We start from the raw sequence: 1,153,433 nt of genomic DNA, 5'->3' as shown, positions 1-1,153,433 counted from the left end.
CCACCACCCAAATCTGGATAAGTAAAGGGACTCTGAGTCTTAAAAAGTCCTTTTACCAACTAAAATAAAAACAAGAACCCCAAGACTGTCCTACCTTAGACGTCTTCTCTACTCCAGGCAAGTCTGGTAAGGCTGAAAGAGAGCAACAGCAGCTGAGGCCGAGGGCCGGCACAGCACAATCTCTCTCACACACCAACACAGCAGCAATGGAGGAGTCCAGCCAGGCAGACTCCTTAAAAAGGTTCTCTGGCCCTACAGAGAGCAGTTTCAAAAAATAGCACTGCTCTGTGATTGGCCAGTCAACAGTGCTTACTTTGATACCCAAGTAAGCAAAAGATCAAAAGAACAACAATGTTGCTGATGGCTGGGGGATCAGCTACACAACAGCCCTGCAAAGCATGCATTTGCAATGCATTTTGCAAATGCATGCTATGGATTGGCTGCTGGGGCTCCTCTTCCCCCTCTCTCCCTCCCTGATCCCAGGGAGGCTATGGGAGAGGCGGGAAAAGGCTACCAATGGCGGGAAAGGAGGCAAGCAGCTCCCCTGAGGCTGCAGAAGCCCCTTTCCCGCCTTTTGCATTGAATTCCGTATACTTCCAAATATGTATACTGAAGTATATGGGGAGCCATGCTCGGCTCCCACATAATGGGCCCTAATGGGATTCGGCTGTATGCGACTCCGTATACAGCCGAATCAGGGGTGATTCGGTGGTTGATTCAGTTCGGCCGAACTGAATACACACCCCTAGTTCCCACCTCTGTGGTTGCTCAGGCATTAAGAAAGAAGGGGGTGGGTGCAGCCAGAACTTCTGCCACAACCAAGTTTAAATAAGCTTGGTATGTGCCATCCCTGCATTTGCGGCTGGTACACACCCTGTTGTGGGTCGGGGCACTTGCCCTTTCCTCTGTACATATCCCAATATGGTGGTATCTTCCCTTCTCTTCCTGGGATTTTGTGCAGGCTTCTCCATACCATTTATGGGCCCAAGCATTGCAACATACTGCGTCAACCTTAAGTCTGCCCAGGAGCTCCTGGATGCAGTTGCCAACAAAATAGCCAGGGAATGTAAGGCAGGCAGAACAGTGGGTTTGTTTACAGACTCACTGCTTCATAATCTATGGGTGTCGCTGCTGGGCATGGTTCCCAAGAAGGCCCCAGGGGAATTTTGGCTAATTCACCATCTATCTTAACTGAAAGGGGCTTCAATAAATGATGTCATTGCTCCTGAACTCTGATCTGTGCAGTATGCCTCATTGGACCATGTCGTTAGCATTATCTGGCTCTGTGGCCCAGGCACTTCGTTAGCAAAGTGTGAAATTCAATCTGCTTTTTGCTTGCTGTCCAGCCACCCCAGGGGATTTCTGCCTGTTGGGCTTCAAATCTGGCAATAATTGGTATGTAGATAAGGCCATACCTATGTAGCATTCAAAACATTCCACATATTAATGGAGCTGGTGATGAACATTATCTGAATGATTTTATTTTTGAAAACAATTTTTATTATTCTACAATATATTGTAATAATACTTATCTATTATTAAAAACTTAGTACCAATACATTACATTTTTCTCCTCCCTTCCCTCCTTTTCGTGACCTCCGATGGTGCATTTTAGTTAAAATACTAATAAATAAATAAATGGTAATTTTATCAAATTAAGAATCTTCATAAAAAGTCTTATATCCAAAATATAATAAAAATAAGGGAAAAAACCATATACTATAATTATAATCCATCTTAATTATGATCTTTTAGTCCTTAACAATAAAATTGAAGCAATAATATATTCCCATAGTCTCATTTTTTAACTATAATCCTTATCAAAATAAATTGAAAAAGATATATTCACATAGTCTCATTTTTAACTGTAGTCCATTTGTTATTCCCCTGACGTTCAACTGTTGTCAAAAATCACCAAATGTCCTTTAACCTTCCATTGTTTTTCAACATATTTTTGAAATTTTCCCCACTCATTCTTTTAGATCATATTCTTTTAAGATTCTTGTAAGCTTGTCCATTTCACTCCAATGCATAACTTTTACAGTCCAGTCCCACTTTTCTGGTATTTTGTCTTGCTTCCACATCTGCGCATATAATGTCCGTGCAGCTGAAAGCATGTACCAAATTATCGTTCTATCTTGTTTCGGAAATTTTTCCATTTATAGTCCCAACAAAAAGATGTCTGGTGCCTTCTTGATGTTGTAACCCAAAATTTTTGAAATCTCTTGCTGAATCATTTGCCAAAACTGCTTTGCCTTTTCACAGGTCCACCACATATCATAGAAAGATCTTTCATGTTTTTTACATTTCCAGCATCTATCAGACACCTGATTGTTCATTTTTGATAGTTTCTTAAGTATCATATACCACCTATATAGCTTTTAAAACAATTTTCTTTAATATTATTACATGTTGATATTTTCATAGAGTTCTTCCATATTTATTTATTTATTTATGATTTATATCCCGAACTTCCCACCAAGGTGGCCATAGATACTCCCATTGTTCCATCTGTATTTCTTTATTTATATTTATTGACCATTTTATCATTTGAGATTTAACTACTTCATCTTCTGTAGACCATTTCAATAATAATTTATAAATTCTTGAGATCAATTTTTTGTTATTGCCAAACAGCATTCTCTCCAGGTCTTTGTTCTTGTCTTACGCCATCATTTTTAATATCCTGTTCAAGCAAACTCTTAATTTGTTGCAATTGAAACCAATTATACTTATATTCTAATTCTTCCGCTGATTTTAATTCCGTGTTACCGCCATGTATTTTCAACAATTGTGTGTATGATAACCATTTCTCTTCATTAATATCTGAATATAACTTTATTACTTCTGTTGGCACAATCCAAAGCGGTTTCCTCTCATCCCCATATATTTTATATTTCAACCAGGTGTTTGTAAGAAAAAGCCGTCCATCTTACTTTTCCCATAACACAGATAAGCATGCCAACCAAAAATGTTTCCAAGACCTTCTAATGCTAATAATTTTCTATTTAGTAATATCATCCATTCCTTGATCCACACCAAACAAACTGCATCATGGTATAGCTTTAAATCCGGCAATTGGAAGCCTCCCCTTTCTTTTGCATCGGTCATTATTTTCATTTTAATTCTTGGTTTATTTTCAGCCCATACAAATTCTGAAAGTTTCCTTTGCCATTTATTAAATTGTTTGAAACAAGAACATAATTAGGGTTTGTAAAGTCTTTCGGGATCAAGTGCCGTGTTCTACTGGAGAAAGTTTTCCTTCCAGACGTTTCTTTCTCAGCTGCGGAGAACATCCTCAGTGGCATTGCAGCTGGAGCAGGCGCTCAGACCTTCTTGGCTGCTGTGCATTGAGTGGGGCCAGGGCTGCTGGAGAGCTGCTATTTCTAGGCTGGAGGGGGTGTGATGAAAGGGCAATTGGTTTGTGGATGTGCCAATTGTTTGGTGGGGCTTCCTGGAAGGGTAGTGATAAGGAAACTGGCTGTTAATGTGACCATTGTTCTGTGTTAATTGCTGGGAGGGTTGGAAGGGGTTTGAAGATAAGGAAGCTGGTTGTTGACTGTGCTGATTGTTCTGTGGAATTTGCTGGTTGTTCTGAGACTTTCTGCAATTTATAGTCTGTAGGGTGTTTTACAGAGCTGGGTACCAAGATTGGTGGATGAAAATGCCTTCTTCCTTTCTGTTAAAATTGTGCTGGTGTTTGTAAATCTCAATAGCTTCTCTGTTCAGGCGGGTATGATAATGTGAGACTGTAGAAAGGACTTCAGTTCTTTCAAAGTGGATGACGTGGTCTCCTTCTTGAAGTGCATGTTCAGCTACAGCTGATTTTTCTGGCTGAAACAAGCGACAGTGTCTCTTGTGTTCGGTGAGACGGGTGTTGATACTGCGTTGGTAGTGCCAATGTAGACTGCACCACAGGAGCAGGGTATTTTGTAGACTCCAGGGGTTGAAAGTGGATCTTTCATATCTTTGGCCGAGCGCAGCATGTGGCGGATCTGTTGTGTGGGCTTGAAGACTGTGTCAACATTATGGCGTTTGAGAATTTTGCCAATGCGGTTGGTGACAGATTTTATGTAGGGCAGGAAGGCTGTACCCACATTTGTGTGTGGCTCAGGATTTGGTGTGGATGGTCTCCTGGGATGGAGGGCTCTTCTAATTTCTTGTTGGGAGTATACATTGGCCTGCAGTGACTGTTTGAGGTGGTGTAGTTCCTGTTGGACTATAAACAGAAATTGCAGAAAGTCTCAGAACAACCAGCAAATTCCACAGAACAATCAGCACAGTCAACAACCATCTTCCTTATCTTCAAACCCCTTCCAACCCTCCCAGCAATTAACACAGAACAATGGTCACATTCAACAGCCAGTTTCTTTATCACTACCATTCCAGGAAGCCCCACCAAACAATGGGCACATCCACAAACCAATTGCCCTTTCATCACACCCCCTCCAGCCTAGAAATAGCAGCTCTCCAGCAGCCCTGGCCCCACTCAATGCACAGCAGCCAAGAAGGTCTGAGCGCCTGCTCCGGCTGCAACGCCACTGAGGATGTTCTCCGCAGCTGAGAACGAAACGTCTGGAAGGAAAACTTTCTCCAGTAAAACACGGCACTTGATCCCGAAAGACTCTACAAACCCTAATGATGTTACCAGCCGTGAAAACCTGAAATCTTTGATAAGAACATAATTCTTGGTAAAACATTCATTTTAATTGCAGAAATCCTTCCCAGCATAGACAGGTTCAGCTTATTCCATTTTAATAAGTCTCCATCAATTTTTTTGCCAGTTTCTCATAATTGTTTTTGTACAAGTCAATGTTTTTATTGTAATTTCTACCCCTAGATATTTTACTTTGTAAGTCACTTCACACTCTGTTAAACTTTGTAGTTCTTTCTGTTTATTCTTTGACATATTTTTGCACAAAATTTTTGATTTCTCTTTATTTATATAAAAGCCTGCCAATTCTCCATATTCTTGTATCTTGCGTAGCAACAATGGTGTCTCATGAGTGGGATTTTCATTTATAAACATTACATCATCTGCAAATGCTCTGTATTTATGAGAAAAAAACTTTCAATTTCAGTCCCTCTATCTCTTTATCTTCTTGGATTTGCATAAGCAATACCTCTAAAGTCATTATAAATATCAATGGAGATAGAGGGCAACCTTGTCTTGCTCCTTTACTAATTATCATTTTTTCTGTCACATCTGCATTTATACAGAGTCTTGCTTGTTGTTCAGTATATATCACCTTCACCATTCTTACAAAATCTTCTCCCAATCTCAATTTCTCTATCACTGCAAACATAAAATCCCAATGCACATTATCAAATGCTTTCTCTGCATCAGCAAAAAATAATGCTACCTCTTTTTCAGGATGTTTTTCATAATATTCAATAATGTCTATAACCGTTCTGATATTATCTCTAATTTGCCTCCTGGGAAGAAATCCTGCTTGCTCTTTTTTAATAAAGTTATTCAAATGCTGTTTCTGCTAATATTCTATTATATATTTTGTAGTCATTATTAAGTAATGAAATTGGTCTGTAATTTTTTACTTTCGTGGTGTCTCTATCTTCTTTCGGTATCAACAAAATTACTGCTTCTTTCCAAGTATTGGGTATTTTCCCTTCTGTTCTTATAGTATTCATCAACTTCTAAAGTTTTGGTAGTAGGGCCTCCATGAGGACTTCATAAAATTTTGCTGTAAAACCATCTGGACTGGGTGCCTTCCCTAATTTCATTGAATTAATTGCTCCTCTATTTCTTCTTTTCCAATTGGTTCATTTAATACCTTCTCCATATCTTCAGTTAAGGGATTTACCTTAATTTTCAATAAGTATGCGTCAATCTTTTCCTTATCCACCTCTTGACGTTTAAACAACTTAGCATAGTATTTATAAAATTCTATTTTGATTCCTTCCTGGTCGACAATTTCCTTACCTCCCAATATAATTTTATTAATAACTTTGTTCTCCCTTTTTTTTTTTTTCATTTGCCAGGGCAAATATTTTCCAGGCTTATTTGCTCCTTCAAAAGATTTCTGTTGAAGTCTTTTTAAATTCCATTCCACTTCTTTGTTTAACATATGTCTCATTTGACTTTGTAATATTGTAATCTCCCTTATAATTTTCTTTTTCCAAGGCCTCTTTTTAAGCTCCTTCTCCTTCTTTCCAATCTCTTTTTGTATGTCCATTATTTGTTTTTCTTTAGCTCTTTTATCTTTATTATTCAATGTAATTAGGATGCCCCTCATTACCGCTTTATATGCATCCCACATTGTTTGAAATTTAATGTCCTCATTTTAATTTATTTGAAAGAAAGATTTGGTCTCCTTTTCCAGAGACTCTACTACTTCCTTTTTCTGCAGCAAATCTTCATTTATCTGCCATCTTAAAATCTTTTTCATTGGTTTTGCTGACCACATTAATGGATTATGGTCTGCCCCTATTTTAGGAAGATTCTCTATTTTTTTTGTTATAAATCCCAATTTTTTTGTAATTCATAACATATCAATTCTTGAGAAAGAATTATGTCTTGCTGAGAAAAAAAGTGTAGTCACATTCTTTGGGGTTAAATTCCCTCCATATATCTTCCAGACTTTCTTGTTTCACTAGTTCAAAAATGACTTTGGTAGTTTTCCTTCATTTTTTTTTATCAGATCTATCCAAAATATTTTTAACCATTCCATTAAAATCCCCCATTACCATAATTTGCTCATATGTCACTTGATCTAATTGTTGCATAATATCTTTAAAGAAAGAGTCTTTTGCTCCATTTGGGGCATACAGTCCCAATAATAAGTTCTTTTATAATTCAACATCACTTCAACATCAACATCCACCACAATAAATCTACCATCATCATCCTTAAAAATCATTTTTGGGTCTAATTCTTGTTTCACATAAAAAACCACGCCCCTTTTTTTCTCCTTAGCCGATGAACAAAATTCCACATAAAGTTGTTTATTCCATAAAAAATTGTAATCCATTTGTTTGATGTGTACTTCTTGTAGGCAAATTATATTACATTTTTGTTTCCCAATCCAATGAAAAGTTGCCCTTCTTTTTTGTGGCTAATTTAGTCCATTTACATTGCAAGATATTAATTTGTAATCCATCATGGTTTTTTATTTTTAATCTGTACTCCCAAATTCCTTATGTTCCTCCAAAAACTTCGACATTTCTTGAGTGCTTGTAATTGTAAATCTCTTTCCTCTGTATTCAAAACTTAGACCCTCTGCAAGTATCCATCTGTATCTCATTTCATTTTTTCTCAGCTTGTCAGTCAGTTTTTTATACAATCTTCTGTCATTTATAACTTTTCTTGGCAATTCTTTCATGATTCTTACACTACTGCCATCCACCTCCAATATATTTTCAAATGGTTTACTTAGAATCCTTCTCACCATATCTCTTGCCACCAATCTCACTACCACACCCCTTGGTAGTTTATTTTTCCTGGCATAGTCTGAGTTAACCTTGTAGATATAATCATAAAAATAACTAGTTGCATCAGGGTCATCTCCCAAAAATTCAGCAATGGTTTTTATTATATATGTCCTTAAATCAGTCTCAGCAGATTCAGGCATCCCTCTCAAGCGTATCTGATTTTCCATTAGTTTACAGTTTTGTAGTACTGCTTTCTCCTGTATTTTTTAATAGTGGAATCCACTGTTTCCATTCTTGCATCATGGTCTTTCACCTTTTCTTCTGCCTCCTGCACTTTCTTTAACACTGCTTGGGAGTCTTTTCTGAGATCTTCAATGTCTTTTTAAAATTCTTTCTTACACTCTGTTACTGAATCTTTTATCACTTTAGCCAATCTTGCCTCCATGGCTTCTATTTGTTCCTGCAATTTAGACATTTTTACTTCCTCAAGTGACCTAGCCCTCATATGAATCTGCTTTGCTCCTGATTTATGGATAGACATCACTGCCTACCCATTATAAAAACAGACTTCAAAGTTGACCTCACCAAATCAATTTTTAAATGTACAGTCTTAAAGATTGAAGCATGCCCTTTCAGATGAGCCCAAAATTGCCGTTCCCAGAAGCTCTTAGGCTGAGATATTAATTTTTTTTAAGTTTGATTTTCTTCAAAATGGTGTCTGCGGCTTTTCTGCCCCCTTTAAAAAAAATTCCCTTTTTCTTCTAGAATGCTCCAAAATTGATTCAAAGTATATAGTCCAATAAACCTTGCCTTCTAATGATGATATTTGCTGGCTCTGCTAATTTTTAAAGTCCCGTTTTCTTTAAAAATTTTTTTAAAACTTTTGACCTTCTTTCAATGGCCACGGTGTTACTCTATGATTATAATTCTAGAGAAGACTAGGAGGTTAGCAGTTTTCCCTTCCCTTGATAGCCACTGCCTTCCTTTCTTGCCACGAAGTCTTGTTTTCTAAGGTTGAGAAGTCTCACGTTATTTCTATGATGCCACTTCCTATGACGTTCTTCTGATCAGCAGTTCTGTTTCGGAGGGCGGTGTCTAGCCCGACCACAGGTATGCATAGCAATAGTTGTTTTTCCTCTTTTAACCTTGTTTTTCTGATTTCATTAGTCCCAAATTTACCCCCTCCTTTATCTTCTTTACTTTAAACTAATATAGATGAATCTAGACCTTTATTTTTACTTCAAATAAGTCTTGTTTTAGTCCCGGAGTGATAGATAGAGATCTTTACCTTTAAAATCACGATCCTTTCAAGCACCATTCTCTTCAAGGGTAGATGTTAAATAGTTCCAAATAAGCTTTGAATCATGATGAATTTAAGTTGATTTAACAACCCCAGAAGTCCTTTGTAGACGTTGGAATGCAATCCTTCTCCAGGGACTCTTCAAAGCCTAAAAGGAACCCCACTTGGATCTCTTGTCAGCCAAAGTAAATCCCCTCAGAATTTAATAAGTATGTCTTGGCCTTCTCCTTGTCTAGGAGAAGCAGGCAGCAGGTGTTAGGGTCACCTTCTCTGCCCAGAACAGAGGCTCTGGTCTGCTCCTCTTGTGAGAAGCAGTTCAATCCTCCATGACTCAACCCCGGAAGTTTTATCTGGATGATTTTCTATACATGGGCCCTATAGGCACATTGGTCTGCAACAGTAATTTTGCTGCATTTCAGACCCTCATAGCTGAATTGGGATTCCCTTTAGCTTGGGGGGGGGGGGGGGGATGAAGATCCAGCTACTTGTCTAATATATCTAGGAATTTCCTTAGATTCAATACAAAGCACTTCTAGCTGCCCCATGAAAAAACTGGTGGCCCCAAAAGACCTTCTCTCCGGTGTCATTAGTAAGAAAAAGTGCACATTGAAGAAAATCCAATTGGTGATGGGTCACCTAAATTTTGTCTACAAGGTTGTCTCCCTAGGACAGACTTTTTTACACTACATTGGCCTTGGTCCATGGTGGGGGGTGGGTGGATGTGTCCCATCTTTACATCAGAATCATGTGGAGAATATGTGAGGATGTATTGGTCTGCCTGGAATTCTTGAATCACTCAATGACAGACATCTCTGGCCACGGAGAATTCCTTGAAAGTACAGTCAGATGTTTCCAGCAGTTTGGGTTTGGGCTTAATAACTGGTGCTTTGCTCAGTGGTGGCCTGCACAGTGGGTAAATTCTGAGATCTTCTGGGATCTCACCTTTTGAAATTATTTCCAATTGTGGCTGCCATCTGTGTGTGGTAGGAGGTGTTCAGGGATAGGTGGGTTCTGTACTGGTGTGACAACCAGGCTGTAGTTAGGGTCATTAAATGACAAAGATCACACTCTGATTGGGTCATGCATCTGATATGCAAGTTTGTGGTTACTTGCCTGGTTGCTAACATATCTTTCTTAGCCCAATGCATCGCAGGCACCAGAAACAGTATTGCAGTTACCTTGTCTTGCTTCCAGGAGGGAAGGTTCCATGTTCTGACTCACAGCAGAAATCAACATCCGGATGTCTTCCAGGTGGACCTGTGGAGTCTTAGCAGTGATTAATTTTTCAGGGAGTTGTCAGATCCTTGCCCCTTCTACCTGGCAGGCCTAAGAGGGCACAGTCTCTGCTTTCTTGTCTTTTGTGGTGTCTTTTGGTTTCTCTGGCTCTTTACCAGTTCCCAAGGTGGTGATCCTGAAATACCTGGCAAACACAAAGGAATGCAGGCTGGCCCCTAAGACCATAAATAGTCATTTGACAGCCATATTATTCTACAGCAAGGTTTTAGCAACCCAGATAGTTATTCCTTGTCTAGCAGGCTTTCAGGTTGGAGGAGGCTGACTATGCCAGTGCTCCAGGGATTCATACAGCAGCTACCCCAGATATGTTTTTGAATCTTTGAAGCTCTTTAGGGCAACCTTTTCCTTACCATTTTTTTTTTTTTTTTTTGCAGCAGAGAGCTGTTGGCTGCATCTTGCAGTGATACTAGTGGGTTGGTCCTTGCCCTCTGGGATATCTCACTGGATGGGTCAAAGTTATGAATCCATCTGCATAAGTCTATCATGGACCAGCATTCCCATGGGGTGCATATTTTACTTCACTCTGCTCCTAGAGATCAGCTCTATCCAATGTGATACACTTCAGAATACCTTTCTATATGGCCTAATGTTTCTGGCACCTGTCGCATCAACCATCACCAGTGGTCTGACCTAGCCTCAGATCGCAAAGCATGGAGGCACACCATCCACCAGGCAGTCTCTTCCTTTGAGAACGCACGCATAGCTGGTCTTGAGGACAAAAGGAGATTGAGGAAGAATCTCACTGCTACAGCACCAACCCCAAATCAGACTTTTCCCTGTAGCCACTGTGGCCAGATCTGCCTGTCCCGCATTGGTCTTGTCAGCCACCAGCGAGCCTGCAGCAGACGTGGACTACTGCACCCTTCTTAAATCTTCGTTCGCGAAGTCAAGCCGAGATAATGTTTCTGGGACTTTCCTAGTTCATGCCAACAGCTCATGCCTGTCCTGTTATCAGTTTCTTACTGTTTTTCATGCATGCATTGCAAAACAAGGCTGTCCCCTGGAAGACTTTGGATTGCATTCCTTCTGGATTGGGATGGCCACCCTGGCATCCAAGTGCTATTTCAGATTGTTAGCCAAATTGCCTTTTTGTGTAAATTTGGGGGGTTTTAGTTAGGTGGGCAAGATGGCAAAAATAGCACAGGATTCAGCAGCAAAGATGGGGAAAGGGGAAGTGTGAGACAACCAGCGTCATCCAAAAAAAAAATGGGACCCAAACTGATCAGGAATGGGGATGGCTCTTCCAGCAAGGTAGGGGTCTGGAAAGAGTCACACCTGAATGGCAGAAGAGTCTGCCTTAAATATTCAGATTCATAACCTGAGGTAGGAGTCTGCAATGGGCTTCCTGCTGAGTGGATCATATGCTAAAACAATGTTGGGCAATTTAGAGTCTAATGATTGCTATTGTGACATCTCTTGGGGAAACAGGGAAAACAAAGGAATTGGGAAGACAGGAGATGGATGACAGGATCTGGCTGATGGTGAAAAGATCGGTCCAACAATGATCAATTGACAAAAGTGATTTCCTGAAGAGGTGGCAGGAAGAGTCTTTTGTTCATCTACAAATGCTCTTTTGTTTCAGGCTTGGTAGCTTGCCTTTACATAACTAAAGCTTATTAAAAGGCACTGAAATGTGGAACGTGGTGTAGCAGCAGCCTCTTCATAGCTGCCACAAGAAAAATATGTTGTCCTTTTTGAAAACCTCCAGGAGCATGGCTCCCCCTTAGTCTGCTGCTGGTCTTGATTCCAAGACAGGGCTGCAGTTATCTGTCTGCTGTAGTAGCTCACAACTTTAATGCCATGCAGTTGGAAGCATAGCATAGTATGAAGTCTGTGGCTTTGTGGGTGGGAACAACCAGCTGTGCAATAATCCAGGCTGGGGTGTTCAGAGATTGGTTTGGCCCAGCATTGTAACAGTTCATAGGGGCCAATTGCCCAAAGCTGGCATGGCATGAGTGCCGATCTGTACACAGTTTATTAGAGTCCATTGTGAACATAGGGGTTTATTGAAAATCATAGTCCTTGGGGCAACAACATCAGATCCGATAATGGCCATAGGCCACTGGTGCTCATCTGCATACAAGTTATATATGCACACTTTTATTATACTGACTGGTTTGTTTTTCTAGACTCTCTGGACTCAAAGAAGAAAGCTCTGAACATTGGCCACAACATTGTGTTTTGGCAAGCAAATATGCAACATTGTCTAAACGGAATTCCAACTGGGTCTCAGTGGACATTTTCACATCAAGTAGTCAGAACATAGAGGAATTAAGTGGCATGCTCTCCTTTCCACCATGAAAAATCAGACTCATGGCTACAAATTACTGGCAATATTTAAAGTGATTATCATTGGAGACAAGGCTATGTCCCAAACTTCTGATCTGATTATGGGGCCATTTCATGGCTGAAACTGGCCATTTCACACATAGCTTTGTCAGATTTCAAATTGAGGTTCTGTATGCTTTGATATATTTACACTCCATTCTCAAGCATGATGAGTCAAAGGATGCTGGCTCCTCCCAGGATGTCCGTAGAGGAATGAAGTGACACGCTTTCTTTTCTACCACAGCAGCTGAGGTTCTCTACCATGCCTTACCTCATGCTGTCATCAATTAGGTGGGGGCAGTGTTCCCTCTAAGCTGAGTTAACGTGAGGTAGCTCACAGTTTTTTAGCCTCTGGCTCATATATTTTTGTCTTAGCTCAGTCTGCTCAGGAAGGATGGCCCTTGAATACACTAATTTATGCAGTAGCTCACAACTATAATGCCAGTAGAATTTTTACTCACAGGACTCCACAGGTTAGAGAGAGCATTGGGGAGAAATGATCTTCTGTTGCAGAAGGGTGTCGTATTATCTAGAACCATCATTGCCAACCTCTGGACTCTGCATAGGTAATTTACTTGAAGCAACATTGATTTGCTTGGGTTTGCTTGAATGTTGATACTGGAGAGGGCACTGGTGCCAGATAAGGTGAACTTGGCCAGAAGGAAAGTTTGCAAAGCTGTATCAAAACTGGTTAGGACTTTTGGTGGGATGGTTGACGTACACCCTGACATTTCATTTCAGCAGCCCGTATTATTTCAAGGTGATGGCATGCGCCTTTTGGATGGAGCATGGATATTTGGTTGCATGAGATCCAGGATGTTTTGCTGGGTTGGATACAGTCTTAGGAGCTTTGGTAGGAGCAGGAGCTTGGAGGTTTTCTATTTGGTGGTTTGGGCATCAGGGCGGGTCCTTGAGGGAGGCCATGCCTGTGTGCATACCTCCACCATTTTGAGGGGCTTCTGGGGTGTGGAGCTACTCTGCTGCAGGCACAGGCAGGGGGCTGCTGGCTGGCTTCCAAACCTGAGGGCAGGAGGAACATGTAGAGACTGGCTACCACATGTGTCCTAGTATCTAGCAGTTGAGCTGGAGGAGGTGTTCATAGGGGAGCAGGTGAGTTGCCAGATACTAGGGCTCATCCCATTCTAAGCCATTGTTCCTTTGTCTGCAGTAATAAATAAATAAGCTGTGGCCATGTGTTTTTTTTTCGAAAAAAAAAAGGTTTCTGTGTTCACTTCTTCTAGCACCTTGTTCTCGACCCTCCTTGAATTCTGCAAACATGATTGGTCTGGGATATGATGCTTGATTGTGACTGGGCAGTTTGAAGCAGGGAGGAAGATCAATAGGAAAATATTTGAAATTCCAAGGTGGAGTGATTATTGGACAGTTTTAGCTTGCTGACAAAGGACCAAGAGTGAATGATGGGTTTAAGTGTCTTCCTGATGACCCATCCTGGGCGAGTCAGATATTAGGCTACCCTTATAAATGGCTGGATTGGATTAGCAATAATTAAAGGTTGCCCAACTGTCCATAGTTGGAAATGGCTCACATGATCTTAAAGAAGTATCCCTTGGACTAAGGGATATGAATGTATTAGGCAAACATTGGGTAAGCACTGAAGGATGTTGTTGTAGTTGCTGTTCTTGAGAACAAATATGCCACTTGAGCTAGGGGAGATTGCACAATTCCAGTACACCCTTCCTCTTTCCTGGGATTTTCCAATGTCATGGCTGTTCCCAGGTGCCTTTATGAGACTTTTCAAGTTTCAGATCTCCTGGCACTTAGGATTTAAAAGGGGTGCCTATTAAAACAGCTAAATCCAAAATAACAAAGGTAGTCTCAGCTGGAGAATATGTGTGTGTGTATGGGGGGGGGGGGTTTCTTACATTAGTCTCCTCTTACTCTAACCATATAGAAATACTTCTGTGTATCCAAATGTGCAGTACTTTTAATTATGTTCTTCAAGTGACTTAGAAAATGTGACTCTACTATAAATATTGTTGATATTCAAATAACAATAACAATCATAATATAACCTCAAATAAACTGTTCTATTTGCAGAAGCATACCTAGATTTTCCTCCTAGGAATGATAAGTTTGCTACTGCCTCAGTGAAATGCATTCTTTCTAATCAGTCATTCTGGAAACATGCAGTAATGCACAAAGGCCTCAGCGCTTACACAAAGACTAATTTCGCACTAGAGCTTTAATCCTGGTTTAACTCTGTCCCCAAACTGACTTTCTACACTAAAACTATAGAATCATAGAGTCATAAAGTTGGTTTCTCTGATTCTCTGATTCTAGTGTAGAAAGTCAGTTTGGGGATAGAGTTAAACCAGGATTAAAGCTCTAGTGCGAAATTGGTCAAAGATTTCTTTTTGCCATTGAGTCTACATCATATATCACATCAAGAAATACAAATTGACTGTGGCAAACATAAAAACCTATATAAACTGTAACTGTCCTAGCTCTCATTTTACTGGCAGAAACAGGCTTTGCATGATGGATAGCATGAGTTCCTCTTATTTTCTCTCCATAGTACTTAAAGTAACACATGACATAGGCACTTCACATTTAGCCTACAACTATGTGTACTTGATTAATAATGCAGCAGTTGAAAATGAACTTCATTATGAAGCAGCCACTGTATGGAGGGGATGTTCCCACAGTGTTGGTCCTTTAGCTCATGAAGCTAATTGGCCCTCTGCAAACATCTGAAACAATACAACAGAGGTGGCCAATATGAAAAAGTGTAGTGAGTCTCAATCAATGTTCCAGAATATTCTTGGGATGGAACCGGAATTCGAATTTGGAAGAGACAAATTATACTGCTTACTTTGTTGTTTTATGTTTTAGGGAAAAAATGAGACAGTTCAACCTCTTATAGTTTCACTAAGGTTTATGTAAAGGAAAAGTATTTCTATGCGGGGCGGGATCCTTTTAAACATTGTAACAAATACAATGTGTTCTAGTCACCCAAGAAGCAAGTAAACAAAGAATTTATTTTAATCAATTTGCATAGAACTAATGAACAGAAAGTTAAATCCCTAAGAAACAAATTTGGCAAAGAATTTAAGCTTGTTATTATAGCTCTGGCTGTTAGGAAAATAATTACCCTTTAATCTAAGGATGCAACAAGCATAGTTTCTCATACCTTGCAGGTAGGTAGTTTAAAGCTTTTAAAAAGTGTTTCCACACTAGAAATTATAGAGTTTTGCTATTATCCAGCCAAATGCCTTTTTAACTTGAGCTAGTACAACCTCTGTGATATGGAAATATAACTAGATTGTGTGAAGTTACACAAATGTAAAGATTATCATGGCACAATTTGCAGGCAGAACTAATTAATTTGTGTAGTTATGTGATTAGGTTTTAGGAATTGTTTTTTTAACAAAATATAGTCACTGAAGCTGCAATCTGAATAGGCACACTGCATGGAGGAAAGAGGTGTGGGATAGAAAATCAGCCTCTTTCCACCCCAAACTCCCTCCCAACCTCAAACATTTTGCCCTCCCCCCTGATGGAAGGAAGAGATGGACACAAGGGTTTGGGTAACTAAAGGGCCACTTTCTTTATTTATTACATTAACACAAGGACTATAACATAACAGGCAGCATGGCAGGGCCAGGGGACGAAATACCCCTCCCCTGGCACATGACGGGCGAGCCACCCTGCCCCTAGGTATCGCCAAAATACATGACTCGTACCTGGGTGGCCTAGCAAAAGTTATGCCCTAGAGTTCCAACCCCCAGCCACACAGCTAACGGGCAAATCAATCCATGCAAACCCAAGGCAGTCCGCTTCATCACTCAACCATCCCGCATGGTCCAGGAATGATTTAGCGAGACCACATGCCCCAAAACTGAGGTGCTACAGGTGCTCACCGAGTTGCATAATAAAAGTTTAGGCCAAAACCCAGCCACCGCGAGTCCAAGCCTCTGCTTAGGTAGCTGCGCCCACTAAACGCCCAACACTTCCTTAAGCCCAAGTTTTAAGTCCTCTAAAAAGGCATCATTACCCTTGTCTGAAAGATGTACGCCATCGCTCCTGTATAAATCCGCACAATCAGCCCGGATCCCAGGGTGAGGGAAAAAGTGGCCCAAACCCCCCTCGAGGGCTCTTTTAAGTTCTAAATTGGCTTTGCAGCATGCTTTCTCAATTGCCCATGGGTCCCAAGCCACACGCCATACCCGGTGTGGGATCATGGCCGACCACACAATCAAAGCTTGCTCCAACGCCTCTTGATGACTCTAAAGTCATCTTTGGCCCACAACACAAGGGCTTTTCCCTTGAGCAGGCCTAAATCATTACCACCCTGATGTATCACCACAACATGTGGCGGCAACATGTGCACATTTTCGAACAAGAGGGGCAACAGACCTGACCAATGGAGACCCCGCTGTCCACGCCATTCAATGGTGGCCCACTTGCTGAGCCCCATTGTGACCCGGCCAAAGTCCTCCTGGCCCGATGGGCAGCCCAAAACACAAAGCTGTGTCCGCATATGAGGTTGCGTCATCTCTCTCCACGGACCACAGCACCTGAGAAAAGAAGAAACAATTAAGAACATAGCCCCCTAATAACGTAATGCCAATTAGTGCAGTGAAAGAGGGCGAACATAGCCCTTATAGGCCAAGGAACGCCACCTAGCAAACTTCTGAATGGAAGACGGGGAGTACCCCAGGGCAGCAGCCATAGATGCTGCTCCAATACGGAAGGAATGGGTGCCGAGCTTAACTCCCGAAAGGCCCAGCATAGCAAGGGCCTTGCACGTCACTGTCCAAAACTGATGCTTCATCAGGGGACTGCAGTCCCTGTGATGGAACAACAGGCCGGCACCCAAACCACGAGCAACCATGTATCGCGTTAAAGCTGCTACGGGACAAATCTCGACATCAGAACAGGAACCCAAACTAATAGTATCCCCTCGTTGCAGTTGATCGGTCTTGGAACGACAAACTGTAACATATACAGATCCACCAGCCAGACGAATGTCTTGGGCCATCAAGGCCCTTCCTGAAACGTCTCGTTTGGACTGAGCCACCAGCTCACTCACCTGGAGAGCCCCGAAGAATGCAATGACAGAGGCGGTGTGAAAGAGCAGCGTTTTGTACTCTGACACGCACACCTGGCCCCAGACCAATCGTAAACCCCTAAGAACTGCAGGGAAAATCAGTTGCCTAGAATCCCGCCTGGGCCCAACTTCTCTAGACCAATCTTCCAACATTTTCTTAATGCGTCACCAGTATTCTCATGGAAATCCAAAAACTTACTAGCGAAGGCCAACGCAGACAGCCGGCCCCGAATAGATCGAACTGCTAATCCCCTGCGCCTTAAAGATGTACTATAGTGGAGTTATTGCTCCACCGGAAGGGGCCATTCCCTTTGGTAACCAACTTTGCTCCTAAAACTTTCAAACTGGCATACTCCCCTGTTGTACAATCTTCTGGTACTAGGAGCAATGGCAAGACTTATTGCTCTGCCGGCCTCGACCCGCCAATCATCCATATCCCAGGGGGCATCATTGTCGGAAGAAGATCTGCGTCTGTGGCCAGCTGGCAAAACCTCTGCAACTATTTGTGGGAGAGAGCGTCAACCATCCCATTAGCCACCCCAGGCACATGCCTGGCGAAAAATAAAATATTAAGCCTCAGGCAATGGAGAGTGAAGGCCCACACGAGCCTCATCACCCTGGGTGATTTGGAAGTGAGGGAATTGATAATACGCACCACGGCTAAGTTGTCACACCAAAAGTGGACTGTGTGGTCTGCCAACTCATTCCCTCACAACCAAACAGCTACCAAGATCAGGAAGAACTCCAAGAAAGTCAAATCTCTGTTCCACCCCACATCTACCCATTCCTGGGGCCATTCCTCTGCATACCAGTGTCCACGAAAGTAGACGCCAAACCCAAGGGACCCCACTGCATCTGATGTAATTTGCAGCTCAGCTTCCAGCTGTAACTCAGCCCTCCAAAAGAAGACACCATTAGAGGAGGTTAAAAACTCCTTCCATAGTAAAAGGTCCTCCTGCATGTTGCGTGAAATCCTGATTTGGTGATGCGGCTGGGGTAATCCAGCCATTGCATCACACAACCTCCTCAAAAAGGGGCGACCAGGAGCTACCACCTTACATGCAAAATTTAAGCGACCCACCAACTGCTGCAGCTCCCTCAAGGTCGCCTTTCGCCGCAGCAAAAACTGAGCAACCATTTCCTGCAGACGTAGAATTTTGCCCCTTGGGAGGTGTGAAGTTTGTTGGAATGAATCAAGTTCAACCCCCAGGAACATCAATCGCTGGGTAGGGCCCTCTGTCTTCTCATGGGCTAAAGGATCGCCCAGCTCCGCCGACTGCGCTGCAAAGGCTGCCATCAAATGGGCGCACTGCCCTGAGCCAAAAGGGCCAGCAACAAAAAGTCATCCAGATAATGCACCGCATTGTTCAAATGAGCCTGGCAGCGCACTGCCCATTCTAAAAGGAGCTAAAGCGCTCGAAGGCCGCACAAAAAACAGAGCACCCCATGGGCAGGGCCCTGTCCATATAAAACCGCCCTTCAAAATGAAAACCCAGCAATTCAAAATCCAAAGAGTGAACCGGTAGGAGGCCAAAGGTGGACTTTATGTAGCACTTTGCCAACTCAGCCCCTACCCCACAATGCCTTACCATCTGCACTGCTTGGTCAAAAGATGTGTACCGCACAGTACACAAATTTTCTGGTATGGCATCGTTCACCGATTTCCCATGGGGGTAAGATAAATGATGAATCAATCTGAACTCACCTGGGGCCTTTTTAGGCACCAGGCCCAATGGAGAGACCCTCAAGGTACTCACAGGGGGTGTGGGAAATGGGCCAATCACCCTACCCTCGACTAATTCCTTCCCAATCTTCTGATGAACTATGTGCTCCATCCCTACAGCCAACTTCAGATTATTGGCCATAAATGGCTTTCTGGGGCCCTGAAAAGGAATTCTAAACCCAAACTTAAAACCTTTTAACAAATAAAGCTGATCTTCATCTCTTGGATAATCACGGAGCCATGCATGAAGCACTGTTGGCCTTATTTGGCTGGGACCCTTTACCAAATATCTTATCTGCGCCGCCCGGGCCCTGCTTGCGCTGTCCCTGCCTGAATCTACCCCTGGAACAATTTGTGAAGGAATGAGACCCCCTGCAAAGAGGGCACTCATGTTTGTATGGGCAGTTCTTTTTACCACACACCCCCTGGGGCCCAAACTCCCAACAAAGCAGGCGGGGTTGAAACACCTGACCCGCACTGCTGCGGGCACCAGAAGCAGTGGCTGTGTGCTGAACAACATGTCCACTGTCTGACCTATCACCCAAGTTAGGTAATGCTGGAGACATAACCTGCAGCCACAGCTGTGGCTGAATCTGAAGGGCCGGGTTCAAAGCCACTCTCATTCTGAACTCATCATATTGAAGCCAGGCCGAGTCGGTAAAGCTAGTATAGCTTTTGTAAATGATGTCGAAATACTGAAAAAGGGACGTGGCCCTCCATGGCTGTGAGCTGGCAATAATTTCGGCATAAATAATGAACCCGGGCACCCAGTTCACCAATGTCCTGTCAACTTTCCACTTCTTGATTTTCTCCTTTTCCCTATCATCCAAATCCTCTTTATCCTTTTTCTCCAGCTCCCTATATAGCAGAGAGAATAGGTCCATGAATTCCCCTTTCAGTATCTTATGTTTGGTGGCCGGCAACAAGTGATCCCTAAGAGGTAAGGCCAGATCACCAAAAGGTAAAGCCTTAGCTGGCACAGCAGAGTATGATGGATCCCAAGGTTAAAAAACACCCCAGCCACCATAGGGTGCCACAGACGTTCCCGGGAACTGTCTGGGCAGGCCTCTCCAAGGACCCCAATACGCCCAATACAATCGGCTGCCTACTACTCGACCCTTCCAAAGTGGCTATTCTGGCTAACAAAGACTGCTCGAAAGTGCCATCCTCCTCACCAGATGATGAAGACAAAGGTGCTGACCACTTAGGAACAGGCCGCTGTGGTCTCAATGCAGGGCACTTGCCCTTGGATTTGCCCTGTCCCTTAGGCATGATAATGTGTCCAATAACAATGATCAGCCCATCTACTGCCCTCACTGATGTGGCCCCACCCTACCAGAGGCAGGTGATGAACGATAAAGCTATCCTCGAAATGGCCGCCTATCCACAAAATGGCTGCTCTTCTCCCCGGCAACAGGGAGGAAGAATCAAACAGCTGCAATAAAATGGTTACCCAGTTAAACCCACGATTAGCTAAGGCCTCCTTCAAACTGCACTGTCTGGAAGAACAGCCCCACAAACTGTGAAGTAACCATGCACTCCCCCAGAAGATTATATAAACAGAAGGAATGGGGGGGGGGGAGAGTTGGTTCCTCAGCCGGCTTAACAGAGGGAAAAAGGGGGGGGGACCGAACAGCACCCTCAAAAGGGGAGAGGCACCGCAAGATACCCTAACACAAAAATGCCAGCCGCATGAAAACGCTGCGGCCAGCGACAAACTGCCACGTCAAAGATGCCCCCAAAGATGCTCCTGACGTGATGAGGCTCCTCCTGAAGACCACCGCGGCTCGCTACAAGCAGCCGTGGCAAAGTCCGATGTGCCAACCACTGCAGCCCGAAAAGTCATGGTGACTGGCAACAGTTTCTGTGATTAAGAAGTTTGCCATAAAAATCTGTATTCTGAACAAAACTATAAATATTACTGAGATATCATCTCTGCTTGTTAAATGCAGGCCATCTTATGTTCTCATTTCTACCTCAACCCCAAAATAGGTATTGCACAGAATGAATCAACAAGACTTTGTAATTTTGTTGATTTTATAATAGTTTGCAAGATATAATTTACACTGGTTTTGAACCTGGTATTTTGCGCATTTTGTCAAACAAGGATAAGTATAATGTATGAAATACCTCTAATCATTTAGTTCCCAAGATATTTCTTGCTAGAGTTGCTAAAGCTCTTATTGATGTAAGCCAATTTACCATCACAGTTGTTATCAAGCATTTCTCAATTTCATCTTTCTTTTAAGCCTTTTTGGGGATATTAATGAAAGCTTTGAGAAAACAATTTTCTTTCCTATTTTTCTGGTTGCTTTATAATCAATCACTTATATGGTATAGATTTATAGCAGTAGCCCATAATTTGTTCCCAGAATAATTTGTCTGCTTCACATTTGCAAAATCTCCCTGTATCATACTGTGCCTAGTCAAGCTTGACTCTTCAGCCCCTATTAAATGCAATAGAACATTTAGCTGTTGTCCAATGTACATGAAATATTCAGGAGAATGATAGTTATTGCTGTGTGTTCATTGTAGTCCTTTTGAAGACTGCGTTTGAATAAGTTGGAGGCTAATGAGCAATCACAGGGTGGGCTGGGATAAATAATTGGGATATTCTGTCCATGCAGCAATAGCTTGAGACTGCTAAACTTTGGGGGGTCGATGAGTAACTTCTTGATCACTTAGTCCTTAATTTTAGCAGTCTCGTTTTGAAATACAATTGCCCTAGTGATGACTGCAAGGCTCATGAGTGAGGATGCAGAAATCTATCATCCTATAAAAGATAAGTTCTAAAGTGGGTACAGCAATGAAAATCTTGCAGAGTGAAAAGGGAGGGTTGTCCCATTACTAATCTTGGTACATTTATTACACATTTGGTGCATTCCCTATCACATGTCTAATCAGAATTGTGGCTTAGGATTCATATTTATTTTATTTTATTTTATTTTATTCTATTTTTAGCTTGCCCTTCCCATAGAAAAGGGACAGGTTATATCATAAAAGACAATAAAAAACCAATTAAAATATATATCTAAAATTACAGAGTAACAGTAGAGACTAAAATGGCAAATTCTGCCTCACAAACGTGGCCTATTGTTCAGGTCCAGCAGGTCCTACAGTACTGGGATTGAACAAAAGGAGGGAGGCTGATAACAAGTGATGTCCACTGCCTCAGCTGAAAGCCTGGTGAAAGAGCTCTGTTTTACAGGTGCTGCAGAATTGAAGTAGATCCTGCAGGGCCCAGATCTCCAGGGGGAGCTCATTCCATCAGGCAATGGTCAGGGCCAAAAAGGCCCTGGCCCTTGTTGACGCCAGACAGACATCTCTGGGGCAGGTATCACCAAAAGATGTTGAGTTGCTGATCATAAAGACCTATGGGGCTCATACAGGGAGAGGCAGTCCCAAAGGTATGCTGCCCTCTGGCTGTGTAGGGCTTTAAAGGTAAGTACTAGCAGCTTGAACCAGATCCATTATTCAATAGGTAGCCAGTGCAGTTCATGCAGCACAGGCTAGATCCGTGCCCTCATAGGCAATGACATCAACATCCATGCAACAACATTCTGAACCAGCAGGAGTTGCCAGAGTAGGGTCAAAGGGCAGCCCCACGTAGAGTGTTTTATAATAATCTAGTCTGGACGTGACCATTGCATGGGACAGTGTAGCCAGGTCATGGGGGGCCACCTCAGATGTTTGACCCACCTCAGATGGAAAAAGGCCAATCTGGCAGTGGCGGTAATGTTACTGGAAATGCTTGAGTCTCCTCTTTTAGATGGAGAAATTAGTGAGAGGGAGACTTAGGTAAAGCAAATTAGGAGCTAAGATCTTTTCCACCGATAATACAAAGGTCCTGTTTCAGGAAAAAAGACTCCAGATCAAATATGTTTTTATAATGTTTTTTAGAAAATTATGTTAAAAAGTACAATCAAACACACAAACAAAATACATACAAGCAAGGACTAAGAAAGATAGAAGTGACCGTTATGGATTTGTAGGGATTGCTGAAGCAGGTAATATTACCTGTCCTGTAGTGCAGACATCCATGCAGCAAGGAAAAAATGGAGAAGAGAGCATGCATGACCAGCATGACATGGCCAAAGACCCCATTACAGAGGGCTATGGGGGGTACAAACTGTATCTGGCATCTTACAGAATTAACGTGATTTGAATCCAGTTTATATAGGGTTTTAAGGGGAGCAGAGCCTCCTGTAACTATGGAGACCTTATTGGTTGTTGATGGGTTTATCCTGAACATATGAATGAAACTCCAGGTGGAGTAATAAGTGTCAGACTGGGTTGAGATGGTTTAGGATGATTGTTAATGGTTAAATCAATTTATCTGAGATACGTGGAAGAAGAGTAAGCAAAGGAAACAAGGGATTTGTCCAGGTGGCAGACCTTACTATAAAGATAAACAAAAGATAGGTAGAGTTGCAGTAAGGAAACAGGGAGATGGTCACTTAACCAGTTGACTGAGGATTACAGCAGGAATAATGCTTACCTGTTGAACCCATAATCTCATCATTCAGATGGTCGAGGGAGAGAGAAATGCCTATGTTGTAATCAGAGCCAGGCCCAAGCATGTTTCTCTGATATTTCAGAGAGAGAGGTGTTCTTCCTTGGCCTATTTTCTGACAAGAATCCATTTTGTTTCCAGAGCTGGGAACCCGATTATTCAGGTGGGGTACCCCTATGGAGGCAGGCAGCATTTCCTGACCACAGTAACCTGGGCCTCTATAGTCAGAGAGGCGTCAAGAAGTACCCTCAAGGTCTTCACCCCTGATGTGGGCATCAATGGAGCCCCATCAAAGAATGGGAGCCTGATCTCTAATCTCAGCCCCCTGTAATTTAAGCACAGGACCTCCGTCTTCGATAGATTCAATTTCAGCTCTATTGCAACCAACCAACCACAGCTTGCAATGCCCTACCCAGTTTCTCCAGGACCGAATCTGGGTGTCCATCCATCAGCAGATAGAACTGGGTGTCATCTGCATATTGATGATACCCCAGCCCATATCTCCAGATAATCTGGGCAAGTAGGGTGCATGTAATCTGGGTGCATGTAGATGTTAAATAACATTGGGAAAAGAATTGCTCCCTGAGGCACACCAGATTGTAATGAGTACCACTGGGGTAGTTCGCCCCCAAGTGCCACCCTTTGTCCCTGACCATGGAGAAAGGATACCAGCCACTGTAAGGCCAGCCCCCATATCCCTTTGTCAGCAAGGCGGTAGACCAACACATCATGGTCGACTGTATCGAACTCTGCTGACAGATCTTCACCCCCTATGATAATGCCAAGTTAATGTGATTGCACTAAATCTAGATTTTATGTGTGTGCATGCAATTGAATTACTTGCTTCTAGGGTATTAATTAGGGGTGTTTTAAACCCACCAGTTCACATCCTGTTTACCAGTCATGATCAAGGAGCTTTCAATGATTTTTGACTATTTATTGACCAGCTTGGCTGTATCAACCTGCTTCATTGTAATTCTTCCTAACTCTACAGTACAGCAAAACTGTTTTTCCTGTTGGGAGTGGCTGCCGTTTTCCCCAACCATGCCTACAAAAAGATTCTGGAGGTTTTACCAGATCAGAAACCACTGTTACATTATTGTGACTTAACATTCAAACTCTGTATTGCCATTATTAATGACATCCCAACTTTCATTTAAAACAAAAATTCCCTTCTGTTGTGGAATTATTAAGGGAAAGACATAGGTAGCACAAAGGTAGCACATTTCCTCTTATAGCTCTGCAAGAAAAGGAAAGATAGCCTTTCTAAAGCCAGGACTTCAGTGACCATAGCAATACATTAGATCACAATAATGCACGTCAAATGAAAAATGCATGGAAAGTAATGACTCACTGTGTGGATTTAACCATAGGCAGGTAAATCAATTATAAACAAATGATTTTTTTAAAAATGACTGTCCTTGGGTGCTTGTCTAAGTAGTCTTTAGTTAATGTCCACCAATCTGCTTGGAACAAAAGCACTCTCTTTGCACACATGCACTTTTGAAAAAAAAATAAAGTTCAGTCTGACTTAGGTATTCTGGTATTCATTTCAAATTCATGCAGTGGCAGGTAATCTAAGCCAACCACATGTAAATTGGCAAACTGGTCAGAAGAGAAAAATGTCTGATCTTTTCTGCAGTTTTAACATCAGTTTGCTATGAAGAAACTGACAAGTGAAACTTCTCATGGCATAAGGGCATGCAAAATTCATTAGGCTGTTTTTAATCATTTATTAAGGTAGGTGAGATAGAGTCATGGCCAGATCTTTTAAAAGGAATTTTGCAGGTGGGAAAGTCAGCAAGGTGTCTGAGCAGGTGCACAAATACATTTGTAACACATTTTCAGGTCTGTTAAAAGAAAAAGTTGGAGAAAAAATCATGGTACAGTTCAAATTTAGTGGTAAGATACGTGCTGTTCATTCAGAATATTGCAGGTTCCATCCCTGTCATCTCCATGTAGAGGATAACAGGAGGGGCACTTGGACAGCAGATGAACCAATTGCCTGGTTGTTGTTAGGAGCTTAGGTGTAGTTGAGGTACCTGCATGCTATATAGTAAGAAAGAGGTACTTGTTCCTGAACTGTGGCTGTGAAGAATAGAAAATCTATTGAAATAAGTGACCTATAACTTTATCAAAAGTGAACATTCATAAGATATATAGTTCATCTATTGCTTGCTTTGTAACTGTTGCATGTAGAGAAATGGCCTCTGTTATCTTTACAAGCTGTTTTTTTTTAAAAAAAACTGATTTGTTTGTTTTGTCAGTTAATCTTTTTTTACTTTGCTCAATAACATGTTTGTCCTGTAAATGAAGCAAGGAGAGGTATTTATTTAAATGCTATTGATCCTCTCAACCATAACTCTAAAAGTATATCTCAGCAACATAGATCTATGGGAATAGTATCTGTAAATGATGGTTAGTTTAATCTTAATTAAGTCAGGCAGTTCAGGTGTTTATAGTTGAAGTGCAAACAAGGTAAAAATTAATTTGCAAACTTGAAATACCAGAAATCATTTTTTTAAAAAACCCACAAATAGCTATTGTACATTCTTCCCAGGAATTACACTGTAATAATCTTGAACTTTATCCAGAAGGTGATTGTCTGCAATCTTTTATCAGCATTCAAGCCCCAAACTGGAAACAATGAATTAGATGCATTAGTTACAATCCTTGCTCAAGGGTACTCCAACTAATTCACTATACTCACAGCATGCTCCTATAATATAATAATAATAACTTTATATTTCTATCCCGCCCTCCCCGCCAAGGCAGGCTCAGGGCGGCTCACAGCATAAAAATACATTATACATCGAGTTATACTTATAAAATCATGGTTAAAACAAATTACAGATTATATTAAAATTAACATTAACAATATGGTGCTATAAACATTAGATCTTCAATAGAATTCAGTAACTAAAAGCATTTTCAACGGCACTTCCTAGCTTGTCGTTAGTTGAAGGCTATTTTGAAGAGGTGGGTCTTACAGGCCCTACGGAATTGATCTAAGCATCGTAGGGCCCGTACCTCCTCTGGGAGTTGATTCCACAGCAGTGGAGCTGCAATAGAGAAGGCCCGATCCCGGGTGGCCTTCAATCTGGCCTTCCTTGGCCCAGGGATATTCAGCTGGTTTTTTCCAGTTGACCTCAGCGCTCTCAGGGGCTCATATGGGGAGAGACGGTCCCTCAGGTAGGCAGGTCCTCGACCATATAGGGCTTTAAAGGTGATAACCAGCACTTTGTAACGAACTCGGTATACCACTGGCAGCCAGTGCAATCCGCGTAGCCCCGGCTGTATGCGCTCCCACCTTGGGAGTCCCAACAACAGCCTAGCCGCCGCGTTCTGCACCAGCTGCAGCCGCCGAGTTCGGCACAAGGGCAGCCCCATGTAGAGGGCGTTGCAGTAATCCAGTCTCGAGGTGACCGTAGCATGGATCACCATTGCTAGGTCACGGCGCTCCAGGAAGGGGGCCATTGCTAGGTCCCCTATAAGACTTCCTATACTGGTCTGTAAGGACCCACCTGTTGTGTGCCAATCAAAATAGGACAGAAGCAATGATACCTTATGTAAGCAGAATTCCACTTGTGATTTTCTGGTTGTAAACCCTTTTATTTGTTTATCTCTACGTGGTCCACTTTTCTCTCCAATGGGGACCCAAAGTAGCTTGCAACATTCTCCCCTTCTCTTATCCTCACAATAGGAGAAAGGCTAGCATTGAGTCTCTGTGAGGTCCCCCATGTCTCCTGTGCATGAGCCTGCCTTCTGGCATCTTCCTGCCAACGCCCCTGCTGCCCCTGTGGCCTCAGATGTGGGAAGGGAAGGGGGTTAAACCAGGGATGTTGAACTTATTTGTTATGGGGGCTGGATCTGACATAAATGAGACCTTGTTGGGCTGGGCTAGGTCAAGCCGGGCCATGTGTGTACTATTTAAAATTAGGTAGCAGAGATATAAACTTGATAAAGGACACAGAAAATACAAAGATTTTTTTTAAAAAAACAACAACTTAAAACATGCTTAAAACATTAGCACTCATTTGTCTTAAAGGTCTTTATATTTCTTCCATGGGATCCAGGGAACTGGGTAAAGGAAGCTCTGGCTCTTTCCCTCCCTCACCAGGGGACCAGGAGGGGGAGGAAGAGAGGCTTGTCTCAGTAGCTCTGCTGTGTGATTGAGAGAGCCTGGTAAAACAACCTCTGCCTCCCCCCCCTTCCTCCCCAAGGGAGGAGCCTCAGCCAAAAGAGAAAATAGAGGTTTTGCTCTGTAGCTCTGTGTGATTGAACAAGTCTGGCAAAGCAAGCTGTTATACAGAAGGAAGCAAGAGAGAGAGAGAGAAGGAAGCAGATGACATCCTGTTCCTTGGCAGCCTGATTGGAGCCCACTGGGAGCCTGTTTTGGCCCCCAGGCACCCTTGGGTTAAACCATCCTTTCTCCCTTTTCATCTCTCAGGCCAGCTCTTCCATGTTCTCTCTTTATGGGCTTCTCCTTGAATTAAGTCTATGTATCCTCCCTGTCCACCCACAAGAGGGTCCTTTTTATAGGGTGCCACCATTTGCCCCATCCTTCTCAAAGGCATAAAGTTCAGAGCCTGCTCAGCACTCCCACTTCCACTCAGCTGATCTCCTTCCCCTCTCTGCTTATCCCTTCCCCTATTCACCCCATTCCTTACCCAAACCTCCTCCTACATACTCCTCGCTCTCCCCATCTGTCTCCCCTGCCCCACACCCTTGGATACCCAGCTGTGGCTCTTCAGCCCCTCCTGCCATATCCCTCTGGTCACCAGCAGCACTCCTGGTTCAGGCAGAGGCACAGGTGTCAGGTACAAGACTTCCTTGGCTCCATGTCACTAATTGCTCTTTGATGACATTAGCAGCATAGACACTGGTGGCATCCAACAAGGTCTTACTGCTGTCACTCCGGGTTGTCTCCCCTTGCCAGCATTCAGGCCCTCTTCTTCATATGCCAAATGAGTGGGGAGCCTGATTGGTGCACTTCAGCTGGGGTGGGTCAGGCTGAGTTGGTGTAAGGTTTTGCCCAGAATCTATCACAAGACTTCTTGAGTAAATGCAAAAAGAAGTTTTTAATGAAGCATCAGGTAGCAAACACTTATAGCATATGCACACAAGACTACTTGTCTTGCCAGACTGACCTAAAATGAAAGTCACAGTTCAAATATAGGTTAATGGCCCATCATTTCTTCCACCTAAACATCTCCCACTCAAAAGTCTTTGAATTAATTCCCATACCCTGGTGTTACTCTTCTCCAAGGTTGCATTCCAAATTACAGACATCTTCTGTTGGTACCTATCTTCCATTACCAGAGAGACGAGATTAGGCCCTTGCTTCCCACAGTGGCCTATCCTCTACTGTGGCCTCCTTTGTTACTAATACCATTCTACACAAACCTTAATAGAATACAATGAATATATATATGAAGGTTAGTGAATATTGGTATCATAATACATAGGTTAGCACAGATGTGAATATATGTGCATGGATACATGTATGAATGCATAAAACAATATAGTTATTGATATAGGAATATACTTTGAATAATCGACTCTTCACCAGCTATGACAATACTATTGGGAAAATCTGAACCACAAGTTTGAGCCAAATATTTGTCATGGACTTGTATTTGACAGTTGGGGGAGGTGCCTTCCCCTGACAGTCAGTCTACAAACTTCATAGAAGAACAGGGATTCTAATCTGGTGAATATGCCTGTTAACTGTTACCTCCTGTTAACTGTTGCCTCCTCCTAAATTTTCATTCCGTCTTGGATGAACAACTAAAACTGAGGTAGAGGAAGAATATATTTATCTGTGGCTCTCATTCAATATAATGGCTTGATTTCCTTTAGACAGGGGTGTGCGGGTGTGTGTAAAAAATGCCAGTAAGTCACAGCCAATTTATGGTAGCCCCAGCAAGGGGCTTTCAAGGCAAGTGAGAAGCAGAGTGGTTTGCCATTGCCTTCTTCTGCAGAGTACTTCAGATAGTTCATCAGACCTTACTATCTAGGTGCTTAAGTTATGTTGGATACTATTTTGCTAATTCTATGATTCTATAATTTTACAGATTTTGTAATTATGATATTGTCTAGTCTGGATGTGATTTGTTTAATGTTTCTGTACAGTTTTGAATGTTGTAAGCCACCCAGAGCCCACATGCGGGATAGGGCAGGGTATAAATCGAAAAATTAAATTAAATTAAATTTAATTTAATTTAATTTAATTTAATGAGAAGTTATTATTAGGACATGGAACCTAAAAAGATAAAAGAGAGGGGAATGCAGAAACATAGTAGATGAAAGGTTTTTTTTTTTTTAAAAAAAAACTCCTTTATACCAAATAATGCATACTATCATTTGTGACCATCAACACTTGTGACAAACCCCCCCCCCAAAAAAAAATCACATCACTAGCCAGGAACATGATAAACTGTACTGTATAGCCTAGACCAGTAAGTGAGTTAAGAACTCAAGACAAGACATATTTCTTTTTTAAAAGGCTCTGGTTTGCAGGAAAATCAAATAACAATAAAAACAACAGGTTTTAAACTTCACAAAATGGTAGAAGCAGTGTGTTTAGCTTTAAGAAACTAAATATTTCTGAGTGGCCATTATGGGGGTTGCTAAGCAATCAGAACAATACTGCCGGTCTTCAAACCTTCATTTCTGTCAGTGAAAGAGTCAGAGAGGGGCAGAGCTTTTTCCAGGGCTGTTTCAGTCTTTAAGTGCCAAACCCAGCAGCAACCACCAGACAACTTGCTACCAAGTGACTTGCATGACTCACCCAAGCTTGGCTGCTTGCTACTGTTCAACAGCAGCCACTACAAGAAAGCTAGTTTTGTACTAGGATAGGGAAACCCTTTTGTTGACATGTGCATTTTCTATGTACAGGGAATTCTTTTGTGTGGAAGAGCATTCAGTTAGGTGAACTCCCACTTGCAGTCTGAAGTTGTACAGCATAGGCATCACTATTATAACTTCTATGAAAACTGGATCTCAGTCTTATCACAGACCTGAAGATTAACTGGCAAGGCTTTGAAGACTTAGTCATCTGTAGGAACATATAGTGAGTTTCTTTTCATAGTTAGCCACATATCTTAGAACTCCAAGACAGGTTTGAAGCCTGATAAATAGTATCTGACAACTTTTTAAAGTTGGCTTTTATATATAAGGTTTATTTGCAAACAAAATGTATTCATTTTAAATGCTAGCATGCTGTTTTTCTGACATAAATTCCATATACATAGATAATAACCAGAAGCGTGACACAGAGGTACATGAGCACCATCGTTTGCTGATCAGGGGAAGAGTGAGGTGAAAAGAAGGGTGTTTGGCAGTGTGGCACTGCCTACAGGACCAAGGGAAGTCAGGATCAGCTGTATGCTAGGATGGCTGGCCTTCATCAGCAGGTGCTGCCCCAAGGAGTGGGGTAACAGGACTCACCACGGCTATTTAAACACAAGCCACCACCATCTTGCTCCTTTATTTTTGCAGCAGTTTTTTGTGAACTCACAATTGGTGAAGCCAATAGAAATTAAGCAGGTGGCTTTGGGTCTTTGCCTTGCAGCAGTAGAGCAAACTCCAAGGGCTGCTTGAGCTGTTTGGTGCCACATTCTGTTGGCCTCAACTGACAGGCTGGTTGTTGTTGTTGTTTAAACCTGGGGTCAGTCTTACTTGCAGCTGTGCAGAGCTGAGGCAAAAGGGGGCTGCTTCAGCTGATCAGCTGCCACATGATCTGAGCTGGAGTTGGACAGCAGTATCACAGCTTGGGAAATAGATCTGGCAGTATCCCAGCAGTGACCTGCATCTTAAACCTATTTTTTTCTTCTTATTTTAAGGTTTATGGCTGTCTCCACCTTGTCACGTTATTATATATTGATGCTGGCTCATCCCAAGCACTTGAGGGAAGAGACAAGATGACCTTCTAAACTTACATTTCTGAAGGCACATGAGAGGCTTTCCCAAGTTCTAAAATAAAAGATTTTATTCAACATACAGGGGAAAAGGACAAGTGGAATCAGGGGTAAAATGTCTGAGGTGAATAAATCATAAACCTGAGGTAACTTAGTAATTTCACAAACTCCAATTAATATATTTCCAACAAGTAAGAGTTTTAAGCTTTTCATAAATTGAACAGTTTATTGAATTCAAAGTTGTTACAAAATAGAAATATTAGAATAACAGATAACAATTAATATATATTCACAAAATAGGGATATCACCAAAGAGATGTAACTTATATTTACAAACGATCATATACAACCTTTAACAAGACATCATTATACAAATTAATTGAAGAAATTTAAAGTTAAAGTTAATAATGTAGGGATTCAAATTGTTCAAGTTTTTCTATTCTTGGTTCCATCGTCAACCAAAAAAGAAATTAAATCCAAGAAATCAGAAGGATAGTGAGACAGGCAGCCATGAAGGAGCTAGAAGAAATATTTAATGTAAGGATCTGTCAGTAGCAACCAATATCAAGGTAATTCATGCCATAGTATTCCACATTACTGAGCTGGAGTTGGACAGCGGTATCACAGCTTGGGAAATAGATCTGGCAGTATCCCAGCAGTGACCTGCATCTTAAACCTATGTTTTTCTTCTTATTTTAAGGTTTATGGCTGTCTCCACCTTGTCATGTTATTATATATTGATATTATATATTATATATTCTCATGGGAGAATGGAAAGGATTTCCAGTTCAATGGAGTTTTAAATAGGCTGGTTAAGATATTACCCTTCTGGATAGTGAACTGCTCTTTGGATGGACAGTTTCTGATTTCTTTTTCTGGCTTTCCTTGCCAATGATAAGGATTAGGTTTGGAGAAGAAGCTAGATGTGGGTATTCACACCACTGACACAATAGACACCGTTAGGTAATGGCTTGGTTCAGAAAGGAAGGGAACTAACATAATGACCTAAGACTCTCTGGAGAACTTACCCCCACAAGGAGAAATCACATTACTCAGGGAAAATATACAAACAGTAGGAAAATTGACTGGGAACATAATGCCTATCATCCTAAAATGAATGTCGACTGTGCCAAAGGTCTGGACTGCCATGTAGTAATTGCTTCTGACTGAATAAATACACTCATTCCAGTGTGAGTGTGCATGCTTGGCGAATGTTCATCCATCACTGAAATGTCTCATTGTCACTTTATGTTGCTATTGTTGGGAACAGGGCACAAAAACACTACAAAAAGAATTTGGGATGTTACCCTCTGAAATGCAGATTTATAAGAATAGGTTGGATTTAATTATCAAATGAGCTGAATTTGGCAAGAGTGGGTAACCTATTAATCCTGTGTCCATGAATAGTGCTCTGGGATTGTTAATGACCCAAAGTAATTGGAGTTGTCTATATTTCCAAATTACTTTGAAATTTGTTTGTTAGGAAGACAAATGCAGTAATTTTATGCCATTGACTGATACGCCTTTCCCAAAACTTGAAAAAATGGTCACTATACTTAATTGCTCTGGGTCTCTTGACCATAAATTGTATTTCACATTGAATGAGGATTGTTTATAGAATTTTTAAAGTTACAGAGTAGCACTAATCCTGTATCCCAGCAAGGAATTTTATTCAGTTTCCTACTTCATTAATGAATCAGATAATCAGAGTTGAAAGGGACCTCCAGGGTCATCTAGTCCAACCACCTGCACAATGCAGGGATTTCATAAACACCTTCCCCACACACATATATTCCCAGTGACACCTGCTCCATGCCTAGAAGATGGCAAAAACCTTCAGGATCCCTTGCCAAACTGGCCTGGAGAAAAATTGCTGACTGACCCCAAAGTGGCAAGCAGCATTTCCCTGGGTGTGTAAGAAAGGGCCACAAGAACTAAGCATTGATTCACCCCTTCCTGCCCTCTTTCTCATGATCTGCCTAATTCACAGAATCAGCATTGCTGTCAGATGCCTATCTAACCTCTGTTTAAAAACCTCTAAGGAAGGAGCGCCCACCACCTCCCGAGGAAGCCTGTTCTACTGAGGAACTGCTTTATCTGTTAGGAAGTTCTTTCTAATGTTTAGCTGGAAACTCTTTTGATTTAATTTCAACCCATTGGTTCTGGTCTGACCTTCTGACCTCCAAGGAAGGAGACTCCATCACCTCCTGAGGAAGCCTGTTCCACTGAGGAACCACTTTAACTGCCAGGAAGTTCTTCCTAATGTTTAGCTGGAAACTCTTTTGATTTAATTTCATTCCTTTGGTTCTGGTCTGACCTTCTGGGGCAACAGAAAGCAATTCCAAACCTTTCTTTATATGACAGCCCTTTAAGTTATTGAAGATGGTGATCATATCACTTCTCAGGTGTCTCCTCTTCATGTTAAACATATCTAGCTCTTTCAAGCTTTCCTTGTAAGAAATGGTTCTGTTTATCTATTGTCCAAATCAGTGGCCATTCAAGATGCCTATGTTGCTGGATATACTGCGTGCTGAATATACTGCTAGCTAATAAATCCAGGTGGGCTGAAGCAGTAGAACAGATTTTTAGTTCAGTGGCATGTTTAAGACCAACAAAAAATTATTCAGGCTGTGAGCTTTCATGTAAACCAGTAGCAAACAATAGACTCAAGGGCTGAAATGAAAGGAACTTAATGGTTTCTTGGAACATAATAGAGATACTATAAGGCAGGGGTGTCAAATATGTGGCCCATGGGCTGAATCAGGCCTCTGGAGGGCTCCTATCAGGCCCCGAGCAACTGACTCTTGTCTGCTTCCTTCTCCCTCTCTTGCTTCCTTCTGCATCACAGCTTGCTTTGCCAGACTTGCTCAGTCACACAGGATTTTCTCCATTGGTTCAAGCTCCTCCTCTTCCTGGTCCCCTGGGAAGGGAGGGAAAAAGCCAGAGCTTCCTTTGCCCAGCTCCCTAGATACCATAGGAGAAATACAAAGAAAGCAACTTTAAGACCTAAAAGTGCTAATGTTTTAAGTTTATATATATATAGTCACATTTGTGTCCTTTAAAAAGTTTATATCTCTGCTACCTAATCTTAAATAGGTACACACACGGCCCAGCCTGACACAGTCTCATTTATGTCAGATCTGGCCTTCATAACAAATAAGTTCAACACCCCTGCTAAGGTAAGGAACAACAACAACAACAAAAAGAGAAAGATAAAATAAGGAACTTCTGTTTGAAAGGATGAACTTATGTCCAGTCAAGTTGCAGACTGGAAGCTCTAACCATCATTCAGTAGAAGAAATAGAATATTGAGAAAACAAATAAATTCATTTCATAGAATGTAACTGTGATGGTATGCTGAAAATATGGTGTCTCTATCTCAAAAAGCAGACCCCCCCCAGAGCCCCAGATACAGACCAATTATACCCTATGGGAACTTATCAATTATACCCTATGGGAACTGATCTCCATAGGGTATAATGGAGTGTCCGACAGACATTTTCCTCCACCCCTGCTTTCTGATGACACTGAAGCGGGGGGAGGGCCTCCAAATTACGGGATCCCCTGCCTCCAACTGGGGATTTGGCAAGACAAAATAAACACCTTGTACCAAATGTTGCAATACAAGTGCACATGCACTCTTTTACTCAAATACTTTAACAAAGTAATTATTAAATGTCCTTTAAAGCAAAAGAACAGTCTTTAGTGGAAACTCAAATTTTAAAGATAGCCAAAATTTGTGAAGAACAAACACTATTTACTGGGAAGAACATATAGAATCAAGGGAATCAGTGGCTCAGAATTTGAGGTATACTTGGCAGAATTCCACATTAGAACAAAGGATTTCAGGGCAATTGGATAATAGAAGTGTTGGGAGAACTGGAAGTTTGTATAATGACCTGGCCTCACAAGCTACATTGATGAATGCAGTGACCAAGAGTACACCTCAGATCCAGGCTTCAGAGCTTTATACTAGGTCTGAAGGTCAAGTGGTGTTGTAAGCTTCTGGAAATGTATTATCCAAAAGGTGTCAGAAATTACGGGTGTTCTCATTCCATATACTCCAGATTTCATACTACTGTATAACTGGTTAGATTCGAAAATTCCATCTAGGCATCGCTCATTGTTGGTAACTCTGCTGACAGCAGCGAAATCTGTCATAGCTACCACATGGAAAAGCCTTAATTATTTAAGTGTTGATCAATGGTTTTCCAAAATTTGGGACCATATGGCCATGGAAAAAATAGCATCAGGTCTTAATTCTATAGATCCCTACATGGCCCATGAAAAGTTTATTGCAAAATGGTTTCCGATAATTGAAAAGTTAGACAACGATCCTTGCTATGTAAATTTGTTCTTGAAGTGTGAGAGTTATAAATTTCTGTTACCATTGTATATATGGTTAGTTTTGGGCAATAAAAATCTTTTTTAAAAAAAGTGGTGCCATTTGCAGAACAATCCCAAACTGAGCTCTGAGTGAAATAATCAGAAAGTTTGTTGCAACATATTTCTGCTGCACAATTTCTCACTGAACAAAGACAAGATGAATCTTTACAAGAATTGTGGCAAAAAGTAGATTCATCCTCAAAATAAGTGACAATAGAACATTCTTGTTTGTTTAAAATCCTACACTGGAGACTGCATAGAGCACTTATGAGGCATAAATGTTTTGTTATCTGTAAAAACAGTAGGTAATTCCAAGAAAATATAGATTGCAACTTTTACAACTAGTCCATGAAACACTTAAGTCTGGACATTTAGAAATCAACAAAACTTGAGATCAGTTGCAAGCAAGATTTTATTGGCCCAATACAGGGAAAGATATCAGAGCATTTTGCAAGTCTTGTCAAGCATGTCAGCTAGTGGGCAAGGCACAAGACAAAACAAAAGGACTCTTACAACCTATTTCACTCATGTCAGAAGTATTCTCAAAGATCAGCATGGATACTGTAGGACCAGTTGTCAGTGGAGTCAGCACAGGAATAAATACATGTTGACAATTGTAGACTATGCAACAAAATTCCCAGAAGCCATATCTTTCAGGAAGATTGAAATGAAAACTGTAATAGAAGCATTATTGACTGTGTTCACCAGGCTAGGTTTTCCACAAGAAATGGTCACAGATTTGGGAACCATATTCATGTCCCAGATGATGAAAGAATTATTGCAAGCTTGTGGAATTAAACATCTCACTATCACAGCAGATCACCCACAAGAAAATGGACTTAATGAAAGATTCAAAGGCGAAGCATCCTAATGACTGGGATCAAAGACTTCAACATCTCTTATTCAAATATTGTGAAGTGCCACAAGAAACTTCCGATTTTAATCCTCATGTTGAAACCTTGGAGAAACCACAACTTGGAAGTACATAAGAACATAAGAGAAGCTATGTTGGACCAGCCCATCCAGTCCAACACTCTGTGTCACACAGTGGCCAAAAAACCCACATGCCATCAAGAGGTCCACCAATGGGGCTAGAAGCCCTTCCACTGTGCCCCCCCTCCAAGCACAAGAATACAGAGCATCACTGCCCCAGAAAGAGAGTTCCAACTATAAGCTGTGGCTATTAGCCACTGATGGACCTCTGCTCCATTTGCTTATCCATTAGGTTGGGAAGGACTTTTTAAGATTGTAAATCAGGTTTCTAATGTGAACTATTTGGTAAATGTAAATCCTGAAAGGGAGGAGCAATGTAAATTGTTTCATGTAAACATGCTAAAACCTTACCATGACTGAGGTAGTCTGGTTGTTATGGCAAGCAAAGGAAAATAAGAGAGAATTCAATTTATCAATTGGGGGAAGATTGGGGGAAGGGTAGGACAGTAGTTAACCTAGTGCCAAATTCCAATCCCAATTAAAGACCAACAATTATACATTAAAACTGTCTTAACAGAAGTCCATCTTTTTGAACTTTCCAGAGAACTAAGTTAGCTCAGTATAAAATCAATACCAGAGATACCATCTTACAAAATAACTGGCACAAATGGTGCCAGTATTAAAAAGGAGGTTAAAGAAATGTTGAACCTTGGACTAATTGTACCTTCAGCAGGGTTTTTTTTCAAGCAGGAATGTACAGGAACGCAGTTTCGGCTGGCTTGGCATCAGGGGATGTAGCCTAATATGCAAATGCATTCTCGCTGGGCTTTTTTTTCAAAGAAACCCTGTATGAAACAATGGTGATATCAGGGGTGTGTCCTAATATGCAAATGAGTTCCTGCTGGGCTTTTTCTACAAAAAAAGCCCTGACCTTCAGAAAGTCTTCTTCAGGGGGAAAAAACTGAGGCAAAATAGGTATTAAACCTCTCTGCTTTCTCTCTGTCTTCTGTCAGAGTTTCTGCATTTTCACCCAACAGTGATGCCATTGCCTCTTTTATCTTGTATCTGTTCTTCCCATATCTGAAGATTTTCTTGTTGTAGCAAGCCTCCCTGGCCAGTTTTATCTCACTGTGATCTTTGGCCTCTCTGATGGCTGATCTACAGTGCCTAGCAACCTGAAGATACTCTTCTTTAAAGGTATGTCCTTGCCTCCATTTCTTGAACATTTCCTCTTTCTCCCTTAGCGCATCACAGAGTTCTCTGTTTGTTCACATTAGCTTTCTGAATTCCCTACCATGTTTCCTTCTTGTTGGAATAGCAATGGCATGAGCCTGAAAGACCTCTTGTTTTAGGAGAGTCCACCCTTCACTTACTTCTTTCCCTTTCAGCAATCTTGCCCATCATGCCTCTGATTTTATTAAAGTCTGACCTAATGAAATCTAACATACATGTTTGGCTACAAACTTCCTTGGTCCCCCATAGCAAAAAGAATTCTAGCACGGCATGATCACTTCCCTCCTAAGGTCCCCACCTTCTCCCCATTAACCTTCTCTTGCCTGTAGGTCAATATTAAGTCAAGTTTGGCTGATATCTCATAGCTGCCTCCACCATTTGATGATGGCAGTTGTTGGCCAGACAGGTCAGGAATGTTCATGACAGTGGACGTGTTGCAGAGTTTGTCTCCCAGCACACATCAGTGAAGTTAAAGCTACCAGGACATGTTGTTAGGATACCCTGTCATGCTGTTCAAAGAGGAAAACATCCACTTCCTCCAGTCACAATACTGTTTGTCCTTTCTCCCCTTATCCTCACCCAGATACTTTTCACTGGGCTGTCACCCTCCTCCAGTATTTCCTGAGAAACAAAGTCTCCTCACAAACAGCACCATTCCACCTCTTCTTTGATTCTTTCAGTTTACAGATTCTTGGGAATCATCCCACCAAGTCTCTGTAATGCCTACTAAATCATATCCCAAGAAGCTCAAGCCAGTTTGGTGTAGTGGTTAAGTGTGCGGACTCTTATCTGGGAGAACCGGGTTTGATTCCCCACTCCTCCACTTGCACCTGCTGGAATGGCCTTGGGTCAGCCATAGCTCTGGCAGAGGTTGTCCTTGAAAGGGCAGCTGCTGTGAGAGCCCTCTCCAGCCCCACCCACCTCACAGGGTGTCTGTTGTGGGGGAGGAAGGTAAAGGAGATTGTGAGCCGCTCTGAGACTCTTCGGAGTGGAGGGCGGGATATAAGTCCAATATCTTCTTCTTCATCTTCAAGCTCTTCCTTCTTTTTACCCAAGCTTTGGGCATTGGTACATAGACACCTAAAGCCCAACACTTTTGGCTCCATTAGACCTGGCCCTCCTAGGTGAGCGTCTGTCAAATATTTAAGACGCTTGTCTCTTCGCTCCTACTAACGCTAAGTTGTTTTAATCTTTTAACTTTTATCTTGCCTTGATAGAAGGAATTGTTTTAAAATAATCTTATCCTATCACCTCACTTTTAATATTTGGGGCCTCTGTTTTGTCTTTCCCAAGCTCTGGCTGTTTAACCACTCCAAATCATCGCAGGGCATTTATGTTGGCTATACTAAATGCGTTTCCCTCCAAAGTTTTACAAGGGAGATATCACCGAGTCCCTTTAGCCGACAGACTTTGCTCCTGTGGAGCGAATACTCCTGTCTCAATCCAGCATATATTGTTTGGTTGTTCTTTTTACCATAACCTCCATAAAGATTTATTTGGCAAGCTTTCTTTTTCCCCAGATTTGTCTATTCTGCCACCCTGTTATTATTTATTGAGTGATACTGAGGGGGTGGTTAGTGAGGCTGTGGCAAAATTTCTGGCTGACATCCTTAAATTTAATTTTGACCATGTTTGAATGCATCTGTGAGCTCGGTTTTATTTTGATTTTATCTCCAATGTTTAAATTTTTATATTCTGTGTATTTTTATCTGAATCTATTACCCCATTAAAGGTTTGGTATGGTATGGTATAACTATTAAATATTTGATTTCTCTCTGCACCATTTTATTTTATCTTCTTCATTTTGCCTTTTTTTGTTCATAGAGACTACTCTCCAAAGCACCCTTCTTCCTCAGGGGAACGTATCTCTGTCATCAGATCAATTGTAATTCTCTGGCCCCCAACTGGAAGTTGGCAACCCTAGTTCCCCTGGAGGAAATGGCTGCTTTGTAGGGTGGATATGGCATTATATCACTGAGTTCCTTTCCGTCCTCAAACCCCACCATCCCCAGGCTCCATTTCCCAAACCTCTTGGCAACCCTATCTCCTTCCCACCAAACAGACATCCAAACTTTACCTAACCCAGCATCATAAGGTTTCCACCCACCAGCGGCCTCTACATAAGAACACTGTGCTCTAGTTATGTGGTACCAGCCACTGTATCATGCCCACTTTCATTGTAGGAAACCCTCAAGGATTTTGGGAGGGGTATACTTTTCCCTGTATACCCCTACTTCACACTATTTTCTTTTCCCCTCCTCCTAGCAACCCCCTTTTCTGCCTCATTCTCTCCTTCTTAGCCATTCATGAACTTAACTTTTATCTGCCTCCCATCTTCAGCAATATTTATTATTTATTTACTTAATTTATACCCAGTATTAGCACTGGGGAGCTGGCACAAGGCCGGTGTCCCAGGCCAGGTGCACCCACTGCCTCTCGCCTCCTCAGCGAGAGTGAGCTCAGTGTTGGTCACCATGGGGCTTCCAGATTTGGCATGTGCACACATGTGCATGCCATAACTCAATCCCTTGCATCTGTGCTTGGAAGCAGAGCAACAGTGGGCAGAGCAACAGTGAGTGAGTGGTGTGCATGCGCGTCAAGTCCAGAAGCCCCATGGTGACTGGCACCAAGCTTGCTATTTCCCTTGCCTCAGAGGCAAGGGTGGGAGGGAGGGTAGTTGCCTCATGCTGCCTAATGGATGTGCTGGCCATATTTATGCCCCACCTTTCTCCACAGTGGGCACCAAAGCAGTTTACATTATTCTCCCCTCCTCTTTTTTGTTCCTTATAACAACTCTGTGAGGTAGGTGAGGCTGAAAGTATGTGACTGGTCCAAATCATCCAGTGATCTTCCACAGCAAGATGGGTTCTCCCAGTTCCTACTCTGAAGCTCTAACTGCTACATCACACCAGCTTTCATAGGGTGGTGGTTGTTGAACAGTAGCGAGCAGCCAAGTCTATTTGAATCATGTAAGCTGGGTAATATCAAATCACTCAGAGGTGGCTTCTAGGCCTTGGATCTACCAGGATTACAACTGAATTGCAGAAGCCAAAGACCTGTCCCCCAGGAGAAAATGACTGCTTTGGAGGGTGGGCTCTGTGACATTATATTCAGCTGAGTCTTGCATGTTCACATCTCCATTCATTGGATTTAAGTATCCTCAGATTTGACCGACTTCTCTATTAGCATATAGAAGGTTCTGGGGTTACTCTTCCTAAGACATTCTTGCACCCTGGTTTACAGCTAAGTTTTTTGATTTCATTCAGATTTCATAGTTACCTTTCCATCTTAAAGTACTTTTCGGAATGTGCAAGAACCTTCTATTCTTCTGTTTCACTATGAACAACAACAAAAAAATCAGATAATTCATCCTTCTGACTAAAAAGGCATACTCTATCTTAGACCTCCCCCACCCTTTCCTTAATTAGGGGTGGCATCAGAATGGTATGCTACTCTTCACAGTATGGTGATAGATACAGAAATAATTTAAATTAATACAGCAATCCTCAGCTGGTGGCTTTTGGAAAACCATTTTCACAAGTAATGACCTGCATATAAGGGTGGCCTAACACAACCAAACATACAGACACCCCATTTCTGAACTACCCGGGGTTCCCCAAGGCATTGTTCCAAGTATGTTCACAGTCCCAAGAAAGGACATAAAAGGATCAAGAGAACTGGCCTCAGCATGGACCCTGGAAGCCTGGTAGAAAGCAAAACATTTGTCTCCTCTAAGCATACCCTCCCCCCCACACACCCCAATAAGTTACATGCATTCCTGCATGTCCTAGTATGTAGATCTGTTTTCTGGAAACTTCCTTTGTCTTCTAAATGTATCAATCTCACCTCTCTGTAAAAACACTATGGTTTCCTCCTTGGCTAAATCTCTTTAAATGTACAAAGATTTCTCTCTGAAAAGTGGATATGTCTGTCACTTATAGTCATCTTTCTGAACAATTGTCCTGGTTACCAAGAAAACATTATCTTTATCAGCCATCAACCTAGCAGAAACATCCAGAATACCTCATCAGGGTGTCATCACACTTTTTGTTTGTGTTTTACCAATTTATTAATAACACATGGTTACAATATTTAATTATCTTATTCTTACACTAAACCATATGATATTTCACCCCCCGTCCCTCCAATCTTGACTTCCCCAAAGTTACAAATTTGAATTCAATTCTAAAGGTACCACTAATCTATCAAAATATAATACTTTCAATTAATACTAAAAAATTGTCCAATGTCTTTTTATGTTCCACTCTTTCTCCATATATCCTTTGAATTTCTTCCACTCCTTTTTAAACAAGTCTAAGTCATAGTCTTTTAAAGTTTTAGTTAATTTGTCCATAAGAACATAAGAGAAGTCATGTTGGATCAGGCCAACGGCCCATCAAGTCCAACACTCTGTGTCACACAGTGGCAAAAAATGTTATATACACACATACACTGTGGCTAATAGCCACTGATGGACCTGTGCTCCATACACTGTGGCTAATAGCCACTGATGGACCTGTGCTCCATATTTTTATCTAAACCCCTCTTGAAGGTGGCTATACTTGTGGCCGCCACCACCTCCTGTGGCAGTGAATTCCACATGTTAATCACCCTTTGGGTGAAGAAGTACTTCCTTTTATCCGTCTTAACCTGTCTGCTCAGCAATTTCATCGAATGCCCACGAGTTCTTGTATTGTGAGAAAGGGAGAAAAGTACTTCTTTCTCTACTTTCTCCATTCCATGCATTATCTTGTAAACCTCTATCATGTCACCCCGCAGTCGACGTTTCTCCAAGCTAAAGAGTCCCAAGCGTTTCAACCTTTCTTCATAGGGAAAGTGCTCCAGCCCTTTAATCATTCTAGTTGCCCTTCTCTGCACCTTCTCTAAAGCTATAATATCCTTTTTGAGGTGCGGCGACCAGAACTGCACACAGTACTCCAAATGAGACCGCACCATCGATTTATACAGGGGCATTATGATACTGGCTGATTTGTTTTCAATTCCCTTCCTAATAATTCCCAGCATGGCGTTGGCCCTTTTTATTGCAAACGCACACTGTCTTGACACTTTCAGTGAGTTATCTATCATGACCCCAAGATCTCTCTCTTGATCAGTCTCTGCCAGTTCACACCCCATCAACTTGTATTTGTAGCTGGGATTCTTAGCCCCAATGTGCATTACTTTGCACTTGGCCACATTGAACCGCATCTGCCACGTTGACGCCCACTCACCCAGCCTCAACAGATCCCTTTGGAGTTCCTCACAATCCTCTCTGGTTCTCACCACCCTGAACAATTTAGTGTCATCCGCAAACTTGGCCACTTCACTGCTCACTCCGAACTCTAAATCATTTATGAACAAGTTAAAAAGCATGGGACCCAGTACCGAGCCCTGCGGCACCCCACTGCTTACCGTCCTCCACTGCGAAGACTGCCCATTTATACTCACTCTCTGCTTCCTATTACTCAGCCAGTTTTTGATCCACAAGAGGACCTGTCCTTTTACTCCATGATTCTCAAGCTTTCTAAGGAGCCTTTGATGAGGAACTTTATCAAAAGCTTTCTGGAAGTCAAGGTAAACAACATCTATCGGGTCTCCTTTGTCCACATGTTTGTTCACCCCCTCAAAGAAATGCAACAGGTTAGTGAGGCAAGATCTTCCCTTGCAGAACCCATGCTGAGTCTTCCTCAATAACCCGTGTTCATCAATGTGCCTACTCATTCTGTCCTTGATAATGGTTTCTACCAACTTTCCCGGTATTGAAGTCAGACTGACTGGCCTGTAGTTTCCCGGATCTCCTCTGGAACCTTTTTTAAAGATGGGGGTGACATTTGCTACCTTCCAGTCCTCAGGAATGGAGGCAGATTTCAATGAAAGATTACAGATTTTTGTTAGAAGATCCACAAGTTCAACTTTGAGTTCCTTCAGAACTCTCGGATGTATGCCATCCGGACCCGGTGACTTATTAGTTTTTAATTTGTCTATCAGTTGTAGGACCTCCTCATTTGTCACCTCAATCTGACTCAGGTCTTTCAACACCCCTTCCAAAATTAGTGGTTCTGGGGCGGGCAAAAAGTTCTCGTCTTCTACAGTGAAGACGGAGGCAAAAAATTCATTTAGCTTTTCAGCCATTTCCCTATCCTCCTTCAGTAATCCTTTTACCCCATGGTCATCCAAGGGCCCCACTGCCTCCCTGGCTGGTTTCCTACTTCTAATATATTTGAAGAAAGTTTTATTGTTGGTCTTTATGTTTTTTGCAATATGCTCCTCATAGTCCCTTTTTGCCTGCCTGATCACAGTCTTGCATTTGATTTGCCACAGCCTGTGTTCCCTTTTACTAATCTCACTTGGACTGGTTTTCCACCGCTTAAAGGAGTCCTTCTTACCTTTTACAGCTTCCATTACTTTGTTTGTTAACCACGCAGGCCTTTTCTTATGCCTGTTTGTGCCTTTCCTAACTTGTGGTATGTATTTTATCTGAGCTTCTAGGATTATAGTTTTAAATAGCGTCCAAGCTTTCTCAAGGGTTTTGACCGTATGTACCTTTCCTTTCAGTTTCTTCCTCACATGCCTCCTCATCTCAGTGTATTTACCCCTTTTAAAGTTAAACGTGGTTGTGGTGGTCTTTTTGGACAACTCCCTATTTATACAAACGGTGAAATCAATAACATTATGGTCACTGCTCCCAAGCGGCGCAATCACTTTTACATCTCTCACCAAGTCTTGGGCATTACTTAGGACCAAATCCAGGATCGCCCCACCCCTGGTAGGTTCTGAGACCATCTGCTCCATAGCACAGTCATTGAGAGCATCAAGAAACTCAATCTCTTTCTCTCGACCAGAACACATATTGCCCCAATCAATCTGCGGGTAGTTAAAATCACCTATTACAACACAGTTTTTACGTTTAGCCGCTATCTTTAAGCCTTCCATCATATTATAATCGTCCTCTCTCTTTTGATTTGGTGGGCGATAACAAACTCCCATAGTTAAATTTCCTTTTGGGCCCTCTATTTCAACCCAAAGCATTTCTAAAAGTGAATCTAATTCTCTGATCTCAGCCTTACTGGACCGTATATCCTCTCTGACATACAGAGCCACCCCACCTCCAACCCTTCCCTCCCTATCCTTCCGATATAGCTTATATCCAGGAATCACCGTGTCCCACTGATTCTCCTCATTCCACCAAGTTTCTGAAATTCCCACAATGTCTATGTTTTCTCCCATTTCACTCCACGATAAAACTTTCACAATCCAATCCCATTTCTCTGGTATTTTTCCTTGTTTCCAAAGCTGCACATACAATGTCCTAGCAGCTGAGAGCAAGTACCAAATTAAAGTCCTGTCTTCCTTTGGAAATTTTCCTAATTGTAATCCAAGCAAAAAAGTCTCTGCAATTTTCTTGAAGTCATAACCCAAAATTTTGGAGATTTCTTGTTGTATCATGTTCCAATACTCCTTCGCTTTTTCACAGGTCCACCACATATGAAAGAAAGAACCTTCATGTTTTTTACATTTCCAACATCTATCCGACATCTTTTTGCTCATCCTAGCCAGCTTTTTCGGAGTCATGTACCACCTATATATCATCTTAAAACAATTCTCCTTAATACTCTGACAAGTTGAGATCTTCATCGAGTTCTTCCAAAGGTGCTCCCATGTATCCATTTGTATTTCTCTATTCACATTAATTGCCGATTTTACCATTTGAGATTTTACTACTTTTTCTTCTGTAAACCATTTCAATAGTAATTTATATACTTTCGATATTAATTTTTCATTATCTCCAAGCAGGACCCTTTCCAGTTCTGTTTGCTCGCGTCTAATTCCATCCATTTTAATATCATTTTCCATCAAGCTTTTAATTTGTTGCATCTGAAACCAATCATATTTATTATTTAACTCTTCCGCAGATTTTAATTCAATTTTGTCTCCTTGGATCTTAAGCAGTTGATTGTATGACATCGCTCTTTCTTCATCAGATTCAGCTGTTATTTTTATTACTTCCGCTGGCACTATCCAAAGCGGCTTTCTCTCGTCACCATATTTCTTATATTTTATCCAAGTGTTTAACAAACTATTTCTGATATAATCGTGAGAGAAAAAGCCGTCCATCTTATTCTTCCCATAACACAGATATGCGTGCCAGCCGAATTTATTTCCATGAGCTTCTAACCATAAAGGTTTTTTTATCTAACAGCATTATCCAATCTTTAATCCATGTCAAACAGACTGCATCATGATACAATCTTAAGTCCGGGAGCTGAAAACCACCTCTCTCTTTGGCATCTATTAAAATCTTCATCTTAATCCTTGGTTTCTTTCCAGCCCATACAAAATCAGAAATTTTCCTTTGCCATTTGTTAAATTGTTTGGTATCCTTCACAATCGGGATAGTTTGGAACAAGTACATTATTCTTGGCAAAATGTTCATCTTTATTGCAGCTATCCTGCCCAATAAGGACAAGTTAAGTCTATTCCATTTCATCAAATCTTTGTCCATCTTACACCATAATTTTTCATAATTATTTTTAAACAAATCAATATTCTTCATAGTTATTTCCACTCCAAGATACTTAACTTTAGTTGCGACTTCACAACCCGTCACCGTTTGCAATTCTTTAAGTCTATTTGGTTGCATATTTTTACATAAAAATTTCGATTTCTCTTTATTTATGTTTAGTCCTGCTAACTCTCCATATTCTTTTCTTAGCTAACAGCAACGGTGACACTTGAATCGGATTCTCTATTATGAACACAATATCATCTGCAAAAGCTTTATATTTATAAGAGAATCCTCTAATTTTTAATCCTTCTATTTCATTGTCATTTTGTATTTGTTGTAATAGAATTTCAAGAGTCATTATAAACAACAATGGTGATAACGGACATCCTTGTCTTGTACCTTTGTTTACCTTCAACTCTTTTGTAAGATCTGCATTTATACACAATTTTGCATATTGTTCTGTGTATATTGCTTTTGTCATCTTTATAAAAGGTTCCCCTAAATTTATTTTTTCCATTAGTACAAACATAAAGTCCCAGTTTAAATTATCAAAGGCTTTTTCTGCAGCCACAAAAAATAAAGCCGCTTCCTTTTCTGGATGTTTCTCATAATATTCCACAACATTGATAACAGCTCTTACATTGTCTCTTATCTGTCTTTTAGGAAGAAATCCGGCTTGGTCTTTGCCCCCCAAGGTCGGAATAAAGAGTCAGACACAATGCATTGGAATAAAATTGGGGCACTTTATTAACTAACAGCATAAACAGCAAGGGTACCCCACCAGCAGCCTGGTCAGGGCTAGGGGTCACCGCGACCGCTCCCCTGCCATTAACGGGCAAGAGACCCAGCCCCCCAGCCAGAGCTGAGCAACTCAGCTCCCTCCAGGCAGGCCTAGCAGGGAGGCACGCACCAGAGGACCCCAAACCCAGACACATGTCTCGCCAGAAAGGCACCCTCTAGCCGAGCCTCCTGGACAGTCTGCAATCTCCAAACCCGAGTCTCCAAACCCCAGGTTGTTCATGCCAGACCCCAAATTCCCCAAAAGGGGGATGCTTCGCAGTCCTCCCCTAGCCGCATAGTGTCCTAAACCCCCAAAACCTGCCACTACTAAGGCCAAGTCTCTACTTAGGGCTTAGCGCCCACCGGGAGGCCCAAAGCCACCCGCAACCCTTGCTGCAAATCTCTCAGGAAAAGCATATTACCCTTTTCCGAGAGATGGACCCCATCCCCTCTGTAGAGGCCAGGACATTTACCAAAATATCCGGATGGGGCAAATAGTGGCCCAACGCCCTTTCTAGCAGTTTTTTAAGTTCCTTGTTGGCCTTGTATCTAGCCCTTTCTATAACTGCGGGGTCCAAAGCACAATGCCATACCAAGCAGGGCAGCATGGCTGACCACACTATGATGGTCCCTGGCCATCGCTCCCAATGTGCTGGAAATAATCACGGGCTTGCCATACCAAGGCCTTGCCCTTCAACAACCCCAGATCATTACCTCCCAGGTGAACAATTAAGATCTGAGGAGGGGGACCCGCTCTATGATTGAACCAAAATGGTAGCAAGCCCGGCCACTGAAGGCCCCGGCGCCCCTGCCATTTGATAATGGCATGCTGGCTGAGTCCCAGCTGAGAGCCGACCACAGTTCTCTGTCCCTGAAGAGCGGCCCAAAACACGTGGCTATGGCCGCAGTTGAGAACTCGGCTCCGGCTCCTCTGGCCAGGAACAGCAGCATCTAAAGAGAAAAAACAGTTAACACAAACAGAACCAATAGCATTCCAACAACCAAAGTTACTCACGGCCCGAGAAAAGGTCGTACATAGCCTTATAGGCCGATGAATGCCACCAACCCAGCCTCTGAATTGTCCACTGCTGTAGAGGCCGCCCCAGTCCAAAGGAGTGGGTCCCAAAACTGCACCCCTGACAACCCCAGCTCACAACAAGCCCGGGCCATCACCACCCAAGACTGGTGTCTCGTCAACAGCTCGCTCACCCTAAGAGCCCCCCCAAAAGGCTAACAAGGACGCAGCATGGAACAAACATGCTTCAAAGGCGAAGCACACACGTCCAAGAACCTCATCAAACCACGTAGAATCGAAGGAGACATGGGACTCCACGTATCAACCCTGGGACTGGCCTTTCTAGACCACCCCTCCCACATCTTTCGCAGACAAAAGTCCGCCGTGTCTTCCCTATAACTCTCGTGCCTAGCTGGCAAAAGCCAACGCAGACAGGCGCCCCCTAATGGATCGCACAGCCTCCACCGGAAGGGGCCACACCCTGCGGTACCCTACCTCAGCCCTAAAGTCTTCAAACTGCCGCACAGCCCGTTCGAAAGACTTTCGTGTGCTAGGCATAATGGCTAGACCTATCGCTCTGCAGGCCTCGGCTCTCTAATCAGCCATAGCTCCTGGGGCATTGACACCTGCCTGCCTCTGGGGCCAGCTGATGAAATCTCTCCATCTGTTGCCACCCCATTACTTACCCCAGGAACATGCTTGGCTAAAAACAGAATATTAAGCCGCAAGCAACTCAGAGTGAAGGCCCTCACCAATCTCATAACCTACCCTGATTTGGATGAGAGGGAATTAATGACGTGGACCACTGCCATATTATCACACCAAAATGAACGATGTGATTGGCCATATCCTTCCCCCACAGCCAAACTGCAACTAAGATGGGAAAGAAACGTGAGATCCCGGTTCACCCCTACCCTTGCCCACAAATCAAGCCAGCTAGCCGCGCACCAATGTCCACGGAGCTCAGCCCCAATTCCTCCCCCCAAAAGGAGACTCCATTAAAAGACTCCAAAAATTCCTGCCAAACCCTCGAATCATCCCTCATGCTGCAAGTAACCCTAGCCCTATGCTGAGGCAAGCTTAATCCCGCCAAAGCATCACCAAGCCTCCTAAGAAAAGCCCTTCAGGGAACAACCACTTTAATCCTTCCCTCAGCCAGCCCCTTGGCCATCCTATCCCTCACAACCTATTCCAAACCCCAAACAAACTTAAAGGTTACCTGACGTAAACGGAACTCGAGGACCCAGGAAGGGATCTGAAACCAACTTTAAAACCCTCTAACAAATACCAACTATCAACCCTTCGAGGGTACCTCGCCAGCCGCTGCTCAAGAGGTCCCACCCATATCGGGCTGGGTCCCTTTCTTAGCCGGAAAGGCTTCCCCACCTCCTCCAGGCTACTTGCACTCCTATGCCCCTGAGCTTTAGGACAGTCATCAAAAGAGTGGGATCCCCTACACATGGGCATTCGTGCTTAAGCTGGCATGCTTTCCTATTACATACCCCAGGGGCTCCTAATTCCCAACAGAGCAAGCGGGGACATCACCTGCAGCCAAAGCTGCTGATGGATCCGATCCCATTGAAGAGACGGATACAGCCCACCTATTCCCCCTTTAAAGTTTCTCCCTGGTGGCAGGGAGCAGATGATCCTCAAGCGGTGAAGCAACCTCCCCAAAGAGCAAGGCTGCAAAAGGCACCATCCCATAAGGATAAGGAGCCCCCTAACTGGTCCCGCCAAGTTCATCTGCCCTCCGCCTGATCCCTGACAAGGTATGCATACCTGTCCATGCCCAATTTTGCGGTACTCACGCCCCGAAAGAAGCAGGCACCACAGTATTCACTCCTGAAGTACCCTGCCCAGCCACCAAAGCAGGCCCCCATAGCCACCAAAGCAGGCCCCCATACACCTCATGGCCAAACCTGCCCTGGCCCCACCTGTAAGTTATCACAATGCCTACCTCCAAGGCCAGCAAGAACCACTGGCAACCAACACCGGATGCCCCAGCTGCATCCACCGCACCTGCATCAGGACCACTGAAAGCGGCATCCCTGCCAGGCACGACTCTACTATACCTGCCCGCAAGAATAGACAGCCTGGTGAGAATGTTAACTTGCCTTGCTTCCTGGATTGCCTCATCCCTCCCCCCCCCCACTTGGAGAAGGGACACCTGACACCTGCTCCAGCGCCCTCAGCCTGTGCAGTATACTAGAGTCTACTGCTGCTCCATCATCATCCTCCGAAGATGACGGGGATGGTGGCCTCCTAGCAGGCACTCTAGACAGTATGGGTGCAAGCTTCTGCCATTAGGCTTGCCTGCGCCCATACCCTCAGCCATATTGCCACAGAATTGTCTGAGCAAACAATCACCTCCGAAATAAAACATATGAACATATGACGCTGCCTTATACTGAATCAGACGCTCGGTACGCCAAAGACAGCATTATCTCCTCTGACTGGCAGTGACTCTCCAGGGTCTCAAGCTAAGGTTTTCACACCTATTTGCCTGGACCCTTTAAGTAGGTGATGCCGGAGATTGAACCTGGGACCTTCTGCTTACGAAGCAGATGCTCTACCACTGAGCAACCCTCCCTCCCCAAGATGGAGAGCTGAGTCAGCCTGGAGCCGGCTACCTAAACCCAGCTTCCGCCGGGATCGAACTCAGGTCATTCACAGAGGGCTCCGACTGAAGTACTACAGCTTTACCACTCTGCGCCATGGGGCTCTAATCCAGTCCTAAAATGGCTGCCTCACCCTACAAGAAAGGAGACTTAAGATGGTCGCTCCACTCTCTCACCAAGTAAGCAAAATGGCTGCATTCCCTTTCCCCAGGGAAGACACATAAAATGGCTGCCACTAGCCTCTTAAATGCCCTATCTCACTCCAAGAAAGGGCATAAAATGGCCGCCTAATCTTCACCCTAGCAACAGTAATAAAATGGCCACCAAAGGTCCCCTCCAATCCACCAAGGCAAACTACTCCCTTAAAAAAAAAACTGGGGGGGGGGGGAGGCGGACCATAGCCTCAAAATGAAAACTTCAGGATTGCAGGCTAAGGTCTTTCACCTTATAAACCCTGATTTTGTTTCCTAATATTTCACTCTCCTTGCCCCTTGTCACATCCCTGAGTGAAGTAATAATGTCATTTTTCCAACAGATGGTGATGTTTATTTTAGTGTTAGTGACAGACATTTTGCTAGGCTTTTGCAAGGGAAGCGGGTGAGATTGAAATATTGAGTTACAGCAGGCTGGGCTCCCTAAGCTTTTAGCAGTATAAGAGTTCAGAGCATTTCTTTCCTTTAACTTCCCCCATCACTGGACCTCCTTGGCTGTACAGTAGTTGGTGGTGAGGATGGCATCAGCTGTCACCCACACTCCCAAGACAGTAGGAAGGTACAAACAGCCAAGTAAAAATATTCAGTGTCAAAAGCTGCCTGCTTCTTAATGCTGAGGGTAATATGACCTTATATGAAGAAATTGTCAACTTGTATATTCAAACTTTTGGGTGACCTCATTATCCTATGCAAGAAAAGGGAAGAACTCTAAAACCATTCCCCAATTACCACAGGACAAAGCTATGTTTCCCAAGGCACCTAACCAATAAAAAGGGGGGGGGGAGGCAGACCACCCCACCTCTCAAGAAAACCCCCCCTGTCAGAGACCCCTGTAGCCAGACAGCTCAAACACCAATGACCCCCTCACAGAAAGGCTGACCACCCCCAGTCCAACGCAGCTCAAACTCCTGGAGACTCAGCCAGCTGCCGCTGTCGCCGCCACCAAAACACCGCCGAAGACGATCCTCAGCCGAAGGAACCACCCGCCGACGCAGCGACAGGCTCCCGACCGTCCGATCAGAAAAGCCTACAACGAAGCCCCAATGAAGCCTCCCGATCAACGGATCCTAGGCACTTTCTTGTTTGTTCGTGTTCCTATACGATCAACGCTGATCAACGACGGAGAGAACTGAGGGGAATGTGGAGCTAGTCGTTAAAGCGGCTAGCCCCGCCCCTCACATTGCGCACCCAAACGGGCGACTTCTGACTCTTCCCTCCCAGGGAGGCAAACAGCGCAGAAGCAGCCTAGCAGCTATTCTGCAGGCTGCAAGCTTCCGATTTTTTATAAAATTAATCAAATATCGCTTCAGTCGTTCTGCCAAAATTCTTGTATAGATCTTATAGTCATTATTTAGCAATGAAATTGGTCTGTAGTTCTTTACATTTGTGACATCTTTATCTTCTTTGGGAATCAAAGAAATTACAGCTTCTCTCCAAGTATTTGGAATTTTTCCATTTTCTCTTATCGTGTTTAACAATTTCATCAGTTTGGGTGTTATCTTGTCTTTGAGGATTTTATAAAATTTAGATGTGAATCTATCTGGCCCAGGGGCCTTACCTTCTTTCATTGCTTTTATTGCTGCTTCGATTTCAATTTTCTCTATTGGGTCATTTAAAGTCTTTTTTCATGTACTCAGTTAAAGGTGCTACTTGAAAATTCCGTAAATATTCTTCCATTTTTCCTTTCTTTATTTTCACACCCTTAAATAAATTTGCATAATATTTAAAAAAATTCTTTTTAAATTCCATCTTGATCCACTATTGTTTTTCCATCAGTCATAATTTTATTAATAGTTTTCTTTTCTTTCTTTTTCTTCAGTTGCCAAGCCAAATACTTTCCAGGTTTATTTGCACTTTCAAAAGATTTCTGTTTCAGACTTTTTAAGTTCCATTCTAGTTCTTTATTCAGCAAATGTCTTACTTGTGATTGTAATATTGTAATTTCTTTTATTAATTTCTTTTTCCCAGGCCTTTTTTTCAATTCCCTTTCTTTTTTACTTATTTCATTTTGTAATGCTGACAGACCTTCTTTAGCCCTCTTATCTTTATTGTTCAATGTAATTAATATTCCTCTCATTACTGCTTTATAAGTGTCCCATACTGTTTGAAATTCCATGTCATCAGTTTCATTTATTTGGAAGAAAGCCGCAGTTTCCTTTTCCAAAAATGTCTCAATATCTTTATCTTGTACCAAGTCCTCATTAATTCTCCATCTTCTTGTTTTCGTTTGCAATTTTGTAATCCAACATATTGGGTTGTGGTCTGCACAAACCTTTGGTAGAATCTCTACTTTTTTAGTTATAAGGCCCAAAGTCTTGGAACCCCATAACATATCTATTCTAGAAAAAGAATTATGTCTAGCTGAAAAGAAAGTATAGTCTCTTACTTCAGGATTGAATTTTCTCCATATATCTTCCAAATTTTCTTGTTTAACCAACTCAAAAAAAAGAGTTTGGTAGTTTCCCCTCTTTATCATTCTTCTTTTGACTTGATCTATCAATATTATTTTGTATTGTCCCATTGAAGTCGCCCATCATCAAAATTTGGTCATATGTCTTTTCATCTAATTGTCGATTAATTTCTTTAAAAAACTTATCTTTCGCTCCATTGGGCGCATATAATCCTAATAATAATGGTTTTTTCGCCTCAATTATCACTTCTACAGCAATATATCTTCCTTCCTTGTCTTTAAATATTACTTTTAGTTGTAATTGTTCTTTAATATAGAAGACTACCCCTCTTTTCTTTTGTTCCGCCAATGAAAAAAATTCCAGTCCCAAATTTTTATTCCACAAAAATTTACGGTCTTTTTGTTGTATATGAACTTCCTGTAAACATATTATGTTACATTTTTGCTTTTTAATCCAATGAAATGTTGTTCTTCTTTTTTGTGGTGAATTTAGTCCATTTATGTTCCAAGATAGTAACTTATACTCCATTATGATGTAGACTTTTTATTCTCTTCAAAAAAGCTATGCATCTCTTGTTCGCTCTTTATTATAATCCTTGTTCCATGTTGTTCAAAGCCAAGACCCTCAGGTAACATCCATCTGAATCTTGTGCCCTCTGTGCGTCGTCTGTCTGTTAACTTCTTGTATTTCTTCCTGTTATTAATCACTTGTTTTGGTAGCTCTTTCATTATTTTGACTTTACTCCCTTCTATGATCCAATCTTTTTGAAAACCTTTGTTTAAGATTTTTCCTGCTATATCTTTAGATCTTAGTCTTATAACAATATCTCTTGGTAGGCCTTTATTCTTTGCATATGCTGAGTTAACTCTGTAAGCTGCATCCAACATACTTCTCAATTTTTCAGGATCTTCTTCTAAGTATTCAGTAACAATATTCACCATGTGATCCATTAAATCTGCCTCCTCCCCTTCAGGTATTCCTCTCAAGCGAACTTGTGTTTCCATCAACTTGCAATCATGTATAGTAACCTTCTCTTGGAGTTTTAACAAGGTAGAAGCATGTATATCCACTTTTCCTCTACCTCCTTAACTCTATCCTTAATCTCATCCTTAAAGCCCTCAATATCTTTCCTGAGATCTCCAACTTCTTTTTTTAAATCTTTTCTCATTGCCAATTTCATCTTATCCATTGCCTTTAACATTTTCGCTTCAAGGGCATCAAATTGAAATTGTATTTTGTCAAATGAGTGGGCCCTTGCACGAGTTACCCTTCCTTCTGACATAAAAAAACCCACCTAAACTTAAAAGTTTTTCCAATCAAAGTTCAACACAAAATCCAGTAGCTTAGGGCCTGCTGTATCAAACAAAACTAGTCCTGTTTTTCTCTCAGCTTCCTAAGCTGAGATATTGATTTTTAGCCAATTTGGCAGTTTTATTTCCCTTTAAAATGGCACTCGTTCTTTCTCTATGGTTAGAGGGGTCCTTCTTGATCTTTGCTTTAATTCCTTCCTGGTTCAAATGTCACAGCTTTTATAATCCTTCCAGACTTTATTTAATTGGTCAAAACCTTTAACTTCCTGGGTCAAATTGCTCTGTTCACGTGTCAAGTATCGCAGTCTTTGGAATTTGTAGGGATGTAAAATTCGCCTGCATCACAATCCCAGCTGCAAAAGAGAAAATCTTTCTCTTTTTTCTCCTAGCTCTTTCAAAGTTGTTAAACTCAGTTCTGGCAGGCTGCCATCTTCATTAATTTAGTTGTATTTCAACTCAGTTCATTTATAAGTTCCAACAATGTTTAAAGCCTGTAGAAGTGTATAATATCCACAGAAGAAAAACACCTGCGTCGTCCACCGCAACCCTTCAAAACATCCTTCTCTTTTCCCGAGCCTTGCCAAAGCCCCCAAATATACAAAGTTCTAAAAGTTCAAAATTGGCAGGCAACTATCCTCCCACAGTCACTCCTCGATTCCTTCTGTTTATAAACTCCCACAACTTTTAGATAAGCTTAGAAAATCTCCAGAGTAGAAATGTAAACCAAAAGCACCTTAAATAGATATTCTCGGCACTTCAGCTTTTCATCATCTTGCAATTATAAGTCCTTTTCTTAAGTGTCTGGATTCCGGCAGGCTTAAGTCAAATTAATGACTTTTTAATCCTCTGCAGATGTTGTTTTGACGTCACTCCGATACCGCCGGACATCAAGATTTAAAAGAGGTGGCTCCCCACCTTTTCCAAATCGACATCAACAGCTCAAGGGTTGTGTCGTCATCTTGGATTAATTTTTAACTAAAATTAATAGGCATAGACCCCCCCGAAGAGGTCTTTTATACCCTGAACAGAGAAATAAAAATCCCCCTTGATAGGGAGCTTCAGTCTGTCTTCCAAGCCAAACAGGAAGTCACACTTTTTGTTTAAGGTCTGGAAAACATCACACTTCTTTGTTTTAGGCTCACAGACCACTCCTACATTCCTCCTCCTTTAAGGTATAAAATGGGCTGTCTTGCTTCAGACCAGAGTGAATATCCAAGGCATCTACAGAGTTCAACCCCAAATGTCCCACTTGAGCCCCATCCCAGTCCCCATTCTCATAGTACACTTCATGGCTCCCTGCATGTCTGATGGTAAATATTATCCAAATATTCTCCCCTATGTGTGTCTAAAGTGCCTCTGTTTATAGTCTTGCTTGTATGTATTATTTTGTCTGAGTGTACGCTTTACATTTAAGAACATAAGGGAAGTCATGTTGGATCAAGCCAATGGCCCATCCAGTCCAACACTCTGTATCACACAGTGGCCAAAAAATGGCCTTTTTAACAATGGGGGTGACATTTGCTACCTTCCAGTCCTCAGGAACGGAGGCAGATTTCAATGAAAGATTACAGATTTTTGTCAAGAGAGTCACAAGTTCAACTTTGAGTTCTTTCAGAACTCTTGGATGTATGCCATCCGGACCTGGTGACTTATTCACTTTTAATTCGTCAATCAGTTGTAGGACCTCGTTTCTTGTCACCCCAATTTGACTCAGGTCTTTCAACACCCCTTCCAAAATTAGCGGTTCTGGAGCGGGCAAACATTTCTCGTCTTCCACAGTAAAGACGGAGGCAAAAAATGCATCCAGCTTCTCAGCCATTTCCTTATCCTCCTTCAGTAATCCTTTGACCCCTATATCATCCAAGGGCCCCACTGCCTCCCTGGCTGGTTTCCTGCTTCTAATATATTTGAAGAAATTTTTATTGTTGGTCTTTATGTTTTTTGCAATATGCTCCTCATAGTCCCTTTTTGCCTGCCTGATCACAGTCTTGCATTTGATTTTCCACAGCCTGTGTTTCCTTTTATTAATCTCACTTGGACTAGCTTTCCACCGCTTAAAGGAGTCCTTCTTACCTTTTACAGCTTCCATTACTTTGTTTGTTAACCATGCAGGCCTTCTCTTATACCTGTTTGTGCCTTTCCTAACTTGTGGTATATATTTTATCTGAACTTCTAGGATTGTAGTTTTAAATAGCTTCCAAGCTTCCCCAAGGGTTTTGACTGTATTTACCTTTCTTTTCAATTTCTTCTTCACATGCCTCCTCATCTCAGAGAATTTACCCCTTTTAAAGTTATACGTGGTTGTGCTGGTCTTTTGGGCCAATTCCCTATTTATACAAATGGTGAAATCAATAATGTTATGGTCACTGCTCACAAGAGGCGTGATCACTTTTACATCTCTCATCAAGTCTTGGGCATTACTTAGGATGAAATCCAGGATCGCACCACCCTTGGTAGGTTTTGTGACCATCTGCTCCATAGCACAGTCATTGAGAGCATCTAGAAATTCAATCTCTTTCTCTCGACCTGAACACATATTGTCCCAATTAATCTGCGGGTAATTAAAATCACCTATTATGACACAGTTTTTACGTTTAGCCGCTATCTTTAATCCTTCCATCATATTATAATCGTCCTCTATCTTTTGATTTGGTGGGCGATAAACTCCCATAGTTAAATTTCCTTTTGGGCCCTCTATTTCAACCCAAAGCATTTCTAGAAGGGAATCTAATTCTTTGACCTCAGTCTTACTGGACTGTATACCATCTCTGACATACAGAGCTACCCCACCTCCAACCCTTCCCTCCCTATCCTTCTGATATAACTTATATCCAGGAATCACCGTGTCCCACTGATTCTCCTCATTCCACCAAGTTTCTGAAATTCTCACAATGTCTATGTTTTCCCCCAATACTAAACATTCCAACTCCCCAATTTTACTTCGAACACTTCTAGCATTTGTATACAAACATCTATAAGTTCCCAGGTATGTTAGGCCCGCAACCGTCCTCCTGCTAACTATAAGTCTCACTGGGCAAGAATTTTGTTCACTTTCCTGAAACATAGGGCAGATTCATTCATTCATTTCATTCATATTTTATTTATATCCTGCCCTCCTCGCTGGAGCAGGCTCAGGGTGGCTAACAACAAAATTCAATACATACATTGAGTTATAACTAAACAATATAAACCAACAGATAATTAAAAACTATTAAAATTCTAAAAACAATAAGTTAATATTAATATGTTAGTGCTATTCAGATGGTGAATTTACTTAGCAGTTTACTCAGTGAAAGCCATTCGAAAGAGAATGGTCTTGCAGGCCCTGCGGAACTGTTCAAAGTCCCGCAGGGCCCGCATTTCTTCTGGAGGCTGATGCCACAGCTGTGGAGCCATAACGGAGAAAGCTCGAGTACGGGTACTCTGGAGTTTTACGTCTTTTGGCCTGGGAATAGTCAGCAGGTTTTTCCCTGCTGACCTCAGTGCTCTCTGGGGTTCGTACGGGGAGAGACGGTCCCTAAGGTAGGCAGGTCCTTGGCCATATAGGGCTTTAAAGGTAATGAACAGCACTTTGTAATGAATCCAGTATATAACTGGCAGCCAGTGCAGTTCACGCAGCCCCGGCTGTATGTGCTCCCACTTTGGGAGCCCCAACAGCAGTCTGGTAGCCGCGTTCTGCACTAGCTGCAGCTTCTGGGTTCGGCACAGAGGCAGCCCCATGTAGAGGGCATTGAAGTAATCTAGTCTCGAGGTGATCATTGCATGGATCACTGTTGCCAGGTCCTGATGCTCTAGGAAGGGAGCCAACTTCCTTGCCCACCTCAGATGAAAAAAGGTAGACTTGGCAGTGGCTGCTATCTGGGCCTCCATTGATAATGAAGGCTCCAGTAGGACTCCGAGGCTTCTGACTCGGTGCACCGCTTTCAATGGCACCCCGTCAAAGACCGGGAGAGGTAGTTCCACCCCCCCCCAGAGCGCCCTGACCCAAGCAAAGGACCTCTATCTTTGCTGGATTTAGTTTCAACCCACTCAGCCTTAACCAAGTTGCCACAGCCTGCAGTGCCAGGTCCAGATTCTCTGGGACGCAGCCAGGCCGGCTGTCCATTAGCAGATAGAGCTGGGTGTCATCTGCATACTGGTGACACCCAAGCCCATATCTCCTGGCAATCTGAGCAAGGGGGCGCATATAGATGTTAAATAGCATCGGCGAGAGGACTGCTCCCTGAGGCACCCCACAATGTAGTGTGCATCTCTGGGAGAGTTCACCCCCAATTGCCACCCTTTGTCTTCGATCCTCGAGGAAGGAGGAAAGCCATTGAAGGGCCGACCCCCTAACCCCAACATCGGTGAGGCAGCGGGTCAGCAGCCGATGGGTGACCGTGTCGAACGTGGCTGACAGGTCTAACAACATCAGCACCGCCACACCACCTCGATCCAGATGCCGTTGGAGCTCATCTGCCAAGGCGACCAGGACTGTCTCCGTCCCATGGCCCGGGTGAAAGCCGGACTGGCAAGGGTCTAGGACAGAAGCGTCATCCAGAAAGCCCTGCAACTGCAACGCCACTGCCCTCTCTATAATTTTACCTAAAAACGGTAAATTCAAGACCGGTCAGTAGTTTGCCAATTCGGCCGGATCTGCTGTACTTTTTTCAGGAGGGGATGGACCAGAGCCTCTTTTAAGGACGTTGGAAAGCGCCCCTCCAAGAGGGATCTATTTATGATGTCCCGTAAAGGACATCTGAGCTCCCTCAGGCATGGTTTAATTAGCCAAGAGGGGCACGGGTCCAAATCACAAGTTGTTGGGCGTGCAGAGGAGAGAATTCCGTCAACTTCCTCCAGGCTGAGTGGGTCGAAGTGATCCAGAACTAAACCAGAAGACAGGCACGGAGCCTCCAGTTCATGTACTGTATCTAATGTAATGGGCAGGTCCTGGCGGAGCGACGTGATTTTGTCTGCAAAAAAATTTCACAAAAGCCTCACAGCCTATTTCCAATTCTCTAACATTTGGCCTGCCCTGGGGCAGTGTGATTAAACATCCAATTATTTTAAACAATTGTGCCGGGTGCAAATTTGCAGACGCAATCTTGGCTGCAAAGTAATTTTTCTTCGCAGCCTTGACTGCCATCTCATAAGATCTCATAAACGCTCTATAAGATGTTCTCGCCGCTTCGTCACGAGTGCGCCACAGATGCCACATTGGGAAACAATGCTCAGAAGTGCCACAGATGGCATGTCAACAAGGTACATGTGGCTCCCAAACCATTATTACTGTCTTAATAGTTAATTTATTTTCAACTTGGGAGGAGGTCTTGTTCTTATAACGGTTTCCATAATGCACCAAGCAAATGCCCATTGTCCCTACTTGTATCACTTGGCTTGGTTTCTGTGGCTCATTATCCCTATGCCATATCTGATTTTCTTGCTTCTCAAAGTTGCTTGTGTCAGCATGTTATTCTGTTTTCGCAAGCTTGTTACACTTAACCAGCTGATCAGCCTATAGTTGTTTGGATCTTCTTTGTTACCTTTTTAATATATGGTGATGATTCCCCAGTCCTTGGGAATTTTCCCTGATTGATCAATTTGTGAAAAAAAAGCTGCCAAAACTGGGGCCCACAATTCTGCATTCATTTTAAATAGCTCTGGTGGGATTAGGTCAATGCCTGGGGCTTTCCCTGGCTTCAAAGTATCAATGAGCTGCTTTACTTCTGTACACTCCACTGGGGGCCAAGTTGGTAAGTTATGGATGATTTCAAAATTGAGTGGGCGTGTAACTGTTTCCCCATATACCATCTTATAATGGTGTAACCAAGCATCTGGCAAAATAAGGTTATTAAATATATTTGGTGACCTATGTGATGGATCAGAGACCAGTATCCAGAATAATGTTGAGGTTTTTTCTCTTACTGCCTTCCAAATTTCCTCCCAAGAAGCCATAATGTTTTCCTGTTTCTTCTAATGAGAGCCTTATATTGGGCTTTTTGGTGTTTTAAAGCTATTATGGATGTTGCTTCAGGGTTAATTCTATATTTTGCATAGTTAACATTAAGGGTGTACTTTGCCCTTTCTGCATCAAACCATGGCTTGTGTGAACCAGTGCTATGGTTTAAAGGCCCCAACATAGCTCTTTTCAATTGCTTCTGTATCTCCCCTGAAATTAGATTATATTCCTCTAGGCAGGTATCAATATTGACTGCATTCACCAATCGGTGAAAGATGTTGTTAGCAGACTCAGAGGACAAAAAAAGACCCATCCCCCTTTCCAATGAGGCTGTCCATCTAGGGTGATTATAGCTAGGGCCATCTGTTGGATTTAGCCTAGTGTTATGGGATTTACCGTATTTACAGTTTTAATTTTGTATGATTTTAAAGTTTTAAATGCTGGTTTAAGCTGTGAATAAACTTATTATTATTATTCTGTTTTTGCAAGCACTGGTATGGTGTAGTGGTTAAGAACAACAGACTCTGATCTGGAGAAATGGGTTTGATTTCACATTTCTCCACATGAAGTCAGCTAAGTGACCTTGAGTCAGTCACAGCTCTTTGGAGTTCTCTCAGCCCAAAAAAATAAGTCTAGTTTGCCACCTAGTGGTGCATAATGCTTAAGAACTTCAGGCTGCTAGATCTCTTGGCTACACTATACACAGTGCCATATGATAATTATAATTATAGTTCTGTTCTTGCCCCCATCAGCATACAGCAGTGGTTTCTGAAATCTTCAGGAATTCTGCCACTATACTGACCCCAAGCCATATAGGTCTGTTAGTGGTCAATACCAGCACCTTCAGTTGATCCCAGAAGAAAGTTGGGAGCCAATGTAGATGGAATTAAACTGGAGTGGTACAGTTCCTACAACCCTCACCAGTCGACATTATGGTCACAACAACCTGTACCAACTCTAGCTTCTGGATGGTCTTCGGGATAGTGCTATGTATAGTACATAGTAGTAATCTAATCTAGATGTTACCAGGGCATGCTCCACAGTAGCAGGTTGCATTTTTTAAAAGTAACTTCCAGGTCAAAGAAAATGAAGAAGCTGTTTATGTTGCTAGCATTTTCATTAATTGATTATTTTGGTTGTTTTTATGATGTTTTATTTTTGATCTGAAATAGTGTCTAAATTTCTGTTGTAAGCTGCCCTGAGCCCACTTACGGAAAAGGGTGGGATATAAATCTAAAAATTACATTAAATTAAACTGTGGCTAGCCAGTCTTCAAAGGAATGACTTGTTTTTCCAGTGTTTAATTAGCACAGTTCATTCCTTCTAAAAGAAAAAGCTAGAGTGGTGGTCTGAAATCAATACTGTTCAAGATGACTGACACCAAACCGGACCAAATTTAAGTAGCAATCTTAAGCAGGTCCATTCAGAAGTAAGTCCTATTTTATTCAATAGGATTTGCACCCCAGAAAAATATTCTTAGTACTGTAGACTTAGCTTACTTTAGGCTGTATGTGCAGAATTTATCAGAAGATATCTGGCAAAATGAACATTTAAGCGCTTGATTTTAAAAATATATTCAGCATCCCAGCATTTTAAAAAATGTATTCAGCATTCTGAAATTTGATTAGTAGCATGTACACCACCATTCTCTCTGGTACACCAACAGTACCAAACAACAACAAACACTACTTTCCTGGAATTAAACCCATTGAATAGAGCCTATTGAGGACTTTGAGTAGAGCTGCTTAGGATGGTACTGTAACAATTACAGGAGAGTTATAGCCTTCTAAGTCCAGAGGTTTGAAAGGTATCTCTGTTTAGGATTGCACTACTAGTCTCTTACGTAGGAACCTGTAATTCCTCCAATCTATTATTTCAAAAAAGACAGGTCCTAGGTTATGTGTACTATTCAGTAATTTAGTAAGTAAATGACTTGAGGATGAAGTTTATTTGTGAGATGCAGTGAAATATGAACATACTCTAAATGGCAATCATGCTAATGCTGCTGCTGGATAATATAAAGCAAGAAAAAGGAGAGAAAATTGACAATATCTGAATTTGAAAGTTTCCTCTGCCCACATATTCTCTTAGCTTATTGCCCCCCCAGGCGGAATAACGAGACAAACACAGGATTGGATTGAAGGGCCACTTTATTAAACTTCAACGGCAAGGGCAAACATGGGGAACAGGTCAAGCCAGGGGTCAACGCGACCACCTCCTTGACCTGAAACTGGGCGAGCCCCCTGAGCCCCGGGTATGAGCCAACCAAACGGCTCAGACCCGGCCGGCCCGGCAACATGATCACCGCACCTGAGCTCCGCCATCCCCACAGCCTTGCAGCCTGGGATGTGAACACTCTCAGCATGCCTGGATCCAAAGACTCCCTGGAGCAACCTTGGGCCGTACAGCTTGCAGTTCCCCAGGGAAGCCATGCACCAAAATGGCGCGATGCAATGGGAGCTCACCAATCCCCAAAACATAATCCCCAACAAACTGCCAGTGACCAACCTATGACGGCACCGCCATTCAAATTGCCAGCACCAAACATCAGCAGTGCAAGGTAGGCAAAAACACCCCCAGACAAGGCCAATCCGTCTGAGGGCGAAAAATTCCTACCCGGCCCCCTAAAACGGGCGACCAGCCTTTGCCTGAACTGCTTGACGGGCGGGCGGGCCGATAACTCACAACAACTGCGTATTAGGGGGCGGGAGCAGCCTTATAAGGCCGCTCCTCGCCCCCTCCCTTTGGGAAAAACCCATTGCCTCTCATCCGCACGGGGAGGCAATGGGCAGCCCCCAGCCTCAGCGGTCGATGGACCGCCCGGCTGGGAAAGGGCTGAATTGCCCCCCCAGGCGGAATAACGAGACAAACACAGGATTGGATTGAAGGGCCACTTTATTAAACTTCAACGGCAAGGGCAAACATGGGGAACAGGTCAAGCCAGGGGTCAACGCGACAACCTCCTTGACCTGAAACTGGGCGAGCCCCCTGAGCCCCGGGTATGAGCCAACCAAATGGCTCAGACCCGGCCGGCCCGGCAACATGATCACCGCACCTGAGCTCCGCCATCCCCACAGCCTTGCAGCCTGGGATGCGAACACTCTCCGCGTGCCGGGATCCAAAGACTCCCTGGAGCAACCTTGGGCCGTACAGCTTGCAGTTCCCCAGGGAAGCCATGCACCAAAATGGCGCGATGCAACGGGAGCTCACCAATCCCCAACAAACTGCCATGGACAGCGCCAAGCCTCTGCTTAGGCCGCTGTACCCCAAACTACAAAACACGAAGAAGCCCTTGCTGTAAGTCAGCTAAAAATAGCTCGTTGCCCTTCGAAGACAGATGGACTCCATCATCCCGATATAATTCCGGGATGTCGGATAAAATCAGAGGATGGGGCACATAACCCCCAAGACCCGCACTAAGGGCCTTGTGCAAGGCCCTGTTGGCCTTGATCCGGGCGCGCTCCAATCCAGTAGGGTCCCACACGGTCCGCCAAACGCGGCGCGGCAGCATGGCCGACCACAAGATAAGGACGCCCGGCCACCTCTTGCCTATTAAGGCTAAATCCGACTGGGCCTGAATCGAAAGGGCCTTCCCTTTAATCAGACCCAAATCGTTCTCCCCCAAATGAACTACCAAAATCTGCGGGGGGGGGGCCACTTAGGTCCCTAAACAAAAGGGGGAGGAGACCGGGCCATCTCATACCACGACGGCCCTGCCAAGTGATGACAGCTCTGTCGCTCAGGCCCAGCTGCGAACCGATCGGAGTCCTTCGGGCCTGATGCGCCGCCTAAAAAACAATGCTGTGGCCGCATATAAGGATCCGCTTCCTCTGATCACCAGCCACAGCGCCTAGAAGAAAAAACTATTAGACTGCAGAAAGGGTGAAACATACCCAAATTGAAACATGTCACATGGAACAATGAGCAACAACCATCCTAAGACCGCAAAGGCCGGATATATGAACGATATGCCCCTGACTTCCAACGCCCCACTCGCTGAATGTCCTCACCCCCATAGCCTAAAGCTGCGGCAGTAGAGGCTGCCCCAATTCTAAATGAATGGGTCCCAAATTTGCGCCCACCAAGGCCCAAATGTTGCAGGGCTCTACTTGTGATGGCCCAAAACTGGTACTTTGTCAAAGGGGCCTCATTGGCGTGGCGGAAGAGGGGGCCGTCCGATGATCCCCGCAATTCAATGTAATGCCTGATAGCGGCCACAGGGCATAACTCGCGCTCCGCGCACGTACCAACCGTAACAGTGCAGCCGCGCTGCTTCTGATCTGTCTTCGAACGGCGGACCCGGAACAACACGCGGTCACTAAATAAACAAACGTCCCTAAACTGGAGGGCCCTGGCAGAAGCATCGCTGCGGAAGAGTGCTACAAGCTCCGATACTCTAAAAGCCCCAAAAAAGGCCGTCAATGCGGCACTGTGAAAGAGAGCCTCCTCATAAGGGGAACCACAAACCAGGGCGCAAGAGGCATGAAGCCCCTTGAGGATGGAAGGCGAAATAGGCTGCCGGCAATCAGCACGGGGTCCGGACTCGCGGGACCAACCCTCCAACATTTTCTGTATGCGGAAATCCTTGGTAACATCACGATGCCCCTTGGCTTTAGACATGAAAGCCAGTCCCGCGAGCTGGCCCCGAATAGATTTCACCGATAGGCCCCTAAGCTTCTGATGCACGCAGAACTGTAAAAACTGCTCAACAGGAATGGGCCAAACCTCTGGTAAACCTGCCCCTTCTCTGAAAACAGCAAATTGGCTAGCCGCCCGGTCATACGACCTTTGAGTGCTGGGCGCAATCGCAAGATGGATTGCCCGGCTCACTTCTTCTTTCCAATCAGCCAAAGTTCCGCCGGGATGCACTCTGGCAACAGGTCGGCCTCCGGGGCTAATTGACGGAAACGGTCCATCTGTTGGCGAGACAGAGCGTCCGCCACCCCGATACAGATGCCGGGAACATGCTTAGCCAAAAACAGGATATTCAATTGTAAACAACGTAACGTGAACGCCCTGACGAGCCGCATAACAGCAGGGGATTTAGATGTCAAATTATTAACAACATGAACAACCGCCATGTTGTCGCACCAGAAGTGCACTGAACAATTGGCCAAAGCATCCCCCCACAGAAAAACGGCAACAACTATCGGGAAGAATTCGAGGAAAGTCAAATTCCAGCACAACTCGGAACCTAACCAATCCTGTGGCCATTGCTCGGCACACCAGTGCCCGCGGAAATAGACCCCAAAACCGATGGAACCAGCGGCGTCAGAGACTATCTGTAACTCAGCCTCGAGCTGCATATCAACCCGCCAGAACAAAATGCCGTTAAAGTCCCTTAAAAATGTTTCCCAAACAGCAAGGTCCTCTTGCATTTCCCTTGTAACTCGGGTAAAATGATGCAGAGAGCGCAAGTTAGCCATCCCGTCGCAGAATTGCCTCAAAAAGGCTCTGCCAGGGGCCACCACCTTACAGGCGAAATTCAAATGACCCACCAACTGTTGTAACTCAAGCAAGGTGACCTTACGCCTACCCAACATCGCTCGCACCCGAGCTAGTAGACTAACTCGCTTGTCTTCGGGCAGTCTAGAAAACTGGCGCACCGTGTCCAACTCGATGCCCAAAAAGGTGAGAACCGTAGTTGGGCCCTCAGTTTTTTCCGCAGCCAACGGAACTCCCAGCTCTTCGGCTAAATCTACGAAGGCAGTTAACAACGAAAGGCACTGCCCAGAACCAGCGGGGCCCACGAAAAGAAAATCATCTAAATAATGAGCCGTGTCGCGTAAACCCATTCTAAAATGCAAGGCCCATTCTAAAAAGGTACTAAAGCGCTCAAACGCGGCGCAGGAAACTGAACAACCCATGGGCAGTGCCCTATCAACATAATAACTTCCTTCGAAAGCAAAACCTAACAGATCAAAATCCCTGGAGTGAACCGGGAGAAGGCGGAAAGCTGATTTTATATCGCACTTCGCCAACTCCGCGCCCCTGCCGCACCGCCGGACTATCTGCACTGCACGGTCGAAAGAAGTATACTTCACCGAACAAAGCTCCGGAGGAATTGCATCGTTTACCGAACTACCCCTGGGGTAAGAAAGGTGGTGAATTAATCTAAATTCACCCGCCGCCTTCTTAGGTACAACCCCAAAGAGGGATACCCTCAGGTTCGGCAGGGGGGGGACTTGAACGGGCCTAACACCCAACCCTCGGCACACTCTTTCCTGATCTTTTCCCTCACAATACGCTCGAAACCCTTAACCGAACGCAAATTAGCTGCAAGAAACGGGGTCCGGGGGCCTTGATATGGGATTCTAAAACCGAAGGAGAATCCATCAAACAGGTAATGCGCGTCATCGGAAATGGGGTACAAATTCAACAGCTGCCTAAGGACCGTCAGCCGAATGGGGCTGGGACCCTTTTCCAGGGGGCTGCCCGTGCCCACCACCCGTTCGCTTTCCGGGCCACCGCTGCTTGGACCTGGTACAGGCGGTGAAAGCGTGGGGGCCTCTGCAGATCGGGAACTCATGTTTATACTTACAACCCTTCCTGGCGCAGGAGCCTTGGGAGGTGAACTCCCAGCAAAGCAGCCGTGGCTGAACCGACTGCTCCGCGGCTGCGCGGGCACCAGTAAAGGATGTAGCCGATGTCTTCTGGACCAAATGGCCGCTATCAGATCGCTCCCCTGCGTTAGGTTTTGCGGGGGCCATGAGCTGCAGCCAAAGCTGCTGGTTAATCTGATTCCACTGAAGACAAGGATTAACCGCTGCCCGCATACGGAACTGTTCGTCGTACTGGAGCCAAGCGCCCCCAGCGAAATCATTATATGCCCGGTATATAATGTCGCAGTACTGGAACAGTGGTGCGGCTCTCCATGGTTGGGCCCTAGCAATAACGCCCGCATAAATGAGGAAACCGGGAAGCCAGTTCGCCCAAGTCCTATCTACTTTACGGCGCTTGAGCTTCTCTTTGTCTTTTTCGTCAAGCTCCTCCTTAGGTTTCTTCTCTAATTCCCTATACAGTAGGCTAAATACATCAACGTATTCGCCTTTAAGGATTTTCTCCCTGGTTGTGGCAGTAAGGTGATCGCCCAAGGGCATGGCAGGGTCCCCAAATGGCAAAGCGTGAAACTCCAATGCGCTGTACGGAACAGGTGGATGGGGTGGAAACCCCCAGAAACCAGCCTGCTGCCCGGCCCACGACAATGGCGTGGAAGGGGACTGCTGCCATCCCCAGGGTAAAACACTGACGGCTGGCCCCTGGCCAACGCCCCCAAAGCCGGCTGCAAAACCGCTGGTCCCGGGGGCAATGCCCCAAGGGGCCCAAGAACCCCCAGAAACCGAAGTTGACAAGGAAGAACCAGCCGGGGCAAGGGAACTGGGTGCTGCCTGCTGCCCCATAAGGGGCGACGGACCCGAATAATGAGCCCCCAACACCTGAAGGCCCCCCCTGGCTTGGAGCCAGATACTAAACCAGGCCCTGAAGGGCCCCATGGCCAAGCCACTCCTTGCTGTGTAACAGGCAACTTACCCTCACTCACCGGCGGCACCACCACGACAGCCTCAGGATCCTCACTGGGCTCGTCCTCAGGGGGCACTCCTGGGTTCACCGCGCCACTGCTTCCTTCCGCACCCTGCAACACAGAAAACCGGGCCAGCACCTCCTTCTGGAAGGAAATGGTAGCAGCCCTGCCTGACCCGAGAAGACCGGTAACCCTCCTTGAAGAACCAGCCACACCCATGGCTTCTTCTAAGGCAGCCAATTGATCAATGATGGCTTGCCTGGTCTGAGCTTCATCAGCCTCCTCAGGCGGAGGCGGTTCTGGGTGGGAACGTTTAGTAGGGCGCTTAGCGGGCTGCTTGCCCTTTTTGTTCCCTTGGCCCTTCTTAGGCCCCATTGTTCACTTCTCTCTTTTTTTTTTTAAACAAGCCTCTCGAGGCCCCCCTCAGTAATGTGAGCAACTGAGTATTGTTGTTCTTTTTTTTTTTGAAAAAAGGGGGGGTGTAAAAACACCCTTCACCCCAACCAATCACACAATAAAAAAGGGGGGGGACCAGCCTCCACCAGGTCCGGCCCCACCACAACACTCCTCACAGCCACGCCCTGTGCAAAACCCGCCGGCTTGCCCCGTTCAGCTGCCCAGCCGAGCAAAGAAGATCCTGCTGCAGGAGGAGTGGGGTGGAGAAAATCCACCAGGCCACTCAGGGCCCACTGCGGCCTACCCCGACCTCCTGGGGAGCCTCCCGCCAGCCACACGCACACAAACACGGCCCGCTGGCACGCCCGTGGGGGATGCAGCCAAACAAGGAAGGGGGGGGCCGTAAAGCCTCACGGCCTCCTGACTCACTGAAGGCCCGCCGCGCAGACGCCCGGCTGATGGCCCGCTGCTCCTCGCCCGACACGCCGCCGACGCCTCTGACAAGGCGTTAAAAGTAGCCGCGAGCGCTCACGCGGCTTCCAGAACAGCGCGGCAGCCACCCCGACGCCTCAGGAGCCTCCCGGGATCCCCGCGGCAACACGGCCTCGCTCGCTTCGGCCCACGGCGTGACGGTAAGTGCGCCTGGCCGATAACTCACAACAACTGCGTATTAGGGGGCGGGAGCAGCCTTATAAGGCCGCTCCTCGCCCCCTCCCTTTTGGAAAAACCCATTGCCTCTCATCCGCACGGGGAGGCAATGGGCGGCCCCCAGCCTCAGCGGTCGATGGACCGCCCGGCTGGGAAAGGGCCGAATAATCATCAAATGCACATATACTCAGAAACAATGTTCTTTACATCAGATGAAATTCCCCAGGAAATATCATCAGGGTTAGAATTTTACTCTTATTCATCTTTTTGTGGGAAATATTAGGTCCAAATTAACCAGGTCCATACATACTTCTCTTACTGTTTCCCAAAATGCTATTCATCCTTTCCCCAACCATCCTTAGCAATGATTGTGCACACAACTTTTTATTTTCACACATAAATACATTGCCAGAAGTGGGGGTTATTTCCTCTTTTATTCTGATCTTCTGGCTAAGCTGTTGTATATGTGCTTAGAAATGCATCTGTGATATGGAGTTCTTGCCTGGCTCATTGGAGCCTGAAAGACTGAGCTTGGGGACTCAGGAACAATAGGGAGTAGGATCCAAATTCCTGCCACCCTACTCCAATCACGAGTCCCCCATCTGGTTTGAATGGTCCAATTACATGCTAGCGCGGAAACTTTGGGTGTGTATATAGTTGGACCTGTGGCCCCAGTCTTCAGTATTATGCGGAGCTCTATACTATGCTGTATTCAATAAAGGAGCTATGTTCACTACCACCTTGCCTCATCATTGCATAGAAACCACTATATTATAGTGGCGAAGAGGATGGGATTCTGGTAACTGAGGCCAGGCACCTCGCCTCATCATTGCATAGATCCAACTATATTATACAAACCAATTTTTTTGCCCCTTCATTTTTCACTTAAAATCGGCTTGATTATTGACTTTCCACATGCTGCTAATCTGGGATCCTAGGGTTTTTCTCAAGCAGCTCATCTTTGCAATCTTCTCTCAAATCTTCTTGATACATTTTATACTTGTATAAAAATATTAGGCATCACTATTTAATTCACCTTTCATTATTAAGAACTTGTTCATATTTCCATGTGAAGCCCGATAAACACTATTACTATAAACAGTATTCCTGCTGAAATTCTCTGGCCTTGCCTCTTTTCCATGATACTATGCCCTCCAGATGTAGAATCTCATCTACTTGTTCATTTCAATCTTTTCCTCTTTATCCCAAACCATTGTATTATTTTATTGAAGTCTTAGGTCATTTCTCGTGTTCTGGCAATCTAGTCTGTCAGGCAGCATCTGCAAATCCTCTTAATCCTGGGCTATCAGGCATAAACTGCCTGCAATTGATGCAAAAAAGAGAGAGGTTTTCTATTGATTTGCTGCATAGTTTTATTTCTCCTTCTTCCTCATAAAAGGGTAGCATTATGGCTCCCCTCTACATAGAAACTGAACAGTAGTGGATTTACTTCCATGTAATGTGATTAGAATAAGATGCAAGTCCCCTCCCCTCTAAGTGTTTGCTGGAAACCTATATTCGCCTAGGCTGCTAAAATTTCCTTGAAATCTATTACATTTAAACATCCAGTATAGAAACATGATTGCAGCATATTGCTTCCTGGTTTAATTGGTTAACAATCAACCAGTCTAATTGTTATTTAGAAACATTAGTAGGGTCAAATAGCATCATTATTATCAATATGTTCAATCATTAATCTAAGATGGAAAATTTGAGTTAAAGATGTACCTTACATAGCGAGGGTTTGTACAAATCTAATGAAGTAACCAGCAACAATTCCTGTAGTACAAAAATGCTAGAGATTATGAGGTTGCCGCTCAAACCCATATATAAGGTGTGGCACATCCTACACTAAAACATTCCCCTAAATATCATTATTTTCCTTCATCTGCACCTGCTGGATGGTCCAAGAAAAATGTCATTACCTTGGGGAGCAATGCTGAAATTTTGCTACTCATCTGCCTATAATGAGAGAGGGGGGGGGGGTAGTAATTAACACCCCGTGACAGGGTTAGGCTTACATGCATTCATGTGTAGTATGTTTCACATTCAAGGTTGCAAGTAGAAGGCTGTTGACATTTCCCCTCAAAAAGGGATATTTAAATTAAGCATCAGCCCTAGATTTTAGCCAGAAGGTATCTTTACACTTTCTTTTTTTTATTTTAAACACTTTCAGAAGGGGTCACATTGCAATTTCTAAGGAACTGCTGGAAAAGTTATACCTTACTTCAAGTGTATGGGAATATAGTCTGAATTTTAAAAAGGAGAAGCATTTGAATGTTCTGCATTAGTGAATGGTTGGCACCTGCATGTACTTCATTCAGTTTCTCCACAGTTAATAAGTGACACTGGAATGTGTGAACAATCCCTCTTAGTTGATTTGAACTAATGTGGAAACTCTGCCTAGAATGTTAAATCTGTTATTAATTACTCATTCACAAAGGTCATCATGATATTTCAGTCATCGAATGAGAAACATGCATGGGTTGAACTACCCTTGTAATTCATTGTTTAAGGTAGCTACAGAACTTAGTGTTGAGTAAATAAGTGCTTGTAAAGAAAGGTTAAGGCATGTCACTTGATAGTTTTACCTGTAAAATGAAATAGGTATAGCACGACCTTCCCATTTCTCTCCCAATCTAATTAGACTCTGGGTGCACCATAGCACAAAGAGGAATGGACAGCAGAACCAGGTAGGAAATGAACAAGAGATATCACAATTTCCCATATAAAAATCTGCAGGGATATAAAAAAAAAATAGAGAAGGCTTCTAGGCATCAGTCTAGTAAACATCAACTAGGTCTGATGAATTCTTCATCTTGTTGGACTGTTTTCCTGTCTCTCCCCCCACCCCTCCTTTTACTACAGAGCTCTTTTCATTATTGGAAAGAAAGGAGTTACACTTCTGCATCTATGTACATATCTGTCATAACAGACTAACATATTGAGAAATGGTAACTGTGTTATATGTTCCTGGATATTTCAATTAGCTGTTATCACTGGATAGCATAGATTACCAGAGGATGGATGGCTCTTTGCTTTTCTTCTCGCCTTTTCTCTTTAGGACATCATAGAGAGACTCAGCTTGCCATGTGAAATGGTGTGAAACTGTTGGATCAATGGCAATGATGCAGCCCAGAGAAAACAGCTGCTTCCCTTCCACCCTGGTGAATTTTGTTCCATGTGGTGAGGTTTAATGAAAGAATATTCTGTTATAAAAGTGAGAGGGAGAGGGAGACAGAGGAACATGGTGACAATTTTATTACTATCCCAAGACAGGTCTACACATACATGTATGCATGTGTTGTTGTAGTATGTGCTTCATCCATCTACCCATATTTGCAGTATCTTGAAAAAATGCTTACTAAATTAGTCAATGAAAACAAGGGCAGAGTATCAGTAAAATATGAGGCAAGTTATCAAGCAGAAAAAGGACCCCTTGTGTAAAAGAACACCAGACACCAGCTCAAAATCAATATTTGGTGATATTCTAAACATTAAGAACATTGCATATTGACACATTGAAATGCCAGCACATAAGTATTCTTTTTCTCTAATCAGACTATTTTTGGAGATGAGAGTAGCTTGCTACTTATATACAGTGGGATTTGTTTCAATGTATTCATACTCAATTTCTCCAGTTGTCATATAGCTTTCTAGCTATCTAGTGGGTTTTTTAAAAAACTCCTGACCTACCTTTAAGGAGTTCAGGGCTCTAACATAGGCTTCCCAATCCTCAAGTTCCCCCCTGGTTTTACAGGCTTCCCCCCACTCCCAGCCAGCTGGCCAGTGGGGGGAAGCCCCACCCCCACAGCCACCAGTACCTAGAATCATAGAATCATAGACTCATAGAGTTGGAAGGGATCTCTAGGGTCATCTAGTCCAACCCCCTGCACATTGCATGAAACCAACAAATCTCTCTCTCTCTCGGCTTGGCTTCGCGAACGAAGATTTAAGAAGGGTGCAATAGTCCACGTTTGCTGCAGGCTCGCTGGTGGCTGACAAGACCAATGTGGGACAGGCAGGTCCGGCCACAGCGGCTGCAGGGAAAAGTCTGATTTAGGGTTGGTCCTGTAGCAGTGCGATTCTTCCTCAATCTCCTTTTGTCCTCAAGACCAGCTATGCGTGTGTTCTCAAAGGAAGAGACAGCCTGGTGGATGGTGTGCCTCCATGCTTTGCGATCTGAGGCTAGGTCAGACCACTGGTGATGGTTGATGTGACAGGTGCTAAGGGATTTCTTCAAGGAGTCCTTGTACCTCTTCTTTGGTGCCCCTCTATTTCGATGGCCGGTGGAGAGTTCGCCATACAGGGCAATCTTGGGAAGGCGGTGGTTTTCCATCCTAGAAATATGCTCTGCCCAGCGCAGCTGCGTCTTCAACAGCAGTGCCTCGATGCTGGTAACCTCTGCCCGCTTGAGGACTTCAGTGTTGGTCACAAAGTCACTCCAGTGGATGTTGAGGATGGTGCGAAGGCAGCGCTGATGAAAGCGCTCAAGGAGTCGCAGGTGATGACGGTATAAAACCCACGATTCGGAGCCATAGATGAGGGTTGTCATCACAACCGCTTTGTAAACATTGATCTTTGTGCCTTTTTTCAGATGCTTGTTGCTCCACACTCTTTTGTGCAGTCGGCCAAATGCACGGTTTGCCTTTGCCAGCCTGTTGTCAATCTCCTTGTCGATCTTGGCATCTGAGGAGATGATGCACCCCAGGTAGCTGAACTGCTGGACTGTCTTCAGAACTGATTCACCCACAGTGATGCAGGGAGGGTGATAATCTTCCTGGGGTGCAGGCTGGTGGAGAACTTCTGTCTTCTTCAGACTAACTTCTAGGCCGAATAGCTTGGCAGCCTCTGCAAAGCAGGACGTCATATGCTGCAGAGCTGATACCGAGTGGGAGACGAGTGCAGCATCATCAGCAAACAGTAGCTCTCGGATGAGTTTTTCCATTGTCTTGGAGTGTGCCTTTAGTCGCCTCAGGTTGAACAGGCTGCCATCGGTGCGATAGCGGATGTAGACACCATCGTCCTCATCTAGATCTACTGCGGCTCTTTGAAGCATCATGCTAAAGAAGATCGTAAAGAGAGTTGGCGCGAGAACGCAGCCTTGCTTTACACCTGTGCCTATTGGGAAGGGCTCCGAGAGGTCGTTGCAGTGTCTGACTTGGCCTCGCTGGTCTTCGTGTAGCTGGATGATCATGCTGAGGAACCTTGGGGGACATCCTAAACGTTCCAAGATTTGCCACAGGCCTTTCCTGCTAATGGTATCGAAAGCTTTGGTAAGGTCGACAAAAGTCACATACAGACCCTTGTTCTGTTCCCTGCATTTCTCTTGGAGCTGCCTGAGAACAAATACCATGTCGGTGGTGCTCCTGTTAGCTCTGAAGCCTCACTGGCTCTCTGGGAGGAGTTCTTCTGCAATGGTGGGCACCAGTCTGTTCAGGAGTATTCTGGCAAGGATTTTGCCTGCGATGGAGAGCAGGGTTATCCCCCGGTAGTTGGAGCAGTCTGACTTTTCCCCTTTGTTCTTGTATAGGGTGATGATGATTGCATCGCGAAAGTCCTGTGGTAATTTGCCTTGTTCCCAGCAGGTGACAAGTACTTTGTGAAGTGAGCTATGTAGTACTGTGCCCCCATGCTTCCAGATCTCTGGTGGAATTCCATCAACTCCTGCTGCCTTGCCACTTTTCAGTTGCTTGATGGCTTTAACAGTCTCTTCTAGGGTGGGGATCTCATCCAACTCTGTTTTCACCGGTTGAAGTGGGGTGAGGTGGATTGCTGAATCTTGAACTACGCGGTTGGCACTGAAGAGAACCTGAAAATACTCCGACCACCGGTTCAGTATGGATGCCTTGTCTGTGAGGAGCACTTGGCCGTCTGCACTATGCAAGGGACTCTGAGCCTGATATGATGGACCATATACTGCCTTCAGGGCTTCGTAGAACCCTCTTAAATCACCAGTGTCTGCACACAGCTGGGTTCTCTCTGCAAGCTTGGTCCACCACTCGTTCTGAATGTCTCGAAGCTTGCGCTGGAGGTTGCTACATGCAGCGCGAAAGGTTGCTTTTTTCCCAGGACAGGAGGGCTGAGCAAGATGTGCTTGGTAGGCAGATCTCTTTTTTGCCAGTAATTCTTGGATCTCTTGATTGTTCTCATCAAACCAGTCCTTGTTCTTCCTTGTGGAGAACCCGAGGACTTCTTCAGAGATCTGCAGGACGGTAGTTTTTAGGTGTTCCCAGAGTGCTTCTGGAGAAGGGTCTGTGGGGCAACTGAGGTCCTCAATTCTTGACTGGAGTTTTGCCTGGAAGGCAGCTTTGACTTCGGCTGACTGGAGGCTGCCAACCTGAAACTTCCTCCGAGGGATACCTCCTCTCCTAGGTGTGGGTTTAAAGTGAAGACGGAGATTGCAGCGTACAAGACGATGATCCGTATGACATTCTGCGCTGGGCATTACTCGGGTGTGTAAGACATCGCGAAGGTCTCTCTGGCGCACCAGAATGTAGTCGATAAGGTGCCAATGCTTGGACCGTGGGTGCATCCAGGTTGTCTTCAAACTGTTCTTCTGCTGGAAGATAGTGTTGGTGATGGTGAGCTGGTGCTCCATGCAGCATTCTAGCAGGAGGCGCCCGTTGTCATTGCAGTTGCCAATGCCGTGTTTGCCAAGTACTCCTTTCCAGGCTTCCGAGTCTTTACCTACTCTGGCATTGAAGTCGCCAAGGATGATCACCTTGTCCTCTGTAGGGGTCTTCCGTACGAGGTTGCGTAGATCAGCATAGAACTTGTTCTTTTCTGCAGGATCTGCTTGAAGGGTTGGGGCATACACACTGAAGAGTGTTGCATGCTGCTTGTTTTGAAGTGGGAGGCGCATGGACATGATGCGATCTGAGTGACCTGTTGGAAGGTTTTCGAGTTTGGAGGCAATGGAGTTCCTGACCATGAAGCCAACGCCAGAAAGGCGGCTCTCAGCCTTTGACTTACCCGACCAGTAGAGGGTATAGCCAGCACCGTGTTCTTGAAGACTACCTTCCTCAGGGAAACGGACCTCACTGAGAGCTGCTATGTCGATATTCAACCTGAGAAGTTCGTGGGCAACTAGAGCAGAGCGTCGTTCAGGGCGACCACTGCCTACTGTGTCAAGCATGCTTCTGATGTTCCAACACGCAAGCTTTAGTCTTTGCACACTTTGTGAGGCAGGTACATGCCTTTTCTTTGTTGTTATTTTTCGACCGCAAGTAAGGATGCCCGTTGACCGCGGCTAGCCAACTGGGGTGGGGGAGACGAGCTTTGTTTAGGCCACCTTTTCTAGGCCCCTCTCCGTGTGGAGCAAGCAGTGCTGTCCCTAGATAAGGCTGCTTGGTCGTTCAGGGTGCTGCCGAAAGATGCTTTCGTCTCCGGGTTAGCATCAGGCAACCAATATCCTGAACCGCCTACATGCAGGATCGGGACTGCGGCTTCCAGTGGCACCTTCCACCTGCCGTTTCGCCCCTTGCCTATCGCTGCAGGACTTGATGCGTTGTGGGTTGTGTGTGTGGATATGCCCTTCAGGCCTGCACAGAGGAATTTTTTAGGTGAAGCGCAGTGTGCGCGGTACTGGCTCCACCCTTTCACCTGGGGGTCATCTGCCATGGCCCAGTAAGCCGGGACGCCGGCAGTGAGTCCTCCAGGTGGTAGGTGTTACATTAACGAGCTCTATCTGCCCGGGTTTGATGTTAGAGTTTTCCTTCTCGTAGGCTGGCGAGGTTGGTGGGCCCAGCCTGCCCATCCGGTTATACCGCCGGACAATTCGGTCGCACCATGACGTAGCAAACTCTGTGAAAACGGGGGGGACCAGCGAGAAGGTGTTGCTACGGATGCAGTAATGCAGGAGAGGCCATTGCAGTGACCATCTGCCAGGCATAGCCAGACAGTGACCACGCGGCGTTCACTACACCGGGAGAGGAGAGGCTATGTATTGCGCATGCACTTTCCCTGGGGGGGTAGGATTCCCAGAGGGAGCCCACCCCCCACCACCCCCCCAAATACCAACAAATACCTACCTCAAATTCACAGAATCTTCATCGCTGTCAGATGGCCATCTAGACTTTGTTTAAAAACCTCCAAGGAAGGAAAATCCACCTTTAGATCTCCTGCAAGTTTGGAAACAAGCTTGGTTTTAAAATATGTGTGTGTGTGCGCCTTTAAAGTTAAGCAGGAAGCAGGAAATACTTCATGGGGAAGGGTCAGCAGCAGCCTTTGGGAACACAGTCACTCCGTTTGTTTTGCTTTCATTTCAGAGCAAGCAAGTGTGTGTGTGAGAGAGAGCATGAGAGCGAGAGAGCAGCATAGCCTCTGTAATTTTCAGATGTCGTTGTGGAGGAACCAGACCCAGTGAGTGAGTGAGAGAGAGACAGACACACACACACACACACAGAGAGAGAGAGAGAGAGAGAGAGAGAGAGAGTACTTTTCAGACGTCTTTGTAGGGGAGGCAGTAATATTGTGTGTCTGTCTCTGTGCTTGTTTTGCATTGTTTTCAGAGTCTTTGTATAGGAGCCTGTTTATGGGATGGAGGAAAACTCCACCTCTCTCTCTTTATTTGCCTGTGTTTGCCTGAAGAACAGCAGTTCCTGTGAGTAAAGCCCCAGGGAGATCACAAAAATGTGAGCTTGCAAACTCTGCATTTTGGCTGCTTTTTGTGTGTTTACATTTTCATTTACTAGAATTGCAGATAAGGAAAGATGACTATTCAGATGAACTGTACGACTGTATTTTTATGTATTTATTTTGGAAATGGGAAGTCTGGCTCTGCCCCAAAGTTTCCTGGCTACACCCCCAAAGTCCCCAGATATTTTCTGAATTAGACTCGGCAACCCTACTCTAACTCCATTATTTTACTCTTGTGAAGTAGGCTGGGCAGATGTTACCCAAATTGGGGTGCGTGTGTGTCTCCAAATTTACTGGAGGTAATTAGCGTAATTGGAGACAAAGCTTGTGAGAGGGGGCAACAAACAAGATCTCCATCAACATTTATGAGAATTTTTCCCTTGAGAACTCTCAAAATAAACCAATCCAAATTAAATACAAAGGATTTTATAGTCAAGGAATAAAAGAGCAAGACACATGGGGAAATATACAAGAACAAGAACTCATGGGGAAATATACACACAACGCTAACAAAAAAGAGAGTAGAGAGGATCCAGATCAAAGACGGTTGATATTTACCTGTCTAGAAGATGAAGTCTGAAAAAGAGCAGGGATGAAATGAACTGTATTTGGGGCGTGAGGTCTGGATCCAGGAGAACATACAGACAGCAATGGAGAGAGTGCATCCAGTTATAGCAGCATTTCACCCTGAGGTGGTCTGATGTGTGTGCCCCTAAAATAATACCATAATTGGGTATTTTAGGGGTAAAACAATGTGATGGGAGAGGCTTAATGGCTTTCCCATGGATGGACAAAGATTGAGGGAAACTCATGACAACTTGCATGAGTGTGCTAATGGTACTTAATGAGATTGTTGGATGTAGACTGAAAGTGTTAATGTTTTCTGATAAAATTGCTCAATCTAAACCAAAGGTTATACTGTTTTTCTGATGACCCTTCAAGTACAGAATGGGAGAGGCTGTCAGAGTATATGAATAGCCTATTGATTAGGATAAATAGACAGGAGAAATGTGACCAGGTGCAATGAGATCATGCCAGGGAAGGGATTTTTCTTGAGAAGTCCATTGAAGAGATTAAGCATCTCTGTTGAGGGTGGTGGAATCTTTTGGCAAGTCAATACCCTGAGTCACCTTCCCCAAATAGTTTTCCCAGGCTAATCTCTGGCCAGCAACCATTTTGTTTGTCCCAATTCCATTTTATTTTCAGACTCTAAAGTAAACAAGTGATTTTGTGGGTGATAATAAAGAGGGGTGTCTTGTGCAAACTGCCCCTTTCACAGGAGGGGCTTAGTTGCTTACACAGGGAGGGAGTAACTGGCCCTAAATCACTCACTGAGATTCATGTTGTAGTGGTAATTTGAACCCAGGTCTCCCGGATCCCTGTTCAATACCATAAGCTAGTATAGTACATTGTTTCCCTTTCTAATTGTTTCTATTATGTACATGCTTTTAAAAGGATTGTGTGTTGGATGGTTATTTTATATTTTAGTCTATAGCACTATTGTTAGTTACAATAACTTGGGTAAAGGATCTATCCTCCCCTATTTAAGCCAAAAATGAATATGGCTAGTACATGAGCAGTGTTCTTTAAGCTTTTATAATAGTTGCTGTCCAGTGCTGCTGAGACTGTGAGAAACTTTTGGATATTCAAACTGTGAGAAATTCATTAAACTGAAGTTAATAGTCTATTTTAAGTATAACCAATGCTACAATTTGATTCCCAGTCAAGTTAAAGTGCAAGTAATAAATGGAGGCAGATGATGCTTCTCTGTGACAAATCAGAAGTAATAATATTTTCAGGATCTTATTCAGATCTCCTGCCAGTTGAGAGTAATTTGTCTATGGTAAATGGGCCCATTTTTGAGTTCCAGCCTACTTCAACTTTGGTAGAAAAGCCAAGCAATGAACCATAATGATGGTTGAACTAGTGAAGAGGAGAAAGTGGCGTAGTTCTGTGACCAGAATGTGTATTCTGCAGGATGATCACTAGGCAGAGACCCATTTAAGACTTTGGGATTTAAACTAATTAGTAATGGGCTAAGAAGGTGACCTGCATAATTAACTTTTTTGTCTTTTGATGTCCTAGCTAGGGACCATACATTACTTGTAGCCTCTGTCAAACATTTTCTGATCTTTGCATGCGCACAAAGGTTAACAGAGCCAATGTGAGCATTAAAATTGCCACCAATGATAATGTGAGCAGCAGGGTGGACTGCGATCAGATAGCCCAGATACAATTCTAGTCCCAAAAATCTTGCATAAATCTGGTCATCTGTTCCATCAGATAGTAAATACGCATTTACTATTATACAGTATGAATTGTTACTCTCAAACAAAAGGGCTAAAAGGGAGAGTCAGTTTGGTATAGTGGTTAAGTATGTGGACTCTTATCTGGAAGAACCGGGTTTGATCCCCCACTCCTCCACTTGCACCTGCTAGCATGGCCTTGGGTCAGACATAGCTCTGGCAGAGGTTGTCCTTGAAAGGGCAGCTGATGTGAGAGCCCTCTCCAGCCCCACCCACCTCACAGGGTGTCTGTTGCGGGGGAGGAAGGTAAAGGAGATTGTGAGCCACTCTGAGACTCTTCGGAGTGGAGGGCGGGATATAAATCCAATATCTTCTTCTTCTTCTAATGCAAACTGGTCATAATTAGGAAGTGATATGACAGTTGATTAGAGGAAATTAAGATACAGAGACCACCCCTAGCTCTACCATGTTCTGATGCCTCTGCAGAAAGGGGAAATATTGTATAAACATTAAAAAAAGGGCTCCTCCAGGCACCAGATTTCCTGACAAAGCACTATATCAAAGTTGCAAATAAAATTCATTGCATCGCTCACTCTGCAATACCAACCTCTTAAATTCCAGGATATCAGGGACAGAACCTGACTATTGGGGGTCTTTTTAAGAATCTTACAATCAGGGAATTTATCTAGTCAAGGCAGAGGGGAAATGCGGTCCAATTCGCCCTCAGCATCTAAAAAAATACAACCATTGTTCCTCTCCTTCTCCAGGACAGAGGGAACCAGAGTGCTCTCAATATTTGTAGACTCTGAAGAGGAGCCAGTCTCTACGATGTTAGGTTGCTGTGGGACACTTGAAGAATCTTCCTTCTGTACTTTAATCCAATTTTCTCATGTATAGAGTTTTGAGGACTGTGAGAATCATGAAGGAGCTGCCAAGGCAAGTGATAAGTGATAGAAGAACATATAAAAAGTTGACAGAAAATTGAGAGACAATGGAATGAGGTTGAGATGGATAAGTACTTTGTTGACATGAAATTATTTCCAAATATACTTGAGTGAATTTGACAGGTTCTTAGTAGTGATTCTTAAATAGAAACATCAACAATAGAAATATTTGGAAAATTACAACTCAGAAATAAGTAATTGTCAGAATGTATCTTTACAATGCCATAGAAAGCACAGTCACAGTTATAAGTCAGTTGAAGCTTAGAAGGGACCAGTTACGGTTGATAATTTGAAAACTCTGCTATAATGTTTGAACTATGATGACTATTTCACAATTGCAAGTTCATAGAACAGCCCATAATCTTCTTTCTATCTATCTATCTATCTATCTATCTATCTATCTATCTATCTATCTATCTATCTATCTATCTATCTATCTATCTATCTATCTATCTATCTATCATCTGTGTTATAGTGTTATGTAATAAACAACTGAAGCTTAATGTATGTGTTTTCTGTTTTAAAATTTAAAAAAATTCTGTTTTAAAATTCTGTTTCATTCTACTGAAGAACCTAAACAATAAAACATAAATAGCAGCTGTTCCAAGTATGAGCCAGGCTGCCACCTGAAGTGCTGTGGAAGTAAATTATTTCTAAACCCATGGTGAAATATATTATTAATTGAAATGCTGATAAATCAGATTTGTATGTTTTTAAAGATGCTTAAATTATTAATTTATCAAGCATACACAAACTGTAGACTGGAGTCTTGAAAGTATCAAAACAATGGGAAGTCAAAGCAATAAAGAAGAGTAACTTTTTTCCACACCTCATTTAACAGCTTTCCCTTTCTATCCGTTTCAGTATGAGATATCACTGCTCTAAGCTAGCTAGGGTTGTGTGTGTACCAAGTCCTATAGCTTCCTGTGTCATGCAGTAAGTCCAAGAGATAAAATTTGAGAATTCATTCATTAAGCTCTTTCCTTCGAGGGATATAAGCAATTTTTATAATCTCCCAGGGGAGTTCAGTGATGATATTTTGTCAAACTGTGATAAGGAAGGGTAAAACTGCTTTCCTCTTCAGAGTGCATTTATAGCACATAGCAATAGCTAAAGGGTTATTACTCAGGTTTGGAAGCAATAAGGCCAAGGAGATATCCATCATTCCAAGATCCAGGGGTGGAAATGTATAGGAAAACTAATTTTATACATTTTGAAATATTTGCAAGGAGAACACCAAAACAATTCAGCTAAATACTTTTAATGCTATTAATTGCAAGGAGAATATAAATAATATGTCAAGCATATTATAGTTTTGAAAAAAGATGAAAGCTGGATTTTTGATTTTTGCTAAAGGGGAAAGTAATGGTAATCCAAATGTATGCATGTATGTATGTATGTATGTATGTATGTATGTATGTATGTATTTATTTTTTACTTTAAATTTCTATCCCACCCTCTCCGCAAGCGGATTCAGGGTGGCTAACAACATTCATATTTACAAGTTAAAACTAATAAAACATAGTTACAATTTAAAACCATTTCGTTGTGGTGTACCACTACAATATAAGTGCGTTCTTTTTTTCTGATGGTGATTACATAATAACTCTATAACGATGTGGGGTGGCAGTTCTCTCCCGGTTAGCTATCAAAGGCCTGTTGGAACAGTTTGTTCTTACAGGCCCTGTGGAAAGTAGAAAGATCCTGCAGGGCCCTTATGGCCTCTGGGAGAGCATTCCACATTTCTGGTGCTGCCAACGAGACGACCCTAGCTTGCGTCAAATGCAACCTGGCCTATTTGATCCAGGGATAGACAGTAGATTTTTTGTCCCTGAACTCAGTGCTCTCTGGGGAACATGTGGAGAAAGGCAATCTCGCAGATAGACAGGCGCCTGACCATAGAGGGCTTTAAAGGTCAATACCAACACCTTGAAAAAGACTTGGAACACAATTGGTAGCCAGCGCAGCTCTTTCAGCACTGGCCGAATGTGCTCCCATCGAGAGAGCCCCATTAACAGCCGTGCCGCAGCGTTCTGCACAAGCTGTAGTTTCCAAGTCAGCGTCAAGTGTAGCCCCATGTAGAGAGCATTACAGTGATCTATTCTTGAGGTGACCGTAGCATGGATCACCATCGCTAAGTCGTCATGCTCCAGGAAAGGGGCCAACTGCTGCACCCGCCGGTGATGAAAAAAGGCGGATCTAGTAGTGGCTGCTACCTGGGCCTCTATTGTAAGAGAGGGCTCCAGGAGCACACCCAAGCTCTTGACCTTAGGGACTGGTATTAGTAACACTCTGTCAAGAGCCGACAGAGGGATTTCCCCCCTTGGACCACCCTGGCTCAGGTAGAGAACCTCAGTCTTCATCGGATTCAGCTTCAACCGACTCAGCCTGAGCCAAGATGCTATGGCTTGAAGAGCCAGGTCTAGATTTTCTGGGGTACAGTCGGATTGGCCACCCATCAATAGATAGAGCTGGGTGTAGTCTGCATATTGGTGACATCCCAGCCCATACCTCCGGACAATCTGGGCAAGGGGGCGCATATAGATGTTAAATAACATAGGGGACAGAACCGCACCCTGTGGCACACCACATACAAGGTAAGGCCGGATCTGCAGATTTTTTTTCAAGAGGGGACAGACCACAGCCTCTTTAGGAGGTGTGGGAAAGATCCCTTCTACCAGGGATCTGTTGACAATACCCTGTAGTGGCTCAAGTAGCAATGCCTGGCTAGCTTTTATAAGCCAGGATGGGCATGGGCCCAACCCACAGGTCGTGGGGCGTACAGCAAAAAGGATCCTGTCGACCTCGTCCAGGCTGAGTGGATTGAAGGAATCTAGAAATGGATTAGAAGATGTGCTCGGTGCCCCAAGTTCTTTCACTGTATCAATTATGGCGGGAAGGTCGCGTCAGAGAGACGAGACCGTATCTGCGAAAAAACTCGCAAAAGCCTCACAGCCTATTTCCAATTCTCTAACATTTGGTTTACCTTGTGGTAAAGTTGTTAATGACTGAATTATGCTAAACAATTGTGCTGGGCGCGAAGTCGCAGACACAATCCGGGATGCAAAGTAAGTCTTCTTTGTGGCCTGGACTGCCATCTCATAGGTCTGCATAAATGATCTATAAGATGTTCTTCATCACAAGTGTGTCGTCATTGTCTCTCTAGTCATCTCAATCGCCGTTTCATCGATCGTAGCTCCGGGGTATACCACGAAGCGGATCATGAATGAGGATGAAGAGGATGTCAAGGAGCAATCTCATCGATGGCTGTAGAGATCTGGCTGTTCCAGATCTCCACCAGCTCATCTAACGAGTCACCAGAGAGCCAGGGATCCTGTAAAGCCATTTGAAGCCGCAGAGGGTCCATCCAGCTTTGCAGGTGAGCCAAAACTTGCTCACCGCCTAACTGGGGTAGGGGTGGAATATCCACACAGGCCCTCAGGGCATAGTGGTCAGACCATGGCACTGCCTCAGCAGAAATCTGACCCACTACGACTCCTGCTGCAAAGATCAGGTCCAACGTGTGTCCTGTCCAATGCGTGGGCGCTGTTATATATTGGGAGAGTCCCAGTGCTGCCATGGAAGACACTAGGTCCGTCGCCCGAGTGGAAGCTGCATCCTCAACATGGACATTGAAGTCACCCAGGACTATAAGCTGAGGATGCTCTAATGCCCAGCCTGCTACAGCCTCCATCAGGGATGGTAAGGCACTGGCTGGTGCATTAGGCGGATGGTACACCAGCCAGATTGTCAAACTCTTCCCAACATCCCACATCAGGCCAGCACATTCTATGCCCATGATCTTTGGCAGTGGAAGCACCCTGAAGGAGCAATCCTCCCGTATGAAAATGGCCACCCCTCCCCCCTGCCTGCTAGTCCGAGCCTGGTGAAGAACGGAGAACCCAGGTGGGGCTACTTGGGAGAGAGCAACCATCTCCCCATCCCGCACCCAGGTCTCTGACATGCAAGCCAGGTCCATGTCCTGATTAGAAAATCCTGCAGGACTGAGGTTTTATTATTTACGGACCTGGCATTGCACAATACGAGGGACGGAGGTGAGTGTTTCCACTTGGCGCCCATACCCGCTATCCTTAGGATGGGACACAGGCTGGAAGGGGAGCAAGCCCTCTTGTGTCTCAGTCTCCTTCCATTCCAACTTTGCCTGCTCCCACTGCTATACTTTCCCTTCCCCAGGAGCACTGGAATCCCCTGACCAGACATCTCTTACTGATGGTCTTCACAGAGTCTCAGATCACCAGCAGTGTGCACATCAACGTATCCTGCTCCTCCCATCCACTCACTTAACCTAGCACTCTATCCACTAATATTTCCTATGACCTAAATAAAATTTATTTCTACCACTAATAATTTTATCCTAGCCAATTAATTTAAAAAACCCTCTCCCCCCCCCCCACAATCTATCTCGTTAATTGGAAAAAATTGTTAATTCAGTTTAGCAGATAAAATATTCAATTAGGTCCTGATACAATCAATTTTTTAAAACCTCAGGATGAGCAATAATATATGGGTAGGGTCATCAATTTGAAGACACTGCAGTATACCACAGCAGATAATTCACTAACTGGAGGACAAGTTTTAAAGTGCTAGTGTTCTTAAAATACTGGTAGGTCTTGAAAGTTAGAGCATCTTGAAGTGTCTTTAAATTGCTGGTGCAAAGTGCAAAGGAAGCAGAGTGCAAGGGTAGCAGCTCTATCAAAGTGCTGGTGTGCAGTGCAAAAGCAGTGGTTCTTTTAAAGTGCTGGTACAAGATACAATGGTGGTAGTCCCTTTGTAAAGTGCTAGTGCAAGATGCCAGGGTAGCAGTTCTCAAAAGCCAGTAGCTTTCACAAGCCAGCGGGTTTCCTTTTTCTCCTCTGGGCGGCAATGCACGTCGGATGTTGTAGTGACCAGAGGGGTAGAGACTCCCTCTTGGGCTCCTGGACGTTCTGATGATGCGTCTCCATCTGCGTGACAATAGCCGCCAGGTCAGGCCAACCCCTGTCCCCCACCGGGGGCTGGGACGCCCCACCCCCATGGCTCTCATCATGCACCATCTCAAACTTTTTGCCCAAAGTCCTCACTTCTCTGCACCACCACACCTCGTCGTTGCACTCTGCTGACTCTCCATCGACCTTGCCAGCTTGCCGCTCCTGCCGCCCAAATGATTCTGAACTCCGGCCACGTCGGCAGCTCCCCGCCGTGGGCCCAGGCCAGAAGCACACCAACAAACGCTCCACCGCCATGCACCGCCAGCTCTTTGCCAACTTCACTGACTCTCTGCCCCCATCGCCCAGTCAATTTCTCACTCTGGGCCATGGCGGCAGCAGCTTCCCGCCCTAAGCGCAGACCAGCATCGCCCCGCCAAGCGGTCCATTCAGCCGGTCTCACTACCACTCTCTGGGGTTCCCTCTCCAAGTACGCAACACACAGCCATTAATGTCTAAACTGCTGGCAACAAAAGTGAGTACACCCCTAAGTGATAATGTCCAAATGGGGCCCAAAGTGTCAATATTTTGTGTGGCCACCATTATTTTTTCAGCACTGTCTTAACCCTCTTAGGCATAGAGTTCACCAGAGCTTCACAGGTTGCCACTGGAGTCCTCTTCCACTCCTCCATGACAACATCACATAGATGATGGATGTTAGAGACCTTGCACACCTCCACCTTCCGTTTCAGGATGCCCCACAGATGCTCAATAGGGTTTAGGTCTGAAGACATGCTTGGCCAGTCCATCACCTTTACCCTCAGCTTCTTTAGCAAGGCAGTGGTTGTTTTGGAGGTGTGTTTTGGGTCGTTATGTTGGAATACTGCCCTGTGGCCCGGTCTCCGAAGGGAGGGGATCATTCTCTGCTTCAGTATGTCACAGTACATGTTGGCATTCATGGTTCCCTCAATGAACTGTAGCTTTCCAGTGCCGGCAGCACTCATGTAGCCCCAGACCATGACATTCCCACCACCATGCTTGACTGTAGGCAAGACACACTTGTCTTTGTATTCCTCACCTGATTGCCACCACACACGCTTGACACCATCTGAACCAAGTAAGTTTATCTTGGTCTCATCAGACCACAGGACATGGTTCCAGAAATCCATGCTTGTCTGCAGCAAACCATTTGTGGGCGTTCTTGTGCATCATCTTTAGAAGAGGTTTCCTTCTGGACTTCCGGTTCATGGCGTAGTGAAGCAGAGCATTCTCACTGAGCTCCGGTGGGTGCTCTGATTATCTAGCTCTTGGGGGGGTTCTCTTTGCGAGGATACCCCCACGGAAGTGTCAGGGGACACTTCATAGACTGGGGAGCCGGTCTGGGAGACTTTAGGGGAGGCGGAGGCTTTCCCTGCAGATCCCTCACCTTTCTCCTGTCCGGAGCTAGCTAACGCTTCGGCGTCTTACTAGGCCACCGGAGACGAGCTGCAGAGGGGGAAACTAACCCTCATTTCTGGAACTTTTGCAAACTTCCCAACTTCATAGATACATTAAACGGCGAGTAAGGGGCAAGTAAACGGCAGCCTACCTTGCCCGACGAACGTGCCTTGGTTGAGAGAAGAGACGATAGAGGGGGACCACAGGACATGGTTCCAGAAATCCATGCTTGTCTGCAGCAAACCATTTGCGGGCGTTCTTGTGCATCATCTGGACTTCCGGTTCATGGCGTAGTGAAGCAGAGTGTTCTCACTGAGCTCCGGTGGGTGCTCTGATTATCTAGCTCTTGGGGGGGGGGGTTTCTCTTTGCGAGGATACCCCCACGGAAGTGTCAGGGGACACTTCATAGACTGGGGAGCCGGTCTGGGAGACTTTAGGGGAGGCGGAGGCTTTCCCTGCAGATTCCTCACCTGTCTGGAGCTAGCTAACGCTTCGGCTTCTTACTAGGCCACAGGAGACGAGCTGCAGAGGGGGAAACTAACCCTCATTTCTGGAACTTTTACAAACTTCCCAACTTCATAGATACATTAAACGGCGAGTAAGGGGCAAGTAAACGGCAGCCTACCTTGCCCGACGAACGTGCCTTGGTTGAGAGAAGAGACGATAGAGGGGGACCACAGGACATGGTTCCAGAAATCCATGCTTGTCTGCAGCAAACCATTTGCGGGCGTTCTTGTGCATCATCTTTAGAAGAGGTTTCCTTCTGGACTTCCGGTTCATGGCGTAGTGAAGCAGAGCATTCTCACTGAGCTCCGGTGGGTGCTCTGATTATCTAGCTCTTGGGGGGGTTCTCTTTGCGAGGATACCCCCACGGAAGTGTCAGGGGACACTTCATAGACTGGGGAGCCGGTCTGGGAGACTTTAGGGGAGGCGGAGGCTTTCCCTGCAGATCCCTCACCTTTCTCCTGTCCGGAGCTAGCTAACACTTCGGCGTCTTACTAGGCCACCGGAGACGAGCTGCAGAGGGGGAAACTAACCCTCATTTCTGGAACTTTTGCAAACTTCCCAACTTCATAGATACATTAAACAAACGGCGAGTAAGGGGCAAGTAAACGGCAGCCTACCTTGCTCGACGAACGTGCCTTGGTTGAGAGAAGAGACGATAGAGGGGGACCACAGGACATGGTTGCAAAAATCCATGCTTGTCTGCAGCAAACCATTTGCGGGCGTTCTTGTGCATCATCTTTAGAAGAGGTTTCCTTCTGGACTTCCGGTTCATGGCGTAGTGAAGCAGAGTGTTCTCACTGAGCTCCGGTGGGTGCTCTGATTATCTAGCTCTTGGGGGGGGGGGGTTCTCTTTGTGAGGATACCCCCACGGAAGTGTCAGGGGACACTTCATAGACTGGGGAGCCGGTCTGGGAGACTTTAGGGAAGACGGAGGCTTTCCCTGCAGATTCCTCACCTGTCTGGAGCTAGCTAACACTTCGGCTTCTTACTAGGCCACCGGAGACGAGCTGCAGAGGGGGAAACTAACCCTCATTTCTGGAACTTTTACAAACTTCCCAACTTCATAGATACATTAAACGGCGAGTAAGGGGCAAGTAAACGGCAGCCTACCTTGCCTGACGAACGTGCCTTGGTTGAGAGAAGAGACGATAGAGGGGGACCACAGGACATGGTTCCAGAAATCCATGCTTGTCTGCAGCAAACCATTTGCGGGTGTTCTTGTGCATCATCTTTAGAAGAGGTTTCCTTCTGGACTTCCGGTTCATGGCGTAGTGAAGCAGAGTGTTCTCACTGAGCTCCGGTGGGTGCTCTGATTATCTAGCTCTTGGGGGGGGGGTTCTCTTTGCGAGGATACCCCCACGGAAGTGTCAGGGGACACTTCATAGACTGGGGAGCCGGTCTGGGAGACTTTAGGGGAGGCGGAGGCTTTCCCTGCAGATTCCTCACCTGTCTGGAGCTAGCTAATGCTTCGGCTTCTTACTAGGCCACCGGAGACGAGCTGCAGAGGGGGAAACTAACCCTCATTTCTGGAACTTTTACAAACTTCCCAACTTCATAGATACATTAAACGGCGAGTAAGGGGCAAGTAAACGGCAGCCTACCTTGCCCGACGAACGTGCCTTTGTTGAGAGAAGAGACGATAGAGGGGGACCACAGGACATGGTTCCAGAAATCCATGCTTGTCTGCAGCAAACCATTTGTGGGCATTCTTGTGCATCATCTTTAGAAGAGGTTTCCTTCTGGACTTCCGGTTCATGGCATAGTGAAGCAGAGCGTTCTCACTGAGCTCCGGTGGGTGCTCTGATTATCTAGCTCTTGGGGGGGGGGGTTCTCTTTCCGAGGATACCCCCACGGAAGTGTCAGGGGACACTTCATAGACTGGGGAGCCGGTCTGGGAGACTTTAGGGGAGGCGGAGGCTTTCCCTGCAGATCCCTCACCTTTTTCCTGTCCGGAGCTAGCTAACGCTTCGGCATCTTACTAGGCCACTGGAGACGAGCTGCAGAGGGGGAAACTAACCCTCATTTCTGGAACTTTTGCAAACTTCCCAACTTCATAGATACATTAAACAAACGGCGAGTAAGGGGCAAGTAAACGGCAGCCTACCTTGCTCGACGAACGTGCCTTGGTTGAGAGAAGAGACGATAGAGGGGGAAAATGGTGACAGCGACGGCATAACATTAATGGCGCTCGTTTACCGGAGTTGAGACAAGCGGAGCGGAGTAAGGCGGAGACCAGAGCCTGGCTTTTTGGCGCCTGAGAACACCCCGAAGTCGCGACTGGTGGAAGACGGACCCCCCTCCCTTTCTCAAAAGTGGTGCGTGTCGAGCAGTGGATGACGCGGAGAGCTGAACGGGGAAAGACGGAAGACAGAAGAGGTGCCGAGACACCTCCATTAAAGGACATAGACTGTAAGTAAGTGACTGAAGGGTAGTGGCAAGTTGATTAAGTTGGTAGCTTTAAACGGCCGAAGGTTGGAGAAGAGTACTGAGAGATAGAGCTGAGTGACACAACTGATAAGAAGGCTAAAAGAAGGTGGCGAGAAAGTTGTAGGAAGGACACAGATTCTATAAAGAAGGTGAAGGAAAAACCGAGGGCTTAGCTAAGAGGAGAAGGTTAGTTGTTGGCTATTTATTGATGTGCGACGCCCTCTACTGTGCAGAGACGTGTCGGGTCAGCTGCTCCACACTAAGGGAGAGAGAGGAACTGCTGAGCGAGTGATAAGAGGCACGGAGATCCCTAAAGAAGAAAGGGGTGGGTTCTTAGCAACTTTTTTGCGGCCCTCCCTCCCTTGAAGAGTGGCTTTTATTCTCACTTGGATGTATAATTACTATAATTAAGAACAGAAGAACAGAAGAATAGAACAGAAGAACAGAAGAAAGAAGATAGAAGACAGAAGCAAGCAAACGAGAGGACTAGAAGATAGAAAGAGGGCTATAGGTTACAATGCTATATAATGTAATATAGTTGAAGCAATTAACTAATTGATTTAATTAACTGACGAATTCACACCTAGTTATTTGAAAGAAGAAGGCTGCTGAGACTGCTGAGACTGCTGATGAATTGAGGTTTAATTGCAATTAATTAACTGATTATTTGAGATTTATAAGTGATAATTTGTAATGAAATAACTGATCTAATTGATGAAATAATTGAAATAATTGATTGATGAATTGATGATTGATGATTAACAGTATAACTGACTAATTAATCAAGCAATATAAGTTATAATTAGTGTTGGGATTTGGGTTAGTGAATTGATAGTTGATTGATTACTGATAATAGATTGTCCAACGTGATTGATTGACCGATTGATGATAATAGTGATATTACACCAATTAACCTAGAGCACAGCAACAAGTTAACTCCTAGGTAATACTTAAACGAAAGTGGTTAATACTTTTGCTTGGTAGGTTTAATTTAACTTCTTGTGCTCTTAGTAATGGATACTAAAATTAAGAAAGGTGTCCAATTTACCCCGCCAGGGGGGAACAAGCCAAACCCCCCAGCTATTACCCAAGAGGCTTTAGACAAACTACAAACTTTAATGACAGCAGGCTTTCAACAAAATCAAGCTGCATTACAAGAGGTGAAGACTGACCTAATGAGTGAGGTTAGGAAAACCAATCAACAACTGGGTGAATTTCAGAGGCAACTTTTGGTTAATACACAGCAGATGCACGAGCTCTCTGCAAAGTTTGACAAACTTGAGGAACGAGAGGCGGCTACATCCGCTAATACAAGAGAAAATCAGGCCAGTTTGGCTAGGCTTGAAGATCGCCTAGCGAGGCTAGAGATGGACAAAGCAGCTTATTTCCTAAGATTCCAAGACATTCCAGAGGAGAGAGGAGAAGATCTAGAGAGCAAGATTCTTAAACTGTTAACAATTGATGGAGATAATGTTCTAAGTAATGGCAAAGCAGATATTGAATGGGTCAGAAGGGTGGCCTCTCCTTATACTAAGAAATTTAACCTCCCAGGTGAAATCCAGGTTAGATTTACACAAATTGTAATCTGCGAAAAAATATTAAAACTGGCGAGAACCAATGGCCTGAAATGGGACGATAAGAATATTAAAGTCCTCAAAGATATACCTTGGTCAATACGACAGAGGCGTCTTGGTTATAAGAAGATGACTACCTGGCTAACACAACAGAATATACAATATAGATGGCTGATTCCGGAGAGAGTCTTCTTCTCATACCAATCAAGAAGATACAATCTAACTTCCCTTGACAAGATGGAAGAATTCTGGGCTAAATTCGTGGAATCGGATAGCCAAGACTCTGGATCTGGAGAAGACCAGGCAGAGGGGTTGGATCATCCCCCCAAAAAAACCAATGGAAGAGTTAAGATGAGGGCACAAACACAAAAAGAGAAACGAAAAATACCCGATAGTAAACCCCCCCCCCCCAGAATGATGGCTAGAAGGGACATGCAGATCTTATCGATTAACATTAATGGTCTAAATGAACCTAAGAAAAGGAAGAAGCTCTTTTTCCAAATACAGAAGACAAGATCCCAAATCGTATGTCTACAGGAAACACACATTAAGAAAGACGACAAAAAATATTTACAAAACAAAAAATTAGGCCAACTCTATTGCTCCTGCGATTCGAAGAAGAAACGAGGGGTAGCGATCTATGTGCAAGAAAATATTGCTTCTAAACTACTATATAGTGACGAGACAGGTAGAATTCTCTTAATTGAAACAGAAATTAATGGCAGCAGAATAATTTTGGGATACATCTATGCCCCTAGCGATGGCCAAGAGAGATTTTACACCCTACTTCATCAGAAACTGCTCGAATACAATGCCGATAATTACTGCATCATAGGAGATTATAACGCAATCTTTGACCCCAGTATAGATAAGAAGCACGACCGCAGCAAATCGAACAAATGTCGGAATGTGCTACCAAAATCCTTTAACCAAATAGTGGAAGAACTCAATCTGATTGACGCATGGAGAACCAAAAATCCTCAAACTAAAGACTATACTTTTTTTCCCCATGCCCACAAGGCATGGTCACGAATCGACATGTACTGGCTATCAGTGGCCTTAGCTTTATCGATCTCACAAGCACATATATTGCCAAAAACTTACGCAGATCACAACCCCATACAAATCAACCTACAAGACTTTCATCCTAAAACACGCTGGACCCTTAATCTACAAATTTTTACAGGAAAAGGCCTTTATTGAAAAAGCCAAAAAAGAAATTCAAATGTTCTTCAAACATAACCTGAAGAAAGATACATCGATGTTAGTCATATGGGACTCTTTCAAAGCTTCTTTTAGAGGGATAGCCATCTGTTATTTAGCTAAGAGAAAGAAGAAGAAGATGAAAACTTATCAGGACCTACGGGCACAATTGAAAGACCAGGAAATGCAACAAAAGGTTAGGAATACTAAAGAAATAAAATTAAAAATTCAAACTATACAACACAAAATAAACTTGATTCTTACAGAAGAAATGGAGAAAAACTTGAAATGGGCGAAACAACAGTACTTCGAATATGCCAACAAAACCAGTAGATGGCTCGCTTATAAGCTAAGGAAGGAGAGGGTGAAAAATTCTATCTCTTCTCTTAAGAATAGCTGTAATGAAGAGGTCTCCCAAATTACTCAAATAAAAGAAATAATACACAATTATTATCAAGACCTATACGCCAAACAAGACATCCCGGAACAATCCCAGGAAGAATACTTGGAGCAGGCTCGAATTCGGCGTTTAACACAAGCACAAAAAGATAGATTGGAGGAACCTATCTCAATGTTTGAAATTAGTGAAGCCCTTAAAAAACAGAAAATTAACAAATCCCCGGGCCCAGATGGCCTGCCTATCGAATTTTTCTGAGCCTTTGAAGAAGTTTTGTTAGCTCCCTATAAGGAAGTGATAGAAGATATTCAAGCAACTGCCAAAATTCCAACATCATGGAGTGAAGCAATAATCTCTCTAATTCATAAAAAAAGGTACAGACCCTCAAGAGGTTAAAAACTATCGATCTATATCAGTATTAAATGCAGATTATAAAATATACGCTACGATTCTATCCAACAGATTTAAAAGCGTGATTTCGTCAGTAATCCACGCCAATCAAACAGGATTTATCCCTGGCAGGAAGATGGGCCAGAACATAAGATATTTACTTAACGTATTGGAATACTATCGCCAGCATCCAGATAAACAGTTTGCAGGCATCATGTTAGATGCTGAAAAAGCTTTCGATAAAGTTAATTGGTCTTTTATATTTAAATCATTAAAGGCAATTGGATGTGGCGAGAAGTTCATCCAACTCGTGCAAGCTATCTATCTTAAACAAAAGGCTAGCATAAAAATCAATGGACATCTTACAGAAGCGATTGAAATCCAACAAGGAACGAGACAGGGGTGTCCATTATCACCGCTTCTCTTTATCTTGACTTTGGAACCCCTGATTAATAGCATCTGAAATGACGAGGAAACTAAAAGTATAAAATGCTCTCAGCCTGGGAAAACATGAAATGGAAAGGCAATGCAAGCTTCTCTCCCCCCCTCCCCTCCCCTCCCCAGGTCTACTCAGATTAGCAATGGCTCTCCAGTGTAATATCCCCCTTTGGGTGTGGGTTCCCAAGTCAGAGTATTCACTAGGTTGTAGTCCTCATGTCCATTAAGAGACAAAGATGATTCAGAGCATCAACATTTGATTTGCAAGGACATAGCTCCAGGAAGCTTCAGCTGGCCATAGGAAAGCTGGGAAGTTAAACCTCTCTATTGAAACAAAGTTGCAAGAAAAACATGGATTGGATTTCCCATTCTGGTCTTCTCTGCCCATAGGCCTGAGTGGAAAATTCCTTTCGCATTTTCTCTGCAGCTTTGCTTCTGCTTTAGCCTCTGCAAAGAGAAGGCAGAAGGAGCTGTGAATGTTGGCAGCCTTGAAACTTTGCAGAACAGGATGGGAGAGAAGGGAGCCCCTCGGGCCTGATTGAAGCCCTCCAGGGGCTGCTTTGGCCTGTGGTGCAGATTTGGGACCCCTGCTTTAGACCATGTTATTCTGGATGAAGTCTGATTCAGATGAGAAGACTTGCAACATGGAACTCACACCACAGTGGTGAACCACACATACTTGGGCAACAGGTGCACTAAGTGGGAGTGTGATTCACTGCCAGAGGAGATGGTGAGAGCAACTGGAAAGGGCTAGCACAGGGGTGGTCAACGTTAGCTCTCCAGATGTTTTTTGCCTACAACTCCCATCAGCCCCAGCCAGCATGGCCAATGGCTGGGGCTGATGGGAGTTGTAGGCAAAAACATCTGGAGAGCTACCATTGGCCACCCCTGCGCTAGCAGATCCCTTAAGAGATGTACTCCCATGGAGGTAGGGGGGGTGTTCCTTTGCTACCAAGAGGCTACACTCTGGCTCTCTCCCACAGACATCCTGATATAAAGCATGCATGGCAGCAGCATATAGCCTGACAGCAGTACCTCAGCTCCATAGTCACAGAATGGATGTATCAGTATAGAACAGGGATGGCCAACGGTAGCTCTCCAGATGTTTTTTGCCTACAACTCCCATCAGCCCCAGCCATTGGCCATGCTGGCTGGGGCTGATGGGAGTAGTAGGCAAAAACATCTGGAGAGCTACCGTTGGCCACCCCTGGTATAGAGCAAGGTAAGTTCACCAACCCACATCCCCCTTTGGCAGGTCCCCCTAACACACCCTGGGTTCCCCTCCCAGACAGCAGCCAGGGTTGCATTAGGGGTACATGTATCCCAGACAACAGACATACAGAATATCAATGACAGTGGCTGGACTGGCAAAGTCTCCTTCCCCAATGGCCTTGCTATGTTTCCCTCTCCCTGGAGTTTCAAGCTTCAGAGGCAGATAAAGCTTAGGACTGAAGCGGATATGGGCCACACTGTCACAGAGTTGAAGCAGTACACAAACATGTAGCACCAATAAACTTTAAAAAGGATTGCATCAAAACTGGCAACAATGAACACCCAACAGTCACACCATACAAGGAGGGATGGAGCCCTGAGGGGAATCAACCAGGTAGCCTGATGACCCTAAAAGAACTTGCAGATGTAATTTCAAAACTTCTGGCCATTATTTTTGAGAAAAGGTGAAGTGATAGAAGATTGGAGGTGGGCAAATGTTCCCCCCATCTTCAAGAAGGGGAAAAAGGAGGATCCGAGTAACTACTGACCTGTCAGTTTGACATCTATATACCTGGGGAAGTTTTAGAAGAAATCGTCAGTGAGTCCTTGAGCATTTAGAAAGGATGGCTGTGATTACTAAGCCAACATGGATTTCTCAAGAACAAGTCATGTCAAACTAATCTTTTCTCTTTTTTACTGAATCAGGGGAATGTGTAGATAGTTTATCTTGATTTTAGTAAAGTGTTTGATAAGGTTCCACATAATATTCTTGTTGATAAGTCAGTAAGATGTGGTTAGATTGTATTACTGTTAGCTGGATCTATAACTGGTTGACAGTTCACACCCAAAGAGTGTTCATTAATGGTTGCTCATCCTCTTGCACAGGAGTGACAAGTGAAGTGCCTCAATGATCTGTTCTGGGACCTGTTTTGTTCAACATCTTTATAAATGATTTGGATGAAGGAATAGAAGGAACACTTATTAAATTAAATTTAATTAAATTTAATGTTCAGATTTATATCCCACCCTTTCTCACAAGCAGGCTCAGGGCAACTTACAACAAATTTTTAACAAAACTACAGATTAAAATATAAAAACATTATAAAAGCATACAATACAAAAGTCTGAGGGCAGTACAACATATAAACAAACAGGTAGAGATTTATTTCTCAACAGTCACAAAATAAAATTAAATCTAAATTTGAATTCAAATGGGTCACAAAATTATGGAGACTTAGGACTTTTTATCCCCCTCAATCTTAAAGAAATGTCACAATTAAATTTCAATCTTATCCAATCAAATGTTGCTACAAAGTTAAAGAAATAGAAAAAACTAAACTGGTCATGGCAAGAGAGATTAGATTTGATCTGAGCATTTATATTACCATTGTACATTTTTTTTATTTCGTACCTTACCAACAGAAATTCCCAAAACTTGGCTAAAAAAAAGTCAATTCACTTTAGCAAAATTTCTTTGGAATGATAAACAGCATAGAATACAATTTAAAACGTTATGTAAACCATTAAAAAAAGGAGGTTTGGGTTATCCAAACCTTTTTTGTTATTATGAGGCAGCACATTTAACTAACTTAGTTAGAATGATCCAATCAGAGCACATACCCAACTGGGCAATAATTGAACAAACCGATGCAAATGGAAGATCTCTTTATGAAGTCATCTGGAATCGACTTTCAAAAAGGCCAGTTCTAATCTCAGAAAAACCTTTTTTAATAAATATTTTAAAGACATGGAATCGTAATGGTAGATATTTGGCTCCAGCTATTTCTCCTGTAGCTACTTTTTAAAGTCAGGATTGGTTTCCTCCAACTCTTTCAAAAGATGATTATAAGCTATGGAGACAGAAGAAATTATATAGAATTATAGATATAACTAAAAATAAAGAAATAGATTGCAAAGCAAATCTTGAAGAGAAAGGAAACCTTAAGATACCCTGGTATCAATATTTTCAGCTAAGACATTTAACTTTATCATCAGACACTAAGAAGGGATTAAATAGAGACCTAACACCTTTTGAGTTACTACTCAAGAAACCACTCCATACTCACAAGAAACTTATTTCTATCATTTACAAAATATTATTATTTATAATCTTCCCAGATCCACCAGGTTATATAAAGAAATGGCATAAAGTACTACAATGTGAATTACCAATAGAAAATTGGAGGAAAGCCTGGAACTCTGATGCATATACAGCTCCGAATATTAATATCAGAACGCAATTATTTAAAACCATTACACGCTGGTATTACACACCAAACAGAATTCACCATTTTCAATCAAATTCTACTAATCTATGTTGGAAAAGGTGCATGGCAGAAGGCACCACAACTCACTGTTGGTGGCAATGTACACATATTCACCAATTTTGGAGATCAATACACGATAATATATGTGCAATTTTTAAACATCCAATCCCTTTTAAACTAGAATACTATATTCTTAACATGTGGACATGGAAACAGGATTCAATAATTATGAATTATTAGAAAAACTCAGTGCAGCAGCCAGATTTGTGATTGCAGCAAACTGGAAGACTTTAACATCCTGTCAATCTCAAACTAGAATAAAGTTTGTGAAGTATGTCTTTTAGACAAAATTACAGACTCTTTGACACAGAATGATTCAGAAGATTATGAAACTAGATTTGTAACGGTATGGTTTCCTTTTCTTGAGTTTTTGGCAACACAAGACCAATATACTTCATTTTTAGATGCAATTAATGCAGTTTATTAGTATTGGTATTATAATAATCATCCTTTAGGAGCATAATAAGATAATTATTGTAAGTTAATGCATATTTTATGTTTTATTTTTTCTCTGTTTATATCTTTTATTTTTGAATATGTAATAGTATGTGCACACAAACGAAAGACATAAAATTATATAGTTGTATATTTAACTTTTATTCAATTCCTGTATTTCAAGATTTTTCAATGAAGTATTTTTTTCTCTGAAAAAAAAAAAACAGGCAGAGAAAGGCATGGCCACACAGCAATATATAGGCCAATATCTGGCAGCATAGCACAATCACAGTAATGGTAGAAATATCAGAGAAACGAGCTAGTAACAAGAGGATGTCTGCCAGATCACTTAAAAGCCTGGCAGAAGGGCTTTATCTTGCATGCCCTGTGAAATTTCAATAACAGTGCAATCCTAAGAGCACTTTCCTGGGAGTAAGCCCCAATGAATAGACCTTAGTAAAATTCAGAGTAGACCTGCTTAGGATTGCTCTCTAAGTCTTGCAAAGCTTGGATTTCTAGTGGGAGCTCATTCTACCAGGTAGGGGCCCGGACCAAAAAGTCCCTACCCCTCATTGAAGCCAATTTGCAGATGATACTAAATTGTGAGGGGTAGCAAATACTGTAGAAGACAGAGTCCGGACACAGGATGATCTTGACAAACTGCAAAACTGGGCTAAAACAAATTATATTAATTTTAACAGAAATAAATGTAAAGTTCTGCATTTAGGTAGGAAAAATCCAATGCAGAATCAGGGCTTTTTTTTGTAGCAGGAACTCTTTTGCATAATAGCCCCCCCCCCCCGATGTAGCCAATCTTCCTGGAGTTTATAGTAGGTCCTGTACTAAGAGTCCTGTAAACTTTTGGAGGATTGGCTACATCGGGGTATGTGGTCTAATATGCAAAGGAGTTCCTGCTACAAAAAAACCCTGTGCATAATTATAGGATGGAGGAAACTTATATTATTATTGTTGTTATTGGTATTGTTATTACACCGGGCTCTGGGCAGTTTATAGCAGTAAGATAATAAATACATAAATTTAAAAACCAATAAAACAGTATAAACTCAAAAACCTTATACAATCCTGATGGTGCCTTTCTGATTTCCTTCTATTCCAGGCCGCCAGGGAGGAGCTCAGAGGGTTGGGGGAATAGGTGCTAGCCCAGCAACTGTTGCTGTCCTAAATTGCAAGCAGTAGTTTGTGTGAAAAGGATCTGGTGGTCTTAGTGGACCATACACAGAATATGAATCAGTAGTGTGATGTGGTAGCTAAAATGGCCAATGCGATTTTGGGCTGTATCAACAGAAGTATAGTGTCCAGATCACACTAAGTGATAGTGTCATTTTACTCTGTGGGCACCACATTTTAATAAGGATATAGACAAACTGAAATGTGCCCAGAGGAGGGCAAAGAAGATTGTGAGGGGTCTGGAGACCAAGTCCTACCAGGAAAGGTTGAAGGAACTTGGTATGTTTCACCTGAAGAGATGACTGAGAGGTGTTATGATTACCATCTTCAAGTAGCTGAAGGGCTGTCATATAGAGAATAGTGCAGAGTTGTTTTCTGTTGCCCCAGAAGGTTAGACCAGATCCCACAGATTGAAATTAAATAAAAGGCATTTCTGGCTAAATGTTGGAAGAACTTCCTGATAGTTAGAATGATTCCTCAGTGGAACAGGCTTCTTGGGGTATGGTGGGCTTCTTTGGTGGTTTTTAAACAGAGACTAGATGGCCAAATCACAGCAATGCTGATTCTGTGAATTTACGTAGATCATGGGATATTTGTGAATTTCCTGCATTGTGCAGGGAGTTGGACTAGATGATCCTGCAGGTCCTTTTCAACTCTTGGATTCTATGACCTTTCAGTGACTGCCAAGCACCCGTGGATGGCTACTTGTTCATTTTGCTCTCCCAGTGTCACTTTCCTGAAGATTGCTTCACATGCAGTTTACTACTGGGTGGACTTGATTGGGATTAGATGTGCAAGATGATAGAACTGCCTCCTGGTGTCCAAGGTGGTGGAACTCCTTTCTGCTCTTTTTTGTTCTTCTGGCTCTGGTCTGTTTGGCAGGGGCTTGTGCCTTTATGGGGTGGTGTGTGTGTCATGGGCAGTCAGAGTCTACATGTATGCCATAGTGTATGAAAGAACTTTTGTTGTTCTAGTGATCAGAATCAATCATGTGCCACGACACCCAGCTGTACAATTACATGCAACTATGATTTACATAAAGAATGTGCATAGACAATGCTGTTTGAATCCACGTAATATGTTCAGAGCAGGATCCCTTGCTTAGTCTCTCTCCATGCTCATATAAACACATGCACTTTTCAAGCTGTAGTTAGTTGTTCAAATGAACTAGGACCCAAGACAAGGTGACCTAAGAGTTGTTATTTTGTATAACACCAGTCTAGGATTTTGCCTCAGATTTTCCTTTTGTCAGGCACACTTCAGTCGTCCCAGAGCCTTCTCCCTAGATGGCCACAATTCCTCAGGGTAGGTGAAGTGGAAAACGAAACAAAACTCCTCAGCACTCTGCTAGGTAGCAAAGCATCCTGATTGACCAGTAGTAGGTTAAAACTGAAGACCCTTCTGTCAGCCTTAAGAACTCACAGGGAGACTATGCTGATATAGTACTGGGCATGAGTGATGTGAAAGTGTTTGCAGAAAGTGAAGGAAGTAGGATTGTCACATTTACCATGATTATTCATCTTCAGTAAATTATTACTATTATTGTCCCACCCACCCTCCAAAGAACTCAGGACAGCATACATAGAGTTAGTTCAATTTTTTCCCTCTTCATAACAAGGATATGGATAGAACAAAACTGACTGGCTCATAGTAACACTGTAGACTGAGTGAGGATTCAAACCTAGGTCTTTCCCCATGCAATTCCAATGTTATATTTATTACATCTACTAAATCTCTACATGTGATCTCTTTTGTTAAAGTTGAACCCATAGCTAAAACTTCCTCCTGAGAACTGAAACTGTAAATAAACATTAAAACACATGAGTATGTTTTCAAAACCAGGGCTGCTTGCAAAAGTTGTACTATGAGTACTATGAGTATATATTAGCTAAGCCAAGAGTTTAAACCCCAGCTGAAGACCAAATTGTATAGTTTATTAATTATGCACAGTGTATACATGTGGTAATACAACCTGAAAGTTCTCCAGGGTAGTATTTCCCATGCTGGTTAATAACAAAATGGAGCATGTGAAAATGCTTGCCTGTTTTGTCTGTTTTTATTGTCTCTTTAATTCTGCTATTCACAAATGCTGAGATAAATGGATTTATTTACAATTTAAGAGAAAAACACTGCTGCAAATAAATGTAGAAAAGCTGAATGAAAGGCTGTCCACAAGATTCAATTCAGTTTTGTTTATCACAGGCAAACGGCAGGCTTCCTTTTTCTGTTTGGAAATTATTAACATTTGTTCGCTTAATCACAAAACAGAAAGGTGACAATATGGCTTTTTATGAGGCAGATACAATTACTACTCTATGCTCAGTTCACCCCAAAAAATTGTTCAGATTATATGCATATGCAATTGAAAAAAAGTCAACAGCAAACAGATGTGCAAATGCCAGTAAGCTTTTTTTGTGCTGATAATTTGAAAACAGATAATTTGATTGAATAGTTTACTCCCAACAACTACAACAACAAAAAGCTAGGTCGGCTTCTAACATGAATAAGTGTACCATCACAGGCTCCATGGGGAGAACTGTTGATGAATATTTGTCATACATGCAACTCAGACTCCAGGGTCTGGGCTAACCCTTCATACTTTCTCCAGCTTAGCTCATGCAAGTTCACAAGCAAAGGCTGATGGTAATACATCTCCCCTACATATTGTTCTTCCTTGTCATTTTATAATCAGACTATTCTGCCTTAATATCACTTATTTGTAGCAAATGTAGCTAATACCCTTTAATAGATCTATCATCAATGAATCAGTCTGTTCCTTGTAAACCATTCAACAAATTAATTCATCTTTATTAAATGAACTCCTATGCTACCTAAATAAACTTGTTTGCTTGAAATAGTGGCTGACTTCAGAAAAAAAAATCTGTGATTTATATTATTTATTTATTTATTTATTTATTTATTTATTTCATTTATATCCCGCCCTCCCCCACCTTGGCAGGCTCAGGGCGGCTAACAGCAATCCATAAAAACACACCATAATAAATAAAACATTAGAATTACATTATAGAACAATAAAACATTAAAACATTAAATTAAAAACCAGTCTAGTAGATACAATTATACTGCGGTATAGATCTTTGGACCGCATTGGCGGATCTTTAATTACCATTTTTCTTAGCAGTCCGAATATGCTGATTTAAAAAGGATGGTCTTGCAGGCCCTGCGGAACTGTTCAAGGCTCCGCAGGGCCCGCACCTCCTCGGGGAGTCGGTTCCATAGGGTAGGGGCCGCGATCGAAAAGGCCCGTATTCTGGTATTAAATATGGTTACTTGGTGAAGCCAGGATTTGGCTCACAGACATTACTCAGATCCTAGTATGCCTCAGCACATGTTGATTACCTTTGCTTTGGTCAGGCATTTTTGTAGTTGCAAAGTACATGAGGTCATTTCTATAAAACAAGACAGAATTACGCCAGACTTTCCAGTAGTGATCAAGCAGCCAATTTTTTAATGATTGGTTTTATTATGAACAACCGACTTACAGTTGAGAAAGCTGATTTTCTTCTAAAATTCTCTTTTGTTCTCCAGTAACAGATGTTAATTTGCATGTGATCTCTAGTGCCCCTTCCTTTTCTGAATCCAGCTTGAACATCTGGAACTTCTCATTCTGTATATGGTAATATACCATATCATTCTGTATATGGTAATAATCTAGGAATAAGATCCATTGTGGGAATAAATACAACAGGCTCAAGAAAGAGGCTCTGGGTGAATGCCCCTTTCTAGCTATCAGCATCAATTTGCTTGGCATCATAGCATGACAACGATCATGCAGATGCTGAAGCTCAGCATTCCTTTCTTCTACAGTGTGTTGTTGCACCTTTTCCTATTGTGGCGTTTCCCAAAAGCAGGGTCGTGACCTGGCACCGGGCCACAAAGGCCTCAATGCCGGGCCACGGGACCTCCTATCCCTTGGTCTCCCCCCGCATCATGCCTCCCCCTTGTGCAGCATCGTGCCCCTCCACGCCTCCTTCTCCCTCCCTTCCCCACCTCAGGCAGGTCAGTTTCATGCTGCATAAAGCCCTCCCCGCAACCGATTGCTGAGAAATTGGGGCTGAGCTCACTCCGCACTGGGCCAAGCTGGCAGCTTGAACAGACTGCGACTGAAAAAGGCGCATGGCTCCTCCCTCACTGACACTTCCTTCCCATCCAATAAATGCCTGCGAAGGAGGAGCCATGCACCCTTTTCAGCCACAGTCTCTTCAAGCTGCCAGCTTGGCCCAGCGCAGAGTGAGCTCAGCGCCAATTTCCCGGCAATCGGGGAGGGGGGGTTACACAGCTTGAAACTGACATGCCTGAGGTGGGGAAGGGAGGGAGAAGGAGGCATGGAGGGGCATGATGCCATGCAGAGGGAGGCACGATGTGGGGGGAGGTGGGGGCAGCCAGAGGAGAGGTGGCCCTGTGGCCCGGCGTTGAGGTTTCCATTACCCGATTTCCCACCAATGGAGGGGAGCTTTACAGCTTGAAATTGACCTGCGGTGGGGAAGGGAGGGAGGCGGTTGCTGGAGAATCAGCTGCGCGGCAAGAGTGAGCAGTTTTAAAGGTGAGTTGCTCCCATCCCGTTTCCATTTTTTCCCCTTTTTCTCTTTCTTCCTTTTGTCCTTCCTTTCTTTCAGTCCTTCCCTTCCTATTTCCTTTCTCTTTCTTTCTTTCTTTCTTTCTTTCTTTCTTTCTTTCTTTCTTTCTTTCTTTCTTTCTTAATCTTTTCCCCTATCTTCTCTCTCCTTCCTTCCTTCCTTCCTTCCTTCCTTCCTTCCTTCCTTCCTTCCTTCCTTCCTTCCTTCCTTCCTTCCTTCCTTCCTTCCTTCCTTCCTTCCTTCTCTCTCTCTCTTTCTGTCAGTCTTTCCCCCCATCTCCCTCTTTCCTTCCCTCCTTCCTTACTTGCCATTGCTAATCTGAGTAGACGGGGGAGGGGAGAGAAGCTTGAAACACCCTGCCATTTCATGTTTTCCCAGGCTACCATTTCATGTTTTCCCAGGCTGAAAACATTTTGTATTTTTAGTTTCCTGCTGTGTGGTCCTTGTGCTTTTTCTTAATGTTTTGTTTTTAAAATTGCATTGCAAAATCCCACATTTCTTCTACCTTTCCTAAACACAATATTGCAAGAGTTTTAGGCCTGTTTGTACATCATTTCATGTCTCTCGGCTCCACCCAAAAAGTCTCCTGGCTCCACCCCCAAATTTTAGTGGGCCACGAAGGAGAAGTGTAAAAATAACCAGGTCATGGCGGGGCGGGGGGGGGGGAGAAGTTTGGGAAACCCTGTCCTATTGTATTCAGCTTTGCGGTGTTTAGCATTAGTGTGTGCTTGTGGTATGATCTGTATTTTTTGCCTGATCTGGTTGTGTTATGGTATACCATACAGTATGTGCCTCAAGGTGATCGTTTTTGGTAGGGAAAGTGATCAGACTTCAGCTTTCCATCTCCTTTCCCCTTCCTGCTGCCTCTACCTAGGAAAAGTACAGTCTTTCTCCACAAGGGGGACCAAAGCAGGAGGGAGGTTAACTCAGCAAGGTATAATGACACAGATTCCATCCTGCAAAACAGCCATTTTCTCCAGGGGAACTGATCTCTGTCATCTGGAGAGCAGTTGTAATTATGAGTGCTCTCGAGCCCTCACCTGGAGATTGGCAGCAATGGCTCCCCAAGAGGAAATGGCTGGTTTGGAGGATGGAGTCTGTGACATTATCCCTGTCTGCGGTTTCTCCCCTCATCAAGCCCCACCATCTCTAGCCTCCACCCTCAAATCTCCAGGAATTTCCCAGCCTGGAGTTGGCAACCCTCTCTTCTTCACAGTCAATGATCAATCTACTTTTATCTGCCCCTCTGGATTCAGCTTTCCATCTCCTCCCCTCTCCCTGCAGCCTCTCCCTAGGAAAATAACAGTCTGTCTCCACAGTGTGAACGAAAACAGTTTATATCAGTCTCCTCTTTCTTTTGATCTGCACAAAAACCCTGTGAGATAGGTTAAGCTGAAAGTCTGTGGCAGGTCCAAAATCATCCAGTCAGCTTCCACAGAAATAACCTGGGTCTGGCAAACCCTGCTCTGAAATGCTAACTCCTATGCCACACTGGTTGTAGCAAGCAGCCAAGTCTAGTTAAGTCATGCCAGTCAAGTGGCATCAAGTCACCTAGAGGGTGCTGCCAGGCCTAGGGTAGCTAACCTCCAGGTTGAAACTGGAGAACAAACACATAGTTCCGTGTATTACCAGCTTCAGTGTAAAGTAATATTTAAACAGATATTGTCCAATAAAGCCAAACTGATTATAAACTATCTCAATTTATTTCATTCAGTGTTGTATCTCAAAGTGTGGAAAAAATATCCATGTGCATTCAAAGCAGATTTTCACCATTGCTAATGAATATTAACTGCCTGTGGCAACTTTCTACATGGCAAAACCAGAACATATAAGAAGGGTATGAAGTTCCAACCTAGGATCAGCATAGGGGTAGTACATAAACACCTAGTTTCTTTAAATGAAACTAAGTCCTCAGGGCCAGATGAATTGCATCCAAGGGTTCTAAATGAGCTTGTGGATGTAATTTCTGAGCCTCTGGCTATTATTTTTGAAAATTCTTGGAGAACAGGAGAGGTGCTGGGAGATTGGAGGCAGGCGAATGTTGTCCCCATCTTCAAGAAGGGGAAAAAAGAGGATCCGGGTAACTTCTGACCTGTCAGCATGACGTCTATACCTTGACAAATTTTAGAACAAATCATCAAACAGTTGGTCCTGGAACATTTAGAAAGAATGGATGTGATTACTAAGAGCCAGCATGGTTTTCTCAAGAACAAGTCATGTCAGACTGACCTGATCTCTTTTTTTGAGAAAGTGACTACGTTGCTGGATCAGGGGAATGCTGAAGACATAGTTTATCTTGATTTCAGTAAGGCTTTTGATAAGGTTCCACATACTATCCCTGTTGACAAGTTGATAAAATGTGGTTTGCATCCTGTTGCCGTTAGGTGGATCTGTAACTGGTTGACAGATCGCACCCAAAGAGTGCTTGTGAATGGTTCTTCATCCTCTTGGAGAGGAGTGACAAGTGAAGTGCCTCAAGGATCTGTCCTGGGACCTGTTTTGTTCAACATCTTTATCAATGATTTGGATGAAGGAATAGAAGGAATGCTTATTAAATTTGCAGATGATACTAAATTGGGAGGGGTTGCAAACACAGAAGAAGACAGAAACAGGATACAGCATGACCTTGATAGTCTGGGAAACTGAGCTAAAACCGATAAAATGAATTTTAGCAGGGATAAATGTAAAGTTCTGCATTTAGGTAGGAAAAATCCAATGCATGGTTACAGGATGGGGGAGACTTGTCTTAGTAGTAGTGTGTGCGAAAAGGATCTAGGGGTCTTAGTGGATCATACGCTGAACATGAGTGAACAGTGTGATGCAGTGGCTAAAAAGGCAAATGCAATTTTGGGCTGTATCAACAGAAGTATAGTGTCCAGATCACGTGATGTGATGGTATCGCTTCACTCTGCTCTGGTAAGACCTCACCTGGAGTATTGTGTTCAGTTTTGGGCATATAGACAAGGATATAGACAAGCTGGAACAGGTCCAGAGGAGGGTGACAAAGATGGTGAGGGGTCTGGAGACCAAGTCCTATGAGGAAAAGTTGAAGGAGCTGGGGATGTTTAGCCTGAAGAGGAGGTGGCTGAGAGGCAATATGATCACCATCTTCAAGTACTTGAAGGGTTATCATATAGAGTGGAATTGTTTTCTGTGGCCCCAGAAGGTAGGACCAGAACCAATGGGTTAAATTAAATCAAAAGAGTTTCCGGTTCAACATTAGGAAGAACTTCCTGACCGTTAGAACGATTCCTCAGTGGAACAGGCTTCTCGTGAAGTGGTGGGTTCTCCTTTTTTGGAGGTTTTTAAACAGAAGCTAGATGGCCATCTGACAGCAATGAAGATCCTATGAACTTAGGGGGAAGTGTTTGTGAGTTTCCTGCATTGTGCAGGGGGTTGGACTAGATGACCCTAGAGATCCCTTCTAACTCTATGATTCTATGATTCTATTTTTGGCAGCAAAAATAAATAGCGCGACAGGATTAACCAGGTTAACTTCCTGTTTCGCTCTAATGCTTTATCCAAGAACCAGCTTGCCCAATCAAAAAACAACTTGTCAATTTTACACCACTTTACTCTTACATTGAAAACAAATAGCTACAAGTAGATTTTCTGTGTTGTGGCTCCTACTTAGTGGAATGGTCTATTGTGTTCATTGAAATTTTGATTTTAATCTTGAAATATTCCTTGAGACTCAATGAGAATGATGGACCAAAAATCAAGAATGTAAATATATAAAATTATGCCAGTTAAATTTTCTGAGTGATTCCATGTATTAGTACCAAGACAGGTACTAATTTTAGCTGTCCTACTCTGTACCTTTCCAAGATTGATAATGTCCTCCTTTGGTTGGTAAGACAAAAATAGTATAAAATGGCTCACAAACTAAAGTTTGTAATGAATTTTCATGGTTTACAAACTGAAGGTCATAGCAGGTCAACCAACACAAATCTTCCACAAACTTGCATGCAGTTTGTGGAGGTTTGTGCTGGTTGATGAACAGATACATTTCCATACAAACTATCTCTGCTCAAACAAATTTACCAAACTTCAAAGCAATGGGAGGTGGGAATTCTTCAGCACTGGAAACACTTTTCAGTTTCTAACTAGTCATGTCAGTTTCAAAAAGCTCCCCCTCCTTTGCCAGTGTTCCTTTGTGTTTACTTCCCATTTTCTTACACACTGCTTTCAAAATCCCCCTTCCCCTTACTTGGAGTTGTGACTCTGTGCTTTGAGATCAGTCCTTTTAAGCTTGCAATGCCAGTGACACTGGGTTCTGCTGAGAACTCTTCACATTTTACTGGTTCTGCTGGGCTTATAAAAATGCCCCCTACTTGTATTGTAATGGAGCTGGCATTGCCACATTGGCTCTAGATTCTGTTGGGCACTAGTACATTAAACTGGTTTTGCTGGGCTTGGAAAAATGCCCCCCACCTTCAGTTTCTACTGCAGATAGTCTCTGTTTTGACCTTAGTTCTGTTGCATTTGCACTGCAACAGTGGAACTGGCTCTGCTGGGCACATTACCCTGGTTCTGCTAGGCTTGCAAAAGTCCACCCTTCAGAATCTACTGCATAGGTTCTCTGGGACTTTGATTCTGTTCTACTGGGCTTCTATTGCCCTTGCTTTTTTTTTTTTGCTTGTTTTCTCCCTCCATTAGAAACAATGGAAGATGGGCACCTTCTTTTGGGGGGGTGTAACTCAGACCCCATAAATCCAATTCTCACCAAACGTAAAGAGTTGGCCAGAGATTCACTGTGAATTTGGTGTCTCTAGTACATGGGGGAGATTCTATTGCATCACAAACCTCGTGAACTGAACCTGTTCATTTAGTTCTTAAAAGTTTGTGATGGTTTGTGGCTTGCAAACTGGGTACTCCATGAAACACAAACCAAAACAAACTGCATTTTTCCAGTTTGTACCCATCTCTAGACAAGAACTGCACACAGTATTGTAGATGAGGATGTAAGTTCACATATTGACATTAAATATTGCCTTTTTTCAGTAATGCCCCTAATAATTACTAACACTGTGTTTGCCTTAGTTCCTGCTGCAATATGACATGACATTTTAATGAGCTTCCAACTAAGATTCCACAATCTCTCTGTTATGAAGTTTTAGCCCATTTACATTCTGTAAGTGCATATGACAACTTGGGAAGATTGCAGTGCAATCTTTTGCTGTTATTCCAGTCTGTTTTGTAGATAGATAAATTGAATCTCATCTACCATTCTACTTTCTTTTAGTTTCTAAATGGAAAGTTCAAGTGACTTTCCAGCTTTGAAGTTACCCACAAAATACTGGTAGTACTGAGAAAATCAGAATTCTGTGTGCAAAATATATTGTACAGATTTAAAAGAAATATTCCTGTTTTGCATGTTTATTCAATTTGCATGCCTTTTTGGGATTTAATTTAATGCTTAATTTTATATTTTATGTTAGTTTTACATGTAAGCCGCCCTGAGCCACCTAGTGGGAAGGGCGGGATATAAATCTCAGATAAATAAATAAATAAAATAAATTTTAAAAGCAATGATGAGCCTCTCCCATGAAAAAAAGAGCTCAGATTCCCAAAATCCAAAGTGAACATATAGGTGAACAAAGCAGAGTCAAGTAGAACCTTTAAGATCAACAAAGTTTTATTCAGAATGTAAGCTTTCATGTGCTCTAAGCACACTTCATCAGACAGTAGGATGGAATGGCAAGCCGTCCTAAATATAGAGAAAGTGGGTAGTGAATCAGCATGCAAAATCATGGATCTATCTATATAGGTGAACAAGTTTATGTATAGCAAATTCCACCGTCACAATTGTTCACATACAATTTTTTAGTCTAATCTACAATGTCTCTTTAAGGCGTGTTAATATCTGTAACGTACTCAGTCTGGAGACGCGAGTAGGGCAACATCCTTTATTTGGAGCACGTTGCAAGAGAGAGAACATGCGGGGCGGGCCCCGCTTATGTACAGTTCCCGGTACAGCCTACTGGACAGGTCAAGCCAATCCTGACCTGTCAAACTTCCCGCCCCAGCTGGTGATTGGCGGGGAACTCCGCGCCCAGCGTAGGAGGCGCCTGGGACCGCCCAGTCGCCTCTACGCGTGGACGCATATGGCTGCTGATACACTACACCCCGGTGGAGGCAGCGCGGCTTCCGCTGTGGTTGGTGCATCGGTGGACCGAGGCGCGGCCGGTAGCTGTGGGTCTGGGTCCACGGGCCTTTCAGGCTCTGTTGGCCCCGGCGCTTCGTGCATCGGGGTTGCTGGTGTTGGGGTCGCTTCCTCGGATCGGTCCCTGGTTGGCTCCCCCCTGGAACAAGCCTCTTCTATATCCACCGGTTCCTCCGGCAGAGTGCGGCGGCGCAACTGGTCGATGTGCCGCCTTAATACCTGGCCCCCCTCGGTTGATATATCGTAGTGGCGGGACCCCGTTACTCGTAGCACACGGCCCACCACCCAGTCTGGCCCCCTGGCATAGTTCCGGGCGTATACCGGGTCGCCCGCGAAGAAACCCCTGGACTTCGAGGCTGCTGCGGGGGTCTGGCGCCCGGTCGGGGTGTAGCCGGTCCAGTCGGGTTATGAGCTTGCGCCCCATGAGGAGCTCTGCCGGACTGACCCCCGTGACCGGGTTGGGTGTGATCCTATTGTCGAAAAGGAACGCGGCCAACCGGTGGTCCCAGTCGCCCTCCACGATCCGGCTCAGGGCCTCTTTGGTTGTGCGGACCATCCGCTCGGCCTGGCCGTTGGTGGCCGGATGGAAGGGGGCGGACCTTATGTGCCTAATCAGATATCTCTGGAGGAACACCTGGAAGTCCGCCGATGTGAATGCGGTCCCGTTATCCGAGACTATGGTGTCCGGGATCCCGTGTGTGCATAAGACCCAGCGCAGTGCTCGGATTGCGGCGGCGGATGAGGTGGACCCCACAGGAATGACCTCCAGCCATTTGGTGTAGGCGTCCACGATTATCATGAAGATCTGCCCCTGAAATGGCCCCGCGAAGTCGAGGTGGAGCCTCGACCATGGCTTCCTGGGGGATTCCCATCGTGTGGCGGGGGCGCTAGGCGGCTCGGGGCGTGTTGCTTGGCATGTCTGGCACCTACGGACCCAGCTCTCAATCTCCCCGTCCATCCCCGGCCACCAGACGTAGCTCCTGGCTAACGCCTTCATTCGGACTATGCCGGGATGGGTCTCATGTAGGGACTCGAGCACCCGCTTTTGCAACTGGGGCGGAACCACCACCCTACTCCCCCATAGTAGCACTCTTTGTGGGCTGCTAGTTCCTCCCTCCTAGACTTATACGGCTTGAATTCCTCTCCCATGTTCCCTTCTGGCCACCCCCTCACCACCCAGTCGAGTACCCATGCCAGTGTCTTGTGTTTCTGGGTGGCCTTGGCAACCTCCGCTGCGTGGAGGGGCTGCTCCGGGAGGCTCTCCACTAGCATGACCTGGTGTGCGGGGGCGGGGCCTGTTTCCGGTAGCGGCAAGCGGCTGAGCACGTCCGCGTGGCCCATGGCCTTGCCTACCCGGTGGACCAGTGTGTACGTGTAGGAGTTGAGGAATTGGTTCCACCTCAACACGCGCTGTGAAAGAATTTGGGGGGTTTGACAGTCGGGGGCCAGCAGACCTAAGAGCGGCTTGTGGTCCGTGGCAATAGTGAACCTCCGCCCGGACCCCCGCCACGATTGCCAGAGCCTCCTTGTCTATCTGCGCATAGTTTCACTCGGCTGGTGTGAGTGTGCGGGAGTAGTACGCTACCGGTACCTCCCTCCCGTCCAGGAGCTGGTGCCCCAGGACCGCTCCCACCCCATACGGCGACGCATCGCAAGCCAAGATGACGGGGAGGCCCTCGTCAAAATGGTGGAGCACCGCATTAGACACCAGGACGTCCTTGACCGCCTGAAACGCGGCGGCTTGTCGTTTGCCCCAAACCCACGGGACTTTTTTGTCCAGCAGCCGGTGAAGGGGCTCTGCTAGGGCTGCTTTGTGGGGGAGGAATGAATGCTAAAAGTTCAGCACCCCCAAGAAGCTTTGTAGCTCTGCCTTGCAGGTGGGGGTCGGGGCTTGCACGATGGCCCGTGTCTTTTCGTCCGTGGGGTGAATTCCCGCTGCATCTACGGCAAACCCCAGGAACTCCACCCGTGGGACCCCCAGCACGCATTTCTCCCTCTTGACTTTGAGCCCCGCTGCCTGGAATCGGCGGAGCACCTCTCAAAGGCGGTTGCCGAATTCTTCGGGGTCCGGGGTGGCGACTAAAACGTCATCGAAGAATGGCTGGACTCCGGGGATCCCTTTAAGGAGAGCGTCCATTATACTCTGGAAGATCCCCGGAGCGACGCTTACCCCGAACTGTAGCCTCCTCACCCGGAAGGCCCCCCTGTGTGTTACAATCGTTTGTGCCTCGGCCGTCTTGCTGTCTACCGGGAGCTGTTGGTAGGCCTGTGCCAGATCCAGCTTCCCGAAGATTTTAGACCCCGCGAGGGCAGCCAAGACATGGCTCACCACCGGCACTGGGTAGGGGTTATCCTGCAGTGCCTTGTTTATCCTGCATTTATAGTCTGCACAGATCCGCACCTCCCCGTTTGGCTTGATAGGGGTTACGATGGGGGTCTCCCAGGAGGCGTAGTCCACTGGCTCCAGGACTCCCTGGGCCGTGAGGCGGTCTAGTTCGGCCTCTATTTTTGGCTTCAAGGCGAACGGGACCCTCCTCGCCTTGAGCCGAATCGGCCGGACTGTGGGGTCTAGTGGTAGGGAGATGGCCGGCCCCTTGTAGGTCCCTAGGGAACCATCGAATACGTCAGGGAACTCCTGGCATATCTCCCCGAACCCTCTGGGCGTTAGGGTCTGCCCCACCCCCTCCACGCGGATCCCCAAGGGTTTGAACCACGCCAGTCCTAGCAGGGTGTGGAGCTGGCGCTTTACCACCAGGATGTCCAGGATGTCGGACCCCCACGACCGGAGAGACGCGAGTAGGGCAACATCCTTTATTTGGAGCACGTTGCAAGAGAGAGAACACGCAGGCCGGGCCCCGCTTATGTACAGTTCCCGGTACAGCCTACTGGACAGGTCAAGCCAATCCTGACCTGTCAAACTTCCCGCCCCAGCTGGTGATTGGCGGGGAACTCTGCGCCCAGCATAGGAGGCGCCTGGGACCGCCCAGTCGCCTCTACGCGTGGATGCGTATGGCTGCTGATACACTACAATATCCATATTTCAGATATGTTGGAAATATGTGTATCTGTAAGTCCTTTGCAATGTTCTAAAGTTCCAGTCATTAAGGGTTAACACTGTGCCTGATTCCCTATTGTCTGCATGACCTGGGAAGAAGATACTGACTGCTGTCAATCAAGGTCTAGAAGCGGGAAAACCTGTTTTGTCTGTTTGGTCAATTAGTCAGGTGACTTCCTTTGTTTAGGAAGAGAGGTCAAGAAGAAGGAGGAAGTAGTCTCCATTAAGCACATGGTCTTCTAGTGTAAGCATGCAGTTCTATAGTGTTTTGCTATTTTCACCTCCCAGTAACCTTTCCCTGTAGTAATAAATATGGTTTTGCTTTCATATTAAATGCCTCTCAATGATTATTTGATCCAGCGATCCATCACACTGTTTGAGATAAAGAAATAGAATTTCAAACAGAATTCCCTAACAAGATGGAGAAGCCGGGAAAGGATAGCTTGTATAAGTGACCTGCAGTATAATCCTAAACTTTGTGCCAACGAAACAAGAAATGTTCATTGAAAAGCTTTACTTTACCTTAATTCAGAATGAGGGGTTTATTCTTGCCATCCATAGCAAGAATGATTACTTTCTGCTTTTAGTTTCTCTGCTATAGGTACTTAACAGGATACCACACATAGAGATGCTAGCCTCCAGGTAGGATCTGACAATTTCCTGGAATTATAGCTCATCTCCAAATTACAGAGATAAATTGCTCTGGAGAAAATGTGTGCCTTGGAGGTTGGACTCTGTTACTTTGTAACCTACTGAGGTCCCTGTCCTCCCCAGGCCTCATGCCCAAATCTCTAGACTTAATTTCCAAATTCCCCAGGCTTCGTCACCAAATTTCCCAACCTGATCTGGCAACTCTACCTCTTCATTTCCCACCAGTGGCCAGGGGGACCTGGCATTCCTACAGAATGTTGTTTTTTCCCCATGTCAGACTTGAGTTTCAGCCTCATTTGATATCACTCCTACAGAGTACAATCATACTCAGGTCTCTGTATTCAGCTTGCTATTGTTTTAGAACACAGCGAGGGAGAGGTAATTAAGAACTGCATATGTGATTATATCAGAACTGATCAACCTACTGATATGACCTTATTTAATTATACAGAGCTTAATGCTGATCCAGAGAGATAACTGGATTTGTATAATAATAGAGATTTCACCAAAGCTGAGATTCACTGGCCTCTTTTTCCTAAAGCCTGACTAAGGTCTGCTTTATGGATTTCCTTCTCATAACCTGTCTCTCACCCATTGCTTTCCTCTCAAATTTGAAAGTCAAATAATGAAAAGCCTCCCATGTTAAATGCCATTTCAGCAGGAAAATCGCTCTCTGTGGAAGGTATCACTGAGAAAGCAGCCTACTGGCGCCCTCTATTGCCTTCTTTAAAACTTGTACATCTTTCAGGGAAAAGAATATTGTAAATGTTGTATTTTAAATTGTGCTGGAAAATTGGACATATTTATGGCAACAGGTTTTTTTTTAATGATATGTTTATTTATTTTTCCCTTCTAGCAATTTCTCTTCCACCCATTCAACATCAAGCATATAGGGCTGAGAAGATACACTGCTACTAATGAGTTGAGCTTCTCAGGACAACAAATCACTTGAACTAAAAGGCAATACATTTCTTCTTCATAATCTTATGGTTTTCTTAGGCAATAACTGCCTTATAATAGGCAGATGTAAATAACTGATGTAAATATTTTATTGGATATTTAAAGAAAAGAAAAGGACATAAACAAGTATCATTCCTTTAAAATCCCATTGCTTTCGAAAAGTGAATTTTGAGCTTATTTACAGACATGACAGTTATACCGTATAAATAACTTTTGCTTCAAATAGATGTATTGTTCATGTAAAGACTTCCTGGATAAATTTATTTTCAGCTCAAAACAACATAACATTGATCCAGTTTTCAGGCAAACTCAGCATTTATAACACACACAGCTGGCAAGAATACAAAGATTTCTAATAGTGTTGAGAAAGCATGACTTGCTTTCTTGAAAGTGATAAAATCAAGCTTTAATAAATGTATGTTCTCTGTATATATGTAAGTATTCATACAATCAGATTAACTCTTCTAAATGTATACAGCAATAAACATTGCTATGTTGTAAGTGTGGTAGCAAGTATTGTCTGCACTGAATGACACTGCTTATTTTAATGCTTTTTAAATCTTCAGTCTACTCTTTTTTTAACTTCACTACTCTCTTTTTGCTGATAGACAATTTACCTGTTAGGTTCCCTGTTGTGTGGCTGATTCTGGGCTGCTGCTACTTCTGACTGTGATGTGCTTGACAGATTTAAAGCTACTTTTGTTCTTGTCATCTTTGAAAGACAAGAGGGAAGTAACCATTTTTGATAGACAATTTCCTTTGTTGGTGCTTAAAGTGGCAGGGGTTCCTGGCATATGGACTTCCATTTTCATCATGGGTGCTTTTCTTGTCTCTTTTTTTCTGTATAGTGAAGTTTTATTTCCATTTATTTTTAACTAGCCATAGCGTTGTTTCACAACTCTAGGTTTGGATGTTCCTTTCCTTAGCTGCTGTTGGGATATAATTACAGGTCAGCAGAAAGAGGCACAAAGTTAGTTGAAAAATAATGAACCATGTGAAATCCAGTAAACAATAAAATTGTTTGCCTCTTAGCTCAGTAACCATAAGGGAAAGGAGGAAGTATGAAAGCACTTTGAGCAATATAAGCAAACCACTGTAAAGTTTTATCAGTAGGCAAGCATACTGTAAATGGTTTGCAAAGTATTTATGTTTCAGTTTAGCTGTGTGGGTTTTCATGGTCTTCACCAAAGTAAACTCTTGAGTGTTCACATTTAATAAACACACTTGGGTGTTGTTGTTATTGTTGTTTTAACTTCTTAGTGACCCCGCTTGGTCCTTTCATGTTAGCAAATATTTCTCAGAATTTCCATTACTTACAAAATCCCGAGTCTTGCTTTCATGGACTGCATCTGACCAAATGGTCCAAATGGTCCAAACCGTGAGAAACACATAAGGTCCAAATCATGAGAAAAAACTAGAATAGTGTACATTCTAGCAGGAGCTCCTTTGTATATTAGGCCATACACTCTTGATGTAGCCAATCCTCCAAGAGCTTACAAAAAAGAGCCTTGTAAGCTCTTAGAGGATTGGCTACATCATGGGTGTGTGGCCTAATATGCAAAGGAACTCCTGCTAGATATCCACCCCTGATGTACATACATATGATGATGCCTACCCTTAATTCATAGGAGCCTCATGGCGCAGAGTATTAAGATGCAGTACTGAAGTCCAAGCTCTGCTCATGACCTGAGTTTGATCCTGGTAGAATCTGGGTTGAGGCAGCCAGCTCATGGTTGACTCAGCCTTCCATCCTTCTGACATCAGTAAAATGAGTACCCAGCTTGCTGAGAATAAAGTGTAAATGGCTGGAAAAGGCAATGGCAAACCACCCTGTAAAAAGTCTGCCATGAAATGCCATGTTATATATGAGAGTTAATAAGGAATAAAAACATAAGAGAAGACATGTTGTATCAGGCCAATGGCCCATCCAGTCCAACACTCTGTGTCACACAGTGGCCAAAAACAAAACAAAACAAAAGCCAAGTGCCATCAGGAGGTTCACAAGTGGGGCTAGAAGCCCTTCCACTTTGCCCCCACAAGCACCAAGAATACAGAGCATCACTGCCCCAGACAGAAAGTTCCAGCAATACACTGTGGCTAATAGCCACTGATGGACTTCTGTTCCATATGTTCCAGTGGGTCCTGTTCTTCAGTCTTGTTAGTGCAGCCACCTGCCACGCTGTACTCAATAAAGAGCTTGTTATCACTACCACCTCACTTTTTTAATGCCTAAGAACCCACTATATTATAGTGGTGACGCGGATGAGATCCTGGTAGGCACCGCCCCGTGCCCTGCAGTAGCTGCAGTAGTTTTCCACCATTGACTTTCTGGGTTGCACAGTGGATGCAAGTGGGATCCACCCGGCAAAGAACAAAATTAGGGCTATCTGTGATGCTCCAGCCCCCACCAACAAGGCGGAGTTACAGGCGTTCCTCGACCTCCTAAATTTCTACCATCCCTTCCTTCCCCACAAGGCAGTGGTAGCAGAACCCATACATAGACTCTTTTTGGGGTCGCTGGCAAGCTGCTGACTTTCAGGCAGTAAAGGACATTCTGACTTCTAACAGCTTGCTGGTGCACTTTGATGAGCAGCTGCCAGTCATTTTGTCCTGTGACGCTTCCCCCTATTTTATTTATTCTATTTATATCCCACCCTCCCCACCAAGGCGGGCTCAGGGCGGGTGGGTGTCATCTTGGCCCATGCACTACCAGACGGCCACGAGTTTCTGGTAGCCTACTATTCCAGGACACTGCAAAAGCCGGAGTGCAATTATGTGCAAATTGACAAGGAGGACTTGGCTATTGTGGCAGGGGTAAAAAAAATCATGACTTTCTGTATGGCCAGCCCTTCACCATGTTGCCGGACCACAAGCCCCTCCTGGGTCTGTTTGCCTCAGACTGCCAAACTCTGCAAGTGTTCTCTCTGCGGGTCTTGCAGTGATCCATTTTCCTCGTGGGGTACAAATACTATCTTGGGTACTGCCTGGGAAAGGCCATGGGTCACGCCGACGCCCTGAGTCGCCGGCTGCTGCCCTCAATTGATCCTGATCCAGCTCCTGCATACCAGATCATGTCACTGGAGGACCTCCCTGACTGCCTGGCACATGCCAAGGACATTGCCCGCTGTTCCGCTAAGGACAAAATCCTCTCCCAGGTCTTGGACTGGGTGTGCAGGAGATGGCCGTTGGGCCAGGTGGGGTTGGAATTCTCGGCTTTTGCTCCCACCAGGACAAACTGTCTGTGTATAAAGGGTGTCTGTTGTGGGGGAACACGGTGGTGGTGCCCCTGGTGCTGTGGCACCGAGTCCACACAGTGCTGCATGAAATCCATCCGGGGATTGTGCGCATGAAGGTGCTGGCTGTAGCATGTATGGTGGCCGGGAATTGATGATGCTATTGAGTCCTGGGTTGCCCATTGCCAACCCTGCCAGGAGACCCATCCAGCTCCGTCCCAAGCCCCAGCCCAACCCTGGGAGTCCACATGCAACCCCTGGTTCCGAGTGTACCTCAACTTCGTGGGGCCCTTCCAGGGGCAAAAATTTTTCCTCATTCTGGACTCCTACTTGAAGTGGCTCTAGGTAATACTTGTAGCCTCCACATCCACTAGGGCTGCGCTAGGGGGCCTCCGCAGGGTTTTTACCACACACGGCCTACCCGACACACTAATATCAGTTAATGGAATGGCCTCCACCTCAGCTGAGTTGTGGCTGCAACTTAATCAAACACATAAGGTTGGCCCCCTTCCACCCAGTCACCAATGGCCAAGCAGAATGGATGGTGCGAGCAACTAAGAAAACGCTCCGCCGCATCATACATGAGGACTGGGAAGCCTGCCTTGTGGAGTGCCTACTGGTGCAACATTCTATTCCCAGTACAGTCACTGGCTGCAGCCCGGCTGAGCTCCTCATGGGCTGGCATCTGACAACCTGGTTAGACTGCATGCACCTGGACCGCGCCCCAGATCTACAAGAAGTTCCGGAGGTAGTCCAAGTTCCCCAAGGGTTCAACACAGGGGACTTGGTGTTTGAGAAGAACTTTGGGGGGGGGGGCAGCCTGGATATCGGCCCTGGTTTCCAGGGTGCTTGGGGCTGTCATGTATGAGGTCATCTCTGAGGATGGTTTTACATGGTGGTGGCACAAAGACCAATTGTGGTCACATGAGGGGCCGGGGGGGGGGAGCGGTCTACCAACCCTGCCAGCCCTGAGCAGCCAGGAGCCACACGAAGCCGAGGCCCTGGTTCCCCATCAGCATCTGATGCCTCTGAAAAACCAGAGCTGCCATACATGGCCGAGACCTCCAAGGTCCCGAAAATGCCAGCCAAAGTTCCTGCATCACCGAATCTGCAGCCAGCCGCAACAGAAGCTGTGACAGACCCACTGCCCATTCCAGTGCTCTGGAGGTCAACCTGAAAGCACTGCAAGCCTGCCTACCTACAGGACTATGATTGCTAAGGCTTGCAAACTGGGCAGGGAGGGATGTTATGTATGAGAGTAAATGCTGTTATCAATGGTTTCCTGCCTGGCTCATTGGAGCCTGAAGGACTGAGCTTGGGGACTTAGGAACAATGGGAAGTAGGATCCAAATCCAAACTACCCTGCTCCAATCACAGGCCCCCTGCTGGTTTGAATGACCCAATAACATGCTAGTGCGGGAACCCAGTGTTGTATATAGTGGGCCCAGTGGGCCCCGTTCTTCAGTCTTGTTAGTGCAGCCACCTAACATGCTGTACTCAATAAAGAGCTTGTTATCACTACCACCTCACCTCTTCAATACCTAAGAACCCATTTCCTCCTCCCTCCTTCGCGCCCCCATGCAGTCTCACCGCCTCCTCCCATTTTCCTCCCATTTCCTTCTCCCTCCTTCACCGTGAGGCTGCACAGGGGGGTGGTGAGGCTGCACGGGGGCAAAGGAGGGAGGAGGAAATGCCACGAGGGAGGCTGAATTGGGTGCCCCCACCCTGCCGGCCCCGGGGGTCTCGGTCTGCAGGCTGGCCCTGGGGCTGGTCCCCAGGGTCAAAAAGGTTGGGGACCACTGCTTTAGCCATATAATTACCCCAGATCTTCTTTGCTTGTTGATTGAATATTGAAATAAAGCAAATGCAATTATTAGCTGTCACTAAACTGAGCATGAACAGACAGTTACACATATTACTTGTATATTGATTGTGATCCATTTTAAGAATTCATGAAATAAGTGCTGAACAAAGAGAATTTGTCCTGACACCTAGGTTTTTAAGTGCAAGGAGCTTTTGTATGGATGAGCAACAGGAGTGTGCTTCTGTAATTTTTATATATATATATTGGTATATGCTTTTTTTGTGTGTGTATATATATATATATATATATATATACACAAAAGCATATACAAAAAAAAGCATATACCAAATATATATATATATATATATATATATATATATATATATATATATATATATATATATATATATATATAAAATTACAGAAGCACACTATATATATAGGAGTGCTTTTGTATATTTCCATTCCAAAAATACTTCAGGAATTAGAAATACTCAGAACAAAATACCTGCTCACAAATACCTGAAACAAAACCAAGACAATCCCAAAATTTTAGAATTTCCAAATTCATCTGTCTGAAAATATTGCCTTATTTTGGAAATATCTCTTATCCACCCTTTTATTTCTTAAGGGGAAATAAACATATTTCTGCATTAGCTATTTTTTAACCTAAGGCACCAACATTTCTGAGCAACTAATATCAACTAAGGATTTGTGATGGTGCTTTCCTTAGCCTACCTTGTGTCTGTTGTTTCCTATGGGGTGGAATACCATGTTTTCTCTAAATCACCACAACTGAACCCTTTCCACCATTGCTCTCAACACTGGAAGAACTCTAGTCCTCCCTCGCTACTAAAGACAGCCCATTTTTTAAAAAAATCCATTGACAAAACTACAGCCAGCTCACAGCTGCTGATAAGAGAATGGAGAGCCATAAATATTAACCCTTAAGTTCCAGAAGTTGTAAATAGCCATATTGGTCCCAAACAAAATCAACAAACAGAATTACACAAAATAGTGCAAACTTTCAGGTTCTCCAGAACTCTCGATGAGACTGGTTGTTTTGTTATTAAACCCCTCCTCCAAAAGAAGAAAGGGGAAATTATAAGACTGCCAACCTTCAGGTGGGCCTGAAGATCTTCTAGAATTAAAACTAATTATGAGACTACAGAGATCAGTTTAATCATCAGATTACAGAGATTCCACTGGAGAAAATGGCTGCTTTGCAGAGAGGATTCTATTGCATCATACCTCGCTGATGTCCTTCCCTTCTCCAAACCACACCCTCTACCCCCAAATCTCCAGGGATTTCCAAAGTATATTGTAAAGACACAATATGCCATTTACATATTCAGTTCTCCACATGTTGTAGGTACTCAAATAATTACATCTTACAATAGAGACATTCCATGTAAATACTTGAGCAAGTTCCAGAAATATCATTTTTTCAAGCTATTGTAAATTGTTTTTCTTTGAAGAAGTTAACTTCTGTGGATGGTCCCTCAGATCATGTCCTCTTTTATCTGTACCAATCATTTTGAACGTAAATATCATATTTTGACAAACTGTGAAACATCATTTGACTATTACAAATAAATATTTTGGTTGAAAGAAGTTCACTATGGAGATATGCCTTCTTTACTGGACATTTCTGCTAATTTCTGATGAAATTGATTGTGCCAATAAATCACTTTTGCTATTCTATTTAGGGATCCCTGATTGGCTGGAATTATTCTTTAACCCAGAAGGAGAAATAGGCAGTAAAATTGGATCAGGAGAATGGTTTGAAGCAGCACCAAGAGGAAACAATAGCACTGAGTTCAAAAAGATTGTCACAATAAAAAGTGTTTTTCAGGAAATATTTTCCCTTCCTCCAGATTAGTTCCAGTTCAAAAACAAAAATTGAAAGATATATGAGGCAGATTCATTACTAAAGTGTGTCACTAATTTTAATGGTATTTAGACACAACTACAGACAAGTGAATGTTCCTTGGTTCCATTTGGAAAAACAATCTTGGATTAGGGGCATCAGTGGGAAAAGTCTTAGTTTCCCCTCCTCCAACAGTTCTACACTGAGTCATATTGTAAAAGAACATCTACTGATGCACTGAATGTATGCTCCATTTTGTGCTATTTTCACCCAAGTTCCCCAAAACAAAAACTCTGAAAGAGCAAAGCAAAACTCATGAATGGGTTAAATTTGTAATGTTCCATGGAATGGTGGCAAACCTAGGGATGTTCCTTAGAAATGCAGCTGTGCAATCCAAGAGCGATTTTTTAAATTTGTCATGCCTACAAGGCCCGACCCCTTCCCAGCCAAGCCGGCATCGCCGGCGTTTAGGCTGAGGGCCGTCTTTGCCTCCGCAGAAGGAGGGAGTGGCAGAGTGTTTAGCCCCGGCGCATCCGGGTGCTTTCTCTGGGTGCGGCGTCGAGGCTATATAAACCCCGGCCCCGCCCAGAGCAACACAGTTGTTTTTGGGCTCTCTGCTCACCCACCCTCCCCTTTGGCAGTACAGGTTTTAACCAGTCGTCTTATTAGGGGCCAGGTAGGAATTTTTTCACCTTCACAGAATTGGCCCATGTGGAGTTGTTTTTTGCCTACCTTGTACTGCCTTGTAGTGTTAGGTTTTATTGGTAGGAGTTTTGGTTCAGTCGCAGGCTGGAGGATGTATTGGCCACAGTGTTTTCAGGGGAGCACCTATGGCCTAGCACCAGTGGTGCGGGTGGTCTGTATGAACCGCAGATGGGCTGCACGGCTCAGTGTGGGGAATGCAGATCATGGAAAAGCCTCACCTGAGTGGATCTTTCCATGGGGGATTGATGCTAGCCCAGGTGGAGAATGGCTGGGGGCCTGGCCGCTCAGCTACAACCCGAATACGGCGGGCTTGTGCTGGGGGCAGGGTGGCTCGCCCTCTAGGACAAGGCGGGGTCAGGGGGTGACCCCAGGGCTTGTCCTTTTAGGCCCCATCCCTGCTAGTTATAGGTTTGATAAGTTCTTTCAATAAAGCGGCCCGGTTTTTATACCCAACACACTGTGTCTGCCTCTTCATTCCGACTGGGGGGCCAATATCTGTGGCCATTATGAAACATGCAAATTTGTATTCCAAACCACGTTATTATGAGTTCTGCATGATTTCAACTAGCTTTTTCTTGGTTGATATCTCTGTCTGCTATAGACACCGATAAAATAACAACATGCCGACAGTTTGTTTGGGGGGGGGGAAAGGACAGCAAACGCCTCTTCTAACACTTGCACCACTCCAGAAGGCAGATAGAAAAATTCTATCACTGAACATTTTTCTGCCTCAAAAAAAAAAAAAAATCCTTTGAAATGACCTTCTGTGTACATATAAAAAATGCCCTGATGTCATTTGTGTTCAGTATAATATGAGTTTACTAAGTCCGGTAATGAATATTTTTTTCTGACATCAGCTTTTACATAAGGGTTCCAGTTTGGTCAGTCCTAGCATTAAGTGCTTTTTCTGATAAGCTCAGGGACAGAAGCTGGCATTGGATGCTAAGTCTAGCTCACATTTGCCCATCTTGTCACTAGTTCAGAGAAGAATTCAAACTGGACATTGTAACTGTCAACTTTAAAACAATCCTTAATTATTGGGTCTGATATGACCAAATGTCAACATTTTATGTGCCATTGATTTTAGTAAATTAGATAAATACCCTCTCTCCACATTAGCAACAAGACTTCAAAGAGTAAAACCATAGCTGAATCATGTCAGCAGCCTTTCAACATTAAATAATTTGTCTTTTCAAAAATAAGTATTTAAATTGTCTTTACATGCCAAATGTTGTGTCAGCAAAGAGGTTTAGCTCTTTAAAAAAATGTGAATCTTGATGAAGAATAAAAAGATTTTCCCCCAGTACAATTTTGTGCCCTATGTTTGTTTCTTTCAGTGGCTTGTATTTGTTTTATCTTTGTTCGACAGCTGCTATTAATTTTTTTTCACTGTCTTGGAAGAAAGGCAAACAGCTGTCTTTGCAATTGCTGTTTCCTGGTAGGCCATCTGTAACATCTTCTAATGGATACATTTAGAACTATGAAAGACCTGAAGTGGAAGCCTGGAGAACATACTCTGCTTTATTAAATGAACTTCTAATGTGTCTGGTAAAAGGGGTGAATTCACAGGGAGATCCATATGAAAATAAAATAAAACAGCCTGAACTCTTTATTTTGATACTGCAGTATCTGGATAATTTAAAATCCCTATGTCATACTGAGCAAGAATAACAATGCTTTGAGATGATTTGCCTTTGAAGTTTCTGTTGGTAGTAAAAAACTAACCAGATAGTTGCTTTTCTGAATCCTGCAATTCTATTCATTTTAAAGCCAAGACCATCATCATATGTTACTACTAGATTCTTATAGTTCTGTACATTGGTGTGCATAGATACATACAATTGCTTTGATGCTAACTGAGGCATGATTGTAGTTAGTGGATCCATACAAGACCCATTCAATCTGTCATGGTGAAATTATAGTGCAGCAAGTCATAGTCCACATCTTATAGAGATAACATTCAACACTGCCTGAACAAAGGACACAGATTTTTTCAAAATTGAGAACATGGCACTTTCAGTTGTCTTAGACCAGTGGTAGCCAAACTGTGGCTCAGAAGCCACATGTGGCTCTTTCACACAAATCATGTGGCTCTAGAAGCTCAGCTAGCTTGGAGAAGGCATTTGTATCTTTGAATCATTTCTCCAAGCCAAGCCAAGCCAGCTGGCAGCTTGGAGAATGCATTTAAGTTAATGTTGCTTTCTTTCCACCTCTCCCTCCTTCCCCATCTATTTGTCTTCCTTCCTTCTCTCAAACATATGATGTTCATGTCTTGCAACTCTCAAACATTGATATTTATTCTATGTGGCTCTTATGTTAAGCAGGTTTGGCCACCCCTGTCTTAGACTGTCTCTGATATCAGCTGCATCTCAAATAGGATGTCAGTTTGGAGCCTGAGCCTGAACTCTAACCGTCAGAATTCTGCAACCATGAGAAATTGAAACACACATTTGAAGAGAAGCCTGTATTTTTATTTTGTGTCTTCTCTGCATATATAGAGAAAACCTTAATTCTACATAATGATATTTTGCAAATCCAAGGACTTTAAACAAGCATCAGTGCACACATATTGCATTTCTCATAGGATTGTATCTGTTTTCATATTGAATAAATATCTGCTAACCACAGATCCACGTTCCCTACTTCTTTTCTCACAATAGTACAATGGTACAATTCACAGTGTTGTTGTACTACCACTGAAAATAGGAAGGAGTGATTGTTTGCGAAAGGGTAAGTGTTTCCTTCCGTGACTGTACTCAAGTGAATACTCAACAAAACTGACCAGGCTGAAGCTATGTGACTTCCTGAACTATGGGAAACTTTATTTCCAGATTATTTGACCTAGTAACACCAAACAGAAGCTGAACTTTTGCATATCACAACAAAACCACTGTAAACAAAATGATGCAGCATTTCTTTGTGGTAAATAGGTTAAACTGGTTATTTTCCCCATAACTGCTAACTCTTTATTTATAGGGTATCACCTGGATCCACGCTAGCATTACTGTGGGACAACCTACTGCCCCAGGAAATCTTATTCTCAAGAATAGGATTTGTGTGTGTGGGGGGGGGGGTGGTATTTTGGGCTGCAATAGGAAAGGTGTTGTGGGAAAATCTCTTCCCATCAGTGCCTGCAGAAAAGGTAGCATGTATCCAAGTCTATATTCTGTAAGAAAAAGCTCCCTACTTTTCATACACATGGGCATCGTGATCACCAGTATGGTTGCCAGAGTGCCTGGAGTTTTCACTTACACACATCTGCTCTAAGAAGTGGTCTTTGCCCATGGTTTCTAAGACTCATATGGATACTATAAGCCTCAGCTTTGCAGCAGCATTTTACATCTCTGGATGGGTGTTAGCCAGAACTACAGATGAGCTTCCAGCATGGACAATCTCGGCTGTTGCAGTGGAAGAAGCCACGCCGCCATGAACTGTACAGGCAAACAGTTTCCAGCCTGCTTCCATGAACCAAAGGCTAACACCACCAGAATCCATCTTGTTTTCCTGTCTCCATTACAGCAAAGCAAGAGACTCACGTATCCAACAGCTGCTTCAACTTCTGCATAAGGCAATCAAGCTTAGCTTAGGCGTGGATCCTGCCAGACTGTCTAAGCTTTTTTCAAAAGAAACCCAAGACAAAGGATGGTGCCAGCAGAGGAGTAATGAAGAGGAAGAACAGCTTCACTCAGAGCCATAGTCATTGTATAGATCGGATGTAACCTTAGTTATCAATTCGGCTACCTATTGTCACTTTTATATAAATTTGTATAGCTTGTTTTAATCCCTTCAACTGTCACATTGGAGCCTCCCCCTTTTTGCCCATTGTTACCTGGAAGCCCAATCAGGTAACTAGGGTAAGGTCCACTCATTGGCCAGGTATGGGTATCCAATCAGGTGTTCCTAATAAACTGGCCATTGGCCACAACATAAGTCCAGCCCTTATGGTCATTGCGGAGCCTCCCCTTCTTCTGAGGTCACGTACCAGCTGACCACCTGTCATCCGCCCCTGCACCTCCTACCCCCTAAGGACTCAAGATAGTCCTTATAACCTCTGACCCAACTCCCCACAGGTGTGCATCTTATAGTACCCCAATCCTGCTGTTTAGATACGCCCCCAATACCTGATCAGTTGACGGTCCCTTCTCCCATCTCCCTCATTTGTTGCCATTGGAGTCTTCCTTAAAGACTACGATCGGTAATTATCACCCTGTTCGTTCATCCTTGTGTTACTTCTGTATATCTCTCTCTATTTTTATTAGGTCTGTATGTATGTTATATGTATCCATTACCTTGTATGTGTGTGTTCTATAGTTTTCTGTAATAAAAGCATAATTGTTTTACTTAATTAGTGTCCTCTGTAAATTTAGCAAAAATTTCTGTAAGTCGAATCCTGTATACATAGATTCTAGATCCTTTTGAGCCAAAGTTGCCCACCTGTCAATTCCCCAACCTCTTTGGAGGGCATTTTTGCTTACAATACATAGACCAGTTTTCCCCCCAGAAACTCTCCTAAAACTGGTTTTAGTTTTTGTTTGTACACAAACTGGACCTTTCCCATAGAATCACAGAGTTGGAAGTCCAACGCCCTGCTCAATGTAGGATCAGACTATAACATCCCTAACAAGGTTTGTCCAGCCTATGTTTAAAGACTGCCAAGTGAGAGGGAGCTCAGCACCTCCCTAGGTAGCTGATTCCACCATTGAACAGCTCTTAATGTAAAAAAGTGTTTGCCCCCCAAGGTCGGAATAAAGAGTCAGACACAATGCATTGGAATAAAATTGGGCCACTTTATTAACTAACAGCTTAAACAGCAAGGATACCCCACCAGCGGCCTGGTCAGGGCTAGGGGTCACCGTGACTGCTCCCCTGCCATTAACGGACGAGAGACCCAGTCCCCCAGCCAGAGCTGAGCAACTCAGCTCCCTCCAGGCAGGCCCAGCAGGGAGGCACACACCAGAGGGCCCCAAACCCAGACGCACGTCTCGCCAGAAAGGCACCCTCTAGCCGAGCCTCCTGGACAGTCTGCAATCTCCAAACCCGGGTCTCCAAACCCCAGGTTGTTCATGCCAGACCCCAAATTCCCCAAAAGGGGGATGCTTCGCAGTCCTCCCCTAGCCACATAGTGTCCTAAACCCCAAAAACCTGCCAACTAAAGTGACCAACTATTTAAAGGCACCTTCCTTGATCCAATTCCACAATCCACTGCACTGCTATGCAGGGTAGGCGAAAAACACACCCCAGCAACAGCCAATCAGCTGGGTGTAAAAAATTCCTACCCGGCTCCTCAAATGAGGCAACCAGCCAAGCCTACATAACAGACAGGGCGGGAGGGAGGGCTGATCAACGCCCCTCACATTGCGCGCCCAAATGGGCAACTTCTGACTCCTCCCTCCCAGGGAGGCAAACAGCGCAGAAGCAGCCTAGCAGCTACGCTGCAGGCTGCAAGCTTCCGATTCCTAATATCTAGCCAGTACCTTCCCACCCTTAATTTAAACCCATTATTGTGAGTCTTATCCTCTTCTGGCAACAGGAACAGCTCCCTGGCCTCCTCCTTTCTGCTACTATAATTGCACCTCACATGTTAACACCAGTCCTACACAGTACTGAAAGTGCATCCCTTGATACAAGATGGAATAGAAATGGTACTGAAAGTGCAGAAATTAAAACTCAATCTACAGAGTGAATGATGAGAATTTAGTGCCAACTCAACTGACCCTACCTTTTGAACATATTTCAGTTGGGTTAATACATACGCATAGGCCTTTAGGCAATTAGCATTAATGCAAAATAAGGAGCAAAGGAATAACATGGTATAATGAAGTGATCAGGGAGCATCTAGGTATCCTTTGGCACAGGCTATCTTTCAGTTTAAATTAACATAAAAACCTAGACAATCTGTATAGTATAATGTGACTATTGATTTTTGGCTGCAAAAGGTAGGAATATATTTCACAAAAACAGTTTCCATCTCCAATTATTTCTTCAAGAATATGTTCTATGGTCTGTCTCTAAAACTCAATAGTATGTTCTTAGGGTCTTGCCTTGTAACATTAGAAAATGTAAATTAGTTTTGCTAATGGGCAAGGCTGTTATTTAGAATGCTTCCATTACACATTGCATCCATGCTGAATTCCATTCTTCTTTATGTGGAAACAATGCAATGTTACACCTTTGTCTAAAAGTTATTTTGCTTCTAAAAGTGATTTTGTTTTGAAATGATTCTAAGGATAACAAGCACAATGCATTGCAATATACTTTATATTATGAACAAAGAAAACCAAGTGACTTTGAGATAGTTGTATAAACACAAAAAATGGCATTGACCTTCTTTCAGGTAGAACGTCTGAGGGAATTCGATATCTGAATGATGAAAACAAATAGTGCATTAACAAATGCTATGGCTTGTAAATGAAAAGTCAGGTTAATAAGGTCTGAGAGAATCAATAGCAAAAGATAACTTTTTTTCATTATTGGTTTTATTTGCCTCACTCAGTAATGTAACATATTAAGAGGTATGGTATATACCTTTTGTTTGACATATTGTGACAATATGGTTCAATAGCAGGAAAACTGCACACAGTCATTTATCTTTGCTTTGTCTTTCAAGCATAAAAGAAAATTTACAATATACCATTATCATTTTCCCTCTGAAAAGTCCCATATTCCTATAACTGTATTTTGTAATGTGAAAAATATTAGTCGTGCATGGGAGTTTGTTTCATTTCTTCATTTTTTTTATTGTTTCCAAAAGGGGCTTTTTCATTGTTTCATATAGTTTAGTTTTATTATTTTTTCGTTCATATTGTTTTTGTTTTTACTATTATTTCTCATTGGTTTCAAGGAAAGAGCCTCCCCTCTCTTGAGTCTGTAATTTCATGGTTTTCTGTTCAAATTGGACAAACCTAATAAGGATTGTAGTACACCCCAAGGATATACCCATTCCCAAATTTCATACATATTTATTTATTTATTTTATTGGATTTATATCCCGCCCTCCCCGCCGAAGCAGGCTCAGGGTGGCTTACCTCAATAAAAACATTTACAATACTGAACATTAACCATTAAGACGCTGAACAATATATATAAAAAAACATATTAAAACAGTTTGGTGCTAATGTTAATTCCAATATCTTCAGCCTTCTTGAGTATCCTCATATATTACTATCAATTACAGGCGAGTTGAAACAAAGTTGTCTTACAAACCTTGCAGAACTGAACAAGGTCTCGCAAGGCTCTTACTTCTTCTAAAAGTTGGTTCCACCAATAGGGGGCTGCTATAGAGAAGGAATCAAACCCGGTTCTATAGAGAAGGAATCAAACCCGGTTCTCTTTGCACACTTAACCACTACACCAAACCGGCTCTCCTTACATCAAACTGGCTCTTTGAATGAAGGGGCTCCCCTTTCTGAAGCAATGAAAAGCACCCATGTTTAAAATTCATTGGGGAGATTATAGGAAAGATTCCAAACACATAATAACTCAAAACAGGGGTCATTTTGTAGAAAAAGAGGTGCTGGAGCTCATAACCACAACTCATTTGCATATGCCAAACACCCCTGACATCACCAGAAGGTGTACTAAATTATATCAGCTCAGCATCTCCCTTAAAATGCTTCTTGAATTATAATTGTCATAATAAAACCTTACCCCCATCATGCTTTTAAAATTACTTTCCCTATGTGGCCACAGTGGCAGGATGAGGAATTCCATCTGTCTGCTTTATATGTTTTGGTTATTTTCCCATTTTTTGTTAGGGAAAATATTACAAAGTTTGTCAAATCTTAGTTCAGCAAAATTCTCACAGGAGTTTTGAACAATGGGGCCCAGAAGTAATTTTGGGAGGGGGGTATGAAAGAAAGAGCACAATAAAATGTAGAGGTTCTGGAGCTCCACATCTGTGAGCTCCTGCCCAAAATGAGGCCTGACACTAATAGTACAGTGAGGAAATCTGATATAGCAGCCACTTAGTTTGAAGGAAAGTAGCCCAAGAAAAAGGCAGATTGGCAAGATGAGGACATTTGGTGGAACCAGGAGGGTAAGGCATCTGGGTGGACAGACCGGTGACATCTGGACAGGCAGGCAGAAGTAGGCAAATCTTGAGATAGTTTTGGTTGGTTGGAGGAGAATGTTTGGAGAACAGCAGGCAAGCAAGGGCATGCAAAATGCAAGGAGAAATATGACAGAACAGGCAGAGAGGAGAGAGGAAAGTAAAGTCTTATCCTATATTTTGCAGAATTGGAATACTTCACACATTAATACCGCTCCCCATATCCACTAGGTGTCCACAGATTGGAAATGGGAGGAAACTGCAAAATCCCCCTCTTGATCTTTTAAATTAATGTATTAATGTGGCGTATTGATTTTATGGTTTTAATATTTTATAATGTTGTACATTGCCTAGAGCCCTGCAAATGTATAGATTAAATAAATATAATGTAATAAAATAAATCCATAAATATAATGTAATAAAATAAATACATTAATACATAAATATGTAATTTTAGGGGCTAAAACTTGTATTCCATCAAGAAAGTCCTTCCTTGTTCTTATTACCCTGAAGAGTTTAGTGCCACCTGCAAACTTAGCCACGTCACTGTTTACTTCCAATTCCAAATCATTAATGAACAAGTTTAAAAGCACTGGACCTAGTACTAAGCTCTGCGGTACCTCATTGCTTACCATCTTCCACTGCAAAAAGTGCCCTTTTATAGTCATTCTCTGTTTCTTATTACTATACCAGTTTTTAAGGTTCCAGAGGAGATCCAGGAAACTGGTGGAATCCATTATTAAAGACATCGAACTCCAAGAGAGCTTCTGGCCTCTAAATCTGCATAGTAGGCACATGGATGAACAAAAGCTATTAGGGATTAGGCAATCCATAAATATAATGTAATAAAATAAATACATTGATACATAAATATGTAATTTTAGGGGCTAAAACTTGCTTGTCCTCTTATCCGATGTCTGCTGAGTTTACTTAGAAGCCTTTGATGAGGAATTTTATCAAAAGCTTTCTGGAAGACTAGGTAAACAACATCTATTGGGTCCCCTTTGTCCACGTTTGTTCACCACCTTGATGAACAGGTTAGTGAGACATTATCTTCCCTTAAAGAACCCATGCTGTGTCTTCCTCAATAGCTTTTGTTCATCAATGTGCCTACTATGCAGATTTAGAGGCCAGATGCTCTCTTGGAGTTCAATGTGCCTACTAATTCTGTCTTTAATAATGAATTCCACCAAACTACCTGATATCCATTTTAGATTGACTGGCCTGTAATTTCCTGGATCTCCTCTGGAACCTTTTTTGAAGATAGGTATTACATAGGCTACCTCCCAGTGATAGATTACACATTTTTGTTAGGAGAGCTACAAGCTCACTTTAGAGGGTTTTCCCCCCAGAATGATTAGATGTATGCCCTCTGGGCCTTGTGATTTGTCAGTTTTTAATTTGTCCATCAGTTGCAGGACCTTATCTCTCTTTACCTCAATTTGATGAAGGTCTTTTGACATCTCTCCTAAAATCAGTGGTTCTGAAGCAGGAAAGCACCTTCCATTTTTCACAGTGAAGACATATGCAAAAAATGCATTCTGCTTCTCTGCCATTTCCCTGTCATCCTTTAGTAATCCTTTTAATCCCTTGGCCATGTAATGGCCTTACTGCCTTCTTGGTTGGTTTTCTGCTACTAATGCATTTGAAGAAATGTTTGCTGTTGGTCTTTGTGTTTTTTTGCAATATGTTCATCATAGTCCCTTTTTGCCTGTCTGATCACCAGCTTGCATTTTATTTGTCAAACCCTGTGCTCCCTTTTATTTACCTCATTTAGACAAGCCTTCTACTGCTTAAAGGAATCCTTCTTCAATTTCACTGCTTCCATTACTTCGTTTGTTAACCATGCAGGCCTTTTAATACCTATTTGTAGCTTTCCTAACCTGCACTATACACTTTATCTGAGCTTCCAGGATTGTAGTTTTAAGTAGTCTCTGAGCTTCCTAAGGAGATATGACCCTCCTCACCTTTCTTTTCAGTTTTTTCTTCACAATCCCTCTCATTTGAGAAGTTACCCCTTTGTCTTTTGGAGCAACTCCCTATTTACATGGGGAGCAAATCTATTTCGCTTACATCCTCAGTTTTACTGGACTGTATATCCTCTCTGACTTACAGACCCACTCTGCATCCAATATAATTTATATCCAGGAATCACTGTAACGTACTGATGATCTTTATCCCACCAAGTTTCTGAAATTTTTACAGTGCCTGTTCTCCTTTGAAACTAAGCATTCCATCTCCCCCAATCTATTCCAGACACTTCTAGCATTTGTATATATACATCTATAATTTCCCAGACATGTTAGTCCTGAGAGCAGCAAGACAGGAAGGAAGGAAGGAAGGAAGGAAGGAAGGAAGGAAGGAAGGAAGGAAGGAAGGAAGGAAGGAAGGAAGGAAGGAAGGAAGGAAGGAAGGAAGGAAAATATGGTAGATGGGGAAGGAGGAAGAGGTAGAAAGAAAGCAACTTTATCTTTAAATGCATTCTCTAAACTGCCAGCTGACTTGGAGAAGAGATTTAAAGAGACAAATGCCTTCTCCAAGCCAGCCAGGGCAGTGGGGGCATTGAGAGCCACACAATGTGTGTGAAAGAGCCACATCTACCATATTTTCCTTCCTTCCTGCTGGCAGTTTAGAGAATGCATTAAAATACAAAGTTGCTTTCTTTCTACCTCTTCCTCCTTCCCCAGCTACGGTATTTTCCTTCCTTCCTGTCTTGCTGCTCTCAGACATCATATGTTAATATCTTGCAGCTCTCAGACATCTGACGTTCATGTCTTGCGGCTCTCAGACATGAGCCTTCAAAGGCAAATGCCTGACGGGGGGTGGGTGGAGGGGAGTTGGGAGGTGTAGGAGAGAAAGCAAAAGTTGAACATCTCGCCAGTGCCCCGTGAATGGATCGAGCAGTAGTGAAGCCAGTGGCATGTGGCCTTTCTCCCTGTCTGACACCACACCCCTGAGGGATTGGGACTTTTTACGCCCAGTGCCCGGAGTGGCTTTGGGGATACAGAGAGCTTTAAGCAGGAGGAAAGGGTTTCGCTGCTTGGTCGGGCAGAGGGGGAGAGGGACTGGCCCCACCCCCGCCAGAAAATATCCTGTGTGTGGGGGATTGTTTGGGGCGGCTGGAACCATTTTCTTGTGGGACGGCGGTGGCGGGGGGAGGTGGCGGCGGCTTCTGGGCCGGGGTGGGACGTTGGCGGCAGCTGCTCTTTCACACACATTCATTGTGTGGCTCTCAATGCCATTGTGTGGCTGGCAGAGCAGGCAGGAAAAGCAGAGCAAGGAGGTGGAGACCGCGGGAGGAGGCGGGGTGGCAACAAACAAATGTGAGAAAGAGCTGGGAAATACAACCTGGGGAAGCCATAGAGCAGGGATGGCCAAACTTGCTTAACATAAGAGCCACATTTGATGTCTGAGAGCTGCAAGACATGAACGTCAGATGTCTGAGAGCTGCAAGATGTTTGAGAGCCACAAGACAGGAAGGAAAGAGGGAAAATACCGTAGATGGGGAAGGAGGAAGAGGTAGAAAGAAAGCAACTTTATCTGTAAATGCATTCTCTAAACTGCCAGCTGACTTGGAGAAGAGATTTAAAGAGACAAATGCCTTCTCCAAGCCAGCCAGGGCAGTGGGGGCCTTGAGAGCCACACAATGTGTGTGAAAGAGCCATATGTGGCTCCCAAGCCACAGTTTGGCCACCCCTGCCATAGAGGTTTCTATATTTCAGCTGTATAAAATAACAAATGGGTTTATTGGGTAATGGATGGGCGGTGCCTGTGTTTTGAGTTAGGGCAGGAAGTGGTGTGTCGTTTCTTCGCAAGTATGGTATATCCCTTTTACATTTACGGTATTTTTATTTCATTACCCCTTTTACACTGCTGCAAAGAGCGTGAGACTAGCTGCACCAAAGAGCTGTCACAAATTCTTCCACTATCTTTCCTTCTCTCCCTGGCCCTCCTGTTTGCACAGATCAGCAGCTTTGAAAAAGGAAAGGGGTTGATAAAGGTTTTGATAAAGGAAAGCGCAAACAAGCCCAGGCAGGGGCAGGGGTGGGGGGGAGCCGCTCCAGGAGCCATGTGAGTCGCTGTGGCCTCGTCGCTGGGCCTAGGCCTCTGGGTGGGTGGGACGTTGCTAAGCATCATTAGACTCGAAAGGAGTTCTGGCCAACACACTGAAAGGGACCACACAACTTTTAAATGCTTTCCCATCCATTGGAAATAATGAATGATAGGGGCTGGCTCATCCTCATCAATGCAAATAAGGCAACTCCTTACAATCAAAGCCCTGGTGCCCACCAGCCGGCAGGCTCACTGCATGCAAGTGAGTACTCCCCCCCCCCCCTGTTTTCCTCCTCTAAAAACTAGGTGCGCCTTATGGTCAGGTGCGTCTTATGGAGCGAAAAATATGGTAACTGCTTGTTTTCTTGTATGGGAAAAAACCCTTTAATGTGAGAATTAACTTAAAATTTTAATTTAGTTTGTTTATTTATTAGATTTTTAGTTGCCACTGACTCAAAAGGTCACACGACAATTTACAACATTAAACCCAATAAGGTAAAATAAACAAATAACAAATATAAAATATTAAAATTAAAACATGTGGCTATCACCATACCACTGTTTTAACAACCCAAACACAAGGTTACCATCCAAAGGCCAACCTAAATAATTCATCTTTGAATGCCCTGCAGAAACTGAACAATTCAAGCAGGGCACTGGTGTCATCTGAGAGTACATTCCACAGGGGAGGGACCACAAGTTTAAAATTGGACCCCCTGTTTTTTAAAGCCCTAGTGTATTTTTTTTTAAAGTTTGTTTTGTTATTCATTTCCTTTTTTCTATTTTTTAAAACCTGTCTAAGGTTTAGCCTTATCTGTGAACTCACAATCCCCAGTCTCTGGTATTAATTAAATCTAGAGGTATAATAAAGTTTCAAAGTGATATTAGAGCTTAAGCTAGCCCTGTGCCCTCAGTTTTAATCATTGTCCTTTTTTAGACCTTCTGTTTAAACCTTCACATACTGCAGTAAAACTAATGTAGCTGAGAACCTTTGAACTTGTTTAGAACTAACATTAGCTATACCTGAGTAGCCTGAGCATCTACAACACTGAGAAATTACAAAACATTGGTACTTAAAGGTATTTTAAACTATTTGTCCTTTAACCTCTTTCACTTAGCCCTGATATAATTTTATATTAAAACTTTATCTATCTATCTATCTATCTATCTATCTATCTATCTATCTATCTATCTATCTATCTATCTATCTATCTATCTATCTATCTATCTATCTATCTATCTATCTATCTATCTATCATCTGTCTGATTCCAGGGGTTTCATAAGGGCCTAACAGGGGTAGGCCAGGCATATACAGTTTAGGTGCTTGTTATTAAATTAGATTGGCAAGCACCCTGATGTAACCAAGGCTGGAAGGAGGTACCCATGCCAGCCACACGTGGCTGAATGATGTGAGGAAGTTGGGGAAATTTTATGTCCTGAGGCCCCAGCCTACCTGTTAATAAAGCTTTATTTGATCCATGATCCTTTTGTTTGCAGTGCATTGTTGCCACATTTTCCTGTCATATTCAGCCTTTATTTGATCCATGTAGTCTTCCTGTAAATGAGGGTTTAAAAATCCACATAGAGGTTCTTCCTTTGGATATTATCTACAGTGTCTGGAAGATGCTACCTTGGTTGAGCCATATTACTCCTGGTTGGCAGATACTTGTTTTAGTTTGGTTGTTGATGGAATCTTGGGTGGTCAATCTTAAACTACACTCCATTACCCCCTTGGGGAGAGTGGTTGCCTTGGGTTGTAGGCTTTAGTTTTCCATATGGCTGGTGTGTATTTGGGAAGTTTTTAGATTTGGTTTAGCACAAGTAGGCAGATGAATATTTTTGTTTTATTGGCATCTGTTTATATATATTTTCCTGAACCAGGTTCAGCTGTTCTTTGGTTTGGCTGTATATGACTTAAAACTTGTTGGAATCTTGCACGTGTAATCATAGCAAAATTTAAGACTTTAAGATAATATCTATAGGCATTTCCCAGGTTCATTTGTGTCTATTATGTACACACTAGTAATAAGGCCTGTTGTGAAGAAAAATATAATGGGCTCTAGAAAGAGGCTCTGGGTGAGTGCCCCCACCCTTGCTGTCTTCCACCCACCCAAGTGAAGGCATGCACTTCTCCCTTATACCTAAAGGGGAGCTGATGTCTGTCATCTGGAGAGCAGTTGTAATTCAGAATGATCTCCAGCCCTCACATGAAGATCAGCAACAGTGGTTCCCTAGGAGGAAATGACATTGTATCTGTATGAGGTCTCAAACTCCACACCTTTCAGCTTTCCATTGCCTTTTCCATCCCTACAGCTTCTACAAACTTTCTTCATACTGGTGGTGGTGGTGGGGGGGGAGACCAAAACAGCTTACACCCAGGCCTGGTGCTAGGGTTTCTGGTGACCCATGCCACACCCTGCACTGATGCCCCCATGACCCTGGAGGCTGCCTCCCCCCAAGAGTGGCCAAAAGTCGCCCCTGCCCAGCAAGGGACGGCTGAGCCAGGTGCAGGTCAGAGTGAGTGGTGCCCCAGGCAGCCTCCTACATCCAGGCATTATATACTAACATCCCACACTCAGAAATTAGGGAAGTAACCTCTTTTATATTGGAATGTCAGGAGGAACTTTTTTCCATCTACAAGATTTTTGACTGAATTACTAGATCTAATCCTTGAATAGAGCTATTTCAAGTTTGATCAGAATTTTTACCACCAGAAATGTGGTATAACTATGGGCTGTTCGGCGGCCCCGAGTTTAGCCAATCTCTTATGGTATTTTTTTTTTTTAAATAAATATATTCTTTCTGATCATAACCCATTTCATTCCAACATGAAACTTTTGGGATGATATCTTTCTAATTTATGAGGGACAGAATATAAAATATTTTTTCACATGGATTAACCATCTCCATGATACCCTCACGTTTGAAATCAATTTTGATAATAAACAGAGTTGTTTTTAGACACTATGACTTTTGTTAATTCTAACCATTTTTTAGCTGTCAAATCATATCATAAAACTCTTTTTTGGCTTTTTCTTCCTTTCATTCCTACCATCTCAGATACAATCTTCCCTTTGAACAATTCCTTAGGTTGAAGCAGAACTCTACTAATATTTATGATTACAAAAAAGAAGCAGATATAATAAGTAGGCAATTTGTGGATTGTGGTCATCCAAAACAGGTTTTTAATAAGGCTAGAAAGTGGGCTGATTTGTGTAATAGGAAAACTCTATTGGAATACAAAATAGGAAAGAACAGAGGAAGATCACTTGTGCATTTCAGTACTCTACCTTGTCAAAAGGAATACAACAAAGTATTAACAGAAATCGGCATGTGGTAGAGCATCTTCCAGGATGTAATACCCCACCAAATATTGGCTGGAGACGGGGGAAAAAAAACATCAGAAATTGCATTGTGAGAGCTGATGTACTTGCTAAAGTACCAGAAACTAATAATATGCCTATAGGGTTGCATCAATGTAAAAGATGCCAGGCATGAAAGCATATGATTGAGGGCAAAGCATATTTCGAATTAATGAGCTCTTTAGGAACACAGGCCATTTTTTTTTGCAAGTTGTAAAACTTCCAATGTAATTTATTTAGCAATTTGTGTTTGCCAGAAAAAATATGTGGGATCTACTACAAGACCAATTAAGTCCCAGATACTAGAGCATAAATCTAGACTTTAGACTGGTGGAGAATGTCCCTATGGGAGAACCCTTCAGATCTACAGGACATAGTATAGAGAATTTAAAATCTGTGTGATTTTTCTACAAAGAAATAAACTATTTCAGAGACTGGATATACAGAGATGTCTTTTACAGAGAGAATCAAGGCGCATTTATGATTTAAAAACATTTGAACCTATGGGATTGAACAGGGCAATTGATTGCACTGTATTTTTATAAATTGTTTGGTGTTTTTTGTATGTATAGTTAGCTTAAACATGTATAGTTAGGGGCCCCTTAACTATGCTTCTGTTGGCTTAATTAAGCTCACCTGTTGGTTTTTTAAAAAGTTGTAATGAGTTTTGAGAACCTGGAAATCTAACAGACATGTTCTGAACCTTGTTGGCCTCCTGTGAATGTATTGTAAAGATTGGGGTGAGTGTTCTGTTTATGATGTTTTGACAATTGTCTATTTTTTTTACTATTGTATAACAATTTAATATGACATGTATGTATATTTTTAGTTCCAGTGAACTACGGCTTCGAATCGTGGGTTTTATACCGTCATCACCTGCGACTCCTTGAGCGCTTTCATCAGCGCTGCCTTTGCACCATCCTCAACATCCACTGGAGTGACTTTGTGACCAACACTGAAGTCCTCAAGAGGGCAGAGGTTACAAGCATCGAAGCACTGCTGTTGAAGACGCAGCTGCGCTGGGCAGGGCATATTTCTAGGATGGAAAACCACCGCCTTCCCAAGATTGCTCTGTATGGCGAACTTTCCACCGGTCATCGAAATAGAGGGGCACCAAAGAAGAGGTACAAGGACTCCTTGAAGAAATCCCTTGGCACCTGTCGCATCAACCATCACCAGTGGTCTGACCTAGCCTCAGATCGCAAAGCATGGAGGCACACCATCCACCAGGCTGTCTCTTCCTTTGAGAACGCACGCATAGCTGGTCTTGAGGACAAAAGGAGATTGAGGAAGAATCGCACTGCTACAGCACCAACCCCAAATCAGACTTTTCCCTGCAGCCACTGTGGCCGAATCTGCCTGTCCCGCATTGGTCTTGTCAGCCACCAGCGAACCTGCAGCAGACGTGGACTACTGCACCCTTCTCAAATCTTCGTTCGCGAAGTCAAGCCGAGAGAGAGAGAGATAAATAAGCCTCCAAACTGAAGAAAGACGGGTGAAACGTCTTGATATCTAGAACAGACATCTTTGGAAGGGCTTCTTTTAGTTCCACAAACTAAATACTGGAATATTGTTACTCCTTGGAAAGACTGTTTTTGAACTGTCTTCTGTGAATGTCTTTTTGCTACATGCTCTTGTCTATTTGAAGTTCTATGTGCAAGCTTTGTCAGAACACCACTGACCTCTACATTACACTGTTTTGTTGTTTAAAATTTATGGTGTCTCTTAGCAGTTTTTTATTTACATAACCACCTGGAGATTGGCAACAGTGATTCCCTAGGTGAAAATGGTATTGTACCTGTCTGAGGTCCCACCCTTCCTCAAACCCCACTCTCTCCAGGCCCCACCCTTTAAATCTACAGGAATTTCCTAACTGGGAGTTGGAAATCCTATCTCCTTCCCTTTATCTGCCCCTCTGACTTCAGGTTTCTATCACCTCCCCATTCCTGGCGGCCTCTATATAGGCAAATAACAGGTTTTCTTCACAGTGGGGTGGACCTGCTGGGCTTGCAATCCTCCCCCTTTCGCCGCTTGGACTGTGATTCTGTGCTTCACATCAGTCCTGTTATGCTGGCATTGCCAAATGGCACTGAGTTCTGCTGAGGGCATAAACTAAAAGAAATGACAGGATTGCCTGTTGGAAACAATGGAGAGGCCTGAAAGCCCATTGGAGATAATGGGAGTTGAGAGTGCCATCTGACTTGCATGGGCTCAATTTAAATACATCACAGCACAAAATAGTTGCAATGAAAATACAAAGTCAACTATAAATTAATGTTTCTGGGTCCAGACAAACTGATCTGGGGCTGGAATAACAGGTCACAGAGTGGAAAGATGACCCCAGAAATAGAAGTAGTGCTCTGAGCCTGGAATGACAGCCCTCCCAAGTGGAACAACAGCCCATTGGAGTAGCAGAAGTGTTCTGGGAGTGAAATGATAGCTTCTAGGAGTAGCAGAAGTGCTGGGTTTGCACTGCCAGAGTGGCCCTGGATCTACTTGGCAAATTTCACTGGTTCTGCTGGGTTTGTAAAAATGGTCCCCTCTAGAAAGAGGCTCTGGAAGAGTGCCAGCCATTGCCTCCCCAGTCATAATAATGAGACAGACAAAGATATGGTATTAAAGGGCCACTTTATTAACTTAACTTAATGGCAAGGGCCAAACGATGGGGACAGGAAAAGCCAGGGGTCAATACCAGACCACCTCCTTAACCTGAAAACAGGGCGAGCCCCTAAGCCCCGGGTGTGAGCCAACCGAACGGCTCAGATCCAGGTGGCCAGGCCACGAGATCCCATTCACCTGAGCTCCACCCTCCCCCAAGCTGTATAGCCTGGGATGCAGACAACTCACCAAATGACGGGATCCCCAAGCTCCCTAGAGCCAACCTTGGGCCGTACAGCTTTGCAGTCACCCCAGGGAGCCACTCAGCACAATGGTGCAGTGCCACAGGAGCTCACCAATCCCCCACAAAACATGTTCCAACAGAAAACGGCCAGTGACAAACCTATTTAAGGCACCGCCCAAACCAATTGCCAGCACCCATCTACAACAATACATGGTAAGCAAAAAGACTCCCAAACAGGCCAGTATGTTTGGAGGTGAAAAATTCCTACCTGGCCCCTCTCAAACAGGCGACCAGCCTTTGCCTGCACTGCACGACGGGCGGGCGGGCCAAATGCGGCTTCAAAACTGCGCCACTGGGAGTGGGTCCAGCCTAGGGTGACCATAATGTCTGAAGGCCAGCCAGGGACAACGGGGGAGGGAGGCAGGGGTGTGCGCGCGCAGAGCGCGTGCGCGCCGCCGGAAACAGGAAGTGACGTCACTTCCGGTGACGTCATGCCACCACCGGAAACAGGAAGTGGCATCACTTCCTGTGACATCATTTTCCCCGCGTCACCTGCCGGAAACGGGAAGTGACATCACTTCCTGTGACATCATTTCCCCCAAATGACATCATTTTCCCCAAATGCCACTGCCGGAAACAGGAAGTGACTTCACAGCACTTCCTGTGACGTCCCCAAAAATCCCCCAAATATCACCGCCGGAAACAATTTTGTTCTCAAATCCTGTATATACTTCATCAGTATATGGGATAAGGCACTTTCTCAACTGTGCTGCATAATGCAGCCTATTTATTTTGTCCTGTTGGCTCTGTTGGCTCTATCTGCGCCACCTTCATCACTTTCGGGGTGTGGATCCCCCAGTGGGGTGGTCTCCCGACTCCCTCCGCTGACTGTTTCTGATAGCCCTGCGCCCCCTCTTTCATTTGATATGTGTCCCGTGCGGGTGCCACCCTCCCACCGGGAGATGCCGCAAAATGAGCCCCCTTGAGGCTTATGGCGGCAGGGCTCGGGGGAAGCGAGCTAGACTGCTGTTCTTTTGAGGGGTTATAGAGTGTTTCGAGCCCGTCCCTGTGGCATCGGTCCCATCGTTGTGGGACCCAGGGGGCCGGCGCAGCGGCACGCCGAAGCAGCCTGTCATTAATAACACAGGTCGAGATGCAGGACAGGAACCTGGAAGTGACCGACAGGCTGCTTCAGCGTGCCGCTGCGCCAGCCCCCTGGGCCCCACAATGATGGGACCGATGCCACAGGGACGGGCTCGAAACACTCTATAACCCCTCAAAAGAACAGCAGTCTAGCTCGCTTCCCCCGAGCCCTGCCGCCATAAGCCTCAAGGGGGCTCATTTTGCGGCATCTCCCGGCGGGAGGGTGGCACCCGCACGGGACACATATCAAATGAAAGAGGGGGCGCAGGGCTATCAGAAACAGCCGGCGGAGGGAGTCGGGAGACCACTCCACTGGGGGATCCACACCCCGAAAGTGATGAAGGTGGCGCAGATAGAGCCAACAGGACAAAATAAATAGGCTGATTTATGCAGCACAGTTGAGAAAGTGCCTTATCCCATATACTGATGAAGTAAATACAGGATCTGAGAACAAAATTGCACTAGAAGACACAAACACAAAGCTCCCTTACACTGAATCAGTGCTTGGGTCCACCAAAGTCAGTATTGTCACATAAGAGAAGCCCTGTTGGATCAGGCCAGTGGCCCATCCAGTCCAACACTCTGCGTCACATAAGAACATAAGAGAAGCCCTGTTGGATCAGGCCAGTGGCCCATCCAGTCCAACACTCTATGTCACATAAGAACATAAGAGAAGCCCTGTTGGATCAGGCCAGTGGCCCATCCAGTCCAACACTCTGCGTCACATAAGAACATAAGAGAAGCCCTGTTGGATCAGGCCAGTGGCCCATCCAGTCCAACACTCTGTGTCACACTTAAGAACATAAGAGAAGCCCTGTTGGATCAGGCCAGTGGCCCATCCAGTCCAACACTCTGCGTCACACTTAAGAACATAAGAGAAGCCCTGTTGGATCAGGCCAGTGGCCCATCCAGTCCAACACTCTGCGTCACATAAGAACATAAGAGAAGCCCTGTTGGATCAGGCCAGTGGCCCATCCAGTCCAACTCTCTGCGTCACATAAGAACATAACAGAAGCCCTGTTGGATCAGGCCAGTGGCCCATCCAGTCCAACACTCTGCGTCACATAAGAACATAGGAGAAGCCCTGTTGGATCAGGCCAGTGGCCCATCCAGTCCAACACTCTGTGTCACACTTAAGAACATAAGAGAAGCCCTGTTGGATCAGGCCAGTGGCCCATCCAGTCCAACACTCTGCGTCACATAAGAACATAAGAGAAGCCCTGTTGGATCAGGCCAGTGGCCCATCCAGTCCAACACTCTGTGTCACATAAGAACATAAGGAAGGAAGGAAGGAAGGAAGGAAGGAAGGAAGGAAGGAAGGAAGGAAGGAAGGAAGGAAGGAAGGAAGGAAGGAAGGAAGGAAGGAAGGAAGGAAGGAAGGAAGGAAGGGAGGGAGGGAGAAAGGGAGGGAGAAAGGGAGGGAGAAAGGGAGGGAGGGAAGAAGGGAAGAAAGAAAGGAAGGAGGGAAGGAAGGAAGGAAGGAAGGAAGGAAGGAAGGAAGGAAGGAAGGAAGGAAGGAGGAAGGAAGGAAGGAAGGAGGGAAGGAAGGAAGGAAGAAAGGAAGGAAGGAAGGAAGGAGGGAGGGAAGAAAGGAAGGCCACCCCCAACCGCCAGCCCCCCCCGCTTTCGGCCCCCTTACCTACGGCGGCGGCGAGTCCAGCGGCGGCGGCAGCGGTGGCGAGTCCGGCGGCGGCGGCGGAGAGGCCTTTCCGATGCCCTCCCGGGCCTCCGCCAGCACGGGGGGGGGGGGTGGTAGAGGCCGGGGAAGCGTCGGAAAGGCCCGCGGTGGTCGCTGGAGGGCCTCCAGCGACCCCCGCGGGGCTTTCCGACGCCCTCCCGGGCGAAGGAGGACGGGGGGTGGGGGTTTCGAGCCCCGGGAAGTGTCGGAAAGGCCCGCGGGGGTCGCTGGAGGCCCTCCAGCGACCCCCGCGGGCCTTTCCGACGCCCTCCCGGGCGGAGGAGGACGGGGGTGGGGGTTTCGAGCCCCGGGAAGCGTCGGAAAGGCCCGCGGGGGTCGCTGGAGGCCTTCCAGCGACCCCCGCGGGCCTTTCCGACGCCCTCCCGGGCGGAGGAGGACGGGGGGTGGGGGTTTCGAGCCCCGGGAAGCGTCGCAAAGGCCCGCGGGGGTCGCTGGAGGCCCTCCAGCGACCCCCGCGGGCCTTTCCGACGCCCTCCCGGGCGGAGGAGGACGGGGGGTGGGGGTTTCGAGCCCCGGGAAGCGTCGCAAAGGCCCGCGGGGGTCGCTGGAGGCCCTCCAGCGACCCCCGCGGGCCTTTCCGACGCCCTCCCGGGCGGAGGAGGATGGGGGGTGGGGGTTTCGAGCCCCGGGAAGCGTCGGAAAGGCCCGCGGGGGTCGCTGGAGGCCCTCCAGCGCCCCCCGCGGGCCTTTCCGACGCCCTCCCGGGCGGAGGAGGACGGGGGGGTGGGGGTTTCGAGCCCCGGGAAGCGTCGGAAAGGCCCGCGGGGGTCGCTGGAGGCCCTCCAGCGACCCCCGCGGGCCTTTCCGACGCCCTCCCGGGCGGAGGAGGACGGGGGGTGGGGGTTTCGAGCCCCGGGAAGCGTCGGAAAGGCCCGCGGGGGTCGCTGGAGGCCCTCCAGCGACCCCCGCGGGCTTTTCCGACGCCCTCCCGGGCGGAGGAGGACGGGGGGTGGGGGTTTCGAGCCCCGGGAAGCGTCGGAAAGGCACGCGGGGGTCGCTGGAGGTCCTCCAGCGACCACCGCGGGCCTTTCCGACGCCCTCCCGGGCGGAGGAGGACGGGGGGTGGGGGTTGCGAGCCCCGGGAAGCGTCGGAAAGGCCCGCGGGGGTCGCTGGAGGGCCTCCAGCGACCACCGCGGGCCTTTCCGACGCCCTCCCGGGCGGAGGAGGACGGGGGGTGGGGGTTGCGAGCCCCGGGAAGCGTCGGAAAGGCCCGCGGGGGTCGCTGGAGGCCCTCCAGCGACCCCCGCGGGCCTTTCCGACGCCCTCCCGGGCGGAGGAGGACGGGGGGTGGGGGTTTTGAGCCCCGGGAAGCGTCGGAAAGGACCGCGGGGGTCGCTGGAGGGCCTTCAGCGACCACCGCGGGCCTTTCCGACGCCCTCCCGGGCGGAGGAGAACGGGGGGTGGGGGTTGCGAGCCCTGGGAAGCATCGGAAAGGCCCGCGGGGGTCGCTGGAGGCCCACCAGCGACCCCCGCGGGCCTTTCCGACGCCCTCCCGGGCGGAGGAGGACGGGGGGTGGGGGTTGCGAGCCCCGGGAAGCGTCGGAAAGGCCCGCGAGGGTCGCTGGAGGCCCTCCAGCGCCCCCCGCGGGCCTTTCCGACGCCCTCCCGGGCGGAGGAGGACGGGGGGGTGGGGGTTGCGAGCCCCGGGAAGCGTCGGAAAGGCCCGCGGGGGTCGCTGGAGGGCCTCCAGCGACCACCGCGGGCCGTTCCGACGCCCTCCCGGGCGGAGGAGGACGGGGGGTGGGGGTTGCGAGCCCCGGGAAGCGTCGGAAAGGCCCGCGGGGTCGCTGGAGGCCTTCCAGCGACCCCCGCGGGCCTTTCCGACGCCCTCCCGGGCGGAGGAGGACGGGGGTGGGGGTTTCGAGCCCCGGGAAGCGTCGGAAAGGCCCGCGGGGGTCGCTGGAGGGCCTTCAGCGACCCCCGCGGGCCTTTCCGACGCCCTCCCGGGCCTCCGCCGCCACCGCCGGGCCCCGTGCGCGGGCGGGGAAGGCGGCGAGGGAGGGAGGGAGCGTCCCTGCGCGTGCGCAGGGCGATCTGCGCACGCGCAGGGTCGCTCCCTCCCTCACTCGCCGCCTTCCCCGCCCGGGCGCACGGCCCCCGGCTCTCTGGCTAGCTAAACCGGGACCTCAAAATGGTCCCGGTATACCCAGCCCGGGAGCCGGGAATTGGGGGCCAGATCCGGGAAAGTCCCGGGAGACCGGGACGGTCTGGCCACCCTAGTCCAGCCTTATAATGCCGACCTCACCCCCGCCCATCCAGGAAGAGTCCACTGCCTCCCATCCTTTCGGGGAGGCAATAGATGGCCCCCAGCCTTAGCGGCCAATTGGCTGGGTGGCCGTACAGCTTAACAGTCACCCCAGGGAGCCACTCAGCACAATGGTGCAGTGCCACGGGAGCTCACCAATCCCCCACAAAACATGTTCCGACAGAAAACGGCCACAAACAGAGCCAAGCCTCAGCTTAGGCAACTGTTCCCCCACCAACACCTAGAACATGTTATAGCCCTTGCTGTATATCGGCCAAAAAGGCCTCATTGCCTTTTAATGAAAGATGGACCCCATCCGCCCTGTACAAGTCCTGAAAACTGGCCTTAATGGATGGATGTGGCACATAGACTCCCAGCCCCCCCTCAAGGGCGAGTCGCAAGGCCCTATTGGCCTTCCTTTGGGCTCTCTCCAAACCTGCTGGATCCCACACAGCCCGCCACTCCCAGCAGAGTAGCATGGCCGACCACAGGATGAGGACACCTGGCCACCTTCTCTTAATCAAAGTGATGTCATCCTGGGCCTGAAGTGAAAGAGCCTTACCCTTTACAGGGCCCAAATCATTCTCCCCCAGGTGGATCACCAACATATGCAGTGGTGGGCCCCTCCTTTCCTTGAAGAGAAGCGAAAGGAGACCCGACCACCTCATGCCTCGGCAGCCATGCCACTCAATAACAGCCCGCTCGCTGCGAGCCTACTGAAGTCCATCAAGCCTGATGTGCCGCCCAGAAAATGATACTGTGGCCACATATGAGGATCCGCCTCCTTTCCACACCAGCCACAGCACCTAAAACAGAAAAACCATTAGAATTCTCTCCTTTTTTTTAACAAATCAAAACACTGAACATCGCCAAGGGCAAGAATGCCACAGAAAGACTACCTTATGGTACCAAAGGCCGAATGTAGGTCCGATAAGCCCCAGATCTCCATCGTCACACACGACGAATAGCCTCGCCCCGAAACCCAAAGCTGCAGCTGTGGACGCGGCTCTGATCCTAAAAGAATGGGTGCCAAATTTGACACCCTGAAGACCTAACTTAGCCAAAGCATGGCTAGTAACCATCCAAAATTGATATTTGGTCAAAGGAGTACTATCATGATGGCAAAATAAAGGGCCATCCGCTGACCCTCGCAATTCCACATAATGTGCAAGGGCAGCAACTGGACAAAGATCCCTCTCCGAGCAAGATCCAAAAGTGACCGTGCAACCCCGCTGCATCTGATCCGTCTTAGACCGTCGTACACATAGCACCACCTGACCATCAACAAATTTAACATCCCTGACCTGGAGGGCCCTAACAGTAGTATCCTTGTGGGAAAGTACCACCAACTCAGACACCCGCAAGGCCCCCAAAAAAGCTGTCAAGGAGGCTGCATGAAAGAGCGCCTCCTCAAAGGCTGAGGCACAAATCAACACCCAAGTGGCGTACAAACCTTGAAGGATTGCTGGGAAAATAGGCTGCCTATGATCAACCCGAAGCCCCGCTTCTCGTGACCATCCCTCTAACATCTTTGGAATACAAAAATCCTAAATCATCTCCAGGTACCTCTGGGCTTTGCTGTGGAAGGACAAGGCAGCCAGCTGACCCTTGAAGGATTTCACCGAGAGACCTCTCTCTTTCTGCCAGACACAAAACTGTAGCAGATGCTCAACTGGTGCCGGCCATATCACAGGTAACCCCACTCCTTCCCGCAAAGCAGTAAACTGACTAGCCGCCCGGTCATACAACCTGTTTGTTCTAGGTGCTATGGTGAGGTGGATTGCCCGGCTAACTTCATCCTTCCAATCAGCCACAATTCTGCGGGGATACGAGTGGGAAATGGGTCAGCCGCTGGAGCAAGTAGGCAAAATTGCACCATCTGTTGGCAAGACAGGGCGTCCGCCCCACCTTTACAAATGCCTGGAACATGCTTCACCAAAAACAGAACATTTAACTTAAGGCAACGCAAAGTAAATGCCCGAACTAGCCTCATAACTGGCTTGGACCTGGGGGTAAGGTTGTTGACAACATGGACAACCACCATGTTGTCACACCAGAAGTGAACCGTGTGGTTGGCAAGAGAATGTCCCCATAGAAAAATAGCGACCAGAATGGGAAAAAATTCCAAAAAAGTCAAGTTACGACATAACTCGGAGCCCAACCACTCACTCGGCCACTGCTCGCCGCACCAATGCCCCCAAAAGTACACTCCAAAGCCAATAGAACTGGCAGCATCCGAGACAATCTGAAGGTCCGAATTCAACTGCATAACCTCCTGCCAGAAAGAGATGCCATTGAAATCCCTCAAAAATGCCTCCCAGACCTCCAAGTCACCGCGCATCCCCTCTGTGACACGGGTATAATGATGCGGTGCCCGCAAGGCAACCATACCATCGTGAAATTGCCTAAGAACACACAACCGGGGGCCACCACCTTGCAAATTTCAGGTGGCCCACCAGTTGCTGCAACTCTAAAAGGGTGACCTTACATTTAACCAGCACAGCTCGCACTCTAGCCAACAGGTTACTCAACTTGTCATGTGGCAGTCTTGATAACTGACAGACAGTATCCAGCTCGATACCCAAAAAGGCCAGAACTGTAACTGGGCCTTGGGTCTTTTCCCTAGCTAAGGGAACACCTAGCTCCTCAGTCAAGTGCTCGAATGCCGCTAACAAAGGAGAACATTACCCAGAGCCCGCGGGGCCCACAAAAAGAAAGTCATCAAGGTAATGCGCCGTATCGCGCACCCCTGTTTTAAACCGTAACGCCCACTCCAAAAAAGTACTAAAACGCTCAAACGCAGTGCAAGATACCGAATACCCCATTGGCAGCGCCTTATCTAAATAAAAACTACCTTCATAAGAAAAGCCTAACAACTCAAAATTGTCTGGGTGCACAGGGAGGAGGCGAAAGGCACATTTCGCCAGCTCAGCACCGACCCCGCAACAACGCACAATCTGCACTGCACGGTCAAAAGACGTGTATTTGACCGAACATAATTCCAAGGGAATAGCATTGTTCATGGACCACCCCTTCGGGTAGGACAAATGGTGAATTAAATGAAACTCACCTACAGCTTTCTTAGGTACCACACCCAAGGGGGAAACCCACAGATTGGGTACCGGAGGTGCCGCAAAAGGGCCCAACACTCGCCCCTCAGCGCACTTTTTCCTAATTTTTGCCCTAACAACATGCTCTAAACCACGAACTGAACATAAATTAGAACAAGAAAATGGGGTCTGGGTACCCTGATAAGGAATTCTGAACCCCAGGGAAAACCCTTCCCACAGATAACTTCTCTCTTCAGCACAAGGATAGTCTTTCAGTAACTCCTTAAGAACCCTCAGCTGTATGGGACTGGGCCCCTTTTCCAGGAAGGTGACTTGCCCCTCCCCGGCCACTTGTTGGCCCCTTTTGGCTTGGACCTATTGCAGGCCATGAAGGCATGTGCCCCTCCACACAATGGACACTCATGTTTATACCTGCAAGCCTTTCTGGCACAAGCACCTTTGGAGGTGAACTCCCAGCAAAGCAGCCGTGGCTGAACCGACTGCCCCGCAACCGTACGGGTGCCAGCAGAATGAGATGTCTTCTGTACAAGATGACCACTGTCGGATCTATCCCCAGCATTTGGATTCGTGGGTGCCATAAGCTGCAACCAGAGCTGCTGATTGATCTGGTCTCATGGGAGACCGGGATTAACCGTCGCTCGCATACGAAATTCTTCATTGTACTGCAGCCACGCTCCCCCCCAAATTGTTATACGCGCGATAAATTATATCGCAATACTGGAATAGCGGGGCAGCCCTACAAGGCTGCGCCCTGGCAATGACACCCACATATATGAGAAATCCCGGCAGCCAATTCGACCAGGACCTGTCTACCTTCCACCGCTTCAACTTCTCCTTATCCTTCTCGTCTAGCTCATCCTTGGATTTCTTTCCTAACTCTCTATATAACAGGTTGAACACATTCACATATTCACCTTTTAATATCTTCTCCCTGGTAGCCACCATAAGGTGATTGCCTAACGGCATGGCTGGATCGCCAAATGGTAGAGCATGAAATGCCACTGTACTATAAGGAACTGGGGGATGGGATGGAAAACACCAGCTGCCCAACTGCTGCGAAGACCAGGCAGGATGCAGGGAAGCCGCTTGCTGCCAACTCCAGGCAACACACCTCCTGCCGCTGAAAACCCCGCTGTCCTGTGCTACCAACCTGACCCCCCAATGCTGTAGCCGCACTCCAAGGCGGCCAGACCTGAAAAGGAAGTGAACTGCCCGACTGAAGAGGCAATGCACCCGACGCCCCTTGTTGACTCATGAGTGGACCCCTGCCGCCATAGGGGGACCCTAAAGCGGGGGACATGACTGCTGGCCCCGAACCTGAGGTGATGCTTGGGCACCAGGGACCCCATGGCCACACCACCCCTTGCAGCCGAGCCAGTGTCTTACCTTCCACATTGGCAGGTACCACCGCAACTGCTTCTGGTTTCTCACGCTGTTCCTCCTCCATCGGCACTACTTCACCCAGGCTATTCCTGCCTTCCTCAGCACCCTGTAAGACAGAAAGCCGTGAGAGCACCTCTTTTTGAAAGGAAATGGTGGCAGCCCTTCCAGAATCCTTAAGCCCAGCAAGCATTCGTGATGGGCCTGCCAACCCTCTAGCCTCCTCCAAAATGGCCAGGCGATCCTGTATGGCCTGCCACGTCACCACCTTGTCCCCCTCATCAACCAGGGGCTGTGCAAGAGCCGGCCTCTTAAGAGGCCTTTGGGCCGGCTGCTTCCCCTTGGATGGGCCTTGCCCTTTTTTAGGCCCCATGCTCTTTAAAGACGTCCTCTGGAGGACTCCAAATGCCCGCTCAGCTAAGGACTCCCCAAGGCTTGGCTACAAATAGTGAAGCTGGCCCAGCTCCCTAGCTGAATTTGACTCCGAAAGCCTCCAGCTACCCTTAAGGGCCTTACCACCGACAACCAACAGCCACCCTCCTGCCAGCCGGCTACTACACGCAGGCCGGCCCCTTCAAACAAAAAAGTGGGGGGGGGATCCTCCGGAGACCCTTATTAGCTGTGTTCCTCCTGGCAAGCTGCCTTCCTCCCACCGCAAGCCACTGCCGGCTCCGTGGCGCAAAGCGACCTTCACTTGACGACGCCCTCTTCCCCAGCGCCGAGGCTCCCAGCCGCTGCCAGCTGCGTGCTCCGTGCTGCCGAAGACATCACCCGACCCGGGGCTGAAGAGAACTCTTTTCCGCCACCAACAGCCCCCATGCCATGCAAAAAGCCGCCAGAGCGATCAGCCGCCGTGTGCGGCGTTCTCCCCAAATGCTGCTTCAAAGCTGCACCACCAGGGGCGGGTCCGGCCTTATAAGGCTGACCTCGCCCCCTCCCATCCAGGAAGAGTCCACTGCCTCCCATCCTTCCGGTGAGGCAATGGACGGCCCCCAGCCTTAGTGGCCAATCGGCGCTCGGCTGGGTGGGGGCTGAATTGTTGCTGTCTTCCCATCTACCCACCCAAGTAAAGGCATTCACTCCCCCCACACACACACCCTTGGTGTCTTCCCACCCCCTCCCATCCTAATACCACCCATCCAAACCACTTCTTCCTCTTAACTACCCTGCACCCTTAGCCACTACCCCCCCACCCATGACATTCACTCACTCACACCCTTGCTGTCTCCCCCCCAACTCTTGGGGCGTTTTCGCACTGACCTTCTAGTGGTGCGACCACCCTCTTCACACCGGAGGATCTGCCTGGATTTCACACAAGAAGCGCCGGCGCACCCAAAAGAGCCGGCGACTTCCGTCGTGAAACCCGCTCAAACGTTTTCCTGCTTCTTGGCGGTTTCCGTTTGAGCGGGTTTCGCGACGGAAGTCGCCGGCTCTTTTGGGTGCGCCGGCGCTTCTTGTGCGAAATCCGGGCAGATCCTCCGGTGTGAAGAGGGTGGTCGCACCACTAGAAGGTCAGTGCGAAAACGCCCTTGGTATTCACTCACCGCCTACTCTTGCCATCTTCCCACCCACCCGATTGAAGGCATTCACTTCCCCCCACCTCGAGGGGTGCTGATCTCTGCCTACTGGAGAGCTGTTGTAATTTTGAGTGATCTCCAGCCATCACCTGGAGATTGGCAACAGTGATTCCCCAGGGGGAAATGACATTGCACCTGTCTGAAATCCCACCCTTTCTCAAACCCCATGCTCTCCAGGACCCACCCCTTAAATATTCAGGAATTTCTTAAGGAGTTGGCAACTCTTCCTCCTTCCCTTTATCTGATGCTCAGATTTCAGCTTTTCACCGCCTTCCCCCTCTCTGCAGCCTCTACATAAGCTGTCTTTCTTCACAGTGGGGGAGGGGGACCAAGGCAGCTTACATAATTCTTTTCTCACAACCCCATGAGGCAGGTTAGGCTAGAAGTCTGTGACTGGTTCAAAATCACCCAGTCAGCTCCCACAGCAAGAACCTAGGTCTGGCAGGCCCCACTCTGAAGGCAGAACTCCTCTGGCCTCCTCAGACTCCACCACAGAACTTGGAACTGGCACCCAGGACTGGCCCCAATGAATTCTGCCTCAGAGGCCTGTAGTGAGACCTTTCAGACCAACAATCTCTCTCTAACAATATAGGAGTCAATTGCACCTTTAAGACCAACTTAGTTTTATTCAGAACGTAAGCTTTCATGTGCTCTAAGCACACTTCATCAGATGAGGAATCCAGCACAGTGAGCAAAGCCACACATAGCTGGTAGGTAGTGACTCAGAATGCAAAATGGTATAGATTTAAGATCCAATGACAGAATAGTAAAATTATCTGGTAGGCAGGGGTTTAGATTGTAAAATGGTACAAATATAAGTACCAATGACAAAATAATAAAATTAACAAATTGAGCAAACCTTTGATCTGAGTAGAATGAGCATGCGAAAGCAACAAAACAGTAGTATGTCAAAATGTGAAAGTGTCTGTTAATGACTCTCTTGTTATAAACCTGGGCCAAAAGGAAGGAGTTTCTATCTCAGAAGTTTTCCCAACCAACTAATTTACCTTTTAAAGTGCAACATACATATAGTTTGTCATTAGGAGAAAAATACATTAAAATATAGTGGGATATAGGTTCGATATATGTAATGGGATAAACAACCAATATCCCTGTTTGAGTGTTTGTTCCAAGTTTCATAATAATTTGTAATTCAGCAGTTTCTCTTTCCATTCTGTTCTTGAAGTTCCTTTGCAGTAAAACATCTACTTTGAGGTCACCCATTGAATACTTTGGAAGGTTAAAGTGTTCCCCCACAGGTTTCTCAGTTCTGCAATTCCTGATGTCAGATTTGTGTCCACTTATCCTTTGGTGGAGGGTTTGTTCTATTTGCCCTATGTAGAGAACTGAAGGGCATTGTTGGCATTTAATGGCATATATAATGCTGGAAGATGAACAAGTAAATGAGCTTGAGACGGTGTAGTTAATGCTGTTAGATCCAGTGATTGTGTTGTCTGGGTTTATGTGGCAGCAAAATTGGCACTTGGGTTTATTGCAAGCTCTGGTACCAATGTCCATGCTCAGATGAGATGTTGTACTGTTGTGGGTGAGGAGTTGTTTGAGATCAGGGGGCTGTCTGTGTGCAAGAAAAGGTTTACCCCCCAGTACTTTTGAAAGAGAGCTGTCACTATCAAATAGAGGTTGTAAGTTGTTGATGATACGTTGAACTGTTTTCAGTGGAGAGTTGTGTGTGACCACTAGTGATGTTCTGTTATTGTCTTTTTTGGGTCTGTCTTGTAACAGGTTTTCTCTGGGTATCATTCTGGCTTTATTAATCTGTTGCCTGACTTCATCAGGTGGGCACTTTAGTCCCAAAAATGTTTGTTGTAGATCCCTCGGGTGAGAATCTCTGTCAGCAAGATTGGAGCAAATGCAGCTGTAGCGTAGAGCCTGGCTGTATACAATGGATCGTTTGATATGTTTGGGATGGTAGCTGAAGGCATGCAGGTATGTTTGTTGGTCAGTAGGTTTCTGGTATAAGTTAGTGTCTATGCAGCCATTGTGTATTTTAACAGTGGTATCCAGAAAATGTATTTCTTGCGTAGACTGGTTCATTGTCAGGTTGATTGTGGGGTGAAAGTCATTGAATGCCTGGTGGAATGTATCCAGAGCTTCTTTACCATGTGTCCAGACCATAAAGCTGCCATCAATGTAACGCAAGTATAAGGTAGGTATGAGTGGGTGGGAGTCTAGGAAGAGTTGCTCCAAGTCAGCCATGAAGATGTTAGCATATTGTGGGGCCATATGGGTGCCCATGGCTGTACCATTGATCTGTAGGAAAAGTTCATTGTCAAATCTGAAGTAGTTATGGATGAGAACAAAATGGCATAGTTTGGTGGCAAAGTCAGCTGTGTTTTTATAAGAGATTATATTACCTAAAGTTTGTAATCCATCTTGGTGTGGGATGCTAGTATATAAAGATTCCACATCCATGGTGGTTAAGATAGTGGCTTCCAGAGAACACTATGGCACAGGACACCATTTTTCCCATTTCCAAAGGAGTTCTCAGCCAATTAAAGGAAGCCTTTCTCTGGCTTGTGTCCTGCCTTCTCCTTCCCTCAGTCATTCTAGGTTAGGGTTTCTTTCTGTGAATCAGTGTGACAGGCAGCTCAGCCAATGGGAGAGCAGGGAGAGCCAATAACTGCAAGAACTAAGGTTGGTTGCATTTCACTTAGAGAATCAGCTTTGCTGGCTAGCAATAGCCACTTGGGTGGGAGAGAGGAGCAGGCTGAACTATTGGTATGCAAGTACTCTTGATTGATAGTTTGACGGGCCAAAGATTGATGCAGTGCAGTCCCACCCAGTCCCAACCAATGAGGGAACTGGGATTTCCCAACATGAAACCGGTTTTATGTCTATAGATGACGGTATTCTTATGTAGGCTAACTACAGTCCAAGATGATTATCATAGCATAAAGTTCCAATCATTTAAAAAGGAGGAGAGGAATCTAATATAGAAAATGTGCCCGCTCATCTGCTACCAGTTTAGGAGGGGAATAAAGCATACATTATGTCACAGAAGTGAATACACCCCCTCACATTTTGTAAATATTTAAGTATATCTTTTCATGTGACAACACTGAAGAAATGACACTTGGCTACAATGTAAAGTAATGAGTTTACAGCTTGTAAATGTGCTGTTCCCTCAGAATTACGCAACACACAGCCATTAATGTCTAAACTGCTGGCAACAAAAGTGAGTATACCCCTAAGTGATAATGTCCAAAAGGGGCCCAAAGTGTCAATATTTTGTGTGGCCACCATTATTTTCCAGCACTGCCTTAACCCTTTTGGGCATAGAGTTCACCAGAGCTTCACAGGTTGCCACTGGAGTCCTCTTCCACTCCTCCATGATGACATCACATAGCTGGTGGATGTTAGAGACCTTGCGCACCTCCACCTTCCGTTTCAGGATCCCCCACAGATGCTCAATAGGGTTTAGGTCTGAAGACATGCTTGGCCAGTCCATCACCTTTATTCTCAGCTTCTTTAGCAAGGCAGTGGTCATTTTGGAGGTGTGTTTGGGGTCATTATCATGTTGGAATACTGCCCTTTGGCCCGGTCTCCAAAGGGAGGGGATCATTCTCTGCTTCAATATGTCACAGTACATGTTGGCATTCAAGGTTCCGTCAATGAACTGTAGCTCCCCAGTGCCAGCAGCACTCATACAGCCGCAGACCATGACATTCTCACCACCATGCTTGACTGCAGGCAAGACACACTTGTCTTTGTACTTCTCACCTGATTGCCACAAACTCTGATGTGCACATGATGAGATACATTCTGGTTTATCCTTGGATTCATACAACCTATGTCTTCTGCCTTCTGAGATAGGAGCTAAAACTGGAGCAGCAGAAGGAACAAGGCACTTCAAAGGGTAGGCAGTAGTAGTAGTTGTTTATTACAGTTTTTAGACCAGCATACAGTTTAATCTGGCATAAAATGCAATAGTAAAAAATTGAATTTAAGAACTTTTAAGGTACAGTTCCCATAATTTGAGAATTAATACACAAAATTTGGTAACTGGCCATGTGATCTTAGAATTGTTATCTGATAAAAACCAGTGAAACCTTGCTTATGTAGCCAGGAATCATATCAAGTAACTCGGTGATAATTCCATGATGAACCACCCTGTAGAGTGGAAGCTAACAAACATGTGCTCTATAGACTCAACCTCCCCTAAAAGACAACAGCATAACATTTCTGGGCGGGAGATTTTATTTTATCTACCCTCAATAACCACAGAAAGGGGTTAGGCAAATTTTAAATTTCAAAGAGAAATAGAGCCAAGATTGAAGCCTTCTTGGTTTAATAGAAATCATAGGTTGTGATGTCAACATTGGGGTACAGTTGGTTTTGTGCTTGTGTTTGCCTACCAACCAGACAAGAAATGAAGCATGATAGCAAGGAATCAATGGCAGTATTCAGCACTGATATCTTCAAATATGCTTGTATGCATAAGAAACTATTTATATATTTGTCTGATAAATATTCTTAATATATTAAAAATAATCACAGACAAGAAGATCCAACCTTTTGAATGCACCCACTTATGTCCAAGTTGTTATCTATCATACCTTGCTAAATTTCCAAACAAGATTTGAACTAGGATAAGCAGTAATGAAGCAGTCAAATGTGTATAGCATGAAAAATTTACCTGGCTAATGTAACATGCCAAAATACAAGAAAAAAAGTGAATTTCATGTTGTGTTAACTTTCTACATTTAAAAAGAACATTGTGAATAGCCCCTTAATATACATGCACACTTAGAATAGGAATAGACATAAATAGACAATGAAGGAATATCTACATTTTCCGGCTCTAAATTATTTCACATTTTAAGATGTAACAAAAACTGGGGACTACCACTACCTTTAGAAAAGAAAAAAATAGAAATGAATGAAAATTTGCAATCAGACAGTAGAGGGCACCCATAACCTGCAGAAAATCAAACAGTTTATATAGGGAGCATAAATCTTTGTTTCATCCTCCTGAATTAAGGCAAAGGAAGCTTAAATAATGTATCTTTTAAAATAAAAATTTGAATCTGAATATTCTGGATGTAGCTCCTGTAAATCTTCCCTGAAATATACCTACACTCATTTATTATGCACATGTGGTTTGTCGCATGCTATGAATAACCTCAACATATATATTTTCTAAAGGGCAATCATAAGGGTTTAAAGCTATTTCAAAAATGTAATTACTGTGCTGTCAAATTATGTTTATCTTTTATACTACAGTCATGTTTGTGAGTCATAGATCTGAAGCCAAAAAAGTCTATTGTTCATAATGGATTTGGTTGTAAAAAGTCAAACATAGTTATAGAGAAGAAATGTTAACTGAAGTATTGTCTGAAAACATGAGTTCTCTCTCTCTCAAATAAATAAAAATATGGGTAGTTCAGTTGCTAGCATAATTTAATGTATGTTCTGCTACCTTGCTTGCATATAGCATATACATCATGGCCACTATCCAATAAGACTCTATATAAGATCATGTAAGGGCTTACAGGAATAGTGGAACTTCCTTCTGCTTTGTTATACATGCCCCCTGAACAATTCTGAACCTTTCATCTGTCTCAATGCAAGCAGATGGAATTAAATAAAAATGTGCAAGCTCACACCTGCATGAAATTATGTTGACCTTAACATGATATGCCTACCAATATTTTGAGAGATTTCCTTGTTTAGATTAAAATCCAAAATTCAGCCCAGTCCAATGTTCCGTTTCCAGTAATGGAAAGGAAGATGTTACCTGGAAATTTACAAGCTGTGCATGAGGGCAATGGTTTCTTTTCTTGCTTTTCTTTTCTTCTGGCAGTCACAAGTATGCTGGTTCTATGATCTATTGCCCTGGAATTTTAAACCCACCTAGCCTTTGAAGGGTGCAGTGTATTACACTGCTGTATCACCCTTCCTTCCTCCAGTATGCTGATGACACCCAGCTTTATCTATTGATGGGCGGCCGAATTGCCGACATCCCTGTAAACTTGGACCAGGCGTTGCAAGCCGTGGCAGATTGGATTAAGCTGAGCGGGCTGAAACTGAACCCAGCGAAGACAGAGGTCCTTTGTCTAGGCCGTGGCGGTCCAGAAGGAGGGATCTCCCTTCCAGCTTTTGACAGGGCGCCATTGGTACCAATGCACGAGGTCAGGAGCTTGGGAGTGCTACTGGAGTCTTCCTTGACAATGGAAGCCCAGATAGCAGCCACTGCCAAATCCGCCTTTTTCCACCTTAGGCGGGTGAGGCAGCTGGCCCCCTTCCTAGAGCGCGGCGACCTGGCAACAGTGATCCATGCGACAGTCACCTTGAGGTTAGACTACTGTAATGCTTTCTACATGGGGCTGCCCCTATACCGAAATTGGAAATTGCAGCTAGTGCAGAATGCAGCAGCCGGACTGCTAGTGGGACTACCTCAGTGGGAACATGTGCGGCCTAGGCTGCAGGAACTGCACTGGCTGCCAATTGTATACCAAGTTCGTTACAAGGTGCTTGTTATCACCTTTAAAGCCCTATATGGCCAAGGACCTGCCTACCTTAGGGACCGCCTCTCTCCATATGTTCCCCAGAGAGCACTGCGATCTAGTTCACAAAATCTTCTGGAAATCCCTGAGCCTAAGGAGGCCAAACTTAAAACAACTAGGGAGCAGGCCTTCTCTATAAAGGCACCCCAATGGTGGAGTCAGTTACCGGAGGAGGTGCGGGCCCTACGGGGTCTTAATCAGTTCTGTAGGGCTTGCAAAACTGCCCTCTTCCAACTAGCCTTTTAAGATGAAACCTAGAAACAATATCAAGCCATTTTGTACAAACTGAGACTGTAGCACCATTAAGCTATACTGTTTTTAGATTAACTATTTTAATGTTTAATTTATATATTGTATTTAATTGTATTATCCTGTTATTTATTATATTATCTTGTTTTATTGTCATAACATGATATTTTATATCATGCTTTTGTAAGCCGCCCTGAGCCTGCCTTGGCGGGGAGGGCGGGGTATAAATAAATTTTATTATTATTATTATTATTATTATTATTATTATTATTATTATTATTATTATTATTATTATTATTATTATTATTATTATTATTATTATTTACTTTTCATGGAGCACTGGCTACATACTTGTACCTGGGGACATTTTTACTTCTTAGAAATCTTGTACAATATCACTACTCTCCACTAGGGTTCGGCCAAACCAAAGAAACCACCGAATCACCCCTGATTTGGAAGTATATGGGGCTGTATACGGCTCCCCATATACTTCTGAATCGATATTCAGAAGTATACGGAACTCCATGGAAAAGGCGGGAAAGGAGCTTCTGCAGCCTCAGGGGAGCTGCTTGACTCCTTTCCCGCCTTTGGAAGCCTTTTCCCACCTCTCCCATAGCCTCTTTGGGATCAGGGAGGAAGGGGGAGGGGAAGAGGAGCCCCAGCAGCCAATCCAAAGCATGCATTTGCAAAATACATTGCAAATGCATGCTTTGCAGGGCTGTTGTGTAACTGATGGCTGGACCATACACATCTGGGCCATTTGCTTTTTGAGATCTTACCGTCAGGTAGACGATATAGAGTGTTGAAGGCTAGGACAAACAGATTTAAGGACAGTTTCTATCCAAGTGCTGTGGTTAGGTTAAATGCAGGGTTATGAAGGATTATCTGTTTTAGATGTATTTAATGGTTTAAATGGTTTTAATGGTTTTATGAATGTTTAATGGTTTTATGAATGTTTATTTAATGGTTTAAATGGTTTTAATGGTTTTATGAATGTTTATCCATTTTAGATGTATTTAAATGGTTTTAATGGTTTAAATGGTTTAATGGTTTCAGATGTATTTAAATGGTTTATGAATATGTGTGTTTGATGTGTTGGTATGTTTGTGGAAGAGCACCTCATTTCGTTGCTCTCTTTTTGTTGAGAACAATGACAATAAATTCATCTATCTATCTATCTAATCCCCCAGCCAACAGCAACATTGTTGTTCTTTTGGGTATCCAAGTAAACAGTGTTCTCTGGCCAATCACAGAGCAGTGATATTTTTTGAAACTGCTCTGTGTAGGGCCAGAGAACCTTTTTAAGGAGTCTGCCTGGCTGGACTCCATTCCATTGCTTCTGTGTTGGTGTTGGTGTGTGAGAGAGATTGTGCTGCGCTGGCCCTTGGCCTCAGCTACTGCTGCTCTCTCTCAGCCTTGCCTGATCTGCCTGGAGAAAAGAAGACATTTAAGGTAAGACAGTCTTGGGGTTCTTGTTTTTATTTTAGTTAGTAAAAGGACTTTTTAAGACTCAGAGTCCCTTTACTTATCCAGATTTGGGTGGTGAGTACTTGGTAGCTTATTTGGAGTTAGGGTTAGGGGGTTCTGCTGGGGGTGGGGGCCTGGGGTGGGGGTTTTACCAATTGGCCCATATCTTACTTTAGTGAGAGGACTTTTAAAAGTGCAGTGTCCTTCTACTTTTCCTGATTTGAGTGGCTTGGATTTCTTGGGGTTAGGGTGAAGGTTTTTTGGGGGGGGAGGGGTTGGTAAAGTTCCTGTATTATTAAAAGTCATTTTTTTTACTGTTTTAAAAGGATTCTGTGTTTGATTTGTTGCTGCTGTGTTGTGCTGCTGTTGTTCCTTTTCTCTTCTGGTTCTGGATCTTTTTTGGGGGGGGGGTTGTTTGGCCTAATTTTCATTGTTAAAAAGGTCACTTTTTTGAGTTTGTTGGCCTTTTCTCAGTGATCTGTTTGGATCTATTCTCTGTGGTTGCTGGTTTTGCATCCTTTTCTGTTGTCCCTTTTCCTGGTTCTGGTTTTGGCGGGGGGGGGGGGATGTTGTTTGATTTGGCCTGAGGTTTTTTATTGTTGAAAAGGTCAGCTTTTTAACAGTTGAGTTTGTTGGTCTTTTCTCAGTGATCTGTCTGGATCTATTCTCTGTTGTTGCTAGTTTTGTATCCTGTCCTGTTGTCCCTTTTCCTAGTTCTGTTTGGGGGGGGGGGTGTTGTTGACTGATTTAGCCTGCCCTGTTGTCCCTTTTCCTGGTTCTGGTTTTGAGGGGGGGGGTGTTGTTCACTGATTTGGCCTAAGGTTTTTTATTGTTGAAAAGGTCACTTTTTTAACAGTTGAATTTGTTGGCCTTTTCTCAATGATCTGTCTGGATCTATTCTCTGTTGTTGCTGGTTTTGCATCCTGTCCTGTTGTCCCTTTTCCTATTTCTGGTTTTGTGTGTGTGTGTGCATGTGTTAAAAGTTATGTTTCTTTCTGTCACGTTTTTTTTTAAATTACCTCTGGTTGGTGTGGGGGTTGGTGTGTGGGCTGTGTGAGATGGGTCACTTTCATGTTTTTATAGAGTTATTTTTGGAGTCTGAGGGTGCTTTCGGTTTGGCTAGGGCCACTAAATAGGCTGTGCCACTAATAAGGGTGTTTTTAGGGATTGTGTTTTTTGAAATTTTTAAAAAAAATCCAGTTTAGGGCTTTATCTTCTTTCAAAATTCAACTAGGCCAGATAGGGGTGATTTAAAATGATTTTAGGTTCTCATAAAAGGCAGTGTGACTACTAGGCCACATCAGGCTCCCTTTTAAAGAGACTAGGGTTGCAGTGCATCTTGCTTTCAGCCACTGAAAGCTGGTGCATCCTTAGATTTCCATAGGGTAAACCACAGCTTTATAGGGGACACCTGATTTTTAGTTTGCAAGGAAATCCAGTTTGTCCCAGGATCTAGTTAGGAGAAGTTTAACTAGGAGGATATAACAAGGATTGCCTTCATCTCAAGGTAGCCTTTTAAAAACTGTAGCCAGGTAGAGGCAAGATCACCTAGTCTCCTAAACTTTACCAGACTACTACTACCCCAACCCAAAGAAGGACAGGTTAGGGACCAAAAAAATGAACAAACAAGTTTTGGTGGGAGGGTTTTTAAAAAGAAGTCAGGGCACCTGTTGGTTCAGGGTACAGTGCAGTGAGTTAGGTTTCTAAAAAAAACCACTCTCCGTTGAGGTTGTATGAGACTGGCCACGGGTGACATGAGTGACAGGCAGCAGAAGAGGGGCCCTGGGGGCAAGGCCAAGGAGAAGACTAGAGGGGTGGAAGGGAGGGGGAGAGGGAGGACCAAGTTCCCCCCCACCTGTGCATAGGGCCACTCCACAGCTGCCTTCCAGCATTTCGACCTCCGGCCAGAGTGTGATGAAGAAGAAGGCCCGCCTTGGGCCCTTCATCGAGGCTGCTGCTGGGCTGCCCCCAGCAGAGGTGCCATTAGGTGCTGGCACTGAGCAGGGGTCTGCTGCTTGGGCAGTCTCTCCTCTAGCTGATGTCACTCGGCCTCAGCAGCTGGAGGAGGGGCAGCAAGAGCAGCCCTTCTTGGAGATGAGCTTTGGGGACAGTTTTCTGTCCAAAACGATCACCCCAAGGAGGGTGCAGAGTGTCGTGCAGGAGCTGGAGGAGAAGCTGGTTGAGGAAGACCAGCCCCCTTCTTCGGTTCCTTCAGGCACAAACAGTCTTTTAGGGGATGGCCAGGAGGGGAGGCCACATGGCGTGGAGGGGAAAGAAATGGAGACACATGAGGTGCTTCCACCTCCGCCCACTTCCCCCCGGCTGCCAGCCCCTCCTACCACCCTGAGACACGATGTGTCTGCCCCGAGCACCTCACAGGAAGTGGCTCCAGACACCCAAGCTGCCGGTTAGCTTAGGCATCCATACACCTCCGAAGTCCAGAAGCATTTCCAACTTATGGAGGATCCACGCTAGGCGCAGTGCCAGCTGTGCAGGGCCCAGATCAGTCGTGGGCAGGACCCTGCCCACCTGACTCTGGGGGGGATGCAGAACCACCCGCGGAAGCACCACCAGGTGGTGCTTCTTAAGGTGAAAAACAGGCTGGTGCTGGGGTGTCCAAGCGGCCAACACCACCCAGCCAGGAGGTCCGTCCCATCGTGTCTACCTCCAGTGCTCTCCAGGAGAGTTCCGTGGCAGTGCAGGGATGCCAGCCATCTCTGCCTGAGGTGTTTGTTGGGGGTGGCACCTGTGTGCCAAGAGGGGGAATCAGGTACGGCAGGAGGGTGATCGTCTGAAACCTTGCCAAGTCGGTCGCCCATGGGCTTCCATTTTCAGTGGTTGAGAATCCTGGAATGCTAAGGTTGCTCGAGTACCTGGTGCCCTGGTACAAAGTTCCTAGAACCATCATTAGCAGGACCATTATGCCATCTGTTTTGAGGGCGACCAGATCTGTGGTGAAGGTGCATTTGTCCCGTGCTGCCGGAGGGACTGTTCATTTCACCTCAGATATCTGGAGCTCCCAATATGTGTTCGAGGGGTATCTCTCCCTGACTGCGCATTGGTGGCAACCCAGTGAGCTGCAGGGTGGGAGTGGCAGTAGTGGCAGGCAGGGTCAGGGCCACCAGGCCAGCTATCACTGGGTCTTACTGCATGCCGAAGCAGTCGAAGTGCCGCACATGGCGGACACTCTCAGAGCCATCCTCTCACGGCAGTTAGAGGGCTAGGTAGGCAGCAGGGACGTCACCACGGGCTTCATGGTGACTGACGATGGCGCCAACATCAAGGAGGCTGTCCAGTGTCAGGGCCTACAATGCCTTCTTTCCATGGCCAACCTTCTCCACCTCGTAGTTAAGGATGCATTGGGCCAGACGAAAAGGCAGAATCATCGGTATCTAGCTGCGACCCATGAGTACCGACTTCTGCTCCAGAAGTGTTGGCACATCATGGGTCACTTCTCACGCAGCAATACGGACTCATATCTGCTGCATGAGAAACAGACACTGACAGGTGTGTCAGGGCACTGCCTGATCGGTGACATCAGCAACCTCAAGAACTCCACCTATGCCATGCTGGAGCGCATGGTGGAGCAGAGAGCAGCCCTAGATGCCTTTGTCTCTGAGATGAGGGTCTTTTGGAATGAGAACCATCTCATCCAAGAGGATTGGGTGGTCCTTTCTCAGACTGTGGAGGTTCTTAGGCTCTTCAAGGCCCACACAGAAATGCTCTCATCTAACATGGCGAGCATCACACTGGTTGTCCCCATGGTCCACATGGCCCATGAGGACCTGGCCTCATTTCTAGTGCCTGCTCAAGGCCATGCAGACGTTCTTCCAGCAGTGCGTGCCCTGGTTGTTAGGCTGCAGGAAGGGCTTGAGGCCCGCTTTCAGACTTTCTCCCAGGATAAGGTCTACATGATGGTGACCATGTTAGACCCGCGCCTTAAGGGCACAATTGCCAAGTGGGCCAATGAGCTCGATCGCTGGTGAGATGACCTCTCCCGGAAGGTCGAGAGCTGCAGAGTCAGGGCGGGCCCAGTGCTGGTAGCTGAGGAGAAGGGGGGTGGAAGCAGCTCATCTGCCACTTCCACTGCTGTTCATCCACAACCTCCCCGGCTAGGCAGTGTTTCCCACCAGACTCACGCCACGAAAAGTCCCGAGATGACACTCATCGGGCGGCTCGTTGGCCCCTCTGGGAGTGGTAGGCCCCTAAGAGCGGAGACAGGTGCTGCAATGGTGAGGGACTATCTTTCAGAGCCCAACAAGTTGCAGGAAATGTCTCCTTTGGACTACTGGGTCGTAAAGCAGGGGGTCTGGCCGACCATCTCCTCCGTGGCCAAGGCGTTCCTCTCATGCCCACCGACGAGAGTGCAGAGCGAGCGTGTCTTTTCGCATATGGGTGACATTGTCTGCCCACATCGCAATCACCTGCAACCCTGGACAGTTGAGAAGTTGGTCTTCCTGAAGGTCAACTTGCCTCTGTTCGGCTCCCCGAACATAGACTTTGAGAGTGAATGAAGTGAGCACCTACTTGTGCCTGCATCCCCTCTTGGCCCGTGCTTGGAAGGTGGTTGTAAAACGCTCTTCCAGTAAACATAGACTAGAGGCCAAAGGCAGCCCAAAAACTCACTCACAAATTGATTGGCAGTGCACACCCCCCCCCCACTCCTCATCCATCCACAAACCAAAAGTGAATGCTGGTTTAAAATCTGCAAAGCAATCCAAATTTCCCCAGTTCCCATCCACACATGCCTAATAATACTGAAAGGGCCATTGCAGCCCCCAACTGTAACTGACAGTAACCAAAGGCCCAGCTGGGATAACCCAGGTTTTTTTTTTTCAGGGGCAGGAGGAAGAAAGAGGGAGGTACCAGTGATGATGACAGGCAGCCAGCAGCCATACCAATGCTGAGGTCCCTCTAATGGGACAGTGATAGCTGGTGTGTTGCTGCTGAGCTGAGAGAGAAGGAATGGTTCCCTTCCTCTCACACAATCTGAGGCCCTCCCAGTGATCTTCCTCATTTGGGGTGTAACTCTGGCTCGCCTCCTCATGGTGCACCCTGAGTAATGCAAAAGAGCCTGGACCAGCCAACCATCCATCCCTCAAGGCAAGTCTAAATGCTTCTTGCTTTGTGTCAGATACAGAATGATGTGGAGCTAGGTGTGGCCCACCGCTTCTCTTGTTTGAGAGTTGTGTTGTTTGGGGCAGGTCTGGAGAGCTGGCATCTGTAGACTATGTGTTCTGTGGCAGGGAAGCTGGTACCTGGATGAGAGACCCAGAACCAGCATGCTTGTTGTGCTTGGCCAGCTCTCCCTGCATTGTTTGGGGCTGGGCTGGAGAGCTGGCATCTGTAGACTGTGTGTTCTGTGGCAGGGAAGCTGGCACCTGGGTGAGAGACCCAGAACCAGCATGCTTGTTGTGCTTGGCCAGCTCTCCCAGCGTTGTTTGGGGCAGGGCTGGAGAGCTGGCATCTGGGTTTGCTGCAGCCAGGTCTGCAGAGCAGACCTTGAGCAGATTGTGTTTTGTGTGGCAGTGACTTTGGCAACTGGGTTTATATTTGTTCCAGGTCAGCAGGGTTCATAGAGTAGATAGATGGATGTAGTGCATTTGGGAACGCCATTGGGAACAGTGTTCCTTTAGGGGTGCCCACAGATGGGTGCAGTCTTTTTGGGCCAGGGAGGTTGCATGCGGGGGAGTCCCCTGAAGCTGCCCTGCAGTTTGAGGGCCTCTCCCTCAACCCCCCCTCTGGCCAGAGCTACTTTCCCCATGGCAGTTATAATGGAGGAAGTGGCTAATTGGGCTTTCCCCAGCATTGGTGGCAATGGGCCTTTTTGGGAGCCCAAAGACAGAGACCCCCTGGCCAATCTATTTGAGACTTGGGGGTTTTGTAGGGAAGAGTCCCCTTCAGGTTCCCTGCAGTTTTGGGGGCTCTCCCTCAAGCCCCCCGCCCCCCAGTAGCCTCTAATTATGCCCTATGTTGCCTATTATGCCCTATGTTGCCCTATGTTGCCACTGGTGGGATAGGGGCACCCTCTTTGGGTGCCCCTAGAATGGGACCCCCTGGCCCAATCTTTTTGGCATTTGGGGGGTTTGTAGGGGAGAGTCCCCTGCAAGTTCCCTGCAAATTTGGGGGCTCTCCCTCAAACCTCCTCCCCTCCAAGCGGCTTCCAATATACCATATTTTGCCATTGATTTCTATAGCCATAGGGTATAATGGGGCCGTATATTCGGAAATAACCACACATCTACCATATATGCAGCTATTCCAAGTACCGCTATTTGGAAATATACGGTATTATGAATTTTTTGGCCCCGTATATTTCCAAATCCGTTTTTTTTTCCGATTTTTTTTTTTGCACACCCCTACTCTCCACCTCCCCAGGTTGTGCCTTGTGGAAGTAGTGGCTGTAGGATGGTGGCTCAGTGGTAGAGCATCTGCTTGGGAAGCAGAAGGTTCCAGGTTCAATCCCTGGCATCTCCAACTAAAAAGGGTCCAGGCAAATAGGTGTGAAAAACCTCAGCTTGAGACCCTGGAGAGCCGCTGCCAGTCTGAGAAGACAATACTGACTTTGATGTACCAAGGGTCTGATTCAGTATAAGGCAGCGTCATATGTTCATATGTTCATATGTAGTATCTGCCAATGATGTTCAGCATAACATATAGGAATGAGTACAGACATGGTGCTTGTAGTTTTTTGGAGGGAGGTTCAGTTTGGAAACCTGTTACTGCCATTTTGGAAATTTGTTTCATTTCATATCATTGGCAATGGTAAAATAAATCCTCCTTCAAAGTACACACCTACCCACTCATCAGAAGCTATTGCCAATATTACCCAGACCTTTTCCTTGTCTGGTGTGAGTGCAATCAGCAGCTGACCAATTCTCTGGCTCACTTTCTGTATGGGATCCTCAGAACCTAAGCAGAGCTGCTTTATACTAAGGCAAGCATAACCAGGACACTGGGTGAAAATTAAAAAGGGACATGTACTAAAGGAAGCCAAGGTGGCTTTGGTGCATTTGTGCTACCCCACTTGCTTTCTTGGAGTCTTTTAGCTAAGGGGAAATGTAGCTGCTCATTTCTAGAGGCTTGGAAATGATCTTAGCATCAGTCATTATTTCTTATTTTTCAGAAACTGTCTCCTATACCCAGGGGTGAAAGTAACACATTGTTGTGACTGGTAAGACTCCTGCAGCAGTGGCACTCACTTTTGAAATGCCATCACCTTTAGTAAACTACACCTCACTCATCCCCATCTATTGACTGTTCAATTTATGGGGTTATGTGGAGGCATTGGTGTGGGCTAGGATTTGGCTACTTCCTTACAATCTCATAATCCAGTGGCAATGAGGAAACAGTAAAAAGGAAGAGTAGTCATAATTGTAACAGTTAGAACTGTACCAATCAATCAATGCATGTAATACTCAATGGCTACTATCAGCAGATACTTATTTACCTGTTTTATTTGTGGTCTCTGTTTCTTACAGGGACTCAAGGCAAATTTTACAGATCAACAAAATGGGACATTCAATAAACAATGCAATAAGATTAGGATTGTAGGGGTCTGGAATACAAATAGGTGGAAAAGGTTAGGAGACATCACCCCACTGTCTTCTCTGCTTCCTGCAAAAAAGTGGGGAGGAAACTAGACATTGGCTGGTAAAGCAATGGACAGGCAGGCAAAGTTTGTCAGGGGATAGATGAGCAAGATTCCCTCCCTCACTTGAATTTTCCTGTGGGGTCAACCACTGCCCCCCCCCACTCACTCCTCTGCAGCTGAGGCAGTAGTACAACAGGCTGGCAGGCAAAAAGGAGGATGAAGGGGAGGAATGAAATCTTCTGCCTAACATTATGGCTTCCTTGGTAGTTTCAGTAATAGAAAAAAGAACCTGACACTAGGCAATGCAAATAAATCAAGTTCCATGCAGTTTGCTGTCACAGCCCAATCGGTCCACCAAATGAAGATCCCAGGTTTTTAATAACTTCATTTCAACAATTCTTTCACAGTGGTGTGGGCTATAATAGATGCATAATATACACATTAATATAACATATAAACAATATTAATAATTTCCATTTTTTTCCAATTTTTACAACTTTGCAATTTTTCAACACACTGACCTTCAAACAACTCAATCCGGACATCTAATTGTTTTTCATTCAACAAAGAATATACCTTCTGTAATGTGAAATGAAAAAATAATTTTACAATAGAAATTAATTACAATTTATATAATTTATGTTATATGAAATTACTGGATTCCTGATTTAAACATATGAAGCTGCCTTATACTAAATCAGACCCTTGGTCCATCAAAGTCAGTACTGTCTACTCAGACTGGCAACGGCTCTCCAGGGTCTCAAGCTGAGATTTTTCATGCCTATTTGCCTGGACCCTTTTTAGTTGAAGATGCCAGGGATTGAACCTGGGACCTTCTGCTTACCAAGCAGATGCTCTACCACTGAGCCACCGTCCCTTCCTTTTCCAAGACTTATGTTTCTGTATCCACTTATGTAATAACTTCTAATAAAATTAAATGTTTTTATATGCATATTATTCACAATGATTTTGTTTTTCATATATTATTATTTCATTATCCAAGAGTCTGCATATGAGCTATACTCATCCAATTAAATCAATTATTCTTATTGGAATCAAGCCAACAGTTGTTATATTAATGTATATATTATGCATCTATTATAGCCCACACCACTGTGGAAGAATTGTTGAAATGAAGTTATTAAAAACCTGGGGTCTTCATATGGTGGACCACTTGGGCTGAGACAAAAAACTGCATGGGACTTGATTTATTTACATTGCCTAGGGTCGGGTTCTTTTTCTATTACTGTAATTAACCATCACTCCATTTTTCTATATTGTGTATAATTCTTTGGTAGTTGTACAGGAGGTGAGCAGAGAAGGAGGAGCAGACAGAGGAAGAACAGATGCCTCCCACACTGCCCAGCAAATAGAAGCAAGATGCCCAGTCTCCCCTTGGTCTCTGAGGCAATGGTGCAGCAGGCTAGCAAGAATGTGTCCCTGCTGTGTGTGCCATGCATGCTGCTGCTTGGTCAGTAAGTGAGTAGAGCCCTGTGGCACAGAATGGTAAACCGCAGTACTGCAGTCCAAGCCCTCTGCTCATGAACTGAGTTCAATCCCGATGAAAGCTGGGTTCAGGTAGCCGGCTCAAGGTTGACAGCCTTCCATCCTTCTGAGGTCAGTAAAATGAGTACCCAGTTTGCTGGGGGGAAAGTGTAGATGACTGGGGAAGGCAATAGCAAACCACCCAATAAAAAGTCTGCTGTGAAAAGGTCATGATGCGACGTCACCCCAGAGCAGGAAATGATTGGTGCTTGCACAGGGGACTACCTTTTACCTTTTTACAGTAAGTGAGTAGGCAAAGGGCAGAGGAAGGATACAATTTGCTCCCCATGAGTGTTGTGCATCCCAGCTTGTCTATATGTTTAATTCGTAATATGGCCAAATCTATGAGTACTTAAATCTGGAGATTGGAGCCATGAACAGACAAGACAGCTCTTTCTATAAAACCTGAGAAAGGCTCCAGTTTTGCAGAAAAATCTGAAATCTAAAAACATTGGGTGGTTAACCCCTCCAAATAATAGAACCAATGCCTTTATCTTTATGAAAGGAGATTCTGGTGATCATTGTGGAAATTGATGTGCAACCACAGAAGTATTGCCAATTTTCAATGATTTTTTTTTTCTGTTGGTAAAAGCCAGGGGGTGGGGGTTTTTCAGGGATGCTTTGGCCATTGAGGGAGGACTCATTGGGACAAGGCTCAGCAACAACCATCAGGTGAAGCTCTGCCATGGAAGCTCACTTGGTGACCTTTGTCCAGTAACATTCTCAACATAACAAGGGCTGTTGTGATGAAACAATGTAGAAGAGAAGAATGATATAAACTGCCTTGGGTTCCCATTACAGAAAAAAGTGGGTGTATAAACGAAATAAATAAATAATAAAGATAGCTGAAGATGTGGGGCAGATAAAAGGTGGGTAGGTGAGAAAGAGAGAGGAAGCTGGAAAGGATGAGGATATGGGGCTGCCAAGAGGATGGAATGAGGAAATGGCGGAGAGGAGATAGAAGGGAAAGTCAAGTCCCTCTTGTGGGTTCCCTAGTGGGGGCCTGGCATAAAGAGACCAACTGGAGCTAGCACCATGTCTGGCACCACACAACTTTGCCAGACTTTTCCTAGGGAAAGGTTGCCATGGAGAAGGAAGGAGAGAAAGCTGAAGAAATAGATTGATAAAGATAGTTTGGCTGGTGGATGTTATTTTTTATGTATTTTATTTGTGGGATTTTTATCTCATCCATCCTGCCAAGACAGACTCAGGGAAGGACAGCAGGAAACAGAAAAAACTATGGGGCTTTCAGAGAAGGGTAAGGGAATAGTGGGGCAAGTGGAAAAGTAAGATGCTACCCTGAAAGCCTTTGCGGGTCCCCCACTTCTAATATTCAGAACTGCAAATGCTCAAAATATAAACAAATTTTGAATATTATTGAAGTATTGAAAATCTCTGAACCAGATAGTTATTCTGAACCAAAGACATTCTCCAAGCAGAACAGCTTGGTGATGTTTCTATAAAGCATGGTCACCTTGATTTAAAATTCTCTGCACAGTGTTTCCATTGTTGCCAACCACTGCATAATCTCATTGACTTCAGAAGAAGGGTGTTCTGATATAAGCAAATGAGCCAATTGCCTAACTTCTGGAACAGCACTTACCAGCTAGGCAGCCAGGAAGGGTGCTTTGTATGTACCTGCTGCTTTGGGGTGGAATAAATCAGAGGTTTAGATTTCTTCTTTTAAATAAACTGAGACTAGCAACATTACATCTTCTCTATAATAAGGCATAGCAACATGCCTATAGGAAAGAGGGTTAAGATGTTCCTTTGTCTCTTGCTGTCTCTCTCACACACACACTGGCAGGCAGGCAGGCAGTCAAGGCACATTGTAGGCAATAGAAGTGAGGTAGGACTTTGGGATGTGCTTTCAGATATTTTTGGACATATTTTGGCCTCTAGATGGTATCCAGGATTTTCCAAAATACTGATAAATGGTTTTTCAAAAAAAAAATCCTGGAAATATTCAGGATTAACTGGGAATATTGGAAGCCAGTGTTTGAAGGCATCCAGGATATTTTCCCTCCCCTCCCCGCCACAGAAAGTCTGTGTTTTCCTGAACTTGGTATCAGTGTGCCAGTTGATTTCTCTAATACTATACAATTTTAAATTGTTTGGTTGACTTTCAAAAGTTGTGTTCTTTATTTGTGTCAGGTTTGCTTTTTGCAGTGGATTCATAGGTTTGACATTGCTGTAGATTCTCAGGTTGAACATTGGCTCAATTCTCTGGTTTTACATTTGCTAGCTTGTAACAATATTTCTATTTGATTTGGCTGAGGTGACTCTTGGGATGCATTCTCAGATTTGATGTTGCTGTAGATTTTTGAGTTCTACATTCTCTGCTTTTTACATTTGCTAGGCTTGCAACAGTGTCCTATTCAGTCTGGGTTGGGAGATCCTTGGGTTGTACTTTGGTATGGTTTCTTGGATTTTACTTAAAACATTTTCATAGAATCATAAAGTTGGAAGGGACCTCCAGGGTCATCTAGTCCAACCCCTGAATAATGCAGGAAATTCACAAACACCTCTCCCTCCCACACCCCAGTGACCTCTGCTCCATGCCCAGAAGATAGCAAAAACCTCCAGGATCCCTGGCAAAACTGGCCTGGAAAAAGATTGCTGTCTGACCCCAAAGTGGTGAACAGCATTTCTCTGGGCATGTAAAGAAAGGGTCACAAGAACAAAGTGCTGGTGCAAACCTTCCTGCCCTTTTTCTCATGATCTGCCTAAGTCACAGAATCAGCATTGCTGTCAAAGAGCCATCTAGCATCTGTTTAATAACCTTCAAAGATGGAGGGCCTACCACCTCCAGAGAAAGCCTGTTCCATTGAGGAACACTCTAACTGCCAGGAAGTTCTTTTTATTTTTTTCCTAATGTTCTTATTAAACTTTTGATTTATTTACAACTCACTGATTCAAGTCGGACCTTCCGGGGCAACAAAAAACAATTCTGCACCATCCTCCATATCAAGGGTCCCCAACCCCTGGGCTGGGAACCGATACTGGGCCGAATCCAGTTTGAAACAGGCCACGCAGCCCCCTCCCCATGGTGCCTCCTCTTCCCCCCGTTTTCACCTTTTTAAGGCCGGAAAGGGAAGAAGGCAAGGGCAGCATTGCTTGCTGCTGCTGTGGTGGTTTTGCCACCCATCAGCTGATTTGCAGGGGGGTTGACCTGGGAGGCATTTCACAGCTCCTTCCCCAGCCTTAAAATGGTGAAAATGAGGGGAGGAGGAGGTGGTGAGGCTGTGCAGGGGGCAGCAAAGGAGGGAGGAGGAAATGGCGAGGATGAAAATGAGAAAGGAGGCTGCAGCAAGACTGCACAGGGGGGCAAAAGAGGGAGGAGGAAACAGGGGAGAAAAATAGAGGGAGGAGGTGGTGGCGAGGCTGTGTGGGGGGGCAGCGAAAGACAGAGGAGGAAATGGGAGGAAAATGGGAGGAGGTGGTGAGGCTGCACAGGGGGGCGGTGAGGCTGCCTGGGGGGTGAAGGAGGGAAAAGAAAATGCCACGGAGGGAGGCCGAATTGGGTGCCTTCACCCTGCCAGCCCTGGGGCTGTGGTCAGCAGGCCGGCCCTGAGGCCGGTCCCCGGAACCAAAAAGGTTGGGGACCACTGCTCTATATGACAGACCTTCAGGTCCTTATAGACATTAATCATATCACATCTCAGTTGTCTTCTCTTCAGGTGAAACATATTTTCTTCATATGACTTGGTCTCCAGACCCCTCAACATCTTCGTTGCCCTCCTCTGGACACATTCCAGCTTGTCTATATCCTTCTTATACTGTGGTCCCCAAAACTGAACACAATACTCTACACTTTCCCCTGATAAGAACCAAGGAAGGATGGCTGAGGCACTGGGGACTATTTAAAGGACAGTCACCAGCAGCTCTACTGAAATTTTGGTGACAGTTGTTTTAAAAATAGCCCCTCTAGCCCCCTGAAAAAATTTCTCAAATACAATGATGAAGCTGAAAAATATCATAATCCCCCCCACCCCGAAAACTCCCCGGATTTGAATACCAAACTAGTATTTGGAACTCAGGAAACCAGGAATACTGATATTTTCTAGCATCCTGATACTCACAGTTGAAAAAAAGATGGGGTGGGGTGGGGAGAGTTGCACTTTCCTAGTAAGATTACAACATGGTTTTGAATTCCAGTTACTGGGAAAGAAACAAATTGTTCAGACACTTGTGTTCTGGTGCCAAAACAAGTTACAGATGAATTAAGGACTCCCTAAAGCAGAAGCCTTCAATTGCAGTCCTGATCTCTGAACAGACCTTAAATCATTCCTGTTATGCTACTGCAAACAAGTATTGTTAATTTACAGAATATAGTCATTACATTGTTAATTCTCCAGATGATAAATACATGCACTTGCTTGTTGTATGCCAATATCATACAAGAATAAACATGTGCTCTATGAAACTATTTGTGCAGAATTATTTTTAAAACCATTGTGATGCATGAAAACAGTCGTGACTGATGTTAATTAATGCTATGAAATACCAAAATATAGACAATTTCATTTTAAAAATAAACTTATCAAGATCTGGGTTATGTGGTGAGAATCATATTGAACTTTTTTTAAAAAAAAATCTCAAATGGGATATGTGTTTGAATGCTCAGATGGATTAAACTGAAGTAAATGCAAAACATGTTTATAGGATGATGAACTTAGCTCCTTTGAGGCTTTGAGGGATCTCCAAAGAGAAGTTGCATATTCATCATCTACAGAAGTTTCCAGAGTCATTTATTTGACTTAAGCTCAACAGGATCCGAGTCTTCTTTTACAACATTAAACATCTAATCTACAAAAGACTGGTGTCTATTCGGATAAACTACAAAAAAAAGGTATTGATTGCTATCTTTTCACTCTGGGACTAATTCAAGCTAAATAAAACAAAATTAAAAGGTGGGAGTTGGATATAATGGAAGCCTGAAAGGAGAAGAAGAAAAGGGGCTAAATTTGAACTTTGTAAATTTAAAAGACAGTGCTAAAAGGAGAAAGTAATTTATTGTTTTGTCTATCTGTGGTTGAAGAAGTAGCCTCATCGTCATAGATCTGCAGCATTCACAGTCAACACAGAAAGTACGTCAGACATCATGAGATTTCTCTACCAGCAAAACGAGACTTGGTGGCAGGAAAAGCAAGAAGTACCAGAGGAAGAAGAAGGAAGGAAGAGAAGTAAACAGCCTACTCTAGGATTTTAATATCAGAGAGAAACATCGGTGGCCATTGTTGGGAGGACAGTTTTAACAACATTTTAAAAGTGACTGGGACATTAAAAATTGGTGGAGTTAATTGAGTTGGTAATTTTAAAATAAAGACTATTGGACAGTGGTAAAGAACATCTGAATTGGACTAAGGGAAAAGAAGGAAAATTTTTAAAGTGAAGCAAAAGTCACGTCCACCATTTTGGGAAAAATAAAAACTTTAAACATTAATATCTGAGCCTGGGGGGCTCAGAGGATGGTGAAATTGGGTTCATTGGAAAGGGCAACCTTCACTCTCTAATAAACCTGATGGTCCAAATTTAATTTGGTGAGATAAAATTTTTTGATCTTTTTTACATGTCAGATCCGAAGCAAATTTGTACTAGGTCTGCTTCAATGGAGAAAATGCAAGCCCAATTAGATGCAATGGAAGCCAGGATAATGAAAGGGGTGAAAGAAATGATAACTGCCTCTAAAAAAAAATAAGAAAAGATATTGAGGACTCAAAAAAAGAATTAAAAAAAGAGATAGAGAATCTCAGAAATGAGACTGTAGTAATAACAAAAAAAGTACAGGAGGTGGAAGAGAGTGAAAACACATGATTCCACCTTATTAAAATTACAAGAAAAGGTGATAATACATGACTGCAAGCTGATGGAGACACAGATTTGTCTGAGAGGTGTACCAGAAGATGAAGAATCAGACTTGAAAGAATATATAATAAAATAATTGCAGCATTTTTGGAGGAAGAGCCTGAAGGGAATAGAAATATGTATGATTATATGTATAGAGTGAATTCACTCTATGCAAAAAAGAACAATCTGCCAAGAGATGTGGTCATAAGATTTATGACAAAAGAAATGGTGGGAAAAATCATGAACAAAAAATTTGAAACAATATTGATAATGGGAGGTAGTAGGATAATAATTATGAAAGAGTTGCCAAGACAAGTGTTAAATGACAGGAATGCATATAAAAAACTGACAGAAAAATTACGTGACAATGGAATGAGATACAGATGGATAATACCAGAAGGTTTGAGCTTTGAACTTCAAGGGAAAAGGATTACAATTACAAACACACAGGAACTGTGTAGATTTTATGGAGAAAATAAGGAATTTGCTCCATGATGGATTACAAATTAATATCTTGGAATGTAAATGGACTAAACTCACCACAAAAAAGGGCAACATTTCATGGGATAAAAAAACAAAATTGTAATATAGTTTGTTTACAAGAAGTGCATATTAGACAAAAGTATTATAAATTTTTATGGAATAAGCAATTGGGACTAGAATTTTATACATTGGCTGAACAGAAGAAGAGAGGAGTAATTTTTTTATATTAAAAAAGAATTAGATCTGAAATTGGTTTTTAAAGATAAAGATGGAAGGTACATCGCAGTGGAAATTTTATTGATTGCTAAAAAAAACTTTGTTGGTGGGACTTTATGCTCCAAATGGTGCAAAGGACATTTTTTTAAAAAAAAAATATTACGCAACATCTTGAAGAAGTGTCTTATGAGCAGTTTTGTTGATGGGGGACTTTAATGGAACAATCCAGAACACAATTGATAGATCTTGGAAGAAAAAAATTGATAAAGAAGGGAAATTGCCAAAATCTTTTTTTTTTAACTGGTTAAACAAGAGAGTTTGGAGGATATATGGAGGAAGTTCAATCCTGAAGTACGGGACTACACCTTTTTTTCAGCCAGACATAATTCTTTTTCTAGAATTGACATGTTGTGGGGTACCAAGGATTTGATACTCATAACAAAGAAGATAGAGATCTTACCCAAAATAGGAGCTGATCATAACCCAATAATGTGGATTACAAAATTGTCTAAAAAGTCAAGAAGATGGAGAATAAATGAAGATTTACTACAAAATAAAGAAATAGTGACATCTTTAGAAAATGAAACTAAAGCTTATTTCCAAGTTAATGATAGAGAAGATATAGAATTTCAGTATGCGATGCCTATAAGGCAGTAATGAGAGGAATATTAATAACTTTGAATAATAAAGATAAGAGAGCAAAGGATAAACAAATCTTGGACATTCAAAATGAAATTAAGAAGAAAGAAGGTAAATTAAGAAAAAGGCCAGGGAAAAAGAAAATTATAAGGGAGATTACAATATTGCAAACACAAATGAGACATTTGTTAAATAAGGAAATGGAATGGAATTTGAAAAAATTACAACAGAAATCTTTTGAGGGAGCAAACAAGCCTGGGAAGTACTTGGCTTGGTAACTGAAGAAAAAGAGAGAAAGTAAAATTATTAACAAAATTGTGGCTGATGGAAAAGAGATGGTGGACCAAGAAGGAATAAAGAGAGAATTTTTTAAGTATTATGCTAATTTATTTAAGGGTGTTAAAGTAAAGAAAGAAAGGATTGAAACGTATTTGCAAAAAATTAAAATAGCACCCTTAACTGAATATATGGAAAAAATTTTGAATGATCCAATTGAAAAAATAGAAATTGAAGCAGCGATTAATGTAATGAAATCTGGAAAGGCACCCGGACCAGATGGTCATATGGCAAAAAATTTTAAAATGCTGAAAGACGAACTAGTACCAAAACTTCAAAAATGGATGAATGCGATTAGATTAAATGGGAAAATGCCTAATACATGGAAAGAAGCTGTAATTTTGTTGATTCCAAAGATAGAGATGTCACGAATGTAAAGAATTATAGACCAATTTAATTGTTAAATAATGACTATAAGATATATACAAGAATCCTGGCAGAATGGCTTAAACAATATTTAATAAATTTTATAAAGGAAGATCAGGAGGGTTTTCTTCCTAAAAGGCAAATAAGAGACAATATTAGAACTGTTGTAAATATTGTAGATTATGAAAGACATCCAGAGAAAGAAGTTGCATTATTTTTGTGGATGCAGAGAAAGCTTTTGATAATCTGAACTGGGACTTTATGTTTGCAGTAATGGAGAAAATAAAGTTCGGGGAAAACTTTATAAGAATGATAAAGGCAATTTATACTGAACTACGTGCAAGGTTATGTATAAATGCAGATTTCACAGATGAAATGAAAATTAGCAAAGGCACAAGACAAGGTTGTCCGCTTTCGCCATTGTTGTTTATAATGACTCTTGAAATTTTATTGATGCAAATACAAGATGATGAAGAAATAGAAGGAATGAGAATTAAAGGTTTTACCTATAAATATAGAGCATTTGCAGATGATATAATGTTTATAAATGAAAATCCTACACAAGTAACACCTTTGTTGTTAGCTAAAATACAAAATTTTGGAGAATTGGCGGGACTCTATGTTAATAAGGAAAAAGCAAAACTTTTATGTAAAATATGCAAGTAAATAAACAAAAGGAATCGCAGAGGTTAACGGGATGTGAGGTTACCTCTAAAGTAAAATATCTGAGTGCGGAAATAACAATGAAGAACATTGATTTGTTTAAAAATAATTATGAAAAACTATGGCGTAAAATGGATGAAGATATGATAAAATGGAACAAACTTAATTTGTCATTGCTTGGGAGAATAGCTGCAATTAAGATGAACATTTTGCCGAGAATACTGTATTTATTCCAAACTATCCCAATTGTGAAAGACAGCAAACAATTTAATAAATGGCAAAGACAGATATCAGAATTTGTATGGGCTGGAAAGAAACCAAAGGATTAAAATGAAAGTTTTAACAGACGCTAAAGAAAGAGGAGGATTTCAATTACCAGATTTAAGACTATATCATGAAGCAGTTTGTTTGGTATGGATAAAAGATTGGGTGATGTTATTGAATAAAAAATTTTTAACGCTAGAAGATCATGGAAATAAATTTGGCTGGCATGCTTATATGTACTATAGGAAGAAAAAGTTGGATGGTTTTTTCTCTCACCATTACATAAGAAGTAATTTGCTAAATATCTGGATGAAGTATAAGAAATATGGCGATGAGAGAAAACCACTATGGATAGTGCCTGCAGAAGTAATTAAAATGACAGCTGAGCTAGGTAAAGAAAAATGGATGTCATACAATCAATTATTAAAAATACAAAGCGGTAAAATAGAGTTGAAAATTGCTGAGGAGCTGAATTATAAGTATGATTGGTTTAAAATGCAACAAATAAAGAGTTTGGTGGAAAGTGATATTAAAACTGAAGGAATAAGACGAGAACAAATGGAAATGGAAAAAGTTCTGCTTGGAGATAATGAAAAACTAATTTCGAAAATTTGTAAGTTACTCTTAAAATGGTCTATGGAAGATGAAGTAGTGAAATCTCAAATGATTAAGTGGGCAATCAATGTAAATAAAGAAATACAGATGGATACATGGGAATATTTGTGGAAGAACTCTATGAAACTCTCAACATGTCAAAGTATTAAAGAAAACTGTTTTAAGATGATGTCTAAATGGTATATGATGCCTAAAAAGTTGGCAAAGATGAATAACAAGATGCCAGATAGGTGTTGGAAATGTAGAAAACATGAAGGTTCTTTCTACCATATGTGGTGGACTTGTGAAAGAGCGAAAATGTATTGGCAGATGATTCAACAAGAGATTTCTAAGATCTTGGGTTATGAATTTAACAAAGTTGCAGAGACTTTTCTGTTGGGATTACAAATGGAAAAATTTCCAAAGGAAGACAGGACTTTAATCTGGTACTTGCTCTCAGCTGCTAGGACATTCTATGCGCAGTTGTGGAAGCAAGAAAAAATACCAGAGAAATGGGATTGGATTGTAAAAGTTATAACATGAAGTGAAATGGACAAGTTAACAAGAACCTTAAGAGACTATGATTTAGAAGTATTTAAGATGGAGTGGAAAAAGTTCAGAAGATACACAGAAAAAGAGTGGAAAATAAAAGGACATTGGACAATTTTTGATAACGACTAAGTATAAGAGGGAGGAGGATATGGATTTTGATTCTTATTAATTAAGGGTACCTTTAATAATAATGTTTTAAGTATAGTACACTGGCAGGGGTCAAGTAACGGGGGGAGGGATAGGTAGAAAGTAATATATGGGATAGAGGAAAAAGTAGTTATTAATGATGTAAGAAATTGAATATATTACCACATGTTACTAATAAAAATTGTTTGAAACCAATGAACTTAGCGTTTTGAATGCTGATGTCGTCTTTAAAAGGCATTGAAGTGATGCTAAATATTTCTGCCAGTTAAAAGCCAATTCATTTCAAAAGGATCATGTATCATGAGAACTTCCAAGCTATTACATTATTAAAATATGTTGGAAGGCATTTGCTTCATTCTGCAATATATGTAGTTCAAAACACATTCATTCTCTTGAGCACAACAAAACTCTGACAGAACAGTTTCATTTGATAAATGGTCTATTATATTTGCATATGTTGTGACAGATTCCAGCCCTAATTACCCTTCGTATATATATTTTACCTGTCTTTGTACTCCATGACTCTCAAGGCTCCTTAGAAAGCTTGAGAGTCATGGAGTAAAAGGACAGGTCCTCTTGTGGATCAAAAACTGGCTGAGTAATAGGAAGCAGAGAGTGAGTATAAATGGGCAGTCTTCGCAGTGGAGGACGGTAAGCAGTGGGGTGCTGCAGGGCTCGGTACTGGGTCCCATGCTCTTTAACTTGTTCATAAATGATTTAAAGTTGGGAGTGAGCAGTGAAGTGGCCAAGTTTGCGGATGACACTAAATTGTTCAGGGTAGTGAGAACCAGAGAGGATTGTGAGGAACCCCAAAGGGATCTGTTGAGGCTGGGTAAGTGGGTGTCAACGTGGCAGATGCAGTTCAGTGTGGCCCAGTGCAAAGTAATGCACATTGGGGCCAAGAATCCCAGCTACAAATACAAGTTGATGGGGTGTGAACTGGCAGAGACTGACCAAGAGAAAGATCTTGGGGTCGTGGTAGATAACTCACTGAAAATGTCAAGACAGTGTGCATTTGCAATAAAAAAGGCCAACGCCATGCTGGGAATTATTAGGAAGGGAATTGAAAACAAATCAGCCAGTATCATAATGCCCCTGTATAAATCGATGGTGCGGTCTCATTTGGAGTACTGTGTGCAGTTCTGGTCGCCGCACCTCAAAAAGGATATTATAGCATTGGAGAAAGTCCAGAAAAGGGCAACTAGAATGATTAAAGGGCTGGAACACTTTCCCTATGAAGAAAGGTTGAAACGCTTGGGACTCTTCAGCATGGAGAAACGTTGACTGCGGGGTGACATGATAGAGGTTTACAAGATAATGTATGGTATGGAGAAAGTAGAGAAAGAGGTACTTTTCTCCCTTTTTCACAATACAAGAACTCGTGGGCATTCGATGAAATTGCTGAGCAGACAGGTTAAAACGGATAAAAGGAAGTACTTCTTCACCCAAAGGGTGATTAACGTGTGGAATTCACTGCCACAGGAGGTGGTGGCAGCCACAAGCATGGCCACCTTCAAGAGGGGTTTAGATAAAAATATGGAGCAGAGGTCCATCAGTGGCTATTAGCCACAGTGTGTGTGTGTGTGTGTGTGTGTATAAATATTTTGGCCATTGTGTGACACAGAGTGTTGGACTGGATGGGCCATTGGCCTGATCCAACATGGCTTCTCTTATGTTCTTATGTTCTTATATTTTAAAAGTATTAAATATCAGTAAATTACTTGATCTCAGTAATATACAACATTGTAGCAATCTTCTACTAAGTGTGCATGCATGTCAGTTAAGAACTACGTAACAGGTAATACTTGTATCTCTGTATGAAAATTGCAGTATCTTTAAATAGTCATGCTTTCATACTTTTGGACAACAAAAGTGTTATTATTGGTGCAGATTACAAACATATGATTTGAACATACACTTCAGATGAAAGATTTTGAAATAAAGTGGCATTAGAAATTAGGATAATAAATTTCCTGCCTAATAATAATAATAATAATAATAAATTTATTTTTGTATCCCGCTCTCCCCTGCCAAAGGCAGGCTCAGGGCGGCTCACAGGACATGGTATAACCATGATTTCAATAAAACACGATCAGTACAATAAAACAGATTAAAATACAGTTGAATTACATTTATAAATTAAGTTATTAATGAGTTATTATGAGTTATTAAAAATTAGATAAACAGTTAGCCATTATGAGTTATTAATTAAGGTGCTACAATTCACAAACATGTATTGGATGGCTAAAAGTCAATTTAGTCGGGTTCCATCTTAAAAGTGAGCTGAAAGAGGGTGTTTTTGCAAGCCCTGCGAAACTGATTCAGGTCCCGCAGGGCTCGCACCGCCTCTGGGAGTTGATTCCACCATCGGGGGGGCATAGTTGAGAAGGCTTGCTCCATCGTTGTTTTCAATCTAGCCTCTCTTGGTCCAGGGATTTTTAAAAGATTTTGGGAACTGGATCTCAGTGCTCTCTGGGGAACATATGGAGAGAGGCGGTCCCTAAGGTAGGCAGGTCCTCGACCATATAGGGCTTTAAAGGTAATAACCTTTAAAGGAATCCAAAACTGTTTCTTCTAGAAGTTATTGATACTCAAGTTCCATCAATGTATAGTTCTAGCTTGTCTAACTGCAATTGCAATACCAACAACGACAAAAACATTTGTGGAAATTACTTTTGATAGCACCAGTAGTTTGAGAAATGGGGTAGACACTAGGGATGGGCATGAACTGGCTCACAAACTAAAGTTTGTGATTAATTTTGGTCATTTTGTGGTTTGCAAAATTCAGTTTATGTGCTTTGTGGCAGGTCAACTGGCAGGAACTTTCCATGAACTTTCAAGCTGTTCATGGAAGTGCACTCTAGTTTGTGAATGGATACATTTCTAGACAGACTGTATCCACTCAGTCTAAATGTTTACCAAACTTCAAAGCAAAGAGGAGGGCATGCAGAGGAGCATCCAAGAGAGGTTCCCTGCATCTTTGATGTATCTAGCTTACACAAGACCATTGTATACATTCCTGAACCTCCTGAACTTGGGCCTGTCATTTTGACAGGTGAAGTTTCAGGAGGTACAGGAGTGTCTGAGTTACCCAAAGAAGGTGCTCCAGGAAAGTGCTTTCTGAGGAAATGATTGCCTGTCATTTCCTCAAAAAGCACTTTCCTTGGGGGCACCTTATCATGGGGTCCATAACTTTTAGTCCACAACCTGGACCCTGTAAATCACCAAACTTGGAGGGCAGGTAGAGGAGAGTCAGCCAGAGATCCCCTAGCTTGCTGGGTAGCAATTCGATCAAGTTATGAAAGCCAAAGATCCCCTAGCACCCACTTGGTGGAACTCTCTGCCTGAGAACATCCAGGCCCTGTGGGATCCGCTTCCTTTCCATAGGGCTTGCAAGGCACAGATGTTCCACCAGGCATGCATGAACTCTCATATCCCTCACCTCCCTTCTCATTTCTTTATATACCGTCTAACCAGGAGGCTGGTGAATGCAACCTTTTTCTGTCATATGGATATCATATTGAGCTGCTGCTGCTTTTAGTGCTTTAATGTTGTCTTAATTTTATCATTCACTGTATATGACCCTGATGTAAGCCACAATTAGGGAACAATGCTCAATGAATAAAATGTAATACATAAGTGAACAATGAACTGAACCAATTTGTTCAGCCCTTAAAAGTTCATGATGGTTCTTGGTTTGTGAACTGGGAATATCATGAACCATAAACAAAACCACATTTTCTTGGTTTGTGCCCATCCATAGCAAGCAGAGAAAGTAAGGCAATTGGCATGGTATGGAGTGTGCAGATATGTGCATAAAGCCTGTGATGAACACAGAGATGTTTGGAATGAGTACATTTCTAAAAACATGTTAAGTGACTATACAACATGCGTAAACTAATTGATTTTAATTAATAGATTTGCATTTGTATCTCTCTCTCTCTCTTTTGACTGATCTGAAAAGGAAAAATAGATGGTAATACTCCTTTTTCACATTCAAAGTTGTATGTCAGACAAAATCTATACTTACATTGTAAAGCATTCTGGTAACAGTGTATTAAAGCAACCTGAAGGAAGACTCTACGCTGAAATAGTTTCAAAGTGAATTTAAGGATCTAAGCCAAGTGTCTTTCAAAGAAACTGTATCATTCTCTAAATTGATTTCTTTAGGGACAGCTTGCCAGACAGTACTTACCTGGTTGGGGATTTAACAGTGCCAGAGATTGGTAGAAAAAAAAACCCTTGTATTTTGCCATCACTGGCAGGTGTTGTCCTTATAATTTGTACCAGTGGGTTTTAAAATATTCATGGTTTCAGTGTTAGTATATATCTGCATGATTCTGCAACCATGTTTATTCATAGATTTGTAACTTGCCAATGAAAAGTGAAATAACAAACACTGCTTTCATTTGTACTGGTTCCAGAACACTGCAATCTAATTTACTGAATGTTGTAGCTTTCCAAATATGCTTATAAATGCACTCCACTTATCAGAAACTATATATAACATTTCATCTTGGAAAACTGGCCTATAAAAAGTGTGTGTGTCTGAGTGTGCTAACGTATAAAGTGCCATCAAGTTGCAGGGCTTAGTGGCAGTGGCAGTGCAGTACACAGGATCTCGGTTCAAATTAGAGAATCTATCTCACAGATTGGGGTAAAGGCTTTCTGCAAGGATGGCAGCACAGAACCAGTGCATTCAATGCACTAGTACCAAGCAGCAGAGATGGGGCATGGACTTTCTGCATGCAAAGCAGTTGCATAGCCCTACAGAACAAAAAACTGTGGGGAATCCTTTAACACTGACCTTGTTCTTCTGGGCACATAGAATCATAGACTTGGAAGGGACCTCTAGGGTCATCTAGTCCAACCTCCTGTGCAATGCAAGAAACTCACAAACACCTCCTAAATTCACAGGATCTTTGTTGCTGTCAGATGGCCATCTAGCCTCTGTTTAAAAACCTCCAAGGAAGGAGAGCCCACCACCTCCCGAGGAAGCCTGTTCCACTGAGGAATCGTTCTAACGGTCAGGAAGTTCTTCCTAATTTTGAGCCGGAAACTCTTTTGATTTAATTTCAACCCATTGGTTCTGGTCTTACTTTCCAGGGCCACAGAAAACAATTCCACACCATCCTCTATATGACAGCCCTTCAAGTACTTGAAGATGGTGATCATATCACCTCTCAGCCGCCTCTTCTCCAGGCTAAACATCCCCAGCTCCTTCAACCTTTCCTCACAGGACTTGGTCTCCAGACCCCTCACCATCTTCATCACCCTTCTCTGGACCCATTCCAGCTTGTCTATATCCTTCTTAAAATGTGGTGCTCAAAACTGAACACAATACTCCAGGTGAGGTCTTACCAGAGCAGAGTAAAGCGATACCATCACATCACGTGATCTGGACACTATACTTCTGTTGATGCAGCCCAAAATTGCATTTACCTTTTTAGCCACCACATCACACTGTTGACTCATGTTCAGCATATGATCCACTAAGACCCCTAGATCCTTTGCTAAGACAAGTCTCTCCCATCCAATAACCATGCATTGGATTTTTCCTACTTATCCCTGTTAATGATTTTAATGATTTTAGCCCAGTTTTCCAGCCTGTCAAGGTCATCCTGTATCCTGTTTCTGTATTCTTCTGTGTTTGCAACCCCTCCCAATTTAGTATCATCTGCAAATTTAATAAGCATTCCCTCTATTCCTTTATCCAAATCATTTATAAAGCTGTTAAACAAAACAGGTCCCAGGACAGATCCTTGAGGCACTCCACTTGTCACTCCTCTCCAAGAGGACGAGGAACCATTCACAAGCACTCTTTGGATGTGATCTGTCAACCAGTTACAGATCCACCTAACAATAACAGGATCCAAATCACATTTTAACAACTTTTCAACAAGGATAGTATGTGGAACTTTATCAAAAGCCTTACTGAAATCCAGATAAACGATCTCTAGAGCATTCACCTGATCCAGCAAGGTAGTCACTTTCTTGAAAAAAGAGATCAGGTTAGTCTGACATGACTTCTTCTTGAGAAACCCATGCTGGCTCTTAGTAATCACATCCATTCTTTCTAAATGTTCCAGGACTGACCGTTTGATGACTTGTTCTAAAACTTTTCCAGGTATAGACGTCAAGCTGACAGGTCGGTAGTTTCCCAGATCGTCTTTTTCTCTCTTCTTGGAGATGGGGACAGCATTCGCCCACCTTCAATTTTCTGGCACCTCTCCTGTTCTCCAAGAATTCTCAAAAATAATAGCCAGAGGCTCAGAAATTACATCCGCAAGCTCTTTTAGAACCCTTGGATGCAATTCATCTGGCCCTGAGGACTTAGTTTCATTTAAAGAAACTAGGTGTTTATGTACTACCCCTATGTTGATGCTAGGTTGGAACTTCATACCCTCCTTATATGCTCTGTTTTTGCCATGTTGAGCACCATTTCCCTCAGAATAGAAGATTAAGGAAAAGTAGGGATTGAGCAGTTCTGCCCTCTCTTCATTACCAGTTACATTTCACTTTCTTGCCCTCACAATGGGCCTACCATGTTCTTGCTCTTTTTCTTACTCTGAACATAAGAAAAGAACCCTTTTTTGTTGTTTTTAGCATCTTTGGCCAGCCTAAACTCATACTGAGCTTTAGCTTTCCTAACTTTTTCTCTACAAGCACTGGTGATTTGTTTATATTAATCCTTGATTATAAGGCCCTCCTTCCAATTCCTAAAGGCGTCTTTTTTATTTCTCAAGTCTTTAGAGAGCTGTTTATGGAGCGTCTTCAGCGTCTTTAGGCTTCTTCCATTTTTTTCTTTTCATAGGAATCGTCTGTGATTGTGCTTTCAGTATTTCGCTTTTAAGAAACTCCCACCTCTCCTGAACCCCCTTCCTCCTAAGTATTTCTGACCATGGTATTTTACCCAGCATAGTTCTAAGTTTATCAAAGTTTGCTTTTCTGAAGTCCAGCCTATACGTCTGCCTGTGTATAGCTTTCCCCTTCCCTAAGACTGCCCAGGGTGCCTGCTATCTCCATTTCTTCAACCAATTCTTCCTTGTTGGTGAGAATCAAATCCAAGATAGCAGATCCCCTTGTTTCCTTCTTCATTTTCTCGAAAGGAAGTTGTCAGCAAGACAAGTCAGGAATCTGTTTGACTTTTCATTTTTAGCAGAGTTGGACTTCCAACAGATGGGATGGATGGTGGCTCAGTGGTAGAGCATCTGCTTGGTAAGCAGAAGGTCCCAGGTTCAATCCCTGGCATCTCCAACTAAAAAGGGTCCAGGCAAGTAGGTGTGAAAAACCTCAGCTTGAAACTCTGGAGAGCTGCTGCGAGTCTGAGTAGACAATACTGACTTTGATGGACAGAAGGTCTGATTCAGTAGAAGGCAGCTTCATATTTTCATATGTTCATGTCCGGGTAATTGAAATCTCCCATGATCACTGTATCTCTTCTCTTGGAGAACTTTGCAGTCTGCTGTAGAAGTATCTCATCCAAGTCCTCTGCCTGACTTGGTGGTCTATAGCAGACCCCCACAATAATATCACTGTTATTTCTTACTCCTTTTATTTTTACCCAGAGACTCTCAACTGAGCTGCCATGCTCAGATTCACATATTTCCTCACAAGTATATACTTCCTTCACATATACTGCTACGGCTCCACCCTTTCTCATTTGCCTGTTTCTTTTAAATAAGTTGTACCGCTGAATCCTAATATTCCAGTTGTGAGTGTCATCCCACCAAGTTTCAGTAAGGCCTATTATGTCATAGTCTCCTTCCTTTATTAGGACTTCCAGTTCCTTCTGTTTGTTTCCCATACTCTGTGCATTAGTGTAGAAACATTGAATCCACCTTTTATGCATCCCGAGGGTTTAGTTTCCATACAAGCCTGCAAGTTAACATTACCTAGCGTATGCGCCACTCCTTGCAAATATTTAATGTTCTTATTCAAAGTTTCTGGCATCATACGAGGCTTTGGATTATTGTCTCGCTCCCCCATACAATTTAGTTTAAAGTCTTCCTTATTAGGTTAGCAAGGCTGTTACCAAACACCCTTTTTCCTACTGCCATCTCTCAAGAGAAGACCACCATCTCGAAAGCGTAAGCCATGGTCCAGAAATCCGAATCTTTCCTGATGACACCATTGATGTAGCCAGTCGTTTATTTGAAGTATTCTTCTTTCTCATCCTAAGCCACAGCCTTCAACAGGAAGCACTGACGAGAACACAACCTGTGCCCCCAGCTCCTTCACTTTCTGACCCAGAGCCACATAGTCTTTTCTAATACGTTCAGGGCTATGACGGGCAGTATCATTCATTCCCACATGGATCAGCAAGAAAGGATAGTAATCCATGGGCTTGATAAGGCTTCCAATCCTTTCTGTCACGTGCTGGATGCGTGCACCTGGCAGATAGCAGACCTCTCAGGATGACAAGTCCAGTCAGCACACTTTGGGCTCCACTCCTCTGAGCAAGAAGTCTCCAATCACCACCACCTTCCTCTTCTTATTTTGGGGTCAGAAATATTTAGGAAGAAGGGGGTTCAGGAGGGGTGGGAGTTTCTTAAAAGCGAAATACTGAAAGCGCAATCACAGATGATTCCTATGAAAAGAAAAAATGGAAGAAGCCTAAAGACGCTGAGGTGGCTCCATAAACAGCTCTCTAAAGAGTTGGGAAATAAAGAAGACTCCTTTAGGAATTGGAAGGAGGGCTTTTTTTGAGAAAGTGACTACCTTGCTGGATCAGGGGAATGATGTAGACATTGTTTATCTTGATTTCAGTAAGATTTTTGATAAAGTTCCACATACTATCCTTGTTGACAAGTTGGTAAAATGTGGTTTGGATCCTGTTACCATTTTGTGGATCTGTAACTGGTTGACAGATCGCACCCAAAGAGTACTTGTGAATGGTACCTCATCCTCTTGAAGAGGAGTGACAAGTGGAGTGCCTCAAGGATCTGTCCAGGGGCCTGTTTTGTTCAACATCTTTATAAATGATTTGGATAAAGGAATAGATTAAATTTGCTGATTAAATTTGCCAATTAAATTAATGCTGATTAAATTTGCCGATGATACTAAATTGGGAGGAGTTGCAAATACAGTAGAAGACAGAAACAGGATACAGGATGACCTTGATAGGCTGTAAAACCGGGCTAAAACCAATAAAATGAATTTTAACAGGGATAAATGCAAAGCTCTGCATTTAGGTAGGAAAAATCCAATGCATGGTTATAGGATGGGGAGACTTGTCTTAGCAGTAGTATGTGCGAAAAGGATCTAGGGGTGTTAGCAGATCATACGCTGAATGTGAGTCAACAGTGTGATGTGGTGCCTAAAAAGGCAAATGCAGTTTTGGGCTTTATCAACAGAAGTATAGTGTCCAGATCACATGAAGTGATGGTATCACTTTACTCTGCTCTGGTAAGACCTCACCTAGAGTGTTGTGTTCAGTTTTGGGCACCACATTTTAAGAAGGATATAGACAAGCTGGAACAGATCCAGAAAAGGGCAATGAAGATGGTGAGGGGTCTGGAAACCAAGTCCTGTGAAGAATGGTTGAAGGAGCTGGGGATGTTTAGCCTGGGGAGGAGGCGACTGAGAGGTGATATGATCACCATCTTCAAGTACTTGAAGGGCTGTCATATAAAGGATGGTGTGGAATTTCATTCTGTGGTCCCAGAAGGTAGGACCAGAACCAGTGGGTTGAAATTAGGGATGGGCACAGACCAGAAAATGCTGGTTCAGTTCACGAACAGAACTGGACCAGTTTGCAAACCGAACCACAGCCTGGTTCGCGAACCAGTTTTTTAAAAGCCCCCCACAGGGCTTCGAAGCTTCAAAATGGCTTGTTGTCTCCAGATCACTCTCCTCAATATAATAATAATAATATAATAATAAGTTTTTATTTATATCCCGCCCTCCCAGCCGAGGCAGGCTCAGGGCGGCTTACAAAACACGATATGATATCATGATATAACAATACAGGTAAAATCAATTCACAATATAAATACAAATATAAGTTAATGTTAAAAAGCTAAAAAACAATACGGTGGTGCTACAGTCTCTATTTATCCAGGCAGCGTAATATTCAGTCTGGTTACGCCTTGAAGGCTTCTTGGAAGAGGGCAGTTTTGCAGGCCCTGCGGAACTGGTTGAGGTCCCGCAGTTCCCGCACCCACCAAGTTTGTCCCACATTGGACTTCGGGGAGGCTGAGTTACAGACCCATAAAAAAGATCATTCACTGCAATGCTTCTCAATGGGATGTCACCTCTGATGGTTCAGAAGTGACAAAAACTGACCTGGGTGAGATAGGGGCCGTCAATGCGCACAATTTCTCCCTGCGGTGACCCTCCACATGACCCATGTTACATGCATGTCAGATTTGGGGGGATCCAAGTAGCAGACCACGAAGCAAAGTGCCTCCAGGAAACTGTTTTGGCGGGAGTTCTCCAGCGTCAGTTTGAGACACTACAGTGTGGACCTGATTAAGCTACAGGCATCAGAGTCCCAGAGCACTTCTCCAGGGATCACCCTCATGGCTGCAGGTGGCTGTTTCTTCCTGGGACTAGCCACCCAGCCCTGGTGACATGATAACTGATTGGGGCCAAGCCTTCCATCCTACCTGGGAAGGTGACAGGCATAACCAAGCCTGGCAACTGGGACTCACTGCACAGCTATGGGTGGGGGCATTGGTGGACAAGCTAAGGGAATGTGTGGGAATATGTGGCAGAGGAGAAAGGATGCTTTTTTGGAGGAGCAGCAACTGCAGCTGCTCCCAGCAGTCCTTTATAGGCACCCACATACACCAGTAATAGTCAGAGAGAGAGAGAGAGAGATTAAATGGAGGGAAGAACGGGAAACAAAGAAATGGGGGGAATAAAGGGAGAAAATGGGAGAAAAATGGAAAGGAAGGGAAATAAAGTGGAGAAGAAAGGGAAAGGAAGGGAAATAGAAGGAAGAAAGGGAAAGAAAGAAATGTGGGAAAAAATGGAAAGAAAGGGAAATAAAGAAATGGGGGAATATAGGGAAATAAATAAATGTGGGGAAGAACTGGAAAGAAAGGGAGATAAAGAAATGGGGAGAAAAGGTAATAAAAGGAAATAAAGAAAGGGGAAAGAAAGGGGAATTAAGGGAAACAAAGAACTGGGGGAGAAAATAGAAAGAAAGTGAAATAAAGAAATGAGGGGTAAACTTGCCTGAACTGTGACAGTGACTTTTCCAGGCCCCACAGTGATCCTGGCTGGCCAGCCAGGCCCCAGGGAGGCCACCATACAGTATGGCTGGGCCCTGGGATCCCTGCCAGCCGGCTGGGCCTTGGGGAAGCTGCTGAACAGCGTGGCTGGGCCCCATGATCCCTGCTGGCCAGCTAGGCCCTGGGGAGGTTGTTGCACAGCATGGCTGGGCCCCATAATCCTCACTTGTCAACCGGGCCCCAGGGAGGCTGCCACGTAGCTCGACTCAGCCCAGCAATCCCCAAAGGCCTGACCAAGTGATCTTGAAAGCTGTAAATGGTCCTCTGGCTGGACATTCCCCACCCCTGCTCTAGAGACCTCTGGTTCTCCCCTCCCCTATCACACGGACTACAGCTTCTCATGAGAAGCTAACTACTGAGATGATAAGAGCTATGTGGGACCAATTAGTAATACCTGCAAAATAGACCAGTCCCATTATTATTTACATTAACCCTTGAAAAGAAACCACAGATGCTTTGCTTCACAGACACTGACTTAGGCAATGTTTGCTGGCCTTAGGATGTCAATGCATTATATATTTTTCTCATGTGCTTTGCAATCATGGTCTTTAAAAATAATAATAATTGTGTGCTTTAATGATACATGTGTTTATTGTTTTTAGACTTCTCTATTTCTCCACATCCTCCTAACAAAACATAACTAAAATGTTTAAGGATTGTCAAATTTAATAAATGCTTATTTCTCACTGCACCAGTCTTACTTTGCCTATTCTTAGTCTAACTAGGAAGGTCAGGTCTCATACTCTGTGGAGAGACCTTCCATCCCCTGCCTTCTTTCCCATAGCTACTTAGCTGGGTGATGTGAGAAAAATTCTGGAAGCATTGCTATGACATCACTTTTGGTGATATCCTTAAAAATGATATTATGTCCCTGAAGAGGATCCCTACTTCTAGTTAAGTCTTCTGCCATTTGCCAGCCTCTGGTTGGCAACTGTATGCTAAAGCATGGCCCCATAAGCTTCTGTGCACTAGAGTCCACTTTGTCAATTCCAGAGGACTCTAGTCCATGACTCTTGTGTATGGCCACTAAATTTAGTATAACTTATTTGGCTAAAAAGTATGCTTTGGATGCCAGTTTAAATTTCTGCCAGCAGCTGCATTTGAACAGGAACATTATTGAAAGCAAATTCTTTGCGTATGTGTGTATGTATATGTATGAGGGGAAAGTTCTATAGTTGCCTCATGCATACATATTATTGCTCTACCAATCAGCTGTTTATTGCTCTGTGTCTGCTACTCCCCAGTGCTTTATTTTTGCCTTGTTCCTATTCAAAAGGTCAAAAGCCTGTTTCTTTCTACAAGATTATTTCACAGTCTTAAAGTTAAATAATAATTATATTTTTATTTAATATAACATGAACAGCACTCATGCATCCACAGTATTCCTTTATGCATTTTTTGACTGTTAGCTGTCTAAATTTTTAAGGCAATCATTACTCATTAATCCTTGACAATAAGATCAACAGCATCTCTAATGCTTTTTGGCTTTAGGGAAATCATTTTTTCCCTTTGATTTTTTTTTCTATTGAAGAGGAAACTTGACCTCTCTATTATGTATCAATAATCATCAATATTTAATTTAACTTTTGAAACTTCAACATACTACTAGTTTTGTAGGAAATCACTGCAGTTGTTTGGAGGATAAAATGGGTAAAAAGCAACCAATGTAGGACAAGAACAGCATAAACATGTACTGAATAAACAAACCTGCAAATATAATTAGGAAGAGAGTAGATGTGATACTTCTGAAGATTGCTTGGTTACAAATGAGATAAATAAAGCAATGTGTTAAAAAAAATAAGCTTAAACTATTAGCCAAATACCTGCCCAGCAACAAAACTGACTTGTAGATAATTACTGTAAATTGTTGGTGGTCTGTCTTATGACATCAAGAGCTCAGTAGCTGACTTTGAAATGTAAATAAAGCAACAGGTTGGTCCCTAAATAATTCATTACACCATCTATTTCTATCATGCTTTGTAAACAGACAGTAAGGATTAAAAATCTTAGCAGATTTTGATGTTGCTACATCAGACCTAGTTCTGAATCCCTACTTCCAGGAAAATGACAAATGACAAGATATTATCTGTCTGCTGTTGTTGTTCAGTTGCACAGTTGAGTCTGACTCTTTGCGATCCCATGAACAAAGTCACACCAGGCTCTCCTGTCTTCCACCATCCTCCAAAGTCTGCTTAAATTCGTGTTTGTTATATCAGTAACACGGTCCAGCCATCTCATCTTTTGTCGTCCTCTTCTTCTTTTGCCTTCTGTCTTTTCCAGCATCAGGATCTTCTCCAGGGAGTGCTCCCTGCTCATTTGGTGACCAAAGTATTTGAGCTTCAGCTTCAGCATCTGACTTTCCAGGGAACCTTACTCCACCGTATCACTCTCCCTATACTTTTTCCTCTTTTTCTCCATATTCTCACCATCCCTAGTTTCTTTCTCTCCTTTCCGCCCACTAAATGTTCAGACTATTATCTGCCCCCTAACTTCAGCATTTTTATACCCTGCCTTGCTCCTCAATTGGACCCAAAGTTATTTCTCTCTCCTCCATTTTATCCTTATTACAACCCTGTGAGTTAAGTTACCCAGATCACAGACTGAAAGTTTATCTACTACACCAGACTGGCTTTTGCGGGTGATTGCTGTTGAATAGTATATTTAAAATAAGTATATGTTCCAGCTAAAGGTAAATGAGCCTTTAGCAAAGGACCTTAAGCTAACTATGAAGAAATGTTGTTTTGCTTTTTTCAAACTATTTTGATTAATGGTTATTTTTCCTTTCCAAACATGCAAGTAAAAGAGAGTTCACTCCAAGAACAGAAGAGCTGAATGTACTTAAATTTGTCCCATTAGTATTTCTTCGATATAAATAACCAATTTGGTATTGCAAAGATTAAATATGCATACTAATTACAATTTGCTGCCTCATATTGTGTGGGCAATGTGATACAATTAATTCACAGCTGAGGAAAAAGGACAATTTATTGATAAAAAGTAATTTTTCTCTACTCTAGAGAGATGGCTGAGCTCAATTTTATCAGTTACTAATTAATCTAGAATTACTTTTGAGATAAGCTTTGAGCAAGAGCATTTCTTAACATAATAATTATGTATTTGTTTCCATGGACAACAAATTAAATGGTAATTTTGCCCTAGCTAGAAGTTGGCAGGGCCTTGCAATAATTTGTTGTGGTTCATTTAATATATCTTTTATAAATGCATGGTACCCACAATTATTTATTTATCATGGAATGAATAAATATTTAAATCTCCTTTGCATTGTTATGGATCACTGGTGCAGGATTCATCAACTAATTTTGCATAGTAATACATTTTATAATTATGATAAGAGGCAAAGTCTCATTTAAAAAAAAAATCTATAGATTGAACAGGCAGGGTTTCTGAAGTTTTGTTGTTGTTGTTATTTATGCCCTCTATTTGGAAACATGATATGATATACGACCTTACTGTTGTAGTGTGAGTATTTTCTCTTATTCTTTCTGTTAATATTTATTGGCTGCTCAGGTCCAGCAATTTCTTATATGTGCATGAAACCCAGTTTCTCACTGTCCTTATTTTCAGGAAATATTTCTGGTTTTCTGGTAGCTGTTCTCTCTTTTTGTTTTATACATTGCTAAAATTCTGTTTGCAGCCTCAGTGCCAATCTGAGGGGAGTGAGACAGGCATCCAAGAAAAAGAGATCCTCCATATCTCAACTAACTTCCAATCCTGTCACATAATTTCAGTTGAAATAACACACATGCACACAGTTTTCAGAAAAGTGGGAAAAAATGAGCACAGCTTTATTGATTACAGCATGTAGTATGATTTAGCACAGCATGGGCACCAGATCCTAACCATTGACTGACCCGCTTGCCAGTTGAGGATCTGCTGGACACTTTGGGATGACAAATTTATGAATCCTACAAAGGCAGACCCCCCAAGATGGTCTGCTCTGCCACCTGAGAGTAGCAGTTATCCCTGGTCATGACCCCAGGGTGGGTGTACCACTTGACCCTCATGCCAAAATCCCTTAAGACGATCCCCGGTCTCAGGAAAATGGGCACACAGGCCAACTTTCCTGATAGTGGATTTGGCCCCATGCTGATAAGACCAAGTCGTGAAGTGGATTTCCATCCCCTCCTGACCCTTTGCATGCTCTCTGGTCTCAGAGCGAGGGCAAGGTTAGAGGACAAGATAGACTGGCCTTTGTTCCAAGCCACTGCAATGGGAGCCCACTCAAAAGAGTAAGATGAAAAAGTGGGGGTTAAGAAGTTTCCTTGTTGCCTCACCCTCAACTCAGATCATCATGCATGCACTACTTTCTGCTATGACAAAGGCTCTAGGCTGCACTGGCTTGGCTTCCAAAGGCCATGTGGTACATGTGAGCAGCAAGGAAGCGATCCAAGTTGTCCAGTGCCAAAGATGGAGAACAGGAGTGACACGGCACTCTACATAGGAGCCAGGGCATTAGGGGAGGGACAGTGGCTCAGTGGTAGAGCATCTCCAACTAAAAAGGGTCCATGCAACTAGGCATGAAAAACCTCAGCTTGATACCCCAGAGAGCCACTGCCAGTCTGAGTAGACAATACTGACTTTGATGGACCGAGGGTCTGATTCAGTATAAGGCAGCTTCTTATGTTCACCCAGCCCCCACCCCGACATGCAAGTCCCATTGGTAGGGCCAACATCGGGTTAGATGAGACCTGGCTTCCTGTGCTTGCCACAAGCCTGCCCCCTCTGGATGGCCAGCTCAACACGTATCAGGTTGAGTCTGCCATGATTTCTTTCTTCTGGAATATGTTGTTTCATTTCTCTAGTGCTTGCATGTAACCATACATTGTTAAGTGGGTGCAGGAGAGGGATGGAAGACAGAAACCTTGTTATACATATAACATTGTTATAATGAGCTTGCTTATCTAGTTGTTATAGTGAGAGGCCCAGTGGTCCTGAGAATGCAATTGTGACCTCTAAGGTAGGAAGCCTTGGAAGATGCCTCATGCCTTGAAATATGAGCCTTGGTAGGAACCAGTGCACCCAGGGTTTGGGGAAATGTGAGCCTGTGCTTTTTGCTGTGTATAATTGTAACCCCTTTGCCTATTAAGTCATTCCTGGCAATGACTTTCTAGTATGTTATCTCTTCTATCTGACTTTAATAAATCCTAACCATATTCACATGAACATAAGAACATAAGAGAAGCTGTGTTAGATCAGGCCAATGCCCCATCCAGTCCAACACTCTGTGTCACACAGTGGCCAAAAAAAACAAAAACACAAGTGCCATCAGGAGGTCCACCTGTGGGGCTAGAAGCCCTCCCACTGTGCCCCCCGAGCACCAAAAATACAGAGCATCACTGCCCCAGACAGAGAGCTGCAACAATACGCTGTGACTAGTAGCCACTGATGGACCTCTGCTCCATATGCTTATCCAATCTCCTCTTGAAGCTGTCTATGCTTGAGCACAGATTTGTGGCGTCGATAACTGACAGAACCTTACAGAACTCTCCTCCCTCCCCACAATGCTGCAAACAGGACCTGGGTGAGTCTGGGCATCAGTTTCAGTAAGTTTGTTGTTCCACATTGTCTCCAAGATCCATGTCTTTACCTCAGGATGCTCTGGCCTCTTTAAAGCAATGAATCAATCTATTTTTGATATGAAGACAATGCCTCTCAATTAAGGCATATATTTCTCCATTTGTTTTAACTAGATTGGCTGCCTGATCATTCCAGAAGCACATTAATTGAGGAATTTTTTTTGTATGGCCCTCCAAAACTCCTAAAACACATGGCTATGAGTAGTGACCCAAGTTTACAGAATAAAGGCCCTCTGAATCTCCCCTAAATTGTAAACATCTCTAATACCTCATTCAAGAATCCAGGAATGGTTATCACTCAGACCACCTCTTGGTAATTATTAACATGTTTGAATCATTCTTGCCACCCAAGTCAATTTAGTAATCTGTAACTAGCCTCATTTCCCTTCAGTATGTGGATGCCATTCCCTGATACAATTTTTTGAAAGGAACTTGATCAATCTGACTTTAATAAATCCTAACCATATTCACATGAACATAAGAACATAAGAGAAGCTGTGTTAGATCAGGCCAATGCCCCATCCAATCAAACATAACCAAGATTTACCAATAAGGTTCCAACCTTCTGGCCCAATAGCATAATTGTTCTGCACCAAATTTTGCCAATAGCACTGCTTCCCTTATCTACTCCTGCATAAATTCAAGCGTATAAGAAGGGAATGCCAAGCCCTTTGTAGGTGGCTCTGCTCCCATGCCTTCTGCTGCTGCTGAAATAATAGAATTCCCCTTTCTTATCTAGCACCCCTTTTGGTTCTTTTCTGGGCAATCCCTCACATTTTTTTTCTTTCCTTCCAGGTTCGTTTCTATGGTTTAGCTATGTGGGATGAATTTAATTTGGGTTAAATGTAAATTTAATTAGATATTACATTAAAGTAATATAATTAAATACTAGGATTGTGTAAATGGGAATGATTGTATTGGATTGTCACAAGTAAATTGCTTTATATTGCTGCCATTTGAATAGCTGTCCTTACCAATGTTTTGCTTACCTTTATTTCTATTCTGTATCCTTGATAGTGTAATGAAGTTACTTGCTGATTAAGCATCTGTCTCCCTTCCATTCTTTCCTTTTCTCTTGGAGAATTATTGTTGCAAACTGAGAACTGTGAATGAAACCCTCAGTTGATTCATTTTACCCTGTTAGTTATTATTATTATCTCCCACATGTAAGGGGTGCTCTTGATGTGCCAACCCTGATACAAGAACTAGTTTAGTTGTCAAAGTGACTATGGGGACAGAGTTGACATTTTGGTTTATTTAGGCCTGGTCCCCAGAGTCCATGTCCATGTTAGGAAGTTCATTATTGTAGTGAGAATTTAAGATTAGGAGGCTGTCTGTTGGCAAGAAAAGAGTTGCCTCCCAATATCTGTGAGCAAAGAATATCATTGTCCACCATAGGTTGCAGGTCAATGATGATGTGTTGAACTGGTTGTAGCTGAGAGCTGTATGTGGCCTCCAGTGCTGTTCTATTGTTGTTGTTGTGTGTATGTGAGTGGTGTTTTTTTTTCGGGGGGGGGGGCTATCTTCAAGCAGATTCATCCTTGGTATCATTCTGACTTTGTAGGTTTGTTTCCTTACTACATCAGATGGGTGTTATAATTCCAGAAATATCTATTGTAGATCCCACATGTGAGAATTTCTTTGGGGATTGTATGAATGGGTATCTTCAGACCAGTTATTGGTATTGCAAGAATATGTTCACTCTGGAAACACATTATCCACTTCCCTTGATTACACATGCAACAGCTGCTAAAGTATATATTGAAGTATTAACCTATTTCAGGGGAGGATTCCACAGTTATTTAAGCCTAAAGAATATACGTCAGAATATACGTTTAAATGTACAAAAATGTACAAGTAAAAGGGTCATGCAACATCACAGAGCAATTAACTTCACTGAGGTTGAAGAATATGAGGAGTATGAAGGTAAAGAATGTCAAAAGCAGCATTTTATCATCCCCCCCCCTTCTCTCTAGGTCAATTTGAACCAGTTTTAGGGTTAAAAATAGGGATGTTGCAAGCATATCTTTATATTCATCTGTGAAACTTTGGAGAGCATGTTGTCTTTTCACTGAATCTTTACTCAATAAAAAAGAATGCTCTAAACTAATATGATTCTCTTGTTCTTATATTTGTGATTGTTCAGACACCTGTAGAATAATCTCAGAAATAGACAGGTCTTATTTGCATTGGAACAACTTATTTAACATTTCTGCATCATTTTCTGTTCAGTAATTTATTGCCATAACGTTCCAACATCTATTTAGAAAGCTGAAACAATTCCACATAGCTCAGATGTGCAGTTACAGAAAATGAGAAGCAAGTAATTCATGTGAAATCTTATAGTATTAAAAAAACCTTTATGTTAATATTTTTAATTTCTTTTAAAATGACATTAAGAACAGGAAATATGGATTTATTTTCAAATTGTATCCACACCAAAATTTTTAAAAAAGATTTGTCTCTTTGAGTATAAGACTGTTTGTTTCTCACAAGCATATATAGCATTTCAGTTTTCCAATTTATATATATATATATATATATTGGTAAGGTGCACCTTGTTGATGACTGGAATATGTCATGACAATAGTCCCTTCAAAGCAAATATGGTTAGAAAATAATAATGCAAAACAAATCATAATCATAATCTGCTTCTGAATTAGATCAACGGATTACTTGCTCATATAAATGAGAATGTTTCAATCCCATTCTGGATGCTGTACATCAGGGAATTATCACCAGCTCAGCATTTCTACAGTTGAGAGAAATAGTGTCCTTCAAGTTTTAATGGGAAATCTATGACATTTGAACTGTGTTTCTGTTGTGACCTAAAAGATAATTGAAAAATATGGTGCTCTTGGGGGGAAATGAAGGAAAATGCAAAGTTAACTCTCCTGAGTTGTGAACAGGTGGTAAAATTGGTCTTAATCCTGTCTTTGGAAACTACAGTCAATCATTAGTAGTTTTGTTTACATAAGCAACTTAGTATATGTTTTCTGGTTATTTGAATTTAACATTTAAATTTCATGCCTCTCAAATTTATGAATTGCCCATAGATTTAGTTTAAATGCCACACCTTTAATTCCACAAATTGTTGTCAAGATGCTTCTCTTTTGTGCATGTTAACCCTTATAGTGTTTGAAGTTAGGGCTAGCTTTTATGCCCTCTGTTTTTGTACCAAGACACTGAACAAAATTCTGGCTATCACAGAAACGAAAGGCACAGTGGATGAAGCAGGACCCTGTTTAATCCCATCGCACTAACTAATTTAGAATAGCAATCCCAGGGAGGTTTTGCCTTTCCCAGTCTTTGGCAATCAGATCATTCATCAAAGATTTCCAGTGATTCATCAGCATGCTATTAGCCACAAGCAGAACCTATTAGATTACCATTCCCCAAAGAAAGGTTTTCCTACCTTGGATTTACTGTCACCATGATCCAGTTCATCTGAATTGCCTACCAAAATCCAAATACTGATCAGGCCAGTACTGCTTCCAAAGCCTCTCCAGTATTACTATTTGGAATTCTCCCCAGGACACTGAACAACCTCCATCATCTCCTTGTCCAGTATGTTTCAGATAGTAGCCATGCTGGTCTGCAGTAGAACAGCTAAAGTTGAGTCCAGTAACACCTTAAAGATCAATAAGATTTTGGGAAGTATAAGATCTGAGAGTCAATGTTCCTTTGCCATATACTTTCTCAGGTGTCCGATAAATGGAGCATTGACTCTAGAAACCCCCCAAAATTGAAAACTCGACCATGTCTTTCATTGGAGGCATCCACATGTGAAAAAAAATGTAATGACATATTTGAATATGCCATTACAGGAGGCCATAGTAAATGGTAAAATAGCTCATTTAATATGCTCTGGTGTTCCTTATTCCAAGTTATTGGTTGTACAGAAGTCCCTGTTTGTCCAGCCATTTGTTTCCTTATCTGGGTTGATCTGTAAGACACAGTTGTGATAGATCCTAGGGAAAAGTTCAGCAGGTCATGAAAGAATAGTCTGGGGTATCCAAAATTCCAAATTTCCCTAATAGTCTTCTGCCAGACCCAGAACTGCCAAAATGTCATCTGGATCCATTTTGTAAACCTCAGCAGACAACACCATTTCTAAATAGCATACTTTTCTTTTAAAGAAATTATACTTGGAAGCTTTTAGTTTGATGCCATACTTATATGTTATAATATATCCCTCACTTTCTCCGCACATTCTTCAAAGATGCCACTGTAAACTAGATCATTCAAGGAGGAAATGCAAATTTCATCTCTAAGATCTTCAAGGCATTCTGCCATATATCTCTGGAAAGCTGAAGTTGCATTAATCAGTCCAAATGGAACCCAGACCCATTTATATAGACCCCAAGGTATAATAAATGCAGTTATCTGACAACTTTGTTCAGTGATATACCCTTGATCTAAGACAGAAAACCTGCCCTTGAAAGTCACAAACCTAGCTGAACTATTCCTCTTGAAGGTTATACAGAAGTCCTTCCACCTCCATCACAAACTCATTGTGAGCCATGCTGTTTCTGATCACTTCACTTCCTCAGGTGTTTCTTCTGTTTTCTTTTGCAGCTGAGAGGGTTCATCTCTTGGTAGGTAACAGGGCCATAGCCAGGATTTCCAATGTTGGGGGGCATGAACAATAGTTGGGGGCACTTAGCAGCCCCCTCCCCCCACAAGAGGCTGGTGGCTGCTCATGCTCCCCCCCATGTGTTTTAAACAGCCCTCCCTCCTCCTGCTACCTCTGCCACATCCTTCTCCTCCTATGAGAAACAATTAGCACAGACAGCTAGGATGACCAGATGGAAGAGTAAACAGAACTCCTTATGGGTCTCAGGGCAAGAGCACACAGATCTTCATTCTCCCTTGACTCACACACATGTACACACAGAGATATGACTGGGTCTTCCCGAGCTCTTCTACACAGCTTCATTACCTGCCCTTTCCCCCACTGGCTTCTGCCTGTTCCCTGCGCCTTCAAACAGCTCAGGGGAGAGAGAGGGTGGAGGACAAAAAGAGGAACAAGTCCCAGCTGACTGGCAACCACCACCACCAATAGCCAAAGCCCGTCAAACAACCAAGTTGCAATAGGGCAATCAGATCTCTTTGAGTTTGTCTTCTGGCTTGTTATCCCTGGTGCTTGGTCTCTCTCTCTCTCTCTCTCTCTCACTCTCACACACACACACACACACACACACACACACACTTTCAACTGCTGGGTTAGACTTGATCTCCAAGTTTTAAAAAGAGAAAGAAAGCCTCTACTGTTAAGACAACTCCATTTTAACACCCCTCTTATTTCGTGGTTTGGGCTTTTTGCTTTTTTACTTTATACATGGCTGGATTTTGTGGATCTGGAAACAACCCTTTGGCTGTGCCAAACTCCCTCTCCCTCCTCCCCCCCCCACCAGAAAGGAGATCACTCTGTGGCTGATTTCGGGACATGCACCTTTGGTGCTAGGATCGCCCTGAGCCACTTGTGGGAAGGGCGGGATATAAATTCTAAATAAATAAATAAATAAATAAATAAATCTTCTTAGAGAAACAGCCTTTCTGCACTATTTAAACTGCCCAGGAGAAGACTGCAGATTTATACCCCATCCTTCTCTCTGAATCAGAGACTCAGCGGCTTACAATCTCCTATATCTTCTCCCCCCACAACAGACACCCTGTGAAGTGTGAGAGGGCTCTCACAGCAGCTGTCCTTTCAAGGACAACCTCTGCCAGAGCTATGGCTGACCCAAGGCCATTCCAGCAGCTGTAAGTGGAGGAGAGGGGAATCAAACCCAGTTCTCCCAGATGAGAGTCGGCACACTTAACCACTACACCAAACTGAGGGAGGCATGAACAATAGTCAGAGGGGGGAGGTGGTGAGGGAGGGAGAGCTGTTTAAATCATGCAGGGACGGGAGGCAGGAGCAGCTGCCATGATTTAAAGGGCGCATCAATGAGCTGATTGGTGGGCCCTTTTAAAGGTGCAGAAGGGGAAGCAACTGCTCCTGGATGCTTCTCGCACCCACTTTTTTACTCCCATGGCCTCTCAAGCAGTGGCAGGGGTTGTGGGGGGAAGGAGGGAAGGTTGGGGGCCCTGAGTAGGGGCACCCTGACAGGAAGTTGGAGGCAGCCCCTCCCCCCCCATGGCTATGAGCCTGGCAGGTAAAAGCCTTGCACTTTAAACCCTCTTGGGCTGGCTCACAAAAAAGTTACACTGTCATCAGGGAAAAGGTAGAATGTGTAGAAAATTTTAATTTTTATTTCTTAAGAACACACAAAATATGAACTAAAATAATTTCAAAACCCAAATCAGTTCAGCACTGAAGTTTAATAACTGCCATCTCTAACATACATGTCCATTACACAGAATGCCACATGGTTCAGTCTTAAAGGAGCAGTAGCATATGAACAATAAAATGTAACATTTGTATCAGCTATTACATTTGCAGACATCATAGTACTCTGCATACTAACTACTGGAATTATCAAATAACCTACCTGAAATATGTACATGACATGCCTATCTCAGAAAGCGTTCTCTACCAGAAGATTATTGTTTCATCACAGTGATGGTTGAAAAGCACCTTAAATCAAGAGTATGAACTTGAAAGGGAAAGGACATAATAAGATGCTAAGCAATGATACCAGAGGGTGTCTATGATAATCTTTAATTAAAGTCACTTCTATGAAAGAAATGAGATACTGTGAAGGTTAACATTTTATTTGTTCAGCATTCAATTGATAACGTAAAGTATTAGAAAGCAAAAAATTACAATTGGTGAATTTTATATTACACTAGTTAAGCTTTATTAGTGGTATTTTTGTGGATTCTCTTTTCTTTTTGCTATTTACCTACCTTAGTTCTGTCACTTAACTTGAATAATACCTCAAATGCTAAAGAATCATACAAATGAAATATATATATATTTGCTAAAAAGGCCTACTCTGCTACAGAAATTACTTGAAATTTTGTACATATTTTATGACTAAAACCCAAAATAATATAACAAAAGTCCCATAGCATATAGCACATGAGTTTGATAATTTTATAGTTACATAGAGTTTTTTTTTAACATGCTCCATGTACATAAGGTTGGATACAATGACACTTTTTCACTAAAGTAGTCCCCAGCAATAAAGCCTTCATCTAACAGAGCAAGAGCTTCCTTATACATGCTAACTCATATTCTACATATTCAAAATTCTTCAGTAGGGGAAAGCCAGTGCTCAAATGGTAGAACTTCTGTTTGCCTTGGTAAAGATCCCAGTTTCAATCCCTGGCATCTCTAATTAAAAGGATCAGGTAGAAGATGACATGAAAGGCCTCTCTTTAAGACCCTGAGTAGACCTTGATAGACCAATGGTATAATTCAGTATAAGGCAGCTTCATGTGTTCCAGTATTTGTGATCTGGTATTCAGGGCACATTCAATCTGCTTTTGAAACCATCAATACACATGAATAGAGTTGTAGATAAAATGCTGATCTCCATTCTGTCCCTGACACTTCAAATCAGAATGCCAGCTATGTTTGCTGACCATGCAGCATTCTTAATTTGCTTTCCAAGTTCAAAGTGGGAGGGGGAGAGTGTCTATTCACTTATGGATGTTTTCTGCATACTTTCTGTGTTGCTAAGTTAGTACTGCAGTATTAAAAGGGAACTTACCTGTAGTAAAAATGGGAAGCTTGGCTATTAAAATGGACCAATGAAATCAAGCCACTACCTTTCTTCTGACCTCTAGACATAGTATTCTTGTGTTGTGACTCCACTGTTTTATTATCCTGAATGATTCCTTGATAGATTTTAGAGTCAATAGAAAACTTACACTATAAAAGGAAACCAAACCATAAATACAGCGGTCTCTTACCTTAGCTCAATTACAAGAGTAGCAAGGGGTCAACAGCTCAAATAGATGAAAAGAGAGTTCTGGAATACATAAGAAAGTGGAAGACTCAATGACAAGTTTCCATCTTAACAAAAATACTTAGTTGAATTAGGACCAAAAGAAATGTATTTCAGGCATTTCATGAAACGTGGTAGAAGTAGTTCCTTGTCAGATTTAGCTAGGTGTCAGCTTCAATAAACTTCTCAGATGCATTCATTGATAAAGACTATTAAAACTGAAGATCAAAGCTTATGCATGGGCAACAGTTGTCAGGACAAAGGAGAACAATCATGTCTCTACTTTTATATGCATGCAATTAATGGTTAATGGTGAATGCCAAACTACACCACCAGAATATCTCAGCTCAAAAGGCTGTTCAAACCTTTCCCCATCTAGGTGTCTCCCAGCAAACTATTTTCAGTACCTTCAAGGCCAGCTGGCCTGGAGGAGAAATCCTGGTGGAGAATGCAGTTCCTATATCAACCTGATAACTGTCCTGACTGCAAAAGCAACATTTGTGTGCAAAGCTGTTACTCCCCGCCTCCATTCAAAGTAAGTGGGCACAGAAAGAAAGTGAGACAATGTTGGAACAATCACATACAGTCAAAACCAAGCATTCACACAACCCTGGAACCAGAAAATTATGGCAAGAATACTTTCCTGATACTCCTCCTCCACTCATTTGTGCCCCCCAGCCCCCCCAGATCAGACAGTAGGCAGCAGCTACTACCCACTCTAAAGTGGTTACAGGTTTTATTTTTGCCAAGTCTTATATTTTCTTTTTTCACTATTTATTTATTTAAGATGATTTATATTCTGTCATTTCCCAGATGGGCTCAGGGTGGATAACAACATTTTAAAATAGTAAAACAGCAATTAAAACCAATATAAGTAAACAATACTATTTGGCGGCTCAGTTGGGCACATCATAATATACTGAACATCAGATAGTATAAAATCGGTATTTCGGCAGATGTGGTATCGCAACATAGGGTCAGCCGATGGGATAGGAGACCTTGGGGATCCTTCAGATCTGTACAAAATACACCTAATCTGTATTTGGTTCCATTCTCTGGTTTACTTGATTGATGTGGTAGACAGATTTAGAATTAGATATATATTATATTCTTGCTTCATTCCCCGCCCCCCACCACCACTTCACACAACAAACTAATGTTTGCTTAATGTGGGTTTAGTCTACTATATCCGGCCATCATAAACTACTGAAGAGAACATCTAGAATATAGCACTGTAAATGCTAGTTTTAATTGTAATTTTGATGGTTTTAATTATAACGGTTTTAATTAGCAAGTTATATATATCGTACTGAGATAATGTTTTTATATTGTAATTTGTAATTCTTATATGTTGTGAGCCGCCCTGAGCCTGCTTCGGTGGGGAGGGCAGAATATAAATAAAATATATTATTATTATTATTATTATTATTATTATTATTATTATTATTATTATTACTTCCTCCTAGCCTTTCCTCATGAGGAATATACCCCAATTCGTTAATCTTGTTCTGCTTTCTTTTTTAAATGTGGTGACCAGAACTACACATATATGCCAGGGCCATCTCCTAAGTAATAATCCCTGGTATGATATTTGTCTATTGCACACAGTTGCTGTCATAAAAACATAAGAGAAGCCATGTTGGATCAGACCAACGGCCCATCAAGTCCAACACTCTGTGTCACACAGTGGCAAAAATTTTTATATACACACATACACTGTGGCTAATAGCCACTGATGGACCTGTGCTCCATATTTTTATCTAAACCCCTCTTGAAGGTGGCTATACTTGTGGCCGCCACCACCTCCTGTGGCAGTGAATTCCACATGTTAATCACCCTTTGGGTGAAGAAGTACTTCCTTTTATCCGTTTTAACCTTTCTGCTCAGCAATTTCATCGAATGCCCACGAGTTCTTGTATTGTGAGAAAGGGAGAAAAGTACTTCTTTCTCTCCTTTCTCCATCCCATGCATTATCTTGTAAACCTCTATCATGTCACCCCGCAGTCGACGTTTCTCCAAGCTAAACAGTCCCAAGCGTTTCAACCTTTCTTCATAGGGAAAGTGCTCCAGCCCTTTAATCATTCTAGTTGCCCTTCTCTGGACTTTCTCCAATGCTATAATATCCTTTTTAAGGTGCGGCGACCAGAACTGCACACAGTACTCCAAATGAGACCGCACCATCGATTTATACAGGGGCATTATGATACTGGCTGATTTGTTTTCAATTCCCTTCCTAATAATTCCCAGCATGGCGTTGGCCTTTTTTATTGCAGATGCACACTGTCTTGACATTTTCAGTGAGTTATCTACCACGACCCCAAGATCTCTCTCTTGGTCAGTCTCTGCCAGTTCACACCCCATCAACTTGTATTTGTAGCTGGGATTCTTGGCCCCAATGTGCATTACTTTGCACTTGGCCACATTGAACCGCATCTGCCACGTTGACGCCCACTCACCCAGCCTCAACAGATCCCTTTGGAGTTCCTCAAAATCCTCTCTGGTTCTCACCACCCTGAACAATTTAGTGTCATCCGCAAACTTGGCCACTTCACTGCTCACTCCCAACTCTAAATCATTTATGAACAAGTTAAAGAGCATGGGACCCAGTACCGAGCCCTGCGGCACCCCACTGCTTACCGTCCTCCACTGCGAAGACTGTCCATTTATACTGACTCTCTGCTTCCTATTACTAAGCCAGTTTTTGATCCACAAGAGGACCTGTCCTTTTACTCCATGACTCTCAAGTTTTCTAAGGAGCCTTTGATGAGGAACTTTATCAAAAGCTTTCTGGAAGTCAAGGTAAACAACATCTATCGGGTCTCCTTTTTCCACATGTTTGTTCACCCCCTCAAAGAAATGTAACAGGTTAGTGAGGCAAGATCTTCCCTTGCAGAACCCATGCTGATTCTTCCTCAATAACCCGTGTTCGTCAATGTGCCTACTCATTCTGTCCTTGATAATGGTTTCTACCAACTTTCCCGGTATTGAAGTCAGACTGACTGGCCTGTAATTTCCCGGATGTCCCCCACCAACTGTGCCTGAACTGCTGAAACCTCCAACTGAAAAAGTGCATTGTTAAAGGAGTAAACTAATATTTAAAAAAAAGATTTGTGTTTACCTTTGTTGTTTCTGTTGCCACCATTATGGCTGTGTAACTTGCTGTCTATTGATGACTGCAAAGTCATCCAGATATTACTGCACAGCGTTATGATAGAGTATAAGTTTATTTTCTTCTCCCTACATAACAATTTTAAAAACCCTTTAAACTACTACAGAGAATGTGCTTCAGGGCTTCTTGCAATGCACATTCCTTGCACATTGTGACCACACAGAAAGCTAGAAGGAAAGGAAGCTGAGTTGTGATTACTGTTTTAAACAATTTTATTGATAACATATGGTAACAATTTCCGTTAATAACTTCTTTTCATCTATCCCATATGCTTCTTTCTAATCCCCCCTCCCCCCATTATTTGACCCCCGCCAGTGTTATTTACTTAAAATACTAACATTAAAAGGTACCGTTAATTACTAAGAACTAAAATTAATATTCTTCTTTCTTCTAAAGTTTAATAATCAAAAATTGTCCAAAGTCCTTTTACTTTCCACTCGTCTTCTACATAACTTCTACATTTTTTCCACTCCCTTTTAAAATCTTCTAAATCATAGTCTCTTAAAGTTCTTGTTAATTTGTCCATCTCACTCCATGTCATAACTTTTACAATCCAATCCCATTTTTCTGGTATTTTTTCTTGCTTCCATAACTGCGCATATAGTGTCCTAGTAGCTGAAACCAAGTACCAAATTATAGTTCTTTTGGAAATTTTTCCATTTGTAATTCCAACAGAAAAGTCTCTGCAGCTTTCTTGAATTCATATCCCAAGATCCTAGAAATTTCTTGTTGGATCATCTGCCAATACCTTTTCGCTCTTTCACAATTCCACCACATATGGTAGAAAGAACCTTCATATTTTTTGCATTTCCATCATCTGTCTGGCATCTTGTTATTCATCTTTGCCAATTTTTTAGGAGTCATATACCATCTATACATCATTTTAAAACAGTTCTCTTTAATACTTTGACATGAAAGTTTAATAGAGTTCTTCCATAAATATTCCCATGTATCCATCTGTACTTTATTTACATTTATTGCCCATTTAATCATTTGAGATTTCACTACTTCATCTTCTGTAGACCATTTTAAAAGTAACTTATAAGTTTTTGAAATTAATTTTTCATTATATCCAAGCAGAACTTTTTCCATTTCTGTTTGCTCTTGTCTTATTCCTTCAGTTTTAATATCATTTTCCACCAAACTTTATTTGTTGCATTTGAAACCAATCGTATTTGTTATTCAACTCCACAGCAGTTTTCAATTCTATTTTGCCACTTTGTATTTTTAATAGTTGATTAGATGACAGCCATTTTTCCTACCTGTCTCAGCTGTTATTTTTATCACTTCTGCTGGCACTATCTATAATGGTTTTCTTTCATCACCATAGTTCTTATATTTCATCCAAGTATTCAACAAATTATTTCTTATATAATGGTGAGAGAAAAAACTATCCATCCTTTTCTTCCCATAATACATATAAGCATGCCAGCTGAATTTATTTCCATGACCTTCCAACACTAAAAGTTTTTTATTCAACAGCATCACCCAATCTTTTATCCACACTAAACAAACTGCTTCATGATATAATCTTAAATCTGGTAATTGGAATCCTCATCTTTCTTTAGCATCTATTAAAACTTTCATTTTAATCCTTGGTTTCTTCCCAGCCCATACAAATTCCGAAACCTTCCTTTGCCATTTGTTAAATTGTTTACTGTCATATTCATCAATTTTTGAAGTTTTGGTACTAATTCTTTTTTAAAAAAAATTTAATTTTTTTTGCTGTATATCCATCTGGCCCAGGTGCTTTTCCAATTCTCATTGCATTAATCGCTGCTTCAATTTCTATTTTTTTTTTCAATTGGATCATTCAAAAAAAATTTTTATATATTCAGTTAAGGGTGCTATTTTAATCTTTTGCAAATACACTTCCATCCTTTCCTTCTTTACTTTAACACCTTTAAACAATTTAGCATAGTGCTTGAAAAATTCTCTTTTTATTCCTTCTTGATCTACCATCTCTCTTCCATCAACCACAATTTTATTAATAATTTTACTTCCTCTCTTTTTCTTCAGTTGCCAGGCCAAATACTTTCCAGGTTTATTCGCTCCCTCAAAGGACTTCTGTTGTAATTTTTTCAAATTCCATTCCAATTCCTTATTTAACAAATGTCTCATGTGTGCTTGTAGTATTGTAATCTCCCTGGCCTTTTCCTCCGTTCTCCTTCTTTTTTCTTTATTTCATTTTGAATGTCCAACATCTGTTTTTCTTTTGCCCTTTTGTCCTTATTGTTTAACGTAATCAATATTCCTCTCATTATGGCTTTAAAAGCATCCCACACCATCTGAAATTCTATATCATCTTTATCATTTATTTGGAAGAAAGCTTTAGTTTCATTTTCTAGAGATGTCACTAATTCTTTATTTTGTAGTAAATCTTCATTTAATCTCCATCTTCTCACTTTTTTAGACAATTTTGTAATCCATAATATTGGGTTATGATCTGCACCTATCTTTGGTAAGATCTCTATTTTCTAAGTTATATTCTATATTATTTTCTAAGTTATAACTATTTTCTAAGTTATAAGGCCTTAGTTATAAGGCCTTTGTTATAAGGCCAGTTTGGTGTAGTGGTGAAGTGTGCAGACTCTTATCTGGGAGAACCGGGTTTGATTCCCCACTCCTCCACTTGCACCTGCTGGAATGGCCTTGGGTCAGCCATAGCTCTGGCAGAGGTTGTCCTTGAAAGGGCAGCTGCTGGGAGAGCCCTCTCCAGCCCCACCCACCTCACAGGGTGTCTGTTGTGGGGGAGGAAGGTAAAGGAGATTGTGAGCCGCTCTGAGACTCTTCGGAGTGGAGGGTGGGATATAAATCCAATATCTTCTTCTTCTTCTTCTTTTAAGTCCTTTGTAGCCCATAACATGTCAATTCTGGGGGAAGTATTATGTCTTGCTGAAAAAAATGTATAATCTCGTACTTCAGGATTAAATTTTCTCCATATGTCTTCCAAGTTTTCTTGTTTAACCAGTTCAGAGAAGGATTTTGGCAATTTTCCTTCTTTATTGTTATTTTTTCCCCCAGATCTGTCCAGTGTATTCTGAATTGTTCCATTAAAGTCTCCCATAATCATGACCTGATCATGTCACTTCATCAAGTTGTTTTATAATGTCTTTAAAAAAATATCTTTTGCACCATTTGGTGCATACAGTCCCAATAATAAGGTTTTTTCACATTTTTTATTACTTCCACTGCCACAAATTTTCCATCTTTATCTTTAAATATTATTTTGGGTCCAATTCTTGTTTAATATAAAAAATCACACCTTTTCTTCTGTTCAGCCAATGAAAAAAATTCCAGTCCCAATTGTTTATTCCATAAAAATTTATAATCCTTTTGTTTAATATGAACTTCTTGTAAGCAAATTATATTACAGTTTTGTTTTTTAATCCAATGAAATATTGCCTTTCTTTTTTGTGGTGAATTTAGTCTATTTACATTCCAAGATAATAATTTATAATCCATCATGGTGCAAATTCTTTATTCATAAAATTTACGCAGCTCCTGTGTATTTGTAATTGTAATCCTTCTTCCTTGTAGCTCAAAGCTCAAACCTTCAGATATTATCCATCTATACCTCATTCCATTGTCATGTAGTTTTTCTGTTAATTTCTTATATGTTCTCCTGTCATTTATCACCTGTCCTGGCAATTCTTTCATTATTCTTACTCTGCTTCCTCCCACTATCAATGTCTTTTCAAAATTTTTATTCAAGATTTTCCCCACCATTCCTTTTGTCATATATCTTATAACCACATCTCTTGGTAAGTTATTTTTCTTGGCATATGATGAATTCACTCTATACATATAATCATACATATTTCTAGTCCCTTCAGGATCTTCCTCCAAGAAATTAGCAATTATTTTTATTACATGTTCTTTTAAGTCCGTCTTCTTCAGGTACTCCTCTCAGACATATTTGTGTCTCCATAAATTTACAGTCATGGATTGTTATTTTTTCTTGCATTTTTAATAAGGTAGAATCCTGGAGTTTAACTTTCCCTCCTACCTCCTGCACATTTTTTGACACCACCACTGTTTCCTTTCTAAGCTTTTCCATTTCTTTTTTAAAGTCCTCAATATCTTTTTTAAGTTCTTTTTTGCAAGCATTTATTATCTTTTCCACCCCTTTCATCATCCTAGCTTCCATTGCTTCCAACTGATCTTGCATCTTCTCCAATGAGGCAGTACGTTAAGTTAATGGCAAGGTGGTATTATACCCCTCTTCGCTTTGCACATATTAATAATCAGTTTCCCCCACTCTGCTGCAGAGGTTGTGGACAAGTCGCTTCATACCTGCACTGTTGGTGGGAATGCCATTTTGTTATTTCCTTTTGGGGCGGTATTACGCACTTTATTAATAATATTATCCAAATGTCTATTCCTTTAAATCCCGATGTTATTTTACTTAATAATTGGTCCAACATAAAGCTGTCTCAAGCTGAAATATCTCTAGTAACTGTGCTCTTAAACTGCTGCAAAGTCAGTATTAGCTCATTCATGGAAAGATACCAAAGCTTTGACAATTGAATTTTGGCTCTCCAAGGTTTGGAACCATATAATTATGAACAAAATTTCAGCAGGTTTAAATTGAGACGATCCGATCAAGCTCAACTACAGTTTATAGCTAAGTGGTCCCCTATTCTTAAGAAAATAGACAATGACCCCTTCTACATGGATTTGCTTGCAAAACGCTCCATATATTATTATTATATATATTGCAAAATCTTATTATATTAATCAGTACCCTTCTTGTCCATAAATGGGTAACTGTTTTTGTCTTCATGTGTTTTATCATTGCCTACATTGTATACTTGCTTTTTTGTTTGTTAATGATGAAAGGAAATATTGCCATGTCTCTGCCCATTCACCTAGCTTGGAGAGATCTTTTTGGAGTTCTTTTCTGTTGCTGTGGTCCTTACCAGCCTGAATTATTTGTATTGTGTCCAAGTTGAGCTAGTTAGTTAATAATGACCTTTACTCCATTATTTATTTCCAAATAATGTAAGTATCACTGGTTCCAGTGCTGACACTTATGGAATATCACTGCTTTCTCTTCTCCTTATAGAACTGTTCATTAACTTCTGCCCTGCATGTCTTACTTTTAAACTGCTTACTAATCCAGAACATGATCTATTCCTGTATCTAAGTTTATGCAGGAGCCTTTGGTTAGGAGCTTTGTCAAAGGCATTTTCTAAGTAGCTGTGCCAAGGAGGAAGCCAAGTATTTTCCCTTTCTAGGTTTCAGTGGCATACCTAGTCATAATACTTTTTGTATAGGACTGACTATATGTACCATGAAACAAATCAAACTGTTTTATCAGGTTCCCACTAAGTATTTATTGATCACTCAGCAACTTACATTTAGACTTGAGCTGCAAACTTGTGTGGGTCTATATGTGATTAAAGTTATTTGCTACAATATTCATTAGAAACACAGATTAATTGCAACTTTGATTCAGTGCACAATGGTTAAAATCCAGACAAAGAGCCACATGGGTTTAATGCTTTGTGATAGCTTCATTGATTGTTTTTTTGAGCCAGGGAAACCTGGATTTAAAGCCTGATTCTTTCTTTTCTTTATCTCAAATAGCTGTTTATAATTCCTATACTTAAATCAATCTACTTTAGTTGGTTTGCTGAACTAATGAATGATCAATAGCTAATAAGGCTGAGACTGTTGCTGGAAAGATCTGCTCTATTTCAAAATATCAACTGAAGTTGTAGCCCTGACCTGGATAGCCCAGGTTAACTCAATCTTGTCATATCTCAGAAGCTAAGTAGGGTCAACCTTTACTAGTATTTGACAGGGTGACCTCCAAGGAATTCCAGGGCTGTAATGCAGAGACAGAAAATGGCAAACCACCTCTGAAATATCTCTTGCCTTAAAAATTTGCTTACCACCTAGTGGCGCATAATGCTAAGAGAGATAGAACTTGTGCAGACAATCTTAGGATCTCCTGGCAAGTCTACATGTAATACATATGATAATTAATTAATTATTATTATCTGAAGTTGTGCTTTCTTACACAGAAAAATATAGCAGAGTATTAGTGAGCAATGAAACATAAAGGTTAAGAAAATTCATTGTCTTGAGATCCTGCATTTAAAATTCATTAATTTCCTGATTCACTGTATTGTACTACTGTGTAGAAAGCCCTTTTCTTCAATATGTGTGATGAAAATAAAAGCTTTTTCAAAAATGTTATACTGGATGCCCATCCTTTTTTTTCTCCAGTCACTGTTATTTCTTACAATGCTTCATCTTACACTAATTGTTTGTTGATGCATGCAGCTGTGCAAGTAGCCATTGCTCTTTCACTCAGAGCCATATGGAGATTGTAGCACTGAGCTTTTGTTGTAATCCCATTGGTAGTTCTGAAGGGAAGCTAATATAGAAGTGAGTTTATAACTATTTTATACAAAATCAGTGAAAATAAACAAGCTATTAATTTTCACAACATTTATGTCTTTTCAAGCCTGGGTACTCATATGGATGCTTCCCCCCCACCCCCACCCCCATTGAACCATTGAATCATTATAGAATTGAACCAGGATAAAGATTATGCTCTTGGAACAAAGATAGAAATATAAATAAGTCAGTTGGATAGAGACTCGACTATCATAAAAGCTCAGGGAGGATTCCTGTTTTAATGATTCTCTGTCGATACAGCTGTTTTTCTATGGTGATTCCATTAGAAAGATAACAATTTCATATGTTAGCTTCTCTTGGTATTAAAGAGTAGGAAAAGAATAACACCCATTTTCAGATTATGTTTAATTCAAGAAATGATTTATCTATAGTACATAGTATGCGCTACAAAACTCACTAGAACTATCATTTCAGAATGTAAATGGGTTTAATAGTAGGAGGAGCATGTTCTTTTACAGAAATGAAAAAACCCTATATGCTAAATGTATTAAAATGGCAAGAAATATATTTCACTTTTTGATTACCAATGAGTGCTATTTGGAGTTGAAATTTTTTTTAGTTCTCAATAATATGATTTGAAACTTGAAAAAATCCTATAGAGTTATTCCTTAAACCTCTTTCTCTCTTGGTCCACTCTCATTTTTCCATTGCATCAATAGTGTGTAAACAAACATTTCTAACAAAAGGAATAATAATAATAAAAGGAATAATTAACATTCTATATTAATTCTAAGTGAGTCCACAAAATTTTAAGAAATAGTTGAATGGTTGAATTGCTTTGTATCCTTTGTAGAAGTCAATGCAGCTACTTATTTATTTATTCATTCATTTATTTAGAATATTTCTGTGTAGCCACTTTGTAGCCCTGCTCAAGGCATATCACAATTTTTAAACAGCAGTATAAAACACAAGCCATTAAAACATAAGCAGCGCAAAAAACTATTCATAAATGAGACCAGTCTATGAAGAAGCTGGTAAGATAAACCACAATTTAAAAGCACGTTTTAAAAGTTATGTTTTAGCCTGGCAGCTAAAAGTAAAGCAGATGCCAGGTGAAACTCAAGAAGAAAAGTATTCCAAAGGCAAGTGCCACCACAGAAGATGTCCTGTCTCGGTTGCCATCTGCCTCAATCTCAGGGCTTGGGAGGCAGTCCTAAACTGGTGGGCTAGGCAATAGTGGAGGATATAGTCTTTCAAGTACTTGCAGTTTAGGGCCTTAAGCAGTTTAGGGCCTTAAAGATAAGAACCAGCACTTTGAATTGTGCTGAGAAGCAGGAATCTGGACTTAATCCTGGTCCCATTTGTGGAACCGCAGGGAGGGGTAAGAGGAAAGGCAGCCTTTTGCTGAGTGGGGGGTGGGGGTGGGGCCAGGCCAAGCATGGGAAGTAGGGGCCTGCCCCAACCTGATGCTGGCCCTATGGGCTGTCTCTTGGGTAGGTCAGAGGGCAGGGGTTACCAGCAACTACTTAGGCGCAGCGCCGCCTCCTCCTGCCCTCTTTGGCCATCAGATTGCTTGGTTGGAGACCCCATGCCTCAATGCTCCACTTTGCACCATGTGCTTGAGGAAGGGTCACTTGCTGGAGAAGCAAGAAAGCCGGGCTGTCCCAAGACCAACCAGAGCCAAGACTCGACACGAGCAGGGTGGAAAAGCAGTGGATCATAGCAGGATGAATCCTATCGAGGCTTTGTGTGCTCATGGTTAGCCCAGGAAATTCCCCCCTCCTTTCCTCCTTTTCCTTCCTTCTAGCCTTGGCTGGTATAATGTACTCCGTGGCCCGTGGCCCATGGCCCGAGTTACTAGACTTGTAGAAGGCAACATGCTTTATTAGCGAGTACATCACAAAGAGAACATGGTGGGGCCAGGTCCCCGATTATATACATCTCCCAGAACAACCCTCTTACCTGGCCAGGTTCAATCCTGGCCAGTTAAACTTCCTGCCACAGATCTTCATAGGTGAAGCGTATTTACGTCCTTACATCCAATGACCTGCAGTCTCCCACTGGTCACCTCTGCACACCCGCACACGCGCTGTGTTGTGAATTCAGGGACCAAATCGCAAGAACACTCCTCCCCCCCTAGTTCAAGAAGCATAGTCTTTCAAATAAGCTGGTGCCCTTCATTCCCTACTCAACCTCCTAGGTTTTATCTGGAGAACTGGAGCAGCTGCTGTGGCTGCGGAGGCCGCTGGTTCCTCGTTGTGGGGTGAAGCTAGAAGAGTGCTGTCTGGTGCCTGCAGCTGCTCCGGGGCCTCTCCTTGCACCTCCATGGGAGAGGAGTTGTTCCAGCTGCTGCTGGGCTCCTCTGCCTGCAGAGCCGGCATGGCTGGCACTGGCTGGGTGGCTTCCGGTGGTGTTACCGCTATTACCCTGCTCCCCCGGTCTCTGCCTGTTCTTCCAGCAAGCTGCGGCAGTGCAGCTGATCAATGTGCCTCCTAAGGATCTGCCCCCCCCCCCCTGACGAGACCTCGTAAGAGCAGGACCTGGTGACCCGCAGCACTCGGGTTGGTAACCACTTCTGCCCGCTTGCAAAGTTCTTCGCGTAGACCAGATGCCCTGGAAAGAACCCCCTAGTGGCTTCTCTTGTCTTGGGGGAGCTGCGGAGGTCCGGGGCCTGGTCTGGATGCAACCTATCTAACCTAATGGTCAACTTCCTTCCCATGAGCAGCTCTGCCAGGCTTAAACTGATGACTGGGTTGGGGGTGATTTGGTTCCCAAATAGGAAGGCTGCCAGGCAGTGGTCCCAATCCCCCTGTACTATGTGACCCAGGGCCTCCTTGGTGGTGCGCACCATGTGCTCTGCTTGGCCATTGGTGGCTGGATGGAAGGGAGCGGACCATATGTGCTGGATGAGGTACCTATTCAGGAACTCCTGGAAGTCCCAGGAGGTAAAAGCAGTCCCGTTGTCTGTGACTAAGGTTTCGAGGATCCCATGGGTGCAAAAGACTATCTGTAGGACTCTGACCACAGCCGCGGTGGAGGTTGAAGCTATGGGAATCATCTTCAACCACTTCATGTAGGCGTCCACCAAGATAAAAAAATATTTGGCCCTGGTATGGCCCTGTGAAGTCTAGTGTATCTGGGACCACGGCACATGATTGGACTCCCGGCGGTGGATGGTGGCACTGGGTGGATCTGGCCAGGACTCTTGGCAGGATAGTCACCTTCTAATCCTCCCCTCTATCTCTTCATCCATCCCCAGCCACCATACATAACTACGTGCCAGGGCCTTCATACGCACTATCCCCAGGTGCATCTCGTGCAAGGCTTCGAGCACTTGCTTCTGAAGTGGGAGGGGGGGAACCACCACCCTGCTACCCCAGAGAATGCACCCCTTGTGTATGGACAGTTCTTCCCGGCGGGATGCAAATGCCCTGAAATCAGCATCCAGTTTGCCCGTGGGCCACCCCCTTCCCACCCATTCGAAAACGCGTGCGAGGATGAGGTCTCTGCCCGTGGCCTGAGCTACCTCAGCGGCATGGAGAGTCCTCTTGGGTAGAGAGTCTCCAGTAGCATCACATGGTGGGCAGGGGCTGGGTTGGGGTCCATCGAGGGCAGCGGAAGGCGGCTGAGGGTGGCTGCATGTCCCATTGCTTTACCAGGGTGGTGGACTAGCTTATATGAGTACTATTTGAGGAACTGGTTCCACCTCAGGATGCGCTGTGATAGGATTTGCCGTGTCTGGCGGTCCGAGGCGAGGAGGCCCAGCAGTGGCTTGCGGTCTGTGGCAATCATGAAACGCCTGCCATAGAGGTAGTCATTAAATTTGTACACGCCCACCATGATTACCAATGCCTCTTTGTCTATTTGGGCATAGTTTTGCTCCACAGGTCCAAGAGTAATAGGCCATAGGGACTTCCCTCCCATCTGGAAGTTGGTGCCCCAGGACAGTGCCCACCTCGTATGGGGAAGCGTCACAGGCTAGAATCACTGGAAGGGACTCATCAAAATGGTGGAGCACCGCATTGGAAACCAGGATGTCCTTGACCGCCTGAAAAGCGGCAGCATGCTTTTTTCCTCAGACCCACAGTGTGTGTTTATCAAGGAGCCTATGTAGGGGTTCTGCAAGGGCAGCTTTGTGGGGCAAGAAGGAATGATAAAAGTTCAAGATTCCCCCAAAACTTTGCAGCTCTACCTTGCACGTGGGGGCCGGGGCGTGGACTATTGCCCTGGTCTTGTTGGCCATCGGGTGTATTCCCGCAGCATCCACTGCGAACCCCAAGAACTCCACCCTCAGCACCCTGAAAGAGCACTTCTCCTGCTTGACCTTAAGTCCCGTTGTCTGAAAGCGACGGAGTACCTCTCGCATATGGCAGCTGAACTCAGCATCTGGGGCGGCGATCAAAACGTCATCAAAAAAGGGTTGTACTCTGGGAATCCTTTTAAGGAGAGAGTCCATTATGCTCTGAAAGATTCCCAGAGCCACACTAACCCCAAATTGCAATTGACGCACCCTGAAAGCTCCCCTGTGTGTCACTATTGTTTGAGCCTCAGTTGTCTCGGCATCCACTGGGAGCTGCTGGTATGCTTGGGCCAGGTCCAGCTTCCCAAAAACCTTAGAGCCAACTAAGAATGTGAGGACATGACTGACCACTGGGACGGGGTATGGGTTGTCCTGGAGCACTTTATTTACTGTGCATTTATCGTCTTTGCATATGTGAACATCCTCATTTGGCTTCACTGGATTGACTATGGGGGTCTCCCATGCCGCATAGGATACCGGCTCTAGCACTCCCTGGGCCATGAGGCGGTCCAGCTCTGCTTCTATTTTTGGTTTTAGAGTGAACAGAACTCACCTGGCCTTCAGCCTTATTGGTCTCACATGGGGGTCGAGCTGTAAGGTGATGGGAGGCCCCTTGTAGCACCCCAGGGACCCATCAAATACCTCTGGGAATTCCCGGCACACGTTTTCAAAATTGTGCATTTGTATCTGCTGCACCCCGACTATTTGTATGCCCAGAGGTCTAAACCAGGCCAGCCCCAGTAATGTGGTGAGCTGGCGCTTGACCACTAGTATGTCCAGTGCACCCTTAAAGTTCTTGAACTCTACCCTCACAGTGGCCCATCCCAAAATCCATACGGGGTTTTTCTGGAAGTCTCGCAGTATGAAATCAGCAGGCTGCAACCAGGGTGGGTCGAGGGGGCAGAGTTTTCTTAGGGACTCCTCCGAGATTATGGAGATGGAGGATCCCGAGTCCAGCTCCATTAGGCAGGGAACACCCTCAATTTGGACCGACACCTTGACCTTATCCGGGGTGGCTAGGGACAAATTCATTAGCTGGATGCTGGTCGATGTGGTCATGTAAGCATCGATCGAGTCATGGTGAGTGGACTGGCACCTGCGGTTGGTCTTGGCCCTGCAAGCACGCGCGATGTGGCCCACTTTTTTGCTGTTCCTACAGTCAACACTGTGAAAGGAGCAGTCCTGTCGCTCGTGTGGGTCTCCACAGCTGTTGCACTTTGTGCTGGTGGGCCTCTCTGTAGCTTGCGGCCTGATGAAAGTTTTTGGCCCGTTTCCTGGTTGGCGGCAGAGCTGGTGTGCCTCTTCCTTTTCAGGGTCACCCGACGCCGTCTCCTCCTGGCGGATGACTTCTGCTCGAGGGCTGGAGTGAGCCTTGGCAGCTCTCTCGAACGTGGTGGCTTCATTGAAGGCGAGTTGGAGGGTCAGCTCATCCTTTGCAAAAAGCTTTTGCTGTAGCCTTTTGTCCCGGAGGCCCTAGACAAATCGATCCTTCAGGGCTTCCTCCAGCTTGTCAAAGCTGCAGTTTCCAGCGATTTGGCGGAGAGCGGCCAGGTAGACGGCTGCCGTCGTTCCCACCCCTTAACCTCTCTTGTGGAACAGGAATCAGCGGGTGATGATGGATGGCTGGAGCGAGAACTGCCCGGTCAGGAGTTTGACTACCTCCTCGTATGTTTTTGCGGTGACCTTTGCGGAGGCCGAGAGACCTTTGGCAATCTCAAATGTTGCATCCCCACAGACACTCAGGAGCACGTCTCACTTCCAGCTGTCTTCCGTAATCACGTTCGCCCGTAGGTAGCAGTTGACACGGTCTGCATAGGTCTCCCACCTTTCGGGTTTGGCGGGGTTGAACTCTGCAATGTGGCCCATCATTCCACTTGGGGTTGCCATGGTGGCGGCAGGCACTTCTGCCTCTCTGGGCTGCATGCCTTCTTTGTCTCCAGCCAGGTTGGTGATTTCAGGATGGGGGAACTACCTGGCTAGCATCCCATCCTCGTTGCCAGTGTAATGTACTGAGTTACTAGACTTGTAGAAGGCAACATGCTTTATTAACGAGTACATCACAAAGAGAACATGGTGGGTCCGGGTCCCCGATTATATACATCTCCCAGAACAAACCTCTTACCTGGCCAGGTCCAGTCCTGGCCAGTTAAACTTCCCGCCACAGATCTTCATAGGTGGGGTGTATTTACGTCTTTACATCCGGTGACCTGCAGTCTCCCACTGGTCACCTCTGTGCGCAGGCACATGTGCTGTGTTGTGAATTCAGGGACCAAATTGCAAGGCACAACAGCTGGCATGCTCCATAAGCAGAGTGAGATCCTGGCATGATTCCCCCCCCCCCCGTTTTTCTTCCCAAGCAATTGCTGGAAACCCCCCCCCCTTTTCTTCCCCTTGGCAGTCACCAGAACGTAGGGGCAGGAGAGAACTGGTTGCCTCTCTTGTGTGTGCACGTGGGGGAATGTCCAAGTGGCATCCCTTTCTCCAACAGCATTGGTGCTTTCTGTATCCAGCACCAGAGAGAGCTGGCCGTGCTTCTCTATAAGTGCTGGCCATGGGGGCGGGGATTTTACTTTGAGGCTTGCTGCTGCTCTTGCCTCCTGGCCATCTTCATACCCAGGGCAATAGCCTGGAATCAGCCTGCCTTGGGGGTTGGAGGTGCCTTGATATCTCTGCATGCCAGGGATTTTTAAATGTCTGGAGAAATATAACTGGAATGAGCTTCATTAAGAGCAGGCACAGGAGTTGGGGCAGTGATAACAGGGAACTGATGCTGGTGGAAACTGCCCTCCCCACTTTTATCAGCACCATTCCTCTCCCCTTCTCCCTGGGCTTTCATCCCAGCCATCTGGCAACCAACAGCATGAACTGGATTTGGAGGAGCAGGCTGGGGAGCGGACAGGATGCTGGAAAACAATTGATTTTTCTGGGTCACTACCACATGAACTGGCATCTCTCTCCCCCCTCCCCCCCATATTATATCACTTTGTTCCTCCATAGAACTTGCCTACAGGGGATGGGAAACAGGAACGATGGAATCTTGAACAAGAGTAATACAATCTTAGAAATTCCCTTGAAACCAGTACAAAGCAGTGTTCCACAGTTGCACAGAAATAGGATGGCAGTCTCCTGAAGTGCAGTAGATCTCCATGTTTCCAACTACTAGGTGCTGGCTGGGGACCTCCTGGAATTAGACTAAGCAGGTTCAAGTGCTGCCAACCCCCAGGTGGCACTTGCTGCCACTCTATATGTGGGAGCTGGATATCTCCCAGGATTGGTTTAGAACAGAACAGACTCACATGTCAGCACTCTGCAGCAGGCTTAAGGAGGATTCACATGTTGCCACTGTTAAGGATTGCCAGTATCCAGGCAGAGCCTGGAGATCTCCCACTATTACAACTGATCTCCAGGTGACAGAAATCAGTTCCCTTGGGGTGGGGTGGAAATGGCTGTTTTGGAAGATGGACTGTATGGCATTATGCCCCTGAAATTCTGCCCTTCTGAGGCTCCACCTCCCCATATCTCCAGGTATTTCGCAACCCAGAACTGGCACACCTATATCCATGATCCAGGCAGTGGCTGGGGGTGTGTCTGTCACTCACTACCACTAAAAGCAGATTCAGGTGCTGGCTATCTCCAGGGGGGGTGACTGAATCCCCCCCAAAAATAATCAGCATGAGGCAGGTTCACAAGTTGGCATCCTTGTTGCCAACCTCCAGAGCTGTACTCTGTCACCCCTGGTAGGGTGACAGGGGCTTGGATGGGCAGCATGAGATTTCTCAGAATCACTAGGTTGCCAACCACCAGATGGTAGCTAAAGCTCCCCCAGCATTACAACTAACCAGATTCAAGTGTTGCCAACCTTTGCGTGGCTGTGTTTCTTCCAGAACTGGTAGGAAGCAGATTCAAATGCTTCCAGTCTTCAGGTGGTGGCTGGTGATCGCCCAACCATAGTATAAAATAGAAACAGAGGTGTTAGTCTCCAGGGGCCGCCTTGATATTTTCTAGGATTAGTGCTATGCAGAATTATAGTTTGTCAATGTCTAGGTGGTGGGCAATACTCCCTCTAAGCTATGGAGTCTTGTGAGCAAAATTCTAATTTGTGAGCTACTGGCATTAAAGTTGTGAGCTACTGCATAATTGAGTTGCTCTGGGGCCATTTTTCCTGAACGAAGACAAAAATGTGTGAGCCTGAGGCTAAAATAAACAAACAACAAACAAACCGTGAGCTAGCTCACAGTAGCTCAGCTTAGAGGGAACACCGGTGGTGGACTCTCTCTCTCACCACTCTTAGAGATAGATAGATAGATAGATAGATAGATAGATAGATAGATAGATAGATAGATAGATAGATAGATAGATAGATAGATAGATAGATAGATAGATAGATAGATAGTGAAGACAGTAGTTAGATGCTCTTGTTAGGGGTAAGTAGATAGGAATGGCAATAGTTAGATGGATAGAAGACAGGGGTAGGCAGATGTAGTTAGATTAGGTAGATAGCTAGAACATAGATAATTAACTGGCCAGCTCAGGCAAGGACAAACTTATTAGATGTTGCAGGCTGAGCACAGCTAGCCTGGGGTAGGACATTGAAGGAAAATCCAAAGGTGCTAGGGCTACACATAGGCAGGTGATGGCAAGCTGCCTTCAGTCACCTCCTTTACCTTCAAGTTGCACTGATGTTTGGCATTTCCCATCCAGACTATACAATTCAGGATGAAGGTAGTCCCTGTTTAGATGTCTTGTACCTCTACCTGTGGTTGAATGATGGAACCATTATTGCGCACCTTCACTTAAGAGTCAGTCTAGGCAATCCAAATAATTTAAAATGAAATAACAACAACAATGGTAATTATAATAATATGCAGAGCAGGAGGGTTGATTAGGCACCAGAAGGTCCAGTTTCAGCACAAATCACTCCAGTGATGGAAAACGCCTCCCCTTGAAGAACAGTGGCTCAGTAGCAGATCACATTTTAGTCAGGAGGTGCATGTTTATGCACTGAGCATGCCAACATGTAGCAATAGATGGGGGAGGGGCTCGCGCTCACTAAATCATCTCTATTTGAATCCAGTGCAGCATGCTTCCAGGTAGGCTCATCTATCAGCCTAAGGTGCCCCCATCACCATTTGGCCAAGTTGACCTCCTCTGCACCTGGATGGCAGCAAGCAGCAGAGGCACAGCAACAGTACCGGTCCTCTTCATCAGATTCAGGGACCTCTAGTTCTGGAAGATCCATACTGGTTGACTGCTTGGTAGCAGGAGAGGAGCAAGAGGAGGGAGGCGGTATGCCACTTGTGGTTATTGCCTACCAGAAGGCATCTTTGCTCACCCTGGCAAATATACTTGGGGATTTCTGGATGTTGGGATATGATGTGGTTTTCCAAAAGTGCACCTCTGACAGGGCAGAGGATTTGCTGCATTATGAACAAATGGGTTGGCTCAGTCATTATGGGTTATTAAGTAGAAGCAGGGCCATAAGGTGGATTCAGTCACAATTACGGTCTCTGGTCCATAGAATACACTTCTTTCAAGCATGCCGTGGGATGGGCAGGGCCTGCAATTCGGGTACAAAGAAGGGCAGATGCAATTTACAATCAGCATGCATAGCTTTTGAGGCCTATATTATACATATCATGCACCACCTCAATTTTCTATCACTGATTCAGTGGGTAGCCTGCAGGGCATACCTTGCCATGCTGTGCCACTTTAATTGGGACATACCACTAGCACAGAATGTTGGAATGGGGTGACAGCATCCAGATACAGTTGGTTGTAATGGGAAATGTGTGTTGCCTGTGTGGTCAGCTCAGGCATTAAGGGTTATTAAGCGGGATTCCTTAGGATCAGGCCAGTGGCCCTATCACCACAAACAGCCTTACTGGTGTTGTGAGGAGCTCAGTCAGGGCCATTGGGGGATGCAGTCACAATTGAAGTCACTGATCCATAGAATATGCTTCTTTCAAGCATGCAGTGGGCTTAGGGCTTGCAATTCAGATGCACAGAAGGACATATGCAGTCTACAATCAGCTGGCATGCACAGGCTTTTGAGGCCGGTATCTGATTGCCAGAGCCTAGATTACACATAACCTGCACTATCTGTTTTTCCTTCATTGGCCCAGCTGATAGTTTGCAGGGTATGAGTCACTGTGCAGTGCCATGTTGATTGGGACACATCGCCAGCACAGAATACTGGAATGGGGTGACAGCTTCCAAATATAGTTTGATGTAATGGAAAGGATAGCAGCAGTTCCATAGGGAAGGTTGCCAGAACAAGATCTCTAGGTACCTGGCCTGACTATAAGTAGCCTCATCTGAATGTGGCAAGCACTGCAGCCAGCCTGCACTGGGCAGCTGCTTGTTAACAATGCCTGTGCAGTTCCAGGAAAGCTGTGCCATGAAGTATGGGGTTGCAGGCACAGCCATGTGCACCAGTGGCCATCTTTAAAACAGCCAGAGACTTGACCATACCTATTTAGTTCAGGGTGGTGACACACAGGGAGTGGCATGGTACATGGTTGGCTGAACCTGAGTGGCCTATGGATGCAGTGAGGCCTTCAGCCAGGTTGCACCAGATTGTTTACAATTATTCAGTTCCAGAGACCCAGTGTAAGGAGTGTGGAGTTGCGGGCACACTCTTGTGCACAGGTTGTTTACTATTTAGTCTATTTACAATATCTTTTCAGTTCCACAGACCCAATGTAAGCAGCGCGGAGTTGTGGGCACACTCTTGTGCACAAGCTGTTGACTATTTAGTCTATGTACAATGTCTATTCAGTTCCAGAGACCCAGCATAAGAAGTGTGGAGACCCAGCATAAGGAGTAAGGAGCGCGGAGTTGCGGGCACACTCTTGTGCACAGGCCGTTGACTATTTAGTTTATTTACAATGTCTATACAGTTCAAGAGACCCAGAGTAAGGAGTATGGAGTTGCATGTACACTCTTGTGCACAGACTGCTGACAATTTAGTCTATTTACAATGTCTTTTCAGTTCCAAAGACCCAGTGTGAGGAGTGCAGAGTTGTGGTCACCCTCTTGTGCAGAGACTGCGGACAATTTAGTCTATTTACAATGCCTGTTCAGTTCCAGGGAGGCAGTGTAATAAGTTGTGGGCACACTACACAGGCTACTGACTATTAACTATGGCTTATTCAGTCCCAGGGAGACAACTGTCATGGGCAATGACACAAAGACATTTGGGGCACATGCACAGCATTGTGCATGGGACTAATCCATGCTACCTTGTACAAGTAGGCTGTGTGACCTCAGACAGGTAGTGCCAGGCAAAATCCAGCATGATGGAGGATGGCTTGCAGCCTTCAAATGTAGGGGCCATGGAGATGGTACTGAGGTGACCAGATGTACATTAATCTACAACTGGCTTTAGATGCATAACAGTGATTTATTCCATTTCAGGGGAACAGCTGAGGCCTAACATCAATTCATTCATTTCCAAGGGGCTGGCAGGAGTCCATTTGAATCTGTGGGCACAACATTGCAAATCTATGGGGCATGGCGTTGTGCATTGGTCAAGCATCTATGTGGACTAAGGTGGAAGTCAATTGATATAGGAAGGTATGAAATGGAATGCCCCTGGTTTTGCCAATTTATCATTGACTCAGAGGCTTACAAGACTTATTTTAGGCCGCATTGGGTTCCTGCCATGTATTGTTGCTCTTTACAGTTGGCTCCTTCAGTTTCAGTGAGTCATTGCCAGTCGGCCTGGATTGGCAGACTCAGCATCCCTGCGGATAAGGTGGAATTGGCAAAGCAAAAACCAACTATAAGGTTGCAGAGGATCATGGGTGCTATGGAGGGTTGCTGGGTTTAGCACCCGATACTTCAACATGGCTGGAAGTCCTGCTTTGTCCTGAGGAGGTTCATTTGTTGCATGGATATCTGGCTACACAGAATTGGATATTCTTTATACCCTTGGCTACAGCTGTAGGAGCTTTGGTGGGAGCTGGCTGAGGCTTGGCTCTTGTGGCAGTATCAGCATGGGGCTGGATCCATTCTCTGGAAAATTGGCCTGCATGCCAACTTCCAGAGTGTGGGGATCCTCTTAAGGGATCTTGGCGTGAGGGGTGACTGAGGTGCCAAGTTCAGGGGCATGTAAACTGGGGGATTACCCTCACGCTCAAGTGGCAGGGCTTCCGCCCTAGTGGAATCCCTAACCTGCCATCCCAAGGTGACCAGCAGAGCATTGACTGGCAGGTGGGTCAGTTGATGAGTGGGATCCTTACCCTATGCTGTGCCAAGGCTTACTACGGCTGTAACCAATAAAGTTGTGGCCAATTTTATTCCACTTTTTTCTGAAAATAGAGTTCCGATTTTTTATGCCCTCCCAAAGGTGCATAAGGAGGGTAGCCCTCCTCCTGGTCATCCTATAGTATCGGGGAATGGGTCATTACTTGAACCCCTATCTAAATTTGTTGATTATTATTTGAAGCCCTTTGTGGGTAAGATTCCAAGTTATGTTAAAGATACCACAGATTTTGTTTCAAAAATTGAGGATCAACCTATTCCACCTGATGCCATATTGGTTACTATGGATGTATAGTCATTGTATAGTAATATTCCTTTTGAAGACTTGAGAAGAACGGCACAATTTTATTTAGATCAAAGGGAAGATCTAGATCCTCCTACATCTTTTCTGCTTGAGTTGGTAGACCTAATAATAGAAAAAAACTATTTTCGATTTGGTGAAGAATTTTTCCTGCAACGCAAGGGTGTAGCGATGGGTAGCGCTCTGGCGCCATCTATTGCCTGTTTATTTATGGCCATGTTGGAGTCTGAACACTATTGCAACGCTATTAGGAACCCTTTCTTTGAAAATATAATATTTTATGTTCGATTTGTGGACGACATATTTTTGATTTTGAAACATGGGGTGAGAGTAGAAGCATTAGTGGAATGGATGAATACATGCCATTTTAGTATTAAGTTTTCTTTTAAAGAAGATCATGATATGATTGTATTTTTAGGTACTTTTGTATTTCGTATCACCCACAATACGTTGGCAATTAAGAACCATAAGAAACCGGTTGCCAAGAATGGTTATCTTCACTATACCTCCTTTCACCCTCCATATTTACGTAATAATATGCCCTATGGCCAATTTTTGCGTATGAAATGGAATAGTACATTGAGATCTGATTATATGCAAGCAAGTAACCAATTAACAGCTCAGCTTGTAGAATGTGGATATCCTGAAGCAAGAACTAGGGCAATGAGACAGAACCATGCTGAGATGATACAAGGATGGAATGGGTGGGAGGAGAGAGGGAGAACTAAAGAAACACAAAATATTTTTTGGTCTTTGCAGTATACCCCTAAGGCATTAGCCATAAAAAAAATTATCTATCATCATTGGGGTATTGTTTCTAGTATTATGGGATGTGCGTCCCCACCCACAGTGGGCTTTCGACGCTCATGGAATCTATGGGACTTTTTGGTTCATACTGACTTGCAGAAATTGTCAAGACCATCACATCTTCCTATTGGGCATTACTGTTGCAAAGGCTGCAAAGCTTGTAAATATTCTTTGCAGGTAAAAGAATATGTGGATGTAAGGACTGGAATTACCATTAAGCTAACTGGTTTTACGAACTGTGACTCTAAGGGAGTTATTTATGCCTTAATTTGTGGAGTTTGTTCAAAAATCTACATAGGGTGCTCCTGGAGAGTGGTTAAGACTCGTGTCTTAGAGCACATCTCTAGGGTTCGCACCAAATTCCTGGAGTTCCTCTTTCCCAACACTATAAGGAAAATTTTGCTACAGAAAGAGGCGAGGTGGATACATTGCCTAAATACGATCAAACCCTTTGGCCTTAATCTATACAATGATCTCTCTTGTTTTGTGTAGTTCTGGGGTATGTGCTTTTAGAAATTTGTTGATATCCCCTTGAGTTCTTGATTGATGCCAGCTGTGACTTGTCTTTTTAGGACGGAGAGTTCTGGTCAGTGTTATGTCATTAATTTGATATCCTGAATGCGCTGTGAGAGATATTGGTCTGAGGACCTTTTCAGGTTGTATGTTTTGAGCAGTTTCTATATTATCTAATTGTATATGTTATGTATTTTGGTATTATGGTTGTTGTCACATTTGGTTTTTAGAGTTGGCTTATGAAGAAGCTGTAAAAGCAGCGGATCACAATTCAAACCGGTGGTTGCGTGAAGGAAAGAATTTCTCCTTTGAAGCCGACGCTATGGAAAGACTCCATTAGAAACTTTACACTTGAGTCATAGCACTCCTTATAGACTTTATGAAGACTGTTTTTCCTTTGATATTATTTATATGGGATATTGTTCTTTGTTCTTTAATGTCTGAATGTTGGTATTAAGCCTGGATGTTTTTCATAATATAATGCATTCATTTTTTTAAGTTGTCAATTTGTTTTTTGACACAATAGGTTTGTTTGTTGGATTTTTGCTTATATTGTGTTGCCATTATTCAATTATCCCAAGGTAACCAGCAGAGCATCGACTGGCAGGTGAGTCAGTCGATGAGTGGGATCCTTACCCCATGCTGTGCCAAGGCTTACTACAGCTATAACCAATAAAGTTGTGGCCAATTTTATTTCACTTTTTTCTGAAAATGGTGTGCTTGTGTGTTGTTTCTGTTGAAACTGTAAATTAAACTAGAATGTGTTAGTATGGAGGAATTTTGCCTGAGGTGCCTGCCTTGGCCCCTCCCCTTGACGCTGGAGCCACAGATGGGTAGCCAGTGCAGATCTTTTAGCACAGGGTATAAACCCTGAACCAATTTCAGTGTCTGAACCATTTTCAAAGGCAGTTCCACACAGAATGCATTACAGAACTGTAATATGGATGTGATTAGAACATGGATCACTGTGGCCTGCCATGCTTTTTTTGAAGAATGGCCACAGCTAGCAAACCAGCTGGATATTATAAAAGGTGCTACATATTACAGAGAAGACCTCCTACCATAGGCCAGGATCTAGTAGCATCTCTAAGTTACAAACCTGCTCCTTCAAAGGTAATTCAACCCCCTCCAGGACAGGCTGGCTCTGCAGTCCCTAACAAATTTCCCTCAAAAGTTTGAAGTGTTGTGAGCCAAAATTTTCTATCGTGAGCCAAAAAATGGTGCTAGCTTTAAAACTGTGAGCAGGCCTACATTTTGTATATTTTATATTTTAATTTACAAACATAAAATATAAACTATTATCATTTGTATTACAAACTATATATTTATATAGAACGCATTACTTAATTCTTTTAAACTATATTTTGAGAATGATTTAAACATAACTGTAAACAGATTAAGATGGGCAGCTTAAGTCAGTTTGTAGCAGTAGAAAGGAGTAAAGTCCAGTAGCACTGTCAGCATTGATATGATTCTCATGTGACACATGCAGTTTAATTCTTATTACGTTCTCTAGGTGATCTGTATCTAGCTATTTCTAATCTTAGTTTGGATGGCATTCATCAAGCTAAATCCTCTCTGGCCATCAGTGCTTGAGACTTGAAAAGTTCCACAAACATCTAAAGATCTAGTTTAGTGAACTGTTATTGGGGTTTAAAAAAAAACTAATTTAACAACTGCTATGTTATCCTTGTAAAAATTCAATGTTTACTCACTGCTAAAATACAATAGCCTGCTCCCATTTAAAAGATAAAAAGGCCATTGAACCAAAACTCCTCCAGAATTAAGGAGGGAACTAGAGGCCTCCCTCCATAGCTAAGAGCAGCTGGTTCAGACACCTGATCTGAAGGAGGTAGAAACTGAATAAGTTAAAAGCTCTGATCCTATTTGCCCAACTACTAGACTCCTTAAGATAGCAAAAAAGAATATAATTTTAAAAATTAAACATTTAAACTCATTACATCAATTTTCAATGTTTTGTTTTATGTGAAACTTATTCTAATAATAGATTAAATGACTAATTAAAAGGTGTGTGTGTTGGGGGGGGGGGTAAAAAGTCCAGAACAGTCTAAATGAAAGCTTTGTATTTGACTGAGAAATGAGTTTTAAGCTACCATTTTAACTGAATGTACTTAATAAATTATTCAGTTCAAGATCAGCCTTTAAAGCCAGCTCTCAAATTCACTTTGTGTTCCCAAGTCAGATTTTACCAAAAAAGCCTAAAGCAGCACCAACACCAGATAGAGAGAAGCAGGCTTTGAATTCAGCAGGAGCTCACAGGAGTGCAACTCCTGAACCCTTCTGAGGGTTCCCCCTTTTCCTCTCCAGCTACCTTGTCCATTGAATGATAGGTGCAGCTGCATAACAATCCCTGGATTAGCAGAGTGGGCAGCCAGCTAGCCACCAAGAGCTTTGCCAAACCTCAAGCAGCCCTCATTAACCCCTGGAGAAGCTTGTGCCACCCTTTCTCCACTTCTTATCTGATTTGGGGGGTGGGTGGCTTGCTGGCCTTTTGACTGTGGGGAGGCAGCCAAGGAGAGCCCCAGGTGAGCAAGACCTGCTTGGGTTGGCTGAATCTCTAGCCCGTCCAAGGAGGGCTCACTTGCCTGGGGCTCTCCTTTCCTGCATTGGGTTGCTTTTGGCTGGTGGGGGGCAGAGTATGCTAATGAGCTCCACTACCTATTTTTCTACAAAACGACCCCTAAAGAGAAGACTGTAACAGCTGAGCAACAGGGAACTGCAATTGTTTAGTAATTGTGTTTCTATGGGTGTTTTCGCACTGACCTTAATCAGCAGCGACGCCCCTCTTCACCGCGCAGGATCGGCACGGATTTCGCACTAATTGCCGCGGAACACCCGGAAGAGCCGGAAAGTCCTGCGGCTTTTGCAGCGCAAATGGAAACTGGTTTTTGGCGGTTTCCGTTTGCGCCGCAAAAGCCGCGGGACTTTCCGGCACTTCTGGGTGCTCCGCAGCAATTAGTGCGAAATCCGCGCCGATCCTGCATGGTGAAGAGGGGCGTCGCTGCTGATTAAGGTCAGTGCGAAAATGCCCTATGTGTTCCTGCTCAAAAAAAGCCCTGGATTTAAGAAACATTAAAATATATAATTAAGTATAATAAAATCCTGTTAAGATGAAGGAAAAGACATCCCATGGTTGTTACATCATCAAATGGTATCCGATTCAAAGAACAAAAAGGGGGTGACTAAGAAAGAAAATGAACTTTGAACAATAAATCACCAGAGATTTAAGACGCCTATCAGGGAAAAAAATTACAAATGTTATTGCAATATGACACTGAAACAGACCAAATAAGAAAAAGTATGGTAAGATGGATATAAAACTTTGGAGAACACATACACATGAGTCAGTGTGAAAATATATGAACTAGTGAAATTAACAGCACAATCCAGAGGGGGGTGGGGCTGAAAGCACTGTGGAAGTGGACTTACCCAATGCCGGTGGTATGGAGACCTATGCCAACGGATCTTCCTCTGCGCCAGTGAAAATGGGGCATGCACCACTCTCTGGCCGCTGCGGCATGCCGCCGCTGTGGGCTGATGGTGGCGTGCCACCACGCTGCACTTGAGGTGCAGCAAAGGTGCAGGGCTGCACTTCGGCGTAGGAGGGGACCGACCCAGAGGCGTGGCTGCTGCTGGTCGACTTCCAGAGAGGTTTCAGTGCAAAAACGCCCCCCCCCCCCCCGCCAGGTGCAAACTTGTGCAATGCAAAATGCCAGTGTACCCCATAGGCACTAGTGGAATCAGAAAACACACGCCGGGAACACTGGCAGCACCAGTACAGCAGCGCACAAACCCATTTGGGAGCTGTGTTATTGCCCCACCAATCCCCTCCCACTCCAGGCTGGGCACCAGTCCCTGGTGGCTGGCAGAGGGGCTGCTCCTGCCACTCCTGAGGTGGGGCCCCCTGGCAAGGCAGGCAGGGAGACACTGTATGCGGGCGCCATTGGGGACGACGTCCAGGATGCCATGCTCGCACCTGACAGGGGACCAACTGCCCCTTGGACGGCCACCTCTGCCCACCGTGGCTCATGGCAGCTTCCTGCGAGGGGGCCGGGTGGCAGTCCCTCTGCAGCCTGCTGCTTTAATAAATCTTATCCCTGCACATTGCGTTGAGTCCTTGTTCAAGGTGGGTCTGGGGGTGGGGGGGGGAGGCAAGTCCTGCACACAGCCACTTCGAAACTGCCTCATGCCCCTCATGGGTGTCTGATTCTCTGCGGGCGGTTACGAGCGCAAGCCACCACGGCAACTGTCGCTGGCACCTTTGGTGCATGGGTGCCTGCAGGGCATGAACTACTGTGTTCTGGCAGGGGGACCCTGCGGCATCTGAGACACCATCCAGCCATGCAGCCCATGGGAGGGACACTGACAGGGGCTTGGCTTCGCCCCTTTGGCGGGTAGACTGCTCCATGGAGCTAGTGGTAAGTGCTGACCGGATGCTTGCCCAAGGATTACACAGCCAAACCATGGAGCTGGGTGTGTGCGTGAGGGGGGTGGGGCATGCGGGTAGCCTATCGCCTGGGAGTGCTCTCTCTGCTGCCGAGTGTCATGTGGGCCAGTTCCCTGGCTGCCGCCAGCCAATCCCTGGCATTCCTGTGGAAGCGCTCCCTCCTGTCCCCGCCCTCGTGCCGCTCTGGGAGATCATGCTCCAGTGTATTTTATACATCTACAGGCAGCAGCCTGTGCTTGGGTGTGCTGCACTCTGGCGTCCCAAACCCCTTTGGAAGCCAATGAGCAGCACCATAGATCCACCCATGCCTGAGTGTCCAGCTGCCACATATGTCTGGATTGGGCTGCCGGTTTACTGAATGTCAAATAATAAGGGAAAACTAGTACAAAATGTTCTTTAGGTGGTATAATACCCCTAAAGACATAGCAAAAACAAATAAAGACTATAATTAAATGTCAGAATACAGATGCAACATTTTATCACGTGGTGGAAATGCAAGAAATAAAATATTGACTAGAAATACAAGAAGAAAGGGAAAATATTAAAAGTTAAGTTTGTGATGGACCTGAAAAATATGTTGTTAATATTTTACCAAGCATTAATACAAAAATACACAATGAATTATTTGGTGACAGCAGCAAGAATAATATTTGCAGCAAAATGGAAGGCAGTTAACTGCTCAGACTTGATGGAATGGAACAATGAACTAAATGAATATGCAACAATGGCAAAATTAACAGACTTCAGAATTTCAAGAAAAATAGAATTTTTTCAACTATATATCTGAAAACCAAAAACAAAGTTAAATTAAAACAGGGAATGATATAAGGAAAGTGTTAGGCAATATATGGTTTATAATACAAATATTAGATATGAAAATAGATGGAAAAGTTATAATAAAGATATTTAGATATAAGTAAAATACCAAAAGTAAATATACTGTAAGTTCTACATAAATGTATAATTTTGAATATAAATGATTGCAGGGGTTTTTTTGTAAATTGAAGTAAAAACTTGTAAAATATAAGACTCCTTGGGATTTTTTTTTTTTAAATATTTGTCCTCTTTCTTCACATTTAGTTACACTATATACCCATTAAGAGCCAGAGTGCTGTAGTGGTTAAGGGTGGTGAACTCTAATTCAGAAAACATGGTTTGATTCCCCATTTCTCCATATGAAGCCTGTTGGGTGACCTTGAGCCAGTCAGTTCTCTCAGAACTCTCTCAGCCCCACCTTACTCACAAGGTTCCTGTTATCAGAGGAAGGGAAGGTGAGTGTAAGCTGCTTTGAGCTCCTTAGGGTAGAGAAAGGTGGGATATAAAACAACAATAATAAAGGAAGGTATATCCTTTTCATTAAAATATATTTTCATGCAGAAACTTTGGGCAAAACCTTTGTGTATTAAAGTTAATGCACTAAAGCCTAGAAATTTACTGATTTTAGTGAAGCCAAGATCCTACCCCTGAGCTGGAAGATTTATAGCACATTACAGCTTTTATATCTTGCAAGAGCAAATCCATTTTGTGATCACAGTTAATTACAGAAGCCTACAGAACACTGGCTATTGCTATATTTCCCCTTTGCTTTCTGACTTAAAAAAAATCCCCAATTCAACAAAAAATGATTTTGCCAATGAATTTAAGTGAACTATAGTACAGTCCTCCAGCCAGTTGGTTAATCAGAGAAAATGTTATTACTTTTTTCCCCAAGGAAGTCATTAATTTAAGCCTGGCAAGCTATCATTGGAGCAATGTGAAATAACTGACTTTCCCTTAGGAGGTGTTCTTAGACAAGGTGTGGACTTTTCCATTAACATATGTGAATTGTGTGTGACTTATAAATGTTATTAAGAGAGCCTTTATTAAAATATGAAGTTGGTGACCTTTCATTCTACATCAGAATTTTCTATATAGTGAAGAGAGAAAAATATATTCCTGACCCCCAAAATTAGTCAAGGAATACTCACATTCTTTGCTATTCCTACTGACATTCCTGTATGAAATATGTCATGATATCACATTGTGGCACACATGGATTTGTCACTATATGAATAATTCATGGCCTTAATACTGGGCAAGTAGACCAAGGTAATACTTTGGATTCAACTTAATATTTTAGGTAAAGTTCATTTTAAATTTAAAATGATTTGACCACTATTTAAGGCAAGTTTTCTTGCTGGAATGTTCCTTTCAAGTTCATATGAAAATACTTGGTGCAACTAGTTCAGTTTGTCCAATCTTCATTTTTCAGTTCCCCCCTCCCCACCATGGTCTAGATCATGGGTGGCCAACAGTAGCTCTCCAGATGTTTTTTTGCTACAACTCCCATCAGCCCCAGCCATTGGCCATGCTGACTGGGGCTGATGGGAGTTGTAGGCAAAAAACCTCTGGAGAGCTACCATTGGCCACCCTTGGTCTAGATGCCCTGCATTTTCTTGTCAAAGGCTTTTCAGGAAAACACTGTAGAATCAGACTGACAAATGAATGGTAATATTACAGTTCTACAGTTGAAACAGTTTTAACACCTTAGGGATAGGGGAGGAAAAGGCATTAATTACACAATATGCCTGACAAAAGTAGGGTCAAGGGTGTGTAAATCAGGGCAGCTCACCTTAAAAAAAAACTTGTTTGTTCAGTGCTGCAAGAGACTCTTGCAAGAGGGGAGAAGGAGCTTCCATTTTCACTCTTACTCTGCTTTTACCAGTAGAAGGGGAGGTTGGGAGCTTTCTGCCCTTCTTCTGTCTCCCCGTGTCCTTCCTAGGCACAGGCAGCCAGAAATGAGGCACATAAAGTCCCCCTGCTATCCTTTCCAGTGGTGAAAGCAGGGTGGAAAGGAAACTGGAAGCTCCTTCCGTCCACCCTTAGTGCTCCCTCACATCACGGGGAACACTTTTTAAAGATCAGTTCCCTCTGTCTATGTCTAACTGTGAGACTGGTAGCACACCCAGGACATGGTGAGCATATCATGTAGTTTGGCCTATAGTCAAGACACAATCTAGTGAAAGTTAAGAAAGTGACTAAAATCTATAGAATACTATGCTTTGACTACAACCTAAAGCAGAGTTATACAATGGACTTCAAGGTGTATACCGTAATTTTAGTATAGAGTTGCACTTTCTCTGGATTATTTCAATGCCAAATGCATTGAACGAATATAGGATACTGGCTCAGATCACTTTGTTTAGAGTGTCAGGTGAGTTTTTGTGATAGGTATTTCCAGAGCTGTCCTACCTTGAAGGGGTAGGCTGCAGTGATTAGTCCCACTAGATAACAATGCAACCCAAAGGGAATTGGCTTGCAGCAGCCTCTTTGGTGGTGAGGAGATGGCAGGCTCATGCACTATTAAATAGATTCCCACTGACACTTTCAGCCTAGTAAACACACATTTACAGTTAAAACAGTTTATTGAGCAACAGGATAGACAAAGCACTGTAGCAAACCTCCTGCCTCCCCAAGACAAAGGGAGCAGCTCCTTTCTCAAGGAATGCCACCCTCTACCCCACGCCCTGAGGTGAGAAAGCATATACAGAGAAAGCACATGCAGAAAGAGAAATAAGGTATATCTGTTCAATAGAGAGCTCCTTAGTGCCAGGGTTCTTTGAGGCTGGTAGTAGCTCCTCTTTGGGTCAGCACGACAACAACCCTGTGCTGTTCTAAGGATCTGTCTTTTATGAGGTGTCAAAACCAATCTCACCACACCTATATTATATCACCTGAGCATGCTGAATACAACTCTATGCTTGCTGCATGTTGAATCTGTATGCTTGCTGCATGTTTAATTCATGTTGTTGGCGGTTTTGGAGGATGGAACAGAACAGACCCTTCTGGGGTCTTATCTGGATTTTTTGGCAATGTGTACTCCTCCTGGGCAGGTTTCTGGAGGATCCTACTCTATTGTAATGAATGGATGACCCTTCAGACCCAATAAGTCAGTCTCCTAGCTATCTCTTGCTCAGTGTAATAGGCAGACCCCCCAGTGCCAGAACCCCCAGTGGAGGCAGAAGTCTCCTGCTGCCAGGTTCCACCTCCCCACTACCAATCAGCAGGTCAGCAGGGTGAACCTACCCCCTTTCCAAAAAAAGGAAGGAGATGCAGCAATGTGTCTACATTGCTGTCCATGAGACCTGGAAGTGACATAGTGTCCGGTCAACAGGCTAATGCTCTTGTATTTGGGCAAAAACTCTGTGGTAGAAGCCAAATTTACCATAGAGGTTTTGCCAAATACCAGAGCATTGCCCCAATGTTCAGGAAGTGATGAAATCAAGTGACATAGACATTTTGCTGCACATAATATGGGCCTCCCTGCTGCCCTCAGTAATTCCTTCCCCCGATCTCCTTTTGGTTGCCTGGAGGAACCTGGCAACACAATACAATAAGATACTCTTTTTTCCACAAGGTCATGCTGACTTTGTGCTTTATGCTCTTAGGAAAGCCAGGGACATCTGCAAATTTTTGATATGGTTGTGCTTTAGATAATAGACAGGCCCAGCTAAAGCCTAGAGAATGGCTCAGAAACAGCAGAGAAATCGGCCCCTTCCCAGCTGCACTGGCAATCGGTCAAAGTAGTTCTGGGTTGTGGTGTGTGGGCTGCAATAGCAGAATGTGACATTAAGTCAGTGTTTTGCCTTTTGCCCGTGCACCCAGAAGATTTCGTTCTTCCGGGTTTTGCCTTTGAAGGAAGTATTACATGAATAGGGCCCCATCCAGGGGATGCTCAGTGCCGCTTGTGAGAGGTTCGTTCCTTTATGGAGTGGGCTCTTCGGATCAAGTCTTGGTGGAGAGGTACTGTTCACTACCCGAATGCCTACCTTTCATTGGCCCTGCCGGTTCAGGGCAATGTGACAAGTTGTTGCGGTCATTTGAGGACCTGGCATGGGTGCTTGGGGTTCCATGGGCCCATGAAAAGACAGAGTGCATGCAAAGTTGTGTCTCCTGGGAGGGCCTTGCAATGCCTATGTGATGCCATGGGGCTCCTACGGTTCCCTCGCCTAGAGGACAAATAACCGCAGGCATGTGGATGGATCTGGATGTATGGGGGAATTTGTGGAATCCTTCAATGGAATCTCCTCTTGGAGGAATGACTTGAAGTTGGAAGCTGAGCTCCAGATATCTTCGGATGGAGCGGAGTATATTTTAGGGGACATTGTGTGCAGAGTGATTGCTCAGCGTGGTTTGACAGTGGGTTATGCCGTGATCTTACCTTTTTGAGTTTTTTCTTATTGTAGTAGCCATTTGGCTGTTGGGTTAGCCATCCATACAGTCCATTTCTGGTGTTATAACATGCCCGTGGTATATGTTATCAACTCTTTGTAATCCAGGTCACCAGTGGTGATGAGCAGTCATTTATTTTGTGATGCCTCTGTTTGTTTCTGGCAAGGCATGTTCCGGGGGTGAGCAATGGGGTGGCAGACACTCTATCTTGTTAGCAGATCAAGTGTTTTGGCCAGCTTGCTCTGGAAGCAGACCTGCAGCCAGCGCGAATGCCACCAGAACTTTCGCAGCTTGGAGGTGGTGGCCGGTATGGCAATCTGACTAGTATGTGCCCCAAGTAGCAGAAAGCATATTAAGGGGCGGAGTTGCAGTTCCGGGTTTTAGGAGGGCTGCAGGGTCATGAACACCTGGCCGGCCTCAGTGGTATACATTATCCAATTTTTCATCTATCAGAAGGACAGTGGGTTAGGTATTAGGTCAACTAAAGGCCAATCGGCCGCAATGGCTTTTATTAGTTAAGCGTAGGGCCTTTCAGAGGGCCCCGGTGATTTTATAGGTAGGAAGATGTTGGAGGGCTGGACAGGAGAGTGGGGCCAAGGGCGGTCGCCCATCAGCCAATACCCCCCCCCCCCTTAGTGCTTAAGGGCTCATAGGATCTGGCTGATGTATGCTCGTCTTCCTTTGTGGCCGCTCTTTTTCACACGACCTCTTTGGTTGCTTTTTGTTTCAGGTGCACTTTGGATCAGTGAGCAGGCGAAGATGGATAGTTCTGACCGGGCGTTGTATGCCAGGGAGGTTAAAATTGTAGGGGGACAGGTTAGGTGACTGCACAGAGGTCAGAATTGGATCAGCAGCAGAGGGGCTCTGCCATTATGACTGGTTTGTGTAGTGGTGGAGCTGTGCTCAGTTAAGGCTTTGGAGCAGTATTTACTGCTCAGGGGTGAGGGTGTTGGCCTGTTGTGTCATTACGGCAATGCCTCCCCCTTATGAAATATCAATTGTGGGCAGTGTCAGGTGGGGCACTAGCAGAGCGGGGATTGGGGGGGGGTGTAAAATCTGAAATACATTTGTTTTGAATTATAGCCGCATCTATGGCGGCATCAAGGGGTACACCCCCCCCACCATACATCGAATTAGTGGTGGCGGTCAGCAGCCATAGGTTATGTTTGTACGTTGGTCTTTCAGTGAGTTCATGGGGGCACGTGAGCAAGGGGTGGCCCACGGGCATGATATTCTGGTTTTGACTGTTTTTTTCTGTTTTTCAGGTGCTGGGGCTCATGGAGAGAGGTGGCAAATTCTCATCTGCAGGCACAGCATGGTTTTGGGTGGCCCACCGAGCCAGGAGATCGCCAATGGGCACCCAGCTGGGTCCCAGCGAGTGGGCGACGGTTGAGTGGCTGGGTCACTGTGGCCTATGCTGGCTGGGGATCATGCCTCTGTTGTTCCACAGGAGGAGTGTGCCTCCTCCGCACGTCCTGGACATCCATCTGGGGGGTAATAACCTGGGTTGTGTGAAGGGGATGGCCCCTCCCTTTTTTTTCTTTGCAGGCGCAGGAGGATCTGTGGGCCATTATGCAAAGATAGCCTGGAGTCATCTTAGTTTGGGTGGCATTTATGCCAATAGGATCTGGCGGTCTGCCCTGTATCCCAGGGGGATTGAATGTGCCAGACTTAAGGCCAACCGGGCCTTGCAAAAGCCATGGAAAGGGGGGGGGGGGTTGGACATATTTCTTCCCCACCCGGCCATATGGGTCGAGAATGCTGACCTGTATAGGTCAGATGGGTTTCAGTTATCTGAACTGGGTACCCGGGCCTTTTTTGAATGAGCTAAGGCAGGGGTTGCGGTCGGCTCTGGGCCGTCCGGTGGGCAATAATGCCTAAGCAGAGGCTTGGCATTGGCGGTGGCAGAATGAGGTATTCGCTACAGTCATTTCAGGGGAGCACCTATGGCTCTGCACCAGTGGGTGCAGGTGGTCTGTATGAATGGTAGATGGGCTTTATGGCTCAATGCTGGGAGTGCAGATCATGACAAAGCCTCACTGGGGCGGATCTTTCCTGAATGATTGATGCCAACAGAGGTGGAGGTGGAGTTTGGGCCTGGCCGCTCAGCACCAGTCAGATGATATTGGGCTTGTGCTGGGGGCAGGGTGGCTCGCCCTTCTAGGACAAGGCGGGGTGCTGTGTTTTGACCCCAGGGCTTGTTCTTGTAGACCTATACCTCTTGCCATCCTTATTCGTTCAAGTTATGTTTCAATAAAGCGGCCTGGGTTTTATCCAACACACTGTGTCAGCCTCTTCATTCCGACTGGGGGGGCAAATCGGCCCCTTCCCAGCCGCACTGGCAACGCCAGTTATAGGCTGGGAGCCACGCTTTGCTCCCCCGGAAGGAGGGAGGCTGACTCTGGCTTCCCGGCCATCTGGGAGTTAGAAGATGGGGCGTGGTGTCGGGGCTATAAAGCCCCAGCCCCTGCCCATGTGCAGCAGTTCTTTCGTGGCTCTCGGCCCACCCACCCGCCCTATGCAGTACAGGTTTTTACCGGTCGCCTTATTAGGGGCCAGGTAGGATTTTTTTTTTCATTTTCACAGAATTGGCCTGTGTGATTTTGTTTTTTGCCTACCTTGTACTGCTTGATAGTGTAGAGAGTTTGGGAAGAAGTTTGGTAGATTTGGTCGCTTGGCAGGATGAGGTATTGGCTACGGTCTTTTCAAGGGAGCACCTATGGCTCTGCACCAGTGGGTGCAGGTGGTCTGTATGAACGGTAGATGGGCTTTACAGCTCAATGCTGGGAGTGCAGATCATGACAAAGCCTCACCTGGGTGGATCTTTCCTGAGTGATTGATGCCGACAGAGGTGGAGGTGGAGTTTGGGCCTGGCCGCTCAGCACCAGTCAGATGATATTGGGCTCGTGCTGGGGGCCTGAGAAAGGTGTCCCTAAACTGCAGGGCTGGTTTTCCCATCTGTCAAGAGCATGCAGTTAGTTACAAAGCAAATATGAATTTTCTGTTTTCAAAAGTCCTTCAGTTATCAAAATAAAATCATGAGAAGCAAATGATTATAAAGTCAATGTAAAGGCAAACTGTATCCCCCATCCACTAAGTTTATGCAGTAATATAGTAACTTCCTACTGTTAGCTATAATTGGAAAGAAGACATCAGTGTATAAATAAAGGTGCATTTGAGCTCATGGCATGAATTTCATTTAGTCAAAGATACATACAGTGAAATGAGTAATTAGGTTTATTCTAATGATCCTTAACTCCTTGGGAGCAATCATCCAGGGTATAAAATATATGAAAGGGATTACACTTTTTAGGAATGGGAGCAAAGTGGCAGAACAAAACTCAACACAGAGAAAAAAAACCATACTTTTTATAATAAAAAATGTATACTAAATGTAGACACAAAGAGTGGAAATCAATTCTATGCTCTGTGGATAGTAGAAATAGTAGAAGTTATCACATCTGGCCTCAGGCTCCGGTATAAACTAATCCCTGACCACTGCTGGCACTACAAACGTTGCAGCTATAGTTTAGCTTCTTTATCACAAATTCAACTTTTATCCAATGAGGTTTAAAAGAAATGAGATTCTGGGCATTTTTAAAGGGATACAGAGCAGCAGTTGTTTGGCTTGATATTTCTTAGCTCCTGACTAGAATGCTGTATCTAGAACAGTTATACAACCAAACAACATATACTATGACAAAGATGCTACACTTTTCTATAATAAAGAACTGTTTCAATATATTATTATTTGATTTATTGGTGTGAATTCTTAATTGATATGCTAGAGAACAAAGAATTACAAATAAATGCTGGTATAAACCATTTGTACAACACAAGTTGGAAATGTAAGAAGAGACTACCCACAAAACATCTCAAAAACCTTCCACTGCTCATATATTAATATAGGGTCTCCTGATATGAAGTCCAATAGGAGACTCCTGACAGTCTAAAGAGCCTTCTGAAGATATATGATGTAAAATGTAATGTAATGTAAAATTTTATTTATATCCCGCCCTCCCCCGCCGAAGCAGGCTCAGGGCGGCTAACAGCATTTCAAGTAAACAATACAATAATAAAAACATTAAATTCACATTAAAATTCACATTAAAACCAGTCAATAGTCAATAATTAATTAAAACATTCCTAAATTAACACTGGCGGTAAACATTATTAATCTGGCGGTAAACATTAATTCAGTTATTGGTGAACGCCTGTTTGAAGAGGGCAGTCTTGCAGGCCCTGCGGAACTGGTCTAAGTTCCGCAGGGCCCGCACCTCCTCTGGGAGTTGGTTCCAGAGTTGTGGGGCCGCAACGGAAAAGGCCCGAGTGCGGGTGCTTTGAAGTTTAACTTCTTTTGGCCCAGGGATATTCAGTCTGCTTTTCCCCACTGACCTCAGTGCTCTCTGGGGCTCATATGGGGAGAGACGGTCCCTCAGGTAGGTCGGTCCTTGGCCATATAGGGCTTTAAAGGTTATGACCAGCACTTTGTACTGGATCCAGTATACAAATGGCAGCCAGTGCAGTCCGCGCAGCCCCGGCCGTATATGTTCCCGTCTTGGGAGACCAAGTAACAGCCTGGCCGCCGCGTTCTGCATTAAGGAGGTTGTACTATAAATCTCTTCAGGGGGTCTCTTCTTCACAAATGATGGGACAAAACCACAGTCATTTCAGTATCTTTTTCTAAAGCCATTGAATCAAATGACACTCTGTCTCAAATCTGACTCGCTGAGGAGTTTTGATACATTAACTAAGGCACCAATCACAAACAACAAACTGACATATTTTTCTCAAATGGTTAGTAAAGCCTGTTCTGAGAACGGTAGCATAAGACTGATTCATTTGGTCACGTTATGAGAAGATAAGACTGGAAAAGACTATGATGCTAGGAAAAGGCAGCAGGAGAAGAGGAAGACCCAACAGGAGATGGAATGACTCAGTCAAGGAAGCCAGAGTCTGCATTTGCAAGCCGTCACCAAGGCTGTTAACAATAAGGTGTTCTGTAAATCATTCATTCAGAGAGTTGCACTGAATTCACATAGACATTAATTATTTTCTCTTTTTGAAGCAAATATTGGATATTTATTATTGTTGTCACAAAATAACATCGGATTTCAAAGTTGTAGCACAACAATGAGGAGGAGGAATGGCTGGCATCACAAAATCTTGCATAATCAAGTCTGTTAAAAGTTTAGAGGAAACCTATTAAATGGGGATGTTACTGCCAGTTCTACAAGCTGATGAACAGAAATGTTTATGGAATGAGCTCACTAGACTATTAGATCACTAGATCCCATGATTTCACTGGTCTTCATCCTCAGAGGAGTCTTTTAAAAAAAGCAGGATATGTGTGCTAATGCACTGGCCCAAATCATATTTATTTACTTAATTTATACCTTGCCTTTCTGAGACTCAAGGTAGATTACATAATGTGTGTGCATGCACACATACACTCACAAAATTCAGATATCATAAGGTACCCAACATACAATGCAGTAGCACTTCGACTGGGAAAGCAATGCAAACAAATAACTATCTAGAGTATGACATAGCACGTTGCAAAAGGTAGAACTTTGTAGAAGGTGGCTTACAAAGGTATAATGCAATAAAAACAAGATGATACAGCGAATAAATATTGTAGTAAGATATAATCCTATTCTTTTATAAAACTGTCCTCCTGAGTTGTTTTATTATACTTCATATCTGGTCAGAGTGCTTTAATGGGTAGAATGTCGGACTACAATCTGGAAGAATCAGATTTGATTCCCACACTGTCATGGAAATTGATGGGTGACCTTAGAGAAGAGAACAATATTGTAAACTGCTTTTGTCCCCATTGGGAAAAAAGTTGGGTATAAATGAAGAAAAATATTAATTTAAAATAAATAATAAAACTGCCCTCCTAAACATTTCTGTTTTGAACTTGTCCTAGGCACCCATCCAAAGAAGACACAAGACAAAAGTTTGGATTTAACTAGTTTATTTACCTAATTCAATCTGTGCTATTTAAACATGCTATTTAAACATATTCAAATGTTCAATGACAGAGCACCACAAATACCTAAAGTAAACCAAAATAATTATACCTGTAATCAGGCCTCAGATTCAGTGGGAGCTCACAGGAGCACAGCTCCTGCACCTTTCTGAGAGTTCCACCTCCTCCTTCTGAGAGTTCCACCTCCTTGTCCATTGAATAGTATGTGCAGCTGCTTAACATTCCCTGGATGAGCTCCACCAACTATTTTTCTACAAAATGGCCACTGTCTGTAATATATACCAAGGATACAATTCTTTCGGTTTAACATGTTTAAATGGACATGCTGTGCTGACAACTTTCTTGTGGCTGCCTTTTCCAGCAGCCCCACCCTAACTCCAAACACAGTCAGCATCTTCTGCCTGCTTTATTTATCATTGCCAACACACAATGTGCCAAGAGATGCCCAGACCCATACTCTTCAATTGGATGCACCACACAGCCACTACCAGGTTCAGAAAGTTGCTGCTCAGCACCAAGTAGGGTTGCCAATCCCCAGGTGGGGGCAGGGGATCCCCTGGTTTGGAGGCCCTCCCCCCGCTTCAGGGTCATCAGAAAGCAGGGAGAGGGGAGGGAAATGTCTGCTGGGAACTCTGTTATATCTGGGGACTTTGGGGGCGGAGCCAGGAGACATTAGGGGTGGAGCCAGGAACAAGGTTGTGACAAGCATAATTGAACTCCAAAGAGAGTTCTGGCCATCACATTTAAAGGGACAGCACACCTTTTCAATGCCTTCCTTCCATAGGAAATAATGAAGGATAGGGGCACCTTTTGGGGGGCTCATAGAATTGGACCTCCTGGTCCAATCTTTTTGAAACTTGGGGGATATTTTGGGGAGAGGCACTAGATGCTATACTGAAAATTTGTGCCTCTACTCCAAAAAACAGCCCCCCCAGAGCCCCAGATACACACGGATCAATTCTCCATGATTTTCTATGGGAATAAATCTCCATAGGGAATAATAGAGTTCCCAGCAGACATTTCCCTCCCCTCCCTGCCACTTTCTGACGACCCTGAAGCGGGGGGAGGGTCTCCAAACCAGGGGATCCCCTGCCCCCACCTGGGGATTGGCAACCCTACTCTGAGCAGAGAACAGGCAGCAGGAGGAGAATCCAGTTCAAGTGCTTTCCAGACTTATCTCAGCCCACCTTCATGCAAATGCTAATAGGTCTAGACACTGGGATGGTCAAGCCTCACCTTTTTCAAGCAGGGAAGAGAGATTCAGAGGAATTAAATACTAGAGAGACTTCAGGAAGGAAAATTATACATACTAAAGGAAAAACTTCACTGACCCAAACTGATCTGGCCAGTGGGTGGGGAAAGGAGAAAGCTCTCTTTGGGTAGTGAATCCATCAGAGCAGACAGAACTCTTAACTGAAGTCTGGAGGAGGCAGCCATTTAACCATGTGGTACCCTGAGGAGACAGGAGGGCCTGGCATGACTTGGGCCATGGGGTCACAAAAAGTCAGACTCGACTGTGTGACTGAACAACAAGAGCCCTGAGGAACTGAAGGAAACTCTAAAGATCTATCATTTCCTAACCTTAAAGAGCCTGTCCTATATTTTTGTATCTGATAGGGCATGTATAGAGAGAGGGAATGCCAGGGGGAAGGCAGTCAGTGTGCAAGTGGCTATACCTCCATGGGCTCAAAAGGCAGTAAACATTTCCCATAGTGACTAGGTACTGAGCAGCAGGAAACACAAAGGCAAGGCCTCTGAACTTGAAAGTTGGGAGTCCTGACCCTTTCAGTGGGCAATTCCTGCAAAGGTTAGGTGGTAGTGGCAGGTTGCCTGAGAGAAGGAAAAGCCTCTTCAGGTGTTAAAAACCTTGGAGGGCAGGGTGGAACAGGGTCTACAGGTCAGAGCTTGCACATTCCACCACAATCCTCATGAGATTACAAAGTTGCCAATTGCCCCCTCTTTTTTTCTTTAGGCAGCAGTAGTGTGAGTCACCATTTTGTCTTGTGCTTTAGCATCATGAGGAACTAATTAAAAGTGAAAAGTACTGGGTTCAATGCTTTAGGACAGGAGTGGTCAACAGCTCTCCAGATGTTTTTTGCCTACAACTCCCATCAGCCCCAGCCACTGTGACTACACCATGCTGGGAAAGGGAAAGATCAGCAACAGCCCATACACTCGGACCGTGGTCACACTCACCATTAAATCCATCCCTAACCTGTTGCTATTACACCCCACAGCTTTTTTTACAACGAATTTCCTGATCAGACATCCCTCCATCCTTCAGTTCTAAGCAGCGCTGGTCCCGTCGCTGGTTGATCAGAGGTCTCAACCGGACCTCATTTTTTGAGATGGCATTCCACACTCGCACAAACGCAGTACGTGGGATATTGTGCTTGGCTTTAAAAAAAAAAAAAGGTGCCAGAAAAGGTGGGCGATCTGCACCCCCACCCCCATTTAAACACCCAGAAAGGAAGGGGAAGCCCAGCAGCTCTCTTTGCTGTCTCTCCGCCTGGCGGAGAGACAGCAAAGGTGGGTGATCTTCCTCCCCCCCATTTAAACACCCCACCGTGGTGTTTAAATGGGGGGGAGCACAGCAACTCTCTTTGCTGTCTCTCCACCTGGCGGGGAGACAGCAAAGGTGGGTGATCTTCCTCCCCCCTCCATTTAAACACCCCAACGTGGTGTTTAAATGGGGAGGGAGCACGGCAACTCTCTTTGCTGTCTCTCTGCCTGGCAGTGAGATGGCAAAGATGGGCCATCTTCCTCCTCTGGCAGGGAGACAGCAAAGGTGGGGGATCTTCCTCCCCCCTCCATTTAAGCACCCCAATGTGGTGTTTAAATGGGGGGGAGCACGGCAACTCTCTTTGCTGTCTCTCGGCCTGGCGGGGAGACAGCAAAGGTGGGTGATTTTCCTCCCCCCCATTTAAACACCCCGCCGTGGTGTTTAAATGGGGGGGGAGCATAGCTCCTGTATCCTTCTGCCCCCAAAACCCCCTCACCCGAGGCAGGGTCATCAGCCAAGAAGCCTCCCACCCATGCTTCAAAAAATTATTTCCTCATGATGCTAAACTGCCTCCACACTAGAAAACAGCACCTGCACTTTAAACCCGCCACGAAGCGCCGAAGACGCCTAAAACCTGGACATTCGTTTTTAAACTTTTACATCAACTAACAGCACTTTAAGAACTATACCCTACCTCAACTCCTTAATTTACCCATGCTGCTTAATTAACTATCGATCACCTATTAGAATTTTTAACAATGAATTAATTTAAATTGATTAGAAATTGGATTATTATTTTGTATTTTATGTATTTAAATGCATATAGGATTGATTAATCTAATTTAATTTAATTAATTGAACTGATTATTATTTTGTATCTTATGTATTTAAATGCATATAGGACTAAGTAATTTAACCGATTTTTTATTAACGTTAGCACTTTAAATTTTAGGAATTAGATTTTAGTATTGTGCTAAGTAGGACTTATTTATTTACTAATCAATTCGGAAAGATTTGGTGAACTGGATAATTGGGAACTGAGGACGGGAGTCGGCCGGGGGTCTGTGCTGTGTATTCAAGTTAGTCAGCTGAACTTTAATATAACCATCAAAGAATAGGCTTGGGATGTCTGGTCAGGGGATCCCAGTGCTCCTGGGGAGGGGAAGATATGATGGTGGGAATGGATAGAGATACGAGAGAAGGAGACAGAGACAAAACAGTGCTCGGCCCCCTTCTAGTCTACTTCCCATCCCAACGGTGACAAGTAGGGGGACCAAGAGAAATTGCCCGCGTCCGACACTGGTGTTATGCAACGCCAGGTCTATAAATAATACGATCGAGACCATCAGGGACTTCCTGCTGCGGCAGGATGCTGACCTGGCTTGCATGACCGAGACCTGGATTCAAGAGGGAGAGACGACGGCACTCTCCCAGATGACTCCCCCAGGTTACTCGGTCTTCCACCAGTCGCGGATTAGCGGGCGGGGGGGCGATATTCATACGGGAGGCTTACTCCTTCCGGGCCCTCCCGGCCCCAAAGATTGACGGTATTGAGTGTGTCGGCCTTGCGTGGGATGTCGGGGAGAGGTTGGCGATCTGGCTGGTGTACCATCCGCCTAACGCACCAGCCAGCGCCTTACCATCCCTGATGGAGGCGGTGTCCAGCTGGGCATTGGAGTACCCAGGGCTCTTGGTCCTGGATGACTTCAATGTCCATGCCGATGACGCGGCTTTCATTCAGGCGATGGACCTAGTGTCTTCCATGGCGACACTGGGACTCTCCCAATTTGTCACGACTCCCACGCACCAGGCTGGGCACACATTAGATCTGATCTTTGCGGCCGGGATTAAAGTGAATGAAATCGCAACAGAGGCGATGCCATGGTCGGATCACTTAGCCCTCAAGGCTCGTGTGGAGACGCTACCACAACCCTGTAAGGGCGGAGAGCCTATTTTGGCTCGCCCGCGGAGCCTGATGGACCCGGAATGGCTCTTCGGGATCCTTGGCCCCCTTGCGATTCCCTTGATGCCCTGGTTGATGCCTGGCAAGACCGGCTATCTGGGGCAATCAACGAGATCGCACCCCGACGTCCTCTGCGCCCTCATTCAAGGCTGGCTCCCTGGTATACCTCGGAGCTACACCGGTTGAAACAAGGACTCCGACGACTAGAGAGGCAGTGGCGGTGCACTCGTGGCGAAGCGGCGAGAACATCCTACAGAACGTTTATGAGGTCGTATGAGATGGCAGTCAAGGCCGCGAAGAAGAAGTACTTCGCGGCCAAGATTGCGTCTGCAAACTCGCGCCCGGCACAATTGTTTAAAATAATTGGACAATTAACTACACTGCCCCAGGGCAGACCAAACGCTAGAGAATTAGAAATAGGCTGTGAGGCTTTTGTGAGATTTTTTGCAGACAAAATCACGTCGCTTCGCCAGGACCTGCCCATCACCTTAGACACAGTACATGAGCCCGAGGCCCCACGCCTGTCTTCTGATTTAACTCTGGATCATTTCGACCCGCTCAGCCTGGAGGAAGTTGACGGAATCCTCTCCTCTGCGCGCCCTACAACTTGTGATTTGGACCCATGCCCCTCCTGGCTAATTAAATCCTGCCTGAGGGAGCTAGATTGTCCTTTACGGGACATCATAAATAGATCCCTCTCGGAGGGGCATTTTCCATCATCTCTGAAAGAGGCTTTGGTCCGACCCCTCTTGAAAAAATGTACAGCAGACCCAGCCGAATTGGCAAACTACCGACTGGTCTCCAATTTACCATTTTTAGGTAAAATAATAGAGAGGGCAGTGGCGTTGCAGTTGCAGAGCTTTCTGGATGACGCTTCCATCCTAGACCCTTGCCAGTCCGGCTTTCGCCCGGGCTATGGGACGGAGACAGTACTGGTCGCCCTGGTAGATGATCTCCAATGGCATCTGGATCGGGGCGGTGTGGCGGTGCTGATGCTGTTAGATCTGTCGGCCGCGTTCGACACGGTCGACCATCGGCTACTGACCTGCCGCCTCGCCGACATAGGGGTGAGGGGGTCTGCCTTACAGTGGCTCTCCTCCTTCCTCGAGGATCGGGGACAAAGGGTGGCTATTGGGGGCGAGCGGTCCTGGAGGCGCACACTGGACTGTGGAGTGCCCAAGGGGGCAGTTCTCTCACCAATGTTATTCAATATCTATATGCGCCCCCTTGCCCAGATTGCCAGGAGATACGGACTTGGGTGCCATCAATATGCAGATGACACCCAACTCTATCTGCTGATGGATGGCCGGCCTGACTGCGTCCCTGAGAATTTAGACCGGGCCTTGCAGGACATGGCAACTTGGTTGAGGGAGAGCAGGCTGAAATTGAATCCAGCGAAGACAGAAGTCCTTTGTCTGGGTCGGGGCGCTCGGGAAGGGGAAATACCTCTTCTGGTCTTCGACGGGGTGCCGCTGAAAGCGGCGCACCGGGTTAGGAGTCTGGGAGTTTTACTGGAGCCTTCATTATCAATGGAGGCCCAGATTGCAGCCACCGCCAAGTCAGCCTTTTTTCACCTAAGGCAGGCAAGGCAGTTGGCCCCCTTCCTAGAGCGCCAAGATCTGGCAACGGTACTTCACGCAATGGTCACCTCAAGACTGGATTACTGCAATGCCCTCTACATGGGGCTGCCTCTGTACCGAACCCGGAAGCTGCAGCTGGTGAAGAATGCAGCGGCTAGACTGCTGCTGGGGCTTCCTAAATGGGAGCACATACAGCCTGGACTGCACGAGCTGCACTGGCTGCCAGTTATATATCGGGTTCGTTACAAAGTGCTGGTCATTACCTTTAAAGCCCTATATGGTTGAGGACCTGTCTACCTTAGGGACCGTCTCTCCCCATATGAACCCCAGAGAGCACTGAGGTCAGCCGGAAAAAACTTGCTGACTACTCCCAGGCCGAGAGAGGTGAAGCTGCAATGTACCCGTAACCGGGCCTTCTCCTCTGTAGCCCCGAGCCTATGGAACCAACTTCCAGAGGAAATGCAGGCCCTGCGGGACCTTGAACAATTCCGCAGGGCCTGCAAGACCTTCCTCTTCCGACTGGCTTTCGCTGACGAAGAAAGAAATTGCTAATGATAACCGCCATCCTAAAAGAACAGTATTAGCACTTTTATTAACTTAATTAACTAATTTTTAAACTTAATCAGAATTTTAATGCTTAAATGTAATTTTGTGTTTTTTGCTTTCTTTGTATAATTGAAATTTGTATGATATTGTTAGCCGCCCTGAGCCTGCTTCGGCGGGGAGGGCGGGATACAAATAAAATTATCTAATCTAATCTAATAGCAACTCTCTTTGCTGTCTCTCTGCCTGACAGGGAGACGGCAAAGGTGAGTCATCTTCCTCCCCTGGCAGGGAGACAGCAAAGGTGGGCAATCTGCCTCCCCCCCCCCCCATTTAGGAAAGGTCCCCTGAGCAAGCACCAGTCGTTTTCGACTCTGAGGTGACGCTGCTTTCACAACGTTTTCATGGCAGACCTTTTACAGGGTGGTTTGCCATTGCCTTCCCCAGTCATCTATACTCCCCCCCCCCCCAGCAAGCTGGGTACATATTTTACCAACCTCGGAAGGTTGGAAGGCTGAGTCAACAATTGTTGGCGCAATGATATCATTTGGAGTGGGCTCTCACAGGAAAGCGGATGTGCGCTTGCGACGAGTCGGCTACAATGGAGCGTTCAAACATAGAAAGTACGTGTGGGAGTCGTCAGAAGCATTCTTATTCCAGATTTAATGTACTATCAAAAAAGTTCGCATCTCAGTCGTGGCAGTTCAGGACACAAACGAGCCAACGACCATTGCCAGAAGCTGATGTTTGGACAACTGCATAAAATCCGACATGCATCTGGCTTTCATCCATGCCATCTCATCAGTTTATGTGCATCTGACCTCGGCCTTGCTTTGCTTATCTGAGCACTTGCACTTTCTGTTGTAGCTCTTACCTTTTAGAGTGGGCCTCTTGATTTTACAGAATTCTGTAGAATTTCTGTCATGGCTTCCTGAGTGTAGGTTGCTCCAGCTAGGTCCATAGCCATGGTGGTACACAATAGGGGGAGCACCAACCATTTGTCATGCCTCCAAAATATGTCACAAGTCTTCTGCCAGTGAGAGAGGGCATCTCTTTCTCTCTTCCCTCTTCCTGATTCCCTCCCAGCCTTAACCAATGAATTACAGATTTTTCTTTCCTCCTCCAATCTCCCTCCCAGGCTTTCCCTTTGCACTTTGCTTACTGCACAAAGTAATTGCTCCTGCTATGTTCTGAAACATGAGATACGGTTCTTTTTGCAGCTTAACATGCTAACTCATGCCTTTAATGGATTCCCTGATTAGCAGGACTATAGCAAATAAGGTAACAGCTTTTTGGGAGGCTCTATGTTAGCCAGGGTGGGGAGTGTTCAAAGGTGATTGGAATCAGAAGGGGTGGGTGGCAGCTGCATCTGTATTTTGCTTTTCACAAGCTGACTACTGATCTTTTTACAATGTGTGTAGATGTTCATGCAGCTGTTTTGGCCCTTGGAAACATTTGGGGTGGGGCAGAAAGAGCCCTGCACCACAAGCCCACAGTTGATCAAGGACACTGTAGCATTTTTAAATAGTTGTAAAATGGAGGTAATGGATTGTGTCTGGTAACGATTTTGCCTTCTCTTTTAACTGGGCTCAGTGTGGGAGAGGGGACTCACTTTGAAAGCCAGTTTGGTATAATGTTTAAAAGCAGAAGACTCTAATCTGAACTACTGGGTTTTATTTCCCACTCTTCTACATGCAGTTTCTGGGTGACCTTGGGCCAGCCATAGTTGTCTCAGAGCTGTTCACTCAAGACCAGTTCTCTGAGAGCTCTCTAAGCTCCAACTACCTCATAGGGTTTCTGTTGTGGGGACAAGAAGGGAAGGAGAAGCTTCTCTGAGACTCTGTGTTAAATACTGGGTTTGATGCATAGATGTTAAAACAGGAACATGCTTTATGTACGTGCTCCCTCTCTTGCAACGTGCTCCTAATAAACCATGTTGCCCTACTCTCGTCTCCGCTTCGAGTACGTTACACTTTATTTATAATTCTGGAACAAGACAAGATGGCGGGGCCGCAACGCTGCTTATATGCATGTTATGCATTGGAACTGAAACATAGTTTCCTTAGTTGCCTTAAGGTCAACCAGTGACTTGAGGCTCCATGACAATAAGCACCTGGATTCTGGGTGGAGGCCAATCAAGGAACTTTAGGCCAGCCGTGCACCTATAGTTATGTGTGTTGGGTTTGGGGGTGGGGTCATTTGCAAGCTTATAAGCAGGGCCCTTGGCAGCTCAGTTTTTCTACCTTACTATGCTGAATCACTGAATAAAGAGCTGAATTCGCCATCTCCTGAGAGTCCTTATACTTCAAACCCAGTACATTAAATTGCATGTCCCAGAACCACCCCCACCCCACCCCCAATCCCCATACCAAATCACGGCAGTCAAGCTTCACACCAGAACTGCTCATTGGTTCCCTAATAGAGTCCAGATCTCTAAGTATATCCCAGAGTCTCTAGTTGCCCTGGGCGTGTGAAAGCTGTTCACCAAACATAAAGTCCAGTACATAACACTCTGACTGAGAGTGGGGTGAGATATAAATCCAAACTCCCTATCCTTTCTTTTCCCTCTCTGTATCTGTAGAGCAGAACCTCCCCAGCTTCCCTCTGGTCTGCATGAAACAAAAAAGCCACCGTTTCCCTACATCTGAGGCAGATTGTAGCTGCAAAGGAAGAGTGTGTGTGCACACATACTCCCTAGACTTGCCAACTCCATTGTAGGAAATTCCTGGAGATTTGGGGAATGGAGCCTGGGGAAGGTGGGGGAGAGACATTAATCAGGTATAATACAATGAAATTTGCAAAACGCAATAAAACATAAGCACATAAATCAAAATACATCAAATTAAAACTGCAACAGACATTCACCAGCTATTTCCACTAAAGGCATATTGAAATAATCTTGCTTATTGAAGTGAGAATAGCAGCTTTCTGAACCATATCTGATATAATTTATGAAGGACACCATGGACTTATTGATGTGATTCTTATACAATTTCAGCAACCAGGATGGACAAGGATGTACTCTTGATCCTTGTCCATCCTGGTTGCTGAAATTGTAGTGGTGGCCACAATCCTATTCACATCCGTCATGACAACTGGATGAAAATAATTTACAATAGAACAAAAAGTGGAGGTTCTTTAAGTGTATAAGGGAAAATGATGTAAATTAGCATGACAACCAGGGCCTTTGGGGGGCAAGTATGCACAGGAGTGGAGCCCCGCCTGGGCTGGCTTGGAGTCCAGCTGGCACACTGGGGAAGCTGTTGGGAGGCATCTTTAAATCTCTCCCCGATGGTATCTGCCTTCCCCAGTGTGTCTGCTGTGGCGGGCATGCTGGAGAAGGCATGGGGAAACTCCTGCTGGGCTTTTTCTACAAAAAAAAAAAAAAGTCCTGATGACAGCTATCAACTCAGAAAACACTGCTATTTCAAAAACTGCAGATTGATGTTTAAAAATAACTGCACAAAGGTATGATAATACTTTTTAAAGATGCAAAAATATCTGCAAAAATAAAAGATTATTTGTGCAGCCCTGGTGTTAGTAGTACCCATGTCTGGTTGTCTGAAAAACAATTATACCCCAAATTTTAGTCTTAGATGTGTCTAAGGAGCCTCAATCAATATTTGGAAATCCAATCATAAAATGAATAAAAAATAATAGACAACATTGTTCAATCCCCACATTCAGTCTAAGCTCAGCCTGAAATTTTGATTTGTATAAAAATCTCTTTACATTGTGTTAGGCTTATTTGTTGATAGACTGAGGAAAAATTCTGGATTTGTTTTCTTCTAATGACAATTTTATTAAGTATAGTAGTTAAGGTGTAACAAATAGGTTTGCTTAGAGAAACAAGCCATTGTTTGTTTGGTACTATTCTGTATATTATCATACTTGAAGGAAAAGAAAGATTATTTGCTATACTTCTGGTGGGTTTTTTTTTCTTTGAACACCCACAGCAAGAGAGAGGAAGAGGTTATACCAACATGTCAGTCTAAGCTACTTTTCTGCTTTTTTGCAGGGATGACTGTTATAACTGTGACAACCTATAAGAACAGCATGTAAAACCAAAATACATCATTTAAATTACAGGGGTTTCCCCCTCACTGAGAGTAGTATTAGTTTATGCTGCAGTAAGCAATCTAGCCCTACACCTTATCCAAGTCATATTTCAAGGATGAAACAGCTTGGCTATTGAGTCCACTTCACATTGCTAGAGTTCTTCCATCCCAGTCATCTGATAAATGTCACTGTAGCTTCCCTATTACTGAACACATGTGATGGAAGGACACAGTTGGCTTTGGAGGCAAACATTGCAGGCCACAATAATATTTTATCTTAATTTAAACTTTAATCCATTTAAATAGTATCTATGCTGTAATAGTAGTATTAAATCACAGAAATGGGAATAGTGTTAACAGCAGGACATTATCTTTTATTGAGGGCAAGCAGCAGGGTTGCTGTTAATGAGAACATCATCAATTTATCAGTTAAAGGTCAGCTGAAAAGAGGTCCTGCCCTTCCTACCTTTTTTTCTTTTACACCATACAATGGCTGTCTGCACCCAGAATCATTTTTATCAATCATCTGGTGCAGTGACAGGAAACATCTTAATGCAATGTCTGTATTAACATTTTCCAGATGTGCAATGTCTCAGGAACAGTTCAGAGGTGTTGAATGGAAAACATCCCTTTTCTTACACTATTATCACTCACAGAGTTCATAAATTATTACCGACCACTCCTTATTTTAAATATTACATTTCAATTTTTGGAACATTTTGCTTCCTTTGTATATTCTTAACAATTTTTAGATGTTATTATGAAAGGAAATAAGCCATTCTTCAGTAATAGGCTAGTCCAGAGGTGGCCAACGGTAGCTCTCCAGATTTTTTTGCCCATAACTCCCATCAGCCCCAGCCATTGGCCATGCTGGCTGCGGCTGATGGAAGTTGTAGGCAAAAAACAGCTACCGTTGGCCACCCCTGGGCAAGTCCATAAGTCATCTTTCATTGCAATGAAGAGGATCTTACAATTATACATGACTTTGTTTCAGTTCCCATGAAATATGGATGCTCTTAAAAAGTCTAACAGACTATTGGCTGTATAAATAGAATTTAAAACATAGCACCAGGGTTTTTTTTTAGCAGAAACGCATAGGAACGCAGTTTCGGCTGGCTTGGCATCAGGGGGTGTGGCCTAATATGTAAATGTATTCCTGCTGGGCTTTTTCTACAAAAAGCCTTGCATGAGACAATGGTGGTGTCAGGGGGTGTGGCCTAATATGCAAATAAGTTCCTGCTGGGATTTTTCTACCCAAAAAAGCCCTGCATAGTACGCTTTGTTTCTAAGTGATTAGCCTATGATTCAATATAGAATATCTTCTAGAACCAAAATTAAAAACCAATACAGTTAGAAGTAGTTATTTAACCAACTAAAGAAATATTCCAGTTTTATCAGTAACAATTTTATTCTTTTTCACTACAAAATTCATACTGTAGAATCTTTAATGCCTTACTAGTTATGGCTTTACATCTAACTAATAAAAGCCATTTTGGTGTAGTGGTTAAGTGTGCGGACTCTTATCTGGGAGAACCGGGTTTGATTCCCCACTCCTCCACTTGCACCTGCTAGCATGGCCTTGGGTCAGCCATAGCTCTGGCAGAGGTTGTCCTTGAAAGGGCAGCTGCTGTGAGAGCCCTCTCCAGCCCCACCCACCTCACAGGGTGTCTGTTGTGGGGGAGGAAGGTAAAGGAGATTGTGAGCCGCTCTGAGACTCTTCAAAGTGGAGGGTGGGATATAAATCCAATATCTTCCAATATCTTCTTCTAAATATTAAATAAACATGAACCTCTAGTGCAATGCCCTATAGCTGCAGCTGATCATCTCAGCTTCAAATCCTGAAAAGTGTTAAACACTAAAAAGAGCCAAGTGCTACTAACAGTCTCTAGACCCTATAAGAGCCCGTACAGTGTGGTGGTTAGAATGACATATCAGGATCTGGAAGACTCAGGGTGGTTTCACATGGGAGATTTGGCCGACCTAGCCCTGCCTCCCATTTGGATTAAAAGTGCACTATCACCCAAGCACATCTGCCTGCTGAGCTGCACCCATTCTCACCCCATCTCCAGACACCTCCTATCCACATTAAAAAGCTATCTGGATTTTCCTGGTAGCATCCCCCTGAGTCAGTTGTAGGTTGCATAATCGGCTGCTGTCTGAATGCCCCAGGGCGACTCATAAGCAGAAGAGCTGTGTGATCACTCCAAGCCATTTCCAGCAAGGTCGGGGTTTTCCCCCCAACCCCTCTCAGAGGAGCGCTTGTGGGGACTTAAAAATAACAAACCCCAGCCCTTTTCACAGTGGGTCCATGATTGAGCTGTGTTAGCAGTGTGAATGGGCAACCACTGACTGCTGCCGGGATCCTGTCCCTTCAGTGGCTGCTGTCTGATAGCCTGGAAACGGACCAAACTCAAGTGGGTTTTTTCCTTATGGGATAATATAGCATCAATTTTACAGTGTGAAACCGCCTCAGATTCAAATTGCTGCACTGACATGAAAGCTCACTGGATGACCTTGGGCCAATCACTTTCTATCAGTGTAACTTTCCTCATAGGATTTTTGTGAGGATAAATTGGAGGAGGGGAGAATGAAGACAGAAGCTGACTTTGGTCCCACTGGGAACATATGAACAACATATGACCATATGAAGTTGCCTTATACCGAATCAGACCATTGGTCCATCAAAGTCAGTATTGTCTACTCAGACTGGCAGCGGCTCTCCAGGGTCTCAAGCTGAGTTTTTTCATGCCTACTTGCCTGAACCCTTTTTAGTTGGAGATGCCAGAGATTGAACCTGGGACCTTCTGCTTACCAAGCAGATGCTCTACCACTGAGTCACCGTCCCTCCCCAAGAAAAGAAAAGGGAAGAAAAGGAGAGTATAAATAGTGAATTTTTTTTTAAAAAAAAAACCCTACCACTGCTAACTCTGACAGAGGAATCTATGTCAGTTGTTCAGTATCTCTCTTGCTCACTCTCAATATCTGTCTTTGCCCTAAAAAATTAAGTACTGGGGCTTTGAAAAAGTACTATAACTATTTGTATATTGTCTCTCAACCAGACAGTTTTCCAAACAATATGAAAAGTCATTCAGAAATATAAAATCATATCCAGAAAATGTCCCTAAAACACCAAAAAGTTACCTTACAGAAAGCATCCTGACACATTAAAATATCAGTGGGGGAGCAAGAGATTACAAAAGAAAAAAAAGATAGTGAGGAAATGAAAAGATAGTCAAGTCAAAGCCTGTGAGAACAGAAACATTTTAACCTAGCACTATTAAAACATACCCATTATAGTTTTCTATGAAGCTTAGCGTGATTGCAGTGAAACATTAACCCTAAGACAGCACTATTACAAATCAGAGGTACACATGCTTCCAATTTTTAAAAAATGGATGGAGAGTCACAATGTCATGCAACTTGTGACAGTTAATGACAGTATAACCAGAAAGCAACTGTGGAATAGATGCCACCTGTGAAGAAGGAAACATATGGAGAAACAAGGGCAATGCACTGATTACATGGTTCATGTGGAATTTCTGTTGTCAATGAGAATGAACATAAAGTCACACCAAGTACCAGATGGACATGGGAAATCCTTTTTGTGTAGAAGCACCTCAGGTTATAGCTAGTCTGGATGACCACATAGGAGAAGTCCTCATAAATGTAGCACCACACATTTGCAACAGGTAATATGCATGGAATGAGCTAGCATTTTTGTTTACTATTCTCCTAAACAGCACTGTAATTTTAAAATTTTCCCAAGTTTTGAAATCAATTTGTGATATGACAATTTATGAAGTCAAAAGTTCAAGTAAACACAAAGTCTTTTATTTCTGTAATGCACAATGCCTCCCTCCAATAATACAGTGGTTAATTAAGAATTACTCTTTAATGAAAATATGCTAAACAATAAAGACAAAATGCTGAAGGATTTACAAGAAGCATGGTTCCTCCTGTTTGAGATGTATCCAAATGTTGAACCATATGGGCAGAATATTCCTGTCAGAACTACACATGCTACTCCTGGAAAATTGATTAACGGTAAATGCATTGTAGGCCAAAATCCTTAATTGATGCTCTCTGGGCTTTTTTCCATGTTACAAAATATGCTTTGCATCGGGTCTATGTGCTTGCTACAGATGGCTGATCTTCAGCTGGAGACTAGGTTTGATTTAAAAGAAATATGAATATCACAACAAGTGTTGCACATTGTGTTGCTGGGAAATTGCTTAAATGAAATCCATTTCAAACATTATTATTTCTGACCAGAAATGAAAATATGTTGTGCATTCATTCTTGTGTTAGCTGAATGGCAACCCAGGTTTCTATAAATCCTTCACAAAAATATTTTGGTTACTGTTTCCTTTTTAAAACTAATTTTCTAGGGTAAAATAATAAATTTACATTATATTTCTACTAGTAAAATCAAACTGTAAATCAGCTCTAAATAAGGTATTAGAACATTGTGTGCAATACTTTATTGCAGTAATGTATGTCTCCTATGAGAAAGCACTATATATTTTTAAAAAACCATAAATGGCCAGTATAAAGTATAGCTCTCATGTTATTTATGGTATTTGAAGGAAAAATGAATGCTGTTTCATCTCAAAGAAACTTAGTACAGTGCCCTGCATATATATGTGTGTGTGTGTGTTGTGACCAGAGGGAGGTCCCTTAAGACAGGGGAAAGCTAAGTAAGGTGTTCTGAGAGCACTGATGGGGGAAGGTGTTTGGAGTCCCCTGGTGGAGCAATAAGGGAAGACAAGCAGGCAACAGATAAAAAGGAAGCTGTGGCAGGGAAAGATGGGTTGGGCAGGAGGTTGTTGTGGATCAAGTGAGTCTGCCACTAGGAAAGCCTACTGACTATGCCAGGATTCCCAAGACTAGATGGAGAATGAAGATGAAGGAAGTTGCACAGTGAGTGAAGGCTAGGGTTGCCAAGTCCATCGGAGCCTCCAGTGGGGGATTTACCTTGTGCGAGCTTTGCGCACACAGCACAATGACATCACCTGTGAGTGATGTCATCATGCCAGTGACGTTGTGTGCCGGGAAAACTTTATGGTTTTCCCAGACGCTCTAGCCATTTGGGAAGCGTAAACTCTATGGTAAACTAGAGAGTCCTGGGAAACCATAGAGTTTTCCCGGAAATGCCTAGAGTGACTGCTGCACGACATCACTGGCATGATGACGTCACTTCCAGGTGATGTCATCCTTCCGTCGACATCGGGGAAGGTTTCCCCTGCTGGCCCAATGTGGGCCGGTGGGTTGGGAACCTCCCGGACAGCCCTAGTGAAGGCACCAGTGGTTGGCTTAGGGAAGCTGGAGGAAAATAAAAGAACTGGACTTCAATGGGGTTTGTCTTTGCTTACTCATATAAACTACACTCCAATTGATGAGAAATAAAAGATTGCAAGCATATTAATTGGTGTTGGTGATAGAGAGGTGACTACATATATATTTCTAGGGCTACTTTTCAAAACATGTAAAGTTAATTCACATTCAAGAACTATAAATACATAGTTAGGTGCATATATGAATATTATTATTTGTATTTCAAAATTAATTACCAGCACATCAATTAAATACAAAGTACAGGAGAAATAGCCTTGGGGAAAAAATAGCTTAGTTCACAGGGGAAATGCTCAGTCAATGAACATTTGTCCTGAAATATTTCATCTAGAAAGAATTCAATAAAAATAGATGTAGGGTTTTTTTTCTGTGTCATAGGGTTGCAATGAAGGTTTGCACCTGACATCTATAGCCCACATTGAAAGTGTGAGTACTTCCAAAAAGCAGGCTGGATTTTACAGAGCTATGAACTCAGTGATACTTGCCACCCTACCTCATTACAGTGGTTGTACTTTCCAATATACTACACTAGAGGTCTGAGGGACTATAAATAATGGTGTGAAGTGCATTGCAGTGGGATGTTGACAGAATCCACATAAAGCTTGCTATCCCAATTGTCCCATCCTAGTCAAGGAAGAATTCTTAGCAAAGATTAGAGGATATTTTTCTCTGTTCATTCTCCTTTCTGACTGTAGTTGCTCATCTACAACCCATGCTGCTTTGACAGAAAGGTGAGGCAGTGAAAATACTTACCACCATGAACTTGCTTAGTTCTGTGTAGGATCATCCAGCTCACAATGCCTGAACCAAGAGGATCAGTTAGCAGTTTTGATTGGGCTGCTAGGGCTCATACCACAACAAGCACCCAGCTAACTCCCTTTGGGACTTAAACAACTGACACAGTGCAATTGCCCATCTCAAACTGCATCAGGCCTATAGCCATGGGAGAGGACCAACTCCTCTTGGACCTTTATGGTCTGTCCGTTCTCCAGCCCCCACTCTCTCCACGCCACATTGGCGACCTCCACTCCACGGGTGCCTCCCCCTTCCTCCCTCCCAACTCACCAACACGATGAAACAGGGAAGAGCGGGCTTAAGATGTCCCCCCCCCCAACGATCATGTGACCAGTGGGAAAAGCTGCTCCGAGGCCGGCAGTTCATATGCTGGCTTTCCAGTGTGCTCAAGAAGTTCAGCACTGGCTGCCCCAGCGCTAAACTTGCTGAGCACGCTGGAAAGTCAGTGTAGGAACCGCCTGCCTCAGAGCAGCTTTTACCACCAGTCATGTGACCGGCAGGGGTGGGGGGGGCTGTCTTGAAAGAGCCCTTGAAGCGCTCTCTTCCCTGTTTCACCACATTGGTGAGTTGGGAGGGAGGGAGGGGGAGATGCCCCTGGAGGAGGCAGGGCCACCAGAGCGGCATGGAGATTAGGGCCAGAGGGGGGGCCACCAGAGGGGGCCCTCCATCCAAAATCTTTCCTCTGCCCCCCCCCCCGGCATTTTCTGGCTACGGGCTTAAACTGTACACTCCAAGTGCTAAAACTTCTCATGCCGCACTTCATAGCTGACTTCACTTGTTAGCATCACATTGCAGAAACTTTACCTCCACTGAAGGATATTCAGCCTGCTATGTGTCTTGTGGGACAAGAAGATATCTTTATCCTTTTACCTAGGCATGGAGCCTTGCTCTTTTGGTAGGTCAGAAAAAACCAAGGATATAATGTAAGCATTTTATATAAGCCTTTACTTGCTTACTTCTCATGTTGTTTGCTTGGTACTGTGAAGTCCAGACTCTCTTATGCAAGCTGCCTGCAAACCCCACCACTACCAACACCTCAGTTGACAGGGATTGGAGCAGTGTTCTAGGAACTCTGATAAAAGATTATAACCTGAATATAGACTGTGGAGGGTGAGCCTGTTAAAGTGTTTCAACAACTTTTGATCATATCAATCTAAAGAATCATGGTTTTTGTTCTTATTTTTTTAGCCAAGCATAGTAACTGCAAATAACCCTTGCAGAATGTTGGTCTAGTGAGGCACCAACCATCTTTTCAACAAGGAGGAGGAGAGATCGTAGTTATACCTTGTCCTCTTGGAGTCTTAGAGCATCTTACAATGTTGCCAGAGCACCCACCCTCCAGCCTGGGGTGGTCTTTCCCCATGAGTAGAGACACCCTGATATCCAGAGAGACCCATAGTGTCTACAGCAATGCCCTCTGAAAAGCCATGCTTGGCATTAATGGTGGATCTGCCAGGAGCCATTACTGTACCTGATGATATTGTACCTAGTTCAGAGTGACAAGCTGGTTGCAACAATCCTTTGTACTCTTTCTCACCCCCCTCCATTCTTCTCTCTCCTCTGGGAAACAAAGGATTTTCCATAATCCAAAGGTCCCAGTTTCTAAGAGGCTACCTATTGCCCCCCCATTCGGAATAATGAGACATACAACCATGTTGGATGAAAAGGGCCACTTTATTGAACTTGCGGCAAGGGAAAAAACATTGGGGTCAGGTTGAGCCAGGGGTCATACCGCTGACCACCTCCTCACCTGAAAACTGGGCGAGCCCCAAGGCCCCGAGCCTGAGCCAACCACACGGCTCAGGCCCGGCCAGCCAGGCACGAGATCCCGTATCGCTGAGCTCCACCCCGTCCCAGCCGTGCAGCCTGGGATGTGGAGGTCTCCAAGCGGCGGGATCGCGAGGCTCCCTGAAGCCAACCTCGCGCCGTGCAGCCAAGGTCACCCCAGGGAGACCGTACACCCAAACGGTGTGTTGCCAAGGGAGCTCACCGAAACCCCGAAAGAACATGTTCCCACCATAACCAACCGCCATAGACAGAGCCAAGCCTCAGCTTAGGCCTCTGTCCCCCACTGAACAAGAACATGTTCCAATCCTTGCCGCAAGTCGGCAAAAAATGCCTCGTTGCCCTTAACTGAAAGGTGCACCCCATCCGGCCTGTACAGTTCCGCAGAACTAGCTTTGATGGCCGGATGAGGCACGTAGACTCCCAGACCAGCCTCTAAGGCTAAGCACAAAGCCCTGTTGGCTTTTCTCCTGGCCCGCTCCAAGCCCGACGGCTCCCAGGCCGCCCGCCAAACGCGGCGCGGCAACATGGCCGACCAGAGGACAAGGACGCCCGGCCATCTCCGTTTAATTTTGATGATATCATCCCGGGCCTGAATCGATAGGGCCTTCCCCTTCATAAGGCCCAAATCGTTCTCCCCCAGGTGAATCACCACAACGTCTGGCGCTGGGCCCCTCCGTTCCCTGAACAGTAAGGAAAGGAGCCCCGCCCACCGCATGCCCCGCCGTCCCTGCCACTCAATGATGGCCCGTTCACTAAGGCCCAACTGGGATCCGATTGGCGTCCGACGGGCATGGTGGGCGGCCCAAAAGATAATACTGTGGCCGCAAATGAGGATCCGCATCCTTCTCCGGCCAGCCACAGCACCTATGAAAGAAAACAAAGAACTTAGAACACATAAACTGGAAACGCAACAGGCGACAGTGGTCCATTACTCCACCAGGGGCCGAATATATGTCCGAAAAGCCCCGGACCTCCAACGACCAACCCGCCGAATGGCCTCACTCCCATACCCCATTGCCGCCGCAGTGGAAGCCGCACCTATGCGGAAAGAGTGGGTGCCAAACCTAGCACCACCCAAACCCAGTTTTTCCAAGGCCCTACAGGTGATGGCCCAAAACTGGTACTTGGTCAAAGAAGAAGAGTCCTCGTGGCAGAAAAAATGGCCCTGAGCTGAACCCCGGGCAGCAACGAATCGAGTGAGCGCCAGCACTGGGCAAAGTTCGGTTTCCGCACAGGGGCCCAAGGTTATGGAACACCCCCGCTGTCGTTGGTCTGTCTTTGACCGACGAACCTGAATAACTGCTTGACCCTCCACAAACTTAACATCACCAGCTTGGAGGGCCCGGCCAGAAACGTCGCCACGCGAGGTTGCCACTAACTCGGATACGCGAAGCGCTCCAAAAAACGCCGTTAGAGCGGCAGCATGAAACAACTTCTGTTCGTAGTCTGAGGCACAGACCGAGGACCAAGCAGCGTGGAGACCCCGGAGAATGACCGGGGAAATGGGACGCCTAGCGTCCGCCTGTTTACCCCCTTCCCGGGACCATCCCTCTAACACCTTAGCAATCCTAAAATCCTTCACACAATCATTAAACCCCCGGGCCTTACTGATGAATGCCAACCCTGCCAGCTGCCCTTTAATGGATTTAACAGAAAGGCCGCGCCTCCGCTGCCGCACACAGAATTGTAATAGGTGCTCCACCGGGAGGGGCCAGGACTCCTCCAACCCCGCACCAACTCGGAAGGCGGAGAACTGGCTGGCAGCCCGAAGATACGTCCGCCTTGTGCTGGGTGCGATTGCCAGCTGAATGGCCCGGCTTACTTCGCTCCTCCAACTCTCCAAAGCTCCTCCGGCATGCGCACTGGACAAGGGTCGGCTTCTGGTGCCAGCTGCCGAAAGCGCGCCATCTGTTGGCGAGACAAAGCGTCCGCCACTCCATTACTGACACCAGGAACATGCCGGGCCACAAACAAAACATTCAACTGCAGACAACGTAATGTGAACGCCCGAACCAGACGCATAACCGGGGGTGACTTGGACGTTAAACTGTTAACAACTTGGACCACCGCCAAGTTGTCACACCAGAACTGAACCGTGTGGTTTGAAAGGGCGTGCCCCCAGATAAAAACAGCAACTAAAATGGGGAAGAACTCTAAAAATGCCAAGTTGCGAATTAAGTCGGAGTTCCTCCACTCCGCAGGCCAGGTCTCAGCGCACCATTGGCCCCGGAAATACACCCCAAAACCAATGGCGCCGGAGGCGTCTGAAACGATCTGCAGCTCCGCCTCCAATAACATGACCTCCCGCCAAAAGGACGCGCCGTTGAAGCCATCCAAAAAGGCCTCCCAGACTCCCAGATCCTCGCGCATCCCTTTGGTGACACGAGTGAGATGATGAGGCAGGCGTAAGGCAGTCATGCCCTCGCAAAATTGCCTCAAAAAGGCCCTGCCCGGGGCCACCACCTTGCAAGCGAAGTTCAAGTGGCCGACTAACTGTTGCAGCTCGACGAGCGTGACCTTACGCTTGCACTTAACCTCGGCGATCCTCTGCCGTAAAACCTGCAACTTATCCACAGGCAGACGCGAAAGTTGCTGCACAGTGTCAAGCTCTATCCCTAAAAACGTCAAAACCGTAGAGGGGCCCTCAGTCTTTTCGGCAGCCAGCGGGACCCCCAATTCCTCAGCCAGGCTCTCAAAAGCCCTAAGCAGGTGGGCGCACTGCCCTGAGCCCGCCGGGCCCACGAAAAGGAAGTCATCAAGGTAGTGCGCCATGTCGCGCGTCCCCGTCCGACGCTGTAAGGCCCACTCTAAAAACGTACTAAAACGCTCAAACGCGGCGCAAGAAACAGAACATCCCATGGGGAGGGCCCGGTCCATGTAAAAAGCTCCCTCGAAGGAAAAACCCAATAATTCGAAGTCAGCAGGGTGCACTGGCAACAGCCGAAAAGCCGACTTGATGTCGGCCTTTGCCAGCTCAGCACCTGGACCGCAACTCCGCACGATACTCACGGCCTTATCAAAGGATGTGTATCTCACGGAGCACATCTCCACAGGGATGGCATCATTAACCGACTGTCCCCGAGGATATGACAGGTGATGTATTAAGCGGTACTCCCCTTCGGCCTTCTTGGGCACTACCCCCAAAGGCGAAACGCGTAAATTGGGAACCGGGGGTTCCAAAAAAGGGCCCAAAACTCGCCCCTCTGCACACTCTTTTTTAATCTTTTCCCTAACAATATGCTCCTTCCCTTTTACAGACTTCAAATTAGAACACAGGAACGGAGCCCGCGGACCCTGATAAGGGATCCTGAACCCAAACATAAACCCTTCTAACAAAAATTTTTGATCCTCAGAACGCGGATAGCCGTGCAGCAACCGCCTAAGAACCGTTACCCTGATGGGACTGGGGCCCTTTTCCAGACTGCTGACTGGGGCCTCCCGACCGCTTGAAGCCACTTTTTGGCTTGGACCGGTTGCATGCCGTAAAGGCGTGGGGGCCCCCACACAGCGGACATTCGTGCTTATAGCGACACGCCCTCCTAGCGCACGACCCTTGGGAGGTAAACTCCCAGCAAAGCAGCCGAGGTTGAACCGGCTGCCCCGCGGAGGCGCGGGCGGCAGGAGGGTGAGTAGATTTCTGAACAATGTGACTGCTGTCAGAACGGTCGCCTAGATTGGGCTTGGCCGGCGCCATGAGTTGCAGCCAGAGCTGTTGGTTAATTTGGTCCCAGGGGAGACCAGGTGTCACAGCGGCCCGCATCCTAAACGCTTCATCATACTGAAGCCAAGCACCGCCAACAAAATCACTATAAGCGCGATAAATTATATCGCAATATTGGAAAAGGTGGGCCGCCCGCCACGGTTGAGCTCGGGCGATTACACCCGCATAAATTAAAAAACCCGGTAACCAATTGGACCAGGACCTGTCAACTTTCCTCTTCCTTAGCTTTTCTTTGTCTTTTTCGTCCATTTCCTCTTTGGGTTTCTTTTCCAGCTCCCTAAACAATAGGCTGAATACGTCCACGTATTCGCCCTTCAGTATCTTTTCCTTCGTAGCTGAAGTAAGATGATCGCCCAGTGGCAAGGCCGAATCCCCAAAAGGAATGGCATGAAACGCCACCGAACTGTACGGGATACCCGGGGGGGCTGGGAACCCCCAGCCGCCCCACTGCTGCAGCGAACCTGATGGCTGCATGTGCCCTGATTGCATCCCCCAAGGTGAAACTCCGCTTGCAGGGTGATTGGATGCGCCACAACTGGACCCCGGCGAAGTTGCCCGGAACGGAGAAGCCTGCCAAGCTGAAGCCGATCCGGCCAGCCCCTGGGGAAAATGAGCTGGAAATGGCCACCCAAAAAACGGCTGCTGCCCTGGGGAAGGGAAGGGACCTGTTCCCTGTGGGCCGGCCAAATGGTGTTGCTCTGTCCCGCCCATGCCAGGGCCCACCACTGGACCCCAAGGGCCCCAAGGCCAACCAGACCCTTGAGCCTGGCCCGCCAACCTACCTTCCTGCACCGAAGGGACCACTAGCACATCGTCCGGCTGCTGCCCAGGCGCGTCCTGAGGGGCCTCCAGATCCGGCTCCTTACCATCTTCTCGGCCCTGCAAAGCAGAGAGACGTGCGAGTACCTCTTTCTGGAAGGCAATGGTAGCCGCCCTACCCGAGCCAATGAGCCCGGCGACTCTCCTGGAGGGACCCGCCACCCCCATTTCACCCTCCAAAGCCGTAAGCTGATCCAAGATGGCCTGACGAGTGACGGCATCATCAGCCTCATCAGCAGGTGGCTCAACCGGGGCGGGTCGCTTGGCCGGCTTCTTAGCGGGCTGCTTGCCCTTTGAAGGGCCCTGGCCCTTTTTAGGCCCCATGCCTAAGGAAGCAATACAAAACCTAATAGAGTGACTGTCGTCAATACCGAAGGCAGCAGCGCAGAAGCGAACCAGCAATCACTAGGTAGCAATATAATCACTCCTCAAAGAAAGCCCGATGAGGTGGTGAAGGGGGGGGGGTGAAGGGGAAAAGAAGCCCCAGTCAAAACCCAAAAGGCCCCCACTACAGCGCACCAAAACCTCAAAGGAAAAGAAGCGCCAGTCAAAACCAAAAGGCCCCCACTACAGCGCACCAACCCTCAAAGGCAAACCTGAAGCCACCACCCCACTGCTGGTATTCCAGGAGGTCTTCCCTCCAAGTACCGGAATTGCCCCTGCTTAGCTTCCAGGGGCTATGCAAGTCAGAGCCAGCCAGCGCTTAGCGCAGGTAGGGGCAATGGGAAGGGCGGGGAGGGCCCCAGGAAAATGACCGCCGCCGCGCCTGGAGGCTTGCCGCCGAGCGGCCTCAATAAAAGCCGCGCACGCTGCGCAAGGAAAAAACGCCCGCCTGATTGAGGACGCCCGCCGATCAGCTGTAGCCGGGCGAGGGGGGGGGGCGTATAGGGCCCCAGCGACGACAGCCGGTGAAGGGGGGGGGTGGGTGCTAACGCCCAACGTCCCCCCGAAGCAGCCGGTTCCTCCCAAACCGCCTCAAAGCCGCCCGCACAAACCCCGCCACCCGGGAAGAAGGCCAAAAGGCCACAAACAAACCGCCCCAGCGCCAAGAAACTGCGCTGAACGCGAGGCCACGCCGCTCCTCCTGGACACGACCCGATGTTAAAGCGTCCCACGCCGGTCGCTTCGACACCTCCTCGCGCGGCCCAGCCTGAGCCCGCACACGGCCGCGCACCGCTCCAGCCGACAAAACCCTGGAGCAACTGCGCCACAAGGGGCTGGGCCAGCCTTAAAAGGCGGCCCGCCCCCTGGCCGTTGCGGGCTGAACCATTGTCTCCCTCCTGCAGGGGAGGCAATGAACGGCCCCCAGCCTAGGGCGGGCTTTGCTCGCTCGGCTGGGAGGGGCCGAATTGTCAGAAAAGGTGCACAGACGAAAAGATCCTAGCCCAGTAACTAGAGTATCAGACTAAGATATGGCAGACCTAGGATCAAACACCTACTGTGCCATTGAAGCTTACTGGGTGATCTTGGGCCAGTCACACACTTTCAGCCTAACCTCACAGGATTATTGTGAGGATCTAATGGAGAAAAGAATGAAGTCTCTATTGCTTTCAGTCCCATTGGGAGAAAAGTGGGGTATAAATGAAATAAGTAAAATAACACTTCTACAATTACTACTATTACTACCACCACTACCACCAGAGGGTGGACCCCAAAATGGGAATGGGCCTTGTAAGTGAAGGGAAAATAAGTTTATAGTTCATAATTTAGTGCTCAAAATAATTATAGAGGCAAATCAGAATTCATAAAGAAGCTATCAGTTCTATTACATAATCACTCTTCCCAAAACTCTCTTCCATGGCACTAAAAACTATCTACAGAACCACTGCAATTTATACAAGCCCACAAAAGAACACTATACTCCACAGACAGAAGATAAGGAAAATTTCAGGCCACAAGGAGCTTGCAGCTTAATTTGTTATTCTCCTAAAGTTCAAATTGAGGTTGCTCTTTGGCAAAGCTTTTAGAAATGCTTTGGAAGTTAGTCAGATTGAGCTGCAGCCACATTATGCACGTATTAATTAAAGTTCAAATGCTTGCCTCTTTGTGCTCCAGGCTGAGAGTGGTAAGTCAATATTTTGCTATCACTGCAGTACAGTCTCAGCAGCAGTGAAGTTCTGATTTTAATATTGATTTTTCCATTGTAAGGGAATTAACATGTGTCTCACTTCCTGAATCACAGATCTAATACCCTGTGTATACCTCAAAGGAGAAATTTGGAACAACAATGAATAGTTCATCATTTTAACTGTTTGGAATAGGTGATGTAAACTCAGGAGAAGCAAAGGAGAACATTTATGGACACATTAGTTATATCATAAAGTAACAACATAAATTTAGCGGAGGGAGGAGAAATGTATGTTAGTGTTTACCTAGTACTTCAGAAAAATGAGCATACCAGACCAGCTAACATATTCTCCATACATTTTGCTTTTAAATACGCAATAGTATTAATAAGATCTGAATTGACTGTCCATTTGGTACAAGGCACAACTGAAGCTGTCAGCTTTTGCTTTAAAAACCCTAAACAGTGTGGGACTAGGATATTTGAATGATTGTGTCTTTCCACACTGTCCAGCCCACCAGTTAAGAACTTCTTCTCAAGTCCTGCTGTATGTGCTCCTACCTGCAGAAGTGAGTTGGTTAGAACCATACACAGGGCTTTGTCAATGTGTCTCCTCACCTTTGGAAGGCCCTTTTCCTTGAGACTTGGCCTGACAGCAGCTTTTGTGTCACTGAGGTGCCAGACAAAAACTTTTTAGATTTATCCCCACTTTAACCAAATGATTCAATTATTGTATGCTATTGTTTTTATTGCCAGCTTCTTAACTGAGGACTGTTTTATGACTATAAAGTTATGCTGCAGAATATTTGTATAGGTTTTTTATCTGTAGCCAGCTCTTTGTTTTATTGCTTTAACACTGGTAATATTTATTCTTGTAGTTGTTATTAATTCATTGTACAGTTTTTACCCTTAAACTGCCTCAAGCAGGTCTCTGGAGAGGTGGCATATGCATTGCATATAAACAAAAGATACTTAAAACTGAGTTTGTGTTTTTTTTTCTAGGGGAAATTTCTAGGATCTTGGGGTATGAATTCAAGAAAGTGCCAGAGATTTTTCTGTTGGGATTACAAATGGAAAGTTTCCAAAAGACGATAGAACTATAATATGGTATATGCTCTCAGCTGCTAGGACATTGTATGCGCAGTTGTGGAAGCAAGAAAAAATACCAGAAAAATGGGATTGGATAGCTAAAGTTATGACATGGAGTGAAATGGACAAATTAACAAGAACTTTAAGAGACTATGATTTGGAGGTTTTTAAGATGGAGTGGAAAAAATTTAGAAGATATGTAGAAAAAGAGTGGAAAGTAAAAGGACATTGGACAATTTTTGATAATGATTAAGTCTTAGAAGAAAGAAGAATATTAATTTTTGGTTTTAGTAGTTGTGTATCTTTAAATGTTAGTAGTTTTTGATAATGATTAAGATTAAGTTTTAGAAGAAGATAAAGTATAAATATTGGTTCTTGATTAGAATAAAGTACCTTTAAATATTATTATTTTGAATTATTATCATCAGTGGGAGCCAAGTAACGGGGGGAGGGTAATTAGAAAGTAATATAGGGGATGGTGGTGAAAAATGATTAAGGATGTAGAAATAGAAATTGTTACCTTATGTTACCAATGTTTATAATTAAGACTGGGGGGGAGGGGGGAGAGAAAAGGGTAATATATGGGGAAGGCATTAAGTGATTATTAATATTTTATTAGTATTAGATATAACTGCCATATGTTACCAATAAAAATTGTTTTAAACCTAAAAACTGAGTTTGTGGATGAGATATTAACTAGATCAATACTATAATCTACAGACTGTTTAAGACTGTGATCAAATATAGCAAACCAGTAAGCATGGATCAGGTTATGTCTGTGAATCTAGAGCACAAAAAGGCAACAAACCAAGTTTTTGCATTCATATGTGTTTGTCCAGGTTGTGCTCTGATTGTGCCAGACGTACAATCTTTTAATCTTTTAATCTCTTACAACACTTTCATAAACTTTGCATACAAATTAAATAAACAGGGTGACAATATACATCCTTGTCAAACTCCTTTTCCTATTCTAAACCAATCAGTTCTTCCATATCCCATTCTGACAGTTGCTTCTTGACCCTTATAAAGGTTTCTCAGGAGACATGTGAGGTGGTCTGGTACTCCCATCTCTTTAAGGACCTGCCACAGTTTATTGTGATCCTCACAATCAAAGGATTTAGTGTAGTCGATGAAGCAGAGATAGACATTTTTTTCTGGTATTCCTGTGCTTTCTCCATAATCTAGCAAATGTTGGCAATTTGATCTCTAGTTCCTCTACCTTTCCGAAACCCAGCTGGAATTTCTGGTAGTTCCCGATTGACATACTGCTGAAGCCTAGCTTGTAGGATCTTTAACATGATCTTGCTGGCATGTGAAATGAGTGCAATGGTGTGATACTTTGAACATTCCTTGGCATTACCCTTCTTTGGGACTGGAATATAAACTGACATTTTCCAATCCTGTGGCCACTGTTGCATTTTCCAAATGTGCTGACATAATGTGTGCATCACTTTAACAGCATCGTCTTTTAGGACTTTGAATAGCCCAACTGGGATATTATCATCTCCATATGCTTTGTTGTTAGTAATGCTTTCTAAGGCCCATTTGACTTCACACTCCAGGATGTCTGACTCAAGGTCAGCGATTTCACTGTCATAGTTGTCAAGGACATTGAGATCCTTCTTGTATAATTCTTCTGTGTAGTCTTGCCACCTCTTCCTAATCTCTTCTGCTTCTGTTAGGTCCCAACTGTTTTTGTCCTTTATCATGGCCATTTTTGTGTGAAACATTCCCTTAATTGCTCCAATTTTCTTGAATAGATCTCTTGTCCTTCCCATTCTATTATTTTCCTCTATTGTTTTGCATTGTTCCTGCAGGAAGGCCTCCTGATCTCTCCTTGCTGTTCTCTGGAAATCAGCATTCAGTTGGATGAATCTTTCCTTTTTACCTTCGCCTTTTGCTATCCGTCTTTCCTCAGCTATTTGTAAAGCCTCATCAGACAGTCACTTTGCTTTCCTGCATTTCTTTTTCTTTGGGATGGTGCTGATTGCTGCCTTCTGTACAATGTCACGAACCTCTGTCCATAGTTCTTCAGGCACTATAAATATGAAGGGGAACATGAAGCCAGGGAGAAAGCCTTTACAGGCACCGTAGTGTAATTGGTTGTCACACTTCATTTGATAGCTCAAAAACTTCAGCACAAAATTAGTAATCTCAGTGAGTTCAAAGTCAAACAGGAATTCTGAATCACAGTATCAACAACATTGATAAGACCCCTGTCTAGTGGAGCTAAACTTGTGGGAAAAGACAGGCTTTTGAAGGGACAGGCAGGCATAAATGAAGCAGACTTGTTGGGCTTTCCATTGCATTAGTTCAAGTCTGCAGTGTCTATAGGTGTGCTATACCTAAGACTGCCAGTCTTATAGTAAGTATATAAGAACATAAAAAGAGCGCTGCTGGATCAGATCAATAGTCCACCTACTCCAACATCCTGTCTCACACACTGGCCAACCAGTTCCATTGGATGGCCAACAACAGGGCATAGAGGCCAAGGTCTTCTCCTGATGTTGCCTCCTGGCTCTGAGATTCAGAGGATTAGTGCCCCTGAATGAAGAGATTCACCTCAGTCATCATGGCTAGTAACCATTGATAGACTTATCTGCCATGAATCTATCTAATCCCCTTTTAAAGATGTTTATTCTTGCCGTCATCACTACATCCTCTGGCAGCGAATTCTACATTTTAATCACTCTGTGTAAAGTGGTATTTCCTTTTGTCTATCCTGAACTTACTGTTCATCAGCTTCAGAGAGCCAGTTTGGTGTAGTGGTTAAGTGTATGGACTCTTATCTGGGAGAACCGGGTTTGATTCCCCACTCCTCCACTTGCACCTGCTGGAATGGCCTTGGGTCAGCCATAGTTCTCATAGGAGTTGTCCTTGAAAGGGCAGCTTCTGTGAGAGCTCTCTCAGCCCCATCTACCTCACAGGGTGTCTGTTGTGGGGGAGGAAGGTAAAGCAGATTGTGAGCCGCTCTGAGACTTTGATTCAGAATGGAGGGCAGAATATAAATCCAATGTTGTCGTCTTCTTCTTCTTCAGATGCCCTTGAGTTCTAGTATTTGGGAAGTGGAAGAAAAATTGCTCTTTGTCAATTCTCACCACCAATGCATAATTTTGTACACCTCTATCATACCCCCACTTAGTTGTCTCTTTTCTAAACCCAGACTCTTCAGCCTTTCCTCTTAGGTAAGGTGCTTTAGTCCCACCCCCATCTTGATGGCCTCCTTTTGTACTTTTTCCAGCTCTGCAATGTCCTTTTTGTGATGTGGTGAACACAGGTCACCACAAATCAGGTCACCCCATAAAGCTATAAAGAGGCATTACAATGTTGGCCATTTCGTTCTCATAATTCTAATAATCTCTAACATAGAGTTAGTCTTTTTCACTACTGCAACACACTGAGTTTACACTTTCGTTGAGTGATCCAATATGACAACATCTTTTTCTCTCTCAGTCTTAGCAAATTCAGATCCCATTAATGTATATTTGAAACTGGGGCTTTTTGTGCCAATGTGTATCACCTTACACTCACCAATATTGAACTTCATTTGCCACATCATCACTCACTCACTAGTTTGTGGAAGTCCTCTTCAAGTTCTTCAAAGTCAACCTTGGTTTTCACCATCCTGAAAATTTTTGTGTCATCTGCAAACCTGACTACTACACTACTCACCCCTAGTTTCAAATCATTGATGAATAAATTAAATAATACTGGCCCTAATACCTATACTTGTAGGACTGCACTGCTTACTTCCCTCCATTGTGAGAACTATAATTCCTACTCTTTGCTTCCTGTCAATTAACCAGAGAACCCATCCACTAATTTCACGGTTCCTAAGTTCACTCAGGAGTCTTTGGAAAGGTACCTTGTTGTGCTGTGGATCTCTTTTAGAACTCTCCCCAAATGTGGGATGAAGTTGCTCCTTCATAGAATATCACTAACTCCAAGCCAGGAGTTTTCTGCAATATACTGTGAGAGCTTGGCTATACCAGTACTGTTATTTCTTTTTCAGGATGCAGGATGTGCACCAAATAACCACTGCCTTATTAAAATAAACAATAAAAATTATGAAAAGAAACAAAAAAATTACAAATATCAGTAGATGTTCAAGTTTTCAAAGCAAACAGAAAACAAAAAAACTAAACAAAAAACTAAACTATACTTCTTCCTAATTACAGGAGGCGGCTTATCCTTATAAGCATTAAAAAAAAGTCTTATGAAAACAAGATTGAAAATACGTTCTTCTCCCATGCAATCAAAATTGATAAAGAACTGGGACAGAAGACCTACAAAGAAAGATGCCTTAGCAGAGTAATGTGCACAGTGACACCCTTCCTTCACATGTGTAACTTGGTCTTCTCAAACCAATTTTACAGTTATCTTGGGATAATAAGATAATGACAAACAACTTAATGACTTCATAATCTTCACCTAGCCACTCAACAAGATTCACAAAAGCCAAAAAGCTCCCCTCTGCAAAATGCTTTCCCACCTCCTCTCTTTCCACACACACAAGATCAAATTGCTCCAGATGACCATTAAGGATTTTCTCTTGACATGGAACACCTGGACAGCACATTTGTTCAATTAAATATTTTAAGAGTACTCAGTTGTTAACCCTTATGTTTCAAACTGGAACAGGCTGGGAAGTAAGTCAGGCCTAAGCATACTAGTTGTTAAAAGCCTTTTGAAAGTCCAGATATATAATGTCTACTGGGTCACGGTTATGTACATGCTTGTTCACTTTCTCAAAGAACTCCAAAACCTTGGTGAGGTAGGACTTCCCTTTGCAGAAGCCATGCTGATTTTCCCTCAGCAGGCTTTGTTCCTATATGTACCTAACAATTCTATCTTGGATTACAGTTTCTACTAATTTGCCTATGACAGACATTAGACTGACTGGCCTGTAATTTGGTTCTCCTCTAGATCCCTTTTAAAAAAATTGATGTCACATTTGCTACTCTCCAGTCTTCTGGTACAGTGGCTGAATTTAATGTTAATTATATGGATTAATAGATCAACTATCTCACAACTGAGTTCCTTAAGAACTCTCAGGTTATTCCATCAGGACCTGGAGGATTATCAGTTTTTCATTTCCCCAGTATGTTTAGAACTTCATATCTGGTCACCTCAATTCAGATCAGTTCTTCAGACTCCATTTCTGAAAATAGGAACTGTGGCATGGGAACATGCCCCACAGTTTCCACAGTGAACATAGAAGCAAAAAAAGTTATTGAGTTTTTCTGTCATCTCCTCATATTCTTTTAGCAAGCCCTCTACTCTTTTGTCACCCAAACTTTTTACTGCTTCATTTTCAACTGATCAGAGTCCACAAAATGATGATCATAAAAAGATTAAAGTAATTCAAAACATAGTTATAATCCTCTTATACTATAAAAGCAGAAATGTACTGGTCATGACTCCCTGCATCAGCTATTGGCCTGACAACTGCTACTCAAGTTTTGTTGCTTTCCTTTAGTTCAGTCTGCTCTTTTTTCTTGCCTGCTGCTGCCTATCCCACTCTCTATGGCATTTGGAACAGAAAGTAGGCAGTGGTGGCAGGGAGATGGTGAAGAGACAGGGAATGAAGGTGGTGGTGCAACTAGCCAGCATTTCCAGAAGCATTTCATCAGAGGCCATGGTGGCTGTCTCTTTCCTGTCACTTCCTCCCTCCCTCCTTTCCTCAGCCTCACTCAAGCTGAAGATTGGGCCACTGGGGAAGCTGCTAGGCAGTAGCTATTGCTAGGCAACCAAGCTTGGTGCTGTCAGTAAAGGGAGAGGCCTCGGATGAATAGAGTCTGCCTTCCAGAGCAGTTACTTTCTCCATGAGGACAGAGATCTGTTATCTGGAGTTCAATTATGATACCAAAAGATCTTCAGGATCGACCTGGAGGTTAGCTACACTAGGCCTGGCTGCTTGCTACTATTCAGCAGCAGTCCCCCTATGAAAGCCAGTGTGGCATAGGAATTAGCACTTCAAAGCAGGGTGTACCAGCACCCCCCAAATAAAATTATTCTTCCTTATCTCCACCTGGGCCTCTTTCAAAACTATAAGCCACCACAGGCCTTGGGACACACATGTGGGATGGAAGCCAGCATCTGTTTCAGCTGTGGGGAGGTAGAAAGACAGCAAGTGTGGGGTGAGTGAATGTCATAGGTGGGGGGAGAAGTGGAGTGCCAAGGGCATGGGGGTAATTGAGAGGATGAGGTGATTGGGGTGGATGGGGAGTGGGAAGTTGGGAGTGGGGAGACACCACAGTTGGGGGGAGTGAATACCTTCTCGTGGGTGGGTGGGAAGACAGTAAAGGCAGGGGCACTCATCTAGCCTCTTTCTAGAGCCTATTGTTTTTTCCCCTCACAACAGGCCTTATTCCTAGTTATAAAATATTTCAATTAAATATATAAACAATACTAAAAGGTGAGCCAGTAACCATTAATGACAGTAATGCCAGACAAAACAAAAAAAGTGATGAAAGACACCAATAGAGGGAGACAGATGAATCTCCCTGAGAAAGAAGTTCCAAAGTTTTGGTGCCATGACTGAGAAGACACTTTCTTAGGTCTAGCTTCAAATGGCAAGGGCAACTGAAACAGAGCCTCTGAAGATGACTGGAGTGTACAGGCATATTCATATAGGAAGAGGTGTTCTATAAGGTATGTTGGTCCCAGTCTGTACAGGGTTTTAAAAGTCTGAGGCCTGCCTTTCTCACTAAGACTCAAAGCAAATTACAAAATATTTGTTAAAAAAATTAGATCAGACATTTATTGTCTTCCAATAAACAATGCAGTAGCACTAGGATTAGAAATTCTCTATATTTTTCCTCACTTGGGTCTATGTATCAATAACCCAAATATTATTGTTGCAATTGCTGTAATTTGAAGTGTTTCTACCAATAAAAATGACAAATATTTTAAAAATGCACACACAGAGAGACACAAAACCATCCTAAGGCATGCCATACCAAAATGTAGCCAGTGGGTTACATAGGGAGAAGACAATGCAATGGAAGCATGGCAATGCTTACAATAAACATTGCAATAGACTACTATTCTGTTCACTTACAAAATCAACTTCCTCATCAGCTCCATTATATTGCAGTTCCAATCCCTTTATAAAAATGCATCCAGAACATTTTTAGTTTGCACATTCTGCAAAATGATTAAAGTGTAGGAACCTTTCTAACATCCTCAGGCAAGCTGTTCCACAAAGTTGGAACCAAAACAGAGAATGCGCATGAACAGGCAGTTTGCCATTTTCAAGATGACATGTTCCAAAGGCCTCATTCAAATAAGAGAAGCTGTTCTGGCAGAACATAGCAGGAGAGGTGGTCCTGAAGGTATTTGGTTTCAAAGCCATTAAGGCTATATAGGGGACAATCAGAATTTTGTATTGAATTCAGTAACTGATCAGTAATCAATAGAGTTACTACTGAATGGGTATAACATATATGCTCAGTCTAGATCCTGATAGCAACTGAGCTGTGGTGTTCTGTACCAGCTGGAGTTTTCAAGCTTACTTGAAGGGCAGACCTATATAGTAGTCTAGCTTCAAAGTAACCACAGAATGGAGCCATGTGACCAGATCAGCAGAAGCAAAGTAGGGGGCATTAAACTGCATATGTTGCCACACCCTTTCATCTGAACACCCTCACTTCCAGCCTGAATGTATTACATGTTAACACTGTAAGCAAGTTCCATGAACTTGGGGAGCCAGGCTGAAACCAGACGGCTGAAACCAGTAGCTTGCAGCTGCCCCAAAAAGAATCGTCCAGAAATAGAGTGCCCCAGAGCTTCTGGATGGCGCTTTGGGAAAGGGGCGGGCCGTAGGTGCATGGAGAGTGAGGTCACCCAGCTGGTGGAAGAGTGGAGAATGAAAACCAGTTCTCCCAGATCAGAGTCTACATAATTAACTATTATACTAAATTAGCTCAAAAACTTCCCTTCTTTTTCCCCTTTCCAAGTGCTATTTAGTCAGATCTATAGTTTTCACCTGATAAATTGCCCACTCTCAAGTATTAATTTAAAAGGATCCATTTTATGCTATGAACTAAAACAGTATAACTAGCCTGGCTTTAGAGCCAGTAATTGGAGTCTGATACTGGATGCCAACTGAATTGTAACAGAAACTCTCAACACACACTGGATTCATCCTTCTTCCATCTGATTTCTCTTTGCTCTCCCTCTTGATATATCTCCCCTCCTTATTTTCCAAACCACACTTGCACCACATGAAGAATTGGTACTGTGCTCCTTTCTCCTCTTTGGCCTTCACATCTGGAAGACTGGACATGTCTGTTTCGATTATTTTTACTCTCTCCTCCTCTCCATTTTCTCCCATATATGCCTTTAACTCAAAGAATAGTTCCACTGAATGGTTGGTTGTTGTTGCTATATTAATTAAGATAAAGGATGTGCTTGTGCTTTGATTTAGTACCTCTAGTATTTGCTCAGGGTTATTGTACTAAGTTCCTCAATATACTCTTTCATTTAAATCAGGTCCCTGTCATCCTTTTCCTACTGAAAACTTGCTACTCATAGCCACCTCTTTAGGTAAAAGATCCCAGTTTTCTGAGCCCTGCAGAAACATGCAAGCTAATTCCTCATTTTAAACTGTATGTATGTTCTTATTGATCCAGGTGGGCAGCTGTGTTGGTCTGAAGCAGTTGAACAAAGCAGGACTCAAGTGTACCTATAAGACCAACCAAGTTTTATTTAGAATGTAAGCTTTTGTGTGCTCTCTAAACACACTTCATCAGTCGAGGGAATTACCTAGATTGGCAGAAACACCATTTGGCAGGGAATTTTATTACCTTTTATGGCTATCCAGATCAAATGGCCAAGCAACACTGTTTTATGTGACCATGTGATCAGTTAGTTTGCCCTCTTAATCAACAAACTGCATATATTCCAGCCACAATACCTGATCCCCTCATCTGATGAAGTGTGAGTAGTAGATAGGGGTACCCTATAATCATCAAGCCACAAACCAAAGTGACAGCTGCCCTCCCACACACACACAGTCATCTAGTCAATAATCACCTTTGTGCAATTCTCACTTTTAATCTTAGCTTTTATTTCAGCTCTACAGTTTATGACAATTGTACCTTATAATAATGCTGAGAATCTGCTTGTTAAAATGTAAACTTTTTATATAATTCTCTCTCTATTCTCTGTTTTTCTTTCTGTATTCTTATTATTCTTTTTTTAAATACACATTATTGTCATTTTAAGCAAAATTTTGATATATAATGATACAGTTCAAAATTACACAAATTGCCTCGGGCGGGTGAAGAGTACATGTGTGTCTAGAAGAATACCCATTCTAGATATTAAATCAGACTGGTAGATATAAACTGAAGAGACTGTTGTTCAGCCCCGTGTTCCTTTTTTTGAAAGTCCCACTAATTTTGATATATGTCATTTAAATTTATTCTTTGTCCAAATGCTAGGAAATGGATTCCCCTACATGGAGAAGGGTGGGGAGGGGAAACCACTTTCTATTTGTTCCATGAACATCCGTGGTATGTTGTGACAGTAACTACTGTATGGTTAAGTTGTTATAATTTTCCTTAGATCTACATAGCCTGTAGACGCCATTGTCATCTCCCCCCTTATCTTGTGCTCTAGTTTAATAACTTGTAGCAGATAATGATTTCCCAATTAAAAGAGCAGACCGTGTTTCAAACAGACTGCATGCATAACAGGGCCTTCGCTCTTGCTTTCTGCACATCTAAAAAAAAATTCTATTTCTATTTTTATTACTTTTTTGAAGCAAACAAGTTAATATCAACATTGATGTGTGTATACAATGAATTAAACTTATGATAAGTTAAGAAACATGTGCCAACCCTTACATACATATCACAGAAATCATGCTATATAGTTGTGACCAGACACACTGATCATTTTTCATTTCAAGGGGAGAAGTCAACATTAATACAAAATTAAAAACTGAAGCAATAATATGCAGATAGGCACAATAATTTGCAATGTTATAGGCAAATATCACTAAGGTAATATTATGAATGTCTAACTGCTTAATATGGGCTATACATTGTGTGAAAATAAAATTTCTTTGTTGGGTGATTCGTATTGTGGCTGGCACCCATAGTTCTGTGCCAATCAGACCACTGCTATTAAATTTTTCTTTTGACAAATTATGCATCTAAAATCAGAGGCTTTGGAGCCCAAAGAACTAATTTTTTTTTAAATGTTCATTGAAATGTGAGGGAAACTAATTATTTAAAAAAGTAACAAACAAACACAGCTCTGCACAGCTTTTGCACATGCACAAATGCTGTGCATTAGGGATGCCAGCCTCCAGGTGGAAATCTCCTAGAATTACAACACATCTGGTTTTGAAAAACTCTCCCAAGTTCTTTCTGTTTATTTATCTTTGTCCGATCTTATCAGGTCTAAGCAGAGCATGTAATTTTAAAAGAATGTCCAGGAACTGTTAAGATTCATGTTGATGAGAGTCTAACACCGGGAGTGACCGGCAACATTTGAAATATATTGTGCAACAACATTTCTCTAGCTTTCTGGCGCCTGCATTTCCCACCCTGTAAACCATTGGCCTAGGGCCCCTGACCTTTTAGGACTGTTTGCGGGTCAAATGCTGTTTGTCTCACAAAGAGCAAAATATAAGACTGATCAAATTAGAAGGCAGTTATCAAAACATCATGAAACTGAAAAGGTCTACTTTGTTTGTTTGTTTGTTTTTAAAGCTGTGTTCCAAAGCCCCTTGGAAGAAATCACTTTCCCAGACATGGGTCTGTGAGAACTCTTTTTGCAAGGATGTGCTTTTTTGTTTTGGCAGCCAAAGTTAGATTCTCCAGTTTGGAGACTGGCAACCTCCCTGAGTGCTTGCACAGAATGATGCTATCTTCTTCATAATCGTCTGAGAACAGACCACTGAAGATGCTAGCAAAATAGGATATAATGTTGGAAAAGTGTGAATAAGAAACTATAGGTGTTTGCAATTAATAATTAATGGGGCAGTGCTATTAGAATGGACGGCAGAACTAGTCATGCTTGTCTTGCAACACTTTCCCCCCTTGTAAAACACACAGAGAGACACTGAAAAACCTTTAATACCCTCAACATAGTTTTCCCCCCAAAGCACAGCTTTTGCAGAGATGCCCAGCATTAGGGTTGCCAACTTCCAGGGGGTGGGGAGGATCTCCTAGAATTACAACACACCTGTTTATGAAAAGCTCACCCGTTGCAAACACAAATCAGTGCAAAATAACAACCATTTTACACACATAACAGCATCTTCTTAACAAATAACTGTGGGGGCTGGCAAACTAAGGATCTAGGATTCATGCAAAACTATAGCATTACTGAGTCCCCAGAGAGTTGTATCGACATGCAACCTGATGTTAAAGGGACATGTTACTGGTATAAGGTTAGCTGTGTTCAGTTTAAATCCATCATTTTATCCATTGGGTATGTCTCCTCTCCAAACTATGTCAGCTTAGAACAGTTGCTTCTCCACAATTCTCTAAATAACGTCTGTGTTGCAAAACATGCTTCCCCCAAACAATATGAAGCAGGCTACACCAAAAAGCATAGGCTGACCCCTTTTTTTCCCCATAGGAAACATCTGGCATTCATTGGATGGGTGGATCGGGGGGTGGGGGGAGATCACCAGCCTCCCGTCAGGGCCAGTTGCCTCAGTCCCCCATAGGAAACAGCCAGTATTCATTTTGTGTGTGTGTGGGAGGGCAGCTGTCACTTTGGTTTGCAGCTTGATGATTATAGGGTACCCCTATCTACTACTAGTGAGCTTAGAGAGCACACAAAAGCTTACGTTCTAAATAAAACTTGGTTGGTCTTAAAGGTGCAACTTGACTCCTGTATGTTCTTATGTTTCTGGGGAAGTGGTAACACTTATCCAGCAATAATACTGAATAACTCGTAGGCTCTCTATTGAGTTAGTAAGAATCAGCTGAACATTTTCCAAAGTGGAAAGCACAATATTCTTCAAGATCATACCCTTCTCAACCTCTATCTTGTCAGGATTCATTTTCTACTTGATCACTGTAAGCCATTACCACAGCAGTCAGGCATTGGTGCAGGATCTCTACAGTATCACTCTCTTTGTGTGTGAAATGTGGAATTGGGTCTTTCTTGGTATCATGCGTTTTATTGGGGGGGTTTTACTGTTTGCTTGATTTTTATTGTTTTAGTTGTGAGCTGCCTTGAACATGTCCAAAAGGGCAGCATATACATTTTCTAGTTTGGAATATGAAACAAATTCTTGTAAGCAACAAAACAGAAGATCTGGGTTGCAAGTTAGCAGACAAGTATACTTCTAATTCCTGATCTCCTGATGTAATGGAAAAGGAACCCTATAGGTTTGCTTGGGGTGAGTGGGGGTGGTATAAAGTGAACTCCTTGTGACATCTAGCATTTTGAAGCCTAGGACAGCTGCATACAACATTTATGAACACTGATCATGCTGTAAAGTGCTGTGTTAGGAAGTACAACAACCTTTAGAACAGCTGTTCTGAAGACACCTGATTATATTTTTGGAGATGTCATTAGCTGTGTTGCCAATGACAAAGAGTAGGTTTTTATACCCCACTTTTCTCTATCTTAAGGAGTCTTAAAGCAGCTTACAATCACATTGCCTTCCTCTCCCCACAACAGGCACCAAGTAAGGTAAGTGGGGCTGATACAGTTCTGAGAGAACTGTGACTAGCCCCAGGTAACCCAGCAGCAGGCTTCATTTGCAGAAGTATGGAATCAAACCTGGTTCTCCAAATTACAGTTCACCACTCTTAACCATTATACCATGCTGGTCCTTGAAGAGTTATAGTTGATGAGAGCAATTGTGCTGAGTCAATCCTGGGATTAGCTTGTTGATGTAGGAATCCGGCCCTTTCCTGCACCCGTCTCCTTTAGGAGGCTGGGGGCGGGGGCCGCGTTTTGCCTTCCCGGATGGAGCGAGGCAACGGCTCTCGCCCATCCGGGCAAGTTGGGGGGGGCGTGGTCTGGGGCTTTATAAGCCCAGCCACACCCGAGAGCACGCACTTCGCTGCGTTTGTTGGGACGAGCAAGTGCGTGCTCTCTCGGTCGGCCTCCAGCGAGGCCTGTAGCAGTGGAGTCGGGTGGCGCCTGGGCCGATCAGCTGGCCGGCGTGTGTGTTGGGCGTCCTGTCGGGTCTCCGTAGAAGTGCGGATCTTCGTAGCGGCGTTGAGGCTTTGCCCGAGGATCAGCTGGCCGGCGCTAGCAGGAGCAGCTGGGGCGGCGGCCCCCACCTTTCTCACCCAGCCTCTAGTGAGGCCCGAAGCACGTTCGGTGTCGAGGCTGCGGCCCCCACCTTTTTTCCCTCGGCCTCCTACGAGGCCCGGTGCAGGCTTCTGTTGCCGGCGCGCGAGGGAGCGTCGGGGCGGCGGCCCCGACCTTTTTTCCTCGGTCTCTTCCGAGGCTTGAGGCTTTTGCTGTCAGCGCTTGAGTGCGCTTCGGAACGGCGGCTCCCTTCCTTTTTAACAGGCTCCTTGTGGAATCAGTCGGCAGGCGCCGGTAGGAGCGTTGGGGCGGTGGCCTCCACCTTGGATCATCGCCCGGTATTAACGCGGTATCAGCGGTGTTGAGCTGTGTGTGGGGCCCACCCACCCCTTTTTTGGCAGGGGAGTCCGTTAGCCCCCCCCTTTTTGGGCCCCTTTGGGTTTAGTAGCTGCCTCTGGGGTTCAAGGGTGTGTTACTCCCTCTCCTTGTGTTCCCAGGGGGTTGGATAAGGGGTGCCTGCTTTAGTAGCAGTAGCCGGGAGTTGATCCTGTGCCCACGTTGTAGGCCTTTGGCCTTTCCAGGTGGTCGCATTTTTAAGGCCCCAGGCAGGCAGACCCGGGGTGCCTTTCGATTTTATTCGCTTTGGGGTTTGTTGTAATGGCTCCTAAGAAAGGGCAGGGGACCTCCAAAGGAAAGCAGCCTGCGAAGGCCCCTGGCAAGAGGCCTGCACCTAGCAGGCCTGGCGAAGATGAGGAGGCCCGCACTAGGCAGGCCATTATAGACCGTTTGGCTGCGTTGGAGAGCCAACATGGTTTGGATCCTGCAACAACTGGGTTGCCCCAGGGGCGGAAGGCTGCATGGGCGTCCACTAGGACTTTCGAACAGGAGGTCCTGGCCCGGCTTTCTTCGTTGCAGGACACAGCAGCCCGCCCTGGTCCGTCGGGCGAGCCGAGTCAGGCTCCGGTGGAGCCCACCTCAGACTCCGAAGATGATGTTCTTCCTTGGGAAGGCCCGGATCGTGTTGAGGATCGCAGTGGGTTGACGCCTGTGGTGGTAGCGGTTGGCGCGACTGGACAAGAAGGTAAGCTGGGAGGGCACGGGCCCGCTGGAGCTTGGCCTTGGGGTGTTTGGGGACCCCTTCATCAGCCTACGGCTGCTTCGCCATCACTGTCAGTTGGCCTGGGGGCGGCCTGTGTGTCCTTGCCCCCAATGGCAGCAACAGGTAGTTGGGGGCCTTGTGGGCAGGGCCAGATATTGCCGTGGGGTGCCGCACCCGCTCTTGTGACAGCGGCCACCCCGTCAACGTCTCAGAGTACTGTTGGTCAACCCCCTCTGGGCGGATCCTTGCCCTGGGGCCAGTTGTGGGGGGTCAATGGCCTCTGGGTTGGCCTAATAGCTTTGGTGGTGTGGGTACTTGGCCCTCGATCTCATTGGGGTCGGTCCCGTTCCAGTGCCGCCCGTTTGGGGACACTGCCATGCCGTTGGGCGACCACCTGACTGTCGCCACCCGTGAAAATATACTTAGGGGTGAGTATGTCGACGTCTTTGGCCTTCTTTACAGGGAACTGGAGAAGAAGGACAAAGATGAATTGGATGAAAGGGACAAGGAAAAAATTAAACGTAGGAAAGTTGAAAGAAACTGGGCCAATTGGCTTCCCGGATTTCTAATTTATGCTGGCGTCATAGCGCATGCACAGCCTTTACGGGCTGCACCGTTATTCCAGTATTGTGATATTGTGTACAAGGCATACACGGACTTCTCGGGTGCTGTGTGGCTGCAGTACGACGAGGAGTTCCGGATGAGGGCAGCCCTCAATCCGACCATGCCTTGGGACCAGATAAACCAGCAGCTCTGGCTGCAGCTTATGTCCCCTGCTAAGCCTAATGCGGGGGATAGGTCTGACAGCGGGCACCTCGTGAGTAAACAGGCAGGTATGTCGGGCCCCCGCACTGGTGCGGGGCAGCCGGTTCAACCCCGGCTTTTGTGCTGGGAGTATACGTCCCAGGGAGTCTGTAAACGTAAGACCTGCAAATATAAGCACGAGTGCCCATTGTGCGGGGGCTCGCATGCTTTGTCGGCATGTGCCAGATCCAAGCCCCGAGGGGGTCCCAAGAGGACGGGAGGCGGGGCCAGTGCCCATGGCACTGGTAAAGGGCCCCAGCCCCATCAAGGTGAGGGTTTCATTAAAATATTGGCTGATTACCCCAGGTTAAGAGACAGGGAGTACTTACGTGATGGTTTTTTATTGGGCTTTCGGATTCCATTTCAGGGTCCATGGGGACCCTGTATGGCTAAAAAATTATTGTCCATCAAAGGGATGGAGCAAGTGGTCAGGGAAAAGATTGGGAAAGAGTGTAGAGAGGGACAGGTTTTGGGCCCTTTTGATGCCCCTCCCATTCCCAACTTGCGGGTATCGCCTTTGGGAGTGGTCCCTAAAAAGGCACCAGGTGAATTTCGGTTAATTCATCATCTCTCGTATCCTAAAGGTGGCTCAGTGAACGATGCCATTCCGGATTTTTTATGCACGGTCCGATATACTTCCTTTGACCAGGCTGTCAAGGTCGTTCGGCATTGTGGGGTTGGTGCTGAGTTGGCGAAATGCGACATAAAGTCCGCATTCCGTCTGCTGCCGGTACACCCGGACGATTTTGAGCTCCTGGGCTTTAAGTTCGAGGGTAAGTTTTATATGGACCGTGCATTGCCCATGGGGTGTGCTATTTCGTGTTCAGCTTTTGAACGGTTTAGCACTTTTTTGGAATGGGCCCTTCGTGAGCGGGTCGGGTCCGCCGATACCGTTCACTACCTTGATGTTTTTTTGTTTGTAGGCCCTAAGGGCTCAGGACAGTGTGCCCAGCTCTTACATTCTTTTCTTAGGCTAGCCGACGATCTCGGTGTCCCACTCGCTCATGAGAAGACGGAGGGCCCCACTTGTGTCTTAACTTTTTTGGGCATCGAATTGGATACAGTTAGGCAGGCGTCCCGCCTGCCAGCTGAAAAAATCGATAGCCTTCGCCAGAAGCTGGTTGGGTTGAAGGGCAAGCGTAAGATATCGCTTCTGGAGCTTCAACAGATTGTGGGCCACCTTAACTTTGCCTGCAAAGTGGTGGCCCCGAGGAGAGCATTTTTGTGGCACCTATGCGATGCTATGGGTGCATTGCGTCTTCCTCATCACCACATCAGAGTTAGTCGGGGTATCCGGGAGGACTTTGAAGTATGGGAACAATTTCTTTCTGACTTCAACGGGGTTTCTTTCTGGCGCGAGGATTTGCAGATTGAGGCAGATCTGCAAATTATGTCCGATGCTGCTGGCGCCATTGGTTTCGGGGTCTATTTCCGCAGACGGTGGTGCGCGGAGACGTGGCCTCCTACGTGGTTGGACACGGATCTTTGCCGTAACTTGGCATTTTTGGAATTTTTCCCTATAGTTGTGGCGGTCGAGCTGTGGGGTGCAGAACTGGCTAACCATGTTGTGCACTTCTGGTGCGACAACATGGCCGTGGTTCAGGTGATTAATACTCTCACGTCCAAGTCTGCCCCGGTGATGTGCCTAGTTAGGTTTTTTACATTGTGTTGTTTACGGTTAAACATTTTGTTCCTTGCCAAGCACGTGCCCGGTGTGTGCAACGGGGTCGCAGACGCTCTGTCTCGTCGTCAGATGGAGCGGTTTCGACTTCTCGAACCAGGGGCCGACCTCCTGCCGGCTCGGATGCCCCCAGAGATGTGGCGGCTTGGAGAGTCGAAGCCGACCGGGCAATGATGCTGGCGCTAGCCCCCTCTACCCGGAAGGCCTATGATCGCTCCTTGGAGCAGTTTATGGCCTTCAGGGAGCAGGTAGGATTGGCTGATCTGTGGCCGATTCCAGCAGATCATCTTATGCAGTTCTGCGTTGAGTTAAAAGGTAAGGAGCTTGTTGTGAAAACCATTAGGGCAAAGCTGGCGGCCCTAGCTTTTACCAGTAAGGTAAGGGGCCTGGTGGATGCTTCCAATGATTTCAAACTTCTTAAAATGTTGGAAGGCTGGTCCCGGGAGCGCGGCCCGAGGCTGGACGCTCGTCACCCCTTTTCACCTAAGGTATTGAAAGGTTTTCGCAGGACTTGGCCCGCTGTTTGTTTTTCCAAGTTTGAGGCGGCATTGTTTCATGCAGCTGCCATGACCGCCTTTTTTGGCGCACTGAGGGTTAGTGAGCTGGTGGTTCACTCACGCAATGATTCTTCTGGTTGGGCTCTCCATGCTGGAGATGTAAAAATTGTTGGGGACTGCACATCCATCAGGGTGCGCAGGTCCAAGACTGATCAGAGCCATCAGGGTATTATGATCACATTGGGCACGTGCCATGACCGTGATATTTGTCCGGTGTTAGCACTGACAGATTACATTTCAGTTCGTGGGGATGATGCCGGCCCCTTTTTTTCGGCATGCGGATGGGTCCCCTTTGACCAAATTCCAGTTTTGGTCTGTAACCAGCCAAGCCTTTAACAGACTTGGGTTGTCTGGTTTTCGGTTTGGTACTCATTCGTTTCGAATTGGGGCGGCTTCGACCGCTGCGGCCATGGGGTACCCGGGGCCGGCCATTCAACAGGTGGGGCGATGGCGGTCTCCGGCATACAAGGGCTATGTCCGTTCTATGTTGCCTGGCAACTGTTAATTGGTGGTTCTAATGTTGTCACTTTGTTCTTCTATTTTAGGTGCTGTGGTGCGCGGCGTGAGGCAGAGGATACTGATCGCCGGCCACAGCATGTTTTTTTGGGCTGCCCATCAGGCCCGGCGTTCGAGTTTTGGATCGCAACTGGGGCTTAGTGAATGGGCAGCTGTTGAGTGGCAGGGCCGTTGAGGTCTTCGTTGGGACGGGCTCCTGCCACTTGTTTTTGGGGAGGAACGGTCCTCCGCCTAACATTTTGTTAATTCACCTGGGAGGCAATGATTTAGGCCTGATGCAGGGGAGGGCCCTGTCTCTTCAGGTTATCAAGGACCTCAAGGTGATCCGGAGCAGGTGGCTCGAGGTGCGGTTACTATGGTCTGCCATCCTTCCAAGGCGTGCGGCTTGGAACCCTGTGGGGTTGGAGCGAGCCAGGCGCAAGGCTAACAGAGCGATTAGGAATGCGCTTCGTGGTGGCCTTGGCCAGTTTGTGCCACACCCGGCCATTAGGTCGGATCGGGCGGACCTGTACCGGCAGGACGGCATCCACCTGTCCGTGCCGGCAACAGGGCTTTCCTGGGTGAGCTGCAGCTGGGGTTACGGCAGGCTTTAGGCCTGCCGGTGGGCCCAGATGCCTAAGCTGAGGCTTGGCATTGGGTTGGCGGGTGTTTAAGTTGGTTTCAGGTTCCGGTGAGCACCCACGGTTTTCCCTGATTTAGGGAAGTAGCGGGATGGGACAATAGTGGGGTTTTTACGGCCCTCTGCTGTCTTGCCCGCTATCGGGTCACCTCTTCGGGCGAGCCGTCCCTGGGTGGGCGGCCGTGCTGTTGGGTGTATACCTGGCCGGTGCCGGCCTGGCTGCAGCCGGCTCTAGCTGGCTTCGGCCGGGGGCAGGGATGCTCTCCCTCACGGACAGGGAAGGGTCCGGGGTGTTTCCCTTGGCCTGTCCGGTAACTGTTTAGTTTTGCCCCATGCTGTTCAGCTCAATAAAGTTGCCCTGTTTCCATCCAACTCATGGCGTTGTCTCGTTCTTCCGACTGGGGGGGCAAATGTCCTCCTGAACTCTTTCTTTCTCTCTCTCTCTCTCCCCCTCCCTCTCATGATATTTAGTTGATTTCTGGGCATAATAGATAGACCAGGATACCGGCAAATCAGATTTTTTCAGATCCAGGATAGAGAGTATGTGGACCAGAACCCTGGAACACTATGAGTACTGATCCGGAAGTGGGGGGAGAAGCACTAGAACGTGATATACTGGCATTTGTAAGTGACAGAGGATGAAAGTGATGGAGGGCAGTTAACCCAGAAGCTATTCCTAACCAGCAGCATGGGAAAAATACAACTCCCAAGATCCTTTGTGAAACTGCACAAGGCCAATCTTGTGTGCATGCATGCATACTGTTGTGCTAGAGATGCAGCTACCTGGAAAACTCCTACAAATAGCTTGTTGAACACTCAATCCAATCATTGATCAGTTGAAGGGAATTCATGACTAGTAGCTGTAACATGGCCAGATCCAGCAGGAATTTGGGCCTAGTTGTCATGTGCTCAGAAATGGCTAATGTTGGAGCATTGCTTTATTTAATACTATGTTTCTTTAATAAATATGTGGCATGTTTGTGCACATTTTAACATCTGAGATTGTTTCTATATCTTGTCAGCAGTGTTCCCTCTAAGCTTGGGGCTCTTTAGCTTGGAGAAACGTCGACTGCGGGGTGACATGATAGAGGTTTACAAGATAATGCATGGGATGGAGAAAGTAGAGAAAGAAGTACTTTTCTCCCTTTCTCACAATACAAGAACTCGTGGGCATTCGATGAAATTGCTGAGCAGACAGGTTAAAACGGATAAAAGGAAATACTTCTTCACCCAAAGGGTGATTAACATGTGGAATTCACTGCCACAGGAGGTGGTGGCAGCCACAAGTATAGCCACCTTCAAGAGGGGTTTAGATAAAAATATGGAGCACAGGTCCATCAGTGGCTATTAGCCACAGTGTGTGTGTATATATAAAAATTTTTGCCACTGTGTGACACAGAGTGTTGGACTGGATGGGCCGTTGGCCTGATCCAACATGGCTTCTCTTATGTTCCTATGTTCTTAAGCTGAGTTAGTGTGAGCTAGCTCACAGTTTTTTAGTCTCCAGTTCACACATTTTTGTCTTAGCTCACGAAAAATGGCCCCAGAGCAAACTAATTTATGCAGTAGCTCACAACTTTAATAGCAGTAGCTCACAAAATAGAATTTTTGCTCACAAGACTCCACAGCTTAGCTAGAGTATTGCTTGTCAGATCTTATTAAAATTTCTGAGGTTAAATGATGAAGAACTTTTAAATACTTCAGTGCTAATTCAAAGTAGTTTTTAGCCTGAAAACATTTGTTACCCAAACCTTTCAATTAAAAACTCTTAATTAAGGTCAAACCAATGCTTGCTTTAGGCTGCAAGTACTTTCTTAAGTTGAAACTCAAAAATGGGCACTTGATCAGAACTGCCTTTTAACTGGAGATAGATCAAGATGGGTAGCCCAGTTAGTCTGTCTTTAGCAGCAGAAAAGAGCAAGAGCCCAATTCTTCTGAAGTGAGCAGTGACTCACAAAAGCTCATACTCTGCCAAACATTTATTATTTTTAAGGCGCTACTGGGCTCTTGTCTTTTAACTGTGGATCAATTCCCATGTCTTAAAACATACAATGAAACACTTGTTTACAAAAATAAAATGTGGTAACAAGATACATATCAAAAGTGAATAAAGGATTCACAGTGATTCCACTCTCCAGCATGCTCGGATTCAATTATGTGGTACAGTTCCTCAGAATCAAAAGTGGCCTATGAAATAATCTTGAATTATTGCCAGTAGAATGTGAAAGATTGTTTCCACCCAAAAACTGATGAGAAACCTTTTGAAATCATCCTTGTAAAAACTTCAAGGATATTAGTAATAAAATAAAGATAATGCATCAATGGGAAAGTGGAAGGTTCACAGAAAGAAAATCCTGGTTCAATATTTGAAATTTAGCTGGGTATTTCTAAAGGACAGTTACATGTGCTATAAGACTATGTAAGATACTAAACAGTGTGAAGGGTTCAAGTAAACATTTCCAAGCATAATCCATGTTACTTTCCCTTTAAAATGTTATTTTATTCCATTTAAAAAGGTTCAGAAGATGGAGTAATGGCTCTTATCAATCTTTACCCAAGAACATGAACAGGTAATAAAGTTGCTCCTACATTATTAACTGCAAAGGTACACCCCTCAGTCAATCTAGCCAGCAGCTGGAGGGAGAAAGCCTGGAATTTATTTTGCAGGAACTCCTAATTTTTATCAGATATGTAGTGAGCCCTATAGAGAGAAAAATATAGAATTAGAACCCCCCCCCCGCCCGGGAACAATTCTAAAAGAAAAGGTTTCAAGATGTTGGTTGGTTGTCATGCAGTTAAAATTTTGCTTAAAGATAATAATTCTTCACCCCTCAGTCAGTACAGCCAGCAACGGAAGAGAGAAAGTATGGTGCTTGATTTGAAGAAACTGCTAATTCAGGGGTGTCAAACATGTGACCAAGGGGCTAAATCAGACCCCCGGAGGTCTCCTATTAAGCTTGTGAGCAAATGACTGTCCTTTGCTTCCTTCTCCCTATCTCTTGCTTCCTTCTGCATAACAGCTTGCTTTGCAAGGCTTGCTCAATCACACCAGGAGCTACAGTGCAAAACCTCTATTATTTTCTTTTGGCTGAGGCTCCTCCATTAGGGAGGAAGGGGGAAAGGCAGAACTTGCTTTTCCAGGGTCTCTCAATCCCACCAGCAATGTACTATTACATTGTAACTTGCACATGAAACGTTGAAAACAGTTTAATTACGTTTGAATAACTGTTTTGTACACGGAGAGTATTTTTGTTATCTCTCAATCACACAGCAGAGCTACTGAGCCAAGCCTCTTCCTTTTATTGGCTGAGGCTCCTCCCATTGTCCCCTGGGAAAGGAAAGAAAGAGCCACAGCTTTCTTTGCCCAGTTCCCTGGATTCCATTAAAGAAATACAAAGAAAGCACCTTTAAAACCAATGAGTGCTTAATGTTTTAAGTTTTTTAAAAATATATATTTGTGTTTGTCTGTGTCCTTTATAAAGTTTATATCTCCGCTACTTAATCTTAAATAGTACAAACATGGCATAGCCTGGCCCGACATGGCCTGGCCCAACCCGAAATGGCCCAGCCCAACAAGGTCATTTATGTCAGATCCGCCTATCATAACAAATGAGTTCAATACCCCCGATAATTTTGTTGCAGACCCAAACTAAAAAGGAAACAGTTAAGTGAATATTTTGAACTTCCTTTTCCTTGATTTACTGGGCAGTATTTGTTAGGATCTGCCTAGAGTACCCTTTCTGAAGAATGCAGAAGAGCCTTTATTTATATATGTTACTGTGTTCATAGCACTGGTGTTTCAATTATACATATGATTGTAAGCTCTTATATGTCAACATTATGATAAATTAGATTACTATGAAAACTGTACTAAAATTAGATTACCATGAAAACTGTACTATCGTGGATATTTTTGTTCCTAAAGCAATTTTATAATTGCCTGACAAGTCATCTTTTGTCACATGCTCACACTCAGTGGTAAATCCATTATGTATATATGAAAGTATTTGAAGGGCTGTCACTTAGAAGAGAGCAGGGAGCTGTTCCTGTTAGCAGCAGAGGAGAGGACTTGCAATAATTGGTTTTAATTAAGGGTGGGAAGGTACACTTTTCAAGGATGCTCTAGTTTGATCCTACATTAAGCAGGGGGTTGAATTAGATGGCCTGTATGGCTCCTTCCAACTCTGTGATTCTATGAATCTATGAAGTTGCTTTATATGGTCAGATTATGGTTTATCAGGCCCAATAATATTTCCTGTCACTGGTAGGAATGTCTCGTTAAAAAAAAAAGTCTCAAAAATTGCTTTTTCACTGGAGCTTGTGTATGCAATGTATATGATCTGCCACTGAACAATGAAATGCAAAAAATCCTTCACAGATACAGACTGACTATTTTCATATATATGTAAGGACTGCCTACTCCCACATGAACCTTCCTGACCACTCAGTCATCTTCAAAGACCCCAATTTGCCACACACACCCCGCCCCACACCATCTGTGGCAAGACAGGTGGCAATCCAAAAGAGGGCTATGATGACTTCACCCACTTCCCTTCCCCCGAGGTAAGATTTTCTGTCCATTTCCCTCTCCCTTTCTGACTGAGCAGCCATATTTATCTATTTTCTTATTTTGTGAAGAACAATGACTTTTTTACCCTATCACTGTATGATATTTTGCTGATGGCTCAGCCCAGGAACTTGAGGGAAGGGACAAGGCCCCCCTTTTAAACAACTGAAATGGCACTCAAGAGGCTTTTTAAAGTTTTAAAATAACAAAATATTCTATTCAATGTAGAGGGGAAATCATGGGTAAGAGGAGATTACAATCCAGATGCTTCAAGCAATTTAAGTTTCTTAAGCTTTTCACAGTGATTTATAATTTTTAAGATGAGAGGCTTTTGTTTTAGTGTTTCCTAAACACTCCAGTATACTTTCTTGCGCATATTTGTCTCTTTTGATTTCCAGAAGGCAAGGGTATTCAGTAGTCAAACTCCTTCATTAAACCTACCAGTACTCTTCTTAAGATTTTTATTGATTCTTCTGGATTTAAAAGGCAGTTTTTAAACACATTTTACTAGGGATCACTCCATTCTCCAGAGCTATCTTCCTGTTTTAACTGGCTAGGGAAATTCTTCTCTCACTAGAAGATCTATATCCTTTTCTGGTCTGAATGAAAGTTTTTACTTAACTACCCACTCTTCCTGCTAACCTTCCCAGAACTCCATCTGTGGTAAACTGCCCTCTGCTTTCAGTCAGGATTAACTAAACTAAACTAAACCTTGTCAGTGTTAAACTCTTCTCTGTCAGAGCTAGACTCAAACTCATCAGTACTATAATTTATTAGTCAGGGCTGAATTAGACAGGGCTGACTCTGTCAGCACTCAGCTATTCTCCATCAGAGCTAGACTCAGACTGAATTCTCCTTAGTATTGAGTTCTGAAGTCTCTCCCTGCTTAACTCATGTTAGCCAATAAAATTCCTTGGAGCAGCCTGTCATTTAAGGCTATCTGGTTCTGTGAGGAATTAGCCCTTCAATGCTTCATCAATGCCTTACAACCTCTACTGGACAATGACAGCTCTGTTTTACAAGTACTGGGGGGGGGGGGCAAACCTTTCTTGGAACACAGACAACCCCTCAATCTCAAACAACTCCTCACCCACAATAATATAACATCTAATTTGAACATGGGCACTGGTACCAGAACTTGCAATAAACCCAGATGACAACTTTGCTTCCACATACACCCAGACAACACAATCACTGGAGCTAACAACATCAACTACACAATCTCATGCTCGTTTACTTGCTCATCATCTAACATTATATACGCCATTAAATGCCAACAATGCCCTTCAGTTCTCTACATAGGACAAACTGGACAAACCCTTCACCAAAGGATAAATGGACATAAATTTTACATCAGGAATCACAAAACTGAGAAACCTGTAGAAGAGCACTCTAACCTCCCATGACATACAGTGGGTGACCTCAAAGTAGCTGTTTTACTGCAAAGGGACTTCAAGAACAGAATGGAAAGGGAAATGGCTGAATTACAAGTTATTGCAAAACTTGGAACAAACACCCATCCAGGACTTAACATGGATATTGGTTTCTTATCAAGTTACATATGCTGAACTCATTCTCATCAGGAAGGACTATACATCCTCTGTAAGAACATGCATCCTTTATACCCGCCCTCCTCATAATATAATGGAATACTGTTTGTAATATAATACAATATATAGGAATAGATTCTCTTTCAGACACAACACCTCTAACAATGACATATTGGTATGGTATTTAGAAAAACAAATAGGGATTGTTACCTTCACACTTGAGAGCAGGCAGATGGGCATTATAAAGTTAATTTTCCCACAATTAGAAAGGATTATTTTACATACTTACCTCCTATTTTGACATATTTATTGTGTTCAGGCCTCAGATTCAGTGGGAACTCACAGGAGCACAGCTCCTGAAGCTATCTGAGAGTTCCACCTCCTCCTTCTGAGAGTTCCACCTCCTTGTCCATTGAATAGTATTGCAGCTGCATAACAATCCCTGGATGAGCTCCACCACCTATCTTTCTACAAAATGACCGCTGATCGTGTCAAATGTTGTTTCCTCTTAATTGGATCCATACAGCTCTTGACCCTGTGCACTTGACTTGTTGTCCCTGCTTTGTCTCAAAATTTTTACATCATGTTATATGCTAATTCATTTTTTTTCAGTGCTGTCTATAAATTTGAATGCTTTTCTCTCATTTCATTGATCTGGCCTGCAGCTATGCTGTAAGGTTGGAGGGACACATTTGCTGCCCTTTTGTTGGAGGAGGGGAAGATTGACAGCCCGCTGGGCTCGGGCTGGGGGCGGAGCTGGCTGCGATAGCAGCATGCTCTCCCTGCCTGTCCCAGTTGCCATCGCAGGATCAGCCCTCCCTCCTACCCTGATTGGTATGTAGGCATTCGCTGGTCACCTCCTTGGTCGAGGGGCCAGGTAGGAATTTTTTGATTCCCAGCTTATTGACTGAGATATTGGGGTGTTTTTTCGCCTACCCTGCATAACAGGTCAGTGGATTGGGGATTTGGCTGTAGGGAGGCGCTGTTAATTATTATTATTATTATTATTATTATTACTTTGCATTTATATCCCGCCCTCTCCGCAAGCGGACTCAGGGCGGCTTACAGTATCATAAAAACAATCAATTCCATAACACATATAAAACCATAATACATTTATCAGTTTAAAACTATTACGCTATCTCAATTCAGTCTGGCGGTATTCGGTTCTGACTATGACCACCAGCTTCTGTAGGATGTCCGGTGGCAGCCCATTTTCAGTCAACCAGAAAAGCCTGTCTAAACAGTTCGGTCTTACAGGCCCTGCGGAACGCCGACAAATCCCGCAGGGCCCTTATAGCTTCTGGGAGGGTGTTCCAGAGTTCTGGTGCTGCCACCGAGAAGGCCCTAGATCTTGTTGCGCATAGCCTGGCTTCTTTTGGGCCAGGGGCAGACAGCAGATTTTTTGTCCCTGATCGCAGTGCTCTCTGGGGGATATATGGGGAAAGGCGGTCCCGTAGATAGGCAGGTCCCTGACCATAAAGGGCTTTAAAGGTTAATACCAACACCTTGAAGCGAACTCGGAACACAACAGGCAACCAGTGCAGCTCTCTCAGCACTGGCCGAATGTGCTCCCGTCGTGGTAGCCCCATTAACAGCCGTGCCGCAGCGTTCTGCACTAGTTGTAGTCTCCGGGTTAGCGTCAGGGGTAGCCCCATGTAGAGAGCATTACAGTGATCTATTCTTGAGGTAAATAGGTTGGTCACTTTGGTTCTGGCAGGTTTGGTGGTTAATGAGTTTATGCAACTAGGAGAGGGCCACAAAGCATTCCCCCTTTGTGGGGTCAGAGGTCTGTCAGGATCAACCTTTGGGTTTGCCGGACCGGGGTGGGAGAATGCAGACCATCCTTTGGAGCTTACCTGGAAGGGTCCTTTCATTGAGTTGCCCGGCTTGTGGGGGGGACTTTCCAGGTGTTGCCTGCTTGCTGAGCTGGCCTGGTTGGAGCTGTGATGTACAGCTCTGGCCAGGGGTTTGGGCACTCTCCCGTTAAATGGCAGGGGAGGTGTCTGTTGAGACCCCTGGCCCTGACCAGGCCACTTGTGCTGTTTAGCCCTTGCCGATTTTGAATAAAATTTAATAAAGTAATCCTTAGTTCATCCAATTTATTGTATCTGATTCTTCATTCCAACTTTGGGAGGCAAAAGCTTATACCTTAAATAAAACTTTATCTTAAAAGTGCTACTGGACACTTTATTCTGTTGCTTCAGACCAACAAGGCTACCCACTTGGATCTAGCCCATTACCTGTTTACACAGCACTCCTGAGCTTCTAAATATGTAGTCCATCACAAGCAGCTTCTTAGTTGCAACACAGAAATTCTGGAACTCCTCCTCAGAGAGTTCCTTCTGTCTTCTTCTAGTGTTGTTTTCCACTGACTGGTGAATATTTTTGTCCTGTTTGGTGTTCCTTCACTAACTCTCACTGGCCTTCCTACTCATTTGTGTGCCTATGTGTTTACATGTTTTAAATATTTTGGATAGTTATCTGTATTTTAAATGCTGTTTCCATGTTTTTATTGTTTGTTGCCTTGGGGAGCATAAGTTAGAAAGGCAACATACGAATGTTGTTAATAAATAACATGTTGATGGACCATTTTCCTTTAGTTGTCTCTAGTAGCCATGTGCATTTAAAAATTGTTATATTAAAATGTTGATGTACCCAATATTAAATTCTGCTAAGTCATTCACTTTTGTTCTTTTGATTAGTAATAGCTCAACAATATGTTATTTTACAAATTAGTATATATAGTTGCTTTAATTCTTGTTTCTATGTTGAGTTGAATTTCAGAGTAATCTGAGACAACAGACTTATTTCTCTGAATCTTAAATATAGACCTCCCTGCTAGCAAATTTTCCTCCTTAAGATCAAAGTTGAATGTTTGTGCAATAGTATAGTATATCTGTAATCTGTAATAGTATATCTGTAATCTGTGCAATCTGTAATCTTTCATTGAAATCTGCCTCCGTTCCTGAGGACTGGAAGGTAGCAAATGTCACCCCCATCTTTAAAAAGGGTTCCAGAGGAGATCTGGGAAATTACAGGCCAGTCAGTCTGACTTCAATACCGGGAAAGTTGGTAGAAACCATTATCAAGGACAGAATGAGTAGGCACATTGATGAACACGGGTTATTGAGAAAGACTCAGCATGGGTTCTGTAAGGGAAGATCTTGCCTCACTAACCTGTTACATTTCTTTGAGGGGGTGAACAACATGTGGACAAAGGAGACCCGATAGATGTTGTTTATCTTGACTTCCAGAAAGCTTTTGATAAAGTTCCTCATCAAAGGCTCCTTAGAAAGCTTGAGAGTCATGGAGTAAAAGGACAGGTCCTCTTGTGGATCAAAAACTGGCTGAGTAATAGGAATCAGAGAGTGAGTATAAATGGGCAGACAGTAAGCAGTGGGGTGCCGCAGGGCTCGGTACTGGGTCCCATGCTCTTTAACTTGTTCATAAATGATTTAGAGTTGGGAGTGAGCAGTGAAGTGGCCAAGTTTGCGGATGACACTAAATTGCTCAGGGTGGTGAGAACCAGAGAGGATTGTGAAAAACTCCAAGGGATCTGTTGAGGCTGGGTGAGTGGGCGTCAACGTGGCAGATGCGATTCAATGTGGCCAAGTGCAAAGTAATGCACATTAAGGCCAAGAATCCCAGCTACAAATACAAGTTGATGGGGTGTGAACTGGCAGAGACTGACCAAGAGAGAGATCTTGGGGTCGTGGTAGATAACTCACTGAAAATGTCAAGACAGTGTGCGTTTGCAATAAAAAAGGCCAACATCATGCTGGGAATTATTAGAAAGGGAATTAAAAACAAAACAGCCAGTATCATAATGCCCCTGTATAAATCGATGGTGCGGTCTCATTTGGAGTACTGTGTGCAGTTCTGGTCGCCGCACCTCATAAAGAATATTATAGCATTGGAGAAAGTCCAGAAAAGGGCAACTAGAATGATTAAAGGGCTGGAACACTTTCCCTATGAAGAAAGGTTGAAACGCTTGGGACTCTTTAGCTTGGAGAAACGTCGACTGCGGGGTGACATGATAGAGGTTTACAAGATAATGCATGGGATGGAGAAAGTAGAGAAAGAACTACTTTTCTCCCTTTCTCACAATACAAGAACTCATGGGCATTCAATGAAATTGCTGAGCAGACAGGTTAAAACGGATAAAAGGAAGTACTTCTTCACCCAAAGAGTGATTAACATGTGGAATTCACTGCCACAGGAGGTGGTGGCAGGCACAAGCATAGCCACCTTCAAGAGGGGTTTAGATAAAAATATGGAGCAGAGGTCCATCAGTGGCTATTAGCCACAGTGTGTGTGTGTGTGTATGTATATATGTGCCACTGTGTGACACAGAGTGTTGGACTGGATGGGCCATTGGCCTGATCTAACATGGCTTCTCTTATTTTCTTATAAACCAACAGTATAAACCGAGAAAGGCATAATTATCATGTAGTTAGAGGACGGCACACATGTCTTGGTTTTCAGTTAGAACGGAAGAACGGAAGAACGTGAAAACAATTACTTTGCAGAATTATGCAAGTTTTTTTCAAGCATTGTTATGGTGACCTTGCCCTCTTTATTGAAATTAAATTTTATTTAAAAAACAAATAACAGATATATACATAAATACAAAATTACATAAAATATATTGCCAATCTGTATCCTCTTACATTTTGCTTCCATGGGCAAAGAAATGTCAAGAACAAGTTCCTGACAGTCTTAATTGGTGGTTTTGCTGGTATTTGCTTCCTTGCTTATTAATGCTCCATCATTATCATGTTCTTACCTTTATATTACCTTTATATGATATACTCACTTCATGCTGTTATTATATCCAGGAAAACTAACCCCGTTCATTCTGTATCTAGTTAGTATTTTGTGTGTTGTGGGATGTCCCAGGATGGCAGGTGGAAGAGAAACAGGGGGAGACAAAATCAGTCTCTCTGAGCAATGCTGTTAGGAACCAATGGAAATCGAAATATGTGGAATGTAACCTTGGCTAGAAGTAACACTGAGACCTGGGAAATAACTGTATATTAATTCAAAGACCTTTGGTGGGCACGGGAAAAAGACAACCATTATGTTATTCACTATAAGTATTGAGGATTGACCAATCTAGTTCAGTCTGGCAAGACTTGATCTTGCAACACATATAATTAATGTTTACTTCAAAAGTCATCATTAAAAGCTTCTTTTGCACCAGCCTAAAGGTGATTGAACTTGGTCAAAACTTTACAAGAAAACCCTTCACCAGCAAGTGACAATTTTAGTACTATTTCCAGTTATACAATTGCCAGTTCCATTCTTTGTATAATTTTAGACCATAGAAGATCTACTCTATGTGTATCTCTAATTTTCTGATAGTATGTAGATCTCCTTATTTTCAACAACCAGTCTTGTAACTTATGGATATTGTTTTTGTTTCCATTGCATGGCACAAACCAGCCTGGTAGCAGTAATCATATGAAGGGCAACCATTTGCAGATCTCCAGGACAGTCAGCAACAGTGCCTCTAGTTTATAGGGGATTTGATTTTACAACCCAATTGATATAATTTTTACCACTTGTTTCCAATAACTGGAGACACATATGCATGTATACCATATATGAAAGAATTCTGCCTTTCTTCTTTAGAGAACCAACATATGCTGGTATCAGTCTTATAGATCTTTGTCAATCTTAAAGGAGTTTAATGCCACCTGCAAATCATTATCAACAAGGTTTCCCTAATGGAGAGGCAAACTGTAAAAATAATTGGTAAAGATAAATTTCCATTTTGAGTCATCTAAATTATTACTTAACTTTTCTCTTTGCCACCTAATGAGGAAGTTGCCCACCCACCCTTGAATGAAAACACAACACCAGTGTTGGATTGTTTGTTTATTATTATAGTGGTCAGACCAGTCATACAGAAGGAAAATACAGATAAATGAGTTTCCAAGATTTTAAAATACTTTAAAAAACATTTAAAATAGTTTGAAATTTTTCTAATATCTTACCATAACTGCCTACTAGGTAACTATCATGATGATTATGATAATGATTATAATATTGGATCTATACCCCACCCTTCACTCTGAATCTCAGAGTCTCATGCAATTTCTGTAACCTGAGCATCGGAATACAGAATCTGGCTACAAGTGTTCAGTTAAACTAAGACTTTATTTAAACCAGCTGAACTGAAACTTTATTAACATTTTAAACATGGGTCATTTCTGGCTTACAGCACAAGCCTCCTACCAGGACAATACCATCCTGGCTCTGATCCAGATCTAGATGTTATCTGGATTTATCTCTTCCTTGCCTGCACTTGTGTAAAAGGGAAAGGAAGGTGCACAGCCCAGACCCACAGCTGCCCAGCCTAGGGCCTGTTATGCATCCCTTAACTATCCCCCTAAGGGAGTGCTTGCTTGGACACCCAGACTGTAAAGCCAATAGATACCTAGCCTAAGCATCCTATTTAGAGATACAGGGGTGCTTGCCAATTGGAAACCCCTTGACCCATTTTTTTTCCTGTCACAAGGGGTTAGCCTTGGCTTAACTCCCCTCCCTCGCACTGCACACCAACAAGCTGTGCAGATCAGTTAAAAAGAAGTCAGGCCCTGTGTCTGACAATTGTACTCCATTAGGTCTAATCCGTCTCTAGCAGCCAGAAGAAACGCTGCTTGGCTGCAGGGACATCTTTGCCTCCCTGAAAGGGAAGGGAGGACTTTCGCAGCCCGTTTGGGTGCATTTTTGAGGGGGTGGGACTTGACGTTGTAATAGCAGCACCATCTGCCCCCTACTGCAGTCTCCGGCTTTAGATCGGTGAGGCAGGAGGGCTGCGTGCTGGCTCCTGCTTTGTCATGTCAATTACAGGGCCAGGGGCTGTTCCGATTGGCAGGAGTGCTTTTCTTTCGCTCTGGGGCCGATCTTGTTAGTTTCTGCTTCAGCAGGCCAGCAGGAGTGTTTTCTTTTGCTCCTGCTCGGACCTGATCAATTTTTCTTCCCGACAGCGATCGGGCTGCTGATAAGGCCTGGAAGGTTGGACTTGTCAGCGGCGGCATGGACAGCATGGGCCTGGAGATCGAGGCTTGCGTTGAGGCCCCAGCAATCATGATGTGATTTTGAAGGGGGGAGAGGAACTAGATTTTATGGCCTGTTTTGCCCTCCTCCTTTCACGTTCCACCCCTATCCCCCTCGCTTAGGATTAGAGTGCGTTCCTAGGGTGGTAGGTCTGCACACCCCTTTTATTTCAGTACTTGCCAAAGGGTGCAGAAATTTGTGCTTTGCAAATTCCTTTCCCTTCATTTTAGGGGGAATTTATCTAATTTTCGATTACCCAATTTGTGTTTTGTGGGCTGTCTTGGGCTGGGTCAGCCATATTCGCTTCCCCTTCTTCTCTAAGAAAGTGGCCATTTTAGGGGCTGTGGGGCAGGAGCCATTTTGTGGGTCTGATTCAGTATAAGGCAGCTTCACGTAGGCAGGCAATATCAGCTTACTGTGTCTGTTCTTTCTGAAGCTGTAGGTAGCCATTTTAAGTGGTGCCCAGCATCAGCCATTGTAGTGCAATTTTCAGTGGATTCATGGGTGGCCATTTTTAGGTCATTTGTGTGAGGCATTATTGTTAACTTGGCTTTGTAAAATGCTTGGGAAGAAAGGGTCAGCAGGTAAGGGTCCAAGGGTAAGCAGCCGGCACCCATGGCTCCTAAGGCACTGCCTAAAAGGCTAGCTCCTCCTTCATCTTCTTCTGATGAGGAGTGTGAGGAAGGGGTTAATACAGCTATTATGCAAAGGCTTTTGGCATTGGAACAAGTGTCGGGCATTCCTTCCTCACAGAGTTCAGGCTTAGGCTTGGGGAAAAATTCTAAAGTGGCATTTCAGGGTGATATACTAAGAATGTTGTCCATCTTTGAAAGCAGGTCTGCCGGGATCATCACTGGAGGAGTCAGAGGCTATGGCAGTGCAGATGGCGCAGGTCCAGTTTCAGTGGATGCCAGAGTGGGGTCCGCATTGGTGCCAATTGGGTCTGGGGATAAGGTTGGGGGCATGCCGCAGTCCTGCACTGGCACAGCTTGGCCATGGGGTCCTTGGGCCCCTGCTACTCAAATGGTGCCATCCACTGCCATTCGGGCTACAAGTACCTCTCCCACCATGGGCCTGGGTTCACAGCAAGCTTGGTCGTGGCCAGTGGGCCAGTTTGGCCCCTATGGACCTTGAGCTGCAGCCGGGCAACAAAGTATGGCATGCCCCTTTATGGGGGGATGAGGTTGTTCCCCTCAGTTAGGTGCTGCTTATGGATTGGTCCCATGTACTGCCTTGCCTTTCAGGGATGTAGGGTTACCCTTAGGCGATCATTTGTTGCCCACAACAAAGGATAAGATCCTAAAGGGTGAATATGTTGATATCTTCTCCCTTTTATTCTGTGAGTTGGAGAAGAAACATAAAGAGGATTTGGATGACAAAGAAAAACTGAAGAAGCGCAAAGTTGACCGGACTTGGCCCAACTGGCTGCCTGGGTTTTTCATATATGCTGGTGTGATTGCATGCGCCCAGTCTTGGAGGGCGGCTTCGCTTATCCAATATTTGCATATTATTTATAAGGGGTACACAATGTTTAGTGGGCCTGTCTGGATTCGATATGACAAAGAATTCAGGATGCAGGTTGCTTTGTACTCTTCCCTTCAGTGGGATCACATCCACCAGCAGCTGGGGCTCCAGGTCATGTCCCCTGGGTGACCAAATTTGGGTAACCGCTCTGATAGCGGTCATTTGGTTGCCAGGGCATCAGCTACTTTTTCAGCTTCATCCTCTTCCCGTAGTTCTGCGAGGCAGGTGGTTCAACCCCACTTGCTTTGCTGGGAGTTTGGCTCCCAAGGAGTGTGCAGTAGAAAAGCTTGCCAGTACAAGCATGAATGCCCCATGTGTAGTGGCTCTCACTCCTTTAGTAACTGCCCCAAAGCCCGGCCACGTAAGGGCCAAAAGAAACAAGGCGGGGGTGGAGGTAATTACCAAGCTGGAAAAGGGGCCCAGTCTGATAAAGGTGGGACCTCTTGAGCGGTAGTTGTATCTTCAAAGAGTTGATAGGGTTTACCTGTTAAATGGTTTCACTTTCGGTTTTAGGATTCCTTTTCAGGGTTCTTGGATCGCATTTTGGTCTGGGAACCTTAGTTCTGTTAAAAGTTTGGAGCATGTAGTTAGGGATAAGATTGCCAAGGAGTTGGTGGAAGGTAGGATTTTGGGCCCATTTTTTAATCCTCCTGTGCCTAACCTTAGGGTTTCACCCTTGGGAGTGGTGCCAAAGAAGGCACCTGGTGAATTTCATTTGATTCACCATCTCTCCTACCCCAGGGGTATTCCTGAGCATTTATACTCGGTTAGGTATAGCAGCTTTGATCAGGCCGTGGGCATTGTACGATGCTGTGGTAAGGGGGCAGAGATGGCTAAATGTGATATTAAGTCTGCATTTCACCTTCTACCTGTCCACCAGCTGATTTTGAGCTTTTAGGATTTTCATTTGAAGGGCAATTTTACATGGACAGAGCTTTGCCAATGGACTGCTCTGTCTCATGCACAGCTTTTGAGTGCTTCAGCACATTCCTAGAATGGGCTGTTCGCGAAAAAGTTGGTTTGCAGGATGTTGTTCATTATTTCAATGAATTCCTCTTTGTAGGTTCTGAAGGGACTGGGCATTGTGCAAAACTGTTGTCTGGCTTCCTTGAGCTGACTACAGAACTGGGGGTTCTGCTGGCACAGGAAAAAACAGAAGGTCCGGTCCAAAAACTTACCTTTTTGGGGATTGAACCGGATACCCTGGCTCAACTGTCCAGAATACCTATTGAAAAAGTGGCAGATTTGAGGAAAAGGATTAATTCCACCCTTCTTAAGCGGAAAGTTACTTTGCTCACGCTTCAACAGCTGGTTGGGTATCTCAACTTTGCTTGCAAAGTTGTTGCTTCTGGACTAGCTTTCCTGCGCAGGCTAGGTGATGCTATGGCAGGCCTACACCTGCCACAGCATAGAGCATGGGTTACCAGCAGCATGAGGGCAGATGTATTGGTATGGCAAGAGTTTTTGGAATCCTTTAATGGGATTTCATTTTGGAGAAAAGACATGAAGCTGGAGGCAGAGCTTCAGGTCATGTCTGATGCTGCTGGGTCTTTAGGTTTTGGGGTTTATTTCTGCAGACATTGGTATGCAGACACAAGCCCAGATTCATGGGTTCAGGCAGGTTTGAACAGAGATCTCATGTTTCTTGAGTTCTTTCCCATTCTTGTTGCAGCTTCGCTGTGGGGGAATTATATGGCCAATCGCACAATTCATTTTTTGGTGTGATAATATCTCATTAATTCCCTTTCATCCAATGGGTTATGAAATTGGTGAGGGCCTTCACTCTGCATTGTCTGTGGCTTAACATACTGTTTTTAGCCAAGCATGTTCCTGGGGTGAATAATGGGGTGGCATAAGAAAAGGCCTGCATGCTTAACAAACAAAGAAATGGAAGCTGTAAAAGGTAAGAAGGACTCCTTTAAGCGGTGGAAAACCAGTCCAAGTGAGATTAGTAAAAGGGATCACAGGCTGTGGCAAATCAAATGCAAGACTGTGATAAGGCAGGCAAAAAGGGACTATGAGGAGCATATTGCAAAAAACATAAAGACCAACAATAAAAATTTCTTCAAATATATTAGAAGTAGGAAACCAGCCAGGGAGGCAGTGGGGCCCTTGGATGACCATGGGGTAAAAGGATTACTGAAGGAGGATAGGGAAATGGCTGAGAAGCTAAATGAATTTTTTGCCTCCGTCTTCACTGTGGAAGATGAGAACTTTTTGCCCGCCCCAGAACCACTAATTTTGGAAGGGGTGTTGAAAGACCTGAGTCAGATTGAGGTGACAAAAGAGGAGGTCCTACAACTGATAGACAAATTAAAAACTAATAAGTCACCGGGTCCGGATGGCATACATCCGAGAGTTCTGAAAGAACTCAAAGTTGAACTTGTGGATCTTCTAACAAAAATCTGTAATCTTTCATTGAAATCTGCCTCTGTTCCTGAGGACTGGAAGGTAGCAAATGTCACCCCCATCTTTAAAAAGGGTTCCAGAGGAGATCCGGGAAATTACAGGCCAGTCAGTCTGACTTCAATACCGGGAAAGTTGGTAGAAACCATTATCAAGGACAGAATGAGTAGGCACATTGATGAACACGAGTTATTGAGAAAGACTCAGCATGGGTTCTGCAAGGGAAGATCTTGTCTCACTAACCTGCTACATTTCTTTGAGGGGGTGAACAAACATGTGGACAAAGGAGACCCGATAGATGTTGTTTACCTTGACTTCCAGAAAGCTTTTGATAAAGTTCCTCATCAAAGGCTCCTTAGAAAGCTTGAGAGTCATGGAGTAAAAGGACAGGTCCTCTTGTGGATCAAAAACTGGCTGAGTAATAGGAAGCAGAGAGTGAGTATAAATGGGCAATCTTTGCAGTGGAGGACGGTAAGCAGTGGGGTGCCGCAGGGCTCGGTACTGGGTCCCATGCTCTTTAACTTGTTCATAAATGATTTAGAGTTGGGAGTGAGCAGTGAAGTGGCCAAGTTTGCGGATGACACTAAATTGTTCAGGGTGGTGAGAACCAGAGAGGATTGTGAGGAACTCCAAAGGGATCTGTTGAGGCTGGGTGAGTGGGCGTCAACGTGGCAGATGCGGTTCAATGTGGCCAAGTGCAAAGTAATGCACATTAGGGCCAAGAATCCCAGCTACAAATACAAGTTGATGGGGTGTGAACTGGCAGAGACTGACCAAGAGAGAGATCTTGGGGTCGTGGTAGATAACTCACTGAAAATGTCAAGACAGTGTGCGTTTGCAATAAAAAAGGCCAACGCCATGCTGGGAATTATTAGGAAGGAAATTGAAAACAAATCAGCCAGTATCATAATGCCCCTGTATAAATCGATGGTGTGGTCTCATTTGGAGTACTGTGTGCAGTTCTGGTTGCCGCACCTCAAAAAGGATATTATAGCATTGGAGAAAGTCCAGAGAAGGGCAACTAGAATGATTAAAGGGCTGGAACACTTTCCCTATGAAGAAAGGTTGAAACGCTTGGGGCTCTTTAGCTTGGAGAAACGTCGACTGCGGGGTGACATGATAGAGGTTTACAAGATAATGCATGGGATGGAGAAAGTAGAGAAAGAAGTACTTTTCTCCCTTTCTCACAATACAAGAACTCATGGGCATTCGATGAAATTGCTGAGCAGACAGGTTAAAACGGATAAAAGGAAGTACTTCTTCACCCAAAGGGTGATTAACATGTGGAATTCACTGCCACAGGAGGTATAGCCACCTTCAAGAGGGGTTTAGATAAAAATATGGAGCACAGGTCCATCAGTGGCTATTAGCCACAGTGTATGTGTATATATAAAAAAATTTTGCCACTGTGTGACATAGGGTTGCCAAGTCCAATTCAAGAAATATCTGGGGACTTTGGGGGTGGAGCCAGGAGACTTTGAGGGTGGAGCCAGGAGACATTGGGGCGGAGCCAGGAACAAGAGTGTGACAAGCATAACTGAACTCCAAGAGAGTTCTAGCCATCACATTTAAAGGGACAGCACACCTTTTTAAATGTCTTCCTTGTCGGTGCGGGAGTTAGCAGAGTGAGCTTGGTGACCTGCCCAACACAGGGCTCCAGGAAAGAAATCAGCCAGACACCTGCAACTAGTGCCAAGATAGTGTATTTACAGATATATACAATAAGTGCTCACTAGTGCAGTCCAATATCTTACTCCAACAGACAAAATGCTCCGCCTACACACCAACTCTCAAAGAGAGACCTGTGTGGTCCACACACAGTCTTCTTATAGTCCTACTAGCCAATCCTGGCTGTGCACTGTCATGCTGACTCAGCAGGTTTCTTCTCTTGACTTCTGCCGGCTCAAACCTGGTCTGCTGATAAGGTCATTGTGACCTAGCATGCCTGCTAGATCACCAGCTGTCAAAACATAGCTGTCAGACTGGGTGCAGATAGATTCATTACACCAACATTCCTTCCATAGGAAATAATGAAGGATAAGGGCACCTTCTTTTGGGGCTCATAGAATTGGACCCCCTGGTCCAATCGTTTTGAAATTTGGGGGATACTTTGGGGAGAGGCACTAGATACTATATTGAAAATTTGGTGCCTCTACCTCAAAAAACAGCTCCCCCAGAGCCCCCGAAACCTCCAGATCAATTCCCCATTATACCCTATGAGAAGACGTTTCCCTCTCCACCCCCCCTCCACCCCGCCCCCCCCCCCCCCCCCCGTTTCTGGGAAATCTGATGCAGGGGACAGAACTCACTCACCTCCGGAGGTGCAAAGGCACATGGTCCTTTGGGGGCGTGGCTGGGCTCCCCTCCCTTCACCGGCCAGCTGACTGGGGGCGGGAAGCAGCCTGAGAAACCGGAAGAGCTCTGGCTGCTGCGATCGGGGCTGGGTGGGAAGGGCTGCCGTTCTCCCCCCTCCCCTCCCCCTGCTTTCCCTTTTATGGCCAGCGGGGGGAGGAGGCTCCAAATCGGGAGTCTCCAGGCCTAGCGGAGGATTTGGGAACCCTAGTGTGACACAGAGTGTTGGACTGGATGGGCCGCTGGCCTGATCCAACATGGCTTCTCTTATGTTCTTATGTTCTTATGCTCTCTCTCATAAACAGATGGAGAGGTTTCTTCAGCTGGCCCCAGAAGCCAATTGGGAGCCAGCGCAAATGTCCCAGGAGCTATGGCTGATTGGAGAGCTGAGGCCTGCAGAGCGATAGGCCTAGCCATTGCGCCCAGCACCAAGAAATCTTATGAACGTGCCATGCAGCAGTTTGAGCACTTTAGGTCAGAGGTATGGTATCACATTGTTTGACCCCTCCCAGTAGAGCAGTTGCTCCACTACTGTGTTTCTTTAAAAGGTAAGAGATTGGCCATGAAATCCATTAGGGGACCCCTGTCTGCTCTGGCTTTTGCTAGTAAAGCGTTGGGGTATAAGGAAGAAACTGCAGACTTTTGTCTGCGGAAGATGCTGGAGGGCTAGGCTAGAGAGGTTGGGCCTAATCCTGACAATAGGAAGCCTATTTCCCCTTTGATTCTTAGGGGCCTGAAGGGGGTTTGGGGCACAATGTGTCCATCCTATTTTGAATCCACACTGTTTCATGCCACTTCCTTGGTTGCCTTCTTTGGGGCCCTTACAGTTAGTGAGCTAGTGGCAGGCTGCAGAAATGATGTTCTGGTAATGCTTTGTTGCTACTGGACCTGAGGTTAGTGGAGAGTAAGGCGGTCATCACCATTTGACACTCTAAGACTGCTCAGCATTGCATGGAGACTGTTTTGGAGCTACTCTGAGCAGGAGTTGTGTCCTGTTTCCACTTTGGCTGCTTATTTGGCAGTACGGGGTCTCAAAGATGGATTTTTGTTTTGTCATCTTAATGGCTGCCCGCTGACAAAGCATCAGTTTTGGGCTGTGACTTCTCAGGTTTTAGCTAAGCTTGGGTTGTCTGGGTTGCGGTTTGGTACCAACTCCTTTAGAATTGGGGCAGCATCTACAGCCACTGCCCTGGGTTATCCTTCATCCACCATTCAGCTCCTGGGCCATTGGCTCTGATCGGCCTATAAATCCTATGTTCGCCCTCTGCTCAATCCCTAACTTTGTGTGTTGTAACTTAAATATTATGGTTCTTGTTTCTAGTTTGACTGTTTTTTCTTTTTAGAAACTGTTGTTCCTGGCCAGAGGAGCCGAGTTTTTATCTATGGACAAAGCTATGTGTTTTGGGCTGCACATCAGGCTCGGAGAACTTCAGTCAGCTCTCAGCTGGGACTCAGCCAATGGGTCACTATTGAGTGGTGTGGGTGTCGGGGTCTTCATTGGCCTGGCCTGATGCCATTGTTATTCCAGGAATATGCAGGCCCTCCTCCTCAGGTTTTAATTATTCACCTGGGAGCGAATTATCTCAGGCTAGTAAAAGGCAAGGCTTTAGTCTTGCAGGCCAGGGATGATTTTGGGGCCATTAAGGAGAGATGGCCTGGGACTACTATAATCTGGTCAGCCATGATCCCCCGCCTTGTTTGGTGTGGTACTTGGGATCCTGCTGGCCTGTTACAAGGCTGAGCAGAAAGGTTAAAACGGATATTGCTGAGCAGAAAGGTTAAAACGGATAAAAGGAAGTACTTCTTCACCCAAAGGGTGATTAACATGTGGAATTCACTGCCACAGGAGGTGGTGGTGGCCACAAGCATAGCCACCTTCAAGAGGAGGTTAGATAAAAAATATGGAGCAGAGGTCCATCAGTGGCTATTAGCCACAGTGTGTGTGTGTGTGTGTGTGTATGTTCTTGAGGCTAACAAGAAAATTAGGAAAGCCTTAGAAGGGGGGCTGGGCCACTATCAGCCCCACCCAGATATTTCTACAAAATCTCCTGACCTCTACAGAGGGGATGGGGTGCATCTCTTGAAAAAGGTAATATGCTTTTCTTGAGGGATCTCTGGCAAGGGTTGCGGGTGGTCTTGGGCCTCCCGGTGGGTGCTAAGGCCTAAGTAGAGACTTGGCCTTAGTGCTGGCAGGTTTCTTACTGTGCTTATGGTACTGTGCGGCTAGGGGAGGACAGAAAGCATCCCCTCTTAGGGAGTTAGGGTCAACTTTTGGGTTGGATGACCCAGGGTGGGAGAATGCAGACCGTCCTATGAGGCTCGACTGGAGGGTGTCTTCCATTGAGACGTGCGTCTGGTGGTTGGGCCCTCTGGGACTTGCCTTCCTGCTGAGCTGACCTGGTGGGAGCTGTGCCACACAGCTCCAGCTGGGGGCTGGGTCCCTCGTCCGTTGAATGGCAGGTGAGGGATCTCCTGAGCCCCCTGGCCTTGACCAGGCCGCAGTTCTGGTTTGCCCTTTTCATTTATTCTTATACTTAATAACGTGGCCCTTAGTTATACCAATACCTTGTGTCGGACTCTTTATTCCAGCTTGGGGGCCAAATAGGTGCAGCAACAAAAAAATTATTTCTGGGTGATAAATAGCTCTTCTACCACCCAAAACCACAGACCTGCCAACTCCTAGACCCCCACCAGTCCAGCTTCCACCTGGGCCATGGGACAGAGACAGTACTGGTCGCCCTGGTGGATGACCTCCAGTGACATCTGGACCGTGGTGGCTCAGCGGTACTGATGCTGTTAGACCTATCGGTTGCATTTCATACGGTCAACATTGGTTATTGACCTGCCACCTCGCTGATGCAGGGATTCAGGGGTTGGTCTTGCAATGGCTTTCCTCTTTCCTAGAAAGTTGGGGACAAAGGGTGGCAATTGGGGGCGAGTCATCCCGGAGACACGTGCTTAATTGTGGGGTGCCTCAGGGGGCAGTGCTCTCCCTGATGTTGTTCAACATATACATGAGCCCCCTTGCCCAGAGGTATGGGTTGGGCTGCCATCAGTACGCTGATGACACCCAGCTCTATCTGTTGATGGATGGCTGGCCTGGCTCTGTCCCAGAAAATCTGGACCAGGCGTTGCAAGCCATGGCAGGATGGCTTAGGCTCAGTTGGTTGAAGCTGAATCCAACAAAGACAGAGGTCCTTTGCCTGAGCTGTGGCGGTCTGGGCAGGAAAATCCCCTTACCGGCATTCGACGGTGCGCCACTGACAATGGCACACAAGGTCAAACTTGGGGGTGCTGCTGGAGCCTGCCTTGACAATGGAGGCCCAGATAGCAGCCACTGCTATATCCACATTTTTCCATCCTAGGCTGGTGAGGCAGCTGGTCCCCTTCCTTGAGCGTGTTGACCTGGCAATGGTGATCCATGCAATGGTCACCTCAAGATTGGACTACTGTAATGCCCTCTACTTAGGGCTGCCCCTGTCTCAAATCCGGAAACTATAGCTAGTGCAGAACGTGGTGGCCAGGCTGCTCTTGGGGCTACCCAGGTGGGAGCACATACAGCCAAGACTGCGGGAACTGCACTGGCTGCCAATAGTATACTAAATTTGTTACAAGGTGCTGGTTATCACCTTTAAAGCCCTATATGGCCTAGGACCTGCCTACCTTAGGGACTGTCTCTCCCCACACATTCTTCAGAGGGTACTTAGATCTGGATTTCAAAATCTATTAGCAATCCCTGGGGCAAGGGAGGCCAAACTAAAGACCACTAGAGAGAGAACCTTCTCGATAGCAGCCCCCTACTCATGGAACCAACTGCAGAGGAAGTGAGGGCCTTGTGGGACTTTGGCCAGTTCTACAGGACCTGCAAGGCCACTCTCTTCTGGTTGGCTTTTAATTGACGCTGAGCCTGTACTGTAGGGAAATTGAAGAAATACTGTTGCCATTGAAATTATACAACATCAAAGAGGCTAGCACCAAATCATTTTTGGCTGTTTTAATTATTAAATGTGAAATTTTATAATATAATACTGTATGGATTTTAATTGTTTGTTGTGGTTTTATGCTGTGAGCTTCCCTGAACCTGCCTCGGTGGGGAGGGCGGGATATAAATCAAATAAAGTATAAGTAGTATAAGTGCATTGCTCAAGCAATGCTGGACCTTGTCAATTTTTGCAGATAAGTGAACCCCCCTCCAAACTGTATGTGGCAACCAACTAGAGACCAAAGCAGTGTAACTCCAGGAACCTTGCATTTGATGATGCATAAATCCTGAATGATTTCAGAATGCAAGGATTATGTCAACCTATTGTCCAGGTGATTTTCACTGAAATGAATGCTCAAGACCTGGGAAGGCAGTCCCACCACCTTGCACTTGTATAGGATGGGCAGCAGCTGGCCCCAGTGCATACTGTTCTTCTGTAGATATTCCACAGAGGCAAGGCTTCCAAGGCCCAGCTGGGTACCAAAGTCAGAGCAGGCATTCCAATAAACTATTGAATGCCCACAAATCAGGATGTTGACTATAATAGATTTTGTTCCACACCCTGCAACAAAAATGAACAGATAACCATTAGCATGTAAAACTGTGAGTAAAACCTTAACATTTATGAATGTAAGAATGGTTGGCCTTGGACTTCCAAAACTGGACAAAACCCCAGGCCTGCTACTATAGAAGCGGCACTGATCTGGAATGAATGAGTGCTGTAATGTAATATGGATAAACCAACCTCTCTCAAAGCCGTCTGAATGTTAGTTCAAAACTGATAGTGGGTCAGTGGCAATCCACCGTCTTATTGGAAAAGGGGACCTGACCTAGTGACACTCACAGCACCCATTCCATAAAAGCCCACACAGGGGAAATCCTCCTGTCCTGGCAGCCATGAAGTTGAATGGACTGCCTGAAACCCCTCTGATGGGTCTTAGAAAATTTATCCTTCAAATGAAAATCACTTGAAGTTTTCAATTTGGATGATCGGTTAAGAAAATCTATTTAAGTAGTGAAAGATTATTCAAGATTTAGCTGGAACTCAGATACAGGTCTCAGACCCAGACTTGCCAGACCCCAGATCAAGGTGGAGGATTCCCCAATTTTGCAGTCTCCTCCCTGCCCATGACCAGCTGGCTGATGGGGGTGAAGCCCCACCCAAATAACCATGATGCACCCTTTAAATCTGGGAATGACATTTTAGGAGAAGTTTGTAAACTGCTTGTTTTTAATGTGCATGTTCCTTTAAATTTTCCAGGGAGTGCTCCCTTCTCATTTGGTGGCCAAAGTATTTGAGCTTCAGCTTCAGCATCTGACCTTCCAGGGAACAATCTGGGTTGATTTCCCTTAGGACTGACTGATTTGATCTTCTTGTAGTCCAAGGGACTCTCAAGAGTCTTCTCCAGCACCTCATCTCAAAAGCATCTATTCTTCTGTGCTCTGCCTTCCTTTTGGTCCAGCTCTCACAACCATACATTACTACTGGAAATACCATCGCTTTAACTATACAGACTTTTGTTGGCAGGGTGATGTCTCTACTTTTTATTATACTGCCCAGGTTCATCACAGCTGCCTTTTCAAGGAGCAAAAGTCTTTTAATTTCATGGCTACAGTCACCATTTGCAGTGACTTTGGATCCCAGAAATGTGAAGTCTGTAACTACTTCCATGTCTTCCCCTTCTATTTGCCAAGGTTTGATGGGGCCAGATGCCATGATCTTTGTTTTTTTGACGTTGAGTTTCAAGCCTACTTTTGTGCTCTCCTCTTTCACCCTCAACAAGAGGTTTTTTAGGTCCTCCTCATTTTTTGCCATTAGAGTAGTGTCATCTGCATATCTGAGGTTGTTGATGTTTTCCCCGGCAATCTTAATTCCAACTTGTGCTTCTTCCAGGCCAGCATTCTATTGAAATCTGCCTCCGTTCCTGAGGACTAGAAGGTAGCAAATGTCACCCCCATCCTTAAAAAGTGTTCCTGAGGAGATCCGGGAAATTACAGGCCAGTCAGTCTGACTTCAATACCGGGAAATCCTGATTCTAGGAAAGACAGAAGGCAAAAGAATTAGGGGATGGCAAAAGATGAGATGGCTGGACAGTGTTACTGATGTAACAAACATGAATTTGAGCAGACTTTGGAGGATGGTGGAAGACAGGAGGGCCTGGCGTGACTTTATCCATGGGGTCGCAAAGAGTCGAACTCAACTGTGCGACTGAACAACAAATTAGGCTTTAGTGAGATCTTATGAATCTGTGTATACAGAGGATTTCTCCCTGGGAAGTCACCCAATAACGAGGAGGTATTGTCTAATAATCAAGGGGTTTTTATTGTACAAGGGTATAAAATCATACAATAAACATCCAAGCCTAAGAAAATAGTGTTGAAATGGACAGGGGTAAACATGAGGTGGACAAACAGGATAATATTTACCTTTCATAGTCTTCGAGGAAGGCTCCAATGGCGACAAAAAGGAGATTGAGAAGGACCCTCAACTGATCAGGTATCGGGAGCATATCTAAACAGCAGGGTAGGGATACTGTCAGATGCACATATGTGGGGTGTTGAGGCAGAGGTTATATGGACTAGCTTGAGCCCCTAGGGGATAGGAGGTCCAGAGGCTTATGACCCAAGGTCAGATGGGACATGATGCTGTGTCACATGGTACATTACCTCAGAGAAGGCTCCAAAATGACAGTGTGGGTGGGACCTGGGTCAGGTATGGGTCAGGTCTGGGTGAAGGGGATTAACATGTATCTAGAATGACAATAGAGGGCCAAATTGATATCTAAGGTGACACCCAGTCTACACAATAGCTCTGGCCAGTCTTCCTTTTCTTCCTCCTCTGGCTGGTACCATTCTTTGTCTAGAGTTCCGTTTAACAAAGGCTTGGACAATCCACCCAAGTTAAGCTTAATTGCCTTATGCAGATGTTGAAGCAGCTGTTGTTGGATATGTGAGTCTCTTGTTTCTCCATCATGGAGTCTGGCTGGGCAGGAAGATGGTTGTGTAGTGTTGTCAACTTTGGGATGTAGCCTTCATGGAATGGGCTGGAAATGGCTTGACTGAACAGCTCATGGTGGCATGACTTCTTCCAGTGCAACGGCCGAGATTGTGCACGCAGAGTGGCTGGGAGCTTGCTGTCACTCCTGCTAAGCCCCCACTCAGAAGTAGAGGATGCTACTGTAAAGATGAGACCCCTGGTATCCACATAAATCTCTTGGAAAACAGTAGATAAAACCTATGACTTTGAGCAGATGTGCATGAGCTGAACCTCTAGGTACCCTGGCAACCAAACTAGTGATCACGATGTCCGTATATGAGTAGAAATAGGGGGCTCTGGCTCACAGGTAGGACCACCATAACAATATTTCAGGCACACTCCTCTTCACTAGAAGCTGTTTTCCTTGTTAACTGGGCAGGGATCACTTCTCTTTACTAGAAGCCATTTCTTGCTTTGGCTTGAATTATGATCCTTCTTGATTCATTCACTCTCTTAGCCTGCTTCCCAGGTGACAGTCAATGCTTAACTGTCTCTTTTTCAACTCTCAGTTCCCAACTGTCATTCCATAACTGACTCTCTCAGCAGAATTCCATTCAAACAGCCTGTCACTCAAAAATCTCAGACTCTGTTAAGCATTAACCATTGATAGTCTGTCACAATTTTATACAGTATTTCATTCTCACTATCACAAGTCCAGCCAGATTCTGCAGGAATCTTAGAAAGGAATATATTGTATAATATATACAAGATGCAAAAAAGGGTTAGTTACTTAACATTTTAGTAAAGATTAAGCCATATCAACCCCAGGATATGGTCAGATTCCGTGACTGAACTTTAAATCTGTTTTTCTTTTGTTCCTTTTTTGGGGGGTTTTTTGGGGGGGCAGACAAGTCACAGCAGACTTATGGAGACCCCATGGAATATTCAAGGGAAGAGATGGTCAGAGGTGTTTTGTCATTGTCTGTCTCTGTGTCACAGCCCTCAACTTCCTTTGTTGTTTCTCATTCAAATACTAAACAGGGCTGAGCCTCCTTAGCTTCCAAGATCTGGCTAGCCTGGGATATCCAGGTCCGAGCAAAAACATACTTTGCCCACAGCTAATTAAAATTTACCTGGAGTTTCTGGTTATTCATTGCTATTTTTTTCTTATTGTCTTTTAAAATAAAAAACTCTTCTCAAAAGGGAAACATGCAAGAGAATTCATGTTTTATGAAATTGTTTACGGGCTGGCCACATATCACTGATATTGTGCTGCCAAATCGACTGCGAATTTCAGTTTCTGCATCTGGGAGGAATGATTTATTGAACATAAACAAAGCTGGAGTCAACTTGCACCTTTAAGACCAACGAAGGTTTATTTAGAATGTAAGCTTTCGTGTGCTAAAAGCACACTTTTTCAGATGAGGGAATAAGGTATGGTGGGCTGAAATAAATGTAGTTGATGGATTAAGAGGGCAAACTGATACAAAGCTGTGATCACATGGTGGAATAGTGTGACAAATTAGGCCATTTGGTTTGGCTAGCCATAAAAGATAATAAAAGTTCCTTCTAATTGATGTTGCTGCTAGTCTAGGTAAATTACAAAAGGACATGCATTTCCTTGTTCTTGTCCACCAAATTTACTTCTCAACATCATTCTATACATTATAAACATCATTCTAGTTTGCCATTAGAAAAAAAAATGAATACATAAAATGAAAATGGGTTAAGTATATGCAAAGAGATAAACAGCCAATATCCCTTATTTGAGCATATCAATACAAAATATTATTCTGATACACTATTATAAAAGAGAAATACATTGGAATACTGTATAGCTGTACTCACTGAGAGTGGGTTTAGCATATGTAATGAGATAAAAAAAACCAATATCCCTGTTCAGTCCTGGGGATGTGTTTGTTCCAAGTTTCATAATAAGAGCAATTTGTTCCAAGTTTCATAATAAGGAGCAGTTTCTCTCTCCATTCTGTTCTTGAAGTTCCTTTGCAGTAAAACAGCTACTTTGAGGTCACTCATTGAACGCTCTGGAACAGGGGTGGCCAATGGTAGCTCTCCAAATGTTTTTTTGCCTACAACTCCCATCAGCCCCAGCCATTGGCCATGATGGCTGGGGCTGATGGGAATTGTAGGCAAAAAACATCTGGAGAGCTACCCTTGGCCACCCCTGCTCTGGAAGGTGAAAGTGTTCTCTCACAGATTTCTCAGTTCTGTCAGATTGGTGTCCATTTATCTTTTGGCATAGGGTTTGTCCTGTTTGCCCTATGTAGAGAACTGAAGGGCATTGATGGCATTTAATGGCATATATAATGTTGGAAGATTAACAAGTAAATGAGCCTGAGATGGTGTAGTTAATGCTGTTAGGCCCAGTGATTGTGTTGTCTTGGTGTAAGTGGCAGCAAAGTTGGCACTTGAGTTTATTGCAAGCTCTGGTACCGGTGTTCCTGCTCAGATTGTTGAGGGTGAAGAGTTTTTTGAGATTGGGGGGCTGTCTGTGTGCAAGAAAAGGTTTACCCCCCAGTACTTTTGAAAGAGAGCTGTCACTGCTCAATAGAAGTTGTAAGTTGTTGATGATATGTTGAACTGTTTTCAGTTGAGAGTTGTGTGTGACCACTAGTGGTGTTCTGTTATTGTCTCTTTTAAGTCTGTCTTGTAACAGGGTTTCTCAGGGTATCATTCTGGTTTTGTTAATCTGTGTTAAAATAAACAGTTTGGGGAAAGAAGTGAGGTTGCCAGAACTTTGCACAAAGAAAGAACCTCAGACTCTGCTATGTGAGGATAGTTTCAGAGGGTAGCCATGTTGATCTGTAGTAGACCACCTAGATTTGAGTCCAGTAGTACCTTAGAGATCCACAAGTTTTTTTTATGTATAAACTTTCAAGAAACACATCTCCTTTCCTCAGATATTGGTTTGAATTAAGATCTGATTACCATGTACCTCTGCATCCTGAGTTCCATTCCAGCTCATTTCAACTATACAGCACAATCTCTTCAGACATAAGAAGCAGCAACGTTTTATTCCCATCACATACCCAGCCCTGGATTCATAGATGCACATTAGTTTAATTATAGCCAGAGAACAAATTAGGAGAGAAGAGACACCATCAAGATTAAGACAAAAAAAATAATTATTTTGCAACATTTTCTTTTCATTGCTTAATTCAATAAGGTCGAATTCTGAAACCAAATCAAAAAGAACCTGTAGTACTGGAGAATATTTAAAAAAATCCAATAAACAGGTCTTCAATAAATAAATTGTATGGTAAGACCTTTATCCTTTTTAATTTATTAATCCAGAGACAGTAAGGAAATGTCTGCACATTTATCATTTGTGCAGAAACTTACTCAATGCAGATAAACACTCACATAAGATTTGCTGTGAGACTGACCTCTCCAGCTTCTGACACTGCTCATTTAATCAACAAAGATAAATGGAGGCACAGAAGTTGTAGCATGAGCCTTTCCATTTCATCATTGTCACTCTTAAATAAAACAATTCATTACAAACTGAGGTTGGAATGCCAGAACATAAATATCAATATTTGTACAAAGAGTCAGACACACTTGAATAACCTCCTTGCAAAATTTTCACTTTGAAAATCAATTGTGGATTTGTTTGTTTTATATCTCAATTCTATGCGAGTTTCAAAAGTATTGTGTAGTGGATTGTTACAACTGCATTGGCAAGGCCTGAATTAAAATGTCCTCTTAACCTCTGTGGCTTTGGGCTTGTTGCTGGCTGTTATCCCAACAATAGAATTTTAGTGAGCATAAAGTGGGAATATCTGCCCTGATATTATTAATGTTCTCATTCTTACAGAGGAAAATAACTAACATATTGGCTGTATGTTGGAAACAAGATCAAGTAACTACTATAAAAATAAACATCCAGGGAGAAATACAGATAAGGAAAACTGCAGATGCATCTCTATTGTGCACATAATGCTTCATGAAAGTTTTAGATGTACAGCTCCATCCACTCAACAGCTAGTTCACATCTTCAAAATGCAGGGTCCATGATTATGTGTACAGATCTGGGAACATATACTTGAATGTGTGTCTGTCCCAACCATCTACTGAATGCATGGAAGACAACAGTAGAGTCTACCTGCTGTCACAATACTGCTTCTTCATGCCACATGGTTTCAACCTTCACATATCATAACATCAGATCAATACAAATTACAACAACCCCAGATCAATACAAATTACAACAATCCCAAATCAAACAACCATTTTCATATCACCTGGCATCACAGTACCATTCAAGCCAGTGTCAATATCAGTGTCAACACTGGCTGAGGTGGAGCACATGATAAGGTCCACCCCAGCTGTGAAATAATTGTTTTTCTTAATACTAACATACTTCATGTCACAGTGAAGGGAAGAATGCCAACTTTATTACTTTATCATGATGGATTATTTGAGAAAGCAGGAATTTGCTAAGGTCTTGTCAAGGGACAATGTGCCTACTCTAATCACACACAGACATCAAGGCTATTTTTTTTTCTCCAGATTTATGTACACCACAGATACAAATGATCTTGCAAGCACTGTGTTGGATAGGAAGGCAGAAATATATGGATTGTTGGTATCTAATTCCTAAGGCCAGTGCTATGACACAGGTGCCAAGCCATTGTTGTAAAAAACAATCTACAGATGTTCTTTCTACCTTGCTTCCACCACAACTGGATTCTTGTGTTGGTGCATGTTGTAGACAGTTCTAGCTGGAAAAGGCCAGCTGCCAATTTTATTGACTAGCACTCAAATAAAGTAAGACATATTTTCTTTCTATTGGGTTTTATACAAACAACACAAGGTAACCAGAAAAGCAAAAGGCTGATATGATTTCTCTTTGTCAGAGTAAGAAAACTGAAATGGAAAACAGAGTGACTGAAAAAAAGATAGACCCAAAAGAGAGGGGAAAAATTGAAGGGCCGTAGCTACAAGAGAAAGGAACTGTACTAAAATATAACATTTTCTTTTTCATTTTCAAAAGTTTTTATTAGTTTCAGAAAAGTTTAGAAAATAGGGGTCAGGGAAAAGGGGGATAAAAACACAATACATTCTGGCCTTGTTTTATATATAAAATACTTTTTTTAAAAAAAAGGATAATTCTACAATATTTTCTTAGCATAAGTTGTTTCTTATTATTATCTAAACCATATCTAATCCATTTTAAAGTTTTATAATATAAATCTTTAGCTATTTTCTAGTAATTTACCAACTTCATTCAAAATAGATTTGAAAATTCCACTAAAGATAAATGTTATAATATAAACCCAGGAAAAAAGAGAAACAAAAATCAGATCACACCAGAGAATCTTAAGAGTCCTGCGTGTCCAACCAGGCATATAATTTGATCCAATTTTTCTTGCTTCTTCTTTAGATTTCCCAGCCATCAACTGGGATAGAAAGTCAAGCCCTGCTGTCTCCAAAATTTTTCCCATCAACTGCTTTTTCGTGGGAATTTCCTGAGATTTCCATCTCTGCATCAAAAGGATCCTAGCTGCAGTATTAAAATGTACCAACAAGTATCTCATCTCTTTAGAATAGTCCTCTGAAAATATGTTCAATAAAAAAAGTTCTGATTTGAAATGTATCTGAATCTTCATGATCTTCTGTAACATTTCATGTACAATTTTCCAATAGTCTTTCACCATCTCACACGTCCACCACATATGGTAAAAAGTACCAATTTGTTTGGTGCACTTCCAGCATTTATTAGACATGTTAGTGTAAATCTTAAGAACATAAGGGAAGCCATGTTGGATCAGGCCAATGGCCCATCCAGTCCAACACTCTGTATCACACAGTGGCCAAAAAATTATATATATATATATATATATATATATATATATATATATATATATATATATATATATATATATATATATATATATATATATATATATATATATATATATACACATACACACACTGTGGCTAATAGCCACTGATGGACCTCTGCTCCATATTTTTATCTAACACCCTCTTGAAGCTGGTTATGCTTGTAGCCACCACCACCTCCTGTGGCAGAGAATTCCACATGTTAATCACCCTTTGGGTGAAGAAGTACTTCCTTTTATCCGTTCTAACCCAACTGCTCAGCAATTTCATTGAATGCCCACGAGTTCTTGTATTGTGAGAAAGGGAGAAAAGTACTTCTTTCTCTACCTTCTCCATCCCATGCATAATCTTGTAAACCTCTATCATGTCACCCTGCAGTCGACGTTTCTCCAAGCTAAAGAGCCTCAAGCGTTTTAACCTTTCTTCATAGGGAAAGTGTTCCAAACCTTTAATCATTCTAGTTACCCTTTTCTGCACTTTTTCCAATGCTATAATTTCCTTTTTGAGGTGCGGTGACCAGAATTGCACACAGTATTCCAAATGAGCCCGCACCATCGATTTATACAGGGGCATTATGACACTGGCTGATTTGTTTTCAATTCCCTTCCTAATAATTCCCAGCATGGCGTTGGCCTTTTTTATTACAATCACACACTGTCTTGACATTTTCAGTGAGTTATCTACCTTGATCAGTCTCTGCCAGTTCACACCCCATCAACTTGTATTTGTAGCTGGGATTCATGGCCCCAATGTGCATTACTTGCACTTGGCCATATTGAACATCATCTGCCACGTTGACACCCACTCACCCAGCCTCAACAGATCCCTTTGGAGTTTCCCACAATCCTCTCTGGTTCTTACAACCCTAAACAATTTAGTGTCATCTGCAAACTTGGCCACTTCACTGCCTACTCTCAACTCCAAGTCATTTATGAACAAGTTAAAGAGCATGGGACCCAGTACTGAGCCCTGCAGCACTCCACTGCTTATCTGGGGCTTGCAGCCTGCAGTATAGCTGCTAGGCTGCTTCAGCCCGGTTTGCCTCCCTGGGAGGGAGGAGTCAGGGCTTGCCTGTTTGGGCGTGCAATATTGGGGGCGGGGTCTAGCCATTTTAATGGCCAGCTCCCCGCTCTGTCTGTGCAGTCCTTGAAAATCGGAACAGCGCGTGGTCGCATTGCTCCATTGAGGGCGGCGGCAGTTTTGTTGGGGATCGTATGAGTGTCGGGGGAGCCTGCTAGGCTGAGTTGGCCTGGGGGCTGGTGGTGTTGGGTCCTTGTGAGGAGGACTCGGGCTGTTCTAGGGTGCCTTGTGAGGGAGCCTGGGGTGGTCGGTTTAGGGAGGTTAAGTCCCTGGTTTGAGGTGGTGCTGGTGGCTGCCCTTGGGGTTTGCCGCAGTCGCCTGGAAGTTGCTTCTGAGGGGCCTTGCTTCAGGTGTCTGAGGTGGGGGCCTGGGCTATAGGATCTGGGCCTGTGCTCTCTTTGGGCGCCATTTTAGTGGAGGAGCCGGGGGTAGCCTTTTTCCCTTATTTTCCCTTATTTTATCTATTTTATCTATTTTAATTGTTTAATTGTTCTGTAGCAATATTGTATTTTATTGTAATCATGGTGTATACCGTGTTGTTAGCCGCCCTGAGCCTGCCTTTGGCAGGGGAGGGCGGGATATAAAAATAATTTTTTATTATTATTATTATTATTATTATTATTATTATTATTATTATTATTATTATTATTATTATTATTATTATTATTATTATTATTATTATTATTTTGGGGGAGGCTTGAGTCCCAGGTGCAAGGGATTGCCTGGTGACTGCCTGTTTAGGTGTGGAGGAGCTTCGAGCCTGCCTTGTTAAGTTCCCTGGCAGGGGGCTGCTTGTGTTTAGGTGGCTGCCTTAGCTGAGGGCATTGGTAGGGTGACCATTTTAAAGCTTTTCTTGGTGAAGGAGGGTATGTAAGAGCCCTTGGTGGCCATTTTAGGTTCTTTTCCCTGCTCTGGGGGTGGTGGCCATTTTAGGTAATTTTGAGGGGCCATTTTGGTAGTTTTATCCTTCTACTACAATGGCAGGGGGTACAGGGTCTGGCAAGTCTAAGGGTAAGAAGCCAGCACCTAGGGCACCTAGGGCGCCTGCTAAGAGGGCACCACCCCCATCATCCTCGTCTGATGAGGAGGGTGATTTAGCAGTAGACGCTAGTATTATTAGTAGGTTGAGGGCGTTGGAGCAGGTGTCCGGTATCCCTTCACCAGGTGGTATTGAAGGGGTTAGGTCCTCTAAGAAAGGTAGGCAAGCTAATATTCTTACAAGGCTGTCTATTCTTGAGGGCAGGTCCGGTGGAGTGCTGCCTGGCAGGGATCCTGGCTTTGGTGGTCCCGAGTTGGGTGCGGTGGTGACGACTGGAGGATCGGGATGTGGATTGCCACTGGTGCCTTCTGGATTTGGAGGTAGGTCTGGGGATAATTGGCCGGCTGGATCAGGGCAAGTTTGGCCATGGGGGCTTTGGGGAACAGCTGTAGGGGTCGGGCAGAGTACTTCTACTGCAGGTGTTGGGGTGCTGGCTTCTTTGGGAGCCGGTTCACTTCCCAACTGGGGCTGGCCTAATGGACAAGGTAATACGGGAGTTTATCATGGTTTAGGGCTTCCTGGTGTGGCAGGTTCTTTTATTGGTGGATCTTCCCCTTATGGGACAGTCCCTTTTACATCCTTGCCCTTTGGGGATGTTGCCTTGCTGCTGGGGGACCACTTGCTTCCCGCAACCAGAGAGAAAATCCTGAAAGGGGAGTATGTGGACATTTTTTCTCTGCTCTACTGGGAGTTGGAGAAAAAAGATAAGGAAGAGTTGGATGATAAGGAGAAAGAAAAATTGAAAAAACAGAAAGTTGACAGGACGTGGGTGAATTGGTTGCTGGGGTTTTGTATTTATGCTGGGTTTTTTCAATATTTAGACATAATCTATAAGGGATACATGGCATTTAGTGGCCCTGCCTGGTTGCAATATGACCAGGAATTTAGGATGAGGGCTGCCTTGTATCTGTCACTGCTGTGGGACCATATTCATCAGCAGCTGTGGCTGCAGGTTATGTCCCTGGCTAGGCCTAATTTGGGTGATCGCTCTGATAGGGTCACCTGGTGAGCAGGTCGGCAGCAGCATCTTGGGCTTCATCCAGCTCTTCCCGCAGTTCCGCGGGGCAGGCGGTTCAATCCCGCTTGCTCTGCTGGGAATACGGGTCTTTGGGAATGTGTAACAGGAAGGCTTGCCAGTTCAAGCACGAATGCCCCATGTGTGTGGGGTTACACTCCTTTGATAACTGTCCCAGAGCGAGGGGTAGGAAAAATGCAAAGAAGCCTTGTGGGGGCGGTGGATCCTATCCAGCTAAAAAAGGGGCCCAGCCTGATAAGGGTGGGGCCCCTTGAGCGTTGGCTATCGAGGTATCCTCAAAGGGCTGACAGTTTGTATTTATTAGAAGGTTTTAAAGTTGGTTTTAGGATTCCTTTTCAAGGGCCTCGAGTTCCTTTTATGGCTGGGAACCTTAAGTCAGTTCAGGGTTTGGAACACATAGTTAGGGATAAGATAGCCAAGGAGTTGTCGGAGGGTAGAATCTTGGGTCCTTTCTGTCATCCTCCGGTGGGTAATCTTAGGGTTTCGCCTTTGGGCGTGGTGCCAAAAAAAAGCGCCTGGTAAATTTCGTTTGATTCACCATCTTTCCTTTCCCAGGGGAAAGTCTGTGAATGATGGGATTCCTGAGCATTTATGCTCAGTCAGGTATACTAGTTTCGACCAGGCGGTGGCCATGGGTAGATGCTGCGGGGTGGGGGCAGAGCTGGCAAAATACGATATTAAATCTGCATTTCACCTCTTACCAGTTCATCCCGAGGATTTCAAGCTTTTGGGGTTTTCCTTTGACGGCCAGTTTTACATGGACAGAGCATTGCCAATGGACTGCTCTGTTTCATGTTCTGCTTTCGAGCACGTCAGCACATTTTTGGAATGGGCTGTGAAGGCAAAAGTAGGATTACAGGATGTTGTTCATTATTTGGATGACTACCTTTTTGTGGGTCCTGAGGGGATGGGGTGTTGTGACCAGCTCCTGTCAGGTTTTACTGAACTGGCGACTGAGCTTGGGGTCCCTTTGGCCCCTGAAAAAACGGAAGGTCCGGTCCAGAAACTGACCTTTTTAGGGATCGAGATGGATACTGTTGCACAGCAGTCTAGGGTACCTTTTCAGAAGATAGTTGTGTTGAGGGCTAGCATTTTTGCTTTTCTCCTCAAAAAGAAGGTTACCCTGCTGGAGTTACAGCAGCTGGTGGGGCACCTTAACTTTGTGTGCAAAGTGGTTGCTCCTGGGAGAGCCTTTCTTAGGCGGCTGTGTGATGCTATGGCAGGGTTACGCCTGCCCCAGCATAGAAATCGGGTTACCTGCAGCATGAGGAATGATTTGAGGGTTTGGCAGGAATTTTTGGAGTCTTTCAATGGAGTCTCCTTTTGGAGAGACGACATGAGGCTCGAAGCTGAGCTTCAGGTCATGTCTGATGCTGCTGGTTCCTTGGGTTTTGGAGTCTATTTCCGTGGACATTGGTGCACGGATAGTTGGCCTGACTCCTGGGTAAAGGTTGGTGTGAACTGGGATCTTACGTTTCTCGAGTTCTTTCCTATTTTAGTTGCAGTTTGGCTGTGGGGGAAGGATATGGCCAATCACACTGTCCATTTTTGGTGTGAAAATATGGTGGTAGTCCACATCATTAATTCCCTTTCATCCAAATTGCAATGGGTGATGAGGTTGGTGAGAGCCTTCACTCTGTGCTGTTTGCGGCTTAATATTTTGTTTTTAGCCAAGCATGTTCCTAGGGTAAGTAACGGGTGGCTGACACTCTCTCTCGTAAACAGACGGAGAGGTTTCATCAGCTGGCCCCGGTTGCCAACAGAGAGGTGGTGCCAATGCCCCAGGAGCTATGGCTGATTGGAGAGCCGAGGCCTGCAGAGCGATAGGCCTAGCCATTGCACCCAGCGCCAAGAAGTCTTATGAATGGGTTGTGCGGCAGTTTGAAGACCTTAGGGCTGAGGTATGGTATCGCATCGATTGGCCCCTCCCGGGGGAGCAGTTGCTCCACTACTGTGTTTCACTTCGAGGTAAGGGATTGGCCGTGCGATCCATCAGGGGGCACCTGTCAGTATTGACTTTTGCCAGTAAGGCACTGGGTTATAGGGAGGAGACAGGTGACTTTCGGTTGTGAAAGTTGCAGGAGGTGTGGGCCAGAGAGGCTGGACCCAGAGTTGACACGCGGGTTCCTATGTCTCCGTCGATTCTGCAAGGTTTGAGAGGGGTTGGGACGTGGTATGTGCTTCTTCTTTTGAAGCATGTTTGTTTCATGCTGCGTTCTTTTTGGGGCCTTGAGAGTTAGTGAACTGGTGGCACAGTCCAGAAACAATGTTTCTGGTAAGGCTCTATTATTGAGGGATCTATTACCGTCCGTTGCTCTAAGACAGATCAGTTACAGAAAGGTGTTGTACTTGAGTTGGGTAGTTGCTCAGAACTTGAGCTGTGTCCGGTTACTGCATTGGCTGCTTATTTGGCAGCCCGGGGGCCCGATGAGGGGTTTTTGTTTTGCCATCGCGATGGTAGCCCGTTAAGGAAACATCAGTTTTAGGCGGTGATGTCCCAGTCTTTAGGTAAACTGGGTTTGATGGGAGTGCGGTTTGGGACCCACTCCTTAAGGATTGGGGCAGCCTCAACAGCTGCCGCCATGGGGTATCCTTTCTCTTTGATTCAGCGCTTGGGCCGTTGGCGTTCGTCGGCTTACAAGTCTTATGTTCGACCGTTTCTTATGCCTTAGGTAGCTTGTTATTGGGTGCTACTGGTTATGCGCCTATTTAACTGTTCTTTCTCTTTAGATGCTGTTGTTCCTGGCCAGAGAAGCCGAGTTCTCATCTGTGGCAATAGCCACGTGTATTGGGCCGCTCACCAGGCGAGGAGAACTTTGGTCAGCTCTCAGCTGGGACTCAGCCAACATGTTGGTATTGAATCGCGGGGGCGCCGGGGCCTTCAGTGGCCGGGCCTGCTGCCTTTGTTATTTCAAGATAGTGCGGGTCCTCCTCCCCAGGTTTTAATTGTTTACCTTGGAGGCAATGATTCGGGGCTTTTAAAGGGCAAGGCCTTAGTTTGGCAGGCCCGTGACGACTTTCAGCACATTAGGGAGCGATGGCCTGGGACCATCATAGTGTGGTCAGCCATGCTGCCCCGCCTTGTTTGGCGTTGTGCTTGGGACCCTGCAGCTATTGAGAGGGCCCGGTATAAGGCTAATAAGGAGATTAAAAAGGTGTTAGAAGGGGGGTTGGGCCACTATTTGCGCCATCTGTACATTTCGACGAAATTTCCTGACCTCTACAGAGGGGATGGGGTGCATCTCTCGGAAAAGGGTAACATGCTTTTCCTGAGAGATTTGCGGCAAGGGTTGCAGGTGCCTTTGGGCCTCCCGGTGGGCACTAGGCCCTAAGTAGAGACTTGGCCTTAGTTGTGGCAGGTTTGTTTAGGGCACTATGAGGCTAGGGGAGGACTGTGAAGTATCCCCTTTTTGGGGAATTAGGGGTCTGGCATGATTAACCTTGGGGTTTGAAGACCTGGGTTTGGAGCATGCAGACCGTCCTGGAGGCACGGTTAGAGCACGCCTTTCCGTCGAGATGTGCATCCGGGTTTGGGCCCTCTGGTGCGTGCCTCCCTGCTGGGCCTGCCTGGAGGAAGCTGAGTCACTCAGCTCCGGCTGGGGGGCTGGGTCTCCTGCCCGCTAATGGCAGGGGAGCAGTCTCGGTGATCCCTAGCCCTGGCCAGGCTGCTGGTTGGGTTCCCTTGCCATGGTTCATGTTGTTTAATAAAGTGGCCCAATTTTATTCCAAGGCATTGCGTCCGACTCTTTATTCCGACCTTGGGGGGCAATCTGGGGTTTGCAGCCTGCAGCGTAGCTGCTAGGCTGCTTCAGCCTGGTTTGCCTCCCTGGGAGAGAGGAGTCAGGGCTTGCCCGTTTGGGCGCACAATGTTGGGGGCGGGGTCTAGCCATTTTAATGGCCAGCTCCCCGCTTCCTCTGTGCAGACCTTGAAGATTGGCCCTCCCGCTCGCCCTGTCTGTTATGTAGGCGTTTGCTGGTTGCCTCATTTGGGGAGACAGGTAGGAATTTTTTACGCCCCAGCAGATTGGCTGTTGCTGGAATGTGTTTTTTGCCTACTCTGCATAGCAGTGCAGTGGATTGTGGAATTGGCTATCGGGAGGTGCTGTTAAATAGGCGGTCACTTTACTTGGCAGGTTTTGGGGGTTTAGGGCACTATGTGGCTAGGGGAGGACTGTGAAGCATCCCCCTTTTGCGGAATTAGGGGTCTGGCATGATCAACCTTGGGGTTTGAAGACCCAGGTTTGGAGAATGCAGACCGTCCAGGAGGCATGGCTAGAGGGTGCCTTTCCGTCGAGACGTGCATCTGGGTTTGGGCCCTCTGGTGCGTGCCTCCCTGCTGGGCCTGCCTGGAGGGAGCTGAGTCACTCAGCTCTGGCTGGGGGGCTGGGTCTCTCGCCCGCTAATGGCAGGGGAGTGGTCACGCTGACCCCTAGCCCTGGCCAGGCCGCTGGTGGGGTTCCCTTGCCGTGGTTCATGTTGTTAAATAAAATGGCCCAATTTTATTCCAAGGCATTGTGTCTGACTCTTTATTCTGACCTTGGGTGGCAACCGTCCTCCACTGAGAAGACTGCCCATTTATACTAACTCTGTGCTTCCTATTAATTAGCCAGTTTTTGATCCACAAGAGGACCTGTCCTTTTACTCCATGACCCTTGAGCTTACTAAGGAGCCTTTGATGAGGAACTTTATCAAAAGCTTTCTGGAAGACAAGGTAAACAACATCTATTGGGTCTCCTTTGTCCACATGTTTGTTCACCCCCTAAAAGAAATGTAACAGGTTAGTGAGGCAAGATCTTCCCTTACAGAACCCATGCTGAGACTTCCTCAATAACTCATGTTCATCAATGTGCCTACTCATTCTGTCCTTGATAATGGTTTCTACCAACTTTCCCGGTATTGAAGTCAGACTGACTGGCCTGTAGTTACCTGGATCTCCTCTGGAACCCTTTTTAAAGATGGGGGTGACATTTGCTACCTTCCAGTCCCTAGGAACGGAGGCAGATTTCAATGAAACATTACATATTTTTGTCAGAAGAGCCACAAGTTTAACTTTGAGTTCTTTCAGAACTCTTGGATGTTTGCCATCTGGACCTGGGGACTTATTAGTTTTTAATTTGTTTATCAGTTGTAGGACCTCCTCTCTTGTCACCTCAATCTGACTCAGGTCTTTCAACACCTCTTCCAATATAAGTGGTTCTGGAGCAAGCAAAGACTTCTCATCTTCCACAGTGAAGATGGAGGCAAAAAATGCATTCAGCTTCTCAGTCATTTCACTATCCTCCTTCAGTAATCCTTTGACCCCTTGCTCATCCAAGGGCCCCACTGCCTCCCTTGCTGGTTTCCTGCTTCTAATATATTTGAAGAAATTTTTATTGTTGGTCTTTATGTTTTTTGCAATATGCTTCTCATAGTCCCTTTTTGCCTGCCTGATCACAGTCTTGTATTTGATTTGCCACAGCCTGTGTTCCCTTTTATTAATCTCACTTGGACTAGCTTTCCACCGCTTAAAGGAGTCCTTCTTACCTTTTACAGCTTCCATTACTTTGTTTGTTAACCATGCAGACCTTTTCTTATACCTGTTTGTGCGTTTCCTAACTTGTGGTATATATTTTATCTGAGCTTCTAGGATTGTAGTTTTTAATAGCCTCCAAGCTTCCCCAAGGGTTTTGACTGTATTTACCTTTCCTTTCAGTTTCCTCTTCACATGCCTCCTCATCTCAGAGAATTTACCCCTTTTAAAGTTAAATGTGGTTGTGCCGGTCTTTTGGGGCAACTCCCTATTTATACAAATGGTGAAATGAAAAAATAGGTTTACACTGTGGTGTGACAAATTGCAGGTTGCCCCAGCGCAAAATGGTGGTGTGAAGCAGCTGATGCGAAATCGCTAGCTTGCTCCAGAGAGAAACAGAAGCCTGGTGCAGAGCAAGGTTAGTGCAGAATCAGCCCCAGTATCAGTAACAGAGGTTACCTTCCAAATTGATCCATTGCATCATAACTCCACTTTTCTACAAGAATGCCCTTTTAACAGTTCTTTAACAGCTTTTTGTGAAACAACAGATGCATAGGTCATTCTAATAGATTCATGAAACCATTCCACAGTGTAGCCCTGGGCAGAGTTACGCCCTCTCAGTCCATCAAACTCAACAGGAAATTCAGTCTACAGTTCACACTACCATTGCAAATTTTTGTGTAACATAATACTGTCAATCCCAGCATTGGCAACTGTAGGGGAAGAGATGGGAAGTTGGTGAAGAATCAAGAAGAGAGTAAAAGGCACAGAAGAAATAGTTCAGAGTGCTTTTAAAGAACCAGTACAAAAATCACATAATAGCAACATAAATTTTATCATTATAAATTGCCCTTGTTCTCAGAATCGATCTTGTCTTTTCCTGTATTGGAAAGCATAGTTGCAGTTGCCAACCTTCTAACTGCTTGCTGTAGCCACTGTTTTGCTTAAAAATTAAAATTTTGTGCTGAAATGATGTGCTATTACATCACTGTTTATTTAGAAGATTCATGATCTGGCATCAATTTTATATTTATCACTGGGTGAATTTTTTGCAGTGTAGTCTTATCCAAAGTTATCACAATCTGAGACTGTTGATTTCAATTGGCTTGGATTAGAGTAACTGTATATCACTGCACTGTTTCCACATGATGCAATAGCACTAAACAGTTTAATCTATAAAACAAAATGTAGATACAAAATTGCGATCCTAGGAGCTCTTAGAATGGCTAACTACCATTCATATAGCTGTCTGAAACCTTGATACCAGTGTATAAGTAGAAACTGTTTTTATGTTTTATGTTTTTATTGTTGTTTTATTTTATTTGGTCACACAATGTAACTGTGTGACCTCAAATTTGTAAGCCACCCTGAGCCTGCATCAGCAGAGAGGGCAGGATATAAATAAATAAATATACTTCCACCAGTTTCAGTAACCAGAGAGGAAGGTGGATTCATGATACAAATGAAGAAGAGCCCTTGTCTGGATGGCAATCTGGCAATCAGGTGGTAAATTATTTTTAAAATGCAATATCCACTGAAGTGCAGAACTTCCACTTTGAATCTTCATGGGGCTAATATTGTAACAGCAAAAAAGAAAAATGCAGAAAATGGTCCCAGTGTGAGACCATTGTCCAATGCATACACTTTATACATATACAAATAAGCAAAAACTAAGGGAATGTTCATTCCAAAGAATCCCAAGACTCAACATCCAGACTCATCACCCACTAGCTTTGCTTCATATATAACTATATCACTGCAACTCTTATAATAGTGCCAATTAATATTGGTCATAATGAAAATATATCATCATTTTTCACATGTTAAGCAGTAAGTTTTCATTGCTTATGTAATGCATAATGTATTTAGCTGTCAAATTTTCAAAGAAAAAAAAGTGCAGAACTTTCAAGATCAGCGCATGTCACAGGTACAAATAAGCCCATGTTATGAACATCTCTTAACAGTTGCTGTTTGATACTTAGTTGCGTAAAGAAGGTGTGATTAGGTCAAATTTGATATAAAGCAGATTAAATGAGGGCAGGCAGATTTCAAAGATATCTGTCTTCTTTATGCATGCAAAACAGGATTAGATTAAATGAGGGCAGACAGATTTCAAAGATATCTGTCTTCTTTATGCATGCAAAATAGGATTAGATTGCCATCAAATTGCTGTTGCCCTGGGTATGATGACTAGCACCAACCCAAGGAGAATGATTTATGTGAGCAAAACAACTTTTAACAGAATAATAGTTTGGTAAAATGAAAGTATGAAAGTGTGTACACATTTTCCAAATACAAGCAGAGGTTAAATGAGCATACATCAGGTGGACTTTTAAATTGCTGTGGTGGTAACTGCTATACTCTATAAATTATAATTTAGTAGCAATGCCCAAATATAATGTCATTTCCATCATCAATCATAATCAAGCATATTCTGAAGGTTTTTCTAAGGTAAGCCACAAGACAAGGGACATAAAACAGATATTGCAAGTAAGTTATTATTTAGCATTTTTAAATCCTAGTCTTCCTTTAAGGAGATGATTTCCCAAAATTTTTTAGCTGTGTTCACAAGTTATAGTGAACATATGTACAATCTGTAGTCTTGCATTGAGTAATTCTCATATTTCATTCAATCTATGTGCAATTTAACCTGTAATCAAAACCCACATTTAACCAGGTACTGGTCCGTGTTTTGTTTTGTGAAGTGAACACACATTGGCTCTTTCCTATAAAAAGATACATGCATGGTATACATGTATAATATAGTGAGTTCTTAGGCACTGAAGAGGTGAGGTGGTGGTGAATAACAGCTCTTTATTTGGTACAGCATCGTAGATGGCTGCACAGTAAAGACTGAGAACTAGGCCAATGGGGCCAAATTTATATACAACTCCGGGTTCCCACACAAGCACTTTATTGGATCATTCAAACAGGTGGGACTTGTGATTGGTGTAGGGCAGCAGAGATTTGGATCCTGCTGCCCTTTGTTCCCAAGTCCCCAAGCTCAGTCCAAAGGGCTCCAATGAGCCAGGCAGGAACACCCATTAGTCTTCAGTTGAATACGTATACATAACAACATGTGAACACAGCATGTGAACACAGATTCTGTGAAGTGGGTTATGCTCAGAAAATGAGTGACACAAAAAAGCACAGGAAGTTGTGATTTAGACCTGGGGGTCACCAGCCCTAGGGATGTAATTTTAAGAAAGTGTTGTGTATGTGGACTCAAGTGAGAACTGAATTGGGTGTCCTGCCTGGCTCATTGGAGATATATGAACGGAACTTGGGGACCTGGGAAAAATGGGCAGCAGGATACAAATACCTGCTGTCCTGCACCAATCACAGACCCTCTGCTGGTTTGGATGATCCAATAACGTGCTTGTGTGGGAACCCTGAGTTGTATATAGTTGGCACCTTTGGCCCAGTTCTCCGGTCTTGGAGGGTAGACTACCTTATGTTGTACTTAATAAAAAGCTGATGATCGCTACCACCTCACCTCTTCCATGCATTGAGCCCACTATATTATAGTGGTGATGAGGATGGGATCCTGGTGAGTGGCCCAGCATTTGGCATTGTATCGCGCATTGCTGCCTCTGCATCCAGCACTGTGCCCTGCCGCCGCTGACAAGATGGCTGCTATGCCAGGAACTAGTCAAGCCTTTGATGTAGTTAGCCTGGAAACATGGGAGACCTGGTTGGAGCAGTTGGAGAACCACATCAAAAACAACAACATCATGGACCGCAAGAAGAAGCTGCTCCTACTCAGCTTCTGCGGAATGAACACCCTGGAGCTGGTGCAAGGCCTCATAGCGCCCGTGACCCTCAAGGCAGCCACCTATGATGACATTGTCATGGCCCTCATGGCTCATTTTGCACCATGACCACTGCTTTGAATTCTCCTAGCGCCGCCAGCAACCCAACAAGTCCATGGCCAATTTCATTGCCACCCTCCACAGGTTTTCGCTATGCTGTGATTTTCCGATTCTAGATGAAGCTCTGAGAGACTGATTCATCTTCAGCATGCAGGACAACAAGCTATGGTGGAAACTGCTCATATAAAAACATGAGGAAGGAGAGAGCCATGACCTCCGCACATCGAACTGCCGCCCCATTGTCCAAATCTGAGGACTCAGGGGAAGACGACGTGCTCAAGCTCCGGCATCCGGCTCAGAAGCATCTGCCAAGATGACCGACCGAGATTGCGCATGCCTGTGATTGTGCCAGCTGCGAGAAGCCCCATGAATGACACTCCTGCAGGTTCAGAGACACCATCTGCCACCAGTACAGAAAGACGGGACATCTGGCAAGGGTCTGCCACTCCAGAGCCAAGTGATCAACCCCGGGAAGCACCTCCTGGCATGAACAAGGCTGATGGCAAGAGGCCACCTTTGCAGAAGAGCTCCACTCCATCATGGCTGCGGGGAACAGGTATGCCAACTCCCCCTGCCCTCTCCTTGGAAACTGCAAATCACCATGCTAATTGTGGGCAAACCATGTAAAATGGAGGTGGACTCTGAGGCCGGACAGATTATAATCTCAGCCTGGACCCTCCAGCAGCTGGTTGTAGTAGAGGAGGACTTGTGCAGCTTGCTAGGCTGGGTGTGGTTTGGGCCCTGGGGATTCAGGTGACCGGGATACACCAGACCCCCACAAGACTGCGGGATTTCCAGAACATCTGTGGGGAGTTCCCAGCTGTGTTTGATGGCAATCTTGGAACATACACCAGTCCCCCCCCCCCCTGTGTCTTTGCAACTAAACCTGAATGTGCAGCCCATAAGGCTGAAGACCTGGTACATACCCTTCACCCTCAAACATAAGACTGAGGAGGAACTAGATCTCCTGGTGGCCCAGGGTATGTAAGGGCCAGTTACTAATGCCCACTGGAAAACACCCAGCATCATCCCGGTCAAGCCTGATGGCCACATCCGCCTCTGCATGGACTATAAGTGTACTATTAACAAGGCGCTGCAAGACCATGCATATCCGGTGCCCGTGGTAAGCCACATACTGGCATCCTTAGCGGGGGCAAAGGGTTTTGGGAAGTTGGACATAGCCCAGGCATATCAACAACTCCAGGTAGATGCTGTCACGACTGAGGCACAAATGATTGTCACACACAGGCGTGCTTTTAAGGTCAAGCGCCTCCAGTTTAGGGTCAGCATGGCTCTGGAGATTTTCCAGAACTTAATGGATTCTCTTTTGAAAGATATCCCTGGGGTCCAGCCATTTTTTGATGACGTGCTGATCACTGCAGCTACTGAGTAGGAGTTTGCCTCCCGCCTCCACACCATGCTCCAACGTTTTGACTCTGTGAGGCTGAAGGTGAAAAAGAAGAAATGCCTCCTGTGGGTCCCAAAGATAGACTTCCTGGGGTACTTGGTGGATGCAAATGGTATACATCCCTCAAGGGAAAAGATTGAGGTCATAGGTGATGCCCTGCCCTACACTAATAAGGCAGAGTTACAGGCTTTCTTGGGCCTCCTCAACTTCTACTGCACCTTCCTGCCCCACAAAGTAGCAGTAGCAGAGCCCCTCCACTGATTACTGGACAAGAGGGCCCTGTGGATTTGGGGCCACCAGCAGGCCACCACTTTCCAAGTGGTGAAGGACCTCCTCACATCCTACAGTTTGCTGGCACATTTTGACGAGCGGCTGGCCGTCATCTTAGCCTGATATGTGTCTCCTCATGGGGTGGGGGTGGTCCTAGCACACATGCTGCCAGATGGCCACAAGGTCCCGGTGGTCTACTATTCGAGGACTCTACAAAACCCAGAGTGCAACTATGCACAAATAGACAAGGAGGGCTTGGCCACTGTAGCGGGGGTGAAGACGCTTCACGATTACAGTTGGCCCTTCACTATACTAATAGACCACAAGTTTCTCTTAGGCCTATTCACCCCCCGACTGCCAAATGCCCCAGATGTTGTCGCCCCAGGGTTTAAGGTGGTCCATTTTCCAGTATGACCTCCAGTACTACCTGGGGAAAGCGATGGACCATGCGGACGCCTTGAGCCGGCTACTGCTGCCATCCAGGGACACGGATCTAGCCCTGCAAACCAGATTATGCTGCTAGAGTCCTTTCTGAACTGCCCAGTGCATGCCAAGGACATTGCTCTCTGTTCAGCCAGAGACAAAATCCTCTCCAGAGTTTTGAACTGGGTGTAGAGGGGATGGCCCATGGGCCAGGACAAATTGTCGGTGCATAAGGGCTGCTTGTTGTGGGGGAGTAGGGTGGTGGTGCCCCCGGCCCTGTGGCAGAGAGTCCTCACCACACTGCATGATACCCACCTGGAGATCATGTAGATGAAGGCCCTAGCCTGCAGCTATGTCTGGTGGCCCGGGATTGACAACACCATTGAGTCTTGGATGGTGAGGTGCCAACCATGCCAGGAGACCTGGTCAGCACCACCCCGAGCACTGGCACAGTAGTGGGAATCCACATGCAACCCGTGGTTCTGCCTTCACCTGGAATCCGCTGGGCCCTTCCAGGGACATTTTTCCTCATGGCAGTGGCTTGAGATAGTCCTGGTGGAATCCACCTCCTCTTGGACCACCATTGCTGCCCTCCGCAAAGTTTTTGCCACCCATGGGCTGCTGGACACCCTTGTCTCAGACAATGGGATGGCCTTCATGTCAGGGGAGTTCCAGGACTTTTGTGGCTGAAACTTCATCTGACACATCAAGTCAGCCCCCTTCCATCTGGCCACCAACGGCCAAGCAGAAAGGATGGTGCAGTCTACCAAGGAGTCACTCTGCTGAATCATCCAAGAGGACTGGGAAGCCTGCCTCACAAAGTACCTGCTGGCCCAGCATACTATATCCAGCATAGCCACTGGCCACAGTTCAGCCAAACTCTTCATGGGCTAGCGGCTGTTGATGTTCCTAAATTGCATGAACCCAGATAGAGCCCAAGACCTGCAAGAGGTGCCTGATGCAGTCCGAGCACCCAGGGGGTTTGATATGGGGAATTTGGTGTATGCAAAAACTTTCGGGTGGCCCAGCATGGATTCCAGCCTGGATTCCAGCCCAAGTCCCCAGGGTGTTGGGGTTGGTCATTTATGAGGTTACCACTGAGGGCAGGTTCACAATGTGGCAGCAGATTGACCAGTTGCGGTCATGTGAGGTGCTTGGGGATGAGATCAAGGGCGACGACAGCCCTCGGGACTTGCCTACCACCTCGGCTCCTACAGTCACCGAACCAGCAGAAGCAGAGAATCCTACCCTTGGCCTTCTGTCAGAACCAGAGGCCTCTGTGGACTCTGAATCGCTGGCCAAAATTCCCACATCTCCGGCCCCTCCACTCACTGCGCCCGAAGCTGAGGCCATGCTGCCACCCACTCTGGCACCCAGGCGGCCAATGTGAGAGCACCACAAGCTTGCTTACTTGAAGGACTATGTGTGTTAAGGCTTGCAAACTAGGGGGGGGAAGGGGGGAGGGATGCTGTGTACGTGGACTCAAGTGAGAACTGAATTGGGTGTTCCTGCCTGGCTCATTGGAGCCATACAAATGGAGCTTGGACCTGGGAACAGTGGGCAACAGGATACAAATACCTGCTGTCCTGCACCAATCACAGGCCCCCTTTTGGTTTGAATGATCCAATTACATGCTTGTGCGGGAAACCTGAGTTGTATATAGTTGGTCCCATTGGCCCAGTTCTCCAGTCTTGGAGGGTAGATTACCTTATGCTGTACTTAATAAAGAGCTGATGATCACTTCCACCTCACCTCTTCCATGCATTAAACCCACTATATTATAGAAAAAAATGCTACAAAGCACATTTCTACCCAAATAGTAGCAAGGTGCTTTTCTAATCCTACACAGAGAACTGGAGGCATTAGGCTTCAGGGAAAGGGAGGAAAAGAAATGTTGCCTCATGCAGTGCAACCAATGAGAACAGAAAGCTACTTAAAGCTGTTCCCTTTTTTTGCATGCTTTTTTGTTGCAAAATTTATTTTTATTTTTATTTATTTATCAGATTTATATCCCACCCTCCCCGACAGGCTCAGAGTCGCTAACAACAGTTTAAAAGCATTAGCAATTTACAAACATATTAAAATCACATATATAAAAAACATTTCCATACATATTAAAAATCCAAGATAGCACATTTCTGATTTCCATTATATTAGTTCAGTGAGATTGTTGGTGCTGAAGGTAATAGCAACTACCCCTAACCATTAAAGGTGAGTTTTAATAGTTCGGTCTTACAGGCCCTGTGGAACTGTGGCAGGTCCTGCAGGGCCCTGATGTTTTTGGGAAGGGCATTCCACAAAGTGGGGACTACTACCGAGAATGCTCTGGCTCTAGTGCTGGTCAATCGAGCTTCTTTTGGTCCAGGGATCTTAAGATTTTGAGTTCCTGAACGTAGTGCTCTCGGGGGTACGTATGGGGAAAGGTGATCCCGAAGGCAGACAGGTCCCAGGTCATATAGGGCTTCAAAGGTTATAATCAGCACCTTGGTGTGAATCTGGAATGCCACAGGCAACCAGTGTAATGCTTTCAGCACAGGTTGAATGTGCTCCCGTACAGGTAGCTCCATTAACAACCTGGATGCTGCGTTTTGCACCAGTTGTAGCCTCCAAAGTTGAGTCAAGGGCAGCCCCATGTAGAGGGCATTACAGTAGTCTATTCTTGAAGTAACCATTGCATGGATCACTGTTGCTAAGTCATCGTGCTCCAGTATGGAGCCAATAGCCTTATCCGCCTAAGACTGAAGAATGCGGATTTGGCAGTGGCTGTTACCTGGGCCTCCATTGTCAGTGAAGGCTCCAGGAGCACACCCCCCCCCCAAGCTCTTGACCCTTGGAAAGGAAAAGGAATGGTCCCCTGTGCAAGCACCGGTCATTTCCGACTCTGGGGTGACATTGCTTTCACAATGTTTTCATGGCAGACTTTTTACGGGGTGGTTTGCCACTGCCTTCCCCAGTCATCTACACTCCCCCCCCCCCCCCAGCAAGCTGGGTACTCATTTTACCGACCTCGGAGGGATGGAAAGCTGGCTACCTGAAAACCCAGCTTCCGCTGGGGATCGAACTCAAGTCGTGAGCAGAGCTTAGGACTCTGGTGCTAATAGCATCCCATCAAAGATCGGAAAGGGGATTTCCCTTCCCAGGTCACTGTGACTCAGGCACAGGAGCTCTGTCTTTGCTGGATTCAATTTCAATCAAGTCTGCCTGAGCCATTTCACTATGACTTGCAATGCCAGGTCCAGATCTTCCAGGGCGCAGCTGGACTGGCCTCCCAACAAAAGATAGAGCGGGGTGCCATCCTCATACTGGTGACAACCCAGCCCCTATTTCCGGACAATCTGGGCAAGGGGGCACATATAGATGTTAAACAACATTGGGGAGAGGACTGCCCCCTAAGGACCCCACATACAAGAGGATGCCTCTGGGACAACTGTTCCCCTAGGGCCACCCTTTGTCCCTGACCTTGGAGAAATGAGGTAAACCATTGAAGGGCAGACTCCTGAATCCCAACGTCAATGAGGCGGCAGGACAGAAGCTGGTGGTCAACTGTGTCAAACACAGCCGACAGATCTAACAACAACAGCACTGCCGAGCCGCCCTAATCCAGATGTCTCAAGAGATCATCCACGAGGGCGACCAGTACCGTCTCTGTCCCATAGTCTGGCTGGAAGCTGGGCTGAAATGGATCTAAGACAGAAGCGTCATCCTAGAATCCCTATAACTGTACTGCCACTGCCCTCTCAATGACTTTACCCAGAAAGGGCAAATTTGACACCAGTCAGTAGTTTGCCAATATGGCCAGGTCCAAAGATGGTTTTTTTGAGGAGAGGGCGTACCACCACCTCCTTTAGGGGTGTGGGAAAGGTTCCTTCAATCAGGGACCTGTTGATATCACCTGCAATGGGGCTGGCAATTCCGTCCAGCAAGCACGTATCAACCAGGATGGACATTGGTCCAGATCGCAGATAGTGGGACGTATAGTACAAAGGACTTTGTTGACTTCCTTCAAGCTGAGTGGAATGAAATGATCCAGGATCAAACCAGAAGACACATTTGGGGCCTCGAGTTCACTCACTGTGTCAAGGTTGGTGGGGAAATCATGGCAGAGCAGCAGGACTTTATCTGTGAAAAAAACTGCAGAAGCCTCACAACCAATTTCCAATTCCTTATCATTTGTTCTGCTCTGTGGCAAGTTTGTAAGCATACGAATTGTTCTAAATAATTGGGCCGGGTGAGAATTCGGAGATGCAATTTGGGTTGCAAAGTAAGCCCTCTTTGCAGCCTTAACTGCCATCTCATATGACTTCATAAACAGTCTATAAGATGTTCTTGTTGCTTTGTCATGGGCATGCTGCAATCGCCTCTCTAGCCATCTTAGTTGCCGTTTCATAAGTCGCAATTCCGGGGTATACCACAGTGAAAGCCATGAACGGCAGTGAAGAGGGTGCCAGGGAGTGATCTCGTCAATGGCTGTGGAGAGTTGTTGATTCTACATCTCTGCTAGTTAATCCAGCAAGTCACCAGGGGGCCAAGGATCCCACAGAGCCATTTGAAGCCGCATAAGGATATTCTGGCTTCACGGGAAGCCAAAATATGCTTACCACCTAAAGAAAGTTGTGGCGGAATAACCATATGGGCCTTCAGGGCATAGTGGCCCAACCACGGCACTACCTCGACAGTAATCCAGTCTGTTGGGTGGTAGTTGTTACATATTGGGAGAGTCCCAGTGTCACCATGGATTACACCAGGTCCATCACCTGTAAGGAGTCGCATCATCGGCAGGGACATTGACCAAGACTAAAAGCTGTGGGTACTCCAATGCCCAGTCTGCTACAGCCTCCATCAGGGAAGGCAAGGCACTGGCCAGTGCAGTAGGTGGATGGTACACTAGCCAGATACTCAACCTCTCCCTCACATCCCATACTAAGGTAAGGTAAGGTAAAATTTTATTTGTATCCTGCCCTCCCCGCCTAGGCAGGCTCAGGGCGGCTAACAACATATTAAATACAAAACTTTAAATTAACAGTAAAACTCAAATTAACATCATAAAAACCCATTAATACATTAAAATTCATAAATTAGTTTAATCTGGCAGCAATGATGGCTGCAATGATACTAGATCGGCACACTCTATGCTGGTAAGCATTGGGGATGGGAGCACCTGGAAGGAGTCAGCCTCCCTTATAAGTAGTGCCACCCCTTCTCCCTGTCCACTAGTCTGTGACTGGTGAAGGACTGAGAACCCAGGTGGAGCCATTTTAAAGAGAGCTACAGTCTCTCCATCTCACACCCAGATCTCGGTCAGACAGGCCAGGTCCATTGCCTGCTCCTGCAGGAAGCCTCGAAGGACTGCAGTCTTATTTTATTTATTTATTTTATTTATTTGATTTGATTTATATCCCACCCTCCCCGCCGAAGCAGGCTCAGGGCAGCTCACAATATAAAATCACAACAAACAATTAAAATCAATACATATTATAAAATTACACATTCAGTAGTTAAAAATAGACAAAATTAATTTGGTGCTAATCTCTTCAATATTATATGTTTTTCAGAGGAGACGGTATTTCATCAGATTTCCTACGATGTAGGCTCCGCATCAGTTGAACGCCAACCAGAAGAGAGTGGTCTTGCAGGCCTTGTGGAACTGGACAAGGTTCCGCAAGGCCCTCACTTCCTCTAGCAGTTGATTCCACCAGTAGGGAGCTGTGATTGAGAAGGCCCTTTCTCTAGTGATCTTTAATTTGGCGTCCTTCGGCCCAGGGATTACTAATAGATTTTGAGATCTAGATCAAAGTACCCTCTGGGGAACATGTGGGGAGAGACGGTCCCTAAGGTAGGCAGGTTCTAGGCCATATAAGGCTTAAAAGACAATAAACAACACTTTGTAACACATCTGGTATACTATTGGAAGCCAGTGCAGTTTCTGCAGTCCTGGCTGTATGTGCTCCCACCTGGGAAGCCCCAATAGCAGCCTGGCCACCGCGTTCTGCACAAGCTGTAGTTTCCGGGTTCAGCACAAGGGCAGCCACATGTAGAGAGCATTACAGTAGTCCAACCTCGAGATGACCATTGCATGGATCACTGCTGCCAGGTCGCCGCGCTCCAGGAAGGGAACCAACTGCCTTTCCCACCTAAGATGTCAAAAAGCGGATTTAGCATTGGCTGCTATCTGGGCCTCCATTGTCAAGGTAGGCTCCAGCAGCACCCCCAAACTTCTGACCTTGTGCGCATTGTCAGTGGTGCACCATCCAATGCTGGTAAGGGAATTTCCCTACCTAAACTGCCGCGATTCAGGCAAAGGACCTCTGTCTTCGATGGATTCAATTTAAGTCAACTCAGCCTAAGCCATCCTGCCACAGCTTGCAATGCCAGATCCAGATTTTCTGGGACACAGTCAGACCGTCCATCCATCAGTAGATAGAGCTGGGTGTCATTAGCATACTGGTGGCAGCCCAACCCATACCTCCGGGCAATCTGGGCAAGGGGGTGCATGTAGATGTTGAACAATGTTGGGGAGAGCACCGCCCCCAAGGCACCCCACAATTAAGTGTGTACCTCTGGGACGGGTCACCCCCAATCGCCACCCTTTGTCCCCCACTGTCAAGGAAAGAAGAAAGCCATTACAAGGCCAACCGCTGAATCCCTGCGTCGGCGAGGCAGCAGGTCAGTAACCGATGGTCGACTGTATTGAACGCCGCCAATAGTTCTAGCAGCATGAGTACCGCCGAGCCACCTCGATCTAGATGCCACTGAAGGTCATCCACCAGGGTGACCAGCACTGTCTCTGTCCCATGACCTGGGCGAAAGCCGGACTGCTGGGGATCTAGAACGGAAGAGTCATCCAGAAAACTCTGTAACTGTAGCGTTACTGCCCTCTCAATAATTTTACCCAAAAAGGTTAAATTTGAGACCGGCCAGTGATGTGCCAGTTCAGCCGGGTCTAATGTCAGTATTTTCAAGAGAGGACAGACCACAGCCTCTTTGAGAGGGAAAAAGCACTTTTGAGAGAGATCTGTTAATGATATCTGAGCTCCTTCTGGCAAGCTTTAAATAGCCAGGAGGGGCAAGGGTCCAAATAACAGGCTGTTGGGCGCACAGTGGAGAGGATTCTGTCAACTTCCTCCAGGCTAAGTGTATTGAAGCAATTCAGAACTGGTCCGGAAGACAGGCATGGGGCGTCGAGTTCACGTACTGTTTCCAAGGTGGTGGGAAGGTCGCGGCAGAGCGATGAGATCTTATCTGCAAAAAAGTTCACGAAAGCCTCGCAGTCAATATCCAATTCCCTATGATTTGGCCTGCCTTATGGCAATGCTATAAGGGTCCGAATTGTACTAAACAATTGTGCCGGGCACGAAGTTGCAGATGCAATCTTGGCCACAAAGTAAATTTTCTTTGTGGCTTTGACTGCCATCTCATAGGACCTCATAAACTCTCTATACGATGTTCTACTTGCTTCGTCTCCAGTACGCTGCCTTTACCACTCTAGCCGTCTGAGCCCTCGTTTCATCTGCCGCAATTCCAAGGTATACCACGGCGCTAGCTTAGAATGAGGGCACAGAGGAAACCGAGGTGCAATCTCATTGAGGACTCTGGAGAGCCAGCCATGCCAGGGCTCAACCAGGTCATCCAGAGAATCGCCAGGGAGCCAGGAATCCTATAAAGCCATTTGAAAATGCTCAGGGTCCATCTGGCTCCACAGGCGAGTCAAAATATGCTCACTGCCTAAACAGGCTTAGAGTGGGACATCACACGAGCCTTGAGGGCATAGTGGTTTTACCATGGCACTGCTTCGGCAGTAACCCCGTCCACTAAAACTCCCGCCGCAAAGATCAAATTTAGCATGTGCCCTGCCTGATGGGTGGGTGTTGTAACAAGTTGGGAGAGTCCCAGTGTTGCCATAGATGACACTAGGTCCATTGCCTGACTGGAGGTTGCGTCATCAGCATGGACATTGAAGTCACCCAGGATCAAGAGCCTTGGGTACTCCAATGCCCAACCTGTTATGACCTCCATCAGAGACAGTAAGGTGCTGGCTGTCATGGGTGCTGGGGGCCCTGCAGAAGAAGCCGACCCTGCAGAAGAAACTATGCCCCTGCCACCTGCACCAGTGCCCCTGCCTCCTGCTGGAGAAGATCCAAGCCCCCCTGCCTCGTCCTCTCGGGTGGCTCGTGTGCGTGACCGCCTTCGTCAGGACCTCAGGGATCGGAGGAGGGCGGCACGCTCACGAGCAAGACACTCCCTGAGCCCTGAGTTTTGAAAGGATTCTGGCCCTTCTAGGAGTGAGGGTGCTTGAGTCTCAGCAGGATCCTGGCTGCCCTCTGAGTCAGCAATTAGCCCAAATGGGCAACAGACAGCAGACGGCTATATAGCTGTGGGCTTTGAGAGAAGGCTTTGTGGAAGCAACTAGTCACTTACCTGACGTTCTAGCATCCACTTCGGCTTCTGACTTCGGCTTCTGGACCCCCTGACTCTGGCATTGACTTCTGGACCCCCTGACTTCGGCTTCTGAACCTCTGACCTACGATACCTGGACTGTGATTTGGTTTTGGCGCTTTGGACCCTCCTTGCTACCCAGCTACAGACCTTGGACTGCCCCTGGACTTTGCCTGGCCCCAGCCCGTGACACTGGCTGGTGTGTTAGGCAGACGGTACACCAGCCATATTGCCAACCCCTCCCCAACATCCCACGCCAGACCAGCACATTACTTGCCATTGATCTTTGGGGCCAGGAGAGCCCGGAAGGAGTAAGCCTCTAGTATGAATAGAGCCACTCCTCCCCCCTGCCCGCTAATCCGTGATTTGTGAAAGACTGAGTATCTTGGGGGAGCCGCTGTATCAAACGCTGCTTCCATGACGGCTTGGCAGTTCCCCGCTGTTTCCTCCAGCAGTCCGGCCGCCATTGGTGTCTCCCCTCCGCCTGCACCCAGCTCAACCAGCTTTTGCTCCTGCCTGAGCTCCATGTCCGACCCCGTTCTCCAGCATCTGACCACCACTGTCATCCTGGTGCTCTGCCCACAGCTTGGCTTGTCCCGCACTCCAGCCTGTGGTCATGCCAGCTCTCCATGTCGGTGCCCATCAGAATTGTAAGTGGCATTTTGTGTGTATTTTCAGAAGTCTAAAAGTCCACAAAGTTTTTAAAATTCGTTCCGTGCCTTCTCCCAACAGCATATTATCAAGTCCACCTTTAGATATTGTTATCGCAGGGCTGGGCTAGTCATAGGCCTTTCATTAATGGATCTGGCATTGCACAACACCAGGGACGGAGGTGGGTAATTTCTCTTGGCCCCACTACCTGCTACCATTGGGATGGAACATAGGCTTGAAGGAAAGTGAGCATTTCCATATCTCAGTCTCCTTCCCTTCAATTTTTGTCTACTCCCACTGTTAAACTTTCCTCACCCCAGGAGCACTGGGATCCCCTGACCAGACGTCAGCATTAGGTGGTCTTCGCTTCAGCCTCAGACCAATCACACTGTGATAATGTCCTCTTACACCTATCCTATGCTTCCTATTTAATATTTATGCCTTATGTCTACTCCTAACCTATCTAACCTAATTTAATAAAAACAACCTAATTTGGTCCCTACCACTAAATAATTAAACTAATCTCAATTTGGATAATCACAAACCCCCTAAATTATTCTACCTATCCAATTAATTACTTGTCAATTAGCAGCTATTACAAGGTACCAACTATACTTATAACAATTTAGACTTCTAACATTAAATCCAAATTCTCCTACTAAATCAACATGAACCTAACTAATAATTAGATAACAATCCAATTAATTAAAACAATTTCCAATAATTAATTTTGCAGAAGAATTAATAAAAACCTAGTTAGCAGCAATGAATTTAAAAGAGTAGAGAGAAGGAGCTGGGCAATGCAATGTTGAGAATACAGTGCAAAAATTGCAACAAGCAGCTGTTGATACAATGTAAAGTGCAAGATGTAAAGTGCAAGTATTCTGCATCCTTTCCTTCCTGTGACAACAGTGTGTGATTGGCTGATAACTTCAGAGCTGAGCAGGAATTTTTTTGTGTTCCTATATGATTGGCTGGAATAAGGGACATCTATGCTTCACAGTTTTTGTTGTTGTAGGCTAGTGTTGCATCAATTTGGCCTGGTCCTGAGGGATTGGTAAGAGGCTAGTATGATACAGGCTGGTTTATTGACTTGTGAAGTGGAAAACCCAAGTAAAATATTTGCTCATCCATGTACCATACTCAGCAAGCCACAGTCTATCAGGCAAGAGATGCTGCACCTTTATCATAAATAATTCTTTTGGGGCCCAATGCACACAGTTATTCTTCATATAAGTTACTGAACCATCTTTAGGGTTATAAAGCATTGTGTCAAAATATAATAGGTGTGTGCAATTTGGATTCAGAAAAATTTAGCAGTACCAAATAATGTGATATTTGGAATAGTGGTAAATTACATACTGTATGATTTCCAGATCAATTCCCTTGAAGAAAATAGCTGCTTTGGAGGGTGGACCCTACAGCAATATACCTTGCTGAGGTCGCTCCCCAGGCACCACCACCCAAATATCAGATATTTCCTATCCTTGAATTGGCAATCTAGTGGGTCCACATTAGGAGGGAAAGAGGGTATAAATGAAACAAACAAACATTTGGTTTGTGCATTATTCTATTTCTCCTTCATTTGTGTTAAGTAGGACAATTGTTAAAATTAATTCCAGAATTGAAATATGGAATTTGGTACTTCTTTGTGTTATGAATACACTGGCAAAACACTGTGAAACGTAACAACTAAATAAATGGAAATAATCTTGATACAATCCAATGTATGATTGTATGAAGATCCTTTCTGTGCAATATTTTACTGATGTACAAATCACAAAGGTGTGATCAGATGAGCAATTAAGTCTGCCACAGCCACCCTTTCCCTTCAGATTAAATGGATGTGATCACACACATGCATCTGGATCCAGTGGCCCACTTGTCCTTATCTCATGCTATGATGACTCCAGATGGATTAACTAGCCACAGTGAAAAATTGGGTGGCTTCTCAGGTAAGAGGTGCTGTGGAGAAACGCCATTTTAGTCAGTGGTGGTGCTTCATTTGGCAGGGGTCAGTAAATCCCTCAGCAGGCTTTGTAGCCTTCCCCTCACTCCCCCCCTCCCTTCCAGAGCCAAACCAACAACGCTAGGGGGAAAATCTCCTAGAGAGGCAGGAAGTGCTTTTGTTCTTGGCATGTGTGTTAGCAGGAAGAGAAGGGCAGTTGGAAGCCAGCGCTCGAGCGAGCATGTGGTGAGCAATGGAGGCTCCTGCCGGGGGGGCCCCAGGCAGGCAGACTAAGTAAGTAATTCACAAGACAGGGCAAGTTTAGATCAGGGCCAGCAGGACGCGTTTATAACACATTTTGTTTGTCAGGCTGTTTGCTGTGCGTGTGCTGTGCTAACTTTTTAAACGCAACTGTTTTTGTTTTGTTTTTCTTTCCCTATCTGTTTCTCTTTTAAATAAATGTTTTTTCTGTTTTAAATACTGGCAGTCAATCTCTGTACCACATAGATCCCCAAACCGCTTTAGACCACACTGGGTTGAAAAGGGGGCCCCGGGGAAGGGGGAAGGCATGCAGTTGGATAAGGTGCCAATCCTCCAGGGGTGCCCCAAAGAAGCGCTGAGGTCTCTGTGAAACCCAAGTGCAGGGTGGCAGAGGACCTTGAGGCCTGGCCTCACAGCTAAGGAGGGGGATTGGGAGTCCTGTTCCTCTCAATCTGAACCCCGGGACTGAGCAGGTGGTGGCAGCGAGCCCAAGGGGCAGGAGGAGAAATAGCTCCCTCCAGGAGTTGGCGACTCAATAGGGAGCTGACGGGACCGGGTCTGAAGGCAAAATCGGGCCGGTTCCGTCACACTTGGCGGCAGCGGTGGGATGAGAACAAACAGAGAACTTGATTGGCCAGGCATTTTTGGTTTTTGATGCGTGCAAGCACCCAGAGGAAGCAACAGAGGTTTTGTTTTATTTTCGGGTCAACTGGAGTAGGGAAAGTTTAGCTAGTTAGGATGGAGCGTGCTAAGATGCGGGAAATCCTGAAGATGACAAAGCCACAGCTCCAGGAAGAGTGTGCAAAGCACAAGCTGGAGTGTGACAACATGACTGTAGTAGATATGAAAGACCTCCTTTTGGAGTATCATCAGCATGCAGGGGCACTTGCAAAAGTGGCCCCCACCCAGTCAGAAGTAATCTTGCAGCTACAGTTGGAACTGGCAAGAATACGTACCGAGGCGTACCAAATCCGCAGACAGGAGGAAAGAGAGAAAGCTGAGATCCTCAGACAGGAGGAACGAGAGAGAGAGGAAAGACAAAGAGAGAGGGAGCTGAGACGAGCTGAGATCCACAGACAGGAGGAAAGAGAGAGAGCTGAGATCCGCAGACGGGAGCAGGAAGAGCAACGTCGCCATGAGCTTGAGGTGCTACGTCTGGAAGCTGAACTAAGCAAAGAGATCCAAGTCCCCCCCAAGGACTTTGCAGTGTACCAAGAGGGAGAAGACCCCTCCATATACCTCTCCAACTTTGAGAGGGCAGCCAAACAGTGGGGGATTGCAGAGGAGGACTATATGTCTTACCTCTGTAGCAACCTGACTGGAGAGCTTTCAGCCATCTATTATAGCATGCCTATGGAAGATGGGGGGATAACTTTTGCAGGCTATAAAGCCACTGTATTTAAAAGGTTTAAACTGGGGCCAGACCACTCCCAAAAGCAGTTCAGGGGTTTGGCTCCACAAGAAGGTAAATCCTATTCTGAATGTGGGGTAATGAAGGAACAAACAGTTCCAGTGTTATTGGGCCGGGATTTGTTGGTTGGCCAGTACTCTATCAATGCTGCAACCCGCAGCCAAACCCTCAGGGGGAAGTGGGAGGAGGAAGGCAATGTTAGGGAAGCCACCTCACCACCAACCAGGGAGGGGGAAATAGCCCAGGTTACTGAAGACGAAGAGAGGGCAGTCACCCAGGAGGGAGAGGACCAGCCTATCTCAAGCCCTGGAGTAGGGTGTTCCCAAGGGGAAGAGGGGTGTAGCTTTCCCCAAGTGCAGCAAGAGGCTGTCGATGTTCCTAGCAAGGAAAGGAACCTGTCTAGCATAAAGGATGTGCATGCTGAAGAGACCAAGGTGGAGAGTGGAGATTTCACAGGAGGTTCTGAGAGCAGCAAGGCTAATGTGGGCTCAGAGGAGCACATAGCTGAAGGCTTGGGGGGACGGGAGCGGTTCCAGAAGGGAGTCCGGAGCGGCCTTAGGTTGGAACCGGTTCACCAAGTAGCTGTGGATCAGGAAGTGGGATCGTCCGAGACGCTCTCAAAACAGGTCGTCTTGAAGCAGGGCAGACAGGAATCCTGGGAAGCTGTGGGACCTTCCAGGCAGGAAGGGGGTCAGCTGGGTAGTGCTGAAAAACCAACCGAGGGGACTGAGAACCCAAGCCAAACCCTCAGGGGAAGGTGGGGGGAGGAAGGCAACTTTAGGGAAGCCACCTCACCACCAACCAGGGAGGGGGAGGACCAGCCTGTCTCAAGCCCTGCAGGAGGATGTGCCCAATGGGAAGAGGGGTGCCAATTTCCGCAAGGGCAGCAGGATGCGGTGGAGCCTTCCAGGCAGGAAGGAGCTCAGTTGGCTGACACTGAAAAACCAACTGAGGGGGCGGAGAACCCAGATCAAACTTTGGCTGGGTGTTCTGGAAACAGTGGGACTAGGGGTGGCTTGAAGGAACAGATGATAGGAAGTCTGGGGGAGCCAGAAATGTTCCTGTCTGAGGTTCAAAGTGACCCTAGGCTGGATCCACTGTGTGAGGTGGCAAGGGACCAGAAAGTGGAGTTCTCAGAAGCTGAGACAGGGGATAGGGTGATGGTTTTCCTGCCCCTTCATACTGGTGAACGGAAAGTGGAATGGGAGGGACCCCATGTAATTGTGGGTGACCTAGACGAGGCTACTTATGTGGTGGCTATGGAGAAGACAGGAAAGGCAGTTAAAGTGGTGCAGGTGAATATACCACAGCCATTCTCTGCGAGGTCCATGGTGTTGCATATAGGTAGGAAGGAAGGAGACAAAAAGAAGCTGGGACAGCAATTGGTTGCAGCACCAGAGGTAGTTTTCTGGGAGGACAGAGTGGACAGAGGGAACATTCCACCAATGAGGGATAAAGAAGAGGCAACTGTGTGGGAACTGGGCAGTTTCCAACCTCATATGTGGGGCCAGGAATTTCCTCCTGTGATGGACCACTCACCCCAGCAACAGCAGCAATGAAGGGAGAGCACCAAACTCCAGAGGTGGTCCTGGGAGATGGAGGAGTACATCTTAAAGACTGGACATTCCTTCCGAATGCAGCAATGCGACTTGTCCAGAAAGGGCATGGACACCGAAGTTGTGAGACTTTGTGTATTATTGGAGAAATACCTGAATGTTTGTGTAATATTTTGGTTAACGGGTTTCTCCTTGTTTGTTTGGATTCTGCTACGGGGTCACCTCTGTAGGAGGCAACCCCTCCGGCTCAGAATTTAAGGAGGGGGAAGTGTGGAGAAATGCCATTTTAGTCAGTGGTGGTGCTTCATTTGGCAGGGGTCAGTAAATCCCTCAGCAGGCTTTGTAGCCTTCCCCTCACTTCCCCCCTCCCTTCCAGAGCCAAACCAACAACGCTAGGGGGAAAATCTCCTAGAGAGGCAGGAAGTGCTTTTGTTCTTGGCATGTGTGTTAGCAGGAAGAGAAGGGCAGTTGGAAGCCAGCGCTCGAGCGAGCATGTGGTGAGCAATGGAGGCTCCTGCCGGGGGGGGGGGGGCCAGGCAGGCAGACTAAGTAAGTAATTCACAAGACAGGGCAAGTTTAGATCAGGGCCAGCAGGACGCGTTTATAACACATTTTGTTTGTCAGGCTGTTTGCTGTGCGTGTGCTAACTTTTTAAACGCAACTGTTTTTGTTTTGTTTTTCTTTCTCTATCTGTTTCTCTTTTAAATAAATGTTTTTTCTGTTTTAAATACTGGCAGTCAATCTCTGTACCACATAGATCCCCAAACCGCTTTAGACCACGCTGGGTTGAGAAGGGGGCCCCGGGGAAGGGGGAAGGCATGCAGTTGGATAAGGTGCCAATCCTCCAGGGGTGCCCCAAAGAAGCGCTGAGGTCTCTGTGAAACCCAAGTGCAGGGTGGCAGAGGACCTTGAGGCCTGGCCTCACAGCTAAGGAGGGGGATTGGGAGTCCTGTTCCTCTCAATCTGAACCCCGGGACTGAGCAGGTGGTGGCAGCGAGCCCAAGGGGCAGGAGGAGAAATAGCTCCCTCCAGGAGTTGGCGACTCAATAGGGAGCTGACGGGACCGGGTCTGAAGGCAGAATCGGGCCGGTTCTGTCACAGGTGCCATGGTGGGTTTCCAGTTGTCTGATTGTCCCAGTGAAGCATGGAAATGCATGAGTGGTGTGATCACTGCACTCTGTTTCTAGAACGTCTTTTTTACTTCAACCCCACTCTGGAAGTGCTTGCGTGCTTGTCCACTTCTGCGCACACACAGCAGGGCTTTTAAAAAAACCCATTACACGTGACTGTGGCATGTTAGCAATGTGTTTGGCCAACCACTGGTCTGTGCTCTTTTGAAGCCAGCTTAGCAGCTACCATCTCATCAATGGGAGGCAGTGGAAAACTGAGCAGCTTTTCCAGACATGGGGTGCTGCTGTGACAACTTGCCAGTCCAATTTGCTCCCCAAGAGAATCTTGTTACAACCATACGTATGATCACATCAAAGTTTCTCCTTTTTTCAGTGTATTATGAATTCATACATGTACATTGGCAGTGCAGATGATGAAGGGGAATTGAATGGAAGGACTGCAAGCCACTCTATGCAAAAGTTGTCCAAAGTTCCCCTGCCCCCACTCTCAGGCTTCAAGAGATCTTGCTTGATCACAGAGATGCATTTGCATGACTGAGACCTGGGTGCGAGACGGGGAGACTGTAGCCCTCTCCCAAATGGTTCCCCCAGGATACTCAGTCTTTCACCAGTCACAGGCAAGTGTGGGGGGAGAGGTGGCTCTATTCATATGAGAGGCTTACTCCTTCTGGGCTCTCCCAGCTCCAGAGATCAACGGCATTGAATGTGCCAGTCTGGCATGGGATGTTGGGGAGGGTTTGGCGATATGGCTGGAGTACCATCTGCCTAGCGCACCAGCCAGCACCTTATTGTCCCTGATGGAGGCCATAACAGGCTGGGCATTGGAGTACCCAAGGCTTTTGATCCTGGGTGACTTCAATGTCCATGCTGATGATGCAACCTCCAGTCAGGCGACGGACCTAGTGTCATCCATGGTGACGCTGGGACTCTCCCAATTTGTTACAACGCCCTCTCACCAGGCAGGGCACATGCTAGATTTGATCTTTGCAATGGGAGTCTTAGTGGACTGGGTTACTGCCAAAGCAGTGCCATGGTCGGACCGCTATGCCCTCAAGGCTTGTGTGAATGACCCACCCCAAGCCTGTTTAGGCGGTGAGCATATTTTGGCTCGCCTGCAGAGCCTGATGGACCCTGAGTGGTTCCAAATGGCTCTATGGGATCCCTGGCCCCCTGGTGACTCTCCAGATGACCTGGTGGAGTCTTGGCATGGCTGGCTCTCCAGGGCCATCGAGGAGATTGCACTTCGGCATCCACTGCGCCCTCATTCTAAGCTAGTGCCATGGTATACCCTGGAACTACAGCAGATGAAAAGAGGGCTCAGACGGCTAGAGAGGCAGTGGCGGTGTACTCGAGACGAAACGCCTAGAACATTGTATAGAGAGTTTATGAGGTCCTATGGGATGGCAGTCAAAGCCACAAAGAAAACTTACTTTGTGGCCAAGATTGCATCTGCAACTTTATGCCCGGCACAATTGTTTAGTACAATTCGGACCCTTATAGCACTGCCGCAAGGCAGGCCAAATAATAGGGAATTGGATTTTGGCTGCAAGGCTTTCGCGAACTCTTTTGCAGATAAGATCTTGTCACTCTGGCATAACCTCCCCGTCACATTTGAAACAGTATGTGGCCCAATGCCTGTCTTCCAGACCAGCTTTGGATTGCTTTGAAACACTAAGCCTGTAGGAAATTGACAGAATCCTCTCCACTGTGCGCCAACAGCTACTGAGATGGCAGTAGTGCTACAGCTACAGAGTTTTCTGGAGGACGCTTCCGTCTTAGACCCCCACCAGTCTGGCTTCTGTCCAGGTCATGGGAATGAGACAGTACTGGTCGCCCTGGTGGATGACCTCCAACGGCATCTGGATCCAGACGGCTCGGCAGTACTGATGTTGTTAGACCTATTGGCTGCATTTGATACGGTCGACTATTGGTTGGTGACACACCACCTCACCGATGCAGGGATTCAAGGGTTGGACTTGCAATGGTTTTCCTCTTTCCAGATGGTTGAGGACAAAGGGTGGTGATTGGGGGAGAGTCATCACAAAGGCACACACTTAATTGTGGAGTGCCTCAGGGGGCAGTGCTCTCCCCAATGTTGTTCAACATCTACATGTGCCCCCTTACTCAGATTGCCCAGAGATATGGGCTGGGCTGCCGTCAGTACACTGATGTCATCCAGTGCTATCTGCTGATGGACGGCTGGCCTGGCTCTGGCCCATTAAATCTGGACCTGGTGCTGCAAGCCATGGCAGGATGGCTTAGGCTGAGTCGATTGAAGCCGACTCAATCCAATGAAGACAGAGGTCTTTTGACTGAGCTGCAGCGGTCTGGGCAGGGAAGTCACAGCATTTGACTGTGTGCCACTGACAATGGTGCACAAGGTCAAAAGCTTAGGTGTGCTGCTGGAGCCTTCCTTGACAATGGAAGCCCAGATAGCAATCATTGCTAAATCTGTATTTTTCCATCTTTGGCGGGTGAGGCAGTTGGTCCCCTTCCTTGAGCATGGCGACCTGGCAACTGTGATCCATGCAACGGTTGCAAGATTGGACTACTATAATGCCCTCTACTTGGGGCGGCCCCTGTCTCAAATCCAGAAACTGCTGCTAGTGCGGAACATGATGGCCTGGTTGCTACTGGGGCTTCCCAGGTGGGAGCACATACAGCCAGAACTGTGGGAACTGCACTGGCTGCCAATAGAATACTGGATTTGCTACAAGGTGCTGGTTATTACCTTTAAAACCCTATATGGTCTAGGATCTGCCTACCTTAGGGACTGTCTCTTCCCACACGTTTCCCAGAGGGTACTTAGATCTGGATTTCAAAACCTATTAGCAATCCCTTGGCTGAGGGAGGCCAAACTAAAGACCATCAGAGAGACAGCCTTCTTAATAGCAGCCCTGTACTGGTGAAACCAACTGCTGGAAGAACTGAGGGCCTTGTGGGACCAGTTCAACAAGGTCTGTAAGACCACTTTCTTCTGGTTGGCATTTAACTGACGCTGAGCCTTGTACTATAGGGAGAAATACTGTTGCCACTGAAATTATATAGCATCAAGAATGCTAGCACCACATTATTTTGATTGTTTTAATTATTGAATGTTAAATTTTATAACATTGTTGTGGATTTTAATTGTCTGTTGTGGTTTTTTGTTGTGAGCCTTCCTGAGCCTGCTTCGGCGGGGAGGGTGGGATATAAATCAAATAAAGTAAAGTAAGGTATTTGAACTACTCTTGGACTTTGTATCTGCAACAGTAGGACTCAATTTTATAAGTGATTAAGACAACAGAACATAGGATTTATTAGAAACATGAACTTTTGGCGGAGTGGAAATCCGCCTGTTCTCTCAGCCTCCCCATTCACTGCCTTCCTCCAATAGTTGCCTCACCTGCATCATTCCCCATCCCTCTCATTGTATTAACTTCCTTGGATGCCCAGCGCCAGCACTCCATTTAGATGTCTCAGAGTGTGATATGGTTGCTATAGCAATCTACAATGCCAGTCAAAAATTCCAGCTGGTTTTTGTGGCTGTCTTGGTTCTTTTTAGGGAGTAATCCTCTTTTAATTTTTTTCCTGTAAACCTGTGAGTTCCCTGGAGATTGCACATGCTTAAATAATAGCTGTGCTTGTCCGTGTTAGGTAGATTTTGATACCGTCTGTTCAATATAGAGATACTGAACAAAAAGAGCATGTTCTGTTGAATTTCAAGTAGGAATACCGTAACAGTTATTAGCTGAATTTCCTTCTGTTGTTTTATTTATTGCATCACAAAACATTCCTCTTTAGAACAACAATTGCCACTCTCTTCAAATAGCTCTGGCTTTTTAACTAATGGCCCAATAAATTAGAAATTGTTTTATGTATATGTGTTGAGCATCAGAACTCAAGGGAAACTGCCCAAGCTTTTATTGACTAGCCATATTTCCTTCTGGTTTGCCGTGTGTCTCTGTGGATCTGCAGCTGTACAGCATTTTAAAGATTAAATTAAAGTGCTGAAGATTTGTTTATTTCTGCCTTCAGGTTTTTTTAATTGAACAATATATCAGAAGACTATTTTAATATAGTTAATGCACTGATATAGTTAATATAGTTAATGCACTTGGTCTACCAAGTACTATGAATATGTATACAGAAAGACCTTCTTGTTTATATTTACTTATAGAGAAAGCTATATTATCTAAAGTAAATATATTGTTTCATTTTTAACCCTAGAAAAGAACAGAGAAGAACCAATTCTTCTAAATGATGAGGGCACATTTCAAGCCAATAACTTCATAAGAATAATTTCCAGTACCAATTTATTTCACCAGAAGATTATTATTTTAATTACCTATAAAGTTACTTCATTTGGACCATCTGAATTTCACTTAAATTGTCATACATTCAATCATTATGTGGAACTAAACATGGTTCTATAAATTAGATATTTCATGTTTCCAGAAGAAAGCCGTAATTTCTGTTGGAGATATAATGGAGCATAGGGTTTCCTCTTAACCAGAATAGAAGCCATGACTTTAACTGGGGCTTAACCAGATACATGTTAGATATAACAGCAGATTCTAATCTGGAGAACTGCTATTTAGCCTGGTTTCCAACTCTGGATACATTAAAATAAATGTTTATTGCTTGTCTTTATGCTTTTAGCAATGCACTCCTCAAAATCTCTTTTTGTGTGTCTAGTTATTGACTTAATTTTTTTTTTTGCCAGACCCTGTGATCCCTCCTGTTCAATTAATTGGGGCAAACCTTCAACTTTTAAAAAGAAGCCCCTTTACTATTTATAGATCCTTGACTTGTGTTGTTAACCTCACAGGATCTTCTTTAGACTTGGCAGTGCCTTTCCTAACTTGTGGAATGCATTCTATTTTGTGTAGCTTCCAAGCATCTTCTAGGGCAGGGGTGTCAAACATGCAGCTGGAGGGCTGAATCAGCCCCATGGAGGGCTCCTATCAGTCCCCCGAGCAACTGGCTCTTGTCTGCTTTCTTCTCCCTCACTCTTGCTTCCTTCTGCATCTCAGCTTGCTTTGCAAGGCTTGCTCAATTGCACAGAGCAAAACTTCTATTTTCTCCATTGATTGAGGCTCCTCTGCCTCCTGGTCCTTTGCCCTATTCTCTGGATCCCATGGTAGAAATACAAAGAAATCACATTTTAGACAAGTGCTAATGTTTTAAGCATATTTTATTTTAAGGGGTTTTCTTTAGTCTTTAATTGTGTTTATCTGTGTCCTTTAAAAAAATTATATCTCTGCTACCTAATCTTAAATAGGTACACACGTGGCCCGACCCAACATGGCCAGCCTGACAAGGTCTCATTTATGTCAGATCTGGCCCTCATAACAAATGAGTGACATCCCTGTTCTAGGGATTTGACCCTCTTTTGTTTTCCTTTTAGCTTCCTTTTTAACTATTCCCCTCATTTCTGTGAAACTCCCTCTTTTGAAATCAAATATTATGGTTTTGAACTTTAGGGGTAACTTTCCCTTGACCTGAATGCTGAACAATAGCAATTGTGGTCACTGTTGCCCAACTGATGTAAGGGTTAAATATCTCCTTCCATTTCCTTTATACCATAGTACCATGTTCAGCTGCTGTTTAAAGAAGGGGAGAAATAACCCACTGACATCTCAATTCACTAACTCCCAGCCTAATGTTTAGTTTGGTCCTTAATGCATTGCATTACCAACAACAGCATAATTAGGACAGCCACCAAAGATCAAATAAACCTGATACAGTGTATGGGTAAGCTTCCAATGAGCATGGCATTTTATCATGTTGAATGTAGGCTTTTAGACAGTTATCATTGCTGCTTCCTTGCAGAAGCAGGTGGTGAGATCAGAGACATCAAATTTGGCAAAGGGGGCTGCTGAGACCTCAGTGGTGTAACAAGCAGAAAGGTGGAGTAACTTGGCATGCTTTATACACACACACACATCTATCACACATCTATCTATCTATCTATCTATCTATCTATCTATCTATCTATCTATCTATCTATCTATCTATCTATCTATCTATCTATCTATCATCTATCTATCTATCATCTATCTATCTATCATCTATCTATCTATCTATCTATCATCTATCTATCTATCTATCTATCTATCTATCTATCTATCTATCTATCTATCTATCTATCTATCTATCTATCTATCTATCTATCTATCTATCTATCTATCTATCTATCATCTATCGTAAGGTAGTCCCCTGTGCAAGCACCAGTCATTTCTGACTCTGGGGTGACTTTTTACGGGGTGGTTTGCCATTGCCTACCCCAGTCTTTACCCCCAGAAAGCTGGGTACTCATTTTTCCGACCTCAGAAGGATGGAAGACTGAGTCAACCTTGAGTTGGCTACCTGAACCATCTTTCGCCGGGATTGAACTCAGGTCACAAGCAGAGAGCTCAGACTGCAGTACTGCAGCTTATGACTCTGTGCTATGGGGCTCTTGCTATCTGTCTGTCTGTCTTTGAAAAGGGAAGGTTATCTTCTACTTGGGTATACATATCTTCTGAGCTGAGGATGTGAGGGGTTGATGTGAGACAATTCTCCCTCTCTGCAAGAGCTTACTTAGGGAAGGTGTGAAGAGCGTGGGGCAGAGTGTGCAGGGTCATTCATCAGCAGAGAAGAATGGACATAAAACATTGCAATGCCTGGCAAAAGGCTATCTTTGGAGCTGCTTTGAGGTGCAAGATGAGAGATGAGGAATTGGGTGAATTCTCTGGCTGCTTTGAGACTGCAGTGCCTTTCCTAGTAAATGTTAAGAAGGAATAGTGGTCTTACCTCAGTGGTGCAGAGTGAATGTGACAACTCTACTGTCTGGTTTTCTGGCTCAGAATCACACACTTTTGCCTCTTCCATTATGTGATTCACTAAGGATTTGGTTTGTGTAGTGATTTTAGTCCACCTAAAATCACTACCGTAAGTTCTTGACCTGTGTGCCTAAATCCTGGTCAAGAGGCCTGTTATTTTAAGTTGTAAATTAGGCCTCTGGCCGGAAGACTGTCTGTGTTAGCAGAGACAAGGATTGGTATGTGGCCTCAGTAAAAGGGTTCAGCTGGGAGTTGGTAACATCTAGTGTTGCCCCTCCAATTAAAAGCATTCCATATTGCTGGAGGGGTGAGAATCACCCCAGCAATTAGCTCGGAGAGTGAACTCATCACTCTCAGTCCTGATTGGTTGCTATTGGCCCAGCAACTGATTGAGACTGAGCATAAAACTTTGGCTACCTGAAACCATCTTTGAGACTGATTCTACTGAGATTTCCACCTTGCTGAGTCTGAACTACTCAGGCTTCTGCTATATCTTCTGTTGTGATCCTGTTGTGCCTGGCTGAATGCTAAGAATCCATCCTGACTTCTGCTGGCTGTGTTTTGAGCAACTATGTCAACTGTATAGAGAGGCTGATCAAGCTTAGGTTTATTATTTTCTTCCTTCCAATAACCAATGTTTTATGCTTATTTGCACACAATAAAATTATTTCTTATATAGTTAAATATTGTACAGTCTTTTGCTATCAAGTCTCAAAGCCTAAATATAGTGTCTGGACCACTGGGCTACCTACTAACGTGATAACCTCTGTTTGTTCTGCAGGCCTACTTTGCAGGGTACTTGTTAGTCTCCCAGTAAGGGCTGGATAATTCCCCCAACCTCCTGCCTAGGGTGTGTACTTGGGGGGAAGTGGTAGTCTACTGACCCAGGCTGGACTCCTGTGGCTTGCAAGGGGCTTGGGAGCACGGAAGCCTAGCCTCAAAGGGACTCCCTGCTAGGCAGTAGCTGGAGCTGGCTGTTGCCTGGTGGTGTGGGGTTCCATGACAGTTTGGCTAGACTTTTTTTTGCAATTTAAAAATGGCAGTCTCTTTTCTTTTTCAGTCTAAAACAGCCAAAATTAGCACTGTAACTGTCCTAGCCTACTCTCATCAGAGTTTAGAAGCTAAGCAAGGTTGGTACTAGGATGGGAAACCACCAAGGAATACTGGGGCTGCTATGCAGAGAAAGGCAATGGCATACAACCTCTACTCATCTCATGCCTTGTAAACCCCATGAGATAGAACTTCAAAGGGTCATCATGAGTTGGTTGCTATTCAACATCACACTTTACCTCTGAATCTGTGAACAGCTACAACATCACACTTTACCTGTGAACAGTTATAAAGTGCAAAGAAAAGTCATTATTTTCTTGTTTTTATGTTTATTCTATATTGATTATGCTATGAGATTTTCCAGAGCCTTGGGACTGCGTATCATCAATATGCAGATGACTTCTGGCTCTATGTTTTATTATCTAAACCACCAGATGGTGAAGAACTGGTGCTTTGAAGCTTTGGTCAGGTAGCTAAGGGAGAACAAGCTGAATATGAATCCAGAAAGACAGAAGTAATGCTGGCTGGGAAGGCTGATATTGAATCCACTTGTTCTAGATGGAGTGACTTTGGGTTTTTCACAGCATGGGGTGCTCATGGATCCTGCCTTGCTATTTGGAAAACAGGTTGGTATGTTATCTAGGAGTACCCTCTATTGGCTATATCATTTGCTGACTCTGTTGTTACCTAGAATAAACTGAGCTGGCCACACTGTAGAATGTAGATTCAAATTTGCACTAGAACATGCACAGAGTGCCAGACAGTTTTGCACTTATTCTAGTCATGGTTTTAGCATTAAGCCTTTGAGAACAAAGAAAGGTAATTTCTTACTAAGCACACTGCATATCACAAAGTCTTCTTCTCTAGCAAGAATATGTTATCATCATGTTCTGTAGAAATTTTCTAAGAGAAAGGAAACATTCTCTGGAGACATATCACAAATGTAGAAGTTTTGCCTCTTACACATTTTCTGGAATTAGACCAAGTGCCCACACAAAGAAGACAAAGGACCTGAACAAACATCCCTTGACCATCTGCACATTCCCAGAAACCCACAAATGCAAGATACCAGGAAGTAAAGGATAGGGGGGGTGGTCCTGATTAAAGGACCCCATGAGGTATCACTTCATCTTTCATTTCTAAAATGGGAGACGGGATTCATTTGACCAATGAGATACCGCAAAGGTCAGAAGCAAGAACTTTGTAACCATTCAATTAGACCCACTTTGTTATCAGAAATATATAAATGTTATGGCTTTGTGAAAATGGCTCTGAGGAAAAATGGAGGATCGTGGTATAGAGAGAGAGTTTCCTCCTGTATACTGGTAAGTAATAAAAGGATCTCCGGATCAACTCACTTGGACCTCTGGCTGTTGAGTCTCTTAAATTGGGCTGGGGACTCAACTTGGCACTGATGATGTGATCCATATTTCTATAACTCTTAGTTGGATTACTGCAACACTAGTATGTACACTTGAGGAAGACCGTTGGAATTTGAGGAGTTACTGGTAAACCAGTTTCCTCACTGTACCTAATATGGCTTGTGAGCTAGACCTGAAGAGTTCACAGACACTGAAACACTGGAGATGTTCTCTCTTAAAAACATGCTTTTCTTCCTTAATGTTAATTTATCTGTTGTTATTATGCTTTGGTAGTGGTTTGTTTTTATGTTAGCTGATGCACCTGACATTGGAATCTAAGGAGCACCTGTACTGGAGAACTGCTGTCCCACACCACTTATCAGTTGCCCTTGGGATATATTACTCTCCTTCAAACTCAGTTATGGGGAAAATACTCAAACATACATGAAGGTGAAAATCCTGTATTCCCAAATAACACGTAAGTCCCTGGAAACAGCACTATTATTGAACCTCAGCTCAGGCTGGGCTACAGAGCAGCACTGTGCACATTGTCCAGTTGTAGGAATTTGCCTGCTGTTGTTCCTGGGGTTGTCGGTGCGGTAGTTAGCAGAGTGAGCTTCGTGACGTGCCCAACACTGAGCTCCAGGAAATAAATCAGCCAGACACCTGCAGCTAGTGCCAAAGTAGTGTATTTACAGAGTATGCAGTAAGTGCTCACTAGTGCAGTCCAATATATTATTCACACAGACAAAATGCTCCGCCAGACAGCTAACTCTCGAAGAGAGAGCCGTGTGTTGCACACACAGCTTACTTATAGTTCAGCCAGCCAATCCAGGCTGTGCAGTGTCATGCTGACTCAGCATGTTCCTTCACCTGTTCTCAGCCGGCTCAAACCAGCCTGCTGATAAGGTCACTGTGACCTAGCATGCCTGCTAGATCACCATCTGTCAAAGTATAGCTGTCATCCTGGGTTAAGATAGATTCATACCTCGACACACCTCCTAATCTATCGAACGCAGTGCACCCAACCATTGTAATTTCCGACATTGGATACAGCTTACATGTTCACATCTGGTAACTGTACATCATTCTCAATGTCCTGCATGGTTATACATACATGCTTTCACATTTGGTACACATAAGAACATAAGAACATAAGAGAAGCCATGTTGGATCAGGCCAACGGCCCATCAAGTCCAACACTCTGTGTCACACAGTGGCAAAAAATGTTATATACACACATACACTGTGGCTAATAGCCACTGATGGACCTGTGCTCCATACACTGTGGCTAATAGCCACTGATGGACCTGTGCTCCATATTTTTATCTAAACCCCTCTTGAAGGTGGCTATACTTGTGGCCGCCACCACCTCCTGTGGCAGTGAATTCCACATGTTAATCACCCTTTGGGTGAAGAAGTACTTCCTTTTATCCGTCTTAACCTGTCTGCTCAGCAATTTCATCGAATGCCCACGAGTTCTTGTATTGTGAGAAAGGGAGAAAAGTACTTCTTTCTCTACTTTCTCCATTCCATGCATTATCTTGTAAACCTCTATCATGTCACCCCGCAGTCGACGTTTCTCCAAGCTAAAGAGTCCCAAGCGTTTCAACCTTTCTTCATAGGGAAAGTGCTCCAGCCCTTTAATCATTCTAGTTGCCCTTCTCTGCACCTTCTCTAAAGCTATAATATCCTTTTTGAGGTGCGGCGACCAGAACTGCACACAGTACTCCAAATGAGACCGCACCATCGATTTATACAGGGGCATTATGATACTGGCTGATTTGTTTTCAATTCCCTTCCTAATAATTCCCAGCATGGCATTGGCCTTTTTTATTGCAAACGCACACTGTCTTGACACTTTCAGTGAGTTATCTATCATGACCCCAAGATCTCTCTCTTGATCAGTCTCTGCCAGTTCACACCCCATCAACTTGTATTTGTAGCTGGGATTCTTAGCCCCAATGTGCATTACTTTGCACTTGGCCACATTGAACCGCATCTGCCACGTTGACGCCCACTCACCCAGCCTCAACAGATCCCTTTGGAGTTCCTCACAATCCTCTCTGGTTCTCACCACCCTGAACAATTTAGTGTCATCCGCAAACTTGGCCACTTCACTGCTCACTCCGAACTCTAAATCATTTATGAACAAGTTAAAAAGCATGGGACCCAGTACCGAGCCCTGCGGCACCCCACTGCTTACCGTCCTCCACTGCGAAGACTGCCCATTTATACTCACTCTCTGCTTCCTATTACTCAGCCAGTTTTTGATCCACAAGAGGACCTGTCCTTTTACTCCATGATTCTCAAGCTTTCTAAGGAGCCTTTGATGAGGAACTTTATCAAAAGCTTTCTGGAAGTCAAGGTAAACAACATCTATCGGGTCTCCTTTGTCCACATGTTTGTTCACCCCCTCAAAGAAATGCAACAGGTTAGTGAGGCAAGATCTTCCCTTGCAGAACCCATGCTGAGTCTTCCTCAATAACCCGTGTTCATCAATGTGCCTACTCATTCTGTCCTTGATAATGGTTTCTACCAACTTTCCCGGTATTGAAGTCAGACTGACTGGCCTGTAGTTTCCCGGATCTCCTCTGGAACCTTTTTTAAAGATGGGGGTGACATTTGCTACCTTCCAGTCCTCAGGAACGGAGGCAGATTTCAATGAAAGATTACAGATTTTTGTTAGAAGATCCACAAGTTCAACTTTGAGTTCCTTCAGAACTCTCGGATGTATGCCATCCGGACCCGGTGACTTATTAGTTTTTAATTTGTCTATCAGTTGTAGGACCTCCTCATTTGTCACCTCAATCTGACTCAGGTCTTTCAACACCCCTTCCAAAATTAGTGGTTCTGGGGCGGGCAAAAAGTTCTCGTCTTCTACAGTGAAGACGGAGGCAAAAAATTCATTTAGCTTTTCAGCCATTTCCCTATCCTCCTTCAGTAATCCTTTTACCCCATGGTCATCCAAGGGCCCCACTGCCTCCCTGGCTGGTTTCCTACTTCTAATATATTTGAAGAAAGTTTTATTGTTGGTCTTTATGTTTTTTGCAATATGCTCCTCATAGTCCCTTTTTGCCTGCCTGATCACAGTCTTGCATTTGATTTGCCACAGCCTGTGTTCCCTTTTACTAATCTCACTTGGACTGGTTTTCCACCGCTTAAAGGAGTCCTTCTTACCTTTTACAGCTTCCATTACTTTGTTTGTTAACCACGCAGGCCTTTTCTTATGCCTGTTTGTGCCTTTCCTAACTTGTGGTATGTATTTTATCTGAGCTTCTAGGATTATAGTTTTAAATAGCGTCCAAGCTTTCTCAAGGGTTTTGACCGTATGTACCTTTCCTTTCAGTTTCTTCCTCACATGCCTCCTCATCTCAGTGTATTTACCCCTTTTAAAGTTAAACGTGGTTGTGGTGGTCTTTTTGGACAACTCCCTATTTATACAAACGGTGAAATCAATAACATTATGGTCACTGCTCCCAAGCGGCGCAATCACTTTTACATCTCTCACCAAGTCTTGGGCATTACTTAGGACCAAATCCAGGATCGCCCCACCCCTGGTAGGTTCTGAGACCATCTGCTCCATAGCACAGTCATTGAGAGCATCAAGAAACTCAATCTCTTTCTCTCGACCAGAACACATATTGACCCAATCAATCTGCGGGTAGTTAAAATCACCTATTACAACACAGTTTTTACGTTTAGCCGCTATCTTTAAGCCTTCCATCATATTATAATCGTCCTCTCTCTTTTGATTTGGTGGGCGATAACAAACTCCCATAGTTAAATTTCCTTTTGGGCCCTCTATTTCAACCCAAAGCATTTCTAAAAGTGAATCTAATTCTCTGATCTCAGCCTTACTGGACCGTATATCCTCTCTGACATACAGAGCCACCCCACCTCCAACCCTTCCTTCCCTATCCTTCCGATATAGCTTATATCCAGGAATCACCGTGTCCCACTGATTCTCCTCATTCCACCAAGTTTCTGAAATTCCCACAATGTCTATGTTTTCTCCCAGCACTAAACATTCCAATTCACCAATTTTACTTTGAACACTTCTAGCATTTGCATACAAACATCTATAATTTCCCAGGCGAGCTAGGCCCGCCACCTTCCTCCTGCCGCCTCGAGACACTGGCAGACAGTCCATATTGTTTGTCACCTTCACAGTGGACAACTCCGGTCCGTTACCCGGTAGAAAAATAGCAGCTAACCCTTCATCTCTTTGAGACGAGTCCTCCCGAACCAGAGACATTTCATCTCCTGTCGGCTTTCCCCCAAGATTTAGTTTAAAAACTGCTCTGCCACCTTTTTGATTTTAAGCGCCAGCAGCCTGGTTCCATCCGGGGACAAGTGGAGACCGTCTCTTTTGTACAGCTCCCGCTTGTTCCAGAAAGCATCCCAGTGCCTAACAAACTTAAACCCTTCCTCCTTACACCATCGTCTCATCCACACATTGAGACTTCTAATTTGTGCCTGTCTCTCCTGCCCTGCACGTGGAACAGGTAGCACTTCCGAGAAGGCTACCTTGGAGGTCCTGGCCTTAAGTCTCCCGCCTAGCAGCCTAAATTTTTCCTCCAGGACCTCACGACTGCATTTCCCCACATCGTTGGTGCCAACATGCACCACGACCACAGGCTCCTCCCCAGCACTGTCTATCAGTCTATCTACTACACGCGTAATGTCCGCTACCTTCGCACCAGGCAGGCAAGTCACCATACGGTCAGTACGCGGTTTCGCCACCCGGCTGTCTACTTGCCTAATGATCGAATCACCAACTACCAATACCCCCCCTCTCCCCCTGCTCAGGGATGGTTCCTTGGCGCGAAAGGATTCCCGCTCACCGACCGAAGAAGAGGTCCCTTCTGAGGGCGCATTCCCCTTATCCTCAGCATGGTGCCCTGTTCCCTCTCGACCCTCACGCTCTCTGGCAGCAACGGGGCTGCTACGTTCAGAGCGGGGCTCATCTAATATGCCCCCGAGAGTCTTCCCCAAGTGCCTAACTGACCGTCTCTGCTTCTCCAGGGCAGTCACCTCGGCCTCAAGGGTACGAACTCGTTCCCTGAGGACCAGGAGCTCCTTGCATCGAGCACACACCCAAGACTTCTGTCCTTTGGGCAGATAGTCATACATGTGACACTCAGTGCAAAACACTGGAAAGCCCCCAACCCCCTGCTGGCATTCTATCTTCATTGTATATATATATATATATTAAAATATACAGTCCTCTTTAAATGCTGTTTAAGTGGCTCCCCTTCTGGCGGGTCAACTTACCTAAACTTACCTTATTGGGAACTTACCTTATTTGGACAACAAGGAAGCCAGGGATCTGGGTTCCTGCTCCTTAGAGAGCCCCTAGGCGAAGAGCCACAGGCCAAGAGCCCTTTAGCTCTCGCCCTTCGGCTCGCGCCAAAGGCTCGCGCCTTTGGCAAGGCGCAGCTTAAAATGCAAAGAGGTGGAGCAGGGCACTCCTCAGCAATCACTCTCAATCAGCAGCAATCACTCTCAATCTCTTTCACCCTTAAGGCAGTCAACCAAACAAGGAGCAGTCAACCAAACAAAGAGCAGTTCCCCAGCTATCACACCTTAGAATTTTAGGCAGCCCCACAAACCTTAGAATGTAGTCCTTCAAAACTCAGAAATTCTCAGCAATTTCTCCAGCTGTCTCAGCTATCAGAGCTGCTCTGCTCTGCTCCTCCCAGACCTCTGTGAGATGTGCTCAGCCTTTGGCAAGGCGCAGCTTAAAATTACACAGACAGCAATGTTACATGCTTCTCATATATACATATTTACAGCTTCCAATCCAGGAACTCATCATCACTGTCCTGGTCAGCCAGTTCTTTCTGGCGTTTGGCTTCTGCCTCTTTATTCCGTGCCTCACACTCTGCTACCCAGACCTTCCACGCCTCAGCTTTTTTTCTGAGCGTTTCCTGGAACCCTGGTGGGTCGGGTTTAATTACCCATGTAACATAAGGCACCTTATACCTGGCAGGAGGGATGCCCTTTGTGGCTCTAGTGGATACTCTCGTACTTGGACCGGCCCCGTCTCCTTCAGGCTGGTCTGTTGCCACCTCCTGGCCTGCCACCTCCTGACTCTCAGGTTCTACTTCTTGACTTTCAGGTTCCACCTCCTGTTGATTTAGAGGTTGCACCTCCTGACTCTCAAGTTCTACCTCCTGACTCTGTATCTGAGGCTCTGTGCCAGCTTGGAGCTCACGTTTCTCTGCCCCTCGGCTTGCCAGCCCCCGGTCGGGAGATTGTTGTTCCTGCTTAATTACCCTTGGCAGGACTTCAGCATCATTATCAGTAATTGGCAGGAGTACAAGGTCTTTGTTATTAGAGTGTAACTGCGGCCAGCTGGACTGCTCGTCAAATTTGGCAGTCTTACTGAGCTTTATTTTCTTTCTCTTATCGCAGAAGCGATAACACCTAGCTTCTGGCTTGTAGCCCAGAAAAGTTAGGCTCTCCGCCCGGCCATCCCCCTCCCTCCTGTTCTCGGAGTGGATGCCAACCCAGGCTTGTGTCCCAAAGACTCTCAGATACTTCAGACTTGGGATCCTATTGAACAGCAATCTGTAAGGCAAATCATTTACAGCTCTGGCCCAAGTTCGATTATGCACAAAAACAGCACAGTACATAGCTTCGGCCCAATAAGATATTGGCAACCTTGCATCTTCTAGCATGCTGTACATTATAGTCTGTAGTACAGCCCCTGTGCGCTCTGCTAGCCCATTCTCTTGGGGCGTGGCTGGGTTCGTTAAATGGTGGGCAATGCCCTTGTTCTCCAGCCAACGTTTCAAATCGTTAGATAAGAATTCCCCCCCTCTGTCGCTCTGAATAGCCTGGAGGTTTACACCTAATTGCCTCTCAACTGCTTTGACCCATTTAATGAACACCTTGTACACTTCAGATTTATGCACCATGGCAAACACCCAAGAGTACCTTGTGTGGTCGTCGGTGGCCACTAAGCAGTATCTCCTCCCCGACAGACTTTTTGGCAATGGGCCTATAACGTCCAGATGGACGAGTTCCAGGGCACGCTTACTCTCCCTTGTGCTTTGCTTAGAAACAGCACAAGCCCTGCTCTTGGTCTTTTTGCAGACCTGACAATCTAGGTAACAGTTGCAGGGTTTTACCTTTAGACTTGGCACCAACTGCAGGGTCTTCATTAACGCTCTAAACTCACAGTGCCCGAGTCTCCTGTGGAGCAGATGTATACACTGATTGTGCACTGGCACGTTTGACACCTGTGCCACCTGGGCACAATGACTCTGGACCACATATATGTTACCTTCTCTCTTCCCAGTTGCAAGCAGCTTCCCCCCACCTCCTAGGATTTTACAACAGGTCTTTTCAAACTTTACCTGGTATCCCTGGTCAATTAACATGCTCACACTTAGCAGGTTCGACCTTAATGTGGGTACACACAAAACATACTGCAAATTGCAATCTAATACAGGAAATTCAACATTCCCTGAACAAGTAACAGCGGCGGAAGTCCCGTCAGCTAATCTGACATGCCTGTGCTCAGGAATGTCAATATTGTTCAACAGCTCTTTATCGCAGCAGAGATGGCTCGTAGCACCAGAGTCTAAAATCCAGGCAGACCCTGTGCTCTCTCCTGCAGACGTGACCAGCCGGGCTTCTTCCTCACACAGGCTGGTGGTCCTCTGCTCTCGCTGCCTCCGTCCAAGCCGCTTTCCCCTCTCTGGGCAAGCTCGAAGCAGGTGCCGGAATGATCCACAGCCATAGCAGCGTCGGACTGCCAGTGCAGTCGGCTCCTCTTTCTCAGCCTTTGGTCGTCTGCCAGCAGCAAGAGCTGGCTCACTCCTGGACGCCTTCCCGGACGAGCTGATAACCACACGCTCCTCAGCCGACAACCCCGGACAACTCACTGCTGTAATCCTCTCTTGGAAATCAAGCAGGTGGGCACAGACGTACTCCATCGTTAGAGTCGCCACATCAACTGTCTCCAGGGACGTTATCAAGGGAGTAAACTCAGGCGGCAAGGACGACAGTAAAATGTAAACTCTGTCATCGGGAGCTACAGTCTTGCCTCTGGCCTCAAGCTCAACGAAACAGTCCGTTAGCTTCTTGATGTGGTTTTTCACACACCCTCCAGCTGGCATTACAGTGCGAAACATTTTCCTAGTCAAGGCCATGAGGGAGCCAGCAGTGGTACTAACATGAACCCCACTGAGCGCGTCTCAGGCAGCCTTGGGAGTGTCCTTCCCACGCACATACACCAACTGATCATCTCCTACTGCTAGCACGATGTTTGCCAGTGCCTTATCGGCTAACACAGTCTCGGCAGGAGATAACGCTGCAGGGGGATTACTTACAAACAGCCATTGCCCTTCACGCTTAAGGTAGTGTTCCATTCTCAGGCTCCACACCGCGTAGTTGGCTGAGTTAAGCTTCTCAACGGCCACTGCAAGCTGCTGCTGAGCCATGATGCCAACTCCTCCACACAGCTGGCTGCCGTCGTCCCTCTGGCTCTCAAAACGAGATAGCTGGTGCTTCTTTGTCCTTCAACCGGCGTTCCTCGCCTCTGGCTCCTTCCGAACTCTCGGCAGCTCAACTCTCACGGTGCTCCTCCGCGCAGCGGAACCGCCCTTGGCCCATAACCCTGTCGGTGCGGTAGTTAGCAGAGTGAGCTTCGTGACCTGCCCAACACTGAGCTCCAGGAAATAAATCAGCCAGACACCTGCAGCTAGTGCCAAAGTAGTGTATTTACAGAGTATGCAGTAAGTGCCCACTAGTGCAGTCCAATATATTATTCACACAGACAAAATGCTCCGCCAGACAGCTAACTCTCGAAGAGAGAGCTGTGTGTTGCACACACAGCTTACTTATAGTTCAGCCAGCCAATCCAGGCTGTGCAGTGTCATGCTGACTCAGCATGTTCCTTCACCTGTTCTCAGCCGGCTCAAACCAGCCTGCTGATAAGGTCACTGTGACCTAGCATGCCTGCTAGATCACCATCTGTCAAAGTATAGCTGTCATCCTGGGTTAAGATAGATTCATACCTCGACAGGGGTTCCCAATTAGCAGAAGAGGTGTAAGAATGTATTCTCTGGTTTTAATTTTTTTTTTATGTTCATTTCCAAAGATATTTCCACAAAATTGTTTGTTTTCCTTTACCATTTGTGTGCTTATTGTTTCTGAATCCCAAAGTGGAAAACAACCTTTTGCCTGGTATCTAGAACTACAAGTGATCCAGAATATGGCAGCCCAACTATTGCCAGGGGCTATCCACTGGGAACATATGTTACCCATTTTGAAAGAACTACATTGGCTGCCAGTCTTGATTCTGAGTTCTTTTCAAGGTGCTGGTTATTTCCTTTAAAGCCCTTCATGACTTTGGACTCACATATTTGAAGGGCCATTTCCTTCCACATGACCTTGTGCCCCAACTACACTCAGCCATCTGTTAGCTAACCCACCACTTAGGGTGGCGTGTCTGACATCAACCAGAACCTAAGCCTTTTCCATCATGGCTGTTGCTATGTGGAATGGGCTGCCTGAAGAGGAGGGAAAGCCCTCCTTGCAAGACCTGCCTGTTTGCCCGAACTTTTGAGGGACTCTAAATTAACAGGCACCTTTTCAGGAGGGAGGGGAAGAGATTTGTAGTTTGTCAATTTATTGTTGCTTGAAACATGAATATATTGTCCATGTTATTGTAAACCACCTTGAATGAGGAAAGCTGGGATGTAAATGTTTTAATAAATAAATATTTAGTAGAAACATTGTTTTCTTTTAATGATTATTTAATAATTATTCTTGACTCATCTGCTCTACTAGCCTTCTTTGTCTTAAATTTCTTTGGGTTGATCAGGAGTATTAGAAAACTTAAATGACATGGGATAACACTAATAAAAAATGCATGGCCATCCACATTCCAAAGGTTGTATACAATGTAATGATCTCTGTCAAGCAGTCAAGCAGTTAAAACAGTGAAACTGCTAATATATATGTGTGTCTGAGAATACTGTTCATCTCTGCAAAATATAAATGCTTACTGTATTATAGTATTATGGAAGTGTATGTGCAGTCTAGATATCTGTATCCTTAAAAGCCATGACACAGAATATTCTTACCATACATTTCAAATGTTGGTTGTAAGTTGTAACTCTGTAATGTATATATATCCTTTGTCTTATATCTATAGCGTACTGATACTTGATTCAAGGTGATGAGGCCTTGAGATAACAATAACAGGATTATTTTGTAGAGTGGCAGTAAAGTAAATAAGATTATCTGTAATAAGCTTATCCACTGACGAGTTCATGCTGTGCTGACTGGGGGCGGGGAATCCTGCCATAAGATAACAACAGGAAAAAGTATACATATCAGGAACCAGAATCAACTGAGACAAGCACTCTCCATTCCAAAAGGTGGTATGCTGACTAGGTTGGTCACTGGATGATATATTTATATACCAAGACAGATCAATAGCTGATGGTTGAGTTGTTATATGTTATGAGGATCTTGCCCATCTTGAATTTTACTTGCTACATTATTGACTGCCAGAAGTTTGAGATACCACTGCTTGTTAAATCTCTTGCCTTCCCTCACTGAGTGATATACACAACATTGTGTATGGGTAAGTGTGGGCATTTGGAATAAAAACATCTTAACATGGTCTTTAGTTGTTACTGAAGTTGTATGCCTGATAGGATGACTGCATAAATAAAGCATTTTGATGTTACCATATTTCAGGTCTCAAAACTCTTTGCCAAAATTCCCTATGAAACACTTGGCCATCATTGTTTGTTACCCTTTCAAGCTATGTGCAAATCCTAAACCACCAAGTCCTTCCACAAGACCTTCCAGAAGAAGTTCTTGCCTGGCACCTTGAGCTTAAGCAGGTTACTGATACGCTCTGTCATGCCTGCATCGGATACGGCTGGATAAATCTCTCCAAGCTACAAATCACCTATAAAGATAAAACCTCCTTTGCTGAAGACCTGCCTTCAGGTTTCACATTTCTACAGTCAATTCACATTTCACCAGTTTCCGATCCTGCAAATTTCTCCCAGAAATGGAGACACCTGTTATCACTTTTTGAAGACAACAGAGTTGCTAGATAGCTACACTAGAGACCCATGGAACTTCCTCATTTAGTAATCTGTGTAACAATGCCTTTTAAGTACTTCCTAATTCTCTCCTGTACAGCTTAATACATATTGCCCATTGTCTATAACTTAAAATCTTGGTATGTTGGGGTTTGGGGGGAAGGAGGGGGGATTCCTCCTTCATTGCTTCTATTCTTTTTAGCAGTCTTCTGTCATTGGGTGTTTCCCATTAACCTTCAGTGAGCACAGCTTAACTGGAGTTAAGTGAGACTGCTTCCCTTTCACCAATAAAAGTTCTCTCATCACATTATACTGTATGTAACTTCTTCCCCCTGCATAGCACTTCACAAACACGCTCCTGGTTTTTATTCCCTTCAGTCTTCTTCTGAGTGAAGTCTATTGAATTAGACCTCTTTAGTTCATATTGACTTTATAAAGCTGCTGCTTCTTACATTCCACACTTTCAACTCCAACTCAGAATTACATTCACAGGGAAATCTTAAAGCTTCCTCTGACTCCACCTTATTCCTTCTTCACAATCTCTTGCCACTTTCTCTAATGCTTAGAAACTAGCCTTTTCATATTTGAAGCTAACTTCAATAGAAGAAACTTTGGCCTTATTATATTGCCATCTTAGTATAGTTCTATATAACTTCCAGTACTTACTTATTTGTCAACTTATAGTGCTTTACAGTTACTCTAGTAATAATTATATAATAGTAAAAGTAGTTAATTGATTAAAACATAGTTAAAACTATATAAAAATTGACCATTTTGGTAAGGATAAGGATAAGCTGGGAGGAAAGACTGCATGAGCAGCAGACCACTGCTCAGTGCCAGCACCTAAGGGCACCCCAGCAGCAGCTTCGATGAAGGGCCCAAGGCGGGCCTTCTTCATCACACTCTGGCCAGAGGTCGGAGTGCTGCAAGGTGGCTGTGGAGTGGCCCTACGCACAGGTGGGGTGGAAAACCAGATCCTCCCCCTCCCCTCTACCCCTCTAGACTTCTCCCTGGCCTTGCCCCCAGGACCCATCTTCTGCTGCCTGTCACTCATGTCACCCTTGGCCAGTCTCACACAACCTGAACTGAGAGTGGGTTTTTTAACAAGCCTAATTCACTACCTGAAACAACAGGTGCCCTGACTTCTTTTTAAAAACTCTCCCAACAAAACTTGTTTGTTTGTTTTTTTGCTCCCTAACCTGTCCTTCTTTGGGTTGGGCTAGGTGATTCTGCCTCTATGTGGCTACAGTTTTTAAAAAGGCTACTTTGAGATGAAGGCAATCCTTGTTATATCCTCCTAGTTAAACTTTTCCTAACTAGATCCTGGGACAAACCTGATTTCCTTGCAAACTAGAAATCAGGTGTCACCTATAACTAGAGAGAAGCTGTGGTTTTCCCTATAGAAATCTAAGGATGCACCAGCTTTCAGTGGCTGAAAGCAAAATGCACTGCAACCCTAGTCTCTTTAAAAGGGAGCCTGATATGGCCTAGTAGTCATGCTGCCTTTTATGAGAAACCTAAAATCTTTTTCAATTGCTCCTATCTGGCCTAGTTGAATTTTGAAAGTAGATAAAGCCCTAAACTGGATTAATTTTAAAAAAAAATTCAAATAACACAATCCATAAAAACACCATTATTGGTGGGGCAGCCTATTTAGTGACCCTAGCCAAACGGAAAGCACCCTCAGACTCCAAAAATAACTCTATAAAAACATGAAAGTGACCCACCCCACACAGCCCACACACCAATCCCCTCACACCAACCAGAGGTAATTTTAAAAAACCAAAATGTGACAGAAAGAAACTTAACTTTTAACCACCATCCCCCACCCCCAAAACCAGAACTAGGAACAGGGACAACAGGACAGGATGCAAAATCAGCAACAACAGAGAATAGATCCAAACCGATCACTGAGAAAAGGCCAACAAACTCAACTGTTAAAAAACTGACCTTTTTAACAATAAAAATTAGGCCAAACACCCCCCCCCCCCCAAGAACCAGAAGAGAAAGGAACAACAGCAGCACAAGACAGCAGCAACAAATCAAACACAGAATCCTTTTAAAACAGTAAAAAAAAAAACCTTGACTTTTAACAATACAGGAACTTTACCAACCCCTCCCTCCAAAAAAAACCTTCACTCTAACCCCAAGAAATCCAAGCCACCCAAATCAGGAAAAGTAAAAGGACACTGCACTTTTAAAAGTCCTCTCACTAAAGTAAGATATGGGCAAATTGGCAAAAAACCCACCCCAGGCCCCCACCCCCAGCAGAACCCCCTAACCCTAACTCCAAATAAGCTACCCAGTACTCACCCACCCAAATCTGGATAAGTAAAGGAACTCTGAGTCTTAAAAAGTCCTTTTACTAACTAAAATAAAAACAAGAACCCCAAGACTGTCTTACCTTAAATGTCTTCTCTTCTCCAGGCAGATCAGGCAAGGCTGAGAGAGAGCAGCAGCAGCTGTGGCCAAGGGCCAGTGCAGCACAATCTCTCTCTCATACCAACACAGAAGCAATGGAATGGAGTCCAGCCAGGCAGACTCCTTAAAAAGGTTCTCCGGCCCTACACAGAGCAGTTTCAATAAATACCACTGCTCTGTGATTGGCCAGAGAACACTGTTTACGTGGATACCCAAGTAAACAAAAGAGCAACAATGTTGTTGATGACTTGACTGGGGGATTAGTCCAGTCATTAGCTACACAACAGCCCTGCAAAGCATGCATTTGCAATGCATTTTGCAAATGCATGCTTTGGATTGGCTGCTAGGGCTCCTCTCCCCCTCCCCCTCCTTCCCTGATCCCAGGGAGGCTATGGGAGAGGCGGGGAAAAGCTTCCAAAGGTGGGAAAGGAGGCAAGCATCTCCTCTGAGGCTGCAGAAGCTCCTTTCCCACCTTTTCTATGGACTTCCGAATACTTCCGAATATTGAATAATGCCTGTAAATTGGATTCGGAAGTATACGATGCCGTATACTTCTGAATCAGGGGGTATTGGGAGATCTATTTGGTTCGGCCGAACTGAATGCACACCCCTAGTTGAGAGATGCTACTTTAGCAAATGAAATTGGCCATCTCATGAAACAGTGGTTGCCCTGTTGTTCTTGGGTTTCTTCTATCACAACAAAATGCCAGAAGCTCAGCCACGTGAAGTAGTGGTATACACTCTGCAGTTTGCAGAGAGCCACATTTGCAATTGCCTTCCACAGAAAGCATCACATTTACTTCCATTTCAGGCATAAAGTTTGCACTTTAAGAAGTCTTGCAGCTTACTTGTCCTTCTCATGATGGCTGTTTCAAGAGACAGTTTATAATTGCAACCTCAATGTAGACTCTAATATTCCACAAAGTTGTGCTCAGGCATAATTACACAGGTGGGGAAAAGTTACATTGTAATGCAGCAGCAGATAGTGCAATGCACTTCGCTACTTTAAGGAAAGAAAAATGTCATGCAGATTAGTAGTGTGTGCAGGTCAGAAGGATGAAATACTTCTTTCAGTGGGATTTGAAATTTACATTCAAAATGATGCAGCTGCCGAGAGGAAGCACAATAACAATGATACAACACAGTTACAGAGATCTAATAAATTAGATTTTCCTTAGCTCCTTTGTAAAAATATCCCACATTCAGCAGTTTCAACTATGGCAGGATCTTCTAATTAAATTAAGTGCCTTACTGCTTAAGCCAGCAACACTTTGGAAGGCTGATGCAGTGAAGGTTTAGAACACAGTTAATCTGGCTCACATCCCAAAGAGACCATAATACAGGATGTAAGAAATAATGGTAGACTTGTAATAAACCAAGAAGAGAAATGAGTCCAATGTGTATTATTCTGTATTACCCTTTACCTATTTGGTTGGGTGGGGGCAGGGTTATACACAGATTTCAGTGGAACCATTTGCAAACTAATACATACAGCCCAGTCTTATGCATGATAACTTAAAAGGTCTACCCTGTTCAGTGGCTCTTACTTGCGGCTTAATATAAAGATAAAGACCAGAATAGAAAACATGAGGCATTACTGCACTGCATTACTGTGTCAGTTCTGGTCCCAAACTGCTTGGGTTCATCCGATGGCTTTGACATATTCTCTTTCTGTTTTTACCTCACACTTTTCCTTTTTTTTCAGATTTTTAAAAAAAATATCTCGTGTTTATCCTAATCTTTTTGTAAAAATGAGCTGCTGTCATTCCTGTGTATAATGTTAGGGGTGTGCATTCGGTTCGGCCGAACCGAATCAACTGCCGAATCACCCCTGATTCAGAGGTATATGGAATCGCATATAGCCGATTCCAATTGGGGCCCATTATGTGGGAGCCGAGTATAGCTCCCTGTATACTTCTGTATAAATATTCGGAAGTATACAGAAGTCAATGCAAAAGGCGGGAAAGGGGCTTCTGCAGCCTCAGGGGAGCTGCTTGCCTCCTTTCCAGCCTTTGGTAGCCTTTTCCCGCCTCTCTCATAGCCTCCCTGGGATCAGGGAGGGGGGGAGGAGGAAGAGAAGCCCCAGCAGCCAATCCAAAGCATACATTTGCAAAATGCATTGCAAATGCATGCTTTGAAGGGCTTTTGTGTAACTCATCCTCCAGCTATCAGCAACAATGTTGTTCTTTTGTCTGTTTGTGAGCGAGATTGTGCTGTGCTGGCTCTCGGCCTCAGGCAGCTGCTGCTGCTCAGCCTTACCAGACTTGCTTGGAGTAAGATAAGTAAAAGTAAAAGGTAAGACAGTCTTGGGGTTCTTATTTTTATTTTAGTTGGTAAAAGGGCTTTTTAAGACTCAGAGTCCCTTTACTTGTCCAGATTTGGGTGGTGGGTACTAGCTTATTTGGGGTTAGGGGGTTCTGCTGGGGTGGGTTTTTTTTTTTTTTGCCAATTTGCCCATGTCTTACTTTAGTGAGAGGACTTTTAAAAGTACAGTGTCCTTTTACTTTTCCTGATTTAGGTGGCTTAGATTTCTTGGGGTTAGGGTGAAGGGGTTTTTTTGGAGGGAGGGGTTGGTAAAGCTCCTGTATTGTTAAAAGTTAAGTTTTTTACTGTTTTAAAGGGATTCTATGTTTGATTTGTTGCTGTTGTTTTGTGCTGCTGTTGTTCTTTTTCTCTTCTGGTTCTGGTTCTTGGGAAGGGTGCTGTTTGTCCTAATTTTCATTGTTTGCCCCCCCAGTCGGAAGAACGAGACAACACGGTAATTGGATGAAAACAGGGCAACTTTATTGAGCGAAAACAGCATGGGGCAAACTAAACTGTACCCGGACAGGCCAAGGGAAACACTCAGGACCCTACCCTGTCCGGATGGGCGAGCCACCCTGCCCCCGGCGGCAGCCAGCTAGCGCCGGCTGCTGCCAGGCCGGCAAAGGCCAGGTTTGCCCAACAGCACGGCCGCCCACCCAGGAACGGCCTGCCAGAAGAGGCAACCCGATAGCGGGCCGGACCGTAGAGGGCCGTTAAACCCAGCTACTGTCCCATTCCGCTACTTCCCTAAATCAGGGAAAACCGTGGGTGCTCACCGAAACCTATCACCTACTAATACACCCGCCAATAAAGTTACCAACAAAACCCAGCCTAACATGAGAATAGTACAAGGTAGGCGAAAAACATCCCAACAATAGCCAATCAGTTGGGATGAAAAAATTCCTACCTGGCCCCGCAAACCGGCGACCGGACAAACCTGTACTATTATAGGGAGGGAGAGAGGGCCAACGACGCTGCGAAGTGCGTGCTCAGAGACGCGGTCGGGCTTATAAAGCCCCGACCGCGCCCAGCCAAGTGCCCGGATGGGCAGGGACCGTTTGCCTTGCTCCATCTGGGGAGGCAAAACATGGCCCTCGCCCTAAGCCGACTAGCGACGGCGCGGGCGGGAAGGTGCCGGCTTAAAAGGCTACTTTTTAACAGTTGAGTTTCTTGGCCTTCTCCTGTTGTCCCTTTTCCTGGTTCTGTTTTTTTTTTTTGGGAGGGGGGGGAAGCTGGCACCTGGGTGAGAGACCCAGAACCAGCAGGCTTGTGGTGCTTGGCCAGCTCTCCCCATGTTGCATGGGGCAGGGCTGGAGAGCTGGCATCTGTAGATTGTGTTTTCTATGGCAGGGAAGCTGGCACCTGGGTGATAGACCCAGAACCAGCATGCTTGTTGTGCTTGGCCAACTCTCCCCATGTTGTTTGGGGCAGGGCTGGAGAGCTGGCATCTGGGTTTGCTGCAGCCACGTCTGCAGAGCAGACCTTGAGCAGATTGTGTTTTGTGTGGCAGTGATGTTGGCAACTGGGTTTATATTGGTTCCAGGCCTGCAGGGTTCATAGAGTAGATAGAGGGATGTAGTGCATTTGGGTCCTATAGAGATTATCTGGTGTGAAGTTAGGTTTGGCTTTGGGTGCCCCAGGCCTTGTGGGTTTTGTGTGGGGCAGTGCCCTGAAGTTGCACAGCAGTTTGGGGGGCTCTCCTCAAAACCTCCTGCTCCCCAGAGCCACTTTTCCCACAACAATTACAGTGAGGAAGTGGCTCTAATTGGTTTTTTTCTCACCATTGGAAGCAGTGTTCCTTTTGGGGTGCCCACAGATGGGTGCAGTCTTTTTGGGCTAGAGGGGTTTCATGCTGGGGAGTCCCCCGAAGCTGCCCTGCAGTTTTGGGGCCTCTCCCTCAAACTCCCCTCGGGCCAGAGCCACTTTCCCTACAGCAATTATTGTGGAGGAAGTGGCTAATTGGGCTTTCCCCATCGTTGTTGGCAATGGGCCTTTTGGGGAGACCAAAGACAGGGACCCTTTGGCCCAATCTTTTTGAGACTTGGGGGTTTTGTAGGGGAGAGTCCCCTGCAGGTTCCCTGCAGTTTTAGGTGCTCTCCCTCAAACCCCCAGCCCCCCAGTAGCCTCTAATTATGCCCTATGTTGCCATTGATTTCAATGGCCCATAGGGTATAATGGTGGAAAAGGGGCACCCTCTTTGGGTGCCCCTGTAATGGGACCCCCTGGCCCAATCTTTTTTGGAACTTGGGGGGTTTGTAGGGGAGAGTCCCCTGCAGGTCTCCTGCAAATTTGGGGGCTCTCTCTCAAACTCCTTCCCCTCCAGGTGGCTTCAAATATACCCTATTTGCCATTGATTTCAAATATACCCTATTTGCCATTGATTTCTCTTAATCACAGACATTCTTTCTAAATTTTTCAGGACCGACTGTTTGATGATTTGTTCTAAAACTTTTCCAGGTATAGACGTCAAGCTGACATGACGGTAGTTACCCAGATCCTCTTTTTTCCCATTCTTGAAGATGGGGAAAACATTCGCCCGCCTCCAATCTTCCGGCACCTCTCCTGTTCTCTAAGAATTCTCAAAAATAATAGCCAGAGGCTCAGAAATTACATCCGCAAGCTCTTTTAGAACCCTTGGTTGCAATTCATCAGGCCCTGAGGACTTAGTTTCATTTAAAGAAACTAGGTGTTTATGTACTACCCCTATGCTGATCCTAGGTTGGAACTTCATACCCTCCTTATATGTTCTATTTTTGCCATGTTGAGCACCGTTTCCCTCAGAAGTGAAGACTGAGGAAAAGCAGGGATTGAGCAGTTCCGCCTTCTCTTCATTACCTGTTACAATTTCACTTTCTTGCCGTCACAATAGACCTACCATGTCCTTGCTCTTTTTCTTACTCTGAACGGTGGCTCAGTGGTAGAGCATCTGCTTGGTAAGCAGAAGGTCCCAGGACCCTCCAAAAAAGGGTCCAGGCAAATAGGTGTGAAAAAAAACCTCAGCATGAGTAGACAATACTGACTTTGAAGGACCAAGGGTCCAATTCAGTATAAGGCAGCTTCATATGTCCAACATAAGAAAAGAACCCTTTTTTGTTGTTTTTAGCATCTTTGGCCAGCCTAAGCTCATACTGAGCTTTAGCTTTCCTAACTTCTTCTCTACAAGCACTGGTGATTTGTTTATATTCATCCTTGGTTATAAGGCCCTCCTTCCAATTCCTAAAGGCGTCTTTTTTATTTCTCAAGTCTTTAGAGAGCTGTTTATGGAGCCAACTCAGCTTCTTTAGGCTTTTTCCATTTTTTCTTCTCAGGAATCGTCTATGATTGTACTTTCAGTATTTTGCTTTTAAGAAACTCCCAGCCCTCTTGAATCCCCTTCTTCCTAAGTATTTCTGACCATGGGATTTTACCCAGCATAGTTCTAAGTTTATCAAAGTTTGCCTTTCTGAAATCCAACCTATAAGTCTGTCTATGTAAAGCTTTTCCCTTCCCTAAGACTGTAAATTCCAAAATCATATGATCACTACTGCCCAGGGTGCCCACTATTTCCACTTCTTCAATCAATTCTTCCTTGTTGGTGAGAATCAAATCCAAGATAGTAGATTCCCTAGTTTCCTTCTTCACTTCCTGGTAAAGGAAGTTGTCAGCAAGAGAAGTCAGAAATCTATTTGACTTTTCATTTTTAGCAGAGTTGGATTTCCAACAGATATCCGGGTAATTGAAATCTCCCATGATCACTGTATCCCTTCTCTTGGAGAACTTTGCAATCTGTTGTAGGAGTAGTCCACTTCCACTTTCTCACCTCAGGCAGCATGGGGGCTCTGTCAAGAGTAGTTTCTTGTCATACTTTTGCCATGTTATAATGTGTTTGCAGTCTGATGTGTTTTATAGTCTTATGGTTTTGATCATAGTCTGTTTGCAGGCTCACATCTTTTGGTAACATAATGTCTCTGCCTCAGCCAGCAGCACATATTCTTTCACTGGGGGTGAAGGTCTGGCTAGAAGTTGCTCACTTTTGCTTTTTAGGAAAACTGTCTGAACTGTAGGGAGAGTATCTGTCTTTGAATAATTGCCCACCAGAATTTGTGCTCCTAAATGTAACTAATGGTTGTCATGGGTACTGGGGACCCTGCAGAAGAAGCTGAGCCTACGGAAGAAACTGTGCCCCTGCCACCTGCACCAGTGCCCCTGCCTCCTGCTGGAGAAGATCCAAGCCCCCCTGCCTCGCCCTCTCGGGTGGCTCGTGTGCGTGACCACCTTTGTCAGGACCTCAGGGATTGGAGGAGGGTGGCACGCTCACGAGCAAGACGCTCCCTGAGCCCTGAGTTTTGAAAGGATTCTGGCCCTTCTAGGAGTGAGGATGCTTGAGTCTCAGCAGGATCCTGTCTGCCTCTCTGAGCCAGCAATTAGCCCAAATGGGCAACAGACAGCAGAGGGCTATATAGCTGGGGGCTTTGGGAGGAGGCTTTGTGTAAGCAACTAGTCACTTACCTGACGTTCTAGCATCCACTTTGGCTTCTGACTTCGGCTTCTGGACCCCCTGACTCTGGCATTGACTTCTGGACCCCCTGACTTGGGCTTCTGAACCTCTGACCTACGATACCTGGACTGTGATTTGGTTTTGGTGCCTTGGACCCTCTTTGCTCACCAGCTACAGACCTTGGACTGCCCCTGGACTTTGCCTGACCCGGCCCCAGCCCATGACAATGGTCATCATAAGGTATAAAAGCTCAGCCTGACTGGTGGAGCTCAGTTTTAGCGAGAACAGTCTCTGCTGTGAACATCCAAATCTATTTATATCAAAGAGGTGTGATTCATGACTGCTGAACAGTTTTGTTTAAAAGACTGGGGAAGGCAATGGCAAACCACCCCGTAAAAAGTTTGCCGTGAAAATGTTGTGAAATGACTGGTGCTTGCACAGGGGAGCTTTCCTTTTTCCTAAGTGCACAGACTCTAATCTGGAAGAACTGGGTTTGACTCACTTCTCACTTCTCAACATGCAGCTGCTGGTGTGACCTTGGGTCAGCCACAGTTCTCACAGAGCTCTTCTCTCAAGAAGCATTGTTTGAGAACTCTCTCAATCCCACCTACCTCACAGGATGTCTGTTGTGGGGAAAGGAAGGGAAGGAGATTGTAAGCCACTCTGAGTTCTTCTGCTTCTTCTTCTTCCATGCCCAAGGTCACCCAGAGAGTTTCCAGGGCTAAATGGCAATTCAAAGTCCTAGTCTGAAACTTTAACCACACTGACTTTTGTGAAATGGCTGTTGTTGAACATTAGTAAGTATCCAGACCTAGGTGAGTCATGCAAGTCATGTGGTATCAAGTTGCTCATTGGTTTCTGCCAGGCATAGCCCCAATAACTCTTCCCTCAAATACCAAACCAGTCTCAGAAAAGACTTTGTCCCCTCACCTTGCCTTTTACTGACAGAAACCATGTGGCTGCCTAGCAAAGGCCACTAACGATATCAGTTTCACGAAGCTACAGGTGCTCCTTTTAACATTTGGGGGGTTTTTTATACCCCACTCCCCAGTTTTATTTATTTTTAGGTTTCAGGTTTTTCTGCAAACCTGGGGGCATTTTTTTTTCAGTTTTGTAGAAAGATCTTTCTTCTCTGTTCAATGGTCCAGTGTCTGGATTCAAATATCCTCTGCTTTGGTCAACTTGGCTATTACAATATAGATTATTACTTAAACTATGCCCTGACCAGGATGGTCCAAGCTGGCCTCATCAAGTCAGATCTCAGAAGCTAAGCAGGGTCATCCCTAATTTGTACTTGGATAGGAAACTGCCAAAGAAGTCTAGGGTTGTTATGCAGAGGCAGGCAATGGGAAACTACTTCAGAATGTCTCTTGCCTTGAAAACCCTATAGGTCACCATAAGTTGGATGTGACTTGACAGCACTTTCCACCACCATTTAAAACTTTCACACAGTTCTGTAATATATAAAATACTCCATCCTGATTCACAGAGTAACGAGTCGGTTGCCCAGGAAGGTGATGCTATGGGACACAGAGATCAACCCACTGCTCTAATGTTGCCTCCTTGATGTGGAATTCTGAGGTGTTCTGAATGAACATATTGAGGTTCCTTTAAGTTACCATTTCTAGCAGCTGGACCTATCCTAACCTCAATTGTCCCAACCCACTGTACCATCTATCCATGATTTCAGCCCTCATTACAGTAAAAAGTACTTATTGTCTGTTCAGACACACAGTTTGATCAGTTGTCACTGCTGTTTTCTACTGGATTAAAAGTGGCTGATCAGACAGCAACGTCTGCCTCCTGGTAGTCAATTATTGTTGCCCCCCCCACATCCTTCTCCAAACTGGATTATTTTGTTACATAATTTGTGGTGTTTTTTTATTTGTCCGGTTTCACCTTGTAGATTTCTCCATCTGGGTAGTTCTGCTGTGATATTAACCAACTTTCAGATGTCTGAAGGCTGTCCCAGAGCAAAAGGAGCCTTGGACATCCAGTTTACAGTTGCCAATTTTTTTTTACTACTTAGTGATATGTACATAACCACATAATGTTTTCTGACCTATGCAGGGAAAACAAAAAAAAAAGAACTGCAAGGTGCCATCATGTGGACTGCAGAAGACGGTTTCACCACGGAGTGATTTGAATTGCAGTATGGCAGTCTGATAGATAATATCCGGAACAAAGATATTGGAACAGAACTGGGTCAGTTTAACACGGACTCAACACGCTATGTGAACAGGGCCATTATATGTCACTACATGCACAGTCTGGCTGCTAACAATTGCACTACTAGTATACAGGCAAAGGCTGAATTTTTTTTTATTTCTTGTGTTCTGCGTTTGCAGGCACAAATGAAAGGCAAAATGTTCCAGAGTTTTCATCTGTCACACAGTTTGCCAGTGCTAGAATCAGGAAGAGATTTATTGCTGTGCTGCATAATGTGTAAAAGTGTGTACAATGGGGACATGGAAAAGAAAAGAAAGGAAACTGAAGAGGACATTTGCCACCATGCTGAGATTATGAAGGAAGAAAGATGCCATCACACTGAGATGCTAAAGAAAGGCAGATGTCACAGATGGGTATTTCATGACACAATGCAAAGAAATATGAACATTATGTTGACAGCCACCAGTGCTCTGAAAACACTGGATAAATTTATTGGTGAGGCAGCAGCAAAAGAAAATGTAGAAGAAACACCCAGTGATATACCCACATCGTGATGAACAATAACACCCTGAAAGTCCTGATGGAGACCATGAATATATGCCCCAAACTGTTCCAAACTTGGAGATAAGCATTCCTCTGTGGGTTGTAAAAGGTGGCACTTTTTATCTCACCCTTCATTCAATAGTTTGTTTTATACTCATTTATCATCACTATGCAAACTATATTTCAGATAAAATTTCCATACTATCTGATCATAAATGATATGTGATAATAAGGGGAAATAAGAAGTTTATTGACACACATGTGTATGGTAACATACCAAAGCAAACGCAATCCCCTCCAACAAATACTTATGTGCATTCCCACGAATCTACACAAAACTTTTAAAATAAGTTTTCCCACACCCTACAAAGAATATTCAGATCCACCAGCAAAATACAACAGATGCTACAATCAGCGAAGGACAGAAGAGACCCCCTCACTTCTGCAGGAGTATACCACATACCCTGCAGTTGCGGACAGGTTTACATTGGGACCATACAACATAGCATCCATACAAGAATAAAAGAACATGAAAGACACTGCAGACTAGGCCAACCTGAAAAATTAGCAGTGGCTGAGCACAGCCTAACTCAAACAAGACACAGTATCTATAATGTACTATAATTACTATAATGCAATTCCAATACATAGCAGTATCTTATTCCAAAACACTGCAGTGCTGGACTACACATCCAATTAACATATTAGATTTCACAGGAAAGCCATTGAAATCCACAAACATAAACACAATTTCAACAGGAAAGAAGAGAGTTTGAAAATGAATAAGACATGGTTTTCAGTTCTGAAAAACACAAAATGCTCTACAGTTTACAACAGCACTACAGATAATAGTAGAATTCCAACAGCCATTCCATATGCAAAGAACCTCCTCAGGAAAGCTCCTCTATTAACATGTCACAGCATGGGAAATTCCTACAAGATAATGACTCAGCCCTACCCCACCTTCCTGAGTATATATAAATTCCTACTATTTTTTTTTTTTTGTTTACTCTCACTGATACAGAGATAACTCTATTTTTCTGTGTTATACTTCTGAGAATATCGGTCACAGCTGCTGGTGAAATGTCAGATACTACCATGCCAAGACCATGGCCATATAGCCCAGAAAATCTACAACTAATGGACTCCAGTTGTAAAAGCCTTTGCAAAATATTGATTGTATCATAAAAGGAATTATATGTCCAGTCATATTAGTTATTTGTTGCACAATATATTTCCAAAACTTAGAAACCATTGGACAAAACCACCAACAGTGGATGTAAGTTCCTTCTTCTCCACATCCTCGCCAACAATGAGAACTATATCTCAAATTTATATGTGCTATTTTAGTAGGTGTAGAATACCATCGGGTGATGAATTTTTATGTCTGGTACACAGAATTTAATGAACTAGAATGTAGAGAACGAGAGGATCAAATATGTTCCCAAGTCTGATCTGTTAAGTAATTCTTACAATCACGCATCCAGTCATTACCATCCCAACTTCCAGTTGAATGGCTGCATTTGACACATTTGTTGGTGTTTGGACTATTAGGAATTTGGACTGTAACCTTTCCATTAGTGTCTTATTCACTACAACGCTATATGGAGCGCAATATAGCAATCATATAAGAAATGTCATTGAAAATAATTTAATGGCAAACAAGCTGAAGCATATAAAATTACCTAGTGAAACCTCTCTGTTGAAAAAATGTGATTCACAGGGCGACTATCTCCATTGTTGGGCCTTTTGCCCAAATCTACATGGGTGGGGTGTTTTTTTTGGGGGGGGGGGGGTGGTGAGGTTAAAATGAATTCAAAGAATCACCAACTTAGCTATTGCTTTCAACCTTGATCAACTATTTTTGAATGGGGTCATTGATCCAGATTGCCTGCCTCATAAAAAGTAACTCATAGAATCATAAAATCATAGAATTGGAAGGGACTTCCATGGTGATCTAGTCCAACCCTACCTTTTTACCACTCAGTGCCCCACCTCCCATTTTCCCACAACAGTAGTAGATAAGGGTACCTATCATCATCAAGCTGCATACCAAAGTGACAACTGCCCTCCCCACCCCACACACAAAATGAATACCAGATGTTTCCTATGGGGGATTGAGGCAACTGTCTCTGATGGGAGGCTAGTGATCTCCTGATCCACCCATCCAACAAATGCCAGATGTTTCCTATGGGGGAAAAAGGGGTCAGCCTATGCTTTTGGCGTAGCCTGCTTCATATTGTTTGGGGAAAGCATGCTTTGCAACACAGATGTTATTTAGAGAATTGTGGAGAAGCAGCTGTTCTAAGCTGCCATAGTTTGGAGAGAAGACATACCCAACGGATAAAATGATGAACACAGCTAACCATATACCAATAACATGTCCCTTTCACATCAGGTTGTGTGTCGATACAACTCTCTGGGACTCAGTAAAGCCATAGAGTTTTGCCTGAATCCTAGATCCTTAGTTTGCCATCCCCCAGAGTTATTTGTTGAGAGGATTCTATTGTGTGTGTATAATGGTAGCTATTTTGCACTGGTTTGTGTTTGCAATGGGTGAGCTTTTCAAAAACAGGTGTGTTATAATTCTAGGACATCTCCACCCGGAGGCTGGCAACCCTAATGCTGGGCATTTGTGCAAAAGCTGTGCTTTGGGGGGGGGGAACCATGTTGGGGGTGTTAAAGGTTTTTCAGTGTCTCTCTGTGTTTTTTACGGGGGGGGGGGGAAGTGTTGCAAGACAAGCATGACTAGTTCTGCCTCCCATTCTAATAACACTGCCCTATTAATTTTTAATTGCAAACACCTATAGTTTCTTATTCACTCTTTTCCAACATGAAATCCTATTTTTCTAGCATCTTCAGTGACGATTATGAAGACAGCCTCTTGTTCTCTGCAAGCACTCAGGGAGGTTGCCCATCTCCAGACTGGAGAATCTAACTTTGGCTGCCAAAACAAAAAAGCACATCCTTGCAAAAAGAGTTCTCACAGGCCCATGTCTAGGAAAGTGATTTCTTCCAAGGAAAATTATAACAACAACAACTTAACCATACGGTAGTTACCATCACAACATGCCACAGATGTTCATGGAGCAAATACTAAGCGACCCCCTCACCCACCCTTTTCCATGTAGGCGAATCCAGTTCCTAGCACTTGGCCAAAGAATAAATTTAAAGGACATATATTGAAGTTAGTGGGATTTTCAAAAAATTAACATGGGGCTGAACAACGGTCTCTTCAGTTTATATCTATTGGTCTGATTTAATATCTCGAATGGGTATTCTTCTAGACACACGTGTACTCTAAACTCGTCCAAGGCAGTTTGTGTAGTTTTGAACTGTATCATTATATATCAAAATTATTGCTTAAAATGACAATAATGTGCATTTTAAAGAAGAAGAATGCAGAAAGAAAAACAGAGAATAGAGAGAGAGAATTATATTAAAAGTTTACATTTTAACAAGCAGATTCTCAGCATTATTATAAGGTACAATTGTCATAAACTGTAGAGCTGAAATAAAAGCTAAGGTTAAAAGTGAGAATTTCACAAAGATGATTATTGACTAGATGACTGTTCACCCAGCCTGCATCTCTTCCTCTGTAGCTTCAAATAGTTAAGCAAACTCGGTTTGGTTGAAAGATTAGATTTTACTACTTTTTGCAGAATTTATCAGAGGCATCAGATGCATAATTAGTTTCTGAGGAGACTGTAAGTTTGGCATTCAGATGCATCTTTTCCTGGGGCATCACAGTTATGGGGGGGGGGGGATGCACTGACTGGGGATTGACATTTTCCCCCCAATTACATTTGTTATTTGATTTATGTCAGAAGTCACACTTGCAACTTTTCCTTCAACATTTTTTTAATGTTTTCAAAGAGGCTTTTAACCGTTCTAGCAGTAAGTTCAAGAAATGCAAGCCCGGTAGGACACACTTATCAGAAGATGGGGAGAAGTAGAACAATGTATAAACTGTTTAAAAGGCTTTAATTCCTGGGGGGGGGGGGCTAGACACCCGCCTCGCACAACATTGTGTTGTGGCAAAAGTACAACTGTGCCTTATGCAGGAACAGGTTTTGCCATTCTTAGGGTGCAGCTGGTCTTCCTTAGCTGACTTAGTATCCCCTGCTAGAATAGAATTTGTGTGGGAACACTTTACCCTGGCCTTTCTGAAAAAAAGAGATAGTTCAGACTGGATCTTTACTAATAAATTTCCATATGAACAATGCTGTACTCAACAGCGATACATGGTATAGGCTCATCACTTTTCACAGGACATACATCCACAGCCGTTTTGTGTGTGTGTGTTTAAGTTGAACAGATGCTAAGTTCTGGATCAATGCTAAAGCCTATGGAATAAAGCCATTATATTTTTGAAGCTGCAGAGTTTGTTCCTGGTGTTATATACGCCGCTCATAATCTCTCCCGTTTCTCACAAATTGTTAGGATCATTCTTTCAGACGGTGGATGTTTGTGCTCTGTGATGAGTTAAAAAGAAATGTTTACAAATCTGTGTTGAAGAGACCTGGACAGGACAGAGAAGGCAGGATTTGTGCACATACGTTCAGAAAGAAAGAGTCATCTATTCCATAGGCTTTGGCATTGATCCGTTGTACATAAGCGGATAATTTTTACTCAAGATGAATTCTGATCTTGTGGACAGCCTCACAGAACTTGGCATCTGTGCAACTTACACACACGCACACAAAAACAGCTGTGGATGTATGTCCTGTGAAAAGCGATGAGCCTATACCATGTATTGCTGTTGAGTACAGCATTGTTCATATGGAAATTTATTAGTAAAAATCTGGCACCGTTGTAATCTCCCCCCCCCCTTATATTGTGCTCTAGTTTAATAACTTGTAGCAAATTATGATTTCCCAATTAAAAGAGCAGACCGTGTTTCAAAACAGACTGCCTGCACACCAGGGCCTTTGGTCTTACTTTCTGCGCATCTAATTTTTTTTTTCTATTTCTATTTTTATTACTTTTTTGAAGCAAACAAGTTAATATCAATATTGATGTGTGTATACAATGAATTAAACTTATGATAAGTTAAGAAACATGCGCCAACCCTTACATACATATCATAGAAATTATGGATGGGTTTTAAGCTATATAGTTGTGACCAGACACATCAATCATTTTTCATTTCAAAGGGAGAAGTTAACATTAATACAAAATTAAAAATTGAAGCAATAATACCATTTATAATATGCAGATAGTCACAATAATTTGAAATGTTATAAACAAATATTACTAAGGTAATGATGTGAATGTCTAACAGCTTAGTATGGACTATACATTGTGTAAAAATAAAATTTCTTTGTTGGGTGATTCGTATTGCGGCTGGCACCCATAGTTCTGTGCCTATCAGACCACTGCTATTAAAATTTTCTTTTGACAAATTATGCATTTAAAATCAGAGGCTTTGGAAGCCCAAAGAACTAAAACATTTTTAAAATTTTCATTGCATTAAAATGTGAGGGAAATTAATTACTTAAAAAGCTCTGCACAGCTTTTGCACATATGCTGTGCATTAAAGATGCCAATTTCCGGGTGGAAATCTCCTAGAATTACAACACATCAGTTTTTGAAAAACTCTCCCAAGTTCTTTCTGTTTATTTATCTTGTCTGACCTTATCAGGTCTAAACGGAGCATGTAATTTTAAAAGCATGCATATAAGAATGTCCAGGAACTGTTAAGATTCATGTTGAGCTTCTGGTCTGGGAATCGAGCTGAGCTGACGTCCCCTGAATAGGGGGAAACTTAAGTCTGTGTTCAGGGTAGTAAAAAGCCTCTTTTTTTGGCTTTCTGCCTACATTTCTCAGGTAGAGATTTGTCCAGGATACGCACAGCAACTCAGAGGGGGTTAACCTCGGCTGATAGGGGGTCTCGGAGGAGACTTCTTAGAGGCTTTGAGGACGACCGAAGAAGAGTGGCGTTTTCATCATCTATAGAGGCTTATAGAGCCATTCAATTGGCTTAAGCTCAACAAGATCCCAATCTCTTTTGGAACTGATAAACATCTGATACTGGGGAAGACTGAAGTTAAGCTGCATAGCTGTGGAGAGGTACTGATTATAATCTCTCGCTCCGGGACTCTTTTAAGCTAATTTAAATAACTTTGGAAGGTGGGAAGGAGTGAACTAGAAAGACAGGAAAGTAAAAAAAAGAAAGATTGAAATTTGGACATTGGTAAATTAAAGTCTTTGCTAGAAATTGTGAAAGAAAAGAATTGTTTGAAATACCTGTGGTGACGGACGAAAGCATCAGCGTCACAGCTCTGCACTCTCTGCAATCAACATAGTAAGCATTTCAAAGATCGCGAGACTTGGAGAACACTGAGAATGAGAATTGGGGCCTAGAGAAGCAGGAAGTAAAGATCGAAGTGAGACTAACAAAGACTGTGAGATTTGGATACCATTGAGAACGAGATTTGGGACCTAGCACAACAGGAAGCAGTAAAATAAGGGAGAGGAGCAAGAAGAAGCCCTACACTAGGAATTCTATTCATAGAGAAATTGTGATCACCATTTTGAAGAAAAGAAAACTGCTAAAAACTGTTAAAAATCAATACTTAAGCCCAGAAAGGTTGGAGAACGGCAAAATTCGTCTCATTTTAAAGGGCAAGCCCTAAGTTATTGGATTTGGTGTTTGATTTTTGATTTTTGATTTGGAAACTTTAAAATTTTTGTAGGTTTTTTTTTTTATGTCAGAACAAAGACCAACTCGTGCAAGAGCTCTTTCTTTGGAAAAAATGCAGGACCAGTTAGATGCTATGGAAGCTAGGATTATGAAAGGTGTTGAGAAGATGTTAACATCTTGCAAAAAAGAACTTTAAAAAGATATTGGAGATCTTTAAAAGGAAATGGAAAATTTCAAAAATGAAGTGGTGGTGGTGACAAATAAAGTCCAGGATGTTGAGGAGAAAGTTAACGTACATGCTTCCACCTATTAAAGTTGCAAGAGAAGGTAACAGTACATGACTGCAGATTAATGGAAACTCAAGTGCGTCTGAGAGGAGTACCTGAAGGGGAGGGAACTGATTTAATGGAATATATGGTGAAAATATTTGCTGATTTTTTGGAGGAAGATCCTGAAAGGGTTAGAATCATGTTTGATAATATGAACTCATTATATGCAAAAGGTAAAGACTTTTTAACTCATTATATGCAAAAGGCAAAGGCTTGCCAAGAGACAAAGTCACAAAATTAATGACAAAAGACATGGCAGGAAAAATTTTGAACAAAAATTTCCGAAAGACTTTGATAGTGGAAGGGAGCAGAGTTAGAATAATGAAAGAGCTGCCAAGACAAGTGATAAATGACAGGAAGAAATATAAGAAATTGACAGAGAAGCTACTTGCTAAGGGAATGAGATACAGATGGATAATTCCTGAAGGTCTGAGCTTTGAGCTACGTGAAAGAAGGATTACAATCAGGAATGAGCATGAGATGTGTAGCTTTTTTGAAGAAAATAAAGACTTTGCACCATGATGGATTGCAAATTATTATCTTGGAATGTAAATGGACTAAATTCACCACAAAAAAGAAAAGCAACATTTCATTGGATTAAAAAGCGAAAGTGTAATATAATTTGTCTACAGAAAGTTCATATACAACAAAAGGATTACAAATTTTTATGGAGTAAACAATTAGGGCTGGAATTTTTTTCATTGGCGGAGCAAAGGAAAAGGGGTGTGATTTTTTTATATTAAGGAACAATTAGAGCCAAAATTGATATTTAAAGACAAAGATGGAAGATATATGGCAGTGGAAGTAATGATTACTGCAAAGAAAACGTTGTTATTAGGACTATATGCACCAAATGGCGCAAAATATGTTTTTTTTTAAGACATTATTCGACAGTTGGATGAAGGGTCTTATGACCAGATCTTGGTGATGGGTGATTTTAATGGAACAATACAGAACAATATAGATAGGTCTGGCCAAAAGAGTAATAACAAGGAAGGGAAACTACCAAAATCTTTTTTTTTAAGTTGGTTAAGCAAGAAAGTTTGGAAGATATTTGGAGAAAATTTAACCCTGAAGTAAGAGACTATACTTTCTTTTCAGCAAGACATAATACTTCCTCCAGAATTGACATGTTATGGGGCTCTAAAGAGTTGGGCCTCATAACTAAAAAAGGAGAGATTCTACCAAAGATATGTTCAGAACATAATCCAGTATTGTGGGCTACAAAATTGTAAAGGAAAACAAGAAGATGGAAAATAAAAGAGGATTTGTTACAAGATACTGTGACATTTCTAGAAAAAGAAACCAAAGCTTTCTTCCAAATAAATGACACTGATGATATAGAATTCCAGATGGTTTGGGACACTTATAAGGCAGTAATGAGAGGAATATTGATTACATTAAATAAAAAAGAAGGAAAAACAGAGTTGGACATCCAGAATGAGATAAAGAAAAAAGAAGAGAAACTGAGAAAAAGACCAGGGAAAAAGAAAATTATAAGGGAAATTACTATATTACAAACCCAAATGAGACATTTGTTGCATAAAGAAGTGGAATGGAATTTGAAAAATCAACAACAGAAATTGTTTGAAAATATGAATAAACCTAGAAAGTACTTAGCCTGGCAACTGAAGAAAAAGAAAGAAAGTAAAATTATTAATAAAATTGTGGTTAATGGAAGAGAGATAGTGGATCAAGAAGGAATAAAAAGGGAATTTTTTAAGTATTATGCTAACCTATTCAAAGGTGTGAAAACAAAAAAAGAAAATATTGAAGAGTATTTACAAAATATTAAAATAGCACCTTTGACTGAATATATGAAAAAGATTCTGAATGATCCAATTGAAAAAATTGAAACTGAAGCAGCAATTAATGCAATGAAAGTAGGAAAGGCTCCTGGGCCAGATGGATATACAGCTAAATTTTATAAAACTTTTAAAGAAGAAATTGTACCAAGATTGCAAAAATTGATGAATACAATAAGAATAAAAGGAGAAATTCCAAACACCTGGAAAGAAGCTGTAATTTCATTGATTCCAAAAGAAGATAGAGATGTCACGAATGTAAAGAATTATAGAACAATTTCATTATTAAATAATGATTATAAGATATATACAAGAATCTTGGCAGAACGACTTAAACAATATTTGATTAATTTTATAAAGGAAGATCAAGCAGGCTTTCTACCTAAAAGACAAATAAGAGACAATATAAGAATAGTTGTAAATATTGTAGAATACTATGAAAAACATCCAGAAAAGGAGGTGGCATTATTCTTTGTGGATGCTGAGGAAGCCTTTGATAATTTGGACTGGGACTTTATGTTTGCAGTAATGGAAAAGATAAAATTTGGAGAACATTTTATAAGAATGATAAAAGCAATATATATGGAACAACGTGCAAAGTTGTGTATAAATGCTGACCTTACGAATGACATGATGGTTTGTAAAGGTACAAGACGAGGATGTCCGCTCTCACCATTGCTGTTTATAATGACTCTTGAAATTTTGTTAAGGCAAATACAAGATGATAAAGAAGTAGAAGGGTTGAAAATTAGAGGGTTTTCTTACAAATATAGAGCATTTGCTGATGGTGTTTATAACTGAAAATCCTATACAAGTAATACCTTTGTTGCTGGCTAAGATAAAAGAATATGGAGAACTGGCAGGACTTTACATTAACAAAGAAAAATTGATTTTTTTTTTTTTTTGCAAAAATATGCAACCAAAGAAACATAAGGAGTTGCAGAGATTGACGGGATGTGCAGTTACCTCTAAAGATAAGTATTTGAGCTTGGAGATAACAATGAAGAATATTGATTTGTTTAAAAACAACTATGAAAAGTTATGGCATAAGATGATGAAGACATGGTGAAATGGAATAAACTTAATTTGTCATTGTTGGGCAGGATAGCTGCAATTAAGATGAATATTTTGCCAAGAATAATGTATTTGTTTCAAACTATTCCGATTGTGAAAGATAGTAAACAATTTAATAAATGGCAAAGGAAGATTTCAGAATTTGTATGGGCTGGGAAAAAACCAAGGATCAAGATGAAAATTTTAACAGATGCTAAAGAAAGAGGAGGATTTTAGCTTCCAGATCTAAGACTATATCATGATGCAGTTTGTTTAGTATGGATAAAGGATAGGGTGATGCTGTCAAATAAAAAACTTTTAATGCTGGAAGCTCATGGAAACAAATTTGGCTGGCATGCTTATATGTATTATGGGAAGAAAAAGATGGATGGTCTTTTTTCTCACCATTATATTAGAAATAATTTGCTAAATAAATGGATAAAGTACAAGAAATATGGTGATGAAAGAAAGCCATTATGGATAGTGCCAGCGGAAGTAATAAAAATAACGGCTGAAACTGATGAAGAGAGAGGGTTGTCATATAACCATCGAGGAGATCGCACCCAAGCGCCCTCTGTGCCCCCGCTCGAAGCCGTCGCCTTGGTTTAACCGGGAGCTGCGGCAACAAAAGCGGGGACTCAGATGACTGGAGAGGCAATGGCGGCGTACTCGAGACGAAGTGACCCGAACATCTTATAGAGAGAGTTTGAAGACCTATGAGATGGCAATCAAATCCGCAAAGAAAGCATTCTTTGCGGCTAAGATTGCGTCCGCAACTTTGCGCCCGGCACAACTGTTCGACATAATTAGAGGACTTACTACGCTGCCGCAAGGCAGACCAAATTCTATTGAATTGGAAATAGGTTGTGAGGCTTTTGCGAAATTTTTTGCGGATAAAATCACGTCACTCCGCCCCGACCCCCCTGCCAGTTTTGAGACAGTTAGCGAAATTGAGGCCCCGAGCCTGTCTTCAGATTATACTCTGGATGGCTTTAGCTCCTCAGCCTGGAGGAAGTTGACAGGATTCTCTTATCGGCTCGCCCAACAACTTGTAAATTGGACCCATGCCCTTCCTGGCTTATTAAATCCTGCCAGGGGCATCTCAGATATCCTGTACGGGATATCATAAACAGATCCCTGATGGAAGGGCATTTTCCAACGCCGCTCAAAGAGGCTGTGGTCCGTCCCCTCCTAAAAAAACCATCTTTAGATCCAGCCCAATTGGCACATTATCGGCCGGTCTCAAATCTGCCCTTTTGGGGCAAACTTATTGAGAGGGCAGTGGCGATGCAGCTACAGACTTTCCTGGAGGACGCTTCCATCCTTGACCCATTTCAATCCGGCTTTCACCCGGGACATGGGACGGAGACGGTGTTGGTTGCCCTAGTGGATGACCTTCAACGGCATCTGGATCGGGGTGGCTCGGCAGTGCTGATGCTGTTAGACCTGTCGGCTGCGTTCGAGACGGTCGACCATCGGCTACTGACGTGTCGCCTCGCCGACGCGGGGATTCAGGGGTTGGCCCTACAGTGGCTTTCCTCTTTCCTGGAAGGTCGGGGACAAAGGGTCGCAATTGGGGGGGAGCTATCCCATAGGTGCACTCTCGATTGTGGTGTTCCCCAGGGGGCGGTTCTCTCCCCGATGTTATTTAACATCTATATGCGGTCTCTTGCCCAGATTGCCTGAAGGTATGGGCTAGGGTGTCACCAGTACGCTGATGACACCCAGCTCTATCTACTGATGGATGGCCAGCCGGTCTGCGCCCCGGAAAACCTAGATCGGGCACTACATGCCATGGCCGAGTGGCTCAGACTGAGTGGGCTGAGGCTAAATCCTGCGAAGACAGAGGTCCTTTGCTTGGGTTGCCGTGGCCCGGGAAGGGGAATCCCCCTACCACTAACAGCGGCGGACAGGGTCAGGAGCTTGGGGGTGCTATTGGAGCCTTCCCTAAAGATGGAGGCTCAGATAGCAGCCGCTGCCAAGTCCGCGTTTTTTCACCTTAGGCGGGCAAGGCAGCTGGCCCCCTTCCTGGAGCGCGACGACCTAGCAACAGTGATCCATGCTACGGTCACCTCGAGGTTGGACTACTGTAATGCCCTCTACAAGGGGCTGCCCCTGTCCCAAACTCGGAAATTGCAGCTGGTGCAGAATGCCGTGGCCCGGCTGTTACTGGGTCTCCCAAAGTGGGGACACATTCGGCCGGGTCTTCGGACCCTGCACTGGCTTCCAGTGATATACCGAGTCCGGTACAAGGTGCTGGTTATTACCTTTAAAGCCCTATATGGCCTGGGACCTGTCTACCTGAAGGACCGTCTCTCCCCACATGTTCCCCAGAGAGTACTGAGGTCGGGAACACAAAATCTCCTTACTATCCCTGGGCCAAAAGAAGCCCGCTTGAAATCCACCAGAGAAAGGGCTTTCTCTGTTATGGCCCCTACATGGTGGAATCAGCTGCTGGAGGAGGTGAGGGCCCTGCGGGACCTTGTTCAGTTCCGCAGGGCCTGTAAGACGACCCTCTTCCAGCTAGCTTACACCTAGCTAAGATGAGAACTCAATGTAGCTTGCCAGACTTCTGTTTTATATATATTCGGATTGTTTATGAGTTTTTAAGGTTTTATCTGTTTTAAATGTTTAACTGTTTACATATTTAAATATTGTTCAATTTTTATGTTCGACTAATTGTTGGAAGCCGCCCTGAGCCACTTGTGGGAAGGGCGGGATATAAATCCTAAATAAATAAATAAATTAAAAATACAAAGTGACAAAATAGAACTGAAATCTGCTGAAGAGCTGAATAACAAATATGATTGGTTTCAAATGCAACAAATAAAAAGCCTGATGGAGAACAATATTAAAACTGAAGGAATTAGACTTGAACAAACAGAAATGGAAAAGGTTCTGCTTGGAGATAATGAAAAATTAATTTCGAAAATGTATAAGTTATTGCTGAAATGGTCTACAGAAGAAGAGGTAGTAAAATCTCAAATGATTAAATGGGCAGTTAATGTAAATAAGGAAATACAGATGGACACATGGGAATATCTTTGGAAGAACTCTATGAAAATATCAATATGCCAGAGTATTAAAGTTTTAAGATGATGTATAGGTGGTATATGACTTCTAAAAAATTGGCAAAGATGAGCAAAAAGATGTCGGATAGATGTTGGAAATGTAAAAAACATGAAGGTTCTTTCTATCATATGTGGTGGATGTGTGAAAGGGCGAAAAAGTTTTGGCAGATGATACAACAAGAAATATCTAAGATCTTGGGATATGAGTTGAAGAAAGTAGCAGAGACTTTTCTGTTGGGATTACAAATGGAAAAATTTCCAAAAGAAGACAGAACTTTGATCTGGTACTTGCTTTCAGTGGCTAGAACATTATATGCGCAGTTATGGAAGCAGGAAAAAATACCAAAAAAATGGGATTGGATTGTTAAAGTTTTATCATGGAGTAAGATGGACAAACTAACAAGAATCTTAAGAGACTATGATTTGGAAGTGTATAGAAAGGAGTGGAAGAAGTTTAAATGTTATGTAGAAAAAGAATGGAATGTAAAAAGACATTGGGCAATTTTCTAATAATGATTAAGTATTAGAAAAAGGTAGAATATGGTTTTTTTACAGTTAAGGGTACCCTTAATAGTTAATTTTAAGTATATAACTTCGGCGGGAGTCAAGTAATGGAGGAAGGGGGGATTAGAAAATAAAATATGGAATAGAGAAAGAGAGGATTTAAATGGATATTGTTACCATGTGTTATCAATAAAATCGTTTTGACATAAAAGATTCATGTTGATGGGAGTCTAACGCCAGGGGTGACTGGCAACATTTGAAATATATTGTACAACAACATTTCTGTAGCGTTTTTGCACCTCCACTCCTCACCCTGTAAAACCATTGACCTAGGGCCCCTGACCTTTTAGGACTGTTTGCAGGTCAAATGCTGTTTGTCTCACAAATAGCAAAATATAAGATCGATCGAATTAGAAGGCAGTTATCAAAACATCATGAAGCTGATAAACTCTACCTTGTTTGTTTTTTAAAAAGCTGTGTTCCAAAGCCCCTTGGAAGAAATCACTTTCCCAGACATGGGCCTGTGAGAATTCTTTTTGCAAGGATGTGCTTTTTTGTTTTGGCAGCCAAAGTTAGATTCTCCAGTCTGGAGACGGGCAACCTCCCTGAGTGCTTGCAGAGAACAAGAGGCTGTCTTCATAATTGTCTGAGAACAGGCCACTGAAGATGTTAGAAAAATAGGATTTCATGTTGGAAAAGAGTGAATAAGAAACTATAGGTGTTTGCAATTAATAATTAATAGGGCAGTGTTATTAGAATGGGAGGCAGAACTAGTCATGCTTGTCTTGCAACACTTCCCCCCCCCATAAAACACACAGAGAGACACTGAAAAACCTTTAACACCCCCAACATAGTTCCCCCCCCCCAAAAAAAGCACAGCTTTTGCACAAATGCCCAGCATTAGGGTTGCCAGCCTCCGGGTGGAGATGTCCTAGAATTACAATGCACCTGTTTTTGAAAAGCTCACCCACTGCAAACACAAACCAGTGCAAAATAGCTACCATTTTACACACACAATAGCATCCTCTTAACAAATAACTCTGGGGGATGGCAAACTAAGGATCTAGGATTCAGGCAAAACTCTATGGCTTTACTGAGTCCCAGAGAGTTGTATTGACATGCAACCTGATGTGAAAGGGACATGTTATTGGTATGTGGTTAGCAGTGTTCAGTTTAAATCCATCATTTTATCCATTGGGTATGTCTCCTCTCCAAACTATGTCAGCTTAGAACAGCTGCTTCTCCACAATTCTCTAAATAATGTCTGTGTTGCAAAGTATGCTTTTTCCAAACAATATGAAGCAGGTTACACCAAAAGCATAGGCTGAGCCCTCTTTTTCCCCCATAGGAAACATCTGGCATTTGTTGGATGGGTGGATCAGGAGATCACTAGCCTCCCATCAGGGACAGTTGCCTCAGTCCCCCATAGGAAACGTCCTGTATTTATTTTGTGTGTGTGTGTGGGGGGGGAGGGCAGCTGTCACTTTGTTATTTTCTGTCTCCTTTCTTCTCTCAGCAGCTAGGGGAAGGGGATTGTGTTTATGATCCATTTTCTTTTAAAATCTATTTGCTGATCTAATGCTGGGTTTAAGGATGGTTGTAAATGTTTTCTTTTTAATAAGCCTTTTTTCTAACTTCAGAGGTTGGTTCTCAGTCTCTGTACCACCTAGTACAGACATGCTAGTACAAGTGGGGCCCTGGGTTGGGAAAAAAGCAGCCTGTATGTATGTGGCTGTTTTTATAAGACAGCCCCAAATGGGCCCTGTGGTAACCAAGCTCTGATAATGGAAGACATAGAGGTGGGACCTCAGGTTGAGAAGGTGATCTAGGAGCCCTGTCCCCATAGGAAATATCTGGCATTTGTTGGATGGGTGGATCAGGAGATCACTAGCCTCCCATCAGGGACAGTTGCCTCAATCCCCCATAGGAAACGTCCTGTATTTATTTTGTGGGGGGGGGGAGGGCAGCTGTCACTTTGGTATGTGGCTTGATGATGATAGGGTACCCTTATCTACTACTCATAGCTGTTAGGCTACAGCCTACAATCCACTCAGTCTCTCCCCATTACAATCCTCCCTCTATCATCACGCACCTCCAGACCAGTTAGCTACAGTTTTCTACGCAGCAATGTTTACTTGAAACATGGACTTAAGTGTAAACAATATTCATAACTCACAGTTCTTTGTGGTTCAAGGCATCTTACAAAAACAATTTAAAACATTTTTTTAAAAAACAAAAACAACAAAATCTCTTTTTTCCTCTACCATGTGTTCACTTTATAGTTTCTTTTCTAAACTGAAAAGTCCCAGACTCTTCAGTCTTTTCTCATTGGAAAGTTGCTCTAACACTCAATAATTTGGTATCATCTGGAAGCTTGGCTTCTACAGTGTCCATCTTCTATTCCAGATTCTTTATTTACAAATGAAATAACATCAATTCCAATTCCAGTCATTATAAGACTTTTTTGCTAGGTTCAGATGGGTGGTTTAAGCAGCTGAGCACACGAGAAAAATGCATTCAAATGCATAAATCTGCCTACTGTCCCCCCCCCCTCCCCAAACCCATCCCTGACTTGCTTGGAGCTGCCTCTGAGGTGCCTCCCTGAATGTCTGGATAGCTAGAAAGCACCTGGGGAGTGATAGACAGGATGCATAAGCACTCTGGACACTCCACCGGGGTGCCTGCAGTTCTGTCCCTTTTTCTGTAGGCCATCTGGACACTCCAGGGTGCTCCTCTTTCTGCTGGCTCACTTCCAGGTTGGCATGCTGCTGTGCTGAGCCAGCAGTCTGGACTCAGCCTACATGTTATTTGTGTCCTTTGCAAGAAGCAATGGTTTATCTTGGTGCTTCCTGCCATTAACCAGTTTTTATCCATAAGAGGAACAATCCCTTATCTCACCACTGTTAAATTTATCCAGGAGTATTGGGGGGGGGGGGCACGGCAAAAGCAAACAGTGATGACAGTATTTCCATCCCGTTTGAATGTCTGGTATGTAATGCATTTTTCTCTTACAATAGGAATGAAGATATACATTTCCATGATTTTTTTCTCCATGAAATAAATGGAAAATGCTTATTAGTTTCTAATGGAACACAACCCTGATGGATCAGTTCCCAATTTCAACAGGTATGAATTAGATCAATGTAGCAGCTATTCTAAAATGCAAATATTGCTTGACATCCCTTCTGATCCTAGGACTCATCAATACCTAAGCCTATGCTCACAACACTTTCAATTATCTATAATAATAAAAGGCATCTGTGAGTCTGCCTGCCTGTCCATCCATTTGTGGCAAGCATAAATCCTTAGAAATTGAAACTAATACTGTTTTCGCACACAGCTTACCTCGCAGTCACAATCCTGTTCCCTCCGTCCGGTCGGATTTCCCACCATCTGTGCCGGAAGTGCCGCAGCTTCTGTGTAGCAAACATAAACTGGGTTTTAGTGGTTTACGTTTGCTATGCAAAAGCCGCAGCACTTCCTGTAACTCTGGCATAGATGGTGCGAAATCCGACCGGATACTGCGGAGGGAACAGGATTGTGACTGTGAGGTTAGCTGTGTGTGAAAACAGTATAGGAGTCTCAAAATTGGCTATGAGCTTTGGGATGATTGTGGGAGTTCCAGTGCTAAACATAAAGGGAATGATAACAAGTTACCCTATGCAGTCCCCAGATCTCATCCATTGAAAACTATAAGTCTCTCTGGCAGGCATAAGTAATCCAAAAATAAGGCTAGGAGCCTCAAAATTCCACACTAGTGAACCAGGGCTTTTTTTCCTGGAAAAAGAGGTGCCAGACCTCTCAAGAGAAAAATGAAGGAGAAACATGTGGGATTCTTTGAAATAATATTATTTTCATGTGCTGTGGACTTACCTCTACTTTAAAACAGTTTCCAAACATTAGACAGGTCACCAACTTTTTCTGTTCTTTTTCAGGTCTTGCTTTGTTGGTCTTCTGTGTTTAGTGAGAGAGGTTTCTGAAGAAGCAAAGGAATCCAGTCTTGTACACAGCTGCGATTAGACTAGCTATATACATTTATTTACAACTATAATACAGACTAGCAAAATTCTCCGCACACAATTCACCATCCAACCTCCAACAAGTAGCAGAGTACTACTGTACATTTATACATGTCCTCTAGGTAAGTGACCAATCAGATTTAGTGCTGAGTCATGATTACATCACTCTGGCTGATGCAATCTGGCTGTCTTCCAGATGCCCCTGTCAGCCAGATCATCTAATGTCAATTAGATTCTTTGCTGTCAGCATTGGTCTGTCGCCTGCACATACACTGACACCCCTCCTCAGGTGCAGATCACTAGTTTCAGCATATTCCTTAGTGTTACAAACTTTTCCACAGTGACATTTTTAGTGAACACATCAACAACATTACATTCAGATTTACAATGCGTCAACGTTACTTTATTTACTGCCTTTCTGACATTCTGATAACGTATGTTGATATGCTTACTTCTGCATTTTATTCCCTTTGCCATTGCTAAATGTTGAGCTGCTGTGCTATCGCAATGCATTTCTACAGGTGTTGGATCTGGTAACTTCAGATCTTTCATTAATTGAGTTAACCATTCTAGTTGTATAATGGTGTCACTGATTGCCAATATTCTGCTTCACAGCTGCTCATGGCGATGTGAGTTTGTTTTAGTACTCTCCAGCTTATTAGTGCACCGTGCATGAACACTGCACTACCTGAGGTGGACCTTCCGTCTGGTCTTTCCCCCCAGCTGGAATCATTGTATGCCACCAGGGCTTGATCACTATCAGTACTCATTACTAATTTATGATCCATTGTACCCTTCAGGTACCTGAGTATTCTTTTGGCAGCTATCCAGTCCTTCTGCTTCGGTTCTGCACAGTGCTGGCTTAACAGGTGGACCGCCATACAGATGTCGGGTCTAGTCCAACAAGCTAAATATAGGAATGACCCAACTAAGGATTGGTATACTTGCCTATTTTCTAGTAAAGCATCATCTTCCACTTTTGCATAACCAGTAGTCATGGGGCTCTGAACTACTTTGGCTTCAGTCATTCCATATATCTCTAATAGTTTCAGTATTTTTTCTTTTTGGCGTACTTGATAGTGCCCTTCCGTATTCTTGGTAATTTCCATCCCAAGATAATGTTGTATTTCCCCGAAATACTTGATTTTAAATAGTGTTTGTGTTTCCTCCATAAACCATTCCAGCTGTTTATTGTTCTTATAAAGGAGGCACAAATCATCCACATGAAATAATATATAGCATTCCTGCCCATGTACCTTGTGGATAAACAGACATGGATCTGCCGGACTTTGCTTAAACCCTAAGCCCTTGAGTGCTGTACTCAGGCACCTGTTCCGTTCATGGGCTGCCTGTCGAAGGCCATACAATGCTCTATTTATCTTAAGTACAGGCATATTATTTTTATTGGGGAACTCGGGGATTGGCTGCAGGTACAGCTCCTCTTTTATGGTGGCGTTAAGGTATGCTGTGGTCACATCAAAATGATGTACTGCCATGCCACTGATATCAGCCTTACATAGTGTTGCTTTTAGTGTTGCGAGTCTGACCGTGAGGGCAAAACATTCATCAAAGTCCCTTCGTTCTAGTTGGGTAAATCCTCTAGCCACTAGCCTAGCTTTTTTCTGAAGCGTCCCATCTGTAAGCCATTTAAGCTTATACAACCATTTACAGCCAATTACATTTTTCCCAGCCAGCAGCTCTGCAGGTGTAAACACGTTATTTTCAGTTAGTGAGTCGAACTCTTTCTGCATAGCTTGCAGCCAGCTGTTTAGAACTAACACGTCCTTGTAGCATTGTGGCTCTGTTGCATGCACATAATCTATAGCTGTGTCAAACCCATACCTCTTCAGAGGCCCTCCCCTATTTATTCTGGTTGACACTCTGATTTCAGGCTGAGTGCTCTGAACCATCAGAGCTTTCATGTTTTACATCCTCTGCACTGTCAGAGCTTTGAGTTCTCTGCCGCTCCTCTGTTGAGGAAGTCTCTTGTTTAATATTCACATGCTCCTCCTCACTCTGCTGAGACACCGTTAACTCTACATCACTGGGCAATTCATTTGCATGTACCCTGCTCCAACTTTCGTCTTCACAGAATGAGGCAGACCTGCTAAATCGCAGCATATTATGTGAATCTGCGAATCTGTATGCCTTCATTCCGTTTTGGTATCCCAAGAATAGCAATTTCCTTGCTCTGGCACTCCCCTTTCATCTTTTATCTAATGGTACATTGACCTAAGCCTTGGAGCCAAAGATTCTAAGGAAATCTAAGCATGGTTTCTTCCCATACAGCACTCTGTATGGAATGCCATTTATTGCTTGAGTCCATAAACTGTTTATTATAAAGCACGCTGTCTTCAGTGCTTCTCCCCTTTAAGTTATTTTTAGCTCGCTATCTTTCAACATAGCGTGAAGCATTGTCTGAAGTACTCCCCCTTTTCTCTCTGCCACTTCATTTTCTGCTGGGACAGAAACATTAGCAATCCTGTGTTGTATTCCCTGGTCTCTGAGCCAGGAGGCAGATTGTTTTCCTACAAACTCTCCCCCCATATCTGTCTGCAAAACACTTATCTTGCAATTTAACTGCCTTTGCACACGATTAGCCCAGTATCTGAATGTTGAACACACTTCTGACTTTTGTTTCATGGCATACACCCAAGTAAAACGACTGTGGTCATCAACCAAGATTAAAGCATATTTGTTTTTAGATACACTGGGGGCATAAGGGCTGATCACGTAGGCATGAATTAGCTGTAGGGGCCTCTCAGAGACTCTGTTGCTTACTTTGGCCACCGGGTAGGCCTTTGATTTTGCCTGCTTACACACATTACAATCAAGATAGGCACTGCAGGACTCGACCTTTTCACCTTGTAGAATGGCCAGGGTCTTATTAATAGTGTTGTAACTTGCATGCCCCAGCCTTCTATACAACCTGTGAATACATTTGTGATGAGGCTGCTTGTTACATACAGCTTGTGCTTTCACTCCTTTCTGATCCAGCACATACACATTGTCTCTCAATACACCTCTGGCCAATAGTTCACATGCCTTAAATATTTTACAGTTACTTACATCAAAGGATATAGTAAAGCCTGCCTTTGCCAATGCTGAGACACTTAGTAGGCTTGTCGCTAGACTAGGCACACAAAGCACATTCACAAATTTGTGCTTTAGTTCAGGAAAGTACACAGTTCCTTGGCAGAGGACCTCAGCCTTTCTGCCATCAGCTAGACTCATGAACCGAAGACTTGCAGGCTCAGTGTCTTCTAGCAGTCTCTCCTCACAGCACAACATCTGGGTGGCCCCGGAGTCAATAATCCACGGCGCTCTCTGCAGACCTGAGTCAGTCCTCACCAGTGTCGCTTGCTGGTTCTGTGAAGACTTCTGCCTGCCTCTCCGTAGCTCAGGGCAACTCCTTCTCAGATGTTTTTTGCTGCTGCAAAAGAAACATTTATTCTTTACTTGCAACACTCTCTCCTTCGGTGACTGCTGCCAGCTGGAGGCACCTCCCAAACTCTCAGGCTCTGGCTTCTGCTGGCTTTGATGAGTGTGGGCTGCCTGCTCTCTGCACTCTTGCTGCCTTTGGTCTTCTGCCAGGAGCTTCCCAGTTATGCAACTTAAAGTAAGTTTATCAGTGTCCTGGCCCTTGAATGCCATCAACAACATATCAAATCTCTCATGCAGAGAGCTCAGGATTATATACACCTTATCTTCTTCCGGGATTGTTTTACCTCGCTGTTCTAGCTCTTGGAAGCATGCAGATAAGTTGTTGAGATGGTCTCTCATTGTCTCCCCAGCCAGCATTCTCTTCCGATACAGCTTCCTTGTCAGTGCTATCAGTGAGCCAGCTGTTGTCTGCACGTAGATGGCCTTAAGCGCATCCCAGGCTTCTTTCGCCTGCTGTTTTCCTCCGACGTGCACCAATTGATCATCCAATATACTTAGTATTATGGTTGCGAGAGCCTTCTGGTCCCGGACAGCATCTTCAGGTGTGGGGTCCACAGGAGGAGCTGATACACAATTCCACAGCCCCTCTCGCTTAAGAAAATGTTCTATATGCAACGCCCACACGTTGTAGTTAGTAGGAGTCAGCTTATCTATCAGCACTGTAGCTGCCACTGTAGCCATTCTGCTCAGCACCTGCTTCTCAGCTACTGCTGTTCTCCTCCACTGAGGCAGCTTTCTCCTCACTTCTGAAGCACTTCTGCATCTTTCTCCAACACACACCTCCTCTACTCACAGCACTCAGGCGCAGTGGAAGCGTGCTGGGCCAATAACCCTGTTGGTCTTCCGCGTTTAGTGAGAGAGGTTCCTGAAGATGCAAAGGATTCCAGTCTTGTACACAGCTGCGATTAGACTAGATATATACATTTATTTACAATTATAATACAGACTAGCAAAGTGCTCCGCACACAATTCACCATCCAGCCTCCAACAAGCAGCAGAGTACTACTGTACATTTATACATGTCCTCTAGGTAAGTGACCAATCAGGTTTAGTGCTGAGTCATGGTCACATCACTCTGGCTGATGCAATCTGGCTGTCTTCCAGATGCCCCGTCTGCCAGATCATCTAATGTCAATTAGATCCTTTGCTGTCAGCAGTGGTCTGTCACCTGCACATACACTGACATGCTTTTGGTGCCTAACACGGAATGATAACCTTGAAGCAACTGTGTTTTTACATACTTGTTTGATCAAATACTGTCATTGTTCCCTGGTGCCCTTCATGAACTTTTAGACATTTTTTGAGAACCCCCCCCCCCCCCAAGTGGTTCCGAAACTCAGTTCTGGTGCATTCCCCCAGAAGAAAAACACATAGTGCAAGTTTCTGTGCGAGAACATTTTGATTCTCTTTGTATTTGCTACTGTGACTCCCACATCTTGAAGCCGGTGGCCAGTTTTGAGACAGATTATGAGAAGTTAGGCATGTGACAGATGCACAGACAGATGGACAGAAAAATGAATGAAGCCTTTTATTATTATAGATTACAATAAACACATCAAGTGACAAAACACTATAGAGCTCACAATCATTTGCTTATTTTGTTTTAAAGAATTGGTATACTTAAATTCATCCTGTGGTGAAACATGGGAAAGTTTATTCTACAACTTACCTCCCCTCTACCAGTTATACCATCAGGATTCTCTCAGTAAGCAAGGGGATTGTTACAGTACTGTAAGGGTAATGGGAATTCTCTTTAGATCGGTAGAGAGATTAAAAAATGGACAGAATGTCTGATAGTGGGGTTTTCACAATAAAGCCACCCAACTAGTGCATGTTTTAGTTTTTGATTTTTTTTAATGTTTCCATATGACATCCTCCTCTATTTGCACACAGTTCATTAACAGCATGTTCCTTCCACCAAAAAAAACCAACAACAATGCAAATACAAAAACACCTGCTGTTTAAAAAATGTTTTAAAAAGAGGGTTTCCTGGGCAAGACACTATCAGCATGAGCAGTTTCTTGGGTCTGAAGGAGATAGCATAATTGCAGGACCTTGGTGACAAGCTAGTCAATTACTCATCAATCACTTTTTCATTTGTTGATGACCACAAGAGGCCAATGCCTTGTAACAATTAGCATTGCAGAAGAGAATTTCCTGCCTTTTAAACAGAAGAAAGTAAATTTCTGGAAGTGCCCTCTTTAAATACCTAGAGGTATTTCCCTCAAGTTTTTTGGACTTGCTTTTGGGACAAGGGGAAGGTGGGAGATGATTTCTCAAAATAAAAACCCACAATGAAATAGGTGGAAAATTCTGAGGGTCATGCAAGAATGGCAGGAACCACCCTTGGATAGGGAATCTGTGTGTGTGTGTGTGTGAGAGAGAGAGAGAGAGAGAGAGAGAAGAGAGAGAGGGAGGTGGGGGGGAGGATAATCTTCTTCAATGCAATAGGCCATAATATAAGTATAGAATGATGAGCTAAACTGCTAAAGGGCTACAATTTCATATTTGGGTTTCATGTGATATGAAATTTACATGTTGTTTAAAATATTGTGATTTGTTACAAATGGTATCTATTTTACAATGTTTTGAATATAAGAGGCTTGCAAAAAAAAATGGAGACCTTCAAAATTCTTTCTTTGTGAGAACTGAAATCATGAGAATCCAAACTGTAATGAAGGCTGGACTTAGTTTTACATTCCTCTTTGACTCTATGCTCATTGATCACAGTGATGAGCATTAACAGTATTCCCTATAAGCTGCGCAAACATGACTCCAGGGATGCATAAAACCTATGGACCATATGTTCTTTTGCTAAAATATTCCAGAAAATCCAGTATATATATAAAAATGGATATAGTACCATGTATATTTATTATATATAATTATTCCTAATTGTATTTTTACACTTCTTGTAATAGCTACTTGTCAGAAAGCACAAATAACAGCTAGATTGTTGCTAAACATTAAAAACATTACTATATTCTCCCTTGACAATTTCTTGAATTAATATAGCCAATGAAATAATACTCACTTGAGGGTTTTTTCTTCATTGAAAGATTGTAAAGTTCTTATATTTTTCTGTGAAATAATTTGGGACTTGGTGACTGAGCCTGCATTTAAGAGAGATGTAGTTGAGAGAAGAATGAAGGGAGCTTGACTCAACTTGGAAGGCCTGATAAAGGTGGGTGGGAGATATAAATCTATTTTTCTAAGTATCCAGACTCATCCAGTCTAAGGTCCAACAGGACCTGTTGGTGTATGTTACAGAGGAGCCTAAAAGGGATCATGTATTTAATGAAAATCAATAGTGCCAAAGGAGGATGGGAAATCGCTGAAAATATTATTGGCTACATTTTCTTCTGACATCATATCTATTACATGATACATATTGGCTAGCAGGGCTTTTTTTGTAGCAGGAACTCCTTTGCATATTAGGCCACATGCCCCTGATGTAGCCAGTCCTCCTGGAGCTTACAGTAGGCCCTGTACTAAGAGCCCTGTAAGCTTTTAGAGGATTGGCTACATCAGGGGTGTGTGGCCTAATATGCAAAGGAGTTCCTGCTAAAAAAGAGCCCTGTTGTCTAGTAAGATCACTCAAAAAGGAATGAAACAGGAAAAAATACCACAAAAAAGCAGCAGCAGAAATAAAGAAGACGAGGAGGAGGAGAAAGAGGATGAAGTGGAGGAGGAGAACGGATTTATACCCCACTCTTCACTACCCAAAGGAGTCTCAGAGCAGTTTACAATCTCCTTCACCTTCCCACAACAGACACCCTTTGAGGTAGGTGGAGCTGAAAGAGCTCTTACAGAAACTGCTCTTAAGATGAACAACTCTGTGAGAACTTGTGACTGACTCAAGGTCACATCAACAGGTGCATGTGGAAGACTGGGGAATCAGACTTGGTTCTCCCAAATAATAATTTGCACACTTAACCACTACACCAAACTGGCTCTCAACTGCAAACTGTTGTGAACAGCCATAAAAATATGAAGCCAAGGGATTTCCAGTTATTCCATTTTTAAGGTGAAAGGAAAAGTAGAAACAGTTGAACAGATGAAACAAAGCTGTAATTTGTATTGAATCATACCATGGATCCAGAGTCTCAGGAAAATGTCTTTCACATCACCTACTACCTGGAGGTGCATGTGGATTGAACCTAGGATCTTCTGCACACAAAACAGATGTTGTATCACTCCCCAGAGATAGTTTACTCAGAAGGTCAGACCAGAACCAATGGGTTGAAATTAAATCAAAACAGTTTTTGGCTAAACATTAGGAAGAACTTCCAGATAGAGTGTTTCTACAGTGGAACAGACTTCCTGAGGAGGTGGTTGGCACTCCTCCTTTGCAGGTTTTCAAACAGAGGCCAAATGGCCACTTGACAGCATTGCTTATTCTGTGGATTTAGAGGGAGTCATTTGTGAGTTTCCAGCATTTAACAGGGGGTTGGAGTAGATGACCCTAGAGGTCCCTTCCAGTTCTATAATTCTATGATTCTATTATCTATTATTCCAGGCATTTCAGTAAAAAGCAGATAGTGGAGACTTTCTGGATAGTGTAATGTCATGACTGGCGAAATTCAGTTATTCATTTATATAATGTATTTTTCTCCCTGTTTTTCTCCAAGTGGGGATCCAAAGAAAGAGTTTAAACAAATTTAAATATATATAAATTTAAATATAATACAGAATGTGTATTAAATATTCTGGACTGATTGTTACTTCTTCAAGTTAAGGGCCATAGGATAAAAATTAAGGGCCCATAGAACTCTTGCTCTTTAGCTTGTGTCCCCAGCCACATCCAGACAGAGAAGAGAAAACTCACCCTGGGTCTTACAACTTGGCAGCCATTTTCCCACAGCCCTGTCTTGCTGATGAGTAAATGTAGTAACTGTAAAGTGATTCATTATGGAAAAAACTATTCCCCAAAAGGAAAATGGAATGTTAAGAATCATTTAGTAGGAAATACTATAAAAATTCATATTGGCACATCTATATTACATTTTATGCAATTAACTTATGCAAAATATTTACTGGCCTCCTTTCTACCAATATAGTTATGAAGGCTATCACAACTAAAATAAAAACATGAAATACTGAGCAAGTCCGCAAAAATGAGAAGATGTGTGGCCTAAAAGATAACTTTAGAAGATATAATTATGCACAAGCAGATCACTTATGGCCTATTTAATTTAACAATATGCATTTTATACCCTTTGGCATGAATACTTCAAGCATAATGGATGGAGCCAATGGAATGTAACCCACTCCATGCAATTTCAACCACTGCAAAGCATGTTATCCTTCCATTCTACTGAAATATACAACACCAAAAAACTGCTGAGAAATAATGAAGAATACAAACTCTTCAGCTTTTATGAACATGCTAAAATTAGAATATGTTCAATGAAAAGAATAATGTGTATGTTTAAAGTGAACAAAAGAATATATTTGTTTTTGTGTAACCCACTATTTATTTTTAAAATTTCTTAGCTTAATTGCAATATATCTGAGTTCCAGAATATTTTGGATAACTTTATGAAATGTAACAGCTAGTCCTTCTCATGGTCAACCTGATAATGGTGAGAGTTCTTGCTTGGATTCCAAAGAAAGCAATCTAATTTCCTTGAGTGGGGGACCCTAAATTATACAAAATGTTATAGAACAAAATTAGCTTTTAAAATAACTCCTTGTCAGTACTTTACCACTACATTAGCCTCTTGTTCTCCTGGGAACTGGGCTTAGGAGAAAAATCATGATGACTGTGCTACTCATCCGACCAATATTAAATCCACATTTCAGGACTCCTGTGGCATATGAAGGTTGTTCTGTAATAATAAAATGAAAATCTATCACCCTTTGAGTTTTTCATAACAGCAAAGGAGAATAAAACAATTCAGTTCTCCTATTCTGCTAGTGCACAAAATGAAATATGCATATGTGACACAAAAGGAATGACTGGGGACAAGATCAAAATAGTTTTGGAAACATTATCAAGTGTCAGCAGATTTTGGAAACTATTAGTAATCAACACATCTGAATTCAGGCTCAGGAGCACTCATCACTTTACAATTTTCTATATGGAAGACTCTTCCCTGTGCATAATAATAGTATATCATACATGCCTTATTAAGTTCAATGCTCCTATACCCATGTCTTGTTGTTGTTGTTTTGTGTGTGTACATATGCTTCATCTTGCTAAATCCTCAGTCAAGCATTTCCCTCTATGACACATACTCATAGAATCATACAGTTGGATGGGACCTCCAGGATCACAATGCAGGAAATTCACAACTACCTCCCCTACACACCCCCAGTGACCCCTCCATGCCCAGAAGGTGACAAAAAAAAATTCCCTTCAGGATCCCTGGCAAAATTGGCTTGGAGAAAATTGCTTCCTGATCCCCAAGTGGTAATCGACATTTCCTGGGCATGTAACAAAGGGCCATGAGAAATAAGCATGGATGGAATCCTTCCTGCCCTCCTTCTCATGAACTGCCTAAGTTCATAGAATCAGCATTGCTGCTAGATGGCTGTCTAGATTCTGTTTAAAAGCCTCCAAAGAAGTAGAGCCCACCAACTTTAGAGAAAGCCTGTTTCATTGAAGAACTGCTCTGTCAGGAAGTTCTTTCTAATGTTTAGTTGAAAAACTGATTTGATTTAATTTCAACCTGTACCAATGTGTGTGGATACCAATACATGCAACTGTGGAAACTTAGAAACATAGAGCTGCAAGATACCCCAAAGGCCGTCTAGTCCAACTGCCTACATAACGTAGGAAATTTGCAGCTATGTGCCACCACTCCCCCAGTGACCCCTGCTCTATGCCCAAAGAAAGGCAAAAAGGTTCCAGGATCCTTGGTCCAATCTGGCCTGGAGGAAAATTCCTTCCTGATCCTAAACTGGTGATTGATCAGCATTACCCAGGGCTTATAAGAAAAGGTCACAAGAGGTGAGCATTGGCTGATCCCTTCCTGCCCTCTTTCTCATAATCTGCCTAAATTCATAGTGATGTCAAACAATGCCGGAACCACAGAGGTTAACAATCAGGAAATGACAGAAAAGATACTCTCCATGTTACAAAACAATATCAAAATATAATTGCAATACTTTCCATTCATAACATAGTATTACAATACAAATTTCAGTGACAAATACCATCCGGAGCACACAACTTCACTACTGTCCATAAGATATCGGGTTCTTTCCAAACAATACAGTTCGACGATGCAAAACCGGGCCTTTGTTTCGGATCCTTATGATCCTTCCTCTGGGACCGTCTTATTGATTTTGAATGCAGTAGTCTGATGGTGCCTTATTTCTTTACTATACTCTGTTTAGTTAGTTCTTTATTCACGGTCATCCGACCAGCTTAAAAATACAAACAAAACAGCAACAAACGCATCACCTCTTACACAAAATTCATAACTCCTGCTGTTACATATATTGTTAAAACCCATAACCAACTATACTCTGTTTTCCAGGCTTTCTCTAATTTATTTCATTACTAGAATGCTACTGTTCTTTCTCCATCTTTCAGCATTTCATTCAGATGGTATTTGTCACTGAATTTATCATTGAAATTTATATTGTAATACTATGTTGTGAATGGAAAGTATTGCAATTATATTTTGATATTGTTTTGTAACACGGAGAGTATATTTTCTGTCATTTCCTAAATTCATAGTGAGTCATAGAATCACAATTTCTGTCAAATGTCCTCTTAGCCTCTACTTAAAAACCTCCAAAGAAGGAGAGCCCACCACCCCCAAAGGAAGCCTGTTCCACTGAGGAACTGCTTTGTCATGTCAGGAAGTTCTTCCTAATGTTTAGCCCAAAAATCTGTTGATTTAATTTCACCTGTTTGGTTTGGGTCCAATCTTCTGGGGCAACAGAAAACATCTCCAGTCCATATTCTGTGACAGCCCTTCAAATATTTGAAGATGGCAATCATATCACTTCTCAGTCTTCTCTCCAGGCTAATACACTCAACTCCTTCAACCTTTCTCATAAGGCTTAGTCTCCATACTCCTCATCATTTTTGTTGCCCTCCTGTGGACACATTCCAGTTTATCAACATCCTTCTTACTGCCTTGTGATGTTGAGTTCTCACCATCATTCTCCAATTCTGACATGTTTATTGCCTTTTGCAGTTTTTCACGCATCTTATACTATCCTGACCTAACCTGTTATTCTTTCAATTTGTTAATTTCACTATTTTGCCACTGGATTCTAACTTTGTACTATTTTGCATGCTTAACCAGTACCCACCAGCTATATGTAGCACTGCTAACTCTGCCCCCATTTCATTGCTTGATGAAGTGTGCTTTTAGCAGATGAAAGCTTACATTCTCAATAAAACTTTGTTGGTCTAAAGGTGCTGCTGGACTCAAAGAGTGGTGATAGTGGGCATCCTTGTGTTGGTCTTCCGCGTTTAGTGAGAGAGGTTCCTGAAGACTCAAAGGAATCCAGTCTTGTACACAGCTGCGATTAGACTAGATATATACATTTATTTACAACTATAATACAGACTAGCAAAATGCTCCACACACAATTCATCCAACCTCCAACAAGTAGCAGAGTACTACTGTACATTTATATATGTCCTCTAGGTAAGTGACCAATCAGGTTTAGTGCTGAGTCATGGTCACATCACTCTGGCTGATGCAATCTGGATGTCTTCCAGATGCCCCTGTCAGCCAGATCATCTAATGTCAATTAGATCCTTTGCTGTCAGCAGTGGTCTGTCGCCTGCACATACACTGACACCTTGGTGTGTCCCTTTTTCTTTATGTATCAGCATTATACGGACCTCCTGCCATTATGGAGGTTATGTTTTCTCTTTACTTATCTCAGTCATGACTTTTTGGAGTGGCAATACTAGTTTTTCTTCCAAGCATTTATAATACATTGCAGTTAATATGTCTAGGCCTGGTGCTTTATCTCTCCCCCCCCACCCCCAATTTCTTTATGGCTTGTGAGATATCATGTATTGTGATATTTTGATTTATAGTGCCTCTATTCTCAACTGGAAACATCTCAATGGATGTATTCTTTATTTTATTTATTTATTTATTTGCATTTTTATCCCGCACTCCCCGCCGAAGCAGGTTTATATATTCTTCTATTCCTTTTTCTATTGATTGCTATTTCTTGTAAAGTTTTGAGAAGAAAAAAAAAATAAACTGCTCCTTAATCTCTTTTTTCATGGAAGTATTTCAATCTTTTCCCCTCACTCCTGTTATCATTCTTCTTTCAGTCTCTTTTTCATAAACAGCATGCCAGGTATTGTCCAAGTCTGTTTGCAAGCTCAAGGTATTTATTTTTAAAAATAACAATAATTACTTTGCCTTTCTTCAGGTTCAGGCATATTTAATTGATTTTAATTGTTTAATTTCAGTTAAAATTGCCATAGTTAAGGATTTTTTTTAAATGTTGCCTTCCAAGGTTTAGATTTTTTCCCATTATTTTCATAATTTGTTCCAGTTTTTCTTTCTTTTTCTTGGTAGCAATAGCTATGAGATTTCCTCTCATGTAAGAGTTACTGGCTTCCAAAATTGTTGCTATGGGAATATCTTCTGTAATATTTATTCTGAACAATTCTTCTATAAGTTTCCACAATTTTATTACATCTTCTTGCAATAGAAGATTATTGTTCAGTCTCCATCTTCCAATTTCATTTCATTGCTAAATTGCCACTAGTGGATTGTGATCTGCAAATATCTTTGGTTGGATGTTAACTCTCACCAAATTCATAATTAACATTTTAGCTATCCAGCACATATCTATTCTTGAATATGTTTGATGTGAGTCAGAAAAGAAGGTGTAGTCTCTGGAATTTGGATTGATAACTCTCCATACTTCTTTCAAATGTAGCATTTCCATATAAGTAAAAACATTCTTAGGGAGTTTACTCCCTTTTGTTTTTTCTAGATTTTTCTTTCTTTGTGTCTATTACTCCAGCCATGTCTTGAAAAAATTTACATGGGATAAATGTAAATTGGACACTAGTAGAGAAGGAAATGACCTCAGAACTCTCCCCTCCATACATTCTTCTATACCTTCACCCTAACTACCTGTTCCAATGCCTTGACCAAGTGCAGATTGGCGACCGAAGAGGGCCTCCTCTGGCTCTGACATGGGATGCAAAAACCACAAGTAATATCTTCAAACAAGTAAGAATGATCCACCAGTTTAGGATAAAAATGTAACCAGAGCTTGATCTCCCTCAGCTTAATTGGACTGTGTGCCTTTTCCAGGCAGTGGGTTGGAACCTTCACCACTGGGTCATTTTCCTGATTGATCCCTGAATGCAGATCAGGGTGTTGCCTAAGGACATGCCCAAAATGTGTAGGGCCCTCCACATAGGAGGCACTCATATTGAAACCTGAAGGGCCTCTGACCACATGCCCCTTGGGAACTGAACTCCCAGCAAAGCAGGCACTGTTGAAAATCCTGCCTGCCTGGGCTTGGGTGCCTGAACTACAAGGGAACAATGTGCCTGCTATCAGACCAGCCACTGTCATTGTTGACTACATAAACTGCATCCACAGTGGCAGATGAATCTAAACCCAGCATAAAGAGTGATTTAGAGCTACCCACATATGAAACTCCTCATCATATTAGAGCCATGCTGGGCCCACAGAATCTGAATAGCTCCAGTATACTATGTCCAAATATTGAAACAGGGATAGTGCTTGCCAAGGCTGAAACTGGGCTACTGTCAAGAGTCATATATTAAATCTGTTGTATTGTATTCCTCTTGCCATGCACTCTGTATTGTAACCAGGGTTTCGCACATTTGCATGGCTTGGCTTTTTAAATTTGATTTAATTTTAATTTAACTCACCAGTGTAAATTAAGAACCTTTGCAACCAATTGGCCAATATCCTATCGAGCCTGCACCTTTTCAGCTTTTCCTTGACCATCTCCTCAGTGTCTTCCTTATCTTTCTCCAGCTACCTGAATACAAGAGTGAACACATCCACATACTTCCATCTGCATATATTATCTCATGTTACAGACAAAATATGATCTCCTGAGCACCAAATAACAAAGCTTTCAAGAAGACAGATCCATGTTCTATCCCCCATAGGTTGGATTATCCTCAACTGCCCTAAGGGGCCACCTGTGTGTGGGAGGAGGTGATGACAAACTCCCCCACACCACCTGGGGTGCTAGTTAACCCAACTCCCATGCCCAGTCACCATGCTAGGCAGCCATTAGCATCTGTGTAGTATCATGTGTCTGTGAAGTGGCTGGGGATTCAGAGGCAGTAGACTGACCCTAGGGTCCCCAAGGCCATGCAGGCCTGGTGAAGTGCTGTCAGTCTTCCCTACCCTCTTCACCATCTGGAACCTCCTCTGAAACCACCAGCATCCTATCCAGATGCTGCTGCTGCTGTGTAGTCTCCTTCTGGGCTGACCCATACTTTTGATGTGTACCAACTGTGGTCTTTCTTCCAGTTTCTGGTGACTCAGCACACCTGCCCTCCAAAGCCAACAAAAGGGCTAATACTTCCACCTTAAATGTCTTATTGGTAGCTTGTGTAGTTTGCCTCACTCCACAGAATTCTTTGGCAGGAGCTGGAGACTTCCACCCCCACAGGCGGTTTGAGCACTTCCAACCTGTTTAAAATGGCCTGTCTTCTGTTTGGGTACTATTACCCGATCTTGCATTTAAATAAACAGTGATGATTAAATTGGCCTTTTTTAATATATAGTTTGATATAGTTTCCCACTGCCCTCCAATTTTGATATAGTTGAATTCGCTTAGGAATGGGGGAATATAAACTATGATTAATATAAAATTATTATTTTCCATTTGGATTTTCACTGCCATAGCCAAAGATGAACAGGGTTTCAACTAATAGCAGCCTAAAAGGCCTGAACTAACCTGGGAAGGAAGGAAGGGAGGGAGGGGATAAAATAAATAAAGCTAATGAACTACTAAAAGTGTCCCTCCACTCTCTACATGATTATACATCATAGGGAGTGAGACACGGGTATTGGTTATATGTCATAAAAAATCACCCACAAAGGCAGTCCAAATAAAATTGGGGGTGGGCGGGGGGGCTGAACGGATCATCTAAAATAAACTTTTAATGATGCAGGGAAGATAATAGAAACAAACTGAAACTGAAAATTAGAGAATATAACTCCTTGAAGCAGAGCACAACTTAAAAGTGACTCAGAACATGGGCATTTTGTTGATTCCTTTTTTAAAATTGATCTCACTGCTCAAATGCGCTCATGCATATTTTATTAACTTGTGGGGTTTTGTACCTGATATTCAAACTACTGCTTTATTACACATTTGTGTTTATTTTTTAAAATTATACTGTTTATTAATTAACAGTGTTTTTTACTCATAAAGGTAAGAAGGTAAAAGTAGTCCCCTGTACAAGCACAAGTTGCTTCCAACTCTGGGGTGACATCACATCACGATGTTTTCATGGCAGACTTTTTACGGGGTGGTTTGCCATTGCCTTTTTTCAAATATAATCTAGCAACCAACTTGACAGCCCTTTAGCTGAGTCACAGGGTAATTTTTTAAAAAACAGATAACATGTAAAACTCAGGCTGAGTTATGTTCCTTAACATGATATCTCAATTTCCCATGCATATTTGCTTGGTCTCTCAACAAGTCTTAAATAGCAACTGAATGCTGCCAGGGCCTGCACGTAAATGTCATGAAAGCCATAAAGCCATCAATGTAGACAAACATTTCAAGCAATGGAGTCATAATTATTATCAGCATTTATGTGGTGCTTTTTAGTGTTCAGAGCACTTTTCATTCACTGTCTTAGTCGCCCCTAATCCTTTCGATTCTCATGTCATATTTTCCCAAACTGTGCTCTGAAACTAACAATCTAGCAATATGAAATTTATTTAGTAAATATTTAGTTAAGTTAGTTAGAGTACATTTGGCAAAAGACATTTTAACATAAAACATTAAGTTTCCTATTTCATGGAAACATATTGGTCTGTATGCATCCATTAGAGACTGATGTCTTTAAATTTTGAACAGATTTAAATTTGAAATTGGCTCTATAAACTTTCCTAAATACTAGTAATCTACCCACAGGACCAACTCAATAAGGAGCACTGACTTGCAGAGGAAATCAACTATTTTGAAGAATTGTAGTAGGCTTGTATAGTCAGCTGTTTCTATTTAAAGTATACTGAATCAAAGAAAATCAAAACTTTGATTTCACTAATTAAGTCCAGTTTTGTTATTAAGGCACCCAACCCTGCCAGGTTATGCAACAGGCTCCCTACCTATCTTGTCCCAACCTTGCCACTGTAATCCATGCAACTGTCACCTTCAGGACGGACTACTCTAATTTACTCTATGTTGACCTATCCTTATGTCTGACCCAAAAGCTCCAGCTGATCCAAAATTTGGCCACACAGATACTTACAGGAACCCCTAGGATGGCACACGTGCAATCAGTGCTGCACGAGCTACACTGGCTTCCAGTGGAGCACTGGATACAGTTCAAAGTTTTGGTGCTGATCTTTAAAGTCATTAGTGGTCAGGAACCTATATATATATATATATACACACACACACACACACATATACATATATACTGTGGCTAATAGCCACTGATGGACCTCTGCTCCATATTTTTATCCAATCCCCTCTTAAAGCTGGCTATGCTTGTAGCTGCCACCACCTCCTGTGGCAGTGAATTCCACATGTTAATCACCCTTTCGGTGAAGCAGTATTTCCTTTTATCCATTTTAACCTGACTGCTCAGCAATTTCATTGAATGCCCACGAGTTCTTGTATTGTGAGAAAGGGAAAAAAGTACTTCTCTCTCTACTTTCTCCATCCCATGCATAATCTTATAAACCTCTATCATGTCACCCCGCATTCGATGCTTCTCCAAGCTAAAGAGCCCCAAGCATTTCAACCTTTCTTCATAAGGAAAGTGTTCCAAACCTTTAATCATTCTAGTTGCCCTTTTCTGGACTTTTTTCAATGCTATAATATCCTTTTTGAGGTGCGGTGACCAGAATTGTACACGGTATTCCAAATGAGACCGCACCATCGATTTATACAGGGGCATTATGATACTGGCTGATTTGTTTTCAATTCTCTTCCTAATAATTCCCAGCATGGCATTGGCCATTTTATTGCAATTGCACACTGTCTTGACATTTTCAGTGAGCTATCTACCACTGAGACGGCAGGGCAAGAAGGAATATTGATAAAGGGAAATATGGATTGATGGATAATTGGAAATGGTGTATTAGAGAAGGGTGGAATAAATAGGGCAAAACAGCAATGCTTTTAAGAATCTTTGTGCGCTTCTACCTGAGCAAAAGGGGAAGCAGCTAGCTGACAAGCGGAGAAGACACACAGTGAAATTTGTAACTTCCTAAGCAAAACCGCAGAGCAGCAGGGTTGCTAAGAGACAAGCAGCAGGCTTGCTGAGAAGGAACTTCCTCTTTTCTACAGGACAGCAAAACAAAATATATGCAGGCTGGCAGAAAATGCAGTATAGAGAAACAGCAGCTACGGGAGAGAAATAAAATGGTTAGGAAAAGTTTTAAGTAGATTGTAGAGTGTTTTAGGCGTGGGAAATGTATAAGAAATAAAGAGTGTGTTTTAGTAACAATCATAATGCCATTTAGGAAAGCAGAAGTTACAGCAAGCAGCAACGGGAAGCCCATATAAGGTAAAGGCAGGCAGAGGGATGGACAAACAGGCCTGGACCTAACCACAGGCAGGTCAGGTGCAGAAATGTGTATTGCGGTTCATGTTTGTGGTTGTCAGTGACCCAGGGACCTGGGAAGCTGAAATGTATTAAGGTGGGCATATGGGTTGAGAAAGAATACAAAAGACGGCAGTCAACTGTAATTTGCCGCTCAGACTCTAGGGTCTGAAGCCCGTGTACAGGGCGCGTGTGCACATTAAATAAAGAAAGCTGTTTTCCTGATCTTGCCTCAGACCTCGTTTGTAAGTATGATTTAATATTGATTGGACAACACAGGACTCTTCCTGCTACACCACGACCCCAAGATCTCTCTCTTGGTCAGTCTCTGCCAGTTCACAACCCATCAACTTGTATTTGTAGCTGTGATTCTTGTCCCCAATGTGCATTACTTTGCACTTGGCCACAATGAACCTCATCTGCCACGTTGACGCCCACTCACCCAGCCTCAACAGGTCCCTTTGGAGTGCCTCACAATCCTCTATGGTTCTCACAACCCTGAACAATTTAGTGTCATCTGCAAACTTGGCCACTTCACTGCTTACTCCCAACTCCAACTTGTAAGACAGAGATGTTTTGCTAGGCATTTGGTTGAGGACAGCAATGGTCTGGCACTCTCATACTCTCACCTTTCCCCCCTTCCATTTCTCCTACATCCAGGGGGGTTGTGGATATTGAATACATCTTGGATATAGGCTGTACTTATGTCTGCTGGAGGGATTATTGATGTATTTTAATGTGATATTAATCTCATCTGTTTGTGTTTGGTTTTTATGTAAGCCACCCTAAGCCCTGTTCATAGGGAGGGGCAGCCCAGCAAATTGAATGAATGAACGAACAAACAAACAAACAAACAAACATGTGTTGAAACCAAACATGTCTTATTGATTTTGGTTATTTTATAATATACCTCTTTGTTCCTACATATTTAACAAGTCATACCTTTTCCTAGAAACTATCATATTGCAGTCTTAGCGGCAAATAACTAGACAGTCCAATCCTGACTTCCGTGGTGGCTGGCCGTGGCATAACTAAGGCACTGCTTGTCAACACCCTAAGGGTTTTGGCATGCTCAGGCATGGGGGCAGGGGGAGAGAAGAAGCATAGGTTGCCACATATCAGGCTTTTGCCATGACAACTCCACTGGAATGCACAGGTGGGGCGGACACAACAGGAGGGGAGGGCCAACCCAGGCCCCCCAGATTGGCCAGTGCTGGCACAGGAGCCATAGCAGATGATAGTTGGGGGTGGGAACAGGCAGCGCCAGAGAGACTGATCACCTTTCCCACCCCCTGACAGAGAACTGAGCTGATCATAGGCAGATGGTCAAAGGCAAAGGAGAGTAGTCCCACCAACACAGGGAGGGGACAGGAGTGAGTCTGGGTGTGCATGCGTCTGCGTGAGAAGCCTGGCTTGCTGCCACAATGGAAGCAGGGGGAGGGAAGGGAAAGTGTGGAGCTGCAGGATTAGCCATTCCCGTGGCTGTACCCACCCACTGTCAGAGACTCACGTGTTAGGCAAATTGCCCTAAAAATAGGGTTTGGGGGAATTTAGAGTGGAGGGAAATCAGCCTTTCAGTGAGATCTAAAACCTACTTATACATAAGGCATCTGCTTTGGAAGTTACCCAGTAACAAGGCAATATAATATAATAATTAAGGGGTTTTATTAGAATAAGGCGAACATACAAGGGTATAAAGTCAGACAACACACATACAGTCCTAATAAAGATAGGGTTGAAATAAGAACATAAGAGAAGCCATGTTGGATCAGGCCAATGGCCCATACAGTCCAACACTCTGTGTCACACAGTGGCAAAAAAATTTATATATACACACACACTGTGGCTAATAGCCACTGATGGACCTCGCTCCATATTTTTATCTAAACCCCTCTTGAAGGTGGCTATGCTTGTGGCCACCACCACCTCCTGTGGCAGTGAATTTCACATGTTGATCACCCTTTGGGTGAAGAAGTACTTCCTTTTATCCGTTTTAACCCGACTGCTCAGCAATTTCATCGAATGCCCATGAGTTCTTGTATTGTGAGAAAGGGAGAAAAGTACTTCTTTCTCTACTTTCTCCATCCCATGCATTATCTTGTAAACCTCTATCATGTCACCCCGCAGTCGACGTTTCTCCAAGCTAAAGAGTCCCAAGCGTTTCAACCTTTCTTCATAGGGAAAGTGTTCCAGCCCTTTAATCATTCTTGTTGTCCTTTTCTGGACTTTCTCCAATGCTATAATATCCTTTTTGAGGTGCGGCGACCAGAACTGCACACAGTGCTCCAAATGAGACCGCAGCATTGATTTATACAGGGGCATTATGATACTGGCTGGTTTGTTTTCAATTCCCTTCCTAATAATACCCAGCATGGCGTTGGCCTTTTTTTATTGCAAACGCACACTGTCTTGACATAGACAGGGGTAAACACAAGGACTGACAAACAGGATAATAATTACCTATTGTAGTCTTCGAGGAAGGCGCCAATGGCGACAAAAAAGGAGATGGGGGACGGACCCTCAACTGATCAGGTATCAGGGGCATATCTAACAGTGGGGTATGTGGTACTGTCAGATGCACATGTGTGAGATGTAGGGTCAGAGCTTATAAGATCTCCCTTAAGCCCTTGGGGGGTAGGAGGGCAAAAAGGATTATGATGCTGGGTCAGATGGGGCATGATGCGGTGTCACATGGTGTATTACCTCAGGAAAAGGGGAAGCTCCAGAATGACAGTTAGGGCATGGCATGGGTGGAGGTAAGGATGGAGATGATTAAACAAGCTATCCAAACTTATCTAAAGGTGCCAAATTGGTACCTAAGGTGACATCCGATTTATACAAAGAACTCTGGCTCTAGTTTAAGCTGGTCTTCCTCTTCTGCTCTTCTGGCTAGCACCGTCCATTGTCTAAAGTTTCGTTTGACAAAGACTTGGGCAGTCTGTGAGGGTCCACACCCAAGCTGAGCTTGATTGCCTTATGTAGATGTAACAGCTGTTGAGTACGTGAGCCTCTCACTTCTCTGTCATGGAGTCTGGCACTGCAGGAAGATGGTCACTGATGATGTTAGTCTACCAACATGGCTTTCATGGTCAAGGCTAGAAACCGCTTGTCCGGACAGTTCCTGGCGACATGACTTCTTCCACTGCAGCGACCGAGATGGTACTTGCATGGAGCAGCTGGAAACCCATCTATACTTATGGCTACCACCCTTCCAGAGATATAGAGTGCTGTTGTAACACTGAAGCTGTTAGTATTTACATAAGTCTCTTATAAAATGGCAGATAAAACCCATGTTTCACAGCAGATGTCTGTGAGTTGTATCTCCAGGCACTCTGGCAACCAAACGGGTGATTATGATGTCCGTATATAACTGAAATTAGGGGTCTCTTGATCACACGTGCCAATGGCAAGCAGGCGAGGGGAGTCATGTGCCCTCCTTGTGAGCCATAAACAAACAGGGAAAACAGTGCAATCAGGGAAAACAGGCTAAATGTGTGCATTGGAATGAGTGTTGCTTGTATATGAAAAGTGACAGCTTATAGCACATGCTGTAAAAGTGAAACTAGATCTGGAAGCTAGATGATCTAGATGACAGCAGGTGGCTGGGTGCCAGAGGTATTGCATCAGCCAGCACAGTCAGCATGACACAGCAAGTTGCTGATTGGCTGGTCAATGTATAAATGTACAAAGTCACTATGGTGTGTGTGGGTTAATGGAGTTGGAGTTGCAGCAGAGCATACTGTCGGAGAGAAGAGTGATTGGTGTGTAAATAAATGTATATAGTGGTTTTACAGCTACTGTGTACAACCTTCATTCTTGCGTCGCTAAGAATCACCCTCTTGGACTCTAAGCGCATCGACAATGAGCAGACAGAGTCTTGGCATGTCACCAAGTCCCACAGGGAAGCTGTAGTGTATCGGCAGCGCGTCAGACCTTGCGCGACGGCGACCAGGTGGCTGGACGCCCAGCGCAAGGCACGACGAGCTCCGCCCCTCACCAGCAGCTGCGGGAAGTTCAACAAGCCACTATTGGCCTGACCTGTCCAGTGGGCCGAACCGGGGTTTGTATATAAGCGGGATCCGGCCCACGTGTCCTCTCTCTTGCAACGTGCTCTCAATAAAGAATGTTGCCCGACTCGCGTCTCCTGACTGAGTACGTTACACTGGCGACGAGGATGGGATTCTAGCCTCATCGGCTACAACGGAGATCGAGGGCAACCACCGACCACCATCGCCACCATGGCCACCCAGGGCGGGACCACCGGCTACATCGAGACATTCGACCCCGCCAATCCCGAGGGCTGGGAGTCCTACGCGGAGCGGGTCGAGTTCTACCTCAGGGCCAACAAGGTCACCGACGCCGGCACGAAGAGGGACGTTCTCCTAAGCGTCTGCGGGCCAGCCACGTTCGAGATCGCCAAGGGTCTCTCGGCTCCCGCCCGCCTCACGGAGAAGTCCTACGAGGAGATCATCAGGCTCCTCACTGGTCATTTCTTGCCACGGCCGTCGCGGGTGGCCCGTCGGTTCCTGTTCCACAGACGGGACCAGGCAGCGGGGGAATCGGCCGCCGACTACCTGGCGGCTCTCCGCAAGATCGCCGGGAACTGCAACTTCCCCCAGCTGGAAGAAACCCTGGCCGATCGCTTCACGTGGGGTCTCCGCGACGAGAGGCTCCAGCAGAAGCTCTTCGCCAAGGAAGAGCTCACCCTACAGAGCGCCTTCAGCGAGGCTGTGGCGTTCGAGCGGACTTCGAAGACCTTCCCCAGGGGTCGACAGGACGCCGTGCACCACAAGGACCTGGACCAGGATCGCCCAGAGGAGGGGGAAGCCCACCAGCTGCGCCGGCCACCAGCCGGCCCGCACCACCGAACTTCGCAGCGTGCCCGAGCGGCCGAACGGCCCCCATCGGCGGAAAGGCCGCCGGCCCCCAAGTGTGCCAGTTGCGGGGGCCCCCACGACAGGCGGGACTGCCAATACAGGACCTGGGACTGCCGGAGCTGCGGAAAGACCGGGCACATCGCGAGGGCCTGCCGGGCCAGAACGGGCTGGCGAAGGCCAGCAACGCACCAAGAGTCGGCAGACTACCACTCCACGGCATCCACCTCCCTACAGGTACTGAACTTGCCCCCATGCGTCCCTAACAAAATCAAAATGGCGGTCCGCATCGAGGGCGCTCCATGCAAAATGGAGGTGGACTCGGGTTCCTCCATTTCTATTATATCGGAGGAGACCCTGAGAGACCTGTGCCCCGGGAGGTGGTTTCAGACAAGACCAGCGGACTTTGTTCTAAGAGACTTCCAGAAGAACCCGGTCCAGACCGCGGGGTGGGCCCGGGTGAATGTTGAGTGGGGGTCCTTCAAGGGGCGGTTGGACATTTTGGTGGTCAAGCGCCAGCTCACCACCCTGTTGGGGCTGGCGTGGTTTAAACCCCTGGGAATACGGTTGGAGGGGGTGGGGCAAATCCTATCCACCAGCGGGGTCGGGGACATATGCCGAGAGTTCCCCGATGTGTTCGATGGGTCCCTGGGCAGTTACAAGGGGCCGGCCATCTCCTTACCGCTGGACCCCACAGTCCGACCCATCAGGCTCAAGGCCAGGTGGGTGCCGTTCGCGCTCAAGCCTAAGATTGAGGCGGAACTGGACCGATTAACGGCCCAGGGGGTACTGGAGCCAGTAGAGTACGCCACGTGGGAGACCCCAATAGTCACACCGGTCAAGCCCAACGGAGAGGTGCGCATATGCGCCGACTATAAATGCACCATAAACAGGGCACTTCAAGACAATCCGTACCCAGTCCCGGTAGTAAGCCACGTCCTGGCGGCCCTAGCCGGGTCTAAAATCTTTGGGAAGCTGGACCTGGCGCAGGCCTATCAACAGCTCCCGGTAGACGAAAAAACAGCAGAGGCCCAAACTATAGTTACGCACAGGGGGGCTTTCAGGGTGCGGAGGCTACAGTTCGGGGTGAGCGTGGCTCCGGGGATTTTCCAAAGCATAATGGATGCTCTCCTTAAAGGAATCCCCGGAGTCCAACCGTTTTTTGACGATGTTCTAATCGCCGCCCCGGACCCAGAGGAATTCAACAACCGCCTCCGAGAAGTACTCCGTCGGTTCCAGTCAGCGGGGCTCAAGGTCAAGCGGGAGAAGTGCTTACTGGGCGTCCCGCGAGTGGAGTTCCTAGGGTTCGCTGTAGACGCCACAGGGATCCACCCAACAGAGGAGAAAACATGAGCCATTGTGCAGGCCCCAGCCCCAAAATGCAAGGCCGAACTCCAAAGCTTCTTGGGCCTATTAAATTTTTACCACACGTTCCTCCCACACAAGGCAGCCCTGGCGGAACCTTTACACAGGCTGCTAGACAAACACGCCCCTTGGGTCTGGGGCAAACGCCAAGCCGCCGCGTTTCAGGCAGTGAAAGATACGCTGGTTTCTAATGCGGTGCTCCACCACTTTGACGAGAACCTCCGGGTCATACTGGCTTGCGACGCATCGCCATACGGGGTGGGCGCCGTCCTCGGGCACCAACTCCCGGACGGGAGGGAGGTGCCAGTAGCATATTACTCTCGCACCCTCACGCAGGCGGAACGGAATTACGCGCAGATCGATAAGGAGGCGCTGGCCATAGCAGCGGGGGTCCACAAGTTCAATGATTATCTTTATGGGCGCAGGTTTACGATCGCCACAGACCACAAACCGCTCTTGGGTCTTCTAGCGCCGGACCGCCAAACCCCCCAAATCCTGTCCCAGAGGGTACTGAGGTGGAACCAGTTCCTGAACTCCTACATGTACACGCTGGTCCACCGGGCGGGCAAATCCATGGGCCACGCAGACGCCCTCAGTAGGTTGCCGCTGCCCGAGGAGGGGGCAGACCCAGCCCCCGCGCACCACATCATGCTGGTCGAAAGCCTCCCGGAACAACCCCTACATGCGGCAGAGGTCGCCAAGGCCACTCAGAAGCACAAGACACTGGCACGGGTGCTCGACTGGGTGGTGAGGGGGTGGCCGGAGGGGAACATGGGGGAAGAATTCAAACCCTACAAGACCAGGAGGGAGGAACTGACGGCCCACAAAGGGTGCCTCTTATGGGGAAGCAGAGTGGTGGTGCCGCCCCAGTTACAAAAGCGGGTACTAGAGTCCCTACATGAGACCCACCCCGGTATAGTTCGCATGAAGGCCCTGGCCAGAAGCTACGTATGGTGGCCGGGGATGGACGGGGAAATCGAGAGCTGGGTGCGGGGGTGCCAGGCCTGCCAAGAGTCGAGGCCCGATCCGCCTAGAGCGCCCGCCACACGTTGGGAACCCTCCAGGAAGCCGTGGTCGAGGCTTCACCTCGATTTCGCCGGGCCCTTCCAGGGGCAAATCTTCCTGATCCTCGTGGATGCTTACACCAAATGGCTGGAGGTTTTTCCCGTAGCATCCACCTCCTCAGCCTCTGCCATCCGGGCCCTACGCAGGGCATTATGCACCCACGGCATTCCGGACACCATCGTCTCGGATAACGGGGCGGCGTTTACCTCGGGGGAATTCCAGGCGTTCCTCCAGAGGTACCTCATCAAACACATACGGTCCGCCCCGTTCCATCCGGCCACCAACGGCCAAGCCGAGCGCATGGTGCGCACGACAAAGGAGGCCTTAAGCCGGATAGTACAGGGAGATTGGGAACACCGGCTAGCGGCCTTCCTATTCGACAACCGGGTGATTCCCAACCCGGCCACCGGGGTGAGCCCCGCAGAACTCCTAATGGGGCGCAAGCTCATTACACGACTCGACAGGCTGCACCCAGACAGGGCTTCAGACATTCGCGGGGACCCTGAGATCAGGGACGCAGCCCGGGGGTTCTTTGCGGGCGATCCAGTGTACACACGAAACTACGCCAGGGGCCCCGAGTGGGTGGCGGGACGAGTACTGAGGGTCACGGGTTCCCGCCACTACGACATATCCACAGAGGGGGGCCAGGTAGTGAGGCGACACATCGACCAAATACGCCGCCGCACAATGCCGGAGGAACCAGTGGGGTGGGAAGAAGGGAAACCCAAGGAGGAGCCGCCCAGGGCTCAACCGGAGGACACAGCCCCCCCACCGAATAGCCCGACACCGGAAGCGGCCGGGCCGGCAGCGACCGATAGGCCGGCAGAATCGGACCCGCAGCCGCAGCCGACACCAGCGGAACCACCAGCCGAGGTCCCCCCGGAAACCCTACGCCGGTCCACCAGGGAACGGCGACCCCCAGCTTATCTTCAAGACTATGTGCATTCACTAGGAGGGGATGGGTGTAGTGTATCGGCAGCGCGTCAGACCTTGCGCGACGGCGACCAGGTGGCTGGATGCCCAGCGCAAGGCACGACGAGCTCCGCCCCTCACCAGCAGCGGCAGGAAGTTCAACAGGCCACTATTGGCCTGACCTGTCCAGTGGGCCGAACCGGGGTTTGTATATAAGCGGGACCCGGCCCGCGTGTCCTCTCTCTTGCAACGTGCTCTCAATAAAGAATGTTGGCCGACTCGCGTCTCCTGACTGAGTACGTTACACAAGCCCTCCCCGGCATGGACACAGAGTCACATCCTGACGTCCCCTGCTGCTTGCGGGGAACCCCTCCCCCAGTGGCAGCAGGATACAGAGTATGAGGCACCAGCCAGGTCCCATTGCATTGTCCCCCCCTACACACTCCCCTCTGCTGCGTGCCATGGGACAAGGGGGGGAAGACCCTTTGACTCCCCCGTCCAGCCTCTCATGGAGGTGGCTCATAGTTTACCCCCTTCCCAAGAAACAACCGAGCCCACCCTCCAAGACATTCCCTCAGGGAGCCCATGGACAGAGTGGCAAAGGGGAAGGGGAGGGAATGTGCAGCAGACACCAAGCAGGAGAGATAAAGTAGGGCACAGCTCAGACTTTATTGTGCTGGAACCGAGTGCAATGATATCCCAGTTACAACTTGGACAGTCTTGCAGGGGTCAAGGCTCCACTCAGCGTGGCGGGCAGGAACAGCTGACCGAGCGGGGGGGGGGGGGTTGGAGTGCCACACATGGAAGCCTCTGTGTTGAATTCCCACCTGAAAAACAGAGATAGAGATCAAGAGCACCTGAAGAGGTGGCAGCTGGAGCAGGAGGCTGTGTTTCAGCTGGAAACTGTTAAAGGGACAGTCTCTGACCCACTTCCCCACAGACATCCAAGGCAGAGGACAGACCAAGGGAAGGGGGCCGGAAGTGGCATGGGGGGTTGCAGCCGCCCCCTGCCTGAGCCCAATGTCTGGTCCAAGTGCCGGAGATGCTGTCACACCACCTAGTCTTGAGCGAGGGGAGGAAATTGGGGGCGCATAGTTGCACATTCCCAGCCATGGGCGATCATCCTCATACACTGAGCCTCCGGAGGCTGGGTACCTGTATAGATCTGGAAATGAGAGCAGTTAGTCCCAGGGGAGAGACCTCACTCTCTTTGCAAGTCAAAGAGCTTGCCCTATACTGTCTAAGCACCCTTGCTGTGCAGTGTCCACCACCAAAGTGCCCCAGACCTCTAAGTCTGTGCGTCAGGAAGCTCCCTGGCAGAGTCTTTTGCTGCATGCCCTATCCTACCTAAAGAGTTGTGCGGGCTGGGATGGAAAGCTTTGTAGGAGGGGGGCTGTGATTGGGTGCTGCAGAGGGGGCTCATTCTGCCAAGGGCATGTGGGGATTGGTGTGTAATTTAGTCAGCTCCCAAAGGGGTTTCGAGGCTGTGCCTGGAGTGGCAGCAAATTTTGTTTTTGGGATCCATGAGTATTTATGGGATACACCCGCATTCTCATTGTTGTAACTTTGTGCCTCTTGTGGGGGGGGGGTGTTCACTGGCTGAAAGATCTTAGGGAGCTGACTAATGGTGGCCATGCCCCTGGGGCCGCCCCCTTGTATGCTGGAGTAGCAATGTGTGCCCCAGTTCTACCGCTGGGTGGACATGACTCCACTCCACCAGAAGCCATGAGTGTGTGTATGCTGAGGCGCCCGGGGAATGGTGCAAGTTCCGTTTGCGCCAGCTCAAACTTGCATTTCCACCAGCATTTCTACCAGCAAATCGGTTAGTTTGCTCCCAAAGCACTTTCAGCGCCCCCTAGGATTGTGCTGTAAATGTCTTATCAATTCCCTAAAAGAATTGCCATCTTCATGTGTTACACATGTATGTTGCCATCAACATAATGCTCATTGGAAACTGATGGATAGCATATTGTTAACAAAGGAGTCAAAGCCCTTTGAAAACATCTCTAAAACAAAGGTTGTCTCTTTTCACATCTTCAATGAATGTCAGCAGTCTTTCCGTATATCAGCTCTAAACTTTTCCCGGGGTGGGTTAATAGAGGTTAGGAATAGGATACATAACTCAGTTCTAATTTTATATAGGTCAACAGGAACCTGGCAGATACAAAGGCTTTTTTATTGGCGTGCTGGTTATAGGGCCCCAGATAGGTTAATGCATTACTGTTTCACCAGTGGACATTCACATTCAAAACCTAATTAGATCCAAAGTGAAAAATTGTGCTGGTCTGACTTTAGTACCTCATTTGCAATGAATGGCAGTTTAATTAAAAGGAAGGTAGTGGTGGAATGGCAGAAGTATTGCAGGTCAGTATGATTTGATGTTCTTGGATGTAAATATTGCTTCTTCACTTTGAATGGCATTGCTATTGCCAACACTGGAGATATAAGGTCAGTATTTATCTCTGGAATATTTGAGCCATGTCTCTTTTTTAAAAAATATATATACATTTTTAACAGATTGTGCAAAAGATCCAATAGCATAGCAAAGAAAACACGTTCACAATCAGGGAAAATATATATCTTATTCTCACACTCTAACCTCCAGTGATTCAAGAACAGAATTGAAAGCAGCAAAAGCACAGGTGCCGATGGTGAAATGCTTTGTTTCTCTGTTTAGAGTAGATAATTGACATTGCTTTTCTGTTGAGTATACTGAATGTGCAACAGCAGTGCAAACATTTCAAGCATAAATATCTGTTTATCATTTCTAACCTAAGAGAAAACAATATTTGTTTGGAGAAATGTTGTGATAAGATTCACAGACTGATCATTAATTTAGATTCTATAGGCCTAAAGGGATAATGCAAAATAAGGAGAACCACTACCTATGATAGTTTAAAGCTTTTATGGAACAGCAATAAGTAAAGACAAAGAGAGCTGTCAATATAAACTATATTTGAATGTGTAAGGTTGGTTATATGACATATTTAATGCTAGACAAATACCTATCACTAGAGAAATGGATATATATTTGGGGGCAAGTGAGAGCAAAACTATTTCCAGCTCATTATAATCCTCCATCATTCTTAATTTAAGAATCAACTGGATTGTAGTGAGAACCGCAGCCATAGATTTTAAGATCATTTTGAACCAGGGTATGAGCTTAAACTTTCCATGCTGTTCTATTCTCAAAACAACACCCCATACTACCTTTTAGTCTTTAGAGCTTCATTTGTTTACTATCTTCTTTCTTTCTCTGTGACAGTTCCACAGACCACTGAACAAATACAGCTTGATCAACAGTTGACTGCCTGATTTTAGCCTTTCTGATACTTTAAAAAGAGGGTTTTTAATGGCCAGGGTTTTTCAGGGCAGTTTTGATTTGTTTTTTGAAAAATCAAAAATGCTTCTAGTGATTTAGTGATTCTCTCTCTCTCTCTCTCACACACACACACACACACACACACACTTTGTTTAGAAAACCTATAATCTTTTAAGTGAAGTATATTTTCTGAGAATCATCCATAGGTTTTTGGAAATTCAAATTTGTGTTTGAATTCCCCACCAGAGGTGAGTGAGTATACATTATAGCTTAAAGAGTCTTAGTATAGTCTTAAGGAGAGTAAGTGTCTTAATAACACTTCTCTGAGAGTGAGATGCATTAAATAACTGGACAAAATACTGAATTCTGGATTGCTCCATTAGTGGTACAGCAAAGCAAACAAGCAAAATTATTTTCTGCCTCAAACTATAGGTGATGACTGGCTGCATGACAAATTATGGCATCAATAATCTAATAGCTGATGTGGCTCCATATGTAGGTACTTAAAATCATAGATTAGGAATGTAGGCAGATAACAGATTTTCTCCCCTGAAAACCCAGGGGAACTCTATGTTTGTGGAATATATGAAAACATTAACAAATGGAAGGGGCTACAACCCCCCCCCCTCAAAAAAGGACAAGAATAATAGAATCATAGAGTTGGAAGTGACCTTTAGGGTCATCTAGTCAACCCCCCCCCCTTGCACAATGCAAGAAATTCACAATTACCTGTCCCCATACACCCCCAATGACACCAGCTCCATGCCCAGAAGATGGCAGATAAACACACACACACACACACACACACTATTCATCTAAATTCTGTTCTCTCTCTCTTTTTGTTTGTTTCTTCTTCTTACTATTTGTATATCATCCAACAGTGCAAGTAATCCTAGATTTCACTTTCAACAGTATCAGAAGCATTAACAGAACAACTTTCCGGGGCTGGATCATGGAGAGTTAGGACGCTTCTCCAAAAGAGCAGCGGACCAGACTGGAGCCTTTGTTTTTGGGCAGAGAAGGTGATTTCAACACCAACTGCCTACTTTTCTCAGACAGAGAAAAGGTCAAGACATGCCTTGGAAATTCTGAGGGGATTTATTTTGGCTGACGAGGAGTTCCAGGGGGGCTTCTCCGAGGCTTTGAAGGATCCCCAGCAAAGGATTGCATTCCAGCATCTACAGAGGTTTCCGTGGTGATTAAATTGACTTAAACCCATCATGATTCAAGCCTTCTTTGGACTATTTTAGTATCTACTCATTTCTCTTCAGCAAGAATGGTGTTAAAGAGGATATATTTGATCCCAAGGTAAGAAGATTGTTATCTATCACTCCGGGACTAAAACAAGCTATCTGGGAAATAAGGACTAAAATTTGGAACTAACTACAACTTTCTAAAGTTAAGAAGAAGGGAAGGGAGATCTAAGAAGTCAAGTTAAAAGTAAAAAACCCCCTTATGTTTGGAATACTTGTGGTTTCTGCAAAAAAACCCATTGTCACAGAGTTGCTGCACTGGAAGACGTCACAGGAAGTGGCATAAACATTGCAAGAATACCTGATCATAGAGAACAGGACTTCATGGCAAGAAAAACAGGAAGAAAAGCAGGAGGGAGCCATTGAAAGAAGGTCAAGTCTTCAACTTCCTGGATCCCTCTAGGACTAATTAATTATAGAAAACCTTCGGCAGCCATTAAAGGAAGATCAAAAATTGATTTTTTTTTTAAAAAAAGAATGGGACTTTAAAACTTGGTGGAGCCGGCAGATATTGTTATAATAAGGTGAAACACATTGGACTATATAATTAGAATTAATTTTGGTGGGCCCAAAGAGAAAAGGAAAAAAAGTTTTAAAAAGGAACCAGGAAAAATTGCGGATGCCATTTTGAATAAATTAAAACTTTAAAAATTAATATCGGGAGTTAAAAAGCTCCTAGAACAGAGATTTTGGGCTCATTGGAAAGAGCGTGTTTCAAGCTATCAGAATCTGTGTTTCAATTTTGAATTGAAAAAACCAACGCTTTTTCGCCTATATTTATAATGGGAGGACAGTAATGTCTGAACATAAGGGGGTCTGAAGCTTTGTCCGATGGCCAGGTCTTTGGAAGAGATAAAGATGGCCAAAGTAAATGAACAACATGAAGCCATGGAGGCCAGATTGGTCCAAGTGATGAAAGAATTAATAACTGAAAATATTAAAGAATTAAGAAAAGACATTAAATCAAGTGCAGAAGCAATGAAGACAGAAATTAAAAAAGAAATTGAGGATTTCCGAAAAGACTCACAAGCAACATTAAATAAAGTGCATGTAGTTGAAAATAAAGTGAAAGATCAAGATTCCACGATTACTAAGTTGCAGGAGAAAGTAGTTCTACAACACTGTAAGAAAATGGAGAACCAGGTACGTCTGAGAGGAGTTCCTTAAAATGAAGAATTTGAGTTGTAGACATATATAATAGGAATAATTGCTGAACTTTTGGAGATGGACCCTGATCAATCAAGCTATTCCTATATATATATAGGGTCAATTCAATGTATGCCAAAAAAAAAAATAAGCTACCAAGAGATGTGGTAGTAAGATTTGTATCAAGAGACATGGTTGGAAAACTTTTAAGTAAACAATTTGAAAAAGCAATGGAGGTAGAAGGAAGCAGAGTAAGAATTATGAAAGAGTTGCCAAGAAAGGTCATAAATGACAGAATATTGTACAAGAAATTAACTGATAAACTACATGACAAAGGCTTGAGATACAGATGGATATTACCAGAAGGTCTAAGCTTTGAATTGGAAGGATTACAATTAACAATGTCCAAGACCAGAGGAGATTTTTTGAGGAACATAGGGATTTTGGGGATACAGAATAAGTGAAGAATCATTATAGATTACAAATTATTATCTTGGAATGTAAATGGACTAAATTCACCACAAAAAAGAAAGGCTACATTTCATTGAATTAAAAAGCAAAAATGGAATATAATTTGTTTACAAGAAGTGCATATTAAACAAATGGATTACAAATTTTTATGGAACAAGCAATTGGGTACAGATTTTTTTTCATTGGCTAAAGAAAAAAAAAGGGGAGTGATTTTTTACATACAACAGGAAATTAACCCAAAACTAGTTTTTAAAGATGATGATGGAAGATATGCAGCAGTGGAAGTGTCATTAAATGACAAAAAGGCATTGTTAGTGGGATTGTATGTCCCAAATGGGGCAAAGGACTCTTTCTTTAAAGAAATTGTACAGCAATTGGACCAAGTGGTATATGAACAAATAATGGCGATGGAAGATTTTAATGAAACAGTTAAAAATATTTTAGACAGATCTGGAAAAAGAAACAAAGAAGGGAAATTACCAAAGTCTTTTTTTGACTTAGTGAATCAAGAAAGTTTGGAAGACATTTGGAGGAAATTTAATCCTAAAGTGCGTGATTACACCTTTTTTTCAGCAAGACATAATTCTTTCTCAAGGATTGATATGTTATGGGCTACAAAAGATCTTGGACTTATGATGAAAAAAAATAGAGATTCTTCCTAAAGTGGGGGCAGATCATAACCCAATAATGTGGTCAGCAAAGTATGCCAAAAAGACTAGGAAGTGGAGAATAAATGAAGATTTACTACAGAAAGTAGATATAGTGGTGTCTCTAGAAAAAGAAACTAAAGCTTTCTTTCAAATAAATGAAAAAGAGGACATACAATTTCAAATGGTGTGGGATATGCATAAAGCTGTAATAAGAGGCATTTTAATTACATTGAATAATAAAGACAAAAGAGCAAAAGAGAAAAAATGTTGGATCTCCAGATGTATTTTTGTTGGGATTACAAATGGAAAGTTTTCTGAAATCAAATAGAACTATTGTGTGGTATCTACTTTCAGCTGCAAGGATATTATATGCGCAGCTATGGAAGCAAGATAAAATACCAGAAAAAAGGGGCTTGATTTTAAAAGTTACGTCTTGGAGTGAAATGGACAAACTTACAAGAATCTTAAAGGACTATGGTTTAGAGAAGTTTAAGATGGATTGGGAGAAATTTCAAATATATGTTGAAAAACTTTGGAAAATAAAGGGACATTTAGTGATATTTGAAAACAGTTGAATGGTTATAAAGAAAAGAATAAATGGTTTTTCTTTTGTTTTTTGTTTTTTTACTGGATTAATAGTATCTTTTTCTTTTGATAACTGTTAAGAGATTAGAGTATAAGGTTTTTAAAGAGTTATTACCTTGCAATTTAAGTAAACACCGGCGGGAGTCAGAAAAGGGCGATGGAAGGGGTGAAATTAATGTATTGGTATTATTCTTGCATCTTTGATTTTTTTAATATAAATATTTTTGCATCTTTGCATCTTTGATGTTTTTTTATTTAAATATTATTACAATATATTGCAATAATAAAAGTGATTTTGACAGGAGAAGCATTAACAGAGCAGACAGAGCAGACAAAATCTCAAAGTAATGTTCCAGGTGGATTGTAGGGTTGCTAATCCCCAGATGGGTTACAGCAATAAAGAACCACAGTTTCACAGTTTGATTGGCATGCAGAGAACGACAAGCCTTAGAAATATACTGGTGAGAGCAGACACAAAACAAACACAGAGGGGACAAAATGAACAATTTGGGGGCACTTTCCTTGTGGATCTTGTTCTGTATGTGAATTGTGCTGGCAGACGGATGAATTAATTTTACCTAATTTTAAAAGGAAATTGACATCATGGACTACATGTGGAATGAAAAGAATCATATACTAATAACGTGTGTGTGTTGGGTCATCAATGAGAGTAATGTGGATTAGGATTTGTGAACACTGGTCCCGCCTTAGAACCTAGAAACCTGACATTCCCTTTAGTCAGCACTTCATGGAGGCCCATCACTCCCCCAATGATTTCATCTTTTTGTTTTTGAAGAAAAATTTGAACCACATCCGTTTGTACAGGTCGGTATTCCAAGGCATTTATTACGTTGAGAGTGCTTTAGATACATGCCCTTAAAACAATGGCCCCGTTAGTCTTAAATCAGAATATGGAATTGTCTGCGTTTTTGTAGGTAGCTTTAAGAAATATTTCTGTATTGGATATTTAATGTTTCTGTAACTTTAGATGTTTTGAGAAATAAACTGGAATTTTTGTAAAATGTTTGAAAAATGACTGTAAAATGGATGTTGCCTTTTAAAATGAAATAATAGATCCACCAGGTGTAACATACTTGAATGATATATGTAGGATTAAATGGATAGCTGGCTAAAAGAAGCAATTACCAGTCAGAAAATAATTGAACTTTTGTTCTAAACAGGAAGGACTGGTGCTTCAAAAACCAAGTTATCTTTTCTTTATGTGGGTGAGTATTGAGTATTTTATAGGAAATACTTTGCTGTGTAACTTCAGGAATGTTTTATTATTGTTAAGTCTCTTCCATAGCAGCTTGAAGCCATGATGTATTAAACTGCAAAGCTAAAGCCTTGGCTGATGAAGGTTTTTGAAACCGAAACTGATCCCTTGAATTGACTTGATTCTTCTATTGGGCTTATTTACATCATGACGGAAGAAGACGACCTTTGTAATAAGACTCTTTATGCAGCAAGATGAAATGTATTTCTAATTGGATATGGATGTTTCCCTTTCAGGGCTTTATTATTGTTACAATAAAATTGCTATTATAGTGCTACACAGTTTGCTATTTTTTCCAATCCCCAGATAGGGGCAGGAGATTCCTCGGTTTAGAGGCGCTCCCTTCACTTCAGGGTCATCTGAAAGTGTGTGGAGGGAGGAAATGTCTGCTGGGCACGCCATTATTCCCTAAGGAGACCAATTCTTATAAGGTATAAGAGAAAATTGATCCATGGGTATCAGGGGCTCGGGGGAGGGGGCAGTGTTTTGAGGTAGAAGCACCAAATTTGCTGCATAGCATCAGATGCCTTTCCTCAAAACGCCTTCCAAGTTTCAAAAAGATTGGATCAGGAGGTCCAATTCTCTGAGCCCCAAACAAAGGTGCCCCTTTCCTTCATTATTTGAAAAGGAGGGAAGGCATTTAAAAGGTGTGCCTTTAAATGTGATAGGTAGAACTCCCTTTGGGGTTCAATCATGCTTGTTCCAACCTCGCTACTGGCTCCACCCCCAATGTCTCCTGGTTCAATTCCAAAGTCTCCTGGTTCTACCCCTAAAGACCCCAGATATTTCTTAATTGGACCTGGCAACCCTAGTGGATGGTATGAAGGATATGGTAAGAACATGGGTTTTTATATTAAAATGTTTTAGTCTATATGAAGCCTGTAGTACCATTTTGAAGTTACCTTCTCTTCTTGGCGTACTCTCAGTTATTTACAGTGTAAAACCATGTCAACTTGCCCCATTTCAGTGTAAGTCAATTCAGGCATTTGCTTAAATTCCATTTTTATATAAGATGGCATGGTATAGGCCAGTCTAATCAGATCTTGAAAGTTAAGCAGGGTTGGTACTTGGGTAGGAGATCATCAAGAAAAAGTCTAGCGAGGAAGGTAATGGCAAAACCACCTCTGCTTCTCACTTGCCTTTAAAACCCCTTTCTAGGGTCAACATGTCTGCTGCAACTTGACAGCACATGCACATGTTTAAATATTCTGTCACTTCTAGAACTCCTTCTGATGACTAACTGTTACTACAGTGGTTGAAAGTTTCAGAGAACAGCCATGCTGGCCTGCAGTAAGAGAGCTAGATTTGAGACCATTCCCATTTTAGAGACCAATAAAAATGTTAAGATATAAGCTTTCAAGAGTCAAAGCTCCCTTCTTCAGATACAAGTAGGAATGAAAAATCCTGAGACTTTATACCCCAGTCAGAATGTGGGATGGGTGTTGCAAAGAAGGAAGTAAAGATGCAAAGGTACAAAGCAAAATATAATCAATTTGATTAGAGCAAGGGGGCATTTTCCCCTATTTCTGCCCTGCCCCAATCAAGCTTGTGGAGAAACGCCATCTGAGAGTGTTGGTGCTTCATCCAAAAAGGCAGGGATCAGTAAATCCATTCAGCCGGCTTTGTAGCCTTCCCCTCACTCCCCCCCCTCCCTTCCAGAGCCAAACCAACAACGCTAGGGGGAAAGTCTCCTAGAGAGGCAGGAAGGGCTGTTGTTCTTGCCATGTGCTAGGCAGGAAGAGTTTCTCAGTTTGCAGCAGGCGCTCGGGAAGGGAGGCTGCTTGCCTGTGGGCTCCTGCCTGGGAGGATCCAGGCAGTAAGACTAAGTAAGTAATTCAAAAAGGGCAGGGCATGTTTAGATCAGGGCCAACCGGATGCGTTTATAATCAACTTTTCTTTGTTATGCTGTTTGCTGTGCTGTGCTGGGCTGTGTTAACTTTTTAAAGGCAACTGTTTTTGTTTTGCTTTTCTTCCCCTATATTTTTCTCTTTTAAATAAATGTTTTTTCTGTTTTAAATACTGGCAGTCAATCTCTGTACCACCTAGATCCCCAGACCGCTTTAGACCACGCTGTGTTGAGAAGGGGGCCCCGGGGAAGGGGGAAGGCATGCAGCTGGATAAGGTGCCAATCCTCCAGGGGTGCCCCAAAGAAGCGCTGAGGTCTCTGTGAAACCCAAGTGCAGGGTGGCAGAGGACCTGGAGGCCTAGCCTCATAGACGGAGAGGGGGATTGGGAGTCCTGTTCCTCTCAATCGGAACCCTGAGACTGAGCAGGTGGTGGCAGCGAGCCCAAGGGGCAGGAGGAAAAATAGCTCCCTCCAGGAGTTGGCGACTCAATAGGGAGCTGACGGGACCGGGTCTGAAGGCAGAATCGGGCCGGTTCCGCCACAAAGCTGATAACATTTTGTGTAATATCTGACTCTCTTCCTTGCAACATCCTTCTAACTGAGATATAAATGTTAACTACTGGGTTCGATAGGAGGGTGGACTCCAGGCATAGTGATCAGCTCTGTTTATTAGTGATTTCGCTAACATCCACTGACACACACAGGCCTCAGCTTGGTTATATACACTTAAACTCTTCTCACTCCCCAAATCATTGAATAATTAGAACTGCCTTCCTGCTCCCTCTTGGCTGCCAATAACTGCATCCAAATTGGCAGGCAGATTCCAGAATCCTGGTGGTCTATTGTTCAGGAACTCCAAGCTCCTCTAATGTTCCTGGAGAACAAGTTCAGGCATGCCTATTTAGGAACCACTATTTAGGAGCAGCAAAGCATTAGGTGACAAGCCCCGACATAACAATAAGGACTCCAGGATTTCTTTACATACTTGTATCTGATGAAGGGAGATTTTACTCTTGGAAGCATACAGACCAAAAATCTTATTGATCTCTAAGGTGCTAGTGGACTCAAATATAGCTTTTCTAGTGGTTGAATTTAGAAAATATTGCTTAGCAGAAGCCATTAAGTTGATAGGAAGCTCAAACTATTATGATTTTTACGTATTGTCTTAAATGTTTGATGTCATAATTAATCAAATATATCTTGGTTTCTCAAAAGCAAAGGTATTCACAGTTTTACAAAACTGGTGGTTTATCCTCTACCAGAATCTAATTCACAGTTATGCACACAGCTATTTCATATTTGTAAAACTATTGGTCCACGTTCAGTTTGCTGTTGTTTAAAACATCTACTGTGCACAGTGACAATTTCCCCCCATATCAGACATTATTAGGGTTCTCACAACTGTTTGCTTCATCTTCAAGCCAGCAATTCTGAACTTTTTAGGAAAGCTTCAAAAAACCAATTCAACTGTCTAAAGAAGGATGCTCTTTTAGTCCGTGGAGATGCTGCTGAAAATGATCAGACACATGCTGGGAGACTGTCATTTTATCCTGCTGTGTTTTTGAAAGTCTGCATCCCCAAGGGTAACATAATCATCCTATAGGATCTTTCTCCTGAGAAGTTCACTGTAAAAGTAAATTCTGTAAAATGTATGATATCCACAGAGTGCCATTGCTGCTCTGTGATTACTGATCATTCTTTTCATATTTAATAGTTCTCAAATTATGGTATATGACTGTATCAGAGAATTAGCATTAGAAGTAATTTTGTGTATGGCTCTCTCTGTGTTAAATTTAGTGACGGGCAAACCCTGTCAGCTCAATTTAGAACTGACTCAATATTTATGAACTGGGGGCGTGGCGTCGACGCGAATGGCGGCAGACGCGTGAGGCTTCGGCTCCTGACCCAATCTCCCCGCCCTTCCTCACTGACACAGGTTACCACATCGTGATTTACCTCAGACTATGGGAAAATCGTCCCACAAGAAAAGTAAGCCCGTTTCTGCCAGCGCTCGGCTCCTTGAATCCTTTTTTGAATCAAGCACCCGATTAAACTGCTCCCTGTCAGGATTGGTTGACTCACCCAAAATGGCAGACGAAGCTGTCAGCCAACCTCCCTCCTCAGATCTTCTCACTACTAAAGAGTTTCGCAGCACCCTGAGCTCTTTTCAATCGGACATGCTTGATAATATAACCACCATCCTTAAGCCGATCACAGAACAACTTAGCGCTATGCAGCTCACCCTACAAGAAGCCACAGCTACTGCTAATTCGGCCTTGGAGACAGGCCTCACTAACCAAGATGACATCCGCCATCTTTAAGCTCACGAACGCTGGGTCACTGACAAAATCCTGACCTTGGATAACAAAGCACGGGAGCGGCACATCAAACTGCGAGGCTTTGATGAGCATGAGGAAGGATCTTCGGACCTGGCCGGTTTCTTAGCGTCCTGGCTATCAACTGCTCTCCATTTGGAAGACGGCATTGCCCCACACATCATACGTGCTTATCGGTTGGGCTCGGCCTTCTCTCCCCGTTCCCGTGGCTCCCGTGATGTCATTATAGAATTAGCTGATCTCCGTGTCAAAAAGAAGATCTTAGATACTGCCAGAAATCTAAGTGGTCTAGCATTTAAGGACAAGCGGATACTAGCCTTTCCAGACCTCTCTGCAGAAACTCTGCAGAATAGGCACCAGCTTAAACCAATAGCCCAAAAACTGGCTGCAGCAAACATTCGCTACAAGTGGTCGCCATCTGGCAGACTCATTGTCCATCACCAAGGGAAAACCTGGACTATCGAAGACCCCGACGCTGGCTTGTATCTACTGCAAACACTTAACCTAGATGTCCCGATGGAGCTGGATCGCAAGTCACAGAAGCGCAAATGGACCTTTGCATCGCCACCTAAGGATCGCAAAATCTCGGCCCGCACTCCTGAGCTAGCTCGTGATCCAGACCCTATGCAAGTTCTACAACCAGCGACTTCTTCATAAACCTGTGTCATTCCATCGCCCTTTCTTGAAGAAAGGCATTCTATGCTTCACATTATCGGAGGGAGAGTGGGGGAGAGAGGGCAACATGGGGCCGCACTCTCCAGCTCCCAACAATGGTGGGGATATGTAGTGGTTGGGTACGAGGTCCCCTGTCCCGGGTAGTTCCCTGGGATCCACAGGTTTTCCCTGTTTGTTTGTTTCTAGTTGTACTGTTTAATCTGTTTGGGAATGGGTCTGTTCCCCCACGCTCACCTTTGCGAATTGCCCATTATTGTTATTTGTTTGTGAGGGAAACAGTAAAGGGGGGAGGGGGGGAGGGGAGGAAGCAGATTACATTCGCTGGCACTATCTTTTTTCTGTTGCTAGGCACTCTGGTTACTGTTGGATTTGCTGTTCGGGTATGCCATCTGCTGGACAACAAGTGAAATTGCAAGATTTTCTACTGACATGTGTTATATTCTACTGTTTTTCCTCTTTTTTATGGTTAGGCATGACTTTATCGCTATTGGACTGTTTTAGAGATAATTTACCCTTGTTTCTTCGCCTTACAGGCTTGTCTTTTGGGATATGGGACCCTCCGCTTTCAGGCCTGTTACCCTTCTGTTGGTCTGGTCTGATAAATTGGCATAAGACTTCACAACAATTGGGCCCGGCCTCTGTATCTCCATACCTCCTAGTGCTCCATCATACTGTTGCTATGAACGTACTCCTCTTTATCGCATTACATGTATTCCTATGCTCACAGCCCTGCCGAGTTAGTGCAAGGCTTTGCACTATACTCTTTCATTATAGCCTCCGCTTTTTGCCTCCACACTACTTTTTTCTTGTTTTTTGCCCCCAAGGGAGGGCTTTCCACACTATCTGTCCACATAGACTCCAATAGCTCCAGACCTGAAAATTCTCTCGTTAAACTGCCGGGGGCTCAATAGCAAAATTAAATCCAGATGTATTCTTTCAAGTCTAAGAAGGGGGGCTTTAGATATCGTCTTTTTGCAAGAGACCCACTTGAGAAATGATATTAACCTCATGTTCCACTCCCCTTACTTTCCCATAACCTTCACTGCCTCAGGCTCATCTCATGCTCGGGGAGTTGCTATTTTACTTTCACGCTCTCTCCAATTCTCTTGTCAGGCTTCGGAAGGAGATGACCGTGGTAGATATCTATTTGTTAAGGGCAGACTCAATGAGGAACTTATAACCCTAGCCGCCATATATGCACCCAATTCGGGGCAATTAGACTTCACTCGTGAGGTGATGTCTAAATTAAAAGTCTTTCAAGAAGGCCCTTTAATCATCGGTGCTGATCTTAACTTCCTAATGGACACCCAACTGGATAAAAAATCAAACCGCACATCTCTTCACCCCCCTCTTAATCGGCCTTCTTCACCCACGGGCCTGCAAAAAATCATGCTAGACATGGGGCTTACAGATGTCTGGAGATTCCTCCACCAAAATGAGCGGGATTTTACGTACTTTTCATCACAACACCAAACCCACACGCGCATTGATTTCATCTTTCTTTCTAACTCTCTTTGTAATGCCCTTATAGATGCGTCTATTGAACCAAAACTTTGGTCTGATCATGCCCCAGTTCTTTGTTCCCTAAAGCCAATGGAGCAATATGACCGTAGCTTCTCCTGGAGACTAGATAATCACCTTCTGTTGGATAAAGAATTCTCTGGTCAAATCGAATGCGAAATTAAAGAATTTTTTAGACATAATCTTTCTGATGATCTCCCTCTTCAAACGATCTGGGACGCGTGTAAAGCTGTCTTGCGAGGCAAGATCATTGCATTAACTGCTGAGTGAAAGAAAAAAAGACAGTGTCTTATTAACACTCTGACTGCCACAATTAGAGACCTTGAGCTTCAGCATAAGCAGACGTGTAACAAAAAAATCTACCTTCATCTACAAGAAGAAAGGAAACGGCTAGAAGCTTTGGAAACGCAGGGTATCAAACGCAATTTATTATTCACTAAACAGGCTTATTGCTTCAGAGGCCCTAAATTCCAAAGGCTCTTGGCATGGAAAGCCAAGCATCAAGCCGCTAATTTAAATGTAAAGGGTCTTAGAGACCGCAACGGTACTTTATGCACTTCCTCAAAATCCATTTTGAAAGTCTTTAAGCAATTTTACTCCTCCCTATACCAATCCAAAAACCCATCCTCAGAATCGATCTCTACCTTCTTTCAATCTATCAACTCTCTCCCCACAATACTAGAACCTCATAGAAGCTATCTAGACCATCCCATAGATGAACTGGAACTTGCTGAAGCCATTAAATCCTTGCGTACAAATAAATCCCCGGGCCTTGATGGTTTCACCTCTGAATTTTACAAAGCCCATGGCCCCTCACTTTCCCCATATTTATTGTCCCTCTTTAACCATATCCTGGATACTGGCTCTACTCCACAGTCGTGGAACCTTGCCAAGATTATTGTTTTGCACAAGAAGGGAAGGAATGAATTAGACCCTACATCCTACCGACCGATATCCCTCCTGAATACTGACTACAAGCTTTTTGCTAGTATCTTAACTAAACGGATAAATAGCTTTATAGCAAGTTATATCGCTCCAGATCAGTCAGGCTTCATTCCTAATCGTGACCTAACCGACGTCACCCAAAAAACGCTGAATTTAATTCACCACTGCAAATCTAAGGCCATCCGTGATGCCTGCATCTTATCTATAGACATAGAGAAGGCCTTCGACTCGGTCGAGCCTCTGTATCTCCACTCCCTACTTGAGAGAATGAATTTTGGTCCCAAATTTCGTAATCTTATAGACTCCTTCTATCTCTCCCCTTCAGCCCTGCTACGGATTAATAATCTTAACTCTGACATCTTTACATTGTCCAGAGGTACTCGCCAAGGGTGCCCTCTTTCACCTCTCCTATTCGCTCTTGCAATTGAGCCCCTTGCTATTAAAATTAGGGATGACTCTCGAATTTATGGCATCCCGGTAATGTCTAAAGCTTTTAAGCTAAGCCTCTTCGCAGACGATATAACTCTATACCTTACCAGTCCTTCCTCATCACTCCCTGCAATCCACTCTCACTTGTCTGATTTTGCCGCAGCTTCTGGCCTCACTATAAATTTTGATAAATCCCTTCTACATCCCATCTCTTTATCCTCTGCTTCTATCGCCTTTATCAGAAAACACTATAGATACAAATGGGTCACAAAATCTTGGAAGCATCTCGGAGTTCACATCCCTCTAAATTTTGATACCCTTTCTTCCATCAACCAGACTGAAATCTCTGACTCTATCAACTCCCTTCTAACCCTCTCTGACAAAAATTTTTTCACTTTGTTGGAATGCATTTATCTAGTAAAATCTTTGCTCTTACCTAAGATAGTGTTTTATTTACGCGCTGCCCCTTTATGTATCCCGGCCCCTTTGCTACATAAATGGCAGGCTCAAGTGAACGGATTTGTATGGCAACACCGGAAACCAAGGCTCAACTTTGCGTCTTGCAGGCGATCTACGTCGATGGGAGGCTTAGCGGTCCCTGACATCTCCAGATATCACCATGCTATCATCCTCTCTACCTTGATAAAATATTACAGGCCTTCCTATGTGGCGGACTGGAAGCTGATTGAAAATTCTTATCTCAAGACCTCTTCTTTTCAGGAGGAGCTCTGGGGTGTCTCTAGACGAGTTAAATCTTCTCTTTCCTCGAATCCCTTTCTAGCTTCTCTCCTACAAGTTTGGCGCAAACACTGCAATCTGCTAGCCCCTCCAACTTCCCCCTTAGCCACATTTGTCGGCCAACCCTGGTTTACTCCAGGTTTGTATAAAAACTCTTTCTCAAAATGGAGACAATTGCGGCTGACTCGCTTTGTTGATGTCCTCTCCAAGGGGATACTGAAAGATAAAGTGACCTTAGAGGCAAACTCTGAAATTCGACTTCCTTGGTTTGAATACATGCAACTCAGACATTTATTAGATACTCATCTCTTTAGCCCTCCCTTGCGGATTCATCTTGGTGATTTTGAAAAATTTTTGTTTAATGACTCAGCCCCTATTAAAGGTTTGATATCGAAAATTTACAAACTGCTACTTCACTCCATTGACACAAAACCACACTCCTATCAAGGGGCCTGGCACCGAGATCTGGGTACCGAGCTAACCAAAGAGCAGTGGCAGGCTATTTGGAGTTCTTCCATATATAAAACAAAGGCAATGAACGTGCAGCTTCAAGCCATTAAAGTTCTCACGCGCTGGTATAAGACCCCGGTGCAATTATCACACTCCTTCTCTACTTCGCCCCTCTGTTTTAAGAACTGCGGCCAGAGAGGCACATTCTTTCACTCCTGGTGGCTCTGCCCCGTTATACAAAGCTTTTGGAGGCTAATTTACCAAGAAGTACATGCCCTCACCTCATACTCCCCACCTTTCACGCCGGAGTACGCTCTCCTGAACCTTGTAGGCACCTCACGCATTCCTGAGCACGCGGAGGAACTAATTTCACATATGTTCGTGGCAGCTAAATTTGCAGTTTGGAAGCAACAAACTCCTCCCTCGAGACAGGCATGGTGGCTGAAACTATGGGATTATTTTGTTTTAGATAAGCTCACCTATGACTTAGATCCTCGTTGCTCCTCCCAGACCGCTTCCTCGGACTTCGTGTGTAAATGGCGTCCCTTTATTGATAAAGTCTCAAAAGACAGCAGAAACCCTAATGACTCACACTATGCTATATTAATGTCATGCCAACTACTGTTGTAATTAGTTTTTTAATGGTTAACATTGTATGTATCCACTTCCTCACTATATATTGGTATATGCTATGCATCTGCTGATGTACTACCACCTTTGTACCTTGAACTTTATACCAATAAAGCTTTTATATTTAAAAAAAACCAATATTTATGAACTCTCTGACTGGACATGAAAGAAGAAACACTCAAACATGACAGTATAGGCAATTTCTTCTTTGAAGTGTGCAATTCCAACCTGTGGTAACATCATTAGTGAAACTGAGATAATCTCATTCTCAACTACAGACTTGTTTTTCATCTTGATGTGAAGCCCAATTCATACAAAAATGGTATTTGAAAAACCTGTTTTTGTGCAGGACTTGCCAATTAGAATGGCAGTAACAGCTGCAATGTGATTTGTTTTCACAAATTCTTAAGATAAATGTTTTGTAGCACTGAGAAAATATATCTCATGCTTACTGCTAATCTACATGCTGTTGAACCATCTCAGTGGAAGATATATGCAATGTCAAAAATGTGGGTGTTTCAAGCACCCTACAAAGTGAACTTATATTTTGGAAGTTGTAGATGAGAATAAATATTTATGGCCAATTTTATGTAGGAGTTGAGTTAAAATTATCCACTGATTGGGAGCGTATTACAATATCAACAGTGTATTCACTTTGATAATTGTTGCTTGTGAAAACATTCATGTGTAAGACTATAGTGACTTAATCTGTCTTCAGAATGCATCTTATTATGGGTAGGGATTGAAGTGGTCACAGCCATGCTCCTTGCAAGAACATGCCCATGTCTCTTTCAGTCCCTGCTCATTGTGTTTTCAAATTATATACTCCCTGTATCCCTGCTGGCATCTGATAAACTTTATTATTAGCATAGGGGGCAGGGTGAGTAAAGAAGTATTTACTTCTTTACTTCATGTTACAGTTGTCAATCCAGGGTTGGGAAATTCCTGGGGATTTGGGGGATGGAGCCTGGGAGCACAGGGTTTGTGAAAGGGAAGTACCTCAGTGGTATGTAATGCCTTAGACTCACCCTTCCAAAACAGTCATTTTCTCTGGTGGAATTGACCTCTTGAGTTCAGAGTTGTAATTCTGAGTGATCTCCAGGCCCAATCAGAAGGTTGGCTACCTTACTTAATTTATACCTTCTTCCTACCAAGTGAGAATTCAAAGTGGCTTACATTATTCTTCTTTCCTCCATTTTGAGAGCCAGTTTAGTGCAGTGGTTAAGTGCGTGGACTCTTATCTGGGAGAACTAAGTTTGATTTCCCACTCCTCCATTTGCAGCTGCTGGAATGGCCTTGAGTCAGCCATAGCTGTCACAGTGCTGTCCTTGAAAGGGCAGCTTCCATGAGAGCTCTCTCAGCCCCACCCACCTCACAGAGAGTGTCTGTTGTGGAGCAGGAAGGTAAAGGAGATTGTAAACCACTCTGAGAATCTGAAATTCTGAGTAAGGGCGGGGTATAAATCCAATTTCTTCTTCTACTTAATTTTATCCTCACACAACACTGTGAAGTAGATTATGAATGTGACTGGCTCCAGCTCATACAGCAAGCTCTCAGGGCAGAGAAGGGATTTGAACCTGGGTCTCCTAGATCCTAATGTGACACTCTAATCATCATGGCATGCAGGGAATGGGAGTGGGCCGTGGTCATTGAAATACCCTCCCCAGGATATTCACCTGTCTCCTTCTATTGTTGTCTTTCACCAATAGGTGAGGGGTTGTTGGTGTTATATTTCGTTTTGCATTACTTCGGTAGTGGTTACTGGCCTTTATAGTGTTCTTTGCTTATGTGTTTGTAATTGAATCATTTTATAATTTTAACTGTTTAATTTTTTTTTTAATGTTCAGTGGCTTGTAAACTCTGATAAGGTGGAAAGGCAACATAAAATTATTTTATTTTTGTTTGTTTTTACATCTCACCTTTCTCCCCAATGGGGACTTAAAGTGATTACAATATTCTCCTCTCCTCCATTTTATCCTTACAATAACCCTGTGATGTAGGTCAGGCTGAAATTGTTTGACTGGCTCAAGGTCACCCAGTAAGCTTTCATGGCAGAGCAGGAATTTGAACCTGGGTTTTCCAGATCCTAATCCAACACTTTGGGTGTGGTCAGACGTTATACTAAAAGCGGATGCATCACACTCCAATTTGAACCACCCAATTTTGAATCTGCACATTTCTGATCAGATGACCACTCCTGAAAGAGAGTGGTCCCACACTGGTCCCGTATTTGAATGATCAGACATCTCAGACCTGTATGGCTTCTTCCTGTGGGCATGTGCTTGCTTGAAATAACAAGTTCTGGCAAAACCTGGAGCGGAGACAGAAGCAAACACACGCACACACTTGGAAGGGGGGGGGGAATGAAGAGATTCCGATTGCCTTTTTCTTCCCCTCCTTCCAACACATGCACACACATACACACCCCACACACCTCCCGCAGGGGGTTGCAAACTCTTTGTCGATATGGTTGCTCTAGAACTCAAGACATTTGTAGATGGATGGTGAGGGAAAAGGACTTGGGTTTGGACCTCGGGCAGCGAGGAGGGCTTTCTTGCTTTCCACACCTCCTGTAAGTCTCCCTCCCCTCCCGTTATTAGTGTTATTGTTGATGACAGATCACTTTCCAAGAAAGAAAAGCAGCCTTTTCCAAAACTTTTTTAAAAAGAGAGTTGAATCTGGATGATGCTCTTTTATTACAGGGTGAGCTGAAGGATGGAGTTAAACTTTTGGAAGAGAGCACGTAGGGAAGCTCGAGCGTTTCCTGAAGAATTACAATTTCAGTGTGTGTGTTTTGGGGGAAAAAAGCCCGAGGTAGTTGCGATGCATTTCCTGCAGTTGAAAAACAGCTGTTGTGGGAAGGGATCCTCGAGAGGAGAGGAGGGAGAGAAGCCTAGCCAGACTCATTCAACCTGCTGATCAGCAGCGAACTACTTTCAGGGAGAAGTGGGACTTGACGTTGACACATGGAGAGCCCACATAATGGGGATATTATATTCCAGTTCCTCTAAAAAAGAAAGATTCTGCTCCCATGTAGCCTGTATTGACAGGAAAAATGCAAAACTCTGCTAAATGGTTATGTGGTCATGCACATGTATGAATTTGTCTGTTAATAATGGTGCCAGAAACGGTCACAGTTTGAGGGAAGTGCAAACCGGCTGCATCGCAGATGAGCCATTCAGAGAGATATAACCTGATTGTATGCCGCACCAAGCAGGAAGGACCGGACTTTCTCTGGGGTCAAACTGCGGCGAGATCAATCTGGGGCAAGTCGGGATGACTGCAAGTTGCTGCTGAGTAACAGATGTGGAAGTCTGAACGTGCTCAGGAAATTCGAATGGGAAACATGCCTATGTCGGAACAAAAGAAGCGTCTGAACACACCCTTTAACCACTATACTACACTGGTTCAAATAAATAAATAAATTTATGCCTTTGATGATCATGTGGGATAGCTAGTCAGCACGAGTGGTATTGCATCTAAAGTGATAGGGCAAAAACTCAGATGTGTCTGGGATTTTTCCCCTCCAGTTTCTAGCCACTTGTGGAACTTGGACCAGTACCTTTGATATTACTGTTTTTGTGCCTCATTGCATTATACCCTTTTCTCCACTGTCTTCCCTACTATGCTGATTTGTGGGTTCTATTCTAGCTGCTCCCTTCAGAGCATGTTACTGGACTAAAGATGAAATTGCCTTCTTAATTAACAGCATCCCCCTTAGCATGCACCTAGTTTAACACATGAGTGCCAATCCACACTGACCTGTCAGGAGTTGAGAGGAATGCCTTTTATGAAGTTGCCAGTATGTATTAATTTTTCACTGCCCCAATACCTGCATTACCCTTGTCTGGCAAAAGAGTATGTTACCAAACTTCCAAACCCCTTGAAGACCTAAACCCTTGTGCAGAAGCACAGATAGCCCACAAAGTTTTCAGTGCCCAAAGCCAACTAGTACCAGTGTGCCCACTTCTCCCTCCATGACTTGGGTGCACACAAAGCCAGGCACAACCCTAACTTCTATGCCCTAAGTTGGATATAAGCTGCTCAGCCCAAGCCACCATCCTTAAGGGAAGCATGCATGTTCCTGATGCACCCAGGGCCAGCTATGCCACTAGGCAAACTAGGTGATTGCCTAGGGTGTTGGCCTTCTGGGGGCACTGAATTGGGTGCCCCCATGTGATTCAATTATGTTATCAGTGCAGTGGGGGGCACTAGAATTTAGCCTTGCCTAGTGTTTCAGACAATCTAGGGCCGGCTCTTGATGCACCCCAAGCCACCCAGTAATGCACAGATCCAGAATGCCCCAAGTCACCATGCTCAAGCCAGGTGCACACAGACCTGAGAAGCCTGGACATGGCATACTTAAGCCAGGCATCCACAGCCACAGATCCAACATGCCCTGAGCCACTAAACTGGAGCTGAGTAACAGAGAAGGAGCAGCTGCCACTCTGCAAGCATTGTTGGTCTGTAGGGAGGCCAGCAGCAGTGTAACAGAGCTGGCAGCCACCTTTTCTTCTGATGCCACTCCCTCATGGGTGCAATGGTGGAATGAGGGAATGCAGGCTGGTGACCAAGTCCTGGGTGGCAGCATTGGGTTGGGAGGGGCACTATTCAGCAATGCAGCTTGCTGCTCAAGCACTTTCAGCTCCTCTGGTATCCTAGGGAATTGCCCAGGTCAGCCTAATGGGCAGGCCAGCTTTGTGAACTAAAAAGTGTGTGACTGCTTTAGCCAGATGTGTGTGTGCCTGGAAAAAGGAAACAATGGGACTCAAATTCACATCTACAGGCTTCTGTGGCTCTTCCTAGTCATGTCTGAGTATTGCTTCCAGCAGGGTATAGTATGTTCTTTTTGTTTCTTCCCCTGGTGCATTCTGTGTATCTGAAGTCTGCCATCAGGGATGTGGCTGATCGGCTGTTCTGTCTGCCTGTCAGAGGGTGTTGGCTGTACACTGCTCTGTGATTGGTACTTTGTGATAAATTTGCTACATTTGCTTGACCGTGTTCAATATGTTTTCTTCACATATTTCCCTTCTGCAGAGTTGCCATTGGATTAGTGTTACCTCACCAATGTCAGTGATGTGTCAGACTGGAGTCTTAGAATTGTACTTGTAGGCTCCCACCCATTAGATTTCATATAGTACTTTACCCACTCATTGTATAAAGCAGAGTAGGAAGAAGATATAGACAGACACATGCATTCAAAGAACATTACTTAGAAGACAATTTTTTAAAGAATATATGTTCTAAACTGTATTACATATAAACAAATGATAATATATGTATTTGGAAAATGGAGAGATGCTACAGTCCCCAGTACCTTGTACAGTTGTCCATTAAATAATTCAACCAAACTTCTAAAGAGCAACATAGTTCACTCAAACTCAGGGCTTCAGCTGAGGGCTTTTCAGAAAGCAAACTAAGAAGACAGAGTAAAAAGCTGATAACTATGATGATTACTATACTATAATTGTCATTGGCAAAGTATTGTGCCATTTAGCAGCAGTAACCATAATGTTCCAAATATTCTTTGGTAATTTATTTCAAAAGGCACATTGCCTTTTCTTTAAAGCAAATGTCAATGTATCATTATAATTTGCATTTGCATTAGTAGAATTCCACAGGAAAATGAAAAGACTATATTCTACAAAGTAAGAAGTACAAAGAGCCTAGTTAATCACAGCATTACAGCACATTAGACGCTGAGCTTTCTCTAGACCACAATTTGCAGATGATTATCCCAAATTTAATTTTAAACTAGAATTCATGACAGTGCACAGAATACTTTAAATACTTTCTAAATAAGTATTATCAATGAAGATCACATTTTATTCAGTTTAAAAGGTACACATCACAAATTTTTAATATGCCGGAACTTCTCCTTTACTTAATGCTGGCCTTGCCTATATGTCTGTCAGGCATTCTGTTGTGTGTGGATGGGGGATCAGGATAGAAAGGAATACCAGTCCTTGCATACCATTTCTACAAATCATAAGCGTTGCTAAGACTTTCAATTGTTGGAACAGAATTGCTGAAAATTGAGAACAAAGGAACGAAATTCCTGAGGCCCTTGTCACCCTGGGCATATGCAGTTGGCAAGGTCACAGCGTTGGATTTTCATGTGATGTTTGTGCTGGGTCTGGGTAGTTGAGGGAACCCAGAGGGGATCTTGTGGATCTTGTCAGGTTTGGATGGCTCTTAGTGGTCCTGCCTTGGAGCTATGTTACATGTTTATCTTGGACTACATTGTGAAGAGCTTTCTTGAAATCACTTTAAACTGAGGCACACAATTTAAAGGTTAAACTGAAGCACAAAGCATTCTGGCACAACCAACATTCTGCTGTTTGTTGTCTCCACCAGTTATTACTTCCATCGATAAGATAAAAAACCAAAAATAAATGGAAAAAAACACATTTATTGACAATTCCTTTTATATGTATTATTTCTAGTCCAATTTGCCCACAATGTGTTCAATAACAACAAACGGTGGTTCAGAACCTGGATTGTATAAGGCTATTTGTAACTTATCTTATTGTTGATAAATTTAAACTGAAATGTGAACCAACTGTCAATCTATTCATTTTCACATTTGATCTGTAGATAGACAGCAATTGTAGATAAACCGAAACAATACTCATGCCAGGTGTCAATAATCCCATTTATTTCAGCTTCAAAATTCAAAGGTGAGTATTTTGCTATAAGCACTGGTAACTGTTTCAGTGCTGAACATTGCAGTAAAAAACATTTAAATAATAGAGACTGGCAATATAAGAAAAATGTTTCCAGTGAAAGAGGAAACCAAGTGCTCTCAACAGCAGTGGGAAGACAGAAATGGGGGATTATTTCAGACCTGCTTGTATGGGTCAACAATTCTGTTTATTTATGAGATGCCATCTCCAAACCTCTCTGCAATACTATAGTGAATAAAACTGGGCAAAAGCAGGCCATCCAAGGCAATACTGATAACATTCAAGATGATACCACTTTGTTGTTAAGATTATTTTATAGAATTAATAACTTTCTTGTTGTACCATCATGGGATGAAACTTCAAAAAGCAAATACCTAATTCCTGACCCTTGAGATTTTTGAACTCAGCAGAAGACAAAAGCATGGATTTATATTAAAACAAGTCAGTAGGTTATCACAACAAATAGTAACAGTTTTCTACAGCCCAATCCTGAGTACTGCTGCATAGCCCCACCCGAGCATAGGACTGTGGGTGGCACTTGGCAGTTTCCAAAGGGAAGAAGTTATGCCAAGCGGGGAGGGGGAGCACAGGCAGATGAGAGAGAGAGAAGCCATCACCATGGTGATCCTGCCCATGTATGCACAATTAGCCTGCTGCCGAGGTAGGGGTGGGGGAGGGATGGAGCAATGCAGAACCACAGGATTGGCCAGTCCATTGTGCATGACTGGTAGGGGAGGTGGAAAGCCTGCTCCTGAGAGGCTGTCAACTCCCTCGCACCCTCCCACTGTCAGAGAATCATGCCAATGGCATGCAGATGGGCAGAGGAATGCACCCCCCCGGCCAGCCACAAATAAACAGGAAGCACAAAGTACAGGAGTCCATTTCCAAAGACAACAGCCAGAATGTGTGTATGTGAATGTGCAGACAGAGCCAAGTCCCACAGGCAAGCCTCTCCCCAACACAGACTCAGCAATCCTCCATTTTGCCCTGATGCCCCCTGCTGTGTGCATGGAACTCCCCCACCACCAGGGTGGCCGCAAAACTCAGAGTGTGAGGCATTGGCCATGCATCCACTCTATTAGCCCCATGGGGTTGGACAGGCTGTTGGGACAGCCAGACTGAGGTGCAGCACCTGGCCCAACCCCCCTCCCATGGGATGCATGTGGCAAAGTCCCCCCCTCCCCTGTCCAGCCTCACAGCAGCTCATCGTTTCCCCCATGCCACTCCCCAAGAAAAAATAAGCCCAGCTGCGGAGACATTCCCTTGGGGAGCCTACTGACAGAGTGGCCAGGGAGGGGGAGGGGGAGGAAAGGGGTAGAGCCGAGTGGAGCATAAGCCAAGCAGGAGAGACAAAATAGTTGCATGTCTTAGGTTTTATTATGCTGCAGTCAAGTAGAACAGGATCCCATGTGGAAGTGGGAAAATTTTGCAGGGCAGGCTGCATTTGGAGGTGGGGCAGGAACAGCTGGCTAAGTGGAGGGGGAGGGCGGGGTTTGCATCACCACACATGGAAGCCGCTCTGTTGAATCCGCACCTGCAAAACAGAGAAAGAGACCCATTGTACTCAAGGTGGAGTGCTATGCCACTGGCAGTCAGGGAGGTCCCGTCCTGACAGGGGCAGCAGAAGTGTGGGGAGGGGGGAGAAAACAAGCAACCCCGCAGCACATGATGGAACCAGCCAACGCGCACCCACCTGTCCTGAGTTAAAGTGCTCCTGGCTCATTTGTAATTTGACAACCACGGCAGCGGCAGCATGGGCCTATGTCAAAGCCAAGGACTCTCTTAAAGGAACAGTCACTGATTTGCCTCCCCACAGGCAACTGAGTAGCTGCCAGACCCCCCTTGCCCTCCAGGGGTGGGAGCCATGCAAAGGGCAGACGGGGGGGGTTCCTCCAGTGGCATGCAGGGGCTGGGGCAACTGCCACATGCCAGAGCATGCTGCCAGGTTCCAGTGCTGGAGATGCTGGCAATCTGCCCAGCCTCGAGCGAGGGGAGGGGGGCAATTTTAGGCTGCACAGTCGCACTTACCCATCCATGTGCAGACACTCCAGAGGGGGGATACCTTTTGGAGCTTGGGAAGAGGAGAGGTTAGCCATGGAGTAGAGACTTTGCTCTCCTCCTCGCAAATCAAATAGCTCACACAGTGCTGCCTACGTGCCTTCTCTGTGCAGCTCCCTCCACCAAAGTGCTCCCGCCCTCACACTATGTCCATATGGAGGGAGCTCCATGGCAGAGACCCATGCCATGTTCCCTGCCCTACCTGAAGAGTTTTGTGAGGCCAGGCTGGAAGCTTTTCTAGGAGATGGGGAGCAGCGATTGGGTGTTGGAGAGGGGGCTCACCCAGCCTGGGGCATGAGGGGATTGGCTCCCTAAGGAGTTTGCAAGCTTGTGCAACAATTGCTGCAACAAGTGTCTATGGAATACACCAGCATTTTCATTGTCGTAATTTTGCACCTCTTGCAGGGGGCATTCCCAGACTGGAAGGTCTTTGGGAGCTGACTAACACAGGTCATGACCCTGGGACTGCCTCCTCCTGCACCGGCGTGGCTTCCTCCACCCCAGCTACACTGCAGGCATGGTGGGGCATCACTCCATTGGCAGCCATGGGCAGGCGTACGCTGAGGCACTAGATGATGAGTGCAAGTCCCTTTTAGAATGGCGCAACTCACATTTTGTGCCTCTTGCGGGGGGCATTCCCTTGCTGGAATGAACTGAACTTTGGAATGTTCACATACCTGGTAGTACTCTACTATGGAGTTTTGTTACTAAATTATGACACAGAACTACTTAGTCCAAGAAATAATAGTCACCTTTTGCCCTGAATTTAGAAAAGGAGATAGTTTGGACAGACCATGCATACAACTTTGGATAAATATTTGGACTAAATAAACACTGATCAATCATGCTTAAAGAAGGAAACATGCCCCTCCTTTTGATATTAGAACTATAATGCACATAAGATAAGGCTGAATTGTCCTGACCTGGATGGCCCAGATAAGCCTAATCTTGTCATATCACAGGAGCAAAGTAGGGTTATTGCTGGTTAGTATTTGGATGGGAGACCAAAGAATTCCAGGGCACTACACAGTGGTAGGCAATGGCAAATCATCTCTGAAGATTTCAGGCCATGAAAGCCCAGGGTGTCAAATTCATTTGTTATGTGGGCCAGATCTGACATAAATGAGACCCCCAGGTGGGGGCAGGGGTTTGGATTGGAGGCCCTCCCCCCGCTTTAGGGTCATCAGAAAGTGGGCGGGGGGAGAAGATGTCTGTTGGGCACTCCATTATTCCCTATGGAGACTGATTCCCATAGGGTTTATTGGAAAATTGATCCATGGGGCCCTAGGGGTGCTTTTTTTTTAAGTTAGAAGCACCAAATGTTCAGCATATCATCTGGTGACTTTCCTCAAAATATCCCTCAAGTTTCAAAAAGATTGGACTAGGGGGTCCAATTCTATGATCCCCAAAAGAAGGTGCCTCTATCCTTTATTATTCTAAATGGAGGGAAGGCATTTAAAAGGAGGATGGTCCCTTTAAATGTGATGGCCAGAACTTCCTTTGGAGTTCAATCGTGCTTGCCACACCCGTGCTCCTGGCTCCACCCCCAAAGTCCCCAGATATTTCTTGAGCAGGACTTAGCAAACCTACACTGTCCTGAACCAAATGCCTGGTGGAGTATCTCTGCCTTGCATGCCCTGTGGAAGGGTAATAACTCCCTCAGAGCATGAATGTTCAGGCAGAGAGTTCCACCAAGTAGAGGACAAGGCTGAAAAGACCCTGGTTCTGGTTCAGGACAGCAGGATGCATTACAACGCCAGCAATAAGATACTTTACTCAAAAGTCACTGTGTTGACCAGTACATTAAACATTTTTTTTTTTTGCTGAATAAGTCTCAACTTAAGATGCACAGAGAGAGTAGATAATAGAATTTAAGGTCATGTCCCATTATTTTGGCAAAATAGGGTGATCAAGTCTTCTTCAGCATGCTTTCAAGGGAGAAGAAACAATTTTGCACTAGACCTTTAATCCTGGTTTAGCCCTGTCCCCACACTGACATTCTATACTAAAATAATAGAATAATAGAGCCACAGAGTTGGTTTCTCTGATTTTAGAACAGAATGTCACTTTGGGGACAGGGCTAAACCAGGATTAAAGGTCTATTGTGAAATTGGTAAAATGATCCCTGACCCACTTACTCTTTCCAACTCAGGTCTTTTAGTGTTTTCCACTGTGGTAGAATTTGGGCTTGAGTGAGTCTGGGCCTTTTCTGTTCTAGGCTATGTAAGGACTTGCTATAGCTAACAGCTGCTTTAGTTCTGTAGTCCATGAGCCTTTGCTTCCTTTCTGGCAGCTGAGGTATAAAAAATAAAGCCTTGCCCTGTAGATGTACTGTAAGAAAAAGCCCCCTACTTTTCATACACATTGACATCGTGATCACCAGTATAGTTGCCAGGGTGCCTGGAGTTTTGACTCGCACACATCTGCTCTAAGAAGTGGACTTTGCCCACAGTTTCTAAAGCTTATGTGGATACTATAAGCCTCAGCTTTGCAGCAGCATTCTACATCTCTGGCTGGGTGTTAGCCAGAACTACAGACGAGCTTCCAGCTGCTCCTTGTGTGCCCAGTCTTGGCCACTGCAGTGGAAGAAGCCATGCCACCATGAACTGTACAGGCAAACAGTTTCCAGCCTGTTTCCATGAACCAAAGGCTAACACCACCAGAATCCATCTTGTTTTCCTGATTCCATATCCAACAGCTGCTTCAACTTCTGCATAAGGCAATCAAGCTTATCTTAGGCGTGGATCCTGCCAGACCGCCTAAACCTTTGTCTAACGGAACTCAAGACAAAGACTGGTGCCAAGAGGAAGACTGAACAAGAGGAAGACCATCTTCAGCCAGAGCCAAGTTCCTTTGTACAAACTGGGTGTTACCTAGGCCATGATTTGACTCTCTAAGTCCAATAGTCCTAAGCATCTCCCCACCCAAGTAATCTATCTATTCGTCTCCCTAACTGTCATTTTGGAACCTCCCCCTGGTCCATTTCAACCTGAAAGTTCACTCAGGTATCCAGGATCCAGGCAAGTCCATTGGTCAAGAGCAAGCACCCAATTAGGTGCCACCAATGAATTTTCTATTGGTTGTCGCAGTAGTCCAGCCCTTATGGTCACTGTGAAACCTCCCCTTTTCATGAGGTCACGCACCAGCTGACCACCTTCCTCCTCCCTCATACTCCCATCCCCTAAGGGCTCAAGAGAGTCCTTATAATCTGTGGACTAACTTCCCACAGGTGTGCTTCTATCAGTATCCCAACTTCCGCTACATAGATCCATCCCTGATTCTAAGGCTAAGTTTCGGGTCCCCTCTCCCATTTCCTTGCTTGTCGCCATTAGAGCCTTCCTTGAAGACTACGATAGGTAAATATCGCCCTGTTTGTCTACCCATGTGTCCCCCTATCTCTCTATCTATGTTTTCTAGGACTGAATGTGTGTTTTTATGAGTATTTTATCTTGTAAGGAAGCCTATATTTTTCTTAATAAATTATAATTGTTTTACTATATTAGAGTCCCTAATATTTTAAGCATTACTTTTCTGGACGTGGAATCCTGTATACACAGGTAAAAAGATCCTGAGTGAGCCAGGTGCCCACCTGACAATTCCCCAACCTCATTTTGAGGGCATTTTGGCTTACAGTACCTTTGCCCAAATTCATATTTGACATTCCCCAGCCTTCCAGGTGCCAGGCTCCAAAGCCTAAACATATCTGTTCAGTAAACTATATATGTGCAAAAGGTCATACTAGCAAAAGTTCATCTTATCAACACAAGATGGATTAATGTCTGGTGCATTTACAAGTCTGGTAATTTTTTAATTGACTCATCCCTGGATTCCTATAGACTGAAAAGAGTATAAAAAGAGGTTTTAGGCTTTGTTCAGGGCTGTTTGGGCACCATCCACCTAGGCTTGAGTGAGGTCTTGGTCCACAGTCCAGGAATATTTCTTGTTCTTTCTGAAGCGTACACTATATCAGGTTTTGGGGTTTTCTATATACTATTGAGTATTAATATTGAATATACAATTACTGAGTGTTAATTGTGTATGATTTTAGAATTAATAACTACTTTCAGTTAATGACAACTTTTATCTCTGTATTTCTCCACCTCTGGAGGCCTGAGTTTCCTAGCCAGACTCTATCCACCCATGTAAAAGTACTCTAATGGGGCTGGGGATCCCAGGTAGTGGCCTGGAAGGCTACCCCCTCCCCCATCTGTTCACTGACAAATTGGAAGCTTGTTTGTCACTTTTTTTTTTTTACAGGGCTGTCATTTCATGGAAAAGTGATTTATCTATGGAGTGTTATGGGAGTATGTGAAACCACAATGGATGATGGGTGCTTTGCATGATGGGAAAGTGAGGATGAATATAAATATGGATTGTGAAAATGAGTTAGGGCAAGATTGACAATACAGAAAGCGGTAAAGCATCTATATTTGTTTATCTGTTTTGGAATCACCTCTCCTTCTGTTGTAATGAATTTGCATTCTGAAAAACAGAATTTTATACTGGCATTAGGAGACAGAAGTACCAGTTTCCCCTGCATTTGAGGGTCCCCCCCCCACTTTATTATTCCTTCTCCTCATTTTACTTTTACTTCTGCAGCTGCTACTACTATCACCACAAATTAATAACATTGTAGATTTTTTTTGAAGAAGGAATTGCATATGTTTGTTAATGTATAATATAATATATTTATGTCTTGGGAAACTGAAAATAAGTATGGAAAAATTAAGTTCAATTATCTTCATTTTCTTTTGTTTATCAGCCTTGGACATGACTTTTGTTCTCAAAGACAGGTGAGACGATTGTTTGAGCTCTTCAATATGATTCACGTTTGGCCTTTCCAATTTAATCATACCTTAGAATCACAATGGTGTGACAGAAACCAATCAATCCACTCTAGATAGTAAAAGTTTGATTGATGGTTGTAGGATGTAAAGAAATAGCTAAATTTGCTATACCAATTAATTATCTACTTTAATGTTTAAAATATGAATTCTTAAGATTTTCCAGATATCAGATTTTGATTATATAGTTTCACCTAACTGCTCTAGAAATTTTTGTTCTGGTTTTATATTGCTTCTTTTTAAATATTTATTACTTTTTTTTACTATATTACACATATCTCACTAGAGTCAGTATTAATGTAAGGATATTTTAAAATGTAATTCTTCAATATAGTTAACTTTATTAAAATTTAGCATTAAAAAAACTAAAGAATATGTTGGAAGAACAATCCCTCCATTTCCCCCTTGCAGTCTCCTTTTCTATTTGTGTTTATTATTTTGAATATTGATATATTCACCTTCTTCTCAAGCATCTAAGGACCCTAAGGACAATATAAAACAATATTAAAACAATTGTTGATAAAACTTGTTGATAAAATGCCAGGATCAGCTGTATAGTCAAGGTTTGTCATTTCCCCAGCATTTATGTACCAAAATCCGATTCATTATGAAATCACAATTAATCCTCAGTCTGAAATGTGGCATGAAGACTATGCTTGGAGCAGGATGTTGTGTTAGAAAATATTTTTATATAAAATGGTTCAGAGGGCAAATCCTAAAATGGTCTTACACAGTTCTGCTGAGGACTATTCAATGGCACTTACTCCCAGGAAAATGTTCCTAGGATTGTTATAGAAGTTTGAAACTTACCTTTTCCTTAAAAGTTTAGACATCTAAACATACTTTCCATTTCTTCTTTTGCCAATTTATATTTTGGCAAAACTGATAAATATTTTAAGGGACTTTCACATTGTTGTTTTAACCTGGTTGTTATCTATTGCTGCTCTAATTCCATGTAAAGTGATGTGGGGATAGAGATTTCAAACAGCATTTACATCTGTTAATGAATCATATCTGAAGCGTTCTTTCCATTTCAAACTGGGTTGCCTTCCACCACCCGCCCATTTCCAGTACATTTTATTTCATTTTTGGCTATATATTAGTATACATTTGCAGTATATTTTTTTATAAATGTCTTAATGCACACCAGTATATTAGTCTATTGATATATCAGTGTATAACAGAATTATACACAAGATGTACATAATAACATAAAATATGTAATCAAGTTGATGTAATGGGTATGCAGACCAATTGGGTAATCCCCCTGAATACTAATATATAAATTTTTAATCTACTCAATCACAGCTGCGGAGAGTTCAAATAGTTCTATATGGAATCAGCTACCTAGGGAGGTGATGAGCTCCCCCTTACTGGCAGTCTTTAAGCAGTGGTTTTAGATATGAAAGCACAAGTAATAATGCTGAAAGACAACTTTTAATAGTGGGCAAGGAGGGCAGTTACAAATATTTTATTACCTTTTCAAAGTTTTTTTATCACTGTGATTAGGCAATAGTTCTTAACCCTCATTCAGGAGGGTTACCCAGATGACTTTCCTTTTTCATGTGATGGGAATGTGCAATCCAGGCTTTCCTGGAATGTGCAATTCAGGCCTTCAGCACTGAGGTTAATATACACAAGAACACAATTCATGAAGATGGTGGGGAAATAATATATTTGGGATATTACATATACTACAGAGGCCTCTGGGTAAATACACAACACATGTCTGTGTGAAAGGGCGTGTACACCTTCTTTTCTACAATTCTAATGATCATCTGACAAGTAAGTATCTGAGCTTACCATAAAAACTTAATATTGTTTGAAGAGGAAAAAAAATGTCCATTATTAAGATCTGACTTTGGTCCAAAAGATGGGATTTCAAACTTTTTATTAAGAAAAAAGGAAAATTTCACACAAGAAAAAGAGAACAACAACAACACTTAAAACTACCAAAGACTATAACAGTCGAAAAGTACAAATGAAGAATAGATTCAAGACTAAGAAATACAAAAACACAATACATTCAATACACATCAACACACCTAAAACTACCACAACTACACACTCATTCACCCTAGGGGATGGAGAGGTTCAAGACAATAAAAATGAAAATACTGTTACTCCATATCAAAAACCTTTACTTTTTACCCACTTATATATGGGGTCCCACTCCTCCAAACATTTTTGCACATTACCATTTCTTAATCTCGTAGACATTAAATCAGATTCTGCGGCATCAAACAATTTGATAATAAATTTCTCTCTATTGGGGATTTTGTCAGACTTCCAATACTTGGCATAAAGTATTCTGGCAACAGTAACTATGTATAATAATAATTTCAGTTTTGTCATAGGAATGCTTTGTCTGCAAATGCTCAAAAGATACAGTTCTGGCACATGACTAATCTGTATTTTCAAAAATTTTTGCACCCACATATTAACTTGGGCCCAGTATTTTCTGGCATCCTCGCATTGCCACCATATATGAAACAAGGACCCTTTAACTTCTCGACATTTCCAACATTTATTTGAGTATGTAGGATAGATTCTAGCCAGTCTATCTGGTGTAAGGTACCATCTGTATACCATTTTATATAAGTTTTCTTTAAAATCTGCTGGCTTAATTAATTTTAAATTCTGTTTCCATAGTTTTTCCCATTCATCCAAATCTATATTAAAACCAATGACTTTGGTCCAAAAGATAAGTGTATTTTCATTCAAGATTTATAAGAAGGATATAAGACAAACTATCAGTTAAGAGGTTATTCTCAGCAATATTCTTATCCATGCAATATCCCTGTATGTCTTCTGCCATATATACCTCTTAATTCTTTTTTTCATGGGTTATATGGATAACATGGGATCAATATGCAAACTAGAATTTCTCCTATCTCCACTGCAGGGTTGCTCACATAGGTGAATATGTGGAAAATACATTGTCCTTTTTGTACTCAGTACTATGGCCTGAAGAGCCATGATCAAGATTGGGACTGTTTACTTTCCCTTAATATCCTAATTGCTTGATTATGCATTGTGACAGTTAAGCCCCAAGAGTAGATTTCTCCCATCTTTATTCATTGTGAACTACCTTACTCTGCAAGTTTGTGAAAGCTCAATATAAGAGTAGCCTTTCCAACTGAAAGATGGTGAGAGATGGAAAGGATAAGCAGAGAATTGATATGCAAAATCACAAGGTTATCCAGCATTTGATCTTATTGATCATTTCTGTTTCAAACAATGTTTGTTCAGTTCATTCTAAAGCTTCCAACAGTGGTTAATTTACTCTATTATTACTATAAAGCCTATTATACTGCCCTTTTCAGTGAGAGCTGCCTTAATTCTACTTGTCTTTGAACACCAGCTGTTCTACAGCTAAGATACATGTATATATTACTCATTTTCCAGCCTTAATAAGTTATTTTTTTCAGTTGCAAAAGCAAGGATAAAAAACTAGAGAATGAAACTATTAGAGAATGTATTGCTTATTTTTTAGAGTGATTCCACACAGATTATTTGCATTGAGTTTGGTGCTGTTGGAAAGTGACTTTTTTTCTCTATTCCCACAGCATCATGGTACATTCGTAGACTTCCCAGGGTTTCCTTGGTTTTTCTCCAATATTTCTCAAACCTGCTTTGCTCCAAAGTTTTTGAAAGACTGCACCAAAGCCTGGGTGGCTGCCACATGGGTGGAAAAGTTCAGATTTTCCTATCCTTACCTACACAGCAGCATTTTCCCCACAGTGGACATTTTCTTCCTCAACTGCAGAAGGCTTTTCTTTTTCATAGACAGTTTCATATCATTATATTGATATACAATTATACTAAATATGCAGGTTATCTGAATTCCCAGGGGTTTTTTTAATAAAAATTTCTATCTTCTTTCCTTGCAGAGATACGTGGGGAAAGGACTCCACCCTGAAGTGGAATAGAGTCTTAAAACAACAACAACACAAGCTGGGAACTCAGAGATGTATACTTTGTGTGATGCGGTAGCGAAAAAGGCAAAAGCAATTAGAATAAAGTACACTTTAGAATCCAAGATCACTACAGATGGTGACTGTAGCCATGAAAGTAAAAGACGTTTGCTTCTTGGGAGGACAGCTATGGCAAATCAAGGCAGTGTAATAAAAAGTAGGGACATCACCCTGCCACCAAAGGCCCTATAGTCAAAGCAATGATATTCCCAGTAGTAATGTATGATTGAGAGAGTTGGATCATAAGCAACACCAAGTGCAGAAGAATAGATGCTTTCGAATTGTGGTGCTGGAGAAGACTATTGCGAGTCCCTTGGACTGCAAGAAGATGAAATCAGTCAGTCCTAAAGGAAATCAATGCTTAGGCCAGATGCTGTAACTGAAGCTCAAACACTTTGGCCACCAAATGAGAAGGGAGCACTCACTGAAGAAGACCCTGATGCTGGGAAAGACAGAAGGTAAAAGAAGAAGAAGGGGATGGCAAAAGATGAGATGGCTGGATAGCGATACTGATGTAACTAACATGAATTTAAGCGGACTTCAGAGGGTGGTGGAAGACAGGAGGGCCTGACATGACTTGGTCAATGGGGTCACAAAGAGTTGGACTCCACTACAACAACAACAAATACTTTCGAATAAGAAGTATATAAATATGTTATTAAAGCACCAATTTAAAATAATACCAGGGAAACCTGTTATGTGGCAGTCCTGTTGTTGTGTTGTATTGGCAGCAACAGCAGCAACAAAGAAACCACACAAACATGTACCTTTATGGGAAACACCATAGTAACGTTATTTGGATACTTCCATACAACTATTATAGCAGGGAATTACATTTCTATATAAAACCAAAGTAAGAAAGAAGTTGGCTTCCAGTTTTAAAATATTTTCTAAGAATCTGAAAAGAAGTAATGCACATCTTCACTAAATTTATTGGCAAAAGGAAAAAATAGAAAATGTTGGGAAGGAAAGAACCCTTCAGACAAAAATCCGGATCCACTGGTCAATGGCCATGGTCCTACAGCTGGGGAACCACCTTTGCCCTCTCAGAAGGAGGAAGAGGCATGCTTGCTCAGCTATGCTGCATCTGGGTGCTTGTGACTGGAGGTGGGGATGTTGGGCTTCCTAGCCAGCCCCACCTCCATCTTCAGTCTTCATCTGTTTGTTGCCCACCATCCCACCCTGTAAGCAGTGCAGGGTTCAGGCTAATTGCCCCTTCAGAGGCCAGGTAGGAATTTTTCATCCCTTGGTGAATTGGCTCTCTTAAAGGCTGGAAAACTGGGCTGAAACCAATAAAATGAATTTTAACAGGGATAAATGTAAAGTTCTGCATTTAGGTAGAAAAAATTCAATGTGGATTATAGGATGGGGGAGATTTGCTTAGCAGTAGTATGTGCAAAATGGATATAGGGGTCTTAGTGGACTATATGCTAAACATGAGTCAACAGGTTAGATAGTATGTGCAAAGTGGATATAGGGGTCTTAGTGGACTACATGCTAAACATGAGTCAACAGCGTGATGTGGTAGCTAAAAAGGCAAATGCAATTTTGGGCTATATTAACAGAAGTACAGTGTCCAGATCACATGATGTGATGGTATCGCTTTACTCTGCTCTGGTAAGACCTCACCTGGAGTATTGTGTTCAGTTTGGGGCACCACATTTTAAGAAGGATAAATACATGCTGGAATGGGCCCAGAGGAAGGCGACAAAAGATGGTGAAGGGTCTGGAGACCAAGTACTATGAAGAAAGGTTGAAGGAGCTGGGGATGTTTAGCCTGGGGAGGAGGCGGCTGAGAGGTGATATGATCACCATCTTCAAGTACTTGAAGGGCTGTCATATAGAGGATGGTGTAGAATTTTTTTCTATTGCCCCAGAAGGTATGACCAGAACCAACAGGTTGAAATTAGTTTCTGGCTCAACATTAGGAAGAACTTCCTGACAGAGTGGTTCCTCAGTGGAACAGGCTTCCTCAGGAGATTGTGGGCTCTCCTTTCTTGGAGGTTTTTAAATAGAGGTTAGATAGCCATCTGACAGCAATGTGGATCCTGTGAATTTAGGGGTAGGTATTTGTGAATTTCCTGCATTGTGCAGGGGGTTGGACTAGATAACCCTAGAGGTCCCTTCCAATTCTATGATTCTATTATTCTAACAGGTGTTTTTGCTTACCTTGTACTGTGGCAGTGGTTTGGGTAATTTGATTGGGTTGTGCTGTTAAATAGGATCATCACTTTACAGGTTGACAGGATTTTAGTGGGCATGAAATAGAAGAAGAAGAAGATATTGGATTTATATCCCGCCCTCCACTCCAAAGAGTCTCAGAGTGGCTCACAATCTCCTTTACCTTCCTCCCCCACAACAGACACCCTGTGAGGTGGGTGGGGCTGTAGAGGGCTCTCACAGCAGCTGCCCTTTCAAGGACAACTTCTGCCAGAGCTATGGCTGACCCAAGGCCATGCTAGCAGGTGCAAGTGGAGGAGTGGGGAATCAAACCCGGTTCTCCCAGATAAGAGTTCTCACACTTCACCACTACACCAAACTGGCTCTCCAACACCAAACTGGCTCTCCAAATACAGTTTAGTGAAAAGGAAAAGAAAGGTCCCCTTTGCAAGCACCAGTCGTTTCTGACTCTGAGGTGACATTGCTTTCAAGTTTTCATGGCAGACTTTTTACGGGGTGGTTTGCCATTGCCTTTCCCAGTCATCTACACTTTCCCCCCAGCTAGCTGGGTACTCATTTTACCGACCTTGGAAGGATGGAAGGCTGAGTCAACCTCGAGCCGGCTACCTGAAAATCCAGCTTCCACCGGGGATCGAACTCAGGTTGTGAGCAGAGCTTAGGACTGCAGTACTGCAGCTTTAACACTTTGCACCTCGAGGCTCTACAGTTTAGTGAGCCCAAGCTAAAAACCTTTTTAGGGGAACAGGAGTCTGATGAGTACAGCCCTTGGGTTGTGCAGCTCTGGGTGAGAAAAGCAGACTGCCTTTATGGAACACCTTGGTTGATCCTCTCAAGTTGTACAGCTATGGAAAGGGAATTCTAGGGAGATTCCCTCTGCTGTGCCAGCTGGGTTTGAGCCATACCTGGGTGGCTCCTGACAGGTGGGCTCGCCCATTACATGGCAAGGGAGGGGTTGGTTGACCCTTGGCCTTGCTCATACCACATTAGTTTTGCCCTTGCCATTTTGAACTAAACAATAAATAAAGTGGTCCATTAGTTAACCCAACACTTGTATCTGTCTCTTTCTTCTGACTGGGGTTGGGGGGCAAAAGCAGTTCAGCAATGAACTATTAACCCTTAAGGAAATGATGAAACACTTTCACATAATAGTTTTGCAAAGAACAAAAAAGGCTTGCCAGATATACAATAGGATCCTATAAGTGTTGGCTACAATCCAACTCAAGAGCATTTAAAACCACTAAAAGCAATGTATTTAAGACATACTTAATTTTTACTGGATTATTTTGGGATTTTCCAAAGTGGTAGTGCCAATCCTAACATGGCATCTGTAATGTACGACTCCCAGCGGTGGACGGGGGCGCTCGGCGGATCGGGCCGGGATTCCTGGCAGGGTTGGCACCTTCTCACCCACCCCTCTATATCGCCGTCCATACCCAGCCACCATATGTAACTGCATACCAGGGCCTTCATCCTCACTATCCCTGGGTGTATTTCATGTAAAGCCTCTAACACTTGCTTCCGCATTGGGGGTGGGGGACCACCACCCTGCTACCCCAGAGTATGCAACCCTTGTGTGTGGAAGTTAGTCTCTGCGCAATGCGAACACCCTGAATTCTGTGTCCAGTTTGTCCGTAGGCCACCCCCTTCCCACCCAGTCCAAAACTCGTGCGAGTATGCGGTCCTTGCCCGTGGCCCAAGCCACCTCAGCGGCGTGGAGGGGCCGCTCGGGCAAAGACTCCAGAAGCATCACATGGTGGGCAGGGGCGAGATCTGGGTCCATCGAGGGTAGCGGCAGGCGGCTGAGGGCATCAGCGTGCCCCATGGCTTTGCCCAGGCGGTGCACCAGGGTGTATGTGTACGAGTTCAGAAACTGGTTCCACCTCAGGATGTGCTGAGACAAAATTTGCGGGGTCTGGCGGTCTGGGGCGAGGAAGCCCAGGAGTGGCTTATGTTCCGTGGCAATCATGAAGTGTCTACCATACAGGTAGTCGTTGTATTTGTGCACGCCCACCACGATTGCCAAGGCCTCCTTGTCGATCTGAGCGTAATTGCGCTCAGCGGGGGGTCAGGGTTCTCGATAGTAGGCCACAGGAACCTCCCTCCTGTCCGGGAGTTGGTGCCCCAGAACTGCGCCCACTCCATACGGGGAAGCATCGCAAGCCAAAATCAGTGGCAGGACTTCGTCAAAATGGTGGAGCACCACATTGGAAACAAGGAGGTCTTTGACTGCCTGAAAAGCGGCGGCCTGCTGCTTTCCCCAAACCCACAGTGCTTGTTTATCGAGCAGCCTGTGGAGTGGTTCCGCAATGGCCGCTTTATGGGGCAAGAACGAATGAAAAAAATTTAATAACCCCAATAAACTTTGTAGCTCCGCCTTGCACATGGGGGGGAGGGGCCTGTACTATTGCCCTGGTCTTGTCCTCCGTCGGGTGGATTCCCACGGCGTCTACCGCAAAGCCCAAGAACTCCATCCTCGGCACCCCTAGTGAACACTTCTCCTTTTTTACTTTTAGGCCCGCCGCCTGGAAGCGGCAAAGTACCTCTATCAGGTGGCTGCTGAACTCCTCCGTGTCCGGGGAGGTTGCACTCCATGGATCCCTTTGAGAAGAGAGTCCATTATGCTCTGAAAGATCCCTGGAGCTACACTAACCCCAAATTGTAACTGCCGCATCCTAAAAGCTTCCCTGTGGGTCACAATGGTCTGAGCTTCTGCTGTCTTGTCGTCTACTGGGAGTTGCTGGTACGCTTGAGTCAGGTCCAGTTTCCCAAAAACCTTAGAGCCCGCTAAGGCTGCCAGGACGTGACTGACCACTGAAATGGGGTAGGGATTGTCCTGGAGCACTTTATTTATAGTGCACTTGTAGTCAGCGCATATTCGCACATCCCCGTTCAGCTTCACTGGCGTGACTATAGGTGTTTCCCAGGCCGCATAGGACACTGGTTCTAGTGCTCCCTGGGCCATGAGTCGGTCCAGCTCCGCTTCTATTTGAGGATTTAGGGCAAACAGAACTCGTCTGGCCTTCAGTCTGATTGGTCTAACGAGGGGATCAAGAGGTAAGATGATGGGCGGTCCCTTGTAACTCCCCAGGGATCCATCAAAAACATTGGGGAATTCCCGGCACACGTTCTCGAAGTTGGTCGTTTGCATCTGCTCCACCCCCACTAACTGAATCCCTAATGGTCAAAACCAGGCCAGTCCCAGTAATGTGGTGAGCTGGCGCTTTACCACTAGACTGTCCAGTGGCCCCCTGAAGTTCATTCTCTCTACCCGTACCGTGGCCCAGCCCAAGATGTGTACGGGGTTTTTCTGGAAGTCCCGCAGTATAAAATCAGCCAGTCTCAGTTGGAGCTGGCGACGGGGGCCCAGTTTTCTTAGGGTCTCCTCCAAAATTATAGAGATGTAGGAGTCCGAGTCCACCTGCATTAGGCATGGAGCGCCCTCGATGAGGACCGATATTTTGACCTTGTCGGGGGCGGAGAGGGGCAAGTTCATTACCTGCAGGCTGGTCGATGATGTCGTGCGAGCATCTGTTGAGTCATGGTGAGTGGTCGGGCTTCTGCAATTGGCCTTGGCGCGGCAAGCCCGCGCTATGTGGCCCACCTTCCCGCAGTTCCTGCAGTCCATGTTGCGGTAGTGGCAGTCCCATCTCTCGTGGGGGTCACTGCAGCTGGCGCACTTGCTGTTGGCCGGTCTCTCTGTTGCTTGTTGCCGCGTGGGGGCTCTCGGGCCCGTTCCTTGTTGGCAGCGGAGCTGGAAGGCCTCTTCGTCCTCTGGGTCGCCCGGCGCCATCTCTTCCTGGTGGACTGCTTCTCCTTGCGGGTTGTACGCTTTGGTGGTTCTCTCTAACGCGGTTGCTTTGTTGAAGTCTTGTTGAAGGGTGAGCTCTTCCTTTGCAAAGAGCTTTTGATGCAGCCTTTTGTCTCGGAGGCCCCAGACGAATCAGTCTCTCAGGGCTTCCTCTCAGTTGTCAAAGCCGCAGTTCCCTGCAATCTGGCGGAGAGCGGCCAGGTAGACGGCAGCCTTTTCTCCTGGCCCTTGATCTCTCTTGTGGAAGAGGAATCGGCGGGCGATGATGGAAGACTGGGGCAAGAAATGCCCAGTGAGGAGTCTGACTATCTCCCCGTATGTTCTCTCGGTGAGCTTTGCGGGGGCAGAGAGACCTTTGGTGATCTCGAAGGTGGCCTCCTCGCAGACGCTCAGGAGTACATCCCTCATGCGGCTGTCGTCGGTAATCATGTTTGCACGTAGGTAGCATTTGACCCGCTCCGTGTAGGTCTCCCACCTCTCGGGGTTGGCGGGGTCAAACTCAGCAAGGTGGCCCGTCATTATACTCGGGTTCGCCATGGTGGTGGCGGGCGCTTCTGTCTCTTGCGGCTCCGTGCCTTCATCTTCAGCCAAATCTGCGACTGCCCGCTTGGGGAGTCACCTAGCTAGATCCCATCCTCATCGGCAGTGTAATATACTCAGTGATGAGACGCGTTGAAGGCAACATACTTTATTAGCTGGTACATCACAAGAGGGGGAAACGCGGGCCGGGTCCCGCTTTATATACAAACCCCGGAACAACCCTCCATTTGGCCAGGTCCAATCCTGGCCAGTTAAACTTCCTGCCACAGATCTTAATTGGTGGAGTGGTTTTGTGCGCTATCTCCAGTGACCAGGGGACTTCCTCTGGTCACCTCTGTAGCGTCCACTGCGCAGTACTTCCGGATTGCATAGCAAGACACAACAGCATCTTTACGACAGTTAGAAAACCCTCATCCCTTTCTTCCAGCAGCTTCCACACCCAGTCCAAAACTCGGGAGAGGGTCTTGTTTCTGGTGGAGAACTGGGCAATGTCCTTGGTATTTATGGGTTTTCTGGGAGGGACTCAATGAGCAGAATCTGGTGTGCTGGGGCAAGATCCGGGTCCCCTTATGGCAGCAGCAGGCAGCTCAAGGCATCTGCATGGCCAATATGCCTTCCCTGGGTGGTATCGGAGGGCATATTGGTACGCCACAAGGAAGATGGACCAACTCAAAACCTGTGGCAACAGCATTTGGGGTGTTTGGTGGTCAGGGGCAAAGAGGCCGAGCAGGGGTTTATGGTCTGTGAGGATGGTGAAGACAATTCAACAGAGGTCTGAGAGGAGCAGAGCAGCTCTGATAGCTGAGACAGCTGGAGAAATTGCTGAGAATTTCTGAGTTTTGAAGGACTTCATTCTAAGGACTTCATTCTAAGGTTTGTGGGGCTGCCTAAAATTCTAAGGTGTGATAGCTGGGGAACTGCTCTTTGTTTGGTTGACTGCTCTTTGTTTGGTTGACTGGCCTAAGGGTGAAAAAGATTAAGAGTGATTGCTGCTGATTGCTGAGGAGTGCCTCTGCTCCACCCTCTTTGCATTTTAAGCTGCGCCTTGCCAAAGGCGCGAGCCTTTGGCACGAGCCGAAGGGCGAGAGCTAAAGGACTCTTGGCCCGTGGCTCTTCGCCTAGGGGCTCTCTAAGGGCCAGGAACCCAGATCCCTGATTTCCTTGTTCTCCAAATAAGGTAAGTTCCCAATAAGGTAAGTTGAGGTAAGGTAAGTTGACCCTCCAGAAGGGGAGCCACTTAAACAAACAGCATTTAAAGAGGACTGTATATTTTAATATATATATATATATCATGAAGATAGAATGCCAGCAGGGGGTTGGGGGCTTTCCAGTGTTTTGCACTGAGTGTCACATGTATGACTATCTGCCCAAAGGACAGAAGTCTTGGGTGTGTGCTCGATGCAAGGAGCTCCTGGTCCTCAGGGAACGAGTTCGTACCCTTGAGGCCGAGGTGACTGCACTGGAGAAGCAGAGACAGTCAGTTAGGCACTTGGGGAAGACTCTCGGGGGCGTATTAGATGAGCCCCGCTCTGAACGTAGCAGCCCCGTTGCTGCCAGAGAGCGAGAGGGTCGAGAGGGAACAGGGCACCGTGCTGAGGACAAGGGGAATGCGCCCTCAGAAGGGACCTCTTCTTCGGTTGGTGAGTGGGAATCCTTTCGCGCCAAGGAACCATCCCTGAGCAGGGGGAGAGGGGGGGGTTGGTAGTTGGTGATTCGATCCTTAGGCAAGTAGTCAGCTGGGTGGCGAAACCGCATACTGACCGTATGGTGACTTGCCTGCCTGGTGCAAAGGTAGCAGACATTACGCGTGTAGTAGATAGACTGATAGACAGTGCTGGGAAGGAGCCTGTGGTCATGGTACACGTTGGCACCAACGATGTGGGGAAATGCAGTCGTGAGGTCCTGGAGGAAAAATTTAGGCTGCTAGGTGGGAGACTTAAGGCCAGGACCTCCAAGGTAGCCTTCTCAGAAGTGCTACCTGTTCCACGTGCAGGGCAGGAGAGACAGGCACAAATTAGAAGTCTCAATGTGTGGATGAGACAATGGTGTAAGGAGAAAGGGTTTAAGTTTGTTAGGCACTGGAATGCTTTCTGGAACAAGCGGGAGCTGTACAAAAGAGACGGTCTCCACTTGTCCCCGGATGGAACCAGGCTGCTGGCGCTTAAAATCAAAAAGGTGGCAGAGCAGTTTTTAAACTAAATCTTGGGGGAAAGCCGACAGGAGATGAAATGTCTCTGGTTCGGGAGGACTCGTCTCAAAGAGATGAAGGGTTAGCTGCTATTTTTCTACCGGGTAACAGACCAGAGTTGTCCACTGTGAAGGCGACAAACAATATGGACTGTCTGCCAGAGTCTTGAGGTGGCAGGAGGAAGGTGGCGGGCCTAGCTCGCCTGGGAAATTATAGATGTTTGTATGCAAATGCTAGAAGTGTTCAAAGTAAAATTGGTGAATTGGAATGTTTAGTGTTGGGAGAAAACATAGACATTGTGGGAATTTCAGAAACTTGGTGGAATGAGGAGAATCAGTGGGACACGGTGATTCCTGGATATAAGCTATATCGGAAGGATAGGGAGGGAAGGGTTGGAGTTAGGGTGGCTCTGTATGTCAGAGAGGATATACGGTCCAGTAAGACTGAGGTCAAAGAATTAGATTCCCCTTTAGGAATGCTTTGGGTTGAAATAGAGGGCCCAAAAGGAAATTTAACTATGGGAGTTTGTTATCGCCCACCAAATCAAAAGAGAGAGGACGACAATAATATGATGGAAGGCTTAAAGATAGCGGCTAAATGTAAAAACTGTGTCGTAATAGGTGATTTTAACTACCCGCAGATTGATTGGGTCAATATGTGTTCTGGTCGAGAGAAAGAGATTGAGTTTCTTGATGCTCTCAATGACTGCGCTATGGAGCAGATGGTCTCAGAACCTACCAGGGGTGGAGCGATCCTGGATTTGGTCCCAAGTAATGCCCAAGACTTGGTGAGAGATGTAAAAGTGATTGCGCCGCTTGGGAGCAGTGACCATAATGTTATTGATTTCACCGTTAGTATAAATAGGGAGTTGTCCAAAAAGGCCGCCACAACCACGTTTAACTTTAAAAGGGGTAAATACACTGAGATGAGGAGGCATGTGAGGAGGAAACTGAAAGGAAAGGTACATACTGTCAAAACCCTTGGGGAAGCTTGGACGCTATTTAAAACTATAATCCTAGAAGCTCAGATAAAATACATACCACAAGTTAGGAAAGGCACAAACAAGCATAAGAAAAGGCCTGCATGGTTAACAAACAAAGTAATGGAAGCTGTAAAAGGTAAGAAGGACTCCTTTAAGCGGTGGAAAACCAGTCCAAGTGAGATTAGTAAAAGGGAACACAGGCTGTGGCAAATCAAATGCAAGACTGTGATCAGGCAGGCAAAAAGGGACTATGAGGAGCATATTGCAAAAAACATAAAGACCAACAATAAAACTTTCTTCAAATATATTAGAAGTAGGAAACCAGCCAGGGAGGCAGTGGGGCCCTTGGATGACCATGGGGTAAAAGGATTACTGAAGGAGGATAGGGAAATGGCTGAGAAGCTAAATGAATTTTTTGCCTCCGTCTTCACTGTGGAAGATGAGAACTTTTTGCCCGCCCCAGAACCACTAATTTTGGAAGGGGTGTTGAAAGACCTGAGTCAGATTGAGGTGACAAAAGAGGAGGTCCTACAACTGATAGACAAATTAAAAACTAATAAGTCACCGGGTCCGGATGGCATACATCCCAGAGTTCTGAAAGAACTCAAAGTTGAACTTGTGGATCTTCTAACAAAAATCTGTAATCTTTCATTGAAATCTGCCTCCGTTCCTGAGGACTGGAAGGTAGCAAATGTCACCCCCATCTTTAAAAAAGGTTCCAGAGGAGACCCGGGAAATTACAGGCCAGTCAGTCTGACTTCAATACCGGGAAAGTTGGTAGAAACCATTATCAAGGACAGAATGAGTAGGCACATTGATGAACACGGGTTATTGAGGAAGACTCAGCATGGGTTCTGCAAGGGAAGATCTTGCCTCACTAACCTGTTACATTTCTTTGAGGGGGTGAACAAACATGTGGACAAAGGAGACCCAATAGATGTTGTTTACCTTGACTTCCAGAAAGCTTTTGATAAAGTTCCTCATCAAAGGCTCCTTAGAAAACTTGAGAGTCATGGAGTAAAAGGACAGGTCCTCTTGTGGATCAAAAACTGGCTTAGTAATAGGAAGCAGAGAGTGAGTATAAATGGGCAGTCTTCGCAGTAGAGGACGGTAAGCAGTGGGGTGCCGCAGGGCTCGGTACTGGGTCCCATGCTCTTTAACTTGTTCATAAATGATTTAGAGTTGGGAGTGAGCAGTGAAGTGGCCAAGTTTGCGGATGACACTAAATTGTTCAGGGTGGTGAGAACCAGAGAGGATTGTGAGGAACTCCAAAGGGATCTGTTGAGGCTGGGTGAGTGGGCATCAACGTGGCAGATACGGTTCAATGTGGCCAAGTGTAAAGTAATGCACATTGGGGCCAAGAATCCCAGCTACAAATACAAGTTGATGGGGTGTGAACTGGCAGAGACTGACCAAGAGAGAGATCTTGGGGTCGTGGTAGATAACTCACTGAAAATGTCAAGACAGTGTGTGTCTGCAATAAAAAAGGCCAACGCCATGCTGGGAATTATTAGGAAGGGAATTGAAAACATATCAGCCAGTATCATAATGCCCCTGTATAAATCGATGGTGCTGTCTCATTTGGAGTACTGTGTGCAGTTCTGGTCGCCGCACCTCAAAAAGGATATTATAGCATTGGAGAAAGTCCAGAGAAGGGCAACTAGAATGATTAAAGGGCTGGAGCACTTTCCCTATGAAGAAAGGTTGAAACGCTTGGGACTCTTTAGCTTGGAGAAACGTTGACTGCGGGGTGACATGATAGAGGTTTACAAGATAATGCATGGGATGGAGAAAGTAGAGAAAGAAGTACTTTTCTCCCTTTCTCACAATACAAGAACTCGTGGGCATTCGATGAAATTGCTGAGCAGAAAGGTTAAAACGGATAAAAGGAAGTACTTCTTCACCCAAAGGGTGATTAACATGTGGAATTCACTGCCACAGGAGGTGGTGGCGGCCACAAGTATAGCCACCTTCAAGAGGGGTTTAGATAAAAATATGGAGCACAGGTCCATCAGTGGCTATTAGCCACAGTGTATGTGTGTATATAAAATTTTTTGCCACTGTGTGACACAGAGTGTTGGACTTGATGGGCCATTGGCCTGATCCAACATGGCTTCTCTTATTTTCTTATGTTCTTATGCTCTCTCTCATAAACAGCCCCGAGGACTGGCAGGTCGATCTGGCATGGCAAACTCACTCCAGATGGCCCGTCTTTCCACACTGGTGGCAGATGGCATTTTGGAATTTGCAGAAGCGGTTCTCATGGTGCTCTCTGCAGCTGGCACGCTCGTGGACAGGTTCTGCTTCAGTGACATGTGGCAGCGAGTGCTTTGGGGCCACATGGTGGAGTTTGAGTTCAACATCGCCATCTGAGTCCTCGAAGGCAGTGGGGGCGGTGGCCTGATGTACCCGGCTGCATGTTGCTCCTTGTGCCATTTCTTGTACAGCATGGCCTCTCTGAGCACCTTCGTGAGTGTGGGCTCCATGAGGAAAATGGTGACGGTCTCCCCAAACCTTTGGTTCTCTTTGTGGAATTCAGTGCTCCGGGTCGTGTGGGTCAGCCTGGGTGAGAAGTGGTCGGTCACCTTCTCCACGATAGCTTTGTAAGTGGTCTCCTTGAGTGTAGTGTGTAAGATGAGACTCTCGACCAACTGCAAGGTTGCCATGACACAGATGCTGAGCAGGAGCAACTTCTGCTGGTCTTCATCCATGATCTTGTAGTGCTGGATGAAGTAGTTCAGCTGCTTTTCCCAGGTGTCCCAGTACTCGGGGTGGTCTGGATTGAACTCCGAGATGTACCCGTGTGGTCCGGGAGTGGCAGCCATGTACCCGTGCGGTCCGGGAGTGGTAGGGCCAGGTGGCGGTGTCTGTTGCTTGACGGCACTGGAGCTCGGTGCACTGGACAATGCTGGTTGTTCCTGGGCTTCGCTCATCCGTATCCCACCTTCATCGCCACTATAATATAGTGGGTTCAATTCAATGAAGAGGCGAGGGGGTAGTGATCATCTGCTCTTTATTAGGTACAGCATGATATAGGACTGTACTCAAAGACTGCCTAACTGGGCCTGCAGGGTCAACTATATACAACTCAGAGGTCCCACACAAGCACATTATTGGATCATTCAAACCAGCAGGGGGTCCATAATTGCAGCAGGGACTTGGATCCTGCTGCCCATTGTTCCCGAATCCTCAAGCTTAGTCCTTATGGCTCCTATGAGCCCTGCAGGAACACCCAATAAGTCTTCACTTTGGTCCACATACACAACAGTATCCTTGTATCTAATAATATATAAGCACTGCTAGCTGCCTGTGAAGGGATGAGGCTAGCATATTACTGGAAATGCCTTATTGACGCTGTTTCAAAGGTAATTGTAGAGAGGGGTGCAATAATCTGCATGTATTTTAAAATCATAATAACCTCTGTAAGGGTTACTTGGGAGTTTAATAGTCCTTGCTGGTGATCATTACCTCCTAGAATGTTGTTAATTCTCCAGAAATGCCTTGTGCCTTAGGTTTCATTGCTTAAATATACTGCACATAAAATTGCATATTAACATAGAATATAAAGAGCTATTTAAATATTCCAGATATAGTCAAATCAGCTTCTGATACAGATTACCATTGTGTGCTCAGTGTGTTTGCAAATTGCTAAATAGAATCAAAAAAAATAAGACTGATCAAGTATTTTATTATTAAAGAAAAAGGTACTTGTTTTTCTAAAGTCATGCTTTTCACTGGTATTGTTCTCTGTGGAAAAGTGTGTGAGAGAAGAATATAACATTACCTAAATATCTGAGTAGGGAAATTAAATTGACACTTGGATCATAATATGGATTGCTTAATGCGTTCTTACCAACCACTTGAAAACTGTGGTATCAAACACTGAATTGCATTTGTGCATGGGTTATCACAGTTCACAACTCTAACTTTGTATCATCCCATACTAATTCATACAGAATTGTTATCAATGGAGTTAGTTCACATATTAAGAGCAAGTCATCATAAGCATAATAATCAAAAGAGGGACAGATATGTATGAACTAGCTCATCACTGACTCTATCTTGATATTTGTATTCTCAGTGGGGAAAATGTATATTTTACCTGCATGGGTGATCCAATTCACTTTCAGGCAATGAACTGTGTATACATTAGCTCTCTTCACTGTTGTTACAGGCTGAGAAATTCCATAAACACACTGGAACTCACACATCCAAAGCAGATGTCTGGATTATATAATTCTACATTAAAATTTTGATAAATTGGGCTGTCTTGTCTTATTCTTGCTTGTTCCAAAAGCAGAATGCTGGGAAGCAGAGTCTCTCATCCATTTTAAAAACATCTTGGCTTTCTGGAATTTGAATGACCATCTAGAAAAAAAATTTCTTCTGCCTATATATATAGATAGGCAGAGGGGTTACTCATAAATTCACTGGAAATATATATGAATAAAAACTAGTTTTCTTAGTCTTTTTGTTTAAGAAATTGACTGGTGGATGAACGGGGTGAAATTAATCATCATATCTTTTTCACAGTGTAGATAAGATTATGTTCAAAGACAAATCTTAATTTAATGTTCACCTCAGTCTCCTTTACATCTCTTAGAATAGGGACAAGTGATTATTTTCTATGTCTTTTCTATGTCCAGTCATTTTGTAAATGATTTTAGTTCTTTGGGTACTGCTTGGTATTGTTTACAGTGGCTCTGGTCCAGAGGGATGGATGGATGCATTCATGGAGGGAGGGGGAGAGAGAGAGATGCCAACATTCTTTTAAAATAAGGGGGCATATGTGCAATTTAACTTTACTTTTAAGTTTTATTAAATATGTATAGATTATTTTCAACATGTCCAAATAAACATCCAAATACTTTGTATAACCAAATGACAGATTCCAGGCTTGATTTAGCCAATAAAAGGCAGGGGGTGGGGTCCCTTTCCAGACTTGTTTTAGCCCTTACAGGAGGACTTAGTGGGGCAAAAAAGCAGGTTCATAACCTGGGGGTGCTCCTGGACCTAAATTCCCTATTGGACAAACAGCTGGCAGAGGTGAGCCAACTGCAGCCTTTCCAGGCCACAAAGGAATTTGCCATTGTGGTACATATCTTGGTAACATATAGATTAGATTACTGTGGTGGGGCTTCCTTTGAAGATTGTCTAGAAGCTACAATCAGTAGGGGTGTGCAAAAAAATCCAAAACGGAATTACACGGATTCGGAAATACACGGGGCCAAAAAGATACGGAATACCATGTATTTCCTATTACTGTACTCGGAATAGCAGCATATACGGTAGATGCGCGGCTATTTCCGACTATACGGCCCTATTATACCCTATGGCCATTGAAATCAATGACAAAATAGGGTATGTTGGAAGCCGCCTGAATGAAAGACGGTTTGAGGCAGAGCCCCCAAATTTGCAGGGGACCTTCAAGGGACTCTCCCCTACAAACCCTCCAAGTTCCAAAAGGATTGGGCCAGGGGGTCCCATTCCAGGGGCACCCAAAGAGGGTGCCCCTATCCCACCATTATACGCTAAGGGCCATTGAACTCAATGGCAATGTAGGGCATACTTAGAGGCTACTGGGGGCAGAGGATTTGAGGGAGAGCCCCAAAAACTGCAGAGAACCCGCAGGGAACTCTCCCCTATAAAACCCCCAAGTCCCAAAAAGATTGGGCCAGGGGGTCCCTGTCTTTGGGCTCCCCAAATGGTCATTGCCACCAATGACGGTGAAAGCCCAATTAGCCACTTCCTCCACTATAATTGCTGTGGGGAAAGTGGCTCTGGCCAGAGGGAAGTTTGAGGGAGAGGCCCCAAAACTGCACGGCAGCTTCAGGGGTCTCTCCAGCATGAAACCCCCCTGGCCCAAAAAGACTGCACCCATCAGTGGGCACCCCAAAAGCAACACTGCTCCCAATGGTGAGAAAAAACCTATTAGAGCCACTTCCTCACTGTAATTGTCGTGGGAAAAGTGGCTCTGGGGAGCAGGAGGTTTTCAGGAGAGCCCCCCAAACTGCTGTGAAGCTTCAGGGCACTGTCCCACACAAAACCCACAAGGCCAAAAAAAAAATTGGACCAGGGGGTCCAATTCCTGGGGCACCCAAAGCCAAACCTAACTTCACACCAGATAATCTCTATAGGACCAAATGCACTACATCCCTCTATCTACTCTATGAACCCTGCAGGCCTGGAACCAATATAAACCCAGTTGCCAACATCACTGCCACACAAAACACAATCTGCTCAAGGTCTGCTCTGCAGATCTGGCTGCAGCAAACCCAGATGCCAGCTCTCCAGCCCTGCCCCAAGCAACACGGGGAGAGCTGGCCAAGCACAAAAAGCCTGCTGGTTCTGGGTCTCTCACCCAGGTGCCAGCTCCCCCCCCAAAAAAAACAGAACCAGGAAAAGGGACAACAGGAGAAGGCCAAGAAACTCAACTGTTAAAAAAGTGGCCTTTTAAACAATGAAAATTAGGCCAAACAGCCCCCCCACAAGAACCAGAACCAGAAGAGAAAAGGAACAACAGCAGCACAACACAGCAGCAGCAAATCAAACACAGAATCCTTTTAAAACAGTAAAAAACTTAACTTTTAACAATACAGGAACTTTACCAACCCATCCCCCCCCCAAAAAAACCCCCTTCACTCTAACCCCAAGAAATCCAAGCCACCCAAATAAAAAAAAGTAAAAGGACACTGCACTTTTAAAAGTCCTCTCACTAAAGTAAGATACGGGCAAATTGGCAAACCTCCCACCCCAGGCCCCCATCCCCAGCAGAACCCCCTAACCCCAAATAAGCTACCCAGTACTCACCCACCCAAATCTGGATAAGTAAAGGGACTCTGAGTCTTAAAAAGTCCTTTTACTAACTAAAATAAAAATAAGAACCCCAAGACTGTCTTACCTTACATGTCTTCTCTTCTCAAGGCAGGTCAGGAAAGGCTGAGAGACAGCAGCAGCAGCTGAGGCCAAGGGCCAGCGCAGCACAATCTCTCTCACACACCAACACAAAACACAACAGCAATGGAATGGAGTCCAGACTCTGACCCTACACAGAGCAGTATACTTCCGGATCAGGGGTGATTCGGTGGTCTATGCAGTTCGGCCGAACCGAATGCACACCCCTAACAGTCAGTACAGAATGCTGTGGCCACAGTATTGGCGGGTCATAGGGATCAAATAACTTGTGTCTTGTTCAACCTAAACTCACTTCCAATTTGCTTCTGTGATCAATTCAAGGTGCTAATATTTACTTTTAAAACTTTGTATAAACATACCTTAAGGTATTACTGGAGTGAGTGGGTAGGTTTGTATGGGAAAAGGTGTTCTCCAATACAAACCTACACACTTACTCTGGTCATCCTCAGAGGCCCTGCTTTGGTTCCCCCCACCATCTGAGGCTAGACAGGCAGCAACCTGAGAAGGGTTTTTTCCAGTTGTGGCGCTACAATTGTTGAACCTGCCCCTCCCATGTATATTTGTCTATCTCATTCAATTAGCGTCTTTCGATAGTGAGTGAAGACCTTTTTGTTTCATCTGCCATACCACCAATAATGGTATTGTCCCTGCTTCTAGAGCTGTGTGTTTATGTGTTTTTAACTGAGTTTTATAATTTTAACTGTATTTTAATTGTTCAAATGTTTTAATATTTTTATGTTTGTCAGCTGAGTGGAAAGGTAGCATGAAAATGATTAAAATAAATACATAGGCCACATACTCAATTTCATAGCTGATTGAAGATTTCAACTGAAATTATCTGGTGCAAGTCTAACATCCAGGAATATCATTCATAGCACACATGCTCCTCATAGTTTCTTGTTTACACTGTTTAGACAAAGCATGAAACAACAGTGACCAATGAAGCCATTTGCTGTTGGGAACTGCTGTTCACCACTGAAGGTAGGACTGAGGGCAGAGGCAGAAGCATATCCTTACCAGCAACAGCTGAGAGAGATCAAGAGAAACAGGATTCATTTCAGTCCCAACTATGCAGAGCAAGTAGCTGCTGACTGGCTAGGAGTTTCAGACTGATTTACCTGATTCTAACAAAGTATTATTTTTTCTGAATAATTCTGAAATGAATACCACTAAAACTGTGGCCAGGTTTCTTCAAGCAACTGTTTAATTAGGTAGTGACATTCTTAAATTAATTTCAGATTAATTTTATGATGTTGTATTTTATACTGACCTAAGTGTTCTAACTATAATAGTACCTTAATTAATGTTCTCCTGACTGGAATATATTCTATGCCAATAAAGGTAACTGAACTGGCTAGCAGTTTACTGCTGTCATAGCTGAATTTATGCACAAGCAAACTAAGGTAGAGTTTAGGGCCTCAGATTATGAAGGGTTCTTTAAATAATAGCATTCCCCTCTAATTTTAATAAAGAATAATACAATATACTAATATTTTAGTATTACTGTTATGCTTCTTAAGCTTGATGTATCTTAGGCCCTGGCATGTGTTCATGTCAGAAGCTTCAAGGGGGGATTGGATAAACATATGCAGCAGAGGTCCATCAGTGGCTATTATCCACAGCATACTGTTGTAACTCTCTGTCTGTGATGCTTTGTATTCTTGGTGCTTGGGGGGCACAGTGGGAGGGCTTCTAGTTTCCTGGCCCCACTGATGGACCTCCTGATAACACCTGGGTTTTTTGGCCACTGTGTGACACAGAGTGTTGGACTAGATGGGCCATTGGGCTGATCCAACATGGCTTCTCTTATGTTCATGTCACCCTGGTAGTTGATGTCACACTGCCAGCTGGTCACTGCAGTATTTATTGGATTGCATCTTGCCTCCATCACTTCCAAATGGTTATAAATAAGGACCAGGGCCTTTTTTCTGTAGGAACATGGTGGAACAGAGTTTTGGAACTTCTTTTTGGAAACAAAATTCTTTTAAAATGTTTTAAAGTTCATGAGGGGCACCCATGTGTTTCTCCTTCATTTCCCTTTTGAAAATTCCAGCACATCTTTTTCCAGAAAAAAAAAGCCTTGGTAAGGACAATGTTTCCCCTCTTGCCTTCAATTTCTCCATAGCAATGAATGGAAATTCCTGGAAGTTAGCTTCCACTGACTGTTATTGTTCCCAATACAAGCACTGCTCATTTTATTTTTTATTTTTCCATTAACCCACCTTGATGTTCAGGCATTTTGTTTGGTATGAATGGCCAAAACATGACTGGCACCTTTGGATATAAAATCAGACAAGCCTTAATTTCAGCCACATAATTTACAATTATTAACTCAATTTCCAGTATTCAGCTATACATTAGTATAACCATTACATCTGAAAACTAATATGTTTTTTTCTCTCATCTTTTTTTTTAATTATACTATTTTAAAATTTGTTTTCCTCATTTTTTCTCCCTAAACATGACATTTTAGAAAAGCAATAGTTCAGTGGTTAGGCACTGGTTAAAAGAGAGATAAATTAGCTCAGGAGGAAAATGCATTAACTTTGAAGATACAACAGTTACTATAAATTGGAAAAAAATAGTTCAATATTCTATTTGAATGTGACTTCATATGAATTGTTGCTTGAGTATAAATAAATTGGATCCAAAGCAGCATCAGTTTATGGTTTTTGGAATGCATGAATCTCTGCAGGAAAAAGTAGGTGGTGAAATGAAAGAGGTATGAAATATGAATCAGATGCCCTTTAGGCCCCTCTCCCCTGATAATTTTACCTACATACCTTTATTTTCTGATCTAACAGATATTAGGGGAGAAATGCCATTTGATTATTGAAAAGAAGGGAGGCTAAATCAATTTGAGGTTTTAATGTTATTTCATATTTAAATAGAAATTTCTGAGCTAGATGATTAATAGCTTTTTATTTTATATGCTATGCTAAACCAATATAGATGTGTTAGAACTTCATTTTTGTCAGCATTGCTTCTCATATAGAACACCCTTAGGGGAGCACCTCCTGCACAACATACTTGCCAATGTGATTTATTTCCGAAGACTTAATGTGAATTATTTACTTTTTTAAACTTAAGCAAATGCTTCTGGTGTCTTAGCTAAAACAATTGCTTCAAAATAAAATTGCAAAAATATGCTAAGAACAATTTATTAAAAATATAAAACTGTGCCAAGTATTTTGAATAGTTAATCGCTAGCTATATTGATGGAAAAAAACCCTCATGTCTATCCTATACATTTCTTTAAAGCCCTATATGGCCGAGGACCTGCCTACCTTAGGGACCGCCTCTCTCCACATGTTCCCCAGAGAACACTGCGATCCAGCTCCCAAAGTCTTTTAGAAATCCCTGGACCAAAGGAGGCCAAACTGAAAGTAACGAGGGAGCAGGCCTTCTCGGTAATGGCTCCCCACTGGTGGAATCAGCTACCGGAGGAGGTGCGAGCCCTGTGGGACTTCAACCAGTTCTGCAGGGCTTGCAAAACCACCCTCTTCCAACAAGCCTGTAAGGAGCCCTGAAAGTGACATATAGCCATTTGGATACACACCTTATTGAATGTAGCACCTTTAATTTACTGTAGTTTTTAAAAATTTTATGTAACTGTTTTAATTGTATTTATTAACTGTGGGTGTTTTCGCACTTACCTTAATCCGGAGCGACGTCCCTCTTCACCGCGCAGCGTCTGCACGGTTTTCGCACTAATTGCTCCGGAGCACCTGGAAGAGCCGCAAAGTCCCGTGGCTTTTGCGTCGCAAATGTAAACCCGTTTTTGGCGGTTTACATTTGCGCCGCAAAAGCCGCGGGACTTTGCGGCTCTTCCAGGTGCTCCGGAGCAATTAGTGCGAAAACCGTGCAGACGCTGCGCGGTGAAGAGGGACGTCGCTCCGGATTAAGGTAAGTGCGAAAATGCCCTATATTTTATAATTGACGTATAATAATCATGGTACATACCATGTCTTGTTAGCCACCCTGAGCCTGCTTCGGCGGGGAGGGCGGGATATAAATAAAATTTATTATTATTATTATTATTATTATTATTATTACATTTCTACATCTAATGTTTACTCTAAAAAAAATCCTATTACTTTGAATGAAAGGCTCCTTAGTAAGCTTCAGAGTCATGAGGTAAAAGGACAAGTTCTCTTGTGGATCAAAAACTGGCTAATGAATAGGAAGCAGAGAGCAGATGCACAATTTTTGCAGTGGAAGATAGTAAGCAGTGGGGTGCTGCAAGGCTCAGTACTGGGTCTCATGCTTTCTGACTTGTTCATTAATGATTTGGTGGTGGGAGTAAGCAGTGATGTGGCTAAGTTTGAAGATGACACTAAATTGTTCAGGGTGGTGAGAACCAGAGAGGATTGTGAGTAACTCCAAAGGGATCTATTGAGGCTGGGTGGGTGGGCGTCTATGTGGCAGATGAGGTTCAATGTAGCCAAGTGCCAAGTAATGCACATTGGGGCCAAAAATCCTAGCTATAAATACAAGTTGATGGGGTGTGGACTGGAGGAGACTGACCAAGAGAGAGATCTTGGATTCGTGGTAGATAACTCACTGAAAATGTTGAGACAGTATGAGATTGCGATAAAAAGGCCAACACCATGCTGGGAATTATTAGGAAGGGAATTGAAAACAAATCAGCCAGTATCATAATGCCCCTGTATAAATTGATGGTACGGTTTCATTTGGAGAACTGTGTACAGTTCTGGTCACCGCACCTCAAAAAAGATATAGCATTGGGGAAAGTGCAGAAAAGGGCAAATAGAATGATTCAAGGGTTGGAACACTTTCCCTATGAAGAAAGGTTAAAACGCTTGAGGCTCTTTAGCTTGGAGAAACATCGACTGAGGGGTGACATGATAGAGGTTTACAAGATTATGCTTGGGATAGAGAAGGTAGAGAAAGAAGTACTTTTCTCCCTTTCTCACAATATGAGAGTGCATAGGCATTCAATGAGATTGCTCAGCAGTTGCGTTAGAATGGATAAAAGGAAGTACTTCTTCACCCAAAGGGTGATTAACATATGGAATTCACTGTCATAGGAGGTGGTGGCGGCTACAAGCATAGACAGCTTCAAGAGGGGATTGGATAAGCATATGGAGCAGGGGTCCATCAGTGACTATTAGCCACAGTATATTGCTGGAACTCTCTGCCTGGGGCAGTGATGCTCTGTATTCTTGTGCTGGGGGGGGCACCATGGAAGGCCTTCTAGCCACACTGGTGGACCTCCTGATGGCATTTGGGGGGTTTTTGGCCACCGTGTGCCACAGAGTGTAGGACTGCATGGGCCATTGGCCTGATCCAACATGGTTTCTCTTATGTAAACCAACTTTCAAGTATGAATGCTTAGGGTGGCAGCAACAGTAGGAATGGATTATGTCTGAAATAACTTCACCGAATTTTTACTTTTACCTCCGAGGCCCTATGTTCAGAGTTGATTCAAGATATCCAAACAAAACCAATGCAATTTTCCAGTACTGCCTCATAGGATTCCTGTACCCACTGTACTTATGGGTTTAAATTCTTCAACTCCTATTTGATCCACATAAATTATAATTTTTTTACTGCTCCTGTCTTCTTTTGTGTTGCATCTTTATTCTACAAATATACACTGTCAAATCTACAAATTTCAGCTTTGCTTTGAAGCAAGATGCCCTGACATAACCTTCAAGGTGAGCATCAAATAAGTGGAGAAAGGCAGTTGGTTGATAGAAAGATTTGATTGATAGCTAGGAAGCAGGACAATTCAAGTGACAGGAAGTAGGGAAGAGACTCCAAGCTCATTAGGAAAGCAAGAAGATACTAGTCGACAAGCAGATTTTATTAACTGGATCCTCATACATTATGTATACTGTGCTTATTAACAGTACAATGACTGTTATCAAAAAGCCACCAGGCTCTTACAGTCACTCCTTGGTATTATTGTGTGAAATGATATTTACAACACAAGAAAGTGTCCCTTCATAGCAGCATACCAATTTTGACATGTAATAGATATGTCACAGTGAAAGAATTTTTTTTATTGTTAACATTGTTCTATGGCATATTTTATGAATATCTGAAAATGTGTAGATAGATGTTTGTTGTTACTTAAACATGATAGATAACATATATGACTGAATAGAAATATCTGTTTTCTGATCAGAAGCCTGCTTCCAAGGACTTATCTTGTTAGCTCAAATTAGCTGTAGTTTTTTAACAAATCAATAAGGATATGCATTTAAACATTAATTAATCAAAACCTGAACTTAAAAATCTTTATTAAAAAATATAGTCATCTGTAAGAAAGGGGATAGATCACATCTGGGGAACTATCACCCAGTTAGGCTTCTTTCATTAGTGGGCACATTGTACTCATCCTACCGTTAGATAGGCTATCCAGCTGGATGATAGAAAACTCTATATTAGCTCCCAAGCAAGCAGTGTTCCAGCTGGGTTACTCTACTCTGGACCATTGTTTTGTACTGTCTTCAGCTTATTAAAAAAACAAACAAAAAAAACCCTCACATCTTTTCTAATGGTCAATTTATGTTGCTTTTATGGATTTAAAGATGGCCTTTGACTCAGTCCCAAGAAATAAGACTGTGGTAGAAACTTGCCAATTATGGTATAGAAACCCATCTACTCTGGATAATATGCTCGCTGTATGAAACATCTGAAGCACTGGTATTAATTAATAAGCAAGGACTGTTGTCAGATTCCTTCAAATTGCATAGAGGGGTTAGGCAAAGTTGCATTTTGGTGCCCTCCTTGTTCAACCTTTTTATAAATGAACTTCTAGACAAGCTCAGGTTTTCCTATTCATCACGCTCCTATGTTGGCAAATCTTCCAATTTCTATACTTACGTATGTCAATGACACGTTATTGATTGCCTGTTCCCCAGCTGGATTGCATCGTTTATTGAAAACATTTTGGGATTACTATAGCAACAAGAACATAATTATTAATTATAATAAATCTAAGACAGTAGTTTTTGCAAAAAAAAATACCCAACCCAACCTACTTTATTAAAATTCCAACCTACTTTATTAAAATTCCAAACCTAAATAATTATAGGTAGTTGTTTGTTGCAATGTATTGCAATAAACAACTAGTTATAATTATTTAGGTTTGGAATTTTAACCCAGTCTGACCTGGAAGAACCAGCAATGCCTTTAGGGGAATTCAGTTTTGTTCCCCCTAGAGGTGGACAATATATTGCCCCAGCTGTCAAGCTTTTTGAAACAAAAGTAGTTACCCAGCTTCCCTTGTGGGCTGACTTAGTAGATAAACATTTAAAACAATTCTGCACAGTTTCCTTAGAAAGCTGCTAGCTGCCCGTTATTGTGTAGCTGGGATTGCTGCCAGAACTGAGCTAGGGATTCAGTCCTCGGAGGCGAAAGTGTGGGCCTCAATTTTTAGATTTTGATGGAAGCTTCTTTTGGCTTTTCCTATGGGCAGTCTTTTAAACCTGCTATTAAAGGATTTTAAACCTGCTATTTTAAAGGATTCATATGTCAATCCCTGGTTTTAAATCTGCTATTAAAAAAATTAAAAACCTGCTATGTTAAAGGATTCATATGAACCCCTAGTTTGGGATTGGAGAAAGTTTCCTTATTGACTTTGTCTTCTTCTACAGCCTATTCCCTAATGGGGGGAAAAGATCATTTTAGTACTGCTCTCCATGACTATTGTGTGTGCTCTCCTGCTTTCTTTGGCTTTACAAATCTTAAACTCTGCTGTCCGTATATAGATTTCTTGACCATCCCAGCTTATAGAAGGTCTTTCTTTTTAGCCAGGTTCAGTGTACTACCTACTGCTATCAAGAGTGGCCACTACTTTAAAAAGTACTACTCTGAGCATCTGTGTGGCTGCAGGTCTGCTTCCACTGAAACCACAGAGCATGTCCTTTTTTTCTACCAAAGATATGAGCATCTAAGAACACAGTTCATTGATCTACTAGTTCCTGCTGTTGACCTGCCCAGGTAAGCTTCAACTCTTGTTTGATGGCTATTATACAGCCATTACAGTTCCAGTAGTAAAATTTCCCTTAGGCTTCTTTGGATGTAAGAGACATGAGGTGAATTCAAAGGATCTATGTATTACTGAAATAAGCAAACTAATTAAAAGGGCAAATAAGAACAAAATAATTAAAAGGGCAAATAAGAAATAAGAATTGTAAATCTGGAAAATTAGATATTATTTGGCATGCTTTATTGACTCTAATAAACATAGCATTGCCTGAGCTAAGTGGAGCATAATTTAGAGTTGAAACAGCTTGCCACTAAGTCGTTAGTTGATATTGGCCTTGTGACTTTTTCTGTAGTTAAATTTTTGCTTGTGGCATTTAGTAATATTATATAATGTAAATATTGCATTTGTAATTATGCATTTTTATATTTTTTATTTGCTTATAACTAATTTGTCTGTGAGCATTAATAAATTGAATGAATAAAAAATATCATCATAACATCCAAATCACTAAACTATACCTGGAACCTTGATAATTTGTTTAATAACAAATTTAACAAAACCAAATACAATTTTTAAAAAGAAAAACAAACTCATTTTTAAAATATCTATCCCTGGAATAAAGTAATGCATTATTTAGATATGTGGAATTGTTTCTGGCCCGTTTTATCCAACAAGTTTGCCTCAATTCACATTGATCTGTACACTTGAACACATGAAGCTTCCTTATACTGAATCAGACCATTGGTCGATCAAGGTTAACATTGTCAACTCAGAGTGAGAACAGCTCTCTGAGGTCTCAGGCAGAGGTCTTTCGAATCACCTATTATTTTATTTCTTTAACTGGAGATTATAGGGATTGAACCTGGGATATTCTGAGTGCCAAGCAGATGATCTACCATTTAGTTATCCCTCCTTTCTTTCTCTGACATCACAATATAGAAATTTTCCTTTCGCTTTCCCTTGATTTTTTATATTTACCTGTAGGAGTAAAACAAGCATTGATAGAATATTGTCTCTGTTATACACTTCTCAATATAAGAATAGCTGTGGTGAGAAGAATCTTGAGATATATTGTCTAGAGTTTTATCTTTCTTTACATTTTCTTTTCTTTAAACATACATAGATGCTGAATGTAAAAGCAACATGAAATATAATTTCATATATTTGTGAAATTGACTTTGAGCTGCTCTCCTTTTCATACAGGTGAACAAATCTTTTGATACAACTGTACCTTCACCAAATCCCTATTTTCTTATGAAACACAGCTGTAGACCAAAGCTAGAATTTAGATGGGAAGATTAAAGCATGCTTCAGGCAAGAAACTGTTTTTTCTAAATTAATAATGAAACAGTTAATAGGCTACTCAACTACAGCATTTCTGGGTTAGGATTCTACATGTCTCTAATCCTCAGATATATTATATGAGGACAGAATAAATTCTCAGGTTTCTGGCTTTGATGACTGATCAGCACAATTCCCTCTAGATGACAAGAGGATGAATTGTTGCAAGGTCACCTATGAATTTTTGGTTCTTCAGCTTTATCATCTGAAATTTTGTTCTTAACTGTCAACTGTTGCCATACACGAAGGATAAATACATTACATATAAACTCTCTGCCTCTCATTTGAAATTTATGTTTTCAGAATTTATATTGAATCAAACCTTTTCTATCCTTTAACAGCAAAATGTATCGCTAGATCACTTTACTTCTTGGAAATTCATTTTAGGTGCCTTAATGGATCTGCCGATCATCCTGTTCGCAGGATGGCCTTGGAAATGTACGTTTTTGATGCTATGTTGAATGCCACAAACAGTAATCTGTCAGAAACGAACAGCAAAGGTAATGGAATACTGCAACTGATCATTTAGCTCTGTGACAGTATTTGTGAACACACTGCTGTGCATGATATTCTTGTCATGCATATGTTTGATGCTGATCTAGAGGTTATGAACATGATTGGTGAGCCAGTCATATCTTCTGAGTTGGTGGATTATTAGAGCATAACATTACTTACTAGCTATCTCAGCCTCTGTGTTACCATGATAACTAGAGTAGATAATGTCTTCTGCTCATGGTGCTGTACTGGAGTGAGGCTGGATAGTTGTGATGCCTTTGCAATTGCTAGCACAGTGATTCTATAGAACTTTTGTTAACCCCTAAGATCCCCCTCACTTTTCCTAGTCATGACCAGATTTTCAAAGTCCAGCTAAACTGATAAGAGCCCAGTCTTCTGTAACAAAGATCTTAGATGAACTTACTTTAACGGTTCAGCACTTAAGGAAAATCAATAGCATGTATTCTGTTCTGTGATTTCTTTCTGTCTATTAATTTCAGATTGCCCATTTTGACTTGCCTCTTCCCTGTTTTATTAGGCTTCATAACCGGTATGACTTGGAGCCATTGTTTAACTCTGCATATCATAATCACTTTACTTGGAGCGGGATATTCATGACAACTAAATTCTTTGGTCAATATTAGGGCTGTGCATTCAGTTCACGGTTTGCCAGATATTTGCTGAATACCACCCTATTTGGTGGTATTCAGCTATTCACACCTGAATAGGCTTTGCCAGCCTCAGAGAGCCAAATACCTTTTTGCTAAATATCCCTAATAGGTATTCAGCAAGTATTTTGCAAGTCCTGAATACAAGTCAATGGCAAGTCAATTTTAAAGGCAATGGGGAAAGGCAGTTAGGAAATTGTTACTAACTTGCCTTTCCCTCCAGTCCTGGAATTTTCCCACCTATGGGAAGGAGGAGGAATAGGCCTTCTGATCCAGTCACAGCCATGCATTTGCAAATTGCAAAATGCAAAATGCATGGCTTTGCGGGGTGGTGTGCAGCTGCAATGCCCAGTTCACCTACCATCCATGGAAGAGGGAAGGGAAAACCTACAATTCATTAATAGAATTGCATGTTTTCCCCCTCAATCCAATCACAGAACAGTTTTTCTAGTTGAAACTGTTCTGTCCATGAGCAGAAAGAGGGTATTTAACCAGGTGCCTCTTCAGGTGGTTCCGCATCCCAGCAGTCAAGACATGGGCAAGTACCTTCCCACAACTGATCCAGGCCCTGTACAGCTGGCACTGAGCAAAACAGGGGTCCTCCATCAGCTGGAAGTGCATCCAGACATTGGAGATGAAGTGGTGCCCCCACTTACCAGAAGCTGGGGTCACCAATGGAGCTGCCTTCTGTGAGGAGCTCAGTCAGACCGTGGTACCAAACCTTTACAGGGCATTGACATCTCTGGTGAAGAAGCATTTGTCCCATGCTGTGGGGGTTTCTGTTCACTTCACCTTGGATCTATGGACCCCCAGCAGTTTGCACAAAGGGTATCTGTCCCTGATTGTGCACTCATGGCAATGCAGTGAGGTGGGTGGGGGAGGTGATAGTGGTAGGCAGGGTCAGGGCCACCAGTCTGGTTATCACAAGGCCTTGCTGTATGTTGAGCCGATTGACATGCCACACATGGCAGACATCAATGCCATCTTCAGTAGGAGAGTAAAGACTTGAGTAGGCAGTAGGGATGCCACCACAGGCTTCATCGTGGCAGATGGTGGCACAAACATGATAGTGATGACCAAGTGTGATGTGGTGCGATGTGAAGACCGTGAAGACTTGCTTCCAACAGTAAGTGTACTCATGAGAAGGCTGCAAGATGGGCTTGAATGCTGTTTTCAGAATCTCATGAAGCAGAAGGCAAACATGTTGGTGGCTATGTGTGACCCATGCATAATGGGCAAGGTTGCTGAGTGAGCCAACAAGTTCAGTCACTAGAGAGATGAGTTCTCCCAGCGGGTTGAGTGCAGGTGGGCCAAAAGGCAAAGTTGCCATGAGCTGAGAAGGCAAGGTGTGAAAGCAGCTCCTTTGTTGCTGCTGCTGACGTTCATCCCCCACCTCTTCTACTAGGCAGCATTCCCCATAAGGCTCCCACTACGAAAACTGCTGAGATGGCACTCCTTGAATGGATCACTGGCCCCTCTGGGAGTGGTAGGCCCATGAGAGCAGACATGAGTGATGCAATGGACAGAGAGTACCTTGAGGAGTCCTGTGAGCTGCATAACACCTGTCCACTGGACTCCTGGGTCTTGAAGGAAATGGTCTGGCCAGAACTTTTTGCCTTGGCCCAGGCATTCATCTAATGGCCACCAATGAGCATTGAGAATGAGCGCATCTTTTCTCAAGCATGCAACATTGTCTGCCCACTTCATGCAAGCCTCAGTCCCAGGACAGTTGAGCAGTTGGACAGGTCAACCTGTCACCTTAGATACAGCACATGAGCCCGAGGCCCCTTGCCTGTCTTCTGATTTAATTCTGGATCATTTCGACCCGCTCAGCCTGGAGGAAGTTGACGGAATTCTCTCCTCTGCGCGCCCTACAACTTGTGATTTGGACCCATGCCCCTCCTGGCTAATTAAATCCTGCCTGAGGGAGCTTGAATGTCCTCTACGGGACATCATAAATAGATCCCTCTCGGAGGGGCGCTTCCCATCATCCCTGAAAGAGGCTTTGGTCCGACCCCTCTTGAAAAAAAGTACAGCAGACCCGGCCGAATTGGCAAACTACCGACCGGTCTCCAATTTACCGTTTTTAGGTAAAATGATAGAGAGGGCAGTGGCATCGCAGTTGCAGAGTTTTCTGGATGACGCTTCCATCCTAGACCCTTGCCAGTCCGGCTTTCGCCCGGGTCATGGGACGGAGACAGTACTGGTCGCCCTGGTAGATGATCTCCAACGGCATCTGGATCGGGGCGGTGCGGCGGTGCTGATGCTGTTAGATCTGTCGGCCGCGTTCGACACGGTCGACCATCGGCTACTGACCCACCGCCTCGCCGATATAGGGGTGAGGGGGTCTGCCCTACAATGGCTCTCCTCCTTCCTCGAGAATCGGGGACAAAGGGTGGCAATTGGTGGTGAGCGGTCCCGGAGGCGCACACTGGATTGTGGAGTGCCTCAAGGGGCAGTTCTCTCACCAATATTATTCAATATCTATATGCGCCCTCTTGCCCAGATTGCCAGGAGATATGGACTTGGGTGCCACCAATATGCAGATGACACCCAACTCTATCTGCTGATGGACGGCCGGCCTGGCTGCGTCCCTGAAAATTTAGACCGGGCCTTGCAGGACATGGCAATGTGGTTGAGGGGGAGCGGGCTGAAATTGAATCCAGCGAAGACAGAAGTCCTTTGTCTGGGTCGGGGCGCCCGGGAAGGGGAAATACCTCTCCCGGTCTTCGACGGGGCGCCGCTGAAAGCGGCGCACCGGGTCAGGAGTCTGGGAGTTCTACTGGAGCCTTCTTTATCAATGGAGGCCCAGATTGCAGCCACTTCCAAGTCAGCCTTTTTTCACCTGAGGCGGGCAAGGCAGTTGGCTCCCTTCCTAGAGCGCCAAGACCTGGCAACGGTACTTCACGCAACCGTCACCTCGAGACTGGATTACTGTAATGCCCTCTACATGGGGCTGCCTCTGTACCGAACCCGGAAGCTGCAGCTGGTGCAGAATGCAGCGGCCAGACTGTTGTTGGGGCTCCCTAAATGGGAGCACATACAGCCTGGGCTGCGCGAGCTGCACTGGCTGCCAGTTATATACCGGGTTCGTTACAAAGTGCTGGTCATTACCTTTAAAGCCCTATATGGTCGAGGACCTGTCTACCTTAGGGACCGTCTCTCCCCATACGAACCCCAGAGAGCACTGAGGTCAGCTGGAAAAAACTTGTTGACCACCCCCGGACCGAAAGAGGTGAAGCTGCAATGTACCCGTAACCGGGCCTTCTCCTCTGCAGCCCCGAACCTATGGAACCAACTTCCAGAGGAAATGCGGGCCCTGCGGGACCTTGAACAATTCCGCAGGGCCTGCAAGACCTTCCTCTTCCGACTGGCTTTCGCTGACGAAGAAAGAAATTGCTAATGACTACCGCCATTATAAAAGCACAACTAGCATTAGCACTTTTATTAACTTAATTAAGTGATTTTAAACCTATCAGAATTTTTAATGTTTAATGTTAATGTAACCTTGTCTTTTGTATAAGGGAAACTGAATGATGTTGTTAGCCGCCCTGAGCCTGCTCCGGCGGGGAGGGCGGGATATAAATAAAATTACCTACCTACCTACCTACCTACCACTGTCCAGCTCCCCAGACATGGACTCTGAGGATGAATGAAGTGAGCACCTGGTTGAGCCTGCATCCTCTCTCAGTCTGGTCTGAGAAGTTGGGGAAATGCTCTTCCTGAAATTAAAATTAGAGCCCAGAGACACTCCCAGCCCAGAGCAATAATCATTCTGATGAAGACTGGCAGACAAAGGCCCCACCCCACCATTTCTCCCATGCTGCCTGACACAAAATTGAATGCTGAATGAAATCAGCAGAGCAGCAAAAGGAAATATCCCCATCTCCAAATCACTGTAGAGTAGTTTGTGAAAGGGGTAAAATCAGCAGCTCCCATGAGAATACAAGATCTAATGTTTTTCCTTTGCAGGCATGGGAGGAGGAAGATGGGGGGGGGGGCTTGTGATGAAGAGAACAGGAACACCTAGGCTAAGGGATTTCTAATGGGACAGTGATAGCTGGTGTGTTGTTGCTGCTGAGATGGGAGAAACAATTCCATCCTCCTCATTATCTGAGGCCCTCCCAGAAATCTTCCTCAATTGGGATGCAACTCTAGCTTGCCTCCTCATGGTGCACCTTGGGTAATGCCAAAGAGCTAGACTGACCATCCATCTCAAGGTAAGTCTTATTAAGTCTTCTTAGTGCACTTGTCAATGTTTGACAGATGTGGTGTCCACTGATGTAGTTAGGTGAAGTCCACTGTTTGTATTGTTTGGGAATTGTATGTGGCTACAAAGTTGGCATTTGGGCATGTTGGTGGAGGTGGTACTAGCAGGGTCTATGTTCAAAGTCTGTGGAAGCAATTTTGCTTTATTGCTGCCAGCACTGGTACCAGTAGATCTTTGAGATTTTACAGCTTCTTTGTTGTGAAGTTGAACTAAGGTGTTCCTTCCATTGTGTGGCAATGAAAAGTTGAAAAATTCAGCAATCTCCCTTTCCAGTCTCCTGGAAACATGTACTTTGAGGTTCCCCAATGAGTGTCCAGGGAGACTGAATGTTCTTCTCTTACTGGTTTCTCAGTGTTGTGATTCTAAATGTCAAGGGCATGGTATAAGAGACGAAGAAGTGAAATCAAAGCCGCACTTCCAAAGGCCTGGGTAAAGGTGGCAAAAATCAAAGTGGTCCCTGTTTTACCTATTGATTCTGACCGTCCTCACACCTGCTATTTCATTTCTTAAGGAACAAGAGGAATCTTCCCTAAAAACCCACAATATGCTATAATGATTTATTTCTAATCTATTCTCTTATCTCAAACTTCTGGAAATATATGTTCATGTAATGTACAATTTCTACTGTTTGTACATTTGTCTGGAAGGCTGATATTCTAGAGGGACTGAATGCTCTTGTCCTAGATGGAGTGATGTTGTTTTTCTCAGAGCAGATTAAGAGCTTGGAAATGCTCATGTAACCTGCTCTGCTGTTTGAAAAATAAATTGGCATGGTGGCCAGGAGTGCCTTCTATCAGTTGCATCTGTTTCAACAACTTTCTCATTATCTAGACTAAGCCAATCTGACCATACTGATCCATGCTTCTGTGACCTCACAGTTGGCTTACTGCAACAAGCTCAACATGGGGTTGCTCTCAAAGACAACCTGGAATCTACAACTGGTCCAGAATGCAGCAGCCCAACTGTTGTCAGCAGCTGATCCCCAGGAATGTATGGTGCTAATTTGAAACAGCTACATTGACCGCCAGATTGCTTCCAAGTTCAATTCAAAGTGCTTTAAAGCTCTTCATGACCTGGCGCCACATAGTTGAACAACTGTCCCCTTCCATATGACCCTGTGCATCAACTACTGTCATCAGGGAATGGCTGTGGCTCAGTGGTAAAGCATCTGATTGGCAAGCAGAAGGTTTCAGGTTCAATCCCTGGTATCTCTAGCTAAAAGGATCAGGTGGGAGGTGATGTGAATGACCTGTCTTAAACCCTGGAGATCTGCTTCCAGTCTGAGTAGATGATACTGACCTTGATGGGCCAATGGTATCATTCAGTATAAGGCAGCTTCAGGTGTGATTTTTCATGTGTGATCAGCCAACAATCTACCAGCTACCCCACCACACTGGGTGACCTGCCTGGCATCCACCAGAGTCCGGGCCTTGTGCATCATGGCTCCAGCTGTGTGGAATGGGCTCCCTGAAGAGGTGAGAGGGCACCCTTCTTGGAGATTTCTGTGGTGATGCAAGACCTGCCTGTTTGCCAGGGTTTTTGAGAGATTTAAATGGCAGGCATCTTGGAAAGGCGAAGAGGGAGGTATTTGGGACTTGCTATTTTATCTTTGATTTCAGCTGCCTTAAACCAAGAAAAAAGGCCAGATAGAAATGCTTAAATAAATACACTTGTATATTCTTCCACCTTATAGATTTATCTTCTCTCCTTTATTTAAGTCTGTTTCTCTTCATACACACCACACTAACTTAAGCTTGGAAACTTTATCAATGTTAGTTGGGCTTTTCTCAGTAACAACCAAAATGCCCACTGTGATCTCAGTGGCACACTTTTCTTACTGAAGTTGACTTTTCTTCTATGATTTTGGATTTTTTATTAAAAAAAACCCACAGAGGTTTGTTTGATGTTTCATTTTTTATTTTCTACAAATCAGAGATTTACCCTAGGCTTCCAGAAAAGTCTCCTCTTTTTCCCATACAGGATTTCATTGTGCTTTTTGTTTGTTTGTTTGTTTGGCCTTTTCTGCACAGTCTCCTACTCCATATCAGATCAGGATTGTGTGCCGGATTTAGTGAAGAGTTTTGCACATTCTGCTCCTGATCAAATTTTTGGTCCTTTTCTGCCTTTAACGCGGGTTTTCTGGACTCCTGATTTTTGCGGTGTCCAGAAAACCCGTGTTAAAGGCAGAAAAGAAGGACCAAAAATTTGATCAGGAGCAGAATATGCGGAACTCTTCACTAAATCCGGCACACAATTCTGACCTGATATGGAGTAGGAGACTGTGAGGAAAAGGCCTTTGTTTGTTCACTCTCCATGTCCTGGTTAAACATTAGATACAACAAGAGTGGGACCTGCAAGGGCTTGTGGGAGGCATTTTATTGTCCCCTCCCTAATTATTTCCTCTTTTCCCTCCCTGAAAGCCCCCATTCATTTCCCCCTTTTTTTGTTTCTTCTCTCCTTCCCACCCACCTGTAGGGATGCCAGACCTCTTGGTGCAGGCAGGGGTACCCAGGTCTTATGTGCTCCTCTCTACCCCCTCAATCACTCCCCAAACAGATAAGAAGCCAGAAATAAATGTGGCATGCCTATGTGATCCAGAAGTGATGTAGGCACATTCGTGATGTCAAGGGATGTGATATTCTGGTTTGGGGGCAAAATTATATGGTAGAAGCTAATTCTACCATAGAGATATGTTTAAAAACCAGAACATCCCCCCCACAACATCCCTGATGTGCCTACATCACTTTTGGGTCATGTAGGCATGTTGCACTTATTTTCAGCATTTCCTCCCCACTCCTGTTAAGTTCACCCCTCATCCCCCCACCAGCAGATCTGAGAGACTTGGCAACCTTACCCAACAGTCAACCTACTTTTATCAGCTCCCCCATCTTCAGTTTTTCCTTCTTCCACTGGCAGCCTCTGTGTGAGAAAACAATGGCCTAGGTGCACAGTGCCAACCACCAAGCTATGCCCAGTTATACAGAGCAGAACCTGCATTTATACCCTGGCTTTCTCCACAATGAAGACCCAAAGTAGCTTACTTCATTTTCTTCTCTCAACAACACTGTGAAGTAGTTTAGACCAAGAGAATATACTGGCCCAAGATCATCCAGTTAGCATCATGGCAGAGAAGGACTTTGAAACTGGTTGTCTTGTATCCTAGCCTGATTCTCTAACAATTACATCGCAATTACTTTCATAAGGTGGCTGCTGTTAAACAGTAGCAATCAGCCAGGACTGGGTAAATCATGCAGATTGCATGGCAGCAAGTCGCTCAGTGGTTGCTGTCAGCTCTGGCCCTGATGAGTCCTTCCTCAAAGGCCAAACAGACCTGTAAAATGCCCTCCTCCCTTCCTTTTACCAACAGAAACCACAGATTGATGGCTGGCAATATTGTTGTAGATGCCTAGCAATAGCCACAGGGTATTTGTTTCTTAAAGATACTGCTTCTATTATTTTATGGAAGTTTAGCCCCTCAATTTACTTGTTTTGTAGGTTTCAGATTTTTCTAAAAACCTGGGATATTTCTTGGGTTTTGTAGAAAGATCTTTTTTTCTTTATGACTCCAATCTCTGTGTTTTAATATCCACAGACCTGGACACATTGAAAATGATAAAATTATTAAAAACACCAATACTATTTTGAGTCATTTAGGCATGTTGCATTTATTTTCAGCATTTCCTCCCCACTCCTGTAAGGTTCACCTCTCATCCCCCCACCAGCAGGTCTGAGGGACTTAGCAACCCTACCCACCAGTCAACCTACTTTTGTCAGCTCCCCCATTAACACATGAAATTTCAGCAGGGTACAGAACTCAGCTGATCTTACCCTTGTACATATTAGTTTTCTGTGAGCAGCTTAGATCTATAAACAGGGCAAGCTTTACAATGATTTTTCAGCTTCTGGATCAAAGTTATCCTAATCATATAGCAAGGCAGGCTAGACATAGAGCCTTAACAAAGGAGAGAGAGACGTTACTGAAAGAACAGAGCAAACAAAACAAATTCAGGTAGAAGAATTTCTTGCTCTCTCTAATATTAGTGTTAGCTGTGAAAAGATTAGTCTTAAGAATATTGTTTCTGATATTCCAGGGTGCTCAGTACCACCTTTAGTGGGCTTTAGAAGAACTCAAAATTTGCATGCTATGTTAATGAGAGCAGATCTTCTATCCAAAAGTACTTCAGGTGTCCCATCATTGTGGTAGGTGTAAGGCATGTAAATATGCCCTCTGCATTACAGAGTATGAAGATCTCATTACACACTTTAAAATTCAGCTGACCTCCTTTATAAATTGTGGGTCCAAATGTACGGTTTATGCTCTGGTCTGTAGCTGTTCCAAAATGTATGTCGGTTGCTCAATGAGGCCACTGAAAACTTGGGTATTGGAGCACATTTCCAGGGTTCATCACGCAGCTCCTCTAGTTCAACATTTTGAGGAGACTGGCCATGATCTCAGATCATTAAAATTCTTTGCAATACAATAATTGGAAAGTTCTAAATATAGATCGGAGGACTTACAAAAAAGATAATTGCAGACAGAAGCCTGGTGGATACATCATCTGAAAACTGTAGAACTATATGGATTAAACCAATCATGTGACTTATTCAGCTTTATTTAAATAATTTTATGTACAATTTTTTTAATATGAAACTATAACTCTACGTAAAAATACATGATACCTTTAAAGGGGTAATGTGCAACAGCTGTAGGTCTCTTTTAAAAGTAAGTTGTGTTGTATACCCAGGTTGAGCATGTGCCTGTGCATGAAGTTGTGAAAAATTTTTGTTGATGTCAAATTAGGATTTTTTTCAGGTAAATGTAGATGGTTCTTATGAATGTAAATGGTCTCACAAATGTGTATTATTATGTATGTGGATATTTGTTGCACTTACCTGTAGAACTGTTGCAATAGGTTGGCTTCTGAAAGAAGCTATCTGATGTGAAATGTGGATTGCAAGCTCTCTCTCTCTCGGCTTGGCTTCGCGAACGAAGAACATAAGAACATAAGAGAAGCCATGTTAGATCAGGCCAATGGCCCATCCAGTCCAACATTCTGTGTCACACAGCAGCCAAATATATATATATATATATATATATATATATATATATATATATATATATATATATATATATACACACACACACACACACACATACACACTGTGGCTAATAGCCACTGATGGACCTCTGCTCCATATTTTTATCTAACCCCCTCTTGAAGGTGGCCATGCTTGTGGCCGCCACCACCTCCTGTGGCAGTGAATTCCACATGTTAATCACCCTTTGGGTGAAGAAGTACTTCCTTTTATCCGTTTTAACCTGTCTGCTCAGCAATTTCATCGAATGCCCACGAGTTCTCGTATTGTGAGAAAAGGAGAAAAGTACTTCTTTCTCTACTTTCTCCATCCCATGCATTATCTTGTAAACCTCTATCATGTCACCCCTCAGTTGACGTTTCTCCAAGCTAAAGAGCCCTAAGCGTTTCAACCTTTCTTCATAAGGAAGGTGTTCCAGCCCTTTAATCATTCTAGTTGCCCTTTTCTGAACTTTCTCCAATGCTATAATATCCTTTTTGAGGTGCGGCGACCAGAACTGCACACAGTACTCCAAATGGGACCGCACCATCGATTTATACAAGGGCATTATGATACTGGCTGATTTGTTTTCAATTCCCTTCCTAATAATTCCCAGCATGGCGTTGGCCTTTTTTATTGCAAACGCACACTGCCTTGACATTTTCAGTGAATTATCTACCACGACCCCAAGATCTCTCTCTTGGTCAGTCTCTGCCAGTTCACACCCCATCAACTTGTATTTGTAGCTGGGATTCTTGGCCCCAATGTGCATTACTTTGCACTTGGCCACATTGAACCGCATCTGCCATGTTGACGCCCACTCACCCAGCCTCAACAGATCCCTTTGGAGTTCCTCACAATCCTCTCTGGTTCTCACCACCCTGAACAATTTAGTGTCATCCGCAAATTTGGCCACTTCACTGCTCACTCCCAACTCTAAATCATTTATGAACAAGTTAAAGAGCACGGGACCCAGTACCGAGCCCTGCGGCACCCCACTGCTTACCGTCCTCCACTGCGAAGACTGCCCATTTATACTCACTCTCTGCTTCCTATTACTCAGCCAGTTTTTGATCCACAAGAGGACCTGTCCTTTTACTCCATGACTCTCAAGCTTTCTAAGGAGCCTTTGATGAGGAACTTTATCAAAAGCTTTCTGGAAGTCAAGGTAAACAACATCTATCGGGTCTCCTTTGTCCACAAGTTTGTTTACTCCCTCAAAGAAATGTAACAGGTTAGTGAGGCAAGATCTTCCCTTACAGAACCCATGCTGAGTCTTCCTCAATAACCTGTGTTCATCAATGTGCCTACTCATTCTGTCCTTGATAATGGTTTCTACCAACTTTCCCGGTATTGAAGTCAGACTGACTGGCCTGTAATTTCCTGGATCTCCTCTGGAACCCTTTTTAAAGATGGGGGTGACATTTGCTACCTTCCAGTCCTCAGGAACAGAGGCAGATTTCAATGAAAGATTACAGATTTTTGTTAGAAGATCCACAAGTTCAACTTTGAGTTCTTTCAGAACTCTCGGATGTATGCCATCCGGACCCGGTGACTTATTAGTTTTTAATTTGTCTATCAGTTGTAGGACCTCCTCTTTTGTCACCTCAATCTGACTCAGGTCTTTCAACACCCCTTCCAATATTAGTGGTTCTGGGGCGGGCAAACACTTCTCATCTTCCACGGTGAAGACGGAGGCAAAAAATGCATTCAGCTTCTCAGCCATTTCCCCATCCTCCTTCAGTAATCCTTTTACCCCATGGTCATCCAAGGGCCCCACTGCTTCCCTGGCTGGTTTCCTACTTCTAATATATTTGAAGAAATTTTTATTGTTGGTCTTTATGTTTTTTGCAATATGCTCCTCATAGTCCCTTTTTGCCTGCCTGATCACAGTCTTGCATTTGATTTGCCACTGCCTGTGTTCCCTTTTATTAATCTCACTTGGACTGGTTTTCCACCGCTTAAAGGAGTCCTTCTTACCTTTTACAGCTTCCATTACTTTGTTTGTTAACCATGCTGGCCTCTTCTTATACCTGTTTGTGCCTTTCCTAACTTGTGGTATGTATTTTATCTGAGCTTCTAGGATTATAGTTTTAAATAGTCTCCAAGCTTCCCCAAGGGTTTTGACCGTATTTACCTTTCCTTTCAGTTTCCTCCTCACATGCCTCCTCATCTCAGAGAATTTACCCCTTTTAAAGTTAAATGTGGTTGTGGCGGTCTTTTTGGGCAACTCCCTATTTATACAAACGGTGAAATCAATAACATTATGGTCACTGTTCCCAAGCGGCGCAATCACTTTTATGAAGGGTGCAATAGTCCACGTCTGCTGTAGGCTCGCTGGTGGCTGACAAGACCAATGTGGGACAGGCAGGTCCGGCCACAGTGGCTGCAGGGAAAAGTCTGATTTAGGGTTGGTGCTGTAGCAGTGCGATTCTTCCTCAATCTCCTTTTGTCCTCAAGACCAGCTATGCGTGCGTTCTCAAAGGAAGAGACAGCCTGGTGGATGGTGTGTCTCCATGCTTTGCGATCTGAGGCTACGACAGGTGCCAAGGGATTTCTTCAAGGTAGTTAACACATAAAGGGTCAAAGGCATATCACCTTTTGAGACTGATTTAGTGGATGTGGATTCCACTTCTTGTGATTTGAAGTGAAGAAGCAATCGGATGTGGAAGTTATTTGGGAAGATATTTTGATACAGTGGAACCACTCCTGGAGAAACGGTGCATCCTTTAAAGCTGGATTCTATTGGATGTGGACTCCATTTTACAGTACATAAAGGAGTATCTATTTCTTATGTATTGAAAAGGACTGATTTACAACATTGGACATTTTTTATTTATATTTTGTATGGAGTTCCTCTTTGGGATATTGTTAGGTATTGTTTGATGTTTTAGATATGTACGACTGTTTTGTAAGTTTGGTAGAGATTGTATGAATGTTAGAGAGACCAGATATAAACAAATTTAGACATGACATGGAAGAAAATGAACTTTATTGTTTATTGTGTTTATTGATCTTACACAGTTGTCTTTTTTGCCTATAAACAGTTCAGGCTTTACACTGATCCTTCAACGTAAGGTTCACATAGCCTCAGAGTTTATTTCTAGGTCACAATACTGTTGTTCAAATAATGAACTTAACTTGTTCACTATGTCTGTGTGCTATGAAACAATTATTACAGTATGAGAATGCACAAACATAAGATTGTGATCCATCAAGAATGTTTGAAAAAAAAAGAAGTTCAATTTACAGAAGAGCAAGTGTCCAGCAGCACCATAAAGACTAAAGGCTAACAAAATATATCTAAAAAAATGAGCAGTGACTTGCAAAAGCTCATACCTTGCCACAAATTTCATTAGTCTTTAAGGTGCTACTGGACTCCTGCTCTTTTGTACAGCTACATATAGATTAACATGGCTATGCATTTTGATCTATCTCCATGGAAGGCACCATATTATTTTACAAAGAAACTTCAACCCCTTCCCCCCCCATAAGTATATGAATGGTTGATTCAAAATTTCTTTTGAGTGGTGGTTTAACAGTACCTAGAAATGCTTGTATGTAATAAGCCACCAGACAAAAATAATCTTGATACATTCATAGATACAGTCTAAAGCAGAGTTGACCAATGTGAGCCTGTGGGATCATGGTGCCTGCCAGTACTTCCCTTGGCATCCACAGAGCTTTTCAAAAACTAGGTCGACCATCGTAAAATATGGCTTGTTAGTATCTTCCCTCATTCAAATGACAGAGTTTTCCATTGGAAGATGAGGAGGACTGGCAAGCAACTAGGCTTTCTTTGAAGGAAGTTTAAGGAGGGAGATTCATTATTTGGCTTCTCCTGACACAGCCATTTTGGATTTGGTTCCACTTCCCACAGAAGCCAATTTGGGGAGGTGCTCAAAATCCCAAAAGTACCAGCAGCCTCAAAAAGGTCAGGGAGCCCTGGTTTAAAGAGTATTTTTGTAGTGTTGTTTTAATGTGTATGTGCACATTTGTAATGAAGAAATGATCCAAAGGAACTGAAAGCTGCAGCAAACTGAAGCTGCACTATGCAAGCACTTTACCAGATTAAATATATTTGGGAAGTGGATCAGCCATAGAATTTGGGGAGCAAGAAATATTTGGAAAACAAACTGAGACATGCAAAACTGAAAATAAATAGTTGTAATGAGGAATACACTGAAGGATTTCTGCCCTAGTGGTCCACAGTGTAGATATTTTACACAAGGAATTTTTATGTCTCCAAATTAAATGGTGCTGGCTCCCAATATAAGACAGATGCTAGGTATTTTCCTTCACAAATCTTTAAACAGACGCTATTCATATTTTCTTGTTATAGGAACACAAAAGGGGACAAAAATTACAGATACACATGTTTGGGAAGCTGAATTTTCCCCTCTTTCTACAGTGATCCGCACACAATAATGGACTATCACTTTACAGGTTTTCTCTGAATTTCTCTTGCCCTGTGGGAGAGAAGACAGTGCTTTTCATCCACACTCAAAACTAGGAAAACCTGTGGTCAAATATTCACGACTTCCAACTTCAAAGCAAATTTTCCATGGCAACAATACCTCAAAAGCCTAGAGATACAGAATTTGCCAATTAGCAACTCCAAAGGGGACCATTAGCTCCTTCAAAAGGCATAGGGGTCACTGTTTTAATCACTGCTTGTATTAAGATTACAACATAAAGAGAACTTCATAGAAATAAACTGATGATGCCTAAAAAGAACAGTGATATCACAATGCTTATATTCTAACAAAAAGAATAATTGCCCCCCAACATGTTATCAATATTTTTAGTTAAAGCTGGATTCCATTTTCTTATAATTATTGGTGCTAATTCATACATAAAACCAATATGTGATTTTCAGAATTCCTTTTTCTAGTGCTACTTAATACTAAAGCAGCCCGGAATTGCTTTAATCTTCATCAAAACTCTCACAGCATAGTCACGGAAACACAAATTTCTGAGAAATTCTAAACATAAACAAAGATTAATGGTACAGTTCTGAATAAAGTGACCTCCTAAATTCATGAAAGTCAATAGGCTTATAATGTTGCAACTCTGCTTAGTATTGTATTGTAAATATAATTTTATTTTAAAATACAAAAGCAGCTATAGAAATGCTCTCCATTTAGGTCTTCAAGGCAGCCTATAACAAAGAGCTTTGTAGATTCATCCTTGATCAAAACAGTGATAGATTAGGTTGTCTGGGTGGCAGTGGCATCACAAAGGCCCACCAAAAGGACCTGCCCTAAATCAGAAGCAAAGAAGACAGAAAACAGCACCCCAAGTAAGGTGTTGGGACTGTTGCTTCATACCTCTGTTCTACAAACAGCTGGTGTGATAGAAAATCAGAATATATGACAGGTCAGGAAGTGCAGATAAATGTGGAAGGGGGCTTCTACTCTGGTAACAGTCCTTTTAGTCACCCCATTTATAAGGAGTCCTGATAGTCAGGGGGGCCCACCTAAGCAAGTAATCCAATTTGTTTGCATATGATACTTAGGTTGGTGCTAGCTGTTATGAAAGGAACCCTAGAAGAACTCTTACATGAGACCCATGATGGCTCTGGGCAGCCCCACCCCTTTATTGAAGGGCATGGTTTACACATAAGCAATTCATTTCACAGTTCATTTATTTGGCAGTAACTTTGCTGTAACAATCTAGTTCTTTCTTCATTATACATTGTTGTCCGGTAAACCATATGGATTGATTTGTGCAAGGCTGACGTGTGTGTGGTCTTTCTGTTCAATAAGAGGATGAACCAGTCTGCCTTTTGAGCTTTCCTCTTGATCTATGATTGCTTTTATATTAATCCAAATCTCAAACGATCAGTGAAGGAAGAATAGACAGTATTTGACAAAACAAGTACAGGGCATCTGTGGGGGTTAGTGTCACACATCAAGAGCTGACCAATTTCTATTTTCTGGAAATGCATAGAAGTACAGCAATTTTGAAGTTCAGTATTAACATTAATAGCCAAAATTATAAGGTACAAAATCCCACAGGACACAAAGGTAATTTTATTATGCAATGCTAAGAATTTGGTTGCGATCACATGGGCTTTTTGGTCTACCAGAGCCACCTCTAACCCCAGATTTAATGTGCTCAGTTACATGCACATATCTATTCCCATGGTCCATTCATATTTACCTCCTTGCTAGGGTGGCCAGACCGTCCCGGGCACCCGGGAATGTCCCGGTTCTGGCCCCCTATTCCCGCCTCCCGGGCTGGCTATACCGGGACCATTAGAGGTCCCAATTTAGCCAGCCCCGGAGGCGGTGGGCCACGCGCGCCGCCTTCCCCGCCCGCGCGCTGGGCCCGGCGGCAGTGGCAGAGGCCGGGGAGGCGGCGGAGAGGCTGGCGCTGGTCCCTGGAGGCCCTCCAGAGACTCTTCCTGTGACATCACTTCCTGTGACATCATTTCCCCCAAATGCCACTGCCGGAAACCGGAAGTGACTTCACTTCCGGTGACGTCACTTCCGGTGACGTCATGCCACCGCCGGAAACAGGAAGTGGCATCACTTCCTGTGACATCATTTCCCCCCCGCCACCTGCCGGAAGCAGGAAGTGATGTCACTTCCGGCGACGTCATGCCACCGCTGGAAGCAGGAAGTGACGTCACTTCCGGTGACGGCACTTCCGGTGACGTCATGCCACCGCCGGAAACAGGAAGTGACATCACTTCCTGTGACGGCATTTCCCCCACGCCACCTGCCGGAAACAGGAAGTGATGTCACTTCCGGTGACATCATGCCACCGCCGGAAACAGGAAGTGACATCACTTCCTGTGACATCATTTCCCCCCCCCCACGCCACTTGCCGGAAGCAGGAAGTGACATCACTTCCTGTGACATCATTTCCCCCGTGCCACCTGCCGGAAGCAGGAAGTGACATCACTTCCTGTGACATCATTTCCCCCAAATGACATCATTTCCCCCAAATGCCACTGACTTCACAGCACTTCCTGTGACGTCCCCAAAAATCCCCCAAATATCACCGCCGGAAACACCAAGATTATTTATAGAGAGGGAAAGGGGGAAGTAAAGTTAAATGAAACTCTTTTTTTACTTTTTTCAAAGTGAGAAGAGTAGAGAGAACGGGTTCCATGCTGAGAAGCCAGTAAGATTCCAGTGAGATTCCAGTGAGACTGTGCTGCATAATGCAGCCTATTTATTTTGTCCTGTTTGCTCTGTTGGCTCTATCTGCGCAACCTTCCCTAGCTCGCTTCCCCCGAGCCCTGCCGCCATAAGCCTCAAGGGGGCTCATTTTGCGGCATCTCCCGGCGGGAGGGTGGCACCCGCACGGGACACATATCAAATGAAAGAGGGGGTGCAGGGCTATCAGAAACAGCCGGCGGAGGGAGTCGGGAGACCACCCCACTGGGGGATCCACTCCCCGAAAGTGATGAAGGTGGCGCAGATAGAGCCAACAGAGCAAACAGGACAAAATAAATAGGCTGCATTATGCAGCACAGTTGAGAAAGTGCCTTATCCCATATACCGATGAAGTAAATACAGGATTTGAGAACAAAATTGCACCAGAAGACACAAACACAAAGCTCCCTTACACTGAATCAGTGCTTGGGTCCACCAAAGTCAGTATTGTCTACTCCAAGGGTTGCCAGAGTTGCTTAACAAAAGAGCAACACAGAATAAAGGTCAGATGTTTGAGAGCCGCAAGACATGAACATCGGATATTTGAGAGCCACGGAAGGAAGGAAGGAAGGAAGGAAGGAAGGAAGGAAGGAAGGAAGGAAGGAAGGAAGGAAGGAAGGAAGGAAGGAAGGGAGGAAGGGAGGAAGGGAGGAAGGGAGGAAGGAAGGGAAACAGGGGAGATATTCTCTGCTGGTCTCCTGTCCTGTCTGGCTAGGTCAGCAACCAGAAAACACCAGATACCTCCCTTAGTCAATGAAAAGTGACGGCAGGTGGCGTGGGGGAAATGATGTCACAGGAAGTGACGTCACTTCCTGTTTCCGACGGCGGCATGATGTCACCGGAAGCGCCGTCACCGGAAGTGACGTCACTTCCTGTTTCCGGCAGGTGTCGTGGGGGAGGGATGATGTCACTCCCTGTTTCCGGCGGTGGCATGACGTCACCGGAAGTGACGTCACTTCCTGTTTTCGGCAGGTGGCGTGGGGAAAATGATGTCACTTCCTGTTTCCGGCGGTGGCATGACGTCACCGGAAGTGACATCACTTCCTGTTTCCGGCGGCGCACGCGCAAAGCGCGCGCACACCCCTACCTCCTCCTCCCAAAGGTGTCCCTGGCTGGCCTTCAGACATTATGGCCACCCTACTCCTTGCAGAACAATTCCTATATGCGTTAAATAGCCACTGGGAGCTTCCTGGTGGCAAAGTCCTTGCGCACCTCCATTGTGCATTTCCTGCCGTGTGATCAGTCCAGGCATGCCATGCATGTGCAAGAGCAGTGTGAATGTTCTGTCCTGTCCTTATGTGGTCCATGCCTGTCTCAGCTGCTGGGCAAGCAGTGTCTGATTGCTGTTGCGAGCTTCAACCTGGATTGGCTTTTTTAAACCTGAGAGACCACCAGCGCAACTGGCTTATCTGATTCCACTCTTTGATTCAGCATACAGATCTTGAAAAGGTATTGAATGTATTAATTGCAGCATGTATGCATATTGCTGCTCATTAGAAATCTACAGAACTTTCTACTGTATAAGAGTGGCTATATGAGGCATGGAAGATAGCACATCTTACTAAATTAACATATCACAGATAAGTTGAGTGATGCAATTTTAAAGTATAATGCTTTGGAACAATAAATATATGGACAAAAACATCCCTATCCACCCTTCATATCATTGTGAACTTGTCTTTTTGCAAGGAATGCATTTACATTTTTTCTCTTTAATAAATAATTACTGTATTAATTGCAAATTCTTCATAGCAGCTACTTAATTGATCTCCATTTTAACATGATAAAAGGCTGCTTGAAATGTGTATCTTTTGCAGCAGTCATGCTCCAGGGAAACTGTAAAAATTACAGAACTGTATTAACGATTTCCTGTAAAGAGAAACTTCCTGACCTACCTAAGTTGTGAGTTATGACAACATTAAAAAGCCAATGAAATAAGAAAAAAACTAAAAGAACAAACAGATACTGATATATATTCTTATTTTCCCTTTACTGCTTCTAACACTTTTATTCATTCTCATTCTAAAAGCTCTTTCTGAAAGAAGAAGGTCAGAGGAGACAAATTTATACCATCCTTTAAATAAGGAAAACCTGTATTATTTTTTATTATGACACCAGAAAGTACCCAGTGATGGGGAAATATCTGATTGTAAAAGGCAAACAACGCCCCCCCCCCCCCCCCAAAAAAAAAAGAAATTTGTAAAAGATAGATTTTGCTCTTGCTCAAAGTCTGGGGGGAATGAACAGTAACAACAAAATATTTTTGCAAGCATTTTTTAGAAAGTATCTTAGAAGTCTTTTATTATCTATTTGGAATATCACACTTCAAAGAAAAGCTGTTTCAAAGATACACAGTTGCATACACACATACAGCTTATAGTCCATACCTTATATTATTTTGATTCTTTGAAAAATATGCTTAAATTATCGAGACTGAAATAACAAAAAGAAATATTAATGTATAGAGCTGCCTTATACAAAGGAAAAAATGTTTTGGTATTATCATATTTCAGTTCCCTTGCTGTTTTAATTAGTACATATATCTTCATCTCTCAAGAGATGCTGCAGAGCATAAGATTATGGAATAGCATTCACAACTGTGTTGGGCAAGTGAGGTGGGATAACAGCAATCACTATCGGACAGTGTCATACTAAGAACATGTTGTGCAGTGCTTGAGTGAGGGGAAATTATTCATGGGGGCTGGGTTACCTTATCTGTTGATGTCTCTGTGAATGAGAGACAGAGGACCTGAGAGTTGAAATAGTCAAAGCTCTCTATAGATTTTAAAAGAGATGAGAAAGGTATCGAGGTGTGAAGAGCTGATCTTCTTGCAACTGAATCTGAGAGAGGTTGTGGAAGAAGGTAGGCACTCTGTGTGAGCTGGAAAGATGCATCATTCTCTCTTTCTCTGGGTGTACACCAGTTTCATCCTGATAATATTCAACAGAATTAGTATGGTACAGAGGGCAAACTGACAAACAATTGCACACTCAGAGGAAGTTAACTGTACAAGTTAAACTAAAGATCACACTTAGCTCAGCTAATAATTACAGGGCTTACATCTTTTCTGGTCTCTATGTTCATTCCTGCCTAGCTGATAAATTTGGATATTGCTAACGTCTTTGCTTCTCTGCAAGCTGGAGAGAGTATAGGAGTTGCAGCCTAAGGGCTTCATTTTGGGAGGGAGAAAGTTCACAAAACATATGGGTCGTTTTCGCACTCACCTCCAGCCAGCGCGACCCCCCTCTTCACCGCGCAGGATCTGCGTGGATTTCGCACTAAATGCTGCGGAGCAGCCTTTTGCGCCGGAAACTCCCGTCGCAAAAGCCGCTCAAACGTAAATCGCCAAAAAGCAGTTTGGCGTTTGCGCGGCTTTTGCGACGGGAGTTTCCGGCGCAAAAGGCTGCTCCGCGGCATTTAGTGCGAAATCTGCGCAGATCCTGCGCGGTGAAGAGGGGGGTCGCGCCGGCTGGAGGTGAGTGCGAAAACGACCATGGTGTGTAATAATACATGCTTGTTTGGCATTGCTTGCTATGCAATCTACACTACCAGTATCTTTCCCAAATACAACCAGAAATTCAATGACAGAATGCAGAAACATAGCATAAAATCAACTTGATCTCTAGCCTACTTAGTATCCACCTTTGTATATATGTAAAGGACTCTTCTTTAGCTGGGGGGAGTAAAAAACTTTATTGCAACATATGAAGTGTGTTTTGCAAACACCAATTATTAACTTTTAGTTTCTTATAGCCAGGAGATCCAGTGATTGTCTGGCTGCTGGAAGTTCTAGCTCTTTGGCATTATCCAGGGTGCACCTTGAGGAGGCAAGCTAGAATTGCCTACCAAACTATTTTCCATTTGCCCCCCCAGTCGGAATGACGAGACAGACACAAGTGTTGGGTGTAAAAACCGGGCCGCTTTATTAAATAACTTATAACCAATAACTGGCAGGGATGGGACCTGAACGGGACAAGCCCTGGGGTCACCCCCTGACCCTGCCTTGTCCAAAGGGCGAGCCACCCTGCCCCCAGCACAAGCCCGCCGTATTCGGGTTGTAGCTGAGCGGCCAGGCCCCCAGCCATTCTCCACCTGGGCTAGCATCAATCCCCCATGGAAAGATCCGCCCAGGTGAGGCTCCCTGTGATCTGCATTCCCCGCACTGAGCCGTGTAGCCCATCTACGGTTCATACAGACCACCGCACCAACGCTGCTAGGCCATAGGTGCTCCCCTGAAAACCCTGTGGCCAAACATCCTCCAGCCTGCAACCATATTAAACTCCTACCACTAAACCTACCACTAATAGGCAGTACAAGGTAGGCGAAAAACACCTCCACATGGGCCAATTATGTGAAGGTGAAAAAATTCCTACCTGGCCCCTAATAAGGCGACCGGATGAAGCCTGTACTGCCAAAGGGAGGGTGGGCGGGCAGAGAGCCAAGAGAACTGCGACATCCTGGGCGGGGCCAGGGCTTATATAGCCCCGACGCCACGCCCAGCTCCAGACCCGGATACGGGCCTATAGCTTTGTTGCTCCCTCCTTCCGAGGGGGCAAAGATGGCCCCCAGCCTGAATGCCGGTAAACCGGCTTGGCTGGGAAGGGGCTGGACCTTGTCACAAGAATGTGAGTTTCATGCTTTTCAGCAAGATGTGATGGAGCTCTTTGAACTCTCCCCAGCAATGACTGAGTGGATTGAAAATCTAGTTTAGTTCAGGAAAACCACTGATTATCCTTTCACTGCCAAATCCAAATGTATCTTCTCTGTCCTCATGCTTACTGACATCTCTGCTTTATTACTTAATTTAATTTAATTTAATTTGCGACTTATACCCTGCCCTATCCCACTAGGTGGGCTCAGAGTGGCTTATAACATTAAAACATTGCAATAACAATAAATAAAACTTATCCAATTAAACACAACAGATTTAAAATCTCATAAACATAATAACATAAAATAGAGAATCATAACTCCAACAGTAATACAGCCAGAAGCCACAGTTCAGCAGTTGGTACAACTTCAGCTGGTTAACACCACTTAGCGCAGCTTCAGGTCATTGATACCACTCAGATCCTGACCAACTCACGCACAAGGATAGTAAAGTGCTGGGGAAAGGTTTCAGAGGACGCCTGGTAAATTAAAAGCCTTGTGGAAAAGCTCCGTCTTACAGGCCCTGTGGAACTTAGGTAAATCCCGCAGGGCCTGGATCTCCAAGTGGCCATTCATAAGCAGATAGAGCGGGGTGTCATCAGTGTACTGGTTACAGCACAGCCCATATCTCCGGGCCATCTGGGCAAGGGGGCACATATAGATATTAAATAACATTGGGGAAAGGATTGCCCTGTGTGGCATGCCACAATCAAGTGGGTGTTCCTGGGACAACTCCCCCCTCCAACAGCCACCCTCTGTCCCCGACCATGGAGAAAAAAGACCAGCCACTGTAAAGCTAGTCCCTGGATCCCCGCATTGGCGAGGCAGTGGGCCAACAACTCATGATTGATCATATCAAATGCTGCTGAAAGGTCTAAAAGTATTAGCAGTGCCGATCCACCATGATCCAGATGTCGCCGGGATTATCCACCAAGGTGACCAACACCATCTCCATCCCATAGGCAGGACAAAAGCTGGACTGGAAAGGGTCCAGGATATCAGTTTCCTCCAAGAAAATCTGGAGTTGGGTTGCCACCACCTTCTCCACTACCTTACCCAGGAACGGTAGATTCGATACTGGGTGGTAGTTAGTAAGGACCGTAGGGTCCAAAGATGGGTTTTTTCAGGAGAGGGCAAACCACTGCCTCCTTCAATGCTCTGGGAACATCCCTAATGACAGGGATGTGTTGACAATCTCATGCAGGGGAGTCCCAACTTCCTCACCACTGGCTTTAATCAGCCATGATGGGCAGGGATCAAGAAGGCAAGTGGTCGGTTTCATGGCTACCAGAATCTTGTCAACCTCCTCCTGAGAGAGCGGGCTGAAGGGTTCCAAAGTCGGACCCAAAGACAGACAAGGGGCCTCCAGTTCACATATCGTATCAATCGTGGCTGGGATGTTGTGGCGAAGCAAAGAGATTTTATCTGCAAAATGATACACAAAAGCCTCACAGCCAATAGCTAATTCTCTAGCATTTGGAATGCCCTGAGGCAAAGAAGTCAGAGATCAAATTAACCTAATAATTGGGCCGGGCGTAACTTTGCATATGCAATGGAGGCCGCATAGAACCTCTTCTTAGTGGCCTTTATGGCCATCTCGTAGGTCTGAACAAAAGACCTATAGGAAGCTCTCGTAGCCTCGTCACGAGCTCTTTGCCACACTCTCTCTATTTTAAAAGTTTTATTAGTTTCAAGGAATTGGGGATAGGGAGTAGGAAGGGATAGTAAATAAAGATTACAAATCAGTCTAAATCTGCATAAAAATACTTTCAAAGAATATAAGTCTACATCTGCAATACTTTCTTAAAATACACAAATTGTCTCTAAACTATGCATCATCAACATTTTGATATTTTATGTTACAAATATTTTTGTTAAAATATCTATTGAAATTGACAATTCCAATAAGGCAATCTTATAATACAGAATACAGGAAAAAAGGAGATATAAATTCACACCAGAGAATCTTAAGAGTCTTGAGTGTCTAGCCAGGCATAAAATTTCATCCAGTATTTTCTTGCTTCTTCCTTAGATTTCCCAGCCAACAGCTGGGATAAAAAGTCCAGCTCTGCTGTTTCCAAAATTTTTCCCACCAAGTCCATTCTCATGGAGATTTCCTGATATTTCCATCTCTGCGCCAAACTCTTTATTTGTTACATTTGAAACCAATCATATTTGTTATTCAGCTCTTCAGCAGTTTTCAATTCTATTTTGCCACTTTGTATTTTTAATAGTTGATTATATGACAACCACTTTTCTTCACCCATCTCAGCTGTTATTTTTATCACTTCGGCTGGCAGTATCCATAATAGTTTTCTCTCACCTCCATATTTCTTATATTTCATCCATGTATTTAACAAGCTGTTTCTTATATAATGGTGAGAGAAAAAGCCATCTATCTTTTTTCCCCCATAATACATATAAGCGTGCCAGCCAAATTTATTTCCATGACCTTCCAACGCTAAGAGTTTTTTGTTTAACAACATTATTCATTCTTTTATTCATACTAAGCAAACTGCTTCATTATATAATTTTAAGTCTGGTAATTGAAATCCGCATCTCACTTTTGCATCTGTTAAAATTTTCATTTTAATTCTTGGTTTCTTTCCCGCCCACACAAACTCTGAAATTTTTCTTTGCCATCTATTAAATTATTTGCTGTCTTTCACAATCGGAATAGTTTGAAACAAATACATTATTCTTGGTAAAATATTCATTCTAATTGCGGCTATTCTACCCAACAGTGACAAATTAAGTTTATTCCACTTTAACATATCTTCATCCATTTTACACCATAGCTTCTCATAATTATTTTTGAACAAATCAATATTCTTCATTGTTATCTCCACACCCAAATATTTTACCTTTGAGGTAACTTCACAGCCCGTTAGTCTCTGCAATTCTTATTGTTAATTATTTACATATTTTTACATAGAAGTTTTGATTTTTCTTTATTAATACAAAGTCCCGCCAACTCTCCATATTCTTGTATTTTGGCTAACAACAAAGGTGTGACTTATATGGGGTTTTCATTTATAAATATTATATCATCTGCAAATGCTCTGTATTTGTAAGTAAATCCTTTTACTTTTAATCCTTCTATTTATTTATCTTCTTGAATTTGCATCAGTAATATTTCAAGAGTCATTATAAACAACAGTGGGGAAAGTGGACAACCTTGTCTTGTACCTTTACTAATTATCATGTCTTCTGTAAGATCAGCATTTATACATATCCTTGCACGTTGCTCAGTATATATTGCTTTTATCATTCTTATAAAGCTTTCTCCCAGCTCCATTTTCTCCATTACTGCAAACATAAAATCCCAATTTAAGTTGTCAAATGCTTTCTCTGTGTCCGCAATGAATACTGCTACTTCCTTTTCTGGATGTCTTTCATAATATTCTACAATATTTACAACAGTTCTGATATTGTCTCTTATTTGCCTTTTGGGAAGAAACCCCGCTTGATTTTCCTTTATAAAATTTATCAAATATTGTTTAAACCATTCTGCCAAGATTCTTGTATATATTTTATAGTCATTATTTAATAATGAAATTGGTCTATAATTTTTTACGTTCGTAACATCTCTATCTTCCTTTGGAATCAACAAAATAACAGCTTCCTTCCATGTATTTGGTATTTACCCTTTTGTTCTTATCATATTCATCAATTTCTGAAGTTTCGGGATTAACTCCTCTTTGAGGGTTTTAAAAAATTTAGCTGTATATCCATCTGGCCCAGGTGCTTTTCCATTTTTCATTGCATTAATTGCTGCTTCAATTTCTATTTTTTTCAATTGGATCATTCAAAACTTTTCGCATATTTTCTGCTAAGGGTGCTATTTTTATCTTTTGTAAGTACTCATCCATCTTTCCTTTCCTTATTTTAACACCTTTAAATAACTTGGCATAATACTTCTCTTTTTATTCCTTCTTGATCTACCACTTTTTTTTAATTGGTCAAACAAGAAAATTTGGAGGATATATGGAGGAAATTTAATCCTGAAGTGCAGGACTATACCTTTTTTTCAGCAAGACATAAAACTTTTTCCAGAATTGACATGTTGTGGGGCACTAAAGACTTAGGTCTTATAACAAAGAAAATAGAGATTTTACCTAAAATTGGGGCTGACCATTACCCAATAATGTGGATTACAAAATTGTCTAACAAGTTGAGAAGATGGAGATTGAATGAAGATTTACTACAGAATAAAGAAATAGTGACATCGCTAGAAAATGAAACTAAAGCTTTCTTCCAAATAAACAATAAAGAGGATATAGAATTTCAGACGGTCTGGGATGCTTATAAAGCAGTAATGAGAGGAATATTGATTACATTGAATAACAAAGATAAGAGGGCAAAAGAAAAACAGATGTTGGGCATTCAAAATAAAATAAAGAAAAAAGAAGAGGAACTGAGAAAAAGGCCAGGGAAAAAGAAATTTATAAGGGAGATTATGTCATGGGTGCTGGGGGCCCTGCAGAAGAAGCCGAACCTGCAGAAGAAACTGCCCCTGCCACCTGCACCAGTGCCTCTGCCTCCTGCTGGAGAAGATCCAAGCCCCCCTGCCTCGCCCTCTCGGGTGGCTCATGTGCATGACCGCCTTCGTCAGGACCTCAGGGATCGGAGGAGGGCGGCACGCTCACGAGCAAGACGCTCCCTGAGCCCTGAGTTTTGAAAGGATTCTGGCCCTTCTAGGAGTGAGGATGCTTGAGTCTCAGCAGGATCCTGGCTGCCCTCTGAGTCAGCAATTAGCCCAAATGGGCAACAGACAGCAGAGGGCTATATAGCTGTGGGCTTTGAGGGAAGGCTTTGTGGAAGCAACTAGTCACTTACCTGACGTTCTAGCATCCACTTCGGCTTCTGACTTCGGCTTCTGGACCCCCTGACTCTGGCATTGACTTCTGGACCCCCTGACTTCGGCTTCTGAACCTCTGACCTACGATACCTGGACTGTGATTTGGTTTTGGCGCTTTGGACCCTCTTTGCTACCCAGCTACAGACCTTGGACTGCCCCTGGACTTTGCCTGGCCTGGCCCCAGCCCGTGACAGATTACAATATTACAAATGCAAATGAGACATTTGTTAAATAAAGAACTGGAATGGAATCTGAAAAGATTGCAGCAGAAATTTTTCAAGGGAGCAAACAAACCCGGAAAATATTTGGCCTGGCAACTGAAGAAAAAGAGAGAAAGTAAAATTATGAATAAAATTGTGGTGGATGGAAGAGATCTCTGGTCCTCTTTCTTGTAAGCTTCAAGTGGACTTCATTGAGTAGTTTATTCTGTCTTGTGAAGCTTGATGACACTCATCTAACTTGATCAAACTCTTCTTCCACCCTTTGGGGAGTCACCTGTAGAATTCCAGGCAAGGCTTCACAATATTTTCTGCAAATCTTCAGTTTTCTCTTCTGGTATGTTTTGGAACCTCAACATATAGGCAGCTCTGTCTATTTCCAACTGCAAGAGTCTGGAATCATGTATATTCTGTTCTTTTCCCAGTTGTTCTACCTTTTGTGTATTATCTGTCACCTGGGCATCTAATACTTTTAAGGCTTTATTGGTCTTTGCTGTCTGTTTGCTGTTCTCCAAAAGCTCTTGTTTGATCTCTGCCATCTGTTCTCCAATATTATCTACTTTACTAGTCAGCTGTGCTATGGCAGTTAGTAGAGTATTTTGCATCTCTTTCATATCTCCCTGCATGGTTGTAAACTTCCCTGGGCCAGAGGAAGAACTGGGTGAAGGAATTGGTGGTTTTCCTTCATGATTTTTTTTTCTTTTTACTGTTTCTTTAAAGCCAATCACAGCTTTATTTTCCATTCTTATTAAAGTAAATGCACTCACAATCACCAGGTCTGTATGCTGCCTCTTCAGAGTTTTTTTTGGAACTCAGTATTCCTGTTTATAATAGTGTCGTTATTATGGAAAGATTTAAAAAAGGAAACAGCCTTCTTGTTTCTATCAACAATTTGCTGTAGCCAAAACAATAATAAAACTAGTAATAAACAGAGGTTTCTTAGAACAACACCCTTTGTGCCACTTAGCCAAAACAATTCAACTCACTAAAACAAAAACGATTCACTGTAGCAAGTCTTCTACCCATGTTAATTCAATTGAAATCCAAGTCACTGCAGGATCATCCGACTGCTTCAAGGTATAAATTTGTAATCCAGGGCTGAATGCCCTATTTATAATCCACAGGTGAGATCCAAGATTAAAAATTAAACAAATAACCCAAGAAAAAAAAAAATAAAAAACACAAGTTGGACCAAATACTCCTAAAAAGAAAAAAAAAGATTGCAAAAGTAAGGAAGACTCCAAATTTGATGACTAGAAAGAGGAAAAGTAGAAAAATATATCCAAAACCAAAAATATTCTAACCATATCCAAAGTATTCAAACCATGGGGGGAAAAATAAAATAAAGGCAAAATTATAGGGTTATATCCATAACATCCACCATCAGAAAATTATAATCCACTTTAGAAATTGGAACAGGTAATCTTCCTTCAACCAAGAGTCATATTATGTTTTATAATCCAATATACAATGCCCACTAGGATTCAAGAATCTGGTTGGAGCTCATATAAATTTGTTCAGAGCACTGCAGCCCAAGCTTCAAATTACTTCTTAAGCCAATTGACGTTCACATCCATATCTGCTTGCAAACAACTTTTCCAAAATCAGATCTTTTTCCAGAAGAAAATTTAAGACAAATCAATCATTGAGAGAGATTACTTCTTAAGCCAACTGTCCTTCACATCCATATCTGCTTGCAAACAACTTTCCCAAAATCAGATCTTTTTCCAGAAGAAAGTTTAAGACAAATCAATCAAGTTCAGCCATCAAGTCTCTTCTATGTTTAAAAATTAGTGTGATTCTTCTCATGCAGGGATTCTAAGGATCACCAAGATAGGCAGAAACTTTTAGAAGCCTTGAAAGAGAAGGAGAGAGAGCTTCCCCCCTCCCCTTCTCTATCTTTGCCTCTAATGAAATTCCATTTTAGCCCCAGTTCTCCATTTTTCCTGCTTATCAGAAACCATGCCTCAAAGGAAAGCAAAAAGAAGAAAGTAAACTCACAGTCATGATAGTGAAGATGCAGCTTGTCAGCTAGAATGCAGAGTTGCTTGAATCAAAGCAGGGAATGGGAAAGTCCGGCAATTGACCCTTGAGCCATTTAAAAATGGCGATCGGGACTGTGATGCTTGGGGCGAGCTGGGATTGGGGGGGGGGCAGCCACCTCCGCTGTCACCCCCGTTCAACCGCTCAAGCTCCCTACCTTCCAGGACCCTTCCTGGGTCCCAGAGTCAAGTCACCCCTCATGGGGGACCCCTTGACAGTCCGATGTAGAAGCGGCTCTGGACGTGCCGGTCCGAGCCGCTCCTACAGACATGTCACCAAAACCAGAAGTCCCTTAGCCATGCTCTCTCTAGCCGTCTTAGTTCTCACTTCATTTGTCTCAGCTCCACAGAATACCAAGGAGCTGAGTGATCACAGGGACAAAGAGGACACCAGGGGGTAACCACATCAATGGCCTCGGAAAGAGAGGCATGTCAGTCTTCCACTAGGCCATCTAATGGGTTGGCAGGGGAAATTGGATCCCACAGGACCTTTTGTAATGGCTTAGGGTCCGTCAGGCTCTGCAGACGAGCATTAATACACTCACTGCCTAAACAGGAAGGACCAGGTATGCATAGCTGGGCCTTCAGGGCAAGGTGGTCTGACCATGGCACCATATGGTCCACCATAATCCCTGAGGCAAAAATGAGATCTAGTGTGTGTCCTGCTTGATGTGTAGGAGCCAAAACAAATTGGGAGAGCCCTTACATTGCCATGGATGACATTAGGTCCATAGCTGGCAAAGATACCACATCCTCCATGTGGACATTGAAGTCCCCCAAGACTAGGAGCCTGGGATACCTCACCTATCACTATGGGCTCTTCTTCTCCCCACAACAGACATCCTGTGAACTAGGTACATCAACTCCCCCCCCCCACCCAACTGTGAATTCTTGAAAATTACTTCCTAACAGGGCTGTACAGTGCAACTGATGAGTTTCATCAGTATGTTATTTTCATAGAGGCATGGATGCAGGAGTGGACTGGAAGGGGAAAATATCCCTGAAAAGGGCTGTACTCTGCTGCACCTCCAAGGAAGTAAGTAGGGAGAAAGAGCCAACTGAGTTTGGCTTGGTGCTCTTTGCCATATGCAGCTTGACCAGGGTGGCCACCCTTCTCTGCATATATTATGTCACTCTATGCATGGCACATATCTTGGCTAAGCTGGGTTTTCTTCTCAACATGTGGCTGGGCTGGGCACCCTGTATGCACATAGCAAAGGCTCCTCCACACACAGCACATAGCTGGGTTTGGTGCCTTCTTCCCCATGGGTAATGTGCCCAGGCCATGTGTCTTTATTCCCTGAGCTCTGACTCCCCCAAATGAGGTAGGAAGTATGAGCCAACCAGCTTGCATATGATGGCTGCCGGCTCATGGCAGCAGCTGCTGCACACCTCTCATGGGACAAGGCCTAGTCCTTGCTTTGGGCTGGGTAGGGTGGCCCCACTGGGGATGGAACTCCCCATGTCATTGGCACAATGGGGCTTTTCTTGGCAGCCTTAATGGCCAACCCAGATCTGCATGGTTCCATTTTCCATGATGTCCTTCTGGAAGGCTTCTGGAGGATTTTTATAAAAGATAATTGCTACTCCACTTTTGCAATCTAGTGTTCTAGATTACCACAGTCACTGAAGTCCCAATTTTTCCTTTTTCTGTACTGGAAGCAGATTTTTCCTTAAACTTTAATTCTTCTTCCTTTGGTTGATTAAACTGATTCTGTGGCAATGTATTGTTAGAATACTAATCACAAAAGTTCCATAGCAACAACAACAACAACAGCAACACAGAGAGAGAGATCTAAAACCATTTCAAACTATCCTGATGTCAGGGCAGGTATAGACAGTTAAATTGGCCTCTAATTATAAATATAAGCTATGAACAAATGTGTTTTTAAACTGCCCCCCCCCCCACTTTTCAGTGCTCATCTAAATAGTCCTTAGTTAATGGGTGCCATTTTGTTGTTTGGGCAGTGTTTCTGGGGTGAGGGAGACTGATGCCAATCTCAGATCATAATTCTTATTAGCCTTCTCACCTATAAGTAAAATCTCCAATAATTTTCCAACCTGGAGGTGGCAACTCTATACACTTGATACCTTAGATATTGCCAAAACAGCATTTGAGATGTTGGGTAGAGGAGAGATTCCTCCATCTACCCTCCTACATAAACCACTAATCTGCCTTACTGCCAATTAAGTGGAATTACATATGTGTTCATTGGATGGAATAGGGAGAACAGTTACAACAGGTTGGGGTTTAGATCTGGAAAAACCTTTGCACTCTAAATGTCATAATTGGGTTGTCATGGGCTTTTTGAAAATTAGAATTGGATTTTTAGGTGAGGGGGGCTTGACTCAAATTACTGGACAGTTTAAAATCAAATGAGGAGAAAGATGTTCATCTCTATTATATACAAATTATCTTAAGTATACATCTTAAAATGTAATGGGGAAAAAAAGAGTGAATATATTTGGGAAACAACTGAGTGTGGAAAGCACTGATAAGTTCCTAACAGTTCATTGTTAATTTCTTTTCTGGCCCAGGCAAGCAGGTCACATAGGCCTCTGCATGAGTAGCGTACACCCTGGAACTATTTCACTTTGGAGCTTTATAAAGGGCTTAGGCAATTTTCCAAAGACATGGTATAAGTTCTTTTAGAATGCCATTTGGCAATTGATCTGTCTCTTTTTACATTACTCTTTCTCCAAAGAGCTCAGGGAATCATGGATGAATTTTCTAGACTGTCAATACATGTAGCTCTTGACATAGGGTTTTCCACAAATACGTTTGTAGTATTTGTAGTTTGGGGCCATATTTTCATAGCTGAATGGGGGTTTGAACCAAGGACACCATAATGTCCTAGCCTGGGACCAGCCACTATACAGACCAACTGACTCTTAACGCAGGATTAAAGAGAGAACTATTTTATTTTATGTCACTTTATGGCTTTACAGAGATTGCTAGGTTGTTGTTTTTTAAAAAACCTTTCTAGTTATGTTGCACATTTGGCTGTGCTGCACTATAAATGTAAGTAATTATATCTATAAATAAATGAAAATCATTATTTCCTTAACAGTAAAAAAGGACAGAATTACATATTACAAAGCACATCACCATTAAGAAGGTATAAATGAGAAATGTCAGCATAACATAAAACAGCTACTAAAAGCTCCAGCCAAACTGTGTAATTAAAGCAACTGAAAATGCAATATCATAAAAACTCACCCACTGGAAGAAAATTGCTACACAAAGCTACAAAGGTATAGAACCTGGCTACAGAACTGAGTTCATTCCATATCTATATATGAATAAATACACATAATGACTGGGCCAGATCTTGCTGCAAACTCACTTTAGAACCCCCCCTCCTCCCCATGGGTGTAGAAACTGGAAGAAAAGCACTTTCTGCAGTTTGAAGGAGAATGTGAAAAAATATTATCCCCCCCCCCCCCCAAGAAAAAAAGGCTTGAAGGAAATCTCAAGGAACTAGACCAGTACAGAACTTGAGATGCTTGTTCTGCATATGAAATACAGCCACAAAAAATAAAATATTCACAGAAATTAGTCTCCCTAGAGCAGGGGTGGGGAGTCTTTTTTCTATCAAGGGCCATTTGAATATTTTTAACATCATTTGTGGGCCATAAAAATTATCAACTTAAAAAATAGTGCTCCGCCAAGGGAGAATTATTCAAGATGGCAAAATTAAGGCAAATAATCATTTTTCTATTTGAAGTCATGTGAGGAGAGTCTGATTTGGCACACATACACACACAGCCCTCTGTCCTAGGCAAATGTCTAGTCCTGGGCTTTCTTGGTAGAAAAAGCCCAGCAAGACCTCATTAGCATATCAGACCACATCCCCTAATATTAGCATATAAGGTCACACATATTAGCATATTAGGCCACACCATCTGGGATAATCAAGTGCAAACTGAACTGGTGGTAGTTGGCTCCCATCCCCAACCCTGCCACCCCTCCCTCCCTTCAAGCAGAAACTGCAGCTGCTCCCAGCAGACCTTTAAAGGCACCCACATACCTTAGCAGCAGACCTTCACAATGTCCACCACTCAGGCTCCACAGAGAGGGAGGGAAGGAAGGGAGAAGGGGGGAAGAAAGGGAAATAAAGAAATGGGGGGATAAAGGAAAATGAAATGGAGGGAAGAAAGGGTACTAAAGGGAAATAAAGAAATGGGGGAAAGAAAGGGAAAGAAAGAAATTGGGGGAAGAAGGGAAATAAAAGGAAATAAAGAAATGGGGGAAGAAATGGAAAAAAAGGGAAAGAAAGAAAGGGGCAAATAAAGGAATTGGGAAGAAATGGGAAAAACGGAAAGAAAAGGGAGAAGAAAGGGAAAGAAAGGGAAAGAAAGTGAAAAAAAGAAATGGGGGGGGGAAAGGGGAAGAAAAGGAAATAGAAATGTGGAGAAGAAATGAAAAGAAATGGAAATAAAGGAGGAAGAAAAAGTAATAAAAGAAAATAATAAAGAAAGGGGGAATAAAGGGCAATAAAGAAATAGAGGGAAGAAATGGAAAGAGAGAAAAATAAAGAAAGGGGGGGGAGAAAGGAATTAAATGAAACAAAGAAATGGGGGGAAGAAATAGAAAGAAATGGAAATAAAGAAATGAGGGGGAAACTTACCTGAACTGTGACAGTGACTTTTCCAGGCCCTGCAGTGATCCTGGCCCACACAGTGCAGCCAGCTGGACCCCATGATCCTGGCCAGCCAAGTGGCTCAGCTCAGCCCAGCAATCCCCGAGGGTTGGACCAAGTGATCTCGATGGACGTTCCCCATCATCCCTGATCTAAATGGTGACTATATGCCGGGTTCTTTTTCTAGCAGGAGCTCCTTTGCATATTAGGCCATGCCCCCTGATGTAGCCAATCCTCCTGGAGCTTACAATAGGCCCTCTACTAAGAGCCCTCTAAGCTCTTGGAGGATTGGCTACATCAGGGGCGTATGGCCTAATATGCAGAGGAGATCCTGCTAGAAAAAGAGCCCTGCTATATGCACAGTTTACTTGTTACAGACCAGTGGAATTTTGTGATGCTTATCATGTCTGTTTTGGTCTTCAGTGTAAACTGGAAGAGCTTATAGTTAGTATATTGTATGGCCTTTTGAAAGAAAATCTAATTTGACCCTATTTAACCTCACCTGGAAGGAGGGTCCCTTGAAATCAATATGATTTTTTAAAAAATGGACACACAAATGAGCCATTTATTTCATGATTCAAACAGCAAGTTCTGTAGCTTCAACAGTTTGTGAAAAAAGCTGATTACATTGTAATTGTACAATTGCAAATGAATATAAATAGCAAAGTATTAGCAAAATAAAAAGGGAGGAAAATTAGTTATATCTTAAATGCCTGTCTTAAGTTATGTCATGAACTATGTTAGCTTTCTATCAGTGTGATTCTAAACAGAGCTATATTCTTCTAAAACCATTGAAGTTGATTCTAGCTGTGCTTAAGATTCTAAGGTATCTGTACTTTTCCTAGTATGATTTTAAAATAAACAATGGTTTTAGACTCATTGCACAGAGAATTGGACGGGGGGTGGGATAGTCACTTCATTATGATTATTCAGGTATTCATGACGTAGTGAAATATGGATAATTACTTGAGCATGCCACTAAAGTGATCATCTGTTCCCAATTAATATTGATGTATGGCAGTTGCAAAGGCTTTTAATGATCACATTACTGAGGAATTATTGCTGCTCATATAATTTGTCCTTATAATCATGTATTTATCATAGATGCAAAAGACAAGTACCCCAAGAGACCCATCTAATAATTCCACTGGTTCTTAATTGGGCTCAAATATAGTCTTTCAATTTCTTATGAAAGAGTAGTTGGAATTTTTTTCATCAGAGTTAAGATCCTCTTGAAAATTGCTCTATATGTGAGTAGTAAAAACATCTCTACATATGACTTTAAAATAGATTGTACCTAGTTAGGAATTAAGAGCTGATCACATTACAGACAACTAGAGAATTAAACAACCCAGATCAGGCATGTCAAACATGTAGCCTGGGGTGCCAAACCAGGCCCCCAGAGGGCTCCTATTAGGCCCCTGAGCAACTGGCTGTCATTTGCTTTCTTCTCCCTGTCTCTTGCTTCCTTCTGCATAACAGCTTGCTTTGCAAGGCTTACTCAATCACACAGAAGCTACAGAGAAAAACATCTATTTTCTCCATTGGCTGAGGCTCCTCCCTTGGGGAGGAAAGGGAAAAGGCAGATCTTGTTTTTCCAGACTCTCTCAATTGCACAGCAGAGCTACTGAGCCAAGTCTCTCTTCCCAACAAGGTCTCAATTGTGTCAGATCCGGTCCTCAAAACAATTGAGTTCAACACCCCTGACCCAGATTATATAATATAAAACAATGCTTGTTAGAGAGCCTTCATACCAATGCATCCTGTGTTTTGTCTATATGTAAAGAAACATGAGGAATTTTAAATTTAGGACTTAATCTTGAAATACTTCATTTTATAGTATATTCTATATTGGGGGAGCAAACAAATTAAAAAAAACCCCACATACTTCATCTTTTTTTTTCCTGAGCTAATGGAATCAGGATGGATTAGACAGGATGGATGCCCTGGGAAAAGCCCCAGTGGGCTGATGGCCTGAGGTCATTCCTTCCCCACTGGGGCCAGCCTGGCTGCAAAACAAGGGACTGTTCTTGCAGCGTTCAGAACAGATGCATGATGCCACAAGCCAGTGACTCTCACCTGGTTCCAATCAAAGGAAGCCCATGTCCCTACCAAGCCCTTTATTGCATGGGAAAGAGGCATCTGGCCCATAAAACTTGTGTCTTGATGGAAGGAGGCATGGAGCCCTGTGAAGCCCCACAGAGCAAAGAAGACACCTGACTAAGCAGCATGTGGCCCAGGGTTGGTGGGGCAAGCTTGAAAGATGTCCATTTAGCCTCAACCAGGGCCAGGGCATATTTGGCCCTGGCTGCAACCTGGGGAAATGAGCTCCCCTAGAGAGGTCCTACAGGAGCTTTTACAGTTCCACAGGGCCTGTAAGATGGAGCTATTCTTCCAGGCTTTGGGGTGAGGTAAGGGTTGCCAAGTCCAATTCAAGAAATATCTGGGGAATTTGGGGGCGGAGCCAGGAGACTTTGGGGGTGGAGCCAGGAGACATTGGGGGGGGGGGAGCCAGGAACAAGGGTGTGACAAGCATAATTGAACTCCAAGGGAGTGCTGGCCATCACATTTAAAGGGACAACACACCTTTTTAAATGCCTTTCTCCCATAGGAAATAATGTAGGATAGCAGCACCATCTTTTGGGGCTCATAGAATTGGACCCCCTGGTCCAATCGTTTTGAAACTTGGCGGGTATTTTGGGGAGAAGCACTAGATACTATACTAAAAATTTGGTGCCTCTACCTCAAAACATAGCCCCCCCAGAGCCCCAATAACCGCGGATCAATTCCCTATTATTCCCTATGGGAATCGTTCTCCATAGGGAATAATAGAGTGCCCAGTAGATAGTTCCCTCCCCCCCACGCTTTCTAAAGCAGGGGAAGGGCCTCCAAACCAGGGAATCCCCTGCCCCCTTCCTCTCTCACACACACAAATACTTACTGGGTCTTGTTCCTGCAGAACTTTACTTGATCTGAAAACGAAAGTAAAACAAAGGGAGGGGCCGTTCTCTGAAGCCCTTCCTGTTTCCTGCTTCCTGCTCAGCCTTAAAGGCACATATTTTAAAAAACAGATCTGCAGGAGCTCTAAAACTACATGGTGATTGGGGGGGGGGCTTCCCCTGCCAGCCAGCTGGCTGGGGGCAGGGAGAAGCCTGTAAAAATGGGGGATCCCCCGCTGGGACCTGGAGATTGGGAAGCCTAGGATGAGGCTATGAATGTCCAATACCATCTTGCCCCTCCTGTTATTTTCTGTCATCATCTATAAGGTCAACTTTAAGGGTTTTAATTACAATCCTCACCTTGGTCTGACTGAGAGCAGGGCATTCACCATCTTTTAAACGCGATACTATCAGGACACCATTTGGCTGAATGCCATCTTGCTAGGGGTTATGATTGATCTATTGTTTTAATCCAGATCTATGTCTGATCTATTGTTTTAATCCAGTGCTGTAACCTGCCCTGAGCCCATTCACAGGGAGGGCAGAATAGAAATTTAATTTAATAAATAAATAATAGATATATTTCCCCCTTCCTACCTGCTTTAGGGGTGGGGTCAAAGAGGAACAGATGGGGTCAGAGAGGACCAGGTGGCAGGGCCATTTTTCTTCCCAGTCCACCCTTTAATGGAATGCAGATTTTGACCTGAACCAAGTCCCCATTCAGCCATGAGCTCACTGAACTTAAGTTCATCATTCTCTCTCAGCCTAACCTTCCACCTGCCAAATGAGGATCAATGTACTTAATGAATTAATTTGCTTACTGTTATGTACTGGACTCTATGTTTGGCGGGAAAGTTTCATGTGCCTGGGCTACTGCAGGAATGTTGGAGACTCTGCAATATACTCTGAGATCTAGACTCCTAGTGTGAACCAATGAGCAGTTCTGGCATGAAGCTTGACTGCCATGATTTAGTATGGAGATTTGGGGGGGTGGGTCTATGCAGGCCTCGAATTCAGTGGGAGCTCACAGGAGCACAGCTCCTGAACCTTTCTGAGAGTTCCACCTCCTTCTTCCCACCTTGTCCATTGAATAGTAGGAGCAGCTGCCTAACAATCCCTGGATGAGGTCCACCACCTGTTTTTCTACAAAACGACCCCTGGGTTTAAGTATATTATCAGGGTTGCAGCCCTGCCATTTTGTCTTAGTACGTAGTTATCAATAAAGCATGGTTCCTGTTTTACTGTGATGCATTGAACCCAGTATTTAACTCCTACATTGCTTAATTTGATTTTTTCTTACCCTGTCTTCCCCCCTAATGGGAACTCAAAGTAGCTTACATAATTCCCTTTTCCTCCATTTTATCTTCACTGCGACAACCCTGTGAGATAGGTTAGGCCAAGATTGGTTTTTTTTAATAATATAATGTATTTACAAAGGAGGAAAGCATTTATATAGCATGGTCATATGTCAACAATTCAAAATATCGGATTAAAAGAATAAAAGCTCCCTATGCAATTTATTATCTGGAATTACATCATTCAAAGTTAAATATTCTACCACTGGATGACACAATGCAACAAATTTTTCCTGTTGTTTTACATAGTGGGCATTGAAAGTGTGTCTAGTACATTTACTTAGCACAAACATTTCCCATAACTTATCCTGCCATATTGAAAGTGAAGGTATCTGTTCTCTTTCCACTTACAGGGAAGAGTTATTCTCGCCACCACTAAAAGCAAAGAAATCTGCTTAATTTGAGTCTCTAACAATAAATCAGCTGGAAAGAGATCCAGGAGAAAGACTTCAGGTAGAAAAGGTAAGTCCATATCCACAATTAATTTTATCTGCTTAGTGATTTGTTGCCAAGGCCAAAACCTTGACCTGGCAATCCTATTTTAGCCAGTCATACAATCAGGCCAAGATTGTATGATTGGCTAAAATAGGATTGCCAGGTCCTTAGCTTGTACCAGCAGGAAAGTGAGAGGGAACTTTCCTGGAGTAGGGGACAGAATGACATCACTGCATGAAACATCCACAATGTGATGACATCACAAGGAAGTGACTTTATTTATTTATTTATTTATTTATTTATTTATTTATTTATTTATTTATTTATTTATTTATTTATTTATTATTACTTTAAATTTCTATCTCGCCCTCTCCGCAAGCGGACTCAGGGCGGCTAACAACATACATTTTTACAATTTAACCATTAAAACTACAATTTAAAATTATTTAAAACACTTAAACATTTAAAACATCCCATTGCATTTTTGGTGCTGTATCACTATAATATAATTTAACGTAGATATAAATGTAAATGGTGATCATGGTACTCTGTAATGGTGTAAATTGGCAGCTCTCTCCCAATTTAGGTTAGGTCTCAAAGGCCTGTCGAAACAGTTTGGTCTTACAGGCCCTGCGTAAAGTAGAAAGATCCCGCAGGACCCTTATGGCCTCTGGGAGAGTATTCCACAATTCTGGCGCTGCCACCAAGAAGGCCCTAGCTCGCATCTGCCGCAACCTAGCTTTCCTTGGTCCAGGGACGGACAACAGATTTTTTGTCCCTGAATGCAGTGCTCTCCGGGGAACGTGTGGGGAAAGGCGGTCCCGCAGATAGACAGGCCCCTGACCATAGAGGGCTTTAAAAGTCAATACTAACACCTTGAAACGGACTCAGAACACAATAGGTAGCCAGTGCAGCTCTCTCAGCACTGGCCGAATGTGCTCCCACTGGGGGAGCCCCATTAGCAGCCACGCTGCAGCATTCTGTACTAGCTGTAGTTTCCGGGTCAGCGCCAAGGGTAGCCCCATGTAGAGAGCATTACAGTGATCTATTCTTGAGGTGACCATAGCATGGATCACCAGTGCTAAGTCGTTGCGCTCCAGGAAGGGGGCCAACTGCCGTATCCGCCGGAGATGAAAAAAGGAAGATCTAGTAGTGGCTGCTACCTGGGCCGGACATAATGTGGGGACACTCCGGTTTTGTGGCAGACTCTACGGTAAAATTGTGCTCAAACCAAAGAGTTTTGCCCAAAAATCAGAGTGTTAGTGTGATGTCATGGCATGATGAAGTCACTTTCACATGATATCATGTCAGAGTCATCATGCAGGGCTGTGGCTGTTGGGGGTGAGGCTTCCCCCCACTGGCCAGCTGGGTGGCAGTGGGCAGGGGCCTGAAGTATTAGAGGATCCCCCGCTCCCACCTTGGAATTGGCAACCCTAGGCTCAAAGGTCACCTAGCAAGTTTTCATGACAGAATAGGGATTTGAACCTGGGCTCCCATATCCTAATCTAAATCTCTAGCCACTCTAAAATGCAATATGAAAGAATGAAGTATAGCACCTAAGCTAACATTTAAGAATCAACATATCTCATTTTATGACACCCTAAAAGCTTACAACAAATCTTATGCACATCTGCTCAGAAGTAAAACCTATTATGTTTAGTGGTGCTCTGTCCCCTGTAAAAGCAAGGGTCAGGTTCATCAAATGCATGAAGAAAAGTAGAGGATTCACTTCATGCACAAATACATATATTAGCCTTTATGGTGCCACCAGATTCCCCATTTTTTGTCCATGCTGTAACTGGCTTACCTGGCTACACCTCTCTAATTTATGATCAAAGAAAGCATTCAAGTAGTGCCTTTAATTGCACAGAATGAAACTTACTGGATTTTCCAGTCCAGGCACAGAGATTTAATGAATGTCTTGCAAGTAATCACTAAAATTCTAGTGATCAAACTGAATTACTTGGTCTACTTTAATAGCTTGGCTGACTCTATAAACAAATTACAACTTAAATTTGTTTCTTTTCTCCCCCCTCCCACTTTATCTCTTTCTATAAAGGAAAAAATTAATATGGCCATTGGGGATACTGTTATTAGGATAGGAACAGTAGAATTTTAAAATCAGCACTATTAGCTCAGAAATACAAGAAATTGCAGGGAAATGTTCTCATTTGGTCCTAATTTCCCATTTGACCACAAATTATATCAGACATTCATTTGACTTTATATGAAATTGGTTGGTTTGATTTGACTGCAACAATCTTGCTTGCAATTGACATTTTGTCTATATAATAACTGCAGGAGCAGACAAATCTCTGAAGTATAATGAGTTTTAAGGATGGAATTAAAAATCAAATCTTCATTTATTTGCTAGTTGCAAAATCAGTGTATAGAGACTATTGTGAGTTATTTTTTGTTTCTGTTCCAGTTATGCACAAATATCCTTTCCCTGTGTGGAAATAGCTGAAACTTTTTATGGCATAAAGGTAAACAAGATCACCTGGTAAATAATATCCCATTAAGATATTAGGGATTAGAAGTTTACTGTGACTTTTCCTACTTAGAAACAATAGAATATGGCTAATACTTTGGATGGGGCAGGCTTGATATTTTATGGGTTGTCCAGAATTAAATGTAGTCCCTAATTTTTATTGCTTTGTGTGAATCCTATGACTGATATCTGTATAGGGGACCAATAAAAAATTCATCCCATATGAACAAACATCCTAGACTGCAATCTTCTTGTTCAAAATAATATCACAAGTCAAATGAAAGTCATTGTATTTTTCTTAGACATGATTGCCTATATATTGTTATATAATGAGAAAGCAGCCTTTGAAATTGAAAACTCTCAGAGTTTCTTCATATACAGTAATCTCTGTATATTTGGATGGCTTTGTTGCCTTGGGTTCTGGTCTTTTATTGTAGAAACCTCAGCTTTTCTATAATAAACTCAAATAACATTAAAGGCAGACTTTAGGATGGTCTCCCTTGGGGAGCTTTTATGTTTACCTATAATTTATGTGTCAAGATTATCATCACCTGAAGGGACCCAAATATATTCTCAGTGAGAATATCCTGCAGGCTTCACTGTCTAAGTATAAGGCTTTAACAGGGTTTTACAGAAACTCCTTTCAATGGCAGTCTGCTTACAGTGTTTATAAAAAGACTGATAAATTGCATTATGAAGGATTTTTGAAAATACTGGAAGCCATTTCCCACATTTAAAAGGGAATTTTTTTTGTCACATAACAGTTTATGTGAAACCATGCTTATTCTACAATATTGTTATAATGAGACTTTCTAATACTGGGCTTGATCATTGGTCCATTCTGGTCAATACTCTCTACTTGGACTGACAGTTGTTTTCCAGAGAGTTAGATCAAATCTTTTGCCTCACCAACTAACTGATTCTTTTAGTTGGAGGTGCCATGGATAGGACTTAATGTGTTCTATATGTGAAACGGGTTCTTTTCCATTGAGCTACAACCCTCCCTGATACTGCAGATCAAGGGCAGAGGCTAGCAGATCACAATTTTTTGTTAATTCCATTTTTACCACCCCCTTCCTCCAAGGAGCTCAGGTCAGCAGACCTCCTCGATTTTGAAAAGTATATTGGTTTACTTAAAGACACCTCCTGACCAGGATATGTTTTGGATAGTTTGACTGCTTTGGCAATACAAGCAATAAAACAATATCAGGAAGCATGAACCATTTTAGTAGACATTCTTGCACAGCCAATTTTTTTTTAAAAAAAACCTCCTAAATATGCCACCCATGTTCTCTATAAGCATCATCATACTAAAACAAATGACAGCTAATTTTCTTATTTTTCTAGTTTATTACAGTTATACCCATTTGATCTGCTGGTTAATTAACATCCATAGTATTTTCTATCTGGGTTTGTTTTGTTTTTGTTTTTTTAAAAATCAGCTAACCATGTTGATAAAAGTGCAGTAAATTTCAGTCTAAACATATCAGATCCATTGCACCACTAACTGGTTGTGGGATGTTATCAAATATTTGTTCTCCATCCTGTTATTCCATACAGTGCCCCAACTTGTTCCAGTATGTTTGCAATTGAGTTGCCCCTGATTTCCCCATCTTTTTAGTTATTTTGTTATGAGGTCTGGATATGTATGACAGCAAGGAGATGAAAATCACTTCCTCACTTAGCTGATTTATCAAGCATCTTTCTATTGACCAGCAAGTGAGGTACACATCTTAAACTAGGTGACAGACTCAATCAATGAAAGGTTACTGCTTCTATGAACACTTTATTAAAATGGTGTACGAATGATAGACAAAAGCTTTAAATCTCAAATTTACACACACATTTGTGCAACTCATTCCAAACTTAAGGTGGTAAGACATCCTTCCAGGTAAGATCAGAATTCCAGACAAGAAGTTGATGTTATTATTTTAAACTTTGCTGTTCTGGCATTTGGTCACATTTGGGTGTGTTTTGCTGGAGTCCATTGATTTATCAGAAGCAGCTGCCAGAGTGGTTAATTAAAAATAGTTTGTGGTACATGTTTTGTACAAACAGCAACTTGTTTAGACTGAGCAATTGCTTCCTTCATGTCTTGGGCTCTGTCTTCTGCAAAGTAACTGTAAATCTTCTGAAAGTCTTTCTGGCTACTTTGAAACTCAAGAAAATTCTTAAACGATACTTTTATAAATGTAATGAGAGGGAGGGTCTTGCATCTGACCCCAGCAACTGATGTGCCAGTTTCTGTTGGATATGATTTAAAAGCAGCCAAATTATCAATTCTGAAACATGGAGTTTATAATGGAAACAGCTGACCCTGTACTCCAATGTCACGAATAAATGGCTGTCATAGCTGCTGCTTGGCATTGTCGTACCATCTACAGCACCACTTACTGAACAATATATATGTGGCTAATTTGTTAGCTTGCCAATGAGATTACCCAGGCATGGGCATCAAATTTCTTCTCCTCTTTTGGAAGTTACATCTTCTGCTTGTAAGAGTCACTGAGGAAAGAAAGTCAATTATGCCAAGATCACAGAAGAGGGATGGGGGAATCAGGTACAACTTAATTGCAAACATACTAGAACAGGTTGAGGCACTGTAAGGAATAAGAGGATGGAAAATAAATAATTGGTAATATCCCACAATAGTCTGCAGAGCTCAGGGACAGAAGGATAGCCTCCTACTCAGGCTTTCAACCCTCGATGGGCTGTCATTCATGCCAATGCCGATGGTTAGAAGACTTGGGGTGATCCTGGATGCCTCACTTTCCATAGAGGACCAGGTCACTGTGCTTGCCAGATCTGTCTTTTACCATCTTTGGCAGGTCAGGCAGCTGATTCCTTACCTCTTCACTCAGGATCTTGCCACAGTGACTGATGCAACAGTCACCTCCTGGCTAGATTACTGTAACTCATTATATGTGGGCTTGCCCTTGAACCTGACCTGAAAACTCCAGCTGGTGCAAAATGTGGTGGTATACATGCTGACTGTGACACCTATATGGGTGTGTATTCAGTCGATGCTCTGCCAATTGCACTGCTTGCCAGTTGAGTACCAGATCCATTTCAAGGTAATGGTTTTAACATTTAAAGCCCTTAATGACCTGGGACCAGCATATCTGAGGGACCACCTCTCCCTGTATTACCCCCTCCCCAGAGAGTTCTTTGCTCTGCTGAACAGCATCTATTGGTTGTCTCTGACCCAAAGGATGTCCACTTAGCTTCATCTAGGGCCAGGGCCTTTTCTGTCCTGGACACTGCCTGGTGGAACAAGCTGCCATTGGAGATCTGAGCCCTGTGGAGCCTGTTGCAGATCTGCAAGGCCTGTAAAATGGATCATTCTGTCAGGCCTTCAGTTGAGGTGGTGGACATCACTGGATATTCGAATATCAATATGGCCTCCCCACCACATGCCACTGTATGTTGGTCCATTCATGAGCCGTATTGGAGCTTAGATAGAATGTATCCATCATCTGTCTCCATTTGTCTTCCAGGGATCAGTACTAGTACAAAATAGCTGCCATCTGTATTTGAATTGTAGTGATATTATTGCCTGTATGTTTCAGTTAGCTATTTTAGTAATTATGTATTGTTTTACCTTTGATGTTACCTGTCCTGAGCCTGTTTGGGAAGGACAGGATATAAATATGAAATTAATAATAAGAATAAGAATCTCAGCTGTCTAGCACAATACCAATTTCCCTGAAGTGTGATGGCTCAGGTTTAATGTTTCTCAACACTCCCGCACATTCTAAAGGAATCGGCCATTTTTTCTCTCTCCCATATACAGGTATTTCCCTTTTCCCTTTAAAAAAATGACACACAAGAGTTCCTGCTTCCTAGAGAGCAGTGTATATGCTTAGTTTGGGAGATGCTTGGAAGACACTTCTTTTACTTTTTAAATGTTTAATGATAAATGATGGAGATTTCCCCTTTTCAATTTCATGGTGGCTTTATAAAGAGAAGAGCTTCAATGTTCCCTCTAAACTGCAGAATCTTGTGAGCAAAAATTCTACTTTGTGAGCTACTGGTATTAAAGTTGTGAGCTACTACTGTTGTCCTCTGGGGTCATCATTCCTGAGCTAAGACAAAAATGTGGGAGCTGGAAGCTAAAAATCTTTGAGCTAGCTCACACTAACTCAGCTTAGAGGGAATACTGGCTGTGATCAGTGTAGGCCTTATCTTGTAGAATCCCTCAGGGCTCAATCTTATCCCCCATAGTACTCAATTGCTATGCATGTAGGAGAAAACATTTCTAGATTTAGAGTAGTCTGTTATTAATATGCAAATGACATCCAGCTCTATATTCTTTTATCCAAACTTCATGCTCATGCAGTAGAGGTCCTGAGACATTGTTTTACTGCTAAGGGTGCACAAGCTAAAACAGAATCCTAATGCTGTTGGTAAGGCTAAGGCAGGAATGTCTACCAAGTATTTTTAGGAAGTGGGTAGGCCAGGTGGGGCTTTTGTCTAGCACAGTTTCAGATTGGCCAATGGAGATCTGATTAGCTGGGCAGATTAAATTATATTGTTTCAGTAGTAACAGCTGCCACAATGTTGGATTAATTCTGTCTCACTCCTTATACCTAGCATATTTGTAAATTACCCCGTTTCTCCCTAGCACTTGGGCTATTTCTGTCCATGTGTCTGGCTATGAGAACTTCAGCAGCCATTTTGTAGTTGTGCCCACCATACTGTGTCAGAATTCCAAAGGTATCTGCAGGCTTAAAATGCTGGGAAACCCTCAGCTAAACCTTAAAGCAGGAGTCAAGTTGCACCTTTAAAACCAACCTTTATTGAGAACGTAAGCTTTCGTGTGCTCTCTAAGCACACTTCATCAGGTACTGTGGGCTTCAATACATGCAGTTTCTTGTTTAAGAGTGTAAACCGGCTGTGTTCACATGATAAAACAGTGTGGCTTGGCCATTTGGTCTAAAGAGCCATAAAAGGTAATAAAGTTCCCTGCCAATTGGTGTTTTTGCAAATCACAGAAGGACATGTATTTCCTAGTTGTAGGCTACCTAATTTACTTATCAGCATCAATCTATACATTATAAACATCATCCTAGTCTGCCATTAGAAAACAAAAATACATAAAATGAAAATGGGTTATGTATGTGTAATGAGATGGATAGCCAATATCCCTTATTTGAGTATGTCAATATAAAACATTATTCTGATATACTACTATAAAAGAGAAATACATTGGAATACTGTGGGTGTATAGCTATACTCACTGAGAGTGGGTTTAGCATATGTAATGAGGAAAAAACCCCAATATCCCTGTTCATTCTTGGGGAGGTGTTTGTTCCAAGTTTCATAATAATTTTTAATTCAGCAGTTTCTCTCTCCATTCTGTTCTTGAAGTTCCTTGGCAATAAAACGGCTACCTTGAGGTCACTCATTGAATGCTTTGGAAGGTTAAAGTGTTCTCCCATAGATTTCTCAGTTCTGTAATTCCTAATGTCAGATTTGTGTCCATTTATCCTTTGGCACAGGGTTTGTCCTGTTTGTCCTATGTAGAGAACTGAAGGGCATTGTTGGCATTTAATGGCATATATAATGATGGAAGATGAACAAGTGAATGAGCCTGAGATGGTGTAGTTCATGCTGTTAGGTCTAGTGATTATGTTGTCTGGGTGTATGTGGCAGCAAAGTTGGCACCTGGGTTTATTGCAAGCTCTGGTACTGGTGTCTATCCTCAGATGAGATGCTGTATTGTTGTGGGTGAGGAGTTGTTTGAGATTTGGGGACTGTCTGTGTGCAAGAAAAGGTTTACCACCCAGTACTTTTGAACGAGAGCTGTCACTGCTCTTTGATTTGCATCAGCAAAATCTCTAAAGTCATTATAAATAGCAACAGAGATAGAGGGCAACCTTGTCTTGTTCCTTTGCTAATTGTCATTTGCTCTGTCAGGTCTGCATTCACACAAAGTTTAGCTTTTTGTTCTGTATAAATTGCCTTGACCATTCTTATAAAATCACTTCCCAATTTCAATTTCTCCATCACCGTAAACATAAAGTCCCAATTAAGATTGTCAAAAGCTTTCTCTGCATCAGCAAAAAACAATGCTGCCTTTCTGGATGCTTGTCATAATATTCTACAATATCTATTACTGTTCTGATGTTATCTCTTATTTGCCTTCTGGGGAGAAAACCTGCTTGCTCCTCTTGAATAAAGGTATTTAACTGCTGTTTGAGTCGTTCTGCTAGTATCCTAGCAAAGATTTTGGAAAAAGCATGCCCTAATCTATTGAATCCTGTCATTGCTTTGCTGATTCGTGAGGTCAACGTTAGAGCCTATTTTGTGGAATGGGAGGACAGTGATGTCTGATCAAAAGCCGGTAACACTTTTGAGATCAGGCTCATTGGGGGAAAGAAAAATGGCTAAACAAGTTCAAGAGCAACTGGATGCAATGGAGGCAAGATTGGCGAAGGTGATGAAGGACTTAATAACTGGAAGTGAGAAGAAACTAACTAAAGAAATTAATTCTGGTGCTGAAGAAGTCAAGAAAGAAATTAAAAAAGAGATTGAAGATCTCAGGAAAGAGTCACAAGCAACAGCGCAGAAGACTCAGGAGATTGAAGCTAAAGTCAAAGACCAAGATGGTATTATTAAGAAGATGCAGGAGAAAGCAACACTACAAGATTGCAAGTTAATGGAAAACTTGATTCGTTTAAGAGGTGTTCCTGAAAATGAACAAGAGGATTTAAAGAAGTACATTTCAACAATCATTGCTGAGTACATGGGAGAGGACCCTGAGGTGACGGGACATTTGTATGACTATGTGTACAGGGTCAACTCGGAATTTGCTAGAAAGCGCAAGCTACCAAGGGATGTGGTAGTAAAATTTACTACAAGAGATATGGTGGGAAGGATTTTAAGTCAGCAATATGAAAAAGAAATGGTGGTGGAGGAAAGCAGAGTAAGAATAATGAAGACGCTGCCAAGAAAGGTCATAAGTGACAGAAGACAATTTAAGAAATTGACAGACAAGCTAAGAGCGAAAGGAATAAGATACAGATGGATTCTACCTGAAGGCCTTGGCTTTGAGTATAAAAGACTGGATATTGCTAACACCTGAAGGGCAAAAAATCTAATCATGATTTAGACTGGGGTACATTGTGTGAGTGAGAAGGCACTAAAATCTTTTATCATGCATGATTTTGATTATCAAAAATGATTCTTCCTACACCTGGAAAGGTAAAAGAAAAAGAGAAGCATTTTTTTTTTTTGCCATTTTAGGGCTATTTACATCCTAGGGAAAGTCAGTTTTGAATGATAAAATGTACTATAGAAAGGTTAAGTCCCCTTTTCCCTCCCTCACCACACCACAAATTAGTTCACTGCTACAGCTATTGCCATTATCTAAAAAACTGGGGATATATGCAAATAAAACCCAGTACCTGATCTAGTTTAGCCTTCATTCGTGCTACTTTTCTTTTCCTTTCCAAGGAAACATGAACATAAAATACACCAAACACCAATTAACATATAAATGCAAATGCAAATGTTAATGTAAAATAAAATTAAATCACTTCCCTCCTTAATCTTGTGTATTAAGATTCAGTTTACAATAGTTCTAGGAGTTAGGGAAAGGAAGTTCACATCCACAGAATAACCATCAAGGTGTGTTGATGCAAATGAGACAACTTGTTCTTTGAGATATTGTTGTGTCACACAACAAATTAGTACAATTAGTTCAAAACAATGTTTATTGTAGACATTAACAGGCATAACAACTGCTGTATTACTCAGTAAGCCAGACTTGACATAGGTGAAATATCCTCCCTTCAATTTATTTTTCTTGTTCTACTATACTACATCTCCCAGAAAGTTCTGTTGTTTATAGTGACTATTATAATAACACAGACAATAAAGAACCTAGAAAATTACTGGGGTCTATTCCCACACCTTGCTAACACTGTGCAGACTGAGACCAATTTCTCACTAGCATTGCTTCACCCACAGACTTCTGTTCCCCCTGGCACAAGCAATCAATTTCCCACCAGTTGCTCTGTGGGCACATTTTGATGTGGGGCTCTTTCCAATTCCCTGCATGGCATTGTAATCCTTAAAAGACAGCATCACAAAACTGTGTGGGGAACTGGAGGGAGCCCTATATCAAAATGTGCCCACAGAGCAACTGGTGGAAAATTGATTATTTGTGCTGAGGAAAACAGAAGCCTGGTAGCAGAGCAACACTAGTGAGAAATCAGTGTGACTGTCACCTACATTGTTCTTTTTTCCCCTGAGATGAACTTTTAACATAGAAAGCCATATTGAGGGGGGGTGGGCGGAATGTTGCATTGAAATGTACACAGGGTCAGCTCCTAATATTTGACCGATAATAGTGTCATCCTAAATTCACTTTCCAGGAAGTAGCCTCATTGCCTAGACTTGACTAGGAATCCAAGTTGACCTGTTTGGATTGCTTTCTTAGCCACGGTATTCAGATAAAAGATCTATCACATGACCTCATTATTATAGTGTTTATTTAGTAATTGTGTCTCTTGCCCAGACTTCACACTATAAAGAAGCTATTACTGTAATATAGTTGCCTAGCCATGTCAATTGTGAATTGAACATTGTCAAGGTTGACCAATATTAGTGCTAAGAGAATTTGAACTTATCTCTCTTACCCCCTAAGTATTCAGCTCTAAAATTAGGGATGACAACTGCACAGATTAAAAGGTCTCTTCTATCAGGTTTTACAGATTTCTCAAACCATGGTTCAGAATGAGGTCAAGAGAATGGATTATGTCACAAGTCACACACTTGTGAGACAGCAGTAAGTTGATTGCACACTTTATACATGACTATGTTGTGATAGGAATTATCCATGACACAATGGGCATGGGAAGTGCATAGAAGTTGTTTATTACTGTTCCAATGAAGTTCACACGAAAGAACTGATGTAGCAATGATCATCTTTGTACAGCCATTAGAAACAATCTGCATGTTAAGTAGGAAGCTTACCAGTTTCTCATGAGTTAAGTTTTTAAAAAAGTAAATAATCTATAACATTGCTTTTTCCTTACTTTAATCACAACAGCTATAAATAACTCCTATTTTCCATGATAACATTACAGAAATATATCAAAGTAAACAAATAAAATTTTGACCTTGAGTGATCTCAAGGAATTCAGTGAGCTATCACACAGTTTGGCAGTGGCTCCCTAGCTGCTTATGTTATAACCATGCATCCATTTTAACAATTCATCTCTGTAGACACTTTCCATTTTAAGAATTCATCTCTAGCAAACACCAGCTATTAAATATTCTGTCCTTTAAAGCCTATCAATAGCTGTTACATTAAGCACTGTTTACCTTGTTTAACAGGCGGTCTTTTATAATGTCAAGATTAATAGGCATATCAGTCAGAGAGGTATATTGTATGTTAAGATATGCAGATGAGACTTTACATAGAGGAGGTTACTATCATCTTTAAATGGCTATGCAGAGCACCAATCTTGTGAGGTTTCTGTCTTCTTTTTCCAGAAAAAAGAGCAGATTTGAAAGCAAAGGCTAGCTTCAAACGATTGCACAATGTACAGGGTTAGCCACAGCCAAGATAGAAAGAACAATGGAAACAGAATTCTAAACCATACAGAAGCATAACTCTGTTTAGGGTAATTTAAACAATTTGGATATCTAGTCTGGATATCATAATGCCATGATGTATGCTGATACAATAATTAAAAATCAGGGAAAGCCCCATAAATAATGAAAAGTCATGGATCAGGGAGCAATTCTGCCTGAAGGAATAGTACATCAAGGATTTTTTTTTTATTCTTTACAAAACTAGAAGAGGTCCTTCAGGTTTTTGTGCTGTGGAAGGATAAATGATAGCTTACTTCAGGGTAAAATACAATAAATAATAAAAGTAAATGACATTAAAATAATAAGCATCAATAATAAAACAGTACACAATCCAATATAACAATAAACATTTCAGTTCCCACTTGCCCCTGGTGTATAGGGGAATGTAGAGACGTGAAAGGGGGGCAGCTGAGATGTGAGATTTACAAGTATAATTCCATGACCTGTTGGTTCTTTGAAGAAGGAAAAAAAAACAGATTTCTTTCACATGTGGTGCTCTTGTATTTGTGCCTCCAACTTCTGGAAACAAGTGGTGAAATTACTGTCAATAGGGTTGGGTATTCAATTCACTTATAAACCAGAAACATTATTGTTAAATTATTTTCCTGATGTTCCCAGAGATCAGCAAATGGCCATTTTGTGTATGATTACGGCTGCTGATTTGATCTTTGCCAGGTTTTGGAAACAAAATAATACTCCTAATCTACAAGAATGATTACTGAAAGTAAAAGAAATTTATACTTCGATGAAACGAACCACTTACCAGAATAATAGAGATGTATATAGATTAGATAATTTATGGTCAAGAGCAATACAAAAATTTAACTAGATAGTATAATTATATTTAAGAGAAAATTTGACAACTACTGTAATAGGATGCTCTATGTTCACGAGACAGGCTGGATCACAATTTTGTGTGGGAATGTATTTTATGTGTATTCTTTATCTCTTTTTTGTATTTTTTTTATAATTGTAATAATTTTTTAAAGAATAGTCTGTGTTGGGTATCCTTAAAAGATGGCATAGGCACTGTATGGAAAACAAACTTGTGGTATTTGAGTGGTAGTAAGGAGGGGGGAGTTGGATGAGACAAAATAAAAAGCTGACTGGATTTGACCTATTATATCAGTCAGGGAAGAATCTGATAATCACTCTTAAAAAGAGAGAGTAGCTAAATCAAGATTTCAGCCATTAGGTTTGCAAGATCACATTTGCAAGACTCAATCTGACAGAGTTTCAGCCTCATAAACCTGTTGACTTCAATAGACATTGGGAAGTTTAATTTTTAGGATTACACTTCCAGTTAATCAGCATCACATATTTTTGCATAAAGATATCTTAGAAAAGACATTTGTATAAAATCAACTGTTTTATGAGCTTTTTTAGAAATACATAAACTGAGACAATTTTAACTTTTGCAAGAGTCACATTGGAATGACAAGAAAGGGACTTAATAAAGAATACTCTATGCCTTGATGTGTTTTCATTTTGTACTTTATGTACAGCTGCTATATTTCAATGTACCTATATAGCTTTATGTGTAAAACTTCTTTATGTGTAAACTTTAATCCCATTAGCAAGAAAGAATGAAAATTAAAATTATGACAAATATCTCTTAAAAGTACAGAACAATAAGAAAACTTTTTAATAGCTGCTTCCATCCCAGGCCACCAATAGAAATCCCACAAACATTTTCTAGTCCATACAGTTCCTTGATGTACATGAGCAAGTTGTATAAATGCAGGCTGCAACTCTTCTGGAACAAGTAATTGATGTGTATTTCATAAAATGCAATTGTTTTATAATGAAAGCTCATCATGCATTCTAAAGTAAAGCAAGAACTCTGAAGCAATTCCCTTATGTTATTAGGACATTTATTCATTGAAAATCCCCTTAATTTCTATTATTTTGGACAGTCTGAACGTGCAGCTTGGAATTTCTCTTGTGTATCTGCAACTGGAATAGATGAGACAAGTGCAACAGCTTCTACATCCTCTTCTAACAACAGAGGATGTAGATGGCTAGGGCAGCTGATACAATCAACTGTTACATTTTCTGTTCCTGGCTTATATTCTATCTCATAAGTGAAAGAAAGCTACCAAGCTGACCACCTAGCAATTTGATTCCCTGCCCTTCACAATCCTTTTGATATCACCTATGTTCTCAGGGGACTATGATCCATACATAATTTAAATGTATGGCCCCACAAGTAAGTTTTCCACTTTTTTGTGGCCCAAACACACACAAGTGCTTCCTTTTCAACAATAGAATACTTTCCCTCAGCCAGAGTAAGTGTTCTTGATGCAAATGTGACCCTTCTTTCCACCTTGCCCTCATGGAGTTAAGTTAACACAGCTCCTAATTCATATTCAGAAGCATCAGTTTGATTATAGGCAATGTCAGATCAAACAATGCCAAAGCTGGACTATGAACAATCAAATATTTTACAGTATCAAAACTGGCCTGAGCCATAGGTGACCATACCAAATTTGCACTTCCAGGCAGAGCTTTTTTGAGCAGAAACGCACAGGAACACAGTTCCAGATGGCTTGGTGTCATGGGGTGTGGTCTAATATGCAAATGAGTTCCTGCTGGGCTTTTTCTACAAACAAAGCCCTGCTTCCATGTAATAACTCTCTAAGTCATTCAATAACTGAAGTATGATTAAGAATAAACTTTATATACCATGAAGTCAAATCCAAAAAATAATGCAAACTTGTAGGTAAACTGGAAGCAGTGCCTGTTAAATTGCTTCAACTACAACCTTTTTTTTTTTTTAATAAATATTTTTATGTTTTATTGACTTTAGTACAATTGGCCATTACAGCATATGGATGTTGAAATTACAAATAACCCTCCCCCCCCCAACCCTCCCCGTCTTCTCTTAGTCTTTTCCCCTCAGCCAAGGGCACAGAGTCCTGATCTTCCACTGAATGTCCTTCCTTGTTTCTCCTGAGATCCACTCTAAATAAGGGTTCCATCTGGTCTCGATTTCCTTGGCTTTATCTTCCCACGTGGAATCCTTGTTTATTGTTGCCACGATGTCAGACTGTATGTAATCAAACAAACAGCTGTGCCAGATTTCTATTGACCATTTACTTTTATCTTTCCACCCCAAAGCGATGACCGCCTTCCCCGCTAATATCATTGCCTTGACAAGGTTTTGCATGGGTCTACTTAGTGCTGGACTTCCTATTGTACTTAACAACATCATATTAAAGCCAATGGTTAATGGTACATTGCAGACTTTCTTAATAAACTGAATAATTTCCCTCCAAAAGGGTTTAACCTCTTCACACTCCCACCACATATGTGCAAACCAACCCTTAAATTGTTTGCAATGCCAGCACTTGGAGCTCACTCCTGGAAATATATTGGCTATTTGTGCGGGAGTTTTGTACCATTTTGTGAAAAATTTATGTTCCAGTTCTTTAAATTTGGTTACTTTAATCCTTTCTAGACCATCCAAGATTTTCCCAGCCAACCCCTCTGTTAACTGACCTTCATGACTCCAAATCTTTTGTAAATGTACTATTATTTTATCTTTATTTGAAATCATTTTTCTGTATATTAACCCCACTAGACCCTTCCTTTGTTTGGCCATTACCTTATATATCTCTTCCATTGGAGTGTCTAGCCAAAGCTCTCCCTTTTCACTGATCGTCTTAACACTCTTGTGCAAGCCTGCTATGATTAACCAGTATTGATTACCTAAATCTTCTATAATTTCCTGTAAGGGTTTTAGCTTACCACCCCTAAACATATCGTCCACTCTAAAATAGCCTTTGTTTTTAAGCCTTTCCCACCATTTTATAGCATGCACCTCCTTAACAATAGCTTCTAGGGGGCTCCACCTTGAAACCTTCCCTAGCCACTGTGGGTACCATTTCATCCAGGTTTCTAATGCTGCTCTTCTGGGCCCTATAGCTAATTTTAGATCTTTTGTCGACACTGTGGAAAAAAATCCAAATCTTCCAATGCCACTGTTGACCGCATTCTCGAAATTGATCCACTTCTGTACCTTATCCTCACTCAAATCTAGTAACGCTCTTAGTTGGAAGGCCTCATAATATTTACTTAAATTTGGGATTCCCCAGCCTAATTCTGATTTAAGGTTGTATAGAATTCTCTTATGAAACCTACTGTTTTTATTATTAAAAATCCACTCTTTGATTGCTTTATTACATTGTTCAATTTGATTTTCCCTCAAACCTAAGGGTAAGGTTTGGAATAAATACATTAACTTTGGTATCATGAACATTTTAAGAGATCTTATTCTAGATGATATCCCTAGTATTTTATGATTCCAATTATTCATATCCCTCTCTATTTTCTTCCATATTTTACCATAGTTCTCCTTTATCATTTTGTCCATATTTTTTTGGAGGACTATCCCTAAATATTTTAATCTCTTGGCTCCCATTCCTATATTCGTAATCCTATTTATTTCCTGTTTTTCCTCTCTATTAACATTAAGGTATAGAATTTCTGATTTTGCCATATTCACTCCGAGCCCTGAACACTTTTCAAAATCATCTAAAATTATCTTAATCTCTTTAACTCCGTCTTTTGGGTTAGACATAATTACTATGATATCATCCGCAAATAAATTAATTTTCATTTCTTCAATACCTGACTTATACCCCTCTATTCTCCCGGCATTCCTAATTCGCTCTGCTAGTTGCTCTATAGCTATTATAAATATAAGCGGGGATAGTGGGCAGCCTTGTCTTACCCCCCCTTGAATTGGGAACGCTTGTGAGTGGTCAGTGTTGACTCTAACTTTGGCCTTACCTCCGTTGTATATTTCCTGTATAGCGTGTAAGAACCGTTCCTCTAAACCTATCTTCTTTAATATTTGCCACAAGAATTCATGTGAAAGAGTATCAAAGGCTTTATAAACATCCAACTTTAACAGGGCTATTTTTTTCTTTTGGCCATGGTGCAATACATTTAAGATATTTCTAATAGGGTGGGCAATAGATCTACCCTCAATAAAACCGTATTGGTCCCCTTTTATGATTGACGGGATAACTCTCTTAAGTCTATTTGCTAAAACCTTAGCAAAAATCTTATAATCTTGATTTAGTAAACTAATGGGCCTATATGAGCCTACTTCTTCCGGATCTTTCTGGGGCTTTAATATCAAAATTATTTCTGTTTCCTTCCATGAGTCCGGGGCTTTCTTTCCTTCCAAGACTTCGTTAAAAACTACCTGCAATTCAGGTGCTATAATTTCTACCATTTCTTTATAAAAGTCAGAAGTAAAGCCATCCAGCCCTGGTGATTTACCCTTTTTTGAGCGCTTTTATTACTTCCTTTATCTCTTGGAGTGTAATCTCAGCACCCCAACTACAACCTTTTTTGCACACAGCTTACCTCGCAGTCACAATCCTGTTCCCTCCGCAGCGTCTGTCGGATTTCCCACCATCTGCACCGGAGTTACAGGAAGTGCCGCGGGTTTTGCGTAGCAAACGTAAACTGGGTTTTAGCTGTTTACATTTGCTATGCAAAAGCTGCGGCATTTCCTGTAACTTTGGCGCAGATGATGGGAAATCTGACCAGACGCTGCGGAGGGAACAGGATTGTGACTGCGAGGTGAGCTGTGTGCGAAAATGGTCATTATCTAAATCAGCTTTTAACCCATTTGAAGAGACAATATGTCCCAAAAAGGAAAGTTATGTCTGATTAAATTTATATTTTTTCCATGTTAAACTTCAATCCAGCTGTACTAACACACCCCAAAACAGACAGTAAGTGTATCTCATGTTCATTAGGGGGCTTTCCAAATACAATAATATCATCTAAATAACGAATCCCCTGCTGGCCCTTAATTATCAAAGATATCATCCTTAGAAAAGCAGCAGAGGCTGACGCCAACCCACATGGAACACGTTTAATCATAACAATCCATCATGTGTAATAAAGACTGTAAGAATGCTACTCTCTTCATCCAATACAACATGATAATATGCACTCTCCAAATCAAGAGTAGAAAACATTTTTGACCCTGCCAATTCAGAAAACACTCTCAGTTACTATAGCCTTTTTTTATTCTCTTTATTCTCTTTTTATTCTATAGCCTTTTTTAATTTTCTTAAACAGGACATTTTTGGACTACATCAGGAGTGTTTGGCCCAATATGCAAAGGAGTTCCTGCTGCAAAAAACACCCCCTGCTCTTAAAACTACACATAGATGTATACTTTCATCTTTCTTCCTTACTACAACTATGGGTGAAACCCATTCTGATGAATCAACTTTTTTTATAATATTCTTCTGCACCAATTTCTTAAGCTCCTCTGACACAGCATCTCTCATAGCAAATAGCAACCATCATAACTTCTTTTGCATAGGGACCACATTAGATCTCACCTTTACCTAATTGATAAATCCCATCGCACAACCAACTTCCAGTATAGAATCATCCCCTCTCACAGTTGAAATTATCCTCTGTGATGATTCAACATCTTATTGGGGAGCCACAATAAGTCCATCTACCGCCATCAATTTTAACACAACAAACAAATCCTTGCCAAGGATGGGAGTACTGTTATTGCATTATTAAACGACGTTCACCAAAACTCATTTCAGCAGATAAACAACCACATGAAGGTATTTGGTTCTTTAAATAGTATACCAACTGCAGTTTGGGTTCCACCAATGCCACATTTTTAAAATATTGCAAATAAAGTGCCTCAGAAATATACAGACTGCTGAACCAGTATCTAGCACCAACTCAATATCCTGACTCTTTCCAAAAGTGTTGCAATGATCTTAACAGCACACAGCATTATTTTTGCTTACAAATGCAGATCTACTCCCATCCACACCCAAAACATTTACATCAGGCATTTGAATTGTATGCATTTGGTGATAACACTGTTGGCTCTCACCAAAATGTCCAGTCTTCTTGGAATAGTTACATTGTGCTCCTTTTACAGGATGTTTAGGATAACTTGCAAGATGCTGTATAGAATCACAAAGAAAACATATTCTTGTTGATGTTCTACTTTGCTGGTTCCATAACTTTTTAATTTAATTTATTTTTTTCAATTTATACCCCACCCTATTCCTTAAGCAGGCTCAGGGCAGCTTACAACAATAAACAACATTAAAATGAAAATCATATCAAAATTAAAACATCATAAAAACAGATATTTTCAGATCAGAGGCACAGACAGTAAACAGTAATTCAGACATTGGCAACAGACCATGCAACAGCATGCAGGGTGGTAGCTGTCAGCACAACTTAAGCACCTTGCTGATAAGGTGCTGGGGGAAGCAATGACTTTCAGAGGATGCCCACTGGATCAGTTAAAAGCCTGAAGGAAGAGCGCCATCTTGCAGGCCCTGTGAAACCTAAGTAAGTCCCACAAAGCCCGGATATCCAGTGAGAGCTTGTTCCACCAGGTAAGGACCCAGACCAAAAAGGCCCTGACACTTGTTAAAGCCAGTCAGGTATCCTTAGGATTAAGGATTACATTTTCAGTATGTGTCTTCAGTTCCTTTGTAACATCTCCAGTCTATAGTGGAGCATTTGCAACAAGTCCACATTTTGTACTCTTATCTCCAGTGTCCAAATTTATCATCTTAGTTTCATTCAAAGCTGCCTCAGTTTGAATTGCTGTTGTATAGATTTCTCCAAAGAGAGTCCTGATTCTAAAACCAACCATTCTCTTTATGTAAGGGCTGTTTGTGTTTTCAACCATCTGGTGTCTTATCATCCCATCAGCCAACACTCCAAACTCACAGGGGCCAATTAAGTCTCTCAAAACAGGAATATATTGTAAAGTTGACTCCGCCTGTCTTCTGTTCACAATGATTAAATTTATGACAATTAGCTACCACATTAACTCTGGGCACAATAAAATCCTTCAGTGTAGTAGGAGCAGTCTCATATTTACCATCCACATGAGGAAATGTGTAAATAATGCATTGTCTTTCTACTGCCAAGGAGTGAATAAGCAGCACACGTTATCTCTCTTCAGACGTATCTGCACCACTAATTGCAAACAGATGATTATCAAAATATGAATCCATGGAGTAAGAGCAATTGGAGGCTCACCTGGACTTTGCAAAAAACAAAGTGCCAGTGGATTCTTGGGCAAAAAAGCCATCCCACTGTCATTGCCAATGTGCTGGGTCTGTTCAATAAAGCCTCCAAGTCAAATGCCAAAATATGTTTAATTAAGATCTCAGTCAAATAGCAATTAAAACACATTTCTACAACTGCACTTCTCTCCCATGTCTTACATCTGACTTATATGCACCTCTTCCCATAACAATAGTTCTCCTAAAGAAACATGCACAAATCTATACTATATGCTTATGCCAAGGTTTTGATTGATCTCTTGCCATGTGAAACTTACTATTCCTGCCCAAAGGTGTGTGTAACCAGGGTTTTTTTTTTTCAACAGGAACTCATTTGCGTATTAGGCCACACTCTGACATCACCATTGTTTCACATTGAGCTTTTTGTAGAAAAAGCTCAGCAGGAACTCATTTGCATATCAGGCCACGCCCCTGATACGAAGCCAGCCAGAACTGCATTCCTGTGCATTCCTGCTCAAAAAAAGCTCTGTGTGTAGCTATACTGGTGCAAAATCAAAAACAAATCTCAGTCCATACAGTACCTTTTATTAGGACCAGTGGCAATGGCACAAAACAGTATGCAAACTTTCAAGCTGAGAACTCTTTGTCAAACTGGATGTTATAAAAAATTTAAAAAGATGACGGGGGAAGGGGAAGAGATATTTCAGATCATGATTTTAAAGGCTTCTTCTCATCAGCTTCTCTCTGCTGAATGCTATAGGGAAAGTAGATACTTTGGTGCCTTTAATACCAGATTGTACTCTAGTTGCTCTGAGTAATAGTATCCATCCATGGTGTTACAAAGTCCAGTTGTCTTCCTATTATCATTGATCCTATCCAGAAGCACCTAGACCCAGGAACTGCCAAAGATGCGATCAAATCTCACAGCTTGTACCTCTAGCTTGTGTGTAGGACCTGATCAGTCAGTGATGTTTACAGCAGTTGAGAACCTTTGAGGTTCAGGGCATGCTGATGTGATCATTTTATTTATATCCTAGACGGGTGCCTGCTTGCCTTCTGCCAATGCCATAGCTCACTGCACTCATGATACTGAATGGTACTTTGAATACCAAACAAGTGGTTCTGCCTCCTGCCAAAAGAGCTGCAGCAATTCTGGATGAAGCAACAGCAAGAGCAATCCTTTCTTTGCAAACTGTGACCAAAATTACATTTTGGATCCCAATGATGCATAGTTCTCCTTTTCTCTGTTTTACCCTCACAACAACCCTCTGAAGTAGGTATGGTTGAGAGTATGTAACAGGCCCAAGATCAGCTAACAACCTCAGTGGCAGCGTGGCAATTTGAGCCTGGATCTCCTTAATCCTAGTTCAAAATTCTAACCACTGCATGATCCTAGTTCTGACAGCTCAGGTATGCTCTCAAGCTCCCTTTCTTTTGTGCTCCCCAAACTACAACTCTGTGAGATACATTAGGCTGAAAGACATGCTCCCAAGGAAGAATTAGAATTCAGGCTGACTGTCTTAGATCATAGTGAGCCACTCTAACCACTACACCAAAGAGCTTCTTATAGGTCAGGGGAGTTGTTAATTTTCCATTGTTTAGTAACAGAAAACCTTTGCTTCCATTAGAAATAGCATGAAGGGTATTCCAGTGCTAATCCAAGCATGAGTGATCTGATTCACTTCATGTTTGGCACTGAAACTTCCATGATCATCCTGACACTAGTTGCCAATGTTGAGACTCCTAGTTTATTTTCTGATGAATTATGCCTGCCTTGGATAGAAGGATGGATAGATCCTTTTATTATTATAGCTTGTGTTTTTATCCTGCCCTTTCTCTTAAGGAGATCATGATGGATAGATGGATGGCCAGATGGACAGGCAGATCGATCATTTTATTATTATAGCTTGCATTTTTTTTATCCTGATAGTTTTCTTAAGGAGATCATGTGGCATACATGATTCTTCCTTTTTCAATTATATCCCCAGAATAACCCTGTGATGTAGGTTGGGTGAAGACATAATGTTTGACCCAAGGTCATCCAGTGAATTTCATGGTGAGCAGGAGTTCTTATTTCTCTAAGCACTCCACATTGGCTTTCATTGGCACGACATTTGCCTGTTTTTCATCCTGAAAATATGGGAAGGACTATCTGTGTCTGAAACAGATATTCAACATGTGGGAATGGTTTGTAAAGAGTTTGACTGTCCCCGCCCCATCCTCACCCCTAGCAAGTTCTTTTCTTCTGCTATTTTACTCACCTCTCATGAAATTTGTGCTCATGCTTGCTGAATTCTGCTTCAGATCCTGGGTGAAGAGAGAGCAGTAGAGGGAGAAGGGAGTAGATAAGTATTTTTCCCTTCTGTTGGGTACACCCTTCTGTTGGGTAATTTGCTTCTTTTAGAAGCCTGTTTCCGAAGTCACTGAGAAAAACAAGGTTTGCAGTTAGTCAAGTGATAACAGAGGAAGAAAAAGAATTTTTTAATACCCCACTTTTCTCTTCCCACTTTTTTTATACCTCACTTTTCTCTTCCCACAACAGGCACCTTGTGAGGTAGGTGGTGCTGAGAGACAGGGATGGATTAACAAATAGGCCAAATTGGCACCAGCCTAGGGGCCCCCAAGCCTTTAGGGGCCCTGGGCAGCCTTCCAGAGGCGCCAAATTGGCCACCACCCATGTGAACGCAGTCTCACAGGCAGCTTGCTGTGGCAGATTCCTGGGACCTCGAGTGTGGATCTAGAGGCTTTTTCCTCTGCTGTGCTGCCAGAGAGGGTGCTGGCAAGGAGGAGAGGGGAGGGTGTATGCCTGGGCTGAGCTCAGGAAGAGCCCTATGGGAACGGAAGCGCCTTCTACTCAGCCAGCCCATATAGATTGAACTTTAACTGAGTGTGTGCTGTGGGCCCACTTCATAGACCATTGCAGTTTCCCTGCCAAGCCACACACAGACCCTTCTTGAGTTGCTGGAGAGCCATCTGCCCTGCTGGATTACCAGTGGCCGAGATAAAGGTAAATAACAGGGTTTTGTGGAGTTCCAGAAAAGCCCTGCCCCATTTACACAGCGGAAAAAAGGACCGGGGTGGGGTCGTCGATTCCAGCAGGCTGGGGAGGGGACCCCCTGCTCCTTTTTCACATGCCACCGCCCCAGTGCCCACCTCAGCTCTGCACAGTTCCAGAAAAGCACTGTCCTATTTGCATTGTGGAAAGGACTGGTGTGTCTGCATCGGGTCCAGCTGACTGGGAAGGGGAAACCCGGCTCAAGTTTCAAAGGCTGGGTCTCACCTTTGTAGAAACTGCGGTGGCCAGTCACCACGTCCCAGCCCTGCATCTGGAGTCCCTATGGACCTGGGACCCTTGATGTTTGCCCTGGAAACCTGGTGGTGTGGGACGTGGGGGGGCACTTCCAGCAAGGGCTCCTTCCTTTGGAGGGACAGCACTTTCTGGCAAGTGAGGTTTGCATCTTCTTGAGGGGCAGCTGTTTACAGCTCAACTTGAGATACCATCAGCAGTTTGCAGAGGGAAAGCTGGCTTTGTGCATGTGTTTTGAAGCAGTTGAAAGAACGCCCTTCCTTGATTATGCTGTGGTACTTGCAAAGACAAACTGGTAAAGGCTTTCCTGGACCCTCCTCCCTTAACCCACCTCTGTGTTTGGTGCCTGACTTGAGCAATGGGGCTTCAGTTCAAACTCCCCCCCCCCCATTTTTTTTTTCAGTTATAAGCTGAAAAACGTGTTGAAGGCAACATACTTTATTAGCTGGTACATCACAAGAGAGCGAAATGGGTCCTGCTTTATATACAATACCCGGAACAGCCCTCCAACTGGCCCAGTCCAATCCTGGCCAGTCAAACTTCCCGCCACAGATCTTGATTGGCGGAGTACTTTCGCGCGCTACACCGAGTGACCAGGGGACTTCCTATGGTCACCTCTGCCGCGTCGCTGTGCAGTACTTCCGGATTTCATTGCAAGACACAACAGTTTGTGAAAGAAAATGAAGGATTATTGTATTACTTGTTCTCACAATTATTTTTAAAAAGAAGAAGAAGATATTGGATTTATATCCCGCCCTCTACTCTGAAGAGTCTCAGAGCGGCTCACAATCTCCTTTACCTTCCTCCCCCACAACAAACACCCTGTGAAGTGGGTAGGGCTGAGAGGGCCCTCACAGCAGCTGCCCTTTCAAGGACAACCTCTGCCAGAGCTATGGCTGACCCAAGGCCATGCTAGCAGGTGCCAGTGGAGGAGTGGGGAATCAAACCCAGTTCTCCCAGATAAGAGTCCGCACACTTAACCACTACACCAAACTGGCTCTTAAATAGCAATTTAAGTTGGTTTGTTGGTTTGTTTCTTTGTTTGTTGGTGTGTGTGTGTGTGCACCTTGAAGTCATGTCAAGCTCTGGTGACTGACCTCTACTGGAGGATATTCAGAGAGGGGGCTGAATAGAGCTTGCCCTCTCAATCTTGTTATATAAAGGGGGTATACCATCCAAGTACTTGCCAGAGTTGGGCCAGCTCAACTTCCAGATCTGACATGATCAGGCTTGCCTGGGCTATCCAGGTTAAAGAGCAAGTTCAAGTTTTGTGATTTTCATTTACTGTTTGTTTTAGCACCCGGCATTTAGAGCTTCCATTTAACTATCATGTTATTATTTGTTGATTCATTCATTGACTTAACCCTCTGTTAAATTTCAAATCCATTTTAATAGCCATCTATGTTAGCCTTTATGGCATCCAGAATCAGGCATTGTTATTTAACCTCTCAAATGTAATACTGAACAAAGAGCATGATGATCAAGACTGTAAGAATGTGACACTAAAGTCTTGAGCTCAATACCACTTGTCACCTCTAGATAACGATAAAAAATATCTTGCAGGATAAGTGGCAATTCAAAGTCTGCTTTTCTTCTTCTTGGTGTCCTCAATAATCACTGTAAAAATTCAGGCATAAATGGGCAGAAGAAACTATTGATTGAACAACATTGAAAAACACAAAGCAGACTCCTTTTTCAGAAATGTATAATAATTTTAATGTGGCCACCAACAGCTATGCAAAGCATGAGTTTTTCATACTGGGCAATATTAAGGCATAGGAACAAAATTACCATATTAATATAGTATAAAAATAAAATAACTTACATGTCAGGTAGAAGCTTCTAAAAACCAGAAATCAGAATTACTAAAGGACACTTCAGCCAACCAAAACAATTTTAAAGCTATAGAAAACTCTATGCGATTGCACATGTTCATGTCTACTTATTTGTATACCAAAAAGGAACTGAACTTAAAAACCACAATGAGAGACAGAATCCAAATTTCCCATCCCCTGATAGATAATTCCAGGGATGGAAAGGACAAAAGTAAGGGTGATAAGACTAAAAAGGGCATGCTATTCTTATATTTATAACATCCCCCCCCATGCAACCTAAGAAACCAAGACATTTCCCATCTGCACTTGTCAGGCTCTGTTCATTTATGATGCTAATCAATACTGTTACTAATCATATTCAATGCTGCTAGAAAGGCCTACTAACATAGAAGCCGGGGTAATAAGGAGAGAGGGGGGAAGAGTAGAAAATAGCTTCCCAAGAATATCAAAGGTTGCCAAGGTCCCTTTCAAGTAGACAGTATGTGCCAGATTCTCACCTCCTCTCCGGAGGCCCCAAGGACATTGGCGCTGGGAATTGTAACCACCAACGGAAAAGATAAGGGGGGGAAGCATTGGGAAAAATCTCACATGCAAAGTAACCTTTTGTTTTGGGAATTAGGGGGTAGAAACCATTGCTTTGATGTAGAAGGATAAATGCCAATAGTTAGAGCGGATCTCCATCAGTTCCAATACCTGCCATGCTGAAGTAACTCTGAAGTATCCAATAAATGCAACTTTGTTTCAAAATACCAAGTCTGCTTACTTGTGAGCTTCAATGAACCTACGCCTGACATTTTGGAACTGATCCTGCCGAAGGTTTATCAGCGCGGGTAACTTTGTAGCGGATGGCTGAAAAGGCACCCGGCGACCGAGAACCTTCAGAACCAATCGACATCCTGGGGTCTCCGGTGCGGCACGTCACCGAGAGGAGGGCGGTCAAACTAGGGGGAACGTGGCACATACAAGAACTTTTTATCACCCCGAAAGTGTGGTACCCCCGCACCTCAACCACCCTGATGGATGAGGCCGTGGTCCGGCACGAGGCCATCCTAAACCGACCCAGACCAAAGGGGAACCCAGGGAGTGGCAGCGGCTCGCCTACCAGCACATACCAGGGGAGTGATCCCCTACCCCTGAGGACCGACAGTGGGGGTTGGAATCGGAGGAGGAGGATGAGGGACCTTTCCGAGGTCCGGAGACGGTGGAGATGCTACGGGAAGAGATGTCCACCCTAGCCCGAGACCTGAGACGGGAGATGAAGGAGAATATGGCCCTGATGCTACAGGAGGTCCAGAAGCAGATCGATCGAAGCCTGGTCGAGGGCATCAGGAGGCTGACCAGACCGCTGCCGGCAGCTCCTCCGGCTGCCCCAGCGGCGCCAGTGGCCCCAGCGGCGCCGGCCGCCCTGGCCGGGGGAGGGAGGCAAACGAAATCCCGCGAGCTGGATGCCACGTTCGATGGGAACCCTGAGGGAGTGGAGTATTTTATAATCCAGGCGATCAGCTATATGCACTATTGGGGGAATACTTTCCCCGATGAGTTCAGCTGAGTGGACTATTTGGGGTCAAAGATGAAAGGGGCTACCCAAAGATGGTACGTGAGCCTGTACGAGACCAGGGGGCCCGAACTAGACACCATAGAGGACTTCCTCCAGGCGCTACTGTCACAGTACGAAGACCCCCTGCAAGAGACGAGGGCAATCGCTGCGATCCAGAACTTGCAGCAGGGAACTATGTCCATCCAAGACTACACTGCCAAGTTCCGGACCCACTGTGCGAAAATCCGGGGATGGAGTGAGATGATGATAACAGCGTATCGAAAAGGCCTGAATGCCAACCTGCTAGACCGGGCTCTGGGGCAAGCAAGGCCCACCACACTGATCGGGTGGATACAACTAGTGGGCGAGGTCGAGACCAATATGAAGATGGTGGCCCTCCAGCGCCGGCAGCAACAGGGGGGAAAGCCCACATGAGAATCCAGAACAAGCGTGAAGCCCAAGCCCAAGAAAGCCCCGGAGGGTGGGGGGCGGTGAAACCTCCCCCCTCAACCCGCAAGTGTTACCGGTGTGGAGACCCGGGCCACCTGGCGACTAACTGCCCAGAGCCCCCTCTCCGCGGGCCCTCCGGAACCCCCAAGCCGGGGCCGGCAGGAACCAAGAAGCCGACCAGGCCTAAAGAGCAAAGTCGAAGCAGCACCACCCTAGCGATGGTGCTAGACGAGGATTCTATAATGATGGAAGATCTGGGGGAAGACGCCTGGGAGGCCGAGCCAGCGGGAAACGGGAGTGACCTGCACTGATGGGTGCCGGACGGCAGGTCGTTGAAGTCACGGCACCACTGAGGGTGAGCATATCCGGCTCCCTTTTGTTTGTCCCATTGACTTTGTTGAATGTGAAGTTGAAGAGGTTCGTGCATGCCAGAGCCCTTATAGATTTAGGGTGTACGAGGGAAATCATCACCCCCCGACTGGTAGAGATGCTAGAGCTACCCTGAGAGCCCCTTCCCCACCCAATCCAATTCGAGCAAATGGATGGGACAGTGATGAAGGGCGAGTCCTGTGTGGAGGAGACCCAGAGGATTCCGGTGGGGATTGACGATCACTGGGACTTGGAGATTTTCATGATCGCCCCCTCCTTATCCTTTGACCTAGTGCTCGGAGTGGGGTGGCTAGCATGGCACCAACCAGACATCCAGTGGGGGGAGCAGACGATAGACTTTACCGACAGGCACTGCAAGTCTCACCTCTGGCGGGAGCAATGGGGCCCCAAAGCCCCGCCGAAGAACGAGAGGCTGTGTGTGTCAGTCGAGGAAGTACAAAGCATTCCTCGTGAGTACTGGGACCTACGGGGAGCGTTTAGCGAGGTTGAGGCCGATGAACTACTCCCCCACCGAGACACGGATTGCGCCATCGAATTAATCCCGGGCCAATCCCTCCCTAAAGCAAAACTATACTCCATGGGATGGGCGGAGAAAGCAGAGCTAAGGAAGTTCTTGGAGAAAAACCTCAAGCGAGGCTTCATCCGCCCCGCCACAGCGCCTCATGCCACCCCGGTCCTCTTCAGGAAGAAGGACGGGAGCCTTAGATTTTGTACTGACTTTCGAGGGATAAATGGGATTTCCATGTCCAACACCTACCCGATCCCCCTAATCAAAGACTTATTAAGCACTGTCTTGTAAGGGTCCATCTTTACGAAGCTAGACCTATGAGACGCCTACTTCCGAGTAAGGATCAAGGAGGGGGACGAGTGGAAAACGGCTTTCAATACCCCGATGGGCCAGTTCGAATACTTAGTGATGCCATTCGGACTGCAGGGGGCCCCGGGGGTGTTCATGAACTTTATCAATGACGTGCTGAGAGAGTACCTGTACCAGGGAGTGGTGGTGTACCTGGATGACATCATTATTTACTCTAAGGACCTCCCCTCCCATGTAAAGCTAGTGAGGAAGGTCCTGACCACCCTGTATCAGAATAAGCTATACACTAAGCTGTCTAAATGCGAGTTTCATAAAGAGGAACTGGACTACCTAGGGTTCAGAGTGTCCGGAAAAGGCTTGGCCATTGAGCCAGCTAAAATACAAGCAGTGCTAGACTGGGAACCCCCGAGGACACGTAGACAGTTACAATCATTTCTCGGGTTCGCAAATTTCTATAGGTCATTCATTCAGGGGTTCGCCAAGGTGGCCCTGCCCCTCACCGACCTCCTGAAGACGAAGGGGAAGGGACTGGACGCTAAGAAACCAGGCACCAAACTAACTTGGACCCGGGAATGCCAGAAGGCGTTCGACACCCTTAAGAGACTGTTCACGAGTGAGCCGGTGCTAGTGCACCCTAATGAACTTAAGCCCTTCGTGGTTCAATGTGACGCTTCCGACATGGCCGTAGGAGCCATACTAATGCAGAAAGATGAGGGGGATCAACTACAGCCACGCACCTACATCTCTAAGGAATTCTCGCAAGAGCAGCGCAACTGGTCGGTGTGGGACAAAGAAGTGTTTGCAGTGACTTTTGCGTTAAAGACTTGGAGGTCTTGGCTGGAGGGGGCACGAGTGCCTTTTGAAATTTGGACAGACTACAAAAATTTGGAAGCACTCACGGGCCGCCGTAAGCTAACAGGGAAGCAAATCCGGTGGGTGGGCTTCTTCGCCAAGTTTGATTTCACCCTATGGCACATCCCCAGAGCAAAGAATTTTCTAGCTGACACCCTCTCGAGGCTTCCGCAGCACGAAAGCCAGCGAGAGGAAGTAATAGACTCTCTAATGCCCCCGGAAGCGGTGGCTGGTGTGGTGCAAACCCGGTCCAAAACAAAACTCAAGAGATCGGACCCTTGGGGGGGGAATAGGCTGATAGTGGAAAGTGAAAAGGAGGGAGAGGGGTGCCCAAACGGACTACTGAAAGGCAAGGGTGGGGGGGTTGGTACTACGAAGGGAAATTTTACATCCCAAAGAGCTTGCAACTGGAGGTTTTACAACACTGCCACACCAATAAGCTCTCCGACCATTTTGGCTACATAATGGTGAACCGGCAGTTTTGATGGCCCCAAATGAAAAAAGACATTTCTGATTTTGTGCAGACTTGCCCAACCTGTATCATGGCCAAAAGAAGGGGGGGCAAGGTGCCGGGGCAACTGCAACCCCTCCCCACTGTGGAAAGACCCTGGTCGGTGGTATCCATGGACTTTATTGTAGAATTGCCCCCTTCCCAAGGGTGGACAGTGATCCTGGTCCTAGTGGACACCTTCTCTAAGCAGGCTCACTTCGTCCCATGCCGCAAGCTGCGCACGGCTAAGGAACTAGCGTATTTATTCTTCCTGCACATGGTCCGGTTCCACACATTCCCCGATAAGGTCATTAGCAATCGCAGGCCGCAGTTCATTGCCAACTTCTGGTGGGAGTTTTACAAACTGGCAGGAATAGAGCAAGGACTAAGCTCAGCCTACCACCCGCAAACTGACGGAAAAAGTGAGCAGGTGAATGGGGTTCTAGAACAGTACTTAAGGTGTTACATAAACTTCCAACAGTCCAATTGGGTGGAGCTGCTGCCATTTGCCGAGTATGGATATAACAATAGCCTTTACAGCTCGACCAAAATGACCCCATTCCAAGCGGTTAATGGCTATGAGGGGAAGCTATTCCCTTCGCTACTGCGAGGGGTGGGCGACTCCAAACCCACAGACTGTCAGCAGTGGTGGCGCCGTCTGGAGAAAACCTGGAAGGTGATCCAGGAGAACCTGGAATTGGCCAAAAAGGATTACAAAGCCCAATTTGATAAAAAGCACAGCCCACACTGGGATTTCAAAGTGGGGAAGACTGTGTTTCTTTCTAGTAAGAACTTGCCGTTACCACAAGCGTCCAGGAAACTAGCTTACAAGTTCCTAGGGCCCTTCAAAATAAAGAGAGTGACCAACCAAGTGACTGTAGAACTGGACTTGCCTAAGCTATTTAGTAAAGTGCACCCTGCTTTCCATTGCAGCCTTTTGCGTCGAGATCCAAATGGGTCGAGGTTGCACCCTCATGGGCCGGAGCCCAAGCCCATCTTGATGAAGGGGCAGAAGCACCACGAAGTCAAAGAGATCCTGGACTCTAAAATCCAGAAGGGGGTGCTTTATTATCTGGTGCACTGGCGCTACTTCCCACCAAGCTGCGATGAATGGTCAAATCCTCCGATCTAAACGCTCCACAACTGCTTAAGCAATTTTACCTACTGCACCCAGACAAACCCCGAGCAAGAGCTTAGGGGGGGCAGTATGTGGGCTCTGTTCATTTATGATGCTAATCAATACTGTTACTAATCATATTCAATGCTGCTAAAAAGGCCTACTAACATAGAAGCCGGGGTAATAAGGAGGGAGGGGGGAAGAGTAGAAAATAGCTTCCCAAGAATATCAAAGGTTGCCAAGGTCCCTTTCAAGTAGACAGTATGTGCCAGATTCTCACCTCCTCTCCGGAGGCCCCAAGGACATTGGCGCTGGGAAATGTAACCACCAACGGAAAAGATAAGGGGGGGGGAGCATTGGGAAAAATTTCACATGCAAAGTAACTTTTTGTTTTGGGAATTAGGGGGTAGAAACCATTGCTTTGATGTAGAAGGATAAATGCCAATAGTTAGAGCGGATCTCCATCAGTTCCAACACCTGCCATGCTGAAGTAACTCTGAAGTATCCAATAAATGCAACTTTGTTTCAAAATACCAAGTCTGCTTACTTGTGAGCTTCAATGAACCTACACCTGACAGCACTGACCAGACTAAGACTAGGTACCTACAGAAAGTTTACTGTACCGTATGTCTTTCAGCCATACCATGGGATCCCCTCTAGTTTCATCTCTTACCTAGATTGAACACAGCATTGTCACCAACTGGGATGACATGGAAAAGATCTGGCACCACACCTTTTACAGTAAGTTGAGAGTTGCCACTGAGGAACACCCTGTGCTTCTAACAGAGACTCCTCTGAACCCCAAAGCCAACAGATAAAAAATGACACAGATCATGTGTGACACTTTCAACACACCAGCCTTGTACATCACTATCCAAACCATGTTGTCCTTGTATTTCCAGCCATACCATTGGTATCATGATGGACTGTGGTGAAGGAGTCACCCACACTGTGCCCATCTATAAAGATTATGAATTGCCCCATGCCATCCTCCATCTGGACCTGGCTGGCTGTGACTTGACCGACTACCTCATGAAGATTTTGACCAAGAGAGGCTATGACCACCACCACAGCCAAAAGAGAAATTGTGTGTGACTTAAAAGAATAGCTGTGTTACGTTGCCCTTGACTTTGAGTGGGAGGATCACTCACATCCAATTCATCCCTGAGAAGATTTATGAGCTCCCTGACAGCCAGGTGATCACCATTGGAAACAAGAGGTTTAGGTGCCCAAAAGCACAGAATCCTGCAATATCTATGAAACTACCTTCAATTCAATCATGAAGTGTGATGTTGACATCCATAAGGAACTGTATGCCAACACTGTCCTGTCTGGTGGTATCACAATGTACTTGGCATTGCTGACAAAATGAAGAAGGCAATCACAGCCCTGGCACCCAGAGCAATGAAAATCAAGATCCTACTCCCCTCCCAAGTGTAAATACTCCATCTCGATTGGAGGCTCCATCCTTGCCTCCCTGTCCACCTTCCAGCAGATGTGGATCAGCAAGCAAGAGTACAAGTCCAGATCCTCCACTGCCCACTGCAATGGCTTCTAAACAACAACAACAAAGAGTAGTTATGACCATTATAACATTTTTCTTTTTTTTTGACAAAAAAAATACTGTATATGCACATAAAACAAGAGTTGAAATTGGGTATGGTTTTATTTGTGTTTTTGGTATTTGACACAAGATATGAAAACTGGAAGGGGAAAAGTTGAAAGCAGTAGTCTTTTTTTTTTAAGCATTTGAGCCCCCCCCCCCCCCAAAAAAAGTTCTACAATGCATCTGAGGACTTTTGATTGTATATTTTTAATTTTCTTTTTTAATTGTCATTCCAATATTGTACAATGCATTAGAGAGTAAGTTAAAGCATCCCCTATGAAGGAGACAACCTTGCTCAAAGGGAATAGAAATAACCACCTGGAATCATAGCAGAGGTATTCCTTATGTGTAAATTATGTAACCCAATAAGTGTCTTTTCTGTTTGCTGTGCCTTAAAAAGAAACACACACTTTGGTCCTTTTTAATTGTTTTAGGTAAAAAAAAAACCAAAAGGATTGTGGCTGTCTCTTTTTCCCGACCTAGATGTGAAGGCTTACAGTTTAACTCCTCCCCCATCCCATAGTGGAGTCATTACACAACTCGGTGCTAGTATGTACACAGGGTAGGGGGGGGAGGGAAATGTTCACAAACTTAAGAACAGTTCTAAATAAAGATGCACACAATAGAAACAAATGAAAGAGATAAGGATGGTAGCTGTAGGAATGAGATCATGAACACATGAGAGCCGGACTAGCCTTCTCATATTCACATTAACCCATGAGAGGAGAATAGGGAGACTGACCTAACACATGCAGTGGGAGATGGACAGGTGTGTGCATGTGTGAGCCTGTTAATTCCTTTGGACCTCTTGGTGGCTTTTGATACCATTTATCATGGTATCCTTCTGAATCATCTGTTTGAACCGGGACTGGGAGGCACAGTTCTGCAGTGATAGCAGTCCTACCTGGAGGATAGGTTTCCAAGTGTGGTGCTAGAGGACTTCTGCTCTGCCCTTTTCCTTTGTTCCATGGATATCCCTATGATTTCATCTTGTTGTTGTTCAGATCATAGAGGGGAGAGGATAATGATGGGCAAGATAAAGGGATGGGGCAGATAAAGATAAGAGGGGCAGAAAAAGGGATGGCTCCACCTGGGGGTTAGCTACCCTATGCCTGGCTGCTTGCTACTGTTCAGCAGCAGCCACCCTATGACAGCCACTGTGGCATAGGAATTAGGGGCTCAGAGTGGGATCTGCCAGACCAAGGTTCTTGCTGTGGAAGCTGACTGGGTGATTTTTGACCAGTCACAGACTTCCAGCCTAACCTGCCTCACAAAGTTGTTGTTCAGATCAAAGGGGAGAGAGGAGAATGATGTAAACTGCTTTGGTCCTCCCCCACACTGTGAAGAAAGACTGCCAGGGAGGGGGAGGAAATGGAAACCTGAAGTCAGGGGGGTAGATAAAGAGAAGGAGATAGGTTGCCAACTCCAGGTTAGGAAGTTCTTGAAGATTTAAGGGGTGGAGCCTGGAGAGGGTGGGGTTTGAGGAGGGATAGGACCTCAGACAGGTACAATGCCATTTCCTCCTGGGGAACAACTGGAAATCAGATTTACAATTGCTCTCTAGATGGCAGAGATCAGCTCCCCTTAAGGTGGGGAGGAGTCAGTGCCTTCACTTGGGTGGGTAGGAAGACAACAAGGGTGGTGGGCACTTGCCCAGAGCCTCCTTCTAGAGCCGGTTGTATTTTTCTTCACAACAGACCTTACTCCTAGTGTATGTGTGTGTGTGTATATATATATCTATATCTATATATAGATATGTGTGTGTGTGTATGCGTATACACACACTGCAAGAGGACATTCAGAGGTTTGGGCTGAACTGCCACCAATATGCAGGTGACATTCAGCTGTATCTTGCTGTACCAGCAGATCCCAGGGAGACTGTGAAAACCATGAACAGGTGTCCGGAAGCAATTTTGAAATAGATGAGGGCAAACAAGCAGAAATTAGTCCCAACAAAATAGAGGTGTTATTAGTGGTGGGAAAATCTGACCCAGGAAATTGTTTATCCCATGTTCTGAATGGGGTTGCATCCCCTCCCAAAAGGAACTGGTTTGAGGCTTGTGGACATTGGCTTCCTTTTGGGTAAACTGGTTGCAGTGGTGCCCTGGTGTGCCTTTTAGCAGGTTCAGCTGGTGAGTCCTTCCTAGGCAGAAATGATTTTGTCACTGTGGTTCATGCCCTGGTATTAGTTAGATTAGATTAGCCCTTGAAGACTGTCTGAAAACTATAGTTGGTACAGAATGCTGCAGCCAGAGTATTGACTGCAGTGGATCATAGGGAACATGCCATTCTTATGCCACAGTATGTGTGTGTGTGTGTGTGTACACACACACATATATTGGCCACTGTGTGACGCAGAGTGTTGGACTGGATGGGCCATTGGCCTGATCCAACATGGCTTCTCTTATGTTCTTAACATATCGTGTTGGTTATGTTTCACCTACACTGGCTTCCAGTTTTCTTGTGGGCTCAATTCAAAGGCCTGGTATTAACCTTAAAGTCCTGTATGGCCTGGGACTAACATATCTTAAATTCCTCATTCTCACATATGAACAGTATTCTAGCTCAGTCATACAAAACGTTTACATATTGTGGTGAGATACTCCATTGTAGAATCAAATTGTGCACTATGTGTGTTGTTGAGTTTTCAAGGAGAGTGTAGTTTCATTCAACAAAGGTACCCAGGTCAGGCCTGTTTCCTACCACAACTATTTCCATTCAATTCAGATTAAGTTTCAGTTTGTTCACCCCAATCAATTAATCTAGCAATACTTTGGATTGAGAGATATCTGAATGTCATCTACATATTAATTGGCAGCATAACCAAAATATTTGGGTAAACTCCCCTCATATTTTCATGTAAGAAGACAATATCGTAGCGCAGAGGTGGCCAACGGTAGCTCTCCAGATGTTTTTTTGCCTACAACCCCCATCAGCCCCAGCCAGCATGGCCAATGGCTGGGGCTGATAGGAGTTGTAGGCAAAAAACATCTGGAGAGCTACCGATATCCTTGTAGTCAATAAGCACTGTCATCAGAGATCTAACTATCTGGGAAGCCATCACAAAATGGAGTTACTAAACTCCAAACCCACCCAGGCAATCTGGAAGAATACTATGGTTGATGGCACTGAATATTGCTGAGAGATAAAGGAGTTTAGGGATAAACCCCAACCCCATCCATTTCCCCAGAACAACAAAGTTTCTGGACCAAACTACAAGTGAAAACCAGGCTGAAATGTTATGTTTTCACTGCTTATCATGACTTCCAATCGAAATAAGTTTCTGCAACATCCATATCCTCCTCTAACTAAATGAGATCTTGTTTACCTTCAAAGGACAAAATATCAGTCAAAAATGAAGGTTTTTCAGGTAAATACAGTATCAGTGCAGGCTACTGTAATGAAAACTCACATCCTTTTTATACTGGAAAAGAGATGAAATAGGTAACCTGTAGAACAAATTTTGAGTCCAGTGGCGCACCTTTAAGATATATACTTCCTTAAATGTGCCACTGGACTCAAAATTTGTTCTACTATTTCAGATCAATGTGACTGCCCACCTGGTTCTAGGTAACCAGTTGATACAATTATAGTTTGTAACATATATTTGATGAGACTCTGCATAGGCAACCAACTTATATTAATGTGTTAAAAATTCTTATATTCCAGCAGCGTTTATAGCTAGGATCCTTCCTGGCTTACAGCACTGAAAGGAAAGAAACAAATTAGGGTAACCCCCCCCCCCCCCCCAAAAAAAAAAACACATTAAGAATTAGGGGAAACTGCCAGGTCCCCCTCCTTAGGTATAAAGGTGGATCTATCACCTTCTAGATATAATTTCAAGTTTGTTTATTTGCTCTTGTACCCTCTTGTAGCCTTTAAGAGATGCTTAATAATGTGAACATCATTTCTGTCATCCTTTCCACAAATGATCACTATGTGTGGTGTATGTTAATAATCCTACCCCTCTCTATTTTTCACCAACAGATTAATTGTTACCAATCATGGACCCTTCCATGCACAGCTACTGTGTACATATTTCTTAATTCTCTATATTATACCTGTGAGTGGGCATAATGAAGGTTAGAAGTTATCCATCAGTCTTTTCCAAGGATAGTGAGAAACTGAGCACAGTGAGTGTTTGATTCTAGGATAATATCTTGAATGAATAAGGAAAAAAATCCAGGCATTTAAAAGTCCCAGCACATCTAACAAGTCTTTCTTTCTTTCTTTCTTTCTTTCTTTCTTTCTTTCTTTCTTTCTTTCTTTCTTTCTTTCTTTCTTTCTTTCTTTCTTTCTTTCTTTCTTTCTTTCTTTCTTTCTTTCTTCCTTCCTTCCTTCCTTCCTTCCTTCCTTCCTTCCTTCCTTCCTTCCTTCAGCTTCTGTTCACTGAACAAATTTATTGCTTTTGAGGATATGGTAAAGTTGGCATACAGGCAAAAGAACACCTACATACTTGAGCATCACCTGTTTCTAATTTAATAAAAAGGAATTACGATAACTGCTTTATAGCATATAATAGGCAAGCTAGATAATGAGTACTGACAGGTGTTCAATCTTTTGTTCAGCATTTTTTGGGAGGTGAAGGGTTAGAAACACAGGTAGAAAAGACACACAAGAGACACATTGCTTATTAGCTAAATAGATACATTTTGAAAGCCCATTGCAGGTTAACCAAAACTTCAGGGAAAATGTGTGATAATACACAGTTTGGCTGGCACATTGTAAATTTAACTTCATAAATGGCAAAAAGTATTTCACTCTCATGCTCAATTAAAATACATTTACAGCATAATCCGGGGGGGGGGGTCTTTTGGGAGCAGACGAGCCGCTACGTGTGTGCAGGAAGGGTTTGAGCCGATGTACGACAGGCGCCGCCACAGTGCAGGGGAGTTATGTGTGCAGGGTGCCGCCCGAGCGCTGCTCTGCCTGAGGGTAGCAGCGCCTGAGGGCTGTGCCCAAGCGTGGCGCAAGTGAGGCGGAGCGTGGCATTCAGGTGGAGGAGGGGGTGGAGTTGGGGGCGCAGCCAGGCTTAGGTGGCTTCCTGAGCAGTTTGGGCTGTGAAACGCCCCCGCCCCTAGAGGTGCAATGTTACGCCTGCAAAAACAGTGGCGTGTCCCATAGGCACTTGTTGAAACAAAAAACTAAGGTCGCCTCCACTGCTGCAGAAGCTCACAAACCCATTAGGGAGCGGTGTGATTGCCTTGCCAATCCCCTCGTGCCTTGGGCTGATGAGCCCCCTCCCCAGCACCCAATCACAGTCTCCCCCCCTCCTAGAAATACTTCCACTCTGGCCTCGCAGAACTCAGTTGTAAGGGACAGCTTCGCATGGTGGGAAGATCTGCCAGTGAGTTCCTGGCCATACAGATTTAGAGTGAAGGACAGGCAGGCACGTTGGTGATGGGTTTTGCACTGTGCGGTTACTTTATCTTTGACTGCTCTTGTTTCCAGCTCTCCATGGGTTCTGGGGTCCCAGAGGCTCTGCATGCCAGGACTGTCACCCATGGCTGGGTAAGTTCCACTATCTTCCCCCTGTCTTCCCCCTCCCCTCATTCTCGACAGTTTGGTGTGCGAGCATCTCTGGCTCTTGAATCCGGCAGTGGGCTCCATCAGGGGACATTTGCTGACCCCGCTACCCTGTGCTGCTCACTTCCCTTTGTCTGGCCTCTACCACTTTCCCAACCCCTGGCAGGGCACAGGGTGTGTGTGTATGTGTGGGAGCTGCCCCATTGCAGGGAGGTGTGTCAGAGACGGTCTGTTTAAGCGAACACCCAGCTGAAACACAGCCTGCTCTTCCAGCTGCCACCCCTGCAGGTGCTCTTGATCTCTGTCTCCGTTTTGCAGGTGGGACTCCAACACAGAGGCTTCCACATGTGTTGCTCCACCGCCCCCCACTCCCTCAGCTGTTTCTGCCCGCCACTCTGAATGGAGCCGCACCCACGGCGAGACTGCCCAGCGCGCCTCATGGAGACTGTTACACTCTGTTCCAGAAAAATAAAGTCTGAGCTGTGTCCTCTGTTGTATCTCCTGCCTGGCATCTGCTGCACATTCCCTGGGCAACCCCCTCCCATCAAGGGCCTCTCCGAGGGAATGCCTGGGAGGGTGGGTGGACTTGGTTTGGGGGGAAATGGTCTGTGAGCCACCATGCTGCCCCCTGCATGACTGGACAGGGGAGGGGGGTGCCACCCCTCAGCCTGCACAAGCTGACAGCCTATGCAACCCCACAGGGCTTTTGTGCGCAAGACACTCGGGGGGGGGGGGCGGTGCTGCTGAAGTGGATGCATGCCCAGCAGCTCGCACTCTGAGTTCTGTGGCCCCAGGGGAGGTGCTCCTTGCACATAGCAGGGGGCGGTGGCAGGGTAACACCGGGGGGGGGGGCTCCGGGGGGTGCTTTTTGGACTTGGTCTGCCTGCTCCCAGACACACATTCCAGCCACTGTCTAGCACAGTGAACTCCTTCACTTGGCACTTCCTGCTTGTCCGTGCATGCCTCTGCCCGCCTACCTGCCATTGGCAGAGTCTCTGACAGGGGGAGGGAGTGAGGGGATTGACAGCCTCTCAGGCGCGGGCTTTCTCCCCGCCACGTGCAACAGGCTGGCCAATCCCATGGTTCTGTGCGAGGCTGTGCCTCCCCACCTCAGCATGGCGACAGGTTCTCTCTCGTTCGTCAGGCTGCTCTCCTCCTCCAAGTGTGGCATAACGTCTCCCCTTTGGAAGCCAACTGTGGCCACCGACACCAGTTCTGCACTCGAGCGCAGCTACACGGCGGTTCTCTGGATTGGGCTGCCCATATATTTTATTCATTCACATTTACTGTGCAATAAGAAATGTGTAGCTTGGGCAAAAGAGACAGATAAAGCTTAGTGATGGTTTGAATAATTTCAAGAAAATCATTCAAAAATTGAATAAAAAATAAAATAAATAGTTGATTACAGCAATGCATAAACTCCATTGTGGTTTCAACTACCTTTTTTTTTAGGGAAATATAGATTTCCACAGTTACTATAGGGACAGTCAATGTGGTATAGTGTTGGACTACAAGCACAACTTGACATGACATCAACCCCTCCCCCCCCCCACACACATACACACATACCAGGGTAGTTTCAGCTCTTGGAAAGGAGCACAGAGGCAAACAAACTCCTTGTCATACTATGCTGAGGGCCTTTGCAGTATTTTTAATTGCCCAGTTAGGCTCTAAAATAGCGGTTGTAGTGCTAGGTCTGACCTAGTTGTGCCCTAGAATCAAAGAGAATCTGGGTTCAAATTTCTCTGCCAAAGAATTTTGCTGGGTGACCTTGGGCCACTTTCTGTCAGCGAACCCACTGCTCAAGGTTGTTGTGAGGATATAATGGATGAGGGGAGAACTATGTACACCACTTTGGGTCTTCTTTGGGAACATAAATGAGGTAGAAATAAAATAAAATTGTGATTGGACAGCAGTAGAATGTGTTGTTCTTCCTCCCCCTCTCCCTCAAAAAAGCATATTTGAAGTGCTGCATCTTGACTTGCGTACCTAAAGATATGAGAAACTCTTGAGAAATGTTATTAATCAGAATGAGGGATATAAAATAATGTTTTACATTTGCTGGTTTGGTTTAAACATTGATGATTTGTCGGGCATTTAGGCCAAGGAATGGCATTGGGGTTGCTCATTAGACTAAGGGACAAAATTACGAATATTAAACCTCTTAAGCCCACTACAGAAATGTGACATAGAAAACTGATTTTTTTGTATTTTTTTGCATAAACAGGACTCTTTAGTTCTTACTCTGATAATTGCATATTAAACCAACTTATCATAAAAGGAACAAAACACTAATCCTTCTCCTTTGGAATCAAACTTGGTTGATGAGGTTAAATGAACTATCCAAGATATACAAAATACTAATGAAGATTCAAATGTGGAGCTACAACATAATATTTATACTTTTATTTTAAGCACTAGATTGTGCCATCAGTCTAAGATAGTGAACTGGAATCAGCATTCTTCCATGACTCTGAGCAGCCATTGCTCCCCTGGGAACCTATATCATGTATCCAGTCCAAACAATCACTTAGAGCCAAATGCTGCCATTAATTTATTTCATAGGAAGTCCTGTGCACTGCAATCAAAGTTTATGATGCGCTACTAGATAGTTGTGGATGTAGGCACAGTAGTTATGGGAAGATGCCACTATTGCAGTAGCTTTATAGGCTTCAGTCCAAAAGGAAACATAAATACAAAATGTGGGAGGCAACTCATGATGAAATACAGCAACAACAACAACAACAATAATTTAATTTAATTTAATTTATGATTTATACCCCGCCCTTTCCCGTAAGTGGGCTCAGGGTGGTTTACAACATTAAAACATTACAATAACAATAAATAAAACATATCAAATAAGGATTATCTATGTTTTGTTATGCTACATTATCAGTTTAGGAGGTATTGTAAGACTCACAAACAAACTGCATTATACCTGGTGAATATTTGCTTTAATTTGATGTCCTTGTTATATTATGTAAAGGACAGATCAATCACAACTTACACAAGATCATCCTGTATCCTGATTCTGTCTTCTACTGTATTTGCTACCTCTCCCAATTTAGTATTATCTTCAAATTTAAGAAGCATTCCCTCTATTCTTTCATCTCAATCATTTATAAAGATGGTGAACAAAACAGGTCCCAGGACAGATCCTTGAGACATTCCACATGTCACTCCTCTCCAAGATGATAAGGAACCATTAACAAGCACTCTTTGGCTGAGATTTGTCCTTGATTATAAGACCCTCCTTCCATTTCCTAAATGAGTCTTTTATTTCTCAAATCATTAGAAAGCTGTTAACCTTGGCTTCTTTAGGCCTTCCCCATTTTTCCTTCTCATAAGAAATATTCCACTTTTAAGAAACTCCCACCCCTCTTGGACTCCCTTTTCCTTATTTCTGACCATGGGATTCTACTCAGCATAACTTTTAGTTTGTCAAAATTTGCTTTCCTGAAGTCCAACCTATACGTCTGACTACTCCTCCCCCTTCCTTCTCTATCTCTTTTAAACAACTTGTACCCCTCAATCCTAATATTCCAATCCCACCAAGTATCAGTAATGCCTATTTCCCTTCCTGTATCATGACCTCAAGTTCCTCCTGCTTGTTTTCCATATTCTGCACATTAGTGCAGTGATATTGGAATCCATGGTTTATGTACCCCGAGGTTTTTGTTTTTGTACTTACCTGTGAGTTAATGTTTTTTAGCATATGTGTCACTCCCTGCAAATATTTAGTTTTCTTGACAATTACTAGCGTCATACTAGGCCTTGAATTATTGTCTCACTCTCCCATAGAAATTATTAGGTTTGCAAGACTCTAACCAAAAACATTTTTCCTACCCTCTCGAGGTGCAAACCATCTCCCAACAGAAAAGCTTCATCTCAAAAGTGTAAGTCATGGTCCAAAAAACTAAACTTTTCCTGATGACACCATCTCTGTAGACAGTCATTTATTTGCAATATTCTTCTTTCCATTCCTAAGCCACAGCCCTCAACAGAAAAAAATGATGAAAACACAACCTGCACTCTCACGTCTTTCACCTTCGTACCCAAAGCCACAAAGTCTTTTTTAATACATTTTGTGTTGTGCTGGGCAGTATCATTTGTTCTAGGGTTGCCAGTGTCAGGTGATGGAGACTCAAGGCTGTATTCTTTTGAGACAATGTAATACTTTATTGGAAACTCATAGCTTGAAACAGAAGTTGAGACTAATACCTTGGCAGGGGTGTTTCTGGGTCTTATGGAATCTACATCAAAGCAATATCGGAACAAAGACATTATTCTCAAAACAACAGGGAGTGAAGGTGCAAACTTTCACACGAGAGCTTCTGCTTATCTCCTAGCCTCTGGGAAGATGCTGGCCAGTGGCGGTATCTATTAATGGTCACATTCCTTTGCTCCCTTTACACCCTAAACAAAGTTAACACTTCAAACATCTCCTTTGATATGCATGGTGACTACAATATCACAAATGCTAGGGGTTAGTATAGAAAAGTCCATTTGGTTAGTATTTTATAATTTCAGTATGATAGAGTTACAGAGCCTGACATACTGACCCCCCCTAAGCTCGCGCTCGGGGTTTGTCTGGGTGCAGTAGGTAAAATCTTTTTAAAAGAAGAGGTGCCCTTAGATCAGTTGACTTAACCCACTCGTCGCAATAGGGGGGGAAGTATTTCCATTGGACTAGGAAATGCAATATTCCCTGCTTGAGCTTGGCATCCAATATCTCTTGCACTTCATGATGACTCTGACCCCTCACGTCGTAGGGCGTGGATGCCAATACGTAGCTCCAGGATCTTTTTTCAGAAGACTGCAATGGAAAACAGGATGAATTTTACTAAACATTTTCGGTAATTCTAATTCAATAGTCACTGCATTTATTATTCTTTTTATTTTGAATGGTCCCAAATACTTGTAAGCTAGCTTTCTGGATGACTGTGGTAGAGGCAGATTCTTAGTTGAGAGGAATACAGTATCCCTCACCTTGAAGTCCCACTCGGGCGAGTGTTTTTTGTCGAATTGTGCCTTGTAATCCTTTTTGGCTGCTTCTAGATTTTCTTGAATTAATTCCTACCCTTTGGTCAGTGATTCCCACCATTGCTGACACGATGTGGGGGAACCAGTGGTGTTAGTCACTGGTAGATTAGGAAAAGGCTTCCCTTCACAATTTGGAAAGGGGTGGTCTTTGTTGAACCATGCAGACTATTGTTGTAGCCATATTCTGCAAACAGTAATAGTTCCACCCAATTGTCTTGTTGATAGTTAATAAAACACCTTAGGTATTGCTCGAGAAGAGAGTTCACATGTTCCGTCTGTCCGTCCGTTTGCAGGTGGTAGGCGGAACTCAGTCCCTGCTCGATCCCTGTCAATATACAAAACTCCCGCCAGAAGTTGGCAACGAACTGCGGGCCGCAGTCACTAATGACCTTATCTGGGAACGAATGTAGTTTCACAACGTGTTGGAAGAATAGCCTCGCTAGTTTTTTAGCTGTAGGGAATTGTTTGCACGGTATGAAGTGGGCTTGTTTTGAAAATGCGTCCACCACCACTAGAATCACTGTCCGTCCCTGTGATGCTGGTAGTTCAACTATAAAGTCCATAGATAACACTGACCATGGCCGTCCTGCTGTAGGGGTAGGACGGAGTAAACCTGGGGTCTTCCCTCCCCTCCTTTTGGCCATTATGCAGGTGGGGCATGACATTACAAATTCTGAAATATCCTTTTTCATTTGTGGCCACCAGAACTGTCGGCTCACTAGGTGTAGCGTTTTCACGTAGCCAAAATGCCCGGCCAATTTTCTGCTATGGCAGTGCTGCAGTACTTCCTGGCGGAGGCTTTTGGGGATGTACAGTTTCCCTTCCCGATACCAAAATCCTCCTTCTCCCTTCACCAGTCATTCCGGCTGCTCCTCCCCTTCTTTCTCTGTTTCTGTAATTAATTTATTCCCCCCCCCCCACGGCTCTGGTTTCCCGGTCTTTTTTCCTGATCGAGTGGTCACGCCCCCAGCAATGTTAGAAGGCAGGATGAGTGAATCTATGGTCTCCTCCCGCTGGCTTTCGTGTTGTGGCAGCCGAGAGAGGGCGTTGGCTAAAAAGTTCTTTGATAGAAATGGAAAGAAATGTCTGCTGGGCACTCCATTATGCCCCATGGAGACCAATTCCCATAGGGTATAATAGAGAATTGATCTGCAGGTATCTGGAGCTCTTGGGGGGGCATTTCTTAAGGTAGAGGCTCCAAATTTTCAGCATAACATCTAATACCTCTCCTCAAAACACTGTCAAAGTTTCAAATAGATCAGACCAGGGGGTCCAATTATATGAGCCCCAAAAGACGGTGCCCCTTTCCTTCATTATTTCCAATGGAGGGAAGGCATTTAAAAGGCATGCTGTCCCTTTAAATGTAATGGCCAGAGCTCTCTTTGGAGTTCATTTATGCTTGTCATAACCTTGCTCCTGGTTCCACCCCAATGTCTCCTGGCTCCACCCCCAAAATCTCCTGGCTCCACCCCCAAAGTCCCCAGATACACTTTGAATTGGATTTGGCAACCCTAATTTTTTCCCACTTGGATGAGCAAGAAAGGATAATAATCTTGATGAGACTTCCTACCCTTTCTATCACATCCTGGATGCATGTATTTGGTAGACAGCATACTTCTCAAGACTAGCCCAATCAGTACACTTTAGCTTCTACTCCTCTCAGTAAGGAATCCCCAATTACCAGCATGTGTCACTAGCAGCCAGCAGCTTTGCTGCTAGGCTGCTGGGTCGATCTTTGCCTCCCTGGAAGGGAAAGGAGGATTGACAGCCCATTTGGGCACGTGTTGAAGGGGGCGGGGCTTGGCCATTGCATCAACTGAACACCCACCCCCAGCTTCTGTTCCTCGTCGGAGATTGGACCGGTGGGAGCGTTTTCTTTTGCTCCTGGCTGGCTCGTGGGGTTGCCGGGTACGCTTATCAGCGATCAGATCGCTAATAAGCTTGGAAGGAGGGGCGCAGCATCTTGATGGTTTCAGGCAGTCATTTGGTGTGGGCTTCGGAGAAGGAAGAGGAGCTACAGTGACGACCTGTGTCTGCATTCTGGTCCCCCCACCCTTTTTGTCTTATCTGCATGGGGGCAATTGTTCTTTCTTTTTGTTGAGGGGAGTGGGTGGGGTTTTTTTGTCCTTTTCTGATTTTAAAGAGCAAAAGGGGGGGTTGTTGCTGGGTGACCCCTGGTTGGGTTGGATGTGTGCTATCAAGTGGAGTCAGCCGTATTGTGCTTCCCTCTCTTGGTAGGTTAGGGCGGCCATATTTGGTTCCCTTTCTTCTTGGTGGGACAGCGGCCATTGTAAGAGGATTTTGAGGGAAACCATTTCGTGGGTCTGATCTAGTTGAGCCAGCTTTGCATAGGCATGCATTTCTTGCAGCTTTCAAAGGCTGCTATTTCAGTGGTGAGAGGCGGTTTTTGGAGTGGTGTTGTTAGGTGCCACGTGGGTGTATTCTGGTGCCCTTATTGGCTCGGGGTATTGCAAGATGTCGGGTAGAAAAGGGTCAGGTAAATCCAAGGGTAAACAGCCTGCGCCCAAGACCCCTAGGGCCCTGCCAAAAAGGCCGCCACCACCTTTATCTTCTTCCAACAAGGAGGGTGAGGATGAAGTTCAGGCAGCGATTTTACAAAGGCTGCGGGTGCTTGAGGAAGTGTCTGGTATTCCTCCCTCAGAGAGTGTAGGTGGGGGAAAGGCATCTAAAAGGGTGCTTCAGGCAAACTTGTTAACCAGGATATCTATCCTCGAGGGCAGGTCTGGTGGAAACATTGCTGGCAGTGCCATGGGTCTTGGAGTTTCTGATGTGGGATCAGTGCCATTGTTGGGAGCTTCTGGGCCAGGGTCAATGTTGGTGCCTATTGGAGCTGTAGGTAAGGTTGGGGACTTTTCACAGGCTAATTCTGGGCTGGCTTGGCCTTGGGGTCTGTGGGGGCAGGCCACAAATGCTGTGCCTGGCGGGGCTGCTGGGAGTTCTGGTTTTTCTCCCTCTGCAGGTATTGGCTCGCAGTCAAGTTGGTCTTGGCCGCATGGGCAGGGCGGCCCTTATGGTGTTTGGCCAAGTGTGGGGCAGCAGGGTTTTGCAGGTTCTTTTATGGGGGGTTGGGGCATCCCTTCTTCTTATGGGATGGTCCCTTTTACCGCCTTACCTTTTAGGGATGGAGTTTTGCCTTTAGGGAATCATTTGTTGCCTGCAACAAAAGATAAGATCCTAAAGGGTGAGTATGTTGATATCTTCTCCCTCCTGTTCCAGGAGTTGGAGAAGAAGGATAAGGAAGACCTGGATGACAAGGAAAAAGAAAAATTAAAAAAGCTCCTGCACGACCAAATTTGGGCGACTGTTCCGATAGTGGTCACTTGGTGGCCAGGTCAGCAGTTACCTCTTCAGCTTTGACCACCTCTTCCCGCAGTTCATCCGGGCAGGTGGTTCAACCTCACCTGCTTTGTTGGGAGTTCAGTTCTCAGGGAGTGTGTAGCAGAAAAGCTTGTCAGTTCAAGCATGAATGCCCCATGTGTGGTGGCTCTCACTCCTTCAGTAACTGCCCAAAAGCCCGGCTGCATAAAAATCAAAAGAAACCAGGAGGTGGGGGAGGTAATTATCAGGCTGGAAAAGGGGCCCAGTCTAATAAAGGTGGGACCTCTTGAACACTGGCTGTCCAGGTATCCGCGAAAGGTTGATAGTGTTTACCTGCTAAAAGGTTTTAAGCTCAGATTTAGGATTCCTTTTCAGGGGCTCCGGGTTCCATTTATGTCCGGGAATCTTAGTTCTGTTAAAGGTTTAGAGCATGTAGTCAAGGATAAGATTGCCAAGGAGTTGGCTGAGGGCAGGATTTTGGGCCCATTTCCTAATCTCCCTGTGCTTAACCTTAGGGTTTCCCCCTTGAGTGTGGTGCCTAAAAAAGCGCCAGGGGAATTTTGTTTGATTCATCATCTATCCTTCCCCAAAGGGAAGTCTGTTAAAGATGGGATTCCAGAGCATTTATGCTCAGTTAGGTATACCAGCTTCGATCAGGCTGTAGCTGTGGTTTGACGCTGTGGTTAGGGTTAGGGGGCAGAGTTAGCAAAATGCAATATTAAATCTGTATTTCGCCTTTTACCTGTTCATCCTGCTGATTTTGAGCTCCTAGGATTTTTTTTGGGGGGGGGGGTCAATTTTACATGGACAGAGCATTGCCAATGGGCTGCTCTGTATCGTGTGCAGCTTTTGAGTGTTTCAGTACATTCTTGGAATGGGCTGTTCGCAAAAAAGTGGGTTTGCAGGATGTCGTGCAATATTTGGATGACTACCTATTTGTGGGTCCTGTGGGGACTGGGTGTTGTGCACAGCTGTTGTCTGGCTTTATGGAGCTGGCTGCAGAACTTGGGGTTCCATTGGCTCAGGAAAAAACGGAGGGTCCGGCCCAAAAACTTATCTTTTTGGGTCTGGAACTGGATACCCTGGTGTAACTGTTCAGGATACCTTTCCAAAAAATAGTAAATTTAAGGAATAGGATTCATTCCTTTCTTCTTAAATGAAAGGTCACTTTGATTGAGTTACAGCAGCTGGTCTGGCATCTTAACTTTGCTTGCAAAGTGGTTGCCCCGGGGCAAGCTTTTTTTCATAGGCTATGTGAAGCTATGGCAGGCCTACACTTGCCTCTACATAGAACACTGGTTAGCAGCAGCATGAGGGACGATTTGAGGGTTTGGCAAGAATTTTTGGAGTCTTTTAATGGGATCTCCTTTTGGAGAGATGACATGAGGTTTGAAGCTGAGATACAGGTCATGTCTGATGCTGCTGGGTCTTTAAGTTTTGGAGTTTATTTCCGCGGACACTGGTACGTGGATATTTGGCCAGACTCCTGGATTCAGGTAGGTGTGAACCGAGATCTTATGTTTCTCGAGTTCTTTCCCATTCTTGTTGCAGTTTGGCTGTGGGGGAACTATATGGCCAATCGCACAGTTCACTTTTGGTGTGATAACATGGCGGTAGTCCACGTCATTAATTCCCTTTCATCCAAATCTCAGCACGTTATGAGGTTGGTGAGGGCTTCACTCTGCATTGTCTGCGGCTTAACATATTGTTTTTGGCCAAGAATATGCCTGGGGTGAATAACAGATGGAGAGGTTTCATCAGCTGACCCCAGATGCCAATCGAGAGCAGGCGCCAGGAGCTATGGCTGATTGGAGAGCCGAGGCCTGCCATTGTGCCTAGCACCAGGAAGTCTTACAAATGTGCTGTGTGGCAGTTTGAGGACTTTAGGTCAGAGGTAGGGTATCACATTGTTTGGCCCCTCCAGGTGGAGCAGTTGCTCCACTACTGTGTTTCTCTAAGAGGTAAGGGACTGGCCGTGCGATCCATTAGGGGGCGCCTGTCTGCATTGGCTTTAGAATTGGGGCCTCTATGGCTGCTGTCCTGGGATATCCATCCACTTCCCTTCAGAGCCTGGGCCGTTGGCGCTCATCGGCCTACAAATCTTATGTTCGACCTTTGCTCAGTGCCTAGCTTCATTTGTTTGTTTGAAATGTTGCTGGTTCTTATTCTAGTTTGGCTGTTTTGTTTTTTTTAGATGCTGTTGTTCCTGGCCAGAGGAGCAGAGTTCTCATCTGTGGACACAGCTATGTGTTTTGGGCCGCACATCAGGATCGGAGAACTTCGGTCAGCTCTCAGCTGGGACTCAGCCAATACGTTTCTATTGAGTGGCAAGGGCGCTGGGGTCTTCAGTGGCCTGGCCTGCTGCCTTTGTTATTCCAAGGGAATGCAGGCCCTCCTCCTCAGGTTTTAATCATTCACCTGGGAGGGAATGATCTTGGGCTAGAAAAAGGCAAGGCATTTGTCTTGCAGGCTCATGAGGATTTTTAGTACATTAGGGAGAGATGACCTGGGACCACCATAATTTGGTCAGCCATGATTCCCCACCAGGTGTGGTGCAGTGCTTTGGACCCTGCAGGTATTGAGTGGGCCCATTACAAAGCTAACAAGGAAATTAGGAAGGCGTTGTTAGGGGGGTTGGGCCACTATTTACCCCATCTGGATATTTCTATGAAATTTCCTGACCTCTACAGAGGGGATGGGGTGCATCTCTCTGAAAAGGGTAATAGGCTTTTCTTGAGAGATCTCCGGCAAGGGCTGTGGGTAGTCTTGGGCATCCCTGTGGGTGCTAAGCCCTAAGTAGAAACTTGGCCTTAGAAGTGGCAGGTTTTACTGGGTTTATGGTGCTATGGGGGTAGGGGAGGACCATGAAGCATCCCACTTTTGGGGAATTAGGGGTCTGGCAGAATCAACCTTTGGGTTTGATGACCTGGGGTGGGAGAATGCAGACCGTCCTGGAGGCTCGATTAGAGGGTGCCTTCCATTGAGATATGCGTCTGGTGGTTGGGTCCTCTGAGGCATGCCTTCTTGCTGGGCCGGCCTGGCGGGAGCTGTGTCACATGGCTCCGACTGGGGGCTGGGTCTCTCACCCTTGAATGTCAGGGGAGCGGTCTGTTGAGACTCCTGGCCCTGACCAGGCCGCAGTTCAGGGTGCCCTTGCCATTTTTATTATGCTTAATAAAGTGGCCCATAGTTATACCAACACTTTGTGTCGAACTCTTCATTCTGACTTGGGGGGCAAAGTTCAAGTCTTCTTATTCATAAGGGTCTGGGAAATTTCCCTCAAGCTTTGGAGAAGCTGTGGGAGTAGCCCTTGTTTCAGTGGTCCAGAATCAATATCTATGGGAGATCCTGGATTAATTGCTTAGCAACAGAGCCTATAAATAAGAATTAAAATGTGTGCAAAAACTGGTTTTTCCTCAGAAATGTCAGCCCCTGAGTTTACCTGACCTTTCTCCTCTATGTCAAATAAAATATTTTGTTCTTTTTGAACTTGAAAAACATCTGTCATTATCAGTGGTTTAAGTTAAAGAGGGCTCCTGATCCTTCCTTCAAGTTCCTGGACTGTGCTAAAAAGCCAAAATACTGAACTGTCAGAGGGTAGGAGAACCAGAGTTCTTAGCTAAAGAAGAAGGCATATTACATGGCCGGTTCAGTTACACAGGGGAAACAGAGAAACAGAGGGGAAGTTTTGCTTTTGGGGGGGGTGAAGAGGAAGGGGTTAATCAAAGTTGCATAATGTGTGATAATATTTCTATTTTTATTTTATTATAGTATCTCAGATTATAAAACAAAGCATACAGCTAAGTACCATGTCTAATTTTATAACAAAATGGCACACATATGCACATACACACAGACACAGGAGTACCAAACATGTGGCCCAGGGGCCGAATCAGGCCCCCAGAGGGCTCCTATCAGATCCCCAAACAACTCACTGCCATCTGTTTCCTTCTCCCTCTCTCTTGCTTCCTTCTCTATCACAGCTTGCCTTGCCAGGTTTGCACAATAGCATAACAGCTACAGAGCAAAGCCTCTATTTTCTCTATTGGCTGAGGCTCCTCCCTTGCAGAGGAAGGGGAAAGGCAGAGCTTACTGTGCCAGGCTCTCTCAATTGCACAGCTTTAAAGGTTTTTTTAATTAATTGTGTTTATTAATTTTGCCCTTTATAAAGTTTATATCTCTGCTACCTAATCTTAAATAGGCAAACACGTGGCCTGGCCCAGTATGGCCTGGCCTGACAAGGTCTCATTAATGTCAGATCTGGCCCTCATAACAAATGAGTTTGACACCTCTGCACTAGTGTATTACATAATTTAGAAGTCATAAAAATGCTTTCACATTGAAAAATTGCATACATAGCCAAAAAGCCTTTAATATGTTTCATAAGAAAGGAATAAACAAATGTTATTGTAAATAATACTGATACAAAATTACCTTTCTCATTAAGTGATGTTTTCATGTCAAATATATCCAATAACAATCTGTACCACAGTATTAGGTCCATTAAAAACCTCTAGTTTAAATTTTGTTTTGGGCAATAAGATTTTGAGGCCTAAAACCTTATGTAGGCCACTTGCTATTGGTTGGCAGGTTAGAAGCTCCACGCCTTAGGGGATATAACCCACCAGTCAATACAGGCATTGATAGAATGCTCTGATTGGAATAGCAATAAAGGTGGAACAGAAAGATGTTGGTACCCGCAGGGTCAACAGTTATTGCAACACCTGAGACCTACTCATACTGTTTCGAACCAAAATACATAGTCTTATTTGAAGAGAGAGAAAGGATTAACACAAGGTTTGGAAAACCACTGTCCATTTTTATAAGAAAAATGAATATTCTGAAATAAATATACACCAGAAATGAAAGCTCTGTTAAGTACCAAGTCAAATTGGACTTATTGGGGGGAACAATAGACTTCTGAAGTACAAAAACAATCTATTGAAGAAACAAATACAAATATGTCTATTTTTTCCCTATTCGAAAGTCATGTGTGACAAAATAATGAAGTTATCATCACAACATGAGAATAGGTTTGGAGATTTCATTATAAAAGACCCATGAATGTGTGATACACAATAAAATGAGTGGAGATTGAAGAAGTTCTAACCTTCACATCTTTGTTCCAAACACATTAATTTGGAAGTAGGACCCAGTCATTTCAATGGAATTTACTTGCAAGTATCTGTGCTTAGCATCAAAAATATAGGGATGCTAGATAAAGTAATAATGGAGTTTCATCCCAATGACATATTATAACAGTTCACAATATAGAACATTCAGTGCTTGTGGTAGGAATATGTTGCCACACTGAGATTCTGGCATTTTAAAATAGAATAGTCGCATGCCACTGAAATCACTATGATATTTTTGTAGGTTCATTTCAATGAAGTATTAATAAGGCTAGATGGAGACTTGTCGCTGTACTATTTCCACATATCCTTTTGCTGCCTTTAAGATGCTGACAGACAATTTCAAACTGAATTGCAAAATAGCAGCATGCTGTGGAGATAACATACATCAGTGACATTCAAGAACTTTTCTGAAAGAACAGCTCCAAACTCTTGCATGTATTATATGTGACTTCACTAGTGACAACAGCCAATATCCATTCAGTTGACATGGCAGTTATTGCATTTTTTAAATTTAAGCTGGATCACAATCAACTGTCATTGCTAAAAGCAGTTTTTTTTTGGGGGGGGGGGAATTCTGAAGTAATGGTGAAAAAAGATGATATAACTCTGACTTTGGTGTAGAATAATGTACTGGAGTTCAAACACTGTGACAGAACTCTGTTTCTGATAGTCAGCTTTATACACAGAAATTAAGCATTCTTTTCACAGTCAGTGAAAAAACGTTATTACCTATAGGCCCTTTGCTAAAACAAGAGGCTGCAGGAGCAAAAAAGAGCAAAGGTCCATAGCTACATTCATATTAGAAAGCTGATTCAATAAGCACTGGGACTGAGGCTGACAAATTTGTAAGGATGTCATAGGACTTTTCTCGATATAATCATAGGACCTTCCTAAATACTGCTGCTCCTCAGTTTATCCATAGGATGATTTTCTGTGGTACAATGTGTTCAGCAAAGCTTCAATGAAAGCGAGCTCTGCACACCTCCAGATTTAGTTATGGAACTCTAGGTTCACAAATCATAAGAAAACTAGCAGTAAAGCCCGTTGTAGGAAGAAATACAATGGACCTTAGAAAAATTTTCAGGAGGGGGTGATGAATATGTAGGTGGCAGGAAGGAAGATAGACAAACAGAATGAAAGAAAAAGAAAGAGAGAGACAGAGAAAGAACAGTAGGAAAAAGATGGGTAGAAAAGAGTGAAATATAAATGGAAGGAAAGAAGGAAGGTAGACAGGCAGAAGCTGTAATCACACACATTAAATAATGCAGTTTCAATATAGTTTCAAAGCACTTTCCATCTGGATTTTGCCAGTTCACACAATAAAATCTAGTTGGAAGATGCATTGGAAGTGGATTGAAAGTAGGGTTGCCAATCCCCAGTTTGGGGCAGGGAATTCCCCAGTTTGAAGACTTTCCCTCTGCTTTAGGGTCATCAGAAAGCGAGAGGGGGGGAGGAAATATCTGCTGGGCACTCCATTATTCCCTATGGAGACCAATTTCCACATAGGGTGTAATGGAGAATTGATCAGTGGGTATCTGTGGCTCTAAGAGAGTTGGTTATTGAGATAGAGGCACCGACTTTTCAGCATAGCATCCAGTGCCTCTCCTCAAAACATCCTCTGAGTTTCAAAAAGATTGGATCAGGAGGTCCAATTCTATGAGCCCCCAAAGAAGATGCTCCTATCCTTCATTATTCCCAATGGAGGGGAGGCATTTAAATGGTGTGTGGTCCCTTTAAATGTGATGCCCAGAACTCACTTTGGAGTTAAATTATTCTTGCCACAACCTTGCTCCTGGCTCCACTGTTAAGCCCTGATATTCTTAATAATGAAATCCTTTGTTTTGTTTCAAAAAGACTAGTTTATTTAAGAACTCGAAGGTGCCCAAGGAACATGGTCCTTGGAAAGAATGAGAGACCAGAGGTTACAGGATGCTATATAGGGTATAATAAACCATTACAAAAAAGTGCTGTATTCAAATCTAAGGTTCAAAGGGTACAGCAGTAATTTTCCTTTATTCTACAAAGCTTTCTATCACCAACCCATGAACTGATAACGAGCCTGTGAATGTATACACTTTAGATTTAGCTGGCCATTCACCATTACATAAACATTCTTAGCCAGATGGCGGGGAGGACATGGAAAGGGAGTTGTAAATAATGGAGGAAAATCAGAGCCTGAGTTTGACATTTGTTCAACCATCTTACACTGAAATAGCCAGGATTGACATTGAATTGAATTGGACCTGGCAACCCTAATTGAAAGTGCATTATTTAGTGTGTGCGATCACAGCCAGAATGAAATAAAAAGGCAGAAAGACAGAGACACAGAGAAAGAATGAGAGAAAGAACAGAAGGGAGGTAGAAAAAAGAGGGGGAAAGGAGTGAGGGAAAGAAAAATGAGAGGGAAGATAGACTGAAAGAAAAAGACACACAGAGAGAGGAAAAATGAGAGGAATTAATGAAGTGAGAGTCATGTAAAAGTTTGGGAGAAAGGAATAAAGTAAAGGGGAAGGAAGGAAGATGGAGACAGAGAAATGACAGGAGGACAGGCAAGCAGGCAGGAAGGTAGGCAGCCATTAGAAGCTTTCTACAAAAGGTCATTTTGTAGAAAAAGAGGTGCCAGAGCCCATTAACACAACTCATTTACATATGCCATACACCCCCAACATCACTGAAAGGTATACTAAATTATATCAGATCAGCCTCTACTTTAAAATGCTTCTACAATTATAGTTGTAATAATAAAACCTTACTCCCATCATACTTTTTAAATTACTTTCTCCTATGTGATGCCAGTGCATTATGAAGATTTCCATCCATCTGTTTTAGATGTTATGGTTATTTCCCCATTTTTTGTGTGGAAAATATTAGAAAGTTTGCCAAATCTTAAGAGTTCAGCAAAATTCTCACAGGGGGTTTGAACAATGGAGCCCAGAAGCAATTTTTTTTTTTACAATGTGTGTGTGTTAAGAAAGAGCACAACAAAATTTAGAGCTCCACTCCTGTGAACTCCTGCCCAAAATGAGACCTGAAGCAAGCAGCCCACTGTAGCCTAATTTGAATAGAAATTGAAGACTATTTGCATGTAGAACAGGGGCTTGATACTGCTGAATTGCGCCCTCCCCCTGTTGTGATGGAACATTCCTTTTCTGTCAGTTGAAGAAATTTAACTATTTTCTGGCAGAGCTTGCTTCAGTGTATATAGTTATTAAACCATGTTCAATGATGCTTGTCACAACTTTGCTCCTGGCTCCACTCCCAAAGTCTCCTGGCTCCACCCCCAAAGACCGAAATGTACCTGGCAACACTAATTGAAAGTGCATTATTTTTTGTGTGTGATCACAGCCAGAATGAAATAAAATGAAAGACAGAGATACAGAGAAATAATGAGAGAAAGAACAGAAGGGAGGTTAAAAAAAGAAGGGGGAAAGGAATGAGAGAAAGAAAAATGAGAATAAAGATAGATAGAATGAAAGAAAAAGACAAAAGCCCTTTCTCCATTCAGCTTTGCTCCATATCTAGTGAGCACTGAATCAACCTGCTACAAACTCACATCATTCAAAATGCTTCCACATTTAAAAATTTGCTCCTCACCTTTTGCAGAGTTTTACATCTACTTTTGCAAAAGAAAGAAGAAAGTCGGCAGGCCCTTCCACTTCAAAAGGCCGAAGGTTCAATTCACCTGTCTCTCAATTCAGCCTGGTCATAGGTGTGTGCAGGCGGGGGGGGGGGTGTTTGAAACCCCAGTCACACACACACTCCTAACCACCCAAAATGTGCTTTGCTTTGGGTCTAATGGAAACTGGGCTTTTATTCTGGGAGTGGGGGGAGGAGAAGTGGCAGATCCACCAACAACCTGGAGCAAGGGTGAGATACCACCCCAGGCAAGGACGCCCAACCCCCCACGCAGCATTGTGCACATTGCTGCCACATGCCACCTCATTCTCCTTGCAAGGAAAGCTGAGCTCAGAGGAGAAGAAGGCACCCCTCTTGGCTGCTCTTGCGTGAAGGTGAGAGCATCCAGTCGGGTTGGATGCACTCTTCTCCTCCAAGCTTGGAGGAGAAGAACATGCCCCGCTCGGCTGCTCTTGCCTTTAAGGCGAGAGCAGCCAGGTGGAGTGCATTTTCTTCTGAGCCCACCTTTCCTTGTGAGGGAAGCCAGGATCAGTGGAGAGTGCTGCTGACATGCCATCCAGCCGCTCTCAGCCAAGAGTGTCAGGGAAGGGGTGCCTCAGGCTGCCGCCAACCTTTCCTACTCCCATGCACCAGCCATGGGTCCTGTCGCCCCAGGCAAAGCCCGCCCCTCATGGCAATGCACACATTGCTGCCATTCACCACCTCTTTCACCTGCCCAGGACCCAGGCAGATGAAGGAGGTGGTGTGGCACCTCTCCACCACTCGAAGGCTCCCTTCCTTTGCAAAAGAAGGCAGCCTCTAAGTAGTGCACATGCCACTGCTCCTCTTTTACCTGCCTGGGATGTGGGAAGGTCCAGTGCTAGGGCCTCAGGTGTTCCAAGCCGGCACCTGCCCAATCCCACCCCATGCCTGTCCTGCCGCTGCACTCCCACCCATGGGGAGAGCAGGTGATGTGGCATGGAGGGAGGGCTGGGCGGGCTCTGGCTGAGCCAGGCCTGTGCAGTGTGCTCTCAAAGGCATGGAGCATCTCTGAGACTGCGCTGCAGAGGTGTTCTCCTCCAACTCATCCCGAAAGAAGCCATGTCAATGCCCTGTCCAGCTGCTTTCACCTTGAAGATGAGAGCAGCCACATGAGGTGTGTTCTCCTCTAAGCCAGGCCTCCCTTGTGAGGGAAGCCCAACTCGGAGAAGATGCGCCGATGCCCTGACCGGTTGCTTTTGCCTTGAAGGTAGAGCAGCTGAATGGGGCATGTTCTGCTCTGAGCTGGGCTTTCCTTGCAAGGGAAGCCCTGCTCAGAAAAGAGCACATGCTGATGCAGCTATGAGCAGCACACCTAGCGACTTCCTGAATCAGTGCTGTCACAACCAACAATGAAATGTGGGATGGGGATTTGGGGAGAGAAGTTTGAAAACTCGGAGGGAAAGTTCTACAATTACAACTTTAGATCTGTATGTTCAGGAAAATTCTTGTTCAAAAGTACTCTTTTATTGTGAGGGGCAAATTCTGGGTGAAACCGTTTTCAATGCCAATTCAACAAACTGTAGAGGACATCAGAAAATGCAAAGCAAGACAGAAGTGACGACAATATGCAATGTAAATGATCACTTTAAAATTAGCCGTGAGAGAGGATCTTCTGCCAAGTGTACAAACAGCCAAAGAAAGAGAGAGAGAGAGAAAGAATGAGAGGAATGGATAAAGTGAGAATTATGTAAATGTTTGTGAGAAAGGACTAAAATAAAGGGAAAGGAAGGAAGGAAGACAGGGAGACAGAGAAATGACAGGACAACAGGCAAGCAGCCAGGAAGGTAGATAGCTATTAGAAGCCTGCCTTTCACTCCCTCCCACTTGCAGGTGGGAGAGAAGTGAAAGGGAACCTACAAATGGCTTCCTGCCTCTTAAAGCAAGCAGCCCACTGTAGCCTAATTTGAATGGAAAGAGTGAAGACTATTTGCAAGTGGAAAGGGGGCTTGAGTATAGAGAGTATAGAGTATTGTGAGTCTGTTTCTCTACTGCTGAAATTCCCCCTCCTCCTGTTGTGGTGGAACATTCCTTTTCTGTCAGTTGCAGAGATTTAACTCTTTTCTGTCAGAGTTTGCTTCGATGTACATAGTTATTAAATGATGTTCAATGTTACTTAAGCAAGTATGTATGCCACATTATATTAGTTCACACTGGATTCAACCACAGACTGTGCTGTAAATGAAGAGGTGGAATATTGCCACTTAAGGAGGAGTTTCTGGCATATTTATAAATAGAATAGTGTGGGCGGGGGAATGTACTGGGTGAGTGCAACTTTGGCAGGGAGTGTTAGTTGGAGGTAGCAAAATGGTGGCAGCATTGTTTTTGGGGAGAGATGGACTGAGGAGTGGCAGTAGTGATCAGTAAGGCCCCAGGAGAACTTCTCAGCAGAGAACTGTCTTCCTCAGTCGTCAGAGGGTGACTGGTGGGGTTCTGGCCTGACAGGGCTGACAGTACGTGGGTCACAGACATGCTACCAAATGACAGAGGGGAGAGATGGCAGCCAGAATGCAAGGCTACTTCTGTGGTTGCCACAACTTCCAATAAAAATGAGGGATGTGCCACTGTGCTGGGCTTTTATTATATCTATGATAAGAAGAGCCTTGCTGGATCAAACCAGATGGATCAGACATTATCTCCTGGCAGTGGGATTCAGAGGCTGACTGCCTCTGAACAGGGAGGTTCCCTTTAGTCACCATGGCTCGTAGCCACTGATAAACCTATCCTCCATGAATCTATCTATCTGAATATTAGCAGATACACACACTTGATCTTAGCCAAAAGGCCAAGAAGTGATAATATTATCAGATATGCTTGTTAGAAGGCACCTAGAAACTGTAACAAGCATACATAAGGCTTAGATCCCAAACTAGTTTCTGTCAGCAGAAAGGGGAAGCACTTGTTGTACCTTTGTCTTGCCCATTTCAGGCCCCCAGTTTGCCCCTTGTTTGCCCTGCATCTTGAGTGTTTTCTGTCCTCCAGGAGCAGCATTTCAGGAAGATCCCACTCCATGGTTTGTGATCACTTTCTAGTGCCAAAATGTGAAGTATTACTTTCCCACATAACTGCTCAGCCTTTCTTCCCAGGATGAAAGTGAACTACAGTGCAGTGCTGTCACTGCACTGCAATTCACCGCCACAGGAAGTGGTGGCAGCTACAAGCATAGCCAGCTCCAAGAGGAGATTGAATAAACATATGGAACAGAGATCCATCAGTGGCTATTAGCCACAGCGTATTGTTGGAACTCTCTGTCTGGGGCAAGTGATGCTCTGTATTCTTGGTGCTTGGAAGGGGCAACAGGGTGAGGGCTTCTGGTGTCCTGGGTCTACTGATGGATCTCCTGATGGCACCTGGGGGTTTTTAACCGCTGAGTGACACAGAGTGTTGGATTCGATGGGCCATTGGCCTGATCCAACTTGGCTTCTCTTATGTTCTTATGTTCTAATAGGTCTTACTCTGCATTACTTGTTTATATTAGCTCTGTTCTATTTGTTTGCCATGACCAGATAATGGTGTGCTAGCACTGGGATACTGAGTGGTTGCCAACATCTTTGTGAATATGATATTTATAAGCTAGTTACTTCTGTGCAGTTTGAGCATACTCTGCTCTTCCATTTTAAGTTATTGATTGCACCACAACATTGTGCACTTTAGTAGTCATGTATACATTGGTGCTATAGATTCATTTTAGTGTTACATTTATGAGGTTAGTATCAATGTAAACTTTGTAATACAACTACCAGGCAGCCTCAGGCATTCATTTTCCCTCGATGGATACTGGCTGTCACAGATTCTGAGAAAGAGACAGACAGCTAAGTCAGGAATATAATTGGGCCAAGAAAATACTCTCAGGGTGTAGAAGAATGATCGCCTAGCAGATGTATGAAATAGAGCTTATGATTGATACTGTGTCTAAGAACAACAGGAGCTTAAGCTGTTTGGAGGGAAAAGTCTGAATGTGCTATGCTGTGAGGCAGAAATAAGAGTGGGGCTGATCGTGAACAGTTATGAAAGGTAATGAAAGATAACAATGAAGTATGGCTTGAGAACTGACAGAGGGGAGATAAAGTGATAGAAAGGAGAGTGTTGTAGTGTAATAGGTTCAGCTGCAAAGCGGTAGTTGGAAGACTCCTTTAATGTTCTCGGCATTTCTTGTGCTCCTTTCCTGATTGATGGTAAATGACACTCTTATTTTGCCCTGTCTCCCTTTACTTTCAAAGGCTATTTACACCTATCAAAACGCTGAAATATATTTGGAAAGAGAGGGATTGGCTCAAAATGCTACATTAAAAGGAAACAGAAAGAGTTCTTAAGAACAAGTATCTACTTGTTTCTGTACATTGTGCCTACTGCTGTTTAGGGGCAAATAGAAAGTTCCAGTTCATATTTCAAAACTTCCCACCCATGCTTGTTTTTATTTGTTTTTATGTTGCAAAAATATTTGCACACAAACACACACAATCCCAAACATATCAATTAAAAATAAAGAAAACCTGGAGCTTTAAATCCTGTTTCTTTAGTTTTTCATCAGGTCTACCTTAAAACAGATTCCTGTTTATTCTTCTTGCTGATCAAGTCACTTCAGTTTGGAAGCTGAAGCTAGTACAGACCAACTAGACTACTAGTCAGGGCCAGCTGACAGGACCATGTGACACTGATATTACAGCAATTGCACTAGCTACTGATCCACACCCAAGCCCATTTCAACTTGTTAGTTTTAGTCTTTAAAACCTTACATGGCTTGGAAATAGGTTATCTGAAGGACTGTCTTCTCTCACATGTTCTTGCCTTGGAAGCAAGCCAAGATCACAGGAAGGGATGCTCCTGACCTATCAATCAAAGAAGTTCATTTGGCAGATGTGCAGGAGAAGACCTTTTTCATGACAGCCCCACAATTATGGGACAACTTTCCTTGGGAAGATGGGTCTGGCTCCTTCACTTTTGATTTTTAGAAACATTTGGAGATGGTTTTATTTAGGATCACATTTTATTAAGTTTACCAGCAGTTATTGGTTTACAGCATAGAGCTTTTTTTGTAGCAGGAATTCCTTTGTATATTAGGCCACACATTCCTGATGTAGCCAGTCCTCCTGGAGCATAGAGTAGGCGCTGTAATAAGAGCCCAGTAAGCTCTTAGAGGATCAGCTATATCAGTGTGTGGTGACCTAATATGCAAAAGAGTTCCTACTACAAAAAAAGCCTTGAGTTTACTAGCAGTTATTGCCAGCTCTGAATTGGGAAATTCCTGAAGATTTTGAGGGGTGGATCTTAGGGATAGTAGGAGTTTGGGGAAGAGAGGGAACTCAGCAAGGTATAATGCCATACAGTCCACCATCCAAAGCAGCATTTTCTCTAGGGGAACTGTTCTCTGTCATCTAGAGACCAGTTATAATTCAGGGACTTCCTCAGCCACCACATGGAGGTTATACAGAAAGAGGTGGCTATACAAAAAAGTTATATTGTAACAAAAGGAAAAAAAAACCTGTATAAAAGTAACAACAGTTGATAAAAGTCTTGGCTTGCTGTTCTATAAAATCTTGGGGGGGAGGCCTTTACAAATTATCTGAGTTTGAGTGCCTGCCCCACCACCCACAGCCCCTGCTGCAGCCTGCAGGCACCTTCTTAAAAGCCCCTTTTACTAAGCTACAGGGAAAAGGCAGAGAGTGGCAAACTTGGCAACATCACCAGCAGCTGCACCAGGCAAGTGGGGCAAAGAGCAGCTAAGTCGCTGGCTGTATGTGCAGGCTGGGAGGGCTGCAAGCAGGAGGGAAACTGGAGGGGAGGAGCCAGCCCAGGGCCCCTAAATGCATGGGGGTTACTACTTGGCCTAACTGTTAATCCAACTCTGCCTCTAGAGCTCAACTTCGAATGAGTGGTAAGGCAGAAGAAGGAGATGGCAGTGGGCTCCTCTTGTACTGCCACTCACATCAAAATATTGCTTTCCACACAGCCTGCTGGGTCACATACAGTGGTGTTTACTCTGAGGCATATGCACATAGGTTGGCACCTTAAGGCAGTGAACTGTATCAGGTTAAGAAAAAAAAATGCTTCTTCCAGTGGCTGGTGAAGCATATATATATATGCTTCACCAGCCACTGGAAGAGCCAGAAACTGCCAGGATAATATATATATTAATGTCCTGGCAGTTTCTGGCTCTTCCCTTGGCTGGTGAAGCATACTACATCAGCCATTGGCATATTAGCCGTCATTGAACTCTACTTACTGGAGAGCCAGTTTGGTGTAGTCGTTAAGTGTGCGGACTCTTATCTGGGAGAACCGGGTTTGATTCCCCACTCCTTCACTTGCACCTGCTGAAATGGCCTTGAATCAGCCATAGTTCTTGTAGTTGTTGTCCTTGAAAGGGCAGCTGCTGAAAGACCTCTCTCAGCCCCACCCACCTCACAGGGTGTCTGTTGTGGAGAGGGGGAAGGAAAAGGAGATTCAGAATATAGGGTGGGATATAAATCTAATTTCTTCTTACCTCCCATTGGTTGTGTCTGATCCTCTCTCCTGCTGCTGAGCCACTGGGGAAGCTGTTAGGCAGTGGCTGTTGCTACACAACCAAGCATGCCTTTTTCAATAAAAGCCAATCTAACTGTCAGTAATGGGGGGGGGGACTCATTGGGCCCAGCCCTGACTATAGTTGCCAGCTCCAGTTTTTCAGGAAATCCCTGGGGATTTTTTGGTGGAGTCTAAGGAAGCCAGAGTTTGGGGGAGGGGAGAGGCCTCAGCTGTCTATTATGTCCATCCTCCAAAACAGTTATTTTCTCCAGGGGGAGACAGTCTGTTGTCTAGAGTTCAGTTTTGATAACAGGAAATCTTTTGACTTCTCCTGGAGGTTGTCTACCCTAGGCCTAGCTGTTTGCTACTGTTCAGCAGAAGCCCCCCTAGAACAGCCAATGTGACATATCAGTTACTACTTCAGAGCAGGGTCTGCCAGACCCAAGTTCTTGCTGTGGAAATTGACTGGGGGATTTTGGACCAGTCACAGACTTTCATCCTAGCCTACGTCACAGGGTTGTTGTACAGATCAAAAGGGGGAGAGGAGAATGATGTAAACTGCTTTGGTTCCCCCCACTTTGGAGAAAGGTTGCTTTTCCTAGGTAGAGCTTGCAGGGACGGGATGAGGAGATAGAAACCTAAACTCAGTTAGCTTGATAGCTGGTTGAAAAAGAGATAGGTTTGCCAACACCAGGTTTAGAAACTCCTGGAGATTTGAAGGGTGGAGTCAAGAGGATGGGGTTTGAGGAGAGGTGGGACCTCAGACAGCTACTGCGCCATAGCTTCCATCCTCCAAACCAATCATTTCTGCCTGGAGAATCATCATTGCCAATCTCCAAATGAGTGCTGGAGATCACTCAGAATTCCAACTGCTCTCCAGATGGCAGAGAACACCTCTGATGGAGAAAATGACTGCTTTGCAGGGTGGTTTTTGTATTATTATATCCTGCTGGGGACGTTTCCCTCCAGCTTTGATCCACCCTGCGGAGAAATATTGTACTTTTCCTAGGTAGAGGCTCCTGGGGGCAGGGAGGGATGGAAAGTTGAAGTCAAATCAATACCCCTACAGAAAATGGTTGTCTTGAGGTGCATACTCTATGGTATGCCATAACACAACCATGTCAGGCCAAAAAACACAGATCACACCATATGTCCATGCTAATGCTAAATGCTGCAAGGCGAATATGAGAGGAAATGGTGGCAACAATGCACTGCAAACAAAAGGAATGCTGAGCTTCAGCATCTGTGTGACCATCATCATGCCCCCCCTGCACCCCCCCCCCAATAATTATTCTTCCTTCTCTCCATTTTGTGCCTCTTTCAAGGTTTTGAGCCACCACAGACACAGGGACACACACACACATGCATGGGTGAGGAGTGGGAAGCTGCCATCTGTTTCAGGTGAAGGATGGATGGGAAGACGGCAAACGTGGAAGTGAGTGAATGCCAAGGGTTTGGGGGGAGCATGTAAAGCACAGATTTTCTGCTGAGGACAACAACAGGTACTGTCTTACCTGGTGCTCCCTTATTCTCCTCTATTCTGCTTTATTCCTGCATATTGCAAGACCGTTCCGGTGCCATTCTTATGTCATTTGTTAAAGTTATTTTAATTGGATTTAAATTATGTAATCTATATTGTTAACCAATTTGAACACTGTGAATTCAGAGAAGGGCGGTATAAAAATCTAAATTATAAATAAATACATAAATCAAGTCACAACCAACTTATGGCAACTTCATAGGGTTTTCAGAGATGGTTCCTGCTGGCCCTCGTCCAAAGGAAAACAATCTCTCCCCGATAGTGCTGAAATTCCACTTAATGGAGTAGCTTAAGCAACCAGGTCTTCTTGTGTGGAATCAGAAAGACTTTCCAAAGCCATTGAGATGAATCTATTATTGGTATAAAATGGAAATGCAGAGCAAAAAAGAAAAACTAGCTGAGGCAGTCTTGGTCCATATGGATAACATATCTGCCAATGTTGAGTCATTCCTCCTCACCTTGGCTGCCCCATCCTTGTTTTCTCCAGACTGGGAAATGAAAATCAAATAGTGAGACATCAGAATAACACAGTATGGAAAATTTCCAGCCATTACCAAATGCCCAAAACTATTATTGAATTTGTTGCATTTCTAATATTTATGAAATGACATTGCTTGGATTGGATCTTACTTGGAAAAACTTCTGATTATATGACGGTATTAAAACATAAGGTAGGGGATCTTAGATTTGTCAATGCTGCTAATATTATTCTCTTCTCTTCCTGTATGCTTCTAGATAGACATGGTGGGAAATGTATAATTAAAAAAAAAAACATGGTATTTTCCCTCTTGTATATAGTAGATGCCATGTTATCAGTATACTGGAACACCTAATCCTGGGAAACTACTAAAAAGTTTATTAGGTTTATTTAGTTACCAGTGCATGTTGAAAGAGTGTAACTCATAATTGCTAAAATTATGCATAGAAACATGGCAACACCGTAGATACTGGAATATTAATTGACCAATTTCTGTTAAAATGCTTTCAATTAAAAAAAGAAAACTCTTGGCAGTCCAAATCACATTACTTTTGTGCTGGACATAACCACAAATACTACGCTCCGAAGGATAATGTCTAATAGTTTGAAATGTTTGATGTTTCATATACAGATTCCTCATATTAGGCCTTAAATATGTAATTTTACTGAAGTCCCCCCACAAACTTTTTTTTTTTGAAAAATATTGTAGTGTATGAAAACGCTACACTATTGGCCAAGATCCAAATATCATGATGGCTTTATATACAGGTTAAGTATTGTCATAATACTGGACAAATGGTAAAGTTCAGAGACTGAATTTAGATTAATGCAAATTTATACTATAATCTCAGAAACCCCACTGAATAAAATTGGATTTATTTCCAAGTAGACCTGCTTTGGATTGTGATCCTAAACAGAGTTATATCCTTCTAATCCCCCTTGTTTCGGTGGATTTAAAAAGATGTTATTCTGCAGACAATTACACAGCTAGTTATGCAAGTTTAAATGATACTGCCTACTGCAGAAATTGTCATCAAGTCCATTTCCCTGCTCTTCTAACATCTTGTTGATATCTCAAAACATCTTTTTGACATGATCATTAGGGTGTTTTAATGAGCATGAAATTGTCCTGGGTTTATGCTGTCAATGATTCATTGTTTCAACAGCTCTTCACAGACTCATTACTAATTACACCAGCAGAACAAAGAGTTCATTTTGTAAATTCAGGTTTGCTCAGGAAGAGATCTTCTAGAGTTTTTCTTGCCTTGTTTAAGACAGCTTATAAAAGCCAGGACTGGCAGGCTTCACTCTGTTGCAAAATTTGTAGCTCATAAAATATTCTGATCAAAGTTGGTCAAGAAAAGAAGCTGTGATTTTTATCCCTTGTCATTAAGTTACACCCAGTTAATGACTTGGTTGTGAGTCAATCATCCAGCTTTAGTTATCTCAACTCCCCCTCAATGTTTATACTTCCATGGGGACTTCTCCGAACATGAAGGATAAATATTATTAGATATGATGGAATTATATGCTATTTCAACAATGTTGGAATACCACAGAATTACATCATTACTAAGTATGAGTCCAGTTATTTGTAAAAAACAATATTTGAGAGTACAAACAGACTCAGACCTCTCACAGGAATACAGAAAATAACTAAATAAGATTATAAAGGAATTACTACTGCATGTTCAGGAACAAATCCTTTCAGACACACCACAGGAACTCAACGAGGTATCTTTTATCTTCTACCCAAAATACACAAATCAGGCAACCCAGGATGCCCCATTATCTTAGGCACAGGAATAATCACCATGGGGGTATCTGGATATATGGACTCTGTTCTGTGAGCCTATGCTATCAATGCTCCTAGCTATGTTTGCAACACCACAGACTTTCTGAGGAAAATACAATCTTTGAACAACATTCCAGAAAATACTGCCTTTAGCCACTATGGATGTGGAATCTCTATATACCAGTATCCCACACCAAGATGGATTACAAACCATAAGGAATATGATTTCTGACAAAGCTGGCTTTGCCACCAAATTGTATCATTTTGTTCTCACAAACAACCACTTCAGATTTGGTGACAAATTGTTCCTCCAAATCAATGGTACAGCCATGAGCACCTACATGGCTCCTCAATACGCTAACAGCTTTATAGCAATGTTTCCTGTACTCTGACACATTCGTATCACCCTGATCAATGTTACATTGATGACATTTTTATTGTCTGGACACATGGTAAGGAAGCCCTGGACACATTCCACCAGGCATTCAACGACTTTTGCCCCACCACCAACATGACAATGAAGCAATCTATGCAAGAAATACACACCACCACCTTATACCAGAAAACTACTGACCAACAAACATACCTACATGCCTCCAGTTACCATCTTAAACATATCAAGCAATCCATTGTATACTGCCAGGCTCTATGCTACAGCCACATCTGCTCCAGTCCTACAGATGGAGATTCCCACCTGAGATATCTACAACAAATTTTCTTGGAACTGAAGTATCTACCTGATGAAGTCAGGAAACAGATTAACAAAGCCAGAATGGTTATCCAGAGAAAAGCTGTTACATGGCAGGTCTAAAAAAGACAGTAATAGAACACCACTAGTGGTCACATACAACTCTCAACTCAAAACAGTTCAATGCATTATCAACAACTTACAGCCTCTATTGGACAATGACAGCTCTCTTTCACAGGTACTATTAATATTACTTTATTATTACTTTAATTTTCTATCCCGCCCTCTCTGCAAGCGGACACAGGGCAGCTAACAGTTTAAAACAATTTGAGAATACAACTTAAAACAATTAAACAATTAAATACATAAAATACATTTCATGGTGCTGTTCACAACTTCAGTAGGTAGAATTGTAACTTTTTTTCTGACAGTGATCCTACAGTGATCATAATTCCTTATGAGTAGTATTGCTCAGCAGTGTAAGGTGGCAGTCGAAATAGTTCGGTTTTGCAGGTCCTGCGGAATTGGGAGAAATCCCACAAGGCCTTTATGGCCTCTATGAGTGCGTTCCACATTGCTGGTGCCACCACTGAGAAGGCCTTAGCCCGTGTAGATCATAATCTGGCCTCCCTTGGTCCGGGGATAGATAGTAGGTGTTGTGTCCCTGAATGCAGTGCTCTCTGGGGAACATATAGAGAAAGGCAGTCCCATCTAATTTGAAAATGGACACTGGGACCAGAGTTTACAACAAACCCAGATGCCAACTTTGCTGCCACATACATCCAGACAACACAATCACTAGAGCTAACAACATCACACTAGCTCAGGCTCATTCACTTGCTCATCATCTAACATCATATATGCCATTAAATGCCTTCAGTTCTTCACATAGGGCAAACAGGACAAACCCTGCACCAAAGGATAAATGGACACAAATCTGACATCAGGAATCACAAGATTAAGAATGATGATATTGATGATATTGGATTTATATCCCGCCCTCCACTCCGAAGAGTCTCAGAGCGGCTCACAATCTCCTTTACCTTCCTCCCCCACAACAGACACCCTGTGAGGTGGGTGGGGCTGGAGAGGGCTCTCACAGCAGCTGCCCTTTCAAGGACAACCTCTGCCAGAGCTATGGCTGACCCAAGGCCATTCCAGCAGCTGCAAGTGGAGGAGTGGGGAATCAAACCCGGTTCTCCCAGATAAGAGTCCGCACACTTAACCACTACACCAAACTGGCTCTGTAGGAGAAACCTGTAGGAGAACACTTTTACCTCCCAGGATATTCAGTGGGTAACCTCAAAGTAGATGTTTTATTGTGAAGGAACTTCAGGAACAAAATAGAAAGGCAAACTGCTGAATTAAAAGTTATTACAACACTCAGAACAATTATCCCCCAGGACTTAACAGAAATAATTGGTTTCCTATCTCATTACATATGCTAAACTCATTCTCACCAAGAAGAACTATACATCTTCTGCATTTTTATGTATTCTAGGGTGGAGGTTTTTCCAGGGGGGGGGGAGTGGATAATGTATTGGAATAGTCTTTGTAATGTAGTACAATATTTAGGAATATATTCTTCTGACATAATACCTTTATAGAACAATATATTGGTATGATATTTAGAATAACATACAGTGATTGTAATGCAATGCAATGAAAACTGAAACATATTTCCTTACATAACACTGCACCCCATTCCAAGAAAAAAGAAATAATGCTGTTTGTTACTTTCATGTTTAAGAACTTGAGTGAAGATGAACAGGCATCCAAAGAAGGCTCAGTTTATTTCATACAGTTAGAAAGGATTCTCTTACACATTTAAATCCTACCTTGATATATTTATTGTTGTTCCCATTTAATTAAATCCAAACAGTTGATCCTATACACTTAATTTGTTATTCTGTTTTGGCTTCCTCATGTCTTAAAACAGCTTCATCATGTGCTAATTTGCTGTTCAGCCTCTGTCTATAGCTTTGAATGGTTTTCTTCCATTTCATTCTATCTGAAGAAGTGTGAGTGCACACCAAAATTCATATCTTGAATAAAACTTCTTTAGTCTTAAGGGTTCCACTGGACTATTAAGTTTATTCTTTTGCTTCAGACCAGTATGGCTACCCACCTGATTCTATAGTTACTATGTTTTCTCATTTTATGCATTTTATTAAGAAGCAAGTCTTACTGAGTTTAATAAGACTTAGTTTTAAGGAAATATACCTATAAGTGCCACTTGAGTTAAGTAAAAACAATAGCACAGTACTTTCAATATGCATTGATGTTTTATTACGGATTGTGGTATTTGCAAGTGGATCTTCCTTTTGCAAGCTGCAAGCTGCCTTATTCCTAACTACACTTATTAGTTAACAGCTCCCACAAGGACTTTATAGAATTTATATCTGAGTAGTTTTGCTTAGTACTGGCTCAGGAGATGGAAATATTTCCTTGAATAATGTGATAGAGTAGTATGGACACACAAAAAACTTTATGGAAACTCTGAATATTACTTTTGTATTGGGGTACTGAATACATCACCCAAAAAGTGTGTAACTTCTTCCAATGTTTAGCAAATATCATTGCTAAAATTGATCAATGGATTATTCAGATATTAATAACAATATTTATTCAGTTGTAATTTACTGGCCATGTTAAGAATAGAGTCAAAGAAACCTCAGGGTCTAAGAATTAATCTGCTGATATGCTTGTATTGGCACAATTTTTTATTGGCACCAAAGGAATCCAATTTCCAGGTTCATTACCCAAAACAACATAGAAATTTGACACAAGAAAACATTTTAGTGCTTGAAATATATAGATCAAGCTATAATTCATATGCCTATTCCCCAATGGAATCTGAGGATAAGAGGAAAGGGAAGGGAAAAAAGCAATTTTTCTGCCTACTTGATTGATGTTCTATTTGACCTCTGGAATGCCCTCTTGCCATAACCTTTTAAATACCATCTGCTCTTTTTGCAAAGAGTGTGATGGGAAGGAGTGACTTCCAGACAGCAATTGATTATAAAAGCATTAATCAAGGACATGGATTATCTGTAGCATGACATTGTGTATTGTAGTTAAGCAATTTCACCTCAAATGTGATCGGAAAGGTTAATCCTTTTTCTCAGGCCTAATTTAGATTTTGTATCTAGTAAATTGTGGAACAGAGCAGCAAACAGGAAATGAAAAATTGTTAGGCTGTATTGGAAAACCTCATCATTTTATACTTGTTAGGATGGGTATGCAATTGCCCAAATATTACAGAAAGCCCTTTACATCTGAACTGATAAGAATCTTTTAAAAATACAACATATTTGACAAAGTACTGTGGCAACCTTCTCTTGTTCTGTGAAGCCAGAAATGCTTCAACTGTCTGTTTCTCATCAGCCAATTATTTAAAAAACTGCTCTTAATTCCTTAGTTATGGAGGCATGATATTCCGCCCCCCACCCCAGAGAAGTGAAGATAGCTAAGAGAATAATTTTTTTTTTGGTGGCCTGTACACTCATTTCACTTTTGCCACTTGCAAAATTCATCCCAACCACCTGCAGCCTCGGTGTAATGACAGAGAGACACATTTGCCACCCTTGGGGGAAGAGAGGAAGATTGACAGACCAGTGGGCTTGTGCTTGGGGGCGGGGCTGGCTGCAACAGCAGCACATCTTCCCCGCTCATGCCAGTCTCCGTCTGGCGATCGGTCTAGGCAGGAGAGCTTTTAGCTTGCTTCTGCTTAGATCTTATCAGTTTCAGTTGTTTTTTAGGCATTCCTTAAGTGAAGATTAGGTGGCTGGGCAGGAGCATTTTTGCTTGCTGGCTCTGGTCTTGTCAGTTCCTCTTTTCTTCCGGCTTTCAGACATTTTAAGAAAGATCAGGGACTGACTGAGTTGATGATAAGGCAGGGCAGGAGTGCTTTTAGCTCACTCCTGCTTCATGTCAGTTTCCTTTGGCTTCCCAGCATTTAGGCTTTTCAGTGGGGATCAGGTCGCTGATAAAGCCTGTGAGCTTGATTTTAGCTGCAGCGTGTTGCTGAAGATCGGGGCTGCTGTTAGGTCTCTGGTGAACGCGAAGACATGGATTGGATTGGTGTATCTCCATTATCTCTCTCTCTCGGCTTGGCTTCGCGAACGAAGATTTAAGAAGGGTGCAATAGTCCACGTTTGCTGCAGGCTCGCTGGTGGCTGACAAGACCAATGTGGGACAGGCAGGTCCGGCCACAGCGGCTGCAGGGAAAAGTCATTATATGGCCGGTTTAACCTCCCCTCCCCCTCCCTCTTTTTAAAAAAGTGTTTCTTGGGTTAGGCTTTTTGCTAACTTGGAGTACAAACTCCTCTGGGGGTTGGTTGTGGGGGCAGTATTGTGGAAGCCACTGTTTCCCTTGTGGTATTGGATCAGGCAGTGGGTGATGTGAAAGGCCTCTACCAAAAAACTTTTTTTGAGGGGTAATTTAGCTATAGTGTTGCAGCAGCCATTTTTATGTCCACTTTGTGGCTGTCTTTTTGAATCAGAGGGCAGCCATTTTGGGAGCTGTGGAGAAGGGGCCATTTGGCTGTAGCTTTGCTATTGTCCCTAGGGGCATTCCACAGCATAGAACATGGGTTACAAGCAGCATGAGGGCAGACCTATTGGTATGGCAGGAGTTTTTTGGAGTTTTTTTTTTAAATCAATGGGATTTCATTTTGGAGGGAAGAGCAGAGCTTCAGGTCATGTCTGACGCTGCTGGTTCCTTAGGTTTTGGGGTCTATTTCCGCGGGCATTGGTGCATGGATGTGTGGCGGGATTCGTAGAGCCAGGAGGGATTGAACAGAGATCTTATGTTTCTTGAGTTCTTTCCCATCATGGTAGCTGTTTGGCTATGGGGGAATTATATGGCCAATCACATATTCATTTTTGGTGTGATAACATGGCTGTGGTACATGTCATTAATTCCCTTACATCCAAGTCACAAAGGGTTATGAAATTAGTGCAGACCTTCACTCTGCATTGCCTGCGGCTTAACATACTGTTTTTAGCCAAGCATGTTCCCAGGGTGAATAATGGGGTGGCTGACACTTTCTCTCGTAAACAGATGGAGAGGTTTCGTCAGCTGGCCCCAGAAGGCGATCGAGATCCGGCTCAAATGCCCAGGAGCTATGGGTGATTGGAGAGCCAAGGCCTGCAGAGCGATAGGCCTAGCCATTGCGCCCAGCACCAGGAAGTCTTATGAATGTGTCGTGCGGCAGTTTGAGGACTTTAGGTCAGAAGTAGGGTATCGCATCATTTGGCCCCTCCCGGTGGAGCAGTTGCTCCACTACTGTGTTGCTTTAAAAGGTGAGGAATTGGCTGTGCAATCCATTAGGGGACACCTGTCTGCTCTGGCTTTTGCTAGTAATGCTTTGGGGTATAATGAGTGTAATGTATCAGTAACAACATGCGCCCGCGCAGAGGCAACTGGGCCGTCCCAGAAGCCTCCAGCGCAGGGCGCGGAAGCACCCGCCAATCAACAAGCTGCGGCGGGTAGTTCAACAGGTCAGGATTGGCCTGACCAACCCAGTAGGCTGTACCGGGAATTGTATATAAGCGGGGCCCGGCCCGCGTGCTCTCTCTCTTGCAACGTGCTCCTAATAAACTATGTTGCCCTACTCTCGTCTCCGCTTCGAGTACGTTACACTGGCGACGAGGATGGGATCTTAGCCTCAGCGGCTACCACGGAGATCTAGGGCAACCACGAGTCCTGACCGCCGCCATGGCCACCCAGAACGGAACCACCGGCTACATTGAGACATTCGACCCCGCCAATCCCGAGGGCTGGGAGTCCTACGCGGAGCGGGTCGAGTTCTACCTCAGGGCCAACAAGGTCACCAACGCCGGCACAAAGAGGGACGTTCTCCTGAGCGTCTGCGGGCCAGCCACGTTCGAGATCGCCAAGGGTCTCTCAGCTCCCGCCCGCCTCACGGAGAAGTCCTACGAGGAGATCATCAGGCTCCTCACCGGCCACTTCTCGCCTCAGCCTTCACGGGTGGCCCGCCAGTTCCTGTTCCACAGGAGGGACCAGGCTGCAGGAGAATCGGCCGCCGACTATCTGGCGGCCCTCCGCAAGATCGCCGGGAACTGCAACTTCCCCCAGCTGGAAGACACCCTGGCCGACCGATTCACGTGGGGCCTCCGCGACGAGAGGCTCCAGCAGAAGCTCTTCGCCAAAGAAGAGCTCACCCTCCAGAGCGCCTTCAGCAAGGCGGTGGCGTTCGAGAGGACCTCCAGGACCTTCCCCAAGGCCCGGACTGAAGCTGCCCACCACGAGGAGCTGGTCCACGACTGCCCAGAGGAGGAAGAAGCCCACCAGCTGCACCGCCCAGCCGGGCCACCCAGCAGAGCCGCCCAGCGGCCCCGAGCGGCCGAACGACCCCCAGCGACGGAGAGGGTCCCAGCCACCACGTGCGCCAGCTGCGGCGACCCCCACGACAGGCGGGACTGCCGGTACCGGACCTGGGACTGCCGGAGCTGCGGAAAAACGGGCCACATCGCGAGGGCTTGCCGAGCCAAGCCCAACCGCCGGAGGCCGACCACGCATCACGAGTCGGCGGAGTTCCACTCCACGGACTCCACGTCCCTGCAGGTACTGAACTTGCCCTTTTCCACCCCCGATAAAATCAAAATGGCGGTCCTCATCGAAGGGAACCCCTGCCAGATGGAAGTGGACTCTGGTTCCTCCATCTCCATTATAGCGGAGGAAACCCTGAGGAAGCTGTGGCCCCCCCCCAGCGGCTGCAACTAAGGCCGGCGAACTTCATACTCCGGGACTTTCAGAAGAATCCGGTGCCAATCGCGGGGTGGGCGCGAGTGCAAGTCGAGCGGGGGTCCTTCTACGGCCCGCTGGACATCCTGGTGGTAAAGCGCCAGCTTGCCACCCTGCTCGGACTGGCGTGGTTCAAACCCTTGGGAATCCGGGTGGAAGGGGTGGGGCAAACCCTAACACCCAGGGGGTTCGGGGATATATGCCAAGAGTTCCCTGACGTGTTTGATGGTTCTCTAGGGAGCTACAAGGGGCCGGCCATCTCCCTACCACTAGACCGCACGGTCAGGCCGATTCGGCTCAAGGCGAGGAGGGTCCCGTTCGCTTTAAAGCCAAAAATAGAGGCCGAACTAGACCGCCTCACAGCCCAGGGAGTCCTGGAGCCCGTGGACTACGCCACCTGGGAGACCCCCATCGTAACCCCTATCAAGCCAAACGGGGAGGTGCGGATCTGTGCAGACTATAAATGCACGATAAACAAGGCACTGCAGGATAACCCCTACCCAGTGCCGGTGGTGAGCCACGTTCTGGCTGCCCTAGCGGGGTCCAAGATCTTCGGGAAGCTGGACCTGGCACAGGCCTACCAACAGCTCCCGGTAGATGCTAAGACGGCGGAAGCCCAAACTATAGTGACACACAGGGGGGCCTTCCGGGTGAGGAGGCTTCAATTCGGGGTTAGCGTCGCTCCCGGGATCTTCCAAAGTATAATGGACGCTCTCCTGAAAGGGATCCCCGGGGTCCAGCCGTTTTTTGATGACGTGCTAGTCGCCGCCCCGGACCCCGAAGAATTCGGCAACCGCCTAAGAGAGGTACTCCGCCGGTTCCAGGCAGCGGGGCTCAAAGTCAAGCGGGAGAAATGCCTGTTGGGGGTCCCACGGGTAGAGTTCCTGGGGTTCGCCGTAGACGCAGCGGGAATCCACCCAACGGAAGAAAAGACCCGAGCCATTGTGAAAGCGCCAGCCCCCACCTGCAAAGCGGAGCTACAAAGCTTCTTGGGGGTGCTTAACTTTTACCATCCATTTCTCCCCCACAAGGCGGCCCTAGCAGAGCCCCTGCACCGCCTGCTGGACAAAAAAGCCCCTTGGGTTTGGGGCAAACGCCAAGCAGCCGCGTTTCAGGCAGTCAAGGATGTATTGGTGTCTAACGCGGTGCTACATCATTTTGACGAGGGCCTCCCCGTCATCCTGGCCTGCGATGCGTCGCCATACAGGGTGGGGGCAGTCCTGGGGCACCAACTCCCCGACGGGAGGGAGGTACCGGTTGCGTACTACTCCCGCACACTGACGCCAGCCGAGCGCAACTACGCGCAAATAGACAAGGAGGCTCTGGCAATCGTGGCGGGGGTCCGCAAGTTCCATGAATACCTGTATGGGCGGAGGTTCACCATAGCTACGGACCACAAGCCCCTCTTAGGTCTGCTGGCCCCCGACCGTCAAACCCCCCCAAATATTGTCGCAGCGCGTGTTGAGGTGGAACCAATTCCTCAACTCCTACACTTACACACTGGTACACAGGGCCGGCAAGGCTATGGGTCACGCGGACGCACTCAGCCGCTTGCCGCTTCCGGAAACGGGTCCAGACCCCGCCCCCGCACATCAGGTCATGCTAATGGAGAGCCTCCCGGAGCCGCCCCTCCACGCAGCGGAGGTCGCCAAGGCCACCCGGAAACACAAGACACTAGCACGGGTGCTCGACTGGGTGGTGAGGGGCTGGCCGGAGGGGAACATGGGGGAAGAATTCAAGCCATATAAGACCAGGAGGGAGGAACTAGCAGCCCACAAGGGGTGCCTGTTATGGGGAAGTAGGGTGGTGATTCCGCCCCCGCTGCAAAAGCGTGTCCTAGAATCCTTACATGAGACCCATCCTGGCATAGTCCGAATGAAGGCCTTGGCCAGAAGCTACGTCTGGTGGCCGGGGATGGATGGGGAGATAGAGAGCTGGGTCCGACGGTGCCAAACGTGTCAAGAGTCGCGGCCCGAGCCTCCCAGCGCCCCCGCCACTAGGTGGGAGTCAACCCGGAAACCATGGTCGAGACTCCACCTCGATTTCGCGGGGCCATTCCAGGGGCAGATCTTCATGATAATAGTGGACGCCTACACCAAGTGGTTGGAGGTCATCCCCGTAGGGTCCACCTCATCCGCCGCCGCAGTCCGAGCGCTGCGCAGGGTCTTATGAACACACGGTATCCCGGACACCATAGTCTCAGACAACGGGACCGCGTTCACGTCTGCAGACTTCCAGGCGTTCCTCCATAGATACCTGATTAGGCACATAAGATCTGCCCCCTTCCACCCAGCCACCAACGGCCAGGCGGAGCGGATGGTCCGCACCACGAAAGAAGCTCTGGGCCGAATTGTGCAGGGGGACTGGGACCACCGATTAGCGGCGTTCCTCTTCGACAATAGGGTCACCCCCAACCCGGTCACAGGGGTGAGCCCGGCAGAGCTCCTAATGGGACGCAAGCTGACAACCCGACTGGAGAGACTACACCCCGACCGGGCGTCAGACATCCGCGAGAGCCCCGAGGTTCGGGACGCAGTCAGGGGGTTCTTTGCGGGCGACCCAGTTTACGCCCGGAACTATGCAAGGGGGCCTGATTGGGTGGCGGGCCGAGTGCTACGAGTAACGGGGTCCCGCAACTACGATATATCAACCAAGGGGGGCCAGGTACTAAGGCGGCACATAGACCAGTTGCGCCGCCGCACGCTACCGGAGGAGCCGGCGGACACAGAAGAGGCGTGGTCCGGGGAGGGGCCAACCGAGAGCCGACCTGAGGACGAGGCCCCAACGCCCATCACGCCGACGCAGCGAACACCAGAACGGTCCGAGCCCGAAAGACCCGCTGAACCAGTCCCGCCGCCTCCGGCCACACCACGGGTCGCCGAAGCACCAACCGCGGAAGCAGCGCCTCCCCCACCGGACCTCCCTAGGCGGTCCACCCGGGAGCGCCGACCTCCCGCGTATCTCAAAGACTATGTTCCTTAACTAGGGGGGGAGGGGTGTAATGTATCAGTAACAACATGCGCCCGCGCAGAGGCAACTGGGCCATCCCAGAAGCCTCCAGCGCAGGGCGCGGAAGCACCCGCCAATCAACAAGCTGCGGCGGGTAGTTCAACAGGTCAGGATTGGCCTGACCGACCCAGTAGGCTGTACCGGGAATTGTATATAAGCGGGGCCCGGCCCGCGTGCTCTCTCTCTTGCAACGTGCTCCTAATAAACTATGTTGCCCTACTCTCGTCTCCGCTTCGAGTACGTTACAATGAGGAAACCGCAGACTTTCGTCTGCAAAAGATGCTGGAGGGCTGGGCTAGAGAGGCCGAGCCTAATCCTGACACTAGGAAGCCTATTTCCCCTTTGATTCTTAAGGGCTTGAAGGGGGGTTGGGGCACAGTGTGTGCATCTTATTTTGAGTCCACACTGTTTCATGCCGCTTCCTTGGTTGCCTTCTTTGGGACCCTTAGAGTCAATGAGCTAGTGATGTTTCTGGTAGTGCTTTGTTACTACAGGACCTGAGATTAGTTGAGAGTAAGGTGGTTGTGGAGAAATGCCATTTTAGTCAGTGGTGGTGCTTCATTTGGCAGGGGTCAGTAAATCCCTCAGCAGGCTTTGTAGCCTTCCCCTCACTCCCCCCTCCCTTCCAGAGCCAAACCAACAATGCTAGGGGGAAAATCTCCTAGAGAGGCAGGAAGTGCTGTTGTTCCTTGCATGTGTTAGGCAGGAAGAGAAGCCAGATTTGAACTGGCGCTCGAGCGAGCATGTGGTGAGCAATGGAGGCTCCTGCCTGGGAGGCCCCCAGGCAGGCAGACCAAGTAAGTAATTCTCAAGACAGGACAAGTTTAGACCAGGGACAGTAGAAAGCGTTTATAAACACCTTTCCTTTGTCATGCTGTTTGCTGTGCTGTGCTGTGCTAACTTTTTAAACGCAACTGTTTTTGTTCTGTTTTTCTTTCCCTATATTTTTCTCTTTTAAATAAATAGTTTTTCTGTTTTAAATGCTGGCAGTCAAACTCTGTACCACATAGATCCCCAAACCGCTTTAGACCACGCTGTGTTAAGAAGGGGGCCCCAGGTGAAGGGGGGAAGGCATGCAGTTGGATAAGGTGCCAATCCTCCAGGGGTGCCCCAAAGAAGCGCTGAGGTCTCTGTGAAACCCAAGTGCAGGGTGGCAGAGGAACTTGAGGCCTGGCCTCACAGCTGGAGAGGGGGATTGGGAGTCCTGTTCCTCTCAATCTGAACCCCGGGACTGAGCAGGTGGTGGCAGCGCGCCCAAGGGGCAGGAGGAGAAATAGCTCCCTCCAGGAGTTGGCGACTCCATAGGGAGCTGACGGGACCGGGTCTGAAGGCAGAATTGGGCCGGTTCCGCCACACTTGGCGGCAGCGGTGGGATAAGAACAAACAGAGAACTTGATTGGCCAGGCATTTTTGGTTTTTGATGCGTGCAAGCACCCAGAGGAAGCAACAGAGGTTTTGTTTTATTTTTGGGTCAACTGGAGTAGGGAAAGTTTAGCTAGTTAGGATGGAGCGTGCTAAGATGCGGGAAATCCTGAAGATGACAAAGCCACAGCTCCAGGAAGAGTGTGCAAAGCACAAGCTGGAGTGTGACAACATGACTGTAGTAGATATGAAAGACCTCCTTTTGGAGTATCATCAGCATGCAGGGGCACTTGCAAAAGTGGCCCCTACCCAGTCAGAAGCAATTTTGCGGCTACAGATGGAACTGGAGAGAATGCGTATCGAGGCGGACCGAGACCGCAGACGGGAGGAACGAGAGAGAGAGGAAAGACAAGCAGAGAGGGAGCTGAGACAAGCTGAGATCCGCAGACAGGAGGAAAGAGAGAGGGAGCTGAGACGAGCTGAGATCCGCAGACGGGAGGAAAGAGAGAAAGCTGAGATCCGCAGACGGGAGCAGGAAGAGCAACGTCACCATGAGCTTGAGGTGCTACGTCTGGAAGCTGAACTAAGCAAAGAGATCCAAGTCACCCCCAAGGACTTTGCAGTGTACCAAGAGGGAGAAGACCCCTCCATATACCTCTCCAACTTTGAGAGGGCAGCCAAACAGTGGGGGATTGCAGAGGAGGACTATATGTCTTACCTCTGTAGCAACCTGACTGGAGAACTTTCAGCCATCTATCACAGCATGCCTATGGAAGATGGGGGGATAACTTTTGCGGCCTATAAAGCCACTGTATTTAAAAGGTTTAAACTGGGGCCAGACCACTCCCGAAAGCAGTTCAGGGGTTTGACTCCACAAGAAGGTAAATCCTATTCTGAATGTGGGGTAATGAAGGAACAAACAGTTCCAGTGTTATTGGGCCGGGATTTGTTGGTTGGCCAGTACTCTATCAATGCTGTAACCCGCAGCCAAACCCTCAGAGGAAAGTGGGAGGAGGAAGGCAATGTTAGGGAAGCCACCTCACCACCAACCAGGGAGGGGGAAATAGCCCAGGTTACTGAGGACGAAGAGAGGGCAGGCACCCAGGAGGGGGAGGACCAGCCTGTCTCAAGCCCTGGAGGAGGGTGTTCTCAAGGGGAAGAGGGGTGTAGCTTTCCCCAAGTGCAGCAAGAGGCTGTCGATGTTCCTAGCAAGGAAAGGAACCTGTCTAGCATAAAGGATGTGCATGCTGAAGAGACCAAGGTGGAGAGTGGAGATTTCACAGGAGTTTCTGAGAGCAGCAAGGCTAATGGGGGCTCAGAGGAGCACATAGCTGAAGGCTTGGGGGAACGGGAGCGGTTCCAGAAGGGGGTCCGGAGCGGCCTTAGGTTGGAACCGGTTCACCAAGTAGCTGTGGATCAGGAAGTGGGATCGTCCGAGACTCTCTCAGCACAGTTTGTCTTGAAGCAGGGCAGACAGGAGTCCTGGGAAGCTGTGGGACCTTACAGGCAGGAAGGGGGTCAGTTGGGTAGTGCTGAAAAACCAACCGAGGGGACTGAGAACCCAAGCCAAACCCTCAGGGGAAGGTGGGGGTAGGAAGGCAACTTTAGGGAAGCCACCTCACCACCAACCAGGGAGGGGGAGGACCAGCCTATCTCAAGCCCTGCAGGAGGGTGTGCCCAATGGGAACAGGGGTGCCAATTTCCGCAAGGGCAGCAGGATGCGGTGGAGCCTTCCAGGCAGGAAGGAGCTCAGTTGGCTGACACTGAAAAACCAACTGAGGGGGCGGAGAACCCAGATCAAACTTTGGCTGAGTGTTCTGGAAACAGTGGGACTAGGGGTGGCTTGAAGGAACAGATGATAGGAAGTCTGGGGGAGCCAGAAATGTTCCTGTCTGAGGTTCAAAGTGACCCTAGGCTGGATCCACTGTGTGAGGTGGCAAGGGACCAGAAAGTGGAGTTCTCAGAAGCTGAGACAGGGGATAGGGTGATGGATTTCCTGCCCCTTCATACTGGTGAACGGAAAGTGGAATGGGAGGGACCCCATGTGATTGTGGATGACCTAGACAAGGCTACTTATGTGGTGGCTATGGAGAAGACGGGAAAGGCAGTTAAGGTGGTGCAGGTGAATATAGCACAGCCATTCTCTGCGAGGTCCATGGTGGTGCATATAGGTAGGAAGGAAGGAGACAAAAAGAAGCTGGGACAGCAATTGTTTGCAGCACCAGAGGTAGTTTTCTGGGAGGACAGAGTGGACAGAGGGAACATTCCACCAATGAGGGATAAAGAAGAGGCAACTGTGTGGGAACTGGGCAGTTTCCAACCTCATATGTGGGGCCAGGAATTTGCTCCTTGGATGGACCACTCACCCCAGCAACAGCAGCAACGGAGGGAGAGCACCAAACTCCAGAGGTGGTCCTGGGAGATGGAGGAGTACATCTTAAAGACTGGACATTCCTTCTGCATGCAGCCATGCAACGTTTTGTCCAGAAAGGACATGGACACCTAGGTTGTGGGACTTTGTGTATTATTGGGAAAATACCTGAATGTTTGTGTAATATTTTGGTTAATGGGTTTCTCCTTGGTTGGTTGGATTCTGCTACGGGGTCACCTCTGTAGGAGGCAACCCCTCCGGCTCAGAATTTAAGGAGGGGGACGTGTGGAGAAACGCCATTTTAGTCAGTGGTGGTGCTTCATTTGGCAGGGGTCAGTAAATCCCTCAGCAGGCTTTGTAGCCTTCCCCTCACTCCCCCCCTCCCTTCCAGAGCCAAACCAACAACGCTAGGGGGGAAATCTCCTAGAGAGGCAGGAAGTGCTGTTGTTCCTTGCATGTGTTAGGCAGGAAGAGAAGCCAGATTTGAACTGGCGCTCGAGCGAGCATGTGGTGAGCAATGGAGGCTCCTGCCTGGGAGGCCCCCAGGCAGGCAGACCAAGTAAGTAATTCTCAAGACAGGACAAGTTTAGACCAGGGACAGTAGAAAGCGTTTATAAACACCTTTCCTTTGTCATGCTGTTTGCTGTGCTGTGCTGTGCTAACTTTTTAAACGCAACTGTTTTTGTTCTGTTTTTCTTTCCCTATATTTTTCTCTTTTAAATAAATAGTTTTTCTGTTTTAAATGCTGGCAGTCAAACTCTGTACCACATAGATCCCCAAACCGCTTTAGACCACGCTGTGTTAAGAAGGGGGCCCCAGGTGAAGGGGGGAAGGCATGCAGTTGGATAAGGTGCCAATCCTCCAGGGGTGCCCCAAAGAAGCGCTGAGGTCTCTGTGAAAACCAAGTGCAGGGTGGCAGAGGACCTTGAGGCCTGGCCTCACAGCTGGAGAGGGGGATTGGGAGTCCTGTTCCTCTCAATCTGAACCCCAGGACTGAGCAGGTGGTGGCAGTGTGCCCAAGGGGCAGGAGGAGAAATAGCTCCCTCCAGGAGTTGGCGACTCCATAGGGAGCTGACGGGACCGGGTCTGAAGGCAGAATCGGGCCGGTTCCGTCACAGTGGTCATCACTGTTTGACGCTCCAATACTGACCAGCATCACAAAGGAATCGTTTTGGAGCTGGGCACATGTTCTGAGCTGGAGTTGTGTCCAGTTTCTGCTCTAGCTGCCTATTTGGCAGTCCTAGGGTGGGATTTTTGTTTTGCCATGTTAATGGCAGTCCGTTGACAAAACATCAGTTTTGGGCTGTGACTACTCAGGCTTTAGCTGAGCTCGGGTTGCTGGGAAGTGGTTTGGTACCCACTCCTTTAGAATTCGGGCAGCCTCTACAGCTGCCACTCTGAGTTATTCTTCGGCCATTCAGCATCTGGTCCATTGGCACTCAGCAGCTTATAAAGCCTATGTTCGCCCACTGCTCAGTCCCTAACTTCATGCGGGGGTTTAGCTTGGAGTTTGTGGTTATTATTGCTAGTTTAACTGTTTTTCTTTTTAGATCCTGTTGTTCCTGACCAGAGGAGCCATGTTCTCATCTGTGGACACAGTTATGTGTTTTGGACTGCTCATCAGGCTTGGAGAACTTCAGTCGGCCCTCAGCTGGGACTCAGCCAGTGGGCTACCATTGAATGGCGGGGGCGCAGGGGCCTTCACTGGCCTGGCCTGTTGCCGTTGTTATTTCAAGGGAGTGCTTGCCCTCCTCCCCAGGTCTTAGTTATACACCTGGGAGGTAATGATCTTGGCCTGATGAAGGGCACAGCTTTGACCCTGCAGGCAGAGGAGGATATTAGGGCTATCAAGGAGAGATGGCCTGGGACCATTATAATTTGGTCAGCCATGATCCCCCGCCTTTTTTGGCAGGGTGTTTGGGACCCTTTGGTCATCGACAGGGCCCATTGCAAGGCTAATAAAAGAATTCGGAGAGCCCTGGAAAATGGTTTGAACTACTACTTGCCCCATCCGGACATTCATATTAGTTGTCCCCACATCTATAGGGGTGATGGCATTCATCTTTCAGATGAGGGTAATGGTTTCTTCTTGGGAGACCTTCGGCAAGGGCTGCAGGTGGCCTTGGGCCTCCCAGTTGGTGCTAAGGCCTAAGCAGAGGCTTGGCCTTAGGGGTGGCAGGTTTCTGTGGTTAATGAGCTTATGCAGCTAGGGGAGGACCAGAAAGCATCCCGCTTTTGTGGGGTTAGGGATCTGTCAGGATCAACCTTTGGGAGAATGCAGACCATCCTTTGGGGCTTACCTGAAAGGTTCCTTTCACTGAGCTGCCCTGCTCATGGTTGGACCTTCCTGGTTTGTTGCCTTTTGCTGAGCTGGCCTGGTGTGAGCTGTGGTGTACAGCTCTAGCCAGGGGCTGGATTGCTTGCCCATTAAATGACAGGGGAGGTGTCTGTTGAGACCCATGGCCCTGATGAGGCTGCAGGTTCTGTTTAGCCCTTCCCATTTATTAATAAATTAAATAAAGTGGCCCTTAGTTTAATCCAATTATTGCGTCTGACTCTTATTATTTATTATTTATTTCAACCTGGGCGGGGGGCAATGGGGTTTGCAGGTTCTTCTATTATTTTAGAAACTTGCCAAAATCATTTAACTAGAGGAGACTAGAGGAGACATAAATGTATGCATTGAATGTCTCTCTGTATTTGTACTAGGGTTGCCAGGTCCAACTCAAGAAATATCTGGAGACTTTGGGGGAGCCAGAAGCAAAGTTGTGACAGCACAATTGAAAAGGAGTTCTGGCCATCACATTTAAAGGGACCATACTCCTTTTAAATGCCTTCCCTTCATTTGGAATAATGAAGGATAGGGGCACCTTCTTTGGGGGCTCATAGAACTGGGCCCCCAGGTCCAATCTTTTTTTAAATTCAGAGGCTATTTTGAGGAGAGGCACTGGATGCTAAACTGCAAATTTGATGCCTTTACTTCAAAAAACAACTCCCTAGAGCCCCAGATACCGACAGATCAATTCACCATTATATACTATTGGAATCAGTCTCCATAGGGAATAATGGAGTGCCCAGCAGATATTTTCTCCTTCCCGCCCCGCTTTCTGATAACCCTGAAGTGGGCAGAGGGCTTCCAAACCAGGGGATCCCCTGCCCCCACCTGGAGATTGGCAACCCTAATTTGTGTGTATCTGTTTGTGAATGAGACGAACATGAAATGAAAAAGGCAAAAATATGGAAATGATTTGTCTTTCAACTAAATTAAACTCTCTCACAAAAGAAGTATCTCAAACTTCAAACTCAGCATGCTGGGTAGGAATAGAGCCTATGACTTGTGTTCATTTTTAACAGGAAGTGGATTATCTCATGTTTTCTTCAGGATTTTAAGATAATAGTAGTGAAGAGATGTAAACTCACATCAGAATGCCCATAGCCAACAGGAAACATTGCACAAATAAATGTGTTTTAAGGGTATTTTTATTTTTGCAACTGAATAGATATACTTAAGGTATGACAAAATAAGATATTGAATATCTGTTGGTGCTCTCTTCACCTAATGATGTGTTCCATTAATAACAGGTCCATTGATTCTATCAAGGGTGAGGAAATCATTAGGATGTTTCAACTGTATGCATGAAAGCAGAGCAAGCAGTGTTGTATTAGGTTAGGACAGGTGAAGATGTGTTAGTAATGACCCAAATCACTTTAAGAAATCTGAAATGCAAAGAAGCCTAGACAGTAAAACATCTCTTTTATTTCACAAGCAGTCACTTCAGTTTAGTTCAGTATGGCTTGTTTTCTAATTTGGTTTTCTTACCTAAACTGATCAGATCAATTTCTACTGCCTGTCTGTCTTTCCTTCACATCCATCCAACAATGTGATTGAATAGAGCAGGGGTGGCCAATGGTAGCTCTCCAGATGTTTTTTGCCTACAACTCCTATCAGCCCCAGCCAGCATGGCCAATGGCTGGGACTGATTGGTATTGTAGGCAAAAACATCTGGAGAGCTACCGTTGACCACCCCTGGAGTAGAGAAAGGAATAAAAGAATACATGGCAGAGACAAAGTGGCAGACAGTTAGTGATAAATGAAGTAAGTTACTGCATTGACTTCTCATGCTACATAGAGATGCAAGACGGGGAAGTTTAAAATAACAAGTGAACCTTCAAGTGGCAGCACCTCCAGCAGTAATTATTATAAGCTTAAGAAGCCAAAGTAGGTGTCTTTCCTTTTTTTTGATTTATCACCCTTGGAAGAAAAATGACTTTAAAGGAGTCAGATGAAAATTCACTGCTTTAAATAAGGACAATGGCAATGGTAGTGCATACTCTTCTATTTAAAAACAGTGGCCCTATTAACATTACCATTCTAAACCTGATGTTATTCACTGTTGGCCCAATTTTGTGTAAAGGAATACAGGTATGAGGGTTTCATACAGTATTTTTTCTTCCATTAATGAGCTGTCTCTGAAGCACTATGGTTATTTCAAACAATGCCACTTTCCTCCCTGCCCCTTTTTGCTGAACAGTCTTCCTCAGACTTTTAAAAAAGTTCTGTGGTGAGTGCTATAGCGGCATCATTCAAATGCATTGACTCAATGGAGTCAATGTATCTCAGTAGTGCTGCTATAGTTCTTCATTGCTATATTGGTTTAGCGCTATAGCTCTCAGATCACTTTAAAAGTCTGAGGAAATACTGCTGATTTCATTCATTGATGCTGGCACTGCTCAGATTAAATCTTTTGGGTCAGAGATTCTGGATTCAGATTAAATCTTTTTGGTCACAGATTCTGAAAGAAATCAAATAAATAACTGATATCTTATCCTGAACTCTTCCCTGGTCAAGAAATACACTGCCATTTTTGGTGGAGTTTTTGAATGTCATTATTGGGAGAGGAGCCTCTGCGGGTAGATATAATAAATCATCAGAATTGGAGATGATTTGGGGCTCAATTGAGGATAGGGGAGTATAATCAGTATCGTGGGAGGATGGGTAGGTTCCAATATCACAACATGGGGATTTAACTTGTGCTTCCATGCGAAGGCAAGTGAGATCAAAGTTGAGCTGGGCTCAGTAGTCAGTGTACAATAGTCATTCACTCCAATCCGAGAACTGTCCTGCAGGGCCAGGTCATAGTTCTAGTGCAGACTTGCTTGCATTTCCAACCCCTTAAGCAGCCCTCCATCTGACTCCTGGTTAGAAAGGACTGCAGTAGGGGTAGCGCAGTCTGCATCCATGCTCTCATACAGAGTAACATCTGCAAAACTAGCGCATCGGTTCTGCTCTGATCTACACTTGAGCAACTGGGTTTTAAATAGCTCTAATCTGTCTATGATACATGCTCTTCTCTCGCAGAGAGCCACAAATGTGACTCTTCCATTGGAGTCACATCTGATAGCAGATCTGATAAATAAGGCACAGATTTATTATTTGTGAAGACTTGGCAAACAGCAGAGTCTTTCTGGTTGACAACACTCATTGCTGCACTTATGTTCTTCATAGGGCTCATGTGTGATCTGAACTGGTGACTTTCTTCTTCATATCTCACTCCCTGGCAAAGAGGAGCCAAAATAGTGTTCATGTAAACATGGGTTGGAAAAATCCCTTTGGACATCAAGTGTCCTTTGTTTCTAAGAAGGATTGAGGGGATTTCCGAAGTAATGAAGGATAGTATAACTCTTTGTGTCTGATGCACTCTGGGCAACAGTTCTAGGTCTTTTAAGTCAAATGTCTTTAACTGGTTGCCCAATAAGGTCTTTAAGTGCTTTTTTACCAGCCTTTTTGAGTTCCATGGGGGGATACTTCCATTGTATTTACAGAGAGTCAAATTAACCTTGGTCGGTAATAGCACCAGCCATTGTAAACCAGTTGTAGTTATTAGCTCCTTATCTCTGGTAGAAATGTCCTCCGGAAGAAGAGGAGACTGCTGTATAAGCACCTTTGTCTCTCCATCCTTAAGAACTTCAGTCTTCCTGTCAGACATATTTGTTAGGATGCTGCTCATAGAATCCATTTTATGGTGCAGCATATGGATCATTTTACAAAGGTGGTCAATAGTTCTAGCAGTCAGTTGTAAAATCTCAGAGAGCCCAGCCCCAACACCCACATTCTCAGTACCTTTAAGATGGTCTGGCTGGCTCTCACTCACAGCAGAGTTCCCAGCTTCAGCTTCCAGCTCATAGAGTGATAAATTTAATTCAGCAGCAATTTCTGTGGGGTTTGCTAAATTTTCCAACACTGCAATCCAGTTGCAGGTAGGAATCTGACATGAATAGAAATTGTTAATCTTCAGTTGTTTGGAAGAGGGTGTGTCACAGTCCTCTTCCTCTCTCCCATGTTTAGATGTTTTCATTGTTAAATTTAATATGCCCCCAAACTTCAGGGAGCTCAAAGACCAGCTGCAAAATGTAAACAGCATTGAGAGGCTTTTTTTTCCTCCAGAAAAAAGTGAGGAAGGTCAGCAATCAAACGCTTCACTGTAGCAGCAGCAAATTCCTATTCATTAGCAAAGCTGGTATAGGAGGGAACCTTATCTCCACTTCAAGTTGTCAGTCATAAAAAAATTCAGATTCCAACTTCACTCTACTCAGTCAGAAATCCTAAGTAGTTGATCTTAAAATAAAAAATAAGCTTTAAAAAATAAAGGTTTAAAAACAATAAAATAGCTGGTGAGTGGAGGAGTGACTGAGGGCTGACACCAGAACCGGAACCAGCAACAGAAAGATAATTTAGTTCCAGATTAGGTGGTAGTGTTGTCGATTATGTTATCATTTCTCCCAATCTGAGAAAACGTATTGTGGACTTTTTAGTGGGTGAGAGCTTGGACAGTGACCATTTCCCATTGATTACCTTACTAATATTTGAGGCTGGTTCCTGTTGATATGTCTGCCCCTCAGAAGGACAGAGACAGTTCAAGAGAACATTAACCTGTTGCTCCAAACAAGTAAATTAATGGAATTAAATAAACAACTGGTCAAAGCTGCAAACCCTTCTGAGGCCCTTCAAATTTATAGCAATATAACTTCTGCTACAATTAACTTTTATAAACAGCAATCGACTGCTAAATCCAGTTCCCTTGTTCAGAAGACAGACCCATGGTATGATAAGGAATGCCAAAAGCTGAAACGCCAACTGCGTGCCGTATATCGCACTTTTTGTAACAGCCTTGCTGCTAATATCCCCCTGAGCTACTTCGAACTGAAAAATAAGCTTCAAACTGAAAAATAAGATACAGTGGCTCATAAGAAAAGACAATTATCTATTAAGAACTGGGATTTACTTATTAGCGCCTCTGCTGCCTCTAACAGTAAGCTTTTCTGGTCATTAGTTACTGGTGCTTCTGATGTGAAGAACCACTGTTCTAGACATGCCATTCCTGCCAAGGTCTGGATAGACCACTTCCATCATTTATTTTTTGACCCTCTGACCATTGTATCTGATCAGCATGAACAAATCCCCCCCTGATCTACCTGAATGGCCCCCTGTTAGTCCTAATGAGATTAATCATCTAATCAATTTGAAGGCAGGGAAGATTGATTAATCATCTAATCAATTTGAAGGCAGGGAAGGCCCCAGGCCCAGATAGACCCCCCCACACAGAACTATTTACAAACAATTCTGACTGGTGGGCTTCCCCTCTGACGACTGTCTTCACAGTGATCAATAAAACAGGGACCCTGCCTGAATCATGGACAAATTCCATAGTTGACCCAATTTATAAGGGTGACCCACAAGCATCAGTGAGCTATTGTCCAATTACTCTGCTTGACATAGCAGGCAAATTATATGTGAAACACCTCTTGGGAAAACACCTCTTGGATGAAAAAGCAAAAACTCCCAAGTAGGGAACAGATTGGATTTTGTCCCGGCAAGTCTACAATGAACAACTGTATAATTCTTAACCATCTGATAGAGAAATACAGTGGTGGAAGGGGAAGAAGGCCGTTTGCGGCCTTCCTTGATTTAAAAGCGGCATTTGACTCTATTCCCAGGGATCTTCTCTGGAACAAATTGGACATCATGGGTCTGGATAAATGCCTACTTTTTCTTATTCATAAAATGTATTCCCTTAATAGTTTTCAAATGTAATATAATGACCTAGGTGCATTAACTTGAAAGATCATTTCCAATCAGGGAGTCAAACAGGGTTGTATTCTAGCCCTTTATTTGTTTAATTTATTCCTGAATGATCTGGCCCCCTCTCTAAATGCTATTGATGGTCACTCCCCTAAACTTGAGCCATTCGTTATCCTTTTATTGCTCTTTGCTGACAATGCAATTGTACTGTCACGTTCACAGAAGGGCCTCAAGCACCTGTTACTCATTTTTATTTCATACAGCAAGACAAATTTCCTGTCTATAAACTATGTAAAATCCAAAATTATAGTATTTTCAAAGTCCTGGAAACTTCAAAGCTGGTACCTCAAGAGAAATAATACTGAACAGGTGAAATCTTTCAAATCTCTCGGCTTGACTTTGCGAACAAAGATTTTAGAAGGGTGCAGTAGTCCACGTCTGCTGCAGGCTCGCTGGTGGCTGACAAGACCAATGCGGGACAGGCAGATTCGGCCACAGTGGCTGCAGGGAAAAGTCTGATTTGGGGTTGGTGCTGTAGCAGTGCGATTCTTCCTCAATCTCCTTTTGTCCTCAAGACCAGCTATGCGTGCGTTCTCAAAGGAAGAGACAGCCTGGTGGATGGTGTGCCTCCATGCTTTGCGATCTGAGGCTAGGTCAGACCACTGGTGATGGTTGATGCGACAGCTGCCAAGGGATTTCTTCAAGGAGTCCTTGTACCTCTTCTTTGGTGCCCCTCTATTTCGGTGGCTGGTGGAAAGTTCGCCATACAGAGCAATCTTGGGAAGGCGGTGGTTTCCCATCCTAGAAATATGCCCTGCCCAGCGCAGCTGCGTCTTCAACAGCAGTGCCTCGATGCTTGTAACCTCCACCCTCTTGAGGACTTCAGAGTTGGTCACAAAGTCACTCCAGTGGATGTTGAGGATGGTGCGAAGGCAGCGCTGATGAAAGCGCTCAAGGAGTCGCAGGTGATGACGGTATAAAACCCACGATTCGGAGCCGTAGATGACGGTTGTCATCACAACCGCTTTGTAAACATTGATCTTTGTGCCTTTTTTCAGATGCTTGTTGCTCCACACTCTTTTGTGCAGTCGGCCAAATGCACGGTTTGCCTTTGCCAGCCTGTTGTCAATCTCCTTGTCAATCTCCTTGTCTCCTGTATGATCAAACTTATTCTGTCTAATTTTTATGGATTACCTGAAGCGAAGTTAGTTTTGTTTTTCTACTATCTGACCAAGGTTCCCATATCACAAGCCTAGTTGCAAAGTACCTTTTGGCTGCCATAACAATTAGGAAGCAAAAGACTAGCTCCCCTTCTTGATGTTTGACTGGTTTTTATAGCTGAAGCTCCATGTAAATTTGCTATGCTGTACTTTTTATTTCTATGCCAATAAAGGTATTTGGAAACTTGGAAATAAATATCTGGACATAACTTACCTCTTACTTTGCAGACAGATACTAAATTAATGAGATTAAGGATGCTATGGGCTATAATAAAATGCTATAATTTCAACATTACCTTCCGTAGCTAGAACACTGATAGCTGACAATTGGAAGGACACTAAAATACCAACTGTACAAACCTGGAGGAAATGACCTTGGGATCATTTTATGTTAGGCAAAATAGTAAACAACCCTTTTATAACTCAGTCCAGAAAACAAGAAGAATTTATAGACATGTGGTACCCAATTATAGAGTACTTGATGGAAAAAGAGGTTATTCCTAATAATAGCTCTCATAGAACTTTGTTGTATTTCTGATTATGGTGTGTTATTTTGTTTTGATTGACTCATTTGTTGTTGTTCAGTCGCACAGTCAAGTCTGACTCTTTGCGACCCCATGGACAAAGTCACGTCAGGCCCTCCTAACTTCCACCATCCTCTGAAGTCTGCTCAAATTCGTGTTTGTTACATCAGTAACACTGTCCAGCCACCTCATTTTTTGCCATCCCCCTCTTCTTTTGCCTTCTGTCTTTCCTAACATCAGGATCTTCTCCAGGAAGTGCTCCCTTCTCATTTGGTGGCCAAAATATTTGAGCTTCAGCACCTGACCTTCCAGTGAACAGTCTGGGTTGATTTCCCTTAGGACTGACTGATTTGATCTTCTTGCAGTCCAAGGGACTCTCAAGAGTCTTCTCCAGCACCACATCTCAAAAGCATCAATTAAGTAAGTGCAAAGAAGGCGTGGAAACTCGAGGAAAAGCAGTTCCCCTCAAAAGTGGTTCAACTACACTTTGCTAACCCAATGCAAATGGGTTTGTATGAACAGGTAAATAAATTCTGCAAGCAGATGATTACTAAAATAGATCTGTCTGAAATTACAGGAAAAGGTCCATTAGTTACTAATATGGAATACAAAGTTTGAAAAGGGTCAGTGACTATTTCGTATTTGCTTTCAATACTTAGTGGTCCCTTATAAACGGTAGCAAACACTTGGAGTAACTCATGTATTTTAAAACTAGGGCCATTTGCCCACATTATAAATCTGGCATATCCTACTATGCCTATTACTTTCAACTTTCTTGCAATACTGGTTATTCTTACAGAGTGACTGTGGCTCAGTAGTAACACATATACTTTCTATGTAAATGATCCCAGGTTCAATCTTCAGGTAAGAAAGTTTGGGTGTCAGGAGCATCTGTTGGAAAGGATTTTCCGCTGACAGGACTGGTACTTCTTACAGCCTCTGTTGGGGAAGCATAGAAAGGACACCTCTGAATGCCAAAGGAAGACAGCCATACAAATGATTTAATAACTATCAGTAACTAGTTATCAGTAAGCAGAGATTCAGAAAGGTAAGGGCATCTTATGGATTTGAGGGGCCCTAGTGATAGTAAAAGCCAGTTTGGTGTAGTGGTTAAGTGTGCGGACTCTTAACTGGAAGAACCTGGTTTGATTCCCCATTCCTCCACTTGCAGCTGCTGGAATGACCTTGGACTAGCCATAGCTCTCACATGAGTTGTCTCCTAGCAACTGCTGGGCAAACCCTCTCAGCCCCACCCATTTCACAGGGTGTCTTTTGTGGGAGAAGAAGATATAGAAGATTGTAAGCCACTCTGAGTTTCTGATTCAGAGAGAAGGGCGGGGTATAAATCTGCAATCTTCTTCATCTTCTTCTTCTCAAGACCTATTGGGAAATTCGGTTAGCAAAGTTTGCCCAGTCATAGTAGTATGATACTGAGTGCAGTAAACAAATCTCCCAAGATGTATATTGTAAAAAAAAGGTAAACTTACGTTTATTCAGGTAAATCCAATTCACATTCAGGATGCACTTGAAAGGAGAGAGAAGTCTAATCTAAAGAGTACTTTCCCTATCAATAATGGCCAGCTAATCTGGCATTAGGTGTATGGGAGTATGACAGCACTGTCTTTACAGGAAAGATCTGCAAAACATGTATATCCATGGAAGGCCATGTGAAAAGAGTGACATGACAAACCTAGAGAAGAAGACGACGACATTGGATTTATATTCCACCCTCCACTCAGAGTGGCTCACAATCTCCTTTATCTTCCTCCCCCACAACAAACACCTTGTGAGGTGGATGTGACTGAGAGGACTCTCACAACAGCTGCCCTTTCAAGGACAACCTCTGCCAGAACTATGGCTGACCCAAGGTCATTCTAGCAGGTGCAAGTGGAGGAAGAAGAAGAAGAAGATATTGGATTTATATCCTGCCCTCCACTCCGAAGAGTCTCAGAGCAGCTCACAATCTCCTTTACCTTCCTCCCCCACAACAGACACCCTGTGAGGTGGGTGGGGCTGGAGAGGGCTCTTATAGCAGCTGCCCTTTCAAGGACAACCTCTGCCAGAGCTACGGCTGACCCAAGGCAGGTGCAAGTGGAGAAGTGGAGGAGTGGGGAATCAAACCCAATTCTTCCAGATAAGAATCCACGCACTTAACCACTACACCAAACTGGCTCTTACTATCACTAGAGCCCCCCAAATCCATAAGATGCACTTCCCTTTCTGAATCTCTGCTTACTGATAACTAGTAACCGATAGTTATTATGTCATTTGTATGGCTGTCTTCCTTTGGCATTCAGAGGTGTCCTTTCTATGCTTCCCCAACAGAGACTGTAAGAAGTACCGGTCCTGTCAGAGGAAAATCCTTTCCAACAGATGCTCCTGACACCCAAACTTTCTTACCTGAAGATTGAACCTGGGATCATTGACATAGAAAGTATGTGTGTTACTACTGAGCCACAGTCACTCTGTAAGAATAACTAGTATTGCAAGAAAGTTGAAAGTAATAGGCATAGTAGGGTATGCCAGATTTATAATGTGGGCAAACTGGCTCTAGAGAGGATGGGTCTGAGGGCAATTTCCCAGTTAAGACAAAGAGAGGCATCCCATCCAAGGAGATAACACCTATACATGCTTAGAATGATGCAGCAACCCCCTCCCCCAATGTCAAGCCATGATGGGTCAAACACTCTAATAGGACCTGTCCTTCCGGCTAATAGACACAGATTCAATCACTTTCCCAACCTGTAAACCTAACGGGTTTTCCGGATTTGCAACTTCATCCAGAATTAGATAGAGTGAGACCTAAGTCTTATCTGGATGGAATTTTAATTTGTTGGTTCTCATCCAGCCCATTAGTGTCTACAAATAATTGCTCCAGACCTTCACCATCCCAAGATGTTGGTATTAGTCAGATATATAGGAACAAAACCACAGCCATCTCTACCAGCAAGACAGGAAGGACATTATGCCGTGAAATCCAGGAGACTTACCAGGGTCTCATTCTCCCTGTTTCTGGCAGCACTAAGAGTGTAAAGAATTTGGTCAGACAAGTGTCAGCAACAAGACCATGAGGTATATTTGCTTGGATGGGATATAAGTTTGGAGAGCAGAAGGCAAACAGGAGGGTGCAAATGAAACATTTAGCATAGTAGGGCAAGCATCTGAAGAAGAAAGGAAGGCAAAGTCTCTCCCCATAACCTTCAGAATTTGAATACATCATTCATGCATGTAATCCTAATGGCTACAGTTCAAAAGTGAAACCAATAGAGACCAACCGAATAACAATGAAAGTAAACAAACAGAAGAAAATTAAATACAATCATAGGGTCTTCTTGGTGTTAAATGGGGGGGGGGGTTTGCAGGAAAAGCCCAGCAGGAACTCATTGGATGCCACCATTGTTTCACACAGGACTTTTTGTAGAAAAAGTCCAGCAGGAACTCATTTGCATATTAGACCATATCTGCTGACACCAAGCCAGACAGAACTGTGTTCCTACTAAAAAAAAAAGTTCTTGTGTTAAACATTGTTTAGATGTGGAGTTTGTTTGGTTTTCACATTAATTATGAAAAATCCCATTTTTGTGATTATTATAATTAATAATGAAAGAAAGTACATGTCTAATATATTATATGCAGCCTTGACAAGGATCAAGCACTGAGATAGTAGACTTGAATTCTATATATAACTTGTTCTTATCCTTGAGCTACATATATGATTTTCTGCCAGCAGATAACCAATATCCCCTCATACCAAGGATACCCCTCTGAGGTTGGAGGGAGTTAAGATTTAGGTAGTGGGAGATTTGATTATTAGAAATACATAGAGAAGGTTTTGTGACAGGCATTTGGAAGCAATGTGATTTGTCTGCCTGATGCAAAGGTTGTGGACATGGTGTCCAAATAGGTTAATAGTGCTGGGAAAGAGTCAGCACTACAGGTGCATGTTTGCAACAATAACACTGGAAAGTGTAGTTTTGTGATCCTGGAGGGAAAAATTAAGTTACTAGACAGAAAAATTAAAAGTTGGGACCTTCTAAGAATTGCTGCCAATTCCATCCACAAGGCCAAAGATATTATTATTGGTAGGAGCACAATCAAACTTGATTCTGAGAGTAGAATGAAAAAGGAAGGCCATATGTGGATACAAGAGACAAGAGATGCAAGGCTTAATGAACGTAGAGAGGGATATGTCAACACTAAGCGTGTGAGGCATATACGCAGTTGAGCGCAACTATTTTCAGGGAGGGAATCTGAAGAACTAAGTCAAATTGAGGTGATGAGAGATGAAGGTACTGGCCTACAGGGGAAATTAAAAATGAATAAGTTTCCAGGTCTTGATGTCATATACCTTAGAGTTCGTACAAAACTCAAATGTGAAATTGTCAATCTATTCATCAGTATGTATAACTTGACGCTAAGATCAGCTACTGTACTGGAGGAATGGAGAGTAGCAAATGTTACACTGATCTTTAAAAGAGGTCCAGAGGGGAAAGTTGAAATTATAGGCCAGTTAGCCTGTTCTAAGCAAATTAGTAGAAACTGTAATCAAAAATAGATAATAAACAATGAAAAACTCAGATCCAACTTCTTAGATACAATTGCAAAATTGGAGAAGTTAATAGAAAAAAATACTAGCAGAATGTAAAGATCTGAAACATATTGAAGCTTCCAAAGTGCAAAAGAACCTCTTGTACACGAAACAAAAACACTGGCATAACTTTACTAAATCTCTTAAACTCTAATCGTAGAGGGTAAAGAATAAACAAGTCTCCAGTCAGTTAAAGTAATTTGCAGTTTAAAGTTAAGACAATATATCACATTTTCCGTAACTTTTACAAACACCTCTATGTATCTTCTGAATTGGGTGGGGATTCCATTACTGAATATATGAGTCCTTACTTATCCCAAAACAAACTTTTAGATGAGCCTAAAGAGTCATATCATGCATCAGGAATGGCTTTTGTCTGGAAATCAACAGTTACAATAATTTATACAGCACCTACCAAGTGACTGATCCTTGCACAACTGTGTTTAAAACTGGTGCAACAAAATTGAATAAAGAAACATTAAAACTGGCTTTTAATAGAGGAACCAAGGAAAGGGTATGCTAACAAGATTAAACACTTCAACTTTTAACAGCACCTAGAAATTTAAAAAGTCTTTAGATACCAATTAGAAGTGAGTGGGTATCACATCACAAAGGGTGGGGGGAATGAATTAAACCAACCAAGGTTTAATTCTCTACCAACTGAAAGTGCAATAGTGACTTAAGGTCATTTAAAAGAATTTGCACCTGATAAAAATAAAAGGTATACTTCTTAAGAACTGAGTCCCTCAAATCTCTCTCTCTCTCTCTCTCTCTCTCTCTCTTTCTGAAAAGTGACATACAGCTCATTTAGTAGTTGGAAGGCCAGAAGCTAGCATTATTTTTCACAGAGGCACTCATGCCCTTCCTTGGGAAAATAAGAACCCATAGGTCTCTGGTGATAGTAGTGAAAAATGCTGTAATGTCACAGCTGAATTATGGTTACTCTGTAGAGTTTTCAGGGCAAGAGATGAAGAGAAGTGGCTTGGCATCTTAGTACTAACCAGGGCTGATTCTGCTGATGACATCAGGCTAGCCTGGGCCATTCAGGTCAGAGTCATGGATTTGTAGATGTTTTTATTTAATTACAGTCTTGGTTAATTTTTCCTTGGCTTTTACTATATAACTATCTTATTTTTACTATCTTATAACCTGAAAAGATGAGGAAATTAGAGTGACAAAGTTCATGTGTCCTTGACTATGCAGAAGGAAGCCAACAATCAGATGTAGTTTCCATATATGGAGAAGCTGTTATGGTTTCACCATATTGCAACAGTTACTATGGTGTAGCAGCAATCTTTCCTCTTATATCCTCTCATATTTCCTGCCTTATTCCCCCAGCAGAGACACTCTCATCCTTTCTTGACCACTTTTTTTAAGCATCAGCAATTGCTAATTGTTATATTGACATCAAGTAATAATATTGTGTAACAAATTCTCCAAACTTTTAGCTTTTTAATAAAATTGAAAACATGCTCCTTCCATTGAAATGATATATTCTTTTCTATGATAGAATGGAATACTAACTTTTAAAAAGAGAAAGCTATTAAAAAGAGAACCTATTGTTATAATATTATATTAATATAATAATATTCACTTGGCAAATAAAACAAAAAAAATCACCTTGGTTAATGGGGAAGGAAATGGCTTCTACAGAGACAATGACAAAGAAAATGGCTGCTATGTCAGCTGAAAAATCCAAACTTTGTTATCTACATGGCAGCAATGTGTGCAAGCTTTTGTGAGATCTTTCCCAAAACTTCAGCACAATGGAGATTTGAGAAATATCAGCTTAAAATGAGGGAACTCTAATAAACTTGCTTGTACTCTGATGAAGCATCAGATTTATTTATTTATTTATTTATTTGAGATTTATATCCCGCCCTTCCCACGAATGGCTCAGGGTGGCTTCCAACAATTTAATCAAACATAAAATTTAAACAATATTAAGTATAAAACAATTAAATATTTAAACAGTTAAAACTTCAAAACAGAATATTTCAAAAATATTATCAAAATGCAGACAGACAATGGATTGATACTGAATATATAGCTAGTTTTATGATAACTAATTTTAACAGTGCTCATGTGTTTAAATCTTTAGAACACAGATAGACATGCTGGAAATACACTACATAGTAAAAGATACTCCAAACCTTAGGCTGTATAGGCTTCCCAACCACCCCGCCCTGGCGGGGGACCCACGGATTAGCAGCCTCCTCCCCCGCTCTTCAAAAATCTGGAAGCGGGGGGGGGGGATTGGTGCCAATTTTGGTGCCACTCTCTCAAACAGAAACACTCTTTCCCTGCCTGCCTCCCTCGCAGGCTTCAGGCTCCTCCCTTCCTCCAGGGTCACAAAGACCCGCCCACCGCCGGCCTGCTATTCACTCCAGTCCGGCCTCCCTTCGCAAGGTGCATGCTGGGACTCATAGTCCTTGCGTCCTCTCCAGCTGCCGGGCAGCGTCTCCTCGGGGACTATGTTTACTGGCGTGTCCCACGTGGCTCCTTTCACGGCTGGGCAGCTGTGTGTGGTGGCCGAATGGCAGTGCAGGGCCAGCAGAGGCAATACCAATGAGGGGACCCAGGCCGTAGCCAGAGAGCGGAGGCGAGGCAGCCGCCGGCATGTTCAGGCGGTTGCGCAGCTGGGGTGGCGGGCACGGCAGTGCCGCCCGCAACGTCCGCTCCCTCGACAACCTCAAGTGAGTCTCCCGGGCAGGGGAGGTGGGAGGAAGGGGGCTCTAACACGGGTTCAGGACGAGGCCCGTGGCCTTGATCTTGGCTCCACCCCTAATGTCTCCTGGCTCCAGCCCTAAAGTCCCCAGATATTTCTTGAATTGGACTTGGCAACCCTAAGGCTGTATCAAAAGAAAATCTAATTAAACTGCCATCCCTCTGCTTTCTCAGACTGCCCATCCCAACTCATAACCAATGGTCAACTGAATGCAGTAGGCTTGCCAATCCCCAGGTCCCAGTTGAGGATCTCCCAGTTTGGCAGGCTCCTTCTCACCCCCAGTCACCAGGCCTGTGGGGAGAAGCCCTGCCCCAACAGTCACCATAGGCCTTCAAACTCTGGAAGACTTAAGACGATGCTGGGAACAGCTTGCTTCTAGAAAGGTATGTGTGTCTTTAAATCTTAGAGCCAGGCTGAACGGCAGCAGGGCAAGCCTGCAGAAAAATGTGCCTGTTGGAAGGGAAGGGAAGAGAAGAGAAGGAGCCCAAAAGAAGAGGAGGAGCCCTTAAGAAGCCATTTGCACATTAAAATAGTAACCTCTGGCTTTCCTGTGTTAGTCTGATGAACTGGGTTGAGTATAGAGCAGTCAACAACTCCCATGGTGAATAAATTTCCACAGTGAGACCATAAAATGTGTGCTTCCAAACTGTGTTTATTTTGGCTGCTGTGTGTGTCTCTGTGTGAGAGAGAGACAGAGAGCGGAAGTGAAAGTGCAGCCAGCTGCTGGGCGATGACAAAATGAAGACTGTATTCAGGGGAACTGCACTGCTGTATTTTTATGTATTTATTTTAGGGAATGGGAAAGACTCCTGGTTTCACCCCCAAAGTCCCCAGGTATTTTCTGAGTTAGACTTGGCAACTCTAGAATGCAGACATGGTGGCCAGTTCTCATATATGCAGATATACTGTGATCTCATTCAGTCAGTGTCTCTCACTATTCTGTGATGGGTGAAATGATAATGCAAGTCTCAGGGCTAGGGTTGCCAGCTCTGGGCTGAGAAATACCTGGAGATTCTGAAATGGAACCTGAGGAGGGCAGAGTTTGTGGAGGGGCTTCAATGGGGTATAATCCATAAAATTCACATTCCAAAGAAGCCATTTTCTCTAGATGCACTGATCTTTGTTGCTTGGAGATCAGTTGTAATCCCAGGGGATCTCCAGCCACCAGCAGAAGTTGGCAGTCCTAGGAAGTTCCTTATCCATAAAGGCTCTGTTCACCTTACTGGAAGGTTCAATATTAAATGCACAGAGAGATATACATGCATGTAGACTATGAATCCCTTTTTAGCAACTGAAAAGCTTGCTTTATTAAACTGGAAAGTCACCACTTGTATGTGCTGAAGTATGCACACACAGAGTCCTGGAATGGGTGTATTACCTATTAGTGTGGATAATATTTATTTATTTATTTACATTAGACTTTTATTCCGCCCTCTCCGCAAGCGGACTCAGGGTGACTTACAACAGTCGTTTACATGATTTAAAACAATAAGTCAATAAAATATATAAAACATTAATACAATTAAAATTTAAAAACTATTCCATGATGCTGTACCATTACTATGTTGGCAATTCTGCTTTTCAGACAGTTGGTCACCGGGAACTCTAGCTGATGTCAGGTGGCAGCTCTCTCTCAGTTTAAGCATCGAAGGTCTGTTGAAACAATTCGGTCTTATCGGCCCTGCGGAATGTAGGAAGGTCCCGCAGGGCCCTTATGGCCTCTGGGAGAGCATTCCATAACTCTGGTGCTGCCACCGAGAAGGCCCTGGCTCGTGACAAACGCAACCTGGCCTTCTGTCAGTAGTGCGTGGAAGTTCTGCAGTATGAGTATGCTGATAAGTGCAGCCTCTAGTAAAAAGTCTACAAAGACACAACTTCAGTAAGCCGGTTGAAACAGTTGTATTGGGGTACAGCAAAAGAGTAGTTAAAGGCAGTCCAAGATAGTCAAAGCACAGTTAGTTCAGTTCATCCAGGTCAGAAGTACACAGTCACAAATCCAGAGAATAGTCTACACATACCAGGGTCATTACCATCATCAGTCAAACGGACAGAGTAACAGTCTCTGATAACAATAGCTCTCCACTTCTCCAACACGTCCTTCCTCCTCATCAACCCAACAAAAACTAAGAGTTAGGTTCCTTGTTCTTATGGTGCAGCTGGCCAATCATGTTACACCCCACTTAACTAGCTTCACATGCCTCTCATTAGCTAGTATAGTTGGAGTTACATACTGTTGCATCAGCAGTTTTCATCTTAAAGTGCCTGATGCTAACATCCTCCCCTTGTGTAACGACATGGACTATACATTTTGTCACCATAAAACATTTCATTTTAACATTCATACAGCATGACTTTACTGTTTCATTTTCTAAGCCCCAAAGATATACAACTTTCCTTGTGCTTTACATGGGTTTGAATCTTGGTAAACAAGTCTGCGATATTAGCATTAGTTTCACAGTACTCCAGCACTATCAGTTTGTCCTCTAAACATTGCTTAACATTATGAAAGCGTACATCTGTATGTTTAGATCTACTCTTGACTCCATGAGAGGTTGCTAACTGGATAGCTGCCTGATTGTCTTCCCTCACAATGATGGGATTCATATGACATATACCAAAATCTAACAACAGTTGCTTAAACCATATGATTTCAGTACACACTGCGCTTAATGCTGCGTATTCTGCCTCGCAGGTGGACAGAGACACGTGTTTCTGCTTTAGTGATCTCCACCCAATTAGGGTGCCACCCAGAAAGATAGCCATTCCTGTTGTAGATTGCCTAGTTTTAGGATCATTTCAAAACTAGCATCTGCATAGGCGTACATAGTAAGTTCACCAGTAGGTGTTATGAATAAACTTAAGTCTATGGTTTGCTTTAGGTATCTTAATATATGCTTGGCTGCTAGCCAGTGCTTTTGCCTAGGATCTTTAACAGCTCTAGCCAAAACATTAGTGGCCATGGCTATGTCCGGCCTGGACCAATTTGCGAGATATGACAGGCTTCCAATCAGGGATTGGTATATTCCTTGATCGAACAGTGGACTCTGTTCACAGTCAGATTCATTACAAGGTAGCATAGGATTTTGTACCCCTTTGCATTGTTCCATCTTGAACTGTTTTAGCAAATGGGATATTTTTGCCCTCTGTGATACTCTGTATCCATCATTTACTTTTGCAATTTCCAATCCAACATATTGCTTGATCTCTCCTAGATCTCTTACAGTAAATTTAGATTTTAGAGCATCAATAGTATCACTCATTACTTTGGCAGATTTACATATTAGTGCCAGATCATCAACAAACACTAAGATGATAGAACGTTGCTCCCCTGTTCCCTTCGTGAACACACAGGGATCTGCAACGCCTTGCTTATAACCCAACATTTTAAGGTTATCTACCAAATGCTGGTTCCATTCGAATCCAGACTGCTTTAATCCATACAAGGATTTCTTAAGCAACCAACAAGTATTAGCATTATCATCATCATCTGAGACACCTGGTGGTTTTTGCATATATATACAGTGCCTCAGTGGTGCATGCAAGTAGGCTGTTTTCACATCAAGATGCTTGACTAAACATTTCTGTTTGGCTGCAATAGTAAGAGCGCAATACAGTGATGTAGCCTTTAGAGTAGGGGCAAAGGTTTCGTCATAGTCTTGCCCCCCCTGTAAAAAACCTTGGGCTACAAGTCTGGCCTTGTACTGAGTAGTACCATCTATGCCAGCCTTCAGCTTAAACACCCATTTACACCCAATGAGTCTCTGACCGATAGGTAGAGTCGTTTCTTCATAGACGTGCTGGCTTTGCAGGGACTCTAGCTCAGACTTCATTGCAGCGCGCCATCCAGCCTGCTCATCTGTTGATAGATGCTGTATACTCTCATAATTCGAGGGTTCAGCAATCACAGCGCATGTCTGTCCTGGGCTGTAGCGATCTGGTGGCCTCGTTTCTCGAGTGGACCTCCGAAGAATTGGTTCTACAGCTTCATCAGACACTGTCTGTTGTGTTGCCATCTCAGGCTGCAGAGAAACACCAGCTCCTGGGGATGTAGGAGTTAACGGTTCTTCCTTGATGCCTCCGTTGCCGAGCGACGGGCTCCTCCTCCCCCTCCGAGGAACGGGTAGCGGCTCTTGTTTCACTACTGTCGGAATGATCAGAGTTGAGGACGTTTGTTGCCAGCCAACAGATTTTTCAAGAAAGCTAGCCGATGCGCTAGTCGTTATCTTTTTCTCTCCAGCATGGCAAAACCTGAAAGCTCGATGATTGTTAGAATAGCCAACAAACAACAATTTTTTAGCTTTGTTTTTCCCTTTCCTCCTGAGCTCCTTTGGGATGTGGACGTACGCTGGAATCCCAAATATCCTGACATGCTCTAAGGAAGGTTTCTTGCCGTACCATGCCTCTGCAGGAATCATACCTGTAGCTGATGACCAAGACAAATTTAATACATGAGAAGCACACATTATGCTCTCCCCCCAGTAACACATAGGTAAATTACTGTCTTGTAGCATGCTCATACACATATTGGTTAGCGTTTGATTTCTGCATTCGCAAAAAGCGTTATGCTGGGGGCGGTAAGGAGCTGTACATTTTCTTTCAATGCCGTGCCTCCTGCACAAAGCAATCATTCTCTCGTTGCAGAATTCAGTACCGTTGTCACTCAGAATGGTTTTAGGGTATTTCCCTGTCTTGCGGTGCACAAAGCGAAGCCAATTATGAAATGCCTGGAATGTTTCTGACTTAGACCTAAGAAGGAAGCAGAAACCATACCTGGAAAAATGGTCTTCGATACAAAATGCATATTTTGCCCCGCCCAGACTCCTCGTTGGGAACGGGCCTATCAGGTCGAGGAACACTAAATCAAGTATGTCATCGGTCTGAAACTTGCTTGGAGATATCGTGGCTGTTGCTTTGGACTTAACAGCCTTGCATACCTCACAGTCAATGTAACACCCACATGGCTTGGGAGTAATTCCGGCCGCTTGAAGCGTCTTCTTTACTGCCTGGAAATTGAGGTGCCCCAGCCTGCGGTGCCAGAGATGTATGCAATTATCATGCAGTGGTTCATTAGTACTCACATGCTGTACCGTTCGCTCCTTCTCCAGGAAATAGAGGTCGCCTTTCCTTTTAGCTTTAGCAGTAATTCCTTCTGTACATATATTGCAGTCAGTAGCTGTAAAACAAACTTTATAATTTTGTTCAGTCAAAGCCGAAACTGATAACAAATTATAATTCAGACTTGGAACATTGAGCATAAGGAACTTTCTCCCCAGGCTCGGGATGTTGATAAGACCATTCCCAGCTACATTGGCAGACAGCCCGTTTGCGAGCTTCACGCTCTGACCTTGCGTAGGAGTAAAAGTCTCAAAGAGCCTCCTGTCCTTGGCAATGTGCTCCGTAGCACCACTGTCAATCATAAATTGCTGGCTACTGCAGGAGGAATCATTAATGATTACATTGCACCCACCTCCTTTGGTAACAGCTGGAGAATGTTTCTTCTTGTACAAACAACACTGACGCTGTAGGTGCTTGTGACTTCCACACAAGTAGCACTTCCGTACAGCACTTGTTTTTGCTACTACTGCCTTGCACTCTGCCCCTTTAAAGACCTCCCGGGCAGGAACATTCATTGTTGAATGGGCTGGAGCCTCATGGAATTGAGCTGCATCCTTCCTTCTCATAGCCTCATTCAACAGGCGTTGGGTAACGCTGGACACGGTGATTTCAGCTTGTGGAACAATATCAAGGTTGGCCACAAATTGATCATACGTACTGTCCAGGGAACATAGGATTATGTAGGCTTGCTGCAGGGGAGTAAAAATTACCTTTTTGTCCTGCAGCTGGTGTAACATATGAGTCATGTGCTCAAGATGAGTCATCATATCACCACCTGCCTCCAGACGTGTGGATAAGAGCTTTTTCATTAAGAATATGTGTGACCCAACACTTTCTCTCTCATATATTGCCTTTAGTGCATCCCAGCACGACTTGGCTGTGTCGGCCCCTTTAATATGGATGAGTTGTGAATCTTCCAAGGTCAAGCCAAGTAATGCGAACGCCTTCTCGTCATTACTCTTATGCTTTGCTATCACCTCAGCATCATCCTCTGCATGTAGTGTGGTTATGTCTGGCGGAGTTGCCACGTATTCCCACAGCCCCTGGAACTTCAACAATAGGGTGACCTTCTCTGACCATGTCCCGAAATTCTCTCCATTAAGCCTCTTTATCAAGAAGCCAGAGATATGAACACTGGACTCCATTGTTGCCTATAACACAAACAAAGTGCCACGCCCCAAACTGCTCCCTTACTCACGAGTAGAACTTCCGGCGAGTGCTGCAGCAGACAGAGCTCACTCTCCCGCAGACCACGCTGGGCCCATAACCGATGTCAGTAGTGCGTGGAAGTTCTGCAGTATGAGTATGCTGATAAGTGCAGCCTCTAGTAAAAAGTCTACAAAGACACAACTTCAGTAAGCCGGTTGAAACAGTTGTATTGGGGTACAGCAAAAGAGTAGTTAAAGGCAGTCCAAGATAGTCAAAGCACAGTTAGTTCAGTTCATCCAGGTCAGAAGTACACAGTCACAAATCCAGAGAATAGTCTACACATACCAGGGTCATTACCATCATCAGTCAAACGGACAGAGTAACAGTCTCTGATAACAATAGCTCTCCACTTCTCCAACACGTCCTTCCTCCTCATCAACCCAACAAAAACTAAGAGTTAGGTTCCTTGTTCTTATGGTGCAGCTGGCCAATCATGTTACACCCCACTTAACTAGCTTCACATGCCTCTCATTAGCTAGTATAGTTGGAGTTACATACTGTTGCATCAGCAGTTTTCATCTTAAAGTGCCTGATGCTAACACCTTCTTTGGTCCAGGGGTGGACAGCAGATTTTTTGTCCCTGAACACACACATATATATTAAAATATATCATTTGTACTATTAGCACTTCAAGTGGGGATCTGCAAGAAATTTGTGAGGAGAGTGTATTCTCCCCTCTTTTGTTTTCTTCCTTCTTCCCGGCTCTCTAACATTTTCCCTTTTTTCTCACTCCCTCCCCTTCTAGTAATCTCCATTTCCTTTTCCTCCTCTCCCTTTCTTTAACAATTTCCCCCCTTTCTCCCCCGCCCTGTCAACCTACCACCCTCTCTCTTTTGCCCTCCACACCTTTTCTATCAATTGCCTCCACCCTTTACTGTAAACTTATCCCCTTTTACTTCTTTCCCTTTCTCTGACAATTCCCCTCTTTCATCCCTATTCCCCTCTGGTCAATATTCCTCCCATCTGTCCCTCACCCTCCTTACTTTACTTTACTGGCCATAGCAACTGCACTGTCTGGGAGCTACTCCAGGCACACCATGCCACTACTGTCAGGCCCAGAGTGGCTCCTAGATGCCACAGTCACTGGGTCCAGAGCAGGTTCCAATGCCACTACCACCAGGTCTGAAAAAGAAAGGTAATGCACAAAGGGGTTTTTTATTATTATTTGGGGGAGACTTTAAACCCCTCCTCAATGTATTTTTTAAACATTTAAGATTTTTCTGAAAACCTGTAAGGTTCTCCAAAATTGTAGGGAAAACTGTTCAGTGTCAATGTGGCACCGATCAACATATTTAGATATATGCAGATAGGGGCCTCACTTGAGAAATAGATATATGAATGAGCCACCATTCAAGTATTGTATACTGTCTCTTTGAGAGGCTAATCCAAAAAGCCTCAGTCCTATTGACTGAGACCAACACAGCTGCCCACCTGGATCTAGTTTTCTTTCTTTCTTTCTTTCTTTCTTTGTTTCTTTCTTTCTTTCTTTCTTTCTTTCTTTCTTTCTTTCTTTCTTTCTTTCTTTCTTTCTTTCTTTCTTTCTTTCTTTCTTTCTTTCTTTCTTTCTTTCTTTCTTTCTTTCTTTCTTTCTTTTGTCATCTGCCCTGAAGGTCAGTGTTAAATAATAAACCATTAAGTTAAAGGAAACTGGGAGGTTTTTGCTATTTCACTATGCAATATCAACATGAAACACTGATTAATAAATTGATTTTAAAATGCATCTTGTCACCATGCCTTTGATGTCTACTTCAGATTGCCATCTCTTCCTTGTCTTTATTGACATTGAATGCAACATGAGCCTAGGATGAGTTGTTAACTATGTGTCAACAGAATGCATCATTTTGGGATGCCTAAAAAAGAAATCCATCATACTTTCTGTGCAGTTTTCTCTACATTATCTGCAATATGGATTTTTTGTACTACTAATAGGACTAAAACATTATTTTAAAAAATTTGCACTACTAAATAGAATATGAATTAGGGAGAAAATTGCACCATTAGTAAAATTTAAGTTCTTAACTTTTTGCATTAAAAGATTGTAACCTTTCTATAATGGCATTACAATTTAGCATTTATTACAAAAATTTCATTTAGAAGCTAAAATAAATTCTCATTTAGTCTTTTATTACTCTCAGCATGAAATTTCTATATAAGGATTAATTTTACATCAGTTTTACCAAAATTATGGAGACTATTTTATCCTAATTTTACATCATGAGCTTGACATTAAACTTTTAAAAATATGATGCTCTCATATTAAAAAGTGTAACAATTTATGCTGAAAGAATGCTTAATATTTAAAAGATGACTATGTTTTATTTTGCTGTATCATGGAGGCTTTTTAATGTTCACCATCTTTCATCTTCTGCTTGTTTTTTATGATCATTAGCTGGAGCCCTATTCTACCTTAATTCTAGCTCCCTACAAATCATATATTGGACAGAAATCAGTTACCTGAGTAAATACAACCTAGAACTTCAATCAAATGTCTTTCTCCCCGCCCCGCCCCAGCTTTCTATGACTATTTTCAGATTTCACAATAACTTCTGGTTTATAAATTGAAGTTTGATAAAATAAAAAAAAAACCCCTTGGTTAGTCATGATATCCACATACAAAAGGTCTAACAAAATGTGTTTGATCAGTGTTGCGGGGAAATTTGTAATGGTCCCTTTATGACAATAACCCACGAAAGTTTTAAGTCATTTACACTGTTTAAAGCACTTAGAGAAACTGCAGATTTAGCTTAGAATTTAGGTAAGTGAGAGTTTATATGAGGATAATCTTAGATGTAAAAAAAAAATATTCTGGTGAGAAGGATGTTTTGGTTTAGTAGATGGGAAGAATCAGATAAGAGAGGTTCTCATCAGATCTCATCCAGATCTTATCTGTGCCTAGTGTGAAATCTAAAGATGGATGGACATTGGCCAGCGTGTGAAAGCCCATCTGTGTTGCTGCTGGTGAGAAAATTGTCAGATTGACCCAGAATAGATATTATCGGAGATAAGTGAGAAGGCTCTCAGGGCAAGAACCTATATAAGCTTTAGAAATTTCCCACCATCTTGCTGCTTGCATCAGAGAGACAAACGGCATCTCTGGGCAAGTTAATCCAAAGCTGGGTTAAAGATCTTTAACTAAAGATTTGGCTGATAGAATTTAGAGAAGATAAAATTGGGAACTTAGAGCTTTAGAAAACTTAGACTTTAGCAGGTATAAGATTGTGTGTGCGATTTGCTAACTAAAGAAATAGAGTGTGTAAGCCTAACTACTGAAACTGGAAATTAGTCTAACTATATTTGAATGCATAAAGAGTTTTAATTCTAAGAGCATACTGTAAGAGTGCTAGCTATTTTGTTTTCTATATATAGCCTGAACATGCTGTCTTGAGAGAGAACTGGAGAATAATAAAGCTTATATGCTTTTTTGAAAAAGTTCCTGGGTCTCATATATTAAATCCTGAGAGCATCGGGTTGTTTGGGAGAACTGTGGTAAGAGAAAGTGTTTATGAAATATATAAAAAGGAAATTACCTGACAATCAGTTCCATACCAGGATTTCAAACTGCAACTGGTTTAACCAACACTTTGCACTGTCATTTGCTGCAACATCTGGATTCACAACCCACATTTCAATGAGTAATGCTGCCTCTTTGAAGATGATGGTATGAGAGGGATTTCCTCTCTGCTGGGATTTGGGGCTTTATTATTCATTGCTGTTGCACAAATTGTGATTTAAACATACTACGGTTTAACACTATGTTTTAATGCAGCCCCACTATGACTAACACCAAACATTAGTTAGTGAAAATCAGATGTCTATATGTTTTGTCCTATATTATTTGTGCATATATACCAAATAATTATGTTGACTAGTAATGGTGGTAGTGATGACTGTCAGTGTGAGAGTCCTCCGTCCACAACATGATTGCAGCATGGAGCAGCAGATGGATCTACAATGACAGCATCTGACAGGTCAGGTCAGATCAACCTTGGAGTGAGCCGGTTCAGGCTGGACTGTATCCAGGGGAAAGCACCTGCTGGAGTCAGCAATTGTGTGGACTGCCATGATTGGCTGGACTGCCGTGATTGGCTGTGTATATATGGACTACAGTGCCAGACAGTATTTCTCTCTGTTGAGAGTAGGTTCCTGGCGTAGCACTTTGTCACTCAGTTATTGTATGTTATTCACCGCACCAGTTGTTTTGTATATAGTTTGAAAATACACTACTTTTATACTAGGTGCTGGTGTGAGGCTCAATTTCTTTCTAGCGTCAACCTTGTGGCAGTTCTCTGTTTTGCACTCTGCACATGAACCACTGACAATGACATCATGTGGGAAGATGCTATGGAGCACTATTAACACTAAAATAGCATGTGCAGAAGAAATAAATATGCTACTGCTTATCATTTCTGTGCCTAGAAATTTGATTTTTGCTCCCTGATTAAATAAGCAATCCTTCCTCCATTTCTGAATATAGTGAAAACATGTAAGACATGCCTTAAAATAGGGCTAAATATTTCTATAGTCTGTTTTACAGTTACTACATTTAGCAACAAAACATAGAACATAGTTACCAGGTGGTAATTTCATTGCAGTTTTTTTAGGTTGTATTTTACCTCTTAACCTCTGCATAAATGTGGGTGTATTTGGCAATATTAAGCTGGAATATATTTTGTTTGTTTTTGTTAGTCAATTGTAGTAGAATAAACAGGTTAAATGTATACTAAACCTCATAACAGCTGCTTGTTCTTGCAAGTGAAAGTGAATCCATATAGTTTAGGTATTGTGTACCATGCAAAGATAGTAAGGCTTCTACTGCTTTTTTTAAAATCACATTACATGGAAAAATATGGAGAAATTGATCCCCTCCCCACAATAAAATGCCATTTGAGATACTAAAATGTATTACAAAATGATAGGGCTGATAACAATACCAGTTATTTCACTCATTGCTAATGCCATTTTGGATATCCAATTCATAGTGTAATGTAGTCGCACTTCAGTGACCAGATGCCCTGATGATATCAGACATTCCAGACCATCTGTTTTTCAGTTTTTATACATATTTCAGTCTGTCATAATAACTTGTGCTGAATTTTGGCATTAGATTTTACTTTTACTTTGGCAGTGTTGCAAAATATGGCACTACATGCTGTGTTTCTGCAAAATTCACCACTAAACAGAGTCTCTGATTTAAAAAGGCTGTTTTATAGAGATATGAAGGTTGTCGAGGGTGAGGTGGGAAAAGAGAGGAACAATTCCATTCCTGTCTTGTAGATTCAGGTGAGTAGCTGTGTTGGTCTGAAGCAATAGAACAAAGTTTGAGTCCAGTGGCACCTTTAAGACCAGGGTTAAACTTCATTGGTCTTAAATTTGCCACTGGACTCAAACTTTGTTCTGGTTATCTTGTAATTCTGGAAGGAGGCTATTGTGCAGAAAAGAGCATTTTAATCTTTCTTAGTCATTCATTGTATTTCCAGTTCTAGGTTGTACGCTCTCATAGAATAAACAAACCCTAACACAAGCCTGTGGGTCCTTTTTACTTGAAAATCCATGGGTTTATCAAGAAATGGGCACAGGGCTACCAAGAGCCATTCTGAGTTTCCAGACAAAATTATTTGCACTCCCAATCTAACCTAGAAATATTAAATTGCCCCATAGGGTGACAAGGGTCCTTCAATTTCTATTCCCCTAATCCTTCCATATCAGCAATCTTGTATAGATAAATTGCTACAGTAGTTCCCAAATTAAGGAACTTGACATGTAGCACTAAGGCTGCATTTCTAAACACAAAAATGGAAGTTACTGTATCAGAAGCAATTGCCCTCCAGGTCAGAATAAAGAGGCCAACACAACATTTGGGATAATAAACAGGGCCACTTTATTAAACATATTCTATGTCAATTACCCAGATATCTGTTGGAAATCCAACTCTGCTAAAAATGAAAAGTCAAATAGATTCCTGACTTCTCTTGCTGACAACTTTCTTTTCCAGAAAGTGAGGAAGGAAACAAGGGGATCTGCTATCTTGGATTTGATTCTCACCAACAAGGAAGAATTGATTGAAGAAGTGGAAATAGTGGGCACGCTGGGCAGTAGGGACCAGGTGATTTTGGAATTTACAGTCTTAAGGAAGGGGAAATAATAATAATAATAATAATAATAATAATAATAATAATAATAATAATAATAATAATAATAATAAATTTTATTTATATCCCGCCCTCCCCACCTCGGCAGGCTCAGGGCGGCTAACAACATTTTATAAAAACATACAGTAGTTAAAAGTCTTTAAATTTAACAATATAAAACATTAAACACTAAACTTAACAACATTAAAACCAATCCAATGAGTACAGTTATTCAGCGGTATAGGTCTTCAAACCGCATTGGCGGATACCGATCTTCTTTACCGATCTTCTTAGCAGTCCAAGTGTGCAAGCTTAAAAAGGGCGGTCTTGCAGGCCCTGCGGAACTGATCAAGGTTCCGCAGGGCCCGCACCTCCTCGGGGAGTCGGTTCCATAGGGTAGGGGCCGCGATTGAGAATGCCCGTGCCCTAGTATTCTGGTATTTAATCTCCTTCGGCCCAGGGAAGGTCATTAGATTTTTCCCAACTGACCTCAGTGCTCTCTGGGGTTCATATGGGGAAAGACGGTCCCTCAGGTAGGCAGGTCCTCAGCCATATAAGGCTTTAAAGGTAATGACCAACACTTTGTACTGGACCCGGTATATGATCGGCAGCCAGTGCAGTTCACATAGCCCCGGCCGTATATGTTCCCGTTTTGGGAGTCCCAACAACAGCCTGGCCGCCGCGTTCTGCATTAGCTGCAGTCTCCGAGTCCGGCACAGAGGTAGCCCCAAGTAGAGGGCTATATGTAGTCAGACTTATAGGTTGGACTTCAGAAAAGCAAACTTTGATAAACTTAGAACTATGCTGAGTAAAATCCCATGGTCAGAAATACTGAGGAGGAGGGGGGTTCAGGAGGGGTGGGAGTTTCTTAAAAGCAAAATACTGACAGGGCAATCACAGACAATTTCTATGAGAAGAAAAAATGGAAAAAGCCTAAAGAAGCCGAAGTGGCTCCATAAACAGCTCTCTAAAGACTTGAGAAATAAAAAAAGACTCCTTTAGGAATTGGAAGGAGGGCCTTATAACTAAGGATGAATATAAACAAATCACCAGTGCTTGTAGAGAAAAAGTTAGGAAAGCTAAAGCTCAGTATGAGCTTAGGCTGGCCAAAGATGCTAAAAGCAACAAAAAAGGGTTCTTTTCTTATGTTCAGAGTAAGAAAAAGAGCAAGGGCATGGTAGGCCCATTGCGAGGGCAAGAAAGTGAAATTGTAATGGGTAATGAAGAGAGGGCGGAACTGCTCAGTTCCTACTTTTCCTCAGTCTTCTCTTCTGAGGGGAACGGTGCTCAACATGGCAAAAACAGAACATATAAGGAGGGTATGAAGTTCCAACCTAGGATCAGCATAGGGGTAGTACATAAACACCTAGTTTCTTTAAATGAAACTAAGTCCTCAGGGCCTAATGAACTGCATCCAAGGGTTCTAAAAGAGCTTGAAGATGTAATTTCTGAGCCTCTGGCTATTATTTTTGAGAATTCTTGGAGAGCAGGAGAGGTGCCAGAAGATTGGAAGTGGGCGAATGTTGTCCCTATCTTCAAGAAGGTGAAAAAGGAGGATCCGGGTAACTACCGACCCATCAGCTTGATGTCTATACCTAGAAAAGTTTTAGAACAAATCATCAAACAGTCGGTCCTGGAACATTTAGAAAGAATGGATGTGATTACTAAGAGCCAGCATGGGTTTCTCAAGAATAAGTCATGTCAAACTAACCTGATCTCTTTTTTTGAGAACGTAACTACCTTGCTACGTCAGGGGAATGCTGTAGACGTCGTGAATCTTGATTTCATAAGACTTTTGATAAGGTTCCACATACTATCCTTGTTGACAAGTTGGTAAAATGTGGTTTGGATCCTGTTACCATTCGATGGATCTGTAACTGGTTGACAGATCACACCCAAAGAGTGCTTGTGAATGGTTCCTCATCCTCTTGGAGAGGAGTGACAAGTGAAGTTCCTCAAGGATCTGTCTTGAGACGTGTTTTGTTCAAAATCTTCATAAACGATTCGGATGAAGGAATAGAGGGAATGCTTATTAAATTTGCCGATGATGACGGTGGGAACAGGCAGACCAATAGGGGAAGGAGGCTGAGACATAGTAGTGCTCGACCGCCTTCCTGCCTGTGTCCCATTCTGATGATGACAGGTAGTGGGGCCAGGCGACTTTACCCACCTCCGGCACTGGTGTTATGTAATGCCAGGTCCATTAATAACAAGACCGCTGTCCTCCGGGATTTCTTATTGGAACAGGAGGCGGACCTGGCATGCGTGACCGAGACCTGGGTGCGCGATGGGGAGACCGTAGCTCTCTCTCAAATGGCCCCCCTGGGATACTCGGTCTTTCACCAGTCCCGGACTAGTGGGCGGGGGGGAGTGGCACTACTCATACGAGAGGCTTACTCCTTTAGGGCTCTCCCAGCCCCGGAGATCAGGGGTATTGAATGTGTCGGCCTGATGTGGGACGTTGGGGAGGGGTTGGCGATCTGGCTGGTGTACCGTCCACCTAACGCACCGGCCGGCGCCTTATCATCCCTGATGGAGGCCGCGGCAGGCTGGGCATTGGAGTACCCAAGGCTATTGGTCTTGGGTGACTTCAATGTTCACGCCGATGACGCGGCCTCCAGTCAGGCGATGGACCTGGTGTCATCCATGGCAACACTGGGACTTTCCCAAGTTGTTACAACACCCACTCATCAGGCGGGGCACATGTTAGACCTGGTCTTCGCGATGGGAGTTTTAGTGAACGATATTACTGCTAGAGCAGTGCCATGGTCGGATCACTATGCCCTTAAGGCTCGGGTGGATGTGCCACCCCAAACCTGTTTAGGCGGAGAGCGTACTTTAGCTCGCCTGCGGAGCCTGATGGACCCGGAACGGTTCCTGATGGCTCTGCGGGATCCCGGGCCCCCTGGCGATTCCTTGGATGATCTGGTGGAGTCCTGGAATGATAGACTCTCCAGAGCCATCGAAGAAATCGCACCTAGGCGTCCTCTGCGCCCCCGTTTGAAGTCGACACCCTGTTATAACCAGGGGCTGCGACAACTAAAACGGGAACTCAGACGACTAGAGAGGCAATGGCAGTGTACTCGAGACGAAGTGACTTGAACATCTTATAGAGAGATTATGAAGTCCTATGAGGTGGCAATCAAAACTGCAAAGAGAACATACTTTGCGGCTGAGATTGCGTCCACAACATCGCGCCCGGCACAACTATTTAATATAATTCGGAGTTTAACAACACTGCCTTAGGGCAGACCAAATTTTAAAGAATTGGAGATTGGCTGTGAGGCCTTTGCGAATTTCTTTGCGGACAAGATCGTGTCGCTCCGCCTTGACCTCCTGTCACATTGGAGGCAGTTAGCGAAACCGAGGCTCCGTGCCTGTCTTTGGATTGTGTTCTGGATGGTTTCAGCCCTCTCAGCCTGGAGGAAGTTGATAGGATTCTCTTATCTGCACGCCCAACAACCTGTAAATTGGACCCGTGCCCCTCCTGGCTTATTAAATCCTGCCAGAGGGAGCTTAGATATCCTGTACGGGATATCATAAATAGATCCCTGATGGAAGGGCAATTTCCAACACTGCTTAAAGAGGCGGTGGTCCATCCCCTCTTGAAAAAAACATCATTAGACCCGGCCCAATTGGCACATTATCGGCCGGTCTCAAATTTGCCCTTTTTGGGCAAACTTATCGAGAGGGCAGTGGCGATGCAGCTACAGACCTTCCTGGATGATGCTTTCATCCTTGATCCCCTTCAGTCCGGCTTCCGCACGGGCCATGGGACGGAGACGGTGCTGGTTGCCCTAGTAGATGACCTGCAACGGCATCTGGATCGGGGCGGCTCAGCGGTGCTGATGTTGTTGGACCTATCGGCAGCGTTTGATACGGTCGACCATCGGCTACTGGCCCGCCGCCTCGCCGACACGGGGATTCAGGGGTTGGCCTTGCAATGGCTTTCCTCTTTCCTTGAAGGTCGGGGACAGAGGGTCGCTATTGGGGATGAGCTGTCCCGGAGGCACATGCTTGATTGCGGGGTGCCTCAGGGTGCGGTTCTCTCCCCGATGTTATTTAACATCTATATGCATCCTCTCGCCCAGATTGCCCGAAGGTACGGGCTGGGTTGTCACCAGTATGCTGATGACACCCAGCTCTATCTGCTTATGGACCACCGGCCGGTCTGCGCCCCACAAAATCTGGACTGGTCGTTACAGGCTGTGGCTGGGTGGCTCAGGGCTGAGGCTAAATCCGGCGAAGACAGAGGTCCTTTGCTTGGGCCGTCGGGGTCCGGGAAGGGAAATCCCCTTTCTGGTTTTTGACGGTGCACCGCTGATTGCGACGCATAGGGTCAAGAGCTTGGGGGTACTACTGGAGCCTTCCTTAACAATGGAGGCCCAGATAGCAGCCACTGCCAAGTTCGCATTTTTCCATCTTAGGCGGGCAAGGCAGCTGGCTCCCTTCCTGGAGTGCGACGATCTAGCAACGGTGATCCATGCAATGGTCATCTCGAGGTTGGACTACTGTAATCCCCTCTACATGGGGCTGCCCCTGTGCCGAACCCGGAAATTGCAGCTGGTGCGGAACGCCGCTGCCCGGTTGTTATTGGGGCTCCCAAGATGGGAGCACATCCAGCCGGGACTCCGGGCTCTGCACTGGCTGCCAATACTCTACCAAGTTCGGTACAAGATGCTGGTCATTACCTTTAAAGCCCTATATGGCCTAGGACCTGCCTACCTGAGGGACCGTCTCTTCCCACACCTTCCCCAGAGAGTACTGAGATCGGGAACTCAAAATCTCCTTGTTGTCCCCGGGCCAAAGGAAGCCTGTTTGAAAACTACAAGGGCCTTCTCCGTAATGGCCCCTTTCTGGTGGAACCAGCTGCTGGAAGAGGTAAGGTGCCCTGCGGGACCTTGCTCAATTCCGCAGGGCCTGTAAGACAGTCCTCTTCTGGCTGGCCCACAACTAACTGGCACTGAACTTGAACTGAGTGTAGCTGTAAGATCGCTGTATGGTTTTAATGTTTATGTATATAACCTATGACAAATGTCTAGTTTTTAACTATGTAAATTATGAAATGTTAACCTTTTATGCTTAATTTTATATTCTTATGTTAGTTTTTATATGTTGTAAGCCGCCCTGAGCCACCTGGTGGGAAGGGTGGGATATAAATTACAAATAAATAAATAATAAATTGGGAGGGGTTGCAAATACAGTAGAAGACAGAAACAGGATACAGGATGACCTTGACAGGCTGACCTTGGGCTGAAACCAATAAAATGAATTTTAACAGGAATAAATGTAAAGTTCTGCAATTCAGTAGGAAAAATCCCATGCATAGTTACAGGATGGCAGAGACTTGTCTTAGCAGTAGTATGTGCGAAAAGGATCCAGGGGTCTTAGTGGATCATTCGCTGAACATGAGTCAACAGTGTGATGCGGTGGCTAAAAAGGCAAATGGAATTTTGGGCTGTATCAACAGAAGTATAGTGTCCAGATCACGTGAAGTGATGGTATCGCTTTACTCTGCTCTGATAAGACCTGACCTGGAGTATTGTGTTCAGTTTTAGGCACGACATTTTAAGAAGGATATAGACAAGGTGGAACAGGTCCAGAGGAGGGCGACGTAGATGGTGAGGGGTCTGGATGTCGGCATATGAAGTAGAAATGCCTTAACAAGATAGCAACTTGTAGACAGATCATGTTGATCTATATGACAGGTAAAGATCACATGACTAGACATATTGTATCACCTTGCAGGTGGTGCTTCAGTGACTCAGCATGTTGGTACTGATTGGATAAGCGGACACATAACTCTGTATATAAGTCTGTGATATACTTGCCAGTGTGTGCCATTGTGGTATCAGGTGTCTGGCGAAGCAGTTTGTCAGTAAGAACTATGACTGACTACAAGGACTATGTATATATATTGTAAATAAAATTATAAATAGTACCAACCTCTGCTGGTGTGTGTGCACACTGCTTTGGAGCTACAACATCTACCCTGCTTTAAAACTTCCATCACTGGAGACCAAGTCCTATGAGAAAAGGTTGAAGGAGCTGGGGATGGTTAGCCTGGAGAGGATGCGGCTAAGAGGTGATATGATCACCATCTTCAAGTGCTTGGAGGGCTGTCATATAGAGGATGGTGTGGAATTGTTTTCTGTGGCACCGGAAGGTAGGACCAGAACCAATGGGTTGAAATTAAATCAAAAGATTTCCTCAACATTAGGAAGAACTTCCTGACCGTTACAGTGATTCCTCAGTGGAACAGGCTTCCTTGGGAGGTGGTGGGCTCTCCTTCCTTGGAGGTTTTTAAACAGAGGCTAGATGACCATCTGACATCGATGAAGATCCTGTGAATTTGAGGTAGGTATTTGTGGGCTTCCTGCATTGTTCAGGGGGTTGGACTAGATGATCCTGGAGGTTCCTTCCAACTCTATGATTCTATGATTCTAAATGGCACGGGCTAACTGAGCCCAGGCAAGGCAAGGGTATGCCCACCCTACCTTGCCCGGCATAAGGCGAACCACCCTGCCCCTGGCGTGAGCCATACACAACGGCTAATGCCTGGCCAGCTGGGTCTGGATATGCCCTCCAGCCCTTAGGCCTCACTTACCCAGAAGGAGCTTTCCTAGGGGAGGGCAGCCCGTGGTGGCCACCCCCAGCAGAGAACCATAGAGTCCAGCTGCTGGACAAGCCCACCACATTCCCCGAAACTGGTATGGACCCTGGGTGCTCACCAGTATTAATATACATACCCCACTAACTCCTGCCACTGCCAGCGCCAAGCCTCTGCTTAGACGCTTGTGCCTACTGGGCAACCCAGAGCCACCTGGAGCCCCAGCCGCATGTCTTCCAAAAAGGCCCTGTTTCCCTTCATGGACAGGTGGACTCCATCAGCTCTATACAGCTCTGCATGTTCCACCCATATGCTGGGGTGCGGCAAGTAGGTGCCCAAACCCTCATCCATAGCTTGTGCCAGCCTTGTGCCTGGCCCTCTCAATCCCCTCCAGGTCCCATGCAGCCTGCCAGACTCGGCAGGGTAGAATGGTCGACCATAAAATGTGCACTCTGAGCCACCTGACCCGAATGACCTGCAGGTCCACCATAGCCTGTAGCAACAGTACCTTCCCTTTCATTAGGCTTAGGTCATTCCCACCAAGGTGGATAATAACAACATGAGGCGGAGGGCCATCCCTTCCCTTAAACAGGAGCAGCAGCAACCCGGACCAACAAAGGCCATGGCACCCTTGCCACTCCACCACAGCCCATTCGCTGAGCCTGAGTTGCGACCCAATCGGCATCCGCCTGGCCTAATGGGCCACCCAAAACACCATGCTATGCCCAGTAACGAGAATTCTCTGCCTCTCCTGCCTAGCCACAGCACCTGAAGGAAACAACAGTCAGAACAGGTAACAAAATAATCAACAATGCCAACATGGCACCTACCAATCATGAGTTGCCAAAAGGAGCAGTAAGCCAGAGACTGCCATCTCCCAATCTGCTGAATAGCCAGGCTGGGATAGCCCATGGCAGCAGCTGTGGACATGGCCCCAATATGGAAAGAGTGGGTGCCAAACTTGACCCCACCTAATCCCAGCCTTTCTAGTACCCTCATCGTAATTGCCCAAAATTGATATTTGGTCAAGGGGGAGCCATTGTTATGACAAAATAACAACCCAGGGGCATCCCCCCCTCGCTTGAATGTACTGTCTAAGGGCTTGGACTGGGCAAAGCTCCCCTGATCATAAAGGCCTAATGTGACCACCGTGCCCCTACCCTTCTGATCAGTCATTGATCATCGGATATTCAAGAATACCTGCTCACCTACAAAAATATGGTCACCAGACCTCAGTGCCCTGCTTGACTGGTCGCTCCATGGCTGAGCCACCATCTCACTCACCCGCAAAGCACCAAAAAAGGCGGTAAGTGATGCAGCGTGAAATAATAGGGCCTCAAAACTGTCTAAACAAACTTCGAACCACAGTCAATGTAAGTCTTGAAGGACTGTTGGGGAGATGGGCTGCCTGTCATTGACTCTAGGGCCTTGTTCACACATCCACCCCTCCAACATTTTTCTTATCCAGAAATCACCGGTATTCTCAGAGAAACCCTGGGCCTTGGTGGTGAAGGCCAAGGCTGCCAGCTGTGCCCTGATGGTCTTTACCTGCAAGCCCTTCTCTTTTAGATGCACACAGAATTGCATCAATTGAGGCACCGGAATGGCCACAACTCTTGTAGTTCGACCTGTGCTAAAAGGGCATGGAATTGTGTGGCTGCCCAGTGATATGTATGTCATCCTCCTCAATGAGCTCAGGGACCACCTCCTTCTCCCGATCGTCCTGGTCAGACCACCCCTGTAAGCAGACAGCTATGCCAGTACCTCCTTCTCGAATGCCCTAGTGAGCGTCCTAGCTGCTGGAATGGAAGACCCTGCTCCTAAGCCTTTGTCCCTCTCCATGGCTGCTAACTGATTGATAATGGCCCACCTAGTGTGGACTTCCTCCTCCTCACCAGGGACGGGGCTGCCCGACTGCCGCTTAGCAGGCCTGCACAGAGGCTGCTGCCCCTTGGAAGGGCCTTGTCTCTTTTTAGGGCTCATAGCATTTTAAATTAAATGGGAACCAGTATCCAGCTGTGGAAATGCTGAGAAGTTATCTCCCCTTCCTGCCAGGTAATTGTCTCCTGAGGCTGACAAGCTCTACTAAGCACTGAATATCTTCACTTGAGTGTTCTGTGAGGATCAGGAGAGCCCAAACCTAAGCCCTCCAACAAATGAGGAGGAGGATGATACCCTCTCTGTTTCTGAAATAGTCAGCTGGCATGACCCAACTTGAAAGCTGAATCTCTCTTATGTGTTGCTTCTGAATTTTCTCCCCCACCACCAGCTTGTAGCATCTGATATCTTTAATTATAATCTGTATCTATTTAGAAAAAAAATCTGGATCAACTAGAGGGGAGCCCAAATTTCTAATCCAAATGAAGTACTTTGCCTTGATGGCAAAGTATCTTTCCAGACTATGAGGAATGCCTTCATTGTGTATCTTTGCAAAAGGGATTTGAAATTCCTACACAAAATGAATACCTGAAAGATGGTTGATTTTGCACACTGAAGTTTAATGCAGTCAAAAATACCTAATGAAGGGAACGACTACAACTGGCACCTAGTGGAGAAAAATTACTAATCTCATGCAGAATGGAGAACTCCCTCCCTTTCTAAAAGAGATGACTACTTTTCCTAAGATCATTGCAAGATGTTTCCTGTCATGTCTCATGAAGACTACTGCTTCAGGTGTTTAAAGTGCCTGGTGTAATGTCGCTGTGTCTCAGACCTTGAAAAGCAAGTGACCACAAGTGTTGCAGGCAGATAAACATAACACTAGGCGTCTTCCTGTTTACTCTCTACTGTCACAGTCTCTCTTTGCAGATGAATCACTCCTTAGGGAAAAGCAACTTCCTTCCATCTTTTCTCTCACTTTCTTCCATGCTCACAAGATGGGAGTCCAGGATGCTCCTCTCTACATCTACTCCTATCTGCTAGCTAGATAGCCTAGGAATCCTATACTTCTCTACCCTGCACTATCTAAAATGTATTTCTAGAATACAGCAGATATTATTTTGTTTCAACTTGAAATGTGGCTCTGTGTAACTCTGTAACTTTGCAAGCACATGGGGTGTTTTCGCACTCACGTTTTACTGGCGCCACGACCCTCCTCACGCCGGCGGATCTGCAGTGATTTCGCACTAGAAGCGCCGGCGCACCCAGAAGCGCCGGCAACTTCCGTCGCTAAGCCAGCGCAAACGGAAATCGCAAAGATGCAGGAAAACGTTTGCTCTGGCTTAGCGACGGAAGTTGCCGGCGCTTCTGGGTGCGCCGGCGCTTCTGGTGCGAAATCACTGCAGATTCGCCGGCGTCAGGAGGGTCGTGGCGCCAGTAAAACGTGAGTGCGAAAACACCCATGGTCAGGTCTAATACAAGCACTGCTGTGTTAAAGCCTTGTGTATTCTAACTAAAGAAGGATCTGGACTACTGGAACCAGCACCCTTCCCAAGATCAGGGCCACAGATTAAAAGTACAGCCATAAAAGGAATTACAAGCTTCTACTAAAGGTGATTGCCTTATAGCACTATCTAGGATTGCACTATAAGTCATTTGCCTCTTCTGATCTGTAGTATGGACCACACAATTGATATTTGCAGAGCAATTTGCTAGCGTTTTAAATAGTCTGGCTGCTCCTTTTCTGCTCTAGCTAACAAAATTGGGGAAGGGTTAGAAAATAGTTCAAAGCTCTCTCTCACACACACATACACTCTCTCTCTCACACACACAAGTGCTTTTGAATAGCCTTGTTATTGTGCAGCAGGCAAGGTCAGAATGGAAAAGTGTTTTCTTCTACCAAAAGGGACCATGACTTTAAGAAATTAATATAGTACCATCTGTACAACAAGCAGGAGAAGCAAACCTCTGCAATGATAGGGAAGAGGTACCTGCTATTTAGGGATGTACATTCCTATATAATCTAACTGAATGATGAACTGAATACACCATTTTTGCTGTCTCATTACAAAACATTTATTCACATTTTAAAAATTAAAATTTTCTGGTGTATTGATGCCTAGTTTAGAGTGTGTAGAAGATGGAGCAGATGAAATAACACAGTTGACTTGCAAACTTTTTTCCTGCTTTTCATCTTCCTTCATTGCTGCATGGGTTGGACTGATGTTAGGGCCCCTATTGCTGCTAGCTAAGACAAGTTAGGCATGGAGCTGGAATAGGTGAAGAATCTCATCTGCCTCTCTCAGTTCCTCAGATGAACTTTCTGACTTAAGGTTTCAAGCTGACTCAAAGGGCAGCTGCTGTAAGAGCTCTCTCAGCCCCACCTACCTCACAGGGTGTCTGTTGTGTGTGTGGGCGAGGGGCGGGGAGGTAAAGGAGATTGTGACCACTCTGAGACTCTGAGATTCAGAGTATAGGGCAGGATATAAATTCAATTTCTTCTTCTTCTTCTTCTTCTTCTTCTTCTTCTTCTTCTTCTTCTTCTTCTTCTTCTTCTTCTTCTTCTTCTTCTTCTTCTTCTTTCCATGGTGTTCCCCAAGAAATGTAGTACAGGGTGAAACTTATTATTAATTCAGGGACTATCCTTTATGCAATACAGAGAGGCCCAGTGCTTCAGATGCAACACAAAAGAGCATGTTGAGGATGGCAGAGGGAGCAGAAAGATTATTTGTCCATGGCAGCTCCCTGCCTGGTCTGGTTTGGCTGGGTAAGCGGGACAAATGGTCTTTAAACTAACCTCCCCCAAATTACTTGCAGGCGTGGATGGGGAGGAAGACTACAGAAAAATAAATGACAAAAACAGTTTTAATAATGAAAACATATTCAAATACAATTTTGAAAGTGCAAACAAAATGAAAAAGCATAGATACCCTTATTATTGACAGAATTTACTGAACGACTTGCTATGTCTGTTCAGTTCAGTATTGCTCTAAAACTATTCTTTATGTAGTAAGATAGCTTTCTTTCTAGTCCAGAATGATTGAAACAGATTTCTGAAAATAGTTCCTATTTTGTTATCTTTCTCAGTTCAATCAGAAAAGTTCCGCATATGGAAAAAAATGAGGGAAGCATGTGAGACCAGGCATCCTATTTTCTTTTTATGCCCATCATTTACTGGTTTTCTTTTTAAATCATGTGCTGATGTTTCTTGTAGACAGAACATATAATGAAACTCTGTATTGAGCACATTAGATTATTATCTGTGGAATACACTGTCCTGGTCAGGGTGTCCCAGGCTAGCCTGATTTCATCAAATCTTGGAAGCTAAGTAGGGTTCATTTTGATTAATATTCAAATGGGAGATCACCAAGGAAGTCCAGGGTTATTACATAGAGGCAGGCAATGTCTAACTACATCTGAATGTCTCTTACCTAGAAAACACTATGAACACTTACCTTGAAAGCACTATAAAATTGCTATAACTTGGCTGCAGCCAGGGAATATAAACATATGGTGACCCAACCACCATCATTTTACAGTATGTTTCTTTAAGGGAGACTTGTTTTTAAATATGTTAACATTTCATATCTGCTCACAAACAAGGAGTGGTTAAAGAATGAAAAAGACAGAATTCTGTGCATGATTATGAGCACATCGTATTTTTATTCTGCATCTGAGAGCACCAAGGAATGGGAGTTAGATGTGGCTTATCATCAGTGTTCTCAGACATATAAGTACCAAAGCCACAAAGAGGAAAATAGCCTTTTGTAAAAAAAAATAAAATAAAATAAAAAAATCTCACTTTGGTCTGAATTCATTGGGCCAATTTTTTTTTCATGGTGTAAAGGTTTTTCTTTTCCTATAGAGACTACTACAGGCATGAAATTAGACCTCTTTCTTTCCCATATGCAACCTACATTTCTTTTAGTGCAAATGCACAGTAACTGCATTCCTGGTCTCACTACAGTGAACTCAGTGTATGATAAACTTACTGTAGGATATAATTGAAATGAAGTATTATACTCCTCCATACTTTGCTGTTATTATGGCGGTCCCTATAATCTAGACCAATCACGATGAGATTGGGGGGGAGGGAGACAGAGATAATTCTTAGACCTATGGATGCATTCATTGAAACGGTAGTGCCTCATTTCCATTCCATCTGAAATGAAAGAGAACATGTTCAGTCATTTAAGAAATAATGTATTGCTTAGTATCATGATTACCACATGTCATGATCACAAAATGGAATTTGAACTGTCCAGTCCCAAAAACATATTCTACCCACCAACTCTCTTTCAACCCAACTTTATCTCATGTCCTGAAGGAACAAAATAGAACAAAATGCTTTTATAGACCGCTGGTTTTATTTTATCTTGTTTTATCAATTGTGGTTTTAACTGTACTTGTAAATGTTTTAAACTGAATTATGTGAATTATTGTGTTGTGAGCCGCCCTGAGACACTTCGGTGAGAAGGGCGGGATATAAGTCCATTAAATAAATAAATAAATAAATAAAAATTTTTTAAAAAAATTCCTGCAGCGTTCAAAGTGCCATACACATTTCTCTTCTCATCCATTTTATCTTCTTAAAAACCTACTGAGCAGGCTTGGTGCTAGGGTTTCTGTCACTCAAGACAGAACCCTGCATCGTCGCCCCGCCATGTCTAATCGTGTGTGCAAAGTGTGTGCGGCATGATGACATCACCCAGAAGTGATGTAATAGCAGGGGGAGCTCCCTGCCCAACAGCCCTGTCCTGCTTTATAGGGAGCTGATCAGGGGCTGTGGGGGCATTGTTTTTTCAAGGTCCAGGAGTCAGCAGGCATGCTCAGAGCTGAGCTCTGAGTGCACTCACTGCCATGCCCCCCAACTTCATGAGGTTCAGGAAGCCTTGGTGAGGTCTGGAAGGCAGCGGGGTGCATGAGGAGAGGGGGAGCCTTGTGGTACCCCTAGGCCAGGTGGCACCCTAAGTGGCCATCTACTTGGCCTACTCCCATGTGCCGGCCCTGCTGCTGAGATAGATTAGATCAATAGTGATTAACTCAACATTACCCAGGGAACTTTATGGCTTAGTGTAAGAAAAAGCCCCCTACTTTTCATACACATGGACATCGTGATCACCAGTATGGTTGCCAGGGTGCCTGGAGTTTTGACTCACACACATCTGCTCTAAGAAGTGGACTTTGCCCACGGTTTCTAAGGCTTATGTGGATACTATAAGCCTCAGCTTTGCAGCAGCATTCTACATCTCTGGAAGGGTGTTAGCCAGAACTACAGACGAGCTTCCAGCTGCTCCTTGCATGCACAGTCTCAGCTGTTGCAGTGGAAGAAGCCACACCACCATGAACTGCACAGGCAAACAGTTTCCAACCTGTTTCCATGAACCAAAGGCTTACTCACCTTACTCACCAAACCACAATCAAACACAGTCTTTGGTGTTTATGTCCTGAGGTAGGGTCAATGAGCAAAGCGGTGTTTGATATCTGCTACAACATATGATCTCATTTGGCTGTTAGTGCAAGATGCTCCCTTTTTGTGCATGGTAGCCATCATGAAACCCCCTGTATGTGCATACATGAGTGTGCAATGTGAGACCTGAGAAATATAGCCTGTACTGTGTTTCCTCTCATCTGAGAAATAGGTACCCTGGCTGGGATTTATATAAAGTTTTAAAAAGGGTTCCAGAGGAGATCCGGGAAATTACAGGCCAGTCAGTCTGACTTCAACACTGGGAAAGTTGGTAGAAACCATTATCAAGGACAGAATGAGTAGGCACATTGATGAACACAAGTTATTGAGGAAGACTCAGCATGGGTTCTGTAAGGGAAGATCTTGCCTCACTAACCTGTTACAGTTCTTTGAGGGGATGAACAAACATGTGGATAAAGAGGACCCAATAGATGTTGTTTACCTTGACTTCTAGAAAGCTTTTGATAAAGTTCCTCATCAAAGGCTCCTTAGTAAGCTCAAGAGTCATGGAGTAAAAGGACAGGTCCTCTTGTGGATCAAAAACTGGCTAATTAATAGGAAGCAGAGAGTGAGTATAAATGGGCAGCCTTTGCAGTGGAGGACAGTAAGCAGTGGGATGCCGCAGGGCTCAGTACTGGGTCTCATGCTCTTTAACTTGTTCATAAATGATTTGGAGTTGGGAGTAAGCAGTGAAGTGGCTAAGTTTGCGGATGACACTAAATTCTTCAGGGTGGAGAGAACCAGAGAGGATTGTTGAGGCTGGGTGAGTGGGCGTCAACGTGGCAGATGAGGTTCAATGTGGCCAAGTGCAAAGTAATGCACATTGGGGCCAAGAATCCCAGCTACAAATGCAAGTTGATGGGTTGTGAACTGGCAGAGACTGACCAAGAGTGGGATCTTGGGGTCGTGATAGATAACTCACTGAAAATGTCAAGACAGTGTGCGATTGCAATAAAAAAGGCCAACGCCATGCTGGGTATTATTAGGAAGGGAACTGAAAACAAATCAGCCACTATCATAATGCCCCTGTATAAATCGATGGTGCGGTCTCATTTGGAATACTGTGTACAATTCTGGTCACCGCACCTCAAAAAGGATATTATAGCATTGGAAAAAGTTCAGAAAAGGACAACTAGAATGATTAAAGGTTTGGAACACTTTCCCTATGAAGAAAATTTAAAATGCTTGGGGCTCTTTAGCTTGGAGAAACGTTGACTGCGGGGTGACATGATAAAGGTTTACAAGATTATGCATGGGATGGAGAAAGTAGAGAAAGAAGTACTTTTCTCCCTTTCTCACAATACAAGAACTTGAGGGCATTCAATGAAATTGCTGAGCAGTCAGGTTAAAACAGATAAAAGGAAGTACTTCACCCTAAGGGTGATTGACATGTGGAATTCACTGCCACAGGAGGTGGTGGCGGCTACAAGCATAGCCAGCTTCAAGAGGGGATTGGATAACAATATGGAGCAGAGGTCCATCAGTGGCTATTAGCCACGGCACATATATATATATATATATATTTGGCCACTGTGTGACACAGAATGTTGGACTGGATGGGCCACTGGCCTGGTCCATCATGGCTTCTCTTATGTTCTTAAAGTTTAATGGAGTTATGATTAACTGCAGACTTACTTGGTATCCTAAACTGCTGGGGCTTAAGGGCATTATGGAAGGCTTGGGGGAAGGTTTACTAGAATTTTCACTCGCCATGAAATTGTCAAGTCAGCAGATTCAATAACAAGTCGTTGTTGATACAAAGAAGCTACTTTATTGATACTGATACTTGAGGCTAGGCCAGCATTGAAAAGACAAATAAATAAACTGTAGATACATTACATATAAGGGGCACTTCAAAGGGATTCCTAAGGGGGGGAGGATATGCAGGGAACATTCACACATTGATGTTACCAATTCGTTCTCAGACTTGCATGGCCTTGATCATAGTGGGCTCCTGACTCCCTTCCGAGAGCCAGGCCTGAGAAGGCACAGATAAGACTTTCACATCTTTCCAATTCAAAGCAAGGACACTCACTACAGGAAGGGAGGGGTAGGAAAGGTATGAGCTAGCAGCATTTGAATATACTTTGGTTCTACCCAGAATGCTCTTTGACTGAGCCAGAGTTACAGACAGACTTGATAGAAATCTGCAGAAATTTTACAGTTTTCTAGGATTATTTCCAATGTAAATTAACACCAGCACCAGGGGTAGAATATAGAATGGAGAATCTTAGGATACCAATTGTTTCTCTGCCAGCACACCCTTGACACCACCCAGTTCTGTTCTGGAACTGGAATTGAACCAATTGGATTATCTCTCAGTATGCTAACATATCTGCAATTTGCTCTGGAATATCTTCCGCATATGCTGTCATAGGATTTAGTTGCCATGCTAAACTGTTCAGAGATATAATTTAGGATGGCTCTCAGAACCAGTCATACTGAGCCACAAAAAGCCATTGGTTAAGCTGCGGGTGTGTGTGGCTGCTCTATTAATGCAATATTTGTAACCAAAGGCTCCAGTTTTCATACCATGGGTCTGATTAGATAAGTTAAACATGAGTTGGTTTGGAGGAAATCCCAACCCAACTCACATTTAATTTATTAATGGCACCCACTTCCAGATGAGTGTATATATCTGAGGCTTTGGGAAGAATGGACTCCCAAGCCAGCTATAGAAGCTTTGTCATTCTCTCCTTCAACCCAGTGCACTTTTGCAGGCAGCAAAGGGTCATGGGAGGCAGATTTTTTGTCTTACTACCAGTTCTACCTATCTCCTTGGCAGATGATACATGTAACCAGCAGTAAGACAAACACCCATACCCATTGGCCATTTTCTGTTTGCAAAAGTGCACTGGGTAGAAGTGAGTGAATGACAAACCTCTCATGCCCCCATGCATACCCTTGGGAACTCATCCTCCCCTCCCCCCCCTACACACACACTGTTTTGAAGGTGATTGCCTGTTACATGTTAAATATGAGTTGGGTTGAGGTTTCCCTATAACTAAACTCCTGTTTAATGAATCATCTAATTAGATTATCTGAGTGCTTTTGTAGTACTTGCATGATTTTTTTGCAAATAAAGTATGAGTTATAATAGGATGTAAATAAATATAGTAAATACCTCTGAGACATTGGGAAGCAGGATTGATTACTCCTGGTGGAGAAATTCCTGGAGATTTGGGGATAAAACCTGGGGATGGTGGAATTTGGGGAGGGGAGGGAATTCAGCAGTATATAACACTATAGACTCCAGCCTCCAAACCAGCCACTCTCTCCCGGGGGACTCATCTTTGTAGTCTGGAGATAAGGATTTCCAGGCCTCACCTGGAGGTTGGCATCCAAGATCCAATGGATTTGCTGATGACCCCAAAATGCTGGAGGAAAATAAACACACAGGATGGCACCTGCATAGGGATTTGAAAAGACAGCAGTTTCAAAGACTGCAGCTGGTGAACAGAAACTTGACATCTAATCAATGTGAACATTTACAACCAGAAAGGACAAAAAGGGCCATGATATAAAATTGAGGCAAAACCATTAAACTGCATCACTTGTATCAAAATATTTTCAATGCAGGTGCCATCTTGTGTGCTTATTTTCCTTCTGTATTTTGGGGTCATCAGCAATTTAGATCACAGTTCATCAAATTAGGACAATCTCAAGTCTATATAAAAATCTTTATAAAACTTTATAAAGACTTTATAAAAATCATTTTGAGAGAGCACAGTGCTATCCTAAAAGAATTTCTTCAGAGTAAACCTCATTGAATTGACCCCAGTTGATGTGCTTAAGATGGCAGCATTAAAATCTTTGGTAGTTTTGCAAAATGTCTTTGTTTCAGTGATTAATGTTTCCATCTTAAGCAAAGTTACACCCTTCAGAGGGATTCATTGGGCTTAGGCTTGCCAGTCCCCAGGTCCCAGCAGGAGATCCCCCAGTTTTGCAGGCTCCTCCCTTCCACCTCCCCACCAACAGCCAAGATGTGCCTTTCCACCTCGGAAGGCTTAGAAGTTTGGAAGCTAGGAAAAGCTTGGAAACTTGGAAAGTGTATGTGTATTTAAACCTCACTAGGAGCAAGGCTGAATGGGAACGGAGTGAACCAGCAGAGCAATGTGGCTATTCCCAGTGAGCATGCAAAGCTGTGAGAAAGAAAGAGAAGCTAGCACAGCAACTCCAGTTGTTTTACATTCCTTTCAGGAGTAATTTGCATAGTAAAGAGTAAACTGGAACCTTCTGTTTCCTGTGTTAGTCTGAAGAAGTTGGTGGAAATACAGCAGATGTTACATTCAGCAACTCCTGTGAGTAAATAGCCCCAGTGAGATCACAAAAGTGTGTGCTTGCAGACTGTTGGGGGATTTCTATTGTACCCCCAACAATATAAAACCCCAGAATCAGGACCTGCAGTTATCACAAGGCTAATACTTACTCACTAACAAGTTTTAAGACCTCGTAGATAAACTTTCTTAAACTCCATGTCTTTAGAAAAGCAAACAGTTTATTAGACTCCAAGTTTCTCTTTTAGACAGAAGGCTTCAAATATAGTTAGAAAGGCAAAACAAGAGATTACATTAGTACAGTTGCTCCTTTAGATTTAAGAAGACTCCTTTAGAAGGCTTAAAATATATGGATAGAAAATGGTTGGATAAACTTAGCACATTTAAGAAAACAATTACACAGTTAGAATTCAGTCAAGCACAAGCATATCGTATTAGTCTACATTTTCACATTTAGAATCTAAGTCCCAAATCTCTAGTAGAAGCTATGCTCTAGATTCCAAGTCTGAACATTTTTTCTATGTTTGAGATCTCAAACAGGAATCAGCAAAGTCTGTAACTCCTCTTAGGCTGTCCAGCAGAGAATTTGTCTCTGCAGAGCAACTCAAGAGTCTAAATTCCAATTAGTGTGGCATAACCTCACACAGAGGCAGAGTTGCTATACTCTGGTTCAGATCAGCAATGTGGGTCAAAAAATCCACAGCTTATATAGGCTCTAGTGACTTCATACACACACATACTGTGTCACTCAGCTGTAAACAATTTCACGGCCAACTATCAACAATCAGAGCTAATTTCAAAACAATCATGACTGAGATTGTCCCCAGTTCACTTCTACCTTTCACCCAGTTTCTGGGTCTTTGCAAATGGCTGTTCCCTCCATCTTGTTTCCTGCCATCCTGGTTGAACTTTCACCCAGTAATCCACTTAAGCCTTAGATAGTTTAGTTCTATGGTTCAGAAAGACTGAGGCCTCTAGTGGCCAAATTCCATAACTGCATCCAAGATTAACAGTTTAGAGCTGCTGAGAGCAATTATATTGCTGTTTAAAGAAATATGAATGCTTAATATTGCTGAAAAGCCTAGAACTCTTGTTGCCAATTTCATAAAGAGTGTTTAAGAGTATGTTTAAGATCATAAAGAATATAATTAGCATCATAAAGAGGGCCAACCCAAAATAAATTCCGCTACACAGACTGCATTTATTTTGGCTGCTTTGTGAGTGGGTGTGGGTGTGTTCAATTTCATTTAGCGGAAATGCAGCCAGCTGCTGGGGGGAGGAGGAAATTAAGACTGTATTCAGGGGAGCTTCACTGTTTTATTTTATTTATTTTAGGAAATGGGAAAGTCTCCTGGATCCACCCCCAAAGTCACCAGGTATTTTTTGGGTTGGATCTGGCAGCTCTAGCTTAGAATGGTGTAACTGACTGGTGTAACTCTTCTTAGGATGGCACTGGAAATCCCCCAGTTCTTCCAAACATTTATATTGGTTTGGATATTTGTGTAGCTGTGTTTTATATATGCTATGGAAGCTCAGTGGAAGACCTTGGGCCAGTCACACTCTCAGCCTAACTTAGATTGTAAGCTTGTTGTGAGGGTAAAATGGAGGGGAGGAGCCTTTTAAGGTCATCATTGGAAAGAAAGGTGGGATATAAATGAGCTAACTAAATAAATAGATATATACACTGCTGGGTTGTTTGCCAAACTAACAGTAGGTTTTGCATATGTTTTATCTGAACGGTGAAGCATATGTAAGATCAGCCATATTGCTTATGATTTACAGTGGTTTGCTTTGGAGTGTGGGCAATTCCCAAAATTTAGTTTATACTTCCTTCTTTTCTGTTGGTGCATCATACAGGGTTCTGGCTAATGGGAGGAGATGAACTGTTCTATTGCTTACTGTGATCATTTTGCTAAGCATTTTGAAAAGAAAATCTCTTGCATCCCTTCTGACTTGGATTCTACTTTAGCAGTAGCAGGAGCAGATGATTTCAAAGAGCTGATTTTTTTGAGTTGTGTGGGATACCTTTCAACTTGTGTAATCTGAAAATCTGGACAGGATTCTTGGAAGTTTGAGACCTACCACCTTACCTTTATCCTGCAGGCTGCTCAGATCAGTCACAGGGGGAGGGCTGGTCCATGAAATAGTAAATGCCTTCCTGAGAGAAAGAGTGGTCATCTCTGCCTTGAAAATGAAGAGTGTCCATTTAGGGAAAAAAAACTATTCTGGACCCAGGAGAGCTGAATAAGTACTGAAAAGGTGCCCAGGAGAGCTGTGTAAGTACTGTTCAGTATCAAATGTACCATTATTGAGCAAGTGGTGATTAGGCAAATTCCAGGATTTTTGAATGAAGCAATTGCTTCATTGTTATGGGACTTAAAAGATCTTGGTGGATGACATGCACTGTGACATGAACAGGGGAGTGCAATATTATTAATTCTCCTGGACCTCTCTGTGTTTTTTTGGTACCATTGATTATGGTATCCTCCTGAACCTCCTGGAAGGACTGGAAGGCACTGTTCTGTGGTGGTTTCAGTCCTACCTTGAAGCCTCTGGCCTACGGAGTCCTGCAAGATCCTGCCCCCCCCCCCCAATCTATATAAATGCACTGAAGGAACGCAGTTGACACAGAGCTATCTTCTGCTTCCAATAGATCCCAGAGATGTTTTCGAAACTGTGAACAGATGATGGAAGGGGACTAATAAATTGAAACTGAATTTAAAAAAAAACCAACCCCCCCCCAAAAAAACAACAACAACAACAACAACAACCAGATGGCTGTTTTCACATTTCTGGAGTCACACTTCAGAGATATATTAAAATTTTAATGCCATTTTAAAGAAAGAAAAATAAATCACTTATCTTCAGAGTGGGGTGGAAGAGAGGGGGTGATTTGACCATGGCAATCTAATCATCAAATAATGGGCTGGAGGTGGGTGGAGGAGGGTAGGACAAAAACAAACAAAAACAACAGAACCATTACACATACAGAAAAAAGGAAACTCCAAACTGGCATCTAGAAAAAGATCAGGGTAAAAGTGGTCTCAAAAGAACCATAAAAAATTGTGTGGGAGGGCATCAAAAAACTTGAAGCAAAAACTGAAGGCACAAAAATGAGTGTGGACATCAGGGAATAAACGAAACCAGGATGGGGCTAAGGGTTGCCAGGTTTGACTCAAAAGATATCTGAGAACTTTGGAGGTGGAGCCAGGAGCAAGGTTGTGACAAGCATAACTGAAATTCAAGGAAGTTCTGGCCATCACATTTAAAAGGACCACATACCTTTTAAATGCCTTCCCTCCATTTAGAAATAATAGAGGATAATGGGGCTCATAGAATTGGATCCCATGGTCAAATCTTTTGGAATGCTATGCTAGGCTGAAAATTGGGTGCTTGTACCTCAAAAAAACAGTTCCCTAGAGGCCCAGATACCCACAGATCTATTCTCCATTATACCCTATGGAAACTGATCTCCATAGGGTACAATGGAGTGCCTAACAGACATTTCCCTCCCACCCCCACTTTCTGATAACCCTGAAACGAGGGGGAGGGCTTTCTAACAGTGGGATCCCCTGCTTCTAACTAAAATAAACAATGGCAACACAGTATATCCAGTATTCTAAAAAACAACTGTGCCAAAAATGCAAAATACAATTTACAAATTTTACAAAATTCTATATAATATATTGTGCAATAGCATCCAAACATCATTCCAAAAACATGAATCACATAGAGAGTATAAAGTCCCAAACGCGATACAATTCTCAGGGATGACTCCAGAAAATTCCAAAAAGTCTATAGGGAGTATTACTACTCAGAAGTAAATTTCAAATGGAGTCCTTCTAGTGATGTCAGCTTCTGAAGGAAAAAATCTTGCCTTCACGCAATCACCGGCTTAAATTGCATTCCGCTGCATTTGCAGCTTCTTCACAAGCCAACTGACAAAGGTCCTCAGACCGGCTTCTCTTAAATGCCCATATTGTATATTTCAATTGTATTTTGTATTTTTGACACAGTTTTTTTTTAGAATTCCCAGCAGGGGATTGGCAACGCTAAATTTATCTATCAAATTACTTTCCACCCTTTCTCAAAGTAGCTTAGAGTGCCATACATTCCTCTCTTCTTTCTTTTTTTTAACAAAATGTTTGCCTCAAGACATTTTCAGGGTAGTGCAAAGATATGATCCTCAGTTTCTTCAGATTCTAGCCATTACATGACAGTAGTATGGTCTCCCTGGCCTGGGTGTGTTGTCTTTTCAAGTACAGTCAATGTGTCACGGGCTGGGTGCAGGCTTGAGCAAAGTCTGAGTCCAGTCCAGGGTCAAGCCAAAAGTTCCAATGAAAGCCGAGTCAAAAGCCAAGACAGAGAGTAGAAAACGAGGTCGTCTAGAGCTGGGAGATAAGATAAGATAAGATAAATTTATTTTTATATCCCGCCCTCCCCTGCCAAAGGCGGGCTCAGGGCAGCTCACAGACATGGAAGACCATGATATACATAAAATACAATATAAATGAACAATTTTAAAATTACAATTCAGTTAAGATACAGTTACATGATTAATTAATTAAATAGATAAAACAGGTGCTATAAAGTGCTACAGATCACAATCATGGACAAGATGGCTGGATGGGTACAGATCCGTTTAGCCAGGTTCTATCTCAAAAGCAAGTTGAAACAGAGAGGTTTTGCAAGCCCTGCGGAACTGATTCAGGTCCCGCAGGGCTCGCACCATCTCTGGAAGTTGATTCCACCATCGGGGGGCCATTGCTGAAAAGGCTTGCTCTGTAGTTGTCTTCAATCTAGCCTCTTTTGGCCCAGGGATATTTAAAAGGTTTTGAGAGCTAGATCTCAGTGCTCTCTGGGGAACATATGGGGAGAGGCGGTCCCTAAGGTAGGCAGGTCCTCGGCCATGTAGGGCTTTAAAGTCAAGATACCAAAGAGCCTGAGTGCCAGTGCAATAGCCAAGGTGAATGTGTTTCGTGCCAAAATGACTTGTTGCTTCCACAAAGTCCAGCTTGGAGCAGGGGGCTAAATGAGCCTCTGGTGCAACCCCAATTAGCAAGCAGGGATGCTCCTGTTAGGACTAAGCGACCACCTCCTTCGTAGGCGAGCTTCCCTCTGCCAGGTCGCTAAGTCTTGGTGGAGTCTCTCCCTCAATCACACTACCCATGGGTGGACTCCATGCTCATAGCTGTGCCTCCTCCTCTTCCTCTGCTGTTGGGTCAGGTGCGGGGAATGCTGGCAGCAAGCTGTCAATCTCAAAAGCACTACAGGGGCCAGCTACAGGCTCAGTTGCCTGCGTGAGTGAGGGACCCTCCTGGTTGTCATCATTGCCCATGACATAATGAGCATTTGATCCATGTAATATTATCTTTTCTTCTCAGGGTGACACAAGCATCTAGAAGTACAAGTATACATTACAATACTCCATTTTGGTAGAAAAAAGTCCAGCAGGAACTCATTTGCATATTAGATCACACCCCCTCACAGCAAACCAGCTGAACTGTATTTCTGTGTGTTCCTGCTCAAAAAAAGCCCTGGCAATACTGACCATATAACAAATCACACTTTCAGTGACTGTTAAGGTTAGTTACAATAATTTAGCAAACTTTTGATTTTCCATTTTGAGAAATAAATTAGAGAATAAAGGTCTGGAATACATTTTGGAGTAGTTAATGAATATTTTCATGGATTTTCCTCTTAGCTTTATTTTTTTAAAACTTTACTCACACATACAAGCTGTGAGATAAAACTTTCTAGTCTATAAAGTAATTTTTCTTTGAATGGTACAGAAAATAAATGTTATTTATTATGCATTCTAAAATAAAGACTGAATTGAATAAACCAGTCACAGGAAATCTTTCTTTTTTTTCTGAGCTAATTAAAATAATTTTGTTGGGCATCACTTAGACATTACTGAACTTGTTTATATTGAGTAGTCCCATAGTTGCCATACCTGTAAGAGGATATTTGGTAATAAGAAAGAAATGGTAGAGGAACTAGTTGAACCAAACTTCGTTAATCACATGCTATTACAAAAAAGAATCTGCCTTAAGAAATGGATGTGACTGCTCATTCAGTTAGACTTCCAGTAGCTGAAAATCACCAGTTTGGACATGGGTGGCTGTTGGTCCTGTTTAGTTCAGTGGTGGGCATTGTAGAGTAACTAACAAAAATGCATGATCTGCTGCTATATGTTTGAGATCAAGCCTACAGCAGAACATTTCAGACTGCAGTCACCCACACACCCACTCAATAAAGAGTAAATGCTTTTAAAAAATGCTCTAACCGAAAGTTTTTCAATTACATGTCCATTGGATTAAATGGAGCTCCACTATTCATCTTCATTAGAGATACTAGGCATGGTCTGGCAACCAGCAGGTGTCTGGGGAATGGCGGGGGTGAGGGGTGGCAGCCAGCATGACATCATTTCCAGGGGACCCTGAAAGTGACTTCATGCCTCTCCATGAATTACCTAGATTTTTACCATGTGGTTTACCTATAATTTTGCTATTGAGTTCTCAGCTACTCATAGAGTGGCTGACATCACTTTTGGATCATCCATGGAAGTGTCATCATGCTATTGTCAATTTTTTTTTTACATTATTTTTCCCCATCAGCAGCAGGAATGGTGGTGGGAAACAGGAGCTGGGATGGCAGAAACTCCTCTCCCACCCCACAAACTCTAATCTTGGTTGAATTTCAGTAGGAACATTTTGCAACAAAGTATGCCCATTATCAATAACATTTCTTTTTAAAAAATATAGTCCCTCAATTCTCATTGTGATAATGCTTATAGTAATGAAGTCTTGTTTTTTTATTAGTCTGATAAACAAAAATAGTCTCTGCCTCACTCCTAGTCTATGTGTGTTTTAAATGTATGTAGTGAGTGCTCTTGTTCATATTTGCTAGTAAGTCTATCTTTCTTCCAGACATCAAGAGATGACCTCTTAAGACCTAAAGATTTATCAAGTCAGCAGTTTATTCCCCTAGGCCACCATCTTCAGCCTCTTCCTCTTCCAGTCACGTCTACTGAAGGACTTTGCAAGCCCCCATGAGGAAATGGACTAATCTACTTCTTTCTAAAGAATAAGAATGATGCCTTTACTGACTGCACTTTGTCTGTGGGATCCAAAAGCTAATAAAAGAGGACTTCATCTATTTGTGAGCAACTCTCCATAACATTCACATTATAAAAGACACAATGTTAGCAATTTATTATTATGTTTTAGAATATTGTTGTGTAACTCTAAATATAAATGGATAATTACTTGGAATTAATGTGCATACGCATATTTTGATGTGTAGAACTGAATTAATCTTTAAGCATAAATCGTCTGAGATGAAACTTGACAGGGTGGTTTTCTTAAAAATGTGTTAACATTTCAAAATTATACAAAATTACAAATCTTGAATAAAAGGACAACCGTACTCTGTTAAAAGCCAGTGGCTGTTTCTATAATAAAGTTCTGCATTTTTTAAAAATGAAGTGAAATGATAATGACCTCATGAAAATATAAATGCTAACCACATTAAAAAAATTACATGACATATAGGAATACCACATAGACAATAATCTGTTGTACAGTTCAAACTTCTCCAATAGATATGGCACATATTTTTCAATATTGTTGCCACTCATGTCCCCATAATTAATAAACAACTATTTTTCACTTCCCTTTATATCACTCCCAAAACTGCAGTGTGCATATACACAGTGCTAATATATTACTGTGGCACAGTAACAATAATAACATGGTAATAGAAAACATTATCCATTGTTGTCTGCTTACAAGCAAGAATATTCTGAAAATCCCACAGGACATTATAGAGTGTAGATGCAAAGCTCTAGTTTAAACCAAGTTATTGTGAATAATAAAATGTCCAATCCAGCCACTGTATCAAAGAAACAGCATCAGCTATAAATGGGATACAGGGCTAATCACTATGCCTTACAGTGAAATCATAAACATGCATAAGGCATTGAAACTTGTTGGTCTCAGTTGGACAAAGAGAAAAGTAAATTGGAATAGGTGTAGGATTAATAATTAGGGCGGGATGCATAGCTACTAAACAGCTGAGTATATTTAGGGGTAACAATATCTGAAACAGCACAAGATGATGCTCAGGAGCCATCTTGCCAGACATGAGTTATAGCAGGACATTTGTGAGGTTGGAAGCAGGACTACAGGGAAGATATGCCAGAGTTCAACACAGAAAGGGGAATCTAATTCCAACTGCCTCTCCTTGCAAGGGTAACATGTTTATTTATAATGTAATGATTGTGCCAGGGAGACATCTCAACTATATGCCCATGCCAGGCTTCCCTGAGCATCTTAACAACAAGTTATTATTCCTATTACATATAATAGATGGCAATCTTTTAAAAAGTGGAATAACTTGCTTACTGCTCTCTGGGTTGGTGTGTTTCTTGAGTTCAGATTTTCTGATTCTCTCCCTTTTTCCTCTAGGCCAGGTTGGTCCAGGGATCCTGGAAGTTTTTCCCCTTCCTCTGGGCATAGACCCAGGGGTCACTTGGGGAGTAGGGGAAGGTAGCTCTGAATTTCCTACATTGTCAAGGGGTAAGGTTGCCAAGTCCACAGTGTCGCTCAGCATGCGCAGAGCATATGCGACACAATGACATCACCTGGAAGTGACATCATCATGCTGGTGATGTTGGTTGCAGCTGCTCTAGGCATTTCTGGGGAAACTCTATAGTTTTTTTTTCTGGACACTCTAGCCATTTGGGAGGGGGAAACTCTATGGTATCTATTTTTCCCAGAAATGCCTAGAATAGCTGCTGTGCAATGTCGCCGGTGTGATGATGTCACTTCCAGGTCATGTCATCATGCTGATGAAATCAGGGGAAGTTCCCCCCGCCGGCCCAATGTGAGCTGGCAGGTTGGGAACCTCCCAGGCAGGGGAAACCCCGCCCAGACTGGGGACTTGGCAGCCCTATCAAGGGGTGGGACTGGATGACTCTTGGGGGTATCTTCCAGCTCTGTGTTTCTATGAAGTTTTACATTTCCCTTGAATAGTGGTTTTGACTTCATTGGTTCTTTCTTTATGATCCTTTGTTCTTTTAAACTTTATAGTAGAGACTCATCATACAAAGATTTGTATTACTGGCATGTGGATTACAGCTCTGAGTTGGGCTTCTTGTTGCTGTTATTAGGGGGGGGGGGATAATGGCATTGTTTCCTGGGGCATTGCTCATGTTTGATCCAGCACTGAAATATAGACCAGCAGTTCTACAACTGAGAGTAGAGTGAGAAGCTGTGGAGGGTAGATAGTTTCCCTATAGTGTTTCTCTAAGATTATTTTGTGAATATGGGTTTTGTTCAAGGATTAGAAAAAGCCCAACAGAAACTCAGAGACATTCAGTTAGGCACTCGGGAAAGACTCTCAGGGACGTATTAGATGAGCCCCATTCTGAACATGGCAGCCGCATTGCTGCCAGGGAGCATGAGGTTGAGAGGGAGCATGGCACCGTGCTGAGGATAAGGGGAATGTGCCCTCAGAAGGGACCTCTTTTTCAGTTGCTGAGTGGGAATCCTTTCACGCCAAGGAACCATCCCTGGGCAGGGAGAGAGGGAGGGTCTTGGTAGTTGGTGATTCAATCCTTAGGCAAGTAGACAGCTGGATGGCAAAACCGCGTACTGACCGTATGGTGACTTGTCTCCCTGGCGAAGGTAGTGGACATTACACGTGTAGTAGATAGGCTGATAGACAGTGCTGGGGAGGAGCCAGTGGTCGTGGTGCATGTTGGCACCAACAATGTGGGGAAATGCAGTCATGAGGTCCTGGAAGAAAAATTTAGGCTGCTAGGTGGAAGACTTAAGGCCAGGACCTCTAAGGTAGCCTTCTCAGAAGTGCTACCTGTTCCACGTGCAGGGCTGGAGAGACAGGCACAAATTAGAAGTCTCAATATGTGGATGAGACGATGGTGTAGGGAGGAAGGGTTTAAGTTTGTTAGGCACTGGGATGCTTTCTGGAACAAGCGGGAGCTGTACAAAAGAGACGGTCTCCACTTGTCCCCAGATGGAACCAGGCTGCTGGCGCTTAAAATCAAAAAGGTGGCAGAGCAGTTTTTAAACTAAATCTTGAGGGAAAGCCGACAGGAGATGAAATGTCTCTGGTTTGGGAGGACTCATCTCATAGAGATGAAGCATTAGCTGTTACTTTTCTACCAGGTAATGGATCAGAGTTGTGACAAACTCTGGTGACAAACAGTATGGAGTGTCTGCCAAAGTCTCGAGGCGGCAAGAGGAAGGTTGCAGGTCTAACTTGCCTGGGAAATTATAGATGTTTGTATACATATGCTAGAAGTGTTCAAAGTAAAATTGGTGAGTTGGAATGTTTAGTGTTGGGGGAAAACATAGACACTGTGGAAATTTCAGAAACTTGGTGGAATGAGGAGAATCAGTGGGACACGGTGATTCCTGGATATAAGTTATATTGGAAGTATAGGGAGGGAAGGGTTGGAGGTGGGGTGGCTCTGTATGTCAGAGAGGGTATACAGTCCAGTAAGACTGAGGTAAAATAATTAGATTCCCTTCTAGAAATGCTTTGGGTCGAAATAGAGGGCCCAAAAGGTAATTTAACTATGCGAGTTTGTTATCGCCCATCAAATTAAAAAAAAAGAGGATCATTATAATATGATGGAAGGATTAAAGATAGTGGCTAAGCATAAAAACTGTATCGTAATAGGTGATTCTAACTACCCGAAGATTGATTGGGTCAATAAGTGTTCAGGTCGAGAGAAAGAGATTGAGTTTCTAGATGCTCTCAATGACTGTGCTATGGAGCAGATTGTCTCAGAACCTACCAGGAGTGGGGCGAACCTGGATTTGGTCCTAAGTAATGCCCAAGACTTGGTGAGAAATGTAAAAGTGATCGCACCGCTTGGGAGCAGTGACCATAACGTTATTGATTTCACCATTTGTATAAATAGAGAGTTGCCCCAAAAGACCAGCACAACCACGTTTAACTTTAAAAGGGGTAAATTCTCTGAGATGAGGAGGCATGTGAAGAGGAAACTGAAAGGAAAGGTAAATACAGTATTGTCACCCAGCTGTCTACTTGCCTAAGGATCAAATCACTAACTACCAAGACCTCCCCTCTCTCCCTGCCCAGGGATGGGGAAGCTTGGAGGCTATTTAAAACTACAATCCTAGAAGCTCAGATAAAATATATACCAAAAGTTAGGAAAGGCACAAACAGGTATAAGAATAGGCCTGCATGGTTAACAAACAAAGTAATGGAAGCTGTAAAAGGTAAGAAGGACTCTTTTAAGCGGTGGAAAGCTAGTCCAAGTGAGATTAATAAAAGGGGACACAAGCTGTGGCAAATCAAATGCAAGACTGTGATCAGGCAGGCAAAAAGGGACTATGAGGAGCATATTGCAAAAAACATAAAGACCAAAAATAATTTTTTTTTCAAATATATTAGAAGCAGGAAACCAGCCAGGGAGGCAGTGGGGCCCTTGAATGGCCAAGGGTTAAAAGGATTACTGAAGGAAGATAGGGAAATGGAGGAGAAGCTGAATGCAATTTTTGCCTTCGTCTTCAATGTGGAAGATGAGAAGTGTTTGCCTGCTCCAGAACCACTTATTTTGGAAAGGGTGTTGAAAGACCTGAGTCAGATTGAGGTGACAAGAGAGGAGGTCCTACGACTGATAGACAAATTAAAAACTAATAAGTCACCAGGTCCCGATGGCATACATCCAAGAGTTCTGAAAGAACTCAAAGTTGAACTTGTGGATCTTCTGACAAAAATCTGTAATCTTTCATTGAAATCTGCCTCCATTCCTGAGGACTGGAAGGTAGCAAATGTCACCCCCATCTTTAAAAAGTTCCTCATCAAAGGCTCCTTAGTAAGCTCAAGAGTCATGAAGTAAAAGGACAGGTTCTCTTGTGGATCAAAAACTGGCTAATTAATAGGAAGCAGAGAGTGAGTATAAATGGGCAGTCTTCGCAGTGGAGGACGGTAAGCAGTAGGGTGCCGCAGGGCTCAGTCCCATGCTCTTTAACTTGTTCATAAATGATTTGGAGTTGGGAGTAAGCAGTGAAGTGGCCAAGTTGCAGATGACACTAAATTGTTCAGGGTGGTGAGAACCAGAGAGGATTGTGAGGCACTCCAAAGGGATCTGTTGAGGCTGGGTGAGTGGGCGTCAACGTGGCAGATGAGGTTCAGTGTGGCCAAGTGCAAAGTAATGTACATTTGGGCCAAAAATCCCAGCTACAAATACAAGTTGATGGGGTGTGAACTGACCAAGAGAGAGCTCTTGGGGTCGTGGTAGATAACTCACTGAAAATGTCAAGACAGTGTGCGATTGCAATAAAAAAGGCCAACGCCATGCTGGGTATTATTAGGAAGGGAATTGAAAACAAATCAGCCAGTATCATAATGCCCCTGTATAAATCGATGGTGCAGTCTCTTTTGGAATACTGTGTGCAATTCTGGTCACTGCACCTCCAAAAGGATATTATAGCATTGGAAAAAGTCCAGAAAAGGACAACAAGAATGTTTAAAGGTTTGGAACACTTTCCCTATGAAGAAAGGTTAAAACACTTGGGACTCTTTAGCTTGGAGAAACGTCAACTGCGGGGTGACATAATAGATGTTTACAAGATTATGCATGGGATGGAGAAAGTAGAGAAAGAAGTACTTTTCTCCCTTTCTCACAATACAAGAACTCGTGGGCATTCGATGAAATTGCTGAGCAGTCGGGTTAAAACGGATAAAAGGAAGTACTTCTTCACCCAAAGGGTGATGAACATGTGAAATTCACTGCCACAGGAGGTGGTGGCAGCTTCAAGCATAGCCAGCTTCAAGAGGGAGTTAGATAAAAATATGGAGCCAAGGTCCATCAGTGGCTATTAGCCACAGTGTGTATACATATATAATTTTTGGCCACTGTGTGACACAGAGTGTTGGACTGGATGGGCCATTGGACTGATCCAACATGGCTTCTCTTGTGTTCTTATTAGGCCACACCCCCTAAGATCAAGCCAGCCAGAACTCTTTTCCTGTGCATTCTTGCTAAAAAAAAGCCCTATATGTATGTGTGTCTAAAGAACATGTGTCTAGTTACACACACACATCTATTTGGATTTAAAATGCACACAAAAATTCACATATACTCAAACTACACTAATGGGCTCCTGTGTAGTTAATTCAAATAGAATTCTTGGTCATGAAAGGTCCTTGAGAATTTTCTGCCTCCATTCCAGAGATGTTTCCTAAGTGAAACATAATATAAAAAGTTTATGCCATAAATCTTTTATACTTATCCTTACAAAGAACGTATTTTAATCTAACCATCTGACCAGAACATCTGTTATCAGCTGTTATAGTCTGGACCTTGAAATTTCTTTCCTTTCTATTGTATTCCTGTGATGTGTTTTACAATGTAAAAGTAATATTAAAGTAAACAGCAGGTGTTACTTAGTATTGGACGGCATGACTCTCTTTGTCCAAAGCTGCAAATCTTCTTTTTATTCCTCACAAAACATAAGGATGCTGCTATAATCTAATGTGCAAGGTAAATAAACTGCCTAAAGAGATGGCAGGTGCTTACAAATGCCTGGCATGAAATCCTGGATCAATTTTCTTCCATGAAGCAGTCTTACTACTTGGAAATTAGATTTTGCAATTGTCTACTGAAGTCTGCTCTTCAAATGCACTAGCACTACAGTGACTACTCCTATGACAAAACTGTTCATCTATAACCATCCTCAGATTTGTGAAGATCAACCTTTGTAGACTCAAGAGCCTTGTGTTATGATGAAAGTCTACACTTGTGTCACAGCTTAAAGCACAGACAGTAGAACAATCCTATATTTCAGGAAAATAAAGCATCCTAAAAGAGGACTTGAGGCAAAGAATTGCATATACCCCAAATTCATTAAATTAAGACCAGTTCAGACTTCTTTCTTTCTTTCTTTCTTTCTTTCTTTCTTTCTTTCTTTCTTTCTTTCTTTCTTTCTTTCTTTCTTTCTTTCTTTCTTTCTTTCTTTCTTTCTTTCTTTCTTTCTTTCTTTCTTTCTTTCTTTCTTTCTTTCCTAATCTTTAATTTAGCCAAGGTATAGTCATATGACAAAAGTTCTGCTGGCCTAGATGCATATGCTTCAAAAGATGGACACATTGTGTTCAGGGGGTGCTGTTAGATTATTATCATGGTGGAATGGACATCATAAAAAACAAACAAGCTCTTCTAAATTATACCAGAAGTCCATCTTGTCCAGCATCTTATTTCAACAGTGGCAAGCCAAATGCTGCTTGGAAGTGAACTGCAGGACATGTAAATAATAGTTCTCCCCCACTCCTAATCCATAATGAAGCATATTCCAACATGATAGCTGGGCCTTTTGATGGACATAAAATATATTGCTTCATAACAAATTATTGATTGGCCTATCATCCATAAATTTGTTTAAATAAATAAAGACAGCTTCCATGTACAGATGTCCCTACCTGAATCAGATAATTTAGGTCTGGAGAAGGGTTGGTAACCTCCAGTTGGGGCCTGGCATTCTCCTGGAATCTCAGCTAATCTTCAGACTACAAAGACACTTCCTTGGAAGAAATGGAAGATTGAGAAGGCAAACTCTATGGCATCACATCTTTGCAGCGCTCCCTTCCCTTCCCAAATCCCACCCTCCATAGGCACTGCCCCCTCATCTCTATGAATTTCCAAAGCCATATTTAGTAACCCTAGTCTACAGAAGCAGGTAGGGTTGCCAAGTCCAATTCAAGAAATATCTGGGGACTTTGGGGGTGGAGCCAGGAGACTTTGGGGGTGGAGCCGGGAGACATTGGGGCGGAGCCAAGAGCAAGGCTGTGACAAGCATAATTGAACTCCAAAGGGAGTTCTGGCCATCACATTTAAAGGGACTGCACATCTTTTTAAATGCCTTCCTTCCATAGGAAATAATGAAGGATAGGGGCACCTTCTTTTGGGGCTCATAGAATTGGACCCCCTGGTCCAATCTTTTTGAAACTTGGGAGGTATTTTGTGGAGAGGCACTAGATGCTATACTGAAAATTTGGTGCCCCTATCTCAAAAAACAGCCCCCCCAGAGCCCCCGATACCCGCAGATCAATTCCCCATCATTCCCTATGGGAATCGTTCATGGAGGTGCATGATGGCTATGGGGGTGGGGCTTCCCCCACCGGCCAGCTGGCTGGGGGAGGGGGGAAGCCTGTAAAACCGGGGGATCCCCCTCTGGGACCTGGGATTGGGAAGCCTAGAAGCAGGATACAGATTTTCTGAATAAATAAATTAAGTGTTAACTTTTGAGTGCTGGCAGTTAGTGCACAATACAAAAGGGCAGGTGGGAGCATATAATACAGTGGGTTCAATGCAATAAAGAGGCGAGGTGGTAGTGATCATAGCTCTTTTTATTATCACAGCATAGTATAAGGCTGCATTCTATGACTGACTACTGGGCCAACAGGGCCAACTATATATACACTCAAGGTTCCCACACTAGCATGCCATTGGATCATTCAAACCAGCAGGGGGGCCATGATTGGAGCAGGGCAGCAGGGATTTGGATCCTACTGTCCATTGTTCCTGAGTCCCCAAGCTCAGTCCTACAGGCTCCAATGAGCCAGGCAAGAACACCATATGTTATATGCATTTCATATCACATATACAACAGGGCTAATCTAATTTTTACAGTGTTCTGCTCACAGAAGTCCTGAAAAGGTCTGCTTGATTCTACAGCTTGACTTTATTTATTTGTTTGTTTGTTTGTTGCACTTATATCATGCTCTATCCCACAGTGGGTTCAGGGCAGCTCACAGGATGAATAAAATACAATAAATATAAAATTAAAAAACAGTTATATAAAACAGGATGGCAACTAAGAAACATACATTACTCCAGAGCAGTCCAATATGCCTCCTATTGGATGTTCACAGGATTACTACATCTTAAAATTCAATCTACATCTTATAGTTTAATCTAATGGATTCCTCTTTGTATACACTGGAAACTAATTTGTGTGAGAAGGATCTTAGGTAGGGTTCCCAACCCCCTGGTCCCAGCAAGGGTTCCTTTGCTTTTCAGGGAATCAATCCACCACTGACCTGCTGGCCAGCAGGGGAAGCTCCACCCCTGAAGAGGGTGATGTTCTAGTTTTGGGGCAAACTCTATGGTTTTGGAGGCAAAAAACCCATAGAGTTGTGCCCACAAACTAGAGCATCACCCTCAATGTTTGTGATGCAATTATATCACTTCCAGGAGATGTCGTTGAGCCCCACACACTTTGCTCGTGTGAGAGAAGATCCAGGAAAGGACCTGGAAGCCCCACCCCTCCACTGGATGCCAGAGAGGATCTGGCAACCCTAATCTTAAGCTTTTCAAAATTGTTTATGAAAATAAAGGATGAAGAAGAAAAATGTATGAGAGAGAAGCTGAAACTGCTACCACGTCCCTGCTGAGAAGGCACTCCCTGCCCATTTAAAGCTTGCCAACATGAATCAATAAATAAAATAATAAAATTCAAACCTAAAGTTGAAATACTCCTTATCCAATCATTCTTTCAATACTTGAGCACAAATTGTCCCCCTAGTTTAAATGGATCACCACCAATCAAGTGTACACCAGTTAAAAGCAATACTACCCCCAAAGACTGACAGATAGCATATACATGACTCAGTATGTGTTCCTTTTTCAGAAAGATGTCTCTTATGGCTATCCAACTTAGCTTTTTCCCTTCTACTGAGGACCCAGTAGAATACTAATCAAACTCTTCCCACCCATGCAAACTTTAAATTAAGTGGTACCTCTTTCATGGCCAATCATTCTAACAGCAAAAACCATGAAATATTCATTTATTCTGTATCTATATTTCATAAATCAGAATGGATATTTAAGGATGCATGTGCAACTGAGCAGTCACATAGAGCACCGTAGTTTGTTCCATTACCCAAGTCTTTTTAAAACAAAAATAGGTGAGTAAATTCACGCTGCCTGGATGCTCAACCATTCTTCATTTATACATTTTTCATGAAGACATGCATTTTATTCACTGCCCTAATAATTAAAAAGCTATTAAAACAGCCATCAGACAGAAAACCTCCGTGGATACATTTATGCAAACTAGTATGTCAGAGCTGCCAAGATTATTAGCTTCTGGCAAGATCAGGATTCATGAAACATAGCTTGCCTCAAAGGTCTAAGGTTTCTGTTTTGCTCCTGTTGTAGCTTCAAATTAGATTCCACTACTTTAGGTACCTTGTTTCATGTTGTACAATCTACATTTAGATTGTACCTGAGCTGATGAAATCCTTCTATATGCAGGACACAGCACAGCCAGCCTTCTGAAACCTATTCAATGTGCCTGAAGAAAAAGGACATTTTTTTTCATTCTGCTGTGAAGCAAATGCATAGAATTTATAATAGATTCTGTTGCTTAAATGGCTTTTTGTGGTTGTATTTTTCATTCATTAGCACTATGCAGTAGAAAAGGAATATATAGTCTTCTAATTTCTTCCATTTTGATTACTAATAGTCATTTTTCTTTGGAAAGCTAAATGCCTCCTATCTAGCTTAAAGAAAATCCAAAGCTCTGAAGTCCCAGAGCTTTTGCCTCACATAAGAGACAAAACTTCCCTCTCTTTCCTAAGCTGTCAGTAAAGATGTTCTGTTCCAAAATAAGAATTCAAGAGCAGTCTGGTGGGATAGTTTTCCTTGGAGGCCTTTCATTGTTTTAACACTAATTTGTGACAAAAATGCCTTGTCAAGTTCTTATTGCATTTAAGAGGCTTTGGGTGATGTTTATATTGATTTGGAATAAGGCAACCGACAACATCACAATAAATTTTTACTACTTAGCACTGATCAATATGGATTTTTTTTACCCTTTCTGTAGAAAATTGCTTTCTAGTGCTTCAGATAGGGTCAAACTGCTAAGTTAATTATACCTCTTGCAACAGGTTGCAGTTTATCTACCTCTAATATCTATCCAGTGCAATTCTTAACACAGATATCAGCAGCCTGTTTACTTTCCACCCAAAAGCAAATTAGATGCTGCAAATATAATTACTGGGAGAAGTTCTGACTCTCACTTACTGTTTACAAAGATGTGAGAAACACAAGGACACCATGCCTGAATCTAATGGGATAATCACATTAGCACCTCTAAAAGACAGTCCTATAACCTCCAACTTTTTTCGGAGAAAGTCATAGGACCTCTCTCTATTCAATCTCTATTTTGTCCTGATCTTTGTCTTTCTGGAGTACCTTATCAAAGGTTTGTTAGTGTAAGTAGCTAGACCTGCTCTGCTTCAGGTTCAACTAAATTTCCAGGATCTCAAAAAGTTAAGTCTTTGAATTGGATACAGGTGCATCTTGATGCTAATGCCCATGGATGAAAATCAACATGTGTCAACATGTAGCACACAGCACGCAATTTCATATTCTGGCACTCCTGTGTTGGCATGGCTTATTGTAAACTATTTATAGTAACATATTGCACAATTATGTTTTTTTCTGGCACATTTTAACCTGGATCGAGGCAGATCGATCTGGCGCATTTTAACCTGGATCAACGCGGTTCGGCAATGCTGTTGTTGTTAGACTTATCAGCTGCGTTCAATACAGTTGACCACCAGTTACTGGCCTGCCGCCTTGCCGATGCAGGGATTCAGCGGCTGGCCTTACAATGGCTTTCCTCTTTCTTGGACAGTCGGGGACAAAGAGTGGTGATTGGGGGAGAGCTGTCCCAGAGATACCCACTTAATTGTGGGGTGCCTCAGGGAGCAGTGCTCTCCCCGATGCTCCCTTGCCTAGATTGCCCAGAGGTATGGGCTGGGTTGTCATCAGTATGCTGATGACACCCAGCTCTATCTACTGATGGATGACTGGCCTGGCGATGTCCCAGAAAATCTGGACCGGGCGTTGCAAGCTGTGGCTGGCTGGCTCAGGCTGAGTGGGTTGAAGCTGAATCCAATAAAGACAGAGGTCCTGTGCTTGGGCCGTGGCGGTCTAGGAAGGGAAATTCCCCTACCGGTCTTTGATGGTGTGCCACTGAAAACAGTGCGCAGGGTCAAGAGCCTGGGGGTCCTACTGGAGCATTCCTTGTCAATGGAGGTCCAGATAGCAGCCATTGCTAAATCCGCCTTTTTCATCTGAAATGGGTGAGGCAGTTGGCTCCCTTCCTGGAGTGCAATGACCTGGCAACAGTGATCCATGCAATGGTCACCTCAAGGTTAAACTACTGTAATGCCCTCTACATGGGGCTGCCCCGTGCCGAACCTGGAAACTGCAGCTAGTGCAGAATGCAGCGGCCAGACTGTTAATGGGACTCCCTAAGTGGGAGCACATACAGCCTGGGCTGCGGGAACTGCACTGGCTGCCAATTGTGTACCAGATTTGTTACAAGGAGCTGGTTACTACCATTAAAGCCCTATATGGCCGAGGACCTGTCTACCTTAGGGACCATCTCTCCCCATATGTTTCCCAGAGAGTGCTTCGATCTAGCTCGCAAAATCTGCTGACAATCCCTGGGCCGAAGGTCAAATTGAAAACAACGAGAGAGAGGGCCTTCTCAGCTACAGCTCCCCGCTGGTGGAACCAGCTACCAGAAGAGGTACAGGCCTTGCGGGACCTTAACCAGTTCCACCAGGCCTATAAGACCATCCTCTTCCAGCTAGCTTTTAAATGTGGAAATTATACCATCACTATGCAAGCTATGTTATATCTGTAGCACCAATTAATCTGTGGTTTTAAATTTTGTTTTATTGATCTCTTAATTGCTTAACTGAGTAATAACTGTAAATTGGGATATTTTATCTGTTTTATTGTTTTATTATTGTAATGTTGTATTTATACTATGTGAGCCGCCCTGAGCCTGCTTCAGCGGGGAGGGCGAGATATAAATTAAAAATTATTATTATATTATTATTATAAAAGAACAAAAAAAATCCTTGGTTTTTGAAACAGCATAGACTAGGGTTCCTAGGTTGTGCCTGGAAACCAGCAGGAAAGCTGTGAGCTGAGATACGGAGCTGCACTTCCACGTCACTTCCAGTAAAAAACTAGAAGTAACATAGATCTAGATTTTACCATAGAGTTTCCTGTGATTCCTTGATCTACCCAATGTCACTTCTGATTTTAACCAATGTGACACCATAGGTGACATCAAGGTTTTTTATCACTATTATTTTGTTTTTGCCCCTAAGAGAAGTGGTGGGCAACAAGAACAGGGGACAGTTTAGTAGTCTTAGCACAAACTTTTCCACAATAAATGAATGCAGAGATTAAATTTCATGCATTAACAGGTTGCTAGAAACTTTGGTTAGAAAGGCTTGCCCAGCTTGGCAACCAGTGGAAGACTGAGAAAGCTGGGCCTTGGAGAGGAAGCCATTGGTGACAGTGTGACATCACTTCTGGGGAAACCTGGAGTCAGGGGTGGAATTCTAGCAGGAGCTCCTTTGTATATTAGGCCACACACACACCCTTGATGTAGCCAATCCTCCGAGACCTTACAAGGCTCTTTTTTGTAAGCTCTTGGAAGATTGACTACATCAGGGGTGTGTGGCCTAATATGCAAAAGAGCTCCTGCTAGAATTCCACCCCTGCCTGGAGGTAACATCATGCCTCATTGGGAATGACCAGGACCACTATGGTAAAAGCTGAAAAGGACATAAATCTTCCCTAGGAATAAGAGGAAACTATATGGTTTCACCATAGAATTTACAGTGATTCCTAGAGAGGTGTGACCTCACTTTCAGGTTTTCTAAAATGATCTCATGCAATCAGCTTTGATGTTTTTAATTTCTCTTGCCAGTCATGAAATGCCAGCAGGCAAAACCTCACTGTGAGAAGGAGATCTGCCACAACCAGTAGTCCTATGAGAACTTGACAGATGGTAAAGACATCTATCTATCTATCTATCTATCTATCTATCTATCTATCTATCTATCTATCTATCTATCTATCTATCTATCTATCCATCCATCTATCTATCTATCTATCCCTCCCTCCATCCATCCATCCATCCATCCATCCATCCATCCATCCATCCATCCATCCATCCATCCATCCATCCTATCTCCTCTGCATCCAACCCTATATGAAGAGGGAATCCTTATCACAAACATCCAGCACTTTCACCTGAAGAATCAATAGGAAAGATGTTCCTGTTGATTCTTCAGTTGAGAGTGCTGGATGTTTGTGATAAGAATTTCCTCTTCACATTTTACATGGGTTTTTTAAATGAGTTCATTACAATTAAAGGCTTTTAAAAAAAAATCTGTACATTTCACTAATGCATAGAAATTCTATTAGTGCTAATGCAAATTGTGCATGTAAATCTTTCTAGCATATAAAAGAAAACCACATTCTCTGTTCCAGTTTGTAAAGACAGCAAACACATATTAAGTCCTCAGTCTTGATATTAAAATAATCCCATGGCTAGTGGCAAAAAAGTTTGTGGTTACAGATAGACCTTGACAGACAGAATGAACACAGAGATAATATATTTTGGTCCATTCTGAGAAATATCTCTGAGGACACAATCTAAAACTGCAGAATTAAATAAAAAAATCTACACCTCTTTAAGATTGACAGACTATAGCAGCTTCAAATATGAATAACCAATAAAGTTTTTAATTCCCCAGCAAGTCATATCCACTAAGCACAGTATGCATACCCCCCACTTCTATCTAGATTAGATCCCAGTTCTAAGCCCAGTAGTCATCTGTCTTACTGAAATCCAATAATTTATTGACAAATAAACTTAAAATATAATTTCCATTTTGCAAATGAAAATGCTACATATTGAGCTTTTGTGAGCAAGGCAGCTTTTGCTTGTCTGCTACTCTTTTAGGCAGTACCTCATTTATTTACCTCTATCCTATTTAGTATTACGTGCCACAAAAATTATAGTGTGTTACTGACAAGCAATTTACTCTGCTGTGTGTGTCACCTTTGAATCTGACCATGGGTGGTAATTGATTAAGTTGTCAACATCAAGAGATGTTTGAGAAGAGAACTGCTCAATCCGGTAAAAAAAAAATGGCATGTCCCCTAATAAGGGGACATTGACACTGATTCAGGATTGCTTAATTGGCACAGAACATACAGTAAGCAGGCAGTACTGATGTTAAAGGTATACTTTCAGCACAGAAAGAATAGTGTGCAACATAATAAATCTTACACAAGTAGTAGTACTGATATACTTTTCCTAATAATCCAAACAGTACCCACTCTATGATATGAGATAATTTGTTAGAAGAGTTTTGGTTGAGGAAACTTGCCTCCATAGAGAAAGGTATGTTGAATTAAAATGACTTTATTCCTTTCCTCCTCTATCATTTACTCCTAACCAGATTGTGAGACTATGAACAATCATCATGTAGGAATTAGATTAGAAGTATTCATGTTTTAATCACTACTATGCACTAAAAGAGTAGTATTGTATTATACTAAACACTGACTAAACTAACTGTACAATTATATAATATTTCAATGAAGGACTCAGAAGTAGGATAGAAACTGAACTGAAAGTGAAAGGATGGAATCTGCAAACGTGTTGTGCTACAATGCTGGACAATCCAGCCTTATATGTGTGAGTGCAGCATCTCCCTCTTCCAATCAATCAAATAGCTTGGAATCAGCTCCAAGTGAACCTCCTTCTAGTTCTGCCCCTATTTTTAGCAGTACATGCTGTAACTAGTCAGTTTAGCTTCCTGGTGGAACTGATAGTTACATATCCTATGGTGCCCTAGGACTTAGGGTTCATCTAACAGTGTTGGTCTAAGGACTGCCTTAGAACTGTGCCCTGCATTACTAATGCTTTCTGTGGTATGCAAGAACTAAGAGCCTTTGAAAATGCTGACAAGGTTTTACATCATAAATGGGTATATCATGAGCAGGGATAAGAGCTATCCAACTGTGCTATCTCTGTAGACATGCCAATTTAATTTGGTTCTAAAAAGAAAACAAAATAATTAGTCTGTAACTGAAGAGCTCAGAGAATGAAGAGTTAATTTCAAGGACAGTTATAGATGCGAATGCCCACTGTTCCTAGCTCAGCTTTTGGAGCAATGGAAACTGTCTAACTCATGTTGTTACATTGTCCCTTGTTTGCTAAAGCCAGGCACAACATTGTGGAAGCTTTTGTCAATTCTGATGTTCAGTGTTCCGGTAATTACATTACCTTGAAAGTGTTGTTTTCTAATGATACGGATTAGTTTGAAGCTGTTGCTGAATTCCTTGCATATGTTTTTAAATAGCTGTTATATTCAATAATTTATCAATTTGTTTTGGTCCCCCCATTCCCAAATCCTACCAACCTATAATTGAAGGGATAGGAAATGAAAAAAAATACTGAGTTAAAACACTCAGCACTGAGTAAAAACACTATTCTATTATTAATTAGAGCATGCTATCCTTTTCAATAAAAGATTACTCTTAATGATTTTTCAATGACCAGTGGTTACTAAGCATCTGAAATGTTAACAAGTACTAATGGAAACCTTAAATATCTTTGCTGTTTCACATATTACCAATTTCTGACATATGTGAAGTATGCCATTGAAAGGACAGCAAGCTCCACTTTCCATCCAATAGCATGAAGTACAAGTACAATCTTATTTGTGTACGTAGGCATCAAATAAACTCATGTTGACTATACTCATGGGGGGATTGGTCACTAGCAGAATCATGACAGTACAGCAGGATAGATCTAAAGTCTGAATGGTCTACATATCTAAAGATGCTAATTCACACTCCTTTGAACTTCCTAGTTGTATCTTTGGTGCAAGAAGAATAAACATGTGCACCTGGAAGCATAAATGGTTCATGCAACCAGCTGTCTAAAAGATCAGTGTCTTTTATTGCAAAAAGATCCAGATGGGCAGCTGTGTTGGTCTGAAGCAGTAAAACAAAGCAGGAGTCGAGTAGCACCTTTAAGACCAACAAAGTTTTAGTCAGAATGTAAGTTTTCATGTGCTCTAAGCAAGCTTCATCAGACAATAGTAAGGAATGGCAAGCAGTCCTAAATATAGAGAAAAACAGCCCACTTTCTCTATATTTAGGACTGCTTGCCATTCCTCACTATTGTCTGATGAAGCGTGCTTAGAGCACACGAAGCTTACATTCTGAATAAAACTGTGTTTGTTTTATTGCAAAAGCACCTTTGGATTGAGACTGGTACTGGTGATATACTGATTTTTTTTTCTTATTATATAATTTATTCTATCTTTGTGTGATCTTACTGTGATTTGCAATAAATAATTGCAACCTGATACATCTTTCTAAGAATTGTTAAGTAAACCATTTAAAGCATAGCATAATGAAAAGAAAATATATTGTCTGTAATTTTGCTAGAGACACATTATAGCAATACTAGTCTAATTAAGACAAGACTTCATTAAACTAGTCTAATTAAGACAAGACTTCATTAAACTGTTTCTCATAATTTATAATATTTTATTATAATTATCCTTCTTATGTATAAGGAATTAAATTAATGTTTTTAATAACACCTTTAACCTTAGCTGATGTACTTCTACATGACAAACAGTATAAAAACTACTCTCTTTAATTGGTCATTGCATTAAATCTTTTGTTGTAAAATAATTTCAAGAACAGATTTGCTATATTCTTTGTGTACTGCAATTATATTCCTGGTATGATTTTCAATTAATAATTACACAATCTTCAATTAGTATCTCACATTATTGTTCTTATAAAACATCACAGGCAGAAGCATTATTAAAGGGCATGTCAAAAATCCTGGTATAGCCATTTCACTTACCCTGGAAAGGTCTATTAAAGGTAGCCAGAACTCTTGTTTGAAGCACATGATTGTACCAGCTTTTCAGGCAAATATATTTTAACAGAAAGGACAGCCGGGTTTGAATCATCATACTGATGTGAAAGTTTGCCAGATAACCTTAGGCTAGTCACTCTGCCTCAATCAAACCTAATTTATAGGAGCTCACTTGTAGGATAGGGCAGGGTACATTTCCTGAAATAAATAAATAGTAGAAGAGGAGAAGGAGGAGGAGATTGAGTTTACACCCTGCCCTTCACTCAGAATCTCAGAGGGGTTTACAGTCACTTTTCCCTTCCTCTCCCCACAACAGACACCCTGTGAGGTAGGTGGGGCTGAGAGAGCTCTTTTGAGAACTGCTCTTGAGAGAGCAGCTCCTTCAAGAACTGTGACTGACCCAGTGTCACTCAGCAGGTGCATGGGGAGGAATGAGGAATCAAACCCGGATCTCCCAGTCCATACAGTTAAATACCACACCAAACTGGCTCTTCTAATAGGTTGTTGTGAGGATATAATTCAGAAGAGAAGAATTATGTAAGCTGCTTTGGGTCTCCATTGGAAAGCAAAGCAGGGTATAAACTTCTAAATAAATATATAGAATCACCATGATGTTGGTGCAACATCATGCTGTTGTATTCCCTACCCACCACACACACACACAAGTTAAGAAACAGGCATCACAATCCTATTGATGTATAACTACTATGACCCTTGCTGCCTTGCCAAGTAACAGCCTCCTGGAGCAATCCAAACAGAAGCTATAAAAATGCACCTTCCAGCAGGTGAATCCTAAAGTGTAACAGTAGCTCTGTTCACACAACCCCCCTAAGTGTTGACTGAATCTACAAAGAGGGTCAGTGGACATGGGAGAACTGGCCTCCCCCCCCCCCCCCTTTTATGTGAGTGCCAGTTTATGAACACAGCATCTACACATGGAGAAAGTTTATGCATGTAGCCTGGTTCCACATAATCTGCAATGTTTGGAAAGAAGCATCCTCAGTCACAGGGACTCAGTGTACACACAGACATTTTCCCCATGTGCACACCATATAGATTATCTAGAAAACCCATGGAGGTGAGGGGCAGGATCAACATGCTCATGCTCACTTTTCCTCCCTGCATACTCAATCAAAGCATAGAGAGGACATATGTAGAAGGCCAGTAAGGAAAAGCAGGGTGAGGTGTAGGATCTAGAAGACAATCTAGTTGGTGCCATTTCTTATATCTATAGCTCAAATCCTTACTATGTGTAGTGTACTTAAGCCCAATTCCCTGTTGTTGTTACTAATGACCATTATTCACTTGTGGATCTTTCCAGGCAGCCCTCCAACAATCGTGCTCAAGCAAAAGGATAAAGCTGATTCCTCCACGTTCACAATCTTCCTGGTCTGTTATTCTAATTATGCCTTTTGACAAATAGAGAAATGAGGTACAGAAAGCCTGAGAAATTTGCTCTATGCCAGTTCCCTCCTATGAATGTACAGTAGGTCTTCACTATTACCAGATTAATAACTCTGTTTTGCTCATTTGTGGTTTGCAAATTTGATCATGTGACATGGTTTCCAGCCTGTTTTAACTCACACTGTGTCATCATTGCACTGTTACATTTTGCAGGAAATTTTGATTTATTTATTTTTTTAAACTATTGGCAGAAAGGCAGAACTCTACCTCTGAGCATTGATGGATTTCACCATTCACCATGATCCCAGGAACTGTAGCTGTAAGCAATGGATTTGGGCTGGAGCTTCATATATTTTTCAAAATTATTTATTAGTGTATTAAAATTCTTGTATCAGACAATTTTAAACAGCAGGCTCCATAGTTTTAATATCCACCCTAAAATTGGAGGGAAAAGAGTCCCAGAGTTAACAGAGGTTTTTTATTAAAACGAATATATGCTGTAGTGTAATTAATTGTATATGAAGCAAGAAGGACCATCCCCTTCCCAGCCAAGCTGGCCTCGCCGGCATTCAGGCTGGGGGCCGCGATTGCCACCCGGAAGGAGGAGGTGGCTGAAGAGAGTCCCGGGCATCCGGGTCTTCCTTCTGGGCGCGACGTCAGGGCTATATAAGCCCCGGCCCCGCCCAGAGCTACACAGTTTGTTTTAGGCTCTCTGGTCGAGAGCCTTGTGGGAGCGGACTGTGCGCTCGCGGGAGGTGTGGCGCTTGTGACAGCCTGCAAGCGATCAGCATCGGGAGCGCAGCGGTCTCAACAGTGTGTGCGGCAGCTGGTTTTTCTACGGCGCAAGTTTATTTCTCTCAGACCCTCTTTTGGCAGTGGTATTGGGGGTGTTGTTTGGGGTGGGAGTTTGTGGACCCCTTCCTCCCCCCCTTTTCTGCAGGCAGTTAGGAGCAGTGTTGGCTCCCCCCCCCATTTTCAACTTAAGGGGCTGTGGGAAGGCAGTAAGGAGGGCCTTCTTATTCACCCCCTGTGGTAGAATGGGGGGTTTAGGAGGTGCTTTTGGAGGCTTGGGTAATTAATTGCCCCCACATTACCCCTTGCCCGCCTCGCCCCCCCCCCCTTACCAGGGTGGTTAGCCTATTTGGCATTGTATGTGGGCCTGGTGCGAGAGGGTGAGGAAAATATTTTAAGTTTGAGGGGACTGAGTTAGTCCCAGGTGGCCTTGGCATGCCTGTGCAGTTTTTTAGGGTGATTTTATGATGGCACCAAAAAAGGGTCAGGGCACCTCTAAGGGTAAACAACCTGCCCGACCCCCCTGGGGGCGGGGTCAGCAACCTGGCCCTGCTGAAGACTCAGGGCAAGAGGCCCAGGTAAGGCTTGCCATTATGGGTCAATTGGAGGCTCTGGAACAGCAGAGAGTGGCTACAGGTGCCCCCATCTGGGAAGGGCATCGCAGAGCAATGGGGCGCTCATCGCGCATGACTTTTGAGAAGAAGGTACTGGCTCATTTGTCTGCTTTGCAGGGAGGAGCACCGGGGGTAGAACCGCGACAGGATCCGGACCAGGAAGAAGGCCCTGGCCCGAGCGAGGTTCCCGTCGATGAACCTCAAGATGGTGGAGTGTCTGGAGAGGTCGTGCGGCAACTCCAGCAGTTGCATTGGTTATCAACCCCCAGGGGATGCTGGTAAGCATTCCCTACATCAGCCACAAGTGTGGCCTTGGGGCCCTACTCAATTCCTGCCTTCCCCCCCTACTACAGTGGCGGGAGTGCCGGGGGTGCCAGGGCAGAGTGGACTTTTAGCTGACCAGTGTGTAGCTGGGCCGTCATGGGCATGGGGTCCCCATGGAATATTTCCACAAGGGCAGGGTGTGTGCGGCTCAGTTCCACAGTCCTTTGGACAGGCGGCCGCCTCGGCCGTGTCGCAGGGTGCTCCTGCACACCATGCCCCATCTGGGGTGTTACCATGGGGTGGGCAGCAGCACCCCCAGATGAACAGTGGATAGCTGGGTTATCAGAGAAGTATGTGGTTTTATCCACCAAACCCTTATGCGTCCATCCCTTTTCATGTGCTCCCATATGGCGACACGGCATTGCCATTGGGAGACCATTTGACGGTGGCTACACGCAATAGGATTTTACGGGGTGAATATGTAGACATTTTTAGCCTCCTCTTTAGGGAGTTAGAGAAGAAGGATAAGGAGGAGCTTGACGACAAGGAAAAGGAAAAGTTGAAGCGTAGAAAAGTGGACAGGACTTGGGCCAATTGGCTGCCCGGTTTCCTTATCTACGCAGGTGTCATAGCTAGGGCACAGCCGTCTCAAGCTGCTGTGCTCTTTCAGTATTGTGACATTGTGTATCAGGCTTACATGGATTTTGTAGGTGCAGCTTGGCTGCAATACGATGAGGCCTTTCGAATGAGGGCCGCCGTCAATCCGGGACTGCCTTGGGATCAGATTAACCAACAGCTTTGGTTGAGCTAATGGCCCCTGCTAAACCGAATTTAGGCGACAGGGCAGATAGTGGACATTTGGTGCACAAACAGCAGACCGCGGCGGGCCAGCCGGTCCAACCCCGGCTGTTGTGTTGCTAGTTTGCATCAAAGGGCATGTGCTCTAGGGAGCCCTGTAAATTTAAGCATGAGTGCCCACTCTGTGGGGGTCCTAATGCCCTCTCTGCCTTCAGCCGGTCAAAACTCAGGGCGGGTGTTAAATGCCCCGGTAGTGGGGGCAATCAGCAGCCACCTGGAAAAGGGGTCCAGCCCCATTCGTCTGACGGTTCTCAGTAGTTTGCTTAGTCGATATCCCCGTAAAGCTGATGAGGAGTATTTATGGTATGGGTTTTCTTTAGGGTTCCGGATTCCATACCAGGGACCTAGGGTCCCTTGTGTGTCCCCTAATCTTCGTTCGGTGGTGGGTTTAGAGCATGTGGTTAGGGCTAAGATAGCCAAGGAGTGCCAAGAAGGCCGGGTATTAGGACCTTTTGATGCCCCACCTGTTCCTGCGTTGCGTGTATCCCCTTTAGGGGTGGTGCCTAAGAAGGCACCGGGGGAATACCGCCTGATACACCACTTGTCTTATCCAAAAGGGGCATCAGTGAATGATGCCATTCCTGAAGAATTATGTTCAGTTCGGTATACATCCTTTGACCAGGCGGTCAAAATTGTTAGAGGATGCGGAGCGGGGGCAGAAATGGCAAAATGCGACATTAAGTTGGCATTTCGCCTGTTGCCAGTTCATCCAGTGGATTTCGAGCTGTTGGGGTTTAGCTTTGAAGGAAAGTTTTACATGGACAGGGCCTTACCTATGGGTTGTTTGGTGTCTTGCGCCGCTTTCGAGCATTTCAGTTCCTTTATGGAATGGGTGCTTCGGGATAGGTCTGGGCTTAGCGATACAGTGCATTACATGGACGACTATCTTTTTGTAGGCCCGTTGGGTACTGGACAATGCGCCAGGCTTTTGCAATCATTTCAGGAGCTCGGAGTACCTTTGGCGCATGAGAAAACCGAATGGCCCAGTTCTGTACTTACGCTTTGGGGAATCTAGCTCGATACTAACCAGCAAACTTCACAGTTGCAGGAGAATAAAGTGGTGGAGCTCAGGGCGCGGTTAGCCTCGCTGAGGAGGCAGCATAAGGTGTCACTCCTTGAGCTCCAGCAGGTGGTGGGTCACCTCAACTTTGTATGCAAAGTGGTGGTGCCCGGTCGGGCCTTTTTGAGACGTCTTTGTGACGCCATGAGGCAGTTGCAGCTTCCTCACCACCAGGTCTGGGTAACTGCTGGTATGCATAGGGACCTTGAGGTTTGGGGAAAATTTCTGGGATCATTTAACGGAATTTCCTTCTGGCAGGAGGATTTGAAGATTGAAGCGGAGCTTCAAATCTCTTCGGATGCTGCTGGCTCCACAGGATTTGGAGTTTATTTTCGGGGCCATTGGTGTGCCGAGCAATGGCCCGCAGAATGGTTGAACAGCAGGCTCTGTAGGGACCTTACCTATTTGGAGTTTTTTCCTATTCTGGTAGCTGTTTGGCTTTGGAGGGATCAGCTGGCCAACCATTCTGTTCATTTTTGGTGCGATAGCATGGCTGTAGTACATGTCATCAACTCCTTGTCCTCCAAATCAGTATTGGTAATGAACCTGGTGAGGTCATTTACTCTATGATGCCTCTGGTTGAACATTTTATTTTCGGCGAGGCATGTTCCCGGAGTGTGCAACGGGGTGGCGGATGCTCTATCTCACCAACAGATCGAGTGTTTTCATCAACTTGCTCCAGAGGTGGACCCGCAGCCAGCTCGAATGCCCTAGGAACTCTGGCAGCTTGGGAAGCAGAAGCCGGTAGGGCCATTCATTTAGCATTGGCACCAAGCACTAGAAGAGCTTAAGATAGGGCAGGATTACAATTTCAGGCTTTCAGGAGTGCTGTGGGGCTTCATGATAGTTGGCCGATTCCCATGGCACATATCTTGCAGTTTTGTGTATATCAGAAGGAGAGAGGTTTGGGGCTCAAGTCTATTTGGGGTCAACTGGTGGCTCTCGCCTTTATTAGTAAAGCACAGAGGCTCCCATAGAATACAGGAGATTTCAGAGTTCGCAAGATGCTTGAGGGCTGGGGTAGGGAGTGTGGGCCGTGGGTGGATACATGGCAACCCATATCCCCTTCTGTGTTACAAGGGTTGTACGGGATTTGGCCAGGGATATGTTCTTCTTCTTTTGAGGCGGCACTGTTTCATGCCGCCTCTTTGGTGGCCTTTTGGGGGGCTTTGCACATTAGCGAGTTGGTGGTGCAGTCTAAGACTGACAGTTCCAGCCGAGCGCTGGGCACTAGCGACGTTAAAATTGTGCAAGGGCAGATTTGTTTGACAGTTCGACGATCCAAAACAGATCAGCTTCAGAAAGGGACGAACATTACAATTGGTCAGTGTGCCTTTCCTGAATTGTGCCCGGTTAGGGCCGTGGAGCACTATGCGCGGCTCAGGGGGGAGGGTGAGGGCCCCTTTTTTAGGCATTGCGAAGGCTCCCCCTTACAAAATATCAATTTTGGGCCGTGACAAGCAAGGCCCTGGCGGAGTTGGGGTTAAGGGGCGTCAAGTTTGGAATGCATTAGTTCCGGATTAGGGTCGCCTCCACAGCAGCAATGATGAGTTACACCCCCTCCACCATACAACGCATTGGACGGTGGCGGTCGGCAGCTTTTAAATCCTATGTGTGCTCGTTGGTCACTTAGGAGGGTCCGTTGCTATTTGATGGTGTTGTGGCCTGTTGGCATATTTTCGGGTGTTGCCAATTTTCTGTTTTTCAGGTGCTGTGGCTCGTAGGGAGAGGCGCCGTATACTCATCTGTGGGCACAGTATGGTGTTCTGGGCCGCCCATCAAGCTAGGAGGTCTCCGGTAGGCCCCCAGCTGGGCCTCAGTTAGTGGGCAACTGTGGAGTGGCTGGGTCGACGTGGCCTGCGTTGGCCAGGGATCATGCCATTGTTGTTCAGAGAGAGGTTGGCGCCTCCTCCTCACATCCTGGTCATTCACCTGGGTGGAAATGACTTGGGATTTAGCAGGGGAAGGCCCTCTCATTGCAGGCACTGGCTGATCTTTGGGAAATCAAGCGTAGATGGCCAGGCGTTGTTCTCTTATGGTTGGCAATTTTGCCACTCATGGTCTGGAGGTCGGCCCTTTCCCCCGGGGGGATTGAGCGCGCCAGGCGCAAGGCCAACCGGGCCTTGCAGAAGGCCATGGAGAATGGGCTGGGGATTTTCCTCCCACATCCGGCCATACGAGTCAAGGATATTGACTCATATAGGTCGGATGGGGTTCATCTTTCAGAATTGGGTAACCGGGCCTTTTTAGAGGAGCTGCGGCAGGGGTTGCGGTCAGCTCTGGGCCGTCTGGTGGGGCGCTAATGCCTAAGCAGAGGCTTGGCATTGGCAGTGGCTGGAGGATGTATTGGCCACAGTGTCTTCAGGGGAGCACCTATGGCTCAGCACTAGGTGTGCGGGTGGTATGTATGAACCGCAGATGGGCTGTATGGCTCAGTGCGGGGATTACAGATCACGAAAAAGCCTCACCTGGGTGGATTTTTCCCATGGGGGATTGATGCTGGCCCAAGTGGCGGATGGCTTTGGACCTGGCCGCTCAGCACCACCCAGAACACGTGGGATTGTGCTGGGGGCAGGGTGGCTCACCCTATTAGGACAAGGCAGGGTCAGGGGGTTGACCCTAGGGCTTGTCCTGCTAGGCCATACCCCTGCCAGTTATAAGTTTGCTCAAGTTTGTTTTAATAAAGCGGCCCGGTTTTTATACCCAACACACTGTGTCAGCCTCTTCATTCTGACTGGGGGGCAATTTAGAGCCACATTCAGCCTAACCTGCTCATTTTCACATGGTAAGGATTTTTGAGTAAGTGCTTTTCCATTCCCACATATATTTTTTTTACAAATAACCTGCGCTTGAAATAGCCAAAAGTTCCTCTGCCCATCTCTGGGATAGCATGTGAGGAAAGGCTTGGATCTATGTGGATTTATCAGTGTTCATTCTTTATCTACTGGGATTTCTGTTGAAGTCTGGAGAACTGCTTTCCTCCATTCCTTGCCTTTAACATAATAAAAACGTCCTTGAATGGTTGCAAGGAAGAAAGGAGAGCATATTAACAGAAATTGCATGAGAAACCAGGGACAGATCATGAACAACAGGACAAAAGGAGGGAACAGAACAATAAAATTCAATGGGAAATTAAGAAAAAATATCTGAACTATTGTGTCAAAATACTCCAATGGAACTGACATTGTGGACATTAATCACGTTATAAGATAAATGTAATGTGATTCTGGGTTGTGAGTGAGAGCCCCCTATTTTCACTTATATACAGACATCATGATCACTACCAAAGATTTCAGGTTTTCACGGCTGGTAACATCATTAGGGTTTGTAGAATCTTTCGGGATCAAGTGCCGTGTTCTACTGGAGAAAGTTTTTCTTCCAGACGTTTCGTTCTCAGCTGTGGAGAACATCCTCAGTGGCGTTGCAGCCGGAGCAGGCGCTCAGACCTTCTTGACTGCTGTGCATTGAGTGGGGCCAGGGCTGCTGGAGAGCTGCTATTTCTAGGCTGGAGGGGTTGTGATGAAAGGGCAATTGGTTTGTGGATGAGCCCATTGTTTGGTGGGGCTTCCTGGAAGGGTAGTGATAAGGAAACTGGCTGTTGAATGTGACCATTGTTCCGTGTTAATTGCTGGGAGGGTTGGAAGGGGTTTGAAGATAAGGAAGATGTTTGTTGACTGTGCTGATTGTTCTGTGGAATTTGCTGGTTGTTCTGAGACTTTCTGCAATTTATAGTCTGTAGGGTGTTTTGCAGAGCTGGGTACCAAGATTGGTGGATGAAAATGCCTTCTTCCTTTCTGTTAAAATTGTGCTGGTGTTTGTAAATCTCAATAGCTTCTCTGTTCAGGCGGGTATGATAATGTGAGACCGAAGAAAGGACTTCAGTTCTTTCAAAGTGGATGACGTGGTCTCCTTGACGTGCATGTTCAGCTACAGCTGATTTTTCTGGCTGAAACAAGCGACAGTGTCTCTTGTGTTCGGTGAGACGGGTGTTGATACTGCGTTGGGTAGTGCCAATGTAGACTGCACCACAGGAGCAGGGTATCATGATCACTAGTTTGGTTGCCAGAATGCCTGAAGTTTCAGCTCACACACATCTGCTCTAAGGCATGGGTTTCATCTGCCATTTTCTGAGAGACTTATGTGGATACCAGGGCCTCATCTTTACAGTAGCATTCTCCACTTCTGAGTGGGGGCTAACCAGGAGTGACGACAAGCTCCCAGCCGCTCCGTGCATGCACAATCTTGGCCGTTGCAGTGGAAGAAGTCACGCTGCCATAAGCCATCCAGTCAAGTGTTTTCCAGCCCGTTCCATGAAGGCTACATCCCAATGCTGACAGCACTAAATGACCATCTTCCTGCCCAGCCAGACTCCATGACAGAGAGACAAGAGGCTCACATATTCAACAACAGCTGTTTTAACATCTGCATAAGACACTTAAACTTAACTTGGGTAGATTGCCCAAGTTTTTGTCAAACAGAACTCTAGACAAAGAACGGTGCCAGCCAGAGGAGGAAGAAGAGGAAGACTGCCTTAATCCAAGAGCCAGGGCTATTGTGAAGACCGGGTGTCACCTTAGGTGTCAATTTGGCTCCCTATTGTCATTCTAGATACTTGTGTTAATCCCCTTCACCCATGCTTGACCCATGTCCCACCCATATTGTCATTTTGGAGCCTCCCCTTCTCTGAGGTAATGTACCATGTGACACAGCATCATGTCCCATCTGATCCCATGTCATAAGCCCCTGGACCTCCTACCCCCTAAAGGCTCAAGGTAGTCCTTATAACCTCTGACCCAAAGTCCCACAAGTATGCATCTGACAGTACCCTACCCTGCTGTTTAGATACACCCCTGATACCTGATCAGTTGAGGGTCTTCCCCAATCTTCCTTTTTGTCGCCATTGGAGCTGTCCTAGAAGACTACGAGAGGTAATTATTACCCTGTTTGTCCACCTCATGCTTACCCCTGTCCATTTCAACACTATTTTCTTAGGTCTGTATGCTTATTGTATGATTTTATACCCTTGTATGAATGACTATATTTTACAATAAAAAACCCTTGATTATTAGACAATACCTCCTTGTTATTGGGTGACTTCCAAGAGAGAAATCCTCTGTATACACAGATTCAAAATATCTCGCCAAAGCCTAATTGCCCACCCGTTAATTCCCCAAGACCAAATTTTAGGGCAATTCAAGTAACAGGGTGCACCTGTAAATTGATAAAATATATGTATATGACTAGTTTAAAACATGCATGTAACACAAATTATGTTGAGTTTTCTGAAATCTTTGCTGAAAGACTCCTATGAGAATTTAGATAACACAGTAAATTAAAGTTAGTTTTCTTCTCTACCACCCCCTCTTATGACCTGCCAAAATGATTGTGAAGGGGAGCATTAACCTGTGCTTGAAAAGTTCTGCAGGTGTGGTGCATTTGGAATAAAAATGAGGATATAGAGAAAGTCAAGGTCATCCATTCTCATCAAGTCTGGTTATCTGTCTCTCTGCGCTGAAAGATTTTCTGTTGTTAGACACAGGGTTTTTTATTATTATTGAACAGCTAATATAGATGGAGCATACATTATGTTTGCCTGGATCATGCCTGCTTGCTCTAGCATGGTGACAAATGAGCCCTGCTTGGCAATGCTTTTAATGTTATTGCTGCAGCAGGTGTCACTGAGACTTTGGTTATTTTCTTAACTCTTTTGCTCTCAAAATATTTGCCCAGGAATTTGTGCAAAGTCTGATTTATGATGGGGTTTGCACACAAAAAGTAAATAAGATGTTCTTGGGAGGAGGACATGACCAAAAGCTGCTTATTTATTTATGAGGATATTACTCAGATGGTCACTGTACTCACTGGACAGATGATGATTATTTACTGTGTCTCTGAAGCACAAAATGGGCCAAGATCTATTTGTCCAAGCCAATCAATTTACTTGTTTTGAATGCAGACTTTTTTCTCAGGCCAAAGAAACCTTCAAATTGCTTACTACAAAGTAACCACATTGAAGTCAGTGTGGAACTTTGGCAGCTAAGTCTGAATATTTAAATTGTTTCAGTGTTCTCTCAGGCCATTTATGCTGTGCATCTCCATAGTCTCCATGTGTCAAATCATTTAAGCAGATATTGGATGGTTTTGATCTCAGTTTCCTGTGGGGCTTTATAACTTGATACTGGAATGTAATTATGGAATCCAACAAGCCTGGAACCATCCCCTTAACCTTGTCAGCCTAAGAAAATTGTGGGCACAGTGCTTTAATGGCCTTTATCACCAATGAATTACTTTCTTGCTGGAGGGTTTTTGGGTAGAAGGCAGCTATCTTGACCTCCCGTCTCACTTCTCTTTTCTTTCTGTCCAACATGACTACTATTGATAAACAGCTAAATGTAACTTGTGGCTTTCCAGTTAAATTTATTTATTTATTTAATTCGATTTTTAGCCCACCCTTCCCATAGAACAGGTTCAGGGCAGGTTACATCATAAAATATAATATATATTTAGTATGTTTTGAAGTTAAACATCCTGAAATTAAATATAATCAGTTGTATGTTTTGAAATTAAAATTATCTTTGTAGATGGATAACCACCATATAAATACTGTTCAGTGTTGCTGAAGAACCATATCGCTCTGCTTTATTTATGCAATATTCCTAACTTTTGGTTTTCATGTAGCATCTGCCTCTGAAGTGGTTTTTTTCTTCATATAATATTTGACACTAGTTGTTCAGATGTATACTGTGTTTGCATATAACCAAAATTTTAAAAAATAGATCTTCAATATAGCACTTTTTTTAGAATATAGTATACTAGCTTAGCATTTCTATAAAGATTATTGATATAGATATAGTAAGAAATCTTTCTTTCTGGCTCACAGTATTTGACAGAAATGACATACAGGAACATAATGTAACTAAAATACAATTATTTCTATGTTTCTACATATAGCCCCATTCAAGTCCTTCCCCCAAATATTTTAACAGAAAACAGTATGTTACATTATTGGTCACTGCAGCCACTAGTATGCTCTGACCTTCTCTGACCCACCTACAAATCCTGTTCATACAAGTATACAGTTATCTTGAAATCACCTTTCCCTCTGATGTATACTTGTGGAAAGAAGATTGAATTATGTAAATCTGAAACTGTGAATGGCATCTGTATTAACCAACCATTGGAATGGAGCTTTCAATACTGATAATAAAAGTAGCAGCAAGTCAGGACAGGATAGACTTAACAGGAAAAAGATTCAAGTGATGGTTTGAATAAAGCAACAGAGTGGTAAGGAATGACACAATTATATGACTCTGCTGGAAAAGACAAAAGAAGCCTTCATTTGATGAGATACAGCCACTAGGAAATGCAGCCCCTAGGAGCAATAGAGATGGCACTGAAAATACACAGGCCCTCTTTGGTTTTGAAATGTGACATCATGAAGGCATAACATAATAGAATAATTAATTCATACTGAAGTATCAATCCTGGCATGAAAATTTTAAAAAGTGGTTTGATATTTAAAAAATGACAACAGTTTCTATTCTCCTGTATAGTTTATGCATATAGGCATCCAGGTGTCTTCCATGACATTATCAACAGGATCTTAAGCCTGATATTCAGCCAAGTATTAAGAGTTACTTTTAGTCCTGTATATTTAATGAGTTGTAAAGATCCTGACATATCTTTCTAATACTCTCTAGAGGTCCATGCAGGCTTCGGATTTAGCAGGAGCTCACAGGAGCACAGCTCCTGAACCTTTCTGAGGATTCCCCTTCCTCCTCCCCACCTTGTCCATTGAAAAGTAGGTGCAGCTGCATAACAATCCCTGGATGAACTCCACCACCTATTTTTCTGCAAAGCAACCCTTGGGTCCATGCAATGGAAGAACAGTCACCAAATACTCGCACAACTTGAGATGTTGACACAGAGCCAAAGTAGACTTTACCTGTTTTCATGCACTCGGCTGTGGGAAAGGAAAGGGTAAAAATCACACTGGATGAGTTCTTCCACCAATTTTGCAGCTCTGTGTGCACAAATACTCAAAGGTGTCGAACTCATTTGTTATGAGTGATGGATCTGACATGAAAGAGAGCTTGGTGGGCCGGGCCATGCGTGTACTTATTTAAGTTTAGGTAGCAGATATACAAATTTTATAAAGAACACATACAAATATATATATTTTTAAAAACTTAAACCATACTTAAAACATTAGCACTCATTGGTCTTAAAGGTGATTTCTTTGTATTTCTCCCACGGGGATCCAGGGAACTGGGCAAAGGAAGCTCTGGCTCTTTCCTTCTTTCCCCAAGAACTGGGTGGGGGAGGACCCTCAGTCAATAGAAGGAAAAGAGACTTGGCTTAGTAGCTCTGTTGTGCGATTGAGAGAGCCTGGCAAAGCAAGCTATTCCTCCACAAGGAGGAGCTTCAGCCAATGGAGAAAATAGAGGCTTTGTTCTGTAGCTCCTGTGCAATTGAGCAAGCCTTGAAAAGCAAGCTGTTATGCAGAAGGAAGCAAGATATAGGGAGAAGGAAGCAGATGACAGCCAGTTGCTCGGGGGCCTGATAGGAGCCCTTCGGGGGCCTGATTTGGCCCCCAAACTGCATGTTTGACACCCCCACTCCACATGAAGCAAAAATAACTTGTCTTGGAACAGTTTTCACATGAGAAAACCGCTGGAGGGGTAGGAAGGAGCCCTTCCTTCTCCAATAGCACTGTTCCAGGCCAGTTTGGGCTTTCCTTTTTTGAGAAGCAGTTCTGTGCAGCTTCTGTGTGCCTACAGGGAATGCATGAAAATGCATGAGAAAGGTATCACCTAGTTTGGCTCTAAGTCTCTCACAACACAATATACTCCCCAACCAGGACAGCTATTTTTTAGATGATAGAGTATACAAGATGGGGCTATGTCACTCTGACCTTATGTCATATATACTTAGAACTCACATGGAAGGAGGGGAGTTTTGGTAATCATTCTCACAAAAAGTCTCTTTGGTAACAAGAGATAACTGAGCATAAACAGCCAAGGAAGAAAAAAATCAGCATTTCCTACGCTGCTGTGCTATAAACTTTTATACTCCTACAGTAATTGCTAGCAGAAGGGATTGGGAACATATGAACTATTCAGTAAGGGCAAGGGGACTGGCCAATATACTGACAACACAATGCCATATTCTTGCACATGGCAAAATCAGGGACTTCTGTCCAAGGTGATTCTCAGCTCCAGGTCTTTGTTGACTAGACACCTGTGATTCCTATTGATTTGAATGATTCGAGGCCCATGGAGAGGCACCAGTAGACAGTGCAGGTGCAGTTCCTGGTCAGCTCCCTACAAGGAAGAATAAACATAAGCTCAGTGTTCTCAGATACTACTTGCCTCCAGTTAGAAAAGGTCATGTAGAGCACCACCTCCGGAGCCAACTTATTTTTTGTTGTTACTGCAGAACAGTACTCATTAGTCATTACTGTTCTTGTGTTCCTCTGACTTCATTCAGGTAGCCATCCATTCAACAGGGAACAATTCAGGAAGGACTATTTCCCACTATGGTGCAACAAATCTGCTGAGCAAAAACCTGATGAATGGCTGCAGTGACCAGTGTACAAATGTGGCAACAGAAGCCTGTTCATAGAATCATAGAGTTGGAAGAGACCTCTAGGGTCATCTAGTCCAACCCCCTGCACAATGCAGGAAACTCACAAACACCTTCCCTTAAATTCACAAGATCGTCATTGCTGTCAGATGGTCATCTAGCCTCTGTTTAAAAATCCTCAAGAAAGGAGAGTCCACCACCTCCCAAGGAAGCCTGTTCCACTGAGGAATTGTTCTAACAGTCAGGACGTTCTTCCTAATGTTAAGCCGGAAACTCTTTTGATGTAATTTCAACCCATTGGTTCTGCTACTACCTCCAGGCTAAACATCCCCAGCACCTTCAAACTTTCCTCATAGGACTTGGTCTCCAGACCCCTCACCATCTTTGTTGCCCTCCCCTGGACGCATTCCAGCTTGTCTGTATCCTTCTTAAAATGTGATGCCCAAAACTGAACACACTACTCCAAGTGAGGTCTTACCAGAGCGATAGCATCACATCACGTAAAGCGATAGCGTCACATCACGTGATCTGGACACTATACTTCTGTTGACACAACCGAAAATTGCATTTGCCTTTTTAGCCACAACATCACACTGTTGACTCATGTTCAGAGTATGGTCCACTAAGACCCCTATATCCTTTTCGCACATACTACTACTAAGACAAGTCTCCCCCATCCTATAACCATGCATTAGATTTTTCCTACCTAAATGCAGAACTTGACATTTATCCCTGTTAAAATTCATTTTATCAGTTTTAGCCAGTCAAGGTCATCCTGTATCCTGTTTCTGTCTTCTTCTGTGTTTGCAACCCCTCCCAATTTAGTATAATCTGCAAATTTAATAAGCATTCCCTCTATTCCTTCATCCAAATAATTTATAAAGATGTTGAACAAAACAGGTCCCAGGGCAGATCCTTGAGGCACTCCACTTGTCACTCCTCTCCAAGAGGATGAGGAACCATTCACAAACACTCTTTGGGTGCAATCTGCCAACCAGTTACAGATCCACCTAATGATAACAGGATCCAAACCACATTTTAACAACTTTTCAACAAAGATAGTATGTGGAACCTTATCAAAAGCCTTACTGAAATAAGATAAACGATGTCTACAGCATTCCCCTGATCCAGCAAGGTAGTCACTTTCTCGAAAAAAGAGATCACGTTAGTCTGACATGACTTGTTCTTGAGAAACCCATGCTGGCTCTTAGTAATCACATCCATTCTTTCTAAATGTTCCAGGACCAACTCTTTGATGATTTGTTCTAAAACTTTTCCAGGTATAGACGTCAAGCTGATGGGTCGGTAGTTACTCAGATCATCTTTTTTCCCCTTCTTGATGTTGGGGACAACATTCGCCCACCTCCAATCTTCTGGCACCTCTCCTGTTCTCCAAGAATTCTCAAAAATAATAGCCAGAGGCTCAGAAATTACATTCGCAAGCTCTTTTAGAACCCTTGGACGCAATTCATCTGGCCCTGAGGACTTAGTTTCATTTAAATAAACTAGGTGTTTATGTACTACCCCTATGCTGATCCTAGGTTGGAACTTCATACCCTCCTTATATGTTCTGTTTTTGCCATGTTGAGCACCATTCTCCTCAGAAGAGAAGACTGAGGTAAAGTAGGAATTAAGCAGTTCTGCCTTCTCTTTATTACCCATTACAATTTCACTTTCTTGCCCTCGCAATGGGCCTACCATGTCTCTGCTCTTTTTCTTACTCTGAACATAAGAAAAGAACCCTTTTTTGTTGCTTTTAGGATCATACTGAGCTTTAGCTTTCCTAAGTTTTTCTCTACAAGCACTGGTGATTTGTTTATATTCATCCTTGGTTATAAGGCCCTCCTCCTCCTAAAGGAGTCTTTTTTATTTCTCAAGTATTTAGAGAGCTGTTTATAAAGCCACTTCGGCTTCTTTAGGCTTTTTCCATTTTTTCTTCTCATAGGAATCGTCTGTGATTGGGCTTTCAGTATTTTGCTTTTAAGAAACTCCCACCCCTCCTGAACCCCCTTCTTTCTAAGTATTTCTGACCATGGGATTTTACCCAGCATAATTTTAAGTTTATCGAAGTTTGCCTTTTTGAAGTCAAACCTATACGTCTGACTACATATAGCTTTTCCCTTCCCTAAGACTGTAAATTCCAAAATCACATGGTCACTACTGCCCAGGGTGCCCATTATTTCCACTTCTTCAATCAATTCTTCCCTGTTGGTGAGAATCAAATCCAAGATAGCAGATCCCCTTGTTTCCTTCTTTACTTTCTGGAAAACAAAGTTGTCAGCAAGACAAGTCAGGAATCTATTTGATTTTTCATTTTTAGCAGAGTTGGACTTCCAACAGATGTCCTGGTAATTGAAATATCCCATGATCACTGTATCCCTTCTCTTGGAGAACTTTGCAATCTGTTGTAGAAATATCTCATCCAAGTCCTCTGCCTGACTTGGTGGTCTATAGCAGACCCCCACAATAATATCACTGTTATTTCTTACTCCTTTTATTTTTACCCAGAGACTCTCAACTAAGCTGCCATGCTCAGATTCACATATTTCCTCACAAGTATACCTCCTTCACATATGCCTCTGCCCTTTCTCATTTGCCTGTCCCTTTTAAATAAGTTGTACCCCCGAATCCTAATATTCCAGTTGTGAGTGTCATCTCACCAAGTTTCAGTAAGGCCTATTATGTCATAGTCTCCTTCCTTTATTAGGGCTTCCAGTTCCTCCTGTTTGTTTCCCATACTCTGTGCATTAGTGTAGAGACATTGGAATCCATGTTTTATGCATCCCGAGGGTTTATTTTCCTTACAAGCCTGCAAGTTAACATTACCTAGTGTATGCACCACTATTCAAATCTTTAATGTTTTTATCCCCAGTTTCTGGCATCATATGAGGCTTTGAATTATTGTCTCATTCCCCCATACAATTTAGTTTAAAGCCCTCCTTATTAGGTTAGCAAGGCTGTTACCAAACACCCTTTTTCCTATCGCCGTAAGGTGCAAACCATCTCCTGATAGAAGACCACCATCTCGAAAGCGTAAGCCATGGTCCAGAAATCCGAATCTTTCCTGATGACACCATCGACGTAGCCAGTCATTTATTTGAAATATTCTTCTTTCTCATCTTAAACCACGGCCTTCAACAAGAAGCACTGACGAGAACACAATCTGTGTGCCCAGCTCCTTCACCTTCTGACCCAGAGTCACATAGTCTTTTCTAATATGTTCAGGGCTACGACGGGCAGTATCATTTGTTCCCATGTAGATCAGCAAGAAAGGATAGTAATCCGTGGGCTTGATAAATCTTCCAATCCTTTCTGTCACATGCTGGATGCGTGCACCCGGCAGACAGCAGACCTCTCAGAATGAGAAGTCCGGTCAGCACATTTTGGGCTCCACCCCAAGGAGTCTCCAATCACCACCACCTTCCTCTTCCTATATTGGGGAGCAGAAGCTCCAGGCTTCTTATCCAAAGGATCCTGAGAAACTTTGTTTGCTCCGTGGAGGCTGGGGAAGTAGCCCTTGTTCCAATGGTTCAGAATCAGTTACTGTGGGGAGATCCTAGAACCTATTGCTGAACAGCAGGGGCTCAGAACATCTCCTTATTTTCTTTCTCCTTCGGATAGATTTTTCCAGGAACCCTCCTCCCATGTTGGGTTCCCTTCTAATTGCTGAGATACTGTTTCCTCTCCATCCTCTTGTCCTTTCAAGAGCACCACATGCGTTTTGTCAAGAAAATCCACACCTTCCTTTATACACTGCAGTGTGGACAATCATGCCTCCAGTCCCTTTATCTTCTCCTTCAGCAAGGCCACTAAATTACACTTGCTGCAAGTGTAATTTGTGCTACTCTCAGGTAGAAATACAAACATCTCACAGTCTTTACACATCATTGCCTCTGCTCCCTCACCAGCCATACTGCTGAAATCCATTTCAAAATTTACTTTGTCTTCACTTAAGTTCTTCTCAAGTTCTTTTTTTGCCCCCTCCATTTTATTTGGATTAAATCAAAATATGGATTTCCCCCCTTTCATCTAGATAGTCAGTTTCACTAAACACGAAGTTTTTGTTTCCTGAGAGTCTTTAACACCTATAGCTAATTAGGATCCCTGGTAGTGAGAACGTATTCCTTGAACCATGTAGGCATGTTTGGCAAAGTATATTAAATTACGAAAATTTGGGGTGAATGCATATACTGTTTTGGTTACTTGCAGGCAGGTCTTTTTGGTAGCAGGAACTCCTTTGCATATTAGGTCACACACCTCTGATGTAGCTAGTCCTCCAAGAACTTACAGTAGGTCCTGCATTAAGCTCTTGGAGGATTGGCTATATCAATGGGGCATAACCTAATATGCAAAGGAGTTCCTGCTACAAAAAAAGCCCTGCTTTCAGGGCTTTTTTTAATGTTGCTTTAAGGTCAGTTTCAGTGCCTGCAAGCACTTTTGGGTAGAGTGGAGCCACTGCTGCCAGCTTTGTATTATTATTATTATTATTATTATTATTATTATTATTATTATTATTATTATTATTATTATTATTATTATTATTATTATTATTATTATTATTAATTTTATTTATAAAAATAAATACTGTTTCATGATTACAAGGGATTAACCAGCACATATGTTTAAATTTTCAGAAATACCTTTAATGTAAATCTTTTTATTGTATTCATGTAGAATATAGTAAGTAATTGCTGTTGATGGCTTTCTCAGCACTTTCTTTTATTCGGTTTCAGTGTACAAGTAAGGAAGCAGGAGCCTGTTCTTTTACCCCCTCCATTCCGGGGCTGTGAGCAGTTGGGGCCAGGCAAGAACATGGCATGGGGCAGCTGCCCCTGTTGTCCATTGGCTAAGACCACCCCTAGATAGGGATGGATGGCACACAGAGGTTGTTGGGACAAAACAGACTAGGTGACAGTCATGAGCCCCCTGAGTATAGGAACCAGATAGTGCACTTGCTAACCAAACTGGCAGGCATACAAGGCAGCCAGTTAGCATGTGTCAACCATTCCAACATTATTTACTTGATAGGACAAAATCTGATTTGTGCTTCAGACACTATCTACAGATAGGTCTTCAACCCTTGGGTATGCTGTGGCTTTTCAGGTATTATGCCTTTTCCTGCAGACTTCTGATACCTGTTTTCCATAGCTGGTATTAATAAAAATGTTGCTGGGGAGTGCCTATGCTTTATTCTGTGTCTTGTTCCTGCATGCTCAGTTGGATGGGTAGTAAACTGGCAGAACCAGCGCCAAACAAGTTCATTGCTGCCAGATTTATTCTATGTAATGAATCATGTATTTTAATTATTTTAACTTAATTAACTGGTTTTTATGTTTAATTTCTTTAATTGTTAAATTTTAAAGTTTTATCTTTGTTAAATATGTGAAATGTTGTTAGCCGCCCTGAGCCGCCTAGGCGGGGAGGGCGGGATATAAATGTAAATATAAATAAAATAAATAAATAGTAAAGAACAGGTCATGACTGTCACCTAGTCTCAGATGTTGATTCTAGACTCTCTCCTTCCTGTTGTACCACTGTTCAGCTTATAAGTGAGCAGAAACAGCTTTGTCTTCTTGCACCATCCCCTTCAGCAGAGACTGAATCCATTCCTCCCATTGCCACATGAGTACTTTTTCCCTAGTGAACTACTAGGGAATTAATAGGAGTGCCTTTTGGGAAGGTGCAGTTGTATGTTCCCATGTTGCAGCCTCCAGAGCCTGAATTCTCCTTGCCTGGCAAAAAACTGGTGATTCTGACCATCACCCTGCCAAAGCCATGAAACTTTGTATGGAAGAGGTCTGGGCTCGTCTGCCAGTGCTGGCTCTGCTGAGTGAGTTACAGAAGCATGAGAATTAATCTTTCCCCATGTGTGCACCCAGCAAGAGGCAACCTGGCTGCCGGCAAGGACTCAACTCCCCATCTACAAAGCTACCTGGAGGATGTTTATTTCACAGCACCTCTTGGTTCCTCCACAGCACTCATTCCACAGATGTTGTGTTCCCTCCTTTGGTATATTCTGCACTGCATCTTGGTGGTGGCTGCCTGATGTCAGGTGGCCCTGTCAGTTGGACACAGTGCTTTGTTCTGCTCATGGGTACATCATGGCATGACACTCCATCTTTGATAGATGTTGGCATGCTTGCTCCAGTGTATCATTATGTCTAGCCTTTTTCACTTATCTAGCCTTCACATTCATGTGGGTATTTTGTGCGGGAGTGTCAGTAAAGGGAATCCCAAAGTAGCAAGTACCCACATGATCCATCATCTTTTAGTGATACAAAATACCCACAGGATGCTGGTGTTATATGTATGTTAGCTGCAGATGATGGCTTTGTAGTGGCAATCATGCAACAAAGGCAATGTATCATTTCCCTCTGATCCTCATGACAAAACTCATTCTGCTAGCCATAGACTCAATATTGTAAAAGTTACTATATTTATAAGGCTGCTGTACTCTTATGTATTGTACATAAGATCTTTAAAGACATGTCTATAAACAATCATCCCCAATTTATAAAAGTAAAGCCATATGTAGGCAAGTGATGATCGTCCCTTCCCTTCCACTATGCATTTTCATTCCTGTAGTTCCTCCAGCTACTTTTTTCCCAGTTGGATTCACTGCTGAGAAGTAACCTATGGGCAGCTTTAAATACTAACCGTTTTTGCACACAGCTCACCTCGCAGTCACAATCCTGTTCCCTCCGCAGCATTTGGTCAGATTTCCCACCATCTGCCCCAAAGTTACAGGAAGTGTCGCGGCTTTTGCGTAGCAAACGTAAAGCGCGAAAACCCAGTTTACGTTTGCTATGCAAAAGCCACGGCACTTCCTGTAACTCCGGTGCAGATGGTGGGAAATCCGACAGATGCTGCAGAGGGAACAGGATTGTGACTGCGAGGTAAGCTGTGTGCGAAAACGGTCACTATCTACCTCTGGATCCCTAACCACTTCCCCACTTTAGAGACCTATTTCTGTTTCCATGATGGTAATTTGGACTTCAGATACCTGAAAAAAGATATCCATAAATATGTTGCTATTTTGTGCATATTAATTTCATGCACTGTTAATAAAATTGAATAATTTTAGCAGAAGGAACATTCATATTAATTAATGCTATAATTCTCCTTAAATAAAAATTATATTTATCTTATGCATCATATCAAGGACTATGTGTTTGTGTATAAGAATTGTTATGCTGTTTTTCATATTGTGATTTTTTAAAGCAAACACAGTATTATTAACAATGTTAATAGTATATAACTAGTTCAAGAGCTCTAATTTACAGTCTTAATTATTTCTATGAGGGAAGATTTTAAGCTTTCCCAAAGACCAAAAATTACTGGCCCCATAGCATAGAAGAACAGAGACACTAGAGAATAAAGGATTTCCTTTCTAACAATTTTAAGCAAATCATAAACTTTATGATGAGGCACATCTAAAATAATTATTTTCTTAAAGTTCGGTATGCTGTGCATTTTAAGATTACAGCTAAGGTGGCTTCAAAACTAATGTATTCTAAGAGCACTCTGAAAGATAAAAGTACTTCAAGTCTGTATGCTTTAAGGCATTTTCCCATAATCCTAAAGTGCAATCCCCTGGAGTTCTTATGTGTGAATAATTGACAAAATTGCAGTATGCCTGAGGTTTATAAGCATAATGTAATTCAATATTTGTTCAATAGTAGGTCCACAGTGCTCCAAATAGACTATAATGATTTTACTGAAGGATGTATAAGAATGGGTAGCTCATTCAAGGCAGATGTGACCATACAGGAGGAAAAATTATGGGCTGGCTAGTCACAACCACCTGATTTGCCTGAAAAAGACGATGATTGGGTGAAATGTAACAGTATAAAGGGGGGGGGGGGCTTCCTACAGCCTACCAGCAAAAAAAAAAAAAAATCATCAGTAGCTGCCTAGTGCATTCATGTTCCACAGAGGGTATGTTACCCAAACATCAAATTGCCAGCCATTGATCATTGTTTTACTTTTCCTAAAGAGAAAAAGTAAAACAATCAGCCATGTCAAAGTACCAATCGCAATCTCTGTACGATACTAGATTACAGTGTTCCTTTTTTTATAGAGCACCCAAAAGGGCAATACATCCATGGAACCTGCTGCTAGGCAGGCACTTACTGAAGCAAAGCACTTAAATAGAACAAAGTATTGAACAAAACTGTAAGATTCAGTTTCTGAAGAACAGGGGCAGGACAGGTGAATCAAGGTACAGCAATGAAGAAGAAGAAGATATTGGATTTATATCCCGCCCTCCACTCCAAAAAGTCTCAGAGCGGCTCACAATCTCCTTTACCTTCCTCCCCCACAAGAGACACCCTGTGAGGTGAGTGGGGCTGGAGAGGGCTCTCACAGCAGCTTTCCTTTCAAGAACAACCTCTGCCAGAGCTATGGCTGACCCAAGGCCATGGCTGACCCAAGGCCATGCAAGTGGAGGAGTGGGGAATCAAACCTGGTTCTCCCAGATAAGAGTCAGCACACTTAATCACTACACCAAACTGGCAATGATAGATTCATAGAGAGAAGAGAGGCAGCTGGAGAATGTCTTCTGGTGGTTTAAAAGATAGACTGGAGCATGACTCATTATTGGAGAGAAAAGCTTCACTCTTACTTATTTAGAACATTTTTTCTCACAGGCTCGCAAATGTATTTCCAGTAAATAATGCATGATAATGCAGATGGAGTGTTTCTATTCTAAAGGAAGAAATCATACTCATTTATTACCTGACGCTCCCAATGCATTTTCTTTGTGAATTTCTTATTGTAGTGATTCTGGATAATCTGCTTCAATTACAGCTCGTTGGTGGCTTACAGAGAAGCATTTATTGCTTCATAAAATATGTGTAGGTGGGAATTGCAAAGCCACAAGCAGGGCTACCGAAAGGTAAGTCAATGGGAGACAAATTTACTCAGGGGACTCATAGAGATAAACTTGTTCTTATGTACTTGCCATTTGAGCCAGCATGGTGTTGACTGTCAGACTGGGATCTGGGAGAACCAGTTTTAAATCTCCACTCTGCTATGGAAGCTTGCTGGGCAACCTTGGGCCAGTCACACACTCTCAGCCTAACCTACCTCACAGGGTTTTGAGGATAAAACGGAGGAGAGGAGAATTATGTAAATCATCTAAAGTCTCCTTTGGGGAGAAAGGTGAGGTATAAATTAAGTCAATAAATACATAAAATATTATACTTGGGTTAGTGTGGGTGCATGAAGGTGGGTCCAGAGAAAAGTAGGGAAGAAAGACCAGATCCTAACAGTTAAGGTGAAAGAACTGTGATTCACAAAAAGGATATCCCAAACATGGATCAATCTAATGTCTTCTCTCCTTTTGCAATTAGATTTTGGAAATAATGAACACAGTTTGTCTAGCAGGTACCAAAACCATGACCACGTGAACACTCCTGGTCATTCAGCTGCTAAACAAAGGAGCACTGATACATATATTCTTCTACTGGATCTCTACTTAAGTCACACTTGGTTTGTACCATTCAAATTCAAGCTGATTCTAAAGCAATGATCTTCAACTTTTTCAGATTTTGACCCACTGAGCTGCAAGAACATGACAGAACATAGACTCATAGAATGTTTAAAAACCTCCAAGAAAGGAGAGCCCACCACCTCCTGAGGAAGCCTGTTCCACTGAGGAACCACTCTAGCAGTCAGGAAGTTCTTCCTAATGTTGATCCAGAAACTCCTGTGATTTAATTTCAAACCATTGGTTCTGGTCCTACCTTCTGGGGTCACAGAAAACAATCCCACACCATCCTGTATATGACAGCGCTTCAAATACTTGAAGATGGTGATCTTCTCCTCTCCTATCACCTCTCAGCTGCCTCCTCTCCAGGCTAAACATGCCCAGCTCCTTCAACCTTCAAGGCCACATGACAGGAAGTGAGGCATGGTTATGAACTCACTGGTTTCAAGATGGGAAATAGACCAAGAGAGTCATATAATGGAAATATAATTAGGGATGGGCACAAATCGTGCCATGGATCTAATTTTTTCATGGACTGGGGCCCAGTTTGTGGTCCATAAGTCCATCCATGCCATCCCACAAATATGGACATCCCACTATCTCCGCTGGGAGGTTCATAAGGTATGTGTAGGTGGGAATTGCAAAGCCACAAGTGAAGGCTGAGTGACAAGTTCATCCACTTCCAGTTCACCCCAGAAGTGAACCAGAAGTGGATGAAGTTGCTGCTTGGCTCATGCACTGTGCAGCTTTGCAAAAGCTGTTTAAAGAGAACAGATTCCCTTTAAATGGCTTTGTGAGTTTCATGGCATCATGAACCAAACAGACCAGGATCCAGTCCATTAAACATTGTGGTTCACAGTTCAGGGGTCCATCAACCCCATGGACCTTGGGCTTCTGTGGACCATCATTTTTCTGGACTGTACTCATCCCTAAATATAATCCATTTAAGCAGGTTGTAGTATGATAAAGAACAAGCCAAGGACTAGGACCATTGGAGCATCCTCTCTATCACTCATATTGCCATCTTGGTCTTCTCAGCATGCATGCAAAGAAGATCAGGAAGAATGGTATGCGCAGAGCCAGTTCCAGGACCCCCTTGAAGGCCCAGATCCATGTCTGAAAGTATATAGTCTAAAGGAATTCTATTTGCCTTACAATTGAACTCACCCTTTATAAATACACTGAAATCTTACACTTTGAATTGGACAGATCCTAAAGTTTGCTCTTTGAATGATGGGTTAGATTCAAATATTGCTAAGAAAGGAGGACTGTTTTGTGATTAGTATGTTCTGGTATAAATGGAAGAAAATGAATGGATTTGGTTCCCTGTATGCTGCCGCAATTATCTCTACCATCTTCTGTGGCTTTCTATCTTAATAGAATCTAAATAGAACGGGAGCACTATTTCACATCTCTGATTCCATATTAGTATGACTACATTGTCCTCATTTCCAGGCTAAAGTAAGGACACAACCTACAATTATACCAGTTTTCTGTCAATGAAAAAATATTTTATTTTTTCTGATAACAGAGAAGTAATTTATCAAGCCACTGCAAGTATCATTACATTTTCTGAACATGAATAAGGGGTGGGAAGAACTAGTGGCATTATAAAAGGCAAAAAAAAGAGGAACAAAAATCAATATCAAATTTAAGGGCATACACAGCAATATTCCATGTAATTATTTCTTCTATAATGTGGCTGTCAGCAAAAAATGTGCATTTATTTACTTGTGATTCTGACTTTTTCTTTTTACTATTACATTTATATTTTGTAACTTTGACATCTTTTAAATAAATAACATACATAAAAACTCATGCATACAAATATGTGCGTGAAAAAATGTTTATGTTTGTTGGTGTCTTTAATTAAAACATGCCATACTAAAGCAAAAGAAACATTCCTCTAAAAGCTGCTGCTAGATGGGTTTTCCTTTTTTTAAAAAAAAAAAAAGATTAAAATCATTTGTTTTTTCCAACTGGCTATGAGGAATAGTTTTTAATCATGTTTGCTTAAATTGCTTCAGGAAATATATTTCAGGATATAATACAGAAATGAAATTCCATACAAAATTCTGATAACAATTCACTTCTCCTGAATTAGTTCTTTTCCACTCACCTCTAGCTAGTTTATTACACTGGACAACATAATTTTTGTGACATTTTCTCATAGTGACTTCCACCTTTAGTCCCAATTGCTGGAGAGAAATCTGAGCTCATAAATATTTCAAATAAATAAATATTTTATGATATTCAAAGGATTGGATCCAGACTAAATTTTCTGCTAATAGGAAAGGTGTAATTTTTGCCAATTCCCTCATTCCTCCTACACACCTACAATTTGCCCTATATGCCATTCCAAAGGCTCCATCATCTCCCAAGAGCAGCATTTTGAGGAGATCAATGGACTGCAGAAGGATGGGGAGGCAGAAAAGTCCTGTGCAGATGACTGAAGAATCCTCCTGTCATTAGGAAGCCAGGAGCGTATGCTCCAAGAAATAGACAGGTTTTTTTGAGTTCCAACTTTAATTGATTGAAAAAGTCCTTGAAACACAAAATCAGCCTGGGACACGTGTCTCATCCTTCATGTGAAGATTTGCCCTTGTCCACCTTCTGAAAAATTCTCTACAGACTTTACAAGTTATACAGCACTGCATGGGACTCACCTTGTTTCTATTTGATTATTTGAAACATTTCTTCATGGTTCTTAAAATTTCTATTGCCCCCCATTCGGAATAATGAGACATACAACATTGTTGGATGAAAGGGCCACTTTATTGAACTTAACGGCAAAGGGAAAATTGGGGTCAGGTTGAGCCAGGGGTCATCCCACTGACCACCTCCTCAACCTGAGAACTGGGCGAGCCCCAAGGCCCCGAGCCTGAGCCAACCCAACGGCTCAGGCCCGGCCAGCCAGGCACGAGATCCCGTTCGCCGAGCTCCACCCCGTCCCAGCCGTGCAGCCTGGGATGTGGACGACTCCCTAGCGACGGGATCACGAGGCTCCCTGAAGCCAACCTAGAGCCGTGCAGCTTAGGTCACCCCAGGGAGACCGTACACCCAAACGGTGCGTTGCCAAGGGAGCTCACCGGAAACCCCAGAGAACATGTTCCCAACATAACAAACCGCCAGTGACCAAATTAAACGGTCCCGCCTCAAGCCAATCAGCCAACGCTCCTACTGCAGTGCAAGGTAGGCGAAAACACTCTCAAGTCGAGCCAATATACTTGAAAGCGAAAAATTCCTACCCAGCCCCGTAAACATGGCGACCAGCCTGTGCCTGCACTGCAATGACGGGCGGGCGGGCGGGCCGACAAACTCTAAAGCAACTGCGCCACACGGGGCCGGGCCGGCCTATATAAGGCGGCCCGCCCCCAAGTCCGTTGTGGGTGAAACCATTGTCTCTCCTCCTGCAGGGGAGGCAATGGACGGCCCCCAGCCCGATGCGAGCGTATGCCCGCTGGGCTGGGAAGGGCCGAATTGCCCCCCCATTCGGAATAATGAGACATACAACATTGTTGGATGAAAGGGCCACTTTATTGAACTTAACGGCAAAGGGAAAATTGGGGTCAGGTTGAGCCAGGGGTCATCCCGCTGACCACCTCCTCAACCTGAGAACTGGGCGAGCCCCAAGGCCCCGAGCCTGAGCCAACCCAACGGCTCAGGCCCGGCCAGCCAGGCACGAGATCCCGTTCGCCGAGCTCCACCCCGTCCCAGCCGTGCAGCCTGGGATGTGGACGACTCCCTAGCGACGGGATCACGAGGCTCCCTGAAGCCAACCTAGAGCCGTGCAGCTTAGGTCACCCCAGGGAGACCGTACACCCAAACGGTGCGTTGCCAAGGGAGCTCACCGGAAACCCCAGAGAACATGTTCCCAACATAACAAACCGCCAAAGACAAAGCCAAGCCTCTGCTTAGGCCTCTGTCCCCCACTAAACAAGAACATGTTCCAATCCCTGCCGCAAGTCGGCCAAAAAGGCCTCGTTGCCCTCGCTTGAAAGGTGTACCCCATCCGGCCTGTACAACTCAGCCAAACTGGCTTTGATAGCCGGATGGGGCACGTAAACTCCCAGACCCGCCTCCAAGGCCAAACACAGTGCCCTGTTGGCTTTTCTCCTGGCCCGCTCCAATCCTGACGGCTCCCAAGCCGCCCGCCAGACGCGGCGCGGCAACATAGCCGACCAAAGGATAAGGACGCCCGGCCATCTCCGCTTGATTTTGATGATGTCATCCCGGGCCTGAATTGATAGGGCCTTCCCTTTCATAAGGCCCAAATCGTTCTCCCCCAGGTGAATCACCACAATGTCGGGCGCTGGGCCCCTCCTTTCTCGGAACAACAAGGAAAGGAGCCCTGACCACCTCATGCCCCGCCGACCCTGCCACTCAATTACGGCCCGATCACTCAGGCCCAACTGGGATCCCACTGGCGTCCGACGGGCATGGTGGGCCGCCCAAAAGACAATACTGTGGCCGCAAATGAGAATCCTCCTCCTTCTCCGGCCAGCCACAGCACCTACGAAAGAAAACAAAGAACTTAGAATACATAAACAGGAGGAAACAATGATAGGAAACACTAGCCCGTTATTCTGCAAGGGGCCGAATGTATGTCCGAAAAGCCCCGGACCTCCAACGGCCAACCCGGCGAATGGCGTCACCCCCATATCCCATTGCCGCCGCGGTGGAAGCCGCACCTATGCGGAAGGAATGGGTGCCAAACCTAGCGCCGCCCAAACCCAGTTTTTCTAAGGCCCTACAGGTGATGGCCCAAAACTGGTATTTCGATAGAGGAGAAGAGTCCTCATGGCAGAAGAAATGGCCCTGAGCCGCACCGCGCACTGCAACGTATTGTGTGAGTGCCCGGACCGGACAAAGCTCAGACTCAGAGCAGGGGCCCAAGGTTATCGAGCACCCCCTCTGTCGCTGATCCGTCTTAGACCGGCGAACATGGATAACTACCTGGCCCGCCACAAACCTAACGTCCCCAACTTGGAGGGCCCTGCGTGAAACGTCACTGCGTGAGGTTGCCACTAACTCAGAGACACGTAGTGCGCCAAAAAATGCCGTAAGGGCGGCAGCATGGAACAACTCCTGCTCATAACTTGAGGCACAGACCGAGACCCAAGTAGCTTGAAGTCCCCGAAGAATCACAGGGGAAATGGGGCGCCTAGTGTCAACTTGTCTACCACCTTCCCGGGACCATCCCTCCAACGCCTTGACGATCCTAAAATCCTTCGCTGAATCAGTATAACCCCGGGCCTTACCGATGAACGCCAACCCCGAAAGCTGCCCTTTAATGGATTTTACAGAAAGGCCACGCTCCTTCTGCCACACACAAAATTGCAACAGGTGTTCAACTGGGAGAGGCCATATCTCCTCTAAACCTGCACCCGCTCGAAAGGTGGAGAACTGGCTGGCAGCCCGGAGATACGTCCGCCTTGTACTGGGTGCTATTGCCAGTTGAATGGCCCGGCTTACTTCACTCCTCCAACTCGCCAGAGCTCCGCCGGCATGCGCACTGGACAAGGGTCGGCTTCTGGTGCCAGCTGCCGGAAACGCGCCATCTGTTGGCGAGACAAGGCGTCTGCCACTCCATTACTGATACCTGGCCCGTGCCGAGCAACAAACAAAACATTCAGCTGAAGGCAACGTAATATGAATGCCCTAACCAAGCGCATAACAGGGGGGGACTTAGACGTTAAGTTGTTAACAACGTGGACGACTGCTAGGTTGTCACACCAAAACTGAACCGTGTGGTTTGAAAGGGCGTGGCCCCAAAGAAACACAGCAACTACAATGGGAAAGAACTCTAAGAACGCCAAGTTGCGGATTAAATCGGAGTTCCTCCACTCTGCCGGCCAAGGTTCGGCACACCATTGGCCCCGAAAATACACCCCAAAACCAATGGAGCCGGAGGTGTCCGAAACAATCTGAAGCTCCGCCTCCAGCAACATGATATCACGCCAAAAGGACGCGCCGTTGAAGTGCTCCAAAAAGGTCTGCCAAACTTCTAAGTCCTCACGCATGCCCCTGGTAACGCGAGTGAAATGGTGCGGCAGGCGTAAAGCAGTCATGCCCTCGCAAAATTGTCGCAAGAAAGCTCTGCCCGGAGCAACCACCTTGCAGGCAAAATTCAGGTGGCCAACTAACTGTTGGAGCTCAACGAGCGTGACCTTGCGCCTGCCCTTAACGTCGGCGATCTTCTGCTTTAACACCTGCAACTTGTCCAAAGGCAGCCGTGAAAGTTGCTGCACCGTGTCCAATTCTATCCCCAAAAACGTCAAAACCGTAGAGGGGCCCTCAGTCTTTTCTGTGGCCAACGGGACCCCCAACTCCTCCGCTAGGCTCTCAAAAGCTCTGAGAAGATGGGCGCATTGCCCAGTACCCGCTGGGCCTACAAAAAGAAAGTCATCAAGGTAATGCGCCGTATCGCGCATCCCCGTCCGACGCTGTAAGGCCCACTCCAAAAACGTACTGAAGCGCTCAAACGCAGCGCAAGAAACAGAACATCCCATGGGAAGGGCCCGGTCCATATAAAAAACACCCTCAAAAGAAAAACCCAAAAGTTCAAAGTCGGCCGGGTGGACCGGCAACAGCCGGAATGCAGACTTAATGTCGGCTTTGGCCAGCTCGGCACCCTTACCGCAACGCCGCACAATCCCCACAGCCTTGTCAAAAGATGTGTATCGCACGGAACACATCTCGACAGGGATGGCATCATTAACCGACTGTCCCCGGGGGTATGATAGGTGGTGAATTAAGCGGTACTCCCCCGCCGCCTTTTTGGGCACCACCCCCAAAGGCGAGACGCGCAAATTGGGCACTGGGGGTTCCGAAAAAGGACCCAAAACTCGCCCTTCCGCACATTCCTTTTTAATCTTGTCCCTAACAATGTGTTCCAGCCCTTTTACAGACTTCAGGTTGGAGCACAAGAACGGAGCCCGCGGACCCTGGTAAGGGATCCGAAAACCAAACTCGAACCCCTCTAACAAAAATTTTTGGTCTTCAGAAAGCGGATAGCCGTGGAGCAACCGCCTAAGAACCATTACCCTGATGGGGCTGGGACCCTTTTCCAGATTGTTGACCGGAGCCTCCTGGTCGCTTGAAGCCACCCTTTGGCTTGGACCGGTTACATGCCGTAAAGGCGTGAGGGCCCCCGCACAACGGACACTCGTGTTTATAACGACAGGCCTTCCTAGCGCACGACCCTTGGGAGGTAAACTCCCAGCAAAGCAGCCGAGGTTGAACCGGCTGCCCCGCGGAGCCGCGGGTAGCAGGAGGGTGAGTCGATTTTTGAACGATGTGACCGCTGTCAGATCGATCGCCTAGATTAGGTTTGGCTGGCGCCATGAGTTGCAGCCAGAGCTGTTGATTAATTTGGTCCCATGGGAGACCAGGGTTCACCGCTGCCCGCATTCTAAACGCCTCGTCATACTGAAGCCAGGCCCCGCCAACAAAATCGCTATATGCGCGATAAATGATGTCACAATACTGAAAGAGATGGGCGGCACGCCACGGCTGAGCTCTGGCGATTACCCCTGCGTAAATTAAGAACCCCGGTAACCAATTGGACCAGGATCTGTCCACTTTACGCTTTCTCAGCTTCTCTTTATCTTTTTCGTCCATTTCCTCCTTGGGCTTCTTCTCCAGCTCCCGAAACAATAGGCTGAACACGTCCACGTATTCGCCCTTAAGTATCTTCTCTCTCGTGGCTGGGGTAAGATGGTCGCCCAGCGGCAAAGCTGAATCCCCAAAGGGAAAAGCGTGAAACGCCACCGCGCTGTATGGAACAGCCGTGGGGGCTGAGAAACCCCACCCACCCCACTGCAGCGGGGGGCCGGATGGCGGAGTGTGCCCTGGTTGGGCCCCCCAAGGTGGAACTGCACCTGTAGGGGGATTAGCTGCGCCCAAAGTGGACCCAGGCTGCGTTGCCCCAAACGGGGAAGCTTGCCAAGCTGGCGGCAGCCCAGCCATCCCCTGCGAAGTATGGGCGGAGAATGGCCACCCAAAAACCGGCTGCTGCCCAGGAGAGGTGAAACCCCCTGGTGCCTGTGGACCGGCCGGGTGGTGCTGCCCAGCCCCACCCAGGCCAGGTCCAATAACTGGGCCCCACGGGCCCCAAGGCCAACCCGACCCACGTGGCTGGCTCGGCAACCTACCTTCTTGATCCAAAGGAACCACTGCCACATCATCAGGCTGCTGCCCAGGCTCGTCCGCTGGGATCTCCGGGTCCTGGTCCTTGTTATCCTCTCGACCCTGTAAGGCAGAGAGACGCGCAAGCACCTCCTTCTGGAAAGCAATGGTAGCCGCCCTGCCCGAACCCATGAGCCCAGCAACTCTCCTAGAAGGCCCTGCAACCCCCATCTCGCCTTCCAAAGCTGTAAGCTGATCTAAGATGGCCTGCCGCGTGGCAACGTCATGCGGCTCTTCGGCCGGTGGCTCCGCGGGGGCGGGCCGCTTAACTGGCTTCTTAGCGGGCTGCTTGCCCTTTGAAGGGCCCTGCCCCTTCCTAGGCCCCATGACCCTAATGATCACTATGTAAAAAACCCAACGTTAAGCGTGTGGCACTAGAAGACCAGGTGACCCTGCAGCTGCTAACCAACAATGGGCAGTTAAAAGGAAGAAAAACGCCACCCTAGGCCTCAAAGGAAAAATTGGTGAAAAAAGGGGGGGGGTGAAAGAAGCACCAGTGTAGGCCTAACAACAAAGGCCCGCCCTGCAGGGCCCCCAAGGCCGACAGATGGAAGGCCAGGCAGTTGAAGAAAGCACCCGAGGGGCGAGAGGGGCGCTGTGATCCACTGGGAAAAAAGGCCCGCCTCCACCCTAAGCAGCCTCGCCGCCGTGCGGCCAAATCCGCAAGCCACGCGCGCTGCACAATGAAAAAAACACCCGGTACTGTTAATGAGACCCGACGCCCACACGCTACTGGGGCCCCGACACAGCACCGTTCGGCTGAACCAAGTAAGAAGGCCGCTGCGTCTATCGCTCCCGCGGGGGGGGGGGGGCGCGGGCGCCCGCCGCCCAAATGAATCCGATGCCCCTGGCAGCCCCAGCTGGGCGCGCACGCGCCGCAACAAAACACCGGGTTGGGGGAGGGAGCCCGAAGGCCGACAAACAGACCACCCAGGCGCCGCAAAAGACGCCGCTCGTGCAGCCCGATGCTCCGACGCTGTCACCGTCCGACCGCCAAACGATCCGCCGAAAAAACGAAGCGTCCCACGCCGGTCGCCTCGCCGCAGCTTCACTTGGCCTGCCCGTGCACGCTCACGCAGCCGAGTGCAGCTCCCTACCCGACAAACTCTAAAGCAACTGCGCCACACGGGGCCGGGCCGGCCTATATAAGGCGGCCCGCCCCCAAGTCCGTTGTGGGTGAAACCATTGTCTCTCCTCCTGCAGGGGAGGCAATGGACGGCCCCCAGCCCGATGCGAGCGTATGCCCGCTGGGCTGGGAAGGGCCGAATTGTGCCTGAGATCACGCTTTATTACTGTACCTTCAAATGACTGCACAGTGCCTATGTGCATGCTCCATTGTGTTTTTACCGTGCTGTTGGCTGTTATAGATATTAAGTTGTTCATACAGGTGCTATGCATAGATTGATAAAAATACTTCAGTGTTTTTTAAATATCCTTACTGCTGGCTTGAACCAGTGATGATTAATTTATGATATCACTTCCAGGCAATTACCCTACAGCACCATTTGAAGTGATGATATCACTTCTGGGTACTCTCCCAGAAGTGAAATTGTAGTGTTGCTCAACATCATTATTCCCTCCCTTTCTGCTCCTGCTGCTTATTTGCTGGAAACCAGCAATGGGATGTTGCCCACCAATGTAGGAATCCTGGAAATCCTTTATTTATTTATTTAATCAAATTTATATCCCCCCTTCATATTTTTATTTGTTGTTAGCTCAGGGCGGCAAATAAAAACAACATCAAATATTAAAAACAAATATACAATAAAATCATTTCCATTATATAGTCATTAAAATCCAAGATGCACGTTAATGTTCTAGTTATTCTGATGTTTCTTGTTTCAATTATGTTAATTCAGTGAGATTGTCAGTACTGTGGAATAATAGCCACCTCCCCTTAACTGTTAAAAACAAATTTGAACAGTTCAGTGTTACAGGCCCTGTGGAACTGTGGCAGGTCCTGCAGGGCCCTGATGTTTCTGGGGAGGGCATTCCACAGAACAGGGGTTATTACCGAAAACGCTCAGGCTCTGGTGGTTGACAATTGAGCTTCTTTTGGTCCAGGGATCTTAAGAAGACTTTGGGATTCTGAACATAGTGCTCTCTGGGGTACATATGGGGAGAGGCAGTCCCGAAGGTAGACAGGTCCCAGGCCATATAGAGCTTTAAAGGTTATGACAAGCACCTTGAAGCAAATCCAGAATGCTACAGGCAATCAGTGTAATGTTTCCAGCGCAGGTTGAATGTGCTCCCGTACAGGTAGCTCCATTAGCAACATGGCTGTTGCATTTTGCGCTAGTTACAGCCTCCGAATTTGAGTCAAGAGCAGCCCCATGTAGAGGGCATTACAGTAATCTAATCTCGAGGTGACTGTTGCATGAATCACTGTTGCCAGGTCATTATGTTCCAGGTATGGAGCCAGTTGCCTTATCTGCCTAAGGTGGTAAAATATGAATTTGGACGTGGCTGCTACCTGGACCTCTATAGTCAGCAAACGTTCCAGGAGCACCGCTAAGCTCTTCTCTTAATTGTCTTCAAGTAGACAGCTAAAAATTAAATGTGATATCATCAAATATAAAATATATAACTTTGATGTCAGGGCTGAAGGGGTATAAGAATCCCAAGGCTCAGTATCGACAGTCTCATCTTGGAAAGTAGGCAATGATGAAACATTGGCCATAGAACTGTAGGTTGGGGTGGGGGAGAGAGAAACTATTTGGCCAGCAATGACATTCTTGTATTCATGGGAGCAGAAAAGAAGATTTAAAGAGCACAACCAGAAGGAATGAGTGGTATTTCAAGTAACATAGCTAAGAGTTGTATAAATATATATTCTCCACAAGGGCGTAGTCAGTGGAAGTGACGCTTCCATCCTAGACCCTTGCCAGTCCGGCTTCCGCCCAGGTCATGGGATGGAGACAGTGCTGGTCACATTGGTAGTTGACCTCCAGCGGCATCTGGATCGAGGCGGCATGGCGGTGCTGATGCTCTTAGATCTGTCGGCCGCATTCGATACGATCGACCATCAGCTACTGACCCGCCGCCTCGCCGACATAGGGGTTAGGGGGCTAGCCCTACAATGGCTTTCCTCCTTCCTCAAGGGACGGGAACAAAGGGTGGCAATCGGGGGTGAGCTGTCCCAGAGGAACACACTAGATTGTGGGGTGCTGCAGGGAGCAGTTCTCTCCCCAATGCTATTTAACATCTATATGTGTCCCCTTGCCCAGATTGCCCAGAGGTATGGGCTTGGGTGCCATCAATATGCAGATGACACCCAGCTCTATCTGCTAATGGACAGCCGGCCTGACTGCGTTCCAGGGAATCTGGACCTGGGATTGCAGGCCGTAGCAACTTGGCTTAGGCTGAGTGGGCTGAAGCTGAACCCGATGAAGACAGAGGTCCTTTGCATGGGCCACGGTGCCCTAGGGAGAGAAATACCTCTCCCGGTTTTTGACAGTGTGCCGCTGAAAGTGGTGCACCAGGTCAAAAAGTTGGGAGTTCTGCTGGAGCCTTCATTATCAATGGAGGCCCAGATAGCAGCCACTGCCAAGTCCGCGTTTTTTCTCCTGAAGCGGGCAAGGCAGTTGGCTCCCTTCCTGGAACGCCGGGACCTAGCAACCGTGATCCATGCAACGGTCACCTCAAGATTGGATTACTGTAATGCCCTCTACATGGGGCTGCCTCTGTGCCAAACCCTGAGGTTGCAGCTGGTGCAGAACGCGGCGGCTAGGCTGTTACTGGGGCTCCCAAAGTGGGAGCACATACAGTCGGGGCTACGTGGACTGCACCGGCTGCCAGTTACTTACTGGGTTCGTTACAAAGTGCTGGTTATTACCTTTAAAGCCCTATATGGCCGAGGACCTGCCTACCTGAGGGACCGTCTTTCCCCATATGAACCCCAGAGAGCACTGAGGTCAGCAGGGAAGAACCAGCTGGCTATCCCCGGCCCAAAGGAGGCAAAACTACAAAATACTCGCGCACAGGCCTTCTCTATCGCAGCTTTACACCTATGGAACCAGCTCCCGGAAGAAGTGCGAGCCCTGCGGAGCCTTGACCAGTTCTGCAGGGCCTGCAAGACCACCCTTTTTAGGATGGCCTTTGCCGGCTGAGCAACTGATGTTAGGCGACTTCTACCACCATTATTTTATGAACAGAATTAGCACCTGAAATCTATTTGTATTCGTATTCATTTTAAATTGGAATGTTTTAAGACTAATGTGATTTTAAAACTTGTATAATTATATGAATATGTTGTTAGCCGCCCTGAGCTTGCTTTGGTGGGGAGGGTGGGATATAAATAAAATTTTATTATTATATTATTATTATTATTAAGTGGCCTTTCTTGGAAACAGAGAAACATATTCTGTATCTTACTAGGATAACAATGAGGTGAGTTACAACCTTGGAAAGGAGACGTGCTTAGAACAGTCAGCAAGTGACATGTCAAATGAGACTGGGAGGTTTGTAGTTCTAAATATGAGCTGTGTCCGACTGCAGTAGCTCACTTGCCCTTTTAATTCCTCAGAAAAGGGGGGGGGGGTAGCAATTATCCATACAAACCAGGTAAATAATCTGTCTTGTACTAGTCTAAAGCACAGCATGGAGGGAGACAGAAAGAATCTCCTGCTCATAAAGTTTCCAAGAAGACAAACATACTAGATCTATACAGTCTGGTCAATATCCAGCTGATACAAAAACTGCTGTGACATCACAAAAACAAGAGGTTACTGTAAAATTGGTAGAGATTTAATCCAAGGCACAGTAGCTAACCTTCTAGTAACATAAATGGTAGTGGATGACATCCCTAATTCAAGCTAAACCCCTACAAAGTTCTGCCAGAGCTGTTCTCCAAAGAGCTCACAGGGTGTCTATTGTGGAGAGGGGAAGGGAAAGTAGATTGCAAACTGCTCTGAGACTCTAAGTGAAGGACAGGGTATAAATCCAGGGTGTTTTCGCACTGACCTTAATCGGCAGCAACGCCCCTCTTCACCGCGCAGGATCTGCGCGGATTTCGTACCAATTGCTGCGGAGCACCTGGAAGAGCCGGAAAGTCCCGCGGCTTTTGCGGCGCAAATGGAAACTGGTTTTTGGCAGTTTCCATTTGCGCCGCAAAAGCCGCGGGACTTTCCGGCTCTTCCGGGTGCTCCGCGGCAATTGGTGCGAAATCCGCGCAGATCCTGCGCGGTGAAGAGGGTCGTCGCTGCCGATTAAGGTCAGTGCGAAAACGCCCCCAATCTCCTTCTCCTCATCTTCTTTGTCTTCTGAGTTAGGGCCTTTCAGACTTTGCTTTTAAGTTTGTTGAATACCCCAAAAGAAAAAAAAAACACACTTGCAATAAAGATGGTGGTCTTTAAAATTTAACAAGGTGTTGTAAGGAAGTTGATGTACACAAGTAAATATATTTAGGTTGGTATTGGTGGGTAGTTTCTGTGTGACTGAACAACAACAAATTGGTGGGTGTAGGTAAAACCTTGCATTCAGTAGATGCATTTGAAGGAGTGAGGAATCAACCCAGTTCTTTAAGATTAGAGTCCGTACTCTTAACCACTACACCAAACTTGCTCTCCACTATAAGAAAAATAGTTGTGCTTTTATTCCAAAATGCATTGTTTATAATAATAAAATGACCTGTGTGTATCTCCATTACCATGCAACTTGGACTGAGTTAACTGGACCCTGGGAATACAACATGAAAGATTGTTCACACACATGTGCTATATACAAGGTATACCATACTCTTCCTTAAAGAAAAACAAAATCTATAGGGATCAGCTTTCATTTTGAAAGCCTGTTTCAAAAAAGTTACTCTTCAAATATTGAATGATGTATGTTTCCCAGTGGTTTGCCAGCAATGTTTTAAGTCTCCTTTGTTAATGTAATTAGTTAATGACATGTTTAAGTAAGGCTAAACACTAAATCAATTTCAATAGATGAGTAGCAATTATCATTATGTCCACATCAGCAATGATTTAATGAACCCTTATTATTCTGTGCAGCAATACAAGTTCTTCTTTGTCCAATGCATTTTATTAAATCCTTGATTCAACCTTCTGATCCTCAGTGTTATAAATCTTTGAGCAGTCTATGGTAGAAGCTTAGATAGAAAGTTAATTAGAGTAGGCATTTAAAACACTGAATAAAACAGCTCAACTCAGAATTAGTCATTGTTAAAACTTCAGAGATGGAGTTCTGCAAAAAAAAAATGTCCCTTTGTTTTCCATTGCTTTAGACAAAAATTTAGTTAGAGGACTTATTCAATGTGAACATTTAATGGTAGTGTTAAGACAGCAGTATTACCAGACTGAATAAACGTGTAGCTCAAGCAATGAATTGATATAGATAAAAATGAAAAGATGAAGGTCAATTTAGAATTAAGATTGGAAAAACTACAGCCAAAGGAAGGAAGCAAAGCTCAAAAATCTGGATTCATCCAATGAAAATCATTTTGTTTATGGTGATAATTCTGGGTTGGATCCTTCCTAACATTTTTGCCACTGGAAGGAGTGTTTCAGGTTCACACCCTGGATTGCAAACAAGCCGTACACTAAATAATGCAGTTTCAATCCACATTCAGAGTACTTTACAACTGGATTTTACTGTGTAAAACAGAAAAACCCACTTGCAAATGGTCACTGAAATGTATTGAAACTGCATTATTTAGGATGTGTGAAAGCACCTATAAGCAATTAAAGGATGGATCAAAAACTGGAGGAGACGAGGGCTGAGGATGTTGTGAAACCTCCTTTTCTTTGCTGAGTCTTGTCTAGGATGTCCTAAAGAAAGGGAATGCTGCAGGGTGTGCCCACTCCAGACTCCAACCCCCAGGAGGTTTACTCTTGTGCAGGTGGAACACACGTTATGCACGTCCTTTTCCATACTTCTTCATAAGTTTTTTTTTGCCACTTTCTTTTAAGAGAAAATAAAAACAATTGCATTTTAGTTGCGTATGGTGGTGGGAGGGAGGTTTTGGTATAGTTGATTATGGTGTGTTGGTGACATGTTCAAAAGAGTTTCAAATTCCACACACAAGGGATTCCCCTCATTTTCAGTAGAGAGATCTGAAAGTGATTTTATACTTTTCTGGTCTAGGGATGCTTCCAAAATTCTAATCCAAATTTTATTCTTCCTGGGTACAGCTATCAGAATGAAGGTCCACTGTTAATCAAAAATCAACAAACACACTTATACACCCTATGCTACTTTTGCCATTTGAGGATGTTAAGTTGGTAATTACGAAGAATGGGATCCAGGTAATGGGTAATTTGGATACTGGTTAGGTCTCCCTTTGAAATGTTCATATTTTGCAAAGGGTGTACACCAAGAAATAATTTAATCATTTGTGCACTATTCACAGCTAACACAAATCCAGTGCATATTATACCTTGAAATGTACCCAAAGACATAATACGATTTCAAGAATTAATCCTTACTTGTTTTTCTTAACTCCCTCTTTCAATATTGTTACAAATGTTCCAGAATATGTTAGCACTTTTTATCTCAGCTAGTTTGGAAATGTAGGTTGGAATTAAAATGATAGGCATCTAGGAAGTATGTTTGTTGTGTTGTTTTTTATATTCATTTGATTCTTACTGGGGTAGAGTATATGTATTTTAGAAGCTGCAGTGTTACATTTTGTTGGAACACTATTGTAGTGGCACACTTATCTGTATGACTTACTACTAGAGATAGGCACAAACCAGCTCACAAACCAAAGCTCATGATCAATTGTAGGCAGTTTTTGGCAGGTCAGCCAGCACAAACTTTCCACAGATCTGCATGCGAGGACTGTCACCCATGGCTGGGTAAGTTCCACTGTCCCCCCCCCCACCGGCCTCCCCCTCCCCTCACTATCGACCGCTTGGTGTGCGAGCATCTCTGGCACTTGAATGAACCAAGCAGTGGGCTCCATCAGGGGGCATTTGCTGACCCCGCTACCCTGTGCTGCTGCCTGGTTCCCTTCCCTTGGTCTGCCCTCTGCCACATTCCCAACCCCTGGAAGAGCAGAGTGTGTGTGGCAGCTGCCCCAATGTGGGGAGGTGGGTTGGAGACTGTTCCTTTAAGAGAGCACCCAGCTGAAATGCAGTCTGCTCTTCCAGCCGCCACCCCTGCAGGTGCTCTTGATCTCTTTCTCCGTTTTGCAGGTGGGACTATAACACAGAGGCTTCCGCGTGTGTTGCTCCACTGCCCCCCCCCCACTCCCCCAGCTGTTTCAGCCTGCCACTCTGAATAGAGCCCTGCCCATGGCGAGACTGCCAGTGCGCGCCAGGGAGACTGTTGCACTCTGTTTTGGAAAAATAAAGTCTGAGCCTCTGTTGTCTCTCCTGCTTGGCATCTGCTGCATGTTCCCTGGGCAACCCCTCCCCCCCGGCCAGTGGCATCTCAGAGGGAATGCCTGGGAGAGTGGGCAGACTTGGGTTTTTTTGGGGGGGCGATCTATGAGCCCCCACGCTGTCCCCTGCTTGGCTGGACAGGGGAAGGGAGCCACCCCTTAGCCTGCCTGAGCTGACAGCCTACCCGACCCCACAGGGCTGTTGTGCACAGGGCACCGGGGGGGGGGGCTGATGAAGTGGACAGAGTTCTGCAGTTGATGCACTCGCATTCTGAGTTCTGCAGCCGCCAGAGGAAGTGTTCCGTGCACATGGCAGGGGGCGTCAGGGCAGCACAGGGGCTCTCTGGGTGTGTGGGGGGGTGTCTGCTGCTAGGCTGCTCACTCCCAGACACACATTCCAGCCGCTGTCTATGACAGCAAACTCCTGCACTTGGTACTTCCTGCTTGTCTGCCTGCCATTGGGTAGGCTGTCAGCTCAGGCAGGCTAAGGGGCGGCTCCCTTCCCATCTCTGACAGTGGGAGGATGTGAGGGGATTGACGGCTTCTCCGTGGTCCCGTGCAGGCCTGTCTCATCCCTGCCTCGCCACCAAGCCAGGCTTCTTGTACATGCATGCCCAGCCTCACTCCTGCTCCCTCTCCATGTTGGTGAGACATCTCTCCTTTGCCTTTGATTGTCTGCCCATCATTGACTCTGTTCTCTGTTGGGGGGGGCAGGTTGGGGATGGCTATCAGCCTCTCTGGGACCGCCTCTCCCCATCCCTGTCATGCACCGTGGCTCATGCACCAGGACTGGCCAATGGGGGGTCTAGCCCTCCCCTCTGGCTGCCTCCGCCTCCCTTGCATGCCTATGCCAGCAGCATTGCCATGGTGACCGTCTCCCTCATGGCAAGCTACACCACTCCCCTCCCCACGCTCCAGTGTGCCGAACTCCTCAGCTACGCCATGGCCGGCCGCCACTTATGTCTGGATTGGGCTGCCCAAGTCCTAAAGGTCTGTGAACAACTCAAGAAATGTACTGGTGTTCCAAGAGAAGGGTTTAGGTACTGAGAAGAAGGTAAAAAAGTCACCGATTGTACAAATAAACTGTATTAGAGTGTTTGGGAAAACATTGGAACAAAGGCCTTTCAATATAAAGATTTAAGTAACTGAATAATTTAAGAACCTCTTATTAGCCTCATACATAAGAACAAAAATTTGTGCTTGTACTCATTTTACCTCTGTTTTCAGCCTCTGCCCTCACCTGGATAATCCAGACAAGACTGGGTTTGTCAGACATTGGAAGCTAAGCAGGGTCAACTCTGGCAAATACTTGGATGGGAGACCTTCTTGGAACACCAGAGACATGTGCAGGCTTTATCCAGCCATCTCTCTGAATATCCTCCATGCCCACAGTAGGGACCCATCACCAGAGGTCACCATGATTTCCAGGTGCATACAATCACATGTGCACACACACAAAATACAGAAAATACAAAAAAAAAAAAATTCAACCCATGAATTCACCTGATTTTTCCATTCAATGATAAATAAAACCTTTTCTTATGTTTGAATTTTAAAAGAATCTCAAGTGCCAATTTCAAGGGTTAAGAGCAATCCGATCCTTTTCTTCAGGTAGCTGAGCTGAGCAAATAGCCATTATAACTTACTGACACAGAGTGGAACAGCCAAAGTTTCTTCAGAGAAGAAAAACACATTACCAGAGCTGCTCAGTCTATGAAGGGACAGACAAACAGAAGGAAAATCTAGCCTCTGAGGGAGGGAAGTGGACTGGGTCCATCATATCTGTCAAAAGAGATTTTGACAAGTGGGTTGTTAAAAGCATCAAGACAATAAACATTTTTTTAAAATTATCCATACAGAAAAACTACCAGAGAAGCAGTAAAGCCTTTGGATGATAAAGGAATAAAAGGATTACTAAAGGAAGATGGAGAGATGACAGAGAAGCTCAAAAGACTTTTGCTTCTGTGTTCACTGTGGAAAGCGTGGGGCATGTATCCATGAGGAGTGTGCAAAAAAATAAATAAATTCGGAATTAATCCAATTCGGAAATGTACGGGGCCAAAATATTCAGAATACCATATATTTCCGAATACCAGTACTCGGAATAGCTGTATATACGGGAGATATATGGCTATTTCCGAATATACGGCCCCATTATACCTTAAGGGCCACTGAAATCAATGGCAAAATAGGGTATATTGGAAGCCACCTGGAGAGGAGGGGGTTTGAGGGAGAGCCCCCATATTTGCAGGGAGCCTGCAGGGGACACTCCCCTATGAACCCCTCAAGTCCCAAAAAGTTTGGGCCAGGGGGTCCCATTCCAGGGGCACCCAAAAAGGGTGTCCCTGTCCCACCATTATACCCTATGGACCATTGAAATCAATGGACATAGGGAATAATCAAAGGCTACTGGGGGGCAGGGGGTTTGAGGGAGAGCCCCCAAAACAGCAGAAAACCCGCAGGGGACTCTCCCCTAAAAAACTCCCAAGTGTCAAAAAAATTGGGCCAGGGGGTCCCTGTCTTTGGGCTCCCCAAATGGCCCATTGCCACCAAAGCTAGGGAAAGCCCAATTATTTTATTTATTTATTTATTTATTTAGCCACTTCCTCCACTTTAATTGCTGTGGGGAAAGTTGCTCTGGCCAAAGGGAGGTTTGAGGGAGAGGCCCCAAAACTGCAGGGCAGCTTCAGGGGACTCCACTTCATGCAACCCCCCTGGTCCAAAAAGACTGCACCCATCTGTGGGCACCCCAAAAGAAATACTGTTCCCAATGGTGAGAAAAAACCAATTAGAGCCACTTCTTCCACTGTAATGATCGGGGGAAAAGTGACTATGGGGAACAGGGCATTTTGAGGAGAGCCCCACAAACTGCTGTGCAGCTTCAGGGCACTGTCCCACACAAAACCCGCAAGGCCAAAAAAAAATTGGACCAGAGGGTCCAATTCCTGGGGCACCCAAAGCCAAACCTAACTTCACACCAGAGAATCTCTATAGCAGGGGTGGCCAATGGTAGCTCTCCAGATGTTTTTTTGCCTGCAACGCTCATCAGCCCCAGCCAGCTTGGCCAATGGCTAGGGCTGATGGGAGTTGTAGACAAAAAAATCTGGAGAGCTACCGTTGGCCACCCCTGCTCTATAGGACCCAAATACACTATATCCATCTATCTACTCTATGAACCCTGCTGGCCTGGAACCAATATAAACCCAGTTGCCAACGTCACTGCCACACAAAACACAATCTGCTCAAGGTCTGCTCTGCAGACCTGGCTGCAGCAAACCCAGATGCCAGCTTTCCAGCCCTGCCCCAAACAATGCGAGGAGAGCTGGCCAAGCACAACAGGCATGCTGGTTTTGGGTCTCTCACCCAGATGCCAGCTTCCCTACCACAGAACACACAATCTACAGATGCCAGCTCACAAGCCCTGCCCCAAATAATGTGGGGAGAGCTGGCCAAGCACAACAAGCATGCTGGTTCTGGGTCTCTCACTCAGGTGCCAGCTTCCCTGCCACAGAACACACAATCTACATATGCCAGCTCTCCAGCCCTGCCCCAAACAACACAACTCTCAAACAAGAGTGGAACACACCTAGCTCCACATCATTCTGTATCTGACACAAAGCAAGAAGCATTTAGACTTCCCTTGAGTGATGGATGGTTGGCTGGTCCAGGCTCTTTTGCGTTACCCAGGGTGCACCACGAGGAGATGAGCCAGAGTTGCACCCAAAATGAGGAAGATCACTGGGAAGGCCTCAGATTGTGTGAGAGGAAGGGAACCATTCCTTCTCTCTCAGCTCAGCAGCAACACACCAACTATCACTGTCCCATTAGAGGGACTTCAGCATTGGTATGGCTGCTGGCTGCCTGTCATCATCACTGGCAACTCCCTCTTTCTTCCTCCTCCCCCTGAAAGAAAAAAACTGGGTTATCCTGGCTGGGCCTGTGGGTGCTGTCGGTTACAGTTAGGGGCTGCAATGGCCCTTTCAGTATTATTAAGCATGTGTGGATGGGGGACTGGGGAAATTTGGATTGCTTTGCAGATTTTAAATCAGCATTCACTTTTGGTTTGGGGATGGATGAGGGGTGGGGGGTGCATTGCCAATCAATTTGTGAGTGAGTTTTTAGGCTGTCTTTGGATTCTAGTCTATGTTTAGTGGGAGAGAGTTTTACAACCACCTTCCAAGCGCGGACCAAGAGAGAATGCATCCTCATCAAAGGCTGCTTAGAAAGCTCGAGAGTCATGGAGTAAAAGGACAGGTCCTCTTGTGGATCAAAAACTGGCTAATTAATAGGAAGCAGAGAGTGAGTATAAATTGGCAGTCTTCGCAGTAGAAGACGGTAAGCAGTGGGGTGCCGCAGGGCTCAGTACTGGATCCCATGCTCTTTAACTTGTTCATTAATGTTTTGGAGTTGGGAGTAAGCAGTGAAGTGGCCAAGTTTGCAGATGCCACTAAATTGTTCAGGGTGGTGAGAACCAGAGAGGATTGTGAGGCACTCCAAAGGGATCTGTTGAGGCTGGGTGAGTGGGCGTCAACGTGGCCGATGAGGTTCAATGTGGCCAAGTACAAAGTAATGCACATTGGGGTCAAGAATCCCAGCTACAAATACAAGTTGATGGGGTGTGAACTGGCAGAGACTGGCCAAGAGAGAGATCTTGGGGTCGTGGTAGATAACTCACTGAAAATGTCAAGACAGTGTGTGATTGCAATAAAAAAGGCCTACGCCATGCTGGGAATTATTAGGAAGGGAATTGAAAACAAATCAGCCAGTATTATAATGCACCTGTATAAGTTGATGGTGCGGGCTCTTTTGGAATATTGTGTGCAATTCTGGTCACCACACCTCAAAAAGGATATTATAGCATTGGAAAAAGTGCAGAAAAGGACAACTAGAATGATTAAAGGGTTGGAACACTTTCCCTATGAAGAAAGGTTAAAACATTTGGGGCTCTTTAGCTTGGAGAAACGTCGACTGCGGGGTGACATGATAGAGGTTTACAAGATAATGCATGGGATGGAGAATGTAGAGAAAGAAGTACTTTTCTCCCTTTCTCACAATACAAAAACTCGTGGGCATTTGATGAAATTGCTGAGCAGTCAGGTTAAAATGGATAAAAGGAAGTACTTCTTTACGCAAAGGGTGATTAACATGTGGAATTCACTGCCACAGGAGCTGGTGGCGGTTACAAGCATAGCCAGCTTCAAGAAGGGATTGGATAAAAATATGGAGCAGAGGTCCATCAGTGGCTATTAGCCATAGTGTGTATGTGTGTGTGTGTGTGTGTATAAAATTTTTGGTCACTGTGTGACACAGAATGTTGGACTGGATGGGCCATTGGCCTGATCCAACATGGCTTCTCTTATGTTCTTATGCTCTTATGATGCAGGCACAAGTAGGTGCTCACTTCATTCACTTTCAAAGTCTACGTTCAGGGAACCAAACAGAGGCAAGTTGACCTTCTAGAAGACCAACTGCTCAACTGTCCAGGGTTGCAGGTGATTGTGATGTGGGCAGATAATGTCGCCCATATGCGAAAAGACGTGCTCGCTCTGCATGCTCGTCAGTGGGCATGAGAGGAACGCCTTGGCCATGGAGGAGAGGGCCAACCAGATCCCCTCTTTCACGACCCAGTAGTCCAAAGGAAATGTTTCCTGTGACTCATTGAGCTCCGAACAATAAGTCCCTCAGAATTGCAGCACCTGTCTCCGCTTTCAAGGGCCTACCACTCCCAGAGGGGCCAACGAGCCGCTTGATGAGTGTCATCTTGGCACTCTTCTTGGCATGATTCTGGTGGGAAACACTGCCTAGCCAGGGAGTTTGGGGATGAACAGCTGTGGAAGTGGCAGATGAGCTGCTTCCACCTCCCTCCTCATCAGCTACCGGCACTGGGCCCACCCTGATTCTGCAGCACTCAACCTTCTGGGAGAGCTCATCTCACCAGCAATTGAGCTCGTTGGCCACTCGATGATCATGCCCTTAAGGCACTGGTCTAACATGGTCACCATCATGTAGACCTTATCCTGGGTGAAAGTCTGAAAGCGGACCTCAAGCCCTTCCTGCAGCCTAACAACCAGGGTGTGCACCGCTGGAAGAACGTCTGCATGGCCTTGAGCTGGCACTAGAAATGAGGCCAGGTCCTCACGGGCCATGTGGACCATGGGGACAACCAGTGCAACGCTCACCGTGTCAGACGAGAGCATTTCTGTGTGGGTCTTGAAGGACCCAAGAACTTCCACAGTCTGAGAAATGACCACTCAATCTTCTTGGGTGAGACAGTTCTCATCACGAAAGACCCTTGTCTCAGAGACAAAGGCATCCAGGGCTGCTCTCTGCACCACCATACCCTCCAGCATGACACAGGTGGAGTTCCAGCATGTACTGATGTCACTGATCAGGCGGTGCCCTGGCATGCCTGTTAGTGCCTGTTTCTCACGCAGCAGATACGAGTCCGTATTGCTGCATGAGAAGTTACCCTTGATGTACTGACACTTCTGGAGCAGATGTCGGTACTCATGGGTCGCGGCTAGATACCCACCATCCTGGCTTTTTGTCTGGTCCAATGCATCCTTAACCACGAGGTGGAGAAGGTGGGCCATGTAAGGAAGGCATTTTACGCCCTGATGCTGGACAGCCGCCTTGATGTTGGAGCCATCATCAGTCACCACGAAGCCTGTGGCGATGTCCCTGTTGCCTACCCAGCCCTGTAACTGCTGTGAGAGGATGACTCTGAGAGTGTCCATAGTGTGCAGCACATCAACTGCTTTGGCGTGCTGCAAGGCCCAGCAATAGCTGGTCTGGCGGCCCTGACCCTGCCTGCTGCTACTGCCACCCCCACCCTGCAGCTCACTGGGTTGCCACCAATGCACGGTCAGGGAGAGATACCCCTCAAATGCATGTTGGAAGCTCCAGATATTTGAGGTGAAATGAACAGTCTCCCAGGCACAACGGGACAAATGCTCCTTCACAACAGATCTGGTCACTCTGAAAACAGATGGCACAATGGTCCAGCTAATGGTGGTTCTAGCAGAAACTTTGTACCAGGGCACCAGGTTTTCGAGCAACCCTAGCACCGCAGAGCAAATCAGTCAATAACACACACACACACACCCAAAACCAGAACCAGGAAAAGGGACAGCAGGACAGGATGCAAAACCAACAACAGATCCAAACAAATCAATGAGAAAAGGCAAAGAAACTGAACTGTTAAAAAAACTAATGTTTTAACAATGAAAATTAGGCCAAACAGCCCCCCCCCCTCAAGAATCAGAACCGGAAGAGAAAAGGAACAACAGCAGCACAACACAGCAGCAACTAATAAAACACAGAATCCTTTTAAATCAGTAATAAACTTGACTTTTAACAATACAGGAACTTTACCAACCCCTCCCCCCAAAAAAACCGTCACCCTACCCCCAAGAAATCCAAGCCACCCAAATCAGGAAAAGTAAAAGGACACTGCACTTTTAAAAGTCCTCTCACTAAAGTAAGATATAGGCAAACTGGCAACCCCCCACCCCAGGCCCCCACACCCAGTAGAACTCCCTAACCCTAACCCCAAATAAGCTACCCAGTACCCACCCACCCAAATCTGGATAAGTAAAGGGACTCTGAGTCTTAATAAGTCCTTTTACTTTTATCCTAACTAAAATAAAAATAAGAACCCCAAGACTGTCTTACCTTAGATGTCTTCCCTTCTCCAGGCAGGTCAGGCAAGGCTGAGAGAAAGCAGCAGCAACTGAGACCAAGGGCCAGCACAGCACAATCTCTCTCACACACCAACACAGCAGCAATGGAATGGAGTCCAGCCAGGTTCTCCGGCCCTACACAGAACAGTTTCAAAAAATACCATTGCTCTGTGATTGGCCAGAGAACAGTGTTTACTTGAATACCCGAGTAATTGAAATTGTTATTGGATACCCAGGTAAACAAAAGAACAACAATATTGCTGATGGCTGGGGGATTAGCCCAGCCATCAGCTACACAACAGCCCTGCAAAGCATGCATTTGCAATGCATTTTACAAATGCATGCTTTGGACTGGCTGCTGGGACTCCTCTCCTCCTCTCCCTGGGGCTCCTCTCCCCCTCCTCCTCCCTCCCTGATCCCAGGGAGGCTATGGGAGAGGTGGGAAAAGGCTTCCAAAGGCAGGAAAGGAGGCAAGCAGCTCCCATGAGGCCTTTGGTCTGATCCAGCAGGACTCTTCCTATGCTTTGTATACAAATTTACCTCATTTGTATACAAAGTTAACTAATTCCTATTGTCTGTTCACCTCATAAATCCTACAGCTGATTCCACCCTCACCATTTCCCCTCAAATACTAAAACGATTTGCTATTTTTGAACTATAATCAGCCTCTCATGTGCCATTTTCAAAACAGGACATAAGAAGGATTTTGGTTTCTCCCCTCAGTTCCCTAGGCTGGGTCAGCATCTAACAATATACATTTAAACTACTAGAGGGACAGCCAGAGAAAAACAAAGGGAAAGGGAGTTGCTCAGCCAAAAAGAAGATTAAGGGAAATCCTGCAAGAGAGAGTGAAATTGTTATAAATTGTTTCATGCATTGTCTTTGAAAAACTTTAAACTGTTTGAAGGCCTAAGATCTCAAGTTTAAATTAGTTTATTTTATTCAATTTTGTGGAAATCTCTGTGTTTGATGAAAGATAAAAATTGTACAAATAAGATAGTGGAGGAAAAGATCTTAGCTGATTTGGTGAAATCCAGCTATTTTCTCCTATGTTTTTTTTTTTAATGTTTCTCTGTGATCAAATTATCCACTAATGCATTATTGCATTATAGTCTCTTTACTTTGTTTGCCAAAATGGCCCTAGGCTGTGGTCTCCCAGGTAGCTGTAATATCTTTTTGTAAGCCTTCCTTGAATGATTATGGTAAATCTTGCTTGCAGCGGTTTTTGTTCCCTCTAGCATCTTTTCAGCTTACCTCTCTGAGCTAGTCTTTTGTTTTCAATCCTTATTTCTTTCCCTACAGCTTACCAGACTGTGGTAATATATTTTTAAAACCTTCACACATTCTATTCCTAAATGTATTGTTAGTGCTACTTTGTGATTTTAAAACTCTGTACCATCAGCAATTCTATGAAAAATTGTTAGAGCACAACTATATACTATTTAATAAGTATAATTATTACTGAGACAGCTTGGTGGTTTATATTCACCAACAACTATTGTCATGCATTTAAAGATAATCCTGCTATTCTGTTGACCAGATTAACAAAATAACAAAGATTCTTCCATGTTAGATTATTAAAACCTGTGTTTTGATCCAAAATCAAGTGAAAACAATACCATGCATATACATCAATGTCCTTTTCATGAATTGAAAAAGTGTTGAGGTTCTCCTTTATCTCCTTTTTATAAATTAGGAAGCTGAAGCAATAAGGCTGCCTTAATGTGGGAGGTAAATGTCCATCATCCATCCTTGCCTTTGTCTTTTGTCAGGCCAGTCTTGTCTAGTGTTGCCAGATCCAACTCAGGAAATATCTGGGACTTTGGGGGTGGAACTGGGAGACTTTCCCATTCCTTATAAATATACAGCAGTGTAGTTCCCTTGAGTACAGTCTTCATTTCCTCCTTCTCTTTTTTGCATTCAAATGGTTCCAAAGCAGCTGCACTTCCACTAAAATGAAAGTGAACTCACACACACACACACTCGTAAAGCAGTAAAAAAACCCAGTTTGCATGCCCACACTTTTATGATATCCCTGGGGCAATGGTATAGATTGCTTTACTCAGTTGAGTTGCTGAATGTAATGATCTGCTATAATTCAACCAATTTATAGAGAGGGGTGTTTTTCTCTGTCTCATACTCAAGTTGTAGTTAACTCTTTACTATCCCCTTTACTAACAGCTTCTGAAAGAAATGCAAAATGAACAGAAGGACTGGGATCTCTGGCTTCCTCTCTCTCACACGCACGTGTCCTTCCTGCTTGCCTCCCACAGCTTCAGTCTCACTGAGATTTAATGGCAGGCACACAACAACAGCATAGATGTGCACAATTGGGAAGGGAGAAAACATATATTATCCCAACATTTGAAACATTCCTCTCCTCCTAGAAGCATAGCACAGATATTTAGCCACAGTCTCAATAATCTCAGGGTCATGAGAGGACAATAGGAAGAGAGTGTTACCACCATCAGATTGTCCCTCATGATTTCGAAGAAGAGGATCTAAGTACATGGCACGAATATCACAATAAAATGTGCAATGCAGGAGAACATGTTCAATACTTTCTATATCCCTTGAACCACAACCATAAAACCTGTTGGAATATAGAATTTTCTTAACGCTCCCATACAGCACAGCAGAAGGAAAGACATTAAAGTGAGCTAACATGAAGGCTCTATGAAGGTTAGGGGGAAGTCAAGCAAGAAAGATATGTTGCCAAGGTTCCACTGGAGGAGATCCCCCACCTCAAAGGGGAACATCTGCCAGAGGCAAGGCTTCTGAGTTCTTGCATTTCAATATCTACAAGTCATTTAATCAGAGCAAATGCAGTCCTCTCAGGAAGGGAGACTAAATCATCAAAACTGAACCCAATTATGGAGAATTTTTTTTCAATATTGAGTAGCCATGCAGATAATTGGGGTTCAGATAGCATACAAGCAATGAGACTATTGGGGCTACTCCTAAAATGTAAACATAACCACAATTTAATTGTTATAATCCAGGCTTTTGTCTCTAGGAGTCTTTGATTAGAATGGTCTCCAAGCATATAGCTGCATAGGGCACACACACTGGCAGCCTTAATATTTTCCTTAAAATGCTGGATTGTATTTGTTCTACTGCTTTATTAATGCCTGTGAACCAGATTGGAATACCATAAAGCAGTTTAGCACTGATTTTGTGGTTAAAAAATAAGGGCTGCAGGAATGTATGGATTTTCCTTAGTATAATAGAAACGAGTGATTGCAAGTATATTACTATTCACAGATTTCATCACTTCTTTTTTGTGGGTAACCCATCCAGCTCTATGATAGAAATAGACTCCTAGGTATCTATTGACCTGTTCAATCTCTATCCCTCTTATATTCTACTTGACAGGTTTCCAGGTTTTCCAAAAAGCCATGATTTTAGATTTATCAAAATTTAAGGTCAGTTTATTCAATTCACAATAGTCTAAAAGCGAGTTAACATCCTTTTCATTCCTATTTCTGAAAGGGAGAATAACACAGCATCATCTGCATACAAAAGCAGTGGTACATGCATCACCCCTAATTTCAGATTATGACCATCGATTCCTTTCAGGAAGGGGGCTAAGTCATTTTAAAAAACATTAAATAATAAGGCAGCTAAGATGCATCCTTGTTTTACTCCTATGTTAACTGAAATCTTAGGAGTTAGATCACCCTTCTTGGAGCACCTAACTTGGCAGGTGGTTTCAGAGTGAAGCTTTTTGATCAAAAAAAGCAATCTTGCATCAATCCTTAGGTCTCTTAATTTTTTCCACAAATGATCTCTAGGGACAGAGTCAAAGGCACCCTTAAGGTCTAAAAAGGCTGCAAATAATTTAAGCCCCTTCTCTTTCCTGGCCCTAAAATTTGCTGTTCTGATATCCATGACTTGAGTTTGTTAGCCAGATACCTTGCATACAACTTCCCAATAGTGGATAGGAGTCTAATAGGTCTATAATTGCTAGGAAGCTGACAATCTTATTTTTTAAATATAGGGACAGCTATTGCATTTGTCCAAGCTTTGGGTATCAAGTCCGTCCTATCAATTACAGTGAATAGGGCAGCTAAAAAAGAGGCCCACCACTCAGAAAATGGCTTAATAGCTTTGGGGGGGGGGATAGCATCAGGCCTAGGGGCTTTCCCCAATTTGATTGACGCTATTCTGGTCTTATTTTTATAAATTACTTTCCAGAGACAAAAGGATAGTTCTACCATATTTTCTTAAATATTCTCTCTTATTGTTATTTTAATCTTTAAAGTTGTATGATATAGATCTTTAGTTATATTCTAGTAGTTTGCCAGTTCTTTATTCCAAAATGAATTTAAAAGTTTGCTTAAAGATAAACACAGAAAAAAAGAAAAAGAAATCAGATCACACAAGAGAATCTTAAAAGTCTTGAGTGTCCAACCAAACATAAAATTTCATCCATTTTTTTCTTGCTTCTTCTTTAGATTTCCCAGCTATCAGTTGGGATAGAAAATCAAGCTCTGCAGTCTCCAAAACTTTCCCCACCAAGTCCATTCTCGAAGGGATTTCCTGACATTTCCATCTCTGCGCTAAAAGGATTCTAGCTGCAGTGTTGAAGTGTGCCAACATGTGTCTCATTTCTTTGGAATAATCCTCTGGAAATATATTCAATAAAAAAAAAATTTGGTTTGAGAGGAGATTTTGTGACCCCAACCAAAGTGCTCTCCGGGGAACATGTGGGGAAAGATGGTCCCTAAGGTATGCAGGTCACTGGCCATATAGGGCCTTAAAGGTCCAGCACCTTGAAATGAACCCAGTATGTAATAGGCAACCAATGCAACACCTTAAGCCCAGGTTTAATATGCTCCCATAAGGGAAGGCCCAATAGCAACCTGGCTTCCGCGTTCTGCACTAGTTGAAGCTTCCAGGTTCGAGTCAAGGGCAGCCCCATGTAGAGGGCATTGCAGCAATCCAATCTTGAGGTGACCATGGCGTGGATCACTGTCACCAAGTCGTTGCGTTCGAGGTAAGAAACCAACTGCCTTACCAGACAAAGGTGATAAAAGGCTGATCTGGCGGTGGCTGCCACCAGGGCCTCCACATTTAAAAAGGGATCCAGAAGCACCCCTAGGCTTTTAACCTTGGACACTGGTGTGAGCTGCGCCCCTTCAAAGGTCGGTAATAAGACCTTGGTTCCTGGACCACCACGACTTAGGTACAGGACCTCCATCTTTGTCGGATTCAATTTCAGTCAACTCAGTCTTAGCCACAGCTTGGAGTGCCATGGTCAGGTTTTCTGGGGAGGAGCTGGACTGGCTGCCCATCAACAAATAGAGCTGGGTGTCATCTGTGTACTGGTGACATCCCAGCCCAAACCTCTGGGCAAGGGGGCACATGTAGATGTTAAATAACATCAAGGAGAGGACTGCCCCTTGTGGCACACCACACACAAGTGGGTGCTGTCAAGACAGTTCCTTTCTTATTTCCACACTTTGTCCCCAACCCTGAAGAAAGGAGGAAAGCCATTGTAAGGTCAACCCCTGTATCCCAGCATCGGCGAGGTGGCAGGTCAGCAACTGATGGTCAATCGTGTCAAACATGGCCAATAGATCTAAAAGCTTCAGTACCGCTGAGCCACCTCTATCCAGATGTCTCTGGAGGTCATCTGTGAGAGCAACCAGAACTGTCTCTGTCCCATGACCAGGGTGAAAACCAAATTAGAATGGGTTTAGCATGGAAGCGTCATCCAGAAAGCTCTGCAGCTACTGTGGGAGATAAAGCTCTTGGAGTGTCAGCTGACTTGGCACAATTGAGAGTAAATAATCCCAGTAGGAATTTTCAACTAGTGCTTCAACCTGCTAAGGTTTGTTTGATTGTTGGTAAATATAATGGAGGCACCCCCAGCTGAAATACTAGAACTGCAGTGAAGACACATTTAAAAACATTAATGGGTATTCAGTTAAGAGGGTCAGATTTAAAAGACTTGGAAATTGACTAGTGTGAATCAAACTCAAAAAGTCCTATTGACCTTTAACAACCCAGAAATTCCATCAATCTTGCTACGGAACAAAAATTTTTTAAAGATAAGATGAATTTTTCCAACTTGAGTCTACAGGAACATAATTCTGGCACCCCTACTTCTGAAGAAAAGTGATCCCAATCTCGGACTTCCAGGGGTTGGAGAATGGCGAGCTGAACAGCTTCTCTGAAGGGGAGCAGACTGGAACTTTTGTTCAGGGCAGAAAAAGGCGATCCAATGCCTACTGCCTACTTTTCTCAGTCAGAGATTAGTCCAACACATACTCGGAAAATTCTGAGATTTACTTTGGCATAAAGGGAGTCCCGGGGGGGGCTCCTTTGAGGCTTTGAAGGGTCTCCAGAGATGAGTTGCATTCCAGCATCTACAGAGGTTTCCAGAGTCATTTAATTGACTTAAGCTTATCAAGATCCAAACCTCCTTTGATTCTATTGAACATCTAAATTCATGCAAGACCGGAGCCATTTTGGATAACTACAGCAAAAGGTACAGATTGTATCTTTCATTCCAGGACTAATAAGAATTGTAAAAATTAAAATTCAAAAGGTGGAAGATTGAATATAGAAGCTATTGATAAAGAAGGGGAGAAGGAACGAAATTGGGACTGTAAAATATTAAAAGACAGTGCTAAAAAGAGAAAAGAAAATTATTGTTTGGAATACTTGCAGTTTTGGTTGAAAAGCCCCATCGTCACAGAACTGCAGTTTTAACAGACGACACAGGAAATATGTCACAAGTATTGTGAGATCTCTCTACTAGCAAGAATGGGATTTGGTGGCAAGAAAAGCAGGAAGTACGTTACAAACATCACAAGATCTCTCTAGCAGTGAGAACGGAATTTGGTGGCAAGTAAAGCAGGAAGTGATCAGTGAAGAAGGGAAAATTGTGAGTCAGCCAGACTACTCTAGGACTGAGAAATCATAGAAAAACATTGGTGGCCATTATAAGAAGGTCAAAATTTAAGTTATTTAAAAGGATTTGAGACATTGAAACTTAGTGGAGCTGGAGAATTTGAACATTGTAAGGTAAATACTATTGGACATTATTGTTAAAAATGATTTGGGAAGCTTCTAGAAAAAAATGGGAAAAAGTTTTAAAAAGGGGACTTAAAAGTCACAACCGCCATTTTGGGAAAATATAAACTTTAAAAAATTATATCTGAGCTTGGGAGGCTCCAGGGACGGCGATTTTGGGCTTATTGAAAAAAGCAAAAATCATTTTTTAAAACCTGATGTTTTGATTTTAATTTGGTGAGATCAACTTTTTCAGCATTTTTACATATCAGACCATAAGCCAATACACACAAGGACTGCTTCATTGGAGAAGATGCAGGAGCAATTGGATGCAATGGAAGCAAGGATGATGAAAGGGATGAAAGAGCTAATAACTGCCTCCAAAAAGGAAATCAGGAAGGATATTGAAGATCTGAAAAAAGATATAGAGGATCTCAGAAATGAAACTGTGGTAACAGCTAAGAAAGTGCAAGAAGTGGAGGGAAGAGTGAAAGCACGACTCCACCATGAAAAAAATACAAGAAAAAGTGGTAATACATGACTGCAAACTGATGGAAACTCAGATACTTCTGAGAGGAGTACCTGAGGACGAACAAACTGACTTGAAGGAACATATAATAAAAATTATTGCGGAATTCCTGGAGGAAGATCTAGAAGGTACTAGGAACATGTATGACTATGTGTACAGAGTTATGACAAAAGAAATGGTGGGAAAGATCATAAATAAAAACTTGGGTAAAACATTGACAGTTGAAGGCAGCAGAGTAAAAATCATGGAGTTGCCAAGACAAGTGTTATGAAAAGCTATGGCATACAATGAATGAAGATATAGTAAAATGGAATAAACTTAATTTGTCATTGCTTGGAAGAAGAGCTGCAATAAAAATGAATATTTTACCAAGAATTATGTATTTGTTTCAAACAATTCTGATAGTGAAAGACAGTAAACAATTTAATAAATGGCAAAGAAAAATTTCTGAGTTTGTATGGGCTGGGAAGAAACCAATAATCAAAATGAAAATTTTAACAGACACAAAAGAAAGAGAAGAATTTCAATTACCAGACTTAAAGTTATACCACGAAGCAATATATCTAGTATGGATAAAAGAGTGGGTGACGTTGTTGAATAGAAAACTTTTAGCATTGGAAGGCCATGGGAATATATTTGGTTGGCACACTTATATGTACTATGGCAAGAAAAAGATGGATGGATTTTTCTCTTATCACTATATAAGAAGTAATCTGTTAAATACGTGGATGAAATATAGAAAATATGGAGATGACAGGAAGCCGTTCTGGATAGTGCCAGCAGAAGTAATTAAAATATCAGCTGAAATGGGTGAAGCAAGATGGTTGTCATATAATCAATTATTAAAAATACAAGGTGGCAAGATAGAGTTGAAAACAGCTGAAGAATTGAATAATAAGTATGACTGGTTCCAGATGCAACAAATAAAGAGCTTGGTGGAAAACAATATTAAAAATGAAGGAATAAGGAAGGAGCAAACTGAATTAGAAAATGTTCTGCTTGGAGATAATGATAAAACGGGCAATTAACGTAAATAAAGAAATACAGATGGAAACATGGGAATACTTGTGGAAGAACTCTATGAAAATTTTGACATGTTATAGTATTAAAGAAAATTGTTATAAAATGATGTATAGATGGTATATGGCTCCTAAAAAGTTGGCAAAAATGAATAACAAGATGCCGGATAGATGTTGGAAATGTAAAAAACATGAAGGTTCTTTCTACCATATGTGGTGGACTTGTGAAAGAGTGAAACAGTTTTGGCAAATGATTCAACAAGAAATTTGTAGAATCTTGGGATATGAATTTAAAAGAACTCCAGAGACTTTCTTATTGGGATTATAAATGAGAAATTTCCGAAAGAAGATAGAACTGTAATTTGGTACTTGCTTTCAGCTGCTAGGACATTATATGCGCAGTTATGGAAGCAAGATAAAATACCAGAAAAATGGGACTGGATTGTAAAAGTTATGTCATGGAGTGAAATGGATAGACTTACAAGAATCTTGAAAGTCTATGATTTAGAGGGATTTAAAATGGACTGGGATAAATTCAGAAGATATATAGAGAAAGAATGGAAAGTGAAAGGACATTGGGTGATTTTTGAGAATACCAATTAGGTTTTTAGAAGAAGAAAGAAAATGAACTATAATAACTGAGTGGGATTTTATAAAACATAAGAAGTGTATTTTTTATTTCTTTACAAAATGATATATATATATATATATATACTTCTTTTTATTATTAAGATTCTTTTACCAGAAAAATGGGACTGGATTATGAAAGTTATGTCATGGAGTGAAATGGACAAATTAACAAGAAAAGTTATGTCATGGAGTGAAATGGACAAATTAACAAGAAAATTAAGAGACTGTGACTTAGAACTTTTTAACCAAGAGTGGAAGAAATTCAGAAGATATGTAGAGAAAGAGTGGAAAATAAAAGGACAGTGGACAATTTTTGAGGATTAAGATTTTTAAGATAACAATATAACTCTTGAAGGGGGTTCTTCTTCCCTTTGTTTCTTTTTTGTTTCGTTTTTTTTCTTGATAGTTAAGGGTACCTTTAATATCTGTTTTTTTAAAGAAAATAACACTGGCGGGGGTCAAGTAATTGGGGGAGGGGTGGGAGAAAGTAAGATGTGGGGTAGAATGATGGTCTTTTTCTTAATATATATTAAGCTTTTTATAAGTTGTAGTTATAGTTCTACTACCATATGTTACTAATAAAATTGTTTATTCACAAAAAAAAAAAAAGATTCTTTTAGTGTTAAAGATACTTTTTGATATTAGAATTTTAAGTAATTGGCACCGGCAGAAGTCAAGATTTGGGGGGGAGGGGAGGAGGGAAAAGAGTAATGTATGGGGAAGGTACTAAGTGTTTATTAATATTTAATTAGTATTGGATATAATACCATATATTACCAAATAAAAATTGTTTTAACTGAAAAAAAGTGATCCCAAGCCTCATTACCAGCATAAGAACTATAAGGGTCTAATTGACAATTTTAGGATTACTGTAAGAAGTGAAAACCACAAGGAGCCTGACAAAGGAAGTGATTCTGTTAACAATAAACTAGTGCCTGCCCTCCCAGAATTGCTGATGGAAGAAGGTGACATGGAAGAAAACATCCAAGAGGCATTTGTTGATCTGTCCAACCAGGAACAACAATGGATTATTGACAGATTGGAGCTCTTGAAGGTCAAGTTGATTAAATATAGACCTGAAAAGCGGCTACATCAACTACATCAACTGCCTTGATACATGAGGAAATGGACAAAAACTGTTACACCTCCCCCATAGCCCTCCCTAAGAAGATCTCTTCAGGCCAAAATGTGGAGAGGCTAGAATTGCAACCTTCTCATCTACTTGACAGTGATAGAGAGATAAAAGAACTTTGGTGCCTCAACAAGGAGCTGGGGGCAGTAGTCAAAAGCCTGCCCAAGATCATGAGAAATGGCAGTGTTTTCTTCCACAAGGATAAATCACTTGAACAGATAGCAGAAACTGACTGACTGGGAAAAGAGCCTGTAACTTCCAACCTTAAGATCTTGTCATGGAATATTGCTGGCTGGAGGAATAAGTCCTGTGACCCAAATTTTAGTTGCTTCCTTAGTTTGATGTGATTTTACTTCAGGAAACTTGGGCACACTATGAGATTTCTCTAGAGGGTTTTAGGTCAATTTCCTCATTAGCTTTCAAATCCAAGCATTTTGGCCGATATCAAGCTGGATTTCATTGTTGTGGTCTTATAACTCCAATTTTGAGGTGCTTCCCCTACAGGATTGTGGACATTTGGCACAAGCCTGTCTTTTGAAAAGTCCAGGGAAGTCCTTAATAATAATCAATGTTTATGTGCCGCCATGCACTGTAAAAGAAATCTTGACTCTGTATTGGGATAGGCTCCTAGAGTTCTCAGAGGACCTAGAATGGAAATTTCCAGCCTTGGGTATCATAATGGCTGGTGACTTTAATGTCAGAATGGATCAGATCTTGCAGGAAGATTAGGTTTTACCTCAGATAACTCCCTGCCTAATTGTTTATATAATCTGAGACATTCTAAGGATTCCCAAATTAATGAAGCTGGAATTCATTTAGCTCAGCTTTGTCTGAGGCTTAACTTGATTCTGAATGGTCTATCTCCTTAGGACCTCCCTGGAGAATTTACTTATGCTTCAAGCCAAGACTGTAGTGTTGTAGACTATATGCTGATTTTTTCTAATTTGGGAGGCAGCATGAGAACCTTTTCAATCTTGGGACGCGTGGAAAGTGATCACTTTTCTCTGGCTTTAGTTTTAAATTTCTCTTCCCCCTCTGTAGGGAAGGAATGCCTGAGAAATGACCTGGAAGTGTGACAAATAGGATGCCCAGAATGTATTGGTTTAACAAGGCTGCCAAAAAGACAGCTAGCCTCCTTGATTATCATATTTTAGAAGAGTTTTTATTATTATCAAAGAATTTGAACTAGACAACAGAGTTGTTTCAGGTGTATAATAAAATTATGTTTCAACTCTTAGATGTTCTGATGTTACAGTCTGAGCAACAACACCAAGCAAGGGAAATATCCACAAGAGGTTGGTTTGACTGTGAGTGTAATAATATGAAGACCCAAGTGCATACTATTTACCATCAATATAGGGAATCAGGCTTAGTGTTCCCACCAAAGAAGTACTTTGAGCTTAAAACCGTATTACACCAATTGTATAAAAAATAAGCAAAAATAGGCAGGCACATACACCTTCCAAAACAGAAGCAGCTGCAAGCTTCTGAGACTGCCTGAGAACTGAAGGTGCATTGTGGGTGTTGGGGTGGGGCTTTCCCACACTTTCCAGCTGGCTGGCAGCAGGGAGGGGCCTGCAAAACTGGGGGTTTCCCTTCCTGGACCTGGGGACTGGCAAGCCTAGTTTCTCTAAGATAGAGCAGTCTATCACCCTTCTCAAATTGGAATGAGATGGCCCACTAAGACCTCTTGAGCTAAGACTCTGTAAGGGTGTTGCAACTTCTTCTTCTTTTTCTTTACTGATGCACAGGATTTCTGTTCAAGACTATCCCCAGTCTTAATCTCCTAATAACTTGATGTCTCTCATTTAATGCTGAAGTCTCAACTACAGGGTCTTGGTACAAAGGTTCTGGGTCTGAGGGAAATTACATGAAGTTGGGTTTTCCCTGGAACCCTAATTCACTTCAAACAGTTTCTTCCTCTGGCTCATCCTGCACATCCGCTCATAACAGAAACAGAGTGCAACACTTGAAACAATAAAATTATGAAACAAATTCAGAGGAGGAAGAGGAAAATTGTCTTTATATCAGCCCTTCACTACCCAAAGGAGTCTCAGAGTGGCTTACAATCACCTTCCCTTCCTCTCTCCACAACAGACACCGTGTGATTTAGGTGGGGCTGAAAGAGTTCTGAGTGAACTGTAACTGACCTAAGTTACTCACCTGACTTTATGTGGAGGAATTGAGGATCAAACCCAGTTCTTCAGATTAGAGTCCACTGCTCTTAATCACTACACCAAACTGGGACCGTTTTTGCACATAGCTTACCTCGCAGTCACAATCCTGTTCCCTCTGCAGTGTCTGTCGGATTTCCCACCATCTGTGCCAGAGTTATAGGAAGTGCAATGGCAAACGTAAACTGGGTTTTAGCAGTTTACGTTTGCTACGCAGAAGCCACGGCACTTCCTGTAACTTCGGCGCAGATGGTGGGAAATCCGACCAGACGCTGCGGAGGGAACAGGATTGTGACTGCGAGGTAAGCTGTGTGCGAAAACGGTATGGCTCTCACACAAATCTAATACTCACATTGGGGCTCAACTGCAGATACTTATATCCATGGGTTAAGACTACATGTAAAGCAAAATTGTTATGAGTTCAACAAACTCTGTTGTATAGTCAGTTTGCCATAACAACTGAAGCTTGAACTCTGTCTGCTTTAGAACTGTGATGGCGAACCTATGACAAGGGTGCCAGAGGCAGCACTTAGAGCCCTCTCTGTGGGCATGCATGCTCCCTTGCCCCCCCCCACACATGAGGCTTGGCTCCCCCCCCCATGGCCCTGCCGCCACCCACCTTCCTTCCTTTCCTGGAGCTGCAATGCAGCCACACTCTGTGGCCACCCTCCTCCTCAGAGGTGCGCCGAGCCGCACTGCACTGAAGCTGGACCCTACTGAGTTTGATGTGGCTGGCGTGCCTTCTAACTCTTTGAAGCCCATGCGGGAGAAGGCCTTGCTCCTCCTCACTTCCAGCTTCAAAGAGTTAGAAGGTGCGCCGGTGCATCGAAGCCGGTAGGGTCTATCTTTTGTGCAGTGCGGCTCAGTGCGCCTCTTAGAAGGAGGGGGGCCACAGAGCATGGCTGCATTGCAGCTCTGGGGAAAGAGGGAAGGTGGCGGACAGTGGCAGTTGGGATGCAGGGGGGAGCCAAGCCTCATGCATGGGGGGTGGCGAGGGAGCACGTGTGCCCACAGAGAAGGCTCTGAGTGGCTTGGTTTGGAGAGGGATTTAAAGAAACAAATGCCTTATCCAAGCTGGCCGATGGGGTGGTGGGGGATTCAAGAACCACACAATAATTGTGGAATAACCATCTGTAGCTCCTGAGTCACAGTTTGACCACCCCTGCTCCAGGTGGTAGCTGGAGGTTGCTGACTTTTACAACTGATCTCCAAGTGATGGAATTCAGTTCGCCTGGAGAAAATATCTGCTTTGGAAGGTGAACCCTGTGGCATTATACTCTTCTGAGCATGGGTGCAGAATAGGGTTGCCAACCCCCAGGTGGTGGCTGGAAACGAATCTCCAGCTGATAGATCAGTTTTCCTGGAGAAGATGGACTCTGGAGTCATATCTCATTGAAGGTCCTCCTCTCCCCAAACTCCGTCTCCTTCCCCCAAATCTCCAGGTATTTCCCAACCCAAACCTGACAACCCTAACTGGGCCTCCTTCAGAGAGACAACAGGGCACTCCAACCTTTTTGAGCTCATGGGCACCTTTGGAATTCTGACATGTGGGGGGTGCAACCACAATGCAGCCCCCAAGCACAATACACAGAGGAAAATTCCTTGCAGATGTTCCTACAGTTTTAGGGAGGGAATTAGATGGGAAAATTCATTGCAGGTGTTCCTGCAGTTTTAGGGAGGGGGTTAGATGGTGACCAAATTTGCTTAACATAAGAGCCACATAAAATAAATAACAGATGTGTGAGAGCCACCAGACATGAACGTCAGATGTCTGAGAGAAGGAAGGAAGGAAGGAAGGAAGGAAGGAAGGAAGGAAGGAAGGAAGGAAGGAAGGAAGGAAGGAAGGAAGGAAGGAAGGAAGGAAGGAAGGAAGGAAGGAAAATAGATGGTGGGAGGGAGCAGGGAGGGAGAGGTGGAAAGAAAGCAACTTGAACGTTAAATGCATTCTCCAAGCCACTGGCTGGCTTGGCTTGAAGAAGTGGTTTAAAGAGACAAATGCCTTCTCTGGTGGGGGAAAGAGCCACATGTGGCTCCTGAGCCACAGTTTGGCCATCCCTGCACTGGAGAGATGGGTATAAGGCAACTTCATATTTTCATGTGGCTGAGACCTGGTTGTGTTTCATATTTCAAAACTGTTGTGGCGCAGTCCAAGCTGAAGAGAAGAAGAGAGCATGGGTGTGGGGATGGAGAGAGATCAGGACCTTGAATCAAGCAGCTTTTTTAAAAAGGGATTTATTACAGGAAATGTTGGGTTCCACTAATCTGGCAGAAACAGTGGCCAGGATCGCCTCTGGTTTAGGAGTGGAAAGGGAGGAACTGCAGGCTTCCTTGCTTTCAAATACAATGCTTCTGATAGTATCTGAGCAGAGCTCTTTCAAGCTACAGGGACCATAAGGCAAATTGTCGATAAGCTGTTTTTGAACTGTTGCACTACTGTTCTGGTTTTCCAGAGCATCCCTGACAAGTGTTTGTCCAGATGCTGCTTAAAATTGCCAGTGAGGGGGTCAATTGCTCTGTTGAACAACTCTTACTGTTAAAAAGTTTCTCCTATGCCAGTCCTCTCCTCTGCTGCCAGCAGGAACAACTCCTTGCCCTCCTCTAAGTGACAGCCTTTCTAATACTTCAAAAGAGCAATCATGTCTTCCCCCTCAACCTCCTCTTCTCCAGACTGAATATCCCCAAGTCCCTTAGCCTTTCCTCATTGGGCTTGCTTTCCATGGTTACTCGAAAGTAATCTACAGTGAGCACTGTGGCACCTACTCTCTACCCATGCACAGGATTGCAGTTTTAATTTAAAGAAAGAAGATATCAGATTTATATCCCGCCCTTCACTCTGAATCTCAGGGTCTCAGAACAGCTCACAATCTCCTTTATCTTCCTCCCCTACAACAGACACCCTGTGAGGTAGCTGGGGCTGAGAGAAGCTCTCCCAGAAGCTGCCTTTTCCAGGACAGCTCTGTGATAGCTATGGCTGACCCAAGGCCATTCCAGCTGCTGCAAGTGGAGGAGTGGGGAATCAAACCCAGTTCTCCCAGATAAGAGTCCACGCACTTAACCTCTACAACAAAGTGGCCCTCCTTTCTCACATCAGACTTTCTAGTTAATACAATTCAGACTATCCCTGAAGTTTCCAAGGGTAGCCATGCTGGTCCATAGTAGAACAACTAGATTCAAGCCCAGTAGCACCTTAGAGAACAACAAGATTTGGGGGAGGGGACAGAAGCTTTCCAGCATTAGAGCTCCCTCAATTAGATAAAAGGAGCTTTGACTCTCAAAAATCGTGTTCTCTAAAGTGCTGCTGGACTCAGATTTAGCCATATAAATCAGTGGACTCCTTTCATCAACTTAATTTATTAACTAACATCATATATCCCCTGCCTTCCTCCCCCAAAAGGACACTGAAGTGGTTTGACACACTCTCCCCTCCTCTTTTATCCTCACAACAAACCTATGAGGCAGGTTAACTCAGAGTATTTTACCGGTCCAAGGTTTCCCAGCAAGCTGCCAGGGCAGTGTGGGCATATGAATCAGAACCTCCCAGATCTGATTTGGACACCCTAACCACCAGCTACTACTAAACATACTATATTTTAATATATTCTTTTTTCCTTATGGCAAACTAGAATGTTGTTTATAATGTATGTTACATGTTCAAAAGTAAACATGGGAAAGGCATGTTCTCAGTTTAACCCAGACTTGCAAGCAACAGAGCAATGAACAGCTTCCATTTATTTCCTTATGACACTCTCAGCATCATTCTTCCATTCTGACATGTTACTATTTTGCTGGTTTCCTAAGCAAATGCTATCCAGACCAAATGTTCTTTCAGTTTGTTAATTTCACTATGAGTTGTTTTTTTTCTAAACTAAACTAAAAAATTCAGGTTAAATTGCCACGTTGGCTCTTTGCAATAAATAAGTGGGTTTGGGGTTGCAGTTTGGGCACTCAGTCTCTAAAAGGTTTGCCATCACTGCTTTAGAACATTAAAATCTGTCTTTTATGTTTATGATATTGTAGCATCAGTGTTGAAATGATTCAAATATAAAATTGAATAATGTCTATATTTTAAAAGGAAGGTTCTGCCTTTTCCTGGACTGATGTTAGTATAAGAGATTTTTTAGTAATATATATAAACAAGAAATCTAAATATGTAACCATATAAAAATGTTAATGCCATTTTAATATCAGTGGATAGTCTTCATTTTAGTACAGAGAGAAAGCAGGGAAATTAAAAAAAAAATTACTTTCAGTGGTTAATTTCCTCTCTACCTGACTTAAGTGGAATGAAATAAGGCTTAAAACCTTTACATGTTTTGAAAGAAACCAACAGGGCACTGAATGCATGGTCACTCATATCCTGGAGCAGTTTCTGTAGACCACTGTCTCCTAGACATCAAAGAAAAAAAGTATCTTAAGACCTTGTACCATGGGTCTCCTGCTTGCAATGTCTTGGTTAATTAAACTTAGGTGAGTCATTAGCCATCAGTGTTGTTAATTATATCTCTTCCAGATAATAAAAACAATTAGCATTTTATTTATAAAACTTATACACAAACCTAGAAAGGTAGTCTAGATAGTTACTTCCCAGGAGGATGTGGGCAGGGAAGAGGGATATTGAGCCACTCAGGTCAAAACTAGGCATTACTTGTGTGAGTTCAGACTGCCAGCTTGGGAAAGCATGAAGCCACCCCAAAGAGAGCCAGTGGAGAAAGGAGCAGACCAGAAGTTTCCAGACAGCACATGGCCTGCCCCCAGAACACGGACGAGCTGCATGCACTCTAGAGGAGTGCACTCCCAGCGATTGCCCAGGCACTTCCCAGCCACCCAGATGGCTGGGAAGCACCTCAAAGCAGCCTCAGAAATTAGGCCTTTCCAAGGCAGCTTTGACCCGGCCCCGGGCAGGCTGAGGGCAGAACGGGGATGGGAGACAGATGTGTGCATGTGGACACACTTTCTTGGTCAGTCTGCCTCCTGTCCCCAGGGCGTCTGTTATCACCCCTTGTGACTCAAAGTAGAACACAGGTACCCATCCTAAAGAACTGTGCAGCTGCTCCACTGGACTTGAGAACACTGCAAAGGTGGAGGATAGGGTTCCTGCTTCCCTTCCACGCCATTTTTGCACATCCTTAGGGATATGCAAAAAAAAAGAAAAGAAAAAAAATTGGAATTATTTGGATTCAGAAATATATGGGGTGAAAAAATTTGGAATACCATATATTTCCAAATACCAGTATTCAGAAATGGCTGAATATACAGGAGATATTTGGCTGTTACCGAATATATGACCCTATTATACCCTATGGGCTATTGAACTCAAAGGCAACATAGGGTATATTGGAAGCTGCCTGGAGGGGAGGTGGTTTGAGGGAGAGCCTCCAAATTTTTAGAGAACCTGTATGGGACTCTCCCTTACAAAACCCCCAAGTCCCAAAAAGATTGGGCCAAGGGGTCTCATTCCAGAGGCACCCCAAAAGGCTCATTGCTCCCAAGACTGGGGAAAACCCAATTAGCCATTTTCTCCCCTGTAATTGCCCTGGGAAAAATGGCTCTGGCCAGCAGGAGGTTTGAGGAAGTGCTCCCAAAACTGCAGGGCAGCTTCAGGAGACTTTCCCACATGCAACCCACTTGGACCCAAAAGACTGGACCTACCCAGCAACACACTGTTCCCAATGATGAGAAAAAACCAGTTAGCCACTTCCCCCACTGTAATTCTCGTGGGAAAAGTGGCTCTGGGGAGCAGGGGGTTTTGGGGAGAGCCACACAAAACCCAGAAGGCAAAAAAAAAAATGCACCTGGGGGACCAATTCCAGGAACACCCAAAGCCAAACCTAACTTCACATCAGAGAATCTCTATAGGGCCCAAATGCACTACAACCCTCTATCTACTCAATGCACCCTGCTGGCCTAGTACCTATATAAACCCAGTTGTCAAGTAATGCCAACTTCACTGCCAAACAAAATACAATTTGCTGAAGGCAAACCCATATTTAAACTCTCCAGCCCTGTCCCGAACAACACTGAGAGAGTTGGCCAAGCACAACAACCATGCTGCTGCTGGGTTTCTCAGCCAGATGCCAGCTTGCCTGCCACAGAACACACAATCTATGGATGACAGTTCTCCAACCCTGCCCTAAACAACATTGGGAGAGTTGGCCAAGCACAACAACTCAGTTATGTGCAAAGTAAGATGCATTTCAACTTACCTTGAGTGATGGACAATTGACAGCTCTTTGGCGTTACCCAGGGTGCACTATAAGGAGGGGAGCCAGAGTTGCATCCCAAATGAGGAAGATCACTGGGAGGGCCTCAGATTTTGAGAGGGAGGGAATCATTCCTTCTCTCTCAGCTCAGCAGCAACACACCAGCTATCACTGTCCTAATTAGAGGGACCTCAGCCTAGGTATGGCTGCTGGCTGCCTGTCATCATCATTGGCACCTCCCTCTTTCTTCCTCCTGCCCCTGAAAAAAAAACTGGGTTATCCTGACTGGACCTGTGGGTGCTGTTGGTTGCAGTTGGGGGCTGCAATGGCCCTTTCATTATTATTAGGCATATGTGGATGGGGACTGTGGAAATTTGTATTTCTTTGCAGATTTTAAATCAGCATTCACTTTTGGTTTGGGGATGGGATGAGGGGTGGGGGAGCCAATCATTTGACAGGTGAGTTGTTAGGCTATCTTTGGACTCTATGTTTAGTTGGAAAACGTTTTACAACCACCTTCCAAGCATGGACCAAGAGAGGATGCAGGCATAAGTAGGTGCTCACTTTAGACCAACTGCTCAACTGTCCAGGGTTGCAGGCGAGTGCAATGTGGGCAGACAATGTCACTTATGTGAGAAAAGTTGCACTCGCTCTGCACGCTCGTTGGTGAGCATGAGGGGAACACCTGGGCCACAGCAGAGAGCGCAGGCCAGACCGCCTTCTTCACAACCCAGTAGTTCAAGAGAGATGTGTCCTGTGACTCATAGGTCTCCGAAAGATAGTCCCTCACCATCGCAGCACTTGTCTCCACTCTCAGAGGGGCCTACCACTCCCAGAAGGGCCAACGAGCATCCCGATGAGTGTCATCCTGGCACTCTTCTTGGCATGAGTCTGGTGGGAAACACTGCCTAGCTGGGGATGTTGGGGATGAACAGCAGTGGAAGTGCCAAATGAGCTGCTTTCACCCCCCTCCTCCTCAGCTCCCATCACTGTGCCCGCCTTGACTCTGCAGCAATTGACCTTCCGGGAGAGCTCATCTTGCCAGTGATCAAGCTCATTGGCCCGTTTGGTGATCTTGCCCTAAATGTTCAGGTCTAACATGATTGCCAGCATGTAGATCGCCTCCTATGTGAGAGGCTGAAAGCTGGCTTCAAGCCCTTCGTGCAGCCTAACAACCATGGCGTGTACCACTGGAAGAACGTCTGCATGGCCTTGAGCTGGAACTAGAAATGAAGCCAGGTCCTCATGGGCCATGTGGACCATGGAGACGATAAGTGTGATGTTCGCCATATCAGATATGGGATGTAAAAGGAAGATACAAAAGATCCTAAGGGACCCTTCACATCTGGGCCATTTGCTATTTGAGATCTTACCGTCAGGTAGACGATATAGAGTGTTGAAGGCTAGGACAAACAGATTTAAGGACAGTTTCTATCCAAGTGCTGTGGTTAGGCTAAATGCAGGGTTATGAAGGATTATCTGTTTTAGATATATTTAAATGGTTTAAATGGTTTAAATGGTTTTATGAATGTTTATCTGTTTTAGATGTATTTAAATGGTTTTAATGGTTTAAATGGTTTAAATGGTTTTAGATGTATTTAAATGGTATGAATATGTGTGTTTGATGTGTTGGTATGTTTTGTGGAAGAGCACCTCATTTCGTTGCTCTCTTTTTGTTGAGAACAATGACAATAAATTTATCTATCTATCTATCTATCATCTATCAGATGAGAGTATTTCTGTGTAGGTCTTGAAGGGCCCAAGAACCTCCACAGTCTGAGAAGTGACCACCCAATCCTCTTGGATGAGACAGTTCTCTTCACAAAAGACCCTCATCTTAGAGACAAAGGCATTCAGGGCTGCTCTCTGCTCCAACATGCTCTCCAGCATGGCTCAGGTGGAGTTCCATCATGTGCTGACATCACCAATCAGGCCCTCCTGTCAGTATTTGTTTCTCATGCAGTAGGTAAGAGTCCTTATTGCTGCGTGAGAAGTGACCCGTGGTGTGCTGACACTTCTAGAGCAGAAGTTGGTACTCATGGGTCGCAGCAAGATACCAACGATCACTGCTGTTTGTCTGGTCCAGTGCGTCCTTAACCAAGAGGTAGAGAAGGTGGGCCACGCAAGGAAGTCATTTTAGGCCCTGACACTGGACAGTCGCCTTGATGTTGGAGTCACCATCTGTCACCATGAAGCCCATGGCAATGTCCCTGCCTACGCAGCCCTTTAACGTGAGAAGATGGCTCTGAGATTACCCACCATGTGTGCTGCATTGACTGCTTCAGCGTACAGCAAGGCCCAGCGATAGCCGGCCTGGTGGCCCTGGGCCTGCCTACTGCTAGTGCCACCCCCACCCTGCAGCTCACTGAGTTGCCACCAATGTGCAGTGAGAGATACCATTCAAACACACTTGGGGAGCTCCAGAGATCTGAGGTGAAATCAACAGTCCCCCTGGCAGCACAGGCCAAATGCTCTTCACCACAGATCAGGTCACCCTGAAAACAGATGGCACAATGGTCCTGCTAACAATGGTTCAAACAGGAACTTTGTACCAGGGCGCCAGGTACTCGAGCAATCCTAGCACCCCAGGATTCTCGGTCACAGAAAATGGAAGCCCATGGGTGACCATCCTGGCAAGGTTCCAGGCAATCATCCTACTGCCATACCTCATTCCCCCTCTTGGCACAGAGGTGCCACCCCCACTAAACATCTCAGGTAGAGATGCCTGGTGTCCCTGCCCTGTCACGGAACTCTCCTGGAGAGCTCTGGAGGTAGTCGCGGTGGGACGGACCACCTGGCTGAGCGGTGATGTTTGCTTGGACACCTCAGCACCACCCTGCTTCTCCTCCTTAAGAAGTAGCACCTGGTGGTGCTTCTGCAGGTGGTTACACATCCCATCAGGAGTCAGGTGGGCAGGTTCCCATCCACGACTGATCCAGGCCCTGCACAGATGGCCCTGCGCATAGTATGGATCCTCCATAAGCCGGAAGTGCTTCCAGACTTTGGAGGTGTATGGATGCCCAAGCTGACCAGCAGCTTTGGTATCTACCGGAGCCACCTCCTGTGAGGTGCTCGGGGCAGACACATCGTGTCTTGGGGTGGCAGGAGAAGCTGGCCACCAGGAGGAAGTGGGTGGAGATGGAGGCACCTCATGTGTCTCCATTTCTTCCCCCTTCACCTCATGCGGCTTCCCCTCATAGCCATCTCCTGAAGCCCACTGGTGCCCAAAGGAACCAAAGAAGGGGACTGGTCTTCCTCAACCAGCTTCTCCTCCAGCTCTTGCACAACACTCTGCATCCTTTTTGGGGTTATTGTTTTGGGCAGAAAACTGTCCCCAAAGCTCATCTTCAAGGAAGACTGCTCTTGCAGCCCCTCCTCCGGCTGCTGAGGCCAAGCAACATCAGCTGAAGAAGAGATTGCCTGAGCAACAGACTCCTGCTCAGTGCCAGCACCTAATGGCACCTCTGTGGGGGTGCCCCAGCAGCAGCCTCGATGAAGGGCCCAAGGCTGGCCTTCTTCATCACACTATGGCCAGAGGTCGAAGTGCTGGAAGGTGGCTGTGGAGTGGCCCTACACACAGGTGGGAGGAAAACTATGGTCCTCCTTCTCCCCTCCACCCCTCTAGTCTTCTCCCTGGCCTAGCCCCCAGGGCCCCTCTTCTGCTGCCTGTCACTCATGTCACCCTTGGTCAGTCTCACAACCTGAACTGAGAGTGGGATTTTTTTTTTACAAACCTAGCTCACTACACTGTACTCTGAACCAACAGGTGACCTGACTTCTTTTTAAAAACCTTCCCACCAAAACTAGGGGTTTTTTGGTCCCTAACCTGTCCTTTTTTGGGTGGGGGGGGGTAGTAGTAGTCTGGTAAAGTTTAGGAGACTAGGTGATCCTGCTTCTACCTGGCTACAGTTTAAAAGGCTGCCTTGAGATGAAGGCAATCCTTGTTATATCCTCCTAGTTAAACTACTCCTAACTAGATCCTGTGACAAACTAGATTTCCTTGCAAACTAGAAATCAGGTGTCCCCTATGACTAGAGACAAGCTGTGGTTTACCCTATGGAAATCATTTCCTGAAAGCAAGATGCACTGCAACCCTAGTCTCTTTAAAAGGGAGTCTGATGTGGCCTATTCATGCTGCCTTTTTGAAGAAACCTGCAATCTTTTTAAATTGCCCCTATCTGGCCTAGTTGAGTTTGGGGAAAAAACTAAAGACCTAAACTGGATTATTATTTTTTTTAAATTTGAAAAAACACAATCCCTAAAAACATTCTTATTAGTAAAAATAACTCTATAAAAACAGGAAAGTGACTCACCCCACACAGCCCACCCACCAACTCTTTCATACCAACCAGAGGTAATTTAAAAAACCCAAAATGTAACAGTAAAAAACTTAACTTTTAACAAAGAAATGTAGGCCAAATTAACCCCACCCCACCCCCCATCAACAACCAGAACAAGGGGAAAGGGGCAACAGGACAGGAAGCAACACCAACACCAACACATCCAACCAAATGCAACTGAGAAACCCAACAAATCCAACTCTAAAAAACTGAACTTTAACAATAAAAATTAGGTCAAACTGGCACCCCTCCCCCCCCCCAAGAACCAGAACCAGAAGGGAAAAGGAACAACAGCAACCCAACACAGCAGCAAGAAATCAAACAGAGAATCCTTTTAAAACACTAAAAAACTTGACTTTTAACAATACAACAACTTAACCAAACCCCCCCCCCCCTCAAAAAAATCCCATTCTCCCTAACCCCAAGAAATCCAAGCGACCCAAATCAGGAAAAGTAAAAGGACAATGCACTTTTAAAAGTCCTTTTACTAAAGTAAGATATTTGGCAACCCCCCCTGCCCCCACTCCAGGCCCCCACCCCCAACAGAGCACCCTAACACTAGCCCCAAATAAACCACCCATCCAAATCTAGATAAGTAAAGGGACTCTGAGCCTTAAAAAGTCCTTTCACTTTTATCCTAACAAAAATAAAAACAAGAACCCCAAACTTACCTTTAGATGTCTTCCAGGCCAGGCAGGCCAGGCAAGAAGGCTGAGACAGAGAGCAGCAGCAGCTGAAGCCAAGGGTCAGCGCAACACAATCTCTCTCTCTCTCAGTCACATAAGTCCAGCAGCAGCAATGGAGTCCAGCCAGGCAGAGTCTTTGAAAAGGTTCTCTGGCCCTATACAGAGCAGCTTTTAAAAATACCACTGCTCTGTGATTGGCCAGAGAACAGTGTTAACTTGAATACCCAGGTAAACAAAATAACAAAAATGTTGCAATACAGCCGTGTTGTATTGTAATGCATGCTTTGGATTGAGTGCTGGGACTTCTCTTCCTCTCCATCCCTGATCCCAGGGAGGCTATGGGAGAGGTGGGAAAAGGTTTCTAAAGGCAGGAAAGGAGGCAAGCAGCTTCCCTAAGACTGTGAAACCTCCTTTCCCGTCATTTTCATTGCATTGCGAATACTTCAGAATACTGATTTGGTGGTATTCGGCAGAGCCATATGTGGCTCCCGTATAATGGAGAAAAATTTCATTTGGAAGTATTCAATGCCAACATTTTTGGTTGTTTGGTTGGTTATGGATGTTTTTCCATTCTCCATTATAGTCTATGGGAATCATTAAAGTGAAAGGGACAATAGGAATAAAGTTAGGGTTAGGGTGAAGGTTTGCATTAGGGTTAGCTTTAAGGTTAGTAAAGATGGAGTTTACATATCATCGTGAAAGGTATAGTGTTGACAGGAAAAAGTTTTGTATGTTTCTCCATTTTCCATTATAGTCTATTGGAATCATTACAGAGAATGGGGCCATAGGGGTAGAGGTAGGGTTACGGAACGAGTCACAGTTAGGTGAAGGTTTGCATTAGGGTTAGGGTTAGTAAAGATGGAGTTTACATATCATAGTGAAAGATATAGTGTTCATGGGAAAAGGTTTTGGATGTTAATCCATTCTCCATTATAGTTTATGGGAATCATTACAGTGAATGGGACCATAAGAATAAGGTCAGGGTTAGAGTTACGGAACGAGTCACGGTTTGGTGAAGGTTAGCATTAAGGTTCAGTTTCGGGTTAGTAAAGATTGAGTTTACATATCATAGTGAAAGGTATAGCGTTGATGGGGAAAAGTTTTGAATGATTTCCATTCTCCATTATAGTCTACAGGACTCATTAAAGTGAATGGGACAATAGGGATAGAGTTATGGAACAAATAACGGTTAGGTGAAGGTTTGTGTTAGGGTTAGCTTTAGGGTTAGTAAAGATGGAGTTTACATATCATAGTGAAAGATATACTGTTGACGGGAATTTTTTTTGGATTTTATCATAGTCTATTGGAATCATTACAGAGAATGGGGCCATAGGGGTAGGGGTAGGGTTACGGAATGAGTCACAGTTAGATGAAGGTTTGTGTTAGGGTTAGGTTTAGGGTTAGTAAAGATGGAGTTTACATATCATAGTGAAGGATATAGTTTAGAAGGGGGAAGTTTTGGATGTTTTTCCATTCTCCATTATAGTTTATGGGAATCATTACAGTGAATGCTACCATAGGCATAAGGTCAGGGAACAAGTCACTGTTTGGTGAAGGTTAACATTAAGGTTCGGTTTTGGGTTAGTAAAGATGCAGTTTACATACCATAGGGTTGGAGTTAGGGTTAGGGTTATGGAACGAGTCACAATTTGGTGAAGGTTAGTGTTAAGGTTAGGTTTAGGGTTAGTAAAGATGGAGTTTACATATCATAGTGAAAGGTATAGTGTTGATGGGAAGTTTTGGATGTTTTTCCATTCTCCATTATAGTCTATTGGAATCATTACAGTGAAAGGGACGATAAGGAAAGGTTAGGGAACTAGTACTGGTGTGATGTACCACCTATGGAACATTTTATAAAAATTTTCCCTGTAACTAACTGGTTTGATAACTTTATAATTGTTTTTCCATGCTTGCGACCATTGTTCCAACTGTATGGTCTTTCCCAAATTCTGCGACCATTTAATCATTATCAAAGATTTCAGGTTTTCACGGCTGGTAACATCATTAGGGTTTGTAGAATCTTTCGGGATCAAGTGCCGTGTTCTACTGGAGAAAGTTTTTCTTCCAGATGTTTCGTTCTCAGCTGCGGAGAACATCCTCAGTGACGTTGCAGCCGGAGCAGGTGCTCAGACCTTCTTGGCTGCTGTGCATTGAGTGGAGCCAGGGCTGCTGGAGAGCTGCTATTTCTAGGCTGGAGGGGGTGTGATGAAAGGGCAATTGGTTTGTGGATGTGCCCATTGTTTGGTGGGGCTTCCTGGAAGGGTAGTGATAAGGAAACTGGCTGTTGAATGTGACCATTGTTCTGTGTTAGTTGCTGGGAGGGTTGGAAGGGGTTTGAAGATAAGGAAGATGTTTGTTGAGTGTGCTGATTGTTCTGTGGAATTTGCTGGTTGTTCTGAGACTTTCTGTAATTTATAGTCTGTAGGGTGTTTTGCAGAGCTGGGTACCAAGATTGGTGGATGAAAATGCCTTCTTCCAGTTTCCTTATCACTACCCTTCCAGGAAGCCCCACCAAACAATGGGCACATCCACAAACCAATTGCCCTTTCATCACACCCCCTCCAGCCTAGAAATAGCAGCTCTCCAGCAGCCCTGGCTCTACTCAATGCACAGCAGCCAAGAAGGTCTGAGCGCCTGCTCCGGCTGCAATGCCACTGAGGATGTTCTCCGCAGCTGAGAACAAAACATCTGGAAGAAAAACTTTCTCCAGTAGAACACGGCACTTGATCCCGAAAAATTCTACAAACCCTAATCATTTAATCATTGTTTCTTTAACCACTTCCTCTTCTAATTTTATTTGCATCAAATAGTTGTATACTTTTTTGATTGTTTTATCTTCTTTTGCCAATAATATTCCATCTAAATCAAAGTTCTTTTTTGTAAAACCAATTGTTTTATCTTTATTAAACTTAGCCATAATCTGCATATTCAGCCACCAGTCTATTTTTATTCCCATTTGTTCCAATTCCTCCTTTTTCCTTAATTTATCTTCACTATCCAACACTTCCTGATACGTTAAAATTTTTGTGTTTAAACAATTTATTGGTAGCATATGGTTACAAAACTTAACTATTTCTTATTTTTTTTTGACATTAACCCATATGACATTTCCATCCCCCTCCCTCCAATGTTGACTTCCCCGAGGTTATAAATTCAAACCAATACTAAAGGCACTTCCCACAGTTGTAGTTTTATAGATGCTTCTACTGGTGAAATCCACTTGGGTGTCTTAGTATATATCATCTTTTTTATTTTTGTCCAGACATTAACTATGGCTTTTCGAATTAAATGATTTGTAAAATATTTATGACCTTTCTCTATATACCATAAATTTGCATGCCAACCAGTTGAGAGGTCACGTCCTTCTAAGGCAAGAATTCTCTTATTCTCCAACTTTATCCAGTCTTTCAGCCAAACCGTCACATTAGCCATATAATAGGTTTCCCAATCTGGCAGTCCAAGGCCGCCATTTTCTTTTTTATCACTTAGTATTTTCCATTTAACCCTAGGCTTTTTTCCAAGCCACACAAAATCCTTGACTACTCTATTTAATCTAACAAAAAATTCCTTCTTGACAGCAAAGTTAATTGTTTGAAATAAGAACATCACTTTTGGGAGGATAGCCATTTTTATAAGAGCTATTCTACCCATAAAAGATAGTTGCATACCTTCCCATTTTTTCAATAAATTTCCAATTTCCCTAAGCAGTGGCACAAAGTTGTTTTCGTATATACTACTGCATTTATTTGTTAAATTTATTCCCAAATACTTCACTTTTTTTCATTTTTAAAGCCGGCTTTTGTTTCTAATTCATTAGCCTCCAACTTTGTCATATTCTTTGTTAATATTTTGGATTTTTGTTTGTTTATTTTCAAGCCAGCGACTTGACCATAGGCATCTATTTCTTTCAAAACTTCGTCTATCGATTCCAATGGATTTTGAATGATTAAAATAATATCATCGGCGTAAGCCAATAGTTTGTAAGTTTCGCCTTTTACTGTTAAACCTCTAATGTTCTTGTTGCTTCTGATGGATTCATTAAATACTTCCAATGATAAAATAAAAAGTAATGGGGAGAGGGGGCAGCCTTGCCTAGTTCCTTTACTGACTTTAACTTCTTCAGTTGTTTCGCCATTAATAATTATTTTAATTTTTTGTTCATAGTAAATTGCCTGTACGTTTCTAATAAAATCGTCACCAAACTCCATAATCTTAAGCTGTTGCAACATAAAATTCCAGTCTAAATTATCAAAAGCCTTTTCCGCGTCAAGCAACAATAATGCTAATTGCTTGTCTCTATTTAACTCATAGTACTCCAAGGTATCCAAAATAATTCTAATATTAGTACTTAAATGCCTTTTTGGCAGGAAACCTGTTTGTTCTGGATGTATTAATATATTTAAGACTTTTTTCATTCTATTTGCAAGTATCAGTGCGTAGATTTTATAGTCCACGTTGAGTAATGCTATTGGGCTAAAGTCCCTGATTTCTTCACATTCACAGTCCATTTTCTGTATAAGAGTTATGTTCGCGTATCTCCACGTATTTGGCACTGCTGCAGTTGACCATACTTCCTCTATCATTTTTTTGAACTGATAAATTAAGCTCTCCTTAAACACAATATAATACTCGCAGGGAGGCCATCCAGACCCGCCGCTTTATTTCTCTTTTGTTTGCCCCAAGCTTCTTCAATCTCAAACATTGTAATTGGGCTATTCATTATCCGCTTCTGTTCTTCTGTTAACTTAGGTAGAGGTCTACTCAAAAGATAATTTTCCTGCTTCTGCTCATCGATTTCTACTGAATCATATAATTGTGTATAAAACTCCGTAACTATCTTTTTCAGATCCTCCAAGAGATGCTTATGATTCTTTTCTTTATCCTTCAATGTCTTGATTAATCTTTTCTCCCGTTCCTTCTTGATTTTATACGCCAACAATCTCCCTGATTTGTTAGCGTTCTCAAAAAACTGCTGTCTTGCGAAGAGAACTTGCCTTTCCATTTTCTCTAAAAACATTACATGGATCTTGTGTTGTAACAATTTTATCCTATCCTTAACCTCCTGAATATTTGGTGTCTTTTTAAGCTGCTCTTCTTGTTGTTTTAGATGTTCGGTTATTTCTTCTAGTTTCTTATTTTCTTCCCGTCTCTGATGTACAATATAATTCTTAATTAACCCTCTAACATAAGCTTTACTCGTTTCCCACACTATTTTGGATGAAATCTCCTGATCATTTAGCTTAAAAAACCATCCCATCTCTTCTTTTATGTATTCAATAAATTTCTTATCTTTCACTAAACCTGGATTCATCCTCCATCCTCCTGTTCTTCTTCCACTTTCCAAAGACAATAAAATTGGGTTATGATCTGCCATAGTATTCGGGAGGATTTCAATGTCTCTCACAAACTTCATTAAACTTACTGAAAGCCAGCACATGTCTATACGGGACCACGAACTGTGTCTATGAGAAAAAAAAGTAAAATCCTTCCTGCCCGGATTCAAAGAGCGCCATAAATCAACCATTACAAATTCCTAAGCCATTTAAAAAAAAACATCCAGTAAAACTTTACTCTTACATTTTTTCCGTTTATCAGTATTTTTCCCCAGTTTCTTATCTACTTCTGGACAGTTAACTGCATTAAAGTCGCCAATTAAACATATGCTTTCATAGTCATATTCACCAACAGTCGAGTAAATATTTTTATAAAAGGCGCCCAATTTCTCATTTGGTGCATAGATATTAACTAACAGAAATTTCTGTTGGTCCCTGATTATCTCAATTCCTTGAAATCTTGCATCATGTGATGAAAAAATCAATTTGGCTTGTATATCACCCTTAATGTAAGTAACCAATCCTCTCTTCTTCTTCTCTTTTTCTGATGTTATTATCGCTTTACCCAATCTCTTATCCTTTAACAAAATTTCATCTTTTTGTTTCATGTGTGTCTCCTGAATATATATGATATCTACATTAAGTTTCTTAAGTTGCATTAATACCCTTCTTCATTTATTAGGCGAATTTAAACCATTAACATTTACAGATAATATCTTCAATTGCTTTGCCATAATTAATTTAATAGTCCTCTATATTCTGGTTGTATGTTTTTCTTTTTTTTCTGGAGTCTTGTTTCTATTTGGATTAAATCCTCACTATGAGTAACCTCACCCTCCTCTTGTTCATTTGTCTGCGGAGGATCTACCTGCTTTCATGTCTCATCCAAGTCCTTCCAACTTTCAAATTCTTTTGAATTACCCTTACTTGGATTTTTTGACCAATTCTTTGCCTGGTTATTTAAAAACTCTTCCAATTTAGGCCTGGAATCAATTTTATATCTTGTGTTCAGAAAAGTAAACAATAGCCCCTCTGGCACAAGCCACTTATACATTATCCCATTATCCTGTAACATGATCGCCAATTTCATATATTCTTTTCTTTTCTGCCTAATTGACCATGGGATTTCTCTCATTATTTTAATCCTTTTCCCTTTAACTACTATTGGTTGTTCTCTTACTAATCTCCACACTTTCTCCTTTATCCCCTTTCTGATGAATTTAAGATGTATCTCTCTAGGTAGTTCATGTTTTTTTACATATAAAGAGTTAACTCTATACACATAATCAAAATCCTTTTCTATCTCAGATTTCTCCATTTCCAAAATTGGTGTCAGCGCAGTCCCTAGTAAGCTTGTTAGGTCTTCATTCTTTTCCTCCGGGATGTTCAGAAATCTTAAAACATATTCTGCACTCCCCATTTCTATCTTAGTCACCTTTTCAGTTAGTTCTGATTGCTTAAGTTCTATTGTGCTGACCCGCTGTTCTGTTATCATTAACTTATCCTCTATAGATTTAGTTATTTTAACTAACTCTGTTATCTCTTTTTTCGTATCTTTTGAGCAACACTCTAAGCTCTCTAATTTATCTAATTAAATTAGATGGAAAATTTTTTGGATGTCTATCCTTTCTCGATCCTAGTCTATGGGAATCATTACAGTTAATGGTACCATAAAGAAAGGGTTACTGTTAGGTTACAGAATGAATCTCAGTTAGGTGAAGGTTTGCATTAGGCTTAGGGGTAGGGTTAGAAAAGATGGAGTTTACATATTATAGTGTACAGTTTTGTTTTGAAGGGAAACATTTTTTGAATGTTTTTTTCTTTTGTCACTATAGTCTATGGTAATCATTACAGTGAATGGGACCATAGGGAAAGAGTTAGGGTTAGTGCTGTGGAACAAGTCACAGTTAGGAGGTTTGTGTTAGGGTTAGTAAAGATGGATTTTACATATCATAGTGATGGGTATAGTTTTGAAGGGAAAAAGTATTGGATGTTTTTCCATTCTCCATTATAGTCTTTGGAAATCATTACAGTGACTGGGACCATAGGGGTAGGGGTAGGGTTACGGAATGAGTCACAGTTAGGTGAAGGTTTGCATTAGGGTTAGGTTTAGCATTTGTAAAGGTGGAGTTTACATATCATAGTGAAGGGTATAGTTTTGATGGAGAAAAGTTTTGGATGTTTTTCTATTCTCCATTATAGTCTATGGGAATCATTGCAGTGAATGAAACCATAGGAAAAGGGTTAGGGTTAGAGAACATATGTCATTTGGGTGAAGGTTTGTGTTAGGTCTAAGTTTAAGGTTAGTAAAGATGGAGTTTACATATCATAGTGAAGGTTATAGTTTTGAAGGGAAAGATATTTGGAATGTTTTTCCATTCTCCATTTTAGTCTATGGGAATCATTACAGTGAATGGGACCAAGGGGAAAGGGTTAAGGTTAGGGCTATGGAACAAATCTTAGCTAGGTAAAGGTTTGCATTAGGGTTAAAGTTAGTAAAGATGGAGCTTATATATCATAGTGAAGGTTATAGTGTTGTTGACGAGAAAAGTTTTGGATGTTTTTTCCACTCTCCATTATAGTCTATGGGAGTCATTCAAATGAATGGGACCATAGGGATAAGGTTAGCATTATAGAACAAGTCAATTTTGGGGGAAGGTTAGCATTAAGGTAATGTTTCAGTTTAGCAAATATGGAGTTTAAATATCATAGTGAAAGGTATAGTGTTAATGGAAAAAGTTTTGGAAATGTTTTTCCATTCTCCATTGTAATCTATGGGAATCATTAAAGTGAATGGAACCATAGGAATGAGGTTAGGATTAGGGTTATAGAACAAGTCACAATTAGGGGAAGGTTAGCATTAAGGTTTGGTTTTGGGTTAGTAAAGATGGAGTTTACATATCATAGTGAAAGGTATAGAGCTGACTAGAAAAAGTTTTGGATCTTTTCCAATTGTCCATTATAATTTGTGGGATTCATTAAATTGAATGGGACCATAGAGATATAGTTAGAGTTATGGAACAAGTCACAGTTAAGTGAAGGTTAGCGTTAAGGTTTGGTTTAGGGTTAGTAAAGATGGCGTTTACATATAGTGAGGGGTATAGTGTTGATGGGGAAAAGTTTTGGATGTTTTTCCATCCTCCATTATAGTCTATGGGAATCATTAAAGTGAATGCAAGAATAGGAATAAGGTTAGGGTTAGAGTTATGGAAGAATTGCGGGAAGGTTAGCGTTAAGGTTCATTTTAGGGTTAGTAAGCATGAAGTTTACATATAGTGAAAGGTATAGATTTTATGAGAAAAAGTTTTGGATGTTTTTCCATTCTCCTTAATAATCTATAGTAATCATTACAGTGACTGGGACCATAGGGATATGGTTAGAGTTAGGGTTATGGAACAAGTCACAGTTAGGTGAAGGATAGCGTTAAGGTTCAGTTTCGGGTTAGTAAAATGGAGCTTAAATATCATAGTGAAAGGTATAATAATAACATCATTTTATTTATACCCCGCCCTCCCCGCCTAGGCAGGTTCTGGGTAGGGATGTGCATTCGGTTCGGCCGAACCGTATTTACAGCCGAATCAGTGCTGATTCAGCTGCATACGGAATAGGCTGCAGCCGATTTCCATAGGCGCCCATTATACGGCAGCCGAATAGGCTCGCCGTGTACTTACGAATAGCTATTCGTAAGTACACGGCGTCAATTCAAAAGGCGGCAAATTAGCTTCTGCAGCTTTGGCGCCTTTAGTGGCCTCTTCCCGCCTCTCCCTTAACCTCCCTGGGATCAGGGAGGGGGGAGGGGGAAGAGGAGCCCCAGCAGCCAATCCAAAGCATGCATTTGCAAAATGCATTGCAAATGCATGCTTTGAAGGGCTTTTTAAGGAGTCTTCCCTGGCTGACTCCTCCATTGCTGCTTTGTGTGAGAGATTGTGCAAAGGGCTGGCAGCAGTGGCTGGCCCTTAGCTTAAGCTGCCCTGCTGCCTGCAGCTCTCTCACTCAGACTTCCCTGGACTAGAGAAGACAAGGTAAGACACTCTTGGGGTTCTTGTTTTTATTTATTGTTGGTAAAAGGACTTTTTTTAAAGACTTAGAGTCCCTTTACTTATCCAGATTTGGGTGGTGGTGGTGGTGGGGTAGCTTATTTGGGGGTTTCTGCTTGGGGAGGGGGCCTGGGGTGGGGGGTTTTGCCAATTTGCCCATATCTTAATTTAGTGAGAGGACTTTTAAAGTGCAGTGTCCTTTTACTTCTCCTGATTTGGGTGGCTTGGATTTCTTGGGGTTAGGGTGAAGGGTTTTTTTGGGGGGAGGGGGTGGCAAAGTTCCTGTATTGTTAAAAGTTATTTTTTTTACTGTTTTAAAAGTATTCAGTGTTTGATTTGTTGCAGCCTGTGTTGTGCTGCTGCTGTTACTCTTTTCTTTGGGTTCCTGGGGGGGTGCTGTTTGGCCTAATTTCCATTGTTTAAAAGGCCACTTTTGTCCCCCTTTTCTTGTTGGTGAAAAGGCCACTTTTTTAACACTTGGCCTTTTTTGATTCTGCTGGTTTTGTTTTGGTTTTTTAAATAGCCTCTGGTTGGTGTGGGGGTTGGTGAGGGTGTGTGTGGGCTGGGTCACTTTCTTGTTTTTATAGAGTAGGTTGTGTGTTCTGTGGCAGGGAAGCTGGCACCTGGGTGAGAGACCCAGAACCAGCAGGTTTGTTGTAGTTGGCCAGGTCTCCCCGTGTTGTTTGGGGCAGGGCTGGAGAGCTGGCATCTGGGTTTGCTGCAGCCAGGTCTGCAGAGCAGACCTTGAGCAGATTGTGTTTTGTGTGACGTTGCAACTGGGTTTTATATTGCTTCCAGGCCTGCCCTGCAGGGTTCATAGAGTAGATAGAGGGATGTAGTGGGTGGATGGGTCCTATAGAGATTCTCTGATGTGGTTAGGTTTGGCTTTGGGTGCCCCAGGAATTGGACCCCCTGGTCCAATTTTTTTTTGGCCTTGTGGGTTTTGTGTGGGACAGTGCCCTGAAGCTGCACAGCAGTTTGGGGGGCTCTCCTCAAAACCCCCTGCTCCCCAGATCCACTTTTCCCATGACAATTACAGTGAGGAAGTGGCTAATTGGGCTTTCCCCATCATTGTTAGCAATGGGCCTTTTGGGGAGCCCAAAGACAGGGACCCCCTGGCCCAATCATTTTGGGACTTTGGGGGTTGGAGGGGAGAGTCCCCTGCAGGTCCCCTGCAAATTTGGGGGCTCTCCCTCAAACCCCCTGCCCCCCCAGTAGCCTCTAATTATGCCCTATGTTGCCATTGATTTCAATGGCCCATAGGGTATAATGATGGAATAGGGGGACCCTCTTTGGGTGCCCCTGGAATGGGATCCCCTGGCCCAATCTTTTTGGGACTTGGGGGGCATGGAGGGGAGAGTCCCCTGCAGGTCCCCTGCAAACTTGGGGGCTCTATCTCAAACCCCCTCCCCTCCATGTGGCTTCAAATATACCCTATTTGCCATTGATTTCAATGGCCCATAGGGTATAATAGGGCCATATATTCGGTAATAGCCGTGCATCTACCGTATATGCGGCTATTCCGAATGCGGTATTCAGGAGTATACGGGGAATCCGAATTTTTCTCCCCCGTATACTTCCGAATCCGTGTCAATCCGATTTTTTTTTTTTTGCACATCCCTAGTTCTGGGTGGCTTACAGGACATGGTATAAACCATGTTATAACAATAAAAACAAGATAATACAATTACAATACAATTCATAAATTGTATGGTGTTGATTGGAAAAAGTTATGGATGTTTTTCCATTCTCCATTATAGTTTATGGAAATCATTAAAGTGAATGGGACCATAGAGATAAGGTTAGGGTTATGGTATGAGTCACAGTTGGGTGAAGGTTAGCGTTAAGGTTCATTTTTGTGTTAGTAAGATGGAGTTTATATAACATAGCAAAAGGTATAGTGTTGACGGGAAAAAGTTTTGGATGTTTTTCCATTCTCCATTATAGTCTATGGTAATCATTACAGTGAATAGGACCATAGGGATAAGGTTTGGGTTATGGTTATAGAACGAGTCACAGTTAGGTGAAGGTTAGCATAAATTTTGGGCTTCTGGTTATTAAAGATGGAGTTTATATATCATAGTGAAAGGTATAGCGTTGACGGGAGAAAATTATGGATGTTTTTCCATTCTCAATTATAGTCTATGGCAGGGGTGTCGAACTCATTTGTTATTAGGGCCAGATCTGACATAAATGAGACCTTGTTGGGCTGGGCCATGCTGGATTGGGCCAAGACATGTTGGGCCGGGCCATGTGTGTACCTATTTAAGATTAGGTAGCAGAGATATAAATTTTATAAAGAACACAAACACAAATATATATTTTTAAAAACTTCAAACATGCTTAAAAGGTTAGCAATCATTGGTCTTATAGGTGTTTCCTTTGTATTTCTCCCATGGGATCCAGAGAACTAGGCAAAGGAAGCTCTGGCTCTTTCCTTCCTTCCTCAGGGACTGGGGATGGGGGGGAGCCTTAGTCAATAGAAGGAAGAGAAGCTTGGCTCAGTAGCTCTGCTGTGTGATTGAGAGCGCCTGGCAAAGCAAGCTGTTATGCAGAAGGAATCAAGATATAGAGAGAAGGAAGCAAATGACAGCCAGTTGCTCAAAGGCCTGATAAGGCCCCCGAACTGCATATTTGACACCCCTGGTCTATGGGAATTATTACAGTGAATGGGACCATAGGATTAGGGTTCCGGAACGAGTCACAGTTAGGTGAAGGTTGGCATTAGGTTTAGGTTTAGTGTTAGTAAAGATGGAGTTTACATATCATCATGAAAGGTATAGTGTTTAAAGGAAAAAGTTTTGGATGTTTCTTCCACTCTCCATTATAGTCTATGGGAATCATTAAAATGAATGGGATCATAGGGATAAGGTTAGGGTTATGATTACGGAACAAGTCAAAGTTAGGTGAAGGTTAGCATTAGGGTTAGGTTTAGGACTTGTAAAGATTGAGTTTACATATCATAGTGAAAGGTATAATGTTGAAGCAGAAAAGTTTTGGATGTTTTTCCATTCTCCATTATAGTCTATGGGTATCATTAAAGTGAATGGGACCATGGGGATAGGGTTAGGGTTTGAGTTATGGATCGAGTCATAGTTAGGTTACGGTTAGTGTTATTGTTAGGTTTAGGGTCAGTATAAAGGGAGCTTCCTTCCAAATCAGGGGGTATTCAGGCTGAACTGAATGCATATCCCTAGTTTGCCTCTTTCTCTGACTTTACATGTCAACTCCCAAATTTAAATTTCCACTGGAAGCTCTTCCTTCCCCCCAACAGTGTTTTAGAATAACATACCGGGTCCGGTACAAGGTGCTGGTCATTACCTTTAAAGCCCTATATGGCCTGGGACCTGCCTACCTGAGGGACCGTCTCTCCCCACATGTCCCCCAGAGAGTACTGAGGTCTGGGACCCAAAATCTCCTTAACATCCCCGGGCCCAAGGAAGTGCATCTCAAGACAACTCGAGACAGGGCCTTTTCTACAATGGCCCCTATGTGGTGGAACCAGCTACCGGAGGAGGTGAGGGCCCTGCGGGATCTTACTCAGTTCCGCAGGGCCTGTAAGACGACCCTCTTCCGGTTAGCCTACGCCTGACTGGACAAATGTAGCTCTCTAGATATCTGTGATACTGTATAGTTAATATTAATTTTAGGTTTTTAAATGTCGATTTTAAATGTAACTAATTTATTCCGATTTTACTGTTTTATTGTTTGTTGTGAGCCGCCCTGAGCCACCCGTGGGAAGGGCGGGATATAAATCCCGGAATAAATAAATAAATAAAATAAATAAATCCAGTTAAACAACAGAATGGTTTTAAGTTAAACTGCACAGTTGTTCAATGTGGCAACTAGCTAGGATAGGTGCTTGTGTCTCAAATCGCGTTGAATGTAGGGTATAGTGTCCTGACTCATGTCACTCTGTCTAAGAGACAGGATCCATTTATAGAACTGGAACTGATGTACACATCATTTAGGTTTGACTATATTCTTCATTACTTCCCTGAACTGAGTTTGGCACTTTTAATATTGTGACCAGTTATATCTAGCATGCTAGGTATTAACAACCATACCTGGCATATGTATTCAGGCTCTTCATGGGTTAGATCCAGTGCAAAACGTCTGCTTGCAATATAGCTTTTGTAAAAGTAAAAATGCAAGAAAAAGACTGTGGTAGCCAGCCACTTGAGTTATGTCAAAGTTTTTGTATCACTTCTTGTATTCCTGCTTACAGAAGATCCTGTACAACAGGTTTCTGGGCAATATAATATAGAGAGATAAATGTGCTAGGTGTCGTGCAACATCTTGCACAAGGAGACCTGCATTGAGTCTGTTTATGTTTATATTTGCATATTGCTGGATCCAAGCCCAGCGTTGGACCACTGGTCAGTCCAATCCAAGCCTGTACATAACTGTCACATAGTCATATCTTTATCATAGCCAAAAATATAATCTGGGCTTTTAAGTAAGCTTTGCAAGGAACAAAAAACAGCTGGGTGAACTGGCCTTAAGAAACAATATGATATGCATATCTGAGGATCAGATTACATAGTAGGATCTATCAGTGCCAATGTTAAAGGAATTATGAATTTGAAAATGCACAACCATGAATTACACTGGCAAATATTTGCATATCATTGATAGTTTGCATAAAATTAACCAGGCACTGCTTGTATTAAATGAAAGAATAAAATATTTCTTCTTTCAATTTTGTTGAATTCACTTTTGAACTAAATATACTACTATATATAATAACATCCACAAAATGAAAAGTACTTTAGCTAATTGCATGCACAAAGGAATCACTTCAATTGCAGGTGAAAGCAAGTATCCTTGGAATGGAGCACAACCCTGCACTTCACCATGCAAAACAATATTCTATAAGCATTTTGGCAGAGGAAGGTAAAAACACTCTAACCAATGAAAACTGCAAAGGAGACTGGGGAACTGGAACTCTGTCAAGGTGCCCTCACTGTTTTGCTTTATAAAATCAGCCTGAAATCCTAAACCAATTTTAACAAACCTATCACCAAATGCAAACTTCAATGTTTTGCAGTAATATTTCATTTTTTTAAAAAAAAAAATGCCATCACTCTAGCTTCATGGTGCTTCTGAAATCACTAACATTGTGCTTGTGCACAAGACAATACCAAGGAGATATAAACCTGTCCATTGTGACAGCATTGTACAAGAGGAAAGTCAGACTTAAGGTCTAGAGACAATCATTGTCTCATACAGATCCCAATATAGTTAAGCATATATACAAGATTTCTTAACTGTGACTCTATTTACGTGTACCTTACTGCTGTCATTTAAGCTGTGACAGGAAGTTGAGATAGAACTGGGAAACTGGGAGGGAGGATCCCCTGGGTGATGGACAGATCACAAATAATTTCTTTACAGTTTATTGGAAGACAAAGTAACAGGCAAAGGCAGTTTCCCTTGTCCTTTCACTTCCTTTAAATTTGTCTAAGAAGCTGCTGACTAAGTTCATCTAAAAGACACCTGCAATACAACCTATACAACAGTAAGGACACCTGTGTAACTAAGTAGCAAGACAGCGCTACAAGTTTGGAAGGAACATTGAAATCCAAGTACAGTAAAAAGTAGATATAAAGTTTATTGTTGTATATGTGATTGGAATTGTGACTATCTGCTAATGGACGGCCGGCCCGCCTCTGCCCCGGGGAGCCTAGATCAGGCCCTACAGGCTGTTGCAACATGGCTTAGGCTGAGTGGGCTGAAGCTGAACCCAGCGAAGACAGAGGTTCTCTGTGTGGGTCGTGGCGCTCTGGGGAAGGAAATATCTCTCCCGACCTTTGACGGTGCGCCGCTGAAGGCGGCGCAGCGGGTAAAGAGCTTGGGTGTTTTACTGGAGCCTTCATTATCAATGGAGGCCCAGATAACAGCCACTGCCAAGTCAGCATTTTTTCATCTGAAGCGGGCGAGGCAGTTGGCCCCTTTCCTAGAGCGCCGGGACCTAGCAACGGTGATCCATGCGACGGTCACCTCAAGATTGGACTACTGTAACGCCCTCTACATGGGGCTGCCTCTGTGCCGGACCTGGAGATTGCAGCTAGTGCAGAACACGGCGGCCAGGCTGCTGCTTGGCCTCCCAAGATGGGAGCATATACGGCCGGGGCTACGCGAACTGCACTGGCTGCCGATTGTATACCGGGTCCAGTACAAAGTGCTGGTGATTACCTTTAAAGCCCTATATGGCCGAGGACCGACCTACCTGAGGGATCGTCTCTCCCCGTATGAGCCCCAGAGAGCACTGAGGTCAGTAGGTAAAAACAGATTGACCACCCCTGGGCCAAAAGAAGTTAAACTTCGGACTACCTATGCACGGGCCTTCTCTACCGCGGCCCCTTCCTTGTGGAATCAACTCCCAGAGGAGGTGCAGGCCCTGCGGAACCTTGATCAGTTCCGCAGGGCCTGCAAGACCACCCTTTTCAAACAGGCATTCATGAACGGCTGACCAAGTCCACAAAGAAACATCAAAATGGTCCAGTCTGGAGATCCGCCATCATTACACAAACTGACAGGCATAGCGTCGATTAATAACGGTACTGTCAGATCTAACTTAATGTTTTTAGACTTAGTAACTGTTTTAACTAATGTATTAATCGGTTCGGGGTTAATTTAATGTTTTGTTAAATATATTGTTATTTTGCTGTTGTTAGCCGCCCTGAGCCTGCTTGGCGGGGGAGGGCGGGATATAAATAAAATTTTACTTACTTACTTACTTACTTACAAATATATGGAGTTCTTGCCTGGCTCATTGGAGCCTGTAGGACTGAGCTTGGGGACTCAGGAACAATAAGCAGCAGGATCCAAATTCCTGCTTCCCTGCTCCAATCATGAGCTCCATATTGGTTTGAATGGTCCAATAGCATGCTAGCACAGGAACCTTGAGTGTATATATAGTTGGCCCCGTTGGTCCAGTCTTCAATCATTGACTGCAGTCAGGGCTGAATCTAGGGTGGGGCAGAGGAAGGTGCTTGCCCTGGGCTCCAACGGAGCGGGGGCACCAAACTGGGTATGTATTCTATGGGACCATAAGATAGAATGGTCCATAAGGGGTGTCATTTTTTAATTTTGCCCCTCCTCAAAAAACATGTAGATCCAGTCCTGACTGCAGTGCTATACTATGCTGTATCTAATAAAAGAGCTATGATCACTACCACCTTGCCTCATCATTGTGCAGAACCCACTATATTATATTTATTATGAGAAATAACAGAAATATCTAGGTTTGAGAACTAACAAATCAAAACAGTGAACATAATCTCACCCCCTCATTGGCTATATTCAATACAAGAAGCCCACTAAAAAGCAAGTCACTTCCATACACACAAAAAATTATTCAAGTTATTCCATTATAGAAGTGAGACAAGAGAGAAAATAAGAAGACTATAGCTGTCAGGTCTAAAACTATCTTCAATAATAACAACTCTCCATATCTTTAGGATTAGCATTTAGACAGGATAGTACCAAAGCCAGTGACAAAACTGAGGCGGGAGGTTAGTGAAGGCATATATATATATGCGAAAGCAGTTAGCCATTACATGTGGGCCTAGCTTTCTGGCATAAGATAAATTCAAAACTCTTAAGTTTTTACAAAGCAGACATTCTCACACTATGAAATTCATCAGCACAACATCTAACAGATAGTGATGACCTTGAGAGGCAGAGACTGTTAGAAGGCCCACATACTTTCATTTCCCAACATCATAGCAGGTGTTTCAGAACAGCAACGAGATAGAATACAGCATTAACATGGCAAGGGAACTTGACAATAGCTACCAGTTCTGAAAGGTCTTAGCAGAGGCCCAGATCATAAGGCAGAGGTCCAAACATCTAAGTAATACAGGTCTATTTCTTTTATTATTAATTGTAATAATCACAAAATGGGGTGATTCATAACTATTGTAATTCATATGACAATGAAACAACTTACCCACCTAATTGAAAAGCATCATGATTTTTTATTTTGTTCAATTTATGTCATTGTTTTTATTCCCTCTGATCCAGTGTATCATCTTTACATGGCAGTTAACTGGCAGCATAAAATGTTGTGTTTAGGGGATGTTGTTGTTTGAGTACAAGTGGTAGCCACTATGACTACATACAATATAAGGTATTCCAAGGCCTCAGATTCAGTGGGAGCTCACAGGAGCACAGCTCCTGCACCTTTCTGAGACTTCCGCCTCCTCTTTTTGAGAGTTCCACCTCCTTATCCATTGAATAGTATGTGCAGCTGCATAACAATCCCTAGATGAGCTCCACCACCTATTTTTCTACAAAATGACCGATGGATCGTATTCCTCATAAATTGGATTAGGCCAGCTACCCATCCAATTCAACACTCTGTGTTGGACAGTGGCCAAAACCCACGTGCCATTAAGTAGTCCACCAGTAGGGCCAGAAGCCCTCTCACTGTTGACCTCCAAGTACCAAGAATATAGAGCATCACTGCCCTGGACATGGTATTCCATCTATACCTTATGGCTAATAGCCACTGATAAACCTTCTTGTATTGTGAGAAAAGGAAAAAAGTACTTCTTTCTCACCTTTCTCTATCCCTTGCATAATCTTGTAAACCACTATCATGTCACCCCTCAGTAATTTATTTATTTATTACTTTAGTCTTATATCCCACCCTCTCCACAGGCGGACTCAGGGTGACTGACAGTCAATTCAAAAACATTTACAATTACAATTTAAAACGATAAAATAACAATTTAAAATACATTTTAAGGTGCTGTTCAACTTCAGTATAGGCAGGATCTTTCTTTCTTCTGGCAATGATCCTATAATGATTGTAGTTCCTCAGCAGTGTAGGGTGGCAGTCCTCTCCTGGTTTAGGTGTTGAAGGCCTGTCAAAATAATTCAGTTTTGCGGAATTGAGAAAGATTCCGCAGGACCCTTATGGCCTCCAGGAGGGCTTTCCACATTTCTGGTGCTGCTACTGAGAAGGACCTAGCCCGTGCAGAACACAATCTGGTCTCCCTTGGTCTGGGGATAGATAGTAGGTTTTGCGTCACTAAACACAGTGCTCTCTGGGGAACATATGGAGAAAGGTGGTCCTGTAGATATGCAGGCCCTCAACCATATAGGGCTTTAAAGGTCAATACCAGCACCTTGAAATGGACTCGGAATGCAATAGGTAGCTAGTGCAGCTCTTTCAGCACTGGTTGAATGTACTCCCATCAAGGGAGCCCCATTAACAACTGTGCTGCAGTGTTCTGCACTAGCTGAAGTTTCCATGTCAGGGTCAAGGGTAGCCCCATGTAGAGAGCATTACAGTGATCTATTATCTAGGTCAGGGGTAGCCAACGGTAGCTCTCCAGATGTTTTTGCCTACAACTCCCATCAGCCCCAGCCAGCATGGCCAATGGCTGGGGCTGATGGGAGTTGTAGGCAAAAAATATCTGGAGAGCTACCGTTGGCCACCCCAGCTCTAGGTGACCATAGCGTAGATCACCATTGCTAAGTCGTCATGCTCCAGAAAAAGGGCCCACTGCCATACCCGCCAAAGATGTAAAAAGGCAGATTTGGTAGTGGCTGCGCAGCTACCTGGACCTCCATTGCCAAAGAGGACTCCAGGAGCACTCCCAAACTCTTGACCTTAGGGCCAAGTATTAGTGGCACCCCAACAAGAGTTGGCAAAGGAATTTCCCTCCCTGGGCCACCCCGGCTCATCATTTCTCCAAGCTAAAGAGCCTTTGTTTATAAGAAAGGTAATAATTTCAGTTGCCCTTTTTTGCATCTTTTCTAATGCTAAATCTTTTTAAAGATGCAGCGGCCAGATCTGAACACAATATTAAAAATGAGGCCACCCCATAGATGTATACAGGGGCATAATGATACTGGCTCATTTGTTTTCAAACATTTCCTAATAATCCTCAGCACAGAATTTGCCTTTTTTATTGCAGTCACTAAGTTGACATCTTCAATGATTTCTCTACCATGACCCCAAGATTTCTCTCCTGGTCAGTTACTGCTAGTTTGGACCTCATCAACATATATTTGTAGTTAGCATTTTTGACTCCTATGTGCATTACTTTGCACTTGCCCATATTGAACCTCATATCCCATGTTGATGTCCACTCACCCAGTCTTGCCAGATCCCTCTGGAGTGCCTCACACTCCTTCCTGGTTCTCAACATCCTGAACAACTTAGTGTCATCTGCAAACTTAGCCACTTCACTGCTTCATCCCAACTCCAAATCATTAATGAACATGTTAAAAAGCACCTGACCTAGTACCAAGCCCTGTGGTAACCCCCTGCTTACCACCTTCCACTGTGAAAACTGTTCCTTTATATTCAGTCTCCATTTCCTGTTAATTAACTAGTTTTTAATCCACAAGAAAACTTAATCCTTTTATTCTATGACTGCTTACTTAGGAGCCTGTGATGAGACACTTTATCAAAAGCTTTCTGGAAGTCTAGGTAAACAACAACTACTGGGTCACCCTTGTCCACATGTTTGCTCACCCCCTCAAAGAACTCTAAAAGGTTCGCAAGATAAGATCTTCCTTTACAGAATCCATGTTGAGTCTTCCTCAATAGCTTTTGTTCATCATTCTTAAAGGTAGGAATTTGTATCATTTAAACTGATGTCACATATTGAAACTCACCTGTTGGCAGGGATCTCAGAGAGAGACAAAGAGAACTTCTGCAGGTTCTTCTGCCACCTTGAACTTTTTTTATTTCTTCCAGCTGTCCTACTGTGAGAGAGAGAGAGAGGGAGAGAGAGAGAGAGAATGAATGCTTCTTGGACCAAGGAGAGTGGAGAGAGAAACCAAAATGGAAGAAGTAATAAAGACATCCAAATAAAATAAGCACCTTCAAATGGATTTCAAAATAATATTGAAGAAACAAAATAAAGTATGTGTTTGTGTTCATATATAAAACATACATACAGGGTGGCAGGGGGCGGAGGGAGAGAGTGTCTATTGGAGAATGTTCATTATTTGGAATCCACTCAGATAGTATTCAAAAATAGTCTGTTCAGAATAATTAAACATGATTATATTTAATGAAATGGCTGTTTGGTACAGTTGCATTATTGGATTCAGATGTTTCACTCATATAGGTGGAATAGGTCTTATATGATGTCATCATTATTTGGTATCCTTTCTCTTTTGTCTGAAATGTTACCTAACTGCAACTTAAGTGTTGTGATTCTGTTGATAAAATTATAAAATGTCCATGGACTGCTATATCCTGTGATCTAATCACTTTTAATACAAAATTGACTATTGAGCTTCCGGAGTTGGAGCATAATGAGCTGACCTGTTTCTCTTAGGAGGAACAGACCGAGATCTTTGTTTTGGACATAAAAGGCACTTTTAACGCCTGCTGTCTACATTTTCCAGCAAAGGAAACTGTCTAGGATGTGCATATATCACTCGAGGGGATTCACTTTGGCTGGCGAGAGATCCCAGGAGGGGTCTGTTTTTAGCTTTGAAGGTTCCCCGGTGAGAGTTTGCATTCCACCGTCTACAAAGAATCTCTGGAGTTATTAAGTTGACATAAACTCATTAAGGTTCCAGCTTCCTATGGACTATAATAACATCAGAAGACTGAATGGACAGTAAAATTTAATGATTAACATCGTTAAGGTAAAGATTCTTATCTTTCACTTTGAGACTAATTTAAGACTGTTTTTAAAAAAAGTTTTAAGATCCAGAGCTATTGGTTACAGTATGAATTTGAAGAGAAGTGGAAGGGGGTAAAAGTGGAATTTTTGGAATTAAAGGAAAGCACTAAAATGCAGATAAATATTTGCTGTTGAAAATTCCTGTGGCTTCTGGAAAAACCCCAGCCAAAACAACTGCAGTCTCTTATTACAAGCAGGAAGTGACATGTGCTTCAAATATCATGAGATTTACAACCAGTGAGTAGGGGACTTCATTGCCAGAGAGTCAGGAAGTAATTGTTGAAAGAAAGAGGAACTTCTAAACATCCGGGTATTTTCAAGAACCAGAAACCATAGAGAAACATCGGAGGCTATTAAAGAAAGGTCAAAGGATTTTTTTTTATAAAATACAGTGAAATTGGACTGTAATAATACTCATAATCAATATAAATCATCCCTAAAAGGAGAAACAATCTGGACTATATATTTGGAAATGAAAAATAAGCCCTAGGGGAAAAAGGAAAAGTTTTTAAAAAGTGAGGCTTGGAAATACTGTGACTATCATTTTGGAAATTTAAAAACTTTGAAAATTAATTTCTCAAGCCAGGGAGCCCCTAGGACGGCGATTTTGGGCTTGTTAGAAAGGGCATGCTCTAATCTATTAAATGCAACTATCAGATTGTGGATTGGTGAGATCAATTTGAACTCTATTACTTGCAATGGGCAGCCAGTAATGTCAGACCAGAAGTTGGGATTAAGAGCTACAAGGGCAAGAACCTCCTCATTGGCAAAAGGAAAAATGTCTAAACAAGGGCAGGATCAATTGGATGCTATGGAAGCAAGATTTGTAAAAGCAATGAAGGATTTAATAACAGGAAGTGAAAAGAAACTCACTAAGGAAATATCTAAAGAAATAAATTAAAGTGCTGAAAAAGTAAAGAAGGATATTAAAAAATAAACTGATGAACTGAGAAAAGAGTCTCAAGCAACAGCGAAAAAGACTGAAGAGATTGAAGAAAAGATAAAAGATCAAGATGCTACCATTAAAAAGATGCAGGATAAAGCAATACTACAGGATTGCAAGCTGATGGAGAACATGATATAACTAAGACGAGTACCTGAGATTGACCAAGAGAATCTAAAGAAATATATTGCTACAATATTTTATGGGCGATAAATCGATTTTATGGGCGATGACCCTATGGAGATGGGATGTTTGTGTGATTATGTCTACAGGGTCAATTCAGAATTTGCCAGAAAGCGCAAGCTATCCAGGGATGTAGTAGTGAAGTTTACCACAAGAGATGTGGTGGGAAGGATCTTAAGTAAGCAATTTGAAAGTCCATTGGTGGTGGAAGAAAGCAGAGTGTGGATGATGTAGGAACTGCTGAGGAAAGTCATTACTGACAGAAAACAATTCAAGAAATTGACAGACAAGTTGAGAGACAAGGATATAAGATACAGATGGATTTTACCTGAAGGTCTTAGCTTTGAATATAAAAGATTGAGGAAGACAAAAGTGGACATGCAAGGCATGAATGAATTTCTGGCAGACAATAAAGAATTTGAGGATACAAAATAATTGAAAAATCATTATGGATTATAAATTAATTTCTTGGAATGTGTTAGAGTATTTTGCACGCAGCAGAAGAGCTGAAGGAGAGGGACAGGCAAAACACAGGAATTAATAGACAAGAGAAACAGCTGTATTCAATGGTAGATATATTTACCAGGAATAGTATCCAATATTCAGAGTCGTTGCCAGGCCAAGGTCATACACAGTAATCAGTACACACTTCAGTAGATAACAGTATACAGCAGTAAGTATACACAGCACGATCCAAGCACAGTAGCATAGGATCCAACACCAGCAGTGATCGCTGCCACCCAGATAGCGGGCCTCACAGAACCCACAATCCTTACAGGCAGACTGAGCAGGCTCACTGAGCTTCCCTAAGTACACGTACCAATCATCAGGGTTGCATCAGCTCTGTGAGTCAGCACAAAGCCTAATTACAGGTGAGGTCATCCCACCTTACCTCAGTAACAGGTAACAGCTGGATCATGATGCAGCATGACTCAGCATGACATTGCAGAAACAACATTACTATTACTAAGATGGAGTCAGTCAGCCATTTTAGGACTGAGTTCCAACATTCTCCTCTTAATAGTTCTGTACGTTTCTCAATCCGAGCCTTTTACAGTGCTCATTATGCTTTTCCATAGTCTGGGGTTTGGTAAACATATCTGCTGTATTGTGGCCAGTATCACAATACCTTATGTTTATCAACCCTTCCATGATACATGATCTGACATTCTGGTACCTTATGTCAGTGTATCTATTCCTTGTCTTTACTCCTTCCGCTTTTGCAATCTCAATCACAGCTTGATTGTCTTCCAGAACTTCAACAGGCTTCTCTGCCTCTATATGCAGGTCCTTTAGTAGCTGTCTAAACCATTCTACCTCAGTACAAGCAGTAGAAAGGGCGCAGAACTCTGCTTCTGTGGTGGACAAGGCAACCACACGCTGCTTTTGTGTCTTCCAGCATACTAATACCTCTCCCAAATATATGGAAAGACCTGTTGTTGACTTTCTGGTTTCACAGTCACTTGCAAAGCTTGCATCTGTATAGACTTTCAGTGCTAGCTCCCCCCTAGGTTCGATATAAAGACACCAGTCAGCAGTGTTCTTTAAATATCTCAACACTCGCTTAGCAGCAATCCAGTGATTCTGCTTAGGGTTCTGGGTAGCTCTTGCCAACAGATTACAGGCTACTGATATGTCTGGCCGAGTCCAATTACTGATATAGCTCAGACTACCAATTAACGACCTGTACATTTCAACATTACATGGTGGGCTATCAGTAACATCATTTACAAAGCCAGTCACCATAGGGGTTGAAACAGTTTTGCAATCAGTCATCTTGTACTTGTCCAACAAATCTATGATTTTAGGTTTTTGTGACAGTTTAAAACCTTGTGTAGTTTTTGCAATATCTACACCCACATAGGTCTGTACAGTACCAAGATTTCTCAGTTTAAACTTCTTACTTAAGGCTGAAACAATATCATCTGTTTGTTTCTTTGTCTTGGTTAGAATCCCCAAGTCATCCACAAAAGTAAGAACAATACATCGTGTTTCACCACTTCCCTTGGTAAACACACATGGATCAGCAATGCTCTGGGTAAACCCTAGCTGTTTAAGTGTACCCACTAGGCATTTTGACCATTGATGACCACTTTGCTTTAGACCATACAAGCTCTTATTAAGCAACCAGTATCCCTTTCCAGTACCAGGAATACCTTCTGGTCTCTTTAAATAAATTTGGTGCTCCAAATTAGCATTTAGGTATGCCACACAGACATCCAAATGGGTAAAATGGAGTTTTTCTCTGGCTGCCACAGTTAACGCAGTCAGAAGTGAACTGCTCTTTAACGTTGGAGCAAACACTTCGTCATAAGTCTCATTAGTCTGTCTGCAACCTTGTGCTACAAGCCTTGCCTTATACTTTTTTCCCCCAGACTGGTCTGTTTTCACCTTGTATACCCATCTACTGCCTATGGGTTTTACACCAGCAGGTACAGTATCAGTCTCAACATAAACATTTAAACGTTTCAGGGAAGAAAGTTCATCGTCCATAGCAGCCTTCCAGTTACACTGCTCTTCCTTGGACAAAGAGAAAATGTCAGTATATTTCTCAGGCTCATGTATAGCAGACATTACAGGACTAAATCTCTCAGGAGCTCTTCTTTCACGTGTAGATCTCCTCAATGCAGGCTCATCAGTTGGCACATTCCTCCCGGATGATTCCTCACGAGTAGGCTTCTCCTCCATCTCCTCCTCATCAGGCATCTCTTCTTTTGGGGTTAACTCAGCCGCCTCTCCCTCCTCTGGGTTGCTAGGCATCGAGCTGACTTGTAACCGGATTCCCTGGTCATCCTCAGGACAGAACGCTGGCGATTGGGTGCAACGATCCCAGCCCTCTGATCTCTCCAGAAACGTGGCTGAAGCACTAATCACCACCTCACGACTGTCGAGCGTGCCAAAACGATAACAGCTCCCGTTTCTCTCATACCCGAGAAACCTCATACGTCTAGCCTTCAGTTGGCCTTTACGTCTGAGCTGTTGAGGAATATGAACAAAAGCTGTAACTCCAAATACATGCAAATTTGCCAAGTTAGTTACCTTGTCATGCCATAGGCTTGCTGGTATTTTGCCAGTAGATGAACACCAAACTCTGTTCAGGTTGTAGTTGGCACAGCACATAGCCTCTGCCCAAAATCTCCAGGGCATATCTGCATCACGTAACATACACTGGCACATGTCTTGCAATGTACGGCCTCTTCTCTCACAAAAAGCATTATGGGTAGGTCTGTACGGAGCAGTCAAACGGTGCTCAATCCCAAGCTCTGCAAACAAACTTTGAAAACGTTTATTAACAAACTCAGAGCCTCTATCAGAAATAATGCATGCAGGCACATTTCTAGTTTTTCTCTTAACAAACCTTAGCCAATTCTGCATATTTTGAAAGGTTTCAGTTTTAGCTTTCAACAGGTAAACAAAACCATACCTTGAATAGTGATCTTCTATACTTAAGACATATTTGGCCCCGCCCACTGACTCCTTAAAGGGCCCTATCAGGTCTAAGAACACTAGGTCAAGAGGTTTTTTACTAGTAAATTTACTTGGAGTACGCACAGGAGCTTTTGTAGACTTTACCAGCTTGCAGATTTCACAGTCAAGAAATTCCTTGCAAGGTTTAAGACTAAGGCCTTCTGCCTGTTCAACAGTCTTCTTTAGAGCAGGAAAACCAGCATGGCCTAATTTCCTGTGTAAAAGATGACAGCAATTATCATGCACTGGTTTATTTACACAGACGCTATTACACGTTTGTACCTTGGTATGCAAGAAGTATAAATCTTCCTTCAGCATAGCCTTTACACACACACCGTCTCTGGTGTTCTTCAGCTCACAGCACGAGGTGTCAAATTGCAGTTTGAAACCTTCCCTGCACAGAGCAGACACAGACAGCAGATTCATCTTAAGTGAAGGAACAAAACCCATTTGAAGCTCCTTCCTTAGGCTTGGCAGGAACACTTTCCCTCTGCCAAAAACAGTTGCTTTAACTCCATCTGCCAAAACAACAGACTGGTTATCAACAGGTGTGTAAGAAGTAAACAAACTCCTCTCTCTACAGAGGTTCTCCGACGCTCCGCTGTCAATTAGGAAAGATTGAGTGTGGTTAGTTGACTTACCAGTAGTAACGAGATGCACATTACCACTCTTATCAGCAGACCTCATTTCAGACCGTCTCTCTTTCCCTTTCTGGTCTTGACAATTCCTAAACAAATGTCTAGATGAGCCACACCGGAAACATTTCTTCCTTACAGCCATTACATTACCTGTTTGACAGTCAGGATCCTCCTTAACAGTAAATCCACTGCCCCTCTCTGGCTTACAGACAGGCTTTCTCTCTGCACGTAGAGAGGAATTGGACTGTCTCTTGCCATATTCATCAAGAAGCCGTCCAGTTACGACGTTCATGGTCAACCCTGTCTCAGGCAAACCCTCCAGGCTCGTTATCACAGCGTCATATGATGCATCTAAAGAACTTAAAAGTATGCACACCTCCTGTGATTCAGAAAACATTTGGTTATGCTCTCTTAGCTCTAGAAACATCCTACGCATAGACTCTATATGAGATAACATATCAGCATTAGCTGCCAGCCTGGTATGCAGAAGCTTCCTCACCAAACGAATCTGAGAACCGACAGTTCCTCGGACGTAAATTTCCTTCAAAGCATTCCAGCAGTCATTAGCCGTCTCCAGTCCTGCTATATGCACCAGCTGGGAGTCGTCTAGAGAAAGACCTATTAAAGACAAAGCCTTAACATCCTTTTTACGCAAAAGGTCTGCAGCTTTTCTGTCCTCAGCAGCTTCCTCTGCCTCCTCAGCAGCCTCCTCTTCACCCTCCGGGCTACTGATAGGAGCAGCCACCACCTCCCACAGCTCTTGGTGCTTTAATAACAGACTGACCTTCTGGGACCACGTAGCATAGTTAGTCCCATTCAGCTTAGTAATGCTGAGCCCAGAGAAGGAAACAACATTTGCAGCTTCCATCTCTGCTATTTATCACTGGACACCTGGGCAACTTGGCAGTCTGCCTCCGTCTCTTCCAAAAAACTGTGTTGCATCCTCTGTCTTCAGAACAGCAGCATCTCTAGAAACACTGGGAGCTCTGGGCCCAGAACCAATGTTAGAGTATTTTGCACGCAGCAGAAGAGCTGAAGGAGAGGGACAGGCAAAACACAGGAATTAATAGACAAGAGAAACAGCTGTATTCAATGGTAGATATATTTACCAGGAATAGTATCCAATATTCAGAGTCGTTGCCAGGCCAAGGTCATACACAGTAATCAGTACACACTTCAGTAGATAACAGTATACAGCAGTAAGTATACACAGCACGATCCAAGCACAGTAGCATAGGATCCAACACCAGCAGTGATCGCTGCCACCCAGATAGCGGGCCTCACAGAACCCACAATCCTTACAGGCAGACTGAGCAGGCTCACTGAGCTTCCCTAAGTACACGTACCAATCATCAGGGTTGCATCAGCTCTGTGAGTCAGCACAAAGCCTAATTACAGGTGAGGTCATCCCACCTTACCTCAGTAACAGGTAACAGCTGGATCATGATGCAGCATGACTCAGCATGACATTGCAGAAACAACATTACTATTACTAAGATGGAGTCAGTCAGCCATTTTAGGACTGAGTTCCAACAGAATGTAAATGGACTTAATTCACCTCAAACAAGAAAGGCAATTTTTCATTGGATTAAAAAGCAGAAATGTAATATAGTATGTTTACAAGAAGTATATATTAAGCAATTGAATTACAAATTTTTGTGGAATAAGGCTTTGGGGGAAGAATTTTTTTATTAGCTAAAGAAAAAAAAGGGAGTGGTCTTTTATATTAAAAAAGAATTTGAGCCAAAATTGGTTTTTAAAGACAATGAAGGCAGATACATTGTTGTGGAGGTGTTTATGAATGAAAAAAAATATGTTGTTGTTGGGACTATATGTACCTAATGGGGCAAAAGATGCTTTTTTAAAAGACATTCAGCAACAACTTGATCAAATGACTTATGAACAGGTAATGTTAATGGGAGATTTCAATGGAACAATTAAGAACGCTCTGGATAGATCGGGAAACAAAAAGAAAAAAGATGGTAAGCTGCCAAAGTCTTTTTTTGAAATAATAAAGTAAGAAAGTTTGGAAGACATCTGGAGAAAGTTTAATCCTAATGTACGTGACTATACTTTTTTTTTCCAGCAAGGAATAATTCCTTCTCAAGAATTGATATGATATGGACTATGAAGGATTCGGGACTTATTACTAATAAAATAGAGATTCTTCCAAAAATAGGTGCAGACCACAATCCATTAATGTGGTCAGCAAAGGGAAGGAGAAAGAGAAGAAGATGGAGACTAAATGAAGACCTGTTGTTAAAAGCTGAAGTAGTAAAATCTCTTGAAAAAGAGACCAAAGCTTTCTTCCAGGCTAATGAACACCAAGAGGTTATTATTCAGACGGTATGGGACGCATATAAAGCTGTTATGAGAGGATTACTAATTACATTGAACAATAAAGACAAAAGAGCCAAGGAAAAACAACTGAAGGATCTTACTGTAATTGTTTTTATTGCTTTATGGTTTTATTGTTTTATTGTGGATATTTAATGATGTTGTTAGCCGCCCTGAGCCTGCTTCGGTGGGGAGGGTGGGATATAAATGCAAAAAATAAATAGTGAGAAAATTGATGCCTACTTGCGAAAAATCAAAGTACAACCCTTAAGTGAGAATATGGAAAAGATTTTAAACAATCCAATTGAGAAAACAGAAATTGAAGCAACAATTTGTCAATGAAATTAGGAAAAGCTCCAGGTCCTGACGGCTTTTCAGCAATATTTTATAAAGTCTTGGGAGAAGAACTAGTACCAAAACTTCAAAAGTTGATGAACTGTATTACTTTCATTCCGAAAGATAGAGATTCCACGAATGTAAAAAACTACAGACCGATCTCACTATTGAATAACGACTATAAGATTTTTGCTAGTATTCTAGCAGAATGACTCAAACAACATTTGAACATTTCTATTCAAGAGGAACAAGCAGGTTTTCTCCCTAGAAGGCAAATAAGAGACAATATCAGAACGATAATAGATATTGTAGAATATTATGATAACCATCCAGAAAAAAGAGGTGGCTTTATTTTTTGCTGATGCAGAAAAAGCTTTTGACAATCTTAACTGGGACTTTATGTTTGCTGTGATGGAAACAATGAAATTAGGAGATATTATAAGGATGATCAAGGCAATATACACAGAGCAACAAGCTGAACTTTGTGTGAATGATGACTTGACTGAGCAGATGAAGATTAGCAAAGGCACAAGACAAGGCTGCCCTCTATCTCTGTTGTTTATAATGACCCTAGAGGTCTTGCTGTCTCAAATTGATGATGATAATGAGATTGAGGGTTTGAAGCTGAAAGGTTTTTCATATAAATACAGGGCCTTTGCGGATGATGTGATGTTTATCAATGAAAATCCATTGAAAGTGACACCCTTGTTGTTAAAGTAAATGAGTATGGTGAGTAAGCAGGTTTTTACATTAATAAAGAAAAATCAAAAATCCTTACTAAGAACTTGTCATCAGGCAAACAGAAAGAGCTACAAAATGTTACAGGTTGTGAAGTTGTTTCAAAAGTAAAATACTTAGGTGTAGAAATTACGATGAGAAATACTGATTTATATAAGAATAATTATGAAAAACTGGCATAAGACTGAAGAAGACATGCTAAAATTGAACAAATAGAATTTATCTATGTTGGGGAGGATATGTGCTATCAAAATGAATGTTTTACCAAGAATTATGTTTCTTTTTCAAACCATTCAATTGTGAGAGATAAGAAACAGTTTAACTGTTGGCAAAGAAAGATCTCAGAATCTATATGGGCGGGCAAAAAACCAAGAATTAAGATGAAAATCCTGACGGATGCAAAAGAAGGAGGTGGCTTCCAATTACCTGATTGAATGTTATATCATGATGCAGTATGTTTGGTATGGATTAAGGACTGGATGACTTTGATCAATAAGAAATTATTGGCTTGAGAAGGTAAAGGAAATATTTTTGGTTGGCATGCATATATGTATTATGGGAAAGAGAAGATGGATGGTTTTTTCTCATACCATTATATAAGGAGGAACTTGTTGAATATATGGAAAAAATATAATAAATATAGTGATGAGAGAAAACCACTTTGGATAGTGCCGACTGAAGTTATTAAATTGTCTCAAAGTCCACGAGAAGAGAAATATGTATCATATGAACAACTGCTAAAATTTCAGGGAGGTAAAGCTGAAATGAAATTGGCTGAAGAATTGCAAGGAAAATTTGATTGGTTTCAATCGCTTCAGATTAAAAGTTTGGTGGAAAAAGATATTAGAAGTACAGGTATAAGATTTGAAAAAACGGAAATGGAAAAAATGCTGTTTGGTGAAAATGAAAAATTGATTTCAAGGACTTATAAGTTGCTATTGAAATGGTCTACAGAAGAGGAAATTGTGAAACCTCAAATGAATAAATGGGCAATAAACTTTAATAAAGAAATACAAATGGAGACGCGGGAACACCTATGGAAGAACTCTATGAAAATTTCAACGTGTTATAATATAAAAGAGAACTGTTTTAAAATGTTGTATAGGTGGTATATGACACCTAAAAACTAGCAAAAATGAACAATCAAGCTTCAGATAGGTGTTGGAAATGTAAAAAACATGAAGGTTCTTTCTACCATATGTGGTGGTCTTGTGAAAAGGCGAAACAATTTTGGCTAATGATTCAACAAGAGATTTCAAAAATCTTGGGATATAATATTAAGAGAGCACCAGATGTCTTTCTGGTGGGATTACAAATGGAAAGCTTTCCGAAGCAAGACAGGACATTGCTGGGGTATTTGCTTTCAGTTTCAAGGACATTGTATGCGCAAATGTGGAAGCAAGATAAAATACCAGAAAAATGGGACTGGATCTCAAAGGTTCTTAATTGGAGTGAAATGGACAAACTTACTAAAATTTTAAAAGACTGCAACCTGGAGAAATTTTTAAAAGATTGGAATAAATTCCAAAATTATGTGGAGATACATTGGAAGGTGAAGAGCCATCTAGTGGTTTTTGATAATATTAACTGAATTTTAAAAAGAGAAAAAAGACTGTGATTACTGAGTATTGTTTTAGGAACAAAATATAAGAAGCTGAGTTCATATAGTGAGTTAAGATAAGATTAAGATTTGAATAATTTTTAGTGATGATTTAATGACTATGAAATCTTTATTCAATTTTTAACAAGTAATAATTGATTTTTTAAAGTGCAAAGGAGAATAGATTATGGTTAGCTGATTAAATGTGCAATATTGATGATTAAGTAAGAAGTATTAAGTAAAGGAATAAGAATAGTAGTTATACTGGAGTTAAGATAAAGTTAAGTAAATAACTTTTAGTTAAGATTCTATATATGGGAATTTTTACTTTTAAAAGGTTTTTAATTTGTTCTGTATACCAGCAGAGGTCACAATTTAGAGGGGGGGATGGGTGGGAAAATGTGTAATGTATTGATGAATTATATTTAGATTCTGATAGTAGAATATTTTTCAATCTATTGCAAAATAAAAATTTTGTTACCCACAATACAAAATTGACTATTACATAAATTTCTCTAAAACCTGGATGGAGTGAAACTTGACAATCTCAACCATTTATTCTGCAAGGAGACAAGCAGGGTACATTAAGGAAGCAATTAAAGAAATGCTTCCTTTGCCAAAACGAGGTAATGTGATGCTATAAACTCAGTAACTTTAATCAGGCTCTGAAACAAGACTGTCACTTTGGTTTTTTTAAAAGTACAATTCAATCAATCCAGCAGTATACAAAGAATCTGCCATGTTAAATGGTTTATGTTGTGCAGAGGAACTGTGCCCTTCAAAAGAATAGGACCACAATGTTAAGACAAAATTACCAAGAAAAACAAGTTATAACAAATTTACTGATATCCTTCCAAAATTATATTAATATACTTAATCCTAGTCAGAATTCTATAAATACACAAGAAGAAGACTGCAGATTTATATCCTGTCCTTCTCTCTGAATCAGAGTCTCAGAACGACTTCCAATCTCCTTTATCTTCCTCCCCCACAACAGACACCCTGTGAGGTAGGTGGGGCTGAGAGAGCTCTCTCAGAAGTTGTCCTTTCAAGGACAACTCTGCAAGAGCTATGGCTGACCCAAGGCCATTCCAGCAGCTGCAAGTGGAGGAGTGGGGAATCAAATCCAGTTCTCCCAGATAAGAAGTCGCACACTTAAGCACTACACCAAACTGACTCACTTCTAGAAGTGATCAATATTCCAGAAACCATAAATAACTTCAAAATATCATACACTCTTAGAAGTTATTGCATTAACTACAGGCACACAAAGTCCATGAGATGTAGATCCTGAAACTTGAATTGCATTGTAAAGTCTCTACTTGTTTGTTGTAGAATCTTGAAGAGACATACAGCAACCAGACATCCTATTCTGGGTACAAGAACACTTTTGATGACCCCCTTCAGAGTCACATTGAAAGCAATTGATCTGGAACCAATGCCTTCAGATAGGTGAGTGCAGCAGTAACAATTGTTTCCACAGAGTGCTGTGAGGAAAAGCCCCCTACTTTTCATACATGTGGACATCGTGATCGCCAGTGGGGTTGCCAGGGTGCCTGGAGATTTGACTCTCACACATCTGCTCTAAGAAGTGCACTTTGCTTACAGTTTCTAAGGCTTATATGGCAGCTTTGCATTCTACATCTCTGAAGAGTGTTAGCCAGAACTACAGACATGCTCCAGCTGCTCCTTGTGTGCCCAGTCTTGGCCACTGCAGTGGAAGAAGCCAGGCCACCATGTTTCCAGCCTGGCTCCATGGACCTAAAGCTAACAACAGCAGAATCCATCTTGCTTTCCTGACCCAAGCATACCCCACCAGGCTGAACTCATTCCTTCTTAGTGGGAAAGTCACACGTACACACCCTAGCCTGCAAGCAACTCATTTACCTCATGAATGGATTAATAGCTCCACTGTTGATCCTAATTGCTCAGCAATACCAGAACAATAAATCTTGCCCAGCAGAAGATGAGATAAGAGGAAGGACATCTCCTGTCTTCATCAAGTCTTTTGTCTAACCCGGGTGGTACCTAGGCCAGTATTTGATTCCCTATTGTCACCTTCCCAGCTAATCCCATTTAACCTTAAGTATCCAGCCATTCCCATTCTCACCCCAGTCTAATACCTTGGAGCCGCCCCAGGCAGCATTGCAGCTTGGAAATTTCCAGCTTCACCAGACTAAGGTGAAGTTCATTGGTCAAAACTGGCATCCAATTAGGTGTCAGCAAGGGATGTCCAGCCTTCTTGGTCATCGCAGAGCCTCCCCCTGCTCCTCCCCAAGACCTCCCATCACCTAAGGGGTCTAAGAGAGTCTATTTAACCTCTGACCCAACTCCACTCATGTGTGCATCTAACAGTATCCCAGTTCCACTGTCTAGATCCATCCCCAATTCTGGCCACAGTTTTGGGTCCATTTCCCCTGTCCTCTTATGTCGCCATTGGAAACCTTCTCTGAAGACGACGATGGTAAATATGACCCTGTTTGTCTACCCATATATGTTACCCCTATCAATCTATCTGTATTTCCTTAGACCTGTGTGAATGTGTGAGTGTTTTGTATTTTTACCTTGTATGAAAGAACTATTATTCTAAATAAATTACAATTGGTTTTTATTAAATTAGAGTCCATGTTTATTGAGCATCACTCTCTGAATGGTTGAGCCTGGTATACATAGATAAAAGATTCCTATTAAAGCCAAGTGTCCATTAAACTAATTCCCCAACCTCGTTTTGAGGGCATTTTGGCTTACAGTGCACCACTTTCCAAACACTTCAAGGCTGACATAAGGCTCACTCAACAATGAACAGAGAGACTTTATACAGCATTTCAAGTTTCAGGATCCATGTTTCATGGACTTTGGTTGCCTGTAGTTAATGAAATGACTTCTAAGAGTGATGTTATTTATATTTTCTGGAATATCAATGACTTCAATTATTTACAGCACAATCCTAAAGGGGGAGCTAGAGTGCTCTGGAAACAAACTAATATTGGCGTAAATTGAAGTTACACTGGTGTAAGACCAGTTACATTGGTGTAAATGGAATTTACACCAGCAGACGGGCACAGAGCGCCTGGCCACTCACAGCTGCCAGCTGAGGGGTATGGCAGCTGGGTATCAGCGCAGTTGAGGCGTAGACATCAATGTCAGCATAGTTGGAATGGTGTTGGGGGTATGACCAACTTAGTCAGCTTTCTAAGCTTTCAGCCTGGTAACGTCCCCTGAGAGACGTGTACAGTTACAATGAGGGAAAACATGGCATACCCCATAGGCTTCCATTGAAAGTAAAAAGAACATCTTCTACCGCTGAATCCCTACCCATTAGCTTTGAAAGTCCTCAGGGAACCAACTGCAGACTCAGGCAATTCTCCTTCCCTGGAGAAGCCAAGCCCCCTCCCCAGGACCCAATTGCATCCCCTGCATCCTACAAAAACTTTTGCTTGGGTCTCACACAACCCTTTAGGTAGGGTGCCTGTCTCAGAGCTCCCTGCCATGTGGACAGAGTGAGGGGCAAGTCACTTTGGTGGTGGGTGGTTATGCCAATAAAGCTTTTTGGAATTGGAATTAGGTGGTGGGTGAACATATGAAGCTGCCTTATACCGAATCAGACCCTGGGTCCATCAAAGTCAGTATTGTCTTCTCAGACTGGCAGTGATGCACAGAGAGAGAGCACTTAGCAGTTCAGGGTGAGATTTTGACATGCAAGGGGTAGTGAAGTCTCTGCTGTTAACTTTTCCCATTTCAGAATACCAAAAAGTACCTGATCTTTGGAAGATCAACACACAATGGCAGTCACACAGAGACAGGTGCAGGCAAGCACCCCAAACCTCCTCCCCCCCCCCTTGCTGGAGGCTTGGTGGCATGAAATGTTGCCAGCACATGAGCCCGGCGGTGAGTTCAGACATGGTGCAAGACACTTTTCTGTGGGATGGTCTGTCCCTTTGCCCAGTTCCCACCCTCATCAGGGCACAGGACATTTGTGGGGGGGGGCGGTGTCTGGCAGCTGCTTTGGCACTTGTGGTGAGCTTGTTCAGTAACAGTCTCTTGTTGAGCTGTGATCTGCAACTGCCACGGTTGATGGATTGCAAGTATGGCTTACCATCCGCCAGAAATTTATGGGAAAATAGACCACACAATGTCATGGAGAATGACTGCGATAATTCATAATGTGCTGTCAAATCACCATAGACATATGGCAACACCACATAGGTTTTTCAAGGCAAGAGATGAGCTTAGATGCTTTGCCATTGCCTTCCTTTGCATGTAACCAGCCTTTCTTGTTGGCCTCCCATCTATGTAGTAACTAACCTTGTTTAGCTTCCAAGCTCTGTCTAGTCTTAGATATATGACTGGTAGATGGTGTTCTGCAATTTGAAATCTAGCTAAATTCTTAGAAATTACAGAGGTATCTTGCTGTTCCAAGCTATCTTCTGAAGGTAAACCAGAACACCAAACCCGCAAGGCAGAACACTTGCAGAATAGGTTTCTATGAACAGATTACCAGTAAGTGGATGCTTTGGTCTAAAACACTGGATTTAGATTGTAATCTCTAAAACTCAGAACAACCAGATATTGTCAAAAGGTATTTATTAAAGAGTACAGCATATTTTCAAAGGAATTTAGCAGTGATGCAGAAAATAAAGAACTACCAGTTACAGTTCTAACTACACAATTATAGCCTAGGCATAGTTACCTGGTGATGCTTCTGGAGCAAACGCAGGCAATCATTCCAAGTCATCTTTGTAAACCAAGCTTGGATTAATCCATGAACTGGCAAATCCATGTTTTTGGAGAGTTGAATCAAACTGTTCAACTAACAACAGAACTGCTAGCCTCTTTTACAGCCATCCTGGTAAACAGATGATGTTTTGGTTCTGGAACTGTTTATCCAAAGGTACAAAGGCAACTCGCTGACAAACAACAAGTACTGCCACCACCCCAAGTATCCATCCTAAGCAGGAGGTTGGGGAGTTCTCCAGTCATTACTGGGAGACTAGCAAGAACCCTGCAATGTAGACTCACATGACAAACAAGAGTTATCACTCTAGCAGGTAGCCCATGATTTCAGACACCAGATTTAGGCTTTGAGACTTGATAGCAAAAGAGTCCACACAGTTAACTATATTAAAAATATTTTTTTTATTATATGTGCAAATAAAAATGAAATGTAGTTATAGGAAAGAATGAAAATAACAAAGCTTAAGCTTCACCAGCCTAGCTATACAATTGACATAGTTACCCAAACACAGCCAGCAGAAATCAGGATGGGACAGCAGATTCTTGGCATTCAGCCACGCACATCAGGATTGCAACAGAAGACACAGCAGAAGGCCTGAGCAGTTTAGATGATCAGCGTTACAACATACAGGTACCAGTAGGAAGTCTGAGTACAATCAGACTTAAAGTGGGTTTCAGATAGCCACACTTTATGGCCAGTCCCAATTAGCTGCTGGGCCCCTGGCAACCAATCCTGTCAGAGAGCGATGAAGTCACTCTCCACTCTAATTGCCAATCAAGGGGTGATTTAGGATAGTCCTGATTCTCACCCCTCCAGCTGTATGGAATGCTTTTTGTAATTAGGGAGACACCCTGCCTGGTACCAGCTTCAGTTGAACCCTTTTTACGAAGGTCACATACCAATCCTTATCTTTGCTTAAACAAACATTTAGTATCCAGTCCAGAGACCCAATTTGTAACTTAGAATAACAGGCCTCTTGACCCGATAGGACAAGAACTTATGCTAGTGATTTTAGGAGGACCAAAATAACTACATGAAAATGAATTGACGGTCCAATTTCTTGACAGGCTATTAAAGTATTTGACTGTTTCTGACACCTCAAGATTACTTTTGAATAGCCTCTGCAAAAGCTGTACTGCAAATGTGGCAAACTTCTGATGTACTGTGATTTCTAATTCATAACTGTGTTTTATTGTGTAAGGCCTTTGGGCTGTTAAAATTGAATAAACTGGCTGATAACTGAACTACGCAAAAGAATTTTACCAACTGACCATATTTAAAAGTGAGTGCAAAGCAGAAGGAAATGAAACTCTACCACCACATAAATTGTGCAGTCATAAAGCTAATTGACATCTAATTGAATCAGGTGGTGGTGAATAAAGGATATCCAAGACATGACTCATGAGTCACTGTAGTTGTCAAAACAAACAAACATGTTCACCAGGACATTTATGGCACCTCTAACATTTTTGTTGTTGCTTTCTGCCCAAATGAAATAATTTGCTAAGGGATTGTAAAAACCCTCACATAAAGGATTATTCTAGCCAGTCTTGCTTTATAGGTAAAATAAATCATTAGCAAGTGAGCTATTGTTTTCCTCCTTTCATGGAATCTACAAATGGTAAATAGGGAAGAATCCTTTTAAAATAAATATACAAAGGATGGGCTGCCTCTGTCTCACTCCCGCCCCCAGGCCGTCCCACAAAAAGCTACCACTTCCAAAGTGGTAGCTTTTCGAGGCACAAGTGGGATGGCTCTCAGACAGGTTGAGGGCAGGAGAGGAACGGGAAGCAGACATGCGCATTAGGGGTGTGCATTTGATTCGGCAGAATCAAAGAAGTATATGGCGCCGTATACTTCAAAATGAATTTGGAAGTATACGGCGCAATATACTCCATGAAAAAGGTGGGAAAGGAGCTTCTGCAGCCTCAGGGAAGCTGCTTGCCTCCTTTCCTGCCTTTGGAAGGCTTTTCCCGCCTCTCCCATAGCTTCCCTGAGATCAGGGAGGGAGGGGGAGAGGAGCCCCAGCAGCCAATCCAAAGCATGCATTTGCAAAATGCATTACAAATGCATGCTTTGCAGAGCTGTTGTGTAGCTGATGGCTGAGCTAATTCCCCAGCCATCAGCAACACTGTTGTTCTTTTGTTTACTTGGATATCCAAGTAAACAGTGTTCTCTGGCCAATCACAGAGCAGTGGTATTTGTTGAAACTGCTCTGTGTAGGGCCAGATAACTTTTTTTAAAAGTCTGCCTCGCTGGACTCCATTCCATTGCTGCTGTGTTGGTGTGTGAGAGAGATTTTGCTGCACTGGTTCTTGGCCTCAGCTGCTGCTGCTCTCTCTCAGCCTTGCCTGACCTGCTAGGAGAAGAGAAGATGTCTAAGGTAAGGCAGTCTTGGGGTTCTTGTTTTTATTTTAGTTAGTAAAAGGAGTTTTTAAGACTCAGAGTCCCTTTACTTATCCAGATTTGGATGAGTGAGTGCTGAGTAGATTATTTAGGGTTAGGGTTAGGGGGTTCTGCTGGGGGTGGGGGTTTTTTTGCCAATTTGCCCATATCTTACTTTAGTGAGAGGACTTTTAAAAGTGCAGTGTCCTTTTACTTTTCCTGATTTGGGTGGCTTGGATTTCTTGGGGTTAAGGTGAAGGTTTTTTGGGGGAGAGGGGTTGGTAAAGTTCCTGCATTGTTAAAAGTCAAGGGTTTTTTTTTACTGTTTTAAAAGGATTCTGTGTTTGATTTGTTGCTGCTGTGTTGTGCTGCTGTTGTTTCTTTTCTCTTCTGGTTCTTGTGGAGGAGGTGCTGTTTGGCCTAATTTTCATTGTTAAAAAGGGTCACTTTTTAAACAGTTGTTCCTCAGTGGTCTGTTTGGATCTGTTGTTGTTGTTTGGATCTGTCCACCGCTTCTCTTGTTTGAGAGTTGTGTTGTTTGGGGCAGGGCTGGAGAGCTGGCATCTGTAGATTGTGTGTTCTGTGGCAGGGGAGCTGGCACCTGGGTGAGAGACCCAGAATCAGCAGGCTTGTTGTGCTTGGCCAGCTCTCCCCGTGTTGTTTGGGGCAGGGCTGGAGAGCTGGCATCTGGGTTTGCTGCAGCCAGGTCTACAGAGCAGACCTTGAGCAGATTGTGCTTTGTATGGCAGTAATATTTGCGACTGGGTTTATATTGGTTCCAGGCCAGCAGGGTTCATAGAGTAGATAGATGGATGTAGTGCATTTGGGTCCGATAGAGATTCTGTGGTGTGACATTAGGTTTGGCTTTGGGTGCCCCTGGAATGGGACCCCCTGGCCCAATCTTTTTGGGATTTGGGGGTTTTGTAGGGGAGAGTCCCCTGCAGTTTTGGGGGCTCTCCCTCAAATCCCCTGCCCCCTGGTAGCCTCTAATTATGCCCTATGTTGCCTTTGATTTCAATGGCTCATAGGGTATAATGGTGGGATAGGGGCACTCTCTTTGGGTGCCCCTGGAATAGGACCCCCTGGCCCAAACTTTTTGGGACTTGGGGGGGGGGGTTGTAGGGGAGAGTCCCCTGCAGGTATCCTGCAAATTTGGGGGCTCTCCCTCAAAACCCCTCCTCTCTAGATGGCTTCCAATATACCCTATTTTGCCGTTGATTTCAAAGGCCATAGGGTAAAATGGGGCCGTATATCAATCAATCAATCAATCAACATTTTATTTATATCCCGCCCTCCCCGCCGAAGCAGGTTCAGGGCGGCTAACAACATCAAATACAGTAAATTATGCAATAAATATTTAAAAACAGTAGCTAATTTTAAACAGTCTAATTTAAAATTTTCTAAAATTAACATTCTGGTGCTATTTCAGCATGATGGTGAAAATCGCTTAGGCGAGTCCCTCTGTCATTTTAATCGGTAAAGGCCATCCCAAAAAGGATGGTCTTGCAGGCCCTGCGGAACTGTTCAAAGTTCCACAGGGCCCACACTTCTTCTGGGAGCTGGTTCTGTGGAGCTACAATAGAGAAGGCCCGCATACGAGTGCTTTGCAGTTTTGCCTCCTTCGGCCCTGGGATGGTCAGTTGGTTCTTCCCTGCTGACCTCAGTGCTCTCTGGGGTTCATACGGGGAAAGACGGTCCCTCAGGTAGGCAGGTCCTCAGCCATATAGGGCTTTAAAGGTAATAACCAGCACTTTGTAACGAATCCGGTATGTAACTGGCAACCAGTGCAGTCCGCGCAGCCCTGGCTGTATGTGCTCCCATTTTGGGAGCCCCAATAACAGCCTAGCCACCGCGTTTTGCACCAACTGCAGCTTCCGGGTTCGGCACAGAGGCAGCCCCATGTAGAGGGCATTACAGTAATCCAATCTCGAGGTGACCGTTGCATGAATCACTGTTGCTAGGTCCTGACGCTCTAGGAAGGGGGTCAACTGCCTTGCCCGCCTTAGATGAAAAAAGGCTGACTTGGCAATGGCTGCTATCTGGGCCTCCATTGATAGTGAAGGCTCCAGTAGAACTCCCAAGCTCCTGACCCAGTGCGCCGCTTTCAGCGGAACCGCGTCAAAAACTGGGAGAGGTATTTCCCTCCCCAAAGCGCCCCGACCCACGCAAAGGACCTCTGTCTTCATCGGATTCAGTTTCAACCCACTCAGCCTTAGCCAAGTTGCCACGGCCTGCAGTGCCAGGTCCAAATTCCCTGGGACGCAGTCAGGCCGGCCATCCATTAGCAGATAGAGCTGCGTTTCATCTGCATATTGATGACACCCAAGCCCATGCCTCCGGGCAATCTGGGCAAGGGGGCGCATATAGATATTAAATAGCATCGGGGAGAGAACTGCTCCCTGAGGCACTTCACAATCTAGTTTGCGCCTCTGGGACAGCTCATCCCCGATTGCCACCCTTTGTCCCCGACCCTCGAGGAAGGAGGAGAGCCATTGTAAAGCCAACCCCCTAACCCCTACGTCAGCGAGGCGGCGGGTCAGTAGCTGATGGTCGACTGTGTCGAATGCAGCCGACAGATCTAACAACATCAGCATCGCCAGGCCACCTCGAGCCAGATGCCGCTGGAGGTCATCTGCCAAGGCGACCAGTACTGTCTCCGTCCCGTGACCTGGACAAAAGCCGGACTGGCAAGGGTCTAGGATGGAAGCGTCATCCAGAAAACCCTGCAACTGCAACGCCACTGCCCTCTCCATAATTTTACCTAAAAATGGTAAATTAGAGACTGGTTGGTAATTTGCCAATTCGGCCGGATCTGCTGTACTTTTTTTCAGGAGGGGGCGGACCATAGCCTCTTTCAAGGGTGTTGGAAAATGCCCCTCCAGAAGGGATCTATTTATGATGTCCTGTAAAGCTAAGTATATTCGGTGATAGCCACGCACCTACCATATATGCGGCTATTCCGAGTACCGGTATTTGGAAATACACGGTATTCCAAATTTTTTGGCCCCGTGTATTTCTGAATCCGTGTAAATCCGTAATTTTTTTTTCACACCCCTAATGTGCATTTGGTTGTGCTTTTTTGGTCTGCCTATGTCCTGTACATCTACTGGCTCAAAATGCTGGTCTGGATCCAGCCATACTGATCTATTAGTATATTTTTATTTATATGTTTATATTTCAAATGAGTGGCTAGGACACTTGTAGGATTATAATATCATCTATGCTGTATATTGTTGAAAAACAAATTGGTAATTACTATCAAGAGTATCCATCTTATGTATTCCATATAGATGGTTAACAGCATCAGTGTTAGTGGTATAAATTTTTAAATTAAGTATCTTACTATCATTCCTCTGAGTCAGCATTTGTTGATTTCAATGCATGCCTGCTTTTTTCCTTATTATTGTTGCCTGCAGGCTAGCTGGCCTATGATGGATAAAGATGCTGCTTTATTAGTACATTATTTTCCAATTAATTTTTCTCCAATATGCATGACCATTTATCAAGTTGTAAACTGCTTTTAAGTCTGAGTTATGTTGTGTTCATAGTAAAAATTGTGCAATTAGCAACAATGATAGCACTGCACTGAAATTGGAATAATATATCATTTATTATTATTACTTTAAATTTATATCCCGCCCTCTCCACAAGTGAACTCAGGGCAGCTAACTATCAATTATGTAAAACAATTTAAAACCCATAAAATACGTTTAAAACATTTTGTGGTGCTATACATTTTGATATGGCAGAATCTTTCTTTTTCTGTTGATGAGCCCATGATATTCGTAGCTCCTCAGCGGTGAGAGGTGGTGGTTATCGCCCAGATTCAGGTGTTGAAGGCCTATCGAAACAGTTCAATTTTACAGGCCCTGCAGAATTGTGAAAGATCCCGCAGGGCTCTGGGATTCCACAATGCCTTCTGGGAGGGCATTCCACATTTCTGGTGCCGCCACTGAAAAAGCCCTAGCCCAAAGGGAGTATAGCCTGACTTCCTTTGGTCCGGGGATGGACAATAGATTTTGTGTCCTTGAACGCAGTGCTCTCTGGGGAACATGCGGAGAAAGGCAGTCCCATATAGGCAGGCCCCCAAACATAAATATAAAATTGTTTCTGTTTATATGTTAATAGAGTGGGGTATAATTATCCCATACTCATCACCAACGACTGCATATGCTTCATTACTATTATTTGAAAATATTTTTATGGCTGCCCTGACCTGGATAGCCCAGGCAAGCCCAATTTCGTTAGATCTCATAAGCTAAGCAGGGTCGACTCTGGCAAGTATTTACATAGGAGACCTCTATGGAATACCAGAAGTCAGGAGAGCAGGGGCAGACTTTATTCAGCCGCTTCTCTGAATATCCTCCAGGCTTCCTGTAAGGGTCAGTCACCAGCGGTTGCCATGATTTCCAGGTGCATGTTCATGCATGCACACACACACACACAAATACAAAAATACCGTCCAAAAAGGAGAAAATATTTTTATGGCTGTAAAAGACTAAACTACACATAAAGAAAGGGCAATTTGCTCTTTCTCTGGAATGGAGAGATTAACAGAATCAAGTATGTGATCTCAGAACTGAACACAGATGTAAGAAAACTGTAGTTCCCTTCTTTGCGCTTCATTTCCTATGTTTGCCAAAACAAATTAATAACTAAAAAGTGCAAGACAGTGAAAGTGACAATAGTCATCCAACATAAGAAAACAGTAAAAGTAGAAAAATGAGGGTGAGAGAGCAAGCAGTCAAAAGGAAGGAAGACTTAGTACTGCATCCTTAGCATTGCCTTTTCTTACCAGTTACAATGTGTCAGCATCTCAAAATACAAAGGCACAAACATGTCACTTTCTCTGTGTATTTGATCAATAGCCAAGAGCCTGAAATTGGTTCCTTATTCCCAGTTCCTTATTCATTCCTCATTTGTGACATCAATGAGTTCAACCAAAAACACTGAGGATAGTTTGAAAGCTCTGAAACCCAAAACAAGGTCTGGACCACCATATATCTATACTCTTAAATTCAGGGGACTCTGCCCTTCAAGAGGTTACGTGTCACTTCATGGTCCAAAGTGTGGTTCTTGTGTCAGTTGTTCCAAAGTGAGGTGCCCCAGGACACTCACACAGGCAGACAGTGGGGCCAGCCTGTACCCCAAACCAATCTTGGGGCCACCCCAAGTGACACATCCCCATGCTCTGGAGACTGTCCGCTTGTGAGAATACATACAGTGGTACCCAGTCCAAACACTGGTTCCGGCGCCACAATTTCTATTTGGAGTGCCACCAAGAGACCTGTATTCCAAAGGGGATTTGAATAAAAAGCTGGTTTGGCTTTTTGCCCCCAACACCCCAAAACAAAGTATGGACCACCACATGTCATATACCCTCACATTCAGGAGACTCTGCCCTTCTAGAGGACATATGCTGGTTCTTGGTCCAAAGAGTGGTTCTTGTACCAGCAGCTCCAAAGCAGGCTGGCACCACACAAGCAGAAAATGGGGCCAAGCTATACCCCCAAATAAGCTCCTTATTCAAATTTCCTTTGGAATATAGGCACCTTGGTGGCACTCCAAATAGAAGCTTATGGTGCCTGTAATGTACTGAGTGATGAGACGAGTTGAAGGCAACATACTTTATTGGCAAGTACATCACAAGGCGAGGAAACGCGGGCCGGGTCCCGATTATATACATACCCCGAAACAACCCTCCGTCTGGCCAGGTCCAATCCTGGCCAGTTAAACTTCCCGCCACAGATCTTGATTGGCAGACCGTATTAGCGAGCTTCATCCGGGGACCAGTGGGCTTCCACTGGTCACCTCTGTAGAATTCGCTGTGTTGTAACTTCAGGACTGAAATGCAAGACATAACAGTGCCAGAACCAGTGCTTAGACTAGGCACCACTGCAGGTCTGGCAACAGTGTCTACCTGTGTGAGTGTTGTGGGAGCACCCCGCTTTGGAGTAGCTGGTAAGAGACCTGCAGTTTAAACCAGGAAACACCATATATGCTCTCAAAGAGGAGAGTCCCCTGAATGAGAGGGTGTATGATATATGGTGGTCTAGACCTTATTTTGGGATTCAGAACTTTCAAACTATCCTCAGTGTTTTTGGTTGAATTCACTAAAAAGTCACAAAAAAGGAATGAATAAGAAACTGGATATAAGGAACCAACTACAGCAGTAGTCAGTAGATCAAGAATGCTCCAGCAATAAAGAAACATGGAGCAAGTTATTTCAAACAAGACTAGGGATCACAGTAATCCATAACAATCTTTGAAATTAATAGTGTACATAATGGTTAAAACTGCTAGTTCCAAACCAGTACTGAAGCTGGGGCTGAAGATGTATAGTCTGGTAAAAACAGTTGCAGTTATATGAATTAGAGTGATTGGAAGTAGGATGAATAGTAGGAACTACAACTATCTCTGCTTCCTCAAAAACAGCTGTTTTGTGAGATGGTAATTTTATAGAACTATGCATGTACAGCCTGAATTTTCTATGTGGATGATTGTGTGCCCTTGGTACCAATTTGTTTGTATACCTCCATATCCCTATGAAGTATGATTGTTGTTCTATGTGGATGATAATGTACATTTAGTATAGGGCATTGGTTTGGTAGGCTTCCAATGATTTCATCAGAGTATGGAACAGAGCATTCTGTGTTGTCTGCAGCCTCCAATTTCTAAAGAGTGTTTGAAGACATTTTCAGCCTTCATCATACTTGTTTAAAAAGTAACATTTGTCCTTGTTAACTTTCAACATGAGTAATCATGTTAGGAAGCCCCTTTATTGTTAAAGGCCTCCAGCTGTAACAGAAGTACATTGATAAATTGTTGGTGTGAGTTATGCAACCACTTGTGGCTAGTTGTAAAGGCTAATTGGGACATTTACAACTGTCATAATCCTCCATCAGATAACTATAAAATAGATGGGACTTTATATTTCATTTAAATTAAGGCTAAAATAAGAATGCACATTTAGCTCAACTTCTTGATGTCTAATATGCTTCATTTTTCAGTAACTTGTAATGAATTGATAATTAGATATTTGGGAATAACTGAAAATATAGGAACTACAACTCATCCAATAAGCTTAGGAAATGAGAGTTGAAGAGTTGTGGCAGCTGATCCATGGATTTAAGAAGTGTAAGGAATCCTTTGCCTATAACAAGATTTTGTTCATATTCCAAACATTTTTTCTAATCATGAACACTATTGAACACTTGCATTTATAAATTGAATTAATTATAATATGCAGGATTAGAATGATCCAATAAAGATGTTGTGTACTTCTTCCAGCTAATGAAAAGACAGCTGTCCTTACCTTTTGTGCCACAGACTATTTCAAAATCCACCTCTTCATGCAAGAGAAATAAGGTGATCATGTATGAGTAATGGGACTTCTGCTAATAGGCCTTTCTACGTTCTGTTTTTATTCCGTAATATCTCAGTAGTGAAGTCATTGTGCCTTTGATTCAGACTACTCTCTGTGAATTATGCTTTCCACCCCATGGTGGGGGATTCGCAGCTGGGTAGTCTAGATGGGAAAGTTCCTGCTGCTATGGCAGCAAATAGAAAGCCAAGACCACAGAAAGAGAAACCAGAGGGATCCCACCTTCCATTTTAAAAACCCACCATAAAATTATTAATGAGGGAGAGGAGAGCTGAAGAGGATCCTGTTTTCCTTTGAATCCTACTGTTGGAAGTGAAGGCACTGTCCCCTGTCTCAGCCTTCAGACATTGTGGCAACAGACTAGATAGCTAGATAGTCATACTGACCTTTTCTTCCTGTGTTTACGTTTCTGCCACTATCCCTTTGAAGTGTAGATTGTGTTGACAGGGAACAACTTCCTTCCACTCTCCCTCACACACAATACCCTTCTCCCTGCACACACCAGGAGGAACAATATGATGTTCACTCCTGACACTATGAGGCAGATGGCCTTCTTGCAATCTGCTTCCAACCTTACCTAGTAAGTTAGAACTGTAGCCTGTCTCTACTCTTTCCTATATAAAAGTGTACTTTTCAAATAAAGAGAGGAGTATTTCTCCTTTTAAACTTGCAACTAGGGGTATGCTTTCAGTTTGACCATACTGAATACAATCTTGAATAACAGCTGATTCGGCTGTATTCTGTGCTGTATATCAGAGAATCTGGGTATCAGAGAATCTGATCTGATTCGGCTGCCAAATACAGCAGTCTTGAATACTGCTGAATCTATTTGGCTCTATTATACCCTTATGGGCCATTAAAATCAATGGCAAAATCCCATAGGGTATAATCTGGGGGCTGGAGGAAAAGGGGTTTGAGGGAGAGGCAACAAATTTGCAGCGTAGAGAGAACCAAGTTTCAAAAAGATTGGACCAATGAGGAAGGGTCAACCAATTTGGGGTCCCATAGAATGGGAACCTCTAGTCCAAACTTTTTGGAATTTGTGGATTCCTTGAGGGAGAAGCTTCTGAAGCTACACTGCAAACTTGGTGCCTCTCCCTTAAACCCCCTCCCCCCATTATACCCTATGATTTGCATTGACTTTAATGGCCCATAGGGTATAATGGAGCTGTATATTCAGGATAGCCAAATATCTCCCAAATCAGATTCAGGCACCAAATCTGATATTCAAGAATATTCACACCCCACCCCCACTCCACCCCTGCAAATACTTTTACCCCCAAATACCCCTGAATCCAAATGTAGATGATTTTTTTCTGTGCACACCCCTACTTGCAACATGGCTCTGTGTAATTATGTAAGCTAAGTAACCTGGTAAAGTGATGCTCCTGTGTTTGTAGCTTTATTTAAGCACCCTGCTAACTAGTGGAAACTGGCCTAATTAAACTAGTTAATCCCAACACATACAGTAAATTAACTTAAATGTCATTAAGAACTTTTTGATTGATAATTCCTTCAAGAAGGGTTACTAAAATTCACGATGTATTCTTAAGTATTTCTTCATAGATTATGAATGGTTGTACAGTTGGATTGACTTTAGCATCTAAAGTAAGGTATTAAAACTTTCTTTTCATTGCATGTCTCCTGCACTGACCTGTGTTGTAGGACTAGCAAACCAGAGTAATAATTAAAGCAACATAAGCTCTATCAACTGGAAGCCTGAACTGCCATACTAAATAATAGATGTCAACTTTAATTTGTCATTAATGAACTAATCTCTCCCCATCCACACATTAATATTTCATACAGTTTTAATCATAATTCAGATATAAATGGCATGGTACATAAAACTATAGAGCACTCCAGTAATATCGAAGCTGATAATTCTGTGTATACATAAATCAAATAGTATGACACATTTTGTCATTTTAAACATGTAAAGCACTTGTTTGCTGTTTGGGAGTAATTTAACTTAAGTTCTGCAAAACCTTTTCTACATTACTGTGCAAACACAAAGAAACCAATTTCAAGGTTCGTATTGGATTCTCTCTGTGTGGAGGCAGCTTGACTGCATAGGTGCTGCTCTCATGTTTAGAGAAATTATAGTAATCCAAGTTAATGGAATTTTACTCTTTTCCCTTCCACAGGCTTAGTATTGGGCTTTGTGTAAGCCCAGACATTCTGTACTTGTCTTCCAAATATATGTGACTTGTGCCTTTAATTTTGAATTGTCATTTTTAAACTTTCAAATTAAAAGTGGACATGGGGGGGTGGTTCTCCTCTATTGCTTTTCTTTCTGCACTTCGTCATGAAGAGAGTCAGTCTAGTTGTTAAGAGTGCTGGACTAGTGTTGAACCAATATCTGGGAGTCTCATGTTAGAATCCACACTTGTGCCATAGAATTTGACTGGGGTCTGCATTGGAGAGAAAGGTGGGGTATAAATGAATTAACTAAATAAATATATATATAAAAATAAGTTTTGAAAATTTAAAAACTGACAATTCTTCTAAAAACATAAGAACATAAGAGAAGCCATGTTGGATCAGTCCAATGGCCCATCCAGTCCAACACTCTGTGTCACACAGTGGCCAAAAAACCCAAGTGCCATCAGGAGGTCCATAAGTGGGGCCTGGACACTAGAAGCCCTAGAAGATATTCTGTTTATTACAATGCACATTTTTGTCTTTTATTTACATGTTATATTTTCTTGATTCATTATTGTCTTTTTCGACTTATGATTCTTATAAGCTTTTATTGTCTTTTAGAAATGATTCTTATAAGCTATTTAATTTAATTAATTAGTTAAAACATTATCAAAATTTTCATCCAAATAGTGTCCCCAAGGTAGCAAACATGAAAACATTTCAACATGCAAACTTCAAGATGTTAAAATAGCATTTAAAATAAAAGTGTATATAAAATATTTAAACAAATCAATAAAACACATAAACACCAAGAAGGAGAGCCAATAACAATTAGTGTAGGAACACCAAACAAAATAAAACTCTTCAAACACTGGCAGAAGGCAGTGGTAGATGGAGACAGAATAATCTTCCTGGAGAGAGAGTTCCAAAGTTTTGGCACCAGACTGAGAAGACTCCAGGATGGTTGTCTGAGAAGGAGACAGGGAATCCTCACAGGGTTGTTGTTCAGATCAAAGAGGGGGAGAGGAATGAGGAGAATGATGTAAGCTGTTTTGGTCTCCCTCTCCCCATATGAAGAAAGACTTTCCTTTTCCTAACTAGAGGCTGCAGGGTTGCCAACTCCAGGTTAGGAAATTCCAGATGGCAGAGATCACCTCCTCTTGAGGTGGGGGGAGAGATTAATGCCTTCACTCGGATCGGTGGAAAGAAAGCAAGGCGGGGGGGGGGGCACTTACCCAGAGGCCTTTTGTGGTACCTTTTCATGTTGATGGAAAATTCCTAAGGTATCACTATAGGCCTCTGAGGGAGAGGCCTTTTCTCCTGCTGAACCACTGTTGCCAATCTCCAGGTTAGGCTGGAGATCACTCAGAATTACAACTACTAGCCAGAAGGCAGAGATCAGCTTACCTTGAGGCCGGGGGGGGGGGGGAGTGCCTTCACTTGGGTGGGAAGACAGCAAGGTTGGGGGGGCACTCTCCCAGAGGCCTTTAATGGTACCTTTCCAGGTTGGTGGGAATTTCCTGGAGATTCTGTGGTGGAGTTTGAGGAGGGCATAGGAGTTAGGGCTTCAGAGCGGAGTCTGCCAGACACAGATTCTTGGAAGGTGATTGGGTAATTTTGAACCAGTCACAGATTTCTAGCCTAGCCTGCTTCACAGGATTGTTGTTCAGATCAAAGAGGGGAGAGGAGAATGGTGTAAGCTGCTTTGGTCTCCCTCACATTGTGAAGAAAAACTGTCATTTTCCTATGTATAGGCTTCAGGGAGGGGGAAGGCGATGGAAACCTGAAGGCAGAGGGACCAATAAAGGGAAGGTGATTGGGTTGCCAACTCCAGGTTAGGAAATTCTTGGAAATTTAAGGGGTGGGGCTTGGAGAGGGTGGGGTTTGAGGAGGGATAGGACCTCAGACAGGTACAATGCATTTCCTCCTGGGGAACCACTGGATATCACTCAGATTTACAATTTCTCTCTAGATGACAGAGATCAGCTCCCCTTGAGGTGGGGGGGAGTCAATGCCTTCATTTGGGTGGGTTGGAAGACAGCAAGGGTGGAGGGCACTCACCCAGAGCCTCCTTCTAGAGCCCGTTGTATTTTTCTTCACAACAGACCTTACTTCTAGTACTAAATAATACAAACCTAGGTAACATTCAGACATTATATTGTTCCATTTAACTTTAACATTATAATGTGAGAGAGAATCCTTCAGCAACACAATCATATTTCCCAGAGGTCAGAGAGAGCTCCTTCCAAAGAGTATGGTACTGTATAAATAATTTCTTTAAACTTTAATTTTTTATATCAGTAAAAAGAGCAATCATTTTTGAAATGTATGTGTTCAATGAAGGTGCACCATGACTTACAATGAGAGGAATTAATATTCTGTATGCCATCAAATATGTTGTTGGCAGTTTATAGGCATTTATGAGTACCCAGCTTGCTGGAGGGAAAGTGTAGATGACTGGGGAAGGCAATGGCAAACCACCCCATAAAAACTGCTGTGAAAACGTTGTGAAAGCAACATCACCCCAGAGTCGGAAATGACTGGTGCTTGCACAGGGGACTACCTTTACTTTTTTTTTTAAATAGTAATTGAATTATCAGATATCTAGAAAAGAATAAAAATGCACAGGAACACTTTTTCATAATTTTGTGCAGTTCTTCCATCTTAAATATCACTCTATGGGACATTGGAAAGGGACACACATTTCCCCCCCAGATATTTCAAACTAAGGCCAAAGGGAAAGAGCAACTTTGCTTATCCATCTGTCTTTCAAATAGCTCTTACAGTTAATGGGTTGAATTTGTTCTTCTGTTTGGGTCTAATTAACCAACTCTTTCCAAATTGTTTGCAGTTTTTCTTCCATTAAACATGAGTAACCTCTTTTCCAAAAGAAATGATACATTACAAAGAAGGGTCATTTTGTTACATTGCCGAGTGAGGTGTACATCTGGTGATTCTCTCTAATCAATATTCAGAGAACATAATTGTTCCAGAACCATTGATTGATATTGTCTTTCACACCAAGAACATTTGAGTTTGTTCTCTTGATCAAATACAGAATGAGATTAATATTTGTCCAAAAAAAAGTATCATATAGTATTTTAACAATATTATCACAGTTAATACATGGTATTTTTCTATATGGACATATGTAGTAAAAACATGTACAAAATGTCTGTACTGTCAAATGCAAGTCTCAGTGTTCTGCATTTTACTGGTGCTATTAGTTTGCCTCACATACAGCAAAATGAATACTTGTACAGTTATCATGCATGGCATTGTACATATTTAATACATGTGAATATTTTGTGAAGCTCAGACTAAGGAAAAGCAAAATATGTAAAACAATATGAACATTAATTTATTTAAAAGAAAGTATTCAGATCATATAGAAAAGAAAGTTTCATAACAATGAGCAATAGAGTGATCATATATCCTGACTTCCCTGATAGGAATGAATGCATGCAATAATAATTAAAGTTGTCTTATGCCGGTTAGGGGAAAATCTCCTACTCTCAGCAGAAGTTGCTCATAGGCATTCTAGAAGAAGAAGAAAATTACAAAACTCCATCAGCATTAGTATGATGTAATTTTTGCAAGAATCTCTGGTTTAAAAATATGGTTTTACCATAGATTTTCTTGTAATCTCTAGAGAGACATAATATCACTAATTAGTTTTCTTGGATGTGATATAACTCAGTTGCTGACAGCTGCCTCCCATATTGCTGCCCCACACTCTCCTGTGGGTTGCCAGGCTGGCAACCATAATAATGATCCCAAAAACAGAAATCATTTTTGTGAACAGGAATCATTATTTGTACAAAGGCCATTTTAGAATTAAACGCAATGACTGGGCTAAGAAGACTGCCTTATGCAGCCTAGACAATGTATGATGTACAGTGGGCAGGATATTTAAAGCATGTGTGTTGTCATTGGAAAACCTTCTTCATCCATCCCTCCTATCATAATTCATTGTAGGAATAGCTGATCACCAGCTTTGGCCAAGCAGCACTTTTTTTAGTTTTTCTCAGATTGACAATGGGAAGAACCTTTCCTGCTAGCTTCATACTGTATGTATTGGTTTGTTTGTTTAATAGCTAGAATGGAAGGCTCTAACTAAGGTCTATCAGGATTAGCTACCAGGTATCTAAAGAAGAACTGTGCATGCATGCGAAAGTTTATACCCAGAATAAAACTTTGTTGGTCTTAGCCACTGGACTCAAAATTTATTCTATCAGGATTAACGTGAGTTTAATGCTCTATTTCAACTTAAATAAGTAAGCAAACTCTCCCCTAATGTTGTGGTAAAACAGGGGTGTCAAACTCATTTGTTAGGAGGGACGGATCTGACACAAATGGGACTGTGTCAGACCGGGCTATATGTGCCATAAAACGTAAAGTGAGGTAGTGAAGATATAAACTTTATAAAGGACACAAATAATAAAGATATTATTTTTAACTTAAAATACAAATATGTTTAAAACTCTTGCAATATTTTGTTTAAAATGGAAAATTGGGGGAATAGTGGGATTTGGCAATGCAATTTTAAAAATAAAACATCAAGAAAAAGCACAAAGATCACAGCAGAAATTAAAAATATAAAATGCTCTGAGCCTAGGAAAACAATGAAATGGCATTGCAAGCTTCTTTCCCCCCACCAACTTGGGTCTACTCAGAGTGGCAATGGCTCTCCAGCGTAATATGCCCGTTTGCCTGTGGTTCTAAGATTAGAGTACTCACTAGGTCGGGTTCATTGAGCAGTGACAAGCTGGCTCAAAGCATCAACCCTTTATTTGCAAGGACATAATTCTAGGAAGTCTGAGCTTCAGCTGTCTGTATAGGAACACTGAAAGGAAACTGATCTCCATTCCATTGAAACACATTGCACCACAGACAAAGATGCAAGGAAAATGTGGAATGGACCTATCTATCTGGGCACAGAGACCTTAATGGCAAATCCACTCCACATTCTCCCTGCAGCTTTGATGAAGAGTTTATTCCACGTTTTCCTTACAGCTTTGTCTGTGCTGCAGCCTGCAAAGATGTGGCAGAAAGGGCAGGGATCTGAAAGAGAAGGGAACTTGGTCAGCCTCAGATCTTCTAAAAGTGAGGACAGGAGGGGTAGAGTGGGGAGAAAAGTGCTTTAGGAGCAAACTATGCCCTACGTTGGCGCAGTTGCATTTGTGCCTGCAGAAGTCCAGTTGTGCCACAGCAGAGGCAACTTACATGCATGCCGGCATACTGGCGCACCACCCCACCCGAGAGCAGCGGCGCCTGAGGGCTGTGCCTCAGCGAAGAACATAAGAACATAAGAGAAGCCATGTTGTATCAGGCCAACGGCCCATCAAGTCCAACACTCTGTGTCACACAGTGGCAAAAAATTTTATATACACACATACACTGTGGCTAATAGCCACTGATGGACCTGTGCTCCATATTTTTATCTAAACCCTTCTTGAAGGTGGCTATACTTGTGGCCACCACCACCTCCTGTGGCAGTGAATTCCACATGTTAATCACCCTTTGGGTGAAGAAGTACTTCCTTTTATCCGTTTTAACCTGTCTGCTCAGCAATTTCATCGAATGCCCACGAGTTCTTGTATTGTGAGAAAGGGAGAAAAGTACTTCTTTCTCTACTTTCTCCATCCCATGCATTATCTTGTAAACCTCTATCATGTCACCCCGCAGTCGACGTTTCTCCAAGCTAAAGAGTCCCAAGCGTTTCAACCTTTCTTCATAGGGAAAGTGCTCCAGCCCTTTAATCATTCTAGTTGCCCTTTTCTGGACTTTCTCCAATGCTATAATATCCTTTTTGAGGTGCGGCGACCAAAACTGCACACAGTACTCCAAATGAGACCGCACCATCGATTTATACAGGGGCATTATGATACTGGCTGATTTGTTTTCAATTCCCTTCCTAATAATTCCCAGCATGGTGTTGGCCTTTTTTATTGCAAACGCACACTGTCTTGACATTTTCAGTGAGTTATCTACCACGATCCCAAGATCTCTCTCTTGGTCAGTCTCTGTCAGTTCACACCCCATCAACTTGTATTTGTAGTTGGGATTCTTGGCCCCAATGTGCATTACTTTGCACTTGGCCACATTGAACCGCACCTGCCACGTTGACGCCCACTCACCCAGCCTCAACAGATCTCTTTGGAGTTCCTCACAATCCTCTCTGGTTCTCACCACCCTGAACAATTTAGTGTCATCTGCAAATCTGGCCACTTCACTGCTCACTCCCAACTCTAAATCATTTATGAACAAGTTAAAGAGCATGGGACCCAGTACCAAGCCCTGTGGCACCCCACTGCTTACCGTCCTCCACTGCGAAGACTGCCCATTTATACTCACTCTTTTCCTATTCCTCAGCCTTCCTATTACTCAGCCAGTTTTTGATCCACAAGAGGACCTGTCCTTTTACTCCATGACTCTCAAGCTTTCTAAGGAGCCTTTGATGAGGAACTTTATCAAAAGCTTTCTGGAAGTCAAGGTAAACAACATCTATCGGGGCTCCTTTGCCAACATGTTTGTTCACCCCCTCAAAGAAATGTAGCAGGTTAGTGAGGCAAGATCTTCCCCTACAGAACCCATGCTGAGTCTTCCTCAATAACCCATGTTCATCAATGTGCCTACTCATTCTGTCCTTGATAATGGTTTCTACCAACTTTCCCGGTATTGAAGTCAGACTGACTGGCCTGTAATTTCCCGGATCTCCTCTGGAACTCTTTTTAAAGATGGGGGTGACATTTGCTACCTTCCAGTCCTCAGGAACGGAGGCAGATTTCAATGAAAGATTACAGATTTTTGTTAGAAGATCCACAAGTTCAACTTTGAGTTCTTTCAGAACTCTCGGATGTATGCCATCCTGACCCGGTGACTTATTAGTTTTTAATTCGTCTATTAGTTGTAGGACCTCTTCTTTTGTCACCTCAATCTGACTCAGGTCTTTCAACACCCCTTCCAACATTAGTGGTTCTGGGGCGGGCGAACTTGTGGGGAGTTCCTCACAATCCTCTCTGGTTCTCACCACCCTGAACAATTTAGTATCATCCGCAAACTTGGCCACTTCACTGCTCACTCCCAACTCTAAATCATTTATGAACAAGTTAAAAAGCAAAAAGGCGAAAGTACAGCCGAGTGAGCTGCGCTGGCAAAGGATGGGGTGGAGTCAGGGGCTCAGCCAGGCTTAGGCAGTTCCCTAAGGATTTTGGGCTATGACACACACTCCCGAGAGGCATAAAGTTACATCCATGAAAATGGTGGTATATCCCATAGGCAGTCATTGAAATCGAAAACAAACAGCCCCCGCCACAGTGGGAGCCTGCAACCCCTTAGGGAGCCGTGTAATTGGCTCACTAATCCCCGCACACCCCAGGCTGGGTGAGCCCCCTCCCCAACACCCAATTGCCACTCCCCACCTGCTAGAAAAACTTCCCTTCTGACCTCGCACAACTCGTTAGGTTAGGTGGGTCATGCAGCAAGGGACTCTGCCAGTGAGCTCCCTACCACGCAGACTTAGAGCGAGGGCTAGGGCACTTTGGTGATGGGCACTGCACAGCGATCATGCTTAGGCAGTACAGGGCAAGCTCTTTGACTTGTGAGGAAGAGAGCGAGGTCTCTCCTCTATGGCTAACGTCTCATTTCCTAGTCCCAACAGGTACCCAGTCTCCAGAGGCTGAGTGTACAACGGTAGTCACATATGGACAGGAAAGTGCAACTCCCACCCCAAAGTTCCTCCCCCCTCCCCTTGCACACAGCTGGGCAGAGTGACTTGACCTGGACTGTGAGCTCAAGCAGGGGGCGGTGGTCGCAGGCCCTGCATGCTGCTGGAGGCTCCCCCATCTGTCCTCTGCCTTATTCCCACCCCTGGCAGGGCACCAGGGGAGGGGGAGGTCTAGCAACTTCCCTGATGCCTGTGGAGAGGTGGGTCAGAGACTGTCCCTTTCCCTCACCAAGACACAGCCTCTTGCTGCAGCTGCCACACCTTCGGGTGCTCTTGATCTCTTTCTCTGTATTGCAGGTGGGAATTCAACAGAGAAGCTTGTGTGTGTGGTGATTCAACCCCACCCCTCAGACAGCTGCTTCTGCCCTCCTTTCGGAGTGGAGCTTGGTGTCCTACAAGATGATCCAGGTTTTTCCTGGGAAACTGTTGCACTCAGTTCTTGAACAATAAAGTCTGAGATGTACCCTACTTTGTCTCTTGTGCTTGGCATCTGCTGCACATTCCCTGTGCCCCCCTCCTCTCTATCACTCTGTTATTGGGCTCCCCAAGGGATTGTCTTGGAGGGCAGGCTCACTTGTTTCTTGGGGAGGGGGCAGGGGATGAACAAACTATGAGCCACCTTGCCGCTGCAGGTCTGGACAGGGGAGGGGGAGGTCTTTGTCCCGCTCATCCCATGGAAGGGGGGCTGGTCTACAGCAGACGGGGGGTGGCCCTAATGGAGTGGCTGTATGGCCACAGCTCCACACTCTGAGTTCTGTGATCCCTGGGGGAGGGGTTCCATGTACACAGCAGGGGGCATCAGGGCGTCCTGGAGGGACTCCAAGTCCATGCCGGGGACAGCTTCCCTATGGGGCTTGGTGGCATGCCTAGACTCTGTCTGCTCATTCCAAAACACATTTTTCCTGAGGTCTCTGCATGCAGATTCCTGCACTATGTGTTTTCTATTTATGGCCGACAGGGAGGTCATATGCCTCTGCTCATCTGCCTGCCATTGGCATATTGGACTGACCAATCCTGCAGCTCCAACCTTCCACTGCCCTCCCCTCCATTGGCAGAAAGTCATGCTTCTCTTGTGCCTCACTCCTTTCCCCTCCCCTTGTCAGTGAAACTTCTCTCCTTTGGCCTTGCCCATCCACCTGTGATTGGCTCAGTTCTCTGCCAGGGGGTGAATTGGGGAAGGTGATCAACCTCTCCAGGGTGGCCTTTCCCACCCTGACTGTCATCTGCCATGGTGCCTGCACCAGGACTGGCTAATCTGGGGGAGCCTGCACTGACCCGCCCCTCCTGCTGCCTTTGCCTCACGTGCGCCAGGGGTCCCACGCCAGCGGTGTTGCCATGGAGATGGTCTCCCATGTGGTGAGCTACGCTTCTTCCCTCCGCCCACCCCCATGGCTGAGCTGAACAAAGCCCTTAGCGTGTCTACTAGCAGTGTCACACTTACACCATGACTGGAAGCCACCTAAGGATTGGGCTGCCCCTGGCCTAAGTTACCCACTGAGCCCAGAGTAATGACTCCCATCCTAATTCAGAACTTAACTACTACTCTACATTTGTTTGTTTGTTTGAGATATTTCTATACCACCTCTACTTGAGGTGACTTACAATTAAAACAATATCGCAATATTAAAAGCAAGACTTAAAAATAAACCTATAAATACAAACCATTGGACAACATAAAAACTACCCATAAAACAGAGACAGACCATTAAAAACCCTAATTAAAAGCCTGGATAAATAGATCTTTGGGAACTTTTTGTTTGGGCTTTGTAGTGTATTTTATGCACATATCACATCTGTGATTCTTCTCTTAGACTTATCTATCTTCTCTTGACAAAGGAAGTATCTGAAACAGAGCATATCGAACTCCATACAAAACTTAACACAGGAGATGCAATATTGTTTAGAATCAATTTGTTATGAAATTGCTTGACTTTGACATTTATAGACAATTTCTTGGAAAATTCCTGTGAAGGGAGAATTTCTGGTTTTGGCACAACACCCTCGGACGTGTCCTGCAACTTCGGCTACAAGGACGAGCCAAACCAGGCATTGGGGGGGGGGGCTTCAGGCTCTCTAGATGGTAGAGACCATCTCCCCTTGAGGTGGGGGAGGGAGTGAGTGCCTTCAGTTGGGTGGGTAGGAAGACAGCAAAGGTGGGAGTACTCACCAAGAGCCTCCTTTTAGAACTCATTGCATTTTTTTCACAACAGGCCTTATTCTGTGTGTGTGTGTGTGTTTGTCCCCAGAAACTCTAGTGTGTGATCCTCCCAAAGTGACACTGGCACCTAATCAAATCTGATTGGCTTCAGGACACTGTGATTCAGGACACTGGGACGTTGTAATGGAAGCTGCAATCATGCACTGAAGAAGCCCTTCCAAGCAAAATAAATGACTCATACACAGCAGCAGATGGAAAATAAAGGCTGAGGTTAGGCCAACATGTGCAAAAAAGTGGAAGGCAAATATTTTTGTGAACATCACAGAGAGAGGGGTGGGGGGGGGAGAGCTAAGTCAGAAGAGACAACTTTTGTGCAGAAAATCTATCTGGTCAGAAATTCAACATGGCAATGAACTGAATGAGCAGAATAGAGTGGTGCTCATAACCAGAAGCTGCAGTGAAAAGGAAGGCACAGTTCACAAACTGATTTGAAATAAGAAGGCACATTTTTTTTCCTTCAGAGCTCTAGTATTAAAGTAATATAAATGAATATTTCTGCTGTATTGTATTGTGGGCAGGGGATATCTGCCCTTCTGACCTGTTACACATTTAAATTATCTTGCATGCTTTGACTTGTGTTTTCAGAGATTGTCAATTTATAGCTTCAGGTTATGTGAAATGTCCTCTGTGGCGCTGCTAAATGAGGGTGAACAAAAGAATTGCTACATTTATATACTTTTAGATTATGGATGTCTCTACTGATTTAATTTTTACTTGTAACAATGTGTAATTCCTCAGTGCAAAGCAAGACATGATTGATAGATTTGTGAAAACCATATTCCCTTTGCTAGCCATTGCCTTCAGCAACCTTCCCTGTAGTTTCAGCTTTTCAAAAACACTTACAAATGGTACATTGCTACCTAACAAAGTATTAATTGTTAAAACAGACTATAATATAGTGGGTTCTATGCATGGCAGAGTCGTGGAGTAAGTGATAACAAGCTCTTTAATAGGAATCACATAGTAAAAGGTTACAATACAAGACTGAGGATGGGGCCTACCGGCCCAACTTATATACATCTCTGGATCCCCATGCTAGCACATAATTGGGTCATTCAAACTAGTGGGGGCTTGTGATTGGTCTAGGGCTGCAGGGATTTGGATCCTGCAGTTGTTTGTTCCCAGGTCTCCAATGAGCCCAGTGGGAATATCCAAAGTCTTCTCTTGAGTCCACAAACATAACACAGACTATTCCATAACTGTTCGAGCACACTGAAATATATCACAGCATATTTCCTCCTTTCTCTTAAATATCAAATGAAATGGGGACAGAGCTTCTCAAATGTGTTGCATTGTTTCTACCAAAAAGGTATGTGCTGTCTTATAGAGCTCTGCAGGCCTATATGCACAGGGGTGAATGTCTGCCCCCCCCCCCAAACAACCCAGCATCCTCCCCAAACACCCATGCCTCACTCCTTCCTGCTCTCTGTGAAGCACCTGCCTGTCTTGCCAGAAGAGGGGAAGTGCATCTCAATTCGTGCTTGGCTTGCTGCTTGTGTGATTGTAGTGCCTCATGGCTTGGCCCTGTCTCAAGAAGCCAGAGAGGAGCCATTGCAGGAGGTGGGTTGGGGTTCGTTTTTAAATGCTGAGCAGGGGGAAAGAGGCACTGCTTCAGGTAAGAGCTGAACTGGTTCAGGAGGTGCAAGACGAAGTTCCTGTCTTTGCTTTCCTCTCAGATCAGCTGCAAAGGTGGGGGGAGGGGGGTGTAGGAAGGGAACATGAGGAGAATAGCCCATTGGCACCAGAGTTATGGGGCTGCTCAGGGAGTTATTGTCCTGCTGCTGCTAGCTAGCTAGCCAACAGAATCACCTTTTGCCTGTAAAACCTTGATGGGTTCTCTCAGCTCCTTCAGCAATGCTTGCCAGTCATCTCTTCTGGGGGTAGGCTTTGACTCCAGAGCAGTGCACAGCGCTTCAGAGAGAATACATCTCCCAGACACAAATTCTGACCTTTCCTTATTATTTTTGAACTTTCCCAGGTGCTACCCTCCCATTTTCACCTGTCAACTCTTATCTAGCTATGTCTCTCCTCCTACTCCCTAAAAACAACCTTGTTACATGGTCAGCTCCACTGTACTAAACTGCCCCCCTGAGGCACCAGTTTCATAGCCAGAGATTTTGGGGTGGGGGGGGCCAGGGCATAAAATTTTGGGTGGGGGACTGTGGAGTCTTGGCTGCTTCTTCCAGCAGCCAGCCTCCGGGTCCCATCTCTCTGTCTCTCATGCTCTTGGAGGTGGGAAGAAGAGCCTGGGGAGAGTGGCGGAGGTGAAAATGGGGATAGCTTGGGAGGCAAGGCTGTGGGCAGTGCAGGAAGAGGAGAAGCAGGGAAGAGCCCAGGGAGAGCAGCAGCTGTGAAAACAGGGCTGTGCAGAGAGCTTAGGAGGCAGGGAAGAGCCCAGGGAGGGCAGCAGTGGCAGTGAAAATGGGGCTGCGGGGAGAGCTTGGGAGGCAGGGAAGAGTCTGGGGAAAGCAGCAGCAGAGAAAACAGGGCTTCAGGGAGAGTAGAAGAGACAGGGAAGAGACCGGGGAGACTGGCGGCAGTGAAAACGGGGAAATCCTCCATGTATGTGTGCATGCACACACAACTTTTGATGGGTCAGACCACTGAAAGTGAGAAAGGAGAGTGCAAGGAGTCCAGGTTCGGAAATCTTTGGAAATTTGGGAGTGGAGCCTGAGGAAGACAGGGACCTCAGTGGAGTACATTGCCTCCAAAGTACATCTTTGAAAGCATCCATTTTCTCCTCAGAGACTGATCTCTATAGTCTGAAGGAAAGCTATAATTCTGGAGGATTTCCTGGCTTCCCTAAAGGATGTAGATTTCTTGTAACAGAAATCTACCTGGGGTAAAAGAGGGGCTAGTGTTTCCCTAAAAGCAGGTTCAAGTTCTCTAGTGCACACATTGATTCCAAGCCTCTCAGCACACATTGATTCTCACAGCCTAGAAGGGTGTTATGTATTGGGACTGGAGTTTGGCCTTAGGGCCAGCAGGGACTTGGCTGAGCTTGAGACCTCAGAACAACAGCCACCAGGATGCAAGAAGGTGTCCTATTATGGATCGTTGGGCCAGCTGTTAACTTATAGTTGTGTTTAATAAGTTTTTGGGTGGGGTTAATTCCATGCATATAAGCAGGGCCATTGACCCTGCTAGCTAGTTCTGTTTTTATCTTACTATGCTGAATCACTTATTAAAGAGCTGCATTCTCTATCTCCTGGTGTCCTCATGCTTCGAAGCCAATACATTTTACAGGCGATGAAGGGGGGATCCTGGTGAGTGAAGAGCCTCAGCCATCGGAAACAGCACCATGCATTGCTGCATTCTGCATCCAGCATCGCGCAATGCATCGCCACCACCGGACGATAGTGCTGCTGCCAGGACACTTCAATGAGTTCAACGCCACCATCGAGGTCTGGGAATCCTACACCTCCCGCTTTGCTTTCTTCCTGGAGTCTTTGGACATCATGGATGATGCAAAGAAGCGGCCCACCTTCTTTCATGTCTGCGAACGCTCGACATTCGAGATCACCCATTCCCTGCTGGTTATGAACATATGAAGCTGCCTTATACTGAATCAGACCCTGGTCCATCAAAGTCAGTATTGTCTTCTCAGACTGGCAGCGGCTCTCCAGGGTCTCAAGCTGAGGATTTTCACACCTATTTGCCTGGACCCTTTTTTGGAGATGCCAGGGATTGAACCTGGGACCTTCTGCTTCCCAAGCAGATGCTCTACCACTGAGCCACCGTTCTGGCTGACCTAAAAGACACACCGTGCCGGACCATCTTGAACCAGCTTTAAGAGCACTTCGCACCCAAACCCTCCATCATAGTGGCCCACCACGCATTCTACGGAAGGAACAAGGCAGTGGGACAGTCGATTACGGCATTCGTTACGGCCCTCCGAAGGGCGGCCTGCCACTGCAATTTCAGCAACATGGAGGAGGCCCTCCAGGACCAGCCAGTGTGTGGGTCAGGTATGAAAGAATCCAACGGAGGCTCCTTGCCAAGAAGGACCCCACATTCCAGGTCATGATGGAAGAGGCCCTTGCTGCCGAAGCAGCAGACCAATTCACCGCGGAGGTCCATCTGCCGCCAAGCCCACCAGTTTCCAGAAGGTCTGCCACAACAGCCCACCATATGGAATCGGCCGACAAAGTGGAAGAGGTCCTACAGCTGCCCCGACCAACTCACCATGCCTCACGCCCGACCACAACACCACCTCATGCTGCAATCTCGACTCCCTGCACCAGCTGCGGAGAGCTCCACAAGTGGAGGATCTGGCAGTTCCAAGATGCCCAATGCTGGACCTGTGGAAAGGTTGGCCACATCGCCCAATTCTGCCGCTCCAAAGGGACCCAAAGGTGACAAACCGCGCACCAGGAGTCAACGCATGAGATGGAGTTCCACACCATGTCACTCCACCCACTGCAGGTACTGCATCTGCCCTTGGACACCCCAGATAAAATCAAGGTGACTGCTAGGTTAAAGGGAGCCCCTTGCCAGATGGAATTGGACACAGGGTCCTCCATTTCAATCATTGTGGAGGAGACCCTCATGGAAATCTGTCCCAACAGATGGCCTCACCTCCGGCCCATGGGATTCATCCTCAGAGACTTTTCACAGAATGATGTGGAAATAAGGGGGTGGGGAAAGTTCCGGGTGCAGTACAGAAAATTTGATGAACTTTTGGACTTGCTCGTGGTGGGAGGCTGATGCACAAGTTTGCTGGGTCTGGCATGGTTCACGCCTTTGGGGTTTGCAGTCACGGGAGTGCATAGCTTAACCCCTACAGACTTGGGGAGGGTTTGTGAGGAATTTCCATCCATCTTTGATGGTACCTTGGGCTGTTACAAAGGGTCACTTGATCTAGACCCCCAAGTGCAGCCAATCCGAATGAAGGCCAGGAGCATCCCTTTTGTACTCAAACCTAAAATTGAAGTGGAACTAGAGCGCCTAGTGGCTCAAGAGGTGCTAGAACCAGTGCCCAACGCAACCTGGGAAACACCTATTGTAACCCCCATAAAGCCTAATGGAGATGTTCGCATCTGTGCGGGCTACAAGTGTACGCTGAACAAGGTGTTACAAAACCATCCTACCCAGTGTGATGGTCAGCCATGTTCTAGCTTCCCTCGCTGGCATGAAAATCTTTGGCAAATTGGATCTGGCACAGGCTTACCAACAGTTACCAGTCAATGAAGCCACCACCAAGGCGCAAACGATTGTGACGCACAGTGGGGGGGGCATTCAAGGTTAAGAGAATGCAGTTTGGGGTCAGTGTGGCCCCTGGGATCTTCCAAAACTTAATGGACTTTCTCTTAAAAGCTATCCCCAGGGACCAGCACTTCTTTGATGATGCTGTGTATAATGTACCAAGCTGAGAGACGAGTGTAGGGCAACATGCTTTATTCAGGGTACATTACAAGATGGAGAGAGAGAGCACGCGGGCCGGGCCCCACTTATATACATCACCTGGAACCTCCTCCAGGCTGGCCAGTCCAATCCTGGCCAGCCTATTTCCCGCCACTGGTGGCGATAGGCGGGTGATCAGCGCTCTGCGCGGAAGCATCTGGGTGTCCCCAGTCGCCTCCGCTGCTGGCACAGACTAACGCTGTTTCTATGTTGCGTTATAACAAAATGGTTGCGTTCTGCGAACGCGATATGCTACACTCCTCCCCCCTTAGTTGATGTACATAATCCCGGAGGTAGGCGGGAGGCCGGCGCTCCCGTGTTGAACGCCTTGGGGTTGCTTGCAGTGCCGGGGTGGCTTCGGCTTCCGGGGTTTCTCCGGGGGCTGGAGCGTCAGTGGGCTGCCGGGCTGGTTCGGGGGGTTGGTTCGCCTCTGCTGGTGGGGGCAGAAACGGTGCTGGTGCAGTGGTCGTCGGTGGCTCTCCGGACCCTGCCTCCTCTTCCGCTTCAGTGGGTACCTCTGGTAGGGTCCGGCGGCGCATCTGGTCGATGTGCCTGCGTAGGATCTGGCCCCCCTCGGTGGACACCTCGTAGTGGCGGGATCCCACGACCCGTAGTACCCGCCCCGCTAGCCACTCAGGTCCCGTGGCGTAGTTGCGAGCGAATATTGGATCCCCAGCGAAAAACCCCCTAGCAGCGTCTCTGACCTCTGGGGACCCTCGCACGTCAGAGGCTCGGTCGGGGTGCAGCCTGTCCAACCTTGTTGTGAGCTTGCGCCCCATGAGGAGCTCTGCCGGGCTAACCCCAGTGACTGGGTTTGGGGTGACCCTGTTGTCAAAGAGGAACACGGCTAATCTGTGGTCCCAATCGCCCTGCACGATTCGGCCCAGGGCCTCTTTGGTCGTACGGACCATCCGCTCCGCCTGGCCGTTGGTGGCCAGGTGGAAGGGGGCAGACCTTATGTGTCTTATGAGGTACCTCTGGAGGAACGCCTGGAATTCCCCTGAGGTGAAGGCTGCCCCGTTATCCGGGACTATGGTGTCTGGGATGCCGTGGGTGCACAGGACCCTGCGCAGGGCTCGGATAGCGGCTGCGGAAGAGGTGGACCCCACAGGAATGACCTCTAGCCATTTTGTGTATGCGTCTACTATGATTATGAAGATCTGCCCCTGGAATGGGCCCGCGAAGTCTATGTGGAGCCTGGACCAAGGTTTCCTTGTGGTTTCCCACCGTGTGGCCGGGGCGCTGGGGGGGGTCCGGCCGCGACTCCTGACAAGCGCTGCATCTCCGGACCCAGTTCTCTATCTCCCCGTCCATTCCAGGCCACCAAACATAGCTCCTAGCTAAGGCCTTCATTCTAACTATGCCGGGGTGTGTTTCGTGGAGTGATTCCAGGACCCGCTTCTGTAGAGGGGGGGGGGACTACCACCCGGCTCCCCCATAGCAGACACCCCTTGTGGGCTGCTAGTTCCTCCCTCCTCATTTTATAGGGCTTGAACTCTTCCCCCATGTTCCCTTCAGGCCACCCCCTCACCACCCAGTCGAGAACCCTTGCCAGAGTCTTGTTTTTCCCGGTGGCCTTGGCCACTTCTGCGGCGTGCAGTGGCTGGTCCGGGAGTGACTCGACCGACATGACATGGTGTGCTGAATCGGGGCCCGTGTCCGGAAGCGGCAAGCGGCTGAGCGCGTCCGTGTGGCCCATCGCTTTGCCCGCTCTGTGTACCAAGGTGTACGTGTAGGAGTTGAGGAATTGATTCCACCTCAACACCCTTTGGGACAGGATTTGGGGGGTTTGGCGGTCCGGGGCCAGCAGACCCAAGAGTGGTTTGTGGTCTGTGGCTATTGTGAACCGTCGCCCATACAGATAATCGTTAAATTTGTGAACCCCCACTACGATGGCCAGAGCCTCCTTGTCTATTTGAGCGTAATTACGCTCCGCCGATGTGAGGGTGTGGGAGTAGTAAGCGACCGGTACCTCCCGGCCGTCCAGTAGCTGGTGCCCCAGGACTGCGCCCACCCCGTAAGGTGATGCGTCGTAGGCCAGGACTACCGGTAGGCGCTCATTGAAGTGATGCAGCACTGCATTGGAGACCAGAACGTCCTTCACTGCCTGGAAGGCGGCGGCTTGTCGCTTGCCCCACACCCAAGGAGCTTTTTTGTCCAGTAGCTGGTGTAGGGGTTCAGCGATGGCCGCTTTGTGGGGTATGAATGTGTGATAGAAATTGAGCACCCCCAAGAAGCTCTGTAGCTCTGCTTTACACGTGGGAGCTGGGGCTTGAATGATGGCCCGGGTTTTTTCCTCGGTCGGGTGGATGCCCTCCGCGTCCACTGCGAAGCCCAGGAACTCCACCGCGGCACTCCCAGCAAGCATTTCTCCCTCTTCACTTTTAGTCCAGCCGCTTGAAAATGACGGAGCACCTCCCTGAGGCGGTTGCTGAACTCCGCGGGGTCCAGGGCGGTGATTAAAATGTCGTCGAAAAAGGGCTGGACGCCGGGGATCCCTTTGAGGAGAGCATCCATTATACTCTGGAAAATCCCTGGAGCCACACTGACCCCAAACTGTAGTCTACGCACCCTGAAGGCTCCCCTGTGGGTCACTATAGTCTGGGCCTCTGCCGTTTTGGTGTCCACCGGGAGCTGTTGGTAGGCTTGTGCCAAGTCCAGCTTCCCGAAACTGTTTGACCCCGCCAGGGCTGCCAAAACGTGGCTGACTACAGGCACTGGGTAGGGGTTATCCTGGAGTGCCTTATTTATTGTGCACTTGTAGTCTGCACATATCCGCACCTCCCCATTCGGTTTGACCGGAGTCACTATGGGGGTCTCCCACATGGCATAATCGACCGGCTCCAGGACCCCTTGAGCCGTGAGGCGGTCCAGTTCTGCCTCAATTTTGGGCTTTAAGGTGAAGGGGACCCTCCTCACCTTGAGCCGGATCGGCCTGACCGTTGGGTCGAGTGGTAGGGAGATGGCCGGGCCCTTATAGCTACCCAGCGACCCGTCAAATACATCTGGGAACTCTCTGCACACCTCCCCGAACCCTCCGGCTGAGACCGTTTGCGCTACCCCCTCTATGCGGATTCCCAAGGGGCTGAACCATTCGAGGCCCAACAGGGTGGTAAGCGGTCACTTGACCACCAGGATGTCCAGTGGGCCCCTGAAAGACCCCCGCTCCACTTGTACCCTGGCCCACCCCGCGATTTGTACCGGGTTTTTCTGAAAGTCCCGTAAAATAAAATCTGCTGGCCGCAGCGGTACTCTCTGACGGGGGCACAGCTTCCTCAGGGTCTCCTCCGCGATTATGGAGATGGAGGAGCCTGAGTCCACCTCCATGAGGCATGGGGCTCCTTCTATGAGGACCGTCATCTTGATCTTGTTGGGGGTGGTAAAGGGCAAGTTCAGTACCTGGAGTGTGGTGGAGGCCGTGGAGTGGGACTCGGCAGCCTCGTGGTGCGTGGTTGGTCTCTGGCGGTTGGACTTGTCTCGGCAAGCCCGCGCTATGTGGCCGGTCTTCCCGCAGCTTCTGCAGTCCCAGGTCCGGTACTGGCAGTCCCGTCTGTCGTGGGGGTCGCCGCAGCTGGCGCATTTCATTCGTTCGTTAGTGTGTTGGTTCGTTCGTTCGCTCGTTCGGGGGCGCTGTGGAGCTCGGGTGGTTGGTCCTGTGGTATGGCGCATCTGGAACGCTTCTCCCTCGTCCTAGTGGTCGGGGTCCAGCTCCTCGTGGTGGGTGGCCTCGGTCTTTGCCCTGGGGAAGGTCCGGGTGGTCCTCTCAAATGCCACAGCTTTGCTGAAGGCGCCCTGGAGGGTGAGCTCTTCCTTTGCGAAGAGCTTTTGCTGGAGCCTCTCGTCGCGGAGGCCCCAGGCGAACCGGTCGGCCAGGGTCTCTTCCAGGTTCGGGAAGTTGCAGCTCCCGGCGATCTGTCACAGGGCGGCCAGGTAGTCTGCGGCCGATTCTCCCTGGACCTGGTCCCTCTTGTGGAAGAGGAACCGACGGGCCACCCTCGACGGCTGTGACAGGAAATGTCCCGTGAGGAGGCGGACGACCTCCACGTAGGTCTTCTCCGTGAGACGGGCGGGGGCCGAGAGACCCTTTGCGATCTCGAAGGTGGCGGCCCCGCAGACGCTCAGGAGAACGTCCCTCTTCATGCTGTCCTCGGTTATGCGATTCGCCCTCAGGTAGCAATCAACCCTTTCCGAATAGGACTCCCATCCTTCAGGATTGGCGGGGTTGAATGCTTCGATGTGACCGGTGTTCCCGCTTGGGCTGGCCATGGTGGCAGTAGTAGCGGCGGTCGTAGCGATGTAGCGCTCGGTTGCTTGTGAGTCTCCTCGGTAGCCCAGTTGTCTGAAGGGCTAGGATCCCATCCTCGTCGCCACTATAATGTACCAAGCTGAGAGACGAGCGTAGGGCAACATGCTTTATTCAGGGTACATTACAAGATGGAGAGAGAGAGCACGCGGGCCGGGCCCCGCTTATATACATCGCCCGGAACCTCCTCCAGGCTGGCCAGTCCAATCCTGACCAGCCTATTTCCCGCCACTGGTGGCGATAGGCGGGTGATCAGCGCTCTGCACGGAGGCATCTGGGTGTCCCCAGTCGCCTCCGCTGCTGGCGCAGACTAACGCTGTTTCTATGTTGCGTTATAACGAAATGGTTGCGTTCTGCGAACACGATATGCTACACTGTGATTGCCACCCCAATGGAAGAGGACTTCATCAACCATCTCCGCACTATCCTACAATGTTTCGACTCGGCTGGGCTAAAAATGAAGCAGGAAAAGTGTCTCCTGGGAGTTCTGCAGGTTGAGTTCCTGGGATTATTAGTCGACGCAGAGGGTATCCATTCAGCTCCTAGCAAAATCAGAACCATAGTTGATGCCTCGGAACTCAAATCCAAACAGGAGCTACAAGTATTTGGGGGGCTCCTGAACTTTTATCATTCATTCCTGCCCCTCAAAGCCACATTTGCGAAACCCCTTCACTGTCTCCTCAACAAGAATGCTCCATGGGTCTGGGATAAAAAGCAAGCCTCCGCATTCTGGGAGGCTTGCTTTTTATCAGCATCAAAGCACTGCTGACTTCCAACAAGGTTCTGGCACACTTTGATGAATCCTTGCCGGTTGTCCTTGCCTGCGACGCATCTCTGTATGGCGTGGGGGCGGTCCTTGGCCATTGCCTCCCAGATGGCAGGGAGGTATCAGTGGCTTATTAATCCTGCACCCTGAATTTGGTCAAATGCAACTACGTGAAAATAGACAGAGGCGGTGGCCATCATTGAGGGAGTAAAAAAGTTCCACAACTACCTCTACAGGTGACCATACTCTATTGCCATGGACCACAAGCCCTTGCTGGGTGTACTTGCTCCCAACTGGCAAACTCCCCCAGATGCTCTCACCCTGGGTCCTGCGCTGGTCTATCTTTTTTGCAGGCTACCAATACACGCTGCAGCACAGGTCTGGAAAAGCAATGCAGCACACCGATGCCCTCAGTTGCTTGCTGTTAACTGCCCAAGATCCGGACCCAGCCCTGCCCCACCAGATCCTACTCATCGAGGATCTCCCCGACCAACCCTTGCAAGCGGCTGACATCACCTGCCACTCAGGTAAAGACCGCATCTTATCCCGTGTTCTCGACTGGGTGGGGAGGAGTTGGCCTACCGGCTGGGTAGACCCCAAATTTACAACTTTTTCTTCACGCCGGGATGAACTCTCTTCTCACAAAGCATGCCTGCTCTGGGACAGCCAGGTGGTGGTTCCCTTTGTCCTGCACCAAAGAGTTCTGAAAACCCTACATGAGACTCACCTGGGCATTGTTAAAATGAAACTGCTCGCCTGGACACATGGCATCCCAGACATGGTGGTGACAGACAATGGAACGGCCTTCACTTCAGAGGAGTTCCAAGAGTTTCTGGGTTGCTACCTCATCAGGCATGTCTGCTCTGCCCCATTCCACCCAGCCACCAATGGACAGGCAGAACGGATGGTGCGCACCACAAAAGAGTTCCTCCGGTGATCAATTCACAGGGACTGGGACCACCGATTAGCTGCGTTCCTTTTTGGCCATCGAGTGACCCCGAGTGCTATCACAGGTCGCAGCCCTGCAGAGCTTCTCATGGGCCACTGCCTGACGACCAGACTGGACTGTCTCCACTCAGATAGAGCCCCTGAACCTAGACCATCACCAGAGTGCCAGGAGATGCCACAAGGATTTTCCCCAGGAGACACCATATATGCCTGGAACTTCGGCAGTGGCCCTGCATGAATCCGGTGCTGCAGCAGGAGCCAGCGGGAGTTAGTGCCCAGCCAGACCACCAGGAATTGGAGGAACCCCAACCGGGCAACTCCGACATCATGGACCCTTCCACCGCTCCCCCGTCACAGACTTCCAGCAGCCTGGCAACCTAGACAAGGGATCCAGACTCCCTGGCCACACCCGGTGGGCTTCGTCAGTCCAACCAGGAGCGGCGGAAACCAGCACATCTTAAAGACTATGTTTGTTAGGTTTCCACATTCTCCCAGGCGGCATTAGGGGCTCTCTGCAGGGTTTTTGCCACACATGGCCTCCCAGATACTTTGGTATCAGATAATGGGTCAGCTTTCACCTCGGCCGAGTTTCAGGATTTCTGTGGCTGGAACTTAATAAAGCACATAAGGTTGGCCTCCCTTCACCCAGCCACCAATGGCCAAGCAGAAAGCATGGTGCAGGCTACGAAGGAAATGCTCCATCGCATCATATAAGGGGAGTGGAAAGCCCACCTCACCGAGTGCCTCCTGGCACAACATTTCACCCCCAGTACTGTCACCGGCCACAGCCCAGCCGAGCTTCTGATGGGCCAGCAGCTGACAACCCTGCTTGACTGCATGCACCTGGACCATGCTGCAGACCTACAAGAGGTACCAGAGGTGGCCTGGGCTCCCCGGGGTTTTGATACAGGGGACTTAGTGTTTCCCAAAAACCTCAGGGGGGGCAAGCATGGATACCAGCACATGTATCCAGAGTTTTGGGTGCTGTCATGTACGAGGTCACCTCTGAGGGGGGGGGGTTCACAATGAGGTGGCACATCAACCAATTGCGGACACACAAGGTGCCTGGGGGGGGGGAGATGAAGACAAGAGCTCCGCAAATCTGGCGACTGCACCAGATGCAATGACCCACAAGCCAGAGGAAGCAGAGAGGATGGCAGCAACATCCCTGCCGGCACCAGAGCCAGTGGAAAAGACAGGACTACTATCAGCACCAGAGACCCGTGGGGACCCAGTCCAGCCGGCTGAGCTCCCCATAGCACCTGGACCTCCGTTCGCCATGCCTGAAGCTGCAACCCTGTAAAAAGCCGCAAAAACCCTGAAAAAAGCCTACAAAAATCTGCAAAAAGCCACAGCCCTGCAGAGAGCCCCTAATGCCACCCGGGAGGATGTGGATGCTATTGGTACTACCTCCGGTCACTTGGAGTAGGAGTCCACAATAAGAAAGAATATCTGCCCCTGGAAAGGTCCTGCGAAGTTGAGGTGCAGATGGGACCAGGGGTTGCGAGTGGACTCCCCTAGTTGGACTGGGGTGCAGGGCGGCACCGGACGGGTCTCCTGGTATGGCTGACAGTGGGCCATCCTGGACTCAATGGCATCGTCAATTCCCAGCCACCATACATAGCTGTGGGCCAGTGCCTTCATGCACTGCACACAATCCCCGGATGGGTTTTGTGCAGCGCTGTTAGGACTTGCTGCTGCAGTAACGGGGGCACCACCATCATACTTCCCAACAACAGACACCCTTTATGCATAGACAGTTCATCCCAGTGGGATGCAAACACCGAGAATTCCAAACCCACCCGGCCCTCAGGCCAACCCCTCCACACCCAGTCCAGAACCCGGGAGAGGGTTTTGTCCTTAGAGGAGCAGCGGGTAATGTGATTGGCATGCACCAGGCAGTGCAGAAGGGACTCTAACAACATGATCTGGGATGGCGGGACTGGATCTGGGTCTGATGAGGGCAGCGGTAGGCAGCTCAAAGCGTCGGCGTGACTCATTACCTTCCCAAGGCAGTACTTGAGGTCATACATATCCTGCCAGGAAGATGGACCACCTCAACACCCACGATGAAAGTGTTTGTCGGTCGGGGCCGAACAGGCCCAGCAGGGGCTTGTGGCCTGTCAAGATGGTGAAGGGCCGGCCATACAGATAATCGTGGAATTGTTTAACCCCTGCCATAATGGCCAGGCCCTCTTTTTCTATTTGAGCATTGTTTTGCTGGTTTTTGTAAAGTCCTAGAATAATACGAGGCGCCCGGCGGGGAAGATGAAGACGAGAGCTCCACAAATCCGGTGACCACACCAGACACAACAACCCACGAAGCAGAGGAAGCAGAGAGGCCGGCAGCAACAACCCTGCCAACACCAAAGCCAGTGGAGCAGACAGGACTACCATCAGCGCCAGAGACCCCTGGGGACCCAGTCCAACCAGCCGAGCTCCCCTTGGCGCCTGGACCTCTGCTCGCCATGCCTGAAGCTGCAACCGCATTGCTGCCCACTCCAGCACTCAGGCAGCCAACGTGAGAACACTGCAAGCCCGCGTAACTAAAAGACTATGTCCACTAGGGGCTTGCGAACTAGGAGGGGAGGGATGTTATGTATGTGTACTCAAGGGAAGACTTTGGGTGTTCCTGCCTGACTCATTGGAGCCATACGGACTGAGTTTGGGGACTTGGAAACAAAGGGCTGCAGGATCCAAACCTCTGCAGCCCTGAACCAATCACAAGCCCCCACCAGTTTGAATGACCCAATAACATGCTTGCACGGGGACCTAGAGATGTATATAAGTTTGGCCCCATTGGCCACGGCACCAGTCTCGTAATGTAGTCTTATACTATGCTACTTCTATTAAAGAGCTTGTTATCACTCATCCTGCGACTCCTCCATACATAGAACTCACTATACAATATGTATCTATACTTTGAAACTGTTCATTGTGAAAAGGACAGACTGAAGAACTTAGAAAAAATAGTCTGAAGGACAGAAATGCATAAACAGATGGAGACCAGCCAAGTTGATCTGCTATAGTGAATGCTTTATATTTTCACCTTGGTTTAAGTTAATGGGCTCTCTGTAAATGACTTCAAAGTTTTCTTGCCTAATAGTATTAGAATAATAATTAAAAATACAAAGTAAATATTTCTGTGAATTAAATATATGGCTACATATATTCTATCCTAATAACATCATCTATTAACATCATGCACTACTCACATTTTAAGATTAGCTGCATAAGTAGCAACAGCACTATTTTCATAAGGCCATTTTTGGATTCTCAAGAACAATTCAGAGATAATGTTAAAAGTAAATATGCTTGTCTTTCATTGTACTGTACATTTTGTGAGGGAAACATACAAACTGATCTCTCCTTTTAAGAAAAAAGGTCCACAGAAGCAGAAATTGCTTAGGGACTGGACTCTGTGAGAATATAAATATTGAGTTTTATATTACAGTGTTTATCAAAAATGCTGTACTTTTAAATTAAAATTAAAGGTAAATGGACCATTGCAGTAATCACTAAATCTGTTATACCTAAACTGATTAGATTCTTGCTGAGACAAAGGAAAAAAAGAATTACTTACCTTAATTCACTACAGCTATCAGTACCTGACAATAAAAGCAAGATAAAATACATGGGATTTACAACACAATTAGCACTTCTGATGGCAGAAAGTTGGAACACAAATTTTGTAAATAAAAATAAACACATATAATACATAAGTCATTATGTATTGCTGTAGCACAAAGTGACAAAACTATAGCAATAATCCTAAGGCAAATTGATTAGCATATGGTAAAAAAGGTAAAGGTAGTCCCTTGTGCAAGCACTAGTCATTTCTGACTCTGGAGTGACATTGCTTTCACAATGTTTTCACGGCAGACTTTTTATGGGGTGGTTTGCCATTGCCTTCCCCAGTCATCTACACTTCCCCCCCAGCAAGCTGGGTACTTGTTTTACCGACCTCAGAAGGATGGAAGGTTGAGTCAACCTCAAGCTGGCTACCTGAACCCAGCTTCCACCAGGATCAAACTCAGGTCATGAGCAGAGCTTAGAACTGCAGTACTGCAGCTTTACCACTCTGCGCCACGGGGCTCTGAGCATATGGTACAGTGCCATAAAACAAATGCTTCAGTTCAAAATCTCAGATGTCTTTATTTGAGCTTATGACAGCAGCAGCTCATAGAGGAGGTGACAGTAAGTATCCCAGTTCCTAACAGTGAACAGTGGTGGAGGGAACATGGCAACCTGGCCACCTGGTTATTCTTTGGTTCCCAAATCTGATGCTTATTCTGTTAGGGTTCTCTTGTTTGACATTGTTTCTTTTGGGTTGTGTAGCAGGAAAACCCCTGCAGTAGGCAATTGATGGTTGGTTCAGTGACAGATGAGGCCTGAGGCAGGATCAGGAAAACAGTTTTCTCTTTATTGAAATAAGATGCGCATGGATCAGGCCCATGTGGCTCATGCCAAAAGCTGTGGGTCTGACCCCGATTACAGACAGAACACAGGGTTTTATACTGCTTAAAGTTATACATCAGCAAAATCAAGCAAACTGGAAACACGTCACAAACTGGAAACACGTCACAACACAGGCGGGATACACTTGGGTCTTTTCGGTACTTTCCATACATGGCAGCATTGTTTGCAGTCATAACATAACCTAAACCGCAGCTTTCCGGTTTAGTAAACAACTTTCTTTGGGATTTTCCAGGAATCATCTCCTGGGTTGCAATTACATATACTTCTGTTTCATCAAGCTACATGTTGTAACATCAGTTTGCTAGCTAGCTAACCACAGTCCCATTTCCTGGGACCTTTGAGACTTTCCAAGCAAGGACAGCTTTTTGCAACACCACAGACATATTTCACATCACTTGAAGTGCCTTTTACCCTGCTCTGCAAGCCTATTTGCTTAGCTCTGGCCTAAAAAGTTCTAATCTCAGTCTTTCACCTACCAATAGCCAATTTTATTTTGATCCTTAATTAACACCTGCCACAGTTGTTGCAGGCTTCTTTGCCCTGAAAGAAGCATGGCATTTTTCCACACAGGAAACAGTGGAGATCAGGATGGCTAGGGGGCACCTTGTTCAGAGGTTCATAATCTTTGGCCCATTTGTCCAGGACTCTTCAAATATGGTGAGTGTACTGTTTAGTAAAAACTTATTGATTCTCTGAAAATCTGGTACCATTTGCACTAAAAATATATCTTCCAGACCCCCCTTCTCCCATAAGAAACAATGAGCACAAAAATCTATAGCCACAAATATAAACTCAAACCATTACTGAGATACCTGAAAATTCAGGATTATGGGATCAGTTCCCCATCCAAAATCTGTATCCAAATTTTACTGTATTTTTCTTTACTGTATTCTGAATCTACAGACAAACACCAAAGGAATGAAGAAAGGATTAAAAATAAATCTAGTATTTTTCAGATCCACATTTTTCACCCTCAGCAGGAGTGGGAACTGGAAATATGGCTACCAGAATGTAAGATCCAGGCAGAGTATTTCTATCTCTCAGGCTGCATAGCCAGTGGTGCTTTCAGCAGGAAGGGGAATTGTGAAAAGATAGCTACCAACATGTAACATCTAAGCTGAGCATTTCTTTCTCTCCCACTTCTGGTATTTAAAGTCCAGATTTGAACTATGATTGGCCTCGGCCTCAGTGGACTTACTAGTGGACATTAGCCCAGAGTATTTTGTGTGCTTTTGTTTTTATAATATGTTTTGTTTATATTTGTCTATGTTATATTATATTTTGTAGGCCACTGTGGGTTCCCACCAGAGAGAAAAGTAGGATAAAAATGCACAAAATAGATAGATATGGAAAATAACTAAAATAGCCAGTATAGCTATCTCTCTTTTAGAACAAGCTGATTGTGTAGTTTCTGAAATATGAAGGTTTTATGACCCTTAGATTGCCAGTTTAGAAACACATCAAAATAAAGGAATCTGTCTCCATTATAAATTCTGTTGCTAAAACAAGCAAAACACTTCAAGTGGGATCTAGAAATCTCCATCATTCCCAATGTCCACTGTGCTCATTCCACTAGCCCCACAGATTTATTTGGGAATCAGGATCAGCATGGAAAGTAAAAGGCTTGCCTTGCAAAACCTAAGATGTGTAGGCCAAAAAACAATACTACTGACATTATCAGGATGTGCATAAGAGACCCAATCCCTTATCTTGTGCTGCTAACAGATCCCAGGAAACTGTGAACTGCTGCCTGGAGACAATTTTCAAATGGATGAGGGCTAACAAAATGAAACTTAATTCCAACAAAGCAGAGGCACTACTGGTAGGAAGAAGGTCTGATCTGGGAAATGAGTCATCCACTGTTCTCAGTGAGTTTGCAGGGGCCCCCCTCAAGGAGCAGGTTCATAGCTTGGAGGTGTTCCTGGACCTGCACCTCCTGTTGGATAAATAGGTGGTAGCTGTGGTCAGTGGTGGCTTCTACTAAGCTTCAGATGGTGACCCAGCTGTGGCCCTTCCTGGACAGAAAAGATCTTGCCACTGAGGTGTATGCCTGTCAAGAATTGGTTCTTACCATGATGTTAGGTATCTTGTATTGTCATGTTAGTTATGCCTGCATGCTCAAGTTCTTTGTAACAATGTTAGTAAGTAATCTTTCTGCCCTGGCCAGGAACACACATTACCTTCACTAGCTGTGAAAGTCATTTGTTACCTGGCTGGAATCTGTTAACTTTTGTTTTTAAGAAAAACTGTCTGAACTGTGTGTGGGGGGGGGGGGAGTTAGGTGCTTCTGTCTTTGGAATATTGTATTAGCACACCAGAATCTGAGCCTCCAAAATGCCCATGTAATCAACGGTCCCAGGAGGATTGGAGCCTAGTTTTAGTAAGACCTGTCCTTCCTGTGAACATACTTATTATTATATTTAACATCTCAGAGAGGCCTGAGAGGAGCAGAACAAAGCACAGCAGCTCTGATAAGCTGAGACAGCTGGAGAAGTTGCTGAGAATTTCTGAGTTTTGAAAGACTTCATTCTGAGGTTGGTGTGACTGCTTAAAAGGCTGAGTTGTGATAGCTGGGGAACTGCTGTATGTTTGGGTGAGTGGGCTAAAGGTGAAATGATTGAGAGTGATTGCTTAGGAGTGGTCTGCTCCACCCTCTTTGCATTTTAAGCTGCGCCTTGCCAAAGGCGCGAGCTGAAGGGCGAGAGCTAAAGGGCTCTTGGCCTGTGGCTCTTTGCCTGGGGGCTCCCTAAGGACCAGGAACCCAGATCCCTGATTTCCTTGTTCTCCCAATAAGGTAAGTTGACCTTCCAGAAGGGGAGCCACTTAAACAACAGCATTTAAAGAGGACTGTATATTATATATATATATATATATATATATATATATATATATATATATATATATATATATATATATATATATATATATATGTGTGTGTGTGTGTGTGTGTGTGTGTGTGTATATTGTGTGTGTATATATATATATAATGAAGGTAGAATGCCAGCAGGGGGGTGGGGGCTTTCCAGTGTTTTGCGCTGAGTGTCACATGTATGACTATCTGTCCACAGGACAGAAGTCTTGGGTGTGTGCTCGATGTAAGGAGCTCCTGGTCCTCAGGGAACGAGTTCGTACCCTTGAGGCCGAGGTGGCTGCCCTGGAGAAGCAGAGACGGTCAGTTAAGCAATTGGGGAAGACACTCGGGGGCGTATTAGATGAGCCCCGCTCTAAACGTAGCAGCCCCATTGCTGCCAGAGAGCATGAGGGTCGAGAGGGAACAGGGCACTGTGCTGAGGATAAGGGGAATGCGCCCTCAGAAGGGACCTCTTCTTCGGTTGCTGAGCGGGTATCCTTCCACGCCAAAGAACCATCCCTGGGCAGGGGGAGAGAGGGGGTCTTGGTAGTTGGTGATTTGATCCTTAGGCAAGTAGACAGCTGGGTGGCAAAACCGCGTACTGACCGTATGGTGACTTGCTTGCCTGGTGCAAAGGTAGCGGACATTACGTCTGTAGTAGATAGGCTGATAGACAGTGCTGGGGAGGAGCCAGTGGCCATGGTGCATGTTGGCACCAACGATGTGGGGAAATGCAGTCGTGAGGTCCTGGAAGAAAAATTTAGGCTGCTAGGTGGGAGACTTAAGGCCAGGACCTCCAAGGTGGCCTTCTCGGAAGTGCTACCTGTTCCACATGCAAGGCAGGAGAGACAGGCACAAATTAGAAGTCTCAATGTGTGGATGAGATGATGGTGTAAGGAGGAAGGGTTTAAGTTTGTTAGGTACTGGGATGCTTTCTGGAACAATTGGGAGCTGTACAAAAAAGACGGTCTCCACTTGTCTCCGGATGGAACCAGGCTGCTGGCGCTTAAAATCAAAAAGGAGGCAGAGCAGTTTTTAAACTAAATCTTGGGGGAAAGCCGACAGGAGATGAAATGTCTCTGGTTCGGGAGGACTCGTCTCAAAGAGATGTAGGGTTGGCTGCTATTTTTCTACCGGGTAACGGATCTGAGTTGTCCACTGTGATGGTCACAAACAGTATGGACTGTCTGCCAGATTCTCGAGGCGGCAGGAGGGAGGTAGTGGGCCTAGCTTGCCTGGGAAATTATAGATGTTTGTATGCAAATGCTAGAAGTGTCCGAAGTAAAATTGGTGAATTGGAATGTTTAGTGTTGGGAGAAAACATAGACATTGTGGGAATTTCAGAAACTTGGTGGAATGAGGAGAATCAGTGGGACACGGTGATTCATGGATATAAGTTATATCGGAAGGATAGGGAGGGAAGGGTTGGAGGTGGGGTGGCTCTGTATGTAAGAGAGGATATACGGTCCAGTAAGACTGAGGTCAAAGAATTAGATTCCCTTTTAGAAATGCTTTGGGTTGAAATAGAGGGCCCAAAAGGAAATTTAACTATGGGAGTTTGTTATCGCCCACCAAATCAAAAGAGAGAGGATGATTATAATATGATGGAAGGATTAAAGATAGCGGCTAAACATAAAAACTGTGTCATAATAGGTGATTTTAACTACCCGCAGATTGATTGGGTCAATATGTATTCTGGTCGAGAGAAAGAGATTGAGTTTCTAGATGCTCTCAATGACTGTGCTATGGAGCAGATGGTCTCAGAACCTACCAGGGGTGGGGCGATCCTGGATTTGGTCCTAAGTAATGCCCAAGACTTGGTGAGAGATGTAAAAGTGATTGCGCCACTTGGGAGCAGTGACCATAATGTTATTGATTTCACCATTTGTAAAAATAGGGAGTTGCCCAAAAAGACCACCACAACCACGTTTAACTTTAAAAGGGGTAAATTCTCTGAGATGAGGAGGCATGTGAGGCGGAAACTGAAAGGAAAGGTAAATATGGTCAAAACCCATGGGGAAGCTTGGAGACTATTTAAAACTATAATCCTAGAAGCTCAGATAAAATGCATACCACAAGTTAGGAAAGGCACAAACAGGTATAAGAAGAGGCCAGATGGTTAACAAACGAAGTAATGGAAGCTGTAAAAGGTAAGAAGGACTCCTTTAAGCGGTGGAAAACCAGTCCAAGTGAGATTAATAAAAGGGAACACAGGCTGTGGCAAATCAAATGCAAGACTGTGATCAGGCAGCCAAAAAGGGAATATGAGGAGCATATTGCAAAAAACATAAAGACCAACAATAAAACTTTCTTCAAATATATTAGAAGTAGGAAACCAGCCCGGGAAGCAGTGGGGCCCTTGGATGACCATAGGGTAAAAGGATTACTGAAGGAGGATAGGGAAATGGCTGAGAAGCTGAATGCATTTTTTGCCTCCGTCTTCACCATGGAAGATGAGAAGTGTTTGCCCGCCCCACAACCACTAATGTTGGAAGGGGTGTTGAAAGACCTGAGTCAGATTGAGGTGACAAAAGAAGAGGTCCTACAACTAATAGACAAATTAAAAACTAATAAGTCACCGGGTCAGGATGGCATACATCCGAGAGTTCTGAAAGAACTCAAAGTTGAACTTGTGGATCTTCTAACAAAAATCTGTAATCTTTCATTGAAATCTGCCTCCGTTCCTGAGGACTGGAAGGTAGCAAATGTCACCCCCATCTTTAAAAAGAGTTCCAGAGGAGATCCGGGAAATTACAGGCCAGTCAGTCTGACTTCAATACCGGAAAAGTTGGTAGAAACCATTATCAAGGACAGAATGAGTAGGCACATTGATGAACACGGGTTATTGAGGAAGACTCAGCATGGGTTCTGTAGGGGAAGATCTTGCCTCACTAACCTGCTACATTTCTTTGAGGGGGTGAACAAACTTGTTGGCAAAGGAGACCCGATAGATGTTGTTTACCTTGACTTCCAGAAAGCTTTTGATAAAGTTCCTCATCAAAGGCTCCTTAGAAAGCTTGAGAGTCATGGAGTAAAAGGACAGGTCCTCTTGTGGATCAAAAACTGGCTGAGTAATAGGAAGGCTGAGGAATAGGAAAAGAGTGAGTATAAATGGGCAGTCTTCGCAGTGGAGGAAGGTAAGCAGTGGGGTGCCACAGGGCTCGGTACTGGGTCCCATGCTCTTTAACTTGTTCATAAATGATTTAGAGTTGGGAGTGAGCAGTGAAGTGGCCAGATTTGCAGATGACACTAAATTGTTCAGGGTGGTGAGAACCAGAGAGGATTGTGAGGAACTCCAAAGAGATCTGTTGAGGCTGGGTGAGTGGGCGTCAACGTGGCAGATGCGGTTCAATGTGGCCAAGTGCAAAGTAATGCACATTGGGGCCAAGAATCCCAACTACAAATACAAGTTGATGGGGTGTGAACTGACAGAGACTGACCAAGAGAGAGATCTTGGGGTCATGGTAGATAACTCACTGAAAATGTCAAGACAGTGTGCGTTTGCAATAAAAAAGGCCAACACCATGCTGGGAATTATTAGGAAGGGAATTGAAAACAAATCAGCCAGTATCATAATGCCCCTGTATAAATCGATGGTGCGGTCTCATTTGGAGTACTGTGTGCAGTTCTGGTCGCCGCACCTCAAAAAGGATATTATAGCATTGGAGAAAGTCCGGAAAAGGGCAACTAAAATGATTAAAGGGCTGGAACACTTTCCCTATGAAGAAATGTTTAAACGCTTAGGGCTCTTTAGCTTGGAGAAACGTCGACTGCGGGGTGACATGATAGAGGTTTACAAGATAATGCATGGGATGGAGAAAGTAGAGAAAGAAGTACTTTTCTCCCTTTCTCACAATACAAGAACTCGTGGGCATTCGATGAAATTGCTGAGCAGACAGGTTAAAACGGATAAAAGGAAGTACTTCTTTACCCAAAGGGTGATTAACATGTGGAATTCACTGCCACAGGAGGTGGTGGCGGCCACAAGCATAGCCACCTTCAAGAGGGGGTTAGATAAAAATGGAGCAGAGGTCCATCAGTGGCTATTAGCCACAGTGTGTGTGTGTGTGTGTGTGTGTATACACACACACACACACACACACACACATATATATATTTGGCTGCTGTGTGATACGGAATGTTGGACTGGATGGGCCATTGGCCTGATCTAACATGGCTTCTCTTATGTTCTTATGTTCTTATTATTAGATTAAGAACTAACTTGATTTATATCAAAGAGGTGTAATTGATGCACAGAACTTGACAATGCCCTGGTAACATCTAGATTAGATTACTGCTATGTGCTATATATGGGGCTGCTCTTGAAGACAGTCTGGAAGTGACATTTGGTACAGAATGTGGCTGCCAGAGTGTTGACTAGAGGGACCATATCACTCTAGTCTCTCTTTATTGTGTTTTTCTATTTTTATGTGCATATGGAAGTCATAGAATCACAGAATTTGAAGGGACCTCCAGGTTCATCTAATCCAACCCCCTGCACAATGCAGGAACTTCTCAAACAACTCTACCCCACACATACGTTCCCAGTGACCCCTGCTCCATGCCCGGAAGATGGTAAAAACCTCTAAGATCCTTTGCCAAACTGGCCTGGAGAAAAATTGCTGAATGATCCCGAAGTGTCAATCAGCATTTCCTTGGATGTGTAAGAAAGGGCCACAAGGACTAAGCACTGATGCAACACTTCCTGCCCTCCTTCTCATGATCTGCCTAATTCAAAGAATCAGCATTACTGTCAGATGATCATCAAGCCTCTATTTAAAAACCTCCAAGAAGAAGAATTGCAGATTTATTCCCTGCCCTTCTCTCTGAATCAGAGACTTAGAGCAGTTTACAATCTCCCACATCTTCTTCCCCCACAACAGACACCCTGTGAGGTGGGTGGGGCTGAGAGGGCTCTCACAGCAGCTGCCCTTTCAAGGACAACCTCTGCCAGAGCTATGGCTAACCCAAGGCCATTCCAGCATGTGCAAGTGGATCAGTGGGGAAACAAACCCAGTTCTCCCAGATAAGAGTCCACACATTTAACCACTACACCAAATTAGCTCTCACTTTGGGGTCCCACAAAATGGGAAAACCCACCACTAGGGGTGTGGATTCTGTTCAGCTGAACCAAATACAACCCTTGGCTGTATTCTGGCTGAATACAACTGAATCAGATTCTCTGATCTGATTTGGCTGCCAAATACAACAGTCCTGTATAGCCACCAAAATTCAGCAGCTGTTCGGCTCCATTATATCCTATGGGCCATTGAACTCAATGGCAAAATAGGGTATAATTTAGAGGTGCTCGGGCAGAGGTTTGAGAGAGAAGCACCACATTTGCAGGGCAGTTCTCCCCCACAGAACCCCTAAGTTTCAAAAGGATTGGACTAGTGGATCCAGTTCTAGGTGCACCCAAAGATGGTGCCCCCATTCTCAATGCTTTCCTATGGCGGGGGGTGGGGGGAGGTGTCAATTTCCCCATGGTGGGAAAATTGACACTGGGGAGTGGGGAGAGGGTTAAGGGAGAGGCATCAAATTAACAGTGTAGCTGCAGAAGCCTGTCCCCCAAGGAACCCCCAAGTTCAAACAAGTTTGGACTAGGGGTTCCCATTCTGTGGGACCCCCATGTGGTTGCCCCCCTTTCCCATTGTCTCTTATAACAGGAAAAACTTGCAAACGCAGGCAGCAGTCAGATTCTCCTGGAGCATCGCTGCAGTGGAAAGTCAACTGTGGTGAGGATGTTTGTTTGCAAGAAGCATAACAGAGCTATGTGTCAAGCAGAACAAGTGCCACTGTGGCAGTTGCTGTGCCACACACATGACTTTAGTTCAAATCTGAGAATCTCTCTGAATTACAAACCGAGGAGGGGTGCTTTCTGCAAGGGCCACAGCACAGGAACAGTGCATTGAATGCACTGATGCTAAGCAGCACAGCCCTGTGCCAATCTATAGTGACCAACCCAGTGGCACAATTCTACCAACTACTGCCCAGCAGCTGAACCCAGTGAACTGGTGCCCTGGGTATATTGAAAGATGAATAGACACCCAAATCTGAAATCAAGATTCACAAAGCTGAGCAACCTGTTTTACTTCAACATCATTTCAGAAACAGACTGGAATCTCCTATTAATTTTGCCCTTCTTTCCTGTTTCTGTCTGGCCCCTCCTCAAATTTTTTTTAAAACTTGGGGGTTCTGTGGGAGAGAGGCTCTTGCAGGTGCCCTGCAAATTTGAAGCCTCTACCTCAAATCCCTTCCCCCCAGTTGCCATTCATTATACTCTATTTTGCCACTGATTTCAATGGCCCTAGGATATAATGGGATTGTTTATTTGGGAATAGCCAAATATCTCCTGGACCAGAATTGGCTACCAAATTTGCTATTCAGTGATATACACCCCTCCCCCCAATATTTTAGCCCCATATCTGAATTTTTCCTTTTTTTGCACACCCTTACCCACCACCTCTCAAGAAAGTCTGTTCCACTGAGGAACTTCTCTAACTTCAGGAAGTTCTTCCTAATGTTTTGCTGGAAATTCTTTTGATTTAACTTCAACCTGTTGGTTCTGATCCATCTTTCTGGGACAACTCTACATCATCCTCTAGTCTATATGACAGCCCTTCAAGTACTTGATCATATCACCTCTCAGTTGTCTCCTCCCCATGTTAAGCATACCCAACTCCTTCAATCTTTCCTCATACGACTTGGTCTCCAGACTCCTCACCATCTTTGTTGCCCTGCTCTGGACATGTTCCAGCTTATCTATAGCCATCTTAAATTGTGTTGCCCACAACAGAACACAATACTGTAGGTGAGGTCTAACCAGAGCAGAGTAAAGTGATACCATCACTTCACTTGATCTGGACACTATATTTCTGTTGATACACCCCATAATTGAATTTGCCTTTTTAGCCACTGTATCACACTGCTGACTCATGTTCAGTGAATATGTATAATGTCCAGATCAAGTGAAATATAATGTCCAGATCAAGTGAAGTGATGGTATGATAGTATGATGATATGAAGGGATGGTATCATGGTGACCTCTGTTGACTGACCCTACTGAGGGGCTGAAGGATATTCAGAAAGGTAGCTGAATAAAGCCTGCCCTTGCCTCCAGGCTCTGGTATTCCAAGGAGGTTTCCCACCCAAGTACTTGCCAGAGTCATCCCTGCTTAGCTTCCAAGATCTGACAGCAAGAGTAGCTCCAGCGAGGTCACCACAATCTGGTTAAAAACTCTAGAGGCACGCCTTCCCTGAATTTGGGCTGTTTGTATAGGCCACCAAAATAGTATCTGTGGTATATTGTCATAGTGTGGTATATTCTGTCTCAACCTAATCAACCTCAGAGGGTTGTTATTAGGAAAAAGTAAAAAAAGGAAGAACCACATGTTCTTATAAATAATCCCTCTTTTTCATCAGAGTATTGGCTTTCAGCCTTATTCTCATCTTCTGCTTCCCTAACTTCAGTCTGTCTGATTTTATCTTCCAGCTTTATTTCTCTGACTCATACCTAATGTACTTGCCTACACTTGCTCTGAGCATTTGAAAATTTCTTTGGTAAAAGATAATGAAGGTCAAGCTAATATGCAGAACATGCTATATTAAGAACTGGGAGGGGGACTGCTCAGTGACCTGCTGTGATTATTTTGCTTAGCATTTTGCATATGAAATCTTTCATGCCATTTTGAGTTAGGCTGTATGTTAGCAGTGACAGGGTAGGGTTGCCAAGCTTTGTGTGATTGCTAGAATTGTCCAGGAATTATAACTGGAGGAAATTATTGCTTTGGATGGTGGACTGTAGGCATTATGCCCAACTGAGATGTACCCCGTCCATAAACCCTGCCTTCCTCAGGCTCCACCACAAATCTCTAGGAATTTCCTAACCTAGAGTTGGCAGCCCTCTGTCAGATGGTGCTGGGGTACTGCTTTGTCTAGTTTTTTGGGATACTTTTCAGTGCATTCAGTCTGAGGAAGTGGACAGGGTCTTTGGAAGTTTTGGGCATACCACTGCCTTGTATGACCCTTGCTCTTCCTGGATACTTAAATCTGCCCAAGGAAAGGGCTTGCTGACTGGGTCCAAGAGGTAATTGCAGTGGTTATTGCTCTAGCTTTGAGAGATGGTGTTGTTGTCACAGCTTTGAAACAGACTGTAGTGCTTCTATTACTAAAGAAGCTTACCCTAAACCGAGGATATTTTACTAACTGGTGACTGGTCACAAATGTTCAATTCTTGAGCAAGGTGATTGAAAGAATGGTGGGTGGGCAACTTCAAGCATTCCTGGATGAAACAGATGGTTTGGATCATTTCTAGTCTGGTTTCAGGCCTGCTTATGGGTCAGAAACAGCCTTGGATGCTCTAGTGAATTACCTGCACTGGGAGTGGGACAGAAGGCATTTATCTCTGTTGATTCTCCTGGATCTCTCAATGACATTTGATACCACTGATCATGGAATCCTTTGGAGCAGCCTTTCAAGGCTGGAACTGGGAGGCACCATTTTGTCATGGTTCTGGTCCTACCTGGATAGTGGGTTTCATTATGTGGTCTGTGGGAATGTTGCTTAGCCCCTTAGTCATTGGCTTGTGATGTTCTGCAAGACTCCATCTTGTTCTCTGTGCTTTTCAGCATCTATATGAAACCACTAGGTGAAATCATCCAAAGACATAGACTAGATTATCAGCAATATGCAAATAGAACTCAGTTGTATCTCACACTTCCAGCTGATATGAAGCAGACTATAGAAACCCTAAACTGCTGCCTGCAAATAATTTTGCCTTCAATGTAAAATAATAAACTGAGCTTACTCCAAAAAAAGATGGAAATGCTAATGCTGAGCAGCAAGATTTAAGGTATGACATGTTCTTTATGGAGTTACACTCCCTTGAAGTAAGAGGTTTGACATTTGTAGGTACTCTTTGACTCACTCCTATTGCTGGATAAGCAAATGACTGCAGTGGTCAGAAAAGTCTTTTCAACTACTTTAACTGGTTAGCCAGCTGTGGACTTTCCTGATCATAAAAGAAGAAGAAGAAATTGGATTTATATCCCACCCTATACTCTGAATCTCAAAATCTCAGAGTGGTCACAATCTCCTTTACCTCCCCCCCCCCACACACACACACAACAGACACCCTGTGAGGTAGGTGGGGCTGAGAGAGCTCTTACAGCAGCTGTCCTTTCAAGGACAACTCCTACAAGAGCTATGACTGACCCAAGGCCATTCCAGCAGCTGCAAGTGGAGGAGTGGGGAATCAAACCCGGTTCTCCCAGATAAGAGTCCGCGCACTTAACCACTACATCAAACTGGCCACTGATGCATGCCCTGGTTACATCTAGATTAGATTACTGCAGTGCACTCTACTGTCAAGCATGGTTGAACATTATTGCCAATTGATTGCTTTAGGGTCCTGCCTATATATGGTCTGTGAATTGTCATGAAGGACCCCAGTTCATTTGTTTGTTATTCTTTCCCTTTTCTTTCCCTGCTTTGTGGCTGTTAATTTAGAGTAGTGTGAAGGGAACAAAGTAATCAGCACCTTCCCATATATCCTCCGGAGGGAGGATGAGACATCTGGCGAAAGCAAGGACAAAGTTCTGATAAACATCCTGGGAAAGTATACAATCTGATAGTTTAGGTGTGAACGCTTCCCCACGGCCCGCTCCCTTGAAATTCCTTTGAAGTATGCCTTAAAAGTTTTGTATCAATGTATCAGTTTCATTACTCTCAAGAAATGCCTTTGGCTAAAGTATTGGTCTATCGATAAAAGTAGTCTTTGTATCAACTTTGACTCGTCATTGAACCCGCAAGCTTGACATTTTGAGAGTAATCCTTTGAAAAGTTTAACCATCCTGGCAACTTTATAACCGAATGGCTGAAAAGACTCCAGTAAATGGTGAATTTCCAGAACCTGAAGAAGGGGTGAGAGCACCGACACCACCGTGGCATGTGCTGAATGCCCAGAGAGGACCAAGCTCGCCTCTCCATATCCAACAACTCTTGGTCACCCCCCGGCAGTGGCAACTGTGCACCTCTACCACCACGATGGATGAGGCCCCAGCGCGCAGAGAGGCCATATTAACCAGGCACATGCGCTGGGTGAAGATGGCAAACGAAGGGGGTGACAACCCGGGACTGGGAGAGGAGGAGATCGACACAATCATAGTGATACCCCTGCAGGACTCTGACCCAACTGACGGAGGAGGGGGAGGCCCGGACGTGCTGGTCCCGAAAGAGGAGGAAGACGAAACGGCTCGAGAGTTCTGAGCAATGGTGAGAAAGGAGGTAGAAGAAGTTGCTAAGGGGCTGCGGGACGAGATGCAGGTGATGACCACCAGGATGGCGGGAGAAGTTGCTAAGCAGATAAACCAAGCCTTGGATCTACCAGGGCTGTGGAGGGCTCCCCAACCCCCTCCAGCCAGGCTGCCGGCAGTCCCGGCACCACCACCCACCCCACCGGCTCCAGAACCAGCAGCACACCTGGCTCCCCGTGAGGGGGGCCGAGGAAGGGAACTGGACGCCACTTTTGATGGGGACCCATACGAGGTGGAATACTTCACGATACAGGCTAACAGCTATATGCACTATTGGGGGAATACCTTCCCTAATGAGTTCAGTCGAGTAGACTACTTGGGATCGAAGCTGAAGGGGACTGCCAGAAGATGGTATGTAAGCCTGTACGAGGACATGAGCCCGGAGCTGGACTATGTAGCCACATTCTTACAGGCTCTGATGGCTCAGTATGAAGACCCCCTGCAAGAAACCCGAGCATTGGCAGCGTTGAGAGACATGCAGCAAGGCTCCAAAACCATTAGGGAGTATGCTGCGGAATTTCGAACCAACACGGCTAAGGTGAGAGGATGGAGCGAGCTGATGAAAACTGAGCATTTCACCCATGGGCTGAATGCCAGTATCCTGGATCGAGCTCTCCAGCAGGCGAGACCCACTACCCTCATGGGTTGGATCCAGCTAGCAGGAGAGGTGGAGACCAACATGAAGAGAGTGGCCTTGCAGCACCAACATCAAAGCAGTAAGTCAACCAGGGAGCAGAAGCCAGGGGGGAAGGCGGAGGTGAAGAAACCCCAAGGGGGGAGTACCAGTGGGAAGTCTCCAGGAGGCTGCAAATGTTTCTGATGCGGGGACCCGAACCACTTGGCCAGTAGTTGTCCGAACCCCACCCCCCCCAGCCGTCGTCAACTGCTTCTAAAACAAGCACTCCGGGCCCAAAGAAGACGGCTAGCTGCCCTAAGGAAGCGGCGAAGAGCAGCACCATAACCACTTCGGCGAGGGATGACAACACCATTACCATGGATGAGCTGAGTGAGATGTCCTGGACAGACAAACCATCAGAAAACGAGAATGACCTGCTCTAAATGGTGCCAACCAGCTGGTCTCCGAAGAACCGGCACCGCTCAGGGTGAGAGTAACAGGGTCACTATATTTTGTATCCATAATTTTGTTAAACCACAGACTAAAGAGGTTCGTGCAGGTGAAAGCCCTAACTGACTCGGGGTGTACGAGGGACATAATCACCCCTAAATTAGTGGACGCACTGGGGCTGGCCATGACGGCCCTGCTGTTCCCCATACAGTTCGAACAGATGGATGGGACGGTCATGAGGGGGGAGCCCTGTGTGTTAGAGACTCAACTGGTACCCATAGGGATCAAAGATCACTGGGAGCAGGAGATTGTTGTAATTGCCCCCTCGTCCACCTACGATGTGGTACTGGGGGTGGGGTGGATAGCTAAGCACGAGCCGGACATATGACGGGGGGATCAGACAATAGAATTCACTGACCCGAAATGCAAAACCCATCATTGGAATACAGAGTGGGGGCCCCAACTCCCTTCTCGAAATGAGAAAGTATGCTTAACGATGGAGGAGGTCCGGGAAATCCCCAAAGCCTATCAAGACCTGAGGGGGGTATTCAGCGAGCAGGGAGCCAATGAACTTCCCCCGCACTGGAGCATGAACTGTGCTATTGAACTGATTCCAGGGCAAACCTTGCCTAAGGCCAAGCTGTACTCCATGGGGTGGGCCGAGAAAGTGGAGTTGAGGAAGTTTTTGGACAAAAACTTAAAACAGGGCTTTATTAGACCAGCCACCGCCCCACATGCGGCCCCCATCCTTTTTAGGAAAAAGAAGGACAGCTCGCTCAGGCTTTGCACTGATTTTTGAGGGATTAATGGGATTTCTACTTCAACGCTTACCCCATCCCCCTCATCAAGGACTTGCTCAGCATGGTGTCCGAGGGGAAAATATTCACCAAACTGGGCTTGAGGGATGCGTACTTCAGAGTGCACATTAAGGAGGGGGATGTGTGGAAGACAGCCTTCAATACACCCATGGGACAATTTGAATATCTGGTGATGCCGTTTGGACTGCAAGGGGCACCTGGGGTGTTTATGAATTTTATCAATGATGTGTTAAGAAAGTTTTTATTCAAGGGGATGGTGGTGTACCTGGATGACATCATTATTTATTCTCAAGATCTGCCTTTGCATGTGAAGTTGGTGAGGGAGGTGTTGAGTACCTTTTTAAAGCATAAGTTATACGCGAAACTGTCAAAGTGTGAGTTCCACAAAACTGAATTAGATTATTTGGGGTTCAGGGTCTCGGCTCAGGGGTTGGCAATGGACCTGGGCAAAATCCAAGCGGTGTTGGACTGGGCTCTTCCGAAGTCACGTAGACAGCTCCAATCTTTCCTCAGGTTCACCAGTTTTTACAGAAACTTCATACCGGGGTTCGCCCAAATCATGCTCACCGAGTTGTTAAAAACGAGGGGGAAGAGTCCAGATGCCAAAAAGCCAGGGGCGTGTTTAAATTGGACACCTAAGTGCCAAGCGGCCTTTGATAAACTCAAGCGGCTGTTTACTAGCGAGCCAGTCCTGAGCCATCCCAAACAGTTAAGGCACTTTATTGTGCAATGTGACGCCTCCGATGTGGCAGTAGGAGCCATCCTCATGCAGAAAGATGAGGAGGGGAGGTTGCAACCTTGCGCATACATTTCAAAGAAATTCTCCCAAGAGCAAAGGAATTGGTCAGTGTGGGACAAGGAAGCATTTGCTGTAACTTATGCTTTGAAAACATGGAGGTCCTGGCTAGAAGGTGCCAAGGTCCCTTTTGAAATCTGGACCAATCACAAAAATGTGGAGGCACTCACAGGGAGGAGGAAATTGAGTGAAAAGCAAATCCGGTGGGCAGGGTTCTTCTCCAAGTTTGACTTTGTGCTGCGGCATATCCCTGGAACCAAAAACTTTTTGGCGGATGCCCTTTCCCGCTTCCCACAGCATAACAGTCAAAAGGAGGAAGTGGTAGATTCTTTAATTTTCCCCTCCCAAGTGGTGGCGATGGTAACCACCTGGTCTAAAGCAAAGCTTGACCCTGCTGCTTGGGGGGGGGGGGCGGTCTGGCTTCAGAAATGGAAAAGGAGGGGGAGGAGCAACCGGGGGAAATACAGAAAAAAGGTAGACAGATTGTGGTACAAGGGTGAGAAGCTGTACGTCCCAAAAGATTTATGGCTAGAAGTCTTACAGTACTGTCATTCCAACAAACTGGCCGGTCTCTTCAGATACGTGAAAATGCTCCACCTAATAAGTAGGCAATTCTGGTGGCCGTCCATGAAAAAGGACGTATCCGAATTCGTAGCCTCATGCCCTATCTGCGTGATGGCGAAAAGAAGAGAGGGAAAACCCCCTGGACTATTAAAGCCATTAGAAACGGCTAACCGCCTGTGGTCGGTAGTGTCAATGGATTTTATAGTCGAACTACCACCCTCGCAGGGAAAAACCATAATTCTGGTAGTAGTAGGCACCTTTTCCAAACAGGCGCACTTTATTCCCTGTGCGCAACTGCTGACCGTGAAACGATTGGCTTATCTGTTTTTCTATCACATGGTGAAACTCCACTCATTTCTGGATAAGGTAATCAGTGATAGGGTGCCACAGTTCGTTGCCAACTTCTGGCGGGAGTTCTGCAAACTAGCCAGGATTAGCAGGGGCTGAGTTCTGCTTATCACCCTCAGACGGACGGACAGACAGAACATGTGAACGCGTTGTTAGAGCAGTACTTGCAGTGCTATGTGAACCACCAGCAGTCTAATTGGGTGGATCTATTACCATTTGCCGAGTATGGCTATAACAACAGCGTGCACAGCTCAACCAAAGCTTCCCCCTTCATGATTGTAAATGGGTATGAGGGCAAGCCGGTCCTGTTATTGCCGGGCGGGGAGCTAACTCGGGAACCCACTTCATTCGAGCAATGGTGGGGGAAGTTGGGGAATAGTTGGAAAGGGATTCAAGAGAATCTAGAATTGGCCAAGGAAGCATATAAAAAGCAATATGATAAATCTCATGTGCCAGCATGGGATTTCAAAGTGGGGGACTCTGTATTTGTGTCAATGAAAAGTCTCCCACTGAATCAACCCTCCAAAAAACTGGCCTATAGATTCTTGGGGCCTTTTAAAATCAAAAGAGTGATAAACAAAGTAACCGTGGAGTTAAAATTGCCCAAGACGTTTAGTAAAGTCCATCCTGTTTTTCATTGCAGTCTTTTACGAAGAGACCCCGGGGCTTCGCCCTGGCACCCTCGACAGTCAGCTCCACATCCTATCCAGATTGGGAATCAGAGTCATCATGAGGTGCAGGAGATATTAGACTCGAAATTGAAACATGGGACTCTGTATTATTTGATTAAGTAGAAACACTTTCCAGACAGTGAAAAAGAATGGGTAGCTAAGAAAGATGTGTTGGCCCCCGAATTGGTTAATAAATTTCATCGAGCTTTCCCAAACAAACCCTGAGGTTGATTTTAGGGGGGGCAGTATGTCAAGCATGGTTGAACATTATTGCCAATTGATTGCTTTAGGGTCCTGCCTATGTCTGGTCTGTGAATTGTCATGAAGAACCCCAGTTCATTTGTTTGTTATTCTTTCCCTTTTCTTTTCTCGCTTTGTAGCTGTTAATTCAGAGTAGTGTGAAGGGAACAAAGTAATCAGCACCTTCCCATATATCCTCCGGAGGGAGGATGAGACATCTGGCGAAAGCAAGGACGAAGTTCTGATAAACGTCCTGGGAAAGTATACAATCTGATAGTTTAGGTGTGAACGCTTCCCTGCGGCCCCCTCCCTTGGAATTCCTTTGAAGAATGCCTTAAAAGTTTTGTATCAATGTATCAGTTTCATTACTCTCAAGAAATGCCTTTGGCTAAAGTATCGGTCAATCAATAAACGTAGTCTTTGTATCAACTTCGACTCGTCATTGAACCCGCATGCTTGACATCTACATGAGGCTACCCTTGAAAATAAACTTCAATTGGTGCAGAATGCTGCAGCCAGGATGTTGACTGTAGTGGGTTGTAGGGACCATATCACTCCAGTCTTGGTCTATTTACATTAGGTCCCAGTCTGTTTACAGGCACAATTCAAGGTAACAATGTTGATTTTTAAAGACTTATATGGCTTTGGACCAGCATACCTGAAGAATGAGTTACTCCCTTATGAACCTACTAGACCATTGCAGTCATTTTCTTAGATTTTGCTTCATTGTCTCTGTCTTCTGATATTAGGTGGGTAGCAATCTGAGAGAGGGCCTCCTTTGTGGTGTCATTGAAGATTTGGAACCCTGTCTTCAGAGACACTCACTTCCCCCCTTCTGTTGCCATATTCTACTAGTGCAAGGTTTCCCAAAACTTTTCCCCTTGTGGCCCATTTTTCCCCTGTGGTCAGGGAGGAGGATGCTCAGGGAGCACTACAGAGCCTGCATGCTGGCCAGGAGCTTTCCCTGCCCTCTCTGATGTTCAGTAACATCAGAGAGGGACAGGGGAGGGCTTCTGCCCAGCACACAGTCTCTGTAGCACTTTCTGAGCATCCTCCGCCTGGAGGACTTTCACAGAGTGCTACAGTCGGCATTGCCATCAGCATGGGGGACAGGGGCTGGAGCATGGTGCCACATTGCGGCACCGAAGATAAAGAGGAGAGGAGGCAGTCAGGATGCCCCTGGCAACCTGGTATTGAGGTTTGCGTGGTCCGATACCGGAGTGCGACCAATGTTCCCTCTAAGCAGAGTCTTATGAGCAAAAATTCTACTTTGTGAGCTACTGCTCTTAAAGTTGTGAGCTACTGCATAAATGAGTGTGCTCTGGGGCCATCCTTCCTGAGTGAAGACAAAAATGTGTGAGCTGGAGGCTAAAAATCTGTGAGCTAGCTCACACTAACTCAGCTTAGAGGGAACACTGGTCGCGATCTTGCAAATGGGAAATGCTGTACTAGTGAATAAAGCCTGTTTTGTTGTTGTTTTAATGTTTTTACAAGTATTTTAGGCTGGTTTTAATTGTTTAAATGATTTTTAAGATGTGTTTTTTATTCTGTAGGTTTTTAATGGTTTTAGCTGTCTAAGTGGCTCTGTCGGAGGCAGAAAGACAGAGTATAAATGTGGATAATGATGATGATGATGATGATGGCAACAAAAAAAGTTTCTAGTTTGCATATACAAGGCAGATGTTTTAAAGGGTACAGAAATCAAAAAGATATTAGAATAGATTGCAATCAAAACTCACGTTGACAACTGGAAGGAAAAAATACTTGCATGGGCAATGTTTGAAAGACACAGAGACCAAAGTTAATAACAAAACAGTTTGAAGTGGCTGCAAAATGGTCACTTGATGAAAGAAACAGGAGGACTCATTCTAGCTGCAAGACCTATGAATACCAAGACCTATGATAGAGGTAGAGTACCTCTGAGAGAAGAAGATGACCATCGTAGTAGTCGTCATTGGAGTCCTTGGAGTAACGCCTAGATGTCTCAAGAAACACCTGGACATTCTGGACATTGAACAAGTTACACCAGCTCAGCTCCAGAATGCAGTGTTAGTTGGAACAGCAAGAATCCTGCCATAATGCCTCTGCAAAGCCTAAGATATAGCAATGGAATTTGGACTTGACAAGTGTGCACCATGAGCAATGAATAAAAGAAAGATAGTTGAACAAGAAGAAAACAAGGTGCTAAACAACAAGAACATCAAACACTGAAGAAAACTACAGACATCTTGTAATGTTGGAAGCTGACATCATACATACCATTGTTAAGAAAAACACAACCAAGGAGTATTACCAAAGAGTTAAAACAATATTGCAAAAATAAAATAAAATGGCAATATGGTAAAGGCTAGGGTTGCCAGGTCAGGCTCAGGAGCTGTCTGGGGACTTTGGGGGTGGAGCCAGGATCAAGGTTGTGAAAAGCATGTTTGAACTTTGAAGGGAGTTTTGGCCATCACATTTAAATGGACCACACTCCTTTTAAATTCCTTCCCTTCATTGCAAATAATGGAGGATGGGGGCACCTTCTTTTGGGACTCATGTTTCCCAGAGGGTACTTAGATCAGGTGCGCAAAATCTATTATCGATCTCCGTGCCGAGGGAGGCAAGACTGAAAACAACTAAAGAAAGAGCCTTCTCCATTGCTGCTCCCCACTGGTGGAACCAACTGCCTGAGGCAGTCAGAGCCTTGCGGGACCTTACTCAGTTCCCCAAGGCTTGCAAGACAATATTATTTCAACTAGCTTTTAACTGACTGATGACCACCACCACAATATCAAATCCAATTGGATGCCTAAGAACACTGAATGCCATCTTAAATCAAATGGAATTAGCACCAAATTATTTAAATTGTTTACCTTAATGTTTAATTTAACTGTTCTTATTGTTATCCTATTATGTTTGTGAGCCACCCTGAGCCTGCTTCAGCGGGGAGGGCAGGATATAAATCTAATAAACTAACTAACTAACTAAATAACTCATAGAATTGGACCCCTGGTCCAATTTTTTGAAACTTGGGAAGTTTTTTGCGAGGAGACACCAGATGCTATACTGAAAATTTAGTGTCTCTACCTCATAAGATGCCCACCCCCTGAGCCACAGATCAATTTTCCATTATATCTCTTGGGGACCAATCTCCATAGGGTAAGAACATAAGAACATAAGAGAAGCCATGTTGGATCAGGCCAACGGCCCATACAGTCCAACACTCTGTGTAACACAGTGGCCAAAAAAAAATTTACACACACACACACACACTGTGGCTAATATCCACTGATGGACCTCTGCTCCATATTTTTATCTAATCCCCTCTTGAAGGTGGCTATGCTTGTAGCCGCCACCACCTCCTGTGGCAGTGAATTCCACATGTTAATCACCTTTGGGTGAAGAAGTACTTCCTTTTATCCGTTTTAACCTGTCTGCTCAGCAATTTCATCAAATGCCCATGAGTTCTTGTTTTGTGAGAAAGGGAGAAAAGGACTTCTTTCTCTACTTTCTCCATCCCATGCATTATCTTGTAAACCTCTATCATGTCACCCCGCAGTCGACATTTCTCCAAGCTAAAGAGCCCCAAGCGTTTCAACCTTTCTTCATAGGGCAAGTGTTCCAACCCTTTAATCATTCTAGTTGCCCTTTTCTGGACTTTCTCCAATGCTATAATATCCTTTTTGAGATACTGCGACCAGAACTGCACACAGTACTCCAAATGAGACCGCAGCATCGATTTATACAGGGGCATTATGATACTGGCTGATTTGTTATCAGTTCCCTTCCTAGTAATTCCCAGCATGGCATTCGCCTTTTTTTATTGCAATTACACACTGTCTTGACATTATAATGGTATAATGGAGTGCCCTGTGGACATTCACCCCCCCCCCTTTCTAATAACCCTAAAACAGGGGGCCCAGGGTAGACCAATCTTGTCAGTTAAGCCAGATCAACCCTGGTTAGTATTTGGATAGGAAACCACCAAGGCATTTCAGAGCTATGATACAGAGACAGGCAATAGCAAACCACCTCTGAAAGTCTCTTGCATTGCAAACCCTGTGGGGTCCTCATAAGTCACTTTCCACAAGGAACTTCAAGAACAGAATGGAGAGGGAAATTGCTGAATTACAAATTATTATGAAACTTGGAACAAACGCCTCCCCAGGACTGTACAGGGATATTGGTTTTTTATCTCATTAAATATATTTTACCCACTTTCACCAAGTATAGTTATATATCCACAGTATTCCAATGTATTTCTCTTTTAGAATACTGTATTAGAATAGGAAAAGGAGTTCGACAAGGATGTATATTGTCACCCTGCTTACTTAATTTATATGCAGAGTACATCATGCGGAATGCTGGCCTGGATGAAGCACAAACTGGAATTAAGACTGCTGGGAAAAACATCGACAACCTTAGATATGCAGCTGACTCTACTCTAATGGCAGAAAGTGAGGAGGACCTAAAGAACCTCTTGTTGAGGGTGAAAGAAGAGAGCACAAAAGTAGGCCTGAAACTCAACATCAAAAAAACTAAGATCATGGCATCTGGCCCCATCACACTTTGGCAAATAGAAGGGGAAAACATGGAAGTAGTGACAGACTTCACATTTCTGGGATCCAAGATCACTGCAGATGGTGACTGCAGCCATGAAATGGGGAGGGACGGTGGCTCAGTGGTAGAGCATCTGCTTGGGAAGCAGAAGGTCCCAGGTTCAATCCCTGGCATCTCCAAAAAAGGGTCCAGGCAAATAGGTGTGAAAAACCTCAGCTTGAGACCCTGGAGAGCCGCTGCCAGTCTGAGAAGACAATACTGACTTTGATGGACCAAAGGTCTGATTCAGTATAAGACAGCTTCATATGTTCATATGTTCAAAAGACGTATGCTCCTTGGGAGGACAGCTATGGTGAACCTGGGCAGTATAATAAAAAGTAGAGACATCACCCTGCCAACAAAAGTCCCTATAGTCAAAGTGATGGTATTCCCAGTAGTAATGTATGGCTGTGAGAGCTGGACCACAAGGAAGGCTGAGCGCAGAAGAATAGATGCTTTTGAGATGTGGTGCTGAAGAAGGCTCTTGAGAGTCCCTTGGATTGCAAGTAGATCAAATCAGTCAGTCCTAAGGGAAATCAACCCAGACTGTTCACTGGAAGGTCAGATGCTGAAGCTGAAGCTCAAATATTTTGGCCACCAAATGAGAAGGGAGCACTCCCTGGAGAAGATCTTGATGCTAGAAAAGACAGAAGGCAAAAGAAGGGGCCGGCAAAAGATGAGATGGCTGGATAGTGTTACTGATGTAACAAACACGAATTTGAGCAGACTTCGGAGGATGGTGGAAGACAGGAGGGTCTGGCGTGACTTTGTCCATGGGGTTGCAAAGAGTCGGGCTCAACTGTGCGACTGAACAACAACAACAATCAGAATAATGCTTTTTGTATTGACATACTCAAATAGAGATATTGGCTGTTTATCTCATTACATATACTAACCCATCTTCCACTATATTTTAATGTATTTTTAATGGCAAACTATAATTTTGTTTATATGTGTGTTACATGTTTAAATCAAACCTCTGAGAAACCTATGCCCTCATTTTGACCCAAAGCTAACATTACAACAGACTCTCATTTATTGCACTTCATACCCATGATACTTAATAGGTTTAGTACTTGGACATCAATCTGCTATTCCAACTTAATTACCCTTCGTTGTTTTTTCAGCCCAGTTAACATAAACTAACAAACACCAGACCCAAATGTGTGACTCTTTTAATCTGCTAAAAAATATTTCCATGACTATGCATACTAACTCACTGCCCACTTTCGCTATATTTAGGACTGCTTGCCATTTCATACTATTGTTTGATGAAGTGTGTTTCTAGCACATGAAAGTTTACATTCTGAATAAAACTTTGTTGCTCTTAAAGGTGCAATTTGACTCTTGCTTTGTTCTACTGCTTCAGACCAATATGGCTGCCCGCCTGGATCTATTTCCACCACATTATTTTAAATAAATAAATGTTAATTTTGAAAAAAAAAAAAAAACATTTCTATGCCATTTACCCAATTCAGGTTTCTCAGCATGGCATATATTAAAATATTTAAAATAATACTTAGTGTTGATTAAAAATAGACCTGAATAATTACAATAGTTAATGTTGCCACCAATATAATGTTAAAGATTTCTTTCCTGGCATTACTGTCTGCTGCTAAGATAATTTTTAACCTATACAAGAATTCATAATTTGACCCCATTCAGTTAACTGATATATTCTAATAACTAATTACATCATGGTTTACAGCTATCAGAGATGAAAACAGTAACAAGGGTTTGCAATTCTTTTGTTCCAAGCTTATTTATATTCTAAGCAAAGAGAAAAGCAAAATGTTAATAAATTATGAATTGTCTAGGTAGTTAGAGGTGATATGAATGATAATGGAAAGGAGAAATAAGTTAGAGTTGGCAGAATAAAGAGCAGTCAGTCACCATAAAGACTTCATGGAGCTATGCCAAATTTGATTAACTAAGGAAAAATCTCTGTCTGTACTGAAACGCAATAAACATATACAGGAATGTACTCAAACAATGGCTCTATTGTAAAGGTTTAAATCACATCAACAAATAGTGGTATTGAGAAGCACATTTTCTGATGAACACTTTGAAAAAGCAGTCTCTTGAGAATTAATAGATGGCAAAGATAATTGAATACAGATGAAGAAGATGGATTTGAAGACAAAGCACAGAAAAGAAAAACACATGTAATTTTATGGACAAGGTTGTAGATGCCACCCATAGATAGTTCCTACCAGAAAGACAAAGGTGAAAATCTCAATTTACCAAGACAACTTTGGCAAGATTTTAATAGACGAACCTATGGCTGAAGAAATATATATGAGAAATAAAAGGAGTGAGAGGCAAAGGTTTAAGCGCCATAAATTAAGAATATTAGGACTTCCAGAATGAAATGTAAGCATTAGAGTCAGCCAGGTGAAACATGAGGAATGCACACAATACAAATATACTGACATGAAAGAGAATTCTAATTATTACATGAGAATGCTGGAGCAAGAGGAAATGATGGGCTAATAATATTCTGTCTACTCCTTGAGGCCTGTAAACAAAAAGTGATTAATAAAATTATTGGCTAGAGAATTATAGTATACAACAGTGAACATACACAGCTGCCTTCCGTCAAGACCTTCTACTTCGTATTTTCTACTTTGTGGCTGTCCAAAGTCTCAGGCATAAAAAAAAAGGTTTTTCCCAACCTTTGCTACCTCAGATCCTCTAACTGAAGATGCCAACAATTGAACCTTGATTAGCTTCATCAGGAAAATAGCCCTGTTATGGTCCATACATTTTTCTAAAGAGTGGGTCTTATTATTACTCTTTGCTACCCTGGGAAGGTGTGTTTCCTTTGATAAGGGCAGGTTTAATGTCCCAGCACTTCATTTATGGCATATTTTATCAAAAGCTTATACTTACTTTAATATCTCTGTTTACTTGGATGAGGAAGCTCAATGTTTTGCAGAGTGGAGGAAGACATTTTACTTTCTTTTTGGTCTACCATATCTTTAAATTGTATAACCTCAGGAGTGATACTTATATAATATTTGTTTTTAATTGGCAAACAATGCTGTCAGGAACTGATTTTTTTAATTAAGACTAATTTTGAAAATACTTCTAATTTGGCCTCTTTATTCTTCTTCTCCCTTTTATACCTTTTATTGTTAAGCGTGTGGAGGCAATTATCCTTTTTTCACTTTTTTTACTCTTTAATATATTAAAATGGCTACCGGTTTAAGAATCCTTACTTTAAATTGTCATTAGATGAACAATAAAATTAAAGCCAAGCGTATTCATACTTATTTTAAAAAACAAAATCTTAATATTGCTTTTCTACAAGAAACTTATTTCAAAAATAATGTTAATAATGTCAATGCTTCAGTCAATAGTTTCCTATAACATTTGACTCCTTGGTTCATCTAGAGCCAGAGGTATGGCAGTTTTGCTCTACAGAACTACAAGATTTACATGCCAAGATATTAAGATGACCACGGTAGATACCTATTTGTTAAAGGCATTTCAAATGATGTTATGACAACCTTAGTTACTGTATATGCACCAAATAATGGCCAATTGGAATTCATATGGAAAGTGATGGCAAAACTCAAATTTTTCCAGGAAGGCCCAATAATACTAGGTGCTGATTTTAACTATCTCATGAACAAATTTATAGATAAAAACCCTACTCACTCATACCCTAAATCAGGGGTGTTGAATTCATTTGTTATGAGGGCCAAATCTGACATAAATGAGACCTTGTCAGGCCGAGCCATGACAGGTTGGGCCAGGTGATGTGTGTATCTATTTATTATTTGGAAGCAGAGATATAAACTTTATAAAGGACACAAACAAAAATATTTTTTTTAAAAAAAAAACTTTAAAAATCCTTAAAACATTAACAGTCAAGGTCCTTTATTTGTATTTCTCTCATGGGATCCAGGGAACTGGGCAAAGGAAGTTATGGCTCTTTCCTTCCTTCCCCAGAGGACCAGGAGGGGGAGGAGCCTCAGCCAATAGAAGGAAGAGAGACTTGGCTCAGTAGCTCTGTTGTGTGATTGAGAGAGTCTGGCAAAACAAGCTGTTATGCAGAGAGAGGGAGAAGGAAACAGATGACTGCCAGTTGCTCGGGGGCCTTATAGGAGCTTTCTGGGGGCCTGATTCAGCCCCTGGGCCACATGTTTGACACTCCTGCCCTAAGTCTTTGAACAAGGCTAAGTCACAATTCACAGGTTTGCATAAAATCATGGATGATCTAGACCTTACAGATGCATGGAGGTTTCTACACGAGAATGAATGAGACTATATATATTTTTCAGATTGTTTTCAAACTAATACAAGAATTGATTATACTTTCATTTCAAAATCTCTTTATAACAATTTGGTTGAGGCAGCTATAGATTCCATGTGCTGGTCAGACAAGGCACTCATTTTTAGCACCTTAAGAACCTCAGAACAATCAGATAGAAGCTTTACATGGAAATTTAATAATAATCTGCTGAAGCTTTCAACAAATTGAACATGATTTTCTTGATTTTTTTCAACATAATTTTACAGATGTTCTTCTTCACACAGTCTGGGTGTCAAGCCCTGATAGTCCAAATAATTATATCCTTTTTATTTGCAAATAGATTCATTTATTCAGATCAGAGGTGCTCCACAGAACATGTCCATGAAAGAACTGAAGAGCCAAGTACATACAGAGCTATATAAAATGTCACCAACTGTTATAAAATTGGCAGTTCTTTTCAAATCCAAAGGTTAGCAGGCTAGAATAATAGGACTAAGTTCTAACTAAGTTCTAACTAAGCAAAGGCATGTAAATGAGATAAGGGACCTTGAGAACTCAGGAATACTGTCTCTCACACATCAAGAGACTAAACAGACTCCCCTTGGATTGTAAACAAGATGGGAGCACATTCGGCCGGGGCTCCGGGCTCTGCACTGGCTGCCAATAATATACCGAGTCCAGTACAAGGTGCTGGCCATTACCTTTAAAGCCCTATATGGCCTAGGACCTGCCTACCTGAGGGACCGTCTCTCCCCACATGTTCCCCAGAGAGTACTGAGATCGGGAACCCAAAATCTTCTTGTTGTCCCAGGGCCAAAGGAAGCCCGCCTGAAATCTGCCAGAGACAGGGCTTTCTCTGTAATGGCCCCTTCCTGGTGGAACCAGCTGCCGGAAGAGGTGAGGGCCCTGCGGGACCTTGCTCAGTTTCCCAGGGCCTGTAAGACAACCCTCTTCCGGCTGGCTTATAACTAACCGGCATAAGAAACTGAGTGTAGTTCAATTAGATTTTTGCTATGTTTTAATGTTTTTAACTGTGTAAAATGCTTAAACTTAATATTTCTATGTTAGATTTTATGTGCTGTGAGCCGCCCTGAGCCACCTTGGTGGGAAGGGCGGGATATAAATCATAAATAAACTAAACTAAACTAAACATCCCCTTGCCAGATGGCCAGGTTATCTGGGCAGTAAATATCTAAATGAAGCAGGAGCTTTCGACCTGGCACATAGATTCCAGAGGAAGCAATATAGAGGGGCTTGACATACTGCCCCCCCTCAGGCTGGCCCTTGGGGTTTGTGAGGATATTTTTTGTAAAATTGCTTGACTAACAGCAGAGCTTTTATGTCTGTCTCAGGTATCCACTCGTCATGTGATGGCGGGAAGTGTTTCCACCTGATGAGGTAATACAAAATCCCCTGTTTTACTTTTAATATCCAAAATCCCCCCACTTTGCGATGGTTCTGGTCCCCCACTGGAATTGGGTCCGGCGCCTCTGGTCCCGGTGAAGCAAACTAGAATGAAACACGGGATGAATTTTGCTAAACATTTTAGGTAGTTCTGATTCTACAGTAACTTTATTTATAATCCTTTTTATTTTTAAAGGTCCCATGTATTTATAAGCCAACTTCCAGGATGGTTGATGTAATGGTAAGTTCTTTGTAGCTAGGAACACTGTATCTCCCACTTTAAGTTGGAGAGAGGTGCTTATCGTAATGTTGTTTGTAAGTCTCTTTAGCAGCATCCAGGTTCTCTTGCATGGTTGACCAAAGCTTTGCTTAACTTTGCCTACCACTGATCAAATGTGGAGAGAAAATCTGCCTGCTTCATCCCCGGTAGCAAAAGGAATAGTTTCTCTTCATATCCATTAACTATTCTATAAGGGGTGGTCTTAGTAAAACTGTGCACACTGTTATTGTATCCGTATTCGGTAAACGGCAGTAATTCCACCCAGTTAGATTGCTGGTGATTTACAAAACACCATAAATACTGTTCTAGCAGCGGATTAGTTTGTTCCGTTTGCCCATCAGTCTGCGGATGATAGGCAGAGCTGAGCCCTTGCTCAATTTGGGTCAATTTACAGAACTCCTGCCAGAAGTTGGCAATGAACTGGACGTCCCAGTTACTAACTAGCTTATCTGGGAATGAATGGAGTTGCACCATGTGTTGGAAGAACAACTGTGCTAGTTTCTTAGCTGTTGGTATTTTAGAGCAGGGAATAAAGTGGGCTTGTTTGGAGAAGGTATCTACAACAACTAAGATCACTGTCTTTCCCTGAGAAGGAGGTAGTTCCACTATAAAATCCAGAGACACCACTGACCAGGGTTGGCTGGCTGTTTCTAGGGGTTGCAATAGTCCCGGAGGCTTCCCCCTCTTCTTTTGGTTATAAGGAAGATTGGGCAGGAGGCCATATACTCAGAAATGTCCCTTTTCATAAATGGCCACCAGAACTGTCTATTCACTAGCTGCAAAATCTTAATATAACCAAAGTGACCAGTGGTTTTATTATCATGACAATGCTGTAAAATTTCCTTCCACAAACTTTCAGGAACATATTGTTTATTGTCTTTGTACCAAACCTCCCCTTCTCCTTTACACACTTCCTTGGGGCGGTGCTTGCCCTTGGCTTCAGCCTCCATTTTAAGTTTTTCTCCCAGAGTCCCTCTGCTTGCGAACAGAGTTTTTGTGCTCGCGTAGTCACAGCCCCCCAAGTTAAGAAGGGAAAATTAATGAGTCTATTACTTCTTCCTTTTGACTATTGTGTTGAGGGAGTTGAGAGAGTGCATCTGCTAAGAAGTTGCAGGAGCCTGGAATGTGTTTCAGCTTGAAATCAAATTTGGCGAAGAAGCCCACCCACCAAATTTGTTTTTCAGTTAATTTCCTGCAGCCTGTCAGGGCTTCTCAATTCTTATGCTTGGTCCATATTTTGAATGGGACTCCTGCTCCTTCCAACCTTGAGCGCCAGGTTTCTAAGGCAAACTTAACCACAAAAGCTTCTTTGTCCCACACAGACCAGTTACGCTGTTCCGGGGGAAAATTTTGAGAAATGTAGGTGCACGGTCTTAAGTCTCTCTCATCTACATGCATTAAAATTCCTCCCACAGATTCGGTCCCTTGCTGCAAGTTGTGCAGTGTGGCTAGGCCCGATTCTCTTGTAACGGGTCTTCGTATTGGATTAGGATAGCTCGTAGGAATGCTCCTACGGTTTCTAACTCTGGTCTGTGTATTCATAGAGGCTTACATACCACTTCTTGGCAGCCCCTTGCAGCTTCGACTCCAAGTAATCCACTCTGCCGAACTCATTGAGGAAAGTGGGCCCCCAATAGTACATGAAGCTGTTCGCTGGTATGGTGAAGTATTCCACTTCTTCTTGGTCCCCATCAAAGGTAGCCATCAGTTCTTGGCATCAGTTCTCTTGCATATTGCAGAGACCTCTGGAAGAGAGCAGAGAGTGCTTCAAAGGTGAGGCTTGGCAGCCGGGGGAATTGCTGAAAACTTTTGAGTTTGTGTGAAGGGCTGAAGGTGATTATGGCTGATTGATTAGAGTGGCTATGTTGCCCACCATATTTGCATTATTAAGCTGTGCCTTGCCAGAGAGCTAAAGGGCTCTTGGCCTGTGGCTCTTAGCCTGGGGGCTGTGAAAAGACAGGAACACAGATCCCTATTTCCCTGTGTTCCCAATAAGGTAAGTAGACTCTCCAGGTGGGGAGCCACATAAACAGGGTTTAAAAAGAGACTGCATATTTTTAAAAAGCTATAATGAAGGTAGAATGCCAGCAGGGGTGGTGGGGGCTTTCCAGTGTTTTGCATTGAGTGTCACATGTAAGACTATCTGCCCACAGGACAGAAGTCTTGGGTGTGTGCTCGATGCAAGGAGCTCCTGGTCCTCAGGGAAGAAGTTCATACCCTTGAGGCTGAGGTGACTGACCTGGAGAAGCAGAGACAGTCAGTTAGGCACTCACGAAAGACTCTTGGGGACGTGTTAATTGAGCCCTGATCTGAACATGGCAGCCCCGTTGCTGCCAGGGAGCATGAGGGTCAAGAGGGAACAGGGCACTGGGCTGAGGATAAGGGGAATGCACCCTCAGAAGGGACCTCTTCTTCGGTTGGTGAACAGGAATCCTTTCGTGCCAAGGAACCATCCCTGGGCAGGGAGAGAGGGAGGGTCTTGGTAGTTGGTGATTCGATCCTTAGGCAAGTAGACAGCTGGGTGGCAAAACCACGTACTGAACGTATGGTGACTTGCCTGCCTGGTGCGAAGCTAGTGGACATTACGCGTGTAGTAGATAGGCTGATAGACAGTACTGGGGAGGAGTCGGTGGTTGTGGTGCATGTTGTCACCAACGATGTGGGGAGATGCAGTCATGAGGGCCTGGAGGAAAAATTTAGGCTGCTAGGTGGGAGACTTAAGGCCAGGACCACCAAGGTAGCCTACTCAGAAGTGCTACCTGTTCCACGTGCAGGGCTGGAGAGACAGGCACAAATTAGAAGTCTCAATGTGTGAATGAGACGATGGTGCAAGGAGGAAGGGTTTAAGTTTGTTAGGCACTGGGATGCTTTCTGAAACAAGCAGGAGCTGTACAAAAAAGACGGTCTCCACTTGTCCCTGGATGGAACCAGACTGCTGACGCTTAAAATGAAAAAAGGTGGCAGAGCAGTTTTTAAACTAAATCTAGGGGGAAAGCTGACAGGAGATGAAATGTCTCTGTTTCAGGAAGACTCATCTCAAAGAGATGAAGGGTTAGCTGATACTTTTCTACCAGGTAATGGAACAGAGTTGTCCACTGAGAAACGGAATGGACTGCCTGCCAGAGTCTCGAGGTGGCAGGAGGAAGGTGGCGGGCCTAGCTTGCCTAGGAAATTATAGATGTTTATACACAAATGCTAGAAGTCTTCGAAGTAAAATTGGTGAGTTGGAATGTTTAGTGTTGAGAGAAAACATAGACATTGTGGGAATTTCAGAAGCTTGGTGGAATGAGGAGAATCAGTGGGACACGGTGATTCCTGGATATAAGTTATACCGGAAGGATAGGGAGGGAAGGGTTGGAAGTGGGGTGGCTCTGTATGTCAGAGAGGGCATACAGTCCAGTAAGACTGAGGTCAGAGAATTAGACTCCCTTATAGAAATGCTTTGGGTTGAAATAGAGGGCCCAAAAGGCAATTTAACTATGGGAGTTTGTTATCACCCACCAAATCAAAAGAGAGAGGACGACTATAATATGATGGAAGGCTTAAAGATGGCAGTTAGATGAAAAAACTGTGTCATTATAGGTGATTTTAACTACCCACAGATTGATTGGGTCAATATGTGTTCTGGTCGAGAGAAAGAGATTGAGTTTCTAGATGCTCTCAATGACTATGATATGGAGCAGATGGTCACAGAACCTACCAGGGGTGAGGCAAACCTGGATTTGGTCCTAAGTAATGCCCAAGACCTGTTGAGAGATGTAAAAGTGATCGCACCACATGGGAGCAGTGACCATAACGTTATTGATCTCACTATTTGTATAAATAGGGAGTTGCCCCAAAAGACCAGCATGACCACGTTTAACTTTAAAAGGGGTAAATTCTCTGAGATGAGGAGGCATGTGAAGAGGAAACTGAAAGGAAAGGTAAATACAGTAAAAACCCTTGGGGAAGCTTGGAGGCTATTTAAAAATACAATCCTAGAAACTCAAAGAAAATATATACCGCAAGTTAGGAAAGGTACAAACAGGTATAAGAGAAGGCCTGCATGGTTAACAAACAAAGTAATGAAAGCTGTAAAAGGTAAGAAGGACTCCTTTAAGCAGTGGAAAGCTAGTCCAAGTGAAATTAATAAAAGGGAACACAGGCAATGGCAAATCAAATGCAAGACTGTGATCAGGCAGGCAACAAGGGACTATGAGGAGCATATTGCAAAAAACATAAAGACCAACAACAAAAATTTCTTCAAATATATTAGAAGCAGGAAACCAGCCAGGGAGGCAGTGGGGCCCTTGGATGACCAAGGGGTCAAAGGATTGCTGAAGGAGGATAGGGAAATGGCTGAGAAGCTAAATGAATTTTATGCCTCCGTCTTCACTGTGGAAGATGAGAAGTGTTTGCCTGCTCCAGAACCACTTCTATTGGAAGGGGTGTTGAAAGACCTGAGCCAGATTGAGGTGACAAAAGAGAAGGTCCTACAACTGATGGACGAATTAAAAACTAATAAGTCACCAGGTCCGGATGGCATACATCCAAGAGTTCTGAAAGAACTCAAAGTTGAACTTGTGGATCTTCTAACAAAAATATGTAATCTTTCATTGAAATCTGCCTCCATTCCTGAGGACTGGAAGGTAGCAAATGTCACCCCCATCTTTAAAAAGGGTTCCAGAGGAGATCCGGGAAACTACAGGCCAGTCAGTCTGACTTCAATACTGGGAAAGTTGGTAGAAACCATTATTAAGGACAGAATGAGTAGGCACATTGATGAACACGAGTTATTGAGGAAGACTCAGCATGGGTTCTGTAAGGGAAGATCTTGCCTCACTAACCTGTTACATTTCTTTGAGGGGGTGAACAAACATGTGGACAAAGGAGACCCGATAGATATTGTTTACCTTGACTTCCAGAAAGCTTTTGATAAAGTTCCTCAGCAAAGGCTCCTTAGTAAGCTCAAGTGTCATGGAGTAAAAGGACAGGTCCTCTTGTGAATCAAAAAATGGCTAATTAATAGGAAGCAGAGAGTATAAATGGGCAGTCTTCGCAGCGGAGGACGGTAAGCAGTGGAGTGCCGCAGGGCTCAGTACTGGGTCCCATGCTCTTTAACTTGTTCATAAATGATTTGGAGTTGAGAGTAAGCAGTGAAGTGGCCAAGTTTGTGGATGACACTAAATTGTTCAGGGTGGTTATTTATTTATTTATTTATTACTTTACATTTATATCCCGCCCTCTCCGGAAGTGGACTCAGGGCGGCTTACAACATCATAAAAACAATCAATTCAATAAAACATATAAAACCATAATTTACTTATCAATTTTAAAACTATTAGCGGTAAGAACCAGAGAGGATTATGAGGAACTCCAAAGGGATCTGTTGAGGCTGGGTGAGTGGGCGTCAACGTGGCAGATGAGGTTCAATGTAGCCAAGTGCAAAGTAATGCACATTGGGGCCAAGATTCCCAGCTGCAAATACAAGTTGATGGGTTGTTAACTGGCAGAAACTGACTAAGAGAGAGATCTTGGGGTCGTGGTAGATAACTCACTGAAAATGTCAAGACAGTGTGCGATTGCAATAAAAAAGGCCAACACCATGCTGGGTATTATTAGGAAGGGAACTGAAAACAAATCAACCAGTGTCATAATGCCCCTGTATAAATCGATGGTGCGGTCTCATTTGGAATACTGTGTGCAATTCTGGTCACCGCACCTCAAAAAGGACATTATAGCATTGGAAAAAGTGCAGAAAAGGGCAACTATAATGATTAAAGGTTTGGAACACTTTCCCTATGAAGAAAGATTAAAATGCTTGAGGCTCTTTAGCTTGGAGAAACGTTGACTGCGGGATGACATGATAGAGGTTTACAAAATTATGCATGTGATGGAGAAGGTAGAGAAAGAAGTACTTTTCTCTCTTTCTCACAATACAAGAACCCGTGGGCATTCAATGAAATTGCTGAGCAGTCGGGTTAGAACAGATAAAAGGAGGTACTTCTTCACCCAAAGGGTGATTAACATGTGGATTTCACTGCCACAGGAGGTGGTGGCGGCTACAAGCATAGCTAGCTTCAAGAGGGGGTTAGATAAAAATATGGAGCAGAGGTCCATCAGTGGCTATTAGCCACAATGTGTATATATGTGTGTGTGTGTGTGCCAGTGGCATCTGCGGTTGCTGTAGTGGCGGTTGGGCTGGTAGCAGCTGGGGTGGCAGCTGTGGTCTTCCTTGTGGGTCAGGTGGTCGCTGTAGGTTCAACGTTTGGTTGCTCTGCCGGCCGACTTCTTGTGCAATGTATAATAATAATTATTATTATTTTTATAATAATAATATTTTATTTATATCCCGCCCTCCCCGCCATAGCAGGCTCAGGGCGGCTCACAAAATATGGCATATAGCATAAATATAAGGTTACAATAATAAAACATTATATCATACAATACAGAATTCATAATATTTGCTATTACATTAAAAACATTATAATTAAAACCATCAATTAATTAAATTTTAACATTTTCAGGTGCTATATTCTAGATGTTCTCCTCTTATAATTTGTGATGACCGTATATAATAGGCTAGGATCCACATTAAGAGAAGGCCAGGTGAAAGAGAGTAGTTTTGCAGGCCCTACGGAATTGAACAAGACTCCTCAGGGCCCACACCTCATCTGGTAGTTGGTTCCACCAGTGTGGAGCTGTGATCAAAAAGGCTCTTTCTCTCATAGTCTTCAATGTGGCCTCCTTCTGCCCGGGGATTGTCAAAAGATTTTGTGCACCTGATCTCAGTACTCTCTGGGGCACATACGGGAAGAGACAGTCCCTAAGGTAGGCCGGTCCTCAGCCACATAGGGCTTTAAAGGTAATAACCAGCAGTTTGTAACAAATCCAGTATACAATTGGCAGCCAGTGCAGTTCGCATAGCCTTGGCTTTATGTGCTCCCACTTCGGGAGCCCTAGTAACAGCCTGGCCACCATATTCTGCACTAGCTACAGCTTCCGGGTTCAGCACAAGGGCAGCCCCATGTAGAGGGCATTACAGTAATCCAATCTCAAGGTGACCATTGCATGGATCACTGTTGCCAAGTCATCACGCTCTAGGAAGGGAGCCAGCTGCATTGCCCGCCTAAGGTGAAGAAAAGCGGATTTAGCAGTGGCTGCTATCTGGGCCTCCATTAACAAGCACCCCCAAGCTCTTGACCTTATGCACCACTTTCAATGGTGCAACATCAAAAACTGAAAGGGGGATTTCCCTTCCCAGACTGCCACAACTCAGGCAAAGGACCTCTGTCTTCATTGGATTCAACTTCAACCTATTCAGCATGAGTCAACCTGCCATGGCTTGTAGTGCCAGGTCCAGATTTTTTGAGACGCTGGCAGGCCGGCCATCCATTAGTAGACAGAGCTGGGTGTCATCAGCATATTGATGACACCCAAGCCCATACCTCCAGGCAATCTGGGCAAGGGGGAGCATGTAGGTGTTAAACAACATCAGAGAGAGCACTGCCCCCTGTGGCACCCCACAATCTAGCAAGTGCCTCTGGGATAGTTCTCCCCCAATTGCCACCTTTTGTCCCTGACCATCAAGGAAAGAAGAAAGCCACTGCAAGACCAACCCCCGAATCCCTGCGTCAGCGAGGCGGCAGATCAGCAACCGATGGTCAACCATATCAAATGCTGCCGATAGATCCAACAACATCAGTATTGCCACACGGCCTCGATCCAGATGCCTCTGGAGGTCATCCACCAGACCAGCACTGTCTCCATCCCATGACCTGGGCGAAAGCCAGACTGATGAGGATCTAAGATGGAAGAGTCATCCAGAAAACTCTGCAACTGTAGTGCTACTGCCCTCTCAAAGATTTTACCCCAAAATGGTAAATTTGAGATCGTCCGATAACGTGCCAATTCGGCCAGATCTGATGTCACCTTTTTCAAGAGAGGGCGGGCCACAGCCTTTTTAAGAGGTGTTGGAAAGTGCCACTCTGAGAGGGATCTATTTACGATGTCCTGTATAGGACATCTAAGTTCCCTCTGGCAAGATTTAATTAGCCAGGAGGGACATGGGTCCAAATAGCAAGTGGTTGGGCGTACAGTAGAGAGGATTCCATCAACTTCCTCCAAGCTAAGTGTGTCGAAGTGATCCAGAACTGAACCAGAAGACAGGCACGGAGCCTCAAGTTCTTGCACGTATCCAGTGTGCCAAGAAGGTCATGGCAGAGCGACGCAATTTTATCTGCAAATAATTTCGCAAAAGCCTCACAGCCAATCTCTAATTTCCTAGCATTTGGCCTGCCTTGAGGCAGTGTTGTAAGATTCCGAATTATCCTAAACAATTGTGCTGAGAGCAAATTTGCAGACGAAATCTTGGCCGCAAAGTAGTTCTTCTTTGTGGCTTTGACTGCCATCTCATAGGGCCTCATAAACTCTTTATAAGATGTTCTGGTCGCTTCGTCTTGAGTACACCGCCATTGCCTCTCTAAACGTCTGAGCCCTTGTTTCATCTGTCGCAGCTCCGGGGTATACCACGGAGCCAGCTTAACACGAGGGCACAGAGGGTGTCGAGGTGCAATCTCGTTGATGGCCCTGGATAGTCGGTCACTCCAAGACTCAATCAGATCATCAAGGGAATCGCCAGGGATCCTGCAGATCCATTTGGAACTGCTCAGGGTCCATCAGACTCCACGGGCGAGCCAAAATAGGCTCTCCGCCCAAACGGGCTTGGGGTGGAGCATCCACACGAGCCTTGAGGGCTAAGTGGTCCAACCATGGCACCACCTCTGCAGTAATACCAACCACCAAAACCCTGGCTGCAAAGACCAAATCTAACATGTGCCCACCAGGTGAGTGGGTGTTGTAACAAATTGGGAGAGTCCCAGGGTCACCATTGATGACACTAGAGGTCCCCCTCTAGTGGCCTGACTGGAGGTCACATCATCAGCATGGACATTGAAATCACCCAGGATCAAAAGCCTTGGGTACTCCAATGCCCACTCTGTTACGGCCTCCATCGGGGATAGTAAGGCGCTGGCCTGTGCGTTAGGCGGACGGTACACCAGCCAGATCGCTAACCCCTCCTCCACATCCCATGCTAGACCGGCACATTCTCGTATGAATAGCGCCACCCCTCCCCCCTCTGCCCGCTAGTCCGTGATTGGTGAAAGACCGAGTATCCTGGGGGAGCCATCTGAAAGAAAGCTACAGTCTCCCCATCTTGCACCCAGGTCTCAGTCACGCAAGCCAGGTCCACATCCTGCTTAAGCAGGAACTCCCTAAGGATTGAGGTCTTATTATTTATGGACCTGGCATTACATAACACCAATAACAGAGGCAAGCAATTCCACTTGACCCCTCTACCTGTCACCGTTGGGATGGGACACAGACTGGAAGGGGGCTGAGCACTATTTTGTCTCGGCCTCCTTCCTTTATAATTCTGTCTGCTCCCACTGTCATACCTTCCCCTCCCCAGGAGCACTGGAATCCCCAAATCGGGCATCCTCATGGTCTCCGCTATGGCCTCAACCAACGTGGATATGTCTTCACTCAGCACCCTATACCAGATGTTAAACTTCCAACCCCTCCCCTCCCTCGCCAATCTGATTTGGCTAGCTTACTAATAATTTAATCTAATAGTTAAACAATGTGAGCATTGTTTACCCTCATCTCCTCCTGCAGGTTGCACACCATCTCCACCATCTCAAACCTCATTAATTGGAGGAAGTCCCTTGTATCAGTTCCTTGGTTTTCTTCCTCACCATCGTTAGGGATCAGACTTGTGCCACTTTCTGCCCTTCCATCACCCCCTCCTGCTCCTAGCGAGTCCTGGTCTTCCCCCTCCTCGTCATGGAGTCGGAGGGGGGCAGATCCAGGATCTCATCTTGCCGGGCTGGGCCCACATCATTAAGCTTGTGGATCTGCATGGCCCCCAGTCCTTCAGGATGATCAACAGTCACAGGATGTGCAGTGGGGAGCCCCTTCCAGTTTGCCTCCTCATGTCCATTGTGTGCCATGGAGGTTGCTTTGGAATGGCTCTGGTTTCCTGGCCCTCGGATTCCGGGGAGGCCGGGTTGTCTGGGATCTGCCTGTTGTCAGATGCTCCTTCTTCCATAGTGTTAAAAGTTTCTGGATTTGGTTCAGTTTCCAATTGTGAGTTCTTTCACAATGTCAAGCCCCGATAATCCAAATAATGATATCCTTTTTTATTTGCAAATAGATTCATTTATTCAGATTCAGAGGTGCTCCACGGAACATGTCCATGAAAGAACTGAAGAGCCAAGTACCTACAGAGCTATATAAAATGTCACCAACCATTATAAAATTGGCGGTTCTTTTCAAACCCAAAGGTTAGCAGGCTAGAATAACAGGACTAAGCTCTAACTACAAAGAGAATCAGCAAAGGCAAGTGAATGAGGTAAGGGACTTTGAGAACACAGGAATACTGTCTCTCACACATCAAGAGACTAAGACTCCCCTTGGATCGTAAACATCCCCTTGCCAGATGGCTAGGTCATTTAGGCAGTAAATATCTAAATGAAGCAGGAGCTTTTGACCTGGCACATAGATTCCAGAGGAAGAAATATAGAGTGGCTTGACACTGTGATACCTTCTAAGCCATCCTTGGGGTAAGATCATTTCACTTTTAACAGCCTATTAAATACAAAAAAACCCCTCCAACTATCAAAAGCTTTGTCTGCAAATATTAAAATTTTAGAGGAAAAACATAAACATTTATGCAGTTCTAAAGTATATCAGCAGCTTCTAGAGGAATGGAAGAAATTGGAAACTTTTGAAATTTATAAAATTAAACAAAGTCTATTATATCTAAAATAATCTTGATGTTATAAAAGTCCCATATATTTGCATGTATTGGCTTGAAAAGTTAAACATCGGTCTACAAAATTGGGAGTGAAACCCATTAACGATTCATCAGGTTTACTGCACACATCAACTAAATCAATATTGCACATTCACATTTTATAACAGTAACAATTTGAAACAATTATTCCCAATTATATCATTCACAACAAACCCCTTCTGAATTAATTACAAACTTTTTACAATCAATTAAATCTCTTAATTCATTATCAGAATCACATAAAAACTATTTAGAGCAACCTATTGATGAATTAGAGTTATTAGTAGCTATAAAATCTATGAAATCAAACAAATCCCCTGGAATTTACCCCAAATCATATTGCTCATTACTTTACTTTCCCCCTGTTCATTGAATCTATTTAATAATGTTTTAAACATTGGATCAATAACTTTATCATGGACTATGACTAAAATTATTGATCTTCAAAAAAAAAAAGATAGAGATCCACTTGATCCTATTCCTACAACTCAGTATCTCTTTTAAATGTAGATTACAAAATTTTTATTAGTATCCCAAAGATTAAATCAATTTATTAGTGCATATATTGGTTCAGATCAGATGGGATATATTCCTGGATACCCTAAATATTAAACAATTTTAGAAAAACCCTAAATATTAAACAATTTTGCAAACATAACTGTGTTCATACTTTCATTAGATATTGAAAAGGCATTCAATATGGTTGAGCCCAAGTACTAACAAATTTTATTACAAATTGAATGTTGGTGATAAATTTTGACAAATTATTGATTCATTCTATTCTAAACCAACTGCAATCTTAAGAATAAATAATGTTAATTCTTCTACCAATGGTTTGTCTAGGGTGGTTGCCTTCTGTCTCTTTTGCTATTCACCCTGGCAATTGAGCCTCTAGCTCAGGTGTGTCAAACATGCAGCCTGGGGGCTGAATCAGGCCCCTGGAGGGCTCCTATCAGCCCCCCCGAGCAACTGACTGTCATCTGTTTCCTTCTCCTTCTCTGTTGCTTTTCTTGCTTTGCCAGGCTTGGTTAACAGAACAAAGTCTCTATTTCTCTATTGGCTGAGGCTCCTCCCTTGAAGAGGAAGGGGGGAGGCAGAGCTTGTTTTTCCAGGCTCTCTCAATCACAAAGCAGAGCTATTGAGCCAAGACTCCCTTCTATTGGCTGAGGCTCCTCCCTCACCAGTCCCCAGGAGAAGGAAGGGAAGAACCATAGCTTCCTTTGCCCAGTTTCCTGGATCCCATGGGAGAAATACAAAGAAAGCACCTTTAAGACTGAGTGCTAACATTTTAAGCATGTTTTAATTTTTTTTTTTTAAAAAAAATTTAATTATGTTTGTCTGTGTCCTTTATAAAGTTGATATCTCTGCTACCTAATCTTAAATAGGTACACACATGGCCCAGCCCAGCACAACAAGGTCTCATTTATGTCAGATCTGTCCATTATAACAAATTTGACACCACTGCTCTAGCTGTTAGAATTAGGGAAGAGCTGTTTAACCCAGGCATCACTATTGCCAGAAAACAGGTCAAAATATTTGCCAATGATATGACTTTATATCTAACTGAACTTCCAGCTTCTCTTATACTTATTAATCACAGTTAACAGCTTTTGCAGCTGCGTCAGGTCTTAAAATCAATTTTGATAGATCTCTTCTATACTTGTGCATCCGTGTCCCTCTAGATCTCCAGGAAATCATAAAAGTTAATCATCTAGAGATTCCACATTCTATACAAAATCTCTTTTTACAATTGAACTGTAAATATTTTTCGCTTTTAGAGCGAGCACACAAATAATCAAATCTATTATATTACCTAAATCTATATTTTGCTTTTGAGCCATTCCTTTTTGCATTCCAATGTCCTCTTTTTTTAAAAAAAAAAAGGTAATCACAACTAAATGGTTTTATATGGCAATTTAAGAAACCACGTCTACATTTTTCCACAACTCACAGATTTCTATAAGAGGGTGATTTGGCAGTTCCTAATCTTATCTGTTATCATGATGCAATCATCTTATCTATTCTAGTTAAACAATATCAACACTCATACTAAACAGATTAGAAATGGATGGAAGAAGACTACCTTGCAGCACTATCCTTTCAAGAGGAATTAAGGTTAGAAAAAAAAGTTATTGTCAGTTCTTATTCCAATTCCTTTATTGTTTCTATGTTTCAGGTATGGCATAGATGTTTTAAATATATAGCTCTGCAAACATCTCCTCTCACCACTTTCACAGGTCACGATTGTTTTCTGCTGGGAAAATCTAATGACTCATTCCTCCAGTGGAAACAATCCAATATGATATGTTCTATTGATATTACTTCAAAAGTCTTACTAATTGATAAACCTACATTAGAGACCAAATACAGCACTTCATTACCCTGGTTTGAATATTTCTAGGCTAGGTATCTTCTTCATTCCCATAGTCTTGATCCTCCTCTTTGGGTGCTGTTATTGGATTTTAAGGAAATTCTTTACTATTATACAGAACTTGCCTTACTGAATCTATGGGAAACTTTTCATATCCCAAAACCTACCCAGGAACGGCTTTCTATTATGTTTGTCACAGTGAAACACCCAATTGCTATGACATGGAAATGTCCAACTCCACCATCAATGCATTTTTGGCTTATGAAGTTATGGGACTATTTTATAATAAATTGATATTTATTTATTTTAATTTAATTTATCAAATTTATATCCCACCCTCCCCTGATGGGCTCAGGGCATTTAACAACAACAAATTAAACCACATAAACATTAAAAACAAAATACATAATAAAATCATTCATACAATTTACAATCCTAAAACCAAGATGTGTATTTCTAATTTCTCTAATGTTCTTGTTTCAGTTATAAAATTCAGTGGAATTGTTGGCACTGTGGAGTAATAGCTACCTTCCTTCAACTGTTAAAAGCAAGTTTAAATAATTCAGTCTTACAGGCCCTGCGGGACTGTGGCAGGCACCGCAGGGCTCTGATGTCTTCGGGGAGGGTGTTCCACAAAACAGTGGCTATTACTGGGATATTTGATGTTGATACTTCTCAGCCAGATTTAGGCAAATCTCTTTTTAAAATAGAAATGGCTTCCATTTATCAGTAAGGTTCCAATTGGTCATATAAATCCTGATAGCATTCAACATGCCATTTGTCTTTCTTGTTTGGCTCTACATTGGTGGTATATTTTATATGTTTTTAATTTTCTTTTTTTGCTTGTTATGCTAACAAATTATTATTCTGTTCTAAATGTATTTTTGGATGCATGATTCAAATTGAAATACTAATTTTTAATGATTGTATTGTAATGATATATTGGTGGTTTTCTATTTTGAAAATAAAAAATAAATAAACTATTAAAAAGTCTGTTATGGAGAGCAATACTGTCCTCGATTTGGGGGAAGGGGGGTCATGCATGCTGTACTCCCATTCATTGCAGAGAGGATACAACCTGCTGGTGATGCTCTCTGCCAAGGCCCTGACCTGCAGGACAACAGCCATCCCTTTGGGGCCTGGCTGCAATGCAGAGGCCAGCACCTAGTCCAGCCCTCAAATCAAGGGGATGACCTGCCCCAGGCTAGCCATATAGGCACAGAGCAAGTCAGTGGTGTCCTGGAATGACTTGAGGACATGAATCATTTGGGAGAGGGTCAGTTGATGCTGAGCTCCTCTTCCCTGTGCAGGATGGTCACTGAGGAGATGTTCTTCTGCTCCACCAAAAGTGTAATCATGGCATAGGTGGAGTTCCAATGGGCAGCCATGTCCTGGAGGTGCCAGTGTCCAGTCTCATCCCCCTCCCCAGTCTTTCATACTGCAGACAGACAGGCTTGATACAGAATGAGAAGTGGTCAGCCAGAAGCCAGCAGGTCTTGAGAAAGGACAAGCTTTAGGGTGGCAGCATCCTAGGTAGACTTGACAGTGCTTCCAAGGACCAGAGTGTCCTTTACCACCATGTGAAATGTGTGCACAAGGCAGCTGATGCCCTTGAGATGCACAGTCCTCTCTTCTTCCTGTATATTGGCACCAACATCTGTTACCATATAGCCATGGGTAATGTTTCTGTGCACAACCACTCCCTCAGGATACTGTGAATCATGACAAAGATGTTTGCTGTCATGTGGTCTGTACCTATCATCTGCACATAGAACTATTTTGTAGCCAGATGGCCTCAGCCCAACAGTTCTGGGGTCTAGACCCAACAGTCCAGACAGAGAGGTCCTCCAGTTGTCATCAATGGGCAGTGAGGGAGAGGTAGCTGTGCTGCTGGCCACTCCAGAGGGTCACCATTCAGAATGCAGTGGACAGTTTGGCCTTGTGTTCTGGAGAGCTCAGCCTTGACCAGCACTACCATGGAATGGTGCATGGCAGGCAAAATTTGTCAGTTCATGGTCCTCCTTGAGAGGGTGGAGTATGAGGGAGGCAGGTGGTGCAGCAGCCATGAGGGAGTAGGGTTGGCCACCATGGCAATCATCTCACTGAGAAGATGGCTGACTGCTTCTTCAGCCCCTCCTCCTTGACCTTTTGCCTGGCAGTGTTGGCATCCCTGGAGGCATGACTTCACAGAGGGTGGCCTTCCTTGGGGTCCCTATCATGGCACCCAGAGCCATTCTTTGAGGAGCCTTCTGTCTCCCCCCCCTTCACCCTTCCAAGAGGGAGTGGCCTCTTCTGCCTCCCACTGTCTGTCACTGGTGAAGACACAATGGGATGCATCCTTTGCAGGTGCCTCTGGAAAACAGTGGATAGCAGGGATTGGGTATCGGTGCCCTTCCAGACATGGGCATGGCACACCTGGCACTCCACCATGCAGGAGTCACTGGGGAAAGTGTGAAAATATTTCCACATGGTGGCCTAGAATATTGGCCCCACAGCCATGGTTGGAGCAGGTGGAAGGCACAGGACTGATACCTCTAAGAATGTACTGGACACAGAGAGATCAAAGACAAAAATTCCCTCTGGGGCACCACACACCTACCAGATCAAGCAAGTGCAAAAGGGAATGCAAAAATAACATGATTTGCTCATCTCACTGGGAATGGGACTTTATGCTATAGCCCTCCACCTCAGCAGTCCTTGCCAGCTGCCTTCAGTCCCAATGCTGCTTTCCTGGGAATAAGCCCCATTGAGTAACATGAGGTGTACTACTGAGTAGACCTGCTGAGAGTTGCACTTAAGATATTGCAATTGATCAGTAGCCAAATAACCATGCTACTCATGACCAAGAACACTACTGGACTGTGTTTCTCAAAAAGAAGTGCCCTGCATCATATGGCAAATCACCTTTGAATTTATCACAACCAGGCTGTGATATGACATAGTGCAAAATTCTAAAACAAAAAATAGTAAAAAATTGCACTGATCTTGCCCAAGCATTCTGGCATGTCTCTATGGATCCTGGTCATTGGTGACAATTATATAAATGATAAGAAGTTGGTTATGTCTCAACAGACTACTATTATAGCAGCAGGCTATATATTAATATACATAGTACTCCCTTAGAGTCATAGGGCACTTGCACACATGCTTAATAATGCAGTTTCAATTCACTTCAGTTACAACTGGCAAGTGGATTTTGCCATTTCACACAGTAAAATCCAGTTGCAAAGTGCACTGAAAGTGGATTGAAAGTACATTATTTAGTATCTGTGAAAGCGCCAATTGCAGATTACATAACAAGACCTTTAAATTCACTTATACATAAACAGATAATAGTTGTTTGCATAGCTATAATGTTGATTCTTTCTGTGTCCTTACTACCATTCGGTTTAATGATAATATACTAAATTATTTATATTACCTCCATAAAGCATAATAGCAATGATCCTACAGTGGGTCAAGAGTTCCATGTCTAGCTAGAGGATCTGATAATTGTTTTATGCTGAACAGCTCCATTATAAAAAGACAGCTCAGCTGAGTTGCATAATATTAATTCTTTGACAAAATTAATTATATCAAGCATTTACAATATTAGTATAATTTGATACATTAAATGCAATACGGAATTCTACGGACATCCCATTTAACAAATTAAAGGAAACAAATCAAATAGCACTCAAACCAAATTTCAGCTTTTAATACCTTTAATGAAAAGTGAAGTTAGAAACTGATACTTCCAGACTGCACTAGAACATCTGGAGCTTTCAAATCTAATGTTTCAAAAAGATCAGCAGATTAAAATGAAGTGATATCTTCCTAGCATCCTTGTTTCCCTGCCTTTTCCAGCAACCACGTTAGGCTTAGGAGGCGAATGTGGGAGCCTAAACGTGGACCCATGGACAGGGCTGGGACAGAAAGCAGTGTGGAGGTACTTGGCTCGCTTTCCTGGTTCAAGTGTAAGGTTAGATCATGCTTAATGATCTTTAGCTCAACATGTTTAATTTTTAAATATGAAAACCTTTCACACCAAAGAATATTTCTTATCTCCTATTTCCTGTGCAAAATAAATGGAAGTGTGTTTTTATTCAAATGTAACAAGGTCAAACTACAACATTTTATGCAGTTTTCAGAAATTACAAAGATAAATTCCCAGCTAAAACTGTTCTACAGTTCCTCCTGTACTACTCTTCCTCTTCAGGTGTTGAATTAGCATTAGTGATGGGTGAGTTAACCATCACTTGAATTGCAATTAAAGCACAAAGTACAAGCTGCCTCTCTGAACATTTGAAAAAGTATGTCTTTTGTCCACTGGTCTATGTTTGCTAACTGTTTTTTTTTTTAAAAAAAAATTTAACAAATAAAACAGTTTATTGAAACTTGTTTGCAGTACAAAATACTTGCAGAAATAAATTTGTTACAGCTTTATAGTACATTCAAACACCCCCACCACCATTCCCACCCCATCACCAAGAGCTTAAGGGGAGTTACCAAAACATAAATTCAAGTTCCTCCTTTCAATTCCCACACTTTTTATCCATAGATACAGTGGGTTCCAAATCTCTTTACAAGCCGAGTAAGACTGTCCTCTCAATTTCATTGTTAGCTTATCTAGTTCTACAGCCTCTAATAGCTTTTGCACAAACTCATCCCTTTCTGCAATTTCTGCAACTTTCCAGTACCTGGCATATAGGATTCTAGCCACAGTGACAATATATAACAAACGTTTTTTTTTTTCTAATTTGGGGAGATTTTCCTTTACTATGCTTAACAGGTAAAATTCAGGTGTGTGTGGGAGTCTTATTTTGAAAATTTTCTGGCACCAGATATTGACTTGGGCCCAATATTTTTGGCGTGGGCACACTGCCACCAAATATGAAATAAGGTTCCTTTCACCTTCCCGCATTTCCAACATTTATTAGAGTAGCTTGGGTAAATCGTGGCCAACCTCTCTGGGGTTAAATACCATCTATAGGCCATTTTATACAAGTTTTCCTTAAATTCATTAGCCAGAGTTAGTTGAAGGTTTTGTTTCCAAATATTATCCCATTCTTTCAATTCAATATTATATCCAAAGTCACTCAGCCATTTAATCCAACTCTCTTTAACCAATTCATCTTGCATTTCATTCATTAATAACCAATTATATATTTTGGATATTAGTTTCTGCCCATCATATATTATCGTATCCAAATCATTTGGTTTTTTATAAAAACCCATTTTTTTATCTGCCTGGAATCTGGAGTTGATTTGTGTTTTTGTCCACCAATCCAATTTGATATTATCATCTAGGATCAAATTTTGGGTGGAGTCTAACAACACATTGTAATTATAATTGGTATCCCAGGAATAGACATTAGGATACTGAGATGCCTCCACGGGGGAGAGCCAAAGAGGGACTTGTGTATAAAATATTCTCCTTATTTCGCTCCATATCTTAAAGATCGGCTTCCTGATAACATGGCGAAAAAAGTTATTGTTCTCCAGGGGGGTCTGATACCATATGTATGAGTGCCAGCCTCTAACTAAATCTGCCCCCTCTAGCATCAACAATCTTTTGTTTTCCAGGAGTAACCATTCCTTCGCCCAAGTAAGGCAGCAAGCTTTGTAATAAGTTCTCCACTCTGGCAAGGCTAAACCACCTCTTAGTTTACTGTCTTGCAAGATTTTAAGTTTTATTCTTGGTTTTTTGTTTTGCCATATGAAGGCTGATATCATCTTGTCCAGCTGTTGGAAAAAGGCCTGGGGGAGCGAAATAGGAATCATCTGGAATAGAAAGTATTCTAGGCAATATGTTCATTTTAATAGAGGCTATTCTTCCCAGCAAAGAGATTTGCAAATTTTTCCATCTGTTCAGATCAGCCTGGATTTCCTTTAGGATTCTATCGTAGTTATCTTTTTGCAGTGTTCTCAGATCGCTTGTCATAAGAACATAAGAACATAAGAGAAGCCATGTTGGATCAGGCCAACGGCCCATCAAGTCCAACACTCTGTGTCACACAGTGGCAAAAAATGTTATATACACACATACACTGTGGCTAATAGCCACTGATGGACCTGTGCTCCATACACTGTGGCTAATAGCCACTGATGGACCTGTGCTCCATACACTGTGGCTAATAGCCACTGATGGACCTGTGCTCCATATTTTTATCTAAACCCCTCTTGAAGGTGGCTATACTTGTGGCCGCCACCACCTCCTGTGGCAGTGAATTCCACATGTTAATCACCCTTTGGGTGAAGAAGTACTTCCTTTTATCCGTCTTAACCTGTCTGCTCAGCAATTTCATCGAATGCCCACGAGTTCTTGTATTGTGAGAAAGGGAGAAAAGTACTTCTTTCTCTACTTTCTCCATTCCATGCATTATCTTGTAAACCTCTATCATGTCACCCCGCAGTCGACGTTTCTCCAAGCTAAAGAGTCCCAAGCGTTTCAACCTTTCTTCATAGGGAAAGTGCTCCAGCCCTTTAATCATTCTAGTTGCCCTTCTCTGCACCTTCTCTAAAGCTATAATATCCTTTTTGAGGTGCGGCGACCAGAACTGCACACAGTACTCCAAATGAGACCGCACCATCGATTTATACAGGGGCATTATGATACTGGCTGATTTGTTTTCAATTCCCTTCCTAATAATTCCCAGCATGGCATTGGCCTTTTTTATTGCAAACGCACACTGTCTTGACACTTTCAGTGAGTTATCTATCATGACCCCAAGATCTCTCTCTTGATCAGTCTCTGCCAGTTCACACCCCATCAACTTGTATTTGTAGCTGGGATTCTTAGCCCCAATGTGCATTACTTTGCACTTGGCCACATTGAACCGCATCTGCCACGTTGACGCCCACTCACCCAGCCTCAACAGATCCCTTTGGAGTTCCTCACAATCCTCTCTGGTTCTCACCACCCTGAACAATTTAGTGTCATCCGCAAACTTGGCCACTTCACTGCTCACTCCGAACTCTAAATCATTTATGAACAAGTTAAAAAGCATGGGACCCAGTACCGAGCCCTGCGGCACCCCACTGCTTACCGTCCTCCACTGCGAAGACTGCCCATTTATACTCACTCTCTGCTTCCTATTACTCAGCCAGTTTTTGATCCACAAGAGGACCTGTCCTTTTACTCCATGATTCTCAAGCTTTCTAAGGAGCCTTTGATGAGGAACTTTATCAAAAGCTTTCTGGAAGTCAAGGTAAACAACATCTATCGGGTCTCCTTTGTCCACATGTTTGTTCACCCCCTCAAAGAAATGCAACAGGTTAGTGAGGCAAGATCTTCCCTTGCAGAACCCATGCTGAGTCTTCCTCAATAACCCGTGTTCATCAATGTGCCTACTCATTCTGTCCTTGATAATGGTTTCTACCAACTTTCCCGGTATTGAAGTCAGACTGACTGGCCTGTAGTTTCCCGGATCTCCTCTGGAACCTTTTTTAAAGATGGGGGTGACATTTGCTACCTTCCAGTCCTCAGGAATGGAGGCAGATTTCAATGAAAGATTACAGATTTTTGTTAGAAGATCCACAAGTTCAACTTTGAGTTCCTTCAGAACTCTCGGATGTATGCCATCCGGACCCGGTGACTTATTAGTTTTTAATTTGTCTATCAGTTGTAGGACCTCCTCATTTGTCACCTCAATCTGACTCAGGTCTTTCAACACCCCTTCCAAAATTAGTGGTTCTGGGGCGGGCAAAAAGTTCTCGTCTTCTACAGTGAAGACGGAGGCAAAAAATTCATTTAGCTTTTCAGCCATTTCCCTATCCTCCTTCAGTAATCCTTTTACCCCATGGTCATCCAAGGGCCCCACTGCCTCCCTGGCTGGTTTCCTACTTCTAATATATTTGAAGAAAGTTTTATTCTTGGTCTTTATGTTTTTTGCAATATGCTCCTCATAGTCCCTTTTTGCCTGCCTGATCACAGTCTTGCATTTGATTTGCCACAGCCTGTGTTCCCTTTTACTAATCTCACTTGGACTGGTTTTCCACCGCTTAAAGGAGTCCTTCTTACCTTTTACAGCTTCCATTACTTTATTTGTTAACCACGCAGGCCTTTTCTTATGCCTGTTTGTGCCTTTCCTAACTTGTGGTATGTATTTTATCTGAGCTTCTAGGATTATAGTTTTAGTTTTTAGATTATAGTTTTTAGATTATAGTGGGTCACCAGACACCCAGATATTTCACTTTCTTCTCCCATCTGAAACCTGATTTATTCTCCAAAGATGTAATTTGTTCCTTTGTTAAGTTCTGTGTTAGAAATTGGGTTTTGGTCCTATTTACTTTAAAACCCGATACTGCCCCAAATTGTTCAAGTCTCTCCTTAAGGTGGTCAATTGAGTTCATAGGATCTTCTACTATAAATAAAACATCATCTGCAAAGGCTTGAATTTTGTATTTTTCATCTTTAACTCCAGTTCCTTTAATTCGATGGTCTTCTCTTATACTTTTAAGGAGAAATTCCAACGTTATAATGAATAATAGAGGGGATAATGGGCAGCCTTGCCTCGTACCCTGCTTAATTTCAATCATATCTGAAAGCTGACCATTAAAGTTTACTTTTGCATTTTGTCTGGTATATATCACTTCAACTAATTTGTAAAAAAATTTTCCACACCCAATAGCTTTTAGGGATTTTAGTATAAAACTCCAATTGACATTGTCGAATGCTTTCTCAGCATCCAACATAATGCCAACAAATTGTTTATCCGGATGTTCACGGTAGTACTCTAGTATATTTAGAAGGTATCTAATATTCTGGCTCATCTTTCTCCCAGGGACAAAGCCTGTTTGGTCCTCATGTATTACAGATGAGATAACTTTTTTGAGTCTGTTTGTCAGGATTGTGGCATATATTTTATAGTCTGCGTTCAATAAAGAAATAGGTCGATAGTTCTTTATCTCTTGCGGATCTGTTCCTTCCTTATGTATCAGGGAAATTACCGCTTCTCTCCAGGATACTGGGATTGCAGCCGAATCTTGTATTTCCTCAATCACATTTTTATATGGAAATAGTAGGGATTCTTCGAATACTTTAAAAAATTCAATTGGTAGACCATCTGGGCCCGGCATTTTGTTACTTTTCTGTTTTTTAATTGCTTCACAAATTTCATGAATGGAAATCGGTTCCTCTAATGTTTCCTTCTGTGCTTTGGTTAATTGTTGGATTTGAACTTCTTCAATATATTCCGACTGGAGTTTTTCGGAAGTCTCGCGTTTGTCATAAAGGTTCTGATAAAAGTTTTGGATGATTGCTTGCATTTGCGACATTTTAGAGACCTCCTCATTCGCCTCATTCTTAAGTGATCTGATAAGGTTCTTCTCTCTTTCCTTTCTCAGCCTATATGCCAACCATCTACTAGGTTTGTTCGCGTTCTCGAAGTAATTTTGTTTCGCCCATTTCAGTTTTTTTTCCAATTCATCAGTGAGTAACAGGTTAATTTCATGTTGTATGGCATACACTCTTAGTTTTGTTTCCTCTGAGCTCCTTGTTTTTTGTTGTTTTTCTTGTTTGCTTAATTCTAATATTAGATCGTTATAGGCCTTCATCCTTTCTCTCTTCCTTTTTGCCAGGTAGCCAATTGCGATCCCTCTGAAAAAGGCCTTAAAGGCATCCCAGATAGTTGACATCGGCGTATCCTGCTTCCGATTATATTCAAAGAACATCTTAATTTCTTTCTTTGCTTTTTCTATAAAGGGTTCTTCTTTTAAGATTTGGAGATTCAGTGTCCACCGAGTTTTGGGACGAGAGTCATCTAGAGTTATTTGCACAGGGTTGTGGTCTGCGTAGGTTTTAGGTAATATGTGTGCTTGGGTGACCGACAAGCCTAAGGAAGCGGACATCCAGCACGTGTCTATCCGCGACCAGCATTTATGGACGTGAGAGAAATAAGTAAAGTCTCTAGTTTGTGGTTTTTTTGTTCTCCAGATATCGATTAAGTTAAATTCATCCACAATTTTTAGGAAAGACGTGGGTAACAGATTTCAAGATTTCTTCACTTTGGTGCTGTCATATTTTTTATCTTTGGCTGCATCTAAGATCGCATTGTAATCCCCTATGCAAAATTTTCCGGAGTTGTGTTCAAGCAGTTTCGAGTGCAGTTTTGAGTAGAATTCTTCCTGAGCGTTGTTCGGTGCATAGATATTACCAAAGGTTATTTTTCCCCCTTTTATTTCTAATTCTATGAGTACAATTCTGCCTGACTCGTCACTGTATAGTATCTTGGATTTCAGATTTTTTTGTACATAAATGGCAACTCCCCTTTTTTTTTCCCGAGGCACAGGAGTAATAAAGTTGACCAAGTTTCTTGTTTTGCAAAAATTTTAAGTCCTCTTTTTTGATGTGGGTTTCTTGTAGACATACTATTTGTGATTTGGTCTTTTGTAATTGTAGGAAAATCTTTCTCCTTTTCTTGGGTTCATTGAGGCCGTTTACGTTGACAGAAATAATCTGTAGCCCTGCTGTAGCCATCATTGGGTTGTCTGGTTATTATCAAGACTCTGTTCTTTTTGTGTTTGCAGTCTAGTTTTAATCCTTCTGCCCTTCTTTTTCTGCGGGTCGCTTGAGCCTGGGGCTGTCTGTTCTGGCCTCTCTTCCTGCTCCTCTCCTGACTCAGAGTCTTGATTTTCCGTTTTTACAAAGTTTGTCCAAAATTCTTCAACTTTATCTGGGGTGATAAGGTTGAATCTCCTAGATTTGTATGAAAAGAAGACCCACTCTGGAACCAGCCATCTAAAGTGTATTGCATTCTTGGTCAACCATGTTGTAATTTTTTTATAGCCGGAACGTCTCTGACGTATTGACCAAAGAATGTCTTTCAGAACTTTGACATTATTGCCGTCAGATGTTAAACCTTCTTCTCTTGCCAATTTCAGTATCTTTTCACACGTTGAAATTTGGGTAAATCTAACATGTAACTCTCTAGGGAGATTAAACTTTCTGGTATGGGTGGACGACACTCTCTTAACCCATTCAATTTCACATCTGCTCTCTATTAAGGCATCATATTCTCCGAGCCTCAGCAGCTTCAATATCTTGCTCTCTGTATTCTCTCCCCTGTCCTCTGGGATGTTTTGGAACCTTAAGACGTAAGCCGCCTTTTCCATCTCAAGTCTGGCAACTCTATCCTCCATCTCGGCCACATTTGCTTTATTCTCTTTTGCAATAGTAGACGTTGCTTCTTCTTGGTCCTCCAACTTCCCGACTCTTGCTGAGAGTTCGTGAACTTGCTGAGTATTGGCTAACAGTTGTCTTTGAAACTCACTTAGTTGCTGGTTGGTTTTCTTAATTTCTCCCATTAGATCGCACTTGACTTCTTCTAAGGTCTCTCTATTCTGTTGGAAGCCTGTCAACATGATACTTTGTAGCTTGTCAATAGCTTCCTGACTAACTGGTGGGGCAGCGGGTTTACCTCCCCCTGGTGGGGTGGACTGACCATATTTCTTCCCTTTGGTCTCCATCCTAAATAAACTTGGTGATCACCCAAGTTATTGTTAGCAACCAAAGCTCTATATCCAGAAATTCCTAATGGAACCTCTTAAACCTCTTAAACTTACAATTTCCCTATTAGTTTAACAAAGTTTGCCAATTTATCTATTAATTCATTTGACCAGATAATACAATTAATCAGCTATTTTATGCCTTCATTCAGTTATTAATACCCCAAAATTAATTTCCAAAATTAGTTCCCCAATTAATTAAGGTTGGTTCCCCAGTAAATTAAGCTAGGTAATCAGTTTTTCAGTTTATCAATTAACCAATCAGTCAGTTCATCAGTTCAACAGTTAATCATATACCACAGTTATTGTCAATGGCTTCTTCAAAGGTTTATCAGCTGTCAGTTCATCAATTTATCTATTTATCAATTAGTCTAACAATTTATTAATTAATCAAACAATCAATTCATCAGTTCATCAATTAATCATATACTGAAATTATTGTCAATGGCTTCTTAAATTGCAAAAGTTTAGTCCTTGCCTATACTGTTCTCTTGACCAACTCAGTCCCCTTTCCTTCTTTCTTCTTGCTTCTGTTTCCTGCTTCTTGCTTCAACTCCTCTTCTTCCCTTGTCTTGCCTTCTTTCTTCTTCCTTTGATTCAGTCTCCAGTCACCAATTCCAATTAAGTCCAGCAATACTACAACCTGGTCGGCAGTGCTTAGTTTATCCAGCACTATTTTAATTATCCGCTAGAGGGAGTCCAAACCAATCTTCAAGGAAGGAGTAGCCGCAGCACGAAAAGTGCTGCTAAAAACCACCCCCTCCTTCTTTAAACACTTAAGCACTTTAAAGTCTCGCACCTTCTGTCTTCTTTCCGCCTTTCCCCTTCCCGCTTCCGAACTGCTTTTTCACCTTCTCAAAAAATCTCCTCCTCTTCTGAACACCAGTCGCTGCTTCCATTCACCGTCTCTGCTCCTTCGGCTCTTTACCTACTCTCCAGTAGCGCTCTTCAATGACACCATAGCACCGTAGCACAGTCTTATCACCCTCTTTACTCCTTCTGTTTAGGTTGAGCCTCTCTTCACCAACTTTCTCTGACCTTCCTCAACTTGCTCCAACTTGCTCGCCTTTCCCACTCACTGTCTCTTCACCGCCGGCGCCATTTCTGACTTGCCTCTTCCTGCCCCAACCACCATTTCAGATGCGCTAATACAACGTCCCCGGCAGGAATGTTAGCTGGTAGACCCAAATTCTGCTTAAGTTCTTTCTATCCAAAAAGTCTAAACTTTCAGCTGTTACCTTCAATCGGCTTCAGCATGTAGTCCCGTTCCTCGAACCAAAAGTACTCGCCGCCACCGCCATTCTCTCCAGCACAGCCCCCTTCGCTCATCTTGTTATTTCTTCTTAATTCCTTCTTTTATTCCATTTGGTCTCTCTCTCTCCTTCTGCCCACCGCATCCAGGTACATAATAAGAATCATTTGCCACCAAACCGGCACTCAGTTTGAGGTTAACTTTTCCCCCCTCAGCTCTTCTCCGGCGACCTGGTTAAAACGCAAAGCATCAGCTAGCTCCAGACAAGGGAAAAGCCGGGTGCCAGCAAAAGAAGCCGCCGCCTCTTCTCCAGACACACCAGCCAGCTCCCCAGTCTACGAAGTACCCCCTGGTACTCCTTTAGGGGGTGTCCTCAGTGTCAGGACCCCTCCAAAAGTTAGCTGAACAGAACGGGCTCAGAGAGTGCGTTCTGCCTCACCACGCCACAAACCGGAAGTCTGCTAACTGTTTTTTTATGCACAGGCAATCTCACTATTTGAGAATCGTGTAACTGCAGGAAAAGGAATAATATGTGCTGGAGATTTGGTGCCAGCAGAAACACAAGAAAAAGATTGTGACAGCCACTTGCACTAAGTCCAACTTATTGTACCCAACTTGAGTTTCTGCTTGTACAGTTTCTGGGGACAATAATAGAAAGGGAGAAAAGTACTAGGCATTGCACAAGATATATAATGCATGGGATGGAGAAAGTAGAGAAAGAAGTACTTTTCTCCCTTTCTCACAATACAAGAACTCGTGGGCATTCGATGAAATTGCTGAGCAGACAGGTTAAAACGGATAAAAGGAAGTACTTCTTCACCCAAAGGGTGATTAACATGTGGAATTCACTGCCACAGGAGGTGGTGGCGGCCACAAGTATAGCCACCTTCAAGAAGGGTTTAGATAAAAATATGGAGCACAGGTCCATCAGTGGCTATTAGCCACAGTGTATGTGTGTATATAAAATATTTTGCCACTGTGTGACACAGAGTGTTGGACTTGATGGGCCGTTGGCCTGATCCAACATGGCTTCTTTTATGTTCTTATATAGAACAAATGTTATTTTTATAAGTCCAACTGTACTAAGTCTGCTTGTGCATCACTGAATCCAAAATATTGTGTGCAATACAAATGCTTTTCCCACAGTCAACTGTTCACCAGCAAGTATCCTTATGTAGAAGAGGAGGAACCTGCTGCAACTCTGGAAATGGCTGTTCAGAACAACCATTTTCCCACACAGCTTACCTCGGAGTGACATCCCTCTTCACCGCGCAGCATCTGCTCGGATTTCCCACCATCTGCTCTGCAGAAGCAGGAAGAGCCGCGGCTTTTGCTTCACTAACGTAAACTGGGTTTTAGCAATTTACATTTGCGACGCAGAAGCCCCAGCACTTCCTGCTTCTGCGGAGCAGATGGTGGGAAATTGGAGCAGATGCTGCACGGTGAAGAGGGACATCACTCCGAGGTAAGCTGTGTGGGAAAACAGTTAACAAGTGGCATATCCTATCCAAGAAGAGAGATCTACTGCTGCCAGTTTGGTGTAGTAGCTAATCTGGTCACCAGAGTATGATTCCTCACTCCCCCATATAAAGGCTGCTGACTGACTTGGGCCACTCACAGTTTTCCCAGAACTCTCTCAGCCTCATCTACCTCACAAGGTGCCCGCTGTGAGGAGAGGAAGGGAATGTGATTGGAAACCGCTTTGCAGCTCCTTTAAGTTATAGAAAAGTGAAGAATAAAAACCTTCTCTGCTTCATGTTGGCTGCTTCACTTTGTTATTCCCCCCAGGTGGAAAAACAGCCAGATCCTAATGAATGAGAATGTAGATTCCTTAAACTGAAGGAAGGATTTCTGATCTGCATTACTATGTAAGAATTTATCTCTCATCTAATCCCCTTATATCACCAGCTATTAGTAATGGGGAGGATGGATTTCACTTATTTTTTTTTATTTTTTTATTTTTATTTGATTTATATCCTGCCCTACCCCACCGAGGCGGGCTCAGGGCGGCTGTGAGGTTTCTGTGTTAACAATTTTTTTTTATCCTCACCCATATTTTTTTAGGAACAACTTCTCACGTTTTAGTTTGTTTGTGGCTGCTTAATGCATTTTGAAATTATGTGTTGGCCAGTAATAGTGCTGTTGCATGGTAATACTAACTTGGCAAGAGAATAACATCTTGTCTTGTCAAGTACAGCCTACATGCAATGTTGTAGATCAGTGCAGGAATTTCAGTTGTATAGTTTAGATGCAGCCATAGAGGGAGGAGAGTATGAATCGAGGCCATAGTTCTAGGAAATAAGCTCTTGTTTTGTCCTATGTGCAAAGTCTGGACTGGAAAATTATCCAGGTCTTCTTAGTCCAGGGAGAGAAAAAAGGTGCCTACTATTGACATTATACCTACCCTTTTCCCTCTCAGGTTTTAAACCAACTCGGAAGGGCACTTCCCATTTGAGTTTACCTTTTGAGTTATGTTGCCTTTCAAGCATGCTACTCATCCTTATCTATACACATATGATTGCTTTTTACACATTTGCAGCATCAACTGTCATTTAATACTAAATGCAAGTGGGATGTCACTTAAAGTAGAATAGTTCATAACTAAGATTTCTAATTTTCAGTCTCTCCAATATGCTGGTGTGTGTGTGTTTTTAATGAAAGACTGAAAGCACTAATCACTTGGTGACATGCTCAGATTTGTCACCTTGATCTCAATTCTCAGTGGATATGATCTGCAACAGACATTTTTGGAATTACAATACCAACTTGATATAGTAAGGATATAGATCAACAAAGAAAGATACCAAGGGATAAGCTACAACAGGAACAAAATAACAACAGAGTACCACTAGTGGTCACACTACAGCTCTCAACTTAAAACAGTTCAATGCATCATTAATAACCTGAAATCTGTGCTGGATAACAATACTCCTGTCTCACTGGCACTGGGAGAAAAAACTTTTCCTACCCTTAAACAACTTCTCACTCACAATAATGCACTTCCTAACATAGACAGAGATTCTGGCACCAAGGCCTGCAGTAAACCAAATTGCCAAGTCTGTCCCAATATTCACTCTGACAACACTGAACTACCAACATCAGCCATACTATCTAAGGTTTATTTACTTGTCCATCTTCTAACGTTATATATGTGTCATTCCCCTTTGCCACATCCAGGGATGTTCCACCAGTAGCCATTGCTACGGTTCCCTCCATGTTCTTCTCCTTTATCCCTGGAGTTGGCTCAAGGTCTCAGAATTGGTCAGAAGGGATGGTTACATTCAGGACTTTTTTTGTATCAGGAACTGTTTTGCATATTAGGCCACAAACCCCTGATGTAGCCAATCCTCCAAGAGCTCACAGGGCTCTTAGTACAGGGCCTACTGTAAGCTCCAGGAGGCTACGTCAGGTGTGTGTGGCCTCATATGCAAAGGAGTTCCTCTACAAAAAAGCCCTGTACATCACCTTACATCACCTTTCCCCTCTTCTGCTGGCTGGTACCTGGTTCTCTGCCTATCTCTATTTCTCCTGCTGGTAACCAGCTTCTCCTCCTCAACCTCCCCAATCTCCCTCCTTCTATCACTTCTGTTCAATCCTTTCCCTGCCCCCCTGGTTGACCCCTCCCCCCAACTTAAACTGGGATGCCCTGTTCCAGGACATGGCAGGGCTGAGCTTCAGCTCTCCCATCAGACAGTGAATGCATTGAGCCTCACTATACCATATTGCTGCAGGGTGGTGTGGACTCTGTTCTTTGGCCCCCAGGTGGCACTTGGTCTCCTGGGGAGGCCACATCATACTCTCTCCAGTCTGCTTCCCCAAGTGTGCCTCCCCTCATCATCTGGGTCTTGCCCATCTAGCCTTGCAGAAGGAGCCTCCCAAGTTGACTGATGCAGATCTGCATTCTGCTGCTGCCTCAGCAAGGCCAGGTGGAACAAGCCCACCAGCTCGGCCACTACCAACAGCTCCTCTGCTATCTGCCACCCAGAAGATGACAGGCTAGGCATTTGGAGGTCTGCCCAGTGAACTGAGTCATTTATTGGGAGGGGGGGGGACATTGCAGGTAGGAGGAAGTCCAAGGAGGGAGTTGACATCATCTGGAGAGAAGCCAAGGCAATACATCATTAAGTATCAGCAATGCTCTTCTACTCTCTGCATTTGACAGACAAGTCAGTTTCTACACAAAAGAATAATGAGCATAAATCTGAGCTCAAGATCCGTTGGAAAACATTTTAACCTTCCATGATATTCCATTGCTGACCTAAGAGTGCCAGTCCTCAAACAGAGAAATTTCATGAGGAGATTACAGTGAGATTGTGAACAAACTCAAGTCCAGCAGTTCAGAACAATGGACGCCCATGGCTAAAAAGGGGTAAAGGATTCTTATCTCACTACAACTGCTAATTTACTGCCCCTAGCATTTCTCCCCTGCTGTATTCAAATTGATAACATTTTGCATTGTACATCTGCATCCTGACTCTTTTCTTTGCAATGCCCCACCCATTTTAAGACTGGAATATAAAAACTCAGGGATTGCCATCCCTACTTGAATCTGATGAAGGGAGTTTTGACCTTCCAAAGCTCATACCCTCAAAATCTTGTTGCTAAAGTGCTACTCTTCTAAGAACCAACACACATACCCCATAAGTATCTTCAGAAGATCTGCTCTATGTAAACAATCTGAAGGATTCCATTATGGGAAAAAATAAATGTTTATATATTTTCATTTACAATACGGGGCACAGTTCAGCCAAATTTGAACAGTTTTAAATTGCAACCATTCCAACAGGAAAATTAAGCACTTGCTTAAAGTTCTGCAAAATCAATGAAACTTGCTTACATTTGACTGGCTCATATTTTTTAGTTTTTTCCATAGTTTTTAATCTGGCCAACTACTTCTGATTGAGCTACAAATGACAACACAATGAGAGTTTATAAATTGCTAGTTTTGGAGTGTTGCAGGGCTTTCTCACCCTGTCTTGTTTTGATTGGCATTAAAAGAGATTTTCTCTCATTGTAGTGAGAAAGAAAGCAAAATAAGCAAGAGAGTGGATAGATGAGATTCATACAGTTGAGCAAACACAGAATACAATTGATTCTCTCTGTGTATCCCATGTATATTTATCTACATTCACACAGTTGTTTCTTACACACTTTTTAAAAAATGTACCACAAGTGAAATTTTACATTTGCAGATTCACTTTTCCATGAAAAATCCAGTCTTCATGTATGTTGCTTTTCATGTATATCCATCAAACCTCTCATTGATCAGATAGGCAAAGAGCAAATTGAAGCCCCACAGTGTGACATCAAACTCTTTCTTCATTCTGACAACTCATTTTCATATGCCTTCATCTATGCTATAATAATCAGAGCTTCACTTAAAATTAACGTCTCGACTCATTCTCTAGCTGTGATATTGTATTCCTCCATCTTCCAATTCCTTTGGGAAGTTTTCTATTCTAGTTACTACAATAAGCAGATTTTGGCCTCCTTTTTCTCAGCTTGATCACTTTTGTCGTGCATGAAACCATCTGACTAATAAGTACTTCTGTCCACAATTGCTAACAGAGATTTCACCATTATATCCCCAATATGCTACATGCTTTCCCACCATTAAAGAAATTTCTTTACAGTTATACCTTATTTGAGCAACAGGTTTATTTATATAGTGCAGCAGATAGTTTCACTTTGAGCAATTGCTTCAAATAACAGGCTCCATTGAACTAGCAGAGTGTTAAATTTTCAACTAAAATATATTGTTGTCAGTGGCATAATCATAACCATACACAGATGAAGGAAATACTTCCTGCCTTGAATGAAGCAACATGAGTCAAAATGAATGGAATAGATTCTCCAGCTGATGCAAATTACTCCAGTTTCACTATTTTTTTAAAAAACAATAATGGTATATTAAAATATGGAGTTATATCTGAAAAACAAGAATTTTGCATAAATCCATATAAATCTATATATAAACTGTATGTATAAACTGTATAAATTGTCCTCACAAAATAACCGATACTGCCCATACATTTACATGGATAGAAATACTAATTGCACCCCCATTCGGAATAAAGAGGCAGACAAGAATATTGGGAAAAACGGGCCACTTTATTAACTACAACTCAACATGGCAAGGTAAACAGTAATTGGATGAGCCCTGGGGTCTTCACCTGATCCTACCAAGTCCATCCAAGGGTGAGCCACCCTGTTCCCCGCCCTAGCCATACAAATATGGCTAGAACCGGGCCAGCAGACCACAGATGCCCTTCCCTTAAACCTCGCCCCAATCACCAGAAGGAGGCGACCAAGGGGAGGCATGAAATCCGCTCCGTATTCCATGACATTGAACTGTAAAGCCCATCTGCCTTTCCTATGGATCGCCTGCACAACACAGGTGCATAGGCCTGGGTGCTCACCGCCAAGGTCTAAACCCCTTGCTCATTCCACCACCGCCAATGCCAAGCCTCTGCTTAGGCATTCACGACCCCCGGGAGGCCCAGAGCCTCCCGAAGACCTTGCTGTAATTCTTCCAAGAAGGCCCGATTTCCCACATTGGAGAGATGAACACCATCTGGCTGGTAAAACTCCATCTTATCCACCCTAATTCCAGGATGGGGAAGGAAAGTACCCAGACCACCTTCCATGGCCAACCACAAGGCCCGATTCACTTTCCTTCTGGCCCGCTCGATCCCAGCCGGATCCCAAGCAGCATGCAGACTCTCCGAGGCAGGATAGCAGACCAAATAAGCTGAACCCCGGGCCACCTCCTCATGATGGCCCGCAGATCCGCAACCGCCTGCAAAGACAAGGCCTTCCCCTTCATCAGGCCCAGGTCATTCCCACTGAGGTGGATGACCAATATATGAGGCGGGGGACAGACCCTTCCACAAAACAGCAACGGCAACAGCCCAGACCATCTGAGCCCCCATCGGCCCAGCCATTCAACCATAGCCCACTCGCTCAGACCCAGCTGCGAGCCGACCGATGATCTTCTGGCAAAGTGGGCCGCCCAAAAAATCATGCTATGCCCGCATACGAGTATCTGCAGCCTCCCACAACGAGACACAGCACCTGGAATGAAAATCACAGTCAAATACTGAACGTCAACAGAACAAAACAATCCCCTTAGGGAAATAACAGTGGATGCACATAGGTCCGATAGGCTGCAGATCTCCACCATCCCACACATTGGATGGCTTGTCCCGGATATCCCATAGCTGCTGCAGTCGATGCAGCCCCAATCCTAAAGGAATGGGTCCCAAACTTAAATCCGCCCAATCCCAGTTTACCCAGTGTCCGTGCAGTCACTGTCCAGAATTGGTATTTAGTGAGGGGGGGGCAAAATGGCAGAAAAATGGCCCCTACGCGGTCCCTCGAACATTCACATATTCCTGTAAGGCTTGTACTGGACATAAACCCGGCTCTTGACAGGGGTCGAGCTTAATCGTCATGCCCTTCTGCCTCTGGTCCGTTTTGGACCGGTGTACACGCAGCAAAGCGTGCCCGTCCTCAAATGTAACATCACCCCTCTGTAAGGCACTATCAGACTGGTCCTTACATGACAGCTGCACTAGCTCCCCAATCCGCAGGGCTCCAAAAAATGCCATGAGTGCCGCTGCATGAAACAGGATGACCTCATAATCGGAACTGCACACATCGGGCCAAAGCCCGCCCAGACCTCTGAGTATAGAAGGGGAGATGGGCTGCCTAGCATCCACCCTTGCCCCTCACTCTCTGGACCAACCCTCCAGCATCTTTTTAACCCTGAAGTCATCCCCAGCCGCTGGGTAACCTTGCGCCGTACTGATAAACGCCAAGGCAGGCAACTGACCCCGAATGGATTTAACTGTCATACCCCTAGTTTTTTGCTGAATGCAAAATTGCATCAGATGTGCAACAGGAATGGGCCAAATATCACCCAACCCCACGGAGTTTCGGAATACCTTGAACTGGGAAGTGGCACGATCATAAGCCCTCTGGGTACTTGGAGCCAATGCTAAGAGGATTGCCCTACCAGCTTCCGCCTGCCAAGCTGCCACAGGTCGGGAGGCATCTGGAATGGGTGAGGATCGGCCTCTGGGGTTAACTGACAAAAGTGATCCATCTGTCGGCGAGACAGGGCGTCCGCCACCCCATTATTAACTCCAGGCACGTGTTTAGCTAAGAACAGGATATTCAAACGGAGGCAATGCAAGGTAAAAACTCTAACCAGGTCCATGACTGGCTTAGACTTGGAAGACAAAGAATTGATAACATGTACAACTGACAAGTTGTCACACCAAAAATGCACGACCTGGTTGGCTAGCTGCTCTTCCGATATATATAGATTGCCACCACGATCGGGAAAATTTCTAAAAAGTTCAAATTTTTACAAATGCCACTGACAAGCCAGTCTTGCGGCCATTGCTCCGTGCACCACTGCCTCCTAAACAAGACGCCAAAACTGGAGGACCCGGCGGCGTCTGAGGAAATTTGAAGGTCAGCTTCGACCTTCATGTCCTCCTGCCAAAAAGAAACTCCATTAAATACCTTCAGGAAGTTCTCCCACACTTCCAAATCGCTACGCATACACGAAGTTATGCGCGTTCTGTGGTGAGGTAAATGCAGGGGCCCCATGGCATCACCAAGGCGCCAGAGAAGGCCTTGCCTGGGGCGACCACTCTACTGGCAAAATTGAGATGCCCCACGAGTTGCTGTAACTCCAGGAGTGAAACCTTCCGCTTCACCCTTAAAGCTGCTGGCCTCACCCTAAGTTGCTAGACCTTCTCCTCTGGTAGCCTAGAGGCTTGTCAAATTGTGTCCAGCTCGATACCTAAAAATGTAATACGGGTCGCTGGGCCCTCCATCTTCTCATGGGCCAAAGGCACCCCAAGCTCACACGCCAGTTCCATAAAAAGGTCCAGCAGCCCAGCACAACGCCCAGAACCGGCCGCGCCCATGAACAGGAAGTCATCCAGATAATGAACTATCTCGCCACGACCAGACCTATCTTTTAGCAGCCATTCCAAAAATGAGCTAAATTGCTCGAAGGCAGTGCAGGAAACTGAGCATCCCATAGGTAATGCTCTATCCAAGTAAAAATTCCCTTCAAACTGAAAACCAAACAGCTCAAAATCCGCAGGGTGTACCGGTAACAGCCGAAATGCAGACTTAATGTCACATTTCGCCATTTCCGCACCAGACCTGCACCCCCGAATAACCCTGACCGCCTGGTCAAACGATGTATATCAGACCGAACAAAGGTGATCAGGAATTCCGTTGTTCACCGACCCACCGCTGGGATATGACAAATGATGGATCAACCTGAACTCATCCGCTGCCTTTTTAGGAACCACTCCCAATGGGGAGACCCTCAAACAGGGAACTGGAGGGGCCTTAAAAGGACCAATAACTCGCCCCTCAGCGCATTCCTTTGCTATTTTATCCCTAACCACATGCTCCATACCCCCAATGGAATGCAGGTTGGATGCCATAGAGGGAGCCCTAGGCCCCGTAAATGGAATCCGAAAACCAGATGTAAATCCCTCCAACAAATAGGTGCTTTCAGCAACCCTGGGATAATTTTCAAGGAATCGCCTAAGAACCTTCAGCTGAATGGGGCTGGGACCCTTTACCAGTAGATTGCGAATAACCCCTCTCCCAGGGCGCTTAGGCCCCCCTTTCTGTTCGGCTTTGCTGCATGCTGAAAATGTATGGGCACCACCTCATAACGAGCATTCGTGTCTAAACTTACATGTTTTCCGAGAACAAACTCCTTGCGAGGTGTACTCCCAACATAACAGCCGGGGTTGAACTGGCTGACCCACCGTAAAGCAGGCTGTTGAGGTACCTGCTTGCTTGTGCACTAAATGCCCGCTATCTACCCTGTCCCCCAAATTGAGCTTAGCCGGGGCCATCAGCTGCAACCACAGCTGCTGGTTAATTTGGTCCCATGGCAACATCAGATTGATCGCCGCCCTCATTCGAAAAGTCTCGTCATGCTGTAACCGGGCTGCACCCGCAAAATCGGTATAGGCCCTGTATATGATGTCGCAATACTGAAATAAAGGCGCTGCCCTACTTGGCTGCGCCCTAGCAATTACCCCAGCATAGATAAGAAAACCCAGCAGCCAATTGGCCCAGGTCCTATCGACCTTCCGACGCCGAAGCTTCTCTTTTTCCTTCTCATCCATTTCTTCTTTACTCTTCTTCTCTAACTCCCTATACAAGAGGCTGAATACATCGACGTATTCATCTCTCAATTTTTTTTCCCTAGTAACGGGAGTGAGATGGTCCATCAAAGGCATCGCTGAGTTGCCAAAAGGAATAGACAAAAAGGGGGCAGACCCATATGGGTTGTGGGGGTAACCCCAAGGGTTACAACTGACACTGGGCCAACCAAATGGATGAGCTACTGGCATTTGGCCTCCCCATGGGAGGACCCCTGTCACTACTGTTGTTGATGGCAGCCCTTGGGTGGCCTCAGCCCCCAACAGCTGGGGGGGCCTGACCCCAACCCACCTGTAAGCCCTGTACCCGCCCAAATGGGGAACTGCCTGATGCCCATGATGGTCTCGGTTGAGCCAGGAACACCCACTGGGTGCCTTGCTCTGCCTGTGTGGTCACATGCCCAGACCCCCCAGGTCAGTAATGGAATCTATCTTAACACAGTTTGACAGCTCTGTTATGACAGCAGGTGATCTAGCTGGCATGCTAGGTCACAGTGACCTTATCTACAGGCCGGTTTGAGCCGGCTGAAGACAGGTGGAAAGGACCTGCTGAGTCAGCATGACTGTGGACTGCCAGGATTGGCTGATAGAACTATATATGGACTGTGCTTGCAATGCACAGGTCTCTCTTCGAGAGTACACTTGCTGGCGGAGCACTTTGGTCCTGTGTTTAATGTATATCTATGCACTAGTGAGCACGAGTTGTATATATTGTAAATACACTATTTTAGCACTAGCTGAAGGAGTTTGGCTCACTTCTTTACTGGGGCTCATCGTTGAGCACATCACACAGCTCTCTCTGCTAACACCCGCACCGACAGGGTTATGGGCCCAGGGCGGTTCCACTGTGCGGAGGAGCACCGTGAGTGTTGAGCTGACCGAGAGTTGTGAAGGAGCCGGAGGCGAGGAACGCCGGTTGAAGGACAAAGAAGTACCAGCTATCTCATTCCGAGAGCCAGAGGGAGGACAGCAGCCAGCTGTGTGGAGGAGTCGGCGTCATGGCTCAGCAGCAGCTTGCAGTGGGCGTCGAGAAGCTTAACTCAGCCAACTACGCGGTGTGGAGCCTGTGAATGGAACACTACCTTAAGCGTGAGGGGCAATGGCTGTTTGTAAGTAATCCCCCTGCCGTGTTATCTCCTGCCGAGACTGTGTTGTTCGACAAAGCGCTGGCAAACATTGTGCTAGCAGTGGGAGATGACCAGTTGATATATATGCGTGGGAAGGACACTGCCAAGGCTGCCTGGGACGCGCTCAGTGGGGTTTACGTTAGTACCACTGCAGGCTCCCTAATGGCCTTGACCAGGAAGATGTTTCACACTTTAATGCCGGCTGGAGGGTGTGTAAGGCAGCACATCAAGAAGCTGACAGACTGCTTCATTGAGCTTGAAGCCAGGGGCAAAACTGTAGCTCCTGATGACAGGGTGTATATTTTGCTGTCTTCATTGCTGCCTGAGTTTACACCCCTGATTACATCCCTGGAGACGGTTGATGTGGCGACTCTGACTATGGAGTACGTGTGTGCCCACCTGCTTGATTTCCAGGAGAGGATTGCAGCTGTGAGCTACCCGGGAGTGTCGGCTGGAGAGCGTGTGGCTATCGGCTCATCTGGGAAGGCATCCAAGAGTGAGCCGGCTTGTGCTGCTGGCAGACAACCAAAGGCTGAAGTGGAGCCGACTGCACTATCTGTGAGGCGTTGCTTTGGTTGTGGATCATCCTCGCACCTTTTACGCATCTGCCCAGAGAAAGGGAAGCGGTGTGGACGGAGGCAGCGAGGGCAGAGGACCACCAGCAGATGTGAGGAAGAAGCCCAGCTGGTCACTTCTGCAGGAGAGAGTACCGGGTCTGCCTGAATATTAGACTCTGGTGCAACAAGCCATCTCTGCTGCGACAAGGAGCTGCTGAGAGATGTTGACATTCCTGAACTCAGTCATGTTAGATTAGCCAACGGCACTGACGCGGCTGTTACTTGTTCTGGCTGTGTAGAGTTTCCTGTTTTAGATTGCACATTGCAGCATGTTTTGTGTGTCCCCTCATTAAGATCAAATTTGCTAAGAGTAAGCATGCTATTTGACGATGGCTATCAGGTAAAGTTTGAAAAAACCTGTTGTAAGATCTTAGGAGGTGGAGGGAAGCTGCTTGCTACTGGGAAAAGAGATGGGAATGTGTATGTGGTCCAGAGTCATTGTGCCCAGGCTGCACAAGTGTCAAATGTGCCAGTGCACAACCAATGCATCCATCTGTTCCACAGAAGACTCGGGCACTGTGGGTTTAATGCATTGAAAAAGACCCTACAGTTGGTGCCAAGTCTGAAGGTAAAGCCCTGCAGGTGTTACTTAGACTGCCAGGTCTGTAAAAAGACTAAGAGCAGGGCTTGTGCAGTTGCTAGGCAAAGCAACAGAGAGAGTAAGCGTGCCTTAGAGCTCATTCAACTTGATGTAATTGGCCCATTGCCAAGGAGTCTGTCGGGGAGGCGGTATTGCCTAGTGGCTACCGACGACCGTACCAGGTATTCCTGGGTGTTTGCCATGGTGCACAAATCCGAGGTATACAAGGTGTTTACCAAATGGGCAAAAGTGGTGGAAAGGGAGTTGGATACGCATATTAAAGCTATTCAGACCGACCGCGGTGGGGAATTCCTATCTAATGAGTTTAAACGTTGGCTGGTGAACAAGGGCATTGCCCACAGATTAGCAAACCCGGCCACGTCCCAAGAGAATGGGTTAGCAGAACGGCACGGAGCTATACTACAGACTTTAATGTATAGCATGTTGGAGGATGCAAAGTTGCCAATTTCTTATTGGGCCGAGGCCATGTATTCAGCAGTGTACTTGCACAATCGAATTTGGTGTAAAGCTGTGAATGACTTGCCTTGTATAGAAGGCTATACAATAAGGTTCCAGACTTAAAGTTTTTAAGAGTCTTTGGGACGAAGGCTTGGGTTGACATCCCCTCCGAGAACAGGAGGGAGGGAGCTGGCCAAGCAGTGAGCCTAACTTTTCTGGGCTACAAGCCAGAAGCTAGGTGTTATCGCTTTTGTGATAAGAGGGCCAAGCTAACTTTCAGTAGAACTGCCAGATTTAACGAGCATTCCAGCTGGCCGAGATTACATTCTACAGAAAGAGAACTTGTACTGCTGCCAAGTACTGATAACAGTGCTGGAACACGGCCCAGATCTCCAGCCCAGGAGCTGGCAAGCAGTAGGCCAGGAGAAGGTGAGCCCAAAGCTGGCACAGAGCCTCAGGTGCAAAGTCAGGGAGTAGAACTTCAAAGTCAAGAGGTGCAACCTCTGAGTCAAGAGGCAGAACCAGCCCTGGAGGTGGCAAGCAGTGAGCTTGAAGGAGTCGAGCCCGGTCCGAGTGCAGGACCCAGAGTATCTGCTAGAGCCACAAAGGGTATCCCTCCTGCCAGGTACAAGGTGCCTTATGTTACACTGGTAGTCAAACCAGACCCACCAGGGTTCCAAGAAACGCTCAGGAAAAAGGCTGAGGCGTGGAAGGTCTGGGTGGCAGAGTGTGAGGCACGGAACAGGGAGGCTGAAGCCAAACGCCAGAGGGAACTGGCTGACCAGGACAGTGATGATGAGTTCCTGGATTGGAAACTGTAAACCTGTGAATATGATAAGTGTGTGATACTGCTGTCAAGGAAACAATGTGAAAGCATGTGAATGTAACATGGCATAACATTGTGTGTAGTATACAGTTATCAAATGTGTATGTAAACTGTGTCCAATGTTGAGATTCACTGTGTTGGGTTTACTGTGTACGATAGATTAGGAGGTGTGTCAGTAATGGAATCTATCTTAACACAGTTTGACAGCTCTGTTATGACAGCAGGTGATCTAGCTGGCATGCTAGGTCACAGTGACCTTATCTACAGGCCGGTTTGAGCCGGCTGAAGACAGGTGGAACGGACCTGCTGAGTCAGCATGACTGTGGACTGCCAGGATTGGCTGATAGAACTATATATGGACTGTGCTTGCAATGCACAGGTCTCTCGTCGAGAGTACACTTGCTGGCGGAGCACTTTGGTCCTGTGTTTAATGTATATCTATGCACTAGTGAGCACGAGTTGTATATATTGTAAATACACTATTTTAGCACTAGCTGCAGGAGTTTGGCTCACTTCTTTACTGGGGCTCATTGTTGAGCACATCACACAGCTCTCTCTGCTAACACCCGCACCGACAACCCCTGCGCTACACTTGGACCCCAAACTCCCCAAGGCCAGGTTACATGCTGGTGAGCCGGTGCCATCCTACCTTCCCCAGCTGCCGGTGTCACTGCAACCGCCAAAGGCTGTACCGCATGCTGCCTGTCCTCGACGTCCTCCTACTCTCCTACTTCGTCACTCGGCACCACCTCCTTGGCCGTGCTGTCCTCCAGGCTACGGTCAGGCATCGACCTAGAGCCCATGCCTTCCTGTAAAGCAGAAAGTCTGGACAACAACTCTCTTTCAAAGGTGAGGTTCCCCGACCGCCCAGTAGCACTGTGGTGCCCCGGCCACACTGCCTGCGACCCAGACGCCCCCTGATTCCTTTCCATTGCGCAAACCCTGTCCAAAATGGCCTGCCTCATCACCATGCTATCCAACTGCTCCTCCCCTGGGGGGTCAGGGTGCATAAGCTTTTTAGCACCCTTAGCAGGCTGCTTGCCCTTAGAAGGGCCTGCCCCTTCCTGGGACCCATACCCGCAACCCAACAGTCCTCACTCCCACTGTCCAACAAGAAGGGGTGGGGGCTATAAAATTCCACACCAACGTGGGGGGGTGAAGGGTTACAACTTCACTACAGAACTTTAATTTTTTTTTGGTGGTCACCCCTCCAAGTACTAACAACGGCCAAACCCCCTAACAGCTGAGACCCCCCAAGTTTGAGCTAGCCCTAGGCACGCAGATCAGCCCAATACCACCTGCTACTCTCCGCAGGTAAGAAGGCCCCAAAGACTGGAGAAGGAAAGGGGGGAGGGCAGAGGGTGGCGGGGAAACCAGGCATGCCAAGAACCCCTTGTCCAAGCCCCCGCAAAGCCCCATTAATCCCTCCCGGGCCCACTGCCCACAAGCCAACCATGCATCCATACATCGCTCAAGGCCCTCGTAGGGCTTGATGATGCTGCCCTAGAGCTCCTTCAACGTCCTGTCAGTACGCTGCACTCGCCAGCCACCTCCCCAACCTTCCCGGCCCAGACGCAGCTCAAACCAATGCTCCCGGTCGCAGGCAGCTCAGCGTGCCTCCAACTGCACCAAAAGCTCCCTGCAAACTGCACAGGGAGGGGCGAGGCCAAGGCTATTTATAGCCTCTCCCATGCCCAACACAAACACCCAGATGCCCATAAAGCAGTACAAGGTAGGCAAAAAACAAATTCACATAGGTCAATTCAGTGAAAATGAAAAAAAATCCTACCTGGCAACCTAATAAGGCGACCGGTAAATCACCTGTACTGCCGAGGGTGGGCGGGCTGAGAGCCAAAAGAACTCAAAGCACTTGGCGGGCCTGGAGCTTTTATAGCCCTGACTCCACGCCCAGCAACAGATTCCCAGATGGCCGGGACCTTGCTCAACCTTCCCTCCATCCAGGTAGGCAACAGCGTCCCTCCAGCCTATAGCTGGCAAAGCCAGCCAGCTGGGAGGGGCCAGTTTGCCCACCCAGTCGGAATGAAGAGGCTGACACAGTATGTTGGATAAACAGGGCTGCTTTATTTAAACAACTTGAATGAACTAAACTGGCAAGGGGTAGGGCCTAACCAGACAAGACCTGGGGTCAACCCCATGACCCCACCTTGTCCTGAACGGGCGAGCCACCCTGCCCCCAGCACAAGCTGGTGCTGAGCAGCCAGGCCCAAACTCCACCTCCACCTAGGCTGGCATCAATCCCACTGGAAAGATCCTCCCCGGTGAGGCTTTGTCGTGATCTGCACTCCCAGCATTGAGCCGTAAAACCCATCTGCAGTTCATACAGACCACCTGCACCAACAGGTGCTGAGCCATAGGTGCTCCCCAAAAACACTGTGGCCCATACCTCATCCTGCCACCACCAATGCCAAGCCTCTGCTTAGGCATTCATGCCCACCGGACGGCCCAGAGATGACCGCAACCCCTGCCTTAGTTCATCCAAAAAGGCCCGGTTACCCAATTCTGATAAATGAACCCCATCCGGCCTATACAAGTCGGTATTCTCAACTCGTATGGCCGGATGGGGGAGGAATATACCTAGGCCCCCTTCCATGGCCTTCTGTAAGGCCTGGTTAGCCTTACATCTGGTTCACTCTATCCGCCCAGGGGATAAGGCGGACCGCCAGATCCTACGTGGCAAAATTGTTGACCATACTAAAATAACTCCTGGCCATCTTCGCTTAATGGCCTGAAGATCCTCTTGCACCTGCAACGAAAGGGCCTTCCCCTTCATCAAACCCAGGTCATCCCTCCCAGGTGGATGACCAGGATGTGCGGAGGAGGCACCCTCCTCACACAAAACAACAGGTCATCCCTGTGGATGACCAGGATGTGCGGAGGAGGCACCCTCCTCACACAAAACAACAGTGGCATGATCCCTGACCAGCACAGGGGATGGCGACCTAGCCACTACACTGTTGCCCACTCGCTGAGGCCCAACTGGGTGCCAACCGGCAATCTCCTGGTCTGATGGGCAGCCCAGAACACCATACGGAAAATAATTGCCAACGGGCACAAAATACTAACCTGCCGTCCTTGGATTCCTAAGTGACCAACCGGCACACATAGGATTTGAAAGCTGCTGACTGCCACCGGCCAATGCACTGTATATTAGGGGGTGAATAGCCCATTGCTGCTGCCGTGGACACAGCACAAATTCAGAATGAAGGTGTCCCAAATTTAACGCCTGCTAAACCCAACTTAACCCTACCTGTCACCGCCCAGAATTGGTATTTTGTCAGGGAGAAATCTTCGCTGTGGCGAAACAAGGGGCCATCCCTTCCCCGGTGATTTGTAAATACTGTTCCAGCGCCTTGCTGGGTGATTAACATGTGATTAACATGTGGAAGTCACTGCCACAGGAGGTGGTGGCGGCCGCAAGCATAGCCACCTCCAAGAGGGGGTTAGATAAAAATATGGAGCAAAGGTCCATCAGTGGCTATTAGCCATAGTGTGTGTGTGTGTGTGTGTGTGTGTGTGTGTTTATATATATATATATAATTTTTTGGGGCCACTGTGTGACACAGAGTGTTGGACTGGATGGGCCATTGGCCTGATCTAACATGGCTTCTCTTATGTTCTTATGACTGGGCACAACTCAGGAGTTGCACACTGGCCGATCGTAATAATTGTTCCCCTCCGATGCTGGTCTGTTTTGGCTCTCCTAACCGTCAACCGTACCTGCCCCCCTTCAAATTTGACGTCACTGGCACGTAGCACCCGGTCAGAATTGTCCTTCTTTGACTGCACCACCAACTCACTAATCCGAAGTGCTCCAAAGAAGGCCACTAAAGAGACCGCATGAAACAGAGTGGCCTCAAAGGAAGATAAACACACACTAGGCCAAACCTTATGCAGTCCCTGCAGGACAGAAGGGGATATGGGCTGCTGGGCGTCCGCCTGCGGGCCGTGCTCTCTGTCCCAGCCTTCCAGCATCTTCCTGACTCTAAAATCACCTGTGCCTTCTGGAAGGCCTTGCGCTTTACTGATAAAGGCAAGTGCAACCAACTGGCCCCTAATTGACTTCAGCCCTAACCCTCTACCTTTCTGATGAATACAAAACTGCATATGTGCCACCAGAATCAGCCAGCTGTCTGGCAGCCCAGCAGCGCTCCTAAATGCCCGAAACTGCAAGTCAGCCCTTCCATAGGCTTTTTGGGTGCTCGGAGCCAATGCTAATTGAATCACCCTACCGGCTTCAGCTTCCCAAGCTGCCAAAGTTCCTGGGGCATTCGCGTAGGCTGTGGGTCTGCCTCCGGAGCAAGTTGGCGAAAGCGCTCAATCTGTTGGTGAGATAGAGCATCCGCCACCCCATTGCACACTCCCAGAACATGCCATGCTAGAAATAAAATGTTCAACCAGAGGCACCACAATGTAAATGCCTGCACCAAATTCATAACCAATTCTGACCTGGATGACAAGGAGTTGATAACATTTACAACAGCCATGTTATCACACCAGAAATGGACTGTGTGATTGGCCAGCTGCTCACCCTAAAGCCAAACGGCTAATACAATAAGAAAAAACTCCAAAAAAGTGAGGTCACGGCAGAGCCCACTGACCAACCACCCAGCAGGCCAATGTTCCACACACCAGTGGCCTCGAAAATATACTCCAAATCCGGTGGCCCCCACAGCATCCGAAGATATTTGGAGCTCCCCTTCAATCTTTAAGTCCTCCCGCAAAAAAGAAATTCCGTTGAAGGAATCCAAAAATTCCTCCCAGACCTCTAAGTCCCTCCGCATGCCTGTAGTTACTTGGATTCTATGGTGAGGGAGACGCAAGGACCCCATGGCGTCAGATAGCCGCCGCAAAAAGGCCCTCCCCGGTGCCACAACTTTGCACGCAAAGTTGAGATGCCCGACAATCTGTTGGAGCTCAAGCAATGACACTTTGCGCTGCTTCCTGAGAGAAGCCAATCGCTCTCTGAGATCTTCCACTTTTTCCGCAGGCAGCCATGAAGCTTGCTGCTTGGTATCCAACTCAATACCTAAAAATGTAAGCATCGAACTAGGACTCTCTGTCTTTTCGTGTGCCAACGGCACCCCAAGCTCCTGCGTCAGCTCTTCAAATGACCAAAGTAGCCTGGCACATTGCCCGGACCCTGCCGGGCCCACGAAAAAGTAGTCATCCAAATAGTGAACCTTATCCCAGTCCTGGCCCTGAACGCCCATTCCATAAAGGAACTAAAGTGCTCGAAAGCAGCACAAGACACTGAGCAACCCATGGGTAAGGCCCTGTCCATGTAATATTTTCCTTCAAAACTAAAGCCCAGGAAATCAAAATCCTCTAGATGCACTGGCAAAAGGCGAAAGGCCGACTTAATGTCACATTTTGCCATTTCAGCCCCCACACCACAACCCAGAACCACTTTGACTATTTGGTCAAATGAGGTGTACTTGACTGAACAGAGAATGTCCGGAATGGAATTGTTAACTGATCCGCCCCTAGGGTAAGATAAGTGGTGTATCAAACGGTATTCCCCGGGTGCCTTTTTAGGCACCACTTCCAGAGGAGATATCTGTAAGGTAGGTACTGGCGGAGATTCAAAGGGGCCTAGGACCCTCCCCTCTGCACACTCCTTATCTATTTTTGCTCTTACCACATGCACCATTCCTACCACAGAACAAAGGTTAGGGGCCAAACAAGGTACTCTAGGTCCCTGGTATGGAATATGGAATCCAAAAGAAAAGCCGTCCAATAGATAGGCTCTATCCACCACCAGGGGGTAATTAACCAGCAACCACCTAAGTACCTTCAGCTGTATGGGACTGGGTCCCTTTTCCAGGTGGCTGCTGACTACCCCCTCCCCCGGGGCGTTTTGCACCCGCCCTGGGTTTGGACTTGCTACAGGCTGAAAAGGCATATGACCCACCACACAGCGGGCACTCATGCTTAAACTTACACGCCTTCCTAGAACACACACCCTTGGACATGAATTCCCAACATAACAGCTGGGGTTGAACCGACTGGCCCGCCATACTGCGGGCACCTCCACTCACCTGTTGCTTATGTACTTTATGTCCACTATCAGCCCTATCCCCTAGGTTAGGTTTCATCGGTGACATTAACTGCAGCCAAAGCTGCTGATTAATCTGATCCCAGGGCAGCCCAGGATTGACTACAGCCCGCATCCGGAAGGCCTCATCATATTACAACCAGGCCGTACCAACAAAATCAGTGTATGCGTGGTACACTATGTCACAATACTGAAAAAGTGTGGCCATGCAAACTGACTGCGCCCTGGCTATAACCTCTGCGTAGATTAAGAAACCTTGCAGCCAATTGGCCCAGGTCCTATCCACCTTTATCCACTTTAGCTTTTCCTTCACCTTATCATCTAATTCCTCCTTATCCTTTTTTTCCAGTTCTCTAAAAAGGAGGCTAAAGACATCAACGTATTCCCCCCTCAAAATCTTATCCCTTGTAGCCACAGACAGGTGATCCCCCAATGGCAATGCAGTATCGCCCTATGGAAGCAACTGAAATGGTATGGTCCTAAATGGATTCGGGGGGTAGCTCCACCTGCCGTACGGGGAGCTTGGCCAGCCACCTTGCATTGGCAACTGTCCTTGCCCACCCCACAGAAGCACACCCAATACGGGCTGTGGGGCAGGGGTACTCTGTGGAGCCACTGAGGCAACTGCCTGTGAAGGAGCCTGAGTAGGCGCACCAGTACCGCTCTGACTTGGCGGCGGTACCACAGGAGTGCTCCAGGCCAACCCCTGGGGTACCCAGCCAAACCCTGGGGTACCCAAGACCCAACATTTCCAGGCATTACCACTGCCCCGCCCGCTGTACTTGGGGGCACTGTTGACTGTGGTAAGCCCCAGGGGCCCCAAGGCCACACCTGAGGTTGGTGTTGCAAAGAAGGCTTACCCACATCCCCCAAGGGGGAAACAGCCACCGCGACCACCGGGGCCAGCTGCCCAACTTCTTCCACTGCCCCACAAACCCGGGGTTCCCCGCTGGGCAACTCCCCTGTGTTATTGCCGTCCTCATGGTCCGATTCGTGCCTCATGTCCACACCTTTGGCTCTGCCCTGTAATGCAGAAAGACGTGCCAGCACCTTCTTTTCAGAAGTCAACCAGGCAGATCAACTCGTTGCCTTACGGCACCCCTCCCATATAGGTGCCCCCGTAGCACTTCTCTGCTGCTCCAAAGCATCCAATTGGCCTATAATGGCCTGCCTTATCTGGGCCTCCTGGCCCCCTTGCTCCAGGGACCCAGGATGCTGGCCCCGCCTTCTTGCAGGCCTGGCCGGCTGCTTCCCCTCGGAGGGGCCTTGACCCTTCTTAGGAGCCATTATCCAGGCCCTTGCGCTAACTCCGCCCCGGTAGGCCACCCAACTCACTTATAAATATATATGCCCTACTTCAAAAAAGGGGGGGCAGGGGCTAACCAGCCTGCCCCTTTCCTTGCTACCCCCTTTTCCTTATTCCCAGCAAGAGGAGATAACCAAAAGAAAAAAAGGGGGGAGGGGGTTTGTGCAGCCACCCCCTTCGATCAACCCCCCTGTACACCAACCCTGCTATGAGCGCAAAAAGGGGGGGGGACAAAATCCCCAATCAGCCCCATGTAGGCCTACTCCACAGTAGAGGTAAAAGGGGGGGGGGCTACCGGCCAAACCCCTCACACCCGCAGTCCTTCCACTAATGCCCCCAACCACTTGAGGCCAAACCCATCTTGTCGCTCTTCCACCGGCCAAACCCGGCCACTCCACGCTGCCGCCACTCGCGCTGGGCGACTGGCCAGCTGCAATGCTGGACTATGCCCCTCACAAGCGCTCCCACTCAAGCCCGACCAGGAACACTCCTCCTACGTGGTTCTCCTGCCGAGAGCCGAAAAAGAACTGCAAAGCACTGGGCGGGGCTGGGGCTTTTATGGCCCCAACTCCCCGCCCAGCAACAGATTCCCAGATGGCCCGGACGTCGCTCAGCCTTCCCTCCATCCGGGTAGGCAACAGCGCCCCCCCAGCCTATCGCTGGCGAAGCCAGTAGGCTGGGAGGGGCCGGTTAATTTCACAAACTCCAGTTCATATGTTTCCAGCAAGTGAGAGTTTTAAGCTTGTTACAAAGCTTTAGAATCCCTGAGATAGGAGGCTTTGGTTTCAGTGTCTGCTAGACACTCCAGTATAAATTCTTGAGTTTAACTGACTCTTCAAGTTTCAGAAGACAGGGATACACTACCAATTACCCAAAATCGTTCTTTCTAAACAAACCAGGGATCACTCCACTCTTTAGAGCTATCTCCCTTTTCAATTGTTCAGAGAATTACTTCTCTAAACTAGAAGCTCTGCCCCTTTTCTGGCTTGTCTTCAGCAATCCTCCTACTTCTCCTTGCTACCTTCCCAGTCCTCAGGCAGTATTAAACTGAATTACCTTCAACAGTCAGTTTCCAACTCTTTCTTCTCAATTGACACTATCCAATTAAATCTGTTTGAGCCACCTGTCAGTCAAAGGATCTCTGGCTCTGTGAGGCATTATCCCTTCACAGTCCATCACATGTTTATACACCATTTATGAACTTTTAAAACACAGTCTATCACACACATTACTTTTCAAGTTTTACTACAAAGAAGAGCACAAAAGTGCACCTTTTATTAAATGTCAAGTTCCTTACAAATCTGCCTGATTTCATGTTGATGATCAGTCCTTTGACTTACAGCAGGATTGCAACTGTACTGTTTCTCTGTCTATAATCAGGCTGGCAACTTGGTTTTTGTTGGGTAATACAAAACATTGTGTCATCGTCCAGGCACTCAGGCTGCAAAATAATATTGTACAATTCTCTTTTATTCCACAAGATGATATCGTAAGCAACCTACATTAAATGTAGATGAGCTTAGTAGAACCTCAAGAGAATGGAAAATCTAGAGAAAAATCTATAGAGTGACAGTAAATTCTTTTTCCCAATGTGAATGGAATATAACCAGGACAATAAGTCTTCATTAATTTATTATATCTGGTAGCTATATTAACAAGTTTATTCCCAGACCCATTGTTATTATGATCACTCCACTGGATATTTACATGAATTCCTCATGTACCCTCCCATGATTCCATTATACACAAGCTGAAGTGCTCTGGTCTTCACCCTTATGTTCTTTATTGTGGTAATGTCTGACTGAACTGTATTTCACCAGCTCAATATCTATTATTTGTAAATTAGTTTGGATGCCTGTGAGAAGCATTGCTTCACTTAGCCCTTAGTCAGAAAGGGCTGTTAATCTTTAGAAAACTTGTACCATGAACAAGACAGCCAGAAAATTATAGCTCAGCAATTTTCTGGCTTTGGAAAACTAGTTGTTTTAATGGGCATGAAATTCATGGCCAAGCCAACCCTTTTCCTTGTAGCTGACTCAGTGCTTTAGAAGCCCTAATTCATTGAGACTTTAGGGGCATTATTTCAGATTTGTGGGGAATTAGGGGCAAAGAGATTTAAAGTGTATGGTGTAGATTTATACAAGTTTCAATGTCTGCTTGTAGAGATATTCAGAAGTAAATTGGAAGAAATTAACCTAAAAGCTGCATGAATTTTAGAAGTGGTGGTTACTTTTTATACTTCATTGTGCTAAGAAAGAAAGAATTAATTTTTGACTAATCAACTAGAGGGAGAATCAGGGTGGGTTCTGATATTAATTAAATTTAATTAAATTATAGTGAGTCAGATAACCAGGGGACTGAAGGTGGAGGGTGGGCTAGGGATTTAGGCTGTAAATTGAGACAATCTAGTTAGGTGGGTGCGGCTATCCTATTATTATCAGTAAGATCATACCGGGACATAGGTGTGGATGCCCAGCCAGGGGATCCCAGTGCTCCTGGGGAGGGGAAGGTATGACGGTGGGAATAGACAGAAGTGCAAGAGAAGGAGGTGGAGACAAAACAGTACTCGGCACCCTTCCAGTCTACTTCCCATCCCAACGGTGACAGGTAGTGGGGCTAAGAGGAACTGCCCGCTTCCGTCATTGGTGTTATGCAACGCCAGGTCCGTAAATAATAAGACTGTGATCCTTAGGGAATTCCTGCTTCGGCAGGATGTGGACCTGGCTTGCGTGACCGAGACCTGGGTGCGAGAGGGGGAGATGGTGGCTCTCTCCCAGATGACCCCCCCCGGGTTACTTGGTCTTTCACCAATCACGGACTAGCGGGTGGGGGGGAGGGGTGGCGTTATTCATACAGGAGGGTTACTCCTTCCGGGCTCTCCTGGCCCCAACGATCGATGGTATTGAATGTGCCGGTCTGGCGTGGGATGTCAGAGAGGGGTTGGCAATCTGGCTGGGTGTACTGTCTGCCTAAAACACCAGCCAGCGCCTTACCATCCCTGATGGAGGTGGTGGCGGGCTGGGCATTGGAGTACCCAGGGCTTATGGTCCTGGGTGACTTCAATGTCCATGCTGACGACAAGGCCTCCAATTGGGGAATGGATCTAGTGTCTTCCATGGCGGCACTGGGACTCTCTCAATTTGTTATGACTCCTACGCATCAGGCAGGGCACATACTAGACTTGATCTTTGCATCCGGGATTTGGGTGAACGATATCACAGTGGAGGCGGTGCCATGGTTGGATCACCTAGCCCTCAAGGCCCGTATGGAGACGCTGCCTCAACCCTGTAAGGGTGGAGAGCCTATTTTGGCTCGCCCGTGGAGCCTGATGGACCTGGAATGGTTCCAAATGGCTCTACGGGATCCCTGGCCCCCTGGTGATTCCCTTGATGTCCTGGTCGATGCCTGGCAAGATCGGCTATCCAGGACGATCAACGAGATCATACCCTGACACCCTCTGCGGCCTCGTGTGAGGCTGGCCCCATGGTATACCTTGGAGCTACGTCAGCTGAAACAAGGGCTCAGACGACTAGAGAGACAGTGGCGGCGCACTCATGACGAAGCGACAAGAACATCCTATAGAACGTTTATGAGGTCTTATGAGATGGCAGTCAAAGCCGCGAACAAAGATTACTTCGCAGCCAGGATTGCGTCTGCAAATTCACGCCCGGCACAATTGTTTAGAATAATTGGACACTTAACTACACTGCCCCAAGGCAGACGAAATGTTAGAGAATTAGAAATAGGCTGCGAGGCTTTTGCAAAAAATTTTGCAGACAAAATCACGCCGCTCCGCCAGGACTTGCCTATCACATTGGATACAGTACATGAACTGGAGGCTCCATGTCTGTCTTCTGGTTTAGTTCAGGACTGCTTCGACCCACTCAGCCTGGAGGAAGCTGACGGAATTCTCTCCTCTGCACACCCAACAACTTGCGATCTGGACCAGTGTCCCTCTTGGCTAACTAAATCTTGCCTGAGGGAGCTTAGATGTCCTTTACGGGACATCATAAATAGATCCCTCCTGGAGGGGCGTTTTCCAACACTCTTGAAAGAGGCTATGGTCCGCCCCCTCCTGAAAGAAAGTACAGCAGATCTGGCCAAATTGGCAAACTACTGACCGGTCTCTAATTTACCGTTTTTAGGTAAAATTATTGAGAGGGCAGTGGCGTTGCAGTCGCAGGGTTTTCTGGATGACGCTTCCATCCTAGACCCTTGCCAGTCTGGCTTTCGTCCAGGTCATGGGACGGAGACAATGCTGGTCGCCTTGGCAGATGATCCAGTGGCATCTGGATCAAGGTGGTGTGGTGGTGCTGATGCTGTTAGATCTGTCGGCTGCGTTCGACATGGTCGACCATTGGCTACTGACTCGCCACCTCGCCGAAGTAGGGGTTAGGGGGTTGGCTTTACAATGGCTCTCCTCCTTCCTTGAGGATCGGGGACAAAGGGTGGCAATCGGGGGTGAGCTGTCCCAGAGGCGCACCCTAGATTGTGGGGTGCCTCAGGGAGCAGTTCTCTCACCAATGCTATTTAATATCTATATGCGCCCCCTTGCCCAGATTGCCCGAAGGCATGGGCTTGGGTGTCACCAATATGCAGATGACACCCAGCTCTATCTGCTAATGGCTGGCTGGCCTGGCTGTGTCCCAGGGAATTTGGACCTGGCACTGCAGGCCGTGGCAACTCGGCTAAGGCTGAGTGGGTTGAAGCTGAATCCAGCGAAGACAGAAGTCCTTTGCGTGGGTCGAGGCACTCTGAGGAGGGAAATACCTCTCCCGGTTTTCTCCAGGTCAGGAGCTTGGGAGTTCTACTGGAAACTTCACTATCAATGGAGGCCCAGATAGCAGCCACTGCTAAGTCAGCCTTTTTTCATTTAAGGCGGGCAAGGCAGTTGGCCCCCTTCCTAGAGCGCCAGGACCTAGCAACAGTGATTCATGCAACAGTCACCTCGAGACTGGATTACTGTAATGCCCCCTACATGGGGCTGCCTCTGTGCCGAACCTGGAAGCTGCAGCTGGTGCAGAACGCGGTGGCTAGGCTGCTATTGGGGCTCCCAAAATGGAAGCACATACAGCCAGGGCTGCACGGACCGCACTTGTTGCCAGTTACATACTGGATTCGTTACAAAGTGCTGGTTATTATCTTTAAACCCCTATGTGGCCGAGGACTTGCCTATCTGAGAGACCGTCTTTCCCCATATGAACCCCAAAGAGCACTGAGGTCAGCAGGGAAGAACCTGCTGAACATCCCCGGGCTGAAGGAAGCAAAACTACAGAGCACTCGCATGCGGGCCTTCTCTATTGTAGCTCCACACCTATGGAACCAGCTCCCGGAAGAAGTGTGGGCCCTGCGGGACTTTGAACAGTTCTGCAGGGCCTGCAAGACCATCCTCTTTGGGATGGCCTTCACCGATTAAAAGATAGAGAGACTGCTTAAGTGATTTTTACCATCTGTTGAAATAGCACCAGGATGTTAATTTTATTAATTTTAGAATTTTAATTAAATTGCTAAATTAGCTATGGCTTTTAAATATTATTGTATAACTTACTGTATTTGATTTAATGTTGTTAGCCGCCCTGAGCCTGCTTCGGCGGGGAGGGCGGGATATAAATAAAATGATTGATTGATTGATTCATTCATTCATTCATTGTGGTTATACAAAAAGCAAATTTTGGATGGATGTATGGATGGATGGATGGATGGATGGATGGATGGATGGATGGATGGATGGATAGATAGATAGATAGATAGATAGATAGATAGATAGATAGATAGATAGATAGATAGATAGATAGATAGATAGATAGATAGATAGATAGATAGATAGATAGATAGATAGATAGATAGATAGATTATTTATATAATATAGGATGCAATATTTGTTTCCTAACTGCAGAATTTGGAGGTGTTAGCACAGAATGCTAGGTATCTTAATCTTTTCAATAAAGATGCTATGTATAGCAGTGCCTAGAAGTCTCAAGAAACACTTGGAAATCCTGAACACTGAGCAAATAACACCAGCTCAGTTCCAGAAGACAGTATTGATTGGGAAAGCAAGAATCCTGTGAAAATACATCTGGAATTCCCATGAACTTGGTTGAATTGTGAATTGTAAAATACCATCTACCAGTCAAATATTTGACTGTGAGAATTGATGATGATGATGAAGAGGAGGATAACAATGAAAACTACAATATAATTTTTATCCTGTAGCCCATTTTTCACCAAAGATCCAGGAACACCAATATGTGACATGGTCCTTGTTAACCTGGGAAATGAGCACGCTGGTATAGTCTTCAAATTTGACTTTCTCACTATATTTAATGGGGTTTTTTGGATGCATTCAATCTGACTCTTTACTGGAGGTCTGTTTACCACAAGAAACCTTGACAGCAGCTATGCTGCTGATAATATAATCCTCTGCTTCACAGGAGCATACAAGCCCCACCAGCATGGCAAACTAGCATCCCATGGTCTTTGGAACTTTGATTACTGTGGAGAAACGCCATCTTAGTTAATGGTAGTGCTTGGTTGGGAGGGAACATGAAACTGCTAGGCAGGCTTTGGGGCCTAGCCTTCCCTTCACTCCCCCCTCCCTTCCGGAGTTAAACCATCAACTCTAGGGGGAAAGCCTCCTAGAGGGGCAGGAAGTTCTTTTGTTTTATTGGAGTGAGGTGGGAAAAGGGCAGTTCTCAGTTGGCCCTCAAGGAGAGTGGTTGTCAGCCTGTGGGCTCCTGACTGTGGGAGAGGCCTACTCAAGAGAAAGAGGACCCCAGGCAGTCAGACCAAGTAAGTCATTCACAAGACAGGGCAAGTTTAGACCAGGGACAAGAGGATGCATTTAAATCCACCTTTTATTTGTCATTCTGGTTGCTGTTTGGGTGCTGTGCTAAACTTTTACATGCAACTGCTTTTGTTTTCTTTTGTTTTCTTTTCTTTTTCTCTTCTAATTAAATATTTTTACTGTTTTGAATGCTGGCAGTCAAACTTTGTACCACATAGATCCCCAACTGCTCTAGACCACACTTTATGAAGGGGGCCCCGGGGAAAAGGGGGAAGGCCTGTGGTTGGATAAGGTGCCAATCCTCCAGGGGTTACCTGAAGAAGTGCTGTGGTCTCTGTGATACCCAAGTACAGGGTGGCAGAGGACCTTGAGGCCTGGCCTCAGAGCTGGAGAGGGGGATTGGGAGTCCTGTTCCTCTCAATCCGAACCCCTTGACTGAGCAGGTGGTGGCAGTGAGCCCAAGTGGCCGGAGGAGAAATAGCTCCCTCCAAAAAGGGGAACGGGGTCTGGTAGGCAAACCAGGGCCGTTCCGTCACAATTACAAACACATAAACATCTGGCACATAACACTTCTGATATTACAATTGTAGGGGGGAAATGAGAAATAGGGTTTGGATCATTGACACTGCAATACCAGGAGACAGTAGAATAGAAAAGAAAGAACAAGAGAAGACCAAATACCAAGACCTACAAACAGAATTAGAGTGCCTCTGAGAGAGGCTAATATTGTGCTAATTATCATTGGAGATCCTGGAGCAGTGACTAGAAGTCTCAAGAAACATGTGGACATTGGCCCTGACCTGGATAGTCCAGGCAAGCCCAATCTCATCAGATCTCAGAAGCTAGGCAGGGCCAACCCTGGCAAGTATTTGGATGGGAGAAATCAAAAGAATACCAGAGTTGGAAGATGGAGGCAGGCTATCAATCCACTTCTCTGAATGCCCTCCATACCCAAGCAGGAGTTACCAGAGATTACCATGAGTTCTAGGCATGGGGGCATAAACACACACAATGCAAAAATATAAGAAAGAAAGAAAGAAAGAAAGAAAGAAAGAAAGAAAGAAAGAAAGAAAGAAAGAAAGAAAGAAAGAAAGAAAGAAAGAAAGAAAGAAAGAAAGAAAGAAAGAAAGAAAGAAAGAAAGAAAGAAAGAAAGAAAGAAAGAAAGAAAGAGACATACATACATACATTCTGGGCATGAACCAAATGATACACAGATCAGCTCCAGAAGACAATGCTGCTTGGTACAGCAAGAATCCTGCAAAGATACCTCTGCATTTCCCAAGAACATGGTTAGATCTCAAACTGCTAAATACTATCTACCAGTCAAATAGCTGGCCATGGCAATTCAGAAGAAGGCAAAATAATTCAAGAGCTCATCAAAAATATGGAAGTTCTGGGGAGGGGTTCTCTTGATCATCCTAAAAACACTTCTGAATATTTTCTCTAAATGTCTTGGAGATTCAGGTGGGTAGCCATGTTGGTCTAAAGCAGCAGAACATTAACCGTTTTCCCACACAGCTTACCTTGGAGTGACATCCCTCTTCTCCGCGCAGCATCTGCTCAGATTTCCCACCATCTGCTCCGCAGAAACAGGAAGTGCCGGGGCTTCTGCATCGCAAATGTAAATCGCTAAAACCCAGTTTACGTTAGCGACGCAAAAGCCGCTGCTCTTTCTGCTTCTATGGAGCAGATGGTGGGAAATCCGAGCAGACGCTGCACGGTGAAGAGGGACGTCACTCCGAGGTAAGCTGTGTGGGAAAACGGTTAAAGTTTGCATCCAGCAGCACCTTTAATATTAACGAAGTTTTATTCAAGGTATAGGCTTTGCGTGCAAGCACATTTCTTTGGATACAATGAAACAGAATTTCCTCAACCATTAGATATAGAAAGAGAGAGGGTGAAGGTGCTGCTGCCAGGAATGGCCAATTAGAGTCAAGACAGAAACAGAAACAAAATTGGAAATTACCAGTCCATACATATAGGTAGAGGGTGAGCAGTAAATTATCATACAGCATAATTAAGATGTTTAACAAATTCAAAGATTAAACAGATAATAAGCTTAGCTTATATGTAACCATTTATTTAGGTTCAATTCTGGGACAAAAACAGTGAAGGAAATAATTGTAGAACACAGAAAGTAATTGAGAGTGACCCTGCCATCTCTTTTCTCAAGTATGAATGCAAATTGAAGTGGGGTGGTTGACTGTGCATATTTATCTCCCCTGTCTCCAGACCAAAGAAATAAATTCCAAGTTCTTCTATTCATTACATTACATTACATTATAATCTACTATTCTAACCTATTATTCCAAATAAGTGATAAAATAAAATGGCCCTTCTGGAGGATTGGTGAGAACACAGATGTAAGGGCTGAATGAGGTTAGTTTATGTAGTGAGATTAGAAACCAACATCCCTGTTAAATCCTGGGGATTCCATTGTTCTGAGTTCTGTAATAACTTGCAGCTCAGCAATTTCCCTTTCTTGTGTGTTCTTGAAGTTTCTTTGCAATAAAACAGCTACTCTGAAGTCATCTATTTAATGTCCTGGAAGGCTGAAGTGTTCTCCTATATGTTTCTTTGTCTTGTGATTTTTGATGTCAGATTTCCATCCATTTATCCTTTGGCAAAGGGTTTGACCTGTTTGCCCTACATAGAGAACTGGGGTTAAACACTGCAAATGAAGATGGTGGATATAATGTTCATCTTGCACTATTGGAATATCATAATTCTCCGGTTACAGAAATGAAGTATTCTCCAGAAGAAATGTTAATGGGTAGAATGAGGAGTAAATTACCAGCATCTAAGCAGAGATTATGTCCCAAAATACCAAGTGGAGTAATGGAAGCTCTATAGGAAATCCAAGACATGCAGAAATACTTCCATGATAGACCAGTGAAGCCACTGAAAACAGAAGCTGAGGTGTGGGTAGACAGTAACAAGCAGTGGTGTCCTGCAGATCAATGCAAACAACCTTGCACATATAAGGTACAGACTTCTGATGGTAGTAGCTATCGGCGTAATAAAGTCCATCTTAGATGCCATCAAAGAGGTCTGGGAAGAGAACAGAGGAGACAGGAGAGGTATGATAGTCAAACAACAGAAAGGGAAAATGAGTTCAACAGGGACAGAACAAGAAGGTGTTAGGAGAACCAAATAGTTTTCAGGAGAGATATGATAGTCAAGCAACAGAAAGGGAAAATGAAGAACTGAATATGGTAGTTTTCAGAGAGTGGAAAAGATCCTTAGGTGTGTATTCTCCCCTGAAGATACACACCATAAATTTGAAATCAGTATTTTTATGTTATATTCTTGTACCTACTTGTCGCATCAGTTATGTGAAGTTTTATCGTAGAACGTTATCTAAAGTATGTTTTATTCATCAATTGTTCAACGGTTAGTTCAAATGTCTTTTTTTGTATATTGGAAGGAGAGATGTGATGTATGTGTCTTTTAAGTAGGAGGGTCTCCATCCCATTGTTATGTATTTAACTTGTTTAGAGTGGGATAGTTATAGAACGCTCTGGCTACATGCTGTTTGTTGTTGGCTCTCCTTCCTTGTGTTTTGTCTTTGCCAATAAAGCTACTCTGTAAACAACAACTGAGTGTTGTTGTTCGTCATTCCTGGGTACCGAACACTACAGTGGAATAGCAAAGATAAATAAATAATAAACGCAATGGGAAGCACCCCCCCCCGCCCACACACACACACAGAAATGTGAATAATGAGAGCAGAGAGAAAACAAATGTTCATCACTGGACAGTATGAAAAGTTAAAATATGAAAATCAAAAAGACCTTATTTCCATTACAACTGTTTAGCCTATCTATACCTCCTGCTCTGTTAGTCATTAGGGTACATTATTGCTCAGGATTTTTACAAAAATTCCAGAAAAATTGAGGTGTATTATAAATCCTACTATTCTGCTTATATAGGAGTCTGTTGCTGCCTATTTGGGGACTTTGGATATGGAGTTGTAGCAACTCCATGTATTAATTCTGATAATTTCTTGGTTTCCAGCCAAGGGAACTGTTCGAAGAAAGCTCTAACAAGTATCTACAGTTTCTCCAATTTATGCTGTCCACAGGTCCCTTCATTTTCTCTGGAAGTCTGAACCAGAATATATATTGTTGTTATTCAAATATTTTTTTTCTGGGGCTTCTCCAGGATAAGAACCTAAATGTGGCACATGTACCAAACATTTCAGGAGAATGGCTCTATACTCGGAAGAAAGAATCAGACTGATACATTTATAGAAAACAAATGTCTCTATCTCTCCACCAACTACTTGTGATCAAGCTAACAGAGTTCCATTTTATGCTGTCTTCCTTTCATGGCAGGAAGAAGATATTTAGGGATGATGGGATCCATCTCTCTCCAGAGGGTTGCTATTTGTACTTAACTGATCTACATCTGGGCCTATGTAAAGTTATAGTTTGCAGGTGGGGCAAGGGGTGTTAAGCGACTTTAACCCCTTTGTTTTACAGTGACAGCGTAGGTTGCTCATTTAGGTAGGGATAAGTGGTGAGCACCCTGAGGGGTGCAGTGGTGGGTATGTCCTGAACAGACTGTCATTTGCTGGCTTGGAAAGGAGCACCTTTTATGCTGAGCAACATCTTCCTGAACCTGGTCATGGCTTAATGGCTCATCAGGGTAGGGGGCTGGTGCTGGGCCATCTCTCAGCACTTGATGTGTGGATGAGGATAAATGAAGTCAGCAGTAGCCACTGACTGAGTTTTGAGCCAGGGCAGATTTGCAAGAATAAAGACAATCATGGACAGGCTGCTTAGCACAGCCTGCACTCAATTAAATATTAACATAATTAATTGATGATATAAATCAGCAAATCTAAATAAATTTAAATAAACTAGATAAACACACAGTGTTGTCTTGAGTGGCCATTTGGGGTAGTGGGGCAAACACAGGTGTACATTTTACACTGAATTTCAATGGTTGGAAAATCCAGTTGAGGCTTGTTTTATATGACTAACAGCACAATCCTAGGGGGGGGGGGGCAAAAGTGCTTTGGAAGTGAACTAACTGCTACGTTGGTGTAAATGCGGGTTAAGCCATTCTAAATTCCTTCATGCCAGCGCAAATGGGAGTTGTCTAGGGCCGCCTCAGCGTACACCCGCCCAAATCTGCCAGCGTTTCAAAGTCCCAGCAGGTACCCAACCTCCAGAGGCTCATCACACAAGGGTGGTTGTTCGAGGCTGAGCAGAGTGACAGCATCTCTGGCACCTGAACTTGGCAATGAGCCAGGCATGAGGCAGGTGCTGCGACCCCCTTGGTCTGTCCTCTGCCTCGGTCCCATCCCTGCCAGGCAATGGGTGGAGGGGGTGGGTCTGGCAGTTTGTTCTGTGCCTGTGGGGAGGTAGGTAAGTCCCTTTAAGAGAGTCCCTCACCAAAACACAGCCTCACATTGCAGCTGCCGTGGCTGATGAATTGCAAGCACTCCAGGAACCCCTACCCAGGTGCTCTGGGTCTCTTTATTTGTTTTGCAGGTGGAGATTCAACAGACAGGCTTCCATTTGTGGTGAATCAAACAACCCCCCCCCCCACAAACTCAGTCAGCTGTTCCTGCCCTCCTCTCTGAGTGGAGCCTGTCCAAGTTCCCCCTGGGATGTTGTTGCACTTGGCTCCAGCACAATAAAGTCTTCCATGCACACTACTTTGTCTCTCCTGCTTGGCGTTTGCTGCATGTTCCCTGTGCCCCTCTCCCTCCCCACCCCGTCTGCCACTCTGTCTGTGTGCTCCCTGAGGAAATGTCTTGGAGGACGAGCTTATTTACTTCTGTGAGCGCAGGGGGGAACCTATGACCCCTCTTGGCATGACACTGGACAGGGGGAGTCGCAGATGGAATGGGCACCTGGCTGGTGCCTTGCACTCTGTGTTCTGCTGCCACTGGGAGAGGCTTCCCACAAGTAGCAGGGGGCATCAGGGAGGGACTCTGAGACCCTGCTGAGGAGGGTTTCCCTGTGGGACTTGGTGGCATGCCGGAACTCTGCTCATTCCAATACCCACACTTTGCCTGGCTTCTCTGAGTGCAGACTGCTGCATTATGTTTTTCCTGTTTGTTTATGGCTCGTGGAGAGGGCACATGAATCTGCTCGCCTGCCTGCCATTGGTACAAGTCTCTGACAGTGGGTGGGTGCAGCTGCTGGACTGGCGAATCCTCCAGCTTCACAATTCCCCTTCCCTCTCCCCACCCCCACGTTAGCAGCGAGTCAGGCTTCTGGATGGATGCACATGCAGAGCTTCACTCCTTTTCCCTCCCCACATCTGCTGGACTTCTCTCCTTTGACTTGGACTATATGCCTGTGATTGGTACAGTTCTCTATCTGAGGGCAGGGAGGGACAGGTGATCAGCCTCTCCAAGGCTGCCTCCCCACCCCGACTGTCATGTGCCATGCACTTGCACCAGGACTGGCCAATCCAGTGGCCCTGAGATGCCCCACCCTTCCTGCCATCTCAGCTGAGCACTGGGAGTCTGCACCCTAGCAGAGTTGCCATGGCAACGGTCTCACATGCGGTGAGCTATGCTTCCCTCCCCACTCCTGAGCATAACTAAGCCCTTAGGAAGTGGATGAGCGGCGCCTCAATTACGTCATGGCCCGCCGCCACATAAATTAGGATTGACCTGTAAAGATCTGAAGGTAATCTATTTAAAATGATAATCTTAAATCCCAAAGACTGTTAAGAAAAATATACAGCTGTAGCCTGCCACTGGAGTGATCCTAAAATTAACAGTCATTTCAGTGGTGGAAGTCATAGAAGACATCCTCTGTGCTAACATAGAGCTTTTGCTTTTTCTAGCTTTATCATACTGTTAAGGTTATATAGTTTTGATAGAAACTTAACATTTTAATTGAATGGGATAACCAGCATACTAAACAAGAGTATCAACATTTGCAATAATCTAAAGCTATCAGTTCTAATATTTGATTTCTTCAGAGTATGCTATGCATTATGATCTCTTTGATCTGATGAAGGTGTTCAGTGACTAGTAGTGTGTGATGAGTTTCATCAGACTAAAATGGTACATAGGCATTGTTGCCATAGAAATGGAATGGCACCACAGAGAGAACCATATAATCACGAGTGCATCTAGACTGTTGTCACACATAACTATGCATGAGAAAATGGCATGCTGGGATTGCTTCTAAAATTATGCTGGGATTGCCTCTAAAATTGCTATCCATGATGTCTGGCAGAATATGCAGTGGCTGGTTTCAGAAGAGCATACAAAGAGGAAACAAAAGAAATCTTCACAGAGAATCAGAACTGAGGGTGCGTGAGGGTTAGAAAAACAAATACACTGCATGCAAATATAAAGAAAATTAACAAGAAGAGACAATAAATTAGGGGAAGAGACTTGAGAGACAAGGAGAAAGGAGATGAGAATGAACTGTAATGAGTTTTGTATAAACAACAGGAAGAATTCAAGGACAAAGAATACACATGAATGGGGGAAAGTAGAATGTTGAGCCTGAAAAGAAAGGAAATAGCAATAATTGGAAAAAGAAAACTGACAGGGAGGAAAAATAATAGTGTGTGAGGCAAGTGTTATATAGTAGAGTTTAGATACTTCTCTGTTATAAAGGATTTTTACACATATATCTGTGAAAACATTAGCATTTTTAAAATCTGATTTCAATCACTTTAGCTTGGGAGTAATTCTTCAAGTGTCTCAACAGTACAAGGAGCTTAAATTAAAGATGTTTTTACCTTTCTACCTCCATTTTTTAAGAAAGGGAAATTGATCAGATAAAGACTAACTACATCTCTTGTCTGTGTGCCTAAGAAAGGTACTACTATTACCGAATATATGGCCCCATTATACCCTATGGCCATTGAAATCAATGGCAAAATAGAGTATATTGGAAGCCATCTGGAGGGGAGGGGGTTTGAGGGAGAGCCCCCAAATTTGCAGGATACCTGCAGGGGACTCTCCTCTACAAACCTCCAAAAAAGATTGGGCCAGGGGGTCCCATTCCAGGGGCACCCAAAGAGGGTGCCCCATCCCACCATTATACCCTATGAGCCATTGAAAACAAAGGCAACATAGGGCATAATTAGAGGTTACTACAGGGCAGGGGATTTGAGGGAGAGCCCCCAAAACTGCAGGGAATCCGCAGGGGACTCTCCCCTACAAAACCCCCAAATCCCAAAAAGATTGGGCCAGGGGGTCCCATTCCAGCGGCACCCAAAGCCAAACCTAACGTCACACCACAGAATCTCTATAGGACCCAAATGCACTACATCCATCTATCTACTCTATGAACCCTGCTGGCCTGGAACCAATATAAACCCAGTCACTAATGTTACTGCCACACAAAACACAATCTGCTCAAGGTCTGCTCTGTAGACCTGGCTGCAGCAAACCCAGATGCCAGCTCTCCAGCCCTGCCCCAAACAACACGAGGAGAGCTGGCCAAGCACAACAAGCCTGCTGGTTCTGGGTCTCTCACCCAGATGCCAGCTTCCCTGCCACAGAACACACAATCTACAGATGCCAGCTCTCCAGCCCTGTCCCAAACAACACAACTCTCAAACAAGAGAAGCGGTGGACAGATCCAAACAACAACAACAGATCTAAACAGACCACTGAGAAACAACTGTTAAAAAAGTGACCCTTTTTAACAATGGAAATTAGGCCAAACAGCACCCCCTCCACAAGAACCAGAAGAGAAAAGGAACAACAGCAGCACAACACAGCAGCAACAAATCAAACACAGAATCTTTTTAAAATAATAAAAAAAAACCCTTGACTTTTAACAATGCAGGAACTTTACCAACCCCTCCCCCCAAAAAAACCTTCACCCTAACCGCAAGAAATCCAAGCCACCCAAATCAGGAAAAGTAAAAGGACACTGTGCTTTTAAAAGTCCTCTCACTAAAGTAAGATATGGGCAAATTGGCAAAAAAACCCACTCCAGGCCCCCACCCCCAGCAGAACCCCCTAACCCTAACCCCAAATAATCTACCCAGTACTAACCCATCCAAATCTGGATAAGTAAAGGGACTCTGAGTCTTAAAAAGTCCTTTTACTAACTAAAATAAAAACAAGAACCCCAAGACTGCTTTACCTTAGACGTCTTCTCTTCTCCTAGAAGGTCAGGCAAGGCTGAGAGAGAGCAACAGCAGCTGAGACCAAGGACCAGTGCAGCACAATCTCACACACCAACACAGCAGCAATGGAATGGAGTCCAGCCAGGCAGACTCGTTTAAAAAGTTCTCTGGCCCTACACAGAGCAGTTTCAAAAAATACCACTGCTCTGTGATTCGCCAGAGAACACTGTTTACTTGGATACCCAAGTAAACAAAAGAACAACAATGTTGCTGATGGCTGGGGAATTAGCCCAGCCATCAGCTACACAACAGCTCTGCAAAGCATGTATTTGTAATGCATTTTGCAAATGCATGCTTTGGATTGGCTGCTGGGCTCCTCTCCCCCTCCCTTTCCCTCCCTGATCCCAGGGAAGCTATGGGAGAGGCAGGAAAAGGCTTCCAAAGGCAGGAAAGGAAGCAAGCAGCTCCCTGAAGCTTCAGAAGCTCCTTTCCCGCCTTTTCCATGGAGTTCCGTATACTTCCGAATATCTATTCGGAAGTATATGGGGAGCCGTAAACGGCTCCCATATAATGGCTTCAAAATGGATTTGGAAGTATACGGCGCCATATACTTCCGAATCAGGGGTGATTTGGGGGTTTCTTTGATTTGGCCAAACCAAATGCACACCCCTAGTCCCGGCTGTTTCAGCAGCTCTGTCAAATGCTCGGGATGAAGTATCTGAGGACATCAGTTTATCACCCACAGACTGGCGGTCTAATAGAGAGGTTCAACCAAACTTTGAAAGGAATGCTACATAGGTGCAGCTAACCAGGTGAGAGGTTTCTTGACTTTTCAGTTTGACTCATTATGCAGCCACAAAGAGCCTGTGGTGTTGATCTGTAAGGTGGTTAGTTTCCTAGGTTACCTGGCAGGTGAGGTACTTTTTGCCCTTATTTTTCCTGAGTGCAATTTTGTAAGCATTTGACTTCTAGGTAGGCGGGACAAGTTTTGCAGCTTGTTTGCCACCCTGGTTTCCTTGGATCAAGATACAAGATGCAGGCGCATTGATCTCTTGCCATTCTACCTATGAACCTCCCAGTTCCATTTCCTTCCACACATCACTGGTGGCGTTGATGATGTGTTGCAGCTAGTGGGTGCAAGTCATACACAGTTTAATTGGCCAGCGTGATGCGGTAGCTCTCATGTGGGGCCCAATTATTCATTTGTCCTGTACCTCTTTGGAATAGATTGGGACCAAACCTTAACCCTATTACAGGCCTTCCTGCGGCAGTGGGGGTCAGCCCAGCTCATATTATGGAGGGGTTCCCAAGCTAGGGCTCCTTCTGCCTCAATACTTGTCCAAAATTGCCAACTTATCCAGCTGCTGGGTGTATGGGCACACAACCAGCAGCTGGATAAGTTGGCAATTTTGGACAAGTATTGCATTGGCTCATGCAATGGATGGATAGGGGTACGGCCATGGGATACAAATTTAGCGGCATTCTGGAGGGGCAAGGGTATCCCTGTTCTCCCGATCCCCAAGAGGGCAATCAATGTTATAAACCACATTGCGTCTCTTTTTTCTCTTTGCAGCCTGCGAGTGAGAGATATACTTAAGGCGTATGCAAATATATGGTATTATGAAGGTGCTCAGGCAATTGCCAATGATTGCAAAGAAAAATGGATGTTCCTGTAGGAATTTCCTAACCATCTATAGTTTGGTTTCTTTATCTTCCTGCAGGAACCCCACAGCTATTTCCTGCTGAGCCTGAGCAAGCAAAAGATTACCTTCTAAATATGCGGCTTTCAGCGTTTTTATGTCTTCCGGATCCCAAGGGTGGAGCCCTTGGATCAAAGCTTCCTCCCACCAAAATTCACTGGAGGTTGCTGATTCCCTTGAGTTAGGGAGTTCTAGTATAGACTCACACCTCGGGGATGAGACAGTGGTGGAGTTCTGATCTAAGTCCCCTTTCAAAAAACACCTTTCAATGCAGACAAAAAGAACAAAGATTGCACACAGCCATGTATTCCTCCTGCAAGTGCTACAGCTGTATAAATTCCCATTCCTATTTCATACATAACACAGTAACTCAATGGGGTTTTGGTAATGTTAACACCTCCAACACTCCCTAGAATGATAAGTATTCCACTGAGGTGGTCGCTGGAATACCTGGTCAGCCCAATTTAGATTCCACTTCTCAGGGCAGTATTCCCCGCTGATTCGGTAGGCGAGGAGGGGGAGCTTAGGCACTTTTCTCAAAAATCATCGGGGCTCCCAATCACCCCACTGGTAATCAATTCTATTTTGGCTGCAGATTAAGAGTACTGCTGAAATTTGGGCCCTACAGCTCCAAACCTGCACTCGGTAAAAGGGACACAGTTGCTCTGATATTTCAAGCATCAGATCAGGGTCTGGAGAATTACTATCAGGTTCTAACCAGGGCTTAACTATGTGTAGGAATTTAGTTTTGTTGTCCCAGTCTATGGTGTATTCAATAATGCAGTCAATGAGCAATGACACTTTCCATCACTCTGGCCCATGGGGGTCTAACTCATCCAATGGGCTCTTCAAGTCTTGGTTGCTAAAGAACCTCTCTTTGGTCTCTTCCCACGATTCTAATTTAGGGACTGCAGTGTCTACAAAAAAACCCCTCTGGTCTCCCAGAACAGAGGCCAAATCTCTGTTGGGTCTGGCAGATGAAGAGTGGTGGGGCCAAATTCATAACGCCTGACCCAGTGGCCAACTTGGGTGTCCACCCAAAAGGACTCCTTGATGGGGGTTAGGAAGCATTCCCACCCGGGTTGTTTGCCATATTTTATTACAAACAGTGACAATCTTAACTTGGAGGTTTACCAAGTCCATTCTTCACACACACCTATCTTATTCTCTATTTGTTAGTGTCGAAGCTCTTCATGTAGGCAAATGTTGCATCTGCCAATTAATTTGTGTGGACCATTTCCTCTCTTTCTCAGTAAAAACCCTCGTGTTAGCAATTCCCAATTATATGTCAGAGTCAATGGAGTTGGGTTTCATAGAACCCAGCTCCAGTACATGTCCATATATCTCTAAACACAGAAAGAGAAGGAAAAAACACAAAACATCAGCTCGTTGCAAATCTTCAGCCTGACCAGCCAGTTGCTCCAATTGATGGAATCTTCTCCCAAGCGTTGATCTGTCAGCTTTGTGACAGAAGCTAGGGTTTGTCTAGTTGTCTGTGAACCCCACCGTGCTGGTAGGTGTGGGTACAGAGGTTGTCTGTCGGGTGAGCCTCAGCTTTATCCCAGTCCCAGGAACCTGCTGCACCTGCCAATTTGGTGAGCCTCACTTGAGATGGGATCAATGTATCCACATGGCTAGTCCCTGGAACTTAACAGCTGTTGGGGTAGAAAGCAAAACAGTAAAAGGACCATGCCACTTGGGCTGAAGGGGCTGAGCTCTTCAACTTATTACCCACACCAAATCCCTGGGCTGAAATGGTTACATGGGGTGGTGTACTTGAAGGGGGTGAGTTTCTAACACATATTTAGACACATCATTCATAGCTTTCCCTAATGATTGAATTTCCTGAAACCGCACAAGATTTCCTATTTGGGCCAGGTCCCTTTTTATTCCTGTTACAATAGGAGGAGGCCTCCCAAAGACAATTTCATATGGACTTAGTTTTAGTCCCTTTTTGGGCAAGCATCTCAGTCTGAATGGGCAGTGAATCTGGTCACTTCAGGCCAGTTTCTTGGCACAGTTTTGCCATTTGATTCTTAATTGATCTATTTGCCCGCTCGCATTTACTGCTTGATTGTGGGTGGTAGCAGGAATGCAAACACCAATCAATATGCAGCATTTTTGACACTGCTTGCACCACCTTGTGGACAAACAATGGACCATTGTCCGAGGAAATTACAAGTGGGAGCCCCCAAATCAGACAGATGTCTCTTAATAAATGTTTGACCACCTCAGAGGCTTTCTCAGTTCTAGTGGGAAAAGCCTCTATCCAATTGGAATAAGTGCACACGAAAACAAGCCAATATTTCCACGGACCTGATCGGGGCATCTCAGTAAAGTCTGTTATTATGGATTCAAAGAGGGTGGTACCTATATGCTGTATTCCTGGGGGCTGATTGGATCCTTGCCTAGGGTTGCTTCAGACACAGGGCATGCATCTAGTTGCTGCTTTGCACACAGACTATGTAGCTTGGGAATATATAACTGCCTATCTAACAACTCAGCCATGGCAGTCTTCCCAAAATGAATTCCCTTGTGAGTCTGTTGCACTAGGCCCCAGGCTATTGCATCTGGTACTTGCAAACGTCCATCTGACAGCTGAATTAAACACGGGTTTTGGAGGCTCCTTGGGTTTCTGCCCATTCCTCTTCTTCCTTTGTGTATCGGGGAGTCCATTCAGACAATTGAACTTGGAACACCAGGCAAACTGGCTCTGCTTCTAAGTCTTGCAGCTGAGCAACTGCTTGCTTTGCTGCTTCATCTGTCTTTCGGTTTCCTTTATTCACTGGACTAAAAGGCTTCTGGTGAGCTTTGCAATGCATAACAGAAACTTTTCTCGGGGCCCACACAGCTTCTAGGAGCCTCAAGATTTCTGCTCCAAACCTAATGGTCTTTCCTGCAGAATTAATCAGTCCTTTTTCTTTATACAAGGCTCCATGCGCATCTGAAATCTGTATAGATATTGGCTCTTACTCCTGCAGCTAGCTCTAAGCCTCTTGTCAGGGCTATCAGCTTGGCCTTCTGAGCTGAGGTGCCAGGACGTAGTGGTCTTGCTTCCACTAAGCTTTGCAAGGTAACTACTGCATACCCAGCATGTGGCACCCCATCTTGTACATAACTTTTTCTATCTGTATAGTATTCCACTTCTGGGTCAGACAGAGGCACATCAGTCAAGTCCGGGTGGCTAGAGTACATTTCATCCATAGTCTTGATGCAGTCGTGGTCTACAGGTTGGTCGCTAACTGGAAGCAAAGATGCAGGATTGAGAGTACCTGTGACAGCTAGTCAAGTTCGGGGTTTTTCACACATCATGGTCATACTGCAAGTTGTAAAACAACAATTGCCTTTGTAGTCTAAGAGTATCAGGACTGCATGTGGAACCTTCATCTCTAGTTCCTGGCCTAGAGTGAGTTTATCTGCTTCTTTGGTGAGTTCTGCAGTTGCAGCAATCGCTCGTAGGCATCCTTGGCCATCCCTTGGCGACTGAGTCCAGTTGCTTGGATAGGTAGGTGACGGGGCACTGCCATATCCCCAATATCAGGGTGAGGACTCCAATAGTAACCCAATTTCATTCATGCACAAAGAGGGTAAATGGCTTCTCCACATCTGGGAGTCCCAGAGCCAGGGCTTCTAGTAGCAGCCTTTTGAGTTCCTTGAAGGCATTTTTCTGCTCTGTTACCCACTCAAATGGCTCACGCTCTTCCCTCTTTGTGGCTTCGTATAGAGGTTTTGCTATTAGGGTGAAATTGGGGATCCAGACCTTGCAGAAACCTGCAGCCCCCAAAAAGTCACAGACCTGATGCCTAGTGGTGAGCTCAGGAAGTGCACACACTGCTTCTTTCCTCTTTCTGCCCAAGGCTCGAGTCCCTTGAGAAATATGGAAGCCCCGGTACTTAACTTGAGGCTGACAAAATTGGGCCTTCTTCGTGGACACTTTGTAGCCAGCCTTCCATAGCAGCTCTAGGAGTTCCAAAGTCACCTGGTAACAACACTGCTCCCCTTCCGTTGCTATCAACAATTCGTCCACGTATTGAATAAGGATGCATTTTCCTGGTTCTGAGTTAAAATTCTGCAAGTCATGGGACAAAGCACACCCAAGAAGGGTTGGAGAGGTTTTGAACCCCTGAGGTAATCTGCTACAGTTAAACTGAGTATTTCTTTCCGACTCTTTCTCTTGCCACTGAAAGGCAAAGATTGGCTGGCTTATAGGGGCAAAGTGCAGGCAAAAAAAAGCATCCTTCAGATCTAGCACTGTAAAATAATTGGCTTGCTGGAGCACTAATCCCAATAACACATATGGGTTGGGCACGACTGGATGAATGGTAACCATGAGCTTGTTCATAGCACGGAGATCTAGAACTGGCCTATAATCCTGCGATCTGGGTTTTTGGATTGGAAGGAGAGGGGTGTTCCATGCAGATTAACATTCTTTAAGGATGCTGTACTTCAACAGTTTGTCCAGGTGCTTCTGAATTCCTTCTATGACTTTCCAGGGGATTGGATACTGCCTCAGGCGGACAGGTTGCACTCCTGGCATGACTTCCACTATAATTGGGGCATGATTCCTGACCAGGCCTGGCGGGTTGTCTTCAGCCCATACCCTGGGATTACTGAGGACCATTGATCAAATGCTATTTCTTTCATTGAGCACTCCTGGTATTCTCCATTCTTCTTCTAGAGGGCTTCTGGCTTTTCAGTATATGTAGCTGTATGGGCCTTCCAATTTAAAAGGTCAGCTGACAAAAAAGGAGTGTAGATGTATTGATTCTGGCCTCCCTCTATCTCTTGATTGGGACCTACAAACTGAGGGGTCTGGACTTGGTGCAATGGCATCTCGTGTGGATAGGGAGTCACCACATGCAGGCAAGGGGTTGATCCCTCAGAAGCCCAAATGGGTGTGGGCAGGTCCTGAAACTCTTCTGGGGAATAGGTGGGTGCATCTGAGAAGGAGGAGGAGGTTGAAGATTGGGGGAAGAGTACCATTTGCACTCCTCCCAGTCCTTCATCTAAGGGTTCCAGGCACGTTGCAAACTGTGGGGTGTGGTGGGTAGGAGTTATAGCTCCATTGGGAGTCGATGAGGAGCACAGCCTCTGGCAACTATCTGGAAACTGGAACCTCAACTGGGGACTTTCTTGATGGCTCGGAGTTGACTCAGAAGGGCCGACTACTGTGGGGCTCAATGGGGCATACAGTTGAGGAGGAGGTGGAGACAATAGGGTTGCAAGGTGGGATCTCAGCATCATAGGATGTCTGTCACCTGGAGGCTTGGCATCGGGAACTAACAGCACCGGAGGTTGGTGCACCAGGGGAGCCTGAGCTTCCTGCTGCTGCTTCGCTGCCCGGCACAGAGGGGGAGTTGCAGGCACATAGGGAGAAGGCCAATCAAAATCCGCAGGGTCAGAGCCTGACGGCAAAATAGGGTAGACCGCTTTGGGCTTTGATGCCTTTCCCTGAGATGCTTCTCCAATTATAGAGAGACTTTTCTTTACAAGCACCTTGCTTGGCAACGTCTTGGGTTTTAAGAGCAGAACAGTTTTAGTTGCCTTCATGCATTGTTTGAGCCACAAAGGTGAGTCTAAGAGCAAGCCATACCATGAATCAATATAGGGGAACTGGTCTGGGTGATCTCCTGGCGGGGTAGTAACTACCATATATACTCTACGCGCTAGTTCAGCTGAGAAAGATCCTTCGGGAGGCCAGCCAACCCTGAAGGTAGGCCATTCTCATTTACAAAACCTTCTCAGCTCATCAGGGGTTTGACCTCCTCCATAGTCATCAGTGAAACCCTTATCAAAGTTGGCAAGCATACAATCCAGGGGCATGCCTTTTGACTGTGTTCCCCCCATTGCTAACTGAAATGGGAGTGACTCTGGGATGCAGCAGCCTCTTCTTCAGCTACAAACTCCTCAGCTACGCCCAAATAAATTGTCTGTACTGTTTGTACATCTTCAGGGTTCCAAGGATGCAAGCTGTAACTGAGAGTTTTTCCCACCAGAACTCATCAGTATCTATGGAACTTACTGAGTCTGATTCAGTTGAGCTTCCTGTGTGTAACTGTGCCCCCTCACACAGAAAGCAATTAAGGGAATGGAAAGCCTCAAGCTGTGGCTCATCTTGTACAATCTATCCATATCCATATGAAGCTGCCTTATACTGAATCAGACCCTTGGTCCATCAAAGTCAGTATTGTCTTCTCAGACTGGCAGCGGCTCTCCAGGGTCTCAAGCTGAGGTTTTTCACACCTATTTGCCTGGACCCTTTTTTGGAGATGCCAGGGATTGAACCTGGGACCTTCTGCTTCCCAAGCAGATGCTCTACCACTGAGCCACCATCCCTCCTCTGATTCTCCCAGCTTTCTGTATAGTTTGTGGTTTCCTCTTCAGCGTTCTTGTGGTTTAATTCCCACACTTTAATGTGGTTGTTGCCTTTCTGCCTATGGAAATACCAACTATTCCTTCAGCGTCTCCAGTTTCCGCAGTGAGTTTTACCTCTATGCTTAAGCACCCAAGCAGTTGTATTCTGGTCTGTTCCCTTCCACAACTGTATCTTGTAATTAGGGCACAGAACTTTTTCCCAGCAAAAAGATAATTTGCCTTCTGTTTCAACCCAGGGGCAGACTAAGGCAGCAAACCACTCTTGTGGTTTCCAAAAAACCCAATCGTTCTCACAGAAGTCGTTCATTTAGCAGTCCGGGGTCATGGGGCCTGACAACCCTCCAGCTAGAGAAAATGACAGGGATAGGGAGGTTGAGATGCCGGTAAGGGATCCAATGCCTCCAGACAAAGGGAGAGCCTTGAACCACACCCTTCCCCAGGGTCCTGGCTCCATGCAGTTGCCTAATTGAGAACCGTGGTACTGCTGGGTCCCCACTCGCTTCGTAACAGATGTCTCGTCTCAGGCATACACACTCACACAACAAATCCTTCCCAGATCTGTTACTAGGCTAGCACAGGTTCAAGGGCACTGGCAGGGAAAACTACTTTCCTCTTCTTCAGCAGGCTTTACTAGTGTGCTGAAGTATGTTACTCTCTCTCTCTCGGCTTGACTTCGCGAACGAAGATTTAAGAAAGGTGCAGTAGTCCACGTCTGCTGCAGGCTCGCTGGTGGCTGACAAGACCAATGCGGGACAGGCAGGTCTGGCCACAGTGGCTGCAGGGAAAAGTCTGATTTGGGGTTGGTGCTGTAGCAGTACGATTCTTCCTCAATCTCCTTTTGTCCTCAAGACCAGCTATGCATGCGTTCTCAAAGGAAGAGACAGCCTGGTGGATGGTGTGTCTCCATGCTTTGCGATCTGAGGCTAGGTCAGACCACCGGTGATGGTTAATGCAACAGGTACCAAGGGATTTCTTCAAGGAGTCCTTGTACCTCTTCTTTGGTGCCCCTCTATTTCGATGGCCGGTGGAAAGTTCGCCATATAGGGCAATCTTGGGAAGGCAGTGGTTTTCCATCCTGGAGATATGCCCTGCCCAGCGCAGCTGCGTCTTCAACAGCAATGCCTCGATGCTTGTAACCTCCGCCCGCTTGAGGACTTCAGTGTTGGTCACAAAGTCACTCCAGTGGATGTTGAGGATGGTGTGAAGGCAGCGCTGATGAAAGCGCTCAAGGAGTCGCAGGTGATGACGGTATAAAACCCACGATTCGGAGCCATAGATGAGGGTTGTCATCACAACCGCTTTGTAAACATTGATCTTTGTGCCTTTTTCCAGATGCTTGTTGCTCCACACCCTTTTATGCAGTCGGCCAAATGCACGGTTTGCCTTTGCCAGTCTATTGTCAATCTCCTTGTCGATCTTGGCGTCTGAGGAGATGATGCACCCCAGGTAACTGAACTGCTGGACTGTCTTCAAAACTGATTCACCCACAGTGATGCAAGGAGGGTGATAATCTTCCTGGGGTGCAGGCTGGTGGAGAACTTCTGTCTTCTTCAGACTAACTTCTAGGCCGAATAGCTTGGCAGCCTCTGCAAAGCAGGACGTCATATGCTGCAGAGCTGATACCGAGTGGGAGACAAGTGCAGCATCATCAGCAAACAGTAGCTCTCGGATAAGTTTTTCCATTGTCTTGGAGTGGGCCTTTAGTCGCCTCAGGTTGAACAAGCTGCCATTGGTACGATAGCGGATGTAGACACCATCGTCATCATCTAAATCTACTGCGGCTCTTTGAAGCATCATGCTAAAGAAGAACGTAAAGAGAGTTGGCGCGAGAACGCAGCCTTGCTTTACATCTGTGCCTATTGGGAAGGGCTCCGAGAGATCGTTGCAGTGTCTAACTTGGCCTCGCTGATCTTCATGTAGCTGGATGACCATAGTGAGGAACCTTGGGGGACATCCTAGATGTTCCAAGGTTTTTCCACAGGCTGTTCCTGCTAACGGTATCAAAAGCTTTGGTAAGGTTGACAAATGTCACATATAGACCCTTGTTCTGTTCCCTGCATTTCTCTTGGAGCTGCCTGAGAACAAATACCATATCGGTGGTGCTCCTGTTAGCTCTGAAGCTACACTGGCTCTCTGGGAGGAGTTCTTCTGCAATGGTGGGCACCAGTCTGTTCAGGAGTATTCTAGCAAGGATTTTGCCTGTGATGGAGAGCAGGGTTATCTCCCGGTAGTTGGAGCAATCTGACTTTTCCCCTTTGTTCTTATGTAGAGTAATGATGATTGCATCGCAAAAGTCCTGTGGTACTTTGCCTTGTTCCCAGCAGGTGACAAGTACTTTGTGAAGTGTGCTATGTAGTACTATGCCCCCATGCTTCCAGATCTCTGGTGGGATTCCATCAACTCCCGCTGCCTTGTCACTTTTCAGTTGCTTGAGGGCTTTTTTTTTTTTTTCCAAGTTAAACATTTTTATTGAGGTATAAAAGTAGCTTACAATCCATAACACAAGAAGTTTACCGTGAAAATTAACAGAGATAACGTCGTAAGCTTAATAGACAAAATACAGAGCAAAAACAACAACATTTAAAAAACAAAATAAACAAAATACAAACAGAAGGTAATAATAATTATAGCTGTTATAACACAGTATTTAAAAATAAAATAAGATCAGGGAAAGGAAAAAGGAAGATATAATACCCTTTAAGTAACTTGAAATTAACTTGTTAAAAAACAAATTTTATAACAACAGGAAATCCTTATACATTTTATTTTTAGAATAAGAGTTAGCATAAAATGGATCGGTGTCAAGCTTTTCCAGAATGGGAAGCCAAATTGCCAGATATTTAGCGTAGGCTTGGTATGGATCTTTGTGGTCTATGGCTGCCTGAATTTTATCCATTACAATGTGTTCCCAGACCTTAAGTAGCCAGTTGTCAAGTGTCAAATTCGATGTGTTTTTCCAGGACTGCGCGATCGTGGTTTTAGCCGCTGTCAGGAGTTTAACTATCAAGGATTTTTTAGAAGGTGAGAGACGGGTATCAGACCAATGATTAAGAAGTATCCTTGATGGGTCATCTGGGATCAGGACCCCAACTAGGGAGGAGAGATGGGCACAAATTGAGGTCCAGAATGATCTGATTTTAGGGCAGTCCCACCAACAGTGAAAATAAGAGGCTTTGAGCCCACAGTTTCTCCAGCAGTCTGAAGAGCCTAACTGGGTCATATGGGAGAACTGGTTAGGAGTAAGGTACCAACGTGCAATCAATTTAAAGTTTTGTTGAGATATATTTATAATAGTAGATTGTAGGGCATCACTAGCCCATATAGAATCCCATTGGTCGGGGGAAAGGGTGATGCCACAGTCTTTATGCCATTGAGTGGTGTAAGAGGGTAAGGTTGCTTCAAGTTTGGACAATAGGATTCGATACAGCCGTGAAATGAGACTTTTAGGCGTTCTCTCTTCGTGAAAATGAAGAACCAGATATTCGTAGTCAGATGAAGGGCGAGAAAATGAAGAAATCACATTAGGGTCCTGAAGTAAGTGCCTGATTTGAAAGTATTCAAACCAAGGTGCTGGCTTGGTCAAAACTTGGTCTAGGTCATTTTTAGGTAGAAGTTGTTTAGAAGATGAAAGAAGATTAAAGAAAAAAACTTTTGAGGAGTCTCTCCAGACCTTGAAAGAGAAGGGTAGTTGAGCAGGGAGGAAATATTTTTGTCCTACAAAGGATGAGATGGTAGAGAGACCTGGAGCTAGAAAATAACGCTCCGAATCCCATACTGACAAGAGCGCCCTGAGGAATGGGTTCATAAATTGCCACGGTGGGCGTTCATTTTTCTTAAGCCATAGTAGTTCGTAGTATTTCAGTGGGGTAAAGTGAGCTTCCTCTATGGGCGTCCATGGCGGTGGGGGATGTTGGTACAGTATTTTGGTCATCTGGGATAAAATAGTAGCTTTATAATACTTTGCAATGTCGGGAACTGCTAGGCCACCTTTTTGTCTTGATCGACATAAAGTTGAAACTTTGATTCTAGGCTTTTTATATTTCCAGATAAAGGAGGTCAGTATTTGTTGCCAGGATTTTAAGATAGGCTGAGAGATCTCAATAGGAAGAGCCCGAAAGAGATATAAAAACTTGGGGAAAATGAAAGATTTAATTATATGGATTCTTTCCATCCAGGATAATTGCAACTTATCCCATTGCTTTAGCGTGGTAGTAATCTCAGAAGCCGTGGCCGTGTAGTTAGTTTTTAATAGGCCAGCTATGTTTAAGGGAATTTTCAGCCCCAAATAGGACCAATAATCAGAGACCCAATGGAAGGGGTAGTTTGCAATTATGTCTTTTTTAGAAGTATCGGAGATTTTAATTGGGTAGAGAATTGATTTTGAGTGGTTAACTGTAAGACCTGAAAGTTTACTGTAATCAGACAGGAGAGAGGAAACAGCTTTAATAGACTGTAGTGGATTTGTAATATATAAGACTATATCATCGGCAAATAAACTTATTTTGAAAGTAGAATTTTGGACAGTGATACCAGAAAACTCTGAAGAAAGCCGTATCAAATTTGCAAAGGGCTCTATGACCATGGCGAATAACAGTGGTGATAGGGGGCACCCTTGACGAGTTCCTCTTTCTAGGATAAGTGAAGGGGACTGTTGGCCATTAATTTGTATAAACGCCGATGGACAGGAATACAAAGAATCTATAACCGTTCTGAACCTAGGTCCGAAACCCATATGATATAAGACTTTTTTTAAGGAAGAGAGGTTCTACACTATCAAAGGCCTTCTCTATATCTAAAGCAAGAATGCAAGAGTCGTATGGCTGAAAAGTGCAATATTGAATTAGGTTAATTGTTTGTCTAGTATTGTCTGTGATATCGCGATTCGGAATAAAGCCTGATTGGTTGGTGTGAATATAGAGCCCTATGATTGTGTTCAATCTAGCAGTCAAAATGGAAGTAAATATTTTATAATCGTTATTTAGTAAAGAAATGGGGCGGTAAGATTTAACATTTAATGGGTCTTTGTCTTTTTTGGGAATCATAACTATTTTCGCCTGGGACCAGGAGGGAGGCATACAGCCGGAGTCCAGAATGAAATTGCAAACAGTGGTAAGGTGAGGTACCAGGGAAAGATTGAATTTTTTGTAAAATTCTGAAGGTAGTCCATCTCTACCTGGGGTTTTAGTGATTTTAGAGGCCTTAATGGCGTCAACAACTTCAAGAGAAGAAATCGGAGAATCTAGAAAGGCTTGGTGTTCGTGGGAGAGTTGGGTAAGGATCTTCTGGTTTTGAAAAAAGTGGTCTATTAGGTGAGAAGGAGGATTGGACGAGGTGTATAGCTGTTGAAAAAACTGATGGAAAGTGTCCAAGATTTTTTTGTTTGATGAGTGTATTTTGCCAGAGTTGTCTCTAAGACATTTAATCTGTCTCTCACCTAACTCTTTCCTGAGTTTCCATGAGAGTAGTTTCAACGAACGGGGGTGGTTATACCAGTATTTTTGTTTCACGAATAGTAGATTTTTTCGAATATTGGATGTTTCCAATAAGTCTAGTTTCTGTCTTTCGAGAACAAGTTTTTGGTAAACTTTATTAGAGCAGGTTTGCTTGTGTTTTTGTTCCAAGTGTTTAATATTGTCTAAAATGAGTTGTTTCAGTTCTAATTTTCTTTTTTTGTAGGCCGAATGCAGGGAAATACACTTGCCTCGCAGAACAGCTTTCATTGCGTCCCACACAATTTCTTTAGAAACCCCACAATCCAGATTGTTTTTAAAATAGAGATTGATCTCTTGCTCTAATTGTGTACAAAATTCTTGGTTCAGAAGGAGTGATTTATTTAATGTCCAATTGAATAAAGGCCTGTCCTGAGAACCAACATGCAGTGTGCACTCCAACCAAGCGTGGTAGGAAAGTGTCCTAAGGCCAATATTGGAGTGAGAAACTTGGTTCAATAAAGAGGGAGAAATAAGAAAATAATCAATCCTTGTAAAGGTATTGTGTAGTGCCGAAAAGTAGGTGTAGTCCTTAACCCCCGGGTTATGCAATCTCCAAACGTCACATAGGTTAAAATTATGAAGGACAGATTGCATAGGTGCTGGGAGAGAAGTCGGGGGAGAGTGTGGCTTAAATGATCTGTCCCACTTGGGGTCTATGATATGGTTAAAGTCCCCCCCTATAATGACTGCCCCTTCTTGGAAAAGGGCAAGTTTAGAAAGCGTATCTTTTATAAAGGTAATTTGTGAGGAATTGGGAGCATATAGAGAAACCAAAGTGAAAGGAGAGTCATTGAGTGTACCTTTTATAAAGATATAACGTCCTTGGGGATCGACTTCTTGAGCTGACAAAACGAATCGGGTATTTTTTGAAAGTAGGATGGCGACTCCGCGTGATTTAGAAGAACCGGGAGCTACATACTGTGTATGGAACCATTTAGATCGAAGTATGGTGGAGCTTGCCGACCTAATGTGAGTTTCTTGTAGAAAAAGAAGATCAGGTTGTAATTTGGTCAAAGCAGAAGAAAGCCGCTTGGCTTTAATAATGTTGTTGAGACCTCTACAGTTAAGAGAAATTAGCTTTAAGTCAGACATAATTTAGGTACATTAAAGTAAAAAAAAACATTGTTAAAATCCATATAACGCCTGCAGAACCCGGACTGGGGCTCAGTATAACAATGATGAAAAAAAAAATAGAATAAACAGGTGACAATGACCAGATTTCCCTTGTTCTCAAAACACAGAATAAACAAAGAGAGAACATTGGGGTGGGAGTACCAGGATTGGTGACCTGGCTGCCAAAGTCTAGGTTCACAACAACAACCATATTTGTCTGAACCAAATTGAACAAACACAAAACACTTTTCAGTATAAATGTAAAAATTTCCAAAAACCTAAACACCACTAAAGGGATCCACTGAGTTCGAGGGTCGTGGCCAGAATATACCAGGACATACCAGTGCTGGTCAAAAGGCACCGTCTGAAGAGGGCCATAAATAAACACCAGTAAAAGGTACCTTTTCCCTTTGAAAAAACAAATCAACAATATTAACAACATAAATCTTACCAAACTGTTCATTGTTTCCTACCAGGAAACAATGCAACTTTACTCAGTATATAAGAAATATACAATCTAATATGAAGGGAGCAAAAGGAAGGAACATCCCGGCTGTTCCCTTAACAATGTGACATAATAAGAGGAAAGAAAAACCCCGCTCCCTTAAACCAGAACAAGATGGCATGGGCAGTGCAAATATGACTGTTCAGTAGCAGGAGATGGAAGTAACAGGAGGTGAACTGAACGTCCATGAAGAAGTCAGCGTCGTCTTCTTGGCTTGAAAGAAAATGGTGGGTTAGTTGAACGAGATGAAGTAGCCCCACCTGAGTCAGGAGATGAAGGAGAGTCAATGTTTAGTTGTTTAAGGAGATCACAGCCAGAGGTGAAGTCAGAAGCTGTTAGCCGAAGGCCCTGGTGAACAACCAGTATCTGGATAGGAGAAGCCCAGCGAAAGCGTATTTTGTGTTCAAATAGTGAATTTAGAATCGGCTTCATTTCTTTCCTATGCTGCAGGGTTTCTGGTGAAAGATCAGCTAGAACCAAGATCTTTTTGCCCTTGTAGAGTAGACCCTCTTCAGATCGGGCTCTCTGTAAAATCAGGGTTCTGGTCCTGGAGTCTGGAACCGTGGCAAGTATGTCTCCTGAAAAGTCTTTTGACTTGGGCTGTAATGCCCCCAGACGGTAGGCAGAATCAATAAGAGGGGCGACTCCATCTTGGAGGTGGAGGGCTGAAGCAAGCCACGAGGCTAAGAAGGTTTTTACCTCCTGATTCTCTTCCGCCTGTTCTGGCAGGCATCTAAATTTCAGGTTGGCAGCCCTTAATCTGTTATCCAGGTAAAGCACCTTCTCATGGAGCCATAAGTCTGAGCTTTGCAGGGCTTGTACAGCCTCATGGGCCACCGTAGCCATTTCCAGCGCTGAGTCTGCAGTTTGAGTGACTGCTGAAAGTGTTTCATTAATTTTTTTTAGTTCTAATTGCAAGGGGGTAATAGCTTTGCTGATCTTCTCCCCCATTGTGACCCCTATTGAGACTTCCAAGCGTGAAATCGCCTCTTGAAATGTTTGGGTCGTTAATAGAGAGCCCTCTTCCTGAGCAGGGCCGGGGGAAGGGCTGGACGCCATTTCAGAGAGAGGTAAGGGCCCGGGGCTCGTTGGAAGAAAGTTTAATACCTGCTGAGTCGGTGTGGCTTTCGCAGGAGTTTTCTTGGCTGCCTTGGTGTTCCCTGCAGTTCGTTTGCCCATGCCAGGTGAAAGAAATGGTTGGGAACGGGAGCGGGAGAAGCAGGAAGGGACTGTGAGCCGGGAGCCACTGCTTCAAGCGTCCGCCATCTTCCGCGTCGCCGCCTCCCTCGCTTGAGGGCTTTAACAGTCTCTTCTAGGGTGGGGATTTCATCCAACTCTGTTTTCACTGGTTGAAGTGGGGTGAGGTGGATTGCTGAATCTTGAACTACGCGATTGGCACTGAAGAGAACCTGAAAATACTCCGACCACCGGTTCAGTATGGATGCCTTGTCTGTGAGGAGCACTTGGCCATCTACACTACTCAAGGGACTCTGAGCCTGATATGATGGACCATATACTGCCTTCACGGCTTTGTAGAACCCTTTTAAATCACCTGTGTCTGCACACAGCTGGGTTCTCTCTGCAAGCTTGGTCCACCACTCGTTCTGAATGTCTCGAAGCATGTGCTGGAGGTTGTTACATACAGTGCAAAAGGTTGCTTTTTTCCTGGGACAGGAGGGCTGAGCAAGATGTGCTTGGTAGGCAGATCTCTTTTTCGCCAGTAATTCTTGGATCTCTTGATTGTTCTCGTCAAACCAGACCTTGTTCTTCCTTGTGGAGAACTCGAGGACTTCTTCAGAGGTCAACAGGATGTTTTTAGGTGTTCCCAGAGTGCTTCTGGAGAAGGATCTGTGAGGCAACTGGGGTCCTCAATTCTTGTCTGGAGTTTTGCCTGGAAGGCAGCTTTAACTTCGGCTGACTGAAGGCTGCCAACCTGAAACTTCCTCCGGGGGATACCGCCTCTCCTGGGTGTAGATTTAAAGTGAAGACGGAGATTGCAGCGTACAAGATGATGATCCGTATGACATTCTGCACTGGGCATTACTCGGGTGTGTAAGACATCTTGAAGGTCTCTCTGGCGCACCAGAATGTAGTCAATAAGGTGCCAGTGCTTGGACCGTGGGTGCATCCAGGTTGTCTTCAGACTGTTCTTCTGCTGGAAGATAGTGTTGGTGATGGTGAGCTGATGCTCCGTGCAGAATTCTAGCAGGAGACGCCTGTTATCATTAGAGTTGCCAATGTCGTGTTTGCCAAGTACTCCTTTCCAGGCTTCCGAGTCTTTACCTACTCTGGCATTGAAGTCGCCAAGGATGATCACCTTGTCCTCTGTAGGGGTTTTCCATACGAGGTAGCGTAGATCAGCATAGAACTTGTTCTTTTCTGCAGAGTCTGCTTGAAGGGTTGGGGCATACACACTGAAGAGTGTTGCATGCTGCTTGTTTTGAAGTGGGATGCGATCTGTGTGACCTGTTGGCAGGTTTTCAAGTTTAGAGGCAATGGAATTCCTGACCATGAAGCCAACGCCAGAAAGGCGGCTCTCAGCCTTTGACTTACCCAACCAGTAGAGGGAATAGACAGCACCATGTTCTTGAAGGCTACCTTCCTCAGGGAAACGGACCTCACTGAGAGCTGCTATGTCGATATTCAACCTGAGAAGTTCGTGGGCAACTAGAGCAGAACGTTGTTCAGGGCGACCACTGTCTACTGTGTCAAGCATGGTTCTGATGTTCCAACACGCAAGCTTTAGTCTTTGCACACTTTGTGAGGCAGGTGCATGCCTTTTCTTTGTTGTTATTTTTCGACCGCAAGTAAGGATGCCCGTTGACCGTGGCTAGCCAACTGGGGGGGGAGGAGACGAGCTTTATTTATGCCACCTTTTCTAGGCCCCTCTCCATACGGAGCAAGCAGTGCTGTCCCTAAATAAGGCTGCTTGGTCATTCAGGGTGCTGCCGAAAAATGCTTTCGTCTCCGGGTCAGCATCAGGCGACCAATACCCTGAACCGCCTACATGCAGAATCGGGACTGCGGCTTCCAGTGGCATCTTCCACCTGCCGTTTCTCCCCTTGCCCATTGCTGCAGGACTTGGTATGTTGTGGGTTGTGGATGTGGATACCCTCAGGCCTGCGCAGAGGAATTTTTAGGTGAAGCGCAGTGTGCGCAGTACTGGCTCCACCCTTTCACCATGGGGTCATCTGCCATGGTCTAGTAAGCCGGGACGCCAGCAGCGAGTCCTCCAGGTGGTAGATGTTACATTAACAAGCTCTGTCTGCCCGGGCTTGATGTTAGAGTTTTCCTTCTCTTGGCTGGCGAGGTTGGTGAGCCCAGCCTGCCCATCCGGTTATACCACCGGACATACGGTCGCACCATGACGTGCCAAACTCTGAAAACGGGGGGGGACCAGCGAGAAGGTGTTGCCACGGATGCAGTAATGTAGGAGAGGCCATTGCAGTGACCATCTGCCAGGCATAGCCAGACAGTGACCACGCAGCGTTCACTACACCGGGAAAGGAGAGGCGATGTATTGCGCGTGCACTTTCCCTTGGGGGGCAGGACACCCGGAGGGAGCCCACCCCCCACCTCCCCTGAAGTATGTTACACAGACACCAGAACTGGGATGGCGTCTTAGCAAGAATGATTGGGTTGTGTGCTGAAACTCTCAAGCCAAAATGAACAGGGTTATATCTTTTGTGAGTTTATCTGGGGAGAAGGACCTTGGATCTGATGTGAAGAGAAAATGGTTTCTGACAACAGAAGTTAGGAATAAACTGTAGTTTCATGAAAAGAGCAAGTTAAGTGCTCAAAGAAAGAGACCCACTTCAAGGAAACCGCACTGTCATCGGAATCTCTCTGAAGAAACATTGTTGCTGTAACTGAAATACTAAGTAAAACATCTCTCACTGTTAAGAGCCTAGAATATATGCAAACAAGCTTCAAGATCACTATTTTCCTGTTAAAAGAAGTGTCCCTCAGCTTTTCCAGCCCTTAACTATACCTATTCATCCCCTGCCTATTAAATAAACCTAAAGATTTCTGTTTGAATGTTATACTGTTCCAAGTGCCATTAAAGGGTTAAAACAATAGGGCTCCTGCTTTCTCCATCAAGTTCCTGGGCTGGGCTAAAAGCCAAATTATATTCTGCGAAAAAGGGAGACAGACTATCAACAACACAAATATTAAGATGCTACCTGAGTCTGCTCAGTCACAGCCGGGAACAAAGCTTTTGGCGGGAAAATATGCCTTGCAGTGGAGGATTGACAGAGGTCCATCATACCTTCTTATCCATTTACCCTAGTTAGCCCTATTCATACAATCTAGGTAATTTTCCCATCCAGTATTCAAAAGGTCATCAAGAAACATCAATATCCATAGCTTATGTCAAACAATCTGGTCAAGGTTTCACATTGTTCATCCCCAGACAATCCATCATGTCATTGTTTTGGGGCAAACATGTCAGACTGTCACAGCGAACATTTTTCCTATAATTGTCAGCATGCTGCACCACATCAATGTGTGTGTTTTCTTGGCCACACATCCACTCCATGAGTTCTCTTTTCTTTGTGAATAGCTGGCCATATTGCTGCTGCTTCCTGGACCTGTACAAGATTTGGTAAATATTACTCTTCTCTAAAAAGCTTCCCCATTTCCACCCTACCTTTCCTCTTAGTTACCTTTATATGTGTTTGTTTATTTGTATAGATATGTTGCCCTTTTATTTCTCTTTTAATAAAAAGCATTTCTGGTTGAACATTGGCTTGGCTTATTTGAAAGTTTCATTGACCAAATTCCCACTCGCCTTACACCACTCTCATGTTCCTCTTCTCAGTGGGGCTTCTGTCTGATTTCACACTACCTGCCCCGGGGCTGCAACTAGCTTTGGCTTTTTCATGCAGCAAACAGAAACTGGTTTTTAGAGGTTTCTGTTTGCCGCACAAAAAGGCCAAAGCTAGTTGCAGCCCCAGGACAGATAGTGTGAAATCAGACATTATTAGGGAAATCCTGGTATACACTGGTGCAGATCCCAGTTACCCCCTCTCACTTTGTCTTGTTTAAGCTAATTTACCCCAATTAATTAGGAGACTGTCTCCTTAGGTAATAACCATATGTCCCATCCTACATATTCTCTGCTTGGATCTGATTTTATTTAGACTTAATGACTAGCTGAAGATCTGCTATTTTAAAAACTTTCCTTTCAAGTTAAGACAATACAAACCAATTATTAATATGCAGAGACGATAATGATGTAGTAATGGCCACAGCAATAAACAAGAAGAAAAAAGAGATTAGATAGATTCATGGATGATAAGTCTATCAATAGCTACTGGCTATGGAGACTAAGAGGAATGTCCACATTCAGAGGCACTAAGCCTCTGAATCCCAAATCAAGGAGGGAATTAGGATGGGCACAAACTGGCTCACAAATTAAAGTTTGCCATGAATTTTGGCTGGTTTGTGGTTCATGAAGCGATATTCACGAAGTGAGAAGCTGCTATGAACTTCCATTAATTTTGATACAGTTCATGGAGGTTTGTGAAGAGCAGAAAGCAGGGGTTTAAAGGGCTCTGAGCCACTTAAACCCTGTTGTGGGTCAATAATGAGAGGAAGATTCCTCAGGAGAAGAGAAATCCTGCTCTGAATCAGCAGAAGCCTACAAGCAAGATGATGGACTACAGGCTTGTCAGAGTTCACAGCTGACAGCTGATGCAGAGCCACCAGCAGCTTCCAGACTCATTTCCACAGATGAAATCAAGTGGTCATTATTAGCCCTCCAGTTTCATCCACACCCTTTAAGTGCTGGAGTCAAAGGCTTATAATGGAGTTCCAGGAGACAAGACAAAGAGCACGTCTCCTGGCCTGACACTACCTGTAACCACTACCTTGGTTACTCCCAAGCAGTTGGCTGCAAGAAAGCCCTTCCAGAAGTTGCCTATAAAAGCCAGTCAAGGGAGACTACTTGATAGGGAAGCAGCAAGTCACCACTGAGTTGAACTTTGCAACCACAGCTCTGCTTCTCTCCAGCGACCTTCAGGCTGGCTCTGGACTTAGATCTCAGACCTGCTTGCTTTGTATATGACTTTGGACTGAATGATGCTGCCTTGCTTGACTTCTGAGAAAAACTGCTGAGTGGTGAGGAGCTCTCCATTGCTCAGCTGTTTGGTTTAAATGACTCAAAGTCATTTAAACTATTGCTTTCTGCTACCTGCAAAAAGCAGCAGGGAACAGAAAGCAATGGTTTAACTGCTCTGGATCATTTAAACCCCTGCTTTCAGCTTCCCATGGCTTTTCATGGGAAGCAGACAGCAGTTGTTTAAATGGCTTCAGCAGTGGAGGGCTGCTTAAACCTCTGCTTTCTGCCCCCCACTGTTTTTTTTTTCTCACAGCAACCCTGGTTGGACTGTCCTCTCTTGTCACCTAGCTTTAATCAGGCAACAGGAAGAGGCAGCACTGAACTGCACCTGCCAGGAGCCATTCGCTCCCAGCATGCACAGAGAGCCCATCTGAGCTGCTTTCTCATACTGCCTAGTTAAAACTGAAAAGCAAGCGAAGGAAGCACAGAGCCTGGTATATTTATTCTGGTCTGTAGAATAAATACACAAGAGAAAAAGTATGGTGTGTACTGCTGGTGCAAAATCCAAAGTTAAGCTTAAAGGCTTGACTGCTCGGATTCTCTACAGTAAGCTGTATGGCCTTTGTTCCATAAAGCACCTGTTTAAAGGCACTAGAATTAAGGTGACAGTTATTTACCACTAGAAATGTCTGTGACTTGAATAGGAATGGCTTTGTGTGTGTGCGCATGGATAGAATGGATAGAAACATCAGTTGATTTGTGATAGGACACTTCAGCATTGATAGAAACATAACAGTTTAGATTTGTGACAGGACACTAACATATGTTTATGCTTTTCCTACTATCTGTTTTCTAGGTCTATATTTTATATATATGTGTGTAAATTGAGTAAAAGCTTGCTTGTAGCCTACTACTGCAGTATTATAAATTATAATAGCTCTACAAAAGATAAAGACAGATATGAGACCGGCAGAAATATTTAAAATAGGTTTTTTTAACTTTTTTTTTAACATCTGCCCTTCTAATATGTTTCAAGTCATTGCAGAGCATATTGATGCAATCAACAATCTCATAGAGCTAATGGCAAAGTAGTGACACTTCCGCTTTTAAAATTTATGGGTTCTAAAGGACACATTACATGGAAAGAATGGCATGGTTTAATTTAAGGCTTTCCTATCTGGTATGTTTTTAATAAGAACAAAATTTTAAAGTCAGTGTTGACTCCAGTGTCTTAAATACAATCCACAGCATGTTGTACCTGCAACAGTGAGTGACCTACTTTAAATCATTCTACAAATGAAATTGATTTCACCCTCTGACTTCTAAAAAGACAGCACAGGAGAAGTTACCTTCTGAAAGACACCCAGAAAATTGGTTTCTTTAGGCCTTCATCAGAGACTTGGACAGGCTCTGGCAGCTCACTCTGAAGGACTGTCTAAGACAATTTCATTTTATGTGAACGCTTTTGATCTACATCACAGACAGGTTTGACTAGAAATCTTCTCCATAACAAAAAAAAAAACCATTAAAAAACACTAGATCATTGTTTACTTCAGTTGTTTTAAACAGAATAGACAAGTCATATCATCATGAGGGGGCTTGTGATTCACAGAATCAATCATCTGGATGTAGCAACTTTTTTGAAGATGGGGAAGGGCAGAATAATATCTTTTTAGTTGGAGAATGCAGTATGGAAAATGAGACTGGAAAGTACACAGAACTGTCAGAAATCCACTTTTAGCCCAGATTGGGCGGAGGATATTTTTGCCTCTCTTTATGAATGGAGCATGAAGATTCAGTGAACAGTGATGCTGGGTAATTTGTGTGCTGCAATCAACCCAGAGAGCTGTTACGAGAGTATATACTATGCTTCTTTTGCCCTGCAGCATTTGTTACTACATTAGCCAGCCACAGGATGGCTATGCTAGGCAGTAGAACACAGTAGCCTGTGGAGTCAATGTACAATGTGACTTTGGGTCTTTGTTTGCTGGGAATTGAGCAGTTTGATGGGGTATGTCAATGGCTGAAGAAAATAAGGGAAGATCCGGGGTGTCTCTTTGGCCATTTGTTTGTATCAAACTGATTCTGAGTACAACCTGTGTAGTAGACTGCTATCTGAGAACCTGAGTGTCCTGTTAGGATTACCGTTGCATACATGTCAGGCCAAGTGGTTGACACTCAAGCAGCTTCAGGCATTAAAGTGCCACTTCAATTTTACCTGCCACATAATTAAGCAAAATGCTACAAATATTTTGTTTCCTTTTAAAAAAATTACTACTTTTGAATATATATTTTTCCTTCATAAAAATCCCTTCAAATTGCAATAAACTCTCTCCTCAGAAATCCATATATGAACAAGACTGGGCTTTGCAGTCAGAAAAGCTTGCATATTTTTATAGAAACTATTAATGTAGGAAGGCTATACTATGCATTATCAGCCTACTACAGCTCATGCCGTTGCTAGCTCAACCTCTACTGCCAGACTATGTATGTGACTTCTTCTGAATAATTTGTCATTTCTTTAGTTCTCATTTATTAAAATAGTACCAAGATATTTTAAGAATGCACAATGGATTTTCACCTCTATATTTTTGAATTTTTTAAATCAAATCTGAATATGTGAGAAACATTAAGCTTTGGGTGGGAGGAGAGACACAAATATGGAAAGATTGGTGTCTAAGCAAATAATTTAAATTGCTACAACCCAGCTGCCCTTCATCAGGCTATTGTTAAACTGAGGCAAACAATACCACTTACTATAATACTAGCTGGAAACCTGTGCTCCACTACAGTATTTAAATACCTTTATTCAGTTATAATACTTCTATGTATATATATTTTTGTGTCTGATTTAGGAAGTGTGTGTGTATTTGGAATTGGTTTTGTACTTGTATAGCATAGTACCTGACCTTCACAAAGGTCTTTCAATAATATGAAACATGTTGATAGAGAAAATTGATGAAATGAAATTCAAAATATAACATTTGTTGAAGTAATAGAAAAGAGAAATTTGTAGTGTAAAAAAATGGAGTGAAAAATATTTACAACCTTTTTTCCTCTACTTAAGAACCTCTTTGTAGACCACATTGGTAGTTCTGCCCTCAGGTGCTAGGATCACTAGGCTGCTGGGTGAGCTCACTCTGGAGCAGGCCACATAGAACTGCCCATGTGATAAACAGTCTTCTGTTAATTCAATTCCTGACACCTTCAGTGTCTGCCCTTGGGACCTGTTGATGGTCATAGCAAAGCAGACCTTAAGGGGGAACTGCAGCTCCTGAATTTGAAGTGGTTATCTGATGGGATGAGTGGTCTGCATGGCATGAACACTGACTCTCCCCCAGCACTGCCAGTAAGCAGTGGTCTCGATGACATTCCTGTAGAATGCCCTTGCTAACAGTCTGGTGTAGGGTTGTCAATTCAAGAAATATCTGGGGACCTGGTGGGTGGAGCCAGGAGCAAGGTTGTGACAAATGGAAAGTTTTCCAAAACAAGATAGAACGTTGTTGTGGTATCTGCTTTTAGCTGCAAGGACATTATATGCGCAGTTATGGAAGCAAGATAAAATACCAGAGAAATGGGATTGGATTTTGAAAGTTATGTCTTGGAGTAAAATGGACAAACTTACAAGAATCTTAAAAGACTATGATTTAGAGAAGCTCAGAAAAGAATGGAAGAAATTTCAAAAATATGTTGAAAAACATTGGAAGGTAAATGGACACTTAGAAAAAGGGGAGAGACAGTGGCTCTGTGGTAGAGCATCTGCTTGGTAAGCAGAAGGTCCCAGGTTCAATCCCTGGCATCTCCACTAAAAAAGGGACCAGGCAAATAGGTGTGAAAAACCTCAGCTTGAGACCCTGGAGAGCCGCTGCCAGTCTGAGTAGACAATACTGACTTTGATGGACCAAGGGTTTGATTCAGTGTAAGGCAGCTTCATATGTTCATATGTGACAAGCATAATTGAACTCCAAAGGGAGTTCTGGCCATCACATTTAAAGGGACATCACACTTTTCAAATGTTTTCCCTCTATTGGAAATAATGGTCAGGGGCACCTTCTTTTGGGGCTCGTAGAATGGGACCCCCTTGTCCAATCTTTTTGAAACTTGGAGGGTCTTTTGAAGAGAAGCATTGAATGCTATGCTACAAATTCAGTGCCTTTACCTCAAAAAACAGCTCCTCCAGAGCCCCAGATACCCGCAGATCAATTCTCCATTATACCCTATGGGAATCATCCATATTGAATGATGAAGTGCCCAGCAGACATTCCCCCCCTTGCTTTCTGATGACCCTGTAGTGAGGGGAGGGCTTCCAACCTGGGAGATCCCCTCTCCAACCTGGGAGATCCCCGAGACTGAGACGCGGACTGGGGATTGGCAACCCTAATCTGGTGCCATTGCAAAGTTTGCGTAGGTTAAGGTTCTGCAGCAGCATCACTGGAGCCCCCACTTTGAGGAGAAGCTTGTGGGCTGGGAAGCCAAGATGGTTCAGGGTGTTGAGGAACTCCATGGGATAGTAGACCATGGCCGAGGTCAGACGCACATAAACTGATGAGATGGGCATGGATGAAGGCCAGATGCATGTCAGATTTTATGTGGTTGTCCAAACATCAGCATCTGGCAATGGTCATTGGCTCGTTCGTGTCCCGACCTGCCACGACTGAGACGCGGACTTTTTTGATAGTACATTAAATCCAGAATACGAATCTTCCGACGACTCCCGCATGTACTTTCTATGTTTGAACGCTCCATTGTAGCTGACTCGTCGCAAGCACACATCCGCTTCCCTACAAGAGCCCACTCCAAATGATATTGCGCCAGCAATTGTTGACTCAGCCTTCCAACCTTCTGAGGTTGGTAAAATATGTACCCAGCTTGCTGGGGGGAAAAGTGTAATCACCGGGGAAGGCAATGGCAAACCACCCCGTAAAAGGTCAGCTGTGAAAACTTTGTGAAAAGAGCATCACCCCAGAGTCGAAAACGACTGGTGCTTGCACCTAAATGGGGCGAGAGGCAGATCGCCCACCTTTGCTGTCTCCCTGCCAGGGGAGGAAGATGACCCACCTTTGCCGGCTCCTTGCCAGGCGGAGAGACAGGAAAAAATAGAGTTGCCGTGCTCCTCCCACATTTAAACACCACGGCAGGGTGTTTAAATGGGGGGGAGGAAGATCCCCCACCTTTGCTGTCTACTCGCCAGGCGGAGAGACAGCAAAGAGAGTTGCCGTGCTCCCCCTCATTTAAACACCACATCAGGGTGTTTAAATGGGGGGGGGGGGAGAAAGATGACCCACCTTTGCTGTCTCCCCACCAGGCGGAGAGACAGCAAAGAGAACTCCTGGGCTTCCCCTTCCTTTCCAGGTGTTTAAATGGGGGGGGGGGCAGATCGCCCACCTTTTCTGGCACCTTTTTTTTTTAAAAAAGCCAAGCACGATATCCCACGGTACTGCGCTTGCGCGAGTGTGGAATGCCATCTCAAAAAATGAGGTCCGGTTGAGACCTCTGATCAACCAATGACAGGACCAATGCTGCTTAGAACTGAAGGATGGAGGGATGTCTGATCAGGAAATTCTTGTAAAAAAGCTGTGGGGTATAATAACGACAGGTTAGGGATGGATTTAATGGTGAGTGTGACCGCGGCCTGTGTCATCCATTTGCATCACTGTACTCCATTTCTGCCCCTTCAAAGAAGTTAAGTAGAGTGTCATTAATGATGGCAGCCTTGTCATTCTTGGGGATCAGAATGGCATATTCTCACAGGCAGTCCATGGACTTCTCCGTGATAGTGGCGATATCAGTGTAGATACTGGCTGTTAGGTCTAGTAGTGTTCTAACTACTGAAGCCAGGCCTGCAGGAATACTCACCTTTTCCTTGGCATGGGGATACTTTCTGTCCCCTATCTTTAATAGGAGTTCAGAGAATTCCCCAGCAGACACATCGCCTCTTAGATGTACCCTCATGTTCATCCTTAATGAGAGTTTCCTGATGTTCATCCTTAGTAAGATGCCCCCACTCAATTATAAATTCAATTGCCATACTGACTTTTATGAGAAATGCCTATTCAGGAGTCTTATATCACTGATTTTATTACATAGAAGACAGAAGTTCCCGTTGAAAAATTCAGCTGTCTGCAGTCTCCTTTAACTAATTTTTACCTCAGAACATGATGCTCCGCAGCTGACCAATCAGAGAGGGGTTTGTGCAAGAAGGCAGCAGCTTTACCCCTTAGCAAAAATACATTTTACCCATTTTCACACCCTTAGGGATTGAATTTCTAAAAATCCCTTCTTAGTGGGCACTAATGTCATGGAAGGAATGCACTTCCCAAATTTTGGGTTTCTGGGTCCAAGGGTTTGGACTGGGCATTGATGAGTCAGCCAGGACACCTGTTTTTATATAGATAGATGAAAGGCTGAACAAACACAAAAATAGTCCCATATGATCACTTACAGCTTTGATTTGTAGGGCTATTTTGAGAAGTCTAGTCAGTGAGAGCAACCTTCCTGCCAAAGTTCAACAGACAAATTTATATGAAACCATTGTTTTGCTCTTTGGCTAAAGAACTAATTAGAACACCTAACTCAGTATTATCTAATTTGACTGTCAATAGTCTCTTAAACAGAAGAAAAGGTTTTTCCTAATATCTGCTACTGGAACCACTGTAACTGGAGAAATCAGGGTCTGAATATGGGATGCTTTGTATGTAAAATGTGTTCTACTATTATTCTATGAACTTTCTCCACAACTTGAACCACAAGTTCAAAAAGGCTGGCAGCAATGTTTTGTGAAAGGTACTCCTCTACCAGCAGTCCCTCTAAGCTGAGTTAGTTTGAGCTAGTTCACAGATTTTTAGCCTCCAGCTCATAAATTTTTGTCTTAGCTCAGGAAGAATGGCCCCAGAGCACAATAAGTTATGCGGTAGCTCACAACTTTAATGCAAGTAGCTCTAATACCAGTAGTTCACAAAGTAGAAATTTTACTCACAAGACTGCAGCTTAAAGGAAACATTACCCTCTACACAAGGAAAAACATCACAAGATCACAAGCTATCATTTCTGGTACCCAGTACAAAAGTTCCAGATGAAGCCCCAGGATCAGTGCTACCACCACCACCCTGCCTCCCAGTCCAAGAGAAAGGTGACCATCCCTGCAGCACAAGGAAGGAGTATCTTTTACCCTGTGCAAAGTGAGCAACCATGTGCAGTCACTGCTGAGCTGGCTAGCTGAGCCCCAGAGGGGAGAGGGGCATATGGTCACTGCCAAGTCAGTGGCCAGAACTCACAGAGGGGGTGGGCACATGTAGTTGCTATTTTCTTCCCCTCCATTGGTGCAGGGCCATGGGTGGCAAGGCCCCCAGCCCAAGGCAGTTGCCCTGCATAACAGTAGCTAAGACAATCTCTGATGTTAGGATGTCATCACTCACAATTACCACAGACACATTTTTTAATGGGAGAAACATCAGCATCTTCTAAGACAGTAGCTGATATGACAGTAGCATAGCTTGCTACTTTTCCAAAAAAGAGCTACAGCTTCAGGCAGCTGAACAATCCTTTAAGATCTCCTGGCTATTTCACACACAATGCCATACAATAATTTTAGCTGATATAATGGAAGAGTAGTCATTTGGGATCCACAGTCTTCATGTTAATGGTATGTCAGTAGTGCTGCCTAACTAAAATTGGCATGGCCTTCTCTCACCTTTAATACTTGGCACAGACTAAAATAAAAACATAAGCTTGCTACTGAGGGTCAGAAAATAGAATCTTGAGCCCCTGAGCTGAATTTGGTATGTGACTTCCTGCATGCATTGTTAGTGCAATTCAAAGACCCTCTACAGAAGACCCATGCCTCCACCACCCTACAGAACCTACAACAAAGTGGCAAGTTGGTACGTATTTATTTATTATTTATTTATTACTTTAAATTTCTATCCTGCCCTCTGCGCAAGCAGACTCAGGATGACTAACAACATACATTTTTACAATTTAACCAATAAAACTACAATTTAAAATTATTTAAAACACTTAAACATTAAAATATTTCATTGCATTTTTTGGTGCTGTATCACTATGAATTGAAGGAGTCCAGAATTGGACCAGAAGATGCACTCGGTGCCTCAAGTCCTTTCACTGTTTCAATTATGGCCGGGAGGTCGCGTCGGAGTGACGAGACCTTATCTGTGAAAAAACTCACAAAAGCCTCGCAGCCAATTTCCAATTCTCTAACGTTTGGTTTACCTTGCAGTAAAACTGTTAATGATCGAATTATACTAAACAATTGTGCTGGGCCCGAGGTCGCAGACGCAATCCGGGACGCAAAGTAAACCTTCTTTGTGGCCGGGACTGCCATCTCATAGGTCCGCATAAATGACCTATAAGATGTTCTTGAAGCTTTGTCGCGAGTACATCGCCATTGTCTCTCTAGTTGTCTCAATCGCCGTTTCACTGTTCGCAGCTCCGGGGTATACCATGAAGCGGATCATGAACAGGGATGGAGAGGATGTCGGAGAGTGATCTCGTCAATGACTGTGAAAAGCTGGCTATTCCAGATCTCAACTAGCTCATCTAATGAGTCACTAGAGGGCCAGGGATCCCACAAAGCCATTTGAAGCCGCAAGGGTTCCATCTGCATTCGCGGGCAAGCTAAAACTTGCTCGCCGCCTAAATGGGGTAAGGGCGGTGTATCTACATGGGCCCTCAGGGCATAATGGTCAGACCATGGCATTGCCTCGGCAGAAATCTGATCCAATACAACTCCTGCCACGAAGATCAGATCTAATGTGTGTCCAGCCCGATGCATAGGCGCTGTTATATATTGGGAGAGTCCCAGTGCTGCCATGGAAGACACTAGGTCCTTCGCCCGAGTGGAAGCCACGTCCTCGGCATGGACATTGAAGTCACCCAGGACTATAAGCCAAGGGTACTCCAATGCCCAGCCTACTGCAGCCTCCATCAGGGACGGTAAAGCACTGGCCGGCGCATTAGGCGGACGGTACACCAGCCAGATTACTAACCTCTCCCACATCCCACATCAAGCCAGCACACTCCATACCCATGATCTTTGGCAGCGGGAGTGCCCTGAAGGAGCAATCCTCCTGAATGAAAAATGCCACAACTCCCCCCCCCCCGCCCACTAGTCTGAGCCTGGTGAAGGATGGAGAACCCAGGCGGGGCTACTTGGGAGAGAGCAACTGTCTCCCCATCCTGTACCCAGGTTTCCGTCACGCAAGCCAGGTCCATGTCCTGCCCAATTAAAAAATCCTGCAGGATTGAGGTCTTATTATTTATGGATCTGGCATTGCACAATACCAGGGACGAAGGCGAGTACTTCCACTTGGCCCCCATACCTGCTATCGTTGGGATGGGCACAGGCTGGAAGGGGAGCGAGCCCTCTTGTGTCTCAGTCTCCTTCCATTCCAATTTTGCCTGCTCCCACCGCTATACTTTCCCCTCCCCAGGAGCACTGGAATTCCCTGGCCAGTCATCTCTTACTGATGGTCTTCACAGAGTCTCAGATCACCAGCAGCACACACAGTTGGTATCCTGCTTTTCCCACCCACTACCTAGTGCTCTATCCACTAATAATTCCTATGACCTGATTGAAAAACTTGTTCCTACTGCTAGTAATTGTAATTTTTTAAAATTCTTTTTCCCGTCCTAGCCAATTTGTTCAAAAAGACCCCCCACACACACTATCTTTCTATCCAACCATTTGGCAAAATTTATGCCTTAGTTCAATTTAGCAGCTAAAAATCAATTTAGGTCCAAATACACTCAATTTTAAAAACCTCAGAATGAGCAATAACATATGGGTAGGTCCACCAGTTTGAAGACAGTCTAAAACCACTGTGATGTATCACAGCCGATGATTCATTAACTGGAGGACAGATTTTAAAATGCTAATGTTCTTAAAAATGCTGTTCGGTCTTGGAGTGTCTTTAAGTTCTTTAAAGTGCTGGTACAAGGTGCAGAAAAGTGGCAGGGGAGCAGAAGTGGCAGAGTGCAAAGGTAACAGTCCTTTCAAAGTGCTGGTGCACAGTGTGAAGTAGCAGTTCTCTTAAAGTGCAGATATACAGTATAGCGATGGTAGGCTATTTAGTAAAGTGCTAATACAGGATACCAGAGTAGTAGTTCTCAAAGGCTAGTAGCTCTCTCGCGAGCCAACGGGTTTCCTCTCTCTCTCCCCTGGCCAGCAATGCCCTCATCGGACGTCACAATGACCAGGGGTACTGAGACTCCCCCTTAAGCTCCTGGCCACTCTTTCCTTATAACACCAGCCGCCGGGGCGGGCCAGCCCCCATCTCCCTTGACGGGGGCTGGGGCGCCCTGCCCCCCTGGCTCTCAACCCGTACTGCTTCACACTCCTCACTGATCTTCTGTCAGCTCCTTGCTCCTCCCGGTTGATGGCCCAGAGACCTTGCCTCCATGCACCGCCACTCCCATCGTTACACTCAACCAATTCACCAATCCTACTGCCGCCACAGCTCCAAGCTCCGATCGTGTCCGCAACTCCCTGTCAACGGTCCAGGCTAGCGCCACAGCAGCGCCGCCCCAACAGCCACTCAGTCGCCACACACCACCAGCTCTCCACTGGCCCCGCCGACTCTCTGCCCCCACTGTACAATAAGTTCCTCACAGTGGGCTGCGGCGGCGGCCAAGTGTAGGCCAGTATTCCCTGCTGAACACTCCGCTCTACCCGTCTCGCTGCTGCTTTCTGGGGCTCTCTCCTCAGTCTCCTCGGCCTTCTCTACACGCTCCACTCGCTCCATCACCAATACACCTCCAGACAAGTCCTCCTCTCCTCCAAGACTCCTCTAAAACTGGTGGGTAACATTCAGGGCAGGTTGCTTTGGTTCTCAGTGCCTCAGCACCCAGGCTCTCTCTCGCGCTGCCTTTTCTGGCTGGCTTGGTGTCAAGGGGTGCGTGAGTATGTGGTTGAGTTCTGAGCCAACATGGCTAAAGTCAGGGGTTGGGACAAAAGAATGAAAGTCACTCAGTTCCTTTTTGTTGTTGTTGTTCAATCGCACAGTCGAGTCCGACTTTTTGCGACCTCATGGACAAGGTCACGCCAGGCCCTTCTGTCTCCCACCATCCTCCGAAGTCTGCTCAAATTTGTGTTTGTTACATCAGTAATGCTGTCCAGCCATCTCATCTTTTGCTGTCCTCTTCTTCTTTTGCCTTCCGTCTTTCCCAGCATCAGGGTCTTCTCCAGTGAGTGCTCTCTTCTCATTTGGTGGCCAAAGTATTTGAGCTTCAGCTTCAGCATCTGACCTTCCAGGGAACAGTTAGGGTGTCAGGCTCTGTAACTCTAACATGCTGAAATTATGAAATACTAACCAAATGGACTCTCCATACTAACCCACAGCCTTTTGTTATACTGTAGCTAGCATGCATATCAAAGAAGGGACGTTTAAAGTGTTAACTTTGTTTAGGTTGTAAAAAGAGCAAAGGAATGCAACCGTTAATAGATACCGTGGTCGGCCAGCATCTTCCCAGAGGCAAAGAGATAAGTGAAAGCTCTCATGTGAAAGTTTGCACCTTCACTCCCTGTTGTTTTGAGAAAAGGGGTTTTTGTTTAGATATCGCTTTGATGTAGAATTCCATAAGACCAAGAGTCATTCCCAAGTATTAGTCTCAACTTTTGTAACCAGCTATGAGTTTCCAATAAGGTATACATTGTTTCAATGAATACTGCCTTGAGTCTCCATCGCCTGACATTTTGAGATTAATCATTGAAAAGGGGTTTATCTGAACCGGCCACTTTGAAGTCGAATGGCTGAAAAAGTTCCGAATAACAGAGAACCTCCAGCGGAACTGAAAACTCCCCCGTGGCACGTCCTTGGACATAGGCGCGCCACGGGAATCGAATCCCCTTCCTACATCCAAACCCTGTTCATCAGCCAACAGCAGTGGAAGCCGAGGACCTCTACTGCACTGATGGACGCCGCCCCGGCTCGACACAAGACCCTCCGCACCAGGCCACCAGCGGGAGAGCCAGGAGAAGAGGTCGACGCATCACGCGTGAGCGTACCCGACTCAGAGGACGAGGAGGACAGAGCTGGAGGCACAGGGAAAGAAGATGAAGCAGCCCGCTTGGAGGAGAAAATCTTGGGGAAAGTGAAAACCCAGATGAAAGGGCTGGCGAGGGACCTCCGAAGCGAGATCCAGAGTAATACCCAGGCCATCGCTCGGGAAGTGGGGAAGCAGATCGACCACATGCAATCCCTGTGGGAGATGGAACGCCGGCAACCCAGAGGATCGGGACTGCCCACGCCACCCCCTCTAGTGAACCCAGGCGGAGGCGGCAGCAGAGGAGCCCCAGCACCACCTCCCGGAGGTCCAGCATCTCAAGAGCCAGGAAAACCCTGTGAACTCGATCTCAAGTTCAATGGGGACCCAGAAGAAGTGGAATACTTCATAATCCAGGCGACTAGCTATATGCACTACTGGGGGAACACCTTCCCTGATGAACCCAGCAGAGTGCACTACCTAGGATCGAAACTCATGGGAGTGGCCCGGAGATGGTACGTGAGTCTATACGAGTCAAGAGGTCCGGAATTGGGGAGCATGCACGCCTTCTTGCAAGCCATGCTGCGCCAGTACGAGGACCCTCTCCGAGAGGCTCGGCCCTCAACGTGCTGAAAGACCTGAAGCAAGGGACCCGCTCGGTGAGAGAATACACGGCTGAGTTCCAGACCTACTGTGCCCGGGTGAGAGGGTGGAACGAAGTGATGAAGATCGAGGCCTACCAGAGTGGCCTCAGATCTGTTCTACTGGATCGGGCCCTCCAGCAGGCAAGACCAACTACACTGGTGGGATGGGTCCAACTAGCGGATGAAGTGGAAACCAACATGGATTGGGTGGCTCTGCAACGACAGCAAGAGGGGAGCAGAGGGGGACGTGAGGCTCGGTCAGGGGCAAAGACTGAACCCAAAAAACCTACCCTCCCGAGCAGCTCCGCAAAGGGGTCCGCCACCCGAAAGTGCTATCAATGTGGCAACCCGGGGCACCTAGTTGGGGAATGCCCCGAGAAACCTCAAGCCCTCTCCCCCTCTGCACCAAAGACTATGGGTCCCAAGGTGAAGAAGACACCGGGAAGACCTAAGGAGCCCAGTTGGGGCAACACTGCATTTTCAGCGGTGCTTGACAAGGATTTTACCAGGGGGAATGAGTCTGGAGACGAGATGGAGCCATCGGGAAACGAGCATGACCTGCCCTAAGCGGTGCCGAAAGGCAGGTCGACGCCACACCGGTGCCACTGCGGGTGAGAATATCTGGAGAACTATTTCTAGTCCCTTTGACTTTATTAAATCCCAATTCCAAACGGTTTATGCATACCCGAGCGCTAATCGACTCGGGGTGTACTAGGGAGATCATCATCCCGAGGTTAGTAGAAGCACTAGGGTTAGCCAGAATGCCCCTACCCCACCCGCTACAATTTAAGCAGATGGACAGGACAGTGATGAAGGGGGAACCGTGTGTAGAAGAAATCCAATTCTTCCCAGTAGGAATTAAAGAACACTGGGACATGGAAGTGTTTGTAATTTCCCCTTCTTCATCCTTTGATGTAGTGGTGGGGGTAGGATGGTTGGCGAGACATCAACCAAACATCCAGTGGGCCGAGCAAACCATAGACTTTGACAGCAAAAAATGCACCCATCACCACTGGTCGGTAAAATGGGGCCCCTCGCCTCCCCCTCAGAATGTGAGACTATGCTTAACCATAGAAGAAGTACAAGAGTATCGGGACTTACGTAAAGTGTTTAGTGAGAAAGAGGCGGACAAGCTCCCCCCACACAGAAGCACATACTGTGCTATTGAACTCATACCGGGGCAAGAATTACCCAAAGCGAAACTGTATTCAATGGGATGGGCAGAGAAGGCTGAACTAAGGAAGTTCCTGGACAAAAACTTAAACTGGGGGTTCATCCGACCCGCTACAGTGCCGCATGCGGCCCCAGTACTGTTCAGAAAGAAGAAGGATGGGGGGCTTAGACTTTGCACAGATTTTCATGGGATAAATGCCATATCCATGTCAAACGCCTACCCCATCTCCCTGATCAAAGACTTGTTAAGCACAGTATCGGAAGGGTGCATCTTCACAAAGTTAGATCTGAGGGACATGTACTTCTGAGTCAGAATTAAAGAAGGAGACGAATGGAAGACAGCGTTCAACACCCCTTTGGGACAATTTGAGTACTTAGTGATGCCGTTTGGTTACAGGGGGCCCCCGGAGTGTTATGAATTTCATCAACGAAGTACTGAGAGAGTACCTGTACAAAGGGGTGATGGTGTACCTGGATGACATCATTGTCTATTCAAAAGATCCACCCTCCCACATAAAGTTGGTGAGGAAAGTGCTCAACACCCTACTAGAGCACAAACTCTATGCTAAACTGTCAAAATGTGAATTTCAAAATGTGAAAGGAACTCGATTATTTGGGCTTCAGGGTATCGGGGAAAGGCTTAGCCATGGACCCAGTGAAAATCCAAGCAGTGTTGGACTGGGAACCTCCGAGAACACGTAGACAGCTCCAATCTTTCATCAGATTCGCAAAATTTTACCGAGGGTTCATAGAGGGCTTTGCCAAAGTAATGCTGCTGCTAACAGATTTGTTAAAGACTAAGGGGAGGAGACCCAAGGCAAAAAAACCAAGTTCGAAACTAGTATGGTCCCTCGAATGCCAGAAGGCGTTTGAGAAACTAAAACAACTATTCACCAGTGAACCCATTCTAACACACCCCAATGAACTGAAGCCTTTCGTGGTGCAATGTGACGCCTCCGATGTGGCCGTCGAAGCCATATTGATGCAGAAAGACCCTGAGGGCAGATTAAAATCCTGCGCCTATATATCCAAGAAATTTTCCAATGAACAATGTAATTGGTCAGTCTGGGACAAAGAAGCCTTTGCAGTAACTTTCGCCTTAAAAACTTGGCGGTCCTGGCTGGAAGGGGCCAGGGTGTCGTTTGAAATATGGACCGATCACAAAAACCTAGAGGCGCTTACCAGATGCCAAAAATTAACCACCAAACAGATTAGGTGGGCGGGGTTCTTTGCCAAATTTGATTTCACATTACGACACATCCCTGGCTTGAAAAACTTTTTAGCCAACGCCCTCTCTCAGCTGCTGCAACACGAAAGCCAGTGGGAGGAGACCATAGACTCCCTCATCCCGCCTTCAGCTTTCGCAGGAGGCGTGACCACTCGGTCAGGGAAAAAGACCGGGAAACCAGAACCGTGTGTGTGTGTGGGGGGGGAAATAAACTAATCATAGAAACAGAACAAGAAGGGGAGGAACGGCCAGAAGGGCTGATAAAAGGGGAAGGAGGATTTTGGTATCACGAAGGGAAACTGTACGTTCCCATAAGCCTCCGCCAGGAAGTGCTGCAGAAATTAGCCGGGCATTTTGGTTATGTAAAAACACTGCACCTAGTGAGTAGACAGTTCTGGTGGCCACAAATGAAAAAGGATATTTCAAAATTTGTAGCGTCTTGTCCAACCTGCATAACGGCCAAAAGGAGGGGAGGGAAAACACCCGGGTTACTTTGCCCCACCTCCACGGCGGGACGACCTTGGTCGGTGGTGTCTATGGACTTTATAGTCGAACTGCCTGTATCGCAAGGACGGACAGTGATTCTAGTGCTGGTGGACACGTTTTCAAAACAAGCCCACTTCGTCCCTTGCAAACAACTCCCCACCGCTAAAAAACTAGCATGCCTATTTTTCCAACACATTGTGAAACTACACTCATTCCCGGACAAGGTCATTAGTGACCATGGCCCACAGTTCGTTGCCAACTTCTGGTGGGAGTTTTGTAAACTAACAGGGATTGAACAGGGACTGAGTTCCGCCTACTACCCACAAACGGACGGACAGACGGAATGCATGAACTCTCTTCTCGAGCAATGGTGCTTCATTAATTACCAACAAGACAATTGGGTGGAGCTATTGCCTTTTGCAGAGTATGGTTACAACAATAGCCTGCATAGCTCGACAAAAACCACCCCATTTCAAATTGTAAATGGATACGAAGGGAAACCCTTCCCCAATCTACCAGTCACCAGCACCACCAGCTCCCCCACCTCGTGTCGTCAATGGTGGGAAACTCTGACCAAAGGGTGGGAAGTAATTCAAGAAAACCTAGAAGTGGCAAAAAGAGATTATAAGGCACAATTCGATAAAAAAACACTCGCCAGAATGGAACTTCAAAGTAGGGGATACTGTGTTCCTTTCAACCAAAAACTTGCCTTTGCCACAATCATCCAGGAAACTGGCATACAAATACTTAGGACCTTTCAGAATCAAAAGAGTAATAAATGCAGTGACTGTTGAACTAGAACTACCTAAAATGTTTAGTAAAATCCACCTTGTTTTCCATTGCAGTCTTCTGAAAAAAGATCCTGGAGCTACGTCTTGGCATCCATGCCCTACGACACCCACCCCTATTCAAGTGAGGGGTCAGAGTCATCATGAAGTGCAAGAAATACTAGATGCCAAGCTCAAGCAGGGGATATTGCACTTCCTGGTTCGCTGGAAGTACTTTCCCCCCTCTTGCGATGAATGGGTCAAGTCAACAGATCTAAGGGCACCTCTTCTTCTAAAAAGATTTTACTTACAAACCCCGAGTGAGAGCTTTGGGGGGGGGGCAGTATGTCAGGCTCTGTAACTCTATCATGCTGAAATTATAAAATACTAACCAAATGGACTCTCCATACTAACCCACAGCCTTTTGTTATACTGTAGCTAGCATGCATATCAAAGAAGGGACGTTTGAAGTGTTAACTTTGTTTAGGTTGTAAAAAGAGCAAAGGAATGCGACCGTTAATAGATACCACGGTCAGCCAGCATCTTCCCAGAGGCAAAGAGATAAGCGGAAGCTCTCGTGGGAAAGTTTGCACCTTCACTCCCTGTTGTTTTGAGGAAAAGGGGTTTTGTTTAGATATCGCTTTGATGTAGAATTCCATAAGACCAAGAGTCATTCCCAAGTATTAGTCTCAACTTTTGTAACCAGCTATGAGTTTCCAATAACATTGGAAGTATACATTGTTTCAATGAATACTGCCTTGAGTCTCCATTGCCTGACACAGGGTTGATTTCCCTTAGGACTGACTGATTTGATCTTCTTGCAGTCCAAGGGACTCTCAAGATTCTTCTCCAGCACCACATCTCAAAAGCATCTATTCTTCTAAGCTTGGCCTTCCTTATGGTCCATCTCTCACAGCCATACATTACTACTGGGAATAACATCACTTTGACTATACGGACTTTTGTTGGCAGAGTGAAGAAGAAGAAGATATTGGATTTATATCCCGCCCTCCACTCCGAAGAGTCTCAGAGCGGCTCACAATCTCCTTTATCTTCCTCCCCCACAACAGACACCCTGTGAGGTGGGTGGGGCTGGAGAGGGCTCTCACAACAGCTGCCCTTTCAAGGACAACCTCTGCCAGAGCTATGGCTGACCCAAGGCCATTCCAGCAGGTGCAAGTGGAGGAGTGGGGAATCAAACCTGGTTCTCCCAGATAAGAGTCCGCACACTTAACCACTACACCAAACTGGCTGTCTTATTTATTATTATACTTCCCAGGTTCACTATAGCTGCCCTCCCAAGGAGCAAACGTCTCAGTTCCAGAAGGGATTAAATGCCCACTTGATCGGGCATTGATGCAAGCAGACCCCAACACCCTGGTGGGGTGGATCCAACTAGCTTGTGAATGGCATCCTAACGAACTGGAACATATTACATCTAAAGTCAAGGCAGAGGCATCTTAGGAGCTTAGCTGAGGCTTTTTAGAGATTTATGGGAATCAGTGTATTGATTTACGCTAGAGATCTGTAACCTTCGTGAAAAATATCTGCTTTGTTCTTTCTGGATTTAAATGTAATAAAATATAATAATATACTGAGAGAGAGAGAGGGCCTTTTCTATTGTTAGAAAATATATCCTCAAAAGTTTTAAAATGCTGTAACTGTTTGGTGGAAAAGTAACATTATAGTGCTGCTAAAAGTGATTTAAATACACATCCATTGCATTCTGATGTATTTATTTTCAAGACAGAAAATTACAAACCACAGAACAAAGTTGTGTCTGGAAGAAGAACAAAACCAAGCGTGTTAAACCTGGTTCATACCAAGATGCTGAGATATGAAAATGTGTGTTTAGGTCCTATTCCTGATATGTAATTAATATGTGTGTTTAGTGATTCTGCTTTAATATGAATTAATATACTTTGACACTACATTCATAAGCATGAGTGCACTAATGCCCTGTGCGCTAATGGTACATAATGGAATGTTTGTTACTTCATTTGCAGTGGCCCACAATGCCTTCCTATTTACTACAGACACCTAGGCCTTGGGCATAGGCTTGCCAGTCCCCAGATCCCAGTGGAAAATCTCCTGGTTTTGCAAACTTCTCTCCACCACCAGCCAGCTGGCCAGTGGGGGAAAGGCCCACCCCAACAACCACCATATACCTTTAAACCTTGAAAGGCTTAGAAGATGTTTGCAACTATTTGTGTTTTGGGACGTGTGTGTGCCTTTAAATCTCAGCAACAGGAAAACAGGGGGCCAGCAGGCAGAGTTGATACCAGAGCACTGCCGAATAAAGAGGGTAGTCCTAGAGACATTGGGCTCCCTCAAACAAGCCTGTGTGTCCCTGAAAGGCCCCAAGATGGAGACCAGAAAAACTCCATATTGGAAGGCTGGGCTGATTAGGACAGGGCATGCCTCCAAGTGACCTCCCCCCCACCACATCTCCCTCAGTGGATGCAATGGAAAAGTACTGGAATCTGGCGGTGTGAACAGATAATACCTTCAATGTCTCCCCGCTTCCAGTGATTCATCTTTACCCTGTCTCTGTCAATATATTATGTGTTACCCCATTGTGGTGACATTGCATTGTTTCCTGGGAATGTCGAAACTAAATTGTCACCTAACTGCCCTTCCTGAGTGGCCATACAGGTACAATTTTCACCTTTTGTTTTACATCCAGACACCTATTGTAAATCTCCGATAAGGCCATCAATGCCCTTCACCCAGCCATCTAGCCCTCACTGAGGTACTTCCCCCTCCCAACCCTATCACTTCTGAGGTCTGGAATCCCAAGGTGTGTGCAGCGGTGGGATTCGAACCCACACCCCTGAAGAGACAGTTTGTATCCCCCAGTATGCCCTGTTATTGGGTCCTTTTAAGGCAAGTTATGCTGGCCATGCTTGTTTCCATCTCCTTTATTTCTACAGATGTCATTCAGCTTCAAGAGAGGTAGTACTGCCTTGTGTGCCTTCCCCTGTTCTCCACTATCCCTCATTCTTTTATTTCCTAGGTCTTTATGTGTGCTCATATATATTTATGTGTGAAAGAGTGACTGTATCACAACATCTACATTACTTTAAGTAAAACATTTTAAATTATACTTCTGAGTGGAGTTGTTCAATTGTATACCCAAGCTCTGTATCATTGGTTAAAGATCCTAGCTCATTAAATGCTCTTCCTGGGTATTCTCGCTAATCTCCCCATTTTAAAAGGAAACTTAAAGCACTTCAGGTAACAGAGCCACAAATGTGCGAAGCTGTAAGAAAAGCAGAGGGCAGAGTGTCTCTGTTTTGTATTCACTTCAGAAGTCATTTCTATAGTAAAATGGATAGGAAAGAGTTAGCTAGAACCGGCTTATGGGATGGAGGAAAACTCCACCCCCTAGGCTCTCTTTTCCTGTTCTTGTATGAAGAAGCTGGTTGAAATACAGCAGATGGTTACATCCAGCAATTCCCATGAGTAAATTGCCCCAGAAAGATCACAAAAGACTGCACTTGCAAATTCTGTTTATTTTGGCTGCTTTATGAGTGTATGTGTATGTCCCTTTAAAAAGCTATGCTTGGAAATGCTTCCAAAGTCTGACAAGGGGACTTGTGGTGGTATGACAAGTTTCACCTTTGTTTAGTGGAAGTACAGCTGCCAGGGTAGGCAAAAAAAAAAAGGGGGGGATGGCGAAATGAAGACTGCACCGCTGTTTTTTTATTATTATTATTTATTTATTTATTTAGGGAATGGGAAAGTCTCCTTGTTCCACCCTCAAAGTCCCCTGATATTTCCTGAGTTGGACCTGGCAACTTGGGCACTTCAGATAGGGCACCAAAACAAGCTCTATCGCCACCCTTGCTGCTCATGCCATTCAACTTTGCTATGGCAAGCAGCAGCCTCAGGCTGCACCTCTGTCCTCAATGGCTGAACTGCAGTGAGCCTGTTCATTATATCCCTCCTTCAGTCAGAGGAAGCCTTCTTCCTCATTCCTTGTTATGTCAGGAAGTGGGACCATGGACAGGCCAGAGAGCAAGTCCCCTTTACCAGGTCCTTTTGTGTCTCCAGATCCACATCTCTTGAGAGGCATGGTACCACAGGAAACCATAGCTAAACGCTCAGTTAATGTAATATGGGTTGGTATAGCTTTCCAGCTGTGTGGCAGCAGGAAGAAGGTGGTGGCAACTTTCCTGTGGTATGGAGGAGGAATCTGGTTGGCAGTCACCCCTGTGATGTGGGGTGGGGGGAGGTAAGGGTGTGGCAACTTTCTTGCAGTGTAGAGGGTGGAGAATTCATTTGCATAGGGCATTAAAAATCCTTGGGCCAGATTTGGAGGTGTACCATGCTGCAACAGGTTCTTTGGGTTCATAATGTATTGTACCATCATCCAGTGCCCTAGTGTCTTTCCAGTGCAGTCTCTCATTGGATTGGTCACAGCAAATAACTTCAGAGAGAGCTGCAAGAAACCAGTATGCAGTGATAATTCCAGATGGATAGCTGTGTAAGTCTGAAGCAGCAGAATTAAAGAGGAGTCCAGTGGCACCCTAAAGACTAGTGAAATTTATTTCAGCATAAGGTTTTGTGAGTCAGAACTCACTTCATCAAATGAACACAGTTATGTGACTTAGAAGCAGTGTAGCAGCAGAAGAACAAACATCACCATTCCATTGACCAAATGATCTGGAATGTTATTGAACAGAATCACAGGTTAATATAACACAATCAGAACCTTTTCAGTACGTCATACTTCTGGTTGAATGCAAGAGTTTGCTGAAGACAACCAGATATAAATCCTCAGATGAATAAAAAAATTAAAGGTAAAGTCAATAGTTCATCGTTAATGAATGCAGCATGAGGATATTAGTAATTTGACAAATTATTTTCATTATCGAGCAAATACGTTAAAGAAAAGACAAATCAGCATATGTTGAATACTCCAGATTGAGCAATTTGAATTCTGAGGTAAGTGGGGATGGCTCCAGTATATGTGGGGCAGAGGAAAACCTTGGTCATCTATTATAATGGAAGGAATAAACTTGCAATTTCCTTCCTAAACTTGCAGAAAACAACAGAATAAAGTATATGTTCTAAAATTAAATGATAAATTGGTTCATTAAAAAATCAAGGAAATATGAACATAAACGAGACAGCAATCCACAAACCACAGGAAGTTATAATAGGAGTTCTTGGTGGTTGTTTTGCAGAAGAACAAAGAGATGGTGTGGGACTTCTTATTAATAAGACTTTCTAAAAACCTGGATCTGAGCCATATAGTGCTTGGTCTGCAAATACTAGGTTTAAAAATCAATCCACTGCTTCACAGGAAGCCAATGTACTTCTGCTCAAAATTAGAGCAACATGAAAAAGTGTCTTGAAGTCATTAACCATCTGACTGCTTGAGCATTTCTGTTTTCTCCCTATCTTCCTCATTGGGAGGAATGCATTTCAAAGCAGCCACTCAGTCAACCAAAGGTTAACTCATTTCCAGCCATATATCTCTATTACATGAATTCACTTCAGGGTCAGTGACAGAAGATTCACATATTACAATAGGCTATTTAAGCCAGGATGCTGGTATAGTCAGTTTCCAAATGGAGAATGAGCCAAGAAAAAGTGAAAAGCAATTGAAAAATACTGGTAATAAAATATCACTGTGGATAAGAATGCACTTAGGAAAAAGATATTTCTCAGGTTCAGATGAGCAGGAAAATGAATAGAAGTATCATTATAGAGAATAATTTTTAAACAACCTCTTAAGAATGGTTATGTTCACTGTATGAATCACTTGAGTTTGAAGTATATTTATTAAGACTTCTCCTACAATTACTCCCCCATTATGACATTGATATTTCTCTTCTTAAGAGGCTATTTAATGCAAAAAGAGAGTATGAGTCTCAATTACAAAATCTGTGTGCCCTCTTGAAGTTCTTTTTTATCAGCATTATAAAGAGCATAATAAGAACCGAAATGGCTTGGGTAAACAGTTTATTAACTCTCACCTAGTTCTAGCTAAAACACTAGTATATTTAGGTTCAAGATTTATTCAGAATGGGGGGAAAATCAGTAGAGCTAAGTGTGTGTGTGGTGGGAATCTGTTGGGTTTTTTAAACATTTTTAATTACAATGTTGCTGTTGCCTAGTAGCATTTAGACCTAAAATTGCAGAAGTATAAAATCAATATTAATGAATTAGCTTATCCAAGCTATAACAGAAAGGCAAATTCTTAAGCCCTCCCAGACAATCAATATGAGGTAAGTGAATAGTACTGTGAGGTCTACTCCTTCAGTTTACGTGCATTCATTAGACTTTGTGAAAATACTCTTCATGCACTTTTAAAAAGTAAAGCAGGAGCCCTAAAGGTGGTCCATGAGTGGTGTCTCAGGCTGGGGAAAATAGGGAATATATTTTGTACAGGTATGCAGTAATGGTATTCACATTTTGGGCTAAAATAATTGCAGAAGTAAGCAAAAGTTCAGGTACCCATAGGCCAGCCTAGTGGTACTTAACATCATCACAAAGGGTAACATTAATCTAGAACAGGGTTTCCCAAACTTTTTTTTCCTGTGGCCCGGTGATTTTTACACTTTTCCTTAGTGGCCCACTAAAATTTGGGGGTGGAGCCAAGACACTTTGGGGGTGGAGCCAAGACACTTTGGGGGTGGAGCCGGAAGATAGGAATTATGTCATTTCCAGTGATGTCAAGGGCCAAGTGATGTCACTTCCGGGGCACACTAAACCAAAACTCCACCTTTTCCTGTGATGTCACTTCGAGGGCACTTCCCCAAACCTGCCTCTTCTTCTGAAGTGACTTCGTTTTCAGAAAAATCTCTCTAAAACTCATGCTGAGCCAAAATGGGGGTGAAAAGTGGGCGGTCCTCTCTTTTCACTCCCACACCTGCATGCACCTATCTGTTTGTGTGTTCTTCTCCAGCTTACAAGCACTCCTAATGCCCATGTTCAATTGCCTGCACCACCTACACACCCCTTCCTTAACAGCATTGGCCAGTGTATGCAGTTGCGAGTGCTGTTGCCATGCCATCAGGAATGACAGCACTGTGTATCACCCACACTTGGCCCTGGCAGCTGCTCTACCTCAAAATATGCTGAAACATTTATTAGGCCCTTCCTTCAGCTGCTACTTCTGGAACCCTGACTCAAGCTATAACCAAGCTTGCCTGGTTTCAAGAAAATCTTTCGGCAGCTATTTTTTATACTTTTCTTTGGCTGAAACACTGGGAAATTGCTGTAAAAGATAGCAAAGAACTGTACTGCAATTAATGAATTAATTTCCAGTTATATGAAATTCATACAAGCTTTTCTGAAGTTATCCCAAAAAGGATATTTATACGGGGCTTGCAGCTTTTTACTGGCTGTGTTTCCCATGCCTTTAAAAGCAACCTGTTTTGCAGATATTTAGCCAGGGAACTTCTTTCATCTGTTTTAAAATCTACAGGAGGAGTTTAATTTTGATGTCAGACAGCTGTTAAAAGTGGCACCAGTAAAATGGTGCCAAGTTCATAGTACCATCATTGCCAGTGCTGTTGAGATATACTGCAGTAATCTCCAATAATCTCTACCCCATACCTCTCACTCACTCACTCACACAGAAATCTCATAGAAAGGTCAGCTGGCTACAACTGGGGGTGCCAACTTTTCATTGGCAGAGCTCCTATGTCTGCAACAACAGTATGATCCACAGAAAAGTTTCATGGAAGAAAAGAAAGAAAGGGAAAGAATGAAATGGAAGGAGAGGAAAAGAAGATATGGAAAGAAAGAACATAAGAAGAGCTATGTTGGATCAGGCCAGTGGACTATCCAGTCCAAAATTCTCTCATACAATGCCCCAAAAGCACCAGAATGTCCACCAGGGGGGCCAGGGCACTAGAAGCCCTCCCACTGTTGCTTCCCCCCATCCTAGCACCAAGAATACAGACAGGGCATCACTTGCAGGGAAAGAAAGAAAGAAGGAGGGGGGGAGCCTTTCTCACCATCAGATGATCCCAGCCAGCAACAATTTTGCCCAGGGGTTGTTTACTAAAAAAAACAGCTACTGAAATGCCCACTCCCTGCCCCTCCCGGCTGAAAAACACACACACCCTTCTTTGCCACCTAGGCCTCCCAGGGAAATCTCCCCAAAAGAGCATACTGCAAGGCACATGAAAGCTCATACCTTGAAGAACACTTCATGGGTCTAAAGAGCCAGTGGATTCCAGCTTTTCTCTTAAACACTGGGAGGGGGGGAGAAGGAAGGAGAGGCAGCCCAGCTCCTCTCTGCACAACAGAGATGGGGGAAGGAAGGAAGCCAAACAGAGCTCAGGCTTTGCAGCCTGTATCAGTCTTAAAGGCTAGCTTTTCTCTGCACAACAGAGAGACAGGGGAAGGAAGGAAGCAGAGCAGAGATCATGCTTTGCTGGAGGTGGGGGTAGCTTTGCTGGGGGTGGGGCTAGCTTGGGCTTTTCTTGTGACCCAGTAGTGAGGCTTCCATGGCCCGGTACCAGGTCATGACCCTGCAAATGGGAAACACTGATCTAAAAACAAGAGACCTTCTAACTGCAGTAAGAACAGCAGAACTGGGAGTGTACAGCTTCTCTATCAATAGGGTAAGGAGTAGAAGCAATGCATGGAAAAACTGACCTTTCAGATGCACTTAGCAAAGTCAGTGTAAATTCAGACAAATGTTGCAGCAAGTGGAGGTAATTTATAAATGCAATAGAAAAAAAGACAAAAACACATTACTATCTATTCAGCCTTTCAGGTTTCTTAATTAATTCCGATAGCTGTAGTATTATTAGGAATGTGTACTGTAACAATACCTATACTATAATATGTATTGAACTCATATTTTATTAAAACATTAGTAGCCATCAGTGTCTGTATGTTTTGTATGCATTTATTTTTTTAAACATCATCATGCCTGAAAGCTTGTATTCTTCTTTTATTATTTAGTAGAACATCATTTTTAATAAGGAACTAAATAGCCAGTGTTTTGTAATGGTTAAAGTGTCAGATTAGGATCTGAACATATGGCATGTAGATGACAATTGCATATGGATTTATTTTTAGATACTTGGAAACCCTTTTAAAGACATATGTAAATCTGTCACCACTGTTATATTTTCCTTTACTTTATGCATACTATTTCCTCTTCTTTTTCTTAAAAAAATCTATTTAGATGCCAAAAAAAAAAAAAAGGATTCCAGGTTTGAATCTGCATTCTGCCATGAAAATTTGCTGTGTGGTCTTGGGCCATTCACAAAAATTAAGCCTAACCTACCTCACAGAGTTTTTGGAGGATAAAATGGAGTGTGGGATGGTGTATACTACTTGGGTCCCCACTTTTAAGGAAAAGCCACAATATAAAGAAAGTAAAAATAATAAAAATAAAAAATCTGTGTAATTGAGAACCTCTCAAAAAGCAATGTCCTTAAACCAAGATTACAAGTTTATCCACACATAATGCTTATATGCATGGCTTTCCAAACAGCTTAGTGAATGAATGTAACTGAAAACTGGGCTGATAACCTGAAAAGGCATTTTCTTTTGTACTTTACAGAAGAAAATTGATGGAAGAAAACATATTAGCCATTTTAGGACAACTATTTTAATAAGAACACAACTGTCAAATTACAGTAAAATGATTTGTCAGATGATTGGGTGTATCTGGAAATAGAAGCCCCTCTGCTGCACTCCCCAGCTCCTCTGGGGACACCAAGCAGCCTGAGATGGTGTGGGTTCCCCAAATGATCAAACCTCTACCAGGAACAGAGGGGTGAAGATCAGCAAGTCAGCAGTGGAGGAGATATGGCAGCTCAGCTCCCAGAACAAATTATGTCTGATGTCTAGCCCAAAAATGAGATGGGGTGCCATTAATGAGCCATTGCCACCTGCCTGACTTTGAGGGCTGTTTCTGCAGTCCAATCCCCAGTCCAAGCAAGCCACTTTTGAGACTTGGGGTCAGGAACAGGCCAAATGGCAGGCCCCACAAAAGGACCAACTCTTCCCACTCCCACTCACGAAGTTCCACCCCCTCCATTAGGGCATTGGGAGAGTCTGGGATCAGCACAGTTACAGCACCATCTTAAAAAAAAATGGGCCCTGGATGAACTAAGGAGAATGGGCTAGATCTTGCTCCCATGATTGGGGATGAGGGCTTAGGCAGTAAAGAGAGATCTCATATGCTTTAAAACTTTTCTTCATTTTTCCTAGTAGTTGCATATGATTTGTTAATATTATTATGTATTCCTTTGTGGTTTTGTGTATGGGTATGTGAGTGAAAGGGAGGATAAAGAAATTGTCCCTCTGCCCCATCTGTTTCACTTGCAATGCATCATTGGAATAAAATATTGGGTGCATGCATATGTACTTCTGTCTCTGTATACTTGGATGGATAGTAGATCAGGAAGTAGGTTGCATTCTGCACCACCAGAATTATTGTTCATTCCTAGTTATTATAGTCCCTAATGCTAATCCTGCATACTTGCATTACTCCACTGGCAAGTAAACTACAGCAGTGCTGCACCTTGTTGCAACCTTATTGCAAAGATCTTGACTATGTGAGAATACATGTTTCTCCCCACATCAGGATTAACCCTTGAAAAACCAAGTTATTGCTAGCACAGAAAAACAATGGCCTTGCCACAAAATCCAGGGTGTTTCATGTTACTTTCAAGGTAAGTAAGGTGGTACTTGAATAGTACACAAATCCATCCCTATGCCACGCTTACTAGATGAAAAGTATCTCTTACATGTGAAGAACCAGAACACAAGTCCCACAATAATAAGGGATGGAATGGGTCTGTTTATATACACAATAATTATCTCAAGGAAGAAATTACAGAAGGGAGACAGTTATTATCTGGATAATGTTGCCTAATTGATGAACAGAATAAGAAAGGAATTGGAATGGAGATAGCACAAGACAGCAGGCAATTGCAACCATACAACTATAGTTTATATTTAGCAATCCAATTTTAAAAATCACTTTGGACAATCCAAGCATACTTTAAATATGCAATTAAAGTTAACTTTTCACCAAGTTCTGTCATTTCCACTTGACTAGTCCAGAAAAGGCCAAGTTGAGAGCTGTTGTCTCAAAAAGAATCAAAAGTAGTGGTACATTTTTGAAATTAAAAGGGAAGGAGTTTTTACGGGAGTTCCTTTATGGGAACCCATCCAGCCTGTGCTGAAAGCGCTGCACTGGCTACCGATAGGGTACCAGATTCACTTCAAGGTGCTGGTCATTACCTTTAAAGCCCTAAATGGCCAGGGTCCTGCATACCTTAGAGACCACCTTTCCCTGCACACACCCCAGCGAGCACTTTGGTTCAGGTCTCAAAACCTGTTGACGGTTCCCAGTATCAGAGAAGTGAAGCTCAAAACAACCAGAGCCAGGGCCTTTTCCGTTGCTGCCCCTAGCAGGTGGAATGAGTTTCCGGAGGAGGTTAGGGACCTGCAAGAGCTTTTACAGTTCTGCAGGGCCTGCAAAATGGCACTCTTCCACCAGGCATTTACATGAATGGTAACATCTGCAGCAATGGGACTAGCCCATAAGAACATCACCAATGGCCTACTGCACTACGCTATGGCGATCTTGAGACCTCTGAGTATAGCTAAACACCAGAATTTAAATCACTGCCTGAAATTATGATAGTAGCACATGCAAATGTTTTAAATGGTTTTTGTTCTATGTTTTTATTGTTGTTTATTGTATCGGTCGCACTAATGTGTTAGTGTCGACCCTTGTGAGCCTTTGGTGGGGAGGGCGGGATATAAATTAATTTATTAAATAAATAATAATAATTTTTAGCTGTGAAGAGGCTATGGAGAAGTTTGGTTTCAAGGCTCGACTGAGAAACTGAGAAGGAAGAAGCTCTGAGAACTGGGGAAGATAGGAAGATTTTCAGGGTAGATTCCAGGAAGGGAAGCACAATGGGTGAAGGAGAAAAGCATAGTCTGCCTGTTTTGATAGGGACAGTCCAAAATTTTAGAATCCAGTTGTGGTAGAAGAATGTCTTGGAGCAGAACCAACTACAAAGTTGAAGACATGGTAGGTACCTGGATAAACCTGGGTTCCAATGAGGATATATTGGTCAAATTTAGTTCAGAATTAGGATCTGCAGGGCTTTTTTTTGTAGCAGGAACTACTTTGCATAAGAACATAAGAGAAGCCATGTTGGATCAGGCCAATGGTCCATCCAGTCCAACACTCTGTGTCACACAGTGGCCAAAAATTGTTATACACACACTGTCATGAGCTGGGGCCGGGTCAGGCAAAGTCCAGGGGCAGTCCAAGGTCTGTAGCTGGTGAGCAAAGAGGGTCCAAGGCGCCAAAACCGTATCACAGCCCAGGTATCGCAGGTCAAAGGTTCAGAAGCCAAAGTCAGGGGGTCCAGAAGTCAAAGCCAAAGTCAGGGGGTCCAGAAGCCAAAGTCAAAAGCCGAAGTGGATGCTAGAACGTCAGGTAAGTGACTAGTTGCTTCCACAAAGCCTCCTCCCAAAGCCCACAGCTATATAGCCCTCTGCTGTCTGTTGCCCATTTGGGCTAATTGCTGGCTCAGAGAGGCAGCCAGGATCCTGCTGAGACTCAAGCATCCTCACTCCTAGAAGGGCCAGAATCCTTTCAAAACTCAGGGCTCAGGGAGCGTCTTGCTCGTGAGCGTGCCGCCCTCCTCCGATCCCTGGGGTCCTGACGAAGGTGGTCACGCACACGAGCCACCCGAGAGGGCGAGGCAGGGGGGCTTGGATCTTCTCCAGCAGGAGGCAGGGGCACTGGTGCAGGTGGCAGGGGCACAGTTTCTTCTGCAGGCTCAGCTTCTTCTGCAGGGTCCCCAGCACCCATGACACACACACACATATATATATACATATATATACACACTGTGGCTAATAGCCACTGATAGACCTCTGCTCCATATTTTTATCTAACCCCCTCTTGAAGCTGGCTATGCTTGTAGCCGACATCACCTCCTGTGGCAGTGAATTCCACATGTTAATCACCCTTTGGGTGAAGAAGTTCCTCCTTTTATCCGTTCTAACCCAACTGCTCAGCAATTTCATTGAATGCCCACGAGTTCTTGTATTGTGAGAAAGGGAGAAAAGTACTTCTTTCTCTACCTTCTCCATCCCATGCATAATCTTGTAAACCTCTATCATGTCACCCTGCAGTCGACGTTTCTCCAAGCTAAAGAGCCCCAAGCGTTTTAACCCTTCTTCATAGGGAAAGTGTTCCAAACCTTTAATCATTCTAGCTGTACCCCCATGAAATAGCCAATCCTCCAAGAGCTTACAGGGCTATAAGCTCCAGAAGGATTATCTATATCAGGGATGTGTGGTCTAATATGCAAAGGAATTCCTGGTACAAAAAAAAAGCCCTGACGATCTGTAATGACACTGGGCCAAGAGTGCAGGATCCGGCAGCTTACTGGAGAAATTTAGGCTGAATTCTGATAGGAACCACTTTAGAATCCAAGACCCTATTGGAGGATCTTGAATTTTTATATAAATAATTAAAAAACAGAAAATCTTCAAATATAGGAAAATATATAAATTATCTATGTACATAATTTATACGCCCATTTTCTCCCCACTTGGAACAAGCTGAGGCAACAGGAGAGAGCAAAATGAATTGAGTAGGATAATGGGATTTCCTCAGTAGCATACCTGCTTAATGGTTGTTAGCATGGTTGTTAAACTGGATTATATATATGTGTGTGTGTGTGTGTGTGTGTGTGTACATGTATATGTGTATATAGGACCACTTCCAGTGAAACTAATGACACGAGGAGCTTCATACTGGGAGGCTATGTAGCAGCTATACTGCAGAAGTAGGGGGAAAGAACATTGGTAAGCTTTTTCTTTTCAAGAGATTTGGGGGATTTAAGCTATCCTACTAATTACCAGCCCCCAGTGACTAACAGGCATCATGAAATGAAATGCAAATAATTTTCATTAAGAAAGTGAAATGAAAAGTTACAATAAAGTATTTAAAAAACCCTTAATCTTAGAGATCTGCCAGGGTGTGGTCACAGACCTCTATCAACAAAAATATACCATGCAAAAGTTACCTGTTATGCATGTATGTTTGTATTCATGGGATGAATTGTAGAGGAGCATGAGTTAGGCTGTTGCAAAAATGGGAGAAAGCAGATGGCATCTGAAAGACTCACAAAATGGGGATTTGAACCTGGGTTTCCCAGATCCTAGTGTGAAACTCTAACCACAATCTCCTCCTCCTCCTGGTTTTCCTAGGAAAATGCCCCTCCCTTTTACTGTCAGAAACAAACTGGCAATGCTTTTAAAATTGCCTAAAGAGCCACAGAGCATTGGCTGCTTTAATTATTTGTTGAGATTTAACCTCCCCAGGCATTTTTAAAAAATGATTTCCTATTTTTATGCAATTCTGGGGCTTTTCTAAGGCTTTCTTTTTATGTCTTGGTTATTCAGGATGCCAATCTTCCAGTTTAAGTAAATATAAATGTGTATATATAGATTTCTCAGTGCTTTCCCAACAATAATAAGTCTTTTTTCTCATCCTAGAAAGTGAAAATATCATTGATAAATAGAAAGAGGTCTTCTACACCAAAAGCTCTAATTTGAGCAAATAGAGCTAAATCCAGTCTATGAAATTTGTTTGTAACCTGTAGAACTGCAAAAAACTGTGGATTGTTTTAATTAAAAGACAATAATCAAAACTGAATTTCTGTCTTGATTTTGATCATACTGGAAAGGCACATTACTGCAAAGAAAAGGTAATAAACATGACTAGAAGATCTGTGATTATGATGGTACTTGTTATAAAATATTAAATAATGCAACATGGATGTAAGTGCAAAATTGATAAACAGTGATCCATCCTTATAGACATTTGAGAGTTATAAAATATTGAATATTTATACAGTTCTCATATTTTAAAACCTTTTTTTGGCCTATTATGCACAGTTGTTTTCCCTTGCTTTCATTGTGCATATCCATAGGATTTTCTTTATTGTTCTGCATTGCTTTTCCTCTCTTCAGTGCTCAGTTCATTTTCTGATCACTGTTTTCCCAGGTTTTCTGAGAGTGCTTTTTTGCTGATGTTTCCTTTGTTTCACTTCAAAACCAAAGGTAATTCAAAAGTATACAGAATCACTTGGATTTCCCCCACCACCACCCTTTTGCCACCCCTTAAAGGTCACTTCCCACTCACATTGTGGTCCTTCTGCCCACTCTGCACCTCTCCCCTTCACTAGTGTACAAGCTCCATTTCCCCTCATTTTAAAATTCTTTTGACAAGCAGCATGAGTCTAGCAATATGAAACTATTGCTAGTCCTGGATCACTGAATTTAAGCATAGGAGGACTTAACTGTAGCCTAGTGAGAACACTGCAGACAGCCACGGGGCTTTTGATAAGAGCATTTAAATAAATTATCCATTAAACACTAACTCAAATAGGCTATCTAAGAAATATAAACAATGTGACAATCTGTTTTGACAGGTTTAAAAAACAGTTTCTCTGAATGTTTTCTAAAACTCTGGTGTTTGTTTCCTTCTCAAGCGTAATTGTCACTAACTTCCATGGAGGTGGGAAGGATGAACAGATTCAGTCCAAGATTAAAACCAAGAACAAGGGATAATTATGATCCTCATATACCCACACATACATAAGGCTTTTTAAATGGGGGAAGGAATGGAAATTAGCCTGATTACATATTTACAGTCTGGCAATATCATTTTGCTGATTCTGATCCTCTTTATATGGTAAACAGAACTCAGCTTAATCCATCAGAGCAAACACTTAAATACGGGAACAAAATAAATATATAAAACAGCAGGGCTGTTGCTATGTAGCAACATGTGGATTTCTGGGTGCCTTTCTTTTAATCTTAGCCGGCCAAATACACAAAGAAAATTCAGTCTTAATTGCAATATGTTTGCGATATTTTGTAGAACCAAGTATGCTTTGCCACTGTTGGATGATCCTGATATTAGAATTTTCATTTACTATCAAGTGTGGTCCATTTGATAACTGTGCCAAGATATTATAGTACAGCAGGCAGTGCATTTAAAATGCAAGGGTATGCATTTAATTAACTCCATCTAGATTAATGATGTAGCAACCCACTGTTTGTTTCCTTCCTCACAATAGATCTCCTAAAACCATCAGAGGCCAACTCCAGCTATTTGGCACCATACATTGGTATCACAGCAGCAGAAGAGCTGAATGAGATACGGCTCCATAACAGGCTGCACAGAGGAAATATATAAAATATTTATCACTCTGACTCTGCACAAAAATGTGATCTAAAAAGTCAAATTAAAAAAAAATCTCAGCAGGAAGGGGTGTACATTAACATTGGAGGGGGGAAGGGTTCTCAGGGCTCAAGAAAAATACAGCAAATCCCAACACCATTTTTTAAAAGCCCTTGTCATTGACTAAATAGTATTATGGACACAGCAGGGCACCTTAATATTAAAGGTAACTAGTCTCCTTAAGGGCAAAGGGAGCAAGCAGTAGTGTAAAAGCACTGTCTGAAGTGAACAGTTTATCAACATTTCAAAGAGTGACTCAAAGCACACGAACCTGAGCTAGGGTTAATTTAGAGTTATTAATCTTTCTGATGTGCACCTTGAAAAGCTTTGACTATAATATACACCTTGAGAGGTTTACTTTTGAATGTATCTGTAGCCCAACCCTCTTTTCAAATATAAACTTCATGAGGATGAGAATATTCAGGATCAGTAGCATGGAATATACTTGGGCATCTGAAACTCCCAGGTTCTGAAAGGATGCAGAACAAAGAGATCTTAAAAGAAGCCAAATTTGAAACAGAAATATATTGTTTTACTTCTCTAAAAAAAAAAAAAAAAGGAGGAAATGAAGGAATGATCCCATCAAAACAGCTCAGATAGTTGAAAATGAGATCTGGCAAGAATTTCTTAATTTAACCTATTCATGGCCCCAGTTTGGACTGGGACATTCAGGGAGGAGAGAGGAGGGTGTTAATATTTCTATTACTTCACAGTTGTTGTTGTTTTATCTTGAAACTACAAACATCACTTTGCCCTTTAATAAGCTTTGGAGATGGGAAAGGCATATGCCTATCATTTTTTCTTTCTTTCCATGTCTGAAAGTTCTTAAGGGGCAACAAGCAAAGCCATAATAGTTTGGAAAGATTATACTTCCACTGCCTGTGGAGCAGTGAAAGAAACAAGGAGCATATAATCTGACATTTATATTTAAAAGACAATGGAAGATCACTATCTAGCCTGGCACTGGGTAGACACATTAAAAAGTATGATTCAGTAACATAAAAAGGAATATAATTTTTAAATCGCTTGAGCCATTGCTGCAATGCTGTAACCATTTGAAAAGAATTGCTGTTCCACCAATATATGGTGTTTTCTGATACCGAATCAGATCATTGGTTTATTAATGTCAGTACTGTCTACTCTGATTGGAAGTGGCCCTCTAGGGCAAACGTATTGAACTCATTTGTTACAAGGGCCAGATCTGACATAAATGTCACTTTGTTGCACTGGGCAATGTGTGCCATAAAATGCAACATAAGATACCAGAGATATAAACTTAATGAAGGCGATTGCAGATATCAAATGGCAATAGCAGGTGAATTATAATAGCTGGTTTGATTGGATTAGGTGTGATATGCAGAGGGACAGTAGGCATGGAGGTACCAGTGTTGGTAATTAGGCAGGAAACCTAGGTCAATACCATCTAGGAGGATTCAGTCCAGGAAGATACAAATAATAAATTGACATAAGTCTGACATTAGTAACCACAATATTCAGTTGCTGATCTAAGAGTAGCAGGGCTCTTACAAGGGATGGCAAAAGGAGATTTGAAAAAGAGACTGCTGAATTGCAATTTATAATGAAGCTCAAGACAATGCATCCTCCTGGGCAGAACTGAAAGCTAGCTGGGTTCTGTAGGGGAAGATCATGCCTCACTAACCTGCTACATTTCTTTGAGGGGGTGAACAAACATGTGGACAAAGGAGACCCGATAGATGTTGTTTACCTTGACTTCCAGAAAGCTTTTGATAAAGTTCCTCATCAAAGGCTCCTTGGAAAGGTTGAGAGTCATGGAGTAAAAGGACAGGTCCTCTTGTGGATCAAAAACTGGCTGAGTAATAGGAAGCAGAGAGTGAGTATAAATGGGCAGTCTTCGCAGTGGAGGACGGTAAGCAGTGGGGTGCCGCAGGGCTCGGTACTGGGTCCCATGCTCTTTAACTTGTTCATAAATGATTTAGAGTTGAGAGTGAGAGGTGAAGTGGCCAAGTTTGCGGATGACACCAAATTGTTCAGGGTGGTGAGAACCAGAGAGGATTGTGAGGAACTCCAAAGGGATCTGTTGAGGCTGGGTGAGTGGGCGTCAACGTGGCAGATGCGCTTCAATGTGGCCAAGTGCAAAGTAATGCACATTGGGGCCAAGAATCCCAGCTACAAATACAAGTTGATGGGGTGTGAACTGGCAGAGACTGACCATGAGAAAGATCTTGGGGTCGTGGTAGATAATTCACTGAAAATGTCAAGACAATGTGCGTTTGCAATAAAAAAGGCCAACGCCATGCTGGGAATTATTAGGAAGGGAATTGAAAACAAATCAGCCAGTATCATAATGCCCCTGTATAAATTGATGGTGCGGTCTCATTTGGAGTACTGTGTGCAGTTCTGGTCGCCGCACCTCAAAAAGGATATTATAGCATTGGACAAAGTCCAGAAAAGGGCAACTAGAATGATTAAAGGGCTGGAACACTTTCCCTATGAAGAAAGGTTGAAACGCTCTTTAGCTTGGAGAAACGTCGACTGCGGGGTGACATGATAGAGGTTTACAAGATAATGCATGGGATGGAAAAAGTAGAGAAAGAAATACTTTTCTCCCTTTCTCACAATACAAGAACTCGTGGGCATTCGATGAAATTGCTGAGCAGAAAGGTTAAAACGGATAAAAGGAAGTACTTCTTCACCCAAAGGGTGATTAACATGTGGAATTCACTGCCACAGGAGGTGGTGGCGGCTACAAGCATAGCCACCTTCAAGAGGAGGTTAGATAAAAATATGGAGCAGAGGTCCATCAGTGGCTATTAGCCACAGTGTGTGTGTGTGTGTATATATATATATATATATATATATATATATATATATATATATATATATATATATATATATATATATATATATATATATATATATATATATATATATATATATTTGGCCGCTGTGTGACACAGAATGTTGGACTGGATGGGCCATTGGCCTGATCTAACATGGCTTCTCTTATGTTCTTTCCTTTCTCATTACCAATGTGTGCTGTTATCATTTGGCATCTGAAATCACTCCACTCTTCATATATGGACCAATCCAAATGTTCTAATTCCTGATCAGGGTCTTTTCTGAAAGAAAATAAATCCAAATAGGAACCATTTTTTTTTTAAAAAAACCCAGCTTTTTAGAATAAGCCAAAATAATTCCCTCAGAATCCATCCTTCCATCCACTCACCCTCCCTCCCTCCCTCCAAAGTAGAAGTGTGCTTGTACACTTATACTGGGTATAAAACATTGCTGGTCTTAAATCTACCATGGAGTGCAACATCGCTCTGTCTCACTCTCTCTCCTTTCTCCCCTCCCCTTCTTCCCCAAAAGAGGAAAAGCAGCTCTAGAGAAGCAAGCAGAAGCTGGGAGGGTGGATGGGTGGTTGTGAAAGAGAGAGAGGCAGAGAGAGATGGAGAGAGAGGCAGAGGCAGGCTTGTCTTTGTATCTCTCCCACACAAAGCAGCTATGGAGCTCTCCATGTTGGTGCACGTGTCTGTGTGTGTGAAGGGAGGGGAGGGGAAGGGAAGGGGGGAGGGAGGAGGAAGGGAACAGAAACCAGGAAGCAAAGAGCCATGGAAAGAGCTGGGGGTGGTGGGGGGAAGAGAAGCAAGGTAAGGTGCAGCTGCAGCAGCAACCCTAGAAAGGAAGCAATAGAAGGAGGTTGCTTGGGGGATGGATTTGAACCCTGTACAGGCTGGATATGTCCCATGGGCTGCATGTTTGACTCCCCTGCTCTAGGGTCTCAAGTAGAGATATTTCATAACACCTACTACTGGATCCTTTTAACCAGGTTTTTTTGGAGAAGGAATGCACAGAAATGCAGTTCCAGCTGGGTTGGGGTAAGGGGGTGTGGCCTAATATGGAAATGAGTTCAAGCTGGGCTTTCCCTACAAAAAAGCCCTGTGCGAAACAATGATGATGTCAGGTGATGTGGCCTAATATGCAAATGAGTTCTACCAAAAAGCCCTGCTTTTAACTGAGGATGCTGGGATTTGAGCCTGGAACTTCTTGCTTATAAAACAAGTGAGTCTGCCACTGAGTCATAACTCCTTTCCAATTACTTTTTTCAAAACCAGGAAATCTTCAGGCTTACATGTTTCATCTTCCTGAAGGAAGCCTGAAGCCTTCTTGCTCATCACAAACTAACTTCTATTTCTTAGTGACATCTTCCAATGACATTTTTGGCATCTTAATCAGCCCTGTAGCCATGGGGGGGGGGGGGCCTGTGGGGGCACTGCCCCTGACTCTAAGGCAGGGCTCTCTGACTTCAAGGGGGGCCCTGAAGGCAGTCTGCTTTCCCCCTTTTTTGCTATCGCTGAGCCAACGAAGCATCGTCTGTGGTAGCTGGAGCCAGGAGAGTTGAGCAGGGCATAGTGCACTACAACAGCAAAAGCAGCAGGCAGAGAGGAGGGAGGCAGAGGAGTGGAAAGCAGAGGAAGCTGTGTGGAATGGGCTGGGTAGGCAGGAATGGATGGAGCTGCTGGTTGCAAACTGCCGTGGTGGGGGAGAGAGAGGTAGAAGGAACTCTCCCCCACCCGCTTGCATGCAAGGTGCAATCCCTTCTTAACTCCAAAGTTTTAGGGTTGGCTGCCTTGACTTGGCCACTTTCAGAGCCTCCAGCTTTTGCCCCTAATCCAGAAAGCTTCTTAGAAGCAGCAAGCCCTGCAGTGGATGTCAAAGGGTGCCCCCCCCAACTTTTTAAAAAGCCCCCTGACTTTTAAATATTGGCTATGGCCCTGATCTTTATGCTTGTGGCTTGAAATTAAATGTGAATGTTTCCTAATTAGAAAAGTAAGCAATAGTCGTATCACCAAAAATCAAATTCCATCAATAGATGTAATATGGACAAGAGCTAGCTACTTTAGTATTATATGCTGCAATTATGTTGACTGTGGAATAGAACTCTTTCTCATGACAAAAGCAAATATAAAAGACAGCAGATATATTTGAGATCTTGATAAAAAGATAGTAAACTCAACTTAGGTAAATGATAGTTCAGAATTTGTTGGAAAATATTTGGTTCTCCACTCCAAAAAAAACAAAAAACAAACAAAAAAACACACAGGCACCATTACCATTAACCCCATTAACTACTCTTCACTTGTCCTTGTCTGCACGCACAAGAAAAATCTACAGAAAGATGCTGCCAAATATTTCCATTCCCTTACCCAGGTAAGCATGAAGATTTAGGCATTAATACACAGCACTATGTGAGTTTCCTCCTGAAGAACTTGGACTGGACAGCCTGTAGTGTCTAGTTTAGGTATGTCTCCCTATCTTAAGATACTTCCATATCCCTGCCAATTTAATTAAGATAACAGTGAACCCACAATAAACTTGCTATCTTAGCTAGATCTTTACCAGTCAACTCTGACAAGGCCTATCTAATTTTATTCCTCTTTTTCATACATTATGAAGCAGTTGAAAATAAAAAGACTGACTAAAGGCCAATTGGAGACAGATCTCCCCCACCAAAGAAAATCCTGAAGCAATCTTGTAATTGAAGTAATCTTGTGATTCCATACTGTACTTTAAGGGAGGTAGGACAGGGCCATTCTGCTGACAAAAAGGTGGATGGAGAGCATGTAATGGCAGTAAGTCAGGCAGTCAAAAATTTATTGTATATAGCCATTGGCCGTTACAAGACAAAACAGAACCCAAACAATAAAGTTTCAAATTAACACCTTAAAAGTTCCCCAGAAAGGCCAACCTCAAGAAGTTACAGCATATGAAATTACTCTTGCTCTTATCTTCTTAGCTGCAAGGGCAAACAGAGAGACCCTATATGACACATGAGCATCATTGTTAGATAACAGAAATATAATCTTTTCAGTTTCTGAATGTGCTTTTAAGGAGGTTAGTACTCCAGACAGAAATTTAATTCTGGGGGCATTGTAGAGTGGACAGAATAGAATATAATGGGGGAGGTCCTCTATCATAGGTAAACCACAAATGCAAAAACATTGTTCTGTTGGGATGTGGGAATATCAACCAGTTAACAGAGTTTTTTGCATAGTCTGAAAGCGGAGAGCTGTGAAGGATGTTCTTATGTTGAATCTGGAGATATTAACCAGGTATGGGGATCTCAGATGATCAGATTTGATTAGTCTGAACCCGGGGGCTACTTTAGATTTTAGGATTAGAAAGCAATCTAGCAACGCAGATCAGGATCACAAAATCTACTAGTAATCCCTGGGCCAAAGGAGGTCAAATTAAAAACCACCAGATTGCCGTCCCCTGCTGGTGGAATCAACTGCCAGAGGAAGTGAGGGCCTTGCGGAACCTTGCGCAGTTCTACAGGGCCTGCAAGACTGTTCTCTTCCGGCTGGCATTTAACTGACACAGCGCCTGTATTTCAGGGAAGTGGAAGAAATGCCGTCGCCGCTGAAATAGCACCAAACTAATATTCTATTCTTAACTGTTTTAACTATTGGATATTTTGTTTTATTGTTGAATGTGTAATTTTAATACTTATTAATTTTAACTGTCTGTTGGGATTTTATGCTATGAGCCGCCCTGAGCCTGCTTCGGTGGGGAGAGCAGGTTATAAATCAAATAAATAAATAAATACTGTGTGAACTGACAAAAATCCAGTTGGAAAGTGCATTGAAAGTGAAGTGAAACAGCATTATTTAGCAGGTGTGATTGCAGCCCAAGAGAGATAAGACTTGAGTTAGAGGAAAGTAGCACATGTCTCTGAGCACTGCCCTGTGAATCTTTATAATTTGACTAATTAGTGGGATCTATCCAGCATACTTCCTATACTGCAGAATATTATTAGCAATCATATCATGATAAGAGATTAAAATTGACATTGTTCAGCAGTTTTTTCTAAGAACATATATTATTTGTTTTCAGTCAGGATGTCACTTTTAGGATTCTAGACTAGATGTACCTTTTAAGTAGTGTAAGAGTTCTTCTTGAGGTCTCCATAAGAGAAAGAATAGCTCAAAAGCCACATCGACCTCCAAGTGGTTCCCCATTACCACTTTATTTATTGTACTATTGGGTTTTGCCCCTCCATCTAAAAATAATCATGGACCCACAAAAGGAAAATGTTTTATAAATCTTTTCAGTTCTCTCTCTCTCTCTCACACACACACACACACACACTCATTCAGAAACTGAGATCTCTCTTGAGTATTCAGAAGCACCAATATCTAAAAATACAGTGTTACTGCATTTAATCACAGTTGGCACATTTCCAAATATTTGCAATGGTTATTCATTCTTTACACATTCAAAACATCCACTATCAACCAAGGGAATTTGGAAATGAAGGTCATCCTATGGAGGTCTCAGCTGATGTTCCAGCCAATGTAGCATGATTGTGCTGATTGGAAGCACTAAACCCTAATCTGTAGACTATGATCCACTGATTGCAAAATGTCACAACAATAATTTGTCATAACAAATTATAGCCATATATTTCCTGGGATATATATCTTGGCTCTAAAATAGTTGAAGGCTAGGTCTTGGCATGCAAGCTCTTAGCCTGGAAGCAATTCTTTTTAATCTGGGTTCTTAATATGCACCAAGCACATACTTCCATGAGCAACTTACATCAAAGATCTTAATGAGCCTAAAATGTAATGTTTTTAAAAGGTAAAGATCTTGAATTAAATGGCAATAAGATACATGAAAAATAGAAGTTTTAAAAAATATTTATGACACATCCTTAAAACAATAAAGGATCAGACTATCCTTAAAACAAACAGCATCAGAGTATTATTTTTCTTTAGTAAAGGAACACTAGCCAGGAGGCAAAGGGAATTAATCCTAGCAGATGGGTTTAAACCCAGTTATCTTTGATACATAGGTTGATTTCACACTCACCCTTATGCCACTCTCAAGTCTGTTTTCTCCACACAGCGTCCTCCTGATTTCCCACTATTTACGCCAGGGCTGCAGCAAACATCATGGTTTTCGTGCAGCAAACAGAAACCACTAAAAACCAGTTTCCATTTGCTGCATGAAAACTGCAATGTTTGCTGCAGCCCTGACACAAATAGTGGGAAATTGGGAGGACGCCGCGTGGAGAAGACATGAGGGTGGAGTAAGGTGAGTGCAAAATCGGTCATAGGCTCCAATCTTTGATTCTGATTGATTTTCATAGAATAATCTAACTGGATGCAGGATTGCAGGCACAGATTAACAAGATTCAAGTCCTGTGAGCCCAATATAATTTGGGGAAAAAAGGTTTCACGAGCCAAATCTTCCTTCATAAGAATAACAACTGGGAGGGAGAATTTGCCCTTTGCAAGGTTCCTTACACTGCTCTGACAAATTGTTTAGCGCTGAAATGAGAACAGGGCTCAGTCTGCAAGAATGTATTGCATTATTAAGAGTATAAATGGCTCTTAATACTTAGGAGATGGTGTGGCCACCAAAACTACATTCCAGGATCAAAAACCTAGATATGTGCAATAGATACACTTAAATTCATTTATTATTCATTCATTTCAGTTCAGTGCTTATAACACGTTTTTTCTCCACTCAGTGCAAATCCAAAGTGGTTTACAATAGCCCTACAGATAGATCCAAGTGGGCAGCCATGTTGGTCTGAAGTAGTAGAACAAAATAGGAGTCAAGGTGCACCTTTAAGACCAACTTAGTTTTATTCAGAGCATAAGCTTTCGTGTGCTCTCTAAGCACACTTCATTAGATGAGGAATCTGGTACGGTGAGCAGAGCCACACGTAGCTGTCACAACACATAACAAATTATACTCATTTTATTTACTAAATTTATTTACACAGTGCAGTGAACATACATACAAAGTGCATATAATTACTTATTGAATGTATAATGAGAAATCAAGTGAACAATGTTCATGGTTTGTACATATATTCACTGTAAGTTGTGAACCAGTCTTCTGTGAAAAACACACACATAAAGCCACCATCATGCCATCAAAGTCTACAAGATATCTAACAACAAATCTACCTGCTATCAGAGCTCTAAACCACAGGGTGGGGAACAGAGGAAAGATTGTGGTAGCAGCTCTGCCCTTGATGGAAACATTCTGCTCAGGTAGGCAATAAGACACTCACTTCCATGATCCATGAAGCATGTAAATGGAAAATTAAAATTAAGCCATAGATAAACTTCTATATCACATAAGAAACAAAAGACATTACACTGTCTCACTATGCTTGCTTACAACTTAGATGTCATTCATCTCACTTTGTCTTTGTCTTCCAGCTATTGAGATAGGGGAAGCATCCAGGCAGAAATTTAACAGTTACAACTTCCCACAGTTACTAGATAGGCAGCAAATACATTTCTGCTTGTCACAAACATTGTAGTACCTTCAGAGTGATGATCAAAATGGTCCTAACTAGTTCAGATGAAGAAAGTTTCATCTAGTGTGGAAGAAAGTTTCATTCACAATAGTTATCCTACAGGATTTTTTATAAATTACTATAAAGATACTTAACTACATGAGATAGAATGTAGATGATACAAAAGAATGGCTTTAAGATAAAGGAGAAAAAATAGGAAAAGGGTAATAGAAAGTTAAGTTGGAAGAAAAATGGCAGACCAATGGACATCCTAAGCAGTCTGACTGCTCTCAAAAGAGGAAGAACTTGTTTGCTAGACTCCAAAATGATGTGTTTTATTTAGGGTTGCCAAGTCCCCTGCTTCCCAGACTGGGGGACTTTTGCGTGCATATGAAGCAATGATGTCACCTGGAAGTGACATCATCATATCGGCAATGCTTCACGTAGCCGCTCTATGGTTTTCCCAGACACTGGCTCCTGGCACCATTTTTGAGTAGGGTCACTTCTATCTGGTCCCTTTGCTGTGCCTGCACTGCCTACTAGTCCCTTAGCTGAGCCGCCTGTGACTCAGCCTGTCCTGTGTGCGGGGCTCCCTCCAGCTAGTGAATCTTGCCAGAGGGAGCCCCGCACTCAGCAGTGGCACCAGTGGAAAGGAGGCATGGAATACACCAGTCCATGAAGACGCTTGGAGTAAGGTAAGGAGGGACTGGGAGCAGCCAAGGGAGCACCTTTTCCATTAGTGATAAAGTGCTTGGTTTGCAGGTTGAATGGAAAAAGTTTGTATTTTGTTTTCAAAAAGTCTCATGGGCCTATGGCAGAGTGCTTGGGTGGCACCTTGATTTTAAAAAGTTTGTATTTTGTTAAAAAAAAAACTTTCTCAAGGATCAGTGTCAGAATGCTTGGTTTGCATCTTTCATTTTTTTTAATTAACAATTATATTTTATATACATTTCACAAACATTATATATCAAATTTTGTCATACATCGTACATAATAAGCAAAAGGAATCATATAAATTTCATTTCATTTTATAATTATATTATGGAAACAGAAAGACAACATATCCATTCAAGATCTTTATACCTTAAATTACTTCAGTGCTACAATCTCTATTGGGCTGTCACATTTATTTGCAAATTATTGAGAAATTTCTATCTGGTATAAAACCCTTTTCTTTAAGATAGAGGATAACTTGTTCCCAATTATATCCAAAATCCTCTTTTTTTTGTTTTAGATCCTTGTCATAAAAAAAAAGGATTATTCAACATTTTCCCATTATGTAGAAATGCTCAATTTTTCATACCGTTGCTCCTTTGCTGGAGCTGATTGAGCTTACCAATTTTTGGCAATAACTAATCTGGTCACCACAAATATACTTGATATTAAATTTTTATTTTCTTTTTTTGGGAGACATTTCAGGCCAAATATCTAATACTAACAGCTCAAAAGGGAAATTTAGTGTTATCTTAACTATTTCCTTCACTTCCATAAACTTGACTTACACAGACAATTTTCTTCACTTTGAATATGTGGACATGACCACCACATATGGAATACTGTTCCTAATGATAGATCCAAGCAGGCAGCCATGTTGGTCTGAAGCAGTTGAACAAAGCAGGAATCAAGTTCACCTTTAAAACCAACCAATTTTTATTTAGAACGTAAAAATTGGTTGGTCTTAATGGTGCCACTTGACTCCTGCTTTTCTCCTAATGAGTGACATTTCTTCCAGCAGTTTGGGTTGGGTGTCTCAATAATTTTATATAATCTGTTCAGAGTTAGGTACCAGTTAGATATTGTCTTATAATATTGAAATTTTATAGTTGAAATTTTGGATGTATTTAATGGCAAAATCCAAGCTTTAGTCCAATCTATCTCAATTGTTTCCACAATTTGTTTTTTCCAATTCTTTATATATGTTGGAAGTTTGGAATGCAAAATTTCTATTATTATTTTATAAAGTTTTGATATTATACACTTCCTATGTTTGTCTGGTTCTTTTAGGATCTCTTCAAATTTTGTTAATGGTCTTTCAAATATCCCAGATCTAATTAGGGTTTGAATTAGATTTCCTATTTGTAAGTATTGTAACCAAGAGATAGGTTTACCTAACTTCTCCTCTGCTACTCTTTTATCTATAATCTTTCATTGTTTGTCAAGATCTTTCTCTGTCATTCTTGAAAAGGACTATGATGCAACCTAGGCGGAAACCAAATTTGGTTTACCATGGAAGACAATGGTGATATTTTAGGGACTAATTCTTTTCTTTATTTGTACCATAATCTTACCATATTTGATTTAAAAAGAGGATTTGCTGGTGTAGAATAAGATCTTATCTTTGGTTCTGTCCAGATATTTCCAGCAATTGCTAACAGTTCTGCATATTTCTTTTCTATCTAATCCAGGGGTGTCAAACTCATTTTTATGCGGGCCAGATCTGACATAAATGAGACCTTGTTGAGTCGGGCCATGTTGGGTTGGGTCGGGTCATGTTTGGCGAGGTCATGTGTGTACCTATTTCAGATTAGGTAGCAGAGATATAAACTTTATAAAGGACACAGGCAAACACAATTAAATATTTTTTTAAAAAAAATAAATAAAAATAAAAATAGAACATGCTTAAAATATTAGCACACAGATCTTAAAGGTGCTTTCTTTGTATTTCTCCCATGGGACCCAGGGAACTGGGAAAAGGAAGCTCTAGCTCTATCCTTCCTTCCTTCCTTCCTTCCTTCCTCAGGGGACCAGGAGGGGGAGGAGCCTCAGCCAATAGAAGGAAGAGAGGCTTGGCTCAGTAGCTCTGCTGCATGATTGAGAGAGGCTGGCAAAGCAAGCTATTCCTCCCCAAGGGAGGAGCCTCAGCCAATGAGAAAATACTTTGCTCTTTAGCTCCTGTGTGATTGAGCAAGCCTTACAAAGCAAGCTGTTATGCAGAAGGAAGCAAGAGAGATAGAGAAGGAAGCAGATGACAGCCAGTTGCTCGAGGACCTGATTTGGCCCCCGGGCCACATGTTTGACACCCATGATTTAATCCAATCCTCTTTTGAGTTTAGTGACCTAACTAATTGTGCCAGATTGGCTGCTGCTATATAATATGCCTTTAAATTTGGGATTTGAAGCCCCCCCCCCCCCCGGTAAGGTTTACATAAAGTGGAAAATTTTACTCTCAGTTTTCTGTTTGCCCATATAAATTTATTGATTAATTGTTGCCATTCTTGTAGCTTCTGTATGTTGTTGACCTAAGAAAAGCACGAAGCTCACGGCTAAATTACTGCAAATATTAAATATTAATGCACACAACTCTAGAAAAATCATTCATACAAAATATATCCAAAAATATTCTTTGCAAACACAGTTGCACAATACACGCTGACCCGAGACGAAACTGGCACATATAAGTGCCGCTTCACTTACTGGATACACGTCTTCCCACATTTTAAAGAGCCCATACTCTATTTACCATACATCATTGTGGAGTCCATGTAAACACTTATATTGTCTCTAAATTAGATGTTGTAAAAGTCCTGGGCGCAACGGTGGACCAGTAAATGAACCGTTTCTCAGATGAATGCTTCATCAGGCGCTGCTTTAAAAAGTGGGACCAATCTTGCCTTCTCAGGGCTTCAGTCTAGAGATGCGAAGGCCCCCCCAAACTCAGAAAACTCCAGTAAGAGGGCATTTTTTTCAGCACCACCCTCCCCAGAACTTTTTACAATGTTCCCTGGCCACAGACCCCCGTGTCTGAAAGTTTTGCCAGGGATCCTGGAGAGGTGTTTTTTTTTTTCTTTTGCCATCTTCTGGGCTTGGAGCAGAGGTCACTCAGTGTGTGTGGGATTTCCTGCATTGTGCAGGGGGTTGGAGTAGATGACCCTGGAGGTCTCTTCCAATTCTATGATGGCTGAGCAGAGCCTCCATGTTTAAATATCAGTTTTATCAGGGCAACACCAAGGTTTTGTCTTCTATTCCAGGCCTTCAGGGATATCTAGCTATCCACTTTGGGACACAAGGTGTGTTGACAATGTAAGGTATTAGTTTTATCCTGCAGAATTCATCTGCAGTTCTTATGGTATATCTCCTTTAATGTTCAGTCCACAGCCTCCCCTTCCCTCTAAATAGGAAGAGATGAGAGAAAGCTATTTCCCATGTCTGCCCTCCATTGCCAAAAAATTGTCACTTGATAACCTGAACTTCTACAATCAATTAATCAATGACAGAAAAGATCTAAATTCTGGAGTGTTAAAAATGATGGTGACAACAATCTCAATTTCCTCTTTATTACGACAAATAATCTTTGAATTTCCCCAATATTATTCTGAATTGATAATGCATGTCTGAGTGAAAGGACATTTTAGTAGCTCCTCTTGTCCAATCTTCGGGTCCTATTTAAATCTCATTCTGTCAGATGAGTATAATTCCTTTGCATTTCTAGTTGTCATCATGGTGGTAGCATTCTGTATATTATCATTACAATGGATCCATCTTTCTTTGAAAAAATAGCCAATTTACAGTCTCTCTTGAGCAGGTCACCTTTGTAAGCTCAACTGGCATCTAAGCAAGGCTTGAATTGGATTAGTTGTGACTTGGTTGACAAAAAAGAAAATAATCTAGTTCTTAAATTGTTGATTGTTAATCATCTCCAATTTATCGTCAACCTGAGATTTAGCATAAAATACAAATAGGTATTTTGCTACAAATATCCAGTCCTGTATGAAAAAAAATATTTTGTTTATAGCAACTCTGCCAAGATGAATTTTAGGTCACCAAACAGGCTTTCTAAGATGTTTCTAATATTTTTAAAGACCTTTTCAATGTATCATTTTGCTGCTTTCAGAGACTTACTTTCTTGAGTGACTTTTGCCTGTTATATTAGCAATCAGTGCGGTTTCCTTGCCTTTGATGATTCCACCTAGGAATTTTTCTGTTATTTGCTAAGATATCTCACCATTGGTGAGATCTATTATTTCTCCAGTTTGTAAATTACATTAGAAACAGAACATTAGAAGAATGAGTCACCCTGCTCCAGAGCAACTGCCATTTCAGCTGTAGTGTAGTCCACTGAATCTTATTTGAGTCTGGAAGATATCTGATCATTCAATCCCATCTCAGCCATAGAAAGTACATTTTAAAACAATTGTTCTAATGCTGAATTATTAACAGCAATGTTAAAATAATTGGAGAGACTCAGTTCTATACACAAAATTCCCGTACGACAGATTTTTCATTTAATGTTACTTATTATACAAGGAAAGCAATGAATTTGTGTAGAAAACAGTAATATGTCACTTTATCAATGTGTTTTATCTGCATCTCTACTTGGCCTGGGAGTTGTGGGTAAGAACCTATGGCAGGGGTGTCAAACATGTGGCCTGCAGGCCAAACCGACTCCCAGAGCATTTCAATTAGGTTAATGGGGCTCTCTTCTCTCCCCTCCCCCTCCTGTCCTCACCCTGCAAAGCGTGGAGGATTACGACGATCCCAGCTCCTTCTGCCTTCTCTTTGTGGAGGATAAAGCAGAAGTGAAGCTGCAGCGAAAATGTGGAATGGATTTCCCACTCAGACCTATATTCAGAGCAGACTAGAATGGGAAATCCACTCCATGTTTTCCTTGTAACTTTGTTTCAATGGGGAGGTTTAACTTCCCAGTGTTCCTATGGCCAGCTGAAGCTTCCTGGAGTGGTTGCAAATCAAACGTGGATGCTTTGAGTCAGCTTTGTTTCTTCTCAAATGGAGTGAGAACTAGTGCCTAGTGAATATTCTAACTTGGGAACCCACAGCCAAAGGGGGAGATTACACTGGAGAGCCATTGCTAATCTGAGTAGACTGGGGGGCAGCGGGGAAACTTGCAATGCCTTGCCTTGCCATTTCATGGTTTCCCAGGCTGAGAGCATTTTATTTTTTTAGTTTTCTGCTGTGTGATCCTTGTGTTTTTCCTTGATGTTTTATTTTTAAAATTGCATTGCAAAATCCCACTATTCCCCTACCTTTCTGTTTTAAATAAAATTTTGCAAGAGTTTTAAGCATATCTGTATATTAAGTTAAAAAAATAATATATTTAATTGCCTGTGTCCTTTATAAAGTGTACATCTCCTCTGTCTGGAATTACATTTTAGCACATGCATGGCTCAGCCCGACAAAGTCCCATTTATGTCATATCCGGCCCTCCTAACAAATGAGTTTGACACCCCTGACCTACAGAATAATTTATATTGAGATTAGTGCTTTCTCTGTTAAGATTACCTTTGGCCAGTGGCTTTTGCACTTGTGGGAAAATTCTATTGGATCCAGTCCACATAAGGCTAACACTTCAAAAGCCATTTCCCCATTGTGCTTCTGAATTTTTGGCTTATATTTATGCCCCTTCCAAATATTTATTTCCTTGATATTGTTAACTGTTTCAGGTGGGCCATTCTGATATGATCTCATTTATTGACAAGGTTGGACTAATAATTTTGGACACCCTAGGCTTATTGGCAATGTTCCATCTCTGGTGCCTTAGGCCCACCTAGTAGATAGGCCAGCCCTCTTCCGTGACATGCCTCAGAACCATGTGTATCAATGAATGTTCCATGTGCTGAATGGAGTGTTCTAAGATAGGCAGTGTTTTAGTAAAAAATTTAGTTACTTCAGAACAAAAATCAAGATGCACAACATGCATAACCAGAGTTCCATGTCCAGACTTTTTCCTTGTATGCAGGAGCCATGGCTGGGATTTACCCCACTGCTTCATTTGTGGCCTCAGGGAATAGTGGTGCACAGATGCTGGCCACATGGTTAGGTGTGGGGCAGGGTCTCACAGTGTCAACAGATGGGTTGCTTGTGTGCAGGGGCTGTTGCCACACAAGAGCAGGGCTGCAGGAAGCTTCAGGGGGTTTGGTCATCCCTCCCTTCCTTTCTTTAAGGAACATCATTCTTGATCTTTCTACAGCTTGCTCTATCTTTCTGTGACTTTGGAGCAAATCACAAGTTTCTTCAATGGGAGCACACTCCATGTGGTCAGCAATCCATCACTAGCCTAGCAGCAGGCTCTCCAGGCACCAACAGCCTCCAGTGGCAAGCTCTGCTTGTGGCTGGAGATTTAAAGCCTTGGGACAGTCAGAGACGTGGTGACAATCAGCAATAGCCTGAGCTGCTTAGCAGCATTGATCTTTGGAGCTAGGGCTCCAGCAACAACCTTTGGAGCTAGGGTCCCTCTGGTAACACTGAGGTTGGGATTTCTTTGGGCAAGCCAGCTTAACAGGCATGTTACAGTTGGGGGGGGGGGCAGAAGGAGCCACATGGTTTGGACCCTTGGTTTAGCTGCATGATCCCCACCATATAAGGTAGTATTCAGGTTCTGAGCCTCACCGGGAAGGGTGGGCTTTGACATGGGGCAGCCTCGCTCACAACAGCCTGGGTAAACCCCTATAACAGCTTTGAGAATTGTTCATGCACAGGTTTCTATGTTTGGCATTATAAGAACATAAGAGAAGCCATGTTGGATAGGCCAGTGGCCCATCCAGTGTTACACAGTGGCCAAAAAAACCAAATGTCATCAGGAGATCCACCAGTAGAGCTAGGACACTAGAAGCCCCCCCACTGTGCCCCCCCCAAACACCAAGAATACAGAGCATCAGAGTTCCAACAATAAGCTGTGGCTAATAGCCACTGATGGACCTCTGCTCCATATGCTTATCCAATCCCCTCTTGAAGCTGTCTATGCTTGTAGCTGCCACCACTTCCTGTGGCAGTGAATTCCAAGTGTTAACCAGCCTTTGGGTGAAGAAGTACTTCTTTTTATCAGTTCTAACGCGACTGTTCAGCAATTTCATTGAATGTCCACGAGTTCTCATATTGTGAGAAAGGGAGAAAAGTACTTCTTTCTCTACCTTCTCTATCCCATGCATAATTACTCCTATGTTTCCTAGGTTATATATTCAATTACTTATGTGATCTAAAATGATAAACTCTACTTATAACCTTTATTCCCATGCAGGTAATGGACCAGCCTCTACCATGTGCTACACCCAGTTGTAACTAATACTTTTAATGTCAAAATGATAAGCCTCTGCAAAATGATTTTCTAGGCCAAAATCCCTCTTCTGCCTTCGGATCTCTTCCTTTTTTCTGGTGTGTGTGGATTTTCAGCCTCAGCACATGGCTGGGAAATACACCTAAGCAAAGTGTTTTGGGGAAGTGGCATCCTAATGCTAAATGCTAATGCTAAATTTTCACTAGAAAAAAAATGTGTAGTGGGGATTCAAATCCTATAACTAGTCTCATAATTCTATTTAAAATAAAAAAATAAAAGGTGGTTGTATAGCAATGAAGGGGGGATGGCAGAAGGTGATTGAAAAGGCAGAACAATTTTAATGTGGGTGGGGATGTAGGTGTCAAGGGTGGCAAAGAGCTGGGGGGGGGGAATTTGATTAAATCATTATACTTTTGAATTCACTTCAACTTCAAAGTAAAAAAAAACTTGCTACAAAAGTACTCTCAGAAAATGATGAAGAAGAAGAGTGAGCACTAAAAGGAGGAAAATATATGCGGAAGGGATGGACCCCAATGGACATGCATGCTGAAAGCAATGAAAAATACACATGTATAATAGGGCTTTATTTAACTGACTGACATTTATGCATGAAGGAGGCTTTTGCAAGACATGATATTTTAATTAGCTTTGTTTAATAAATGACCTCCAGTCACACCAGAGAAACCTTACAGGCAAATCTGATAATAAAGAACGCCAATTTATAAATGGATGTGGAGCATCATGAAAATAGATTATGAAAATGTATCCTTTGAATGACATCTGGGATTCAAGCCAGGAAGTAAAAGCATTCAGGTTATGAAGTTATGTAGCTTCAAGATCAAAGATCCAATCATTCCCACAATCTACCATGCAAAAAACTTTGATTTATAGTATGTTTGCTTGCCTTCTTTCTGGCTTCTAACATGAAACCATTTGAATGTTTCAGGAATATTTGATGTTGTAGGTAAAAAAACAAAGACATTGTTACCTCACTTATATGAACTCCTGCAGCAGCTAAGCTTAGCAGTTATTCCCTACTCATCTCACCCTTATTTCAATAGGTCAACTGCTTTTGAATTTGACATTTAGTCAGCTTCTACCAGAAGAAGAAGATGATGATATTGGATTTATAGCCCACCCTCCACTCCAAATCTCAGAGTCTCAGAGCAGCTCACAATCTCCTTTATCTTCCTCCCCCCCAACAGGCACCCTGTGAGGTGAGTGGGGCTAAGAGGGCTCTCACAGCAGCTGCCCTTTCAAGGACAACCTCGGTCAGAGCTATGACTATTCCAGCAGTGATGGGCTTAGTTGCTAGGGGCCTCCAGGATATTAATTACTGTCATTAAGTAAACAATATCAGATTACCAACAAAAGAAATTATTTGTGCAGGACAAACATTCCTAGTCTTCATATTCACAAACTATACCCCAAAATGCAACACTTTCCCAGAGAAAACTCCAGTTTTCTGGGTTACACCTGTGAGGATGCCAGTTACAGTTGCTGGCAAAAAGTCAGGTCTCACAATGCCAGGACAATGACCACATGGCCCAGAAAATCTGCAACAACCAATATAATTTTGTTGTAACTGCCCTGTGCCTGGCTATTGGGATCAGCAGTCAAAAATCCAAATAAATAAAGAAGTTATTATCTTGTTTTACACTGTCCTGCTTTTAGTTCATTCGTATAATAATAAATGTATGCTGTCAAGTCACAACTGTGTCATGATGACCCCAGAACCATCGGGTATTCAAGGCAAGAGACAAGCAGAGGAGGTTTGTCATTCCCTTCCTCTGCATAGCAACCCCAGTCTTCCTTGGTAATCTCCCATTCAAGAATAAGTCATGGCCAAAACCTGCTTAGCTTCCAAGCCCTTGAGAAGATTAGTTAGAGATATTCACTACTTTCTTCTTTTTTTCTGTGTTGATCTCTAGACCTTTTCCTGGATACAGATATTTTTAAAGTTGAGAGTTTTCCAGCTCTATTTGCTCAGTCTGATCACTTTTGCTTTGATATCAGTGCCAGTGAGCTGGAACTGTGAATCCTGTTGTTGGATATCAAGCTATAACCTATGTAGACACACACACACACAAAATCCCTATCTTTTTTTTTTTTTTTTTTTGCCGGGGGTAGGGGGGTGATGCTACTAAACTGCTTTTCTTCACTTGTTGCAATTTGCCAGGATAAAAAATAGAGCGCCACCAACTTTCTTTTGTTTTAGAACAATTTTATTGATAACATATGGTTACAATGTCTAATTATATCCTTACTATCTCTAACCTATATGATATTTTCAATCCCCCCTCCCTCCGTTACTAGACTCCCGCTGAGGCTGTATACTTAAGTTCAATTATAAAGGTACCCTTAAGCAATCAAAGTTCAATGTCTTTCTTTTCTCACATTCATATTAAAAATTGTCCAATGTCTTTTTACATTCCATTCTTGCTCTATATGTCCTCTAAATTTCTTCCACTCCTTTTTAAACACGTCCAAATCATAGTCTCTTAAAGTTCTTGTTAATTTGTCCATCTCACTCCACGATAAAACTTTCACGATCCAGTCCCATTTCTCTGGTTAATTTTCTTGCTTCCACAACTGCGCATACAATGTCCTAGCAGCTGAGAGCAAATACCAAATTAAAGTCCTATCTTCTTTTGGAAATTTTTCCATTTATAATCCTAGCAGAAAAGTCTCTGCAACTTTCTTGAAGTCGTATCCCAAAATTTTAGAAATTTCTTGTTGTATCATTGCCAAAACTTTTTCGCTTTTTCACGTCCACCACATATGAAAAAAGAACCCTCATGATTTTTACATTTCCAACATCTATCCGACATCTTTTTACTCATCTTTGCCAGTTTTTTTGGAGTCATATACCACCTATACATCATCTTAAAACAGTTCTCTTTAATATTCTGACATGTTGATATCTTCATCGAGTTCTTCCAAAGATACTCCCATGTATCCATTTGTATTTTTCTATTCACATTAATTGCCCATTTAATCATTTGAGATTTTACTACTTCTTCTTCTGTAGACCATTTCAATAGTAATTTGTATACTTTCGATATTAATTTTTTGTTATCTCTAAGCAGAACCCTTTCCAGTTCTGTTTGCTCACGTCTAATTCCATCAGTTTTAATATCATTTTCCATCAAGCTTTTTATTTGTTGCATTTGAAACCAGTCATACTTGTTGTTTAACTCTTCTGCAGACTTTAATTCAACTTTGTCACCTTGAATTTTTAGCAGTTGATTATATGACATCGCTCTTTCTTCATCAGATTCAGCTGTCATTTTTATTACTTCTGCTGGCACTATCCAGAGTGGCTTTCTCTCATCACCATATTTCTTATATTTTATCCAAGTGTTTAGTAAGCTATTTCTAATATAGTGGTGAGAGAAGAGACCGTCCATTTTATTTTTCCCATAGTACAGATAAGCGTGCCAGCCGAATTTATTCCCATGAGCTTCTAACCATAAAAGCTTTTTATCTAACAGCTTTATCCAATCTTTAATCCATGTCAAGCAAACTGCATCATGATACAGTCTTAAGTCCGGAAGCTGAAAGCCTCCTCTCTCCTTAGCATTTGTTAAGATTTTCATCTTAATTTTTGTTTTTTTCCCGGCCCATACAAAATCCGAAATCTTCTTTTGCCATTTGTTAAATTGTTTGCTATCTTTCACAATTGGAATAGTTTGGAACAAATACATTATTCTTGGCAAAATATTCATCTTAATTGCAGCAATCCTGCCCAGCAAGGACAAGTTAAGACTGTTCCATTTCATCAAATCTTTGTCCATCTTACACCATAGCTTTTCGTAGTTATTTTTAAACAAGTCAATGTTCTTCATAGTTATTTCTAAGCCCAAATATTTAACTTTAGAGGCCACCAACTTTGAAAGCCACCAACTTTCAACTGCTTGCTGTTTACAGACTACTTAAATAAGCCATGCAGGTTTACAGACTAATCAAATAAGCCATGCATGATGAAAACAGTCTTTCCCCCAAGCAGGCAGGCAACTCACTTCCTTGAACCACAGTAAAGCCTCCTATTTTTCCTGTGGTTTTAGCTTTCCAGATTTGGTTTTGTTTTTTTGCTGTTTCGAGGCCTTAAAGGATGTTTGTGACCAAAGGGTAAGAATAAAGAATAGCTGCTGAGCTGCCTTTGGATTCTTTTAGTTACCTCCGGGAAGCAAGTTCAATTTATTCTTTGCATAGGGCAGCCTGTTGTGTTATACCCTGTGACACCCACTGCTCTAAACAAACACTTACCCAACCAATCAATGACATCTTCCCTCAACCACTGGCAGGAATCCAAATCTCCGCTTCACATGACCTGGTACAAACACTCATCGTTAACAGGCTGTGCTGTGACAATCATTCCCTGTGCTACAACTGTTAAAACCCGACTCAGTGTCACTGGAGCAGAGAGAAACTTCATGAACAATAATATGGTTGTTGGTTACATACTATGGTAGGAATTCTGAGGCATGATGGGGAACAAAATATCCTGTCTGCACATCTGTAATTTGGGCAATCCCATTCCTTGGCATCATCCTCTTTTTCCTGCTCAAGAAATCACAAACAAAGACCGTTTTTGCACATAGCTTACCTCACAGTCACAATCCTGTTCCCTCCGCAGTGAATGTCAGATTTCCCACCATCTGCGCCGGAGTTACAGGAAGTGTTGTGGCTTTTGCGTAGCAAACGTAAACTGGGTTTTAGCGGTTTACATTTGCTAGAGCTGCCCCACCCCAGAATTTTCACCCAGCATCCCCCACAAGAAACACTTAGAAAGGCTGTTTGGAACCAGCTCAGAGACACAGGAGCTGATATGTCTTATTATGACAAGCAACCCTTGCAAGTGCTCCTTGCAGGCCTTTTGAATTCTATGCCACCTGCTGCTATACAAAATCAAGCTGCACTCATGCCTGCTGCTACACAAAGCCAGCCTTTACACAGTCAGCTTGCACATAGCCAGCTTGCACAGAGTCAACCCGCACACTCGAGGCCCACAATCCCACCACAAGCACAGAATTCAAACCCTTTCCATGCCCCTCAAGAACATCACTCCCAGAGTGTCCCAAGGGTAGCAACTGTTTCAGAGTCATGTGTTTGCCACAACCAACATCCAGGGCCTAGCCACAATCAATAGGGCTGCCCGAGGGCCTTTACTCCAGGAATGTGTAGCTAGATTAGCCCCTGATGAATGGGGAAGGCCAACCGTTAAGGACCTCAGGGAAAGAGTTGTTGGGATCTCAGGGAAAGAGTTACTTTTAGTTGACACAGGAGCTTTACTGAATGTGCTGCACCCAGAATTGGCTGCTTGTGGGACATAAACTAACAAGGCCACAACTTTGGAGGGCTTTGCAGGAGGGTTCCACGGGACCAAGATCTGGGAAGACATACCCCTGACAGTAGGAATGCTCAAGACTATAACTGCAGCTTGTGAGAATCTCAGGGAGGATGCAGAAATTTTAAGAATGTCCTTTCTTAGAGGATAGAGCATTACAGTCGATTTGGCCAATGGTCTCTTATGGCAAGTTCAGAATGAACCTGAAATAATATCTGCTATCCATAGATGTGCTTCTCTAAAGGCTCCCTTACCCCTAGCCCCAATTGTAGGCAACCCTTGGGTGGAAGAGTTCCCTGAAGTCTGGGTCACAGACAAGGTAGAATGTGGGACCATTAAAGGTGCCTTTGTTCTCATTGAAGGGAAAGACTCACCCCCACAGAAGCGGTATAGGTATCCTAAAGAAGCAAAAATAGGGATAGGGAAGACTATTGAAGGTCTTTTGCAATGGGATGTAATTACACCCATGCAATCCATCTGCAACACGCCCCTATGGCCAGTCCTCAAAGCAGATGGAGTAACCTGGAGACTAACTGTGGATTTTCGAGCTCTTAACGCAGTCACACCTCCTGTGGCTCCAGTGGTGGCGAAATACAATGAAATCCTAACGGCAATTGCTGCAGGGGCCAAATACTACAGTGTTTTGGATTTAGCCAGTTTGATTCAAGCCCCAGCGCTTACACACGCAGACATGACTAAGCCTTTCTACCTACAGCTAGCCATTTCAGTTGAAAGCATAGGGGCCACTCTCTTGCAGCAGCAAGCAGGCTCTCTAAGGGTTATTGCCTATGCCTCTAGGAACCTCACCCCTGTAGAAGCCAGATTCAGCCCCTGTGAGACGAATTGCCTAGCCCTAGTTTGGAGCCTCACACACTAGGAATTCATTATAGGTGCAAATTCATTATAGCTGCAAAAGGAATTCATTATAGGAGGTTCAAACTACACACATGCCTCTCAAATACATCTTTTCAGGGAAAGTGCAAGATGGTCAGGTCTCCAATGCAAGGATTGCTAAATGGACACTAAAACTGGTAGGCAGAGGAGTTGACTACAAGAAAGAACAAACTGAATCTCCTGCCCCTTATGGCCTCATAGTTTCAGGGGAACAGCATGAATGCCCCCTCCCTCAGATGAATCACACTCAGTGGCCAGTTACATGGGGAGAGTCTCTAGCAGAAGCACAGCAGCAAGGCCCTTCGAGGTACTAAAGCTGTTCATGGCATAATAATAATAATAATAATAATAATAATAATAATAATAATAATAATAATAATAATAATAATAATAATAAGTGATGCAGGGGTAAGGTCTCTGGTCACTGAAATTTCTGCCATTCATAAAAGGTTTGCCCTGCATAGCCTGTCAAGCAATGGATAAAAGACTGGGATGGGTAAGAAACCCCAGATAATGGAAAGAGGGTCAACTCGTAATGTACAGAAAGTTTTCTAAAAAAGAGCATGCCCTCACTGCCAAATGGAAAGGACCAGTCCCAATCACAAAGAGGAGCAGCCCTGCTGTGTACCAAGTTGCCATCTCCAAGTCAGGCGGTACCTGGCTCAAGTTCTTCCACTGCTCTCTGTTGAACGAGTGGAAGCGGAAGCCCCTGACACTGTGGTCAACCCTGCTCAGCTGCTCCCCAGCAGAACTTTGAAAAGCAACCCCCAGACAATCCTGGAAAAGCCTCCTCTATAAAGATCAGGCAGATCTCACTGAATTATGCTCCTACACCTGCTCTGATTGATCTGGCTGAGACTATTGTGGCCCTCTGAGGTTACAAGCATTGAGCTACTATGTAAATATATGTAAATATAGGAAACTTGACCCTGCACCTCAGCAGCAAAGAGGGGGAGGCAAGCCTCTGCTACTTGTGTGTATGTTTCTTTCTTGATCTTCAGCTAGAAGTACTATGAGACCAGGAATAACCCTTTTCCCTTACAGAATACACTCTTCCCCAAGGATTACACTTCAGGACGAGGTAAAGTATGGATACCTTTTTCTTTTTCCTGTGGAGCCTTATCCTGTTAGAGGGAACACTCTCACAGATCCCTGTTCCTTACTGGAGCTGCCAGATTAAGAGAGCTCCAGGAACCAAAATGCTATGTTCCATGTATGGGCTCCATTTAAACAACAAAAATCCAGATGCCTATAGTGATTTGTATCTCTTTTACTCCCAAAATCAGAAACCAGACTGCCCCCAAGAATCTATTGCCAAATGCATTCAAAGCTTTCTGGGGAGGAGGAAAACTTCTGTTATGACCCAGCCAGCAAGGTTTCCTCTGCCCTCCCAGTGGAATGCAAGCCACTGACTCGATAGCCAAGCATGCCAGAAGGAGACCTCCCCACATGAGAAGCCCACCGATTTTGTGAATTAGCCTTAGTCTCAGCAGCTGTTTGGAATATAGGAGACCAACTTAGAATTGTCATAGTTGTGGGAACTCATTCATGATGCCAAGAAGGAGATCAATTGGCAGTCACCCTCACCAATCCCTCTGGTGCCAATCAAAGTTTACATTTGGTACAGTGGGAAGCTACTTCTTGGGCCCTAACTGGCAAAGACCTTTCCAGGCAACCAGTCCCCATGTAATAGATTAGCTGAGCAAATCAACTTTAAGGCACTTGGTTTGCTAGCTATCAGTCACCCACCAAGAAGAAAATTATACCTTATCAATTGACTTGAAGGATCCTGTCACTCTAACATTGAACCCTTTGATCACAAATGCAGACGACCTTAAAGGAGCAACATACCCTGTGACAGGCTCCCATGTTCTCAAAACAGATATTCAAGAAACAGTTTAATCCGGCCCCAAATGTCTCTTAAGGACGTGAAAGTTAACCTGGCAGGACTGAACACCTCTTTGAGGCTCCCTGAGTGTGCTCCATATCTGACCCCTGGAGACAATGGCTAGGTAGAATGGATCAAACTCTGGAAAGGCCCCCATCGTAACTCCAGAAGTAAGAGAGAACTTTTTGATTGGATTACCCCTGTGGGTGCCGGTGGGTCTTTGATAGATGCTGCAAACATAGAAGCACTTGCAAACAAATTTGCATATGTTTCAAGTGATGTCTCTAAACTTGGGGCCCCAGTAACTCAGTCTCTCTCAGCTGTTTCAGATGTACAGCATTCTATAAGTTCCCTACTGGTTTCTTGGGAAAGCACAATAGAAAAAGATTTTGCTAGATTTATCAGGGAGACACAGTCCCTTCAGCAAAATGTCTCCCTATCAATTGCTTGTTCTCAAGCACATACAATTAATGTGGTCACTTCAATGGGAATCATACGTCAGGCTTTGAGTGGGAATGTCCCAATGGAAGTGAAACAGTTAATGAAACCAAAATTAACCCCACAAGAAATTAGATTAGAACCCTGGTGGAGACTGGCTAACTCTTCATATGATTCAAAAGGTAACCAATTGTGTCTATTTATCATTACTGTTGAAGCACAAGAATCCTTCCCCATTTTTCCTGTAGTCCCATTAGGGCTACAGACCAGCTCTTGAGAAGTGCTGTATTCCAGAGATAACAATCGCTGGGCTAGAGCACTTCCATCTGGATGGCAGACTGTCAATATTCAGGGGTGTAGACATCAGGAACATCTTGGTTTCATTTGTGATAGTGACACTTTGGAACAACATCATCCCTGTTTAGCCCCCCGGAAAAACATCCCCCATCAGTGTACATATGATGTTACATCAGAACAACAATCATCTCTTATTTAAATTGGGAAATGTTTTCTATGTCTTCGCACGATGTGCCTAGCTATTATTATTAATAAAAAAATAATTCAGCATATGCTCCCTGTGGTTAACAGGTGCTTCTGCAACGTGTCCACAATATCTGACTGTGACTTTAATTTCACTGTCCCAATCTGGACACGTCAAGAAATTGACCTATCCCCTTCACTATATCGATCAGTGTCTCCCATTTTCCTCGGAATTGGACTGCAACTAATTTATAGCCTGCTCACACACCCTGAATTACAGCAGACTCTCCAAAAAATAAAAGATTGTGGAGACACAGCTTCCCTTACAGTTATGCACAATGGAGACATAATTGCCAGCCATGCTGCAGAAATAAAAACTGCTGGAACTCACTCTTTTTGGGACTCCGTTTTTGGATTCTCCCCCAGTGCAATAGGATTTTTAAATATTATAATGCATCCTATAGTAATAATCTTAGCCATACAAGCTGGCATGGTAGTCTGGTATGTTGGTTAAGGCGTCAATTTAATAGATTGGAAGCCTTGGCAAACTCAATCAAATATAGCCACTCATAGTTCAAATATTGTAATGAACTATGAATGCATTACAATTTCCACAGAAATATCTATGTATGCATATATGTAGGCATGTGTGTATATATATCTACAACTTGCTATCTATATGTATAAGAACGAAACAGAAATATTTTTTTTAAAAAATGCCATCCTCCAGGGCAAACCTGGAGATCTCCAAGCAAGACCTGGAGACATGCAGATGAAGCCTGGATTTTGTGTTTAATGATAGCAGCCAATGAAAGTATTCAAAACTCAAAAGAGGGAACCAAAAATAATTTGTTAAAAGAAAAACCAAACTTCTAGGAAAAAACAGCCTCCAGCCACTTACTGGCTGAGCATTTCCTTTAGCAGAGGATTGGCTATAAGTGGAACTTTGGGATGCCAGCTCCAGCCTGGAGGTTCCAGATATTTGGAGACTGCATTTGAAACCCATAACATATGGTGTCTTATCTTTCTTGGGCCCTTTTCCCAAAGAGGCACGGTACTTAAGCTCCAGGCATAAGATATAATTTTGGGAGTAATCTCCAGGTTCCAACTGGAGGCTAGGAACCCTACAAGGGTGGCCATGATTTTTCCCTTTTCAGAAATCCCACATGTTCCCCCCCTTCTCTACCACCTCTCCCTTAAATGCTTAGTAGGAACTAAATACAAATATGCCAAAAATATTGTGCAAATCACACTCTTAAATAGTTTGTACACATTAAATATATTATGAAGAACATACAAAAGTTATCATAAATTCAGAACATTTTAGCCAAACAAAAGTCTCAAATGTGATATTTCAGGGAGGACCCCTCAAAGTCTCTTAATTTCACAAAGAGAGTACTAAGACTCAACAACAAAGTTCCAAAGGAGTCTCTCCGTTGCTTGTTGGCTTCCAAAAGAGAAATTCTTGCCTTCACGCAACCACCGGTTTTTAATTGCATTCCGCTGCTCCTGCAGCTTCCTCATAAGCCAACTGTAAATAACAGATGTGACCGGTAAAAGCAGCCTCTACAAAAAAGCAATATTGACAAAAACATACAAATACAGTTGATACAACAACCTGAAATTTCCAGCCAAGGTCTCTCTCAAACGCCCATTTCAGTATCTTAACTGACGTCTTAATCTTGCTGAGCACACAGATTTTCTTTAAAAGATGGTCACAGCTGTTGTTAATCAACCATTTAAAAGAGACATAGTCAAATTATAAGGACATACCCCAGAAACAACAAACACTATATAAAACAAGAAAGATCATTATGTTGATTAAGACCGAAGGGTTCATTTTTGTAACATAATTCTTTGAAAATCACCCCCTCTACTTTCCCCAATTTCAAACTTTTGTATCACAAAAATTTTTAAAGATTCCAAGTCATGATTCGTCTCAATAAAATGTTGGGAGAGAGGAACACCAACAAGCAATGGAGAGACTCCTTTGGAACTTTGTTGTTGAGTCTTAGTACTCTCTTTGTGAAATTAAGAGACTTTGAGGGGTCCTCCCTGAAATATCACATTTGAGACTTTTGTTTGGCTAAAATGTTCTGAATTTATGATAACTTTTGTATGTTCTTCATAATATATTTAATTTATACAAACTATTTAAGAGTGTGATTTGCACAATATTTTTGGCATATTGGTATTTTATATATTGTGCTGCCATTGTCTTTTCCATAGTAGGAACTAAAAGCAATTGGCACACTTACCCTTTTTTTTCCTCATCACTAACAACTCTGTTCTGAATTTGCACGCCAGCCCTGCAAGGCGGGCCAAGTACAAACAACAGGCTTGTGCAATGAGGACAGAAAAACAGCCCAAAAAGCCTTAATACCAATAGATGAGTGGCAGACAGACAGCATTACTTTGAAAACCCCAGACAGACCTTTTTTTTTTACAAAAGTTGCTCCTTCCCCCACAGAAGAACTTTTTTTAATTAAAGCAAAAAAACCCCTTATTTCATAAAAATGGATCATGACAAATGAATAAAGATTAACAAAGGATCATTAGTAACATCACAACATAGAGCACATAAACAAACATACAAGTAAAAATAAGCTAAACATAAATAACCATGTGTTCAGCAGGAAAGTAAGACAAAAGAAAGACGGTAGAACTACAATGTTTTTTTTTCTTCCTCACACCCTCTACCACAAAAAAAAAAAAACTGGGGGGGGGGGGGATCCAGTAATTTTTTTAACCCAATGATTTTTTTTTTTAAATGGACCCAATGCCTTCCCTTTTAAATTAGGATCATAAAGAACAAGGTTTTTTCTCTCTCTTCAAACAGCCAAAAGCAACGCAAATTCCCCCTTGCTGGAAATTGGGAACTGCAAGCATAAATCATTGCCTAGGAATTTTTTTTAAGCCTCTCATATGCTGCTACAGATTCACAGCCAGCCTTGAGAAGCTACATACAGGCAATGGCCGCTGGAGGCACAGCAAAACAGAATCCCATTTCCCTCTCCATCCTAGGCAAAAGCATGACGTTATAATACTCACAAAGAGCTGCGTGTTTTGAAATTCCCATCTGCTCGTGTCTTCCACATGCAGCTCCATACAGAAAAAATAAATCCTTTATTCAAATGGAAAAAGGAAAGCCCATGTGTTTGGCCAGCCAGGCTTTTGAGGAAATAAAAAAAAACAGAGACTGCTTTTTCTCTCTGGATCACAAAAAAGGCAGACTCAAAAATATATCTTGCTCCACACTGAGCACAAACTTAACTTTCAAAGAAAAGCTTGGATTGTGCAAGCCAGGAAACCCATTTGGAAAAAAAAATCACATAGAAAGACAAAGCCATCTCCTTTTCCAAAATAAGGAAGGAGAGGGGGAAAATCGGTTGTACAAATTAAACAATAACAAACCCCCCCCCAAAAAAAAAAGAAAAGAAAAGACAGCCCTACAAGCCACATTTTTGTGTGGGGTAGGACTGACTCAATTAGAAAAGGAAAAACAGAATATTTACCAGAAATCCTCCAAAGGATACCAGCACTGCACAGAGACATGTGATCGGAGCCATTTTCCTCTCTCTCCGACCTTGGAGAAGAAACAGGAATTGGGTGGGGTTTCACTAGAACAATGAATTGCCTAGGTGCCTTTTTGCATGGAGCAGCCTCATTTTAATCCTAGCTTTTCTTTTCATGTATAACACTCAGCTTTTGTGGAGGGGCTCTTTCTAAGCCTTCTCTTTTCTTTCGCTAACTATCCTTTAAAATAAAAAGATCAGCCATGTGATATAGAATTATTTTTTTTCCTCTTGATTTAATCTCAAGTGTGTTCTAATATTTTCCAGAATTAAGATATTGTCTCACATGCACACACATGACAGCAGTAAAAATGGCCCTGATTATTTCAAATTGTCCATACAAGCATGCATCTGAAAACCAGTCCCCCCTGGAAACAGCAGCACCAAACGATGGTTCCAGACATACATCCTCCCTGCTGCAAGAATACAAGGGGGTGGGGTGATAACAATTTCACTATGTGCCTGTTAATTTTATATATGCTAGACAAAGCCTCTGTCTAGTAGTGGACTTGGAAAATGTTGTATTTAGCTAAAACACAAGAGGAAACTGTGTCAATGTAAATATATCTCAGTATTTCTTTTGCTGAATCCCATTCTGCTGTACCTGTTAGATTAAGAGTTAGTTTAATAAATCCAATGTTCTTTTTCCTCCTCCTCCCAAGAAAATGATATACTATGTTTGCCTTCCAGTTCAATATGAATATTATAGCCATGAGTTAATAACTGCCTGAGTATTTGGTAGTTTAGAAACATTGAGCATATATTTTGAACATGTTTTCTTTGTGTGTAACAATGCAACTTTTGATATCCTGTTACTTAGAAATATAAGTTTAGTTACTGTTTTGTACTTCATTTATATTAGATATTATAAGTGAACTTATATATGCATATGCATACCTAGCATAGAAGAAGGATTGGTTTTGTTATCAGAAAAATGTATATTCTCACATTTATAAGGCAAAAACTGTTTCCCCCCTAAGTACCGATCCAAAGATGGTTTTGACAATTTATAACTCCATGTTCTTTGTACATGCAACCTCTGGTATGGGTCTATGATACAATGATCTCTGACATGTTAAAAATAGCACTATATGGCAGAAACCAGAATTGTTACTACTAGCGGGTGTTGGAGTCAAACATTTAATCCCATTTTGCAACCTGAAAAATATGCTAATAACAGAGTGGGAAGATTGTGTGGTGGCATTATTTTGGCTCAAACCTATTTTGGATAGATCTTTGGACACAATTTACAGCAGTTCTTAAAACACTTTAACTGTTCTACTTCAGCAGCAGTTACTAAACAGCTTTACTATATTGAATCGTTTTAATCAAAGAGGGCTGAGCAAGCAACCATTCTTATTCCACTGACTCCAGAGAATGACTGAACAAAATCAACATATTACTATTGAATATGAAAACTTAGTATTTTTTCAGCAATGTGAGGCTTAACTCTGCAATAATCCAAGTGTGTGTGACAAATAATCTGTCTACCAAAATGATGATGCCATAGAAAAACATGAAAGAATCCAAAAACCTGATCCCACATCCATAAAATAAATGCTTAGAAACAGAATGCAATGCTCCAACTGCTGCATCAGCTCCACATCACTAACTGTGACATTTCGCTGGCTTTGCTGGCAGATTCAGGGACACAACTCTTTCAGATGTCAATGTAAGATGATCTTGTATCTTCCCTTAATTCCCATTTTATATTTCAATTAGAGACCAGAATAGTTAAAAGAATGCTGCGCAAAATGTGCAAGGGGGGGGGGGGGAGATTCCAAGCCTTATTAGTATTCATTGTCTGCTGCACACAATTAGGTAGTTTAAAAGATGGGGAGGGGAACAAATTATGCTGAGATTTTTGTTTCTTTTTCTCTAAGTACTGTATAGGGGTTATTTTTTTTTAGTCTTTCTTTTTCATTGATATGGAGAAGGATTTCAGAACTAAGATTATACAGATGTGGATATGCTACTATATTTCAATAAATGACTATTTACAAGCAGGCAGTTAAACAGATCCCAAACAATGTTAATAACTGTCCAAATATTAGGTTCTGTATTAAATCTCCGGTTATTAGAGCATGCTATGGAAACAGTCATTTGAGCACTGAGTATTAAGCAGTTTGTGGCATGCTATAAATTTCAGATGCATGCATGTTACAAAGTACTGTACAAATCATGCTTTGGTAGTCAGTTTCATTTGTACCATGTCTGCTGTAATAGACCAAAAACAATTCAAGCATGCTTGGTTTCCATTTTCAGGGGCTCAAGGATCATTCAGTTGAAGAAAGGGAAGCTTCTAATAGCATTTGGAATATAGCATTAAGAAACATCACAAGCAACAGTTTTGCTAGCATAGCAGTTTATTAAATTCCTGCTTCCTCAGCACTGTTGAAGATTCCATTTTTTTTATTTTATTTCCTTAATTTTCCATGTACCAAAGGTTCCAAACACTGTTCTTTCTACTATGCTGCCTTTCAGAATAAACATCACAATGCTATTTATGAGGAAACTAACCCTCCAGTCAGCCTCACCTCTTTTTGCTTCTCCCTTGGCATAACTCTTTCAATTCTCAGTATGGATGTTGGACTGTTCCTTCCCATGGACAGTTATCACCTAAAGGTGGGAATCAATATATCTAATCTAATCCGATGGCCATATATGTGTATATTTAAATCTGGGGATTGGCACCCCAACTTTGCAGAAAAAACTGATCTCTAAAGGAAAGTGGAGATTAAAATAAAGCCAAAATAACAGAAGCAGCACCTGTAGCTTTAAAAAACAAATGTCCTCAATGGCCATTGCTAGGCAAACTACAACAATTCTGCCAGTCTTCATACTTTGGTTTCTGTCAGTAAAGTGCAGGGGGAAAGGAAGGACATTTTTCAGGATTGTTGTGGCCACTGAGAGGAGGCTTATGAAGTCAGGCCAGGCAACCCACTACCCCCAAACTTGCATGACTCACCAGACTTGGCTGCTTGCTACTGATCAACAGTAGCCACCCCATGAAAGTCAAAGCAGTGTTTCAGATTAGGATTTGGAAGATCCACACTGGAATCCCCATTCTCCCCTGAAAGCTCACTGAGTGACATTGGGCCAGTTACACATTGCCAGCCTAACCTACCTCACAAGGTTTTTATAAGGATAAAATGGAGGACAGGATAATACTGAAAGCTTTTTTTGGTTCCCATTGTAGAGCAAGGTGGGGCATAAATGCATTAACAGGGGGCAGATAAAACATAGGTTGTCTGCATGTGGGAAGCAGAGAAGGAAGGTGAAGAAGATAAGGGGATTGCCAGAAAGAGGCAAAGAAGAAATACTGTGAGAAAGAAGATTTACATGTTCCCTACCCTTAAATTGCTTGGCCCAGCAGCCAGCACCATGCAACTAGAACACTAGCTGGCACCACGCAGCTGGACTGGGCCATCCCAATTCCTGGAATTATACAGGAGTTTTCCCACAGAGAGGCTACAGGGGGCGGGAAGGAGGAAGAGCTGTAGATAAGGGGGCAGGTAAAGGTAGGCTGGCTGGTAGATGAGAAGAAGAGAGGAAATGGAAGAGGCTATTGGGACTTTCAAGGAAAGGAAAGATTAAATATCAGGGGAGGGGGAAATGAGATGCCTCCGCTAAGTCTTTTCAGGTCCCCTGCTTGCTACAACTGATCTCCAGACTACATAGATAAGTTGTGAAGAAGAAAATAGTGGCTTTGGATGGTGGACTAGTGTTATGTCTTGCATTTCAGTCCTGAAGTTACAACACAGCGAATGCTACAGAGGTGACCAGTGGAAGCCCACTGGTCCCTGGATGTAGCTCGCTAATACGCTCCACCAATCAAGATCTGTGGCGGGAAGTTTAACTGGCCAGGATTGGAGGGTTGTTCCGGGGTATGTATATAATCAGGACCCAGCCCACGTTTCCTCATTTTGTGATGTACTCACTAATAAAGCATGTTGCCTTCAACACGTCTTGTCACTCAGTACATTACAACTGTATAGCATCACATCCCCACTGAGCTCTCTGCCCTCCACAAGCTTGCCTTCTCTGTGCACAACCCTCAAATACCCAGGAATGTCCCAACTCAGAGTTGGCAATTCTACTCATGTCCACCCAATTCTGCTGAGATCAGCTGGCACACAAGCGGCCTGAGATCAAGCAGGCTGCTGTATCATGCTTTGCAGGAGAGCTCAAATGAGATTTAATGGAGAGTTATGCTTGGTCACTATGGGGAACTGTTCTGTACTTTGCATGCATGCATGCTCTGGGGAGACAGAATTTCGCCCTAACACAGATATCTTGCAGAAATTTGAAAAGAACAGTATGACATGGGATTAGCCTGATAATTACTTCCCATCTTGTCATTCTAGTAGCTTTTTTATATATCAGAAAACTCTACCTGAAATGGCTTGCCTATTTGAATGAGAGGTGACAGTAAGCACTAAAAGGAAATGTCTCTTAAATGATTACAGCTTATTAATATAATGCTTCTCACACATTAGCACCTTTAGGCTATTGATGTATGTTGTAGTACATTTAACTTTAGCTTTTAAGAAGTGCCAATTTATTGCACAGACATTTTGTATTGATTTTAGGTTTTCATAATTTTGTTATAGATTGGATAGACATGGAGAGAGATGAATAGATAGAAATTCCTTCATACGCTAACAAATGTGTAAAGAAAACATAATATATTTGTTTGGAAGGGGAAGGGAAACCATAGGTAGATTGTGAACTTTTGAGCTATAGGAATATCATCATATGACAGAACACCAAAATCCATCTTGAGCCTTCTGGACTGCAGAGAACACACATATAAATTAATGAATATCTTGGTGTAATACTTATAGGATTGGAGTTTAACTGATTGGGCAAAGCTCTTTACCGCCACCTGGTGTAGGAGTCAAACAACCTCAGTTTGTTTTTTAAAAAAAGCTTAGCTGCAAATCATTACAAGGATGATTTAAAATGTCCATTTTAAAACATTTTCCAGTTTCAAGCAACAGATGCCAAATACAACTATAATAACTTTCTAGAGCACCAGAAAGGGTTCTTCTAATGTCTTCAAAGCAGGAATAGATAATTTCATTTGTAAATGTATCCTCAAAGATTAATTCTTTTTTAATCCTCTTCTAACATTATATTCTTTCCTAAAAGAGATTAAACATAAACTGGAAACATAGGGACACTGTGTGAAAAGTATATTTTGTCTTTCATTACATTATTGCTCATTCCTATGAAAGCATCAAAATGACACATTCTTTCCCTGATATCACCACCTGTACATAGTAAAGCTTATTGGGAAAGGCTGAGAAAGTTAAAGCCAAAGTTCAATAAATTCAGCATTGAGGTTTAAGGGAATGGAACAATCTAACAAGCACCCTGTGCTTGCAGCCAGAGCTATGACTTCACCTACTTTTTAAACTTGATTTGCATGATTCTCTTGACAGTTCCACTATTAGAGTTAGATGCAATGCCTTGCAAGTATTTTGCAGCTATTGGCAAGGATAGAAATCTCACATACATACTGAGATGCATGTCGCTGTCAAGATTTTTCAAGGTGTTGTGTCTTGCATTTCAGTCCTGAAATTACAACACAGCAGACGCTACGGAGGTGACCAGTGGAAGTCTACTGGTCCCCGGATGTAGCTCCGCAAATACGCTCCGCCAATCAAGATCTGTGGCGGGAAGTTTAACTGGCCAGGATTGGACCTGGCCAGACTGAGGGTTGTTCCAGGGTATGTATATAATCGGGACCCAGCCCGCGTTGCCTCGCCTTGTGATGTACTCACTAATAAAGCATGTTGCCTTCAACACGTCTCATCACTCAGTACATTACACAAGGAGAACACAGGAATCAAAAGATGGGGTCACAAGCAAGAGTTATGAGCAAACCCAACATTTTGTATGCATCTTAGAGAATGCATCTTTCCCTATGAGCCTGCTGGCCTGTTGCAATAATACTCAAGTGTTTAAAATAAATACTTCTAATAAATAAAATTAAATGTATGCCTCTGGGGAAAAGAACCAAAAGGATTGTGGTCTTTTAGCCTTACGTTGTAGCTTTTATATAGCTGAGCTATGATATCTTAAGGAGTATTTTATCTGTGGTAACAGTCAGTTCATGCTATATATTTGTTTGCAAAGTGTTTGTAAAAGAGCCTTTCTTGAACAGAGGTTTTCTAAAATGCTAGGTACTTCTACTGTGCTATACAAAGAACCACTCAGGAAAGTTTACCTGATCTGAACCACTTTCTGTTTGCTTAGTGCCAGCAAAGCCACACTTCTTTACAGCTACTGCCCTATCAGTATTTAATTTTGGGTAAAGCTGAACTTGAACATTTTTCAGGTGTTAACTAGCTTGTATCTTCAAAGTGCATCTATGCTGATAGTTAAAAATTCTGAAAATCCTGCTGCCTACTTATCCTGTCATCACTTCTAAAAGAAAACATCAAAGGAGGCTGTGAATATGAAATAGCCAGTTTATCTAATTACACCTGATGTCCTTCTCCTTACTTTCAAAGGAACAACTTTCTCTTCTGGTTCACTTTTTGGATAACATTTGTAAAATGGGCATCTAATAGCACAGCATGATTAAACAGGGCCTTCATCCACAGATAAGGCAGGGGTAATAATGTGATGACACAGATCCCAGTAAGGAAAGAATTAAGACCAACAACTAATGGTTATCTAATAGCACAGCATGATTAAATAGGGCCTTCATCCACAGTTAAGGCAGGAGTAATAATGTGATGACATAGATCCCAGTATGCAAAGAATTAAGACCAACAACTAATGCAACAGCAACAGCAAGCCTTTTTTGGCATAAAACAGATTTAGCAGTAAAATAGCAATATAAATAATATAAAATCCTAGATTATAGAGTACATAGGGAGCTAGTATACCAACAACTAATGGTTATGGATGGAAATATGCATTCATCAAAAGACACAGTCATTAAAACAGGGTCTGATAAAACTCCATTTTGTGAATAACTGAAGGCATCAGAATGTACTGTTTGCATTTGTATCATCTGCATGCCATGTACATAGACCTGCTTCTGCATGTTGAGTGCCTTGCCAAATAAGGCCAAATATAAGTATCTAGAACATTTAACATTTTCTAAAATGCCTCTAATGTCATTTTGTATAGTCCTGTATGTGTGTGTCTGTTCCTGATTCATTTTGCAGATTCCATAGTTGATGTGAATGTTCTTTGCATTCTCCTTCAGATGTGGATTCAGATAACCAATTTTCTGCAATGAGTTTGCAGTAATCAAGTCATGATAATCAGTGTAAATGGTTTATCTGATATGGCCCAATGAACAGTGTCCTCCAGAACCAGAAAGAAAGATTATCCTTCAGGTATGTAGGTCCCAGATTGCCAAGAATTTTTAGGTACAAGTTAAGAACTTGAATATGACTTAGATTCAGCCAATGCAGCTGACATAGAATAATAGTTATATGATAAAATCTCCAAGCTCCACTTATTAAATGAACAGCTATATTCTGTATCCCTTGGAGCTTCTTGATCACATTCAGGAAAGCCATATATAGAACACAGTACAAATATGAGAATCTGCAGCTCTGCTTGAAGGGATCACAGATGGCTTCCACACAAGACCTCTTGCTCCAGTTTGACAGCCCAACTGGAACAGATTGTTGCTGTTGTTTTTTTGAGCATCCATACAATGCCCCCATTGGATTTGCCCTTGAAAAGTGTTCAGAAACTTCAGTTGGTGCAAAATGGTGCAACCATAATGTTGACTAGAGTGGATAATATGGAACATATCTCTCCAGTCTTGGCCAATGTACATTGGCTTCCAATCTGTTTCCAAGTACAATCCAAGGTTTACTTATTGATCTTTAAAGAACTACATGGCTTGGGAGCAGTATACCTGAAGGACCTCCTATTCCTTTACAAATTTACCTGACACTAAAGTCATCTTGCATCCCTAGGCTTGCCAAGCCTCCACTGGAACCGAGGGTTCTCCCGCTCTGATGACCCCTCCCCTGCTTTTAAAAGTATCAGCAGTGGGAGACAAAATGGCACCCATCTTCCCCCAGCATTATTTCCCTGCCCCCAGAGAAAGAGCCTGCCTAATAATAGGGGGTAGGGGGAGAGAAAAGAATGTGTGTTTTTTGTTAGAGGACGGGGAGAGGTGATTTCACTCATTTCAGGGTGGGAGAGTGGGTGGTTTCACTTATCCCGAGCCCAGGTTGCATGCTGTTCTTGGAGCTTTTCATTGGCTGCTGCTGCCGCCCTGAAGGTAGAAGGGCCTCCTGAAGCAGGAGGAAGGGTAGTGGTAGGTTAATTGCATACTGCATACTGACTAGCCCTTGTAGAATTGTCCTCCCCCCCCCTCCTTTCTGGCTTCTCTCGTTCCCTTCCCAATCCCAGCGTTTACACAGAGAACGTGCTGGGATCAACTTGCAGCCACTTTGCATGCCAGAGGCTTCCTTTATCCCACTTCTTCTTTTTGCACATTTACTTGTACGTAAATCCCAGTGTTTCAGCTGAGTTTACTCCCGGGTAGGCACAAGAAAGATCACAGCGCCTCTGCTTCCTGCCAAAGAGAGCCGCCCCAACCTTGTGTACACTGATTTGGGAGCGCTCTTTGAAGTAGGCACGCTGAATTTAGGGTTGCTGTTCTAAGCAGCATTACTGAATGAACTGAGCTTAGGGTTGCCAATCCCCAGGTGGGTAACCAAACCAAATGGGATGAGCACAATAAAGTTGGGAAGCAGGGGAGACCTGTAGTCTACAAAAAAGTCAATATCAGTGAAAATTACAAGAATATGCTGTAGTTGCTCAGTACAAAGAATTTTTTAAAGACTCACTATTGAAAGAATAGCTCATGCTGTTTTATAACATATAATGTATATATCCAAAATTATAAATCAAAATTACAATAAGGCATTTGCCATTTTTCATCATGAAAGAGTCCATGTAAAGTAAAGACTCCAAGAAGTGCAAAGTCCTAGTAGGTGCACTTTGACCTCTCTTGATGGATGACAATGTTGTCTGCAATGTCAAAAGCTACTTTGCAGTACATTGAAGACTCAACACATCAGGCAATGTCTTTATAATGAAGTGGAAAAAATAACACGTTCCCTAGGTTTAAAAAGCCGTGTTTCGGTTGTAGACCTTCATCTTGATCAATTTACTTCATATTATCTGGAACCAATGCTCACAACAATATGCATGTGACTAGTCAGTTTCTTTATCTGTTACTTGAGGCAGAGGCACCAAATTTTCAGCATAGCATCCAGTGCCTCTTCCCAAAATGTTTTCCAAGTTTCAAAAAGATTGGACCAGGGGGTCTAATTCTGAGTCCCAAAAGAAGGTGCCCCATCTTTCATTATTTCCAATGGTGGGAAGGCATTTAAAAGGTGTGCATTTAAATATGATGGCCAGAACTCCCTTTGGAGTTCAATTATGCTTGCCATGCCCTTGCTCCTGGCTCCACCCCAATGTCTCCTGGCTCCACCCCCCAAAGTCCCCAGATATTTCTTGAATTGGACTTGGCAACCCTATGCATCCCCTCAGTGATGCCTGCTCACATAAAGTTTTAAAATGTTAAAGAAAAATTGGCAGTTGTCAGATCATTACAGAACAATAATGTTAGAATGATCTACTGCCACAATTTTGTTATAAGATAAAGTATGCCATTTTATTCTGCAGAAAGGAGTTTTCAGTATATCTCTGCAACAAAAAAGGTTTAGAGAGTAAACTGGTTTCGCATGAAAACAGCTAACCACTTTGTGCCTCTGCAAGGCAGCTGGCTCCCTTCCTAGAGCGTCGGGATCTGGCAACAGTGATTCATGCAACGGTCACCTCGAGATTGGATTACTGTAATGCCCTCTACATGGGGCTGCGTCTGTGCCGAACCCGGAAGCTGCAGCTGGTGCAGAACGCAGCTGCTAGACTGCTGTTGGGGCTCCCAAAGTGGGAGCACATACAGCCGGGGCTGTGTGAACTGCACTGGCTGCCAGTTATATACCGGATTCGTTACAAAGTGCTGGTTATTACCTTTAAAGCCCTATATGGCTGAGGACCTGCCTACCTGAGGGACCGTCTTTCCCCATACGAACCCCAGAGAGCACTGAGGTCAGCTGGGAAGAACTTGCTGACTATCCCCAGGCTGAAAGAGGTAAAGCTTCAGAGCACCCGTGATCAGGCTTTCTCTGTTATGGCCCCACGCCTATGGAACCAGCTTCCGGAGGAAATGCGGGCCCTGTGGGAATTGGAACAGTTCCGCAGGCCCTGCAAGACCATCCTTTTTCGATTGGCCTTCACCGACTAAGGGGGAAACTGCTAATGAAATTCACCATCTGTATAATAGCACCACCATATTAATTTTATTGATTTTAGAGTTTTAGTAGAATTTTAATTAAAGTATTAATTAGTTTTTGTTTAAATATTTTGTAAAATTAATGTATTGATTGTGTTGTTAGCCGCCCTGAGCCTGCTTCGGCAGGGAGGGCGGGATATAAATAAAACTGAAGATATGGTATGATATGATATGATATGATATTGGACCTTGACAGCAGCAATACAGAATATTTGCCATATGGAAGTATCCACAGTGATATATTATGGTCCTCCATGCTGAAGTTTCTCCAGAGGCAGATAGGACACCTGTATGTAAAAGAGCTTGTAACCGCTATTCCTCCTAATGGCTGCCTCAAATATAACAAGGAATTTATTTATTAAATTAAATTTCTAGACTGCCATCCTGTGTAAACAGGGCTCAGGGGAGTACACAACGAACAAAATACAGTAATATTATCAGTTAAATTATCAGTTAAAAGTAAGAAAAATACAACAATACAACAATTGGCCTAATTAGATAGAACTAGGCAATTTCATATTGTGTCACTGCTCCATGGGGGTGGGGGAGAAAGGAGGAAAGAAACAGGAGCTCCAGAACAGATGTACCAGAACAGATGGAGGCCATCTCTGTCCAAACTCAACCAAACACCTGGGAGAACATCTCTATCTTACAGGCCCTTAGAACTGCATTAAGTCCCAAAGGGCATGAACATTGCTTGGCAGAGAATTCCACCAGGTTGGAATTCTGGTTGAGAACAGCCAGATGTCTCTTGGGCCAAGGATCACCAGTAAGTTGAGCCGCCCTGAGCCTGCCTCGGTGGGGAGGGCGGGATATAAATAAAAGCTTATTATTATTATTATAAGTTCTTATCTGTAGAGTGTAAGGCTTGGAGGGGGGGTTTACCAGGAGAGGCAAGCCTGAAAATACGTGGGTCCCAGATTGTTTATGGCCTTAAATGTTAGTATCAGAAACTTGAATCTGATCCAGTACTCCACCTGGAGCTAATGCAGCTCATGCAGCACATGTTGAATATGCGCCATTCACAGGGTCCCCATGAGGACTTGCGCTGCTGTATTCTGGACCAGTTAGAACAGGGGTGTTGAATTCATTTGTTATGAGGGCTGGATCTTGACCTTGTTGGGCCAGGTTATGTGTGTCATAAAATGTAATGCCAGGTAGGGGAGATATAAATTTTTATAAAGGACCCAGACAAATACACACATTCAGCCTTAATTCACCTCACTGGCTTGCTGAGCCTCACCCAACAGAAGGAAGAGAGGCTTGGCTTGGTAGCACTGTTGTGCAATTGAGAGAGCCTGGCAAAGCTAGCTCTCCTTCCCCCGCTTCCTCCTCAAGGTAGGAGCTTCTGTAGCTTCTGTGCAACTGAGCAAGCATGGCAAAGCAAGTTGTGATACAGAAGGAAGCAAGAGAGGGAGAAGGAAGCAGATAACAGTGAGTTGCTCACGTGCCTGATTTGACACCCTTGAGTTAGAATTTTCTGGTCAGTCTCAAGGGTAGCACTGCATAAAACATGTTATAGTTGTCTAGTCTGGAGATGTCCATTGTATGGATTACTGTGGCTTGGTTGGGGCAAGACAGGTAGGGAAAAAATGCCAGTCTGGCAACATTTGTGATCTAGACGTCCACTGAAAGGAAGGCATCCAAGACCACACCCAGGCTCTTAATAGGTGGTGCCAGTATTAGAAGCATACCATCAAGAGCCAGGAGTTGGCACCCCAATTCTGAATCCCACCCACTCAACCACAGAACCTCCCTGTTAGCAGAATTCAGTCTCAGCCTGCTTTGTTTCAACTATTCCACCATGGCCTCCAGCCAAATTCACTGGGGCAATATCTGGCTGACTGTCCATCAACAGATATAACTGGATGTCATCAGTGTAGTAGTGCCCCCCATGCCAAAAGTCCACACAAGTTGGGTGAGGGTGCATATGTAGGTGTTAACATTGGAGAGAGAATTGCCCCCTGAATGCTAAGGGGTGCCTAGATGACACCATCCTCCATCCCTGACCTTGGAGAAATGAGGTACACCATTTAAGATTACCCCATGAATTCTTACATCAGCGAGGTGGTGGGTTGAAAGATCATGATTGACCTTGTTGAATGCTGCTGTAAGATCAAGCAATAACAGCAGCACCAACCCACCTTGATCCAGTTGTTTGTGGAGATCATCTTTAAGGGCAACCAGTACCAGACTGGAATGGGTTGAGTGTCAATGTGTCTTCCAGGAAATTCTGGAAATGTTCTGCCACCCCTCCCTCAATTACTTTACCCAGAAACAAAGATTTGAAACTGTGCAGTAATTGGAAAGATCCGTGGGGTCCAAAGATGGCTTCTTTAAGAGCAGTACTACCACTGCCTCTTTTAATCCCTCTTGGTAGACCCCCAGATCTAGGGACAGATTAATAATGTCTACCAGGGGACCCCATATTCCTTCAATGCTGACTTCCACCAGCCATGAGGGACACGGGTCTCAGAGGCATGTGGTTGGCCTAACAGCATCCAGAATCCTGTCAATATTGGCCCAGAAGATTCAGCTGAAGCTATCAAATACTGAATACAAAGGTGGCCAAGGGGCCATCAGTTCATATACTGTAACAATATTGGCCAGGAGGTCATGGTAGAGCAACAAGACTTTATCTGCAAAACAGCTTGCAAAAGCCCCACAGCTAATGCCTAAATTCCTAATTTCAATTCTCCCAGTGAGAGAAATTAAAGAGCTAATTACCCTGAACAATTGTGCTGGATGAGAGCTAGTGGAAGCACTGGAGGCTATGTAAAATTCTTTTTTGACAGCCTTCATCACCACCTCATAGGATTCCATAAATGTCCTATATGAAGTTCTTGCAGCTTTGTCATAAGTACACTGCTAAACTTGCTCTAGTCATCTAAGTTCCTGCTTCATCCCCCTGAATTCCATAGTGTACCAGGGTGATAATTTAGATTGGGAATGAAGAGGATATCAAGGAGCAATTTCATCGACAGCTTCAGAGAGACAGGAATTCCAGTCCTCTATTAGCTCATTTAATGAACTGGCATCAGATCCTGCAGAACATTCTGAAACCCAGTTAGTCCCATTAGACTCAGTGAGTGAACATAAATCCACTTGCCACCTAGACAGGAGGGGGCTCGGAAAGGGCAAAAGTAATTCAACTATGGCACTTCATCTTTAGAGATCAGAACCATATCCATCACCATGCTAAAGATCAAATCCAGTAGGTGGCCTGCTTAGTGTGTGGGACCTGATACAATCTGGGAGAGTCCTAGTGCTCCCATGGAAGACACCAGGTCCAATGCCTGCAAGGAGGTAGCAGCATCAACATGGACATTGAAGTCTCCCAAAACTATGAGTCTCAGGAACTCCAAGGCCCAGGCTGCTACCACCTTCATCAGGCTTGGTAGGCTGTTCGCTGAGATGCTAGGCAGTCAATATGCCAGACAGACAGACAAACTCCTCAATGTCCTGGACTAGGCCCACACAATCAATACCAGTGATCTTTGGTAAAGGGAGTACCCTGGGGGGAGGGGGGAACCCTCTTGGGTGAGTATCACCCCTGCCCCTCAGTTTGGGATTGATAGAGGATCAATAAACCTGGTAGGGTCAGTTCTTTTAAGGTGACTGCTTCATCTTCCCCTGTCTTGTCTTGGTCATGCATTCCAGATTCACATCTAGCGCTGCAGCAGGGTTTTGCAGCATCATGGTCTTAGTATTAATGGACCTGGCATTGCATGACATCAGTGTCAAAGCGGGGGGGGGGGGAGTTAGAGCTTAATGGCACCTTCAGGGTAAGCTTTCATGTGCAGACACACTTCATCAGACAATGAGGTGGAATACAGTGAACAGTGCTACATATAGGCTCCAGGCACAGGGCAGGCACAGAGACAGTGCAGTTTCAGCAGTCCTCTCCTGCTATGATAGTTGTAATAACAGTAGTTGTAATGACAGTAGTAGTAGTAGCTTCAGTAGGAGTAGACCCCCAGGGGTTGTAAATAGCCTTGTAAAATTCTAAAAACTGTTGAATAAAAATACTGCAAGTGACAACTTCTACTTGGAATTCTCATCCCAGTGCCATCTTGTGAGCTGAGTGAGAAATGCCCTCACTAAAATTCTTTTCTTGTAGGAAAGATTATGAAACTCTCATAAGATACTGGGTAAATGATAGCTTTCTAGCATGTGTACACTCAGTGAACACCCTCCCTCCACATTGTACAATTATTTTATATGCATTGTTCCATGTAATTCCTGCAAGGGTTTCAAAGACAAGAGAAAAATTCAAGTAAAGTGATCAAGAAGAAATGATAAAGTAAAAAAATATATACTTAAGCCATAGAGAACAAGAAGAGTTCTAGATTGAATCTGAATTGCTGTCTTTCTCAATAGATGCAATTTGAAAGCAATCATATGTTTGACAACAATGTTTATAGATCGTTCATTCTAAAAGTAATGCAGAAGTGCTCCTATAGCAATTTCCTAGGGTTATTTTACAGTGTTAGGGTTAACATCTGCCTAAACACAGTATGCAACCACTGACAGATGATAGGTAGTAATTGTCCAAGCAAATCTTTTGTATTGCCCATCTTAGAATATAAACTGCTCTGCTTGATTGCTTTGACTGACAGTTCTCCCTGTCTTACTGAGTGAAGGGCTGTGAAAAATTCTTCACTTCATAAGCATTTGGGAAAGTGATTTCTGACGCATAAACTTTTGGCAGCAATTTTCAAGGGGGTCATCTAACATGACTGATATAGTAGTTAGTGTGATACTGGCATAGCACATTTAACAGTCGCTGAACTCCAAATATGACACAGTGGGATCCTAATTGCAGCAGTACAAGTAAAGAGAAGGGGGATGCTTGTGATGCTTGACACATCCTTTATCACTATGACAAAGGAAGAGACATTGCAGCTGGTCACATCTGGCTATGGAACATTACTATAACATGGGTACCTTTTGCACCTTGGTTATTGGCTCTCATTGCCATGGCAGAAGCTCAGGAGAGGAGATTGCCTTCAAGAGATAGACACTGATGATTATTTAAGTTATGACTTTATTTGTCCAATAACCTTGATAACATCCTTTGCATTCAGAATCTCAGAAATCAGGGAGGCTTGTTCGCTAATGGTCATAGAAATAATGCTCATAGTTCAATATCAAGATCATGAAGCCTGCTTTGGGCATGAATGCTCTGTAGTTATATAGCATGTTACTAACAGCATGCAATGTTACTGAATAACATTTTTCATTTTTAAAAGATCAGTTTGTAACTTATGGTTGTAGAAATGCACATGAAATGATCTAGGGCTCAAATACCAGGTAACACTGAAGTTGACATCATTTCTATATCAGTCATCCCTCCCTCTCTCTCTCTTTCTTTATCTGCCAGCTGTGGATATAGCTTAAGAGGTGGGATCTGAGCTGAGCAAGCAATAGAAGAAAGAGTAAAGAAGATTCTCCATTTCCCTTGTTGTTCTTCCATTCTAGATGCAGCTTCCATTGTCATTTCTGGTTGAAAAACAAAATGTTAAAGAAAAACGATGCGGCTGATTGCCACATGTAGTTTGGGCTTGAGTGACAGATAAGAAATCATGCTTTTGAACTGTGAAAATTGGACAACCATACAACCATAATAAGAACAAGTAAATGATATTGTTACCGGCAATGCTTTGAGTCTCTTATTTTTAATGGGGAAATTAGCTAAGAGACTTGGTAGAGCGATTTAGGAGCAAAGGATCTTTGCTTTCAGTGATACGGAGTTGGGGTTTTCAGCCAAGAATAATCCTATCAGTTGTATTTTATAATGTTTTACTCAAATAAATGTAATAAGAGGATTTACACATGCAGGTTCACAAACAAGCACTCAAGAGACTAGGAAAAATAGAGGTTATCGATAGAGGAATTTAAGGGTCATTGAGGCGGGTAATATTCACCTGATCCAGAAGAGCACAACCAGGATGAGCACAACCAGCATGACACGCTCTATAGACCCAATTACAGGAGTAACGGGGGTACAGATTGCAAATAGTGCCCTACAGAATGCACACCGAAATGGGTTTTTGACCCATACTATATAGGGGTCCAACGGATGGGGATCATTAGTTACCAAGGAGTCCTTGATGGTCTGGCAATGGCTTACAACAATAGATCAGGAATTTCACACATTTACTATAATGATGGTCTCCGACGTGACTGAATGATGCATTGTTGGTTTTAGCTGACACTCAGGAAGGGATTCTTTAGAAAAGACAAAGACCTTGAGTGGTAGGATGATTCTAATCATGCATTTGAATGGAAGTGGCAGAGTAGAGGTGATCGGTCGAAGGAAGAGGCCATCAACAGGTAACAGAAGATCAGAGTGAGAATAACACTTACCAGTAGTCCCCATGTTATTATGCATCCTGTTTGGGCAGAGGCATTAGGGGGGAATAGGTGAGACTACACTGAGAGACAGACTGCAGGCGCCAACCAGAACAAGCTCTCTGCGGGGTCCACTTCCCTTTTTAGATGGAGTGGTTTTTTGGCCTGTTTTTGGTCAGACTCCATTTTGTTTAACAGAAATAGGACACCCACTCTCTCTCTAGGCACTGGGGTACTCCATTTTATCAGGCAGTGCCTCTCAGTAACAATACCCTGAGGAGAAGAAGAATGGCTTTCTTTATTATTTAGAGCATGGACAGCAAGCAGGCAGGATCTTATTGGTAGGAACTTGAAATATATATATATATAAATCCTATTATATTAATCATAGCCATCCACTAAATTAAAATCCATGGCAAGAAATTCAGACCAATAAATGTGACCAGAAATAAATTTAGAAAGGAATGTCAGAGTGAATGCTGAAGATTCCTTACCAAGTTCATTGTACTAGACCTGCTGAAATTATAAGGGTTAGAAGGAGGCTCTGATTTTAACATCATACTTAGTTCTTGGTTTTGGGGTGCTACATATATAGATATAATTACTTATCAGTGTAGCTGTAGAACTATATCTGGCATTTAGTCAGGTCTGTGAAATGGATGCCTATGAGAATTCTTCCTAGCTCTTCAAAGGCAGCAATCACCACTCCTTCATAGACAACATGTATAGGATCGTGGATTTACTGCAGCCATAATAGGCCTTCTGTCAACATAATCCAGCCCTGGCTCATGTTCCAGTTCTTATAAGTGTTCTTCATGTCAGTACTGGAACTATCAATTTTTTCAGCTCCCTTCCTCTGTATGTATTCAGGACATAAGACGTGCATTTTTCCATCCTCCACAAAAAGATGTTTCCTTTTCAGCTAAATTAAATAAGACAGTCAGAACCTTTTGCACTGTAGTTTACCATTTCATATGTTTGCTTTAGGACTTTGTTCTAATAGGCAATATGTTTATTTTATCTTAATCTCATGCCTTTGGAGCTCAGGAAAGTGGTAATTAAATGCTGTCTGATAGTGTCTTCTGGGATATGGAATTAATAACATAACTGTTAATACAACCATTTCCCAGGCTTCGTAGTCTAAATTCTTCTCAATTTTATTCAAAACATCTAGAAAAAGAAAACTCTTCATCTTTTTTAAGCAACTTAGTTTTCCTTAGAAAATGAATGGAGATAGTTTTTTAGTTGATTCATCATCAGTGACATCTATTTCTACAAATACTTTCCCTCCTTCTTTGGCTTTTTGCATAAGTGTTTTGCATATTCTTTTACAAACAGTAGCCCATGAACTTTTCATAGCCATTATGTTCATTCCAGAGGCAAAGGAAAGTAATCCTTTGCTAAACCACAGCTGGGACTTACCCCAACACTGCCATGTGGACTCTGGAGCTGGGGAAAGTAGTAGGCAGCCTACATGGTCCAGTGCAGGAAAGGGATCTTACAGCAGCAGGAGGACAGTTCATATGCTGGACTGATGTCAGGCAGAGTTGGACTGCTGGCAGTGCTGGGACTTTGCCTGCCCACCCCTCCCCTATAAAGCTGTGCAGCCACAGGGACCCCATCCCAGATTTTTCACAGCTTCCCCCCCGCCACCCTCCCTGCACTTTGGTTGGTACAGTCCTGTTTACTGTTTTTTATTGTCACAGCTTTGGGTGGCTTGGGCATTGAGATGGAGTCTTTTGGCTAGGGAGGTTGTGCCTGTATGCCCACATCTTGCATTTGGGGGACTCCCTTAAGTGGTCTTGGGGTGGTGTCAATTCAGCAGCAGGCCCACTTTGGGGGATATTTGTGGGTTTCTCACCAGGAGGTGGCAATGGAGCCACACACTGGCACTGCACCCACATTCCCAGGGTTTGCCACTCCTCAGTTTCACCCCTAGCAGGCTGGCAGGAGTATGGTGTTCATCAGACAATAGGCAGATCACCTGGTGCAGGACCCAGCTCCATGCTGTGCCAATGCTCCAGTGGTGTATTCAATAATTCAATATTCAATATTCTCAAAGCTTTTTGGTCTTCTCTGGGAACAATGTCCATGGTGAAAGAACTCCATCATGCTGCCTCACCAGCTTACCTCAGGCTGGGGGCAAGTTGGCAAAGGGGAAGAAAGCCATTCCCATTTCCAATACAGCCCTGATGGTGATACTTTCCTAAGCAGTCTTGCTGTTGCAAGATTCCATAGACTACTCATGAGCCTGGTACAGGAACACCAGTTGCTAGGGCTGACAATATACAGAGTTAGCATGTCATGAGGAAAATTTCTTCAATATGTCCTTTTCTTGACTAATCTTAGCTATGTAGTGTGAAATCACTTTGTAATCTGAGATCTCCCACGTGCATGCTGGAAGATGCCTATACTATATAACCTGCTCTTTTCAGTATCTGAGTGACCTCACAAAATGTGCTAATATGTGTAGGGATTTCCAACTTATACAGTGAAGGCTTTAGCGCAGAGTGGTAAAGCTGCAATACTGCAGTTCGAGCTCTCTGCTCATGACCTGAGTTCGATCCTAGCAGAAGCTGGGTTCAGATAGCTGGCTCAAGGTTGACTCATTCTTCCATCCTTCCGAGGTCAGTAAAAGGAGTATCCAGCTTGCTGGGGGGAAAGTGAAGATGACTGGGGAAGGCAATGGCAAACCGCCCCATAAAAAAAACGTCTGCTCTGAAAACGTCATTATGCGACGTCAACCCAGACTCGGAAACGATTGGTGCTTGCACAGGGGACTACATTTACTCTTTTTTAATTCAACCACTAAAGTAGGGATCAGAATCTGAAATTAGAATAGGGATCAGAAGCTGAAGGCTGCTTGTAGGGTGATACCTGACCCTCAAGTGCTATTCGAGATTAACAATGAGTTTAGACAATAGCAATAATTTTGCCTGCAGGTCACTTTGGAAGATAAATTAGGACATTTCCCCAAAACCCACTTTCTTCTCAAAGTAAGTCTCAGGGGGTAGGGAGAAACTAATTGGTCAATGGAACATTAAACCTTGCAGGATATATGGCAGGTGAAGGGAGAGTTGCTGCATCTATAGCCTCTAACATGTTAGTTTTTATTTCTTTCCCTTCCATACATCTGCCTTTCCCCTGCTGACTTAAAATCACCATATGTTTTTTTTCTCACTTAGTGAACCTTCAAATGGCTGCAAGGCAGATCCATGTTGAATACAAGCCCTGGTGAACTTCAGAGCAGACATCTGAGACCTCAATCAATGAACAACGCTGGGAATGCAGACCTTACCCATATCAGCCTCGAGATATTCTTCATTCCTTTTTCAACATAAGAAAGATTCTGTTATTGGTTGACTGCCATTTTGCTTGCTTCCTCTGCAACTGGAGATTGATCTCAGTTGTTCCTAAACTTAAACATTATTGCAAGAAATTTCAAAGTACATAGAATGAACTCCCTTTGTGTATGAATTATGTGCGTAGGTAGGGAAAGTTTCTCTAAAAGCAATTAGAATTGAAACACATTTTGAGAAAAAAACTGGAAGCACTTTTTTTTGCAACGCATCAGTAAAATTTCCAAAAAAGTTAATTTCAATAAGGTTAACAAAATTCTGCAACACTCTCATGTGTGTTTCTGTGTTTGTGCATGTGTGTGCATATGTAAATGAGCATAGAAAGCTAGTGGGGTTAATGATTGGTGTTGGACTAAGATCTGGGAGAACTGGATTTAAATTAGAAGTGTATGGGATTATTTTCATGATTATCATTTTCATGAGATACCAGGTGTATTGATATAATTTAATAAATTCATTTTGAGAAAAGACTGTTTACATCAATATCAGGTATTTCTGTTATTTCCTTCTCTTTATTAGACTGGGTTAAGAAGGGAGGGTGAAGATTTTTCAAGCCATAAACTTGTGTCCTTCTCCTTCATGGCTTGAAATGTAATTATCCCCTTTCTTTTTTGGTGTGTGTATGGGGTGAATCACCATGGCCAAACTAAGGAAGGCCATTTGCTAATATTTTGAAAACAAACAATTGGCTCATCACATGTCAGTTAATGTTTCTGGCATCCCATTGGCTGACTTCCCTGCCCTGACTACTCAGGCCCAGGAGTGTTGAACAAAATGTCAGAAGCAGTCTTATCTCAGAGAAAGCCACATCTCTTAGCTCTTCTCTGTCAACCAGCTTCAGAAAGGGCTGCAAAGCTTTTGCAGCCTCACAAAAGGCCCTGTCAACAGCCCACACAGACGGCTTCCCAGAACACATAGCCTCCGAAGGCTACTGCAATAGCCAGGAAGCCTGGCTCTGCCTCAGAGGGCATGACTGTCCCACATTCACTGTCTTTCACTCCCTCCTTCCCTCAGCCTTGCCCCAAGATGGTTGCCTGAGGAGATAGAAAAGCCTCACAGGGTTGTTTTTCAGATCAAAGGGGGAGAGAAATGAGAATGATATCAGCTGCTTTGGTTCCCCCCCCCCCACACACACACACACTGTCCTTTTCCTTAGAGGCTGCAGGGTTGGCAACTGCAGGTTAGGAACTTCCAGATGGCAGAGATCAGCTCCCCTTGAGGCATGTGGGGGGAATTAATGCCTTGACTTGGGTGGGTGGGAAGACAGCAAGGATGGGGGGACTCTCACCCTGAAGCCTTTAATGGTATCTTTCCAAGTTGGTGGGAAATTCTTGGAGATTTTTGTTGGAGTTTGAGGAGGACATACAGGTTAGGGCTTCAGAGTGGAATCTGCCAGACCCAGATTCTTGCTATGACTGTCAGTCAGTCAGTCAGTCAGTCAGTTTAATACGGCTCTAGGCCAATCAACAACAACAACACAACACATCGATAACAGTCATAGACTTCCAGCCTAACCTGCCTCACAGGGTTGTTCAGATTAGTGGTGTGCATTTGGTTCGGCTGAACCGAATAAACCTTCGAATACCCCTTGATTCGAAAGTGTATGGCACCATATACTTCCGAATCCAATTTACAGGCATTATACGGAATATTCAGAATATCAATATTCGGAAGTATTCGGGAGTCCATAGAAAAGGCTGGAAAGGAACTTCTGCAGCCTCAGGGGAGCTGCTTGCCTCCTTTCCCACTTTGGAAGTCTTTTCCCGCCTCTCCCATAGCTCCCTGGGATCAGGGAGGGAAGGGGAGGGGAAGAGGAGCCCTAGCAGCCAATCCAAAGCATTCATTTGCAAAATGCATTGCAAATGCATGCTTTGCAGGGCTGTTGTGTAGCTGATGGCTGGGCTAATCCCCCAGCCATCAGCAACATTGTTGTTCTTTTGTTTACTTGGGTATCCAAGTAAACAGGGTTCTCTGGCCAATCATAGAGCAGTGGTATTTTTTGAAACTGCTCTGTGTAGGGCCAGAGAACCTTTTTAAGGAGTCTGTCTGGCTGGACTCCATTCCATTGCAGCTGTGTTGGTGTGTGAGAGAGATTGTGCTGCGCTGGCCCTTGGCCTCAGCTGCTGCTGCTCTCTCTCAGCTTTGCCTGACCTGCCTGGAGAAGAGAAGACATCTAAAGTAAGACAGTCTTGGGATTCTTGTTTTTATTTTAGTTAGGATAAAAATTAAAGGACTTTTTAAGACTCAGAGTCCCTTTACTTATCCAGATTTGGGTGGGTACTGGGTAGTTTATTTGGGGTTAGGATTAGAAGGTTCTGCTGGGGGTGGGGGCCTGGGGCGGTGGGGTTCTCAATTTGCCTATATCTTACTTTAGTGAGAGGACTTTTAAAAGTGCGTTATCCTTTTACTTTTCCTGATTTAGGTGGCTTGGATTTCTTGGGGTTAGGGTGAAGGGTTTTTGGGGGGAGTGGCTGGTAAAGTTCCTGTATTGTTAAAAGTCAAGGTTTTTACTGTTTTAAAAAGATTCTGTGTTTGATTTGTTGCTGCTGTGTTATGCTGCTGCTGTTCCTTTTTTCTTCTGGTTCTGGTTCTTGGGGAGGCTGTTTGGCTTTATTGTTTAAAAGGTCAGTTTTTTAACAGTTGAGTTTGTTGGCCTTTTCTCAGTGATTTGTTTGGATCTGTTGTTGTTGGTTTTGCATCCTGCCCTGTTGTTCCTTTTCCTGGTTCTGGTTTTGGGGGAGGGGGGAGTGACTGATTTGGCCTGAGGTTTTTTACTATTGAAAAGGTTGGCCTTTTCTCAGTTGGATTTGTTTGGATATGTTGCTGTTTGTTTTGCATCTTCCCTGTCCTGTTGTCCCTTTTCCTGGTTCTGTTTTTTTTTTTTTTTTTGGGGGGGGGGTTAAAAGTTTACTTTCTTTCTGTCATATTTTGGGTTTTTTAAAATTACCTCTGGTTGGTGCAAGGGGGTTGGTGTGTGGGCTGTGTGGGCTGGGTCACTTTCACGTTTTTATAGAGTTATTTTTGGAGTCTGAGGGTGCTTTCGGTTTGGTTAGGGCCACTAAATAGGCTGCCCCACTAATAAGGGTGTTTTTAGGGATTGTGTTTTTTGAATTTTTTTTTTTAAATAATCCAGTTTAGGGCTTTATCTTCTTTCAAAATTCAACTAGGCCAGATAGGGGCAATTTAAAAAGATTTTAGGTTTCTCATAAAAGGCAGCATGACTACTAGGCCACATCAGGCTCTCTTTTAAAGACACTAGGGTTGCAGTGCATCTTGCTTTTAGCCACTGAAAGACGGTGCATCCTTAGATTTCCATAGGGTAAACCGCAGCTTCTCTCTAATTATAGGGGACACCTGATTTCTAGTTTGCAAGGAAATCCGGTTTGTCCCAGGATCTAGTTAGGAGAAGTTTAACTAGGAGGATATAAAAAGGATTGCCTTCATCTCAAGGTAGCCTTTTAAAAACTGTAGCCAGGTAGAGGCAGGATCACCAAGTCTCCTAAACTTTACCAGACTACTACCCCAACCCAAAGAAGGGCAGGTTAGGGACCAAAAAAACAAACAAACAAGTTTTGGTGGGAGGGTTTTTAAAAAGAAGTCAGGGCACCTCTTAGTTCAGGGTACAGTGTAGTGAGTTAGGTTTGTAAAAAACCCCACTCTCAGTTTAGATTATGTAAGACTGGCCAAAGGTGACATGAGTGACAGGAAGCAGAAGACGGGCCCTAAGGGCAAGGCCAAGGAGAACACTGGAGAGGTGGAGGGGAGGGGGAGGACCCAGGTTTCCCCCCATCTGTACGTAGGGCCACTCCACCGCCTACTTCCAACAACCTCTGGCCGGAGTGTGATGAAGAAGGCCCACCTTGGGCCCTTCATCGAGGCTGCTGCTGGGGCATCCCCAGCAGAGGTGCCATTAGGTGCTGGCACTGAGCAGGGGTCTGCTGCTCGGGCAGTCTCTCCTCCAGTTGATGTTGCTCGGCCTCAGCAGCCAAACGAGGGGCAGCAAGAGCAGCCCTCCTTGGAGATGAGCTTTGGGGACAGTTTTCTGTCCAAAACAATCACCCCAAGGAGGGTGCAGAGTGTCATGCAGGAGCTGGAGGAGAAGCTGGTTGAGGAGGATCAGCCCCATTCTTTGCTTCCTTCGGGCACCAGCAATCCTTCAGGGGATGGCCAGGAGAGGAGGCCGCATGGGGTGGAGGGGGAAGAAATGGAGACACACAAGGTGTCTCCATCTCCGCCCACTTTCCCTGGCGGCCAGCCTCTCCTGCCACCACAAGACACAATGTGTCTGCCCCGAACACCTCACAGGAGGTGGCTCCGGACTCCCAAGCTGCCGGTCAGCTTGGGCATCCGTACACTTCTGAAGTCTGGAAGCATTTCCAACTTACAGAGGATCCACGCTATGCACAGTGTCAGCTGTGCAAGGCCTGGATGAGTTGTGGGCGGGACCCTGCCCACTTGACTCCGGGGGGAATGTGGAACCAACTGTGGAAGCATCACCAGGCAGTGCTTCTTAAGGGGGTGAAGCTGGCTGGTGCTGGGGTGCCCAAGTGGCCAACACCACCCAGCCAGGCGGTCCATCCCACCGCAACTACCTCTAGAGCTCTCCAAGAGAGTTCCACAACAGGGCAGGGATGCCAGGCATCTCTGCCTGAGATGTTTGGTGGGCGTGGCACCTGTGTGCCAAGACGGGGAATCAGGTACAGCAGGAGGGTGATCGCCTGGAACCTTGCCAGGTTGGTCGCCCATGGGCTTCCATTTTCAGTGGTCGAGAATCCTGGGATGCTAGGATTGCTTGAGTACCTGGTGCCCTGGTACAAAGTTCCTGCTAGAACCACCATTAGCAGGACCATTCTGCCATCTGTTTTCAGGGTGATCAGATCTGTGGTGAAGGAGCATTTGTCCCATGCTGCTGGGAGGACTGTTCATTTCATGTCAGATCTCTGGAGCTCCCAACATGCTTACGAGTTCTATCTCTCCCTGACTGTGCATTGGTGGTAACCCAGTGAGCTGCAGGGTGGGGGTGGCAGTAGCAGCAGGCAGAGTCAGGGCCGCCAGGCTGGCTATCTCTGGGCCTTGCTGCATGCCAAAGCAGTCGATGCGCCGCACATGGCGGACACTCTTGGAGCCATCCTCTCACAGCAGTTAGAAGGCTGGGTAGGCAGCAGGGATGTCGCCACAGGCTTCGTGGTGACTGACAATGACTCCAACATCAAGGCAGCTGTATTTTTGAATCCGATTATTTCCAAATTTTTTTTGCACACCCCTAGTTCAGATTACATGGGGAGAGAGAATGATGAAAACTTCTGTGCCCCCCCCCCGCCACTGTGAAGAAAGATTGTCATTTTCCTATGTCAAAGTTGCAAGGTGGGGGGAGGCAATGGAAAGCTGAAGTCAGAGGGGCAGATAAAGGAATGGAGTTAGGGTTGCCAACTCCAGGTTAGGGGTGGGGCCTGAAGAGGGTGGGGTTTGAGAAGGGATAGGACCTCAGACAGGTACAATGCCATTTCCTTCTGGGGAGCCAGTAGAGATCACTTAGATTTACAACTGCTCTCTATATGGCAGAGATTAGCTCCTCTTGAGGTGGGGGAGAGAGTCAATGCCTTCACTTAGGTGAGTGGGAAGACAGCAAGGGTGGTAGGTACTTGCCCAGAGACTCCTTCTAGAGCCCGTTGTATGTTTCTTCACAACAGGTCTTACTCCTAGTTAATAATATCTGAGCTGATTAACAGTTCCAGAGAACTTGAAAGCTTGCATTCTTTCATGTAATTTTGTTTATGGATTTAACTTTGAACCAATTCAGGTATCTACAAGCTTTGGAAAATTAAGGGCTAATCTTTCTGCCTGGCCAAAATTGGGCTGGCCCAATTTTTGGTCAATGCAGAAGAGAATATCCTATTGAAAGGTCCCTGGAACTGAAGCCATTGTCTTCTTTGTTGTTGAAAATTTTAGTAGAGAGGGGATTAAATTTCTACCAATTTTGAGAGCAATCAAGTGAATGGTTTAAATGAGTTAACCTAGGGCAAACATGGCATTTTTCTCCCAGGAAACAATGGCAAATTTACTTAACATTGTGGGGTGGCTTTAGAAAGCCAGGGAATAGGTTTACTGACATTTTGGTGCTACTTGGTTAAAAAATAGGCACCTTCCAAAGCCAGGTCCCCCCCCCCACACACACACACACACAATATAGGCTGAATACCCAACCCCCCAATCCTGATATTTGTGAATTTTTGGGAAAATGAATTTTAGAAAAACATGGATTAAACCGTAGGCAAAATTTCAAACCTCAGTGATGTTAATACTTCAATAATAGCTTTTGTTCACCCCTTTTTTCCTGTGTATCTTGAAAAGGCTAGTCTTCCAGACTTCAGAAATTATAAAGGGATAAATTTTGGGGCTCATATCAGAGGTGCCACTCAACTACAACAGGAAAGGCCTACAGATATAATCACTGGACAAAATGGATGAAGAAGATTATTGTTGTTAAAATTCATTTATATCCAACTTTCTCATTGAGACTCAGGGTGGGCTACAAGATGTGAAAGACAATTCAATCAGATGGCAACGACCTCCACTAAACAATGCAGTAGGACTAGGGTTACAGAACTGGAAAGAAATTCAACATAAATCTCTTTTAGATTACTTGAACTATCTGAGCATAATATACCATAATGAAGATAAGCAATTGTAACAACAAGGGAAGTGCTGCCCCCCGCAGTGGTTCACAAGTGCAGCAAGCTGACCCCCTGGTACCAGGATACAAAAGATACAGAGGCACAAGGTGGAACCTTAGACTGACAACACAGGGAAGGAAAACTGGGAGCCCTGGCCCTCTCAGTGGGTGATTTCTACAAAGTTCAGATGGTGGCAGTGGGTGAACTGAAGGAGGGAAAGAAAAACTCCTCTGAGGGCAAAATGTAACAGGACCAGCAGGCCAGTGGGGCTGTTCTTTTACAAACTACAATACTATGCATTATAAAAACAACCTTTTTTACATTTCTAAACCCTTTAAAATGTTCTCATGAACATTTCTATTTCACACATTCTGTGAAATGACAGATGGAAGGGGGCTTCACAAGGTTGAAGCCACTGCAGAGAATGTGCATGAAGGAGCCCATACCCATTTACAGGATGGCACCTTTAGAAGACTTTGCTCAGATAAGTGATGCTGTCACATCAGGACATAGCAGGAGAGGAGGTCCTGCAGGTCAGTGGGTCCAAGGCCATTATGGGCTTTCTAGATGATAATGAGAATCTTGATTTGAATCCAGTAACTGAGCAATAATCAATGCAGTGCCTACAGTGGCATGCACAGTCTATTCCATGCCCAGTATTAGCTAGGCTGTGGCATTCTGTACCAACTGGAGTTTCCACATTTGTTGGCAGACCCAATAATATAGCCCAATAATATAACCATAACATAGATCCACATGTCCAGGACTCCAGATCAGTCAAATCAAGGAAGCGACCATTTTCTGAGTCACGTGAAATTGAAATAATGCCTTTTTTTGCAGCTGAATTAACTTGCTTCTCCAGCACTAAAACTGGATTCAGTATTTTGCAGCTGAATTAACTTGCTTCTCCAGCACTAAAATTGGATGCACAATTACTCCTAGGCTCTTAGCTGAGTCAATGATTTGTGAAGAAGGGAACCAAGGAAAAGATGGATAGAGAACAAAAGGCAGGAAGAAACAAGGTGGAAGCAATTTTAAATGGCACAGGAAAAAGAACACTTGATCCTAGAGAGAATATATGAGGGAGATTTAAAATCTGGGAGACTATGGTGAGCAAGCTAAGGCTATAGTGGGAAATTCATATCTACTCAATTTGGCATAAATTTCAACTAATATCTGCTTGTAATTTCTAGTACAGTCCACAAAGGATATGCATTTAGATATAACTGGTCTGAATTTATATCCAAAAAATCTTATTGCTATTTTTGGGATGTATTTTGGTCTCTGGACAGTAGCATTTTTCAGAATACCAGGAAATGGGTTCTGAAAAATCCTAGAGATTTGGGAATAACTGGAAATATTGGGGGACAGCATTTTAAGGTTCCAGTACTTTTTTTTGTTTGTTTGTTTGTTTTAATTTTATTTTCCTGATGTGTCTGTGTCTTCTTGGGGCTTGGAATTAGCTTGCCATGTTGATTTGGCTAGTCTCTTCTTTCAAATTGGCTTTGTTGCAACATTGTCTTCTTTGCTCTGGTCGTTTTGTATCAAGTTTGCTTTTTGTAGTGAATTCTCAGGTTCAACATTGCCTTTGATTCTCTGGTTGTACATTGGCTCATATTCTCTGTTTTTACATTTGTTGGGCTTGCAACAGTGGTCCTTTGGTTTGGCTTGGATGATTCTCTGGTTTGATACTTGGTTGGATTCTCAGGTTGTTTATTTGTCATGCTAGACTTGCCACATTGTCCTGTGGTTCTATCAGGATTTCCTGATTCTGCATTGGTTGTTTGGTTTTGTTGGTTCTGTCTGCTTTGAGAGGCTTTTGGACAGGGGTTGCTTTGCTTGCTCATGTCTTTGGCTATTCTTTGGCCTTGAATTCCTCTTTGGCATGGAATTCCTCCCCCCAGCAAAGAACAGAGGATGGAACCAAGGACCAATTCACTTGAAACTTGGGGGTTATTTAAAGGACAGGCATCGGCAGCTCCCTTGTCATTTAGGTGCACCAAACCAATACTTGGAACCTGGAAAACCAGGAATACTTTAAAAAAATCAGCTTCCTGATATTTGAATAAAAATAATATTGTCCACTTCCCACCCTGAGCTACAGGCCACTGTTTCAGTCCCTAATGATCTTTCTGAAGAGCACCTAAGGATGTGTCTCATGGCTGTTTTGACTGTCATGGACATGTTTTTTCTCACAGAAAATGCTGACACCAATTTAGCAGGGAAGGAAGGAAATGGGGCAGTCATTAGGCAATCAACAGTGCAATCCTATGCCCATTAACTTCAGTCAAAGCCAACTGAAATCAGTAGGCTTAGAATAAAATAACTCTGCATCAAATTGCCTTGTGAACTGATTTCAATGGCATGTCTATACTTTTGGTGGGAGTTACTAAAACGCTAATAATTGCATAAATGCACATAATATAGATTCAGATTTATGTATTCTGAGAAAGACAGCCAAGGTTATGAACATTCCTGCTGTCTGAGGCATACCTCCTGTGCATGTTGTTATAGCAGGCCCCTTTGTTGTCAAAATTGGCTCAGATTAGTTCCAGAAAATCTAAATCCAAACCTAATTTCTGGCAGGGTCTGTAGGATCAAATATGTCTCCTTGGCATTGATCTGCTATGTGAAACCCTCAAAAGGGCAGTGAATGACAGCCAAACTTATTATCAGCTCCAGCAAGTGAAGGTCAGTGAATGCAACATCTGCCTTGCTGGGACTTGTCTGCTTATTCATGCACAACTTTCTACTCATCCAGGGGTCACAAAAACTGAGAGAAAGACCAAGCTGCCACTCTAACTGGCTGCTTCTATAGATATTGAAGCAAATTGTTTTTCTACCAGCTCAGTTTGAATTCTGGCAAAGCTTGCCAACTGAAGAAGTCGAAGGTCACCCAGAGGACATGACTACATGCAAGTTAGCAAGGCTTGGAAGTGCACGTTGTGTGAATGTTTGAATAGCAGAGGCAGATTAGTTTCAATGAGAAAAACAATTTTGTTTCTAGACTGGCTCTCCTACCAAACAATGTTTGTTCTACACAATAAGAGAACCAGCTATTCAGCTGCTATAAATAACTGAAGCTACTCAGACAAATCTAGTTGATGATTTTCATCTTATACAAACTGAGTTTTGAAAGTATAAAGCCATCTAATCAAACAAGTAACTACTATTGAGAATCATCCATGCTAGCTGTTATATTGTTTAATCCCTTATTCACTTCTAAATATGATACAAACACCAATGTATCTAATTCTCAGCATGGTCATATCTGTAGATACTTAAATCCAAAGTCTAAAACCATAAACAGAGAAAAGAAAACTTTCTACAAATCTGCTTGCTATAGTTCAACAGCAGCCACCACTTGAGAGCTCGTGTGGTGTCATGGTTAGTTTCTGGCTAGGATATGGAAGACCAAGATTTGAATCCCCATTCTGCCATAGAAGCTCATTGGATGACTTTGGGCCAGTCACATGATCTCAGCCTAACTTCCTCACATGATTGTTTTGAGGATCAAATAGAGGCAAGAAGACTGATGTAAATGTCTTGTGGGAAAAGGTGGAGTATAAATTAAGTAAATAGATAGATGATGAGGGGAAAGATAAACGGCAGGTGGGTGGGTAGGTAGGTAGGTAGGTAGGAGGGGTGGGTGGGAGAGAGATAAAGAAACAGGGAAATGTGAGGATATGGGGTTGCTAGGAGGATAGCAAGAGGAAATAGAGTGGAGAAGAGCATACAGGGTAAAGTGAGGCCCCCAGCAAGTCCTTTTGGGTTCCACACATGACTACATGCAAGTTAGCAAGCCTTGGAAGTGCACGTTGTGTGAATGTTTGAATAGCAGAGGCAGATTGAATAGCAGAGGCCTAAGGGCCACCATTGCATAACTGGGCCATAGTTTTCCTGGGTAGAGGTTGGAAGGAGAAAGGAAAGAGAGAAAGATAAAGCCAGGGTGAGATAAAGGTAGGTTGACTTTGTGTAGAAAGGAAAGAAGGAAGTATGGAAAGGGAATATGCTATGGGGGCTGCCAAAGAAGAGAAAGAGGAAATAGTTGGAGAGAGATAAATGAGATGCCTATGCAAGTCCTTGTGGAACCCAAACTTGTTCTTTATAGTATTAGTAAACAAATTGTTCTCATGTACTAAGGACAGATACGTGGTTGGCTGACATGGGGTAGAGGTAGACCTTGAAAAAAAATGCTTTCTTAGCTCATTTATGCTCCATATAAATGTATATAGTGATTCTAGACAACACTTTCGAGAGGGAGAAGCTTTACCCATAAGGACTGGTAACTGCTTAACCAATCTAAGAAGCTCTCCCCAATGTTATTCAACATCTCCATGCACCCCATCGCCCAGTTGGTCCAAGGGTTTGGGCTGGGTTGCCATCAGTATGTACCTGTTGATGGGAGCCTGCCCAGTCTCTGCCCCAGAGTCTTTGGCCAGGGTTTTGGAGGCTGTGGCTGGATGGCTGCCGCAGAATCGGTTGAAGCTTAATGCAGGTAAGACGGAGGTCCTGTACCTAGGTCAGGGAGAGTTGGATTGGAAATCAGGCTACCTACTCTGGAAGGTGCAGTCCTTATGCCTACCCAGAAGTTGAGAAGCCTGGGGAGCAGTGTTCCCTCTAAGCTGAGTTAGTGTGAGCTAGCTCAGTTTTTTAGCCTCTGGCTCACACATTTTTGCTTAGCTCATGAAAAATGGCCCCAGAGCAAACTAATTCAGGCAGTAGCTCACAACTTTAATGCTAGTAGCTCACAAAGGGGGATGGGGCGGTGGCTCAGTGGTAGAGCATCTGCTTGGGAAGCAGAAGGTCCCAGGTTCAATCCCTGGCATCTCCGAAAAAGGGTCCAGGCAAATAGGTGTGACAAACCTCAGCTTGAGACCCTGGAGAGCCTCTGCCAGTCTGAGAAGATAATACTGACTTTGATGGACCGAGGGTCTGATTCAGTATAAGGCAGCTTCATATGTTCATATGTTCATATGTTCAAAGTTGAATTTCTGCTCACAAGACTCCACAGCTTAGAGGGAACATTGCTGGGGGGGGGGGTGTGATTCTGAGTGCCTTGCTTACTATGGAGGCCCAGGTCACCATAGTGGCCAAATCTACCTGTTATCAACTTTAGCAGGTTAAACAACTGGCACCTTACCTTCCCCCCCCCGCCAGACTTGGCAACAATGACCCGTGTAATGTTCAATTCCAGACTTGACTACTGTAACTCACTCTACATGAGCTTGCACTTATGACTGATCCAGAAACTCCAGTTGGTACAGAATGTGGCGGTATGCCAGCTGATGACATTGCCTGTGCAGGTCCACATTCAGCCAGTGCTCCACCAGTTGAACTGGCTACCAATTGAGTACCAGATCCATTTCAAGGTTTTGGTACTACCCTTTAAAGCCTTGTGTGGCCTGAGACCAACATACCTGAGGGACTACCTCTCCCATTATGTGCACCAGAGGGCCTTACACTCTATGGAACAAGATTTTCTGGTTGCCCCTGGCCCAAAGAACATCTGCTTAGCCTTAATTAGGGCCAGGGCTTTTTCAGCCTTGGCTCCAACCTGATGGAACATGCTCCTGGCAGATAGCAGGGCCCTGCAGGATCTATCGTCATTCTGCAGGGCCTGTAAAACAGAGCTGTTCCACCAGGACTTTGGTTGAGGCAACCAGGTGTCCAGGAACATCATATCCCCACCTGATCCTGCTGACACTGCCAGCGCTTTTTCTGTAGCAGGAACTTCTTTGCATATTAGGCCATACATCCCTGATATAGCCAATGCTCCAAGAGTTTGCAGGGCTCTTAGTACAGCGCCTACTGTGAGTTCCAGGAAGATTGGCTACCTCAGGGGTGTTTGGTCTAATATGCAAAGCAGTTCCTGCTACAAAAAAAGCCCTGGACACCACTGATAAAACTGAACTACCATCAACTATTGTATGTAACTCAGTTTAGGAGGTTGGAGACCAATCGAGTCCAGTTGGAAACTCTGTTTTTAAGGATTTTATATTGTTTTATTTGCTGTTTATATTGATTTTATATTTTTAAATGTTGTGATCCTCCTTGAGTCCATTTGCAGGGAGGGCAGAATATAAATCTGAATAATAAATAAAACCACGGAATAAGTCAGTTTCTATTCCAGACAAATAAGTTTATTAAAATATTCCATTTTATCCTGAAAAAAATGTATGTAACCTTGATGGTGGGAGGCATGAGGTTTTGGTGTATGCACACACACAAACTTTCTCTTGGAGCCTCCCAACTACACTAGAGTGCATGCTTAGCATGCATCTTGAGACATCTCCAGTTATAGGATTTCAAGTATTAGGAATGGATCAATCTGAATCAGAATAAGGATGTTTCATATATTAAAACCAATATGTTTAGTCAGTGCTGATTCTCAGTGTTCAAACTTTGCCCGCCTACCCCTCAAATGAAAACACTACACAAGTTATGGGTTAAACTGGGACTTTATTTACACTTAGCTGATCTGCACCATTACATAAATCATAAAGCATGGGTTGCATTGAGCTTGCAAAGCCAACTCCCTGACAAGGCAAACCCACCCCGGCTCAGGGCAAGGTCTGGAACACTCCATCCCTTACCCATCACGGCCTGCATGGTAGTGCATAGAGGGGATGGGATCACACACCCTGGCCCATAACTGTGAAGCCTTAAGGTCATTAATATGCTCCCCCATCCCCAAAGCGGCCCCCAACTAGTCCACCTGTACTGCCAAGTCTCTAGGTAGCCCTATTGTGGACCCCCCCTCCCCATTGCTGCTGTCTAAGGGTGCTTGCCAGTTCAAAAACTCCATTAACCTGTGCTTTTCTGCCATCCCAGTTAGGGCCTAACCTGTGACAGGCCTATTTATGCCTCATCTCCTTTGACCATGTGGAGCAGGCGAAAAAAGGCCCCCCTCTACTGCCAATCTGAGGCCCAAAAAATTCCTGCTCAGCCCTGTAACCGGCAGCTAGCTAATCCCACCTGGTCTTAACAAGACGGCAAGCGGGTGGGGAGCTCGAGTTGGCCCAGATTGTTCAGAGGATGGCAGCCACCGCCAGACCTGGCCAGCCAGCCACCCCGATTGGCCAGGTTTCCTGAGGTGAGCCTGTATAGGTTTATCCCACCCCTGTGATTTCCTCCGAGGAAGTGGGAGGTGGATAACTGTGGCTGCTGTAAGGCACCCCATCATTTTTTGTGAGAAATGTGTAGAGGCTGAGGCTTTTAATGTGAACATTGAGAAGGTTATACAAAAATCTTAGATAAACGCATTTCTTATAATCAGTAATTTTATAATGTTAGTCTGTGGTGCTCTAGACTATTATAAAAGTAGACTATGAATTAGAATGTCATGGTTAATTAGCATATTTGCATCTCAATCTAATGGGACCTCTGAATGAAAATGTCTCAGGATATCAAGGGATACCTACAAGAAATAAAGGGTGTTTTCCCACAGAGCTTACCTCGGAGCGACGTCCCTCTTCACTGCGCAGCATCTGCGCAGATTTCCCACCAACTGCTTCACATAACCAGGAAGTGCCGGACCTTTTGCATTGCAGATGTAAACCGCTAAAAACCAGTTTACATTAGCGACGCAAAAGCCGTGGCTCTTTGTGGTTATGCGGAGCAGTTGGTGGGAAATCTGCGCAGATGCTGCGCGGTGAAGAGGGACGTCGCTCCAAGGTAAGCTCTGTGGGAAAACGCCCAAAGTTTGGCAAACCAGTTTTCAAAATATCTGTATGTATATTACATATACCATATTTTAACTGTTTAACAGTTACTAGTGAGCTTATACAGCACTTCTCAGTGAATGGGAAATAACTATTAACTCAGTCCCTTGCACATATTTGAATCAAGCCATTAGAAACTTCATACTAGTCCAAGAGAGTACAGGCAGATGTGAATAAAGAAGGCTGTGTACAGCTTGATTTCTTAAAAAAAACCCAACCTCTATTCCTACTTGGTGACCTTTTCACTGTTTAAATCTGTATATATGACAGATTTATTCTCCAGCTGAGCTCTTCAATCTCTAACTGCTGCATGTTAGCAAGCCTATCTGTTGCCATCAGTTTCCAGCTGTTACCATAAAAACAGAAGTGTTCATGTTGCTTCACAATGTCCTTGAAGTATTTATTTTCTGTCCATCATGTACAGCAGTGCCCCCCTTTTACTCACAAGGTACGAAATATTGCTGGCAACCTGGGATCATCGATCCTCAATGTGTGGCCATTCCAGTATATTTTTACTATGATGAGCATCATATCAATTGAAGTTGGGTGGCTGTACTTCAAGGCACTGTTAAGAGAAGCATCCCTGAAGTCACATGAAAGAATTTTGTGCTCATGGGGCTTCAGAGAACCCTTATGATGGAGCTGAATAAGACTTTAGAGTAGTTAGAGATGTGCAGTGATTCAAAAGTCTAATCCATTCTAAAGTTTGTAGTGACATGGCTTCCAAAGTCTACTAGAAGAGAATTTTTGACATATTCCAGTGCTCTTGCAACATCGAATTTACACTCCTGCATTTGTTTAGCAATGACAAATAAGGCATAATGATCAATAGAAGGTATGGACATGGGTGTGCTGCCCATGTATGAGCACTGATCATTTGCTCACAGGGCAGAAGCCAGACCAGAGGAAGATGTTCACAGACACCAGCAGAGGTTGTTCTTTAACAGCTGTTGTCAATGCATAATATCATGCCATTGTTTCTATGCAGAGCACAGGCAAAACAAGAAGCTATTTATTTATTTATTTATTTATTTATTTATTTATTTATTTATTTATTTATTTATTTATTTATTTATTTATTTCAGATTTATATCCCGCCCTCCGCTAACGGGCTCAGGGTGGCTAACAACAGTTAAAAACCATATAGAATACTAAAAAACAATATACAATAAAATCAATTCTACACATTTTAACCATAAAATCCAAGATGCATGCCTGAAAGCTTGAAAGCATCCTTAGAAAGCTTGAGAGTCATGGAGTAAAAGGACAGGTCCTCTTATGGATCAAAAACTGGCTGAGTAATAGGAAGCAGAGAGTGAGTATAAATGGGCAGTCTTCGCAGTGGAGGACAGTAAGCAGTGGGGTGCCGCAGGGCTCGGTACTGGGTCCCATGCTCTTTAACTTGTTCATAAATGATTTAGAGTTGAGAGTGAGCAGTGAAGTGGCCAAATTTGCGGATGACACTAAATTGTTCAGGGTGGTGAAAACCAGAGAAGATTGTGAGGAACTCCAAAGGGATCTGTTGAGGCTGGGTGAGTGGGCGTCAACGTGGCAGATGCGGTTCAATGTGGCCAAGTGCAAAGTAATGCACATTGGGGCCAAGAATCCCAGCTACAAATACAAGTTGATGGGGTGTGAACTGGCAGAGACTGACCATGAGAGAGATCTTGGGGACGTGGTAGATAATTCACTGAAAATGTCAAGACAGTGTGCGTTTGGAATAAAAAAGGCCAACGCCATGCTGGGAATTATTAGGAAGGGAATTGAAAACAAATCAGCCAGTATCATAATGCCCCTGTATAAATCGATGGTGCAGTCTCATTTGGAGTACTGTGTGCAGTTCTGGTCGCTGCACCTCAAAAAGGATATTATAGCATTGGAGAAAGTTCAGAAAAGGGCAACTAGAATGATTAAAGGGCTGGAACACCTTCCCTATGAATAAAGGTTGAAACGCTTAGGGCTCTTTAGCTTGGAGAAACGTCGACTGAGGGGTGACATGATAGAGGTTTACAAGATAATGCATGGGATGGAGAAAGTAGAGAAAGAAGTACTTTTCTCCCTTTCTCACAATACAAGAACTCATGGGCATTCGATGAAATTGCTGAGCAGACAGGTTAAAACGGATAAAAGGAAGTACTTCTTCACCCAAAGGGTGATTAACATATGGAATTCACTGCCACAGGAGGTGGTGGCGGCCACAAGCATGGCCATCTTCAAGAGGGGGTTAGATAAAAATATGGAGCAGAGGTCCATCAGTGGCTATTAGCCACAGTGTGTGTGTGTGTGTGTGTGTGTGTGTGTACATATATATATATATATATATATATATATATATATATATATATATATATATATATATTTGGCCGCTGTGTGACACAGAATGTTGGACTGGATGGGCCATTGGCCTGATCTAACATGGCTTCTCTTATGTTCTTATGTTCATGCTGGTGTTTCTCAATATCTATATTTGTCCAGTGGGACTGTCAGTGCTGTGGGAGATTTGCTACCTCCCCTTAACTATTGAAGGCAAGCTTAAATAGTTCAGTCTTACAGGCCCAGCAGAACTGTGGCAGGTGCCGCAGGGCCCTGATGTTTTCAGGGAGGGCATTCCACAGAGCGGGGGCTATTGTTGAGAATGCTCTGGCTCTTAGTGGTGGACAATTGAACTTCTTTCAGTCTGGGAATCTGAAGGAGATTTTGGGACCCTGAACATAGTGCTCTCCGGGGCACATATGGGGAAAGGCGATCCCGAAGGTAGACAAGTCCCAGGCCATATTTCTGAAGTTATGTACACTGGTAGGAGATGCAGAAAGTAATATGGTTACTTTGTGCTGTTAGTGCACAAACCAGAAAAAGTCCAGACCAGAGAAACTATACTAAAATAAAATTGCTGCACTTACTTTGTATGAACAGAATTTGCAGGGTAATGCTGTAGTAGCAAAATGTCGTAACTTTGTTTGCTTTCATAAAGGGCACAAAATCTATCATCAATAATGTGAAGACAGCAAAGAGCTATAAATATCAAAACCACTCAGGTTAATTTCCCTTGCTTGTGAGCAAACTGATTACTTCCCACGCTTCTTTCCTTGTTAGTATCATGGCATCTTCTTTAGATTGTGTCATTAAAACATAGCAGAGACAGCATATTTTTTCAACCTGGCTAAAAGTTCACCATCCTTTTAAAAATCATTTTGAGTTCATCTTTATCCATTTGAACTCCATCTTGACTCACCATTCATCCCAGCATGGGATCAGCACATCTACTAGGTCATCAATTGCTGAACTTCTGGCTATTATTGTGTGATTATTTAATGTTTTTACCTATGTGATAATTTATTTTAATGTTTATTTAATGTTTTAAATTGCTGTTGTATTGACATGTTGTGAGCCACCCTGAGCAAGGTAAGGAAGGAATAAAAGCCACAATAAATAAATAAATAAATAAAACCGTTGAACTCGAGATTTGTTAATACTCATCTCTCTGGCGGACAGTTTCTATACTCAATTGAAAATGTTTATTTAAGTAGCATTCGCAATGTAAGTTTTTTTGTGTCTTTGCAATTATAGAAATGCAAATGCTCACCATTTACTTGTCTATGTGACTCCATCATTTTTATCCCACATGTGACTCAACTTATCTAGAAGAAGAATGCAGATTTATACCCTGCCCTTCTCTCTGAATCATAGACTTAGAGCGGCATACAATTTCCTACATCTTCTTCCTCCACAACAGACACCCTGTGAGGTGCGTGGGGCTGAGAGGGCTCTCACAGCAGCTGCCCTTTCAAGGACAACTCCTGTGATAGCTATGACTGACCCAAGGCCATTCCAGTAGCTGTAAGTGGAGGAGTGGGGAATCAAACTCGATTCTCCCAGATAAGAGTCCATGCACTTAACCACTCCACCAAACTGGCTCTCAACCCAACTCCTCTCTGTAACTATAATCTTCATTTAAAAGAAAACTGGTAAAAAGAAGCTCTTTCTTTCATTATGTATTTTATTCCATAAACTTCAAACCCAAACTGAAAATTAGTTTACATTAAAACACAATTGTCTCTGTTAGGTAATTTTAATTTTGATAGAAAAGAGTTAACACACGTGCTGAACTGTTTTTACCATTGATATCATTTGAAAGCACTCAGCTGACATCTGTATCACAGTCACAGTTACTACTGTTCAGAGCTATAAGTTGAATGCTTTATATGCATAGTTATGAACAAAAACCTCTATTTTGATTTTAAAAACTTTTACCACACAGAATAGTAATATGGGAAATACACATGGCTATTGATTAACCTCACACACAGAACAAATTATATCTGGACCTACAGATATCTTTAAAGGAGAGCAAGTTTGGTGTAGTGGTTAAGTGTGCGGACTCTTATCTGGGAGAACCAGGTTTGATTCCCCACTCCTCCACTTGCACCTGCTAGTATGGCCTTGGGTCAGCCATAGCTCTAGCAGAGGTTGTCCTTGAAAGGGCAGCTGCTGTGAGAGCCCTCTCCAGCCCCACCCACCTCACAGGGTGTTTGTTGTGGGGGAGGAAGGTAAAGGAGATTGTGAGCCGCTCTGAGACTCTTTGGAGTGGAGGGCGGGATATAAATCCAATATCTTCTTCTTCTAAATTAAATCTTAGGGGAAAGCCGACAGGAGATGAAATGTCTCTGGTTCGGAAGGACTCATCTCAAAGAGATGAAGGGTTAGCTGTTACTTTTCTACCGGGTAATGGATCAGAGTTGTCCGCTGAGATGGTGACAAACAGTATGGACTGTCTGCCAAAGTCTCGAGGCAGCAGGAGGAAGGTTGCGGGCCTAACTTGCCTTGGAAATTATAGATGTTTGTATACAAATGCTAGAAGTGTTCGAAGTAAAATTGGGCACTTGGAATGTTTAGTGTTGGGGGAAAACATAGACATTGTGGGAATTTCAGAAACTTGGCGTAATGAGGAGAATCACTGTGACATGGTGATTCCTGGATATAAATTAAATCGGAAAGACAGGGAGGGAAGGATTGGAGGTGGGGTGGCTCTGAATGTCAGAGAGGGTATACAGTCCAGTAAGATTGAGGTCTGAGAATTAGATTCCCTTATAGAAATGCTTTGGGTCGAAATAGTGGGCCCAAAAGGAAATTTAAATTGGGAGTTTGTTATTGCCCACCAAATCAAAAGATAGAAGATGAATATAATATGATAGAAGGATTAAAGATAGTGGCTAAACATAAAAACCGTGTCATAACTGTTGTTGTTCAGTCGCACAGTCGAATCCGACTCTTTGCAACCCCATGGACAAAGTCACGCCAGGCCCTTCTGTCTTCCACCATCCTCCAAAGTCTGCTCAAATTCGTGTTTGTTACATCAGCAACACTGTCCAGCCATCTCATCTTTTGCTGTCCCCTTCTTTTTTTTGCCTTCTGTCTTTCCCAGCATCAGGGTCTTTTCCAGTGAGTGCTCCCTTCTCATTTCGTGGCCAAAGTATTTGAGCTTCAGCTTCAGCATCTGACCTTCCAGGGAACAGTCGGGGTTGATTTCCTTAGGACTGACTGATTTGATCTTCTTGCAGTCCAAGGGACTCCCAAGCTCAAAAGCATCTATTCTTCTGCGTTCGGCCTTCCTTATGGTCCAGCTCTCACAGCCATACGTTACTACTGGGAATACCATCGCTTTGACTATACAGACTTTTGTTGGCAGGGTGATGTCTCTACTTTTTATTATACTGCCCAGGTTCGCCATAGCTGTCCTCCCAAGGAGCAAACGTCTTTTAATTTCATGGCTGTGGTCACCATCTGCAGTGATCTTGGATCCCAGAAATGTGAAGTCTGTCACTACTTCCATAACTTCCCCTTCTATTTGCCAAGGTGTGATGGGGGTGGATGCCATGATCTTAGTTTTTTTGATGCTGAGTTTTCAAGCCTACTTTTGTGCTCTCCTCTTTCACCCTCAACAAGAGTTTCTGGTCCTCCTCACTTTCTGCCATTAGAGTAGTATCATCTGCATATCTGAGGTTGTTCATGTTTTCCCCAGCAATCTTAATTCCGGCTTCTGCTTCATCCAGGCGAGCATTGTGCATGATGTACTCTGCATATAAATTAAACAAGCAGGGTGACAATATACATCCTTGTCAAACTCCTTTTCCTATTCTAAACCAATCAGTTGTTCCATGTCCTGTTTTGACAGTTGCTTCTTGATCCTTATACAGGTTTCTCAGGAGACATGTGAGGTGGGCTGGTACTCCCATCTCTTTAAAAACTTGCCAGTTTGTTGTGAGCCACACAATCAAAAGCTTTAGTGTAGTCAATGAAACAGAAATAGACGTTTTTCTGATACTCCTGTGCTTTCTCCATAATCCAGCGAATGTTGGCAATTTGATCTCTAATTCCTAATAGGTGATTTTAACCCTATTATGTGTCATAATAGGTGATTTTAACTACCCACAGATTAATTGGGTCAATATGTGCTCTGGTCAGCAGAAAGAGATTGTGTTTCTAAATGCTCTCAATGACAGTGCTATGGAGCAGATGGTCACAGAACCTACCAGGGGTGGGGCAATCCTGGATTTGGTCCTAAGTAATGCCCAAGACCTGGTGAGAGATGTAAAAGTGATTGCACCACTTGGGAGCAGTGACCATAACGTTATTGACTTCACCATTTGTTGCCCCAAAAGTTGCCCCAAAAGACCAGCATAACTACTTTTAACTTTAAAAGAGGTAAATTATATTAGATGAGAAGGCATGTGAAGAGGAAACTGAAAGCAAAGGTAAATATGGTCAAAACCCTTGCGGAAGCTTGAAAGCTATTTAAAACTACAATCCTAGAAGCTCAGATAAAATATATACCTCAAGTTAGGAAAGGCACAAACAGGTATAAGAAAAAGCCTGCATGGTTAACAAACAAAGTAATGGAAGCTGTAAAAGGTAAGAAGGATTCCTTTAAGCAGTGGAAAGCTAGTCCAAGTGAGGTTAATAAAAGGGAACACAGGCTGTGGCAAATCAAATGCAAATCATGCTTGCAAAAAGGGACTATGAGGAGCATACTGCAAAAAACATAAAGACCAACAATAAAATATTCTTCAAATATATTAGAAGCAGAAAACCAGCCAGGGAGGCAGTGGGGCCCTTGGATGACCAAGGGGTCAAAGGATTACTGAAGGAGGATAGGGAAATGGCTGAGAAGCTGAATGCATTTTTTTGCCTCTGTCTTCACTGTGGAAGATGAGAAGTGTTTGCCCGCTCCAGAACCACTAATTTTGGAAGGGGTGTTGAAAGACCTGAGTCAGACTGAGGTGACAAGAGAGGAGGTCCTACAACTGATTTACGAATTAAAAACTAATAAGTCACCAGGCCCAGATGGCATACATCCAAGAGTTCTGAAAGAACTCAAAGGTGAACTTGTGGATCTCCTGACAAAAATATGTAATCTTTTGTTGAAATCTGCCTCCGTTCCTGAGGACTGGAAAGTAGCAAATGTCACCCACATCTTTTAAAAGGGTTCCAGAGTTGATCCGGGAAATTATAGGCCAGTCAGTCTGACTTCAATACTGGGAAAGTTGGTAGAAACCATTATCAAAAACAGAATGAGTAGGCACACTGATGAACACAAGTTATTGAGGAGAACTCAGCATGGGTTCTGTAAGGGAAGATCTTGCCTCACTAACCTGTTAGAGTTCTTTGAGGGGTTGAACAAACATGTGGACAAAGGGGACACAATAGATGTTGTTTACCTTGACTTCCAGAAAACTTTTGATAAAGTTCCTTGTCAAAGGCTCCTTAATAAGCTCGAGAGGCATGGAGTAAAAGCACAAGTCCTCTTGTGGATCAAAAACTGGCTAATTAATTGAAAATAGAGAGTGGGTATAAATGGGCAATTTTCGCAATGGAAGATGGTAAGCAGTGGGGTGCCGCAGGGCTCAGTACTGGGTCCCATGCTTTTTAATATGTCATTTATGATTTGAAGTTGGGAGTAAGCAGTGAAGTGGCTAACTTTGCAGATGACACTAAATTGTTCAGGGTGGTGAGAACCAGAGAGGATTGTGAGGCACTCCAAAGGGATCTGTTGAGGCTGGGTGAGGCTGGGTGAGTGGGCGTTAACATGGCAGATGAGGTTCAATGTGGCCAAATGCAAAGTAATGCACATTGGAGCCAAGAATCCCAGCTACAAATACAAGTTGATGGGGTGTGAACTGGTAGAGACTGACCAAGAGAGGGATCTTGGGGTCGTGGTAGATAACTCACTGAAACTGTGTAGTTCATAAGGTCAAGTATGATAGCTTTCTCACAGCCAGCCACAACTTTTGAAGGAAACTATAAAGGGACTTCAAAACTTGCTCATAATTAGTACTAATTTTATTAATATTACTCATTATAAAGGTAGAAAGAATCTGAAGAAATATTCAACTTTGATATTGATCTAACTTCAGCTACTGCATTCTTTACATGTCTACAAGAATTGCATAGTAGAGCACGTGTTTCTAACCAATTATTATGAAAGTGTAATTTTTTCTTGACATGCTACCATGGCCCATCCACTTTCCTCCCTCATAAGCAAGATTTTCCATCCATTTTTCCCCTTCTGTGACTGAGCTGCCCTAGGTATCTGTTTCCTTCTTTCCTGAAGAACTCTGGCTGTTTGGTGTTTTGCTCAGCCCAGAAAGCTAAAGGAAAGAATAGGAGCCCCCTTTAACTTATCTAACTTAAACAGCATTCCAAATTAACAAAAAAAAAAAAAAAACCCGTTATTCAACACAGAGAATCAAGGTCAAGTGAAATTGGGGGTAAAAATTCTGAGGTAATATCGATAACTCTAAGGTAAAATCAGTATTTGCACAGACTTTAGTTCTTAATTTCAAGCTAATGAGATTTCCTAAAACTGTTCACAGTTACTTAAAATCTTTATGTTGAGAGGCTTTTGTTCCAGTGTTTTTCCAAACACAATTACTTTGAGTATTCTCTGACTCTTAAGGTTTCCAAAAGCAGATAAGTCCATCTGGAGAAAATGGCTACTCACTATCAAGTGGAAGAGGAGACCACACAGTCACTACCATCCATGTGAATTCTAGCATCCTGCCATCACCTGGTTAATCCCTCCCCTTAGCATGTTGGCTCGGGAAGGGGCAGAGGTTTCATCAGCTGGAAGGCAGGTTGGCCAGTGCTTAGATCCATTTGCCCCATGCTGTTCCAAGGCTGTTGCATCCGCTGTAACCAATAAAGCTGAGGCCATTTTCATTCCAGAAAGTTATATACTGTCTTCTTGCAATACGTTGGGATTGGGTGGCATCTCACTGCCTCCTCCCTCTCCCTTGGTGTTGAGTCCACAAAAATCACATTTCAGATAAATACCAGTGAGTATTAATTTTATATAAATGATATATTTTTGTTTGCTGTAATAATAACCCAAAAGCATAACACCGTCCTATTGAGATTTGTAAGCTATTAGTAAGCTTGTAAAATTAGATGTTCTGTAAGATTGGAGCTTGCATTCTGCAGAGTTTACGTGATTCCAGAGCTGCATGAAAATTGACCAGCCTGGTTAAGAAAGAGAAAGTATAGCCTAATTATCAAGGCAATGGGGTAAAGAGGATACATTTCCATTTTTGCCAGTATTTCTTTTGTGCATCTCAAAATTTGTGTATGCTTTGTAGAACCATGAAAGCAATACATAAAAACTTTGCTTCTGTAAACACAATCACACACATACACAAAGAAAAGTTGGAAATGTCACATTCCATTTGTGTTGCTAGTGCCTATTTGATTCTGATTTGGCAGGTTTTTGCAACCGCATAAGATTCATTTGCAATTCAAAAATGCCTCAATAATAGCACCACTTGGTATGAAAAACAGTTTATTATAAGAAACCATCCATCCCACTATGCCAATGTGCTTTGATAGTTTGGAGGATTTTGATTAATACATTCTTGTGCCAGAAAAAAAATACAATTCTGATCAATCATTATTATTTACTGGAGTTCCAGGTTTGAATCTGCTTATATAGGCCTACACTCGACAGATGGAGTAACAGGAAATCACATTTCCATTTAGCTGGTGTAATGTAAAGTTGTATTTCACCTGAAGTGTATCTTCCTTAGCATAATTCATGTAGATATATTGATGCAGAATCTGCTTATACAGATTTGAGTTGAATATATAAGAAACCCATACTACTATAGTAGCTTCCTTATGTACAGATTTCCATGTCTTTGCTCGGGGTTCTTCATCATTTGAACTTGAGCTTTTCAATGTTAATAACTTGTGAAGGAAAGCTATAATAGAGAAAATATCTGAGCATGGGTGGCTTCATTACTGACCAAGTACAGCTGGTCTAATACATAAGAGACTTGGGAATAAAAAACATTCAGGTTCAAAGGATGTGAACTTTTGGCATCTTGAGCACCAGCCTCCTATCTTTTTTCCCATGGAATATGACAATGTTGGGATGGTCAATGATGAGTGCAAAAATATGAGAGGGAAAGGAGTTCAGTGGGTTCTCTCCACTTGACCTTTTTCTGCTCAGACTGTCTTGCCAGAGCTGCTCTACGTTAACAAAGATGTGGAAGAAGGTAGCAAAAATGCATTGTAATGTCTGGGCTGGTTCTTTACCTTTCCATGTAAACAGTAGACCTGACTAAGCCTCTTGCATGGTTACAAAAGTCTGTCATTCTAATATCTCAGTTCCAATTAAGCAAAGTTCAAGTACAGTGGCACTTTTAAGACCAACATGTCTACCCATCTGAATCCATCTTCACTTCTAATTAAATACTGCATACTGTTGCCAAGTCCAGGCGGGCCTGGAGATCTTTCAATATTGCAATTAATTTCCAGATTATACAGATCAGTCACCCTGGAGTAAATGGCTATTTTGGAGGGTAGACTTTAGGACATATTGCCCCACTGCCTCCCTCCTCAAAACTCATTCTGCCCAGCTCCGCCCTCAAACCTTCTGCAATTTCACAAACCAGAGCTGGAAGGCCTAATACTGCTGATCCCTTTATTCATATGTGACTTAATAGGAATGTACACATCAATTTATTGTACTTTTATATAAAAAAAAGAGAGACTGATTTTTGGGATTTATTTCTGCTTTATGACCTGATTGCAACCTCAAAGCAGGTTACACAGTGGGATAAAGTCGGTTAGCCTGCTAATAAATGCAATATAAAAATTATCAGATTACCTTGAGAAGCTTAAAATCTTAAATAACTAAAGAGTAGCATGACTGCAGACCAACACAGTGGAAAACAATTATTCTATCAATAGAAGTCTAAAGACAATTTGCCAATTATTTCTGAAAACATTTCAGTTCTTTAAAATTCTTAATTGCTTAGCTAAGCAACAGTTACACGTGATCAGTTCAGATGAAATCTATTCCACTTTTTTGTATTCTTTTCAGATCCTATATGCCACTGTGGAACTTTTTACAATCTCTGGAACTATTTCAAAAGAGAAGTCTTTAAAGCAGGGATGTCAAACTCATTTGTTATGAGGGCTGGATTTGACACAAATAGAACTTTGTGGGGCCAAGCCATGTGTGTCATAAAATGTAATCCCAGGTAGTGGAGAAATAAACTTTATAAATGATACAGATAAACACAATTAAAGATATTATTTTTAACTTAAAATGCAAACATGCTTACATTTCTTGTAATAAATGGAAAGGTGGGGAAATAGTGGGATTTGGCAATGCAATCTTTAAAAATAAAACATCAAGAAAAAGCACAAGAATCACAACAGAAACTAAAAATATAAATGCTCTAAATTTAGGAAACAAGAAATGGCTGCACACTGCAAACTTCTTCCTCCATCCCCGATCTACTCAGATTGACAATAGCTCTCTAGTGTAATATGGGTGTGAGTTCCCAGTTCTCAGGTCCACTCAGCATAGACAAGCTGGCTCAAAGCATCAATGCTTCAGAGCTGGAGCATGGGAGTAGGTGGCCTAGGCAATTGCCTAGGGTGCCAGCTCCCAACAGGGGCGAAGGGCAGGCACCCCCTCCCCACTCACGCCATCCCTGAGCCTCCGACTGGACACTGAGGGGACAGAGGAACTCTCCAGGGCCTTTAGTGCCCAGAAACAACAGCACTTTCAGTCCTCTGTGCTCTCCAAACTCGGAGAGTACCAAGGACTGAAAGCGCTGCATTGCACATTTTTTCTGGGCACTGAGGATGAAAGACTATTTGACAATAGATCAATGTACCAATCCTTAATTGGGTCATTATTATATATTGCATGCTGGTCCCGACCCGATATCTGTTTTGCCATACACATGCTGTGTCAAAGGAGCTCCAATCCATATGTTAAAGACTGGATTGCGGCCAAAAGAGTGCTAAGATACCTGAAAGGTTCAGCTGACTATACACTAGTCTTAAAGGCAAACAATGAGCAACAAGTCACTGCCTACAATGACTCCAGCTGGGGAGACAGGCAGGATGGTCACTCTACAACTGGATATGTTGTGTATATCAATGGTGCTTTCTCTCTCTCTCTCTCGGCTTGGCTTCGCGAACGAACGAACGAAGATTTAAGAAGGGTGCAATAGCCCACGTCTGCTGCAGGCTCGCTGGTGGCTGACAAGACCAATGCGGGACAGGCAGGTCCGGCCACAGCGGCTGCAGGGAAAAGTCTGACCTAGGGTTGGTGCTGTAGCAGTGCGATTCTTCCTCAATCTCCTTTTGTCCTCAAGACCAGCTATGCGTGCGTTCTCAAAGGAAGAGACAGCCTGGTGGATGGTGTGCCTCCATGCTTTGCGATCTGAGGCTAGATCAGACCACTGGTGATGGTTGATGTGACAGGTGCCAAGGGATTTCTTCAAGGAGTCCTTGTACCTCTTCTTTGGTGCCCCTCTATTTTGATGGCCGGTGGAGAGTTCGCCATACAGGGCAATCTTGGGAAGGCGGTGGTTTTCCATCCTAGAAATATGACCTGCCCAGCGCAGCTGCGTCTTCAACAGCAGTGCCTCGATGCTGGTAGCCACCGCCCGCTTGAGGACTTCAGTGTTGGTCACAAAGTCACTCCAGTGGATGTTGAGGATGGTGCGAAGGCAGCGCTGATGAAAGCACTCAAGGAGTCGCAGGTGATGACGGTATAAAACCCACGATTCGGAGCCGTAGATGAGGGTTGTCATCACAACTGCTTTGTAAACATTGATCTTTGTGCCTTTTTCAGATGCTTGTTGCTCCACACTCTTTTGTGCAGTCGGCCAAATGCACGGTTTGCCTTTGCCAGCCTGTTGTCAATCTCCTTGTCGATCTTGGCATCTGAGGAGATGATGCACCCCAGGTAGCTGAACTGCTGGACTGTCTTCAGAACTGATTCACCCAGTGATGCAGGGAGGGTGATAATCTTCCTGGGGTGCAGGCTGGTGGAGAACTTCTGTCTTCTTCAGACTAACTTCTAGGCCGAATAGCTTGGCAGCCTCTGCAAAGTAGGACGTCATATGCTGCAGAGCTGATACCGAGTGGGAGACGAGTGCAGCATCATCAGCAAACAGTAGCTCTCGGATGAGTTTTTCCATTGTCTTGGAGTGTGCCTTTAGTCGCCTCAGGTTGAACAGGCTGCCATCGGTGCGATAGCGGATGTAGACACCATCGTCATCATCTCTAGATCTACTGCGGCTCTTTGAAGCATCATGCTAAAGAAGATCGTAAAGAGAGTTGGCGCGAGAACGCAGCCTTGCTTTACACCTGTGCCTATTGGGAAGGGCTCCGAGAGGTCGTTGCAGTGTCTGACTTGGCCTCGCTGGTCTTCGTGTAGCTGGATGATCATGCTGAGGAACCTTGGGGGACATCCTAAACGTTCCAAGATTTGCCACAGGCCTTTCCTGCTAACGGTATCGAAAGCTTTGGTAAGGTCGACAAAAGTCACATACAGAGCCTTGTTCTGTTCCCTGCATTTCTCTTGGAGCTGCCTGAGAACAAATACCATGTCGGTGGTGCTCCTGTTAGCTCTGAAGCCGCACTGGCTCTCTGGGAGGAGTTCTTCTGCAATGGTGGGCACCAGTCTGTTCAGGAGTATTCTGGCAAGGATTTTGCCTGCGATGGAGAGCAGGGTTATCCCCCCATAGTTGGAGCAGTCTGACTTTTCCCCTTTGTTCTTGTATAGGGTGATGATGATTGCATCGCAAAAGTCCTGTGGTAATTTGCCTTGTTCCCAGCAGGTGACAAGTACTTTGTGAAGTGAGCTATGTAGTACTGTGCCCCCATGCTTCCAGATCTCTGGTGGAATTCCATCAACTCCCGCTGCCTTGCCACTTTTCAGTTGCTTGATGGCTTTAACAGTCTCTTCTAGGGTGGGGATCTCATCCAACTCTGTTTTCACCGGTTGAAGTGGGGTGAGGTGGATTGCTGAATCTTGAACTACGCGGTTGGCACTGAAGAGAACCTGAAAATACCACCGGTTCAGTATGGATGCCTTGTCTGTGAGGAGCACTTGGCTGTCTGCACTATGCAAGGGACTCTGAGCCTGATATGATGGACCATATACTGCCTTCAGGGCTTTGTAGAACCCTCTTAAATCACCCGTGTCTGCACACAGCTGGGTTCTCTCAGCAAGCTTGGTCCACCACTCGTTCTGAATGTCTCGAAGCTTGCGCTGGAGGTTGCTACATGCAGCGCGAAAGGTTGCTTTTTTCCCAGGACAGGAGGGCTGAGCAAGATGTGCTTGGTAGGCAGATTTCTTTTTTGCCAGTAATTCTTGGATCTCTTGATTGTTCTCATCAAACCAGTCCTTGTTCTTCCTTGTGGAGAACCCGAGGACTTCTTCAGAGATCTGCAGGACGGTAGTTTTTAGGTGTTCCCAGAGTGCTTCTGGAGAAGAGTCTGTGGGGCAACTGGGGTCCTCAATTCTTGACTGGAGTTTTGCCTGGAAGGCAGCTTTAACTTCAGCTGACTGGAGGCTGCCAACCTGAAACTTCCTCCGAGGGATACCTCCTCTCCTGGGTGTGGGTTTAAAGTGAAGACGGAGATTGCAGCGTACAAGACGATGATCCGTATGACATTCTGCACTGGGCATTACTCGGGTGTGTAAGACATCTCGAAGGTCTCTCTGGCGCACCAGAATGTAGTCGATAAGGTGCCAATGCTTGGACCGTGGGTGCATCCAGGTTGTCTTCAGACTGTTCTTCTGCTGGAAGATAGTGTTGGTGATGGTGAGCTGGTGCTCCATGCAGAATTCTAGCAGGAGGCGCCCATTGTCATTGCAGTTGCCAATGCCGTGTTTGCCAAGTACTCCTTTCCAGGCTTCCGAGTCTTTACCTACTCTGGCATTGAAGTCGCCAAGGATGATCACCTTGTCCTCTGTAGGGGTCTTCCGTACAAGGTTGCGTAGATCAGCATAGAACTTGTTCTTATCTGCAGGATCCGCTTGAAGGGTTGGGGCATACACACTGAAGAGTGTTGCATGCTGCTTGTTTTGAAGTGGGAGGCGCATGGACATGATGCGATCTGAGTGACCTGTTGGCAGGTTTTCGAGTTTGGAGGCAATGGAGTTCCTGACCATGAAGCCAACGCCAGAAAGGCGGCTCTCAGCCTTTGACTTACCCGACCAGTAGAGGGTATAGCCAGCACCGTGTTCTTGAAGACTACCTTCCTCAGGGAAACGGACCTCACTGAGAGCTGCTATGTCAATATTCAACCTGAGAAGTTCATGGGCAACTAGAGCAGAGCGTCATTCAGGGCGACCACTGTCTACTGTGTCAAGCATGGTTCTGATGTTCCAACACGCAAGCTTTAGTCTTTGCACACTTTGTGAGGCAGGTGCATGCCTTTTCTTTGTTGTTATTTTTGACCGCAAGTAAGGATGCCCGTTGACCGCGGCTAGCCAACTGGGGTAGGGGAGACGAGCTTTGTTTAGGCCACCTTTTCTAGGCCCCTCTCCGTGTGGAGCAAGCAGTGCTGTCCCTAGATAAGGCTGCTTGGTCGTTCAGGGTGCTGCCGAAAAATGCTTTCGTCTCCGGGTTAGCATCAGACGACCAATACCCTGAACCGCCTCCATGCAGGATCGGGACTGCGGCTTCCAGTGGCACCTTCCACCTGCCGTTTCGCCCCTTGCCCATCGCTGCAGGACTTGATGCATTATGGGTTGTGTATGTGGATATGCCCTTCATGCCTGCACAGAGGAATTTTTTAGGTGAAGCGCAGTGTGCGCGGTACTGGCTCCACCCTTTCACCTGGGGGTCATCTGTCATGGCCCAGTAAGCCGGGACGCCAGCAGCGAGTCCTCCAGGTGGTAGGTGTTACATTAACAAGCTCTATCTGCCCGGGTTTGATGTTAGAGTTTTCCTTCTCTTAGGCTGGCGAGGTTGGTGGGCCCAGCCTGCCCATCCGGTTATACCGCCGGACAATTCGGTCGCACCATGATGTAGCAAACTCTGTGAAAACGGGGGGGACCAGCGAGAAGGTGTTGCTACGGATGCAGTAATGCAGAAGAGGCCATTGCAGTGACCATCTGCCAGGCATAGCCAGACAGTGACCACGCGGCGTTCACTACACCGGGAGAGGAGAGGCTATGTATTGCGCATACACTTTCCCTGAGGGGGTAGGATTCCCAGAGGGCCACCCCCACCCCCAAGGCTTTAGTGCTATGGAAATCACTGAAGCAGACTTACGTAGCGACAAGCACATGTGAAACAGAATATGCAGTTATAAATGATTGTACAATACAAGTTGAATGGTTATTTCAACTGTTATTGGATCTTGAAATGACATGTAAACTACCAGTGTGTATATCCTATGATAACACTGTGGCTATACAATTGACTGATGCACAGGGGATAAGGCCAAGAAGTAGACATATTAATATCAGATACCAAAATGTAAAGGATGCCATAAACAGAGGTTTGATAACGTTGCAGCAGTGCACGTCTAAAACAAATATTGCAGCTATGTTTACTAAGACCATAACTGTGGAACAGTATACCAGGTTGAAATGTAATTTAGGATTAATTGCCTAATGCCTTAGGGGGAGTGTTGGCATAGAAAATAATGCCAGGTAAGGCATGAGGCAATGCAACTGACAGCTGCTGTCAAATAGCTGTCAAGTAGATGGACTGAAGATGATCTGGCATATGAGAACTGGTTCTGGCCAGATGGATGATGTAACCAGGTGAGGAGTGCAGAACTGACTCAGAATGACTCAGCACTGTTTCCTCATTGGTTCAGCAATTAACAGCAAATGTATATAACTAGAACTATGCTGAACCAACTATCCTCTCACTATTATTGATTATCTGGCGGAGTGTTATGATAGAGAGCTGTATATATGTATATAATAAATCTTGTATATAGTTTAAGAGCACAGTGTGGTGTTGGCTGTGTTAAACTATTTCTCATCGAGTGAACTGGCAGAGGCAGACACAGGCAGTCACAAATCTGCTAATCTTCTGCACCGACGAGAAGGTTTGTGGAATGTGGTCGAGTTGCCTCCGGACCAACTGGGTGAGGAGGACACCATCACGAACGAGAAGGCACTAGTAACTATAGTCCTGAGCATGGGAGACGACCAACTGATCCACCTATGACCGCCCTGCACCAATCAAGGCCACTTAGGGTGACTTATGGCGACCCCAGCCCCTCCGGCAGCCTTTATTTCTTCCTTCTGGTTTTACCTCACAACTACTGAGTAAAGGGGGTGGGTATAATAAGGATTTCTAGTCTCTTCGGGGTTCTCTTTTATTTTCAGATAGATGGATAACTGTGTATGTAAAGGACCACTGCTGATTTGCTGCTGATTTCAAATACTCAGGCACCAGAGAACTTAACAGTTAACCACAGATTTTTATTTACACACAGTCTTCAACTGGGGGGGAAGGGATGTATTTACATAGGCTATTTTGTATCTTGGATGAATAACAGTTGCTAAACAGTTCAGGCTTTACAATACAGAGGTTCACTGAGGTATCTCAGGGTCCACAGTACTTCTTCACTCTCCAAACTCTAATTAGGTTGGCCTCTTGGGCTTTTTGTGTCTGGTCTCTTTAGTCGACTGGTGTGTCTGCTCCCAGCCCTCCTGACTCCCTCAGACCCACATCTCTCCCTCAGCAACCCTGTTAGTTCTTAAGAGTAGTGTAAATATTTCTGTGACCACTCAGGTCTTTCACTGTGACACTCGATTGTCACTCTCAGCCACCTTGCTGACTCCACAGAGCTAACAGCGAGCTTTACTTCACCAGAAGTCTCCTCACAGCTCTCTGTATCAGCTCTCTCTTCAGCTCTCATGCTGACCATTTACTGCCCACTTCAACTATCTCCCTCTGACAGTTGCTGACAGTTGACTCTCCAGCCGTTATCTGTCACTCACTCATCCTGAGAGTTCCGAGCACTTCAGCCCCCACCCTCAGATCACATGACTCAGACTCCCTGAGTCCTTAGCTTTTCTATTAACCCTTCCAATTCCGTCACACCACCTAACCGGTAAGCGCACATCGAAGGCTGCTTGAGACTCTTTGAGAGCAGTTTATGTGCAAGCAACAGCCGGTTCACTTATTGCAATTACCAGGCGGCTTTATAGAACTGTGATGAAGCCGGGGGAGTCCGTGAGAACACATCTTAATGCCCTAGCTCTGTGCTGCAATGAGTTGGCTGAGAGAGGAAAAACCATGTCAGAGGAAGATAAGGTTTATCTTATCCTGAGCTTGCTGTCAGCAGAGTTCAATATGCTAGTAACTGCTTTGGAGACAGTGGAGGCCAGCAAATTAACTTTGGAATATGTTACCGGATGTTTACTGGATGAAGAGTGTCATTTGCAACAGTCTGGTTGTTTATCAGCTTGGCAGCAGACCAGACTGGGGGAGACTGTGAAGCAGGAGGCCAGCAGGGAAGTGTCAGCCAGGAAGCAACTTGGAGCAGAGTCAGAGTTTGCCCTGTTTGTAAAGATATGCTTTCGTTGTGGCTCAACAAAACACCTGAGGTGTGAGTGTCCTGAGGGGAGAGCCAGACGGAAGTATGGAGGCTGGTCTGCAGGAGCCAAGGACCATTCTAGTAAATCTTTTGTGGTGACTGACAACGCTGAGTCATCTGAAGTGTGGATTATTGACTCCGGGGCGTCGCAGATTTTCTGCAAGGATGAGAATCTACTGCAAAATAAACAATCACCTCACTGGCAAACTGTCAGCTTTGCTGATGGCTGCAGTTCAGAGGTACTTTTGCAGGGATGTGTGGCTTTTCCCAACTTGCGTCACACATTTCCTGATGTTTTATGTGTGCCAGCTCTGGAGAACAACTTGTTGAACGTATCTGTGCTGGACACAGCAGGATTTACGGTGACATTCACAGATAAGACTTGTAAAATAAGCAGAGATGGTGAAGAGCTTGGAACAGCTAAATTGCTGAATAACGTGTATGTGTTAGACATAAATGCTATGTCAGCTAAAACTGTATTAAATGTACAAACACATGATAATTGTGTGCACCTATTGCACAGACGGTTAGGGCATGCTAACTTCCATGCAATTGATAAAACACTGCAAATTGTGGGGAGGAATTGTGTGAAGGAATGCAAACAGTATTTAGACTGCAACGTGTGTAAGCGTGCCAAATCAAATGCATTCCCAATTGCACAGAGGTGTGACAGAGTGACGAATAAGTCCCCGGAATTAGTCCATGTGGATATAATAGGGCCATTTGCTAATAGTCACTCAAATAATAGATTTGCATTGTTGCTGACAGATGACTATTCCAGATTTTCATGGGTTTTGTGTTAAAACACTATCAAGTATTGGCACAGGAGAGTGAAAAATCAGCTGGGAAGTCTGTGTGCTAAACAAACTGACATGGGTGGTGAGTTCATGTCTACAACATTCAAACACTGGCTACAGAGTCAAGGCATTAAGCATAGGGTAGCCAATACAGCAACACCCCAAGAAAATGGTCTTGCTGAATGCAGGGGAGGAGTACTGCAAAACATGATGCATGCAATGCTTAAAGATGCTGATTTACCAGTGAGTTACTGGGCAGAAGCCTTGAAGGCTGCCTGTTATATCAAGAATAGACTGTGGACAAAGCCTATAGACAATATAGAATGTTGTATAATAAAACCCCTTCCTTGGACCACTTGAGAGTTTTTGGCACAAAGGCATAGATGAATATTCCCTTGAATCAGAGAAGGAAGGGGGGCAATAGATCAAAGAAGCTTGTGTTTCTTGGTTATCAAACAGGCATGAAAGCCTACAGATTTGCAAATGAGAACCAGAAAATAAACTTCAGTAGATCTGCCAGTTTTTGTGAGTATGTGGGTTGGGACCGGATACACGCTAATGATGTGTCTGAACAGATAGCTTTACCAATGACAGAGGGAGGTGAAAGCACTACCATAAAATAGGAGATGAGATCTCCAAGTGTGTCTGAAAGTGTGTCTGAGGATGTGCAGAGTGCTAAACCAAGGCGGTCAGCTCGAAATACTAAAGGGATACCGCCAGAGAGATATGGGTATCAAAATAACTGTGTAAATCATGTTTTCATTAAAGAGCCACAGAGCTATGAGGCTATCTTATCTATGCCAAAGCCTAAAAGAGTTGCTTGGCAGCAAGACATGCAGAAAGAATGTGACTCATTAACTGAAATAAAGGATTGTGTAAAACAAGTGAAATGTTTGTATCAACAGCTAAACAGAGGTTTGATAACGTTGCAGGAGTGCACGTCTAAAACAAATGTTGCAGATATGTTTACTAAGACCATACCTGTGGAACAGTATAACAGGTTGAAATGTAAGCTAGGATTAATTGCCTAATGCCTTAGAAGGAGTGTTGGCATAGAAATTAATGCCAGGTAAGGCATGAGGCATGCAATCTGACAGCTGCTGTCAAATAACTGTTAAGTAGATGGACTGAAGATGATCTGGCATATGAGAACTGGTTTTGGCCAGATGGATGATGTAACCAGGCGAGGAGTGCAGAACGACTCAGAATGACTCAGCACTGTTTCCTCATTGGTTCAGCAATTAACAGCAAATGTATAATAATGGATCTATGCTGAACCAACTATCCTCTCACTATTATATGTATGTCTGGCGGAGCGTTATGATGGAGAGCTGTATATATGTAGATAATAAACCTTGTAAATAGTTTAAGAAGCACAGTGTGGTGTTGACTGTGTTGAACTATTCCTCATCGAGTGAACTGGCAGAGGCAGACACAGGCAGTCACAAATCTGCTAATCTCTACACCAACATAGAGTTCCGTGTAAATAAGTTCCTTTCCTGCCTCTATGAACTACCACCTTTATTTCTGAACTTGTACGAGTGTTTATAGAGTGCTTTTTCAATTATTAAGTATGATGTCTCTAGATTGCACAGGGTCCTGAACCTGAGCTAATCATTTCCCCAGAAAGCACTTTCCTGGAGGTACAGTCTTTGGGAAGGCATAACTCAGACCCATTAAATTCAATGTGCACCATACTTGAAGGGCAGGTAGAGAAGAGTCAGCCAATGATCGCCTGCAAGTTTAGTGCCTCTAGCGCTGGGGGGGAGGGATTCTACCACATCACAAATCTCAAAGTCATCGAGTTGGTTTCTCTGATTCTTTGATTCTAGTGTAGAATGCCAGTTTTAAAAAGAGCTCCTATAGCTAGGCAACCACAGAATTCCAAGGCTAGGTTTCAGTATTAAAAAGGCAGAGGACAGGGGGAGAAGGCAGTGTTAGTTATATATATATATATATATATATATATATATATATATATATATATATATATATATATATATATATATATATATATATACTCGATGTAGTATACTCTAAGTAGTTGTGAGGGTCTCCTGAGTTTGTTGGGGAAACTAGCTAGGAGACTCAGTCAATGCATGAAGGGGTAACAAGCAGGATCTCCACCTATGTTTGCAGGGATTTTTTCCTCAGTAGAAGTCTCAAAAGAACCAGGCCTTAATTAATAAAATGATCAGTTTGGGGACAAGGGCAAACCAGGATTAAAGGTCATGTGAAATTGGTCATACTGAAACTTCACCTTGACAGACCCTACCAACCAGACACTGAAGTAGGCAAGCATCTCCTCTATGCTTGCAGACCACCACATGTTGGGTGTAAGCTCCTGCCTGGCTCATTGGAGCTATAGGACTGAGCTTGAGGTGCATCACAATAGACTGAGAAAGACAAACACCCCCAGAGTTCTGACAGGGGCTCCCCAAAGTAACCCCATTGCACCCTGGGGGGGCACTCTAGCCACACAACACAAGCAAGAGAACCATGCCCACAACTGTCACAGCTGAAACACAGAGGTCCAGAGCACACACATCAACCTGTGCAGCAAAGATATGGAAACACATGTTGAGTTGGAAGGGCCACCCTTCTTGATTGTGAGAAGTGAAAGTGAATCCAAAGAGCATTTGTGGGGGGGAGTTCTCCACCATCTGTGTTCCATAAGTCCTTGTCCCCAGGCACCAAATCCATCCTGCCAACCCACAGAAACTCAGCCCAGCAAGGCATAGCCAAGGGTCTTAGAGCTTCCTTCCCCTGATCTATTCCTAGGGATCTCCACAGAGGAAAAAGAGTTGTTAGCACTGTCCAAACTGTCCAAACACCAGCAGTTGCTAGTACACCCCTCCGTGGCCCCTTTCCACTTGGAAATGCCTGGAAGCAGCTATGTCTCCCACCTTCTCCAATCCTGGGGCCCCAATTTTAGCCCACAGTTTGGAAACATTTCCATACCCTCCCCAGTGACACCTGTGTGGCAGAGTGCCAGCTGTGCCACATCCATGTCCAGAGGGGTGCAAATCCCCAACTCTAGCCCTCCTCTGCTTCTAGCCTTCTCCCAGACTTTTGGCCCTACACAGAGTTTTTGAAGATGATCTCACAGTTTGGGCTTCCTCCATTGTATTTCATTTTTCAGTTAATAGTTCTTCAAATAAAGGAAATGCAAGACTGATAACTAGGAACCATCTTCATAAACCTAGAATGTAGAATAAAAATAGATGCTTTTTCAATACCATTCAAATTGCATGTAGTCCATTTTGGGAAGATGGACAATTAATTACAAAGTAAAATACGAACAAAAGAAAGTAGAATGAATCTTGAATGCATAAAATTCAAATCCTCTCGACTTCTGGGCTCCATCATCTTGGCTTCAGAGGAGCTTGCAGATCGTCTCTCTGCAGCAACTCTGAGTCTGGCTGTTGGAGGGGTGTCACAGAAGTCATGCCCCCATAGAAAAAGCCCGAAGGAGGCTTTTTCTTCGGCATGGGATTTTTATGGAGAGAGAGGGGTTCAGCGGCAGCTGCCTCTGTGTTTCCTGTATGTCCTGAAGCTGGCATACCAGCAGAAAAAGAAGAACGCCAGACCACTTTCTTGCTTTTGCTTTCTCGAGTAGGTCTTTGAAGTAGCGTTTTTCTACTCCTAAAGTGATTATTCTACTTAACAAGTAGGTGCTTTTCTAATTCTTCTCCCTGATAGGTCACATTGTATGACAACGAGAGACTAGCTCAAAAGAAGAAGAGGCCTTGGAATGTTAAGAGCAGTCTTAACTATTTACATTGGCTTGAGCACAATTACTAAAATCAACCCAGATTATAAAGAGATTATTATGAGGTTGCAATAAGATCTGAACACAAAGGAGATATATTCTCTATCTGTCTCAATCGCCTGACTGTACTTGAAAGAATGGCATTTAAAACCTCAGTTGAAGCTATCATGGAATGTGGATTAGCAGGAGCTTGAAGCTATTTTACAATCTGATTTAAGAGACTGAGTTTTGTTATCGGAGAAAAATGGCATTGCCTAGCGAAATGCCTCATAAAAAAGATATTTGTTCAAATATCATTTCTCTGAAACGAAATCTTGTCTCATTTATGCACCTCATTAAACACCAATTGAGTTGTTTTATGCTGAAAGCTAATGAAATTGCAAATCTACAGGGTTTGAGTGCTAAAGAGAGTGTGCTGACGGCTGTGAAATTGGAAGGAGGAAGTGATACGCTTCAAAATAAACAAAGGAAAATTAAGATGGTCTCCTATGTCGCAGTTTTAAAACCGGACCGGAAATCAAGACTCAGTGGAATTAGGCTAAGAGGGAAAAATGGTGCTGAATTCTTCCTCCCGTGGTTGAGGAGGCAGGCCATATTGAGATGAGAAAAGATAAACTCCAATCAACAAATCAAGATAAGGAAAGCTTTTCGGGAAGAGGATCTTGGATTTTTTCTTTTATTTTTGTAAATGGCTGTACATGGAACTCTGACTAAGAAGTGGTATATGATTTTAAAAGACAAACTGTGATTAAATGGGCTGCCTTGGATGTGATATGGATGCAGAAATCAAAGGAACTTAAACGTCTCTAACCTTTGTGAAGAAGGATTTTTGAATTTGGGTTCTTTTTTTCTTTGTGGACAAACAAACATGTAACTATTAATAATGAACAGATGTTTTATTTCTAAAGAACAAGGGAGATTTTGATGAAGTAAGAGAGTTGGTAAAATTGTGATTAAATATACAGTCAATTTGAATTAATGTTAATGAGTGTAGCTAACATATTTCTTTATATAGTAGATGTATTTACAGTATGCCTACTTTGTGAGATTGCTTATACTGGTGTAAGAGCTGGGTTAAAGGTTGGAAAGGTAGATAGAATAATTGCTGGGTAATCTGGTAGATTTGGTAACTTGGTAAATTTGTTCTTAATATTTGAAGAAATGGTATAGGCTGAGATAGACAAGTTACTCAGTTGTATCTTATGTAATTTGCTAAGGATAAAGAAATGATTTTTATGTGCTTGTTTTAATAAGGATTTTGTTAAATTAACAAACTAATCTGTGCTTATAATCAACTTAAGTGAAATTAGATAAAATTGGCATTGAGATAGTTTTGAAAAAAAATTAACTTGTTATACTTATTTGTGTTTAAGAAGAAGTGTTTAGATTCATATTGCTACTACTAGTTTTTTAAAAGAATTTTTTTTCCTGATAATGGAAGAAAGGAAGGTAAAATTTATGGAGATTTTTATACTTGTAGGTAGAATGATTTGAGTATTTTATTGGGAGGTAGAATCATAATTGATATGTACTGGTTTCTGTTTTCCCCATTCTGAAATGCCCTTTCCCCCCCCCTTTCCTCCCCTTTTTATGTATTCTCTGCAATGCTTCTTTCTTTTGTAGTTTAAATCAATAAAAAATTATAAAATTGAAAAAAAAATTCAAATCCTCTCTACATGCAGCATTTTTCCCCCTGTAACAGTATTAAGAAATGCAAGTAATTTATGAATTCTGAAGATAGAATTTTCTGCAACATATAGAACACTTATCTTCCATGATTTGTTTAATGTCAAATTTTCAGAAGTAAAGAGGAAATACTGTCATTAACAATTGCTGAAAGATATTTGATAGACCTAGCATACAGGATAATAATAATAAAAAGATGCATTTACATAGGCTTCTTTGAAAATATGCTTACTTCTTGTGCAAGTCAAAAGTCCTTTGTGGAATATATTGTAAATTATAGTATCTGAGATCCTGAATAAGATGGGATACATGGTATATGTATATCTGTATCTAACAGTGGTTCAGGACTGTGTTTTGCATATAGTTCTTTCATTTGCATTTTCAGTGCTTTTGGTTTTCTAAATTTGTTTCATTGTTTCTGACAATTGTGCATACCTTGTTATAAAATACCAAATGGTATTGATAACCTGTCTTGCTTTTACTTTCATACAATGAAGCACCAAGGGTGTTTATTAAAAGATTCTGGTCACTGTTCCAAAGATGATCTATTCAACCAGTTTTTAAAAACAGGAAAGGGGTAATGGTTGAGCTTGGATGGGAGGCTTCAGCTTTCCTGACAATGTGCTCTTTTGTTTACATATTTTAAAAATTCAATAAAATATGGAAGAATAAAATGGTACCTTTTCAAACAATCTATCATTTGTTATAATTTTATTTATATTACGGTAAAAAAATTAGTGTCCAAAGGTGGCTGTCCATACACACAATGAATGTGTAAAATAGGAACATCTTAAGAATTATTTTCAAAGCAATTTAAGTATAACTGCATGAAACCAACCTGTAACAGACCATTAGAATATCCAGGGCTTTTTTTCTTGTAGCAGGAACTCATTTGCGTGTTAGGCTACAGTCCCTTGATGTAGCCAATCCTCCAAGAGCTTACAGGGCTCTTAGTACAGGGCCTACTGTAAACTCTTGGAGGATTGGCTACATCAGGGGAGAGTAGCCTAATATGCAAAGAAGTTCCTGCAACAACCCCCCCCCCTTGAAAATATCCAGCCCCATACTAACTAGCAGTGACATTTCAACTTGCCAGAAAGAGGTCATTTTCAGTGTAGATCTTACAGTGCAGTGCTATATAGAGTTACTCTAATCTAAATCCATTGTCTTTAATGGGCCTAGACTTTAGGCCTGTATAGGATCATACTTCTTTCATGGGAGATGACTTTGTACATCATTCCAAACCATACTATTTGCTACATGTATGATCCCTCAAAGTTCTCAAGCTGAGCATCTGAAATCAATAGCTTGGATTCTAAGCCTTCTTTCTGTATTCAACCCCCTCTTCATCTATTGTTGAGGCGGTCCTCTACTCTGCAGCACTCCTGTCTAATACTAGATTATTTTTTGATTCCATGAAAAACATTGCTCTGGTCCCAAGCCAGTTGCTCTGGTCCCAGTTGTGGCCTAGGCCAGCCAATTAACTCCTTCTCCTAGACCAGCCAATCAACTGGCCAGGGACGGCAGAGCTCCAAGCTTACCTGGAGTTCCGAGTTTCCACTGTGGTCCCTATTTAGCTAGGCTGCTGCCAGGGCCATATTCTTTGCTATTTCTAGTTCTCATTCCCACCATCTCTTGGATTTTGGGTTGCTACTGGTGGCATTTTGGTCTACTGTGCTTTAATTTTAATGCATTTTTACCACAGCTACGATGCACAAGGTAGCTTGTATGAACTTGAAACTTGCTGCAGAGACCAAACAAGAGCCATACATAGCTATGCTCTGCACAGAGAATCATTCTTCAATATGGAAATATATATAATTAAGGCTTAAAGCATATTTTATACTAAAGAGCTTTACTTTGTATTAAGAAATACAGTCATATTAAGAGATCTCCAAGTGTTCTTAAAACAATAGATCCTCTTAGATAAGATGCAAGGCAAGCACTTCTGAGAAGCTTCCACATTCCAAAAGCAGAAATGGGTCAAGACGACTCCACAACTTTGAGAGAGGGGAAAACCCATCCCATAATAAGACTTCCCATGGCTATGAGCCTATGAACTTGTAAGCAAATTTATTTTTGGCCTTGAGAATAGCCACTCAGAGTGCAACTTTGGAAAAGTTATTAAAACAACACTGGGAAGAATATCACCCAATAGGGAAGCAACAAGGGCTTGAAGTCATGTTTAATTAACCAATTATCATTAATGGCACCATGCAGCACACACAATCAAAAATGTATATAATCTATGGCAGGCACGTCCAACTTCGAACAGGTAGTGATCTATTTTTTCCGGACAAAAGTGCTGGTGATCTACCACTGTGAAAAATAAGTTTCAAATTAGATTTTAACCCACCAAAGTTGGGTTCCACCGCCCCCGCCCCCCTTTACATAAGAACATAAGAGAAGCCATGTTGGATCAGGCCAACGGCCCATCCAGTCCAACACTCTGTGTCACACAGTGGCAAAAAATTTTATATATACACACACACTGTGGCTAATAGCCACTGATGGACCTGTGTGCTCCATATTTTTATCTAAACCCCTCTTGAAGGTGGCTATACTTGTGGCCGCCACCACCTCCTTTACAATGCACCTTCTGTCATTTACTGGTAAGCAAAATAAGCAAAAACAAAACAGAGAGCTGAAGATCCAGAAAGAAATGCGAACAGTTTTTCTTAAATTTGTATTGTTATAACTTTATTTAACTGTCTTAATAACTTCCTTTAACTTTTATTCAGTAATTTGTGTTCAATGTAGGTCAAGAATTGATCCAGGCTGATCTTGCGCAATCTTTAAAACTTTTCTCTTGCTAATTAGTAAGACGTCTGAGCCTGCATTTCATCCACCATTTTTTTGAAGTTGGGTGAATATTGCGTGAGGGCCAGTCTCAGGGAAACCTGGAGATGTTCATCTGTCATGTTGGAATGCTGTGTACTCTTTATCATTTATCATCGCTACAAGGTGCTGGTTATTACCTTTAAAGCCCTATATGGCCGAGGACCTACCTACCTAAGGGACCGTCTCTCCCCATATGAGCCCCAGAGGGCACTGAGGTCATCTGGGAAAAACCAGCTGAATATCCCTGGGCCAAGGGAGGCCAGACTGAAAGCCACCCGGGACCGGGCCTTCTCTATTACTGCTCCACTACTGTGGAACCAACTCCCTGAGGAGGTGAGGGCCATACGATGTTTAGAGGGATTCCGTAGGGCCTGTAAGACCCACCTTTTCAAGATGGCCTTCAACTAGCGAAAAAATTAGTGAAAAAACTTGTGACAAAACTAGATATGCTGCTAGAAATGCTTTTATTCTTGAAATGTTTTTACTTCTGAAATTTATTGAAACTTGCTTATAACGCCATACTGTTATGTGAATTTTAATACTTTGTAATTGTTTTAACCGTGTTTTATAATTATAACTGATGTAATGTGTGTTTTATGTTGTGAGCCGCCCTGAGCCTGCTCCGGTGGGGAGGGCGGGATAGAAATAAAAAAATATTATTATTATTATTATTATTATTATTATTATTATTATTATTATTATTATTATTATTATTATTATTATTATTATTATTATTATTATTTTCAGATGGGAAAACACAGATTTGCACAAATAAATCGAACAGAAACAGGAGTGTACAGCTTCACTGCATCTTCTCAAGTTGGGAAATTTGTCTCAAGGCACTAGCTTCCAAAACGATTCTTGCTCAGCACGGGTCTTGAGAAAATGTTTTTAAGGGTTACTATTTTGTTTTCAAGAGATGCCTTGTTCATTGAGTAATTTTTACTGATAGCAACTGCAGTTTCCTTAATGTCCATATCTGCTTTGAATGGGTATGACAAGTACTCTACAACTTTTTCAATTCTTTGGAAGTCACAGAATCTTTTTTTTTTAATTCCTGGATAACAGAACAGATTTCGGGGAGGGACAGTGGCTCAGTGGTTGAGAATCTGCTTGGTAAGCAGAAGGTCCCAGGTTCAATCCCTGGCATCTCTGAAAAAGGATCCAGGCAAATAGGCATGAAAAACCTCAGCTTGAGACCCTGGAGAGCCGCTGCCAGTCTGAGTAGACAATACTGACTTTGATGGACCAAGGGTCTGATTCAGTATAAGGCAGTTTCATATGTTCATTTCTGCACATACTTCTCATTCTGAAAAACAAAATTTGGATATTGTCCCAGATGGTCCTGCATATTAGGAAAATGATCAAAAGTGTTGTTTGCAAGGTCAGTTATCATTAGCTCAAATTTGCTGTTGTAAGATGAAACTGTTCTCATCATCTCGCCAATGCATTTGTTTTTACCTTGTATGTAGTTCAACGTTCGTATCACTTAGTTCACCTGTAAACACCTGTCCAGCAAACCATGAGACCAAGTGGGGCTCATGATCTACATCTGACCCCTCCACGATCTACTGGTAGATCGCGATCTACCTGTTGGACATACCTGATTTACTGTAATGTACTTGATTTCTTTGAAGAACATGAACAACATGAAAAACTGATAAACATATTGGTACAGAGAATCGGGTGCCTGCAGCCCGCCGCGCAGCGGCTGGGCTGCAAAGGCACGAGTTTGCCTCCACGGACGGGGAGAGACAGAGGGCGCCCGTTCTGGCGCACAGGCTGGGAAGCGAGGTCTGGCTGATTGACAGCCAGACCTGCGCTCCTCTCAGTCTGCGTCGGGCACGTCTTTGGCTGGGATGTTTTGAAGGCTTCGTTGTCAGCTGGGGACGTTTTGAAGGCTCCGTGGTCAGCTAGGACGTTTTTGCTTGCGTCGGGAGGATTTCGTCGTTACTGATCTGCTCTGCTGGCGTCTTGGCTGAGTCCTTTTTGGTTTTGGAGGGGGGTGGTCTGGCGTGGGCTTCTGGAGCGTTGAGAGGCTGTGCTGTTGGACCGCGGGCTGCTTCTGTGTGTGGTTTCGGAATCCCGGGGGTGGGATCTGCTGGAGGGCATTGGGGGTGTTCCCCTGGGTGCCTGAAGCGTGCCATCCATTCCATGTGATATAGCCCCATGGTGCAGTGTGTTAAGGCTGCAGTACTGCAGTTCTAGCTCTGCTCACAACCTGAGTCCGATCCCCGGCGGAAGCTGGGTTGTTTAGGTAACCGGCTCGAGGTTGACTCAGCCTTCCATTCTTCTGCTCACAACCTGAGTTTGATCCCCGGTGGAAGCTGGGTTTTTTAGGTAGCCGGCTCAAGGTTGACTCAGCCTTCCATTCTTTGGCTGGCTGGGGGGCTGGTTTGTGGCCTTTTAGGCAGCTCCTTTAGGGTGTGGCCTGGTGGTACCCTTAGAGCTTTCCAGGCGGGCACTTATTTTATGCCCGGTAACAGGGCGGGCCACCATCTTGGGTCTATTCAATTGAAGGGGCAGCGGCGGCCATTTCAGGCAGCATTTTGCCCAGCAACAGGTCTGTCAGCCATCTTGGGCTTATTCAGCAGTGGGGGTGGCGGCGGCCATTTTAAGTTGCGGTTTTGCCCGGTAACAGAGCTGTCGGCCATTTTAGGCTCCAATTTGCCTGGTAACAAGGCATCGGCCATTTTGGGACTCATCCATTAGAAGGGTTTGTGTAAAGTTCTTAAGAGCTTTGTGTTGTCATCATGGCTGGTGGTAAGGGGTCTGGGAAGTCTAAGGGCAAGAAGCCGGCGCCCAAGGCACCTAGGGCACTGCCAAAGAGACCTCCTCCTCCTGCATCTTCGTCTGATGAGGAGGGTGATGGGGTGGTGGAGGCCAGTATTATGAGCAGACTGAGGGCGCTGGAGCAAGCGTCAGGTCTGCCTTGTCCTGGGGGGCTAGACGGTCCTGGGACATCCAGAAGGGGTCGCCAAGCTAATATTTTAACTAGGCTTTCTCTCCTTGAGAGCAGGTCTGTTGGTGCATCTATGGATGCTGGGTCCAGTGGGGCGGATGCAGCAGCAGCTGCTGCTGGAGCGTTTGGTCTGGGGACGGCGGTTGCTCCTTCTGGATGGGCTGGTAAGTTGACCGGAAATTTACAGGTGGGTAGTGGTCAGGCTTGGCCATGGGGTCCTTGTGGCCCCACCTTATTGGCTGGACAAGGGTGCCCCTCGTCTGGTTCAGGCATGCCTTCTGCCTCTGGGTTTGGGTTCCCTGTTACCTGGCCTGGGTTTAGCGGGAAAGGGGGGCCTTGTGAGGCTTGTGCGGGTGCTGGTCAACTGGGTATGGCCAGCCCTTTTAGCGGGGCACCTTCCCTTTATGGGATGGTGCCTTTTGCTTCTTTGCCCTTTGGAGATGTTGCTCTACCATTGGGTGACCACCTGCTCCCTGCAACGCGCGAGAAAATATTAAAAGGGGAGTATGTGGATATATTTTCCTTGCTCTTTAGGGAATTGGAGAAGAAAGACAAGGAGGATTTAGACGAAAAAGAGAAGGAAAAATTGAAGAAGGGTAAGGTGGATAGAACCTGGGCCAATTGGCTTCCAGGGTTCTGTATATATGCAAGGGTGATCGCCCGGGCCCAGCCTTGGAGGGCTGCAGCCCTTTTTCAGTATTTAGATATTATATATAAGGGCTATACGGCCTTTAGTGGCCCGGCGTGGCTGCAGTATGACGAAGAGTTTCGGATGAGGGCTCCCCTTTATCCGTCTCTTCCGTGGGACAGGATCCACCAGCAGCTTTGGCTGCAGGTTATGTCCCCTGCTAGGCCTAATCTGGGTGACCGCTCTGACAGTGGTCATTTGGTAAATAGGTCCTCCGCTGTGTCGGCTTCGTCAGGCTCTCCCCGCGGCGCTGCGGGGCAGGCAGTTCATCCTCGCTTGCTCTGCTGGGAGTTCGGTTCCCTCGGGGTGTGCAACAGGAAAGCGTGCCAGTTTAGGCATGAATGCCCCTTGTGCGGGGGCTCGCATTTCTTTGACAGCTGCCCCAGAGCCAGGGGATGTAAGAACCCAAAAAAGCCAGGGGGAGGTGGAGGAGCCTTTCCAGCTAAAAAAGGGCCCCAGCCCGATAAGGGTGGGACCTCTTGAACGGTGGCTGGCAGAGTATCCCAGAAGGGCCGATGGTTTGTATTTGTTGGATGGTTTTAAGTTTGGTTTAGGATCCCGTTTCATGGGCCTAGAGTTCCATTTCTTTCTTAAGTCTGTGCTGGGTTTAGAGCACGTGGTTAGGGATAAAATTGCTAAGGAGCTAGGTGAAGGCAGGGTGTTGGGTCCCTTTTCATGTCCTCCAGTGAGTACTCTTAGAGTCTCTCCTCTGGGGGTGGTACCCAAGAAGACGCCTGGTGAATTTTGTTTGATTCACCACAGGCCATTGCCGTGGTGCGGCGTTGTGGGGTTGGGGCTGAAATGGTGAAATGCGACATTAAGTCAGCCTTTCGCCTTTTGCCTGTTCACCCTGCTTATTTTGGGCTCTTGGGGTTTCGTTTTGAAGGGCAATATTACATGGACAGAGCATTGCCAATGGGCTGCTCTGTATCATGTTCGCCTTTTGAGCGTTTCAGCTCATTTGTAGAATGGGCTGTGCGGGCAAAAGTGGGTTTGCAGGTTGTCGTTCATTAACTGGACGACTACCTCTTTGTGGGTCCTTTAGGATCGGGGCGTTGTGCTCAGCAGCTGTATGGCTTTGTTGAGCTGGTTGAGGAGCTGGGGGTTCCGCTGGCACTTGAGAAGACTGAGGGACCAACCCAGAGGTTGACCTTTTGGGGGATTGAGATCAACACTGTTGCGCAGTTGTCGAGGGTGCCCCTGCAGAAAATAGTGGAGCTAAGGGCTAGGATTTCTGCCTTTCTTCTTAAGAAGAAAGTTGCGTTGTTGGAGCTGCAGCAGCTGGTTGGGCACCTTAACTTTGCTTGCAAGGTGGTTGCTCCTGGTAGGGCTTTTCTTAGAAGGTTGTGCGATGCTATGGCAGGCTTACACTTGCCTCAGCATAGAACTAGGGTCACACGCAGCATGAGGGATGATTTGGAGGTTTGGCAGGAATTTTTGGAGTCCTTTAGTGGAGTCTCTTTTTGGAGGGACGATTTGAGGCTTGAAGCTGAGCTCCAGGTCATGTCTGATGCTGCGGGATCGTTAGGTTTTGGGGTCTACTTTCGTGGACATTGGTGCGCGGATAGTTGGCCTCAATCCTGGGCTCTGATGGGTGTGAACCGAGATCTCACGTATCTTCTTTCCCACTTTAGTTGCGGTTTGGCTGTGGGGGAAGGATATGGCCAATCACACAGTGCATTTTTGGTGTGATAATATGGCAGTTGTCCACGTCATTAATTCCCTTACATCCAAATCCGGGCGGGTTATGCGGTTGGTGAGGGCCTTCACTCTGCGATGTTTGCTGCTTAACATTTTGTTTTTAGCCAAGAATGTTCCGGGTGGCTGATGCTCTATCTCGTAAACAGATGGAGAGGTTTCGTCAGCTGACCCCGGAGGCTGACAGAGAGCCGGTTGCAATGCCCCAGGAGCTATGGCTGATTGGAGAGCCGAGGCATGCAGAGCGATAGGTCTAGCCATTGCGCCTAGTACTCGGAAGTCTTATGAATGGGCTGTGCGGCAGTTTGAGGGCTTTCGGGTAGAGGTCCAGCAAGGCGCTAGGTTATAGGGCATTCATTGGCATATAAGGCCTATGTGCGGCCTTTGCTTAGGACGTGTATGAGTTGGGTTTTGGGAATGTTTGTTCTGCTGGTGTTTAACTGTTTTTTTCCTTTTAGATGCTGCTGTTCCTGGCCAGAAGAGCCGGAGCCAAGTTCTCATCTGCGGCCATAGCCACGTGTTTTGGGCCGCTCTGCAAGCACAGAGAACTGCGGTGGGCTCTCAGCTGGGATTCAGCCAGCACACTGTTATTGAGTGACATGGGTGCCGTGGCCTTCAATGGGCGGGCCTGCTGCCTTTTTGCACATTCGGGAGCGATGGCCGGGGACCATCATAGTGTGGTCAGCCATGCTGCCCTGCCTGGCAGGGGCGCCGTGGCCTTCAATGGGCGGGCCTGCTGCCTTTTTTACACATTCAGGAGCGATGGCCGGGGACCATCATAGTGTGGTCAGCCATGCTGCCCCGCCTGGTATGGCGTTGTGCTTGGGACCCCGCAGCCGTAGAAAGAGCCAGGTACAAGGCTAATAAAGAGCTTTAAAAAGTTGCTTGAGAAGGGGTTGGGCCACTATTTGCCCATCCGGACATTATGGTGAGATGTCTTGACCTCTACAGAGGGGATGGGGTCCATCTCTCGGAAAAGGGTAATATACTTTTCCTGAGAGATTTGCAGCAAGGGTTGCGGGTGGCTTTGGTCCTCCCGGTGGGTGCTAAGCCCTAAGTAGAGACTTGGCCTTAGTAGTGGCAGGTTTTGGGGTTTAGGGCACTATGCGGCCCGGGGAGGACTGTGAAGCATCCCCCTTTTGGGGACTTTGGGGTCTGGCATGATCAACCCTGGGGTTTGAAGACCCGGGTGGAGAATGCAGACTGCCGGGAGACTCGGCTAGAGGGTGCTTTCTGGCGAGACGTGCGTCTGGGTTTGGGCCCTCTGGTGCGGGCCTCCCTGCTGGGCCTGCCCGGAGGGAGCTGAGGCCCTCAGCTCTGGCCGGGGGGCTGGGTCTCTCACCCGATATGGCAGGGGAGCGGTCGCGGTGACCCCTAGCCCTGGCCAGGCCGCCTCTGGTGGGGTACCCTTGCTGTTTATGAAGTTAATTAATAAAGTGGCCCAATTTTATTCCAACACTTGGTGTCTGTCTCGTTATTTCGTCCTTGGGGGGCAAACTTGTGTGTTGTGATTCTTCCTGGTTTATTGATAAACTAATACTCCTGGATTCTGAGTCAGAGACTGCAACCCACATTGTTTCCTCATAGATTAGGAAAGGAAACACGAGCACAAGATTATGTGCAACAGCTAGGTTGAATGGCATGGGCATTTGGATGGATCTATTTGAGGAGAAGGCTGCGTGTGCATGTCCACCTCCTCCATTTTATGGACTCCCTTAAGGGGTCTTGGGCTGCAGCCATTCAGCAGCATGCCTTGCTTTGGGGCTGTTGTCTGGCTCTTACCACCAGATGTCAAGGAAACCACTCAGTGGCACCCATAAGGATCTTGAGAGGCTTGTCACTCCATGGTCCTCCCCCACCAAGTAGGTGGGCTGGAAATATGGGGGTACCATCAAGTGGTAGGCAAGCTGTCTGATACTGAATCTATCCCCATGCTGTGCCATTGCCCACCTACCCCTCGAATGAAACACTACACAAGTTATGGGTTAAACTGGGAATTTTATTTACACATAAGCTGATCTGCACCATTACATACTTTTTAAATCACAGGTTGCATTGAGCTTGTAAAGCAAGCTTCTTAATAGGGCAAACCCACCCTGGCTCAGGGCAGGATCTGGAAGCTTCTGGACCCTACACGTCACTGCCCACATGCCAGTGCATAGAGAGGATGAGAGAGTATACCCCTGGCCACGACTGCAAAGCCTTAAGGCTGACCTCTTCCTGACCCCAAAGAGGTCCCAACCAGGCCACCTGGACTGCCAAGCCTCTAGGTAGCCCAACTGAGGACCCCCCCCCCATTGCTGATATTTCGGGGTGTTCGCAGGCTTGAACCCCCTTCAACTCGTGCTTTTCCTGCCATCCTAGTTAGGACCTAACCAGTGATACCAGGCCTATTTATGCCTCACCCTCTCTGACCTGTATAGCAATACTTTCTTTTTATCATAACCAAGGAAAGCAAAGAATGGACATGTACTATCTTAAACTGCAATATTGAACAACTTAACAAAACAGCAGAAATGCAGCTGGGTAGATCAGTCAATACTGCACTTACTAAATTTGACTTCCTGCAGCCTGGAGTGCCGGTACAGTCTTCTAAGAACTTTAAGAACTTTAACAAGTATAAGGAGGTTTCTTCCATAAACACGCTGGGACCTACGAAACTAACTAAAATCATTCTATTGCAGCCTGGCTGTGCAATGGAGGACCAGGGCAGCTGCGGCGCTGGGCTGAAACTCACCCAACTCGCCCGACTTCTGCCAAAGGAACATCAACACCGGCCTCTGCTTCTGCTGAGTGTTGTCAGTTACCGCTGGGCACTGAAGGGAAGGCATGAGGCGAAGTGCTTGGGGACGTCGCAGCAGCACAGGGTGGCCATGCCCTGGAAACGAGATCTGCCGGACAAGCCTGGTTGAGCCCAGCGCCGGAGGCCATGGACACAAAACGCTGCTGGATCGACCTGGCCGCAGTACGAAGGAACAGCGCAACCTCGGCACCCTGTAGAAAACATACCCGAACCTCTGCTGGAGAACACTAGTGTTGGCTTCTAGTGGGTTCTACCACTGTTGCTAGGAGCTGACGAAGGCCCGGAGGTGGAGGAAGAGTGCAAGGTGTCTAGGGTTTGTGGCAGCACGGCTGGGTGCGTAGGGCATAGCGACAGTATGGGACGTCCGTACCCCAAAGGCAAGATCCATCGGACAAATCCCTACAAGCTCAGCACCAACGGCTGATGTCATTTACATGACACCGACTCCATTCTGCATTATGACTGCACTTTAATCATCTAGCACCTAGCACTTTGTTTGCACTTTACAGAAAGTTTATTATTTATTCAGCTTGATTTTAGATTGGTTTAGCGCTAATTGATTATATGATCATAAGATCTATTTATTCAGAATTGGAAGAGGGTTATGATTGATTAGTGGTATTAGATTTATTTAAATTTAACCATTTAATAGCTACTATATTTGATTTTGATTTTTTGCTAATTAATTGGGATGATTAATTTGGGGAGGGTGGTGTCATCTGGGTTTTTAGGGGAGGGTAACCAGTTAGATTTGCAATTTTATTTGGCTAAGGTAATAAGTAATAATTTGGTTAATTGGCTAAGGTAATAAGTAGGTAGTTGGGATCAATTTAATTACTGGAATTTAGTTTAGTTAAATTAGGAATCAACTGCTGAGGATGTGTAGAGCGAATACTGTAGAAATAGATTAGATTAGAAATAGATTATGTTAGCTGGACCATTTTGGCCCGATAACATTGTGTGGGGAGGACTATGGCTGGGTCAGGGATTCCGGTCATATGGGGGGGGGAGAGAGATGGTGGTTGGTCCAGGTCTTCATGCTTTGGAAGAGGCCAGAGATGTAGGAATGCTCAGACCCCTTCCCACCTCGTCCCATCCCAAGGCATGTCAGTTGTGAGGCTAGGACAAATTACTTGGCTCCAACATTGATGTGATCAGTGTCAGATCTATCAACAACAAGTTCTATACTCTACGGGATTATTTTATAGAGTGGCACATGGCATGTGTGACCGAGACCTGGGTGTGTGACAATGAAACTGTAACTTTGAACCAACTTGCTCCACCCTGGTTCTCGGTCCTCCACCAATCCTGGATGACCGGGCTGGGGAGGGGGAGCATTGCAATGCTCATTTGTGACTCTTTTTCTTTCAAGGTACTCCCTGCCCCAAATATAACTGGCATTGAATGTGTTCGCCTGGTGTGGGAGGCTGAGGAGAGTTTGGCTATCTAGGTGCTGTACTGGCCACCTAACACACCCCCAGAGAGACTGCCTGCCCTGCTGGACGCGGTATCGGCCTGGGCATTGGACTTCCCCAGGTTACTGGTCCTGGGGGATTTCAACGTCCACGCTGATGATGCGGCATCCATGCAGGTGCAGGACCTAGTATCCTCCATGGAGACACTGGGACTCAGCCAGATTATATCGACCCCCACTCACCAGGCTGGTCACATGGCCTGTAAGACCGAGTTGTTCAAGCAGGCCTTCGATGCTTGACGAAAAGACGGCTGCCACCGGACATCACACAGAATGCCAGTGATCACTGTTTGGAAATTTAATGCCTCCTATAATGTATGGATTCAGCACTATATAATGGTTTTAAAAATTGTAATATGCTTTTAAAAACTGAAAAATGTAAATTATGGTTTTATATGTTTTATTGTTTTAATCGTGTGGATATGATGTTGTGAGCCGCCCTGAGTCCGCTTGCGGAGAGGACGGGATATAAGTCGAACGTAATAAATAAATAAACATGCTGGACCTGATTTTTGGAGCTGGGATAACACCTAATCTGATAGCTGCTGCTCCAGTTCCATGATCAGATCATTATGCCCTGAAAGTCCAAGTTGACTTGCAGCCCTCCTCCTGTTTAGGTAAAGGGCAGATTTATGCTCACCCACTGAGTCAATTGAACCCAGAATGGCTTCAAGAAGCTCTGTGGGATCCGATGTCCTCTGGTGGGTTGTTAGGTGAGCTAGTAAAGGATTAGTATTCCCGATTCTCTGCTGCCACTGACAAAATCGCTCCCTGGCACCCTCTACGTCGCTGTACCAAATCAGTTCCATGGTATACCATGGAGCTGAAAAGAAGGAAACAGCGACTTAGACGGCTAGAGCACGTGCAGCAGAGATATTATGACGAGGAGTCTATAAGAGCATTCATGAAGGCCTATGAGAAGGCAGTGAAGTCCGCTAAGAAAGAATTCTATGCGGCCTCCACTGCGTCAGTGAAATCGCACCCGGTCCAATTATTTAGAATGATTCAATCATTGACTACAGTGCCAACAGGCAATCTAAAAGCTAGAGAATTGGATATTGGCTGTGAGGCTTTTGTGACCTATTTCGCAGATATGGTCTTGACTCTCTGCCAAAACTTCTCTGCCACAGTTGACACAATACGGAAGCTGGAAGCCCATTGCCCATCTATGGGTCCCATATTGGACAACTTCAGCTGTCTTACTTGGGAAGATGTGGACAGGATCTTGGCTGCAGTGAAGCCAACCACTTGCCCACTGGACCTATGTCCATCCTGGCTTATTAAGGCAGGTGGCGAGGGTATCCAGGACTCTTTAGCTGATATTATCAATCTTTCCATGGAAACAGGGACTTTTCCAGCTAAACTTAAAGAGGCAGTGGTCCGCCCGCTTTTGAAAAAGCCCTGAAACACCTCAGAGCATTGCTGGAGGGTCTAGCCGACATACTGTATAGCAAATGTTATACCTACAAGATACAAACTAGCCTCTGTATATACATCCCATCCCCCAGTTAAAGCATCTTTTGTAAATAAAGAACTCTAGTTTGCTGTTACGTTCTCTGGTGCCTATGTGATTGGGAAAGACTTCAAATATGCAGTGGTCCCCTGTATCAGAACCCCGAAGAGACTAACATATATTTAGCTGCCCTCGCTGAGGCAGGAGGCGATAGGCTGGCGTTGCCATAGCAGAGGGTGTGATAGCTGCCCTGCAAATTTGGTGCCTCTTCCTCAAACCCCCTATGTTCATCCCCTCACCTGACAGTGATTACATTGGAAAAGTGGGAGATTGGTTTTTTCCCACCATAGGAAAAAGGCCCCTCTTTGAGTACCCCTAGAAATTGGACTCCCAGTTCCAATCTTTCTGGAACTTTCAGGTTCTGTGGGAGAGAGGCCTCTGCAGCTGCCCTGCAAGTTTGGGGCTTCTTCCTCAAATGCCTGCCCCACTAGCTGCCATTCGGTATACCCTAATTTGCCATTTTCAAAATATTTTGCCATTTACTTCAATGGTCCATAGGGAATAATAGTGAGAGGGGGGCATCCTCTTTGGTGTGCCCCTACAATTGGATTCCCTGATCCAATCTTTTGGAAACTTGGGGGTTCTATAGGGGAGAGATACCTGCAGCTGCCCTACAATCTTGGGGCCTCTGCCTCAAACTTTCTGCCCCTCAGCTGCCATTCATTATACTCTAATTTGCCATTTTCACAATATTTGGGAATAGCCAAATATCTCCCAAATCAGATTTGAGTACCAAATATGATATCAAGGGATATTCAGCCTTCCCAAATATCTTGCCCCTGAATAACTCCAAATCTGAATTTTACCATTTTGTTCTACATCCTAGTGCTAAGTGTCCTCTCTGAGCATCTCCACCAACCAAGTGCCTCACTTTACTTACTGAGTTTTACATGTCCTAGTAGAAGTTTAAGGAGGATGAGGGGGGCTGTGAATGGGTGCTGAGGAGGGGGGTGTAATGATTTGAATTTATATGTGTGTTACTTTAGTTGTTGGTAAGTTGCAGTAGAGAAAGGGGGGTGAAAGAAAGGGAATGAGTGAGGTGATTAGTTGGTGACTGAGAGTGTAGGTGAAGCTAAGAAGCATATTTGTGTGTATGGGAGAGAGAGAGAGAAGTCAGCAGTAATCTCTCAGCAGAGTGATAGCAGTTGACAGTCAGTTGTAGTCAGTCAACAGTCTGCAGAATCTGAGGAGATGTCTTCTGATTAGAATCCATACTAGTGCTGTGAAAGGCATTAAGATTCTAGGGAAGAAAAGTAGAATACTTTAGAGGGCATATTAGGGGCTAGATAGAGAGTCAAAACCTAATATTGTCAGAGTATTATAGGAGTGTGAGAGACAGAAGCTGTCAAAAAGTTGAGACAAAGAGGATCTGAGAGTGAGAAGTGTTTATCCATATGTTGGGCAGGGATACAGCAGTGAAAGAAGACTTTATTTTCTCAATCTATAGGTGCCTGTGGACTATGCCATGCTTTTTGTTGGAGTAACTTTCTGCCTCTGACAGGGGGTATCCCAAGGTTAAAAGGGTTCAGGGAGCCTACTGACTCTGGCTGCACCCCCAACACTGCCCACAACCATGCTGGTGCAGGGGCCTACACCTCAGTTACACACCAGTCATCCACCATGCCTCTTTGCTAGTGCCTGTGAGTGATGGAGTGCCTGTGCTCTTCATCACACAATCTTTTGGTGGTACCAACTGTCCAGTCCTCAAGTGGCTCACCTCTCCTATGCCAGGAGGAGGGCCTTCTCTGAGATGGACCCATCCTAGTGGAATGCTTTATCAGACAGACAGACAGACAACTTGCAAGGCAGAAACCTTCAAACAGGCTTTTAATTAGTTATTGTGTATTGCTTGTAATTTTTGTATTGTTTCCACCAGCTCATTTTACTATTGGGTTGATGGATGCAGACATGCTCAATAAGAGATTTAAATTGCACTATATCTTTATTTTTCCTTGACATGGATAGCCCAGGCTAGCCCAATCTCATCAAATCTTGAAAACCAAGCAGATCTAGCTAGCATTTGGATGGGAGCCCTCCAAGGAATACTAGGGGTTTGAGCCACTTGTGGGAAGGGCGGGATATAAATCCCGAATAGATAGATAGATAGATAGATAGATAGATAGATAGATAGATAGATAGATAGATAGATAGATAGATAGATAGATAGATAGATAGATAGATAGATAGATAGATAGATAGAGGCAAGCAATGTCAAACCACCTCTGAATGTTTCTTGCCTTGAAAACCCCACAGGGTTGCTATATGTCAGCTTTGACTTGACAGCACTTTTCACCACCATATATTATTTTTGTTGTTTTTAAGATTGTCTATTTAATTGTATTTTACTCTGATGCAAGCCACCCTGAGCCTCACTTGTTGGTGGAGCATTGGATTATAAATCTGATAAATAAACAAACCTGGGAGAATTACCATTCTGCTGTCAAAGCTCACTGAGTGACCTTGGGTCAGTCAAACATTCAGCCTTACCTACCATACATGATTGTTATGAAGATAAAATGAAAGAAAAGAGAATTATGCAAGATGCCTTGGGCTCTCAGTGTATAAATTAAGTAAATAAATAAATCCTTTTCACTTTCCCCAGGGGTTAATATCATCCCATATTTCTTAGGAGCACTGTCATGAAAAACCTGAAGCATTCTGGGGGTAGCCTGCTTTTTTGAACAAAAGTAATATTAGACTCTTACTGCCTTCTATTATAAAATGAATTGTTTGCTGTGACTACAACTAGAGAACAATATAAACATTTATATTGTTATATTCAAACAGAATTTTATGAGGTCCCATCCCTCTAGATGACTATGGAGAGGGTGGAAGGGAAGAAAAAAATATAATTGCACTTGAGATTGGAAATCATGCACTTCAGGTTCATTGCGTGCTTTCACACAGTGACTATTTGCAAGCAGATTTCATTATTTTACACAGTAAAAATCCAGTTGTAAAGTATATTGTTTAGTGTGTGAACACACCCACTATGTAGTTGAAAATAAAATTATTTTACTCAGAAGTAATCTGATGAGTGAATAGGACTACTTCTGCACAAATGACTCAAAATACTAGCCCTTGAAGAAATGTGCTATTTTCTTACATGTTTTAGAACATACCCAGGCTTTGTTTGTTTATTAAATACTGGCTTGTGAATATGAGAAAATTGATTATATTTTCATGAGGGATTCACAGCAACTCATTAGATACTTTGCTATGGAAATGTGGGTCCATGGAAATATAAAGCACTCAGAAAAAATCTGCTATCTCTAGGTCAATGTAACTCATTTAAGAGAATGTATTTTTGTCTTTGTCTTTTCCGGTCTTGGAATTGTGCCTAATAAGAAAAAAAAAACCATGAGATTGTCCTTGCAGTTTCTGCAGGCTGTTTTTCAAAGGGTCAGTCAATGAAGTTGGCATGGCTTTGAAGGATTAAACTAGCTGCAGATGCAGAGGAGGTTCTTCGGAGTATTCGTTCTTGTAATTTATTGAACAAAACTAACCAGACCTCTTGAAGGATGAGGGCTAGAAAATAAATGTTAACAACTGAAAATAAATATGTAATAGGAAGAGAAAAAATAATAGTTTACATGTGTATATGTCAGTGTTTGTACAGGGAGAGAGAGAGAGAGAGAAGAGCCCAGATGTGAGAGAAGGTACTTGGGGATTGCCTTCTTTTCATTTTCCTCAAACTTCCACTTTTCCTCAACTCAGCATCTTTACTCTTCAGTTTTCCCCACCCTTTGTCCATTCAGTTCTTCTGTCCTTCAGTATATATAATAAGGGTAAATCTGAACAAGCAGCCATGGATCATATTCTTGATTGTGCCACAGCAGTGACCTTAAATGATGTATGAGAGGATATCACTTCTGCATCCCTGCTATCATATTTGTCATAGAAATCATTCCTGTGGGGGAGGGGAGGGCAGGATTAGGGTTGCCAGCCTCCAGGTGTGACCTGGAGATCTCCCACTTTTACAGCTGCTCTCCAGCTGGCAGAGATCAGCTCCCCTGAAGAAAATGGCTGCTTGAAGGATGGACTCAATGGCACCATGCTGAGGCCCCTCCTCTCCCCAAACCCCACTCTCTGCTGGATCCACCCCCAGAGTCTCCAGGTATTTTCCAACATGGACCTGGCAACCTTAGGCAGGATGAAGCTGTATTTGCTGAGCTGGCCCTGTTCCAGACTTGATAGTTGTAATGCTTTCATGGGGCTGCCCTTGAAGATTATTAAGAAATTTCAGCTGATTCAAACAATTCAGCAGTGTGCTGCTGTAAGGGACTAGCCATCAAGAAGGTATTAAGTCCACTTAGAAATCTCTCCACTGTCTGTTGCTTTGTTTCTTGTTCAGATTCAAGGTATTATTAATTGGTTTTAAAACACTTGATGACTTGGAACCTACATACCTTAAAAACTGCCTCTATCTCCATGTAGCTCAACAACAACATCTTTCCCTTCAGAGTCTTCTTGTGATCCCTTCCTTGCTAGGGTGCTATCAATTTTTGCCAGAATATAGTTTTTTTCCATTCAGGCCATTCTAGTTTGGACCAGCTTCCTAGAGAGGTGCTACATCATACCCCTACACAACATACCTTATTGATACCTCAAGGGGGCTGCAAGTACAAGTTATTTAGGAAGGTATTTGGAATATATAGAACATTAGGAGCCTGAATATTTTGATTGGCCCATGTTCATGAGAGCTCAAAAACTTAAGCAGGGTCAGTCCTGGTTAGTACTTTGATGGGAGACCACTACGAAAATCATTATTACTGTAAATAGAAAGGCAGTGAAGAGGTACGTCTGAATGTCTCTTGCCTTACAAGCCCCATGTGGATTGCAATAAGTCAGTTGCAACTTGATGGCAAAAAAAAAAAAACCAACTAAAGAACATATTTAAGATGTTAGCATACTTACTACTTTGCTGTATTTAGAATGTTTCTAGTTCTTAGACCAATTAGCTATTTTATTGTTATTTTTTTAGACATTGTTAATCACTGATACATTTATCCAAGTGGTGAAAAATTCCAGGGACATGAGCTTGCCTGAGTTGGAGAAGAAAGCATAGTAGTCCAAAAGCATTTAAGCATAGGTTGAAGAACTTTTACAAGACAATAGATCCACATGTCACATCAAATCCACATCAGATCCACATCGGAGAGGAAGAGGATGAGCTTGCATTTCCAAGGTGTTTCAGCCAACTCAATAAGGAGTTGGTCTGCTTCAGTTAAGCAACAGAAATGTGTTTTCTTTTTCAAAAGCTTCTCATCATAAAGATTTTAAGTCACTGAAAATGCCTTAAGAAATTCACATTAGCCTGAAACATATGAAGTGTAGTACATGCTTCTACTCATTGTACCTGAGTTAATTACTTGAGTTACCTCAGAAATTTTACCCCTGATTTTATCTGACCTTTCCCTTCTGTGTCGAATAATTTTTTTTGTTATTTTTGAACTTTCAAAAGCTTCAAGTGCCATTTCAGTTGTTTAAGTTAAAGGAGGCCCTTGACCCTTGCTCAGGTTCCTCAGCTGAGCCAGTAATAAAATATCATACTGTGACAGGGTGGAACAGCCAGAGTTCTTCAGGAAAGAATAAAAGAGATAAGTAGAGTGACTCAGTCACAAAAGGAAAGAAAAATTGAGGGAAAATCTCACCTCTGAGGGAGGGAAGTGGATGGATGCATCATAGGTCTTCAAAGTTCAATACCAGCACCTTGAACTGAGTACTTTGAATCACTGTTCCCACTGCCAAAGATGACAGATTGAGCCACAGCAATTAGAGGCCAAGTCTACTATGCTTGCCTTGACTCCCAGGCATGCTGAGACAAAGGGAAATTTAGACGTATTTTAAATAAAATAATTACGGTAAGGACTGTGATGCCTCCAACAGCTTCACACACTCCCACAGGTAATTATGTGGGCTCTATCAGCAGTATAAAGGTGCAAAATATTATGGCTTCTGTCTGCTAAATCTGTACTTAGTGTCTAAAACTTAGTAAGTTTCGGGGGGGGGGGGAAGTATTTGAGAAGAAGTTTGTTAAAAGCATAGCCCACAGATGTACTCCATGTGATTCAAAGTGGGCATTTCTAGGGAAGGAATAAATTTCAAGAATGTCTTGGGCTACCTGAGACTGCCTTCTGAACAGAATTTCATTTACTGCATTTCATGTCCAAATCATAGAAGCATAGAGTTGGAAGGGACCTCCACGGTCATCTAGTTCAACCCCCTGCATAATGCAGGAAACTCACAAATGCCTCCCCTAAATTCACAGGATCTTCATTGCTGTCAGATGGCCATTCAGCCTCTATTTAAAAACCTCCAAGGAAGGAGAGCCCACCACCTCCCGGGGAAGCCTGTTTCACTGAGGAATCGCTCTAACAGGAAGTTCTTCCTAATATTGAGCCGGAAACTCTTTTAATTAAATTTCAACCCACTGGTTCTGGTCCTACCTTCTGGGGCCACAGAAAACAATTCCATACCATCCTTTATATGACAGCCCTTCAAGTACTTGAAGATGATGATCATATCACCTCTCAGCCGCATCCTCTCCAGGCTAAACATCCCTAGCTCCTTCAACCCTTCCTCATAGGACTTGGTTCCCAGACCCCTCACCATCTTCGTCACCCTCCTCTGGACCTGTTCCAGCTTGTCTATATCCTTCTTAAAATGGTGCCCAAAACTGAACACAATACTCCAGATGAAGTCTTACCAGAGCAGAGCAAAGCGATATCATCACTTCACGTGATCTGGACACTATACTTCTGTTGATACAGCCCAAAATTGCATTTGCCTTTTTAGTCACCGCATCACACTGTTGGATCATGTTCAGCATATGATCAACTAAGACCCCTAGATCCTTTTCGCACATACTACTGCTAAAACAAGTCTCCCCCATCCTATAACCATGCATTGGATTTTTTCCTACCTAAATGCAGAACTTTACATTTATCCCTGTTAAAATTCATTTTATTGATTTTAGCCCAGTTTTCCAGCCTGTCAAGGTCATCCTGTATCCTGTTTCTGTCTTCTACTGTATTTACAACCCCTCCCAATTTAGTATCATTGGCAAATTTAATAAGTATTCCCTATATTCCTTCATCCAAATCATTAATAAAGATGTTGAACAAAACAGGTCCCAGGACAGATCCTTGAGGCACTCCACTTCTCACTTCTCTCCAAGAGGATGAGGAACCATTCACAAGCACTCTTTGGGTGCAATCTGTCAACCAGTTACAGATCCACATAACTGTAACAGGATCCAACCCACATTTTACCAGCTTGTCAACAAGGATAGTATGTGGAACCTTATCAAAAGCTTTATTAAAATCAAGATAAACAAAGTCTACAGCATTCCTCTGATCCAGCAAGGTAGTCACTTTCTCAAAAAAAGAGATCAGGTTAGTCTGACATTACTTGTTCCCGAGAAACCCGTGCTGGCTCTAAATGTTCCAACTGTCTAAATGGCCAACTGTTTGATGATTTGTTCTAAAACTTTTCCAGGTATAGACATCAAGCTGATGGGTTCGTAGTTACTCAGATCGTCTTTTTTCCTCCTTCTTGAATATGAGAACAACATTCGCCCACCTCCAATCTTCCGGCACCTCTCCTGATCTCCAAGAATTCTCAAAAATAATAGCCAGAGGCTCAGAAATTACATCCACAAACTCTTTTAGAACCCTTGGATGCAATTCATCTGGCCCTGAGGACTTAGTTTCTTTTAAAGAAACTAGGTGTTTATGTACTACCCCTATGCTGATCCTAGGTTAGAACTTCATAACCTCCTTATATGTTCTGTTTTTGCCATGTTGAGCACTGCTTCCCTCAGAAGAGAAGACTGAGGAAAAGTAGGAATTGAGCAGTTCTGCCCTCTCTTCATTACCTGTTACAATTTCACTTTGCTGCCCTCGCAATGGGCCTACCATGTCCTTGCTCTTTTTCTTACTCTGAACATAAGAAAAGAACCCTTTTTTTCTTGTTTTTAGCATCTTTGGGCAGCCTAAGCTCATACTGAGCTTTAGCTTTCCTAACTTTTTCTATACAAGCACTGGTGATTTGTTTATATTCATTCTTGGTTATAAGGCCCTCCTTCCAATTCCTAAAGGAGTCTTTTTTATTTCTCAAGTTTTTAGAGAGCTTTTTAATGGAGCCAACTCGGCTTCTTTAAACTTCTTCCATTTTTTCTTCTCATAGGAATCGTCTGTGATTGCGTTTTCAGTATTTCACTTTTAAGAAACTCCCATCCCCCTGAACCTCCTTCTTCCTGATCATGGGATTTTACCCAGCATAGTTCTAAGGTCATAGGTCGAAGTTTGCCTTTCTGAAGTCAAACCTATAAGTCTAACTGCATATAGCTTTTCCCTTCCCTAAGACTGTAAATTCCAAAATCACATGGTCACCACTGCCCAGGGTGCCCACTATTTCCACTTCTTCAATCAATTCTTCCTTGTTGGTGAGAATCAAATCCAAGATAGCAGATCCCCTTTTTTCTTTCTTCACTTTCTGGAAAAGGAAGTTGTCAGCAAGACAAGTCAGGAATCTATTTGACTTTTCATTTATAACAGAGTTGGACTTCCAGCAGATTGAAATTGAAATCTCCCATGATCACTGTATCCCTTCTCTTGGAGAACTTTGCAATCTGTTGTAGGAATGTCTCATCCAAGCCCTCTGCCTGGCTTGGTGGTCTATAGTAGACCCCCACCATAATATCACTGTTATTTCTTACTCTTTTTACTTTTACCCAGAGACTCTCAACTGAGCTGCCATGCTGAGATTCACATATTTCCTCACAAGTATATACCCCCTTCCCATATACTGCTACGCCTCCGCCCTTTCTCATTTGCCTGTCCCTTTTAAATAAGTTGTAACCCTGAATTCTAATATTCCAGTTGTGAGTGTCATCCCACCAAGTTTCAGTAAGGCCTATTATGTCAGTCTCCTTCCTGTATTAGGACTTCCAGTTTCTCCTGTTTGTTTCCCATACTCTGTGCATTAGTGTAGAGACATTGGAATCCACATTTTATGCATCCCGAGGGTTTAGTTTCCATACAAACCTGCAAGTTAACATTACCTAGCATATGCGCCACTCTCTGCAAATCTTTAATTTTCTTATCCTGTTTCTGGCATCATACGAGGCTTTGAATTATTGTCTCGCTCCCCCATACAATTTAGTTTAAAGCCCTCCTTATTAGGTTAGCAAGGCTGTTACCAAACACCCTTTCTCCTACTGCTAGAAAGTGGAAACCATCTCCCAATAGAAGACCACCATCTCAAAAGTGTAAGCCACAGTTTAGAAATCCGAATCTTTCCTGACAACACCATCGACGTAGCCAATCATTTATTTGAAGTATTCTTCTTTCTCGTCCTAAACCACGGCCTTCAACAGGAAGCACTGATGAGAACACAACCTTCACCTTCTGACCCAGCTCCTTCACTTTCTGACCCAGAGCCACATAGTCTTTTCTAATACATTCAGGGCTACGACAGGTAGTATTATTCATTCCCATGTGGATCAGCAAGAAAGGATAGTAATCTTTGGACTTGAGAAGTCTTCCAATCCTTTCTGTCACATGCTGGATGTGTGCACCTGGCAGACAGCAGACCTCTTGGGATGATAAGTCCGGTCACCGCACTTTGGACTCCACCCCTCTGAGCAAGGAGTCTCCTATCATCACCACCTTTCTCTTCCTATATTGGGGAGCAGAAGCTCCAGGCTTCTTATCCACAGGATCCTGAGAAACTTTGTTCAAGCTTTGTGGAGGCTGGGGAAGTAACCCTCGTTCAAATGGTTCAAAATCAGTTACTGTGGGGAGATCCTGGAACCTATTGCTGAGTAACAGAGGCTTAAAACATCTCCTGATTTTCTTTCTCCTTTGGGTTACATTTTTCCAGGAATCCTCCTCTTGTATTGGGTTCTCTTCTAATTGCTGAGATACCGTTTCCTCTCCTTTCAAGAGCGCCTCATGCGTTTTGTCAAGAAAATCCTCACCTTCCTTTATACACTGCAGCGTGGACAATCATGCTTCCAGTCCCTGTATCTTCTTCTCCAGAAGTGCCACTAACTTACACTTGCTGCAAGTGTAGTTGCTGCTACTCTCAGGTAGAAATACAAACATCCCACAGTCTTTGCACATCACTGCCTCTGGTCCCTCACCAGCCATACTGCTGCAATCCATTTCAAAATTTTCTTTATCTTGACTTCTCTTTAAATCCCACTACCAACTGCCACTTGAAACTACTTGTGAGTAACTACTCACCTTTCTACAGAACCCCCAGGCTAGACCCGCAGGCTAAGAGCCACAGGCCAAGAGCCCTTTGGCTCACACATCTGGCAAAGATGAGCCTTGCAAATTAAAGGTTCAAGCCCCCACCCACTTCTGTCTCAACAGCCAGAGCAACAGCAGAGGGTGGGGCCAGCAACTATCCCCAGGCAAACAAACTCTCCTCACTCAGCAACAGCTTACCAGCAGTTCTGTTCTAGCTCCAAGCAACTTCCTCTACTGAATCTGAGCCACTTTTAATGTAGTAGTAATATTCTGTTAACAAGTAGGTTGAGTGGTTCTATTCTGTTTAAATGGAGGAATGTACATACATCTGTTGTCCTTAAAAAAAGAAGCCTAAAAGTTCCTTAAATAGATGATGTAACAATGTATGTGGAAATCTGCACTAAGATGTATTTATTTATTCATTAGATTTATGACATCAAACATAAAATAGAGTATTTATACAACATTAAAACAATAACCTACAAGACTCAGATGGCAAGTTCCAATTATTTCTAATGTCAGACTGCAGGCCACTTTGTGAGTGGGATATGAAGGGCAGGAAGAGTACAGAGAAGAGGGTACCAGCCAATATAGTAACCATCACTGTCCTCAGTTACCAAAAGACTGTATAATAACAGATCAGAATTTTTCCATTAAATGAACATGTAAAGCCTCACATGTTGGAGAACAAACACAGAATTGCTTAGTGTGTTCGTGCATACAAATTGGTTATGGACATGATTATCAAAATAGGAGGAGGTGGAGAGCTAAATTAAATGGGAATTAAAAAAATAAATTAAAAATCCATAGAAATGTACGGGAACACAAACTTTGTATGTGACATTTCCATAATCAAATACAGATTTGTCCTTTATATTTAGAAGACAGAGTGGATTGTGGGACAAAGACAATGAAAAAATTCTAAACACTGAGTGTGAGAAATTTAGCATCCCTACATGGTATCACCACCATGCTGTATAAGTTTAATGCCCTAACAAAACAAAAACAATATTTTACTACGGTTTCAGCTAAGCCTTTGATAAATTGATACTTCTTTTCTTGGTTCACTCTGCAGGCTACATCTTTTATTTGCATTGTTTCAGTTAATTACTTATATTTGATGACCACCTCTGCCAGTCCCATTACTTAATGCCACTTGTGAATGGTAACCATAAAGGTGTTTGTCATTTACCGGAAGGTGATTCTAGCTCTAGTAATGTGGATGATAATATAAGTCTGAAACATTTTCAGCTCCCATTGACCCCATTTGAATAAACACCATGGATTGGCCCTATTGTGTAAGCCTTTAGAACATAACAGAGTTATCTTGAAATGTTAACTGGAAGACATCACAGCTAGCTAGGGAACAATATACGATTCCATCAATTCAGTCACTTCTAGAGAAGAAAAAGTGGTGCTTGACAAGAACAACAACTATTATTATTACCTATTAGCTCACTACACACCTTGAACAAGCAATATATACTCTTACAAGAAAAGCATTATCCTCCACTGCAATACAATTCTATAGAGACTTATTTCTGTTTGTGTCCCCCACAGTGTTTTACAATGCTCTTCTCACCTCCCATTTTCCTCCATGATATTATTTCTTTCCCTTCTTAGTCTTTCATGAAACTTAATTTACAGTTTTCTCTTACAGAAAACTCTCTGCAGATGGCTCATATACAAAATGTTGGATTCTTTAAAAAAATGTTTTGAAAAAGAAGTAGCCTTTGATTTAAATGCATTGTCACAATGAAAAGTTCTGAAAAAGAATTGGTGCCCTACACGACAAGAAAAGTCTAATAAAATTGCTACAAAGCTTTGTATCTTCTATCATATTCTATTTTAGAATGCATATTGGTCTAAAAGCATTAAGAACTTTCAACAACTTTTCAGCTAAACATGTACAAATATAGCAAGCGAGACATCAGTGGTAACATAAACAAAATGATCAGTGGTAACCTCAGTGGTAACATAAACAAAATGATCTGTTTGGGATAAATGTGAGAAAGGAACCAAATCCTTTTCACTATTTCAAATTTTCAGATTGGAGTTATTATTTATTAAACTTTTGAATTACCCAATTCCTGCTATTGAAGGGCTCTGGGCAATGTAAAACAATGATTAAAAAATCCAATCAAAACATAGCATTAAAAATATAAATAATACTAGTACAACAGATCTAAAAGCATTAGATGGCAAATTTTATAATTCTCATTTTTAGACCCCCAGCCCACCTTATGGGTTGGGGTTGGGGAGAGGGACAGAGCAAGTATAGAGGGAAGAGGTGGGTACCAACAGAGGATACCACTGTCATCAACCAAAAACGTGGCAGAATATCTCTGCCTTACAGGCCCTATGGAATTGCATAAGATCTTACAGGGCCCTGATGGTGTTTGGCAGAGAGTTCCACCAGGTTGGGGCCAGGACTAAAAAGGTTCTGGCCCTAGTCGAGGACAGCCAGATGTCTTTGGAGCCAGGGACTACCAGCAGATTGCTATTCAAAGAGCTCAACACTCTCCCAAAAACATACTGGAGGAGATGGCCCTGTAGATATGTCAGTCCCTGACCACTCAAAGCCTTGAAGCTCAACACCAAAACCGTGACCTTCACTCAGTACTCCACTAAAAACCAAACCAGCTGGCCCAGCACAGCTTGTATATGTGTCATCCTTATGTTCCCATCAGGACTCATGTCACCACATCGGATGAAGTTTCCAGGTCAGTCTTAAGGACAGGCCAGTGTAAAGTGAGTTACAGTAGTCTAACCTGGAGGTGATTATTGCATGAATTACCATGGTTAAGCCAGGGCGCAAAAGGAAAAGGGCCAATTGCTGAGGTTGTGTGAGCAAGATTAGGAGATGAAGTGGTACATTAGGGATAAGGAAGATATACATGAAAGTAAGAGGCAGATAGGAATATGACTAGGTATCTCATTCTAGGCACCAGGAATAAAGCCTGTTGTGATGAAAATACAATGGGCTCTAGAATGAGGATCTCAGCAAGTGTTCACCCCCACCTTTGCTGACTTTCCCTCCTGACAACAGGATGGTGCCCTCACCCAAGTGAAGGCATTCATTCCCTGCAAGCTTGGTGTATTCCCACCCACCCAAGGCAGCTATCTTCTGTAGGGGAATTGATCTGACTTCAACTTTCCATCTCCTCCTGCCCCCCCCCCCTGCAGCCTTTATCTAGGAAAACGATATTGTTTCTCCACAGTGTGGACCAATGCAGTTTACATAATTCTCCTCTCTCCCTTTTGATCTGCACAACAACACTGTGAGTCAGGCTAGGCTGAAAATTTGTGAGTGGTCCGAAATTACAGTGTGGACCAAAGCAGGAGGGAGGCAACCTCAATGGGGTATAATGACACATAGTTCACCATGCAAAGCAGCCATTTTCTCAAAGGGAACTGATCTCTGCCATCTGGAGACCAGCTGTAATTCTGTAATTACTTGGAGATTGGCAGCAATGGTTGCCCAGGAGGAAATAGCTGGTTTGGGGGGTGAATTCTATGGGATTGTACCTGTCTGAGGTCCTACCATTCCTCAAACCCTACCCTCTCCAGGCTCCACCCCTGTTGGCAACCCTATATCCTTCCCAAAAGCAGTAGCAAGCAGCCAGGCCTAGGGTAGCCAACCTCCAAATGGAGCCTAAAAATCTCCTGGTATCACAACTGAAATCCAGACAACAGATCTTTCTATTCCTGGAGAAAATAACTGCTTTAGAGGGTGGACTCTATGGCATTATATTCAGCTGTGGCCTCTCCCCTGTTGGGGTTTAGATATACGATTAGCAGAGTAACGTGGAGAGAACCACGAATAATAACCAGGCACACGGTTTAGCTTAAGAATAAAAGTAGTTTACTTTAATAATGAGGAAAAGGTTGACTGGGATTTCTAGAAAACAAAGAAGGATTCAATATTCTATCTAGCTTCTAGGCTACATCTCGACTCTCTCGAGTCCTAACTTCAACTGCATGGAGATCTAAGGGCTTAACACAAAGGGCAATAAAACTGACCAAATGGTTTCCCTTAGACCACCACCCAAATATATGGATTAGCCTATTAGGGTTCTCCCTCAATGGTCACTATGCATATTGACACCTAGCCTTGGCGGGAAGTACATGCAAACATTCTCATTGGCTCTACCTACTCACTGGCTAAACATCAGCATGCATATACAAACACTTAACTCATGGCAACAGGAGGTGAAATTGCATCAGAAACCCAACAATCCCCTTCTCAAGTTCACAAACTGAAGTCATGAAGTTTCAGCTTCTCTCTCAGGTGCTCATACTTCTTCTTCGTGAGCGGCTTGGTCAGGATGTCAGCAATCATTTCTTCCGAAGGACAAAACTTTACTTCAATCATTCCTTGTTGCTGCAACACCCTCACCTTATGGTATCACACAGAAATGTGCTTGGTCTTGCCTTTGACACTCTTGATCAAACTTAGGCAAGGTGTGTTATCTTCAAACAGGGTTACTGGAATAGGCTCTTCTATTCCAAAGTCTCTCAGCAGGTGTATAATCCATTCAAGCTCATTGCAGGCACCTGCTGCAGAATCAAACTCAGCTTCCATTGTGGACATAGCTACTATACTCTGTTTGCGACTCGTCCAGTTGATCAGGTTGCTTACTTAGAAAAACAGATGGCCACTTACTGATTTGCGATCAGTCGTGTCTTCGGCCCAATCTGTGTCCATGTATCCAACCAATCTTGGGTCGTCATCAACTGTAATCTTCAGTTTCAGATCAGCTGTCCCAATAAGATACTTAAAAAGCCTCTTTACCTCATTCCAATCATGGTGATTAGGTGAGCTTGTCTTTCTGCTCAAGATTCCAACAGCTGCACTTATGTCAGGTCGGATAAGTTGAGCTAGATACAGTAGTTTCCCAATAGTTTCTCTGTACAGACGATTGTCCTTGAGAGGCACTCCATCTTCCAGCTTGAGGTAAGATGGGTCAAGTGGAAAACTTGCTCTGATATCTTCCAGGCTCAGTGCCTTAGCAAGATTCGGGATTTTGGTTCTTTGACTCAGAAGAAAACCTCCATTCTCTGTTCTTTCTATCTGTATTCCAAGATAGTGGTGCAAAGTCCCCAAACGTTTTACTTCCACTTCTGCACTCAGTTGGTCAACTATCTCTTGCACATCAGATTCACATTGACAACATAACAACAGTCCATCAGTTGACATCAGTACATACTGGCATTTATCATTCTTCAGTTTGAAGAACAGGCTGGGTTCTATTTTCCCTTGCTGGAACCCTTGCTTCTGCAGAAAAGCAGTTAGCACTTCATTCAGTCCTTTATCAGGTAAGTTTTCCTTGAGGTTTGCCTTTTCAATCTCAAGGTGCTGCATATGCATTCCTTTCTGTGCTGCTATGCTCAGTAGGGTTCTGAGAGTGGCATACTTTACAATCAGTTCCCTTGGGATTTCCTCATTGTCTGAGGATTCTTCTGCAGTTTGCAGAACATTACAAAGTCCAAATCTGGCAGGTGGTACTCCCTTGTTACTCCTCTGAGATTGCCTCACAGTACTGCCTGTCTCCCCTTCTGGTCCAGCTTGATCTGCCTCCCCTTCTGCTTCTGGGGTGCTTTCTGGCCTACCTTGAAGGCTGGTGCTACTGGCAGTCAGACAATCGACCATTTCAGTGAGGGACATTCCTGCATCAGTTTCTAGAAACTTCTCATTGTGCACTGGCTTTCTCTTGCCATAGGGTGGCGCTGTGCCTTTCCCCTTCACACATACATCACAAGCTTGCAACTCTTGGTCACATCCTGCAAACTTTTCTTCACATGCATTCAGCAACTTCTTAACAGATCTCACATTCCTGTGTCCCAGCCCTTTATGGCAGGCAAGTTTCAAAGTTCTCCTCTTGCTTTCATCTAAGCAAACAAACCATAAGCAAAATCTACATATATGCGTACTAGACCCAGAGTCAAGCATAAAAGCTTTCTTAGTGTCTACGTCATCAGACCTCAGCATGTAAGAGACTTCACCACGAGGCATTGCCTTTGTTTGTGAGTTAGCAGCCCCTCTTTCTCCTTTGTCTGAGGAGCCGGGGCTCTTGCCTTTAGGGCTGTTCTACTTCGAGTCACAGAACCTTGCTATATGGCCTGGTTTTAAGCATCTGTAGCAGATCCTTTGATCGTTGTCCCCTTTTTCTTCCCTTACAGCCAATGCTTGCATTTGGCTTGACAATTTAGAGAATTTGCGTTTAACACTTAAGTCTCTTAAATATGCAATTGTAAAATCGATATCAATCTCTTCTCTAGATTCAACAGGGGCTAGAATGCTCTCATAGCTTTCAGGAAACGATGAGGCAATCACAGCTTGAAGCTTTTCGGTAGATACCATAGCTCCAGCCGATCTTAATTCGGCGACAAGGGCCAGGATGTTGTCGAGGTGGGATGAGATATCACCCCCTGGGGCAAGACTAAGGGAATACAGGCATTTGCGCAAATATTGCCTCTGAAGAAACATGCGCTGGCCATATTTTAAATTAAGGTTATTCCAAATCTCCTTTACATGAACACAATTAACCACAATGGCCGTTTCCTGAGATGAGACTAAACTTAGTATCAGTAGCTTAGCTTTAAGTTCATCTGCATCAAACTTTTCCCTCTCCTCTTGGGACATAGTATCTAGTATGTCAAAGTCCAACACATATCTTATCTGTTGAACTCCAAGAGCACACTCAGTTCCCATTTTCCATAAAAGGCAATTATCCCTGGTCAATTTAGGGACGCTTTACTTGGTGGGATTTTCCATATTGCATACAACCTGTTCAGACGGTTGCAACGTCATGTTTTCTCACGAGTTGCTGGCGAAGACGTTGTTCCAGAATCAGCAGGTGTTTGCCTCTCCCTGGGACTTTTGGGTCTGTGCCTCCGAGGGGACATCAAAGATAATCTGTTCCTGTTATTCCCAAGTAGTCAGCCGGCGACTACAAGTGATGGGAAGGAGTTCCTTCAGATGCAAATTCCTGGAGAATTGACCTGAGCACTTCTCTATGCCTCTCTCTTAGCTAATTACAGCCGTGGCTTTTTACTCACAGTTGTGAAGCTTACTGCAGCCCATAACCTTTTGTTGGGTTTTAGATATACGATTAGCAGAGTAACTTGGAGAGAACCACGAATAACAGCCAGGAACATAGTTTAGCTTAAGAATAAAAGTAGTTTACGAATGAGGTTGACTGGGATTTCTAGAAAAAGAAGGATTCAATATCCTTTCTAGCTTCTAGGCTACATCTCGACTCTCTTGAGTCCTAACTTCAACTGCATGGAGATCTAAGGGCTTAAAACAAAGGGCAATAAAACTGACCAAATAGTTTCCCTTAGACAACCACCCAAACATATGGATTAGCCTATTAGGGCTCCCCCTCAATGGTCACTATAAGAACATAAGAGAAGCCATGTTAGATCAGGCCAATGGCCCATCCAGTCCAACACTCTGTGTCACAGTGGCAAAAAAAAATTATATATGTGTGTGTATATATACACACATACACACACTGTGGCTAATAGCCACTGATGGACCTCTGCTCCATATTTTTATCTAACCCCCTCTTGAAGGTGGCTATGCTTGTGGACGCCACCACCTCCTGTGGCAGTGAATTCCACATGTTAATCACCCTTTGGGTGAAGAAGTACTTCCTTTTATCCGTTTTAACCTGTCTGCTCAGCAATTTCATCGAATGCCCACAAGTTCTTGTATTGTGAGAAAGGGAGAAAAGTACTTATTTCTCTACTTTCTCCATCCCATGCATTATCTTGTAAACCTCTATCATGTCACCCCACAGGTGACATTTCTCCAAGCTAAAGAGCCCCAAGCGTTTCAACCTTTCTTCATAGGAAAAGTGTTCCAGCCCTTTAATCATTCTAGTTCCCCTTTTCTGGACTTTCTCCAATGCTATAATATCCTTTTTGAGGTGCGGCGACCAGAACTGCACACAGTACTCCAAATGAGACCGCACCATCGATTTATACAGGGTCATTATGATACTGGCTGATTTGTTTTCAATTCCCTTCCTAATAATTCCCAGCATGGCATTGGCCTTTTTTATTGCAAACGCACACTGTCTTGACATTTTCAGTGAGTTATCTACCATGACCCCAAGATCTCTCTCTTGGTCAGTCTCTGCCAGTTCACACCCCATCAACTTGTATTTGTAGCTGGGATTCTTGGCCCCAATGTGCAATACTTTGCACTTGGCCACATTTTACCGCATCTGCCACGTTGACGCCCACTCACCCAGCCTCAACAGATCCCTTTGGAGTTCCTCACAATCCTCTCTGGTTCTCACCACCCTGAACAATTTAGTGTCATCCGCAAACTTGGCCACTTCACTGCTCACTCCCAACTCTAAATCATTTATGAACAAGTTAGAGCATGGGGCCCAGTACCGAGCCCTGCGGCACCCCACTGCTTACCGTCCTCCACTGTGAAGATTGCCCATTTATACACACTCTCTGCTTCGTCACTATGCATATTGACACCTTGCCCTGGCAGGAAGTACATGCAAACAGTCTCATTGGCTCTACCTACTCACTGGCTAAACATCAGCATGCATATACAAACACTTAATTAACTCATGACAACAGGAAGTGAAATTGCATCAGAAACCCAACATCCCCTCTCCAAACTCTGGCTTCCTTAAACTCCACCAAAAATCTTCAGGAATTTCCCACCAACCTGGAACTAGCAGCCCTATTCAGGACTGGGCCCAATTATTTCTCCCTCAAAAGACAGAAGAGGCCTGGAAAGAGCCTCCTCCCCCTGCCTTTTACTGACAGAACCAAGGTTGGTTGTGTTTTACTGACAGAAGCAAACTTGATTGCCTAGCAACAGCCACTGCCTAGCAATTTCCCCAATGGCCAAATCCTCATCTGTCCTGGGGTCAGCAGGGGTGGTGGAGAAGAGCAAAGTCGCCTATGGTACACAGGTTCTCTTGACTGGCACTTCATGGGCCAGTGGCTGATGTGGTTATGCACCATAGCCAATTGGAAAGCTGGAAAGTGCCAGCATGCAAGCTTTTATATATTATATTTTAGTCCGTTTTAGGGACACATTAGGTTGGAAATGGGTGAGAGGCTAAAGGGATTATCCTGAAACCAGATAATTTTAATTTAGGATTTGAGTTAAAGGATGACCTAAGGAAGTGTGGGAACTAAATAAATAAGATTCACAGCCTGACAGTTTTGTAATCCTGGATCTGGATGTGAGATTGTAGTGACTCCTTAGAAAACTGTGGCCCAGAGTGACTATGAAAACTACAAAGCATTTACAATTTTTACCTGTCTACCAAAATAAACTGTTTTTCTATTAAAAAGATGGCAAAGTCTTATTTTGTTCTTAAAAGAATGGGCCTGTGTGAGTTAAAAGGGGCAACGTGAGACTCTAAATCATCTCCTGAAGAACTGTACTATCATCCATAGCTCCATGAAGTAACTTCCACAAGAAAGGACTGGATCTACATGTTTTTTGAGAGGGCAAAATTAAAAAATGACACCCCTTATGGGCTATTCTATCTTATGGTCCCATAGAATACAATGGACTCCATACCAAATTTGCGCGCCCCCGTCGGCGCCCGGGGCAAACACCCCCCTCTGCCCCCCCTAGATCTGGCACTGCCACAAGATAACCAACATTCTTAATACCTATGTTTAGCTTTACTGACCTGTCACTGGTGATGCCACTTATCCACTGGGAAAGGATATTTCCTGCTCAACCTCTTGTCCATGACTGTTCCTGCAGGCAGCAGGAGAAAATTAAAACTGCTGTGAGCATGATAAAGAATCTTGAAGTGATGTCCTTCTACAATAGGAATCACCAGAAATTCTATGGTAAAATATAACCCTGCCCCTCACATGGACACAATAACTTTGACTTAGCATAGGAATCTATTGTATGCTTTTAAAAATTTATTTCTGTTTGCGATAGATGATAGAGGTTTACAAGATAATGCATGGGATGGAGAAAGTAGAGAAAGAAGTACTTTTCTCCCTTTCTCAAATACAAGAACTCGTGGGCATTCGATGAAATTGCTGAGCAGACAGGTTAAAACGGATAAAAGGAAGTACTTCTTCACCCAAAGGGTGATTAACATGTGGAATTCAGCCACCTTCAAGAGGGGTTTAGATAAAAATATGGAGCAGAGGTCCATCAGTGGCTATTAGCCACAGTGTGTGTGTATATATAAAAATTTTTGCCACTGTGTGACACAGAGTGTTGGACTGGATGGGCCATTGGCCTGATCCAACATGGCTTCTCTTATGTTCTTATGAATATGCTCTAGCATGAGCAGAAATTTTGTGCTGGATCTAACTTCCATACCTCATTGAATGATAGCTAATGCTGACAATACAATATTCTTTAATGAGCGTTGCTTCTGTGGTATGCTGAATGGGATGGTATATTTATAAATACTTTATATATTTTTTAAAAAAGTATTGAAGAATGAATCAGATCATTGCTTGATATAAATAACAATATTTTTGAAATCCTGCTGGTTAACACTAAACATTATTTTGGCCTGCATTCTTCAAAATCCTCACTGGATCACTTTTCTTTCTTTTCAATAATCTGAATGACTTGAAGTTCAAAAAGTTGAGGAGTCCTGGATTTCACAACAAAGTTGCTAAGTACATAACAGTTTATTACACCAATTTTTCGCATACATTTTTTACAGAGATGCATGAACACAAAGCCATCTTGCTAGCTTTTTTTTTTAAGGGTTGAAAGGCAGAGTGTAAAATATACTCTAAAATCAAGTTTTCACGTACATCCTATTTCTTATTGAGCTAACTTTGAGATTATAGAACAAGGTGCTGATCTTTAGCTAGGTTTTTTTAAAGCACAGCAGTGAAGTTTCAAAACTGTAACGTTATTAATCAACTAGCAAAAAACGCAAATTAGAGGAAGTTCTGAGCTAGAGTTTGCCCCCCAAGGTCGGAATAAAGAGTTGGACACAATACATTGGAATAAAATTGGGCAACTTTATTAACTTAACAGAATAAACAGCAAGGGCACCCCACCAGCAGTCTGGCCAGGGCTAGGGGTCACCGTGACCGCTCCCCTGCCATTAACGGGCGAGAGACCCAGCCCCCCAGCTGGAGCGGAGCAACTCAGCTCCTTCCAGGCAGGCCCATCAGGGAGACACGCACCAGAGGGCCCAAACCCAGATGCACGTCTCGCCGGAAAGGCACCCTCTAGCCGAGCCTCCTGGACAGTCTGCATTCTCCAAACTTGGGTCTCCAAACCCAAGGTTGATCATGCCAAACCCCAAATTCCCCAAAAGGGGGATGCTTCACAGTCCTCCCCTAGTGTCCTAAACCCCAAAAACCTGCCACTACTAAGGCCAAGTCTCTACTTAGGGCTTAGCGCCCACCGGGAGACCCAAAGACACCCGCAACCCTTGCTGCAAATCTCTCAGGAAAAGCATATTACCCTTTTCTGAGAGATGGACCCCATCCCCTCTGTAGAGGCCAGGACATTTTACCAAAATATTTGGATGGGGCAAATAGTGGTCCAAACCCCTTTCAAGCAGCTTTTTAAGTTCCTTGTTGGCCTTATATCTAGCCCTTTCTATAGCTGCAGGGTCCAAAGCACAATGCCACACCAGGTGGGGCAGCATGGCTGACCATACAATGATGGTCCCCGGACATCACTCCTGAATGTGCTGGAAATCGTCACGGGCTTGCCACACTAAGGCCTTGCCCTTCAACAGCCCCAGATCATTACTTCCCAGGTGAACAATTAAGATCTGAAAAGGAGGACCCGCTCTATTCTCAAACAATAACACCCTGCGGTACCCTACCTCAGCCCTAAAGTCTTCAAACTGCCGCACAGCTCGTTCATAAGACTTCCGTGTGCTAGGCGCAATGGCTAGACCTATCGCTCTGCAGGCCTCGGCTCTCCAATCAGCCATAGCTCCTGGGGCATTGGCACCAGGTCTCCGTCTGCCTCTGGGGCCAGCTGACGAAATCTCTCCATCTGAGAGAGATTACAAGATAGAGCGTCAGCCACCCCATTACTTACCCCAGGAACATATTTGGCTAAAAACAGAATATTAAGCTGCAAACAATGCAGAGTGAAGGCCCTCACCAGTCTCATAACCCGCCCAGATTTGGATGAGAGGGAATTAATGACGTGAACCACTGCCATATTATCACACCAAAATGAACGGTGTGATTGGCCATATCCTTCCCCCATAGCCAAATCGCAACTAAGATGAGAAAGAACTCGATAAACATGAGATCCCGGTTCACCCCTACCCTTGCCCAGGAATCGGGCCAGCTATCCGCGCACCAATGTCCACAGAAATAAACACCAAAACCCAAGGAACTAGCAGCATCAGACATGAATTGGAGCTCAGCCTCAAGCCTCATGTGACGGAAAGCTAGGGGTTAACCAGAAACTGAAGATGCACAGGGCCTGCGTCAGGTGACCTGAGGGTGGGGGCAAAGTGCTCGGAGCTCTCAGGGAGGGAAAGTAGTTTAGTACAGAAACGGCTGAAGCAGTCGTTCAGTCAGTTGGCTTCTGACAGAGAAGGTGCCTGTCAGAGAAGTCTGTCAGTGGGGACCTGACAAAGACTGAGAGGGTCAGTTCGAGCCTGCCAGAGAGGCTGAGAGTGTTGGAGCAAGAATCTACATAAACCCAGTCTGACAGCCACAGTATGACAGCTGGTGATCTAGCTGCCAGGCTAGGTCACAGTGACCTGATCAGCAGACCGGCTTGAGCCGGCAGAAGCCAAGTGATGCAATCTGCTGAGTCAGCATGGCCAGGATTGGCTGCTTGGACTATATATGATCTGTGTGTGCATCACACAGGTCTCTCCCTGTGAGATGGTGGTTAGGCGAAGCACTTTGTCCGTGGAGGTGATATTGTATAGACTGCACAAGAGAGCACTTGTCGTGTATATATGTTAATACACCTTTTGGCACTAGTTGCACGTGTCTGCCTGATTTTCTTTCCTGAAGCCCTGTGTCGGGCAAGTCATCTCCCTCACTCTGCTACTCCCGCTCCGACAGGGTTATGGGCCCAGGGCGGTTCCGCTGCGCGGAGGAGAGAGTTGAGAGTTGAGCTGACTGTGAGTTTGGAAAGAGCCGGAGGCGAGGAACGCCGGTGAAGGACACAGAAGCACCACCGTTCTCTGTTTGAGAGCCAGAGGGACGTCGGCAGCCAGCTGTGAGGAGGAGTCGGCACGATGGCTCAGCAACAGCTTGGAGTAGCCGTTGAGAAGCTCACCTCAGCCAACTACGCGGTGTGGAGCCTGAGAATGCAACACTACCTCAAGCGTGAAGGGCAATGGCTGTTCGTGAGTAACCCCCCTGCTGACTTATCTCCTGCCGAGACTGTGTTATCGGATAAGGCACTGGCCAACATAGTGCTGTCTATAGGAGATGACCAGCTGGTTTATGTGCGAGGGAAGGACACTCCCAAGGCTGCCTGGGACGCGTTGAGTGCGGCGCATGTTAGCACCACTGCTGGTTCCCTCATGGCCTTGACAAGGAGGATGTTCCGCACCGTTATGCCGGCTGGAGGGTGTGTGAAAGATCACATCAAACGGCTAACGGACTGTTTCGTTGAGCTGGAGGCAAGAGGCAAGACTGTAGCTCCAGACGACAGAGTGTACATTTTGCTGTCGTCGTTGCCACCTGAGTACACTCCCCTGATAACTTCTCTGGAGACGGTGGACGTAGCGACCCTGACCATGGAATACGTCTGTGCCCACCTGCTTGACTTCCAAGAGAGAATTGCGGCCGTGAGCTGTCCGGGGGTGTCGGCCGGGCAGCGTGCTGTTATCGGTGTGTCCGGGAAGACAGCCAAGAATGAGCCAGCTTTTGCTGCTGGCAGGCGTCCGAAGGTGGAGGAAGTGGAGCCGACTGCGTTTGCAGTCCGTCGCTGCTATGGATGCGGGTCGTCGCAGCACCTGCTCCGAGCTTGCCCTGAGAGGGAGAAGAGGCGGGGGCGTGTGCGGCGAGAGCGGAGGACCGCCAGCCCGTGTGAGGAAGCAACCCGGCTGGTCACGTCTGCAGTAGAGAGCACAGGGTCTGCTTGGATTTTAGACTCCGGGGCAACGAGCCATCTCTGCTGCGAGAAGGAGTTGTTGAAAAACATTGACAGTCCTGAGCATAAGTATGTGAGATTGGCTGATGGGACCACTGCCAATTCTGTTTGCTCAGGCAATGTGGAATTTCCTGCACTGAAATGTATGTTGCAAAATGTGTTGTATGTACCCTCACTGCAGTCTAACCTGTTGAGTGTTAGCACACTGTTTGACCAGGGATACCAGGTGAGATTTGAGAAAACCTGCTGCAAAATCCTGGGAGGTGGGGGAAAGTTGCTTGTGACAGGAAAGAGGGAAGGTAAACTGTATGTGGTCCAGAGTGATTGTGCCCAGGTGGCTCAGGTGTCGAATGAGCCTGTGCACAATAATTGTATACATTTGCTCCATAGGAGACTTGGGCACTGCGGATTTAGGGCGTTAAAGAAAACCCTGGAGCTTGTGCCTAGTTTGAAAGTAAATCCTTGCAAATGTTACTTGGATTGCCAGGTCTGCAAGAAGACCAAAAGCAAGGCGTGTGCTGTTGCTAAAGAAAGCTCAAGGGAAAGCACACGAGCCCTGGAACTAGTCCATTTAGACGTTATTGGCCCATTGCCAAAGAGTCTGTCGGGGAGGAGATACTGCTTGGTGGCCACCGACGACCACACGAGGTACGCGTGGGTTTTCACCATGGTGCATAAGTCTGAGGTGTATAAGACATTCACCAAGTGGGTCAAAGCAGTGGAGAGACAATTAGGGGTTAATCTCCTAGCTGTACAAACCGACAGAGGGGGGGAATTCTTATCTAACCAGATGAAACGTTGGCTGGAGAACAAGGGCATCGCCCACCGTCTGACGAACCCGGCAACGCCCCGAGAAAATGGGCATGGGGCTGTATTGCAGAATGTGATGTATTGCATGTTAGAGGATGCACAACTGCCAATGACCTATTGGGCAGAAACCATACATGCAGCTGTTTTTTTGCAAAATAGGGTTTGGTGTAATACTGTGAAAAATGTGCCTTACAGGTTACTGTTGAACAAGACCCCAGATTTGAGTTCTTTAAAAGTCTTTGGGTCACGGGCTCGGGTTGGCATCCACTCCACGAGTAGCGGGGAGGGGGATGTCCGGGCAGAGAGCCTAATTTTTCTGGGCTACAAGCCAAGGGCCAGGTGTTATCGTTTCTGCAATAGCAAAAGCAAGATAACACTTAGTAAGAGTGCCCAGTTCAATGAAGAAAGCAGCTGGCCAAGGTTGCACTCCTTGCAGAAACAATTTGTCCTGCTGCCAAGTAGCGATAACGATGTTGGAGCGCAGCCCAGAACTCCAGCCCAGGAGGTGGCACCCAGTGGGGCTGGAGAAGGTGAGCCGAATGCTGGCACAGAGCCTGACGAGCAGAGTCAGGAGGCAGAGCCTCAAATGCAGGAACTGGAGGTAAAGTGTGAGAGTCAGGAGGTTCAACACCCAATTACAGGGGCAGAGCAACCAGCCCAGGAGGTGGGAACAGAGCAACCCGAAGAAGACAAAGCTGGTCCAAGCACAGGGCCACGGGTGTCTGCCAGGTCCACCAAAGGCCAACGTCCCGCTAGGTACAAGTGTCCCTATGTCACTCTGACTGTCAATCCAGACCCACCCGGATTTGAGGAAATGTTAAAAGAAAAGGCTAAGAAATGGAAAGCCTGGGTGGCAGAGTGCGAGGCAAGGGAGAAGGAGGCTGAAGCCAAGCGTCTGAAAGAGCTGGCTGAACAGGAACACAATGATGTGTTTTACAATCATGATGAGTTCCTGAACGAATTCCGGAAAGGGTTCCGAGCTACGTAAATATGAACTGTAATGTTGCTGGTGGACATGTATGTAAACTGTGTAAAGTGTTTTGGTGCACTGGGTTTAAATAGATTAGGAGGTGTGTTGGAGCAAGAATCTACATAAACCCAGTCTGACAGCCACAGTATGACAGCTGGTGATCTAGCTGCCAGGCTAGGTCACAGTGACCTGATCAGCAGACCGGCTTGAGCCGGCAGAAGCCAAGTGATGCAATCTGCTGAGTCAGCATGGCCAGGATTGGCTGCTTGGACTATATATGATCTGTGTGTGCATCACACAGGTCTCTCCCTGTGAGATGGTGGTTAGGCGAAGCACTTTGTCCGTGGAGGTGATATTGTATAGACTGCACAAGAGAGCACTTGTCGTGTATATATGTTAATACACCTTTTGGCACTAGTTGCACGTGTCTGCCTGATTTTCTTTCCTGAAGCCCTGTGTCGGGCAAGTCATCTCCCTCACTCTGCTACTCCCGCTCCGGCAGCTGATCCTGTGAAGGAGCTTGAGGCAGAGACGGGGAAGTCTTCCAGAGACTGCAAGCTCGACTAAACCAGCCAAGAGGGCTGTGTGTGTGAGTCAGTTAAGACCGGAATGGTCACAGACACCGATAGACTATTCTGAAGATCTAGTGAGGAGGTTGAGGGAGTGGATGTGGGTCTGAGACACCAAGAGGGCTGAGAGGAGAGACTCCAGTCAAGGGGTGAGACTTGACACATCAATCCCAAGAGGCCAGACCTTGGCTAGAGGTGGAGAGTGAGTTAAAGGGAAACTGTGAACTGTGTAACTGTGAAAGACTCAAGAAAGTAAAAGTGATTGTAAAGCTTGAAACAACTGAACAACGTATTAGCCTGTGTGAATATCTCCCATATCCCCAAGTTAAGAACTTTGTGTTATAATAAATCTGTGGTTTAAGTTAAAGTTCTCAAGAGCCTATATTTTGTGGGAAGAACAAACAAAGCTGCTGTGGACCCATCAAATAAACAAGTAAAATACCCCGAAGAGACTGAAATAAAGAGATCCAGTGAGGCCGTGAGGCGGGCGCTGCTATACCTCAAGTCCTCCCTCCAAAAGGAGACTCCATTAAAAGACTCCAAAAATTCCTGCCAAACCCTCAAATCATCCCTCATGCTGCAGGTAACCCTAGTTCTAAGCTGAGTCAGGCGCAGCCCTGCCATAGCGTCACAGTCTTGTAAGAAAAGCCCTTCCAGGAGTGACAACTTTGCAGGCAAAGTTGAGGTGCCCTACTAACTGCTGCAATTCCAGCAGAGTAACTTTCTTCTTAAGAAGGAAGGTACAAATCCTAGCCCTCAACTCCTCTATATTCTGAGGCGGCACCCTGACAATTGTGCTATAGTGTCGATCTCTATCCCCAAAAAGGTCAGCCTCTGGGCCGAACCTTCAGTCTTCTCAGGAGCTAAGGGAACCCAAAGCTCAGCTGCCAGCTCGGCGAAACCAGCCAGCAGCTGCCCACAACGCCCCATTCCCTGGGGACCCACAAACAGATAGTCATCCAAATAATGAATGACCTGCAAACCCACTTTCTCCCGCACAGCCCATTCCAAAAATGTGCTGAAACGTTCAAAAGCGGAACATGACACAGAGTAGCCCATTGGCAATGCTCTATCCATGTAAAATTGGCCCTCAAAAGAAAAGCCTAAGAACTCAAAATCATCGGGGTGAACAGGCAAAAGGCGTAACGCAGACTTAATATCGCATTTTGCCAATTCTGCCCCCACCCCACAACGCCTAACCACGGCAATAGCCTGGTCGAAACTGGTGTACCTGACAGAGCATAAGTGCTCTGGAATTCCATCATTCACAGACCCGCCCCTAGGAAAAGACAAATGGTGAATCAAACAAAATTCACCAGGCGTCTTTTTAGGCACCACACCCAAAGGAGATACTCTAAGAGTACTCACTGGAGGATGTAAAAAGGGGCCCAAAATCCTTCCCTCAGCCAGCTCCTTAGCAATTTTGTCCCTAATGACCTGTTCCAAACCTTGAACTGACTTAAGGTTTCCAGACATAAACTGAACTTGAGACACCTGAAAAGGGATCCTAAAACCAAACTTAAAACCCTCTAACAAATACAAACTGACAGCCCTCCGAGGTTACCTTGCAAGCCACCGCTCAAGAGGTCCCACCTTTATCGGGCTGGGCCCCTTTCTTGGCCAGAAAGCTCCCTCTGCTCCCTCCAGGCTTCCTAGCATTCCTACACCCCCGGGCTTTAGGGCAGTCATCGAAGGAGTGGGCTCCCTTACACATGGGGCACTCATGCCTAAACTGGTGCACTTTCCTATTACATACCCCAAGGGCTCCGAATTCGCAACAGAGCAAGCAAGGTTGAACCACCTGCCCTGCTGTACCGCGGGGAGAGTTTGATGAAGCAGAAACAGAGGTGGACAACCCATTTACTAAGTGACCGCTATCTGAGTAATCCCCCAGATTAGGCCTAGCCAGGGACATCACCTGCAGCCAAAGCTGCTGATGGATCTGATCCCATTGAAGAGACGGATACAGGGCAGCCCTCATCCAAAATTCCTGGTCATATTGCAGCCAGGCTGGTCCACTAAAGGCAGTATAGGCTTTATAGATAATCTCCAGGTACTGGAACAAGGACGCCACCCGCCACGGCTGTGCCCTGGCAATCACCCCAGCATAAATACAGAACCCAGGAAGCCAATTCGCCCAGGTCCTGTCCATCTTCCTCTTCTTCAACTTCTCCTTCTCCTTATCATCTAATTCTTCCTTATCTTTTTTCTCTAGCTCATGATAAAGAAGAGAAAATATGTCTACATATTCCCCTTTTAAAACCTTCTCCCTGGTGGCCGGTAGCAGATGATCCCCCAGCGGCAAAGCAACCTCCCCAAAGGGCAAGGCTGCAAAAGGCACCATCCCATACGGAGAAGGTGCCCCCATAACAGGAGCCGCCAAATTCATCTGCCCTGTATCTGGACACGCCCAAGGTATACCCTGCCCACCTGGCCATGCCCAATTTAGCGGTAATCCTGCTCCACTGCAGCAGGCCCCCATGGCCAAACCTGTCCAGACCCAATTTGCAAGGTATCACCAAACCTACCTCCAAATCCAGCAGGCACCAATGGCAAACCGCCACCAGACGTTGCAGCTGCCGCCACCGAACCCACATCAGGACCACAGGGACTGACATCCCAGCCAGGCATGACTCCACCAGACCTGCCCTCAAGCATAGACAGTCTGGTGAGAATATTAGCCTGCCTCGCCTGTTTGAATTGCTTTCTGTTCCCCCCCCCCTACCTAGAGGAGGGACACCCACTGCCTGCTCCAGCGCCCTCAACCTGCTTAAAATATTAGAATCCGCCGCTGCATCACCCTCCTCATCCGAGGAAGATGATGGGGGAGGTGGTCTCTTAGGAGGTACCTTAGATGTCCTAGGCGCAGGCTTCTTACCTTTAGACTTACCTGAGCCCTTACCCCCAGCCATATGATCAAACAATTACCTCAGTAGCCTTAAAATGGCCGCCACACACCCCACAAGACAGGTGACTTAAAATGGCCACCCAACTGTCACACTTAAGGAGACAAAATGACTCCTCTACCTAACCCCAGATAACAGGCTCAAAATGGCTGCCAATAGCTCTAAATGCCCTATCTCCCTCCAATATAGGGGGATAAAATGGTCACCTAATCTGCCCAGCAACAAGACCAAAATGGCCACCAACGATCCCCTCCAAGCCAGGGCAATTCAAACCTGTCATCAGCTGGGGGGGGGAGAGAAACTGACAAGAGCCTCAAAATGGGATTTGCAGGGGCTCAAGCTGAGGTTTCTCACACCTATCCACCTGAACCCCTTATAGTTGGTGATATGCTAGATCTCAATAACAGAGATGCTCCCAGCAGGTTTTGACAGCTCACGAAGCCCTGCTGCCTCCCTGCCAACGTCCACCTCCCTGGGAAGGGTCAGAGCCGCCCGTCCAAGCTGCCCCTCGACCCCCCAAGCCTGCGCCCACTTAGAGACCCTGAAGCTCAAGCCTAACTAGCCCACATCCAAAGCCCCAAAACACTCAGCTGGCTCCGCAAAACAAGCAAGGTCCTATGACGCTTCCAAAGCCACCGCCAAAGCCCCCGTCACGCCGCCGAAGCCACCGTCGCGTCGCCGATCCCTCAACCCCAGCAAAGCCTTCCAAAAAGCCCCTCAGAGCTGGCCAGCAACAACCGCCGCACCGCCGATCCCCCGACCACAACAGAGCCTTCAGGAAGAAGCCCTACAGAGCCGGCCAGCAACAACCGCCGTCCTCCAATCCCCATCGAAGTGTCTAGAGGGAGCATAGAGCTAGCCGTTAACATGGCTATGCTCCGCCCCTCAAATTGCGCGCCCAAACAGGCGAACTCCTCCTCCTCCCAGGGAGGCAAACGGAGCAAAAGCAGCCTAGCAGCTACGCTGCAGGCTGCACGCTCTAGATTCTCCAAATGCTAGTGCGACATAGTATTAGAATAGCTCCTGGCATATCTAAATTCAAACCCTCACTCACCATGAAACTCACCAGTGACCTTAGGCCAATCACTCTTTCAGCCTAAGTTACCCCTCAGGGTTGAAGTAATGCCACTCTAAACTCCTGAAGGAAGAGTGGGATTAAAAAAGTACTAAATAAATATGTAAATAATACTTATGGGAAAGAAGAAAACTGGAGAGAAAAAGCTTCTTATTTTCTATGTGTAAATAATTTATTTAATAGGCTGATGTGCCTAAGCAAAAATTCTAGATTTAAACTGATCTTCTCCAGAACTCTTGTTGGTGGGTAGCTATATAAAAGAATCCTCAATGGATATATATTGTCATAAAACTGATTTAAAAAGAAGGGCTAGCTGCATAGATATAGCAGTGACGTGAGTGTGAGAATGGTGATAAGTTGTTGCAGGTGCAAATAAGAAAGAGACTGAAGATTTAGTATTAAGGCCACAAAAAAGGCAAAGACAGTATTTCACAGATAAAAAAGAAACATACACAATTCTAGGACATAAATGACTAAACAGAGAAAAAGAAATAAATTAAATTAAATTGAGAGACGCTCAAAGACATATCAAGCAGCCCACAGCTTGAAAGCTGTTATTTCTGATTTTTATTAGTGTATTTCTTTGGCAGAAACAGGGTCATGTTGAAATTTAAATGATTATGTAAATCAATATGCAAATTAGTTATAACCTCCAGACATTTGGGAAGTTGCCAGGGCTTTTTTAGCTTCAAAGTGTTTGGGATACCAAAGCTTTGTGGTTGTAAATTCTCATGTAAATTGCATAAATTGTATCTCTGGGTAAAATTTAAAGCTACTGGTTTATTGAAGGTATGATACCTGAGGACCTATTATTGGAATTGCAACAGTGGTGTCATCTGCTGCGCTCTTCCCCCACCCCTGGATGGCTCTCTGCTGTTTTTTCATGTTAGTTTGAGATGTTCCAGGATGGCTTGTTTTTCCTTAAACCCTCATGATTCTATGATGTAGAATCAGAAGGCCCTTTGTCTCATTTTAGAAGTCTCATGCTATATAATGCCATCAAATTAAATGACAGATTAATCAAATGTTAGGATCTAATGTTAATTAACTTTAGGAATGCAATTGTTTTTCCCATGATTTTTCCCACAGAGATAGGAATTCTTTAAGATTACCATTTTAGTAGGTTGCTGTAGTAAAAGAAATATAAGGACTACCACATTTCTCTGCAGCTCTCAGCATTAAAATGACATATATATTCCAGACAGTGGCTTGGATCCACTGGAAATACCTACTGATGGAAGTGATTTTCAACAGCAGATTATGACTTCCTTCCATTCCACTGCAGCCAAAATGCCTACCGACAAGTGTCACTAATTAAACAGCACAAGAGGAGAGTCAGAACTTTGCCATGAGATGTAGAAAATCAGGAAAAATCTTCATCCACAAAAACCCTCCACTTTATCCAACACATTCAAATGAAATATTCAGTGTTGCTGCCTTTGTAATTTCAAAGGGAGAGACTCTATCTGCAGGAGACACCCACAGAGCCTTTACTTCTAAGTTGTTATGAAAGGAGATCTACAGCTTTGCTGGACTTTTTTATTCTGAAGATGTAGCTATAGTTATAGATAAATACATCCCCCCCCCCCACACACACACACAAACACACAAAGGCTGCAATTCCTTGCACATGTAACTAAGTTATTATTTCAATGGGACATAATTATGCATAAAACTGGGCATTAAATTTACTGCTGCTTCCATTGCTTCTTAACCCACTGCTTCTTAACCTACTGTCAGGATTTTTTTTAAAAAAACCAAAAATATCCCCTTCTCTTTGTAGGCTGTACTTTTTGACCCAGGTTTATTAGCAATAGAATAATTAACAGGCATTCTCTCATTCTGACATGTTACTGTTTTATGGTTTCCCACGCTAATGCAACCCAGATCAAAGGTTCTCCGAATTTGTTAATTTTACTATTCTGCTATTGGATTTTAACTTTGTACCACTTGGCATTCCAAACCCCACCAGCTATATGTGACTGTGCTTACTGTACTTCATTCCTTATCTGAAGAAGTGTGCATGCACACAAAAGCTTACGTTCTGAATAAAACTAAGTTTGTCTTAAAGGTGCAATCGACTCCTATTTTTGTTCTACTACTTCAGACCAACACAGCTGCCTATGTGGCTCTATCTATATGGAATACGCGTGCAAGGTCCGGCCCATTCCCAGCCAAGCCAGCTCGCCGGCGTTCAGGCTGGGGGCCGTCTTTGCCCCCTCGGAAGGAGGAAGCAACAGAGCAATAGGCCCGGTATACGGGTCTTGAGCTGGGCGTGGTGTCGAGGCTATATAAGCCCCAGCCCCGCCCAGAACGTCGCAGTTCTCTTGGCTCTCTGTTCGGAGAGCCACGTGTGTATTGCGGGGAGAACTGGCCTTCGAGGAGCCTTCGGCGTGGACGGTACCTGGGGGGAGTCGGATGAGCGGGCGGCTGTGAGGCGCTGGCGGCAACGGAGCGCAAGTGGCTGCTGATTAGCATGAGCGCTAGCCAGCTGCTCTTCGTCCCTTGGGACCGGGTGAAGCGCGCAGCGGCTCTATAAATGGGCGGTTCGCATGCGGCGGCCATTTTAAGGCAGTTGCCTTTTATTTGGGCGGCAAGGGAGTTCAAAAGAGCACGCGGTGGCCATTTTGTTCCCTTCCAAGGGGTTTGGGCTACACCTTTTGGTATTTATAACTGGAGTTGAGGGGTCCTTGTGGGTGGTTAATATCTTCCTCACCCCCACCCCCAACAGGCCAGGGTAGACCGAGCTCACCTTCCCTGTTAAAGGTGTGCAGTGCGGTGCCGGGGCTTGTGTTTTGCCAGTCACCTTTTCCTCTGCGCTCCCCCCCCCCCCGTTAAGTACGTTGAGCCTGTTGTCTTCTGGGCGGCTGCTCAGGGCTGGACTGGGCTTTCCTTTTCCCTGGGCTGGGCGAGTGGATAGGGGGTGACTCACCATTATAGCACCCCTTTGGCCACTATACCATTGTTCTGAGGGAGTGTGCAGGGGGATCTTTTGGTCAACGGGGAAGGCTAGTACTGCTAGTCTCGTGGCCTGGTGGTTGTATAAGGACATCCTGATGGCACCTAAGAAGGGGCAGGGCAGGTCCAAAGGAAAGCAGCCCGCTCGCCCATCTCGGGGGTGGGGCCAGCAGATGAAACCTGTTGAGGAGCCGGGGCAAGGGGAGCTGGTGCGACTTGCCATCATGAAGCAGTTGGAGGCCCTGGAACAGGAAAGGGTGGCTATGGGCGCTCCCATTTGGGAGGAGCGTCGCCACGCCTCCGGACGGTCGGCGCAGCTGACTTTTGAGTCAGAAGTGCTGGCCCGCTTATCTGCATTACAGGGCAGGCCATCTGGGCCTGAACCACGGCTGGAATTGGATCAGGAGGAGGATCCAGAGGAGGGTCCATCGGGAGAGCTGATGAGCGGCGGCGCGTCTGGAGGTGGTGTGCGGCAGACCCCTGGAGGGGCTGGAGTTTTCCTGGGTGATGGTGGTAAGCTCCCTATTCAGCCGGTACAGGGGTGGCCGTGGGGCCCTATACAAATGCCCCTCCCCCCGCCATCAATGGGAGGAGCGGCTTGGGGCATCGGGCAGTTTGGGACGTCTGAGCAGCGGGGCCCCGGGCTGCCATGGGCTTGGGGTCTGCAGGGAGCAGCCCCCTTAGGCAGTGCAGGTTTCCCAACCGTTGGCCAGCAGGCGGGCTCGGTGGTGATGCCTGCAGTCCCTGCTGCCCCGCCCACCTCTGGCGGTCTGGGGCGGGCAACAATTTGGTCAAGGGCAGGGGGTGTGGCCTGGGGTCCCGGGTGGTGGGTGGTTCTACCCACCAAACCCTTATGCCAGTATTCCTTTTCACATCCTTCCTTATGGCAACACATCGTTGCCTCTGGGGGATCATTTAACGGCTGTGACACGTGAAAAAATCCTCCGTTCAAACCCGGCTGTTATGCTGGGAATTCGCCTCTAAGGGAGTGTGCCCCAGGAAACCCTGTAAGTTTAAACACGAGTGCCCACTTGTAGTGGGGCTCACGCCCTCTCCGCCTGTAGCAGGTCGAAGACTAGGGCCGGGGGTAAGCGCCCCGGGGGCGGCGGACAGCAGCCCCCTGGTAAAGGGGCCCAGCCCCATTCATCTGACGGTACCTTTTCGTCGGTCCAGCGGGCTCCGGACAATGCGCCAGGTTGTTACACTCCTTCCAAGAATTAGCCCTCGAACTCGGAGTGCCTTTGGCACACGAGAAGACCGAGGGGCCCAGTACGGTGCTTACATTTTTAGGCATTGAGCTTGACACCCATCAGCAAGCTTCCCATCTGCCGAAGAATAAGGTTGCTGATCTTAAGGTCCGGTTAGCCACCCTGAGGGGGCAGTGGAAGGTTTCGCTGTTGGAATTACAGCAGGTGGTGGGTCACCTTAACTTTGCATGCAAAGTGGTGGCGCCAGGTAGGGCATTCTTTAGGCGTCTTTGTGACGCTATGAGTCAGTTGCGGCTCCCTCATCATCGGGTCCGAGTTACCGCGGGAATGCGGGCAGACCTGGAGGTTTGAGAGGGGTTTTTGGAGTCTTTTAACAGCGTTTCCTTTTGGAGAGAGGATCTGAAGATTGAAGCCGAGCTGCAGATCTCTTCGGATGCGTCTGGAGCTAGCGGGTTCGGGGTATACTTTAGGGGGCACTGGTGCGCGGAGCAATGGCCCCCGGAATGGTTGGCCAGTGGACTCTGTAGGGATTTGACATTTTTTAGAATTTTTCCCTATTTTGGTCGCCGTTTGGCTTTGGGGTGAGCAGCTTGCCAACCATTCGGTGCTCTTTTGGTGCGATAACATGGTTGTAGTACATGTTATCAACTCCTTGTCCTCCAAGTCAGTGTTGGTAATGAACTTGGTCAGGTCATTCACACTGCGTTGCCTTCGGTTGAATATTTTATTCCTGGCAAGGCATGTACCCGGAGTCTGCAACGGGGTGGCGGATGCTCTATCTCCCCAACAGATGGAGCGTTTTCAGCAACTGGCCCCAAAAGCGGACCCGCGGCAGTTTCCCAATTCCGTGAGTTTAGGAGTGCCGCTGCACTGCAGGATTGTTGGCCGATTCCGACGGCTCACATCATGCAGTTTAGCATGTACCAGAAAGGGAGAGGCCGGGGGCTGAAAACTATCAGGGGCCAGCTGGCGGCATTGGCCTTTGTTAGTAAAGCCCACGGGTTTTCGGAGAATACGGGTGACTTCAGGGTTAGGAAGATGCTAGAGGGTTGGGCTAGGAAGCGCGGTCCGCGGGTGGATATCAGGCAACCCATATCCCCTTCCGTTCTTAAGGGGTTGTTTGGGAGTATGTTCTTCCCCTTTTGAGGCGGCACTGTTTCACGCAGCATCGCTGTTGGCCTTTTTCGGCGCCTTGCGTGTTAGCGAGCTGGTAGTACAGTCTAAAGCTGATACTTCTGGGAGGGCGCTCCAGGCCGGGGACGTCAAAATTGAACAAAGTCAGATTGTTTTGACAATTCGGCGGTCCAAGATTGATCAATGGCAGAGGGGATCCATCATCACGATCGGACTGTGCGCTTTGCCGGAACTGTGTCCGGTTAAGGATATTAGGCATTATGCTCGGCTTAGGGGCAAAGTTGGGGGCCCCTTCTTTAGGCACGATGACGGATCCCCCCTCACCAAATATCAGTTTTGGGCTGTGACAAGCAGGGCCCTGGCTAGGCTGGGTTTGAAGGGCATCAAGTTTGGGACGCACTCATTCCGGATTGGAGCGGCCTCCACAGCTGCTAACATGGGTTACACACCCTCCACTATCCGGCACATTGGCCGGTGGCAGTCAGCGGCTTATAAAACCTATGTGCGCCCGTTGGTCACCTAAGGGGTCGGTGGTCGGGCGTCGGTTTGTTGCCTTATGTAATTATCTGTTGCTGACAGTTTTTTGTTTTTTCAGGTGCTGGGGCTCGTGGTGAGAGGCGTTGTATTCTCATCTGCGGGCACAGCATGGTGTTCTGGGCTGCCCATCACGCCAGGCGGTCTCCAGTGGGCACCCAGCTGGGCCTCAGTGCGTGGGCAGTTGTGGAGTGGCTGGGTCATCGGGGCCTGTGTTGGCCTGGGATTATGCCCCTGCTGTTTGGGGAAAGGGTGGCACCTCCTCCACACATTCTGGTCATTCACATGGGAGGGAACGACTTGGGGCTGCTGCAAGGGAAGGCTGTCTCGCAGCAGGCGCTGGCCGATCTCCAAGAAATTAAGCGGAGATGGCCGGGAGTGATCCTGGTGTGGTCAGCAATACTGCCACGCAGGGTTTGGAGGTGTGCCCTTTCGCCTGGTGGGATTGAGCGGGCTAGGCGTAAGGCCAATAGGGCTCTTCAGAAAGCCATGGAGGATGGCTTGGGGATTTTAATCCCGCATCCGGCCATACGGGTTGAGAATGCGGACCTGTATCGGCCGGATGGAGTTGGGCAACCGGGCCTTTTTAGACGAGATACGGCAGGGTTTGCGGTCGGCTCTGGACCGTCCGTTGGGGCGCTAATGCCTAAGCAGAGGCTTGGCATTGGCGGTGGCTGGAGGATGCTTGGCCACAGGGTTTTCAGGGGAGCACCTATGGCCTAGCACCGTTGGTGCGGTGGTCTGTATGAACTGCAGATGGGCTACACGGCTCAGTGCGGGGAATGCAGATCACGGGGAGCCTCACCTGGGCGGATCTTTCCATGGGGGATTGATGCTAGCCCTGGTGGAGAATGGCTGGGGGCCTGGCCGCTCAGCTACAACCCAAATACGGCAGGATTGTGTGGGGGCAGGGTGGCTCGCCCTTTGGACAAGGCGGGGTCAGGGGGTGACCCCAGGGCTTGTCCTGTTTAGGTCTCATCCCTGCCAGTTTACAGGTTAATTAATTATTCAATAAAGCGGCCCGGTTTTAAACCCAACACTTGTGTCTGTCTCTTCATTCCGACTGGGGGGGCAAGGTCTGGCCCCTTCCCAGCCAAGCCGGCTCGCCGGCGTTCAGGCTGGGGGCCATCTTTGCCCCCTCGGAAGGAGGGAGCAACAGAGCAATAGGCCCGGTATACGGGTCTTGAGCTGGGCGTGGCGTCGGGGCTATATAAGCCCTGGCCCCGCCCAGAACGTCGCAGTTCTCTTGGCTCTCTGCCCACCCACCCTCCCTTTGGCAGTACGGGCTTCAGCCAGTCGCCTTATTAGGGGCCAGGTAGGAATGTTTTCACCTTCACATAATTGGCCCATGTGGAGGTGTTTTTCGCCTACCTTGTACTGCCTGGTAGTGTTAGGTTCAGTGGTAGGAATTTTAATATTGTCGCAGGCTGGAGAATGTTTGGCCACAGGATTTTCAGGGGATCACCTATGGCCTAGCACCGTTGGTGCGGTGGTCTGTATGAACTGCAGATGGGCTACACAGCTCAGTGCAGAAATGCAGATCACGGGGAGCCTCACCTGGGCGGATCTTTCAATGGGGGATTGATGCTAGCCCAGGTGGAGAATGGCTGGGGGCCTGGCCACTCAGCTACAACCCGAATACGGCGGGCTTGTGCTGGGGGCAGGGTGGCTCGCCCTTTGGACAAGGCGGGGTCAGGGGGTGACCCCAGGGCTTATCCTGTTTAGGTCTCATCCCTGCCGGTTTACAGGTTAATTAATTATTCAATAAAGTGGCCCGGTTTTAAACCCAACACTTGTGTCTGTCTCTTCATTCCGACTGGGGGGGGCAATGTGTTATTAAAGAACAAGAGAAAGGCTTGGATCAGGGGTTGTGACATAAATAAATTGAGACAATAAAATTGCCTATAGGCAGTCAAGATACTAAAACACAAGGAAGTAGTCAAGTTCCCTGAAAGCCTTTACAATTCTTTGACAATGCCTCCATTCTTTGACTTCCTTAGGGCTTATCACATTTTGGGGGAGCCCCCCCCCCAAAAAAAAAATACCCCAGCCACCAATCTACAGCTGATCTCCTGAGCTGCCTGAAATTCAGATAGGGTGGAAGTCTGGTACAGTTATCAACTGCAGGGTGGTCAGCGCCCCAGGCTACCACCCTAGGGATTCCAAGACTCTGCCTTGAATTTGGCCCAAGGTCTCAGAACCATTATGAACATTCTTGTGTTCTATACTGCAGGTTGTCCATGTGCTGAAACACTGAAATTTCTGGTCTTCCTTTTTATTAAGTCCTTGCTATCTGCCAACAACATGCATTTTAGAAAGAAAATTCTGGTTCATGAAACTTACAATGGAACAAGCTTGTGTTGCTACTTAGAGTACAATCTTAAGACTATTGGGTCTGGTTTAGGATGGCTGGACTAGTCAGGCAGCTATCCTTACTGTCACTTAGCAGAGTGCTCTTTCTAAGTTTCAGTGCAGCAGCATGGCCTTGTCTAATGGTTACCACACTATCTCACAAATTGCATAGATAGCCTTTGCTTTAAGTTAAGAAACCAATACTGGTGGATTTATTTAAAGAAATATAACATATACATGTAGCAGAGAGAATGACTATCTATTCTAGCTAACTATGAATGGCTTTGGATTGGTAGTAGGCCATCTGCTTAGTTCAGATCAGGCTGATGCATGCAGCGAAAAAGAAGGAAGAGGAGGAGAACAAGGAAGAAGGAAGTTCTCTGAGATTGCATTCTACTGGTTAGAGACGGTGAGTGAAAGCAGAGCAGACAGTAAGAAGACTGATATTGTCCTATCTAGCTTGCTCTATAGTGTTTGTAGTCTTGGAGGACTGAGCAAGAGACATCACCAGTCTGTTCTTTCAGCAAAGTCCATTTTCCTCGGAGTAATCCCCATTGAATAGACCTTAGTAGAATTCAGAGTAGACCTGTTTAGGATTGTTCTCTCAAGGTGCCAGTAATTTCTTTACTTTGAACTAAGGGGTATATATTATATTTGCATCTTCAAAAGCTATTATGTTCATTTCTAAAAGCATAATTCAAGAGAATGTCTAAGTCCATAAAGCAAAGTGCTTGGAGAATTTATTATGGGAAGGGTTAGGGGCGTAACCAATTAAACTGCTAAATCCAAATATTTTAAGCTTTTCAAACATTCAGAACTTTATTATGATTACTTGAACATTTTAATATTAATATTTTAAAGCTTTTCATGAATATGTTTTAAAGCTTGTAAAAACTGAATTCTATTAGGATTATAAGTGTATTCATACTAGAGATTGTAGGGGTATTCAGTCAGGTGGTTTCATATTCTATTTATTTAAAATTCTGTACATATTTGTGTATGTGTGTTTGTGTGTATGTGTATGTGTATGTGTGTACAAATCTATATTTGTTTTGCCTAATATTTATTTTACCTAAAAGCCTGTGAATTATATAGATGTATCTGTTAATAAAGAAAGTATATTTAAACAATATCTTCTCAAAATGAAATAGAACAGTTGAAAACACTATTGAAATAAAAGGCTTTTTCTGCATTAAGATTTAACTTTAACTGCTTATTCAATGCATAGAAGTTATCTTTTATCCTTGTTCTATGTAAACTGAACTTTCTACAGATCAATAGCAATTTAAATGTCATCCTTCCCTATAAAAGCACTGTGTTCGTATGTCTGTTTATTTCACAAGCCAAATGATTCTTAAAATGAGTCTGGAAAAGCAATCACACTTGTCCCTTTGGAATTAAACGCTATAAACAGAAAAGAAAACTCTGCCTTTAAACTGTGAAAGTGTTCAGATTAAGGAGATCTCACTTCTTGAAGCCTGATGTTGATTTATTTAGACATGCCTTACAATTTAATTCCATGACAAAATGAAAGCTTAATAGATACTCCAAGTAGATAGAGGAAAAGAATGTTGCTCAGAGAGACCTATGAGAAAACTATTCTTGGTGGTGAAAGAACTGCTAAATGCATTCATAGAGCAGATACATGCCAAGTATCCTATCTTACTATCTTTATAACAGACCCTCTATTAAATGTTTGTACAAAATCTCATAGTGAAAATGATATCTTGAACTTCCTACTACATTCTAAAAAAATTACATTGATTAGTTTTACTGAAGTGCGCTATTAAGAATACATACAACACAGTCTAAACACCCTTCTAAGCTCATTGACTTCAATGGACTGCTTATAATTCCCTCCCCCACCCAAAAATAGAGTTCAAAGGAACTACAACAGTTCCGTCCACTTCCCTCCCTCAGAGGCAAGATTTTCCATCTGTTTGTATTTCCCTTCTATGACTGAGCCCCCTAGTTATCTGTTTTCTTCTTTCCTGAAGAAGTCTGAAGATAGTCCCGCCCTGTCACAGTACAATATTTTGGCTGTTCGCTCAGCCCAGGAACCTTCAGGGTCAGCACGTGGGAGTTGGTGAAGTCAGCGGCTGCCTGGGGTGCCACCACGCTGTGGGGGGGCGGGCACCCCCTCCCCTTCCCCACTCTCAGCAAAGGAAGAAAGATGCAGCTGCTGTCTGCAGCCCAGCCAGCACACTCTGAAGAGGGAGGGGGCTGCGCAAGGGCAGGCCGAGTGAGAACACTTGCTGCACCCTTGCCCAGGCCTTTCCCTCGCTGCAGAATCCTGTCCACAATGCCCGCCAAACTTGATGAGTGCTGGGAAGAAGTGCTGACTCAGTGTTCTTTCTTGGCTTTAAGGGGTCAAAGGAGCTCCCCCGAAACCTTAAAGCCAAGTAAGAATGTGCTTCCCGTCCACAGCACCCGCTGAACTCAGTGAGCACTGGGGAGGGGACACACTGAGTGCCCGACATGATGACATCACCTCTGGGTGACATCATCATGTCCCCCATGCACTTTGTGCAAGCAAAAAAAAAATTGCAGGTTGGGGTGGGCACGCGTTGGGGTTCTGCCTTGGACAGCAGAAACCAAGGTGCCGGGCCTTGAAACCTTAGGGAGGGAATGGATGCTCCTCTTAACTTATACAACTTAAATGGCATTCCAGAAGTTTTTATATTCCAAATTACAAAATATTTTATTTCAACACGGATGGGAAAGGTCAAGTGAAATCAGGGGTAACATTTCCTAAGTAATTCAATATAGATAACTCTGAGGTAAAATCAGTACATGCACAAACTTTAGTTCTTATGTTTCAGGCTAATGAGACTTTCTTGAGCTTTTCACAGGGATTTAAATCTTTATGTTGATAGACTTTTGTCCCAGTGTTTTCTCCAAAAGCTTCAGTACACTTTCTTTGAATAGTCTTTAACTCTTTTAGTTTCCAGAAGGATGGTGCACTCTTTCCAGTACCCAAAGTCCTTTTCTTGAAATACCAGTACTTGTCTTGAGTTTTTAAAAATGATTTTTATTGAAAATTTCTTTAAGTTATAAGCATTTACAACATTAATATAGAATGTAAGGGCAAAGATTAAATGTCATAAGAACACAAGAACATTAAAGAAGCCATGTTGGATCAGACCAGTGGCCCATCCAGTCCAGTACTCCAGGAGTGGCCAACGGTAGCTCTCCAGATGTTTTTGCCAACAACTCCCATCAGCCCCAGCCATTGGCCATGCTGGCTGAGGCTGATGGGAGTTGTAGGCAAAAAACATCTGGAGAGCTACCGTTGGCCACCCTTGCATACTCTGTCACACAGTGGCCAAAAAAAGCCTCAGGTGCCATCAGGAGGTCCACCAGTGGGCCCAGTCAAGATGATAATAGGTACAAGAGATAAAAGGCAGGAAGAGAGTATAACAAGTGAGCTTGTCCAATTTCTTCTTGATGTGACATGTAATGTATAAAAGCTTTACTTTTGTTCCTTAACAAAAAAAGAGTAAAAATATGAAAAGGAAAATTGGTCTTTCATTGAAGATTACTCAATAACATTGAAGATTACTCAGAGATTACTCAATAACAGAAACCATTTCTCTACTAAAGCTGTTTGATTCATTTTATTGTCTGATCTTGGTATACTATCTGTGACTTTGTCAAGAATAAAATAGTCCTATAAGTTTTGATGTCATTGTTGTATAGTTGGGGAAACCTTTCTTTTCCAGTTCAAAGCAATATGATTTTTGGCTGCTGTTAATATTATCATAATTAGTTCCTTGTGGGTTCTAGGGATTTTTTTTTATCCCACAGATTGAGAAGGATGGCCTCTGGGGTTGTTGGGACTCATCTTGAGTTTTTAACTGATTCTTAAGTTTTCTACAGGCAGTTTCTAACCACAACAGACCAAGGGTCTCTGCACTTTTCAGAGTTAACCCCCGATTTGATTGGTTAGCAAAATTCTCCTTCCACTAAAAGATCTATTCCCTTTCTTTGGTCTGAACAGGAGTTTCCATCTACCCATTCATCCTTGAAAACTTCCCCCAGTTCTCCTGTTAAACAAAGCAGTAGACAAGTTGCACCTTTAAAACCAACTAAGTTTTATTCCAAGAGCCCCGTGGCGCAGAGTGGTAAAGCTGCAGTACTGAAGTCGGAACTTTCTGCACACAACCTGAGTTCGATCCCAGTGGAAGCTGGTTTCAGGTAGCCGGCTCAGGTTGACTCAGCCTTCCATCCTTCCAATGTTGGTAAAATGAGTACCCAGCTTGCTGGGGGGGGGGGAAATGTAGATGACTGGGAAAGGCAATGGCAAACCACCCCGTAAAAAGTCTGGCGTGAAAACGTTGTGAAAGCAACGTCACCCCAGAGTCAAAAATGACTGGTGCTTGCACAGGTGACTACCTTTACCTTTTTAAGTTTTATTTAGAATGTAAGCTTTTGTATGCATACGAAAGCTTACATTTTGAATAAAACTTAGTTGGTCTTAATGGTGCACTTGTCTATTGCTTTGTTCTATTGCTTCAGACCAACACAGCTGCCCACTTGGATCTACCTCCTGTTAAACAGCTTTCAGTCAAGGCCAAGTGAATACCACTCATCAGCATTCAGCTCTAAATTCTCTGTTCAGTTGATGATAACCAATCAGAACTCTTAGAACAGCCTGTCACTCTAGGCTTTCTGGCTCTGTGAAGGATTAATTCCTCACAGTCCTTTATCTTTACAGCACTTCTAAGCTTTCAAAATAGCAGTTTATCACAGGAACTTACATATCTTTAAAACCAGACAAGAAAGATGTTGATAAAAACAAAATGTATAAGCTGTCAAATATAGCAGGACTTCTGAATCTGGAAGAAGAAGAAGAAGAGGAGGAGGAGGGTTTATACCCCGCCTGTCACTTCCCAGAGGAGTCTTGGAGTGGCTTACAATCATCTTCCCTTCCTCTTCCCATAGCAGACATCCTGTGAGGCAGGTGGCGCTGTGAGAGCTCTGAAAAAACTGTGACCAACCCAAGGTCACCAAGTTGGCTGCATGTGGAGGAGTGGGAAATCAAACCCAGTTCTCCAGATTAGAGTCTGCCACTCTTAACTACTATTCTTAACCACTATACCACAGGGCCTCAGCCAGGTCTAAACACTACAAGAAATTACAATGATGTCCTAGTAAGATCAGCTGGAAATGCAAACTTATCCAAACACCTAACAAGCGGGAACCTGACAATAACTCCTTTAACTTCCAAGTCAGACTTGTTTGCTTGAACATTTTTTTTGCTGTTTGCTGAACAGCAATAGGACAAAGTTTGCTTTTTTTACTTTCTGTACCAGATGTGCTCTGTCAAGACTTTGCCTCTTTGTCAGCACCTAGCCACCTTTGTCAGCACCTTACATAACCATACCTATGAACACAAAAGCAGAATCTAACTCTGCCTTGATATCTAGAATGCTTACTGAAATCAGATTTTACTGCTATTGAAAAATCTAGTTAACAAGCAAGAATCCACAAAGACTAGGGGGGATTGCATGTCTTCCTCCCCAACTATTTCCTCTTTCCCTGAAAGCCCCTGTAGCCTCCCCCATTTCCCTGATTCCTTTGCAGTGTGGTCATAAGAAAAGAAACTTAGGTTTGGGATGTATATATATGCCTTAATAGCAAAATTGGCCATTAGGATATCTCAATCCTTTCCAACAACTCATTTGGAATGCAGACTTTAGAATTAATTAGTTATGCACTGAAATAATCTGAAGTGACACTGACATGGATTGTGAGAGGGCTTTAATTTCCTTGTCAATAAAAAGTAAGATTGAAAACAGCCTACATGCTGGGCTTTTTCTATATAAAAAAAGTTGTGATTTAAACCATTACTTTCTGCTCCCCATAAAAAGTGGTGGGGAGCAGAAAACAGGGGTCATGAACCCATATAAACTGATTCAGATTGTGAACCAACCTCCCAGTTTTTTTGGATCATGGTTCAGTTCATGGTTCAGCCACTAACCATAAACCATAAACCAAATTGAACTACAAAAATATGGTTTGTGCCCATCCCTAGTTTTGACTAGTTATAAAGCATTGTCTCTGTTGCCCAGGCTATTGGATATTGTATTATGGAACTTACTAGTTACTGGAAACAAAAATTAGGGGTTCCTCAGTTTAATAGGGACAACAGTCTTTTCTTGTGGGAAGGTTCCATCTAGACATCCCCTCTGTCCAAGAGGAACCCAATTCATTGCTAAAGTCATTCAGTGATTTTGTACAATTATTCTCTGTTCAAATTGAATATTTCAAAGCATAATAGTACTGACACATTACTGAATAGTTTCCTGAGTCAACTCACAGTGTCAACAGAATGCTCTGGAATTAATGGGCAAGATATTTGCTTTGGTGACATTTGGCAATGAAAACTCCTGCAGAATTTAACAAATAATGTGTCATAGCTGTATTATATAATTGTGTGTTTCATTGTGATTATTACTTTTTTTGTTTTCATGCATATTATAGATAACATTTTCTCTGAAAAGATCCAAATGCTTTTGCAAATCTTCATAAATAATTAAAGGGGGGAGAATAAGGATTACTGTTAATAATTGTCCTTTGAAGGAGACAACCTGTTTCTCATTCCTGTAAAAAAGCTTATGTAGGCAATAAAATCAAGAACTGGAAACCTAAATGGTACAGCAAAGCCCAAGGGAATATATTGTTCAGTTGAGAAGCAATAAACTGTATTCCTTCACAAGACTAAGATAAAACATTTGTGTAGTTTTGTAAAATAGTCAAGAGTCTTACATTTGGTGTATACAAACATTCTCTGTTGTAATGTGTGTTTCTTCATAATTTCAAATAATTCACTCAGAGAGGCAGAGGAAGTAGATAACATTGTTTTCAGTATTAAACATTTAATCAATAGTGCAAAGTAATAAAAATAAGTGTTTTGAGTTTATTAAACTTAGAATATGACTGTGGAGTGACTACAAAGCAAAGTATAATTAAAAGTCAATTAGCATAAGCATTACTGGTCAAATTGCTTGTTCGGACCTCTGTTATATCCTCTGTTTGTAACAGAGAAAATGTAAAGCAGAAAGTAATACTGAATAATTAAATCTTTAGCACAGATCATTGCTGCCTTGGAGAACTTAGACCATTTCCCTTGCTTTGGCCCTGAGATCCAGTGAAAAGGTAGCATTTTTATTTCTTTTCACACTGGGTGAAATACTTTCAGTGACAGGACAGAGTCTTTTTCTACAAGTCATAATTGAATCCAATCCAACAGAGATGAGGTTAAAAACTTTCTGTTACCCTCATATACTGAAGGACTATGATCCAATGTGTTGGCCATATTTTTATAGATGCCTAATTGTTACCACCTCAACCAACTTTTTATTGGGGAATATTAATATTTCTTAGCTCAAAATGGCAAGTCTAAGAGAGGTGAGGTGAAGCGGGATCTCTGTCAGTGTTTACGGAGATAGACCACTGAAAATCCTTTGGTTAAATTAATAGATTTTATTATAGGGTTAGGAAATTATTATTAAATAGTTACATCCCATTCAAATAATTTTCAAACATACAAGAGGAATCATAGAGTTTAGCTGAATAGGTGGGAGGAGGGTTATACAATCACCTAGTCCTTGCAGAGTAGGCTCAGTCAGAGGAAACATGAGGCCTCTGGAGAGATATTTCTCTTGAGAAGGGGGGGGGGGGTGAAGGCAGGAAAGGATGGAGGGAGGGAAGGATGCCAGGGAGAATGGGAAGGTACACGAAGCTAGGAAGCTGAAAAGAAGCTAGGAAGGAGGTAGGTACTCTTGTCAGGTAGGGTAGCCTGTTTTCTAGGGTCAGTTACGTCACATCAAGAGGCCTAATTGTCCAATGGGGAAGCAGAGTGTCAAAAACCCAAATACCCAATAGAAAATCAGAGTGTCATATTCAACCATCCAATGAAAACTGGATGTCATACACGCATACCCCCAAAAGAGGAATCTTAATTATTTGGCCAAATGCGTTTATGGCCCTGTTATTGCTGAGCCTGGTTCCTTTGAAGCTCACAGAAGGTGCTAAATCTCTCCCTACATGTCAGAATGGATAGCCATCCATCAAGTGTTCAGGAGATTGGTTAACTTTGATAGCCTTTAGCAGTAATTAAAGAAAAATAGAAACTCTATAAAGCTCAGATTCCCTGACAGAAAGATGAAACCAGATTACAGATATAACACACATCCACACAACAATATGGCCCTTTGGCCTTTAACCTTTCTGTTTTGGCTGTCTTTCCTGAAGAATAGCAGACCATACGTACAGACCATTTGTTTATATGTTGTCGGTTTTATGTTTTGGAAACAGGCTTGAAAGAGGTTACCACAAGAGGTGAAGGAATCTTTACAGCTTTGCCCACTATGTCCCTCTCTGGGTCTGGAGTTGTTTCTTTCCAGGATCAGAAAAATGGATGCTCTTTAGCCTTTCAGCACAGCGAAGATGTCTGCTCAGCCTGTGAACCAGACTTGACATTCTTTCAGCCTGTTTAGGGCCTAGATTGAACCGGATTTGCCTCTCTTATGTGCAAAAGAGACCATTCCCATTCAGATGGGTATTTCTGTGTAATATCCATATTCTCTGGTTACATTGCAATATCACATTCCAGGGCTGCATTGTTTGGATGTCTGTCTGGGGATGTCTTTCAGGGTTGCACTGGATTACATAGTGGCTAGGGTTACCAGGTCCCTCTGGTCTCTGGTGGGGAATAATTTCATCAGAGACTTTGAACTCCTGAAGTGAATTGAGGAAACCATTTCAGGTCCTGCAATCTGTTCTAGAGGCTTCTATTAATTTCCATAACAGACTCAGAGTGTACATGAGTGTTCTAAGTCCTAGAATCCCATGAAGGTGTTACTAATTCCCTCCCTCAAAGTCCTTCAAGTACTTTCTATTACCATACATAGCTTCATTCATATCCACATCCACATACATATACATCCACTTTCTATTAGCATACATAGCTTCATCCACATAGCTTCATCCACACATAGCTGAAGGGTATCAAGGACTTTACATGACATACTATAAATCTATTTATACTTTTCCAAATATTAGATACATGTGTACTTCAACAAAGAGGTAGGTATTCTGCAAAATGAGTAATCTAGAGGTGTCTAAATTTGTACACCTCTTTGAATTTGAAGCCTGGGCCTTGTACCACCCTACAATTGTCCTGCTTAACAAACAAGCAAACATTTGTATCTATAGGACAACTGACTTTTGCCATAACTCTAAACTTGCTTTGTTTGCCTTCACTGGCAGTGTTAAGGTTCTGCTTCTTATATTTTTCCCCAACAGCACTTTTTATTGCTATCCCACCAGTAACGAAAGTAAATAAACCATAACATTTATAATTCCTAAGAGAGAAAATAAATATATAGATCTCAAGATATGGAATAGATGGTACATTTCTGGTTATGTCTCCTGAGGATCTGGATCATTTATCTGAGTTAGGAATCATTAAGTTCTTAACTTTCTTCTTCTCCCCAAATTTATTAACCATCAAACTTTTTAAATACTATATTAATATTTTGTCTTTATTAATACAAACTGAATCCATGTTAGTTTTCTTTCTTTATATTAGGTAAATGCACTTCCATGTAACTGGTTAAATGCCCTTTGTGTAATAAGAAAAAGACATACATGATGTAAGATAAGCTGAAATATGTTTCACTGTTGGGCTATATTTGACTGCTCTTGCCAAGTCAGTCATTCAGATATCCTGTGGCTCCTGTAAATGTAATTTTACTTGACTGTACTATTGTAGTACATCTCATTTAAGGTGCACTTTAACTAAGTAAATGTGCCACCCCAATCAGTTTTCTTACCACCATACCATATCAACCTTTTAAATAATATATCTATATGCTAGTGAGAGATGTTCAGTTCCAGTAAATTTTTATTTCTTCCACTGTTGTTAAACTGTGTTCCTCTTTTTAGCATTTGTTATATTAATCAGAGAAGAAACAATTTGCTGATTTGACAGTTTAGCGTGGGATATGTTACTTCTTTATAAATGGAGAACACAGCTGTACAAAACCTCTTGTGTTTTTAACTAGAACGTAAGTACTGTAGGCTGAGTGTAACCCTGTGGGTCTGTCTCTCTATTGGTGTTTGAGGGAAGATATATTTTATCCCTGAATGGGAGCCAGAAGGAAGTTCTGAAAGGAGAAAAAGATAATTCTGGGTGTGCATGTGGCAGGGGGGAGTTCTTATGAGAAAAAGGAGAGAGATGCCACCTGGTTCCTGGTGCAGAGAACACAATAACCTGAAAAGGTAACTTGAAAGGGCTGTGGCTTCTGCAGATTTGTAGCAACAACAAGAGAAGCAGGAGCAGCAGAAGCACCACCACCACAAACAGAGCCAGTTGAGCTGCAGCAGAGTGTGAGAGACTTTCAGAAGGCCTCAGAGACACAATAAAAGAATCTAATCATCTCTTTGGTTCCAACTTTAAATTCTGCTATCTGAGTTTTTAAGATCTGTATCATTTTTAAAATTCCTCATCCCCTTTTGTTGAATTAAACCCTAATTGTATTTTAAATTCTACTAGTATATGATTGTGGATGATTGTGTCTGAATTTTATTTATTTATTTTTTGTCTACTAGTCATCCCCCCAATTAGGAAGTGGAGACCAGTGGACTGGTGACACTACTGCTTTCTTTTTTGTTACTCCCCATTAATCAACCCAGGAACAATCAGTTCTTTCCTCAACTGGGGCTAGTAGGAGAAATTGGGATTAATGAGCAATAAATGAAGTATTATATTTATATATACATATACAGACCCCAGCTTCAAGATGCGACCATGGGACCCCTTGCAACTCCAGTTCATCTCTGGACTACAGAAATTAGTTCCCCAGGAGAAAATAGATGTTTTGGATGGTGGACTTTACACCATTGTACTAGGGTTGCCAGGTCCAATTCAAGAAATATTTGGGGACTTTGTGAGTGGGACCAGGAGACTTTGGGGGTGGAGCCAGGAGACATTGGGGTGGAGCCAGGAGCAAGATTGGGAAAAGCATAACTGAACTCCAAAGGGAGTTTTGGCCATCACGTTTAAAGGGACCATGCACCTTTTAAATGCCTTCCCTCCACTGGAAATATTGAAGGATGGGGCACCTTCTTTTAGGGCTCATAGAATTGGACCCCAATCTTTTGGTCCAATCTTTTGAAACTTGGAAAGTGTTTTGATGAGAGGCACTGAATGCTGTGCTGTAAATTTGGTGCCCCAGATACCTATGGATCAATTCTCCATTATATGATTGGCAACCCTAATTGTACCCCACTGAGGTTCTCTCCAGGCTCCATCCCCACATTTCCAGGAGTTTCCCAACCTGGAACAGGCAATCCTACCCACCCATCCCCCACTGGTGGCAACAGGGGACCTGACAACCCTATCTACATAAGCAGATACCACAAACTGAATAAAAACAAAGATCTCACTTAAGATGCTTTGATGACCCAGACAGGTGACATTTTTGTCCTTTCCCTTTTAGATACATTCTATCCACCTTTTAAGTAACTTGTGCCTCCAACATGCTTCAGCACAGCAGCTGATCTGTCATTTTATAAAATGTAGGCAAATCTTCCAAAAGACGTGTGGTGTAGCAAAAATTTATGTATTCCTCATTGTTCTCAAGAACAGCTGATTTGTGCCAAGAGTGCAGCTAAAGGAAAATCAGTACATAACTAATAATGGACATATAATAATAGATGGTAATCCATGTTAGGCAATTCCAACAAATTCTGATACTTATATTTGTCAAGAAGTTTTTTCTAGGGAGATTTCTACATATCGGTGCTTGTGATGTTGTTGAGGTTTGTAAATACTTGGTTGTATTGCAATTGATTGCCCTGAAGCAGCCTGTATGAACTACAAAGAACAGAAATGCTGCACAAAAGCAAAGTACAGAAATAAGCCTGTACTGTCAGTGGAACTGCTGTAATGCTTTTGACCAGACTCCCCAACCAATTATAATTTACTTTAATGAATATTATCCGTTCAGCTTAATTTTTTCAATTTTCTTCTTGTAAAGTTTAAGATTCTTATTATAATCTAAAATCCTGTCATCTGTATATGTGTGTTTTGGGAGATGAAGATGCAAATGGATTTCTTCAAAAACTGGTGCTGGGAACATACAATCTTGGGGTCATGTGAAAAGATGTACCTGTAAAGCACCATCAGTGCATTTATCTTAACATTACTAAATAGGATCCGCCTCTTAAAAAACAGACATGCAGGGCTTTTTCTGTAGCAAGAACTCCTTTGCATATCAGGCCACACACCCCTGATGTAGCCAATCCTCCAAGAGCTTACAGGGCTCTTAGTACAGGGCCTACTGAAAGTTTCAGGATTGGCTACATCAGGGGTGTGTGGACTAATATGCAAAGGAGTTCTTGCTACAAAAAAGCCCTGCAGACATGTATCTAATTTGTAATTGTTAACCCAGTTATAAATCAGTTTGTTGATCATTAATTAATGTTTGGATTACTTTATATAGTTATTAATTAGACTATTTCTATATTATGTGAAATATCACAACTTCATGCATTAGTTATCAGTCATCTATGAAAAAGTATTGCCAAGCTCAGTAGGATTTAGTTCCATGAAAACATGCATAAGATATTCTTTCCTCATAGAATTCAACAGATTGTGCTCAATTAATGTTGCAATTAATGGTATAGCTATAAAGACAATTTTTAATTTCTTGTACAAAATATTTAGCTATAGTTTGAGAGAACAATTCCCCTGTGGCTTTCTGAAATTCCATCACAATAACAATACAGACTTCTACTAAACTTTGTTAAACAATAAGAAATTGAACTCTTTCCTATCACACACACAGAGCAAATTTCTATACTACCTCTCAAAAAAACCTGACCAAGTCAGCTTAGAACATTGCATCATAAAAACAAAATTAAAACATCCAATAAAAGTTAACAATTAATAAACTTTTGAAAACTCAGCCAGAACATAAAACTGTACAAAATGAGTCTCATAAAGGTGATCTCAGGCTAGAAGCATACTATAAAAATGATATTTAAAAGATCAACCACTTAACTGAAAGACTGGGTAAAGGGAAGTGTTTTGGCCTGGTATCTAAAAAAGGAGTAGGCAGGTGCCAGGTGGCTTAAGGGGAAGGGTACTCCACAGGCAAGAAGCCACCATTGAAAAGGAATATTCATGGGAAATAATTCCATGGATCAATTTGCCCTGGCCCACATTAACTTTAAATGTGTCATGAGACACTATTGGTGGAGTTCTGGGGTTAGCCAGCAAATCAGGAGAGGGCAGCAGGCTGGTTTTTATTCAGCAGGCATTTTGATGCAGCCAACCCACCCACCCTTCCAAGGGACAGTGTGATATTAGGTCTCTATACTGAGCCAAGCAGAAATTTGTGGAGTTTTGACAGATGGGCTTGGTGCAAATTCCTTTTTTCACCTGGTCTGTGCTGTCACTGTGAGCATGGTGTTTAAATAGTAGTCCTGGTTTTAAACTGGTTAGGCCACAACTAGTTGTCAGGAATAGGATGAATTGCCCAGGATAGGTAGGGCTAATCAGCAAACACCCATAGGCACCAAGCCTGGAGCAGTCCATCACACACCTTGCAGCTGGGTGTGCTGCGAAGGAGTGCAGCATCTTTCAAACCTGAAAGAAGCTCTGAAGGACATCAGAGGAAGCTTGGTAGCTCTTGCCATATAATGGTTGTGGGGGTTGGAATAAGCAAAGATGACAGATTTGCTGGCTAAGTTTGAACCCAGGGTGGAGCTGCCCAAAAGGCATCCATAGTGGATGCCTAGCACAACCCACACTCGAAATTATCAGCTTATTTGAATAAGCAGTGACATAGATCAAGCATTTGATTAAACAAATAAGAAAAACAGTTGAACCCACACCTGGTTGTCTTGTGTCAGCATTTTTTGGGGGGGAAGGGCAGATGCAGTGCCTGAGCAATACTGTGTCTCATAAGAACATAAGAGAAGCCATGTTGGATCAGACCAATGGCCCATACTCTGTGTCACACAGTCCAATACTCTGTGTCACACAGTGGCCAAAAAAACTCAGGCACCATCAGGAAGTCCATCAGTGGGGCCAGGGCACTAGAAACCTTCCCACTGTGCCCCCCCAAGTACCAAGAATACAGAGCATCACCGCCCTAGACAGAGAGTTCCAATGATAAACTGTGGCTAATAGCCACTGATGGACCTCTGCTCCATATGTTTATCCAATCCCTCTTGAAGCTGTCTATTCTTGCAGCTGCCACCACCTCCTATGGCAGTGAATTCCATGTGTTAATCACCCTTTGAGTGAAGAAGTACTTCCTTTTATCAGTTCTAACCCGACTGCTCAGCAATTTCATTGAATGTCCACAGATTCTCGTATTGTGAGAAAGGGAGAAAAGTACTTCTTTCTTTACATTCTCTATCTCTGGTTGACACCTGTCTCAACCTTGAAGAGAGCCTTGTGAGGAAGGTCTTAGCTGATGGGATGGACAGCATGGTAGGCACATCAGTATAAGTTGTCATAAATCAGTGTGAGCAACATGTTGGAATCTATAAAAATCTATCATATATTCATTGTAATAATCATTTATTAATTCTTTTTAAAATTCTTTTTAATTCTCGATAAGCTATTTTTAATATTCATTCATCCTTTATATGCTGCTTAAAAATAGAGCATCATGGTATAATGTGACAGGCCATTATGTAGCAATGAAGACGCCAGTTACAAACAGATCTGAAGAAAAATCTTCCATTAAACTTTTATGTACTTCGACTTAGATTGATATCAAAACCATGTCACAGCATAGAAAATATTAGTAAAGTCCAAAATCTCAGTGCTATGATGATGAAAAATACCACATCCATCTGTTAGAATATCATATCTATAAGATTTTTGCTAGAGTAAAATACCAGTTTTCATTTTCCATTGTAACTTGAATTATTATTCACAGTGGCTACAGTTGGCCTGCAATATTGAATGTGTTCATGTTTGCTTAATTTGTATATCAATTAGTTGAATTGTGGCGCTGAGGGGTGATCAATACCACCCAGATGCAAGTGCAATTGTGTTATAGACAAAGTGAAAAAGCATGCATAGTATGTATGCAATGGGTTTTGCATGTGTGTGTGCATTGATTTTATTTAGATGGAATTACTCTGACTGAAATGAGAGTGTGAGGGGAATTAGAATAATAGAGGCATGGTAGGATCCTTCTAGGAAGTATCATGAAGGTATGCAGGGACAATCACCAGTGGTTTTTCTCCCTCCTTTCATGCAGGCATAGAACACAGAAAGGACAGGAGTGATAAAGTGGATGGAAGGATATCCAGCTTAGAATGTAGTGATTCTCCACCGCCATTTACTTTCTCCCCCTTTTTATTTACTTTTATTAATTCAATTTTAAGCATTCTATATGTACATAACCTACCTACTGATTTTTTGTTCTTGCTTCTTTGTGCATACTTCCAAGCAGAGCTTTTTCCCCGGGGGAACACAGTGGAATGGAGTTCTGGAACCTCTTAATGGAAACAAAATTCTAAAAAAAAAAAAATGTTTAAAACTTCACAGGGCGCACCAGTGTTTCTCTTTCATTTTCCTCTTGAGAGTTCTGGTACTTCAGACTTCTGGTTTCGGCGACTTGCCTTTGAAAGCGGCTCGGACCGTCGCGTCCTGTGCCGCCTTCAAATTGGTGCATTGAGGGGTCACCCAAGAAGGTTGACTCAATTCTGGGGCCCAGGGAGGGTCCCAGAAGGCAGGGGAATTGGAGCGGTCAATCAGGAATGCAAGCGGAGGTGACTACTTCCCGATCCCGCTCTTCCCAAGCCTCAGCATCTCAATCGCCATTTTTAAATGGCCAAAAGCCAGCCACCGGCTCATCTCTTCTTCCTTCAACACTCTGCATTCTGGATCTTCAATCAACTCAAAGACAAATGACATGAATTATTCTACCATTGTAAGTTCTGATTATTATACTCATTTTGGATGTGTGTCAAAGATGTCAGAGATGCAGGAATAAAGAAGCTGCAGACTTCAAGTGAGGCAATAGACTGAGAAAGGGGGGGGGAACTCTCCCCCTTTCTCTTTCAAGGCTTGCAAAAGTTTTTGCCTACGTTGAATACTGAAATTACCTGCAGGAGACTACACTAATTTGTATTACATACTGGACTTGGTGCCTAAACTTAATTGATTTACTGTATTTGGTGGAAGGAAGAAGAAGCTTTGACTTTGGAGAAAGTTTCCTATTGATAAGTGTCTATGGATGCTAAGAGACTTGGCTGGAAGATTTTTTCTTGTAACAGAAGCTGAACCTTTGAAGTGCTGTGCTTACAAGTTGGTGGCTATCTGACATTATACTTTAGCTTTTTGGGTTCTAAGATTTTTTATTTTTATTTTTATTTCTATCTGTGGATGTTAAGGATTTAATTATTTTCTTTTGGATATAGATATTAGAGTTGCTCTCTATTTTTTTTTCTTTTCTTTTTTTCTGCCCTTGGTTTATTGGTGATTGGATTATTTTTACCTGTGGATTATTTTTTATCTGTGGATTTCCCCCCCCCCTCATTATACTGGTTGGATTACTTTAGGGGGGGGTTCTCTCTTTTTGACTCCGCTGGATTTTTTTTCCTGCTTGCTTGTTGGGATTATTGTTTTTCAGTTTGGATTATTTTTTTGCAACCAACTTTTGGGATTATAAATAGGCTGTTCAGCCTTGGATTACAAAATTATACTTGCCTATTCTGCCACCCTGTTATTATTTATTGAGTGATACTGAGGGGGTGGTTAGTGAGGCTGTGGCAAAATTTCTGGCTGACATCCTTAAATTTAATTCTGACCATGTTTGAATGCATCTGTAAGCTCGGTTTTATTTTGATTTTATCTCCAATGTTTAAATTTTTATATTCTGTGTATTTTTATCTGAATCTATTATGCCATTAAAGGTTTGGTATGGTATGGTACTTGCCTATAGTGGTGCTTAGAAGATATTCAAAAGTCGAGGTGGAGAGTTGGCTTGTCTTTGAACTAATGTTGATGGAAATTATTGAACAGTGAACTGTGGTCTGCTGTTTTGTCTACTGAATATCTACTGTGCTGAAAGTTGTGTTTGTTATTAGTTTCAGTGCTCTTTTGTCTAACACAAATTGTTAAGAAAAGCTAGCAGCCTGATTTCTTTTTAGAACTATTTGGCAACAAGAGAATTATTAGGAGAAGATTATTCTTTTGCTAAAAACAGAACATAGAACTTTAAAACAAACAGTCAAGAGACCTTTTTGAACTGCTGACTCTGAGTGTGCTTACATTAATAACAATGGATAGTAAAGCAGAGGCCATTCCCAAGGAATTGCCCCCCCCCAAAAAAAAGAAATTAAAGTAGGGAAATCATCTTATTCACCTGGTGGCTAACCAGGCCCAGGGAAATTTACACCTATGCAAGGTGACATGAAAGAATGGCAAACTACTTTAATGACTACTATAACATGGGTGGCAAGTAAAATAGACAATATAGATGAACAGATGACAGAGATCAAAGAAGAATTTAGGGAGAATAGTAGACAGACAGCAGCGACCAACAAAACCTTAAAAGCATTAAAGGGTCAGATGACAGAGAATATTCAAAAAGTGGAACATCTGGGAAAAGAACAGACCTTACAAGATTCTAGACTCCTACAGTTGGAAGTAGTCAAAGTGGCTTACATGTTGAGGTTTCAAAACATACCAGAAGAGAAAAATGAAGATTTACAGAAAATATTAAGTGAAGCCTTGGCTGAAATTTTACAGGTGGCTCCTCAGAGGATGGAGGATGAGTTTGACCAAGTCAGAAGGGTGCCATCGAGCTACACAAGATGAAACAAACTACCTAGTGAAGTTCATTTGAGGCTGGCAAGAAAAAAGATTAAAGATGACATCCTGAAACAAGAAAGAGACAGACTCATGGTGATAGCTGGAAATACAGTGAAAATTTTAAGAGAGGTCCCTTGGCCAGTGAGACAAAAAAGGAGAGAATACCAAGCATTAACAGAGTTTCTGAGAGGAAGAGAGATACCCTACATGTGGCTAATGCCAGAAGGCCTTCTTTTTACATACCAGGAGAATAGATATAGGATCAACTCCACTTTTAAAAGCCCAGAATTTTTTTTGAAAGTATAAAGAAGAAAGAAAACAAAGAAAAAGAGGAGGAGGAGGAGCGAGAAGAAGATTCTGGTGATGAAGATCCAAACCAAACACGGAGATATCATACAAGACTACAATTCAAAAAAGATAGGAAAGATAGTGATAAACAAAATCCATAATTTCCTCAATTGTTTCATTTAATGTAAATAGACTTAATTCTCCTGCTAAAAGGAGAAAGACATTTAGATATTTGGCAAAAATGGAAATGGACATAATTTGCTTACAGAAAACTCATATCCTAACTAAAGATCAAAATTTTTTGAAGAACAAAAAACTTGGCAATTTATTTACAGCTACAGACTTACACAAAAAGAAAAGGGGAGTGGCAATTTATATTAAAGACAAATTTAACCCACAACTGCAATTTGCTTCTGAAGATGGTAGAATTTTATTAGTGGAAATCACAGTGGACAATAAGAAAATCCTGCTTGCAAACATCTATGCTCCAAATGACCATCAAGAAAGATTTTTTTTCAAGATTTGCAGCTTAAATTATCAAACCTGAAGTATGTGGAATATTGTCTAATAGGAGATTTCAATGCGGTGTCTGACAGTTGGATAAGAAAACACATAAACAGATGAAAACTAAAAATCCTCAGCTTCCGATAAGCTTCTGGAAATTAGCTGAAGAAATGGAGTTGGTGGACGTTTGGAGAACAAGATACCCCAATTCTAGAGATTTTACTTACTACTCTCCTAGTCACCAAACCTGGTCTAGAATTGATATGTGTTGGCTCTCTACAAGCTTGATTAAAGAATTAGTGGACACAGAGATTCAAACAAGAGTTATATCAGACCACAGCCCTGTAATGATAAAATTAAAAGGTGCAAGGATAAGATGACCATGAAAGTTAAACACAGCGATTTTGGAAGACAAAGACTTTCTTAAAGAAACTAAATTAGAAATGGAATCCTTCTTTAAACAAAATATAACACAAGAAGTAAAGATGCAAACAGTGTGGGACACTGCAAAAGCTTTCTACAGGGGCCTTGCAATTAGATGCTGCATTAAAAAGAAGAAAGAAAGAGATGAAAGTTATCAAAATTTAATGTCACAAATGGAAGAAGCTGAGAATAATCTTAAAAAGCATCCAACAAAGTATGAATTTCAAAAAAAGGTGAGAGAAATGCAGCACAAAATGAATTTAATTCTTATGGAAGAGGTGGAGATTAAACTAAGGTACGCTAAGCAAAACTTTTTTGAGCATGCCTACAGAATGAGAAAAGAGAAGGCTAAAAGAATAATTACAACATTGAGAGATGGGAACAATGAAGAGAAATCTCAAAAACAAGAAATACAACAAATTGTAGAACAATTTTATAAAAAAACTATATGAAGACAAGCAAGTTGACAAAACTACTTAGAAGAATATGTTAAACAAAATAACCTTAACAAATTTACAGAAGAAGAACAAAATTTTTTGAATGAACCTATAATAATAAGGGAGCTTTGAGAGGCATTAACTGCCCAAAAGAATGGCAAGTCACCAGGACCAGATGGACTACCAGCAGAGTATTATAAAGCCTATGAAGAATCTTTACTTCTACCATTTAAACACCTCATTGAGAAGATACAGGAAGAAGGCCATATTCCAAACTCATGGCAAGAAGCTACGATATCGTTGATTCTGAAAGAAGATAATGATTTGAAAGATATTAAAAATTATCATCCAATTTCCCTTTTAAATATGGATTATAAAAATTTTGCCGTGATACTGGCTCAACGTTTGAAGAAAGTTTTGCAATCTACAATACATTATGACCAAGCAGGATTTTTGCCTAAAAGATACTTGAAAGATAGAACAGTTTGTGACATTTTAGAATATTATGAAGGCCATTCAGAGAAACAACTGGCTTTAATTTGCTTAGATGCTGAGAAGGCATTCGACAATCTTCGTTGACAGTTTATGTTACAGCAATTGAAAAGTATGGAATGTGGGGAAAACTTTTTGAGAACAGTAGAAGCAATATACTTCCTGTGAAAGGCTAGGGTGACTGAATGGCAAACTAACAGAAACAATATACAAAAAGGTACAAGACAAGGCTGCCCACTGTCACCTCTACTCTTCATTTTATCATTAGAGGTATTGAACAATCAAATAAGAGAAGATACAAGTATAAAGGGAGCGATGATAAAAAACGAACAATATAAACTTACAGCATTTGCTGACGACCTAGTTTTTATATTAGAACAACCAATGGACTCTATAGACGGTCTTATAAACAAGATTAAACAATTTGGTATTTCTTCATGAAAAAAGAATCAAATATTTAGGTGTGGTGATTCCAAATAGATGTAGCAATTTAAAAGCAGACAACTATGATAAACTACTTAAAGAAATTCAAAAAGACTTGGAAAAATAGCATGATCTGAACCTATCTTTAATGAGAAGAATAGTTTGATAAAAATGAATGTTTTACCAAGACTACTATTTCTCTTTCAAACTATTCCAATATTCCTAAACAGTGGATTTTTTCAAGAGCTAAATAAGATGGTCGTTAAATATGTGTGGCAAGGCAAAAAATTCAGAATTAAATTAAAGACCTTGCAGGATTCCAAATTAAGAGCAGGTATGGGCCTCCCAGACTGGCAATTGTACTATAAAGCATCTGGACTGTTGTGGATAAGAGATTGGATGTTGTTGAAAGATAAGAGACAACTGTTGATAGGACACGATTTGACTATGGAATGGCATGCTTATTTGTGGTATCAAAGACTTGAAGGCCACTCTTACTTTAAGAATCATTGGTTTCAGAAATCTCTACATCATACCTGGTCATGGTTAAAGCCTAAAATCTACTCAAAAGTTCCAAGATGGGTTTCACCAGTAGAAGCATTTACTCACCCAATTTTTTTAAAAGCAAACCAGAATTACAGGTATGAGGATTTGTTGGGAAAAGAAAATCAACTGAAAACTACAGAAGAACTAGAAAACATGGATATTAAAATGAACTGGTGGATGAGAATGTAAGTTGAATCCAGATATGTTAAAGATAAGGCAATAGGCTTCACTAGTGAACAATATTTATTTGATAAAATTCTTTTGGGACCACAAGAAAAGTTAATTTCCAAACTGTATGCATATCTACTTCAAATGAAGACACAAGATGAAGTTGTAAAAGATTGTATGGTCCAATGGGCAAAAAACTTTCGTTATAACATTACACTAGAACAATGGGAAAGATTGTGGAAACTTAGTGTTAACCTAACTAGGTCAGTGACTTTCAAAGAAAACCTCTATAAAATGTTTTATAGATGGTACTTGATAGAAACTGTGCAAGATTTATACTAACATGTCTAATAAATGTTGGAAGTGTACCAAGAAAATTGGTACTTTTTACCATATGTGGTGGAAGTGTGAAATGGTGAAAGGCTACTGGAAAATGGTACACAAAATGTTACAGAAGATTATAAAAACCAAGACACATTTCAAACCAGAACTTTTTAAATTGAATATATTTCCAGACGATTATTCTAAAGAAATGAGACACATGCTGGCACACTTCAACACTGCAGCTAGAATCCTTTTGGCGCAGAGATGAAAATGTCAGGAAACCCCTTTGAAAATGGACTTGGTGGGGAAAGTTTTGGAGACTGCAGAGCTTGACTTTCTATCCCAACTGATAGCTGGGAAATCTAAAGAAGAAGCGAGAAAAAAACTGAATAAAATTTTATGTTTGGTTGGACAATCAAGACCTTTACGATTCTGTGGTGTGATCTGATTTCTTTTTCCCTGTGTTTATATTATAATATTTATCTTTAAGCGAACTTTTAATAATAATAATAATAATAATAATAATAATAATAATAATAATAATAATAATAATAATAATAATAATAATAATAATAATAAATTTTATTTATATCCCGCCCTCCCCGCCTAGGCAGGCTCAGGGCGGCTAACAGCAGTTCAATAAAATTATACAATACAAGATATACAATATAAGATGATTAAAACAACATTTAAATTATACATTAATTTAAAACAACAACCTAAAACCAGTTCCAAATGTCTGGGTCATTCCATAGTTTAAACGGCGGTGATCTTCCTGATGTTATTCTGTACACTTATGTTCTGGCAGGGATCACTAGGTAAATTGTTGGTGAATTAAACAGCCATCCTCTCGATGTCTACAAAAGTCTGTTTGAAAAGGATGGTCTTACAGGCCCTGCGGAATTGGTCCAAATTCCACAGGGCCCGTACCTCCTCTGGGAGTTGATTCCAAAGGCACGGGGCTATAACAGAGAAGGCCCGTGCCCGTGTACTCTGTAATTTTGCCTCCTTTGGCCCAGGGATAGTCAGCATGTTCTTCCCTGCCGACCTCAGTGCTCTTTGGGGCTCATATGGGGAGAGACGGTCCCTCAGGTAGGCAGGTCCTCGGCCATATAGGGCTTTAAAGGTAATAACCAGCACTTTGTATCGGACCCGGTACGTAACTGGCAGCCAGTGCAGTTCACGCAGCCCCGGCTGTATATGCTCCCATTTCGGGAGTCCTAATAACAGCCTGGCCGCTGCGTTCTGCACTAGCTGCAGCTTCCGGGTTCGACACAAAGGCAGCCCCATGTAGAGGGCATTGCAGTAGTCTAGTCTTGAGGTGACCGTCGCATGGATCACTGTTGCCAGGTCCCGACGCTCCAGGAAAGGAGCCAACTGCCTTGCCCGCTTCAGGTGGAAAAATGCCGACTTGGCAGTGGCCGCTATCTGGGCCTCCATTGATAGTGAAGGCTCCAGTAGGACTCCCAGGCTCTTGACCCGGCCCGCCGCTTTCAGCGGCGCACCGTCAAAAACCGGGAGAGGTATTTCCCTTCCCAGAGCGCCGCGCCCCACGCAAAAAACCTCTGTCTTCGTCGGATTCAGTTTCAACCCACTCAGCCTAAGCCAAGTTGCCACGGCCTGCAGTGCCCGGTCTAAATTCACTGGGACGTAGTCAGGCTGGCCATCCATTAGCAGATAGAGCTGGGTGTCATCCGCATATTGATGACAACCCAGTCCAAAACTCCGGGCAATCTGGGCAAGGGGGCGCATGTAGATGTTAAATAACATCGGGGAGAGAACTGCTCCCTGAGGCACCCCACAATCTAGTGTGCGCCTCCGGGAGAGCTCTCCCCCGATTGCCACCCTTTGTCCCCGACCTTTGAGGAAGGAGGAAAGCCATTGTAGGGCCAGCCCCCTAATCCCTATGTCGGCGAGGCGGCGGGTCAGTAGCTGATGGTCGACCGTGTCGAACGCTGCCGACAGGTCTAACAACATCAGCACCGCCACGCCACCTCGATCCAGTTGCCGCTGGAGGTCATCTGCCAAGGCGACCAGCACTGTCTCCGTCCCGTGGCCCGGGCGAAAGCCGGACTGTCAAGGGTCTAGGACGGAAGCGTCATCCAGAAAACCCTGTAGTTGCAGCGCCACTGCCCTCTCAATAATTTTACCTAAAAACGGTAAATTAGAAACCGGTCGGTAATTTGCCAATTCGGCCGGATCTGCTGTACATTTTTTCAGGAGGGGGCGGACCAAAGCCTCTTTCAGAGGTGATGGAAAACGCCCCTCCGAGAGGGATCTATTTATTATGTCCCGTAAAGGACATCTAAGCTCCCTCTGGCAAGCTTTAATCAGCCAGGAGGGGCAAGGGTCCAAATCGCAAGTTGTTGGGCGCGCAACAGAGAGAATTCCGTCGACTTCCTCCAGGCTGAGTGGGTCAAACTGACCCAACTCCAAATCCGAAGACAGGCGCGGCGCCTCAAGTTCCCGTACTGCATCCAATGTGATAGGCAGGTCTTGGCGGAGCGACGTGATTTTATCTGCAAAATATTTCGCAAAAGCCTCACAGCCAATCTCTAATTCCCTAACATTTGGTTTGCCTTGAGGCAATGTAGTAAGGTCTCCAATTATTCTAAATAATTGTGCCGGGCGCGAATCTGCAGATGCAATCTTGGCTGCAAAGTAATCTTTCTTTGCAGCCTTGACTGCCATCTCATATGACTTCATAAACGTTATATAAGATGTTCTCGTCGCTTCGTCCCGAGTATGCTGCCACTGCCTCTCTAGTCGTCTGAGCCCCTGTTTCAGCCGGCGTAGCTCCCGGGTATACCATGGAGCCAGCCTCCTGCGAGGGCGCAGAGGACGTCGAGGTGCGATCTCGTCGATGGCCCTGGTTAGCCGGCCTTGCCAGGCCTCCACCAGGTTGTCGAGGGAATCGCCAGGGGGCCAGGGATCCCCCAGTGCCATTTGGAACCGTTCCGGGTCCATCAGGCTCCGGGGGCGAGCCAAAATAGGCTCTCCGCCCATACAGGGTTGGGATGGCATCTCCACACGGGCCTTGAGGGCTAGGTGATCCGACCATGGTACCGCTTCTACCGCGATATCGTTCACCGAAATCCCGGATGCAAAGATCAGGTCTAACATGTGCCCGGCCTGGTGCGTGGGTGTCGTAACAAATTGAGAGAGTCCCAGTGTCGCCATGGGAAAAAACCTGGCAAATTATTAGAATATAAGTAAAGATTTATATCATACAACTTTAAAATGGAATATATATATATATATATAAATTTAGATTAAAATAACAAGAAGAGAGAATATTTGTTAAGAAAATATGGTAGAACTATCCTTTTGATTCTGGAAAGTATTTTATAAAAACAAGACCAGAATGTATTGTGCTTTTACCTTTACCTTTCTTTCTGTTTTCTATTTTCTAAACTTTTCTGAAACTAATAAAAACTTTTGAAAACTGGAGAGTTCTGGTACTTCTTTTTCCAGAAAAAAAGCCCTGCTCCTACTTATACTCTTAAGCAGGGATTCCGCCCCTCCATGAGTGCCAAGGGATCCCAAAAGCACTTTTCCTGGTGTCCATCAAGTGTTTTTATTAGTGGGGCTGGAGGGGGGTGATCTTGCCCAGCAGCCGGAGATCTCCCAATATTACAATTAATCTCTGGATGATCGAGATCAATTTCTTTGGAGAAAATGGATGCTTTGTAGGGATGGAGTCTATGGTATTACACCCTGCCGAGGTTTCTGCCCTTCCCAAATCCCACTCCCCCCATGCTCCACCTTCCAATTATCTAGTTATTTCCCAACACAGAGCTGGCAACCCTACCAGCAGGGCTTCTGATTGGCAATTGGAGATCCAATGGGCTGGGCAGATCAAAATGATGTTTCTGTGGCACTTCAAACACTGTGTTTGTGTTATTCTCTCAGTCTCCTTTCCCTGTGCTATTTTAAAATTACCCCACTTGGGCTTCTTTTGTGTGGTTGGTTCCACCTCAACCTCCTGTGGCAAGCATTTTGTGGTTGGCTCTACTCATGCGTAGTTGCACCCGCCATCCTGTGTCAGAATTCAGAAGGTGTTCATAGTCTCAATAGGACAGAGGACCTTTGCTCTTGAGGCTACAGGCTCAGGGGAAAAGTTGCTGTTTCTGCTTTCGCTGTAGCTGCATGACTTCAAGATAAGCAACATGCTAATATTGACTAGTGCATACTGCATTTTATTCAGTTCAGACAGGTCTAAAAAGAACAGTCATAAAATAATCACAAAATTGATTTTGTGTGTGCATGCAAGTACAATTTAAACCAGTGCAAAAGGGGAATAAACATAGCCATAAAACAGCAAAGTAATTAAAACCAGCTATATACTAATAGCAAGTCAGTTAAATCTAAGGAAACATAAATCCAGTGACTGGAACTGTGAATGAGCAAGACAGATCTTTCTACAGATCTGAAAAATGCTCCAAGTTTGCAGAAAGTTAAAAAATAAAAAATCATTTTTTAAAAAAACAAAGATGATAAAAGGAACACCTGTAGCTTTAAGAAACAGAAACCTTAAGGGCTTGTTGCTAGGCAACCACAACCTCCTAAACTCAGTTTTTGTCAGGAAAAGGCATGGAGTGAAGGTTGGGCCCTTTCAAGGGTAGTTTTAGCCTTTGAGGGATAAGTCATTGGACCTGGCCAGGCAGCAACCACCAAGCTACCTGCTACTACCTGACTAATTTTGGCCTGGCTGCTTGCTACTGTTCAGTAACAGCCACCTTATGAAAGCCAGTGTGGTATAGTCATTAGAGCTTCATGTTAGGGTCTGGGAGATCCATGTTCAAAGCACCAGTCTGCCATGGAAGCTCACTAGCTGATGTAAAGCCAGTCATATAGTTTAGCCTAGTCTACCTCACAGGGTTGTTGTGAAGATAAAAAGGAGAAGAGGACACTAGGTCAGGTCCATTCAGCAGAGACAAGCTGGCTCAAAGTATCAACCCCTTATATGCAAGGATGCAACTCCAGGAAGCATGAGCTTCAGCTGTCTATATAGGAATGCTGAAAGTGAAACTGAGCTCCACTCTGTTGAAACACATTGCAGAACAAAGTTGCAAGGAAAATATGGCATGGATTTTCCATTAAGGTCTCTGGGCCCTATCTGTCTGGGCAGCTTTGCTTCCTGCTAAAGGCAGCAAGTCAGAAAGACCAGGGAACTTTGGCAGCCTCAGAGCTTCAAAAGGTGGGGACGGGGGGTGGGGGGAGAGAGAAAAGAGCCTGGTAGACCTGATTAAAGCCCATGGCAGGATGGTTCTGGCCTGCGGGATGGACATTTGACACTCCTGTCCTAGAATCAAAACTCCCTATATTGCATCTGCTGGAATGACAGTGCTGCTTGCTTGGTCCAAGATGATGGCCTCCTCAGAAGTGTTATCTTGTAACCCCATTGTTATGACCTACATCTGAGGGCAGCCTCTTACACCCACATTTAGAGGCATCCCCATTTCTGAACAACCTCAGGGTCCCCCAAAGGATTACTCCTGGGTCTGTGGGTAGTCCCAAAGGTGACACACATATGACCATGGGAGCTTGCCTAAAACATGGACTATGGAAGTTGTGGAAACAGAACATTTTCTTTTCTATGTACGATCTGCTCTCTCCCTCCCCCCTCACCCACCATCACCCAGTATGAGTTCTCAGCATTCCAGTGAATTCCAGTATGGAGAACTTCTTCCCCTGAAAGTTCCTTTGTCTCTTTGAAGTGTAGATCTCCTTTAGCAACAATTATCTGCAAAACACCTATATCTGTTCTTCTGTTCTTTATGGCCTCTTTTCTGTCCAGACTTCTTTTAAGAGTAAACATTTCTCTGGAAAGCAGATTTATGGTCCTCTTCCTGGGCTATTCTCTGGGTTACCAAAAAGATATTAACTTTGAAATATTAGTATCAGCCTTCAACCTTACATGTTCACTCCAGGATATACCCACTAGGGTGCCATTACACCTTTTGATCAGTGTTTGGGAAACCTCTTGGTCCTTTGTTTAAACTCATAATCCTGGCTCTCGTCTATAAAAACAGCTGTCCAGCCACAGCTCTGTGTGTTGCTCCAGGGCACCTAACAGAGTAGCGCTCCCAAACTCACAATTTGGGTCCCCTTTAATTAACACTGGTCGTTGACAATCTCCCTTGTACAGATTTCTGCACACTTGGATGGTAAATATAATAGATAATAATTCCTCTATGGTGGTGGCCAAATGAAGCACTCTCATTGGCTTAGAGGTGCAAAGAACAAACCATTGGCCCATCATGGCTAAGCATCCCTGGCCTCCCATTGGCTGACTCCCCTGTCCTCACCTACTGCATACCAGGAAATGTTGAACAAACTGCCAAAACAGTTTTACTTCTGAGACAACCACATCTCCAGCTCTTCTATGTGTTCTCCCATAGATCTAGATATTTCTTTCGATGAATCAGGGGTAGAATGATTTCATTCTTGAAGATGCGCGTAGGGAAGATTCCTTTGGATGAGAGATATTTTTTTGATCGCAACAGAAGCTGAGGAATCTGCGCTGACCTGAAAGATAAAAGCACCCTCTGTGACTGGGAACAAGCATCAAAGAGATCTATCTCATGTAGATCAATCCAAGCCGTTTCCCCTGGGAATAAAGTTCTTAAATGTCTTTTGGATAGTTGCATAGAGTTCCACAAAGGGCCCCTCCCCTTGTAGTTGCAGATGGTTAAACAGATTTTGTTTGGGGAGAGGATGAGTTTATAAAGTTGCTCTCGTTCATCAGATGAAGATTTTAATTTGTAACCTGTTGTTGACTTTGTTACTTGCTTTGGAAAGGCAGTCTTGGGATAACTATCCAAAAAGGGGCTTTTTGGAGATTCCATCTCTCCCAGTTCCTGGAGTCTCTTTCCAAAGTAAGAGATCTGCTTACTGGCATGATCAATTTTACTATGCAGCAGTTTTAGTTGATTATAGATGTGCTCAACTGTTATAGCAACAAGGCTGATCAAATCAGATGGGTCATTAGAATTGTTGCACTCAGTGCTGCTTAGAGGACTCCGCACTGCCCCCTCCGGCTTACAGCTGTCATTAATTACTGGGTGTGAATCACCAACTTTTTGTTTGGTTAAGGCTGATTCATTTAAAGCTGGTTTATTTAAATCATCATTATAGTCAGCCAGAATCTCAAAATGATTGGAGGTTGGAATTTGTACAGAGTAAAAGTCTCCAATTCTCTTTTGCTTAGGAGGAGGTAATGAAGGTTCCTCTTGGTCTCTTCTACACTTAGACACAACCATATTAATCTCAAAATGTAATAGCAAAAAGAAACTGCTTTATTTCCTTGGCTCAGGCTGATAATAAACCGCAGGGATACATTACCAAACACAGGGCAAAATTTAGCAACTTCTCAAGCAATTACATGCTATTCCTCTAAAAACATCAGCTGGGAAACGAGCCAGTAAATACCTAGCGACCAGCTATTTATAAAACAAAGAGATAAAAGTCAGCCAGGAAGAGTTAACTAAGTTGCTGTTAGACTGCTTCAAACAATTAACAGCCTAAAGGAACAGAAAAAAAGGTTTAAAAGGTTAAAAAAAACTGTATAAAAGGTTAATAAAACAACTTAGCGTTTTGGAGCTTTAGCGGCAGCCACCTTCATTCATCGCCCGGAAACCGGAACTGGAGAGGGTGGGTTTGAAGAGGAGTGGGACCTCAGATAGGTACAATGCCATAGACTCCACCCTCCAAACAGCCATTTCCTCCTGGGAAACCACAGGTGAGAGCCGGATATCACTCAGAATTACAGCTGCTCTCCAGATGGCAGAGATTTGGAGGTGGGGGAATGACAATAATCATCTTCCTGGGTGTTTTCATTGTGCCAGACGCTTGCCTAGGTGATCGGCAGGAACAGTCTTTTGTTGGGTATGAAGATGTGACGGTGCATCTATTGTTGACCGTTAGCTTTTTCATTTATATCTCCATAGGCTGACCAGAGTACATGAGGCTCTTGTCTTGCCCTTTTGGTATTTGGCAGGATCAAGAGTTGTTGTTTTATGGAATCACAGGAACATGGTCTCTGTAAGTGCTGCTACTTGAAGCTGTCTCCGAGGGACAGGAATGCAGTTGCAGTCTGCAAGACTGGGCAGCTCTCTGAGGAAGACCGATCTGGAGTCCTTTTTTGGCAGGAGAAGCTCAAACAGTCACTTTAGCAGCAGGAGCAGGCACAGGAACTGTCTGAAGCCTGGTTTGAAAGTATTGTTGCTTGGTTCACACAGGATTAATGTCCATATTGGGTTGGTATACATGCTCAGTACTTAAGAGTTCAATAAGTGATCATTTAATCATGCAGGATGCAAGTTGTTTCTGTAATATAAGTCCATTAGAGCTATGAGGTCTTTTCACACTTACCAGTGGAAACCGGAAGGGAGTCGGTATTGTGCCACCTTGCAGTAATCCGAGACAGGGATGGGAGTTTTCAGACACATGTTTTTTTCCCCAATATGGTTCCATGATTGAACCGAGCCATTTCACACTGTTCCGCTTTTACCTCGCTTCCACCAGCACCAGCCGTTTTCGCCTGTTGGTGCACGATTGCTGGCTTTTTTTTTTTTTTGGAACGTCAGGATAAGATTGCTATAGTGCTATAGTGACATATCACAACAGCACCGCCATAGGGATGCCTGGGCTCCATTGAGATGCCAGAGATCGCCGCCGCTGAAACTTGGTAACAGCTGCCCCATTGGATACACAGTTCAAGCGGGAGATCAGGGCACCAGGCATTGGTCTGTCACCTGTTGCTATCACTTCCATGCCCACACAGGAGTCAGGGGAATGAGATTGGTTTGTAGGTGACTCTGAGGCACATTTTTTTTTGGAGGGGGCTGTTGCCACCTGGAGAGGGGTTGCCCATAGGGCAGCAGGTTTCAGCGGGAGAACAGACCAACAGTGATTGGTGAAACAGATGGTTTGTGTGGAAGGCTATTGTTCTATTAGTTCTATTGTTGTAATAGTCATGGTTTCCATCACAACAGTATTGAGACTTTTTGGATTCCATCATCTCCCCATACTGCTAGGAGATCCACAATCTCCTGCTAACTCCAAACTACACCTCTTGACCCACTCATCCTCCTCACAATTCCTGACAAACCACTCACCAACCTATTAAACCAGACAATCCGCTCACCAACTACAACCCGCAGAAATCAGTGGTTTCCCCCCTGATATTTATACCTGCTGCAGCTTGGCACAAGTCACTTTCCAGCCAATAGCCTGTGGGCATGGATGGGTGCACATCAGGCTAGGTTAGCAACATCTGTCTCACCAATCACTGTTGGTCTGTTCTCCCACTGAAACCTGCTGCCCTATGGGCAACCTGTCTCCAGGTGGCAACAGCATCACCCCAAAAAAATGTGCCTCAGAGAAACCTACAAACCAATCACATTCCCCTGACTCCTGTGTTGGCATGCAAGTGAAATTTGCATACAAACATCTATAATTTCCCAGGCGAGCTAGGCCCGCCACCTTCCTCCTGCCACCTCGAGACTCTGGCAGACAGTCCATATTGTTTGTCGCCTTCACAGTGGATAACTCTGGTCTGTTACCCGGTAGAAAAATAGCAGCCAACCCTTCATCTCTTTGAGACGAGTCCTCCCGAACCAGAGACATTTCATCTCCTGTCGGCTTTCCCCCAAGATTTAGTTTAAAAACTGCTCTGCCACCTTTTTGATTTTAAGCGCCAGCAGCCTGGTTCCATCCAGGGACAAGTGGAGCAGTTTTCGTGCCCTTTTTTGCCCGCCGGCGCGCGATCTCCGGGTTTTGGGGGGGTTTTGGAACATCGGGCTAAGATCGCTATAGCGCAATAGTGACATCTCACAACAGCACCACCATAGGGATGCCTGGGCTCCATTGAGATGCCAGAGATCGCCACCGCTGAAACTTGGTAACATTGCAGGAGTTTTAAGCATGTTTGTATTGTAAGTGAATAAATAATATCTTTGTGTTTGTGTCCTTTATAATGTTTATATCTCCACTACCTGGCATTACATTTTATGACACACATGACCTGGCCCCACAAAGTCCCACTGATGTTAGATCCAGCCCTCATAGCAAATGAGTTCAACACCCTTGCCTTACATACAGTGCTTTGGAAATTACTTTGATGAAGGAAAGCCACTCCACGAAAGATATATCTTTCAGTCCACATACAAAGAATAATGCACAGCTCATAAGATATTTGACAGTGCCGTCCGCAGCAGAGTTAACATACTAAATTCATTGTAGTTTATTGACGGACTGAGTGCTGATGGGGCCCTGACATTGATGACACTAATTTTAAACAAGATAACCAATTCTTCCAGGGGAAGAATAATGGCCATTCATGCACATTATTCACAAAGTTCAAATTTATTCTTATGCTATATTTTGCTGATTTGGTTATAAATAATTCAAGCGATGAGGCAACCTTCCTTATGTTCCCTTGACAGCTTAATATACAGTCTAAGAGATACAGTAGTTAAGAAATACTTCCTGATATTTCACTGCCTACTTTTTACAAACTTTAGTGTACATTAACAACACTAAATCCATTTTTTTTCTTTTCTATTATTTCCAGCATTATCCCATCTCTTCCCTCAAATTCTCCTTGGAGTGTCATTGATTCCTTTTTATTTTGGTTCAACAATCCTGGTACAGAAGATCAGGAAGCAAATGGGAACAAAGTTTCTCAGGAGCAGGATGAGAGCATCTCTGACAGACTTGGACTACTCATCTACATGAATTACCATATAATTCTTTTTTAGATATTAAATCTGGAACTTGATAGGTTGAATGAGGAATAGTTTACAGGAGTGAACATATGGTATAATGTGATTCTACAGTGAGGGTTTTGGTTATCAGAATAAAAGGACATAAGAATTGCAAAACACCATGCTCCCTGATAATATAATGATAAATTAAATTGTTAAAATACTTTGTAAATTGGAACATTGTTTTTCACTGCTCTAAGTTACTGAGCAATCTCTTTGAAAATATGCATTAAATCACTCTTGTCTAAATAGAAATCTTAAACAATATTAAAGTTGTCCCTAAGGAGGCATTTGCACAAAAGAAAAACTTAGTGTTTTTTATTACTTTTCTTCAGTTCAAAGCATGTTTTAGCTTTCAGTTTCTAGATACAAAATGATGAAAAGGTAGCTACCTACCTTATCCACTTTAAATATAAACCTACCTTATTTGTCCCAGTGTGTACTATGTACGACATACTTAAGATAATTTTAAAAAAATGGTATCCCAAAGAGCACTTGTCAGTCACATTTCCACAGATTTCCCAGTCCAAGAAGAAAGCAGCTGCTGAGGGGCTTTCAGAGGACTCAGGGAAATCGGTATCATGTCAGGAATCTGGCATTCTACGCTCCATCTCACATTCCTCTCCTCAAATCCATGTGTTCAGGCTCATGTCTACATGTCTAACAGGAAATTATCTTACATCAAATTATCCAATGATGTGTATGTATTCCCCAAAGAAATCAAAAGCATGCATGTTGGCTAACCAAAATTCCTCATGAGATGTAGTTTCTATGAATAACATGCATATGAATTTTTTTAAAAAGCTTTAGTTCTAGCATACATAGAAAGCTTGTAGACCTATTTCCTTTACAGTCATTTTGAAGCATTTTTGAAAGCTTCTTGTCAAAGGTTCAATTCTTAACATTAATAATAATAAAATGCTACATTAACTGATGTTTTTAATGCTGCGATTTGCAGTTCTTTTGCTATTTCCCTTTTTCAAAATTAACTAAACTGCAAAGGTTTCCTGTATCATATCCAAAATTATATCTATTTGTTACTCATTCAATTATATGCCATTTTAAAAAATTAAGGCTATGTAGTAGTCTTGATACAATATCTAATTGTTACATTTTTTCTTTGGTTTAATAAAATATTTATTTTATGTTAATTGCATTTTGATTCAAATAATTTATCATGGGTCAAAAAAAGCAGTGATACTGCATTCATGTTTCATATCAATACTTCAATGATTCTTGAAGTCTCCTCAAAAAATAATTGTCAGTTGATGAAGAAAGTTCATTAATTAATTCCCTTAAGATCCCAGGATGCATATCATCCAGAACTGATGACTTGTATAGATTGAGTCTTCCCTTGTATTCATGCCAGCATTTCAACTCCAGCTCTGACAAAAAGAACAACAAGGACTGTCTCCCCCCCCCCCCCCATGAAGAACAATTCAAAGATCTGAATGAACTACAGAATGGAGCGAGGGCACACACTAGGCAGATTTCAAGAGGAGGAGGCAGCTCATTTATCCACAAGTATTTTGCGAATTTATAATTGTGTATGAAAATCTTTACAGAGTATGCATTGGGAAATAAAAGATTGCGGCTCCCAACAGGAGGCAGGCTGCACAGCCTTGTCTCCGGGGGCAGTTTTGCCCCTTCGTAAGGAGGAGGAGCAGGCAGGGCATTATGGGAGGTGAGGCCGGAGCAGGCACACCTTAACGGCTGTCTCCGCATCTGCCTCCCAGTCTTGGCCTCATGCTCAGGGAGCAGAGAGCTTGGAAAAGCTCCTCCTGCCCTGCCCACAGGGCCTTGTGTCGTGTTGGTTTTCGTGCCACGGCAAGCCGCGACGGTGATCCCTCAGCTGAGCTTCAGAAGGGGGCCTGTAGCTCAGTGGTGGTGGTTTCCTGGTGGCCACAGCCACTTTTGGGCGTCGAGGGACGGAGAGCATCCAGTTTTCGGCTGCATGGAGGTGGCGGGAGCGCTTTTTGGTGCGGCGGTTTGCTGCTGGCTGGGTTCTTTAGCTCAGCCAGCATTTTTTCTCTGCCTTTTCACGGGGGTTGTTCCCCCTCTGTAGCTGGGAATATTTGGTCTAGCTTTGGGGCCCTCTTCATTCCCCCCATCCTATTGTTGGGGTGGTCTGCACTGTTGCTGGGCGGGGTGGTGGCCATTTTCCCTGCTTATTACTCCCCTGATGCTGGGCGAGGCGGCGGCCATTTTCCCTGCTTATTACTTCCCTGTTGCTGGGCAGGGCAGCAGCCATTTTCTCTGCTTATTACTTCCCTGCTGCTGGGCAGGGCAGCGGCCATTTTCTCTGCTTATTACTTCCTTGTTGCTAGGCAGGGTGGTGGCCATTTTTTTGTTAGTCTCTGCTTAGAGCTACCCCCCCCCTGTTTTTTGCAGGCTAGATATTGGGCTTGCTAGCCATGCCTAAGGGGCAAGGAAAATCAAAGGGCAAGAGCCCTGCACCAAAATCCCAGCCTCACCGCCAGTTTTTTATAAGCGCCCGGTGCCTCAGCCTATGTCGTCTGAGGATGAGGATGACTCCTTTGAGCAGTCTGTATTAGCTAGGTTGGCTGCTTTGGAGGGTTCTAGTGGTAAGCCCCATATCACAGAGGTTGGGGGTAAGAAGGTCATTTCATCCAAAGCTGTCAAAGCTGCTGATAGGAAACGCTTGCAAGAAGAGATTCTTAACCGCTTGTCTTCTTTTGAGAGCAGGTCCGACCCTGTTGAGACGGATGGAGCATCACCTCTCCCGGTGGAAGTTCCTGATGTGGATGCCCAGCAAGGTGTGCAATTTGGTAGGGGTGAGTCTGTGCAATGCACTAATGTAGCTTGGCCCTGGGGGCCGTGGGGGCAGTCAGATACATTTGAGCCTGTGGCCAATAGCCAGTCTGCAGTGTTTACTAATCCTGAGCCTTGGGTTTGGGGTTTTAATTCGGCTAACCCTCTAGCGTCATGGGGTGGCCTGCCTGGCCAGTTTCCTGAACTATCCTTGGCCCCTTGCGGTGGCTGGGGTTTCCCTTATCCCTGGGGCCAATCTTATTCTTCGGTGCCTGGTAAGGCCTTACCTTTTGGTGATCTGGCTCTTCTTTTAGGAAATCACTTGTTGCCAGCCACCAAGGATAAAATATTAAAGGATGAATTTGTGGACCTTTTTTCTCTGCTCTACAGGGAGCTTGAGAAAAAAGATAAGGAGGACCTTGATGAAAGGGAAAAGGAGAAAATTAAACGGCATAAAATTAATAGGACCTGGGTAAATTAGGTACCCAGTTTCATTATTTACGCTGGAATAATTTCATAAGAACATAAGAGAAGCCATGTTAGATCAGGCCAATGGCCCATCCAGTCCAACACTCTGTGTCACATAGTGGCAAAATTTATATATATATATATATATATATATATATATACACACACACACACACACACACACACACACACACACTGTGGCTAATAGCCACTGATGGACCTCTGCTCCATATTTTTATCTAAACCCCTCTTAATGGTGGCTATGCTTGTGGCAGTGAATTCCACATGTTAATCACCCTTTGGGTGAAGAAGTACTTCCTTTTATCCATTTTAACCTGTTTGCTCAGCAATTTCATCGAATGCCCACGAGTTCTTGTATTGTGAGAAAGGCAGAAAAGTACTTCTTTCTCTACTTTCTCCATCCCATGCATTATCTTGTAAACCTCTATCATGTCACCCCGCAGTCGACGTTTCTCCAAGCTAAAGAGTCCCAAGCGTTTCAACCTTTCTTCATAGGGAAAGTGTTCCAGCCCTTTAATCATTCTAGTTGCCCTTTTCTGGACTTTCTCCAATGCTATAATATCCTTTTTGAGGTGCGGTGACCAGAACTGCACACAGTACTCCAAATGAGACCGCACCATAGATTTATACAGGGGCATTATGAATTTCCAGGTCTCATCCATGGAGGGCCACTTCCCTTTTACAGTATTTTGATATCATATACAAGAGCTACACCAGCTTTTGTGGCCCTGCCTGGCTTCAGTACAATGAGGAATTCAGGATGAGGGCCGCCTTGAACCAATCCCTTCAATGGGATCAAATTCAGCCACAGTTGTGGCTGCAGGTTATGTCTCCAGTGAGAACTAATCTCGTAGATAGGACAGACAGTGGCCATGTTGTGCAGCGCACAGTCACTGCTTCTGGTTCCCGTGGTAATGCAGGGTAGGCGGTTCAACCCCGCTTGCTCTGCTGGGAGTTTGGGTCACAGGAGGTGTGTGGAAGGAAAAACTGCCAATTTAAGCACAAGTGCCCTCTGTGCAGAGGGTCTCACTCCTTTACGAATTGTTCCCGGGGTAAACCCAGGAGGGCGCTGCGGAGGCAGGGCTCTGGTGGGACAAATAAGCCTTATGGAAAAGAGCCCCAGCCCAATAAGGGTGACAGTGCTTAAGGCCTGGCTCTGTAATTATCCTAAGGTTGTGGATAGAGTTTACTTGTTCAACAGTTTTAAGTTCGGTTTCAGAATTCTTTGTCAGGGATCCAGAAGGCCATTTATGGCCAATAACCTGAAGTCAGCTATAGGTATGGAGCATATAGTCGACAAAAAATAGGTAAAGAATTGGTTGAGGGCAGGGTGATTGGTCCATTTCCTGCACCTCCTGTGAGTTCTCTGAGGGTCTCTCCTTTGGGCATTGTGCCTAAAAGGATCCCAGGGGACTTTAGATTGATCCACCATTTATCTTACCCTCGTGGGGAGTCGGTGCCATACCCGAGGTATTGTGTACTGTGCGGTACAAATCTTTTGATGCAGCACTTCACATGGTGAGGCGCTGTGGGGTGGGTGCTAAGTTGGCAAAATGCAATATAAATTCTGCCTTTCGCCTTCTCCCTGTTCATCCTTTGGATTTTGAATTGCTGGGTTCCCAATTTGATGGGCAGTTTTACATGGATAGGGCCTTGCCCATGAGGTGCTCTGTTTCCTATGCTGCGTTTGAGCACTTTAGCACTTTTTTAGAATGGTGTGTGTGCTGTAGGGCTGGTTTAAGCAATGTGGTGCATTATCTTGATGATTTTTTGTTTGCTGGCCCCTTGGGCTCCGGCCAGTGTGCCCGCTTGCTGGCAGCCTTTACAGCGCAGTCTGAGGAGTTGGGCGTCCCCCTAGCCCATGAGAAGACAGAGGGCCCTACCCAGCAATTGACATTCTTATGTGTTGAACTAGATTCCTTGCAGCAAATCTCTTGCTTCCCAGGGGAAAAAAAATTGAGGCTCCAGGGGCTGGTTGCCCAGTTTTGTTGCAGCAGAAGGCAACCGTGAAGGAGTTGCAGCAGTTAGTGGACACCTAAACTTTGCTTGTAAGGTGGTTGCTCCTGGTCATCCTTTCTTGAGGAGGCTGTGTGATGCAATGACAGCTCTACACCAGCCACATCACAGAATTAGGATTTCCGGATGCATACAAGAGGACCTCCTCTTGTGGCAGGGGTTTTTGGCCTCATTTATTGGTGTCTCCTTTTGGAGGGAGGATTTGAGGTTGGAAGCCGAGCTTCAAATTACATCCGATGCTGCAGGGTCCTTGGGATTTGGCATCTATTTTTGTGGACGCTGTGCGTGGAGGACTGGCCTATGGATGGGTAACATAAGAACATAAGAGAAGCCATGTTGGATCAGGCCAACGGCCCATCAAGTCCAACACTCTGTGTCACACAGTGGCAAAAAATGTTATATACACACATACACTGTGGCTAATAGCCACTGATGGACCTGTGCTCCATACACTGTGGCTAATAGCCACTGATGGACCTGTGCTCCATACACTGTGGCTAATAGCCACTGATGGACCTGTGCTCCATATTTTTATCTAAACCCCTCTTGAAGGTGGCTATACTTGTGGCCGCCACCACCTCCTGTGGCAGTGAATTCCACATGTTAATCACCCTTTGGGTGAAGAAGTACTTCCTTTTATCCGTCTTAACCTGTCTGCTCAGCAATTTCATCGAATGCCCACGAGTTCTTGTATTGTGAGAAAGGGAGAAAAGTACTTCTTTCTCTACTTTCTCCATTCCATGCATTATCTTGTAAACCTCTATCATGTCACCCCGCAGTCGACGTTTCTCCAAGCTAAAGAGTCCCAAGCGTTTCAACCTTTCTTCATAGGGAAAGTGCTCCAGCCCTTTAATCATTCTAGTTGCCCTTCTCTGCACCTTCTCTAAAGCTATTCTAAAGCTATTCCTCTTCCAGGGGAGCATTTACTCCACTATTGCGAAATTTGCAGCACAGAGGCCTGGCAGTTCAATCCATTCAGGGCCGGTTATCTGCTTTGATGCTGGGTAGATGCTGGGTAGATGCTGGGTGGACCAGGGACTTGACCTTCTTAGAGTTCTTCCCGATCTTGGTGGCCGTTTGGTTGTGGGGAAATGAGTTGGCAGACCACACAGTCCACTTTTGGTGTGACAATTTAGCTGTGGTGCCTGTCATCAGTTCCCTCACTTCTAAATCACCCAGGGTTATGAAGTTAGTTCAGGCTTTCACACTGCAATGCCTGCGGCGGAATATTTTATTTTTGCCAGGCATGTGCCTGGGTTGGATAATGGGGTGGCTGATGCTCTCTCTCGCAAACAGATGCAGAGGTTTTGTCAGGTCACCCCAGACGCAGATCTTCTTCCTACAAGGATGCCCCTGGAGATTTGGACGATTGGCGGGTCGAGGCCAGCAGAGCGATAAGTATCGCTCCTAGCACTAGAAAATCATACACAGTGGCAGTGAGCCAGTTTGAGAAGTTTAGGAGCACCATAGGTTACAGCATGGAATGGCCTCTTCCAGGGGAGCATTTACTCCACTATTGCGAAATTTGCAGCACAGAGGCCTGGCAGTTCAATCCATTCAGGGCCGGTTATCTGCTTTGGCTTTTGCCAGTAAAGCCATGGGGTTATAGGAACTAATTAGTGATTTCCGCATTCGGAAGATGCTTGAAGGGTGGGCCAAAGAGGCCAGGGTTAGGTTGGATGCAAGGCAGCTGATTTCACCCATAATGCTTAGGGGTTTATGGTCATTCTGGGGCCAGGTGTGTTGGTCAGAGTATGAAACACTTTCCTTTCATGCTGCCTCCCTGGTGGCATTTTTTGGGGCTCTCCGGGTGAGTGAGATGGTAGCTCAGTCCAGAGGGGATGTTTCTGGAAGGGCCTTATTGGCCTGAGACATTCGCATTGCTGATGGAGCAGCATATATCACAGTGCTTCATTCTAAGACTGACCAGTTGCAGCAGGGGAACACTATTAGTTTGGGCGCCTGTTCCGAGGAGGAACTGTGTCCTGTAGCAGCTTTAATGCGCTATCTAGCTGCCTGCAGTTCTGGGGCTCGTCTGTTGTTCCAGCATGGGGATGGTAGTCCCCTGACAAAGCATCAGTTTTGGTCTCTGACTGTCAAAGCTCTCACCAGGCTTGGCCTGGAGGGGGTTAAGTTTGGCACTCATTCTTTTCGCATAGGGGTGGCTTCTATGGTGGTGGCTCTGGGGTACTTCCCACCATCCATTCAGAAGCTCGGTAGGTGGCGTTCTTCGGCCTATAAAGGCTATGTCCACCCTCTGGTGCTTCAGTAACTAGCATCAGGTTATTGAGGGTGTGGTATTCACTGTTTTCTTCTTTTCTCAGGTGCTGTTGTCCACGGGGAGAGACCATGTGTCCTCATATGCAGGCACAGCTTCATGTTCTGGGCTGCCCATAGGGCCAGGAGAACTTTGGCCGGGTCACAGCTGGGTGTCAGCAAGTCAGCTACCATAGTGGCATGGATGACGGGGTGTCCATTGGTCAGGCCTGTTGCCCTTGCTTTTTGAAAACGTTCATGTTTTGCCACCCCATGTTGTGGTGATACATTTGGGAGGAAGCAATCTAGGCTTTCTCAAGGGTAAAGCCCTTGTGCTGCATGGCAAGGATGACTTTCGAGTCTTTAGGAGTCATTGGCCTCAGGTTTTGATTGTGTGGTCAGCCATGATTCCGCACCAGGTATGGCGAGGGGCATGGGATCCACGGGCGATTGAGAGAGCTCACCACAAAACCAATTTAGAAATTTAAAAAGCCCTTGAGGAGGGGGGTTGGCCACTTTCTCCCTCATCCTGGGCTCCGTGCTGATTTATAAAGGATTGATGGCATCC

General features: G+C 44.0%; 1 pseudogene; it reads left to right on the top strand.

Moving 5' to 3' along the window:
* The first annotated feature begins 559,179 nt into the window (after positions 1–559,179).
* On the top strand, positions 559,180–560,055 carry LOC132569095 (actin, cytoplasmic 2-like; annotated as a pseudogene).
* The last annotated feature ends 593,378 nt before the right edge of the window (positions 560,056–1,153,433 follow it).

The sequence above is a fragment of the Heteronotia binoei genome, chromosome 3, assembly GCF_032191835.1.
Source record: "Heteronotia binoei isolate CCM8104 ecotype False Entrance Well chromosome 3, APGP_CSIRO_Hbin_v1, whole genome shotgun sequence".
Taxonomy (NCBI): domain Eukaryota; kingdom Metazoa; phylum Chordata; class Lepidosauria; order Squamata; family Gekkonidae; genus Heteronotia; species Heteronotia binoei.
The sequence above is the reverse complement of the archived record's forward strand: the minus strand, read 5'-3'. Positions and strand labels throughout refer to the sequence as shown.